The 1,153,433-nt window shown below is 35.3% G+C and overlaps 1 protein-coding gene, 1 non-coding gene and 3 pseudogenes across 4 annotated transcripts; 2 read left to right on the top strand and 3 right to left on the bottom strand.

The window, feature by feature from the left end:
* The first annotated feature begins 339,814 nt into the window (after positions 1-339,814).
* On the top strand, positions 339,815-834,734 carry LUZP2 (leucine zipper protein 2). 3 transcript variants are annotated; one of them, XM_057695976.1, is made up of 12 exons: positions 339,815-339,978; positions 567,481-567,594; positions 571,059-571,129; positions 576,083-576,164; positions 581,682-581,744; positions 703,478-703,540; positions 714,494-714,556; positions 776,044-776,118; positions 787,214-787,381; positions 815,614-815,706; positions 833,160-833,246; positions 834,014-834,734. In XM_057695976.1, exons 4-12 carry the CDS (start codon positions 576,090-576,092, stop codon positions 834,110-834,112), a joined length of 786 nt encoding a protein of 261 aa, XP_057551959.1. In that variant the 5' UTR covers positions 339,815-339,978; positions 567,481-567,594; positions 571,059-571,129; positions 576,083-576,089; the 3' UTR covers positions 834,113-834,734. The 3 variants fall into 3 exon arrangements, with proteins under 3 accessions (XP_057551959.1, XP_057551957.1, XP_057551958.1); XM_057695974.1 differs by having other exon boundaries at positions 339,841-339,978; positions 567,477-567,594; XM_057695975.1 differs by lacking the exons at positions 339,815-339,978; positions 567,481-567,594; positions 571,059-571,129; positions 576,083-576,164; positions 581,682-581,744 and adding an exon at positions 598,278-598,315.
* Positions 479,875-482,101, bottom strand: LOC130860133 (FYVE, RhoGEF and PH domain-containing protein 1-like; annotated as a pseudogene).
* LOC130829570 (small nucleolar RNA SNORA18) lies at positions 624,430-624,560 on the top strand. The gene has a single exon (XR_009047594.1). It is a non-coding gene; the product is annotated as a small nucleolar RNA SNORA18 (small nucleolar RNA).
* On the bottom strand, positions 691,467-691,589 carry LOC130829540 (small nucleolar RNA SNORA70; annotated as a pseudogene).
* A 198,793-nt stretch (positions 834,735-1,033,527) lies between the features above and the next one.
* Positions 1,033,528-1,095,098, bottom strand: LOC130860739 (40S ribosomal protein SA-like; annotated as a pseudogene).
* Between the last annotated feature and the right edge of the window lie 58,335 nt (positions 1,095,099-1,153,433).

The raw sequence follows: 1,153,433 nt of genomic DNA, 5'->3' as shown, positions 1-1,153,433 counted from the left end.
CTCTTGATGCTTTTAATATTTTTTCTTTGTGTTGAATTGTCGTTAGTTTGATTAATATGTGCCTTGGTGTATTTCTCCTTGGGTTTATTCTGTATGGGACTCTCTGTGCTTCCTGGACTTGGTGAATTATTTCCTTTCCCATGTTGGGGAAGTTTTCCACTATAACCTCTTCAAATATTTTCTCAGACCCTTTCTTGTTTTCTTCTTCTTCTGGGATGCCTATAATTCGAATGTTGGTACGTTTAAGGTTATCACTGAGGTCTCTGAGGCTGTCTTCTAGTCTTTTTATTTTTTTATCTTTTTTCTGCTCTGTGGCGTTTATTTCTCCCGTTCTATCTTCCAACTCACTTATTCGTTCTTCTGCCTCAGTCATTCTGCTGGTTAGAGCATCTAGAGTATTTTTAATTTCAGTTATTTTGTTATCCATTGCTGTTTGTTTTTCTGAGTTCTTATGAACTGTTTCTTGTACTTTCTCTATTTTGTTATCGAGATTTTGTATCATTTTTACTATCATGACTCTAAATTCTTTTTCAGGCATTTTTCCTATTTCCTCCTCATTTATTTGGTCTTGTGGGTTTTTTTCCTGCTCCTTTGCCTGCATGGTGTTTCTTTGTTTCCTCATGGTTGTCCAAGCTTTTGGGGTTGCTTGTCCTGGTGATAGAGGTGTTTATAGAAGACTGTCCAAGCCTCAGACTAATGTCCAAGTATTGGAGTAGACGAATATTCAGTCACATGATGCTGCTTGAAGATCAGATGAGTCAAGTAGCTGCCCGACATCACACATCCTGTAAGTAACATCCAGCTGTGATTTCAAGCCAGCCATGTGGCTCTAGCATCCATCAATGGTTCTGAACCACTATTCTGTGCTGCCAGTTTTTCTTTTCCTTTGTCCTTAGTCTAGTTTCGCTTGCTTGGAGGATACTGCGTGCAAAGGCCTTGCACTCAGCACTTAAGACCGGAGTTCCTAGTTCGAAACGGCAGCACCAACACCTCCCAGCTTGCTATTTTATACCATCATCTAAAGGGCACAGCAACCCAGTGGTTAAGAAGGAAGATTCTAGAATGAGACAGACCTGGATTCACATCCCAGCTCTGCTCTTTATATTTTGCATCAAATATCATAGAAGTGCTATTTAGGAAGTGGCCCTTGAGAGCCCCACCCTCAGACCTTGTTTTCTGTGGAGAACCTTAAAAGCAAAGTTACGTCCCTGGGAGACAATTAGTTCTCTGCAAAGGAGACTGTTAGCCAGGAAACCTGCTTCTAGGAAAGGGTTGTAGAAACTGCCTTTGAGAGAGAGGAAAAAGGGTGAAAAAGAAAACGGTATGCATAAAAAATTAAAAACATGAATACAGTATTCAGTGATGATTTACTTGAGACAAATATTCCTCTAAGTACTCCCTTTAACAGAGTCATCAGCTTATAATAAAGCACATAATTATTTATTATTAAATAATATATTTGATATATAATTTTTAAATAATTAATACATTTGAATCAGTCTATCACAACCACTTCGCAACTCCATTTTGCAGTGAGAAGGTTTAAATTATGATGCAACTGGATACAAAATCAGTATTATTATTTTATGATGTCACTTAGATTTTCATTTAAAATTAAATTTCTTATATTTGCTATTCATCCTATTTACTAGGTTCAGATAATTATTTGCTTTTTGGATGTTAAGAGTAGTTGCACAATTTGGGGGAGTTTTCTTTAAATATATTTATTTTACCTTATTAATCTGCATGTAGAGGCAGAGAAGAGAAAGAAACTGGAAAATAAATCAGACCAAAAGAGGAAAATAATAAAATATCTACTGATATAAGTCTAATTTAAAAGAATTACTGAGCTACTTTAGCTAATATTTGTGATGATGACACAAGTTTGGATGGGATCTTACCCCGTTTGTTAATATATTTTTCTCTTTTAGTTGAATCTGTCAGGAAAGATGACAGCTATTACTATCCCATATGCTATATTATTGTCATCATTTCAAACCCTGCTAACATTTATATTTTTCTTGTCTCACAGTCATCCAAATAAATTACTCAAGATAGATAATTAGATAATTTTTTCAAAAGAAGAGGAAAAAAACCCCCTGAATCACAGAGAAAATGAAGGCATTACAAAGGTGACACAGCTTACTTAGTAAAAATTTAACTAGCACAAGAAATTCAGCTTTATAAATCTCAGGTCGTTGACTTTTCTACTGCAAAGATAAAGAGGATTATGCTACACTTTTTCCCCCTTCCTTCCTTTCTTAATTTTTTTCTTTTCTTTTCTTGTTATTTAAGGTTTGTCAAAAAGCCTGCTGAATAAGCTCTTTAATTTAACTTTATTTGTTTTTATATCATCATCTTCTTAATCCCAATTAATCATATTCTTCATAATTTGTACAAAATGTATGTATATTAGTTATAGCAGTTGTTGCTTTCTAACAACAGAATCAATTTTCAAGTGACGTGTAAAAATGATTTTATTACACTTTAAGTAGTGGAAAGAGACATACACCATGCAGTGCATTGTATACAAAATATTCCTGGATGAGTGTTTTAGTCCCTGGACGGCTATGACATTAATTCAACCCAGGGACATGGTTCGAAGTGTGATTCTTAGACCACTGCTCAGCAGAGGGCTGCTCAACTTGAAACTCGAAGGACCGCTTGGTAATGAGATTATTTTCCATCATTAGTGGATAGGTCCTCCTCATTGATAGAGGCATGTGAACTGGAAAAGGGATATATTGACAAATATCCACAGGCCAGTATCAAGGTTAGCCAAGATCATTCAATTAAACTCAGAGATTAGATACTACTTTTTTTTCTTTTCTGGCTGCATTGGGCCTTCGTTGCTGCATGTGGGCTTTCTTTAGTTGCGGCGAGTGGGGGGCTACTCTTCGTTGTGGTGCACTTGCTTCTCAGTGCAGTGGCCTCTCTTCTTGCGCAGCACAGGCTCTAGGTGCACAGGCTGCAGTAGTTGCAGTGCATGGGCTCAGCACTTGTGGCTGGCGGGCTCTAGAGCGCAGGCTCAGTAGTGGTGGCTCACGGGCTTAGTTGCTCCGTGGCATGTGGGATCTTCCCAGCCCAGGGAACTGGCCTGTGTCTCCTGCATTGGCAGATGGGTTCTAAACCACTGTGCCACCAGGGAATTCACTAGATATTGCTCTTTGAGAAGCATATAAATAGTTTATGTGAGCTATACTTTGGGTTAAGACATCTATTATGTGACGATAATCATTATATATTCACAAACCGTCCTCTTGAAAAACTGTTATAATTTGGCCCTGGATATACATCTATTTCTTTAACATTCAAGATTGCTTCTTATCTAGTTTGTTTTTTTTTAAACAGTCTACTCCCAGTCTCTTCCAATACATTCTCCACTCTTTAGCTAAACACTAGGCTGTATTGTGTTTTCCTGTTATACATGATGATCAAAGGATTGGATTTGGAAGCCAGAGAAGAGGAACCTAAGCAAAGGTGTTATTTCAAGCAAAATCTTAGCATCAGTTTCATCATACTGGAGACCTCTGGGGGCACATTTTGCCTTAGATTTAGTCCCAACTGGGGACACTTGTACTAAGCTTTATTACTTCTGCACTAGTCATCAATTGACTAAGAGCCTCTCCAGATTAGTGAACACTGAGGCACTTCTAGATCTCTGTATATGAAGAAAAATGTGACTAGAGCAGCTGAAGAGTTGTCACCTGAGGATAGCCAAAAGCTTGGTCCACTACAGTCCACCCCTTGCATCTCTCTGATTCACTTCCATCTAACATTAAGTTAACACTTCCATTGTCAGGGCTTCTTCAAGATGATGATTACCCACAATTCCTGGGGCAGAATTTACAACACATAGTTTAGGAGGATGAGCTATCCCTGACTACTACAGTTTATCCTGAAATTGCAACTGATAATCATGTCCCTCCTCTACTGACTATTCTTGATTCCATCCATCCTACTCTGGCTCTTCTGCTATCAAAGAAGTTTTCCTAATGAGAAGCACTTCAGCTCCTGAGTATATTCCCAAATGAAAGAAAAGAAAGAGCGAAAGTAACAAAAAAGTCCCGTGAAAATGTCCATAGATAGAAAAATAATGTGGTATATTTACTGTGGTATATTTATTCAATGGTATAGTTTAGGGCAGTAAAAATGAACTGCTACATGTAATAACATGAATAAATTTAATAATATAAGTGAACAAAATATATATAACTGCCTTTTTATAAAGTTCAAAAGCAAACAAAAAATGCATTATTTAAGCATATATATGTACATACATATGAAAAGTCCTGAATAGTGGTTTCATCCTTGGGAAAAAAGGGAATTAGTGTAAGAAAGGCGTACATGTATAGGGGTAAGTAAGGAGTTGAGTGGTGGGTTTAGTAATGCTCATTAAGTAAATAAATGTGAGGCAAAGATAACCATATATCAAGTACCAAGGATTATCACTAATCAATCTGCACACCTGAGTTCCAATTAAAAATGAAGTTTCCAAGTTGACTGATCTGAATCTGCTGCTAAGATTGAGAATCACTGCACTAAATGATGTATATTGTCGCTCTCTGTTTCTTTTTTTAAGACAAAGATTAAAGGGAAGAGATTTCACTTATAAAAGTACTGGGATATGATCTCTCCTATTCAATTTTTGTCTCAGCTTATTAAAAAAATTGAAGGTGACAGTTTTTAATTATTTTAAAAATAGGTTTTAACCATTTATTCAGATGTATAATAAAAAACATGAAACAAAATATATCAATGATCAAATGATGCCCATTTAAAAACTAAATAAAGGACTTTTACAATAGCAGAGATGAGCCATCTATGAGTAGAATGATTTTAACAATCCTGAAACACAGAAATTGTTCCACAAAGTCACATAACCCAAGTAGTTTGATTATATACCTAATGGAGCAGTATGTAGGAATTTAACATTTCAGTTTAAAAAAAATGGAAAATCAGAGGAAGTTCTTAACAAACTTTAAGCTTCATTTTAATGCCCTTATTTCAACATGCAAGAACCTGATACATTGTTTATTCACATGGACACTCTGACCACTTTATGCAAAGAAGAGCAATAGTATAATAAAGAAGTGGCATGAAGATAAATGACTCCAATTAGCTTCCTCATTAGTTTTAACTAAGATTATTTCTTTAGTCATGACTGGTTTATCTCCATTTCGCTTCTCTAGTGCTTCAGGAAGTTGCCTGTCAGACTAAAGCCAGGTAAAGAGAGTTAATTTAAACTCTAGGCAGCAACCTTCTATTTTCCTTTCTGTTGATTTGTGATTGGCACTCAAAAAAGGATTCACATACTTGTGCTTTTTGCCATTATTCCTATAAGAAAATGATCAATAATATTAAAGGCCCAAACCTATAAAATACAATAATGGGTGTGTAATATATGTCTATATTTCATATGATGAAAAAAGCAAAACATTTTTTAACAAATGTCTACAGAATTCTTGAAAACCGTTGGATTGAATTTATGTTTCTGACTCTGTCTTGTTCTCAGTTTCACATTTGTCATGATACCACAGAGAGTGGTGATTGAAAATGGGGATAGGCACATTGGTGGAATAAACTAAAAATATTCACCAAAAGCTTAAGATTCTTCCTAGGTAACTGGGTTGCCAAGCTGGGAAAAAGTATGAAATTGTATTCTTCAGGTTTACAGAAAGTCATAGACCAGCAGCACAAGGAAGACTTTGCCTTTCCTTAAGTCTCATATGACAACTAACATATTTTGCTTTCCTGATGAAGACTCAGCCTACAGAACCCTGTAAGTCCCTTCTGAGAAATTCAGTGTGTCCACACCGGAAGTGTGCTCTAGGGAGGAACTGTCCAGTTCCTCTGCCTCATACTTGCCCTGGGTTTATGTGGTATGGTATTGGTGTTACAAAGTATCCTCAAACTTTAATGGTTAATGTTAGAAAAGAGACAGGTGCTTTCACTCGGAAACCTGAGATCATAGATGCTCTCTTTCCATGCTCAAATGGAAGAAAAATGGTTTGCTCATCTGATTATTAACTGATTATTCATTCAAAAGCCATAAGAGTAGAAACTTCTGTCATGCACCACTCATTTTTTTTGTTAGAACTCAAGATAATTTAGCACCTAAATCAGTTCAGCGAGCAAAACCGAACTAAACAGTAACAACAAAAATACACTTAGACTTAGAGCCCAACAAGGTTAGACCAAGAGATCTTCTTTAAGATAGAACTGATAAAAGTGTCACATCTAGAATCAGACAATTTTTACTCGTTTTATTCTGCTATATAAAGAAAATAATTTCAAAGTAATGATGCTTATGAGAATATTAAGGACTTCACATAGTTGTATAAGTGTTGTGATTATTTGCACCTTGCATAATGTTGATTTAGTATAAAATAAAATCTGTCATGTTCTTAGCAATAATATTTAATAAGAAAGGAAAGAAAGGACAAACCAAAGTTAGAAAGGGGAAAAGAAAGGCATGACCCTGCCTCGAAGTAACATGCTTCCTAATGAGAAAGACAGATGTATGCACAAAGTATCGTACGAGGCAGAATGCATCAGTATAAACATAGGCTATGGAAGTACTGAATCAAAACCAAATGATTGTGCCTTGATGTTTGAGAAAGTTTTCACAGCACAGGGGGCTTAGCACTACAGAATGAGAGGCATTAAAAAGAGAAAGAATGATCGAGAAGTCATTCTAAACTGAGAAGATTAATTTTACTAACAACCTAAGCCAAACTAAATACAGTAATTAGAAAACTAAATATAATGGGACAACATATCACTTTTACCTTGATATTAAGCATGAATTACAGTTGTACTATGCTAGCCTCACCTTCACTTAATTGGATATCCAGACGGTGATTGTATTTAATTCTAATATCTGATGAGAGAACATATTTTACACATAGAATTCTTGGAAACAATTTGATACTGCTTTATCTGATTGTTCTGTTTCCATCACTCTATTGATAGTTCTATAATTATTATTTCTTACTTCTCTTCATTAAAAGTATTGTATTTAAGATTGCAAAAATTAATAGTTGTATTTCTTAGAACCAATATTTTATAAGAGAAGTTAAATCATACTATGAAAGTACAAAGTTGTAGACAACGTACTGGGAAGGGTATACAAGTTAGTATGTTCAGAATACATTTCAAAAGTGTGAAGCTAAAATTTATACATAATAAAAAAGGAAATAAATTATTGTTTTATAAGGCACAGATATTAATGAGTCACAATGTGCTCTATAGCTTACAGGACTCAATGATATGCAGAAAACAAATGTGTGCAACTAAATCATTTCTTCTTCCATGAAACATAAAAATGACAAATTAAGATAGAAAACTTTTATCTCCAAGTATAATGCAGATTTTCTAAGATCATTCTAATCTTAGACAATTATACATTCATCAGAAAATTAATAGTGTGAAGTTTTATGTATAACAACATTTCAATTATTTCTCTAAATCTGAAACTAAAGCAACAACTATCTTTTTTTTTTTTTTAATTCTAAACTACGCTTCCATGAATAGGCTCCTTAGACCTACTCTTATATATTACCATAGAATGATATTGGGCATGTATTCCTTATTATTTCTTTTACATATCAACAAATGGTACCAGCACTTCTTTAGATGCATGTCTGAAATTTTGGCTGCATGTAACAGAAAAATCTGCCCACAGAGACTTAGGCAAATAGAGCTTTAGGTGGCCACGAGAAATAGGAAGAAGGCAGACAACTTTAAGACAATGGCTCACTAATTTTATTAGGAACCTAGATTCTATTTTTCTCTTTAACCGTTCTTAGTACATTGACTTAACCTTCAAAGTCTCATGCTAGTTAGTGACTACCACATATTCAGTATTCTCATGTAGGGAAGGGTAGCAGGCATATAAGGCAAAGGGGGAAGAGCCCTGATGACTGCTTTTGTCTTTTCTTTTTTTAAAATCAGTAAAGCCAGAGCCTTTCCAGAGGCCACTCCTAGACACCCAATATATGTCTTTGCAAAAATCATGCCAAGTGGCTACAGTTACATAAAAGGGAGTCATGGGACTCAATTCTTTAGTTGGCACATTGTTATCTAAAACCAAATCCAGATTATCTAAGAAAGAAAGGAAAATAGAGATACTTGGTAGGCCAAAGACACAATACCCAAGCCAGTAACCTGAGAATTACCATTGACTACATCAAGTTTTCATAAATATAGCAATATACCAGGTTTATAAATAAAAAGTCAAGTCATGAACATATGACTTGTCCTCAATTTGAACTATAGAAATGGCCCAATCCTAAAAGAAATATTAGTAGAATTTTTTTTGGTAGAAATTGACATGCTACTTCTAAAATTTATATGAAAAATAAAAGAATTTAAATTTCCTAAATTAAAAAAAAATAAAATTTGGATGACCTATACTACCTCATTTCAAAAGTAATCAAGCATGGGTAATATTAGTGACATAAATATTACATGAATCGATAAAACAAAATAAAGTTCAATAATTGAACCTCCATATATAGTTAATTTTTGACAAAGATGTCAAGGTTGACAGGAAAGGGAAATGTTTTAAACAATGATACTTGGACAACTGGACATAAATGCACCAAAAGAACTGACTTGTTCTCCATCTTGCACCAAATAAAAAATTAACACAAAATGGATGATAGATCTAAATATAAGAGCTAAAACTGAAATACTTCCGGAAATAAGCAGAAAAAAAAATACAGTTGGGATTGCCATTTATACATTACTAATAAGAAAAAATATCAAATTGTACACTTTAAATATGTGCAGTTTATAGAGGGGTGGGATAGGGAGGGTGGGAAGGAGTCACGGGAGGGAGGGGATATGGGGATATATGTATAAATATAGCTGATTCACTTTGGTGTACAGCAGAAACTGGCACAACAGTGTAAAGCAATTATACTCCAATAAAGAGCTTTAAATATGTATATACATATATATATATGCAGCTTATTGTATGTCAAAAAAAAAAGTACAAGATCTTGTTAGGCAAAGATTTCTTAGACACGACACAAAAAGACAATGTAAAAAGAAAAAAAATGATAAACTACACTTCATCAAAATGTAAAAATCCTGCTATTTGAAAGTCACTGTTAAGAAAATGAGAAGAAAGCCACAGAATGGGAGAAAATATTTCCAAAGCATATACAATCGAGCATGCAAAACATACTCTCACTTCCCTTCTCCCACTTCTGTCTTTCCAGGCCCTGCAGTAGCTCTTTTGTATTACTCTCTAGAAAAGGATATAATGGGATTGGAACATCATTCAGAGAACTTGGCCAATTGAGAAAAGCAGAATTAATTTAACCTTTATTTAATAAAATTCACCAAACTATAATCTGCAAGATCCTTTAAGTTGACTCCTACCTACTTCTAAAGCCTTATTTCTCATGATCTCTCTATCAAGCTACATGTGAGGAATTGCCATTAATTAGTAAAATGATTTCAACAGCAATTTAAGCTCTGCAAAAGTTACCTACAAGCCAGTCTACTGAGTGCTTACATTCTCAATAGGCCTGGGTAAAACTTAATGTTATTTGTGAACCTTCAATCTCATTTAAGACTCTTTGGTCCTTCTGATACCAAAAACAAACAATTAAATTTAGTGAATTTTGATCAGCATCCTGCAGACAAAGACATCTGACTGATTGTCTAAAATAACTAAATGCTTTGGGATATGCACTCACTGTCAGGACTGGTAATAGGATCAAAGTGCTATTAAAATGCAAAGAAGGGATGCATCAAAAAAATCATGAGCTGTTCACATTTATAAGTGAAACTATAATCTTACAGCAGAAGGGAAAGTATTAAGCACCTACTATGTATCAACCACCTTGCTGTTTAATTTGCAAACATTATCTCATCCAGAGAAAAGCTGTTTCAAGTAAGCAATAAAATCTTCTTTTTAAGCATATGGAAATGTAGATTTCAGAGAATTAAAAAACATTTGACAAGGTCAGATAGTTATTATAGGGCTAATCTTGGATTTGAACCCAAATATATCCAAAGACTCCTTTATTTCTGATAAAAATTACTTTCACATTTTTTCAAAGAGAGAACTATGAATTAGTCTGAAAAAGTCAATTCTGAGAAAGAAAAATAAAACAACTGGAGACAATATTAAGAATTTAATACCTTAGACCTTATCTTGAAAATATAATTTGTCAATTGATATATTGATTATTCATATTTTAGTGACTTTTATTTCTAATTTTACCAGGCTCCTATTTTAGTAAAGAATTTGTAGCTTTTATTTATCAAAGAAAACATTTGTTTATCAAAGAAAATTATTCTATTGGGATTTATTGTTGTGTATATAAATCATAGTGAAACAAGCTCTTAAAATTGTATAATAATTCATTCTTATGGGAAAGTTTTACAGAAACCTCATGTATAAAAATTTCATTTATTTTCCGTGGAAGAATTTAAATGACATATATTCTGAAGTATTTTTCTCTAGAGGACAAGTTAACATACAGAGTTGATTTGTGCCTAAGCATCATTAAGATAATGTGATATTTGAAACATATATAAGGAAGCCAAGAAAAAATAATGTCAACACTAGTCAAATAAACTGTGCTAGGACTAACACAGCATAACTATTTTTGAAAAACTCAGCGCTAGATAGGAACTACATTAGAGAAGAAGAAAAACCAAAGTCACTAATGAGTAGGCCACTTCAAAACATTAGCAAATTCTAGGGACTTCCCTGGTGGCACAGTGGTTAAGAATCTGCCTGCCAATGCAGAGAACACGGATTCAAACCCTGGTCTGGGAAGATCCTACATGCCATGGAGAAGCTATGCCTGAGCTCCACAACTACTAAGCTTGTGCTCTAGAGCCCGCGAGCCACAACTACTGAAGCCCTCGTGCCACAACTTCTGAAGCCCACGCACCTAGAGTCTGTACTCCACAAGAAAAGCCACCGCAGTGAGAAGCCTGAGCACCAGAACAAAGAGTAGCTGCTGCTAGTGGCGACTAGAGGAAGCCTGTGTACAGTAACAAAGACCCAACACAGACAAAAATAAATAAATAATTAAGGAAAAAAACCCCAAAACATTAGCAAATTCTTATAGAGCACAGGGGCTATATTTGGTACTGGGCTAGAAGCCTTTCACACCTCTGCTGCCCCAGACAATAACGTATTTTGCTGCGTATAGAATAAACTGCTAAATTTATTTGCAAATTTGCTTCATTGTTAATAGCTGAAATAATATAGTCTATCTATTCAAGACTTTACATTTTAATAACACGTCAATATGAAATTTATCTGCCTTTAATTTAGCTCTAGAACTTATCTGACATTCACATTTGTGGAATATTAATATACAGAAGCTAGAAAACTGTCAGTGATGAACAACAGAAGTGTAAATAATATGCGGGTTAATGGCTATGCTAGTTGTTTCTCCTTGCAGAGTTACTCTGTGTTTCATCTTTCATATATAGAAGCAGTGACTTTATTAATCATTTTGAAATACAACTGCCATATTTCTTCCTACTTACCTGTTTTATCTGCCACTTGAAAAAAAAATCTATCCATAAAACAACAGGAAGTTTCAACATAAATAACGACTTAATAGCAACTGTTGCACTTACTCCCACTTTATAGGCTTATATTTTTAAGGCCAACTCTCAAGATGCAGTAGATGTGTCACTGAAGAGTTAAACAATTGCTGATATAGGACATACTAATGCAATACTTTTGACAAGTGGACAGATCAATTCCAATATCAGGTATGGCTACAAGAATTTCAGATTAAAATATTTATGATTTCACAGAGATTTGTATGGCAATAGAAACAGAACATTGAATTTATTGGCTCCTCTCATAACTCAAACCTGGAAGGGAATGTAACCTTAAACTGGAAAGACTATGGTTGTCAGGTACCAAATACATTGCTTTTCTGTTATTATATTTTGATATTGAGCTCTGGGAAACAGTTATACAGAGAGAAACAAAGCAAACTATATGTATTAAAAGTCAACAACAACAAAACTTGCAAGTATTTTATTATGACGGTGATTACAATCAGAATAGAATTCCAATTATGTTCTTCAAATTATTAAAGAGTTAGAAAGAGAAGAATATAGAGGCTAAAAGTGAAAAATTATTTAATTTCATTATTTAGATTTAAATTAAATATCATTTGAAAATGACAAATTTTATCATTTATAGTACATAAAAATGATCACCCTTATATTTTAAAAATGATAAAATTTTTTAGACATGCTTTTCTTAAAAGAGCAGTTTTAGGTTCACATAAAATTGAGGAGGCGGTACAGAGATTCCTCATATATCCTTACTCCATATAAGCATAGCTTCACCCATTTTCCACTTTCCCCACCAGAGTGGTACTTTGGCTACAAGTGATGAGCCTACATTGACACATCATAATCACCCACAGTCCATAATTTACATTAGGGTTTACTCTTGGTGTTGCACACTCTAGGGGTTTGGACAAATGTATAATGACATATACCCACCATTATAACATTATACAGATTATTTTCATTGCCCTAAATATTCTCTATTCCTCCTTCCCATCCCTCCCCAATCCCAGGCAACTACCAATGTTTTCACTGTCACCATAGTTTTTCATGTCTTTTCCAGGATGTCATAAAGGAATCATACAGTATGTAGCCTTTTTAGATTGGCATTTTAAATAATGTATATAATGAAAATGAAAGACTGATGAGTACATCTCAGTTTACCACAGTCAAAATGAAATGTAGCCCCCGAGTATCTATACTGCATAAATCTATACATCATCTCTCAGAAAGCTGAGAATATTGTGTTGAAGAGATGTGTAGGATGTTGAGAAGAGAATTACTTTCTCATTCTGATTCAAGTATACTAAATAGAATCATATTCTCGTGAATCAGCTGTATTCTCATTACTTGAATGAAAATTATACACTCAAAAGAGCTTGGTATATGTTTCCATGCAGGAGATCTTGTAAAAAATATCTAGTAAAAAGCATTAGCAAGCATACATTTTCTACCAATAAATACTGTAAATTCTGTTTTCTACACAGCTGCCCAATGCAGCTGCTTCTCTAGCCATAATCTTCCTACAACCCACATCCCTTCACTTGCCACTTCACATAACAAGCTCCAGCTGTACTGACCATTCTCCAGTGCTCTACAGTACTCTAGCTCTTTCTCCCTATAATCAGCACAATGAGGAGGGAGCCAGTGTTCCCTAACTACTTTCAATCAAGGAAGAAAATTGGATTTAGAAGAGATTGGCAAGAATGCGTAGAGACAGAAGTGGTGTAATCAAGCGGGACCCATTCTTACCCATATGTAAAGTTCCCTCCAGCAGGCACACAGTATTAAAATTACTCGGTTGAATTTACAGATTACTTTACCTGATTTTGGTAGCTATTTATGTATTTATTCATATTCATGGCCATATTTCCTTTGCTATGTTACCAAATCACCATGAACGAAACTACCCTGATACTTCTGTGATTTGAAGAAATCCCCCTCATCCTGCAGTTCCAAAGTGACTATGGGAAAGCAGAAAAGGAGATGGATGTAAACTTTCTCTCTTCTGTGGGTCCCAGAATATTTGTAAAAGTGCACTTAAAGGGGACAAGGAGAAAACAGAAAGCCACTGAAAACTAAATGCACGGTAGACTTGTAAGCCTAAATTAGTCAATGAGGGACTATGGTCTTTCTGGCCAGGGTTAAACCTTTTATACATGGAAACTACACTTGATTTAATCTTTCAGGGTCTTCATTTTTCTCATTTTTTGCACCTAGAGTACCTCCTCTATTGCTTACAATCTGCTCACCCCTGTTCTTAACAACCTTTTTAGTTAATAGTCTCAGGCAACTCAGCAATTCATCCATCAAGGGAGGGTACAGATCTTTCCTTCCACAGGCCAGAAGTAGAAAAACTGGAAAGGTCTGCTTTGAAATGGAAATGAGAAAGAGAGAAGTTGAAGGAAAGGAAATACCTGAAGGCAGTGCTTTCCAATTTTTTCCCTTCAAGTACTGCTAATAGCAGAGAAGAGTAGAGATGTACCCTCCTGTGAGTCTGGGGGCAGCCTGAAGTAATCCATCTCAAACACAGATTTTCTTTGAACTCTCAAGTGAAATCATTAAAAGTAAGAGAATTTGCTTTCTGTTATATAACATAGATGTTTATTTTAGTTTAAAAGTAATGCTTTAAATATGTTAATTACAAATATATTACCACCAATACGCTTCAACAAAACACTAGATCAAAATACAGTATCAGGAAGGTGCACCAGGTTTATTCTGAGATTTCTCTCTCCTTCTAGCACCCATTAGAATACTTTGACTACTTATCAAAGAGGCAACCTTAGACCTAACTAAATAAAGGAGATAAACATATTCATGTTATTGGAACATCCAAAAGTGTAAGAATATTTTTTAAATATAAATAATACAAATATAAGTTGCCATAAATTTTCACAAGATAGGATATGTAGACCGTGTTCATATGATTAAAAGAAATATTTCATTTTTCTCATATTGTCACATATGGTTTAAAGCATAGATTCAATTTTATCTACCTTCCATAAGGCTTTCTAGTTATTCTACAGTCATTCATTAACTTTTTCATATTTTTTTCTTACTGACTTCATAAGTATTTTATGCTAATTATCCATATTCAGTTTGGTCTATTTCTGGAATTTCTGTTCAGCTCTGTTTCTATTCATATTACATTGGTTTTAATTATGGGGGGGTTAGTGTATATTAACTTTTCTGCTCCCCCATAGTTTCTCTTATTTTTCCATCAATTTCATGATAATTCTCACCTATTGGTTTTTTAAAATGAATTTACAATTATATTGACTAGCTTACAAAAATATCTGTTGATCTTTTATTGAGACTAATTCAAATGTAATATAACTGAGGGAAAACCAGCACCTTCATAATATTTTGTTTTTCTATTCATGAATGTACTGTGTCTTTCCACTTGATGAATTCTTTTCCTGAGTACTTCAAGAATGGTTTCTCAATTTGCAAGGCAGAAATAGAGACACAGATGTAGAGAACAAACATATGGACACCAAGTGGGAAAAGCAGGGAGGGTTGGGGGGAGATGAATTGGGAGATTGGGATACCAAATTGTACACTCTAAATATATGCAGTTTATTGTATATTAACTGTATCTCAACAAAAGTTCTTAAAAAAAAAAAAGGGTGGTTTCTGTATTTTTTTCACATATGCTTTGAATAATTTTTTAAACTATCCATGTGTTTTCTTTCTATCAAATTGAATCTTTCTTTTCCCCTTAAATGATTTTTATTTGTATGTGTGTAATGGCTACTGATTTTATATGTTAACTTTATTACCTTCTACTTTACTGAATTTTCTTATTGTTAAAGATTACTTTTTTCACTGATTCTTTTGAAATTTCCAGATATTTAATTGTATCATCTATTTAAAAAAAAGCTTTTTAAAAAAATATTGTCTTCCTTTCACATTATTACACTTCTAATTGATTGTTCTAAGTTCTTTGGCAAATTTTTCCAACACAATGTTATTAAAAAGTAGTGGAAACAGTAGACATCTTTTCTTTTTGAATTTAGTAGAAAATTCTCTGTTTCTCATTTAAGTAGGATGCTGCCTTTTCAGCAGAGATATATACAGATTTCTTAAACAATTATCCATCAAATCCTGTATTACTCGTTGTTCATAACTTGAATGAGTGTTGAATTTTGCCAAGTATAATTTCTCAATACATAGAGATGATTATATATTTTCTTCTGGGCCTAATAATATGAAGAAACATTAATTGATACATTTGTATCTCAATACAATTGTATTCTGCAGTTAACTTCACTTGCTAATGATGTATAATTTTTAATTTGTTGCTAGTCTCTGTTTACTAGTATTTAACATTTAACAATTTTTGAATATTTATTTTTGTGATTTTATGTTTGTTATATGATTTCTTTTAGTTTACTTTGCTGCTGTTTATTGAGGTTTTTGAATTGAGCTTTACCTCATTTACTTTCATTTTCATTAATATAAGTATCTTCTTTAACTGGGGTATAGTTGCTTTACAATGTTGTGTTAGTTTCTGCTGTACAATGAAGCGAATCAACTATATGTATACACATATCCCCTCCTTGGACCTCCCTCCCCTCCCCCAATCTAGGTTACAACATAGCACCAAGTTGAGCTCCCTGTGCTATACAGAGTGAAGTATATCAGAAAGAGAAAAATGAATATGGTATATTCGTGTATATTTGTGGAATCTAGGAAAATAGTACAAACATAGGTATTTTATTGCTGTACATTTTCTTAGAAAGTTTCAGCCTCATCCCGTGATTCTGATATATTTTGTTTTCATTATCACTATTTTCAAGAAATTTTGAAATTTAAATCTGTATATTTTCTTTGATCCAATGGTTCCTAGTATGCTATTATTTTTAAATTATTTTAAACTTCAAAGACCTTCTAAACTTTGCTATTGATTTTTAATTTTATGCTTTCAGTGCAGAGGGTGATGTTTGTGTTACTTTTTATTCTTGGTAATTCATTTGGGTTTAGTGTGTGGTATAAAAGGTAGTCAATTTTCATTCATAGCCCAAGTTCATTTGGAAGGTATATCCTCTGCCATCAAAGCTTAGGGTTTGATCTGCTTAAGTTCTTATGTACTTGTATTGTCTTTGACTATGAGAGGTATGTTAAAGTCGGCTATGATTGGTGTGTGTACTCCTTCTCATGTCTCTTTTCTCAATAAATTATGCGGCATATACCTATCTGTCCATATTTTAAAAACCTAGAAATCACCCCTAATGCATCTCTTTTCCTCATCCCCTCTCTACACGCAGCACATCATTAGGTACATTGCCAAAATACATCTTAAATCCACATACATTATCTTTGTTTCCACATTTACAACTCTAGTTCATACAACTATCATATCTTGCCTGAAACACGTTTCCCAACTGATACTAATGACTCCTCCTCTCATCTGCTCAAAACTGGCAATGAGATCAGGCATTACTGCCTAAAAATCATGTTATCCTGTTGTGCTTAACACAAGATTAAAATTCCTTCACAGGTTGTATAAGGATCTGCCTATTTGTCATCCTTATCATGCAGTGACATCTGTTTCACTTACCACACAGCAGTCCAGGGTGGCCTTCTTCCAGTTTCTCCAACAAATTAAGAACGTTTCAAATTCTGGAGCTTTGCACGCACTGGTCCCTTTATCTGAAATATTCTACCTATAATTCTTTTCCTACCTAAGTGCTTTATGCTTTAGTTTAAACATCACTTAGGCAAATATGTCTTCCGTGTGACATCTCTTCCACCCTCCCCCAATCATAAGCAAATTCCTGAAAGTTCTATCATGCAAATTATCTAAATTTGTAATTATATTTTGTTTTTATAATTGTTCATCTGATGTCTTATTCTCTACTAAATTGTAATTTCCATGAAGGTAGGAACTGCCTCTGACTGTATTTCACCACATTGTATCTAATATTGTGTATATCAACACTGTGTTAGTTAGAGTTCACCAGAGAAACAGAACATATAAATATATATGATTCTGTATTCTACTGGATCACATGAACTAGCTGGAGACACAAGAAAGCCAGTGATGTAGCTTAAAGGCCTGAGAGCCAGAGAACTGTTGGTATAGATCTTGGTCCAAGTGTGAAGGCCTCAGAACCAAGAACACTGAGAGCATGAGGAGACTGATATCCCAGCTCTAACAGTCAGAGTGCGAATTCAACTTTCCTCTGGCTTTTGTTTTATTTAGGCCTTCAATGAATTAGATGATGCTCAACTACATTGGGGAAGGCCATCAGCTTTACTCAGAGAACCAATTCCAATACAAATCTCTTCAGGAAACACCCTCACAGTTACATCCAGAAATAATGTTTAACCAGCTATCTGGGCATCTCTTGGACTAGTCAAATGACACATAAAATTAACCATGATAAGTATTCAATAAATACTTTGGAATAAACATATACGAATATTTTAAAATATAAATATATTAAATATAATGCTTTAGTCTTCTAATTAGAAGCATGTGCATTGCCACAAATGAAGAAATTTAGAAATGGGTCTTATTTTCTTAGTAGGTTAAATTGTACCATAAATTAAAGCCAAATCTAAAGTTTTCTGCCTTGCTATTTAATATATAACTAATTGTCCTAAAATTTGATTGTACTAGTAATATTTCTTGGGCTTTAAGCATCTTTATGTTTATGCATCTGTAGGGATTCTTTGCCTACATTATGACTCAGATGGGTCTGCTGAGCTTTTCTTATGCTTGATATAGCTATGTGAGAAAAATGTCTAAAAATATTTATGAATGAGATTCAACTTGTGGCCTGTTGCACATATCTAAAACAATTCTTGTCAGTTAGACTGTAGTTAAAAGTGATAAATAACTGCAATAAAAATATCCAAAGAAAATCATCTCAGTGAAAACATATATATAGGCTCCCTACGGCTCAATGCAATCAAATAAACATTACTGAGGAGAACTGAACATTGTAAAGTCACTTAAAATTCCTGAAAGACCTATTAAAATATTCTCCACTAGTTTCCTTTAATAAAATATCTGTAGAAACTAATTCCCAGATCTATCAGGTAATCATTAAGCTTCAAAAAGGTTTCACCTTGAATATTCAAGCTTCCCGTAAGCAGGTGATTGATAAAACTAGGTTTAAGTCAGCCATGAAAATTATATACCCAAAATCCAAATGAGGAGAAACAGTTCCAGAGAAAACAAGACAGATATATGTCTCTCCTAATTAATTTTCTTCTTATGTGGATTTATATTTGAGTATTTTTCAGACTTCTGTCTTTTCAATTTTAGTGGCTATAATAAAGTTAAGTAGGTTAGGTGACCTACCTATTGAAATACAACACTGAATAGTTGTTTACTATTTGTTGGTATATGCAGATGGGGAAATAGAAAAGAGAAAGGTCATGGGAAGCTATTAATATTAAATATTCTCATAATACTATTAAAAGGCCAACACTTTTTTTTTTTTGGTCTAGCTAAAGGTTTGTCAACTTTGCTTTATTCAAACAATGAGTTCATAATTTTGTTAGTCTTTTCTATCGTTTTTCTGGTCTCTATTTTATTTGTTTCTGCTCTGATCTTTGTTTTTTCCTTCACTCTGCTAAACTTGAGCTTATTTTGACTTTGTTTTCTAGTTCCTTGAGGTGTAAAGTTAGGTTGTTTATTTGAGATCTTCCTATTTTCTTAAGATAGGTATTTATAGCAATAAACTTCCCTATTAGAACTGCCTTTTCTGCTTCTAAATAAAATCAGAAATTAAAGAGGAGATATTACAACTGGTACCACAAAGACAGGAAGGATTGTTTTGAGTTTTTATCATGAAAAGATATTGAATTGAGTCAAATGCTTTTTTCTGTATCTATTGAAATGATCACATGATTTTTAATCCTTGATTCTGTTAATGTGATATATCACATGTATTGATTTGTATATGGTGTATCCCAGGGATAAATTCCATTTTTCCATGGTATATGAACCTTTTAGTGTGCTATTGAATTTGGTTTACTGTATTTTGTTGACAGTTTTCATCAGGGATATTGGCTGGTAGTTTTCATTTCTTATGATGTCCTTATCTAGCTTTGATATCAGAGTAACGTTGGCCTCATAAAATAAATCGAGAGTGTTCCCTTCTCTTCAATTTTTTGGAAGATTTGGAGAAAGACTGGAATTAATTCTTCTTTAAATGTTTGGTAGAATTCACCAGTGAATCATCTGGATTTTCTTTGTTGGGAGTTTTCTGATTACGAACTCAATCCCCTTATTGGTTATTGGTCTGTTCAGATTTTATATTTCTTCATGATTCAGTCTTGATAAGTTGAATGTTTCTATGCATTTTTTCATACTGAATATGAATGCATGCATCTTTGTTAAAGAAAGATGAATCTCAGAAGAAAAGCAAAAGGAAAATTGTTTAAAGTAAAACTGAAATTGAAATACTGTAATTCAGAAAATATTTTAAAAATTGCATATATCTATATAATAATAAAAGAGTCAGGTGATTATGTTACTGTAATGATGAGTTGGGGTACTGGAGTGAGCAGGTAGGGACTTAAGTCTCTGTTTTGACATTTAGTAGGTGTGTTAGCTTGGACGTGTTACATGTCCTCCCTGAGTTTCTGTTTTCTCACAAATAAAATCTTTTGCTATGAGAATTAGGTGAGACAATCAATATGAAAATACATAATATATTCTAAAATGTGATCCAAATGTATAATGCTTCAAAGTACTATTATTTTTTATCATCAGATAATATTTATCAATATAATTTCATTTTTGAATTCTAAGGGCTATATTGTTATTATTTAAACTCTCCATTATATATTTGAGTGATTGTTAGTAATCTCTTCAATAAATATTAAATATCCGCTTTGCAATTTTGAGAGAATTTGAAAATAAGTTCTAAGCTTTTATCATTTCAAATAATTTCTGTTAATGACAGTCATCATAGATAATATTATAATGATAGTCATAGTAGTTGCCCACAAGTGTGGGGTGAGGAAATTGAAAATGCCAAGTAACTATTTGCAGAGTATCTTCCTTTGTATCACCTGCTAAATCTGAGGGAAGATAAAAATGAGGATAACTTCTTCTACTGAAGCATCTTTATTTAGAATTGAGTATGTTAACACTGAAACCACAAAAGAAGAAAATATTTTATTTTTCTTGTATTTCTGGGAGATAGAGGATAGAAATATTTCTCTCTGGATCTCCAGCATATAGGAAAGGAAAGACTTTTAATCTTCTACTTATGGATGAAAAATCAACACGAGGGTCATTCTAAGAATTAATCCATTTCAGTAGTTACTAAATTATTTATATTTTCATCTTCTTGGTAGTTCAAAAGGAAAGGTAAAATGAAAGTTTGAAGACTTATCGTTGTTTTCTTCAAAAATACTTCTCTCTTAAATCTTGGATGGTTTAACAGTTTGTTTTAATATGGAAAGATTCTCATAGACACTGTTTCTATTCAAGACTCAATGGTGGACACAGACCTTAACATCAATGCACTTATAAACTATCAATGGAGGGGATAGTATGATTAGATTTAAAATGACACCTGTTGGTTTCAATCTACTAGAGGAAAATATAGAATTTAGAACTTGTAATTTGGCAAAAAAATGAATAAGAAAGATTTTCTACAATAAACATTGGGGATGAAACAATCTTCAAAACATTTCTCCTTCTGCACTTTCCAATCCTATGGATGCAGGTGCTTGCGCTATCATATTGTGACAGAGAGACAGAACTGGTAGACAAAGAGATAGACAGGAAATTATTTACATTTTTTAATTGGCAAAATCTTTATGAAGCCCTCTCTTCATTCCCAAGACAATACTTAATTCCCATGGTGTGGTATATACCATATAGTCAATACAATTCCCTGCTTTACTGAGCAAAGGATTCTTTCTAATTTATGTTGCCATATGACTCTAGAGGCCACAGATACAGAAATAAATGGATCCCAGCACTCATCACACCAAGTACTATGAAGTGTTAAATGTGTGTTGCTACTTAACAATAGATACAAGAGAATAAAAGATCTTTATAATACTATATACGTACACTACTAGAAAAATTTAACCCTTCATATTATGATAGTCATATATTTTATGTAAAAATAAATACATAGTATCAAGCAATATTAGCATGAATATAAAGCATGTGAGATAGGAACTCTAGTCAAACAGAGCTCAAAGATATACTGGAAGATGTAAGACTCGGCTCAAGAATTACCTTCTACAGGATGCCTTTCTTGACTCCTCCATTCATCCCTCAACAGCCAGTACAAAGGAATGGTTCTTCTTTGGTGCTCCTACTGTACTTATACTTCTTCTATTATAGTACATCAAATACTTTATTGAAACAAATTTTCTCATGTTGTTCTTCAATTCATTTTTCATCCATGAATAAAGAGTCAATTGGAACACTGGAAGACAATCCAGAGCTCTTGATCTTAGTATCTTACATGAAGACCTGGATGTCTCTACATGCAGTCTACCTGTTATATAAACATTATAGGTCCTTTAGGTGTAGTCAGGTTCTAATTACTTTATTCTAACAGATTCATGTGTAAATGAGAAAACATAATACAACCAAAAGCAGATGGACAGAAAGGAATAACAGAAGGGGGGTAGAAAAGAGGGGATGAAGGAAAGAAGAATGGAAGGGAGGAAGGAAGGAATAGAGGGAGGGAGAAAGGGAGAGAAGTGGGGAGGGAAGGAAGGCTGCAAAAATCAAGGAAGCCAACAAAGTCCTAAAGTACAGCACAAGGAACTATATTCAATACCCTATATTAAGCCATAATGGAAAAGAATATTTAAAAAAGAATGTATATAAGTGTATAACTGAGTCACTTTTCTGTACAGCAGAGATTGGCACAGCATTGTAAATCAACTATATTCCTATTTTTAAAAAAAAGTCTAGGAAGTCAGGAAGAAAATGTGATTCTAGGAAAAGCAGTACATAGCCCTAGAAAAACTTAGCCCTACAGAAAAAATAGTGAATAAAATTATAAAATAAACAAAACAAGTACCGTGTAAGAAGAATAGAAATTTGTTATGCAAACTTTACTCATGTTCTACAACTTTTTGTTGCTCAAACACTTGCCAAATTTCAACATAGGCCGGGAGCCAAATGGAAATGATAACAGAGAAGAGAAGGGTTATACCCCAAAAATATTTGCTCATCTATAGTATCTAAAATCTTGCAAATAAAATTTGAGTGTGCTCAACCAGTGAGAATTGAATTTGCTAGTAATTTTAGATTAGGCAGAATATATTTATACTGGTATCCTAGCAAGATGATCTGCATGCAACTTTCTAGCTTTGATAGACAGCAGCAGTTTTATTTGACAGCTTAGCTAATGCAAGCCTAGTTTTAATTCTGAACTATAGACACTATAGGACAGAAATCTGTTTGTATAATGGAGAAGAAGCTCTTTAAACTTGAGAGATTGGAAGTGTTTCTTATTCTTCCCCTAAAAATGACTTTAATAGTTTTATACTGTTTTATTAAACTGCATGTGCTGGTGGGATTACCTACAACTAAAATAGGCTCCTCATTCTCAATTGGACCGGAAGGAGCTCAGCATTGCCAAGCAGAAGTGGCTACAAATTTCCAACCATAAACAAAGTGGAAAATGATGCTCATCATAGTCAGAAAAATAACCACATTACTGAGACTGGTTTAACCCATAGAAAACTTAGGATTGTTTGTTACATAAGTTATTCCAAAAGATAAAATCAATAGACCAATTAAGAAAAATAGGTGGCTAAGATAGCAGATACATGATTTAAGCCACCATGCTAGAAAGTTTGGTCCCTCAAATATCTGTCATATCCAGAACACCTGACTGAGGTGAGGTGTTTGTGTCCTTAAGAGGGGGCCCTGCATGTTACCTGTACATAGTGTGAATCTTGCTTCTGGCCTTCATTAATGGAACCTGCAGGATAATATTTCTATTCTGTAGAAAGATGACAATCCATACCTATAGAGAATTATTGGGTATTGAGTCTAATTCTATATTAAGTCCAAAGAACACAGCAACTAGTACAGTGATGGAAGTTACAGTGGGATGATTGATAAATTAAGTCCACCTCACAATAGTCCTCTTAGGAACTGAAAATCATTTATATTTATAGCTCCATTTCCTGAATAAATACTATCTAAGTTTTTAAAAAATTTGTTTTGAACTATAATGTACTTAAAGAAATGTATACATATTTTAAGTACATAATTTGATGAGTTTTAACAACCAAGACATCAAAAAATTTTTGTGATAGCAACTTCAGGAATTTCCTTTGTGCTTCCTTCTCATTAATTCTCCTTCCCTGCAATAACCACTTTCCTCACTTATAATAGTATCAGTTAGTTTTGCCTGCTTTTGTACTTTTTGTACATGGAACCATACAGTATCTACTCTTTGGGGTTTCTTTGCTTTCACTGATTACTATGTTTGTGAGGCTCATGTTGATAGTTTTACGCATTGTAAATCATCCACTGTCATTCTCATTTCCATACAGTCTTCCCCCCCTGTATGAGTATGCACTTATCCATTCTTCTATAGATGGGCATTGAGTAGTTTCCAGGTTGGGGCTGTTATGAGTAGCGCAGCAATGAATATTCTTGTGCTTTGCTTTTGATGAGACTTCTAGGAGTAGAATTGCTGGATCATAAGGTATTAATATGTTCCATTTTAGTAGATATTGCCAAACTGTTTACAAATTGGTTATGCTAATTCAAACTCCCATTAGCCATGTATGAAAAGTCTGACGTTTCCATATTATCTCCTAATATGTTCCTCAGTAGGACTTTTCATTTTAGTTAATCTTGTGTGGTTGTATTGGTATACCAGTTTTATTTCAATTTGCATTTTTCTGACTATTATTGAATGAAATTGAGTGACTTTTTATACATTTATTGTTAATTTGACATCTCTTTTGAAAAGTGTCTTTTCAAATTCTTTACCAATTTTAAAATTAGGTTTTCTTTTTTATACATCTTGTGAATGCACACAAGACCACCACCTATTATAAAAGTGCCCTTACTAATCAAGAGGATAGGCTAACAATCTTCGGACGTTTGTCAGCCTTCTTCTCCACTGAGCTCAGGACTCACTCAAACAGCCAATGAACAAAGCAGCCAGTTGGTAGGAATATAATTCAAACATAGTCTCAACAGCATGGACTTTCTCTCACCAAGCTGACTTGGTACTATAATAGCTTCATGTCTAATTTGCTACCCACAAGTGACCAACACAGAAATATGTATGAGGCCATCCAAAACACTGTATTCCTACATGTTTTGTGTGTGTCAGTCATTCAATCACAGAAAGCTTGTTGCTACCCTGGGCTCTGTCTGGGAAACAACAAACAGGACTTCTCTCTTTAGACCCCAGCAATAACTGGGGTCATCATCTCTCCTCCACTTTCTCTCTCTCTCCTCTCTGTAACCCAATCTTTTGTTTTATTTTAAGGGAGTGGGACATTGGCAGTGGAGAAAGACATTTTCAGTTCAGACCTCAGAGCCTTAAACCCAAGATAGATGACTATATTTCCTTTCTGCCAAATTTTATTAATTATCTGAAGCAGTGGTCATGGAACTGACAATTTCTTGACTGGCGGAAAGAAATAATAATACAATATCAAGGAAAATGATATATTCTGCATAAGACAAGCAAATTTTCAAAAATTTTACCTGAGTGAACTTGACCAACTTTTTTAACCTCTTTAAGCCTCACTTACCTTATCTTGGAAGGAGATGGCCCACAATAGCAATGTCTCAGAATTGTTATGATTATTAAATGGTATGCCTACAAGTGACTCAGCATGACATCTATCTCTGTTTAAGTATTGTCCAATAAATTTTCACTATGTCTAAGCCATGTACTTTTATTCTAATAATTTATAAAAGACAGCTAAGAAGGGAGAACTCTGTGAACTTTCCCTACAATGGTTCTCTTACTGCTATAGCCATTGTACTTGGAACAGTGCTATTGGCATGTCACCAATAACTTCAGAAAACATCTTAACAATAACTCAGGTTCTAAAAGACCTTCAAAAGTGGGACTGTCAGCTACCAGACCTAAGGAACTAACTAAATTGGCAGCATTTCCAAGGAGAAAGAGCCAGGTTAACGTTCACTGCCAGGAATCTTTGCCCTTGCATTTCAAAACTCAGTGGAGGTCACAAATGAGACAGCCTCTCAGGGCCCCCTAAAGCTTCCTAATGTTGCAAGAGCCCCTGCCGCCCTGTCATGTCACATGCCAGAAATAAAAGCTTTCCCCTGTGCTCTTTCTCAGCAAAGCTCTATGGTCTTTGAATTTCAGATGTAAGAAAAGTGCAACAATGCATGTACAGACGCTTGAGGACCAAAACTGTTCTTGAAATCTTAAGAGCTCACAAATTGTAAAATCTGTGTAAAAAAGGGCCCAAAACTTCAAGTTTCTTTTTTTATGTATTATTGCTGAAATATAAATAATTTTAATGCTGCATTGAGCATGCATGTGTGTTCACAGGAGCACACATGTGGTTGAGTCTCATTTACAGTATGTGTTTATGTGCCTGCTATGACTGCTGAACATTTAGAATGGAGAATTAAACAACTTGTGGAATGGGGAAACCCTTAAAGATCAGCTATTCAAACTCCATATTTAAAAGTGTGACTAGACAATAGTGATACAAAACATTAAAGCACAGTAAGGATTCAAACTTAGTATAAATAAATTCTGCTTAACTAGACAGAAAAGTTTGTACCCTTTATCAAAGTAACCATTTTCCCCACCCTCAGCACCTGGCAACCACCACTTTCCTGTAATTCTGTAAGTTTTTTTTTTTTCCTAATTAGGGTTCCACATATGAGTGATACCATGCAACATTTATCTTTTTCTGTGTGGTTTGTTTCACTTAGCATAACGCTCTCTAGTTTCATTCATGTTGTCACAAATGGCAAGATTTCCTGCTTTTTAAAAGCTGAATAATTTCTCATTACACACACACACACACACACACACACACACACACACGTATATATACCACATTTTCTTTTATCCATGGACAGACACTTCAGTTGTTTACATACCTTGGCTGTCTTGAATCATGACATGATTACATGGGAATACAGATAATTTCTTTGAGATAATGATTTTGTTTCCTTTGGATATATACCTCAAAGTGGGAACGTTGGATCATACAGTAGTTCTATTTTTAATTTTTTGAGAGACTTTCATACGGTTTTCCATAATGGCTGTACCAGTTTATATTTCCACCAACAGTGTATAAGGGCTCACTTTTCTCCATAGCCTCATCAGACTTGCTACCTCTTTTAGTCATGATACTCATTCTAACAGGTATGAGGTGATTATCTCATGTGGTTTTGATTTGCAGTTCCCTGACGATTAGTGATGTTGAACATCTTTTCACATACCTATTGGCCATTTTATGTCTTCTTTGGGAAAAAGCCTATTTAAATCTTTGTCCATTTTTTAAATCGTACTGTTTGTTTGCTATCGAGTTGTATGATTTCATTGTATATTTGGGATATTAAACCCTTATCACATGCATGGTTTGCAAATATTTTCTCCCATTCCATAGATCATCTTCCATTTTACTGATAGTTTCCTTTGCTGTACAGATGCTTTATAGTTTGATGTAGTCCCACTTGTTTATTTTTGCTTTTGTTGCCTTTGCTTTTGAGTCAAAGCCAAAAAATCATTGCCAAGACCAATATCAAGGAGATTACCTCCTAATGCTTTCTTCTAGGAGTGTTATGGTTTCATGTCTTAATGTTCGCCTTTAATCCATTTTGAGTTTTTTTGTGTGTGTATGGTATAAAATAGGGGTCCAGTCTCATTATTTGCATGTGGATATCCAGTTTCCCAGCACCATTTATTGAAGAGACTATCCTTTCCCCATTGCGTATTAAGGATTCCCACTCTTGCCATGTCTATTTAACACAGAACTTGAACTATTAGAGCAATTAGGTAAGAAAAAGAAATAAAAGGCATCCAAATTGGAAGAGAAGTAAAACTGTCTCTGCTTGTAGATGGCAAGATGTTATCTATAGAAAACACTAAAGAATCCAACAACAAAAAAAAACTAAAAATAATAAATTTTTAAGTCTCAGAAAACAAAATCAATATACAAAAATAAGTTATGCTTCTATACACTAACAGTGAACTATCAGAAAGAGAAATTATGAAAATAATCACATTTACAATAGCATCAAATATAATGAAATACTTAGAAATAAATTAAACCAAGGGGTAAAAGATCTGTACACTGAAAACTGAGACACTGATGAAAGAAACTGAAGATACTACAAAGCAATGGAAAGATATTTTTTGGTTGATGGATCAGAAGAATTAATATTGTTAAAATGTACATACTATCCAAGGTGATCTACTCATTCAATGCAATTTCTATCACAATTCCAATAGTAGTTTCCATAAAAATAAAAAAGCAATTCTGAAGTTCATATGGAACCACAAAGACCCAGAATAGCCAAAGTAATCTTGAGAAAGAAGAACAAAGCTGGAAGCATCATATATTCTGATTTCAAACTGTATTAAAACGTTATAGTAATGTCAGCAGCATGGTATTAGCATAAAAACAGACAGATCAATGTGACAGAATAGAGATATCAGAAATAAGGCCACACATATATGGCCAACTAATGTGCACCAAACAGGCCGAGAATATACAACTGAGAGCATGTACTCTTAAATTACTAGACTAAATTCCAAGTGTTGAGTCAATGGCTTGTGAAGCCTAAAAGTCTTTCTAGGTAATTTGGACATTTGATCTTGATTAAGAAGCATTACTCTAATTGCAAAACTCTGGTTGCAGCTTCGTGGGCAGCCTTGTGCTTAGAGTATGAGCCTTTTGTCCCCTTGATATTAAAAAGAGGTGGAGAATTGAATAAAAAGTCCAGTTACATTAAAGAGTCTTTCCTGCTTGAAGCAAAAAATTAAACTAGATGCCATAAAACTTCCTGCACAGTGCAATGCAACAGTTCTTATGAAACAGTAGTTTGCAACCTTACTTTTTAATCTTGAGTAACTTTATGAGACTAAGTAAATGTGGCACTGTAGCTTCGTACATCTGAATGGGCTAAGCTTCAAATTTGTACAGCATGAGGATACTGTAAACATTTTTGGGTAACTGTCAAGTACAGTTTTAGTTTAAAGTACCCTTTCATATATTTGTGTCATGTTTTTTTGTTGTTAAAAAGACCTCTAAGATAAGGAATGTTATTTTCCCTAGTTGACCCCAAAATAATTTGAGTATCAGAAAACGATAGACAAGTTAAAGTTATTGTTTCCAAACCCTCATACCCTGCAAAAAAAAAAACTTCTGGGTTCTTATCTTGTCATCTGCCTTTGTTTAAAAATGAGTCTTCTCAGATTTGTGAAATACAGGGCTTCAATATTCAGCTCAGCAAACAATTTCTCTTATACATGCATTTTTAAATAAAATAATTTTTCATAAATCAGAAGGCCATATCCAGAAGGGAAGATGCTACATCAATAAGCATCTGATACTCATCAACCAAGATTTACCAAAGCCTTTCCTTCCCTGCACACATAGATTTTATTTTTAAGACTAATATGTTTTTCTTCTGGTACTTTTCCTCAGGACCTAATAATGTAAAATGCTTTTCAAAAGGATGTCCTAAGAACAAACTAAATTATAGTAAAAATCTCTGAGTCTATCATCCTCACATTCACTCCTACAAGAAGATCTATTCATTTCTGCCTCCTAAATAGTATTTCATACACATTCATATATCTTCTATGCTTGCTGCTATTTTCTTAAGTCCAGGCCATCATCATCTCTTGCCTGGAAAATTCACTTTTACTAAATGGTCTGCCCATCTCCACTATTCACCCTTTTAATCTATCTCTACATTATTCCTAGAATTATCTTTTTAAAAGTTATAATGAAACATTCCATGGCTTTCCACTATATCTCAAATACATTCCAAACTTACCTTAGCTTATATGTGAAATGGTCATATAATTTTTCTCCAAATTAGGACATGTTTGAAACTGAAAGAGACACTATTAATAATTATTCCAGAAAAATAGGTTTAAATTAGTATTTTCCATAACAAACTGTGTCACATGACCACTCTACCTATAAAGTCTGCATGACCTGATCTATATCTATATCTTCAAACCTTTATCATGTCCTCCACCCCTCACCCTGGTCCAAACATAGTAAACTGTTTTCAGTTCTTTAAAGAGAAAATACTGCCTCAAGTTCTTTTCTCTACTTGGCATTTTTTCCTCTTTCCTCACATGTTTTAAATGTCACTTCCTTCCAAACATCCCCTCTTACATCATTCTCCCACCTCCAACAATGATATTAGATTCTTGCATGCATCCAATAGAATGATGTACAATGATTTAATTAAATTAATTAATCTATCTATGTATTCCTCCTCCACTATAATGTATTGCAACCAATTGAAAATAGAGGCAAATAAAGTCAAAATGGATTAAAGAGCTAAACATAAGGCCAGACACTATAAAACTCTTAGAGTAAAACATAGGCAGAACACTCTATGACATACATCAAAGCAAGATCCTTTTTGACCCATCTCCTAGAATAATGGAAATAAAAACAAAATTAAACAAATGGGACCTAATGAAACTTAAAAGCTTTTGCACAGTGAAAGAAACCATAAATAAGACAAGAGGACAACCCTCAGAATGGGAGAAAATATTTTGCCAATGAAGCAATTGATAAAGGATTAATCTCCAAAATATACAAGCAGCTCATGCCATTCAATATCAAAAAAGCAAACCACCCAACCAAAAAATGGACAGAAGACCTACACAGACATTTCTCCAAAGAAGACATACAGATGGCCAACAAACACATGAAAAGATGCTCAACATCACTAATCATTAGAGAAATGCAAGTCAAAGCCACAATGAGGTATCACCTCACACTGGTCAGAATGGCCATCATTAAAAACCTAGAAACAATAAATGCTGGAGAAGGTGTGGAGAAAAGGGAACCCTCCCACACTGTTGGTGGAAATGTACATTGATACAGCCACTATGGAAAACAGTGTGGAGGTTCCTTAAAAAACTAAAAATAGAACTACCATATGATCCAGTAATCCCACTACTAGGCATATACCCTGAGAAAACCATAATCCAAAAAGAAACATGTACCACAGTATTCACTGCAGCACTATTTACAATAGCCAGGACATGGAAGCAACCTAAATGCCCATCAACAGAGGAATGGATAAAGAAGATGTGGCACATATATACAATGGAATATTACTCAGCCTTAAAAAGGAATGAAATTGAGTTATTTGTAGTGAGGTGGATGGACCTAGAGCCTGTCATATAGAGTGAAGTAAGTCAGAAAGAGACAAACAAATATGGTATGCTAGCACATATACATGGAATCTAAAAAAATGGAACTGATGAACCCAGTGACAGGGCAAGAATAAAGATGCAGATCTAGAGAATGGACTTGAGCACACGGGGTGGCGGGAGTGGTGAAGCAGAAGCTGGGATGAAGTGAGAGAGTAGCATTGACATATATACATCACCAAATGTAAAATAGATAGCTAGTGGGAAGTTGCTGCATAACACAGGGAGATCAACTCGATGATTGGTGATGACTTAGAGGGGTGAGATATGTACAGTGGGAAGGAGTCACAGGAGGGAGGGAATATGAGAATATATGTATAATACACCTGATTAACTTTGTTGTACAGCAGAAACTGGCACAACATTGTAAAGCAATTATACTCCAATAAAGAACTTAAAAAAAAAGAAAAGGAAAAAAGGGCTATATCTTAAATACCCAGTACCTAAGCAGAATGCCTGGCTGAAACTGTCTTTCAGCAAACATCAGGTAATAAATGAGCAGTGCAAAGTATTGACTGAACCCTGGGTAAGGTGTGACTAAAACTGCAAGGTGGTCATGAAACATTGCATCTCTGTGGTGAAATTTTAAAGAGTCAGCTCTTATCCCAGTAGCACATTACTCTCACTCTTGAGAAAATCAGTCACAGGAAAGGAGTGGTGTGGTTCATCTAGCCATATTGTAACATCCTATATGGACGACTCCTGATTTTTAATTAGTAATCAGGCTTAAAGACATCTTAATAGAAATATTATGTTATGGGGTAAAGAAGTGTAAGAAATGTAAATTTCATTTGAAAAGAAAAAACAGAATCTTCATCATAATAAAATATCCCATATTTCTCACCGAATAATTGTACCATCACAACCCTAGACAGCTATCAGTTCACGTCTGTATAATTATGATTAACTATTGGTTTTATTTTTCCTCTAAATCCATCCATTATGTCACGTACAAATTAATCTTAAACAAGGAATATATTTCCCAAATCTCTACAATTAGTTGTGCAATATATTTTTTCATACTCTTGTCTGCACCTATACTATATCATTTATCACATCATCTCCCAATTTAACCACTTAGGTGTTTTTCTTTCAGACTAGAATGAGTTCACAAGAATGACAGAGATTGGGTCTTTTTATAGTAAGAAGTAGGTTCTTCAAATATGTTGCTTGGAGAAATAAATTTTTTATTATGTGTTTTCCACATTATAATATTTCTTCTTAAAAAATGTTTATTTGAAACTGGAATATAGTTGATTAACAATGTTGTGCCAGTTTCAGCTGTAGTGTAGTTATATCTATATATGTATCTGGTTTTTTTCAAATTCTTTTCCTATTTAGGTTATTACAGAATATTAAGCAGTATTCCCTGTGCTATATACTAGGTCCTTGTTGGTTATCTATTCTAAATATAGCAGTGTATACACATCAGTCTCAAACTCCCAATCCATCCCTCTCCCACCAAACTTCTCAAGGTAACTATAAGTTCATTCTCTAAATCTGTGAGTCTGTTTCTGTTTTGTAAATAAGTTCATTCATATAATTGTTTTAGAGTCTGCGTATAAGTGATATCATATGATATTTGTCTTCCTCTGTCTGACCTAATTCACTTAGTATGATAATCTCGAGGTCTATCCATGATGCTGCAAATAGCATTATTTCATTTTTTTTATGGCTGAGTAATACTCCATTGTAAAATTTACATCTTCTTTATCAATTCATCTATCTTTATCAATTCATCTATAAATGGACATTTAGGTTTCTTCCACATCTTGGCTATTGTAAAGAGTGCTCCAATGAACACTGGGGCGCATGTATTCTTTTGAACCATGTTTTTTTTTCTTTTTTGATATATGCCCAGAAGTGGGATTGCTAGATCATATGGTAGCTCTTTTCTTAGATTTTAAGGAACCTCTATACTGTTCTCCATAGTGGCTGTGCCAGTTTATATCCCTCCCAACAGTGTAAGAAGGTTCCCATTTGTCCCCACCCTTTTCAGTATTTATTGTTTGTAGATTATTTGATGATGGCCATTCTGATTGGTATGAGGTGATATCTCATTGTAGTTTTGATTTACATTTCCCTAATAATTAGTGATATTGCACATTGTTTCACATGTCTTTTGGCCATCTGTATATCTTCTTTGGAGAAATGTCTAGGTCTTCTGCCCATTTTTTGATTGGGTTGTTTTTTGATATTGAACTGCAAGAGCTCTTTGTAAATGTTGGAGACAAATTCCTTGTCAATCTCATCCTTTGCAAATATTTCCTCCCATTCTGTGGGTTGTGTTTTCATTTTGTTTATGATTTCCTTTGCTGTTCAAAAGCTTTTGAGTTTAATTAAATATCATTTGTTTATTTCTGTTTATATTTCCATTACATCTCTGAGGAGATGACTGAGAAAAGATATTGCTGCAATTATGTCAAAGAGTGTTTTGCCTATGTTTTCCTCTAAGAATCTTATATATCTGATATTACATTTAGGTCTTTAATCCATTTTTAAGTTTTTCAACTATGTTGAATAAAACTGGTGATAGTGGACATCCTTGTAAAATCTTGCCTCATTTGCCATAGATTAATTGTCCGTAGGTGTGTGGGTTTATTTCTGGGCTTTCTATTCTGTTCCATTGATCTATATTTCTGTTTTTGTGACAGTACCATATTGTTTGATGGCTGTAGCTTTGTAGTATATTCTGAAGTCAGAGAGCCTGATTTCTCGGGCTTCATTTTTCTTTCTCAAGATTACTTTGGCTCTTCAGGGTCTTTTGTGTCTCCACACAAATTTTAAGATTTTTTGATTTAGTCCTGTAAAAAACAATGCCACTGGAAATTTGACAGGGGTTGCATTGCAGTAGTAGATTGCCTTGGGTTAGTTTAGTCGTTTTGACAATATCAATTCTTCCAATCCAAGGACATGGTATATCTTTCCATCCGTTTGTGTCATCTTTGATTTCTTTCATCAGTGTCTTATAGTTTTTGCAGTACAGGTCTTTTGTCTCCTTTATTCTTAGGTATTTTTTTTCTTTTTGATGCAATGGTAAGTAGGATTGTTTAATTGCTCTTTCATTGTTAGTGTGTGGGAATGCAAGAGATTTCTGTGTATTAATTTAGTCTCCTGCAGCTTTACTAAATTCCTTGATTAACTCTGCAGGTTTTCTGGTTGCATCTTTAAAATTTTCAATGTATAGTATCATGTCATCTGCAAACAGTGACAGTTTTACTTCTTTTCCTTTTTGGATTCCTTTTATTTCTTTTTCTTTTCTGATTGCTGTGGCAAGGACTTACAAAACTATGTTAAATAAAACCAGTGAGAATGAACATCCTTGTCTTGTTCCTGATCTTAGAGGAAATGCCTCCAGCTTTTCTCTGTTAAGTAGATTTGACATATATGGCCTTTATTATGTTGAGGTATGTTCTCTCTTTGCCCACTTTCTGGAGAGTTGTTTTTTTTTTTTTTTTATCATAAATGGGTGTTGAATATTATCAAAAGCCTTTTCAGCATCTATTGAGATGATCACATGGGTTTCAGTCTTCATTTGTTGTGGTGGTGTATCATAATGATTGATTTATGTATATTAAAAAATCTTTGCATCCCTAGGATAAATCCCATTTGATCATGGTGTATGATCCTCTTAATATATTGTTGCATTACAATTGCTAGTATTTTGTTGAGGATTTTTGCATCTATGTTCATCAGTGATATTGGCTTGTAAGTTTCTTTTTTGGGGGGGTATCTTTGTCTGGTTTTGATATCAGGGTGTTGGTAGCCTCATAGAATGAGTTTGGGAGTGTTCCTTCTTCTGTAAATCTTTGGTATAGTTTCAGAAAGAAAGGTGTTAACTCTTCTCTAAATGTTTGATGGAAATCACCTGTGAAGCCATCTGGTCCTGGACTTTTGTTTGTTGGGAGTTTTTTAATCACAGTTTCAATTTCAGTGCTTGTGATTAGTCTGTTCATATTTTTTATTTCTTCTTGGTTCAGCCTTGGGAGATTGTACTTTTCTAAGAATTTGTCCATTTCTTCTATGCTGTCCATTTTACTGGTGTATAGTTGCTTGTAGCAGTCTCTTATAATTCTTTGTATTTCTGTGGTGTATTTCTAATTTTATTGATCTGAGCTCTCTCCCTTTTTTTCTTGATGAGTCTGGCTAAAGGTTTATCAATTTTGTGTGTCTTCTCAAAGAACCAGCTTTTAGTTTCATTGATCCTTTCTATTGTTTTCTTCATTTCTATTTCATTTATTTCTGCTCTGATCTTTATGACTTATTTCCTTCTAGTAACTTTGGGTTTTATTATTGTTCTTTCTCTAGTTGCTTTAGGTTTAAGGTTAGGTTTTTTATTTCAGATTATTCTTGTTTCTTGAGGTAAAATTTTATTGTTATAAACTTCCCCTTAGAAGCTCCTTTTGCTGCATCCCATAGGTTTTAGATCATCTTGCTTTCATTTTCATTGTCTCTAGGTATTTTTTGATTTCTTCTTTGATTTCTTCAGTGAGTCATTGGTTGTTCAGTAGCATATTGTTTAGCCTCGATGTGTCTGTGTTTTTCAAAGTTTTTTTCTTGTAGTTGATTTCTAATCTCATAGCATCTGTGATTGGAAAAGATGCTTGATATGATTTCAATTTACTTAAATTTGCTAAGGCAATGCTTGTGACCCAGCATGGGGTCAATCCTGAGAATGTTCCATATGCACTTGAGAAGAAAGTATATTCTACTGCTTTTGAATGGAATGCTCCATAAATATCAACTAAGTCCATCTGATCTAATGTGTCATTTAAGGCCTGTGTTTCCTAAATGATTTCTGTCTGGATGATCTGTCCATTGATGAAAGTGGAGTATTAAAATCCTCCACTATTGTTCTGTTACTGTTGATTTCTTCCTTTTTGGCTGTTAGTATTTGCCATATGTATTAAGGTGCTCCTAGTTGGGTACATAAACATTTACAATTGTTACGTTTTCTTCTTGGATTGTTTCCTTGATCATTATGTAGTGTCCTTCTTTGTCTCTTGTAATAGTCTTTATTTTAAAGTCTATTTTGTTTGATACAAATATTGCCACTCCAGCTATCTTTTGATTTCCATCTACATGGAATACCTTTTTCCAACCCCTCACTTTCAGTTTGTATGTGTCCCTAGATCTGAAGTGGGTCTCTTGTAGACAGCATATATGTGGGTCTTGTTTTTATATCCATTTAGCCTTTGGTTGGAGCAATTAATTCATTTACATTTAAGGTAATTATCAATATGTATGTCCATATTGCCATTTTCTTAAATGTTTTGGATTTGTTTTTGTAGGTGTTTTTTCTTCCCTTCCTCTTTTGTTCTCTTTTCTTTTGATTTCATGATTAACTTTAGTGTTGTCTTTGGATTCCTTTTTCTTTTGTGTGTGTGTATTTATCGTAGACTTTCAGTTTGCAGTTACAATGAGGTTTTGATATAGCAGTCTATATTTAAATAAGATTGTTTTAAGTTGCTGGTCTTTTAATTTCAAATGCATTTCCAATATCCTTCATTTGTGCTCTTCTCATAATTGTTGGTTTTGATATCTTATTTTTGTGCAGATGATTTCCTACCTTTTTTGTATGTTGCCTTTACTGGTGAACTTTTCCATTTGTAATTTTCTTGTTTCTAATTGTGGCCTTTTCTTTTCCACTTAGAGAAGTTCCGTTATCATTTATTGACAGCTGGTCTGGTGGTGCTGAATTCTCTTAGCTTTGGCTTATTTGTGAAGCTTTTGATTTCTCTGTCAAATCTGAATAAGATTCTTGCTGGGTAGAGCATTCTTGATTGCAGGTTCTTCCCTTTCACTGTTTTAAATATATCATGCCACTCCCTTCTGTGCAGAATTTCTGCTGAGAAATCAGCCAATAACCTCATGGGGAATTCCCCTGTATGTTATTTGTTGCTTTTCTCTTGTTGCTTTTCTCTTATTGCTTTTAATACATTTTGTCTTTAATTTTTGTCAATTTGATTACTATGTGTCTCAGCGTGTTCCCTCTTGGGTTTATTCTGCCTGGGACTTTGTGCTTTCTTGGTCACTTGGGTGACTGTTTCCTTTCCCATGTTAGGGAAGTTTTCAGCTATTATCTCTTCAAATATTTTTTCAGGTACTTTCTGTTTTCTCCTTCTGGGACCCCTATAATGTGAATGTTGGTGCATTTAATGTTGTCCCAGAGGTCTCAGACTGTCTTCATTTACTTTCATTCTTTTTTCTTTATTCTGTTCTGCAGCTGCGATTTCCATCATTGTGTCTTCCAGTTCATTTATCCATTTTTCAGCCTCAGTTACTCTGCTATTAATTCCTTCTGGTATATTTTTTATTTCAGTTATGTATTGTTCATCTCTGCTCATTTGTTCTTTAGTTCTTCTATGTCTTTGTTAAACATGTATTGCATCTTCTCGATCTGTGCCTCCATTCTTTTCCAAGATCTTGGATCATCTTCACTAACATTTCTCTGATTTTTTTCAGTAGATTGCCTATCTACACTTCCCTTGTTGTTCTTCTGGGGTTTTATCTTGTTCCTTCACTAGAACAATATCCTCTCCATCTCATTTTGTCTAACTTTCTGTGTTTGCAGTTTCCATTTCACAGGCTGCAGGATTGCAGCTCTTCTTTCTTCTGCTGTCTTCCTTGTGGTGGATAAGGCTTTCTAAGAGGCTTATGGAGGCTTCCTAATGGGATGGTCTGGTTTTTGCCCAATATTGCACGGAGCTGGGTCTTGTTCCTTTGGTGGGCTGGGCTGTGCTCAGGAAGAATTTAAACAACTTGCCTGCTGAAGGGTGGTGCTGTATTCCCACCCTATTGGTTGTTTGACCTGAGGCATTCCAGAACTGTAGGCTACAGGGTGTTGGGTGGGGCTAGGTCTTGGGGGAGAAGTGGCAATCTCCAGGAGGGCTCACATCAATGAGTACTTGCCAGAGCTGTCATTGCCAGTGTCTTTGTCCCTGCAATGAGCCACACTGACCCTTGCCTCATCAGGAGTCCCTCTAATACTAGTAGATACGTCTGGCCCAGTCTCTTATGAGGTCACTGCCATTTTCCCTGGGTCCTGGTGTGCATGGGACCTTGTATGTGACCTTCAAGAGTGGAGTTTTTCTTTCCCTAGTCCTGTAGAATTCCTGCAATCAAACCCCACTGGCCTTTAAAGCCAGATTCTCTGGGGGCTCTTCCTCCCATTGCTAAACCCCCAGGCTGGGATGCCTTATGCAAGGTTCAGGACTTTCACTCCTATAAGAGAACGTCTGTGGTATGATTGTCTTCTAGTTTGTGGGTCACCTACCCAGTGGGTATGGGATTTGATTTTATCATGATTATGCCCCTCCTATTGTCTCATTGTGGCTTTGTCTTTGTCTCTGTATGTAGTATATCTTTTTCAGTAGTTTCTAGTGTTTTGTTGTTGTTGTTGTTGATGGTCATTCAGCAGTTAGTTGTGATTTTAGTGCTTTTGTAAGAAGGGGTGCACTTACAACCTTCTACTCTATCATCTTGCCATCCAATTCCTCATTAGAATATTTCTTATTTCCCCATTACAAATAGGCAACTGTGTAAACACTTTGGCTTAACATTCAAAGCCCTCTGCTATCTGATCCCACCCTAAATACCCACTGGATACAAGAAATCCCTATATTGCAATGTGAAATCATCCAGTTCCCAATTGTAGGGTGATAAGTACCACCCAAGAGAATATAACCTTCCTCACGGACTTTGCCTTGTTTCTTTTACATTTTCAGAACTTTTGAATATGAGAACATGTATCTGTGTGTATTTTAATTATTTCAAGATAACCAGTTAAAGGAAAAGTAGTGTTCTGAGGAATCGGATGATTGCATGTTGCTACAATAGAAGGCAACATGTAGCACTTGTGGTTGAAATGCTCATATTATATGGATTCAAGATCAAAGCCAGTGTTCTGTGACTTTGAGTTTAGCCATTATCCACAGCAAAGCTTTAGATATTTTCTTTGTCTTTTCTTTCTTTCTTTTTTTTTCCTTTGAGATTGTGAAGTAATAATAGGGTAGGATATAAAAGATTAGAAAATGTCATATAAATGAGGGTTGTTTCTTTTATCTTAAAAGTAGTATCAAAGCAAATGCAAACAAACATTTTTTATGAAGTTGAAGGAACTAGAAAATGGAAGAAGTTTGTAAGTAATTTTGTTGGTGATAGGGATATTTCATTTTCTTTTTGCTGTTTTATGTTTTACTTTTATGATCAGAAACACCAATAATGTAATATCCAGCAGTTTTTTTTAACACAGAAAACTTAACAATGAGAATAAAAAGCAGCAAACACATTTTTTTCTTTTCAAACATCATTAAATTATCCAATGTTTCCATGAATTTCTCTTAAAAAATACCAAAGTTTAGCCAGTTTCTGCCCGTAGTAAAAGTACTTCTACTTTCTAATAAATTTCCATAAGAGTAAAATACATTTACACAGGGATTTTAGAATATACTATGGCATTGTATAATGCCAAACAAAATTATATGTGATTATTTATTTAAATAAATCTTTGAATGCTTAATACCATTCATCTCACTTAAATATCATTTACTACTGATTAAAAGAGATACTTATCATCTTGGGGGGATCAAATCCTTTGAAAAATGTTAATAAACTATGGAATTGTTAGTATTGGAAAATCTGATTGAATTCACATTTTTTTCATTTAAATGCCACCTCTCCCTTTTCCCATTTATTCATTTAAAGAGTTTATTAATTCTAGGTTCTGTGTAAACTTCAATGTCTTTATCTCATTTAATTATCTCAACATTCATAATGTGTAGATACTATTTTTATTCTTAGCTTGTGACTAAAAAATCTGAAGAACAGATATGCTAAATAACTTTCCCTTAGTCACATAATTAAAACAAAGAAAGAAAAAGACAGATCATTCTTCATCTCTAGTTTATCTTGCTCTGTAATTTAAGCCTGAATGTCCTCAGACATCCCTTCATTTCCTACCTTCCCCATGAAGCATTTCTTGACCACAACAGGCCATGTTTTTATACTTTAAAAATATACACTTAGGAAATGGACAGCATCTCCCATTCCTAAAGTGTTTCATGTGTGGAGGTCTTGTTTACTGAGTATAAAATAAGCACTTAGTATATTTGAATACAACAATATGCTGAAACAGTTTGTTTCATAATCAACAAGAAATCCAGTTATTTAAATTCAACATTATTTAAAATCAGTTGATCATTCAAATCTGGAATCTAGATGCATAATCTGACCCAGTTTAGGCTTTATGTGGATAAATTAACAGGTAAACCAAGAGTCTATTCAGTCTACCATTAATTGAAAATCCAACTGAAATTTGGTACTTCTATAATTATATGGAATAGAATCCCTCATAAATGACTTTTATAACAAACCAATATTCTCCATATCCTCTGAAACAGTACTGATTAATGGTTACAACCCACTAAATGCTTATGGCTAGGCAGTTACCTTTAACGTGTCTAAAATACTAGTGTAATTTGTTCACCAAGAGTCAACTGAATAAAAATCTATCCTCTCCTAATCCTCAAACTATTTCTCTTACTATCTTTCTCTGCTAATAACATCACTATATATATCCTGATTATAAAGACTCAAACCTTTAATTCATTTAAAATATATAACTGTATTTAATTAAAACATACACAAAATTATGTAAATCATAAGTGTACTATTTTGAATGTCATTGATTATAATAAAGTTTATTACATCTTTAAAATGATCAATTTTTATATCTATTTTTGTTAATAATATTGATATAATTCTTTTAAGTTTTCAATAGAGCTTTCATGTTTCAGAAAAGAATGGCATGAGGACAATATTTGGCACTGAATTTTATGTGAATTATATTCATATTCAACTGAATTTTTTCTAATTGGAACCAACCCCCCAAACCTAAAAAAAGATGTCATAAAGTTTTATTAAAATAGAACATCATGGATGCTAAAGGTATATCAAAACATAATAAATGTTTTCAGGAAGTAGTATAGTAGAATGTTCAATGGAAAAGAACTCAGTTTATCCCTGCAATGCCACTATCTTGCTGGGCACATTAGTAGAGGAGCCTCAATAAACTTATTTATTACAGATAGTATATCGGCAAAATTATTTCATTAGTCACTCTCAACTCTTATTTTTTTTTCAGGGAGACCCCTACCTCAAAAAAGGGATGAAGTGAGGAGCTCTAAGATTTTTCCATATTACTGTTTATGAATTTTTAGCATCCTTTAAAAGAATGCGATAACTTTCTCATTTCATAATATTTATGATCACAATTCTGCTGAAGAGTATCATCAATTTCTCTCAGTAAATGTATGTGAACTGAAATAACTTAAATCAGAACAAATAATTTTAAAACAGCAGGTTTTCAAGGCAAGCGTTACAGATGTGGTTTTATTGTACTGAGATTTACTTGCAGGATGAATTTCCTACTCATTTTTAATATAATATTGTGGTAGTAATTAAGCTTTGGAGCTTGCCTATATAGTTGGATATTGTTCTATTCATTCATTTCTCATATCTGTCACATCTAAACTTTTAGTATAAGTTCATATTTAACAGAATTCTAACTGTTGCATTTATTATTCTAATGATAAACACCTTAGTGTCCCAAGAGAAGCTGAAGCATATAATCTTAATTTGTTTGTCTTATTCTTTAATTAGATAAGCAAGTTCCTTTAGAATCTATATATATGCTAGCATTTGTGGAGCTTTCTCTTGTGTGCATTAAACTTAATCAGTGAATCTAAGGAAAAAATTCAGCTAATAATTTAGGCAATTTTGTCTTGTATGATTATTTTAATTTAATAAAAGTCATGTTAGTCTTTAAATTTAAATCATAAATAAAATTCTGATCATAAATGTTGCAAAATAAGGAGAATGCCAAATGTAGTAGCAACACTGCATTCTTTTAAAAATGACAAAATTCCATAAACATTGTAATATTGAAAAAATTTCCTGTCCTCACCTTTCTATGAGTATTGGGGGATTATATAAAAAAAAATTGAAGGTGATTATTAAATAATATCACCTATTTGCTTTCCATGATATAAATATGGTGAATAATTTATTTGTATGAGTTAAAATTCCCTTTATTTGAATTGATAGCTCACAAAATTGAAGAAAATGGTTTAATCATTTTAGTTACAAAACTAACTTATGTCTTTAGTGAAAATCATAGTATTTATATACTAGGAAAAAATATTCAAAATTTAGTTCAGTTTAGTTTAATTAACCATGGTGTTACTTTATTTAAAATAAAAGATTTCTAGCACTATAGCCACATGAGGATCTATAAAAAGAGGTTCTGAAACTGAGAAATAAAGACATTTCAAATTACTTTCTTTTAGAGCCTTCAAGTTCTTACCAGAGCATTAGAGCTCAATAAATGATTACATTTTTCTGTAAGTATTCAGAGTTTATGAGACCTCTGTGGACTTCACTGTTGTCTCAATCACTTTGTTTTCCTACATCCCGAAACTACTCATAAATGCTCCCTGGGTTCACACCAAGCTGCTAGATCAAGACTGGTGTCCTTTGAAGTTTTGAAGAAAACAAATAATGCTAAGACACTATTATTCACAGGTGTATTCTTAGGCACTATGATTGTTTTGAGTGGAGTAAAAGTGTTAAAAAATAATAATCTGAAGAATAGATATGGCAATCTTGGATCTAAAACTCCTGATAATAACATATTTTATATTTTTCAAATGTTTTCCACTTACATTTTTATTTGTTCAATTCAATAAATAAGGCATTTGAGTACACACAAAGCTTTTCTTTGTATATCTTAAACTTTATAAGCCATCCATTTTATTATCACTGAAATCAACTAATTTTCAACATCATTTAACAAAACCATTTTTCCCTTTGTAGAATTCCAACATGCCAGAATATTTTGGTTTCCAAAATACAACCGAAGACTTAAATAGTCTTAATGATATCAGTGTGCAAGACCTATCATTGGAAATATCTATGGCTGATTGAAATTTATTTGAATGTTTAACAGCATGTTCTACTAACAACAGTGATTACAAAATGATGTTATATTTAATTTTTCTTAACATTTTTTCCTTTACACTCATGAAGGCAAGAAAACACTGTTATATAAGTGTAATTTTACATATGTGTATTTTATTTATCTATTTTTAATTTTCCCAAATAATCTATTTCTGAAAGGTTAAGCACAAAATCACCTGGAGTTTATGCAAATATTCCCATGAGTGTAAATTTTAGAATGTTCTTTTGCTTGAAACTTTTCTGAATAGAAGTAGTCATTGAGAATTGGACATGCTTAGCAATCTCAGAATCTTTTATTCCACAGTAAAGTCCATCGTCTAATCTAGAAAACAATAAAAATATTTTTACAAGTTCCTTCAAGTACAAACTATTCATATAATTTTTCTCTCTCCCTCTGCAAATGAGCTTTTACCATTTATTGTAAAAAACTACTTGGAAAATTATTACCCATCTGCCATGGGCCAGTATTTATCAGAAACATTTTCAATATTATTCAAACTTCAGAAAAATAATATCAGTACATTTTTTCAGCTTCATAAATATTTGGAAAACATATGAGTCTCTGCTATTACAATAAACACAAAAACCCACTTTATTTTCCAATCCACTTTCCAAGATCCAAAGTACATAGAACTCAATGCTACGAGGCCAAAGGAAGGAAAAAGAAAAAAAATGTAGTGACCAAATATAAAGATATGACTATTAATTATATTCAAAGTCACAGGGACTATATAACCTTCATGGTAATATAAAGCCCATTTTTGAGAATTGTTTTCATCATGTAAACCTACTGTTCAATATAAATCTAAGAAAGTTGATATATTCCTTGAGGACTGCTAGGAAACTATGTGCCAGGCACTATCACAGTCATTCTATAATTGTATTGTGTTCATTATATTTATTTTAATACACACAGAAGCTCTAAAAGATGAATGCTATAGCTGCCCCATTTTACTGACGCAGATTCTGGTATATGAAAATATTGAACTAATTGTCTCAAGATAACACAGCTAAAAAATAGTAGAACCCCTGGTCAGCCTGTCACCAACATTTTTATTCATCATCAGCTTATATGATTTGCCAGAGTGACTCACATGAAAAAGGTTCTTCATTGTCTATGTACAGAATCACGTGCTAACAAGTAACCACAATGCTTATCTCATACAATACCACAAAGGCATGCTTGAATAGCACCCACTGTCCACCTACAAACACTTCCAAGCATAGATAACTCATCCTAGCCCTTTCCATCTATGGGAAGCTTTCTTCTGACTCTGAGATGCAATAGTGCCAGACAAGGCTCCAAGTTTTCAAGATTCAACCACAAAGAGAAAGGCAAGATTATCAGTTTCATGGAACTTAGATATTAATAGAAATGATAAGAAAAAACAAATAAGAAAGCATTAAATATTAATAATGGCTTTTAAGAATGCCAAGCAAGTTAATGGTATGAAGACTGAGTGGGAATGTATTTTAAACTGGATAGTTTACAGGTCTTTCTAAGAACATTTAACATAAAACCAGAATGATATGGAAATTCTTAGTATGTAAGTGTAAGGAGAAAAATATTCCATGCAGTGAATACAAAACAAAACAAAACAAAACAAAACAAAACAAAAACTCAGGCAGATTTACTAAGGCAGGAAGCAAGCATGACCTATTCTAGGAAGAGAAAGCAAGTCTGTGTGTCTGAAGAAAAGAGATTGCCCTGGAGCTGTATGAGAAGGGTGGGTGAGGGACCAGGACTTAAGACAATTGTATGTCCTATTGAGGAGACAGAGTTTCTTTCTAAGAGCACGTGGTTTTACACAAGGAAAGGACATTACCTTATGTATAATTTTTAAAGAACCAATCCTGAATGTTGCATGTTGTCAATGATAGTAGGCCAGAACAGAATAGAGAAACCCAGTAGGAGGTTGTTACAGTTAGACGATGTTATCTTGGACTAAATTTTTAGCAATGGAGGTGGTATGTGGATGCTTTCTAAACATGTTTTGGAGGTGAGTTCATGGGGCTTACTCATAGACTGTATGTAGAAGGGAAAGGGTAAAAAGCAATAGGAGATTGTTTGCCTTTTAGTTTTAACTTGAGAAAATGAATGTTTGTTGTCAATTTACTAATATGGAGTTGACCATACAAGATGAGATTTAAGTCAGGAGGGAATCAAGGGTTCAGTTTGGGACTTGTAAGATTGATATATCTAATAGATACAGGAGATGAAACCTGTCTCTTTACATTTTTTTATCCGTTTTTTTTTTTTCTATTTCTACCCCTTAGTACCAGAGTCATAAAGATCAGTAACTCTTTCTCATGACAGCATTTCAAATACTGAAAGTCTTCTCTGCTCAGTTAATCTGTCTTCTGGTGTTCGTCTTGAGACATGCCTCCTTCACCATTTCATTTTTCTCTCCTCTGTATATGATCCAATTTGCTTACACATCCAAAGTGATGGGCTGAGAACTGAACATAACTGGACCTAGTGACAGTTGGGAGATATTTTAAAGAAGAGGATTTTAATGCTCAAATCATAACCTGCCAAGCTCCCCTATTCTAAAAAGTAACAGAAAAACAGATCTTAGCATATAGAACTTAACCTTTTATGACGTAGAAAATATGCATTATTTGGCTTAATTGTATTAATCTGGGACTAGGATAGGTTGATAGGTAAATAGGGACTAGAACACTCTCTAAAGATGGTAGCTTGAGGTTGTGTACTAAACAGAATGTTCAGGGATTCTATATTAGTCAGCTAGGGCTACCATAACAAAATACCACAGACTGGGTGATTTAAGTAACAGAAATCTATTTTCTTACAGTTCAGGAGCTGGGAGTCCAAGATCAAATTTTTGGCCCATTTGGTTTCTCCTGAGGGCTCTCACCTTGTCTGCCAGATGACTGTCATTTTCTTGTGTCCTCCAATGGCCTTGGCGTCTCTTCCTTTTCTTATAAGGTTACCAGTCCTATAAGGGCACCACCCACCTTTATAACATAATTATCTCTTTAAAGGCTCTGTGTTTCCAAATACAGTTATATTAAGGGTTAGGATTTCAACATATGAATTTGGGGGGGGGGGGGGGAGTCACAATTTGATCCCTAGCAGGTGCCAGCTGGAGAATTTCTAGCACTGGGGAAAGGTATATTTAAAAGGCATGATAAATGACTTTTGGCAGCAGAGGGAATGGTGTCTCTTTAGTGTAGCATAAAGTGGGACAACACATGAAACTGTCTTAAAGCAAATCTGGGTGAAGCATATACTATTACTTACTTAGTATTTTAGTTTTCTCTTTAAACTATAAAATAAATCTCAATATGAGGAATTGGAAAATTCCTCAGTTTTGTATGTTCACCTTTATCTAGGCAATTTGAAAAATCTACAAGATGATGTCAGACCCAGGAACAGAGCCCTGGTATCCAAACTTTCAGATTCTCTCAACTTAATCATATGGCTAATTTTGGTAACTTTATTTAAGAAAAGTAACGAGTTTGAGAACATTTAAATTTGACAAACTGTCAAACAAAGAGAACATGAAGCAACTAAGGATGCCTTCAGATAATTTGAAAATTTGTCCAAGGAAAAGAAATGAGACCTGATTTGTGTTGTCCAAAGGGTAGAACTAGGACCATTTGGCAGGAGTCACTGGGAAATTGTTTTAAAAAACAACAACAAAAAAAAGACTGTTTTAATAATTATATTATCCATCAAGTTAATGTTTTGCATTATAAGAATAAGAGCATCACCTCTGCAGGGGAACAAATAAGTTGAACAGCAGCTTGGAAAAACAAAGCACACGGGGTAAATCAAACACTGATTAGATATTTGAGCTATATGAACTTCAAAGTTTCTTCAAACTCTGAAATCTAATATTCTGCAATAAAGGAGACCTTCAGAGTTTAATTCAATATTGATGAAAGACATTGAAACACAGATTTATTGAGATACTAAGTAGGAACTGAGATAATATTGTTCAGTGATTTTTCAGCCCATAATTGAGAATTCAAAGCCACCCAACTAGTAATCAAAACTATTACATTCAAAATTATCACATTCAAAATTCTCTCTTGAAACTTAATAAAGTATTAAAAGAATATTATTTTAATTTTCCCTTCTTAAGTATGGAAAGTAATACTTATAGCATACAAACTTAGGGTTCAGATACTGTGTATTTTGACTTAAAATCTTTCAAGAATCCAAGATACCTGTTAATGGTTAACAAGTTCTAAATATGTTTTTAATTATTAAACTTGTTTCTATAACTAAAACAAAGCAATTTATTAAAAGTAATTCAAGCTGCAATTTTATGACTAAGTTGCATAAAAGAAGGCAATATAAGAAATTCTACTCTTTCCACCTGAGCCACTCAAACCTACATATCTGTTATAAGAGAATGAGGAAGAGATTAAGAGCTTCCAGAAACTGGGAAATGGGAGAGAAATAAGATGCCACCCAAGCCTACACCTCCGACTGCCCCTGAATAGAGGTTTTGCAGATATTAGTGCACTTGACTCACTGTCCAGGAGAACATATGAGTAGGCATATATCTATATGAATATAAGAATGGTATAATCAAAAAGAGAGTAAAAATGTATTTGTTGTTTGTAACTCTTTTTTTCTCCTATTTGATATAAAAGACAACTGTTATGGTATAATAAAAAATATCTATCTGGAAAAAAAAAGAATGGTATAATCAAACTAATAGATTTTACTGAAGTGCATGGGAAATTGCTCTAATAGGACAAGGAACATTTAAGTAAATTTGCGATACATTAGAGTTGTCTAAAAGCAAAAAAAGAAAATAACCACTGTTTTCCATGGGAATTTATTGGGAGAGAATTCCTGTTTGATGGGCAGTGGGAGACAAAACAAAACACGAAAGTAATGAGATGAAGATAATTTTGTACATTCATATGTTTAAACAGCCTGAATTATAAACACTCTAAATGAAGATGTTCCTCAAAGCAATGTACTTTAAGGTTCAAACTCTATTTCAATGTGTTTAATAAGATTTTACTTAATTTGTGCCCTTTTAAAACTGTTCACTAGGAAAAAAAAATCTGTCACCTTCTGTTTGGCCAACTACAAATTTCACTGTTTCCTATTGATCAAAGTAAAATTTACATAGTGTAGTTTATTTTATATGTTTATTCCAATTATTCTATTACTTTATTTAGACACGTAGGAACTGCAGCATTTTACTTATAAAAAAGAACAAGGTCAAATGGATGAGTTATTATTCAGGGTTCACTATTGGGATGAAAAGTATATTTCAATCTACCAAGAAATTATGATATCAGATTTTCCTACAAAATTTCACACTAGTACAGTTTATTTTCAGCTACTTCATGTTAGAAAAACCCAACACATAAGTGAGTAAATTGCAGAGTAGATAATTTTACTGCAGTTTAAAATGTTTTGTTATGAAAGACAGCAAATTCAAGAGGACTTCTTGTTCCAGTACCACAATTTATAATAATGGTAATAATAATAATTTAGAAACTATTGTTATAGTCACACTAATTATGGTATTGAAAACATAATTTATAGAATACTTTCACCTATGTTTATATCAATTGATCCTCACAACAACCTTCTGTGCAAGAAAGGAAAAGTATTACTTTCACCATTTTATAGATGACAAAACTAATGCACAAGAATCTATGTAACTTGGCTACAGTCATTCACCTAAATAAGTAATATTTGTTCATTATATCACATTGCCCTAGAGTCATGGCTTGGGATTTTCAATTGCTAGAGTTTATTGCACATTCAATTATGAGAAAAATCATAATGTGACTAAATATACGAAGGGAATATTTACAAATAATTACATCTATCTCAAGCAAGGGAGCCATGGGTTAAATTTTTATCTTTTTCTCAAGAGTTGATGGAATTTTAGCTGATATGGGTATATATGACAGAGTCACTTTCTTCACTTGTCATGATTCATGCTCCCCTTCTAAAGACATCCATAGTGAGCTTATGGATTATATTACTTGAATTAACATTATTCCCTAGAATTCTTCTGTTGCAGGATTATGAATGCTATTTCCATTACTAGTAAATCAGGCCTATATATTATTATTACTATCCAGTCTTACAGCCCTAACTTCAAATCTTTATCTGCTTATGAATTTTTCTTATTTCTGCTTTTCATACTGCTTCCTAATTCCTTCACTTATCTCTGTTTTTGTGTTGTCTTCTCTAATTTTGAATTGTCTTTGCACTGCCTTACTATTTAATGTTTCCTAAATTTTATCAGTCCCTACTATGTATTTTGTATTTTTTCATCTAATGTTTTCAACAATATTTCATCTTCATTCTCTATGTCATCCTGTCTTTCTGGACTCCTCTTGCCTGAGATTTGATATCTTTTCACTCCCAATTCACATTACTCAATAATATTAGTGGATCCTCTCTCACTTTGTGTCAGTCATTAATCACTTTCTACTCTGGTGTTTTATGTCACTAATGACTTCCCAACTACCAAATCAAATGGACAGTTTTCGTACTTTGTCTTTCTGCAACTTTCAGCTGAATTTGAAATAAATTACAGTATATGCATACAATGGGATACTATGAAACCACTGAAACAATGAGCTAGATTTTTCTTTTGGTATGAAAAGGCAATCTCACCTGGGGAAAGAAAATCTCTGTTAAGCCATGCAGTTTTCAGCTATGTAGTAAACTACTACGTAAGCTAAAATGTTTAAAATGAACTATATACAATTTATTTCCCTATAGGCACTTTGTTATGGGGATATTGTGCAGTACTTATAAGATCATGACAACAATAAAATAAAACCTACTCTTCCTGGAAATCACAAATTTGTATTTTGTCACAATTATTGCCCTGGATAGCTACCCAGCTCTATTTGACTTTTAATGTACTGCATTGTAAATAATCTAGGCAAAAATACAGAGTGACAGTGAGTAGGAAGTGTTACACAGCCAAATCCCAAGGTGACAAATTATAAAGGAGAACTAAATTTTGCCTCAAGCAGCAGTCTGTGGTAGAAGGCATCTTGTTTGCAACTCAGAAATGAACAAATTGTTATTCTGTTAATTATGAATGTTTAAAATTCATAACTTTTAGTAACTTATTTTTGAAGAAACTATGTTAAGATTAGTAGGTTGGATTATTTCTGGTTTGGGAGGCGTCTATCTAAGATATAGTTGAAAATAACAGTTTCTGCCATGTCTTCTAGCTTTAAAATGCTCTATATATAATATTATTATTTCTTCTTAAATTTCAGTGGCAAAGGTGGAAGCAGATTGACACTAGGTACTTGCAAAGAAACTAAAAAAGTGCATTACAGTAATAAAGTCCGTTATTTCTTACACGGCTAAGCGTGTTAAGTTAAAGAAACAGTCTCTTTATTACTGTATCTACCACTATGCCTGGCTTAGTGAGCAGCTTGTCAAAAATCATTTGCTGATAGCCTGTGAGTCCCCTCCTGATCCCACCATTTGATTCTTCATCTCTCTAGGCCTAGAACACTATCATGTAGACACACTCTAGAGAGCAGAAAACAGTGTAGTATATTAAGGGTATTTACATTTATAGTGTTTTATTTTTAAAATATTCTAGAGACATTGTAACAACACCAAAAACCAAAAGGAAAAAAATCAATAGATATTCCACTTCTCTGCATATCGACTTTTTATATCTTTGTTCCATTCCAGTTTTTTTTTAACATATGCATCTATAATTTTGCATAGTCATAATCACAGGTTGTATATTTTTTATTCTTCATGGAATGCATCTTAACTTGAAATATTTGAAGATGTATTGTGTACTACAGCCTAAACCTAAATATTTAAAAAGAAAATAGGTTAATAATTGTAGTTAATAGAGGAAGTTAAAAATTAAATTAAATTGATAGATATTAAAATGTAAATAAACAAACACTGAGGTGAGTGACAATGTTTTTAAAGCTTATATAAATATATAATAGAAAATACTGGATTTTTCTCCTGAAAATAATAAACCCCCTAAAAGAGAGTTTAATGGTATATGAGCATGTTTCATTTGGAGAAAATGTAAGTCATAGATAAGAAGAGAAATAGGTTTAAAAAATAGGTTAAAATATAAGGTATTGAATTTTGTATTAACAAAACCTACACCAAACAAAGTGTCCTAAAAGACCAAATGGATGTTCCAAATCTCAAGTCACTCAAAATTTTAACTACTTTACCTCAACATAATAAAAGACATACATGACAAGCGCACAGCTAACATCGTACTCAATGATTGAAAATTTTCCTCTAAGATAAGGAACAAGTTTCTTACCAGTCCTATTTAACAAAATACTGGAAGTCCTTGCCAGAGCAATCAGGCAAAAGAAAAACAAAAGCCACCAGAATTGGAAAGGAACAAGTAAAACTGTCTCTATTTCCAGATGACATAATTTTATATATACTAACAATGAATTATATGAAAAAGAAACAAAACAATCCCATTTACAATAATATCAAAAACAATAAAATAGTTAGGAATAAGCTTAACCAAGGAGGTGAAAGATCTCTACACTGAAAACTATAAAATATTGATAAAAATAACTGGAAAAGACAAAAATAAATTGAAAGGTATCCTGTGTTCATGAATTGGAAGAATCAATATTGTTAAAATGCCCATGTTACCCAAAGCCATCTATAGATGCAACACAATCCCTATCAAAATTCCAATGGCATTTTTTACAGAAGTAGAAAAAAAATTCTAAACTGTTTATGGGACCACAAAAGATCCTAAATATACAAAGTAATCTTAAAAAAAAAAAAAGGCAGAAAACATCTCCCTTCCTGATTTGGTATTGAAAATATGTGGAAGTTCTTTTCTGATTCTTTACTCTCTTCAAGAGAAGGAGAAATGTGAGTGTATGTTGGAAGTCTGAGTAGTCAAGATGTGTGAAATAAATGTCTGGGAGAGTGGGAGAGTGAATTCACCAGTTTAAATGAGTAGAATAGATGGGATTCACTTAGGGCTCATATGGTTATAAATTTAAATTGAGACCAGTTATTAGCTTGTTTATTTTTCTATATCCATGGACAAAGAGTGAAGAGACAGCAGTATTGAACTCAGATTGGAGGTGTGTTAAGATGAATTCTCAGCGATAGAAGCAATAAAGACAATAACGAATAAGTCATTGAATGTAAAGCTGGAAAAGAGTAGAATAAGAATGTAAGGTAGATGAGAGGCAGTGGAAAGACCAATAGATAGGATGTGCCAGTGAAACAAATTTTATTTGGAGTTTGGATATTATAATGAGGAAAATTGAAAGAGAGTAGGCAGTCATTAGAAAGTGTGATGCTTTATGATTTTGGAAGGTGTTAAATTACTGGAATTCAAAAGGTTAGCCCATCGTAGTGTTAGGAGAGGAGACTGAAAGTCACAGGAGGTGGAAAGCCTAAATATGTAAGAAGCTAGAGAACTGGAGGGGGGGATATTATTGGGAAATGAAGGAGAATGTAAAAGATATTCAGGAATAAAGTGTGGTACAGGTGATATAATCTGATGCAATAAGCTTTAAAGGAAGATGTCAGGAAGGAGAGAGTAACAGCGGTATGCAAATTTAATAAGGATTTAGATGGCACAATCCTTGGTGTGAGGTATAAAGTTGTACTGTTATGTGATGCAGTGTCTCCAGAAGACATCCAGCTTTCTGCTAGAGTGAGAAAGGGGATATTTAGACAAAACATTAGCACAGAGGCAACTTTGCTGAAGCCATATTATATGCACCAGGGGTCATAGAGAAAAAGTTTGGGTTACCAGGAGATATAGTGAGAAAAAGTTTACAGAGATGAATGAAGCATAAACTATGAGTATTGAATATTCTATGATTATTCAGGTTAGCACAGATATAAGGCAGGATAAATTCATCCTGAAAGTCTCTTAGAAGAGGTCAATGATCCATTCTAACCATAACCTCCTTCCTGAAACTGGTCTCTTAGACAGATTGTGATGGTCATTTGCATAGTCTGAGTAGAAAGAAAGGGAAATCCTGCCAAAGTCTGCAGTGCTCTATGGGTTCCCTTTTTAAACCTGCCAATAGCAATGTCAATGCCAAGTAATTAAAATATTTCTGAAAGGCGGAAAGTTATAATATACTTGCTAAATTCACATTTTTGTGTATATTTTGAAATATTTGGCTAAAGAGATTCAAATAGTCTTCTGTTAAACAACAGGTTTCCTTTTAAGCACAATTTTATGTAAATGTTTTTAAATAATACTATGAAATACTTAAAATGATAACTGTTCATGTGTTTGCCTGTCCTATAATTCAATCTAGTGTCTCCTGGCAAGGAAAATGTAAAACAGTTTCTTTCCTATTTTCATTTATTCTTTATCTTCCTCATCATGGGAATCAGGTAGAAATAAAGAAAATCACATATCAACTAAGCTAAAAACCTGAAGCACTCACATTATTGTATATAATAAAACTTAAAAGACCTATACAGAACATATTATGTATATGCTAGATCAGATGTTCTCAAAATATAGTCCATGGACCACCTTTATCAGAACCATATAGGGTGTTTATTTAATACATATATATAGTCTATATATATATTTTATATATATATATATATATATATATATATATATATATATATTATTGTATGCTTTAAACACCTCCTGAATCATATTCTCAATGTATGGGATCCTAAAAGATTAAAATATATAAATACACACACACACACATATATGGATATAAGGATATATAGAGACAGATAAATACACTCACATACACACATACAAGCATGCACATGCATACACACTAAAATATAACAACTGTTCTAGTTTCAGAGACAGTAGGATATGGAAGATGAAGAGAGACCACATATTTATGTTGACAATCATCATGAACTATTGCTTTGACTGGGATCATAGATAACAAGATTTTTTTTCTTACTGTATGCCCTGTAAGTAATGTTTTAAATTGGGTTCCCATCAAGAAGAAAACCCTAGACCCAGAGACAAAAATTTGAGTACAAATTGTAGAATAATAAAGTGTGGTGATTTTGTGCTGGATCAACTATGTTTCACACAACTACCTTCCCTGTATGATTCCAGGTTAAAGTTGGCTTCAAGGTAAATGTGCACAGATTGTGAAGGCAAACGTGAAGCAGCAGCTGTCACACTAAGAAGGTCAGGGGACAATGCCAGGGATTTGTGTTGCTCATCCAACTGTCATTGATCTATTGGGTCGCCTTGGTAGTGAGGCAGCAGCCAGGTTTGCACCTCCTCCTGATCCCATGATATCCTCTCCCTAGCGTTTTGGAGTCCTGGATAGGCACATATATAGTTCTGTGGCAAACAGCTCTAGCCTTTTCTATGAATCACCTGTGCCAATAAGGTCACAGACAGTGTGAGACAAATGTGGATTCCTGTCTGTATTCATGGATTCCACTCTGTTTCTCTTTCCCTCTCATTACATCAAACTTCTTTTCCTGACTTCCAGGAATACTGATGTAGCACAACTTCAGGCCCCCAAGTAATGCAGAGGCAATGACCTTCCATATTTTGTTCCTCAAACTCTCATGACTTTGTAAATTTTAATATCTATAATAAATCCTTGATTTCATTTCACTCATAGGGAGCCTACCTTCTTAATCAAACTGTAATTCATGAGACAAGGAAGGAAAGAAAACTACTCAAAAGGGAATGATCAAACACATTGCTATTATAGTTGACCAGAGCTTAATCCCACTGGAGGCTCTGGGAGCCAATATAAAACACATCTTAGAGTTATTCCACTCTAGCGGAGAAGGAGCTGAAATGTTTAGCCACCTACTTCTGTCAATCACAGGTTAACAGCAGCTCTCAAGGAGTAATTCTCCAAGTCTCTACTCTGTCACATCTATGAACAAAGCAGGCTCAGGTGGCCAGATAAAGCCCTCCAGCAAAGAAACACTACTGCTGAAAGATGGAGGTAGGATGACCTGAGCAGAATAGTTGTGGCCAAAAGGATATGTGGGTCACAGTAAGAATCATTTATGACAACTTTATAAGAATTAGCCCTTTTATCCTCACAGTAACTCTACAAGGTATTCAGTATTGTTTACACTTTTCTTCTGCACTAACAAAAAGGAGGTTTGGACAGCTTAGGCTAATTTCCCCAAAGTAACAGAGGTGATAAGGGAAGGAGTTAGGATTTAAACCAAGGTACAAATGATTTCAAAGTCTGTATTATTAACCACTATGATAGCTGCTAAATCTAATTTCTAATAAGAAATTTTAGCAAGTTTGTCAAATGCATGGTTAGTATTTAAAAATATTTACTGTCTCTTTATACTAGCAGAAAACAATAGCAAGATGAAATTAGATAAGTTACATTTTTAAAGTGTTGAGAAATACAAGATGCTTAACAGAGAATTATCAAAAGGAATGTAAGACCTCTGCACTGCAAACTATAGCATGCTAAGAAAAATGAAAGATCTAAGTAAAGGTAGTAATGATGTTAAGATGGCAATTCTTCACAAATTGGTCTATGGATTCAATTTAATCCACATCAGATCCCAGCAGGCTTCTATGTAGAACTTACAAGGTGATTCTAAAATTTATATGGGAATACCAATGTTCTAGAAGAGCCACAAGAATGAAAAGATGAATAAATTTGCAACTTGCACCTGATTTTAAAACTGTGATATGCCTTAGAGGACTGGGACGGGGAGGATGGGGGGGGAGTTGAAGGAGGGAGAGAAAACGGGGATATGTGTATAAATATAGATGATGGAACTTGGTGTACTTCAAGAAAAAAAAAAAACTGTTATAAAAAAAAAAAACCTCCAACAATCAAAAGGCCAGGACCAAAAGGCTTCACAGTTGAATTCTATCAAACATTTAGAGAAAAGTTAACACCTATCCTTCTGAAACTCTTGCAAAATAATTGCAGAGGAAGTAATATTCCAAAGCTCAGTCTATGAGGCCACTATCACCCTGATACCAAAACCAGACAAAGATATCACAAAAAGAAAAGAAAAGAAGGAAAGAAACTTACAGGTCAATATACTGATGAACATAGATGCAAAAATCCTCAACAAAATACTAGCAAACCAAAGCCAACAAAACATAAAAAGGGTCATACAAAATTATTAAGTGGGATTTATCCCAGCGATGCAAAGATTCTTTGACATATGCAAATCAATCAATGTGATACAGCACATTAACAAACTGAAGAATAAAAACCATATGATCATCTCGACAGATTCAGAAAAAGCTTTTGACAAAATTCAACACCCATTTATGATAAAAACTTTCCAGAAAGTGGACATAGAGGGAAAATACCACAACATAATAAAGGCCACATATGACAAACCCACATCTAACATCATTCTCAACAGTGAGAAGCTGAAAGATTTCCTCTAAGATCAGGAACAAAACAAGGATGTCCACTCTTGTTACTTTTATTCAACATAGTTTTGGAAGTTCTAGCCATGACAATCAGAGAAGAAAAGGAAATAAAAGGAATCCAAATTGAGAAAGAAGTAAATCTGTCACTGTTTGCAGATGACATGAACATTGAAAATCCTAAAGATGCCACCAGAAAACTACTAGAGCTCATCAATGAATTAGGTAAAGCTGCAGATTACAAAATTAATACACAGAAATCTCTGGCATTCTGAAACACTATCAATGAAAAATAAGAAAGAGGAATTAAGGAAACAATCCCATTTACCACGGCATCAAAAAGAATAAAATACCTAGGAATACACCTACTTAAGGAGACAAGAGACCTGTACTAAGAAGACTATAAAATGCTGATAAAAAAACTGAAGATGACACAAACAGATGGGATGATATACCATGTTCTTGGATTTGAAGAATCAATATTATCAAAATGACTATACTACACAAACAATCTACAGATTCAGTGCAATCCTTATCAAATTACCAATGACAATTTTCACAGAACTAGAACAAAAAAATTTACAATTTGTATGGAAACATGAAAGACCCCAAATAGCCAAAGCATTTTGAGAAAGAAAAACAGAGCTGAAGAAATCAGGCTCCCTGACTTCAGACTATATTACAAAGTTACAATCATCAAAACAGTATGGTACTGGCACAGAAACAGAAATATAGATCAGTGGAAAAGGACAGAAAGTCCAGAGATAAACCCACACACCTATGGTTAACTAATCTATGACAAAGGAGATCTGAAGAGACTGTCTTTTCTCCACATACAATGGAGAAAATAAGTGATGCTGGGAAAACTGGACAGCTACATGTAAAAGAATGAAATTAGAACATTCCCTAACACCACATACAAAAATAAACTCAAAATGGATTAACAACCTAAATGCAAGGATGAACACTATAAAACTCTTAGAGGAAAACCTAGGCAGAATGTTCTCTGACATAAATCGCAGGGATATCTTCTTTGTTCCACCTCCTAGAATAATGGAAATAAAAACAGAAATAAACAAATGGCACCTAATTAAACTTAAAAGCTTTTGCACAGCAAAGGAAACCATAAACAAAACAAAAAGACAACCCATGGAATGGGAGGACATATTTACAAACAATGCAACTGACAAGAGATTAATCTCTAAAATATACAAACAGCTCATGCAGCTCAGGAAAACAAACAACCCAATCAAAAAATGGGTGGACGATCTAAACAAACATTTCTCCAAAGAAGACAAACAGATGGAGAGCAAACACATGAAAAGATTCTCAACATCATTAAGTATTAGAGAAATGCAAATCAAAACTACAATGAGGTATCACCTCACACCAGTCAGAATGGCCATCAGCAAAAAATCTACAAACATCTGTGTCTCTATTTCTGACTTGTAAATAAGATCACCTATACCAATTTTTTTTTCAGATTCCACATATATGTGTTAAAATATGACATTTGTTTTCTCCTTCTAACTTACTTCACTCTGTATGACAGTCTCTAGGTCCATCCATATCGCTACAAATGACCCAATTTTGTTCCTTTTTATGGCTGAGTAATTTTCCACTGTGTATACATACCACATCTTCTTTATCCATTCCTCTGTTGAAGGGCATTTAGGTTGCTTCCATGTCCTGGCTATTATAAATAGTGCTGCAATGAACATTGGGGTGCATGTGTCTTTTTGAATTATGGTTTTTCTCTAGGTGTATGCCCAGTAGTGGGATTGCTGGGTCATATGATGGTTCTATTTTAGTTTTTTAAGGAATCTACAAACTGTTCTGCATAGTGGCTATATCAATTTACATTCCCACCAACAATGCGTGAGGGTTCCCTTTTCTCCACACCCTCTCCAGCATTTACTGTTTCTAGATTTTTTGATGATGGCCATTCTGACAATGTTAGGTGACATCTCATTATAGTTTTGATTTGCATTTCTCTAGTAATTAGTGATGTTGAGCATCTTTTCATGTGTTAGTTGGCTATTTGTTTGTCTTTCTCAGAGAAGTGTCTATTTAGGTCTTCTGCCCATTTTTTGATTGTGTTGTTTATTCTTTTGATATTGAGCTACATGAGCTGTCTGTATATTTTGGAAATTAATCTTTTGTCAGTTGCTTCCTTTGCAAATATTTTCTCCCATTCTGAGGGGTGTCTTTTCATCTTGTTTATGGTTTCCTTTGCTGTGCAAAAGCTTTTAAGTTTAGTTAGTTCCCATCTTTACTTCTGTTTTTATTCTCATTACTCTAGGAGGTGGGTTGTATAGAGAACAAATGTATTGATACCAAGGGGGAAAGGGAAAGATGGGATGAATTGGGAGATTAGAATTGACATATATACACTATTGATACTATGTATAAAATAGATAATTAATGAAAACCTACTGTATAGCACAGGGAACTCTACTCAGTGCTCTGTGGTGACCTAAATGAGAAGGAAATCCAAAAAAGAGGGCATATATGTATACGTATAGCTGATTCACTTTGCTGTACAGTATAAAGTAACACAATATTGTAAAGTAACTATACTCCAACAAAAAAATAAATAAATTGATATAAACAAACAAAAGCAATTTAATGTGTATACATAGGTTTTTGATTAAAATATAGTTGATGCACAATATTATATGTTACAAGTGAACAATATAGTAAATCACAATTTTTAAAGATTATGCTCCATTTATAGTTATTATAAAATACTAGCTATATTCCCTGTGTTGTGCCATATATCCGTGTAGCTTATTTTACACATAATAGTTTGTACCTCTTAGTCCCTTGCCCCCTTTCCTCTCCAGGAAGAATAAACACTAAAATGTTAATAGTGCTTATCTCTGGACTGTAAGGGTTGAGATTTTTATTTTCCTTTTCCAATGTAAATCTATACTTTCCAAAAAAGGTATGTTACCTGAATAAAAAGAAAAAATGTAAGTTAAAAAAAATCTACAAACAATAAATGCTAGAGAGGCTGTGGAGAAAAGGGAACCCTCCTACACTGTTGGTGGGAACATAAAATGGTATACAACCATTATGGAGACTAGTATGGAGGTTCCTTAAAAAACTAAATATAGAACTACCATATGATCCCGCAATCCCACTCCTGGGCACATATCCGCAGACAACCGTAATTTGAAAAGAGACATGCATCCCAGTGTTCACTGCAGCCCTATTTACAATAGCTAAGACATGGAAGCAACCTAAATGTTCATTGGCAGAGGAAAACTACTGAACCTGTACTCTAGAGCCTGCGAGCCACAACTACTACTGATCCCATGCGCCACAACTACTGAAGCTCACACACCTAGAGCCCATGCTCTGCAACAAGAGAAGACACCACAATGAGAAGCCCATGCACCACAACAAAGAGTAGCCCCCACTTGCCACAACTAAAGAAAGCCCATGTGCAGCAATGAAGACCCAATACAGCCAAAAATAAATTAATTAATTAAAAAAAAGATGGACCTAGAGCTTATCATACTAAGTGAAGTAAGTCAAACAGAGAAAGACAAATATCATATAATATCACTTATATGTGAAATTTAATAAAAAATGATACAGATGAACTTTTTTACAAAACAGAAACTGACTCAGAGATCACTAAATCAGACTTACGGTTACCAAGGGGGAAATGCGGAAGGAAGTGATAAATTGTGAGGCTGTGGGATTAACATATACACACTATTAAATATAAGATGTATAACTAATAAGAACCTACTGTATAGAACAGGGAACTCTACTCAATATTCTGTAATAACCTATACAGTAAAAGAATCTGAAAAAAAAAAAGGATATATATATGTGTATGACTGATTTACCTTGCTGTACACTTGAAACTATCACAACATTGTAAGTCAGCTATACTCCATTAAATTTTTTTTTAAAAAAAGAAGCTTAAAGAATATTCCTAGAATATACCCTCTTGGTTATGGTATTAATACTTTAATAAGCTTTGGCATAATACTTTCTAATATTTTATCTTTATAATGTTTTAGGTGTCACAAAAAATGCATTACTTTTTCAATTTGAAAACACCAAGTAAAAAATATTTTTAAAGAAAAAAAAAGACTTAATAAAGAGGTATGAAAATCAAGACAGTGTGGTAATGGCATAAGGATAGACCTATAATTCTACAGAAGTATAGAAACTCCAAAATCTACCCACCTACACACGGTCAAATAATTTCCAACAAAGACACCAAGGCAACTTAATGGAGTAAAGAAAGTCTTTTTCACGTATGGTGTTGAAACAAATATATATCCATATTAAAGAAAAAGGACCACCAACTCTTCTCTCATACTATCTGAAAAAGTATATTTGAAATTCATCACAGTCCCAAGTGTAAAAACTAAAACTATAAAACCTTTAGAAGAAAAAGAAAAGATGAAATCTTTGTGACCTTGACAAAAGCAAAGATATTTTAGATGGGACACAAACATAGAAAGTGCAAACTAAAAAGAAAAGAATGTATAAGTTGTATCTATTTTAAATTTAAAAAATTACTCCAAAATCACTGTGGCAAAATAAGGCAATAGAGTCTAGGAATACATATATTCACAAAACATTTATTTGAAAATGGTCTTTTATAGGAATATCTATATCCAGATACAACTTTTACCACTCAATGATAGAAAACCAACCAAATTAAAAATGTCCAATATACATGAACACTTTTCAACTGAAGATATATGAATGAACTCTTGGCACAAAAAAAGTTATACCAAATTAGTAGTTTTCAGGGAAATGCAAAGCAAAAGTCCTGACTGAAAAATATCAACTCTTTATCAAAATGTGAGGCAATGGAATTATCATATAATTGGTGGAAATATAAAATTATATCATTAGTTTCCTGAATTTGCCAAGAGAAATGAGAATACATGTATAAACAAAGACATGTTTAAATATTCTTTTCAGCTTTATTCACAATAACACTAAACTGTAAATAACTCAAATATCTAACAAGAGGTGAATGAATAAAATCAACTTGATACATTTATACCATTGAATACTAATCAGCAATAATGTAAGAAAGTACCAATACAAACTACAACATAGATGAACCTTAAAATTAGGATGCAGTGTGAAAAAAACAGATCCAGACAAATATATACTGTGTGTTTCCACTTATAAATAAAATAAAAAAACTTTAAAAATCAAAACTAATATATGGTGACAAAATAAAGACCACTGCTTGCCTGGGGCTGAGGATGGAGGTACAATTGCACCACAAAGTGAAATGAGGAATCTTTTGTGGGTGATGCAATTGTTCTGTATATTGATTGTGGTTGTAGTTCCATAGGTACACACAACTGTCAACTCATCGTATTGAGCATTTTAAATAGCTACAGTTCATATACACAATTTATGTCAGAATCAGGTTGATTAATACAACATATTTAATACTCAGTCTATGATACTCTTATTCTTAACTCACTCAAATTAATCTTCTAATAGCAAAGATTTTTGGGGAATGCCTATTATGAAATGATAACATATGGCATTACCTGGCTTCAACAATGTCTAATCCATTTAAAATTAAGCTGAGTTATTTGGATTTTTTCTTATTGAGTTGTAGAAGTTCCTTTTATATTTTGGGTATTAACCCCTTATCAGATATATGGTTTGCAAACATTTTCTCCCATTTTGCAAGTTGCTTTTTGACTCTGTTCTTTTCATATTTTTATTTTATTATTATTATTATTATTATTGCTCTACAGAAGCTTTTTAGATTGATCTAATTCCATGTGTCAATCTTTGTTTCTGTTGTTTGTGTTTTTGGTGTTATGTTCAAGAAATCATTAACAAGATCAGTGTGATGTTTTCTTCTAGGAGTTTTACAGTTTTAGGTGTCACATTTAAGTCTTTAGGCCATTTTAGGTTGAACTTTGTATATGGTATGTGTCAGATTTCATTCTTTTACATGTTCTTTTACATGTTGATAACATTTTCCCAACACTATTTGTTGAAGAGACTCTTCTTTCCCCATCTTGTATTCTTGGAACCCTTGTCACACATCAATTGACCACATATGGGTGGGTTATTTCTGTGCTTTCTATTCTGTTCCACTGATCTATATGTCAGTTTTTATGCTGGTACTATGTTGTTTTTGTTAACATAGCTTTGTAATATATTTTGAATCAGGAAGTGTGATGGTTCAAAACCACAAAAAGTTATCACCTCACACTTGTTAAGATGACTATTAATTTATTTAGGAAAAAAAAAAGATGTATTGGCAAGGATATGAAGAAATTGTATACAGGATTCCCATATACTGTTTACTGTTTATAGAAATGTAAAATGGTGCAGCCTCTGTGGAAAACAGTATGAAGTTTCAGAAAAAATTAAAAATATAACTACCATCAATCTCACTTCTTAGGAACATATCCCAAAGAATGGAAATCCAGAGATAGTTGCATTCCCGTGTTCACTGCACCATTATTCAAAGTAGCTAAGATATGGAAACAAAGTAAATGTCCACTAATAGATGAATGGATAAAGAAAATGTGGAATATACATACAATGAAATATTATTCAGCCTTAAAGGGAAGAAAATTCTGCTTATGTGACAACATAGATGAACATGGAAGACATTATGCTAAATGAAAGAAACCAATAACAGAAGGAAAAATACTATATGGATCCATTTATATAATGTATCTAAAGTAGTAAAACTCACAGAAACAGAGAATAGAAAGATGGTTTCCAGGGTCTAGAGAGAGGGGGAAATGGGGCTTTGCTGTTCAATTGGTATAAAGTTTCAGTTATGCAAGATGAATAAGTTTTAGAGATCTGTTGTACAACATTGTGTCTATAGTAAACAATACTGTACTATGCACTTAAAAACTTATAAATAAAGTAGATCTCATGTTAAATGTCCTTACTACAAAAATCAACCAATCTCTTGAATAACAGTTAAAAAATTACACCTCATGTTGATAGTAAAAAGTAATAGCTAGGTCTTATTATTTACTGTACCACAAAAAAAAAAAAAAGAGAGAGAGAGAGAAAAGAAACAAACAAAAATCTCTCCAGCACCTGCTTAAATAATAGCCTGACAACAACGATAAAAAGGGTATTACATGAATATAGTGTTGCACCAAAATAACACAAATTTGCTGCACTTCTAATTGATACCTGTGTCATTATAATTATTCATACTAGTGTTGCCAAAGTTAATAAATGCTTGTTAATTGCCAAAGGCAATTTTTCACGTTCTGCCTGGCAGTAACCTGTAGCTGTGCCAGAACAACTTTTGCAGCTTTAAAAGATCTGCTCTAAAGAGCTGCTGAGCATGTCATTTCACTAATAATTGATTTTCTTCCCTTCATTTTCACAACACTTCAGGTAGAAGAAACACTGGCTAATAAATTCACAGCACCACAGGTAGTAGACATCTTTTCATACATTCAGTTGTGATGCTGGCATCCTATTGGGCTCCATCTAAATAACCACATGTACAATGTCTTATGTCTCTATGTAAACTAATACAAATTTTTTCCTGAGTATAAGAAAAATAATTATTGAATTTTATATTCTACTTAGATGGTACTGATTACCTTCTAAACTATTCAGCACATTTAAAGCAATAATTTCTGAATATTCTCTTAGCTTCTTGAAAGAGTTTAAATTACAGAATTATGGATTTTAATTCATTGCTTCATTTTTATCTTTGTGTTTGCCACTCTGTTGTGTCACATCACGACTACACATAGTAGTAAAGAACACAAATAATTGCGGGAGATTACAGATTTTTATCTATGCATATATGTTCAACTGACATGCAATTATTAAACATTTACTTTTTACATGGTATGGTGTTCAATTTAAAGAGAGTTAACACATAGTTTCTTCTCCAAGATGGGCTCATAGCCTATTACAGCATGCTAGTTTGTTCAGGTTCTTTGATGAGGAGAAATCAAGGCAGAATTATATGTGCAAGAGATTTATTGGGTGAGGGGATTCTTTCTGGGGGAATAAAGAGGAGAATGAATGAAAAGGCAGAGAGAGGGACTTCCCTGGTGGCACAGTAGTTAAGAATCTGCCTGCCAATGCAGGGGACACGGGTTCGATTCCTGGCCAGGAAGATCCCACATGCAGTGGAGCAACTAAACCTGTGCTTCACAACTACTCAGCCTGTGCTTAGAGCTCGTGAGCCACAATTATTGAGCCCATGTGCCACAACTACTGAAGCCCATATGCTTACTCCACAACAAGAGGAGCCACTGCAGTGAGAAGCCCGTGCACTGCAACTAGAGAAAGCCCAGGCACAGCAAAGAAGACCCAACACGGCCATTAAATTAATTAATTCATTCATTTTTTTTTTTAAAGGCAGAGAGAGCCTTCAGATCAGCATATAATTCTGACATTTTTGAAGAAGTGGGGGCAGGAAAGAAGATTGGGTAAGGAAGAGTCTTAGACTTCAGCACAGTTCTAAGAAAGTTTGATTAGGTAAATAGAGAGTCCACATGTCAGAGCTGCCTGTCAGACAAATCCCATATCTTGCAGGAATGGTCCAGAATACTAACTCTACCACAGTAAGCCACTGAAGAGCAGCCCACAGGAAGTATGTTCCTGGCACAAATGCCATCCTAAATTTACATGAAAGCTGCTGGAGCTATCAGTCAACAACACACCTCCTGGGAGACCTAAGCAGTGCATTTTCATGACCACACGTCAGCACTTGCACCACATTGATCATCTTCACCATGCAGTCAGCAAACAGCTTCTATGTAATTCCTATTGGACTTTTTTTCTAAGGAGAAAACTTAGAAAAGGGAGGGCAAAGAGCAATAGGACAAATGTAGTTTCCATCACTACAGTTGTTCTTGGGCTACAACTAGTACTCATCTTATCCAGTCAATGGATTCTAGATCAGAATATTGGCAAAGAATCATAACTTGGTATTTGGGCTACCATCCTCTAAGTCTTCTGCTTTATCATTCTTCTCCTTTTCTGGTCGTAGATTGTATTAGTCAGTGTTTTCTATAGAAACAGAACAATAGGAGATAGATAGATAGATAGATAGATAGATATTTAGATAGATAGATAGATAGATAATAGATAGATAGATTTATTATAGAAATTGGCTCATGTGGTTCTGGGGGTGATACATCTCATGATCTATCATCTGTGAGTTGGAGAACCAGGAAGGTAGGTGGTAAAATTTAGTCTGAACCCAAAGGCCTGGGAACAGAGGGACTGATTATGTAAGTCCTCATCTGAGTCCAAAAGCCTGAGAATCAGAGGCACCAATAACTAAGGGTAGGAGAAGATGGATGTTTCAGCTCAAGCAGTAAGAGAGCAAATTTACCCTTTCTCTGCATTTTTGTTCTATTCAAGCCCTCAACAGGTTGGGTGATGCCCACCCACACTGAGGAGGGTCATCTGCTTTACTCATCAACTCAAATGCTAATCTGTTCTGGAAACACTCAGAAATGTAGTTTTACCAACTATCTGGGTATTCCTTAGCCCAGCAATTTGACACATAAAATAAACAATCACACAGATGTTAAGTAGGACCTTTGTTAGCTGCTCATCTATTTTGCCTCTAGGGAGAACATGCTCTATTAATCATTTCCACGATTCCCTGCAGATCAAGCTCCCTTAGCTTCCTCCTTAACATCGCTAATAACTGAGGTCTTCAGACTTCAGAGGCACTATCAGGTGACCTCAATCACATGGGGTCCCACAATTTTATTAGATATTAATGAGCCCAGCTGTGTGTCCTCTCTCCTGTTGTCAGCACTGGCCTACACTGGAGAGTTAGCACTGAACTTTTTTGTGATGCCGGTTCCCCTCTCAGCAGAGAATTCCCAGTAGCTTTAGGTGAAGGGTGTGTTCTCTGGGCCCTTCCAGTACATAATACTCTGGTGGGTCTTCCATTCTCAGACAACATACTCATTCCAATGTGACCACTTCACCCTCTTTATTTATTCTTTGAGAGTCTGCCAGGGCAACTCAGACTTTACTTCACTCATGATTTTCCTGTTCTCCAGGCTTCTAAGAGTCACTCAAGGAGCAATTTTGCTTTAGTGCTCAGCACAACCTTGTTCGATAGGAACATCAACATCCATATCCTGCTTACGGTTCTGGAAACCTAGGCCTTCAGAGATAAGCAACTGGCCTAGCAGCATGCAGTTAATTAATTTGTAGTCAGAAGTAAAATGTAGACCTGTCTAGCTCCAAAATCCACATTAAAAAAATAATAAATGAAAGAGTAATTTGACTCCATTCCGTGTCTTTTTGGTAGGATGTTTAAATCCTGTATCTTGAGAAATGCACAAAAGTCAATGGATTCTGGTTTGTTCTGACCCACTTGGTCAGACAGCCTTAAAATCCAACCCTAGAATATTCTTTTTGTTCTGTCCCAGCATGCAAATTAATTCCTTCAGCTTTTTCTTTATTGTATAATACATTTCTTCCCTTATTAGGTCCAGCATGTCCCTGGCCAGGTTATGCTGAAATTAAACCCAAGTTATCAGTATGGTCACAGGAAAGGAAATTTGAGTAGCTTCTAAGGGGACATCTGCTACTTTTCAGTGACAAGGCTTCTAAAATACCTTCCAGCAGAGTAGTGCTAGCTTGTATTAGGGAAGGGTGGCTTGCCTCTCTAAGCTCTGAGATTTGAAGGAGATCTGCTGAGCTAAGGTCTTCAGGGATTCCACCCAGGTACCCCCATTCACGTTTCAGGGTTCCAGTTTCCCCAGTTAGGGTCCTGGACTTATGATAAAAGACCTACCTAGGCTGGGCATTTTTATATCTCTAAAGCTCTGGAACTCTGTTAGGTCAGCTTCTGTTCAGCTGTTCTGGCTTTTCCAGTTCAGGAGATAGAGACCTCTTTAAGCTATCAAAGAACCTCTTTGCTCTCATATTTAGGCCTTAACTGCTTGTTAATAACCTCAGTCTCTCATTAATACCACTTAGCAGTAATCAGCCAACTCTGCTGGCTTTCTATGCATTGTTCTTCCTCAGGTATTTCAAATCCTTGAATCATCAAATGTACTAGGGGTGTTTCCCCAGGGAACCAGCAGTGATTAACAATTGGGCTGTCACCCTGTGCTTTACTGTATGACTTAGGACGGTGCCTTCGGGGAGGGGGTTGAGAAAGCCAGCTTCCAAACCCATTTTTGTTGCCTGTTTTCTTATGCTATTTCTGGCTCCACTTGTTTTACTTTAGGTCCTCTGAAAAGCAGGTGACAAGATTATATATGCAAAAGTGTATTGGGAGAAAGGCCTATGAAGAGTAAAGGGGAGCAAGTTTGAAAAGGAGGGAAAGCTTTCCCACCACACCGCATGCTGACAGCTGTGAAAAAGAGCAGGCGAAGGACTGGTTAGGAAGAATCCCAGGCTGCAGTTCAGTTTTAAGGAGATTTTGAAGAGGGAGGAGTGTACTTCTCAAGCCAAGCTTTCCCTACAGAACCATTCTTCATCCTGCAGTAATGCACCTCTGTTATTACTCATGCTATGCTCAGTCAATGTTTGGGAGCAGAATGTGGGAAGCATCGTTTTGGCTTGAATGTGTTGTACATCTAGGAGGGCAGCAGCTGGTGCTATCTGTCAAACATGCTCTTCACAAGAGAAGAATGATGTGTTTTCATGATGTCCACATAGAGGAAGTAATTTATATAACATAAATAAAAACTTCAATAAGTGTAAAGTGATAAGAACCCTAAGTAAGATATGGATCAAATAAACTAGATGTTTAGAAAAGTAGAAATTATTTGATGGAAGCAGAATAGACAGGGAGCACTGGTCTGGAAGGAGATGATATCTATAGAATATTTCATGAGGTAGGTGGCATTGGTAATTGGGACTTAATGTGAAAGAGGAATGGAGTTGGATTTTGAGGCACAGAGTAAAAGGGCATTGCATTCAGAGGGAAAAATCAAAGCAAAACATTAGCTTCTTTGGGAAATCGCCAGCAATAGGATTTGAACTATGTGAAATGGAGTTATGGATACACATGGAAAGATTGTTACGAGTAGAATTTGTCATCTAGTCTCCACTCTGGGCTCTGAAATCACTTCTTATAGAACTCAATCATGTTAATTTGTGAGGATTTTTTTTTTAGCTACTGTGAACTCAAGATAAGAAATCTGATTATGATTTTTAAACTCTTGTACCTAAGACAAAGCTAACAGTGAATGATGTTCAGTGAATACGTACTGAGTTAACAACTGATTACATACTAATAGAGATAAATAACTTTGGATATCAGACTCACAAATTTGTCCTTTTTTCTGCTTTTACTACTAATTTTATTTTTTTCCTCTTGTGAGTCAGGTTAATAGTGAATCAAACTTATTTAAATGAAAAATACTTAAAAATTTTTTTCATAATAATTTGTATTTCTAATAACAAACTCAAAAAGCAATGAATGACTCATTTTAATTTTAGTTCACTTCCTCCCATTATTGTGCTGTTTTTTAAATTACTACCTAGCTACCTTTTAATATTTGATTTAAAACACATTATTCTTTTTCTGGTTATAAATGTAATATATAAAATCTTTACTCTTTTTTAAAAGGTTTTAAAAGGTTTTTTAAAACATACTTTAAAATATCTCACCTGGATTTTTAATGTTCTCACCATTTGTCTGCCCAGGGCTCTTCCTAGAACAGACCTGTGGTCAGTATCCAGCTGGGCAGAACAGAGATTCAGGAAGTATTTATAGCATTTAAAAATATTTAGCTATTTTATTTTATTACACATAATGCATATTATTAAATGCTTCTGTTTTCAGGATTATTTTCAACTTAGAGGGACTCAGTCACAAAAGTACATAGTTTCAACTGTTAAAGGTTTATAATAAATAGAAGCACTGAATCATCTCTGCCTCTGTAAGGAATTTGATCTGCTTGTTAATATTTAGTAAGTCTTCAAATCTACCATTAAAGCAATATCATTTAAATTGAGGACTTCAAGAGGCTCTTGGCTTTTTGTGGTTAGTCCATTGAGAGGAAACATAATTAACATAACTGTGGAGCATAATTTCCTAAAGTACTATTAAAAAAGTACAAAGCATTTGAGCTTATAAAGTCACATCTGTTTGTGTCAGGAGGCTCATCATCTAGTTCAATAAATACAATAAAGAAAATTGATGTTTTAGAAATTTTGTCAAAACTAAAAATTTGAATGTTAGAGAATACTGAGTTTTAGAATCAAGAGAGATCTTGGAAATATTCTAGTATTTAATGGCAAATGAATTTTTCTCAAGTAACTGCTTTGTTGTTATAGGTCACATGAAGTTCTCTAAGAACAATTTTAATGTTGATACTGGTTTCAGTGGTAGAAAAACTGGATAGTTGTCCCTTGGTATCCGTGGGAGATACCAAAATCTTCAGATATTCAAGTACCTTATGTAAAATGGTGTAGTGCCATAAACCCTGCATACCCATGGAACCCATGGGTTCCAACTATACTATGGGTAACAAAAAAACATATATTTTGACTGTATTATGGATGTCAAAACCATACATGTAGGAAATAGGCTGGTCTGACACCAGCAGGGTATTTGACAATTTAAATTTAGTTCCTTCTAAAATTTTAAGTAAAGAGAAATTGATTTTCCAATATTATGTAGTAATATAGTGGGTCCTAAGATAGAATTTCGGTCTCCCAGTCCCTAGACCATTGCTTTCTCTACTGTTCCATGTTTTCCCCGAACAAGTGTTATCAAATGCTAGGTAAACTAACTGCCTAAAATACCTGTATGTAATGAGAGTATAAGTTTTAACTAAAGTCTAAATGATTAAGTATCAAAAGCTGAGTCTTTCATAAAGACACTCGCAGAACTTAATTTTTGATAAATTAATGATGGCATAATTAAATTAAATATTGTATTACATTTTTGATGTTTTTACACAAATCTGTAATACATTTGAAATAATTGCTAGTTCAAAAGTTTTAAAAAATTAAATTCATTGAAGACTAATTGTTGAGGTCAAGTACATATATCAGAGAATAATTAATAAATTGTTAAAAGCTTTGCTTTCCACAAAACATATTTTAAACAAATCAAGATATTTTAGTTATATTATTGTCTATAGAAGATACTAAAACACTTTATAATGCTTTTTAATGATTCCCTTTAACATTAAAATTTTTGACACATTTTTATTGATTTTATTTCAAAATATTGCTTGTAACAAAGTGGTGGTGTGGCAGTTATGCAATTGTTATGCATAGAAATTATTAGAGAAACCAATGTTCTTTGGGTACTCTGAAGGCAATGTATACAAAGAGTCAGAAAACTCTTTATTTCCTATGTATTTACTGTAAGATGAACACATTATATGGGAATTAGTGTCACTCACAAGTCAGTAAACATTGATCTCCTTAAGGGCAGAGGTCACATCTTTGTCAAAATTCATGACCCATGATAAGATCAATTACTGATTGGTGAATGAATAAAAGAGAGATAAAGAGAAGAAAATTACATCAGAAAACTAATTATATCAGGGAGGTTAGCCATTAGACAAGTATAATTTAAGAAAAAATGATGAGGGAACTTTCTCACTTTAGTCTTCATCACCTTGATCTTGTTGTTTTCTATATAACTTCCTCCAAATATTCTGTCCCATAACTCACTCATATTCTGTTCATATTTTTCAATTACATTGTTCTCTGTGTTGCACACTTTGGATTTTGGATAGTTTCTTAATTCTTCTGTAGTTCTCATCTGCTATTTATCTTATACGTTATATTTTCCATTTTTAGAAATTTGATGAGGGTCTCTTTTATACCTTCCATTTCTTTTCTCACATCATGCTCACACTTTTCCCAAGCTTCGCTGCATCCTCTTCTCTTTTACACACACACACAAACACTTTTTCTTTGTCTACTCCTTCTATTATCTATGTAAGTCTTGAATCTATTTCTATTTTTCTTACCAATACTTTGATCTTTACATGCTACTTTAAAAAAATTTTTATATTTGAGCTTTGTTCTCAGATACAGTTAAGTTAAATGAAAACTGTTTGATGTTTTTGAAGTTTTTTTTTAAATTCTGTTAGGAGGGGCCAAAACAGTCTTTAGACTAGGCAAATTTGATCCTATTCCTAAGAGGATCCCTATCTGATACCTTCCTAAGGACTCCACTTAGTGCCATGTATTAGGAGGACTTTGCACTCTGGTTGGGAAGCACATGGAATATTCCATTCCCTTTTCTCTTTCTGAGCAGCTTTGCCTGTTGTTCCAATATAATCATATAATTTTTTTTTGTTTAGTTTTTTAAGATGAGAGGCCAATTTCTTTTCTTGTTACTACATAATAGCCAGAAATATGACCCTTTCCTACAGATACTTTAAATGTGAAAAAGTATTTAACTAATTTTCAAGATTAAGAAAATAGACATGCATTTTCTTCTGCTCCCTCCTAAAATGGTACCAGAAAAATAATAAAATATTTATGAAAAGGCACAGAAAACCGTGTGAAGGGAAGATAATAGTAGCAAAATTCTGGCAACTGGAAGGCAGATGATGATTGTTATCAAACTAGGAGACCAAAGAAAACTCATTTCTAAGCAGTCAGTGGAGAGAGCCAAGAAATAGCTCAACATGCAGTGTGAACTCCCCCACATGTGTGGGCATTAACAGTAAATAGGACTTCTGGAGATAAAAGTAAATGTTGGATTGAAGTGCATTTTGAGTAAATCACAAACACATTGTACCAAGGGAAAAAAGGCAGACTCAGCAGGTTACATACTGTATGATTACATTTATAAGGTAGTCTGGAAAAGCCAAAACTGTCTTCAGACAATTATTTAGCAAAAGTAGCCAAGGAAAATGTGAGGACCTGATCTCTGTGTTCTACATCTTGAGAGCACATTCTGGATTGATGTTGTTTCATTTATTAGTGCCCTTTGAGAATCATTTCATAAACTAGTTATACACACACACACACACACACACACGTATAAAACTCTATGGTTTTCCAACCCTTAATTTATCCACTATCACAACTAGATAATGGAAGTATTTTAATGCATTTTGGATCATGCTACTCCATATCTAAGGTATTACCTTGATCTACCACCTATAAAAACAGATAGATTAGCTATAATTGTTCATTAATTTCTTTATCCTGAGATCTCAAACAAAATAATATAAATATTTTCCAGAATGTGAAAGGGGTTTTACTGCCAAACTTGTGATTCCATAGATTCTGGCATTCACTTAATCTCTTTTAGAAAATTAAGCAGTGGGTGGGCATATTCTGGCAATGAGATGTTTCATATCCTCCATGGTTTATCAAATCCCAACATATTTTCTCAGAAACTGCATTTTCTCTTTCATTCAGTACCACAGAGACAATGTTCTTGGCCTAAAAACCAAATTCCTTAAATCTAGCTTAGTGCTACCTAGTCATTTATCTTGGGACTTATTTTTTCCCTTAGCCATATACTTCCTACTTCCACAGACTAAAAATCATTTTCCCTTGAAAAGATAAAAACACAATTGGAGCTTAGTAAGACTTATTTTTCTGTCATCTGTAAAAATTCTGAGATCAAAATAATAAGTAAATTTATTTTGTTCCCTTTCATACTCTAAACAGTTATTTCATGTTAGAGGACACTGTGGATTTTAATTCTAAAGTTATATAATATTCTCTAATTATTATTTGATTTTGAAGTATATTAATATGAGACAAGATTTTCCTTGTATGTCAGAATAATCCGTGATATCGTAATTCATCTTTTCATGGAATTAGGTTCAAGTCACATATTGAGTTATAATAAATGCTATTTTTTCTAGTAAGCATTGTCATAACTTTTATTTGAAAGTATTTTAAAATTTAAGAGTAATACAAAGAGCCCTCCTATACTCTTTACCCAGATGCATTAATTGACCCATTGCTTTATTATTTCTGTTCCCTTTGCTCTGGATCAGTTGACAGTTAATTGCAGATATTGTACCTTTTATATATAACAACTCTACTGTTTACTTCTACAACTACAGTATAATAATCAAAGTAAGATATTAACCTTGATATTTCTACTATCTAATCTATACTCCATGTTTGCAATGATTATTTTAAGTGTCAAGTTGAATAGCCATCGGTGCCCAGATTAAACATCATTGCTGGGTGTGTTTGTGAGGATATTTCTGGATGAGACGAGCATTTGAATCAGTGGCCTTAGTAAAGCAGATTGTCCTCACCAGTGTGGACAGGCATCATCTGAGTTGTTGAGGGACTGAAGAGAACAAACAGTGGAGCAAGGAGAAATTCATTCCTTTTCTCCTTCATGACTGCTTGATATAGGACACCTCATCTCATTTCCTCTGGCCCTCAGACTGGCATTTACATTATGAGCTCCTCTGATTCTCAGGATACACATATACACTTGACACCTGAGCAACAGAGTTTGAATTATGCAGGACTTATACTTGAATTTCTTTTCAATAAATACTACAGTAGTACTACAGTATTGGTGGTTGGTTGATCCCGTGGATGCACACCTGTGTATATGCAGGATGGACTGTAAAATTATACTCAAGATTTTCATCTGCTCTGGGGGTCTGCACCCCTAACTTCCACATTTTTCAAGGGGTTTTCTCTGGAAAATCCAAACTAATACAATGTTCAATTTTTATCAGTTTTGTCCTCTATGGCTCCTTTTCTTTTCCCCATCTACAATCCAGTTCAGGATCATACATTAATTTTAGTTATGGTTCTTTAGTATCCTTTAATATGTAATATTTCTGCATTCTTTTTGTTGTTATTCTTCATGACCTTGTTATGTTTGAAAACCTGTATCAGTTTTTTGGTAGATTGTCCTCAATTTAAGGTTGTCTGATGTTTCATCATAAACATATCAATTTGATGTGCTTTTAGCAAAAAACACCAGAAGTGATACTAAGTCCTTCTTAGTAATTAGGAAACACATGATATTGGTTCATCCCTTTGTTGGTGATGAATCATTTGGTTGAGTGGTATCCACAAGATTTCTCTGCTCTAAAGTTATTATTTTTTCTCTTTGTAATTAATGAGTTAATTATAGAGACATTTTGAGTCAGGGTAAGTAAATATCTAGTTCGTCTTCAAGCTCTCACTCATAATTTTAACATCCATTTATGATTCTTGCTGAAGCAATTATTTCTATGATGTTTGTCAAATTGATATTTCCTAGTGTTATTGATTTGTATTATATTGCAACTAAGAGCTCTTTCTTTCTTTCTAGCACTGTAAACACGTGTTCATATTTTATTCATTGGGGTACTATATTAATTTTTATGGTCAAATTATCCTAGATTTGGCCACTGGGAATCTTGTATCTTTATGTCTATGCCTATCATTTTTGCCTGCTCTTTTTTTAAAAAAGTTTCTAACACAACAAGATATTCCAGGCTCATTTTTACTTTCCCTGTCTCAGCCTTGGAATCAACCATTTTTTCAAAGGATCTCTGTTCCCTTTAGAATGGTATTTAGAAATCAATATCTGGCCTCCTAAGTATTCTGTACATGCATGAAATTAATTCAGACTTCTTGACTGAAAATAACAATTTTACAGCTAAAGAAATTGAAAAATATACAAGTAACAAAGTCATGAAAATAGAAAATCGCATATAAAAAATGTGAATATTCAACTCCTGATTTCAGGTGGTTATCATTTTAAATAATACCTGTTTCCAATATTGTATTTCACAGTAAAGTTTAACCATTCATTCAAATGGGTTTTATTAGACACTGATTGGCACTCTTATAAGCACTAGAGATATAGCAATGTATAAACCGGTTAAAGACCCCAGCATTCATGGAATTATTTCCCAAAAAGAAAAGCAGTCAATAAAAAAGCAAAAATGTCAATAATGTAGTATATTAGGTGGTGAAAATTTCTATGAAGAAAAAAACAGTAGAATAGAGTATACTAGATGGAAAGTCAAATATACCAGATGATGCTATAATTTTAAATAAATTGGTCCAGGAAAGCATCACCAAGAAGTTTCCATTTATGTAGACCTGAAGCTGGTAAGGGAGATATCATGTGGATATTTGGGTCTAGAGCATTCCAGACAGAGAAAAAAGCATGTGTGAGGCACTAGCGTTGGAACGTGACTCATATGTTTGAGAAACTCTGTGCCTGGAGTGATGTGAGAAAGAAGAGCATGGTAAGATATTAGGTTGGAAATGTCCTTGTGCTTCTTTTAAGAAAAAGAGAATAAAGAAACTTTTACAGAGATAAGAAAACAAAGCTATAATTTGAAAAGCAAATGAATACTACATTTTGAGTAGAAGCTTACAAAATATTAAAAATAAAAGTTTTTCAAATAAAACTTTAAATATATACACATTAAGGATATGAAAGCATCAAAGAATGGGCACAGGACCTTATGCATGGTGATTACTCAGTTTGAATTTTGGCCCTGAAATGTGTAAGGGAATAAAAGGAGCACACATAGGCAACATTAGTAACTGAGAAGATCAGAAGTTAGCATTAAAACAGAAAGGAAAATATAACAGAATATTAGAAATATTTCTTTGAAAAACAGCATAGTTTTTCTTTGCAAATTATAAAAATAATTCATCTTCACCAAAAAAAATTTTACAGTATGTAATAGAATTAGGGAAAAATAAAATTAAATTTACCACATGATAATATTATCTTACATATTCTTATTCCCTCTGTACCTGTGTGTGTGTCTGTGTGTGTGTGTGTGTGTGTGTGTGTGTGTGTATCATAATGTGATCAACAAAATGTCCCAGGTAAATTTTCATAGTACAAAAATTTTATCTGTACTATTTATTTTATTAGAATTCAAATACATTTTTAATGGTTAATAGTAAAATTCTTCTTATGAGAGATGAAAATTTAAGTTCTTTATCCGAAGACCATTTTAGAAGAGGTAGTATGTCTTTAAGGTGCCTTGTAAGGAGATATGAATACAAACTTTCATGAATAAGACACATGAGAGGTTGGAAGTAAGATGGAGGCCAGAGAGAGGAAAGGACCCTGACAATATCGCAGGAGACTCAGTCCTGGGAATTTCCTGTTTCCTGATCTATTGCCACATACTTTAAAAGGTTTTGTTAATACTCAGTTGTAAATAATTTGGGACTTATGTGAGATAAAACACATACATTGTCCTATAACCTCAGAAAAATCTGAAATAATATACAAATTTGGGTGATATTGATTTGCATAAGGAACATTAAATAAAAGGTACCACGTTCAAGGTCTAGGCTGCACGTTCAACTCTTGCAAAAATGTGAACCCAGATGACTAAGAATATAAGCCCAAACTATCCAACAGAGTTTTTTGTTTGCTTTTGTTTTTATTTTGTGCTATTCCAAACACTTTATTTTTAAAAAAAATTTATTGGGGTGTAGTTGATTTACAACATTGTGTTAGTTTCTGCTATAGAGCAAAGTGAATCAGTTATACATATACATATATCACCCCAATGTTCACTGCAGCCCTATCCAATAGTTTTAATGGTAAATGCTTTCTCACAACTTGCCATCCTGGTGAGGTTTTTTATTTTAATCTTTACCAAATTCATGTATTCAACAAACATTAATTAATTAACCACAGTTCTAGGCCGTATGCATATAATATCAAAACAAAGTATGCTTGTTTTGTTCTCACAATGCTTACAATATGGTGTATATTTGCGACTGTAATTCAGAAATGGAGAGTACAAGGAGAAGGTGAAGTAAGGGTAAAATAGACAATAAACAATATTTATGTAAAAAATGATAACACAAATAAAATATAAATAATTGGCAGGTGCAAAATGATATCGCATTATGTTAACTGTGTTTTTATTTCTGTGGATATTTCCAGAACACATCTCTTATTTGTAACAGTAACTGAATAAAGACACTATTCTTTCTGATCTCAATGTCAGTCCTAAAGATGAACTCAGAAAGACTATTACATGATCTTTTTATCGAGTTAGCAATTCAAATCTGAGTCCCTTCATAAGTAAAGTTCAGCTATGTTCCACTAGAAATTATCTCCTCTTGGAATTTTCTCATACGCTAAGAATATTGTAATATATTAAGATTTTATTCAAGATTTTATTTATATCATCATAGTCACTTACGGAGACTCAGGTTAATGTAAGCCCATCTGTGTGCTTCCAAAACCACCTCAATATAGGAAAAGGACATAACAAATCACAATCCAGCTCATAAAGTTTTCTTCCTAGAAGGGACAATATTTTATTGACCACTGCAAGTAACATGGTTATGCCTGATATTAAAAGGGGATGAGGAAAGACATTGCTATCATGTCTGCAAAGGGAAATAGCTGAAAATATTTGGTGAACATCCCTATCACATGCATAAGGCTTATGTTATCAATATCTGTTGTCCAATTGTATCATAAAATTTCAGTAAACCACATTTAAAATAACACTATCTTTCAAAATGATTCAAGAGCTTATATTCAAATTGATTTTGTAAAAAAAAAAAAATCCTATGAAAAGCAAAAGAAAAACACCTCACTAAAAAGTCAGCTGATAAACTGACATCTAATACTTTTCACTTTTATATCAGGCAAGTTAATATTATCTGTATGGAGAAGTTTCTGATTCATATTTGATTCTACAGCCCTTTTTATGTATCAACATGCTATCTTCTCTTAAATTACTATACCCTACAAAATATACTACTAATATATCAAACACACAAAATTAAAAATAACTGACCCTCCAAAATTTATAATCAATATAACAGTACTTTTTTCCAATATATTATCTTCCAGGCCTTCATCAAGAGACAGAAATATGTTTTTTAATGATAGAATATTATCGAAGTTTCAAATTTTATTTGCTTTATTTTCTTATACATATTATATTAATTTTTGTTAACATTATGCTTAATTGATCCTTCATATGGTGACACAATAATTTATTTTATCATTCTTTAAATGTTGCTTACAAAAGCTTATTGGGTAAATAGCACTAAAATAAGTACAATCTAGTATATGCTTTTTGGCTTTTCTTTGATTCCTAGGGATGGAATCACTGCATAATTCAAAGACGACTATAAATCATAGATTATGATCTATCTAATTCTGTGCACCTATAATCCATAAAAGATTACTTGACAGGTGAATAAACAAGTTAAATCTTCCTATCTAAATGAGTAAGCAGTTTTATATCTCTTGCAATCTATTTTCATTTCTTTTTACTCCAGAAATTGCATCTATTATTTCAATATGTTTGTTTTTATTAGATTAAGGACACTTAAATAAAAATTTTAGAATACACTTTAATCTTTAAACAATCACTGCATGACAATTTATGTGGTTTTTTTGATAGGTAATAAGATTCCGATAGCCTTAACATGATCATCCAACATTCTTAATGACACTTAAATGGGGTAAAACATTTTAAAGAATTGGAAGAGTTGTAATTTTTAGTTTGTCTATTCATCTGTTATTCATTTCATAAGCATTTTTAAGCCTTTAATATGTGTCAGACTTTATGTTAATCATTAGAGATAAAAAGTTAAATGACACAAAGTTCATATTGTGGAGATGAGGTAATAAGAGGAAAAAGTTCACAACTTTCCAGTGAGAGCAGTCAATAGTGTGGGCATGGAAGAGCACTGAAACCTGAAAAAAAAGGGTTTCCATCTATGCTATCTAATATGGTAGCCACTAACCACACGTGCTATATAAATTTAAATTCAAATAAATTAAATTTAAGTAAAATTTAAAATTCAATGCTTCAGTAACACTAAATGCCTTTCAAGCGCTCAATGAACACATGTGGTTAGGGTCTATAATATTGGCCAATGCAGACTGTAGAACCATCAATCCAAACATTTCTATTCTCTGTATGGTCTGAAATACAAGTCATTTGGGAATGAGGCTGGGTTGATACTTACTCCCCATTCCTCTTTCCCTATTTAACTGTTAGTGGGAAGAGAGACGCTGACTAAGCTTGAGTAAAAACTAATGCTTTTGCTTTTTCTTTCCTTTGACTTTTTTTCCTTTTTCTTAATTTATCTGATTTTTTAATGTGTTGGATAAGGCTGAATAAACCGTTATTTGTAAGTTGCGGTATTCTGTCTCACTAGATGTGGAGACTTCTCCTTTTGGAAACAAATTTCTTTAATTTAGGTAGTCTCTTGAATGGACCCTTTAGATATCTCTGGTGTGGAATGCAAAGCAACTTTACAGGCATGGATGGCTCTGTGGGAAATCAGGAAAATCAATATTATTTTTAGTAAAGTGAACCTGTTTGTCCTGTTGCACTGGAGTGCCTCTTCCTCAGAGACTCCTCAACTTTGTGTTATTCAAGCACACATCAGGCCTCAACCAGCATTTATTCACCCAGGACACAGTGAGGAAGCTTAAGGGCCTTAGCCCCAAGGAGACAAGGCACAGGTATGAATGCAGTAAGTCCCCTACATAGGAACAAGTTCTGCTTCCAGAGTGCGTTCATGAGTCTGATTTGTTAGTAAGTCCAGCAAAGTTAGCCTAGGTACCCAACTAACATAATCAGCTATATAGTACTGTACTGTAATAGGTTTATAATACTTTTCACACAAATAATACATAAAAAACAAACACAAAAAATAAACATTTTTAATCGTATAGTACAGTACCTTGAAAAGTACAGTAGTGCAGTACAACAGCTGGCATATGGGGCTGGCATCAAGTGAACAGGCAAGAAGAGTTACTGACTGGAGGAGGGAGAGAAGGTGGGAGATGGTAGAGCTGAAGGATGGTCAGCAGTAGGAGATGGAGGGCAAGCTGCAATTTTACTCACACCTGATGTTGATGGCACAGGTTCTAGTTCCTTGATGCATTCAATTTTATCTACTCTTTTGAAAACATGATCCACTGATGTCTGGGTAGTGGCTTTTTTTTTTCTTATCATAGATGACACAGTAGCACTGGAATGCATTCTGAACAGCTGCTACCACCTTCAGGTACCATTCTATGTTTGGGTCCTGTGCCTCAAAAACTTAAAGGTGCCTCCTCAAATGAAGAAAATCCCCTTGCCATTTCCTGCATTGTGAATCTCTTGGGTTCTTCAGTTACTTCTCCCTTTCGTCTCTCTTCATCCTTTCTCTGGGTCTCCAATTCCATCAGGTCTTCATTAGTAAGTTCACTGTGTTGCACAGCAAGGAGTTCAATGAAGTCTTTGTTTTGCAAACCCAGGTCCAGCTTTTCACCTTGCTCCACTCTCTCGATTATTTTCACTTTTGTTTCCATTGTTATCGCTTGGCGCTTCTTAGCAGTACCAGCTACATCACTGCTGCTTTTACACTTACTTCTGGACATCCTGAGCTGGAAATAAAGATAATGCACTACTGTACTCTATACAGTATTGTACAGTAAAGTATACAAAGCATGACCACTTGTGGAGGATGCATGCACGTGACGATGTACGCCAGACACGTGAACTAACTTAAGTGACTGGGCATGCGAATGCACGTTTGCACTTTAAAAGTTCACAACTTGAAGGTTTGTATGCAGGGGCTTACTGTAGTTTTTTGGTCCCTGAAAGGCATGCTGCTTTGAAGGCTTCCAAAAGTCATTAAAGCAAAGAAGGTAAATTTGAAGTTTTTATTCTAGATTCATTTTGGATTTGAAGGTTTGTATGCAGGGGCTTACTGTAGTTGTTTGGTCCCTGAAAGGCATGCTGCTTTGAAGGCTTCCAACAGTCATTAAGGCAAAGAAGGTAAATTTGAAGTTTTTATTCTAGATTCATTTTGGATTTGATTTGTAAAATTATCATCACTATAGTCTTAATATTGTGCCACAACATAGTATATAACATAGTAGTTGAATGTTCTAGTGTATAGCACTGGGAGACGGATACTGAAACGAGAAGAAGGAAAAAAAAAAGTAAAAAAAAAAAGGAGGTTGGAAAGAGTTGAAGAGGAAAGAGATCAAATTTGTTGGATTGAATACAATACAGACCATTGAAGCTCTATTATTTAGTGTTTCATCTGCATGGACAGTATATCATCTTGATGACAGATGTTGGGATGCACGATGTCTAGGACTGAATTGCCAAAAGTGTCAGTGAGTGGAAATGGGTGACAGAAGCTTTGTTGATAACTGCAACAAAGAAGGATTGAGTCTACAACAGTAAAATGAGAGATTAAGAACTTGAGAAGACTTTTGGTTGTTATGGTTTGTTTGTTTTAAGCAAGTGGAAAAGTACTATCTTGAAATTAGTGATAAGGAGCCTGAAAGTTGCAGATAATGTCTCTAGACTCTTACACCTCTGGGGTGTGAGAGAGGAAAGTGCCTTCATTTAAAAGGGACATAGGGAAAGTGGTGCTCCCCAGGAGATCCAGTTGTAGTTGAGGCAAGCAGGTAGAGATTACATTGCGATAAGGGGAAGAAATGGAGACAGGATTATTGAAAATGTTAACGTGTGCTGAGGGCTATGGAGGGATAGTTGAGAGGTGTTAGGCAGAACCTAACAATCAAAGACAGAACCAGAGTGCAACAGACATAAGAAGCATGACTTTGCCAAGAGAGAACTGCATTTGTCTGGTAACAAAGATGGCAGATACGAGACAAGGTGGGAGATACAATCTCCTAAAGCTTGATTACATTCAGGGTCCAGGTGGAATGTGGAGAAATCAGCAGAAAGAAATCTTTGCTCAACATTCAAAATGAGTGTTACTGAGTTGTTTGATCATCTCCTAAAACAACAACAGCAGCAACAACTTTTCATAAGTTGTTAGCTAGACGAAATCTTTGGCTTCTCAAATTTTCCACTTTTTAAAATCGTTACTGTCCATAGGTTTAGATGGCTCAAGATTTTCCATAGGGGACTATAAATGTTACCCTAGAGGTTATGGGACTCCACTCAATCAACATTTTTGGGGACCCTGTCATCTTTGGATCTACACTTTAGAAAGCTCATGTGCCTTTAGTAATTTAATAAGAATTTAATGAATGCCCTCTGTCAAAATTATTGTGCTAGTTGCTGATACAGAAGATAAAACCTCCTCAAGCATGTAGCTAACGGTTCAGCAATAAAACAATTAAGACAATAAACAACAAATTAAACTTATTTTATTCAATTACAGTCATTGTAAGTGTCCCAAAAAGATCTATGAAATGCTATGAATGTATATTGTAGGACAAGCTGGCCTAATCAGAGTGAGGGCAGTGAGTGTCTCGGGTGAGGGCGGAGAGGAGAGAGAGGGAATTTTTTTTATAAAGAGATACAATTTCAGCTGAAAACTGAAAGGAAACTGGTGTGAATCAAGGAGAAAGAAGGGAAGCAAAGTATATTCGCAGCAAAGAAAATTGCATGCCAAGGCCCTCAGGTGAGAAAAAAAACAAAACAAAAAACGAAAAAAACTTGGCTCATTTGAATAACCTGAAAAAAGGAAAGTGTGCCTGGGGCATGGTAAACTGGAGAAAGTGTGACACTAAAGTAAGCAGTTTCTAAGGCAATGCTTTTCCTCTTCTCTTGCATTCAAACTCACACTCTCTGGAGCAGTGGTCAAATTCTTTCCTTCCAAACTAGGTGCCTCTGTCTTCTCTAGCCCAGTGTGCTCAGCCCATCTCTAATTTAATTTTTTCTGTGTCCCTCTGTTTGAAGTGTTCACATAGAGAGGCTCATATTTTCACGTACCTAATTGTCCTAACTACATCTGGTTTCCCACTCATATTGTCCTGGAGGGTTTCCATCATGTCTTACATTTTAATGTATTGCATTCAGCATCTGGCACACACACCTGGCACAAAACAGTAGGTTTTTAACTAATGCTGGCTAAATTTGTGAATTGTCACTGGTAACACGTCTTAGGCATACACAACATGCCTTTGATTACTTTCTCACCAAATATTTGTGAGCACCATCTCTGTGCTGGGCACTACTTTTTTTACATGTTACCGTTGATTTTTATTTTCAAATATTCAGGAGAGATTCTTTTTTAAATTTTTACTCTATATTGGAGTATGGTTGATTTACAATGTTATATTAGATTCAGGTATACAGCAAAGTGATGCAGTTATACATATACATATATCTATTCTTTTTCAGATTTTTTCCCCATGTAGGTTATTATAGAGTATTGAGTAGAGTTCCCTGTACTACACAGTAGGTCCTTGTTGATTATCCATTTTATATACAGTAGTCTGTATATGTTAATCCCAACCTCCTAATTTATTCCTCTCCCCACCTTTCCTTTTTGGTAACCATAAGTTTGTTTTCTAAGTCTGTGAGGCACTATTTTGAGTACTGGGAAATGCAATGATAGTTCCTGCTCTCAGCAAGTAAATGGTCAACAACATTATTGGAAATGATTAATGAAAGGAATTGCAAATGCCTTTCATGAATACACAAGGATCTACCTACAATCCCTTTTTAAACAAATTCTTTTTGACACATATTATGTGTCATTGTTCCAAGAACAAGAGATACACTAGGGAATGAACAAGATAACAAATGCCACCATAGAAAGTTTGCATTACAGCAGAAGAAATTCATAGATGTGCCAAAGTTATAAGCATCCATGCCCTATTTTTTGTGTGTGTCATTGAGCCTGCACTGAGGCTGGCCAGTACCCACTGTAGAGGACTGAGGGGATGATGTGCAGCAATTCTTTATCCATTCATTTATGCATGGACAGGATGCTTTCATACCTTGACTGTTGTAAATAATGCTACAATGAACATAAAGGTGCATATAAATTTTTGAATTAGTATTTTTTTCTTCAGGAAAATATGGTGGAATTGCTGGATGGTATGGTAGTTCTACTTTTCATGTTTTAAGGAAACTTCATATTGTTTTCCATAGTGGCTGTACCAATTTACATTCCCACCAACAGTGTTCTAGGTGAATGAAAAATACACACACAATGGAATATTACTCAGCCATACACATGAATGAAACCTTGCCATTTCTGACAATATGGTTAGACCTAGAGTATCATTTCACCTATATGTGGAATCTAAAAAATGAAACAAATGAACAAACATAACAAAAGAGAACAGACTCATAGATATAGAGAACAAAGGTGGTTGCCAGAGGGGAAGGGATTGGGCAATGAGTGAAATAGATGAGGAAGATTAGGAGGTACAAACTTCCAGTTACAAAATAAGTAAGTCATGGGGATGAAATGTACAGCATGGGGAATATAGCCAATTACATTGTAGTATCTTTGTATAGTGACAGATGGTAACTAGACACATCATGATGATCATTTTGTAATGTATAGAAATATCTAATCACTATGCTGTGTACCTGGAAATAACACAGTGTGGTAGATCAATTATACTTCAATTAAAAAAAAATATGTAGACAACTGGGAGGAACTGCATCAAAATGCTAATGATGGTTATCTCTGGGGGTGGAAATTATGGATTGTTAATTTTTACTTTATGCTTTTATGTCTTTCTAGTTGTCTGTAATGAACATGTAGTGCTTGTAAAATTAGAAAGAAAACAATAAACGTCATTAAAAATCAAAATAAACAGATGAAGATTTTAAAGATAAAGAAGGAAATGATGATTCCTAATAGTTACAGAGAACCATGACTTGGCATACTGCCTCTTTCTCAACAGCTCCAAATATCATAAGGTAGTGTAACACTGACTTACGGGAATGCAGAGTGCAGAATGGAGATAGGAAGAGGTCATTGAGTTAGTTCATCTTTAGTGAAAGATCTCAAATGTCATCCCCAGATGTCACAGTGGCTGAAATTTGGGATTCAAGAGTGCCCTTTGGGGATGTTCTCTGTGACCTGAGAATAACTACAAAAACTACAAAACAGGTTTTCTGCCCACTCAAGAGGACTATGACTAGCAGGCTTTTGTACTCTTTCTGTAACAGAAAAGGATTTTATCTCAGAAAGATTGAGGTGAAAAGTTGTTGGTCCTATGTTCACTAAACCTATTCACCTCCAGAAATTCCATAGCAAATATCTGAGTCCTTAAATAGTCTCGCAAAGTTTGTCACTGGGTGTGGGATGCCTCAGACCTAATATTAAATAAGGTAAAAACGGTGAATGGCTTTGCTTTTCCTGGGTCCACAAATGGAAACAGTCGATCAGGGTCATTACATTTAGTCCACTAAAGCAAATATTTCCACAGCATGCCTACTTCTCCCTCAGTTAAGGCTAGTTCCTCAGAACTCTTTAAGTCTTGCACTTACATCTGTAATGATGTTGATCTTGAACTAGGCACTGCTGAACTTGAATGTGAATGTGACACAGAAAATATATATATACACATATGGTTAAATATATATAGCTAAAGAACTAAAATCATGTGATAAAGATATTCAGAGTCAGTGGAGTCCCACCTCTTTCATGGCTGGTTTCACTGAGGTTACTTTAAGACTATTTGGTTACCTGGGTTGATATTTGGCTAGCAGTTTTGCATTTCCTTTCTTCTTTTGAGTTTTATCTCCTAGCTTACATCAAGCAGTCCCTGACAGCTACTTCTTATCCACTTATTTATTCATTCATTCAATAAATATTGTGTGTTTCCTATTCTACTGGTACTTGAAATATACCAGTGGAGAAACAGAAATCGTGACCCTCATGAGGTTCACCACTTTGATTTTTATTTTGATTAACACCTTCATGATATTTTATTTCCTTTATTTCCTGTCCTATCCAGAATGAGAGTGTTTTCCTACATTTTTTTCTGCTTTTTCCTCTGATTCCTGCTGTCTGTCAGTAGTATCTAGAATATACTGACCTGGACACTTAGATACCCACTTTTCATCTTTATTTTCAAAACACACAATCTGTTGCTTTACAAGGTCCTCTGAATAACTGGCCATCTGTGCACAAAACAAATTAATAGCCATTATATTTCTGAAAAAATAATAGTCAACAAAAACCAAAACCTTGTGTCCACATTTTCAAATTTGTTTTTAAAAAGCTTTTCGAAAAATCTCTATTAAATCTTGTATTTCTTTTGGCATGCTGCAGCAGTTCTGTTTGCAATAATGATGTCAAGATCACATAAAGACGCCTCTTCAGTAAAAATGAAAAAGTGTTGCCTGTTCTCAGAAACATTATTCCATTCGATTCCAAATTAAAGAGATAATAGAATCCTTATAAAAATCTGTGTTCTAATGTTACTCCTGGAGTACTGTATTTAAACTACAGTTAGCAAGCAACGTGGTTAAAAAGAAAAAGCATACAAAAAGAAATGGAGATATTAAAGGATACAGAACTATTGATAAATTTAAAAAGGAATAATAAAATTATAATTTTAGTTTTAATTGTGAAAGTAATTGTTACATTGAATGAAGAACTACAATGAAAAATATTTTTAATATTAGAATTATGGTTTATTTTTATTAAAAACGATTCATGAGTTCTTACATTGAAACATCATGTACTAAATACCTTCTTTTGTGAACCTAATATTTTTGTGTGCAGTTAAACTGCCAGACTTCCAAATTCCATGACACACAGATACAAGCAGGCGTGAAACAAACAGAGAGCGCATTTTCTAACTGCCATTACTGGTGAAGAGTAATTCAGGAAGTTACCAGAAAGTTAAGATTCTATAAATTGATAGGGAACAATATTTCACTGTGTTTAGGCGAGGATTTTTTTTTTCCCTCCTGGGTGAAGAAGTCTATATGCGAAAGCCAAAGTATGGAAATGATTTTGAAATGAAGAAGCAGGAAATGTGGTAGTGCTCAGAAAGAAACAGAATGAATTTCTTGGTGGAGGATGCATTGATTCAGAGAGGAAGACAAAGTTTGTTAATCAAGTAATATAAAAGAAAACATCAAAATGAGGTTAGACCCATTTAATCAAGGGTAAAGCAGAAAGAATTGTAACAGAAGACTGATTCTTAAGCTTCACTTTTTTCTGTACAATGCCTAAGAATGTTTAGTAGATTGTCCTAACCCAAAGAAAATGAAAGTTTTATTAGCATTTGAACAATATTTTATAATAAATAGATTTAAAGTATGTCATACATATGTATACACACCCAAACATATACATGCACAATGCTAATTTATTATTCCCTTAGTATTGTCAATTAGGGTATTAGTAAAATGGTTTACGTATTACCTAGACTTATTTTGGAGAAAGCGAAACATACCAATACAATATTCTCAAACGGTGAAATCTAGTAGATGAAGGTGACAGCTATTTATTATTGTTTATTATTTGGTATTAGAAAATGTATTGTCCAAATTAAACCCAAATGCCTGTTTGTCACTGTGAGTTGAATATTACCAAGCACAATATTTAGCGTACTCTGTGGTTATTAGTTGGTGCTATTTAAGCTTACTCATTAGGAATTTATCTAAACTATCAAGCTACCCTTAACAAACTTGAGGTTATGTGCAATTCAGACAAACTTTAAAATTTCAGGGTATTTTCTAATCTTATAAGCTATGTGATTTTACTGAAACTATATGAATTAGTCTCAGACTTAGTTGCCTTTTCTTTGTAAAAATCACCTGCCCCACAAGATTTTCCTGGGCGCAACAATGTTAGTTTTTATGCAACATCTTGTCAGCATTAAAACAGGATAAACATAAAATTTTTGGTAATTTTATAATTAACATATTTCAAAGATATTTAATGATTTTGTGTCACCTTCATGTTTGATATGATAAACACTTTACCATTTAAACAAGCGTTTCTTTCTTAAACTCCAGTCAAGAGTGGGGGGAAACAGTCCACTGAGGATTTTTGTGTCCTATACTTAAAATCTCCATACAATATTTAAAATATCTTATTTGTAAACATTCACCTTTTTTCTTTTAAATTACTTTTTGTCTACATAAAGTTACACATAATATAAAGCTTCCAAACTAAGTATGATACAGCTTTTAAGTGAGCCACAGATGGGATGGTGTGCCATGAAATATCAATGTTGGTAAATTTTTATAGCAATAAAAATGCAAAATCATTTTAACAGCCACTCAAATTTTTAATAACAATTTTTATAATACCTGTATGGCTTACTTTGTAAAATGCCTACATTTAATAATCTTCTTTCTTATCTGGGCATAAAAGGTTTAATACATAGTCCCAGCAGTCAGAATGTTCTCTTCTGGGATCACATAGCACCTGAGCTTGACTTTTTTCCTTGAAACACCAAGAAAGTGTGATTGTTATTTTAGATCTGTTAGAGAGCAAAGTTCTACATATTTTTGCAAGTGTAAAAGATCTAGTGCTTATATTTATTTAAGTAATTCTACATTTTTTCACAATATATTTGTAGAGTAATGTATGACATATCTTTATAAATAGCAATAGTAATATTTGGTATTAGACTTTTCTATGCAGAATATAATTGATTATGGTATTACCAACTGACTGATTTTTAGCTTTTGATGTTAACAATTAATCCAATTCTTGCTCATGATGTAATTGTATTATGAATTACAACTTGTCTTCCAAAATACCAAAAGCACTTATTCATAAAAATACTACTTGAAAATGATTCAACTTAATAATTCACAAAAGGGGCCTTTACATCTCCAGAAAATTATTTATTCAAAATGTTTATATTTTACATGAAAATAAAATTTATATTATTTTAAAATAACTATAGTTATTGAATTAAATGAAAATTATAATAAAATATTTCCTGTACCGCACACCAGAATAACGGCTATTATACATGAGGACCATCTTGAATTTAATATGTATTCCTCAGTATGGTTCTCTTCCATAGCCTAAGGGTTTTATCTGCCTGAAAAAGTTCAATAATCCAATGGTGTCAACCAGAACACCAATACTTGATGGAAAAAAAAAGAAACGTTGAATTCATTTTAGCTTTTCTTTGAAGGTACAAATTAAGAAACTCTCTGCTTCTATGAGATCAGTTAGTACATTTTCAGATCAAGATCAAGAAGCTGAAAAATACTGCAATCAACAGCTAAATTCAAAATGTCTCAAATAGTTGCAAAATTGCTTATTTTCTCAGCTGACTTGCAATTTTCAACTCTATGTTTCACACCAATTCAGCAAATAAATAAAACATTTACTATGGAAACAAACTCTTATAACATGAAATGACAACATGCCAGATGACATAAAGATGACACAAACCCAGATGATTATTAGATTTAAGAAATATCTATTGCATATAGGTTGAGTTTGCAGATGCTAGTCCCTATGCACAGTTAATAGCACTAGATGGAATATTTGAAGAGAAATATTTGAAATAAAAGTATTTGCTCAGTAGAAGTATGCAAAAGAAACTTCAAAGCAATTAATGAATACTTAAAAAAATGAGATATTCTGGAAACCTGCATAAGTGTTTTGCAATGATGGTGCTACTGCAATGAGAGAAGGGAGACGTGTATTTATATCTGCAATAAGAAAACACTGAGATGCAAATAAAACACGGTTTTAGTCACTGAGAAGCTCTCATGTATAAACATACCTTGTAGGTCTGAATAATTAAGTAAATAAATATATTAAATATATTCAATAAAATCAAAGTTGCTAGGTTCATCTCTTTTCAGCGTTGATGTAAGAAGACAGGCTCAGTATAAGCACTCTTCTATTTTACACAGAAGTGTTGGTTGTCAGGAAAAAGAATATTGTCAAGAGTTCTACCTATTCATTCACCATGGGCATTTAGGTTGTTTCCATATCTTAGTTATTGTAAATAAGCTGCAATGAATATGGAAGTGTAGATATCTCTTTAAGATCCTGACTTTAATTATTTTGGACATATACAAAGTTGTATATTCATACAAAGGAATGATATTCAGCCTTAAGACAAGGAAATTTTGTTGTATGCCACAGCATGGATGAATCTAGAGGATTTTATGCTCATTGAAAGAAGTTGTTAACAGAAGGTAAAACACTGCATGATTTCACTTATATGAGGTACCTAAATAGTCGAACTCATAGATGCAGAGAGTAGAATGGTGGTTTCCAGGGGCTGTGGGTAGGAGGAAATGGGGACTTGTTGTGCAGTAGGTGTTGACTAAAAAAATATTCACAACCTAACAGTTAAGAGTTTTGTTTTATTCGGTAAAAATTTTTAGGACTTCAAGCCCAGGAGGCAGTGTATCAGGTAACCTGAGAGAACTGCTCTAAGGAGGCAAGGATATATAGGAGTTTTGCAACAACGGGCAGGTATTCTGACTATCAAAAGATTATTGTTAGTTAAAGAAAACCAGATATCTCAAAGTAAGGAATTTAGTGCTTTTCTATGTATGGGAAGAAGCAAGAGTCTGGGCTCACTGAAATCATTCCTTTGATATTCACCTCAGCTATCTGGGGCCAGTATCCTGTGTGTTCATATCCTGAGTTTCCTCGGGGCTCACTATGGGGAGTGGCTGTAGTCTGATGGCTGCTAAATGGCAGGTATTCTTTTTTCCTTCCTGACTTACCTCAGGGCTCACCAGCTCACCCTCAGCTGGGGCTGCAATTGCCGATGACTGTGGTATTCTTTGTTTACTGATATGGCAGGCAATATTCCATTTCTCATAGGGATAAAGTTTTAGTTATACAAAATAAGTAAGCTCTAAACATCTGCCTTACAACATAGTGATTATAGTTAACAGTGCAGTATTGGACTCAACAAAATTGTTAATAGGGTAGATCTCATGCTATGTATTGTCATCATAAGAAAATAACAACAACAACAACAAAGGGGTATGAGGACACTTTTGGAGGTGATGGATACATTTATTACTTTGATTGTGATTATGGTTTTAAAACTGAATCCCCCTAAAACTGACTTCCCCTGCTGAGTTTATGAGTAACATCTCTACCCAAACCAATTATTCCCTTTCTTGTTCAACACCTGTTCTCCTCAAGATTGAGGAGTATAATCAAAGAAAAGGAGGTATTGAAACCAAGCAGGACCCTGTGTAGCTCCTAGGCATGAAAGTCTTTCCATGTCCCCTGTTTCTTGTTTGCAGGATATAGGCTTCATTTAGTCTCTATGACCTTCCCTGCATTCCAAAAGTAGTTCAAACAGTTGCTAACCAGGGAAGGGGATGCAGAGACAAGGGAGGAGCAGTCAAGAAACAATAGTGCAGGCTTGGGGCAGGGTCCTGGTTCCTCCTCAAGGGCTATACAGTACATAACAATATCTTTGAGCTCTTCTGCAGAGCTAAACCCCCCACCAAATGGAAGATGTTAACTACTTGATGAAGTGTTCTTCATTCCAGAGAGAAGGTCACGATTTGATAACCTTCAGAACCACAGAAGCCCATCATGAGACCACCTGACACCAGATGATCTCTGGATTGAAGGCATGCAGGCCCTGCAGTCACCCTGATCCTTATCAGCAACCCAGCCCCTGGACTATAAGACTCCTTACAACTGCCCCTCCCCCCACCGGACTGGGGACACACAATTTTAAGGGCATTAGCCAACTGTGGCCCCCTTGCCTGGCAATAAAGCTATTCTTTTCTACTTCACCCAAACTCTGTCTCCGAGATTCAATTCAGTGCTGGTGCACAGAGGCTGAGTTTCTGCATCAGTTTCATGATGATATGCATATGTCCAAACTCATCAAATTGTATAATTAAACATGTCCAGATTTTCATACATTAATTACATCTCAGTAAAGCTGTTTTAAATTTGTTTTAATGTAAAAAAAGCTCAAGTGCTCAACAATTTGAGAATAACCCCCACTTTTCAGGTTTATGCAAGGATAGCCATTGCCTTTAAAAATAAGTTATTTAAATGCCATTTTTTAGTACATGAATGAACTTGATTATAAATTGACAGGACCATGAACACAGACTAAAGTATGCTGATGAAAGATGCAGATTTAGAGGGGCAAAAATCTAAATTTGGAGAATTGAGTTTGAAATTTTAAAAAGAAGTTCAGATTAGTAGAACAACCACTGTGTATTTTTGAAGGAAGTTGTCATTATTACTTTCAAGTTATTGATATAAAGAAGTCCTGTTTATTTTTAAATCTATTTTTATGAGAAATTTCATAACACATTTTTTTCCTTCCAAATTTAATTGAGATATAATTGACATACAGAATTGTATAAGTTTATACAGAATAATGATTTAACTTATGTACATCATGAAATGACAACTACAATATGTTTAGGGAATACCTATTGTCTCATATAGATACAAAATAAAATAAAAAGAAAAACATTTTTCCTTATGATGAAAACTCCCAGAACATAAAACATACATCAGTTTTAGCTATATTTATCATGTTGTACATTACATCCCTAGTACTTATTTATCTTCTGACTGCTATCAGAAAACACTGAATGTAAATAATACATGTCCTTACATAAATCCTTTTATATATCATCAAATCAAATAATGGACAATTAAGGTTTTCTATTTGTTCATTAAGGCACCATGTGAAAATGATGAGGTGCATTTTCACTAACTCTGAGTATATTTAGGATGATCTGGTTTAGAATATAGATTGGGTGGAATTAACAGAAAATCACTTTGGGTCCCTGGGGAAGCTTCCAAAGGTCTTAAGAGGGATTAGCAGTTCCACTAATAAGTGTGGGGGAAATGCAGGAGCCCTGGGAGCATGTCAAAGTAACAGACCATTGTCAATCTAAGCAGCCCTGAAGGAGATATAAATAAGAAAGTTTTATGAAATTGCTTACTGGGTATAATCTGGCATAGCATTGATATGTCATGAATTAAAAACAAAAACCAAGAGGTTTCAAATATGAATGTCAAAATAATCATCACGAGGATTAATGCTTGGATTAGCAGGCATCAGTTTTGAAGTCAATTTCCTTTTCATTTAGCAACACTGTGCAGTGGCCACCAAGGTGAATGGTATAATGATGGTTACTGTCTCCCCCCAAAAGCCCAAGGAACCCCCAAGTTGCCCATAACATTTTCTTGAAGGGCAGTGCTTTCACCTTACAGCACATGTATACAATCTTTCTAAGAAAGCCCTGAGGAAGCACATGCTGGATATGAAATCTAGCAGACTCTGCTATTAAGGGTAGTTGTACTTCCTTCTTCAAACGCACTACCATTTTTGAATAGTGAAATTCCCATTACAAAAATGTGGAAAATTCACACACAAAATAGAAATAAGAAGAAATGCTGCAAGCACATTCTACTCAAATACCCAAGAAATTCAATATTAGCTCTTTCTCTCAGAGAAATGGCGTAATAGGACCCAAACACATGTTGTCAATGCTTAAGTCTTTATTTTTTTGCAAAGATTTTTGTGGATTAAAAAAATTATAGTTGTAACCATAACAAGTAAATCTGAGTAATGAACATTGCAATTGGGCATTTTTTTCACCATTATGTGTACTAAACTTGCCAATTAACCTATTGATCTTACTATTTCAAGAAAAAATTGTGTAAGTAGATATTCGAATCTATTTAGATCCTCTTACCACACATTGGCATAAAATTAAAGGAAATCTCTATTTTAAGAAACAAAAATTGATAAATCTGATATGGAAACAAAATGTTAAAAAAAATAAAAGAAAATAAAAACTAAAAGTCATAGTCCTGGTCTCACAAGGATGTACAGAAGTATGCAGATGTACACAAGCTTTCTCCAGAAAATTATGATTAAAAATAAACTCTATTGGGACTTCTCTGGAGGCACAGTGATTAAGAATCCGCCTTCCAATGCAGGGGACACGGGTTTGATCCCTGGTCATGCCACGGAGCAACTAATCCCATGTGCCACAAGTACTGAGGCTATGCTCTAGAGCCCAAGAGCCACAACTATTAAGCCCACATGCCACAACTACTGAAACCTGTGTGCCTAAAGCCTGCACTTCGCAAAGAGAGAAGCCACCACAATGAGAAGTCCGCACACCAAAACAAAGAGTAGCCACCAATTGCTGCAACTAGAGAAAGCCCATGTGCAGCAACAGAGACCCAATGCACCCAATAAATTAATTAATTAATTAAAAATAAATAAATAAACTCTATTATCAGTAATACTGTTTTTATTAGGGTTTTATGAATATAAATTATATTTGAATTAATCATAAATAACATTTTGAAAGCATAGGATGAATGACACGAGGTAAACTTTTTCCAAGTTACATTTTCAAGTTAGGTACCTTCACACATATTTCTAAGATTTTTTACTGTAGTTCTTCAACATTTACTATAAACACATCAAACTTTCATAAATACTCCTGTATTCCCAACTGCTTCTTTTAGATAAATTACTGCATTCAATTTTTGAACAGTCTATTGTATAATCTCAAGATAGTTATATATCCAACCCTATGAATTTTCAGTTTTGAAGATTAACATCCCATGAGGGAAGTTAATGGATGAGGTCCTGCTTTCAGATCAATCACTTTATTCAAACTCTCCATGGCCTGTATTGTGACAGAGAATCAAAATTGCAACTGAAGCCTCCTATAATATGTTTGAGAGGAGAGAAAGAAGAAGAAACACATTTTTCATCAGTGTTTTCCTGACAGACAGTAAGAGTCAGAAGCATGCCAGGTTACAATAACAGTGTAGGTTGGTTAAGGTAAATCTGGGCCCACAAAAGAGATTCATTTAATCGTTTACATAGAGGAAGGGGACAAAAACAGGTGTAGTATGGGTTTGGGGGAGATGATTACAACAATAAAGCTACCTGCAGAAAACGTGAGTTAATGAGGGTGCCCGTGTCAATCTAAATATTAATTAGTAGAGATGTTTGATTTCTTATGCTTTAGATAAAAATAAGCAGAAATAGAATATTTTCATTTTGCTTCCTTATATATCATCACATGCATCTCCAGTCTGGAAACCACTAAATTATACAAAGGAAACAGTTATTCTTCAGGCATTAGCAGTTTCTTATATCTGGCTATTGACTAGATATATTTTATTCCAATTTGTCATTATAGACAAGATTGACAATAACAGAATATTAATGAATTCCTTTTATTTGTAATTCATTCAATAATTATAAATGTTAGGATAATTATGATTTCAGATGGCTTTGATTCAGCAGCTATAGTTGCATTTCTTAATATTTAAATATGCATGACAGTTAAGAGGCAGTGATAAGTGTAATATACTGAAGCTGTGTCTGGGTTCTAATGATTCACTTCACGGCATTTGGTCTTTTGTTCATGGTTTTCCTAGTGAACTCTGTAGGGTTTCAGTGGCTTATTCTTTGTATTTATAATGCCTGTCTTTAAAATGTTAAAATGTATATTTTAATAACTGAAGTAATACAATAAAGTGGAGAAGTGAGATGATCATTAGGATCACTTTCAACACAAATATACTCTAATACTAAATATTTCTTCACTTGTAGCAGACTCAAAGTTTATTGTCTTATTTATGCTAGGGAAATGACATCATATGTGTATATATATATATATATATATATATATATATATATACATATTATATATCTCACATAATAAAAAAAGATTTTTAAAGATATACATCTCCTCACTAGAAACATTTATAAAAATTAAATGTATTGAAAACAAAAACTCTTTAAAGCCTTGTATTTTAGAAGAGAATTCTCCAAAGAATATGCTTTACCTTAAGATATTATCAATAATCAAAAAGTCCAAAAAAGAAAAATACCAAATGTCATATTTTAAAAATCCATCATACTCTAAAGATTTTCTGATTCACTTTCCCTGGGAGGATTTTTATCAAAATTAAGTAAAACTCTTTGAGAAAATCTGAACTGCTTTACAAAATTATATTTTTCAAATTTAGTTCTGGGGAATATAATCAAATAATAGCTCTATTTTCAAACTAAACACTTTGATTTTTAAAAAATATTTCACTTGTATAGTTTTGACTTAAAAGATAAATATTACAAGAAAACACTGTAAATTAGTTAATTCCATAGCTAAACTTATGAAACGTATATATGCCACGTACAATACCAGTTGACCCTTGAACAACATGGGTTTGAGCTGCATGGGTCCACCGAAATGCAGGGTTTTGTTTGTGTTTGTTTTCAACTGAATCCTAAGATGCTGAACCAAGAATGAGAGGCTGGCTGTACATTCGGACTTTTGACTGCAGGGAGAATCAGTGCACCTAACCCAGTCTTTTATATGTATCAAAATGTGCTTTCCTCTTTTTTCTTGGGATGGGGGTTCTCTTTACTCTGATTTATTTGGCTAGTTTTCTTCCTTGAGTAGTGTCTTTTTTTTCCTAGAAATGGCAAGATTTTTTTAGGGCAGAATGCTTGACATGTTCATGGTAGTTAAATGTGACAAAAAAAAAATATTTTGAAAAGAAAGACAAAATTCTTAAAAATTTAAATCTGAAAAAAAATCCTTGGGGAAAAATCAAGATGGTGGAGTAGGAGGACGTGCGCTCACTCCCTCTTGCAAGAGCACCGGAATTACAATTAACTGCTGAACAACCATCAACAGAAACACACTAGAACTCACCATAAAAAACCACCCTACATCCAGAGACAAAGGAGAAGCCACAATGAGACGGTAGGAGGGGAGCAATCGCCTTAAAATCAAATCCCATAAATACTGGGTGGGTGACTCACAAGCTGGAGAACAGTTATACCGCAGAAGTCCTGAGGGTTCTGAGCCCCACGTCAGGCCTCCTAACCTGGGGGTTCAGCAACGTGAGGAGGAATCCCCAGAGAATCAGACTTTGAAAGCCAGTGGGATTTGATTGCAGGACCTCCACAGGACTGGGGGAAATGGAGACTCCACTCTTGGAGCACACACAAAAAAGTGCTCACCAGGACCCAGGGGGAAGGAGCAGTGACCCCACAGAAGACTGAACCAGATCTACCTGCTGGTGTTGGAGGGTTGCCTGCAGAGGTGGGGGGCAGCTGTGGCTCACCAAGGAGACAGGGGCACTGGCAGCAGGGGTTCTGGGAAGTGCTCATTGGCGTGAGCCCTCCCAGAGTCCACCATTAGCTCCACCAAAGAGCCTGTAAGCTCCAGTGCTGGGTCACCTCAGGCCAAATGACCACCAGGGTGGGAACACAGCCCCACCCATTGGCAGACAAGCAGATTAAAGTGTCACTGAGCTTCACCCACCAAATCAGATTAAAGTTTTCCTGAGCTCCACCCACCCAGCCCAACCCACCATCAGTCCCTCCCATCAGGAAGCACCCATGAGCCTCTTAGACAGCTTCCTCCACTAGAGGGCAGACAGCAGAATCAAGCAGTATCAGCAGTATTTCAACTTGTGGAACTGAAAATCACAGCCACAGAAAGACAGAGAAAATGAAAAGGCACAGGACTTTGTACCAGATGAAGGGACAAGATAAAACACCAGAAAACAACTAAATGAAGAGGAAATAGGCACTTTTCCAGAAAAAAGAATTCAGAATAATGATGGTGAAGATGATCCAGGACTTTGAAAAAAGATTGGATGCAAAGGTCGAAAAGTTGCAAGAAAAGTTTACCAAAGACCTAGAAGAATTAAAGAACAAACAAAGATATGCAACACAGCAACCGAAATGAAAAATACACTAGAAGGAACCAATAGCAGATTAACTGAGGCAGAAGGACGAATAAGTGACCTGGAAGACAGAATGGTGATAATCACTGATGCGGAAAAGAATAAAGAAAAAAGAATGAAAAGAACTGAAGACAGCCTAAAAGACCTCTGGGACAACGTTAAACGCACCAACATTCACATTACAGGGGTCCCAGAAGGAGAAGAGAGAGAGAAAGGACCTGAGAAAATACTGGAAGAGATTCTAGTTGAAAACTTCCCTAACATGGGAAAGCAAATAGCTACCCAAGTGCAGGAAGCACAGAGAGTCTCAGGCAGGATAAATCCAGGGAGAAACACGCCAAGACATATAGTAGTCAAACTGACAAAAATTAAAGACAGAGAAAAGTTATTAAAAGCAACAGGGGAAAAACGACAAATAACATACAAGGGAACTCCCATCAGGTTAACAGCTGATTTCTCAGCAGAAACTCTACAAGCCAGAAGGGAGTGGCATGATATATTTAAAGTGATGACAGGGAAGAGCCTACAACCTAGAATACTCTACCCAGCAAGGGTCTCATTCAGATTCGATGGAGAAATCAAAAGCTTTACAGACAAGCAACAGCTAAGAGAATTCAGCACCACCAAACCAGCCTTACAACAAATGTTAAAGGAACTTCTCTAAGCGGGAAACATAAGAGAAGTAAAGGATCTACAGAAACAAAAACAAAACAGTTAAGAAAATGGTAATAGGAACATACGTATTGATAATTACCTTGAATGTAAATGGACTAAATGCACCAACCAAAAGACACAGACTGGCTAAATGGATACAAAAACAAGACCCATATATATGCTGTCTACAAGAGACGCACTTCAGACTTAGGGACACATACAGACTGAAAGTGAGGGGATGGAAAGAGATATTCCATGCAAATGGAAATCAAAAAAATCCACTAGATTAGTATAACAAATTTTTGAATGTTGGTAGGGGAGATAAGTAGATAAAATTAAGCTAAAAGGCTTGTCTTGTTCAGGAACAGAAGTGATAAAAGAAAGACTTTTTAAAACATGTTTGTTAAAAATTTATCACCCATAAAATGAAAATAAAAATAGATTTATAAATTTGAAAACAAAGAAACAACTATAATTGAACTAGAAATGGTAGGGAAGAAAGAAAAAAGAGGGAGAAAAGATGATAAGCAGGAAACATAATTAAGAAGATAGGACTAATATCAAGTATATGTTTGTTCATAAGAAATACTCGTTTAAAAAGTCAAAGACACATAACTCAGTGACCTGAGGCATGGTTCATAATTCCCTTTTCCTCATCCCCCCATTCAATGTATCATCAAGCTCTGAATATTTAACAAACCTAAACACATGCATTTCTTTCCATATCTATCCCTTCAACCCTGCTCTGAGATCTCCTGCACTGCTGAAATGGTCTTACCTAACTAGCTTCTATCAAAGGTGAACAGGCATTTATGGGCACAGATTCCCATGTGGATTATTTTCAAATTATATCACTAAAAGTCTATAACATGTTTACTATGAAACTTAATTTGAATATTGAACTAAAAAATGTTGAATCATCTTGCTTATAATTTAAAACCTAGAGATCTTAACAAATTTGGAGAATAATCTTATGATCAAAGAAAGTCCTGTCAATGGTTGGCATGTGTTTGGATCGTTCACATTGCACAGAAATGGGGGCTTTTTCTGAGGACTCCAATTAGGACACAAAAGAGAGAGGACCCAACAGTAAGCACAACAGTGTAAAATCATATATTTCTAACAAAATTTCTTCAATGCTTTGTTATATAATACATCCTTTTTCCATTCAGTATTCTATACCTCTTTCAATGCTTAGGAGAAAAAAGATCTTTAACTCTTAGCATGATTTCTTTCCTGGTAACAGGTATTGTCAACAACAGCAGTCCTAAACCTCTAAGTATAACTAATTCTTATGATAGCCTAGCCTTATTTCTCTACAATATAAAGTCTAAAATTTATAATAAGTGGATTGTTGTGTATTTTTTATAAATGTATTTGCATGTATGCTTCACAGTAATTTCTGCTCTGCTGATTTGAATTCACGTCAATCTTATCAGAGAGCTCTTTGAAATAACAAATTGAAACAAGCAAGCCGCCTGCATACAGTGAATGAAGGTAAAATAGTTCCTATATGGCAAAACATGCTCCATAGTAGTATCAGGTATAGTCTAACACTGCATTTAAAGAAATCAAGATTCCTACATTTGTTGTTCACCCTTTTCAGAGGGTTTACTTAGGAAGGCAATGGACAATAAGATTGGAAAGAAAGGCTGGTGTCACATGAATTGATCATTCCACACTCATCCCATCTGTCTTGGTTATATAGACAGGTTCACTAACTAGGTCTTTTCTACCAAATACCAATAGATTTAGGTTCTAAAAAAAAAAAAGCCAACTTAGGTATTTTTTTTCCTATTTACCTAATTAATTTTGTATTTTCCCCATGGAAAATTTTCCTCCTAAGTCATCATATTATCTTTCCATTATAAACAAATGGGCTAGATTTGGGAACTACTCAATGAATACCTACCCAATAAGAATGATAAAGAAGTATGTTTAACTAAAGATAAAAATGAGTGTGAGGAAAATTTTTTAAATGTGCACATTATATAAATGGACAAAACTGTATTTGTTATCTACCCAAAATCTTCTGGAGAAAGCCCTGGATGAAAAATATTTGTATCATTTCTGATCTTTTACTACTACTATCATGAATGTTTTTTCATCAGTTCCTTCCACGAACGAAATCAAATGGCAATATGTCAGTCTTCCTCTTTTCTTTGTAAATGTATTGTAATCAATACTTATCTAATAGACACAGCCATAAAACTGAATCTAATACTGCAACAGCCTTGTAACATTTCTCATTATTTATTTTGTGCCATTTCTTCAGGATTAAAGATCTTACAAGAATGACTTGAGTCACAGAAAATAATCATAACCACAATGTTGTTTAAATGTAATAACAATTATGTAAATAATTTTTAAGTAGCAGTTTAAAGAAATAGAAAGTTCCGCTAGAAGAATCTACAAATACATGTGCTATTCTTTCAGGTCATATCATTTTTAAGATCTTAATAAAACATTGATCTAATATTTAAAATTTGTCAAATAAATTTTTTAAAGATGTCACATAAAGCCTGAAAATAAAACACTGATATGCTGAATTTTTCTATTTTCTGATAATTCTTTTTTAAGTAGCTATGTATTCATTTGAAATCTCTCTTTTTAGATGCTTAAAGAAATATAGAGTTAGAAGCAGTCTTTGCCTCAGATTCTTCCCAGACAAGGCTCTCAGGTAAAAGGCCCAGCAACGTTGCTATTACAGGTGAGGTTGCCTAGCAACTCCCACCCGCCACCTGAAGCTGTCTGAATGCATCAGTTCCAAAAGCCACTAGCCTGCAGATCAATTACTAAGACAGAAACTGAAGACAAAAATGAATACGTTAGAGAAGTGCCCCATGGAGTAAAAGTGTGTTCAGATATTGAAAGGCAAAACTCTTGTAAAATACGTCTCCTTAAATCTTTTTCTTTCAGAAACACATGTGCACGAAGACCTTGAAAAAGAAAACTTTATCATAACAAAACTTATAAGTATCATTGGGCTAAAAGCAAGAAACTGTGATCTTTTTATACTGCATCTTGGCAATATCTGAAGAGACAAAGAAAATTTTAGTTTTGGTTGTTTCTTTTAAAATGCAGCTTTTGTTTATTGCAGGTGCTTTGAGAAAATAATTTATGGAATCACTAAGGTATGGTTTTAACTGATATTTATATCTCTAGGGTGAAACTATTTAGTTTGTAGATGATACAGTCACTTGATCTCTTTGCTTCGCAAAGCTTTTAAATTTCTCATTGAAACTACTAACCAGGAAACATGACAGATTAAGGGAAAATAAGTAAAGTGAAAACCAATCATGGCCCAAGTCCAAATGCAAATTTCATCTATAAAATGCAAAGTTTAGAAGACATGTTCTCCAGGTTCTTTTCAGCCATCTTTTACTCTTATGGACACTCATTTCACATTCTTCAGTAGTACTTGTTGCCAACAGTAGTAATTCTCAAACTAAAAGATAGTCTCCATTTAGAGGTAAAAAAATAAAATAAAAAATGCTGGCAAATACCTGTCTCCTAACTGCTGGTGGTTTCTGCTATGCTCAAAGTTCCTTGGCTTACAGATCTTTCAATCTTCACATCTATATTCACAGGGATTTCCACTTTGTGTCTGTCTGTTTCAAATACCTCTCTTCTTTCTCTTACTAGGATTCCAGTCATTGGATTTAGAGCCATAAATCGAGGATGATCTCATCTCAAGATCCTTAACTTAGTTACATCTGCAAAGACCCTATTTCCAAATAAGGTCACATTCACAGATATAAGGAGTTAAGACTTAGACATACATATTAGGGATTAGACAGTTCAACCAACTACAACATAACTTTCTTAATCTTTTAGAAATACAAGCAAAACTATCAGGCAATAAACTTCATTTGATAATCTACTGTCTTAAATAATCTTGCCTTGCTCTAACATATAGAAAAAAGTCTCAGGTCCTGTTATACAGATAATATATTTTTCTACTATGACTTCAGCATAGTAATACAGAGAATGCTGTTTCTTATAATTACATCTTAGGAAGTGATATCTTCTACTTAAAAATCTCTAAGAGAGCAGTCCTTGAATACTTGTTCCAATAAGGTGAATTTTGGCAACAATCTAAAGCTGCTTTTTTCCAGCAACAATAAGGTCTGTCTTGAGGCATATGATACTCTTCATTGGGAATCAATAATAAAAAATATCTGTATTGTCATCACTACTTCTACAGTTGATGGAATGAGGCAAATGAAGCATGATAAATCTGAATCTTTTTATACACATAACTCATTTCATTTGCTTTACAAATTCATTATCATTATCCTCATTTTGGAAGAAACTGTGGCATACAGAAATTGGCTCGAGATCTCAAAGCCTATGATTGATCTGAATGCTCTAGAACAAGATATTTTTATCTTTAAATTGGGTGTGCATATACTATTGGCTATCTGTTTCAACTGCTGTAAAACCATTGCCAATTATAATATATCTTGGTATGAATGTGATATAAATGTGAACATAATGCTCACATTTCCTTTTGTAGGGTATATTAAAAATATCTAGATTATCCATATACTATTTTACAGATTATTATGAAAATGAACTTTCAGAATTAAAAATACATTTTTATAGTTAAATTTTAAAATTAACAAACTTTACCTGTGGACTTGTTAGAGATCTACTGGTCTACTTTTGTGGTTCCAATGTTCAGCCCATGGTTTAATTGCGGATCCAAGATGATTTCAGCAATCTTTAGCAAAATACAATATAAAGATATATTGTTGTACACATTTGGTTATTCTTTGGAAGGAAAACAATATGTGCTGTGTCTAGTTATATTAATTAGTAATTCATTGCAAGTTGGCAAATACAAAGATAGAATCTTAAGATGAAATATTAAGATCTAACACTTATTGGCACTTACTTATATGTTACATGCACTTTACATGTTGTAACCCATGAAATCTTTAGAACTACTTACAAGGTAGGTGCTGATACCATCCCAATTTTACATATGAGGAAAGGAAGATGCCGAGAATTTTTATATTTTTCCCAAGATCAAACAGCAAGTAAGTGACAAACACAGGCTATAAACTTAAGTAATACAAGCCCAGAGTTGGCACTCTTACTCAAGATACTATACTGCCTCATTGCATAACCACTAAAAAGCTGAGCACAGAGTCACCCACAATAAGGATTATATTCCCAACAACTTCTTCTATCTTTCTTGTGACCCCAAGACTTAGTTCTGTGCCGGGGTCCAGCCCAGGCAGGATCCAGGGAGTCCCTTGGGAGGGGTAGAGTCGGTGAGAAAGGAAGGAAGAGACAGGAGGCAGTGAAGTTGCAGAGAAGTGGAGAGAGAGAGTGAGAGAGAGACAGTGTGAGAGTGAGAGAGAGAGTGACTTTAATTTTTGTTTGGGTCTTATATATCTTACATCTTGTTATGTGGATTTTTCCATTAGGGGCCCCATATCCCTCCCCCAAATGTCCCATTGATTCCGCCGGAGGCCCGTCCTTGGTCAGGTGATGAGTCTTCTATGTAATCATTAGTTTTCATCAGTTCTTCGTTTTCTTGTTTTGTCCTTCCAGTGGTTACAAGGGGGAGGGGAACACAGGATAACAATCTCTAAGGGCAGGCCTCTCAGGCGCCCAGGCTTGAAGTGACAGACACATTGTTAGCAGGTTAAGCTTAATCAGTGAGCTATTCCGTTCTTAAAAGGAAAGGGTGTATGGGACATTTTATATGCAGTTTTGGTTTGACTGACCCTGACTTCACCGGAGTCCCTAAGTTCCTATTCTTTTATCCTATACTAAAAACTATGATGATTAGAGTGTGCATCCTGTCAGCTCTTGTGAGGCCGAGGGGGCAGAGGTTTGGGATAATTGTGATTGGGTGAGGCAGCATTCCTGATTACAATGCATGGCCCATTACGGCCGAATTGCCAGCATGGCCCAAGGGTGGGGATAATAAGTTTAAACATTCCTCCATTACCCGGGCCCCCTAAGGGTCTAAATGTGATTAGTTTGTGGCCCATAGAATTTCCACACCACACCACCAAGAAAGCGGGGGGGGGGTGGGGGGGGGTGGGGGGGTGGGGGGTGGGGGGGGTGGGGATGGGGATAGCCACCATTCTTGAAGGCGGCGTTGGCGCCCCTTCACCCAGAGAGCTCATCATTCCTAGAAAGAGAAGTAAACAGAGGAAACTCATAGTGAAACTAATTCTCGGAGAACTCCGGTACTTCCAGGATACCTGCCTTGCAGCTCCTTCCGAACCAAGGATGCCTTCACTGGAAATCCCGCCTTGCAGGTTATTCCCAGAGTACTCGGCCTTGCCTGAGCCTTCAGGCAATCCCCGGACAGCTCCCGGCAGTTCTGGTCAATATGATGTATGTGGAAGTCTTAATTTTGTCTTTCTTCTGCTTTGCTGCCTGGACTGTGGAAGTCACCATTCTGGATTGTGAAAATGGGAGCCACACCCCAGGAATGATAGAGCAGGGCCTATATACAGCCTTAGGCTACATACCCTAGATATTTATAAAAGAGATAAATACATTTTTGTATTAACAGGGCTTAAGCCCTGTTAATTTGGTTCATTGTTTTTGCATTCTAAATTAATCTACATTATCACTTATTGGGCAAATGAGAAAGCCTGTATTCAGAGAGCTGAATTGACTGAGGTCCTTCAGCTAATAGATATGCCCCTTAGACTGAAATGCAACTGTTTCTAATTCCTGAGATAGTAGTACATATGGTTCTCTATATGTTCCCATTATACATGAAAAAGAACAGAAAGGTAAAGAATAAAGAAAAGCTGGATGCAGTAATTTTATATAGGTTAACATTTTCTTTTTTCTGAATTATCCAGTAAATATGTCACTTAGTTTACTATACTAGACCTAACATTATTCAGAAAAGCACATATTTCATATGCATTATTTTTTATATCTACCTCACAGTGGGAATGAATTTTAGTCCTTCAAATTAAAGCAAAACCATATTTTGTATTAGCAAAAGTATTTAATACTATTTCATGTAAACACAGTGTTTCAGACTTAACATTAACAATGAATTCACTCAAATACATTTTACTCATTATCCAAACTTTCAAATACTTTAATGCTTTAGAAATAGGATTTTCAATGTAATGATTTAAACATTAATAATTTCTTTCAGATGAAATTAGAATTCAAAGCCTTTTTAACAGACCCTGTGAAATTCCTTCTATTCATTATTGCTATCAAAACTGCTATAAAATATTGCATTCTGCTCATTTATTCATATTCTTATAGGCGTCTTGTAATAGTTCTGCTAGAGAAGAACTGGAGCTTCATTCTTTGGTGTACTTAAACCCAGCCAAGGCTTCTTCCTCCCTGAAGCACCTTGTGGCATACATCACTAAGTTGGTATTACTATATGACTCAAAAATAAATAAATAAATAAATAAATAAATAAATAAATAAATAAATAAATAAAACAAATAAGAATTCCCCTCTAGAGAGTTTCTTTTGTTGTTGATACCACTGATTAAGAGCCTACACTGGTTAAGAGCATAAAAGTACCCTTAAATTGATCCAGGTTTAAGATCAACTTTTCCAGCTCTATGTCCTTGGGCAAAGTCATAAGGTTCTCTAAGCCTTATTGTCTTCATCTCAAAAATATTGATTATAGAACAATTCATTGTATAGGACTGCACTGTGTGGATTAAATGAGAAAATTCATGTAACATTCTTAGTCCACTGTCTAACAATTAGTAAGCTCCTGTGCCGAGACCAGCTCGGCGACTCGAGGCGAGTGACGGGTGCCGCAAGCTTGAAGAAGACACAGACACAGACTGAAGAGAAAAGTGGGACCGGGGGGCTCAAGACCTCTTGGATCAAGAGCCCTGCTGATTAATCCCACGTTGCTTTTATTGAGTTCTCGGCATAGTCTAAGGGTCTGACACTCCCAGGTTAATCCCATAAACAATCAAAGGCCTCACATGACTGGGGGCAATGATCTTTGTTTGCCTCCTGGGTCCTGATTTGAGCTGGGTGTGGAGAGCAAAGCAGCCCTGGGGGAAGGAGACCTCTCTCAGAAGGATTAAGGGTCTGTGCCCCACCCGTGTTGGCCCCTCTGTGACTGTGCCTGTCTTAGGTTGTTCCTCCCTTGAGGAATCTTACCCGTCTTTGGCTAACCAGTCATCCTCCAGGGCCAAACACGGTGATATTAGGAAGGCTCTATGCATCACCCCTGTTGGCCCCTCTGCGGCTGTGCCTGTCTTAGGTTGTTCCTCCTCTGAGGAATCTTACCCGTCTTTGGCTAACCAGCCATCCCTCAGGACCAAACAGGGTGATATTAGTCTCCATGCCCTGCACCCTCAGCTCCTCCACTGCTCAAGCAGGACATTCTGAATCCCATCGTTTGGCCCACATACTTCAACATTTTCAATGTTTCAAAAAGGTTCCAGAATGTCTTCCCACATCTCCCCCTTTTTGTTTTCGTAGGAGAAGATAAGCCTGTAGGAGAAGATAAGCCTATTCGAGTTATTTTTCTGTCAATCCTTGGAGCGTTCCTCCTGTGCACCTGAGAACTTAAACATAGGATAATTAAAAGACAACAAAAAACAAATGTACAAAGTTTATCTCCGGAGATTCTATATCCCATTCAAGATGGCGTATCTTTGGAACGCTCATGATATGGCTTAATTCTCCGAGATGGAATCCACACAGGTTCCAGGCCTTGTCCTGGTGACACACAAGCAAACCCTCTTCCCCATGTGATTAACCTTCCTGATGACCAGATATTAGTCAATGGGTCCTGCCACCATATCAGCGGCTGTGCATCATTAAAATGAGTCACATTCTTAGACGAGGCTTGAAAATGCCTCTCAGCTGCTGTATCTGTAGCCTGTGCAGATACATTCAAAAAATTAATAGTAAATAAGGCTTTATTTAAAATTGTTTGTTGCCCTTGGGTGATTCCCCCTTTTTGTTTTTGGAGCATGTTTTTAAGTAGTTGGTTTGCTCTTTCAACTATTGCTTGTCCCTGGGGGTTGTAAGGAAGTCCTGTAGAATGTGATATAGACCATATATCAAGAAATTGTTGAAATGCTTTACTAATATAAGCAGGGCCATTATCTGTTTTAATAGCTTGTGGTAACCCCATGACTGCGAAGCATGCATATAAATGTTTTTGCATATGCTTTGCAGTTTCACCAGACTGGGCAGTAGCCCATATAAATTGAGAAAATGTATCAATGGTTACATGCACATAGGAGAGCTTACCAAAGGATGAGATGTGAGTAACATCCATTTGCCATAAAGAATTAGGGCGCAAGCCCCGTGGGTTTACACCAGGTTCAGATTGCTGAGGATTATTAATAATTTGGCATGATGGACACATTCTTAATATATCTTTGGCTTGATTCCATGTAATATCAAACTTCATTTTTAAGCCTTTAGCATTTACATGAGTTAATTGGTGGAAATGTTGAGCTTCATCCAATATGGGTGCAACAAGTCTATCAGCAGCTTTGTTACCTGTTGCCAGAGGCCCAGGCAAAGTAGTATGGGCCCGAATATGGGTAATATAAAAAGGAGCGTTTCTAGAATGGACAACTCGTTGAAGTAATAGGAAAAGATCATAAAGAGGCTGTGGAATAGACTGCTTGATAGTAGCAGTTTCTATCATATTAGTGGCTTGAACCACATAGGCAGAATCAGATAAAATATTAACGGCCTGAGGTATGTCTTGCAAAACACAGATAACTGCATATAATTCTGCTTGCTGAGCTGAAAAGTGAGGGACAGGGATTTGTCGTGTTTTAAATCCCGTATATCCCGTTCGGCCCTTACTAGAGCCATCAGTAAAAATTATAGAAGCATCTGGTATAGGATCAGATTTTGTTATTCGAGGTAGAATCCATTGAGTTCTCTTAAGAAACTGCAAAATGGGATTTTTCGGATAGTGATTATCAATTTTTCCAATATAATCAGCAAAGGCAATCTGCCAACTTACACAATTTTGGAAACAAGCCTGAATTTCTTTAGTAGTTAAATTAATAATTATATGTGAAGGGTCAGTTCCAATTAAATGCTTACTTCGAGTTCTTCCCTTCAGAACCAACTGAGTTAATAATTCTAAATAAGGTGACAAGGATTTTACCACAGTATTTGCTAAAAACAACCATTCCATAATTCCTTCATTTTGCATTAATATCCCCATAGGTGAATGAGGAGAAGGTAATATAATTAATTGCAATGGCTGATTAACAGTTACTCTCTGTAATTGAGAGGAATGAATTTTATTTTCTACAAGTTTTAGTTCCTCTAAAGCAGCTGATGTTAAAGTTCTTGGACTATTTAATTTTGAATCTCCTTTTAACAAAGCAAATAGGTTAGACAATGCATAGGTGGGGATCCCTATGCATGGGCAAAGCCAATTAATATCTCCTAGGAGTTTTTGCAAATCATTAAGAGTTTGGATTTGATCTGACCTCAGTTCCACCTTTTGTGGTCTAATAGTTGTTCTATCAACTATTGTGCCCAAATATTGATATGGGCTATGCATTTGTACCTTTTCTGGAGCTATTTTAAGTCCTGCTCTATCAAGGCAAAGCTGCATGCTAATATACGCAGAAGTAAGTAAATCTTGATTAGGAGCAGCACACAAGATATCATCCATGTAATGGATAAGATAACAATTAGGAAATTCTAGTCGTACTGGTTCAAGGGCTTTAGCAACAAAATTCTGGCAAATAGTAGGGCTATTCAACATGCCTTGAGGTAACACCTTCCATTGAAACCTTTTTCGAGGTTCTTTATTATTTAGTGCAGGCACAGAAAAAGCAAATTTTTCTTTATCTTTGGGATGTAATGGAATGGTGAAAAAGCAGTCTTTCAGATCAATAACTATTAAAGGCCAATTAGCAGGGATCATATTAGGTGATGGGAGGCCTGGTTGTAAGGCCCCCATTGGTTGTATAACTGCATTGACTGCTCTGAGATCTGTTAATAAACGCCATTTACCAGTTTTTTTCTTTATTGGAAATACTGGAGAGTTCCATGGGCTAAAAGATTCTTCAATATGCCCTTTTTCTAACTGTTCAGTCACTAATTCTGTTAGGGCTTCTAACTTTTCTATGGTTAAAGGCCACTGCTCAACCCATACAGGTGTATCAGTTTTCCAGGTCAATGGGATTGGTGCTGGGGGAAGCAGTAAGTTTTGCGAACAGTGGCCACTAGTGAAAAGACTGATATCCAAGACCTTCTCTATTTGCATTACCTTCAGCTGGAATGGGAAATAGTTTCCCTTGATGATATTTACCAAAACCTAACCCTGGCTGATATCCTTGATTTATTAGCATTTCTTGACTTTGTATACTATAAGTATCTATCGTTGGAATGTGGATTTCAGCCTTCCATTGTTGCAATAAATCCCTTCCCCATAAATTAATGGGAAGGTCTGCTATATAGGGTTGTAAGTGGGCTGGCTGCCCATCTGGGCCAATACAAGGCAATATTTTAGCACTTTGCTGCAAGCCATGAGCTCTACCTAAACCTACCACTGTAATGTCTGCAGGACAAGTAGGCCAGCGAGAAGGCCAATGATTACTGCTTATAATTGAAACATCAGCATCTGTGTCTATTAATCCTCTAAAAGCTTTTCCATTTATAGTTACTGAGCATGTTGGGCGTGTTTCTAAAATTTTTTCAGAGAGGAAAACTCCAGCCTCTCCTGTGCTTCCAAAGCCTTTCGTTCTCCTTACTTTTGTACTATTGCCAATCTTGTAATATGGCAGAATAAGCAACTGTGCTATTCTATCACCTGGATGGGCTTTCCATGGAACCGAAGTTGATATCATCACTTTAATTTCTCCAGTATAGTCATTATCAATCACTCCAGTATGAATTCTAATTCCTTTTGATGTTAAACTAGACCTTCCTAGTATTAAGCCAACGGTTTCTTTTGGCAAAGGTCCAGTAATTCCTGTCCTGACCAATGTTGGAGTTTCTCCAGGCAGTATAATAATAGATTCTGCACAAGGAAGGTCTAAGGCTGCGCTGCCTGCTGTGGCTGGTGATAATTCCATGGCACTGCGGAGTATTGGGCCATTTCTGTCTGTTTCTAGATCTGATAGGCTCCCTTTGGTTGCGGGGCTAGGAGTGAACCCCGTTGTTAGTTTCCCGACAAAGGGGTTCCATCCTTATGGAAGTTAGATTTACACTGGCTTGACCAGTGAAATCCTTTTCCACATCTTGGACAAAGTCCAGGCTGTTTTTGCCCTTTGATTACATTATCTTGAAAATTAACAGCCCTTCTATCCACTCTCTTCCTACATTCTTTCTTTGTATGTCCTTGTTTACCACAGTTAAAGCATTTCCCTGGAAATTGGTTATTTATTTTCAGTCCAGCCATAGCTTGTGCCATCATTGTTGCTTTAAAGCTCTCAGTTCCCACTCCCTGACACACTCTAATATAATCATTTAATGTTCCCTTTCCTTTCATAGGTCCAATGGCCTTCTTACAATCTGTATTCGCATTTTCAAAGGCCAATAATTGCAAAATAGTATCAGCAGCCTCAGCATTAGTGATCTGCCGCTTGATAGTCTCCTGTAATCTGGCAATAAATTCAGTATAGGGCTCTTTTGCCCCCTGCATGATCTTTTGAAAAGAGACAGGAGCTTGCCCTTTAGCTTCTATTTTCTCCCAGGCTCTTAAACAACAACGTCTCACCTGTTCTATGGCCTGATCTTCCATCAGAATCTGGTCTTGAACTCTGCCCCAATTTCCACTACCTATCAATTGATCCAAGGAGATAGGAATCTGCCTTGCTCGATTGTGGTTTGCCATAGTTTCAGCATGATCACACCACCAGGTTTTGAATTGTAAAAATTCTCCTGGGGCTAGTACTGCACGAGCCAACGTTGCCCAATCAGCTGGAATCAAACGAGAGCCTTCGGCTACTCCCTGTATGATACCTATGGTGAATGGAGAATTTACTCCATAATTTTGTACTGATTGTTTCAATTCTTTCAATATTTTGAAGGGTATCGGCTCATGTACTGCCTCATAAATTCCATTGGGATTATTAGGATCCACTCCAGGTGCCACCCTTTCATGAATAGTCACTGGAAATGCCATTTGCATAGCCTCCAGATCTCCCTCTTGTCTAGCCTGTAAAATGCCCTTCTGTAAGGGTGATAAAACTGAGTGTCCTATAGACACAGGAAAGGCATAAGCTCCCCCATGCGGCATTAAAGAGGGTGGAGGAGGGGGCAGTATAGGAAGTTTGCCCTCCTCCACAAGTGAGGGAGCCGAGGGTCTTAATCCCTCAGCCATTTGTATTCCCTTTTGTTTTTCAGTTTTTTTTTTGGCACCGCATATGCCCATCGGTCCTCTGACGGACGGGCTTCTTCATCAAAGCTATCATTTAAGCCTTCAGGAGCCCATAGAGGCGCTAATAGAGGCTCTAATACTGACTTAATCAGAGACCACATTTGACCAAACAGAACCTGGTACGGGAGTCCCTTTAGAATACAGTTTTTTAAGTTTGCTCCCAACCTTATCCCCAAGTACATAAACCCAGTGTTAGCCTAAAGAAGGAAACCACATACAATATTCTCTCAATTATTTACAGAATTTCTAACAATCGACCTTCACTTGCTTTTTACAAGACCTTCACTTGCTTTTTACTCCACCTGCCCTTAGGAGCTGCCGTAACAGGCATACATCTGGTCGATATTAATCTAAACTTTTATTTCCCATATTTTACCCCGAACATAGACTACCCAAGAGATTTACTTACTGGCAGGATTTTTTCAGAGGCCTCTTACTCTCCTCTTGGGGGCTTCACGGCACTTCCCAATTCTTTACTTTCATCAATTTCACTTTCCGTGAACCTTCGTCACTCAAGCCTTTCGTGCCCCACGTTGGGCGCCACTCGCCTCGAGTCGCCGAGCTGGTCTCGGCACTCCTGGAAGGAGTATCCCCAAAGAATCTAAATACAGAGGCCTAGGAAACAGAAAAATCAGAATAGGAAGAACTTAAGGGGAAGTTCCAGGAAAATGCAGGAAGGAAAATCCAAGTTCATAAACTCTGTGGCTGATATCATGGACCACCCGTGAGGGTTATGCTGGAAGACTGGGAGAGAAGTCTTCTTGAGAGTGAGATTAGTAGAATAACTAACTGATGCTGTGAAAGCACTTCTATGACATTTACACTGCTGAGGGAGAGCTTGAGAGGCTGAATGATACACATATAGAAAGCTAAGAGAATGGGAAGTGAGGGTAACAATCATATCCTGCTTTTGGGTAGAAATAAGGAAGAGAGGGGAGCAGGATGACTTTTCAAATGCAAAAGTCAAAAGAAGGAGTGAAGAAGGCCTTCACAGTAAGCTTGCCTAAGGGAAGCAATTTAAAATACACCCAGAACTTTCTCTCTCAGCAGCATAGCTAATAAGTTAAACCTTGATGATTTTTAAAAAGAAAGAATATCTTGAGTTATACCACAAAGCCTGCTAGGTTGCCTTAACCTCAGGTAGCAGGGTATAGCAGGGAGGGAGATAAAGGAAACTGCTTTGCTACATAAATCATTAAAATTCAATATGATAACTGCTGAAATAACACTTTTAAATCATACACACACAAACCCACCAAAGTTATTAAAACTAATTGCTTGCAAGAGATAAGGAAACTTTCAAGGTGTAGATGCTTTGAGTTGGGCCTCGATATAGAAAAATGGGGCAGGAATCCAGGCAGATAAATAGCATGTGAACAGGCAGAGAGGAGAGAAAGGCAGGCAAGTGGAAGGAAAAGGAAAGTGTTTTGTGGGAAGAGAAGGAAGCAAGCCATTGGGAATGGTGTTAACATGGTATGGTCATCCTGATTTTAAAAGGTTTGGAAAAAAAAAAAAAAAAAAGACTTGGTACCAGAATACTGTAATGAACTTGGCCTTAAAACCCGTGAGAAATGGAATGTTTTGAAGCTGGAAAAAGTTATCCTGTAAACAGGTGTTTTAGGTAGACACTAACCTTGTTGAGATTGCATTAGGACGTAAAGCATCATAAGCAGTAAAACCAACAAAAATTAAAAACAACAACAAAAGCTTGTACTTTAGTTCCTAGGCTTATCATGGAAAATTCCCACAAACTTGCTGGCTAAAAACAAAGGAAATTTATTTTCTTATAGTATTGTAAATTAGATATGTGAAATCAAGGTGCCCATGGGGCCATGTTCCCTATGAAGGCTCTATGGAAGAATCCTTCCCTGCATCTTGAAGCTTCTGCTAGAACACATCAATCCTTGGCATTCTTTGGCATTACTCCATTCTCTGCCTAGGTCTTCATGTGGCCTTTTCCCCATCTGTGTATTTTTCTCTTCCTATAAGAACACTAGTCATATGGGAATTAGGACTCACCCTAATCCATATGACTTCATCTTAACTTGATTACATGGGCAAAGACCCTATTTCCAAATAAGGTCACATTCTGAGGTCCTGTGTGGACAAAAATTTGGGGAGTCCACCTTCTGCTCCCCTCAAAATTCATATCCATCCCACATGCAAAATGCATTCTCCTCATCTTACCATCTCTAAGTCTTAGCTCATTCCAACATCAACTGTAATTCCAAAATCTCATCTAAATACCAGCTCAAAAATTCCAAATCTCATTATCCAAATTACCTGTCAGGTATGCTTATCAAATGTCATTTGCATTTCATGAAAGACCTGTTATTGCTAATCGTCATTGTCATAATTATGCAACTTAAATGGTAAGAAGATTAATGAAAATAGTGCAAGAAAATATATTTTTGGTAAGTGACCTATATGTTCAGCGGAAAAGAAAGTGCTAGACACAAAAGAGCATTTACTGTATGATTCCATTTAAATGAAACACAGAATTAGCAGCACCTATCTCTGATGATAGAAGTCAGAATAATTACATGGAAGGGGCAGATAATAAATGGAAGGGTAAGAGACATAAGGGAAACTTCTGAAGTGAAGGAACTGTTCTATATCTTGAATTGGTTAAGAGTTATAGAGGCATGTACATATGTAAAAATATACCAAGCTGTACATTTAATATTTATGCATTTTATTTAATTTGTAATTACAAAATAAGTCAAAATAAAAAATAAAGTACAAGAAGCGGGGTTTCTTCCCATGTGAAAACTCTCTGGAATGCTTTAAACAGACTTAATAAATCAGAGATGCTTAAAAATTTGTTAAGTAAGCATAGGAAATGCAAGTAAAAAAGACTCAGAGAAATTCATAATAATCTAGAAAATTTTCTACTTCATATTTCTTTACAGAGACTTTATTTCCCTCAGAGAAACATTATGTGTATGGTTTAAGATAACATCATAGCATGGTTCATTACAACAAAGTTTAAAACAATATCATTTATTGGCATTTGAATATACATTTATGTTATAAGTTAATATATTTTAATTTAGGCATATATATGCCTTTAAAAAAAGATTTGCTACTTATCTGAATTTTTATAAACCCACAAACTTTCTGCAGTAATAGCTTTAAAATGAAAAGATTTTTAGTCTATATACTAGCACTGTATTTCTCATCCATTATATGGATGAGGAAAAAAAAAGACTCAAAAAGCCTAATAGAATTTACAGTTAAATGTCAGGGTGTATCCCTAACATCAGAGCCTAAACTCTTTTTGTTTTTGTTTTTGTTTTTGTTTTAACAGCCTCATTGAGGTATAATTGATACACAAAGAACTGCACATATTTAATGTGTACAATGATGAGTTTGGGCATATGCAAACTCTCAGGATATTTTTAGCATCATCAATGGAGCCTAAACTGTTAATTTTATGTTTTATCATTTTTTGAGACTTAACTGCTAACTAAATAGTTCAGAGAAAGGATGTTGCAAGCCTGATCTAGAGAATCACAATAAATATACAGTATCAAATTCATAAGTCAAATTCTACTTAAATATCAAAAAAAGGAAAACAAAACATTTCATAAAATACAATAGACCCTTTTATCCATGGTGGTTTTCCTTTCCTCAATTTTAGTTGCTACAGTCAATTGCAGTCTGAAAATATTATGTGGAAACTTCCAGAAATACATAACTCATACGTTTTACATTGCACACCAATCTGAGCAGTATGATGAAATCTAAAGTCATCCCACTCTATCCTGACCAGGACAAGAATTATCTTTTTGTCCAGCAAATCCCTCCTATCATAACTTAGTAGCCTTCTTGGTTATCAGGCCCACCAAATCAACTGTGGAGGTATTGCAGTGCTTGTGTTCAAGTAACCCTTACTTTACTTCATAATGGCCCCAAAGCCCCAAAGTAGTGATGCCGGCATTCAGATGTGCCAAAGAGAAGCCTTAAAGTGCTTCCTTTAAGTGAAAAGGTGAAAGTTTCTGATTTACTAAGGAAGGAGAAAAAATGTATGCTTAAGTTGCTAATATCTATGGTAAGAACAAGTCTTCTGTTAAATTGTGAAGGGAAAAGAAATCCATGCCAGTTTTGCTGTTGCATCTCAAACTGCAAAAATTACAGCCACAGTAAATGATAAGTGCTTAGTCAGGGTGGAAAAGACATTACATGTGTATAAGAAGATATTTTGAGAGAAAGGGAAAGAGAGAGACCATATTCACAGAACTTTTTCTAACAATACATTGTTATAATTGTTCTATTTTTATTAGTTATTGTTGGTAATCTTTTACTGTGCTTAATTTATAAATTAAATTTTATTATAAGTGTGTAGAGGTTAGGGAAAAAACATAGTGCGTAGGATTCAGTACTATCTGAGGCTTCAGGCATTCACTGGGGGTCTTGGAACATATCCCCTGTGGATAAGAGGGGGATACTATGTATTTAATGTGGTAAACTTAGCTTTAGAAAAGCCCTTTTTGTTAAACGAGTTATTCAGTAATATCTTTGCACAAAAAATTCATTTTAACTAAAAAATATGCAAATACAAATCTGCAAAAACAAACAAACAGAAAAAGGTAAGAGTTTGCCCAGATGATGAAATCAATTCTAATTTATAAAAGGCCTGGGTACCAGAGTAGATATTTTTCAGTTTCTCATAGAAACTAGAGTATGAAACAATTTCCAGCAAACAGTGAATCATGCCATCCTTGACCACAAAGATTGAAAGCAAAATTTTAAGTAACTGAAAAAGTGCAGTATGAAATTGTGTTAAAATTATTTTTTTAAGAAGTAATATCAGCCGGCAGCATTTGTGAGAAGGAGAAAACATCGTATGATTTTTCCTACACCCTCTCACAGCACACTTATTTTAAAATATCAGGGATATTTTCCCTCTGAATAGATTCTGTTGGATTTCTAACCATCATTTCTTCCAAGATTTATAAGGTAAAAATGGTAAAAATCCAAGTCCTCACAATAAATGCTTTAGGGCTGTTCAAAAGGATGTGTTCCCATGTAGAATATCACATAATCGCAGCTGACAGTTTGCTTATCGTGAATGCAATAACCTGAGTAACCTAACAGTCAAGGATTCAGGGTAATAAGCTTTTAGGGGATCATACAGAAAGAAGGCTTAATGTTATCCAATTAAAAGTATGAAACAAGAATACTCCTGTTTTCATTATTTCATAGAGCTTATTTATTCTCAAGGAGTTCTTTTCTAACTTGATTTATTCTCTTTACCTTGTATAAGGTACTGTAGCAGCATGTGTCATGTTGCTATATGATATTTTCAGTTCTCTTTGTTCTTCAGTTTGATTCAAAATTTAATAGATGGAGTTAAATATTGCTTTTGTCAATTCCTGCTTGAATTTAGTCATCCTCTAAGAATCAATACCCTCAAGTATGAAACACTTGGTAATCCCCTCAATGTGAGGGCTGTGATCCACTTAGTATTGATAACTATAACAAAAATGAAAAAGCTCTATAAAACTGGTTCTCAAGGTTCAACGTGCATTGGAGGTACCTGAAGAGCTTGACTGTTCATGTGGGTTTTCGCAAACCCCATCTATATCCCCTGTTTCTTTTTAAGCATTCCTGGCACCACTTGGAGTAGTGAGGGCCCTCTGATAAGCCAATACTAAAATGAAATCAGAGGTATGAAAGAGGAATTGGAGGATATGCCTGGTAAAGATGAAAGGGAGGGAGTCAGGAAAGTGGGGAAATCATTCAGACCAAGAGGTAAGTTTGACCCCAGTGAGAAACAGGGGAAGGAAAGAATATTTGATATAGAGTCTCAGACTATAGCACAGTTCCAGGAATACTTTGGCAGGACTGATGCTGTGGGCCAAAGTTAGCTGTTAAAGGAGCTCTGCATCCTGCAGGAAATACAGCTCCTTTAGTATACCTACTTTACTCAGTCATTGGCTAGGAGCAGCCTTTGTGCAAAAAATGGGAGAAGATCCAAAAGGGCTGCAGTCGGGACCATTAGTTAATCTTGTTCTCAGCAGCAGGAGAGCTGAGTGTGACATTTTCATGGCCTACATAGCTTGTCAAAACACAAAGTTCTGAGTCTATCCTGAAGAGTTTCTGATTTAGTAAGTTTGGGGGTGGGTCTGAGAATTTACATTTCTAGCAAGTTACATATGCTACTTAGCTAGCAACCACATCATGGGAAATGCTAGTCTATATATAAAACAGCATTTGTTGGTTCACTTTCCTTCCTCTTTGGATGTTAGTGTGGGAGATAATATATATGCTGAAATTAACTCGTTTGATACTAAAAGTTTTTGTGAAGCTTTATTTAGTAATATACTGAACAGTACAGTGAGTGTTAGTTTAGAAAACTGCATAAATGCTACTATATGCAACTCCTTTAAAAGCACTTTGCTAGTACAAAAGAACACCCCTGGGATTCCTTTATTGCTTTGTCTTATTACCTCGGCTAAGAAAACCTAACTTTTCTTTTTTATATTTTAATAGTTAATAGCCTGTATATTAAAACAATATATTGAGAATAATGCATACAGGGACCAAGGTTATGGGGTGAGAGTATGGTTGGGTAAAGAGGATTTATTTAATGACCCAAATTCACTAAAGATGCAGACACAAATTTCAATGTGCTGTATTCAGAGCAGGTGATAAAAAAAAAACTTAATGATTTTCTTGGCTAGGAACACACAAATTCCTCCTGAGTATTTTCTTGTATAAAATCAATGCTTGGGGACTTCCCTGGTGGTTCAGTGGTTAACACTCTGCATTTCTAATGTGGGGGGACGGGGTTCGATCCCTGGTCAGGGAACTAGATTCCACATGCATGCTGCAACTAAGAATTCACATGCTGCAACTAAGGAGCCCTTGAGCTGCAACTAAGGAGCCCACCTGCCACAACTAAGACCTGGTGCAACCAAATAAATACATAAATTGAGCATAATATGGTTAACAGTAATACCATTGTCTTTTCACACCACTTTATTTCAAAGATGTATCACATATATTAAGAGAGGTATATTTTACATAGCAGAACACATTTGATAGGGACATAATTGGCAACAGTGTTTTAATCAAAAACCAGTATACAACATGTACACGAATTTACATTAAGTAAATTAAAAGCCTTCATTTGCATATGTTATTCAAACATACTTAAATCTTACCTCATATTTGCATATGATTTGCAAAAGACATAAATTGGAAAAATTCATAATCAGTAAATTTAATTATTTTTCCAGTTTTATTGAGGTACAGTTGCCAAATAAAATTGTAATACATTAAAGTGTACAATGTAATGATTTGATATATGTACACATTGTGAAAGAATTCTCACCTTGAAGTTGATTAACACATCTATCACCTCACATAATTACTTTTTTTTTTTTTTGGTGAGAACCTTTAAGATCTACTCTGTTCGCAAATTTTAATTATACAATACAATATTATCAGCTACACTCACCATGCTATACCTTAGATCCTCAGAATTTATACCTTTACTGAAAAGACTATCCCTTTCCCATTGTGTATTCTTGAAAGTTAATTGACCATATATGTGTGGGCATAATCAGTCAATTTTAAAACAGCCCTTTATTTATTTGAACTTGTCCCCATAAAAATTGAAATTCACATCAATTGTATTATGAGTGTCTCATTCAGTGAGTGAAATAAATGAACTGCATTTGAATCATATAAAGTGGAATCATTCTTCATATGACCACACAGTAAAATTAGTGTATATATATATATACTAATATACTAAATATATGTGTATACTAATTTTACTGTGGTTGTATGAAAAATGATATATATACATATGTGTGTATATATATATATATAACTTACTTGTGATTATTTGTTGCATTTTGTATTTCCTTTAACAATTTGTAGAGATTACTAAAAATTAATCCATATGTTTCTAATTGATTATTTTCACTGGTTACACAATATTTCATGAGTTGGATGAATGGTAATTTATTCAGTTATTTTTCTATTGATGCATCTGTACTTCCTACTTTTTTCCCACATTGTGGTCTTTCAGAGATAAATTTGATAATGTATACCTGCACTCCATCTCTCATCCAAAAAAATTTTACAGGACACAGAGCCCTGTCTGTTTCACCTTTACCTACCTCTTTGCCTCAGTGACCCTCATACACCCTTGCACACCCTGAGTTACACATATACACACAGACACACATACAGACATATACACCCTTCATTTCTTATCAGAATTTAGCTCAGTTTTCACTTCTTTCCTTTCATTTTCTTCTAAGTAGGTATTTTTACACAATGAAGTGCTCCAGGGCATAATGCATTAGCATAGTACTTATTATTATAGTTAATTAATTTGTGATTTTTGTAATTGTCAACATTTTTGGTTAAAAAATAATATCCATGAATATAGATATATTTTTTCTGATTTTTAGTTTTATATTCCTTGTCATCTCTTTAAATCTCTAACAAAGCACTTATTATAATAGCACTTATATTTAATAAATAAAAATATGTATTGTAAATACATAAAATAAAATGAAATTATACATGTAATTAAAATATTATAATTGAATGCATAAAATAATATTTGAAGAAAAGTTGGATAATTGAATGCATAAAATAATATTTGAAGAAAAGAGAATATGAGTAGTTTTCAGTATTCTAAAGATTTGCAATTGCTAAGTATAAACTGAATTTTGAAGTCTCCTAATAATAAGCAACAGGAGAACCATGGGATAAAACATGTTAGTTCTTTAGACTAATTAATATGATATTTCTTACACAGAACTTAGATCTAATAAGAATGTTTTTATCTAGGGCTTAACATAAAGTAATAATTTTCCAAAAAATTGATTTTTCTCATCCCTCTTTTGAATTTAATATCTCTTAGGAATAATGAGAATCATAATTGCAAACACTAATGTAGGCTTACTACATGCCTAGTAATTTTCTAAGCATTTTATATACATTACATCATGAGCTCTTTATGTATCTTAACTCACAACAAGTCTATTATTTCCATTTTAATGGGGATGATGTTAAGGCACATAGAGATTAAGTAGCCTAGAGCTAGCAAAGTGAAGAAGGCAAGATGTTTAACCTTCCATTTAATGAAATAAAAACAGTCAATAATAATAAGTAAATAAGATAAAAAAGTTCAAAGAGGATCTTCACTTGGTTTGAGTTTTATTTCTAATCTCCTCTCTACACATTTATTTTTCTTCTAAGCAGTTCAAGACACTTTCCATTGTCTATTGATGAGTAACAGACCTACAAAAAATTTAATGGTGTAAGCAGCATTATTTATCATAATTCTGTGGAGTGAATGTGGTTAGCTGAGTGGTTCTTCTGTTCCACATGACATCAGATGAGGTAATTAATTCAGATGCATTCAGCTGATGCATGAACTAGACTGAAAGATCTAAGAAGGCTTCAGTTATAACACTCCTCCACTGGGCATCTCCTCATGGTGAGCTCGGCTTCCTCACAGCATATTGATCTAGGGTAGTTGTGAAACAGGAGGAAAGGGGGCAGGATATAACCTCTAAAAGAATGACATAGCCTGAGGACATGACATAAACTGATTAGAACCAAATGGGTCCAAGATGGCAGACAAGGTAGCTTCCACTAGACCTTGAGCTTCACCAAGCAAGCTAAATGACACACCCACAGGCGCCAGGACAGTTCCAAGGCTGACCATAAGGATCAAAAAGTGGGTGGTGGCCCAATTCCTGGAAACCCCCACCCCTTCCCAAAATAGCTAGAATACTCCCACTCATTAGCCTATGATATTACCCATGCCCAATAAAATCTGACGACCCCCATGCCCTGGTGCCTTTTCTCACCTTCTGAGATGGCCCACACTCTGTCTGTGGAGTGTGTTTCTCTCTAAATAAATCCACTTCTTACCTATCACTCTATCTCTCACTGAATTCTTTCCGTAATGAGACATCAAGAACCTGAGCTTCATTAAGTCCTGATCTTGGGTTTTGGCACTCTCTGAGTCCTGGCTGCATGGGTTCTAGTCCCAATCAGGGTTTTGGCAGGGTTCACGTCCCAATCTGAGATGCATGGTTTCAGTTGAACTTTCTATGTGGCAGCTGGTTTCAGGGAAAAGAAAGTGAAAGCTGTCAGTACTAGTAAAGGTTGAGCTTGGACCAGAAGATCACTTTTACAAATTCTGTTGGACAAAACATGTCAGAAGACCAGTTCAGATTCAAGGGAAGGGAGAACAGACTCTACTACTTGATGAGAGGGTCAATAACTACTTGTAAGAAAAAAATGTTAGTGATTAACTTTAGTGACTGTAACACAGACTCATCTCAACATTTTCTTTTTTTTCTTTTTTTCTTTAAGGACTAAAGCTCTCCTAGTTGGTTTTTTTTTTTTTTTTTTTTTAATTCTTTTTTTCAAGTATTTATTTTTCTAGTCTGTCGTGGCAGCACTGGAAATAGAACATGAGAAAAAAAGTAAAAGGAAATAACAGAAGTATAAGGAACACTATATAACCCAAATATTAGTATCTCCATTTGGAATTTGAACTAGCTCTGAAATTTCCTGATTTTTCTTCAGGCTTATAAAAGGGCAAGAAGACCAAGCAGCATGAGCCAAGGGCCAGGGGCAAGAAACAGGAATGTGGTTTTGGAGGACTTATAAGTCAATAAGACTCAAAAAAAAAAAAAAAAAAAAGGCACTTGACGGGTGCATTAAGTGAAAGATTAGAAAAGGAAAGAAAGAGACAAAATGTGGAGGACTTTGAATGACAGGCTGAGGATCTAAATTCTTGCCCAGAGTCAGCCTTGGGCTCACTCTTTTAACCTCAGAAGTGACAACATAACTAAGGAAGAATTAAGAAGAAGTTATTTCAACTCACTCAGAGAAGTCCAAATCCTGTCAAATTCTTGATCTGTTTTTGAACACATACTTTCCTGGTCTTGAAATATGATGACAAACACTTTCAACAAGCATGTTCTTGATATTGCCAGACAAATTATTTCAATGTAAAGTGTTTTAGAAAAGTGTCATTTTTAGGAAAAAGAGTTAAATGATCCTCCTTAAAATTACAAAGTTAAAGGGAATTGTGAAAAAATACATCTTCCGATTAAAATGATAATTTTTAAAAACTCCATCTAATTAATTTCTACTACATGAACTTAGGATGCATCTGTATGTGCACATCCTCCACACACATGCACACACAGCCCATCCGTGCCTGAATAACAGCAGCAATACACATATCATCAAAAGCAGACAAAATCGGAAAGAAATTGATTAAATTTTTGACCCAATGTTATACTCCTTCTTGACTGAATTTATGAGCAGTGCATAAGAACAGAAAACAGAAAAGGAACTTGAAGATTTTGAATACATTTGAATTGTCTATTTTTTTTGGAAATACTTATTTAGCACATACTATGTGCTGTCCCATCCACTCTTTTAAGCACTTTGTAAATATTAACTCATATAATCATCATAACAACCTTTTGCAGCAGATACTATTATATCCTTATTTTACAAATGAGATATATAAAGGTTAAAATCTTGTGGAAAGTCACATATGTAATTAATGGCAGAGCCAGGCAGACAAGTTCTTTGCCATTGCTATATGCATTCTTCAAGAATTCTTCTGTTTCCCAGAAGGTATCAAATATGTCACCATTCATCTATTCACCAAGATTCTTAGCAGTAGGGATATAAATTTAAACAAAAATCCAACTCTCAGTCTTATTTGAACTAAATTTTTTATTGGATGAGACAAGAAATAAATGACTATAAGTAAATAAGAACTTTCGCAACAGCATAAATAAGTATCATGAAGGAAATAAACCAGATTTATCTGATGAGTAATAACTGGGAGTAGAACATTTTCATTATTAGTTGACTGGAAAAAAACCTTTAGGGAGGTAAGATTTGAATTAATTCCTAAATAATGAGACGGATCCAACATATGAAGAGTCAGGGCAAAAGGTTAAAGAAACAGGAAACAATATATGTACAGCCCGCAAGGTGGAAATGAGCTTGGTTTGTTCAAGGAACAGAAAGAAGGTGAGTGTAGTTAAAGTGTAAGGAGTGAGGGAGAGAGTAAGGAAAAGAGGGTTGTAGATACAGGCAGGCAGCAGACTTTGGTGGGGCCTGTAGAATACAGTAAGGGAGTCAATATTTTATTATTTAAAAAATCTTTAGGGGCTTCCCTGGTGGCACAGTGCTTAAGAATCCGCCTGCCAATGCAGGGGACACGGGTTTGAGCCCTGGCCGGGGAAGATCCCACATGCCGCATAGCAGCTAAGCCTGTGTACCACAACTGAGCCTGCACTCTAGAGCCCAAGCCACAACTACTGGGCCCACGTGCCACAACTACTGAAGCCTGCACACCTGGAGCCCATGCTTTGTAACACGAGAAGCTGCAGCAATGAGAAGCCCGAGCACCAGGACAAAGAGTGCCCCCCCCCCCCCCGCCACAACCAAAGAAAGCCCACGCACAGCAACGAAGACCCAACATAGTCAAAAATAAAAAATAAATTAAATAAACAAATTAATTTAAAAAACATATATTAAAAAATATCTTTAGGATAGCTTTAAAAGCAGGGATAGGAATATTACCAGAAGAAAGTTAACCGTATATTGTTTCGCTTAGTGACGGGAGTGACAGATTAAAGTCAAAGTTATCAAAATTTTAAAAGTTAAAGGCACTGCATTCAACTCTTCTTGCTATTCTGTTTATAATGACAGCTTCTTAGCATGTGCAGAAGTATTTCTACATTTAATAGAAGACTATCAAGCCTAGTGCACAGGAAATCATGGATTTCTTTGGTATATTTCCCTTTATTATAGAGGTGGTATATACACAGCTTTTGCTCTGGAGTGAGAAGACTTAGGTTCTTTCTATTATATTATTTGGAATGAAGAAAATAGGTATTTCCTCCTTTTAATTGGACAATCTGTTTCTGCAGTTTCCATTATAACAAATTTTATAGAAAAATACTTTTCTGAGCTTTAGTTTTTATTAATCCATTTTTCTGAATTTAAACCCGTATAAACCAAAAAATTCCTGTCTTTGCAATGACTATCATCTACTTTTAACCTCTTTTAATTATATATATTGATCTTCAGCTATTACTTACATTTCACAATTTTTGAAAAAGTAAAGTTGGTTTAATTTTATAGTTATAGTTTACTAATTTATCTTAGCTTATTATTTTATACATGATTATTACACTTTTACTATTATCAAGAATTTTCTCTTTTCCTGGAAATAGTATCTACTCCAGGTAAATAGAGGGAATTTAATACAGGGTACAAGTTCAAAGATGTTGGAAGAGCTTTTGGAGTTTTTGAAAGAAAAGAATGTGAGATAAAGCAGAGCTTGAGAAAGAAAGTTGCTGGGAACATTCTTTGAGAGCTGCAAATATGATGGGATGCCAAGCATAAGCTATAATAGATGCTGCACAAAAAGAATTGCAACCGTAAAGGAGACACCACCACTGCCAGAGACAATTACCACTAGTAAGAAGAGAGGGAAAGAGAAACCTGACCTTTCCCTCTGCTCTCTCTCCATCTTCCCCCAGGCCTCTCAACTGACTGAACCTATCGGGAAGCCTGGTGACAAGGGCCCCTGAGAAATAGTATAGAGTACAGCCGAGGGCTCAGAACTCCATTATGAATAGAAGTTATGTTTTGGTTAGAAGGATGGGGAATGAATCTATGAACAAATAACCAAATGACTGGGACACAAACAACTAAAATCCCAGGAACCACCGATAAGTGTATTTGACACAGATATTTTGACAAATACCTTTAATGAATTTTCTCTTTCACTTTTCATTGCTATGTAGCTGTTTCATGACATATAATATAAAAATATACATATGTAAAAATGTATTTTTATTATACATAAATAAAAATGTTATATGTAAAATAAAAATAAAAATATGCATAATTACATAATTCTTGGACCATTAAAAAGTTTAAATATTCTGAGCCAGTTATTAGGAGCCAGAAGCAAATGAGGGCTTTAAGACTAAATATTAGTTTGCCTAAAATGTAGAGAGATAAAGGATTATAAACATGTGCCAGTTTTGTTCAATGTAGCATGTATTTCTGGTACTAACTTAAATACGGTTTCATTCCTTTCTGATTTAGGGTACTTCAAGTAAAATTAATCTGAGATCATGTATCCTAATGTCCCCATGAACAAATCACACCTTTGCAGAGGGCAGTATGTCTGATGTCTGCTAAAGCAGGCTAAAATGAACAGAATCTAGTGAAAGCCTTCAGATGCCCATACCTTTTCTGAGATCCTGAGACAGAAGGAGGGAGGAGAGCACTCTTGTCTTTCCTGATAACTCCATTCTGTTGCCCTACCTCTATACGAACAGCATTAGAATAGAAAACAGTTATTAAAATGTCATTGGACTAAGGCTTAATGCTGCTTATCCATGCAGCAGAAATTAAAGCAACTAAGTACCCCTGTGATAAACAAACAAACAAACAAACAAACACTACCTTAGAGCATGTATGCTTCACATTGCCAAGGAAATATTGATGGGATTAGTAAAGCAAAGTTTAAGGTCACTTGCCCTAGCTATATCAGAAAGCTTAATTTCCATCTATTCTTTGCTTTGTAAAACTGCATTGTTTACTTCTTTAAGGCACCTGGCCATGTACCAGTTGTTGGGTTGTTTGTGATTGCAACACCAAAACTTCATTTTCCACCCTCACAAATGAAAATTCCCTTTCAATTGCATAACAAAGGTAGAGGAAAGGCAGAGACAGAATTCTGCATGTGCAGTTTCTCCCCACAAACCTACCAGTCAAACCAGACACTTCGGGCAGAAGGAAAGTAATAACAAAATGAAGAAAGAAATCAGGAGTGTTACGTTAATTGATACCCAGATCCATGGCAGGAAACATGAGAATAGAGAAGAAATGCCTCTTTAGCAAATTCAAGGAAAAGAAAAATGTTAAAAATTGTTTTGAAAACATAAGCTATGTCTATACCTGGGTTTCTCAACTTTGGCACTACTGATACTTTGGGCCAGATAACCATTTTTGCTGGGGGCTATCCTGTGTATGGCAAGATGTTTAGCAGCATGACTGACCTCCACCCACTAGATGAAAATAGCTCCTCCTAGTCATAACAATCACAAATGTCTCTAGATATTGCCAAATATCCCCTGGGGGAAAAACAGACCCTGGTGGGAAACCACAGGTCTATAGGATGAGATATCCTAAAGGTATCACAGCAATATTAAGGAAAACTTTCTAATAATAAGAGGAAATAGTCAACATACCAAATAGAAAAAGTAGGATAAACTCAATCTCTAACATAATTTTGGCTCTATTTTCTTCACAGTATTCATCGCTGATCACTGATATTTCATCAGTAGTATGTTAGGTACATGACAGCCAAGTCATCATCTGTTGATCACAGCTGTATCCCCAGAGCATAGGAACATACTTGAAATATATTACATGTTCAATATGCTCAATAGATCTTTGACTTATGTGAGAGATAACAGATGTCTGGTGATTCATTTCCAAGGAATGTAGTAAAAGTTTGCGGACATGACCAAAGGTGACCAAAGGCTCGTACCAGAAAGTACCGGGCAAAGGTTCCCAGGAAGGTAGCAGAACAAAGGGAGGCATGGTAGCTGTCATGACGTCATAGAGGAGGCCTAAGCCCTCCCACCCAATAGTTGTAGAGTACACACTGTTACCTCATTGGTAGGCAACATTCAGGAAAGCATGTGAACCCTGTAGTACTCAGCCAATGAGGAACTAGGGGAGGGATTTGTGGACTAGGAATAAAAAAAATTTCTGTGATCATCACACATGTGCCTGTATGCAGACACCCATTCTTGCAAGACTGATATTAAAGTCTCACCTTACTGTGCTCTGGGCTTCTGTATCCTTTCTTTGGTAATTGGACAAGTGAGCTTTTTGTTTCTCACAATTTGGGCATTCATCTGGGATTTATTTTGACTTGTGGGGCCTGGGTCTTCCTGCAGGGGAGGGAGACATGCCCCGCTCTGGTTTCGGGCGGCCTCCCTTTGTTCCGGAAGTTCCTGGCCTCCGAGAATCCATAGAGCCCAAGACTGGTTTTTGGAGACAGCTAAGGTGACATTGGGGGAAAAAGGAAAAAAAAAAAGAGAGAAAAAGACAGGCATAACGGTGACCCGGTAATCTTGTGCATAAACCAAGGTAGGAAAATTGGACTATGTAGTGCCTTGGGGGTCGGGAATTCTCAGAGGCTGAGTGTGCATAACTGGGACGTATCCTAGATATGAAGCGAATGCAGTCTCAATCCGCGGCTCCGCTCTCCTGGGGGTGCGGGGGAGATGGCCGGAGACAGACAAGTGGGTCCTGATGATGTGTGCGAGAAACCTCCATTAAGGAGGTTGAGTACCTCAGGGGGGCTTGGGAACTAAATCGCTCACCTGGTAAAGGAGAATGGGAAACAAAAAGTCTAGGCCTAGGGAAATCCGGGGAAAACTTCAGGAGCTTCCCCTGATATTCCCCAGCGTAGTCCACGGGGGAAGGGCTCAGTTGAAAACACCGAGATTTGCTCAGTTGTAGGGAACTGAGCGGTCTTGGCTGAATGGTGAACAGTTAGATACAAGGCTGCTGATCTGATAGCTTTCCTCAAATTAGCTGCTCCAGTGGAATTTGTTAGGATAAAAATTGAGAATTTTACATGAGAGCTTTGCTTCAAAGAAAAGGGGCAAGGACTCCTCCTGCTGGGTTATGGCTTTCTCAGGTGACTGAGAATTTACAGGAGTGGCAGAGGTGGAGTCTTCATACCATGTAGTGGGCAAGAAAGCTGAAACAACTCTGGGATGACTACTAGAGGAATTAAGCTCACAAAGAGCACACTGGCCCACCACACAGTTTCACTAGTAAATTTTATCCCTGACAAATTCAGTTTTAAAATCAGAAGATAGGACCTTTCAAACAGGAACAAGGGACATCAGAAGGCCAGCTTCTGACTGACAACCCAGCCAAGTAAACAAAAATGCAAGACCTAAGGGGACTGATAATTAAGGGAATTCAGGAATCAGCCCCAAGATACCAGAATGTCTCTAAGGCTTTGGAGATCCAACAAAGGAAGGAAGAAACTCCAACTGTTTTCCTATAGAGACTCAGAGACCATATGAAAAAATATTCTGGACTAGATCTAGAAGACCCGGTGGGACAGGGCCTCCTGAAAATTAACTTTATCACTAAAAGTTGGCCCAATATTGCTAGAAAGCTACAGAAACTTGAAGGGTGGAATGAAAAAAACCTGTAGAAGAATTCCTCAGAGAAGCACAGAAAGTGTTTGTGAAATGGGATGAGATGAGGAATGGAATTTCATTTTAGGGAAAAGAAAGTAGATCTGAATTACAGGTGGCTGTTTCTGAATAGGAAAGTGATAAGAAGGTTTGTGGAAAGTGGACCCTGAGAAAAGAGTTTTGTGCATGGTCAGGATTGATTAAGTTTAGAATAAATTTAGTTGAGTAAATGAATTTTAAAAGTAAGCTGGTGCAAAACTTGAATTTAGCTTTTCTCTCTGTTAAGAGGACAAGTTTTCTGGAAAAAAGAAATGTTACAACAAACAAACAAACAAACAAAACACACAAAAAACGGGTCACTTCAAGAGAGAGTGCCTCCTGTTGGAAAAAGGAGAAGGATTTCAAGTTCCTATATATAAAGCAATGACTGTGAGAACTGAAACTGATCCACGGAGAACTGGTTAAAGAGGTTTTAGAAAATTTGTTACTCCCCGCAGAGACAGCAATAACACATGTCACTGGCCATCAGAGGGGGAGGGCTCCTTTGAGGCGGTTGGCAATAGACTTGCTGATGAAGTAGCTAAAGAAGCTGCCTTAGAGAGTGAGACTAAACTTCTAAACCTCACCCTAATATACCTGTGGTCACGATAAGGTCACAGTTTACTGAAGAAGAAATGAAGAGAATGAAAGAATTAGGAGCTTCCCCAAATGGAGAGGGGAAATAGTTTCTCCCAGATGGGAGGGAAATGGTCAGTACACCAATTATGAGGGAATCAATGACCGTATTACAAAAGGGAAGCCATTGGGGATCTCAAGCAATGTGCAATGCACTTTTGAAAACCTATGGGTGTGTGGGCTTTTATACCATGGCTAAACAGGCCTGTAGAGGATGTACAGTCTGTCAGAAATTAAACAAGAAGGCTATCAGAAAATCAGTGAAGAGGGGGAGGCCCCCAGGGCTTAGGCCATTCCAGAGCATTCAAGTTGAATTTACTGGGATGCCAAAGAGTGGGAGACTCAGATATTTATTAGTAATTGTTGACCATCTCACTGGATGGGTGGAAGCATACCTGTTAACGACTGCAACAGCAGGGTCAATAATAAGGGTACTTTTGAAACAGGTGATTCCTAGATTTAGTTTAATAGAAAATGTTGATTTGGGTAACTGGAGTCACTTTACCTCAAAGGTGTTGCAAGGGATAATGGGGGCCCTCCAGGTGCAGTGAGACTTTCATACACCCTGGCATCCACCATCCTCAGGGAAAGTAGAGAGAATGAATCAGACCCTTAAGAAACATTTAACCAGGGAAGAGAAAGATGGCAGAGAAGTAGAAGGACATGGAATGCATCCCTCTCCACAGATGCATCAGGAATACATCAAAAGACACAATAATTCCCACAGAGAACCAGCTGAACACCAGCAGAAGACCTCAGATACCAGAAAGGACTGCAAAGATCCTGACATAACTGGGTAGGACAGAGGGGAAAAAAAAAAAAAAGGAGAAAGAGGAGGAGAAGAAAGAAAAGGGATGGGTCCCACACCCTGGGGTGGGGGAAGCTGAAACAGAGGGGAGATTGCTGAATTCGGGGAAACATCCCTTATCTGAAGGGGAAAGCCCTTCTCCAACAGGGAATTTCATTAGGTCAGAAGCGAGGCATTTGGGACTATTCAAAGAGGGTGAAGCGGCTGATCTGTGGCAGACGGGAAAGAGTGAGAAACACACAGATGGTCCGCACAACTGCTCAGCGTGTCTGGACTGAGACCTGGGTTCACAGCTGAACAGAGGGTCTGGGAGCTGGAACATGGGAGCCGGAGAACTGGTTCAGAGTAAGAAACATTGTTGGCAGTGGGGAGATGGACTGAGAGGACAAGGAGGGAAGAAATCCACAGCAGAGAATGCCTGCCACAGAAAGCTGGGCAGCCATGGTGGCGGCTCGCTACTGCTGATTCACAAGCAAGGGAGAGGAGCCACGGGTGTAGCCTCTCTCTGGGCATCTGCAATGAACAAACAAAAAGAGACCTCCTCTGGGCCTGGCTATCACAGTCAACAAGGAATAACAAAGGCCCCCAGGCGGTGCTGGCCTAGAGTGCCTGCAGCCAAGAGCCAGAAGTCTGCAGAGAGCCCCAGCTCTAGAGACATTCTGTTCACACCTGAGCCACCAGCTTCCCTCTGCAATAGGCACCGCCACTGCCACCAGGGCTCCCACGACCCAGACATGGCACTATTGCAGAGTCATACGCAGTGGGGAGGAGCCGCAGTTGGAGTCTCTCTCTCAGCCTGAGCCACTGGCTTCCCTCTGCAATAGGCACCGCCACCGCTGCCCGGGCTCCCATGACCCAGGCAGGGTGCTACTGTGGAGTCACACGCAGTGGGGAGGAGCCGTGTTTGGAGTCTCTCTCTCTGCACCTGCGACAAACAAAGGGAGGCCCCCTCTGGGCCTGGCTATCACAGTCGACAACTGATAACAAAAAGCCCCCTGGCAGGGCTGGCCTGGAATGCCTGCAGCTGAGAGCCAGAAGTCTGCAGAGTGGCCCAGCTCTGGAGACATTCTGTTTATATCTGAGCCACCAGCTTCCCTCTGCAATAGGCACTGTGACCACCACCCGGGCTCCTGCGACCCAGGCAGGGCGCTACTGCTCACTCATCCTAAAGGAAGGAGCCACTATTGTACCCTCTCTTTCCCCACACACTGGTGCTTACAGACGAACAATAAAGGAAGCTCTGCTGGTTGCAGGGTAATACAAAAAGCCCAAGGCAGGTAGAAGGACACATACAGCTGACATCCCAAGGAAACAAATACTATTATTAATTCTATTGATCTGGTCCATTCTGGGGTCAGCTTGAGCTTTTTTTTTTTTTAATTACCATCTTAGTCCAAAGGGATCTACCCATTTTATAACATTTTTTTATTCTATTTTATCCTCTATTTTTATTTTTAGCCTTTTTATATATTTCTATTTTTAGCTAATTTTTTATAGTGCTGACTTTATCTCTACCTTCTTTTCTTCCCTATCTTTTATACATTTCTAATTTTTCTTTTTCTTTTCATATTTGCAGTCACACTACACTCTTCTGTTGCTCTGTCTTCTATCCTTTTTCAGTATATTTTATCTTAATATACTTTTATTCAATATTATTGGTCTGCTCTGTTTCCTTGCTTTATTCTCCAGATGACACACTGCTTTGGTTTTTCTTATTAGGTTTTGTCTTTATCTTAGTTGTAATTATAATTGTATGATTTTGTTTTGGGACTCTTCAGTCTGTCTGGTTGTTCTCTTGTTCTATATTATATTCGATCCTTGCTTTCACAATTTCCCTGGATTTGTGTTTGTGTGGGTTTTTTTGTTTCAGTTTGTTTTGGTTTGGTTTTGAATTTTTGTTGGTTTTCTCTTTGATTGTCTGATTACATACTGGGGTTCTACTGTCAGGTTTTTCCAGTGCTTTATGTTCTATTGGGTTTGGTATTTGTGTCTTGTGCATGTATGTGTTTCCTTCATGTGGTATTTGTTTGACTCAACACTCTGCTGTTAGTCTGGGGCTTGGACAGTCTTTTTTAATCCCCTTTATTGCCGGGACAAGCAACCTCTGAAGTCTGGACTACTCCACCACAAGTCAAGTAGGAGGCTCTGGGGAGGAAGCACCAAATCCAGGATGCTACACCACTAGGGAGTCCTCAGCCACAGGGAAGATTAACTGCAGAGAATTCTCACAGAGCCCTGTATCAGAGTCTAAGACCTGGCTTCGTCTGACTGTCTGAAATTGCCATTGCTGGATACCTCACACCAAACTACAAACAAGACAGGAACACAAAATCACCCATCAGCACACAGACTGCCTAAAGCCATATTAAGCTCACAGATACCCTAAAACACACCACCTGACACAGCCCTGCTCATCAGAGAGAAAAGACACAGAGCCACACACTGGAAAGCAGACACCAGACACTCCCACCAGGAAGCCTACTCAAGATATTGGACAAACCCCACCACAGGGGGCAGAGGGCAGAAACAAGAGGAATTACTACTAGGCAACATAGGGAAAGGAGACAGAAAATCCTATAAATTAGACAAAATGAGAAAACAAAAAAACACCTTGCAGGCAAAGGAGCAAGAGAAAAACCCACAAGACCAAATAAATGAAGAGGAAATAGGAAAATTACCTGAAAAAGAATTCAGAGTAATGATAGTAAGGATGATTCAAAATCTTAACAAAATAGAGAAAATAAAAGAAACAGTTATAAGGACGTAGAAGAACTAAAAAGCACACAAACAGTAATGCACAACAAAATAACTGAAATTAAAAATACTCTAGATGTTATAAACAGCAGAATAACTGAGGCAGAAGAACGAGCACGTGAGTTGGAAGATAGAATGGGGAAAATAACTGCCACAGAGCAGGAAAAAGAAAAAAGAATAAAAAGAATAGAAGACAGTCAGAGACCTTGGTGACAACATTAAGCACACCAACATTCGAATCATTGGCATCCCAGAAGAAGAAGAAAAAAAGAAAGGGTCTGAGAAAATATTTGAAGAAGTTATAGTGGAAAACTTCCCCAACATGCAAAAGGAAATAATTAATCAAGTCCAAAAAGCACAGGGAGTCCCATACAGTATAAGCACTAGGAGAAATACACCAAGGCACATATTAATCAAACTAATGAAAATTAAACACAAAGAAAAAATATTAAAAGCAACAAGAGAAAAGCAACAAATAACATATAAGGGAAAACCCATAAGGATAACAGCTGATCTTTCTGCAGAAACTCTGCAGCCCAGAAGGGAGTGGCAGTACATACTGAAAGTCCTAAAAGAGAAAAACCTACAGCCAAGAACACTACCCAGCAAGAATTCAGTCAGATTCGATGGAAAAATCAAAAGCTTCATAGACAGGCAAAAGTTAAGAGAATTCAGCACCACCAAACCAGCCTTACGACAATTGCTTAAGGAACTTCTCTAAGTAGGAAACACAAGAGAAGGAAAAAACCTACAAAAACAAACCCAGAACAATTAAGAAAATGGTAATAGGAGCATACATATTAATAATTACCTTGAATGTAAATGGACTAATGTGACAACCAAAAGACACAGACTGGCTGAATGTATACAAAAACAAGATCCTTATATATGCTGTCTACAAGAAACCGACTTCAGACCAAGGGACACATATAGACTGAAAGTAAGGGGATGGAAAAAGATATTCCGTGCAAATGAAAATCAAAAGAAAGCTGGAGTAGCAATACTCATATCAGACAAATTAGACTTTAAAGTAAAGACTATTACAAGAGACAATGAAGGACACTGAATAATGATCAAGGGATCAATCCAAGAACAAGATATAACAACTGTAAATATCTATGCACCCAACATAGGAACAACTCAATAGATAAGGCAAATGCTAACAACCATAAACAGGGAAATCGACAGTAACGCAATAATAGTAGGAAACTTTAACACCCCACTTACATCAATGGACAGATCATCCAAACAGAAAATAAATAAGGACACACAAGCTTTAAATGACACATCAGACCATCTCAACTTAATGGATACTTATAGGACATTCCATCCAAAAACTACAAAATACACTTTCTTCTCAAGTGCACACAGAGCATTCTCCAGGATAGATCATATCTTGGGTCACAAGTCAAGCCTCAGTAAATTCAAGAAAACTGAAATAGTATTAAGCATGTTCTCTGACCACAATGCCATGAGACTAGATAACAATTCCATGAAAAAAACTGTAAAAAACACAAACACATGGAGGCTAAACAATATGCTATTAAACAACTAAGAAATCACTGAAGAAATCAAAAAGGAAATCAAAAAATATCTAGGAAAAAATGACAATGAAAACACAACAACCCAAAACCTATGGGATGCAGCAAAAGCAGTCCTAAGAAGGAAGTTTATAGCAATACAGTCCTACCTCAAGAGACAGGAAAATATTGAATAAACAACCTAACCTTACACCTAAAACAATTAGAGAAAGAAGAACAAAAAAAAAACAACCCACCAAAGTGTGCAGAATGAAAGAAATAATAAAGATCAAATCAGAAATAAATGAAAAAGAAATGAAGGAAACAAGAGCAAAGATGGATAAAACTAAAAGCTGGTTCTTGAAGAAGATAAAATTGACAAAGCTTTAGCCACACTTATCAGGATAAAAAGAGAGAGGACACAAATCGACAGAATCAGAAATGAAAAAGAAGTAACAACTGACACTGCAGAAATACAAAAGATCATGAGAGATGACTACAAGCAACTCTATGCCAATAAATTGGATAACCTGGAAGAACTGGATAAATGCTTAGAGAAGTACAATCCTCCAAGACTGAACCAGGAAGAAATAGAAAATATGAACAGACCAATCACAAGTATGGAAATTGAGACTCTGATTAAAAATCTCCCAACAACAAAAGCCCAGGGCCAGATGGATTCACAGGCGAAGTCTCTCAAACATTTCAAGAAGAGCTAACACCTATCCTTCTCAAACTCTTCCACAATATAGCAGAAGGAGGAACACTCCCAAACTCATTCTATAAGGCCACCACCACCATGATACCAAAACCAGGCAATGATGTCACAAAAAAAGAAAATCACACGCCAATATCACTGATGAATATAGAGGCAAAAATCCTCAACAAAATACTGGCTAACAGAATCCAACAGCACATTAAAAAGATCATACAGCATGATCAAGTGGGGTTTATCCCTGGGATGCAAGGATTCTTCAATATATGCAAAGCAATGTGATACATCATATTAACAAATTGAAGGATAAAGACCACATAATTAACTCAATAGATGCAAAAAAAAGCCTTTGACAAAGTTCAACATCCATTTATGATCAAAACTCTCCAGAAAATGGGCATAGAAGTAAATTATCTCAACATAATAAAAGCCATATATGACAAAGCAACCGCCAACATTGTTCTAAATGGTGAAAAACTGAAAACATTCCTATTAAGAACAGGAACAAGACAAGGGTGCCCACTCTCACTATTACTATTCAATATAGCTTTGGAAGTGTTAGCCACAGCAATCAGAGAAGAAAATGAAATAAAAGGAATGCAAATTGGAAAAGAAGTAAAATTGTCACTCTCTGCAGATTACATGATATTGTATATAGAAAACCCTAAAGATACTACCAGAAAACTGCTAGCACTAAATCGATGAATTTAGTAAAGCAGCAAGATACAAAATTAATGCACAGAAATCTCTTGCATTCCTATACACTAACAATGAAAGAGCAGAAAGAGAAATTAAGGAAACTCTCCCATTTACCATTGCAACAAAAAGAGCAAAATACCTAGGAATAAACCTGCCTAAGGAGGCAAAAGACCTGTATGCAGAAAACTATAAGACACTGATGAAAGAAATCAAAGACGATACGAACATAGCATGTTCTTGGATTGGAAGAATCAACATTGTGAAAATGACTATCCTACCCAAAGCAATTTACAGATTCAGTGCAATCCCAATCAAATTACCAACGGCCTTTTTCACAGAACTAGGACAAGAAATCTTATGATTCGTATGGAAATGCAAAAGACCCCAAATAGCCAAAGCAATCTTGAGAGGGAAAGATGGAGTTGGTGGAATCAGGCTTCCTGACTTCAAACTATACTACAAGGCCACAGTGATCAACACAGTATGGTACTGGCACAAAAATAGAAAGGAAGATCAATGGAACAGAATAGAGAGCCCAGAGATAAACCCACGCACATATGGGCACCTTATCTTTGACAAAGGAGGCAAGAATATACAATGGAAAAAAGACAGCCTCTTCAATAAATGGTGCTGGGAAAATTGGACAGCTACATGTAAAAGAATGAAATTAGAACACTGCCTAACACCATACACAAAAATAAACTCAAAATGGATTAAAGACCTACATGTAAGGCTAGACACGATAAAACTTAGAGGAAAACATAGGCAGAACACTCTTTGACATAAACCAAAGCAAGATCCTTTTTGACCCACCTCCTAGAATCATGGAAATAAAATCAAGAATAAACAAATGGGACCTCATGAAACTTAAGAGCTTTTGCACACCAAAAGAAACCATAAACAAGACAAGAAGGCAACCCTCAGAATGGGAGAAAACACTTGCCCACGAAGCAACAGACAAAGAATTAATCTCCAAAATAGACAAGGCAGCTCATGCAGCTTAATACCAAAAAAGCAAACAACCCAATCCACAAATGGGCAGAAGACCTAAATAGACATTTCTCCAAAGAAGGCATACCGATGGCCAACAAACACATGAAAAGATGCTCAACATCACTAATTATCAGAGAAATGCAAGTCAAAGCCACAATGAGGTATCACCTCACACTGGTCAGAATGGCCATCATCAAAATATCTAGAAACAATAAATGTTGGAGAGGGTGTGGGGAAAAGGGAACTCTCCTGCACTGTTGGTGGGAATGTAAGTTGGTAAAGCCACTATGGAAAACAGTTTGGAGGTTCCTTCAAAAACTAAAAATAGAACTACCATATGACCCAGTAATCCCACTTCTGGGCATATACCCAGAGAAAACCATAATCTAAAAGGAAACATGTACCATAATGTTCATTGCAGCACTATTTACAATAGCCAGGACATGGAAGCAACCTAAATGCCCATCAACAGATGAGTGGATAAAGAAGATGTGGCATATATATACAATGAAATACTAGCCATAAAAAGGAATGAAATGGATCTATATGTAATGAGGTGGATAGACCTAGAGTCTGTCCTACAGATTGAAGTAAGCCAGAAAGAGAAAAAAAAAAATATTGTATGCTGTCATATACACGGAATCTTAAAAAAAAAAAAAAATGGTACTGATGAACCCAGTGACAGGGCAAGAATAAGGATGCAGATGCAGAGAATGGACTGGAGGACACGGGGTTGGGGTAGGGGGCGGGCAAAGGGCAATCTGGGACAAAGTGGGCGAGTAGCATATACATAGATACACTACCAACTGTAAAATAGATAGCTAGTGGGAAGTTGCTGTATAACAAAGGGAGATCAACTTGATGATGGGTGATGCCTTAGAGGGCCAGGACAGGGAGGGTGGGAGGGAGTTGCGGGAGGGAGGGGATATGGGGATATATGTATAAATACAGCTGATTCACTTTGGTGTATGGCAAAAACTGGTACAAGAGTGTAAAGCAATTATATTCCAATAAATAGCTTAAAAAAAAAAAACAAAACATGTAACCAAATTAATGCTGGAGACTAAGTTACCTTGGATTAAATGTCTTCCTGTAGCACTCCTAATAATTAGAACGGCTCCCAGGAGGGGTCTAGGGCTTTCCCCTTATGAGTTATTATATGTATTGCTGTACCTGGGAAGGGCAACTGAGCTGCCCACTATGTAAACAAATGATCAATTTCTAAGAGAATATGTTCTGGCCGTGTCCTCCACCTTGTCTTCCCTCACGCTGAAAAGATCCTTGCCAGACTGGAGACCTGGTGCTAATTAAGTCTTGGAAAGAAGATCAACTCCATCCCAGCTGGGAATGCCCCTATCAAGTGCTCCTGACTACCAAGACTGCCATATGGACAGCAGAAAAGGGCTGGACTCATTATATGCATGTCAAGGGATTAATAAAGAACTTAAAAAGGGGAAGGGAGGAAAAACAGTGAGAGGTGTACAAAGTGCCTGGGAAACCTTTAAAGCTGACTTTAAGGAAGACATCTAAGGAAGACGTCCAAACATGACAACTAAATACTGTCAGATTACATGGGGGTTAAAATGGGTGGATCAGATAATGATCTCTGGCACCCAGTTCATCCTAGGGCTAAATTCAGTGTACAATGGCTACCCTGTTATGTTAACATCTAATGTAACCAAGTCAGCTATACCCTTAAGTGTAAAGTTTGATGCTTGTCATGTTTTACCTTGTGGGAATCTAGAAGCTCAGAGGCAGCTCTCACAGGTAGACAAATATCTCTGTCCTGAACAAATCTCAGGTGAAAGTAAATGAAGTTGAAGACAAGGCAAACTCTGGAAATAGAGGCAGGTTATAGGGACACTAATGCCTGGGTAGAATGGGTCAAATTTTCAGTACTAGCTGTGAACAAAAGCGATTGTTACGTGTGTGCTGCAGGACGGCCACAGGTGCAAGTGGTCCTGTTTCCTCTTAATTGGGACACATACCCCACTGGGATGAGTTGCATGCTTGCCCTATATCTGGACAGGGAGGCTTTGGGAAACATGGATTGTAAGAGCTTTTCTCTGCTCTTTCCTGCATTGCAGAAGTCAGACCCAGCGGCGATCCCCTCCTTCTCCATAGGGACGATGAATCACTCCTCATGTCTCTCTAGGCAAGGGGAAAGTTTCACAACTCCTGTGGGGCAACTGCTGACTTGTAACCATATCCTAGATGTCTCCAAGGAACCTGGCAGCAACTACTCGAGGCAGCACATCCCCCGAGCGAATGTTTGGTGGTACTGTGGAGGGAAAAGCTTGCATAACCAGTAGTCGTCCGGCTGGACTGGGAACAGTGCTTTGGTCCAATTGGCCATTCCATTCATCCTGGCATTTCACTCTAACTCTGAAGGAAAACTTCAATGTAGAAGTGAGAGGTCTATACAGGGATCATTTGATTCTAATGTGTATATAGACTCAATAGGGGTACCTAGGGGAGTTCCTAATGAATTCAAAGCCAGGAATCAGATAGCTGCAGGATTTGAGTCAGCTCTCTTTTGGTGGTCCACCATTAATAAAAATGTTGATTGGATTAATTATATTTATTACAATCAACAGGGATTTATTAACCATAATAGAGATGCACTGCAAGGAGTAGCAAGCCAACTAGATGACACCAACTGGATGGCTTGGGAAAATAGAATAGCCCTGGACACGATTTCAGCAGGAAAAGGGGGACCATGTGTCATGCTGGGAGGAAAATGTTGCACCTTCATCCCTAACAACACAGCTCCAGAGGGTACAATAACTAGAGCATTACAGGGATTAACAACCTTCGCTAATGAACTAGCTGAAAATTCAAGAAGTGAAGACCCATTCACTGACTGGCTAGAGGAATGGTTTGGCAAGTGGAAGGGGACGGCTGCTTCATTGTAGCAGGAGTCCTAGCAGCCATAGGATGTTGTATTATTCCCTGTGTAAGGGGAATAGCCCAGAGGCTAATAGAAGCAGCTATAACCAAACAAACGCCCATGACTTATACCCAAAAGAACCTTCTACTGTTAGATGAGAAAGTCAACCATGAAAAAGAAAGTCAATATTTGCTTGATATGTTTGAACAACAAGGCCTTAAGGGCCTAATAAAAAAAGTGAAAATGAATCAGAAGTGATAAATAAAAAGAGGAGGGAATTGTGAGAGATAACAGATGTCTGGTGATTCATTTCCAAGGAATGTAGTAAAAGTTTGCAGAGGTGACCAAAGGCTTGTACCAGAAAGTGAAGGGGAAAGGTGCCAACCAAAGGTAGCAGAACAAAGGGAGGCATGGTAGCTGTCACGACGTCACAGAGGACGCCTAAGCCCTCCCATCCAATAGTAGTAGAGTACACACTGTAACCTCATCTATAGGCAACATTCGGGAAAGCGTGTGAACCTCCCATAATGTGCCAGGCAGATTTCTAAGAGCTCTACATGTACTACTGGATTTAGATACCATTAATAATCCCATGTCTTGGTTGAGGACTTGGAAGCACAGAGGGGATAAGCAACCTTCCGAAGGTCACCAAGTGGCAGTGCTAGAATTTGAATACTAGTCTTTAATGTCAAAGTTCTTACAGCTAATCACTTTTCTATTCTGCTCCATTTTGAGTAGAACAGCAAAATAAAAACTGATTGATGGACTCAAACATTTTCTTATACATGTTTTTTGAAGGAAAAAAATAGTAGTTGAGGAACTAATAGCATGAAATCAAAAAGAATCCAAGAATGAGAAAAATGTTAGGAAAGAAATGCTCTTAACAAAGGAATGAGTTCATGAAAGTCACAGTATCAGCTTTGGAATTTGCCTAGAGAACAAGGGGGCCATATTTGAGTTGGAGGTTAGATGCTCTGGGAAGAGTAGTTTAAAAAGGAAAATAGGTACCATGATATATAGCATGATTAAGAGAATAAGTAATCCTGGATATATGATATAGATATTTGTTGTCATAAAAAAAAGTAGGGAAAGAAAATAAAAAGAAACTTCAGGAAAAATAAAACAAATTCAACAAAATAACAATCTATTTAAGAATATCTGGATTCAATTATTAAGTAAACTAAAATTTACTATGATTTTTAACAACTGATGAAGTTTAAGGAATGATGATTAACTCTTCACACTTGAAATCTTCTCTTTGAGTTGTTCAGGTTAGTAATGTAGATTAATATTTCTTTCAAAAGATTCCAATAGCAGTACACAGTGCTGCAATGAACCAGAATTATGTAATTACAAAAGAGGAAATGCTATTTACTGCCTTATTTCAATCTGTAGTTTTAACTTGTAGGCAAATCAGAAATGATTTAATTATGGTTGTAAGATAATGTGTATGCTATAAAGTCTAAGAATAGAAAAGCAATATTGTAACTGATAGGAATTAGGAAATAGAAGGGAGAGAGGAGGTAGAGGAAATTGTAAAGACACTAATATCTTCAAATTATATAAAATGAAATATATACATATGTGTATCATATATATACAAATATTTATGTCTACTATATATAATATATATACTACATATAGTGTGTGTGAAGAGATATTTAATTTTGATTGAAGAAAAAAATTTCTCTTAAATTTATAAATATAACCAATAAGAAAAAAAAATAATGGCAATTAAAAACGGACAGAAGGATGTGAGGGCGATCTGGCTGTGACATCTGTCACCCCATTGATCGCCAGGGTTGATTTGGCTGATCTGGCTGGCTAGGCGGGTGTCCCCTTCCTCCCTCACCGCTCCATGTGCATCCCTCCTGAAGCTGCACGCTCGGTCGAAGCGGACGACCTTCCCCGATAGAGGAGGACCATTCTTTGGTCAAGGGTATACGAGTAGCTGCGCTCCCCTGCTAGAACCTCCAAACAAGCTCTCAAGGTCCATTTGTAGGAGAACGTAGGGTAGTCAAGCTTCCAAGACTCCAGACACATCCAAATGAGGCGCTGCACGTGGCAGTCTGCCTTTCTAAAAAAAATTAAAAAAAAAAAATAAAAAAAATAAAAAAAACGGACAGAAGAGTGGGAGGGCTCGTGGCTATAAGTGGGCTCACTATTCATCTTTTAACAGAGTGCATTTAAAGATACTGACTGATTTTGACAAATCAAGGAATGAGTATAATCATATTAGAGCTAGAGAGTTAACCACAAGAAGAACGTTAAAAAGCAAAAATTCTTTAAAATGTCTGGTTTCAGGGCCTGGTAATGAAGTTTGTGTGAGAAGGTAGAAAAAAATAGTTTAGTATTTAATTTGTTTTGTATTTTGTTTAAAATGTATTATGTATTTATATAATTATTGTTCAAATATCTTTAACTGAACTGCTGATTTACTTACAATTTCAGGTAAAAATGTTCCCACCAAAACTGGAAAGAATGCAGGATTGAATAGGTCATTGAGGTCATCTGCAACACTCCTTCTCACATTCTTATGACAGTGGTTGCACACAAAGCACAGATAATTACATAATATCTAAGAAACCCAGGGTGAACAATCTATACATGTATTAGAATTAAAATCTTATACAGTAACATCTCTTTTCTACCACGGCCACTTTGTGTAATCCAATTCATTGATTAAACAATAAACGTATATACAGTACTTTAATCTCTTCCAGAAGATAGAAAGCTATCATTAATATTTGAAATCCATGCTCATATATTCATTGTAAATAGCTGATAGTATTTGGCTCAAATACTTTAAAATATTCTCATTTCTGAAGTCCTATATATTTATCACAGATTATTCTCACTAAATGTATTAACATTCTTTTAATCCTCAAGTGATCATTTTTTTAAAAATAGCGCTTTTGTGTAATTACATATTGAAAGGGCTACTTATGTTTTCTCAGGTCTCCACACCCTAAAGGTCATACATATCCTACTCTGGATTCTCAAGTTGAATAGTTTATTATATTTGAACCATTTAACCTTGAAGAAATTATATTTTATATGTAGCCCACTTGCTTTTGACATGTTAAATTTTATTTGAGTTAGTTGAAATACTCAACTTGCATTTCTACTTATTGTTTCTTAAAATGTAATGGTAGCCAGTTTATTAAACATTACTATTAACAGAGAACAGGCCTTGAATTTTAATCATCTATAAGGACACTATACTAAAGATTTACTATTATTTTGGGGGTTCAAAAGTCATACACTCAATGAGGAACATCTTTAGATTTCACAGGTGTTCATTGCAGATGCTGATAAACAGATGCAATTCTTGAATGCCTAGCAATTTGCCACCTACTTTGCTGAGCTAAAATTAAGCAAAAAAGATGAAGAAATCCTATTGGTCATTGGCTAGCAAAATAACATAAATTGATTATTTCAGTGATACATGGCTTCACCTAAGCATAGGGAGTGTCAAAAGCCTTTTTAAAATGCCTGAAAAGATGTATCAACTGCTGAGAAATTACAGTTAGGATTTAAAGGAGCCCAGTATAATCAAAATACTGTACAGCTATACCTTGGTGACAAAATGAAAATTAAATTTGCCTTGCAAAGAATTGCTCAAAAGTGTTGTCATCAAATCAGCAAATTTTCTTTCTAGATATTTCACTGAATAGTTAGATGCTTGATTCTCTCATTGCTTCTTTCTCCTGCTCCCCTAGTAATAATAATATCTGAGAACAGACATATGGTAAACACATAACAAAGCAAGTAAGGACACAGGAAGTGGCACAAAGCAAGTTCAATTTATTTTGATTGTTCTATTGTGCATCTCCTTTTGGGTATAAAGCCTGTGTATATAGTCACAGTTTCATAACTATGTTTTATTAACAAGTTTTTAAAGTTCTATGTTGACATCTGAGAGTAATTTATAAATAAATCTTAGATATAAGGATAAATGAAAATGACATTCTCCATTTTTAGAAGACAAGGAAACCATTTTCCCTTCTTGTTTTCTTAAGAGCTTCCTCAGAGACACAGTGAATCTGAGCCTATACCTCAATCTTCGGAATATAGATAAACTTCTCTAGGGGTTAAGCCCATCACCAGTTTTCAGAATGTAGATATACCTCAAAGGTTTAGGCCAGATAACCTCTAGATATGTAAGAACATATCTCCAGAATTAGCTCAGGGGTCTCTCAGGAGATGTAGAGAAGACTGTCACAAGGTGCAATCCTTTTTCTACTAGGAAGGTATAAGACGTTATTGTTCTTTCTTCGGTTTTGATGTATAAAATATGTGAGGTTTTATTCTAACTTCATAATTACTTTCATGCTCCATGACACGCATATAAATATGTTAATGGTTATTCAATAATAGTCTGTGTTCTGTTTCTCTTCTGTACTGATACCAAGGAATCTTTTTGTTGACAGGATTGTTTTATTTTCCTATCTCAGGTAAAGGTGACATGACTCACAGAATCCCATATTAGTAAATTTTTAAAGTTAGATATAAAGTCAGTACAACAAATCATCAAAAAATGCTCAAGAAGCAGACAGCTCTGATAATTATTTATACTGCTCAAGCCCTCAGCTGTAAAAATATTCTAAAATAATTCAGTGAGAAGACTATACAAAGAGTTGGATCTTCAAACATTGTATTCTTTAAGGTGTTTTACCAGGCTGATTTATGATCTACCTTCCTAATTTTCTAGGAATGTTTCTCATGAACTACATAGCACTATACCCATAGATTTATCAAAATTGCTTATGCCTGTATTTGTCTCTTCTACATGATTCCACACTGTGAAATCTGAAACTTTCTAGCCCCAAATGCTGCCGGGATACTGAGAATCAAAATCACACTTTATTGTCTATATTAATATTACTTTGGGCTTCCCTGGTGGTGCAGTGATTAAGAATCTGCCTGTCAATGCAGGGGACAAGAGTTCGAGCCCTGGTCCAGGAAGATCCCACATGCCATGGAGCAGCTAAGCCTGTGGGCCACAACTACTGAGCCCACACACTGCAACTACTGAAGCTAGCGCACCTAAAGCCTGTGCTCCACCATAAGAGAAGCCACCGCAATAAGAAGCCTGCACGCTGCAATGAAGAGTAGCCCCCGCTCTCCACAACTACAGACAGCCCACGTGCAGCAACGAAGACCTAATGCAGCCAATGAATAAAAAATAAACAAATAAATAAATATTTTAAAAAATTTTGTTATTCTGTCTTCATTAGTATTTCTTCACGTTTCCTAGACTTCCATACTAAAGCAATAGTTTCAGTATTCATTGTGGGAACTTCTCAGACGGCCCACCATCTCAATGGAAGCCATCAACAGACAGTTTGACTCCCACAATTCTCTGAATTCCCTGAAAATCCTCACCTGACTGTTTCCATCAATACTGGACTATTGTATCATGATTCTGATTCTATCCCAATCAAGCCTTCACTTTGAAAGAGCTATTTTAAATCGAAATTCCGATTCTCAGTAGTTGTTGACCTTGGAATTCCCTTCCTTCTCCCCATGGGAAATTTTGCCAAAGCTTTGTGAATTGATATTCTCAGTTATTACTGTTGATAACTGATACACTCAGCTTTGTCTTATCAAGAGGTATGATTATAATATATGATGAGTCCAACACTGATAGTCCTCAAGTTTTTTTCAGATTTTTGACAATTTGAAAAACTCACAGAGGATCAGCATAGCTTAGAAACATAAAAAAAAATTAATAAAAAATTAGGTATATCATTAATGCATAAAATATGTGTAGGCAGTAGTTTATCCTACATAGGCATAAGATGAGTGATATTTAGTATAAAATTAATAATGGTAGCTTTTGTACTTTTTTTATAGCTTGCTTTCAAAGAATTGTATTGCCATACAGTATGCCTCTTTCTCTCATGATTGGAGAAACTGCATATCAGTCTATCATCACAGATAAGTTTTTTTATGCAACATTGTTTCCAGTACTGTGTTAGGGATATGACTATAATACTGCATGCCATAAAAAAATGTATAATGATTCATTCATTAGTGTATAGCCTAGGCTACCATGAGGCAATCATTATTCGTTAAACTAGGCTACTGCAAAGCAATCATATTGCTGTTTCTTCCTTATCAATTCATGAATGCATGAATACCTGCAAATACATATAAATTTTTTTCACATTATCTTTTTATTTTTGATGTCTAGTGTTAGTAATATGTGTAACATCTCCAGTTTTGTATCATACAAGACAAAATTGATGCAGGTACTGACAGACAGTTCATCTTGTAAACAGACAATATAAACTTTTATATCTATAAATATAGTACAGTATTGTAATATATTTTCTCTTCCTTATGATTTTATTAATATTTTCTTTTTTCTAGTTTACTTTATTGTAAGAATACAGTATGATACATATAACATACAAAATGTTTTAATAGACTGTTTATGTTATTGTTGTCTTCTCATAAACAAGAGTTTATTAGCAGTTAAATTTTTGAGGAGTCAGAAGTTATTCATGTATTTTCCCATTGCTTAGGGGTTTGGCACACACAATGAGAGATGGAAAGATAGCATATATAGCAAGAAATAAAGAGATATTATATATATGATACATATATACATACATATAATGAGAGAGAATATATACATGTATGTGTGTATATATATATAACTTTTATAGTAATCCTATTAAAAAGGAAATGATATATTATTATTATTTTACAGGTATTTCCAACTTAGGGTCATATAAAGCAGAAAGTCTGAAGTTCACTGCAAATAACTTAAAATTTCCATTAAATTATAGCACTTCAACTTTGCATCTGTAACACCTATCACAGTGGTTAGCATATCATGTTCTCAAAAAGTGTATTGAAATAAAATTTATCCTACGTAGGCATAAAATGATGATAATTATTGCTGGTATACCGAAACTAGTCTAATAAGAGTCATGGTCAGAACCAGAAAAGGAAAGCCATTTTCTAGTTTTATAGGAATATGATACACTAGACTATCAAGGAAAAACGAGTCTCTCTCAGGGCAGAGCAGTGTGACTATTAAACTCCTCTCAAAATAGTATCCTTTGATGTATATTTACATGAATTATAAAAATTCTTTCCAATGTAAAGGAGGAAGGACAGAACTGATTCTGACTGTCTCAGAATTTCAGGAGTCCAGACAGCAAATTACTTGTGTACAATAATAGCATAGACTTTACAGTTTCTGTCACACATCTTTTCTCTTCTGTAATGGAAGTATCTCATAGGGCTGTTGAGATTAAATAAATAAATATACATAAGTCATTTAGAAAGGCCTCATGTTTATGTAAATGCCATGTAAGTGTTAACCTAGTATAGGCCTTTTCATGATACCATCTGTTTAACATTTGATGCTTAACAGGTGCATTACTATTGCTTTTGTTTCCATCAAGATGTTTGAAGTCTGAGGAAATAGAACCCAAATGGTGTTAACACCAAGACATACCTAGAGGACAAACTTTTGTTTTTGTTTTTACTAAATTTCTGATTCAAGCATTTTCTCCCATAACTTCTTTCCTCTCTGCTTATAATCTTGCCCACTCCATCATATTTATTCCATCATCATTAATAAATAAACACAATTTATACACAGAATTAAGTTTGTTCTAATTAATGGCATTTTTCTAGGTTATTTCCACTCCTTCTGAAGATGGTAAGAAAAAATGTTAAGACTTTGAAATAAGCAAAACATATTATCTAGCATCCTTTTTTTTTTGGAATACTGGAGCTTCTGGAGATTATCTAAACATATAGGAACATGTATACAAATTTTATCTCTTATTAAGCTATTTATAATTCTATAAAAATTATTATATGTGTATAACTAAAAGCAATGCAAACTGATTACTTTCTAGAGACAGACATATAAATTATAGTGGAGGTTTAATTGATACCCCTCATCCAAGAGAACACCAGCATTGGGTCATTTGCAAATGCATTTCTGTATTCCTGATCTATAAATATGTCTGTTATATAGATTTTGCTTAAAATCATTTTGTACATTTTGCCAGTTGTCTTATTGAATTAATGACTTAAATAAAATCCTTAACACGGGTTCATTTTATATCTGCCTGAGTTGGATTTCTTTTTATTATGCTTTAACAATATGATTTTTTAACAATATGATTTGTTAAAGTTAACATAGCTAAGGAATTTTTTGAGTTTTTGTTTTCTTTATTATTGTCTAAACCCTTCAAGAAAAAAAAACTTAAGGTTTTAAATTGGACATTATTTTAAAAATATATTGGTAAATGATATTTTCAAAAAAGATCAGAATGTATTCTAAGGGCAGATAACCATTCAGAAGAAAGTTTATTCTTTTTTTTAAAATAAATTTATTTATTTATTTATTTATTTATTTATTTATTGGCTGTGTTGGATCTTCGTTGCTGCACACGGGCTTTCTCTAGTTGCAGCGAGCAAGGGCTACTCTTCATTGTGGTGCGCCGGCTCCTCATTTCAGTGGCTTCTCTTGTTGCGGGGCACGGGCTCTAGGTGTGCAGGCTTCAGTAGTTGCGGCACGTGGGCTCAACAGTTGTGGCTCATAGGCTCTAGAGAGCAAGCTCAATAGTTGTGGTGCATGGGCTTAGTTGCTCCGCAGCATGTGGGATCTTCCTGAAGCAGGGCTCAAACCGTGTCCCCTGCTTTGGCAGGTGGATTCTTAACCACTGCACCACCTAGGAGGGCCCAAAAAGTTTATTCTTAAATTAACATAATGTGACCTTATTGGTCATTGACAGCAATAAGAATTTAACATAAGTGATTAGGTGGCCCAATATTTCTGTGGAAGAAAACACTAAGTCCAAGACAAAATCAACAATAAATGTTTATTCTTAAAATGTTGCAAAGGAGTTCATATCTCATTGCCTTTACTTCAACAGGATTTCATTGGTGTTATAGAGGAGAGCAAGTTATAAAGAGTAAAAATGAGAAAGGCTGAGACAATCTCTGATTGACAAGCAGTTCTATTAAGTGAGACTGTTGAAAGCGGGGAGATTTTTTTACTTGGTCTTCAGGTACACTTACTGTAAGTCCTGGGTTGGCTGCAAGAGTGCAAGAGAGCAGTTTGGAACATCTTAACAGAAGAAGGCATGTTTATTGAGGACTGAGGTTTCTCTGGATGGCCATATCCTGAAACAACTGAGAGTCTATGAGAAGTTTTCACTGGTCAAACTGTCCTGGCTGGCTGTGAGGGGTACTACCATGGAAAGCAACTTATCTGTTCCTATAGAGTTTTCTCCTTTTTTAAAACTACATTTCCTATCATTTGTGCAATTTAGTTAAATGTTAAATATGCTACTTTGCTGTTGCTTTGCTTTGTACATTACTATTTACATTTTAATAAACTTATATCCTGTGTTTTCCCAAGCAGATAATCTCTTTAAATGCAATCACAGAGTTTTCAACATTTTATATTATCAAGAGTAGATATTGAAAGCTCAGTTGTTAAGGAAGTTGAAAAGTTCCTTCAGTGTGTGCATGTGTGTGGAGCTCAACCTATTAAATATTTTAAAAATAAACACATTATTTCCTTTCTTTATTAAGTTGCTTTTGTATTATTTATCCCAACAATTCAAATGTAACCTTTAGCCCATCCATATTGATGCTGCTATTTAAAGCAAACAATTTCATTTGTTTACTTGTAAGTAGGGATTAATTAATTTAACAAAGGAAGATTTTATGTTAATCCCTAGGTCTGATATAACCAGTCTTCCAATAATGCCTGAGTCTCTCTGCATAAATGCCTTAGTCCCACAACAGACTCTTCAAAACCCTTGATGATTCTGATATAAAAAGTAAAGTCAGAAGACAAAATTGTGTGCATAACAAATAGTGATTAAATGCCCAAGTTGATAATACCACCTTGTGTGTGTGTGTGTGTGTGTGTGTGTGTTTATCATAGGAGGAAACAATAAACATGATCCATTAAAGTGGCTACAAATTTTGAAAACTTCAGTATGCACAGAAATGAAAATAAGCCTGCTAAAAATAATACATGGAGTAAAGATCTGCATGAAAACATAATCATACACTTTTAAAGTATACACTTAAAAGTCCACACATTCAAGGGGAGGGAGGGCAAAAGAAGTTTCATGATGTGAATGCTTATGGCCTCTTCATAACCACATACTGTGGTTCTTCACCTGGAAACACACATCCAAGTATTGCATGCCTCAGAAAAGTCATAAACATCGGGAGGAGAAAATGATCCAAAGAAATGTGGCCTGTTCACTCCAAGGGCTAAACCAGAAATAACAATGAACTGTGAATATTGATTTAATGCCTACTCTTCATTAAACAACATGCCTGTGTACTTGTAATTATTGGTTTAGAAGGGCAGGCAGTGATACATGTGAATTTTTTATACTGGAAATGTAAGTATTTGCATTAACATTTGTCTCAGGGACCACAGTATGTATAGATCATCAATACAAAAAGACATACTCAGAGACTGTCCACATGTGCACTCCAAAAAAAGAGACTACACTATATGCATAGCAGTCTAGAAATCTAATATTTCAAAAAAGATGGCACATATGAAGAGGAAGACACAGGCTTTATCATGAAGACGTAGAAAAGACTGATATTCTGAAAATTTACGTGGGTTATTTATTTGCTAGAAAACGCGTGCTTGACAAAACACTATGACTAGCAATGGATTATTCTAATACATAAAATCCTAATACATCTCAGCCTAGAGAATACAACTGGCAAATAGAATCATTTTCTATATATGTAATAATAATAACCAATTGTGTATATAGTATATAATATCTGATTATGCAATAATAGCTATACCTTATATTAAACACAATTATACATCAAAGCTCTCTCTCTTCAGAACATACACACACACATGCAAAAACACAGACAGACAGACAGACAGAAAGCTGAGATTAGCAGAGGAAAAAAACATCTTTAAACTGCAGGTATACCTTGTTTCATTGTGTTTCTCTTTATTGCACTTAGCAGATACTGCATTTTTTACAAAGTGAAGGTTTGTGGCAACGCTGTGTTGAGCAAGTTAGTCTATCACCACCATTTTTCCAACAGCCTTTGTTCACATCATGTCTCTGTGTCACATTTTGGTAATTCTCCCAAGATTTCAATTTTTTTCATTATTATTATATTTGTTTCGTGACCTGTGATCTTTGATGTTACTATTGTAATTGTTTTAGGGCACCATGAACCATGCCCATGGAAATTAACTGATAAATGCTTTGTGTGTTCTGACTGCCCCACCAAAGTGCTATTCTGTGCCATTTCCCTCTTCTCAGGCCTCCTTATTCTTTGAGACACAACAATACTGAAAGTAGGCAATTAATAACCCTACAATGGTTTCTAAGTGTTCAAGCGAAAGGAAGAGTAGCATGAATCTCACTTTAAATTAAAAGCTAGAAATGATCAGGCTCAGTGAGGAAGGCATGCCAAAGCCACATAAGCCAAAATCTAGACATCATGCACCAGTTAGTCAAGTTGTGAATGTAAAGGAAAACTTATTAAAGGAAATCAAAAGTGCTACTCCAGTGAACACATCAATGACAAGAAAGTGAAAAAGCTTTATTGCTGATGTGGAGAAAGTTTTAGTGGTCTGGAGAGATCTAAATAGCCAAAACATTCCCTCAAGCCAAAGCCTAATCCAGAGCAAGGCCCTAACTCTCCTCAATGCTATGAAGGCTGAGAGAGGTGAGGAAGCTATAGAAGAAAAGTTTGAATCTGGTAGAGGTTGGTTTATGAGGTTTAAGGAATGAATTTGTCTCCATAACAGAAAAGTACAAGGTGAAGCAGCAAGTGCTATTGTAGAAGCTGAAGCAAGTTATCTGGAAGGTCTAGCTTAGATTAATGATTAATGAAGGTGCTACACTAAAAAACAGATTTTCAGTGTAGACAAAATATCCTTATATTGTAAAAAGATGCCATCAAGACTTTCATAGCTAGAGAGGAGAAGTCCAATGCCTAGCTTCAAAGCTTCAAAGAGCAGGCTCACTCTCTTGTAAGGGACTATTACAGCTGATGACTTGAAGTTGAAACCAATACCCATTTACCATTCTGAAAATCCTAGAGCCCTTAAGAATTTTGCTAAATCTACTCTGTGCTATACAAATGGGACAACAATACCTGCATGACAGAATATCTGTTTACAACATGATTTACTGAATATTTTAAGCCCACTCTTAAGACTTGCTGCTCAGAAAAAAAAAAAAAAAAGATTCTTTCTGAAATATTACTGTTTATTGACAATGCACCTGGTCCCAAGAGCTCTGATGGAGATGTGCAATGAGAGTAATGTTGTTTTCATGCCAGCTAACAAAACAGCCATTCTGCTGCTTAAGGATCAAGGAGTAATTTTGACTTTTAAGTCTTATTATTTAAGATATACATTTCATAAGGCTATAATTGCCATAGATAGTGACTGCTCTGACAGATCTGGGAAAATTTTATTGAAAACATCCTGGAAAGGACTCACCATTCTAGATGACATTAAGAATATTCATGATTCATGGGAAAAGGTCAAAATATTGACATTAATAGGAATTTGAAAGAAGTTGATTCTAACCTTCATGGATGACTTTGAGGGGTTTAAGACTTCAGTGGAGGAAATACTGCAGATGTGATGGAAATAACAAGAGAACTAGAATTAGATGTGGAGCCTGAAGATGTGACTGAATTGCTGCAATCACACAATACAATTTGAATGATTAGTTGGTTCTTATGCATGAACAAAGAGAGTGGTTTCTTGAGATAGAATTTACTCCTGGTGAAGATGCTGTGAAGATTCCTGAAATGACAACAAAGGACCTTGAATATTATATAGATTTAGTTAATAAAGCAGCAGTAGATTTTGAGAGGATTGACTTCAATTTTGAAAGAAATTCTACTGTGGATAAAATGCTGCAATTGCATGCTACAGAGAAAGAGTTTGTGAAAGAGTCAATCAATATGTTAAAAAGTCGAGTCACAAATCAAGAGTGTGTCAAGAGTCAAGAGTGTGTCAAGAGTCAAGAGTGTGTCAAGCAAAAAAATGTGGCAAATGTTATTGTCTTATTTTAAGAAATTGCCACAGGCATCCCAACTTCAACAACTACCACCCTGATCATTCAGCAGTCTTTAACATCGAGACAAGCCCCACTACTAGCAAAAAGATTACGTTTCGCTGAAGGCTCAGATGATGGTTGGCATTTTTTAACAATAAAGTATTTTTAAATGAAGGTATGTACATTGTGTTTGAGGCATAATGCTATTGCATACTTCATAAACTACAGTTTAGTACTATAAATATAGCTTTCATATGCACTGGAGAATCAAAAACTTTGTGTGACACTTTATTTCAATATTTGCTTTATTGCAGTGGTCTGGAGCCAAACCCAAAATATATTTGAGTTATGCCTTTATATTTGGTGTTATTTGCTGGTGGGTGGAATTCTTAGAGCTGAGAAGACCATGGATTTAAACTATATGTGTCAAATAATATGAATTATGCATAATTAAAAATTATAATTTTCCTCAAAATCTAAAGTACAAATTCTGAACTTAGAGATTTTTTTACCCTACTTTAAACAGTAATATTTCCACTTCGCATGAAGAAAGGAAGAGAAAAAACATTACTAATTAGCTGGTATCTACTGCATGACAATGCTATGGAAATATGTCCTTATTTGTTATTTTTATTTAATATTCATGCAATCCTTAGAGTGCATGGTAAACTGGCATTTTTATATGTAGGAGAAAATTAAGTGTATTTTATGCAAATTAATAAGTAATGGAGCTGTAATTCACATTTATACTTCTAAAGTTTGTGGATACTGCCATGGGATTGTGCCACAGTTGAAAACAATCATTTGTAACCATTTGCTATTCAAACACTGTCCTGTTAAACATTTCTTCATACCACAGCCAATAATTTACATACTCAACAGAGGACAATGGCTACAAATTAATCATATTTAATTCTACCATATATTGCACAATATTCTTGTCCACAACAAATCCTTATTTTTAAATGACTTCTAGAGAAGAGATAATTGTTACAAAGATGCATAAGAAATTCTTGTGCTTAATGCCAAGAAAGAGAAAAGAATTATGTTAGATCTTCTGCATTCCAAGTCAATTCTTCCCATTTTGATTTTCTCCCCTACATCCTTGAGTCTGGAAGCCTCTATATTCTGGAATATTCTACATTTTCTAGAGTCTCTTTCAGGCAGCGTCCCAAGGTATAGTGCACCAATTACAGGCAGACTTACAAGAAAGCTTGAAAAGCAGAAGTCTTGTGGTTCCTGTGGCAATGGCAGGCAGCCATCTGCTTTCTCGGACATGAGATTTGGCACCAGCTTCTGGGTTTTACTTGTAAATCTCACTTTCTTCATTGTTTCAGCTATGAACCTTATGAACAATTCCCTGATCTATGGCAGAAACAACTTTCAGATTCTATTACCAGGACTGTGAGCTAATAGTGAGATTCCCTGACCACTTCTCCAGCCCTTCCAATTCTTTTTTAAGCAGCTTGTTTCCTGGTTGAAGTCTCTCAATGCCTAAACATTCTGAAGATGCTTCTGTTTTCCTGACTGAACCCTGACTAATATAGGAGACAAGAAAAATGCCAAATACAATGATTTTTCCTGGTTAGTTTCCACTTAGGAAGAAACTTCAAGTCTAGAGATAGAAACACCTAACAATATTTTTATTTATTTAGTGGGCATCACTAACTGAGAAATGTTCCCTTCCTGCATTCTGAGGTAGGTCTCAATCTCTCTCCTCACTAGGCAGAATTATATAAATTTAACACCACCCTCAGTGCCACAAAGCCTAACAGCGCTTTCTAGAGTGTCCATCAATTCCTCAACAGCTCTTTCTTTCAAGAGGTGGAAAACGGACTATGCTTTCAACTACCAGATCGTTGATTGCCCTAATAGATAATTCCCAGATTTCAAGACTTATCTAAAGGATTCACCATCTCCTATTATTATTACTATTATTATTAGTTACTATTACAATCATTAATTCAAGGGATTGGTATTATTAATCTGTTACTAACAGGGGTTGCTGTGGCTCATTTTTAAGCTTGAAAGATCTTTTATAAAATAAAATGCTTTACTTATGAAAACACAATTAAATATGTCATTCTCTCTCTTAAGGTTATCTTAGATATTCTGATTTAATATTATAGAGCTTTGTACTCTTTTTTCCTTACTTTATTGGTGGGGAGGATGGTTGGGAACAGATCTGCAACTGGAAAAAAAAAATGTACACGTCTAACAACTTGTATATACTTCAAAGGAATAAGGCACTTTGCTACTAAAAGAGCTGATGAAAGTTGTTCTCTGGAAATGAATAAGCTCTGACAGTTAATGGAAATAATTTACATGTGAAATGATGAGGGAAATGAATTACTTCATGGATATAGGAAGTTGGAAATATTGCTGTCATGGAGGTGAACATCTAAAATGACTATATCTTCATATTAGAAAAGAGCAATTTAAATTTTAAAAATATCATTTCCTTAAAGCTTAAAAAAATCATGTTCAATTCCCAGTATAGGTCATATATATGTGGGGCAAGAGCATAATCTACTAGAATCCCCTTTAAACATTCCATCACCCAAGCAACTAGGGCTCATTTAGTTGTATAAGCCCAAAATAAAAATACTAATCTAGGTATAAGAAAATCAGAAAATATGGCTGATTTCAGACTTTACTCATTGACCCCATCTATTACCTTTGCTAATAAGGCTATACAATGATAAACAGTGTAAAAGAATCAAAATTTTGTACTATGGACAGAACCAAATTTTTGTATGGCAAGCCATCAAGAAGGTATGAACTGAACCAAATATCTCTCTTTTCCTTTCATTTCTCCATGTCTGTGAAGACTGAGGTTTCTGATTATCAGAACAGAGATATTAATAATCTTAAAAATACAGATAGCAAGATTACTTTTGGAAACTATAATTTAAGGAATATTGAGAAGTAGAATTTTGTTTAAAGAAATATAACAACTCATATTCTATTCCCAGGAAAAGAAAAAAAGAAGACAAAAGATTTTTCTGAGAGCATGCTAAGAATATGGAGTAACTTAGAAAATAAGGTGATTTACTTTTTTAGACGCCTTAGTATTTTGCTAATAGGATACTTTTCTCTATGTATCTGATGACTTCCCAAAGGAAATCCTTTCTATCCACAATAAGACAGGCATATGTTAAGTTAATTAGAACTGGTCCTCCCCAAGTGATAATATATACCCAGAAAATAAAGAAAATAAGTTGAATTTTTTAAATTAATGTTTTTGAAAAATAAAACAAAATTATGACATTTTAATTTAAAAATTAAATAGTCAAAAACTTCAACTCCTAAGTTAGTATCTTTTTTTTTTTGTACTTCAGCAAGTACAGATTAGCTGACAAACCTCTGGGCCTTTTCTGAATGATTACGTACATTTGCATTTTTTTTAAGCTCTTTATTGGAATATAATTGCTTTACACTCTTGTACCAGTTTTTGAGATACACCAAAGTGAATCAGCTGTATTTATACATATATCCCCATATCCCCTCCCTCCGGTGACTCCCTCCCACCCTCCCTGTCTTGGCCCTCTGAAGCATCACCCATCATCGAGTTGATCTCCCTTTGTCATACAGCAACTTCCCACTAGCTATCTATTTTACAGTTGGTAGTGTATATATGTCTATGCTACTCTCTAACTTCATCCCAGCTTCCCCTTCACCCCCTGCCCCCCCAACCCCAAATCCTCCAGTCCATTCTCTGCATCTGCATCCTTATTCTTGCCCTGTCACTGGGTTCATCAGTATCATTTTTTTTTTTTTTGTAGATTCCGTATATATGAGTTAGCATACAATATTTGTTTTTCTCTTTCTGGCTTACTTTGCCCTGTATGACAGTCTCAAGGTCTATTCACCTCATTACATACAGTTCAACTTCGTTCCTTTTTATGGCTGAGTAATATCCATTGGGTATATGTGCCACATCTTCTTTATCCACTCATCTGTTGATGGGCATTTAAGTTTCTTCAATGTCCTGACTATTGTAAACAGGGCTGCAATGAACATTATGGTACATGTTTCTTTTTGGATTATGGTTTTCTCTAGGTATATGCCCAGTAGTCAGATTAGTGGGTCATATGGTAGTTCCAATTTTAGTTTTTTAAGGAACCTCCAAACTGTTTTCCATAGTGACTGTACCAGCTTACATTCCCACCAACAGTGCAGGAGGGTTCCCTCTTCCTCCATACCCTCTCCAACATTTGTTGTTTCGAGATGTTTTGATGATGGCCATTCTGACCAGTGTGAGGTGATACCTCATTGTGGCTTTGACTTGCATTTCTCTAATGATTAGTGATGTTGAGCATCTTTTCACGTGTTTGTTGGCCATCTGTATGTCTTCTTTGGAGAAATGTCTATTTAGGTCTTCTGCCAGTTTGTGGATTGGGTTATTTGCTTTTTTGGTATTAAGCTGCATGAGCTGCTTGTATATTTTGGAGATTAATCCTTTGTCCATTGCTTCATTGGTAAGTATTTTCTCCCATTCTGAGGGTTGTCTTCTTGTCTTGTTTATGGTTTCTTTTGGTGTGCAAAAGCTCTTAAGTTTCATGAGGTCCCATTTGTTTATTCTTGATTTTATTTCCATGATTCTAGGAGGTGGGTCAAAAAGGATCTTGCTTTGATGGATGTCATAGAGTGTTCTGCCTATGTTTCCCTCTAGGAGTTTTATAGTGTCTGGCCTTACATGTAGGTCTTTAATCTATTTTGAGTTTATTTTTGTGTATGGTGTTAGGAATTGTACTAATTTCATTCTTTTACATGTAGCTGTCCAATTTTCCCAGCACCACTTATTGAAGAGGTTGTCTTTTTTCCATTGTATATTCTTGCCTCCTTTGTCAAAGATAAGGTGCGTATATGTGCTTAGGTTTACCTCTGGGTTCTCTATCCTATTCCATTGATCTTCCTTTCTATTTTTGTGCCAGTACCATACTGTCTTGATCACTGTGGCCTTGTAGTATAGTTTGAAGTCAGGAAGCCTGATTCCACCAACTCCATCTTTCCTTCTCAAGATTGCTTTGGCTATTCGGGGCCTTTTACGTTTCCATACAAATCATAAGATTTCTTGTTCTAGTTCTGTGAAAAAGGCTGTTGGTAATTTGATAGGGATTGCACTGAATCTGTAAATTGCTTTGGGTAGGATAGTCATTTTCACAATGTTGATTCTTCCAATCCAAGAACATGGTATATCTCTCCATCTGTTTGTATCCTCTTTGATTTCTTTCATCAGTGTCTTATAGTTTTCTGCATACAGGTCTTTTGCCTCCTTAGGCAGGTTTATTCCTAGGTATTTTATTCTTTTTGTTGCAATGGTAAATGGGAGAGTTTCTTTAATTTCTCTTTCTGCTTTTTCATTGTTAGTGTATAGGAATGCAAGAGATTTCTGTGCATTAATTTTGTATCCTGCTACTTTACTAAATTCATTGATTAGTGCTAGCAGTTTTCTGGTAGAATCTTTAGGGTTTTCTATGTATAATATCATGTCATCTGCAAAGAGTGACAATTTTACTTCTTCTTTTCCAATTTGCATTCCTTTTATTTCATTTTCTTCTCTGATTGCTGTGGCTAAAACATCCAAAACTATGTTGAATAATAATGGTGAGAGTGGGCCCCCTTGTCTTGTTCTAAGTTCTAAGAGGGAAGTTTATAGCAATACAGTCCTATCTCAAGAAACAGGAAAAATATCAAATAAGCAACCTAACATTACACCTAAAACAATTAGAGAAAAAAGAACAAAAAAACCTGAAAGTGAGCAGAAGGAAAGAAATCATAAAGATCAGATCAGAAATAAATGAAAAAGAAATGAAGGAAATTACAGCAAAGATCAATAAAACTAAAAGCTTGTTCTTTGAGAAGGTAAACAAAATTGATAAAGCATTAGCCAGACTCATCAGGATAAAAGGAGAGAAGACGCAAATCAACAGAACTAGAAATGAAAAAGGAGAAGTAACAACTGACATCGCAGAAATACAAAAGATCATGAGAGATGACTACAAGCAACTATATGCCAATAAATTGAATAACCTGGAAGAAATGGATAAATGCTTAGAAAAGTACAATCCTCCAAGACTGAACCAGGAAGAAATAGAAAATATGAACAGACCAATCACAAGTTTGGAAAATAAGACTGTGATTAAAAACCTTCCAACAAACAAAAGCCCAGAGCCAGATGGCTTCACAGGTGAATTTTATCAAACATTTAGAGAAGAGCTAACAGCTATCCTTCTCAAACTCTTCCACAATATAAGTAGAAGGAGGAACACCCCCAAACTCATTCTACGAGGCCACCATCACCATGATACCAAAACCAGAAAAAGATGTCACAAAAAAAGAAAATTACATGTTAATATCACTGATGAATATAGATGCAAAAATCCTCAACAAAAAACCAGCAAACAGAATCCAACAGCACATTAAAAAGATCATACACCATGATCAAGTGGGGTTTATCCCTGGAATGCAAGGATTCTTCAATATACGGAAATTAATCAATGTGATACATTAACAAATTGAAGGATAAAAACCATATGATAATCTCAATAGATGCAGAAAAAGCTTTTGACAAAATTCAACATCCATTTATGATAAAAACTCTCCAGAAAATGGGCATAGAAGGAAATTACCTCCACATAATAAAAACCATATATGAAAAACCAAAAGCCAACATCGTTCTAAATGGTGAAAAACTGAAAGCATTCCCTCTAAGAACAGGAACAAGACAAGGGTATGTTTGCATTTAAGGACCTCCCAAAATACATTGTTTAGGATCTCCTCCCACAAAATTTGTTTCAATGTGTTTTATATTTTATAGCATGTAAGATATTGCATAGCACATAGATATTCTAATTCTCTGCAAGTTTGCATTCAAAACAATTCTCCAGAATAATAAAGTGTTTTTTTTTTTTTAATACGTGTTTTGAAAATAGTTAGTCCCTATCACAAGACTTCCAGCAAATGATAGCAAATAACCTCTCTGAGGCACTTTAGCTATGAATGGGATGGCAATTTGAGTTACTGAAATAGATCCCAATCCTGGAAGAATATCAGAGTTATCTGGTGAGCATTTAAAAATAGATATGTGTCTTAACTTAGATCTAATGAATCTTAAAGTGTAAGGGACAGGTTCCAGGCATATGTATTGTTAATAAGTTCCCTGAGTGATTCTGATCTCTCTGGTCTATAAATGATATTTAAGAGCCACAGGATTCGACCTTTTTAAAGACACATACACAACAAAAACTTTTAGTCAGGTAAACATACTATAGGGAATGAATCATACTTGAAGTGCATCCATCACTTAATTATAGAATCCTAAATTGTTAAGATTAACATAAAATAGTTTCTCCTTTCTGACCTGGCTCTCTATCATTTGTTGGAAAAGTGATTTGAATTACAGATATCAGTGGAAACAAGCACTACACTTTTGTTCTTGCAATTAGATTATCATTCCTACATTCAGTAAGAAATTATTGAGCACCTCCTAGGGACCAGGCATTATTCTCTTGAACTCCTTGACATCCTAGAGTCACTGCTTTTAAAATTCTTGTCCCCACTCTTAAACTCCCCCATATGTATCTCTATACTTGGCACTAAGCCTGTGAAAGATTGATTACTTCAAATAACTTATATGATCCCCAAATTCTATTTTCAATGATATAACACATATGGGGAGGAGAAGAACCTACACACAGGCAGGTGCCCTGCCTTTCTGAGGACATGTGGCCTGGGACCTAATCATTTAATAGCTGACCACAAGACAATGACAATAGCTGCTCTCAGCCTTCATTCAGTATTGAATCTACTTCACTTTAATGAATCTGTGAGAATCAATTCCAGACTCTTTGCAGTTAAGGATATTTATGAGAAAAAAATTCAAAAGCATGCCAAACACACAGAACTGCTAAATGGAGTGAAGAATATGGCCAATGGCTTATTCAGCTTCTAGAGAAAAAAATCCGAAGATGTGGGTAATGTAACATAAAAGATGTCCCTCTGAAGATATGGTGAGCACTTCTCATTTTAGCATCTCTGCCTCAACATGCTTCATATAAAATTTGCATTTAGAAAAAGGATACCTAGTTAATATCTGTCACCTTACATAATTAGGTGAAAGAAAAATAATTGTTCTTGTGGTGAGAACTTTTAAGATCTACTCTCTTAGCAGCTTTCAAATATGCAATGTATTATTATTATTAACTACAGTCAGGATGTGGTGCATTACATCCTCATGACTTATTTGTTTTATAACTGGAAGTGTGTACTTTCGAACCCCTTCACTCATCCATCCATCTCCCATCCCCACTCCTGGCAACCACCAATCTGTTCTCTGTACCTATGAGCTTCATTATATACCTTAAACTAATTAGTGTTATATAAATTATACCTCAATAAGAATAAATTTAAAGACAAAAAACCAGATATATATTTACTAAGGACTAGCCTCATGAGGTGTGCATTTGTGCTAATATAGCTGTATTAATATTCCAGTTTTATTCACTCAACTAACAAGGCGAAAATATAAGAATAAAACATCAAAACTACTCAGTCTGAAACTGGCTGAGTTAATAATATTGGGGAGAGGTTCTTTGTTTCATCAACATTTTTCTCACACCTGCTATAAGAATCCCACATAAGAATCCCATGGCAAATAAGCTTCAAGTCACATGCCAATGTAAAATAATTGGTAGCAGCTACATGAAACAACCTATTGAGAAAGAAACCAAGTTCGGAATCAGCAAATGATAGAGCCCTGCAAGACTGTGTATGTCTGCCTTGTGCCAGCGAATGGGGATGGTGACACCTGGAATGTATTCATGCCAACCATGCCTGCATTATCACATTGTATTATAATTATCTTTTTACATCTTATGGCTCTGCCAGTATAAGCTTTTGTTGATCAGCAATTGTACTGTATTCATCTTTATATCATCACTTACTTACACAATTTCTGGCCCACAAAAGATACCAATAATTGCTGAATGGTTGTTTTTTACTACTTGGCAGATGGTAACACATGGAAGTGAGGACCCAAGTGATAATCACATTTCTGTGCCTTTGCCAGGTAAGGTCAAATCTCTGTATGCATGTGTTAACCAAAATATCCCTCCCAATCACTCCAGTGTCCAGATGAAGCTAACATTCTGAGTAAAGAAATTAAAATAGACTAAAACGGAGATGAGCAAATACTTGGAAGTATATTAAATAACTATTCATCGTAGAGGTGAATACTCAATCTTTGGTATTATTCAGTGAGATTGAGATGATTATCTAATATCTCAGAGATCACTTGATATCCAGAGTATCTCACGTGCCTCCAAACTTCCATTTTTTTTAAAGCATTTAATTATCAACCAAACACCTACTGGAAATTCTGTTATAAAAAGAATTTGGAAAAATGTAAATAAGTTTATGTCATGTTTTATGTGACTAAGAAACTTGCAGTCCATCGAGGGGGAACAGAGCATCTGCAAAGAGATAAAGAAATGCTGTGGAAAAGTAAAACAAGAGTTATCTATTTAGTGGTTCAACCTGTAAACCTGGCAGCCATCTTTGACACCACTGTGTCCCTCCACTACCACACACTCCCAACCAATCACAACCAAGTCAACATTACCTGCCAGATTTTTCTTCACTTCTTCCATTTCTATTTTAAGAATACCCCTCTGCTCAGCCTCCAGTGCTTCCAGTTCATCTTCTCAGGGAGAGTGATATTGCTTAAACAGCCCTTTTCATTCTGTTTTTATCTTGATAAAAATTCTTAAAAGCCATTTGTTTTGCATAGGAACATTTTTTCTCAGAAATAACTTTTGCCATCTAGTCTCAGCCTCTTGACCTGTCTTATGCCTTGCAACTCTCCCCTTTGTTCCCTGAACTTCAACCACCTTGTCTTTGTTGTAATTAGAGACACAAGTTCTATAAATTCAGAAATATAATAATCTTCTTTATATTTATCAAAGAAGTTGAACACTATATGATATGAATTTGGGAAGGGCATAGTAAAATTTAACAATATGGAGAGAAAATGTTGGAAAGACTTAAAAATGATATCATGGGAATGTAATGGAGAAAATATTTACTTTGCCCTTAGGGTACCCCGGGCATTGTCTCATTTACTTTTTTTTTTTTTTTTTCCAATAATATATTGTGTTTATTAAGCAACTAACATATTCCAGGGAAGTAATATATATCATTTCTAATTCTTTTTTTTTTTAATTTATTTATTTATTTTTTTAATTTTCTGGGGGGTACACCAGGTTCAATCAACTGTTTTTATACACATATCCCCATATTCCCTCCCTTCCTTGACGACCCCCCCTCGAGTCCCCCCCACCCTCCCTGCCCCAGTCCTCTAAGGCATCTTCCATCCTCAAGTTGGACTCCCTTTGTTATACAACAACTTCCCACTGACTATTTTACAGTTGGTAGTATATATATGTCTGTGCTACTCTCTCGCTTCTTCTCAGTTTCCCCTTCACCCCCCGCCCCCTCCCATACCTCGAGTTCTCCAGTCCATTCTCTGTATCTGCTTCCTTGTTCTTGTCACTGAGTTCATCAGTACCATTTTTAGATTCCGTATATGTGAGTTAGCATACAATATTTGTCCTTCTCTTTTTGACTTACTTCACTCTGTATGACAGATTGTAGTTCTATCCACCTCATTACATATAGCTCCATCTCATCCCTTTTTATAGCTGAGTAATATTCCATTGTATATATATGCCACATCTTCTGTATCCATTCATTTGTTGATGGGCATTTCGGTTGCTTCCATGTCCTGGCTATTGTAAATAGTGCTGCAATAAACATGATGGTACAAGTTTCTTTTGGGATTATGGTTTTCTTTGGGTATATGCCCAGGAGTGGGATTACTGGATCATATGGTAGTTCTATTTGTAGTTTTTTAAGGAACCTCCAAATTGTTTTCCATAGTGACTGTACCAACTTACAGTCCCACCAACAGTGCAGGAGAGTTCCCTTTTCTCCACACCCTCTCCAACATTTGTGGTTTCCAGACTTTGTGATGATGGCCATTCTGATTGGTGTGAGGTGATACCTCATTGTGGCTTTGACTTGCATTTCTCTGATGATGAGTGATGTTGAGCATCTTTTCATGTGTTTGTTGGCCATCTGTAGGTCTTCTTTGGAGAAATGTCTATTTAGGTCTTCTGCCCATTTGTGGATTGGGTTATTTGCTTTTTTGGTATGAAGCTGCATGAGCTGCTTGTATATTTTGGAGGTTAATCCTTTGTCCGTTGTTTCATAGGCAATTATTTTTTCCCACTATGAGGGTTGCCTTTTAGTCTTGTTTATGGTTTCTTTTGCTGTGCAAAAGCTTTTAAGTTTCATGAGGTCCCATTCGTTTATTCTTGATTTTATTTCCATGATTCTAGGAGGTGGGTCAAAAAGGATGTTGCTTTGATGTATGTCAAAGAGTGTTCTGCCTATGTTTTCCTCTAGGAGTTTTATCGTGTCTGGCCTTACATGTAGGTTTTTAATCCATTTGGAGTTTATTTTTGTGTATGGTGTTAGGAAGTGTTCTAATTTCATTCTTTTACATGTTGCTGTCCAATTTTCCCAGCACCACTTATTGAAGAGGCTGTCTTTTTTCCATTGTATACTTGTGCCTCCTTTGTCAAAGATAAGGTGCCCATATGTGTTTGGGCTTACTTCTGAGTTCTCTATTCTATTCCATTGATCTTCCTTTCTATTTTTGTGCCAGTACCACACTGTCTTGATCACTATGGCCTTGTAGTACAGTTTGAAGTCAGGAAGCCTGATGCCACCAACTCCATTTTTCCTTCTCAAGATTGCTTTGGCTATTCGGGGTCTTTTGCATTTCCATACAAATCGTAAGATTTCTTGCTCTAGTTCTGTGAAAAATGCCATTGGTAATTTGATCGGGATTGCATTGAATCTGTAAATTGCTTTGGGTAGTACAGTCATTTTCACGATGTTGATTCTTCCAATCTAGGAACATGGTATGTCCTTCCATCTGTTTGTGTCGTCTTTGATTTCTTTCATCAATGTCTTAAAGTTTTCTGCATACAGATCTTTTGCCTCCTTAGGCAGGTTTATTCCTAGGTATTTTATTCTTTTGGTTGCAATGGTGAATGGGAGAGTTTCCTTAATTTCTCTTTCTGCTCTTCCGTTGTTAGTGTATAGGAATGCAAGAGATTTCTGTGCATTAATTTTGTATCCTGCTACTTTACTAAACTCATCAATGAGTGCTAGCAGTTTTCTGGTAGAGTCTTTAGGGTTTTCTATATATAATATCATGTCATCTGCAAAGAGTGACAATTTTACTTCTTCTTTTCCAATTTGGATTCCTTTAATTTCTTTTTCTTCTCTGATTGCTGTGGCTAACACTTCCAAAACTATGTTGAATAACAGTGGTGAGAGTGGACACCCTTGTCTTGTTCCTGTTCTTAGAGGGAATTCTTCCAGTTTTTCTCCATTGAGAACAATGTTGGCTTTTGGTTTGTCATATATGGCTTTTGTTATGTTGAGGTAATTTCCTTCTATGCCAATTTTCTGGAGAGCTTTTATCATAAATGGATGTTGAACTTTGTCAAAAGCTTTTTCTGCATCTATTGAAATGATCATATGGTTTTTATCCTTCAATTTGTTGATATGATGTATCACATTGATTGATTTGTGTATATTGAAGAATCCTTGCATCCCAGGGATAAACCCCACTTGATCGTGGTGTATGATTTTTTTAATGTGCTGTTGCAGTCTGTTAGCTAGTATTTTGTTGAAGATTTTTGCATCTATATTCATCAGTGATATTGGTCTGTAGTTTTCTTTTTTTGTGACATCTTTGCCTGGTTTTGGTATCAGGGTGATGGTAGCCTCGTAGAATGAGTTTGGGAGTGCTCCGCCTTCTACAATATTTTGGAAGAGTTTGAGAAGGATAGGTGTTAACTCTTCTCGAAATGTTTGATAGAATTCGCCTGTGAATCCATCTGGTCCTGGGCTTTTGTGTGTTGGGAGATTTTTAATCACTGCCTCAATTTCTGTACTTGTGATTGGTCTGTTCATGGTTTCCATTTCTTCCTGGTTCAGTCTTGGAAGATTGTATTTTTCTAAGAATGTATCCATTTCTTCCAGGTTAAGCAATTGATTGGCATATAGTTGCTTGTAGTAGTCTCTCATGATGTTTTGTATTTCTGAGGTGTCCGTTGTGACTTCTCCTTTTTCATTTCTAATTCTGTTGATTTGCATCTTCTCCCTTTTTTTCTTGATGAGTCTGGCTAATGGTTTATCAATTTTGTTAATCTTCTCAAATAACCAGCTTTTAGTTTCATTTATTTTTCTTATGGTTTCTTTCCTTTCTTTTTCATTTATTTCTGCTCTGATCTTTATGATTTCTTTCCTTCTGCTCACTTTGGGGTTTCTTTGTTCTTCTTTCTCTAGTTGTTTGAGGTGTAAGGTTAGGTTGTTTATTCGATCATTTTCTTGTTTCTTAAGGTAGGACTGTATTGCTATAAACTTCCCTCTTAGAACTGCTTTTGCTGCGTCCCATAGGTTTTGGGTTGTTGTGTTTTCGTTGTCATTTGTTTCTAGATATTTTTTGATTTCCTCTTTGATTTCTTTAGTGATTCCTTGGTTGTTTAAGAGTGAATTGTTTAGCCTCCATGTGTTTGTATTTTTTGCAGTTTTTTTCTTGTAATTGAGATCTAGTCTCATGGCGTTGTGGTCTGAGAAGATGCTTGATATGATTTCAATTTTCTTGAATTTGCTGAGCTTTGATTTGTGACCCAAGATGTGATCTATCCTGGAAAATGTTCCGTGTGCACTTGAGAAGAAAGTGTAGTCTGTCGTTTTTGGATGGAATGTCCTATAAATATCAATGAAGTCGAGATGGTCTAATGTGTCCTTTAAAGCTTGTGTGTCTTTATTTATTTTCTGTTTGGATGATCTGTCCATTGATGTAAGTGGGGTGTTCAAGTCTCCCACTATTATTGTGTTACTGTCGATGTCCCCTTTTATAGCTGTTAGCATTTGCCTTATGTATTGAGGTGCTCCTATATTGGGGGCATAGATATTTACCATTGTGATATGTTCTTCTTGGATGGATCCCTTGATCATTATGGAGTGCCCTTCCTTGTCTCTTTTAATAGTCTTTACTTTCAAGTCTAATGTGTCTGATATGAGTACTGCTACTCCAGCTTTCTTTTGACTTCCATTTGCATGGAATATCTTTTTCCATCCCTTTCCTTCCAGTCTATATGTATCCCTTGGTCTGAAGTGGGTTTCTTGTAGGCAGCATATAGAAGGGTCTTGTTTTTGTATCCATTCAGCCAGTCTGTGTCTTTTGGTTGGAGCATTTAATCCATTTACATTTAAAGTGATTATTGACATGTGTGTTCCAATTACCATTTTCTTACTTGTTTTGGGTTTGTATTTGTAGGTGTTTTCCTTTTCTTGTGTGTCCTACTTAGAGAAGTTCCTTTAGCACTTGTTGTAAGGCTGGTTTGGTGGTGCTGAATTCTCTGACCTTTTGCTTGTCTGGAAAGCTTTTGATTTCTCCCTCAAATCTGAATGAGATTCTTGCTGGGTAGAGTATTCTTGGCTGTAGGTTTCTCTCTTTCAGGACTTTCAGTATATCCTGCCATTCCCTTCTGGCCTGCAGAGTTTCTGTAGAAAGGTCAGCTGTTATCCTGATGGGTTGTCCCTTATATGTTGTTTGTTGCTTTTCTCTTGCTGCTTTTAATATTTTTTCTTTGTGTTGAATTGTCGTTAGTTTGATTAATATGTGTCTTGGTGTGTTTCTCCTTGGGTTTATTCTGTATGGGACTCTCTGTGCTTCTTGGACTTGGTTAATTATTTCCTTTCCCATGTTGGGGAAGTTTTCCACTAGAACCTCTTCAAATATTTTCTCAGACCCTTTCTTGTTTTCGTCTTCTTCTGGGATACCTATAATTCGAATGTTGGTACGTTTAAGGTTATCACTGAGGTCTCTGAGGCTGTCTTCTAGTCTTTTTATTTTTTTATCTTTTTCCTGCTCTGTGGCGTTTATTTCTCCCATTCTATCTTCCAACTCACTTATTCGTTCTTCTGCCTCAGTCATTCTGCTGGTTATAGCATCTAGAGTATTTTTAATTTCAGTTATTTTGTTATCCATTGCTGTTTGTTTTTCTGAGTTCTTATGAACTGTTTCTTGTACTTTCTCTATTTTGTTATCGAGATTTTGTATCATTTTTACTATCATTACTCTAAATTCTTTTTCAGGCATTTTTCCTATTTCCTCCTCATTTATTTGGTCTTGTGGGGTTTTTTCCTGCTCCTTTGCCTGCATGGGGTTTCTTTGTTTCCTCATGGTTGTTCAGGCTTTTGGGGTTGCTTGTCCTGGTGATAGAGGTGTTTATAGAAGACTGTCCAAGCCTCAGACTAATGTCCAAGTATTGGATTAAACGAATATTCAGTCTAGGAAACACATACATGTATAAGACACACAATTATTGAATCCGTTAGGACATAAGGCTCTAGAAAGACCTGACAGAACCCCAGTGTGCTATCAGATATTCAAAGAGAAACCCAGCAGAAATTGACAACTGAAACAGAACAAATCAGAGACAGAAGCAAAAGCAAACAAACAACAAATAACACCCTACACATACAAACATCAATCCAGGGAGATTTTGTAAGCTAGGATCAAATATAGAAATGAGCTGGAGTACCACCAGAGAGAATGGAGATTCTCAGAATGTAATTAGACAACTGTACTAAGAACTAAGATAAAGACAAAAGCCTAATATTAATACCAAGGCAGTGCATCATCTGAAGAATAGAGCAAGGAGTCTGAGCAGACCGATAGTGTTGCTTATAAGTATGTTAAGATAAAATACACTTAAAATGGCTGGAAGAAAGGGGAACAGAAGAGCGTAATGTGGTTGGAAATATGCAAAGAAAAAGAAAGGAATAGAAGTGTATAAAAGAAAGGGATGAAAGGAAAGTATGAAAGATATTTTGTCCGTAGTACCAAAAACTTAGCTAGATATAGAAATATATAAAAAGGCAAAAAAAAAAAAAAAAAAAAAAAAAAGAATAAAAAATATCATTAAAAAATTATGTTGTAAAACTTGTAGATCAATTTAATTTATTTAATAAATCAAAAAAAAATAAAATTAAAAAAAAAAAAAGAGAGAGAGAGAAAGAAAAAAAAAAAAAAAAATCCAGAACTGATCCCAGAATGGACCAGTTCAATAGGTATTGATACTACTATTTCTGTTTCCTTAGCGTCTCAGCTGTAAGTGTCCTTCTCCTTGCCTTGGGTTTTTTTTTTTTGCGTTATTCTGTGACCAGCAGAGGTTCCTTTATTGTTCGTCTGTAAGCCTCGGTGTGTGGGGAGGGAGAGGGTACAATAGTGGCTCCTTCTCCTGGGAGTGAGTGAGCAGTGGCGCACTGTTGTTTCAGTCAGGCTTGGAGGTGCCTGTTGCAGAGGGTGCTGGTGGCTCAGGCGTACACAGAAAGTCTTAGAGTTGGGCCTCTCTCGGGGTTTTTTCTTTTTGATGCTGGTTTTTTTTTTTTTCTCTCGGCAGCCTCCCTGCTGCTGGCGTTGCAAGGAGTTTTAATCTAGCCCTGCCCGAGCGCCTGAGGGTGCTTGTTATCCCTGAGTGCCTTAGGTGGCCCGCAGGGCGTCTCTCCGCTGCCTGTTGCAGAGGCACGAAAGAGAGGGAGAGGCTACTCCCGCGGCTCCTCCCCCCCGCCCGGGAGCCTGTAGCCTCCAGCCGCCATCATGGCCGGGCAGCTCTCAGGGACCAGCACTCCTCTCCTGTCCTCTCGGTCCATCACCCTACCGGCAACAATGTTTCTCACCCTGAACCAGCTCTCAGGTTCCCATGCTCCCGCTCCTGGACCCTCCGTTCAGCCGCGGATCAATGTCTCGGTCCGGGAACGCTGAGCTGCACTGCGGACCCTCCGTATGTTTCTCACTCCCTCCCGTCTGCCCTGTCTCATTTACTTTTTCTGATACTTTCACAGGGAGAAGGAATTCTGTATACAATGAAATTGTCCATCAAATTTGAAGTATTTATCCAAAATCAAATGTCATTAAGTGGCAAAGCCAGAATTCAAATCCAGATCTCTATGACTTGTTCTACCATCCTATGCAATGCAGGATATTTTAACTTTATCCTAAAGGAAAATAAGGACTTTGTAAGACTTTTTAGGCGTAGAATAACATGATAGATATGTTATAAATTTTAGTTTGGCAACAATGTGCAGGAGTTAATTAAGGAGAGAAGAGACTGAATGTCATAGAAGGAATAAAAATTTATGCCATGGTCAAGAGGTATACATGCTGGGACAGAATAAGGAAAAAGAAAAGGAAGAGATAACTTCTGCTACACATTATACTGCAATGTATATCTATATCTATCTGTCTACATAAATATATATATATACACATACCTGGGGTCAGGGGAAGAATTCAGAGGCAAACTTCAAGGTATTAAAATAATAAACGTAAGGTACCTGTTAACCTAGGTTAGGAAAAGTGCTGCAGAAAGAATCCAATTCCTGCCCATGCTGTGATAACCCATTTAGGTTACTGTAGTAAAAGGAAATAAAATGTGGTCTTTCTAACTTCATTAGCTGAGAACAATCTCCCAGCAAATTAAAAGGAAATGCAAGACTAAAAAGTAAAAAGTATGATTACTTTGTCAAGATGCTCAAAAAGTTACCTCAAAGTACACTGCTAGAGGCGGGTATCAGAGGATCAAAAATAGATCATCTTTTCAGTAAAAGAGTCACAAACCCTGATCTGAATGTTGGAAACATTTGAAGATCAGTTTACTAAGACAGTCATCCTCTTTTGAGTTCAAACATCTTTTAAATGGGAAAGTGTTTATGCTGATGGTATAGCATAGATGGTTTTAACAAAAATAAAATATGCAAAACTAAGAAAGAGGATGCAAGCTGACAATTATAATTATAAATTTTACAAAAGTGTTAGCAAAGAGGAGGCACAATGATCAAATAGATTCAAGCAAGGCTAAAAAAGACAGAAAAAATACTAGAAAAAAAAGACGATGTAATATCTTTGGCAGGGTAAACTGTAAGTTATACTTTACTATATTATGGCAACTGATAGGTAGAAACCGTAACTCAATTTTACACTAATAGAACTCATTCATACAAAATCTTCAACTTTTTAGAAAGAGTGGTGCTAATATCAGATCATTGTTTATATGAATACCAGTTTCATGGGACAGATGAGATACACATATTTGTATACAAAAGCAAAAAAAATATACACTGAAAATTCATTGTAGGATTTGCTCTGAGAGCAGAAATTTAGGAATAACCTGAATGTCCAAAACTGAAAGTCTAGACAGGAATATCACATTCCCTAGGTGAAATTTTAAGTAGACAATAAAAAAATCAGAAAAAAAGATGACATGTGCACTTGAGATATTATCCAAATGGTAACCACCAGTGAGCAACATGTGATTGTTTAAATTTAAATTTATTGAAAAAAATTATATTGGACAATACTGGTCCTGAAGGGAATAAATGGGGACATGAAAATATTATTTGTATCTAATGGGACTGTTAACCTATTTTTTCCTATTATTTTAATTTGTGTAACTAACACATGCTGCTCTTATAACATGATTTAAGTACTTGGTTACACAAAAGATTTTTTTACAAATTATATGTAAAATTATACATTTATTTTGTATAGAAGTCTACTTCTACTTTTAGTTGTTTAAATGCCATTTTGACTTGTTCTGCTGTCTAATGAATTTATGTATCTCTGGTAGCCAAAACACTAGCACACAGAAGTTGCTCACAAATGGTCTAATCTATAGTTCTGATAGTTAAAGAGTGTGGATTTTGGAGCCAAATTGTCTGGCTTAAGGTCAGAATTGCCATTTACCGTCTAAGTAACCTTGAACAGGTTTCTTTTGTATTGAATAACTTGGCTTTCTCATCAGTAAGACATGTTAATAACAGTGACAATATTTACTTGCACTATAAGGATCAAGTATGTTGAAATACGGGTAGTATTTACCTGAGTGTCCAAAGCAGAATGAGTGCTTAGGAAATGTTAATTGCTATTAGGAAGCTGATTTGTTACTATTTCTCCTGCAATTGAAGCAGGTTTTGTATCTTATTCTTTGTTGTGCACTCCATATCTAGCATAGTGATTGACACCTAATCTATGATCCAATATTTATTTATTGACATTTAATCTATTAATCTATGAAATAAAGACTACCTTTTTGTGGTTTTGTTAAAAAGTCTTTATAAATGAATTTAATATTATTTATAGTGCCAACTGTAAGTCAGGCTTTATGTTAAACAATGGATGAGTCCCTATCCTAGAGGACTTAAAAGTTTGAGAAGGAGGACAAATAAACAGAAAATGAAAGTACAGTACATGGTAATAAGTTTTTGTCAGAGGATGGTACAAGCAGTTGTGAGAGCTCAAGAGAGAAACTAAGAGCCTAGAAAAGGGAAGGTTAGAGAAGGAGATTCTGCTTTCGTGTTTGGGCTCAATAGATGGATGGTCATACCATTCAAATATTGCAAACAGGAAAGAAAAAAGGTCTAAGGCTATGGGAAGCCTCTATGCTCATGTTGAATGTGGGTGTCTCTGCAACATACAGATGGAGTCTCCAGGCAATTAATGAACACAAGAAGGTCTACATTTTGAGAAGTGCTTTTAAAGAAGAAAAAAATACAGTAATATGATCACAAAATCAGATATAAAAGTGAATACTTATTAAGAAGTATAAGAGAAATAAGTATATTATTAAGTGTAAAGATTTGGCAAATATCAAATAAATACAAAATCCCCCTAAAATAATGTAATGGAAGCATTTACTTAGTTGACCATCTCACCTCCATACTACTGTTTTGTTACATTTTTAGTTGCATAGTATTAGCCCACCTCTTCCATGACAACAATTTTGAAATAAGATTTTCTATAGAGAGAACAGAAAGATAATTCAGACTTCCTGCTAGTAGTTGATTGAAATGTAATTTTTTAACAATGGTTTAGAAAAATTTCTTTCAGCTTCACAACCCCTTATTGAAAACTTGCCTATAATTTTCTCTGTAGTTTCTTACTCAGGTTATGCTTCTTGCTAATGGAAAAACCTTATGGAAAATCTGATATTCTCATCTCACTTGGCATGGTCCCTGTTCAAGTGAGCCAGGACTCTCCTGCTTTCCCTCTCCTTCCTGAGCTTCTAGAGCACCAGGAGGTAGAAGCAGGGACATAGAGGATAGGGGTACGAAAAAGTGGCTATGAAGCCTGGGCCTTAATGGCTTCCAAACAGGGAGTAGAGCAATGTCCAGGATGAGCATTCAAAGAAAGCGTTGAGAGAATTGACGAGATCCAGAAAGGCAGGTCTTTACTTGAGAAGGGAAGAGACTGGGTGGGGAGGGTTATAATGGAGGTAACGATGGAAGCCCATTAGCCTCACCAAAGATACAGGATCAGCAATGGAGAAAGATAGGGTGACGCCAAGCTGGGATAGTGTACTATGGATTGGCTTTTTTTTTTTTTTTTTCTCTAAGGGGTCAAACAGTAAATATGTTTGGCTCTGTGGGCCAAATGGTTTTTGTTGCAATTATTCAACTCAGCCAGCAAGAAACCAGCCATAGCCAATATATAAATGAGTAGATATGGCTGTGTTCCAGTAAAGCTTCATTTACAAAAATAAGCAGCCAATGGATTTGACCAATGGTCATAATTTGCTAACCTCTGCTTTAGCGTATCATTGGAGTTTGAAGACTTAGCAGGGGTCTCGGCAAGGAAAAGAAAGAAAAAAAAGAAGCCCTCTAGCTGTCTTTGGAGCTAGAAAGGAGGACAACTCCTTATGTGTAACTTATGATTTTGTGTTAAAAGAGTTTACCAGGCTTATTGGGTGAATCCAAGAGATTCAACTGCTCATACAATAGCCAAATGCAAATTTACAGAGGCAAAAAGTCATACATTTTAAATGAATGTCACAGACAACAAATGATATAGAGAGGGATAAAAGATTACTTCATACTGGGTAATCAGAGAAAACTTCATGAAGGAGAAGTAGCTTTAATAATCTCTTAAATCACTAATAGAATTTATGTAAATGTAGAAAGTGGAAAAGTACTTCAAGTATAAAAAAAAATGGGAGCAAGATGCAAAGGTTAGAATCTAGGGTATCATATACCATTACTCCAAGGAGTCATAAAATTGGCCATTGAATGTATCCAGTGTTTACAGGAAATAGTCTTCTAAACTATAGTTATATATGAAAAAGAGTCTATTTAACTTTTATCTTCAGGCCAAGTAGAAATACAATGAGAATGACTCCCCCTCCTTGATGATCTATTCCACAGACACTTCTGTAATTTACAGAAGCAGAAGAAATAAGTACAAAGTCAAGCTGCCATGTAATAAATCCACCTGGACTATGCTGGCTGTGAAAGTTATCACTTTTCTGTAGTGCAGGAGATTTGTGGCCTCAATCCCCTAGGACATCCTGCAAAATAGAGACAATTCAGCACATCCCTTGAGGAATTGCAATGATAATGAAGTAGAAAAAAATAATGTTTTGCCTCCTGGATGTCTAGCTAGATTACAAAATAAAAATCTGGAGCTGCATTAGCTCCATTATCTGCATTTGCAAGCTGTTCACAAAGAGAAGGCTGAATGATATAGATTTGCACATTCACTGCAATAGTATCAAAAAAGGAATAATAGTTAGCTATTCAAATAAGCAGTAAATATGTTCTCTCAAGACATAATTTCCCACTAGCAAACAAAAAAAAATATTAAGAACAGCTTTTTTGGACAAGAAATAGAAAAGTAAGTGCCTCAAACAATCTTTGTTCTACAAACACTCATTTTCTATTATATTATCCACAAGTCTTCACTAGCATGCCTTATTTTCTTTCCCCATTCATTTTAACTCTGTGAACGCTTAAGTAGAATATCGATCTCAAAGGTAAAGAACCTGCATGGTCTTATTAGGAGTTCAATGTTGGACCTCTCTCTAAGGGCTAAACTTTAAAATATGGAATTGCTACTTAGCCCAAATTAATCCATATGAATCAAACTACAGTTGCTCTCCCTTCCACTCTTCTGACTCTGACTGCTTAGTCTTAGAGAAGAAAGGATTAGAAAAAAAAGAGCACTCTACATTTCTACAAAATAGCCCATTTAAAATGTTTACTTTTCCACTACAAATGTAAATTCCAGTACCTAATATTAAATGTAACCTTCTTTGATGTTTACTTTTTTATTAAATACATATTTGGAAAGAGTACTTTTTGTATATTAAACTTTCTTCTTACAAAAATTACAACTAAATATTAGTTGCACTTACGTCAGATATTTTGTTGTTGTTTTACATGCATTAATTTTTTTGACTGATAATACAATCTCATGAACCAGATCTTATTATATTCTGAACTTTATTAAACTGAAGCACAAAGAGTTTCACCAATTCAAATTCAATCTATTCTGACTCAACAGTCTATGTTCTTTTTTTTTTCTTCTTAGAACTCAGGTTTTATTCTGTAAGCTAAATGTGTGTTTCTAAGTAGAGTCTATGTTCTTAAACACTAAGCTATTGCCTCTTTAATTTTCTATAAATAAGATGTTTGCTAGAAGCACAGCAAATGTTAAATTTAATATTTAAATAGATTTAAAATTCATAATGGAGGCTCAGTTCCTTATAAGAAAATAATTTAAAATTTAAAAAATTTGGCAAAAGATTCCATATGCCTCTCCAAAGAAAACTAGTATTTATCCAATCAATACTTACTAATTACCAACTATATTTAGATCATCCTGTATTAGGGAGCTTTGAATAACATTACTGAAGGAAAGAGACCTGGGACACTTAAGAGATCTTATGAATAAGCTCCACCAGGACAGGATCTCCCCAAAATTGCATACAAAATTTTGAGTGGATACATATGCTTTTCTAAGAAGGGGGTATAATGTGGCTTTCATCACATTTACAAAAGATCAGTGACAATCCAAATTTAATCACCACTGTCCTGGAAGAAATGGACCAAGAGAGTCCACTTTTGGACTAGGCTACTTAGGACTCCAACCTAAGAAGATTCCACACATACTCCAAAGAACTTACTCTAATCCATCATTCACATAGGGTGGAAGATTCAAACTGTGATCCCAGAGCTCCTGCTGTATACCTGAGGATTCTAGAACTTGAGTACAGTCACCTAACTCTTTCTACCTTGGAGATACAGCTAACTCAGTAACTACGTTACCAGGAATGATGGAGTGACAGGAAAACCAATAGAATTAACAAAGTGAGCACTGATGATAGTGATCCACCTAACCTTGTGATAAAGATTGTTTCATGGTAAAAAAAAAAAAAAAAATCACGATGGATGTTTAATGTTGATAAAAAAATGGGAGTTTTGATGTCTCATATTTTAACTCATTAAATGAGTGCCCCACCTTCATCTCTAAGTACAGTAGATAATGGCAGTTTTAAGACATGATAAAGTTACTGTGTTTGACATTTTCTTTTTTAAGATACAAATTATTCCATCATTCACCAACATAGTCATGTTTATTTAGTGTAGGAGTCACAGTGTGGGTGAACGAGCATTGAGAAAAAAATTGCTGGAGTTTCGGCCTACATGCTTAAGAAATGAATGGGGAGCAATTGGACAATGCTATTTGAAAACGTGGCTGCCTAGATCCCTCTTCCAGGTCTACGTCCATTCGTTAAACTTCCCTCTTTGCTGTTTTTCTGGTTTTTTTACTTTGAGGTAGAAACAGAGGATTCAATGCTGCCACCTTCATTGCAATATGAATTGGAAACATCATTTATTACATATAGCTTTTTGTTTCACATCTTTCTACTTGGGCATTTGCTTGTGTGCATAGTTTTCTTCATCTATTATGTGCCCCAAACTCACTCTACCTTGTCTAATAAGCAACATCATCTCTTCCGTGAGTCCTTTACTAATGTCCCTGTTCTGCTCTCACTATCCCAGATGATCTTTAAGGAATTCTTTCTCTATGACCCCACTTATACTATATCTTCACCTATAAAATTGGGGATGGTCATGGTGAGCCTAAATATAGTGTTAAACTTGAAATCAATAACAACAATACAATCACCAAATGCTAAGAAATTAAGCAACTCATTGCTAAATAATACATGAATCAAAGAGGAAATCCCAAATGAAATTAAAAAAAAAAATGTAGAACTGAATGAAAAGGGAAACGAACATATCAAAATTTGTGGAAAGTGGACAAAGCAGTGCTTAGAGGGAAATTGATAGAATGAAATGCTTATAATAGAAAAGAGGTAATATCTCAGATCAATAATCTAAGTTCATATCTTAAGCTAGAAAATAAGAAGAGCAAGATAAACTCAAAGCAAACATATGAAAGAAAATAACAAAGATAAGGGCAGTAGTGAATAAAACTAAGATAGAAAATACAATAAAGAAGATTAATGATACAAACTCATAGTACTTTAATTTTAAAAATCAATAAAATGAAGCCTGTAGCAAGTTAAACCTTGATAAATCTCTAGCCAGTTTGACAAACATAAAATTCATAAGACATAAAACATCAATATCAGTAATAAAACGGGATATTACAACAGATCTTGCAACCATTACAAGCATAACGAGGGCATACCACAAACAACTTTACACTCATAAACCCAAACAGATGACATGGACCAATTCTTCAAAACCCACAAATACCAAAACTCAGCCAAGATGAAAGACATAACCTCAATAATCCTATATCTGCTAAAGAAGTTGAATTTATAATTAAATAGCTCCTAAAAACTAAATCTGGGGATCTAGTTAGTAACTGGATTATTTTATCAAACATTTTACAAAAAGGTTAATGAAAATTTTACACAGTCTATTCTAGGAATTAGAAGGGAGGACACTTCCAATGAGTTCAGTTTAAGCTGATACCAAAGTCAGTAAATTGGGTATCCAGAGGTTAAAAAAGAAGAAAGAGGAGGAGGAGGAGGAGAAAGGGGAAAAGAAGGAGAAAAATCTTGATCTAAATCTCACACCTCATATAAAAATCAACCATATTAAGGTGGATCATGGCCTTAAATGTAAAATATGAAGTAATAAAACTTCTAGCAAAATGACATGGGAGAAAAACTTTACGTATTTTTTGCCCTGATAAACAAACAAACAACAAAACCCTGCACTTTTGCCTACCTGAAAGGATTGTATAAGATCTTATAGCATGTATTTGAAGTATATATTCTACCCTCAATTCATCCTCTCTTTCTACATTAAAAAATATTTCTTATTTATTTCACATTTACTCCTACTGTATTAATATATCTAAGTAAACAATTTTGAATCACTTTTTTAACTGAGGCAGAATTCCACACAATGATTTTCCTAGAATTAAGCCATATAGTATACGTTCCATAGACATTTCAAAATGACACACCTGGCTAGAGGGAAAAAAACACAAATAGCGGTCTCCATAATTAAGTTGAAATCCTCAAGGAAAATATTACCTCAATATAAAACAATATTGATATTTTTGAAATCATTATTTCTGATGCTATTCAATGGTGTAATTCTGGCCATTCTATTTTTCAGATTGCAGTAGAAATTTTGGAGAGAATGTTAAAAAGACAGTGTGATAATGTAAAATTAGTGAAACCAGCCTTTCTCCAAATTCTATGTTTGTATTTTAATCAGTTTGCATTTGCCTATACCTTACGTAAATCCTGAAATGGATTTAACTGATTTTGTATTTATGTCTTTTTAGAGTTATTAATAATGATTGAAGAATATTTGCTTTACTTCAAAAGACTGCTGTATCTAAGAACATTGTGTATCATTTAAGAACCTTGAAAAAACAATAAAAACCCATTAAGTATCATTTATGTTCTCAGGTCATTAAGTTTGGTTAGCGTCTTTACCAGTTCATAAAAGTAAGCCATGGATAAATTCCAGTAATTTGTAAATCCTCTTCCTATTTCATTTTGATCACCACTGTGAAACTCAACTTATTTTCCCTATGCCAGATTCCTGACTACAAATACTGAATTCCCTTTCTGCTCCAGGTACCCCTGAAACTATTTGCTCTCCAAATCTCTTTATGAAGTGTTAACTTCCCTTCCCTCCTTTTCTCCTTCCTTTCTTTTGTTCATTTTTCCTTCTTTCTTTTCTTTTCATTGTACTTTTTGTAAGGGAAACTGTATTGGTATTTGTCAAATTGGGCTCTGGATTTCTTTTTTTCAGTGAGAAATTCTTCGCTCTGATACCTGATTCTGCATACATTGGACCCAGAACTCTCCAATAAAAGTGGCGACTAAGGAGAAAGATTCTGGTATCAGAGAGTAGGAATTTAACAATTTCCTAAGAGACTAAAATTAATACATTCATTTGTATTAATCCCATCTTTGTCATCTGTTCATTTGTTCATTCTTTATTTTTAATAAATTTCATTGAGAAAAGATTAGATACAATAAAGTGTACTCATTTCAAGCGTGCCATTCAGTGAGTTTTGAAAAAAAAAATGTGTATACCCAAGTAATCACCATGCTAATCAAGGTATAGACCATTTCCATCACCTCCAAATGTTCTCTCATTCTTCTTTGCTGCCTATTCTCCACTAAATCAGATAACCACTGATCTGTTTTCTATTCATCTAATGATGGAAATGCAGTTTGTTTCCAATAATAGGTTGTTACAAATAAAGTGGTTGTATATATTTTATAAAAAATATTTTTGTGAATATATGTCTTTGTTTCTTTTAGGTAAGAATTGCTGGTCAATGTATGTTTAACAGCCAAATAATGTATGTTTAACTCTCAAAGAAACAAACTTTTTTCCCAAGAGGTTGTATGATTTTGCACTCTCATGAATAACATATTAGAAAATCTAGTCGCTTTATATTATTGCTAACCTTTGATATTGTTGGTCTTTTTAATTGTGGTTTGAATTTGCATTTTCCCAATGACTGTCTTTTTATTCATTTATGTAATCATCTTTTATAAAATACATGTTCAAATCTTTATTTTTTGATTGGCCTGTTTATCTTTTTTGGTTCATTGAGTTGTAAGTTTTCTGTATTCTAGATACAAAGAATTTGTAAAATACACATAATGCAAGTATTTTCTATCAGTGATTTTCTTTTCATTTTTTACAATTACATTTGAAGAAAATTTTTAATGAAATAAGTTCTCAATCATGTTTCTTATATAATTATTAATTTTGTTTGCTAATAAACATTTGACTAACTCAAAGTCATAAAATTTTCCCATATATTTTCTTCTAGGAATTTTATAATTTTAACTTTATATTATGTTTTTGATAGATTTGGGATTATTTTTTGTGTATGGTGTGAGATAGAGCTCAAGGTTCATTTATTCCACATGGATATCTATTACCCTAGAATTATTTGTTAAAAAAAACTTTCTTTTCTGAATTTAATTACCTTGGCATTGTGCACTAAAAAATTAGTCATGTCCAAAAAAAAAAAAAAGGTTCAGCCTTGTGCAACTCCTGGAAGGTAATCTCTAAGCTCATGGAATGTCCTGATAAAAGTGTCTTTGTTTACCTGGGAACCTTGGCTCATGCCTGGTAGTCTATGCTAACATTGCATTTTATAATGAAAGCCTCAGGCCCTGTAGCATCATCTGGAGCTCTAGGTACTGGAGACTAAGGTCAGTCACAGAGGTGGTCTATCATGCTTACTTCACTGATGCCCAATGCAATTCTTGGACACCATGGTTTGGGTGAGCTTCTGTGTTTGACAATATTCCATTCTGGGAAAAGTAAGCACTGTCTAAATGACTCTATTAGAAGAAGATAATGGGAAGCTTGCACCTAGAACTCTCCTGGACCCTCCCATATGTACCTTTTCCTATTGCTGATTTTAATTTGTATATTTTCAGTGTAATAAACTATAACCATGAGTATACAACTTTACTGAGTTCTATGAGTTCTTCTAACAAATTATTAATTCTGAGGGTAATCCTGGGGACCTGTCAAACTGCAGGTACTTTTGTTGAGAACTAATTGACCATATATGTGGTCAATTGGACTGTATTTTTTCATTGTATATTTGTCTACTTTTAGCTCACAATCTTAATTACTGTAGCTTTATGTTGTATCTCGATATAATTAACTATAAGCCTTACATATTTTTGTAAAATTTGTTTTGGCTATTCGAAGTACTTTGTATTTCTGTATACATTATAGAATCACTCTTTCATTTTCTACTAAAAATACTGCTGGTATGTTGAATGAGATGGTGTAAAATCTAAGACCAATTTTGAGAGAACTGACATCTTAAAAATAATGAACTTTCTAATTCGTCAACACGGATATCTGTTCATTTACTTAGTCTTCTTTATTTTTTTCATCACTTTATTCTCACCTTCTGACATTTTCTGAATATCTATCTTTCCACAGCATCTGTTCCCCAGTACAAAAGCTGCCACATATGCTTCAGAACTGTAAGGATACCATGCTTCTCTTGTGAGGATGAGAGGAGAGCTCAGTCCTCAGGCTACTGAAAGACCTGAGCCACTAACCAGACAAGGTGGGCCTCTGTCCAAATCTGAAATAATTTCTCAATATCACAGTTATGTTAACCCTCCAGGAATCATTTAATACTAAATATCAGAAAGAGTAAAAATAAATGGAGGGAAGGAAAAAAGGAAAGAAGTGAAAGAACAAAATGTGTTTTTTACGTTAGATTACTGTAACCTTTTAGAGAACAGGGACTGTGTATTTTATTACTCTGTGTTCTACACAGTCCCTCTCCCTTGCCTGACACACATTATAAGCACTTCATAGTGATTAAATAAAACCTGAAGTAAAATCCCTATTGTATTTATGACTTTTATTTGTGTCCTTAATTTGCCATAAGCCAGATTTTTTAAAATATTCAATATTTAAAAGATAAAATGCTATATTCACAACTTTGATTCATTTAACATTTTAATATGAGTTGCAGCAATTCATAATTTCAAAACTACATAGACTGAAAATAAAAGAAACAGCTTCAAACACAATTTATACTTTTTTAAACAGTACATGGCTTTCCAGGTTTTACTCGAATGCCAAAAAGAGCAAGATTTAACTGTTAAAAGCACATCTACCTGAAAAATACAGTTTATATTAACAACACTTACAATTTTGTTGTGTTCATCACATACTTTCAATTGATTTTTTAAAATTAAAGTAATGTATACTTCAAAAATTGTTTAAATTGTTCACTTTTTTAAACTTCATAACACATTTTTTCCCTTTGCAACAAAAGATATTTTTTATCTTTCTAATTTCAGGTTATTTTTAATAGGTAAAGGCAAATTTTGCTAACTATAAATTATTAGTCACCTGACATCTTCAGATCCTGTTCATAAGTTATGAAACCTCATTAATTTAAGGCTGGTTAAAAAAAAACAAAAAACAAAAAACAAAAAACCCTCAAAGTCTACATAGTGAATGTCAAATCAGTATCAAATTTATGATCTTTGCTCTTAGCTTGTACATTTGTGAAAAGATAAATGAATAAATCTGCTTATAAAAATTTAGCAAATAGACTATAGGAAGAAAATCATCTAGTAGAAGTTATTCTCATTACTGTTTTAACTGCCTGTTCTTTTTAATAATAGCAATATGGAGGAAAAGATCATATGATGTAGTTTTATGTGTTTGTTGTTTTTACATATTTCTGGTAACATAAAATATTAACTATGAGGATCTCTGTGTCACACGGTGATGTTCAGTGGGGAGCATCCTCACAGAAGGGACACTAAAAAACAGGTAGACAAAATTATTTGGCCTGTTGAAATCCAAACGCTTTCTTTCATCAACCACCCAAAACTGACATAACTGGCACATTTATGGAGTAACCGGTTGCATGTATGGAGGCTACAGATAAGCCCAACTGCATGGATCCCTACTTACAAGGTGGCTTTAGCTATTGTTGTTACTACTGCCAACAACAGAACTGAACCCAAGTTCCTAATACAATGTGATCCCTCAAAAAAAATCAACTGTACACTTGATGGTAAATTGACTTCACTTGACTGCCATCTACCCTGGAAGAGGCTAAAATTGATTCTGACAGAGATAGACACATAATCCAAGTATATGTTTGACTTTGATATCAACCAGAACCACCCTGTGAGGGCTTAGAGGAAGTATGATGCATCAGTATGAGATCCCATATAGCATAACAGCAAACCACAGGACCCACAAAAACAGTAAAGAATATGCAGGAGTAGGCATATGGTCATGGGATTTACTGCTCATATCACATATTCTACAACATAGAGTCTGCCAATGTTAAAAATTTATCAAAATGCCTTTTGGAGGCAAAGCTAAAGCACCAGGTTGGAGTCAATACTTGGCTAGGGTGCTCTGCTATTCTTAAGGATTCTGTAAACAACTTAAATCAACTTAAATTTTATGTAGTGTTGTATCTCCAATAAATAGAATATGCAGTATAGGAATCAAGGGTGGAAGCAGGAGTGGCCCCACTTACCCTCAATCTCATTGACTTATTTGGGGAATTTGTTCTTCCTGTTCCCGCAAATCTGGATTCTGTAAGTTCCAAGCTCCTATTTCCCAAAAAGAAAACACTTTTTCCGGGAGAAAAATAGGAGACCTATTAAACCATAAGCTACAGTGTGGCTTCAACACTTTAGGGTTCTTATGCCAGTGAACCAACAAGCAAGAAGAGGAATTGTTCTCTTGGCAGGGAGGTAGGGACAATGTTATACAATATAGGCTGGGAAGAATATGTATTGGCACCCAGTTGATTCACTTGGATGTATTCTGGTATGCTCTAGCTCACTTGCTATGGTAACTTACAAGAGAAGCAAGCATGACTTGAAAAAATACCATGGTGATAAGGAGTTTGAGTCTCTGATAGAGAACTCTGTGACACATAAGGCACAAAACCACCAGAGGTGCCAGACTAGCTAAGTATACAATAGAGGGACATGACTTCATTGTTATCTGTATGTCCAATTCAGCTACAGTGAAACGGCCTGCAGTCTCCCTAAACTTTATCTTCTAAGTTTCTCTCAGGAAAGAAGGCCAACTGAAATCTTGGAGGGGTTGTTTTCACAACTAAAAGAAGTAGATTTCAATGGCTCAAAATGTTTACAGGAATAGACACTAATATATACTTCCCATATTCCTCTTCAGGAATGAATAACTTTAATCCCGGCTGCTGGAAATGCAGCGAGCAAACTTCAGTCCTGAGTCCACTATATATTTTGCTACCTCAAAATATGACAAGAAGAAAAAAATCCCAGAAGGATGTACAACATCTATGATCAATTTTCTTTAGTCGAGAAAATTTTCAAATATTTTCTTTGCTCCCAGAAGTACATTCTATGATGATGCTCTTTGGCTTCAGTTTTGGCCTGGGTAAAATATGAATTTTAATCCTCAGGCATTTGTCCTGCTGCCACAATGCATGTTTGGAAAACCTACAGAATTTAGTGTTGGATAAATTCCATCTTCTTTTATAAACTGCCATGCTTCCACCTTCTCAATAATGAGAACACTATAATTCATGTGTTCTTTTTCATACTGGCTGTCAAAAAGCTCAGTCAGATTAAAAGCCCAATTCCAATAATAACATTAACTCCTCTGAATAAACATTTGCATTATCAATTTTTCACTGTTCTTATTGTCTCTTTAGTTTATTTTTTTAAATGATGAGATATTTCAATCTTATTGCTAAGCATATGGGTATAATATAATATTTTAGTTATGCTTCTGTCAGTCAGGTGTAAGTTTTTTATCTCAGAAAGGAAGAATTATAGCTTTGTAGATCAGTACTTATCAACAGTAATTTCTACAATGTGTAAGACTTTCTACAGGTATATCTGTAAGCCGCTTTTGGAAGGAAAGAGCTCTCTGCCGGAGGCCCCTCTGTCTCATCACTAAACTTAAACTAGGCACTCCAATGCTGTACTCATGTCTTGCTCTCACACACTTTTCAAATCTTTTGACCACACAATATCTTGCCTAACTTCTTGGCCCTTTCCATTGATCAAACAAGTCGAAATGAAGAATAAGTAATTAACAGGTGATCAGATCTCTTCCCTAGGCTCCCCCTCAGTAATCTCACAAACAAAATGTGTGAACAAGATACATCTAAAGAAAAATCATAAGAAGTCGACAAGTCTGCACAAAAGCCTGCATGCAGTAGGTAATGGTGACAGCCTATTTCTTCCTGAGGGAGAAGATTTTAGGCAAGCAAAATTAAAGACAGTGCTTTGGCCAAGGCAGCTTAAATGACAACTAATTTTGCTAGCTGAATTTTAATTATTCCATTAGTGGGCTTTATTGATCAAAGGGACTGGACAATTGTTTCATTTGAAGATTCGTAAGCTGAGCCACTTGGATCTGAGAATCCATGGCTATGGTAGTTCTCTGTTTAGATTTCTGGGCAAGAGCCCAAAAGAGCTGTTCAGCTAGAGCAGCCAATTTATGGGGTCTCAGAGTAATCCATGTTAAGGAACACTGTTTAACTAAGGTACTTAAGTCATCTTGAAATCCTGCCATAAAGGTAGAGTGAAATAAACAGGCAGTTTTATTTGTCAGGCCCTTAACGTTTTTTCAAAATGGCCATGATAGTTATAGATATTTTCATCAGGGCATTGGATATATTGTTGAATAACAAACCAGTCATTGTATTTAGGAAATAGAATGGGAATTTGTGGAGATATTTAGCCAACTTTTGAGCATCTACTTGCTCCCTTATGCCTACTCTAGAAAAAACATCAGGAGGACCTTTTCAATCAACAGATTCCATTCATTCTCTAGCTATAACCTCTCCTATAAGCAGATGTATTAATTGACATAGGAATGTCAAATGAAATTTTATAAGAGGAAGGTATGTACGTTTTAAACATAAAATGAGCTGTAGTTCTGGACAACTGCTGCCCAGTGGCAGAGCCTTTAAAAAGCAAACACCGCATAACTGACTACTCACCAAGACAAAAGATTCCCTTCCCAGATAAAGCTGGCAACAGAGGATATCTAAATAAAGACTCAGAACCTCAACCGAAACGGGAGGTTCTAAACCAAGAGGACTTACCCCCATAATCCAAGGCCAATGAGGAGACAACAGAGTACAGGGATCCCTGTAGGTGCCTTATTTGCATTAGAGGTAGAGGTGAGTCACTTCTGATCCTGCTTTCCATGCCATGTAATGTTGAACAATAACTAGTATGGAGGCTGGAAAGGCAAACAGCTTTATCTGAGGTCTTAGGAATTGCAATTCAGGAAACACAGATTTAAGTAAAACTGAAAGAGTGTTGCAGGAAAAAGAAAGAATAAGGGCTTATAGAGATAAAAGCTTCAAGGTTGTTAAAGCTGTCTTGCAAGAATTATGACTGGTTCTGAAGCAAAAATGAAATATTTATTCTTAAGGGATAGCTTGTCGCGAGTTCTGTAGGGTAAGGGTCCAATAAGCATCTTAATTTTCTGGAACATTGTGCAGATGTTCTGGATGCCTGTATTAAGTGGTCAAAGTTTAGATTCCATCTGGGCAGAGATGTACATAAGTCATACTCAATACTTCTTCCATGGCCTCCCTGCTCCATTTTCAAGAGCTCTCCAGCATTTCTGACTCCATGTTGATTTTCCTTTCATATAACTTCTACTCAGATTTTAAAACTTTTCCTATGTTTGCTATTTCCTAAAAGTAATCAGCCTAAAATAATCCATTTGCCAAAGAGACATATTTTAGTGTAACAAATTCTGTTTCTCTTCAAAATTAAATATGGAAATCATTTCCAAAAAATCATTTTATGTTTATCTTAATTTCCTGTATTAGGATAGCTTTATTACACACACACACACATATTTAATTTCAACTAAAGAAAAAGCTATAAAAAAAGAAACAAAAATTTATACTTTTGATTTGGTTGTGCTTCTTTATCCATATTTCCTCTGTAGAATATATTTTTCTCTAAAAAAAACAAAAATGGTACAAATGATCATTCATCAGGAGGAATCTAAGAAATAAAAGTACTTCACTATCATAGATTGGAAGTTTCATAGATTGAACACCTTCAGAGGCAACAGTCCTGTATTTGAGTATTTTTTCTTTTTTTTTTTCAATTTTTATTGGAGTATAGTTGATTTACAATTGAATAGCTTTTCTTAAAGTTAATGTTTCTGAAGAATAAAGGCAAATCTTTCCCACTGGCTTTATTTAAAGCAGCCATGGCTGCTTCATGCAGATTTCTTGCTCAAAATATTCTATGCATCTTTGTTCTAAAAATATTTATTTGCAAACTGAACAGAGTATTGTTTTGTGTTAAACAGAGCTCAATACTGGCTGAAAACATAAAGACTACAGCAACTAGCCTTTGAGAGCTAAATAATCTGCAATTATTACTGCTGCAAAATTGATTAGCCCAATAACAAAACATGGAATAAATTACTTATTTTCCTTCCTGAAAAGTATAAAAACTCGTGGCACAAAAACACATTTTGAACAAACCCACGCAGAAGGGAAGCAGAAATTGTCACCCTAAAGCATGTATCTTTGACATAAGGATTATCTAGGGCTGGCTATTTTTAATAAACTGCAGGCACAGGAGAAGGTCTGAAAAGGTATAGAAGTTAGTTAACCTGTTTTAAGAGACCTTTACATTTATAGGGGAAATCTCCATCTGTAAGGATATCTTCCTCTCTTTACCAAGAAGAGGGGGATGACTAAATCACTAGAAACTCAACACTGGAGAAGGTAAGGACTTAAATATACATAACAATCACACCCTTGTTTACTGTGCTTTCCCACAACTGCCTTCATCCCCTGCCCCACATCTTCTTTTGTCTTTAGCTGGAAGCGATATTTAATGTGATGGTTTGAGCCTTTTTGTAGTTACTTAGTTTCCCTGGGTCTCCCCCATGTATACAGGAGGTGTACATGTTATTAAAGTTCTGTTTATTTTTCTCCTATTAATCTGTCTTTTATTACAAGGAGTCTCAGCCAAAAACCTAGAAGGACAGAGGAAAAATAATTTTTCCTCCCCTACAACCCTTATACACCAAGTAGGTTAAGGAAAAAGAACAAAAAAACAAAACAAGTCAAAGTAAAAACTGACCCTAAAAATTATCTATGTTCAGCACTATACAAATTCACTCTTGGTTTTTTAATTATCCTCTGGCAACTGCCTGTAATGACCAACTTTGAAGAAATGAACTTTTATGTAAAATATTTTATAGCAGGGGTCCCCAACCCCCGGTCCACAGACCTTTACTAGTCCCCGGCCTGCTAGGAACTGGGCCACACAGCAGAAGGTAAGCAGCGGGTGAGTGAGCAAAGGTTCATCTGCTGCTCCCCAGCACTCCCATGCTCTCATTACCACCTGAAGCATCCCCTCCCCCCACTCCCTCCTGCCCTGGAAAAATTGTCTTCCATGAAACCAGTCCCTCGTGCCAAAAAGGTTGGGGACTGCTGTTTTAAAGGAGTGCTAATTATGAAGTTAAACACTTGGACTTAGTATTTTCTAAAACTGAAAGCCTTACACTTGCAGGGAAAGAAAACTTGCCACCCCAAATGTGTCTCTTTGGCTTGAGGGTTATTTTAGGCTGATTGTTTTGAAGAAACAAAAGGCTCAGGAATATCTTTCACCTTCTTAACTGCCTAAACTAATTTTTTTAATTAATTAATTTATTTTATTTGTTTATTGGCTGCATTGGGTCTTTGTTGCTGTGCACAGGCTTTTGGCTTTCTCTAGTTGCGGAGAGTGGGGTACTCTCCATTGTGGTGCACAGGCTTCACACTGCAGTGGCTTCTCTTGTGGAGCATGGGCTCTAGGCACGTGGGCTTCAGTAGTTGTGGCACACGGGCTCATTAGTTATGGCTCACGGGGTCTAGAGCACAGGCTCAGTATTTGTGGCGCACGGGCTTCGTTGCTCCGCAGCATGTGGGATCTTCCCAGCCCAGAGATGGAACCCATGTCCCCTGCATTGGCAGGCAGATTCTTAACCACTGTGCCACCTAGGAAGTCCTTGCCTAAACTAATTTAGATAAAGAGCCTGTTCTAGGAAGAACTATCACCACAGATAACTAAAATATAATATGAACTATGTGTGGTAGACTGGGGGAAATTTAGCAAGGCCTGTTTGATCCTCTTTGTATCTCATAATCTCTTCATGGCCCAGTAAACATTGTTTATCAAACATTTGCTCTTTCTCATCTTCCTACAAATTTCCTTTCTTCCTTTTGAAGTTCCAAATCCTTACCTACTTCTTCTCTCAGATGGCATATAAGTTTCAGTTGCCTAACTTGTCCTTGGGCCCCACAGTCTTATGAAACCACCATATGTACATAATTAAATTTGATTTTTTCCTGTTATTCTGTCTTATGTCAATTTAATTCTTACACCTGCCAGAAGAACCTAGAAGGACAAAAGGAAGTTTTTTTCCTCTCCCACACACTTAATTCTTCCCCAGAACATCCTTCTGTTTGTTATCATATAACTACATTTTCTATAATTATTCAAATAAAAAATTTTGAAAATATATTGTAAGTAAGATTAGGGTTAGTATCAAAATTAAATAGTTAAAAAACTGGTTTGTCTCTTTGGACTCTTTGGATAGGGTAGGAGACTCTGAAAAGTTAGAGGAATGTTTTCCCTTTTTTGCATGTATCCCTTTTACAGTCACTTTCCCTTCCCTGAGCAAAGTACCATATTACATCAGACATGCAAAACAAACAAACAAACAAATTTTGGTTGTAGTTTTGTTCTTTCTTACTATATAGAGAAAAATGGTATCTGCAAGACACAATGAACACATGCCCAAGATTCTCTACAAGATCCATCCTCCACTTAGTCAAACAGATCACATATGCAGGCCAATCAAGAGAATATTCAAAGCAATTCTACCTACTTAGTTCACAGGAGCCAGATCAAGACTTAAAGAAAATACAGCTGAGCAAAACCAAACATATTTAGCAACTTTTACATGTTAAAGTCAATGCACCCATTGGTGCATTCAGAATTGGTAATTGTACATACAAGTATTTATTCTGTACCAATGAGCATCTGCTTGTGGATGAAAATGTCTTGGTTAATGGAAAGGAAATTGCAGAGAAATAACAAACATCTGTCATTGAAGATTTAGCTCTTAAATTAATACAGAGTAAGCCTTTTTAAAACTTTCTACCTAAACATATCTTCTATGCCCCAGAAAATCCCCTACATTAAAATCTAAGTAAAAATAACCAACCACAGTGGAAGTTGGCTTTTGGACATGAGTCTGCCTTCTCCCCAGGTTGCTGGCCTCCTGAATAAAGCAACCCTCCCTTTACAACCAAGGGAAAAAAAAAATAGCCAACCACATGTATTATTGAGCACCTAGTATGTATATATGTGACATATATACACACATACAGATACATACATATACATACCACTCACTTAGGGACAACATCATGATATACACATGCTAGTCTTAAAATAGCAACATTGTTAGAAATATAGAGCTAACTTTGTAATTAAAAATGAATAGTTTGGGCTTCCCTGATAGTGCAGTGGTTAAGAATCTGCCTGCCAATGCAGGGGCATGGGTTTGATCCCTGGGCTGGGAAGATCCCACATACAGCGAAGCAACGAAGCCCATGCGCCACAGCTATTGAGCCTGTGCTCTAGAGCCCGTGAGCCACAACTATTGAGCCCAAATGCCAAAACTACTGAAACCTGCATGCCTAGAGCCCATGCTCTGCAGCAAGAGAAGCCACCGCATTGAGAAGGCTGTGCACCACAATGAAAAGTAGCCCTGCTCACAGCAAGAGAAAGCCTGTGCACAGCAACAAAGACCCAATGCAGCCAATAAAATAAATAAATAAATTTATTTTAAAAATTAATAGTTTAACAGAGTTTTTTGTCAAAGAGCTCTAATGGAAAGAAGAGAGGATTAAAAGTTAGATAATTTATGTTTAAGCTCCAATAGTTTTGGTAATAATAATGTAAACTTGAACACTTTCCATAACCTTTCTGATTATCAGTTTTCTCATCTGTATAAAATAGATAGTGCTACCATATCCATAAATGTCTACTGGACATCCCTGTGCAGGACAATATATGAGTGAAGATCCCTAGGATGCTTGAGAGACACAAATACCTCTTGTATAGCGGTATAAACTCTTACTCCATCTCTGGCTGGGAAAAGGAGCCACTGCAGAGATGAAAACTTAGATTTTTTTTCACCAAGGTGAGTGGTGAGCTCAGCCATATTGTTCTCTAGCTTCCTCACCTTCCCCAACTCCCCACTATTGTGAAAATTACATGAAATCAGAAATCTTTGTTTTACTAATTGATGAGAACCAAGAATTTGATACATAGTATGTGACCAAAATTATTTCTTATAGGAATGGATGAAAATGTTAGCAGATGCTCAAGGGGATTCTTAGTTACCACAGTGGGCAGATTTTAGAAGTAAAGACAACAATATAGAGATATATTTTGAAACTATAATGTTTGTAGTTTTTGTTTTTTTTACAGAGTGATTATATGCTACTTATAGACCCAGGACCAATGTGTCTACTCAGGGGTCTGACAAGAAAAAGTATAGGAGCTACTGCCAAGGAGAGATAAACCTTAAGAGACTGAGTGAGAAGGGACTTCCCTGGTGGTCCAGTAGTAAAGAATCCACCTTCCAATGCAGGTGGACACAGGTTTGATCCCTGGTCAGGGAAGTAAGATCCCACATGATGTGGGACAACTAAGCCTGCGTGTCACAACTACTGAGCCCACGTGCCTCAACTAAGAGGAAACCGCATGCCACAACTAGAGAGAAGCTCCTCAACTAAGGAGCCCGCATGCTGCAAACTACAGAGCCCACACGCTCTGGAGCCTGAACCTAGAGAGAGAAAACGCACACACCACAACTAGAGAGAAGCCCGCACGCCACAATGAAGGATCCCACATGCCTCAACAAAGATCCCACATGCCGCAACTAAGACCCAAAGGAGCCAAAAAAAAAAAAAAAGAAACAAAAGATTGAGTGAGAAGACTGGATTCCCAGAGCAAGTTCTTGGAAAGAATCATAAGAGCTCCAAGCTTGTTTACTGGTCAAGGCCTGAGAAAGGGTCCTAGGTATTCACTACGCAGCCCCATCCTACATAGTTATTGGATAAACTAAAACAATAAAGGATTGAAAGTACTTAGATTACCGAAATGATTATATGTCATTGTTATATTCTAATTTCTACAGCATAAACTTAAAAGTGTCATAATCCAGAAAAAGCCTAGCATTTTGGTTAGTTTGTTTTGAATGAAGTAAAAGACAGGAGGTAGAGTGGTAATTTCAGAACTGAACAAAAGCTTAAAAGAAGACAAAACCCAGGAAATGCTTGATCATTTGTAGGAGACAGAGTAATCATAGCAAAAGAGGAATCTGTTCTTATTGCTTTCTTCCTATTCCCTGTTACTCATAGGATGTTGGAAAGTCTGCAAGGAAGTTTTGGGCTAAATCCCAGAAAAAGGTATGGGAATTGAATGAGGGTTGGAAAAACCATTTGACAAGGCAAGACAATGATATATGTTGTATCTATTGCAAATAACATTGACCAGGTACCACAAAATCAGAATCATTAGCAGATAGTATAATTAGGTATTGAAGCATTAAGACCCAGGGAGCCATTGAGGGTCACTGACCAAAGAAGCAAATGATAAAAAGCAATGTTTAATGAAGTTTAATTGGCGGTGGTACCTAGTGGAAAGATAATGTAGGAAACAGGGCTTTAGAGAAATAAGACATGAAGGTAGAGAGTTTTGCTATTCTGGACGTAAAGAATTTAATCACAATGGAAGCAATAGAAAAAGAAAGAAGGACACTGTGTAAACAGATAGATTTAAAAAATATCAATAGTTTTGATATGTGACTGAAAATATAAGAGAAAGAAAAAGTTTAAAGATAACTCCATTATTTTAGTCCTAAATCAAAATACAGTAAATTTCCACTGAAGAGAAAGAAAATTGGGAGAGCTAACATCTTACATGTTTATCATCTACAAGGTACTAAAATTTATTTTTCTGAATTTATTTTTTTATTTAATATCCACAGCAGGCCTAGGAGGTATCAGCATTTCCTTGTTACATATAAAAAAAAAAAAAAAAAAGCCAGCTCAGAAAGTTTGAACAGTTAGGTCATTGTCTAATAAGAAAAAAAAAATTAGAGAGCCAGGATTCAAGTCTACGTGTGTCTAATTCTAAAGCCCATATTCTTCTCTAACACCTTGCTACAAAGTACCTTTCACTACTAGGATTACTATAAAGACGTTAGGGGAAATCATAGTCAAATCCTGAAAAAACACACTGTCAAGGTAATAACAGGAAAGAAAAACTTGAATATTTAAAATTATTAATACACAAACTCATGTTAAATAAGTGGGAATTAGAATGTACATACATATAAATATACATATTAAAAATGAAACAAATGGTTGGCTGGAATTAATGATTCACCTTGCAATCGTTGAGTTCTTGTGGATAGACTAATAATAAAATTGACACAAGACAACATAAGTAAAGTAAACAAATTTTAATTCGGGTGCAGTGTCTCATAAAAATAGGACCTAAGAAGTAAGTGGTCAAAGCAAGAAGTTTTCACACTTTTTAGACAAAGAAACAATACATTTGAGAGAAATGGACAGGACAAAGAAATTTAGGTTTTAGGTACACAATTCATGAAAAATTTTTAAACAGAGTTTGGACTTGACATAGTAAATTAAAGTAACAAGGCTTTATACAGGCTTCTCATCCATACTCCCTGTCTCTGTCAATACAGATGTCCTCCTACCTACAGATGCAGGGAGTGTACCTTTAACATGGGAGATACATTTCCTGCTTTCAGGAAGACAGAAAGGAGGGTCTTGAATTGGGTGTTTCTTAAGTAACTTTACTACAAAATAGTCAGTATACCATTGTGACATATTTGGGGGAAGCCCACCTTGAGTCCCAATACTGTAATAAGAAATGTAAAAGTTTTTGATAAATATTTTTCAGGCTTTTAATTTTAAGGTGATATGGTTCATTTCTAAGTCAGAAGTAATTTATTTGGAGTTGGAGGAAAAATTAAATGATTTTTTCTCATACCACCATTAATTTAATTTCATTTGACCACACTGTATTTCCATAAAACCTTGTGTTTACTTCTCTCATTTACAGTACCACGATGCAACTAAGGATTTAAGTTCCTCTTATCCACTAGGTGGTTATCTCTAAGGGTAAGAACTGTGCTTTATCTTTGTGTATATCCAGGACTTAGCATGATACCCAATATATAATAAGAATGTAAAATGAGACGAACAACACAAGCTAGCATTAATAGTGTGCCATTAGGGAGAGAAAAGATGGCGGCGAAGTAGAGAGACGTGGAGTGCATCCCTCTCCACAGATGCATTGGGAATGCACGGAAGGACGCAGTAATTCCCACAGAGAACCAGCTGAACACCAGCAGACGGCCTCGGACACGAGAAAGGGCTGCGGGGAGCCCGACACAGCTGGTAGGGAGGCATCTACGAGGGCTCAAAGAGGGTGAAGCGGCGGAGCTGTGGCAGACGGGAGGGAGTGAGAAACATACAGAGGGTCCACAGCGCAGCTCAGCGTTCCCGGACTGAGACGTCGATCCGCGGCTGAACAGAGGGTCCAGGAGCGGGAGCCTGGGAACCGGAGAGCTGGTTCAGGGTGAGAAACATTGTTGCCGGTAGGGTGACGGACCGAGAGGACAGGAGGGAGGAGGTCCGCGGAGAGGAGTGCCCGTCCCTGAGAGCTGCCCGGCCATGATGGCAGCTGGAGGCTGCAGGCTCACGGGCGGGGGGAGGAGCTGCGGGAGTAGCCTCTCCCTCTCTTTCCGCGACTCTGCAACAGGCAGTGGAGAGACGCCCTGCCGGCCACCTAAGGCACTCAGGGATAACAAGCACCCTCAGGCGCTCGGGCAGGGCTAGATTAAAACCCCTTGCAATGCCAGCAGCAGGGAGGCTGCCGAGAGGAAAAAAAAAAAAAAAACAACAGCATCAAAAAGAAAAAAACCCCGAGAGAGGCCCAACTCTAAGACTTTCTGTGTACGCCTGAGCCACCAGCGCCCTCTGCAACAGGCACCTCCAAGCCTGACTGAAACAACAGTGCGCCACTGCTCACTCACTCCCAGGAGAAGGAGCCACTATTGTACCCTCTCCCTCCCCACACACCGAGGCTTACAGACGAACAATAAAGGAACCTCTGCTGGTCACAGAATAACGCAAAAAAAAAACCCAAGTCAAGGAGAAGGACACTTACAGCTGAGACTCTAAGGAAACAGAAATAGTAGTATCAATACCTATTGAACTGGTCCATTCTGGGATCAGTCCTGGATTTTTTTTTTTTTTTCTTTCTCTCTTTTTTTTTTTTTTTTTGATTTGTTAAATACGATCTTAGCCCTAAGGGATCTACAAGTTTTATAACATAATTTTTTAATGATATTTTTTATTCTTTTTCTATTGTTTTTTTTGTTTGTTTGTTTGTTTTTTGCCTTTTTATATACTTCTATATCTAGCTAAGTTTTTGGTAGTACGGACAAAATATCTCTCATACTTTCCTTTCATCCCTATCTTTTATACATTTCTATTCCTTTCTTTTTATTTGCATATTTCCAACCACATTACGCTCCTCTCTTCCCCTTTCTTCCAGCCTTTTTAAGTTTATTTCATCTTAACATACTTATAAGCAACACTATCGGTCTGCTCAGACTCCTTGCTCTATTCTCCAGATGACGCACTGCCGTGGTATTTAATATTAGCCTTTTGTCTTTATCTTAGTTCTTAGTACAGTTGTCTAATTACATTCTGAGAATCTCCATTCTCTCTGGTGGTACTCTGGCTCTTTTCTATATTTGATCCTAGCTTACAAAATCTCCCTGGATTGATGTTTGTATGTGTAGGGTGTTATTTGTTGTTTGCTTGCTTTTGCTTTTGTCTCTGATTTGTTCTGTTTCAGTTGTCAATTTCGGCTGGGTTTCTCTTTGAATATCTGATAGGACACTGGGGTTCTGTCAGGTCTTTTTAGAGCCTTATGTCCTAACGGATTCAGTAATTGTGTGTCTTACACATGCATGCGTTTCCTAGACTTAATATTCGTTTAATCCAATACTTGGACATTAGTCTGAGGCTTGGACAGTCTTCTATAAACACCTCTATCGCCAGGACAAGCAACCCCAAAAGTTTGGACAACCATGAGGAAACAAAGAAACACCATGCAGGCAATGGAGCAGCAAAAAAACCCCACAAGACCAAATAAATGAGGAGGAAATAGGAAAAATGCCTGAAAAAGAATTTAGAGTCATGATAGTAAAAATGATACAAAATCTCGATAACAAAATAGAGAAAGTACAAGAAACAGTTCATAAGAACTCAGAAAAACAAACAGCAATGGATAACAAAATAACTGAAATTAAAAATACTCTAGATGCTATAACCAGCAGAATGACTGAGGCAGAAGAACGAATAAGTAGGTTGGAAGATAGAATGGGGGAAATAACTGCCAGAGAGCAGGAAAAAGAAAAAAGAATAAAAAGATTAGAAGACAGTCTCAGAGACCTCAGTGATAACCTTAAACGTACCAACATTCGAATTATAGGCATCCCAGAAGAAGACGAAAACAAGAAAGGGTCTGAGAAAATATTTGAAGAGGTTCTAGTGGAAAACTTCCCCAACATGGGAAAGGAAATAATTAACCAAGTCCAAGAAGCACAGAGAGTCCCATACAGAATAAACCCAAGGAGAAATACACTAAGACACATATTAATCAAACTAACGACAATTCAACACAAAGAAAAAATATTACAAGCAGCAAGAGAAAAGCAACAAACAACAAAATAAGGGAAAACCCATCAGGATAACAGCTGACCTTTCTACAGAAACTCTGCAGGACAGAAGGGGATGGCAGGATATACTGAAAGTCCTGAAAGAGAGAAACCTACAGCCAAGAATACTCTACCCAGCAAGAATCTCATTCAGATTTGAGGGAGAAATCAAAAGCTTTCCAGACAAGCAAAAGTTAAGAGAATTCAGCACCACCAAACCAGCCTTACAACAAGTGCTAAAGGAACTTCTCTAAGTAGGACACACAAGAAAAGGAAAACACCTACAAATACAAACCCAAAACAAGTAAGAAAATGGTCATTGGAACACACATGTCAATAATCACTTTAAATGTAAATGGATTAAATGCTCCAACCAAAAGACACAGACTGGCTGAATGGATACAAAAACAAGACCCTTCTATATGCTGCCTACAAGAAACCCACTTCAGACCAAGGGATACATATAGACTGGAAGGAAAGGGATGGAAAAAGATATTCCATGCAAATGGAAGTCAAAAGAAAGCTGGAGTAGCAATACTCATATCAGACACATTAGACTTGAAAGTAAAGACTATTAAAAGAGACAAGGAAGGACACTCCATAATGATCAAGGGATCCATCCAAGAAGAACATATCACAATGGTAAATATCTATGCCCCCAATATAGGAGCACCTCAATACATAAGGCAAATGCTAACAGCTATAAAAGGGGACATCGACAGGAACACAATAATAGTGGGAGACTTGAACGCCCCACTTACATCAATGGACAGATCATCCAAACAGAAAATAAATAAAGACACACAAGCTTTAAAGGACACATTAGACCATCTCGACTTAACTGATATTTATAGGACATTCCATCCAAAAATGACAGACTACACTTTCTTCTCAAGTGCACACGGAACATTTTCCTGCATAGATCACATCTTGGGTCACAAATCAAATCTCAGCAAATTCAAGAAAATTGAAATCATATCAAGCATCTTCTCAGACCACAACGCCATGAGACTAGATATCAATTACAGGAAAAAAACTGCAAAAAATACAAACACATGGAGGCTAAACAATTCACTCTTAAACAACCAAGGAATCACTACAGAAATCAAAGAGGAAATCAAAAAATATCTAGAAACAAATGACAACGAAAACACAACAACCCAAAACCTATGGGACGCAGCAAAAGCAGTTCTAAGAGGGAAGTTTATAGCAATACAGTCCTACCTTAAGAAACAAGAAAATGATCGAATAAACAACCTAACCTTACACCTCAAACAACTAGAGAAAGAAGAACAAAGAAACCCCAAAGTGAGCAGAAGGAAAGAAATCATAAAGATCAGAGCAGAAATAAATGAAAAAGAAAGGAAAGAAACCATAAGAAAAATAAATAAAACTAAAAGCTGGTTATTTGAGAAGATTAACAAAATTGATAAACCATTAGCCAGACTCATCAAGAAAAAAAGGGAGAAGATGCAAATCAACAGAATTAGAAATGAAAAAGGAGAAGTAACAACGGACACCTCAGGAATACAAAAGATCATGAGAGACTACTACAAGCAACTATATGCCAATCAATTGCATAACCTGGAAGAAATGGATACATTCTTAGAAAAATACAATCTTCCAAGACTGAACCAGGAAGAAATAGAAACCATGAACAGACCAATCACAAGTACGGAAATTGAGGCAGTGATTAAAAATCTCCCAACACACAGAAGCCCAGGACCAGATGGGTTCATGGGTGAATTCTATCAAACATTTCGAGAAGAGTTAACACCTATCCTTCTCAAACTCTTCCAAAATATTGCAGAAGGCAGAACACTCCCAAACTCATTCTACGAGGCCACCATCACCCTGATACCAAAACCAGGCAAAGATGTCACAAAAAAAGAAAACTACAGACCAATATCACTGATGAATATAGATGCAAAAATCCTCAACAAAATACTAGCTAACAGAATCCAACAGCACATTAAAAAAATCATACACCATGATCAAGTGGGGTTTATCCCTGGGATGCAAGGATTCTTCAATATACGCAAATCAATCAACGTGATACATCATATCAACAAATTGAAGGATAAAAACCATATGATCATTTCAATAGATGCAGAAAAAGCTTTTGACAAAGTTCAACATCCATTTATGATAAAAGCTCTCCAGAAAATGGGCATAGCAGGAAATTACCTCAACATAATAAAAGCCATATATGAAAAACCAAAAGCCAACATCGTTCTCAATGGGGAAAAACTGGAAGAATTCCCTCTAAGAACAGGAACAAGACAAGGGTGTCCACTCTCACCACTATTATTCAACATAGTTTTGGAAGTTTTAGCCACAGCAATCAGAGAAGAAAAAGAAATTAAAGGAATCCAAATTGGAAAAGAAGAAGTAAAATTGTCACTCTTTGCAGATGACATGATACTATATATAGAAAACCCTAAAGACTCTACCAGAAAACTGCTAGCACTCATTGATGAGTTTAGTAAAGTAGCAGGATACAAAATTAATGCACAGAAATCTCTTGCATTCCTATACACTAACAACGGAAGAGCAGAAAGAGAAATTAAGGAAACTCTCCCATTCACCATTGCAACCAAAAGAATAAAATACCTAGGAATAAACCTGCCTAAGGAGGCAAAAGATCTGTATGCAGAAAACTTTAAGACATTGCTGAAAGAAATCAAAGACGACACAAACAGATGGAGGGACATACCATGTTCCTGGATTGGAAGAATCAACATTTTGAAAATGTCTGTACTACCCAAAGCAATTTACAGATTCAATGCAATCCCGATCAAATTACCAATGGCATTCTTCACAGAACTAGAGCAAGAAATCTTACGATATGTATGGAAATGCAAAAGACCCCGAATAGCCAAAGCAATCTTGAGAAGGAAAAATGGAGTTGGTGGAATCAGGCTTCCTGACTTCAAACTATACTACAAGGCCATAGTGATCAAGACAGTATGGTACTGGCACAAAAATAGAAAGGAAGATCAATGGAATAGAATAGAGAACTCAGAAGTAAGCCCAAACACATATGGGCACCTTATCTTTGACAAAGGAGGCACGAATATACAATGGAAAAAAGACAGCCTCTTCAATAAGTGGTGCTGGGAAAATTGGACAGCAACATGTCAAAGAATGAAATTAGAACACTTCCTAACACCATACACAAAAATAAACTCCAAATGGATTCAAGACCTACATGTAAGGCCAGACACTATAAAACTCCTAGAGGAAAACATAGGCAGAACACTCTATGACATCCATCAAAGCAACATCCTTTTTGACCCACCTCCTAGAATCAGGGAAATAAAATCAAGAATAAATGAATGGGACCTCATGAAACTTAAAAGCTTTTGCACAGTGAAAGAAACCATAAACAAGACTAAAAGGCAACCCTCAGAATGGGAAAAAATAATTGCCTATGAAACAATGGACAAAGGATTAACCTCCAAAATATACAAGCAGCTCATGAAGCTTCATACCAAAAAAGCAAATAACCCAATCCACAAATGGGCAGAAGACCTAAATAGACATTTCTCCAAAGAAGACATACAGATGGCCAACAAACACATGAAAAGATGCTCAACATCACTCATCATCAGAGAAATGCAAGTCAAAGCCACAATGAGGTATCACCTCACACCAATCAGAATGGCCATCATCACAAAGTCTGGAAACCACAAATGTTGGAGAGGGTGTGGAGAAAAGGGAACTCTCCTGCACTGTTGGTGGGACTGTAAGTTGGTACAGCCACTATGGAAAACAATTTGGAGGTTCCTTAAAAAACTACAAATAGAACTACCATATGATCCAGTCATCCCACTCCTGGGCATATACCCAAAGAAAACCATAATCCCAAAAGAAACTTGTACCATCATGTTTATTGCAGCACTCTTTACAATAGCCAGGACATGGAAGCAACCGAAATGCCCATCAACAAATGAATGGATACAGAAGATGTGGCATATATATACAATGGAATATTACTCAGCTATAAAAAGGGATGAGATGGAGCTATATGTAATGAGGTGGATAGACCTAGAGTCTGTCATACATAGTGAAGTAAGTCAGAAAGAGAAGGACAAATATTGTATGCTAACTCACATATATGGAATCTAAAAATGGTACTGATGAACTCAGTGACAAGAATAAGGATGCAGATGCAGAGAATGGACTGGAGAACTCGAGGTATGGGAGGGGGCGGGGGGGTGAAGGGGCAACTGAGACGAAGCGAGAGAGTAGCACAGACATATATATACTACCAACTGTAAAATAGTCAGTGGGAAGTTGTTGTATAACAAAGGGGGTTCAACTCGAGGATGGAAGATGCCTTAGAGGACTGGGGCAGGGAGGGTGGGGGGGACTCGAGGGGGGGGAGTCAAGGAAGGGAGGGAATACGGGGATATGTGTGTAAAAACAGATGATTGAACCTGGTGTACCCCCCAAAAAAAATAAAAATTAAAAAAAAAAATAGTGTGCCATTGGCATAAGAAGTGTAAATCATTATTTTACTTAATCATTACAATACAATGAGGTAGATATTATATTATCTCCACTTTGCAGATGTGAAAATTGTAACTTAAAAGAGAAAATATATTTGTCCATAATCACAGGAATAGTGAATTGCAGATTTGGCAGCCAAAGAATCTGACTCCAAAGTCACCATACCTAGCTACTTGGTATCGTTTGATTTAAAAGGCATTTAGTTATTGTTTTTTCAATGAAGAAGCAACTAAAATAACATGCTTGTGTAATTATAAATGAAAATCTTATTCTTGTAATCTATATAAAAATGTCCTTATTGGAGAAAGACAACCACACCCTAACAATATATAGATGCATATAGTTATCTAATAAACATAGGACACATTCACACTTCAATTTTAGTTTTTTCATGAGTCACAGGAACAGTATGTATTAGTTGGCGTTCTCTAGAGAAACAGAGTCAATAGAATATTGAATATATACATATACACACACATACATATATACATACATTTTATATATTGGATATCTAGGTTATATTAGAGAAATATATACAATAAAATATATATTTATATAAGATATTAAATATAATATATAATATTAAATATATATAATATATATAATACATATAATACATATAGTAGTAATTGTTTCACACTACTATGGAGGCTGAAGAGTCCCACAGTCTGCTGTCTGCAAGCTGCAGAAGCTGAAAATCTGGGAGTATAGTTTAGTCTTAGTCTAAAGGCCTGAAAATCAGGGTAATTGATGTTAATAAATCCCAGCTTGAGTCCAAAGGCCCAAAAACCAAGATCATGAATGCCTGATGACAGGAGAATTTGGATATCCCAGTTTAGTCAGACAGAGTAAATTCACCAATCCTCTGTCTTCTTGTTCTAGCCAGGCCCTCAATGGATTGGATGATGCTTACCCACATTGGTAAGGGTGACATTTTTCACTCATTCTATACATTCAAAGGCTAATCGCTTCAGGAAGTACCCCCTCAGACACACTCAGATATTATGGTTTACAAGCTATCTGAGCATCAGTTAGCCCAGTCAAGTGGACACATAAAATTAACCATCAGAGGGACGTTACATGAAAAGTTCAGAAAATGCATTAACCTACACACATGCATAAAATTCATGACTCTTCCTCTGGGAGGGAGTTGAATGGAATTAGAGACCTTGGAACTAGCTTGAAAAACTGATATGCTATATAATTTTTTTTTTGTTTTGGGCATGTGAGTGGGGAGAATATGTACATCTAAACTAAAGTTGTGGGGGAAAAGATGGTATTTGTAACTTTTCAGAAATACATTCTGTATTTTTTGCTATTCTTGGAAATATAACTAATGTTCAGTTTTTATACTGCATGTGTTGTATGGACTCACAACATTTGTCCTTTATACAAAACAAATAAATTTACAAAGAATGCTAACCTTGAATATAGGTTTTGTTTTATTTTTTTCCTTTAACTTTCCACTGGGAAATGGAATGTAAAGAAAACATAAGCATAATAAAATAGTGCATCATTTATTTAATTTGTATGCATAGTTTTCAAATCTATGAGTTTATGATAAATTATTAATTATCCTTTATTTCAGGATCAAGGTTTCATCTATATAATTCTGCAGTTAAAGTGACATTAAAATAAAATTTCCTTCTATACAATGAACAACAGTGTTAATAATCTGTGAAGGGGTGTATAACCAATTCTTCAACATACTGGGATGTTGAGCCTAGCATTAGTTTCTTCTTCGCTGAGTCATGGGGTAAAAATAAATTAGATTTTTAACAAGTCTGAGGAGGCTTTACTAACGGCTGCTTGATCAAAACTTAGAAATGTCTATGGTTGCCACAGGGCTAACTCATACATTTAATACACTGTTTTCATTTATCAAATGAGAAATAAAGTTTTGACTCCTCCAATTAAATTTTGAACCAAGTAATCTTAAATAACTAACATTCATCCTGTGACCTTGCAAAAAAATTAAAAGATAAAAACATATCTCAATGTCAGAATAATTAAATTTTCCTCAGACTTGGATCAACATTATTAAAATGTAAGATTCAAAAGTTTTAAAATATCTCCAACCACAATTCCATGAGACTAGATATCAATTACAGGAAAAAATCTGTAAAAAATAGGAACACATGGAGGCTAAACAATACATTATTAAACAACCAAGAAATCACTGAAGAAATCAAAAAGGAAATAAAAAAATACCTAGAAACAAATGACAATGAAAACACAACAACCCAAAACCTATGGGATGCAGCAAAAGCAGTTCTAAGAGGGAAGTTTATAGCAATAAAATCCTACCTCAAGAAACAAGAAATATCTCCAAGAAACAACCTAACCTCACACCTAAAACAATGAAAGAAAGAAGAACAAAAAACCCCCAAAGTGAGCAGAAGGAAAGAAATCATAAAGATCAGATCAGAAATAAATGAAAAAGAAGTGAAGGAAACAATAGCAAAGATCAATAAAACTAAAAGCTGGTTCTTCGAGAAAATAAACAAAATTGAAAAACCATTAGCCAGACTCATCAAGAAAAAAAGGGAGAAGATGCAAATCAACAGAATTAGAAATGAAAAAGGAGAAGTAACAACCGTCATCACAGAAATACAAAAGATCATGAGAGATGACTACAAGCAACTCTATGCCAATAAATTGGATAACCTGGAAGAAATGGATAAATGCTTAGAAAAGTACAATCCTCCAAGACTGAACCAGGAAGAAATAGAAAATATGAACAGACCAATCACAAGTATGGAAATTGAGACTCTGATTAAAAATCTCCCAACAAAAAAAAGCCCAGGGCCAGATGGATTCACAGGCGAAGTCTCTCAAATACTTAGAGATGAGCTAATACATGAACTTCTCAAAATCTTCTAAAATGTAGCAGAAGGAGGGACACTCTCAAACTCATTCTACAAAGCCACCATCACCTTGATACCAAAACCAGACAAAGATGTTACGAAAAAAGAAAATTACAAGCCAATATCACTGATGAATATAGATGCAAGAACCCTCAACAAAAAACCAGCAAACAGAGTCCAACAGCACATTAAAAAGATCATACAGCATGATCAAGTGGGGTTTATCCCTGGAATGCAAGGATTCTTCAATATATGCAAATCAATCAATGTGATACATCATATTAACAAACAGAAGGATAAAAACCGTATGATAATCTCAATAGATGCAGAAAAAGCTTTTGACAAAATACAACATCCATTTATGATCAAAACTCTCCAGAAAATGGGCACAGAAGGAAATAACCTCAACATAATAAAAGCCACATATGAGAAACCAACTGATAACATGATTCTAAATGGTAAAAAACTGAAAACATTCCCTCTACAAACAGGAACAAGACAAGGGTGCCCACTCTCACCATTATTATTCAACACAGTTTTGCAAGTGTTGGCCACAGCAAGCAGAGAAGAAAATGAAACAAAAGGAATCCAAATTGGAAAGGAAGAAGTAAAACTGTCACTCTTTGCAGATGACATATTATACACAGAAAACCCTAAAGATGCTACCAGAAAACTGCTAGCACTAATCAATGAATTTAGCAAAGCAGCAGGATACAAAATTAATGCACAGAAATCTCTTGTATTCCTATACACTAACAACGAAAGAGCAGAAAGAGAAATTCAGGAAATACTCCCATTTACCACTGCAACAAAAAGAATAAAATATTTAGGAAAAAAGACCTGTATGCAGAAAACTATAAGACACTGATGAAAGAAATCAAACACAGTACAAACAGGTGGAGGGACATACCATGTTCTTGGACTGGGAGAATCAACATTGTGAAAATAACTATACTACCCAAAGCAAATTACAGATTCAACACAATCCCTATCAAATTACCAAAGGCATTGTTCACAGAACTAGAACAAGAAATTTTACAATTTTTGGAATTGCAAAAGACCCTGAAGAGCCAAAGCAATCTTGAGAAGGAAAGATGGAGCTGGTGGAATCAGGCTTCCTGACTTTAAACTATACTACGAGGCCACACTGATCAAGACAGTATGGTACTGGCACAGAAATAGAAAGGAAGATCTATTGAACAGAAGAGAGAACGCAGAGGTAAACCCACACACATATGGGCACCTTATCTTTGACAAAGGAGGCAAGAATATACAATGGAAAAAAGACAGCCTCTTCAATAAGTGGTGCTGGGAAAACTGGACAGCTACATGTAAAAGAATGAAATTAGAACACTTCCTAACACCACACATAAAATTAAACTTGAAATGGATTAAAGACCTAAATGTAAGGCCAGACACTATTAACTCTTAGAGGAAAACACAGGCAGAACACTCTATGACATACATCAAAGTAAGATCCTTTTTGACCCACCTCCTAGAATCATGGAAATAAAATCAAGAATAAATAATAGGACCTAATGAAACTTAAAAGCTTTTGCATAGCAAAAGAAACCATAAACAAGACTAGAAGGCAGCCCTCAGAATGGGAGAAAATACTTGCCAATGAAGCAACTGACAAAGGATCAATCTCCAAAATATATAAGCATCTCATGTAGCTCTATACCAAAAAAGCAAACAACCCAATCCAAAAATGTGCAGAAGACCTAAATAGACGTTTCTCCAAGGAAGACATAAAAATGGCTAACAAACCGATGAAAAGATGCTCAACATCGCTATTCATTAGAGAAATGCAAGTCAAAGCCATAATGAGGTATCATCTCACACTAATCAGAATGGCCATCATTAAAAAAATCTAGAAACAATAAATGTTGGAGAGGGTGCAGAGAAAAGGGAACCCTCCTGCACTGTTGGTGGGAATGTAGATTGGTACAGCCACTATGGAAAACAGTATGGAGGTCCCTCAAAAAACTAAAAATAGAACTACCATATGACCCAGTAATCCCACTCCTGGGCATTTACCCTGAGAAAACCATAATTGAAAAAAACATGTACCACAATGTTCATTGCAGCACTATTTACAGTAGCCAGGACATGGAAACAACCTAAATGCCCATCAACAGATGAATGGAGAAAGACACTGGAAGTCACCAAAAAAGAGACCCCACATCCAGAAACATAGGAGAAGCCGCAATGAGACGGTAGGAGGGGCGCAATCGCGTTAAAATCAAATCCCATAAATGCTGGGTGGGTGACTCACAAACTGAAGAATAGTTATACTGCAGAAGTCCACCCACTAAAGTGAGGGTTCTGAGCCCCATGTTAGGCTTCCCAACCTGGGAGTCCAGCAACAGGAGGAGGAATCCCCAGAGAATCAGACTTTGAAAGCCAGCGGGATTTGATTGCAGGACCTCCACAGAACTGGGGGAAACAGAGATTCCACTCTTGGAGGGCACACAAAACAGTGTGCTCACCAGGACCCAGGGGGAAGGAGCAGTGACCCCATAGATGACTGAACCAGACCTACCTGCTGGTGTTGGAGGGTTGCCTGCAGAGGTGGGGGGCAGCTGTGGCTCACAGAGGAGACAGGGGCACTGGCAGCAGGGATTCTGGGAAGTGCTCATTGGTGTGAACCCTCCCAGAGTCCACCATTAGTCCCACCAAAGAGCCTGTAAGCTCCAATGCTAAGTAGCCTCAGGCCAAACAACCAACAAGGTGTGAACACAGCCCCACCCATTAGCAGACAAGCAGATTAAAGTTTTACTGAGCTCTGCCCACCAAATCAGATTAAAGTCTTACTGAGCTCCGCCCACCCAGCCCTATCCACCATCAGTCCCTCCCATCAGGAAGCACCCACAAGCCTCCTAGATAGCTTCCTCCACAAGAGGGCAGACAGTAGTATCAAGCAGTATCAGCAGTATTTCATCTTGTGGAACTGAAAACCACAGCCACAGAAAGATAGAGAAAATGAAACAGCAGAGGACTTTGTACCAGATGAAGGGACAGGATAAAACTCCAGAAAAACAACTAAATGAAGAGGAGATAGGCACCCTTCCAGAAAAAGAATGGTGAAGATGATCCAGGACTTTCAAAAAAGATTGGATGCAAAAACCAAAAAGTTTACCAAAGACCTAGAAGAATTAAAGAGCAAACAAACAGAGATATGCAACACAATAACTGAAATGAAAAATATACTAGAAGGAACCAATAGCAGATTAACTGAGGCAGAAGGGCAAATAAGTGACCTGGAAGACAAAATGGTGAAAATCACTGATGTGGAAAAGAATAAGGAAAAAAGAATGAAAAGAACTGAAGACAGCCTAAGAGACCTCTGGGACAATGTTAAATGCACCAACATTCACATCATAGTGGTCCCAGAAGGAGAAGGGAGAGAGAAAGGACCTGAGAAAATACTGGAAGAGATTATAGTTGAAAGCTTCTCTAACATGGGAAAGGAAATAGCTACCCAAGTCCAGAAAGTGCAGAGAGTCCCAGGCATGATAAACCCAAAGAGAAACATGCCAAGACATACAGTAGTCAAATTGACAAATATTAAAGACAGAGAAAAGATATTAAAAACAACAAGGGAAAAATGACAAATAACATACATGGGAACTCCCATCAGGTTAACAGTGGATTTCTCAGCAGAAACTCTGCAAGCCAGAAGGGAGTGGCACGACATACTTAAAGTGATGACAGGGAAGAACCTACAACCAAGAATACTATACCCAGCAAGGGTCTCATTCAGATATGACAGAGAAATCAAAAGCTTTACGGACAAGCAACAGCTAAGAGAAGTCAGCACCACCAAACCAGCCCTACAACAAATGCCAAAGGAACTTCTCTAAGTGGGAAACATAAGAGAAGGAAAGGACCTACAAAAACAAAAAGAAAACAATTAAGAAAATGGTAATAGGAACATACATATCAATAATAACCTTGAATGTAAATGGACTAAACGCACCAACCAAAAGACACAGGCTGGCTGAATGGATACAAAACAAAGACCCACATATATGCTGTTTACAAGAGACCCACTTCAGACCTAGGGACATGTACAGACGGAAAGTGTGGGGATGGAAAAAGATATTCCTTGCAAATGGAAATCAAAAGAAAGCTGAAGTAGCAATACTCACATCAGATAAAATAGACTTTAAAATAAAAAAATGTTACAAGAGACAAGAAAGGACACTACATAAAGATCCAGGGATCCATCCAAGAAGAGGAGATAACAATTATAAATGTATATGCACCCAATATAGGACCACATCAATACATAAGGCAAATGCTAACAACTATGAAAGAGGAAATGCAAGGCAGAAATAGAGACACAGATGTAGAGAACAAACACATGGACACCAAGTGGGGAAAGTGGGGAGGGTTGGGAGGGGAATGAATTGGGAGATTGGGATACCAAATTGTACACTGTAAATATATGTTGTTAATTGTCTGTTAACTGTATCTCAATAAAAGTACTTATAAAACAAAACAGATGAATGGATAAAGAAGATGTGGCACAAATATATATAATGGAATATTACTCAGCCATAAAAAGGAATGATACTGAGTTATTTGTGGTGGATGGACCTAGAATCTGTCATACAGAGCAAAGTATGCCAGAAATAGAAAAACAAATACCATATGTTAATTCATGTATATGGAATCTAAAAAAATGGTACTGATGAACCCAGTGACAGGGCAAGAATAAAGATGCAAATGTAGAGAATGGACTTGAGGACAAGGGGCAGGGGGGAGGGGTGTGAAGTGGAAGGTGGGATGAAGTGAGAGTGTAGCATTGATATATATACACTACCACATGTAAAATAGATAGCTAGTGGGAAGCTGCTGCATAACACAGGGAGAGCAACTGGATAATTGGTGATGACTTAGATGGCTGGGATAGGGAAGATGGGAAGGAGTTGCAGGAGGGAGAGGATATGGAGATATATGTATAAATGCAGCTGATTCACTTTGCTGAACAACAAAAACTGGCACAATAATGTAAAGCAATTATATTCCAATAAAGAGCTTAAAAATTTTTGAAAATAAAAGATTCTACAATTAAATAAATATTTTACCTTTAACCATCAACATACAGCAAAATATTCAACTCCTAGTTGTAGACAGACATAATGGGGTCCATATATACACATACTATATATCTCTAGATAATTTATATATATATATATATATATATATATATTTTAAATCATAGTTGCTTAGCACTAAAAAAGGAAGATAAAACTCTAATCCAAGTCTTATTTTACATGACAAGAAATCCAAGCTCAGAGAACAAAAATATACAAAGCCTGACCTTCCCCTGGGATACCACATCCACTTGGAAACTTTATAGACTTTTCATCCTTCTTCCTCACATTACTTTAGGTCTCTGCTAGCATATATGGGCCTTTCAGCAAATTTAAAAGAGATGCCTGCTATAAGCAAATAAATTAGAAAAGTTTCCACCAGATCTAACCTTCCAATAGTTCGAGAGAAAAGGGACACTTTTGTGAAGAAAATGCTCCTTCCTACTCCCAGCTGACTTAGATTTTCCCTGAACACAAGTTTAGTCAGCATAGACTAGTTAGGATTTCAAACCCCATTTGCACCTCAACCAGATGTGTTTGTATGGTGTGCAAAGAGCTCAACCATCTGGGGTTGCTCTGCCTTTTTTTGGAACCACCCTGCATGTAAACGTTAAGTTTGTTTCCAAAACCCTTTAGTATAATCAACCCAATTTTCTGCTTGTATTTCTAACAATGGTAGTTTTTTCCTTAGAGCAATTCTTGTCCTTTACATTATTATCTTCTAAGTAACTATTTTTATTTACTGTAGTAATCTCATGCTATTCTCTTTTTCATTTATCAACACAATTAATTTCCAAATGGCTGCCCCTAAATCATTGATATAATTTTGTTTTTACTCTTTATAAAGATATCTACTTAAACTTAGGGAAACTATTATGCCATATATTAATACCTTACTAAGTAAAGAAGCATTTTTGTTTAACAGTAGTTTGCTACTTTGAAATATCCTGAAATTTCTTATATTGTTTTCACTGCAAATAAGACAACTTAATTCTTCTTATTCCTAGCACACAGCTATATTCCATCTCCCAAGTCCCATGCGACTGAGATATAACCAACAGATGAGGAAACTGATCTACTCACTGCCAGCCCTGGCTGGCCAAAACTTCTCAAATTGTAATATTGTTTCCTCATTCACTTGTGTAATGGATTAGCACTGCAAAAGTACAGGTCACTTAAAGTGGTAACATTAGAAATGGAAATCACCAACTAACTGAAGAACAACTACTCTATTGTGTGAGGAAAAAAACCCATCAACTATATTTGAGCCAGTATATATTTGGGGATAGTTTTTACAGGCATTATCTTAATTAGTACTCGATCATTACTTTAAGTTAGAAAATAAAGCCTGTATCTTGCCTTGAAAACAAGCAGAAACTTTTTAAATAATGATAGATTCCAAATTATGTATTTATAAATGTTTTATTTGGATGAATATTTCTGTTTTATATATAAATAGATATATGTGTTTATGTATATATGAACATATATATATTCAATATCATAGCTGTCATATATATTTTGTATCATATACATTTTTTCTTCATCACATACATGTAATCTAATAAAATGTTTCAGTAAAAAGAACAAAAAGAGAGAGAAAGAAAACAGCATACCATCATTCAAACATTGAAAAAACATGGTTATATTAGATATGGAAGGATACAGGACAGAAGGAGTGAGGGAATTTTTTTTATCAGACTTTATATTAGGTTTGGATGTTTTAAACTATTACATTTAATTCTAACAAAATTTTTGTGGAAATAATGTACATAAATTTTGCATGTAAGAAATGTGGTGCTTAACATATTTCCTTACTATGGTGATATCACATCTTATTAATTAAATTATATTCAGGAAGTCTATAAAGTCTGAAATTGGACCCCTCTTTGTGTCTCAAGGTGGCTGAAAGATTAAACTAAAAAAAATTTAATATTCTTATGAAACTCTGAAAGATGAACTTTTCTTAGAGTACTAGATTGAGATTCAAGTCAGTCCTTAATTGTCAGAAACAGATCTTTTGTCTCAATTCATCTTTGCCACTTTAGAGACACATATTTACAAGTGCTATCTATGTACCCTTTGATTAAGACTTTCAAAGAAAGTGGGAATTTACTAGGATATCTATATACATTTTCTAAATTAGAGAAAGAGAAGTAATGTCCTTAAGAAAGCAGTTGGCATTGAGACTATGAATATTTAGAAAACATTTTAAAAGCATATTCATATCTATATAAATGTCCAATAAATAATTTAAGACAATCTTACTAATAATTCACAGCATTGAATCATTTAAACACAATCAGCAACCACTGCACATATGAGTAATTCATTTCCATGGTTATGGTTTTTTCAAAAAATAAATGAGGCTATAATATCTCTATCTCTATCACATGAATTATGAATGATATTTTAATCTAAGATTTTCAGTAATATATTTCCAAAATTACATGCATCTTTATAAATTATCTTATGGACATTCATTTAAAGCAAATGGAAAATATTGAAACTTTAAGGTGACAAATTGCCATCTTCTGTTGTATTAAATCAGGAATCATTTCTCTTCATTTTAAATACGAGAAATGAATATTAAAGACAAGAAAGTTATTAGTTCTCAAGTTCAAATCTAAAGTAACTTTCAGAAGAAAACAGTGGACATGTACTTTAATATATCATTTTAACAAGACTTACACCTATTTTTGTGAAGATAAAATTGGTTTGTTATTTGTCATTCTGGATAGGATATTGCTTCAGAAGAAAAATCAGAACAGATGTTATCTTACACTCTTTGTAGCTTTGCATCAATTTAGGCATACCAAGTGTTCCTGCTCTAAGGTCAATAGGTTTGTTCCCAATGACAAGAATAATCTAGACTTTCCATTTATTCATATTAATGTTCATAAAAAACAATGGAAATGATATAGAAAGGAACTATATCTTAGAACTTACAAGCAAAACCAGGAGGTAAAATGCAGCATTCATTGGCTATCAAAGTGCAAATTCAATGTATACTTATGCTACACAACAGTAAATATATGAAAAGCCTATGAGTTTTAATTTTACAATGTATATTTTGGGCACAATGTTTTCTTTATTTTTATGTTACTTATATCATTAGTTACAATTTGGTTGGCTTATTATGAGCCAAGCACTTGGCTAAGAATTGCATGCATTATCTTCTATAATCTTTGCAACCATTACATGAGGGATATAAGAATATATTCAGTTGTAAAACTCTTTATTTTTTAAAATAAATACTTATAATGCTTATCACATGCTGAGCACTATTTAAGTACTTTATAAATATGAACTCATCTTCATTACAACCCTCAAGTAGATACCATTATTACTCACATTTGCAGATGGAAACTGAAGCAAAGAGAGATTAAGTAATTTGCCCAAACTTGTGTAGCAATTACATAGTTACATAGTGGAGCAGAGGTGCAAATCTAGTCACTCTGGCTTTAAACTAGAGATTAGAGTGGTTAAGACATTTATCTAGGAGTAAATACCTAATAATTAATAAGAAGGAGTTATTAATCTGAGGTCTACCTGTAAAACAGCCCTTAGACCCAAGCAAGAGAGTCCTCTTCCCTGTCTCCTAAACTCTAGGGTGCCCTCTTCTGTTTCCCCTTCTGCTGTGCTCTTTTCATGGAGAAAGGAGCACATAGGGTAGAAAGGAGCCCTTTCCAACTCTCTCTGAGCTGCCATACCAGTACCTGAACCTGCAGTGCCCTGCAGGTAAGATTCACGTCTGCTTCCATAGCCTGCTCAAGGCTCTTCCCCAGCTCCATCCTCCTAAATTTGATCACACGTTCAGTGTGTGCAACCTCAGGCCAAAGGAATTGCCAAGGTGGCTTTTGAGGAAATTCGAATTGAGATTAGAAGTGCAGGCTGAAGAGTCTGCAGTATGCTTCTGAGGCCATCCTTGGTACAGGATGGAGCAGGGAATTAAGAAGAAATGGGTGGTGGTGGGACTTCCCTGGTGGCACAGTGGTTAAGAATCCACCTGCCAATGCAGGGGACTTGGTTCAATCCCTTGTCTGGGAGGAGCTCAAATGCCTCGTAGCAACTAAGCCCGTGTGCCACAACTACTGAGCCTGTGCTCTAGAGCCTGTGAGCCACAACTACTGAGCCCACGTGCTACAACTACTGAAGCCTGCAGCCTAGAGACCGTGCTCCAAAACAAGAGAAGCCATCACAATGAGAAGCCCAAGCACCGCAATGAAGAGTAGACTCCTCTCACCACAACTAGAGAAAGCCCACGTGCAGCAGCAAAGAACCAACACAGCCAATAAATAAATAAATAAATAGCAAAAATAAAATTAAATAAAAGAAGAAGAAAAAATGAGTGGGCCATGTCTAGGGACTTGCAGCCAGTTCTTTTTGTACCACGATGTCCTTGGTTTCCAAGAACTAAACCAAAACCTGGACATCAGGTCATTAAGAAAGTATATTTGCCAAGGTAGAAGGGAAAAAAGGATTTTATTTATTTTCAACTCTTGTCCTATACCATAAAAATACTGGGGATTGGTCTTTCCAGAAAAACACATTCCTATTCTTTATAATAGTTTTCTTCTTTAAATCTAGTATAAAATATATGGATGAAAATGGTAGAGCACACAACCTTATTATTAACATGGTAAAGGAAAAAAGTGTATCCCCTCAACTGTAGTTCATTACTGTTTTGTCTGACAGATTTCTTATAAATTAACGATATACTGGCAAGCCACAAAGCTGAGAATGGAGCTAGTAAAATCACAATATAAAGAATAATGAAGTAATCCATAAGTCATCGAGCTGGTAGTGCATCTAAACAATGGTACAATAAAATGTAGTCAGCTTCCATTAGCTACCACCATTTTCTCAAACCCTTTGTCATATGTAAGGAAATGTTGATTTCAGGTATGTTTGTAAGTTTTTAAGTATTGATTATAAATTTTGTGCTGTTGAAATACTCTCCATATATATTTTCTTGTTTCAATACATTTTATAAAAGGAAGCTAAAGTTTTTTTTCTTAGTTACTCTATCAGGTTAGCTATTGCTTTCATACAGTGTCTCACAGTGAAGAAATAGTGTTTTATTTATTCCAAAAATGTTTAAAGGGGAAGAGACGAGATAGGGTATGGGATTAAGAGGTACAAACTACTATATAAAAAATAAATAAGCAACAAGGATGTATTGTACAGCACAGGGAAACACAGCTATTATTTTGTAGTAACTTTAAATGGGGTATAATCTATAAAATATTGAATCACTATATGTTACACATCTGAAACTAATATAATATTATAAGTCAACTGCACTTCAAAAAATGCTTCCAACACAACTGTAAAAACTCAGTATTTGGACGTTAGCTGGAATATAAGAAGAATTGAAAACAAGTATACTAAGATTAGCAAAAAAAAATAAAGGACAATCATAAAAGCTCAAAATTTCTTACCAAAAGTAGAACTTCCAATTCCAAAAATCATCATTTTTGATTAAAAGTTAAAATACTTTCATTTTGAAAATTAAGCTCTGAAAGTCTTAGTCATGCATGAGTATAAACAATGTGCTATACTGTACAGAGCCAACCAGTAGATGGATGCTACATGTTTCAGGAAAACAAAAAGAACTAATGCAGAAAAAGTACAGAAACATACTGTATTCCATTAAGAAAGTTTTCTGTGTGATCATTTTGAATAGCTTTTGTATTAGAAGATCATTATTTTATGAAGGTGAAATGGAAGTATTTGCTATGTCTATCTAGCTCTCTTTAAAACATCCCCAATTCTACAAGGAGAGACCAAACTGGCCTCTTTTTCAGATATCAACTTTTTCTGAGCCAGATTCTGCTTATTCACCATGCCACTATTACATAATTCAGTTAAACTGTTTAGGTAGAGACCGCTACACTACTGTGGCAGGGCCCCTGTCTTCCTAAATCTCTGTCTTTACAACTCATCCTTTGTGGTGGGTCAGGAGATATTTAATTTATGGTATAGTTTCTCAAAACAACTGTGATTTTTTAACAATAACAGATAATGAATATGCATTTCCATTTGGCACTGAAAACAAAAAACAACAACAAAAAAGAAGATAATCAGCAAACTGCCTAAACAACAACAATCTGTAGGTGAAAGGAGAAGAGCAGACTTATCATTTCATGGCTTGCCCATGCAATTCCCAGAATTGGGATGATTAGATGAATTATATGGATTTTTCAGTTGCATATCATGTAAATATTGACAAAGAACAAAACAGAATCACACATGTGGTCTACTAGAAAGCTGCATTGTTATTCAATGAAACATTCAGGAAAACAGATGGTTGTAGAATTTTAGCCTAGATCTCGGAAAGCATTCTTATTTATATTGTATTGTGGTGTAAGCTGTGATTATACAATGCCAGAAATGTTTGAAAAGTGAAATATTTCAACAAATGTTCTATTTGTTGGATAAAATGGTTTGACTAACTTCCTCCCTCCACCCCTCACACACACTGAATCAAGGGATTTTGGAATTTGAGAGTCTCATCACAGCACTCTCTATCAGATGTGGCTAAACGCTAATCAGAGGACCCTTTTAGAAATATGTTCTGTGGTTAAAATAGCTTTTTTTTTTTTTTTTTTGCACTGTGAGATCTTACACTTTGTAGTAGCATAAACACACACTCATGGCAACATTTAAAAGACCTATGAATATCTTTGGGGAGAAAGAATAGTTAACAATGTCATGATATTTTTTCCATCACTTTTGTCAAAAATCTTTTAAGGTTTTCAGCTGCTAAAAAAGCTTTAAGTCCATATTGGGACTTGCTAAATAAATTCTAAAGAGGGAAATGAAATAAGAGTGAAATTCAGATATGCTTGAAAGACATATTTATTAAGAACAGAAATGAAAAAAAAAAAGGAAATAGGTATGCAAAGCAACACATTTCAAGAGTCTGTAAATCTTTTGTCTTTGTTGCTACTTAAGGTGTCCTTGTCATTTGGCTAATTCATGCTAAAGATAGTATATTCATGAATATTAAGGTCTTATACATATGTACAACATTCAACAAATGATATGAGAGTAAATATTCTTTTGGGGCATATTTGAGTACAGATTCTATGCGGAGTGCAAATGTGCATGAGAATCTATGGTGCTGGATACAGGAGACAAAACAACAAGTAGAATATAACTCCTTTCCTTTGAGGAGCTAACAATTTATACATTTGCAATGGCCTTATTTTGATAAATAAACAAATATGGTACATAGAATAATTCCACTAAATCATAAAGTTGTATTATATAAAAAATGTTCAGGTTATAGGTTAGAGAGTCCATCCCTGCACAGGTCCACTGATTTCAAGAATTTTGTATAATCATGTTCAATAAAATTAACAACTTTATCATACGTTCTCATATTAGTGCACCAACTGAGCAGATCAACAGCTGCTCTGGGGCTAGTTTGATACCAAAAACAAGGCTGCAGAAGTGAACTATCATCAAAAAGTCTAGAAATAACAAATGTTAGACAGGATATGGAGAAAAGGGAACACTAGTATACTGTTGATGGGAAAGTAAATTGGTGCATCCACTATGGAAAACAGTATGAGGTTCCTTAACAAACTATAAATCAAACTACCATATATCCAGCAATTCCACTCCTGGATATAGAATCAGAAAAAAATGAAAATACTAATTCAAAAAGGTGCACCCCAATGTTCATAGCAGCACTATTTACAATAGCCAAGACATGGAAGCAACCCAAGTGCCCATCAAGAGACAATTGGATTAAGAAGAATTATTGGACATATACAATGGAATATTACTCAGCCATAAAAATGAATGAAATGTTGCCATTTGCAGCAATGTGGATGGACCTAGAGAATATTATACTTAGTGAATAAGTTAGAGAAAGACAAAAGCTATGTGATATTACTGACATGTGGAATTTATAATATAATACAAATGAATGTATATACAAAACAGAAACAGACTTACAGACACAGAAAGCAAATCTGTGATTACCAAAGGGGCTAGAGAAGGGAGAAAGGACAAATTAGGGGTGTGGGATTAATAGATATAAACTACTATGTATAAAATAGTTGAGCAACAGGTATATACTGTATAGCACAGGAAATTATACCCATTATTTTGTAATAACCTATATTGGAAAATAATCTGCAAGAATACTGAATTGCTATGCTGTATATTTATCAAAATTAACACAATATTGTAAGACAACTATACTTCAGTTAAAAAATACTATTTTTTAAAGATTGAAGGGTGGAAAGCAAGTTTTGTTCATATTGCTTATGTTTCTAATTTATCATCTAACATTCTCTGGCATCTTCACCTCTAATGCCATGGTTCCTGACTCTAAAAGGCATTTAATGTCTCATATTATTAATTTTAATAATAACTGCCAAAAATAATTTTTAACAATGTTTGCACTGTATCACATACTACTCAGCATTTCACATATATTAATCCGCAAATCCTTATAGTAACCATATAAGGTAGGGAACATAATTATTCTCTTTTTACAAATGAGGTATTTGTTTTTTAAGTAATCAATACTCCATCAATCAATCAACCAATTAATTAATTACTTTATTCAACAACTATTAATTTGATACCTACTCTGTCCCAGACATTAAAATGGGCATGAAGGCACAACTTCTGAAAAACCCATTCTCTTCCTTCACAGAGGTTATAATCGAATGGTAGGGCAGTTAAATTAATTAACAGCTATAATATAATAATTTCTAATAAATCTAAGTAAGAAAGTGTCTTAGGCCACAAAAGAAGGCCATCTAAAAACATCAGTAAGGGTCTTGAAACATTTTCTAGTATAGGGACCCTTAATCAAGTAGCAATTGTATAGGAAAAAGTTTGTGAGGGGAGCAAAGGTTATTCCGGGCAAGAGGAATGATAGCCATCAATGTAACCTAATTATTTGTACGCAGCCTCTTTGTATGTAGCTATATGTACTTCTGTTAATCATACACTCGGCAGGAATGATGGGAGAAGTGGGTCCTTAACCCATGAGAAACCCTAGCTAAATGACGAACAGCCAAATTCAAAGACTATTAAGCCCTGCTTAATTCATCAAATGCCTGCTTATTAAAAATATGTAAAAGTTTATGATTAAACTTTAATGTGAGTATATGATTAGGATATTTGATGGAGGAGTGGGTGAGAGCTTAAAGAAAACTGGAAACTGGCAAAAAAATTTTTTCACAACCATAAAGGTCTTGCAAAACACCCATCTTGGATGTTCTTCAAACTGTTAACTTCATAGTTCAATCTAGCTCTGTGTAACTATATGTGATTTCTCCCCTAACTGCTTATTGCTACTAAAATTGTTACAAATATGTTACTGCCGTTTAAAAGACAGAACATATTATTTTGAAAAGCAATTTACATTTACTTATTTCTATATTTTAATCACTCCGTGATCCCAAATTGTCCCACACTGTTTCAAGTAAGCATAGCATTTAAAGCATCAACTCTTTAATCAGGCAGGCTTAGCCTTCCCTAATGCTGGCAGTGCAGGTAATCCCAACACAATCTTAAATTGTGGGAACCATCGCCAATGTCTTGCCATTTAGGTTTCTCAGAACTGGAGGCTGACTGAGCTAATGAACATTTTTAATTTTTTAGGTTTGCATCAGTTCTTTGTGATGATCACTACAGGAAACACATTTCAAACTTAATTATGTGGAAACTTTGAAGCTAAACGAGAGGACAGAAGGCAACCCTCTTATTTCTCTCTATATATAGGGACTTAGAGCACAGAAATAGCTCTCCAAATAAATCTCTCTATGAGCATGTTTTCTACTCTCTTGATTCATCCATATTCTAGAAATGGATGACAGTTCAAGTGTTATGAAACATTCTCCTTAATTATCTTTATAAAATATATAAGGGGTCAGGGGATGCATTTTGTTTTACTTTCATTTTTCTGTTATTAAAACATAAAATGATGGCAAGAAGAATGCCATTCTAGCATATTATATAAGAGTTTGAAATCAAATACAACTCTGATTTGAATTTTAAAATTTCCTTCAGTAGTTCTCTTATAATACAGGTCTTACATATAATTTAAAAACTAGAGAAATCAAATCTTTGAACCCATGGTAGAGTGAGATTTAGCAAATCCTAAAGAGAGAAATTAATTAAGAGTGAAATTCGAATAAATGCTTTTGTGGCCACTTCATACACTGAGAGTGAGCTGACTCCCAGATTACTTAGTAAACAAGACAATCTTTGTAAATTCTTGATACTTCTCGCATGATATGTTTTTTAAGACACTTTAAATTGATACAATATCTTCAGAAAAAAAAAAGATAAAACACCCGGCAAAAGCCATAAAAATATATGGTATTATTGTTCCTATAGTGTATGTTCAAAATTTATTATAAGCTTATCTTCAATAAAATAAACTATAAAGAGATGAATAGATAAGCAGACATATAATTTTCCATATAATTATGAAACAACATAAAGACATAATACAAAGTAATGGCATATTGAATTGTAGACTATCAACAGAGAGTAATTCAACATAGTCACTTGTAAAGCCCCACAGACAAAGGGGAAAGTTTTATTGATTTTAAAAGCAGAAATTCCAAGCATATGATGATTGCAACTATGTAAACTGCATATACATATATGTATCTGCTAACTTTGCCCCAAGAACACATCAAAATACATCTACATGTGGAGCAACTTGCTGAAAACAGCCTGGAGACTGGCAGAAAGGCTCTTCTACAACCATGGCTGTAAAGAAAGATACACAGGGAGTAGGACTGAAAGGGAGCAAAAGCGAATGGGTCAGGACCCATGCCCTTACCAAGGAACACAGAAGAGGAGGGAGATATCACAGGTGAGGGCAGGGATCACACAAAGAGAGTATGCATACTTAGAGGAAATAGAACCGGCTTGGACCATATCCACAGGGATTTTGCTCCAGTACCTTGGACCCTGGCCCTGATAGGGCAGTTAATGCCACTGAGCACAGGAAAAGCCCTGGCTCACACTTGGCTCTGGCTCTAGTCCCTCCTTCCCCAGCTCTGTCTCTGACCAAGGTGGTACATGCCATCACACAAAGGGGAAGAAGTGACCCATGCTCACTTCAGGTCCAGCTCTCACACTAAGGTCACTGGATATATGCAGACTGCATAAGGACATTCCCGCACAAGTACACCCCTTCAAGACTTGGACTATTTCACCTAATTTCATAAAAACAGAGAAAATTAAACAAAATGAGGAGACAGAAGAATATGTATCAAAATAAAAACAAGAAAAAAATCCTGAAAACATTGCTAATGAAACAGAGATAAATAATTAACCAGATAAAGAATTCACAGCATTAGTAATAAGAATGGTAAGAGAACTTGAGAAAAGAATAGATGAACACAGTGAGAATTTTAACAAAGAAGTAAAAATATACATATATATATATAAACAAAGAATAGATATATGTACAAGTAGGTAAGTCACAAATTATCCACGCTCTGGCTGTAGAATTTTTTAAATTAACTCTTAGAAAAGCCAAATACATCATTTTTTGACATACTCTCCTTGCTTTTCAATATACTTTGTCCATTTGTCAACAAGCTTTTGTAGTCCCTCATTAAAAAAGGTTTTAGGCTGAGCTGTGAGCCATGAATGCACCGCTGTCTTCACTTCTTCATCAGAAGTGATTCTTCATTCTTGTAGGGCTGCTTTCAGGGGACCAAATAAGTAAAAGTCCAGTGGAGCAAGATCAGGACCATAGGGAGGATGCTTTAACACCTCAGAATGAAGTAATCCATGAGACTTAGGTTTCAAAAAGTTTGTGCAAGATGGGTACTGAAACAACTCACAGAAGAGCATAAACAGAAGCGTGTGGATATCTGCAAACAAAATCTGGACTGATACTCTAAGGAAGGTAAAAGTTTCTTAAAGAGAATCATTACTGGTGATGAGACATGGGTTCATTCCATGAGCCTGAGAGAAAACAGCAGAGTATAGAATGGAAACATCCTTAATCGCCAACCAAGAAAAAGTTTAAAAGTCAACCATCAGCTGGAAAATCAATGCTTATAGTTTTCTGGGATTCTCAAGGGCTAGTATTGGAACGTTATCAGGAAAAAGGTTTAACAATCAACAGTGCTCTTTACAGTGAGATGCTTATTGAAGAGCTGAAGCCTGAACTTCAGATTAAACACAGAAGACTGCTATCCAAGGGTGGTGGGATTTTGCATGACAATGCACGTCTGCACACTTCTGCCCACACTGTCAACAATCTGCAAAAACTTTGTTTTGAGGTGTTAAAGCATCCTCCCCATAGTCCTGATCTTGCTCCAGTGGACTTTCACCTGTTTGGTCCCCTGAAAGCAGCCCTACAAGGATGAAGATTCACTTCTGATGAAGAAGTGAAGATAGCAGTGCATTCATGGCTTGCAGCTCCGCCTAAAACATTTTTTAATGAGGGAATATGAAAACTTGACACATGGACAAAGTGTATTGAAAAGTAAGGAGAGATTATGTTGAAAAATGACGTAATTGTCTTTTCTAAAAGTTAATTTAAAACAAATTCTACAGCCAGAGTGTGGATAATTTTTGACTCACCCTTGTATAAGTATAACTGAATCATTTTGCTATACACTTGAAACTAACACAACATTGTAAATCAACTATACTCCAATATAAGATATAAACTAAAATAAAATAAATAAAAATTTTTAAAAAAGAACCAGGCAGAGCTGAAGAATACAATAACTTAAATGAAAAACCATTAGAAGAAATTAAAATAAGACTAGATGATACAAAAGAACACACAAGCTATCTGGAAGACAGAATATTGGAAATCACCAAATAAGAACAGAAAAAAAATTTTTTTTTTAAAATGAGAACTGTGTAATAGCCCTCTAGGACAACATTAAGTGTCCTAACATTCACATTGTAGCAGTCCCAGCAGAAGAGAGGGTGAAAAGGATTGAAAATGCATTTGATGAGAATATGGCTGTAAACATCCTGAAACTGAAGAAAGAGATAGATATCAAATTATAGGAAGCACAAAGATATTGAACAAAATGAATATAAAGACACCCACACCAAGACGTGACATAATTAAAATGGCCAAAGTTAAAAAAAGAATTCTAAAAGCAACAAGAGAAAAACTAAGAATCATATACAAGGGAACCCCCATAAGGCTATTGGCTGATTTTTCTGCAGAAAGTTTGCAGGCCAGAAGGGAGTAGCATGGTATATTTATAGTGCTGAAAGGGAAAAATCTGCAAGCTGGGATACCTAACTCAGCAAGATTATCATTTACAATTGAAGGAGATAAAGAATTTTCCAAAGAAGCAAAAATTAAAACACTCCATTAAACTTATCGTAAAATAAATGTTAAATTATCTTGTCTATGTGGGAAAGAAAATACTACAACAGGAAGTAAGAATCTATAGCAAAGGAAAAATCCCACTAGTAAAAGCAAATATACAGTAAAAGCTGTGACTCAACCACTTATATAAACTAGTATGAAGATTAACAGACAAAAATTGTAAAAGCAACTATAACTACAATAACAGTAAAGGGATGGACATGACAATGTAAAATACGACATCAAAAACACCAAGCATGGGGCAGGAGAATAAAAAAATGTAGACCTTTTAGAGTGTTTTAAACTTAAATGACTATCAGTTTAAAACAAGTATATATAGTTATAAGTAAACATGTATGAACCCCTCGTAACCACAAAGCAAAATACTACAATAGATACACAAAAGCTACAGAGAAATAACAATCTTAACACTAAAGGAAAGCATCAAACCACAAAGGAAGAGACTAAATGAAGAAGTAAAGAAAAGAACAGAGAATAGTTACAAAAATAGCTGGAAAACAAATACTAAAATGGCAATAAGTACACACCTATCAATAATCACTTTAAACATTAATGGATTAGATGCTCCAATGAAAAGATAGGGGTGGGGAGTTCCTAGGTGGTGCAGTGGTTAAGAATCCACCTGCCAATACAGGGGACATGGGTTCGATCCCTGTTCCAGGAACATCCCTCATGCTGCAGAGCAACTAAGCCCGTGCGCAACTACTGAGCCTACGCTCTAGAGCCTGTGAGCTACAACTATTGAGCCCATGTGCCACAGCTACTGAAGCCCATGTGCCTAGAGCCCATGCTCTGCAACAAGGGAAGCCACCACAATGAGTCCACACACCACAATGAAGAGTAGCCCCTGCTCTCTGAAACTAGAGAAATCCCGTGTGCAGCAACAAAGACTCAATGCAGCCAATAAATAAATAAATGAATAAATAAATAAATTTATCAAAAAAAAGATAAGGGTGGCTGATTGCATTTAAAAAGGACCCATCTTTATGCTGCTGACAAGAAACTCCCTTCAGAGCTAAAGATGCACACACACTGAAAGTCAGGGGATGGAAAAAGATATTCCATGCAAATGGAAAGGGAAAGAAAGTTAGGGTAGCAATACTCATTTTAGACAAAGTAGCTTTTATGATAAAGTCTACAACAAAAGACATAGAAGAGCATTATATAATGATGAATCAATAAGAGAAGATATAATATTCACTAACATATATGCACCTAATACAGGAGCACCTAAATATATGAAGCAAATGTTAATATTTGACATTAGGGAGAAATCGACAGTAATACAGTAATAGTAGAAGACTTTAACACCCAACTCATTTCAATGAACAGATCATCCAGACAGAAAATCTATAAGACAGTGGCATTAAATGACACATTAGATCAGTTGAACTTAAAAGATATTTACAGGATGTTCCATCAGAAAACTGCTGAATACATATTCTTTTCAAGTGCATATGGACCATTCTCCAGGATAGATCACATGGTAGGGCACAAAACAAATCTCAACAAATTTAAGAGGACAGATTTTATATCAAGCATCTTTTCCAACCACAAGTATATAATATTCATACTAGAAGTCAATTACAGGAAGAAAAATGAGAAAAACACAAATGCATGAAGAATAAACAACATGCTTAAAAAAAACCAATGGGTCAATTAAGAAATCAAAGAGAAAATCCGAAAACACCTCAAGACAAATGAAAATAAAAATACAACTTTCCAAAATCTATTGGACTCAGCAAAAACAATTCTAATAATGAATTTTATAGTGATACAGGCCTACCTCAAAAAATAAGAAATATCTCAAATACACCACCTAATTTACCATCCAAAAGAATTAGAAAAAAAGGAATAAACAAATCCCAAAGGCAGCAGAAGAAAGGAAATAATAAAGATCAGAGAAGAATTAATATTAAAAAAATCAACAGAAAAGGTCATTGAAACAAAAAGCTGATTTTTCGAAAAGAAACAAAATTGATAAACTTTTAGCCAGGTTCATGAAGCAAAAAGAGAGAACCCAAATAAACTAAATAAGAAATGAAAGAGGAGAAAGTAGAACTGATATCACAGAGATATAAGCAATCATAAGAGAATAATATGAACTGTTAGATGCCAACAAATTGGATAATGTAGAAGAAATATGTAAATTCTTAGAAATATATAATCTTCAAAAACTGAATCAGCAAAACTATCACTACTAGTAGTGATATTGAATCAGTAATCAGAAAAATCCCAGCAAACAAAAGTGTAGGACCAGATGGCTTCACAGGGGAGATCTACCAAACATATAATCTAGAACTTATACCTATCCTTCTCAAACTATTCCAAAAACTGAAGATGGAACACTTTCAAATTCATTTCATGACACCACAGTTACCCTGATACCAAAACCAGACAAAGACATTACAAAAAAAGAAAATTACAGGCCACTATCTCTGATGAATTTAGATGTAAAAATCCTCAACAAAATATTAACAAATTTAATTCAACAATATATGAAAGGATCATGCACCATGATCAAGTGGGTTTTTTTCCAGGAATGCAAGGATGGTTAAAATCCACAAAGCAGTCAGTGAGATAAACCACATTCATAAAGGAAAAGATAAAAATCACATGATTATCTCAGTAGACGTGGAAAAGGCATTTGACAAAATTCAACATCCACTCATGATAAAAACTCTCATCAAAGTTGGTACACAGGGAACATATCTCAACCTAATAAATGCCATTTATGGCAAACCCACAGCTAACACCATATGTAATGGTAAAAAGTTGAAAGGTTTTCCTCTAAAATCAAGAACAAGACAAGAATGTCCACTCTTACCACTTCTATTTAACATAGTATTGGAAGTCCTAGTCACAGCAATAAGACAAGGAAAAGAAATAAAAGGCATTCAAATTAGAAGGAAGGAGTAAAACTGTCACTATTTGTTCATGACATAATACTATATATAGAAAATCCTAATGTTGCCACCAAAAATCTGCTAGAATAAATGAATTTAGTAAAGTTGCAGGATACAAGATTAACATATAGAAATCTGTTGCTTTTCTATACCCCAAGAATGAGCTATTAGAAAGAGAAAGCAGGAAAATAATCCTGATTAAAATCACATCACAAAGAATAATATATCTAGGAATAAACTTAAACAAGGAGGTGAAAGGCCTATACTGTGAAAACTATAAAAAAACTGTTGAAGGAAATTGAAGATACTACAAGTAAGTGGAAAGATATCCCATGGATTGGAAGAATTAATATTGTTAAAATGTGCATACTACCCAAGTCAATATATAGATTAAATGGAATTATTACCAAAATACCATGACATTTTTCACAGAACTAGAATAATCTTAAAATCTGTATGGAACCAAAAAAAAAAAAAATCATGCCAAATAGCCCAAGCAATCTTGAGGGGAAAAAAAAAAAAAAAAACAAAGCTGGAGGTATCACACTCCCTGACTTCAGATTATATTACAAAGCTACAGTAATCAATGCAGTATGGTACTGGCACAAAAAAAGACACATAGATCAATGGAATGGAATAGACAGCCAAGAAATAAACCCATATACTTATCATCAATTAAACCACAACAAAGGTGGCAAGAATATAGAATAGGGAAGAGATAGTCTCTTCAATAAGTGGTGCTGAGAAAATTGAACGGCTACATAAAAAGGAATAAAATTAGTGAATTTTGTCACACAATATGTGAAAATAAATTTAAAATGAATTAAAGATCTAAATGTAATCCTGGAAACCATAAAACTCCTAGAAGAAAACATAGGCAGAATACTCATTGACATAAACCATAGCAATATTTGTTTTGGTTCTGTCTCTAAGGCAAATGAAATGAATGCAAAAATAAACAACTGGGAACTAATAAACTTAAAAGCTTCTGAACAGCAAAGGAAACCACTGACAAAATGAAAGGACAACCTACTGAATGGGAGAAAATATTTGAAATTATATGACCAATAAAGGGTTAATATCCAAAATACATAAACAGCCCATATGACTCAATATCAAAAAAAACAAATCTGCCCAGATTTTAAAATGAGCAGAAGACCTGAATAAAAGAAGAAGACAGAAATCTTTCTCCAAAGAAGATACACAGATGGTCAATAGGCATGTGAAACAATGTTCAACATTGCTTGTTATCAGGGAAATGAAAATCAAAACCACAATGAGATATCACCCCACACCTGTCAGAATGGATAGCATCAAAAAGACCACAAATAAATGCTGGCAAGGATGTGGAGACAATGGAACCCTAGTATACTGTTGGGGGGAATATAAATTGGTGCAGCTTCTGTGGAAAACAGTAGGAAGCTTCCTCAAAAAACTAAAAATAGAACTACCATATGATCCAGGAATTCCACTCCTGGGTATACATCTGAAGAAAATAAAAGCACTGATTGGAAAAGATATACGTACCCCAATGCTGATAGTAGCATTGTTTACAATAGCCAAGATATGGAAGTAGCCTAAATGTCCATCAACAGATGAATGAATCAATAAAATGTGATCTCTCTCTCTCTCTCTCTCTTACTATTCAGCCATTCAAAAGAATGAAATTTTGACAATATAGGTGGACCTGGGTGGAATTATGCTTAGTGAAATAAGTCAGACAGAGACGAATACTGTACATTATCACTTATATGTGGAGTCTAAAAAATAAAACAAGTGAATATAACAAAACAGAAACAGACTCACAGATATAGAGAACAAACTAGAGGTTCATAGCGGGGAGAGGGATGGAGGAAGAACAACAACAGGTAGGGGATTGTAGAGGTACAAACAACTACATATAAAATAAATAAGTTATAAGAATATATTGGACAGCACAGGGAATATAGCCAATATTTTATAATAACTTTAAATGGAGTATACTCTATAAAAATATAGACTCACTATGTTGTACACCTGAAACTAAAATAACATTGTGTCAACTATATTTTAATAAAAATAAATAGAATGAAATAAAATATCACTTTTAAAAAAATACACAGATTAACTTCACAGTTCTGAAGATTAGAATTTCCACGCGAGCCTCGTTATTCTAAAAGCAAGGTAACTACAAGACTGCACTTCTTATAGAATATCTGAGAATCAGCTTTTTAAGTTATTAGCAGAAATTTAGTTCATTTCCTCACAGGCTGTCATCTGGGGCTATTCTCAGTATCTGGAAGCCGTCCACATACCTTGGTTCCTGACCCTCTTCCTTTATCTTTAAAGTCAGCAACCATAAATCTCCCTTTCAACTTTTTCTCTTCTGCTTTCACCTACTTCTAATTCTAGTTGAAAAAGATTCTGTGCTTTTAAGAGTTTATGTTACATTAGACTGGACCTACTCACATAATTCAGAATAATCTACCTATTTTAAAGTCAGTAACCTTAATTATATGTGCAAATTCCCTCCTGCCATACAAAATAATACTATATGCACACGAGTATACAGTGTGGGCATGTTTAGGGAACCATTATTCTGCCTTTCGAAATATGGATAGTTTATAAAAGTTCGTATACAAAATGAGAATAATTATATTAAGACAGCAAAAGAACTTTTCACTTCTCTTTAAAATATTCTTTAATTTGCTCTAATATATTATCAATAATGAGAGCAAATTCATCATTTAATCCATAATAAGTTTTGACTCCAGTTCAAAGCATATATATAATTTATAAACTTACACACACAAGACTATTTCTGCATTGGGGGAACTATTATCATGGTATTAGTTTATTATATGATAAATCTTCATCATAAAGATTAAATAGGAGGCCAGGATTGCAAAACTAGTCCTTTTAATAAAATAAAAATAATCAGAATTATAATACTTGTAAGACACTCATAACAATATGCAGTCAATGGTATATTTCACAACAAAACAAAACAGTACATGAAATCTTATGTAGCCAAGAAATAAAGAGCTACTTTTATCTAAATTCTGTTCCAGCATTCTACAAACTGAGCAAGAGAGTAACAATAATCCTGTTACAAAAGATTTTGAAGCAGCAATTATGTATGTAAAAGTAGGAAATGATGCTCAGAAATTAGTCAAGATTTGTGAGAAAAAAGGAAAAAAGAAAACAAAGAAATTTCTAGAAGGCAAAATGTATTTACATACTGGTGCAAACTCATGAAGTAATACTCTTAAGAACTCAGTGAAAGTTCAAAATCCTATCTGGATGTCGCATCATAGCGAATGTTTTCTCCTATATTACCACAGTACAGAAAAAACAAAAAGCAAAAACGGTTTACCTTATGGCTCTACCATTATGTTTTAATAATTTGTATTCTCAGGTTTGATACCAGTCATACAACCAAAAAAATTCTAGGGCTTTAAAAGAAATTAGGCCACAGATAAAAGCAAATCATAGTCTCATAGTTAATTATACTACCAGGTGAGATATCTTTGACCCATATCAGTTTAGATTACCTTTAGATGAAGTCTCCTTTAGATGAGGATGCTAAAATCAAAGGCAGTTAAGTACTGCTCTGTAGCTGTTCCTTTTCTATTAAATTTAGGCCCCTCACAAAAGAGAGGGGAGAAAATGAGCACTCACTGTGGACACTGTATTTAATACAGAAGATCACACTTATTCCACAAACTACCTTGTAAGATAAAGTATTATCCTTACTATATCACAGATGAGGCAGTTGCAGCTCAGTTGCTTAACTGTTATCACTGAGAAAATAAACTGGATCTCAATCTCTCTCTCTGTTTCTTTTTCTCTTTTTCCTTTTCATTAAAAACAAACAAACAATGGATGATGTAAATGCATAAAACCATTCAAATTAATAGATTACAATTACCAATTAAACATTCAGGTGTTGTAAGAAATATGAACAGAAAGGCAACAGACGAGTTATCTGTTATACCTAAGATTATTTTGGGTAAAGCCAAATAGACAACTATAGGATTGAAACAGTGGGAGCCACAGGAAATATGTTGTAACATTGGGGTACATGTATCTTTTTGAGTTACAGTTTGCTCAGGGTTTCCCCAGTAGTGGGATTGCTGGGTTATATGGTAGTTCTACTTTTAGTTTTTTAAGGAATCTCCATACTGTTTTTCATAGTGGCTGTATCAATTTACATTCCCACCAACAGTGCGGGAGGGTTCCCTCTTCTCCACACCCTCTCCAGCATTTATTGTTTCTAGATTTTTTTAATGATGGCCATTCTGACCAGTGTGAGGTGATTCACTTTGTTATACAACAGAAACTAACACAACATTGTAAAGCAATTATACTCCAATAAAGATATATATAAAAGAATAAACTGTAAGGGACTGTTGTAGACAGAATAACGCCCCACCCCCACCCCCACATGTCACCTTATACTGCAAAAAGGGACTTCAGAGTTGTGATTATATTAAGGACCTTGAGAGAGGAGATTAGCCTGGATTATCCAGATGGGTCCAATGTGATCACAAACATCCTTAAAAGTGAAAGATGAAGGTAGAGGGGTCAGAGTCAGAGAGCTATCTAAAGATGCTATGCTGATGGCTCTGAAGATGGAGGAGGGAGTCATGGTCAAGAAATGCAGGAAAAGGCATTTCCCTAGAAGCTGAAAAAGGCTGAAAAGATTCTCATCTAGAGTTGCAGGAGGGATTGTGTTCCTGCTGATGTTTTACCCGGTGAGACCCATTGAGACATCTAACCTCCAGAAATATAAGATAATAAAATTTGCATTGGTTTAAGCTACCACATTTGTGGTGATTTGCTGAAGCAGCCAAAGGAAAATAACATAGGAAGTAAAGATACAACCATGGAGATTATCTGGGAGGTCACTGTAGTAATTGACCCAAGAAAGAGCAGTGACTTGGACTAAGATGATAAAAAGAAGACATGGTACCAAATGACTATTATATATGCTACATAGTATTCTGAAGAAGAATTGTAATGATTTACAAATAGATTGAGTGTTAGATGTAAGAGAAAGATTGAGGTCAAGAGTGAAGCCCAGGCTTTAGGCCTGAGATACTCAAAGGAAGTTGTTGCCATATATTGAGATAGAGAAAATGTGGGAAGGGGAAGAGAAAGAAGGCCTATAGGCATCCAAATGAGTTTGTCAAACAGCCCATTGGCTATTCCAATCTAATTTCCAGGGTGAAAACTGAGTTTGAAAGATAAATTTGTGAGTAACCATCTTTTAAATAACATTTAAAGCGAGGCTGGTGAATCAGATCTTCAAATAGAGTGAGCAAGATAGAAAAGAGATCCAAAACCTGAGCTCTGGGTCGTTTAAACTTTACAGATGGTAAAACTAACAAGGAAATACTATAGGAAACTACAAAGACTAAGAAGTAGCAACAAATAAACTGGGAGAAATGAAGTAGGTGAATATGATGAGAAACCTGATGAAGGACAGAACTCAGGGAGGAGAATTGAGAAATTCATGTAGCAAAGTGATGAGAAGTCAACATGAGAACTGAAAAAGGACTTGATTTTAGCAGAAATGTGTAGGTTATTTGCGGCCTTGACAACAGCACTTTCAGTATAGTGTTAGGGGGAAGGAATCTGACTAAGGAATTTGAGTGGTTTTACTTGCTAATTTGGAAACCATGGACACATTTCTTAACCTCTGGAAATGTCAGTTTCCTCCTCCAAAATATGAAATAATTGCTCATATGTTATAAAGTTCTTGTAAAGATTAAATGATGTGTTTTTAAAGTGTCTCTTACAATTTCTGGCACATAGAAAAATGTTAGCTACTTTCTTTTTCTGTTCCTCTCCCATATTTCAGTGAAATAAATATATTTGTATTTATATATTTTATACAATGAATATGACAAAGACAAAATATGTGTGCAATCTGAGTAAGATGTGAACTTACTCTATACTTTAAGGCATTGATACGATTACATTATCTTCCATTTCTTGATTCATGGAAAGTCCAGTGACCTCTCAAGACCTCCTGTGAATTTCTACAAATTCACATTCTCTGAATTACCACTGGTCTGAACATTTAGCTGCTTCTCAACTAATCTAAGGCTAGTCTTATTCTCTATATCAATTTGTTCACCTACAAATAACATAAAACCCAACAAATAATGTCAACATAAGAAAAAAAAGGTTTAATTGAATCACCTTATAAAACCAAGGGTAGTGAGTCCCAGCTGGTAAAGAAGCACAGTGATGCCACAGGGAAACCAAGGAAAGCAAACCCAGCTTCTGCTTCTTCAAGCAGGTAATTTGTTCTCAAGATTTTTTCATTATGGTCACAAAATGGCTGCTGTACTTCCAGAGCCACAGATCACTCAGAGAAGAGGAAGAAGAGAGCAAAAGATAAAAGACATATGTCAGCTAACTTAATCCTTCTAAAACAGCATTCTTCGAGTTGCCACCGAGCAACTTTCAATTATATCTCATTGCTTAGACCTAAGTACACCGTCATCTCTAGATGGGCTTGAAGGATGAGTACTGTTCTTTTCAGCCTCTGTAATAGATGAGAAAGAGAGATGTGAAGGGTGAGGTATATCAAATCCTGAGTTTATGTCTCTCTGATGGAGAAGTTAACCCAGATCCACACTGATACACATGCCCCTCACACATGAGCACAGACACACAACATCCAGAGTAAATACTTTTACGGATGAGCTAAGATGGAAGTTTTATGTTGCAGAAATGTGCACACATTGATTTTTCAAATTGATTATTAGAAATATCTTTATTTCTACATGTGAAATTCTTTCTTCTGTTTGCCCTAAATTCCAAAGCAAATGATCAATATTGAAACCAAGACAGCAGTTTACTTTCACACGACTTCCAGAAAAATAAAAAAATTACAAAATGATTTATGATGCCAGTACAAAATATTAATTAGTGAAAAGTAAATAATAATGACCTTTTACTCAAAAGGAGGCCAGGTGATTTTTATAACCAATTTCCAGCTTTCTAAGTCATTAAGGTAGTAGCACCTTTTAGAAAAATAAAACAGCTTACACATCAAAAGAGTAATTTTTATGAATATGAATGCTTAAGCCTAAGCTACATAATCCACCAATTTAAAGAAAAATACTAAGTAATAATTCTAGTGGTAGTTTGATAAAGTGACAACTCTATAATGATAACATAGTATGGTTAAAATCTGGGAAACATCAGATCAGGAAATTCTAGATTCTCTCTGTGAGTTACCCAGGTGAAAACACAGAAGCACCCAAGCCATCACCAACTTAGAAAGACCAGATCATTCAGGCCCATAACAGGGTCTACAGAAGGATATCACAGAGATGCGGAATTGAAGCAAGTGGCCTGGGAAGCCATAGAATACATTCAGCAGAGATGACATAAAGCTACTATACAGCTCATAGGATTCAGGGGAGAGAGAAAGCAGTATTTGTTCCTAAAATCCTCTGCTTCTTCCTGTTTACTTTCCTTGATAGATCAGTCCACCTGTGGTCAAATTATTCCTTCCCTGTCTTTAATCAGATATGGTACTATTAGTTTTAACAAGCAGTGTCATGTTCTTCTGGGATTGAAGTCAGGAGAGATGTCCATATTACCTAAGAGCAGGGAGTCTGGACTGGGAGGCAGAAATGAAAGTCCTTTTTCTCCTCATTGTAATCTCCTTCCAAGACATGGTTTCAGGGATGCCATTACCTTACAGCCACCTCAAAGAAGCTGCCAAGTTATCACTGACTATCTCACATATAGGTGCAGGACCAGATATTTCACTTTTTCATAATCCACTTGACAATGTCAAAAACTTCAGTGATAATGAAATGGAATTGATTGTTAATGATATGACTTCTGACACAGTGGCTCCTTTTACTAAAACCTTGACTCTCTCTCTGTTCTATACATACTGTATATACATTTATACATACCTCTGTGATTTTCAAAATTAAGTATATTTGCTTTTTCTAGAAATGGGGATTATGTAGTTGAATATACCTGGAAGCATATTTAAATTAGCTAGACTAATCCTCTTGAATAAGATTTAGTATAATCACTACAAAGATAGATTCATCTTAGCTTACCCAAGATATGCTGAAATGAACTGCACTTAAAAAAAAAAAAAAAAGGTCCAGTGTCCTCTGGAAGCCTAGACTGAAATTTTTGTTCAGTGGTTCTTAGTGAGCCACTGGGGGATGATCCAAGTGTATCTCTCTCCTCTAACCCCACAGGAGATATTTGACAATATTTGGAGACATTTTTGGTTGTCACAACTGGGCAGGGATCAGGTGCCAGAGGCATCTGGTGGGCAGAGGCCAGGGCTGCTGCTAAAACATCCTATAATATACAGGATAGCCTCCATAACCAAGAATTATTCTGCCCAAAATGTGGACGGTATGGAGGCTGAGAAACCCTGCTCTAGAAAGACACTGTGTCTTTGGTAATCCAATTCAGAATCTTAGTCCCTGTGACTGCTGGCTTTAAGCAAGTTGTTATAGAAAGCGAAATACACACACACACACACACACACACACACACACACACACACACACGATGGTGAGTCAAAAATTATATGCACTCTGGCTGTAGAATTTATTTTAATTAACTTTTAGAAAAGAAAAATACATCATTTTTCAACATAATCTCCTTGCCTTTTAATACATTTTGTCCATCTGTCAACAAGCTTTTATATTCCCTCATTAAAAATGTTTTAGGCTGAGCTGTGAGCCACGAATGCACCACTGTCTTCACTTCTTCATCAGAAGTGAATCTTTATCCTTGTAGGGCTGCTTATAGGGGACCAAACAAGTGAAAGTCTGAAGAAGCAAGATCAGACCATAGGGAGGATGCTAACACCTCAAAATGAAGTTTTTGCAGCGTGTCGACAGTGTAGGCAGAAGTGTGCAGACGTGCAAGATCACGACGCCCTTGGATAGCAGTCCTCTGCATTTAATCCAAAGTTTAGGCTTCAGCTCTTCAATTAGCATCTCACTGTAATAAGCACTGATTCTCTTTAAGAAACTTTCACCTTCCTTAGAGTATGAGTCCAGATTTTGTTTACAGATATCCAAATGCTTCTGTTTATGCTCTTCCATGAGTTGCTCTGGTACCAATCTCGCAGAAACTTTTCGAAACCTAAGTCTGTCATGGATTACTTCATTTTGAGGTGTTAAAGCATGCTCCCTAAAGTCCTGATCTTGCTCCATCGGGCTTTCACCTGTTTGGTTCCCTGAAAGCAGCCCTAAGAGGACGAAGATTCACTTCTGATGAAGTGAAGACAGTGGTGCATTCGTGGCTCACAGCTCAGCCTGAAACATTTTTAATTAGGGAATACAGAAAGCTTGTTGACAGATGGACAAAGTGTATTGGAAAGCAAGTAGATCATGTTGAAAAATGATGTAACTGTCTTTTCTAAAAGTTAATTAAAATCAATTCTACAACCAGACGGTGGATAATTTTTGACTCACCCTGGTGTGTGTGTGTGTGTGTGTGTGTAAAGGTTTTGTTCTGCCATCTCATCTGATGCTATCTTTTGCAAAGTCAAACATTCTAAAAGTAAATTAGATTGGTCTTCTGCTTATACAATTATAGATCTGTGTCCATCCTTTTCTGCCTTGCTCTCTGCCCTGGTGTACTGATTTACATCAATGGGATTCAGGTTCTCTGTGAGTTTGGCCATTGGGATCCCCAAGTAAAGACTGAAAAGAGAGCAAGGAGTAAGGTTATATATTTCTCCCCTTAACTCCTTCTATGTCAAGTAATCTGTGTCCTTCTTCAAAAGTCACTAATCTTCTCCACACCATTTTCTTCTTCTTGGGTCCCATAACCCCTCCCTTTTCTCCCATTTTAGAATGAGGTGCATTAACATCTCTACTGTCATACTCTCCGGGCCACTGACCTATTCCGTATATTTTTCCTACCCTGCCTCCAAATTTGGGCGTAATTATTGTGTAAATAGAAAGTCTTGAATTATATTAATTTGAGTGTATCATCTGTTTCCTGCTACAGACCTTATTCTGTTTTTGAGTGTCTTTTGTATCTCTGTGTTTATCTAGTACATACCTGCTCCTTTATATCATGCCCATCTGAATGTTCTAACATCTCACAGGAAGTAGCACCAAGGAGAAACAATAAACATACAAACAGTTCAAACACAATAGAACATCAAAGATAATAGTGGATGAAATCAGTTCTATAACTTATGAAACATAAGTCTCAATTATCTTTGCTCTATTAATACGTATGAATTGACAATTGTTCTCAAGGTAGAAGCTAAAATCAAACACAGGTTATGAACACCCCCTGTGGCAAACCGATTACTGTCACGTCGGATTGTGCCTTCACCCCACCATACGCTGGCCATATGTCTCCTCCAGACCCTCACCATGCTGCACCTGGACAGCAGCAGTAGCTGCCTAGTTCATGACCCAATCTCCAGTATTTCTACATCAATCCATTCAGCAAACTATTGCTATTCTAAAATGTCAATTTGATCTTCCCTGCTTAAAAGTTTCGGTATTTTTTTCACATTTGCCTACTGAATACTGCCTAATCTCCTTAATATGACAAGCAAGGCTTTTTGCAATCTGACCTCAAACTTCCTTTACCACACTATACCACACTATCTTACATTCCTTTAGGAATCTGCTCTACCCAAGTTAGAATTGATGGATTCCCTTCATACCAATTTTAAAAAATGTCTGACTATCAAAGTCTGAATAACCACAATTATCTGGTTATAGTTGTTTGCAGGTAAAACAGTGTCTTCTTTAAAAAAAAGTGTTTGATTCAGCTCGTAACTCAAACAAGCAAGTATTTTTCTTGAGGCAACTGTCATACTCCTGTTTGCAGCAGAAATGTTTTATGCTTCCTATTTAATTGCCCAAAATATTAAAAGGCGTTAAGATTTAACGCAATTAATAATTTCACTTCTTCCTCAGAGCAATTCTTCGCTTAAGTGAAGAATATCATGGCTATTAACAGAATCTGGTGCCAATGTCTTGATTCACGCTGTAGCACCAACAGTTTATCCATTATTGTTTTTGCATCATCAGTGTAAATATCAGCACAGAGGGAAAAAAAGACAAATAACATCTTAGTATCACTAAGAAAATAGTTTTTGTTGACAGACATGTTAAAAGATTTTCAGGGACCCCCTAGGCTCCATGGACCACATTTTTATAACTGCTGCTGTTAACACTTGAATTAAGGTCTTCAAGCTGCTTCTATCTTTCTCAGAAACCCCAGGTTGTTGCTAACAAAAGACAAGAAATTACTAGTTGAAGAGAAGAAAAATGGAATCATGGACCTTATGTTCTGGTATTCCACGTTGTTTGCTCAGGGCTTCAATCATGTGTCTATTCCATGTGTGTCCCTGGACCTTGGCCAAGAAGCTGTCCTCTCTGGAGCTTTATTTCTAGCTTTCCATCTGTGTTTCCATATCATTTTTATGTGGCATATGAGAGTTTCCATCATATTGCCTATAGCTATTAATTTGCCTATTTTTGTCCTTTGGTAGAAAGTGACCTTCTGAAAAGTAGGAAATTTTTTCCCTAAACTCACCCTACTAGCAAATATTGGAGTCGGTATTCAATAATACGATACTTATCTGAATGTTAGAGACATCACATGTAAGAAACAAAGCATGTTTCTGGGGGCTTTACTGTGGACCTTATATATGTGTGTGATGACAACATCATCTGTGCATACTGATCTGAGAATGTATTGTCAGTATCAGATTTTTTTTTTTCCCACCCAGGTAGAGAATTGCTAAATATTAGATGACTGAAATTTGGTTTCCATGATGCTTTTATGGCTCTGACTTGTTTTTCTGTGATTTTTATTGAAGTATATGTTTTTAAAAACAGTTTTCTCCTAATCCTATTAGCCTCTTTGTGTATAACAAGTCCAAACTTGTATCATATAGCCTGTCTTACTGCATTTAGCTCAGGGACCTTACAGCCTAATGGTCAGTGGCCAAGGCTGAGGAAGAGAAAAACAGTTGAAAAGCAGAATCACACCTGATTACTGTAAAATAGGATTTGAACGGGCTTCACTTCTCCAGAGACTGTAATGTTCTTATTCTCTAGATGCAATTATCTCCTGGTAGCAGACTTCCCCAAACTAAACTCAGCTTAGACAAATAAGCCAGAATTCCACATGTTGCTACATGTAATAGAAAATATTCCTTCTTAATGATGGGGATATTTGAACTCCTGATGCAAAAAGCATTTTTCCAGCAGAAAGATATTTAGGTAGGCAGATTTTTCATCAGGGGTGTATTTAGTAATCCTGGATTATCACAGTTTGGGAATAATATTTCCCTTAAGGTCAAAGTGAATTAGTTATCTCCCATTAACTATACAGGAAATTTCTCTTTAGGCTACAGAATTCTCAGGGATGTTTATATGTTTGTATGTTTATTTGTTTTGTTTTGTTTTTCAAGAGGCATACCTCCTCACTACAGTAATGAATTCCATGACAAAGTTTCTTCTCTGTATTCTACCCTTCTAAGATGAGCACTACTCCTATGTTCACCTCATCCTCCTCAGCTCAGGCACTGCCATGGTGATACATGATCAAAAGTGTATCTCAGTTTTACTAACTGACACCTGTCAGAATGGTCATCATTAAAAAGTCTACAAATAACAAATGCCAGAAAGGGTGTGGAGAAAAGTGAACCCTCCTACACTGTTGGTAGGAAATGTAAACTGATGCAGCTACTATGGAAAACAGTATGGAGGTTCCTCAAAAAACTAAAAATAGAGTTGCCACATGATTCAGCAATCTCATTCCTGGGCATATATCCAGAGAAAACTCTAATTTGAAAGGATACATTCACCCCTATGTCCACAGCAGCATTATTTACAATAGCCAAGACATGGAAGCAACTTAAATGTCCAATGACAGATGAATGGATAAGGAAGATGTACATATATACAATGGAATATTCCTCAGCCATAAAAAAGAATGAGATAGTGCCATTTGCAGCATGGATGGACCTAGAGATTATCATACTAAATGAAGTAAATCAGAAAGAGAAAGACAAATACCATATGATATCACATATGTGGAATCTAAACTATGACACAAGCGAACTAATCTACGAAATAGAAACAGACTCACAGACATAGAGGACAGACGTGTGCTTGCCAAGGAGAAGGGGTGTGGGGGAGGGATGGATTGGGAGTTTGGGATTAGCAGATGCAAACTATTATATATTGAAGGGATGAACAACAAGGTCCTACTGTATAGCATAGGGAATTATATTTAACATCCTGTGATAGAACATAACGGAAAAGAATATGAAAAAGAATGTATGTATATATATGTATAACTGAATCACTGCTGTACAGTGGAAATTAACACAACATTGTAAATCAACTATACTTCAATAAAATAAATTTTAAAAAGAGCATGTATCTAATTTTGCTTTCAAAGCATTCAGTAGCTTTTTGACTATGACTGACAGGAAGACACACATTTTACATAATGATCCATGTAAAAACAGAATTTCACAAAGGGACCTTTCTCTTACAAAGTGTATTATACTTTGATATTCTCTTATATATTCTCTTTACAGGTCTATTAAATTGATTATGCATACACTAATAGGTCATAATCCTCAGTTTGAAAAAGATAATCTAAACAGGGGCTCTCAAAGTGTAGAAAAATTAAAGAAAAACTATCTAATATTTATGAATAAAAATACATATTTACTATAAGAAAACCAATAATGCACTGGTTCTAAAATTTTGCCATGCATCAGAATCAACTGGAAGGCTTGTATACACATTCATAGATTACTGGGCTCCATCCCTGGAAATTTGATACAGTAGATTGGTTAGCAATCCAATAATTTGCATTTAAATAAGTTTTCAGGCAATGCTAATGCTGCCGGTTTGGGGGATACACTTTAAGAATCACTTGTCTAGGGGGAAATCAAGGATTTCCTCCCACTGAGTGTTAATTTTATTCCATCTGTACTCAGAATTCTAAGGATGCCCCCTTGTGGCAAGCCAAGGTAAAAGTTTGGAAGACAACACATCCAAAATAGCAGTGATGAAAGCAGTAGAAACAACTGCTTAAAACACCCCCTCCATCTCCTTCAGGAAGGAGAACAATGACTATTGTAAGCAGTAAAACATAGTGCTCAAAAATCCAGAATTTAGAATCAGATTAACCTGGGTTCAAAGCTATCACTTTAGTATATAATGTTGCGTAAGTTACTTAACTTTTCTAATTCAAAGATTTCTTATATTTAAAGTAGCATAGTGATAGCACTTTACAACTCTTAATATTATTGTGAGAATTAAGTGCATGAATATATAAAGACTGGAGTATACTGATTTATAGCTTAAGGTGTGAATAACTGTCCTCTATTTAACATTCTGAAGTGCAACACTTGAGCCCACTTATAATTATGTCTCTGTTGTCAAGCCTTCCACCTAATGCATCTTTCTCTAGATACATCCAGAAAGAAATGCTATTCATGCCAAAGAACCAGGGTGAATTCAGAACTCCAATATATGCCTTGTCTCTGCAGGATTATAAAATGCCTTCTGCCGCCTGAAGTCTGTTGCTTCAGAACAAGCCATTGTGCTACACAAATCCTGGCTACTGTCAAAGCCAAAGGCTGACTGACACAGTTGATGTCAAGACATCCCAAGGGATCATCTTCTATTGCCACAGATATGTATCATGTATGTGGTTAGAACTAAGTCCCACGCCCTGGGACCTGCCAGTGCCACCAGTGCAGGTGTCCACCCCAGGCTCCAGTGGTTATCTGAGGTGCACAATTAGAACAACCTTCCTCTCAGTGCTGTGCTCAGTCACAGATGTACAACAGTGAGATAGGCCTGAGTCTCCACTGCATAGCTCTTTTTTTCTTTTGTTGTGATATGCAGGTATATTATATGTTACAGGTATACAATATAGTGATTCATAATTTTTAAAGATTATACTCCATTTATAGGTACCAAAACATTGGCTAAAAATATTGGCTATGTTCTCTGTCATACAATATATACTTGTAGCTTATTTTATACATAATAGTTAGCTCTTTAGATGAACCCAATAATTTTCATGCACAACAATCACATAAACTAAAAATATCCATCCTTTAAAAACAAAACTAAAAGTCATCAAAACCCAAATCAAAACTATTTGATTTTCTTTTTTTTATAAATTTATTTTATTTTTATTTATAGGCTGCATTGGGTCTTCGTTGCTGCATGTGGGCTTTCTCTAGTTGCGGTGAGCAGGCGCTACACTTCGTTGTGGTGTGTGGGCTTCTCATTGTGGTGGCTTCTCTTGTTGCGGAGCACAGGCTCTAAGTGTATCGGCTTCAGTAGTTGCAGCTCGTGGGCACAGTAGTTGTGGCTCGCAGGCTGTAGAGCACAGGCTCAGTAGTTGTGGTACACGGGCTTAGTTGTTCTGCGGCATGTGGGATCTTCCCAGACCAGGGATCAAATCTGTGTCCCCTGCATTGGCAGGCAAATTCTTCACCACTCTACTACCAGGGAAGCCAAAAACTATTTGCTTTTCAAAAAAAAAAATAGGGCACATCTTTTCAATTAGTAATGATTTGCCTATTTTCTCACTCTCTGGAAATAATGAAAGGAAATTAAAATGATCAATTCCTACCCTAAAGAAGCTCACTGTATAATTGAGGAGATAAACACATATTGAATTTCTTTGATCTAAAGAATTTTCCCAAATTTGAATATTTCTAAGATCTACTGACATTTTAAATGTAGTAATGTTCATTTTTCTCTGAAACTAAAGCTTATTAATACATCAGGGCCATATTTATAATCTGTGGCATTTCAGAATCAAAACCAGGAAAGTTAGAAACTATAATACAATACGAGAGCTTGTGTAAATATTTGGCCAGATATTTTTAGGTCACACAGCTAATGGAGGTCAATTCTGAGTAACAGAAATTTTGAGAATGGAAAATGTAGACACTGACTTTTAAACACACACACACAGCGAGCGCACACACGCATCCACTGACGATGTGCCCTAATACCACCACCAATATTAACACCACCATCACCATCACAATTCATAATTATAAATCTTACAGTGTTTTGATGTGAAAGGTATCTATATCTCATCTCTAGGAACCAACAAACCTCAAAGCAATGTTAATCAGCATAGAATAGCACTCAAGTGTTTATAAATAGTAATACAAAAATGAATCTTGGCAAAATACCCATAAGTTCCAACCTAAAATATTAAAGCATGTTATAATAAAATACAAAACCTGCTTCTGTATTATTTTTAAAAAAGAATGTCTCTTTCTGGATATAAATAAATAAATGTGATGTGTAAAGTTTCTAAACTGAATCTTGAAATTTTAATTGCAGGACTGGGGATGAAAAAAAATCTATTTGCTTAGATTGGAAATGAAAAAAAAAAAAAACCCACAGCTTTACTTAGAAGCTTACATTTGCCTAGGAAATGATAGCAAAAAATGAATGATACTGTCTGAGAAACAATGTCATTCATGAGCAAAGGTTGGCATCTGGACCTGCTTATAATCAGGCAGCTCTAAGCTCTGCAGTCAAACTGAAGCCTTCTGTGTGATTTTAAACATCCACTTACAAATGCATACAGTTTTAGAAATGCACAATGATTCTCTGAAATAGATGCCCAGAATTTATCTGCATATTTTTTAAATCTGTGATATCAACCAGGAGAAAACAAAAGTTTGTAAGTACTGTAAAAGCATTTTCCTATACAATACACCTTTTATTTGTCTCATTTAGTAATACCACAATCACACTGTGGGATGTTGAAAATGCTTATGAATGGTGCTCAGTTCTCTACTGTGATAACTCATTCAATACACATAAGCAGATGCAAAATGCATCAGACCTATTTACAGAACTACAATAATAAATTTATATGATACAGCATGAGGCCTTAGGCTTGGCATTAAAATTTTCCTGACTTTGGGTAAATCACTTAAACCGTCTAAGTCTTTGTTTTTTTCATATCTAAAATGGGATAACAATATCCACTACATGAATTGTTACAAGTATTTAGTAAATAATCTATGCAAAATGTTTTTTGTCTGGCACCTGTTAAGAGCTCAACAAATTGCACCTTCATAGGTTCATTATAGAAACTCTAAGTAGAGTAAAATATATACATGGAATGAATTAAATGATTTGCTTATCTAAAAATACATACAGGAAAATCTCCATAAATAAAAATTTTAAATGCCCAAAGAAAACATATTAGTGAATGATTATCCTTTTACAAATGAATTCACTAGAAGACTTATTTAAATATTACATTCCTTGAACTCACTTAAAACCTGATTTATAGCATTTTGATTTGTATAGAACTTTACAGGAGCACACGTCCTATGAAGCATGGTATTTCTATGTCTTTTCAAAATGCCAAAGTTCATATGCTTTATAGATCTATAAATTAAAAGTTATCTTCAAGCCTGAATATGTCTCTGTTTCAGCAGAACTTTTCACTTACAGGAATGGAAATTTTACAGTAAGTATCTGTGAGATGAATGAAATGTGACAACATCCAGCTATGTAAACTATATATATGTGGCACACATACAATTGTTACTATGGCTGAGGGCTGGGGGAGGGGAACAGAGGAGGCAGACCAGAATGAATAGAATTCCTTGTCTTTTACAGATTTACAGCATGTCAGAGCATATATGGAATTCCAGCCAGTGGATTTCTCTGAGGGTTTCTTATTAAGGAACACTACAGAGATATTCACAAATAAGAAATGATTTTAGTTGTATATGCCATATAAGCTTTGGTCAAAACTGCAGCTGATGTGAGGGAAGAGTGTGATTTCAGAGTACTCAAGACTTTTAATTATCTTGTGGTTCTTCCTACTTTCACTTTTCCCATTTTCTCCATCTAAGAACTTAGGCTGGTATGGCGATACACCAGGAAAAGAGAGAAAGGGTAAGGAAAGAGAGAACAAGGGGTAGGGGTGGGGGTGGGGGTAGTCAGGAAGAGAGAGAGGGACAGCAATGACTAATATTTCAGTACAACAACATAAACACACACAAAAACTGCCTTGGGAGTCTCCTACAGAGAAATCAGGGTAGCTTTATGGGCCACCTTTAAATTCTTAATACATTTATCTTTGAACTTATCTTTTTCTGCCTAAAGTCTGATGAAACAATGGAACATTCATGAGGACAGAGAAGACATGAACAATACGTGTGACCCTGGCCTTGCTTCCTTGCTGCCACCTTTTGTGTCCTCATGATGCTCTATGAACACAGAATTATGGGAGACCCATGAGTTTGGTGATACTCAAAGTCAGTACAAGGTCAGCATGTAAAGTCTACTATCTAGGTCAGGGGTGGGGAGACTTGTTTCAAATCCAGAAGGAAAGCAGTGGTGTTCTAAGAAACACGAATAATCAAGTAATGCAGTCATATTCTTTCTTACTCATCTAGTTTTCCTGTACTAGCCAATCAGTGATCTGGAAAAGACAACACAAAGAAAGAAAAGGAGAAAGGAGGGCAACCTGTAGTTCATTTTCCTTTCAGCCCTTTGCTCATGAGTAAGCTGAAGATAGAGAGTATCAGTAGGACGTGCATCAAGAGGTGAAATAAGAACCGAGTAAAGTTTGTGCATTTCCACTGCTATCGTAAGAACAAAACACATATGCGTGCAGAAGCTCTGAAACACAAATTGTGTGATTCCAGTGATTCTGCACACCAGTTAAGTGTTATTTAGAACTTTTAAAAATAATTTTTAAAACATTAAACAATAAGGGTTCTTATTTAAAATCCCTAATATTTTAACATTAAAACATTTAAAATTGTATCTAAAGCACTTAAAAATGTAAACAAATATAAAGCATTTAAAACTAACATTGCACAATATACAGGTAAAAATTCACACTAATGATTAGAGTTTTGTTTTTTTTGTTTGTTTGTTTTTTGTTTTTGTTTTTTCTTTACTTAGAATGGTATTAAATAATTATTAAAAACCACCCTGACAGGTGGAGAAAGAGAGTATGCACTGAAGAATGGAAGACATTTCATATTTTAGTACCATTAACGGCATATTTTTGCTGCTTTGTAAACAATGAGCCTTACGTTTTCATTTTGCACTGGGCTCTGCAACTTCTGTAGCCAAGTCTGTACAGAGTTAATATAAAATCTAAAGGGAAGAGGAGAAGGTATTTTTTCTTACATCAGCAGAAAGAGAGGAGTGCTATGCTGTAACCAGAAACACAAGGAAGCTCTCTTATGACTTGGCTGGTTTAGCAAATCTCTGGATGCTCTTACACATGGGGTCCTAAATGTGCTCCTCCTATCTGCCACATAACCTCCTCTACCTCCCTCTGACATTAATTAGCCTCACAGATTTCCCTATCTTACTACCAGGGTACTCTTTACGAACGTCATTGCTGCTTTAGTCCCGGGTCTGGACAGACATAGGTTATCCTACAATAATAGGTTATTCATTTGACTCAAACCGTTACTGTCAGTTTCATGTGAAGTTCTGGCTTGAGTTCTGCTGGAAACTTGCTGTGAAATCATCCAGAGGCCAGGGATATAAGTCCAACACCCACCTGTCTCATCCAGGTTCAGGGTGAGGTCAACAAAATCAGGACACAAATTCATTATCCGTTTACTGTGTACTCTATTTAAACTTTATTCAGAATCACAACCAAAAATCTTAAATGTGTGTCCTCGGCCACAGAAGGCAATCAGGAAACATCATGAGTTTCTGAAGTCCTCCAGAGGCTGGAAATCAAGATTGTACCACTTACTCCACAACTTAATCACCCTCTGAATATATTTTGTCATTAATAGTCTGTCAGTTGTAATATATTGATGTTATTTTTCTCACAAAAGACAGAAAATTATAATTAAAGCAAATAATTAGTAGTAAAGGGGAAAAGATAATTAGCTGCTATGTGGATATTTGCCATTCTTCTGGCAACTGAGAATTTGAATTCCTTTGCTACATTTAGGAACTCTCCTCCTTATGAGCTCTGTATCAAAATATATAATATTAGATATTTACTCTCCTGACCTCTCCAGCAATAAGGCTAATTGTCATAACCTGTGTCCTCTAATCACAGGTATTCACCCCAAAATTTGAGTAATATGCTACTGATGTAAAGAATTGAGGATTGTACAGAATCTCTTCTACTGAGGCTGGCATGAGCAGCCACAGCTAAACCAGGCTGGAGAAGCATCAGTGGTGACCATTCTAAAGGCAGTGCCATTGTCCAATGTCCATGGAGTAAGCTCCTTTCCCAAGGGCAACAATAGTAGTGTCTGTGCCAGAGCAGCACCGCACCATAATTTATAGCATTGTTCCTCTGCTGCATATATATCCTTGCTTTGGTTCTATGCCTCTCCTAGAGAGTCTAAGAGCTGCCTGATAACCTTTGCATAAATTTTCTGCTTATATTAGCTACAGTTGTTTTCTGCTGCTTGAACTAATAACCCAAATTGTTGCGGCAGATGATGAATACATTCGTATATTCCAAGAGGCCTTGACAAATGACACAGAGATAAATAATACTTTATTTCTAAGTGAAGATTTCTATACTCTAGAAAGCCCAGCCAAATCTTATTGATGACTACACTCTGGAGGAAAAGCAATGGATGTTTATTTAGCCTCATATTAGAGAAATAGCTATGGAATCTGAATGTGCAAGGTCACTTTTAAAGGAAAAAGCTAGCTTAAGGGAAAAAAGTGTCCTTTGCTTTAAGTTTATGTGGATTATATACATAAAAATCCTTATACAATATGCTATTATTATTGCTGAAAGATAGTCCCAGGACCAAGTTCATAGAAGACTCTCAGGAAAGGCTTTTTGACTTGACTCTATAAAGCACAGTATAAGGAAATGTTCTATATATATTCTTGGCATCTCACTTGCTGAATGAGCAGGCTGATATTTCTGATGATCTTTAAAAAGATACCAGGGAATTATATATCTGAAACTCTCTGATGCCTGTGAGCCCACTCCTTTACTCAAGAGGATGTGTATAATAAAAGTCAAAGAGGAACTGAAAGTGTATTGGGATTTTAGAAACAAGAATGGCACATCTCTCTTAATCAGGGTAGATTCACTAACTCCTTTGGTGGTAGAAAGAAATACAATTACTACCAGCCTTGGGCATCCTAACTTTTTCACTGGATTTATTTAACTTCCTTACTTGACCTTGCTCCGGTATCTGTTCCTCTTTCTGGAGATTCTCTGAGATTGTTAGGTTTGCCTTTTATACCAAGACTCAAATGAACCCCTTGGACTACATGTAAAACATTGTTTTCCATTTGCTTAAAACTATGAGATTTCTATGATTTAAAATAACAGCTTCAGGCGCTTTTTTCCTATAGACTTCAGATTTCTTCCTCCTCCTGTCCTACCTCTGTCTCCCTAAGCTACTTTCCGGCATCAATCCATCAGCCAAGGTCTCATCCATCTCCAAGGGGCAAGGAAAGAACTAGATCCCATACTTATCAATGAAAAGTTTTCATCTGCCAGAAACACAATCTCCACCTAAAATAGATCTAACAAAATAGATGCTATGTCACTCAATGAGAAATATACATCAGAAAGTTTTTGTCTTGGTACAGTCACTTAGCAATAATGTGAATAACTCAGAGGCTCACATTTTTCCACAATGTGGAAGGAAGACTGTCAATATCTTTCTTCATGGTCCCAATATTTCAGCTTTATCTCCAGGCACTACTTTCTTGCAGGACAACATCCCAAATAGGAAAGAAGGGAGGAGGGATTAAATGGGTTGCTCTCTGTATGGCTTTCCATTTTTACAAAGAAGGAACATCTTTCTCACAATGTCCTAAGAAGATGCCCCTTTACCTCACTGTGTGACCCATCCCCTTCATAAAAATGAACAGTAATTGCCCTGAGACAGAAACATTAGCAGCCAAACAAAATCTGTATTTATTTAGCAAGAAAGAATGTGTTAAATATCTTTTGGATACGTAGCCAACAGTGGGTGTGATACCATGACTATATCAAGGTATAGAGAAGCAACTTCTCGCAAAAGTCTCAGCTTTAAAATCAGAAGTTTAGGACCGTAATTCAGATTTCAGTAAACAGGTTATATTTATTGTGACTAATGCATAAATTGTACCATTCAGTCATGAAGGTGGAAGCCTTTAGTATCTGTGATAAATGTCTTTGCTTCTGTTTCGTTTCATCATATTTGATCATGATATAAGGCAGGGATGATGGCAGTAGCAGTGGAGCTGAGACATCCACACGAAGATGAATCACACCAGTGCATTCTTCTGCAGGATTTTGGATCACAACAGGTGAAGGAGTGAAAACTGCATGTAAAGACAGAAGAGCCAAAGGCATATGTAAACACTGCTTTGTATGAGTCACTCGGCTCTGAAGAGACTGTGGAGACGTGGCCCATGGTGATAGATGTTAAAGAGAATAAGAGGGTTTCAGCTGAAAACTATTCTGACTGCACCACAGAAAGTACTGCCTACTTGCTGGGATACCTTCAAAAAATAGAAAGCTTTAGAAGAGACATTTAAAACAGAATTTGTTACAGCACAAGAAGTCTTCTGTCAATATCCTTGGCTGTATAACATACCTTGTAATTAAGAATCTATGCTAGGAGAGAAAAGATGGCGGCGAAGTAGAGAGACGTGGAGTGCATCCCTCTCCACAGATGCATTGGGAATGCACGGAAGGATGCAGTAATTCCCACAGAGAACCAGCTGAACACCAGCAGACGGCCTCGGACACCAGAAAGGACTGCGGGGAGCCCGACACAGCCGGTAGGGAGGCATCTACAACGGCTCAAAGAGGGTGAAGCAGCGGAGCTGTGGCAGACGGGAGGGAGTGAGAAACATACGGAGGGTCTGCAGCGCAGCTCAGCGTTCCTGGACCAAGACATCGATCCGCGGCTGAAGGGAGGGTCCAGGAGCGGGAGCGTGGGAACCAGAGAGCTGGTTCAGGGTGAGAAACATTGTTGCCAGTAGGGTGACGGACAGAGAGGACAGGAGGGAGGACGTCCGCGGATAGGAGTGCCCATCCCTGAGAGCTGCCCGGGCATGATGGCGGCTGGAGGCTGCAGGCTCACCGGCAGGGGGGAGGAGCCGCGTGCGTAGCCTCTCTCTCTTTCGGTGCCTCTGCAACAGGCAGTGGAGAGACGCCCGTGGGCCACCTAAGGCACTCAGGGATAACAAGCACCCTCAGGCGCTCGGGCAGGGCTAGATTAAAACCCCTTGCAACGCCAGCAGCAGGGAGGCTGCAGAGAAAAAAAAACCAACAACAACAGCAACAACAAAAAAATACCCGAGAGAGGCCCAACACTAAGACTTTCTGTTTACGCCCAAGCCACCGGCGTCCCTCTGCAACAGGCACCTCCAAGCCTGACTGAAACAACAGTGCGCCACTGCTCACTCACTCCCAGGAGAAGGAGCCACTATTGTACCCTCTCCCTCCCCACACACCGACGCTTACAAACGAACAATAAAGGAACCTCTGCTGGTCACAGAATAATGCAAAAAAACCCAAGGCAAGGAGAAGGACACTTACAGCTGAGACGCTAAGGAAACAGAAATAGTAGTATCAATACCTATTGAACAGGTCCATTCTGGGATCAGTTCTGGATTTTTTTTTTTCTTTTTCTTTTTCTCTCTCTTTTTTTTTTTTCTTTATTAAATACGATCTTAGCCCTAAGGGATCTACAAGTTTTATAACATAATTTTTTAATGATATTTTTTATTCTTTTTTTTTGCCTCTTTATATACTTCTATATCTAGCTAAGTTTTTGGTAGTACGGACAATATATCCCTCATACTTTCCTTTCATCCCTATCTTTTATACATTTCTATTCCTTTCTTTTTATTTGCATATTTCCAACCACATTACGCTCTTCTGTTCCCCTTTCTTCCAGCCTTTTTAAGTTTATTTTATCTTAACATACTTATAAGCAACACTATCGGTCTGCTCAGACCCCTTGCTCTATTCTCCAGATGACGCACTGCCTTGGTATTTAATATTAGGCTTTTGTCTTTATCTTAATTCTTAGTACAGTTGTCTAATTACATTCTGAGAATCTCCATTCTCTCTGGTGGTACTCTGGCTCTTTTCTATATTTGATCCTAGCTTACAAAATCTCCCTGGATTAATGTTTGTATGTGTAGGGTGTTATTTGTTTGTTTGTTTGCTTTTGCTTTTGCCTCTGATTTGTTCTGTTTCAGTTGTCAATTTCTGCTGGGTTTCTCTTTGAATATCTGATAGCACACTGGGGTTCTGTCAGGTCTTTCTAGAGCCTTATGTCCTAACGGATTCAGTAATTGTGTGTCTTACACATGTATGTGTTTCCTAGACTTAATATTCGTTTAATCCAATACTTGGACAGTAGTTTGAGGCTTGGACAGTCTTCTATAAACACCTCTATTGCCAGGACAAGCAACCCCAAAAGTTTGGACAACCATGAGGAAACAAAGAAACACCATGCAGGCAAAGGAGCAGGAAAAAAACCCACAAGACCAAATAAATGAGGAGGAAATAGGAAAAATACCTGAAAAAGAATTTAGAGTAATGATAGTAAAAATGATACAAAATCTCAATAATAAAATAGAGAAAGTACAAGAAACAGTTCATAAGAACTCAGAAAAACAAACAGCAATGGATAACAAAATAACTGAAATTAAAAATACTCTAGATGCTATAACCAGCAGAATGACTGAGGCAGAAGAACGAATAAGTGAGTTGGAAGATAGAATGGGGGAAATAAATGCCACAGAGCAGGAAAAAGAAAAAAGAATAAAAAGATTAGAAGACAGTCTCAGAGACCTCAGTGATAACATTAAGCGTACCAACATTCGAATTATAGGCATCCCAGAAGAAGAAAACAAGAAAGGGTCTGAGAAAATATTTGAAGAGGTTCTAGTGGAAAACTTCCCCAACATGGGAAAGGAAGTAATTCACCAAGTCCAAGAAGCACAGAGAGTCCCATACAGAATAAACCCAAGGAGAAATACACCAAGACACATATTAATCAAACTAACGACAATTCAACACAAAGAAAAAATATTAAAAGCAGCAAGAGAAAAGCAACAAACAACATATAAGGGACAACCCATCAGGATAACAGCTGACCTTTCTACAGAAATTCTGCAGGCCAGAAGGGAATGGCAGGATATACTGAAAGTCCTGAAAGAGAGACACCTACAGCCAAGAATACTCTACCCAGCAAGAATCTCATTCAGATTTGAGGGAGAAATCAAAAGCTTTCCAGACAAGCAAAAGTTAAGAGAATTCAGCACCACCAAACCAGCCTTACAACAAGTGCTAAAGGAACTTCTCTAAGTAGGACACACAAGAAAAGGAAAACACCTACAAATACAAACCCAAAACAAGTAAGAAAATGGTCATTGGAACACACATGTCAATAATCACTTTAAATGTAAACGGATTAAATGCTCCAACCAAAAGACACAGACTGGCTGAATGGATACAAAAACAAGACCCTTCTATATGCTGCCTACAAGAAACCCACTTCAGACCAAGGGATACATATAGACTGAAAGGAAAGGGATGGAAAAAGATATTCCATGCAAATGGAAGTCAAAAGAAAGCTGGAGTAGCAATACTATATCAGACAAATTAGACTTGAAAGTAAAGACTATTAAAAGACACAACGAAGGGCACTACATAATGATCAAGGGATCCATTCAAGAAGAACATATCACAATGGTAAATATCTATGCCCCCAATATAGGAGCACCTCAATACATAAGGCAAATGCTAACAGCCATAAAAGGGGACATCGACAGTAACACAATAATAGTGGGAGACTTGAACGCCCCACTTACATCAATGGACAGATCATCCAAACAGAAAATAAATAAAGACACACAAGCTTTAAATGACACATTAGACCATCTCGACTTCATTGATATTTATAGGACATTCCATCCAAAAATGACAGACTACACTTTCTTCTCAAGTGCACACGGAACATTTTCCTGCATAGATCACATCTTGGGTCACAAATCAAACCTCAGCAAATTCAAGAAAATTGAAATCATATCAAGCATCTTCTCAGACCACAACGCCATGAGACTAGATATCAATTACAGGAAAAAAACTGCAAAAAATACAAACACATGGAGGCTAAACAATTCACTCTTAAACAACCAAGGAATCACTAAAGAAATCAAAGAGGAAATCAAAAAATACCTAGAAACAAATGACAACGAAAACACAACAACCCATAACCTATGGGACGCAGCAAAAGCAGTTCTAAGAGGGAAGTTTATAGCAATACAGTCCTACCTTAAGAAACAAGAAAATGATCGAATAAACAACCTAACCTTACACCTAAAACAACTAGAGAAAGAAGAACAAAGAAACCCCAAAGGGAGCAGAAGGAAAGAAATCATAAAGATCAGAGCAGAAATAAATGAAAAAGAAAGGAAAGAAACCATAAGAAAAATAAATAAAACTAAAAGCTGGTTCTTTGAGAAGATTAACAAAATTGATAAACCATTAGCCAGACTCATCAAGAAAAAAAGGGAGAAGAGGCAAATCAACAGAATTAGAAATGAAAAAGGAGAAGTCACAACGGACACCTCAGAAATACAAAACATCATGAGAGACTACTACAAGCAACTATATGCCAATCAATTGGATAACCTGGAAGAAATGGATACATTCTTAGAAAAATACAATCTTCCAAGACTGAACCAGGAAGAAATAGAAACCATGAACAGACCAATCACAAGTACAGAAATTGAGGCAGTGAATAAAAATCTCCCAACAAACAAAAGCCCAGGACCAGATGGGTTCACGGGTGAATTCTATCAAACATTTCGAGAAGAGTTAACACCTATCCTTCTCAAACTCTTCCAAAATATTGTAGAAGGCGGAGCACTCCCAAACTCATTCTACGAGGCTACCATCACCCTGATACCAAAACCAGGCAAAGATGTCACAAAAAAAGAAAACTACAGACCAATATCACTGATGAATATAGATGCAAAAATCTTCAACAAAATACTAGCTAACAGACTGAAACAGCACATTAAAAAAATCATACACCATGATCAAGTGGGGTTTATCCCTGGGATGCAAGGATTCTTCAATATACGCAAATCAATCAACGTGATACATCATATCAACAAATTGAAGGATAAAAACCATATGATCATCTCAATAGATGCAGAAAAAGCTTTTGACAAAGTTCAACATCCATTTATGATAAAAGCTCTCCAGAAAATGGGCATAGAAGGAAATTACCTCAACATAATAAAAGCCATATATGAAAAACCAAAAGCCAACATCGTTCTCAATGGGGAAAAACTGGAAGAATTCCCTCTAAGAACAGGAACAAGACAAGGGTGTCCACTCTCACCACTGTTATTCAACATAGTTTTGGAAGTTTTAGCCACAGCAATCAGAGAAGAAAAAGAAATCAAAGGAAACCAAATTGGAAAAGAAGAAGTAAAATTGTCACTCTTTGCAGATGACATGATATTATATATAGAAAACCCTAAAGACTCTACCAGAAAACTGCTAGCACTAATCGATGAGTTTAGTAAAGTAGCAGGATACAAAATTAATGCACAGAAATCTCTTGCATTCCTATACACGAACAACGGAAGAGCAGAAAGAGAAATTAAGGAAACTCTCCCATTCACCATTGCAACAAAAAGAATAAAATACCTAGGAATAAACCTGCCTAAGGAGGCAAAAGATCTGTATGCAGAAAACTTTAAGACATTGATGAAAGAAATCAAAGACGACACAAACGGAGAGACATACCATGTTCCTGGATTGGAAGAATCAACATTTTGAAAATGTCTGTACTACCCAAAGCAATTTACAGATTCAATGCAATCCCGATCAGATTACCAATGGCATTTTTCACAGAACTAGAGCAAGAAATCTTACGATTTGTATGGAAACGCAAAAGACCCCGAATAGCCAAAGCAATCTTGAGAAGGAAAAATGGAGTTGGTGGAATCAGGCTTCCTGACTTCAAACTATACTACAAGGCCATAGTGATCAAGACAGTATGGTACTGGCACAAAAACAGAAAGGAAGATCAATGGAATAGAATAGAGAACTCAAAAGTAAGCCCAAACACATATGGGCACCTTATCTTTGACAAAGGAGGCACGAATATACAATGGATAAAAAAGACAGCCTCTTCAATAAGTGGTGCTGGGAAAATTGGACAGCAACATGTCAAAGAATGAAATTAGAACACTTCCTAACACCATACACAAAAATAAACTCAAAATGGGTTTAAGGCCTACATGTAAGGCCAGACACTCTAAAACTCCTAGAGGAAAACATAGGCAGAACACTCTATGACATACATCAAAGCAACATCCTTTTTGACCCACCTCCTAGAATCAGGGAAATAAAATCAAGAATAAATGAATGGGACCTCATGAAACTTAAAAGCTTTTGCACAGTGAAAGAAACCATAAACAAGACTAAAAGGCAACCCTCAGAATGGGAAAAAATAATTGCCTATGAAACAACGGACAAAGGATTAACCTCCAAAATATACAAGCAGCTCATGAAGCTTAATACCAAAAAAGCAAATAACCCAATCCACAAATGAGCAGAAGACCTAAATAGACATTTCTCTAAAGAAGACATACAGATGGCCAACAAACACATGAAAAGATGCTCAACATCACTCATCATCAGAGAAATGCAAGTCAAAGCCACAGTGAGGTATCACCTCACACCAATCAGAATGGCCATCATCACAAAGTCTGGAAACAACAAATGTTGGAGAGGGTGTGGAGAAAAGGGAACTCTCCTGCACTGTTGGTGGGACTGTAAGTTGGTACAGCCACTATGGAAAACAATTTGGAGGTTCCTTAAAAAACTACAAATAGAACTACCATATGATCCAGTCATCCCACTCCTGGGCATATACCCAAAGAAAACCATAATCCCAAAAGAAACTTGTACCATAATGTTTATTGCAGCACCCTTTACAATAGCCAGGACATGGAAGAAACCTAAATGCCCATCAACAAATGAATGGATACAGAAGATGTGGCATATATATACAATGGAATATTACTCAGCTATAAAAAGGGATGAGATGGAGCTATATGTAATGAGGTGGATAGACCTAGAGTCTGTCATACAGAGTGAAGTAAGTCAGAAAGAGAAGGACAAATATTGTATGCTAACTCACATATACGGAATCTAAAAATGGTACTGATGAACTCAGTGACAAGAACAAGGATGCAGATACAGAGAATGGACTGGAGAACTCGAGGTATGGGAGGGGGCAGGGGGTAAAGGGGAAACTGAGACGAAGCGAGAGAGTAGCACAGACATATATATAGTACCAACTGTAAAACAGATAGCCAGTGGGAAGTTGTTGTATAACAAAGGGAGTGCAACTCGAGGATGGAAGATGCCTTAGAAGACTGGGGCGGGGAGGGTGGGGGAGACTCAAGGGGGGGAGTCAAGGAAGGGAAGGAATATGGGGATATGTGTATAAAAACAGATGATTGAACCTGGTGTACCTCCAAAAAATAATAAAAAAAAAATAAGAATCTATGTTAAAGGAATAGGTTTCCATTACAAAAAATGCCTACACACTAGAATCTTCTTTGTGATCTTTTACTCTTTCATCATACTATCTGTTCCAGAAAACGATCTTGAACTCGACTCATCAACCTTATTTTATCTTTAATAAGGGGATTTTAAAAACATCAATGTAAAATGACCCAGCAATGTCAGTCACAATCAATTGTAGGGAGTATAACTGTAGCAGCAGTAATAAAATATAAGGAAATCTTTCACTGACATTTTATTTTCCTGACTGGATGAATTAGCTAATAATAATATTGATCATTTCTTTTTAACCTCGTGTTAAGGACCTTACCTCTCATATATTATTTTTAATGGTTATAAAAACCCTGTCTCAAAAATAACTGAACCAGCTTAATTTACTCAGGGCTGTGCAGCTAGTGAGAGATCAAGCTGGTCTTTAAATCCTAGGCCTGCCTTATTTCTAGCAGGTTGACTTATGGAAACCATCATGTCCCATAATGCCTGCTATGACTTTGGAACAAAAACAGGTAGATGTTTTCTTTTCAGAATGCCAGGCATAAGAAAGAAAAAAGGGAGATGATTACAAAGAAAGAGTTACTACCTCTGTCCTAAACAAAGGTCGAAGAAAGGACTAGGATTAAGGCTAATAAAATAATACCTCCATGGCAGGTATAGAAGTCAGGATTCTCCAGAGAGAAAAACAGAATAAATAGGGTGTGTGTGTATATGTGTCTAAATATATACATAGAGAGATACAGGTATACACATAGATACAGATATAGATATAGACATAGATACAGATACAGATATAGACGTATTTATTTAAGGCACTGGCTCACAGGATTATAAGGGCTAGCAAATCTGAAATCTGCAGGGCAGGCTGGCAGGCTAGAGACCCAGGAAGAGCTGATGTAATTTGAGCCTAAAGGCAGAAGGTAGGCAGAATTTCTTCTTCCTCAGGGACCTTCATCTTTTATTCTAAAAACTTTCAACCAATTGGACGAGGCCCACATTATGGAGAGTAATCTACTTTACTCAAAATTACTCAAAGTCTACTGATCTAAGTGTTAACCATATCTAAACAAATATCTTCACCACAACATCTAGACTGGCATTTTACCAAAAATTGGGTACCTAGGGTACTATGGCCTATCCAAATTACTCATCAAATCAGGGAATTGACAGTTGAAAAATGCTACACAGAACACTGAGAAAACATAAACTGAGACAAATTAAATTATCACCTAATACTTTCTTTTGCTACCAAATCTTAATATATTAATTATATATTAATATATATTATATAGTTATTATTAACAGTATTTCACAACACCAATTTTTATCATTATATATAGTAATATCACTTTCCTTCAATCAAGTTAATGCACAGAAACATCTCAAGCAGTATTAATTGAATAATTTAAATTTTAAATATCTAATACATGCCATGAAGTATGCCAAGCACTGGGGACAAAGGGAGAAAAAGAAAACATATAGTCTCTGTCCTCAAGGGGCTAACGGTCTGATGAGGAGAGCAAGGAAACAGAATGCCTGTATAAAAAACAATTAGATCTTCTTTTCACTACTAATTTCAGTGTCAAGGCCAGGGTTATCACATTTATTAAAGCTGGATTAAGTAACCCCTGTCTGATAGGTTGATGAAGGAGAGCTCTGCACCTCCAAGACTATGTCTTCTTGTCATGGATAATTTTCTAGCACAAATAGGAATATTAACAAAAGTTTTCAAATTAGTAATAACTTGTTTGAAACACAATGCATGCACATTGAGGATAAAAGAAATATAAACTGCAATGGTTTTATAGCTTCAATGGAAGTTATTCTACTAACTATGGATTTACATTAAAGTTTTAAACATCCAAATGCACATAGGTACTAAATAAAAATGTGGAAAGAACCTTGCTCACAGGATTAAATTAAAGTTATTGGATGTTCCCAGAGTCAGTGGGAAAGCAGGTAATTTTGACTTAGACCTGAATCTGCTTTGTTGCTACCAGTTGTGACCTTGAGAAAGTTACTTAAGCTGCAGAGTTCTAATCTATTTTTTCCTGATAATGAAATCAACTGGTTGCTGGCCTTGTGGTAAAGATTAAATGTGATCACACATGTGAAAGTGCCAAGCAGCAGCTGAGAATAGAATGCTCTTAGTAAAGACTATTTCCTTATTTGTATTAGATTTGAAACTTAGGCTAACACAGGAGAACAGCTCACAGGAGATTAGCTAATGAGACTGCCCATTATATTTTGCATTACTTATACCCTTTCTTTGGTATATAAGTTGCTAATGTGATGTGAAATAAAATTGTTTCTATTCCTCACCTGCATCATTGCTGCTGACATACACACACACAGATACACACAGACACAGACACACATACCCTCCGTGTGAAATAGAGCATACGATTCTACATTATGAAATTATCATCATTAGAGATTCCTACAGTGATTTCTTACTCTCAGTAAAAGCTGTCTCACATCATCCAAAAGCAAAGTACACTTGAAATACACTGGTTTGTACAGAAACAGCTAATAGGATTAGAAGCTGTTGAAAATACCAGATGATAAGGTGAACAGACATGAATTGTGAGGCTGACCTTTGTTCTTGTTGTTCTCTATTTCATTTTTCCAGCTTATGGTCTTAAGAAGATATTTGCCTCTATATGAGATGTGGTTGGAGAACACTGTGTCCTCTGAAGACATCCAGTGATGAATGTGCTTTCCATACCTTTGGCTTCATTCTGGAAAGTAAAACAAATTTTGACAAATGTTTCTTAGAACACCACATAAGAAAAAAAGAGATTGAGAGGCTAAATATCAAAATTGAGGCTTTTCAGCTTAGAACACAAAACTTTCGAGATCGGGGACATCTTTTAGATCAAGTTTTTTTTTTTAGAGATGTAGTGACAATTATTCAGAGAGCTTCAGGTTAAACTATTTGCAGAGATGGGGCTTACTTTCTTTTCATTAGTTTTAACCATAAAATCATAGATCACATTTAGAAAAACTGTGAAAGTAATTGTTTGGAGGAGTAGAAAATATTAGAAGACTGTAAAAATAAAGCATGTGTTTTCTCAAATAAGGTACATTATTGTGCTTTCCCATATAGTTTTATGTCATTACACAGAAAAAGTCTCCATTTAGGAATTAAACTTCACTTTAATCTTACAACACAAAAATGTTGGTAATATTGTTAAAGAAAATCCTTAAATCAGATTTATATTTTTAAGTCCCAAGGTTGGAAACTTTCTAAGCAAAAGTGTACACGATTAAATTACCTTCTAATTATTGTAACATCCATAGGTGCATAGATACTTTTAAAAACCTGTTTTAATTTTATGTATTGGCTTGTTACCCTTAATTACAAAATATTTGAATTATACAAAGTAACAGTAAATATATACAGTAAATTACATATATATCACTTGGATATGTAAAGTAACTTAAATATATAAAGTGAGATACACATAAGTGGTGTGTACAATAGTAGTATAAACACTTGAGAGTGCACTGACTTTAGGGTTTTTTTTCCTGAGGTTTTACCTTGTTTTTTCATTTGGGACACATTCCTTTGCTTCTTCATGTTGCTTGACTTTCTGTGTTGGTTTCGATGCATTTGGTAAGACAGCCACCTCTCCCAGTCTTGAAGGAGTGGCCTCCTATAGGAGATAAATCTTGTCCTTTAATATTGTCCCAGCTCATGGTTGCCTGTCAGAACTTTGTGATTGTCCAAGCCGCCTATTTAATTTTTAGTGGCTCCCAGCAGTTGAGGGCGTGTGAAGACCTATCAGTGATCCAAAAGGGAAGATTTCAGTCAGCGACTTGATTTAGGCCATTTGGAAGCCAAAACCCTCAGGCAGCAGCTTTCTATTTTTATTTTATTTTTTTTGGCCAGGCTATGAGGCACGTGGGACCACCGAACCTTGCACTGGACCACCAGAGAAGTGCCAGGCAGCAGCTTTTAGAGTATGCCAATATATACAGTCCTGAGGGACCGCCACCTGTGCCAGGCAACGTGGAGTCGTCTCCTGGTGGCAGCCACACACACAAAAAAACAAAACGGGGCACCAGACGTAAAACTGGGCATCAGACGTAAAAGCTGGCAGCAGGCGTGCGTAAAAGCTTCCCTGGGGAGATGACGGCGCCAGGGAGCACGCCAAGATGGCGCCCTCCAGTCTGTCCGCTGAGAGCGTTCCAGCGGGTCCCCAAGCGGGTGTCAAATTAGACGCCAGCCCTCAGGCCGACGCTCCAAGGCGAAGGAGCCTCTTCCACACGAAATCTCCGCTTCCACGCGGTGCAGAGGCGGGTGAGTCCCTGGGAGGGAGCCCTGTCAGAATCTTCTCAGATTGCTACGGGTGTGCTGGCCTCATGGACACAGTTCCAGTGGTTTTCAAAGCGAAATGTTTGGGGGGCCTGTTTCTCAGGTGTAGGTCTCAGAAGCTGGGGGTGCTTGTTGAGGCATTTAAACCCTTCGCTCCTCAGGGAGAGGCTCTGGTTTACGGTGGGGCGGGGAGGTTGCTGCTCCAGAGGTGGGCTTTCTGGCGGGATTGTGTCTCAGCCTCTCCCACCTGCTTCCACGCGGGCCTGCTTTCCTTTGTCCAATGCGTAGGTCTTGCTGAGCCAGTTTTTAGGTTTTTTTTTTTTTTTTTTTTCCCAGAGAAAGTTGTTCCATACATAACTGTAGATTGGGGGTGTTCTTGGGAGGAGGTGAGTTCAGGACCCCCTTGCATCACCATCTTGAACCTGAACTTATCTAACTTAAGAAATAATATTCTTCCAGTATGCTCCCCAGTCCGATCTCATCCTCTTCTCTCCCCCATTCAAGAAGTAACCATTATCTTGAATTTGCTTTTTTATTTTTTTATCATTCCTTTGCCTATCTGAAATAGATTTATCACACATATGTCCATAAAAACAGAATATCGTTGAATTTGCATGTCTTAAAGTCTCCGCAGAAATGGTTCTATAGTGTATATATTTATCTCTCTTGCTTTCTTTATTTAACATTATTGAACAATCGGTTTGTAAGATTCCTCCGCATGTGTGTGTTATGTGACCTGCAAGTGTAACTTGGCTACAGCCACTCTCATATTTGCCAGACAGAAAAAGTATTGTATGAACAATATTTTTCTACCCAAGCCAAATAAGGTGTATCAAAATATGTAATTCTTTATTGTCACTTTCTCTAGTCATAATCAATTATTTAGCCTGAAATTCACAACAGTATATGTTAATTTTGATTCTAAGGATAGCATCTCTTCCTTCTCAGGTCCAACCGTAAAATAACTTCATTATTTACCTCCCGGGTATTTTGAAGATAATTCTGACCATGATTTATCAGCAAGAATAGCAATACTAGGAATTTGAAATTAAAATGAAAGGGCATGCATATCTGTGGGAGGCAGGGAGGGCTGGGCTCCAGGTAGAGGATTTTAAAGATGCTATTCAGATTTGAAAATATTATACTTAGTTATGTGTAATTTAGGTCAGTAATTTTATTTCTTCCAAATTTTAGAATAATTTTATTTTGTCACATACATATTGCACATACATAGAAGATGAAGACAGTAATTGGGACAATTTCTAAATGAATTGATTGAAAGGAGTTTTTTTCTTAAAGAATAGATAATAGAAAAAAATCTGTTGTGCATTAGTCATCACTAAAATCCTCTCTTTTTCTTTGGATGACACCACACTGACTGAATTCCATTACTATTTACATTCTATTCTAATGTTCCAGCTGCTCCACAAGAATACATTCATATTCTGATTGCCTTTTAGATGTCAGGTACTGGGGGTGTTTGTGGAGCAGGGGATATGAAATAATGAAGAAGATAGAAGGAGTCATTGATTGCCTTTGTCAAAAACTAAGCAGACACTGCCCTATGTGGGTTTTACTGGGACAAGACATTTTTATACTTAGTTTACCTAAAAATCAAAAGAGAATGCTCTAGAGTTAAAGCTTCAGCTCTGAAACATCAACATGGCAAGTAAACTACTAATCTGCTATTGCTTTGAGTTATATTCTTGAAAATATGTACCTGGTTTATAAAGAAAGAGTGTGCTCTGTTGGGGACAGAGGGACACATTCTATAATGGAAGCCTGCTCCTGGCAGAACTTAGCCACTCTTGTCCTGAATAATTCAGCACAGACTGAAAAACTGAATACCAACAGCTTATTAAAAAAGAAAAATATTACAGTTAACCAGGATGACCCTCCTTTGATTTTCCTAACTATATTAAAGCTCTTTATGCATATGATTTAAATATAATTTCATTATGATTGTGTAGTGTGTAGGGCAAACACATGCAGTTTTGAATTACTGGACTGTACTTTACACTTTCCCATCCAGAGTTCCCATAATTTTCTTAGCTCTTTCCATTTCATTGGACATTCAGGTAATCTCAAACATGTGCTCTCTCACCATGGAAGGCTGCCCTTAGCACTTAAAAACGTTTTACAGACAGTGAAATGAATGAACTGCAGATAAAAAGGAAACACTCTATTCAATGTTTGCCACTAAGAGGCCAGTAAGTGGTTGGAGTCACTAATGATCAAGGCTTCAATAATAAGGGTAATTCTGTAACACAAATCTCATTCAACAGAGCAGGCCAATCCAGGGTTTGATAGGACAAAATTATCCCATCTGTAGCCAATTTGGTCAGTTTAGGGTATGAGAACATGATAAAGAAGGTGGGTTCCATTCTGAGACCAGCAAGTTTTGCAAGATTCCAGACAGGGGGAGGAAGTCTGAAAAAGAGGACCACAGTTCTGGAAACAGGTTCCAAATAAACTTTTGCTCAACCACTTCTCCTAGTAATAATACCCTTTTTTAAGATCTGCTATTTTTAAATACTGACTACTAATCGTACTACCATCATCAACCACTATTGTAAACATCATCTAAGACGCTGTTGCTTTTTTAAGGTCCTAATATATGCCAATCACCACAAGACTCACATCCCATATTCTGTTTTTCCTAATCTGTAGAACTCGTTCACAAAATATATATTATAATCCCCACTGTATGGGGAAAGAAACTTGGTTACTTCATTAATTGTTTATTTCATTTAATTGACTTCACATCATTCTGATTTTATCTCAAATGGTAACTGCTTAGGCTTGAAGAAAACACATGCTTATGCAGACACAATGGTATTGCCTCATACGCTCCATATCTAATTTCCTATGGAATGTTTTTCTCAACCACGGGCATCAGTGTCTATCATATTATTTTTCATTCATGGGAATAGGCATTTTATGAAATTATTTTTAAACTGTTGTTTATTTCTCCCACAAGAATGTAATTTCCCGGAGGAGAAACAATATGTTCATTTGTTGCTACATGCTCAGAGACTACAGCAGTGCTTGGCACATAGTTGGCAATCAGGAAATATGTGTTGAATGAGTGAACAAAAGATATCTTGAATAATTATCTGGTAAGTAGCAAAGCCAGGATATAAACAAACTGAGATTTACTTGAGTGGCCAGTTCTTATATTTCCTTTTATTTCCTTTCTAATACATTTCACATTTTCTACCCTCTTAGGGTTATCAGGTTGTACATATCATGACATCAAATTCCCCAATAATTGAAGACTTTTGTCTGGTTAGAACAAACCCAGACATCCACATGTGAGAGAATTGCCACAAGTTTTCATGCCTATTACACATTCACATAATCTGGGTGGATTTGATTCCTGAAAGAAAATGTATGCCCTCTTTGAGATCCACTAGATTGTAACCATGATTACAATGCTAGACTCATAGATGGTTTGTCAGTTTCCCCCTCAGCATGTCAATCACAGTAATTCTTGAGAACTCCAGGGTTGGAGCTGAGTTCAGCTACTGGAAAGCAAAACATGGGGCTCTAGTCAACTATACCATTAATATCAAATGAAATGGTCAAGTAATTATAGGTAAGTGTAGGTTGCATTAAAAATACTCTTTCTAAACCAGTGTTTTGAAATTATTATAGTTTGCTGAAACTGGTCAAATAATTTTTTTCAGTCATGTGTTCATTCCTTTCGTAAATGTTAATTGAGTACCTACTCTGTACTTTTCTGGGAACAGTGTGCAGTTGCAAATACTAAATGTCAGAGGGAATGCTAATTAATTCATATAATAGATTAATCAAACTGTCCAAATAAATATTATTTAATTTTCTGTCTAACCTGGAAATAAAATTATCATCAGTCTACAGTCAGTGCTCCTTATTCACAGGTTCTGCATTCTATACGCACTTTGTTGAATCTGTGGGTGCAGAACCTTGGATACAGAGGGCAGACTGTACCATGTCATTTTGCATAAGCAACTTAAACTTCCAAGGATTTTGGTATCTGCGGTGGGCTTGGAACCAATCCCCTTTGGACGTGAGGGACAACTCTAAAATGACAAATTCCTATTCGTGCCTTTAGCCTAGCACACTGGCACAGATACCACCTCTCATGAGACTTTTTCTAAACTAAGTGGCTTTGTAGCAATCTGTGTATTTGCCTATTACAAAAGTCACCGCATTTATTGTAATCATTTTCTTTTCCCTTGGTCTCTTTTATGGCACAGACAACGTGCTTTTCTTCATTGTGACACTATAATAATGCTTAGAAGAAGGACTTGTGTGTATCTGATAAACATCTAATGATTGAATTAGACTCTAACAACAAGATGCCATAATTCCTTCAACTAGACATTCTCTTCAGATAACTAAATGTGAGATTAATTTTAATTTAACTGCTACCACAAAAAACAACAAACACATGCTATAATTTTCTACACATAACATCTTTTTCTTATTGTTTATTAGTGTGCCAGGGTGAAAATGAAAATCTTTATTTTAGGGAGTGTTTACTACAGAAATATCAATGTTTTAAACAATTATGAAACAACTTTCTAGTTACCTTGTTACTTACTTAGAAGTCAAGTGCTCAAAGAGTGCTTACACCCAGGTACAAGATACTATTTAAAAATTTCTGTGATGAATAAGTGAAGAGAAATTTTAGTTCTGGGAAGGTGATATGAATCAGATCAATGGATAGAGTTACGCTATATGCCATAAGAATTTTACGGGCTTGAATTTACATTTCCAATGTGCAAAGTATTATAAAATTGTAAATTAACAAAGCACTCTAGAGGAAATATCAAAGAAACTAGGAACAATTTTGAGCTCCAGGAATACTACGATTTGATGTTCTTTTGTTTATGTGCATATAATTCACCAGAGAGATGTAACTGCTTTGACTCTACAACCCAGATGTTCTGGGTAAATAATGTTTGGAAATCAACATCAGCTACCATTGCCTACCCTTAAATCCACTGCAAATCTGCTTTCCCTCACATAAAAAATTAATCCTGTTACTCTCCTGATGGCAATTGTTCAATACTTTCTAAGATATAAATGAAAACTCCTTAGGTGGTATAGGAGGCTTTTCAAAAACCAGTTCCTAATAACTGACTAAAATCAGTGCCTGGCACTCTATACATCACGTGTTATGCTTCAGCCATACTCTACTACTTGAAGTGCCACAATTTGCTGTGATTGTGGACCTCACTTGTTTACATGCTGTTATACCTGCCTGACCTTGCTTGTCTACTCAGCAAATCAAATCTCATTTTGGAGTCCCGTACCTGACACAGCCTGTGCTACTGTACTTATTTTGAAATTCCATTATGATATATAACCATTATCTTTCATTTTATTTGAATATTACTTTTTTTTAATAAGTGCCTACTACATTCTTCCTACTACACTAGAAATAAGGCATAGAATGATGAACAAAAATATTTGTCATCTCTGATCTCTGGATGTATACAGATGAGTGGGAATGTCAATCAGTATGAAAGCAATGATAGTACAGATGGTCCAACTTAACAATTTTTTGACTTTACAGTGGTGTAAAAGTGATACATATTCAGTAGAAACTGAACTTCAGATTTTGAGTTTTGAGCTTTTCTGAGTAACATGTGGTACAATGCTGCCTGGTGATGTGGGACAGCTGTAGGAGCCTCAGCTCCCAGTCAGCTAGGCAATCACAAGGGTAAACAACTGATACACTTACAACCATTCTGTACCCATTCTGCCATTCTATTCTTCACTTTTGGTACCGTATTTAATAAATGACATGAGATATTCAACATTGTATTATAAAATAGGCTTTGTGTTAGATGATTTTGCCCAACTATAGCTAATGTAATCGTTCTGAGAATGTTTAAGGTAGGCTGTGCTAAGCTTTGCTATTCAGTAGGTTAGATGTATTAAATACATTTGTGACTCACAACATTCTTAACCTACAGTGGATTTATCAGGACATAACACCATTATAAGTTGAGGAAGATTTGTAATATACAGGACGTATGATATGAGATTATAAAGCAAGGAGACCAAACCAAGTGAGAGACTAAGTCTTCTCTATGGAAATGATGTTTAAGTTGAGACCTAAACTGAAAGTAACTCATATAGAGACTTGAATTAATGAATAAAAATACAGTTTTCCTCAATATTCTGTATATTTCCTCATCTTTATGAAAAACTTATATTTTATAAATATCATAATTTATTTCTTAATGAAAAGTTGAAAAATATGTTTTTAAACCTGAGGGTTTATGGTCTTGCAAAGGTATAGTTCCATTGTACTGTAGGTCGAATGTGGGTCCTCCCTAAGTTCAGACGAGATTGGGCGCGTTCAGGGTGGTATAGCCGTAGACCTCCCTAGATTCATATGTTTCTTAAATGAGAAGAATGGTCTGTGAACAGACACATTAATATAATGGGTTTTATACATCAAGTTTATGATAAACTTAGTTCCAGACTCTAAAGAAAGGCCCACTTGAGCATTATAGAATGTTCAGAGGAAAGTATTTTTAAAAAAATCTATAAAGATCAACTTTAAGACTTTGAGATAAAGAAATAAAAACATCTTGAGGAAACCTTATCTTTGACCTTTCTTTTAAAGGAAATGTGTAGCTTAAAAGGAGCAGCATTTTGAATATATAAATCTATACCCAAAGGAAGTAACAAAAAGAAGCTAAAAACTGTGAAATTTTTATTTGATGATCTGTTTTCCTCCTCTGACTTTTCCAATATTAAAAATGTTGCCTTAATTAAGGCAACTATTTCATTCAAATTTGAATTATTCCAGACTGGTAATAACCATGGAAGAAATGTGTCCTGATTCGTTATGACTTGAACACATTTAATAAACTTTGAATTTTTAACCATATTTCGTTTTATAAAAATAAGTGTTTTGCCAGTCTGCCAGAGATGCAGATCAGTTAGTGGTTAAATTAATTGAAATACCAATATTCTTAAATGCAATCACTCTAAGGCAGTTTGAAACTGTAGTAAATAATTGCTTTGAGCAAGGCTCTTTGTGTTTAACATGAAAAGACTCTACTTACAACAAGGGCACATCATTATAAGTCCTTGACTTAATAGCTGGACCTTAGCACATATAGGAATTCAGATTTTTATAAAAATGTATGTTAGAGCCTCCTATCCTGGGGGTGGCTAGTGGCCCATTACTAGACTCTGATTCTGCTTTCTATGAGTGCCTTTGCTCATTTCCCTTCACAACATGTGACTACAATCTGTGGGAGTTTTTTCCATCTCCTTTCTCTACCTTGCCATATCTGTAGTAGATACTGGGGAATATATCCTCCTTGGGAAGTAGTATAGCATCCTCAGCCTACTTATTGCTTAAAGAAAAATAATGACTCAAGAGTGTGTTAAGCTAGACTCTGAATCTCTAGAGTTTTGAGTCTAATAGTTTCTTTGGTACTTGAAACTTAGTTTGACACTTAAAACTATTTTTTTCCTTTCCTTTTTATCTTATACTTATCTCCTTTTCTCTCAGTTTTTGGGGAATAATTTAAGACTATCTAACATCTGTTATGTAGCTACACATTTATTTGACCTTTGCCCTGAGACACCTTAACTCTCAGTTCCTGAGACCTCAGTTTCTCTCTACGTGGTCCTCTACAAGAGACTCTTAAGAGTCCTCATGGTAGGGTGGCTAGCTTCTCCCAGAACAAACTGTCCAAGATGAAAAGGCAGAGGGTGCTATTATTTTTATGAACTAGCCTGAGAGTCACTTTCATTGTTTTCGCTGTTTGACATTACTGACACAGAGCCACCCTCAGTTTAATATAGAAGGAGTCACAAATAATGTGAATACTTGGGGCAAGATAAATTGGGGGCCAGCTTGCAGTTGAGGGCTATAATAAGGACTGATTTCTATTCTGGAAGAGCCTTTAACAGGACACATGGCCACTCTTTGGCCTGATGATTCTGCTTCAGGAACATTGGCTGAGAATGTCTGAATTGGAGTGAATTGAATGCCAAGTGTGGATTAGGACTGTGACTTTTGCAGGGTCATATACGAGCATCCCTACATCAGCAGTGAGGAGAATTGTAGCGTTGGGGGATTGGACACGTGAATGTGCCTCAAGGTGGCAGAAAAAAGTATCAACTGGGGTTTGCTATCAAGAATCTGATATTTGGATGATTAGGGGAGAGGATGGGTGACACATTTCTGTCCACCTAGAGGGTGCCAATTGCTTTGACATCTTATCCATTTTGTAACCAACCCAAAGGGATTCTAAGATTACACATATTGAGAACTTTTTAAATTTAATTGCCTGAGATATCAGCCTTTTTATCAAGAAATCTAGGTTTCATAAAGCAAATAATGTCATGGTAAAGTTCTAGATCCACTTGAGTTTTTGTTTATTATAGGTGCAGTGCTATATAGTAAAGCCTTAACTCTGCAATACTCACAGAATTCATGCAGTGAATATTATTTGCCTATAAAATAGCAGGGTGTTTCTTCATCCTTTTCTGCAGTGAAAACTGCTCAAGTCTTACGCGTGACCTCAGTAGGGACTCTGATGATAGAAAGAACAAATAAATCTATAGAATTTATTTATTTTATTGTTTATTTACATTTAACCCCAGAAATATTATCAGGATGTATGACAGTGAGTCAAAAATTATCCGCACTCTGGCTATAGAATTTGTTTTAATTAACTTTTAGAAAAGAAAAATACATCATTTTTTGACATAATATGCTTTGTCCATCTGTCAACAAGTTTTTGTATTCCCTCATTAAAAAATGTTTTAGGCTGAGCTGTGAGCCACGAATGCACCACTGTCTTCACTTCTTCATCAGAAGTGAATCCTCATCCTTGTAGGGCTGCTTTCAGGAGACCAAACAGGTGGAAGTGCAATGGAACAAGATCAGGGCTATAGGGAGGATGCTTTAGCACCTCAAAACAAAGTTTTTGCAGAGTGTCAACAGTGTGGGCAGAAGTGTGTGGAAGTGTACATCCTCAGACCACAAAAAATGAATCCTGCACCCTGCTCTTCTTTTGTTCAAATCAAAATGGGACATCCATTTTTGCTCACACCGCAATTACAAATGAACTGATGTAAAATGTTCACACCTGCACAGCAGTGACTGGGAAGACAGTAGCCTTGAATGGAAAGTGCTGATAAGACAGTGAGGCTAACAGAAGTTTTAATACAACTGGAGTGTGGATAATTTTTGACTCACCCTCATATTTTATTATGATGATAAAGAAGGGATATATTTGTTTTAATGTTTACTTAACTACTTGGCAGATGAGATGTACATTTTTATTCCCAGATTGCATCTTCCCCTTCCCTAATGTAACTAATACATACTATGACATACTGTGTCAATATTTTCCAAACTATGGCTTTTGCACACTTCCCAAAGTCACAAAAGATATTGGTTTATGTCATTTAAAATAAGTAAAATAAGTAATGATATTTTCCCTGATCTCTCTTTATATTGATTCATAATATAGTTATTTAAATACTTTTTATGTAAAATAAAACTCTTTGAAGACTCCATATTATATGTTTATAATATGGAGGTCAGATAAGAATGTTTATGACTTTTTCCAGTAAACTATTGCTGCATTAAAAATCTCCCTTAAATGTAGTGGCTTAATAGAATATCATTTATTTTTTGTTCATGAATCTGAATTTTGAGCTAGACTCAGAGGGGACAGTTCCTGTGAGTTCTGTGCAACATCATTTGAGGTGGTGCAACTGACCTGATTCACTCACCACAAGGCTGGCAAGTTGGTGCTGGCTGTTGGTTCCTTTCTATCTGGGCCACACTATGAGTTGGCTTCTTCCATAGTATTGCAGACAAGATGCTAGAGTAAATGTCCCAAAATACAGGAAATGGAAGGAAATAGTCTCTTACAGTTTTGGCCCAGAAACTGCCCTAGGGTAGTTTTAGTTACAGATCCCAGATTTTAGGCGAGGGGACACAGACCTACTCCACAGGGAGATCAGCATCAAGGAATTTTGGGGGCCACGTTATAAAGCCACTGCATGACTCATTCATTTAGTCACTAAGATGGTTATAACTATCCACTGCATTTGTTTTTAAGTATTAAATCTTAATATGTTTTATTCTTAAAATAATGTTTCTAAGTTAATATCCATTTGGGGATATTAAACATTGAAAGAAAAATAAAAGCTTATGTTGGACACAACAAAATAATGAGAAATTTAGTAAGGATAATTCTGCAAATTTATATCAGGATGATTCTATCAACATTAGTTTCCTATTGCTGCTGAAACAAAATGCCATAAACTTATTGTCTTATAACAACACAAATATACTACTTTGTAGTTATGGAGATTAGAAGTCCAAAATCAATCTCACTGGAATGTTAATAGCTCCATATCTTGTTCAGCATCTAGAGGTTGCTGGCATTCCTTGCCCCTTCTTATATCTTCAGGCCAGTACTATATCATCCACAGATCTCTTTCCATCTCTGATTATGATGCCTGCTTCTCTCATTCCCATCTCCTTTTCTAATTTTGGCCCTCCTACCTTCCTTTTGTAAGGACCCTTGGGATTACAGTGGGTTCTCCTGAATAATCCCCCACACCAAAGTCTTTAACTTATTCACACCTGTAATATCCATTTTGCCATGTAAGGGAACATAGTCACAGTTTTGGGAGATTAAAATATGGATACCTTGGAAGGGAGGGCATTATTCTATCTAGCATACCATTATTGTCTAAAACCATTCATTGAGGTAATCAGATAAAAAATATTTTTAAAATATTTTACACATCAAACCCTAATATTACAGTTAGAAAATAAAGCAAATTTACAACTTATTTAGCCTTTAATTTTTTTGAAATATGAACTTTTAATTTTTTTTGCTGAGAAAAGTTTATAATAAAAGCCTAAAAAATATCCTCTAAGAAACCTCATCAACTAGAAGCAAAGCACACAAAAATACTAAAGAAAATTAGCTTATTTATTATTTTTTTCAGAAAATAAATTTTTTTCAAACATAAGCTAATGGAAGATATTTGGCCCTTTTTTTATTTGAAGTTTTAATTATTGGAAATTTGTAAGTTTCAGCTGCTCAGAGAAACTCTCACTAGTAAACTACTTTTGTGTAATTTATTTCCTAAGTCAACAAATGTTTATGCATCTATAGTGAGTCCACAAAACTTTACATTTGATCTTTAATTTTGACTACTAGATTGTCTGTTTCTCAAAGAAAGGTTTGGCACAAATCATAATTTGAGATTTAGGTTTCTATTTAAACTCACTGGACACAAACTCTCTTAAAACATATGAGTTTTATTTTACTTTCAAATTTTACATTCAAACATGTTTCCAGAAACATAGTTTTTAGGTGAATGTGGTATTGTCTAGCACTAGGAAGGTCTTAACAATTATTAATATACTCCATGCTATGAATTTGTCTGTACCCTACTTGAATTTTTAGTGTATCTGAGTACTCTGTATGTACATAGATTGAAAACATGTTTCACTTGAGGTAAAATTATAATATAGGCAATTTATCATCTTCTTCTCTTCTCTGCCATTTCTGATAAATTTTCCTTAGGGCTCTCTGTATGATAAAGTATAAATGAACTCAATTGCTTAAATGTACATTTATCAGATATATTTGCATTTTAAGACAAATCGAAAACTGTAGTTAGTGGGTCTTAGTGAGACAAACAAGCACCTGCTCAGTGATGTATTAGGATGTACGAGGTAGGAGGCAGGAAGTTTGGGGCATGAGCAGAGCCCGAGCCAATATCCAGGGCTCTTGATACATCATAAAGGAAGTTAAAACAATTTATTTAAATTAAAATTAAATGTTAAAAAAATAATCAAATAATCAAAAGAAAAGAAAGAGGAAGTTGACAATTTTTTTAAATTGAGGTAACAAACAGAAAATAAGAATGAAATGATTGACCTAAGTCCAATCATATTAATCATTTTGTTAAATGTAAATGGTCTAAATACATCACCTAAATGACAAGGAATGTCACATGAGAGTTCTTCTAAAAGGAGCAAACTTCATGTGTCTACAAGAAATCTGCTTTAAAGTCATAGATCAGTTAAAACAATTGAATGGGGAAAAGATACACCATGAGAATATTAACTAAAGGAAAACTGGAGTGGATATATTGATATTAAATAAAATAAACTTCAGAACAAGAAATATTACCTAGAGTAGAGAGGAACATTATGTAATGATAAAACAGACAATTCACAGAGGACATTACGATCCTAAATATGTATGCACGTAACAACAGAGCTTCAAAATAAATGATGCAAAGTAGAAATGGGTGAAGAAATAGACAAACTCACAATTGTTTGGAGACTTCAGCATCCATATTTCAATAATAAATCAAAAAGAGAGAAATAAGAAAGCCTATAGAAACGTGCACAACATAAACAATCGATCTGCCTTAATTGATACTGATAAAACTCTACTCTTAACAATATCAGAGTACACAGGCATACTTTTTTTTCAAGTGCACATGAATCATTCCATAAGTTAGACCATAATATGGATAGTAAAGTAAACCTTATCAAACTTAAATGAATTGAAATCCTAAAAATACATTCTCTAACCATAACAGAATTAAACAAGAAATCAATAACAAGAATATAACTAGAAATTCCCACATACTTGGAAATTAAAGAACATACTTCTAGGTGACCTATGGATCAAAAACGAAGCTACAAGGGAATTTAGAAAACATTTTGAAGTGGATAAAATCTAAAATGCAGCATATCACAATATATGGAATGCAGCCAAACTAGTGCTTAGAGAGAAGTTGATAGCATTAAATGCTCATGTTAAAGAAGAATGGTCTTGAATCAATGATAAGTTTCCACTTTAAGACACAGTGAAAAGAGGAGAACCATCCATAGTAAGCAGAAGAAATAAAATAGTAAAAATATCAAATTAATAAATTAAAAATAGAAGGCAATAGGAAAAATAAGAAAATGAAAAAAAAATCTTTAAAACAATAAACACCATTAATAAACCTCTAGGTAAACTGATCAAAAAACCAGAGAGAAGACACAAGTTATTTACATGAGAAATGAAAGATAGGAATCACTATGGATACTACAGACTCTAAAACACAATAAGGTAATATAAAGAGCACTTTTATAGCCATGAATTCAAGAATTCAGATAAAATGGACCAATTCCTTGAAGACTCAAACTACCAGTGCTTAGGATGAAGACGGTAGCCTGATTAGTTCTATGTACATAGTAAAGGTATTGCCTTTTTTGTTAAAGCCTTCCAAAAAAGAAAACCCCAGATGACTTCAATAATGAAATCTACCAAATATTTCAAGGGAAATAATACTAAATCTACAAACTTTCCCAGAATATAGAAGAAGAGGGTATACTTAGTAACATATTTTGGGGGCAATATTTTCCAACACCAAAAGCAAACAAACAAAAAGCAGACAAAACACTTTCAAGAAATAAATATTATAGACAATAATATTTCTCATAAACATTTTAAAAATTGAATTTAGCTATATTTAACATTATAACCAAGAATGTTCATGCTAAAGATGTAAGGCTTGTTCAGTATTTGAAAACTAAGCATGTAATTCACCATATCAATAAACTATAAAAGAAAAAATCACATGGTTATCTCAATAGACACAAAAAGAAGTATTTGATTAAAAGTCAACATCTATTCATGAAAAATGCTCTCAGCAAATAAGGAATATAAGAACATTTTAAACTGAGAAAGGCCATCTGAAAAAACCTACAGGTAAACCAGAATTTAATAGTGAAAAAAAAAAAAGAATACTTTCTTCTAAGATCAGGAATAGGATAAGGGTGTCTGCTTTCAGAACTCCTATTCAGTATTGTACTGGAAGTCTGACTTCCAGTACAGAAATATTTCCAGGCAAGAAAATAAATATTAACTATAAAGATTGAAAATAATAAAATAATTGAGGTCATGAAATTCAGAAGATATGTCAGTATATAAAAATCAATTACCTTTCAAGTAACTAACAATGAGCAACTAGAAATCAAATCAAAAAGGAAAACTCTACCATTTACAGTAAGATGCAGTGCATGGAATACTAACATATAAATTAATAAAATATGTGCAGGATCTTTCTGCTGAAAATAGGAAACATGGATGACACATCAAAAGAGAGCTAAGTTAATGGGGAGAAATACTATCATTATTAATTAAAAGATTCGATACCAAAAAAAGATGTAACTTCTCCCCTCAATAATCTATAGGTTCAATCTAACATTAATCAAATTTCCATCATAAACTTTTGTAAGTATCAATAATCTAACTCAAACTTTATGTGGAATGGGAATTGAATTATGATAGATAAAAGAAGTCTGAAAAGGAAGAAAAAAATTGGAGGATCATATCTGTTTTCTAAGGCTTTTCATAATGCTAAAGTTATCAACACAGTGTAGTGTTTGCAAAATGATAAATATATAGATTAATAAAATAGTCTACAAATAGAACCACACAAATAGATTTAACTGATTTCTGACAGAGATGCAAAAGCAATTCAATGAAAAACAATAGTCTTTTCAACAAATGATGATGGAAAATTTGAATATGCCTATGTTAGAAAAAATGGACCTCAATCCATATTCTGTTACCGGAAAATCTATAACTATAAAACTTTTTAAAGAAAACATGGGAAAAATTTCTGTGGACCTGGGCTTGGCAAATGGTCTTTGATAAAATATCAAAAAATCATACTCAAGAGGAATTACCTAGTGGTCCAGATGTTAGGACTCCATGCTTCCACTACGGAGGGACCTGGTTTGATCCCTGGTTGGGGAACTAAAATCCTTCAATTTGCGTGGTGTGGCCAAAAATTTTTTAATTAATTAATTAATTAATTAATTAAAAATAAAAATAAAAACTACTTGACAGTATCTTCAAAAATCTTGGTAAATAAATTGATAAATTGAATTTATCAAAATTAAAATTTCTAATTTTTAAAAGACAGTGTTAAGAAAAATAAAGGACATGCAGCAGATTGGGAGAAATATTTGCAAATCAAACAGCTGACAAAGTATTTGTATGCAGACTATGAAAAGAACTCTCAAAACTCAATAACAAGAAAAACTGCCCAATAGCAAAGAAAAAAATTTTGATTACATATTTCAAAGAAGCTATACAGGTGGCAAACAAGCACATGAAACTATACTACTACATTTTTATTAGAAAATGTAAAACAAATGAAAACAAAAGACAAAACTGACAAGACAAGTATTGATAAGGATACATAGCATCTGAACTCTTACATGATGATGCTGGGAATAAAAATGGTACAGCTCTTCTAGAAAACAGTATTTCTTTATGCTGTTACATATATGCTTCCTGTGTGCTTCCAAGAAATCCCATTCTGAGGTATTTACGTAATAGAGTTGAAAACTTATGTTCATACAAAAACACGTATATGAAAGCTAATTCAATGTGTATAGCAGTTCTATTCATAATCACCAAAAATTTGAAAGAAGCCAAATGCTATTCCATTACTGAGTGGATAAACAAAATGTAGTACATCAACACAATGGAATATGTTTGAACTATTTGAACTATAACAGCATTCAAAAGAAATAAACTACTCATGCATGCAATGACACAGATGGATCTCAAGAGGGTTTAAAAAAAAAGTCAATCAAAAGGCTACACACTATATGTGTCCATTTATATGAATTTTTGGAGAAGCAAAATTGTAAGAACAGAAAGATCAGTGGCTTACTGCTTGGATGTGGGGATGAGGAATTGGCTAAAAAGGGGAAGCATTAGGGAATTTTGGGGGGTGATGGTATATTCTGTACCTTGTTTGTTGCAGTTATACAACTGCATACAATTATTTAAATTAGAACTGTACATTTAAAAGTGAATTGTAGTATATGAAAAAAATTTAGATGGAATAAAATAGTATATAAGTACCTCTGGAGATATTGATAACACAGTACCCTCAACCCACAGTCACTCCATAACTTCTACCCTTTTCTGATCCAAAGCAACCACAATCTAAAACTTAATGGGTTAAGGGGAATGGCATACTTCAGATAAAAGAAGCTAGTTTAAGAATGATGGATGAGTAGAATGTAAGGACCTGGGTATCAGATATATAAAATATAGTTCTACATATTAAAATCGGCCATAAGAAATTTAGTGGAAAGGATGGAACTGAAATTCTTAGATGACATTGTTGTCTGAGCTTACATATGTATCTTCTAAGGAATCTCAGTCCTTACCTTTCCAGGTTATCGTTTCTCCCTTTTATTCAAATTGCATGCTGAGTTTTATATGCATCACTGCTTAGATTTTGGTATCTGTTTATTTGATTCTTGAAAACCTATTACATTTTAATTTAAAGATTCAAATTTCTACCCTGTAATCTGACATTCTGAGATTTCTAGGTTCCAAGTTTATGTTGAGAGGGCTTAGGGACTCCATTCCAAGCACAAGTCACTCTGCCTTTATTTAGCTGCTTTTAACTTGCTGGTGAGGTGGGTTATGGCCCCAGCTGAACGCTTCAGTTATTCATTTTACCCAGCTCAGCAAAGCTCCTTTATAGATTTTCTTCTAAATGTGAATATGTATATATTTAACCAGTCTTCATTAGTCATTTGTCATTAATCCAAAAAAGTGTCCTCAGCTTTGGGTGGTAATTTTCAGGCTGGCAACTGTCTTAAGACAAAGGTACTTTCAGCTGTGATGTGAGAGTGATTGGCAGAAACTGAGGTCCTGTATATCTCTGCTTCTTAATCACAGCAGAAAGGACATTTGGGAATTGCATTACCATCTACAACAATCTTATTTGAGCAAAAAACTGCTGCTTAGCATGTCTTCGACTGCAAAGAGTCAGAAGAAGAAAATTGATAACAAGATACACTGTTAAGTTCAATAAAACATCAAACATTTTATCTTAATAAATTAAAAATCTTCTGACTATAAATTAGACAATGTTTTCACTTACTTTTGTGTATAAGAAAAAGCAACTTTTTTTAAAGCCAAGAAAATAACATAATATTAGAATTTGCCTTTGTCTTTGTTGTATGTAAAAGGAAGCAAACAGAAAAATGGCTTAAACAATGGAAGCAGTTAACCCAAGTGACTTGCAAATTTAGAAGTATGGTAACCATCAACATCAGTTTGGTCCAGCACCCTCAACTGGTGAGATCCAAGGACCTAAGTTTGTTGTTTTGCTCTGCTCCACCTTATTCAAGTGTCACCTTGTTCTCTTGTTTCTGTTGGTGGCTAACATCAGCTCCAGAAACAACATGCTTCTCTGTTTAGGTTCAGAAAGATTGTAAGAATCCTCAAATATCAAATGAAAATCCATGGTTTCAACCACAACTGAAAATCCTAGGTACCTGCTTCTGAAACAGTCATTGTGGCTATTGATTGACATGAACCAGGGTTATAAACCCTTAATTGAAACTAGCACTAGCAATAGCAAGGGAGATGGGACTTTATTGACTGGAAAAGTCCAGAGTTCCAATCTCAGTAGCTAACAGTAGGGTTAGTCCCACCAATCATTATGTTTGCTATACTAAAATGAAGAAGGGTAGCTGAGTAGACAAATTGTTCACAACATCCAAAAGGATGTACAGTAGGTGGTGGACAAAACTTTTTATTGGTTTAATTAATTTATTAAATTACTGATCATTGTAGTTTTGCTAGTTAGTAACGATGAAGTGAAGGCAGAACCCTTCACTATTCAACTTCTATGTCCTCATTTTAGAAATGGACTTAGTGACTTCCTTATGGAGTTGTTAGGAGAATTGAAAGAGATAATGCATGTAAAAGTCCTTCACCAATCAAAATATGCTATTTTTAAAATCATTTTTATAAGTATCCAGACTATTTTGTAAAATCATTTGCAATATAGCAAAGCTTCAAGTTTTGTTAAAATTGAAACATTCCCAAATACAAAAAACATATATTTTTTAATGACAGAACTTTCAAACTGAAGCAATTGAAAGCCAGTGCAGCAAAATAGAAAAAAAAAAAAAAAATCCCAGTAAGTTTGGAGAAGTTTTATCCTTAAGTGCAGAGTGCAATAAAAATTCAAGAAATTATATCTTTGTGGCATGAACTGCACTTTTCTTTGTTAGAAATAAATGTGAAGGATGATCAATAAAGAATTGCTTTAGAAAAACATTAATAGAAATGTGTGTGAAATGAGTATACCTATTTTTTAAGCATCTTATTGCATATTTCTTTACCTTTTTGGGCAGGGGTGGGGAGCAATTTTTCTTTAGTTTCTAAATTCCAGATCTAGACTAAAAATTGGAAAATGTAATGAAACCAAAAAACAAAATAAACAAAAAAGTCCAACTCCTAAAATGAAAAATTTATCTCAGAGACTAGACAAATCATCATCATAATTGTCTTTTTTTAAACCAGTTTAAATAATCCTTAACTGAAGAGTCATATCAGCAAAAATAGATGAGATTTATCTCCTTGTATACTGCATATGAGTGTGTGTATATATCTACATATATGTATATAGAGTTAAATAATGTCTGTCCCTTAGCAAGTAAATAGTCCTTCAATCTTATCTTTTAAGAATTATGCATTTTAATTCATCTTCCCTTTTAGAATTAATTTCAAAAATAGGAATAAAGTTGCACTGGATATGAATCATGATATTTTAGAATAAACAGGCAATTTATTAGCTTGCTTATTCAGGGAGATTTTCATAGACAAATACAAACAATCAAATATATTAAATATAAATAATTAAAAGTATACTCACTTCAGTTTTTCATGATTTGATTTCTATCTCTAATTTCACAGCAACACTGGTTACCAATAACTTTAAGAATTAAACTTGATGAGAACAGGCAGTTCTTAGAACAATTAGAGAGCTTGATTAACCAGAGAATGGTGAAAGTTTTTTTTCTTTTTGCCTATTATGATATCTGAGATACCTGAAGCCACTGAGTATAACATGAAAAACATGCTTTACGAGGCCAGGAAACAGCGATGCATGGCAAATGTATAGAAGCTCGTATGGGAAGTCAGTATTTTTGCCTTTTAAAAATCAAAAGTGCTTTAAAAATCAAATATAAAATAAAGGAAATATAACTCTATTACTGAAAAACCATCTATTAGGCATAATGATTAAATCATATAGAAAAGGATTGGAATTCCCTTCTAATTCATAGTAGTCATGTGGATTTGGGCAACTTACTACTTAAGCTACTTTAATTAGTCTCTGCTTTCTCATCTGAAAATGAAAAATAATAAGACCTACTTCATAGATTGTCATGAAAATTACATGATATAACATGTATAAATAATCTCCTAATTTGGGCCTCAGAATATCATAGGTGCTTACATAAACAGTAAAGTTTTATTATGTTAGATTTAAAAAAATGTAAGTAGCAGAGTAACAGTTTGCTAAAAGTCAGAATTTTGTCTTAAAAAAAAGACCTTGGGATAGCTATATCACAAAGTACTCTTCTTTAGTGTATGGGAAACCAATTTTATATTTTTTTAACTTTTTTTATGCATCAGGGCTCTATGTGGTTATGGGATATTTGAAAAGAGGTAAGAAAATAAACCTCTTCCCTCAGGGAGCTCACAGTCTAATCTATACTCTAGAATTTTTGACTGGACTATTTGGTATAAAATGCTTTCACAGCATTTACCCAGCCAGTTGATGGATATTTGCTATTGAACTGCTCCTGTACTTAAGATTGCTTTATTGACAGAGTAATCAATATAGGCGATCCAGTGTTTTCTTTTAAACAGCTATAAAAGCTGTATTCATCTTATTCTTAATGAGGGTTATTTGTGGTATCTTTGACTGCATTTTTCTATTCAAAGGGGGAAAGAATGCTAAAACACAGAAGATAGTTTGTAACTCTTGTGAATCTTGGCACAATCCAAGTCTCATTTATATTATAATAAATTATTAGAGCTAATTTTGCTCTGAAGATTTCTCACGTGAAGATGTAGCTCTTGATGTTGCTATGAGGCATCTTATACTGGTGCTAACACACATTTGAAATTGTTGTATGTTGTTCAGTGAAGTTGCAGTGCTCCTATTTTATTCCAAATCTATATGATGCTAGTTTTCCAGAAGCAAGATATTATATGAGTTTTAAAATAAGTGCATATTTTAAAATGAAATCAAATGACTCTGGAAAAACTAGATAATAATTGTAGTGTTATACAATGCCAGAATGTATAAGGGTTGACATTTTTCTACATTTTAGCATGAGGCACATTTATAAAATTTGTGATTATTGAATCATTTACTTCCCCCAAATATCAGTCTTCTTTCTCTGCCTCAGTTACTCATCTGTAAAATGGGGAAAATATTTACCTGTATTCCTCATGAAAATTTTATAAAAATCTAATGAGTCTTTGCATTGACCTAATGTCAGATTAAGGTTTTCTAGTCCAGTGTTCTTTTGAGCCGTAGTAGCTCTACAAAAGATTATCCTGAGGATTAGGTGGAGAGTGGCCCAATAAGCCAGATTTCTTTTTCCTTTTTTGTTTATGGTTGGTCCTATCCTAATGTAATCAAAAGTTTCACCAATAATTTCTTCTAAAAGTTTAAAAAAGTTTTTTTAATTGTAATTGGCTCATATAAATCTTGGAGTGTATCTGTGAATGATTTGAATTAGAGACCTAATTTTACTTTTGTTCCATATTGATAAGTAATTTTAATAGTGCTATTTACTAAAATGCATCTTTTCCTGCGTATGTGTAGTACAGCTTTCATATATGTTTCTTTACACAGGTCTTTTTCTGGACTTCCTCTTCAGTTTCATCACTTAATTTGTCTATCTTATGCCTAATTATACCATTTTAACTATTCTAGTTTTATTATAATCCCTAATATCAATAGATAAGACCTTTTGTTATCTTCTATAAAATTGACTTGTTTATTCTTGGGCTTCTACACTCCTATGAATGCTATGACCAACTGGGTAGGAATTTTAATTGGAATTGCATTGAATTCTGGGTTAATTTGGGGAAAATTGGCTTTTTGCCACATTGAATCAATATACATCTGAACATTATATATCTGTTTTTCATATCTTCTTTTATGTCCTCTATTCCTATTTTGTACTTTTCCCCAGTTAAGTCCTTTTAAAATTTTTATTGACATGGATACATTTGTTTCTTGGACAATAAGTTACAGCACATAGTTCAACACTTCATTCTGGTTTTTGCCAGAAATGATATTTTTCATTTTTCACTTTATATTTAACAATTTTCAGCAAAATAATATTTGTTTTGAGATTTTGGCTAATATTAATACATGTCAGAAATTGTTGAGATTAAATCATGACATTTAACTTCTTTTATAAAGTATTTTAAATAGATAGTATCTACAAATGGTAAATTAACAGTAAAAATGATAAAAGACACGTAATAAAATGTTTCCTCTCTCCCTTGTTTTACAATGTAGATTTTATTATTTTTCAGGTCTGGTAAGGCCAATAGATCAGGAGAATACTGACGGTAAAATGATTGTTACTCAAAGGTCTCAGAGGAGATGCCATGCCACTGCACACATGGCCACATTGGGAGGCACCAGGGGTGGCCGGGAGCAAAGGGAGTGACGGTTAAAGATGGACAAGAACCTTTAATGTGTTTTCAGTAGGCAGGAATAAGAGAGGTAGGGTAAGAACATTTAGGATTGGCTAGTTTGAATAATGTCAGGGGTCTCTGTGACAAAGTGATTATCGCTAGCTGCCTGGTACCTTCCCTATGGTAATTAGAACAGGAAAGTAGTGGTTCAGAGTCTCAGTCTGCTAAAGTAGGTGGTGAGGGTAAGGTTCTGGATTTGTTGGTTTGCAAATGAAAGGAGTGCTCTCTGGTGAATGGTTTACTATTTCTAGGAATTGGCTAGCGTGGGAGGGGCAGTCTCTCCAGAATTTGCAGGCTTCTAGTTGTCAAAGCATCAGAAATACAGAAAATAAAAAGGCATGATTAATACTCCATCTCCTTTCTCTAACCATACAGCTGTCTTCCCAGGAAGCTAACAGAATTAACAATTTTATTTTCAGATATAATCTATATATTTGCTAATATACGTACTTGTGTATTTGTTTGCAAAAATAATCACATACTGTACCTTCTACTGTAAAGCATTTTGCTTTCACTTAACTGTATATATAGGAAATTTTTTCATATCTGTGCTTCCAGTTTTTCTTTGATTTTTTTCACAAGTTAGTTTTGCAGAATATTATTAGATTGATACATTTTGATTTATTTGATCATTCTTTTGAGGAAGGGCACTTAGTCTGCTTTAATCTTGTATTATCACAACACTGCAAGAAATATGTTTATTCATCTGTAGTTAACATATGAATAAGATAAAAAGATAAAGTGCTAAATTAAAGGCACATGCATTTAGAATTATGATATATATTAATGTATTATCCCCATGGAGATCATAGCAATCTGCACTCTCACCAACATTTGAAAAAGCCTGTTTCCCTCATTCTCAAGGTCACACTAGCAAAGTACTTATCAAGTTTTTTTACCTTGAGATAAACCATATTTCCTATATCTGTGTACCTATATAAGCATATATATAATACATATATACAATTATTAATATAGTTATATATTTAATAATATTTTATTTAGGATTTTTGTAGTTATGATAAATGTATTTGCCTACAATATCCCTTTCTCATATTCTCCCTTTATGGTTTTGATTTTAGTACCCTACTGATCTCATAAAATACTTTTAGGAATCTTCCCTCTTTTTACATTTTCTGAATATGTAATAGGGATTATCTGTTTCTTGAATATATATTACAGATTGCCTTAAAAATTGTGTGGCTTGTGTCTGAAGTCACAAAATGTGGCTTACATGAATCCGTGTGAGTCAGGGATTTATGACTCTCACCCATGACTCTTATCTATTTTCTGTTTTGGAACTTTGCATGTGGTTTAAGTTCAGGACATTTTAATAATGCTGTATGTCAAAGTTTAGAATTCCATGAGCTGTCCGTTTGTTTTATTCCCAAAGGGAAAAAAAAATGGTGCCCAAATTAGAGAAACGCCTTGCCCAAGAATAGATTATAATTTTCTTAATAAGTAAACTCAAAATCCCTCAGTTGTTCACACACACACACACACACACACACACACACACACACACACACACACAGTGTTACTGAAGATCTCTAAGTGGCACTAAGTTTAGACCACTGAGCATATTTTATTTGGAGTCCTCTTTCATTTATTTTTCTTTTTGCTAATTTATTGGTTTCTTGGAGATAGATTAGGCAACTGGAGTGGGTCTATCAGAAATATTTTACAGATACCAAAGAACATAACATGTCACAAGAAAGCATATTCTCATTAACACATTAAAATTGTTTATGATCCTACGTAGCTAGCTTTGTTCTCTGACCTTATCACACTCCACAGGGACACAGGAGGAGGAACACACTTCCCTGTGGGATATATTAATCACCATCACCCCATTTTGTTCTTAAGATTGAGTTCTTCATTTTGTTTTTAAGTGAAGAAATAAAGTCTCTGCTACAGATGACTGACAGCAGGAATGAGGGCTGTTATCCTTTACTTTAACACTCCCCTTCCTAAGTAAGTTGGCCTTCTCTTCATCACAGGTGCATTGACATTTTAATAACTTAACCCAGCAAAACTGTCACAGAGCTAACAAAGTATTTTACAAAATATACAACAAATTTTTCCCAGTCACAAAGTTTCACAAATAAACAAAACAACTTTTTAAAAAATATAATAATAATTAATTACCAGTGTTTGTACTCTTGCTATCCATTAGAAATAGTATGGTTCTAAAAGGATGTAAATTATTATTATTTTGATTTTTTGTTCTATTTTTTACAGATAAGAAAGTGAGACTCCTAGAGGTTTACAGAGGTGCCATTTAGTGAAAGACTGCATTTTTTTGACCCTCTAGCTGGACATTCCTCTTTCATCACACTTGCATTGCTGTTATTGAGTTTTTTTTTTTCCCTAAGTGTAAGAAAGCAGGGTGCGTAGCTGCATTTATAATCAAACAGAAGATGAGAAAATTCTTCCTCTTGCTGACAGTTCTATCATGAATTTTACCTTTGTACAACAAGAGGAGCTGAAAGAATAGTGAGGATACATCAGATATGATTAAACTCTATATTCGAATACCTTTACTTCTCAAGACTCATTCTAGAGTATGACACTATGTTTGTTGAAAGTTAATAGATACAAATTCATATTTAATGTGACGTGTCACAGTTTATTTTTTCATGCTGAAATTATTTTCCTTAGACAGTGAAAATTCAGTAAGATATGAAAAACAGACACTGTCCTTCCTTTGGAATTTCAATGGATTAATGTGTGGTTAAACAGTGAGTTAATTATGTAAGGATGCCAGAGATCATTAGTGAATGCATTTGTAGTACAGGAATTTAAAAAAGAAAGAAAAAGAGTTACACCAGTGACAGTCAAATCCACTGACTTGGTTTAATTTTCAGAGCTGAGATTCAAAACAGTTTGGCAGCCAAATACTGCCTTTATAAGGACATTTTTCTGCCTACCATTGTTTTCAGATGCCAAATTTCAAGGCCTGTTTGCAGGATCCATTAGGGGACAAGTACTTAGTGCCCAAATTGGTTAATTGCACCCATTAATAATCACCAAATATAATTATAATACACAAACAAGAAAGCTGGAAATGTGTCCTCATCGCTTTCTCCTAGGACTTCCTACACTGGAAATGACATAATTGTTATTTTAATAACTGGAAATTAAATAATCTTTTCTTCTTCCCCATTTCCAGCAGTATAAATTTTTTTCTTTTGCAAAATTCATGACAAAGAGGAACTGCTTGGCTCTGGTACCAAGGGATACCACTTCAGTGACTTTTAACAAAGAAGGACTGGCTAGACTAGAATGAGTGAAAACATCTTGGGCTATTCAGACCCAATGAGGCAAGAACCCAAATGTGGTGCCACTTTGCTAGTAGATGACAAAAATCTCTCTCCTTTTTTTTTAGTTTTTTTCAAAAGTTGTTCTTTCCTGTTTGATGAATACATGTTTGCAAATTATTTAATAGTTTGAATAAGTTAAAGCAGGTGTTAACAATGATGCTTAATTTCTTGCCTAATTGAACTATACATGTATCATAAAATTGCGAGTTTTTTTAAACTGAAAGATATCTTCATAATCATCCAGCCAAAATCCCTTGCTTTACAGAAACAGAAACTGCGGCTTAGCAATAAAAAGTGACTTCCCAAATTCAAATAGCTGGAACCTACAATCCTGCTAATTCCTTCTATAGCTTTGCTACACAGTTGCATAAACCTAGAGTCCACCCTGCCTCTTCCCTCATCACTTTATGACGTATGCCATTTCAAATGTCCTTTTTAATAAAGGCTTTTCTTACCCCCCCTTCTAATTCTAGTAGGATATGATTTCTTCTTTTACATCCCCATGACTCTTTGTTATTTAACTTTAGGGATCTAAGATCCACTCACTTTTAGTACTGTTATTTGTTTACTTACCTTAATTCTTTTTTCCACCTGCCATTCTTTGAAGGCAATTATTTTATTTACTTTTGATATTCTCTATTGTATCTAAATAACATCTGACATTTAAAGTAATAAATAAATACATTTGGGGTTTGAGGGAGGGTTGTTGTTGTTTGTTTGTTTTTTGCAGCTATATTTTAAGGAAGTCAAGGACCTTGACTTTTGACGCTCAAAGCAATGTAGCTTTTTTTCCTACTATACCATGTAGTGGGAAATACCACCAGAGAAGTCAAACAGGATTCACGACTATTACAATAGAGGAGAGAGACTAAACTCAAATTCCTCCCTTGAAATAAGGGCAGAATACTTTTTAAGCGCTGGGAAGACCTAGTGGAAAAGTAGGGTATTGGTGAGGATTTTGGTAAATATGTTTAGGTTATGTATTTGCTAAGTAGCTTTTATCTAACTTTGGTTTCCACACTCCTACAGAAAATAGGAGATAGGAGTGCTATTTTTTTATTGTTGTTTTGGTTTTTTTTTTTTTTGGTAATTATATTTCAAAGGATGGCTCCCAGGTCCTTGAGAAAGACTTTCCTGTGTTTTAAAACTGGCAAGAAGCTGGGAGAAGTTTTACATTGCCAAGGAGAAGAGAAAGAATTTAGAGCGGCAAGTTTTCTAAAGTAAAAGCTCTTACAAAAAGGAGATTTGTGGCCTCCAGTCAGGAAGAAACCTGTCTAAAGGTTAGTTAAGCTGAAGAGAGGGTTAAGGCCAGTGGTCACCATCAAGTGTATTATATTAACTGTGATACTATAATCATTTTTGATGCCAGTCATAGAAAAATCATGTCAAAATGGCTTAGCTAATAAAGCCATTTTATTCCTTCATATAAGCAGAGGTTTCAAGGAAGTGTGGCTTCAGGATTGGTTAACAGAGCAGCCAAAGGATGTCAGTAAAGACTGTTTATTTTTGATATCCTACTCTGGTATGACCCCCATGCTGGCTAAATCCTTCTCGTGGTCACAAAATTAGAACAAAATTTTCAGGCCGTACTTAAAATGGCAACAATATATTTGCGATAAAAAGAGTCTCAATCAGCTTCTAGGAAAGATCCTCTTAGGTCTCAATGGCTAGAATTTGGTCACATTCTCCTTTCTAATATGAACTGAGAAGGATGGATCATAATCTCTTGATTGTCTTAGCATTATCAAAATTTACTCCTGAATTCCTTGAGAAAGAGTAGATTAAAAAAATGTTTTGTTTTTGGATGGGAACTAGACTTGTGCTGATTGCTTTGCAGTGTATACAGATGTTGAATTATAATGCTATATAGAAAAATACAAAAAATGTATTTGTTTATAAAAAAAAAAGTTTTGCTTTTTACAAGAAAGAACATAGAAATGATTATTGGGTAAACAACCAGCAATGTTAAGAGAAGAATCTAAGGAAAGCTATTAAGAACTAAGACTCCTTTATTTTGAGAATTGGGGAGGAGGTATTGATCAAAGGGTACATAGTTTCACTTATGCAAGATGAATAGGTCCTAGAGCTCTACTATACAATATAGTGCATATAATTAATAATACTGTATTCTACACTTAAAAATTTGTTAAAAGGATAAATCTTATGCTAAATATTCTTATTAAAAAAAAGAAGGGAAGAAATTTCTAGAGGTGATGATAAGTTTAGGGCATTTAACTCATCAAAATGTATACATTAAATATGTACAGCTTTTTTGTATGTCGATCATAGCTCATAAATATTTTAAGTATTTTTTCTGTTGAGTCCTCTGTATTTTTATAATTGATGTAGAAGATCATTCTATATCCTCTATCAAGCTCTTTGATGACTATATATACTATAAAATATCATCATCCAATCTATGGCTTGTTTTTTTGTTTTTTAATGACATTTTAAAAAATGAACTTAATGTTTACATAAGCCAGTATTTTGTTTCTTTCTCTATTAATTAGTGCTTTTCTAATATTGTTTAAGAAGCGTTTGTCTACGTCCAAATGTTGAAGATATTCTATATTGTATTCTAAAAGTTTGGTTTGTTTTCTTTGTTTTTTACTAATCTACCTTTGACATTTAGGTTTAGATTTGCGATTCTCTAATATTGATTTTTGCCTATGACATTGTATTAGTTTTCTGTGACTGATGTAACAGACTACCACAAATTTAGTACCTTAAAATATAAAAATTTATTATCTTATAGTTCCTTAAGTCAGAAGTCTAACTCTGATCTTATTAGCCTACAAACAAGGTACCAGCAGAGCTGCATTCATTTCTGGAGCCTGCCACAGGGAATCTGTTTCCTTTTCTTTTCCAGCTTCTAAAGTTTAACCTCATTTATTTGCTCATGAGCCCCTGCCATCTTCAAAGCCAAGAAGACAAGTTGAGTCCTCCCCATATGATATCACTTTGACCTTTTCTCTCTCTTCCTCCACTTTTAAAGACCTTTGTGATTACATTAGATCCATTCAGATACTACAGGGTAATCTCTCTATTTTAATATCAACTGATTAGCCACCTTAATTTCATCTGCTGCCTTAATTCCATTTTGCTGAATCAGGCAACATATTCACATATTCCAGGTGTTAGGACATGGACATGTTTGGGGGAGCATTTTCGGCTTCTCATAGGTACAAAATAGAGTTTAAGTTCCATGTTTTTCCCACACTGGTATTGAATTGACCCAATATCACTTGCCAAAGTTGCACTGCATAGCTGTATGGAAAATTAGGTGTTTGGTTCTTTTTCTTAACCTTTGTTTCTGTTCCACCTGCCTATTCTTGTGTTGACATCATGTCATCTTAATGTCTTCTTTTTTTAAACAACTATTTGTATCTGGTAGTTCTGCAGCTAAGTTCTTTTACTTCAAGATTACCTTGGCTTATCTTGGTCTTTTGAATGATTCGAAATATTTTAGGTTGACATTGTCAATTTCCAAAAATTTCTAGGATTTTTATTCATATTGAATTAAATTTGGGGGAAAACTGACATCTTTGTAATATTTATATATTTGGATCCTCCTTACATTTCTTCAATAAAATTTTGTAGTTTTCAATGCAGAGTCTTCTAAGTTTTTGTGAGATTTATTCATAGCTGTTTGATGCTTTAGGATATTATTTTTAAATTGTATTTTTGTTTTTCAAATTTTATTTTCTGTTTGTTGCTGATACATGGAATGCAGTAAATTTATATCAGCCTTTTATTCAGTGATCTGATTATATTCATTTATCATTTTCAATAACTTCTCTATGGACAGCCAAACACCCTGCTCTGCTTTTGAGAAGTTTTTAGCTTAACTTTGTAGGCCTTTTAATCCAGGAAGCATGAGAATTAAGCAAACGTTATAACTGGACACCTGAGAAGAAAATCAATTCTCTAATATTTTCACCAAAAGCTCTGCTAAGTAGTCTGTCTCTCACAAGCTTCCCTCTGCCCAGGTAAAGCCTGTATTCTCAGCCCTCCGTCCAAGCCTAGAATCAACAGATACTCCCAGGGGAAAATTGGCCAACAGAAGGTCAGCTGACCTCACTGTTGTATGTCCCTCTCTGGAATCTTAGCTCTTCGTATTTTAACTTACTATTTCAGCAGCTTTCTGATGCTTTTAAACAGAAGAATCTTGTGTTTTATCTGACTTCTCTTTTTTTTTTCCTGAGCTGACCTCCATCTGACCTTAGAGGGATATTGCATGTTGGATTTTATCAAATTATTATGTAAATATATTGAAAAGATTACACAATTTTTCCTCCTTAAACTAGAGTTTCTAATATTAAAATGTATTTTATTACCTTTATAAACCCATTTTGATTATTTTTTAATTTATCTTTATTATTTTATTATTTTACATTTGTTGGTTAATTCTTTTACTTACTTTTTAACTCAACAGTTTAGTTTGCCAGTTTTTAGCCTTTCTGTGTTTAAAACATAAATATACTATAATCACCATTTTAGGCGTACCTTAAAATATTAAAATAGAGTATTTTAACTATCTGCAATGTTAAATATTTTCAGTACATATTTCAATATCTATTGTAAATAAATCTTTTTGACTCATCAGCTATTTAGAAGAGTGTTTATAGTTTTAAAAACATATGAGTATTTTAGGTATAATACTAATTTTGAATTCAAATGTAATTAAATCCTGGTTAAAAAAACATGACATAAATAATACAAACTTTGAAGTTTATTGAAATTGATTATGATCTAACATTTGTACATTGTTAAAAATATCCCCTGTGTACTTGAAAGAGTAAATACTCTAAATTTGGAATATAAATTTCTGTATATATCCAGATCAACTTTGCACGTAATTGCTATTTAAATCTTCTCTTTCCTACTCTTTGTTACTCCTGACTGCTGATTGATTTTCCTCGCTCAGATATTTTCTTTTTTTTTTTTTAAGAGCTTTTATTTAGATACAGTTAACAGACAATAAACAACATATATTTACAGTGTACAATTTGGTATCCCAATCTCCCAATTCACCCCCGCCCAACCCTCCCTGCTTTCCCCACTTGGTGTCCGTGTGTTTGTTCTCTATATCTGTGTCTCTATTTCTGCCTTGCATTTCCTCTTTCATAGTTGTTAGCATTTGCCTTATGTATTGAGGTGATCCTATATTGGGTGCATATGTATTTATAATTGTTATCTCCTCTTCTTGGATGGATCCCTTGATCTTTATGTAATGTCCTTTCTTGTAGCTTGTAACATCTTTTATTTTACAGTCTATTTTATCTGATATTACTGTTGCTACTCCAGCTTTCTTTTGACTTCCATTTGCATGGAATATCTTTTTCCATCCCCTCACTTTCAGTCTGTATGTGTCCCTAAGTCTGAAGTGGGTCTCTTGGAGACAGCATATATGCAGGTCTTGTTTTTGTATCCATTCATCCAGTCTGTGTCTTTTGGTTGGTGCTTTTAGTCCATTTACATTCAAGGTAATTATTGATATGTATGTTCCTATTACCGTGTTCTTAATTGTTTTGGGTTTGTTTTTGTGGGTCCTTTTCTTCTCTTATGTTTCCTGCTTAGAGATGTTCCTTTAGCATTTGTTGTAGGGCTGGTTTGGTGGTGCTGAATTCTCTTAGCTGTTGCTTGTCTGTAAAGCTTTTGATTTCTCCATCAAATCTGAATGAGATCCTTGCTGGGTAGAGTATTCTTGGTTGTAAGTTCTTCCCTTTCATCACTTGAAATATATCCTGCCACTCCCTTCTGGCTTGCAGAGTTTCTGCTGAGAAATCCGCTGTTAACCTGATGGGAGTTCCCTTGTATGTTATTTGTCATTTTTCCCTTGTTGCTTTTAATAACATTTCTCTGTCTTTAATTTTTGCCTATCTGACTACTATTTGGCATGTTTCTCCTTGGGTTTATCCTGCCTGGGACTCTCTGTGCTTCCTGGACTTGGGTAGCTATTTCCTTTCCCATGTTAGGGAAGTTCTCAACTATAATCTCTTCCAATATTTTCTCAGGTCCTTTCTCTCTCTCTTCTCTTCTGGGACCCCTATAATGCGAGTGTTGGTGCATTTAACATTGTCCCAGAGGTCTCTTAGGCTGTCTTCAGTTCTTTTCATTCTTTTTTCCTTATTCTTTTCTGCATCAGTGATTTTCACCATTCTGTCTTCCAGGTCACTTATTCGCCCTTCTGCCTCAGTTAATCTGCTGTTGGTTCCTTCTAGTGTATTTTTCATTTCAGTTATTGGGTTGCATATCTCTGTTTGTTTGCTCTTTAATTCTTCTAGGTCTTTGGTTAACTTTTTGATTTTTGCATCCAATCTTTTTTCAAAGTCCTAGGTCATCTTCACCATCATTATTCTGAATTCTTATTCTGGAAGGGTGCCTATCTCCTCTTCCTTTAGTTGTTTTTCTGGGGTTTTATCCGGTCCCTTCATCTGGTACAAAGTCCTCTGCTTTTTCATTTTCTCTGTCTTTCTGTGGCTGTGGTTTTCAGTTCCACAAGATGAAATACTGCTGATACTGCTTGATGCTGCTGTTTGTCCTCTTGTGGAGGAAGCTGTCTAAGGGGCTGGTGCTTGCTTCCTGATGGGAGGGACTCTCAGATATTTACTTGTTAAAATTTGTTTTGTGAGTTTATGTTCTTTAACTGAGGAAATTTTGTAAACATAAGGTTTGTCCTGAGCGTTTGTCTCTTCATACAGACTTTGAACTGGCTTTTGCCAAAACTCAAAAGGGTAATCTGGCCTCAGATTTTCAGTTAAATTCTTTGTATGAGATTTCATTTTCTCTTTTTCTCTGTAGCAAATTACCTTCAATCTTAGAAACTTTAAGCAACAAATATTTATTATAATTTATCATCATAACATTTATACATTTTGAGATACTGGTCTTTATTGTGGGTCAGGAATTCAGGAGTAGCTTAGCTAGATGATTCTGGCTCAGGATTTCTCATAAGGTTACAGTCAAAGCATTGGTCAAAATTTAGTCATCTGAAAACTTTAGTGGAGCTGCAGGATTCACTTTCAAGATTGCTCACTGATGTTTATTGGCAGAAGGCCTTAAATCCTTGCTTGTTATTGGCAGATGTTTCAGTTTCTTTCCACATGAACCTTTCCTTAAGACTATTTTAAGTGTCTACACAACATGGCAGTAGATTCCCCCATAGTGAATGACTCAGAAGAGAGAACAAGGAGGAAGCTACAATGCCTTTTTATGACACAGTCTCAAAAGTCACATTGTACTTCTGCCATATTCTGTTATGAATGAGTCATTAAGTCCAGCCCAAATGCAAGGGAGGAAAATTAATTCCATCTTCTAAATGAAGTACCAATAATTTGTGTATGTATTTTAAAACTGCCACAGCAATTTTTATAGAATTTGCATGAAATGTAAATTCAACATTGATGACTAATTAGGGAAAGTATTGTTTAATATTTTCAGAAACAGACTTTTTTTCTTACTCAGCTTCAAGGCTCAGACAATGTATCTTTCTCTCCCACTTTAGAGTTTTATTTTGTTAGTTTATTCTTTTCTTTGAGACTTTTAAGGGTGAGGCTATATTGTTGCAGGATTTTACAGAGTGAAGCAAGACAGGGAGGCTGTATGCAGGAAGCAGCATTTATTTATGCTGGCCCAGCAGATTCCTATCCAGAGGCTGAGCCCTGAACCAAGGGGGGCCATTTCTTTTATGCTTTTTGTTAACTTTCTATACATTAGGCTTTCTTTGTCCCCCAAATATGGTAACTCGGAAGGTAGCATGTGACTTGATTGGATGCTCTTCTCTCATGGCCTCTGGGGCAGCTTCAGAGTTACAAGGGCTACATAGTAACAGAGATATGCTGAAAACATGCAGGAGGAGTTGTTGCCTAAGCAGGCACATATAGATAACAACTGGACCCAGCTTTGTTTCTCTCCTGTTGAATTATGGCCTCTGGGTCCTAAATTTCCTAGAGTTCCCACTACAATATAAGGGGTTGTTAGTTTCAAATCTCCTTTATATAAACCCAAGGCAATGATTCCTTATTGCTACATAGCCATTACAATGAAGCCATTTGGTTACTAAGATTTCCACATGGCTTTAGGCCACCCAATGCACTCTTGCTCAGTACTATAGCCTCTGATTTCCCTTGTTTTCTTGAAAACACAACCATAAACTTAGAAATATGTTTACTATATATTACCCCGACTGCTTAGTGTTTTTGTTGTAAGAGGTGTTACAGGATAACCACTCTACTTCACTCCTAGAAATGGAAGTCTCTGAAAAGAGATTTATAGTGCAGACATTTACTAAACCTCAATTTAAGTACTAGGTACCACAGATCCATAATAAACTTTTGCCTTCCCTTTGGTTGTAATTTCACTGACCAATTCTATCTGTGCATCTTCCCCAAATTATCTTTTTCTTCTTCTATTAATTCTTCTACCTTTTACAATACATCAAACTCTTTGGTAGTGTCACACTTTCTGAAGGTGGCTGAGAATCAAGCCTTTGTTGTCTCACTTTGTATTCACAAAGCATTTCAAGTTATCCTTAGGAGGGAACCAAATCTTGTTCCCTCCTAAGAGAAATTCTGGCTAAAGCTATTAGGGTAATATATATTTCTACACAAGTTTGAATTTTAACAATCAATCTTTCTAGTTCTTATCTTTCTGGTGATAAAATACTAACTAATTTTGTAACCATTTAGCAAAATAATTCTAATTGTCAATATTTATTAGATTCTTGATATTCACAAAGCACTAAGTTAAGCACTAAAGAAGAAAAAAGATGGAAAGTAATCTAGTTCTATTTTCAGGGAGCTAAAATTATAAACGTTAAAAGAAACCACTATTGGTGACACAATGCACTGTAATACATACGCAGGTTGACAGCTTTCAGGAATAAGGAGAAGAAGGATCATTTTTATGTATGTTAGAGTAGCAGAGAGAGAATTAATAGAGATTGCTTTGTAGTAACAGACTTTGAATTAGACCTTGACTGATGGAAAGAAATTCTTTAGTTGAATCTGTGAACTGGTGGTGGGGAGGAGGGTAGTGTGAGAAGGGGTGTGAAGGAAAAAACAGTGAGAAAGACAGAGGGGGAGAGTCTCAGGAAGATGAGCAAGAGCAAGGGTATGGAGACTTGAGAGCTCAAGGAAGATTCTGGCAACAACACGTGTTTAAATGTCTGAAGTGTAGAGTGCACAGTGGTAGAATTGGGGAATGACACAGAATGGTAGAGAAGGTTGAATTTTATAGGGCTTTGAACAGCGTGGTGTGAATTTAACACTTTATCCCATGGGGAGTGGCATATAAACAACGTGGTAAGAGGTCTCAGAATTCACATGGTGAAGCCTTAAAATGATAAAATATTCACGACCTTTGTTAAATTAATACATATTAAGGATTGGCCTTCCCAGACTCAAGTCACATTTTGACCAGTTAGATTTGCTTCAGTCAGAACAAATGTTCCTTCTTTTATTTATTTTTGTGGCTTGTTGTTGACTGTTGGCCTTGATACACCTGAACTGCTTTTTGGGTGCACAGAGTGTTGATATTTAACTTCTTTAAGTCTGTTTCCTCTTGTGTCATTAAAAAATAAAAAAAAAAGAAAAAAAGAAAAACGGAAGAGAAATAGCAGTTAAACACACTTGATATGGCTGTTGTGAATCTAAGATGAAATAATGTGAAAGAGCAAAGTTGACACTGCATAATTTTAAACGAACCCTTATTACAGAGTAAACATTTGATGAATGGTTTACTTAAAGTCTCACAAATTTAACCCAAAAATGAATCTTTTTTTTTTTTTTTTAATACCATGGGTCTCTGTGATTGCTACCACTCCTACCATGCTTAAGATAGTTTATAAGAACGTGGCTCATTATGGAAGTTAATTTAGGCTGGATCCACATATTTCAGGGAAGAAATGATTCTATCAAATAAAATTGACACTAAGTCATATAAATCATGGTGATTTTAGTAAAAACCTGCAAGAACTTCCGCCAAATACAGTTTATAGGTTTTTATTGCAGTCATGTTTATGTTTCGTGAGCTTGTTTCTCTGGCCTTTGTTCATTAGATCCAGCAAAGACTCTGACTTTAGTTTTGTTAGTAAGATTTTTCTCTTTAGGAGATATAAAGTAAAAGACATTGAGAAAGAGAATTGTGAACTGAGACACTCACAAAAAATCTCTCTAGAAAGATGTACCAAAAGAAAAAGTTTCCAAATCTGTTTTGTTTCCCATCACCCTGAGTTCTAGTTGCTAAGTATTTACTTGAATTTCTTGAAATTCAATTCATAAAAATGTTATTTTCTATTAAATAAATTCTTGAAAAAGCTGGAAGTTTGACTGCAAAGCTGAGTACACTTAGATCTCTCTCAGCAAGATTATGAACCACTTACTAGGTTTCAGGAGTTTTCTAAACTCATGATAAACTATCTGAAATATGATTCCTTAAACATATCACTCTATGAGATAATGAATTCCTATAAGATATAAAATTGTGTATGGAAAATGTCCTCTGAGTGACTTCTCTGAGCATCAATTTCCCTTGTAACTCTATCCATCTTAAACTTAGCAAAGTCTAAATTGACTAAGCAAAGAAGAAAATATTCAGTTGATAAGAGGTAGTTTTATGATTCCATTCTTTTCCCCAAGCCATCTAATACTCATCTTTTAAGCAACCATGAGTTGAATATAATACTTAAATTAAACTTTTGGTTGCTCTAGAGATCAAATAGAAGGGAGAAACAGGCTCTCATTGGGATCATTCTCAAACAAGGAGAACTTGAACTCTGAACCTAAGATCTGCCTGGTTTCTTTCTTTGCCACTTACTAATATTGAAATTTTCAGTAAGATACATAAATTCTCTGTACCTCAAATTCTTCACCTTGTAATACTAATAAGGGTAGAACACTTGGCCTGATTTTTTCAGTGTTGTATCTTCAGCATCTAGAACAGTATCTGAATAATATTGAATGAATAAATAAACTATATTAGGTTTGGTTTTAGGTTCAGACGAAGCAGTGCATATAAAGCTGTCTTCTATCAGTAAAGTTTGTTCAAGTAAAAGAAAAAACCTACAAATTACAAACACAAAGCAAAACAAAAAAATGAGAACCATTATAATTGGATAACATATTAAAACTGTAGCCTAGATTGCAGTAAATCTGGCTGTAGAACTGTAGGAATCTTTAGAAACAAGGCTTTTAAAACAAATATGCTTCTTCTAAAGCTGTTTTCCCTGAATGTTGTCTTTGCATTATCAGACAAAATTCTCCATGATGTAAGATAGTTGGCTGCCTAATTCCAGGCTCATATCCTTAAAGCTGCATGATCAGAGAGGAAAAAGCTGTTTTTTTTTTCTCCCAGCTCCAATTTTTAAAAAATGTTGGGGGACTGTTCAAATTGGGATGGGGAGGTGCATTCCTATTATCTTAGGGAGGGCAAACATTGTTTGCAGAAAACAAAACAACAGCCATTAAAAATCACTTAAAACAATGCTTTATACATGTTAAATGATTAATACATGTTGGATAATATTATTGTTTACAATTTGGAACTGGCAGTCAGAAAATATCAATTTTAATCCCAGCTCTCATGTTAGAAAGGTGACTTCTAATAAATTGATGTGTTCCTCTGATCATTACTTTCTTTAAGTATAATACAGATGACACGCGCTCACTGGGCTTTTGCCTTGATAAGATAAAATTTGGTTCTGATCTCGACCACAGTGCCCGGCTCACAGTAGATTGTCCATAAATGCCAGTTCATTCCTATATGATTCAGGTTTTCACCCCAAGTCTAATGTTATCTGTGAAGCTTCAGAAACTCACTAAACTCTCTCTGTCTCGGTGTCCCCATCCAGTACTCTCCTATCAAACTTGATGACTAATTCCTTCCAAATAAAATTATTTGAAGGTGAAATAAAACAGTATAAATGATATAACATTTTGAGAAGTTACGTTTACTATTTAGACAAAAGGTTGATTATAATAGATTAAAAAATGTTTTACCATCTAATTTTCAAAAGCTAACAGTAACTCAGACACTGACTGGAAAAAAATAAACTAAAAAACACATAATATTGTATAACATGATACTATCTAGTTATAATTCAGGTAAACAACAGACTTCATTATTATATAAATTATTGATGTTGCATAAATGAATGATTATCATGGTTAAAGCTATTTGGTGAGAAATAAAAATGACTAGAAATAAATATACATTAGAGAAAGCCTACAGAAAATGAGGAGTGGTAGTAGGCTTTCAAGTCCAGCCAAGCTCTTCATCTATTTAGAAGTCTATTTGCTTGATAGGTTCTTAACATTTTTCTTTTTAAAATCTTACATATGCATCTTTGAAGAACTTTAGTCTTTACTCATTATGCTAAAAAATAATCTATTGTGCCATGAAAAGAACCTAGCTGCCACAATGGGGAGTCTCTAGAGATGAATTAATTAAACAATAGCGGGGGTAGATGACAAAATAAGATTTTTTTGTCAGAAGGAAGCTTCCAGTTATACCCACAGTAACTAATACTTCCAAGGTCTATAAAATTCTTAAGGTAAAACAATGAAGACAATATGTCATGACGAAGTATGATTAAGTGGCACTGTCAGAGAAGATTTGGGATTTTGAGAATTTTTTGGGAGGTGAATGAATGAGCTGCTGAAGGACTCATTTGATGAGCAACAAGACTTTGGAAAGGAAGTCGCATGCGACACTAGGATTTTATTGCCTAACTTTGTGAATCTGGGCCGAAAAATAAACTGTCTACTCTGAATATTCTGAGTGACTTGATTTTGTGATATATTCTGCCAGTCAGTCATCCATGCTCACTGATCTACCACCCCACCCCAAATGCCATGTGCATCCCTCTTTCCATGTTTTGTTAGTTGTGTTACTCTACCTGGAGTATATTCCATCTCTACTTGTATTTTTTTAAGTGACTTATCCTTCAAGACTTTATGCAGATTTTGCACTTCCTGTGAGTCATCAAAGGACAGAAAGTGTCTATAAAAGTCACAAATTCATTCTTTACATTTCTATGGCATATATTTGACAATTTTTTAAGTCCTTATATGATTCATGATACTTTTAATGGTATTTATTTTTTTATTGTTTTATTTTGATAATTATAGATTCACATTTAGTTAAAATAATGCAGAGAGATCCTGTAATTTCCAAAGGTAACATTCTGAAAAACTGTAGCATAATATCAAAACCAAAATACTGACATTGATACACTCAAGACTCAGAATTCTATCACCACAAAAATCCCTTGTTGCCTTTTGTTAGTCATGCCCACTTTCCTCCCACATGCATCCCCTACTTAACCTCCAGGAACCACTAAGCTATTCTCCATTTCTATAATTTTGTCATTTCAGGAATATTATATAAATGGAATCATATAGTACATAATCTTTTGGGATTTGCTTTTTTCACTCAGAATAATTTTTTGGAGATTCATCCTAGTTGTCATTGTGTATGGATAATTTGTTTCTTGTTATTACTGAGTAATAGTATTTCATGATGTAGGTCTACCATGGTTTGTTTAATCCTTCATCCATTGAAGACTATCTGGCTTGTTGCCAGTTCTGGGTTATTAGAATAAAGTTTCTTTAAACATTTGTGCACCGATTTTCATGTAAACACAAGACTTTAATTTTATTTATCTGGGATAAATGCCCAGGTGTACAATTTCTGGGTCATATGTTAGTTGCATATTTAGTTTTTGGTTTTTTTTAAAAATTGCCAAACCATTTTCCAAAGTGATGGCACCATCTTACACTCTTGCCAGCAATGTATGAGTGATTCAGTTTCATTACATACTGGTAGCATTTTATTTTTGTCAGTTTCTAAAAATATTTAACCATTCTGATAGGTATGTAGTAATACCTAATTATGTTTTCACTTGAATTTCCCTAATGACTAATGATGTTGGACATTTTTTCATGTGCTTATTTACTGTCTATCTTTGTGGGTGAAATGTCTCTTCCCATTTTTTCTTGTTCATTTTCTATTTGGAATTTTTTATTGTTGAGTTTTGAGAGTTCTTTCAATATTTTAGATCTTGTCCTTTGTAGTATGCATGGTTTGCAAATATTTTCCTGTAGTCTGTAGCTTGCCTTTTCATGACCTTTGCAGAGAATTTTACAGAGAAATAGTTATTTTTTAAATTTTGAATAAAGTCCTATTTATCAATTTGTTTCTTTTATAAGTATTATACTGTTGTTGTCAAGGCTAAGAACTCTTTGCCTATCCCTAAATCCTGAAGATTTTATACTATTTTTTCCCCAAAGTTTTATATATTATGTTTTATATTTAAGTGCGGGGCATTCTATACCTCCTAATGGGAATAAATCTCTTGGCTTCCTATTAGATCTTCTCTGACTCCACACTGGCAGATGTTTTGGACACCTCCTATAAGCTGATAAGAACGAAAGTCTAAGCTGCCTATTCAATCTTGCCTAGCAAGGGTGGAGGTGAGTCACTATTTTTTTCTGTGGTATTAAACTAGATTAGAGCAATTATTGTCCAAACATTTTCTCTCTTGCTAGGCTGCCTCTTTCTTGGTCTTGGCTAGAAAGAGCCTGCTTTTGTTGGGCTTTTTTTGTTTGTGACTGTTGGCATTTCTGCATTGCCAGCTTCTACATCTCCAAGTGTAGGAAGTTTGAGGCAAAAAGAATACTCAATGCACTCTCCAATCTTTTGTTCCTTGGCTCATGATATCCCAGCCTGACTTCTTCTCTCCACTTTTTGTAGTCTTCATATATTATTCTGCATATAATGTACAGGGGTTTTGTTGTACTTGGTGGGAGGAATAGAAAAATGCACATCCTTTCTATTTTTTCATGATCTTCCAATTGTATTTTAAACTTTATGTGTGTGTGTTGGTGGTGGGGGTGGGGGTGAGGGGGGGTGTATTGTATGTGTTCTGTCTCCCAGGTATTACTTAGGTCTTTGAGACCTGATGTATTGTTTTGTGGCTTGGCAATTGTATCATAATACCTGAGTTTATGGTAGTGGCAGATGCTATTGGTTTGACAGTTTAGCCTTGCCAGTTGGTAACTGTCAGAAAGGTGGTTCTCTGTAGTGACATATTTGCAACCAGACACTGTTCTTCAGGCCTTGAGTAGACATTTGACCTAATTTGGGTCATTTGAAGTCGTAAGGGATTTAAATAAAATTCAAGGGTATGTGAGAGGAAGATGAGTGCAGAGATTGACATAACGGGATTAAGAAAGATAACAAGATTGTTTCCATATCTTCATGTAAGGAGAACTTTAGAAATGATGGTAGCTGTATTCTTCCAGGTGTTTGAAGAGGGTGGTCTCTAGAAAGAAAGAGAAGGAAGCCAATGCACAGGAAAACTAGGGCAAGAGGCACATAGAGGGCTCACTGCCTAGGTTGCATAATGTGTTTAGATACTTGTTCCAAATCCTTCCCACAGCAGGCACTTTTTCTACGTCATTTTTCATGTCCTTTGTTCCATCCTTTTCCCACTATAACTACATTTGGTTTCTTCTACTTGTGCTCAAATAATAATAAATAATTCAATATGTTATACACACTGGATACAAACTTTTAAACTCTGTGGACATATATTCCATAGCTTCTCCTACTTTCACTTTGATGTCTTTTCCTTTTTCCCTGGTTCTTTCTTAGTTTATGTTGACAGTAGAAGGGTAGCAGTGTTACAGGTAGAGGACTAGGAGGAGAATATTTTAGTTTCTTTTTGCCACCTTTGCGAGTCTTCCACCCTGAAGACTCACAAAGTACATAATTCTTATAAAATCCTGTCCATCTCTGGCGTGACTAGCAGATAACAGTACATTAAAATCCATCCATTACTTGGAAGCAGTGGAAGATTGATGTTCATTCAGTTTGACAATACATATAAAATTGCCCACTTATTATGAGTGCAGTAACATTATAGACACTTTAGAGCTATGAAATATTTATATAGAAAAGCCTGACTCATAATTTGAAGTAGATGCACCAAGTATGTTTTGAGGACCTTATGACATTTGCACTTTATCATTATTTACTTCATTGGGAGGAGGGATGTTAAAGATATTTATCGAAAGTTACAAGAAAGGGTTCCTATTCCTCTAAGCATGGTGGTTCATGAATTAGTGGCGGATTTGCTCTTCTTCTGACACAAATTTGGTGGAATTATCAATAATCTCGTAAAAGTCCTCGGTAAGATCTAAGATGTTCGTTAATGTAAACCTAAGACTTTAATTATTTTTTGATTTTTATTTTTCGGGTTTATAGGAAAGTATATATTTACTTTTTTTTTTTTTTGGCTCTTTATTGGAATATAATTGCTTTACACTCTTGTCCCAATTTTTGAGGTACACCAAAGTGAATCAGCTGTATTTATACATATATCCCCATATCCCCTCCCTCCCGCAACTCCCTCCCACCCTCCCTGTCCTGGCCGTCTAAGGCATCACCCATCATCAAGTTGATCTCCGTTTGTTATACAGCAACTTCCCACTAGCTATCTATTTTACAGTTGGTAGTGTATATAAGTCTATGCTACTCTCTCACTTTGTCCCAGCTTCCTCTTTGCCCCCCGGCCCCCCAACCTCGTGTCCTCCAGTCCATTCTCTGCATCTGTATCTTTATTCTTGCCCTGTCACTGGGTTCATCAGTACCATTTTTTTTTTGTAGATTCCGTATATATGAGTTAACATGCAGTATTTGTTTTTCTCTTTCTGGCTTACTTCACTCTGTATGACAGACTCTAGGTCTATCCACCTCATTACATGTAGTTCAATTTCATTCCTTTTTATGGCTGAGTAATATTCCATTCTATATATGTGCCACATCTTCTTTATCCATTCATCTGTTGGTGGGCATTTAGGTTGCTTCCATGTCCTGGCTATTGTAAATAGCGCAGCTATAAACATTGGTACATGTTTCATTCTGGATTAGGGTTTTCTCTGGGTATGTGCCCAGTAGTGGAATTACTGGTTCATGTGGTAGTTCCATTTTTAGTGTTTTAAGGAACCTCCAAACTGTTTTCCATAATGGCTGTACCAACTTACATTCCCACCGACAATGCAGGAGAGTTCCCTTTTCTCCACACCCTCTCTAACATTTATTGTTTCTAGATTTTTGGATGATGGCCATTCTGACCAGTGTGAGGTGATACCTCATTGTGGCTTTGGCTTGCATTTCTCTGATAATTAGTGATGTTGAGCATCTTTTCATGTGTTTGTTGGCCATTTCTATGTCTTCTTTGGAGAAATGTCTATTTAGGTCTTCCACCCATTTGTGGATTGGGTTGTTTGCATTTTTGGTATTAAGCTGCATGAGTTGCTTATATATTTTGGAGATTAATCCTTTGTTCATTGCTTCATTGGCAAGTATTTTCTCCCATTCTGAGGGTTGTGTTCTTGTCTTGTTTATGGTTTCTTTTGCTGTGCAAAAGCTTTTAAGTTTCGTTAGGTCTTATTTGTTTATTCTTGATTTTATTTCCCTGATTCTAGGAGGTGGGTCAAAAAGGATGTTGCTTTGATGGATGTCATAGAGTGTTCTGCCTATGTTTTCCTCTAGGAGTTTTATATTGTCTGGCCTTTCATTTAGGCCTTTAACCCATTTTGAGTTTATTTTTGTGTATGGTGTTAGGAAGTGTTCTAATTTCATCCTTTTACATGTAGCTGTCCAATTTTCCCAGCACCACTTTTTGAAGAGGTTTTTTTTCCATTGTATATTCTTGCCTCCTTTGTGAAAAATAAGGTGCCCATATGTACGTGGGTTTACCTCTGGGCTCTCTATTCTGTTCCATTGATCTTCCTTTCTATTTTTGTGCCAGTACTATACTGTCTTGATCACTATAGCCTTGTAGCAAGATTGCTTTGGCTATTCGGGGTCTTTTGCGTTTCCATATTACAAATCGTTACATTTCCTATTCTAGTTCTGTGAAAAATGCCGTTGGTAATTTGATAGGGATTGCATTGAATCTGTAAATTGCTTTGGGTAGGATAGTCATTTTCACAATGTTGATTCTTCCAATCAAAGAACGTGGTATGTCCCTCCACCTGTTTGTATTGTCTTTGATTTCTTTCATCAGTGTCTTATAGTTTTCTACACACAGGTCTTTTGCCTCCTTAGGCAGGTTTATTCCTAGGTATTTTATTCTTTTTGTTGCTATGGTAAGTTGGGAGAGTTTCCTTAATTTCTCTTTCTGCTCTTCCGTTGTTAGTGGATAGGAATGCAAGAGATTTCTGTGCGTTAATTTTGTATCCTGCTACTTTGCTAAATGCATCGATTAGTGCTAGCAGTTTTCTGGTAGAGTCTTTAGAGTTTTCTATGTATAATATCATGTCATCTGCAAAGAGTGGCAATTTTACTTCTTTTCCAATTTGGATTCCTTTTATTTCATTTTCTTCTCTGATTGCTGTGGCTAAAACTTCCAAAACTATGTTGAATAATAATGGTGGGAGTGGGCACCCTTGTCTTGTTCCTGTTCTTAGAGGGAATGCTTTCAGTTTTTCACCATTTAGAATGATGTTGGCTTTTGGTTTCTCATAGGTGGCTTTTATTATGTGGAGGTAATTTCCTTCTATGCCCATTTTCTGGAGAGTTTTTATCATAAATGGATGTTGTTTTTTGTCAAAAGCTTTTTGTGTGTCTATTGAGATTATCATGTGGTTTTTATCCTTCAATTTGTTGATATGATGTATCACATTGATTGATTTGCATATATTGAGGAATCCTTGCATTCCAGAGATAAACTCCACTTGATCATGATGTATGATCTCTTTAATGTGCTGTTGGATACTGTTTGCTAGTATTTTGTTAAGGATTTTTGCATCTATATTCATCAGTGATATTGGCATGTAATTTTCTTTTTTTGTGACATCTTTGCCTGGTTTTGGTATCAGAGTGATGGTGGCCTAGTAGAATGAGTTTGGGAGTGTTCCTCCTTCTGCTGTATTTTGGAAGAGATGTTTTTAAAATAGGAAAATTCATTGCACAGAGGTAGTTTTAAAGTCTGTTTAGAAAATTCTCTCTCTTTTTATTGTTAAAGAGAATCACATGTCAGTAACATAACCTTATTGGATCATCAGTGTATTGGTTACTGTGATTTTGTTTCCTGCTGGAAATTCCATATATTTTAGGGTATATTAAGACTCATAGAATGTTTGGAAAAGGGGTAGGGGAATGTCCTTATCTAGAAATGAAGATGAGGGTCACTTGTCATATTAATTGTAATCATGATAACATGGTATGGATCTCCTTTAATTTAGTTCACAAGACAAAGGATACACAGGTACAACTAACCAAACAACAATAATTTATGGAGCAACAACTATGTGCCCAACATGGTAAAATTAATTCTCTATATTCACTGTCTTCCCTAATTCTCACAAACACCGGTGAAAAAAGAGTGCTGGCCACTTCACATATGAAAAATCCAACTGTTTTAAAGAGGTTAAGCCACTTGTCCACAGTCATGGACAGGAAACACCAGAGCTGGATTCTGAACTCAGATCCCACTACAAAATTTGTTGTGTTATTCAAATTGCAATATTATCTCTTTGTGAGTGCCACAATTTTTTTTTCTTCCCCCAACTGTTACCGAAAGCTTGGCCTCTTTGTACACCTCTCTGTACACTGGTGCCAGTGCCGAATCAAATCCCGGAGACAGAATTTTGGGTGAAGTAGAAAAGGATAGCTTTAATGCTTTGTCAGGCAAAGGGAGACATATAGGCTTCTGCCTTAAAAAACTATGTGTCTCAACCCCAGAGGTTTTGGTGAAGGGTTTTATAACAGTTGTTCAAAGGTGGGGTCTGACAAGATTAGGGTGTGAGCAGGGCTTGCACTCCCTTGCATCAGGTGGTCATGTCCTCTCAGGTGGTCTTTTGGTCTCCTAATCTTTATGAGCTTCTCTGATCCCTTTACTGTTGCCTCAGGTGGCTTCTTGGCTACTCCTCCCTTGATTAGTAACTGTTCAAATCCACACTTTGGAACTCAGGGAAGGTCATTGAGGCTGGAAGCTCGTTTATAGAAGTGATGGATAAAAGGAGACCTCCGTGCCCAGGACCCATTCTGTTTCAGTGCCTGGGAGCCCCACAGGGCCCCACTCTATTTCACAACCCTTAGACTATTTCCATTCTTAACAAAGAGAGTTTTCCCAGGAGTTAATTATTGTTTCAGATTGCTAGTGTTTCTCTTTAATTCACAGTTTCCTTCTGGAATTCTCTAATTTCCTTTTAGAAAAAAAAATTAAAGGATTTACAAGTGATAAGAATGTGACTAGTTTATCTCAGGAATTCACCAAGGATAAGGAATTAAATTTCCTCAAATATTTACGCCATCATACAATTTAAAAAATTGACTCTATATATCCCTCCCTCATCCAACCTATAATTTTCATTCACACATGCTAAGCTTTAAAAGATGCATTCTTTACAATCCTTATATTTTTCATGGCTACGTATGTGGTAATAAAGTTAGTTGTCTTGCTTGGAATCTTAACAGCATAGATTTCACCACTTTGTCTTAGGGGAAAAATTTAATAAAGACAGTAAGAACATACTCAATTCAATTGAATACATACTAAATTTGCAAGCAATGTTGATGTAGCCCATCAAACAGCAAGATACAGGCCCTATCCCCCCAAAGAAAAAAATGTCCCAATAGTTTATTGGGATGACAAACTATTATTCCAAGTGTTACAAATAGAAAAAACTATCGTGTTTCTAATGTGAATAAGACCACATCTGATAGAAAGATTAGGTCTCCATGGAGGAGATATTTGAGATGCGACTTGAAGGATGAGTGTGACTTCAGCCATAGTGAGAAGGTTCATAAGAGAAAATAAGATGCTCTTGGAAGAGGGATAACCATGAGGAAAGGTATAGATATAGGAAAGGCCATGGGATAAGGCATCAGGTATAGTAAATCTAGAGCAGATTACCAAGGTGACTAATGTAAAGTCAAGTCATGTTGAATGTCAGACAGAAGCTTTTGCATATCATTTTATGGGAAGTCTTGAGGAAATTTTGGGCATTAATTCTTTTTGTTTTGTTTGGAGATGGGGTGGTCCAGCCTTACAGAAGTGAACGGTCACTTGTATAAGATAGTTAACCCAAGCTAAGGTGATGAAGCAATCTCTAGCCTGGCCATAAAATATATCACTTGATATTGATTTAAGGGGAATAGAAAATCAGGGGGAAGAGCCAATGCCAATTGTCTAGAAAGGAGAAAATAAGTGTCTACTTAAAGGTTTAACAGAAATTGAAAGGGAAAGATGTGTTCTGGAGATACTATTATTGACCTAAAAAAAATGCACAATGTGAGTGTTGCGAGTTAAATTTTATTTGGGGCAAAATGAGGACTGCAACCTGGGAGACAACATTTCAGATAGCTCTGAGGAATTGCTCCAAAGAGGCAGGGGGAAGGTCAGTATATATGTGATCTTGGTGAAGGAGGAATACATGCAATCAAACACATATTTTTGTAGAGGGTTTCTGCTAGTCATGAGGAGCAGACATCACCATGAAGGGTTTTAGTGCTTTTCTAGATATGAGGAGATGCAAAGATTGGGTCACAAAATCAACTCCTGAAGACATCTAACTATCTGAAGGCCTGCTCTACCCATTTTTCAAAAGCACAGTGTCTCATTCCTGTCTCCACCCTGAATTCCCTTCAGGGGGTGCTGAAGATCAGCAGCTGCAGTAGCAATGTGATTTCATCCTTGTAGAAATAGATGGAAGTGCCCATGGCAAGTGCTAATTTGTAGTTGACACTATAAAGTTAGAGCTTTGGGTCCTGGCAAATGATTATATGGAAGGGACAGAGAAAACTTTTGCATGCGTTCACGAGCATTCTAGCAAGACATGATGTTGAAAGCTGAGCTTCACTGTGCACCGGTGCTGAATCAAATCTCAGAGACAGAGTTTTGGGTGAAGTAGAGAAGGATAGCTTTATTACTTTGCCAGGCAAAGAGGGACACAGCGGACTCCTGCCTCGAGAAAGTGTGTGTCCCAGCCCAGGAGGATATCATGAGGAGTTTTATGACAATACTTCCCAAGGGTGGGGTTACTGACAAGATTAGGGTGCAAGTGTAGGGTCTTAAGTGGTCGGGTGTCCTAATCTTGATGGGCTTCTCTGGTCCCTTTAACCTTGCCTCAGGTGATTTCTTGGCTGTTCCTCCCTTGATTAGCAACTATTCAAATCTGCCCTTTGGAACTCAGGGAAGGTCATGGAGGCTGGAGCCTTGCCTACAAGAAGCGGGGGACAAAAAGGCCTCCATGCCCGGGAGCCCCACAGGGCCCCACTCGGTTTCAGTCATTATAAAGAAAACACATGTGTGAAGCTCTCTTTATTCTTAGAATCATTCCTAAAATCAGGGATTTATTACAATGAAATACATGGTAGTAATGGAGTTTGGGATCTAATAGGACTCAAGGAATTGTTATACTGCCAAGCTTCATAAAGACAGGCTGATTCATGATCCAAGGCTGTGCTAGAGGTCAAGACGTCCTGTGGTCCCTGGTGCATCAGGAGTTTGTTGATATTTAATTTAGGACTATGCATTATCTTCACACAGGCACTTTGACACTACATTTCTTAGTTTAGCTTTTTTTTCAGTTCCCACGGAAAGCTAATGATTCTCTTTCCAAACCTACATTTTGAATTCTAAAGGAATGGAATATAATGGGCCTATTTTATACTCCTTCATGCCTGCTGTCACTTATGTCTCGCAGACCACCAGCCAGTGAGAACTGTCAGAATCATTTCTGGCTGAGAATAGTAAAGTCTCAAAAAATAATGATTTAAACAAAGCAGAAGTTTATTTCCTTCATGTTAAAGAAGTTTGGAGGTAAAACCACTTGGATGATGTATCAAGGAAGCAGTGTTCTTAATGTGGCTTCTATTTTTGGGGTAACATTAAAACTGTGACATTTTGGCCATTATATTTACATTCTATGCATCAAGAGAAAGAAGGAAAGGGGAACCTTCATAGCTAGAAGGAATTTCGTGCAGCTCTTGTTCATTCATCTAAGAAGGGAGAAAGATAATTGATATTGGGAGGAAAATAGTAGTCTCTGGCTTAATTTCATAATAGATTGGCTGATAAATTAAATCCCCACCAATGGTTCAAGTTGTTGTGGTTGAGTCAAACCAGAGTTAAACCAGCTAGAGACCTGCCTATGCTGCTCTCTTACTAAGGGCCTTGCAATTTTCCTTAGCCAAAGACCATGAACAAAACCAGCATTATGATTGGCCTGCCCAGGACAAGAAAGTTGGATAAAGAGCAGGTTTCGGGTATATACGAAGCTCAGTAATAACAGGGAAATTGATGAGATCAATTTTGTCCCCATTAAGTTTTTACTGATGGCGGGGCACAACTGCCTATAACTCTGTTTCTGCAGGCCAAATAAAATTATTGCAAACTAGGCTATAATAAATATTATAATAGTAACTTGTAATCATAGTCTAGTTCCCACAGGGGACAGATGGCCTCTTATAGTATGTGTAGGCACAGAATTGCTTTCACTTTCATTCTAGCCATAGGCCTTTCCTGCACTTTCACCTCTGAAATCATGCTTAAGGACTCTACATTTACTTGCAAATGGTAAATGGTATTTTGTATGAAGGTTTCAGTCTTGTTACTTTCCAATGCACACTTCTGCTTCACAAATAATGTGACAGGGATCAAGACCATGGCCCATCTGTGCCCTCAAATAGCTAAAAAGGAAAGTGAGTTTCCTGAGTCCAGAGGCAATTTCTCTTCTTTTTTTCCTCATCAAGAGGCTTCTGTCAGAGAGGCCAAATAGTCAAAAGACAGCCTGAAGTGAGGAGGTACCAGCCTCTCCCACATTAAAATTTGGAAACATTGTCCCCAACCAGTAAGTTTACATAGGTGGCTAAACCCAGAAAGACACAGAGCAGTTGGAAGAAACTTCAAGATATCTTGGCAGATTTACCTTTGAGGATTTTTGTTTGGAACCTATCTTTTAAGGTCAAAATTTTACATTATTTTTATGTTTTACACACATACAGGCACACACACACACTACACACACACACACACACACACATGCCCTTATCCTAATCATGAGTTAATGTAAATTTCACCCAACCTCTTATGCTCAAAGCTTGACTTTTCCATCTCATTGAGTTTGACCTGGTGCTACATTTATCTCTTCTTGGTGTTGTCATCTCTCTTATTGTAATCTAAGTATAACTTATGCTATTCCTGCTCATTCTGTAGCATGCATTTTCCACTATACATTAGAACTAGTGTCTCATACAAGTTCATTTTTTGTTATGGTGGATATTGTTTTTAGTGTTTTATATATTTTTTATATTTAATTTTTAGACTCTTCATCCTTATAGCTTTTGTATATGAACAAAGAAAGTAAGTTTGGGTTCATTCAAACATGTAATTCAGATTTGTTCCATATGATGTTCTGTGCTAGGAACTGCTGGGTCAGGTAGACAGATAAGTGTGTTACTGTTTGCAACTATGTTAAAATATCAGTTCTCATTGTATATCTATTTACTATATTTTGGGGTGAAGATTTTATATTTAAAATAAAGAATGACCTGAAAAGTGGTATAAATTTTCAAAAGCCGTTATAGAGAAATGGTGTAGGGTGAGGTAAGTCTGTAGTTTTTGTGGCTACTCTTAATATAGCCCCATGAGCTGAAGAAGCAATGGTTCCTGCCTCAACTGCCTCTCCCTCACCTCTCCCACACTCCCCAACAACAAGGATAAATAGCACATAAGCTTTTGTCTTAGATTCCATTTTCTGGGAACTTGGACAGCTATCTCCCTAGGGCAACATGAGTAAAGAAAAATATGTAACTAAAAAGGTGTCCTCTAACCTTTCCCTTATCAGACCATTTTCCACTCACCATTCATGAAAACTCAACTGTCCTCTGTGTCTCCAGAGATTTATTAGATTCTTCAACTGTTTCCTTCTCTGTTGTGTGGCATGAGAATTGAATCTAAGGGAACAATCCAGCAGCCAATGCTAATTTAGCCAGAAATAGAAGCCCCTAATTAAATATTATCTCTATTTCATTTTTAACCTTCTTTAAAGTTACCTCCTTTATTCTACCTGCTAAAAGCCAAATGGATCTGACCTGACCTGAATTGTCATTCATTCTCAGTTAGCCATAACTAACAAAAAAAAAAAAGAAAAGAAAAAAAGAAAAGAAAAAAAATGTCTTCTCTGTGTGTTAAAACTTTGAACAGTCAGTATGAAGACTCTATTTGGGTGGTATCCACTCCATTGTAATCAACTATGAAGGAAAGATTTTAAAGATGGAGAACATAAGACTTCCCCTTCTGAAGCCATAGGAATACTTAGGAAGGATGTGTAGAGACATGAAAGAAAAGATTGAAATTTATTCATTCAACAATTTTTTTAAGTGCATCCTATTTGCCAGGCTTTTGAGCATCTGTAATTCAATAGATGCAAAACATCAGCACTATATGTGTGTAAGAGTAGTGGTAGCTACAAAAGCACTGGACTAGTAATAAAAAAAAGCACTGCTTTTAGGTTAAATTCTGTCATTGACCTTGAGCAAATCAACTGTCCACTCAGGGACTTACTTGTCTCATCCATAAAATAAGCATGTTGAGCTGGATAAAACCCATAAGTCTCCTCATGTAAAATACAGTGATACTAGTTCCTTTGTGTGACATTTTATTATTCATTTGCAAAATGAGAAGATTTGCAGGGGTGGCTTTCTTCAGTGATGGTAAAAATATGTTTTTCAAATATATTGAGTGCTATATAAATGCAAAGCAGTTGTGGGCGGGTTTAGATATGTTTAATGCTTTGCTGTTAGCTTTCATAAAACCACTACAACATTTGAGCATCTGTTATATTTCTTGCTGTATATTTATATACTAGGAAAAAATAAAAAAGAACTTGGTTAATAAACATGTACTTTCTAGAACTGGTCCAGAGCATTTGTTTATTTTTCCTGGAAAAAAGATTGAAAAATGGAAGTTAAAGCCTACTGCTATGTTTTTGTTTGTTTGTTTGTTTAAACTAATTTCTTATATATTTTCTCTTCCTTTTCCTGCTGCCTTACTGAAGTCTTGTGGTGAAATAAGACATCCTTTTCACTTTGTCGCAGGTGACTTTTTTCTGTCCTGAGGCAGACTTTATTTATCTCTTACACCTGAAAAGGTTTGCATCTTTCTCCCTTTACGCCTATCCTCTTGGTGTCAATTGATTGGTGCTGTTGGAGGTTCTGAGCTGACTTTTCAGAGAATAATGGAATGAAAATTCATTGAAGGTTGAATTGCAGTTATTGAAAGTTCTTTTGGAAGTGTCTTTAGGTTTTGTGCTAAGAACATCTGTTTTTTGCTGCAGCCTCCACCACTAGATCATCATGTGCTTAGACAGTTTCTTAGCACTTCTGAGTCTCAGAAATCTTACTAAAAAATTAAAAATCTAACTTTTGTTTTTTGGGATGTTAAGAAAAAGCAGTAAGTACCTAGCAGATCACTTGGTATGTTGTAGATGATCAATAAATATAAAGCTGCTCCCCATCCCTCAGCATTCTCAATCCCCTTGCCATGTTTTTCACTTTTTATTATTGTCACCTGTGAAACAGAACGCTAGATATGTGTCAAACACATATTTATTGACTTGTGTACTGTCTGTTTCTTCCACTAAATTTCCAGGAACATGGATGTGTCGTATTCATTGATATAATTCCAGCCTCTCTGACAATATATAGAAGAAAGTAGATTTTAAATGTTTATTTGTTAAATAAAAGATGATCTATATTTGTATTGTGGTTATGGTTATTATCCAGATTATTATAAAAAAGTATCAAAAAGTTAGAATTTACACTGACTTACACATAAAACAAAAAATAATAAGGAACAAAAAGGCACTGTCAGTTCTTGTGTTCTCAATGTTTCATACTAACTGGCATTATAATTTTCATCCAGTTCAGAGTTGCTTTGTGGGGAAGAATCAAACTAAATAAAAAGGAGGAGGCAACATATTCTAGTTTTCCATTGTTTTTTCTCTATAACTCTGCTGGTATATAAAAGTATTGAATTACTGAATTTTAGAGATGGCAGGGAACATGAAATCCTCAAGCCATTATCATTTTCGTCAGTAGTCTTAAACATTCACATATTGATTGAGCACTTATGTCTAGTGAAATAAAGCTAGTCAGAGAAAGCCTGTCTCTTTCTCTTTGTCCTTTTTTTTTTTCTTTTGGCTGCATTGGGTTTTCGCTTCTGCACGTAGGCTTCCTCTAGTTGCGGAGAGCGGGGGCTACTCTTCCTTGTGGTACATGGGCTTCTCATTGCAGTGGCTTCTCTTGTTGCAGAGCACAGGCTCTAGGCACGCGGGCTTCAGTAGTTGTGCTGCACGGGCTTAGTTGCTCTGCAGTATGTGGGATCTTCCCAGACCAGGTATTGAACCCGTGTCCCCTGCATTGGCAGGCGGATTCTTAACCACTGTGCCACCAAGGAAGTCCCTTTCTTTGTCCTTTTAAGATTTGCACTATTATCATGGATAAGTCCAACCATTCATTCAACATGAATTTATTGTGCCTACAAGTCTGTTTGGAGCCAGACATCTTGCTATATGTTTGAGACAAAGACAGAAAGTAAACAATCCCCTTATACAAAAGTTACTAGCCTGGAGAAAGGATCAAACAAACACATAAACCAACAATCATTACATAGTCTAATATAAACAATAACAAATAATAATACAGAGGCAGGAGAACAGGGTGTGATGACCAGCAACAGCATAGTGGATTATGTAATACATGAGCATGATCTTAAAATGCATGTAAGATTTAATTAGATACACAGAAAGGAAAGGGTAATCAGTTGGAAAAACCTAAATAGAAAAGACAGAAAGGTGAGACTTGGCATGTGTTTGGTGATCCACAATTGGTTCTATAAGCATAAGAGGTAGGAAATTCTAGGAAGTCACAGGTCATGAGGCTGGAGAAGTGGGCAGGATTAAAGCTGAATCATTTAGTGTGTCCGGCAGAATTCCGGCTCCACATTGTATTTCAGGCTCTGAAGATACCTAGTGTGGTACTGTGATAAAGCAATATGGAGGATGGAATGGAGAAAAGGAAGTACGTTATTGAGCTAGACTTCTAAAGGAACAAGCAGTTGCTAGAAAGAGAAAAACCACAGACAAAATAGCATTTGGAATTAAGTATACAAATTTTAAAGACTATATTTTGGAAGTAGAATATGAAACGTGGTGGGTGGTAGGATACATTGCCAAGATCCACCTTCCAGAATGAAGATGTAATATCCCACTTGCTAGGTGATTGATCTCAGTTGTCAGCTTCTTTGGGGATTGCCTTTGGGGTTGAAATGAGTTTCCTTGCCCATCGAGCTTGCTACTCTAAGTCTACAACCAAAGACTGAATGAATTTGGAGTACAAAAGTCAAACCCTCTTAACCCAACACTGAAAAAGCTCTGAAAAGCTTTGAGGGGGTCACACCAGCTTCAGAATACCCATAGGGTCCCACTGAACCACATCACAGCTCGAGTTCTCCCTCTGCTGAACACACTTGCTCCCCTTTCCTTTCACAAATGTTAACATTTTCTTTAATCTCCTGCACACTGACTTCCATCTCAGAGTCTGGTTGCCAGTACCAAACAAGAAACAAAAAATTTAGTTTTCCATATTTTACCTTTAATGAAATGTTTCTTTTTCTTCCACTGAAATAGATTTAATTCCAGAACCAAATATTTCTATTACTCATTGTAACTTAATTTACCTTTTATAATAGGTTCTCATGTCAACTTTCCAGCAACAAAATTTAAAATGTTGTTGCAATCAAACTGCTGTTTAATCAGCTCACAGAATGAAAAAGCTGTATCTTATACCACATAGGAATAGTGATAATCCCATATATAGATATGTAATTTCATAATCATCACTCTTTTTAAAAAATTCAAGTCTGACGGGACAGGCTAGAAAACAGTTACAAAAATGCAGAGAGAACAATGGGTGACAAGAGTCCTAACAGGATCTGTGGCCTTTGGTAGAGGGATAGGGACACAGTCAACAATTGGAGGGCACCATATGTGGGACTCAGAGAATAAAAACTTCATACATTCCTATCATTTGGGTTATCTTTCTGATTCTTCCAGTTAAATCTAACCAGAAGCAAAAGGGTGAGGAAAAGTATTGATATAATATCAGCCTTCTCTTGATCAGAGCATGGTGAAAAAGGATGAAACATGGCTTTAAAGGAGAGAGAGAAAATATCAAGCACAAGTCACAAAAAGCTAAAGTTGCCACAAGTGGTGGTTTTCTTTGGAAAAGATCTGTAGTAATGAAAAAGATGAAAATGATGGTGAACAATCCCTACTGTTTTTAACTCTTCCTTTACACAATGACCACTCAGTACTATTTATAATGAAGCACCCAATCAATATTTGATGAAAGATTAAATTAATGAATGAATAGTTCCATTTTCCTTCATCATAGCTCCAGGCTCCACCTCTTATTATGGATTTGATATGAACTTAATATGTGAACTTGTTTGGGTTTACATATCTTCTAATTATGACAATTGGCTGGTTGATATCTCTGTCTCTCCCATCCAGGACTTATTTCATCTGTCCTTTATCCACATTTGCATTCAGTTGCTATGTCTTGCATTTGATATTTTAAATAGCTCTTTCATCTGTTTACTTCTCTAAATTCCTCCTGTCACTGCCCTATTTTATAACACCATGATGTTTTCCCTGCGCTATTGACAGATTCCATATTTTACTCCTGTAAATAGATTAATTATGCACCAATCTGCACTAAACACTAAAATTCTAGTAATTTTCCGAATTTGATTATAATATTTTCCATTTAACATCTTTCAGTGGCTTCCATTAGGGTAAGATAGCAGAGAATGTATACAGTTCTCTGCAATCTGGCTTTTGTTTTATTCTTAAGTCACATATCTCATCATTCTCCATTATCTTTTCTGATTCTCTGTGATTGAGCCAAACTGATCTTACTTGATTTCTTCAACAAAAAATGTTCTATCTTATCTCTGCTGCATGTGGATGTACTTCTTCCTGGAACAAGCCCCACTTCCATCTCCATTCAACCACAGTTTCCAGATAAGCTTGTTATTGCCTGTGTGATGTCTGTCTTTTATGAGAGCTTTTAAGTTCCATGGTCTCTTACTTTCTCACCTCCTCTGTCTCTTTCTCACCCCTTCTTAATCCTATTTCCCAGATATTAGCACAGTAACTGGTATATAGCTTTTAGTATTTATTTTAGCTAATAAATATTTGTGGAATAAATCATGTTTTTCTAGAGAGGGATTTACATTATTTTTAATAAATGTATTGAAATATATTTTAATCCCAAGAAACTAATAAGAAACATAAAAACAAAAATGGTATTTAATGAGCAAAATTGATCTCAACATTCATTTTAGTAAATGTTACACAGAAGCATCAAGTGCTTGAACTGATTTTCAGATATTGAGATCTAAACCATACTGACAACTGAAACAATTTGTATGTATTAAGAAAACACAAATACTCTTGTGAGTAATACAAGTACTATACATTTAAACTGTCTTCACAGAAATTCTGTCATCCTATGCAATCTGTATACAATAAAAGATACTTTGCTTTTCCTTCCACAGATTCATTATTTCAACAAATTTTCATTGAGCAACAAATATTTCTGTACCAAATATTCTAGACAGTGGAAATAAAATAATGATCAAAAGATCCTGCTATTATAAAGTTAATATATTAATTTAGGGACATAATCAAGAAACTCAGAAACTAAATACACAGCAGCTGAGATGTGGATAAATAATGGAGGAAAATAGATCAGATTAAATGTATCAGAAAAGACCTAGTCAAGTAAAACAAATCACATCGGTTATGTAAAAAAGGGAATTTAATATAAAGAATTAATAATTAGGTAGATGTTCTTAATTACTGAAAGAGATAAAGGGAAAATTCTAAAGTGTAGCAAGAGTAGCTACAAAAAGTACCTGCTACCACTGGGGCTGAGGAAATATTGAAACTTTGAGGAAAGACCCCACAAGATTGATATTAAGACCACTAAAGAGATGGTCTACCTGCTGCTCAACACATTGCCTGCAGCCGCAGTAAAGAGGAAACTTTCTGGAGGTCACCCAAGAACTGGAAGAACAGCCAACTACCATGGAATATGCTGAAAAGACTATCCTGAGCTTACCAGTAAAGAAAAAACCAAAACATGAAGAAAGAAAAAATAGTCCTTTCCTCCTCTCTTCTTCCCTTCTCATTCCAGTACCTCCTATTGTCAGAACTTGACAGAGAGCCAGCTGGAAAATAGAAAAAAATATAGTTTTTAGCAACTACCTTCCATAGCAAAAAGTAGGTAATAAAAGGATGGGTGTGGGGTTGAGTCAATAAATTAATAACTAGCATAAGTCCCTGATAATGTGGGATTGCAATGAAAGTCTGCAAGAAGTAAGGAATCCAGCTATAGGTTTCATTGGAGAAAAAATATTGCAGGCAGAGGAAAGAACAATTTCAGGGAACCAAAAGTTAGGTCACATTTGATAGGTTTGATGAAGAGCAAGGAAGTCGGCATTGCTGGAAAGGACATAGATGATTTCATAAAGACAGCAAGGGAACAGATGGTGGACAGGACAGACTCTTGCTCTGAGTGAGGTGAGAATTGACCACCAGAGGGTTCTGATCAGCAGAATTATGTAATCTTAATTCATTTAAAAACGATCACTTTAGCTCTGTGTTGAGAAATGGTTATGGGTGGTTACGAAGAGAACTAGAAAATGAAATAACCAAGTGTGAGAAATGAAGATGGCTTGGATTATAGTGGAAGTCATAGGAAGCTGTTGAATAGCGGATGGAAGGCAAAGTTGGCAGAGATCACTGATGAATATGTAGGGGAAATATGTGAGAGGAAGAGAGAAATAAAGAATGATGACTTTTTTTTTTCTTAACCTTCTGAAGGGATGGAGATGCCATAGAACTGTGATGAGGAAGCCAGTAAGAATTGCAGTTTTGGAGTATGGAAACATCAGGTGTTCAGTTTTAGGTATTTTAGTTGTGTTATGCCTATTGGCCATCCAATTGGGGATGTCTGATAGGCTCTAGAATATATTGTGTGCAGAGGAGTGGTCCAACTGAGAGTCTATTTAAAGTCAGTGGCTTATAGACTTACCGACATTATATAATCTATGAGGTTAATATCGCCCAGGGATCAAATGTAAGTTTAAAAAAGGAAAGGTTGGAGGGTAAGCTCAGGGACATGATAATATTTACAGGTTGGGAATATGAGGAGAAACCAACAAAGAATCTGAGACAGGTTGGTCAGTGAGGTCAGATGAGAACCAAGAAACACTGGTATTACAGAAGCCATGTAAAAACTTATTAAGGAAAAATGGTCATTTTGGTCAAATGTGGCAGATAGGGAAGTAAGAGAAGGATAAAAATTGACCATTGTATTAATACTCTTTTGCTACTCACTCTACTATTTTCTTTAACTGTAGTTTGTACTTTCTCTATATCCAATTAACAACCAAGTAGATGCATTTTTTTCCTTGTAGTAATGCAAATGGATCACAAAGTCAGATTTTAAATGGCTGCATGATTACTCAGCTAGAGACTGCATATTCCAACTTCTCTTGCTTTGTGACTATGTACAGCCCATGGGATTTAATGTAAGTGATGAGTTTCTATTTTAAGGTCAGGTTCTCAGAGATTCTTTTCTTCATCTTTCTTGCTGTTTTAGAAGTCAGAATGACTGGAGCAACTTTGAAATCCATGTGCTGAGAATAGATGCCCACCAGCCCTGAATTATTCACTTCTGTAAATTGTGTGAGAGAAAAATAAACCAGTATTATATTAATCCACTGTATTTGGTGGTCATTTTATTATGGTACTTAGCTTATGTCTCAGGTAAATAACACTCTTGAGCTTCAGGAATTTCAATCCTAGAGAACAACAAATCATTATTCAAGTGACTGCTAAAGGAAAGTTAGAAATAAAGAGTCACCAAGGATCTAAAATGAGATCAGGGTCTATCTTAACACCCCAGCCCCCACCCCTGGTGAAGACCCATTGATTATTTTAAATATTCCCATCATCAGAGACATCTAATATATTGTAGTCTGGTGTTCTCCCTTATACTAAAGAGAACTGAACTAATTTAGTGTCTTTATAGTTTGCTCTTAGAAGAAATGTTTATAAATAAACTGCTACTATCTTCTTAATCTCTTTCCTTTTGTTAGTGTATTCCAGTGTTAATGTCATTTTAATATATGTGACTGAGTGATTTAAGATAAATTAGGGTAATACTAAGGCTTAAGATAATGGCTCACTGGTGTTGCTTTCTCTGGAAATAAAACTTAATTTGCTGAAGGGGTTAGGGAATAGTTCTCATTTGCTTCTGGCATCATCACAATTTTCTAATACAATTTCCTGTGTGGAATTTAGGTATTTCCTTTGAAAGAAATAGCTAACATATCAGAAAGAGTCCTGATCTTGCCTAGAATTAGAAGTTTTCTGAGAAACTAAGTGGTGTTTTTGAGTTACCTTCAGGCAGGACTTCCCATAAATACACGAAGGCCTTAAATACAGCTCCAGGTGATAGGACAGTCCCTTCTAAGCCATGACCTTGTTCCAACCACCTGATTGCATTAATTGTATTCAAATCATGGGTCCCTCTTCTTACTATAACTTTCAGAATTCACGTAGGCAGCCTCTTTCTGAGAGAAAACAGTTCTGGGCTTCACAACACTGTATTGTGACGCTTGCAGTATTGTTCATGCCTCATCTTTCTTGAAAATATCATGCTATTTATCCCAAGGTGCTGCTTGATCTTTGTTGAGTTCCCATTAAACTGCATATAACAAGCTAACCTACGTGAGTGATTCTTATATGTGAGATACTGTTTTAATTACTTTACTCATTTAATCCTCACAACTCTACAAAGTATATACTATTCTTATTCCCATGTTATTTACAAAATAAGTAAGGCAAAGAGAAGAGGTTGAGTAATTTACTCAAGGTTACACAGCTAATATCTTTTAGAGCTAGGGTTTCATAGTTGACATCAGATTCTGGGAATTTTAACTCCAACTTTATCTTTAAACTATAAAACAGTCTACAACCTCCTTATTATCATTACAATTTGTCTTTACATACTTGTAGCTTACATAGGGACTTAGTCAAGGCTGCCCTCGAAACTTCTAGAAAAGTCCAGGGATTCTGTTCGCTGACTATGAGGAAAGGTCCGGGGGATTAACACAACGTCTTGATTTTATTTGTCATCATTATGTGTTTTGGCTGAGAAGCCATTTTATGCTGTTTTTCCGCAACTTCATAACAGGAGATCCTGTATTTTCTCCAAGTGGCATCTTTTACCTAAGAATCTCAAAGGACTCAACAAATGTTATCTCATTAATGATCTTATCATCTCTTTATCATACAATCTGTCTCTGAAGTAGGTGGCAAATAATTGAAATTCAGATGTATTACTTAACTTATACAAGGTCACAAACCCAATCCATCATAAACAACAAGGAAAAAAATGTGTAGGGTAATATATATTTAGTAATTTTCCTGCATTACCAGCCAAGGTCTTTCCTCAATTATAGTCTCGAAGCAGAGTTGTACCCTTATTTGATAAGCCCTAAGATAAAAAGTTAGATCTTCCATTGGCATTACACTCTTTGGTACAGTAACAATAGGGAAAATTTATGTTTGTGCAGTAGCTGGTAATAGTTTGGTCACTTTTATTGCATCATTTTATACTCCAGATATCCTGGGAGGTAGCTAGGGTGAATATAATGATCCTCACCTTTCAAATGAAAGCATTGAGACTAGAATAATGATTACAAGCTTTATTGAATTTTTACTATATGCACAACGTTTTACAAGTTGTATCTTTTTAATTCTAAAAAAAAAATTCACATGGTAGGTACTAAAACTATACCCATTCTACAGGTGAGGAAACTAGAAACTGTGATTTAAGTAACTTAAATAGTTTGCTGTGATGGTAACAGGCTGCATTCCTCAATACTATTTATTCAACCCGCATGTTGCAGGACCTGAGGTCCCAGGTACTCATCAGGAGAGTTAACTTTAGAGGTAGATATCATCACTACATCCCTCTCTCTCTCTCTCTCTCTCTCTCTCTCACACACACACACACACACACACACACACACACACACACAAACACACCCTTCTCTATTATCATCATTATGAGTGTCTTAGATTTGGTTTCCTGGAAATAGACTGAGACAAACTGTTGCATGCAGGTCTGTTGGAAAGAACTCTCAGGAGATTTACCTGAAAGGAAGTGAAGAAGGCAGATTGGACGAGAGAAGAAGGTGACCTGAAATACCACTAAAGCTTCAGTGGATCCTTTGAGGAGCTTTGTTGTCGAGAGATTGCCCTTCAGAGTTTTCCCAAGTTGAGCAAGGAAGTTGAGCCTTGATATCCAGACACGAACCTCTAATTGGCCAAAAATAACCCATGGAATAGGAGAACTTTGGGCAGAGCTGTTCTTGGCAGTAAAGAACAATTTCCTCTAAAAGAAACAGTTGTGAGCCATTGCAACAGAGGTTTCCAGCAGAGAGAGTAGATATGCAGGCCTTAAAGAAGGGTTCTGAGCAAAGCACTGCAATGTTCATTGCAATCAGTAATATTCATTAGATATGAACCTATGTCAGGTACCTATATCAGGTACCGTACTAAGATCTTAAATGTATGATCTCATCCAATCTTTACAACTTTAAGAGGTGATTGGATACATCAAAGCAAGATCCTTTTGGACCCACCTCCTAGAATCATGGAAATAAAATCAAGAATAAACAAATGGGACCTAATGAAACTTAAAAGCTTTTGCACAGCAAAAGAAACCATAAACAAGACAAGAAGACAACCCTCAGAATGGAAGAAAATACTAGCCAACAAAGCAACAGACAAAGGATTAATCTCCAAAATATACAAGCAGCTCATGCAGCTTCATACCAAAAAAGCAAATAACCCAATTCACAAATGGGCAGACGGCCTAAATAGACATTTCTCCAAAGAAGACATACAGATGGCCAACAAACACATGAAAAGATGCTCAACATCACTAATTATCAGAGAAATGCAAGCCAAAGCCACAATGAGGTATCACCTCACACCGGTCAGAATGGCCATCATCCAAAAATCTGGAAACAACAAATGTTGGAGAGGGTGTGGAGAAAAGGGAACTTTCCTGCATTGTCGGTGGGAATGTAAGTTGGTACAGCCACTATGGAAAACAGTTTGGAGGTTCCTTAAAACACTAAAAATGGAACTACCATATGATCCAGTAATCCCACTTCTGGGCATATACCCAAAGAAAACCCTAATCCAAAATGAAACTTGTACCATAATGTTTATAGCAGCACTATTTACAATAGCCAGGCCATGGAAGCAACCTAAATGCCCATCAACAAATGAATGGATAAAGAAGATGTGGCACATATATACAATGGAATGTTACTCAGCCATGAAAAGGGATGAGATGGAGCTATATGTAATGAGGTGGATAGACCTAGAGTCTGTCATACAGAGTGAAGTAAGCCAGAAAGAGAAAAACAAATACCATATGCTAACTCATATATACGGAATCTACCAAAAAAAAAAAAAAAAAATGATACTGATGAACCCAGTGACAGGGCAAGAATAAGAATGCAGATGCAGAGAATGGACTGGAGGACACGAGGTTGGGGGAGGGGCGGGGGGCGAAGAGGAAGCTGGGACAAAGTGAGAGAGTAGCATAGACATATATACACTACTAACTGTAAAATAGATAGCTAGTGGGAAGTTGCTGTATAACAAACGGAGATCAACTCGATGATGGGTGATGCCTTAGAGGGCCAGGACAGGGAAGGTGGGAGGGAGTCGCGGGAGGGAGGAGATATGGGGATATATGTATAAATACAGCTGATTCACTTTGGTGTACCTCAAAAGCTGGTACAGGAGTGTAAAGCAATTATATTCCAATAAAGAGCTTAAAAAAAAAAAAGGTGATTGGTAATATTGTTCTAATTTTACAGTTGATGAAGTTAAAAATATTTGCCCAAGACTATACAAGTGTCACTTTTTGCACTTAACCACCATTGAGTACTGCTTAACTATGTTCAAATTCCTATTTCCAAGTTTTACAAGTGTCTTAATTTCTCTGAAATTTCACTGATATATCTTCAATTCAAAGTTGACTTGGGGGCAGGTTAAATGAAATTGAGTGAAACAACAAATACAGAGAATGTTACATACTGTCTGGCACATAGAATGTATTCAACAAATGGTAGTTCATTTATATTGATATACTCATCTTTCTCAGAGAGATTGGTTTTAATTATTCCTACTTAGGACAGCACTTCCCCTCTGAATTTTATACTATGAAGATCTCCAAATCAACTTAAATAAAAAGTTATACTCTAACAGATGAATGACTAAGTCTGTACTTCTTGTTGCCTGAAACAACCAGATCACCTTTCATACCTGAGATATAATTCAGGAAGAGGATCCAAGAGCAGAAAGTCATCTCCAGCACAACCATCCCCATACAGGACAATACTGAAATTATTGCAGGCCATCTGTGCAGTGAACCTTAACTTGATTCTTTAGGCAGTCTCTATTATCCACCAAGAGCTTTCATTGTCACCTTGAGAAAAGAAATTGCTATGTCATGATCAGAACAGTCTGAAATTCATGGCTAACAGAAATATAGAATTTCCTAAATAGAAATAGTAAATGAGGAGAGACCTGTAGACTAATTAGGCAACTTTGTTTCTAAGTACACCTTAAAATCAAGAAGGCAAGAAAACTAACAAGAAGTTTTAAGTTCCATCTCTGATAGGAGATGCCACATTCTTCACTTTCCTTAACAAAATGCCTAGCATATCTGGTAATTAAAAATGACTATAGAGCAATATGGTAATTAGGACAGTAAACTGATATTCTTTTATCTATATCAAAATCCCAGATATCTTATCAGCATCCACTGTGACCTTAGATGTCACTTTGTGTTTCATTTTTCTATCCACTGTAATTGTCCTACTTGTTTTTATTTCCTACATACTTTGAGAGTTTCAGAGTATTGTAAAGACCAAATTTTACCATCCAATTACATTTTTATGCAATTGCAACAAAAAATTTGTGCAATCAGTTTCTTTCAAACAGGTACATTTTCTATTTGAATCCGATTGATTTTGCAGTGAATGGCTGAGGTCTCAGCATAAATCCATGTAGTTGTTTAGTGGACAGCCAGATTTCCATAGACATCTTGAAAATGGAACACAATGAATGTAAACTTAAGTTGTCAAATGAAAAAAAGAGACCTGAACTAAATGTAGATTTAAATATTACATAAGTTTTATGATTACTTTCACATTCAGATCCTGAAGTGCTAAAATATATCAAAGGAAATGTGCCTGAGGTCATTCCAGTGAAGCAATGCATGAAAATAATAGAAATCTCAGTATTTCTAGCCACAAAACAGAAAGAAAACACAATTGGAAGTTTAGGGAAACAGTATGGGAAATAAATCTGGGGAGCTGTTTAAAGTGAATGTAATGAATATCTTCCATAAAAAAGTTGTCATAGTCAGTTACTAACAGTGGAGGGAAAACAGAAGGGGATTGGCAATAGATATCCCTTTTGAATATCATAGAAGCCACAAAAGCAAGTAAAATGAAGTGGTCTGGAGAGGCTTAACAGGTTGATGTGATGTTTGAGGTGAACTGTGTTATGGATTTATATGCATGATGGCTTTATACTCACAATGGCCCATTCTAAGCTAATATTGTGACCAGAGTGTAGAATATGCTGATTAGGTACAACTTGAGGTGAACACCTACTTCTGAAACCAAGACATCGTGTCAACCCCATTCAAATCAAAACTGAAAGAAGACTGAGGTGTTTTTGCCTAAGGAAAATTAATGTTTACTGACAGAGAAGGATAATGGGCAGCAGAGCAAGCAGGAAAAACAGCAAATATCCACTAAGACTGAACATGATCCCAATTATATATATGTGTATGTGTAGAAATAATTATATATGTATGTGTATAGACAATATATACTATATACAGTATGTATGTATGTGTACCATATATATTATGCATATAAGTATCATATATACATTTACTTATTTCCTAGTCAGAGAAAGTAGGGAAGCAACAAATATTTGGTGGTCATAATCTTCATACAAGGTCAGGTCACCTTCAGTTGGGTTTTAACATGAAATTTTCAGCTTCTGTTTCACTAGCATGTACAGAGACATGTTTGGTATCCAATTTAGTAAAATGCAAGCCTTTGCCAATATGACTGAGAATGATTATTGGTGTGGCTCTTTGAAAGAGATGCTGTAATCACTAGCAAAGTTTATGGTTTAATTTGGGGGTTCCGTGGAAAAGAAACAAGAACAGCTAAGGCAAATTATAACTTTTTTAAAAATGGGAAAATAAAGTAACATATATTGATAGTTTCTTTAGTACTATTCTAATGCTGTAGATTTTTAATTATTATATTTTTCCCTAAAGAGGCTGCATTTAAATAAAACCAAAATAGTGCATTTTTATAAAAGTGAAAAACAGGTAGTTTTAACCACAGAGAGCGTGGGGGAAATACTGTATAAACATCTTTAACTGAAAAAATTTAAATATGGGAGAACTTAAGTAAGTTAGAGAACTTGTATATTGGTTGTTTATAACAGGTACTATAGCTGTATTATTTGGCACTTGATGTGTTTGAATGACATTAATTAACAAGCATCAAAATATGAATACAGATCCCAAAATGTATCCTTGATTTACACAATTCTATATTTTTAATCAGTAGTGCAGATCAAGTGAAAAAAAAAAAAAAACTATGGAGGAAGTGTGACACAGAGAAAAGTTATTTTAAAATAAAAACAGAAAACCAGATTGGAAATGAGAAAACCTGAGTTCACATTCTCCATGGCCATTAGTGACTTTAGGTTATTTACAAGTTCTCAGTTTTCCTATCTCTAAAATAGATAAGTGAAGTTCAAATCCAAGTGCTGATTCTTGTTAACTATATGATTGTGGACAAGCTATGTAATTTCCTGAGCTCAGCAGGAGATAAGAATTTCTACTCCACAGAATTGTAGTGAGGATTACAAAAATTCCTGTTCTTAAAAAACATTTTATAAATATTAATACATTCTATGAAAGCACTTTCTGTTAAAGAATATATTGTATCCTTGAAAAAAAATTAACAAATAGATCTTCAAAGTATTTTGCAGTTCTAAAATGCTAAAAATTCAGTAGAGTTTAGCACATAATAGTTTTAATTCTGTACCCAAAATTAATTATGAAAGTTTTAAATGCACATCCAGTCATATCACAGATTGTTGATATCTATTGGATAATCTCTTGGATCATAAGATATTACTATAAAATGTAGCACCATAAAACAATCTCAGTTTCTGTTGGTAAGAAATTGAGAGCAGCTTAACTGACTGGTTCTGCTAAATTCTGCTTAAGGTTTCTCATAAGTTTGCATTCAAGTTTTCAGCCAGTGAGCATCAGCTCAAGGGTTAACGGAACTAAACAGAAATGACTTACCATTACTTTCCCATGTTTCATTGGCCCAAGAGCTGTACCAGTACTATGTGGGGGAGAACTAATTACCTTCTCTAAGAATGTTCCTTGACTTCAAAAGCTGAATTAGAATCCTTGAGTAGTAAATTTTGCTTGCTCTTTCAGAGAATGATACAATTGTAATTTCATACTTATATTAATTGCAGCTCCACTGAAATAGTCATAGCATCAGTAATTGACTAGTAAAGTTGACTAGGATGCTGTTAATAAATATTGGTTGAATAGATGGGTGGATGGATTGATGGATGGATAGGTGGATTATGTCCTCACGAGTGTTTTATTACAAATAAAAATGACTATTAATCCTATTTTATAAGTAAATTTTATGTAAAGTGAAATACACAAGTATTAAGTGTAAAATTTTATGATTATGCCACAAAAATCTGATAAAACTGATAGGTTTAAAGAGTTTGATGAGCTTTGGAAAATTTAACACCTTTGTAACCAACACCCTAATCGTGATATAAAACATTTTGATTGACCAAGAAAATCTCTTGTACTTAATTCCATTCAATAAACATCCTTCATTGACAACCACTGTTTTGATTTTTATTACCATAGATTAGTTTTCCCTATTGTTGAAATTCATATAAAATGAATTATTATAAACATTTTAATATATGGCTTCCTTGGTTATAACAGTGATTTATTTATTTTTAAAACTATATGAATAGACCTCAGATTTGCACCTATTCATGTGTTGATAAATATTTGAATTGTTTGCAAATTTTGTATAGTTATTAACAGATCTGCCATACATGTTGTTATACAGGTCATTTTTTAGATGCATGCTATCATATCTGTTGAATAAATGGCTAGGATTGAAATTGCTAGGTCATAGTGTATGCGTATGTTTTAAGAGTTGGCCAATCAGAAGTGATTATGTCACTTTATATAGTCTAAATATATGAGTTCAAGTTGTACCATATCCTTGCCAATATTTCATTTTACTAGATTTTGGTTTAGCCATTGCAGCTGTGAATTTCTCATTTCTAGTGGTGGTTTATCATTGTTGATTTATTCTTTATTCCTTTGATGAGTAAAGATGTTGAGGACCTTTTATATGTGTGTGTGCTTGACGGTGATATCCTAATGTCTTCTTTTTTTTAATTTATTTATTCGTTTATTTATTTGTTGGCTGTGTTGGGTCCTCGTTGCTGCACGCGGGCTTTCTCTAGTTGCAGAGAGCAGGGGCTACTCTTTGTTTCGGTGCGCGGGCTTCTCATTGTCATTTCTTCTCTTGTTGTGGAGCATCAGCTCTAGGCGTGTGGGCTTCAGTAGTTGTGGTTCACGGGCTCTAAAGTGCAGGCTTAATAGTTGTGGTGCGTGGGCTTAGTTGCTTCGTGGCATGTGGGATCTTCCTGGTTCAGGGATCGAACCCGTGTCCCCTGCATTGGCAGGCGGATTCCTAACCACTGCGCCACCTAGGAAACCCCCTAATGTCTTCTTTTATGAAGTACCTCTTCAGGTTTTTTTCCAAGCTCTTTATTGTGTTGTTTGCCTTATGATTGTTGATTTTAAGTGTCTTTACAGTCTTGCTACAATTCTTTTTTTTGTCAAAACTATGTTGCACATTTCTTCTCCCAATCTCTGCCTTGCCTGTTTATTTTCTTAGTGGTTTCTTCAAAGATCAGATGTATTTAATTTTTTGAAATAAAATTCATCAGTGTATTTTCTCTTCCTGTTTTTCACTTTTGTACCGTATTAAGGAATATTTGACTAACCTAAGTCACAAAATAATTCAGTTATGTTTTCTTCCTTTAAGTGTAAGGATAGTGTAAGGATAAGTGTAAGGATAGTATAAGGATATCACTGCTTAATTCTCCCTTTTACAGGAAAGCACTCAATCTTTCCACAATTGAATATGACAAAGTCTTTTATAAATATACTTTATCAAGTTGAGGGTTTCCCATCAGTTTCCAGCTTGATGAAATTTATTTTCATGAGTGGGTGTTAAACTGTAATAATTTTCCTACATTGATTGAGATGATCATATAATTCTTCTGCTATCTTCCATTAAAGTGATAAAAATGTTTTAATTTGAATGTAAAACTAACACTGAATTTCTACAGAATCCTCCACTTGATAATAATGTTTTGTCCTTTTTATATGTTGCTAGATTAGGTTTTATAATATTTTCTAAAGAATTTTGCATTACATGTTCATAAGATAAATTGCCTATAATTCTATTTACATCTTACAAGTTTATCTGGTTTTATTACCAGGGAAATAATAATCATAAAATTATCATAGAGTATAGAAAGAGCAGACCTAGCCTTCTCTAACTTTTGAAATAATTTAATGTTAGTATTACCTTACATTTCAACATTTGATAGAAATAATCAATGAAACCATCTGGAATATCCCTTTTGGGAAAACTTTAAATAAATTAATTAAATTAATTTAGTAGAGCTATTTATATTTTCTAGTTCTTCTTGGATCATTTTTGTTAGTTTTTTCATAAAGTTGCTCATTTCATCTAAGTTTTGAAATATATTAATTTATATACTCATCATTCATTTAATAACTGTAATATTTGTAATACTTACCTCTTTTATTCATATTGTTGGTACTATGCATTGTACCTATTTTCTCTATCAATTTCTGCTCTAATTTTTATTATTTAATTCCATGCAATTTATCTGAGTTTAATTTGCTCTTTTTCTAGCTTCGTATGGTGAAAACTGGATCACTCTTTTTTAATATTTTATCTTTCTAATACAAGCATTTATCTTTTAAACATTGCTTTCATTGTTTTACACATCCATTGATACATTGTAGTTTTCATTCTTGTCTGATTAAAAATCTTTTCCAATTTTTGTTATTTCTTCTTTCAATTATTGGTTACCTAAAATATCTGGGAATTTTGACATTAACTTTTTAATTTAATTCTGTTTGATCAGAGTATATATTCTGGAAGTTTTGATTTTTTTTGAAATGCATAGGGAATTATACTGTAGCCTGACATATTGTCTGCCATGGTTGATGTCCCATGTACACTTAGAAAAATGTGTTTTCTACTTTTTGGGTGAGGCATTCTATAAATATTAACTCGGGAAGGTTAGTTAATAATATTTATCAAATATTGTATATCCTAACTGATATTTTATATAGTTGTTTATAGATTATGGGAATCATTTCTTGAAATATCTGTAACTATAGCTGTTTTATTCTCCTTTGAATCCCTTCTTCTTATATTTTATTTAAAAATTTTGTTTTTAAGTACATACATAGTTAAAATTATATCTTTTGGATGATTTAACTTTTTTATCAGTATGAAATATACCTCTGTCTCTTGTAATATTCTATGTCATGACACATTTTTTTCTATCATTAACCACTCAAGCTTTCTTATGCAGTTTTTATTTCTTTATTTTTTTCTTTATATTTAAGATAAATTTTTTGTAGACAGCATTTAGTTGCATATTTATCAGTTCCAACAATCTCTTATCTTTAATTTATGCTCTTTTCATTTAATTTTAATTTAATTATTAATATAGTTTGTGTCTACTATTTTACAACTTGCTTTCTGTTTCTCATATCTAAGTTGTTCCTCTGTTCTTTCTTGCTTGCCTTTTTTTGTATTAATCTTTCTTTTTTATCATTGTTCTTTTTCTGTACTTTGGAATATTTGCTGTATGTATTTGCACTTTGTTTTGTGGTTACTTTAGTAAATATTATGTGTTCATATTTTTTATATTCTATCTAAAGTTAATGTTTTACAATTTCCTATAACAGGACAAAGATCCTTCCATTAGAATAATTCCCTTATCATCTCTATCCTTTGGGTTATTGTTGCAATATATTAGTTTTACACATTCAAGGAACAGAATGTAATGTTAACTGGTTTTTATTTTTTGTTTAAAAAATTAAGAAGGCTTCCTAGGTGGTTCAGTGGTTGAGAATCCGCCTGTCAATGCAGGGGACGTGGGTTCGATCCCTGCTCCAGGAATATCCCACATGCCACGCAGAGCAACTAAGCCTGTGGACCACAACTATTGAGCCTGAGCTTTAGAACCCGTGAACCACAAATATTGAGCCCATGTGCTGCAACTACTGAAGCCCACGCACCTAGAGCCCGTGCTCCACAACAATAGAAACCAAGGCAATGAGGAGCCTGCACACCACAACAAAGAGTAGCCCCCACTCACCGCAACTAAAGAAAGCCTGTGCACAGCAAAAAAGACCCAACACAGCCAATTAAATAAATAAATAAATAAATTTATTTTAAAAAGTTAAGAGAATTCATCTGTATTCATCTAAATATGTACTATTTCTGGAACTCCTCATTCTTTCCTATAAATTTGCATTTTCATATTGTATCATTTTTCTTCAACCTGAACAATATCATTTATTATCTGTGATAGAACAAATTTTCGTTTAAGAATTCTTCAAGATTTATTTGAAAATGTCTTTATTTTGCCCTCAATTTTTAAGGGTATTTTTGCTGAGTGTAAAATTCTAGATTGACAGTTTTATAGTATTTTATAGATACTGTTCCACTGTCTTCTCCACCCCATTGTTTCTGTTGAGAATCTGTTATGAGTTCTAAGATTACTTTGTATATTATGCTCCTGTTTAAGATTTTCTCTTTTTCTTTTCTTTTCAGCAATTTGAGTATGATATATCTAGGTGTGGATCTCTTTGGATTTACCCTGCTTAAATTTGGTGAAACTTCTTGAAAATGTAAAAGTATGTTTTTTAAACATACTTGACATTTTGGTCATTTTTAAAATATAATTTATGTGCCCTAATCTTTTTCTCTTATCTCTCTGGAACTCCAAACATATGTTTATTAGACAACTTGATATGATATCATAGTTCACTAAATATGTATTCATACATTTCTTCAGTTATTTTCTCTCTCCTTCAGATAGGATTATTTCTATTTCTGTGTCTTCAGGTTTAATAACCCTTTATTTTTCAGTATTCAAACAATGCATTTTTATATCATATATTTTCAGTTCTCGAATTTTCATTTGTTTCTTTTTTATCAAATTTCTCTATAGTCCTTGTTTACTAATATCAAAATCTGTGTTGCTTTGGGTTCTATTTCCACTAATTACTGTTATTTTTTAGCATTTGCTTTATGTATTGAGGTGTTTCTATATTGGGTGCATATATATTTATAATTGTTACCTCCTCTTCTTGGATGGATCCCTTGATCATTATGTAGTGTCCTTTCTTGTCTCTTGCAACATTTTTTATTTTAAAGTCTATTTTATCTGATATGAGTATTGCTACTTCAGCTTTCTTTTGATTTTCATTTGCATGGAATATCTTTTTCCATCCCCTCACTTTCAGTCTGTATGTGTCCCTAGGTCTGAAGTTGGTCTCCTGTAGACAGCATATATATGGGTCTTGTTTTTGCACACATTCAGCCAGTCTGTGTTTTTTGGTGCATTTAGTCCATGTACATTCAAGGTAATTATTGATATGTGTGTTCCTATTACCATTTTCTTAATTGTTTTGGGTTTGTTTTTGTGTGTCCTTTTCTTCTCTTGTGTTTTCCACTTAGAGAAGTTCCTTTAGCATTTGTTGTAGGGCTGCTGAATTCTCTTAGCTGTTGCTTGTCTGTAAAGCTTTTGATTTCTCCATCAAATCTGATGAGATCCTTGCTGGGTAGAGTGTTCTTGGTTGTATCTTCTTCCCTTTCATCACTTTAAACATATCGTGCCAATCCCTTCTGGCTTGCAGAGTTTCTGCTGAGAAATCAGCTGTTAACCTTATGGGAGTTCCCTTGTATGTTATTTGTCGTTTTTCCCTTGTTGCTTTTAATAATTTTTCTTTGTCTTTAAGTTTTGTCAATTTGACTACTGTGTGTCTTAGTGTGTTTCTCCTTGGGTTTATCCTGCCTGGGACTCTCTGTGCTTCCTGCACTTGGGTAGCTATTTCCTTTCCCATGTTAGACAAGTTTTCAATTATAATCTCATCCAATATTTTCTTGGGTCCTTTCTATCTCTCTTCTCCTTCTGGGACCCCTATAATGTGAATGTTGGTGTATTTAATGTTGTCCCAGAGGTCTCTTAGGCTGTCTTCAGTTCTTTTCATTCTTTTTTCTTTATTTTTTTCTGCATCCGTGATTATCACCATTCTGTCTTCCAGGTCACTTATTTGTCCTTCTGCTTCAGTTAATCTGCTATTGATTCCTTCTAATGTTATTTTTCATTTCAGTTACTGTGTTGCATATCTCTGTTTGTTCTTTAATTCTTCTAGGTCTTTCTTAAACTTTTCTTGTAACCTTTTGATCTTTGCATCCAGTCTTTTTTTCAAAGTTTTGGATCATCTTCACCATCATTATTCTGAACTCTTATTCTGGAAGGGTGCCTATCTCCACTTCATTTAGTTGTTTTTCTGGGTTTTTATCCTGTCCCTTCATCTGGTACAAAGTCCTCTGCCTTTTTTTATTCTCTACCTTTCTGTGGCTGTAGTTTTCAATTCCACAGAATGAAAAACTGCTGATACTGCTTGATAGCACTGTCTGCCCTCTTGTGGAGGAGGCTATCTATGAGGTTGGTGCATGCTTCCTGATGGGAGGGACTGGTAGTGGGTAGGGCTGGGTGTTGCTTTAGTGGGCAGAGCTCAGTAAAACTTTAATCCTCTTGTCTGCCAGTGGGTGGGGCTGTGTTCCCACCTTGTTGGTTGTTTGGCCTGAGGCTACCCAGCACTGGAGCTTGCAGGCTCTTTGATGGGGCTAATGGTGAACTCCAGGAGGGCTCACGCCAATGAGCACTTCCCAGAACTCCCACTGCCAGTGTCCCTGTCCCTGTGGTAAGTCACAGCTGCCCTCTACCTCTGCAGGTGACCCTCCAACACCAGCAGGTAGGTCTGGTTCAGTCTCCTATGGGGTCACTGCTTCTTCCCCCTTGGTCCTGGTGTGCACACTACTTTTTGTGTGCCCTCCAGGAGTGGAATCTGTTTCCCCCAGTCCTCTGGAGGTCCTGCAATCAAATCCTGCTGGCCTTCAAAGTCTGATTCTCTGGGGATTCCTCCTTCCATTGCTGGATGCCCTAGGTTGGGAAGCCTGATGTGGGGCTCAGAACCCTCACTCCAGTGGGGGGACTGCCGTGGTAAAACTGTTCTCCAGTTTGTGAGTCGCCTATCCAGCAGTTATGGGCTTTGATTTTACCACAGTTTCACCCCTCCTACCATCACTGTGACTTCTCCTTTGTCTCTGGATGTGGGGTGTCTTTTTCGGTGAGTTCTAGTGTCTTCCTGTCAATGATTGTTCATCTGTTAGTTGTGATTCCAGTGCTCTTGCAAGAGGGAGTGAGTACATGTCCTTCTACTCTGCCATCTTGAACTGTCCACCCTCTAATTACTGTTATTTTTTAATACAACTACATCTTCCTGTTTCTTCATGTATCCAGTAGTTCAGCTGTATGCTTGGCATTGTGCTGAACACACTGTAGAGATTCTTTTTTTAATGGATGCTGAATTTTCCTCTCTGAACAGTTAAATTACTGGCAGCTCTTTACAGTACTGTCACGTTTTTAAAAATTCATTTTATGGTGCATCTCTATCAGTGTTGTCATTAGTTCTATGATACATCTTTTATACCAAGGCATGACTCTTAGTCCGAGTCTGGACTTCATGGAATTTCAACTAAATGCTTGGTGTGTTTGTAAAGAGCTGTTGGAGCTTGCCAGTCTGGCTGGATGAGAATTCCATTATCACACAGTAGTTCAAGAACTCAGGTGTCTCTATTCCCGACTCACTGCAAATGCAGGTTAGCAGAACTTGACCTTTCAGAGTCTGATCTGCATTTATGAAGCCCAGTCCTTGGCCAAGGATCCACATTAAATCCCCATGCAGTATTTTGGAGGTTTTTGCAAAGCTTCTTCTCTGGTACAATTTCCCACAAATCCTGAGCACATGAAAACTAAGCAGGTGAAAACTCTGCTTACTAGACTCAGTAGGACTATTGTTTTCCCTTGTTCTTCACCTTCCTGTGGAATAGTAGTTAAAATGCTTGTCTTGAGAAAGCTGGTATGAACATGGGCTTGCTTTCCATGATCCTGCTCTTCCTGTTTCCCAATGTTCGAAATAGTCATTTCATTTCTTTCAAATGTTAAATTTGTTTATAGTAGGAGGATAAGTCTTATACCAATTATTCCTTCATGCCTGGAAGCAGAATTCTCATCATTAATTGTATTTTGAGTTAAATATAACATTGGATGAGAGGATGCTTTAAAAACCGTATGTCCAAAGTTACATAGAGTAAGTGTGGAAAAACTATACCTTAAAAATTTTGATTTAACAGTGGTTCTATAATGAGAGATAGTCATAGAAGAGGGACTAAATTGGGTCTTAAATTTATCTGTGTTAAGAAATTCACTGAGACAACCAAATGTGGGCAGCAAAAGGAAACCAAGAAATAAGAGATGCCATTGATTTTTAAAAGTTAGGTGGAATTTAACTGATCCAGTGAATGAATCAGTTCAGGCCAGATTCCTTTGTAAATATACTGCAAAATACAAAAATACTTAAAGAGCTTAAAATTTAGACATTAAAGCATTGCTGTGCTCAGTACAAAATACTTACTCACTTGGTTTACAAAAGAATTCATTGAGGTCTCAGTACTCTGGTGAATTCCCAATATAATTGCCAAAAGCCAAATTATAATTTATCTCCTGCATTTGGGTAAAAGAAAGCAGAGCAACTGTTTTCTTTCTTATTGTGTTATCTGTTTCTGCAAGTGAATAGAGTAACTCACATACATGGTGATTCTAGCAAGCACAGACTTCTCACCATTTGTGAGAACCAGCACGATAATTTATCAGAAAGGTGGGGAATTCAGTGGTTCAAAGCCATTCAATGTATACGACTGGCTTAAAAGAACTAGAGGGTATAGGGCTTGATCTTTTTTGCTTTTGTTTTTAGTTTTGTTTTGTTTTATTTTTGTATGGAATACAGACACTTGTATTAGCCTTATATGTCTCTCTTCTTTCTTATGATGTATTTGGTTAAAATAAGGGATAATTGGCCTTAGTAAATTTCCTATGGACAGTTTTCATGAGCAAAAATAAAACAATGAGTATTAAAACTATAAATATTTTGTATTTCCAGTGAACCATGTAAAACATCTTTTTTTAGGCCTTTAACCCCTGGGTCAACAAATATGTGAATAAAATTAGTGATTGACTTAGAAAATGCATAAATTAAAATGTAATTTTTACATCTTCACCTTCTTTAGCACCAAGAAAAGTGAGAAATGCCCCTCTCCTATTTTTAATAGATTTATAGTATAGTGAGGAACAGAAATATTTTATTACTAAGTAACATTATAAGTGCAATATCAAGGCAATCTGCTAAATGCCATAACACATTAAAAAGGGAGGCCTTACCAAGTTTGTGGTGGCAGATGGGTTAAAGAAAATATTTTAGAAAGATATGACAGCCTTGGTAAGTCTTTAATAATTAAAGTAAGTTACAGTCATCCCTTAGTAACTATGGGGTGAATTGGTTCCAGGACAGCCATGGATACCAAAATCCTGGCTTGCTCAAATCCCTTATACAAAACGGCATAGTATTTGCATATAACCTATGCACATCCCCTAGTATACTTTAAATCATCTCTAGATTAGTTGTAATACCTAATACAATGTAAATGGTATCTAAATAGTTGTAAATACAATGTAAATGCTATGTAAATAGTTGCCAGTGCACAGCAAATTCAAGTTTTGCTTTTGGAACTTTCTGGAATTTTCTTTTTCAATTATTTCCTATCCACGATTGGTTGAATCTGCAGATTCAGAACCAACAGGTACTAAGGGCTGACTATACAGGTAAGGTGAGGAAGAGAACACTTCTGGAGGAAGGAATAATGTGAAAAATTGTAAAGTCATATCAAGGAAAACTTCTGTTGCTCTATTAGGAATATAACATGAAAGTTAAAAAACAGAGAAGAGACATATATTGACAATATTATTAAGAGTAATTCCTTAGTATTTTTAAGGCAATGAAAATATTTGCAGCTTAGGTATATTATACTGGGAGAATGGATTTGAGGAAAATACACCAGTGAGTGAGGAACACATTTCAGAATCAAAAATGATGAGCCCTAAATAATGCCCTCGGGACATGTTTAACATACAGGTTGGTGATTGTTATAAAGTAATACTTAGCAAGTAAATCTGTAGGACTTGTTGATTGACCAAATATGGGAGAAGTAAGAGCTAAAAGTCATGATTCCCAGGTTTGGGTGACTGAACTGATGGACATATGAAGGAATAAACAGAAAGATGATCAGACAGTATGATTGAATTTGACTTTGAGGTATCCAAGAGAAATCTATGTAAGAGCTCAATGAAGAAATCTAGGCTGGAGATTAACCATATTGGAGACAGTAAAACCAAGAAAACTATAAGATCACCGTGGCAAGAAAAATACAGAATTTTAAAAGAGGAGGATCAAGGATGAAACTCTAGGAGATGTGGAGTTTAGAATATAAAAGTAGAAAAAGAAATGCAGAAATGAGAAAAACATTACTCTGAGAGAGAAAAAATAGCAGAACAATTAAATGGGGGAAATAACCTTTTCAGCAAATAATGCTAGGATAGCTAGATACCCACATGCAAAGAATTAAGTTGGACTCCTGTCTCTTACTGTACACAAAAACAGACTCCAAATGGATCAAAGATAAAACAGTAAAACTCTTAGAAGAAAATATAGACATAAATCTTCATGATCTTGGGTGAAATAAAACCTTCTCAGATACCAAGAGCACAAGTAACAAAAGAAAAAAACATGTTAATTGGACTTCATGAAAATTAAAAGCTTTTTTGCTGAAAATGACACCAACAAGAAAATAAAAAGATAACCCATTGATTGGGAGAAAACATTTTCAAATTATATATCTAGCAAATAAATTGTATCCAGAATGTACAAAGAACTCTTATAATTCAGAAATAAATCATAAATGACAAAATAGGCAATGGATTTGAATAAATATGTCTCCAAAAATTGTATATGAATGGCCAATAAGCACTTGAAAATATGCTCAGTAAGATTAACCATCAGGTAAACACAAATCAAAACCATAATGAGATACCACTTTATACCTACTAGAGTGGCTATAATAATAATAAAAATAAATTAATTAAAAACACCAAGTGTTGGCAAGGATGTACAGAAATTGATATCTTCTTGTGTTAATGGTGGGAATGTACAATGGTACAGTTATTTTGGAAAGCAGTTTGGCAGTTTCTCCAAAAAATTAAACTTAATGTTATTATATGACTCAGAAATTCCTCTCCTAGGTATATCCAAGAAAATTGGAAACAGATGTGCACAAAGGAAACTTTGTGTGGCTATCCATAGCATATAGGTAAAATATGGGAACAACCCTAATGTCCATCAATTGATGAATGAATAAACACAAAATGGTATATCTCTACAGTGGAGCATTATTCAGCAATAAAAAAGAATGAAGTACTGATACATGCTACAGTATAGATAAACCTTGAAATGGTATTAAGGAAATTAGTTCCATAAGCCACATATAGTATGATTCAGTTTATATGAAATGTCAAGAATTATGCACATTCATAGCGACAGTAAATAGATTAGTGGTTGCCAAGGATGGGAGAAGAGAGAAAGAAGGGAGTGGTGGGTGACTGCTAGTGGGTATAGGGTTTATTTTGGGGGTGATGAAAATGTTCTGGAATTATATAATAGTGATGCTTTCAAAACCTTGTCAATATATTAAAAATCATTTAGTTATATACTTTGAAATGGTGTTTGGGGTACTTGAATTAAGTCACAATGAAGCTGTTTTTAAAAAATAGCCTCTGTCTCCCCCAATTCCAGCATTTTATGGAGACTAGCCTTTCAGTGTAACTGCATGGGCTTTCTTCATGTTCTTTATCCAGACTTGGGTATAACTGCTTCAAAAAACTTTTGCTGAATTCAGTGTTGGGACTCAGTATCGGGCAAGTGGTTTCAGCTGAATCTCCTGTCTGCACTGCTACATTTTTAACATTCATATACCAACTCTCTGAAGCCATAAAATCTAGTCTGGATTTGAGTTTTCCTGTGACAGTCTGGACAGAATGTCATGGGTGATGGAGATTTACGATCTTGTAATTCCCTAAGAAGAAATGTCTTCTGTTGGGAGGCAGATCTGTAGTGGAATTCAGAATATAATACTTCTAAATCTACTCTAAATCTGCAGGAATTTCCACAGCCCCGCTTAGCTTCACTGTCCAAGATGTGCTTGCCTCCTGCTCCTGTGCCCTCCTGAGTGGGATGCCTTTTTTTCTGCTTACAGAAAATGCATAAAGGTCAACAAACCTTGTGGTTTGTTATTGATATCCAATGGAGCGGCAACATAACTGTGAGACACCGTCGAAACAAAGTTCATTTTGGTACTTCCCTCTCTTGCCTGACAATCTACAGCAGTCTGATTGTTGTTCATGTTGCACATCTAATTTAAAGTAATACAATTTAGGGTGGGGAAAATTTTTTCTTATGTAAGCGTATTTTAAAAAACTCTTTCTCAAGAAAACAAATGTTTTGAAGTGATGCAGACTGAATTTGAATGCCATCACCACTGTATAAGTTACTGAGTGACCTTGAGCAAAGTACTTAACCACTCAGTCTGTCATCTCAACTGCAAAAAAGAATAGTAGAAATGACTACCACACTTGATTCCTATGATTAGCACACAATAAATTCAAACTTGCTAGGTAAACAAAAAATGTGTTGTACAAATATGAGTGTTATTCCCCAGTGTGTGTGTCTATATATATATATATAGTAAGTAGTCATATGTCTTTGTTGAGTATACAACTCATATAATCCACCTTCCAAACTGAGCAGCAAATCTGTTGTTAGGTAATTCTGGCAGAAGCAAACTGAAATACATATTTTCCTTTGGAGTCAGAATTCTGTTTTAGGAAAGTTTAGTGCAATTTTTCTTTGTAAATGACATGCAGTTCACAAGTGAGTTGATTTGTATATTCCTAGTTATATCTATTGTGGATCTTACTATAGTGCAAGAGGGTGGTATGCAGTTTGCAAAAGTTATTACTCATCTATTTTATTGGCCTGGGGTTTTAAAGCAATATCTGTTCTGTATGAGTGTTTTAACTTCAATCCCATTAGAAGCAAAATAAAAACAGATCAGTAAATTGGACAGTTAATTCTTTAAATTTGTATCCTCTTTAAAATAAAGCTTTATAACAAATGTATTTTTCCTACAGATAATGTCATCAAAAATAGGCTAAAGGGAATACTCCACCTAAATTTTACTGTAAATGGGTAGCCCTTGAAAAAACTGGATATATGAGCTGAACCATCTGGATAGGAATTCCTGGAGAACATCTGACCTTTGCCCTCTAGGCTCTTTGGTGCATGTCAGCCTCTATTGAACATCAACTTTGTGCTAATCACTGAGTTTGTTATGCTAGGTATGATGTTCCAGGCAACTGTAGGGTTTGCTGAAGATTTAGAACACAGTTTTTTGTTAGAAAAAAAAAAAAATCCAGCTAAGATCTCAATGAGATTTTTCCTCATCTCTTTAATAGGGATTATTTATATTTCTCTAGGTTGGCTTTTATAATGAAATGATGTATGAACTAGTGCTTTATAAACATTTATTTAACAAGCGTCTCCTGCCAGAATACTCTTGTTGTAATGATCCTAGAATTGAACATCTCAGTAGATGAAGTTGGCTCTGTTTTCTAGGATTACTTTTGCAAAATGTTGTTTTGTATTAGAGTTCTGTTATTTCATTTTTCTAATTAATTTTTCAAAATAAAGCTTGCTAAATATCAGATGTCCGTTACAAAAAATTTGGAAAATATAGAAAAAAATGACAGATAAAATCTTCTGCCTTCCAATACTACCACTCTGAGTTAATTACTGTTAACATTTTGATGACTTTTTCAGTTGTGTTACCTCACCTGAAGAAAAGCCAGACTTTAGGTGAGTGAAACTGGGACACCAGCTCCAACTCTACTGCCAGTTGGTGGTACAAACAGACAAGTTGAAATTATAGGAAGATCAGAAATCTTCAAAACAAAGAAACAGCAGACGTCTTAACTGTCCGGAAACCTCTTTATAGTCCACGCTTGCCGACTAAGAAGCTTGCAATGGCAATACGGACTCGGTGCATTTCTGGACGCTGCTCACTCGTGCTGTCCTTCCATTCGCATCAGACGAGTCATTATGCATTTATAACTAGAATATTTTAAACACCCTCTCCAGAGCGACGTTTTTACAAACACTGTTTAATCAAGTGAGGGGCACCTGCCTGTGACTCTAAGCTTCTGTTAGTCTTTCCCAGTGAATTCTGTCTCACCTCCTGCCGCGAACGCAGGTTCAGTTACTGGCAGATTAGATTTCTCCTCTGGACCCGTCCCCGCCCCTCCCCATCCTATGGAGAAGCGGGAATAGAAGATCAGCCCCCAGGCGGGCTTGCAGCCGGGTGAGCGCAGCCCGTTGACCGGAGTGCGCGGGGCCATCGCTGGGCATCCCCTCCCACTCCCCGCGCCGCCTCCAGCGCGAGTGACAACGCGCCCTCCGGGCTCGGGAGCGGCGGCGCCGAACAATCCCGGGCAGGGCTCGCCTCGCCGGTGACATCACTCCCGAAGATAACTCCCTACTCTCAGCGCCTGCCTTCGCGAGGCGTCCGTCCGTTTGTCGGTTTCCTTCCGTCCGCTGCTGGAGAGGGCTCATTGCTGGCCGGGGACAGAGCCGGGCACCGAGGAGCGACAGGACCCGGAGGAGGAGGGAGAGCGGAGGCAGCGAGGAAAGGAGGACCCCGGCAGGTGACAAGCATGAAATTCAGCCCAGCACACTACTTGCTGCCTCTCCTGCCGGCGCTGGTCCTCAGCACCAGGTGAGTCCAGGAGCGTGAGTGAACTGAGCTGAGAGGCGCTGCCGGTAGGTTGGTCCTACCGCAGGTCACTTAATGGGGGCCAAGGACAGACACTTCGGCTGTTCGCATCTCCCGCCTAAGTTGGGGGGCGGGGGGTTCTTTCTATAATTCGGGCTCTGAAATCCTTCTAAGGGAGTAGAGCCCTTTTCTAGTTAACCTAACCCTTAAAGAAATCCTCAGTATTCCTCCCAGTGAGGGGACCAAGTGTTCCTTCCAAAGATGTGTTTCCCTTCAGCCCTAGTAGTAGCAAACAGATAATACGCGGTAAGAGACAAAATAAAGAAAGGAAATTAGACAAGGAGAGTAATGTCACCAGGCAGTGTCTGTATACATTGGAGCTGTCTTAACAGCCACAGAGCTTACCTCCTCCCCCAAATGTGTCTGATTTTAAGGCACAGGGAACCAGAGAAAAATGACAAATCTTGGGAGATGGTTAGCCTTGCACAAAAGTTCCTTGACTTGTGAAATAAACTGTTTTAATGTCTTGAGCAGGCTTAGGAATAGGCATTTTCCTTTGGCTGTCTTGTGAACAGGTCTAATTGAAGAGCACACAAGCTGATTAAAAGTTAGAAGACACTCTTAGAGTGCTGATGCAAGGACCCTAGTCAGAAACAATTAAGTACTGTATTCCATCACTGGCCAGAGATGGGACTTTAAGCCCAAGCACAGAGGAGCTATTTTTAGTGGAGGTTTAAAATGCAGTGATTGAAAAGAGTTTTGTGACTCCCCACTGTTGATCAAGTCCCAAATTTGGTGATGGGTCTGCATTCTTCTTCCACAAGAGCAGCACAAAGGTGGACTGTTTCATTGCCCAGGACTGAGCCTTTATTCTGCACGGCCTGAACATCATATTGGCAGCAACCTCTCTGCCTTGGCTACTGTAAAATAAAATGACCCACACAGGATGAGGATCTTTTCAACTCTATGTGAATGGAAACATTATCTGATTATGTGTCTGATGGAAAATGAAGAGGGAAAATAGGATTGTATCTAATTCTGAAATTGAGAAGTGTGAAGGAAACTCATTATCTGTGAAAAGTCAGGGCAGCAAAATTCTTGATTCTATTCCTAATCGACACACCCTCTTTTCAGGCTCTTGTAACCAAACTTTCCTTTTAGTGTGAGGACTGTTTGGTTTAGTTGATGAACTTAGTCTTTGCTTGCAAACAAAGCCCAGGTGATTTTCCCAGATGAAAATGGAATATGAAATGTCTTCTTTATTTTCTTTAAGGGTTCTTTGTCACTTGAGTTCACAAAATGCAGATGGTTTTAAAATCACTTTGTTTCCTGGTGCTATAATAACTTGCTCCAATTACAGAGCCCATTTTAATATTTGTTTCTAGCTCTAAACAACTCAAAGCAAATCATGCATAACAGTTATTTTTTGAAGTGTCTTGCTATTTACTCTGAAATCTTGTGTTATGGTTTAATAATTACTTGTGAATTCTTCTAGAGAAAGGAAATTCTCAAAGTTTGGGGCACTTAAGTAGATACCAGTCAATAAATGCAGAAAATAATAAATATTTAAACAATAGAAGCCCTGCCCACAATGATTTTCAAGTACAGTGAATCTCTTGTACTCCAAAAGTACACTTGCTTTTTAAGGATACTATAATTTAAGTGACTCAGAAACCTCTATAGTCCCTAGTTTACGAAGTTTTAATGTTGGTTGCATAATAGAAAAACAAAGAGCCACAAGCTTATAAGAGTTAATTTTTATAAGGATAAATTTTTAAAAAATAGTCAACACACTTTACAACAAAAATTGAATTAGACATTCCTAGTTTACTTTAGATATGAAACTTCTGCAGTGTTGGTTATATGCGAAAACTGTGATAGGTCTTCTTTAAATTTTCCCTCTTTCCAATTCAACAGAAAGAGCACGCTGGGCTTAAAAAATCAAAACTTTTCCTAATCTGTGGCATGTCTTAATTATTGTGATTACTCTGTAACAATTTATTGTACTGGATACCTGGATTACCTTGTGACAGTGAGAGAACTTGACAATTAATTTGGTACTATCAATATGTCATTTTGCAAAGAAGAGCTTATGTTTCAATGGACTCTAGCAGAAGGCCATTCTCTTTGTAATATTTAGGAGTTCGTGTAGGCATTTGGTTAATATACACGTTAGAACCTAAACTGAACAGACTTGCGAAAACAGTTGCGTTTGTAGAGGTGAGCTTATTGTCCTGCTGAGAAAAACTGTGTAGCTGAGCCATGGCCACCTGTGACAGTGGGTTTTCTAGCCAAAGACTTCTGCTAACTTAATTTCTTAGTCAGTGGTCCTGCATGTGAAGCAAAAGGCATTTCACATGCTTCAGTTGTGTTGAATGCATTAGCAGAAGGTGGCAAGTTGCTAAATTTTCCTATAGCCTTTGGGTGTTATCACTTGTCTTTTATTATTAAGTTCTTTTCAAAGTGTGAAGAATGCAGATCTGAGACTCTTGATGTAAAAAAAAAAAATTTTTTTTTATTTGCGTCAACATCTCTTTTTTGGGCGTAGCTCTTTAATACCTTGCTATTGTCTTTCCAATAGGTCTAAGTTCAGTTCTGTTTTAAGGTAAAGGAATGTGGTCACTAAAGCAAATGCTGGAGTTAGAGAGGGATAGTTACCATATAATAGTATTCTACCCACAGGGATGAAAACTCTAAAACAATTCTGCCTTTTAAATATGTATTTTTGAATAGCTTTCTGTTTTTGTTCGTTCCTTATCCCTGCCTCTTCTGTAGCAACTTTAGATGCTAAAGCACAAAAATTCCATAATTTTCACCACAGTGAACAACACCTATGCCCCCCAGTCAGAGTTACTTAATTTGTCCTGAAAGAAAGCTAAATGTTCACCCTTAACAACAGCCAAGAACTGTTCTTTGTTTTACTGTTAAACCCCGCAGAGTTTAAAAGAGCTGTTTAATTTCATGCCATATCCTCTCTCCTCTTTATAAAGTACATATAAATTCAAAAAAATCAAGTTAATGTTATGAATGATGTAGCTAATGCAGAAATCCATTTAACCTGTGCACAAATAGATGTGGTCAAAGAAAGCAAACATATCTTCAGAGTAGAATGACTGTACTTTTTAAATAGCCTTATTCTGTAGAAGCATTAAATTGCTGTTCCAAGGCAGCCAGCAATTCGCTTCAGAAAGAAGTAGTATAGGTATTGAAAGGTATAGTAGGGTGAAAAAGTCTTCAGAAGTTCTTGGTGAAAAGGGACCCATGGAGTGCTGGAGAAGGTTTGTACTTTAGTCTGCTGAACCTCTATTCCTTTATGCTGTGATTCTACTCTTGATACCTTTGGTTTTAAATGACTTAATGCGGGAGAGAACATGGCAGGGGAGGAGTGAAGGTCTACTGACTTCTTGTGGTTTTCCATCAAGCAAGAACTTTAAGCAGATGGTTGATTATAGTCCTCCCAACAGGAGTCACCTTAGAGGTCTGTCCTGGGCCCTCTGATCAGCAGTCACACCACATGTTTACTTTGGAATCCGTTTTTAGATGGTACTATATATTGAAGATGTCCTGGGCTCCTGTTCGCTCTGTGCCTTAATCTCACCTCAGAATCAAGTTGATGGATAGGATAAAGGAAAGACAAGAGTCACAGTAAGAAAACAATAAGCACCAAAATATTTCATTTTTAAGCAAGTAAATTTGATATTGGAAGGAGTCTTACTTTAATTCCCCCAAATTGATCTGAGGTACTGTAATTTTTTTTTTTTTTTTTGGCCCAAGCCCTGTGCTCAAGGAGTCTTACCGCCTACACACCTTTACATGACCCTGCATATATTTCTTTGTAAGAATTGCTCCATTCTGTGTAATCAAGTTAGAGAAATGTCTTTTTTAGGCTAAGAAGATATTGACAAAAATGTTTTGACTTTTTAAATTCCATTTCTGGGCTTTAGTTGCCTATTTCCAATAGCAATTTTTAAGTGATTTATTTGGGGAATATCTTTGTGCATTAAACTTTCTTTATAACTAATGAGACACCTCAAACATTTATAAATTGACTGTGCAATTGTCCCAGACCAAACCCTATGTAATTGAAAGGGAGAACTTGACTTACCAACCAGGAAGCAAAAATCACTGAAACCACTGACGGGTATGTAGGTGTAATGAAATTTTGCTTTCTCATGTGTGTTATGAGACCGCTTGCGTGTGGGTGCCTATTTTTGACTGACTTCTAGAGGAAAATCTTTTTTTAATACATAGGGTTAAATCATTTAAGTAACCTGATTAAACAGATAATGTTTAATATCAAATTTTCTTCTCTAGAAAATCCAAAAAAATGCATTTGAACTTATCTTCATAACATTAAGAAATGTTTTTGATGTTTTCATTGTTATCCATCAAAAGTGTACCTGCAATAAGTCAGTTGTTACATAAGGCATCAAGGCAATAAAATAATATATTAGTTACAAATACTTGTACCTATAATCTAGTCATGTTCAGAAATATTTATACATGAGGTAAAGTTAGATAAATATTAACAACAAAATTTTAAACAAAGTTTGAAGTATGAATAGAGGAAAGAGCAAATAATGTCATTTAAGCAATATCAGAAGTAACTTTTGCTAAGGACAATGAAAGAAATGATATTTTGTAACCGGCTTTAATATTGTTCAGCATTTGCTAGCTGTGTGATGTTAGGTGAACTGCTCATCCTCTGTATCCAGTTTTCTCATGTAGAAAATAGGACTACTCATAAAAACTACTTGAGGGGGCTGTGGTAAAGACTGAATGAGTTCATCTAAAAAAAAGAGTTTACCTTATTCCCTGGAACACAGTAAGTGCTTCACAGAGGTTAGCCTGTGCAGCTAATACTATATGGTTATTACTATTTTCATGAAATTTTTGTATCTGTAATTGATCTGGACATAGCAGAATAAATGAAAACCTGGATACAAATGAATTGGATGACACAAAATTAACAAGAGTGACAGTCATGCAAAAGAAAGAAAAGATTGCCAAAGAAGAGAGGAAGTAGGAGAAATAATGAGGATTACCTGGTAACTAGGCTGGGTCTTTCAAAAGTGTTTCAGTGGCAAAGTGCCTAGATGGTGCTGTGCACTTTGGTAAACAACATGAAAAATTGTGATATTTAATTTTACCATATAGAGTATGATTTAGCACAAAAGTATTTAATTAGCAATATTTAACTTATATAGATATAACTAAATTAAATTGCATTTAAAGTGCATAAATTGTAATATCAAATCAAAGCCATGAGTATAAGCATCAATGAATAAAAAAGGATGCTTTCAAGCTACGTAGGCAAGATTGATATAAAAGTTTCTACAACTTTATTTTCTACTTGTTAATCAATTTCATCATCCATCAGCAAGCTATAAAAGGTACAAACATTTAGAAAAATTAAGGGAAGAAAATGTAGATTTTTTTTTTCTACTATTGACAACAATTTGAGAACTGCTGATATAGAAAAAGCTTAACTACTATATGTCTTAGAATCATCACATGAAAGGGACTATACTAAAACAGTTTGAAAACAGCTTTGGAGATCATGTACTCTCAGCTAGTTTGCACATATTTTATCATAAACTCTTCATAGCTGCGCTATGAAATTCTGACTATTAAATGAAAAAAGGTATATATTTTTGCCATAGATTACTCCGTGTGTGTGCATATGTGTCACTATATGTCAGTTGAGTGGATCATAGAACAGGGTATAATTTGCTGCTAAGGGAAGAGAAAAGGCATAGATCTTAAGTCTGCATCAAAAAAGGGCACATTTGGAAATATTGCTTCATGACTATAAGATGCAAAAAAATATATCGAAAGTAAACCATTCCATGCAGACACAAGCTAAAGTTCAACCAAATAAACACTGCTCTGAAAATGCTTTCATAAACACTAGGAGACATCGTTATACCATAGGTAGTGATTGCATTGCAATTATATCTGACTTGTTTGGTGCTGCTTTCGAGTATTTTAATCTCTTTGAGTGTACTTTAAGGAGTCTGTTATTGGGAAACATGCTGTGAATACAAGGTTGTGTTCTCGTCCAAAGCCCTTCATGTTAGAGGTGAGAAAACTGAGGTCCATAGTGATTGAGGTTTGTCTAAGACCACAGAGGAAAACCAAAACAAGAACCCAGAATTTTCCCCAGTGCTCTTTCTGTTCTATCATATGACTATGCTCCATGTCATCTCTTCTGAAATTAAGCTACATTGGTATAGTAGGCACCCACCTTATGTCCAGAACTACTCTAGTTATTGTAGAGTATAAAGTAATTAAAAAATTCTCCTGCCACATAGAATCCTAATAGAACAACAGGCTATAGTCAAAGGGAATTACAGTAATGAGTTGAACAGCATTTGTTCACCTGTATTCAGTTGTTTTTTGAAGAGTGAGTTGGTCTAATAAAGGATTCCAGGTCATTTTCAAAACCCAAAGCAGAGTCACTAATGAGTTCTCACCTTTGCACACAGTTTACCTTGCAAAAGATACACCTATAATGGTTCCTGTTGGCTTTTCAGTTCTATTGTAAGGTGATATTTTTGGTACCTTTGGGATCTTTTCATTGAAACTGTTTCCTGTAAGTGTAGTTCCTAGGAGATATTTGCTTATATATTCTTTACCTATTAAATATGTACTGCAGCTGTGTGGTATTTTCAATGGGTAGCATACTGAATTATCTTACAAAGATGAGTTCCTAGATATGTTCATATCTAGCTTTAATTTATAGTGACATTACATTTCATTTGGTTTATATGTCTCTATACTTTCATCATAGCCTATCAACAATTTATAGTTATGTAACATTTTTTAGGGCAAAGTGGTAATATATTTCATTCTACACATACATATCATAAACTCTCTGCCCTTGGATAGGTTTCTTAACCATTCTGAGACTTAAATTTCTCATCTATAAAATGGAAGATGATAATATCCAACATTTAGGGCCATTAGGATTGAAGAAAGTATATTTTAGTTCTATCTCAGTATCTGCATGTAGCTGTACTTTTAGTCCTTCAGGAAATCCTAAGACATGTTAGCTATTACTATATGTAGGAATTATTACAAGTTATTGTGTTGATTTTATATTGGATACCTCAAGCAATCAATGTTTAATTATTTTATTAAAAATCAAAGTAAATTAATTCCTTAAATGAATTTCAAAGTTCTTGACTGACACAGCCAAAATAATAAAATCATAGTTTATTCTTGATATGATTCTTCTAAGGGTAGGGTTGGGGGGGAATTGAGCTCAGTGAATGTTCCTTAGGAAAAATGGAACAAAAAGCGTGCCAAGACCTGCTGCTTTCCAAAGCAGTCCTTTCAGCTGAGCTAAGGTATCAGCAAAGGCTAATGCAGATTCTGAGCCAGTCTTTATCTCATGTGCCTATAGAGGATGTGACTTTCTCTGACTCCCTCCTTTTTATTCTCTAAAGGGTTTCTAATTCCCCATTTTTAGACTCTGTTCAGCACACAACTCTGAGCATCTACAAGCATTTACTCAGTGAGTAGCGTGAGATTAATGGAATAGGGGTTACAGGAAATGTTTGTGCCGTCATATGTGTTAAGTCCAAAGAATATGGAATCAAGCAGACTTTGAGTCAGCCTTACTAGCTACATGATTTTAGAAATGTCAATTAACATCTCTTAGCCACATTTTTCTCATCAATGAAAAGGTGATAACATTGCCTCCCTCATGTAGATTTGTCAAGAGGATCGAATAAGCTAATATACATAAAGAATAGTGTCTAAATATTGTATGCTAACTCACATATACGGAATCTAAAAATGGTACTGATGAACTCAGTGACAAGAATAAGGATGCAGATACAGAGAATGGACTGGAGAACTCGAGGTATGGGAGGGGGCGGGGGGTGAAGGGGAAGCTCAGACGAAGCGAGAGAGTAGCACAGACATATATATACTACCAACTGTAAAATAGTCAGTGGGAAGTTGTTGTATAACAAAGGGAGTCCAACTCGAGGATGGAAGATGCCTTAGAGGACTGGGGCAGGGAGGGTGGGGGGGACTTGAGGGGGGGGAGTCAAGGAAGGGAGGGAATACGGGGATATGTGTATAAAAACAGATGATTGAACCTGATGTACTCCCCCCAAAAAATAAAATAAAATAAAATAAAATAAAATAAAATAAAATAAAATAAAATAAAAAAATAAAGAATAGTGTCTAGCACAGAGAAATACAACTCAGTATATTGCCAATCTTACATTATGTGATTGAAAGAATTAGAGAGATTTTACCCTACCAGAGTGTACTTACATTTCAAAAGAGCAGTCCTTAATAAAAACTTTTACTTGGTATAGGTAAGACAAAAATGTTGGTGAACAAATTTTGGAACTCAGCCTTATCCTCTGTGTTTATAGATGGAAAAACAAAACAAAACAAACAAACAAACACCCGAATGGAGAATATATTTTCCCCCAAGCTCATGTGGGTGATTTGAGGCCAATGTGAAAGTCAATTCTAAATCACCATAATCAATTCCAGTTAGGAACACTGATTTAAACACTTGCAATACCTTAAGAAAAATAGTATGGAAAACTAATATGACATGACCTAGCTTCTATTCTGAATCTGAAAGCTTCAAATTATGTTGCTAATAATGTTGCTAATCCAGTTAAACATTAAATATAGTGATTGAAATTATATTACCGTATCACACTAATGCCTTTAAAGAAGGTTCATTTTTCAAGTTTACCTAAAGATGGCAGGACCAAAAAGATATATCTTAAAGTAGGACAGCATAAACACCAAGAAGCCTTTAGACAAGTTGAGGATTCTGGATTTTAAAAATAAGTGGTCTCACAATGGGGTAAGGTTGGTCATGATCTCCACAGAATGGTGGAGAAGGGGCTGGGATGGCAGAGGGAAATAGGAAACTTAGCATCCTAGGGCACTTGGAATGCTATGTGCATGAACAGAGATGGTAAGAGTAGAAAGGAAAGTCCCCAATCACTAGCCTTCCTCCTTTTGTTGTTTTTTGTTATTTTATTTTTAATTTTCTCTTTTCTAATGCTGGCAGTCATTCATTTCTGGTCTTTGCAGTAAAGTAAGTTCTTAGCATTGGGCAGAAAAGGTGAGGGGGGGGGGATGCTTTAAATTATAAAAAAACAGGAAAATGCATGAAAAATTGAAGTGACATGTTGGCAAGAAGCAGATATGGTTGAGTAAGCTTTATATTGTTGAGAACTTGTAGCTTTTTCCTTCAGATGCCATGAAGTGAAATGTGAGCTCATTCTACAAAAAAGTTCACATAAAAATAGGGGAAAACTGTTTGTTTTTTTTTTCTGACACTACAATTTAGAAAAATATTGAAAGATATTGAATCCCTTTTATACATTGTATGGCATGTCTTCATTTCAATTGGTATTGTATGTGACATGTAAGTTACAGATTAGGCCAGTAATGTTGAGGACTAACTATTGCCCTGGCAGTGTGCTAGATGCTTACTCTCTGTCACTCAACCCTTACTTCCTTGCAACACATTATATTTATACATGTTTTATCACTAGAGAGGAGTTTTGGACATATTAAATAATTAGCCCATATTTTCCCAGCTAAAAAGTGATCAGATCCTAGCTTATCTTTTCTGAGAATCGTTTTATGAATGAAACTATAGCAATGTCTATAAAATCTAATCTCTGAAGATTAAAATCTAATCACACTGAAGAAACAAATAACTTGTACTACAAATAAGAATGCCGAAACTAAACTGTGTTGGCAGATAACTGCATGTTTGCATGATGTGGGACAGGCTACATTAAAAACATTCTTAAAATAAAGTGGCCAAAGAAATTCATTAGTTTATTTATTTTTTCCTTCATTTCTTTTACTAGGGTACAACCCACATACAGTGAACTATGCCACTCTCAACAAGTATACAGCTTGATGGAAATTCATTAGTTTTAAACCAGATAAACTGAAGCCTTTATTATACGTACAAAATTTGCAAGCTAATTTCAATATTCCTATGTAGAAAATATGTGTCCTCATATCAATATTTCTCAAAGTGTACTCCTCAGTGTACCTAGATCAGAATCCCCTGGGATGCTTATTAAAAAGGCTACTTCCTTGTCATTACTGTAGATATACTAGATTAGATTCTCTGAGGAAGTGGCCAAAGAATTTTCATTTTAATGTGGAACTCAGATGTATGTACATGAAAATTTGGAAACCAATATTTAAAACTGTAGAGTCTAGAACTCTTTGATCTCTTGGGCATTTTCTTAACATGGACATTGCAGCTGAAGTCAAGAGGATGGAAAGATGGTATTGTTTTGGCAAAAATCACACCGATTTTCAAGTGTATGTAAATAAGTTTAGTAGGTGAGTATCTTGTCACATACCAGGTTGCATTTATCAGTCAAGTTGCATGAAAATAATTCTCTGCCTCCTGTGCTTTTCTACAGAGGGCTGAGAAAATGCTCAAATAAACTAAATGATATAAAACTATATGACATGGATTTATCAGGGGGCACACTCTATTTAGAAAGTACTCAACAGCAAGGTGAAATCTTATAGATAGCACTGAAAAGAATGAAAACTTAACTCCACTTCTGCCTTCACATTCATCACTTCAAGTTGTGTGATAAAGAGGCAATGAAAACTAAGAACTGCACATGAGGTTATCTAAACGTCTGTTGTTCTTCTACTTGGGGCAGGAAATTTGAGTTTTTAGACCAAGTAGGAGTAATATTTAGCCTGGGAGTTTTGATTCCCCGCCCCCTTCATTAGTAGCAATTGGTTTTGACTGTTGTGGAAAAACAAATTTTGTTTCAATTAACTTTATGTGTTAAACAGAATGTGCAACTATGTTAGCCATTGCCTTACTTCTCTTCCTCTCTGCAAATCAGTTAGTTCTCTTGGAGTAATAAAGAAATCAAAAGATGATATGATAATAAAAAAGAGCTAACACTTATGTAATATCTTAAACCAGGTTAATCTTCATGATAGACTTCTTGTGAAGTGGTTGCTGATGTTGCCTCCATTTTATACCTGTGGAAACTAAGGGATTATGTTACTAGTCCTAGGTTATAAAACGATAGGCAGTGGAGTCTAAAGTCAAATGCCAAATAGCGCTCTAGCCCATGTTCTTAATCACTGTGCTACAGCGCCTCCTAGTGTGTAGCGTAAGACACTGGAATGACCCTAAATCTGCATCAGCCTCACATGTGGGTTCCGATTTACACAGCGAGAGGACAGAAAAATGTAACTTCCTTTCAGGTTTCTTCTAAGTTTACAACTACATGACAGAAGATCCTTTCTTTAAAGTTCCAACTAAAGTAATGTTCATTTTATTTTGTTTTTATTGTGAAAGAAAAATACTCATAAATTTGTATAATATTGTCTTTATTTGTGGATGTTGTTTTTCCATGTCACACCAGGGACCTGTTGTGTCCTACTGTCTGGCTCCAGATGGCTTCCATGTTTCAACTGTGGATCTTAGAAACATGTGGTGGGAATCAGACTGACCTGCGTTCTAACTGCAGCTCAGCACTTTCTACCTGTGTAATCCCAGGGAGCTGATTTTACTACCTGGATTCATAATTTAATTTTTAAAGTTATAACAGTAGGTAAAGGTTATTGTTTGTTTTCGTGTGTAGGAATTGTACTACACATTTCTTTGGAATTACTTTAATGCTTTTTTGTACCTTATGAAAGTACTTTATAGAGTAGGCCATTGAAGATTAGAGAAGTTAATATACCTAAAATCACAAAATTACTAAAGGTAGAGGTCAGATTTGAGCCCACGATTTAGCAGACATAGCCTCAAGGTCAGGATCCTCATACAGTGAAAGTTAACACTAAAATTCACCGTGTCAGGCATTTGAGAAGTAACTCAGAAACAAGGGAACGGTTGAGAGCCACCTGCAGACTAGTGTAAAAACCGGGCTTGTGCTGTACACGCACGTGGATGAGTGAGCTAAGGGGTCCAGTGCACGCAAACACTTACAATATCCCCATGTCATGAATAATGTCACCTTTTGTTTTACAGATGTGAAAGTCAACAGACTCATTATTTGAACTCAGCCTACCTTGAAACCTGACCTAGTAATAATAATGATATCATTGTTATTATTATTATTATTATTATGGCAGATTTTCCTTAGAAAGTTTAAGTGCTGTTGTTTTACTGGAACTGCACTTCCATTGGTAATCAGAAGATGGCACTGTGAAGTATGAAGTACAGTACAGTCATCTCTGTTCTAGATTTAACCTGTTTATAGATTGACACATTCATCTCAAAATTGATGTCTAAAATACTTTGGCTTCATTTCACTTCAAAATAATTACCATAGAGATAAATGTATGTATACTCATGTACATGTATATTTGCATGTGTATATGTGATATATAGTATATAGTATACATGTATAATATACACAATTTTAATAAATTACCTATTACACATAGTTATTTTACAGGTTTTTGAGAACTTATCCTTGAAAATAGGCTTTATTTGGAGACACAGTGCTGTTAGCTTGATCCCATTCATCACTGCAGTGATTCCTGCATGTCTAGTTTCATCCTAAGTAGAATTGAATCTGAAAATTTAATAACATACCCATTTCTCCTATGTACTCTTGCTTAAACGAATTTTCAAGGACAGACTCGAAGGGAAATAGGCATTGTGTGAGAGAGACGAGAATATCGGACACTTTCATAGTGTTTAAATTTTAATTTTTATCCATGCTCATATCTTTTCATATCATCATGGGTAGCAATTAGTAACAGTAACTCCTTTTTATAGATGAGGAGAGTGTTAGTAATGACAGGTGGGTGGCCCAGAGCCAGGGCTGAGTTTCACTTTCACACGCTCAGGTTACCCTGGGGCCTAGAAAGCTGGACTGTAAAGGAGGCAGAGTTGCCTTGTCTTAGTGTGCTTTGGCTCCTGTGACAAAATAGCATAGATTGGGTGGCCTAAGCCACAAAAACTTACTCCTCACAGTTATGGAGGCTGGGAAGTCCAAGATTAAGGTGTTGGCAGATCCAGCATCTAATGAGAGCACGCTTCCTGGCCTGTAGACTGTAGTCTTCTTGTTGTATCCTTACATGATAGATCAGAAAAACAGAAAGCACAGTCTTATGTATCTTCTTATAAGAGCACTAATGTCATCACTAGTGCTACCCTCATGAGCTAATGACCTCTGAAAGGCCCACGTCCTAATTTCCATCCCAGTGAGGGTTAGGGTTTCAATATACGAATTTCAAGGGGACACAAACAGGCATCCATAACATGCATCTTGAAAGATGAAGCAAAGGCTATCAGCCTGGTAGAATTAAATAAGGCGGTACGTATTGCAATATTTGATATTTCATCATTCATGATTTTGCTTCTGTATTTATTTGTGTACCTTTCATAAGTCGATGTGAGTACCTGCCTATAGGCCTTGCCTCTTTTTTTTTTTTTTTTTTTGGCACACGGGCTTAGTTGCTCCGTGGCATGTGGGATCTTCCTGGAGCAGGGATCGAACCCATGTCCTCTGCATTGGCAGGCGGATTCTTAACCACTGCGCCACCTAGAAAGCCCGCCTTGCCTCTTTAATTAGCTAAGATTTAATTTCTTGGTGTGTATCAAAAATGCCAAATATTAGTACCTTAAGCAAAACAGAAGTTCATGTCTCTCTCACTTCAGATACACACAGAAGAGGAAATGCAGGGCTGGTTGATTCTTACGGCCAGCAAGCAGGCCTGCCTTATAACTTTCCTGGGCTTGAAGTACCTTTACGTCCATCAGCTCCTTCCTTCATCAAATATGTGTATGATATTTTGCGACCGTGTTGATATACACATGATATGTTAATATTGTGTATACTTAAGCCTAAAAGTTTATTTTTAAAAATTTTGATTTTAAAAGAAATTTTAAAATGTGTATGCCACACTCAAAAGTGTCATGGGTCTGAAGCACTGTGCCCACTAAGCCTAATGGACAAGTTGTCCCTGTAAGCAGGACCCAGGCTCCTTCCAGCTCTCTGCTCTCTGGGCCTGGCCTTCATGGTCCAAGAGCACTGCTGGAGCTCAGATCATCCTTTTGAACAGCAGCATGGAAGATGGACACGCTATCTTCCTTTTACAAATATTTCTTATTTGCTAGACATAGTAGAATAACTGTACCCAGCTAAAAGGGAGGCTGAGACTTGCAGTCCCTTTACCTAGGCGAAATATTCAGGTGAAAATCAGCGTTTTGTTACTAAGAGACAAATGGAAAATAAATATTGGAAGCTGTGTCATATTCACTTTGTCTTCCCTTCTGACTGCTCCTGCTGGGTAAGTGGTTCCCATTACTCTAAAATGTTTTCCTGTTTTGAGTACAGTGAATTAGAAGATGGGTATCTCTCACTAGAAGTTAAAATAAAAACAAAACAAACAAAGAAACCAAAAAAAAGACAAAAAAACAAAAAAAAGAAATCAAACAGATGATGGCAAATTTTCTATATGGGAGTTACTATATTGGCTTATAAGTAAGGTAAAAGCTTTTATCCTCGGGGTTTTGGCTAAGAGATGGGAACCAAACTAGGGAATAATTTGAGCTTAAAAACTAGGAGTATTTATAATTAATTATTATTTTATGTGACTCCTAGATATTTACCAACAATAACATAATATCAGTAAATGGTCAGGCCTTGAACTTAGCACATCTGTTCTGAAGGTGACCACTTTAAAGGCAAGGTTCACATGTGTTTTATGGCTTCATATGATGGTTTACACATAACAAGTACTTAAATATGTGCTTGACTCTTTGCCTCATTGTTTTTCCTTGTACGATTTTTGTGGGTGGAAAGAATATGATATAGATGATTTTTAAATTTTAAAATCAATGATGCTATTTTTTTCAATGAATCTTTTTTTTAAATTTGTATTTATCTATTTATTTTATTGCCTGTGTTCGATCTTCGTTGATGCACACAGGCTTTCTCTAATTGATGCGAGTGGGGCCTACTCTTCATTGTGGTGTGCAGTGCTCCTCATTAAGGTGGCTTCTCTTGTTGTGGAGCACGGGCTCTAGGCACATGGACTTCAGTAGTTGTGGCACACAATAGCTGTGGGTCACAGGATCTAGAGCACAAGCTTAATAGTTGTGGCGCACAGGCTTAGTTGCTCTGCAGCATGTGGAATCTTCCCAGAGCAGGGCTTGAACCCATGTCCCCTGAATTGGCAGGTGGATTCCCAACCACTGCACCACCTGGGAAGTCCAATGATGTTATTTTTTAAAGAAATGTATCTACTATTTAGGTTAACCTCTGGATTACATTGTGATAATATTCAATTAGCATCCACATTTATTTATGTTTGGATGTTAAATTACCAGAGGCTGTCATTTTCTCAGATTCTCCCATTGCAAGGAACCTTTCCTCAGGGAATAAAAAATAGGGTTGAAAAAATTTCTTCATACCATTTTGTCCAACAGGAAGAGGAATGCCATAGTTATGGTGACAGTGAAATAATGCATCATAGATACTTGGCTGACCAGAGAAAGGGTTGAAGCCAAGATTATGCTGGAAGCAAAAGAAGAGGTCAAGGGGCTCAATATCTCCACAGAATGATGTGGTAGTGGGTACAGGCTGAAAAACTAAATAGTGGTGGTAGCCAAATGTTGGTAGTATAAACATTAAGAAACTTCTTAGAATCATAACATTTCATATCTCAGTGGGTCTTTACTTTCAGCTGCAGCCCTTAATTTTATGAAAGTATAAATTGAGGTTCCTGGTTGTCAAGTGACTTATCAAAAGTGATACAACTATTTAATAGTGCAGTCACGACAAAGGGGGAAAATGTTTTATTGCCAATATAGCATAAGTCTTTCATAAAAATGGAGAGAATTTGATAATAATTAGATAATTTCAGCTCATCTAATATAAAGCTTTCTGAAAAAAATTATAAATGAATAAATTTTTTTAATTTCAAGTGTCTTAATTGTTTTTAACACAAATTTAAATATTAAAGAAGCTACAATGACTTTGAATTCTTACTCAGTTTCTTTCTAACACATACCACAAAGTTTAACATTAATTTTTATGTAAGAAATATAGCTTGTCTTGTCAAAATGAGTCTTTTACTTTCTGGCTCTAATGATTTCTCTTACCTGGCATAGTTTCAGTCTCTGTTTTTCTTTATTATTATTATTTTAACAATATAGGTGGTGATTTTTTTTGTCACCTGAGATAGTAATGTGATTTTTATTTCAATTGATAGAGACCAGCTAACATCACAAGTTTCTTTTAAAGATAAATGAATGAAAATTGTATTTGCTGACATACCAATTAACCAAAAATGAAATCACTTTTGCCTTCTTTTGAATTCACAAAAGATTTAATCATGGCTGAACTGGAAACATCTACACATGAAAGAAAGTCTGCACAGAGTCATAAGATGAATAGTCATGATCCTGTAGTAATCATTGGTAACATTTTATTTTATTTTTATAATCAGTGTAGCCTGTAAGAGAAAGAAATGGATGAGCTTTGTCCCAGGCCAACAACTATGTTTTAAAGCACGTTCAGATATTTGGAAAACATAAATTTATCAATGCCCACTTTTAAATTATGTTTCTGTTTTAACTGTCTGTTTAAAGAATTGAAAGTATAAAGATTATTTTTTTTAATATGCTCAGGACCTGTGTAACACAAAACAAATAATGTTTTGTCTGAGTCTTCTCTCTATCCATCATCCCTTACAGCTATAGTAAGTTGCAGGGTGAAGATTTGGATCCTAGAATCTGATTCCAAAGCCTAGATTGTACAATGAAAGATCAGTAGATGAATCCTATTAGTCCTAAGCAAAGGATAAATTCTGGTAGAAATGCATGAATTGTTCTTTCAGGAACTCACCAGTTTTGTCTACCATAACCTTTCAAGCACAGAATGTGGAGAGTGTTTATCCCAAAGAAGTGATGAAAGGGTGATAGGCTGGGAAAATAAGAGTTGCCAGACAGAATGCTAAGTGGAGGGCAAAGTGAGAATGAAACTGATTTAGTGTTTTGATGTGTGCAAGTATAGTACATTCTGCCTGTATAGTTAGGACTCCCTGGTGACTTTTTGTGGTAAGAAGTGCATCTGGGGAAAACAAACAAACAACAAACAAAAAAACCCCAGACCTTTGGAGAATAGAATGTTTTGAAGATGAGCGGTGAGCACAGTGACCATAAACAGATGCCCATAGTGTGTCACTGGCATTGAATTAGAGTTTGTGGAAGAGGAGACTAGATCGTTCGGAGAAAAGTGCTGCACTGAATGCAGGCAGTGACCGTTTTCTGTTGTTTTCAGGGTTTGTTTTGTTCTGGCTATAGAAAGGACATATAAGATAAACTGGCAGAAAGAGGGAGATAAGTATTTTGTAGTGATGAGTCCCTTATTCCTCATTCATAGTGAAACTGAGAGTATAGTAACATGCGAAGGATGGATTCAGAATAAGTGAATTTGCCTTATAGCTGAGCAACCCTAAGCAAATAAAACAGTCTCTATATCTCAGGAGAAGTAAGGAGGGGGTAGCAGAATGAGGAATGTGAGGGAGACCTAATGCCCAAACAGAAGAGTAAAGTTTTCCACCTCTCAGAATAGAGAGGAGAGAGTTGTAGAAGGTGTCACAGAACTAAATGATTTTTCTGTGGTTTTCAACACTTGAAAATATTCAGGAAAAAATTTGTGTAGATAAATAAATCTCAGGAAGAAAACAGTTATATATAAAGGCACTAAGATTAATAATAATAGTAATAGTAATAATAATAATAAAAAATTCAAAGTTTTAGCTTCTAAGCAGAATTGTAAAAAGTTAGCGAAAAATAGATGGTCCTTTTGCCATTTCCATACTAAAAAAGAAACCCTTCTATGGTTATGTAAATTGGAATGAAAATCGTCACATAAATGAATTTTATGTGCCTTGACTTCAAGCAAATTCTATATTAAGAATTTTTATATAAAAATATATTCTAACTAAGGTATTATCACTATCTACAAATACATTTTTGTAATTTTTAAATAGAGTTGGATACTTTATTGGGTTCACAAATAAGTGAGGCAGATCTGCCTTTGAGCAGGCACTACACACACGCGCGTGCACGCATGCACACACACACATTCACACACACACATACACGCACTCACTCTGTCTTCAGCCTTGTATAAAATTGTATAATAACTGTGCATTCTTGCCTGTGTTGGGGTGGGGAATCAGGTTGGCCACAAATTTTTCAAGGTTAAGTTCCAACCTCCATAGGAGAAGGAGGAAACTAGAATGCAAGGAAAATAACAGAGAGTCTCACGTTCCAGGGAGTTGACAGGATATCAGTTTGGTCCGATATCCAATGTCTCAGCATGTGGAATATTTATATGAAAAGATAACGTATCGTAACAGATTTTAGAGGCTGTAGTAGTAGACCTTTTTGGTGCCTGGTCCTCTTCACTAGGAATGCCTCATTTGTCTGTTGCTTTTTGTGGTACCAATTGCTTTTGGTGGCACCAATAGCTAATGAATAACTTACAAAATAACAGAAAAATGACCTTAATGAGATTTTTTTGCCTAACCCTGGGTTCTATTCATCCTCTCTTACAACAGCACCTTCTCCTATCCTTAACCTCCCCTAAAGGGGTCCCTCTCTCTACCTCTGGGTACTATGTATTTTCTCCCTCATCTCACCCCACCCCTGTGCCTAAATAGGCTTCCTCTCCCACCCTGGGTATGATGCACCCTTTCCCTCCATTGTCCTCCAACCTCCTGGTGCCCTATCCCCAATCTCTATAGTCAGCAACCATGTGGGTTTACCTCTGTGGACAGTGGATGCTCCAAGCTTCCCTAGGGACGAAAGGAAGCTAGTCTTCTGCTGGGACCACTTCTTTGCTGAACATTTTTGTTCTATCATGTTTTCTTCTCACCTTCTTTTGAAAGTACTCACTCATTGAGATAAATCAGTTTCCAAAGGAGGCCCCTCTTAGGCTTTACTTTTGGGAAAACTGACCTAGGATAGAGGCTAATCCACCTAGCAGAGAGTCCTAGTCTTCCATATCACTCATTATGTGACCTTGAATGAGCTATTGAAAATTCTTTATGATAATTGGTTTCATTTGATTTGGAAAAATAACGAATCTGGAAGTCCTATTTTGAAGATTAACAGATAACAGATTTAAAACACCTGGCACTTATACATAATTAATATATGCTACTTTTCTTTACCATTCAATTATGGAAATTAATGCAAAACCCAAAGCTATTTTTTGTGAAATGTGAGTAGGTTTTATGTGACTATGAAATTCTGTGACCACTCAAGGTGAAATAACCTCCATGATGCAATCTATGCCCTCAAACTCTCTGTATGGCTTCTTTTTTTCAGGGTTTAATAATTCTTGTTGCCATATATATTGTTTTTCTCTTGTAATCCTCCCTAATACAAACTTCATAATTTTTTAAAATCATGTTTTCTGTGTTCTGAGTTGAACCATGTAAATGAAATCTTATTTGAAAAAGGCAGTTGCCTGTCCAAAGAATTATTGCTACAGTTTAAGAATTCTATACACCTTTTACGTAAAAACTTTACCCTATGTATTCAATCTCATATTTATTTTTTCTTACATATTTATTGGCTCCAAAAATAACCACCTCAATGAGGGCATCGATCATATCATTTGCATAAGTTTAATTATTTGAGCCAATTTCTATAATTCTCTTCTTAAAAATCTATTTAAGGGAGGGAGGGGATATGGGAATATATGTATAAATGCAGCTGATTCACTTTGGTGTACCTCAAAAGCTGGTACAAGAGTGTAAAGCAATTATATTCCAATAAAGAGCTTAAAAAAATCTATTTAAGGAGGTTGAAGTTATCAGATGGTATAAGGTAGTTAAAAGAAAATTTTATCTTTACTTATTGAAAAATGACTTTATGTTGCTGCTCAAAGTTATTTTCATGTTGCATCTGAAGAAAAAAATCCTTTATGTGTTTAATACAGTATACGAGAGGCTCTTTTTAATTACATCAAAGTCCTGCCTTTTTTTATCACTGAGAAAGTAATTTCCCTCCTATAAAAAACCAATTTCCTTTATCTTTGGGTTTTTTAAATGATGTATTCTAGGAATTGTTTTTGAAATGTGGGCTACTTAACACTTTGTACCCATTAAGGTTCTACTGACTTGGAAAACAACATGGAAATGATGAAGGGGAAATGATTCTTTGAGATGAAGGGATTAAAAGGCCTTTAATTCATCGTATTTTATTAATGAAGAAAATAAATACTAATAGAGAATAATTAGACAGCACTTGTATGTTAGATATTACCTCATTTAATCTCTTTTGCTTAATTTAATTATTATGTACAATGTATAAATGAGTATATTACAGCTTAGCTAAGGCAAGAGACTTACTTCAGCTGGCCAGCTGGTCAATGATAGAGCCAGAACTGTGGAGCCCAGGGATGTCTGAAGCTGAAGTCTAGGTTCTTTGACACTTTAGTTATAGCTGTTAAAGTCCTTTGAATATTTTGAAGAAAAATCCGATATAGATATTTTTCCCTTATAACATTCTATATTTATAGGTTGGCCTTAGCACAAAATAAATAGCTACCTGAAAGTATTATCCTTTCTACAAGTCGTCAGGGAGAAATCTCAATTCACTTGATTTTAGTATGGGCTTTAAATGCCTGTTTCTGTCTGTGTCTGTTTCTGTCTCTATTGCTCTTTCCAATTCTCTCTCTCTCTCCCTTTCTCTCTCCTGGCTTCCAGCTCTGGCAAAGGGAACCACTCCTCGCCCACTAATATAATTGTTTTAATTGAGTGAGAATTCGAGTGGGTAAATGGATTCTTATTTAGGAGTTTGGGATAAATCAGGGTATATTCTAGGGATAGAAGATTATAGTTTCAGAAGCAAGGAAGATCTTACTTCAAGAAAGCATAGCCTGGTTAAGAGAAGCATGCAGGCTCTTCCTCCTCCCTAAAACAAACCTAAAAGAAATTGCTAAAAATTACTGAAGGACATGTTTGTGGACTGTCCCTAATATAGTTGTGAGAATATTAAGGTGATAATCTGAAACATCAGAAGATGTTAGTGGATCATCATGCTAATTTTTGAGTTGTTCTTTTTTTGGTCTTTCCACTTTTTATTTGTTCCTAGTTCAAAGCTAGTCAGCAAATGGAGAATGGCTTCATAAACTAGTTTGCTCTCACAGTCATTATCATCTTTTCTGAGGTCTTGCTTCATGTTTTGACTACAGCTGTTCTTCAGACAATTGTATTTAAGGACTGTTAACATCACCACTCAAATACTCTGATACTTTATTCTGAATGAGTCTTGAATTTTGGAGAGTCCTGCATGTCATTGAATAATGCAGTCTGTCATCTGGGAGAATCTAGCCAATTGGATATAGGTTTAGGGGAAAAGACAAAGGTTTGGATTAAAGATTCTTTCTTTCAAGGTTTTATTGTTATTATATATTTACAACATTTTGAGCTTAAGTCTACTAAGAACAAAATTGAAGAAAGGAGGCATGAGATTTCCAGAATCAGGACTGGATTGTGAACATATTGGAAGAACAGACCTACGACCTCTCCCTCTGAAACTATCTGTGCAAAAAGTTGTTGACAAAGAGGTTTTGCATCTTTCCAGGATACAGTTTCAGTGAAGCAGGTCTGCACATGTACTGGGATGTGTTGTTGTCTCATGTCTTGGTTTTCTTTGGATTTCATTTATTTATTTTTTGCTATATAAGTTATACTTCATACTTTAATAAAGTATTACTACCTCAACATAATTAATTTATAGTAACAATATGTGCTTTCTAAAAAAAGAATAAAAACAAAATGACTGCATTTTTTCAAGAAAATATTTTGGTCTTTTTAAACTTGTGAGTGAACATAATTACCAGGGAGTTTTTCATTTTAACCAAGCTTTAGACACGAGGACATTGCCAGCACAGGCCTGGAATACATCTTTGCTTCTCTCTGCTAACTCAATATAACAACAGCAACAGCAACAAAAATAACAATAGCAACAGCACCAGTTGGTGTTAGGCAACTATAAATGCTTTACTTTTTTTTTTTTTTTTTTTTTGGCACATGGGCTTAATTGCTCCACGGCATGTGGGATCTTCCTGGAGCTGGGATCGAACCCGTGACCTCTGCATTGGCAGGCAGATTCTTAACTACTGCGCCACCTAGGAAGCCCCAAATGTTTTACTTTTAATATCCAATTTCTTTAGTTTCACTAGTTTTCTTAGTTTATTATCTGATTTCAGAAGTTTCATAGTTGTGTAACTATAAAGTAGCACTGCAATGCATAAAATACCTAATATCTAAGATCTTTAATTTTGAAGAATTTGAATGGTAGGATTTTTGAGAATTTTACTCTCAGAAAGGGAAATCTGGTGGAAAGACAGCTGCCAAGATGCAATAAAATTACTACCAAGAGAATTAAATGAATCACCCTTTACAAAAAGTTGCTATCTACTCCAAAACTCACTAGTGTATGACCGAAAGGAATGTTTGAAAATCGAACTGTTATCAACATGGAGGGAAGGCAGAATTGAAAAATGATTGAAATGAATATTTGTGTGTGTGATTGCACTTGAACATCACTTTGAAGCACTCTCTGCCGTAGAAGTCAGGTGTGATTTTTATGTTTTCCTGTCTAGGGGAACCATATGTATAATAAAATGAAGAATGCAACAGTGTTGAGTTTGCACAGAAGAATCTTTACGTATAAATTTAAAGTTCAGTAAGTTGCTGAGTAATAATTAATGGAATTTTAACAATGGAAAGGAGATTGGAAAATGTGGTCTTAACTCTCACACACACTTTCCTGTGTTCAGTTATCCTTTTGGAGAGATTGGGGAGATAGGGTACAATGAAGCATGGACCAACATAAATTCCACTTACACCAGAACTGAAACCTAGGCCAAACTAGATGTAGGAAACCTGAATGTTTCAGTTAGGTAGTCAATAGTCATGCCATTGAAACGTCAGATACTTATTCTTTGTGAGCATACACAAAAATAAATCAAGTCAGCAGAGAAGATAACTCATAGTAGTTAAACCTACAAGAGATTGAAATATAAAGTTCCAAGTATTGTCGTTGAGGAAAAATAAAAATGCAAGGGTACTAAAGATTTCCAATCATCGCCTTTCCCCTCTGCAGGGAAATAGTCATAGGTAACCAAGTTATGATAAGTCATAAAAATAATGACAATAGTAGCACCTGTTATCTTTTTTTTGAAAAAAATTGTCTTGGGTCTTAGCATTGTACTAAGTGCTGTAACTCTTCATAGATTTTGTTCTCTGACAACTTCACAGCATAGGTTCTTTTATCACTGTCGTTTTACAGTTGAGGAAACTAAAACTTGCAGAAGTTAAAAATTTGCACAAACCTCAGCAGACAGGTGAAGAACGTGCCTTTTTACCACAATCCATGTAAGTTTTGATTGGAAGTAGAAGACAAGCAGTCCTGAGAAATGAGTCATCCAAGAGACACTATGACTTAATAGCTCATCCTCCATTTATGCGAAGGGCATCTAAATAGTGGCTTGTTAGTCACATTACATCTTTCCTTTAGCCAGTGAAAAATATTCCTTTTTTATTCTTTTTCCTAGCTTTTGGACTGAATAATTCTATTTTTTTTAACTTATAGTCCTAGGTATATCTAGCCTTTGTAATATTATATTTAGATCACTTTGAAGGAGGCTTATGTATATCTCACCCTCTTATTCATACATTCACATAATCATCTAAAATACCTACTTCATCATGCGTGGATTTCACCTGGCTATCTCTGAGGTAATCCTGTTTATGTCATCTTCAGGGCATAGCTCTGTCATCTGCTTCATAATTGATTCAGGGTGGCTCTCATCATCAGAACCATAATATCGTCTATCGCCCAGGTAACCTTGGAGGTCTTGTTTAAAATGGATAATCTAGATGGCACATGTTTAAGCAGTTGTGCTTAGACAGTCTGACCTAGTCTAATTTGAGAAATTGAAAACTTGTTTTTAAATCTCAGAATATTTTTTTGTCAACCCAGACCTCACCAAAATAATACCCCTAAACTTATCCAGCCTAGTTGTGAATAGTTTGGGCTATAGCCCAAGACAGTGACCTCTTCTTTTAAACGCTGACAACACAAACTTGTTAATATATCAATACATCTGACACAAGATGACACCAAGAACCAGGAGTAGGGGACCCTGTTAGGCCTCTGCTGGCCAATGCCTTCCTGCCAGTCCAACCCCCTGCCAGCCTGACTCCTAATAAATTGAACTGGTCTTGTTTCTTAAAAAACAAAACAAAACGAAAAAACATCTACTTGTGCTTGAGTACCAATAGGAGTAAGTGGATTAATATGCTAACCTTTACCAAGTAATAGAGGTGCATTTTACTAACAGTCCTCTGAAGGGATAGGCATTTGTCTTGGTGGTATTGTACATCTTAGACACAGTAGCAGATCACATGTGCAAGTCCACCTCCAGAGCACAGCCCTCACCCCCAGACCGCATCAAGACTCTTTTGAGTCTTAGTGACATATGTGAAGAAGAGAAACATAGTAAGATTTATAAAAAGTTTACTTTGAAGTAATCCATATGTGCCTACAAAGTTTGAAAAATTGCAATCTGTCATGAAACAAATTTGGAAGGCCTTGAGTTAAGAATAAGAAAGGAGCTTCTTTATTCCTATTGTGGATTTTAAAGCTTCATGACAGAAGCAGTGATTTAATACATAGAATTTTATAAGTTGCCTTCTTTTTAAACCCTGGGTTTTCTTTTAAGAGCTTAAGGGACACACTAGTTTTCAACTACTAGTAAAATCTGGCACACAGAAGTAACTCAAAAAATATTTTTCGGTTAAAGGAAAGAGAATCAATTTGCTGGTTAGTACTATAGGTTCACAGGGGAATTGGTATTTTAGATATCCTGCATTTTAAGAACATGGAGTCCAGAGGGAGGGGTCTCTGGTTGGGGAATAGCAGGGCCAACATCACAGAGATGTGAAACAACATTATGCCTAGAAATAAGTACACAAGGCAAGAGTGAGGCAGGATGCAGAGGAAGATGAGCCTGGAGAGATCTTTTCCCATATAGGTTATTACAGAGTATTGAGTATAGTTCCTGTGCTATACAAGACATCCTTCCAAATGCTAGTCTAACCATATCTCTTCTGAAGATCTCTCCCTGGCATCCTATTGGCTGTTAATTCAAGGCTGGGCATGAGAGTGGGTGTTAATCAGGTGGCTCTGGCCTGCTGAAGACTTCCAGCAGGACCTGCTCCCATCATACCAGGAGACCATTGTCAGCGGTAACTGATATTGCGGTCATTGTCCTGTGTTCAAAACACACAAAGAGGGTCCCTGTACTCATCTCCCACGTCTGGGGTCTGAGGACCCTCTACTACATCAGAGGCATCTGGAGTGTGGCTTTCAAATGCGGATTCAAATCCAACAGATAATTACAATGTGTCTTAGAGTCTGAGAACCACTGTCTTCCAGATCTTGGGCAGGAATAGGGCCCATTCCCCATCTGGCAGGACTACACAGTATAGTTTGAGTTACTCAAGAAAATGCCCTAATAATGAGATGTTATATACACATCACTAAATTTAGTTAACTTTCAGATGGGCTGTCATTGCTCAAAATAGATTTTTATAGTTTTACAATAAAGGTTAACTTTAAAGAATTCCCTGGAAATAAAAAATAGCAGTAACTGCTTAAAAAAATAGTCTTGTAAAGATCCTTAATAAATAGTAAAAGATATACAGATTTGCATTTAGGATGTTATAGAAGCTGCAAGAGTGTAGAGCTTATGTCCTACTGTGGTAAGGAGAAGAGATGAATCTTTTGAGCTGCACATCTAAACTTCTGTGTCTAAGGTTGCATTAGATCATTGAGTATATGATTCTCAAAGATTGGTGAGGTTTTTGGTTCTTAAACTGATACGTAACTTGGACTTTATGGTAAACACTGTACCAAGGGTTTTCCAGGATTGCAGTCAAGCCAGAAGATTCTGGCTCTGTATACACCACAGCCAGCCACCATGGTCAGTGCTGGAATGAAGAAGAACCATGTTGAAAGTAGACAGTATGTTTTTAATTCCCTAGATATGTGTTTCTACACTTAAGTATCTCTGTGAATGGGCACTGCTATTTGCTGTAGCCTTTTAAGAAACTGTTAATAAACTGTTAAGAGACGGTTATACAGCAATATACTTAAACTTGAAGACAGCAGAAAAATAAAAAGAAGCTTGACTGACAGTCTCTATGGCAATAATTTTCAAGGATAAAGAAGCAAAACTTGGTGATATACTTTGTAGATGGATAGTATACCTTCTTTATGAATCGATTTGTCATTGCCCACCTTGCTTTTCAAAAAATAATCAGAAAACTTTCATAGAAATCCCCACATTTAGTTTAATTAAAAGGAAATATATTTGGAATTACAAGTCTAATAACTCTAGCTTCAGTGAAGCAGATCACAATGAGGGAGCAGCTGCTTTGCAATTCAAAACAGATGGTGCCTTTCTTTTTCTATTCAGACCTCCCTTCTGAAAGTGATACGTCCATTGAATATCAGTGAAACTATGATTTCAAGACTTCTATGTCATGAAACACTTTCTGAAGGAATGATGTTAGCAATGTCTTATAGTTGGCATGTGTGTTTTCTTTGACCTCTGAATTGTAAACATCACCAGATTAAATACTGGAAATTATTTTTTTTTAAATGGAAGAAATTATAAAGTGCAGAAGAATCCTTTTTTAAATAGTTTGGTGATAACTGGCCCAGAGTTTTTCTAACAAGTACAAATAGCTGATTTTATTAGGAGGGTGTATTACCTATGAGAAAAGCATTAAGGAGAGTGCTATGAAAGAAAGCTATAGAACCCACTTGCTCATGAGGCTTTCACAATAGAGCGCATACTCTTAATAAACATGTCTTTAAACTCAGAACTTAGAACACTTTGTGTCAGAAGACAGTGAATAGTAATTGGCATAAATATTCACATGCTTTTATTAACCTAATTCTAAAAATTGATTTTTATCAAGTGTTTCTTTCATCTTGCTATGTCTTTTTTTTTTTTTTTTGGAATTTTCCTGAAAGAAGCAAAATCTGTTCCATTCATCTAATTATATAATACAAAGATATAAACACAGCCATGGAACCTGTTAAGTGCATCTGTAAGCAAGTCCTGGATGTGTGAGCAATGTGAAGTTTCTCCAAGTACTGTGAAAGTCCTTTGAGGGCAAGATCTCAGTCTTAAGCTTCTTTTGTGTCTTGCATAACTCATTGTCAAAGCTTGACCCATGTGCTGAATAAATATATAATTTGATAAATTGTCAGGCTGTTTACCTTCAAGGCGACATTTAATTTTTTTTTCCAATCCTGAAGAATTTTATGTTGGCTTTTATGCAATCAAGTACAGAATAATGTGAGAGCAAGTAGGGCTGCACAATCATCCTTTTGACAAGAGGTTGTTTAGGCTTCTTAGATTTTGGCTTTGATCCAACTCAGAGTGACTATGATAGTTTAAAACATTTACTTAGTTAAAGACATTCTACATGTAGATTTGGAGGAGTCAGTAAAGATGCTTTAAAAGATATAATTTTTCGATTCCCAGTTTCTACACTCACTTTTCACACACGCACACACACAAATACATACACATATACATAAACAGCAAACGGCTATGTCATCCCTTTATTTCCTACACCCACATAATAATTTCAAACTACAGCTTTCCCCTCAAATTTCCCTCCACCAATCCATACTTAATGTTTTAGCAATTATCTTATTGTGTCTGAAAAATTGTCCTCAAAAGTTATACTGTAATAAACCTTCCTGACTTGCTTTCAGTCAGCATCTGGCAATACAGTGAGAATCCCTCTGGTGTGGATTTTTATTATGTTTTTCCTTATAGTTGTTTTTTAGTGTAAGAAATCTAAGTGTTCTCCAAGATCTAGGCCCCTAAGATTATGCTTAATATGACACTCTCTCATCAAATTTGGGGCTTAAAGAAGTAACTCCTTTTTTTTTGGTATTTTGTCAACAATGTAGAAAATATGGAAAAGCGCAAGGAAGAAAACCTCTATCCAATAATATCTTTAACATTTTGTTTAAATTCTTTATGTCCCAGGGATCATGTATAATGAGTTTAATGGTGGTTAGTGAATAAATTAATACAAGTTAATTAGCTTAAAATATCAGGTCCTGATGTATTTAAAAAACAAAAGATTAATTTGAAATGTTAATTTGCAAATAAGAATCTATTACACTGCAGACATTGGTAATGGTTATCATTTTGTCAGGTTAGAGTATTCAGCTTGCTTACTTAGCTCTAAATCAAGATCCTGGTAACCAGTATTCACAAGCAAATGAACCATAAGAGATAACAACATTGCTTTAATTGAGGTCTTACCTAATCTCTCTGGGTAGGTAAAGATTCGTTGGACTTGGCTTTTATTAGAAACCTGCATCATTACTTTTTAAGATATTAACTCAGACCCAAATGAAATATCTTTAATCTTAGGTCTTAGAGGCAGTGGGGTATAAAACATTAGATAAAATTGAAAATGTTATTCATATTTTTAAACAATGCAAAATAAAAATATCTTAATGCATTTTTCTGTGGCAGGCCTTCTTAAAAAACAGAGGTCAGGTGAGGCATAAGGGCAGTGAAAAGTGGAATTGATATCTGCACTCACTTATCTCATGAATGAGTCAGAATTTAATTCACCCTGAACAAAGATGTTGGACAGATGCTGACAATGGGATAAGAGTCTAGTTTTCAAATTAATTTTCTTAGTTACTGGAAATGTTTCAGAAATTGAGCTGGCCAGTTCCATCGTCTTCTGCCAAGTGATAAAGATGCTAAATACTACATTTCATTACAGAAACTAATATATTAAATATTTTAAAACTAAAATATAGTTTTATAGCCTGTACATTGCAATTCAAGTTACAACCCTGGTCTCTTGTGCTGATCACCCAAGGTAATATATGTTAAAAATGTGTGGCATGGTTATAAGGATGAAGTATCCTCATGAGAATTTTAGCTTTGATGAAACATGCAGGCAACAAGGGCTTTATAGACGAGAGTTCTTCTTTAGAAAGATTCCATTCTATTGACTTCTGAGGCATCTAGTTGAAAAAGTAACTTTTTTCTTCCTAATTCAGAGTTCCAATTCTTTAGGTAGAGTTTAGGTAATGATAATCCACCCTTTCCCTGAAATCCACTGTACACCATAGAAATGCTATTTTTACTGAGCATGGGCAATGTTTTTATACTTTAGCCAATAAACTCTTTCAGATTCCTTGGCACAACATTTGTGTAGGAAGAAACTAATAATACACTTACCACAAAGTAAATTGATTCATTTAACTATGAAATATTGTGCAGCAGTTTTTTAAAGATTAAAATGAATGAGGACAGTATTGCTAGGCCAGTGAGGAGAATATGAAAGTTCTGGCCTTCAATATCATGTCACTTAAATCAATTTTATATCAATATAGAGGATCAAAGTTATATTTCATCTTTTTCTGATGTTTTCATATCATGATCTCAAAGTCATTGAATCATAAACATTTGACTCTGAATAGTCTACAGTTTACAAGGCTTATGAATAAACTCAGGGTCATGAAATAGGTACAGTGACGTGTCCTTGAAAAGACTTAAGGCTGGTCTCTCTTTTTGTCTATGCTAAACTTCCCTTCTGTTAGTGTTCAGTATTTTGATATGGGGCCTTCACTGAATAATAACCTCTGCTGTGGGGAAATTGACACAAGTCTTACCAATTCAAATTCCCTTCTATTTGACATGCTGTGGTGATATCATTTTCAGAATTATGTAAATGTGGAATTTGAAGGAACTGTAATGAGAAGTGAAACTCTTTAGTCTTTAGTCACATTCTCTTCAATAACTCAACAACTTTTGTTTTTGTTTTACTTTTATTTACGGTTTAAGGTGGCTAAAATATATATATAGTTAGAGATTGTCTATGTGTGTGTATGTGTGTGCATGCAGAAAACAGTAGGACTAAAAGTAAGACAACAAAAAATAAGTTTAAAAAATTTTAAAACTAAATCAGTGACTTATTGCGGGCAACAGAAAAAATATGGACAAAGAGATACAAAAATATGGAAAAAATACAAGATTAAACTAGAAGGCTTGCTGGAATTTGACTATAAAATTAGTGCTAAATGTTTGGTAGGAGGAATACACACACATACACACAGAGAAATTGCTGAAATCATATAATTCACAGTTAATATGTAATTAAAGATTATTCATTTCTTTAGGAAGACATACTTTTGCTTGTTGCTGAGACCAAGAAAACTTGGTTTCAAGACTTTCCTGAGATAGAGTATACTCTAGTGTACTCAGGTATGGGATGGAAGTGGCTAGGTAGGTAGATTAATGGTAAGAAGGGATTTTTGTGATGATGGAAATATTCTGTATCTGGGTTACATCAGTGTCAATATTCTGATTTTGATAATGTACTATTGTGTTGCATAATAATACCATTGGAGGAAACTGGAGAAAAAGAACATGAGATCTCATTTTTTTCTAACTGCATGTGAACCTATATTTTTTTCTCAAAATAAAAATTTTAACTTAAAAAAACAAAACAGAACAAAACAAAACCTTAGTGGGAGAATGTTGCATGGTGGGTATTACAGATTAGGTTTTCTTGGTCTATCCAGCCAAACTGAAGAATATATTTTGCTATTGTTTTCCCCTAAGATTTTGTCAATGTTATCCCTCTTTCCTGATTGTTTATCAACTTGTAACAGCAGATAGAGAAATATTCTTCCCTTAATAGTTTTCAACTCAACTTATTTTTTTAACTTCAGCACACTTATTTTGAAAGAAACTTTAATATCACTGCCTATAAAGGAAAACAAATTTAACTTACCATTACAAAAGAAGAAGCTATATATAAAAATGAATATATAACTATTCCATGTTTTTAGAATTTATCCTCATAGTACTTAAAATCTTCACATATGAAGTGTGTATTTTAAGAAACACTGTGTGGGAATATTAAATTCTTTTAAAAATCCTTAATTTCTAGAGTTAAATTACAAATATTTTCTACATGTTCATTTTTGGGGGGTATGGAAACTATTTCATGACTCAGAAATGATTATAAACACATACATAAGAAGTTATGGGAAGTACAGCATTTAGGTGTAAATTTCCCTCTCTTTGCTAATTTGGGAAATATTGATAGCAATGGTTACAATTATACACATAGGTACCAGAAGTGTCAATTTGTTTATTCACCAAATATTTAATAGTGCCTACTATACATCAGGTACTCTTTTAGGTAGGGAGGAATCAGCATTTTTAGGAAAAAAGGAGTTTCTTGCTTTTATGGCGTTCACTTTTTTCTTTGGTAGTGATTAAATACTGAGTGCTAGGTTAACTGGAGCCACTCTGTCATATCCTATAGCCATGTTTCTTTAATTCCTGGGGTGCAAAAATTTGAGAACTAGCATGGGTGTCAAACCGGAAGAAAAGATACCATTGACTAAATGAGGTACATGCTTTGAAGTCAAATAATTTTCTACTTCAAACCTAATTCAGATAGTATTTTACAGGTATTTTTAAAAGCATAAAAATATCTAAACCTTCCCAAATTTTCTACCCTAATTTCTACAGCTTACCTAACATTTTATTGATACTAGGACAAGTGATAAAAGAAGTAGAAAAATATATTACCAGAAAAGATGATGATTTGGGGCTGTCACCACTAGCCATTGCATATGAAATACTATGTGAGTTCTTTGTTAATCCCAATAGCTCACACCAAATCTCAAACATCACAAAATTTAAATTTTTATGTATCAAAGTAAAGAAAAACCTGATTTGCCTTTCAACATATAAGCTTTGTAAAGGTGCAGTTTTTAGAGGCATTTATTTTTTTTTTAAACAATCTAACTTAATTAGCTAAGTATGAAAAGAACAAAGGAAATCCAAGCAAGGATGAGGTCATTCAGAACCATTCTGGCTTACATATTCAGGCAGAGTATTCAAAAGGGGCTGATTGGAATTTCTTTCCAATTTCCTTTTAATGTTAGACCCCTGTATGAGTATTAATATTTTCCATCACCACAGAATCATGGGTTTTAATAGTCTGACCAAAAGTGAGTGTACCTGATATTCTGAGGAGGAGACTAATAATGATGGATGTGCCAAGCCATCTTCACATAGTTCTGAGCTTCTCCAAATGTAATGGACATTACTAATACTGTCACATGCTTGACAGTATTACTTGTTAACACTTGACCAGAGTTAAGATGTATGCTAAGTCTTCAGAAAAGGAGGATTATGATTAAAAGTTCTCCTACTCTGTACCTCCAGGCATCCATTCCTGGTGAACAGCTCTACTTCCTTTTATGAAGACCTAAAAAATAATAGCAATAATAATAATAATAATTGTTGTAGTAATATTAATATATTTGATCATTTTGACTTACCAAATATTGTACTACTTTCTACTAATTACCATATTTAATCCTCACAAAAAATCAAATATAGGTACTACAACTTGATAAATGAAGAACCTGAAAATGGGAGGAAATTTAAGCAAATGTCACAAATTCATGGCAAGGACAGACAAATCCCGTTACTTTAGCTACTAGGTTATGAAGTAGATACAAAAGTTATTTAGTGACTCAGATTGGTAGTCTTTTAATTAGTCTCCCCAGTCACCACTACTTCCCTTTCCTCTCCCTTAGTCATGACTGAGGCTTAAGAGAAATGACACAAAACTAAAAGATGAAATGATGCAGAAGGATGGGATTTGGTCAGCCCCTGCCTCACACTTATTACCTAACAGAGGCTAGAAGGGGAAAATGCAGGGTGAGGGTTGGGAGAAGGTCTAGGGAAAAATTAAGGAAAGTGGACAAATATTTTTTTGCCCACTAATGGATGCAATCAGTACCCAGGACCATGATCCTCCAGCTGTTTCTCAGGTCTTTCCTCTGTCCAGGACAGTTCTGCCTGTTGAGTAATGCCTGTTTCAGCCACTACCTAACATTCCTTCTCTGTCCCAAACACTCATTTTCCACATATGTATTTTTCCTTGTTATTTATTTATTTAAGTAGTACTAATGGGGAAAAGAGTTAGGCATTTCTGGAAATTGTGTTGCATTTATTTTCCCCCAAATAAAGAAATTATTCCCCTCACGCAATCCTAGAAACAACAGAGTGGGATTACCTGATATTTCTAAGTGTATATTAGTTTTGGTATTATTATGTCTTTTTGCAGACATGACTCTAACTCAGAGCTGTTTCAGGCAGAGAAAATAACTAGTGCACAATATCAGCTCTTATTTGTGGCAGCAAAATTAAGTTCATACGACTAAAGCATTAGGAACATGCTGTCATAGGTGAGATCAGGTTAGGGTTCCTTTATTGAGATGCTGAGAAATTAGGACTTAGATTGATGCTAATGAAACCAGGGAAAGATAATAATAATAGATATGTTAAGATACTACTATTTTTTTTCTACTTTTCACGCTGTTAAAAGACTATTTCTGCTCTGAAAATTCTCTATGTTATTGATATATTCTCTGATATGAGTCACACACACTCATATACAAGTAGTCTTCCTAGGAAACACATGTGTATTTAAGAAGGGGCCTTTAGGAAATCTGTATATGTTTTTGCATCATATATTACTTGAGTATAAAGTAAAAACTTGGATTTAAATATGGAGTAGGTGAGTGGGATCTGGGCATGTATGCAGAGATGCTTAGAAACTAACAGTGCTGACCTTATTTATTCATTAGATTTATTATGATGTGTCTACAGAGGTTCTTTTCCTTTTTATCCATCATTTTAATGAAACCTCTAAACCAAAACAGCATACATATTTTCAAATGCCAAAGGGTCAATTTAATGTTTTCCTTAAAGGTGTGTTTCCTTCCTCCCTCCCTCCTTTCCTTCTTTCTTTCCTTCCTTCATCCATCTGTCTTTGTATCTGTCTTTCTGTCACCTTTTTTTTTCTATAGAGGATGAAATTGTTTTAAGGGAGATATCCATCACTATTCATGGATTCATCTGTATCTCTTTGTAGTTCTTTAAGCAATCATTCTACTATGAAGAGCTTAACTTCCTGCAGGGCTCCAAAGCTAATAAATCAATTAGCAACAATTAATAAGTTGTATAACTCATGACACCCAGGGGAAAAGTGTGTATTACCACTTCTGTTACTGTCAAAGTATTTCTAACTGAAACTTGATTCATCTAGGTTTCATTCAGGTGTGATTTATTGACTCAAAAATATGGTTTTGGTATAGTTAATGATTAAGGAGATCTAACTTTAGTTTGAGAATGCAATTTTAACCCCCTTCTTCACCTTTTTTTTTGATAAAATATAATACCAAAAGGCAATTTAAGAGTTATCAATTATAAACTTTCACTGCTTATTTTGGTCATCATAATTTTTCATTACAAAACTGTATTTTTTTTCATTTGACTGTGTTTCACATGATTTTGTTAAATTAGTGTTCTCATGCTTAAAGAGCATTCAGCCAGATTATTTTAATACCTGCTAGTGCTTGACAGTTCCTATGATGTATTAGAAGCTAATGATTAACCAGGATTTTATTTCTATTTAAGGACTTATCTTTCTGCGCCAGGCTTTACTTTGATGTTTTTAGTCACACTGGGGCAAAAGTTTCAGTACTTCAGTGGAAATGGACCAATCCATCAAAGTGTTCCCTTGTCCCTTTGCTTGCTGTTACAGTGTAGCAATATTCAGACAGTACTTTAAGAGATCCCACTATGTGTTTTGGAGGTGGGATTCTACACTTCTCTAGATAGTCTTAGACATGGACTGGACTAATTCATTTAAACGTGGGGATAGAAATCCCAAAGAATTTTGCCTGTAGCTAAACTCTGTGAGGAATGTGATTCTGATGCTTTTTATTATCTTTATTGGAATACAAGGAATGAGTCAGTGATGACTTCCAATAATAATTCTCTTATCACATCTGGGATTCTGGGAGCCTAGTTTCTTTTCTTTAATGGGAACATCAAAAAAAAAAAAAACAAACTAGCATTATTGCCAGTCATAGACGATCTAAGCAATATATTCTGAAGATACTACTTTTATTCTTCCTCAGTATGGTTTCTCTTCTGGAAAAGAGATAAATGTGTCTTGGTATACTTTGCAGAAAAGAGAAGACTTTAGTTTTTTAAAAAGTGATTTTAATTAATTATAAATTAGTTCAAAAGCATTTTTATTTATTAAAGTATTATAGTTTTTCCAAACCTCAGAGGTAAAGAGGTATAATCACATTCTATCTCTGACAACTAGCTGTGTATCTGGATATGTTTTTGAGTATTTTGGGCTATACTAGTTTAATGCTGACTAGAATATGAGAGTCTCCCTTTGGTTAAATAAGAATCTCTCTATATATATACACACAAACATACACACACACACACACACGTGTGTGTGTGTTCTCTCTCTCGCTGTCTCTGTCTCACATACACACACAATTTGTAATTTGTTGACATCTTCTGGAAATTTCTTCCTGTTCTTTCAGTGCCTTTATTCTTTATTTCCCACCCTTGCCTCCCACGCAAACCCCACTTAATCCAGCCTTGAGAAAATCAGTCTTTACACTGAGCATGCTCTTTTTTTCTTACAAAGTGGGTCACTCAACAGTCTGCTTCTGGGTCATTGCCTCATTTTCTTTGCAAATGCTTCACTCTTCCTTAGAGCTTTAAAAATTTCTCAGAGAAGGGTCTTAAAAATCTTTCAAACGCAAAGGTCGGAATACAAATAGAGCTGAATGGAGTGCAGTTTATAATTGGTAGTGCTGGAGGGTTTGGATTTGTGACCATAGAGAGAAGCATTCTAAGAAGCAGGAAATTGCACATTCCCAGGTCTGGACTTCCGTTCCCTGTTAGATGTCTTTGCAGAGGTCTCTCAAAGTGACTGTTATTGAAAATATAGCTCAATCCTCTATTCATAGGAGGTGGGGGCATTTTGCTTTGGTGGAGGAAGTATAAAAGTTTCCTTTCATGAAAATCTGAGAGCTAATTGAAAATGCAAAAGGAAGTAAATGATTCTTTAGAGTCAAAATCATCTTTCTCAGCATGTTTCAAGGGACACTAGTTTCAGTAGACATTAATAGCCATTAAATGAGCAAAATAATCCTCTTGGGGGAATTGCTGGGTTTAGGAAAGTTCAATAAGTTTCTTTGTTGCAGGAGTTTTTATAATCTTTGATATACTAATGCAAATGAACCTCTAAGGAGTGGATAAATATGCAGAAATTACTAAATTAATTTAGCCACCAAGAATATCTCATGGAAGCACAGGTTCTTTGAAGCATGTTTTGGGAAATGCTATTATAAATGCTGATAGCATAAATAATATTTCATGGATGATTATAACCTGGAGAAGCTTTTTTTTTTTTTTTTCTGGAGAGAAGTAGTGACCTGTCTGATGTAAAGCCAAGTTCCTTGTTAATGCTCAAGAAATAGTCATTTCATTTGCTCCTACCACCTGATCCTTTTCTATGACGTCACCATAACAAAGCAGTTTTGAGAGTCTGCTTTCTGTAAAGATGAGCTAAAATGTAATAAAGATGATATCCACCCATCCAAACTTCGGAATCCTGCCAAATAAATTACCTTACATGGCTTTTCTAGTCACACTTCTCTGCTTCTAAAAAATGTTAATTCCTAATTGCCATCAATATAAAGTCCTAAAAGACAGAGGTTCTATTTGTTGTCATGTTGTATTTCCTATATTGATTTTCAGTGTTTCATACATAGTAGGTCATCAGTCAGTAGCATGCTGGGTTAAATCTAAATCAAACTGCAAAACATTCTAAATATTCTTCTTCGATTTTGTACCTAACTTAGCTTTTGTCTTACAACTTAATTTCTTCAGTGATATCTGTTCCCACCCTCCAATCCTAATCAGCCAAAACTGTCATTTTCTTCCATCATACTATATTCATCCTCCACATCCAGAACTCACTTCAGTTTCTAATCATCTAATTGTTGATATAATTTTGTGGGTTTTTTCCCGCTCTGTGGGACAGTAAATTCCACAAAATAGACTATGTCTATTTTGGTCATTGTCTTTACGCGTAAGATGTAGCCGAGAAACAGGTATATTGTAACTATTCAATAATTAGAATGAATGAATGGAAATATGAATGAATGTATAAATGTAAGCATACTTTGTCTTTATGTGTTCAGTTCATTATATCAAATTACTGATTTAACCGTGTAGCAAAAAACTCTTTATATATTAGTTTTCGAAAGGGGAAAAACATAAATACTAATAGATGAATGCTAATCACAGTCCTCCTGAAAGTGTCTGCTATACATTCAGACACCTGAAAAAAATTCTTAAGTAGTGCTTTTTGAGAAACACATTGTACTATAAACATACATAGTTAATATTCATCATTAGGAAGAGAGACTGTTTCTGCCAATAAACTGCCCTTTTCAAACAAAGGTTAATGTATGCTTGTCCAAGGTCAGAATCAATGGGTTTAAAGTTTTTAACCGCCAAATTCTAAATTATAGATAAATAGATAAATAAATAAAAATATTGTTTTGCTCGAGATCACTGGTAGTACTCTAGCAGTTCTCCACAAGTGGTGACATTTACCTCATATAACAGGGCAAATCAGTGTGATTGTTTGATAAAGTTAACCTATAATACAAAATTAGGTGTCAAAAGTTAAATACAGATGACCTGTCAAGTTATATAAATCCATCTATAAAATATATTTAAATTGTCAGATTTTATTTTCTTTTTGAAAAATAATAGTATTATTTTTGCATACTTCTAATACATTATTATAGACTACTAAAAAAATCTCCATTTTATCTTCAAAATATTCATGGCTCTCCAAACCATTTCAGGAAGAGAAGCCATTTGAGTTTTTTTTTTTTCTACCTGAAAATAAAAATGCATCAAAATTTTGTTTCTACTTTAGCCCTTTTTTCTTGCGGAAGTTTTGATTGAAATGTCTACAAATCTTGGCCATTAACATACTTTAATTCTTGTTCTTTTTCTTCCCTCCATATCCTTGCTGCAAATTTTAACACTAGTACCTTTCTTTGTTTAATTCATCAAAAGTATTCTAATTCTAATACTAAGGCATCTAAAAATTCAAATGCAGTACACACAATTATGAATTCACTGAGAAGATTTACATTATTATCATCACTTTGGGAATTCAGGAAAAGTTAAATGAATAACTTCAGCGTTAACATATTTGACCAGCCAATTTTTCTGCTTGACATCTGTAACAGTTGTTAGGTCTGAAATTTGATTTTTGATTAAACTATCACTCATGTGCTAAGTATCGGACTACTTATTGTATGCATATATACACAACAATATATATACATGTATGAAATATAAATATAAATATATAGTATCTTCTATAGTGAAAATAAATACTCTTTTTTAGTTTCACATTCCTACCTATTGCTGTTATTTAACTCTCTACAAAATACTTCTAGAAAAAAAAATCTGTATTTGATTTTCTTTTAATACTGTACCAGGTACCATAGCCTAGTCAACCAGTGCTCCAATTGATGGACATTTGAATTGTTTATTCTCTTTCACTTCACTGAATATCCTTGTGTGTACATCAATTCACATTTTTACCAGCATAACTTTGGGACACATTTTGGGATATAATTTAAAATTTTAAGAAGCCTTTGCATTTTTCACTTATTTTAAATTCTCAGATAAAATTATATGATAAATATCTGTTTAGAAATAATGTCAAACTAAAATTGGATAAATATAAATAATGATAGTTATAGTTATGTTAAAATTCGACTTGTTTAATAAAATTAGGTTCCCTGAAGGCAAGATCTTCTACAGTCAATTTGTTCGATATATTTAACTGAAAAACATAAATCATAACATCCTGAAAAGTTAGTGTACATATAGGACTTTGCAGTTTAAATTCTCAGAGTTCATAGTATATGTGTGTGTTTAGAGAAAATGTGTACTCAAAGATTTTTCTCTTGCATATGGAATTCCATTGGCTTCTTTGTCTCTCACACCCACCAAAAGCCTCATCTTCCTGTATGTCTTCACAGATTGCTAATTGTGTTTTAAGAAGTTTCATGAAATTACACAAGTGGGAGATTCCATCTATTTTTTGCTTATCTTCTCCAGCATTGGTCAAGCATTCCAAAGTGTTTGATCTTTCATATTTTTGTAAAAAAACAGTTATCTCCCAATCATTAACATCTCTTTATATTGCTTTGAAATTGATATTTTCCTATCCGTTTGTTTACTTTTTTGCCAAAACAATGCTTAGTTGTTTTATTCATAGTTTCACTTAAAACTTCCAAGGTCCTAAATCATTTTACTTGCCTTTCAAACTGTCTTCTCTGTTGCTCTCTTGTACTTTCAAAAGGATATGCCTGGAATTTTAAATATTTAGGTCTCTTTATATAAAATATATGAACATAAAATTTGTTCTTGCTGACTTCTGTTACATATTCCATTTAACTCTTCCCTCCTTTATTCCCCCAGGGCCTTTGTTGGGAGCGTCTTTTAATATTTTTTAAAACAATCATCATTTGTTTTTGGAAGAATTTTGGAGCTTCCACTTAATAGCTTTTGGTAGCAATTCCTTTGTATTATCTGTTTCCTTTTTAGTGTGCGCATCTATAACATACAGCATAATAATATCCATCTCTGTGAGTGTTATATGAAATAATCGATGCACATAGGCATTCAATATATTTGCATCTCTCCTCCCTACCTCCCCACTTTTTATCTCTATCTTTCTGCTGTTTTATTTTAAATAACTGTTTATAAGTGCTAAAAATATTTTAAAACATTATTTAAAAAACACAAGCATATATAAAAAGTCCATAAGGACATATATAACTCCTTAGGCTCCTCTTAAAAATGTGCACCTATGTAGCTAAAGTACAGGGACTAAAGCATCTTCAAATCCAAATCAGCTCTGTGGGATGAAAAGAAAATTGCTTCACCTTATCATTTTCTGTTTGTTGAACACATGTCTCTAAATCTTTACAATATCTTAATGACAGGCTAGTATTTTTAAAGTGTTTTCATCAAGTTGATTTTTAGAATAGGTGAAATACAAATTTAAAATATATATGTTTTATAAATACTATAGTAATATGTATATATACATTTTGAAATATATACACATACTCAAACACACACACATATTTTGATCTTTCAATAGAACATGAGGCTTTAAAAAGGGAGAGATAAATAGTCTTGACAGAGAAGGTAATTGAATAGTAAATGTTTTTGAACTTCCTCCATCTAGAAAAGATAAGGAAATCCCCTATAAATCTCTTAGTATAATGATTGTGAGGAGGGACAAATCAGTCTTTCAAGAAGAAGATAGTTTTTTTATGGCACTGAATTATAAAAACAATTCTCATATAGGACTTTCTTTAATAGTTTGAACAATGTGATGGACAATGTCATTTAGAAAATATTTACAATAACAATGTTACTATTTCTTTTGATGGCCCTTGGCAATGCAAATTATTGAAAGTCTTACAAATTGAATTTCTAAAAACCCTTTTAGAAATTTCTCACTACTACAAAAATATATGAGGATGAAACTTGCCTCTTTAAAATCTGTTTGTACAAAGATGCTTAAAACAAATTAATATATTGACTTCCATAATGCTATAAATCCAAATCCAATCAGACACTTGAATGACACAACAGTGTACTAAATAAATGCATACTGTGGAGTGATTAAGCACAAGTCTACATTCTAAATTTCAATCAGTGGTCATTAGAAGACACTTTGCCTGATTATGTAAAATTTTAAATAATAGTTATTTAGTTCTGATATTCTAAACTCACTTCTTGACGTGTGGTTCTAAGACAACACTGAAATTATATAATGAACTGAACCCAAGATTTTTGTTTAAAATGCATGTGTTCTATTTAAATAAAATACATATGTATTCAAATCACAGATTCTTTTCTTTTTTAGTAGTACAGAGTAGGTACTACTAATAAAGAGACCTTTTCTTAAAAATATCTTGACATCACTTCTGAAGCAAAATTTGTTAGATTTCATTAAGGTGTGTTCTAGAAGTTAGTTTTACTCTAGTCTGTGACATTAAAATGAAAAAAAAACTTTAATTACAAATGATTACAGATATTTTTGCAAATACCACTTACCATGATAGTTTAAAGCAAAAGAGTCAACATTTCACATGACAAAAACTACCAGAAATGGAGCTTTATCCTTAAATAAATAAAATCTACCTTTTAATTATGAATACTATATTTACTATCTTGCTTTAACGTAAAGATTTAAAATAAGCCAACCTGTGTTAGTTAGAAGAAATATAATATTGAGCTGCTTGTGTGGCTGTTTTTCTCACTTCATCTGTTTTAAAGTCACTTCTCCAAAAGAAAATGGACTGGTATATTTCCTTTATGCATTCAAAAACTACAGACACACACAAACCCAAAAAACATGAATAGGCAATACACAGGTGAAGATGTAAAACTGAAATTAAATATATGAACATATACATAATTATACTTATAAGACCATAAGATTAAGAGCAAAACAAATCTGTGTTCAAATCCTGCCTATGCCATATGATCTTACATATATCTTGTGTCCTCTGATTATCAAGTGGCAAGCATAATAATGAAAACTTGTATTTTAAGCAAGGACGAGCATAAAGATCCATATGGCCTGAAATTCTGAAATCATCATTAAGCAGCTTCACGATCTCTGTCATAACTATTTTAAGATTTCTATTTATATAAAAAAATGCTTATTTAAATCACCATAATAGGACTTTCTGTTATTTGTAATCATACACTTTTTTTTTAAATTTATTTATTTACATATTTTTGGCCACATTGTGTCTTCATTGCTGCGTGCAGGCCTTCTCTAGTTGCAGTGAGCAGGGGCTACTCTTTGCTGCCGTGCATGGGCTTCTTATGTGGTGGCTCCTCTTGTTGCGGAGCACAGGCTTTAGGCACACGGGCTTCAGTGATTGTGGCACGTGGGCTCTAGAGCACAGGCTCAGTAGTTGTGGTGCACGGGCTTAGTTGCTCCTTGGCATATGGAATCTTCCTGGAGCAGGGATCAAACCCATGTCCCCTGCACTGGCAGGTGGCTTCTTAACCACTGCGCCACCAGGGAAGTCCTCATACACATTTTTGAGAAATAGAGTACTTCTATATTTCAGAAAATAGATGGTGCATCAAAGATTAATTAATTGAGTTTAATCACATAAACATACCAAATAAATATGTCAATGGTGTGCCCTTCCCAATAAGGCATATCCGAAAGAGAGGGAGGCCCCCAGGAAGCCAGGGATAACATGATCATGTTTAAGAGTAATAGAAAAAGAGTGCTGACAGAGGAAATTAAAGATAATATATAACAAAATAACTACAGTATTACTATTTCCACGTCCTCACCCCTTCTTACCACAGTACTCATTGTATGCTCTCCTTACTAGAAGAGAAAGGATCTGAGTTGAATGCCAGAATTGTGTGGAGAATTCTAGCATATAGCAGATAACAGACCATATAAAACAATCTCTCTTGTATTTTAAAAGTCATGCAGTGATAACCAAACCAATGCTTTAGGCAAAATCACACCTTTAGACACAAGAAAGGGGAGAAGTATGCCCAGGGGAATTAACATTTGGTTTTCATATGGTATTTACTAAACTGCTAGCTGTGTTATTACTAATGTTAAATATCAATTTTGAGAATATAGCTTTGTATAAAAAGCTATTTTGAAAAGTGTGTATGGGTATTAAGCAACCAAGAAATCATTTAAGAAATCAAAGAGTAAATAAAAAATATCTAGAAACAAATGACGATGAAAACACAACAACCGAAAACCTATGCGACGCAGCAAAAGCAATTCTAAGAGGGAAGTTTATAGTAATACAGTCCTACCTCAAGAAACAAGAAAAATATCAAATAAACAACATACCCTTACCCCTAAAACAATGAAAGAAAGAAGAACAAAGAAACCCCAAAGTGAGCGGAAGGAAAGAAATCATAAAAATCAGATCAGAAATAAATGAAAAAGAAAGGAAGGAAACAGTAGCAAAGATTAATAAAACTAAAAGCTGGTTCTTTGAGAAGATTAACAAAATTGATAAACCATTAGCCAGACTCATCAGGAAAAAAAGGGAGAAGACACAAATCAACAGAATTAGAAATGAAAAAGGAGAAGTAACAACGGACACCAGAGAAATACAAAAGATCATGAGAGACTACTACAAGCAACTATATGCCAATCAATTGGATAACCTAGAAGAAATGGATAAATTCTTAGAAAAGTACAATCTTCCAAGATTGAACCAGGAAGAAATAGCAAATATGAACAGACCAATCACAAGTATGGAAATTGAGACTGTGATTAAAAATCTCCCAACAAACAAAAGCCCGGGGCCAGATGGCTTCACAGGCAAATTCTCTCAAACATTTCGAGAAGAGCTAATACCTACCCTTCTCAAACTCTTCCAAAATGTAGCAGAAGGAGGAACACTCCCAAACTCATTTTATGAGGCCACCATCACCCTGATACCAAAACCAGGCAAAGATGTCACAAAAAAAGAAGATTACAGACCAATATCACTGATGAATATAGATGCAAAAATCCTCAACAAAAGACTAGCTAACAGAATCCAACAGCATATTAAAAAGATCATACAGCATGATCAAGTGGGGTTTCTCCCTGGGATGGAAGAATTCTTCAATATACACAAATCAATCAATGTGATACATCATATCAACAAATTGAAGGATAAAAACCATATGATAATCTCAATAGATGCAGAAAAAGCTTTTGACAAAGTTCAACATCCATTTATGATAAAAACTCTCCAGAAAATGGGCATAGAAGGAAATTACCTCAACATAATAAAAGCCATATATCAGAAACCAAAAGCCAACATTATTCTAAGTGATGAAAAACTAAAAGAATTCCCTCTAAGAACAGGAACAAGACAAGGGTGTCCACTCTCACCATTATTCAACATAGTTTTGGAAGTGTTAGCCACAGCAATCAGAGAAGAAAAATGAAATAAAAGGAATCCAAATTGGAAAGAAGAAGTAAAATTGCCACTCTTTGCAGATGACATGATATTATACATAGAAAACCCTAAAGACTCTACCAGCAAACTGCTAGCACTAATTGATGTATTTAGTAAAGTAGCAGGATACAAAATTAATGTGCAGAAATCTCTTGCATTCCTATAGAAATCTCTTGCATTCCTATACACTAACAACAAAAAAGCAGAAAGAGAAATTAAGGAAACTCTTCCATTTACCATTGCAACAAAAAGAATAAAATACCTAGGAATAAACCAACCTAAACAGGCAAAAGACCTGTATGCAGAGAATATAAGACACTGATGAACAAAATCAAAGACGACACAAACAGATGGAGGGACATACCATGTTCTTGGATTGGAAGAATTAACATTGTGAAAATGACTGTACTACCCAAAGCAATCTACAGATTCAACGCAATCCCTATCAAGTTACCAATGGCATTTTTCACAGAACTAGAGCAAGAAATCTTACGATTTGTATGGAAACGCAAAAGACCCCAAATAGCCAAAGCAATCTTGAGAAGGAAAGATGGAGTTGGTGTAATTAGGCTTCCTGACTTCAAACTGTACTACAAGGTCACAGTGATCAAGACAGTATGGTAGGACGTCCTGGGTGGCACAGTGGTAAAGAATTTGCCTGCCAATGCAGGGGACATGGGTTCAAGCCCTGCTCTGGGAAGATTCCACATGTCACGGAGCAACTAAACCCGTGTGCCACAACTATTGAGCTTCTGCTCTAGAGCCCATGAGCCACAACTGTTGAGCCCATGTGCCACAACTATTGAAGCCCATGCACCTAGGGCCCATGCTCCACAACAAGAGAAGCCACTACAATGAGGAGCCTGTACACCACAATGAAGAGTATCCCCCACTCGCAGCAGCTAAAGAAAGCCCGTGTGCCGCAACGAAGACCCAACGCAGCCAACTAATAATATAAATAAATAAATAAATTTATTAAAAAAAAAGACAGTATGGTACTGGCACAAAAATAGAAAAGAAGATCAGTTGAACACAATAGAGAACTCAGAGGTAAACCTAAGCACATTTGGGCACCTTATCTTTGACAAAGGAGGCAAGAATATACAATGGAAAAAAGACAGCCTCTTCAATAAGTGGTGCTGGGAAAATTCAACAGATACATGTAAAAGAATGAATTTAGAACACTTCCTAACACCATACACAAATTAAACTCAAAATGGATTAAAGACCTAAATATAAGGCCGGACACTATAAAACTCTTAGAGGAAAACATAGGCAGAACCCTCTATGATATCCATCAAAGCAATATCCTTTTCGACCCACCTCCTAGAATAATGGAAATAAAACAAAAATAAAGAATTGGGACCTAATGAAACTTAAAAGCTTTTGCACAGCGAAAGAAACCATAAACAAGACAAGAAGGCAACCCCAAGAATGGGAGAAAATACTTGCCAACGAAGCAACGGACAAAGGATTAATCTCCAAAATATACAAGCAGCTCATGCAACTTAATACCAAAAAAAGCAAATAAACCAATCCACAAATGGGCGGAAAACCTAAATAGACATTTCTCCAAAGAAGACATACAGATGGCCAGCAAACACATGAAAAGATGCTCAACATCACTAATCATCAGAGAAATGCAAGTCAAAACCACAATGAGGTATCACCTCACACTGGTCAGAATGGCCATCATCCAAAAATCTAGAAACAACAAATGTTGGAGAGGGTGTGGAGAAAAGGGAACTCTCCTGCACTATTGGTGGGAATGTAAGTTGGTACAGCCACTATGGAAAACAGTTTGGAGGTTCCTTAAAACACTAAAAATGGAACTACCACATGATCCAGTAATCCCACTCCTGGGTATATACCCAGAGAAAACCATAATCCCAAAAGAAACATGTACCATAATGTTTATTGCAGCACTATTTACAATAGCCAGGACATGGAAGCAACCTAAATGCCCATCAACAAATGAATGGATAAAGAAGATGTGGCATGTATATACAATGGAATATTTCTTAGCTATAAAAAGGAATGAAATGGAGCTATATGTAATGAGGTGGATAGACCCAGAGACTGTCATACAGAGTGAGGTAAGCCAGAAAGAGAAAAACAAATATTGTATGCTAACTCATATATACTGAATCAAAAAAAATTAAAAAAAAAATGGTACCGATGAACTCGGTGACGAGACAAGAAGAAGGATGCAGATGCAGAGAATGGACTGGAGGACAGGAGTTTGAGGGGCAGGGGGCGAAGGGGAAACTGGGACGAAGTGAGAGAGTAGCGTAGACATATTTACACTACCAACTGTAAAATAGATAGTTAGTGGGAAGTTGCTGTATAACAAAGGGAGATCAACTCGAGTATGGTTGATGCCTTTGAGGGCCGGGACGGGGAGGGTGGGTGGGAGTCTCAGGAGGGAGGGAACATGGGGTATGTGTATAAATACAGCTGATTGACTTTGGTGTACCTCAAAAACTGGTACAAGAGTTAAAGCAATTATATTCCAATAAAAAGCTAAATAAAATAAAATAAAATAAAATAAATTAAAAAATTTAAAAAATGAAAGAAAAGTGTGTATGGGGAGAGGCAGTGGGGATAGCCCCTCACATTCCACAGTCAATGAAACAAAATAATATGGAGAGACGCTGGGTCAAAGCCCTCATTTAGTTGTTGCCTATGATTATACAAAACAGTTTTTGGCAATATGCTAGTTTGAATGATAATCACTTTCAGTCATAAAAGTAGGTGTTCCATCATTCTTTTGAATAGCTGTGTCACTTAATTTAGCTGTCACTCACAGATCTGTAGTGAAGACCAATGCACAACACTATTTATTTAGCAATGAAACGAGGAGATATATCCTCACTTAGGGTTGCCCAATATCGTGGTGTTTCTTTGTTTTCACTAAGAGAGGGATTCTTGATTACCTGTCTGTCCCTGTTCCAGGAGGATAGGACATTATAGTAAATATTATAAAAGTGGACAATCATGACTCTCGGAAAAATTGTGTCAAAAAGTATTAAAGGGAGAGTTGGCTTATTTATTTATTTAAAAAAGTACATATTTTTAATGACAAGCAAGATGATCACATAGATCATTTAAATTTATAAGAAAATTGATACTTTAGGAAGAATCAGAGAATTTGATTTATTTAAAATATGAGGAATGAATTAATGAAAGGGATACACTGACCTACTCTAGCTACTTTAACAAGCCAACTGGTATTTATGTGGGAGAACCATTGCGGATCTTATGTCCTAAAATCTAAATGTACTTTTGTTTTATTCTCAAATTAGCATGACTACATTTATGTGACCATGTTCTGGTAGGAGATGTCCCAGCCTATCCCAGTGCTATTTGGAATCTTCCAAAGAAAATGGAGGGCTTCTTAACATTTCATTTGAAAATGGCCATGAGCACAGATGCAGCCAATGTGAACTGCAGTATTTCTGGTTTGCCAAATTCAAATATTGTTGAAGTAGATAACTCTGAATGAGACAAATTATATGACTCTAAATGCTCACAGTTTTAGCTAAAGACACCTAAATGTTCATGTTTCTGTTCATGGTAGTTTTTGGTACATCAGCTGGAAGATTCTGTATAACACATGCAAAGAAAATTACTGCTATTTAGAATGGAGAAATTAGAGGTCCCCAAGCTATGGGCTAGAAAAACCTATGGGTAATATAGAAAGGAGAAAACTCACCCTCTCATGAAATGTCTGACTTCTCAAAGTATATCCTGTGAGACAGTTTTTGAAAATATTCATGAAATTATATAAAATATAAATGGCTGGGGTTTTGAGAATACTTATGAATCTAATTCTCTGTTGTATAGACTAACATGTCAATCTCATTACAGTGACTCAGATGTGCTAACTCTTCTAATTGCTAGATATGACAGTGTACTAGAAATATTTTAAAGTAGAATCTGCCTACATCTATGTATTTAAAACACAAATCTGAAGCATAATTTAAAGAATAATTTTGAAGTTTCATTTTGTCTTAGTTTTAAATCTTCACACTGGGATGTAATGTACAACATGAATAATATAATTAACACTGCTGTATGTTATATAGGAAAGTTATTAAGAGAGTTCTCATCACATGGAAAAATGTTTTTTTCTTTTTCTTTTATTTTGTATCTATATGAGGTGATGAATGTTCACTTAACTTACTGTGGTAATCGTTTCATGAGGTATGTAAGTCAAATTATTATGTGGTACACCTTAAACTTATACAGCTCTGTGTGCCAATTATATCTGAATAAAACTGGAAGAAAAAAAAATCTAGAAATAGCAAAAAACAAACAAAAAACTCCAAACAGTACCCCGATTTAGGTAAGAAATCGATGCTCACGTTATTTCAAGTTTAACTAACACACTTATAAGAGAGAGACTGATTTTATGAGCTGGATAGGTTGTTAGAGATGCTTAATGGGGTATTACATTCTAACATTGAAAGAGTATTTGGTTATCTTGCAGTTCAGAACTGAGGCATCTACCTAGACTTGAGGTGTCTGAATGTGTATCAGATGCCAATGCAGTATAATAACTTCTAGAGCCAAGGAATATATTCCACTATTGAAAATCTCTAAATCTTAGAAAATTGAGTATTTTTAGTGTACTAAAACATATTCCTCCCTCTAAATGTCTTTCCTCACTTGGTCTACTTCTAACATTGAGGCACAATTTTTAGTGCTTTAAAACCTAAATACAAACTGTTTCATGTACATTTAAATGAAACAGTAAACAAATTGAGGATGGCTATCATTTTAATTTTGAGATTTTGATTGCAGTTTTTCATGAGATTATTTCAAATTTCAAAATCAACTTTGTTGTTATCTAAGATTAGGAAATTGCCTTAGAATCCTAATTTGCATAATTTAGGAGAATAACAATTCATAATATTCATATATATATTATAAAAGAGTATAAATTTATTGACAATAGATATTTTTAATCATCTATTTGGATACTACAAAATATAATGCTAAATAATCCTTTGGTTACAAAACAGGTGATTCTTAAGTGCGCCTAGAGTTGAGTCTGACGTGTTACAAAACAGAAATAGAGTCACATGTAGAAAACAAACTTATGGTTACCATGGGGGGAAGAGAGGAGCGAGGGATAAGTTAGAAGATTGTGATTGACATATACACACTGCTATGTATAAAATAGATAACTAATAAGGGCCTGCTGTATAGCACAGGGAACTCTATTCAGTACTCTGTAATGGCCTATATGGGAAAACAATCTAAAAAAGAAGTGATATATTTATATGTATAACTGACTCACTTTGCTGTACAGAAGAAACTAACACATTTTAAATAAACTATACTCCAATAAAAGTTAAAAAAATAAAAAGAATCACCTATGTAGTTTTTAAAAATATGAATGCCTTAACCCATCACATTTCACATATAATGAAACTGAGGCCCAACATCTCAGTAGCAGAACTAGAATTCAAATCATGATCCTCTTGACTATTCTTAAACTTATATGTAGAATCTTAAAAATAAAATGATACAAATGAACTTATTTACAAAAAAAAACAGACTCACAGACTTAGAGAACAAACTTATGGTTACCTTACCAGGGGAAGGGTGAGGGGAGGGATAGATTGAGAGTTTGGGACTGACACATACACACTACTATATTTAAAATATATAACCAACGAGGACCTACTGTATAACACAGGGGACTCTGCTCAATATTCTGTAATAACCTAAATGGGAAAAGAATTTGAAAAAGAATAGATACATGTATATGTATAACTGAATCCCTTTGCCGTATACCTGAAACTAACACAGCAATGTTAATCAACTCCACTCCAATATAAAATAAAAATTAAAAAAAAAAAGAATTATGCTAAGGGAACCACTTGAAACAGACGAAATTCCTAAAAAATATGAAGACTGTGTAAAGTTTGCCAAGTGAAGAAAGATAGGAAAAGCAGTCCAGAAAGAGGGAAAATATGGCTGAAAAGTAATATGAGAGAGAGAAAGCTTAAAAATGAGAATGAAAATGTGGCTGATGGTTACAGAATGAGGGCTTTATGTGGGGTGTGTAGATTTGTTTTTTGCATTGAAAAATGGCATAGAGCAGATTTTAAAACACAAAGATTAACAGTGCGTTAGATAAAGAATTAAAAGTATGGAGAGTGTTTTGTAGGAAAGCTTCGAAACACTGAGAGACGTAATTGTATATTTAAATAGGTAGGACATGCTTTATAACATAAATGGAAGGTGGTAAAGAACTCAGAATTGAAACTTTACCTCTTATCTCAGGGGTAAAGAGTCTTGGTTGTAGGTCAGTGATAGTTTCTAAAAGAAATCCTCTATGTATAATAAGACATGGGGCCAGAGGATATATTACAGTCTAATTTTTATTTCAAGGGTAGAATTTTGATCTCAAAAATGAGTCCTTGCAAAAGATAATAAGAAACACAACTATAGGGGGGCTTTGAGAAAGCAGTAAGCCTACTAGGGCAAGAATATATCAACAGTAGCCAATACAGAAAGGCTACAATTGGCAACTGGGTCATGAGATAAGGAATGATGAAAAGGTGCGATTTATAGGGCCTGGGAAGAAGATAAGAATCAAGTAATTAAAACTAAGGTACTGTATTCATGCTGACATTGAAAAAAATGGCTTGAACATAAGCCGTGTATATGGATTGAAGCTGATTAATCATCTTTTGATACAATGACTTGGCTTTGGAATAGTGAAATGGGATGAAATGACTTACGAAAACTAAAAATTGTTCATCCATGCAGAGGACAAGGCATGTGGAAGCTAAGAACAAGAATGGGTGTGACAGTTTCCTCTTCTTGTTTGAAATTGGAGAGAATCATTGGGAAGTCAGAGTAGCAAGTGAAGAATGCAAAAGGAATATCAAAGCAAAAATTCATAAAATATGTTTCACATTAAGGTACAACCAGTTTATTTTTATGGAATATGAAAAAATGGACACCTCTGTGACACAAAAAATTTATGAAAAATTAATTTATTAAACACATTTATGGAGTAGCTACTCTATACAGGTATTGTTTTAATTTTAGAGAAACAAAAGTGAACTTAAAGAGACCCTGATCACATGGATTTCACATGTTAGTATGCCTGATGTTCTTCTGTTTTAAGTTAGGGATAATTTTCTATGTTGTTGAAAAGACTAAGTAGAACTCTGTCAAATTTCATGTAATTTCAGTCACTTCATGCCTGCCATATTTCATAGTTCCTGCTGTCTCTCTGATTTTCAACACAGTCATACAGTGTTGAAATATGCATTATTCTGGTAGTTATTTGACCTTAACTTCAATTTCAGGCAAGCCAACTCTTCTTTATTAGCATAGGAAAATGAAGAAGATGAAGGAAAAACTGGTGTGTGAACATAGGAGAACTTTTAAAAACTAGTATAATTATAAAGGCAGACAGCTCCTGCTCTACTATTTCACTCTCTTTTATTTCACATTATTTTATGAATTATGCATTTATAAGTATACTTTAATTAGAGTTATTTGTCAAGCAGAGTGATGATTAAATAGAATGTCTTAGTCTCTAAAATGAACTCCTCCATTATTTCCTTAAAAGAGGAAATGAAAACCTAGGGAAATTAAATTAGTTGACATTCAGAGTTCAAATTAAACCCAAGAACAGTTCGGTGAACTTGACTTTTAAAACACTGAACTATCCTGTTTACTTGATTGCCTCTCCTAAGGTGTTACTTCAAGATTTGAAAGTGTGGAGGGCTTGAGGTTTGAATGTATAATTTTTCCTCTCAAAGGCATATGTTCAAATAGAAAACAAGCTTTGCGTTCTAGGTGTGAACTCATTCAATGCACTTTGCAAGCTTTAATATGCAAATATACAAGTTATGAAATTCTGAAAGTTTTTCTCCTTCCTCAAAGAGTAAAGCCAGTATTTTGTGACATCTAGCCACCTGATTTTAGGATGTTAACACAAAGTGCATTACTAAAAAGGATTTAATAGCTCTGAAATTAGGATTTAGGCTTATAAGAAGACATCAAAGACGTAATTTTCCTATCATAAAAATATAACATCCTGTTTGGACTGTTAATACAAAATAATTTGGACAGGTCATGCAAATAATTCCTTTTTAAGGTGACATTCTCAGGAACATTTTTATGTTGAGTATTTCACTCTGCTCTCATGTAAACCTTCAAAAAGAGCAGCATATTTGCATTCCCCAAGCCAGAAATCAGAGCAAAATGGGACAATTATTCATAGCTGGTCAGTCCCATCTATCTAGAAGCTGCAGGTGGTATAGCACCTAGGAGCAGTCAGGGCTTTGTTTTTAGGTTACTCGTAGATCTAATAATTAATGTGTACCCAGTAGAAAGAAAGTTTCTCAGTTTTTTAAGTGATATTTTGTCTTTTCAGCAAATAATATCTTATGATGAATAATCAAGGGGCACTTTCTCATTTTGGTTACTGAAGATAAACTTTGTTAGTTGATTCTTATGATTTTGTAAATGTATATATTTAAGATAAATTAGGTCTAGTGTTCCATAAATGAATGGATTTCTCAAAGAACCCTGAAAGAAAATTCTATTAAGACTGCCTAATTTAGTGATCCAAGATCTGAATATCAGGATAGACATGGAGAAAATGATGAAACCATTGAATCCACAGAATATTATTTTTATTGCAATATGCACTACAGTTAAAGAGTAGGATAATATTTTTTAGGTAAAAACTAAAGGCATCTCCTGTCACATGACTGGGTTGTCACTGATATGCAAGGCAGATAATCATTGAGGAGACTGAACATAATCATCCTCTGACTTTGTGTACAGGCTTGGCTAATAAGAAAGCTTGCTGAATATGCTAGCCCCAGAGTAGTAGACCTGAAGACATTAACTCTTTTAGAACAGTCCTTGATGCTTAAGATCCAAAAGAGATTCAAAAAAAAAAAAAAATCATTCTGATAGTGAAGGGAAATGAGGATATTCTACTCACCATCCTTGTGAACGTATATGAACACCAAAGTAAATATTTGGAGGGTAGATAACAAAACAAATTCTAGTCTAAGAAAATTTATAATGGTAAAGCATTTGTTAGGATCACATATTCTTGAATAGCATACTGCAACAAATAGAAGGGAAAATATTATCACATATATAGTAGCATATAACTTTACTGAGGCTGCATTTCTAAAGTTCTCACTGGTTACTAGTCAATATTTTTAAATGACAAAACTAATAATCTAAGTGCAAAAAAAGTTTTAAATACAACAATAAACAATGTTACAAATATGTAGGCAGAAAAAAATAGCAACAGCAAAATAAAACAAATACTTCATCACTAAACAAAGACAAAGCAAAACACTTTAAGTGAAGAAATACCAAATTTTAAACTTCCTCTCTACAGCATTAAAACCTAGAAGATTCATAAATTATGGTTTTTAAGGTTAAAAGTTTATTAAAAATCGAGTTCTTTAGCTAGTGAAATTAATCATTTTGAAGAAAAGGAAAGATAATTAAACTTATCAAGAGATAGAGAATCTATTAATATAATACAGAATAATTGCTACGTAAATTATACAAAATGTCTAGTTTCCACAATAATAAAAAAATTGCAAAGCATGTACATATAGACAAGATGTAACCCATACACAGGAAATAAAGCAGAAAATAGAAAATACGTTTGAGTGGACCTAGATGTTGATCATAGAAGAAAAATTGGCAGAGGAGTTGAATAGACATTTTTCCAAAGAAAGCATACTGATGGCCAACAAGCACATGAAAAGGTGTTCAATCTCACTATTAGGGGAATACAAATCAAAACAACAATGAAATATCACCTTGTGCCCATTAGAATGCAAGAAATAAATGTTGGAGAGAATGTAGAGAAAATAGAACCCTTGTACCCTGTTGGTGGGAATGAAAATTGGTTAACTGTGGAAAACAGTATGGAGAGAATGTAGAGAAAATAGAACCCTTATACCCTGTTGGTGGGAATGAAAATTGGTTAAGTAACTGTGGAAAACAGTATGGAGATTCTGCAAAAAATTAAAAATAGAACTATCATATGATGTTGCTTTTCCACTTCTGGGTATTTATCTGAAGACTATAAAAATACTAATTTGAAAAGATATATGACCCCTGTGATCATCACAGCATTATTTACAGTAGTCAAGTTATAGAAACAACCAAACTGTTGATACAGAGAACAAAGTAGTGGTTACCAGAAGAAAAGAGGGTGTGGGAAGAGGGCAAAATGGGTAAAGGGGGTGAACAGTATGGTGATGGATGGAAACTAAATTTTTGGTGGTGAGTATGCTGTAGTGTATACAGAAGTTGGATTATAATATTGTACACAGGACTCTTATATAGTGTTATAAATAATGAAAAATATTTTTAAAAAAATAGGGACTTCCCTGGTGGTGCGGTGGTTAAGAATCTGCCTACTGGAATCCGCCTGCTGGTGCAGGGGACATGGATTCAGGCTCTGGTCTGGGAAGATCCCACATGCAATGGGGCAACTAAACCCATATGCCACAACTACTGAGCGTGTGCTGTAGAGCACGCGTGCCACAACTACTGAAGCCCATGCACCTAGAGTCCGTGCTCTGCAGCAAGAGAAGCCACCTCAGTGAGAGGCCTATACACCACAATGAAGAGTAGCCCCTGCTTGCCGCAACAAGAAAGACCTGTGCACAGCAATGAATATCTAACATAGTCAATAAATAAATTAATTAATTAAAAAAACAATATAAGAAGTCTTAAATAAATAAATAAGAAATAGTATGAGACAAAATAGACTTTAAGATAACTGTCACGAGAGGTGACGAGGGCATTTAATAATGATAAAAGAATAAATCCATTAGGAAGATGTATCAATTAAAAACATGTATGCACCTAAGAGCGGAATCCTAAAATTTATGAAGCAAAACCTAACAGAACTGAAGGGAGAAATATACAGTTTAACCATGTACTCCACAGACAAAATAAACATAAAATTCTCAGGAATGGAAAAATTATTGTATATTATAACAAGCTTAAGAAGACTATAAGTGGTAATCAAACATTTCTAGTTAGTGTTTGTTCTAAGTTATTCAAAATGTTTCTTTAACTATTAAAATAAAGATTTAATATATGGATATGGAAAAAATATGGAATTTATGTCTTTTAACCACTTTCCTCCAATTTCTTCTCTCCCCTAGCCCTCCACCTTTGGTAACCACAAGTCTGAGCTCTTTTCTTAAATGTGTTTTTGTCTGTTTGGTTGGTTGGTTTTTATTTGATTTTTGTTTTGTTTTGTTTTAGGTTCCACATGTAAGTGAGATCATACAGTATTTGTCTTTCTCTGAATTAGTTCACTTAGCCTAAAGCCTTTAAGTTTCAACCATGCTGTTGCAAATGGCAGAATGTCCTTGTTTATTATGGCCGAATAATATCCCTTTGTCAATATATACCACAAATTCTTTGTCCATTTAGATTGTTTCCATGTCTTTGCTATTGTAAATAATCCTGCTATGAACATGGGAGTACACATTTTTTAAGTTAATACTTTTGTTTCCTTTGGGTATATTCCCAGATGTGGAATTGCTGGATCATATGGTAGTTCTATTCTTAATTTTTTGAGGATCCTCCATACTGTTCCATAGTGCTTCTGTCAATTTACAATCCCATTGATACTGCACAAAGTTTCCTTTTTTTCCAGATCCATGCCCACATTTCTTGTCTCTTGTCTTTTTGATGATGACCATTCTAATAGGTGTGAGGTGATATCTCGTGATTTTAATTTGAATTTCCCTAATAACTAGTGATGTTGAGCATCTTTTCACATATCTGTTGGCTTTTTGAATATCTTTTTTGGAGAAGTATCTACTTGGGTCCTTTGCCTATTTTTTTATTTGGGCTACTTGCATTTTTTGCTGTTAAGTTGTGTGAGTTCTTTATATACTTTGGATATTAACCCTTTATCAGATATATCAGATATAAGGTTTACAAATAGTTTTCCCCATTCCAATAAGTTGTCTTTTCACTTTGTTGATCATTTCTTTTGCTGTACAGAAGCTTTTAAGTTTGATGTAGTCCATCTTGTTTATTTTTTATTTTGTTGCTTGTGCTTTAGGTGTTATATCCAAAAAACCACTATGAAGACTTATGTCAAGGAGCTTTATTCCTATGTTTTCTTCTATGAATTTTATGGTTTCAGATCTTACATTTATGTCTTCAATCCATTTTGAGTTAATTTTTGTGAGCAGTGTAAGATAGGGATCCAGTTTCAATCTTTTACATGTGAATATCTGATTATGTCATCACCATTTATTGAAGAGATCTTCTTTTCTCCATTGAGTATTCTTGTCTCCCTTGTCAAATATTAGTTGACTGTATATGCTTGGGTTTATTTCTGGACTCCTGATTCTGTTCCATTGATTTATTTTTCTGTTTTTATGCCAGTACCATAGTCTTTTGATGACTGTAGCTTTATAGTATAACTTCAAATAAGAAAGTGTGATGCCTCCAGCTTTATTCTTCTTTCTCAGCATCTCTTTGCCTATTGGGGTCTTTTGTGGTTTCCTACAAATTATGGGATTGTTTTTCTCCTTTAAAAAATGCCATTGGATTGTTTTTGTTTTTTTTTTTTTGCCTTTGGAATCTTGATAGGAATTGCACTAAATGTATAGATGGCTTTTGGTACTACTTCAACAATACTGATTCTTCCAATCCATGAACACAGGATACTTTTCCATTTATTTATGCCATTTTCAATTTCTTCCATCTGTGGTTTTTAGAGTAGAGATCTCTTACCTCTTTAGTTAAATTTATTCCTAAGTATTCTGTGGTTTTTGTTGCTATTGTAAATGGGATCTATTGATTGCTTTTTCAGAGAATGTATTGTTTACAGAAATTACACTGATTTTTGCATATTAATTTTACTGAATTTATTGTTTAGAGCTGAAGTTTTTTTGTGTCTTTTTGGCTTCCTATATATAAAATCATATCATCTAGAGATAGATCAATAGAGATAACTTCATTTCCAGTTCTGATACCTTTTATTTATTTATTTTGCCTGATTTCCTTAGCTAGGACTTTCAGTACTATATTGCATAGGAGTGATAAGAGTGGGTACCCTTGTCCTGTTTCTGATCTTAGTGGAAGACCTTTCAACTTTTCACCATCGAATATAATGTTAGCTGTGAGCTTGTAATATATGACCTTTATTATGTTGAAAGATGTTCCTTCTATGTATAATTTGTTGAGTTTTTATTATGAATCAATGTTGTCTTTTGCGAAATGTTTTTTCTGCAACTGGTGACATGATCAGATAATTCTTTTCTTTCATTCTATTAATGTGATGTATCACATTGGTTGATTTGCATATGTTGAATCGTCCTTGCATCCCGGGAATAAATCTCACATGATCATGGTGAATGGTCATTTAAATGTGCTGCTGAATTTGGTTTGCCAGCATTTTATTGAGAATTATTGCCTTTCTTAAAATGATTGAATAGATTACTGGATGAATACAACACCTGACTTTTGTATCAGTTGTGGTTCAGGCCATCAAACATGTAGTGTTTAACTGTATTATTAAAGGGTTAATCATTTAGGATAAATTCTATTTTTGTCTGTTACAAAGGCAAGAAAAATGCCTTTCTAGTAAAATAGTTTGTGAATCTTTAATCCAATTTTGTAGTTGACTAATTTTTAATAACTATATTTAATTTATTAATTTTATTTATTTATTTATTCATTTATTATTTTTGGCTACGTTGGGCCTTGTTGCTGTGTGCAGGCTTTCTCTAGTTGTGGCGAATGGGGGGCTACTCTTGGTTGCGGTGTGCGGGCTTCTCGCAGTGGCTTCTCGATGCAGAGCACAGGCTCTAGGGTGCGCAGGCTTCAGCAGTTGTGGCACACAGGCTCAGTAGTTATGACTCTTAGGCTCAAGAGTGCAGGCTTCAGTAGTCGTGCTGCACTAGTTTCTCCGCAGCATGTGGGATCTTCCCAGACCAGGGATTGAACCTGTGTCTCCTTCATTGGCAGGTGGATTCTTAACCACTGCGCCACCAGGGTTAAAATATTTATATCTTGATGTCTTTATATTTCTCAATCTCTCTTCTATATAGCTCTTGTCATCTACAGATGTTTTCCCCTGACAGGTTTCTAAGACAGCCAGTGGGGAAGTCAAAAGTTGGGACACCAAACTTTCCCCTAACTTTTCATACATAAAATATTTCACTACTAAATTGCTTTTTAAACCTTTTATTTTATAGATTAGGAAACTTAAGGTCAGATAGGAAAGGATTTCTGAAGTTATACAGTTAGAGGAGACATGAAGTGTAATATGGAAGGTAAAAATCTATCTTCAAATATTGAGAAAGCTAACATGAAAGTAACAAAAGTCATTCTATGGATTCCTGTGGGATAGCAATACTATCAATGGATGAAAGATGAAAGTTTTGGACAAAAGACCTCTATTCTATTCAAAGAAAAAAAAATCTAACAACTTATGCTTCTTAAAGATCAGATGGGCTGCCACAAGGAGCAGTGATTTCCCCTACTACAAAGATATTGAGAAAAAACATGGAATTCCACTCTCGGTGGTGGTATGGAAAACGGATGCTTCTGATCAAAGGTTGCATGAAGTGTCTCTTAAGACACATCTCAACTCTAAGAGTTTGTGATCTCCTTTAGTGCTTCTCAAGCAAGGGAAGGTTTGCTAAAAACAAATTTGAAATTGTCCAGTGTCCCTTGTCCAGATAGCCTCTCAGGGTTTTCCTCCAGTGAATTTTCACCTCTTATACCTCTCACCATACCCTAGGAAAGGCATTTACATATGATAAAAATGTTTCCCTGCTCACATTTTCTGTTTATCTTAGCAAATACATTGAACTCAAGTGCTAGCTCCAAATTAGAGTCAGTAGCTGTCTCTTGGTTTGTGTTATAAATAATTCTGTGTGTAGTTTGGATTCAAAATTGGTCATCAAATTCCTTAAACCAGGTATTAGGCATCCCTGGTGTAAATCAGTGAGAAAATTAGCAGTTAGTTTGGTGTGTGAAAAAAGCAACACAGGAATATGATTTAATAGGTTAGAAAAAATAAATATAATTGCCTTAGGCATGTATTTGTTTTTACTCTTTAGTCATAATTTTTGAAGTTCAAAAATTATCTTTCTTTTTAATTTCCTTAGAAGGGAACTATTAAGTCTTCTTGACTTTTATACTGATTTTACTAGACTTTTGAAAGCTTTATCCATCTACTGAGATAAGGAAACCACAGGGTGTGATTGTTAGACTATTACTTAGCCCCAAACTTTTCCATCAGAATGATATGCTTTTAGGGACTTCCTAGGTGGTGCAGTGGTTAAGAATCTGCCTGCCAATACAGAAGACACAGGTTTGATCCCTGCTCCAGGAAGATCCTACATGCCACAGAGCAACTAAGCCCATGCGCCACAACTATTGAGCCCGTGTGCTGCAACTGTTGAAGCCCGCACATCTGGAGCCCATGCTGTGCAACAAGAGAAGCCACTGAAGTGAGAGGCCCATGCACCACATCGAAGACTAGCTTCCCACTCACCACAACTAGAGAGAGCCCATGTGCAGCAATGAAGACCCTGTGCAGCCAATAAATAAATAAATAAATTTATTTTAAAAAAAAGAATGATATGCTTCTAATCCCTTTAAACCATCTCTAAGAAGGCATTTCCAAGAATATGATATCAGTATAAAAACTCTTATGTAAAAATTTCATTATCTCTTTTAGAGGAGTAAACTGAGTGTCCATTTGTGCTACTCTCTCTATACTGCTCTTTATTAAAGCGTGCAAAGTTGTCTTTTAATTCTATGTTAATAAGTGAGGACAATTATGTGAATTTTTAGTCTTTAAATCTTTGAGATTGTTGTACATATGCACATGAAATAGCCATTGGATGAAACACATAAGAACAGTAGCTGATGGTGGATGTGTGGGATGGGAACATAATAAGTAATATTGTGATGATGTCAGGCCATCATGCTTACTCCGCTTAGAAACAAGCATATAGCAAGTTTTCCTGCAAACTTAACTATCCTAAATGAGCTGAATTATTTCAATTTTTAGAACATTGTAAAAATCTTGTTTTATTCTTGTAAATTACTTTAAAAATATAATCTCTGTTGATTAGATTTGCTGATTCAGACCTTATAGTTTTCTTGTCATTTTTTATCATAATAAATAAACTATAATATTAATTAATATTATAAATAATTTAGTTTATATACTTTTTCTTCTGTAATACAGAAGAGATTTTACTCTGAAAATTCATTACAACCCTGCTTTGCCATGTATAAATATGGGGTTTATTATTCTTTAGGTAAACAAAAAAGTGCTAAATGCAGAAAGGAAAGGGAGAACTTTTTTTCTAAATCTGACAGTTCGCAAATCATGGACAACCAATTTTCTCTTCACTATTCGTCATCTCATATGTGACTCTTCTCTGTGTTCAAGGGTGGTGGCATACAAAAGCTGAAAACAAAATTGAAGGGTGAAGCTTTAACTGTGAGGCAACTGGTATCTGTTCTGCATCAGGGATGACAGATAAAAATATATCTCAGTGCCTCACCATTCACAATTTAGGCTGGGTTGTTCTCTAAAAGGTTTAATTACTGAGTTAACAAAATATTTTTCCATTATATGAAAACATGATATTTTGTGCTTATCAAAAACTTGTGCAGAAAAAAAATTTTCTTTTTTTTATAAATTAAAAATTTTTTTTTTTAATTTATTGGCTGCATTGGGTCTTTGTTGCTGCGCACAGGCTTTCTGTAGTTGCGGAGAGCGGGGGCTACTCTACATTGCGGTGGCTTCTCTTGTTGTCAAGCACTGGCTCTAGGCGCACGGGCTTCAGTAGTTGTGGCACACAGGCTCAATAGTTGTGGCTCACGGGCTCTAGAGAGCAGGCTCAATAGTTGTGGCACATGAGCTTAGTCGCTCTGCAGCATGTGAGATCTTCCTGGAGTAGGGATTGAACCCGTGTCCCCTGCATTGGCAGGTGGATTTTTAACCACTGCGCACCAGGGAAGCCCCTCTTTCATTCTTTTAAGCACAGTGGTGCAACTGAACTTGAGATTTATCCTTAGATATCAGGCACAATTTTTTAACCTCTTTATGGAAGTACTACTGACATGTAAAAAGGTATACATATTTTATGTAAACAAATTGAAGTTTGGGGATATGTATATATCCATGAATCCATCATCACCATCATGGCCATAACCATATCCATCACCTCCTGAAGTTTCTTCCCACCTCTTTTACCAGTGTGTGTGTGTGTGTGTGTGTGTGGGTTAAGAACACAATATGAAATCTTCCCCTTATCAAATTGAACATATTCAATTCAGTATTGTTACTTATAGGCACTATGCTGTATAGTAGATCTCCAGAATTTATCATGTATAACTGAAACTTCTACCCTTTGACCACCTCCTCCCCATTCCCTCCTCCCTTGAACCCCTGGCAACCACTATTCTGCTTTCTGTCCATATGGGTCTTTAGACTCCACATATACATAAGATCATACAGTATTTGTCTTTCTGCAGAAACAATTATATAAGTACTTAAGCCCATGACAAAGAATATAATGGTCTTTAGTTGGCTTTCAGCTAATATGTAAGCCAAAAGCATCACTAACCAACAATAAGTGGCTAATAAATAAATAGTTATATAAATAAATTGTTAAAAATAAAAATAGTTATTTTTTCAAATATATTATTTTAAAGCAGAAAGTTGCTCAAGTAATAAGCATTGGTACTTAAGGATAAAAATATCATTGAAAAGAAATACCTTGTATATTGCAAATGCTCATTTTTAAATACTCCTCTAGTGCATGAGAATCTTCTTCATGGTTATCAGAGGGATTGCAGAGCTGGTATCCTAACTCAGAACTTGGACATCATACTCATTTGGATTTACATTCCAGCTCTGCAAATTGCTAACTCTGTGTCTTTTCTAAACCTCTGTTTAAAACTTGTAAAATGGTAGTTATGATCAGGTCTTCTCAAAGCTTTTGTGAGGAGTAATTATTAGTTGGCCCATCCTTCAATATTTTATTACATAAGGGAAATTTTATTAAATCTAATTGCATTCTTTTCTGTTTTAATTTGTGCTTGAGCTTGCTTGCTTGCTTGCTTGCTTTCCATTTTTCTTAGCTGTTTGTGTGTGTCTGTGTGTGTCTGTGTGTGTGTGTGTCTGTGTGTGTTTATATCTGTGTTTGACTCAAAAATTAAGCATGCATTTTTTGCTATTCAGGAAAGCAAATTAGTTAATACATTTGGGAACTAATGAAATTACTGTCAAAGAGAAATTGCACTGGAAAAGTTAAACAGGCCAGGAAGACTTTATTAAAGACTATTGCAATTAGGAGAGAGTGATTGAAAGGAACTCCATTGAAGTAAAAGGTGAGAGAGTTTTAAGCACTGGGGTGAACTTGTGGAAAAGTAAGGAGTTTGGCCAATGATTAGGCCATTTATGTTTGCCAAAGGGCAATTACCAAAGTTAGGCTCCTACTCTCCCACAGACTGGGAAATAGGGATGCTATCTTTCTTGGTGATTATATTTCACAGAGATGGCTCCCAGGTCTTTCAGAAAGACCTTCCTGGGAGAAGATTTATAGCTTAAAGGGGCAGAGAAAGAATTTACAGTTGCAAGTCTGTAAATGCCTAAGAAAAGGAGGGTTAGGAGCATACAGCCAGGAAGAAACCTGTCTAAAGTTTAGTCAAGTTGAGAAGAAAGTTGTTTGTCTTGATCATTACTTTATAGATTATTCTTTGCTAAGTTAAAGCATTTCTGTCATTTCCTCATGAACATTTCTTTCTATCATTATCTCTCACCTTTTGAAACTTTGACTATTTTTGATTTAACTTTGTCTTTTTAAATTCAGGTAACAAACCTGGATCAGGGCTTTATTGAAGGATTGGCCAATTGAAAGAAAGAAAAAGAAAGAGAAAGAAAGAAAGAAAGAAAGAAAGAAAGAAAGAAAGAAAGAAAGAAAGAAAGAAAGAAAGAAAGAGAGAGAGAGAGAGAGAGAGAGAGAGAGAGAGAGAAAAAGAAAGAAAGAAAGAAAGAAAGAAAGAAAGAAAGAAAGAAAGAAAGAAAGAAAGAAAGAAAGAAAGAAAGAAAGAAAGAAAGAAAGAGAAAGGAAAGAGAAAGAGAAAGAAAGGAAATGAGTAGAGTCAGGTTTCAGAGTGCTTATCCTGGCCCCTCCCTAACTGCATTTTTATTATCATCCATCATATTTCCTTCTAATAAATTTCTCTGGTCAATTCTCCCTTTTTCTGTATTTGCATGGCGGATTGCTGTATTTTGGAGTTCATTGTTCGAGTGATGTATTTTGGGTGAAATTGCTTAGTATTTAAAATAATAAGCTCATTTAATTAGACATATTTCATTGACTTGGTCTTGATTCCCTCATTTCTGTTGTAACAGATTTAGGATAGAATGAGTATCAAGACGCCTGGTTCTTATGATATACTTTGCTATATACTAGTAATTGCAATGTATAAGTTTTTTAATTTTATTTCTTTACCAGACACTGTAGTATTAAGCACTTTAGCTGGATAATCTACTTAATCCTCAAAGTACCCAGTGAAGTACATTCTATTATCCACTCTACAAAGGAGAAGAAGATTACATGGTTTGTTGGTATAAGAGCCTGTGGTCATGATCAGATTTATCTTTAACCACATACCAAACTTCTAATCACCATACTACAGGGGCTTCATTGTCTTTAGTCCTTTTTACCTTTCTCTCTTTGCATGGGTAACTCCCTTTCTTTGTTCACTTTCATTTTCTTTCATTTGTTTCTCTGTCATTTTTTTCTCTTTCCCTATAATATGCTAAGGACAGGAGATTCAAAATTTAATTGCGCAGACTCAAGACACTCACAATCTCCATTTTTATCACATACCACATACCATATATGGATTTTTATATCTACTTGATAATTCTAAATAAATCAGTGAATGAATTAAACTTAACCTAAAAAGAGTTCAATTTCTCTACCACATTTTTCTGGTTAAATATATACTGAAAATAATGTCTAACCTCTCAAGTCAATTTTAACTCAGGAGTATTTTTTTTGTAATCTGATATATTTACTTTATATTATGAATGTTTTAGTTATCTATTAAGGGACATAGTGAATGAATAATCATCAAGATTTGAAGCTTTCATAAAGATTTGTTAAAGAGAAAACTTGCATGGATAGACTATGCCTAATTGCCAACGTCAAAAATTGCTGCTTTAGAAGTAATTGACAAAGTGAAAATCAAAAAGTACGTAAATTACAAGTGCAAAATAGTCATCCAAATAAACTAAGAATAATACTCTTTCAATGAATCATAGAGAATTGACTTTTAGAGTATACCTATAAAAAGGTAGATAGATAGATACATAGATACATAGATACATAGATAGAATAGTTGAAAAAAAAAAGAAACTGATAAATATACTTAACCAGCAAGTTAATTTAGTTATTTATAAAGATAGATTGCTTGACATATTAGGTATAAATATTATAATAAACCTATTGTTAACTTCTATGATTATTAGAAATAAAATTACAATGAATATAATTAATCTTAAAAAGTAATCATTTATTAAATCAGAAGAAATTGATGATTCTGTTTAAAGAAAAACATCCTATAAACAATATAAATGTTACATCTCTTCACAGAACACTTAAGAGCTCATGCTTTTGACATTTATTTGTTCAGTCTGATAGATTTTACTTAAAATTGCCTCAAAATAATTAGCAACTTTGCTATGGTGAATATCTTAATTGAATTCTGTATTTGAAAAAAATCAGCTACTGCCAAAAATGACACCTTTTAATAACCTTTTAAAATCAAAATATTATGACATTATTCACTTATGTACAAATTTCTTATATTGAACTTAAATAATATTTTAAAATTATGTCTTTATGAAAACTTTCATGCATTTGGTTTTGACACAGACATTCTTTTCTGTATCTTGAGGTGAACAGACATTTTCACTCAGAGGACTTTGCAAGGTTGTAAAATTCGATCAAATTTTTTGGGAAAAAAACAACCCTTTAAAGAAAATGTTATTATGCATTTCTTCCAATATACCAGGGGCATAGCATGTCTTGTAAATTCTGTGTTTCATGATTAGATATATTGTTAGAGTTAAAAATGAAAATAGAGATGTAACAATACAAGATTAACCCCATCTTATAATTAAAGAATCAAATAACTGAGTATCTACCTTGATCCATCAGATGTAAAATAAAAAGATTTAAAAGTAAGAAATTAAAAAAAAAAGACTTGCTTTTAAGTATGACATAAAAATAAATAATAAATGCAAATTTTGTGGAAGACATTATAATAAGCAGTTACTTAAATGTGTTTTTTTCATTTAATTTACCCCCCAAATGTAAAGTAATTATTGCTGTTACACCTCTTTTATAAGTGAAAAAAACTGAAATTCAGAGGCATTGTGATTCATGATTACTCCTGTAGTGATGCAGTTAGTATATAAGTTAAAAATTACATTCAGTTCCAGGAATGAAACATAAAATGGTGGCTTTAATGATAGTTTAGTTTGCTCATTTCATGAGAGGTCTGAAGGATGTCATTTCAGGCCTAGGATGTTGGCTCCATGATTCCGTAAGGATGCTAGACTTCTTTTTTCTGATAGCTCAGCTATCCTCAGCAGAGGCTTTTTTCCTCATAGTGAAATCTATCATGTAAAATATATCAAATTTTATATTGAAAGAAAGAAAAGGGAAAAAATTCAAATCATAAATGCTGTTGTTTTACCCCTTCACTTTAAGAAGCTTTCTCAGAAACCTTAGGAAACAACACCTTCAACTTACATCTCATTGTTCAGAAAGATGTGATATGGGACATAATACACTTGTATTCACACTTTGCTACCGTCAAAAATGTCAGGATATAATGAAGAAAAAAGTGCTATGCTTTTTGGGTAACTAAAAATCTCATTCCTAGTTATCAAGAAGCAGAGCTAGGATTTGAAGCCAGATTTATCTAATTCCAAACCCAGGGCTACTGATCTTTATTTTATAGAATATTCTTTCATTTCCCTGGCATACTTCAATATTTTAAAACTTATATATAAAGAATAGTAGAATGTTATAGTAATGCTGTATCGAAAGTGTCATGATGTGAATTTGAAAAATATGGCATATTCATCAGATCAGTAGGAATTAGAGGGATCTTGGAAAGCTATATAAATACATTGGCACACACTACATATGTGGAATTTTTTTTTATTTTTATATTGTTTTATAACTAGAACCTCTAAGTTTTTTTTGCAATTTGACAGATTAAATTTTCTTAAGTAGATTATAGTTGAAATATCAAATGACCATTTTGAATCTTCAAGAATGGAGGCAGTGTACGCTGTAGAGAGGACACAATTGCCTTCAGTTGCTGAATAATGTTGAAGACTAGCATAGCAATTTTGATTGGTTATAATCTCCATTCTCCTGTTTTTGTAGAGCATAAGAGCCTATCTTTACAGAATTGCACAGCGCAAAGTTATTGCAACTGCTCAAAATGCTTCAACTTTTAATTTTTCTTTGTTTTCCATACTCATACTCTACAAACCCAATTACTCAACTATCAAATAGTGATAGAAATGAAATACTTGTGTGATTGTATAGATTTTTGTTCTTAGACTTTGTTTAGAAGTCAAGTAGTTCAGATGACATATTGATTAGTAGACAGTAGCAGTTAGAGGTCACTTGGAAGTAAGTTAGTAAATTCCACATAATACAAAGATAAATACATTAAAAATAAAATCACTTGGGAACATTACAGTGTAGAAAAATCAACATAAGCAGTTTTATACCTTTAGAAAAAAATAAGAAAATTTTATCAAATAATAAATCCCAAAACTTCTTTATGTTAAAAAGTAGGAAATCACAGAAGTTGTCATATATTTTTGTTAATTCATCTATATCACAAATACTATTTAAATACGTATTTTACACTAGGTAGTAGTCTTTTAAGCTGATAAAGACTGTCTTTATCCCAGAAATAGCCTACAAAATGAGCTACAAGGGATTTGCAGGCAAGATTAATCTGCTTATTATACCTACATTTATAGCATCAGTTTAGTGCCTGGTATGAAATAGGTATACAATATATATGGATAAATTAGAAAATGAAATTTATTAAAATTAATTGGTTAAAGACTACCCAGGTTTTGTTTGTTTGTTTATATTTTTTGTTTGTTTATTTTTATGAATCTTAGAAGTACTGGATAGCTTAGTTGTTATTTTCTGTTTAGTAAGATTTAAGATTTCCCTAGTTTCCTGATGTTTAATATGTTCAAATATAACCCACAGGTCTATATATACACATGTACAAATCCTTCTTTATTCAGTTCTAGGAGCCCAGTTAATTTACTAAGAAGAAACTTTATATTTCATTACATTCTGGTTCTGCTTAAGGACAGCATTGTTTAAATCCTTTCTAATTGTTTCAGAATTGTAGATCAGGCAATTGGGAGTAAAACAGCTGTGTATCTGCTGCCTACAATACTAGAAAGATTCATTTTCTTTCTCTATTGCCTGTCATGTCAAATAAAGAGGCTGAGAGTTTATCTGTGATAAATGCACTCTCTTTAATGCAGTGGGACAGTCCCTTAATTTGAGCACCTAGCGTGGTGTCAGCCTAAATCTCCTTTTGCTGATTTAATTAACAAAAACTCCTATTAATCACTTTACAATTAAACTTTTTGAGTCTCACATTGAAAAAATATAACCCTTTCACAAAAATAAAAAACTTAGAATGAGCTCAGTAATAAAAGTAATTTGCATTTTTTGGCAAATGTGTTGAACAGCTGATGAATTATTCAACACTTGGTATTCGTTCTGAAGACTTAATGAACCTCTCTAATTTGACTTCCATACCAGATTATAAATTTTATTCCATGTTTATGAATTGAAAAATGTTCATTAGCAAAATGCATTCATCAATATACTATATATTGTTAATAAGGAAAGATATATATATATATTTAAGTTTGGCTGGGAATTTTGTTCTAGTATTACAAGCAGAATTCCTTCCAGTGATAAAAATAATTTTATCACTATCATTTATTTTACTGCCATGTATATATTATGTGCAAAATGTAAGTGGAAATCTACTCATTTTTATGATTTTGATTTTCTCCTAGATGTCACATGTTGAACAATCACATAGAACCCAATTATAAATCTATTTCTCTAAGCCCTGAGGCTGTTTTAGCTCACCTCAATCTTGAACGGCCTAGTTCAAAGTTCCAGCAAGCTAGGACCCTGTATATACAAAGCTTAGCATCATAATAGTTCTACAAAAGAAAGCATTTCTCAATTCTTGGATGTACACTCTTTCACTGGCAAAATAACTAATGATGAAGAAAGTGCCTCATTAAAAAAAATGTGTTCCTAGTTTGTGTTTTAAAAACACTATATTATATTTAAAATGCCACAGATGCACCAATAATCTAAAAATAACAGGAGTCTACAAATATTTGCTAACCTGTATTGAGCATTTCCTGTGTACCTGGTTCTGTCTTAAGTGCTTTCACACATTTCTTATTTGAGCCGCACAACACACACGGTTGGGAGATAGATGTTATTGTACTGTCATTATGATGAGCTGAAGCTCCCTGAAAGTCAGCAGGTCACTGGTGGAGCAGGTGTTCAAAGCCCGTTCAGGAGGACTCCGTTGCCCATGCTAAATAACTCCTGAGCACAACTGACTGCCCTCTTAAGCCATACTGGACATGCTTCCTAGTGAGCCACAGCCATTATTCTATTTCAAATTATTTTATTTTGGGGGATATAAGCTTTGTGCACTTCTACCACATAATGTTAATAAAATGGTTCATAAAAGAATTAAGCAAATTCTGTCTTCTAAGGGGAACGATGCTAGTCATTTTAGAGATCATCTAATTATAACACATTTATGTGTAATAAAACTCTTTTTTTCATGAACCTTTTCCAAGTGTGTCTTAGGCAGACAATTTTCAAAGAAATATTTTATGACAATTCTTAGACAATTATTACAATTCCTAGATATTTTTCTGCCAAAGGGCTGATTTTAGAAACGGATGGAAATAGAAACTTACTAAAACCACAGGACTTAGGTGTGTCTCTCATTTCACTGTAAAATTTAGATTTAGGATTTTCTAAAAATAAGTTATACTAATCCAAATCTCTTCTTTCACTTTTATTAATTTGACTTTTTATGTAAAATAAAAATTAATTAACTATAGATAAATGATTTAATATCTCACAATCAGAGTCCTCAATAATTTTTTTGTTGCATAATGGCTTTTTCACAGTTATTTTGATCTCCTAAAAGAAGTTACTAAATTCAAATTATTTTTGTATGCATTAGTACTTTACATGTGCTCTGATGTGTGTGTGTATGTGTGTGACCTCCTTTGTGACAGGGTTTGTAGTGATAGTATCTGTAGCACCTACCTTACTGCCTGCAAACGTTGTTGCTTAATACATTTTTTGCCAATTTGTATGGTATGTCATACACACACTGCAAAAGAGGAAATTAGGTACTGATTTGAAAAGGAGCCAAAGAATCCATTTAATAATCACTTATTTAAGCCTCTGCTTCTGTTAACGGTACAGTTGTAATTCTGGAAATGCATAGGTGATGACAGGTAGTCCTTTCTATTGTGAAATTCATAATTTATTTTAGTCAGGGGATATGAAAACACACGCACACATTCTACCTCCAAAACAGAATCAAACACAACAACCATATGACATAAAATTGCATGGCACAAGTATGGAGTGCTACCTATGATTTTGCATGGTGTTTATTTAAGGAGCATATGAGTAAAATGTCATTACTGAGTAACTTACTATCTCTAATGCTTAGCTAAGAGTCAAGGCCAGGTTCTTATTAATACTAAATACACTTCTCTCCTTAATTATTGAGTTTTTCTGGTTACTTCTAGTTAAACAAAAGTTTTGTTTTGTTTTGTTTTGTTTTCCCCTAGCTAAAACTTCACGGAAAAAGAATGCAACAGAGCATTTTCTTTTGGAAAAGTGCTGCTTTCCTCTTGGAAAAGAGGAACCTCTGGTTTCTGCAGTAGTTCGCTATTGCATTTATGGTCATCAGCAGAATTGAAATTACAGGATTATTGAAATTAGGCCATACTTATTTCTGAAGTGTATTATTCAGAATCCTATTTCTATTTGGTATCTTTTGAAAATGGATTCTTTGGGCAGGTAACTTTTGGAATACTATATTTTATGTTCCCATCTTGAAAAATCAGTGAATGGAGCATACTGAACAAAGTAACAGAATCTAACTTAACTGCAATTAACCAAATATTTCTTAAACCTTCCTGATTATATACTTTATTTCCACTCTTCTATTTATATCTTGAATAACATAGGTTCTGAAGATCATCTTAAGTTATCTTAGGCTCAATCTGTATTGATAGTAGCATAGTTTTGGGAATTTATGTTATTAAATTGTTATTTTAGCCAAACATCCTGTGTCAGCTTTTTAATTTGCCATTTATTATTTTCTTCAAGAGTACAGTGGTCAATATTCCAGAGGATTCTAGCTTAACTTCCAATGCTTGTACTTTCAGAAAAAAATGACAATTTACTATTCAAGTTATACATACTCACTGTTAGATTTTCAGTTTGATAAATACAATAGGTTCTACATTTTCTTTTTATTTTTATATACACCATACAGTTTTTAGAGTAGGCATTTAGGTTTTTCAGGAGTCTGGGTCTTGCCCTTGAATTTGATACCAATTAAACTGTTAGGGACCTTTTTCTTTCTATATTTCATAATGGTACATGGTTATAGCTTATTCTAAGAAGGAAACCTCAGAAGTGGAGATGGTTTAAAAATAAACTACAATTGAGAAGACAACGAAAAGACATAAAATTGATCCTAACTGGCCAGTTAACCTCACAACCACATTTAGAGTTTGCAGCTAAAAAATTAGCTGCTGTTCAAAGAAAACAAAAGGAGCTAAGTTCTTGTATACATGTCATCTATAAGACCTAATTTCATTCTCCTGACAACTCTTTGAATTAGATGCTGCTATTCCTGTTCTATCAATAAGGGCATATTTTCTAACAGTCATATCTAACAAGTGGCAGAGCCTGCCTTCTTTGGTCAGCACCTACATGGAACACTTAGATGTTCTCCTTGAGTGGTGTGAATGCTGAAAAATTACAAGGACAGTATAAACATGAGTAAATACAGTGAAAAATAGAGAAAACATGTAAATAGACTCTTTCCTTCAGATTGTATTCAGTGTTTAAATTGACTTGCAAACCTTAAAACACAGTAAAAAGACCTGAGTATTGCTGTTTCTAAATAAAAGTTCTGCTCCATACATTCAGTAAAACTGTATTTGACTAGGCTTGTCCAGCTGCCATCAGCCAGAATTCAGGACTGAGGCTTGTTTGTGAATCAATATGCAGTGTCAAGTCCAAATTGAATTTTATTGCTGTTCCTTTCTTGTCATCATTTTATGTCTCACTACATTGCTTAAACCAATAGTAAGGATTTTTCCAACTTAGCTGTTTTGTTTTTGTTTTCACTCATCTCTGCAGTTCATAAGCTGTTTTATTTATCACACTCCTTTTTAACTAAGTGGCAAATAATCTTTTTAAATCAAGAATATTCACGTACTACTTTTTTGTGTGTTCCTTATCTTCTACTGAAAAAAAAAACATCTTTCTTTGTGAGTCCTTGGGGATCTTTTCTAGGCATAGAGGTGACATGCAGGTAAGGGGTAAACAAAATGCTACATGTAACTCCCTTACCCCCTTTTTAATTAGATTTTTCTTAAAGAGCTGCTCTCAGACAGACCTATTTTGTTGAAGGTTTTGTTTTCTCTCCCAAAAGGTTGAATCATTGTAATATGATTTCAGAATGCTGTTTCTAACATTAAATATTAGGTGGTTAATGAAGACAAAAATTGGCCAATTTATAATTAATCATGTTCAATGGGAAAAAAATGAATCACAGGAAAGTTCAGAGTACATTTTCTTTTCATTGAGCAATACCATTTACCGTTCATTCTAAACTTTCTTTTCCAAAATTTTGACTATGCCTACTAGTGCAACAAAATTAGCTGTTATCATCCCTCTTTCTTTGTCAAATACCTTTTTGTGGAGAATCAAAGAAGTAGCTAAAACCCACAGAATTACTATCAGAAAGGAGGCAATGAGGCAATGTTTTCAGTGCTGGTTTTCCGTACTCTCTATAGAAATAGAAGGGTGAGTCAGCAGACGCTATGTGCTCAGATATAGTCTGTAGAAGCAAGGAACCTAAGCTTTGTCTTTCCAGTCGCAAACTCAATATCTCATATCGTTTCTCTCTCACTTCAGCTCTCTGTTCTGGAAGCCATTATGCTTCTTTTTGGTTTTGTTTTGATTTTTAGAGTAGTCATATTTATGAAATTCACATAGATATTTACTTTACTCTGGAGACATTTGAGGAGTTTCATTTTATAAACAAATTCTACGAAAAATGTATCTTCTTCTCAGGCATAGCAACAAAATCTTCTTAAGATGGATTCAGGCCCCCTCTCCCCCAATGAGTTTATTATCTTAGTTTTAGTGACCTAAATTTCAAAGAGGCAATAACCATTAAAAAGTCATACACTTTCATGAATAAATCTTGATCTGTTTTCATGCTTAATAAAGGATAAGTGACCTTGTTTGTGATTATTATGACTTAGTACTCCATTTTAAATTAGAAAACTATGAATGGACTAAGGGTATGACATTTGTGTTAAAATTCAAATTTGTGAAAGTCATGGGGAATAATTAATCCTTACCAGGGAACTCAGTCCTGTATTGCTTATGTAGGAAGATTAAATTACAAATATTCTTTGGGGACTTATGATTTTTGCATTTCTCTTCTAGAATGTTATTAACACTGTAACAGATTCTTTCTAACTAGTTTTAACTCACTGTATTAATTTAAAGCCCAATTATATTTGTTGAATTTGAGCTATCAAAGCTTCTACTCTTAGGTAGGGTAGTGCAAATTAAAAATAAGCACATAGCTTTATTGACTATCCCAAATTATCCTTAACAAAATAAGTCAAGGGAATTTCCCTATTTCATAGATCAAAACAATTTGTATTATGACTGTTTTCCTTGAAGAGAGTTGGCTAAATGGGCACAGATACATAAGTTTTTAATTTTTTTAAATTTTCATGTTATAATTCAGTTATTATAAATGTGAACCTATGTTCTCTGCTTATGTTCAAATGTATTTCTTCATGAGCCTATTCTTGATAGTGTACTTAAAATGTTTCCCGTGGGAAAGAGCCACAGAGCCTTGGAGCAGGATGTGGGTGGCAGAAGGGTGTTACTTTGGGATTTAAAAGGGAGAATCAGGTGATGGTTTTAACCAAATATCTCATTTCAGACTTTCCTGCTTGAAATTATTTTTACCACCCTTTGAGGATAAGAGAAAGGTGGCGGGCAGAGAGAGAGAGAGAGGAAATCTGGATGGAGGCTTTCTTCCTAGACTTTTGATTCTCAAAAAACTCTGTGGTCATCCTATTCCTAGAGTATTCCCATCTATAATTATTGGCACTGGTAGTTAGAGTCTCTCTCAATTTCGTGATGCTAGCTGTGAAATACAATAGTATGAAGGTTATAAGAAAATATGTAGAATTTTTTCAAAACTAAAAGCATCTTGTGATAACTAAATATACATAACTATTTTCTTGAGTACCTAGTTGGTTCTGAATGTAATAGTGGAGATGGAAATAAATAAGATACCATCTCTGCCTTCAAGACATTCTCAATCTAGACAGCTTTTCTATTGTTGTTGTTGTTGTTTGAGTAAATGTAACATACATGACCAATGCAAAAAAGCTGTGGCAGCAGAGGGGAGTAATAAGCAGTGCATACCGTATAGAAGTATCAGAGAAGAATTTGCAAGTTGTCCCATGGATGCTGAACATTGTATGTTCACCTGCATTTTCCTTCTAGGAAGGGAGGAGAGGTCATCTAGTACAGGTGTCCAGCCAGATGCGTCCAACATCTAATATGTAGAGAAATACAGAAAACTTTAGGTAGGATAATTTTTTACCCTTTTTTTTTTTTTTGGCGTGATTTTCATAAATCTATTTACAACTTTGGTCTTTCTTCCTTGTCTTCAATTATAATGTGTGTTTTGTGGCAAATATTTACTTTATACTGAAGAGGAAACAATCCCCTTATTAGCTGAATCAACATGTATTTCTTAATTTGCTGAGCCATGGTTGACTCAGGGATCATGTAGTTTACAGACACCAGAAGGTGAGTCATTAAAGGAGTAAATGCCAGTGAATTAGAAATCTTACTGTGAGCAATGGCAGAGTTTCCCTGAAACTGAGATTGACAGTAATGCATCAAGTAGCTTGTGATTTTATTTAACTGGTCCTTTGAGGATGTCAAGAGAATTGAATTTTTTTTTTAATTAAAACAAACGGTTGAAGTAAATATGGGTAGCAAAAGGAAAAAAAATACAGCTTTGGAGGAAGGAACCTGGCTTTCTAGTCTGTCCCTAATGACCTTGGATAAGACACTTAAGTCATCAGGGAAATATCTCAGCCTGTTATCCATCTCCAAATCTCAGGTTCAGACTTACTTAAAAAGAAACAACAAATAAATAATTTTTTTTCTAAAAAAAAGATTATATTTAAAATAACAACCTTGGGCCTCAGCTGCAGTTGAAGTAGTAAATATACCTACTTACTTTAGTGGTGGTGGGTTGTATTTCTGGACCAACTTGGACTTCAGTTATTAATGTGGCCTTTTGCCCATCTCATTCTTCTGTCCCCCAACAAATCCCAGAGCTTATAATGTCATAGCAATTGGACATGCCAGCTGATTGTCTTTTGCAAACGTACTGTAGGTTTCTAGTTATTCCTAGATATCTAATTCATCACCATTATGGACACCTCTGAATTTTCTCAGCCTCTCTTTAAGATCCTGGTGTTTCCAAGTCTTCTATTGCCTCCAGTGTCCTACCAAATACTCTTTCTGTGTTGTTTCCCTAGATACCTTGTTCCTGCTTCACAAAGCTACTGTGAGAATAGTGAGATGTTATATGTGAAAGTGCTCGAAAATTCCTTAATTTCCTCCTCACTGAAATAAAGAGGATTGAACTAGATATTCTCTAAAGCTCCTGTGGCTCACTGATTCCATTATCTGTGATTTATTAACTTGCTATTCAAGTGCAAGGTATTCTGACATTAGACTCCAAATATCTTAGTTTATTGCTGAGGCAGGCTCTAGCAGGCATTGTATAAACTGAAAGAAGAGTTGAATACACTGAAACAAATTCAAAAGACTCTTTACAGTAACTTACTCTCAAACTGGTGCTTAGGTTATGATTTTTATGAAAAGATCTTCCCATTTTCTTCAAATCATGTGAAGTACATACATCATTGTAGGTTAGCATTAAAAAAGTCAGACCACTGCTTGGAATTATATATATGAGAAAGAAATTCTTTTTGCTCAGTCTGACCTTGACCTGTTGCCTCATTTATTTTCAATTTGGCTTATAATTGAATGTTGAACAAGGACCTTTTCATCTCATCTGATCTCAAACTGAACATTCTCAATTCAAATACTGAATCTTAGGTGTGATATGACAGCAACTATGTTCACAACTAAAGTAATTGGGGTTTGGGGGAAAAAAAAGCTGAATGCTTTCTCCTGGAGTTTGAGATTCTAGTTAGGGTTTCAATACTTGGAATATTTTAGTTTAGTTGATATATATGCATTTAAAATTATTCTGTTTTCTCCTTTGATTCGCCAAAATTAAAACTTATCTTCTTGTGTGTGTACTTGACATTCAACCTTCCATCAAGAGGTGTGAATGTTTTATAGACTATTATTCAGTAGAATCACCTACTCACTTCTCATGCTAAATAACTAAAGGTGTATAACTGTAGCAGAATATAAGATTCTGTGTAAACTGTGCCTTATCATCCTTAACATGGTAATAGAGCTACCATGTATACAACCATATATGTTTCCTCACCAGGTGGTAATGTTTTATCACATACCATCAATTATTAAAGGCATAGTTAATTTTTATAAAATTTTAGTTAACTTTATATTAATGACTGTCATCATCTTTACCTTGTAATAGAGATAAAATATAGAGATTAATAATTTATAAAGATTGATCCTCTTCCTTCTTGTAAAGTACCATTTAAAAGATATTCATAGTGTTATTAAAATTTTTGTTACCTTAGTGCAAAACATAGGTATCATTTAAACATCATTTCAAAAAGATAGATAATTCAGAATAGGAAATACATTAACTATATCCATGCTTTCTAAAATCATTCTCAAAATATATGAAATTTTTTTGTTTTTTGATTTTTGGGTTTTTTTTACTCCATGAATGTTTCAGGTACTACCTTGCCTTATTTTCAGCATGGGTTACACATGGAGAGATTTCTAGTCACATTTCTTTTCTGGCTCTATGAAGATTTGAAATACAAGAAATATTATTAGTCACTGTTTGTGAACATGTAGAATGTGTTTGCTAGCAAATAGATTTACAACATCTTTAATTCTTTAAAATAGGAATCACTGTCCTATTTTCATGTGGGAAAACCAAAATGGAAGAAAGATGAGTACTTGACAAAGGTCACACACACACAAGTGTTGAATCATGCTTCAGACCCAGGTCATTCCAAATACAAAGCTCAACACTTTGCATATCCTCTACTGCTGCCCTTCTGGTCTTAAAATAGTAATAATTTTCATTATCAGTTGATTCAGTTACCTTCTACTCCTTTAATTTCTGCAGTCCAGATATTTTAGTTATAACTGCTATTCTTCTTCATTCCTTTGGAGAGATCAGTAAGAATGAAGTGTGGTGGTGGGAAACTGCAGTAAGAATGGACCTCAGATCTGACTTTGTCCAAATTCTGACCTTTCCTTTTAATTGGCTTCATGAAATCAGATAAGGTGTGGAATCTCTAAATTCATAGCAAAATGTAAAAAACAATGACTTTTTAAAATATTTATTTCCAGGATATTCACTAAGAATATTTGAACAATTATTGCCCAGGACTTGTTTTTTAATTAAAAACGAACATCTATCAGTTTTTATTACAGTCCTTTCCAGCCAATGCTTACTGTTCTGAAATATACCAATTACATCTCCTGCAAATTAATAACGAGCTATTGGAGACAATGAACTGTGTAGTGAGAGTACTGACCGAAAATGGAAAAATCCACCAGGGCACATTCTGTGTATGGTTATCATTTATTTGGTGATCAGCATTTTTTACTGTTATACTTTAATTGGGATATTGTGCTAGGATCTTTAGAGTCATACTTCTTGATAGTAGGTGCTCCTAATATGTCATGTCATAGTTTCTTGGTGTTTCATTCAATCAGATCTATTCTTTTCACCAATCTTGGTAATTAGAATTTGTAGAACATTTCACATTTGGTTCAGGATTTTGATTTTCCAACAATGTTTTTAAATGCAATTGCTTATTTAAGAGAAACAGCCAAAACAACATGAGCAGAAGCATGTGACATATTGATTAAGAGAAGCTGTGTGTTTTATATTTTTCTAGTTTTATATTTTTCTCGGTTCTCATTGTCTCAATATGGTTGTCAACATTATAAATGAGCTGATATATATCTGGAAGACTTTGCCCAGCCTTACTTAGTACCCCTGACATGGTCTTCTGAATGCTAAATATTAACAGGAAAGACATTTGCAGCACAGACTGTGTAATCCAACTGAAGCAGTGGGAGTATGCTTGTAGAGAACCTTTGTCTGGGTGGCAGTTTCTGGCTTGGAAGAGAGCACAGTAGAAATGACCTTCTAAATATGCTTGCAGGAAAGGTAGTAAAATATTCCTTTTAAAAGTCAGAGCTATATAATAACAGGGATAGGCAAAGAGAACTAAAATTACACAGAATGAGGCCAGTCTTTCAATAGAATGCTTTGTACCTTTAAGAATAGAATCCATTACAGATGTCTATCAGTGATGCACAAGTCAAATGATACCCTTTCTTTAGTTTCCTGCTGTCTCAAATGGCCTTTCCCTTTTTTTCCTGTAAGATTTGAACAATTTTGAATATGATACTTTGCCTTTAGAAGCTGTTTTTCTTAGTTTCAAAATGTAGTGGAAAAGGTAATGAGATTAATGGAAAATCCTATTTAGAAGGCTTGGCCTGTTCAAAGTTTTAAATGGTGGTTCACATTTGGTAAGTCTCAGGGGGCTGGTGCTGATGCTCTCCCAGTAGGTCTCTTAGCTTCTCTCATGGATCCCACCCACGCTAGGTAGCACTGTTAGATAAATCTATCTAAAATTTGCCCGCCTCTCATTTGCTTTCTAAATAAGTGCAATCAAGATCTTCCATCATATGTCTCAAATTAATTTACAACTTTATTTCATTATTACCTTATTCTTGCCACATTATTTACTTTCTCACTTCCATCCTTTGTCTGCACTGTACACTATATCTGCAATGCTTTACCTTCATCACCCCTTCTCCATTCTGCATGTCCAAGTCTTTATGTGAGTGCTATACCCCTTAAAATGCATACACTGATCATTATGGCTCTTAAGCTAAAATCAATTTTCCTTTGTTCAAAACCCTGTTCAGATAACATTGGATCTCAGTCTTTCATATAACATTTTATCATTCTCTATGTTATAAATGACTTGCATTATAAATGTAATTTACAATCACACATTTTTGGCACTGTGTACCATTATTCCTGTTTTCTTTAGCTAAGTAACAAACTGCCCCAATAATAATTTATTATTACTTCTCATGAGTTTGGGGATTGAATGGGTTCAGCTGAGTAGTTCTTCCTGAGAGTCTCCCATGAGGTTGCAGTCAGATGTCAATTGAAGGCTGTCAGGTTAGCTCAGTCACATAGTTGCTGGTTGATGCTTGCTTGTTGTCTGGGAACATAGCTGATCCTGCTGTTTTTAATGCTTCTATTAACTTTTCTTTTAGAGTGACCAGTTTGTCCTGGTCTTCCCAGTACACTCTCTATTTTAGCACTGAAAATCCTACATCCTGGGTACCCCTTACAGTTTTTGCCAAAGTGAGATGTTTAGTCATCTACTCAGCCTAGGTTTCTTACAACTTAAGAGTCTGGGTTCCTAAGCTCAATTTTCTACAGTGTGGGTGTCCCAAGAGTATTCTGCAAAAGTTGCAAGGCTTTTTATCGATTAACTTCAGACATTACTGATCATCACTTCTGCTGAATTTTATCAGTGAATTTTATTAACGCAAGCCCCAACTCGAGAGGAAAGGAATTAAACTCCACATTGAAGGAATGGAACAGTCACAGTGCAGGAGAGAAATTGGGATGGAAGATATTGCTGCGGCCATCTTTGGAAGCTATAATCTGCCAAACCATATATTACCTAATCTTTCAGAAAACAGGGTTCAATTCACATTTATGTTGCTTCCATATATCTCTCCCAAAGCACTTTGCACTTAGTAAGCACTTAATAAATGCTTAAAAATAAAAACAAGGAGGAAAATCTTCATCCTAAACTTATTATGAATTGTTACTTGGATTAAAAGTACATTCAATTTTGTTTAAATCTTTCCTAATTTATGTGGTTGAAAGTGACAAATTTGGATCAGGAATAAGGGAATCCAAAAGAGAAAATGTCACAGAGACTGTCCATGCCAGGCACTACCAAGAGTCTGTTAATGATTCCAGAACTTGGGCAGTGTTTTGATAGAGCCATGGTTAGTGTTTGGAAAGGCAGTGACAAACAGCACTGTTGAAAAACTCGTGCATTGTATTATGCATCTATCAATACAACTATAGGAGTGAAAAAAAGAATTAGACAAATAAGAAACTCCCATTTCAGCAAAGTAACTCAGTTATACATACACATATACCCATGCTTTTTCAGGTTCTTTTCCCATATAAGTTATTGCAGAATACTGAGTAGAGTTCCCTGAGCTATACAGTAGGTTCTTGTTGATTACCTATTTTCTGCTTTATCATTTAGATTCACAGTTTTGGCGGCCGGAAAAAAAACATACTCTTCAAGTTATGCAGGGACCCAAACTTTAGTGTCCCAGTAAGACATACCATCCCTGTAGATGAAGAGTCATACTTTCTCTTACTTATCCTATGTTAGACCCTATGAAATGTGATACATCAAATGAAATGTGATAAATCTCAGGCTCAGTTATGTAAATGACATTATATACTTGTCAACGATTACCAATTATATGTTAAGCTCTCCTAAGTAATGGATTTGTCCCTATCCATTAGTCTTGATAAATTAACACAGAAATTTGGCATTGACTCTAAAGGTTTTGAACACTTTTTAAAGATCGTTAAAAAATTAGTTTTGGGGATGGGGAATGTTGTGCTTCTCAAATTCTAGTGAAGAGGCAGTTTAATCTTTGTCAATATATAGGGCCAATTCTATTAGATTCTTACAAAGGAGGCAGTCACAGTGTGTGGGCACCTCTGATGGCTTTTATTCCATGGGCTGAATCAGAGGTTCAACTCTGACGAGTAACAACATAGAGTACATTTTACAGATCCAGATGCCCTCTAATTGCTTCAAAATGTCAGGTGCTCCAAGCAGGAGCAAAAAAAGCACAGGCAGTGGAGAGCTAATTGGCATTGGGACATGAAGCTTTTCTAGGTCATTGATTTACATTAGGCTCAGGTCAGTAATAACTCAGATTCATTCTCCTCAGTGGCAAAGTACTTTATGGGAAATCAGGCCTGGATGCAATCCAACTTCTGCTGGATGTTTTGTGGACCCTGAAACCAAAGTACAACTGTCAACATTGTTGGTATTATGGGTTACTCATCTTTGAGATATTTGACTTTAATATTAAAATATTGCATTTTAGGAAATGAGTCCACGCTTCACAAAAGGAAGTTAGGAAGGCAAGACAGTGGCTATTTATATGTAGTTGAGGACAGCATCAAAACACTCTAGAGACCTCTGCAGAGAGAATGTGAGGCTGCAAAACAGTTTATCACTTTGTTTACTTTAGTGAAGAGATGGCAAGTGATTCTGACAATGGAATAGAAAAGAGCTAATATTTATTGCCTTTGTTTTCAAGCAGCCTGCAGTCATAAGACAAAGTTTCATGTCAGTGCCCTGCTCCTGGGATAATTTTGGCTCCAGAGACAGGGAATAAATTTAATAATTTTGTTATAACATTGAGAAATTTTTAGCAAATCTTACCTCAGTCTTCCTAAGAGAGGAGACTACACACGCATATTGAGGTGTTACTCATACCACCTCTTCTATACACCAAAGTAGCTTAGCTTTATCTGTGTCCTGGAGAATTTACAAGCTATGGTAATACTACCTTACAAGATACCTGGAAACATCTCCATGTTTGTCCACTTCAGCTCCATAAGGCACAACATACAGGAATATAATCCCATGGCATCAGCTTTATAGTTTTTGAGGCATCGATTCAATAACCTCACTGATAACCTGCACTTTCCTTTTCCTCTAGATATCAAACAATATATCATAATATATTCTAAAACTATCTCATATGTTCCTACAAATAACCACATATGAATCAGAGTAAGTTCGGGCTTCCCAGGTGGCACAGTGGTTGAGAATCCGTCTGCCAATGCAGGGGACACGGGTTCGATCCCTGCTCCAGGAAGATCCCACATGCCGCGGAGCAGCTAAGCCCGTGCGCCACAACTATTGAGCCTGCTCTTTAGAGCCAGTGAGCCACAACTATTGAGCCCATGTGCTGCAGCTACTGAAGCCCACATGCCTAGAGCCCGTGCTCCACAGCAAGAGAAGCTACGGCGATGAGGAGCCCGCACACCACAACGAGGAGTAGCCCCCACTCACTGCAACTAAAAAGAAAGCCTGCACACAGCAAAAAAGACCCAACACAGCCAATAAAATAAATTAATTAATTAAAAAAATCAGAATAAGTTCTAAATTCAGATTTCAAATTTTGTGGGTATCTTAAGAGAAGAAAAGATTGTCTGCTGGGAGATTAAGTAAGATTTGTGGAGCATGTTGTATTTGAGCTGACCTGTGAGAGATTGATAGGATTTTTATACCAGTAATAGAACCTAGGGAAGGTATTTCCAATTTAGGGAACAGTAGCAGCAGCATCAGTGATGATAGAATATAGTAAATATATCTAGGTGGATATAACATTTATTAGTAGTAGCAAGGAGTTTATTAACAAGTTAGTTAGGTATTGGCTAAAGAAGACTGCTGCCTTATACAGAGCACCTAAAATGACATAAAAAATATTTAGTCAGGAATCCATAGGCAGTGGCAGTTAGCAATAGCAATAGACTCCAATTCTGTCTGTGTTAATCTAAATGAAAAAATAAATAATCTCTGTTCTTCAGAGATTCTATAAAAAACTACAAATCTTGACTCAGAAATCATTAAGAACCAAGTGATCTCCAGAGATGAGAATGTAGTGACTCAAACTGCGAGAATAATAATATCAGGAATGATCTATTATTGTTATGATCTGCTATCAAAATTCAAGATATCCCTGTTCAGAAAAAAATAGAAATCAACAAATTTAATGCCGGGAACAACTCGGCGACTCGAGGTGAGTGACGGGTGCCGCAAGCTTGAAGAAGACACAGACACAGACTGAAGAGAAAGATGGGACCGGGGGACTCAAGACCTCTAGGATCAAGAGCCTCGCTGATTGATCCCACGTTGCTTTTATTGAGTTCTCGGCATAGCCTAAGGGTCTGACACTCCCAGGTTAATCCCATAAACAATCAAAGGCCTCACATGACTGGGGGCAATGATCTTTGTTTGCCTCCTGGGTCCTGATTTGAGCAGGGTGTGGATTTGAGCTGGGTGTGGATTTGAGCTGGGCGTGGCATGGGTTTGAGCTGGGCGTGGAGAGCAAAGCAGCCCTGGGGGCAGGAGACCTCTCTCAGAAGGATTAAGGGTCTGTGCCCCACCCGTGTTGGCCCCTCTGCGACTGTGCCTGTCTTAGGTTGTTCCTCCCTTGAGGAATCTTACCCGTCTCTGGCTAACCAGTCATCCTCCAGGACCAAACAAGGTGATATTAGTCTCCACGCCCCGCACCCTCAGCTCCTCCACTGCTCAAGCAGGACATTCTGAATCCCATCGATCGGCCCACATACTTCAACATTTTCAATGTTTCAAAAAGGTTCCAGAATGTCTTCCCACAATTTAATCTCTGTTTCCAGCTAAATGTCAAAATATGAGAAGGATATGTCCAGTTGTTCTGTGTCATCATACTGTTTCATAACAGGGGAGACTGGGACCAATATTTATAATGTTTCAATAGTGAAGTGGTAATTGCAATAAAGGATGGCCATTGGGAGTGCTAGTGAAAGGAAGAAATATATCAGGTCAAAAACAATATATATGCAGACATTAAATGAAGTTTAAATATTAAATATGCATGCTGTATATCTGTGCATGTGTGTAAATAGATTAATATTGTGTATGTTTTAATTATCAGCATTTTCCTCAAATTTTTATACACACTTTCATATTATGCATTTAACTTGACTTGTTCCTCAATTCATAAGGAAGTCTTTTGCATACGAATATACATGCTTGCTACACAGTAAATTTTTCTTCAAAGTAGCTCCATATGAGATAAATCGTACTTTAATTTTCTTTAATCGAAATCCTTGGTCACTAGGTAGCTTTATATGTTCAGAAGTATCAGACTTTCTGACCCTATGTTCAGTGCTTCCCATACAATGTTACATGCCATTAGTCTTAAAGATCATTGAGAGTTAAATTCAAGTGTCCAAATGTAGTCAGATTAAGAGAGAGAATAGGACATAATAAGCCTCTGAAAGAGAGTAATTCCTTTTCGTGACAAAAATTAGCAAAGCGCTAGACTCTAGATGAATGTTAAGACTGCCCTTTTGTCTCGTAGCTGAAAGTTTAATGATAAGTAAAGCAATAAAATTGCATTTTTCTTGTAATGTCCTTTTGGTTAAACTCCTGGCATCTTCTACACTGCCCACCTTATATAGAATCACATTAGAGATGTTTGGACTAAAAAGAGTGATATTAACTCATTCTTTAGTCAGGTAACAAATGTTTATCAAGTACTTGCTTTGTGCCTTGTAGATAGAGAATTGTTAGACCAGGACCTGGGAATGCAAAAAAGAAAATCGGGGTGTCTTCCTTCCAAAAGGAGTCTTGTGAGAAACAAGTAAACAAATGAGTGCCATAGTAAAATATAAGCCATAGAAACATCTTTGCACAAGGTTCTGTATACTAAGCAAATAAATAAAAACAACAGCCTAATTGTGCCTGAAACTTTCATCTGTTGAAATTGAAATAGAGTTTCCTAAAACTGGGATGGAACAGGAAGATGGTATAATAAATGGCTTCTTATAGAAGTGACTGTATGATTTAAATCTTTAAGCAAAATTTGGCATCAGATGGATGAAAAATGTAAGCATATTGGCAGTTTGGATGGAAGTAAGGATGGAGGGAAACTAACATGCAAATATATGTATATCCCACTGTGTTCAGAGAAAACAAAAATTATGCTTTCATATTGTCCCCCAAAATAAGCTAATCATTTTCAGAGAAAAAGGATATTATTGAAAAATATGATGCCAACGCAGATTATCATGCCATCTTCAAAGACAGAGTCTTGCAATAGTCTGAAATCAGTCTGGTTTTATGTCTGTCTAAAGCGTATCCTTATGGTACATGGGAAGGCTGCAGCTGTTGACAGCACAGTAGAATGTCTGCCTCCAGAGAAGTAATTCCAAAGATGGGCTTGTTGCCAGCACTGCAAGCCTGCTGACACCAGAGGGGTGTTGTAGTAATTACAGTCAATTCTTTGGGTCTGCTCAAATGGCCAAATGGTGGTTTTTCATTCTCCAAACATTTCAGTACACTTTGGAATCTTTTTAAAGTCAGTAATCTAGGTGGATAATGATTGCAAATTTTGTTTGGTGTTATAGTAATTCGATTATCCACTATGTACTTAGCTGTCAAATGCTGAACTTCCTTTTAATCTCGAAGTGTTTTCTCCATCAACAAAGCAATGAGGATATGAAGATAGTCACCCCCTGAGTCTTGAGACATTTAGATTTAGGAAAAAATTACTAACACATAGATTCCAAAGTAAAACTTCATTTCTAGATTAGAACCAGGAAGATGACCTACCATGCTATAGATTCTCAGGTATGGGGAATCACCCCTGCTCTCAGTTTAGGTGTGAATCCCCACCATACCATTACTTCCTAGAGGTCATCTGAGCCACTTTAATTGTCAGAATATCCTTATTTTTCTTGCAGTTGTCATCTTTGGAGCTTACCTTCTACACTTCTAGACACTAATAACAATTCTGCTTTGGACTCTTCTGCTATTCACATTCAAATGCAGCAAGCATGAGCCATTACCTTCATCTCTCCAGGCTAAACAACTACTAAAACTCTGAGCTCATTCTCATCTATTGTTTCTTTGTTTGTTGTCTTTTCTTCCTCCTCAGTTGCTATGTTCTACAGTTTTTCTGTGTTCCTCTTAAAAAGTAGAATCATCTGAGTCATTAAAGCTGTGATATGCTGACATATTTATGAATAATATTCTTAGTATTTTGGTGACATTACTAAATTTGGGAAGTACATTAAGAAACAAAAACTTCTGTCATTTGTATTGCTTGTGTAAAGTTATAGTTTTTCCATAAGTCAAAATCCTTTGCCATTTTTCTAGATTTCACATGTACGTGTCAATATATGATACTTTTTTTTCTCTCTCTCTGACTTACTTCACTCTATATGACAGACTCTAGGTCCATCCACATCTCTACTAATGACCCGATAATGTTCCTTTTTATGGCTGATTAATATTCCATTGTGTATATGTACCACATCTTCTTTCCATTCATCTGTAGATGAACACCTAGGTTGCTTACATGTCTTGGCTATTGTAAATAATTCTGTGGTGAACATTGGGGTGTATGTGTCTTTTTGAATTAGAATGAATTGGGAGATTGGGATTGACATATATACACTACATTGGATATGACATATATCCCACTACAGATAGCTAGTGGGAACCCTGCTGTATAGCACGGGGAGTGCAGCTCAGTACTCTTTGGTCACCTAGCTGGGTGGGATGGGGGGGTTGCTTGGGAGGTCCAAGAGGGAGGGATATATGTATACATATAGGTAATTCACTTTGTTGTACAGCAAAAACTAACACAAAATTGTAAATCAACTATACCCCTATTAAGAAAAAAATCCTTTGACATTCATTTTCATGCTTAAGTATGGATTACATTGGTTTGGTGGAGGGAAACCAAATTTCAATACTGTTCTTTGTTTTCAAGTAAACTTATAAATATACCAGCTGTATGGTCCCCCCAACCCCCAGAGGGTATATTGATGTTCTAACCCCTGGTATTTGTGAATGTGACTTTGAAAATAGGATCTTAATGTATTGATAAATTAAGATTATAGAGGAGTAAGGTGAGCCCTTAATCCAATGAATAGTGTCCTTATAAAAAAAAGATAGGAGACACAGGTTAAGACACTCACAGATGGAAATGTCATATGAAGACACAGGTACACCGAGGGAAGACAGTTATATTACGATAGAAAAGAAATTAGAGATATGCTGCTGCAAACCAAGAAACAGCAAAGATTACTGGCAACCACCAGAAGCAAGGAGAAAGAGCACGGCCCTGCCAACATCTTGCTTTTGAATTGCTAGCTTCCAGAACTGTGGTACATTGTTATGAAAGCACTAGGAAACTGTGTGTACACATACACACACACACATATATATCCCATATATGTATGGGATTGGAGCTTTAGAGCCTAAGAAAGCTCCCTGAAGCTCAGGGGATAGAGAAATCTGTATTCAAATCCCAGTTGTTTCACTGGGAATATGTGAACTTTTCAGCAAGTTATCAACTTCTCTTAATAACAGTGCCCAAATTTGCTACATGAAGATAATGGCCATTTAATGGTACTTTTAAAATTAAGTGAAATCATGTGTGTAAAAGGCCTAGTACCTTGGCTGGTGCTGTGGAAATGCTTTATAAAAGTAAGCATGAAGACAAAGGGTGGGGGGCATGATGTGTGCTAACTGTGCATTCACATTACCTGTTAAAAAAGATGATTCAGGACTTCCTCGGTGGTTCACTGGTTAAAATCCACCTGCCAATGCAGGGGACACGGGTTTGAGCCCTGGTCCAGGAAGATCCCACATGCCATGGAGCAACTAAGCCCGTGTGCCACAACTACTGAGCCTGTGTGCCACAACTACTGAAGCCCATGTGCCTAGAGCCCATGCTCCGCAACAAGAGAAGCCACCGCACTGAGAAGCCTGCACACTATAATGAAGAGTAGCTCCCTGCTGGCTGCAACTGGAGAAAGCCCACTCAATGCAACCAATTAATTAATTAGTTAATTAATTTAAAAGTGCTTTAAAAAGATGATAGAATTTCTAGGTTCAATGAGAAAATTAAGGTCCAGGAAGGTGAAATATCTTGTCTAAGTTTATATAATGTTGTTGGCAGGATTTTCACTCCTGTGACCTTCAACACCTGCTGTTACTCTTATGAATATGTTATCTCATATGGCTAAAGGAACATCACAAATGCAATTAAGTTTACTAATAAATTGACCTGAAAATACAGAGATTATCTTGGATTATTTTGGCTGGGCTGTACTCATCTGAGTTTTTAAAAACAGAGATTCCCCCCAGCTGAAGGCAGAAATGAAAATCAGAGAGATTTGAAATGTGAGAATTCAACACATCATTCCTAAGTTGGAGATGCAGAGGTGCATATATCAAAGAAATGGAGACCTTAATCCTACAAACTAAGAAATTGAATTCTGGGAACAATCGAAATTAGCTTGGAAACAGATTCTTCCCCAGCTACTCCAGAAAGGAACAAAACCTTATTAATACCTTTATTTTTGTCATGTGAGACCCCAGACAGTAATTCCAGCCATGTGGTGCTGAATTTCTGACCTTTAGAAGTATGAGATAATAAATGAGTATTGTTTTAAACCACTAAATTGGTGATAATTTGCTAAGTAACAATAAGCAAGTGAATGCATATAGCTCTGTGAAGTTAGAATGAAAATAATAATCCTGATTCCCTGAGTTAAAAGATAAACTGAGGCATCTTAAAAGTTTTAAGAGTTTATTTGAGCAAAAATCGATTCCAGTTGGGCAGTACCAAACTGCAAGTGGTTAGGAGCACTGAACCAACAGGAACCAGGAGAAAGACTTATGTAGAAAAAGTACAGAAGCAAAGAAAGGAAAATACTTTATTGGCTATTTCTAATTTCCAATCAGTTGGCTGTTGTAATTGGTTGTCCTTAGTGTTTTCATTTCATAACTTTAAGGCATTTACAAGCTTAGATCTCATTTTGCTTTCATAGGCCACCAGGGCATGAGACACCTCAGTTTAACTGCCTCCCTGCTTAATAATTTAACAACTGTGTTTGTTTCTCTATATCAACTTCCTTAATAGAGTAAATCTTTTTTTTTAATTTATTTTTTATTAAAGTATATTTGATTTACAATGTTGTGTTAGTTTCTGGTGTGCAGCAAAGTGATTCAGTTTTACATATATATATATTTCATATTCTTTTCCATTATGGTTTATCATGGGATATTAAATATAGTTCCCTGTGCTATATGGTAGGACCTTGTTTTTTATCCATTCTATATATAATACTTTGCATCTGCTGATCCCAAACTCCCAATCCTTCCCTCCCCCATACCCCTCCCTCTTGGCAACCACAAGTCTGTTCTCTATGGCTGTAAGTCTTTCTGTTTTGTAAATTAGTTCAGTTGTGTCATATTTTAGATTCATACCTAAGCGATATCATATGATATTGGTCTTTCTCTTTCTGACTTACTTCACTTAGTATGATAGATTAAATCTAGTTTTGTTTTGATTTAAACAAATGTTTCTAAGAAAGCTGAATATGGGAAGTCATGTATTATTCTATCAGGTAGTCTATCCAAATTACTGTGAATTTTCTCCACCCAATAAATTTTATGTTATCATAAAAAAAGTATAAATTGTTTTTCACTGCATACTAAGAACAAAAATTAAATGAGCTCCATTATTGCTAGCAATTACCAGTGATAAAGACACAGCACCTTAAAATCACTTAAAATCCCTCTGACTTAGCAAGGTATGTCAATTCTTGCTCATGAGAGCAATGCAAGATTGTTCAGACATAGATGCTCACAAATAAACACAGATAAATATATGTCTCTTCATAAACTGGAAAAAGAGATATAGATACTATTGACACCTGATTTTTTTTATAAAGTTAAAAGTAGACCTAAATTCAAATATATTGACATGCTTCATGGACATTTTCCTGTTAGAAAATTCATATTTGGAGTTCAGAAAGGAGATTTTGCCTCCCAAATGTTTCACTTCAGATTTTGCTTTTTGAGAGTGATGATTATAGCCCTTAAGTTTCTCCTAACTAGAATCAATTTGAAAATACCAGCAGGAATTGAGAATATTAGCTTTCCTATTGCAAATGCTGAACTGAAAAGGTGCCTTGGATGTATAGCCACCACCAGTTTCTCCTATATTTCTTCAAATGCCAAACTTGCTCACCAATCTGAATAACTCCCCTTCAAAGAAATCATTCTTCATTCCTTGGGGAAAGAAGTAGAATAAGGAGAGGGGAAGGTGGCAGTTTCATCTTCTTATTTCACAAAGAATAAAAATTACTACTTTATGGTAGAACAACTATCAAAGGTAGAACAATCTAAAGCTATTCATTCACAGCATAGGCAGAATATCTAGGTGTCATAATAATTACAAATTACTGTAAAGTCCTAATTTCTAAAGTAAAATGTACTTATTATCTCTTTTTCTTTCACTTCTGTATGGTTATGGCACATTTCCTTCCAAATGTTCAATGAAAAGCTGTGTATTTGGTTCCAAATGGTGTGAGAGGTAGGTTCTTTTAAGAAAGTGTGGGAGTATGCTGTAGATAGGAAATAAAATAATATAAAAATTAGAAATCTATGGAAAATTAAATTTTTGATATTGTTATAGAGAAGAAGAAAAAATTGTTTAATCCTTAGGTTGTGTTTGTAAGAAAAATAAGAAAATAAAATGCTTGGGTTTTTTTTTTTTTAATTGGAAATTACCAAAATTCACCAATAGAATACTGGTTAAATAAATTATAACCCAAATATCCATCAGTAGAAAACTTGTTAAATAAATAACTAGAGAGCCACAAAAAAATAAAAGAAAGAAAGAAAGTGTGGGATCTGAGTTTCAAACTTGAAATCCCAAGACAGAGTAGAAAGGCTGGCAAGCTTTCAAGAGGTGCTGTCTTCCCATCCAGTCTTTACATCCGGCCCCCAGTGTATGATTCCCAAAGTTATTTCTGAGTGACCCAAAAAGTCTCAGCTTGATTCTCATTTTTTGAAGGGAAGACAGTTTTCTAGGAGAAGATTTAGCTCATTAGCTTACATGTCAGAGGAATCTTTATCTAAGACTTCCAGATGTTAATGTTCTTTTGGAATATTTCAATATCATCCAAGGGAGAGCCAGAAATATGTCACAGAAACTAAAACATTGTGAGTTCAGGAGAAATTGTATGTATCTGGAAATATAGGATGTGATTCTTCTCATGACCATGCTATTCTTCCAAAGAAGTATTTTCCAAAATGTGTTATGACCATGCTATTCTTCCAAAGAAATATTTTGTAAAATGTGTTATGAAAGAGAAGGGAAATATTTAAATATCGAGAATATAGATATGTACTATATAAGCATATAACCCTGATGTAATTAGGATTTTTTTCTGAGTCTACATTAGTCTAATAAATGAAGATGTGACCTTCTTTACAGAATATTATTTTATAAGTAGACATGGATATTTATTGCTTCAATTACACGAGGGGTGAACTTATGTTCAGGTCCAGCTAACATGTTTTCTATAAAATCTTTCTGTGAGGCAATAAGGGCAGAGAAATACAGGAATATGAGATTTATAATCAAAGAACCTGGTTTCATGTTCTATTCTGACCTTTTCTTTTAAGTTTGGCTATTAGGCATATTGCTATATTAGATTACCCCTCTAGGCCTGAGTTTTATCATTTGTCAGGTGAGATTTAAAGGATATTAACTACAACATGTTTAATTGTGGGGATGGATTTTGAAATTTTTCTGTGTAAATTAACAATTCAATAAAAAATGTTAGTTCAGCTTTCCTTCTAGTTCAGTATCAAATAAAATCGAAGTGTTACTCTACTCTCTGATCTTCACCAGTATATGTCCCATGGTACTTAGTATTTTCTGCCGTGTCTTAATGGTGTAATCCTTACATTTTCTACTAAACTGTGAGGTCCTTGAAGGCATAATTTATTTTATTCATCTTTTATTCTTCATTTCCCACTGCGTATGTATCTTGCATGTGATATTTGCATTACTATCTGATGGATAAATTAAATCATTCGAAAGCTAATTATTATTTTTTTCTTTAAGAACTTTTATTTAGATACAATTGACATACAATAAATGGCATATATTTAAAGTGTACAAGTTGATTTTTTTTTCTTATTAGTAATGTATATATGTCAATCCCGATCTCCCAATTCATCCCACTCCAACCCCCTGCTTTCCCCACTTGGTGCCCATATGTTTGTTCTCTACATCTGTGCCTCTATTTCTGCCTTGCAAACTGGTTGATTTGTACCATTTTTCTATATTCCTCATATATGTGTTAATATACGATGTTCGTTTTTCTCTTTATGACTCACTTCATTCTATATGACAGTCTCTAGGTCCATCCATGTCTCTACACATGTCCCAATTTCATTCCTTTTTTATGGCTTAGTAATATTCCATTGTTTATATGTCCACATCTTCTTTATCCATTCATCTGTTGATGGATATTTAAGTTGCTTCCATGTCCTGGCTATTGTAAATAGTACTGCAATGAATATTGGGGTGCATGTGTCTTTTTGAATTATGGTTTTCTCTGGACATATGCCCAGTAGTGAGATTGCTGGGTCATATGTTAATTCTATTTTTAGAAAGCTAATTATTGAAGATATTACATTATCCAGGTTGTGATGTGTGCTAAAAATACAATGTTAAGCAATGTATTGTTATTCCTATTATTCCTAAACAGGGAGTTTCAAGCTATAACTAAACAAAAATAAACTGAGCTAACAGTTCATTTTAAACTAACAGTGGCATTAAAATATCATTTGGTTTTCTCTTCATCTAGTATGCAATTTTTGTCTCCTATAGAAACACAGAAATAGCAATTACACGATATTCTGTGGAGAAAGTGAAGACAATGGAAATAAACTGGTAACATAGAGTCAACACAGAGGGTAACGACATGCCTGTGACACTGACCAGCTGAGTTCCAATTTTAGCTCAGCTACATACTCTTTGTTTGACCTTGGCCGTGTATTAAATTTGCAGTCTTTTAGCTTTCCCAAAGTAATGAAGTTACAAGTAATAACTTTACATACTTCTCAGGTTATCAGTCTCGAGAATGTTCACTTATTTGACTTTTTTCTTTAAGAAACCTAGGCTCTAAACTTCAGATATGTCTTCTCCAAATGTCCACAGTGATTTGGTGGAGACAGTCCCCAGTTTGATTGTAATATGTCTAATACTTAATGGAGCTACTTTATTAGATAGTTTTTAAAATCCAAAGTTATCTTTGGGTTTTATCCTTTGGAGGGGTGTTAATTGAAATTTCATCCTGATTAAGCTGGAGAGATCTGCCAGAAGAGGACAGGGAAGAGATATTAATAATCATCCCAAAGACTAGCCTGTACATTTAACATTGGTTCAAAGCAGAAATGAGGCTTTTCCTCTCTACTGGTTCCCCACTGAGTTCTGACTAATAATAGACTTTGAAATTATGTCACATATAGAGTGACATCAACATGACAGGACTATGCTGAGTTAGAGGTTTATGATGTAGATATTAATCTGAACCATTTTATGGTAAGAAATCTCTTTTTATAAGCAGATACCATTTCTAATGTAGCTCAAGAGACTAAATAAAACAAATAATCATAATTATTTCTGAGAATATTAACTTTACTAGATCAAATTTTTGAGGACTTATTGTTTTGGGTATTATAATGCCTTGAGTCTGAGCTTTAAAAAAACTAAAGTTTCACTTCATTTTTTATAATTTGTCAATGAATTTGTATAAAGCAATAAAGATAGTATCCCTGTATCCTCTCGCCTTCTGTTTTGAAATATCTTTTATGAATTAGAGTATAAAGTAGAATAGTTATCCTATTGAAATATTAGATTTCTCATAGAGTTTTAATGAATATGTATTTGCCTAATTTCTTGGGATATATCTATATATTTATCTGTCAATTTATATCTGTCTGTCTACCTATTTTTATCTCTATTTTTAATTTCATCTCTCTTTTAATTTCATCTCAAGACTCATCAACTTGTTAGGGTGCAAAATAATAAATCAAAAGATTGACAGTCTCTATCTCCTCAACTCCCCATGCTAAATTCTCAGCATTAATGGCCAACTTAGCATAATGTGAGTACAGTTCCACAATGTGAAAATAGAATATCATTAAGCACTGTAGAATTATATGGCATAGAAACTGAGTGCTTTTTAATAAAACTCAAAATTTTTGTGATACTTAAAGAAATAGTTTACCAAAAGATGTTGAGTTGACTGTATCATTTCTCCCCATAAAATCGAAAGGCAACAAAAACACAACACAATATCATTGCATTTAGTGAAATTTTGTAAATACAGTCAGAGAGACATAAAAAGGGTAAGAAGAAATAATTCAAATTTTGCACATTATGACATGAATAGATTTTCTCAGGAGTTAGAATTGTATATTTAATCAGGGGAAAAATACCTACAATGAGAGTGCTGATACACACACACACACACACACACACCATTTGGGGATTTTTCTATATACTTTTGTGAAATTTAAACTCCGTCAACAAATAAAATGATAAAACTGAACGCTGTAGACGTAAACCCAAAGAAGCCTTTCAGTAAGATACAGTTATTTTACAAGTAATTAGGTATGAAATAATGTTTTTAAAGAAAGTGCTAAAACCTTTTTCAGAATTCCATTTTTCCTACATATATGTACAGGAGTCCTCCAATCAGACCCTTTGATTTAAGGTAGTATTTGCTGTCATAGTGGGAAGCTTCCATAGGTGATGGAGGAGATTATTTTAGAAATACAGATAGAGATGACTTCTGGAATGGTCATATGAGGAACCCTGTAGGCCTACTCCCCAATGAAGAAACTATAACTGGTGAAAATGATAAAAAAATTTTATGAATTTCAGGAAATTTCTGTAATAATGTACAGAAAATAACCATTTATTTTTCTGTAATAATGTACAGAAAATAAACTTATTGAGAGCAGTTGGAGTTTGCGGTATCTGAGCTATGATCTGTTCCAACTTACCCCTCCCAACTCAGTGTGGTAGAAGTGTTACCGAGTCCAAGCTCACTCTGCTTGCTGCATCACAGGCCAATGAATTGGAGGTGAGGTATTGAGGCAAGGAATATGACTTTATTTGGAAAGCTGGCAGACCAAGAAGATGGCAGACTAGTGTCTCTGAAAAACCATCTCATCAGGGTCTGGATGCCAGTGTGTTTTATAGAATCAGAGAGGGAGGGGCAGTGAGGAAGTAAAGTATAAAGGGAGAATAGAGAGGGAGAGGCAGCAGGGAATTAAAGTAAAAAAGGGCTATCAGTCTTACAAAACATCTCCTGGAATGACTAGCCTTGGGGAGGGGATGTGTTAATTTCTTGTTTTCTGCAGCCATTCACAGGTGGGCAGGGTTCTTTGAGGCAGGCCATCATGTGTGATTATAATACCAAAAGCAATGAAAGCCAAAGGTTAAAGTCTAAGAAACAGATCCAACATGGAGTCTGATTTAGCTCTTCCCTGTTACAGAAGTACTGCTTTGGGTGGGTACAGACAAGAGCATAGACCTCATCTCCTCCCAGATCATAGTCAAGGTCTACAAATTCAGTCTGGAGGGGAAGGCTGCTAGCTTCATATTGCAGAGGCTCTAACAGGCAACAGCTTTTGAAAAAAAAAAAAGTCTAAGGCTCTTTTCCTGCACCCAGAGACAGTGAAAGAGACATTCCTATTCCCAATTTTACAGGAAAGGAAACAAGCTCAAAAGAAGTTAATGAACTGTCCCACATTTATCGAGTAAGTAAGAGAAATAAGACACTGTCCCTTTTCCATTTACCTTTCCATTCTAAAACCCATAGTCTCTCATCTGTCTTTTGGTTTATTAATGCACTTTTACCCTCAGGTGACTATAAGCAAGGGCCAGAGTTCCGCAACATGATTGTCTATAAATGGTTAAAAGATCTTAAGGGAACACTTGTTTCTTCACTGTTGTTGACTTTAAAAAAATGCTCAATGTGAGAGTTACGAGTAGAGTTTTATTTGGGGCAAAATGAGGACTGCAGCCTGGGAGACAGCATCCCAGATAGCTCTGAGAAACTGTTCCAAAGAGGTAGGGGGGCAAGGTCAGTATATGTATGTAATCTTGGTGAAGAAGGAGTACATGCAATCAAACACCTATTTTTGTAGAGGGTTTCTGCTAGTCACGAGGAGCAGACATCACTATGAAGGGATTTAGTGCTTTTCTAGATATGAGGAGATGCAAAGATTGGCTCACAAAATCAGCTCCTGAAAACATCTAACTATCTGAAGACCTATTCTGCCCATTTTTCCAAAGTACAGAGTACCTCATTCCTGATCTCCACCCTGAATTCCCTTCAGGAGATATTGAAGGTCAGCAGCTGCAGCAGCATGTGTGATTTAATCCTTGTAGAGATAGATGGCAAGACCCATGGCAAGTGCCAGTTTATAGTTGACACTGACAAGGCATAGTAGCATTTTGGTCTCTAGATCAGTAAAGTACAAATCTTTATAAGATATAAAGATGAATCAGGTTTTATTAAAACCCATCTCCTCTCCTCTGGGTTCATGTAGGTACCATGCTGAAGTACTAGAAAAACCTTTCACTTGATCCATCTGTGTTTCTGGCAGACTGTGCTCTTAGTCTCCTGGATGTTGACCCTCTTGGAATACAGAAGCAAATGTGTAGCTATTTAAGCAAAAAATCTAATGCTTGAACAAGTATCACGTGATTTGTTTATAGAGATATTGGCAAATACAAATAACTAGCAGTGTCCTAATCTTCTGGAAAAAACTAGCTTTAAATAGAAATTCAGACATGGGTTGGGGTGTTTGCTTTATGCATTTACATGTGTTTCTGCATGTGAATGGTTTTAGGAGGTGGGAATGGTCATCTGGTCTCCCTTGTGATTCCATTTCTCTAACCAGCATTATAAATATACCTTGTGTTCTGTGTTTGTCGCTTTCTTTATATGCTGCAAAAAGCTTTAATGTATTCCCTTATCTAAGGCATTATTTCCTAAGTTCTGTCTCTGACCCAGTCAAGAACCAAAAAAGAAAGAAAACACTGAAGATTATGTCCGAGAGAATATAAAAGACTATGGCATTTTTTTAAACCTGAACTTACATTTTCAAAAGCTTCAGAGACCCATACAATTGATTTTTAGAAGATATGCGATTTGGAATCAAGTAGAACTTGAACTCCACCTGCAGCTCAAACTAGCTATAGATACTCAGGTAATTAACTTAACCTTTATTAGCTGCCTTTGCAAAATGTACATAATGACACTTTCCTCCCACTAATACAGGGAGTTTTAAATAAAATAATCCATTTGGTGCCCAGCAGAAAACCTGAAATCTGGTAGATGTTCTTTTGATCCTACTTTCCTTCCCTTTCCACATCATTGATAACCTTGATTAGAGTCATATTTTATGCACACATTGATATATTCCTAAAATTGAGCACTAAAAAATTACATTTTCCCTTTTCATGAAACAATCTTGCTATTCAGAGCAAATTTCTTATACGGATTCTTCATTACAAGGTCAGAATCATGCCTCCTGTGTGTCACTGTAAATGTACCATGACATCAGTGAAGATTGATCAGTCTCTCAGTTACCATCACTGATATTGTCAGGGCCTTGAGAGCAAATGCTGTGCTTTAGAGAGGTTGCTAGTTCAATCATAAGTGATAATTCCCACTCTCTTTAAATGACACCTTGCTTTATATGTCAGTGGACATAAATTATATAACATAAATATATTGTGTAACAAAAATGCCTGGAAGGTCATGCATCAACAAGTGTGTAGACCCACAGTTCTCTAAGTAAAGTGGCTGCTATGTGGTGAATCAGAAATTCACTTTCCAGAAATTTGAATTAAAAAAAAAAAAACACATGAAAACAAAGCCTAAACAATTAATTTAATGTCATAAGGCTAATGTTATCTTTTAAATCAGGGCTCTTTTTTAGTCTTAATCTGATGAGTTGAATTTAGTTCTTATAGGGTACAGCACTCTATGTTTTAATCATTTTTTTTTCTGTTCTAAAAATTTAAAGCAATGTTTTTCCTCATATAAGGACTGTGTCATGTAGCAGCATGGTACAGTGGAGAAAAATGCTCATAAAGAGACAAAAGATCGAGGTTTTGGTCCTATCTTTGACCCTACCTAGCCCTGTGATTTGCCACTAGTCGGTGGCAAAGATTAGATTAAATATTTCTTTTCTTGGCCTATTTTCCTGTGTTAAATATTGCTATTACCCTGCTGGAACCATTCAGTAAAATTATCCTAAGACTCAAATAAAGTATGATGATCCTACTAGAATAGAAAGGGAGTGACTTACAAATTCCTGGCTTAAAGTTACAGTTATGATTCTTAATTAGTTGAACAACATTAGAAAATTACTGAACTTCTCCAAGACTCATTTCCCTCTTACGAAAAGAGATTGAACTTAATCTCCACTAATTGCTCTGGTTCTGACTCAAATTTAAGATTAATATATGATCACACACACACACGTTACACATACATACTTAAATATAAAATATAAAACTTCATCTAAACATTTAAGTGTTTAACTATGAAACATGTACTTTGGAATTCTGATAAAGTGTGTATTTGTTGTGATGAAGATTAATTTATGATGCATTGTACTTAAGGAGTAAGAGTCTGGATTAACATCAACATATGGAATGAGGTCTGAGTTTGATTATAATCTTATTTATTTATTATTTTGTAAAGTATGACAGGTCACTTAAGCTCCTTTAAGGTTGTTTCTTCCCCTGTAAAATGAGCCTATAAAAATATCTTGGAGTTATCAGGAGGATTCTGTAGAACCACACATGTGACAACTTTAAGAGGTACAAACATTTGGCTGTCTATCCTAATTTTATTCATTGATTGCCATGAGTGGATGTCCCAGACCTCACCATCCCTTCATCTCTCACTTTCCATGGTTCATCACCCACTTCTGAAGGAAAGTCCAGAGAGCAATGCTAGCACAGACCACCAGGAAGTTCAGGCTGGGTCTGACAGGAACTGTCTAGAGTGAGATGAGCCAGAGTAAATATATCCTAGAGGGTTAAACTCATATCCTAGAGGGTTAAACTCATATCCTAGAGGGTTAAATATACAGTGATATACATTGTCCTCAAATCAAGAAGACAGTAAGGGCTGGAAACAGGAATCAAAGGCAAAAAGGTTGCAGGACACCAAATGATGAAAATACACAGGATATAGGAGTATGTGTAAAAGCAACACATAGCAGTTAAGACAGTTTACCCTATGACAACCACAAAATAGGTAGCTTTGTTTATTACTTGTCAGCATAGAACTGTTTTAGAACTTAAAAGAAATCTGTTCTCATAAATCTCATAGATAATTCTGTGTTGTAGCATTCTAACAATTACTTTCTGTAGATCCAAATGAGAGAATTTTAATAGTGTGATGAAGATGGAAAAAAATGCATTTAGGAAGTAGGGATTGTGGGGAGACCCCAAGGTCATGGCAAGTGGTAGCCATTTCATTTTCTCTACTCAGAGCTGGTTTTTGTGCTACGGTCAGTTCTGGTGAGTATCAAGTGTATGTTAAGGGAACTCTTACCTCCTTCCCATGAAGACAGTAACCACAAAGTCCACTGTGTATTACATTAAAGAAAAACAGAACTATGGAGATTATTTAAAATGCTGCAACTGGCGGTCACATATCCAGCCTCATGTCTTTGCATTCTTAAGAGGGACATACTATCTTTCCTAGTACTGAAAACTCAGCTTGGCCAACATGAGTGATGGGACTTTTCCCTGGGTGGGGGCCAACAGTAAATGCAAAAATCCTCTCCTTGCAGCCTTGCTATCCATTACTGGGAAGCTGACAAGTGGGAAGTTTAGATTGAGTCATTACAAGACAGCAAAGTATGACTTAAGCTGATTGAATGTTGTGTCTGCACAGAGTGACATGTTGCCCACAGAGGTATTGATTAGCTTCTAGTGCTGGGAGAGCTCGGACTCCATTTCTAGTCCTGGTCTATTGCTTTAAGGCCAGTGGAAGGTCATCAAGAATTTGCTATACCAGCAGCAACTTAAGGTGTTTAGTAGTCCATTTGCAGGAACTTTAGATAATTTTAGAAGGCTGACTGACTCTATGGCTTTCTGGTGAAGATTCTGAACTTTGATAAATAGAGTTGGAATGATTTATAAAACAGGGAAGCAACTAAAATGTGATAAAGGGCAGACAGAGGCATGTAATTGTGGCCTGGGAAAGGAGTACATATGATACAGACACACTCATTTGTGCTTTAAAAAAATCTTCTGTCAGTAACTGTCTTTTAAAAAACTTGTTGGATGTAAGTGCTACTCTGGGTTACAATAATCCACTTTCATTAAAAATGCTGTAGCTGCAGTTTATTGCATATAGGATTTGGTCCAACTCTGTAATCATTTATATGTGTCACCATGGGCCAATCAATGTGCTAGGTGATTGAGATATAATGATGTTAACAATAATAATGAATATTTAAAGAGTGCCTGCTATTGTATTGTTGTACTTGATCCTTATGAAAACACAGTGAGGTAGGCATACTTGCATCCCCATTTTACATACAAGGATTCTAGGAACTTTGTTCAAAAATCACACAGCTCATAAATGATAGAGTCTGGGCTTGGTGTCAATTCTTCCTGACTTCAAAATTATTAGTATTATTATTATTATTTTAATTTCCTTCCTTCCTTCCTTCCTTCCTCCCTCCCTCCCTCCCTCCCCTCCCTCCCCTCCCTCCCTCCCTCCCTCCCTTCTTTCTTTCTTCTTTCTTTCTTTCTTTCTTTCTTTCTTTCTTTCTTTCTTTCTTTCTTTCTTTCTTTCTTTCTTTCTTTCTTCCTTCTTTCCTTCTTTCCTTCTTTCTTTCTTTCTTGGCTGTGTTGGGTCTTTGTTGCTGCACGCAAGGCTTTCTCTAGTTGTGGCGAGCGAGGGCTACTCTTCATTGCAATGCACAGGCTTCTCAGTGTGGTGGCTTCTCTGGTTCTGAAGCACTGGCTCTAGGTTTGCAGGCTTCAGTAGTTGTGGCACACGGGCTTAGTTGCTCCACAGAATGTGGGATCTTCCGGAACCAGAGCTCAAATCCGTGTCCCCTGCATTGGCAGGCGGATTATTAACCACTGCACCACCGGGGAAGTCCCAAAATTATTTTTAAACCAAAATCATATATTCCCATTGAATGAAGAGGACATCTCTTTTTTGTTGTTTGGTTGGTTTTTTTTTTTTTAATGAATTTTTTTCTTTGCTTTCTTTTTTAAATTTTATTTTATTGGAGTATTGTTGCTTTACGCTACTGTGTCAGTCTCTGCTGTAGAGGAAAGTGAGTCAGCCATACGTATATGTATATTCCCTCTTTTTGAAGCCACATCTCTTTGATCTCAAGGGCTCACTGCAGAGTGAGAGAGTGAGACATATAAAGAAATCACTTTCCTGTTTAATCTTCCCCTTGGCTTCCAAGTGTACATTAGAAGAAGGGCCAAAGTCCCTACTGTAGCCTCTAAGTTCCTTCATGGTCTGGTCACTAACTCCTGAGTCTTTACCTCCTATTACCTTCTCTGTACTAGCTCAGTTCCAGCCAAACTTACCTTTCTCAGTCTCTCTGTTTTCTCCCCAATCTGGGGCTCATCTCTCTGGTTCAGTCTTTATTATTTAACTAGTACTTGACCTGGGAATTGCAGTTTAAGTATAATTTCCTGGACAGGGCTTTCTGAAGGCACAGATATAAATTAATTCATACTTTTGTATTTTCTCATATCACTACCACAATTTGTAATTATTTGTCTGTTATGACTTTTTATTTATTATGTGTTTCCCCAATAACCTTAAAATACCTGTGGGAAAGGATTATGTATATTTATAGCTTATAAGTATCTAATAAAAACACATTATATTAATGAGTGTGTTACCAGATAAGTAATTTTTAAATCTCTTATATTTAAGAATGTTGACTTTAGGAAACAACATCTTTGATGATAGTACAAAATAAGGTGAAATGTCAAATCTTCCAAAAAGGTAAAAACCTGGTCATACTCTGCTATATGTGAGGGAACTGTGATTAGACAACACTGATGAATAAGTAAACATTTATTGAATGAGTTAATGAATAAATTAATGAATCAATCTATTCAGGCATCCTTGCCCTAAAAGGAGACATTTGTTTATGGTGGCTCAAAAAAGGACCTCCAAGGACATAAGTCCCCACAGAATGCACTGATTCTAATTATATTGCATGAGTTGGTTCAGTTAGGAGCTAAACTTCTCTTCTATATTCATAGCTTTGAGGAATTGAAGATACTAAAGTAGCTTAAAAGAGCATAGTAGAAAGAATAGCTTGTGATAATATTATTGGAATTTAGGACTAATGGCCTTTTTTCTACTATGGATACGTTAGTACTATAGCTTCATGATAGGTTTTATGTATTGAAGTTTTAAAATATCCCTTATTTGACATGACTTTTTGGCTATATAAGCTAAAATATATATGCTTTTCACATCTTATATTTCTAAATCTTATAAAAATTGAAACATTTGGATTATTTTTCCAAAAATGTTCAGTCCTTATTGTATGCCAAAGTTGCGTTAGCTACTGAGGATATAATAATGTCAATCTTCAGCATTAAGGAGCTCAAAGTTTAAAGGAGAAAAGTAATAACCAAAACTAGCACTTTATAGGCCACTATTCAAAGCAATTTACATAGTTAAACCATTTAATCTTCATAAAATCCAGTGAGACAAATACTATTTTACCCACATTACTTATACAAACACACAGACATATAATGTGTAAATATTTTGTACACTAAGGGAAATGTGAACATTACTGTTGCAGTGGGATGTGTGCTATTATAGATGTGGGTGTGCTCAGGCAAGATTTGTGTCAAAGAAATAACTGAGTCAGAGTTTGCCAAGTAGAGAACTATGTTAAAAATGGAGGATGTTACTGGAAAATAAAAAAGGCATTTACAAATCTATGAATATTGTTTTTCTTCATTATGATTTTCTTCTGGATAGAAACTTTCCAATTGGATAAGACTATTCTTCATCATCTAATCCATGTCTCTTTACAAAATTAGTTATATTTAATGTCTCCTGTGCAAATAGATTTTCATGCCCATTCCATGGCATATTCTTTTAAGGATAGAAAACCTCTACATTGGGCCTATTTCTTTAATTTTCTTCAGTGAGGTACATCTGTTCCTATCTCCCATAGAAATTTACCCACTTTTTAAATTCTTTATCTTTGCTTCTAACTAAGTTAGGGAAACATAATGATACAAACATTTGTTAAATTTAATGTTTAGCAAACAAGCATTTGAAGTATCTTTCTGAAGAATCCACAGGAACAAGTGTTCCTGCCATTTCTACTCTAGGACCACACTCTTATGTTAGCAGAAGAGATCTCCTTTAGCAGCCATCTCTGAATCTCCAGTTACCTGAGAGACTTCTGTTTGTCTTTCAACACTAACAGCTACTTGGATACCAATTCTGTTGGCATTGTCAATAGTGTTTCTCTGACCTTTGGATTCCAAGAACAAAGGTAATTTCAGATACATATACAATAAAGGGGTGACTTCATTATGACATAGAGGGGATGATTTCATATTTGGCCAAGAAAGGACATTAAAACACACATTTGTACACACACACACACACACACACACACACCCCTTTTCCCCTTCCTTTCTCTAATGTATTGAACACTGGTTAAAGGGTAATTTTAAAACCATAAACGTAAAAAAAAAATGGCAGAATGAAAGACCAAATATATGTAGTTAAGTTTAAAAACTTACCACATTTACTTTTTTCATTATTCAAGCTTGGAATGAGGAGTATTTTGTCATTAACAAGTCCCATTTCACATGCTTCTGGAAGAAATAAGACCTGTGCATGTTGAATTTGAAATGCATGTGAGAGAGGAAGCCAGGAAAGTCAAGAGTTAGCTGAATCAATACTACTTAGAAAAACAAATCCAAATAAACGTGAACAATGAATATTTCTGACTTAAGGACTTGAGAAAGGGAGAGAAAAATAAAGTGATTAATAGCAAAAAATTAAAAAAAAAAACAGGGAAGGAAAGAAATTACGAAGAGAATGAGATCACAAGACTATCATTCAAAAGATATTTCTAATTCTGACTCAATCACTAGCTATTTAGCAAATCTTTGCTTTTTCCATTGTTTTCTCACTGTTTTCAGAAACTTCCAACCCCCCCCACCCCCATATGTGAAACCTCTATGCATCTTAAACACAATAAAAATATTTTCTTAGTAAATTTAGATATCATTCCTAATCTCCCAGGCACATATAATTGCCTCCTCTGTGTTTGTTCTATTTACTTCTTACGTACACGTTGTTTACCTCTGTCTGTTTACCTCTATTACCTCTATGGTACATGTTGAAACATCAGCCTATTTCCCTTGCTACCTTAAACTCCTTCATTGTCTAGAAACACAGCACTTATCATATGATGAGTCTAATATATCATAATAAATGTTTGTTGAATAAATATATAAATTAATTCTATCTTTCAAATCTAATTTTAAAATAACTACATTATATATCTGTCTAAGCAAAATCCAGGAAGTTTTACTTGATTCCTCTTTTTCCTCCCATCCTCTCCAGTCCATTCAATCTTCTGTAAGTCTTCTCTGTTCTAGAAAACATAGCTTTACTCAACTTCTTTTCATCTCCACTATCTCTTCCACCATAATTCAAACCATCATCATCATGTTTTTCTTGGACGTCTGCAATATATTTTAACTGATCTTACTTCCACTCTGGAAAATATAACCCTCCGTTAAGTTAGCCCTGGCCAATCTCTCTGATGTTATCTTCTGCTAGTTTCTTCTTTAGTCACTCTATTCTAGCCACAATAATCTTTGTATTTTTCAAACGTATGAAAATTGTTCCTGATTAAGGTCTTTGTGCTGCATTTTCTCTTTCCTGGAAAAACTTCCTCCAGAACTACATATGACTCAGTCCTTTGCATTTTCAGAGAAAAACATTACCTAATGACTCACCTAAAAGCAGTCTTTCTTAACTGTCCCTATCAGTTACCATCCCTCCATCACCCTATTTTACTTTATTCTTATACTCATTATCTTTTAAAACCACCTGGTTGGTTTGGTTGCTTCTTTATGATTTATATCCCCAATTTCAGTGTAATTTCTTGGCATCACAGACTTTATCTGCCTTGTGCGTGGTTTGATTGCAAGAATAGAGAACATTACCTAGCATATAATAATAACACTCAAGAATTAAGTGTTGAATGTATAACCAAATTGATGAATGTATCCTCAAGTCCTCTTCCAGTTTCCAATAGCTACACCTTTAGCTTGTCTTTAAGAGATCATGAAGTTTTTATTTTGGAATAACAGTTAATTTTATTACTACTGTCAAAATATATTTTATGGATTTATTTCTTAATTAAACTTTCTTTTTTACTTTGAGATAATCGTATATCTATATGCAGAGGTAACAAAAAAGAATCCCACTTACCTTTATCCAGTTTCTCTGATGAAAACTTCTTGCAAAACTGTTATACAATACCATGACCAGGATATTGACATAGAGAACATTAGGAGACAGAACAGTTCCATCATCACAAAGATTCCTTGTGTTGCCCTTTTATAGTCAAACTCACTTACCTCACCCACACACCCTGACCTCAGCTCTTGGCAACCTTCTAATCTCTTCTCCATTTGTAAATTATTGCTATTTAAGGAATAATGTATAAGTGAAATGACACAGTATGTATACTTTTGAGTTTGGCCTTTTTTTTTTTCCTCAGCATAATTCTCTGGATTTTCATCCAAATTATTGCTTGAATTCATAGTTTATTCTTTTTGCTGCTGGGAATTTGGATATACCACAGTTTGTTTAACTATTCATCTGTTGAAGGATATCTGTGTTTTTTCCAGTTTGGGGCTATTACCAATACAGATGCTATGAACATATGTGAACAGGTTTTTATGTGAACATAAGTTTTTACTTCTTTGGGATAAATGCCCAGAAGTGTAATTGCTGGGTCATATGGTAGTAGTATGTTTAGTTTTCCATGGAACCGCCAAATAGTTTTGCAGAGCAGCTGTACAATTTTACCTTCCCACGAACAATTATTTCCTTTTATTGCAACAACTTTTTAAAATTTTATTTTGGCCGTACTGTTAAGTATGTGGTTATATCTCCTTATGCTTTCAATTTGCATTTCTTTAATGGCTAATTATGTTGAACAGTTTTTCATGTGTTTATTTGCTACCTGTATATTCTCAGTGGTAAAACATCTCTCTAGGTCCTCTGCACATTTTCTAGTTAGATTTATTTTTTAAGTTGGAGTTTGTTTTGAGCTCCTTATATATTCTAGATTCTAGTCCTTGTTGTATACATGGTTTGCAAATATTTTCTTCCAGTCTATAGCTCATCTTTTTCTGTCTTAATGATATCTTACATAATGGTAAATTTTGAAGATTTATGAACCAAAACATAAATTTTTCCTTCTATGAATAATAGCTTTGGTATCAAGTCTTTGTCTAGCCCTAGATCCAGAAGATTTCCCTCATGTTTTTCCTCTGTGTTTTTTGTTCTTCTCAAAGTTTTTCTACATTTTACACTTAAGTTCATGATTCATTGTGACAAATTTTGAATAAAGTATGGAATTTAAGGTTAAGTTTAAGGAAAGGATTGTCTCACCATTAATTGTAAGTATAGTTGTAGGTTTTTTTCTAGATAGATAGTCATTATCAGGTTAAGGAGGCTCTCCTTTATTCCATGTTCTCTAAGAGTTTTGATATGAATGGGAATTGAATTTTGTCAAAGAAAGTTTTTGCATAAATTGATATGATTGTGTGATGTTTCTTCTTTAGTCTGCTAATCTATTGGATTGCATTGAATAATTCCTCAGTATTTAATCAGCCTTGCATCTGAGGACTAAACACCACTTGATCATGGTATGTAATTCTTCTAATATGTTGCCAGATTCTATTTTTTAATATTTTCTTAAAGATTTTTGGTCTATATTCATGAGGGATATTGATCAGTAGTTTGGTTTTTTTTGTTTGTTTTTGGTGTTTTAACTGCTTTGTCTTGTTTTGATAATAAGGGTAATAAGCTTCATAAAATAAATTGGGAAGTGTCCCCTTCTCTTCTGTAAGATATTGTACAGAATTGTTGTTAATTACTTCTTCAAACATTTAGTAGAATTCTGCAGTGACTTCTTCTGGGGACGGCAATTTATTTTTGGAATTTTAAGTTACAAATTATAAAATCTATTGACTTTAGTAGTTATGACTCTTCAAATGATCTGTTTCATACAAGATGAGTTGTGGTAGTCTTACTCTTTGAGTAGTAGGTATAGTTCATCAAAATTGTCAGATTATGTTTGTAGAGTTATTTGTAGTATTCTATTTTGATATCTGTATGATTTGTATTGATATCCCTTGTTTCTTTTCTGATATTGGTAATTTGTGTCCTCTTCTTTTATGTAGGCTTGCTAGAAATTTGTCAATTGTTTAGATCATTTTAGAGAACCAGATTTTCAGTTCATTAAAATTCAGTATTATCTTCTGTTGTTAATTTAATTGACATGTATTTCCTTCCTTCTACTTGATTTGGGTTTATTTTGCACCTATTTTTTTAGATTCTTTTGGTAGAAGCTTAGATTATTAATTTGACATTTTCCCTGTTTTCTCATGTAAGTATTTAATGTTATGAAATTTCCTCTTGGCACTGCCTTAGCTGTGATATATACTAATTTTGTTATACAGTAATTTTATTTTCATTCAGATCATTGCATTTCATAATACTACTTGTGTTTTTCCTCTTGTTATTTACAAGTATGTTGTTTAATTTCTAAGTGGCTAGAGATTTACTTCCTATCTTTCTGTTATTTAATTCTAGTTTGATTACCTTGTGGTAAGAGAACACACTGTGTATGATTTCTATTCTTTTAAAATGATTGAGGTTTATTTTATGGAAAACAATATGGTATATATTGGTACAGGTCCCAGGGTACTTGAAAAGAATGTTTATTCTACTGTTGTTGGGCAGAGTGTTGCATAAATGTTGATTAGGTCATACTGATTGATGATGATGAGTGCTTCTATATTCCTTCAGATTTTCTGTATAGTAATTGTACCAGCTGTTGAGACAGAAATGCTAGGTGTCTTGTCATGGTTTCAAAGGTTCCTGAAGCTTTGATAACATTTTTTCAGTCCATTTTTCTCTCTGTTCCTTGGACAGGGTAATTACTATCATTCTATCTTCATGTTTGCTGATTCGTTTCCTTTGTTCTCGTTACTCTGCATTTGAGCTCATCCATTGCACTTTTTATTTTGATCACCGTATTTTTTTAATTATAAAACTCTATTTGGTTCTTCTGCATAACATCTTACTTATTTTTTATTTCTTTGCTGAGACTTTCTTTTCATTTGCTTCAAGTGTGTTTATAATTACCCATCAAAGCATTTTAATGATGGCTTCTTGAAAATCACTGTCAGATAATTTTAACATCTCTATTATCTAATTGTTGGTTTTTATTGTCTTTTCCATTCAAGTTAAGATTTTCATGCTTCTTACTGTAAGTGATTCTTTTTTAAAAACTGGATACTTTGCTTATTATGTTATGAGACTCTGAGTCTTAAGTCATCCACTTTAGTGGGTTTCCTCTGACACCACCCTGGTAGCATAAGAGGAAAATGCCTTGTTACTGTCATGTAGTGGAAGAAATACCACTTCCTCACTAAACCTCCTTTAGACAACCTAGAAGAGAAGGGTACTTCTCACTAACTGCTGGACAGGTGTGGGAGTTTTCACTTTCTATGCAGCCTGCATTGACATTACTTGAGGAATGAGGTATGTGTGACATTTTCACCTCTGGGCAACAGTGAAACTCTTGACTCTCTACTAGGTCACATGTGACAGTACCTCAAGTGGGAGTGGAAGAAGCACTTCATTACTGTCCAGGCTCCTCACAAGTTTCCATTGACACACTGGGGAGAAGTTGCCATGACCCACTGACGATGAAAGTCCTTCTCTGACACTACTGCGTTGCAGAGTTTAGACTACTTTGTACAACCTGGCAAGTATGGAAGTTAAGGCTAGTCACAAGTCTTTCCCTGGCTTGAATTAAGATGGGACCACAGTTTTTTTCTGGTATGCTTGACTGCAGTTGGGAGGTCATTGCCTATGTTTTTGTGTGTGTTGGTAAGCTGTCTCTTTTCACATCCTTTGCTAGACACAGCAATCTTTTGTTGAAACTTTTATTTCCTTGGTTCCTTTGGAGTTTCTGAGTTGTGGCTTTTATAGTTCCAAGTTTGATATATATATAAGGACATAAGAAAACGAAGGAACTCACCAGCATTTACTTCCTTGAGTCCCAGGTTCACTAACCCACCTAATTTCTTCTCTCCATCTTCAGAGTCTTTGTATGTTTGTTTTATATATAATGACTAGAAACTTTAAGTTGTACTTACTGGGAGAAATCGGGAAAAGTACATATATTCCATCCTTTTACAAGAAGTACTTGTAATTTTATACTACTGCTTACTGAATAACTGGATAATTTATGCAACATTTCATTTTATGAAATGAAAATTTCCTCATGAAACTTGACATCATGCTTCAGCTAGAAGGTACCATTACACTCTCAAAAATATCTTATCTTTGCCTTTCATAGGATTTTTTTTGCAATAGTAATAGCTCAGAATTTTGCATAAAGCTTATTTTATATGCATGCACAGCATCTTCTGTACTAGACTGACAGCTCCTTGAAGAACAAAACCAGGTTTTGCTTATCCTCAGAGCACCTGGTCCAGTGCCTTACACGTGAAAGGCACTTGCATGTTTTTCTGAAAAATGAGTTATTTGTACTTGCTGACATTTTATTAAAATGTGTAAAATGGTGGAATTTTTATATCATATTTATGAAAAAAACAGTTATAAAAATTGTAGTTAAATATTTCCAAAATCATTAGTAATTTTTACAAATAGTATGAGTATTTTGGGGCTATATTTGCTAAAAACAAGCATTGTTTTTATTTCTATTCTTCTCTGTTCCTCATTTGGAAGGCTTGACTTTATTTTCTCTAATGCCAGGAGTACTTTGTGAATTCTAGTTTCAGGCTTAATTAAATAGACACATTTTAGTCAGAGAGTCTAAAGCCAAAATCTAATTATCTGGAATTCCATAGAAAATAATCAACTTAAATAAAAGCTTTTAGGATGAGAATTTGATTCTGCCACTTGTGTGTTTTACCAACATCAGGAAATAGTAATTTCTAGACCTGTGTCTTAAAAATGAAATGAAAATTCTTACCCCTTTTTAATTCAGTGTGTGAAAGGTCTTTAATTCTATGTCAAATAAGTTGAGAAGCATTTTTCAGTATAGAAGTATTGAATCTCATTTAAGTTTCAACAAGATAGTTTATCTCCCTGGTTCTCAATTTTCTCTTATTTAAAGTGGAGATAATGATAATACCTGTTCCTTTTTGCACAATGGCAATATTACAACTGAAGGAACTCATTTGAAAATAATTTATAAATTATTGAATTCTACATTGCCTATCTCTCCATGCAGTTGTGTGAATTGAATAAGGTGAAAGTGCTTGCAAAATGTCAAAATAACAGTATGTTATTGTCTCTGAAGGGTGGTCCATTTTAGATTAAGGACATGGTGGCAGACCTGATGCCAGAATATGGTACCAGAATCTCCAAACTCTTGAACGATTAATTCCATCATATAACATACATTATTTGAACATTTGACCCATCTATGGATAGTTACAAATAAGTTCAGTGGGAGACACACACACACACACAAACACATATATGCACACATTGTCACCCATACACAACCTCACAATGGGGATGGGGATATTAAATAACTACAAAGTAAGTTAAGGCAAAAATCAGTTGTCTTTTAACATGTGAGGTGAAATAGATAAATAGGCTAAATGAAGATATCAAGGAATATTAGAAGAAGAGTAAGATTAATGAGAGAAGGGAATGAGAGAGAAGGAACAATGAATACTCATCCTGAACATGAGACAGTGGAGGTTAAGATTTCATAAGTGGAACATGGGAGAGAAATAACAAAGTCCAGATTCATTCTCTATTTGTGGGAGTGAAGGTGCAAGTCCTCGGAGAAAAACAAACTCTGTGTGTGTGTGTGTGTGTGTGTGTGTGTGTGTGTGTGTGTGTGTAATGTTGAGAAATAAATAACTTGTAGTTATCCACATAAAAATTAAAATTTTCTAACTCAGGACCAGAGGGGAGGAGGGGAATAACCAAACCCACAAATACTATTGACAAAGAGGTATAAGAGAGAAGATGAGCTGGGTGGCATGAAAATTGAAGGATATATTTGTACATGCAGTTGGAGATGTAGTGAGCAGTGAGCAGTGTGAAAATATTTTGGAGAATTCCAGTGTTTCCAATCTCCTGGCCTTAGGGTCTATGAAGAGTGGAAATATGGGTAGTTAAAAGCCAGAGTTTTGGGGGTTCAAAGGTTGCTACATTCTAGCTTTTCAGTGTTGAATCATTTACTTAGGGTCTTTACAATCTCAACTTCTGTTATAGAGTGTCAATCTCATATGGTTATTGTCTTTATACTCAGGCTAGGTCTATGAAATGCTGCACAAAGGAGTGGCTACTGGTGATTCCTCAATAAATGGTAGTTGTCTCATTATCCTCCTCCACTGAGAAAAGCTGGGCATGAAAGTGGTCCTGGAGGAGAATCCCAATTCAGCTAAGATAAAGAATATAAGAGAAGAGCTTGTATTCTCTAAATTGTACCATCCTATCATCTACAAAAAAAATTTGGAAACCGTCATTGCAGCAGGTTCCAGTGATCAGAAGGCTTTAAAACACTGACATACGAGCAGGAGAAAACAAATTAAACTACTTCTCAATTGTGAAGTCTTAAAATAGGTTCCCAAGTGAAATTGCACAATGACCTACAAATGGCATTTTTCCCCTTTAGACAGTCCATCAATAATTTCTGTTGCCTTCTCTCCCTAGTAGACTTTCATCAATGAGAAGGTAAGCTTTCAGCCAGTTTATACGGGTGAAGTGGGAGACCACAATCAATGAATCACACGACTTTGTAAATGACACAGCCGTTTGATAATCTCCATCTAATCTTTACTGAATTTTAGCCAATTATTTTTAAAGAAAAGACTATTGTGCATCAACACTATAGGCTAACATAACGATGAAGGCTGGTCAATATCAAAATGACTGTTAAAAATAATACAGAGAAAATGGCATCTTGTTCCTGAACTTGGATCAACATTAAATTAATTGACATTGTTGAAGCTGCTTCACTTTATCATGACTAAAAAAAAAAAAAAATCAAGCTCTGATTCAAAGTCTAGAATAATGAGTGACAAGAGACCACAGGGAGTACCATGCTATTTCATGTGTCGTGTGGAATGACATGTTCTGAATTTCTTATATTAGAGATCTGCAAACTCCAGCTTATGTGCCAAATCTAGCCTGCTGCTTATTTCTGGACATACAGCTGTACTGAGATGTAGCCACATTCGTTTGTTTTCATATTATCTCTGGCTAATGTCATGCTGAGTTGAGTAGTTGAGTCAGAGATAATACACCTCCCAAAATCAAAAATATTTACTATCTTGTCCTAACAAAAAAAAAAATTCAATTCCTGCTCTATATAATAAGGAAGCTTTGAGGGTTACTGAGGTGTCCTAATTTTTACTACTTTATTAAGACAAGAATTTTTTTACATATCCATGTAAGTGATACATTATTCTCTATTGCATGAATATTAAAATAAAAAATTCTATATTCTACATCTTAAACATACCAGTGAGACTTTTATTTCACTTCAACACTAAAATTTTATTTTGTTAGAAAACCAAAGTTCCACTTTTTAGGTTAGATACAGTCTGTCATCATTTTTATTACTTTAGGGGGAAAAGAATTTCCCAAAGCATTTTTGAATCACACACACCAGAATTAAATAGACTTTCAGATGGTTTTGATCTTTCTGTCATTTAACTAACATAAAGCAGACAAGTTAATAAATTAACACTTTTGGTTCAGTGGAAAGACAAAAGTAAGTGAGCCTATTTAAAATTCTTTTAATAAGGTTATGAGCACACAAATAGTGCAGAGAAGTACTCCCATAGTACAGGAAAATATTCAAGATGTTATTCGCTGAGAATTAATATCTTAAATCAATATTTAACATTTCAGAGCAGACACAGGAAAAGGCATGTTAAATAGCTACTAGGCCAGGAAGATTTGACCATCATCAAATAACTATCAGAAAAAACATGCTCATAGAAAGGAGGTTTTCCAGCCTTGAAAAGATAACTTCTTGACTTCCAGAGTCAACAGTATTCATTCTGGCAGTGTTATGGAGGACAGGGCTCTTTCTTTAGTACTAGCCTGTCTCTTCCGGTGCCAAATACATCTCATAGTAAGTATACAACTAGTGTTCTGGTTCAAACATCCATCTCTGAGAGTTAGCTTCACTTGAATCTTCCCTGAAAAATAGAACCTCTTTTTTTTTTTTTTTTTTTTTAGCTGAGACTGTTTCTTTTTTTTTTTATTTTTTTTTATTTTTTTTTTGGGGGGTACACCAGGTTCAATCAACTGTTTTTATACTCATATCCCCATATTCCCTCCCTTCCTTGACGCCCCCTCCTCGAGTCCCCCCCACCCTCCCTGCCCCAGTCCTCTAAGGCATCTTCCATCCTTGAGTTGGACTCCCTTTGTTATACAACAACTTCCCACTGACTATTTTACACTTGGTAGTATATATATGTCTGTGCTACTCTCTCGCTTTTTCTCAGTTTCCCCTTCACCCCCCGCCCCCTCCCATACCTCGAGTTCTCCAGTCCATTCTCTGTATCTGCTTCCTTGTTCTTGTCACTGAGTTCATCAGTACCATTTTTAGATTCCGTATAAAATAGAACCTCTTTGAAGTACTGGAGGTTCAGGTGTTCAAGCCTACAGAGGTGAGCGCAGAGCCTGGGCTGAGATGGCCTTACAGTGCAACACTACACGTCATGCCTCTTGGATGATAAACTGTAAGTGTTTCTTGTCAATCTACAAAACGTACTGTACAGCTCATTCTTCTCTAAATGTAATGCAGGTGACTACAGCCCCTTCCCACAAATATGTATGTGAGTGTGTATTTAACTGAATTGTGTTAGTTATTATTATATATTCTAAATAGGCTAATCAAAATCAAAGCTGGTAAAACAAATTAGACTATGAAATATTTACCATCTCGGGGATTTTTAGGCTTTGGCACTAGGTGAGCTGGTGACAGTTCATCCATGTTGAAGAAATTATAAAGTAAATTATACTCTGAAATAAGAAGCAGGGATGGTTGGCACACTATATTTTCATGCTTTTAAATTTTGCAGCAAAGATGATTCTTGTAAAATTACCACACACACACACACACACACACCACACACCACACACTTGGGAAACATGCCTTGTCTATGTTTGTAGCTTATGCTTATCCTTAGGAGACACGATGGTCTTTGGTCATTTATGCTTTTCTGTTTTATTCAAAGCCCTGCAGGAACTTTTTCAGTAACATACATTGATTTCCATGGAAATGAGAATGAGAATTGGTTTCTTCCTTGTTATTTCATGGAGAGCCACTAACTAACACATTTAAGACTTTGCCTGGAATCATGGTCCTTGAGGTGCTTCTTTTCTTTTATCAAGTTAAGTGCAACGAGTCCTAATTTATTTATTATAAATAATAATATTTATTACATGCTTATAATTTTGTATAATAAATCTAATTATTAATCACAAATATACTTATATGAATTATATTAAAATATAATTACATATAATTTTATATATATTTATCGTAAAAGTGTTTTTTAAGTAACTCATTCTGGTTTATCATTCATGTAGAAAGTAAAAACAAGAGAATATGTGTGTGATTATACATACATATATGTACACATATATATGTATAGATATGCATCTACGTATACATACACATGCACAAAGCAATATGCTAAAGGAGTTAACAGATTAGATATACTATGATTAATATATAATGCCATTTTATATTACATATAAACAAAGCAATCTGCTCAGTTCTGTAGGGAATGCAAAGCTTCCTGTGACAAACTTATCTTCTCAGCTGAGAATACGAATTAGTATAGGAAAAAGGACACGTGAATATAAGGTGCCAATCTCTAAACCTCACCCTAGTAGCACATAGCTTACTGCTGCTGCCTCTTTCTGACATTAGCTGTTATCCAAAATGGGAATGTAATACAGCTAGGCTTTTGCTGGTTGTTATGGAAGTGAGGCATTTATAGGTATTGGTATTTTATATTAGTTTTCAGAATAAGTGAGGATAGGTCAATACCTACAAATTTCCTGAAAGCCTATAAGATATTTCATTATTGAAATGTCCGACAAATTTAGAATATCTCATATAGGTATCAAGAGGCTATCATGTAAAACCAAGATAGATTAATTATCCATATATTCAAGTGTTGTGATGCACATAGGAAATATCAGGTATTTGGTAGTGTTGTGAAAGAGCTTGTGATTTTTTTTATCCAGTAAGTATTTTTTACACCAATAATTTAAAATAAATCTGGACAAAGTGTCTTCTAGAAAAAAAAATAACGTTGTGGAATTTGCATATAAGAGAAAAGATAATTAATGTTTAACCTCCCCCATACCGTTAGAACTGCTATTCTTAGTATAGGTAAGGACAAGTATGCCCTTTTGATGTATGTCTGCAGGAATCTCACATAAGAATCGTAGAATTGTCCTTTTGTGAACCCCTGTTCTCTACCAATCAGAGCTTGAAAATCCCTGTCTGCTCATCAGGGTGATCCTGATATCATCTCCAATGAGCAAGTCCATACATCAGAAAAAGCTGTACTCCTGAATCACTTTGCTGTACACCTGAAACTAACACAGCATTGTTAATCAACTATACTCCAATGTAAAATTAAAATTTTTAAAAAAGGTGTGCTCCAATATCTCACAGATCCTACCTAACATATGTGGAGAAGGTAAACAATTACAATGCACTAATCTTAATGAAAACAGGAGACAAACTTTTCAACATATAAGGAAATGCAAAATGTCACACAGAATATAAACCAAGCTGATGAAATACTCAAGATACATTTACCTTTCAGACATTGTGGATGTATTAGGACTCATGTAATCTGGTTTGAGAGGAGACAATTTTTAATTCTTTCCACAAAGTGGTATATTTAAAAATGATATAAATTACACCAGTGAATATTAAAGAAGTAAAAGATTGCTGAGCTGTTATTTGGAAAGGAAAGATGGAACCTTAAAGAATGATAGGGTACAGAAAGAAAATCTGAGCAAACAGGAGTAAAACATGATGGTGTTTTGATATGCATTGCCTTTCTCAGCCCTAATGACGGTCTTGTCTCCTTGACACTAGCCACATGTAAAATTGCCATTATGTATATGTGGCATTTTTGCAAATTTATTTATACTTACCTTGTGCTCACATTCAAAGTCATTCAGGAGTAGAGGACACATAAAAACATTCCATCCAAAAACAATAAATTAGAGCTTCCATAATGCTTTCAAACCTTTAAAAGTAATACTAGATATATAGGTCACCTCAAACCAAACCCAAATATATTAAGGTTGACTTTAGGTGTCACTTTATTTTTAGCAACAGATGTACAAGTTATTCCATTCACAAATAAATAACTTTCTGAAAAGTCAAGTTTCTATTTTAATTACATGGTCACCCTATTAAAAACATAAATCAATCAGAATCTAAAAAGTATAAGATAATTGAGAAGAAAAATAGTGGAAAAAACTGTGTTTATACATTTTTCTAAGTTGTATTTTAGTATATCTTATCATTACAAAGAAGTCCTTATGGATATAAATTAAAATATTCATGCAAGAGATAAAATTCAGATCAAAATATATTTAAAAAAATCTTAATTTACCTTTGTCAAAAGTTTTATGTAGAAAAATTTATATTGTAAATTTTGACCTATTTCACATATTTAATCATCACATGTTTTCTCTCTCAAAATGAATTAATAAATCTCCCCAAATGTGTCCACTAGTATTTATGCAATTATGTTACAACAATATGGATTTTATTTTCTCTTATAAAATGAACAATTAACATTTTTAAAATTACACATATAATAACTTTTATCCTTTACGTTAGAACCATCACTTCTGACAGCTTTCAAATTTTGAGAAAAATCATAAATATGTATTTTAAAATTTAAATGGTGAAATATTTGTGTCTGTCTATTAAAAGACAAAGAAGTCTAAACTAGTTTAACTGTTAAATGGAAGAAGTTAAGAACAGACTCTGAAGATAGGATACTTGGGTTTTACACAGCAAGGCTCAAAACATACTAGAAGTGTGATCTTGAGTAAATTCCTTAATTCTCTGTGCTTCAAGTTATCTTATATGTAAATTAGTTTTTTGAGAATTATATGTTAATAAAGACTTAGAAAAAAAGTCTAAGAAAATGAAGCCAAAAATTGGATAAAGTAACACATAGTAATAAAAACTAGGTAATTTTCAAAATACAGTGCAGAGATTCTGTTCATTTATTTTTATTATCTGCCTGCTTGGTCCTTGTAGGCAATTAAGTTTGCAAGCGAGAAGTAGTAGGGGACTGTTTTCACAAAATTAAAGATGTCATTGACCTTTCTCCCATTTCTTTTATTGTTTTTAACAAAACATCAAGTGGAACAATTGCTTTACTTTTTGTTTCTTTGTTGTTGAACAGCCAAGCAAAGATGTCTATTTTGAGTCTAGCAAAGATGAAGGATAGGTACTAGAGATCAGATGTATGCACTTGTAACTCAGTCTCTAAGTAAATCACTCTCTCCTTCAGCCCGTTAGTCACCGTAGTATCTTTAAACATAACATAAAATAATCCTTGTTACTTCAAAAATTATTATCAAAACAAAAGTGAAATAATAATTCTACCGATTTGACTTTTTATTTCTGTGAATACAAAGAATGATACTATGTATACTTTATTAAAAAGTACTACCAAACCCCAAATATGAACACTCATTTTCATCTTACTTTCACATAGTATGACACAAAAGACTTTTGTTTTGCATATATATTTCATATATAATATATCACATCAAACATCAGATCGGAAACTGATGTGTATGTATTTACAAGCCATAACATATAAATAAATTTCAATCTATAGTAAAACATATTTTTTCACCAAACTAGACAGAGTCAAATATGTCATATTTAATATATTTGTTTACAAAGTATGCTATTTCCCCCCTAAGTTATCAATTTAAATTAAACTAATGCTAATTTGGAGATGTTAGAATACTGGCATTTTCTAGCTCAATGTCTTCTATAACACAATTGAAATGAGACTAAAAGGAAAAAAAAGAAGAAAAATTATCTTTTATGAAACTGGGAGAGAAGAGAGGCTGTCAGATGCTTTGAAACTTGGAACAAATCAACACAGGGTGCTAGGGAGGACATTTGAGGCACACAACAGCACTGACTAAAAGTGGATCTCAACACCCTTAGGGGACCCCACAGCAATACTTTACTTGAAATACGAGACCTTGGAGTGCAGGCAGGCTTTGCAAGCCTATCCAAACACTTGGTGACATTGCAGAATGATAAGAAAAGTGGGGCTGGAAAAAAATGACCTACAGAGAGATACGCCATCCTTACCAAGAACATACTGCTAGTATGGCAGGATGAAGGAGACACACTGGGTGGCAGTCTACTCTGGAGCTGCTAATTACTGTCAGCTGAAAAGAAGTAAATTGACTGTAATTTACTACTCCCAAAATAAATAAATAACCTGGGATAAGTGAGATGTCTCTGGGAACCAGGGAGATTTTCTTGTTTCTCTAATGGGACTGCAAGCTGCAAAAGAACACTGTGTGTCATCTGCCTACCTGATGATGTTGTTCCAAATAAGCATCAGCATCTCAGATTGTAGCTTATTCCTCACTTCTATGTCATTAATACTTTTCAGGAAATAGCTGGACTGGTAAGAACATACTCTATTCAAAAATAGTAAGTAATAATTGGAAAGAACCAGCATGGAATCCAGGCATAGACAGGGCATAGATAGCACAATATACTTGTAGTATAGGGGTTAAGAGTGTGTATTCTGAACATAACACTGCCTGGGCTCAAATGCTAGATCTATGTCTTTTGATTTGAGCCACTTCTCTGCACTTTTTCCATGAATAAAATGGGGGCATATAGTAACTCATATCACTGTGGGAATACATGATGTGCTAAACATATTTGTAAAAAAAAAAAAAAAACTTAGTAGATTTACACACAATAAAAACATGTTATCGTCTCTTGATCTGTACAACTAACATTCTACTCTAGCCCACAGACATCACTTGCTGGACTACTTTGAAAGTTATTTAAATGTTCTCTACTCTTCCTACCCCACTGTCATCAGTCAGCTCATACACACACACACACACACACACACACACAAAATCAGAGGTAAAACAAAAGCTGAAAATAAAGCAAACTTTAAAAACAAAATATATTACATAAGCTAAAATGAAAGAACTAAGGCTGCACATACTTGTAATTTTAAAAATGAAAATAGGGTATGTCCATTTTTATTATGAAAAAGAGATTTTAAGAAACACTAGCAAATTTGAGTCAATAAGGTAGAAAATTAAAATAGCTGGTTAATGACTAGAAAAATATACATCAGCAATCTGATTAAAATCATAAAATCTTTTGGCTTAACAAGCATACCAATTCATAAGCAAAAGCTATAGAGAATGAATGGAGTTACAACATGAAAGTATTATGAAACTATCATATGTAATTAGCCAGTGACAAAACAAAATTGTTGGTGTGAAAACAGTATTTTTAAAAACATAGCTTTAATATATAGTGTATTAGCTTAGGTAACTAAAATCAGATAAATACTTTCCTTAAAATTGTCAATAAAATATGTACAAAACCAACATAAATTCCCCAAAGTATAACTGGTACAGATTAAACTCCTACCACCTACAAAAAAGTGGATTAAAAATTAATAACAAAAATAGTTTAAAAAAATCAAACACAAAAATCCAAATTTTAAGGTATTTTAAAGAAGAAATTTTTCTAAAAAAATTACTAGGGAGAAAGTTGTTTGACAAACTACTCAAGCTAAAATTGCAAACCAGCAAAAATAAAAATGGAAATAAGTGCAGAATTTAATAAATGGCTAAAGCAGGGGTTAAATTGTATTTCATAGTCAATAAAAGCATTAAATAAGAGAGAGAAAACAAACATTTAAGCATTTTGTTCAGAAATTAAGACAACAAAAATAATTCAAGCAAACAGAAAATACTTATGACAATAAAAATGGAAATGAATGAGTTGTAAAGTTGAAACAACTAGAAATGTTAAGGAATATGGGAGCTGGTTGTTTTAGAAATACAATAAATAGATCCAACATTAACTAACCTAATAAGGAAAAAAATCTTGATATAAAAATAAGGAATAAAAATGTGCAAGAATCATAGATACTGATTAAATAAACATTTGCAAATTAAAAAGAATTCTTTAATTTTATTCAGAGTTGATTTTTCCAGAAAAAAAATACATGTTAAGAAAATAAACAAAAAACAATGTAGAGGATTTAAAAAATCTAACCAGACCAATTACCAGAGGGAAAATAGAAAATCTTTAAAAACTTGTCAAAGAGCTACCACCCAAAAAACACTAAATGCTTACCTTCTCTTCACTGCTTTTTGTGGTTTCTTCACAATGCCAAACTTTCCCACAGTAGCAACAAGTTAATTTTCAATCATATCATTTGTTGCTAATTTGCTTCTTTGTTTTCTAAAGTAGAACTATTTTGTTTCTCTGTTTTCTTAATTCTGCAATCTACATTTTCACCTTTCTTTGCTTTTTTATCTTCACAGCTTTGTGATCTGTCATATTGAATTGATTTTCTTATTAAATATTTACAGCAACATTTTATAATAAATTATAATCTTTTTCTGAGTTACATATTTTCCAGCCTCAACTTTTCACCTGTCTTCTGCATAAATGATATATTACCTTTATTTTGTTTTCCCTTATATTTTTTTGCCTTTTACTAGTCTGTTTTTGATTTGTTCATTTTTTGTTGTTGTTTTTGTCTGGTTTACTATGGGTAGTTCTGGGCAGACAGTCTATTACCTCGATTGTAATTTGTATAAATTCTCAATCACTGCAGTTTCATTGACCCTGAAACCTCTTTTCTTTCCTCTCTCCATTATTATCTGTGTGCCCTGTGTTCTGTACCTCAGTGCAACCAAGGAGAGGAATAATTCAGTTGGAGCTCTGTGAATGCTTTATTTAAGAGAATAACTCTGTTTTTTTCCTAAAAGATTATGTTAAATGTCTTATTGAAAAGATATCCATTGTATTTGCTAATTGTTGCTTATTGCAGTTAGGCTCCTAACCTCCCACAGATGCTGGAAAACAGGCATTAATGTGCTGTCTCCATTCAAAGGGGTGACTCCCAGGTCCTTAAAAAAAGCTTTCCTGGATTGTAGAGGATTTACATCTCAAAGAGATCCAGAAAAAATTTATAATAGGGGAGTACAAGAGATAGGGAAATGGGTGGCTGGTTGGAAGAAGTTGCTATTTCATGGAAGGAACTTTTACAAAAGGAACTTTCCTGCTGAAGAGGGAGACAATGAGCAGAAACTTAATTGGATTAAGCTGTGTATGTAACATATCTGATGATTATGTTTGAACACTGAGATTGTGTGAAATACATCTGAATAAAAGTTTAGATAATTCATAACCGTCCATAAAAGCATAGAATATACCCAAAAGATAGAGAATTTGTGTTTATTTAGATACATTTTTAGCATTTCAGTTCAGTTGTGAAAAATACAGTGTCATTTATAACAATGATGTAAAAGCAATATTAGAAAACTATAGGAGTTCCAGGTCTTATTAAAGTTGTTATTCAAATATGCTTAAGCAGACATGAGATGTTGTATATATAAGCATTAGTAGTTATGAAGATGCCACTAACAAAATGTTAGATAATAACATAAATTATGAATTTTATTAAACTTTTAAATTGCTGATTTTCTAAATTTATTTCTAATAAAGTATAACATGATTTACAGAATTTCCTTTTTATATTGAAGTGCATTGCCTCTTCTGATGAGAGATAATGGTACACATTCATCTAATGAGACAAAAAAAAAAAAAAATCACTGTTTTTTCCAGAGGAAAAAATTCCATTACTTGGTGGTTCCCTAATACAGCATGATTTCTCAACTTGAAGGAGATATTTTTAACAATCTCAATGAGCTCTATTTGGATTTTCATACTTGCAGAGTTACCACCTTGCTTAGTACACAGTTCATTTAGGAAACTGAAAGGACATATGGTCTCAACAAGATTTGACTTTTATAATTTTGGGTGAATATATGAAAAAAATCAGAAATACAGTTTCTGAGATTTTTTTTTAATGGCATCATTGGACATCTCAAAACATTTTCATTGCATTTGAAAAGGATAAGCTCATCCTGAAAAAAAAAATCTAAGTTGTTTGAAGAACAATTCATCATCTCCCTTAGAAAGGAATTTAATTAAAATAATTAAAGAAAATGAGTAGGACATACTTAGTGGTTCAGCACTAACACATAGAAAGACATTTTAGTTTTTTAAAAACTTCCAGATCAATTTAATTGAAGGCCATCTTGCTACTTCTAGTTTACAAATATCGTAAGTTTTAGCATTCACAATGATTTATCTTCAAATATCAGAGTACAGAAATAAATGTTTATAAGATTGAAATTATTATTTAGAATAACCAATTGCAAAATATTGTTAAAATCAAATGGTTCTCAGGTAAATTATTCATTAGCTTTACAAACAGGTAAAAGTTTCAACATTTTAAGATATATGATTTTTATTAATAAACATATGCCTTTACCTGGTATAATTGTAGTATAGTTAGATTGTTTTTTCACATTTTCCCTTTCATCCTGAGATCCCCTGATTTTTTTAAAGTTGTATAGATTAATGTTAACTCTTTGAACAGTAGATTCTGTGGGTTTTGACAAATTTGTAGTATCATGTACCCACAAGTATAGTATCATTATTATACAAAACAATCTCACCACCCTAAAAAAAAAACCCCTGTGCTTCTCCTATTCAAATCTTCCATCACTACACTGAAACTTCTCATATCCAATTTTATTTGACTGTATAGTTCCACATCTAGAACTGTTTAGAAACATCTTTTGTGATGTGGGGGAGAAAATAAACTTTCCTCTACCTTTGTAGTTTCTTCTGGCTGATCTAAGAGTTAAATTGACATGAGAGATTGAGAGGAAAAAATCAAATTTAATTAAGTATGTTTGGGAGTTTCATAAGAATATGGGGCCAAGGTCAAGTTAGGCAATTAAAACTTATTTGCCATTTAAGAGAAGGAGAAGGGTAGGAGTTTGGGACTTCAGAGGGAAGGAAGGCAATTTACAGGAAGATGCAAAAAAACAGATGTTTGGTAAACATGTTTGCTGGGCCATGCATAAAGTCCCTCTCTAGGACACAAAGAGGACTTTTGTCAGAAAGGCCTTGCTAAGCTTCCCCCAGTCTACCACACCTAGTTCATTTTATACTTCAGTTGCCTATGGTGACAGTTCTTCTTCTTGAAACAGGCCTTTTATCTAAATTATTGTAGATAATTAAGGTGAGAGGTAAAATCTCTACCTGACTCTTGTTTTTTTTTTTTCCTTTAAAAACAATCAGCCCAAAATAATCTTCAAGCCAAAGAGACATATTTAGGAGTGGCAAGTTTTGTTACCCTGAAGTGGAAAGTCAGGAACCATTAAATGATTTTATGTGAGAGGATAATATGCTCAGAGTTGAATTTAAATACCACACTTGCACAGTGGGGCATTCAAGAGAATTCTGAATGGCTAAAGTCTAGACAATATATGATGACAGTCTAAATTATTAGAATTGAAAACAGATTGAAAGGGGATTAATGATATGCAAGAATTCAGAAATACTTCGAAATTAAAAGCAGGACAATTTGATGGCTGATGTGCACTAGTGCATTGGGTCTTCGTTGCTACACACGGGCTTTCTCTGTTTGCGGCGAGCAGGAGCTACTCTTCATTGTGTTGCATTGCACAGGCTTCTCATTGTGGTGGCTTCTCTTGTTGCGGAGCATAGGCTCTAGGTGCGTGGGCTTCAGTAGTTGTGACACATGGGCTCAATAGTTGTGGCTCACGGGCTCAATAATTGTGGCACATGGGCTTAGTTGCTCCACGGCATGTGGTATCTTCCAGGGGCAGGGATTGAACCCACGTCCCCTACATTGGCAGGTGGATTCTTAACCACTGCACCACCTAGGAAGTCCAGTCATGTTATCCTTATTTCATATTTAACACACAAATTAGTCACTAATTGTTGGAAGACAAATTTAAGACGGGACATTCTGAATACTATCTTTGAAGGGGTTTCTTGTTGAATACCTCCAGTGATAGGAAACTCTATGTTCCCCATGGTTATACATTTCACTCTGGGATAATTGTAATTAATAAAGTATTCTTACTGCATTCAACACTGTAATTGTCCTCCACTTATACAATTGGTACCAGATCAGCCTAAACTCCAGGGCCACATAAGACAAATTATATTTCGTCTTCCACAATTCCACTCTCTCCTGCTTTCCTTTAAAAGTGTGCAAAACCCTAGACATACATACTTTTCAGCCAACACTCCCATTGTCTTGTTTGGATGAAAGAAATTTTTGGCTCTTTCTTGTGTTTCTACAGTGTCAATTGCTGACAGTTGAGCCTGCTTACACAAGAGCAAGTGCAACTTTCAGATCAGGGCTGTAAGCACAGCATGAGGGTGAGTCCTTCACAGTCTGCCTTTCCTGGGATTTTCAGTACAGCCCACTCAGATGCTCTTCACAATTGTGCAATGAAGGGGAAATCCGCATCTGTTATCCTCCTCCTGTTCATGCTGCATCAAGTAGAACACTACACATACCCTCCCCTTTTCCAATTCCATTTTTGTTTTTTTTTTTTTTGTTTGTTTTTTTTTAATTTTTGCTCAGCTATCCAAACCATAAAGATGCAGCTAGAATGGATGGCTAAAATGATAACAAGTTGATTTGCAATGAATCGTTTGTTTTATGCACATTTTTTTTACCCTACATGCAGATCACAAGGCAAATGAAAGAACAATCAAATGGAAGACTCAAACAGGGGATAGACATGCATGAACATTAACACTAGTGTTCAAGTAGCCAGATCAACAAGTATTAGATCACAGGAAAGTAAATCAGAAAGCAAGACAGGTCTTGACTATGTAGATATATACATTTCTTGTTTTTTTTTGTTTTGTTTTTTTTTTTTTTCAGTTTGTTTGGGTCCCTCTTTTATTTCTTTTTTGTCTCTTCAGTGAAATTTTGCTACACTCAAATACAAGTAAAAGAGCAAAAGTGAAATATGTAGTTGGGGGCAAAGCCTTTAAGATAAAAAACAAAACAATTGAAAAAGATACAGCATACATACATACATTTTTATTGGGCTGAAGATTCAGGGATAGTGACTATTTAATGGAAATCACTTCATAGACCCATGATTTCAGTGCCTGTTTTATCTTTCCTTGCTTGTGTCTTTTTATTTTTCCAACTCTAATTGAAATTTTTCTTCTAAATTCCCAACATGTTTATATATAGTATTAGTTACTGTGTAGCCTGCTAGCATTGTGTCCAGTAATAATGTGCATTCTCAGTTTACTATCAGACTAGCTATGCCTGTTGCAAATTTGAGAAAGAAAATATATTTTCAAAGAGAAAGGCCATAGACAATGGTACAGTCGGATATTCCACAATATTCACCTTTTTACCCTTTCCATTGGTAAAAATAATTACAGGATATTTTTTTGGAATATATTGCAGCACAATTATCTCATTTGTTTAAAGTTCCCCTTCTTATCAAATTAGTTATTTGCATAATTATAAGATGCAGCACTATAGCCACTCACATTCCTTTAAAATGTAGATTGTCAGGGGTTTCTTGGGTACACAGGCACTGGAATTAGGCCATAGCAACAGGAGAACCTTTAGCTCAAGAAGAGCATTTGACAACTGCCATCCTTGTGTTCAAACACTTCCAGAAATTTCAGGTTTCAAAGCAACGAGAAGCACACTGTGTACAGTTTATCTAATTAGCAGGATACCTGCTAGTTTGGTTTATTAACCATCTGTCAGTACTTTTATTCCTTAAAATAGCTTTCACAAAAATTAAAACATATATTACTTGGCTGTTTTCAATTTCAGTGGTACTAATACTTGACATTTTGTTTTGCTGTGATAGCTATTTCCTGAGAGTATTAAGTAATAATTTTGTAGACAGATTCAAAAAGTAAGCAAAAACACAACTTGAATATATAATTGTGTGTGTCTGTGTGTATGTATCCTTAGAGAGAGTCATTCTGTTTTCCTCTTTTTCCATAAAAAATAAAGTGTACATAAATGCATTAATTTGGTCCATTAAATCTTATATAATCAAATGGCTCATTCATTTTAGGAAGCAGAGGCTATGCTAAACAATGGTTACAAGCAGGCTCCCTGGAGGAAGACAAACCTGGGTTCAAACCCAACTCATAACACTTGTGTTGCCTTGGGCTGGTTACACACTGAACCTCTGGTTCTTCATCTTTAAAATGTGAATTCTAATAGCACCAGCCTCGTAGTGTTGCTCAATGAATGCTGTTTTCTGTGTTTATGTTCACTGAGTTCTGAGCACAAGCACTGTGTACATTTAAAAATAATAAAGCATAACTGGATATTTGACATTTGATTTTTTTTAAAATTTTATTTATTTATTTATTATTTTTGGGGGGATACACCAAGTTCCATCATCTGTTTTTATACACATATCCCCGTATTCCCTCCCTCCGTCGACTGGATATTTGACATTTGATTTTCAAAACAAAAAGAAAGGTAAAATACTTATAGCACTTCATTCTATTGGTGTTTAAAATATATGTTAGTGTATTTTTTTTTTTATTTTACATGCCTGAAGGCCCAACCAACAAGGTCTTAACACATTGGGTTAAAACCTCATGTAAGCAAGAAGTCAGGAGGTATATTATTACTGGCATTGGTTCAGCAGATCGGAGATACCATCAGGGTTTTCTATATTTATGTTTTACCATATTAGGATTTGAATTTCTGCTCTTCTGTTTCGTAATCTCATGGTTGCACAATTACTCCTTCCATTGAAATCACCACATCCATGCTCAAAGAAGAAAGAGGGGTTGACTGTGCAGGGTACCATCACTTCTCTTCCTCTTTCATCAGGAAAACAAATGTGTTCCCACAACCCTTCCAAAGACTTTCGCTGATGTCTCATTGGCCATATTTGTGTCTGATGATTCCTCCAAGGTGCAAGGCAGTTGGGAAAGCAAGTATTCAGTGGAGGATTGTGATCCCCACAATGTTGTTATGGTTATGTTAGCGGGAAAGAACTGAAGGAATTGGCATCAGATGAACTCCTTTAGTAGACACTGTAGTCGTCATCATGAGAAACAGCAGTATTTTGTTAGACTTCCACACACTCATTTTGTAGTTTAACATTTATTGTTTTAAATTAAATTACATATGAAAAAGTAGCACCATTAGCTTTTTATTACTTAGGACCTTCGACGTTTTAATTTGGTTCTAGTAGAAGAGGTTATGTATGCTGCAGTTAGGATTTTTATGAGGGGGGTGTTTGTGTGTGTGTGTGTTTCTCATTTGCCTCAAAAAAGTAAAAAATACAAAAATAGGTGGGCAGAATGCCACATGAGGAACTGTCCCCCATCTCATTTCATTCCACACTTCCCCATGCTCATTGCGACTTTCTGTTTCTGTACTCATCCTCACTCAAAGGTCTTTACAGTTGTTTTTTCAGTCTGAGACATTTCTCCTCCATGCTCCTACGTTATTTAATTCATTTAGCACCTAGTTAAGTCAAGCACGTTGCTTTATTTTTCTGCCTTTAATCACTGAGGTCTTTTTTTTTTGATTGGTAAAATAAATTAATCAAATTTAAAGAGAAGTAAAATTGTGAGTACTTGGCTTGTAGCCAGTAATTAAATGAAGGAAAAAGAAAGTAAAATTCCTACTGAATAAAAACTCATGGAAAACTAATAGCATTGCATGTCCAAAGAATATGTGCCTAACCAATACATGACAATCCCAGGGAAGTTCTGGAAATTATTTTCTCTAATGAAAAAGTAGATTGTTTTCAACTTGGTGAAATAATTGAAATGTAATTATATACTAAACATTTTACTAATTGCAAATCACTCACACAGTGATAAAATCAACACCACTTTGGATATGTGGCTTAATCTATTATTTAAGTTTCTCTAATTGCATTATTCATCTACTTTTCTATTTTCTGTATTTTATCTCGAGGATGATAGCTCTCCATATGATTGTCTCTCATTATTTCTGAGATACTATTATTGTTTTTGTAATTTAATTGCTTCACTTATTTTGCCCTTTTTATCGTAGCCAAAATATCAAACTATTATATATACGTATGTATGTATATATATATTTAATATCACGTTTTTCCCCTTGAGTACTCTGCTATGCAAGAGCTATGTAGTACCCCCCAGCCCTACCCCCCATCCCCACCACTAATCATTTTAAGGAGGCAGAGCGTTTGGAGGAAACTGTTAATCTTACCAAACCATCTGTCTTCATTTCCATCATCGTTCACTGGTGTCTTACCGTTTGAATCTCCTTCCTCCACCTGCTACTCCTGGCCCCTTTTTACCTCTGAGAATCCATTCTTGGCTATGCCAACCTCCCTCTGCACAAATCCCGTGGCTTCACTTATCTTCTCTAGTATGACTTTTAATTCTGTAACCTAACTCTGATCTGAGTGCCAGATTAATGTTCACCACTGATGCAAAAACAATTTGCTGTTTAATTGTATACATCATCTTCAATTCAGCATTCCCAAAGCTGGTCTTCCCTTATCTTTATAAGCGTAGTTATTTCCCCACTTTTAAATTTCTGTCAACTGCACGTGTATTCATGTGCTTATCTATGTATGCAAACTGCTAGTTGTAATGACTTCATCCCTTTATTTCATCATGGTTGCAAATTGTTTCTTGTTAACCTTATCCTTCAATATCATCTAATTAGCACTACTAAACACAAGTTTCTTTTCCCCTAGATTAAAAATCAATTTTTTTCAGCTTCCCAAGTCTCAGTCTCTTCCTGATCCCTTTCTTCTTCCCCCTCCCCTTTTCTCTCATTTTCTTCCCTCTTCCTCCCCGTCCCCCTTCTCATCCGTCCCCTTCCCCACCCATCACACTCCCCCCTCCCAGTCTTCTTCCTTCACCTCCTCCCCGTTATCCTTCTCCTCTTCCTCCTCCTCCCCCTCTCCCTTCTCTTCCTCCACCTCCTCCTCCTCTTTCTTCTTCCTCTTCTTCTCTCTCTCTCTCATATATATTACACATTCAGAAGATTAATTCTAAAATAATTCAGCTGGATCTGGTATATGTACCCAGTGATCTCCCTCCCTACTACTCATCTAATAATTTACACAATCTTTAACATCCTGTGAAACTAATATGTGAGGTAGATTACGTATAAATTCTAATTTATATGGGCATATATAGTCAGCCTGAGATGGGAAGTTACTTCCAGATCCAAGGCACAAGTAGAACTGCAAGCCTCTTGGAGTGAATGCACCATGCTGAAGGAGTCAGATATGAGAGTGAGAGTCCATAGTGGAGGCTATGGATCAGAATTGGGTCATGATCCTGGGAACAATGTAGATACTAGAATAGAAACTATAAGGGTTCTATGAATAAATTGGAATGATTGTTATTAAATTATCCTACTCTACAAAGTCAGGTGAGCAAGAAATATCCCACAATATGTTTTAATTTGTTAATGAATGCATTCAAGTATTTTCCAGCAAACCAATGAGGAATTTTTTTTAAGATTTATTTTATTATTTATTTATTTATTTATTGGCTGTATTGGGTCTTTGTTGTTGCGTGTGGGCTTTCTCTAGTTGCTGCAAGCAGGGGCTACTCTTCATTGCAATGCATGGGCTTCTCATTGTAGTGGCTTCTCTTGTTGCAGAGCAAGGGCTCTAGGCCTGCAGGCTTCAGTAGTTGTGGTGTATGGGCTCAGTAGTTGTGGCTCAGAGGCTCTAGAGCACAGGTTTAGTAGTTGTGGTGCATGGGCTTAGTTGCACTGCGGCATGTGGGATCTTCCCGGACCAGGAATCGAACCCGTGTCCCCTGCATTGGCAGGCGGATACTTAACCACTGTACCACCAGGGAAGTCCCCAATGAGGAATTAATTTTCAGTCATTATTGGGGTTTCCTCTTTCCAATAAAAGGATTCTAGAGAATGTGTTTTCCTTCCTGTCATTGATCTATTGTAATATAACCAAGCCTAGAGCCTGAACAGCTACTTAAATTGAGGAAAGGCAAAACATGGGAAGAACATACATAACTTGATACAGGTTTCCCCCACTATCTGAAGGTAGGGTGTTTCTATGAAACCTTTTGTAAGCTGAAATGGTTTAAAGTGCAGAAGCAATTACCTTTGGACACATCTTGCTAAAAGATGCACAAAATAAATTGAGATAAAGCACAGATGCTCACACAGATCAAAGCTATAGTGGCTTGATACTGACATGCTGAGTGTAGTTCCTGGGAAGGATCGTAGCAGTGCCACTCTGCTGGGGGTGTGCCCTGAAGTACTACATATAAGTGTTAATGACCTTGAAGTCTGGGCTTTTCAAGTGTTCAAAGAGTCACTGTCGTATTTTGGCTTTAGGTAATTTACAACTCTGTTCAATTTTGCTACTGTGCCTTCAGTAATAGTCACGGGTGCCATCTCACAAGTCAGGAGTTTCACTTCTGGAGCCTGGGTGGTGGGGCTACAGTTCTGATAAAAAGTTGTTTCTATCAGAGGCAAAACATCTTCCTCTCAGCCTATTTTAACATATAATCTCAAGTCACACGTTATATTTCCAGGCTTGGGATAATATTATTATATTATTATTATTATTTCCTAAGCTTCTGGAAACTTGGGTGACTATATGTCTTCCTCTTCAGAAATAAATTCACTTCATTTTCAGGAATGTATAGAGTTAAACTGATTTTTTTTTTGGGGGGGGTACACCAGGTTCAATCATCTGTTTTTATACACATATCCCCGTATTCCCTCCCTTCCTTGACTCCCCCCCCCCTCGAGTCCCCCACACCCTCCCCGCCCCAGTTCTCTAAGGCATCTTCCATCCTCGAGTTGGACTCCCTTTGTTATACAACAACTTCCCGCTGACTGTTTTACAGTTGGTAGTATATATATGTCTGTGCTACTCTCTCGCTTCGTCTCAATTTCCCCTTCACCCCCCGCCCCCTCCCCCTCCCATACCTCGGAGTTAAACTGATTCTTAAAAATCATCTCTCTGTCCTTTCTGTATTTATATCTTCTTGGGGACCAGCAGTAAATTAATCTTTGTAGCAAATACTAAGATTGCGTTTTGCTGCTTTCTTACTTTTGCTGACCAACCTATATCTGTTCAGGACTATTAAGGCTTTCTGGAAAACAAAGTCAAATTCTTCTATTCACAAACCTTTGTTATTTCCCAGATTGTACTGGTCTCACTTCTGCAACAAAATTTTCATCAGTGTCATGGCCTTTTGCTCAAAATGAATTGTCTAGATGTGGCAATGCCTCCACTTGAAGGTATGGGGTTGTATACATGTGTTAGTCATCTTAGAGTCTTAGTCATATCAGTCAGTCCCCTCATGAAACAGAAGTGTGAGTCAAAAATATCAGGTGAACTAAAATATCTATACTTTTATTTAAATCACCTTAAATCCATTATCCAGGTACTTAGTACATTTCACAAAAAACTAGCGAAATTCCTCTTATTTTTTAAAGCATCAAAACACATTTCTCTGATATTTGGGGCAGAGTTAAGCACCGCTCCAACACACACACACACACACACACACGCCACCCCCAAATGAACAAGATAAAGAGGGCAACTGTAACTGTTTCATCCAGTATATTTTAAAACATTCTGACAAGCCATCATAGAATTAATGGGAGGGAGATCTTTTGTGGTATAAAATTGAAAAGACGGAAGCCAGTAGTGGCAGAAGCCAGGTTCCTGAGGCCAGAAGCAATGCAGCCCAAAATGATTAATGAGCAGTCACCAAGTTATCCCTCGGGGACTTAAGAAATACTTGAAGGTTCTTTGCAAAGCACTGGATTCTTGCATAAGCATGTAGGATCTAGGTCCAGCAAAATTTGTGTTTAAACGTTAAGATGGGAGCTTCCGTCCTGTTATGCTGGAAGTCTGAATACTTTTGGATTAATGTGCAACATAAAGTGTCGTCTTAACTTTGTTACCTTGGGCAAATTTTTTAACTTTTTAAGATTCAGTTGCTCTTTTCTTATAAAAGAATAAATAACGTGTGAAGTGCCCAGTACATGTTCTATAGCCACTTAAAAACTCTTAGTTCCTTCTCTCCCTTCTTGTTCTCAAACACCAAGGCCATTTCCCTCTCCATGTCTTTGTTCTTGTCTTTTCTCCTTCCTCTTAGTATCTTCATGTCCCTTTATGCTTTCCAGCTGAAGTGATTATAAGTACAGGCCTGTTTGGCTTCATTTATCTTGTGAACTATACTTCAGTAGCATTACTCAGCTCACATTAATCGACTGGACCATGAACTATACTCTGAAATAATAGGCAATTATTTTCAACATGGCATCTTTTGGTAGATTGTTTTATCCCTGTTTTATATTAGCAACATATTAGTTTACGGCGCAGGAGCTCATTAGGTCACTGAGAGTAGGAATTATGTTTGCTGTTCCACTTGCTAAAGTGCCTAGATCAGGGCCGACCATTTAGCTGACAAGGCCATAAATATGTGGACACAAACACAGGCAAATACGCACAGAGAGAAACCAAAACAGTACCTGTTAGTTGTATTGAATTTAATGGGATTGTACCGAAGGCTGAGGGTGGAGGGGTGATTTTTGCTAAATACCTGCTTTGTTACTGTTCAAAACAATCTGCATGTACTGTGTAACTAAGGCTTCACCATAACCAGGTAGAATAATTTTGTCTTCATTCTAAAAATAGAGAGAAACTGAAAATTAAAATTTTTCAAACACACAATTTATAATGGTTAATTTTTTAATTTTTTATTTTTGACCATGCTATGCAGCTTGTGGGATCATATTTCCCCAAACAGGGATTGAACCCAGGCCCACAGCAGTGAAAGCACAGAATTCTAAACACTAGATCACCAGGGAATTCCATATAATCATTTATTTTATGTCAGCTTGGCTAGGCCATGGTAACTAGATGTTTGCTAAAACATTACTCTGTATATTTCTGTGAAGGTATTTTTAAAATGAGATTAATATTTAAATCAGTAGATTTTGAGTAAAGCAACTTACCTTCCATACTGTGAATGAACTGCATTCAATCAACTGAAGACCTTACTAGGGAAAGACTGACTTCCCCAAGCAAGAATAAATTCTGTTAGCAGACTGCCTTTGGACTTGAACTGCAACTCTTCTCTGGGGTACTAGCCTGCTGGCCTACCCTATAGTTTTGGACTTGCCAAGCCTCCATAATAGCGTGAGCCATTTTGTTTCAAATCTCTCTGTCTATCTATCTGTTGATCTATCTATCTACAAACAAACACACACATCTTGTTGGTTCTACTATAGTATTTTATATTCAAAGAGGAATTTTAACCAAAGTTTTTTAAACCTCATTATTGAACTATAATTGACGTATAAAAAACAGTACATATTTAATGTATGCAACTTGCTGAGTGTGGAGATAAGATACATCATTGAAAGCATCCCTGCAATCTATGCCATAAATGTATACATCACCAGAAAAGTTTCCTACTGGACTTTTTATTTACTTGTTTATTTGATAAAAAAATTAACATGAGTTACCCTCTTATCAAATCTTTAAGTCTACAGTACAGTCTTGTTAACTGTAGGCACTATTTTGACCAGTAGCTCTCTAGGACTTATCTTTCATAAGTGAAATTTTGTACCCTTTGACTAATATGAAACCAAGGTCCAAGTTCATTGCATTATATCTTCTGCCACAGAGATTCCTTTAAAGCATCTTATTATTAACTTAAGAAGATATGAATAATTCCAGGAGGAATATGTTAAAATATTTACAATTTAGCAAGGGGATCCTCAGAGGACAGGTAACTCAAAATGAGAAAATTAATAGAAGGAGCTATAATCTTAGATAGACTGTGAAGAATATTTCATGTTTACATACATGTAGAAGGAAGGAAAATAATATTCCATTTGTAGGAAAATAGAAAAGATCAAATATGAAGATCTATAGATACTATTTAAGAAACTATGCATATGTCCTCATGGCAAAATCAAAGATAAATGAAACGAGTTTATATTAGTAGGAGGTAAGGTTTGAATAATATTCAGTATTCTAGATGAACAGTGATTGAAGCCTAAGCTAAGAGATTCATAATGATTTTATCAGGAGGAGCTGAAAAGGTTGATCTTTCATGACAGCAATTCACATATTAAAAAATCTTCAAATTTGTTTTTATAATACATATTTATTATGCTTTAAATGTTGACAGTTTTTATACTTGCAAATGGTGTCATCTCAGATGCATAGCAGAGGTCAAGCCACTTGACTGTAAAAGAGCTAAAGTGTTAATACTTTAAATAACTTGATTATTGATTATCGATTATTTTTTACTATAAAAGTAGTGTATGTTTATTATGGAAGTTGTATAATTGTATCAAAGGTTGGAATTAAGGAACTAGGTCAGAAAAAGAGTGGTGGTGGGTAGGAGATTATTTGGAGCCTCAGAGACAAATGAGTAGCTCTGATCAGAGGGGAGATGGGACATGACACAGATTCAGAAATCACTCTAACTGCTGTTCTGAGAGTAGCCTCTAGGTGGAGCAGGGAAGAAGCATGGGGACCAGCTAGGAGTCTAAAGCAATAGAATAGGCAAGAAAAGATGATGGTAGTTTGGACCATGATGGTAGCAGTGGATATATGTTATTAGATTCTAGATATATTTTTAAATGGCTTTCACAGTATCTTTTGGCCTAATTGAATGTAAAAAGTGAGAGGGGTGAGTCAAGGGAAACTATAAAGGTTTTCTTTTTTGGCCTGAGTAACTATAAGTTGTTGGTATTATACTCAGAAGAGGAATATTGAGAGAAAAGCCACTAGGTTTGGGGGAAGCAGAATGTTCAGTCATTTTTTTTGGTGGGATTTTCTATGTTTACTTACCCATTACACATCCAAGTGAAGATGTCATTTCCCTACATAAGTTGAATTCAAGGAAGAGGTCCTACATATATTAATTTACAAGTCTTTAGCATAGCTATGGCATTTACAGCCATGAGATTAGCTGAGAGTATATAAAGAGTGAGAGTAAACAGAGGAGAGACTTCCTCTAACTGATATGGGGCACTCCTAAGTGCCCTCTAACCCTAAGGTAAGGCACATGAGAAGGAAATACAGCAAAGGGTGAAAAGTAATGCAGATTGAGGCAGGAGGAAAAACAAAAGTGATCAGGTTGCGAAAGTCAAGTGAAGAAAGTTTGAGAAGATAATATTGTATCATATATTAGAAATTTGCTAAGCGTAGATCTTAAACATTCTCAACACGCATACACAGGCACACACACACAGCTAAATATGTGAGGTGGTGAATGTGTTAATCATGTTGATCATGGTATCATTTCACAATGTATATGTGTATCAAATCATCGCACTGTACTCTTTAAATATACACAATTCTATTCTTCAGTTATTCCTTAATAAAGCTGTGAAAAAAATGCATAGTATGCTCCCCATGGGTCAAAGTAGGATGTGAATTGAGAACTGACCATTGGTTTCAGTAATCTAGAGATCACTAGCAATTTTCTAAAAATGTATTACAAAAGAGACCTGGGATGAAAGAACAAATGACGTGAGTCTGGGAGAGAGCAGGAAAAAAAGGTATTGGTTCATAGATAATTCTTTCAAGAAATTTTGTTATGAAATGGACTAGAGGTATTGGACAATAACCAGATGACACTTTGAGGTTACGAGAGTTTATTTGCTTGTTTGTTTGTTTTCCTAAGATAGCTTTTTAATGGTATATAATTTGTGGCAAGTCTGTATTTTAAGAAAAAATATGACATAGAAGAGAGAGAGGATAATTTACTGAAGTGATGACCACACAGGGATGATAGAGTATCAGGTACTAATGTATTTATTGACTTCATTTTGAAATTTAACTATTTTACTTGAGTTTGAATAAAACCATTTAAACAATTTGAGCAATTCTCTGGGTATAATCTTAGCCCCACTACTAAGTCATTGAGCAGAATGTGGAGAAGAGGTGCACGTGTAAAGAGATGGGCCGAAGGTAGGAGGGAACTGAAAGGAAGATGATATATAGGTACAGAAGCCAATTGATAAGGCCATATGGAGATTCTTTTAATTAATATTCAGTAATGTATGCCTAATATTTTACTTTAATTTCATATCGTGTACTATTATAAATGCTGCAACATCCTTATAGCTGAAATATTTTCCTCATCATTAATGATTTCTTAGAAGTAAAAGATTAATCATTTTACTTCTATAAACAAATACATTCATTTTTTTCTTAACTTTTTGAATGTATTGAGAAATAGATACAGAATTCTTCTTAGCAAAATAAAAGATGTACCTTGGTTTTTAATCTACTTTTTTTACATTTGGGGTGGATACTTATGCTGAGTCATCTACAGTTAACATGAAATGAGCCATAAATAAACAAAAACAAACTTCTATATAATTTCACTGTATTGAAATATATAATTTCACTGTATTGAAAGACTAGTGTACTGCAACAAAAATATAAAAGACTTATGATTCATTCAAATGCAGTTGTTCTATTGTGAAGTGGCAATTAACCATGGAAACGAAGTTTTCATTTTGACCTCTTCATTTCAATTTCATACTGGTATAATTAAGACCTTGAGCTCAGTTGTGCCAACAGGGACTTTTGTCAACGGTTAAGACAAAAATCAGTCTTTTGTTAAATATATGCGTGTGGTTAGAATTATAATTATGCATGATTTCATTACTTGAAGCACCTTAAAGAACTGATAAGAGACTTGAGAAACAGCTGTCTGTGTATGTTCTGACACAGTGACATCAATATTGCAGCTTTTCTGTTTTAAAGTGTTTTGCATAACTAGAGGTTCATGGGATATTGTGGATTAGGATGTGGGAAATGAACTGCAAGTTAGAGATTGCCAGGCGATATTAAATATTAAGGGTCTAGAGATCATAATCTCTTTAGATTGCAGGTACTTAAGAGGGTGTTAAAAAAAGTAATAGCCTGAAAATTGTTAAAATATTTAGGTTGTTAACTATTGTACTTTGAGATTATAGAGAAATGTGTGAAGAGTTAAGAGATAATGTTGCAGAAATCAGTCCGTTGAGAAACCAAGCACCACACTCAGAGGGTTGCAGAACTCAGGTTTATTAAGCTGGCGGCCCCAGACAAGCTAATGCTCCAAAGTTCTGGGCCCCGAACTCAGGGTGAGCTTTACTTTTATAGTGCACTTGTTTACAAAGCAAGGAAGTTTCCAAACAGAAACTTACAAGAGCAGGTGCAGAACATTCCATTTTTTAGCAAAACATCTTAAAGTTACATCGGATCACTAGGTCATCCTGGTTTCTTTTTTCTCGGCACAGCAAGCATATTTCACAAAATAAGAATAAGAGTTATTTTTAGCTGAGTGCAAGTTTCTAATTTTCCTCTTCAATCCCCCCTCTTGATGCTCCTTAAATCTTATAAGGCATCAACCTCTTGATCTTCTAAGCCCAGGGGATGATAACCTCTTAGGGCTAGGAGGTGTGCGGTGGCCCTCCTATCCGCGGTGGCCTTAGCTGGGCTGGAAACTATCCTCATGAATAATGGCAAGAGGCAAGGTAAAAGGAGACAGGTCCCAAGGAAGAGTAGGACTATCCCCACAAGAGTTTTGAATCCCCCTAGGTAAGAAAACCAACCCCCAAATAGCTCTCCGGGATTCCATCCCTTCCAAGTCTGGACTGGGACATGAGCTATTTTAGTCATCTTGTCGGTTATTTCCTCTATAACCTTACCCTTATCATCTGTCTGTAGGAAGCAGTTACTGAGATTGAACTTCCCACAGATGCCCCCCTCTGCAGCCAGTAAGTAATCTAGGGCCAGGTGATAAATAAATAAATAATTAATAAATAAAATAAAATAAAATAAATAAAATAATAAATAAATAGCATTATGCATCTTGGTTTGTTGTCCTGCCAACAAATTAAGAGCCTTGGCCATTTCATTAGTAATGATTTCAGCCACTGCCTGGAGCCGGATAATTCTGTTAAGCATGTAAATTGGGGTTCGGTAGCCCCAGGACCCATCTTCTGCCCAAGTGGCTGGCCCATAATGTTGGATTATGGGTTCAGGAGGCCACTCATCATCTTTCCAGTTCCCAATCTGTAGAGGCCTGTGCTTCCTGGTGAGGCCTCTGCTTTCATAAACTGGGACCCCTAATGATTCACCTTGGGCTAAGGGAAGTAGGAAAAAGGAGGGGCGGATAGTCCCCAATATGCATGCCCCTGACCAACTGGCTGGCAAGACTGAATATGCGTTAGCCCCACAAATCCAATATAATCCTTCTGGAGCAGGCCACTGGCCTTCGGTGGATAAGTCATTCCATCTGGTCTTTAAATTGGGGAAGCTTGCTAGAGGGTGAGGATTGGGCTGTGTATAGCTTGGGCTTCCCCACCAGTCAGAAGTATGAGTAGTTGTATTATAGTGTTTTGGGCCTAAGCCAGTGAGGTTTCCTAGTGGAATATTGAATAATGGGCCCCACCGCGCCAGGCAGTTCCTGCCGATTATGGAAGTCTTTAAATGCCAAACCCCAACCCTGGTTTTCTTGAATTCCCCTGAGTTGTTGAAGGGTCTCTGGGGATCTAATTCTTTAGCTTCCCAGGGCCATTGGTCTCCCATATTAGTTCCTCAACACACATAGCAAGAAGTAATCATCAATGTCTGGGCTATGGTTTCTGCTAGGGCTATGAATAGGTTTTTAGTTTTGACTGAAATAGGTGGAGGACCACTTTCTATCTCTTCATAAAAAGAATGGAAGAGCTTGTGTGTAGAAGCCTGGAGTGGAACAGAAATACTCCGAAAACCCAACACAGCTCCTGGGTCAATACCCCGCCCATTGATATAAATACCGATTTTGAGACCATTTTTCCATTTTGAGTCTCCGGGGTTGAAGATAGTGAAATTGACAGGATTACACGTCCCTAGTTTGCAATTGGGGCCAACAGTTTCTTTCTGAAGGAGAGCTGTCTTGCTTTGACTCTCCCAGGTTGCCCATGGGACATAACTCCAGTAAGGGCAACCAGAGCAAGTGGGTGGGGCTGGGGCCTCTTCACACATATATTTGTCATTGAGTCTATACTCTTGTTCCCACGACAAGTCTCCACATTTTATAGTTGTCCGGGGGTTCTTGTTAATAGCAGCACACACATCAAAGTTTACCAACATCGGACGTTCTAGATCTGTAATTTGTGTCTGATTGATCAGAAGCCCTCCTTCTTGGTGCCGAACCTCTAGCCAGTCTTCACTGGGGGGGATTTGGGGTCAAAACAAATATATTGGCCTGCTTGTTAACAAATAAAAGAGGTCGTTTTGTTATGTACACAGGTTCCTTGGACCTGCTCTTGGCAGGAGAAGTGAGTGTGGTAAAGTAAGGTCCAAGTGACCCCCTGACCTGATCTGGTCATGCGGATGCATGGAGTACACGAGGAGTCGATTTTGCTTTCCATTGCACTACAACTCAGTAGGGTATAAATCGCTACTACACAAAACATTTGATCGCACTTAATAATTCCGTTACCTTTGGGTAGATTATAGCCAACATGACCCCTTGTGTTTAGCCTATAGAAAACATCAAGGCCAGTGGTGTAACCAGTCCCTACAAGGCAGGGTGTCATTGTAACCCTGACTCTCAGATGTCCCTCGTCGAATTCCTCAAGCTTCCGCTGTGCGTAGACTGGAGTGACTGGAGCAGGGCTGAAGATCTCAGACAGGACTCGGTTGTCTCCGTAGGAAGACCCGAAGCGGCTGGTTCACATGAGCCTTGGCAGTCCAGTTCCTTCGCCCTTCTAGAGGTGTTGCTCTCTTCACCTGGGTGTAGTGGATCCACGGAGTGACTCCTGTAACTAGTCTTGAGGGTCCAATTCACGCTCTCAGCTTTCCCTGAACTTTGTGTCCTGTTTCTCCAGGATGGACCTCCAGCCCTGGGGTGTATGCTGGCTTCAGGCTGGGCTGCTCCTGGGCACCCCATGCAAGGCCATGTAGCCGTCAGTGCACACATGATTGGAGCGGTTGTTGTCATAGACGAGGCGGGCCCGGAACTCGGAGCACTTCCCACATACCACATGTCCACAGGCCTTGCACTGGTGCCTGCGGTTGGTGATGGAAGTGGAGGGCTCCTGGCGGCACATGCACATGGTGACTTCCTTTTCTCAGATGGGCTTAGGTGCCTGCTTCCCAAGATCCACGTTCAGAGAGTTGGGGGGTGTGTCTTCATCTTTCCTGTTTGTGGTGTTCAATCTAACATCTGTTCATGCGTCAGGAGGGTAGAGTTGATGGCCTGAACCCAGTCTTTCTTCTTCTCAGTCCTGGCCTGGAGCTCCAGGGAGCACTGCTTTCCTGACACCAGGAAGGTCCGAGGCAGATTGAGGTTGGAGCTTTCCTTTATTTAGCTCCATGCCATCTACATCTATGTGTGCCCGCATGCTAAACTTCTGGCCAAAGAGACATACCTAGGCACACAGTAAAGGAGATGGTCGTTGAATAGCATGAGGGATCAGTCTTGAGTGGTCCCGTTCTTTGCTGACAGCTTAAGGATGTGGTCTTCTTTTATGAGCTCTTTGGTGGGGCTGACCATGTCAGGTTGCCATGGACTTCCTCCTTCTGTACCTCATGGATGATCACTTTAAAGTGGGTGGAGCACTCTGTCCAGGTGTTGACCAGCTCCATGGCCCCATCAAAGTTTTTTACATCCTCACCATACATCTTGAGGAAGGGTGCCAGCTTCTGTAGGATGTCTCCAGGGCATGGGTAACAGTCCCATTCCTCCATGTGCTTCTCTAGCTCAGGCAGCAGGAACTGCTGATGGAAGCAATGCATGGAGCAGATGTTAGAGAAGATGCCATGGACGGCGTCAGCTGGGAAGGAACAGTGGTTCCGAACTTCTTCCAGCAGCCGGGCACAGAACTCCTGATCCGGGAGATGGAGCCTGGAAACGTAGGCCTTCTCGGTTTGCAGGAGCCCATTGGCAATGTGAATCACCTTCTGCTGCACAGTCAACTCCACAGACTCCTGTCTCCATCGGGGGCACTGGGATTTCTCTCTCCTTCTCCTTCTCCTCCTCGTCATCCTCCTCCTCCAGGTCACTGTCAACCTCCTGGGAGCTGGGCTGGTGGGGGTCAGCCAAACCAACAGGGACACTGGCCAGGGTAGGGGGCTCAGGGCAGAGGCTGTGGCTGGGGGTGGCGGGGAGGGCAGCATCACTGACGAAGCAGGTTTCCTCGCTGTTGGATGGTGAGATGATGCTGTCAATGCCTCTGTCCCAATTGGGCACCTTCTAGCTGTCCCAGGGCCCGGGAGCCAGCAGGAACAAGCAGCGGGGGGCCTTGCCCTCAGGGAGCTGGGCACTGGTGGCTGCAGGGGTGGCTGTGGCAACATGGCTGGTTCTGTGGGGCCTGGGCTGGGGCCAGGAGCGGGCCTATCTGAGGTGACAATCACAGGCTCTTTCAAATTTCTCAGTCAGCGAGGATACTGCTGCAGAACCGGGGCTGGCCTCTGCCCTGGAGGCCAGGCCCTTGGCTACTCGGGGGTCTGCAGGCAGTGGGCGTGATGGCAGGGGTGGAATGGGCTCAGGTGGTGGGGGCATCCGGGGCCTCTGCAGGTAGCTGGGCTTTGGAGGGACCTGTGGCTTTGGGCCCAGTGCCCGCTTCAGTGGTGAAGGACGCTGACTGGGGGTTTCCTCGGGAGGGCCAGGGTCTGAGCGAAGTCACTGGGCACCTTCTGGATGAGGCTCAAGGCTCTGGCCAGGACCAAGGGACAAACTTTTAACCAGGATCCGGTTTCCCTGGTGCAGCCCAGGCCGGGGTTGTGAGCCCTTCAGGTGGTAGGAGAAACACAGGGCCCAGTGGTGCTGTGGACTGGGGCTGCAGGGCAAGACCTGGGGGCCTGGAGTGACTCCCAGGCTGGAGTCCGAGGATCCAGCAAACTGGGGATCCAAGGGGCTGCTGAGAGCTGAGCCTGATCCCCTGGGTACTGGCAGTCCGGGCTTCTAGACTCCAGGGTCCGAGTCTGCATAGGCTGGTGGCGTAGCGCCAGGGAGTTGGCGGTTGGGTGTTTGGGCTCAGGAGGCCTGGCGCCCCCTGGGGCTCGGTGGCCGTGCATGGTCCGGGCCTAGGTGTGGGGCCCAGGCTCCCCGCTCAGCTCCAGCTCCTGGGGCGGAGGAGCCGGCGGAGCAGGCCCAGCGCCCGGCAGAGCAGCAGCCTCCGTCTCAGGGAATGGGGCTGTGGGCTCAGCCCCACTGCAGAGACTCAAGCCCCTGACTCTGGCCCCGGGCCAGCAGCCATGGCAGCGGTGGCAGTACCAGCAGCAGCCACGGTTACCGGTGCTGCAGTGCCAGGCATTGCCGGCCCAGGCCCCGCGCAGGGAGTGAGCTCAGCAGGGCTGGGGGCCCACTGGGGACCTCTGTCTATGCGGCAGCTGCTAGGTGAGGGTTGGGTTGTTGTGCTCAGTGCGGGCTCTCTTGTGAGCAGCGAGCCAATTCTGTGGCCCTGGGGCGAGTGGTCGGTATATTCTGAGTGCGGGGTCTCTTCTTTCTCCCCAAATGGGAATAGATCTGGGCTCTTCTGACTGGTTGGAAAAGGTTCTTCCTCCTGTGGCAGCGAAGGCTGGGGGGTGGAGGGGAGGAGAGAGGGAAGGGGAGGGAGGTACAAATCTGTCTGGCAAAAGGGGCAAGTCTTTTGGGGAAAACCTAATTTCTCAATAAGTCAGCTCAAAGAGTCAGCTGACGGAAGGGGAGGGTGAGCCTTAAAATTTTAAGAAAATAATCTTAGCAGAGGGCCCTAGGGCAAAAAGGCCATTTGGACATACACAATTTCTAAATCAAATCAGTAATCAATTGTCTCCCGCCCCCGTCTATCCTGCCTTGTGTCGGTGTTGCAAAAACAAACAAGGGTGGGTGCCCCCTCAAAAGAGGAGACCATTCAGGTGCCTGCCTGGCTGTGTCCCTGTGGGGAACGTAGGCGCCTCTTAGCTTTCGCGGGCCAGTGTAAACTCCTGGCCTGGATCTGACTAGCAGGGAGGGACTGGGTCCCCCAGAGACAGACACCGCCCTCAGCCATATGTGGTCACCACGGAACCTCAGGTTAGGGCCCACTCAGACTCCATAGCCACGAAGGCCATGGAGCCACACAGTCTCCCTGGAATGAGGATGAACCAGGGCACTCACTCACACACACATTCAGACCAGAGTTTATCACAGCTCCTCCCCGCTCTGGGAAGGTCCCTAACTGGTGGTCTTCTTACTGAAGACCGTAGGAGGTGATCAAGCTCCTCTTCCACCCAGAGACGGGACCTGACTGGGTTCAATGCCCCAGGGCCTTACTTGATCCTGTGGCTTTTCCTGGTGAGTTGGTCCATCCCTCCAATGAGTCCGATTGGGGCCTGGCCATCTGGAGAATCAGAGCACCAGTCCAAAAGAGAACCCAGAATACCATCAGGTGGCGTGCCTCCTCGTTCGTCTCAGAGCTCCTTCGCTCCGACTCGGCCGAGCCACCGGTGTGGTGGCTCAAGGAGCTGGCGTGGTTGGCATCTCGCTGGGGCCTCCATAAATGTTGCAGAAATCAGTCCATCGAGAAACCAAGCACCACACTCAGAGCGTTGCAGAACTCAGATTTATTAAGCCAGCGACCCCAGATGAGCTAACGCTCCAAAGTTCTGGGCCCCGTACTCAGGATGAGCTTTACTTTTATAGTGCACTTGTTTACAGAGCAAGCAAGTTTCCAAACAGAAACTTACAGGTGCAGAACATTCCATTTTTTAGCAAAACAACTTTAAGTTACATTGGATTGCTAGGTCATCCTGTTTTTTATTGTTTTTCTCAGCGCAGCAAGCATATTTCACAAAAGCAGAACAAGCATGGAGTTATTTTTAGCTGAGTGCAAGTTTCTAATTTTCCTCTTCAATAACACTGCTGAGTTTCTGTGCTATGTAGGATATCTCAAGAGGAAACAAATGTATGGTCTGAAATGCCAGAAGAGAGGGTCAGTGTTTGAAATGTAGTGAACACCGCATCTGTCCAATGGAGTTTGCTGGATCCAAGTGATATTTTCCCTTGTGACTTGTTCAAAATGCTTTGCTATTTTACTTACCAATCCCTGGGACACATTTAGAAAACGAACCCTTTTTGAGTGCTTCCTAGATGTTGGACACTGCTCTGTGAGGAGTCTTCCTAACTACTCCCCTAGTTAAAGATCATCTTAATTTTACAAATGAGCATTTGCCCACTGTGCATAATTAATGAGAGTTGAACAAAGTTCTGTTGGGCCTCAAAGTCCTTGTTTATTTCTTTAAGAAATGAAGGCACATATCTAAGAACTGGCTTGCTATAATTGTTTACAAGTTTTTATTATTCTTAAAATGTAAACAGGTAAAATTCAAAATGAGGTAGGAACGTCTATTGATACCAGGTTCCTAATATTGCATTCCTAAAATGCATTGTATCAATTGACTGGCTACTAAATAATATCCAAGCAAATATCCCCATTGCATTAATTTTCAATTGCTTTGCAATAAATTACCACAAACATTACCACAGGCTTAACCAGGAAAAAAGCTCATGTGGCTAGTTAGAGAGAATAAGGCTTAAACGAGTTGGTAATCAATTTAAAGACGTAGGAAAGGACTTGGTGGTTACCTAGGCCTACATGGGACATTGTACTGGTTTTCTATTGCTTCTGTAACAAAGTACCACAAATTTAGTTTATTATCTTACAGCTCTGTAGGTCGGAAGTCTGATGCGTGTATTACCAGCTAAAATCAAAGTGCTGGCAGGGCTTTGTTCCTTCCTGGAAGCTTTGAGAAAGAATGTGCTTCCAAGATCATTGCAGCTCTTGGGATAACTGAGTTTCATGCTGTTGTAGGACTGGGTCCCTTTTTTCTTGCTGAATGTTGGCTAGTTGTCACTCCAGATGCCACCCTCATTCCTATGCTTATGTCTCCCTTTCTTCAACTTCAAAGCCACCAACAGAAGGCCCAGTTCTCCTCACACTTTGAACCACTGATCTTTCTGTTTTTCTTGCTTCATCTCTTCTCTGCTAATAGCCAGAGGAAGTTTTCTGCTTTTGAGGGCCCCTGTGATCAGACTGAGCCCCCTTGGATAATCCAGGATAACCTCTCTATCTTTAATGTAGCCTTACTTACAACTGCAAAGCCCATATTGCCATGTAGTTATCCACAGATTCTGGGGGTTAGGGCATGGAATCTTTGCCAGAGTTGGAGGCAAGGTGTGAGAAATGATCCTGCCAAGTGTTCCACAGACACGCTGAATGATACTGGGTTTTATTTTTTCTTAGTGTAATAGTAAACCAGAGGCATCGTCTATGCAGATGTAAGACCTGATTTGATCTATATTCTTGAAAAAGATAATGACATATGGAGGAAAAAACAAACGAGAATGAAAGAAGAAGAAGGCTATTTAGAATGCTCTCAAAATAGAGTGAGAGAGAATGAAATCATAATTTTGGGGGATGGTAGAAGTGATTGAAGTGGTTAAATTTTGGATATTTATTTTGAAGGGAAAGCTGACAGGACAAATTAGATTATTAACAAAAGTAGAAGCAAGATGAGTTCTAAAGTTTGGACCAAGCAATTGAGGAAATGGTGTGCTTTTAGAACAAGGATTTTTAATCTTTTTTTGTTCCGTAAATCATTTTGGCAGCAGTGAAGCCTATGGAACTTTTCTCAGAATGTTTTTTAATACATAAAAAAAAGATGCATAGGATAAAAAGAACCAATTTATTGAAATATAGTTATCAAAATATTATTAAAATATTTGTGATATTGTGATATATGTGCTTCTTCATTATTGTATTGTGTAACATGGTAGGAGGGATTCTAGGATGATCCCAAGATTCCTGTCTCCTGATGTATAACCCACTTGTCCTTAAGTATGAGAGGAACATCTGAGTATGATGAAGGTTGTTTCAGAGATTAGGTTATAGTATATGGCAAAGGTGAAGAGATTTTTGTAGATGTAATTAAGTCAATAATCAGTTCATTTTGAGAAACCAAAAGAAGGATTAATCTGGGTGGGCATGGCCTAATCATGGACCCTTTGAAAGATGGTCTAACATCAGAGACTGTTAACTTTGATTTTTTTTTTCTGAACATATTCTTTATTCATGTATTAAATATATCATATGGATGTTAATGTATTTTCATATCACCTGACTAAACAGAAAAGCAGACCACCATTTCCAATGCCCTGAAATTTCTGAAACTTGAAATTGCTCAAGTTAACTTTGAAGAAGCAAGCCCCTGTGCATTCTACAACTGCAGGAAAATGAATTCTGCAAACCACCGTGTAAGCTTGGAACAAGACCCTGTGCCTCAGATGAGGTTACAAATCCGGTTTTGTTGCAGCCTTGTGAGCTGCAGTAAAACCCGAGCTTGGGACCCAATTAAATTGTGCCTGGACACCTGACCCAGGTGGTTTTAAACCACCAAGTTTGTGTTTTGAAGTCTGCAGCAGTAGAAAACAAGTACACATAAAAGGATCTAGCAATGGGTCTGCTAACTTCTGTGATTTCAAAGTACTAATGAGCATGAATTACATACTTAGATTATCTGCCACCACCATAATGTAATGTGAAGATATCTGTTTTTCCGCTTGTGACAAAGTCACAGGAAATGCTTATTCTGCTATGCTTAGTTGCTGATGTTCATAACAGAAGGAAATACTAAATTTTAGCTATCAGCTGGTAAAAGTAAAGGTGTAGTTTTTCCTCAACAAGGTTCACAGATACTCTCAATTCTTTCTGGATTGCCTGGGGAGAGGGTATGGACACAGATGTTCCCTGCTCATAAAGTTTCTTTGTCACTAAGAATATGTACTGGGTCTTTTTAGAAAGACTTTATACAAACTATCTAAATTGAAACAGAAAATGCAGTCACTGTAATCTTCAGTTTCCCAGAAACATTCATTTAAGCAAGGTGCCCTTTCAGTTAATACGTGTTTTATTATGTTATCGGATGCAAATAGAGGAACAGTTTGGTAACATTTCTAAACCATTCTTTTTAATTAGACTACTTTCAAAAAACATTTGGGCATTTTTTTTTTTTTTTTTTTTTTTTTGGCACACGGACTTAGTTGCTCCGTGGCATGTGGGATCTTCCTGGAGCAGGGATCGAACCCATGTCCTCTGCATTGGCAGGCAGATTCTTAACCACTGCGCCACCTAGGAAGCCCCGACATTTGGGCATCTTATGATAAAAGACATAAAATAATTCTGCTTAAGTAAAGACCTGAAATACATATTGATTCATATGTTTGGGAGATGGGAGAGATAGTTTTGTAAAAAATCTAGACGCTTAAAATCTCTATATTCTTGTATGCTAAAGTAAAAAAGTGCATTATGTGCTTGGATGACTGTTACACACTGCTCAGTAATTTTACTCTATCAAAAACATTGAAACTGTAAGTTCATTCTCTAGGTCTGTTGGTTACCTGTGGGGATGGGTGGGAGGGAGGGTTAGTTAGGGAGTTTGGGATTGACATGTACACACTGCTGTATTTAAAATGGATAACCAACAAGGACCTACTGTGTAGCACAGGGAACTCTGCTCAACATTTTGTAAAAACCTAATTGGGAAAAGAATTTGTAAAAGAATAGATACATGTACATGTATAACTGAATCACTTTGTTGTACACCTGAAACTAACACAACATTGTTAATCAACTATACTCCAATATAAAATAAAATGTTAAAACAAAAAACAAACAAAAAAAGCCCACAGAAAACAACAAAAAATAAAGAATATTAATATTTAAGAAAAAAAAAAAAAAACATTGAAGCCATACCTTTAAAAAGAGATCATTCACTTTAAGAGAAAACATTGTTTTTAGCCACCAAGTTACATATATAGTTATGTTTTAAAACACAGAAATACAGAAATATTTGACATCATTCTTTTTTCACATTTTCTGAAATTTAATGCACTAACAATCTAGAAATACAATATGTGTTTTTACCTTGTTTCTGTACTCTCCCTGATTTGTAGGCAATAATAAAATATTAACTCACAGGAGATTTGGAGCTTGAGCTCCTTTGCTTCACTGCCATGAGATTACTAATTGGAAGATAAATCCAATGTTGGCATAGGAAGTTGAATAAAACTTCATGAGGATTGTGCCAGTTTAGAAACACTCTCAACATCTGGTGCCTTTTTGAAACAATTAGCACCCTTGTTAGATTCTGTGGGGTCTGCTCAATGGGCTGCAGACAGATGCTTGGATCAGATGTCACCTTGCACAGCTGGGGCTGCTGTGTCAGCAGGTACCTATGTGCTCCACTCTTGTCTCCTTGTCAGCACAGCTGTACTTTCTGGTACATTGGATTTGAGTGTTGCTAGAACTACTGAGCTCAATTTTCCTTTGTTTTGAAAGTCCATCTTATCAAAAATATTCATTAGCCTCTATTTCTTGGGCTGGCGAGAAGTAGGTTTATATTTCCCTAAGATTCATTATTTCACTGTTGCATTTTAAATTAATACTCTTACAAATATGGTGAAATTTAACCATTTGTGAATCTAATTAAAAGACATTTATTGATTCATTATATTTTTTTAAATTTTCGTTGAGGTTGGTTAAGAAACTAAATAATAATAATAATAATAATAATAATACTTGGAAAGAGAAGCATGCCTAAATTAGTCATTTACCAGAAAGGGAGGAGGAGACACCCTGTTCCTAAGAGAAAACCTCAATCCAGTATACCCCTTTTTCACTCTCCACAGTAATTTTGGCACTTTTTTCACAATCAGCAGATGCAATTTATTGTAAATAGAAGCAATGCCCACAGGTGCACAAACAGGTAATTTAAAAGACTATAGTAACTATAGTAAGCATCAAATTAATGATCACCAAAAATTTCTGGAAAAGAAGAATAAAAACAATCAATATATAAGTATTAAACTCAAAACAAAATTAATCAAAAAATTAAAACAAAAAATCACAAGGAATTAATAAGGTGAATATGAGATTTTAAAATTAGCATAGTTTTTAGCTTCAGAGACATGGTAAGACATCACATCCATAAAACAAAAAAGTTTACCGTGAAAAATCACCATTTGCAGATCATGGAAATTATTTATATAATTCTTTTACAAAAAATACATAAGGAGATTCTTAAAAGGCCTTTGCTTGAATATCTAGATTTTAAAATAAATATGTACTATTTAAAAATTCCTAGATGGCAGAAAGAATTAAACTAGAATATAGATTTATAAAATAGAATATCCAGACTAAAATTTCTACCAGCAATCGGCAGAAAAGAAAAATGAAATCTCAGCATGGCTCTATAAATGTCTAGAGGAAAACTGAGATACTTGAGGAAATAAAATATTCAAAGAAATAATATTATTCCAAAAAATTTCGAATTATGTTGAAAGATCCAAATCTTCTAAGCAGTGATAGCACACAGAAACAATGCCTGGGTGCCTGTAAGTAACCCCCAACCCTCCAGGCCTCTAGTCATTTATTTTATAAGGAAGAAAGTCATAAAAAATAAATGAAAATGTAGGAAAAACTTGAAGAAAAAAAAATGATACCAAAGTCTTTATATCAGAGAGTTGAAAGTTTTCAAAGAAGTCTCTTCAGCATTGGAAAAGGAGAGATGAATAGTCCCTATGTTAACATTCAAACATGAAATAAAATGAATTCAGGGGCTATGAAATTAAGAGACAATTATATAATTGAATCTTTTCCCCTGACTTGGAAGAGAGGTTTCCCTCAGATAGATTCAGATTTGAATCATGGGAAGGGCAGTACCCACAGAATGACTCATTAAACAATTTTTGTCCTCATAAGTTTGGAAGTCAAGACTTTTCAATGTTATTGCTACCATATAGGTGATGAAGGATTGTTTCAGCTAAAACACAAAGCTAAACAAAACCAGCATTCTATTGAAAAATTTGGAGAAGAAGGAAAGCATGATGGGAAGAATACATACGTGGACCTATACATGTGTTTTTTCTAATCTTTACTTCATTATTCAATTACACTATGGCTTTCTACAAGTCATTTAACCTTTTCAGCCCCAGTTTTCCTGCCAAATTTTTTTGTAAGAACACAATGAGAAAACATAGAGAAACATCCTTTAATAACAGCTATATACATGTTAAATGACATTATCAATATTGTCCATGAAATCTCCTAATTATTCATCCACATATTCGAAATGCACACTATCTTACTTAACTCCCCCAAATTAAGTACTCTTGAACACAGGCACACTTCTCTTTATTGTGTTTCACTTTATTACACTTCACAGATATTGTGTTTTTTACAAATTGAAGGTTTGTGACAACCTTGTGTTGAGCAAGTCTATTAGCACCATTTTCCAATAACATTTGGTGCTTCACATCTCTGTATCATATTTCAGTAGTTCTCCTAATATTTCAAACCTTTTTATTATCATTGTATTTGTTATGGTGATCTGTGATCAGTGATCTTTGATGTTACTAATTGTGATTGTTTTGGGACACCAGCAAATGTGGCAGTATAAGATGACAAACTTATGAGTTAAAGCAGCTGATGACTTTAAGTTGAAGCTCATTTACCATTTAAAAAATCCTGGGGTCACTAAGAGAGTGAAGTAAGTCAGAGAAAGACAAATATTATATGTTATTGCTTATATGTGGAATCTAAAAAAATGATACAAATGAACTTATTTAGAAAACAGAAATAGAGTCACAGATGTAAAAAACAAACTTATGGTTCCTGGGGGGAAAATGGGGGGAGGGATAAATTGGGGGGATTGGGACTGACATATCCACACTACTATATATAAAATAAATAACTAATAAGGACCTACTGTATAGCACAGGGAACTCTACTCAATACTCTGTAATGACTTATATGGGAAAAGGGTCCGAAAAAGAATGGATATATGTATATGTATAACTGATTCACTTTGCTGTACAGCAGAAACTAACACAACACTGTAAATCAACTATATTCCAATAAAAATGAAGAAAAATTTTTTTAAAGAATTATGCTAAATCTCCTCTGCTGTGCTCTATAAGCAGAATGTCAAATCCTGGATGACAACAGACAGATGGACTCTTGAAATTCAGCAATGGCTTTGAGAGAGCTTGTATTCTAAATATTTGTTTACAACATGGTTTACTGGATATTTTAAGCCCACTGCTCAGAAAAAAAGATTTCTTTCAAAATATCATTGCTCATTAACGATGCATGTGGTCATTCAATATCTCTGGTGGTATGAGGAGATAAATGTTGTTTACATGCCTACTAACAAAGCCTGATCCATTCTGCAGCTCATGGATCAAGGAGTCATTTCAAATTTCAAGTCTTATTTTCTTAACAAATATGTTTCCTAAGGCTATAGCTGCCATAGATAGTTATTCCTCTAATGGATCTTGGAAAAATCAATTGAAAACCTTCTGGAAAGGATTCACCATTCTACGTGACATTAAGAATGTTCCTGATTCAGGGAAAGAGGTCAAAATATCAACATTAACAGGAGTTTGGAAGACGTTGGTTCCAACTCTCATGGGTGACTTCAAGGAATTCAAGACTGTAAATGCTGTAGAACTAGCAAGAGAAGTGGAGTTAGAAGTGGAGCCTGAAGATGTGAATGAATTGCAACCACATGACAAAACTAACGAATGAGAAGTTGATTCTAATGGAGGTGCAAAGAAAGTGGTTTCTCGAGATGGAAACTACTTCTGAAGATTCTGTTAAGGTTGCTGAAATGACAATGAAGGATTTAAAATATTATGTAAACTTAGTAGATAAAGCAGTGGCAGGATTTGAGAGGGTTGACTCCCATTTTGAAAGAGGCCCTACTGTGGGTAAAATGCTACCAAACAGCATTGCATGCCACAGAGAACTCATTCCTGAAAGGAAGAGTCAGTCATCGTGGCCAACTTCATTGTTGTCTTATTTTAAGAAATTGTCAAAGCCACACCAGCCTTCTGCAAACTCCACCCTGACCATTCAGAGGCCATCAATAGGACCATCTACCAGCAAAAAGATTATGACTCTCTGAAAGCTTCCATTATGTTTAACATTTTTTTTAGCATGAAGTATTTTTAAATTGATATGTACATTTTTTTTAGACATAATGCTATTGCATACTTGATAAACTCCAGTATAGTGTAAACATAATTTTTATACTCATTGAGAAAACAAAAAATTTATGTAACTCAATTTATTTTGTTATTTGCTTTATTGCTGTGGTCTGGAACTGAACCTACAATATCTCTGAGGTATGCCTGAATATAAATGTGAACATTTAATATGAATGCATGCTATGTTAAAGGAATTAGATTATTCACTCTGTAGAATGAAGGTCATGGTGGGGAGGACATAGAGTTTATATATTCAGAGACCTGCTTTTCATTCCTAAGATTTCTGACTTGCAGTCCAGATTTCTAAGGACATTTAACTCCCAACAACTTAAGGACCTGAGCAGACATAGCAAGTGATAAATAGGTTTAGTCAAAAATATAAAATATACCATCTAAGCAGACAGACAGACTCTTGGAGTTCAACAGTGGTCTTGAGAAGGCTGCTATTTGCACTGGCAGAACAGAATTGAATTTTTAGCAATCCATGTACCCTAAAACTAAAGTCTTCTGACTCCTTTCAGGAGAGTAAATTCTCCAATGCAAAAACTCAGAGAATGAAGAGAATTCGTAAGGTAGATACTTTTTTTCCAAAGAGTTTATAAATTAAACTTTACAGAAATGGGAACTATGAAGCAGCAAAACTGACAACTAATATCAGTGTCAGGATGGCATGCATGGTATTGAATATTATAGGGGACAAATGCATTCTGCCTTCAAAGAGTTCATAGTGCACATTTGATCTAATTATTACAGGAAAACAACTGTGGTTTTCTTGCCTTTTTAATCATTAGTTTCACTGCAGGTACTTATCTAGAATTTTTTGCTTATAAGTAATAGAAACTCAACTCCAACATTTAAGCATAAAAAGGGAATTATTTGGTCTCATTGGAGAATCCAGAGTTAGTCTACTGGGCTTCTGTCATGGCTGGTTGAAGGAACTCCAAGAATGTCCTCAGGATTTGGTGGGTGTTCATATCTTGTATTTCCCCATGTAGTTTTATTCTCAAGTTGTCGCTCTCCATATGGAGAAAAATGACACGGAAGCTCCAGAAACATATCTACACAAACTGGCAATACCTGCAGAAAGAGAATGTCCATTCTTGAAAAACACTGGGAATTAATTACTGTAGTCAAAGGTACGGAATCCTCTGATTGATCAGCTTTCCATGTGACGGAAAAGTCGTACAAGAGTGACTCCCCTAAATAAATAATGTGCTTTTTTTAGGAGGGAAAATAAATGTGGCTCAGCAAAACTACAAATGTTGCTTATATTGCAAATCCCCTGCTCTCAATTAACTCAACTTTTCTCATGAGATATGAAATGTACAAAAAGAAGTTGAGAAGAAAGGGGAGGCAAGGGTTAAATATGACTTTGCCCAGTTAGAACTTGAGTATACATCGTATTTTCCTGGATAGTTAAATGTTAATAATGTCCAATTTTCCAACCATAGATTTCAAAATGATGTTCAGAATATGTAGTCAAACTTGAGTTTTTCATTAAATTATTTTCCCTTTAAGTGGAAAGCTTGGGTTAAGTACCTAGTGAAATAGAATCTCATTACCTTGTGGCTGGCAGGCAGCAAGGTGAAATACTAGAATGAGAAATCAGAACTGAGTTCAAGATCTGACTCTGATAGTAACTGCCTTGTGACCTTGGAATTAATGCTCTTTTTGACTTCAGCTTTCTCCTGAGTAGAATGATAGCATTAGGGCAAGTAATGCTTGTGCCCAGGCTTATCCAGAAGCAAAATAAGCAGTTTGTTCCCCCTACACATCAAACATTCCTCTCTTCCAAATCATTTATTATTCTTATGCTAAGTTGTTTTCAGTTTTACTCAAGTATGTTTTATCTCCCAGTACTTTTCAATTCTATCCCTGGAATAAAAAAAAAAAATCTATATAGACTCTCTAAATGCTTTCCTGATTAATATTAATGATTTTCTTTTAAGTGATCTGTGCATTTTCATAGAACTAAACTTTGGGGATTACAATTAATGCTATGATTGTTGTAAACTGTTAGAGGAAGCTGCCAATGAATCTTTTCAATTCTTTTTTTCCCACCCAAAGTTCTGTGTTGTGAAAAGGCCATCCTCAGATATATAAATGTGTTTAGGTTTCTGGGTGGGAGGATGAGATGTTTTGGTTTATTTTAAGTGGGCATATTTTGTAGTAACTGCCATTGGCTATACCTCATTGGTTTTATTAGTACAATGTTCATGTTAATATTTGACGAATTGTGTTTTGCCAGTGCTATACCAAATAGGCACCTGGACTGTTCTTAGACTTTAAAAAGGCAGTTTCTTTTAGTTTAGGTCATGAATCTTGAAAAACCTTGTCATAAAGGAAAGGGAGGAGAAGAATAATTTCAACTGAAGACCTTATTTACCAATCAGGTCACCTTTAACTATCCTTGATTATGACTTTTTAATTTTAAATATATAATGGTAGAATACTAAGCATATAAAGACAGCAATCAATTGTATGTTTGTCTGGCTGTATTCTGATGTAATGATAATTAAGATAAACTGAAACATATTTAATAATAGCAATTAATTTTTTTAATTTTTCAAAAAATTTTAATTCAATTTTTATTTTATATTGCACTATAATTGATTTAAATGTTGTGTTAGTTTCAAGTGTACAGCAAAATGATTCAGTTATACAAATACACATATCCATTCTTTTTCAGATTCTTTTCCCATATAGATTATTACAGAATATTGATAGAATTCCCTGAGCTATACAGTAGGTCCTTGTTTCGATAAATAATTGCAGTTAAAAACAATGCTGTAAGTTTAAATTAAAAGGGTAAAATGTAGTCTAGGTAATGTTCCTTAGAGAAGCTTCTTGGTATAATCTTGCATTTTCATTTTTGTAGTTAAAATACAGTGTTCATGTAAGTAACACTAGGCTTGGAGTCAAAAACACTAGACCGAGGTCGCAACACTGGTACTTAGAGCTCTGTGACCATAGAAATCAGAGAACTTCACAGCTATTAACCTTAAATAAATTAAAAAATAGTAATTACTTTATTATCTTTTCTTATGTGAAGACTATTATGATCTCAAAAACTTTTATAGACACTATAAATTATGATATCATCCCCATTTTATGGATAAGCTGAAACTTCAGATAGTTAAATATTTAAGATCAATCATATCAGCATATGAACCCAGGACTAACTGACTTCAGTGTGTGAGCCCTGAATCTATGTGATTTGTCACATCAAATGCCTACCCTCTCAGTCCAGGATAGACCACCTACCAAATTGCTGCCTTGGAATTCTTCCTAGTTTGCTGTCATTTGAATGCATGCACAGACACTCACACACATTTATTTCAGGTAAGATATTTTATATTTATATTAATACATTTGTAAGCCTGTTTTGATTTCTAGAGTTTTAAATAAATTTGTAGAAAATTCCCTTCACCAAAAATTTTTTAAAAACGTGCTTCCAACAGGTTTAGATTTGTGTTTCGCTTCATTTTTTAAAAATTAATGAATTAAGTATTCATTTTGGTTTCTGTAAAATCAGTACTTATCATTAATACAACTTCCCCTATTAATTTTGAGTATGTTTGTTTTTCTGTAGCTGTCTGTCATTGTCATTGCCAATCTTAATTGGTGTAGTTTCATAATGAATTTCCATTCTCCCACTAAATCCAGTTCCCCCTCTTAATTCTTTCTTCCCGAAGATGCCCAAGTCATTTTATATATTTTTATCTTTAAAATTTTTAGAATAATTAAAAAATGATTTTCCAAAATCCTACCCAGATGGTAGTTAATATTGATTCAATTCATATTATCAATTTAAGGTGACTGAAATAATTATATATTTATCACTGTGAATCTTCCATTCCAAGACAACAGGAATATGCCTTTGAAACTGTTCAAGTCCTCTTTTGTATCTGTGTAGATTTTTAATGTTTTCTTCCTATGGATCTTGCTTATTTTTTTTTAACTTATTCCTAGGGTTTTAGTATGTTTTATTTATAAATTTTATCTAAGATTTTTCTTCTTGGATTGCAAACATTCCCCTTGTACAACTCTGTTAATTCCCCTAGTTGTCATTTTATTTTTTTTATTTTTTTAAATAAATTTATTTATTTATTTACTTACTTTATTTATTGGCTGCATTGGGTCTTTGTTGCTACACAGGGGCTTTCTCTAGTTGCGTGAGCAGGGGCTACTCTTCATTGTTGTGTGCAGGCTCCTCTTTGCGGTAGCTTCTCTTGTTGCAGAGCACAGGCTCTAGGCATGCGGGCTTCAGTAGTTGTGGCATATGGGCTCAGTTGTTGTGGCTCGTGTGTCTAGAGCACAGGCTCAGTATTTGTGGCACACAGGCTTAGTTGCTCTGTGGCATATGGTATCTTCCTGGGGCAGAGATCGAACCCATGCCCCCTGCATTGCCAGGCAGTTCTTAACCACTGTGCCACCTAGGAAGTCCCTCGTTGTCATTTTATTGATGAATTTATTGATGAATGATTACTACTAATGTCTGTTCTTATAAAAAGCACTGCTGTGAACATATCTGCATGTAAACATTTGATTTGGAAATTATTGATATTCAGATAGATGTAACAAAATACTGCATACTAAAGTCCTATAGATTTTTCTTTCTTTCTTGACTAAAGTAATCTTTTCTCACACACACACAAACACACACACACACACACATACACACACAAACTTTCAAAGCAAATTTAAGATACTTAGTACTGCCTACACAAAGACTAACATTCCTTTCTGAATGTCATTTTCAATGTGGGGTAATTTTAATGGACACACTGGACAGATGGTATTTTTTATGCAGGAGAATTTAAAAAGACTCCCATTCCCTGAATAACACACTAATCTAGTTGAAATTGTGTGCTAAATCTTCCAGAACATTAGGCCTTCCTAACAATTGTAAAATACAAAGGTAATTGATATAATCAATAGGCTACATAAGTGAGGGAGGAATATTTTAATTTAGCTCTCAAAGCAAGAGTAAGGGGCATTTATTTATTTAATCTTTTCCTTTTTCCTTGCTCTTAGAAGACAAAAAAGCACACTCTATTTGACATGCCTAGCGCATGCTAATGTTGTGAGGGAATGGGCTTTTCAGCAAAATGTATTCTGGACCAATTGCAGTTTTGATTGAGAGATATCTCTCACAGTGCAATTTATTAAATATTGTGCAATGTACTTCTATACATATATTTATATTCTGAATTGTGAAGTGAGCCCAACTTTGAAATTTGGGGCCAGATAATTCTTTGTTGTGGGGTCCTGTCCAGTGTCTAGCAGATGGGACACATATACCTTTAGTTGTAACAACTAAAATGTCTCTAGACATTGCTAAATATCCCAGGAAGGGCAAAATTAACCCCATTTGAGCCACACTGCATTAGAGCCTTCTTTTCAGAGTAAATGTTCTGGGAGTCTAGGATACATTTTCCATTTTCTTTTCTTTGTTTGAGTTTTTTTTTAACATTGATGATTTCTTCATTTTATTTATTTATTTATTTATTTATTATTTTAATTTTTTGTCTGCATTGGGTCTTCATTGCTGCACACGGGCTTTCTCTAGTTGTGGAGAGCAGGGGCTACTCTTCACTGCAGTGTGTGGGCTTCTCATTGTGGTGGCTTCTCATTGTGGACCATGGGCTCTAGGTGCGCAGGTTTCAGTAGTTGCAGCATGCAGGCTCAGTAGTTGTGGCACATGGGCCCTAGCGCATACAAGCTTCAGTAGTTGTGGAGGGCATGCTCTAGAGCCCCGCTTAGTAGCTATGGCACACAGGCTTAGTTGCTCTGCAGCATGTGGGATCTTCCCGGACCAGGAATCGAACCCATATCCCCTGAACTGGCAGATGGATTCTTTTAACCACTGCACCACCAGGGAAGTCCTGTTGGAGATGTTATTGACGTGCAAAAATCTGTACGTATTTAATGTATATGTGTTGATAATCTTGAATGCTTGTGAAATTGCCACAATAAACAATGTCATAAACATAAACATCACCTGTAAATTTTTCTCCCTTTCTCTTATTTTGTAATAAAAAGATTTAACATTAGATCTACCATCTTAAATTTTTTCTAAGTATATAATACACTGTTGTTAACTATATGAATAATGCTGGACAATAAATCTCTAGGACTTATTCATCTTGTGTAACTGAAACTTTGCACCCTATGACCAACATCTCCCCAATTTACCCTTCCCTCAGCCCTTTGTAACCACCTTTGTACTCTCTGCTTCTATGAATTTGACTATTTTAGATTCCTTATATGTAATATAAGTGGGATCCTATGGTATTTGTTCTTCTGAGACTAGCTTTTTTCTCTTTTCATAATATCCTCCAAGTTCCTTCATGTGGTAGTAAATGGAACGATTCCCTCTTAAAAAAAAATTCCATTTTATGCATAACCACCTTTTCTTTTTTCAAAATCCTGGATCATCTTCACCATCATTATTCTGAATCCTTTTTCTAGAAGAGTGCCTATCTCCTCTTCATGTAGTTGTTTTTCTGGGGTTTTATCCTGTCCCTTCATCTGGTAGAAACTCCTCTGCCTTTTCATTTTCTCTGTCATTCTGTGGCTGTGATTTTCAGTTGCACAAGATGAAATACTGCTGATACTGCTTAATACTGCTGTCTGCCCTTTTGTGCAGGAAGCTGTCTAGGAGGCTCGTGCATGCTTCCTGATGGGAGGGACTGATGGTGGGTTGGGCTGGGTGGGTGGAGCTCAGTAAAACTTCAATCCAATTTGGTGCGTGGAGCTCAGTGACACTTTAATCTGCTTGTCTGCCAATGGGTGGGGCTGTGTTCCCACCCTGCTGGTCATTTGGCCTGAGATGACCCAGCACTGGAGCTTACAGGCTCTTTGGTGGAGCTAATGGTGGACTCTGGAAGGGCTCACGCCAATGAGCACTTCCCAGAACCCCTGCCCCCAGTGCCCCTGTCTCCTTGGTGAGCCACAGCTGCCCCCCACCTCTTCAGGCAACCCTCCAACACCAGCAGGTAGGCCTGGTTCATTCTCCTATGGGGTCACTGCTCCTTCCCCATGGGTGCTGGTGAGCACACTCTTTTGTGTGCCCTCCAAGAGTGGAGTCTCCATTTTCCCCAGTCCTGTAGAGGTCCTGCAATCAAATCCCGCTGGCTTTCAAAGTCTGATTCTCTGGGGATTCCTCCTCCCGTTGCTGGACCCCCAGGTTAGGAAGCCTGACATGGGGCTCAGAACCCTCAGGACTTCTGTGGTATAACTGTTCTCCAGCTTGTGAGTCACCCACCCAGCATTTATGGGATTTGATTTTAATGCAGTTGTGCCCCTCCTCCTGTCTCATTGTGGCTTCTCCTTTGTCTCTGGATGTGGGGTGGTTTTTTTTTTGGTGAGTTCCAGTGCCTTTCTGTTGATGGTTGTTCAGCAGTTAGTTGTAATTCCATTGCTCTTGCAAGAGGGAGTGAGCGCATGTCCTCGTACTCTGCCATCTTGATTCTCTCTCCATAACCACCTTTTCTTTATCCATTCATCTGTCTATGGACATTTAGATTATTTTAGTCTTTGCTATTGTAAATACTGTAAAATATTACAAATATTGTAAAAAAAATCTATTTTCAATGAATATGAGACTGCAGATATATCTTCAAGATCTGGATTTCAATTCTTTTGGGTATATACTCAGAAGTGGAATTGCTGGGTCATATGACTATTCCATTTTTAATTTTTTTGAGGAATCTCCATGCTGTTTCCAATAGTGGCTGTACCAACTTACATTCCCACTAACAATGTACAAGAGTTCTGTTTTCTCCACACCCTTGCCAATATTGTTAGCTCTTGTCTTTTTGATACTTGCCATCCAACAGATATAAGGTGATATCTCATTGTGGTTTTGACTTGCATTTCCATGAAGTTGAACACATTTTAATATACCTATTGGACATTTGTATGTCTTCTTTGAAGAAATATCTGTTCAGATCTTTTGCCCATTTTAAAGTGAGGTTGTTGGGGTTTTTTTAATATTGAGGTGTAGGAGTTTCTAATATAATTTGGATACTAACCTTTTATGAGATATATGGTTTGAAAATATTTTCTTCCATTTACATAGGTTTTCTCTTCACTTTGCTGATTGTTTCCTTTGTTATGCTGAAGCTTTTTAGTTTGAAATAGTCCCATTTGTCTATTTTTGTTTTTGTTGCCTGTGCTTCTGCTGTCATTTCCAAGAAAAATTTTGCTAGGCCAATGTCAGGATGCTTTTTACCTATGTTTTTTTCTAGGAGTTTTATAGTTTCAGGGTTCCTTTCCTGCTCTAGTTTCCTTTCTACATATTTACTCCTCAGTCTACCACAATTTGGTTTCTACCACTATCTGGGTACTGAAATTCCTTATTAACATGACTATTAAACTTCCAGTTGCTAAATCCTTTGAATATTCTGTCTTTCTTTTGAAATCTGAAATATTTCACATTGCCAGTCCCTTTCCTCTAATGAAATGACTTCATATACAGCCACAATTTAAAAATGAATGCTAAAGGATGATAATTACCATTTATCATTAACTCAGCATATATTAGTCACTGTGTTGGACATTTGTTCTACATGTTTTTTAATTACCACAATAACTGTAGAGTGTGCATTATTAGACAGATTTGGCACTGTTGAGCATGGTCCTCTTGAAAACTACTTGGCTTTCTCTCAATCCCAAGGACCTGTCATGGGACCAGACTCTAATTCTTCTTTTATTTTCTTTTGCCATATGCCCAGGAAAGTCAGCTGGTGACCTTTTTCCCTGTTACGCTCAAACTTCTCCTTCCTCTTTTGGATACTTCTCTCCCTGTGGTTTGGTTACAGGATGAAACAGTTACTTCATTTGCTTTTTCTTTGATGCTCCCACAGACAGGTGCCCCAGACCATTTCATTTTGTCAGTTTCACTGGGAGGATAACAGCAACAACATAAAAACAAAACAAACAAAAATGTAGTGAAGGCACTCAGTTTTGAGAGTTCTAAAATAAACACTGTAGAGTGGGCTCTGCAATTTATAATTCCCTCAGATACAATAAATAAAAGTCTATTTTCCTTCTCTCTGGCTGTGGTTGAAGAATGGATTGCAGGTGACAGCTGCCATGTGGTCCCACAAACTGTTTCTCCAAAGAGTCAGTTTCCTTGTGTCTCTTCTATCCACAAGGAAAAACAATCTGAACAGCATTCTTTCTTGCAAACGATACTCATAATAATATTCATTATTTCTGTGATTCTGTTTCTCATTTCAATTGTAAAATGCAAAGTAAATAAGAAGTAATTACCAAGACTTTTTTTCTCTAATTTAGCATGTACAAAATGACATTTACAACCCTTTAATTGTTTTATTTAATACATATTTAAATGAGTGAACATGTTGATGTACAACCACTGTCACAAACTTTATTTCATCTTATTCCTAAACAACAAATGCCACTGCCTTGGACATGTTAAAAATAAAAAATAATAATGATGATCAAAGTTGGATTTCCTGTGTCCATTTCTCTGTCCTTTCCTTTCACTCCTCTTCTGCTTCCTCCCTGTACAATTTCACACTTCCATATGCAAGATTCAAGAGGTTTCCCTTTGTGTCATTGCCCTGCAGATGGAATTGCCTATGAGGCATTTCAGATATTTTAGTTAGAGTCTTCCCTTTCTCCATATATCAAGGAAAATATAATGTTGCAATTTTAACTTAAAAATGTAAACTCAGTTTTCACATAGAAATATTGTTCATGCGTCATATATTATGGCCTGACCTGAATTTTTAACCAGTTTCTAGGAAGTGAGCCAAGCTCTTAAAACCTGCCTCCTTAAGGGTAGCATCCATGATACAGTCCCATCTTCACAGTAGACATGACCTTGATGTTTGTTTTTTATCCGGTAATCACTTTAAGAAAATTAGGCTGTAGTTCAGGGACAGAGTAAATCAATAAAAACTTTAGAGATCAAAATGGCGGAGTACGAGGACATGCGCTCACTCCCTCTTGCAAGAGCAACGGAATTACAACTAACTGCTGAACAACCATCAACAGAAAGGCACTGGAACTCACCAAAAAAAAAACCACCCCACATCCAGAGACAAAGGAGAAGCCACAATGAGACAGGAGGAGGGGCACAACTGCATTAAAATCAAATCCCATAAATGCTGGGTGGGTGACTCACAAGCTGGAGAACAGTTATACCACAGAAGTCCTGAGGGTTCTGAGCCCCATGTCAGGCTTCCTAACCTGGGGGTCCAGCAACGGGAGGAGGAATCCCCAGAGAATCAGACTTTGAAAGCCAGCGGGATTTGATTGCAGGACCTCTACAGGACTGGGGAAAATGGAGACTCCACTCTTGGAGGGCACACAAAAGAGTGTGCTCACCAGCACCCATGGGGAAGGAGCAGTGACCCCATAGGAGAATGAACCAGGCCTACCTGCTGGTGTTGGAGGGTTGCCTGAAGAGGTGGGGGGCAGCTGTGGCTCACCAAGGAGACAGGGGCACTGGGGGCAGGGGTTCTGGGAAGTGCTCATTGGCGTGAGCCCTTCCAGAGTCCACCATTAGCTCCACCAAAGAGCCTGTAAGCTCCAGTGCTGGGTCATCTCAGGCCAAATGACCAGCAGGGTGGGAACACAGCCCCACCCATTGGCAGACAAGCAGATTAAAGTGTCACTGAGCTCCACGCACCAAATTGGATTGAAGTTTTACTGAGCTCCACCCACCCAGCCCAACCCACCATCAGTCCCTCCCATCAGGAAGCATGCACGAGCCTCCTAGACAGCTTCCTGCACAAAAGGGCAGACAGCAGTATTAAGCAGTATCAGCAGTATTTCATCTTGTGCAACTGAAAATCACAGCCACAGAATGACAGAGAAAATGAAAAGGCAGAGGAGTTTCTACCAGATGAAGGGACAGGATAAAACCCCAGAAAAACAACTACATGAAGAGGAGATAGGCACTCTTCCAGAAAAAGAATTCAGAATAATGATGGTGAAGATGATGCAGGACTGTGAAAAAAGACTGGATGCAAAGATCGAAAAGTTTACCAAAGGCCTAGAAGAATTAAAGAGCAAACAAACAGAGCTATGGGACACAATAACGGAAATGAAAAATACACTTGCAGGAACCAATAGCAGATTAACTGAGGCAGAAGGGCGAATAATTGAGCTGGAAGACAGAATGGTGATAATCACTGATGCAGAAAAGAATAAAGAAAAAAGAATGAAAAGAACTGAAGATAGCCTAAGAGACCTCTGGGACAACATTCAACACACCAACATTCTCCTTATAGGGATCCCAGAAGGAAAAGAGTGAGAGAAAGCACGCAAGAAAAAATTGGAAGAGATTATAGTCGAAAAATTCCCTAACATGGGAAAGGAAATAGCTACCCATGTCCAGGAAGCGCAGAGAGTCCCAGGCAGGATAAACCCAAGGAGAAACACGCCAAGACATATAGTAGTCTAATTGACAAAAATTAAAGACAGAGAAAACTTATTAAAAGCAACAAGGGAAAAATGACAAATAACATACAAGGGAACTCCCAAAAGGGTAACAGCTGATTTCTCAGCAGAAACTCTGCAAGCAAGAAGGGAGTGGCATGATATATTCAAAGTGATGAAAGGGAAGAAGCTACAACCAATAATACTCTACCCAGCAAGGATCTCATTCACATTCGACGGAGAAATCAAAAGCTTTACAGAGAAGCGACAGCTAAGAGAATTCAGCACCACCAAACCAGCCCTACAACAAATGCTAAAGGAACTTCTCTAAGTCTGAAACATAAGAGGAGAAAAGGACCAATAGAAACAAAAACAAAACAATTGAGAAAATGGTAATAGGAACATACATATCAATAATTACCTTGAATGTAAATGGACTAAATGCCCCAACCAAAAGACACAAACTGGTTGAATGGATACAAAAACAAGACCCATATATATGCTGTCTACAAGAGACCCACTTCAGACCTAGGGACACATACAAATGGAAAGTGAGGGGATGGAAAAAAATATTCCATGCAAATGGAAATCAAAAGAAAGCTGGAGTAGCGATGCTCATATCAGATAAAATAGACTTTAAAATAAAAAATGTTACAAGAGACAAGAAAGGACATTACATAAAGATCGAGGGATCCATCCAAGAAGAAGAGATAACAATTATAAATATATATTCACGCAATATAGGAGCACCTCAATACATAAGGCAAATACTAACAACTATGAAAGAGGAAATCGACAGGAACACAATCATAGTGGGGGACTTTAACACCCCACTTACATCAATGACAGATCATCCACACAGAAAATTAATAAGGAAACACAAGCTTTAAATGACACAATAAATCAGCTTGATTTCATAGATATCTCTAGGCATTGCATCCAAAAACAGCAGATTACACATTCTTCTCAAGTGCACATGGAACATTCTCCAGGATAGATCACATTTTGGGTCACAAATCAAGCCTTGGTAAATTCAAGAAAATTGAAATCGTATCAAGCATCTCTTCCAACCACAATGCTATGAGATTAGAAACCAATTACTGGAAAAAAAACTGTAAAAAACACAAACACATGGAGGCTAAACAATATGCTACTAAATAACTGAGAGATCACTGAAGAAATCAAAGAGGAAATCAAAAAATACCTAGAGACAAATGACAATGAAAACACAGTGATCCAAGACCTATGGGATGCAGCAAAGGCAGTTCTAAGAGGGAAGTTTATAGCATACAGTCCTACCTCAAGAAACAAGAAAAATCCCAAAGAAACAATCTCATCTTACACCCAAAGAAACTAGAGAAAGAAGAGCAAACAAAACCCAAAGTTAGTAGATGGAGAGAAATCATAAAGATCAGAGAAGAAATAAATGAAATAGAAACAGAAAACAATAGCAAAAATCAATAAAACTAAATGCTGGTTCTTTGAGAAGATCAATAAAATTGATAAACCTCTAGCAAGATTCATCAAGAAAAAGAGGGAGAGGACTCAAATCAATACAATTAGAAATGAAACAGGAGAAGTTACAACAGACACCGCAGAAATAAAAAGCACCGTAAGAGACTACTACAAGCAACTATATGCCAATAAAATGGACAACCTGGGGAAAATGGACAGATTCTTAGAAAGGCCTAACCTTCCAAGACTGAATCAGGAAGAAATAGAAAATAGGAACAGACCAATCACAAGGAATGAAATTGAAACTGTGATTAAAAATCTCCCAACAAACAAAAGTCCAGGACCAGATGGATTCACAGGTGAATTTTACCAAACATTTAGAGAAGAGCTAACACTCATCCTTCTCAAGCTCTTCCAAAAAATTGCAGAAGGAACACTCCCAAACTCATTCTACGAGGCCACCATCACCCTCATACCAAAGCCAGACAAAGATACTACAAAAAAAGAAAACTACAGACCAATATCACTGATGAATTTAGATGCAAAAATCCTCAACACAATATTAGCCAACAGAATCCAACAACACATTAAAAGGATCATACACCATGATCAAGTAGGGTTTATCCCTGGAATGCAAGGATTCTTCAATATATGCAAATCAATCAATGTGATACACCATATTAACAAGTTAAAGGATAAAGACCACATGATCATCTCAATAGATGCAGATAAAGCTTTTGACAAACTTCAACACCCATTTATGATAAAAATTCTCCAGAAGATGGGCATAGAAGGAACCTACCTCAACATAATAAAGGCCATGTATGACAAACCGACAGCAAACATCATTCTCAATGGTGAAAAACCGCAAGCATTCCCTCTAAGATCAGGAACAAGAGAAGGATGTCCACTCTCGCCTCTACTATTCAACATAGTTTGGAAGTCCTTGCCACAGCAATCAGAGAAGGAAAAGAAATAAAAGAATCCAAATTGGAAAAGAAGAAGTAAAACTGTCACTGTTCACAGATGACATGATACTATACATAGAAGATCCTAGAGATGCCACCAGAAAACTACTTGAGCTAATCAGTGAATGTGGTAAAGTTTCAGGATACAAAATTAACACACAGAAATCACTTGCATTTCTATACACTAACAATGAAAGATCAGAAAGAGAAATTCAGGAAACAATCCCATTCACCATTGCAACATAAAGAATCAAATACCTAGGAATAAACCTAACCAAGGAGGTAAAAGACCTGTACTCAGAAAACTATAAGACACTAATGAAAGAAATCAAAGACAACACAAACAGATGGAGAGATATACCATGTTCTTCGATTGGAAGAATCAACATTGTGAAAATGACTATACTACCCAAAGCAATTTACAGATTCAATGCACTCCCTATCAAATTACCAATGGCATTTTTCACAACTAGAACAAGAAATTTTATGATTTGTATGGAAATGCAAAAGACCCCGAATAGCCAACGCAATCTTGAGAAGGAAAGATGGAATTGGTGGAATCAGGCTTCCTGACTTCAGGCTATACTACAAGGCTACATGATCAAGACAGTATGGTACTAGCACAAAAACAGAAATATAGATCAATGGAACGGAATAGAAGGCCCACAGATAAACTATGGTCAACTAATCTATGACCAAGGAGGCAAGGATACACAATGGAGAAAAGGCAGCCCCTTCAATAAGTCGTGCTGGGAAAATTGGACAGCTACATGTAAAAGAATGAAATTAGAACACTTCCTAACAACATACACAAAAATAAACTCAAAATGGATTAAAGACCTAAATGTAAGGCCAGACAGTGTAAAACTTCTAGAGGAAATCATAGGAAGAACACTCTTTGATGTAAATCACAGCAAGATCTTTTTTGATCCACTCCCTAGAGTAATGGAAATAAAAACAAAAATAAATAAGTGGGACCTAATGAAACTTCAAAGCTTCTGCACAGCAAAGGAAAGTATAAGCAAGACGAAAAGACAACCCTCAGAATGGGAGAAAATATTTGCAAACGAATCAACAGACAAAGGATTAATCTCCAAAATATATAAACAGTTCATCCAGCTCAATATCAAAAAAACAAGCAACCCAATCAAAAAACGGGCAGAAGACCTAAATAGGCATTTCTCCAAAGAAGACATCTGGATGGCCAAGAGGCACATGAAAAGCTGCTCGACATCACTAATTATTAGAGAAATGCAAATCAAAACAACAATGAGGTATCACCTCACACCGGTTAGAATGGGCATCATCAGAAAATCTACAAACAGAAAATGCTGGAGAGGGTGTGGAGGAAAGGGAAATCTCTTGCACTGCTGGTGGGACTGTAAATTGGTACAGCCACTCTGGAGAACACTATGGAGGTTCCTTAAAAAACTAAAAATAGAACTACCATATGACCCAGCAATCCCACTACTAGGCCTATACCCAGAGAACACCATAATTCAAAAAGACACATGCACTCCATTGTTCACTGCAACACTATTTACAATAGCCAGGACATGGAAACAACCTAAATGTCCATCAACAGATGAATGGGTAAACAAGATGCGGTACATATATACCACAGAATATTTCTCAGCTGTAAAAAGCAGTGAAACTGGGATATTTGTAGAGACACGGATGGACCTAGAGTCTGTCATACAGAGTGAAGTGAGTCAGAAAGAGAAAAACAAATATTGTATATTAACACATATACGTGGACTATAGAAAAATGGTACAAATCAACCGGTTTTCAAGGCAGAAATAGAGACCCAGATGTAGAGAACAAACATACGGACACCAAGTGGGGATTTGGGAGATTGGAATACCAGAGTGTACACTCTAAATATATGCAGTTTATTGTATGTTAACTGTATCTTAATAAAAGTTCTTTAAAAAAAAAAAAGGAAAAAAAAAAAACCACTTCAAAATAGGATTGGATTATCTGAACAATAATTTTATACCGTGGACAAATACCTAGGTGTGTAAAGACTTGTGTAAAGACACACGTTTGGCATTTCTGAACTTTGTACTGGGAAACTTTCAAAATATGCTTTCTATTAAAGGAATAGAAAATAAGTCAATTTTTCTGGTAATTTTTCTGGCAATTTCAGGGACTGTAGATGATTTTGGATTATTGTTATAAATTATAAAGTAATCTCCATAAGGTCAAAATTTTGATCATTTGTATAGTATTTAACATGCATAGAATGTTATAAATGCTGAATCATTCAATAGAAAATTAGTTCACTCTAGATGATTTTCAAAATAGAAACAACATGGTTGAAAATGGAGTATTATTCCTTTACTCAACTTCTACTACGTCAGCTTTTTAGTAAAAATTAGTGTATTAATTACTTTTTAATATATGTTGACTCAGTTGCTAAAATAAGAAAACTTTTAATTCTTTGAAAGATACCTGATGCCCATTTAAAATTATTATTAATATCTCTGATCTATAAAATTCCCTATATTTTTTCATATTTCTGAAAGCATACAAAACCCAACAAAATGCCAATGGCAGATTTTATAGTTTATCTTATCCAGCAGAATTAGAGGAGAAGATTAGAAATCATTAAAATAATATTGGGTTATGAAAAGAGCTTTCAGAGATTAGTTTTTATAGGCTGAAATTTTTCTTGTGAAGCCCAAATGACTCCATGATATAACTTCTGAAAAATCATATAAATAATTTATGGGTGATCTGTTGAAGACATACTTCTTAAGCTGGTGTTTTATCATTTTTTTCCCAAATCCCAAAGCATTAGTTAGAACCTACCTCAAACACTTTAAATAAAAGCTGTTTACACTTTCATTAAAATAGCATTCAAGGGATTGGAATACGACAAATTCAATAGCACACTTATTAACTCTAGTTAACAGGTAAGGAAAATGAACAAAGCTGGTTGGCTTAGTTAGGATTAGACAAATTTTATTGTATGCAGAACTGCACTAAAATTTCTTTAAAATATCTGATTTTCTAATATTCCTTAGCTTTTATATTCTTATAGCTTCTGTAAAAACATAACTCTAAGAGAATATTACAAATAATTGAAAAATTTTATGGAGAATACAAGCAACAGATTGAGCAAGTGTTCTTCTCTTTTCCTCCCTCCAAATATGTATTAACTCTATTCATTTTTTCTGTTTCCGCTGTCACCATTTTAATTTATGCCTCCGTCCTCAGCTACCTGTCGCTGAGTAGGAGACTTCCTATTGCTCCCACTCCAAATGTATTCTACACTTACAAGCCATAAATATCTTTGAAATCATAAATTACTCTCTAAAATCACTTTCTTTTGCTCTTAGAATAATGTACCACTACTATTCCAAGTCTCATAAATCCATATCTGATCCTGTCCTGGTATGCATTTAACTCATCTTGTGCTACCTTCTCCCTTTTTCCAGCCACAGTAGACCTTTTAAATGTCCTAAGATTGCTCTAATCTCAGGGCCTTTTCACCGATTCTTCCATCTCTCTGGAATTCTAAAGCCCTTGTGCTTTGCACTGCAGACATTCTCATATTTTTCAAGACTCCTCATGTCACTTTTCACCAGCATCTTCCCTGCATACTCTAACTAGGTAGCTCTATTTTTCTTATTGTTCCTTATGTAAGTTTTTTACCACAATTTGTAAATGTGAATATAAAACATGTGTTGGGAAGGAAAAAATACTCTTCTACTCTTCTAGGTTCTTCTGGCTGGTCTAAGAATTACAAGAGACAGATTAACAAAAGAACATCAAAGTTTAATACATGCATATACGGAAGAGGCCCAGGAAAACTGAGTTGCTCACTAAAATAGCTGAAACCCTTGCCTTAAATACCGTCTTCAGCTAAAGACAAAAGAAGGTGTTGGGGTTGTGGTTTGGGACCTCAAAAAAGAGAAGGGGGCTTCCTAGGTGGCGCAGTGGTTGGGAATCCGCCTGCCAACGCAGAGGTCACGGGTTCGATCCCAGCTCCAGGAAGATCCCACATGCCGCGGAGCAACGAAGCCCGTGTGCCAAAAAAAAAAAAAAAAAAAAAAAAAAAGAGAAGGGCTTGGAGATGGAAAAACAAGTTTTTGGTAAACAAATGTTTGCTGGACCATGCAGAGACAATAGACAGAGTGGTTCCTGATCTCAAAGAGTTTCCCTACCACACCTAGCATGTATTGACTGCAGATATCCCTGTAATAGACCCCCTATCTAAAAATTTCAGGCAGTTAAGGGGAAGGTCAAAGTTTTTTCCTGTGTCTTTTGGGGCTTGATTCTTTTTAGCTGGAGATAATCTGCATGCCAAAGAGACATTTTGGGGTGGTGAATTTTGTTCCCCTACACATGTACATTTTATGCACACATACATGTTCATACACATGTGGATGTGCCTGTTATCTGCTGATCTGTCTAGAGAAGGAGGGAAGGAGGGAGAAACAGGTTAGGGGGATTGGTAGGTCGATAGTTAGATTGTTGCTTTTGACTTGTGTATTTGACCATTGCTAACTCCATAAAGGGAAGGACAGCATGTATTTTATTCACTAAAATATATCCAATGCCTAGGATAATACATGGCCCATAATAAGTATTCAATAAAATTTTATTAATGAATAAAAAGAATGATTAAAAGAATTAACATATAAGTTCAAACAGCTAGATGATTATTAACCAAGTTTTGGGAATTTCAGTCCAAAACTTTCTACTATGCAACTTTGGACCCTCAGTCACAGCAGAATGCCTACATCTGATGTATAGCTTTTCCTTAGTTTCTCCTTTTCACTGTATTCCAAATGTGTTTGTTGTCCTAAAATCAAGTATTTATTAAACACTCTAATTATATGTTATGTTTTATGTTCCTAGTTACTTCTAAGTTACTCAATAAGTAAGCTCCAAGTCCTGAGACATTATTTCCTTTTAAGAAAAAACATCCAAAGTATCAAACATTCATACAAGTTCTTAGGTAGATTCTTATTTTAATATATGCTTATTAACTTTGAAATGTATCAGAAGAGATCAAGGTTGTCTCAAAGGCAAGACTCTCAGTCCCTCTGGGAAGCACAGTGCATCTCCCAATGTTAATTTAAGCTTGACAAATGAGGGGTGACTTTATTTGTAAGAGAGTTCATATCATCATTGAGAAGCATTTATTCTTCTCTGAAAGGTTATTTTCTGCAAAATAAGATATAGTGCTGCATCCAGGCCTCCAGCCTGCTCTGCAAGAGAAAAACTCTTGGCATTTAGACTAAGTGTTATGTCCTCTAGCTAGGAAATGAGTTGTGAGAGGTATTTTTCATTTCTAACTTTTGATCGTGGTAACATTTTCAGTAAGCTTATATGGAGACAACCGCTACTAAGCAGGTTTATTTTCTCTGGGTCATAAAATATCATATGGGTGGAAAGAATCCAGTTATTGCTTTGGTTGAAAGAACTTTATGTTATGGAAAGATAGTGGGTCACATCAGATGAGATGGGTCAGACAGGTGCGAGAATGCATCTCAGCTCTGACCTTTATAGTATAGGTGACCTTTGGCAAGTTACTTAACTTCTATAAACCTTGTTTAGTTAAATGTTATATCATAACTTCCTCATAAAGGTACTAAAATTTTTAATGACACGTTAGGTATTTAACACATGGTAACTTGAAGCAACATTAATAATAATGCAGACAAGTTACATTTCATAAAACACCATAGAACTGAGATGTGGAAACAGAGATATTTCAGGTTATATCACCAGCTATTTTACCCATTCGTTGTTTATTTCAAAAATATTAACTAGCTCTTAGTAGCTGACAGGCACTGAGCTAGGTATGAATTGTTGAATAAAACCACAGTAATGTCTTTTCTCATGGAGTTATACTTATTTTTTATTATTTCAATTTCAAGGGATTTAAAAAAAGTATCTAGTTAGGAAAAGGTTTTACTTTTAAAAGTTTTGGTGAGACTAATGTTGCATTTTCCCAGTTGTATTATTTTCGTTCTTTTAAAAGTGGTACAACTTTTGGAATTGGCCCTTGACCTTTGGGAGAGTCGCAAGATATGGTGGTAACGCATAGGTGTTTCTCCAGTGTGTTTATGTGGTGATTTTTAATTACTATAACCCTTACTTGCTACAATCACTAGTTTGTCTCCTTTACCAGAATATATATTCTTAGCTATAGAAACTGTGTCTGCCTTACTTACTATTATGTACATATTATATGTACTTATTGGATAATACTGAGTGAATTCGCTGATGGACAGAGGAGTATTTCCCATCGTTACACAATACTGTGTGAGATATGTGTGATTACACATGCTGGAAGTTACCACCTCATTTTGAAACACTGATGTAAAGCAGAAAAGGAAAAGTAATTATGCAAGTTCAAGGATCTACATACATGACATTTTAAAATTACTCCCACTAAAAATGAAAGGTGATATGTGTTGGAAAGTAAAGTGCAATTAGTCTAACATATCTTCAATACATTGTCAGATCATGAAGGAACATTTAGGAAATCAAGACTCTCAAATAAACAAGCCCCCTAAATAAGTAAAGCTGACCCTCTGTACTACCTACTGATGTGTGACAGGGATAAAGTGATGAATTCAGCTCCAAAATAATCCTTTAAGTACTCACCATCTTTAATTTAGTCTTTGCTCAAGAAATTTAGAAATTTGTCAAAAAAACTGTAGTGAAATGAATGAAGCAGTATGAGTTTCAACATGGTTCTTTGTCTAGCCTGCTGGCCTGCCTTCTAGTAAGTAAAAACAATTGTGTAAATGTTGGTTGCAGAACCAAAAGAAGAAAACTGAAAATGTAGATACATCTTTAACATATCATCTCTTGACTAGTTAAGAGCTGGTATGATGTTAAATGAGAGCATATGCTTGACATTCCCATAATTGCTGCTATTCATAGTCATAACCTACCTTCCTTAATTTGGATACAAAGATATAAATACAGACTGAACTCTTTTGAATTTGCATTTTTGTTCCCGTGTAACCTATAATGTATTATTCATACAGTCTTCACTATGTTCACAGTAAAAGATGATGAATATGGAACATCTAGAAAATTATCTATTGTCATTAACTATACTTGTCTTTGCTTATTCTGAGGTGGATTTCTTAAAATGTCATGTAGATAAGGAAAACCAGTGGAAAAAATTTGTGGTGGGACAGAAATTTTTCTTTCTGGCTTGAGAAAAGTTACAAATGTTTCTACATGCACTTAGATGTTTTGCATTTTATTAAAGTAACTATTAGCTTAGGATGATGTTTTCTTATTTCAAGAATGCAATTTACTCTTTGAAAAATGCCATCAAATCACATCAAATTAGTTTTGTAGTACTTGATGAACTAATGCAAATAGTGTGCAGTACAAATAAATTGAAATAGACTGTGAATTCTGGGAAGAGTAAAGTGAAGGTTAAACCATTTCATATTAGTATAAATGTTGCACTTATTCAGTATATTAATTTGAGAAGTGCTGAAAATAAAGCTAATTCTTCTATGTAGCTCACCTCTATCTGATAATGAAAAGATATAGATGAATCCAAAAGATATTTAAGACTACAACTAGACCTGATAGACTAGATAATTCATCAAGATATATTGAGAATCTAATATCTATTACATCTCTACTACCATCTACTATACATGAAGTAGTAAGACAGAGATATTATAAACAGAAGCTTGATGGGCCACAAGAGAGTGAGATTTCTCTTAAAATTTGGAAAGCTCAAAAGAAATCCCTCTTCTCTCAGTTCTTAACTCCCATAATTATTAACCTCCCCAGGCTTGCTGCTTTCTCAGCAAGTAAAATGCCTTAGACCCTATGAAGAAATGTTTGAGAAGATTCTCAAGATCATAGATTCTAAGAAGCATGGTTTTTTAGATCAATTAATGAAATCAGAGTCTTTGTCAAATTCAACTCCCTTGTTTTTGCACGACACTTGATGTTACAGTAGTCCAAAGTTTGAGAGGCAATTCTGAGTGTTGAAAAGAGTATGGACTTTGGAGTCAGAAACCCTGGCTCTGAACCCACCTTTAACTATTATTAGTCTTGTGACCTTGGGCAAGTCAACTGCACTTAGAGTCTAAGCCTTAATTCCCTTAACTGAAAAATATGGACACTAACATGTCTTTTGTATGGATTTTGTGAATATTATTCAAGACCAGGTGTGTAAAGTTCCTGGCCAGTCATTATGACTGTGCTGAGCAAAGAGGTCTATGATCACTGATCCCCCAACAAAACTTTTCCAGTTAAAGATCTCATAGCACAATTAAGAAATCTAGTCCAGCGATGCTACAGATAGAAAAATAGAGGAGCTGAAAACCCTTCTCTCTACCATCTCACTCCCTGTCTGAACAGGGGACATTTACTTTCTTTCATTTACTTTCTACTGATCATTTCTTTCCCCTTGTAGGAAATGAAATGGTTAAAGAAGGACCAAGACACTGGAGAGTCTAGGTTACACCAGAGCTGCATTTCCATAAGGAAGCACATTCAGGGCACTGCTAATCCTGCTCTGTGAAGGAGAGGCCCTGGGGTGATCTTTTAAAAAGATTTAAAAACCTTCTGACATGTTTGCCATCTAAGCAAATCTAGTGCTACTACAGAAGCAGCACTGGGAAGCTAGGAGCAACTTTAGAAAGTGGAAAAATAATGAACCTTGCTCATGTTTTGCCAGAAGGGCATTAGCAAGTCTGCCCTCTATTTTTCATGCCTGGAGGGGAGAGTTTACTGTAGATACTATTCTTCTCCTTCTCTTTTTCTTTTCTCCCTCTTGTTTTCCTCTCTCTCTCTCTCTCAATTTTTTTTAACAATCAATGACTTTATTTCTAAATTTAAAAAATATTGTTTTTTTTGTTTGAATTTTCTCTTATAAGTTGGAAGAGTTGATCATGCTGGTGTTATGGTGCTTACTGGGGATGTGCTGGAGCCATTTTGTGGCTGTCTTTTTTTTTAAGGAACTTTTATTGAGATACAGTTAACAGACAATAAACTGCATATATTTAGAGTGTACAATTTGGTATTTTTTTTCTTATTAGTAATATATATATATGGCAATCCGAATCTCCCAATTCTCTCAATTTTAATTGAAGTATAGTTGCTTTACAATGTTGTGTTAGCTTCTACTACACAGCAAAATGAATCAGCCATACATATACATATATTCCCTCCCTTTTGGATTTCCCTCCTATTTAGGACAGCACATTGCATTAAGTAGAGTTGCCTGTTCTATATAGTATGTTCCCCTCAGTTGTGTATTTTATATATGCTATCAATAGTGTATATGTATTTTTTAGCTTTTTTTTTTCCCTCTTGCTCCCCCACTACCAGTCAAGTGATGTGAATGGATCATCTACTGTTTGCAAGTCCCAGTGATGCCAATGTATACAAAGAATAGAAATGTTAATTGCCTTGTCAGTTTCCTGTCAGCATCTCCTTATAGATAGGCAGTGTATTTCCAGGGATTATTGTCTTATCTCTCAGTACTGCCTGACATGGTCCCTTGTTTGAGCTGGAGACATTTGGTTTATGTATTCTCTTACACATCATCTTATTTATTTCTCCTCAGTGTCACCCACACCTTGCCTATCTGCCTGCGGTGCCCCTTGTACTTGTCTCTGTCTGTAAGCTAACTCAGCTCACTTCCCATTAAAGGTTTAACATGATTAACCTCAGTTCATGTCTTTTCACTGTCCGGAGGTCTAAACATCTTTGCAAACACAGAAGATCCAAAATAGAACTCACTCTCCCTTTATTGTTATCTTTAAGCATGCAGGATCCTGTCCTGAATTATTGATCTCAGGGGAGAGCCCCAACTAGCAACCTTTTTTTTTTTTTGGCCTTATTGTCTACCTCCAAACAGTAGCCGATTCTTGGAAAGTCTGCCTCTCTAATATCCCTCCTTTCTTCACTTGTCTCAACTTTTCTCCATCTTTCCCAAATCAAATCAAATCCTCCAAACCTCTCTCCAGGATGTTTTCAGTAACCTTCTAACTGGCTTCCTAATCAATGTTCTTTTCCCTTTTATTACATTTTCCGTCTGATTATCCACCTGACCTTTCTGAAGGTTAGTTTTGTTTACATCGCTTTACTGCTCCAAACTGTTATTTGCTCCTGATTGTCTACAGGAGAAATAATATACTTCTTAAACTAGACCTCTAGATTATCCTTTTTTGGTCCTATTTAATCAAGACTCCCTTTCGACTTCAGAACTAGTTTGCACATTGTCCCTGATTTCCCTTTAACTTTCACATCTATGTGCATTTGCATATACTGTTCCCTCTGTCCTACAGATTTTTCTCTCGAGTTTCCTTAGGCCTAGTCTAATCCATTGTTGCAAATTATGTGTCTGTGCCCTGGACACTGTGATTCTGATTCACACTGATGGCATATCTTCATCCTAAGGAAGTTGAGACCACAAAACACAGGAGCAGCAGCCCTCCACCAATGATAGACAGGAGTTGGAAGAAAAGTACCCTGGTATATTAGTCGGGGTTCTGCAGAGAAACAGAACCAATAGATGTATATACACTATAGGAAATGTGTGTAAAGAGATTTATTATAAGGAATTGACTCGCATGATTATGGAGGCTGACAAGTACCAGGATCTATAATCGGCAAGCTGGAGACCAGGAAAGCCAATGGTACAGTTCCAATCCAAGTCCAAAGACCTGAGAACTAGGATATCTGATGGTGTAAATTTCAGTTTGAATTTGAGTTTCAAAATAGAAAACCAATGTCTCAGCTCAAAGACAGGCAGAGAGAGAAAGAGAGAATTCTCTCTTACTCCACCTTTTTTTCTATTCAGGCCTTCAATGAGTTCATTAAAGCCCACTCACATTGGGGATGGCAATTTGCTTTTACACAGTCTAAGGACTCAAATGTTAATCTCATCCAAAAACAACTTCATAGCCCCACTCAGAAAAAGATATTTTGTTTTGTTTTAATTTTTTTTTAATTTAAAAATTGTTTTCCAGTTTTATTGAGGTATGATTGACATAAAATTTGTATTTAGGTTATATAACATAATTTAATATATGTATACATTGTGAAATGATTGCCACAATCAAGTCAATTAATACATACCTCATGTCCCACAGTTACCATTTTTTTGTGTGTAGTGAGAACACAAGATTTACTTTCTTAGCAAACTTTAAGTGTACATTAGAGAATTATTAACTATAATCACCATGCTATCCATTAGATCTCTTGAACTTACTCATCTTATAACATAAGATTTGTACACATTGATCAACATCTCCCCATTTCCTGGTAGCCAGCATTCTAATCTCTGATTCTACGAGTTTGGCTTTTTTAGATTCCACATACAAGTAAGATCATACGGTATCTGTCTTTGTGTGTGGTTTATTTTACTTAGCATAACATCTTCCAGGTTCATCCAAGTTGTCACAAGTGGCAGGATTTTCTTTTTATGGCTGAATAATGTTCCACTGTGTATCTATACAACATTTTCTTTATGCCTTCATCTGTTGATGGATACTTGGGTTGTTTCCATATCTTGGCTATTGTGAATAATGCTGCAGTGAACATGCAGGTAATCTGTCCAGGGTACTGATTTTATTCCTTTGAATATATACGCAGAAATGGAATTGCTGGATTATATAGTAATTATATTTTTAATATTTTGAAGACAATCCATAATGTTTTTATAGTGGTTGTACCAATTTACATTCCCACCAACAGTGTTCAAAGGTTCCCTTTTCTCTAAATCCTCACTAATCCTCACTTGTTATCTATTGTCTTTTGATGATAGTCATTGACTAGGTGTGAGGTGATATCTTATTATGGTTTTGGTTTACTATTCTCTCATGATTTGTGATGTTGAGTACCTTTTCATATACCTGTTGGCCACTTGTATGTCTTCTTTGGAGAAATATCTTTTCAGGTCATTTGTACATTTTTTAATTGCATTATTTGTGTTTTGCTATTGAGTTGCAGGAATTCCTTATGTATTTTGGATATTAAACCTCATCAAACATATGGTTTGCAAATATTTTCTTCCATTTTTAAGATTGCCTTTTCATTTTGCTGATTGTTTCTTTTGCCGAACAGAATCATTTTAGTTTTATGTAACCATTCATATTTGTCTATTTTTGTCTTTGTTTCCTGTGCTTTTGGTGTCACATACAATAAATCGTTGACAAGACCAATGTCAAGGAGCTCTTCCAAATATCTGGACACCCTGTGTCCCTATCAATTGGCATAAAATTAACCATCACACCTGGTTTCCTTCCCTTATAGGAAGAAAACTATGAGGTGTTTTCTTTATTTCTAAGGTCTTTAGCTGTTTTGATCTCCAGTTCCTCACAGCGTCATTCTGTCCCTTAAGTCAACTCTACTAGTTTCTTTCCCCTACCTGTCTCACTTTCCAGCTCCTCAACTCAGTCTTCATCAGATCACACAAACTGCACAGTGATCCTAGTTTCAGGGTAAACCAAAGGCAATAGTCATTCTTAAAAGTCACCTCCATGCAGCTCTCCTTGATTTCTGCACCTTGGGAATGCTTTCTACCATTTTGAACCCTTATGTGACTCTCTTAAAGAGTCATCACTTCCTTTATTTTACACCTGGGTTTTCATTTTGTCTTTCCTAATATTGTTAGATTTCGTGATAAGAAATATGTATACCACTTTCAACTTCATATTTCTCACACTCCTTTGCCAAGTGTGTGATATATTTAGTGAATTCTGTTCCTCTTTCTCTCTGTGTGTGTGTGTGTGTTTGCCCTACTTATCCAATTTTTTCCTATATGAGAGGGCTGTTTCATTGTCTGGATCATTGCTTAGGGGAAATATTTCAGGGGATTCAAAATCAGAATGTTCATTTCCAACAAATTTTGGGGGGGAGATTCTAAGGGTACAACGAGAAGTAGAGACACACTTGTCAAACAGCAGTAGGGTCCCCATGCAAGTACAGTTAAGCGATACCTCCATATTCTCTCATCCTCCAGCTGAATGTCCCAGTGTTTATTTTCTTGGAAGTGGTCACTTGTTAAGTTTCATACAAGTTAAAGTTCATTTGAGATGTAAAGCAGGATCATCTTTTTTAGTTTCTTTAGTATCTTGGTCATTGACTTGTTGAGGCTCCTGTTTCAACTACCCTTTTGGATTTTATACAGCTCTCTCATTTAATATCCTCCTGCTATATGTTTTACTTCTTCCCACACAATATTCTGCACATGCCCCTGGAATATTAAATCTTTTTCTAGTTCAGTGGATTAGAGGCACAGTTAACCTCCCTTTAGTGATGCAGTTATTGTGGTATAGATCAAACATCAGACACAGCTGCCCCAGACCTCAATTATTTGGATATTAAGTATTTAAGATATCTTAGATGTCTTAGAAATTGACTCAAGCTCCCATCTCACAAATGTAGAGAACTCAGCACCTCCTTACCCTCATTAATATTTCTAGGAGTCTTCAAGGCTTATGTTTTTGTTGTAATAATTTGCTTTGAATTTCTTCTTTAGCTGAATTTCCATTCTCACACTGTAGCTCTTCATTTTGCTTTATTCCTTTTGTTCCCTTATACCACTTCAACAAAGGATTATATGTCCCTAAGGTTTTACTGAGGATTTTTAAGCTATTAGAACATGATAGATTGCATCATAGCACTATACACGATGTATATTAGGTATTTCTTTCATATAATTCCCTAAACTAAATTGGATACAAGGAATGCCTTATTGGCTGACTTTTCTTCTAGAGTCCTGCCCTCTTGATATTTCTAAAACCCATCTTTGCTTTAACCTTCCTTATCTTTATCCTGAACACAACTTTCTTACCTAAGCTTCCATTAAGAAATTTCTTTCACTTTATTTTGAAAAGTTTCTGCACATACCCACCAGTGCTCAGATGAATCCTAGGGGGATGAATAGACAAATACATGTCACTCTAGGAACAAAAGTAAAAGTCCGTAGCTCTTCATGATCTAGCACCCACTTACCTATCATCTCTCATCTCTTACCTTTTCCCCCCATATGCCCTCCTGACTGAAATGTTAGCAGGTCTCTGCAAGTACCATATGTTCTTCCCTCTTCCCAGGTGCCTTTGCATGTGCTGTTATCTTCTAGCAGTGACAAGGTATCCATTTCCCCCTCTCCCCAAATGTTACTGATATCAAACATGATTCTCCTTCTAGAACACTCTGTAATTGCCCACCCAATATATTCTATTTTGGGTATTTGCCCACTCTACTCCTACAGCACTCTGGTCATGCCTCATTTTCCCCCTGAGATATCATAGGCTAAGAGATTTTTTTCAGGGCAGGAATTATGGTTTGTTTGCTGATGTGTCATCAACTCTACTGCAGTGATGATTTCTGGAATGTATGGTAGATAATAATGAATGCTTATTGAGCAAATGAATAAATTGCTGAATGAATAAATGAACTGTGAGTCTAGGTTACCTAATGTCCTTCTTTGACCTACTCCCAAGTATTTTTAAAGGAGAATTAAAGCAAATATTAGACTACTCCATATTTAGTAGAACTAGAAATGAGAAGTATCGTGTTTGATTGACACTCTCTTATATCATTGTAGTCACTCCTCCCAAATTTAAGAAATTATTTTGTGCATCATTGTTGAAGGTCTAGGTAAATCAAACAAGTTGAGATTAAGATTGGGGAGATTCATCCTAAGCTTTTATTTTCAACATGCAGGAAAGTAGTATGAAAAGATACCTTATAAAACATCTGTAGTCTTGCTTTTAGCAGAATTTGAAAAGGAAAAAACTGAACTCTGGCAAACAAAATTTTGACTGAATGTTTACTTTATCAATTGAAGCTTACTGCTGCAACTTCTCATCTTCTCTTCCCTGAATCATATTGTGTTTAACTGCTGTGACATTTAGTGTTTGGAGCAGTTGCTCACAAGACAGTGCCCCAACATAAACAAGTCAAAGATATTTTGGCCTACTTTCATGCCAGTTATAATATATAATAGGAGTCACCTTCCATATGTCCTTTGAAGAGCTTGCCTCCCAGTGAAACAGTTAATCATCGCAGCAGTCATGTTTTTCAAAATCACTCTTCCACAGTGTTCTGATTCTAAACATAAGTACATCTATCCAGAATACATCTGCATCTGCCTATCCATTGAAACTGTTCTATGCTGTGCACCTAATTAGTCTTCCATCTGGTATTTGTACCAGAATATTTACTGCTTCTCAGGAGTCTGGCTTCCCATATGTGTCCAGCTCTGTTGGCATTAGGGATTGCCCAGTGCTCATGAACACAGTGACTTCCAGAACTCAGCCACTTTTAGGTGAATGCTTAATGTTACCTTAACATTAAGGTAAGGTAACCTACCTGAGTCTCAACCTGCTCGTTCCATAACTGGAGCTCTTCAACATTTTATGTTGAAGAATTGACTCTATTCATGATCTTTCCTTTGCCCTCCCCAGAGTTGCCTGTGAACTTAACATGAAAATTCAGGTTTGAGCCTTCCCAGCATAGTGTTAGCTATCACCTCTAATGCCAAGGGGACCAGCTGGGTTGTGTTTAATAAACTGGACTATATAAAGATTTCTTGTGTCTGAGATAAAATTAGGAAAGAAAATAAAAACACTGCACTACGGAATTATCCATGAAATTGTTTGATTTGTTTCCAGGATAATGTTTATACAGAAATAATTTCTATTCTTACTATGGTTTTGTGTTCCTAACATTTTGGAATTAAAATGTCCTCATTATATAAAATTATATTGAAATAATTTTGTAGTTCATTTTAAAATGTCCTTGTTTGGCAAATTAAACATTTATCAATCATGTATTGGTCACCAAAACATATTTTGAGGGCATTTTATCAGTCTCTGAAATTCAAAAGTAGAAAAAATTATTGTCATAGCTAGTAGTTACTCTTCAGAAACAATGTACAAGTTAACATTACCTAGAATTTACTATTTGCCAAAACCTGTCTTAAATGCTTATCTATATTAATATTAGATAAGCTAATATTAATAAATGTTATCTATATTAACCCATTTAATCCTCCCAATAAACCTGTGAGATAGGCAACTTTATTAGTTCATTTTAGAATTAACACACTGAGGTTTAGAGAGATTGTATAGTTTGCCCTAGGGTACAGAGCTGCTAAGAAGCAGAGATGGGCTTTAGCCTGGTAGAGTTTGGTTGCAGCAATGGTATCTTTAACTGTTTGGTTAAATTGCTTCAAAAGTAGAACTTATTTGCATACCTGGCGCCCCTAGCTGTGGTGATTATGCCAGCTTAATTTTTTCATTTGTCCCACTTTACTTCCTGAATTTATACCCTCCCCTACTCACGGTCAGGCCTAATTGTTCATTTACACGTAAGTCACAATCCTCTCTGAAACTCAGTGAAATCTGAATGTCTTTGCCCCAGAGCTTGTCTGAAGGGTTAAATATATTTGAATTAATTCACTTAACATAGAGACATCACTAAATAACTGATAGGCATTTTCATCCTTTTTCAAAGGGAGGAGTTTGCCAAGGTTCACTTTCTTTTTATGAAGACTTTACATTTTTTAATGGAGATTTAACTTTTATACCATAAAGGATGCATGTATTAAATATAGATTAGTTTTTATATTCAGGTAACAACCACAATGAAGATATGGAATATTTCCAGCATCCTAGAAAGCTCCCCAATGTCCTTTCCCAGCCAATACCCACTCATACTTTTCAAGGAATGACCACTACTCTGATTCTACCACTACAGGTTAGTGTTGCCAGGCATGAGCATCACATAAGTAGAATCACTCAGCATGGAGTCTTTTTATCTGGCCTCTTTAGCTCAGTGTAATGTCTGTGAAATTCCTCCATGTTGCTGGGTGTGAAAATAGTTTATTCTCTTTTTATTGCTGTATATTTTTCCATTGTATGAATATACTACAATTTATTTATCTATTCTCCTATTGATGGACACTTAGGTTGTTTCCATTTTTTTTTTCCTATTGTAAATGAAGTTACTTAAGCAAATCTTGTGTATGCAATCTTGTGGACATACGTATACCTTTCTTCTGGGTATTCTCTTGAGAGAAGAATTACTGATGTACTGGACAGCTACATATTTAGCTTCAGTAGTTGTTGATAAATTGTATTCCAAGTGGTTGAACAAATTTACACTCCCACCAGCATACACAAACATTCTTCCCTCTTCAACAGTTGGTCCTTTGGGGGCATTCATATGAGTGTGTCCAGTTTCTTACCTAAGCTCTCACCCTGCACACAGCATCCACTTATCTTGCTATTTAGAGATTGGTTTCCACTTCAATCTTGATTCTATTGAAATCTAAATCTTTTTCTCTTTGCTAATGTCTTTTTTCTCTGGGGCACATAGAGACCCTACCTTTCTGCCAAAATCAAATATATAATGATAATAACGGTAACAATAAAAGCAAACATTTACTGATTGTTTACCAAAGGACCAAATTCTGCCCTAATGCTTTATGTACTTAATGCCATGTAATCTTGCTGTATTATGCCTGGCCTGGAATGTTGCTTGGTGCTAACTGCATGAGTGGCACCCTGTGAGCAGCCAAATGGAAATTTTTTAATCAAAATTTCTTGTGACTTGGGATCAAGCAGAGGCATAAAGTGCTGAAAGATGGCCCCAGAGGATTCTGCTGTCCCAGCTACACCAAGATACTAAACACTGGCAAAAGAAAAAATTGCAAGCAGACAATAATACTACAAACAAGAAACGTAGTAAAGGCCGTGACAGGAATATGAGGTTCTTTCTAGCATTAAATTAACGTTTTCAAATCCAAATTTTCATTACCTGTGTAAAGAAGCAAGAAATATAGCCAAAATATTGTTTTTATGCTTATGGCAAGTATTTATATATATGTACAAAAAAGTTGAAAGCAACTTGATATCTAGCCTCTACAAAACATTTAATGCCCTTATTTCATATTTAGCACAATTTCCTCATTGTAAAAGTACCTAGCTAAAAAACCAACAGTTTTTACCAAGCACTCATCATGACATTCAGCTGCATATTGCCAAAAAAATATAAAGCTGTATGAATTTTTTCCTTACCCTAATAGAAGTATACACATGAAGTCAACACAAATTATGCTAAGTATTACCCTTAAATTCTCATTTAGGAGAATATTAAACTACTACTTTCTAATCCATAAAACAAGGAAAATACTCTTGAGTTAAAACCATTTGGCATTTGCCCTGCAAGTAGTACATATGGGAGTCTATTTGGTTTTCAAAACTGCTATTGTATTTATTTCATTGACATTAACTCACTTTCAAGTGACAGTTATTTTTTATGTTTCTCCTGGATTTTACAAAAAGAGACTAAATTATATGTTCTTTAATAAAAGTGAGTGAAAGTTTATTTTTTTACTATACCGGATACCATTGAAATAACTGATTAATAACTGAATTTCTTCTATTTAGTGTATTGTTTGATTTTTACAGTTTACTTTCTAATTTCATTCATTCTTCTCTGTCCTTGTACTCTTTATGCTTGATCAATGTCTTTTGTTAAAAAAAAAAAAAGCATCACAGTCTTTCATGGTCTTCTACAGCATTGGGTGATTTATTGCACAGTTACAGTACTAGAATGACAATATTTTTTGTGAATTTTATCATAGTATATCATAAAGACAGTTCCCCCACCCTAGGAGTGTTTAAGCAATAAATCTTCAAAATTGATAGGATAGGGTGTTTTAAAGATGGAAACCTGAGGAGAACCAATATATGGTACATGAACTTGATTTACTCCTCCATATATATTTTGTCTTAAATAGATGATTATTGATGGGCATGGAAGGAAATTAAATTATATGTTGATTAAAATGAAACAAGCAGAGCATTTTATATTCATGCATAATAGAGATTTTTTTTTTCCAGTGGAAACTGTCTTTGCTCTTCATTAAAAAAACCTAACATATTTCATGTGTTATTCCTTTGAAAAAATACTTCTTTTTGTTATTGTGTTTAAGCTGGTTGAACTTGAGTGGTATCTAGAATTTATCAGAGAAAAGCAAAGACAAAGGGAAAATTCACTGTACTTCATGTCTTTGAATATGTGTTAGAGGTTATATATGAATAGATTTTAAAAGTTGGGTATTATCAATACAAAATAAGTTATTCAGATACAGAAGATATAACAATGGTCAGAAACACAAAATTATATCTTCTCTCACTAGTTATAAGAAAAATGCAGTATACAGCAATCAGATTAGAAAAAAATAAATAAATAGGAGGGTTGATAATAGCCAAAATATATTTAGGATGAGGTAGAAGAGACATTTTCATATACATTATTGGTGGATATTATAATGATGAAAAACTTAGTGGTCATACAATAGGATAGAGACATTTCACTTATTTTTGTTTCTGCTCAAAACCTTGTAATGGTTTTAGATTTCAATTATAAAGGCAAAGGCTTTATAATGTTCTAAAAGCCCTATGCTCTTTGGACTCTTGGACCTTTTCCCCTCCTCATTGCCCATTGCTCACTGATCCAGCCACCTGGGTCTCCTTGATGTTTCAACACATTAGGTGTGATTCCAGCTTAAGGATTTATTCGGATTTTTCTGTCTAGAATGTTCTTCCCCCATATATCTGTTCAGCTAATTTCTTTATCTGCTTTGGCTTTTGCTCAAATCTTACAGCCTCAGAGAGGCTTACCTTAGCTATCCCACTCAATACCACATGTCCTCTCCTACCCTTTTCCTCTCCACAGTGTCAGTCTTTTTTTTCCCCAATGATTTATCACGTGTCTAGAACCTACCTTAATATACACATATTGATTTAAAAAAGCAAAAAAGTATACCAAGAAGCATACACAAAAAGTTTTTATTTTAATTTTAGCATTTCTTACTAATAAGAAAAATCTAGAGATACCCTAAATGTCCATCATATAAACCATGATTATATGCCTTCTAAGAAATAGTACACAATATTTAAATTAATGTGGGGACTAAAGTGAGTTTTAGAATCAGTAAGACATGACCTAATTGTATGGAGGAAGGGGAGCATCTGCCTTTAAATTCTAAGCAATGCCTAAGAAAAACTTTCTATAGATGTACTTCAAACTGATAACAGTCATTACCTTTGGGAAGGGAAGTGTGGCAGGAAGGGAAAGTACATGTAAAGTATGCATTGCTGAGTTATTTTCAATAGAATATAATGCTGAGTGTGAGCGTGTGTTAATGCTAAAATAAAAATAAAATGAGTGATTTAATAGGTTCAGAGGAAGGTCAGATCTTTTGGGGATGAGATAGCATTTGAGTGGAAACTTGAAATATGCATGCACTTTAAAAACAAAGCCTGTGAGATGGAGGAAGAAGGGAAGAATAGTGCATTTGAGATAGAAGTTTACACTGGTGTACACTTTCAGTGGTGGAGGTTACTAAGGGAATGACAAATACACAACTTCAACGTGAGTGGAAGCTTCTTATATCACCGTGAATTGCTCACACATGGGAAAGAATAATTGAGACCTAGTTGTAAAAGCCTTTGCACACCAGGCTAACAGTTGGGCACTTTAGTATATGAGAATGGGAAGCCATGGGTGGGTGAGGGAACTATATTCAAATAGGAAAGTATGTTGTTAAAAATGATGTTTTTTTTTTTAAAAAAAAAGATGTTTAAGGAAAATTATATTGACCCTGTTGGGCAGAGCAAGGCAGTGAACTCATTTTTTCCTATCCCAACTGGATATGGTTAGAATATGCTAACAGATCTCCTGACAGGGATGAGGACTTCTGAGGACAATGAGTCACAGCACAGAAAGACATGACCTTTTACTTTAAAACCATTGGACAAATATTTCTGTTCATCTGTGTTTTTTTCTCTTTAATGTCTTATCACACAATGTTAACGTTATACTCTTCTTAGAATAGGGTTCACCAAGCATAATATTAGGGGTCACTGCCATCACTTATGTAAGCAAACTCTGATGTTTCAAAATATTGTATATTTCATTCTTGACATATTGGATTTTATTTCACTTTAGTTTATAATATCATATTTCATTCATTTCTTCAACTTTGTATTAAACAAAAGTTACTGTGTACCTTCCATGAGCCATTGACTCTGGTAGGGACTTGAAATAAAATGATGAAAAATAAAAATAACTTAAAAAACTAAAAAAAGATGCAACTTTTTTTATCCATTAGGAAAATATACAAATATGACAATAAATGAAAAAAAATCCATTTTTGAAGGATGTGAAGACTAAAAATTAAGGAAAAAATAAATACAGATTGTAAGAATTCCTATAAACAACATTAACAGAATTTTATGATGAAAAAATATGGGTGGATAATTTATAAATATGACCTCTTTGATAAGACAACATAGATGTGATATGTAGAATTATACTCAGCCGTAACAAAGAATGGAGTTTGCTATCTGAAGCAATGGACCTGTAGAGTATTGCACTTAGTGAAATAAGTCAGACAGAGAGAGTCAGACAAATACTGTATGTTTTCACTTATATGTGGAATCTAAATGTATAAAACAAAACAAATATAACAAAATAGAAACAGACTCGTAGGTACAGAGAACAAACTAGTGGTTACTGAGGAGAGGAGTGAAGGGAGGGCAAGATAGGTGAAGGAGATTAAGAGGTACAAACTACCAGGTAAAAAATAAGTTATAAAGATATAGTGTACAGCACAGGGAATACAGCCAATGTTTTATTATAACTTTATATGGAGTATAATCTATAAAAATATCAAATCACTGTTGTACATCTGAAACTAATATCATATTGTAAGTCAACTATACTTTAATAAAAATAGACAGCGTGTAAACTGTTATCTAAATATGTAAGAAAAATAGCCATGCACGGATAGAGGGAAAAAACTAACTGTACAAACAGCAATACAAAGGCTTTATGACATGGAAAGGGCTGAGTTCCCTTAAATTTTTTTGAAGATTACTGTGGCTAGAATTTTGGAACTAGGAGAAGTGTATGGATGAAATATGAGATAATAAAAGTCTGTTTAGATCATAGAAAGGACTTTGGATTTTATTCTAAATGCATTATGATGCCAACTAAGAATGTTAATCAGGGGACAAAATTACCAGATTTACATTTTGAAAAAAAATTATCCTGAGGAAAATACCTATGAAAAATCTATTGAAGACGTGAGTAATCATCTGTGTAAGCAGAGAAGCTAGTTAGGAGGTTATGGCTGATCTTAGGGGGATTAGATTGTGAGCAGACAAGCTAAGAGATGTACGCATGTTTGTAATACATCTTGGAATTAAAACCTACAGAGATTACTGATGGATTAAATACTAAAGATAGAAAAATGGAGATATCAAATATGGCTAATTATGTTTGGGTTGAGAATTAGGAGAGTTGTTATGCTATTCAGTATGATGGGTAAAACAAAGGGAAAATAAAAAAAGTTTTACCTAGGACATGAAAAGTCTAAGATATAGATGAAAATCTGAGGGCAGAAGTGTGTACAGAAACAGAGCTCAGAGGAGCAGTCTTGGCTAGAGATATATATTTGGGAGTTACTGGAGGAGAGATGATGCATAACACTGTGGAATGGATGATACTATGAAGGGAAAGAGTACAGGTGAAAAGAAGAGGCAGTCAGAATTTTGAGCACTGAAGAACCACAACTTAGAGTTTTGTTGGGGTAGAAGCCAACAACAAAATGATGGTAGGAACTGTCAGTGAGAGCGAAGGGATGTGTCAGGCACAATTCTACTTCCCAAATTTGTACTTGCCATTTCCTCATCCTAAAAAGCTCTTCTCCAGGTTGTTGTATGACCATTTGCTTCATCCTTTCAAGTCTTTTCTTAAAAATCACTATCTTAGGGATGTTTTCCTAGATCACCTAATTTCAAATCAACCACACCCAGTGCTCTTACTCCCTATACTTTTCTTTCCTACTCTAATTTTCTTTCTAGCACTTGTCTATAAAATGTCTCTTTTCATCTGAATATATGACCCAAGAAAGCAGGGATTGTGTTTGTTTTTTTTTAATTTCAAAAACTGCCATAACCTTAGAACTTAAAACAGTGCTGGACATATTGGGATGTTCAGTAGTTTAAGGAATTATATGGAATTAACTCTAGAATTGAATAGAGATAATAATGATTGATGTTCAATAATTTGTGGAATTGAATGGAAAAAATTCTACTGGCTTAGTGGATACCTATGCAAGATTGAAATGCTTTTAAGAATGAATGGGAGTTGAGGAAATAGAGACTGTATATAATCAGCTGTTTGGGGTAATTTTGTTATTAAAACAAGCAGAGGCATAATTGTTATTGGGAATAAGGAAATATCTCCACTCTAAAAGGAGAGAAGATATATATAGATGAATTCAAGTGTAAAGATGACTTGAGGAAGATGAGGCAGTTTCTCCATGTCTTCGGTTTCTTCATTGAACTCCTTAACCTGGTGCCAGTGAAGCAAAAGGAAGATTTGTAGGAAAAAGGAAGAAAGAAATGGAATTTACTAGTAATTCCAGAAGGTGAGATTTAAAAGGGGAAAGTGGTAGGATTGCCAAGTGATGTGGATTTTCTATGTACATTCTGTCATTTCTGATTTCAAGAGAGAGGATCTAATTTGATTATGTCATCATCACCAAGTTCTTTATTCTGCTTAGGTGAGAGGAGGAGGTAATGTCTGTGTTCAGCCAGATAGGTTTTGCTAGTTAATTGGAGCACACAGAAAGGGATGAAAAATATATTATTAATTGATAATATATAGTATACATTAGTATAATGGCAAAACATGAATTCTATGCTGAACAAGTAAGTGAAAATAGAAGGAGCCTGAAAGATACTAAAAGAGTGATGAACATCAAGAATTATATATCACGAAAAAGATGGCGGCGAAGTAGAGAGACGTGGAGTGCATCCCTCTCCACAGATGCATTGGGAATGCACGGAGGGGCACAGTCATTCCCGCAGAGAGCCAGCTGAGCACCAGCAGACGGCCTCGGACACCGGAAAGGGCTGCGGAGAACCTGACATAGCCGACTGAATATTCGTCTAATCCAATACTTGGACATTAGTCTGAGGCTTGGACAGTCTTCTATAAACACCTCTATCACCAGGACAAGCAACCCCAAAAGCTTGGACAACCATGAGGAAACAAAGAAACACCATGCAGGCAAAGGAGCAGGAAAAAAACCCACAAGACCAAATAAATGAGGAGGAAATAGGAAAAATGCCTGAAAAAGAATTTAGAGTAATGATAGTAAAAATGATACAAAATCTCAATAACAAATTAGAGAAAGTACAAGAAACAGTTCATAAGAACTCAGAAAAACAAACAGCAATGGATAACAAAATAACTGAAATTAAAAATACTCTAGATGCTCTAACCAGCAGAATGACTGAGGCAGAAGAACGAATAAGTGAGTTGGAAGATAGAATGGAAGAAATAAACGCCACAGAGCAGGAAAAAGATAAAAAAATAAAAAGACTAGAAGACAGCCTCAGAGACCTCGGTGATAACCTTAAACGTACCAACATTCGAATTATAGGCATCCCAGAAGAAGAAGAAAACAAGAAAGGGTCTGTGAAAATATTTGAAGAGATTCTAGTGGAAAACTTCCCCAACATGGGAAAGGAAATAATGAACCAAGTCCAAGAAGCACAGAGAGTCCCATACAGAATAAACCCAAGGAGAAATACACCAAGACACATATTAATCAAACTAACGACAATTCAACACAAAGAAAAAATATTAAAAGCAGCAAGAGAAAAGCAACAAACAACATATAAGGGAAAACCCATCAGGATAACAGCTGACCTTTCTACAGAAACTCTGCAGGCCAGAAGGGAATGGCAGGATATCCTGAAAGTCCTGAAAGAGAGAAACCTACAGCCAAGAATACTTTACCCAGCAAGAATCTCATTCAGATTTGAGGGAGAAATCAAAAGCTTTCCAGACAAGCAAAAGTTAAGAGAATTCAGCACCACCAAACCAGCCTTACAACAAGTGCTAAAGGAACTTCTCTAAGTAGGAAACACAAGAAAAGGAAAACACCTACAAATACAAACCCAAAACAAGTAAGAAAATGGTAATTGGAACACACATGTCAATAATCACTTTAAATGTCAATGGATTAAATGCTCCAACCAAAAGACACAGACTGGCTGAATGGATACAAAAACAAGACCCTTCTATATGCTGCCTACAAGAAACCCACTTCAGACCAAGGGATACATATAGACTGAAAGTGAAGGGATGGAAAAAGATATTCCATGCAAATGGAAGTCAAAAGAAAGCTGGAGTAGCAATACTCATATCAGACAAATTAGACTTGAAAGTAAAGACTATTAAAAGAGACAAGGAAGGGCACTACATAATGATCAAGGGATCCATCCAAGAAGAACATATCACAATGGTAAATATCTATGCCCCCAATATAGGAGCACCTCAATACATAAGGCAAATGCTAACAGCTATAAAAGGGGACATCGACAGTAACACAATTATAGTGGGAGACTTGAACACCCCACTTACATCAATGGACAGATCATCCAAACAGAAAATCAATAAAGACACACAAGCTTTAAATGACACATTAGACCATCTCGACTTAATTGATATTTATAGGACATTCCATCCAAAAACGACAGACTACACTTTCTTCTCAAGTGCACATGGAACATTTTCCAGGATAGATCACATCTTGGGTCACAAATCAAACCTCAGCAAATTCAAGAAAATTGAAATCGTATCAAGCATCTTCTCAGACCACAACGCCATGAGACTAGATATCAATTACAGGAAAAAAACTGCAAAAAATACAAACACATGGAGGCTAAACAAGTCACTATTAAACAACCAAGGAATCACTACAGAAATCAAAGAGGAAATCAAAAAGTATCTAGAAACAAATGACAACGAAAACACAACAACCCAAAACCTATGGGATGCAGCAAAAGCAGTTCTAAGAGGGAAGTTTATAGCAATACAGTCCTACCTTAAGAAACAAGAAAATGATCGAATAAACAACCTAACCTTACACCTCAAACAACTAGAGAAAGAAGAACAAAGAAACCCCAAAGTGAGCAGAAGGAAAGAAATCATAAAGATCAGAGCAGAAATAAATGAAAAAGAAAGGAAAGAAACCATAAGAAAAATAAATAAAACTAAAAGCTGGTTCTTTGAGAAGATTAACAAAATTGATAAACCATTAGCCAGACTCATCAAGAAAAAAAGGGAGAAGATGCAAATCAACAGAATTAGAAATGAAAAAGGAGAAGTCACAACGGACACCTCAGAAATACAAAACATCATGAGAGACTACTACAAGCAACTCTATGCCAATCAATTGGATAACCTGGAAGAAATGGATACATTCTTAGAAAAATACAATCTTCCAAGACTGAACCAGGAAGAAATAGAAACCATGAACAGACCAATCACAAGTACAGAAATTGAGGCAGTGATTAAAAATCTCCCAACACACAAAAGCCCAGGACCAGATGGATTCACAGGCGAATTCTATCAAACATTTCGAGAAGAGTTAACACCTATCCTTCTCAAACTCTTCCAAAATATTGCAGAAGGCGGAGCACTCCCAAACTCATTCTATGAGGCTACCATCACCCTGATACCAAAACCAGGCAAAGATGTCACACAAAAAGAAAACTACAGACCAATATCACTGATGAATATAGATGCAAAAATCCTCAACAAAATACTAGCTAACAGACTGCAGCAGCACATTAAAAAAATCATACACCACGATCAAGTGGGGTTTATCCCTGGGATGCAAGGATTCTTCAATATACGCAAATCAATCAACGTGATACATCATATCAACAACTTGAAGGATAAAAACCATATGATCATTTCAATAGATGCAGAAAAAGCTTTTGACAAAGTTCAACATCCATTTATGATAAAAGCTCTCCAGAAAATGGGCATAGAAGGAAATTACCTCAACATCATAAAAGCCATATATGACAAACCAAAAGCCAACATTGTTCTCAATGGAGAAAAACTGGAAGAATTCCCTCTAAGAACAGGAACAAGACAAGGGTGTCCACTCTCACCACTGTTATTCAACATAGTTTTGGAAGTGTTAGCCACAGCAATCAGAGAAGAAAAAGAAATTAAAGGAATCCAAATTGGAAAAGAAGAAGTAAAATTATCACTCTTTGCAGATGACATGATACTATATATAGAAAACCCTAAAGACTCTACCAGAAAACTGCTAGCACTCATTGATGAGTTTAGTCAAGTAGCAGGATACAAAATTAATGCACAGAAATCTCTTGCATTCCTATACACTAACAACGGAAGAGCAGAAAGAGAAATTAAGGAAACTCTCCCATTCACCATTGCAACCAAAAGAATCAAATACCTAGGAATAAACCTGCCTAAGGAGGCAAAAGATCTATATGAAGAAAACTTTAAGACATTGATGAAAGAAATCAAAGATGACATAAACAGATGGAGGGATATACCATGTTCCTGGATTGGAAGAATCAACATCGTGAAAATGACTGTACTACCCAAAGCAATTTACAGATTTAATGCAATCCCGATCAGATTACCAATGGCATTTTTCACAGAACTAGAGCAAGAAATCTTACGATTTGTATGGAAACGCAAAAGACCCCGAATAGCCAAAGCAATCTTGAGAAGGAAAAATGGAGTTGGTGGAATCAGGCTTCCTGACTTCAAACTATACTACAAGGCCATAGTGATCAAGACAGTATGGTACTGGCACAAAAATAGAAAGGAAGATCAATGGAACAGAATAGAGAACTCAGAAGTAAGCCCAAACACATATGGGCACCTTATCTTTGACAAAGGAGGCACGAGTATACAATGGAAAAAAGACAGCCTCTTCAATAGGTGGTGCTGGGAAAATTGGACAGCAACATGTAAAAGAATGAAATTAGAACACTTCCTAATACCATACACAAAAATAAACTCCAAATGGATTAAAGACCTACATATAAGGCCAGACACTATCAAACTCTTCGAGGAAAACATAGGCAGAACACTCTTTGACATACATCAAAGCAACATCCTTTTTGACCCACCTCCTAGAATCATGGAAATAAAATCAAGAATAAACGAATGGGACCTCATGAAACTTAAAAGCTTTTGCACAGCAAAAGAAACCATAAACAAGACTAAAAGGCAACCCTCAGAATGGGAAAAAATAATTGCCTATGAAACAACGGACAAAGGATTAACCTCCAAAATATACAAGCAGCTCATGCAGCTTCATACCAAAAAAGCAAATAACCCAATCCACAAATGGGCAGAAGACCTAAATAGACATTTCTCCAAAGAAGACATACAGATGGCCAAGAAACACATGAAAAGATGCTCAACATCACTCATCATCAGAGAAATGCAAGTCAAAGCCACAATGAGGTATCACCTCACACCAATCAGAATGGCCATCATCACAAAGTCTGGAAACCACAAATGTTGGAGAGGGTGTGGAGAAAAGGGAACTCTCCTGCACTGTTGGTGGGACTGTAAGTTGGTACAGCCACTATGGAAAACAATTTGGAGGTTCCTTAAAAAACTACAAATAGAACTACCATATGATCCAGTCATCCCACTCCTGGGCATATACCCAAAGAAAACCATAATCCCAAAAGAAACTTGTACCATAATGTTTATTGCAGCACTCTTTACAATAGCCAGGACATGGAAGCAACCTAAATGCCCATCAACAAATGAATGGATACAGAAGATGTGGCATATATATACAATGGAATATTACTCAGCTATAAAAAGGGATGAGATGGAGCTATATGTAATGAGGTGGATAGAACTACAATCTGTCATACAGAGTGAAGTAAGTCAGAAAGAGAAAGACAAATACTGTATGCTAACTCACATATACGGAATCTAAAAATGATACTGATGAACTCAGTGACAAGAACAGGGAAGCAGATACAGGGAATGGACTGGAGAACTCGAGGTATGGGAGGGGGCGGGGGGTGAAGGGGAAACTGAGAAGAAGCGGGAGAGTGGTACAGACATATATATACTACCAACTGTAAAATAGTCAGTGGGAAGTTGTTGTATAACAAAGGGAGTCCAACTCGAGGATGGAAGATGCCTTAGAGGACTGGGGCAGGGAGGGTGGGGGGGAATCGAGGGGGGGGCGTCAAGGAAGGGAGGGAATATGGGGATATGTGTATAAAAACAGTTGATTGAACCTGGTGTACCCCCAAAAAAAATAAAATAAAATAATAATAAAAAGAATTATATATCACTACTGTAAGGTCAGGTAATTATAGCAGTGAGAGTGATAGAACACATGATTTTCCAGGAAACATGCTGAAGATATTCATTTTTTTAAACAAATCCCTTAGCCCCTGATCTCAGTGTCCATCATCTCTGTCAGATTCCTGGGAGGATTTATCCCATTGGTTTCTATATCAGTTCATAGACTTGCAGTTTTTGTTTTTGTTTTTTTTAATAAAGAATAACTTTTTTCAAATTTATTTACTTTATTCATTTGTTTGTTTACTTATTTATTTATTTATTTATTTTTTGGCTGTGTTGGGTCTTCGTTGCTGCCCACGGGGCTTTCTCTGGTTGCAGCGAGCAGGGGCTACTCTTCCTTGTGGTGCGTGGGCTTCTCAGTGCAGTGGCTTCTCTGGTTGTGCAGCACAGCCTCTAGGCATGCCAGCTTCAGTAGTCGCAGCATGAGGGCTCAGTAGTTGTGGCGCATGCGCTCTAAAGTGCAGGCTCAATAGTTGTGGCACACAGGCTTAGTTGCTTCGTGGCATGTGGGATTTTCCTGGCCAGGGATCAAACTTGTGTCCCCTGCATTGGCAGGCAGAGTTTTAACCACTGAACCACCAGGGGAGTCCCTAGACTTGTAGTTATTCCCATGTATACCTTGGAGTAACCAGGCAAGGCCATCAACAGTTACTAAGTACATCTTAAAAATACATATATCAATATATAATATAGGTGGTCTGGTGGGCTCATTTCTGAAGGTTATACTCAGAGATTAGCAGTTTAATACAGAAGTCAGAAAGAAAGTGACACTTTTTTGGGGGGGGCATGGGGTTAGGGAGAACTTCAAGTCTGAAGCCTGATTTTAGAAGGCTTTATTCATAACAATGATAAAAAATGACACTACAATAGACACAGTAGGTGAGTTTTCATGCATCATCACGCGTGAGTAAAGACTCATTCACTAGATATTTTAATATCTGTGAAGCTAATTGTCTTGGGCTCAGTCATGTAGATATAAGGTATGCTTTAGTAACCTGAGTTGTAGAAAAGAAGAGAATGATTTGATTTTCTAAACTAATTGACATTTAGAACCCATAAAACATAAAATTTAATCAGAATAAAAATAAACATTGATCTTAGATCAATATTTTTCTAACCCACCTGCAAAACACACACACATGCATACATGCTCACATGTGGGCACTAGATTATCATGATATCCCTATGCTTTAGAGTATTCAGAGGGCAAAGGGAGGATATATAAATGAAACATGATACGGTCATTTTAGGAAAAGCTACAAAGAGTTGAACTTATATTTAACTATGCTTTGCTAAGAAAAAGCATAATAATAATCAATGATATTTATTTTTTCATTAATGTTATGTTATCATCCTTAGGAAGATCCACACTGATCTAATAACTTTTGTTTGGTTGTTTGTTTTTAACCAATCCTCTCATGACTATGAGCAATATTTGTCTCTCCGGAATCAAAATGGTCCTGTGGCAGCCTGCATCATAGAACCTCAAATTGCTCCCATGAGCGCTGGTTGCTGCAAAATCACAGCATGTTCCATGGTCCAGACTGTTAGGATCCATACTATTGTGTTTGTAAAGTAAATTAGCAGAAGTGGAATACCTTTTCTGTCTCTCGGGATGGGCGGAGCATTGTAGGAGCGTAGCCACTAACTCAGTCTGCAAAGCAGTTTCCGGTGTGGTATGATTTGAAGAGTCATTCATTTTTTCTTCTTAAAGATATTGCTTAGTGCAGTTTACTCAGAATAGGTCTCCACCACCTCCTTCAGGTGATTTGCTTTTCATGAATGGAGGGAAGATCCTTACATCTGGGAGTACTTCGGGGCTTGTCACAAGTATCCTTTAAAGTATTATTACTATCCCCTGCTTGCCATGAACGCTGAGCAAGGTCAATGCCTTATTGACCAATTTTCTCTTTTCTACATATTAACAATATTTTTACACTAGATTCTAGTTTTTCTCTCATGTGTTAAAAGAACAACTCATTATTTCCACATATATGTTGAAAAAGTTCTTACACACACTATATAAAAGAAAAAAAATAACCAAATTGAGAATAAGTACCATGTTTTAACTTTTTTTGTCATGGCATTAAGTACTTTGAACTTATATTACCTTATTAGAGTCAGGAATATCCATCAGTGAGTTGAATGAATATATATGAGGGAGTTTAAAATAAATGTTCTGTGATATTATTATAATTATTGTTTCATATTCATATATTCAAGTTCATACATGTCCTAATGTTTCAAACAACTACATTTCTAAAGGGAACACAATTATGCAAAAGTTTATTTAGTTTTATGTCACAATGAATGAAGGACAAAAAGGATTATGTAATTCTCTAAACTTCCTGAAAAGAAATACTAAAAGTGACAATGAAGGAATACACATAGTACTAAAGTGACTTATCTGTAATCACAGCATCTCTAGAAATATTTTAACCTGAAAAAAAATCTTCAGGCAGAAAATACATTATCCTCATAATTTGATTATCAAATTTCTTAGACTCACTTATTTTTAGAATGAGCAATCATGTCTGTCTACATATATACATGCACGCACACACACAAACGTATACATATACTTATATTTACACACAAATATTTATACTTATATTTACTTGATCTATAAATTGAAAGCTCTCACTGTACATGCAGAACATTTCTGTTTTCTTCATTCTTTTCCTTCTTGAAATTAAAATAAAGTGTAAAATAAAAACCATTCAGCTGATCTCTAACACTAAGAAAAGTGAAGTTTAAAAACCTTACCTTTCTACAAGTTTTGTTCTATCTTAGAGTTTTGTATTTTAGGTTGTTCTTGCCTCTAAAAAATACAAAAGACAAAAACAAACAAAAAACCATAAAGGAGAAGGCGATGTGGAGAGAAACAAAAGAGAAGGAATTATGAAACAGGGTGTGAGGCAGGGAGTTTTAAAGTCCCATTTTCTTTTCCCTTAATTTTTTTTCCCAACTCTGTTAATCATTTTATGGAAAATAAAACTTATCTGGATGTGAAGACTAACAGACAATTTATAAATTTTATGAAATCACAGAACTAGTATTTTATTCTAAGATCTTAGACTGGGTGGGGTTAAAGATTTGGTTTCAATATCTACTGAAATTAGACTTTCCTCTTTATATTTGTTGAGACACATTTATAATAACAACAGCTGTGCCAGTTGAAAGCTATTTGTAGTAGCAACTTGGTGACAACAAGATGATGTTTAAGTTGCCCAGTCTTTAAAACAGAGGGTTGGGAAGAGAAGCTCAACAATTGCAATTAGAATGTTGCAAATGACCTCCGCTGTTACCTACTGACAGTGCCACTAACCTTAATTAAAAAGCATCTCCTACAGCTTTTGGACCATCAAAAAGTGACATTTTATATTTTTGAGCTTGGCTGTCAATTTCACCTTTGTAAACACAGATTCATAATTTCTGATGGACATGCCCATAATTTCAAATAAAAGTGGCATATGCAAACTGTGGAAATATGACAAATTGGCCACTCAAGATTCCAAAAATGTAAAATGTGACATGTGTGCTCCTAATGCTGAAAAAGAAAAGGTGTCCTAAAGCTGCTGATTGCCTTTTTAGAAATTGCTGAGTGAACGCTTAAACTAAGGTTTGTAACCTCCAGGGTGAGACAGCCTACAGGGTGAGACTACCTCCTAGGGCAATGGAAAATTTTTTACTGTGAGCTGTGCAATGACTAATATTTGACACTTCTTCCCCAGATGAAGGAAGGAAGAGTCATATTCTAAGGCACAGAAAATTACCTGGAAGTGTATGTTCTGTTTTATAATCTGCTCACATGAAAAAGATGATGGTGAAGATGGTCATTACTATTTTTCTAATATTTTGACCAGGCAAGGCAGGGGATAAAATTGTTAATATAACATTTATTGAATGTTGCGAGCATATTATTTACTTTATTGTAACAAATTTCAGCTCTGTGGGAATATCCAAGGCTTCTGATCTTCTCTTTCATATGTATTTTAAAAATTTTGAGTCTCCCTTCCATCCCCCGGGAAGAGAGAAATCCAACGTGTCTCTTCCTTTAGTAACATCAGGGCTCTCTGAGGTCTCCCTCTTTTCTGAGAATTGTTTGCTGAGATTCCTTGTTTCCACTAAACACTGCACCCTGCCCTTTTCTCTGTTCTTGCCATACGTTGCTTTCTTTCAGTTCTCTAATCTCTTGTGTGCAGTGACCCTAGTGTAGAGGGCAACCTCACCTTTATGTAGTGCCTCACAAAGTACAACTTATATGAAGTGGATCCTGAAAATTGTGGACAATGATGGAGTGAGGCACTAGGCACAGCTCAGAAGCCAATGCAACAGTTAACACTGTATAAACCAGTCTTATTTTTGAAAGTCTCTCTTTCGCCTGCAGCTAGGTATTTGCCGTATACCAAGTTTCTTTACCTTAGTTCTTGATTTCCCACCATCTGCTGAATAAATTCTCTCTCTTAAATCTCTACACTAAGTATTTTTTCTTCTCTTTTCCCCTCCCCTCCTCTTCTCTTCCCTCCCATCCCCTTCTCTCCCCTCCACTCCCTTCTTCTCTTCTCTTCTCTTCTCTTCTCTTCTCTTCTCTTCTCTTCTCTTCCCTTCTCTTCTCTTCTTAACTCCTTCAGATTACCTCTCACTTCTCTTTCTACTTTTTTTTCAATAAAAATAAGCCCTTTGTTTGTTCAGCATTACGTTCTGGGGCCCATCTTCACACATCCAAATAGTTAATCAAAGCATGTTGTGATGAAAGAAAGAAAAAGAGAGGGAGAGGAAGGGAGGGAGGGAAAGAAAGATAGGGAAAGTAAGAGGGGAAAAAAGACAGGAAAAAAAAGTAAAGCCACTTTTTAATTCTCCTCCCTCATCTACTATCTTTTACAAAATTATTTACAGTTCTCCAATAAAGGTGATAATAACTCCAGTTTTCAAATATGAAAGTAAAATTTTGATATCTTAAACACAGCCCAATGCTCTCGACTAGGAAGTGGCATAGCTTGAGTTCAAATCCAGTCTGTAAAAACAGAACTCTGTGTGTGTGTGTGTGTGTGTGTGTGTGTGTGTGTGCTTACATAATATTTTAGACCAAACCCTGTATCAAGCCCTGCAGGACAACCATTCTTAAAGCCATCACATGGATCTGACATTAACTAAACTTATTGTGGTGATCTTGTCACAATATGCACAAATATCAAATCATTGCGTTGAACACCTGAAATTAATGTAATTTCACATGTCAGTTATACCCCAATGAGAAAATACTAAATGGAAAATACAGAAGAGCTTACTGGCTGTCAAATGTTGTTAGATGAAAAATTAAAACTTTTTCTGAGTGTTATCATGATTTTTATCTATTTTCTAAATGGATTAAATTCTGTTACATATTACATCTCCTATCTTCCCCCCCACCCCACACTTCTCACAAATGCTTTTTGAATATCACCATTGCAGACATGGCCTTTGAAAAGCAGGCAGTTTAGCTTTTGCTTAATTCATCTTCTGTTGGTAGATTATTTATTGGCAAAGACTCTACTAGGCATGGAGAGTGCCTTGCAAAGAAAAAACACACTCTTACCGACCCACCCAAGTAACAGTCTTTCCTGGGGCTTCCACAGATCTTTTATCATATGAATGTTTTAAATATACCAGAAGGAACTGTAATAGGGTATCTTTACTCACGTTACTTATTTATTTTTTTATTTCCAGATTCTAGCCCATTTTTAACAGAATGTACAGAAACATTGTACATACTTGAATAAGAGAGAACAGGAAAGGGGCTATAAAGAAGATGTGATTTAATGTATAGTTAAGGCATCAGGCAAATAAAAGTGGCTTTTTTCTCATAACAAATAGTTATAAAACACTAAATCAGCAATAGAAGAAGTAGTCAAAATTCTTGAATGGTTGATTTATTGAAAACACACACACATACACGCACACAGCCAATATCACATGAGAATTCTCAATTACATTAGTAACCAGAAGTCCAGATGAAAGAAGAGATGTTATTTTTTTGTGAATCACCTGCAATTCTTAAATCTATCTTCTCTCTCTCCCTCTCTTTCTCTCTGAAGTATATTGAATCTTGACACTAAAAACATATATCAATGTCCTAACCTCCAGAATTTGTGAATGTGAATTTATTTGGGAAAAAAAAAAAACTCTTTATAGGTTTAATTAGGTTAAGGATCTTGATGTGAGTTCATCCTGGATTTAGGGTAGGTCTTAAAATTGGATTTACAACAACAACTGTCCCTATAAAAGAAAGATAGAGGGAGATTTGAGACTCAGAAACAAAAGAAAGAAAATCAAGTGAAGATGGAACAGAGATTAGAGTCATGCAGCCCCAAACCAAGAAACCTGCATGTTGAAGCCTCTACAACTGGTCCTGCAGCCCAAGTATGTCATTGAGTACCAATGCTATTTTTATATGTCAAATTACCCATCTCCAGTAAGCTCTCTTCTATCTTTAGCAATGATGTGTCGTGTTCCCCAAATCATTGTCACATCTCTGGAAGTAGGAAAAGGGAAGGGGAAGCAAAAGATTGCCAAGACTAAAATATTTCCTTTTTATCTCTACTTGTGATAGAAAAGAAAAAAAAATATTATGAAGACCCCAGAGGGAGACTTCTTCCTAGCTCTCATTATCTAGATCTGTCACATGACATGACTATCTCTGTTGCGTGGAGGCTGAGAAAGTACATATGTGGTGTTTGCAACCTCTAATGTGGGCTGGCTCTGCCAGTAAGAGAAGGGAGAAGGAATTAGCTAATGTCTAGGCAAACAACTATGTCTAGCACATTCTAGAAGGATAAAAAGGGATTTTATCTGGTTAGAATTAATCTAAATATCATTCTGAGAGAAGAGAATAACATATACAGAGACAGTGTTATAAAAGAGTTCAGAGTATTCAAGAAATGGAACAAAATGTATTTTGACTGAAATATAGAGCACAAAGAAGGAAACTGTCAGGGAGATGAATCTGAAGAGAGAGGTAAACATACTCTTGTCAATTTGTATCTACATTTTGATCATATGCCTTTTCCTATTTCATACAAAATTATGCCTCAAGTGATGAATAAAGGATTCTATTTCAAATTTCCTAATAATCATTAAGAAAACTCTCTAGGTAGAATTCTCCTTTGCTGATGTGGTCCCACTGAATAGTAAATATTGGGTACAGCTGATTACTGGTAAATAAGCATGTACACAGCCTTCCATTGCACCTTCGTTCTTTCTTCAAAAGAAAGTGTAGCCATACTTATATCTGCGGTCCTCAAAAGCAGTCAGAAGGGAAGAACTAGGTATTATGGCAAGAACTTAGTTGGGTGGTCTTTCCTGTTCACCAGCAGTGACTATATGGAGAGAAGCTCATGGATTAAATGCCTGCTCTGGTGTTTGCCTCTCTCAGTCTCTGGTTTATCAGATCCTTAGAACATGAAAAGTTTAAGTAAACATGAGCCAGGGTTCAGTCCTACCTCAGGAAATAGTAATAGAAATTCATTCCTCCGGTGAGAGGGTTTTCTTTTGCCCCCAAGTTAATTATGATTATCACTTACTAGGATTGACCCATTTAACATTTTAATAGGCTTCTACCACTGTCTTCGAGAGTGAAAATGAAGATCAGCGAGAGTGAAAATGAAAATCAGCGGGGTGGGATTTCTAAATCACTGTGAAGTCTTGAAAGGAAAAAAACATATAAATGAAAGGTGGTGATTTTATTATTCTAGAGATGCCTTTGGAGATTTCCCACTGCACAATCAGAGATATCATTAGGGCTTTCTAGCTTTATTCCCCCTCCTTAGAGTCTCTCTTTGACTAGATACAACTTGCAGAATAGCAGGATCTGAAACCACTTAGCATATGAGGCTTGCAAAATCAATATAACTCCTATCAGAGACACCAAGCAGAAGATTCATTTCTTGCATCAAACAGAATGCAAAGCCATGGATTCCTCTACTCTTAGTGAAGTTTCTGTATAGATACATGAAGTTAGTAAAAACCTAACACATTGATCCTGTATTGGCAGGGCTATTTTTCTCCGTGATTCATAGTCTCATATTCCATGCCAATGATGTAGAAAGCCCTTATGAAAATTTCTACTTCTTTTAAAGTAGCCATCCTTTCTCTAGTATGGATTTTCTTAATCACAAAAGACTTCTCCTACCTGAATTATCCATTAAAAATACAACCCAACCTCTCGCTACCATTGAATTTAATAAATGTGTTTAGCATAAATTTATCATATATTATTGCAATTATGTGTATTAGACTAAGAACTCCATGAAGGCAATAACTATGTTTTAAACATTTCTGCTTTTCAGACAGAGCTCAAAAACTGGTTAAAAAAATAAAACAAAACAAAAGAAAGAAAACTGTGTTTAATTAGTTTGAATGAAGAAGTAATGCTAGTATTTATTGAGGGAGAGCAGGGTTAACTAAAATAGCTCCATACCTTTCAAGAACAAGCTAAAATTCCAACTATACTCAAATATCTAGTGACATATTTTTTTCTTCCTGGCTAGCTATATAGTTGTTAACTTCTGTCACCACAGTCATTAAAGCAGCATTCATTACATTCAAATGGGAGCAGCAGTAAGGAAAACCTTTCCTCTGTGTGACCATTTAAATAATCTAGGGCAGGGCTTCCTAGGTGGTGCAGTGGTTGAGAATCTGCCTGCCAATGCAGGGGACGCAAGTTCGATCCTTGCTGCAGAGCAACTAAGCCCGTGTGCCACAACTATTGAGCCTGTGCTGTAGAGCCCATGACCCACAACTGTTGAGCCCGTGTGCCACAACTACTGAAGCCCAAGTGCCTAGAGCCGGTGCTCCGCGACAAGAGAAGCCACAGCAATGAGGAGCCCGCGCACCACAATGAAGAGTAGCCCCCGCTCTCCACAACTAGAGAAAGCCCGCATGCAGCAACGAAGACCCAACACAGACAATAAATAAATAAATTTATAAACAATCTAGGGCAAAATGGGACCAATATCTTTTCTCCTTGAATAAACTCTCCCTGCAGAGTTTAAACATCACAAACTTCTAAACTCTCTGCAGAGATGAGTGTTTTGTTTTTTTGTTTTTTTTTCTGAACCTACCATTGGCAAAATATTTTGTAAACTTTTTGCCCCTCTTCAGCTTAAGTCACTGCTGACTCCAAGAATCACCTTATATCTGGAGATGATTTTGAAAAATAAAGTAACCTAAGATCCCACATGACTCTCTACTTTTAGAGCAGGGGTCTTTATAAAGGAGACTGTGGCTTATGAACCAAAGTCTGCAGTGGCGTCAGAGTGTTCATTTCCTACAAGGAGTTCATGTGCCTTGTGAAATCTTATGTAAAATTTTGTCAGTTTATAAGTGTGTGGAAAATTTTCTAAGGAGAATTTTCATACTTTTGTAGGAGTATCAGAGAGGCTGACAAACCCGCAAAAGTTTGAGAAACACTGCTTGTGAGCTATCACAGCAGATATAAGCATTCAAATTCTACAGTCAGGATGTAAGGCAACATTACTCTTAAATTTTCCTGAATATTCCATACAGATAGTATACTTTTCTCAATTAGTGCAACAGAAATATGTTTTTTCCCTTTTTCACAGCATTGAAAAAGATTGCAATTTCTTTGGTGGAACAGCTGATGCACTCAGTATCTTATACTTAGGACTGTGTTGTCATTGGGAAGGGAAGAGGTTGATTCTTTGAAAGAAATACACCCAGCGTCACATAATGCTTATATCATGAGAGACAACGCCTCCCATCTCACACCTCTTTCAAGGTGTATACTAAGAAAATGACAGGCATAATTATTAACACTATCGATTTCTCTCTCTCCGCATCTCCTATTTTTGAGACGTTAAGTGACTACTTTGGGGAAAATGTAATCAAAATATCTTCCCAAGCAAGAAAACATCTCCATAAAGATAGAAGAGAAAGAAAACTGTTTTATTGAATAAGCATTAAAGCAGAATGTGCTGTGCATCACAGGCAATCTGCTAAAAGTTTGCAAAGAGAGAAAGAACTCTCATCTTTTTATATAGCCAAGCAGTTAGAACCTATTACATTTTTTTCAATATAAACAATAATTGGTTCTCAAGTAAGAGGATTCAGTAGTACTCTTGGTCACATAGTGCTCACCCTAAATCCATTTGGTAGTCGGGATATTCATCTGCATTACCTAATTGGCTTCATCCAAAGGAAAAATAAACTTATCACAACTCTATGACAGGAAGTAGTTTTGTAATTTGAAAGGAGGTGCCTGCTAAAGTTTGCTTCTTACTCTCTCACAGAAACTGGGAAATAGGGATGCTATCTTTCTTGATGATTATATTTCAAAGAAATAGTTCCCAGATCAATTGAGAAGGATATTTTTGGGTCTTAAAGCTGGCTAGTGGATTATTATACCTTTAATGAAGATTTATGTGTATTTCAAACAGAGAAAGAACTTGAGTTTTCTAAAGTAAATGCTCTGAGAGAGAAGAAGGTTTTTTTCCTTATTTCAACAAGAAAAATTAAGCCTCATATTTTAAATTTCCATTTGCCCTTGTACTATAAAATTAATGGTATTTTCATAAATTTTTATCTATTTGTGAAATTTAATTTAACCTATTTATGTCACAGATGTGGAAACTAAGGCCTAGAGAGTTACAGTGATTTTCTTGATATCTGGCTGGCTGGTTAGTGACAAAATCTGGAACTCAAATTTTGATTTTCAAATTTCATATCTAACGAATATGCCAAAACATGCATCATGACAGTGACACTTTTCTACTTTTTATATCTTTTTTGTGTCTCCCATATTTTTAATCTGGAAAGCATTGCTCTAGTAAGGATTTTCTTTTATAAAAATAGATATCAAAAGATTGATACAGTGCCTACTTAGCTGTGAGGGGTGGTTGTAAGGATGGAGATATCAAAGTCATATGTCTTCTTTGGTGTGTTTATTTATAAAAATTGGTGATTTTTAAAATATCCGGATTAAAAACCTTTAACTTGAGTTTGTTATACACATATGCATATAAAAATACTTTCATATAAATGTAGCACGGTCTATTTTCTGCCTTTTCCTGTTTGCTTGCCTTTCATCTTCTAGATTCCCGCTATCTGCAGCCCTCCTCTGCCTCTGTTAACCCATTTCATTTCAAATTTCCGACCTTAAACTATAATTTTGTGTAGGCACACACAGACAGAAATACTTATTTGTACATTCACAGGGCATTATTTATCATGGCTAGCATTATTTACAAATATATAAATGTATCATACTCTACATTCTTTCTTTTATTCCTCAAAAGTGTTTCATGGAAACCCTTCCAAGTCACCTGGCATACCTCCAATTGTTGTATAATTTAATCTTAAAATAATGTCATGTTGTCAAAGAAAACCCAGACTGGACAGTAGTTAAGAGAGAAAAATAGATTTTATTCAGGGACTATTGCAGTCGGGGGGAAAAGAGATCTCAGTATAGAACACTGCTCAATCCTCAATACAGCTTAGACAAGTAGGGATTTATAGATAAGGAGCAGGATGGGAGTAAGTAGGTGGAAAATTACTAAGAGGTAAGGGAGGATTCTGGCTAACCCAACTTTGACATGATTCTTGGTAAAAGCCGATCAAAGTTGTCAGGTATCACCTGGGCAATAGTGGAGGATAAGGAACTTGATCTGATATCAAAGGTGATGAGATATCGAAGGGGGTGGGTTCTGGCTAAACTGATTGAGCAAGATTCTTGCTACAACTGGCTGCGGGCCTGACAAGGATGGATGCCAAACTTGAAACTTATCTGACAAGGGACCTTAGAGGAATCTGACTGAAGTTTAGTCAGGAGAGCATCTTTGCCAGTGTATGTAACAGTTTATTCAGGTCTCATTTTATTTCCAGATATTTGTCGATGATTAATGCTGCTTTAAATTTATGCTCTTAAGGGCTGGATAAATAGATTCCCAGGTGAAGGATTAGTGGGAGAAGAGTTGAATATTTTTTTCTTCAAGTAATCTTGCCAAAGGGCTTGCAGTACTCTCATCTTTGACTATATTTGTATGAGAGACCCTCTTTTCCTAAAAGATACTTTTCTAGACTTCAGTACATAGGGTCACAGAGTGAATTCTGCCACAAATCCACAGTGGTCTTTGGGTTATTCTCTTGCTTTGCGTTGGCAGACCTCGAAAGAAAAACACTATGCAGATACCCTGATGGTCACATTGAATGTTGGGTCTGATACAAAGAAAAGGAGAAGAATGGCTTCAGGTAACACAGATGCCTCTTAGAAAATAATCTGTGGCATTTGAGCCAAGATTCAGAGTTACTCTATAGCTCTCTTGAAGTTTCTGAGGGAAGGCATTGTAAATGTTTCCCAGGATATAATTCCCTGTGGTCGCCAATTTAATATGCTGGCCAAGCCAAATAAAAATCACTCTTATTCAGTTTTCTTGACTATTAATAAATAAGAATCTACACTTTGGAATAGCTTTGACAACTGAGGGGAGGATAATTTAAATATTTCTTCTTTTTGATATATTTTTGAGTTGGAAATTTGACTATATATATTCCTAAATATATCTTCCTTGGTGATTCACAAAGCAGTAAATTTCCTGTAGAAAGCATTCAAAATTCCTGAGCATGGCATTCAAGAGTTTCAGTGATTTGAATCTTACCAACGTTTTCAGGTTTTACTCAGTAGCCCAATAAGCACCCTATATGCAATTTAGACTATATTACTTGGGGATTTACTATTTATAGGCACTCAGCACTTTCTCATTTGCATTGTCATCACTTATATTGTTCCCTCTGCTCAAAAAATCTTTTCCTTTTCCTTTCATTTAATAATCCTATACATCGTTCAAGCCCCAAGACAAATACCTTTTCTTCCATGAAATTTTCCATGATTGTTTAACATGAAGTTGATCTCTCCTGATGCCTTAGTCCTATCACATTTTGCCATATATTATCCTCATTTCCGTATATGTTCTACTTTACCTATGTATTGCAGGACACTGGATTAGGGATTATGTATTGCTAATGTTTATAATTTTTTCAAAGATTCCTACATGTAGACGGCACCAAGAAAATATTTACTGGGTTCATTTATTTTAATGAGATGACATAATGCAATATTTTGTTATCAAATATATATAGAGTTAAGACTACCTACATGATACACTATCTGTATGACCTTGGAGAAATTACTCCGAATCTCTTCTTTATTACTTAAATAGATATAATGTCACTTACATTTCAGGCTGATTATAAGAATTAATGATATGTGTGAAATATCTGCCACATGTCTGACATATACTTGTGTATAATAAATACTAGATATTATTTTTTAAGAACAAATAACATGAAACTGCAATTCTGGCTGCCATAATAAACGATTCTTTATATATAGGCAGAAATGCTGCAAACAGGTTGAATGGAGGCTTGTATTTCTGCAATTACTGTTGTTGTTGTTCTTTTTTGGGGGGAAAACAAACTTTCTTGAGATCTCATAACACTAATGTTGCAGGAAGGGAGACCCATTCCAGGGCCTGAGAGGGGGCTCTTGTCTAACACTTGGAAATGAATTGTCCAAGGATATAGAAGTGCTGACAAAAGCAAGAGACTTTATTGGGAAGGTGCGCCTGGGTGGAGAGCAGGAGGGTAAGGGAACCCAGGAGGACTGCTCCACCATGTGGCTCACTGTCTCAGATTTTATGGTGATGGGGTGAGTTTCTGGGTTGTCTCTGGCCAATCACTTTGACTTGGGGTCCTTTCCGGTGGCATGTGCATCTCTCAGCCAAGATGGACTCCAGTAAGAATTCTGGGAGGTGGGTAGGACATGTGGACTGGCGTTTCCTTTTGACCTTTCTTGTATTCTTCGGGTTGGTGGTGGCTTGTTAGTTCCTTGTTGTAAAATAACTCATGCAAATTGTTATTGTCTGCCTGGCCAGGGTGGGAAGTTACAATCTGTGTTTCTCCTAACACCAGTGCAGAGCTTTGAATTTAATGAGGCTTAAGTCTGGAGGTATTCAAAACACTCATAGGATTTTTTCATTTAAAACAAAAGCTAAAAAACAAAAATGAATTTGAAACATTAAAAGACTACTCCATGATGTATCACTGATTTTATTGTATTTGCATTTGGAATAAACATCCAGAAATATTGGTTATGGCAGGTCACCAAAGAAACAATAAGAGTAAGGAAGAGTTCCAAATTACAGGGACAAGTCACAGGAATTGAGAGCCAGTTTGTAGAGGTTACCATTGGCCCAATCCAGGACAGCTTAAGCATTAAATTACATAATAATTTTTAGGGAAAAAAGGGAAGAGATACATGGTTCCAAACACACATGATTTTGATAAAAGTACAATAACTCATTAAAAATACTAACTCTAACAATCAATTATAAACTGAAGAAATGGATAGAATATGTGACATGCAAATTCAGAAAAGAAAGGAATTATATAGTTCTAGGAGGAGATTTCATGGAGGAAATGAGATATGGGAATTTTTCTATGTAGATTAGCAAAGAGTAGGTTAAGGCACCCCAAGCTGATGTAAGAATTCCGTCAAAAGCTAGAAGTGAGAATTCATTCAGCTGACCTACCTTTATTAAGCACTTCACAATGTGCTATCAAATGAAAACAATCTGTGCCTAAGGAAATCATTTATTCAAAAATCTATTGCAATAAGAATGCTTTGACCATTAGAACTTCACCTTAGAATGAGGACAGAAAAGGCTTTCTTTTATAGAGAGAAGTAACACAAGGCTAGAATGAAATGAGTATAGGGAAGAGGGCTGAGCAGGTGGTGTGATCAGATAAGTGAAGAGGAAATGTTTCTTTACCATCAGCTGATTCTCAGAAGAGATTGTTAAACTGGGAAGAGGTGGTGTGGTGTTCCATGTTCCAATGCTTGCTTAAGTTCACAATACTTGCTTAAGCTCAAAATGGGACAATGTTCAAGGGGCCGGAGAGAAGCCTGGTGATAATTTGACCAGATGAAGTAGCAGGCATTCTGTCCAGATTGGTCAGTGGGGGCAAATATTTCAGCTTATTATTATTTATAAGACAAAGAATAGGCTTTGGAGGATCTATGTTTGACTTTGTCTATGGTTAACAAGGGGGTCATCTGTGAGTCTTATCTAGTCATATGAGAAGGATCATTCTTGGCAGTAAGACATTTCCTAGAACATAGAAGTTTGGGGTCAATTTCTTAACCACTGATAATTTCCAGGAGCACAGGGCTCAGGTACAATTTAACATTGTCAGTAGAAAATGCTGTGCTAGGCAATAGTAGTACTAGACAGCATTCATGTAGTCAAAGATTTCAATTTCGTGGTGAGACATATACACATACATAAATAATATACATAAATATACATAAACCATACCATAAACCATAAATAGTACAAATAAATATATTTAACGTGTAATATAAATAAAAACATATACATAAATAATATACTATTGATATAAATTAACATTATATAGATATAATAAATTATACTATTAATATAAAACTCTGAAGGAAGTGCAGAATAGAGAAAGAGATGAGACTGGCTTGATGTATGTAGAGGTTTTGTGTTGTGAAATCAAAAGTGGTAAGACTAGAGTATGACAGTTTTTGAGGGTCCTGGCTATTAGGAAGAATTTAATACATGATTACTAGGGGAATTTATTTTAATTTCAGCTTCAGTTTATTCATAGAAATGAAAGTGGACAAAATACATTTAAATATTTTCAAGAAATTCTCTTTAGTTGCTAATTAACTAAACACAGGACACATAAGATGAGAAGAGCAAGAGACACCTGAACAAAGGAAACTGCAGGACGGTGAAGATAGTTTCAAGCCAGAAGGCAAGTGGCCTTGACCTTGACATAGCCAAAGGAGCCATCGATATTGTAAAGTATAAGTTGATCCAAATAGAACGTTACATTTAGAAAGTCTGATTTGAAAGCAGTGCATTAAGTGGATTGGAGAAGCAAATAAGAAATTAACATCATGCTATAAATATTGAGATGATGAAGAACTGAAGCAGGACAGTAAGATTGGGTGGTTGCAAATAAAAGTGTTCAAATATTCAGAGTTGGAGAAGAGATGGGAATCAATTGAGTAATTGATTGCCTTTGAAAGGTAAAGAAAATAATTAGTTAAATAATGGCCCCCAAACTTCCATCTTTAGTGAAATTCGACGTTTGTTGTCAAACAATTTTGAAGCCACTGGAAAAACTGGAAAAAAAAAAGTCAAAAAAATCCCTTTGAAAGCATTGGAGAACCACCAATGCACAAGGTGGCAAGTACTCAAAAGACCAATCTCTGAGAAATGAAGTACAGGAACTTAACTCAGCAATTGGGGTTACATAACAGATCATTTGCAAATATGACCAAAATCATTCTTCTCCTTACATACACGCCAATTTATGACTTTTAAGCTTTTTCCATCAAGAGGTAAAATATATTTCTTTACCCCTTGAATCTGGACTGAACTTGTGACTTGTTTTGTGACCAATATAATATGGAAGATGTGATGTCTTGCAATTCCAAGATTAAACCTGAAGAAATACTCCTTTACCTCTGTTAATTCTCTTAAAACCCTAACCAACTGAAATATGAGCAGGGCTGGTTAGCTTGCTGGAGGAAGAGAGGCAGATGGGCCTGTCGTCTTCACTGACAAAATGATATCATGTCAATCACAGTGCGGAGCCATTTTGTTGATTAGGAAATCTCCAAAGAAGTAAGAGTAACTCCAGCCAAGAGGAGAACTGCCCAGTTGTGCTCAGATCAAATTACTGACATCCGGAATGATGAACTAAATGAATGACAGTGAAATGAATTCCTAAAAATAATGTGTCTTACTAATATTGACACAGGGACAATTAGGATATCTGAAGAGTTAAAAATATGTTAACGCATTGGATCTCTAAATACCTCTCCACAAAGGATACTGCAGACCAGATGATTTTACATGTCAGTTCTATGAATTTAAGGAGGAAATATTACCAATCATACACAAATTCTTTCAGCAAATAGGAAAAGAGGGAATACATCCCAGTTTGTCTCATGAACTAAACATAACCTGGATCCCAAGCTTTACAAGTATATGATGAGAAAGGAAATTTACAAATGAATTTCTCCCATGAGAAAAAATGTAAAAATCCTAAAAAAAATATTAACAAACAAATTAACAGAATTATATGTTATTAAAAAGAATTAATTTCAATAATGGGAAGTTGATGTAATGCAATAATTAATTATACATGTAAGATGAATCAATTTAATTCAACATATTAATAATATAAAAGAAAAAATGTCTATGATTATCTCAACAAATGCATGCGAGACAAATTTTTGCTCTGATGCTGCTAAAGGTAGCATCACAAATTTCTCCAACAGCCTGATGGCTTACAGTAACATTAATTTTTCACACTCAGATTGAAGAATCACTGGGGTGTTTCTGCTTCAGAATATGAATCAAATGCTGTTTTTTTTCTAAAATTATTTTTTCTGAAGAATCTTGAAGTAACAGTAGTGATCTGGGGGAATTTCTTCATGTATCCATTAGCAGGAGAGTAAGAGGCTAAGCTAAATCAGACAAACAGCAATTTAAAGTCTTTGATGGGCCATCCCACTTACATTCCATTGGAATGTCAGATGACCCACTGAATGGTGTGGGGATGTTCATTCTTCCTACATATGCAACGAGGCAAAGGTAGGGAGGAATGAAAGAATTGTGAGTAAATAATATGTACAACAATTAAAAAAAACCCACTCATTTGACAGCTTTCAAATTCCATTCATAACTAAAACAGAGCAGATTTAAGAAACCAAAAATAGAAGGGAACTTTTTACATCTGATTGTTTTTTAAAAAGTGACTAAAAAATCTATAGGAAATACCACATTTGTGTTACTGAAAGCTCTTTCCACTGTCATCTAGAATAAGAAAAGAATGTCTGTATTCCTGCAATCTGGAAAAAGAAAAAGATATTTATATCACCAATTCTATTGAACATTGTAGAATAGCTTCTTGGTTCTGATAACAAAGTAAGATAAAGAACTTAGTAGAAGGGTTAAGTATTGAAAAAAAGAGAAACTATCATTGTTGCAGACAATATGATTATTTCTTTACAAAATACAAAAGATTCTACAGATCATTTCTTAGAATTGAGTTTGCTAAAAGCAAAATCATACATAAAAATCCATCTTTAATATGTCAACAAGATGCAGTTGGAAATGAATGTCTAAAAGGTAAAACGTATAATTAGATAAAAATTCAAATATCTAGATATACAAACTGTACACTTTAAATATATGCAGTTTATTGTATGTCAATTGTATCTCAATAAAAATTCTTAAAGAAAAACAAAATGCAGATGTAAATTTAAGTGATACAAGACCTCTACACAAAAAAACTATAAAATGTTGAGAGAAAACTTAAAAATCTTTAAATAAATAAATGAAATGTTAGACGCCCAAAGGGGCGGAGCGGTGAGGGGAAGGAGGAGAGAAGTGGGGTTTCAACATGGCAGCTGTGGCACTGGCGGTACGGTGACGGCCTGGCCCGGGGCAGGCAGAGTTGGAGGTGGTGGTGTTCGCTCTCCCTAGGGGCCGTCAGGAGCTCAACGGGGACCGAGCTGGGGAGGCCGGTCGGTGGCAGCACTTTTTGGCTTCTGGGACAGCGGTAGCACCGTTCAGGTGGCGCAGTGGTTAAGAATCTGCCTGCCAATGCAGGGGGCATGGGTTCGAGCCCTGCTCTGGGAAGATTCCACATTCCACGGAGCAGCTAAGCCAGTGAGCCACAACTATTGAGCCTGTGCTCTGGAGCCTGTGAGCCACAACTATTGAGCCCATGTGCCTAGAGCCTGTGCTCTGCAACAAGAGAAGCCACTACAATGAGGAACCCACACACCACAATGACGAGTAGCCCCTGCTCACATCAACTAGAGAAAGCCCATGTGCAGCAACAAAGACCCAACACAGCCAATAAATAAAATAAATAAATAAAAAAACCTATGTAATATTATGAATAATAGCTAATTAAAAAAGTAAAGAGTTAAAATAAATGAAATGTATATGAAGTATAAAATTTAGTATTTTTGAAATGTCAGTCTCCATTAATACCCAAACATCTTATTAGTATTGACAGTTATTTTGTTGTTGTTGAAATTGGTATATCCAAACCAAAAGGTATATGGAAATGCAAGGGGCTGTGAAGAGGCAAGAGAATCTTGAAGAAAAAGACAAAATTCAATTTTTCAGACTTCTAGATATCTACATTTCACAATTTTATAAACTACATTAATTAAGAGAAAATGGCATTAACAAAATGATAGACAGGTAGACCAGTTTGATGCATTAAATAATATAGAAACAGGCACTTTTTAATTTAGAAAAGGAATTTATAAAAAATGTCACTGCAAAAAAAAAATTTGTCACTGCAAAATACTAGGAGGTGATTATAGGTACAATAAATGGTGCTGATTCAATTCTGTATACTTATGAAAATAAATGCATCTTGACCCTAACTCACGCAATACAGATCAAAACAATTCCAGGTGGATTGCAGATCTAAAATGTGAAAAGTTAAATGAATAATATAACTAATTAATACAGAAGCTTCTAGAACATAACATAGTAAGTAAGCCTATATTTCTTAATTTGGGTATAAAAGAGACAACTCAATGTAAAAGGTTAATAATTTGGTCTATATTTGTATTATGAATGTCTATTCATCCAAAGACACTATTTAGAAATGGAGATTTCAAGCAGCAGAGTAGGGAATTTTTTCAATGCATTTAACCAACAAATGGCTCCTATTTGGAATACATAAATACCTCCTATGAGTTAAATTAAGCAATGGACAAAAAAAGGGAAAAATGGCAAAAGGCATGAACAAACATTTATAAAAGATAGTATGCAAATAATGTAAAGTACTCACTTTATGAATCACCAGTAAAATCCAAATTATAACTAAATTAAGATACTATTATACAACTACTAGAGTGACTGAAATAAAAAAATATTTACTGACAATACTAGTGTTAAATAAGAATGTGAATTGTACTTCTCCACCTCTCCTACTCTATAGCAGTTTAGAAAATTCTTTGATGGTATTTGCTGAAGTTGAACAAAGGCATACCCTATAGTAAAGCAATTCCATTCTTAGATATATACCCAGCATACATGTATTTATATGTTAAATATAAGGCATATAAAATATTAATAGCAGCATTATTCACAACAGTCAAAAACTGGGGGAAAAAAGCACAGATCTCTGTCAACACTAGAATAGATACATTGAAGCATACTTATTTACTCCTATACCAAGCAGTAATAAAAAATAACAACTATTTCTCTACACAAACATTATGTTGTATTAAACAAATCAAACACAAAAGACATTCAGTGATTGCGCTTATATAAATTTGAAACATAGGCAAATGATTATAAAGTAATAGAAGTCAGAATATTGCTTCTACTTGGAGAGAAGAATAAATGTAATAAGTGGGTGAAGTCAAAGAAAACTTCTAAGGTGCACTTTCTATTTGTACAATTTTTGTCATGGTGCATGAATGGTGCCCTGGGATTGTGCATTTTTGTCCGTATGGATATTATAACTCAATGAAAATTTTATTTAAAAAAATGGTATCACCTGAAAATTACAGCAAACAGTTGCATATATTTTGCTCAGTGGTGAAACATAATTAATACATCTATTTTAAAGCCAAGAGCAAGATAGAAGATGCATTATCACTTTCTCTATTCAACCTTGTTTTGGAGGTCTTAGCCAATGCAATTAGCAAAGAAAAAGAATGTTATACTATTAGGAAAAAAGTGGTTGGTATTATTCAAAAAAAAATTGCTGTCTATTTAAAAAAGCCAAACAAATCAACTGAGTAACAGTAGCACTAATGTTTGCTTAACAAGGTATGTAGAATCAAGATCGACTTAGAAGGTCAATAGCTTTAAAAGAAGCTGGTAAAATCCGTTTAGACAACTGAATGGAAAAAACCATCCATAATAACAGCAATAGGTCTAAAAAGAAATGAATAAGAACTCTACAAAGTAACTGTAAATCATTACTGAATTGTATAAAATAACTAGAATATGTATGAGACACTCCATGCTTCTGGACTGGAAGATGCCTTATTGTTATCTAGTTCCCTAAATATAACTGTAATATGAATGTAATTTTAATTAAATTCCCTGTTGGAATTTTTAAGAAATTGACAAGCTGACTCTAAAATTCACTGAGAAAAACAAATACAGAAAAAATTCAATAAATTTATGAATAACAACAATAGGGTAATAATATCTAGGGAATATCAAAATACAGTGCACAGTTTCAGTAATTAAACCATGATATGGCTCTGAGACAAATTCATCTACAGATCAGAATAGAGAATTCAAAACATACAGTAAAAAGGGATTTGATAGGAAAAATGTCATTTAAAAATCAGTGATGAAAGGATCATCCCAATTATGCTAAAACAATTTGCTATCCACATCTAAGTCATATTCCTTTTACCATAAGTATAAAACATATTCCAAAATTAATTTGGTAGTTTAGTAACAATGAAAAATTAATGCATTTTCATAAACATACACAAACTTTTAAAAAATAATATTAGGGACTTCCTAGGTGGCACAGTGGTAAAGAATCCGCCTGCCAATGCAGGGGACACGGGTTCAAGCCCTGCTCTGGGAAGATTCCACATGCCACAGAGCAACTAAGCCCGTGCGCCACAACTATTGAGCCTGTGCTCTAGAGCCCATGAGCCACAACTACTGAGCCCATGTGCTGCAAATATTGAAGCCCACACGCCTAGGGCCCATGCTCCACAACAAGAGAAGCCATTACAATGAGGAGCCTGCACACCACAATGAAGAGTAGCCCCCACTCTCAGCAACTAGAGAAAGCCCGTGTGCAGCAACAAAGACCCGGCACAGGCAATAAATAAATAAAATAAATAAATAAATTTATAAAAAAAAATAATAATATTAGGATGGAGACGATCCACCTGTGCAAGAAAAATTCATATGCCGTAAAGGAAAATATTTATCTAGAAATATATTTTAAAAATTGTAGGGGATGATAAATTGAAATATCAATAACAGATTTGGAAAATATTTTCTATATGTTAATAATAACAACTAAAAACCATACTGGACACAGTCTACAAATCAGCAGGTTAGATAACTGTTATGGGTTGAATTGTGTCCCCCCAAAATTCATATTGAAGTCCTAACCCCTCATATGTAACATCATTTGGAGATGGGTGTTTGCAGAAGTTATCAAGTTAAAGTGAGGTCATTGGAGTGGGCTCTAAATTAATATAACTGGTGTCCTTATAAAAAGGGAAACTGTGGACATGGAGTCACACATCGAGTACAATGTGAAGAGACATAGGGTGAAGACAGCCATCTGCAAGCCAAGGAGACAGCCCTAGAATAGATCCTTCCCCGACAGCCATCATAAGAAATTAACAACTTGATTTTGGATTTCTAGACTCTAGAATTGTGAGACAGAAATTTCTGCTGTTTGAGTCACGCATCCTGTGGTACCTTGTTATAGCAGCCCCAGGAGAGAAATACAATAACTAATCCAAAATATAAATAGGTAAAAGACCTAAACAGATAACTTATAGAGGAAGAAATACAAGTAATGATTAAAGTAATGAAAATGCAATCAATCTTTCTAAGGAAGTGATTGGAAATTATATCAGAAAGAAGATATCATTGTTCACTCACACCGTCAACGAACATATAAAGGGAGGGAGGACAATTTCCAGTTCAGGTGAAAGTGTTGAGAAGAATATCAGAATACCCTGATAAGAGAATTACAGACTAGCCTAGTTTACAGGAAGGCAATTTACTAGCACCTATCAAAGTTAACATGTCAACTTTGTGGTAAAATATTTCCACTTCAGGGAACGTATGTCATAGAAAACTTTAGGAAAAATATTTTTACGCACTTATATGGACTTCAATACTTTTCAAAAGAGAAAGAAAAATTGAAAAATCTTAAATGTCCAGTGGTGAAATATATTATAGTATGGGTATAATGGATTTTAATACACGTAGACATGGAAAGATCTCCAAGACAAGCCAGTTGCAAAACATGACTACATGAACATTGTAGTTTTTGTTTTATGTTATGGGAAAAAACATGTATTGGAAGATAAACATGCACTCATTTGTAAATGTGAGAAAATCTGATAAGATGTTAACCAATGCTTCTGTCAAGGTAGTTTACTTCTACAGAGTAACTGGTTTCCCCTTTCATAGGTCTTTGAATGATTGAATCTAAAGTGGTGCTAGTTGGACTTCCTAGGTGGCGCAGTGGTTAAGAATCCACCTGCCAATGCAGGGGACACAGGTTCGAGCCCTGCCCTGGGAAGATTCCACATGCCATGGAACAACAAAGTCCATACGCCACAACTATTGAGCCTGTGCTCTAGAGCCCGTGAGCCACAACTATTGAGCCCATGTGCCGCAACTATTGAAGCCCACGTGCCTAGAGCCTGTGCTCCACAACAAGAGAAGCCACTATGATGAGGAGCCTGCGCACCACAATGAAGAGTAGCCCCCGTTCAGAGCAAGCAGATAAAGCCCATGTGCAGCAACGAAGACCCAACGCAGCCAACAAATAAATAAATTTAAAAAATAAAGTGGTGCTAGTAACACTTCTGGCTATATTTTTCTGATAAATGATATACTCATGGTTCTTAGTGTATTTGCCAGCAAATAAAGGAATTAAAATTTGTTCTTTTCCTCATGAAGTTATTTGAAGGCCGAATATGAGAATGGAATCAAAAGATGATTATTAATAATAATAAAGGAATGCTATTCATAATTTTATTTAATGGCAAATAATAAATGGCGAATAAATCCAAATACTGAAAACTTATATATACAACAGTGATGAAAGAAATAACACACAATAAGTTCTGTGGTGGACACAGTGAACTTTTTTTTTTTTAATTTTTTAATTTTTTATTATTTTTTGGGGGTACACCAGGTTCAATCATCTGTTCCCATACACATATCCCCGTATTCCCTCCCTTCCTTGACTCCCCCCCCCCCGAGTCCCCACCACCCTCCCCGCCCCAGTCCTCTAAGGCATCTTCCATCCTCGAGTTGGACTCCCTTTGTTATACAACAACTTCCCACTCACTATTTTACAGTTGGTAATATATATATGTCTGTGCTACTCTCTCGCTTCGTCTCAGTTTCCCCTTCACCCCCTGCCCCCTCCCATACCTCGAGTTCTCCAGTCCATTCTCTGTATCTGCATCCTTGTTCTTGTAACTGAGTTCATCAGTACCATTTTTAGATTCCGTATATGTGAGTTAGCATACAATATTTGTCCTCTCTTTCTGACTTACTTCACTCTGTATAACAGACTCTAGGTCTATCCACCTCATTACATATAGCTCCATCTCATCCCTTTTTATACCTGAGTAATATTCCATTGTATATATATGCCACATTTTCTGTATCCATTCGTTTGTTGATGGGCATTTCGGTTGCTTCCATGTCCTGGCTATTGTAAATAGTGCTGCAATAAACATGATGGTACAAGTTTCTTTTTGGATTATGGTTTTCTTTGGGTATATGCCCAGGAGTGGGATTACTGGATCATATGGTAGTTCTATGTGTAGTTTTTTAAGGAACCTCCAAATTGTTTTCCATAGTGGCTGTACCAACTTACAGTCCCACCAACAGTGCAGGAGAGTTCCCTTTTCTCCACACCCTCTCCAACATTTGTGGTTTCCAGATTTTGTGATGATGGCCATTCTGATTGGTGTGAGGTGATACCTCATTGTGGCTTTGACTTGCATTTCTCTGATGATGAGTGATGTTGAGCATCTTTTCATGTGTTTGCTGGCCATCTGTATGTCTTCTTTGGAGAAATGTCTATTTAGGTCTTCTGCCCATTTGTGGATTGGGTTATTTGCTTTTTTGGTATGAAGCTGCATGAGCTGCTTGTCTATTTTGGAGGTTAATCCTTTGTCTGTTGTTTCATAGGCAATTATTTTTTCCCATTCTGAGGGTTGCCTTTTAGTCTTGTTTATGGTTTCTTTCGCTGTGCAAAAGCTTTTAAGTTTCATGAGATCCCATTTGTTTATTCTTGATTTGATTTCCATGATTCTAGGAGGTGGGTCAAAAAGGATGTTGCTTTGATGGATGTCATAGAGTGTTCTGCCTATGTTTTCCTCTAGGAGTTTTATAGTGTCTGGCCTTACATGTAGGTCTTTAATCCATTTGGAGTTTATTTTTGTGTATGGTGTTAGGAAGTGCTCTAATTTCATTCTTTTACATGTTGCTGTCCAATTTTCCCAGCACCACCTATTGAAGAGGCTGTCTTTTTTCCATTGTATACTCGTGCCTCCTTTGTCAAAGATAAGGTGCCCATATGTGTTTGGGCTTACTTCTGAGTTCTCTATTCTATTCCATTGATCGTCCTTTCTATTTTTGTGCCAGTACCATACTGTCTTGATCACTATGGCCTTGTAGTATAGTTTGAAGTCAGGAAGCCTGATTCCACCAACTCCACTTTTCCTTCTCAAGATTGCTTTGGCTATTCGGGGTCTTTTGCGTTTCCATACAAATCGTAAGATTTCTTGCTCTAGTTCTGTGAAAAATGCCATTGGTAATTTGATCGGGATTGCATTGAATCTGTAAATTGCTTTGGGTAGTACAGACATTTTCACGATGTTGATTCTTCCAATCCAGGAACATGGTATGTCCCTCCATCTGTTTGTGTCATCTTTGATTCCTTTCATCAATGTCTTAAAGTTTTCTGCATACAGATCTTTTGCCTCCTTAGGCAGGTTTATTCCTAGGTATTTTATTCTTTTTGTTGCAATGGTGAATGGGAGAGTTTCCTTAATTTCTCTTTTTGCTCTTCCGTTGTTAGTGTATAGGAATGCAAGAGATTTCTGTGCATTAATTTTGTATCCTGCTACTTTACTAAACTCATCAATGAGTGCTAGCAGTTTTCTGGTAGAGTCTTTAGGGTTTTCTATATATAATATCATGTCATCTGCAAAGAGTGACAATTTTACTTCTTCTTTTCCAATTTGGATTCTTTTTATTTCTTTTTCTTCTCTGATTGCTGTGGCTAAAACTTCCAAAACTATGTTGAATAATAGTGGTGAGAGTGGACACCCTTGTCTTGTTCCTGTCCTTAGAGGGAATTCTTCCAGTTTTTCCCCATTGAGAATGATGTTGGCTTTTGGTTTTTCATATACGGCTTTGATTATGTTGAGGTAATTTCCTTCTATGCCCATTTTCTGGAGAGCTTTTATCATAAATGGATGTTGAACTTTGTCAAAAGCTTTTTCTGCATCTATTGAAATGATCATATGGTTTTTATCCTTCAATTTGTTGATATGATGTATCACGTTGATTGATTTGCGTATATTGAAGAATCCTTGCATCCCAGGGATAAACCCCACTTGATCATGGTGTATGATTTTTTTAATGTGCTGCTGCAGTCTGTTAGCTAGTATTTTGTTGAGGATTTTTGCATCTATATTCATCAGTGATATTGGTCTGTAGTTTTCTTTTTTTGTGCCATCTTTGCCTGGTTTTGGTATCAGGGTGATGGTGGCCTCGTAGAATGAGTTTGGGAGTGCTCCGCCTTCTGCAATATTTTGGAAGAGTTTGAGAAGGATAGGTGTTAACTCTTCTCGAAATGTTTGATAGAATTCGCCCGTGAACCCATCTGGTCCTGGGCTTTTGTGTGTTGGGAGATTTTTAATCACTGCCTCAATTTCCGTACTTGTGATTGGTCTGTTCATGGTTTCTATTTCTTCCTGGTTCAGTCTTAGAAGATTGTATTTTTCTAAGAATGTATCCATTTCTTCCAGGTTATCCAATTGATTGGCATATAGATGCTTGTAGTAGTCTCTCATGATGTTTTGTATTTCTGAGGTGTCCGTTGTGACTTCTCCTTTTTCATTTCTAATTCTGTTGATTTGCATCTTCTCCCTTTTTTTCTTGATGAGTCTGGGTAATGGTTTATCAATTTTGTTAATCTTCTCAAAGAACCAGCTTTTAGTTTTATTTATTTTTCTTATGGTTTCTTTCCTTTCTTTTTCATTTATTTCTGCTCTGATCTTTATGATTTCTTTCTGCTCACTTTGGGGTTTCTTTGTTCTTCTTCCTCTAGTTGTTTTAGGTGTAAGATTAGGTTGTTTATTCGATCATTTTCTTGTTTCTTAAGGTAGGACTGTATTGCTATAAACTTCCCTCTTAGAACTGCTTTTGCTGCATCCCATAGGTTTTGGGTTGTTGTGTTTTCGTTGTCATTTGTTGCTAGATATTTTTTGATTTCCTCTTTGATTTCTTTAGTGATTCCTTGGTTGTTTAAGAGTGAATTGTTTAGCCTCCATGTGTTTGTATTTTTTGCAGTTTTTTTCCTGTAATTGATATCTAGTCTCATGGCGTTGTGGTCTGAGAAGATGCTTGATATGATTTCAGTTTTCTTGAATTTGCTGAGGTTTGATTTGTGACCCAACATGTGATCTATCCAGGAAAATGTTCCGTGTGCACTTGAGAAGAAAGTGTAGTCTGTCGTTTTTGGATGGAATGTCCTATAAATATCAATTAAGTCAAGATGGTCTAATGTGTCATTTAAAGCTTGTGTGTCTTTATTTATTTTCTGTTTGGATGATCTGTCCATTGATGTAAGTGGGGTGTTCAAGTCTCCCACTGTTATTGTGTTACTGTCAATGTCCCCTTTTATAGCTGTTAGCATTTGCCTTATGTATTGAGGTGCTCCTATATTGGGAGCATAGATATTTACCATTGTGATATGTTCTTCTTGAATGGATCCCTTGATCAGTATGTAGTGTCCTTCCTTGTCTCTTGTAATAGTCTTTACTTTCAAGTCTAATTTGTCTGATATGAGTATTGCTACTCCAGCTTTCTTTGGACTTCCATTTGCATGGAATATCTTTTTCCATCCCTTTCCTTTCAGCCTATATGTATCCCTTGGTCTGAAGTGGGTTTCTTGTAGGCAGCATATAGAAGGGTCTTGTTTTTGTATCCATTCAGCCAGTCTGTGTCTTTTGGTTGGAGCATTTAATCCATTTACATTTAAAGTGATTATTGACATGTGTGTTCCAATTACCATTTTCTGAATTGTTTTGGGTTTGTATTTGTAGGTGTTTTCCTTTTCTTGTGTTTCCTACTTAGAGAAGTTCCTTTAGCACTTGTTGTAAGGCTGGTTTGGTGGTGCTGAATTCTCTTAACTTTTGCTTGTCTGGAAAGCTTTTGATTTCTCCCTCAAATCTGAATGAGATTCTTGCTGGGTAGAGTATTCTTGGCTGTAGGTTTCTCTCTTTCAGGACTTTCAGTATATCCTGCCATCCCCTTCTGGCCTGCAGAGTTTCTGTAGAAAGGTCAGCTGTTATCCTGATGGGTTTTCCCTTATATGTTGTTTGTTGCTTTTCTCTTGCTGCTTTTAAAATTTTTTCTTTGTGTTGAATTGTCGTTAGTTTGATTAATATGTGTCTTGGTGTATTTCTCCTTGGGTTTATTGTGTATGGGACTCTCTGTGCTTCTTGGACATGGTGAATTATTTCCTCTCCCATGTTGGGGAAGTTTTCCACTATAACCTCTTCAAATATTTTCTCAGACCCTTTCTTGTTTTCTTCTTCTTCTGGATGCCTATAATTCGAATGTTGGTACATTTAAGGTTATCACTGAGGTCTCTGAGACTGGCTTCTAGTTTTTTTATTCTTTTTTCTTTTTCCTTCTCTGTGGCATTTATTTCCCCCATTCGATCTTCCAACTCACTTATTCGTTCTTCTGCCTCAGTCATTCTGCTGGTTATAGCATCTAGAGTATTTTTAATTTCAGTTATTTTGTTATCCATTGCTGTTTGTTTTTCTGAGTTCTTATGAACTGTTTCTTGTACTTTCTCTAATTTGTTATTGAGATTTTGTATCATTTTTACTATCATTACTCTAAATTCTTTTTCAGGCATTTTTCCTATTTCCTCCTCATTTATTTGGTCTTGTGGGGTTTTTTCCTGCTCCTTTGCCTGCATGGTGTTTCTTTGTTTCCTCACGGTTGTCCAAACTTTTGGGGTTGCTTGTCCTGGCAATAGAGGTGTTTATAGAAGACTGTCCAAGCCTCAGACTAATGCCCAACTATTGGATTAAACGAATATTAAGTCTAGGAAACACATACATGTATAAGACACACAATTACTGAATCCGTTAGGACATAAGGCTCTAGAAAGACCTGACAGAACCCCAGTGTGCTATCAGATATTCAAAGAGAAACCCAGCAGAAATTGACAACTGAAACAGAACAAATCAGAGACAAAAGCAAAAGCAAACAAACAAACAACACCCTACACATGCAAACATTAATCCAGGGAGATTTTGTAAGCTAGGATCAAATATAGAAAAGAGCCAGAGTACCACCAGAGAGAATGGAGATTCTCAGAATGTAATTAGACAACTGTACTAAGAACTAAGATGAAGACAAAAGCCTAATATTAAATACCAAGGCAGTGCGTCATGTGGAGAATAGAGCAAGGAGTCTGAGCAGACCGATAGTGTTGCTTATAAGTATGTTAAGATAAAATAAACTTAAAAAGGCTGGAAGAAAGGGGAACAGGAGAGCGTAATGTGGTTGGAAATATGCAAATAAAAAGAAAGGAATAAAAATGTATAAAAGATAGGGATGAAAGGAAAGTATGAGGGATATATTGTCCATACTACCAAAAACTTAGCGGCTATGTCGGGCTCCCCGCGGTCCTTTCTGGTGTCCCAGGCCGTCTGCTGGTGTTCAGCTGGTTCTCTGTGGGAATTAGTGTGTCCTTCCGTGCATTCCCAATGCATCTGTCCACAGTGAACTTTTAACTATAATATAACAAACTCTTAGCCAATCACTACGTTCTTACAGTATAATGGCAAAGGCACTGGACACTGGAGACAGACTGTTACACTTCCTTAATATGTTCTTGGAAGTTATTATTCCTATGACTCAATTTCTTTAACTGTAAAATGGAATTAATACCAGTGCTTATTAATTCTAGTGCTTATCTCATAGAGTTATTCAGAAGATGAGATGAGTCAATATATATAAGACCATCTTGCATATAATAAATACATTGTCAATGCTTGTAATCTATTATTTGACTTTGCTAGTGAGAATGAAAAAAAAACCTGGGATGTTAATAACTGTTTTATTACTGGCTGATTACTGTTCATCAGTGAAAATCTTAATGCCAGGGAGAAATATTGAGGTTCTTGTAGTGGTGCATTCCAATTTCCTTCAAACAAGAAGAAAATGAAGAGTGCTAGAAACCTGAATTTAAAAAATGTGAAAAGGTAAAGAATTGTAATAGAGACCTATTATAGATGGCATGAATTTATTAGTCATGACTAAGGCCATTGGTGGACCCAGTTCCTTTATAATTCTGCAGAAAGACTATAAATTCATCAAATTCCTCAGTCATAAAAATTTATTATTTTAAAAAATGAGTTACCTACCATGGAAAAGATTTACATAAATTGCTCCATCTAACACATGACAATCTGTGTGAGGTCATGTAGGATTGCATTTTGCAAACAAAGAAACTAAAGATGAGAGAATTTGAGCCATTTTCCTACAGGTTTAATATTGAACTTGTCAACCCAACTTTCACTAAAGAACTATTCATGCAAAGGATTCTCTATCAGTGCAGGGCTGCATTTAACTGTTGCCTAAACCAGAGACATGGCAACATTAGTAACTAACTTCTTCCCGCTCTTTCCCTATCACACACACACACACACAAAATAAAATTTTTAATTAAATATTATTAATTCAATTTTGTATGTCTTGCTGAAATCAATCCAAGCTTCCCTTTCTCTACTGCTTCTAATCTAATTTAGGCCACTGCAGTCTTTTCCCTAGATTATTGCAGTGGTAACTTCCTTAACAACCTCCTTTTTCTGTCCTCCAGTGCATTTCCCAGTTTTTAGCTGGCGAAATCTTTCCAAAATGTAGAGCTGACCATGTCACTCTCTGCTTAAAACCCTTCAATTGCTTCCCCTTGTTTCCAAAACTGTGCCCATACTAACCATCATTTAAGAGTCTTGTATATGTCTGCTCATGCTCTCCACATCCTCATGTCAGCAGCAAGTCTCCCTCCCTCTCATTTTCTACTCCAAACCTTCTGACATTTATGCACTTACTTTTTAATTTAGTGAGCTCATTTTCATTAGTATTTACACATGCTTTCCCCTTTCATATAGCTTATTTCCACTACTTATATTTCAAAGCGCATGTATCTTATATTACTTTTACCAGGAAGTGTTCCCTGGATTCGTGACTCTAATCTTTACTCGTGTGTGTGACAATTAATCATTTTTAACCTTTCCCTATCAGGTATAGGTCTAGCCTGCACTGACAACTATTTCCTTGTCTACATTCTTCCCCCACACATACACACTTGCTATAACATATACAAATACACGCACACACACACAAACACACACACTACTTGTTCATTTATTCCTTGAGTAGCACCTTAGGGTAATAATTTTTCTGTGGACAGTCTTTTATATTGGCAAGGTTGGAATTACTTGTCTTATTATCTTTCAAAGACCATATGAGTAAAACAGAAAAAAAAGTTTATATATATATATATATATATATATATATATGACAGTGAGATATCTTTCATGGTTATAGTTAACAAGTCTGTTCAAATTTCACTGCAAGTAATTACTGTAGTTATTGACTGATTTTTAGAGGTATTTTGCTTCTTCCAATACTTCTTTAATAGCAGTAGAGATTTGGAAAGGGGTGTCTTTTTCAATGCACTTCATTCCCTACAAACCAACGGTGAATGAAAGCCCCTCCATCATTCTGTTCTCGTTCTACCCCCAAGTGTATCCCCCCGCCCCACCGCCAATGTCAGAACCTATCTACATCTCTGAGCTACATTTGTGCAAATCATATCTCCTGCTGTAAAACTTCAGGAACCTTAGAAAAAAGTGTGATAATGTCATGGAAAATATCTGTTTTCCAAGAGGTATCTAATAAACTATGTTATACATTCAAAAAATGTACAATGTTTTTCTGGAAAATCTCTGTGGCCTGTATGGTCCTCAGTGCAAAACGAAACCTTTTTCTAAAAACTGACTTTTCAATTTTCCCTCTTTAGATGAGCTAACAAAAACAAAACATTCTCGTAATTAAGGTTTCTGTTCATCTAGATTTTGCTTAAAATGCGAGGATTTGTAATTATGGCGAAAGTGGCTACAGTCAAGTGGAAGCATTTGGGGGGCCCTCATGCCTTTTCTTTCTGTGTTAGACAGGACTATGAAGAGCTAGAAAAGCAGCTGAAGCAAGTCTTTAAGGAGCGAAGCACCATCCTCCGTCAGCTGACAAAGACATCAAGAGAACTTGATGGAATTAAAATCAACCTTCAGGTGAGATGAAAACTAATTTTCTCAGTAGCAAATGATAAGGAGTCACCTGGTTTGTCTCAGTGCATTAACGTGTGAAGACGTCTGCATTTTTTTAAGCCAGTTTTACATATATTTCTGGGCTTGAACATGGGAGTTATTTTTTATTATTATAAGAGCTTTGAAAAGAAATGTCATTTGAAATGCAGTCTGAGAATCTATGGTTCGCAAATGCAGGAATGAGAAAATTGTGTGCTTGGCAAAGCCATCAATTTCTCATGGCTTCAAAGATCAGTTTGACCCTTGTGTTTTTTTGTATTACAAAATGATGAAAAACAATTATGATCAAGAGTTAAATGAATATAGCAATGATCTCTAGAAAGGAACTTTAAATTCCACAATGGATAGTTCTGAAAATTCTTTAATAAACCCCATTACTAAAATGGGTTAATGCCTTACAAAGAAGAGTGTCATCTGTAAAAATGTATTAGCACTCAGTGAAATCTCCGATACCAAAAAAAAATCGATCTCTGATAAGAAAAGTTTCTGAAATATCTGAGAATATATTTTGATATTTTCCTTTAACATCGTATTTATTGAATGCATACTGTATACTAAAAGCTTTGCATAGGATTTAAGTCTCATAATATATCAATGAGGGTAGGCATTGTAAATGTGATTTTTCTTGTTATACATAAGGAATCATGCTTGAATGTCACAAAAGAAACCAGAGTTTAAATGCAGGCAATCTGACTCTAGAGCCAGTCTGTTAGTTATTGCACTGAATCATGTTTCTTAACCTGTGTAATCGCCATTGCTCTTAGCTTTCTAGTCCCATGATGATGATGATGGTGTCAGTAACCACTGCAGTTAATTGAATGTGGTCTCTTGTGTTAGGAGCTCTTTCTCCAAGTTTTAATTAATTTTCACATGATAATTATGCAATGATTAGTATTAGTCTCATTTTATAGGTAAGAAAATAGAGTTAAGAAAGGGCTCAGAGACTAAGAGCACAAAGAAAGTTAGGAGGTTGGTCTGATATTTTGAACCTGACACCCAAGCTCTTGTTCCAGAAGATGTATTACATCTTGGGAACATGAAAATAGCAGAAAAATCACTCACACTCCAATAGGACACAGTGACAGGTAGCAAGATGGTAACAGTTCAGGAATAACAGTTGTATAGTAGAACTATGCATGCGTCCCTTAGTAGGGACGCACTGAATAAGATGAAAATGAGTGCATGTTGATTTCCATAGGAAGCTGATACCAGAACTGCACCTTTTCATTAAATAGAAATTCTTAAGTTTTATGAAACTGTGAAGAATATTTAAGGTACTTGCACCTTCTTAGAGGCATGGAACACCTGGCATATTGAGAATTTTTCAAGCATGTGGTGAAATAAATGCCCAAGAGTGTCAGTATTTACAGTATTTCCAGGACACTCAGTCTCTCTATACCTGTAGCCTAAGTTAAGACATCTAATTACAGTCTAGGAAATGACATGAAAGAAATGTACAATTTTTTGTAGTTATCTTTTTGAAATGGTAAAAATTCAGTCACTAAATGTAATTGCAATTTTTAAATGCTTTTTATTTTGTGCCAGTCATTGTACAAGGTGAATTTTTAATTTTTTCTTATTAAATCCCCTTAATACTTCACAAAATTAAGATAATATTTCACTCCTTGTAAAATGAGGAAACAAGACTCAAATAAGCCACAGAAATTTCCCAAAGTCATCCATCTAATAAATGGTGACTACAGGTTTCAAACTTGTAAATGACTATATTGCCCCTTGTACATATGTTTGTTTCCAATGGGGCTGCACGAAGACATGAGGTTTGAAAATCTTGTTCATCTCGGAAACCATAGCACCTGAATGGCATGGTAATATAGATCAATCAGTAAACACCGTGTTGATTAATTAGTAAGTATATCGATCTTTGGTATCCTCAAAGCCATCAAAATTATTTTCCAAGACGTACATCTCACTTCTCTGCACATCGCTAGAGAAATAATAAACAAGTGCTCTCCTGTTCTTTAACTGGATACACTTTGCAGACCTCCATCTGCATACCTACTCTTTTCACCTTTTCATTTCTTTATCTCGTGTGTTTTATTTTTTTTAATTTCTTGAGAAAGGCTGGTGACCTTTTAATCTTGGTTTCCTTTATGATACCTAGAGTATAGCAGATGGTCAAATGAATAAGCATATTTTTTTGTATGTTTCACCAAGTGATTTCACACATTATCCCCTTTGAGTTTTCCAATAACTGTCTACTGTAGACTTTTCAAAATTTTAATCCTGCTTTTTATCATATAAAGAAGTCAAAGGGCAGATTTTTTAAACTGCCCCAGGTCACATGGCCATGATGCACTTGAAACTGTAAATCCCATGATTGGTGATTTCCCCTCACCAGCCCCTCTTCCTGTTTTGTTTGTATTTTATGTCAAGCTATTCTTTCCAAATAAACAGAGCACCTTTTTGGAGGGCTGCTTCCTAATAATGACCTCAGTCAATTATTTTAGGGAAGATGCTTCTTTTGTGAAGTTTGCCCCACCACATCCCTATCAGAAAGCTTAGCTTACTATATGAAAATTGTTTCTAGCATTAGGCTGAAAAAATGTTGAAGGCAGACACCATGCCTTTGTTGTTGAATAAATATTAAGTAAACAAAGTGTGTGCTATTCTTGTTATTGTCAATTCCTTGCCTATCATACTTGCTCTTCCTACAAACAATATTGTCTCTGTTTCAACTTTTAATATCAAGAAGGATATGTTACCCTATTAAATAGTTTATTGAGTAAAAATAAGAAAGTTCTTAGGGGAGGCTTAACAGATTATCTAATGAGCAAAGCTCAGTGGACTTTTCCATTTTGATTTATGGTCTGTCTAATGCTGAATTTGCCAGAGTAAATAAACACTAATGATGGAGGTGGTATTTTTTCTTTAATACATAGTCTATATAGAACAATTACAGTTTTAAATGTCCCTAGTTTTTCTATGTATTCGAGTGCATTACTCATAAATAATAAATAGGCAAGACCAAACAGGTGCATGCTATTTGACTGCTTTGATTTTGAATGTATTATTACTTAGCTTATTTAGGAGGTCTTTTATGTCCCCTCATGTTTGTAGAAACTATGCCAGAACAAGTTTAACATGCATGCAGAGAACATAGTAAAACTTCAAATGAAAAGCAGATGATATATTTTATATTCACTTATAAAGAGACCTAGATATTTGGGTAGTACTTTCTCCTCCATTGAACCTCTAAAGGCTGAAACTCAGTTCATTCCCTTTCACTCACCATGTAGCACTTGCACCAGTTGGTGTCGTAAATTGTGCATCCTGAGAGCCATGGCGACCATCGTGGCCTCATTTGCACATCCTATTTCAGGGTACACCTGTGCCATAAACACAAAAGTAGGGTGAGCTTCAATTTATCTCCTGAATAAGACTTCCTTTTCCCACTTTTTTTTTATCAGAATTTGAAAAATGATGAGAAATCTGCCAAAACTGATGTTCAGAAGCTTCTGGAAATCGGTCAGAAACAAAGGTAAGGCTGTGTTTTCCTTTTATTTTCTCAATTATTTTTCTCCATACCCCAACTCCATTCAGAGACCTCACAATAATTTTATTCCAAATGCATTCATTTCTTTATATTCTTACTTACACTTTAATGTATGAGAAACTTGTTCAAATGCAGATCCTTATAAAATAAATGTAGGGTGGCACTTGAGATTCTGCATTTCCAACACGTTTCCTGGTGATGCATGATGCCAATACTGATGCTGCTTGTCTGCAGATCTCAGTTCAACTGTTAAGGATCTAGAGTACTTTCCTCTATTCTCTTAGTAAAATGGATGCATATAAGTCTGCCCATCAATAGACAGATCCAATAACATTGACATCAGTGAACCATTTTTAATAGTATCAAAACTTGACCATGGTGATAATGGTGGGGGTGGAAAGGAATGGGATAATCTTAATAACATAGTAGAATTAGAACAATTTTCTTACTTTTTACCTGTTTATTTTTGAAGGAAGTGAATTATGAGCTAGATTTCTATGCTGTATTAAAAAAAATATATGACTTGAAACTGCTTCTCAAAGAAAAAAAAGCCAAGTTATTTTAAGGTAGAAACGAACTAACATTTGTTATTTGTTATACATTTACTAGAGGCTCTGCTAGATGCTTTACATATTTTTTCTTGCTTCAACACCATAATTATAGATATTATTGTCCTCCTTTAGTAAATAGAAAACTCTTGCTCAAAATGCTTAAGTAAATTGCTGAGAGTTGTGTTAATTGGAATTTGCTCTGCTGTGTCTTACCCGTAGCCATACCCTTTTCAGTTGGTTTACTGATCCAAAGTAAAAAGCTATTTAAAAAGCTGACAGACACTACACTATGTAGTCTCTTCTCACCATCTTGTATCTTCTCCACTGTCCTTGCCTCTTGACTCAGAAACCTCGTGTCATTGAGTCAATGACATGTTAAAAATATCAAATCAAGCATCTTACATTGACTCTTTTTATTATTTAAATGAAATCATTGTTTCTTAAACATGAAATTCTCCCCAAAGTCCAATATTAAAAAGATCTCATGTAAAATATGGGTCTGAGCATGTTTCCAAAAGTACATCATTTTAAACAATTTTATTGATTTGAAATAATCCGCCTTTTAAAACACCTGTGCTAAATATCACACAAGTATTTGTGGTTCACTGAGTTAGTGGAGAATCATAAACAACATTTTTGATAGAAATAGCTAATCAAAACAGACCAAGAGTCATTGAAAATTATTACTTTTTGTAGAGTCTTCCATGTTGGGAAAAGATAATAAGCAAAAACCTAAAAATAGAAATGACTTCTGCATAATGCATGTGTAACATCAGTGACAGAGTTGCAGTGACTGAAGAAGACAGAGTGAGTCAGGGAAGATCAGAAAATAAAGCTGTTGTACATAGACTGGGACCACTCTTAAAGGATGGCTTCAGCATAAGCAACAGAAAACCAGCTTAGGGAGTTCTGTAAAAGAATGATATAATTAAAAAGTATTTTAGGGGAATTATTCTGACAACATTGTTCAAGGCAGAAAGAAAGAGACATAGACCAAGTTAAGGAAAAGTGGCTTAAAGAAGAGGACAGAGAGATTTCATCAGTGAAGACCATGGGGTGAAAGAGCAGCAAAGTCAGCCTTTCTTTATTGCAGGAGAGACATAGATGAAGAGACACGCTTATGCATGATGTGGATATGGAAAAACCTATTCCTTTAGTTTGTTGATACTTTTTAAATTGTCTATGGCTACTTCTATATGACACACAAAATATCCAGGCAAATGAGGTTAAAGTTATTAAGAATTTCAGGTCATCATCTATACATTTGGCATGAAATGCAAATGGCCAGATGATGGACCAGGTCTTTCAATGAATGGATTAAATGGAGCAGATATTTTGGTATTGTGGTTTCAGAGTTTTATCCAAAATTATAAAATTTGTTTAAAATGCATAACTTGTGTAATGTACACAAAGTCAGAATGGAAAATTCAATAAATCCTAACAATAGCTGATTTCTCAAAAGTATAATACATTTGATGTATTATTTTTTCTGTTTAGTTAGAGATATAAAAAATCATGGTTATCTGAATATGAAGAAGGCTGTGTATCTCATCTCCAAAATGAGACTTAAAGGTAAAAGAGAAAAAAAATCATCTCAGAGGATTAATCAAAAGTATTAACTGATTGCAAATTTAGAAGTATTATCAGAACCTGAAAGACTAAAATGTATAGCAGATTCTGAGAAGGCAGTTTGGACTCTGTGTACTAATGGACTTTATCGAGTTCTCTGAAAAGGAAAAGGATGCCTGGGATAGCAGCAAGGTTTCTATCTGTGATGTTAGGACAATACAATCTGAGAACCATTCAAAAAAATTACCTTCCTGTGCGGTGAGGTATTTTTATATTTATAATTTGGAATGGAAGATGTGTCAAACAGCTGCCTTTTAAAATCCCTCATAACCATGAAATAATATGCTAAAATGTACTCAATATCTGAGAAATCTATCACAGTGTCACTGGAGCGAACAGTTCTTTAGAATTCAAGTTTCAGTTCAGTGCCAAACATGGCCCTAGAGTTTGTACAAATCCCAGTCGGTGGAGGGAGGGGTGGTCCATGAGCAAGTCAGCAAGCATTTCTCATTGGAGTAGAACTTAGCAAGTTGTGGGACGGGAGTTTGGGGCCACCTAAAGCATGAGAGCAGTGAGAATGTGCAGAAATAAGCCTGAAAAACAGAAGAGGAGATGGAGAGATTCAGAAGTTTCAAAAGGCCCACTTTGCCATTCTGTCTAATAGCTTTCCTTGCCATGAAAATGTGCAGAATTCTCTGCCTTTTTCAGTTTTTGTTAACAGCTTCTGCAGTTTATTTTTGTCTTTCTCCCTATTGCCTATAGATGTCAGTATGTGGGCATTTTTTAATACATATATATGTGTGTGTATATATATATATATACACACACACACACGTATATAAACATATTTTAATTTTTATAAACTATATAATATTTTATAATTTAATTTTAAACTATATGTATCCATTTAAAATAAAAATGAGAATTTTAAAATCCAGAAATAATGAATAATTATAAGATTTTATTATAACTTTTTTCTAGTTGGAAATATAATAGTCCCTGTTGCATTTTTATTCAATACTTATTGAAGATTTTAGTGTTAGGGACAGAATGTAGATCCTTCCTTCCTTCCTTCTTTCTCTCTCTCTGTCTGTCTCCCTCAACAGAGGTAGTACAATGACTCTAGAATTTGAGCACATATGCTCCAGAATACAATTCCACCACCTGTCTGTGTATCAGTTTTCCATTTGTAATATAGTGTTACATTTTGATGTGAAGTTTGTGGAGTGCCTGGTATACCCTAAGCCTAGAATATATGTAGATATTACTATTATTTTATATTACATTATGCCACAAATGCTCTTTATGGAAAATATGCGAAGAAATAGTGGAAGTCCAGATTTTATGTTCATATGTGAAACAATTCTGATAAATGAAACCTATTTGAGGCAGTAATGGAAGCTGAGACAAAATCCACTTTAAGCAAAAGTATGTTAAAGCTTTACCCAAACAAGCATAAATCATTTAGAAACCAAAGTGACTGTAATTATTTTATAATTTGTTTCCGTTATATTTTGCTTTGATAAACAAAATTCAAATTGTTTCTGGTAATCACATAGACTCTCACAGATATTCCTGAAATTGAAAGTGGGAACTAAGAATTTCTAAAGTAAGAAATCTGGGGGCACTGTTAAGTCCTTCTGGTTGAAAGAGCAGCTTGTGGTGGTCAAGGATCGAACACAGGAATGTCGAGTGGTGCCAGTAGTTGTGGTAATGATCTCATGTGTATTAAGTGATTATTTTCCAGGCATTTGCTAAGCAATTTGCCTACATTATATCTTCTAAGCCTCACTACAAACCTATGAGGTAGTTCCATCATTATGCCCTTTTTATAGATGAAAAAAATGAGCCTAAGAGTGTACTCTCCTATCCCATAGTCTCTTTATTACACACCAAGAAAATATTTATGTTCAGAAGTTGTCTTTTGGCACTAGACTGGAAATTTTAGTTTGCGTGCTGGTAAGAGTAGAAAAGGTTTCTGGCTGGTTATTGCTATTGCTTTGAGGGAGTTTATTCCTCTAGCCATACTTAACACACACCTACATACACACTCACTCATGTGCTGTTATCTGCTATCTGAACTTTTTGAAGTGATTGCTTAGGTGATAAATGAAAGCACAGAAAGATTATAAAATTTATCATATTTGAGAAAATCCTAAACCTTTGAGGAGAATGCATATTTATGAAAATATTTATGTTTTTAATGTGAGACAAGGTCCATATGTTCTGGTGAGCTTGAGATACAATGTGTAAATATATGTGCAGACATGTATTTTTTATTATCCCCAATAAATGAGACAACTTTCACATTAGAAATGTCTTTTTTTCCTTTGTTTTTACAAAAAGTCTCAGACCTTATACAGGATGTCTAAAATACAATGCTTTAGAATTAGTCAGTTAGGAGCATCAAAGGGAATGATAATTGTATCCTCTCAGCAAGTCTATGGTAACTTTTTTTTTCTAAACAGCATGTTCACACCCTGGCATGCTGTCACTAAAATTAGCTTTCCAACTCTAATTATTATATCAGTTTAACACATTATGCAGCTCACAGATGATTCACACAGTGGGATTTTTATAAGACACAATAGCAAGGCAATTTCCCTTAAATATAGCTTTCTTTTAGTGCTGGCATGGGAGAGAAGACTATTACCAGAGTCCTGAGTTACATCTTGTATGTTTAACTGTGTCGCTATACATTCTAGTTATCTATTTCCTAAATGTATATATATAGCAAAACCTCCTTTCATAGTGTACATAGGAAGTAACAGAATTATATCATGTCTCTCTTTTTGCTCTCTATTTTCTACTAAACAAGAGAACAAATGAAGTCTCTCCAGGAGGCCCTGGAAAATCAGCTTAAAGAGACAACTGAGAAAGCAGAAAAACAACAGGCTACTGTAAGTATTTCTTTTTTGTGTTCTTTGCTTTGGGAATGGAAAATAGTTAATTTCTTTTCCTAAAATCACTATGGAACAAACACACCTGTAACAAATAAAAATGAAAATACAATAAAGAAAACACAATCATGAAGATTATAAAAATACTTGGTCAGCATTCATTTCAAAAAAAGGTATTTTTGTTGTATTTGATTCTTAGGGGTCTTCTTATTCCCAACCCTTATTTATGGATGAAAAACTATAGGAAGAGTGCTGGTGTCAGGCTCTTGAATTTTGGGGTGTGACCTCGAATTAAGCTATACAGATCCCTAAGCTATACCCTACATCCACTGAATAGACATCTCTCAAGGGTGGGGCCGCACGATCTGTCTAATTAACTCCATGGGTGGTTCTGAGACACCCCAAAGTTTAAGAATCAAACTTCTCTCCAGATTTTTGTCTCTCAAAATGATGTTCTCTTGATCCTCACATTTCAATTCTTATAACTAATATTCACCATAGACAGGAGAGATGATGCTCTGGGTAGTAGTGCTGAAAACTAGATTTCTACCTGATTCCCCAGGCCCACTTTATGTACCATTTATGGAGATTAAACCTTTTATCTCGTTTGAAGACCTGAATCTGTTTCAAAATATAGTATATTAATAGAAAATGTACGGTGTAGTAAGACCAACAGATCAGGAAACGACTACCTTTGGAAAGATAATTTATTTCTCACGGTTCCCACCAGAGGGGCATGCCAAGTGACAGGGGACCACGCAGGGAAGCACCAGGTCAGGCACAAGGCAAAGGAAGGTAGGGGAACTGTGGACAAGAGCCTTTATTGTGATTTCCATGGGAAGGAATGGGTTAGGCAGGGTAAGCAGGCTTAGGATTGGTCAGTTTGAATGATTTCAGCAGGCTCTGGGGCATTGGGGCTATTTGTCTGCTACCTCACCCTGAGGTGATTAAGGCAGGTGTTTAGTCGCCTGGAGCGTAAGAACCCAATACAAAGGGTGGCTGGAGTTCTCCACTCTGTATTGATTAGTCTGTATTTGAAAAGCATACCACCAGGGAGAGGGGGTGGGGAAGGAGCAGCGATGAGGAAGGCAGAAAATCAAAATAGGATGACTCAAGCATATTATTGGGTTGTCCATAACAAGGCTTATCTGCATACATGTGTAGGGTAGATATTAAAGCATCATGTTTACAGAAGCTAGAAACAGGACTAATACAAGGTTTCCATTTAGATACATTATCTGGGATCCCAGCCCCTTTAAGTACTGTCAGCCTGCCTTTCTTTTGCAAGGCTTCCTTAAACAATCTGAATTAGAGTGTAAAGTTCTGCTCCTGAAATTTAGTCCTGTCTGTCATCTGGGGTACCTACTTCCTGCAGACAGTCTTTGTAATAATGATCGTTGATTTTCCTGAGTGCAGGATTATTTGTTGTTAATAAATTCACTGTTATCTTCCAGCCCACCTGTAAGGATGAGCATCTTTGTTCTTCTCTGTTATGCTATGGCAACACTCACGGCTAACCTACAATGCGTGCTTCTTTCGGGCTCTTTGGGCATCGGATGTTACATAAAAGAACAGATATGTTTAGCACCATCATGTTGATTCCTCCCCTCAAAATCTGACCCAGCATAATGAGCGACCCTAATTGCAATCCCATTTCTGTCTTAACCTGTCACGTTTAATCTCAATTTCTTCATAGCCCAGTCACAAATACACAAATAATGGCAGTTAGAGCAGAATAGAAGTGTTCATACAAACTATTTTCTCAGGGTCTCACAATAAAACTGGATGCTATTTTTTTTTTTTTTACTGAAAATGAATAATTCTTGCTTGTATTTACACAGCTAGTATTTGGAGAAGCCAAAGCATAAACCTGTGTTTATTCCAATATGTTATGCAAACTATGTCCAACCTCCCAAAAGAAGAAAGCTATAATGTATGAAAGAGCTCAGCAAAAGTTAAATAGGCAAGTATGGGAAAAGTGGGGACAAAGGATGAGTAGTTGGGAAGAAGGCGGCAAGACTGGCTGAGTCAGCCTTACCCTCATCTCAGAATCCTTGTAGTACTTTTCTTAAAGTTCAATATTGAACCTAAAGGGAAGATTTTCCTCTCCCATCTCAAAATACAAATATTGTATGCTAACTCATATATACAGAATCTAAAAAAAAAATGGTACTGATGAACCCAGTGACAGGACAAGAATAAGGATGCAGATGCAGAGAAGGGACTGTAGGACACAGGGTTGGGGGGCGGGGGCAAAGGGGAAGCTGGGACAAAGTGAGAGAGTAGCATAGACATATTTATACTACCAACTGTAAAATGGATAGCTAGTGGGAAGTTGCTGTATAACAAAGGGAGATCAACTCGATGATGGGTGATGCTTTAGAGGGCCAGGACAGGGAGGGTGGGAGGGAGTTGTGGGAGAGAGGAGATATGAGGATATATGTCTAAATACAGCTGATTGACTTTGATGTACCTCAAAAGCTGGTACAAGAGTGTAAAGCAATTATATTCCAATAAAGAGCTTAAAAAATAAAAAAAATAAAAAGTTATGTTTGTCCATTCTTTACTCAATGTAAATAAATGGTATTTTCTTCTCTGAGATCTATTTCATAAATATTTTCTAGGAACTCTTATTTTTCCAGGGATGTTAAAATCTGCTGGGTTTCTAGACCAATGGTTTCAAAATGTTATAACTTTTGAATATTCTGAATGTATTTTAGTTCCTGAATATTTGAATATTGCCTTCTCAAGTTTTCCTGTCATTGTTTAACATTCAAATAATTATATTCTTGACATTGCAATATATTTTCATTACAATGTTAATTTATGTGTTAATTATGGAGACTATATAATAAATAGTATCAAAATGTGAGGATTTGTGGAAAATAATCATAAAAGAGCTGGTTATTAACATAACCAGATGGCTTTAAGTAGTCCATGACCTAAACTAAAGACAAATCCGTAACATATCAAAATTTTCTGGTGCTCAAGTACAGAGGTAGATGTAGTGTAAGCCCTGTTTGCTTTTCTTTCTGTAATGCAAATACCTGACTTAGGATTTGATTGCCCAGGTAGCCACTTCAAGGAGACAACCACTTCAAAGAGGCCTGTCTCCAGTAAACACACTGCAAACCACTGACCTGATGAAGAGCCAGCGCTACCTCCCCACTCCACCACCACACAGTCTCTTGTTTTAGAAATCTTGGGTAATTTAATTGTGATAACTGACCATTTGGGCCTCTAGTTTTTTTGTTTAGTTTAGTTTTTTTCTCTTTTGCACTTTAAATTTCCACCCTTGTATTTTAAATGCACCAGTAAAGAGTGCTCACTCTGAAACCCTAGGCCACCACCCTCAACCCCAATAAAAGCAGAACCCCAGGCCATGGGCTCGCTCTCTCTTGGTCTGTCTCTCTCTCCCTCCCTCTCTTTACAACCTTCCTATGTGGCCCCAGGTGTACCATGTAATTTCCTGGACTTGTAAGTCATAAACCTTTATTTTTTCAAACTTTCCTAATGGTTATTGCTCAGGGTATCTTGCAATCCTAAAGAGAACTACAAGGGCTGGTCTAGCCACAGCATTGGTTACCTCAAAACAGCAGAAATGGGTTTATTCGAACGTATACTACTGCTCTGCACACATATCTAATTTTGAATGTCATCAAGTCCTTCTAGTGATACCTGTGTTTTATCAATCAGATTGAACTGTCTGCCTAACGGGACAAAGAGTGTGACTCACGTTTTCAGGTTGCTCTCAGTATCTTTGTAGTTCAAACGTAACCTTGAGAATTGTTACAGCCAAAATGATGAAGATGGTTCTTAGGCTTCTGCTTCTGTTTTACATGTAGTTGGACCATCAAAAATTGTTTGGTTTATGTTTTGTTACCTTTTGAGGAAATGCTAATACAAGGACACCTACACAAGCCAGAAGAAGATAAGGTTTTAACACGTTGTAAAGCTTTACGGAATGCACAGCAAATATAATGTACAAAAAATGAACAAGACTAACACACATCAAATCCAGGATAGTGGTTACCTCTGGGGAGAGGAAAGGAAGAAAAATTAAGTGGGGCTTTAGTAGTATGTATAACATTTTCTTTACAAGGTCTGAAGAAAGTTGCACAAAGCATTTATATATATTTATTCTTAGGGTGGGCCCAGAAGCATTTTACATAGTATTACTCTTCTTCTTTTGTTTATGTTTGCAATGCTTCAGAACTATTTTTCTAACATGTATATATATGGTAAAAATTAATTTTACTCCTGAACTTGATTTCCATTGACTCAGTCTTTCTCTCGGCATAGTGCATATTACTAGTCCCTTTTGCATCATGCCAGAAATCCTCCAAGACTGTGTTATCCAATATAAAACCACTAGATACAGGAGGCTGCTGAGCACTATAAAATGGCTAGTCCAAATTGAGATGTGCTGGACGTGTAAAACACACAGTGGATTCTAAAGATATATTGCATAAAATAATGTCAATTTGTCATCAGTAATCCATTACACGCCAAATGATAATATTTTGAATATATTGAATTAAATAAAATATATTAGTAAAATTAATTTTACCTGTTCCTTTTACTTTTTTAAAATATGTGACTGGCAGAAAGTTGAAAATTGGATAAATTAAATGTTTCACCCACTATCATACATTTCACACACATAGTGAACTCTCAGTGACCTTAGAGTCTCATATTTTAGCTACTGTGCTATATTGATTTTTTCAAAGTAGTCAGGCAGATAAAGATGCTATGTTTATACAAATATAGATTGAATAACTTGCCTAACGGTACAGATTCTGACAATATCATATTCAGGAGGAAACACTGTGGTTTCTCTGGTGCGGTGTTTATAACGTTCCATGGTTTTGAGGTCAGGAGCATCACTATGCAATTGCTCTCAAATCTGGCCATATATAAAAATTTCCTGGAGAATGTTTTAAGAAAAGAGGTTCCTAGGCCCAACACTAGAATTTCGCCTTTTTTGTTTAAGAACCACATTTTAAAAAATTGAGGTTTAGACAGGTAAGAGAATCACAGTGGAAGGAAAAGTGTAATAAATCCCCATAAACCCATCAATTAGCTTCAAGAATTAGCAACACATGGCCGATCTCATCTCACCTATATCATTCTCTTGCCCCCTCTTCATTTTTTTTTTTTATACAGTAGGTCCTTGTTGGTTATTTATTTTACATGCAGTAGTGTGTACAAGTCAATCCCAAACTCCCTAACTATCCCTGCCCCGGCTGATGAACTTATTTACAAAACAGAAACAGACTAAATTTTTTAAAAAATAATCTTTTATTACATAAGAAAAATGTATGTTATATAACTAGTGGATATATTTATGAATTGGGCAATAAAAATTTGGCTAATGAAAATTTTAACCCTTTGTTCTTTTTCAAGATTTGTTGACAGAGATAATTTTATTACACTTTAAAAATTGTGAAAATAAATTTGTAAAAGCTATGGAAATGAATTTGAAATGTGTCTACATGATATTCTATTTATTTTCAGATTGCTTTCTTAAAGACTGAAATGGAGAGAAAGAACAAAATGATCCGAGATCTCCAAAATGAGGTAAGACATATATTTTGGGGAAATTTCATACAAGTCAAAGAATATACACAAACATATTGATTTGCCATAAGCTTTGGAGTATGACCACATGCAAACATGTCTTTAGCTAAGTGTTAATGGAAAGGAACTGTAAGATTAAGAATTTCAGAGTATATAATCCCTACTTTAACGTATATTTGATAATGTTATTAGTTCATACATCTCCAGTTAATTTTCCCTTCTAATTATATTTTGCTTGAACAATATTAAAAATTTATTTTTATTTTATAAATGTGTTTGTCTACCAGATGACATCACAGGCACTGAAGAAGAAAGCTAGTTAGAAATGGACTTTAAGTTAGGAAAAGTCAATCTAGAATGAAAAATTTATGTGAGGTAACCTTAGAGTGATGTAGATTTGAACATAAATAAGCTGTAACCACCTTCCTTACAGCCTTTAAAATGCAAGGACCCTGTAAAATGCTGTATGCTTTCTCCCCCTTTTGACTTTTTGTCCATCCTGTTATGCAACAGCTTTATTTTCTAAAATTTATCACATTTGTATTTCCACCTTTTTATTTCTTTTTCTTTCTTGAATGCAATTAGTTATTTAGAACTATTAACCATGATTAATTAATGATACATCTTCTTTGGTCAATCCCACTAAGGTTGATTTTAAATCCTAAGTCAATTGCTTTAGCCATTTCTAGTCTCTTTTATTCCCCTTCCTTCTTCCCTCCCTCCCTCCCTCCTTCCCTTCCTTCCTTCCTCCAATTTTTTGAGACATTTCAAATACAGATGAGCTACGTTATTCCTAAATCGTTTCCACCTTGATGCCCAGGTTAAAAAATAAACTTCACAGATGCCTTCGTATCAAGATTTAGGTTTTGTACTCTGTTTATGACATTAAAATCGTTTATCAGATGTGCAAAAAGATGCATAGGAAAAAGGAAAACAAGAAAAGTTTTAAGTGGCTTTCTTATGATGCTATTGTGTTTTCATTTCTTGTTAAGAAAGTCTAATAAGATGGACTTGATGATGTTTTCCCTGAGGCCTAAATCTTCTTGGCTTTTCTGTTTATGGTGGAAAACGTCAGTGAACTAGAGTTACCAAAATACTGGTTGTACTAGATAATTTCTAGTTCACTGGGGCTCAGAGAGGGCCCAATTACTCAAGTCTAAAACTTTCCATGGATCATTTAAGACAAAGGGAATGTTTAAAACAATGGTAAAACCAGTATTAAAATAGGAAAGAAAGTACATTTGTACACACACACACACCAACATGAACCCGGTTGTATAAAAATGAGAGGATTATGGGCTAATTTATATCTCTATGCATGTATTATCAGTTACCTTTTCATCTTAGATAATTTTTTAGAAATCTAGAGTTTAACTAAGGAGGAAGTCCTTTCAAAAATCAAACTATAAATTATTCATTACAGGTACAGATGAGAATTAACAAAATATTTTATTTGCTTCCATGGGATATTTTTAGTTTAACATTAATTTTCTAAGTGTATAGGCTAGAATTATTCTAAAAGCAATACAATTCTTCAGAAATAATGGCTGCCAAATGTAAGCTTTGTAATTAAATTTGCTACTATTTACTTTCATCACATTGAAAACCTGCAAGATGTTACTTGATAACCAGAAAAAAGTTTTGACTTTTCTAACAAAACCTAATGGTGAGCATATATTACCAACTGAATGTTTTCACTTTGACTCCTTTGTATGAATTCCTTGAAATTTTAGATTTGTTATTTTGACAAATAATCAGTATGCAGAGATTAAACAAAATAATTGGCCCATACTCTTCACAGTAAAATTATATGGACACTTCCTGAAAGCTTTTTGTTCATGAGTAAGAAAATTAAAAGGTAAATTGATTAAACAAAATACAAAGAGATTTCTGGGAGAAGGTTGAAGTCTCATGAAAGACTTCTGAGTGAGGCTATTGGAAAAGTCCCAAGTTAAGAAGAGACTTTTGAAAAGTTATTAAAGAATGATCAGCATGTTTTTCATATGTGAAGGTAAATATCTTAAAAGGCGCTTTTATGTTAGCAACTAGGCATTTAGTTTTTAAGATTTAAGACATACCTTGGAGGGGGAAAATATTTAGGTTTTATTTTTAGGCAAATGCTATGTACGGAAGAAAGCATTTTGGTTTTTCCATCCAGGCAGTGATATCTGGAATGGAATATATGGGACCCCATGATTCAAAGACTGTATTCATAACTGGAAAGAACATTGGAGAATACTTGGAAAATGTGGATAGCAAAGTGAGAATGTAACAGAAGAAGAAATAGTGGATTTTTTTTTCTTACAGAGAGAGTTAAGATTGAGACCAGAAAGAGTGTAGCTATGAGTTAATCACAGTATTTCAAGCTCCTTTATTTTATCTATCTCTATGGGTATCTCTATCTTCACATGGACATCACATTTAACCTGTGTCTGAGATTGCTTTTACTCACAGAAGCTTAATTGAGATATAGGTGGTCTCACATTTCAGTTCTAGGCCTTATGCTTTTCTGCTTATATTCTCTTTCATGGAACATGCAAGTCAAATCTGTTTTACCACAGTGTGTATTTCTTTGTACCAAATCATTTTATTGGCAATTAATAAATGAGTGAATGATATCAGTAAGGTTTGAAAAGTTGTGTTGGTTTATATGTACTATTCCCCAACATGTTGAGGGTTGAAGCAATCAGGGGAAAGCCTTGTCAAATTTTACAGAAATTTTTATCATACAAAGACATAAGAAAATATGCAAAAGAGCCTCCCTTTAATGCATGTAGTGGTGTTTGAGTATCTTCAAAACATTTTAAAAAATGCTTTTTTACTGCACCAAGATATCTGATTAAACTGTGAGTATAGAAGACTCTAAGGCATTTCCCCTGTATTAAATTAAGAGATTAGTGAAAAATATGCATCAGAAATTAATTCTGATGATAATCTACTTTATTAGAAGTCAATTCCCTTTAGGATCTACATCTCAAAACAGAAAGTAAATTCTAAGTGTAAGACTGCAAAGGATTGAGTATGATTTGGGGGATAAATGCTAGAAAATATTAAATTGTGGTTGTATTTTTATTACTATTGTCATTATTTGTTAATATTCTGATCACAAAATTACATAGTAAGTGGTCTTCTCCAATCACAATTTTCTCATACATCCTGGATTGTTAGTATACACATTTGCAGAATATGAGATTTCTCACAATGCAAAAATTTATTTATAGTAACTACCTCACCATTTTTTTAGTGACTTCCTAATCTGTTTCTAAGTCTGTTGTCTCTTATGTAATCCATTTTTGCATTCACTTACTTATTGTGCATTTTGTATTTGTATATTGTATGGTTATAACAAATATAAAAAGTTGTACCAGAAAACAAAACAAAGAAACAAAAAAAAGTCAGACTTTCTTCTCTGACTTCATGATTGCATCATCTTATTGACTCCAAAGCTTAGAATTCTTTTTGACTTTGCACTTTTAAAACACCCTCTCTCCATTGTCATTTCTAATTTTCTTTAATTTTATCCATCGCTTACCCTAGGATAAAATAAGTTTCTCTATAGTGGTCCCAGATACAAGAAAGAAATGAGAAGGATAATACATAGGTATTGATATATTAGATAAATTAGGCATTGGGACAAGCATCTCTGATTAGTTTGAAACTCCTTAATGAAATGTGAGTTTGATAATGTTCAGGACTCTTTAAAGGAATACATAACTGGAAATGCTTGCGTTAGATTAGTATTAAAACATAGTCTATATTAAATTAGTGAATAGATAGTGATAAAAAGGGAAGAGAAGAAAAGAGAAAGGAAGAGAGGGGAAAAGGAAGGAAACAAGGAGGGAAGGAAGGAATGAAAGAGAGAGAGAAAGAGAGGGAGGGAGAGAGGAAGGAAGGGAGGGAGGAAGGGAGGAGGGAAGGAAGACTGGCAATTTGGGGGAAATACGCCCCCCTCCCCCAACTCTCTTCTATGGTGGTTTCTTTTAGTATAATTCTTATGATTGATTATTTTCCTGAGACTCATTCAAGATAGTTCAAGGTAAGGATAAAATAAGAAATCACATTTTTTAAATGGTAATAATAAAGTCAGGAACCATTAAAGTGGGCCACACTCTGCCCAGTGATAGAAATCAGAAATTTGTCGAAACTACCCTCCAGAGCAGGCTTTCCCTCTCACTATTTCATGGCTCCATTTTCCTTTCTTTCTAGTCTCTCAATTACTTAGCTCATCTGTTTTTCACATGGCTCATATAGTTTAACCCAACTTTGAAATACTAAACTGCCTTCTCTATCTCCTACTAATAACCAATTTAATCTTCTTTAATGTTTTGTTTTATTGCTGTTGTTATAAGTGCCTGGGGGGAAGATCTTGCTACAGGTCAAGTCACTGGCCAATCTGTGGGTAGCCAAAGGGTTCCAAATAATCACTGACATATATCCAGTTATATGAGGAATAAAACATGGGTTTTTAGGGGCAATGTGCCAGTTGTGACAAAAAGCAATCTCTGATAAGAGAATGTCTTACTAAGCCATTTAGGGGCCTCAACCAAATGTTAGGAGAGGTGTATACACAGTCTGTAGGCTGAGCTTTAACAGTGCCACAAACAAACCCCAGAGCTGTTTGTCTCAAGGCAGGGCTACCTCTGCTAAGATCAGGAAGCTGCCAGCCAACTTTATGTTCCCATCATGGGGGATTCCCGTATTACACAGTCATATCCCTTGTGCATCAGACAATGGATACATCTAGCCTGTTTTCCCATGTAACTGCTGTGTCTACGTTGTGCAGGGATCATGTCTGATTAGCAAAGCCTAAGTCATATCTACCCTAGAAATGCAATGAACTTTAGGAAACAGAGAGGATTTGTTTGTTGTATTTCTAATTTGTTTGCTTTAATTTTTCCTTGGGAATACAGGTTTTAAAACTATGAAAAACTTTCACATTGTGAAAACAATGTTCCAAAATTTGGTAGCTTGTGTATTAACAGCTTTTCATAAAAAAAGGGTTAGAGTGTGGTAACCAGCTTTAGTGTATCTTAAGTCATCACTGAAGGGTTTTGAGTAGTTGAGAGACATGCTGTAAGTAACACTGATAAAGTATTCGATTGTGCATGTGTGTTTCTTACAATATCTTGTGTGTATACATGGCCTCTTGCCTATCCTTTATCATGTGATTTTAGCTTTGCTTTTGTACGAACTTTCCTAAACTAGATGCTGACTCTTCAAAGTTAGACTCCTACCTTTACTAAAATATTATAATTCAGATTTTTTCACACACACCAAAAAAACATAGGGCTAGGACTCTGTGTACAGTGAGAATAAATGAAGACCATATTTAAGTCCGTTCTTAACACCAGTGACTTCAATAAATTAAATAAACATCGGACACCTTGTCCAAATTTGGAGATTTGAAGCTGGTTTCCCTAATTTGCTATTCTCTACAATAGAGATGGTTAGAGACTCTGCACGATAACAGAGAATCCCTGACCATCCTGAAATTATAAGATAACAGAAAAAAAGCATAGGTGCACATGTGTATTTTTCAAAGGTGAGGATATAGTTTCTCAGGGAGAGTCCATGACTGAAACAGAAAAATAATAAAGGTCAATAACCGCTGATATAGAGAAAACTCTAGTAAGTTTTAAGAAGAAAACCCATTTTGGTTCAATTCTTGTGGCTGTAAGTCTCTGTAAAATAAATTATTCCATCATCTTGCCTCAGTAGGCACACTCAAGTGAAGATGATGGGATATTTCATAATGTGATAGAATGCTCCAGGGTCAGCATTCTGAAGTGGATTCTCATGCCTGCCTGCAGATGAATCGTTGTGACAGTTTGAGTCGAATATGTGGCATCCAGGACATGCCTGAGACATTTTCAAATAATTTCATTACAACTTTCTCGCTTTATTCCTGCTGGTTTGCTTTTTAAAGTATTTCTGAGAAGTTTTGGCCAACTGGTTATTTTGGTTAATTGTGTTTCCAGTATCTAAAGTTTATTAAAACCCATTTGTACTAGGTCCTAGGGCTACTGTAATAAAGTAACACAAGCTGGGTGGCTTAACACAACAAAAGTGTACTCTCTCACCGTTCTGAGGGACAGAATTCTAAAATCAAAGAAGTGCCACAGGGCCACGCTCCCTCTGAAGGTTCTAGAGAATAATCCTGCTTTGCCTCTTCCCACTTTCTGGTGCCTCCTCGCAACCTTTGACATTCTTTGGCTTGTCAAGAACCTCTGCTTTGTCTTCCTATGGCCTTCTCTATGTATCTCTTTGTTTTCTCCTCTTCTTTATGGACATCTGTTATTGGATTTAGGACCCACCCTAATCCAATATGACCTGATTTTAAGTTAATTACATGTGCAACAACACCTTTTATAAATAGGGGCACTGGAACTTGAGGTTCCAGGTAGACGTGAATTTTGGGGTGATACTATTCAAACAACTCTACCATCTATGTATGCCATTTTATATATTCCAGGTAAACAGCTTAGGTATTTTTTTGTTTGACAGGCAAAGAGGGAACATTTTATTAGGTATAAGTCTTAACCAATGTTTTAATGGGGAAAGAGGGAAGATTTTATTAGATGTAAATCTATCTATGGACATACTTTAATACTGCTTATTTAGATGCGTATATAGGTTTGTTTATGTATATATTCATTTGTAATAAACATATAACTTAATTTCGAACATTATCTCAACCTTTTGCTGGTTCCTGAGGTGTATAAATAGTATTAAATTTCTATTATACAAAACAATCCAAATGATGAAGAATGCAAAGGACAGAATTTAATATCGTATAACAAGTAACATATTTTGCCGTATAATATGATGCGATAATAATTACACAAATTTCACAAAATATCTACAATGAAAACAGGTTGAAATAAGCATTTTACAGTAACATGTTGTAAAGGAGCAGATGAGGGCAATAACCTACTCAAGTGTGGTGGCCACTGAATGTGTCACTGAAGGGGTGGGTTTTGAAAGGAATGAAGTGATTAGAACTTACGGCTATTCATTCATAATCAAGAAAGCAAACATAAAAAAAAGTGAATACTTCGAAAGTGTCTTCATAGGTGAAAAGATTGTTAGATGTTTATTGCTGTGAAGAAAGTAGTTAATTTTGATGATTGTAGCTGAACCAATTTCAGCCCGATTGACTTGCAAAGAATGTTTTTAGTCCCCAAATCAATGCTGTAAGTATGTGTTATAAAATTGGGTTGGAACAGCCAAACTGACTGACACAATCAAAGAGTAAAAAACAGAAAAATAAATCTGAAAATTTTGGCTATCAGATACAATTACGTCAGTGAACTTTCTAGTTTGCAAAGACATGGAATTTTTACTCTGTGTTTCCGAGGTAAACCAGGACTGCTGTCTTATGGGAGACTGCAGTCTACCTAAAATCTCATTTTATTTACTGTTGCAATCAATTAATTCTGCCACGTTCTAATTTCCTTCTTGAGAATGTTGGCTAGATGCGACCACTATAAGCAATTTTAGGACGAGTTTTCAGTTGAAATTGTGTCCTGAGCCCCTGGCTGCATCTGGGTCACTGTTTCTGTTATGTGATAGAGGAATATCTGGTGTTCTCTGCCATGCTTCAGGTAAAGGAGAGAGTTTGAATTCTTAATTTTGCATCTTCTGTAAACATTATTTTATGAGTTTTAAGCACCTCAGAATATTGTTAATTTAGTAAATGAGAAAACAATGTGTGAAAGACATTTAGCTCCTAACAAATGGAAACTGTTATCGTCATCAGAGTTATTACCATTGGGTTCTGAGGTAAAATTTGTTCATCAATAAGCAATAGTGTAGACAGACATTTTGCTTAGAAAATGGTCTTAAACAAACAAACAAATACACCAAAACTCCATATTTCATTTAAATAAAAATACCAAGGTAAGATAGGACTCTCTCTCTCTAACTACTGGGCAGTCTCATTCCATCTCTCATAGTCTCTCTCTCCACATGGCAAACAAGAAGTCCAAGAACTATCTGATTAATATCCTACCAGCTTAGAAACAATACCCAAGTGAGACTATCTCTTCAGATTGCATGAGCAGAAAAATCCCAGGAAAGAGCATAAATTGCATGCCAGAGTCAATCACCATGGCCAAGGAACTGGAGCACTTTGGCCAAGTCTGAGGCACATTTCTATCCTTCTGTTAGATGGGATCAACCAGACTCAAAACTTAGTTGTATTTCCCACAGGAAAGAAAGATTCATTGCAAAAGAGTGACTAGATATTGGACTGATAAAGTAAAACATATAAAGAAAACCATCAAACACTTCTATTACTCCCTATTAGCCTCACTCATTTTCTAACTAACCCTCAGATCAGAGCATGCAAGTAATATTTTAATCATTTTAAGTCCCAAGTCATGAATGATGTATTTGCATCACCATATCTTTGTTAGTAATACTCCCTTGTATATAATTTCACCCTAATTCCAAACATATTAAGATTCTTTACTTCTCTCATTTTATATTTACTTGCTGCATTCAAATTCTCAATAAAAATGGCGCTAGGGAAGGTTTAGTTACACAACATTAGGTGAATGATCTTCTTTGTATCTGGAAGGAAATGGACTACTTTGTTTTCAGTCTTCAGAGGTTCATCATTTTGTTGTATTTGCTTCTCAATCCCTCCTTCACTCCATTATCCCGCCTTTGTGCATCAGGGGTCCAACATTAGCACAGGAACCTGCTGCCTAATCATCATAATGACTTATCTTGAAATGGGTTCTATCCCCTCCATGATACCTTTACATCTTAAGTAATCTATACTCAAGTACATAGACTGGATATGGATGGGGGAGGGTGTTGTGAAGATGCTACAACTAGTTAGAGGTATGAGAAAAAGACTTTCATGGAGAGAATCCATTTACGCATGTATGAGAGGATGGAATAAGTGCTGCTTTCATGATAGACAAGGAGAAGAAACAAGTCCAAACAATACATTAATAATTTTAAGGAATTATGCATATATAACATCCCAGTTAATTCACAAGACACAAGTTTGTGGATGTTATATTAATTCCATTTTTAGAATTACTCAATAGGGTAGTTCTTTATCTGTGAGAACTTTAAAAATCAAAAAGTTTATTTGATTTTTTAATGCAATGAGATCAGGTTCTCTATTCCCTTGATAGATTGAATACATAGATTTTATAGTGTTTATTCCTTGGGGAAAATTAGCATGATAAATGACTATTTTCTGAGCTCATCATGTAGTTTTATTTCAGAAAGTCATGGGGTGTCCCAAATAGGTAATTGTTCCAATGGCAAAACAGCAAACTTTTTTGTACTTTACCCATGTAAAAAAAAAAAAAAAAAAAGGCCCTGACAAGCCATTTCATACTCTTGTTCTAAAATCCACGAGTAATAGAAACATTTCTGACACAACATCTTGCTATTTTTTAAGTATAACACTTCTTGAAATTATATTACATAATTATTTGATTTACTTGTCCATTTCACTCTTCACTGTTATTATCATTTTTGCTGTTACTGTTGTGTTGTATGGTAAAAAAAAAAAAATAACGAAGGAGGAATGAAAAATGATATAGCCACTTTGGAATACAATTTGACAGATTCTTACAAAATTAAACATATTCTTGCCGTCTGATCCTGCAATCATGTTCCTTGGTATTTACCCAAAGGAATTGAAAATTTATGTCCACATAAAAACCTGCGCTCTAATATTTATAGCAGCTTTGTTCATCAATTGCCATAACCTTGAAGCAACCTTCTTTCAGTAGGTTAATAGGTAAATAAACTGTGATAATCTAGACAAAGGAGTATTATTTAACACTAAAAGGAAATGAGCTATCAAGCCATGAAAAGATGTAGAGGAAACTTAAGTGCATGTTACTAAATTAAAGAAACAAATTTGAAATGTCTACATGCTGTATGACTCCAACTATATGATACTTTGGAAAAGGCAAAACCGGAGACAGTAAAAAGGTAAGTGGTTGTTGGGGACTTCCCTGGCAGTTCAGTGGTTAAGACTCAGCACTCCAGATGTAGGGGGCACAGATTTGATCCCTGGTTGGGGAACTAAGATCGCTCATGCTACGTGGTGTGGCAAAAAAAAAAAAAAGATAAGTGGTTGTCAAAGCATAGAAGAGAGGGAAAAATAACTAGGCAGAACAAAGAAAAATTTTATGCAAATGAAACTACTCTGTGTACTACTATAATTGTGGTACCTGTCATTACACATTTGTCTAAAATTTTAGAATATACAACACCAAGAGTGAACCTTAATGTAAACTATGGACCTTGGTATAATGATGTGACGATGTAGGTCCATCACTATTAACAAATGTACCACTCTAGTGAGAGACCTGTAATGGGAGAGGCTATGTATGAGCTGGGGTGGGTGGTATATGGAAAATCTCTGTACTTTTCTCTCAATTTTGCTATCTAACTGCTCTAAAAATAGTCCATTAAAGCAACACACACACATACAACATGTAATTCACCCTATTAATTTTAAGTGTAGAGAGTATTAACCATATACATATTTATTTTTTAAAGATATAAGAACAGAAACATTATTTTTAAGTTATTTATTTTTATTTATTGTATCTTTTGGAACATAGTAAGAACTTGATAAATATTTGTTCAGTTAATAATAAATATTGCTTCAATACATTATATTTATATAAGTTGTATGGGATGGGCCATTGTCCATAATTCATAGTAATGAGAGTCCCCAAATTTATGAGAGTTATTCCTTAAACCAACTTGAAATGACATTGAAAGTCCTAGAGAATCAGAAAACCTAAAACTGTCTAGTAGCTGCTAACACTTCCTAACCCAAGTCTTTTTCATATGGGGCTGGAAGGCAGGGTGTTATACTTTTGGTTCCTCACATGCTCCAATGAAAGAACAAAAGCATGAAAGCAGAAAACAACAAGAGAAAAAAAGAAAGGAAAGAAAGAAGGAAGGGAGAGAGTAAGGAAACATGAGAAAAGAAACTTAAGTTGGGCTGATTGTTGAGAGTGGAGTTTTTACCAGCATCTGGTGACTTCTGTCACTTTGGAGAAGTCACAACTTTTATGAGTGTCATTGGTAAAATAAGGGGTTTAATGAAATGATCCTCTTGATTCATTAAACTCCAAAGTTTATAAATTCTTGGTCTGTAGAAACAGTATCTCATAAACTGTGAGTTAACATCTGAGTTCTAAACCAGGATAAATTCCAAGAAGATGGTAGTTAGTATTTCAAACAAATCCCTAAATAACTGTAAATTCAGTTTGGATTTACTTAGAGCTTTTTATCCTAGGTACATTTAAAAATATTGAACACCAAAGTAGGTTGTTCTTTAGTAAATGTCATAAATAAATGTAACACGCATAGTTATCAGACCATCAATCAAGATTTATTTTAAAAAATAGTTTCATCATTTAACTTATGTTTATGGTGGTAAAATGTTAACTTTAAAGAAAGTTGGTTTAGAAAATTATTATTTTAGGGTTTATTTTTAGTGTGCAAGTTCACAGAGTGTTGGAAATATTTTGAGACAGTTATTTAGGCAATTATAAACTGTTTTTCCCCCTCAGAGGTGTAGAAAAGACCAGTGCTTAGAAGGACAAAAATAGTTGTCACAGTACTAAGAAAGTTAGTGGAATTAAAACATAGAGACAAAAACAATATACCAGCTTCAAATCATATCTTTGACACTTACTATCTGTGATACTTAGATGTTATCATCAATAAGTAGAAACACTCACATCCACTCCCACAGTTGGTATGATGGTCGAATGAGATAATAGTTACCAGAACAACTCTCATTGTGTCCCTCCTTGTTCTTCCTAATAAATGTTATCTCTACATATATGGCTTTCACAAACATTACTCACAGTATATTTGTTAATCCGTTATTACATGGAAAATACACAAAGTAGACTGAAAAAGGCCCAAGATAGCAGGTCCCAGTTCCTAGAACCTGTACATATTTTTCCTTATAAGGAAAAAGTGTCTTTGCATATGTGATTAAGGAGCTTGAGATGGTGGGATTATCCTGAATTATCCTCGTGGACCCTAAATGTAATCACAGTTGTCCTTATTTGACACACACATAGAGGAGGAAGCAGTGCGAAGACAGAGCAGAGAGATATTTGAATGTGCTGGCTTTGACGATGGGAAAGATGAAGCCACAAGTCAGTGAATGCCCACAGCCATGAGTGACTGGAAGCGTTCTCCTAGGGCCTCTGGAGAGAGCTTAACCCTGCTGACAGCAAGATTTCAGCCCGGTGACTTCTGACTTTTGGCTTCCAGAACTGACAGACGATGAATTTCTTGTGTTTTAAGTCATTCAATTTGTGGTAATTTCTTACAGTGGCCTCAGAAAACTAAGACAGTAGGGACTGGATGAGACAAGCTTCCAGGTTATTATTAGCAATCATTTCTTAAGTGTATCATATGTTGGCAGATTCCATTTTCTCCTATTAATTTTGAAACTGAACTGAAACTCTAGCAAGAATTCTATTTGCCCACATGAGCCAATTTATAGATGATGGTTAAATACTCATCTGCTTTATCTTAAATCATTGTTTATTATACACTTTGGTACTGGGCACTGTACTCAGTAGGGAGGAAATAAAATCAATAAGATTTTCCAAGCTGCGTCACAAATTTTAGTCTTGTGTGGGAAAGACGTCTCAAAACACAATAAAATGGTATAATAGTAATATAACGTATACAATCATACCTTGGAGATAGTGCATGTTCTGTTCCAGAACACTGCAATAAAATGAGAGAGTTGTATGAAATTTTTGGTTTCCCAGTGTGTATAAAAGTTAAATCTATTAAGTGTGCAATAGCTTTATAGCTAAAATAAAATGTACAGACCTTAATTTTAAAATGCTGTAGTGCTAAAAAGTGCTAAAAACATCATCTGAGCCTTCAGTGAGTCATAAGCTTTGCTGGTGAAGGCTCTTGCTTCAATGTTGGTGGCAGCTGACTGATCATGGTGGTGGCTGCTGAAGGCTGAAGTGGCTGTGGCAATTTCTTAAAATAAGACAGCAATGATGTTAGCTACATCGATTGATTCTCTTTCATGAATGATTTCTCGGCAACATACAATGCTGTTTGATCGCATTTTACCCACAATAGAACTTCTTTCAAAATTGGAGCCAGTTCTCTCAAAGCCTGCTGCTGATTTATCAACTAAGTTTATGTGATAGTCTAAATCCTTGTTGTCATTTCAATAATCTTCATAGTATCTTCATCAGGAGTAGACTCCATCTCAGGAAACCACTTTCTTTGCCCATCCATGAGAAGCAACTCTTCATGCGTTAAAGTTTTTATTCTGAAATTTTAGCAAAAATTCAATCATATCTTCATGTTTCACTTCTAATTCTAGTTCTCCTAGCTATTTCCAGCACGTCTGTAATTACTTCCTCCACTGAAGTCTTGAACTGTTCCAAGTCATTCATGAGGATTGGATTCAGCTTCTTCCAAACTCCTATTGATGTTGATATTTTGAGTTCTTTCTATGAATCACAAATGTTCTTAATAGCATCTAGAATGCTGAGTTCTTCCAGAAGTTTTTCAATTGACTTTGCCAAGATCCATCAGAGGAATCACTATCTATGGCAGCTGTAGCCTTATGAAATGTATTTTTTAAATAATAAGACTTGAGAGTTGAAATGACTCCTTGGTCCATAGGCTTGGCCATCTGCATTTCTTAAACTTAGGTAAAAGGGATTCTATTGTTCACATGAAGAGTTCACAGAAATGATGGGCTGTGTGTGGACTGGGTAACTCTGAATAACTAAGAAGGAAAATCTTCAAGAGTAGCCTTTGTAGCACTAAAAGCATGGTCTGAGGGCAGCTGTAGGGAGGATATTCCACAGTCTATCTTTGGTCTCATGCAGTTATTAGCTAAGGAAGAATAAGACAAATGGTCTGCTACATACTATGAACAAAAGTAATTCCCCCCTACTAAATTTTGAAGGCTCTATTAGTACTGAATCTAGGTAGTCAAAGTGACGAATGGACATGGTGATATTATAATAGGAACTTAATTTTATAGTCACAGGAAAATAAGGCATTTAAAATATTAAGAAGCAGCATCCAAATTTGGGAAGCTCTGCTGTGAAGCATAAATTGTCCCAGTCCACTGCTGTATAATTTGCCTTGCTTTAAAATTTTCTTCTCTCCTCCTTTTCCCCCTCCCCTCCTCTCCCTTCCTCCCTTCTCCCTCCCCCTCCCCCTCCTCCTCCTTTTCCTCCTTCTGTATCACCACTATCACTACCATTTAGACACCCAGTGCCTATCACATAGTATATACTCAGTGAGTACTTATTGATTATTTTATTGCCAGCTTTATATATTTTACAATAAAAAATTTATCACCAAAGAAAGAATAAAAACTGCCACTGTCATTGTCACTCCTGTGGCTAGCATGTTACATGTGTATTTGTACCTCTTGGTGGCAAGTCCTTTTGTATACAAGATTTCACTGAATCCTTGCACAATCCAACTGTCGAGCAGAACACATTCTGAAATGGAAGGAAGAGAAAAGGAAAACAAAATGTTAGAGACTTTTCAAGTTGCTTAATTTCATAGAGCTAGAAAAGTTGGAGACAGAACTAGGCACTCAATTTTTCCTCTCCTTTTAAGGTGATTTGCTCACTCTACCTACTGTTCTCCCAGCCCTGTGACTATTGACTTTGAAATAAATGTGAAAATAACCACCTAAATAACTGTCTCTTTTAATCTTTCTAAATATCACACGCAGTTAAGCTCCCTATTCTTGCCACAGCTGTGAGAAAATAAACCTCTCTTTGTATTGTTCATAGAGCTGTTTCTGTCATGTTGGATGCTGTACCTCTCAAATTTCCATGGATTTCTTCTTCTAGATATAACTATACCTCTGTTGACATGATAGAGAACTACTCCTCTGGGCTTTCAGTAAAATTAGACTTACCCTTTTTTACTAAATGAGATTAACAAAATTTTTATAACTCACAATTCAAAATTACCTGATAAATGTTGCTAGATATAATTTTAAAATAAACCAAATTTGATTTTTAAAGATAAAAAAGCACTAAAAATCTCAATTATCAATTGATATTGTGTTTCCAAAAAAGATTATAATATTTTCCAAGTTTGAGGAGTAAGTTTTCATATCAAAATGATTGTGCTGGTATGCATTTTGAATTATTTGGACATTAGAAAAAAAAGAAAAAAATAGCCTTCTCCTGTGCTACAGTAATAGTTGGATATTTGGCTACTAAATGATAGTTTGCTTAGGATAAATTTTACTTTTTTTCTCTGTATATCTCAAACTAGTTTTTTGTAGACAATTTCAAATGTTCATGCATTTCATACTTTTCTAGATTTTTAAAAAATTTTTGGCTGTGTTGGGTCTCTCTTGCTATGTGGGGTGTTTCTCTAGTTGTGGCAAGTGGGGGCTACTCCTCTGTGCAATGTGCAGGCTTCTCAGTGTGGTGGCTTCTCTTATTACGGAGCATGGGCTTCAGTAGTTGCAGCATGTGAGCTCAGTAGTTGTAGCTCGTGGGGTCTAGAGCAAAGGCTCAGTAGTTGTGGCACACAGGCTTAGTTACTCCACGGCATATGGGATCTTCCCAGACTAGGGATGGAACTTGTGTCCTCTGCATTGGCAGGTGGATTCTTTTAACCACTGCGCCACCAGGGAAGTCCCACTTTTCTAGATTTAAGTACACAAATTTTATGTATTGTATTCTTTGTGCATATATCCTGCTGACATATTATCTGCCACTCACTACCTCTCCTTATCATCAGCAGAATTTAAAATAAGGCAAGTGTAGTAGAAACAACCATATGTCCATAAGTGTCCATTCTCCCAGTCTTCTATTTAGTAATAGAACCTATGGTTTTTAGTTGAAAATTTGTACCTTTTTTGCTAGGTATCACATTTACTAGCCTCCTAGCATCATTTGCAGTTAGGGCTACATGCCTATATTCTAGGGATTAAATATGAGCAAAGCTCTGAGTCCATGGATATATAAAAAAGAGAAAACTGTAGTTGTCCTTTTAGATAATTTTTTCTTACTAAGTAACTGGTGTTTATTCACTATGACTAAGTGATTATTCTTGTTCAGTCCAGAAACTCTTTTTAGGTCAAAAATTGTTCTTTTTCTTATATGTTCCATATCTTATTAGAGAGACCTTGTCATCTTTGTCTTTTCTTCTACTCCTGCTCAAATAAGGCAAAGTGTTGTCTTCATACCTGAATCTTTATCCTGAGACATTTGTGGACCACACTGCTTCATCCCTATACTCTTTGTCAGAGCTAGATCAGTGCCTGCTCTGTGTGCTCCAGTTCTGCTCTACACTTCTCGTATTTTAAAAGTTATCACATTGCATTGAACTTGTCTGTGGCAGGGAGGGGCAAGTTCTTATTTGTTCTCTATGTATCCCCAGTTTCTAATGTAGTTTATGATACATGGTAAGTTTTTAATACGTAACTAAAAAATACCTTACCTTTGTCCTCTAGGTATACTTCTCTTTTTGGTGATTATTTTTCTTTTCAGGATCAACATTCTGGAAGGTAGAGAATGAAATCTATTTTGGTAGGAAGGAGACTTCCTAAATTACTTGGAATTTTCAGAAATCTAAATTTATAAACATAAATATATAAAATATAAATTTTATAAATAGTGTCACTTGTGCAGTTCCTAGGCTTATGTGCTGTTGTAACATTAAATATATCTCTAGACACAGAGCTTGAGACTATGGGTGAATCACTTCATGTTTAATGGTCTTATGAATCAATATAACAGAATATAGCACATCCTTTGTGTTAGCTGATACGGAACTTTTGTTTTTCAGTCGTGTCAGAGGCAAATTTTTTAAGATGGTTAAGTTTCCTTAACTGGATAAATATCTATCTTGTATAATTCCACTTTTCTCTTTTTATTGCACTCATAAGTTTAAAATCCTTTTCATTTTACCATCACAAAAATTGAAATTATCTACCAAAGAGCCTCACTTTTTAATTAAGAATCTTTGAAGATTTCTTCGGAAAAAATGGTGATAGTAACAAATTCTAGGGATGCACTGTTGTCAGTGTATTTACTTAGTAGTCTTGGTTCAGTTAGATTTTTTGTAAACATCCTCTGTTTCCATCCTTTGGAAGTTGTTCATTTATTATGTCACAGAAAGGTAAATATGTTACCTGTTTCCTTCAAAAGCAAGCTGAATTCATTGTCCAGCAATAATGAATCAGAATCTCCAGTGTGTCTGTTTTATTACCACAGGGAGCAGTCTCTTTCTCTAAAGCCACTCAGTCAGAGGCTGTGGATTAATGAAATTCATATTCCTTCCAAGAGTGTCTGAGTCTTGCACCTACGCAGGACAATAGTGATTTGGTAACTAAGTGAAGTAGTTCTTTTTGCACTATTTGCTCTGGACCATGGAAAGGTAGAATCTGCACAAAAGTTCAATTTTGTGTCACACATTTTCCAGCATAAGTTTTATGCATAAATAAATATAAACATATACATACATTTACATATTAGTGTCCAGATATTAGATAGGACTCATTTGGGATCGGCTTTTTGGGAAACAGTAGACTTGATCCTAATAGGAATTCCACAGCTTTGTGGAATTGTAGGGCCCTGTCCAAATGTCTGTAGGTTTCATTCCTCAATTGCACTTTCTTTCTTGCAATCAGACACAATTCAAATGAATCAAATTCCTTTTGGAAAGACACCTCTGTGAAGTCTTTTCAGACACTTCCCCTGTAACTTAATTGACTTACTCATCTGTTGCCATCACAGGCCATACCTATCTCTCTGTTGTGGATTTCATCACACTACTGGTTAGTTTCTGTTGTGGCTGTCTTATCTGCTACACTCTAAGGAACTGCTACACTCTAAGTTCCTAAGGGCAGAAAAGAAGGGAGGAAGGACCAAAGAAGGAGTTAATCTAATGGGTAGGTGGATTTATGATTAATTAATGTTAAAAAGGTATGCCAGCTTTGATTGTGTCAATATGTGAATTATTAAAGTGTGGACCTTGTTTGGAAATTTTTAACTGACTAATTTAAATAGCTTGTGACCTGTGAAGACATTGTTATTTATTTGGGAGTATTAATATTAATTAATATATCTGCAGAAGAGTTGGACATTTTATTAAGAAGTTTAATGAGCTTGGCAAGATGATCCTTGTGGTCAGTTCAATCCTAACATGTTATTATAATATGATTAGAATGAAGATGAAAAACTTTTAAGATAAAGAAATAATTATCTCTGATAGTAAAATTATGCCTAGGATTCTACCTAAGTAATATTATATGCACAATAAGTGAGATTTCAGACAGCATGTAGCCCACCATCCTCCTTTCACAGACGAAAAGTTGGAGCCTCAAAAATCTAGGCTGGTGCTTTGTGTGGTTGCATTGTTTCAAGCTGGCACAAGTTATAACTCACAGAAACCATAGATATGACATCCTGTAAACATTCTCCAAGTGCAGTTATTTGCGTTTGTGTTTGTAAGCTTTAAGTTTTAGCTCTTCAGTTAGATTCAAGCCCCATGGCACTGAGCAAACCATTGGATTAACTTATGTTTGCTTGGGAGAAGCATTTGTCCCCCACTGGCACTTGGTACATAATTACATTTTCATGTAAGCTCTCAAAATCTCTTAGAGGTGTAAAAATATTGTAATGTGTGTCTCAGAGAAACCTAAAAACAAGAAGCATATTATATTTTTCATGATTTATATTTTATGATTTCATGAATAAGTAATATATATTTAATACACACATGCACGTGTGCGCGCATGCGCGCGCGCGCACACACACACACACACACACACACACACACACACACACACGAGAGTGAGTCAAAAATTATCTGCACTCTGGCTATATTAAAACTTCTGTTCGCTGTACTATCTTATCAGCACTTTCCGTTCAAGGCTACTGTCTCCCCAGTCACTGCTGTGCAGGTGTGAACATGTTACATTAGTTCATTTGTAACTGCGGTGTAAGTAAAAATGGATGCCTCACTTGTGATTTGCAGGAAAGAAGAGCAGTGTGCAGTGACTCATTTTTTGTGGTCTGAGGGTGTGCACATCTGCACACTTCTGCCCACACTGTCAGCACTTTGCAAAAACTTTGTTTTGAGGTATTAAAGCATCCTCCCTATAGTCCTGATCTTGTTCCATCAGACTTTCACCTGTTTGGTCCCCTAAAAGCAGGCTGTGAGGATGAAGATTCACTTCTGATGAAGAATTGGAGCATTAGTGGCTTGCAGCTCAGCCTAAACATTTTTTAATGAGGGAATATGAAAGCTTGTTGACAGATGGACAAAGTGTATTGAAAAGCAAGGAGATTATGTAGAAAAATGATGTATTTGTCTTTTCTAAAAGTTAATTACAATAAATTCTACAGCCAGAGTGCGGACTCACCCTTGTACGTATATTTAATAAGACTTTTTAAAGGGTAAATTTATTTCCCAATTATAATTGTATGTATGTTCAATATAGGAACAAAAAATTGGGAACAAAGAAAATAATAGATGTGTTCTATTATTTTACCATGGGAAAAATATAAGAATATATGAGCATATCTAACAAATATAATCCTGACCCCTCTGTAGATGGACAATATTATGTTTTACTTTCTAATTAGTATGTATAAAAGGTTTCTCATGGTACCAAAATGTTTGGTAAACATCATAACAATGGCTGCTTATTTATAACACCAGCCTCTTGCCTAAAGAAATTTATGTATCAATCATCTAGCTAGCCAGCTAGCTAGCTAGCTCTTATCTATGTAATTATTGACTTAATGATTAGAAAGACCATCTCTTTCCTGGAATGAATTTAATATTCACCTACATTTTCTTCTGGATATTTTTGTGATAGATCAAATATTCAACAAGAAACTGCTATATGAATAAATAGAATGATGCTATTTCTACATTCCTTAGTAGGATTTGTACACCTGGAAAATAATAACTGCCACTAAAAAATGGAAGATTGACAGCTTTTCTTATCTAATTTAGGTCTAGTTAATCAACACAATTGATAATAAGTGGGTTAACTGAGGTGAGTATTTCTGTTAATTCAAGTGATACAAGCTCTGACCTATGCTCCTTGATCCACTGAAATGATTAACAAACGAATTTATTATTTCAACAGCTATAATTGGCCATCCTTTGGAAACTCTGGCCAATTCAATTCTTATAAAATGAAGTTCTTTTTGACTATTTCCTATCTCCCAAAACCTCAAGTTCAATATTTAAGTATCGGTTGTATTTTCCCATGAGTCAAGATTCAAAACTAAAAGAAATTGAGTTGAATGTATATGGGTTGTAAATTCAGTAGTTTCAGGAGGCTTATTCTTATTTCCTTCAACTATAAAATAGGGAAAATTCTAATGCCTACCTCATAGATGTGCAGTGAAAACTTAAATGTATGGAAAGTGCCAAGAACCATCACAGTTTCATAGTCAGCATCACATTAATTTTAGCTCTAATCACCATAATAATTATTATCATTGTGAATTAATACCAAAATAGACAAAATTGCATATCGTTGTCAAGTGACTTTTCATTTATATTTATTAAAAGTATCAGCATGAGCAGTGATAGGAATGTGGAGGTAAACTCTTATTATTTCTAGTTTGTTTCTAGTCAGTCACATTTTTCATGATTGTTCCCTCAACACCCACTTGCAGTGTCTTTCCCTTACATTTATTTTCTTTGCAGCATGTTAAAAACAGATGAGAAAGTCAGGTTCACATTCAGTTACTCTCCTTACAGCTAACAAAACTAGCTTCTCAATGCAACACACTTAATTATGGGGTACCTGGGGCATCAGCGTAACCATACTTATCAAAAGCCTGTTACTGCCAATTCCTGCCTGTGTGCAAGGCCTGATCACTGCAAGAGCTGGTGGCTGAGATACCACCTGGGTGGAACAACCTGAATTTATTCACTAATTATCCTTACTAGACATTATTTCCGCCAATTACATAGAAACATCAAAAACAAGATAGGATAAAAAGTTTGATTATGTTTTCACAAGCACTTAAAGCTGAGAAAAAATATGAGCAAAAATAAGAGATGAGAAACAGGAATTGAGTTTATATAAGGAATATCTCTAGCTACATCTCCAATTATATTTTTACCTCCATCTCTATTCTACTACTTCAGTAATTTGTCTACCCCTTTAATATATGTTGTGTCATATGTATGTATTTATCCAAATAAATATTTATGTGTACCCACACATACATGCATACATATGCTGTGAAACTGAGATCTTAAACTTTATCTCTTTGTTCTAAATATTGTTTTTTAATTACATTATCAAATGTAAAACTGTGTATTATAAAGATTTCAGCCTTTAATGAGATTACCATTTATATGTTCTCTTCATGACTTATCTAGGGATTTGCCGAAAGCATTATCTATTCCAATATTTGACATTCCTTCTATGAATGACTAAATAGATGTTTTTTAACCAGGACACAGTATTTATTTTACTGACTGCCAATGTATTCTTATTTCTTAGTTAATGAAAGATATTGCACCCATTTCGTTTTTTGTTTTATATGTCAGTTTGACCTTGTTTGCCAGACATGTCTGTTGATGTCACAACCTTTTCACTGTCCCTTAATCACTTCATGTTCTTGTATCCCTTCTTTTTTCATCCTAGATTTCATTACTCATCCTAATAATCACTTCCTTGAATACTCCCTTATCTCCCTCATGCTTCCCTTCCTTTGCTGTTGTACACTCATGACTAAATCCCAAATTTAGTTAAATCTAAATCTCCCTATGCCTATCCCAGTGCAGGAGACTGTGACTGGTAAAAATCAAATAAGGGTGATGATTGACGTCATTTTGAATTTATGATCAATAATCTCAAGGGGACCTTTACTGCTGTTAAGCAGTCCTGCAGTCTTGTACTTTGCACAGTCTTAATTCATTCCCACTATGATAAATGCCTATTTTATACTTCCTTCTCTCTCTTCAAACTTCACACGCCTCCTCTTCAAACCACACTATCAGTTAATATCCCTGTATTATTAGTCAGGGTTTTCCAGAGAAACAGAATGAATAGGAAGTGTGTGTGTGTGTGTGTGATTTATATATTCTGTCTATCTATCTATGTATCTATCTATCTATCTCTATCATCTATCTCTCCGGAGAGACTTATTTTAAGGAAATGGCTTATGTGAAAACTGAGGCTGGTATATTCAAAATCTGCAGAGTAGGCTGTCAGGCTGAAGACCCAGAGAAGAACCAGTGTTGCAGTTCAAGTCTCAAGGCTGTCTGCTATAGACTTACCTCTTGCTTGGGGGCAGTCACACTTTTGTTCAATTCTTCCTTCACTGGATTGTATGAGGCCCTCCCAAGTTATGGAAGACAATCTGCTTTACTCAGAGTCCACCAATTTAAATGTAAATTATCATCTAAAAACACCCTCACAGAAATATCTGGAATAATGTTACACCAAATATCTGGGCACTGTGGACCAGCTAAGTTGACACATACAATTAACGATCACACTAGCTCCATATTTCATCAAAAAATAGAAGCTATCCCTGCTGGAGATTGTTCATTTACGTTTCTAGGTCCACTTTCCACCCATTGTTAAACTACTGCATGCCCTGTAAATCTGTGTTCTATGGACTACATCAGTTTGTTCTCTTGCTTTTTTGGCTTCCAGTTGGGTTTGGCCAATGGGAATCACTGACAGCTGATGGAAGGGAGCTGGGTAGTGAAGTCAGGGTGTTTGCATACCCTCTACACATGGATTTTCAAATAAAGTTTATAGCTCCTCTCAAGGCATATGTCTCTTAATTTTCTTCTCTTGGATTCCTTACTACTCCCTCCTTTTGTCCCTTCATGCTTGAAGTAGTTACAGCTTCTACCTACTGCACTACTTCCTTATACTCCCTATATCTTGTAAAATAGTTCCTCAATTAACCCTGTTTAAAATTACCTCATTTTGATGGTTCCATCTGTTTCCTGATGGAACCTTTATTAATACATATTTAAAAGTAGTCTTTCACATACTCTCAGTACACTTAGCAATCTCTCTGCCTTGTTACTGTTTACAACCTTCACCCCTTATGCTGGGTGAAATATCTGCGGTCAGTCCTTACACTTGTGCATACGATCTACACTCTGCTCATACTCAAGGATATCTAATAATTATCCCTTCTCTCTTATGTATCATCAGTTTCTCTCTCTATTTTATAAATATAACACTGTTGTATCACCCATCTTTGAAATACCATGGCTCAACACTACATTGCCTTACAGTTATTGGCCTTATTTCTCTGTTCCTTCTTACAGCAAAACTCTTTGAAAGACTGTTTTTATTCTTATGTTTTTATCTTCCAAATTCACCCTTGAACCCACTCTGTAAAGACAGTTCTTTCTTTTCAAGGTCAACAGTGAGCTCCATACTATTAATCCAAATATTAGTTCCTAGTTCTCATATTAATTAAATTATCAGCAATATCTGAAATACTTGATCTCTCCCACTTTTAAAATATTTGCTTTACTTGGCTTTTATGACTCCATCATGTCTCTGGGTTATTTTTCTTTCTCACTGACCATTCCGATTTATTTCCCTTTGGTAGCTATTTATAATTTTTCCAGCTATTTCATTGTTGGAGTATATCAGACTTTTCCATATATATTTTTCCATTTACACTAACTCTCCAAGTGGTCTTTTCTGCCTCAAGTTTGTGAGTGACACTGACTAATGCATATTTTTCATATTCATATTTTCTGCTCAGACTACTCCTTTGAAATACAGGTATATCTATACAAATGTTTACGCAACATATGTATTTGTATGTTTAAATGATATCTCACACATGGAGTTCCAAAAACAATGCCTCTTAATATCTTTCTCAAATGTGGAATTTATTGAGATAAAATTACATAATGATGTGTAATTATCTTTGATGCCTCTGTTTCTTACATATGAAATTGTGAATATTTTAAAAGAATAACGGAATCTTAAATATGCAAGCTGCCTTAATGATCCAATACTAAATCCACCATTTTACATTACCATCAATAGTGGTTAAATAAGCAAGTCTTATTCAAAGTCAGATAAATCTGTCCTATGCTTTTGAATGCTATATTTTCAAGAATCTTTCCCATTATAAATTTACATTCAGTTTCAAAGCCACACCTTTCAACTGGACACATGACATTTTCAGTGGATCTACATAGCAGTTTATGTACGATATATACACTAATTTATAGGAATAGCTGGTAAATATATTTTAGCAATATTGTGTCATGATATGAAAAAAACTGCTTAAAATTCAGAAACCAGTGTCAAAATCTTGATTATCATCTACCTACTCGTCATTTATTTACTATTCTAAGTACAAGCAGATGCTTAAATTCTTTACAGTAAATATTTTTATTTGTATATCATTCTGTACAACTTTTACCTAAGATGTACAGTAGTTTTAAAAACTCCTTTTTCTGAAAATCACTACTAGCATGTTAAGCAGTTCTTAGATTTTATTTTTATTATCTCTCTGTCTTGATAAATTCAACAGTGTATTTAATACATATGTGCTTGCTAAGTGTCCAGAGCTTTGGCTTTGTGCTATGAGGGGACTAAAGAACAACTGATAAATAACCATATCTTCCAGGATCTTACAATGTACTAACATTAATATAGCTACTAGCAGACTCTGTTTATTGTCCATCAAAAAGGTCTAAATTATCCCCTTGTTTGTTTTAAGTAAATAACTTACTAGTTATTTTATTTTGTAGGAAAGGGGGGAATGATTTATGAATCAGCATTTTAGTCTTTCCAAACTGTAGTCCTGTTATTTAGGGTCTTGAAATGATCAGAAACATCCTTTCTGTAATCCACACATTTCAAACAGTGAAAGCAGTAAAGTGAGCAGAATCTTTGATGTGGTAAATGTCAAAGATTTTCTCCTAATGTTTAAGTCCCTTTCTGAGTGAGTTTCTCTTTGTTCAATACAAATAGAAAGCAGCTTCGTTCTTTCTTTTTTCTTTCTTTAACCTTTGAGATTTTGAAATGGAATCCTTCATTTTAAAATTATCCAGTTATTTCTTCTATGTATAGAGAAGTTCATTTAGCTTTTTTTATAACTTATGTTTCTTACACTTCTGTTTTCAAGGACATGATACTTTATGCAAGTCTATAATAATCAGACAGGTCCTAAATTACAATGGTTTGACCTATGATTCTTTTGACTTTACAATGGTGCAAAAGCAATAAGCATTCAGTAGAAACATTACTTTAAATTTTGAATTTTGATCTTTTCCAGAGCTCATGATTTGCAGTACAGTTATAACCAATTCTGTACGCCATGGAACCATTTTGTCTTTCACTTTCAATACCTTATTCAATAAATTACATGAAATATTCATCGCTTTATTACAAAACAAGTTTTGTGTTAGATGAGTTTGCCCAACTGTAAACTAATGTAACTGTTCTGAGCATGTTTGAGGCAGGCTACGCTAAGCTATGATATTCAGTTGTGTTAAATGCATTTTCAACTTATATTTTCAACTTAACAATGAGTTTTTAGGGATGTAATCCCATTGTAAGTTGAGGAAAATCTGTATAATAAAACTGCTTCTAGTACCATTTATTGAGCGCCTACTCTATGTGGAGTACTGTGTTAGGCTTTTTGTATATATTACCTCTCATCTTTACAGCAATCCAGGAGGGCAAATGTTATAAATTCTGACTTACAGGAAAACATAATGAAGCTCAGTTAAGGTAGCATGCTTATTTTCACCCCTATAACAAAAAGCAGAGACTGTATTTCAATCAAGGTTTATCTGGCTCTAAAATCCCGATATACCATTAAGCAATAATTTCCTTCTGTCAAGTTCTGGCATTTCCTTAAGCCCCATCTTTCCCCCTCCTTTCCACAGTACTATTGCTGTTCCCACTCAGCTTACACCCTGATTCTACCTGCATGAGCTCAGTCTCAGTGGCAGCCTTGGGATTGGTTCCTGCTCTAGCTAAAGATGTAGCTCACCTGGGATAAAAAGCTTCTCTTGAAGCAGCTTCCTAGACATGCATTTTTTTTTTTAATTTCTTCCCCCACCCCCTTTTTTTTTTTAACAAAAGATCTTGCCTTCTTGCATTCTAGAAGGCTGGGTCCACTTTCTGGATTAATTGTCTTCCATTGCCTTGACAGTTGAATCCCTGTTAAATCTTAGTTTGAATTTTAGTTGAGCAGCTAAACCGTGGGTGAGTCTTCACAGCACTTTACTTTCAGGCTCACTAAAGGACTTAGTATCCAATGTTGATCTAAGTTCCATGCTGGACAAAGGCAGATTGTTTTATTTTTTTCTCTGTAATTATTGCTGATTTGGTAATTATTGATATTTCAACTTTTCCTGGTTTCAAAGGTTGGCATTAAAATATAGAACCACTCAGCTTTGTAGATGTGTCATCGATTGTATCTTTTTTTTTTTCCGTTTTATTATGTAGGCTGTCCTGATTCTCAGTTGCAGCATGCGGACTTCTTAGTCATGGCATGCATGTGGGATCTAGTTCCCTGACCAGGGGTTGAACCCGGGCCTCCTGCATTGGGAGTGTGGAGTCTTACCCATTGGACCACCAGGGAAGTCCCGAATTGTATCTTTGATTTAGGATTTTCTGATTTATTTCTAAGTAACTCTAGGTAATCCTGTGAGGCTGTATCGGCTCTATGGGCAGTTCTCTCACGTGTGAATATGATCTTTTTTTTTTAATATATTTTAAAAATTTTTATTTATTTATTTATTTTTTGACCACACAGTGCTGCTTGTAGGATCTTAAAAAAAATCCCAGACCAAGGACAGAGCGAACTCGGGCCTTCAGCAGTGAGGGCATGGAGCCCTAACCACTGGACAGCCAGGGAGTTCCCAAATAAGATCTGCTAATGTTGTTACCTGCAATTATCTGTGGATGTGCTATGCTGACAGATGGGCTGGAGTGAAAGACTTGTATGGATCTTCCTTATTCTCAGCTGTAAAAGAATTTAAAAAAATCCTAATCAAATCTTGCCAAAGAAAAATTGCATTAGACAAAGTTAAACAGGCATGGAAAACTTTATTCAAAGCTACTTCAATAAGGGAGAGAGCCCAGAACAAAGTCTGAACTCAACTCTGCTGAGACAAATGGCAGAGGGTCTTTAATCTCTGGGATAAACTAGTGGAAAAGTATTGCAGGAAGTTAGGGGAGAGGTTAATCAATGGGTTGTATAGTGCACACTGAATTATTTCTGAGTTTGCAAGTATTTTTCTCTGTGGTTAGGCCACCTGTGTTTGCTAATCACTACCCTTAGAAGTTAGGGCAGTGATTAGCAACCTACAACCTACAAGTTGTGAGTTAGGTTTTATTCGGGGATGTTACTCAGGATTACAGCCTGACAGACAGCCTCCTACCTTCCCACAGAGACTGGAAGATAGGGCTGTCTTCTTTGATGATTCCATTTCAAAGAGGTGGCCCTCATGCCCTTGAGGAAGATATTCCTGGATTGTAAAACTGGCAAGAAGATCTTAAAATTTTTAATCTCAAAAAGACAGAGAAAGAATTTACAATTACAAGCTTACTAAAGTAAATGCCCTAAGTAAAGGGAGGTCAAAGCCTAGAGTCAGGAAGAAGCATGTCTAAAATTTAGTCAAGCTAAGGGAACTGTTAAGCCTGTTTTGGTCAACTTCATTTCCTGTAATATATTACTCATTAATCATAAGTCTATTCCTTTATTTTCCCCTCAGCATACACATTAAACACCCCCTGAGCAATAACAGCTGTTCTAACGTGTTTTTACTATCTGCACTGAGAGATTTTATCGTTTTCAAACCTAGTCACAAGGGGGTTATACTTACCTACATTTCTCCTTTCTTTTCTGTGTTTTAATTACCATTAACCATGTATTAATAGAAAATTAAAAAGTACTCATTCTAACACTGTTTGAGAAGAAACTAGAATCTGACGTCATGTTTGTCCTATGAAGTAACAGGTAGATAAAGCTAATCCTTTTAAAATTCCAAATTCTCCATTTGATTCTAAGTAGAAGGTTAAGAATATAACCAAAGAGCATGGCTATGTTAGCCTTGTCAGATCCCCTTAACAACTTACATGGAATTTGAGAAGAAAGTGTCATTAAACCAAGACCTAGCAGAAGAGAAAAATCAACAGGCTTGTAAAGAAGGAAAAGGTTTTTTCCAACCCTCTTTGGGTCTCTTTCTGAAAATTAAACTGACAAAAACAGATTAACAGGAGAAAAGCATAGAAATGTATTTAAGTTTACATGACACAGGAGCCTTTTAAGGAAATGAAAACCCAAAGAAACAGATCTGTATTTTTTCATGTTAGGTGTGATGAAGAGTGGCAGTCACATAGAAATATGGCAGGTTAAAGAGTGTCCCCTGAAGAAAAACACACAACCTACAAGTTGTGAGTTAGGTTTTATTCGGGGATATTACTGAGGATTACAGCCTGACAGACAGCCTCTCAGATACCTCTGAAGAATTGCTCCAAGGGCTAAGGAAGGAGCCAGGAAATATAGAAGATTTTTGCTGTAGAAAAACAAAACAAAACAAAACAAAAAACATATAGTTAAACACAAAAGACTACTGCAAATCATGAAGAACAGACATCTCAAGTTAATGATTCTAGCACTTTCCTATGTATGGATTCATTGAAATTATTCCTCAGATATGCATCTTGTCTATCTGGGGCCAGTATCCAAAGCACATAATGCTTCTTGTTTTTCTCCAACCCGAATTCCCCTCAGGGGGATGGCAGTGGCTAAGGGTTTAATCCTCAATGGCAGGAAACATTCTTTGCTTACTGGAATGGCAGGTGACATTTCCTGTCCACAAGAGTGTGAGGCAATTATAACCTGTGCATTTTTATGTTATGTTAGATGAAAAGTGGGCAGACATGTAGGACTACGATAGGATAAGGAGTATGAGATAATTATAGTAAACTGGGGAAAATGTATCAAGCCTTGTTTGTTGGTATTCTTTTTTGGTTTCCCTTTGTCTTAGAACTAAGGATGCGCCTTTCTTCTGGGTATAAGGAGGTCACCTCTTACATGAGGGTTTTATGACCTATACCAAGAGGTTAATTCTAAGATTACAGGATTTTAGAGTTTGAATGGATTTGGGCATCTTTTGGTCATGAATAATATCTTTGATTATTTGTATTGAATATAGTGGCAGATGTAGGTTCAATATTGTTAAAACTCACCCACAAAGTAGAATTAAAATTTAGTTTATTAAGCTCCTACCCCATTTCATTCTCCAGAGTATTTCTGTTTTATTGAGATGGCTCATCACTATTTCTGTTTGTTTCTTGATCATTAAAATAGTGATCACTTATAGTGATCGTACAGAAACATAGCATTATGCCTGAGTTTGTTACTTTGTACTTTGTCATCACTTTGTTATATAAAAATGTGATTTCAGTTCTATAGAAATACTTTTTTTCTTTTCATTTGTTTGTTTTGTTTTTTGCTCTGATTGTCTTATCTTGGGAATCATTGGTAGAAGGTCAACGATAAAAAATTTTTATGTGCAGAAAGTTTACTAGTTATTCACTAACTGTACTTGATATCTATAGCATTAAAAGAATACGAGAAATATGAATAAAAGCATAAGAGCAAGAACAATTAATAACTATGAAAAGAATACATCTTACAGAACATTTTATGAGTTTTATTAAATGTAATTTTCCTAGTATCTATGTGAAGGCGAATGTAATACTACCCTCATTTCACTGACAATTAATAGGGATTAGTGCAAATCTCGCAACTAAACCAGATCTTCAAGCTGAAACCTGAGCTCTTTACAAGGTTCTGAGCTGTAAATATGTCACTTAGTTTTCTAGAGGCACTTTACTCTATTTTTAGCGTTCTTATGTAATTTGGATCTAGTGCCCTCAAACTAGTTAGAAAGCTATGAGAAACATAGGACACTATTCTACATTGAGACTATATGATTCACTGTCAATCTCTATTATCCAAGCACCCCAGAGTTATACATCACCTCACTGTGTTGTGCACATGCCTGTGTGATCCTGATTGGCTACAGAGAGCCGGCGCTGTAGTGACTGTGACATTGTTCCATTGTTTGTGAATGTTTAGGAACCAAACTCCTTACTGTGCTATCCAAGAAGTTCCTATCCAGGAAGGAACTTGGATAGAAACCTGTTCCTAACCAAGAAGTTCTCAAGAGGTTCCTTTCTTTCCATAGACCAGGGCCTTGGCTTTAGACACTAAATAAAATTATATCAGATTTTCCTCAAATGTGGCAAAGTCTTGTCTTTTTGAGCACAACTTTGAATTTGGGGCCAGGTAGAATTCATTTGAAACACAGTGTGGTGAAAAATTTGTTGAACAAGGAGGAGCATATTTTTTAGTGCTAAAAATTGATCTGGTGTTTTTAAGACCTTGTTCAAATGGTGCATTCAAAGCAAGCCACATTCTTCCAAAATCACCAAAATTATCTTTTTTAATAACCTGATTAGAATTTTCTATGGTTATCATGTTCTACCTTTCTATATTCTCTTGCGCTCTTCCAGTTATCTCTCTCTCTTTTTTTGGCAATAAGTATGATATTATTTTACCATTAACCACGAACGTGTAATTCACTTTACCAATTGATATAGGTTGCTCGTAAAAGGTAATATCAACTACAACTATTATTTAGTTTTGAAATAATAATCATTTGTGTGTGTGTGTGTGTGTGTGTGTATAAGAGCAAGGGATAGAAAATAAAGAGCAAAAGTGATAGTGAAAGAGAAGAGATCCAGAAGGTATATACAACACTCCATTGGTCCTGATTGCAATGTCTAAAAAAAAACACGGGATTGGCTTGTGGTCAAGCTACCAGTGAACTCTGTTTGGGTTCAGTTTTGTTATGGCCAAATTTTACTGGAATTTCCTTAGGTGGTAAAAATGCAAATTCCTATAATACTTGTTTGAGTATTGCTTCACACTTAACATGATTTAATAGTACACAGATATTGTTTGTTTTGAGGTATATATCTACGAAAAGCTTAGTTGAATGGACTATGAAGATACATAGATAAATAAATCCTTCTCAAGAACAGTGCAAGCTATCTACGTATTCATGTTTTATCCTGTACAGTAAACCATCCTTATAGAGACAACAGATTATTGTGGATAGGGGTTCAGGCTTCAAGTCAGAGCATCTGTGTTGAAATTCCAGTTTATCACTCACTAGCTGTGTGACTTTGGACAAGTATTGCAAACACGTTTAGCCTCAATCCCTCCTGAATAACTTGGAAAAAGCAACAGTACCATTCATAGGGCAGTTGCAAGAGTTAAATAAATTCATATGTATAAAGTGCTTGAGAAGTAGGAACTTAACTCTTAATCCTTATCATTAGCACATTGTAATATAAAATAATAAAAGAATTTTTATCTTTGTTTAAAATGACTTTTTCTGTGGCCTATGTCCTAGTACTCATTTTTGTATACTTCCTACTTGCCACAAAAACAAACAAAAGACAGTGTGATTATTCTACAGCTAGACCATGCCCATACTTTACAATCAAATAACATACACATCTCTTTTCTTACTTGGATCTGTCCGTTAATATTCTCTCATCCCTTTGACTGATATTTTAATAGCTCCAGGCAAGTTTATCATTTGAAAGCATTATTTTAGCTTTCATAAAATAGTTTCTCAGTGGAATGATGTGATTGTTAAATTAAATATTGTGAGTAAAGTGTCTAGTACCTGGTAAAGGTGGCATGAAATTTTCTAAATATGTGAGACCTATGGATCATCATCAAATTTGAAGATGAAACTGTGCATATTTTCTAAATACTGTGTTTGTAAAGCAAGCATGCTATTTTACACTTAGATTGCATGTTTATTGTGCAGGGGGTGGTGTAGACATGGAGGTGTTCAGATGGCAAGCGACCCCTCTGCAACATGGAAGGGACTTAATGTAAATTCCTTTCCCATGTAGAGATGTTTTACACATTAATTTAAATCTTTATTTTAAAAATTCTCCTTTTGTTTATCAAAAATTTTGTGGCATCCCACAATTAGAGTCTGATTGACTCAGCATTTACAATTAGTTTTGTTAGTTAGATAGAGGTAGAAATTTTGAAAACCACAGTTGATAATGTCAATGAAAATGATGCCAATGGTAATCTATTCTTGAATATCTAAAGTTTGGCACACACTGTATGAAGCTTTGCTTTTACGTGAATAATCTCGTTTAATCCTAAAAATAATTTTTCAAGGTAAGTATTTCTTTCTTCCCATTTTACACATGAAGAAACTAAAGCTCAGGGAGTTTAAGAATTATCCAAGGTCAGAAAGCAAATGACAGGATTCAAAGCTGAAAGCTCTTACTCCTACTGGTAAACCTGCCAGTCTACAATAAACATGCTCCCCATCTATTAAAAGATGATGTGAGGGTGAGTCAAAAATTATCCATACTCTGGCTGTAGAATTTATTGTAATCAACTTTTAGAAAAAAATATATCATTGTTCAACATAATCTCCTTGCTTTTCAGTACACTTTGTCCATTTGTCAGCAAGCTTTCGTATTCCTTCCCTAAAAAATGTTTTAGTCTGAGCTGTGAGCTACAAATGCACCCCTGTCTTCACTTCATCAGAAGTGAATCCAGCTCCTTCTTGATGGCTAACACTCATGCTACCTTCCTTGAACTTCTCTATCCAGTCTTACACACTTCTTCATGACAGAACACTTTCTCTATACGGTGCACAAAGTGTTCAATAAATAACGGCACCAGATACACCCTCAGACCACAAAAAACGAATCATTGCACGCTGCTCTTCTTTCATGCAAATCCCAAGTGGGGCATCCATTTTTGCTCACACAACAGTTACAAATGAACTGATGTAACACATCAACACCTGCACAGCAGTGACTGTGAAGACAGTAGCCTTGAACGGAAAGCACCAATAAGACAGTGTGGCCAACAGAAGTTTTAATGTAACTGGAGTGCGGATAATTTTTGACTCACTCTCGTAATATAAAGGGAAAACATTTTGTCATAAGCATGTTAATTTCATATTGTTAAGATAACAACAACAACGTTTAGGACTCATCCCAGAATATCTCCAAAACAATGATTTAGCCTAGGAGTTCTGTTTATTAGAGAATTATTAAAGATCTCAGAAATTTGCTGATGAGACACTAATAACAGCTATGGGCAAAAGTTGAGTACTATTTACCAAATTACACTTTTTCTGCATTTATTGTTTTCAAGATATTTTAAAGCCTTCATTATTAGTGAGAAAAAACAATGAAGGGCTATGTCTGATATGACATTAAGGAAAATACAAAATGAAAAGGACATCTGAGAGCAGGACCAATTTTCCAAACATGATAACCCATAATAATGGAAAGAATTTTGCTTTGATTTTATTTTGTTTTCTGTTGTTAAGAAGTATTTTTATTTTTTGCTTTGATGCTCTGTGAAATATACAGTTGCTTTGTTTTTTGTATGTTTATTTTCTCATTCAAAAAATTGAAGTGTATATTACCTTCTTTCTTTGAAGTCACGGGCATCTTATATTTTATGTTACTTTGATTTGAGGAACTTGCAGTCAGTTTTTACCACAACACAGGAGGAATCTTTTAAGTTCTTATCTGCCTTATGGGCAATACCAAATCACAATGCACAAGGGACACTCAGTCTAGAAACTTCAGATAGAAAGTGCAGACTTCCTTCTGCAGACTGGGCTTATAAACTATAGGAGCCTGGGGCTATCTGCCCTGCTTGCTGAGAGTCCCCTTCCCTTGCTTCCCATTAGGAGAGGACAAAGCATTTCCTAGAGCTCCAGAAGAATACAGTGGGGGAACTTCCCTGGTGGCACAATGGTTAAGAATCCACCTGCCAATGCAGGGGACACAGGTTTGATCCCTGGCCTGGAAAGATCCCACATGTCACGGAGCAACTAAGCCCGTGCACCACAACTGCTGAGCCTGTGCTCTAGAGCCCATGAGCCGCAAGTCTGAGACCGTGAGCTGTGACTACTGAAGCCTGCACACCTAGAGCCCATGCTTTGCAACAAGAGAAGCCACCGCAATGAGAAGCCTACACACTGCAAGAAAGAGTAGCCCCCATTCACCGCAAATAAAGAAAGCCCGCGTGCAGCAACAAAGACCCAACAACAGCCAATAAATTAATTAATTAATTACATTTTTAAAAATACAGTGAGGGAGTGAGTCAGCTGTCTGGCTTCTGGAGTGGATCTAAGATGCATTTCCCATAAAAAATAATGCTGTAAATCATTGGTAGGAGTGGCAAAAGCACTTCCACTAGTGTAAGAAATGCACAGAAGAGTTAGTCTTATTTTGGCTGTGTGATCTTTCTCACTATGTTTCACACTGCTTCTAAGGGAAAAGGAGTTTCTGAGGGACAATTTACAAGCTGTGTTTTATTATAGCAGTAGAAGTTTCACCTACTAGAGAGAAAGCTGCTTCACCTGTTGCAGAAATTGGTCCGTCGAGAAACCAAGCACCACACTCGGAGGGTTGGAGAACTCAGGTTTATTAAACCAGCGGCCCCAGACAAGCTAACGCTGCAAAGTTCTGGGCCCTGAGCTCAGGGCGAGCTTTACTTTTATAGGGGTCAGTGCACATGTTTACAGTTAGCATGGGTAGATTGGTTACTTGGTTTACAGAGCATGGAAGTTTCCAAACAGAAAGAGCAGGTGCAGAACATTCCATTTTTAGCAAAACATCTTATGGTTACATTGGATTGCTAGGTCATCCTGTTTTTTTCTCTTTTTTTTTTCTTCTTGGCACCGCAAGCATATTTTACAAAAGCAAAACAAGCATGGAGTTATTTTTAGCTGAGTACAAGTTTCTAATTTTCCTCTTCACATCATTGCAAGGGCTGTGTTTCATCGTCATCTTCTCTTTCTGATCCTCCTCCTCCACCACTGTCATCATCTTCGTGTGGTTACCATCAACCTAAAAATAAGTAATCCTAACTGAGCCCTTTCAACATTCCAAGTACTCTTTTAAGCGCTTTATCTACATGAGCTCACCCAATTGTTACAACATTCCTAAGAGTTAGGAATTCTTTTTACCTTTATATAGAGGGGAAACTGAAGGACACAGAATGGGAAGAAACTCATATGAACCATAAATTCAAACCAGGCCACATGACTTCACATTGTTTTCCTGTAGAGAATTTAGGTTCTTAGGTGTCAAGTCTGGCAGAAGTGAGTTCAAGTATAAGCTCTGCCAAATACCAGCTTTGTGACTATGATAAATTTACCTAGTATCTTCAGCCACGATTTCCTCATCCATAAAATGGGATAAGTAATAACAGCTGTCTCCTAGTAATATTGTGAATATTAAGTAAATTGTTGAGAAAATCATTTTGGTTCTTGGCAATAGGAATTATTATTAGGATACAAAAATAACACTTTATTATTATTTTCATCAGAAATAAGCAAATTTAATGTTCCTTTAACTTTAGGCTTTAAGTATATTTTACCTATTGATTGCTATAGTAAATGAGAATTTTAAGAGAAGTGCTTAATCAATATAGCTAATGAACTGAACAATATCACACATCATTGGAAAAAAATCAGGGCAGGAGTCTAGATTTGATATTCATAATTCCATTTAGAGCACTCCAACAGCCTTCTCTTTCCTTGGTCTTACTTCCCATACATTGGTGTCCATCCAGACTGGCCCTTTTCTTTTCAGAGTTGAATGAATGCTTGGAAGGAGATCACATCTCACTTCCCTTCTCCTACCACTCTGCATATACACAAGTGACACCCTGAAGTACCTCCTCCTACCTTACCATCAATCCTTGACTGTGTGTCACATTAGGTTACATTGTGATGTTACTTAGCACTAACTTGCCACTTGACAGAGTCAACAAAATCACCTGGATATGTGACATTATGTTACTATCGAATGATGCTGAATGCAAGAGATGCGTGATAGCAATCCAGGCAGGGGATACAAAATTCCCCAGACAACCGTGTTTGGAGATGTACTAAATGCAGTGTCATCTTCCCACGTTATGTTTAAATACCTGCCATGCAGCTCAATGAAGACTTGGAGAAAGCTAAGGAGGTTTTGCTTTCCAGATCATATGCTCATTCATCTCCAATTTGTTGTTCCTGCTGGGAGACTGAGCAGCAACTGACAGGACTGGTTCTGTGGAACTTTATTTTACACAGTTTGGGGAAATCATGCAAATTTTAATACAAGCTCAGGTTGAAAGTTCCTAGATAATAAGGAGCCTCAAAATTGCTTTTCCTGGAATTCTTTCTTAAACCCTGCAAATAGAATGTTTTGCTTTATTTTGTTGGAAACTATTTTATGGTCATTTTTTTTAGTGTCAAATTTATAACTAAAAGCTACTGTGGATTCTATTTGCATTTACCCCCAAATCAAAATGATTTGTAGAAAAAATTCAGAATAGACTTAACCTTCCAAAGCCTCTTTTGTTTCAGGTTACATCATGAAATCTGTTTCTTTCCCCTTTTTAATTATACTTGAGTCCAAGATGTAAATTTGCTAAGAAAGACTATTATTTATAAAACAATTTTCTCTGAGGGTTTATGTATCACAAGGAACTATTGCTCCTTCTGAATCAACACACAACCCTTCATATCAAGGATTTGCTGATAAAAAGAATTCTAGAAGAATTCTCAGGAGGGGTAATTTTTAAAAATTATGGCTGACAAAGAGATATTATTGCTCTAGGAATAGAGCTGCCTACCATCACAGCCCAAATCTTCTATGCATTTTCAAAGCCTCTTATATATACCATTAAAATTTTCTTTTGTATGTCTTCTGAATATCACATTTTCATTAATAATAATAGTTTCCAGATTTTGGTGATGTGTTATGTACTGGGAAAACTGTGTTGAACATTCTTGATGTGTTAGTTTAACTGACTGTTACAACAGTTTGTGGAATACGTGTCATTATTATTATAATGATTATTATGATTATTATTGTTTAATAAATGAGGCTTCGAATGTGGTCCAGGGTAACAGAGCTAATGAAAGAGATGCTCTGGGACAACTCCATATTGTTTCACAAAGGAGACTGGAAAAATGCTACTTTGGATGGTTATATATCCCATACTAGACTGTTATTACCAGAATCCTGAGATATACACAAAACTTTCTTAACTCTATTATTTTTTAAATGTAATAAAGGGTATGATCTAATGAAAAGAGCCTAGGAAGAATACCTAGCTCTGCCATTTAATAACTGTCCCAAGTTTGGAAAATGACTGAACTTCTCTGAGCCTGTTTACTTACCTACAAAATGGGTTTAATAATATTTACCCCAAATTGTTTTTGTAAGTGCTAAATTAAATAATGTATACAAGTGTCTTGCAGTGTCTCAATAGGTGACATTATAATTAGATGTATAAAAAAGCTTTTCCCACAAGTATTCAAGGTAAATTGGAAGGATTTATGAGGAGTGAGTATTTCTTAATCATTGAAAAATTGAAACTGGCAAGTGGTTGGAGAAAAATAGTGAGGTATTGAAGCACACACAAGGCAGGTGCCAAAGAAGCCACAAAGAAGCAGGGCAATTATTGGCAAAGTGAGAAGGCAGTGGGTACACAGGCTATTCAGATAAAGCCTAAATTTCTAGTTAGTCCACCAAAGATGGGAAGATTATAGGAAGCACCTCCTGATTTCATACTCTTTCCTTTGTCAACATCTCGGTTTTATTCTCAGAAAGAATTAGCTCAGCAAACATTTATTAAGTGACCTATGTAGGCCAGGCGCAGTGATAAAAAGGACTGGAGACTTATAGTCTGAAGATGTCAGAAATAATTTCTGGGTGTTATTTTTTTTTAAGCTCTTTATTGGAATATAATTGCTTTACACTGTTGTGCCAGTTTTTGCTGTACAACAAAGTGAATCAGCTGTATTTATATATATATATATATATATATATATATATATATATGCCCATATTCCCTCCCTCCCACGACTCCTTCCCACCCTCCCTATCCCAGCCTTCTAAGTCATCACCCATCATTCAAGTTGATCTCCATGTGTTATGCAGCAGCTTCCCACTAGCTATCTATTTTACATTTGGTAGTGTATATATGTCAATACTACTCTCTCGCTTAGTCCCAGCTTCCCCTTCACTCCCTCCGCCCCAGCCCCGTGTCCTCAAGTCCATTCTCCATGGATGTTATTTTAATCTTTGAAAATTAGAACCAAAGTGGTCTCTGAGATAGCCAACCATTTTCTCAACTGTGTGTCTTAGTTTGGATTTTTCCTGAAACGGACCCTGAGACAAAAATCCAAAACTAAGCATTTTATTTGGGAAGTGGAAGAAACAGTGTCAGGGAATGGAGAAGTAAGACAAAGTAGGAAAGACAGGCAATTAAAAGTGTTGGAATTTAATCATCCTAGAGAAACTTTTGAATGACATTGTAAAACTTCTCTAGGATATTGGCTGAGGCTGATTCCAGAGATTTTAATTCCATGATATTCACGTCTTGCAACACAAACAAGAAAAGCGTGCCTTGGCAGACAGTGCCTCAGCAAAGAAATACAGTTAATAGGATTCAAATAGTGGATTGACTTGCATGAAAAGATCTGGGTGAGAAGATATGGATAGGCTAACATTATGATCTGTAAACATGAGTTACGTAGATATTAATTTATAAAGAGTATTTAATGGTCAAGTATCTTTGGCAAAAAACTAGGTTATACTCCAGGGCCTTTATTTTTTCTGTCATCTGTGATTGTGTAGCTTCAGCATAGGAATATCAGTGTTAAGCTGGAGCTGGCTCTTAGTTGACGAGAGCTGATTGTTCAATATTGAGGAATTTTGTGAGTCAATTATTGAAACTGGGTATTGTGGGACTATTTACACCACAGAAACTGGCAAATGTCATAAATCAGCCTTCACCACACCTAGAACTTGTTTATCAGCACATCGCCAAAATCACGCAGATTTTCTCCAACTATTTAGACCATCAGCCCTTAAATTACTTGAACATTGTGTGGGATCAGTGTACTGTGTGGAATTCACTGCCCAAATCCAATTGCTTCTTTTTACAAATGGGGAATATGTTGATAGTGACTTGTTCATTAAAAACAAAATTTCCATTGTACGTAAAAAGAGGTAAAGCAATGTGGACCCAAATTATGTGGTCAGCAGACATTTATAAACCTGTTGACAATATCCTTATGCTTTTTTTTTTAAATCAGTTTAAATTACCTAGTAGTTTTTATTCCTTTAGCTGTGATTCCTGAGACAAGACTTTGGAATATGGAAGAAGTTGGCCCAGACAAACTTTGTTAAAAAGCCTCAGTCCTCTCCTCAGAAGGGTATCTCTGATAAGACTAGATCCTTATACAGTCTTCTCTGGCATCATGTATGGTTTTTGAAGGCTAGAGGTTGACTTAACAATAAAATAATAAAAATTGAACAGAGACATTTCATTAAAAATTTTATTAAACATATTGGAGTGTAAATAGACTGATTGACTATCCTTCAAAGAGCATAATCCAAAAAAAAAAGAGAGAGGTGATCTGGGTACTTCACACCAAGTCACTCCTTGGTTATAGCCCATTGTAATATCCAGGCCACTGACATTGACAGGAGATGATGGAGTCCCATGGTTAGTGTTTATCCTGAAAATTGGGGCTGAGGTCAGAAGAGAACTAAAAGCACTGTCATTAAATAGAATCTAAGTCATTCCTTAATTATTTTCAAGTGTGATTTTGCAGGAAGCTTACACTTTGCATTGTCAACTTGATAGATTTGTTGTAAAACAGAACATAAGATATTAGTGATAGAAATAAAAATAATAATGGGTTTTTTGAAGTCTCTTAGATGTATAAAGCACTTTCACTTATGTGATCACCACTAGTTGTAAATTAAAAGTTAATCATGGAAAAAAAAAGGTTAACCGTGGAAGCAGATGATTTAGGTACTATTGTTCTGCCCTTAAACTCAACTAATTCAGATAATTTTGGGGGGTTTCAACAGTATAAGTTCCAATAATGTTTAGCTTATGCCTCTGTGAAGGTCACTAACATGTTATCTTGTATTTATTTAAGCTTCTGACTAGATTTGCAGTGTACTCAGTTCTAAAGGTTGGCAAATTCCAATACTCACATAACCTTTCCTGTAGATATTATCTGATAAAATAAGGCTTAGAAAATTTAATTCTCTCTGCCAATTGTAGAATGGAAGAAACAGGTTTCAAACCCAACTTCCTGACTCCAGAAGCCCAATATCACATTCTCTAGTATAGATAAGCCTTAAGATGCGAAGCTAAATAAAAAAAAAATCTAATACCTTGATGTAATTAAAGTTTTTATGTAGAATCACTCTATAGTGCACATTGCAGGAATAAACCCATCTTTAAAATTCAGCTGTTTTACTATAAAATTTAATTGTGTTTACTGTATAAGATGTCCTCTGACACTGAACAGGAAGTTGAATATCTACAATTCTTAACTCATGATATATTTAACAGCCACATGTAACACATCTTGGGTATCAATTCTAAAATTAAGAAAAAGATTTTTGGTTTAAATTCTGTATATGTGTATTCCAATATAGAGTAATCAGTTATATAAGATGATAACAGCTGTAATATAACCAACTGCATATAAGAGCATATACTTGTTCAGTTAGCATTCAATGGCATGTTCTACATTTAAGGAATCCCTCTATTTGAAAAATATGCTGAGAAAGATCTATACAAAAATAAATAGTTTTACATGGGATCCTCCTTCCTATTAAATAAAAGCATCTCTGCAGTCAAGATTCGGAAAACATACATATAAGTTGAAAAATATGAGCTGTGGAACCAGATCTGTGTAGAAATCTCCATCAATAAAATTAAAGAAACAAAATAAACCCTGACATACTGAGTTATAGAAATGACTGTTGAACAAATGGGCTGGGGAACTAAAAGATGACTTTATGAAGATTTCCTAGAGATACTATTTAATTTAGAATTACTCTGGCTTAAATTAGAGATGGAAAATTGTTTTATTATTTTATAGTCATTTTATTTTGGCACATAGGTGAAATCAGTCCTTTTGGAAGGAGAAAATACAAATCCTTAATATATTTCCTGGTAATTAGCAAGTTTTCATATTAAGAAAGAATGGCATGGTTTAGCTGGCAAAACAAAAGTTTGATATCAAAGAGAGCTGTGTTTCCATGTGAGCTCTATCACTTATTAAATGTGATTCTAAAGCTGTTTCAAATCATTTTTTGACAAAATGGAAAGTAAAACTGAACAAATGAGTGAATAAATCTTAAAAATGCTATTGCTTTGGAAAATTTTCTAAACCTCAAGTCATTCAAATGTGGAGTCAGAAGTGATAATCTCAACTTGCAGGATTGCTGAGGAAGCAAACTAGCAATTGGTTGACATGTTACAGTTGATCGTTGAGTTGCTTATCTTTTCTAACTGTTCACTTTTTCAGCATCCCATTCGTGTTCCCATTTCAGTATCTCACCTGAACCTGACACCGCGGATTCCAAGGACACATTTTATTCCTTCATCATTTTCCCTTAATTTGTGAATATTTAAGTGTTTGGAAGAAGTAGATTGCATAAGAATAGTACAGTCGATTCCTAAGGTAGACAGGGAATGAATAACGGAAGAGGAGCATGAGAATGAGCATTCTTAAAATGAAGGGTTTAAAAAAACTTTTTTTTCTTTATTTTCCTCTGTGAGAAGGGACAAAATAGAGATTTAAAAATTCTGCTCATGTGTCTTTGTATATGTGTGTGTGCGCGTGTGTGTTTGTCACTGTGAAGCAGTTGGATTTGCTCAGGCGACCACTATATAAAAATGAATTATAATAATACAGCATTAATGCAAGAGTGTAAATAAGAACTTGACTCACTATTTTCAAGTATTAAATTTTTCTTTTTATAGGGGAAAGTAGCTATTAAATGCTAGAAAAGCACAGTGGAGTCCACACAAACTGTTTTCCCTGCTGCAGTACTGAGTGCCAGCATTTAAACTGCATATAACTGCAGAGGGACAGTTTAGTTTACAAGTACTTGTATTCTGGGTCGTTGAGAGTCCTATTTTTTTGCTAATTCATTTTTGCTTATTATGAACTTACTGGTATCCATTTGGTTTGTAGATTTCAGAATTGGGACCTATATTTATAAACCTCAGGAAGTCAAAGGAGAAAATCAATTAGCACACACATATACACACACAACACACAACAAAGATCAATTTTATTTATAGATTTATCTAAATTTCTGTGCATTTTTCATGAGTTGTAGTTGACATATTAGTAAAACCATATAAAACTGCCATTTTTCTAGGTTAAAAATAACTTAAAAATTTCATATGATTTAACCAAAAAGATAAAATAGACAGTTGTTTTAAGGATGTACATCAAGATATGAGGGGAAAAAAAAAGATATGAGTCATTCTTTCTGGATAGAATCCTATAAAACTTGGTGAATATAATTTGAAAAAAATTAAGCCATTTAATTGTAAAAACTGGTGCTTCTTCATTTATTCAATAAATATTATTCAATTCCTATTATGTGCCAGAATTAGGAAACACTAACAGAATAGCCAATATACGTGCTTTCATAAATATGTATTCTATATCAATAGTACTGGTTTTGCTTCTTTGATTGAATGCTAATTAAGACACTAATCAGCCTTTAATATCTAATAGGGTTGAGGTCTACCCCGACGGGGCTTTTTCTGTAAACCTGCATCGTTGGAAACGCCTCATAGAGTAGCTATGTGGTTTCCTTTACTCATAGAACTACATGTTAGATCTGTGGGAATGAACTACAAGACAGAGCTACCAAGTAAACTATGAAAAACCTAACAGTCAGAATTTTTTAATCTTAGGTGTTGGCATATCCCAACGATCTGTACTGTTCTAGGGTGTGATGGCTTAGGAGAGAAGATGATTTGAACTTAATACAGAGGGTGTCAAAGTCAGAACCAGGCAGATCCATCTCCTAACCCTAAACATGGTCCTAAAGTAAATTGCTTGAGGAAATTGGATCCCAGAGATTACAGGTGGGGAATTTTGAAATGTGTTCATATTCCATTGGAGATCAGAGAAGCCTAATGAAAAGAATTGTGGGCTGACTCATATGACAACTGTGGACTGAGCAAAATATCTTTTTGAAAGAGCCATCTTATCTTGAAGATTATGACTTTGGAGGAACCAAGGTGATTGGCAGTGGAAAGAATCAGAACATATGAAGTTTCTTAAAAATTTATTGACTTAAATAATTTTGCCTAGCTTATACATAATTTTAAAAAAAACCCTTTACACTTTATGCAGAAATTCAGAATATATTTTTGGCTTGAAGTTTCTCTAATGTTTTCTGTGGATGAATAAAAAATAACATTTATCATTTACAAAAAAAATATCTAATAGGCCTCTCAACTGTAGCATTTCTACAACTCACTTCCTGATTCCTTCTAAGAGAAACTTCTTTTCTTCACAGTCTTAGCCAACTTAATCCTTTCTGTTATCCAACCAAAAATCATGGAGCCATCTTTGATGACACTTGTATGACACTCCAGTGGCCCAAGCCACCATCATGTCCTTCTAGAATTAGGTAAGCTCATCTATAGGGAGTGAGTGTAGATAAAAGAGAGAAGGGATCGAAGGGATACTTCAAGTTTTTAAAGTCAGGCAATGCAGAGATTTGCCAAGGAAACTGAGATGGAAGAGCCAGAACCATGGGAAGAAATTTGAGTGAGTACAAGAACCTGAAAAACCACATGGAACCAACCAACCAACAAAGAAAAAGGTAATTCAAGGAAAAGAAAGCTATCATTTGCCATTTCTCTCCAGGACTTATGAATTACTCCATTGGGAAAGTGGGCTACAGTGTTTTATCAGAGTTGCTTACTAGCCTATTAATAAAGAATGTATGGCAGACCTGTCCTTGTAGCTTTATTTAGTGTGGAAATTTATAAAACATATTTCCATGTTATTTTATTGTGATGGATTGCAAGATGATGTTCAATGTAAAAATCAAGTATTATATAGTGAACGTTTCCCTCCACACTTCTATGGATATTTCATAGATGTTGAATATCACCTTGAAATTCTTATTTATTAACTTCACATGTCAAGTAGAAAAGCTTACAAAGAATTAAAAAAAAAAAAAAAGCCCGTCTTGAAAAAGCCATCTTCTTCTCTTCTGCTCCTGAGCTCATTGTTTACTAATAAATAAAAACTCCAACAACTCAAGCCCCATGAAATATCAATAGCATTTGCCAGTTGCTCTTACACATAATGAGCTGATTCCAGAGAGTGAGCTATTATTTCCAGCTCCCTAGATGAGTCACTTAACCTCTCTTTACCCTTTAAAGATAGGGATACATTTTTCCTTGGCACAGCTCAACGGGGCTAATGTAAATATTAGTGAGATAACATCTGCAAAGAAATTTGAATGTCACACAAGAAAAGGTAAAATCAGATTCTTTTTTTCTGTCTGCAAAAGGGAAGAAAATGATATATTTTTGCCCAACCAAAGGATTAAGGAATGGGGCATGCATTCTCAAAGAAATAGCTAGTGAATAAATGAGGCTTTCATTAGGCATATGCATATCTTAAAAACACACATGAAATCCTGAATCGCAGTAAACCTGAGCATCTGGATTTTGGAAAACAACTTTCATCCTTTTTGTTGTGGCTCGTGGTTTGCATCATACCATGCTACCTAGGAGTCTTTTCCTTCTTTTCTCACCAAATCCAATCCCTCCCCAAATCTTATCTACTCTTTCTCCTAGGCATTTTGCTAATCACCTATTGCCACATTGATGCTGTTTTATTTCAGACTGACTAGTCTTTCATGTTGGCTAATGTGGTTATCTCCCATTTGATCTCCTGGCCTACAGTCTTATTTTTCTTTACTCCATTCTCACTATGCATGGCATACACAGTCCTCCTTGCCTGGTCCCTGTTTTCTTTATCCCAGTCCTATGCCTGTCACTCCAGAATTAGAGCTTTTGCTCCACACAAGCTGAATTACTTGGTGCCGTTTTGCATGTCTGGCTTTTGAACATTTATTATCTGAGACACCTCTTCTTCCTTCTACAGGTAGAACAGCAAAGTATAGTGACAGGAGTAAAGGGTTTTGGCTTGTGTTCAAATCCAGCTTCCCACTACATGACCTTTGGCAAAGTTTTGAACTCTTTTTCTGTGGCTTTACATTTTGTCACCTGTAAAGTTGAGACAACAATAGCACCTACCCCAGTGGTTGTCATGAGGCTTAACTAAGATCATTAATCTTTGTAAAGCACTTAACACAGTGTTCAGCACCTTGCAAGCAATTGGTAACACAACTATTATTATATTTTGCCCAATTCCAATTTAAACATCGTGTGAATCAAAATTTGCTTCTTTTCTGTGAAACATTTCAAACATCTAAGTTCTCCTAACTTTAAGAGAATCAATTACTCCCTATTTTGCCATAATCTTCTACATCATAGATAATACTGGTGATTAAAATTATTTGTAATATACAAGCAGCTCATGCAGCTTAATACCAAAAAAGCAAATAACCCAATCCACAAATGGGTGGAAGACCTAAATAGACATTTCTTCAAAGAAGACATACAGATGGCCAACAAACACATGAAAAGATGCTCAACATCACTCATCATCAGAGAAATGCAAGTCAAAGCCACAATGAGGTATCACCTCACACCAATCAGAATGGCCATCATCACAAAATCTGGAAACAACAAATGTTGGAGAGGGTGTGGAGAAAAGGGAACTCTCCTGCACTGTTGGTGGGAATGTAAGTTGGTACAGCCACTATGGAAAACAATTTGGAGGTTCCTTAAAAAACTACAAATAGAACTACCATATGATCCAGTAATCCCACTCCTGGGCATATACCCAAAGAAAACCATAATCCCAAAAGAAACATGTACCATAATGTTTATTGCAGCACTATTTACCATAGCCAGGACATGGAAGCAACCTAAATGCCCATCAACAAATGAATGGATAAAGAAGATGTGGCATATATATATACAATGGAATATTACTCAGCTATAAAAAGGGATGATATGGAGCTATATGTCATGAGGTGGATAGACCTAGAGTCTGTTATACAGAGTGAAGTAAGTCAGAAAGAGAAAGACAAATATTGTATGCTAACTCACATATACGGAATCTAAAAATGGTACTGATGAACTCAGTGACAAGAACAAGGATGCAGATACAGAGAATGGACTGGAGAACTCGAGGTATGGGGGGACGGGGGGTGAAGGGGAAGCTGAGATGAAGCAAGACAGTAGCACAGACACATATATAGTACCAACTGTAAAATAGATAGCCAGTGGGAAGTTGTTGTATAATAAAGGGAGTCCAACTCGAGGATGGAAGATGCCTTAGAGGACTGGGATGGGGAGGGTGGGGGGAATAGAGGGAGGGTGGGGGGGAGTTGAGGGAGGGAGGGAATATGGGGATATGTGTATAAAAACAGATGATTGAACTTGGTGTACCTCCCCCAAAAATAAATAAAATAAATAAAATAAAATAAAAATAAAATTGTTTATGTATCTCTCTAGTTCATTGGACTGTGAAGACATTTATTTATCCAACCTTGTTTCTTGGTCTAGAGCCTCACACGTAAGTGGTGATTCATAAATATGTATTGAAGGGATGAATGACAAATGAGATCAAGGGGTTTCTACCATAAACAGTGCAGAGAGATGAGAGGAGCTCTCTACTCTATTCCAGAAGAATATGTATATGGTCCTCAAAGGCGTCATGGAAAAAAAAACAGACTTTTTCTGATACAGGTGGATGTTCTCTTTTCTTGTGTTCTCAAATTAACTTTCTATGGAGAGCAGCTCTTTTCCTTTCAATTTATCCCTGGAGAAACTCCTCCCCTACTTCCAACTTATTTCTTCATTAACCCGCAGAGCTAAAATGGTTTGTTCAGCACATAGTCCCATGCAGCTTATGGTAATTGCAGCTTAGTATGCTCAAGAGGAAAGATTTAGATTCTAGTATGTTGGGAATTTCTCAGTATTATTCAGGAATCAATATGAGAGCAAAATCAACCATTATTTTTTAAGCTGCATTTCCTGAACCATATTGATTTCTTGGCTTGAGAGTAGGAGACAGAATTTTTGTTATTTAAACATGTAGTTTTAAATTTAAAGTGGAAAATGTGTTCAATTCTTTATAATTAAACCCCTCACACAGTAGTGTTTATAAATGACATATCAATGGGTCTATAACTTTATTTCTATAATTTAATTATGAAACACTATTATTACAAATTTAAGTAAAAGAATTTCAACTCAATCACTCATCTATTTTTAATTCTTACACTCTGAATTGTTTTTACTGTTTCTAAAAATATTTTCTATATTGGCTTTGATAGATGCTGAAAGAAATTGCACAAATATATCTCAGATAGCAATCAAAAGTTTTAATCATGAGTTTAGCTTTAGGCATTTTTGAATAATAGTAAATTAGATATCCGAAGACATTCATGCTTTTCTTTTGTGAGTTTTAAAAAGCCATCAGTAATCATTTCTATTTGATTAAATAATGTAACTCTTCAAGCATTGGGAACATATAAATAAGAATTGAGGAAACATAGGCAGAACACTATATGACATTCATCAAAGCGCCATCCTTTTTGACCCACCTCCTAGAATCATGGAAATAAAATCAAGAATAAATGAATGGGACCTCATGAAACTTAAAAGCTTTTGCACAGCAAAAGAAACCATAAACAAGACTAAAAGGCAACCCTCAGAGTGGGAAAAAATAATTGCCTATGAAACAACGGACAAAGGATTAACCTCCAAAATATACAAGCAGCTCATGCAGCTTCATACCAAAAAAGCAAATAACCCAATCCACAAATGGGCAGAAGACCTAAATAGACATTTCTCCAAAGAAGACATACAGATGGCCAACAAACACATGAAAAGATGCTCCACATCACTAATCATCAGAGAAATGCAAGTCAAAGCCACAATGAGGTATCACCTCACACCAGTCAGAATGGCCATCATCACAAAGTCTGGAAACAACAAATGTTGGAGAGGGTGTGGAGAAAAAGGAACTCTCCTGCACTGTTGGTGGGACTGTAAATTGGTACAGCCACTATGGAAAACAATTTGGAGGTTCCTTAAAAAACTACAAATAGAACTCCCATATGATCCAGTAATCCCACTACTGGGCATATACCCAAAGAAAACCATAATCCCAAAAGAAACTTGTACCATAATGTGTATTGCAGCACTATTTACAATAGCCAGGACATGGAAGCAACCTAAATGCCCATCAACAAATGAATGGATACAGAAGATGTGGCATATATATACAATGGAATATTACTCAGCTATAAAAAGGGATGATATGGAGCTATATGTCATGAGGTGGATAGACCTAGAGTCTGTTATACAGAGTGAAGTAAGTCAGAAAGAGAAGGACAAATATTGTATGCTAACTCACATATACGGAATCTAAAAATGGTACTGTTGGACTCAGTGACCAGAACAAGGATGCAGATACAGAGAATGGAGTGGAGAACTCGAGGTATGGGAGGGGGCGGGAGGTGAAGGGGAAACCGAGACAAAGCGAGAGAGTAACACAGACATATATATACTACCAACTGTAAAATAGTCAGTGGGAAGTTGTTGTATAACAAAGGGAGTCCAACTCGAGGATGGAAGATGCCTTTGAGGACTGGGGTGGGGAGGGTGGGGGGGGCTTGGGGGGGCGTCAAGGAAGGGAGGGATGATGGGGATATGTGTATAAAAACGGATGATTGAACCTGGTGTACCCCCCCAAAAAATAAATTAAAAAAAAAAAAAGAATTGAGGGAAGACTGTATCTAGAAGATTCTTGCTTCTTTCTGATCACCCTTTAGCAGCTTAAAACAGCAATATTTCTCTTAAAGAGCGATGAGGTTTTCATCCACCACAGCTCTCAGCCTCCACTTAGCTCAGTGAACCATCCTCTGGGAAGGGCTGACATAGCTCTTCATCATGAGTTTTCAAGTGCATAATGCTCTGTGTATTATTAAAAGAGCTTGTTGAAATATCCTTTATAAAAACATGGTAGTGATGCTCAGCTTCCATCCCAGATGGAACAATTAGAGCCACAGGATAAAGTCCAGATGTACTTAAATTTTTAAAAGCTAAATGCAGTATAATGGATTATGTGCCAGGTGGGAATGCTGAGGCCTCTACTTAGGGGTGAGGTTGGTTTGTATTGGTACATCTCTCTCCTCTTCTGCTTTTATTTCTAATAAATATGCTATGACTTTTATGAGCCCACTTCTTCCATTTGCAAATAAGGTGATTGGACTATGTTAGCTCTAGAATATTTTATTTTTTCAACTTTAACATTTTGTACCCCTCTGTTAGTGACATCAATGAGGTAAAAATTTAGTCTCCAGCAATGAATAGTGGGATTAAGTGGAAGTGCGTGCTTTTAACTTCCTTAGGGCATGATTAAGAAGATTTGAAAAAATATAGTCATGGTAAATCAGGACAAGAACTTGTAAAATTTAGTGGCACTTAAAGTATTTTTATTTTTTATACTGGAAAAATATTTTTATCTCATTTAATAATACTGATAAGTATATATATATTTGTATATATATGTATACACAAATACACGCTGTTAATATATTCCCACAAAATATGGCAGTATAGCAAAAATCTTGCACCAATCAAAGACTGATTTAAAAAGATATGATTCTATGAAATCAAACATCTGGATTCAGAGTTTACTTCATCACTCAATAACTTGATAAGCACTGTGTTAAGTGCTTTACAAACATTAACTATCTCCCTTACTTCTCACGACAACCACAATAGTAAGTACTCTTACTAATTTTAACTTTGCAGGGTGACAGGTGATAATTCAGGACATGCATCTGATATAGTTTCTGAGTAAAGTTTGCTTTTCTTCCATAGTGGTATATTTAAAACTTTTTTTTAGTATTTTATAACAATTATATTAATATTTCAGCTAAAACTAAGAAGGAATTGATTTTTAATATCCTGTCATATGCTTTAAGACATAATCCCTTCCCACAGGGATTACATTTAGAAAGATAAATTCTCGCCAAATCACTTGAGAACAATACAGCATGGTGGTTATGTGCTATAAAGTCAGACCGGATTCAGATTTGATCATTTGGTAATTTGGTAAGTAATAATATTCCTCTGATGGTCATTTTAATTATCTGATTTACATTTTAATTTTACATATTTTGTTATAAGCAATAAATTAATGTTGTCATTAATAATAGTAAACTTTAAGATTCATCAAAGTGTAATAACTAAGAAGACAGAAATGTCTTTAAAACTTGGATTTCAGTTTCTAACTCTGCCACTTACATCTATATAACTAGGGATATATGTGAAGGCATATAATATCCCTAATTTACAAATGAGAAAGTTTGAGAGAGGTTAAACAGGGCAATAAAAATTATAGATGAATAAGTACAAAGTTGAAATCTGAAATCCAAATATCAAATGGTCTTTCTGTCTTCAAAGCCCCCATACTTTTCAATTAAACTACAAAGATTGGATGTACAAGGTTTTGAAAAGCAAAGACTATTCTCCAAAATCTCTGAGGATTTTGTGAGACTTCATCTTTCTGGAGAAAGCCATGAAGTGAGGGATGGGTGCTTTTTCAAGTCTGCAGCACAGTGTCCAAATCTCTGTCCTCAGTAAAACCCATACATGGCAGTTTTGTCCGTTGCAAAATGAAAAGCAGTAAAAAAATCCTTGTTCAGGAAATGGAGTTAGCAAGTGCATCACAATTTCTTGTACTACTTATTTTCCTCTTCCAAGTAGAGGCCTGTCATACACTGTGTAATATTTTTTTGTACTATGGACACATCTCCCAAGTCATTTCTCCAAATGTTTAGGTAATAAGATTTATTAGTATATTTTTCTGGTCCCTCCTGGCAGATTACACATGCTTACTGAATTAGTGCTTTAGAAAAATGCCAGACATGGGCCACATTATACTCAAATAAAGGTATTAAGGCACTAGGCTAGAAAATTCCCCAAGGTCTTTGACTGGCAGCAACTTAGTTCCTTAAAACAACTTGAGTTCCATTCCTTTAAATAGATTGTCAAAATAGAGTTAGCTGTCAGTGGAAAAAATTTCAGAAGTCTTTGCAGACAGATGACAAGATGGATGATGTGTCTTGCAGGTGGATGATGATCAGGTTCTTTGCATCAAGAAGGCAGACAACAAAAGTGACTGCATCTTCAAGAAAATTCAGATAGAACAATTTTCTTTGCCTTTGTGAGAATGATTAAGTTTATTAGCTAAGTTGAAAAATACTGGACACATTTTGTTTCTATACCATAGCTAAAAAATGGGATATTTGAAATTGGCATAGTGCTGGGAGTCGATATGTCACATATTCTTCTGGTTTTAATTACCAGTATCCTAGAGGTGGAAGGTGGAGGACAAGAGGAGGCACAATCATTGTAGGATTCTTCTCTCAATTATTTGTATTAAAAATATTTTTATGTTTAAGAGGTAAAACTTGAGCCTTTAAACATTAAATTTCTTAAAAAAAAAAAAAGGTCTGAGAAATTTGCAGTAATTATATGGAAAATTTAGGAAAAGTTTTAGTTTTTCATTTATTTTTTCATTCAACAAATATTTACTATGAGCTGGCTATACATCATGCTCTGTATTAGGCAATAGACATGCCTTCTCCTTATCCTTACTGCTTCAACTTAGTATGATTCTCTCTGTTAATCAACTATAATATATTCTCACAAGCCCTTAATACTCAATCATACATTTTATTGTTATTGCTATGTAACATCCATCTTTCCCAATTGTCTGTAATCTTGCAGAGATCAGGAGCCATATCTGTTCTGTTAATTCTCTTAACTCCAGTGCTTATAGCAGGAGCTTAATATTTTTTTGAATATGTTAAAAAGGCATACATACATTAATGAAAACGTGAAATAATATTAAATATAATGCCATTTTGTTAAGAAGTACGATGGACATCCTGGGCAGGCAAAACCTGAGTATCTGAGAATGTCAAAAATCATTGGGGAGGAAACTCTGAGGTAAGATTTGTTTGTTTCTGGGAAGAAAAGGTGAGGTAGATGTAACAGGAAGTGAAAGAAAAGAAAGCCTTCTAGCACAGCATGTTTGGGAAACTACAACTAGAGCAGAGAGTGAGGTGTAGAGTGCCAGGAAGTGATCCCAGATTCCAGGCAAGTGAAAGGAACCAGTTTTCGACAGGGTCTCAATTACCTCCTAAGGGATTTCCAGTGTTTTATGAATATAAAGAATATATATATATATATTTCATATATATATATTTATATATGAAAACCTTGAAAGAGTATGTGGGAAAATGGTAGGATTCACTTTTTGTGTGAATAAAAACATTCCTATGGAATAACTACTTCAGCCTCAAACATCCAAACACCATATGCCTGGAACACATAGATGGTTTAGTCACTTATGTATCTCTGTTGACATCTATGCCCAGAAACTCGCGTGGGAATATGCATTTATAATAATGTCCGATGTTTCAAACTTTTCTGATTTTTTTTGTGTTTTATCTAGAGTGTTTTGTCATTTCACCCTCTTGAATAACTTTTCACATTTTATATTTTACAGCCCATAAAACAATTATGTTGTATAGTGTGATTCTCTCTGTTAATCAAATTCATATCACCTGCCTGGAAGCTAGATTTTCCCTTCACACAGTCATAAGAGATTTTTTTTTTCCTCACTATGACTTATGAGGTGATGGTTCCTTTTTTTTTTTAAGCTCTTTATTGGAATATAATTGCTTTACACTCTTGTACCAGTTTTTGAGGTACACCAAAGTGAATCAGCTGGTTACTTTTTAGTAAGCAACAATGTATATCAGAAAGTTAAGTAATACAGTTGCTTAACATCTAGATGCTTCTACAGTAATAATTGTCACTGCAAAGTGGCTCTTTTTCTTTTTCTGAAACAGAATAAAATATAAGCAAAATACACTAAGTATAAAAAATAAGAAGGACAATTCCACCTTAATTTAGGTGTTAAATTAATATTATTCATACATTTTATTTAGTGGACAGGAAGGCTGCATGAAAAAGTCATGGCAGCTGAGAGTAGGAATGGAACTAATTCACTCATTTGACATTTACTGAATATTTGATATGCACAAGAAAGATAACACTTAGTTTGTGCCCTTAAGGAGCTTTCAGCCTGGTGAGACCAAGAGGAGAAACCTTTGAAATAAAGTAGGGAAGTTATTATAATAGGTGAATACACACAGTGGCAAGAGAACACTTGGCCTGTGGACTTCAGAGAAAGTTTTGTCAGGGAGGTGGCATCAGAACTACATCCTGGGCATGCATGTTACAGTAAACTTTGTGTAATGTTCCCATATAGGTTATTACAGAATATTGAGTAGAGTTCCCTGTGCTATACAGTAGATCGTTGTTGATTATCTCTTTTATATATAATAGTGTGTATATGTTAATCCCAAGCTCCTAATTTATCCCCCACCTACCTTTCCCCTTTGGTAACCATGTATTTGTTTTATATGTGTGTGAGTCTGTTTCTGTTTTGTAAATAAGTTCATTTGTACCATGTTTTTAGATTCCACATGTGAGTGATATCATATGATATTTGTCTTTCTGTGACTTACTTCATTTAGTATGATAATCTCGCGGTCCATCCATGTAGCTACAAATGGCATTATTTCATTCTTTTCAATGGCTGAGTAATATTCCATTATATATACATACCACATCTTCTTTATCCATTCTTCCATTGATGGACATTTAGGTTGCTTCCATGTCTTGGCTATTGTAAATCGTGCTGCAATGAACATTGGGGTGCGTGTATCTTTTCAAATTATGGTTTGCTCCAGATACATGGCCAGGAGTGGAATTGCTGAATCATATGGTAGCTCTATTTTTACTTTTTTAAGGAACCTCCATACTGTTTTCCATAGTAGCTGTACCAATTTACATTCCACTAATGGTGTAGGAGGGTTCCCTTTTCTCCATACCGTCTCCAGCATTTATTGTTTGTAGACTTTTTGATAATGGCCATTCTTACCTGTGTGAGGTGATTCCTCATAGTTTTGGTTTGCATTTCTCTAATAATTAGTGATGTTAAGCATCTTTTCATGTGCTTTTTGGCTTTCCCTTGCAAAGCCAAAAAGGAAAACACAGCATGTCTGACATTATGGATAAGTGGAAATATGTGTTAGATTCAGGGAAACATAGTGTGTCTTTGTGTATATGTGTGTTGGCAGAAGGGGACAAGTTTAAGAAGTCTTAGAAAAGGAATAAGAGGTGAAAATAAAATGGTAGTGTAGAGCCAGAAGTAATGTAAAGCCACAAGACAGTTTTACATAAGGGAGGCACAGCATTTAGATTTGTTCTCAGAAGGGTAATTTCATACTCACATGAGAAGTGAACTAGGCAGAAAGGGAACTAGGGTTAAACTTGACTAAAAATGGAAGTTAGGGAGTTGGCAGTGAGATTAGTGAAAAACAGGATTTGAAAATCATTTCCAGGATGTCTTTGGTGACTTGTTGAATGAGGTGATGTGGGGGAAAATGGAGGCAAGAATGATTGAGACAGCTCAAATAGTTGGATAGGAGGTGTGTTGTAATGCAAGAGCAGAGGACAAATATTAAGATGAACAATTTGATGTTGTGAATGGCATAGGATAATTAGATCTTAGAATTTACCTAAACCAACCTCCTTTTTAGATATCATAATCTAATCTATGACAGAAGGATCTTTTGAAGTTCAGCAATTAGTGTTAATTTCAGTGGAAGTTCTGAGCTTGGGAAATAAATATGGACAATCAGATTCACATTCCACATTGCAGCTAATAAATGGATTTGCAAAACAACAAATTGAAGTGTAGAGGACATTGGAATGCCTTTCAGGCAGTGTTGCAGGAATAATAAATGGTAAAAGTCACTGTTTCATACTTCAGGAAGATGCTATCTTAAGACAAAATTTAAAAAAGCAAATATAACACAGTACCTAGATTATTTTCTGTAATTGTTTTCTTCTCTTGTGGGGCAGGGGATTATTTACCAATTGTTTGGTTAGTCCATTCTTCTCTTGCATTAATTAACTTTTTTGTGATATGTGGCATCCATAAATGTACACATTTCCCAACAACACTAAGTACCAGAAACAGAGAATTTTCAATAACTACTTGTAAAATGAATGAGTATACACATAAATGAGTGAAACCGTCCAGTTCTCCAGATGCTATCTGCAGACCATTGTATCAACAGCATCTTGAGTTCTAAACACTTACGCCTTATTAATTCATATTCTCCTATTAACTATTTTATCAGCTTCATCACCATTTCAGCTGATATTAAGCTTGGAACTTTCCTTCTTATCACACTGCTCTCACACTCTGCTTGACCTTAGATCTTGCTACTAAGCTGGATTTATTTTAGTAAACATGACAATGTGTTTTTGTTTTGCTTTGTTTTGTTTTTCAGTTGAAACTTCCTAGTTGCAGCTTTCTATTTGCTACTGGCATCTTTGAAAAAAACTTTCAATGCTATCTTAAAACTTTCCAGAGTATCTTCTTATACATTTTCAGTTTTTTTTTTTTTTTAAAGCAGCCTATAACATAAAAAGAGCATAGTTTCTGGGTCCTTGAATAGAGAATAACAGGAGAATAGTTTAAAAAATGATGGAAACTACAGGTGAGGCTGAGAGACATGTAGCCGACTGTAGTCTTCTCAAAAGTGTTTCACTGCATGGCACGTATTAAAAATAATGACATTATATGACAGCAATGTCAATACAGATATTTGTGATTTAATATTAATAGCAAAATATAATATAAATTCTGGAGTCACTCACTTCTGTTTATATCTTGGTTTAACGGTGAATTTGTTATGTGACCATTGACAGATTATTTAATATCTCCCAGGATTTTGGGGGTTTTGTTTTCCTTTGAATAATTAATATCAGGTGTGCCCTTTATAGAGCTGTCATTAGGATCAAATACAAAAGCATTGTGTGGAGTGCCTCACACAATGTGGAATAAAGCAGACCTTCAGTGGATATTATTTCTCTCTTGAAAGATGACTTCCTCTACTACAGAAGTTTGAAGTCAAATTATGATTTTTTTTCTTTCTTTTATATTGATATTTCTGTGATCTGGTAATATTTAAAACTGGCCTCCATTTTCTTCCTATCCTAATCTGAATGGAGCATAAGAGGCATTTGTTGCTGTTTTTAGCCTTCTGAACAACACACATGGCATATGTTTGTATACCATTCTTACTTAGGGTTCCTTTCTTTCATACTTTTGTATGTATCCTTTTATGGTATATTTTTATCAGAGGAGAGAGAGAGAGAGAGAGTGTGTGTGTGTGTGTGTGTGTATGTTTGTGCACATTAGGTGAAAGTCTTTCTGTTTTGTGAAGAACTTTATTGAGGTATAACTGATTTACAAAGAACTACACATATATATTGAATACAATTTGATGAGTTTGAATGTACACATACACTCATGAAACCATCTCCACAGTCAAGGTTATACCACCTTCCAGAATTTCCATGTGCTCCTTCTCCTTTTTTGTGGTAGGAACATTTAACATGAGATCCATTCTCTAAAATTTTAAAATGCATTGTAAAATATTGTTGACTATAAGATTATGCTATACAACAGATTCCTAGAACTAATTCTTCTTGCATAACTGAAATTATATTCACCTATTGAACAATTTATTTCTCCCTCCCTTCCCCCAGTGCCTGGTAACCATTCTTCTAGTCTCTGCTTCTATGAGTTTGACTATTTTGGATTCCTCATAAAAGTGGAATCATCCAGTGTTTGTCCTTCTGTGACTAGCTTATTTCATTTAGCATAATGCTCTCAAGATTCATCCATGTTGTTGCAAATGGAAGGATTACCTTGTTTTTCTAAGGCTGAATAATATTCTATTGTATGTATATAACACTTTTTTCCTTATCCGTTCATCTATCCATGGGATTTGTGTTGTTTCTACAACTTGGCAATTGTGAATAATGCTGGGATTTGTTGATACGTGGGAATGCAGTTATCTGTTTGAGATCTTTATTTTAATTCTTTTGGATGTATATCCAGAAGTGGAGTTGCTGGATCATATGATAGTTTTAATTTTTTGAGCAACATCTGTACTGTTTTTCATATCAGCTACATGATTTTACATCCTCACCAACAATGCAGAAGATTTCCAAACTCCCCACATTCTTGCCAACATTTGTTATCTTTTTTTAAAATCCATTTATCTTTTTATCCTTACTGGCCTGAGTTATTTCATTGTGGCTTTGATCTGCATTTCGCTAATGATTAATGATGTTGAGCAACTTTTCATATACCCATTGGCCATTTGAATGTCTTGTTTGGAAAAAACGTCTGTTAAGGTCCTTTGCCAGTTTTCAAATTGGATAATTTGCTTTCTGTTGTTGAGATGTATGAATTCTTTATATATTTTGGATATTGACCCCTTGTCAGATATGGTTTGCAATTTCTTTTTTCTATTCCTTACATTGCTTTCTCATTCTGTTGATTATTTTCTTTGCTATGTAGAAGTTACAGTAATTAAAACAGTATGATACTGGTATGAAGACAGACGTAAACTGTGGGAACAGAATAGAGAGCCCAGAATTGAAGCCACATACATGTAATCAATTGATATTTGACAGGGGAGACAAGAACCCACAATGAGGAAAAGACTGTATTCTCAGCGAATGATGTTGGAGAAAGTAGATATCCACAGGCAAAAGAGTGAAAGTGGGTCCATATACAACACCAATAAATTCAAAATGGATTAAAGACTTAAACATAACATGTGAAACTATAAAACTCCTTGAATAAATCATAGGGGAGAAGCTTCTTTATGTTGGCTTTGAAAATGATTTCTTGGAAATTACATCAAAAGCACAAGTAACGGAAGCAAAATGGACAAGTGGGGCTATGTCAAAGTGAAAGTTTTTGTTGTTGTTGTTTTGGGATTTTTTAATTTTTTTTTTTTTTTGGCTGCATTTGGTCTTTGTTGCTGCACACAGGCTTTCTCCAGTTTTGGTGAGCGGGGGCTACTCTTCATTGCAGTGCGTGGGCTTCATAGTGTGATGGGTTCTTTTGTTGATGATCATGGGCTGTAGGCACACGGGCTTCAGTAGCTGCAGCACATGGGCTTAGTTGTCGCTCACAGGCTGTAAAGCACAGGCTCAGTAGTTGCGGCACACAGGCTTAGTTGTTCTGCGGCATGTGGGATCTTCCTGGGTCAGGGATCGAACCCATGTCCCCTGCATTGGCAGGAGGATTCTTAACCACTGCGCCACAGGGAAGTCCCTGTGGTTGTTTTTGTTGTTCTTGCTGTTGTTTTCTAAATGGCATTTATTTTACTCAGGTAATATCTTTAAGTATTATTCCCAGAGTATCTCTTTACACATTCCCCATGTTCTGTGTTGGTTATTGTTCTCTTAGGATCCTAAGGCCCAGGAAGTGGCTAATTCTGCAGTATTGCCTTCTCTTCACGAATGACTCTTTTTCAATAGATGACACTTTTTATCTAGGGTCTCAGCATGTCCACGTCCCTGACTCATTATTACCTCATGATTGATTTAAATCCAGTGCAGTACTTCTCCATATTATTTCTTATCCATTTTGAGAAATAAATCTATAAGCATGGTTTTAAAAAATAAGTCCCTATATTTAGGTGAATGGGGTTTTCAGTAGTTTTAATGATTGTTGATATATCCTAAAATTGTTATTTGCCTGTGTGTTAGCTTTAAAATTTGTATTATAAAAATCCTTTCATTTACCTATATTTCCTTTAAGTGAAGGAAAGTCAACATCAAATATTCTTTATTGGTTCTACAGATATGGTCACAATCATTTTTTATTCAGCAAACATTTTTTAATGTCTTTTCAATACATGTCAGGAACTCTTCTAGAGTTGGCAATACAGTGAAGAACTAGCCAGATCATATTTCTGTTCTCCTGGGGCTTTCGTTGGAACAAGACAGTCAGTTAGAGATAAATACTCTGAAGTTAATATAGCCAGGTTACAGGATACAGGATAATCAGTGGGGCCAGTTGTCATAGTAGGTTTCTCTAACAAGCAACAAGATTTTAACTGAATCCTAAACAATGAATAGGAGGCAGACATATGACAGTTTGGGTTGGGGGATGAGTATCTCAGGAAGAATTGAAAATAAATTCAAAGGCACTGAGATTGCAAGTCTTGGTGTGTTTTAGGAATACCTTTATAATGGAAGAGTATTTGACAAAAAGATAATTGAAAGATGAGTTCAGAGAGGTGGGAAAGAGTTGCATCATACAGGACCTTAAAGGGCATAGAAAAATAAACATTTTGACTAGTGTAATATGAAGTATTAAAGAATTTTAAGCAGGCATTTATTATAACCAGATATGCATTAACAAAATGTCTATTTGTGAAGTACAGTTTACCGTGGGATAGCAGCAGAAGAAATAGGTCCAGCTTGGTGACTTCTGCAGTATTCTGGGTAAGACAGTAACTTAGGCTATTCTAGCAATAGTGAAGATGAAGAGAATTGATCATATTTTAGAGAAAGAATCTATAGTTTGCACTGAAGGCACAAGAGAGAGGTTTACATACAGATATAAATTAATGATGTTTTCCTAAGTTTGGCTACTGAGCAAATGAGTGGTACCATCTACTGTGACAGGGAAAATTTGGAGGTACTTTTCTTAGAAAAGACATGTAATGTTTGAGAAGGAGCCCTGGAAGACAGCTCGGAGGATCTGAGTTATGGGTGTCACTTTTTCTTAATAAATAGTATACTAAGAAATAAGTCACAGAACCACACTGATTTTAGTTAATTATGTAAATTCATTTAGGTGGTTGTAAAGTTTAGTTCTAACTCTGAAGTCTTATAATGTGATGAAATTAAAGAAATTACAAATTCCAGCAGCTTTCCCCTTCAATGTTCTAAATATACTTATTTATGTAATTATCTGATTCTTAGAAATTTTAGAAAATGTGTCCTATGATATTACAGTGTATGAGTTATGTGCTTTCAAAAATCTCATTTTGTGTTCATGCACAGTACCATGATATTGAACAATAAATCACTTTAAATTATTAATTATAATATTAGCAAAATAAACTACAGTTTCACTTTTGCATGCAAAAATGAAAATTTTGCTTATTATATATTATCCTTTGGTTAATGAAAGTATAGGCCCTATATTTCACATCATTTTTATGCAGTGAAACAATGTTCAATTTGATGCTTGGAAGACACATAAGCACATACATGTGAATTTATGAGCAAAGCTTCACACACACACACTCACACAGAATTCAAGGCAGAGTATTATATCTGGAATACTTAGCCTGAGATATTATATAAATTTTCTATCTAATTCTAATGTGGATTCTTGTTTTTTCAAAAAGTGTAATGAGATATTTCTGTGAAATATTTCTATTAAATATATCAAGATATGAGAGAAGTTTATATTCCCACAACATCCTCATTTCATAAAGGACAATGACTTAACGGGGCCATTTGTATTGTTACAATATAGTTTCCGTGAGATCACCTTGATATCTACATCAATTTCCTCAAACTGAAAGCCCAATTACTTTGCGTTCCATTTTCCTCCTTTCCGCATCCTTTCTTCTCCTGATCCCCCCTCCTCCTGTTTTCTCACTTTATCAATCAGAGAACTCTGTCTAGCCTGGTCTTCAGTATCTTTGTACACCATTCTCCTTTTAAGAGGCACTAGACTTGACACTGTCCTTGATACTGAAACGCTAGACATCAAAATGATTTCAATAAAGCATAGCTAGGATCTAAGCACAAAGAGAATAGAGTCTTTTATTTTCTCAAAGAATGAAGAAAATATTTACCGAAAAAGATATCATTTTTCTTTGGGTGATGGTTGTTTCCATGACCATGAATTTTAAAAAGTAATAATGTTTCCGTATCTATTTATTCCACAGCAGCCCCACAGAAAGGTCCCCAATTTCTCTCCCCTTTAGGTGAAATCAAGATTATGGAAGATTCTTACACACTTTGGAGTATATTCCACTTTTATAATTTCTTGGAAAAATAGTTTACAGCTACACTTTAAGTGGAGTGGAATTTTAACAATTATTATATCAATTAGCTAAGGGAATAATTTAGGAATATTTGATCTGTATTATCTCATCTTGGGTTATGTTACTAAGCTCCCCAGACTGGTGCTCTATAATTATAGTCTTATAGATACTGAATGTGGTTGTAATAGTCATGTCCCTTTGAAACTCAGGTATGTCTTAAAGAAAGAGGAAAACCAAATTGACTGTCAGTAAGTTGGAAGATTATGCTACCCCTGTGCTGTCAAAAGTCACACAGAAGACACACACTATGATATATATAGAGCCTTCTTCAGAGTAAATTCACAGTACACTAGAAAACTCTTCTCCTAGGAGAGAATTAAACTTTATTTTTATTTTTTCACATTTTCAGCCCTCTTCCAAAGTGTAAATACCACATTCAACACATCGCTGGTGTCTTGACAGAAACTTCAATAAATGGACAATCAAATCAATTTGCCACTGCAATATTCGCCATCTTATTCTAAACACCTACCTGACCATAAATTGAAGGGTCTGGAGTTTCACTGGAGATAGTTCTGCAGTGGATAGACACAATTATTAAATAACTGAATAGTAAACAATATTTAATGCATTAAATGAAAATATTTTCTGAGCAGGTAACCTTATTTAATTTAGGATTAAAGGCAAAGAAATATACTATTTTTTTTTGACATACCATAAACTGCATATATTTAAAGTGTACAATTTGATATTTTTTTTCCTATTGGTAATGTAGAATTATACTATTTCTTAAGGTATAACTACCAAAAATGGAAATACCCCAATTCCTGGGCCAACTGGACCCCTGTTACTGCTACTTAAGTGAAGAATCCGTAATATGCAACTCAGCAAATTAAAAATATCTTGACATAAGGGGATATCAAAATCACTTGGAATCCTAATAAAAATGACAATGGCATTGGTTTTTCAATTAGAATTAGAAGACTGATTAAAAATAGGCAATTATAATATAATGAAGCAAAAGAGAGGCATAAGGTGGGCTTGACTACTGTCTAAGACAAATATTGCAGAATACTGGATGATTAACTTATAAACCTATTAACATAGCATATTTGAGTCAGGAACCTTAGATTTGTCTTATTTAAACACCAATGAATATAAATTAGCTAGAAACTAGAGCGACATAATGCAGAGTGAATCAGAACTCATAAGTTATACCTAGAAGAATAAGGTAGATTTGTGCTTTCTTGCGGTCCAAGAAAACTTAAATATTTTTAACAATTTTATTTGCAGAAAAATTAAAAAGTCATGGAAAAAATTTAATAAACATTACTTTAGGTAATGATTATCAACAACAGTGATGAGGGCAACATTCTTGCCTTCATGGTGCTTATATTCTGGCAGTGGAATCAGATCTTAATATCATAATATGTTGCTGTTCAGAAACAGCATATTCAGAGGGCTTGAGACAAGAGGGAGTATATCAGACAAAAGGAATTGTAGCAGGACAGTATGGCTGGAACAGGAAGAGAGTGAGGGGCATGGTGTAAGTTGAGGCTAAAGAGGTAAGTTGGAACCAGATAATGCAAGGATTTGTAATAGTGTCGGCTGTGTGTCTGAGGATAGAATCTGTGGCTCTGTTACCTCGTGGAGCTAAATCTGCCCCTCTTCCTGAATATTGAACTAAAGTGCCTCTGCTCAGCCCACCAGCTGCGGACAATCTGCCCTGCCCACCTGTGTGAATGGCTGAAATTAACACATCCCCTCACTGAGCCTGGTTATTCCCAGAGATCTTTTGTAAGACTGATGGCCCTTTCACTTTACTTCCCCACAGCCCCTCCCTCTCTGGTTCTATAAAACAAACTAGCATCCAGACCCCAATAAGATGGGTTTTTTGAGGAGACATTAGTCTGCTATCTTCTCAGTTTGCTGGCTTTCTAAATAAAGTCTTATTCCTTGCCTCAACACCTCATCTTTGATGCATTGGCCTGTCATGTGGCGAGCAGAACGAGCTTGGACTCGGTAACAGCTCTGCATTTAAAACAATAGTTCAGTGGTCCTTATCTGCATTAATTTATGTTTGAGAGTGCTAGCCTATGGACAATCCTTGGTAATGGTCTTTAGACACCCAGGCTTTGTGGATAACCTATCAATGTTAGGTACAATCAGAGAAGGATGGAAATAGATGCCCACACTTTAGACAAACGGAATTTCCATAAAGCACTATACCTTAGATTGGACCAAGTTGAACAACATTTAATGTGTTCTGTAGATCTGCAGCTTACAGATTTTGGTATCCCAGTCTCACAAATTTGAGGAGACTCAAAAAAATAAATAAATAAAAATGAAAACAGAGAGAAAAAGGAAAAAAAACTGAAAAGAATTAAATAAGGAAAAAAATAGGATGATAGATAAGTGAATGAGGTCCTAATGACTTACTTTGAAGAATGCAATGAGATACCCTTGATCACAAGGTCAGAACCTAAATAATGACTTTTTTCTTTTGCTTTTTCTATCAGATCACTTTTGCTTTCAGTTTCTCACAATGATAAGGCATTTGGGTGAAAATATTTAATAGTAAGGTATGACTGATTCGTTTTCCATTTCAAAGCTTAGAAAGTATTTTCCTAATTGCCTTTATAAAAGTTCACTATGTTTACTATCCCACTGAACATATAAAAATTCACCAGAGAGACTTAGAATAGGAAAAATATACAATTCTGAATTAGTAATTGGGAAAAAATTATTGATATACCTTATTGGTCTCCTGCTCTACAGGTACTTTTCACAACTACCATCCCTGTGGCAGAAAAATGCATCTCCTAATATTACCTATCTTGTTTAGTGGAGTGGTGTATTTTTATCAGCTTCTGAATGATGTGTCATAACCTGATGAATGAGAGAGCAAAATTAAAAACTGTGATGTCTCACTGTCAGCCCAACATTTATTTTCCATAAGCCAGAGGAGAGGCAGTTGCCCAGAGACCTTCAAGCTGGGGTGGAAAAAATGTGGGTGGGTTAGAGGGTCAAGAGGGCCATAAAGAAAAGTCAGTTTACTTTTAGCTTCTTTTTAGTTTCCCGCCTGGGGTATTTTTACTTAGGATTACTAAAAATCAACAAGTAGGAGGGAAATGGAACTCTGAGATTGCTCTAGGTAGGAGGACAGACAATGAGTGGCTCTGGCTTTCAACTTCAAATCAAAGGGAGAGAACAAGGATGTGGATATATCCTCCTGTATCTTTTTGAAAGGGAGGTCCTGGCATGATGAAGCCCTGTTAATTTCCTTCAGGAAGAACTAGCTGACTGCTGAGAGAAAAAAGCTCCCCTGCCAGCTATTTTATTCCTTGTGAATAGAGAAGCAGAGGGAGGCAGATAATCCTGAGTAACCTGCTTCAGAGAGTAAACAAAATAAAATGAAAGAGTAACAAAGAAGAGAGGGGATTCAAATAAGAAAGGTCAAGGTTGGGGGTGGGCGGAGGAGAGCCGGTTTTGCAAGATCTTAGCGGTTTTAGAGTAGATAGCACCACAAAGTGAAGAAATGTCACAAAAGCTAGAAATAAAGTAAATGGAAAACTCCAGAGCCCACACAAGAAAAGAAACCATAAAAACAGGAGATGGGAGAGAGCAAAACTCTCTTTTTGTAAACAAGGGACTTTAAATATGAAAGTATTTTGAAAGTACTTAATTTGATAGTTACACAAAAAGAAGTGAAGCTGGAATCTTAGAATCCTTGGTATTTATCATTGCTCTAAGAGGGTCCCTCCTGGAGGGGAGTAGACACTGCAGTGAATGTATATCTATCAAAAGAAACACTGATGAAACACAAACAAAATGAAAGAAAGTATAAGACTACTCTCTTGTTAAAGTTTACATACAGAGAGGAACATGATTATCTGGGATTTTAGACAGTATGTGTGTTATTTGACTGGAGGGCTGACTTTGAAAAGATAATTTCCTAATGTTCTAAGTGAGTGTCATTTGATCAACCCAGGGTTAACAGATGACGCCTAAGTCCTGTAAGACACATTTGTGGATGGATGAAACATATCTTATTGTGTTTTTCATTGTAGCCTTTCCTCTCATAGGAAATTAGTCCTCTCATAGGAGAAGAGTAGCAATGATGTGTTAAGAAATAGATCTGTAAAATAGTTAACAGACCCTGTAGAAAAAGATCTGATTTGGTCAAGGATTATTGAAACTACTCAAATAATTCAAATATAAATTTTGTGAGGAAAGAAAAAGTCAAGCCTACATATTTGTTTCTATTGCAAAACTACTTCTATGATATAAACTCTCATGTTATATTTCTTATTTAAAACACTTTAATCACCCTTCAGGTTTTAGCTCAAGTGTCACTTCTCCTCATCAATTGTCTAAGGGCCCCATTTTCCTCCCTCATTTTTAAGTCTCTGTCTTATACATTCATTGTCCCTGTAAGTCTCCTAACTTAAAATTTACCACACTAGATTGTAATTGACCATTTATTTGCTATGATAACAATCTGACTTAGGGTCAAAGTCAAGTTTACCTCACTGCTCTGGCTAAAGGATTTGGTGCAGTGAATGACATATAATAGACACAGAAAATACTTGATAAATTTCGATGAATGGCAATAGCTAATGTTAACAGAAAGCTTGCTACATGTCAACAGAAAGCTTGCTACATGTCAGATATTGTTATGAGGTTTAAATTCATTAAAGTATTTAATGTGTAGAACTCTAAAAATTGAGCACTATATTTATCCTCTTTAAAAGTGAGTAAGCTGGGATTTTGTGACATCTTCAAAGTCTTGTAAGAAAGCTGTAAGTCCCACTCAAGTTGTCTATTTCCAGACCTGGGCTCTTAGCTGTTATGTTGTACTTCCTCTCAAATAGAGGAAACAAAGAGCTGACTATCGAGCACTTACCACGATGTATTGACAATATCTCTTTATATATCATCTCTAGTGGTAGAAACTACTCAGGAGCAAAACAATATCTTATTCAAGCGGCACAGCGTTTGGCTCTTGAACTCAAAAGGTAGAGCAATTCTGTAAACTTTGAGGAGGTTTGATGTAGAAAAGTGTAGTGAATTCATGTGATCACTACAGAGTCACCTCTGTAAGCAATGTTCTTGATAATAATCAGGATCCTGAATGAGACTAACATCTCTGAAGAAGGAAGTTTAGGAAAAGTCGGAAGCTTGCTTTAATAAAATCAGAACAAGATGCTTTTCACAGAGCTTTGAAAGAAAGGACACGCACTGTAGTACATATCCTTGGGGGGAGAAAACAACAAAAGAAAATTTGGAAATATATTGTGGATGATCTTAAATATTCCAGAAACTTGTACAGATTGCAATTGACTATCTCTTAAGGTTAGACATAAAGAAGAATTTAGGAACAGGAGTCAAGTACAAACTTCATTACTGTGAGCACTGTAGCATGCCGTTTAATAATATATAAGTGCATTTGTGTTATTTGTACCTATTATCTTTTAAACAAAGAAAATAAACCAGTTGTAGTGAGAAGAGAAAGACTTTAAAAATGCTGGAAAAGCTAAAATTTCTTTTCCCTTTCTTTCCCATGCAGAAATCTCTGCCGTATAATAGTGTGTGTATTGTGTGTGCTGGCATTTAGGATTTTGGGAAGAGACCAAGATAGATGTCCAGTAGAAGGTAGTCCCAATAAGGACAATGTCACTATATTTACTGATACATCTCTAGTGCCTAGAATTAGAAGTTATGTATTAGATGTGAAATAAGTATGTGTAGAATTAATAAATTAATGTATGAGAAAAATATGAATGTATTCATCTCCTAAGAGCTTTGCTTTAGTACAATTGGATGCAATACAGCAGAGCACTTGCTATATGTAATAGAAGAAAAGGAAAATCTATTTATGGGGTAATGGAAGTCATTATTGAGAAAATGAACCTTAAGAAATGAATAGAACAAAATATGAGCAGAGATTTCACACTAGAAAATTTTGATGTTATCACTTGACTTGGTGTAGATTTATTAAATGATAATATTATCTTCTATAACAGCCGTGACCCTCAACCAAACATAAAATGAAATAACAAATAACATCATCTTTCTATTCGCAAGGAACTAACGTGTCTTTAAGGTAATGGAACAGACTTTATAATAAATATAACAGCTCTTATTTTTCTAAGTGGGGTGTTTTCCATTTCAAAAAAGTTGTTTGGAAATATAAAATAGAATACTATATAACAGAACTTAGTTTTCTATAATATATTGTTAATGATCCTTTCTCTTTTCATTCAGAAAAAGTGAAACATAACTTGGAAAATGCAAAAATGGCAAATCATGCAGTCATTAGTATCCATAGCAACTGAGGGTTGAGAAATACTTTAAACAAAATTTTATATATAATTAGAAAGTAATGAAGTTAGAATATGTTTGCATTTTATAAAGTGCCTTACTATAAATTCTAAAAAAGAAATTTCAAAGCTATTTATTGTCAGAGTAGAAAGAAGACACTAATTGGATATATACATTACCATATGCTTCTGTTCAATATAAATTAATGAGTGAGTCCATTGTACCTTGTATAATGCCCATGATTTAATGGAAAGAACACTCAACTTGGAGGGCAGAGATCTGGGTTCCAATTTCATATTTAGTTCTGACAAACTCCTTGGGTGATTTTTGGACTAATAAATTCACCTCCTTGGGCTTTGGTGACCTTAACTGTAAAATGAAACAGTTAAGCAGGGGGAACCCTGAGTGATATCCTGCAGCAATATTCTGTGATCTTCTGGGTACAGCAAGAATGGAATAAATGCAATAGCAAAAATAAACACAAAATAGGGGGAAAAATTTATAAAGGTGTCTTGGAATGATAATAACTGAACACTTTGTTGTAAACTGCTCTCTCTTTTGTATCAAATTTGCAATTAGAGAACTGGGGAAAAAAACGCATTAATAGTAGAACGAGAGTATTCTGAAAGATAATATTCACCAAGCCAGTGAAAATTGCTAAAATCAAAGCATCACTATTATTAATTTTGCTGAACAAAATTTGTTTCCAATAAGTGACATTTAGTTTGTTGAGAAAAATATTTTGCATTTCACTGTTAAGGATATTCAATCTTAAGAGTTCTACAAAGGTTGAGACTTATAATCTGGTTTCCTAGTTAGATATCTCCAAGCAGAGATCCTTTTCTTCTATCACAGAAATACTCAAACTTGGCTATCAATCAGAATCACTGGGACTCTTTTATGTAAACAAACAAGCATACAAAACAAAACAAAACAAAAAACAAAAAAATGATTTCTGGGCTGTACTCTAGACCAACTAAATCAGATTTTGTGGATGATGGGACATCAGACACTGATATTTTTGATGATGGGACATCAGACACCGATATTTTTAAAAGCTCCCTGCACTTGATTCCATTGTGCAAATAGAAGAACCATGGCTAGCTCACTGTCCCCTTCATATAGGCATTTAATTCATTCAGAGGAGACTAAATGTAGGCTTAAACTGACGGCGCTTGTATCTATCACTAACCCTAGTAGTGTGGAGACAGCTATTGTGGTCTACCTTAATATTTTGCTTCTGAAGAGACACATGGAGTTACTATTCAATGAGAAAGGAAAGCAAATTATTTGCATTAATCATATGCATTTACAGTTCTTAAAGGTGCCGCCACTTTTATACTTAGTAAAGTTTTACGTTTTATTAAAAGTTGAATTTTTAAAGCTGCCATACACTTCCATAATCTAATCCAAACCTTTCAGTTTGCAGATAAGAAAATAAAGGCTTAGAGAGTGAAAATGGCTTGCTCATGGTAACAGAACCAAAAATTTACAGTGCTAGATCAGGATCCAAGTTTCCAAATGCTCATTTCAGTACACGTTAAACCCTGTTGCCCCTTGACATTTCATATTCCTACCAGAGAAAGGACTGAGAAATGTTATAACTGTTAGGAAGTTTGGCATTAGCAGCCTCAGTATTTTAAATTCCTTTTTTTTAAAATAAAATTTTAAATTTTATTTATAGGCTGCGTTGGGTCTTTGCTGCTGTGCAGGGGCTACTCTGTTTCAGTGTGTGGTCTTCTCAGTGCAGTAGCTTCTCCTCTTGTGGAGCACAGGCTCTAGGCACGTAGGCTTCAGGAGCTGTGACATGCAGGCTCAATAGTTGTGGCTCGCGGGCTCTAGAGTGCAGGCTCAGTAGTTGTGGCTCACAGGCTTATTTCCTCCACGACATGTGGGATCTTCCCAGACCAGGGATCGAACCCATGTGCCCTGCATTGGCAGGTTGATTCTTAACCACTGCGCCACCAGGGAAGTCCTCTTAAATTCCTTAATATAGAATGCGTTTCTGGATATTTGATACCAAAGTAGTGTGTATTTTATTAACATGTATTTTATTAACAGTCTCCTAAGTGAATGTTAACCTATTATAAATTTTACTACTTTGTAAACACTTTCATGAATTATCAAGAAGCTATTCATAAAATTTCACTTTAAAATTCTGAAGAAAGATAAAAAACAAATCTTAGTCAGGTCATAGCGCCCTCCAGATAAACATTCAGGTGTCATGTGGCACTCAGTACTACAGTAGCTAGTAACATTTGCTTTGCAGTCAGAGTTGGTTCAAATTCTGGCTGTTCATCTTTCAGAGTTAGGACTATGGTGATCATGTATGAGTTCTGTAGCCTGGATCTTCTCAATTGTGATGTCAACAACAATGGCAGTATCTGATTTGAGCACTGGTGAGGATTAGATGAGAAAATGTATACCAGGGGTTTAGTCCATTGTCAAGCATAGAGTAAGCACTCCTTAAGTGGTCACTGTTGTTTGTATTATCAATAATTATCAAGACCTTAAAGTTTTTATACCAAATAGTATATAAAGGTGCATTAAACAGATTGAAAATGCAGTATTTAGAAACACTGATTTCCCAACTAGTGATACTGAAATTATATAAAGCTTGGTAGAGAAGACCAAGGGGGTTAAAGTGGGTTATCCTAAAGTAGGGAGCATAGGGAATTGGAGCCTGAGCCAGGAAAAAAAAAAAAAAAATGAGTAACCACATAGGAGGAGAGAAAATGCAGGGAGTTGGAGCTTGCATGGAGTGAGGAGGGTTTCCCTGTAGACAGGCAATGGCAATAATAGGCAATGTCTTATAGACAAGGCATTGCTCAGTTAACTATGTAAGTTAAAGGGAGGCAGGATTCTTACTATCTGAGAAGGAGGTTATACACATGCAAAAGGAGAAAACCTGTGATGTAAGATTATTATTGGAGTATGACTATGTGTAAATGCATATGTATAAAATGTGTGTTTTCAAAGATGTCATGTATAATGTATATAAGTAAGCATATATATCCATATATCCCCTAGCTCTGCCATCAGTCCCTCTGTTGGGATCATCAAAAGAGGATCACCTCTATGAGCCCTTCTAGAACACAGATCTCAGTTTCAAAATAGTATTTTCCACTATGAAGAACTAAGATTGCTTGGAGAAATAACTAATTTCAGCACTGCTATTCGGGGAAGTACAAGATAAACCTAGAAAATATCATTGTACTAGAAAATAAGAAATTGCTCAAATAATGTTTGGGGCATAGAAGAGGACACAGAAGCCAGTGTGAATAGGTCAACTGGCCAAATTTAGGAAAAAATCTAGCAACAAAATAAAGAATGCTAGTAATGGATTATAAACCATTAAAATAATAGGAAACCATGAAACCGTACTAAGGAAGGAAGGAAGGGAGGAAAAATATCGGTAGGAAGTCTGAGAATTAGGATGCTTACGCAGTCCTTAAATACTTCTTCCCAAAATACCTACAGATTACAAAAGGAAAAAGAATAGTTTTATAGCAGTGAAGTCTGGCAGATACCACCTAAATGAAAACTAATATCACCAGTAAAAGGGCATGTCAAATTTATGTGCCATTTGACAGGATGCAATGAGAAGAATACCATTATCTCTGTGATATTTTCCCCAAATTGCACAGCTTTAATCTTACCAACAGGAAATAGCAAACAAGCCCAAAATAAGGGACATTCTACAAAATAACTAATTTGTAGTATTCAAAAATATAGAGGTCATGAAATCGACAAAAAAGGCTTAGGATGATTGAAGGACACTAAAGAAACCTGACAACCAAACAGGAAATGTACTTCTAGACTGGAAGGTTTTATAATAAAGGATATTATTGGGATAAATGGGAAAACTTGAATGGAATCTAAGGTTAGATGGTGGCAATGTATCAGTGCTGATTTTTTTTTTTTTTTTGATGCTTATGTTATTTGAGGATATCCTTGTCAGTAGGTAATGCACACTAAAATATCTGTGAGCATTATGCTGGCAACCAACTCTCAAATAGTTCAAGAAAAATCAACTTTTCTTTAACTCTGCTTGGAAGTCGTGTTACTTTTAGAGTCTAAAAATATAGAATCAATAATAATAAAAATAATGACAGCATCAACATTAACAAAAATACCAACAATTGCCAGCCTTTCAACTGATCGAGAACAGTGGGTAGAATTTACATCCTTCAATGTCCATTCCATCTAGTTTGACTCTGTGTCCTACCTTTCTCTCCCTGTCCCCTGCCATTTCTGGCATACAGTAGATCTCTTTTAATGTACCATATTTATGTTATTGTGCTTTTCTTTACAGGCATGAATATACAAAATTATAGTTAATTGACTTATTAAACTTTATTAAACAAGAGATTTTTGTCTGAATATACAAGACAGGAGGTTTTTAGGTTTTGGACAAGCGGTGGTTACTCAGGATGAATAGAGTGTTGGCTAAGGCTTCTGAACAGAGAGGATAGAACATGCACCTATAAATTAGTATTTATGGTTTGTCTAAGACCTGAGAAGCTGTTGAAAGCAGGCCATTATTAACCAAAGACATGTGGAATGGGAACAGAAGTAGGAATGTTATGAGATAATGATCCGGGCTGTAGATAAAATGTATCAGGGTGACAACTGCTCTACATTTTTAAAATGACCTGTGGGAAAATAACGGCTCAAACAGGGGAATCCAGGTACCTGGAAACCCACAGTGGCTTATTTTGCAGTGAGTAGATGCAGGCCTTGAGGACAGAGAGATACCATTTTGAACTCCAGATTTGCAAATTGTTTCAATTATCATCACCTTGGTGTCTTTATCTGTAAAACGGATATAACTTGTGGGTTGTTTTGAAGCTAAAGGACTTGGAGATTGGAATGATCTACTTGGAATTTTGACTCCTATATGCTCAATGTGTGGCAATTCCTCCCACTGCTCCTCTTCTTAGTGTTGTGCTTTCTCCTTAATAGGGTGTTTGATCCTCATAACACCGTTGTGAGTAGTAATCTAATCTCTTCCAGATGAAGAAAGTAGACTGTAGATATAGTTGCAAGATAATTCTGTAAAAGGGCAATAAAGATGATAACAAGTAATACATAGTGAGCATGTAGGTATCAGGCACTATTGTAATCACTTTGTATACCACAACCGTATTTATTATATGTTATTATTTTTGTCTTTTAACAATTTTGTCTTTCACATTCCTACCACTGCTGTGGCTACTTAATTATGTTCCAGACATTAGTATAAATCTTTACAATTTATATCTAATTTTATCCTAATAACAGCCATGTGGTATAGTTACAATTATCATTACAATTTTACATATGAGGAAACCAAATTATAGATTGTATTCTCATGAGTATTTATTTTCTAAAATTATTGTATTTGAATCTATGGCTTAGAAGAAAGTTTAAGTAACTTTCCCAAGATCACATTGCTAATATGTAGTAGAGCAAGATAAAACTACATCTATCTATCCACCTCATTACATATAGCTCCATCTGTCATACATAGTGAAGTAAGTCAGAAAGAGAAGGACAAATATTGTATGCTAACTCACATATACAGAATCTAAAAATGGTACTGATGAACTCAGTGACAAGAACAAGGAAGCAGATACAGAGAATGGACTGGAGAACTCGAGGTATGGGAGGGGGCGGGGGGTGAAGGGGAAACTGAGAAGAAGCGAGAGAGTAGCACAGACATATATATACCACCAACTGTAAAATAGTCAGTGGGAAGTTGTTGTATAACAAAGGGAGTCCAGCTCGAGGATGGAAGATGCCTTAGAGGACTGGGGCAGGGAGGGTGGGGGGGACTCGAGGGGGGGGCGTCAAGGAAGGGAGGGAATACGGGGATATGTGTATAAAAACAGTTGATTGAACCTGGTGTACCCCCAAAAAATAAAAAAAATTAAAAAAAAAAAACAAAAAAAACTACATCTATCTGATGCCCAGAATTCAAGGAATTATTATACTCTACTGCCTTATTGTGAGAAATGGTTATATATCACCATTACTATTTATAACAATAATCCTGATTTGTAATAATTAATATTTTTATGAAATGTTCATATATATTCTAAGCTATTTTCCTCTTACAATCTTGTGAGGGAGATGTGGCTCAGGTTATCCTATCCTATTTCTGTTTTTTAGAGATGAATTGAGACTCAGAAAAGTTAAATCACTTGTCCAAGATTATAGATTAGTGGAAACACAGTTCAGGTCTTCTGACTCTGAAAATCTGATTCTTTCCCATGCACTGTCCTCTTTGCATATTAATGTCTTTCTTACTAAGACCTGATTTTGTAGTTTGTGGGAGTAGTAGAAAAGCAGTTGGCTGTTGTCCCTAGGAAACTAGCTAAGAGCATTTCACTTCACTTTTGTGGCTGATAATTTTGATTTTGTATGACCATTCAGAGTTTTTTCCAAAGGAGTTTTCTCCCCAGGTTATTAAGTTAAGCAGCCTAAATGTACGTTTATTTTCCAGTTTGCATTCATATAGCATCATGAGATATTCAGTACATCAGGCATTTTTAAAAAATATTTGGGACCACTAACACGTAAAGAATGGGAAAATATTTGGACTCTCTCCTTGAAAAAAATGTATATGTTCAAAAAGGTTTACTACAGTTTTAGGAATTTGGAGCTTGCATCAAGCCCCTACTTGGATTCCCCATTACAAACAACTTCCCTTTCACATTCCTACCACTCCTGCGGCTACTTAATTATGTTCCAGACATTAGTATAAATCTTTACACTTTATATCTAATTTTATCCTAATAACAGCCATATGGTATAGTTACAAATATTTTCTAAAATTTATTTTCTAAAATTATCATATTTGAATTCCACCTGTAATAGTTTTTCATTTTTTGTGTACATTTCTTCCAAATAGTTTATTAAAATGCTGACTCCAACTCTGCTAAAAATGATCCTTTAGGAGCTCTATTTTGTACATTTCTATATTCTTGGGGAAAAAAAATCCGCTTTACTGCAAACCTGGTTTTTGATCATTGTTTGCTTCATTGATGTTGTGCTATTTTCTGACATGAGGCCCATGCCAATGCATTAAACATTTTTGTTCTATTTTTTTTTATCATTTTTTGTAAAGAAACCATCTGTTTTTTAGGGAAGCTAAGCCTTCTGTGCTGCGGAGACTGAGATACTATGAAAAATAGTGCTAAAAATAATCAAGTTATGAATCATTAATATCCCAAATTGCATGTGCTGCTGAATGTAGTACTATAATACAATACAATATTGATGAGGAAAAAAATTTCTCAGGCTTTTATCTTTATGGAATCCTTTGTCACTGCTAAATGATCACTGTAAATGTCCTGAAGACAGCCTGATGACTTATCTGCTCATAAGCATCTTACTGTTAAAAACAATTCCTCCCAAGGAATATGAATTTCTGTGAAACTAAGAAATCATTGAAGACATTGTACACTCTTGGGTTACTTTTGTATGACAGTCAAATTATGGCTGTCTCAGTTTGTTGTATGATCTTTCATGATCCAGAGCAGGGAATCAAAATGATAATGAGTTAGGTAGAATGATAAGGGGATTGAGGCTTGTACTGATGACACAGCCTACTAATGTAATTAGAACATTTCTGAAAATGACTCTTGCCATAAACCTCTGTATTGATCATTGGCTCAAAGATCACGGCATCTAGCCCCTGTCATATTTTGCCACAGAGAGAGAAGAGAAGTGGTTCACAGTTCCTCTTTAATAGTGTTGATAATTTAATGAAGATGACAGATATTTCTTAGTTTCATGTAACAGCACCTTGAATATGTATCGGAAAAATGGAGTGATTTTTCTTCTCTGATTGTATTAAATAGCAATTTTTTTAAGAAAAAAAGTCTTAAGGGCCCCAGAGCTTTATACTGTTGGCCTAATATAGGATTTGGGGGGTTTTTTTGGTCTGTTGTTTTTGTTTTGTTTTGTTTTTGAATTCAGTTGATAACCTTCATTCTTATCCTTCTCAACAATTCCTTCTTATGATGTCTATACCTCCCACACTTGGGCTTTAAATCAGTGGCTTATCCCAGTCCAGGAGAAATGTCAGCATGCCCTGTAAGAGGAGCGCACTAGAAAGGGGCATAGCCTCATATAGGAAAGATCTCTATTCAAATTATAAAGCTTTGTAAGGATTGGAAAAAAAATCGTAATATACAAGAGTAGGAAGCAATTTTAACAATTATCTAAATACACAATTGTCTTTTGCAGATGGTAAAGTCCTAGGTGGGTTGCTTAAATAAGTTATGGTGTTTAGTCCTGTCTGACAATAGAATTACTTGTGAAGCTTTTTAAATTATCTACATTAGGCCTCTCCCTTAATATTCTATTTCTTGGTTCCACTCCTGAAAAACTTACTCAGAATATTTACAGATGGAGTTGAACAACTGCATTTTTTAAAAAGATCCACCAGTGACTCATATGTGCAGCATTAAATAATTTTACCAAGTCTACAAATGTATTAAATAAATGACAACAAAGAAAGCATATCTCTAAAGACCTGATATTTGGGTCAAGTGTCATTCCACATCCTTTTAATAAACTGAGTTAAGAGCATCATTCTATCTACCGAGAGCCATACATTTGCTAACCAAAATGCTAGTGCAATAGTAACCAAAAGGCTCAATGCTTCTGCAGGTTGATAACAAATACAGTTATACCAATTATTATTGCAAAATTTGTCATTGGGTTTAATATGCCACTGTGTGTGTCCTTAATTCCTTTGAGAACAATGCAACATGCAGTAATGAAATGACTTTGAGTTGGGAACGGTCTTTGTATGGGGCAGATGGGATGGGGAAGAAGAATTCAAAGAGAAGTGAAGCAGTAGCAGGTGGAATGTCACATGGTCTGCTTCTGACCATGTGACAAATTATATACACAGTAAAATTCTTCTGCTCAGTACTTTTAGATTTTGCATAAATTAAAACACATGCTTTTCAAACTATCAAGAGAGAAAATCTATTCCCAAGTACAGATAAACAGTTGAAAGAAAATTATTAAATGAACCTGAAGTCAAGAGTATCCTAGGGGCAAATGCCACATACAAGATTAACTTGTACATAGATGTTCTAGGCCTTGCCCAGCAGCTGAACTTAAGCCATTGAATAAAGCTAGGATACCCAAAGGGGCTATACCCACCATCAAAGTGTAGGCTGAGGGTAAGTAAAAAGGACATCTAAGGAAAATTTTCTGCCTCTGCAGTGTCTCTGGGTTATAAAAATATAATGACAATGATGATATTAATAAAAATAATAATCATAATAGTAATAATAATAATATCTCCCCAAAGACTTTGAAGCCTATAATGTAAATATTAGCATAGTATAAGTAAATCCAAACATGTTATCACAATGAATGCAAAGAGACTAAGACATCCATTTAAAACATCGAGAATAATGTCAATTATATTTAAAAATACTGACATATGCTGTAAATACTCAAAATATTTAAACTAAAAAGATAGAAAAAATATAGATATACTAGAAAAATACCAACTAAAATAAAGTTGTAGTAAATAACTTAATAACAGACCAAATCATATTTGACAGAAATCATTAACACAGAGAATCCTTATTTAATACAAAAATATACATTCCAAAATGATATAATAATTCCAAACATATATGAATCTAATAATACCTTTATAAATTATAAAGCAGAATGGCTGTTAGATTTTAAGATACTATTCATGAATTAAGTATCTGATAGGTCAATTAGAGAAAGAGTTGATAAAGTCAACACTATTTTAAAAATACAGTCTACAAGGTTAATTCAATAAGCAAACATTGACTTCTTCACCCAATAATTAGCGATTACACACTATTTTCAACTATAAATTAAAACTGGTAACCTGCCAACCATAGTCTCTACCTTTATGCCACAAATCAATAACAAAAATACATATTTTTTGTTTATAATTGAATACTTTTAAATCACTCATTTGTCATATAAGAAACAACGGTGAAATTTTTAAAAATATATAAACTGAAGTAAAAATGAAAATACAATTTAATATTAGTATAATGTAGCTATAATAATAATCTAAGAGAAAGGTACATTTAAATTTTCATATTAATTTACATTCCCACCAGTAGTGCATGAGGGTTCCCTTTTCTTCACATCCTCACCAACACTTGTTATTTCTTGTGTCTCTGATGATAGCCATTCTGACAGATGTGAGGTAATATATCATTGTGATTTTGATTTTCATTACCCTGATAATTAGTGATGCTGGGAATCTTTTCCTGTGCCTGTTGGCCACCTGTATGTCTTCCTTGAAAAAAATGCCTATTCAGGTCCTCTGCGTGTTTTTTTTTTTTTTAAGAAATTTTATTGAAATACAATTGACATACAATAAGCTGCATATATTTAAAGCATACAATTTGATTTTTTTTCTCATTAGTAATGTATGTATGGCAATCCCAATCTCCCAGTTCATCCCACCCAACCCCCCCTACTTTCCCCACTTGATGTCCATATGTTTGTTCTCCATATGTTTGTTTTTAACTGGGTTGTGGTTTTTTTGATACTGAGTTATAAGAGTTCTTTAAATATTTTGAATACTAACCCCTTATTGGACATAGCAAAATTATCCACAATAGTCAAGTTGTGGAAACAACCTAAGTTTCCATCAACAGATGAATGACTAAAGAAAATGTTGTATATATATACAATGGGATATTACTCAGCCATAAAAAAAAGAATTAAATTTTGCTGTTTGCAACATGAATGGTCCTAGAGGATGTTATGCGTAGTGAAATGTCAGACACAGAAAGGCAAATACGGTATGTTTTCACTTATATGGGGAATCTAAAAGTAACACAAATGAACAAATATAACAAAATAGAAACAGACTCACAGAGAGTTAAAGGGGATGAGAAAGGGGCACAATAAGTAAAGGGCAAGAGTTAAGAGTTACAAACTACTAGATATAAAATAAGTGAGTTACATGGGTGTAATGTACAGTGTAGGAAATAGTCTATATTTTATAATTTTGTATGGAGTATATTCAATAAAAATATCAAATTACTATGTTATACATCTGAAACTAATATAATATTGTAAGCCAACTATACTTCAATAAAAATTTTTAATAAATTTTTATATTAAAAAGATTAGCTAAAATAATGAGCCAAGCATCCAACTTGAAAAGTTAGAAAAGTAAAAGTAAATTAAACCCAAGCAAATAAATAATAGACAAAAAAGAAGACACTAGTAAAAAATAATATAAGGAAAATAAAAATGATAAATCTAAAAATCTAATAAAATATATTCTAAAGCTCTGGTCAAGAAGATGACTAAAATAAGTGACCTTGTAAATGAAAAGGAATATATAACTACAAAAGCCAAAAGATATTAAAAATATAAAACGAGAATGCTTTGAAAAAAATTGTATGACAACATATTTTAACACTTACACAAATACGTGCAGATGTATATAATTACCAAAACTGCCTCAAAAAATGCAGAGAATTGATATAACCACTAAAGATGCTAAGTTGTTAGAATTCTTCCCAAAGCAAAAAACAAACAAAAAAACAGGCCCATTTGATTTTAGAAATGTTTTAACAAAACTTGTTAGAACAAATTTTCTTAATCTTGTATAATTAATTATTCAGAAGATAGATAATGAGTGAATTCTTCCCAACAATTTTAGCATAATATTAATATGAAAAACATGACAATGTTTGAAAAGAAAATTATGGTAAGACAGCTTAATTATAATCAAACATTTCTCTATGTTGAGTCAAAATCTTGTTTCCTGTGCATGTTACTATTGAGGCTTACAGCAGAAGGAGATGATATCTCGGTCTTCCGAAGTCAAAATTTACTTGGTAGACCCTGGCACTGTCCTTTTACAGATGTAAATCCTTGAAAATATTATTTTTCTTTCTGTGCCTTATGGCACAGAAACTTTTAGAATTATAAATGTAAAACAATGTTAATATATGTAGAACACTTAGGATGGTACCTGGCACGGTAATATAAGCATTTGATAAATGTGAACAATGATTATTTTACTGTCTTGAGCTGCGTTCAGGGGTGAACTCATGTAAATTCCATGAAAAAGTTCTCCCAGTTTAAAGTCATTTCGCATGCTCCCAGCCACCACCCCTCATTCTCACCCCTTCACTATAAATCTTGTATTTTTAAGTTAAAGCCCTTAATACCTTTATCAGATCTTCATATAAGCTTGTTTAGACCCAGCAATCTTACATTTGTCTTCACTGGGGGCATATCTTAGTTCAAGTATTTTGAATCCAAGATACAAGCATGGGATTCAGGTAGTCTATCCAGAAGTGTGCATTCACTTTTTTTCTGGAGAGATGATCCATAGTTTTCATTACGTTTAAGAGGATGTCTCTGACATATGTCTAGAATTGTGCCCAGAATGAAACACAACCTGCCACATACCCCGTATCTAAATTGACTTCAGTAAATCCTTTGAGGACCCCTTTATCAGTAACAATTATTGAGTACACTTTTAGGAGCCTATGCTTAGAGAAGCATGCTTTTCCTGTCTTTTTTTTTTCATTTTTAATATTTATTTATTTATTAGCTGCATTGGGTCTTCTTTGCTGTGCACAGGCTTTCTCTAGTTGTGGCGAACGGGGGCTACCCTTCGTTGCAGTGCGTGGGCTTCTCATTGCAGTGGCTTCTCTTGTCGTGGAGCATAGGCTCTAGGCATGTGGGCTTCAGTAGCTGTGGCACATGGGCTCAGTAGTTGTGGCATACGGGCTCTAGAGCGCAGACTCAGTAGTTGTGGTAAACGGGCTTAGTTGCTCCACGGCATGTGGGATCTTCCCAATCCAGGGATGGAACCCATGTCCCCTGCACTGGCAGGTGGATTCTTAACCACTGCACCACCAGGGAAGTCCTCCCGTCTTTTTTAAACTGAATTTTGTCATTGAAGCCTTGTTCCCTTCCAGAATGGAAAACATATTGTTTTTCTGTCTTCTTTTTCTTGAGAAGTTATAACACTATATTGAGAGATGCACTCTTTACAGATAAAATTATTCTTCTCAGACAACCCAGTGGTTTCCAAGGCAACCCAAGTAACTTACTAGGACAAAATTGTTCTCATTTCTCACTGAGGGAGAAAGTTTCTAAGAAGTTGTTATCACACCTAGAGAAATTGGAATATAATATAATGTGTTGCTCTGTATATCTACCTATCTTGACTGTCTCACCAGGAGCATTTGGAAAAACTAAAAAGCTGTTGTGAGATGCAAAGAACTTTAATGATCCGTGTAAAGTTAGAAAATATTGCTACATCCTTTCCTTTTGAATGATAATAAATCTGTGAATAATATAAGCCTTAGGGATGTTTCTATGCAAAGTGGGATGAGGTGTAGTTTGAGTGGTGCTGAGCTTGCACTATTTGAGGGGAGGAGGCAAACAACAGCAGCAACAAGAAATATAAGAAATATGCAAAACTTTCTAAGATGGCCTCAGGTCCATGTCTGCACTTCCATATTCAGAGCTTTATTCTTTCTTTTACTTATCTCATATCCATTTTGAAATGCATTGTTCTTGGGAGATATAACACATTTATCACTCATCAATCATAATACTGAACTCAGTCACATTTGTATGGCTTGTTATACTCTACTGAGATGTATTGTATCTACCTCCGTTCACAGCCCACTAATTAGCCAGGAACACAGTTAGTACAAATGAGCTCCAGGTGTCTCCTGTTCCACACAGACACCTGGTCCTGCTCCATATTCTCCCATATCTACCACGGCTTACTTTAACTCTTACTGTTATCTCACTGCTTCCTTATTTCCAACAAATAATCTTCATAAGTACATCGTGCAGAGTTGATCAAAATCTACACATGCTATTATAATTCAAATAAAACAAAGCTCATAGAGGCCTAAATTAATATTGGAAGACGAGGAAACTGACTTAGAAAGAACTACTCTTTGATCCAGATCACTTTCTCTGTGTATGCACCTTTAGTATAGAAGTTACCGCATGTTACTTTTCCTGAAACTCTTCCCCTACTCATCTCACTCAGCGCCCTGGCTCTCACCCTAACATAGTGCTTTGCCACAGAGTAGGTGTTTAAGACATTTCTGAAAGTGAATAAAAAATAGGTTTTAATTGGAAACATTGGGAGGAAGGGTCACTTGAGATTCAATAATGTGATTTTTAAAAGTCATTGATTATATACTGTAACTAAGTGATTTTGAAGAAAATAAATGTAGTATGGATTTTAATGTTTTCCATGTTCTAAGATTTGTGCAGTCGCAGGAAGACAGTTGTTAAGTGTCCCATGTTTGCATTGGATCTAAGTGAAACTTGGAGGACTTCTCACAGAGGGCCCATGGGAAGCTTGTCTTCTGTCTTAGTATGGTAGCTCATCATTATTCATTAAAACTCTGATTTGGCATTCGTCCTACACAGAAAAGAACTACCCCATTCCCGTGGCTAGATATCATATACGCAAATTATGTCAAAATGGATCATCGATGTACATATGAGCTAAAACTAAAAAAAAAATAAGTGGAAAACGTGAGTAAGCATTTGTGACTATGGTTTAGCTAATAGTTGCTTAGATACAGTACAAAGAATAAGTACAAAAAAATAGATATATTGGGCTTCATCAAAATTGAAAAAGTTTTTCTTCAGAAAACAAAGTAGAGTAAGAAGGCAACCTGCAGAATGGGATAAACTGTTTTATTTTTTATTTTATTTTTTTAATTTTTAATTTTTAATTTTTTACAATAAACTGCATATATTTAGAGTGTACAGTTTGGTATCCCAATCTCCCAATTCATTCCCCACCAACCCTCCCTGCTTTCCCCACTTGGTGTCCATATGGTTGTTCTCTACATCTGTCTCTATTTCTGCCTTGCAAACCAGTTGATTTGTACCATTTTTCTATAGTCCACATATATGTGTTAATATACGATATTTGTTTTTCTCTTTCTGACTCACTTCACTGTATGACAGTCTCTAGGTCCATCCATGTCTCTACAAATGTCCCAGTTTCATTGCTTTTTACAGCTGAGTAATATTCCATGGTACACATGTACCACATCTTCTTTATCCATTCATCTGTTGATGGACATTTAGATTGCTTCCATATCCTGGCTATTGTAAACAGTGCTGTAATGAACATTGAAGTGCATATGTCTTTTTGAATTATGATGTTCTCCGGGTATATGCCCAGCAATGGGATTGCTGAGTCATATGGTAGTTCTATTTTTACTTTTTTAAGGAACCTGCATACTGTTCTCCAGAGTGGCTGTATCAATTTACATTCCCACCAGCAGTGCAAGAGCATTCCCTTTTCTCCACACCCTCTCCAGCATTTACTGTTTGTAGATTTTCTGATAATGCCCATTCTAACCGGTGTGAGGTGATACCTCATTGTCATTTTGATTTGCATTTCTCTAATAATTAGTGATATTGAGCATCTTTTCATGTGCCTCTTGGCCAACTGTATTATTTCTTTGGAGAAATACCTATTTAGGTGTTCCGCCCATTTTTTAATTAGGTTGTTTGTTTATTTGATATTGAGCTGCATGAGCTGTTTGTATATTTTGAAGATTAATCCTTTGTCAGTTGCTTCATTTGCGAATATTTTCTCCCATTCTGAGGGTTGTCTTTTCATCTTGTTGATAGTTTCCTTTGCTGTGCAGAAGCTTTGAAGTTTCATTAGGTCCCACTTATTTATTTTTGCTTTTATTTCCCTTACTCCAGAGGGTGGATCAAAAAAGATCTTGCTGTTATTTACATCGAAGAGTGTTCTTCCTATGCTTTCCTCTGGGAGTTTTATAGTGTCTGGCCTTACATTTAGGTCTTTAATCCATTTGGAGTTTATTTTTGTGTATGGTGTTAGGAAGTGTTCTAATTTCATTCTTTTACATGTAGCTGTCCAGTTTTCCCAGCACCACTTATTGAAGAGGCTACCTTTTCTCCATTTTATATCCTTGCCTCCTTTCTCATAGATTAGTTGACCATAGTTTATCTCCAGGCTCTCTATCCTGTTCCATTGATCGATATTTCTGTTTTTGTGCCAGTACCATACTGTCTTGATCACTGTAGCCTTGTAGTATAGCCTGAAGTCAGGAAGCCTAATTCCACCAACTCTGTCTTTCCTTCTCAAGATTGCTTTGGCTATTCAGGGTCTTTTGTGTTTCCATACAAATGGTAAAATTTCTTGTTCTAGTTCTGTGAAAAATGCCATTGGTAATTTGATCAGGATTGCATTGAATCTGTAAATTGCTTTGGGTAGAATAGTCATTTTCACAATGTTGATTCTTCCAATCCAAGAACATGGTATGTCCCTCCATCTGTTTGTGTCATCTATGATTTCTTTCATTAGTGTCTTATAGTTTTCTGAGTACAGGTCTTTTACCTCCTTGGTTAGGTTTATTCCTAGGTATTTGATTCTTTTTGTTGCAATGGTGAATGGGATTGTTTCCTGAATTTCTCTTTCTGATCTTTCATTGTTAGTGTATAGAAATGCAAGAGATTTCTGTGTGTGAATTTTGTATCCTGAAACTTTACCAAATTCACTGATTAGCTCAAGTACTTTTCTGCTGGCATCTTTAGGATTTTCTATGTATAGTATCATGGCATCTGCAAACAGTGACAGTTTTACTTCTTCTTTTCCAATTTGGATTCCTTTTATTTCTTTTTCTTCTCTGATTGCTGTGGCAAGGTCTTCCAAAACTATATTGAATAGTAGTGGCGAGAGTGGACATCCTTGTCTTGTTCCTGATCTTAGAGGGAATGCTTGCAGTTTTTCACCATTGAGAATGATGTTTGCTGTGGGTGTGTCATATATGGCCTTCATTATGTTCAGATAGGTTCCCTCTCTGCCCACCTTCTGGAGAGTTTTTATCATAAATGGGTGTTGAATTTTGTCAAAAGCTTTTTCTGCATCTATTGAGATGATCATGTGGTTTTTATCCTTCAGTTTATTAATATGGTGTATCACATTGATTGATTTGTGTATATTGAAGAATCCTTGCATTCCAGGTATAAACCCCACTTGGTCATGGTGTATGATCCTTTTAATGTGTTGTTGGATTCTGTTGGCTAGTATTTTGTTGAGGACTTTTGCATCTAAATTCATCAGTGATATTGGTCTGTAATTTTCTTTTTTTGTAGTATCTTTGTCTGGTTTTGGTATCAGGGTGATGGTGGCTTCATAAAATGAGTTTGGGAGTGTTCCTTCCTCTGCAATATTTTGGAAGAGCTTGAGAAGGATGGGTGATAGCTCTTTAAATATTTGATAAAATTCACCTGTGAATCCATCTGGTCCTGGATTTTTGTTTGTTGGGAGATTTTTAATCACAGTTTCAATTTCATTCCTTGTGATTGGTCTGTTCATATTTTCTATGCCTTCCTGATTCAGTCTTGGAAGGTTATACCTTTCTAAGAACCTGTCCATTTCATCCAGGTTGTCCATTTTATTGGCATATAGTTGCTTCTAGTAATCTCTTATGGTGCTTTTTATTTCTGCGGTGTCTGTTGTAACTTCTCCTGTTTCATTTCTAATTCTATTGATTTGAGTCCTCTCCCTCTTTTTCCTCATGAGTCTTGCTAGAGGTTTATCAATTTTATTTATCTTCTCAAAGAACCAGCTTTTAGTTTTATTGATTTTTGCTATTGTTTTCTTTGTTTCTATTTCATTTATTTCCACTCTGATCTTTATGATTTCTCTCCATCTACTAACTTTGGGTTTTGTTTGCTCTTCTTTCTCTAGTTTCTTTAGGTGTAAGATTAGATTGTTTATTTGGAATGTTTCTTATTTCTTGAGGTAGGATTGTATCGCTATAAACTTCCCTCTTAGAACTGCCTTTGCTGCATCCCATAGGTTTTGGATAGTTGTGTTTTTGTTGTCATTTGTCTCTTGGAATTTTTTGATTTCCTTTTTGATTTCTTCAGTGATCTCTTGGTTATTTAGTAGTGTATTGTTTAGCCTTCATGTGTTTGTGTTTTTTATAGTTTTTTTCCTCTAATTGATTTCTAATCTCATAGCATTTTGGTCAGAAAAGATGCTTGATATGATTTCAATTTTCTTGAATTTACCAAGGCTTGATTTGTGACCCAAAATGTGATCTATCCTGCAAAATGTTCCATGTGTACTTGAGAAGAATTTGTAATCTGCTGTTTTTGGATGTAATGTCCTATAGATATCTACTAAATCAAGCTGATTTATTGTTTCATTTAAAGCTTGTGTTTCCTTATTAATTTTCTGTGTGGATGATCTGTCCATTGGTGTAAGTGGGGTATTAAAGTCCCCCACTATGATTGTGTTCCTGTCGATTTCCTCTTTCATAGCTGTTCACATTTGCCTTATGTATTGAGGTGCTCCTATATGGGGTGCATATATATTTATAATTGTTATCTCTTCTTCTTGGATGGGTCCCTCGATCTTTATGTAATGTCCTTTCTTGTCTCTTGTAACATTTTTTATTTTAAAGTCTATTTTATTTGATATGAGCATTGCTACTCCAGCTTTCTTTTGATTTCCATTTGCACGGAATATTTTTTTCCATCTCCTCACTTTTAGTCTGTATGTGTCCCTAGGTCTGAAGTGGGTCTCTTGTAGACAGCATATATATGGGTCTTGTTTTTGTATCCATTCAGCCAGTCTGTGTCTTTTTGTTGGTGCATTTAGTCCATTTACATTCAAGGTAATTATTGATATGTATGTTCCTATTACCATTTTCTTAATTGTTTTGTTTGTATTTCTGTACATCCGTTTCTTCTCTTATGTTTCCCACTTAGAGAAGTTCCTTTAGCATTTGTTGTAGGGCTGGTTTGTTGGTGCTGACTTCTCTTAGCTGTTGCTTGTCTGTAAAGCTTTTGATTTCTCCATCGAATCTGAATGAGATCCTTGCTGGGTAGAGTATTCTAGGTGGTAGGTTCTTCCCTTTCATCACTTGAAGTATATTGTGCCACTCCCTTCTGGCTTGCAGAGTTTCTGCTGAGAAATCAGCTGTTAACCTTATGGGAGTTCCCTTGTATGTTATTTGTCATTTTTCCCTTGTTGTTTTTAGTATCTTTTCTCTGTCTTTAATATTTGTCATTTTGACTACTATATGTCTTGGCATATTTCTCCTTGGATTTATCCTGCCTGGGACTCTCTGTGCTTCCTGGACTTGGGTGGCTATTTCCTTTCCCATGTTATGGAAGTTTTCAACTATAATCTCTTCCAGTATTTTCTTGGATCCTTTCTCTCTCTCTTCTCCTTCTGGGACCCATATATTGCGAATGTTCATGCATTTAACATTGTCCCAGAGGTCTTTTAGGCTGTCTTCAGTTCTTTTCATTCTTTTTTCTTTACTCTTTTCCACATCAGTGATTATCACCATTCTGTTTTCAAGCTCACTTATTCCCCCATCTGCCTCAGTTAATCTGCTATTGGTTCCTTTGAGTGTATTTTTCATTTCCGTTATTGTGTTGCATGTATTTTTTTGTTTGTTCTTTAATTCTTTTAAGTCTTTGTTAAACTTTTCTTGCAACTTTTCAATCTTTGCATCCAGTCTTTTTTCACAGTCCTGCATCATCTTCACCATCATTATTTTGAATTCTTTTTCTGTAAGGGTGCCTATCTCCTCTTCATTTAGTTGTTTTTCTGGTGTTTTATCTTGTCCCTTCATCTGGTACAAAGTCTTTTCCCTTTTCATTTTCTCATCTTTCTGTGGCTGCGATTTTCAGTTCCACAAGATGACATACTGTTGATACTACTTGATTCTGTCTGCCCTCTTGTGGAGGAAGCTCTCTAGGAGGCTCGTGCATGCTTCCTGATGGAAGGAACTGATGGTGGGTTGGGCTGGGTGGGTGGAGCTCAGGAAAACTTTAATCTGATTTGGTGGGTGGAGCTCAGTGACATTGTAATCTGCTTGTCTGCCAATGGGTGGGGCTGTTTTCCCATCCTGGTGGGCCTTTGGCCGGAGGCTTCCCAGCACTGGAGCTTACAGTCTCTTGGGTGGGGCTAATGGTGGACTCTGGGGAGGGCTCACGCCAATGAGCACTTCCCAGAACCCCTGCAGCCAGTGCCCCTGTCTCCTCTGTGAGCCACAGCTGCCCCCCACCTCTGCAGGCAATCCTCCAACACCACAGGTAGGTCTGGTTCAGTCTCCTAGGGGGTCACTGCTGCTTCCCCCCTGGGTCCTGGTGAGCGTGCTTTTTTGTGTGCCCTCCAAGAGTGGAGTCTCCATTTCCCCCAGTCCTGTGGAGGTCCTGCAATCAAATCCCGCTGGCTTTCAAAGTCTGATTCTCTGGGGATTCCTCCTCCTGTTGCTGGACCCCCAGGTTAGGAAGCCTGACGTGGGGCTCAGAACCCTCAGGACTTCTGCATTATAACTGTTCTGCAGCTTGTGAGTCACCCACCCAGCATTTATGGGATTTGATTTTAACATGATTAGGCACCTCCTACCATCTCATTGTGGCTTCTCCTTTGTCTCTGGATATGGGGTGTTTTTTTTGGTGAGTTCCAGTGTCTTTCTGTCAATGATTGTTTAGCAATTAATTGTAATTCTGGTGCTCTTGCAAAGGGGCATGAGAGCACATCCTCCTACTCCGCCATCTTAATTCTTCTCCAATAAACTGCTTTAAATCATATCAAATAAAGGACTTGTATCCAGAATATATAAATGAATCTTCCAATTCAATAATAAAAATACAAATAACTCAATTTGAAATGGGCAAAGAATAGGCATTTCCTCAATGAAAGTGAGGAAATTACAAATAAAGACATTAAAAATTTGCATTAAGGAAGTGTAAATAGAAACCACGTTTTGGAGGAGAAGAATGTCATCATTGTCGTGGAATAAGTTTTCTATCATCTTCTCCCAGAAGAATGTGAATTTAGACAGTCACCCATGGTTGAAAGATTCTTTGCGAAAGTCCAGGAGTCCAGCAGAGAAATTCTAGCACACAATTGGAACAAACATATCAGAGGTGGGACACACTGAAGAAGGTAAAAGGAACAAGAACAAATAATTTGGCCAATAGCTTTGCCGTATACCACTTTTGTGACCTAAAAACTGTGGGTTAGGTGCTCTAAAACAATCTCACTTGAAAACTGGTATTTGGTGCTTAGTAGAGTTTCAAGAACTTGGAAAGTTCCTACTAAACGTTAACTACTGTTTTTGTTTTTGTTAATACTTACATTGTTCTCATTTCCAAAGTAGAATAACTTAATCTACTTTAAAATAATGGTGAGAAGTTTTAATAATAGTGCACATATAAACACTCAATCTGGTCAGTTTACCCATGGCAAGTATTGAGTAAATAATGACTTTTAAAGATTAAAATCTAAAGGTCCAAATATTTTGCTTCTTCTTTCCTAGGCCCTTTGAATGTCTCTGGCTTGCCCATTGGGCACCGGCTGTGGGACGTAGCAGGTGCAGCACTCAGTCTGTGGGATTATCCTAAGCCACTCCCACGCTTGCTGCCACCAGCACTCTCTTATTTCCCCCTCATTCACACTAAATGTCTTTACCATACATTTCTAGTCATTCTTTTGGCCCTGTTGAATGATACATTTTTTAGATGTATTTTTGGCAATGGGCTAAACGCTTGGTTTACATTTTCTCATCTAATCCTTGTCAGTGTGCCAATCAGATACTAATTTATTTATTTATTTATTTATTTATTTATTTATTTATTTATTTTTTCTAGAAGGATTCTTTTTTTATTTTTTTTTATTTTTTGGGGGGTACACCAGGTTCAATCATCTGTTTTTATACACATATCCCCGTATTCCCTCCCTTCCTTGACTCCCCCCCCTCGAGTCCCCCCCACCCTCCCTGCCCCAGTCCTCTAAGGCATCTTCCATCCTCGAGTTGGACTCCCTTTGTTATACAGCAACTTCCCACTGACTATTTTACAGTTGGTAGTATATATATGTCTGTGCTACTCTCTCGCTTCTTCTCAGTTTCCCCTTCATCCCCCACCCCCTCCCATACTTCGAGTTCTCCAGTCCATTCTCTGTATCTGCATCCTTATTCTTGTCACTGAGTTCATCAGTACCATTTATAGATTCCGTATATGTGAGTTAGCATACAATATTTGTCCTTCTCTTTCTGACTTACTTCACTCTGTATGACAGATTGTAGTTCTATCCACCTCATGACATATAGCTCCATCTCATCCCTTTTTATAGCTGAGTAATATTCCATTGTATATATATGCCACATCTTCTGTATCCATTCATTTGTTGATGGGCATTTCGGTTGCTTCCATGTCCTGGCTATTGTAAACAGTGCTGCAATAAACATTATGGTATAAGTTTCTTTTGGGATTATGGTTTTCTTTGGGTATATGCCCAGTAGTGGGATTACTGGATCATATGGTAGTTCTATTTGTAGTTTTTTAAGGAACCTCCAAATTGTTTTCCATAGTGGCTGTACCAACTTACAGTCCCACCAACAGTGCAGGAGAGTTCCCTTTTCTCCACACCCTCTCCAACATTTGTTGTTTCCAGACTTTGTGATGATGGCCATTCTGACTGGTGTGAGGTGATACCTCATTGTGGCTTTGACTTGCATTTCTCTGATGATGAGTGATGTTGAGCATCTTTTCATGTGTTTGTTGGCCATCTGTATGTCTTCTTTGGAGAAATGTCTATTTAGGTCTTCTGCCCATTTGTGGATTGGGTTATTTGCTTTTTTGGTATGAAGCTGCATGAGCTGCTTGTATATTTTGGAGGTTAATCCTTTGTCCGTTGTTTCATAGGCAATTATTTTTTCCCATTCTGAGGGTTGCCTTTTAGTCTTGTTTATGGTTTCTTTTGCTGTACAAAAGCTTTTAAGTTTCATGAGGTCCCATTTGTTTATTCTTGATTTGATTTCCATGATTCTCGGAGGTGGGTCAAAAAGGATGTTGCTTTGATGTATGTCATAGAGTGTTCTGCCTATGTTTTCCTCTAGGAGTTTTATAGTGTCTGGCCTTACATGTAGGTCTTGAATCCATTTGGAGTTTATTTTTGTGTATGGTGTTAGGAAGTGTTCTCATTTCATTCTTTTACATGTTGCTGTCCAATTTTCCCAGCACCACTTATTGAAGAGGCTGTCTTTTTTCCATTGTATACTCGTGCCTCCTTTGTCAAAGATAAGGTGCCCATATGTGTTTGGGCTTACTTCTGAGTTCTCTATTCTATTCCATTCATCGTCCTTTTGTGCCAGTACCATACTGTCTTGATCACTATGGCCTTGTAGTATAGTTTGAAGTCAGGAAGCCTGATGCCACCAACTCCATTTTTCCTTCTCAAGATTGCTTTGGCTATTCGGGGTCTTTTGCGTTTCCATACAAATCGTAAGATTTCTTGCTCTAGTTCTGTGAAAAATGCCATTGGTAATTTGATCGGGATTGCATTGAATCTGTAAATTGCTTTGGGTAGTACAGTCATTTTCACGATGTTGATTCTTCCAATTCAGGAACATTGTATGTCCCTCCATCTGTTTGTGTCATCTTTGATTTCTTTCATCAATGTCTTAAAGTTTTCTGCATACAGATCTTTTGCCTCCTTAGGCAGGTTTATTCCTAGGTATTTTATTCTTTTTGTTGCAATGGTGAATGGGAGAGTTTCCTTAATTTCTCTTTCTGCTCTTCCGTTGTTAGTGTATAGGAATGCAAGAGATTTCTGTGCATTAATTTTGTATCCTGCTACTTTACTAAACTCATCAATGAGTGCTAGTAGTTTTCTGGTAGAGTCTTTAGGGTTTTCTATATATAATATCATGTCATCTGCAAAGAGTGACAATTTTACTTCTTCTTTTCCAATTTGGATTCCTTTGATTTCTTTTTCTTCTCTGATTGCTGTGGCTAAAACTTCCAAAACTATGTTGAATAATAGTGGTGAGAGTGGACACCCTTGTCTTGTTCCTGTTCTTAGAGGGAATTCTTCCAGTTTTTCCCCATTGAGAACGATGTTGGCTTTTGGTTTTTCATATATGGCTTTTATTACGTTGAGGTAATTTCCTCTCTGCCCATTTTCTGGAGAGCTTTTATCATAAATGGATGTTGAACTTTGTCAAAAGCTTTTTCTGCATCTATTGAGATGATCATATGGTTTTTATCCTTCAATTTGTTGATATGATGTATCACGTTGATTGATTTGCGTATATTGAAGAATCCTTGCATCCCAGGGATAAACCCCACTTGATCGTGGTGTATGATTTTTTTAATGTGCTGTTGGAGTCTGTTAGCTAGTATTTTGTTGAGGATTTTTGCATCTATATTCATCAGTGATATTGGTCTGTAGTTTTCTTTTTTTGTGACATCTTTGCCTGGTTTTGGTATCAGGGTGATGGTGGCCTCGTAGAATGAGTTTGGGAGTGCTCCGCCTTCTGCAATATTTTGGAAGAGTTTGAGAAGGATAGGTGTTAACTCTTCTCGAAATGTTTGATAAAATTCGCCTGTGAACCCATCTGGTCCTGGGCTTTTGTGTGTTGGGAGATTTTTAATCACTACCTCAATTTCTGTACTTTTGATTGGTCTGTTCATGGTTTCTATTTCTTCCTGGTTCAGTCTTGGAAGATTGTATTTTTCTAAGAATGTATCCATTTCTTCCAGGTTATCCAATTGATTGGCATATAGTTGCTTGTAGTAGTCTCTCATGATGTTTTGTATTTCTGAGGTGTCCGTTGTGACTTCTCCTTTTTCATTTCTAATTCTGTTGATTTGCATCTTCTCCCTTTTTTTCTTGATGAGTCTGGCTAATGGTTTATCAATTTTGTTAATCTTCTCAAAGAACCAGCTTTTAGTTTCATTTATTTTTCTTATGGTTTCTTTCCTTTCTTTTTCATTTATTTCTGCTCTGATCTTTCTGATTTCTTTCCTTCTGCTCACTTTGGGGTTTCTTTGTTCTTCTTTCTCTAGTTGTTTTAGGTGTAAGGTTAGGTTGTTTATTCGATCATTTTCTTGTTTCTTAAGGTAGGACTGTATTGCTATAAACTTCCCTCTTAGAACTGCTTTTGCTGCATCCCATAGGTTTTGGGTTGTTGTGTTTTCGTTGTCATTTGTTTCTAGATATTTTTTGATTTCCTCTTTGATTTCTTTAGTGATTCCTTGGTTGTTTAAGAGTGAATTGTTTAGCCTCCATGTGTTTGTAGTTTTTGCAGTTTTTTTCCTGTAATTGATATCTAGTCTCATGGCGTTGTGGTCTGAGAAGATGCTTGATATGATTTCAATTTTCTTGAATTTGCTGAGGTTTGATTTGTGACCCAAGATGTGATCTATCCTGGAAAATGTTCCGTGTGCACTTGAGAAGAAAGTGTAGTCTGTCATTTTTGGATGGAATATCCTATAAATATCAATTAAGTCGAGATGGTCTAATGTGTCACTTAAAGCTTGTGTGTCTTTATTTATTTTCTGTTTGGATGATCTGTCCATTGATGTAAGTGGGGTGTTCAAGTCTCCCACTATAATTGTGTTCCTGTCGATGTCCCCTTTTATAGCTGTTAGCATTTGCCTTATGTATTGAGGTGCTCCTATATTGGGGGCATAGATATTTACCATTGTGATATGTTCTTCTTGAATGGATCCCTTGATCATTATGTAGTGTCCTTCCTTGTCTTTTTTAATAGTCTTTACTTTCAAGTCTAATTTGTCTGATATGAGTATTGCTACTCCAGCTTTCTTTTGACTTCCATTTGCATGGAATATCTTTTTCCATCCCTTTCCTTTCAGTCTATATGTATCCCTTGGTCTGAAGTGGGTTTCTTGTAGGCAGCATATAGAAGGGTCTTGTTTTTGTATCCATTCAGCCAGTCTGTGTCTTTTGGTTGGAGCATTTAATCCATTTACATTTAAGGTGATTATTGACATGTTTTTTCCAATTACCATTTTCTTATTTGTTTTGGGTTTGTATTTGTAGGTGTTTTCTTTTCTTGTGTTTCCTACTTAGAGAAGTTCCTTTAGCACTTGTTGTAAGGCTGGTTTGGTGGTGCTGAATTCTCTGAACTTTTGCTTATCTGGAAAGCTTTTGATTTCTCCCTCAAATCTGAATGAGATTCTTGCTGGGTAGAGTATTCTTGGCTGTAGGTTGCTCTCTTTCAGGACTTTCAGTATATCCTGCCATCCCCTTCTGGCCTGCAGAGTTTCTGTAGAAAGGTCAGTTGTTATCCTTATGGGTTTTCTCTTATATGTTCTTTGTTGCTTTTCTCTTGCTGCTTTTAATATTTTTTCTTTGTGTTTAATTGTCGTTAGTTTTATTAATATGTGTCTTGGTGTATTTCTCCTTGGGTTTATTCTGTATGGGACTCTCTGTGCTTCTTGGACTTGGTTCATTATTTCCTTTCCCATGTTGGGGAAGTTTTCCACTATAACCTCTTCAAATATTTTCTCAGACCCTTTCTTGTTTTCTTCTTCTTCTGGGATGCCTATAATTCGAATGTTGGTACGTTTAAGGTTATCACTGAGGTCTCTGAGATTGTCTTCTAATCTTTTTATTCTTTTTTCTTTTTCCTGCTCTCTGGCAGTTATTTCCCCCATTCTATCTTCCAACTCACTTATTCGTTCTTCTGCCTCAGTCATTCTGCTGGTTATAGCATCTAGAGTATTTTTAATTTCAGTTATTTTGTTATCCATTGCTGTTTGTTTTTCTGAGTTCTTATGAACTGTTTCTTGTACTTTCTCTATTTTGTTATCGAGATTTTGTATCATTTTTACTATCATTACTCTGAATTCTTTTTCAGGCATTTTTCCTATTTCCTCCTCATTTATTTGGTCTTGTGGGTTTTTTTCCTGCTCCTTTGCCTGCATGGTGTTTCTTTGTTTCCTCATGGTTGTCCAAACTTTTGGGGTTGCTTGTCCTGGCTATAGAGGTGTTTACAGAAGACTGTCCAAGCCTCAGACTAATGTCCAAGTATTGGATTAAACGAATATTAAGTCTAGGGAACACATACATGTATAAGACACACAATTACTGAATCCGTTAGGACATAAGGCTCTAGAAAGACCTGACAGAACCCCAGTGTGCTATCAGATATTCAAAGAGAAACCCAGCAGAAATTGACAACTGAAACAGAACAAATCAGAGACTAAAGCAAAAGCAAACAAACAACAAATAACACCCTACACATACAAACATCAATCCAGGGAGATTTTGTAAGCTAGGATCAAATATAGAAAAGAGCTGGAGTACCACAAGAGAGAATGGAGATTCTCAGAATGTAATTAGACAACTGTACTAAGAACTAAGATAATGACAAAAGCTTAGTATTAAATACCAAGGCAGTGCGTCATCTGGATAATAGAGCAAGGAGTCTGAGCAGACCGATAGTGTTGCTTATAATTATGTTAAGATAAAATAAACTTAAAAAGGCTGGAAGAAAGGGGAACAGAAGAGCGTAATGTGGTTGGAAATATGCAAATAAAAAGAAAGGAATAGAAATGTATAAAAGATAGGGATGAAAGGAAAGTATGAGAGATATTTTGTCCGTACTACCAAAAACTTAGCTAGATATAGAAGTATATAAAAAGGCAAAAACAAACAAACAAAAAAAACAAAAAAAAAACAATAAAAAGTATCATTAAATAATTATGTTATAAGACTTGCTGATCCCTTAGGGCTAAGAGCATATTTAATAAATCAAAAAAAAAAAGAATAAAAAATATCGTTAAAAAATTATGTTATAAAACTTGTAGATCCCTTAGGGCTAAGATCGTATTTAATAAATCAAAAAAAAAAGAGAGAGAGAAAGAAAAGAAAAAAAAAAAATCCAGAACTGATCCCAGAATGGACCAGTTCAATAGGTTTTGATACTACTATTTCTGTTTCCTTAGCGTCTCAGCTGCAAGTGTCCTTCTCCTTGCCTTGGGGTTTTTTTTTTTGCATTATTCTGTGACCAGCAGAGGTGTGTGGGGAGGGAGAGGGTACAATAGTGGCTCCTTCTCCTGGGAGTGAGTGAGCAGTGGCGCACTGTTGTTTCAGTCAGGCTTGGAGGTGCCTGTTGCAGAGGGCACTGGTGGCTCAGGCGTAAACAGAAAGTCTTAGAGTTGGGCCTCTCTCGGGTTTTTTTTCTTTTTGATGCTGTTGTTTTTTTTTTTTTTTTCTCTCGGCAGCCTCCCTGCTGCTGGCGTTGCAAGGGGTTTTAATCTAGCCCCACACGAGTGCCTGTGGGTGCTTGTTATCCCTGAGCGCCTTAGGTGGCCCGCAGGGCGTCTCTCCACTGCCTGTTGCAGAGGCGCCGAAAGAGAGGGAGAGGCTACTCGCGCGGCTCCTCCCCCCTGCCCTTGAGCCTGCAGCCTCCAGCCGCCATCATGGCCGGGCAGCTCTCAGGGACGGGCACTCCTCTCCACGGACCTCCTCCCTCCTGTCCTCTCGGTCCGTCACCCTACCGGCAGCAATGTTTCTCACCCTGACCCAGCTCTCTGGTTCCCACGTTCCCGCTCCTGGACCCTCCGTTCAGCCGCGGATCGATGTCTCGGCCCGGGAACGCTGAGCTGCGCTGCGGACCCTCCGTATGTTTCTTACTCCCTCCCGTCTGCCACAGCTCCGCCGCTTCACCCTCTTTGAGCCCTCGTAGATGCCTCCCTACCGGCTATGTCAGGCTCCCCGCAGCCCTTTCTGGTGTCCGAGGCCATCTGCTGGTGTTCAGCTGGTTCTCTGTGGGAATGACTGCGTCCTTCCGTGCATTCCCAATGCATCTGTGGAGAGGGATTCACTCCACGTCTCTCTACTTCGCCGCCATCTTTTCTCTCCTCCTAATTTATTTTTAACTGTACCTTTTATTATTCTTCACAAATTGTCATGAACCTTCCTTAGTTCTTTTTTCTCTTCTAAGGTCCTGTCATAAGACTGTAACTAAAGATCTCCTCACAATTCCTGGCTCACAAGGAGAACTGAAATAATCCCATGAGGGAAATTCTTTGTGTAACCTTGCTATCAGGGAAGAGAATTAGACATATTTCTTGTTGAATCCTGAAGTGACTGTTCTGTTGGCCATGACAACCAGCCTGGAACAAGATGTTCTAAGGGGAAACTGTTCAAGAGTTTCTTTTAGAAACAAAGTGACATCTGCCAGATTTAATGACCCACTTACTAACATACAATTTTTTCTGTAACAAATCTATTGGAAAGAGGAGATGTAGTAGATAATGTTTATCAAACACCACTGTGTGCAAAGCACTGTGCCGCATGCAGTGAGGAAGAGAACAAAAGGAATCCAGTATCCCACTTACATTTGTGCAATTGGGAAGCTAGGTGCATCTGTCAACATGAGAAGTTGTTTGGGGGTCTTTGGAAATCCAGGGAGGCTTTATAAAAATGGAAATATTTTTGCTAAGCTTGGTGAACTTCCTAAGATTTCAATCAGTGCAAAAGTGTAGAATGTGAGGAAATGGCAGAAATAAAACCACAATGCCTGAGAAATACTCAGATTAATTAGAAAATGAGATTCTCAAAACTCCCAGGAGATTGGTGAGAGGTGAGCCTGGAGATAGATTGAGGTCATGCTGAGGTGGACAGTTGCTGCTAGTGGTGTTAATTCTAGTCTTAAAAGCTGTTTCCCAGAAAAGCAGCACAGTAACAGAAGCTGAGTAATATCTCTTGGCATCAAAATTTTTTTGAAGAGTTAGTAGGCAACCCAATTAAGAGACAGAGTATAAATTATGGAGCATACTCTTTTTTCTTTTCCCTTAAGAGGATAAAGTAATGAAATAGTATATTTCCACCAAAGGAAGAAGGGAGGATTCCTTTTATTAGCCAATAGAAACCACTTGCATTCTCCTGTTATGATAAAAGAGTCCAGACAGTGGGAGAACTTTGATTTGAAGTTTCCAGGAATGCACGAGGTATAGTTTTCACTTGCATCATGATGGTCTGGGTTACTGTCTATTCTTAGGTTTTGGCATATTCTTCCTTTTGGCAATGTTTCAAAGAAGTACTGGTTTTACATATATATATATAGAGAGAGAGAGAGCTCTGAAGCTGTTCTCTCTCAGCCATGCCCTTCAAGTTTTGGTGTTCTCTCTTCTGCCCCTAGTGTTCTTTATTAGAAACTATAACAGGATGACCTACCCTTTCTACTGAGGTTTAAACTTAGGTGTGACTATAGACTGCAAACTCCTCAAATTTCCTTTGAGGAGATTGCTTTACTTTCATGGAGACTTGAAAACCTCCTGTTATTTTTAGGTACCCTGCTTGTGATGCTTGTTTGTCAAGGGACTTGGGGCAATTCTCAGGACTGAAAGATTCCAGGAAATCTGATGTTTTCTTACCTCAGAATATCCTTCCACACATACACACAGAGAGAGGCCAACATCTTACCTTCTACATATCTGTATCAGTAGTTCTCAAACTATGGTACAATGAACCACCTGGGTGTTCTCTTTAAACTGTAAATTTGGTTCCATATTCCCCAACATTACAACTAACCAGTTCTGATTTGGGAACTCGGTTGAATATCAGTATAAACAAGAACCTCAGGTAATCCCTTCAAAGATGATACCACCCTTTGAGAAATATATTTATATTATATTATATTATTATATTATATTATATTATATTATATTATTATATTATATTATATTTGTAATCTAAATCTTCCTGTTCAGATGCAAGGTGAGGATCTCCATAGTTCTCATTAAACCTTGCCCAGCCATCTCGAAAACAGAGGGCTTCTAGTTGTACTCCTCCCACACCATTGTGACCACCATCAAAATTTAAACAAAATCTAGGATGGAATACTACAAATGTTCTGCCATGCTTGGACCTAAGTAGAGCAATTTTAGGGTGAATTAAAAACCTCCCCCAAAGTGCTTTTAAACTTTAATACCACTTGCTATCTGTAGCTGTTGCTTGCTCCTTTGAACCTTTCTGCCTCCAACTCTTGCTCTTGTGGACTCATCTCATTACCCTTGTCAAAGGCGTCTAGCAGGTATTAAAGATCATGGCTACCTAACTGAAGATTTCTCCCAGATGTCATCAGGAGAATAGAAGAACAACAAAATAGAGGGAATTATAAAAAGAGCCAACAGCCATCCAAGAACTTGTTCACATAACAAACATCATTGATTTGGCCATGTGTTTTTTGCATATTTGTCAAGCATCTTTAAGACCTCTCCCAAATCACCTTTGGGAATCTATACCAAAAGTGAAAGATTTTCCACCCTATGACAGTCTTCCTTTGGGAGTTTTGCGAGCCGGTCAGGTAATTTGAGCAGATGTAGAATTAAAAACACTCAGCCCCACACATGCTGGCAAAGCAAATGAGAGGACAACATAGATTGCAGAGGGTAAAATGGTATCATGCTGGAAAGGAGCCAATATATTAGAGTCTTTAAACAGAAGGGTATTTATTTTGTTTATCTGCTGTGTGAAACTGAAGTTTCTTTGCTTGTTCATTTGTTTAAGAAAACATTCCCACCATGTCTGTTTTAACCTTATATGATCTAATTATAGCCCCACCCCTACTTTTCCCCAAACTAACCTGACACATTTAAATCTCCCCCCTTGCCTATGGAAGAGGCAGTGTATCATTACAAAAAGCTGTTCTTTTCTCTCATTGTAGCCTCAGCAAGCTTCACATTTCAGATAATTTCTTAATCCCTGAGCCACTTTTGTCCATGTTGCAAATTTTTCTAAATTTCTCTCTAGTCCTCTCTAATCCATGCTTAGTTTCAGCTTCAGTGCTAGCCTGAGTTAAAGGTCAAGGCCTTTTGCTGGTTGAAGGAGAGGTTAAACACAAATTAGGTTATACTTAGATTATGGCTCTCTGTGTGTGTGTGTGTGTGTGTGTGTGTGTGCGCGCGCACGCTAGAGAGAAACAGGGAGAGAGAGACAGAGACAGAGAGGCCTACTGTGACTTTCAAAGTAAAATGTAGATATTAATTTTTCTGAGAAGCTTTCGCAGACTCCCAGAAATGCCAATTTTCCCTCCCCTGGATTCCACAAAACCTAGCTGATATCAATAACTAGCATTTACCGTGTCAGTACTATGTTCAATCTATGTCTGTACTTCTCAGTGTGTTGTATGTTGAAGGCAGATGGCAGGCCTCATTCATCTCCATAACCTAGCTCCAATCAGGTATATAGTAGAATCACAGTAAATGTTATTGGAATTAGATAGGATTAAAGGCAGATTGAGGCACAACCTATCTATCTAGTATTTCTGATATGTCATGTCTTTAGGGAAATTTTCTTTACAGATATTTTCAGAATTATTACTAGACATCAGCGATAAGCGGAGGCATTGGATATCTAAAATAAGTAGAAAATTATTAATAGACATCTGTGATAAGAGGAGGCATTGGACATCTTACACATTGAGAGTTTGGAGTTGATTAGAAAAGGAGAGTGAGAGAAGTGTGTCTCCTCTTAAAAGGATAATACCACCTTGGACTTAGTGACTGTCATTCTTAGTGAGACAGCTTAGCAGAAACCAGAGATAAGAATCCAAATGATGGATGGAATGATAAAGTAAGTATAAGCAGGTAAAACCTAATAGACAAAAGCAGCCTAAATAGAGTTATCCAGCAAGTCATGTAAGCATGATCCAGTAGATAGGAATCTGGGGTGGAAGTGACCAGGGACCCCCTATAAAGGGAGGAGAGCTTATATTGTTGTTATAAAGAATGTTATTTTGTGAATAGCATATTTTATGCTTTTGGTGATTGCCCTTGGTGTGTACGAAGCAGCCCTGGAGATTATTCTAGTAAACTTTCTCAGTTTTGGGCTTTAGAACATTTAATCTATCTCATTGTCTTATTTGAATTTTATTCTCCCATCTGGAGGAATTTTCCTTTGGTTGTAGTCTTACTGCCTCCTCTGCTGCCTTCTGTTTACAGGAGCTGCCTTCTGCTATTTGTCTCTTGAACAATCATATTACCTAAACCTTCTGATCACACATGTTCTGCCAGAATTTTGAATACTTAAAGAATATTTTGAAGGGTCCTTTAAGAGTATAATCTTGGTGCCTGTTTTCTAACCCTCATCCTGCAACCATCCTATACCTATCAATATCTTTAAATATAGCAGTTTCTATATATATATATATATACACACACACACACACACACATATATAAATGCATACACATACAACATTTTTTGTAGGATAGCAAGCATCTATTTTCATTACCTGCAGCAAGAAACCTGTCTCTCAGAGGCAGAAGTTCCTGGTTTTTGAGTAAGGATTTGAGTGAAGAAACTTATAATAAATCTCCCAAAGTTACTCTAAATTTTCTGTGTTTTTGATATTGTTGGCTCAAAAATTACCCAATAAATTTGGTCTATTTTAATCTCTGCCACAGACTACCATTTATACAAAAGTCTTAAGGGGATTTCTGTTAGATAATATATTTTATTGAAAACTAAGGTTCCTGTGATTGGAGTATCATCATTTTTTTGGTAAGAAATCCAATAGCTCTTTTTCTCTATTTGTATCACAGATTATAATCTAAATGTAAGAGAAGCAATGGGGGACAAATGTTTCTCTTCTGGAAAACATTTAATGTTACTTCCAGGTTTTATATTATTATAAAATATTAGCTAATAACATTTTGCCTGCTGCTTCCTTTTCCCCTGTACTCTTTTTAGCCTCATTCTTTAAAAAATGATAATACTGAGTTACAGTGTAATAAGACTCTTAAAACAGTTAAATATATTGTCAAATTATTTTCCGAAATGGCTATACAAATTTATTATCCTTTAGTAGTTTTTAAAATACCTTTTCATTATACTTTTACTTTTCCTCTCTTCTGAAGTGTTTCATATTCTCTTGAATTTTTTAAAAACAAATTTAATGCATAAAATGTTATCTCTTGTGAATTTGAATTACATTGATTATTAGTGAGGTTGTCAACCACCCCAATCTCCACTATGAAAATGGCTGATTAATGACCTTAAACCACTAATTCAATGTTCCTTTTTATCTGGCTATTATTAGTCTCTTGAAATTTAGTTATCTCTCTCATCGGTCTTCTACCATCAACCAGTCGTCATGTAGACTTGGTTCCAAAGATCACCCATTCTTTTTTTTTTTTTTTTTAATTTTTTTGGGGGTACACCAGGTTCAATCATCTGTTTTTATACACATATCCCCGTATTCCCTCCCTTCCTTGACTCCCCCACCTCGAGTCCCCCCCACCCTCCCTGCCCCAGTCTTCTAAGGCATCTTCCATCCTCGAGTTGGACTCCCTTTGTTATACAGCAACTTCCCACTGACTATTTTACAGTTGGTAGTACATATATGTCTGTGCTACTCTCTCGCTTTGTCTCAGTTTCCCAGATCACCCATTCTTTAAGTAGTGCTGTCAACTTGAATTTATGCCTCTGGACACTTCACTCGAATTTAATTGCCAGAAAGCCCTGAGTTCCAGTAGAAGTATCACGACCTCTAGTCTACCTCTGGAGACTCACCAGACTCTCTTTAAATCAGGTTCTGGACTGTTTTTCAGCAAAGAGAAATGTTTCTCAAATTTATTTCATCATAGAATTATTTGTGATATTATCACGATCACTAGTCCATAGGACCAGTATTCCTTAGAACCTACATTAAGAATTGTTTAATAGCATCTGGAAAAAATTAACTCAGAACTTTATGAAGTCAAGGTGAACGTTTCTCTGAGAACGACTGACCCACATTTTGGGTGAGCTTCATGTGTAATTACTTTAGGAAGTAATTTTCCCAAATTATAATGATACACAGGTATTTTTACAATTATTTCTTCATTCCTTATCCTACTCTACTAAGGAAGTGATGGAAATCTACACTTGCATTAGTTACATCTGATCCTGGTCTTCTATGGTTCTCCCCCTCCTACTGCTTCTCTTTCCCTTCCACATCCTGCCCCTCTTCTTGTCCCAGGTCCCCTCTTCTACCTTCTTGCTCCTTGTTATAGTAAATGTGAGAGTTGTTCTGATTCCCTTTCATGTGTCCAGACACTATTTTTCCCCACATCACTCTGCACTGGGCTATAGATTTCTTATATGTGAGTAGTCATTATTGTTTGCAGATTTTTCTCAGTCTTTACTTAAAATTACTCAAAATTCACCTTATGTACCAGTGCTAGTCTAATTGAGTAGCATTCTGAAGGAGGTTTGTTCCCTCTAATATGCTTTGCACAATGTTTGGTTCTAATTATGAGTACTTCTATCCATCTGGAATGATTTCACGCTGTATTTGCTTGTGCTATTTGCTTCAGGCTCAGCTGTACTCCCTAATCTAAGCACTTTGTTCCCTGCCCTGGCTGAGGCAGCTCAGTAGTGCATCTATTAAACTGTTTAAAGAGATTAAAACATTTTGGAGGGTTAAAAGGCATATTTAAAATGTTAATTACCTATCAGTTCTTCATTTCTCTTCTCTTCCTGATCTGATCCCCCATTTTATACTCACTAAAATGGAGAGTAATTTCAGCATATGGAAGCAGTAGAAGCACATATGGATTTTTTTTTAATTAACCAGTAAACTCTGTCTTTGAGGAGACTCTTACACCCTGTTTTACTTTAGCTTCAGTCTCAATGACGTATGACTCTGTGGCATATGCAACATTGAAGTTTTTTATATTTATTAAGTACTTGTACATTTATTGTTTCCTTTTATTCTCACACTAACATAGTGATGAGGCAGACAATTGTAGACAGAGAAACAGTGGTTTAGAAATGTCACAGTACAGATATGTCCGTGGTGACAGCTTGTAAATGGGAGACCCAGGACTGGAGCATATGCCTTGTAAATTCCATTCCATGTTATTTTTCGTCTCCAGCACTCTGTCAAGTGAAAAGTTAAAATTCCTGGTTTTGACTATAAGACGAACCACATTAGAAGACTTTTTTCCCTTGTTCTAGTCTAATCAGCAAAGTACAGGTGCACACCACATGAGCAGATGGAAATGCAATTAAGACAGATGTGATGACAATTCATTCACAGACTCTAATGCTTTAAAACCCCAGCACTTGTCTAAAAGCACAGAGCACAGCAGGCATACTCCAAGAAGAATCAAATGTGGGCACAAGATTTGTGCAAGCTGTAGGTCTTTCCAAATTTTGAAAGCAAAGTGACATTTAGTGGTTTTGAAATTCTACATCTATTCATACCTTCCTTATGTAGTAAGTATTTTTATATTGTTGAATATAATTAGAAAAAATAAATGTAAATGCAGGATCATTGATTATTTATCCACTACAAGCCCTGCATGAGACAAGTCAGAATGATAGCGTGACAAAAGATTTGGTCTTCAGAGTGTGAGCTGTTATATCTGTATTACATGAAGAGCCTAGATTAGTGCTTGGGGCAGGCTTTCAGTACTACTTTCTTCCTTCTTCCCACAGGAAAATCATTAGACCTCAGATATTATTTTCAACATTAAAAATTGCTAAGTAGGCCTTCTGGTTGGAATGAGTAACAGGCACTGAGGAAAGAGGTGTCAAGATAAATATCTTCACGGGTTCAGAGTGGCAAAGCTGAAGCCAACGGGCAGTTATGCTTAAGGTTATGCCCTCAACCTCCTTATTACTTGGGAGAGAGTTGTAAGAAGGTGCAGAAGAGCAAGGACCTGTAGTCAGATAAAGATCTTCTTTCACTTCTGTGCAGCATTGTGCGAGTGTCTTGACCTCTCTGAATGTCAGCTTAGTTTACTTGTCTGTTGAGTAATAATATTGCATTTTGCTAGCTACCTCACAGGGTTGTTGAGAAGCTTGTATAAGATAATAACTGTGAAAGTCTGACTTTTTAAAGTGATTTTGTATAATTTCCTTCTGTAATATTTGAGCTCTGCCAGGAATTAATAAGCATAGGAAGACCAACCTGCAAGTACTGCAGAAAGATAGTAATAGGTGGTCATAAGAGAGAGCCAGAAGGAACTAAAATCTATTTCTACTAATAAGGACCTACTGTATAGCACAGAAACTCCACTCAATACTCTATAATGGCCTATATGGTAAAAGAATCTAAAAAAGAGTGGATATATGCCTATGTATAATAGATTCACTTTGCTGTACAGCAGAAACCAACACACCATTGTAAATCAACTATACTCCAGTAAATTTTTTTTTAAATCTATTTATTCCTCTCACTCTGCAGTGGTTTTAAAGCTTAGTGTGCATAAGACTCTTCTGGGAGTAATGCTAAAATGTAGGTTCCTGGGCCATAATACCAGAGATTTTGATTCACCCAGTTCAGGCAGGATCCAGAATTCTGATTTATTATTAAATACCCTATGTGGTTCTGAAGGTGACTTGAGGACCCTAATGTGAGAAATATTGACTAAATCCTTCATCTATGATGCTTTCTCACCAGATGGATAATAAGTGGCTTGGGAGCAAAATTTATATTTAATGGATTTTTGCAGACTCATTGAGTATGAGGCAGTAGGTGGACTAATGTTTTCAGCTGAAAAAGGTGCTTCTAATGTGTTCTGCTAATTAACTTTAGTGCTAAAAACTTGTTATTTACCAGTTTTCACTTCCTATTTTAAGAGTTAAGATCTAGGTTCTAAATTAATGTGAGAGAAGAGTGATCAAATGTGGCAAAGATTGATAGCTCTCCCCCAAAGCTGTTCTCTCTGTACTAAAAAAGTTACTCCACTTTAATCTGAGCAAATTGACACCCAGAATAAACATTTCCAAACCTCCTTTGCAACTAGCTAGGCCATGTACCATCCCCATGTTCTGGCCACTATTCTATACACAAAAGAGATATTGGTAGCTTCTAGGTTGTATCCATTAAAGAAACGAGTTTTCTCTTTTTTCCCTCTTCCTTGATGGTGAAGGTAAATATAGAGGTGAACACATCATGAACCAGACAGTCCAGGGAACCATCATAGAAGCGGCAACACATCAACTGAGAGGAGTCTAGCCCTTAACACCTTCAAGGGATAGAATCACATGGCTTTGACTTATGCGTCAGAAGGGCAGAGAAAAGAAACTTCTGTCTTGTTTAAGATTCTGCTATTATGAGTCTCTTATGCAGAGCTAAACCTAGTTTGTTCTAACAAATAAATGCATCAAATAAGCACCCAGGATTAGGACAATGCAATATTATAATGTGAAGTGCACAGTCTTAGTTATCTAACTTGCAAAATGAACATTCTAGCACCTCCCTCCTAAGGCTGTTAGAAGAACCACAAGATATAAATGTGTGCAAATTGCATGATAAAATGCCTGAAACTTTGTAAATGAATAGTTTTATGTTGATTTTTATTATTAATGAGTAATTTGTAAGTCATTATCAATGACTATGTCATTGACTCTATGCTAAGGTTAGTAGAGTAACAGAGATAGGAAAAAATGAAGAAAAAAAAAACTATCTCCTGGCCAAAAGACCTTGAGTGGAAAACACTACCACAGTCTTTGTTTGGCATCAGACCCCTGATGAGTTTGCTGGAAAACATAACTGCAAGTCAAGCAGGGGCAATGTTGAATTCCAAGGCCCTTACAAAATACAAAGGGAATGTCTATTCATGGAGAATATACAGTGCAAGGCTTATGTTAAAGGAGTTTTGAATCATATTCCCATCATCATGAAAAATAACCCTGTCACAGCACTGCACCCAGAAAGATTTATGTGTGTGCTTTTACCATATTTGAGTGGGCTGCTTAGTAACAATGCTAGGGTAGCATTTGGAGGTAGCCATGTGTTACACAGATAATCTGTATTATTTAAAATCATTCAAGATGGGGTGGTGAAGATGAAAGAATGGGGGTAGTTAACTTAAAATATTTCTATGTGATATGAACTAGAGAGATTTAGCTGTGAGCACAAAACCAGAAATGGTATGTCCACTAGATTGTGTCTGTATAAATCGAGGGTAAGTTATTACATTTGCTTTCAGCAGTGCTTCTCAAACTTGAGTGAGCAGCAGAATCACCTGAAGTGCTTGTTAAAATGCAGATAGCCAAACCCCACTCTCAGAGTTTATGATTCTGTAGGTTTGGGTCAATTTGGGACCCAGTAATTTGGGATCCAAGTGCTGCTGGTGCTGCTGCAGGTCCAGAAACCACATTTTGAGACCTGCTGGCTTATAGGAAGTTGCTAGTAAAGTTTGGTATAGGTAAGCAGACTGTTTCTTTGTTGATACCTTTTAAGGTCGTAGGGTTCCCTCATTCTCTACCCATGTAGGGATTAGATTGTAAAATCCTAGGTGGTAAAGACTGTATCTTGGATTTTTTTTTTTTTAAGAGAAAGTCTCCCTGCCTTCTTTCTTCTCCTTTACTGTGGCAACACTCCAGGCAGCAATACGTTGTTTTAAACCTGTCTGTGTTGTGGAATGTGCTTTGTATCGCATGGCAATAATTGCTTCACAGGAGAGAATTCCTTTTATGTTATGTACATAGCTGCATTTTTGGGTGGGAGGCAAGGATAAGGTTTTTATGAGCTGAGGCCATAGAGACAGAAGATCTGATGGAGGTCAAAACCTGGGTTTGAATCTTGGCTTTGTTTTTTATTTGCCCTGTGAGTTAAGAGATTCACTTAATCTATGTGTCCTTACTTCAGTGTTACATGGGCTTTATTATTTGGGATATTCATAACTTACCTTATGATGATACATCGACTTAAATGGGTTAATGCATTTAAAGTTCAATTGTATTGTTTTTCATTCAGCTGAAAGATTTTTTGGTTCTAGTTGAAGTGAAATAAAAGTTATTCTTGGTAAAGATATTTAGCAATAATAAAAAGGAATTGCTGAGTACTTGCAAAAAAAAAATAGAGGTGAAACAGATGTCTTAGCAAGAGAGGTTTGTACAATGGAACAGAGATAAAGCTAGACCTGACTATCTCTCTATGTCTATAAGGTGGGCAGGATGAGTGAGTAATGTATAGGGGGGACTATTGGTATGTATATAAAGACCAAAGAAAAAAAATACAAGCGATTATAAAATTTAATTTGTTTAAAATTGTACATTTGTAAAAAATCTCAATTTGAAAACTATTAATATTTCTTTTAGTGTGCTTATTCATTACTTTTAGCAAACAACAAAAAGGATATTTATAGTTTAATTTGTGATTTCCGTTATACTGTCCATTATTTCAATAGATCTTAAGTTCTTAACTATTCACCTGCTACTTTAGGAATTTTCAGAGCTCTCTGTGGTATAAGGCCACTTTATGAATATTAAGTTAGTTTTATTATAAAGTTTTAAAGATATTTTATTAATATCCATCCAGTTATGCAGTTATGCTGATATTCCTCATGGAATATATATTTTATATGGAAGATCCGATATACTGGGTTTAAATGGTGAACATACCGATTATTTCGGTCTATTGCTTTTTAAATTGTGAGATCAGATACTGTCCTGCTTTTAATACAGTTGAACACATTTGTTTATTTTAATAGATTTTATATTTTCAAGTAGTTTCGTTCTCACAGCAAAATTGGGCAGAAAGTACCGATACCCATAAATACACTCTATGTCCGTACACCTGAGGCCTCCTCCACTATCAACATCCCACACAAGAGTGGTACATTTGTTGTAATCAGTGAACCCACATCGACACATCATTGTCACCCAAAATTCAAAGTTTGCATTAGGGTTTACTCATGATGTTGTACATTCTATGGGTCTTGACAGACGTATAATTACATAATCCATCCTATAGTCTCATAGAGAATAATTTCACTCCCCTAAATAGTCTCTGTGTTCTGCCTATTTATCCCTCCCTTCCTCAAACCCTTAGCAAATAAAGATCTTTTCACTGTCTCCATAATTTTACCTTTTCATAATGTCATTCAATGACTATTATAGAATGTATGCTTTTTCAGATTGACTTCTTATACTTAGTAATGTTCATTTAGGTCTACTCCATGTCTTTTCGTGGTTTAATAGTTCATTTCTTTTTAGAGCCGAATAATATTCCATTGTCCGGGTGTACCAGAGTTTATTCATTCATTTATCTACTGAAATATCTCTTGGTTGCTTCCCAGTTTTGGAAATTATGAATAAAGCTGCTATAAGCATCCTTGTGCAGGTTTTATGTGAACCTAAGTTTTTAACTCCTTTGGGTAAACATCAAGAAGCACAATTGCTTGATCATATGTTAAAGAATATGTATAGTTTTATAAGAAGCTGCCAACTGTCTTCCAAAATTGTTGTATCATTTTATATTCTCAACAACAGTAAATGAGAGTTCCTGTTGTTCCAAATCCTTGACAGCATTTGGTGTTGTCAGTGTTTTGAATCTTTGCCATTCTAATAGATAACGCAGTGGTATCTCATTGCTGTTTTAATTTGTAATACCCTGATGACATATGATACAGAGCATCGATACATATATTAATGCCTTTTTTTTTTACCCACCATACATGGGTTACAGGAGAACTTATTTAATATTCAAAGAATAAATAGGTGAAGTATTAAATGCATGAAATCAAAACCAAGGTTCTGACTTTTAATGGTGAAAATTCTGACACTATTAGAGGCCAAAACTGAGATGGAGAGAGGTAAATTTACCATGAAATCCTTCAGCTCATCACGTGAGCAGCTGCCTTGTCCACAGCATTCAGAGTGCACTCTGCACACAGATGTTTCCACAAAGAGCAAAATGCTCATTCACATGCACTCTAAATAGCTTTGAGGATCGTAAGTAGGGGAGCTTTTGTATGAACTGTCCCTCTGTGAACACCCTTAACATGTTTGATCTAAGCCACAAGACCATGAGTTCAAAGTATACTTTCTTTTAGTATAATATTTTATTTTAAAGAACCTGAAGAGCAGGTAGAGCCAACCAGACAACTACTGGGTAAGTAGTAATGAGCAGAAATAAAGAAAATTAGAGAATAAATAAATAAATAAATAAATAAATAAATACTCCATCATAGAATGAATCTGCATGCCAGAATATATAAAAACCCTAGTGCTAAGAAAGATAGTACATAAAATTAACAAATAGAGTTCAGTGTGGTCATATTAATTTTAAAGAAGAATCCGACAAAAATTATTTTATTTTACATGAACAGGATTCACTGGTGGCTGTGAGTCAGGAGGAGGCAGTGTCAAAGCCCGTATTTGTGCAGAGGTTGCCATTTACCCAAGGGGCCAAAATTGGGGATTTATATGGCCCCAGAAGAGCCAGTTTTCAGCCATCATCTCTTCAAATCACCTATATTAAACTTGGTGAAGCCCTGCTTCTTGATGATGTGGATCTTCTGGTGGCCAGGGGACTTGAAGTTGGCCTTGCATAGAGCCTCAATCACATGCTCCTTGTTCTGCTGCTTGATGTGGATGGACATGATATCTTGGCCAATATGAATTCTAGCCACTGTGCCCTGGGGGTTTCCAAAGACACCCTTCATACCTGTCTAAAGCCTAGATTGGGAACAGCATGAGGTCACACATGGATGTCCACTGCAACGGGCTATTTCCATTGTCCCTTTGGGCAACCTATATAAGCAATAGGCTGCATAACACTACTATTGGTAGCCTTTGCACCTGAGTATTTATGGGGACAAAAGTATAATTGGTTTAATCAACTGCAGAGATAAAATTTCTCAAATAAATGTTTCAGGTAAATCTAAGAGATAAATGCAAGAATATGAAAAATATCAATTCTTTGTAAAAATTTTAATAGAAAAAATAAAGGAACAGGTGGGTATACAATTTTAAAATTATTAACCTTGAAAAGAAAAAGTATGTAATTATAAACATTAGAATAACTGAAACTAAAAATAAAACTATTTTAGAAACAAATACTCTTGTCTGGACAAATTTGAAAAGAGAAATAGTAACTCATAGCACAATTTGAGGAATTAACTTAGAATTTCACACAAATAAAAAGGTATGTTTGTGTGTGTGTGTCTGTCTGTCTGTGTATGTAAGGGACATGGATAAAAGATTGAGAGTCTGCAAATGTCTGACAGGAGTTCTTGAAAAAAGAGACTGGAGAGAATTATTCAGATGCAACATTTAATTCTGAATATATATTTTATTATGAAGCCAATTATATGCATTGAGTAACTTATGTACATAGTGATAGAATGGGAGGAGCCAAGAATGCTCCAAGATGTTTAGCATGAACAATCAGAAAGGCAGTACCATCCTTAACTGAGAGGGAGAAGACTGTAGGTGAAGAAAGCTTGGGGAAAAGATGATACTAATTTTGGATACCTCAAATTTCAGATGACTATATATGATGAATGAGTGAGCAGTTGGATTTAAGAAGAGAGATCTAGCCAAAAGATATAAATTTGATAACCCTTGTCAGAGATTGTGTTTAAAACCATGATCATGGATGAAATCAATGAGGTAATGAGGATAAAGAAAGAAAATGGCCCAGAACTCAGCCATAAGTTACTCCAGAATTGAATTGCGTGAGAAGTGTTGGAGATTGACAAAAGGCCATTGAGAGAGAATCTTAAAAAGAAAGAAAACAAAACAAAGAATGAGGTGTTCCATAAGGCAAGTTGAAAAAAAGAATATCTCAAGGAGGAGGAATGATCAACTTTGTCAAATCCTGATAATAAAACTAAAAAGAAAAGAACCAAGAATTGCCCCATGGTTGCAGCAGTGAGATCAAACATTTTTTAAAAGTGCAAATATTGCACTTTATGGATATATATACCTATTGAATTTCATACCAAATTCAGGCTAAGGTATGTGAAAAATCTTGATCTCTTTTTTCACTTTAACAAGACACATCCCTTATTAGTGGAGTCACATTTATGATAATACTAAAAATAATTATTATCCCATTCTATTATCCCAATCACTTCAATGTGTAAAACCATCAACAGGACTAATTCATGTCAGCTTGGAGCATAAAAGCAAGTGGTAATCCTATTCTTCTTCCTGCCACACCTCATGGGAATTTTACAGTGATCCTGGGAGGAAAACAGAAACCCCAAGAATTAAATAAATTATCTCCCTTTGAAATTTTAACAGTTAAACTTTATAGTCTGGCTTGAACTATGACATCAGATCTTTGCTAGTACTAACTTTAAAAGGAATTGCTCACAACAGTTAATATTTGGCAAGCTTCAATTAAATCATAAATAATAAACTGGGTCCAAATTTATTCTTATAAGCTTTGATGACCTTTAGTTAGTATGAATGCTCTGGTGGCTGATTAGCAAAGATGGAACAAAACAAATGTTGAAGTTAATGACATTAGCTTTAAATGGCATAGCATTGATATGTCTTATGCAGTTGTACCACTTGTATTTGAATGTGGAAATATGTTCTAACACTTTTTTTTTTTTGAATCCTGGGACTGAGGAAATGATAAAATAATTTTGGTAAAACTCCAAAAAAAGAAGAATTCAGTTTCCCCATAAAGTCAAAGAAACAGGGAGATCTCTTCTTAATTGCCGTAAGTCTCTCAGATGGGTTCGTAGGATGAACTGGCTCTATTAGGCTGGGAATTCCCAGCAGACTTGCAAAGAGAGGGTGGCAAGTGTTCAAGTCTTAACTGGGCAAAACAGGAAGAGAATATTCTCAGCAGTAATTATCAGTGAATTAACTGATCTTTCCTAATGATTTCACAACAATTTACCTTGCTTTGTTACTGCTCTAGGGGCAAAGTTATTTTATAAACCATAATTTATTTTATTGCCTAAAGGGATTTTATTGGCTGGTGAAAGTGCATGTATCTGGAATTAAAAACTCAAAGACCAATTCCATGTTTATGTACATTTTGGTTATTGCCCATGCATTATTCAGTAGAAATCTAGGACTTGTCTTTATTGTTTTTTGCTTGTTTGTTTTTCCACAAGCAGAGAATTAGTAAAAACTGTACAGCATGATGAAGATCAAGGGTTCTGGCAAAGGTTAGACCTGGACTAATCCCAGCTCTACCACTTAGTAGCTGCTTAAACAAGTTAACTAACATCATTAAGTGTCAAGCTTGTCATTTCTTAGGAGGGTGAGTCAAAAATTATCTGCACTCTGGCTGTAGAATTTATTTTAAATAACTTTTACAAAAGACGAATACATCATTTTTCTACATTATCTCCTTGTTTTTCAATATACGTTGTCCATCTGTCAACAAGCTTCCATATTCCCTCATTAAAAAATGTTTTAGGGTGAGCTGTGAGCCACAAATGCACCACTGTCTTCACTTCTTCATCAGAAGTGAATCTTCATCCTCATAGGCTGCTTTCAGCAGACCAAACAGGTGAAAGTCTGATGGAGCAAGATCAGGACTATAGGGAGGATGCTTTAACACCTCAAAACAAAGTTTTTGCAGAGTGTCGACAGTGTGGGCAAAAGTGTGTGGACATGTATACCCTCAGACTACAAAAAACGAATCACTGCATGCTGCTCTTCTTTTGTGCAAATCACAAGTGGGGCATCCATTTTTGCTCACACCACAGTTAGAAATGAACTGATGTAACACGTTCACACCTACATAGCAGTGACTGGGGAGCCTTGAATGGAAAGTGCTGATAAGACTGTGCAGCCAACAGAAGTTTTAGTATAGCTGGGGTGAGGATAATTTTTGACTCACCCTCGTAAAATGGAGATGGTTAAAAATTTTTGGCCTGTAGAGCTGCTGCAAAAATTCAATGAAATAATATATGTAAAGCACTTTGTATAATATCTGGCACAAAATTAGCATTCAACAAATGCTAGTTTAAACACACACTGAAAACAGTGCTTTTTTCCCCAGTTTTATTAAGTTATAATTTCGTATAACATTGTCTAAGTTTAAGGTGTACAGCATGTTGACTTAATACATTTATATATTGCAATATATTTACTACCATAGCATTAGCTAACACTTCCATCACCTCACATAATTACCATTTCTTTCTTTGTGTGTGTGTGTGGTGAGAACATTTAAGATCTACTCTTTTAGCATCTTTCAAATATAATACAGTATCATTAACTATAAATCACAATGTTGTTCATTAGGTGCCCAGAAAGTATTCACTTTCTAACTAGAAGTTTGTACTTTTTGACCAATATATCTCCATTTTTCCAACTGTCCAGTTGCAAGTAATCACTAGTCTACTCTTTTTTCCTACAAGTTCAGCTTTCTTACATTCCACATATGAGATATTATGCAGTATTTATCTTCTTTCTGACTTATTTCATTTAGCATAATGCCTTCAAGGTCAATCCATGTTGTTGCAAAAGGCAGGATTTCCTTCTTCCTCATCAAAGAATAATATTGCAAAGCATATGTGTGTATATACATAGATATGTAATCAGTATAATATCTTCTTTGTCCATTCATCCATTGATAGACACTTAGGTTGTTTCCATATCTTGGCTATCATAAATAATGTTGCAGAAAAATGCGGAGTGCAGGTGTCTTTTCTATATGCTGTTTTCATTTCCTTTGAATATATGCCAGAAGTGGGATTGCTGGATCATAGGGTAATTCTATTTTTAATATCTTGAGGAAAGTCCATACTGTTTTCCATAGTGGCTGCACTAATTTACATTCCCACCCATAGTGCACTAGTATTCCCTTTTCTCCACAATCTCAAAATCACTTGCTATCTCTTGTCTTTTTGATAACAGCCATTCTGACAGGTGTGAAATGATATCATTGTGGTTTTTCTTTGCATTTCCCTGATAATTAGCGATGTTGAACACCTTGTCATCTACCTGTTGGCCATTTACACATCTTCTTTGGGAAAATGTTTATTCAGTTCCTCACTCATTTTTTAATCAGATTTTTTTTTTGTTACTGAGTTGTGTAAGTTTTTAATTCTCCCTACAAAATATTGCCTAAAAATTAACTGCTAAGAAAACATATATGGGGACAACCTATATCATACTGAATTTGAAATCCAGAAATTCTTCCTACCCTATTTTTCTAAAGAGCAAATCTGATCACATGACTTTCATGCTGAACATTCAATGCCATGGCTTCAATGGCATACAGGGCCCTGTTTGACTAACCCCAAAACACCTCTTCCATCTCATCTCTCAACTCTTTTGAGCATCCTGTGTTCTAGTACACATACTCTTCTCTTTCTCTTGCCATTTCCTATTACTTGGCTAACTCCTTTACACATCTAAAGACTGTTCAGTATCACTTCCTGAGTGATATGATCTACAACATTATATAAGAGGTTTATATAAATATTACAATAATATTAATGCTTTCTTTCATGAGTTATTTCTGCAATGAATGGTATCTTGTATATTTAGCAACATTTTTAACCCATTAGAATGAGAGCTCTCTGATACTGGAAGGGGGTTTTAATGACAGCAGAAGCAGGTTCTATTTCCAAAAGAATTGTCTATTTTAAAGGAAGACCAAATCAGACATAAAGAGAAATACTATTGAGAACAATGACTCCCACAATAAACTTTTATCTATTAGAGAAATTAGAGGGCTCAAGAGTTAGAAACATTTCTATCATTTTCTAAAATAATAGTATATATAAAAATTGTGATGCTGAAACTCTGAACCTTCTTGGAGAGCTATCATAATCATCAAAAAGAGTATTCTCTATTTTTGCAAGACAAATTGAATTTTATTGAAATGATAAAACTAATTAACATACTCAGTAAATTGGAATGTATTACAACTATATTTTACCCGACATAAGAAAAAAACCATCTCATGTCCCCTCTCAATAGTCCTGAAGCTGCCAGAAATCTGAGATGACCTACATATTCTTCATTATTTCACATATGTTGACACTGGATATCTAGGGATTAAATGACTTATACTAGGTATTAGAGCTAGTTTGGTGCTAAGCTAAGTATAAAACTTTCATGAAGCACTCTTAAATTTTCTAATGAATTAGAGCCAAGTTCAGAGTCTCATTCTGTTCCTGAGATAACCTCAATGAGGCAATCTTTGAGCACTTGTAAAACTTTTGTTACACCTGCAACCAATTTAGAATTCAGGTTGGCAAGGCCAACACTCATCTGGGGTATCTGCCATCACTTGGATGGTAGCATGGCTGTAGGGTAGTTTTAAGTGTTTATATAATGATCGTATTACTCATATCTACTCAATTCCAAATCTTTCTGTAAAAATATACAACTTAATTAAAGTAGCAATTAGTCTACATGGAGATTAAATCATAACATTATATTTAAACAAGCGAATGACTTGAAAAATATAGTGTAAGTATTTGGTTTTCAACTAAGTATATTTCTTGCTGCCTACATTATATATTTTTTTATTTTTTATTGAGATACAGTTAACATACAATAAACTGCATATATTTAGAGCATACAATTTGGTATCCCAATCTCCCATTATATTTTACTATAATTTTAAAGAGAATATCTAAGTTTTTTTTGACCAAAGGTGCTTCAGATGTCTAAAGCTCTGTATTTATATTGTAATATATGTAGGTGGTTGATTCCCTTTGGATTTTTTTCTCCATTATTGATTTGAAACTATTTTATAGACAATTTTATCTACCCATTTTGAAATTCTACTTTTTCCTTTTACGTGCCTTAAAATAAATAAAAACACCTTAGAAAAATTTATTTTCCCTGGTTTCTATGCATCTGAGTGTTTCTAAACTGGAGAATAATTTCTTCCCTTTGTTGATCTCTTCACCCCTTATTTTACAACAAAAATAACCTTTAAAATTTTAAGGAGTTATTAATTATAATGTGGATTGTGACTTAACTTTCTTGGGGTGGAGGGAACCATAAATACTAAATGAAAAATGCATAATGTTGTAGATCACATCCTGATTTCAGAAACATTAAAAGGAGAAACAATTGTGCACCCCAAGAATTAATGAAATATGCATTCATGGTTTAGATCTCAGTCCAGTAACCCATCCCTTTCCTGAGATGTCCTCAATAAGAGACTCTTAGGGAATTTGTAAAATATTATAACATCTGCCAATATTTTAAAAGCAAAGTATTTAAGTCACATATTACCCCTAAACTCTATTGCTTTTCTTTATATGGGATGTAAGGTTTCTAGCTGTAACTGTATTTGAAAGGACATGCCTATTTTTTCAGGCATCTGAGAAACATTTAAATTGAAACAGATGTGGCTCTCAAGCATTCATACATAGTGGTTTCTGCCTGGTTTTAGGAAGTTCTAAAATAGGAGATGCTTCCTGCAGTGAGACACAGCAATCTCTGGTTTTATTTTGAATACCACTGCAGGTGTTTTTACTTTTGGTTTATATGTAATTGCATTTTGGAGAGATTAATATATGTTTTCAGCTGCCTGGTAGCAATGGTATATTTTATTTAAATTCAGAAAATAATGTGATAAACACATTTACATAATTTATTATATATGACAATCCTAAGTGTTCCCAGATTTTTACTTTCACCATGGAAATTCATTGAGACCTCATCAACCCACCTTGTAATTAAGCACAGATTTACAGCCGCTCAATCAATTGTCACAGCTGTATTCCTGTCTTATAATTATAGATACCTCCTCCTACTTGGTTCCTGCCTATTTTATGAGCCTTATTCCCCGTTTTCTCTTTATCCTACATGAAATCTTCACAACAAATTCATGCTTTGCTTGATTTAGCCATTATTGGTTTCTATTATTTGCAAACAAAAATCCTGATTAATACCTAATTTCAATTGAAAGCACAATGTAAAATGGAAACTCATAGTAACTTTGGAATTTCTACATTTACATATAGCAAGATTATAGAGATATACTAGATTTATGTCTCTTTCTGTTTTGTAACCCAGAACCTATGTTGGGCTTGAGCTACCATGTAAGCTACACTGAAAATGTGATATTTTAAGTTCCCAGGCAAAAATCAAAACTAGATTAGCAGATCTACTTATTAAGAAAATATTTTGTTACTATCAGATTTGAGTTTGAGTTTTATCATATAGATAAGGTGAGATATTAAATGACATTTTAGGTATGTTCCCGAGAAGCTAGGTTCCCAAGGAGGTTGTAGGCACATTTCTTTTAAGCCATCCTAAATTCATGCAGCATCCAATTGGGAGAAATTCCTTTAGTAGGTAGTAAGCAGGGTTTGCCTTTCATTTGGAGAAGCTGAAACAGATGGATATAGTCTCTGCCCACATCCTGATAAGCTTAAGCATTAGTTATAAGCTTGGATGTTTGGATTTTTTTTTTTTTTTTGAGAAGGGTGGGGGTGCTACTCTGAATCCTAAAGCATAATCCTCAGAATTATGATTATGTATGATAGGATGGACAAAAAGATTTAAGGTGGTGTCAAGAGAAGCGAGCAGCTGGTGCTTGAAGCATGTAGCTGAAAAACCAAGGAGTATATGTACTAGCTTCAGGAAATTGTAAAGGCAGGCAGAGGGGCCAACAACATCACCAGAATTCAGTATTTCTCTCTCCGTACTCATATGTTCTTTTTCTATGTTATATTCACTCTCAGATGAGTTCTGACATAGTGATGACCCTTGGCACATTTCCCTCAGTAATTCTTGAAACTAAAAGTTTTATATTTGTGTCTCATCAGCAACTCTTATGTTACTTTACCAAATCTGAACCAAACCTCTGATTGGCTGAGCTTGAGTCTCATCCTTTCCTTTGATAGAGTGTGTAAAGTTAGTGTCACACAAGCCACATGGAACTAACATGGAAAAATATATCTCACAAGAAAAAGCAGGATATGGTTATTAGAAGAAGGGATACTAGAAGCATGACTGGCAGGAAAAATAGACATCTAAACATTTTACGTTTCTTTTGATATACTTTTTCTTATGTTTTCTCAAGCGAGGCATAATCATAATTGGATCTTAGCATTTGGGGCATAATTACATGTGTAAGAAGTTATTTTAGACCTTGTAAAAGCACCATTAGGTCTGATAGAATGAGATCCATTGTTTAGAGGGTAGATAAAATGATACAATTCTTATAACAAACCTGTAAAGACTACGTCTTAATGCCTAAATGATATCAAATCTTAATTCTTTCTGGGAATAAAGAAGAAGTATGATCACTAGCATTGAGTGGACAAGTCAAATCTGGGAATCAGTATTCCGTCTCCAGTGTTCTGTGCCATCCATGTTTCTGAAGAACTTGCCATTTAAGAACAATCTCAATGTGGGCCTTGATAAGTCTTCCTTGTACCCCACAATTGGCCTCATTATGGGTGATTACAATTAATTATCCTCAGTTCTGGATTTATTTCAGAATAGTGAAATAGTCTAATTCTTAAATTCTGGAAATGACATTTATCTTAATGGAAACATATTGCTTATACAGTTGCCCAGAATTATCAGCTGCCACAGCAGACTATGGACACACAGCATAAATCACTGCTCATTTTTTGGGTGCGCACAGGATATCCATGTGGGACAGTCTTCCTTGTGCTAATCCAGACTGCATTGTCCAAGTCTGTCACACATGTTTGAAGGGAAATACTCACTGCTTTATCTATCACTTTAGAATTGAACAGAATGGACAAAAGGAAAGGAAAAAAAAGAAAATAAAGAAAGGAAGAAAGAAGGAAAAAGAAAAAAGGGGATAAAAATTTTACGTGAAGATGCAAATTTTAAGTAGTATAGATTACATATACTAATTTTGAAATATATTATTAACTTTATTATCATCTCCAATAAATTTACTCATGTATGGATGGTTTATGTTAATACATAAGGCCTCATAGTAGATGTACTTCACTCATCTTGTCTCCATTTTATTTATCTTAATTTTATTTCTTAGATATTTTAACTTTTTGTTTTGAAATAATTTTTCTCAGTTTTATTGAGAAATAAGTGACATACATTACTGTATAAGTTTAAGGAATATATCATGATGATTTGATTTACATATGTTGTGAAATGATTACCACAGTAGGTTTAGCACACATCCGTCTTCTCCTATAGGTACAATAAAAAGAAAAGAGAGAAAAAGAAAAAAAAATTTTCCGTGTGATCAGAACTCTTAGGATATTCTCTCTTAACAATTTTTCTATATGTCATACATCAGTTAGCTATAGTTATCATATTGTACATTATATCCCTAGTACATATTTATTTTGTAACTGAAATTTGTATCTTTTGACCATCTTTCTCCAATTCCTCTTCCTCTACCCTCCACCTCTACCCTCCATCTCTGGTAACCATAAGTCTGATCTCTTTTTCTGTGAGTCTATCTGACTTATTTCATTTCAAATTTCATCCACGTTGCCACAAATGGTAGGATTTCCTTTTTTTAATGGCACACACACACACAAATATATCACAACTACTCTGTCCATCACTGAACACTTAGGTTGTTTCCATGTCTTGGCTACTGTAAATAATGCTGCTATGAACACACAGGTACAAATATTTTTTTTAAGTTAGTGTTTTCTTTTTCTTCGGTCATATTCCTAGAAGGGGAATTGCTGGATCATATGGTAGTTCTGTTTTTAATTTTTTAAGGATCCTCCATACTGTTTTTCATAGTGGCTGTAGCAATTAACAGTCCCATTAGGAGTGCACAAAGGTTCCATTTTTCTCTGTATTTTTGCCAGCATTTGTTTTCTCTTGTCTTTTTGATGGTGGTCATTCTAACAGGCATGAGGTGATATTTTATTGTTTCAGTCTGCTTTTCCCCAATGACTAGTGGTGTTGGGGATTTTTTCATGTACCTGTTAGCCTTTTGTATATCCTCTTTGAAGAAATTTCTATTCAGGTCCTTTGTCCATTTTAAAAAATTAGGTTGTATGAGTTCTTTACATGTTTTGGATATTAACCCCTATCATATATGATTTGCAACTTCTGTTTTACAATTTCATAGGTTTTATTTTTACTTTGTTGATGGTTTCTTTGATATGCAGAAGTTATTTAGTTTGATGCAGTCCCACTTATTATTTTTTTATTTTACTGCTTGTGCTTAGCTATTAGATCCAAAAAGACATTACAAACATTGAGTAGCAAATTAATACAGAATGTTCTCATGTACGTTTAGCCTAAACCTCTAATGTAACATCATACAGTGATACTACAATTATTGAACCAGAAAATTAACATTAATACAATACTAGTAAACAAACTATAGACCTTATTTGAATTTCACCAGTCTTTTCACTAAAGAACTATAGCCATAAAAATGATGAAAATCTAAGTGAGTAACAAATCTCTAGAGATAGTGAAGATATATCCCTTATGTACAAAAACAGTAGGAGAGATCAAAAAAGAAAAATAGACAATTTTAATAGAAAATAAATTTATCACATGTTGAAAATATCATAAATAAACATATATTGAAGGAAAACTACAAACAGAGCAGCACTGCAGAGTTAGAACATTAGTATGTGTCCCTTTATTGTAGTTTATGAGCTTTTAAATACAGGAATACTGCTGTACATTAAATACTCTTTAAAAACCATTATCTTGTGTTTTGTTTTGTGATGGTACAAATATTTGCAAAAGAAATTACTAAGTGAATCAAGATAACTCCTCATTTGTGTAAAATATACCATTCTAAAGTTTTTTAGAATTTCAACTCTTAGCTAAGGAGGAAAAGTTAGACAAAGGATTCTTTCAAAATGAGGCAGCTGTACCCACTCTCTGCATGACAAGAAAATAAAATAGGAAATGATGTTCATAATCAGGTGGGAATTGTGTGTGAAGAAACCTTAAATTTGATGTGTTCACTCATTCAGTTATTCACTCATGCTGCATAAATTTAGTTCAATTTTCTTATGACGCTCATCAAATTGACTCTCTTTAGCATCATCATGTATGAGATGTACTTTCCATTACATTGTTTGCTCCTGCAGAGACAGTACAAAGTCTAAATCCTGTGGGTTTTACAAAGTTTTCTGCTCTCTCCTAGCCTGCTGTCTAAAAGAAGAGTAGGTACTCAGTTATGGGACAAAGAAAAGACTGAGTGTAATGAGGGAGATATAATTGAGACACTGTAAGGGTTTAAATTCAGATGGCTAACACTTTGCTTCCATTTCTGAAGTAACAAACATTTGTCTATGAAACTAGGTCAAGCCCAGCAAAGACATATGAGGCCTGGAAGAAGAAATGGTTTCTGAGCATCAAGAAGCCCTTTGAGTGCAGTCACAGGTGTCAGGAATATAAGAGGACTCTAAAACCATAGCATTTAAAGGAAATTCAGACACTAATGTGTCTGTGACTATATTAGACTAGATTCCAGGGTGACCAGCTCCCAGGTGATGGTAGAAATAAATGCTTCCTCTTTCGGGGGATGATTTCAGAAACTAGTATCAATTACAAATTTCAAACTAAAATTATTTTATAAAACAACATATATAAATATAATAAAACAGAGTTAAATATAAGACCAAAGTTCCATATTTTCTAATAAATGTGTTAATGCTAATATATCAAATTTTTTATTGAATAAAAGAAATATCCTTTTACGTTACAGATTCTACTCAATTTATGCAAATCCATGTCATATCATGAAGGACTTATCTGTGACCAAAACAGAGAAATGCTGCTGACATATTTAAGGAAATTGTTAATATTTTATAACTTCTTAGTAATAAAACTATGTTTCTTTCCTCAGAATAAAAGCTTGAAACACAAACTCTTGTCAGGAAACAAGCTATGTGGCATACATGCAGAAGAGGTAAGTTTTCCCTTCTTATAGATTCACTTGAATAGAAATAATATTAGTGTCAGATTTTTTTTTTAAATCCAGACATCTGGTGACTTTTTCCCACTAAAACATAAATGCAAACATTGGAATAAGAAAATAAAAATAAATTTTAAGCTTTTAGATATTTTTGGATGTTTTAACATTTCATCTCCAAAAGGAAAAAAAAAATTGAAAGCATGTTAAGTGTTATTGATACTTTCCTAAATGATACTCTGGATTCCTTCCTTAACTAGATTATCAAGATTTCCCTACTAGCAAACACCTGGAAGTCCATGAACTTTTCATTTTTGGTACCCTCTATGTGATGTCTATACAGTGACCATCAAGTGTCAAAGTGGGGATTCTAGGACTGACCATAAAACTTAAGAAACAAATAGCTTCATTGGTTCCATTTGCTGGACAAGAAAATAATCTCACACATTTCTTAGGGGGGAAAATCATTCTGTTTAATCCAGGTTTAATTGAAATCAATTTTTTGTACTCCTGACCTTCCAAATCAATCTGAATTTTATTTAATGTTGTAAGAATACAGCTCATATAGTCAGTAATTCTTAGTGATGGTAAAGAGATACCATCACTAAGAGATAGTAGAAATAGTTCCATAATAAGAGATTCTTTATACCTCAAGGAGAGCAGACAGCAGTGTGTTCGTTGGAGCCTCAAAGAAGCATACACAAAGAGAAGATAAATTGTGCAAAATTTTTTAAATGGAAAAGGCAGTGAATGATAAGGAACAGGCATGTTAGTCTTCACACCTCAATGAAGACAATGCCTATGAAGGAAGGGGGAAGGAAAGAGGTTTAGGTAGAACAAGAACAGTGTCTTTTACAAGTTTTCCCCTTTTTCCATAGCAGACTAGAAGCAAGGCACAGTGCTGGTGAACTACTTCTAGCATCTCTTAAATATCGAGCCTCCTCTCATTCTAAAAGGCTTTTCCTGTTATTATCACCTTATAGCAGGAGGAACAGGGAAGATTACCTACTGACTCACAAGCATGGCTCTTTAGGAGTCTATCTAGGAAGTAATGGCATATATATCATTCTATCCTGTTGGCCAGAACTAGGTCACATGCCTAGGTAAGTTGTAGGAAGGCAGGAAAATGCCATTAGGTTGGTGGTCATGTGCTTATCCAGAATATGGGATTTTTTTTTTCTTTTCATTTCAGCTTAATCAGTTCTTTTTTTTATTTTAATTAACTTTTATTTTTTATTTTTTAAGAACTTTTATTGAGATATAATTGACATACAATAAACTGCATGTATTCAAAGTGTACAATTTGATATTTTTTTTCTTATTAGTAATGTATATATGGCAGTCCCAATCTGCCAATTCATCCCACCCCAACCGTCCCCCCACTTTCCCCACTTGGTGTCCATATGTTTGTTGTCTACATCTGTGTCTCCATTTCTGCCTTGCAAACTGGTTGATTTATAACATTTTTCTATATTCCACATATATGCATTACTATACAATATTTGTTTTTCTCTTTCTGACTTACTTTACTCTGTGTGACAGTCTCTAGGTCCATCTATATCTCTGCAAATGTCCCACTTTCATTGCTTTTTATGGCTAAGTAATATTGCATTGTATATATGTACCATATCTTTATTCATTCATCTGTTGATGGACATTTAGCTTGCTTCCATGTCCTGGCTATTGTAAATAGTGCTGCAATGAACATTGAAGTGCATGTGTCTTTTTGAATTCTGGTGTTCTCTGGGTATATGCCGAGCAGTGGGATTGCTGGGTCATATGGTAACTCTATTTTTAGTTTTGCAAGGAACCTCCATACTGTTCTCCATAGTGGCTGTATCAATTTACATTCCCACCAACAGTGCAAGAGCATTCCCTTTTCTCCACACCCTCTCCAGCATTTACTGTTTGTAGATTTTCTGATGATTCCCATTCTCACCGGTGTGAGGTGATACCTCATTGTCATTTTGATTTTCATTTCTCTAATAATTAGTGATGTTGAGCAGCTTCTCATGTGCCTCTTGGCCATCCATATGTCTTCTTTGGAGAAATGCCCATTTAGGTCTTCTGCCCATTTTTTGATTGGGTTGTTTTTTTTGATATTGAGGTACATATACAGTTTATATATTTTGGAGATTAATCCTTTGTCTGTTGATTTGTTTGCAAATATTTACTCCCATCCTGAGGGTTGTCTTTTCATCTTGCTTATAGTTTCCTTTGCTGTGCAAAATCTTTTAAGTTTCATTAGATCACATTTATTTATTTTTGTTTTTATTTCCATTACTCTAGGAGGTGGGTCAAAAAAGATTTGCTGTGATTTATGTCAGATAGCGTTCTTCCTATGTTTTCCTCTAAGAGTTTTATAGTGTCTTGCCTTACGTTTAGGTTTTTAATGCATTTTGAGTTTATTTTTGTGTATGATGTAAGGGAGTGTTCTAATTTCATTCTTTTACATGTAGCTGTCCAATTTTCCCAGCACCACTTATTGAAGAGGCTGTCTTTTCTCCATTTTATATCCTTGCCTCCTTTGTCATAGATTAGTTGACCATAGTTTATCTCTAGGCTCTCTATTCTGTTCCATTGATCGATATTTCTGTTTTTGTACCAGTACCATATTGTCTTGATTACTGTAGGTTTGTAGTATAGTCTGAAATCAGAGAGTCTGATTCCTCCAGCTCCGTTTTTTTCCCTCAAGATTGCTTTGGCTATTAAAGGTCTTTTGTGTCTCCATACAAATTTTAAGGTTTTTTGTTCTAGTTCTGTAAGAAATGCCATTGGTAATTTGATAGGGATTGCATTGAATCTGCAGATTGCTTTGGTTAGTATAGTCATTTTCACAATGTTGATTCTTCCAATCCATGAACATGGCATATCTCTCCATCTGTTTGTGTTGTCTTTGATTTCTTTCATTAGTGTCTTATAGTTTTCTGAGTACAGGTCTTTTACTTCCTTGGTTAGATTTATTCCTAGGTATTTTATTCTTTTTGTTGCAATGGTGAATGGGATTGTTTCCTGAATTTTTCTTTCTGATCTTTCATTGTTAGTGTATAGAAATGCAAGAGATTTGTGTGTGTTAATTTTATATCCTGAAACTTTACCAAATTCATTGATTAGCTCAAGTAGTTTTCTGGTGGCATCTTTAGGATTTTCTAGGCATAATGTCATGTTATCTGCAAAAAAGTTTACTTCTTCTTTTCCAATTTGGATTCCTTTTATTTCTTTTTCTTCTCTGATGGCTGTGGCAAGGTCTTCCAAAACTATGTTGAATAGTAGTGGCGAGAGTGAACATCCTTGTCTTATTCCTGATCTTAGAGGGAATGCTTGCAGTTTTTCACCATTGAGAATAATGTTTGCTGTTGGTTTGTCATATATGGCCTTTATTATGTTGAGGTGGGTTCCCTCTATGCCCACCTTCTGGAGAGTTTTTATCACAAATGGATGTTGAATTTTGTCAAAAGCTTTTTCTGCATCTATTGAGATAATCATGTGGTTTTTATCCTTCAGTTTTTTAAAATGGTGTATCACATTGATTGATTTGCATATATTGACGATTCCTTGCATTCCAGGGATAAACCCCACTTGATCATGGTGTGTGATCCTTTTAATACGTTATTGGATTCTGTTTACTAGTGTTTTGTTGAGGAATTTTGCATCTAAATTAATCAGTGATATTAGTCTGTAATTTTCTTTTTTTATAGTATCTTTGTCTAGTTTTGGTATGAGGGTGATGGTGGCCTCGTAGAATGAGTTTGGGAGTGTTCCTTCCTCTGCAATTTTTTGGAAGAGTTTGAGAAGGATGAGTATTAGTTCTCTTCTAAATGTTTGATAGAATTCACCTGTGGGGACTTGCTAGGTGGCGCAGTGGGTAAGAATCTGCCTGCCAATGCCAGGGACATGGGTTCGATCCCTGTCCCAGGAAGATATCACATGCCGTGGAGCAACTAAACCCGGGGGGCCACAACTATTTACCCTGCGCTCTAGAGCCCGTGAGCCACAACTGTTCAGTCCATGTTCCACAACTACTGAAGCCCACATGCCTAGAGCCTGTGTTCTGTAACAAGAGAGGCCACCACAATGAGAAGCCCGCACACCACAGTGAAGAGTAGCCCCCACTCGGCGCAACTAGAGAAAGCCCATGTGCAGCAACAAAGACCCAACACAGCCAATAAAATAAAATAAAATAAATAAATAAATAAATAAATAAATAAATAAATAATTAATTCACCTGTGAAGCCATCTGGTCCTGGACTTTTGTTTGTTGGGAGATTTTTAATCACAGTTTCAATTTCATTCCTTGTGATTGGTCTGTTCCTATTTTCTGTTTCTTCCTGATTCAGTCTTGGAAGTTTATACCTTTCTAAGAATTTGTCCATTTCTTCCAGGTTGTCCATTTCATAGGCATATAGTTGCTTGTAGTAGTCTCTTATGGTGCTTTTTATTTCTGCAGTGTCCATTGTAAATTCTCCTGTTTCATTTTTAGTTTTATGGATTTGAGTCCTCTCCCTCTTTTTCTTGATGAGTCTTGTTAGAGGTTTATCAATTTTGTTTATCTTCTCAAAGAACCAGCTTTTATGTTATTGATTTTTGCTATTGTTTTCTTTGTTTCTATTTCATTTATTTCTACTTTGATCTTTATGATCTCTCTCCTTCTAGTAACTTTGGGTTTTCTTTGTTCTTCTTTCTCTAGTTCCTTTAGGTGTAAGGTTAGATTGTTTATTTGGGATTTTTCTTGTTTCTTGAGGTAGGATTGTATTGCTATAAACTTCCCTCTTAGCACTGCTTTTGCTGCATCCCATAGGTTTTGGATTGTTGTGTTTTCATTTTCATTTATCTCTAGGTATTTTTTGATTTCCTCTTTAATTTCTTCAATGATCTCTTGGTTATTTAGTAGTGTATTGTTTAGCCTTCATGTGTTTGTGTTTTTTACAGTTTTTTTTTTCCTGTAATTGATTTCTAATCTCATAGCATTGTGGTTGGAAAAATGCTTGATATGATTTCAATTTTCTTAAACTTACCAAGGCTTGATTTGTGACCCAAAATGTGATCTATCCTGGAGAATGTTCCATGTGCACTTGAGAAGAAAGTGTAATCTGCTGTTTTGGGATGGAATGTTTTATAAATGTTGTTTAAATCTAGCTAGTCTATTGTGCCATTTAAAGCTTGTGTTTCCGTATTAATTTTCTGTGTGGATGATCTGTCCATTGGTGTAAGTGGGGTATTAAAGTCCCTCACTATTATTGTGTTACTTTCAATTTCCTCTTTTATAGTTGTTAGCATTTGCCTTATGTATTGTGGTGCTCCTATATTGGGTGAATATATGTTTATAATTGTCATATCTCTTCTTGGAATGATCCCTTGATCATTATGTAGTGTCCTTTCTTGTCTCTTGCAACATTTTTTATTTTAAAGTCTATTTTATCTGATATGAGTATCGCTACTCCAACTTTCTCTTGATTTCCATTTGCATGGAATATCTTTTTCCATCCCCTCACTTTCAGTCTATATGTGTCCCTAGGTCTGAAGTGGGTCTCTTGGAGACAGCATATATGCGGGTCTTGTTTTTGTATCCATTCAGCCAGTCTGTGTCTTTTGGTTGGGGCATTTAGTCCATTTACATTCAAGGTAATTATCAATATGTATGTTCCTATTACCATTTTCTTAATTGTTTTGTTTTTGGTTTGGTATGTGCTTTTCTTCTCTTATGTTTCCCACTTAGAGAAGTTCCTTTAGCATTTGTTGTAGGGCTGATTTGGTGGTGCTGAATTCTCTTAGCTGTTGCTTGTCTATAAAGCTTTTGATTTCTTCATTGAATCTGAATGAGATCCTTGCTGGGTAGAGTATTCTTGGTTGTAGCTTCTTCTCTTTCATCACTTTAAATATATCATGCCACTGCCTTCTGGCTTGCAGAGTTTCTGCTGAGAAATCAGCTGTTAACCTTATGGGAGTTCCGTTGTATGTTATTTGTCGTTTTTCCCTTGTTGCTTTTAATAATTTTTCTTTGTCTTTAATATTTGTCAATTTAACTACTATGTGTCTTGGCATGTTTCTCCTTGGGTTTATCCTGCCTGGGACTCTCTGCACTTCCTGGACTTGGGTGGCTATTTCCTTTCCCACGTTAGGGAAGTTTTCAATTATAATCTCTTCCAATATTTTCTTCTTTCTCTCTCTCTCCTCCTTCTGGGACCCCTATTATGGGAATGTTGGTGCATTTAACATTGCCACAGAGGTCTCTTGGGCTGTCTTCATTTCTTGTCATTCTTTTTTCTTTATTCTTTTCCACATCAGTGATTTTCATCATTCTGTCTTCCAGGTTAATTTTCCATTCTTCAGCCTCAGTTATTCTGCTATTAGTTCTTTCTAGTGTAGTTTTCATTTCACTTATTGTATTGTTTATCTCTGTTTGTTTGTGCTTTATTCTTCTATGTCTTTGTTAAACTTTTCTTGCAACTTTTCAATCTTTGCATCCAGTCTTTTTTCAAAGTCCTGGATCATTTCAGTATCAATTATTCTGAATTTTTATTCTGGAAGGTTGCCTATCTGCACTTCATTTGGTTGTTTTTCTGGGGTTTTATCTTATTCCTTCATCTGGTACAAAGTCCCCTGCCATGTCATATTCTTTATCTTTCTGTGGCTGTGGTTTTAATTCTACAGAATAAAATACTGCTGATACTGCTTAATACTACTGTTTGCCCTCTTGTGGAGGAGGCTAACAGCTTGTCTGTGCTTCCTGATGTGAGGGTCTGGTGGTGGGTAGGGCTGGGTGTTGCTTTGTTGGGCAGAGCTCACTAAAACTTTAATCTTCTTGTCTACCATTGGGTAGGGCTGTCTTCCCACCCTATTGGTTATTTGACCTGAGGCAACCCAGCCCTGGAGCTTACAGGCTCTTTGGCAGGGCTAATTGAGAATTCTAGGAGGGCTCACACCAATGAGCACTTCCTAGAACCCCCACTGCCAGTGTCCCCGTCCCTGCAGTGAGCCACAGCCAACCTCCACCTCTGCAGGCAACCCTCTAATACCAACAGGTAGGTCTGGTTCTGTCTCCTATGCGGCCACTGCTCCTTCCTCGGGTCTTGGTGTACATGCTACTTTCTGTGTGCCCTCCAAGAGTGGAGTCTGTTTCCCCCAGTCATGTGGAAATCCTTCAATCAAATCTCGCTGGCCTTCAAAGTCTGATTCTCTGGGGATTCCTCCTCCCATTGCCAGATTCCCAGGCTGGGAAGCCTGACATAGGGGTCAAAACCCTCACACCAGTGGATGGACTTCTGTGGTATAACTCTTCTCCAGTTTGTGAGTTGCCCACCCAGCAGTTATGGGATTTGATTTTATTGCAATTGACCCCCTCCTACCATCTCATTGTGGCTTCTTTGTCTCTGGATGTGGGGTGTCTTTTTTGGTGAATTCCATTGTCTTCCTGTTGATTATTGTTCAGCAGTTAGTTGTGATTCCAGTGCTCTTGCAAGAGGGGGTTAGCACTCATCCTTCTACTCAGCCATCTTGAACTGTCTCCCAGGGTTTTTTTTTTAATTAAAGAAAGTTACACCCCCGTTTGGGGGACATATAAAACTTGTTAGTACAAGTGCTAGAGTTAGAATCTAACATGCAATATAATAGTCCACTTATAATGTCTTTACAATAGTATTATACATGAAATGTATAGAACTTTTTAATACATGGAAACTAAATGTTGATGCCCCATAAATGAATAATCAAACTGAATGACGTATAGATATGAGCCTGTGTAGTGTTTTTTTTTTACATTGTATTTTTCTTTGAATGTAAATAACTCATATTGTTTAGGTTTCTAGAAATATTGCATATGTAGTCTGCAGTTTCTGAATATTACTTATAAGAGAGTAAGGAAGTGGATCTAACTCTTGAATAAGGACCATCTGGATTGAAGCTATATTCTGAGATGGTTGACATGTTGCCAGAGTCCTCACAACACCCATGTACATGACAAAATGGTGGCTCCTTGGAGAAGGTGTCTGTGGTGTTTATAAACAAACAGAAGAATGAAAAAACAAAACAATAACAACAACAACCTGGGTCTACCTACAATTTTTAGCCCCTTAATTCAAGAAAGATTCATGTTTCTTCCTTCATCTCAATTCCTTAGAGGACATATTATTTCTGCATTCTTATTTATGAATTCCTAGATGTTTCATAGATTAGTAATATATAAAGTTAAAATAAATTGAAATATGGTCATTATAATTTATTCATTTGCTCTATCTCCTTATTTATTTATTCATTTCAATTTCTTGATTTAATAGACCAATACACTTGGCTCCTGACAGGAAAGTCTGTGAAAAACTGTGTTTCCAATATTTGAAACTTTAAGGGGTATATCATTTACAACACTTTCAAGAGTTTATTCTAATTGATGATGCTTCCTGAATTAGATGATGATTTAGTAATTATAACACCATCATAACATAGCCCCCACTTTTCAAACTCAACCTTGCATGGTTGGAAACATTTTGAATGTAATCAGAAACTGAATCACAGTTACAGTTTGTTCACTGGAAAACTCATAAATATGCAATGTAGGCTTGGAAAAGTACAATATTTCAAAAATATGAGTGGGCTTCATTTATTAAAGAGAAGTTTCATATCAGTACAGGTTCCTAGGTTATAGTAATCCCATGAGGATCATGTAGTTCATTAGGTACTATGGCCAGCTACTTTTATTTTTTGATTTTTAAATGAATGTTTTTTAGAGAGTTTTAGGTTCACAGAAAAATTGAGCAGAAGGTTCAGAGAGCTCCCATATACTCCCTGCCCCCATACACGGCCTCCCGCATCATTAATATCCTCCACCAGAGTGGTAAATCAGTTATAATTGATGAAACTGCATTGATACATCACCCAGAGTCCCTAGTTTAGTCTAGGGTTCATTCTTGGTGGTGTACTTCTATAGATTTTGACAAATATATGACATATATCCACTCTTAGAGTATCACATAGAATATATTGCCCTGACTTAATCTGTGTTTTAAGAAGCCCACCAGGTGATTCTTGTGCACATTAAAGTTTGACAACCATTGAATTACAAGATAGGATTTTTTAAATATAAATTGAAGAAATAGCCAAGAAATTAAGATTGTATTAAGTTCTACATCTAAACTGAAGATATATTTGATTTATCCTGCTATCCTCTTTAATTTTTTTATTGAGATATAGTTGATTTACAATATTATATTAGTTTCAGGTGTACAATATAGGGATTCAATATTTTTATATATTATACTCCATTTAAAATTATTACAAAATAATGGCTATATTTGCCTGTGCTGTACAATATATCCTTGTTGCTTTTTTATTTTATACATGGTAGTTTGTATCTCTTAATCCCATACACCTATCTTGCCCCTCTCCTCCTCCCCATTGGTAACCACTAGTTTGTTCCCTATATCTGTGAGGCTGTTTCTGGATTTTTATTTAGATTTATTTGTTTTATTTTTTTAGATTCCACATATAAGTGATAACATAGAGTATTTGTCTTTCTCTGACTTATTTCACTAAGAATAATACTCTCTAGGTCCATCCACCATGTTGGAAATGGCAGATTTTCATTCTTTTTTATGGCTAAATAATATTTCATTGTATATATTTATACCACATCCTTTTTGTCCATTCATCTATTGATGGACATTTAGATTGCTTCCATATCTTGGCTATTGAAGTAATGCTGCTATGAACATTTGGGTGCATGTATCTTTCTGAGTTAGTGTTTTTATTTTCTTTGAGTATATACTCAACAGTGGAATTGCTGGATCATATGGTAGTTCTATTTTTAGTTGTTTGAGTAACCTCCATACTGTTTTCCACAGTGGCTCCACCAACTTAAAATACCAGCAAAAATGTGCTAGGGTTCCCTTTTTTCCATATCCTTGCCAACATTGTTGTTTGTAGTCTTTTTGATGATAGCCATTCTGACATGTGTGAGGTGATATCTCTTTCTGGTTTTGATTTGCATGTCCTTGAAAACTGGTGATATTGAGCATCTTTTCATGTGCATGTTGCCCATCTGTATTTTTTCTTTGGAAAAATGCCTATTCAGTTCTTCTGCCCATTTTTTAACCAGGTTGTTGTTGTTGTTTGATGTTGAGTTGTATTAGCTATTTATATATGGTGGATATTAACCCCTCATCAGTCATATCATACTGAAGAATCAGAACCTATACTGAAGAGTCAGAACCTATAATCTTAGATGTAGAAAGACAGATAATTGAGTTATGGTAGAATGTTTGAAATTGGGTCTGCTTTGGAAAAATAGGAATGTTTGATCATCATCTGTGGCTCACCAGAATGTATTCCAAACAGTAGACAAACATGTCTGCTGGGAGAGATTTCTTTGTTATAAGTACTTTTATGTTGGTAGTGATCCTCTTAAAACGTGTATTATTCTAAAGGGCAAACACTCTTCACCTCAGCATCTTAGCATTCTAGCTACTTTGCTTGCTACCTTCCCTTTGTACATATGTCAAATTTAAACTTGGTTGTCAGTTGAAACTTATGCATATTTAATCTTCAAAATTTTATGTGATTGAAAATAAGCAGTGAAAACTGAGGCATATGTATCCATAGATATATTTAGCCTCTAAAATTTAATTGTTGGATATGCCTAGGGGACTCAAATTCTGTGTGTGTTTATTTTTTGGCAGGGAGAAAGAGAGGCTGAAAAGAGGAACAATAAGCCACTTTCTTTAAATATTACCTTCTAAACAATATGCTTCCTTTGAACAGGTTTTGGTTTTCTCTTCCTGTCTAGAATAGCTGGATGTCTGATCCCAAAGCAGAGATTAAGTTTTTCTATTTCACTTCCAAGAGTTGAACTCTTTTTTTGTTTGGCTGCAAAATTCATTCTTGTGCAGTTTAAAAGAATTTTAATCTTCATGTTTGAAAATATAAATGAAATTGTCACTATTCCATGTTTTTTTCTTACAGTCAAAAAAAATCCAAGCGCAGCTGAAGGAGCTTCGTTATGGGAAGAAGGATTTATTATTTAAGGTAAGCATCTTTCTCCCTACCCCCTCCAACTTGCTAGCTCAATAACTAAACTATCTAAAATACTATTTAGCTTAAATTTAATTTCCAGATTTTCACAAGAATTAGGTTGTATTTGACTGAATTGAAGGTGCTTTCATTTTATTGCCTACTTAATTAATGGTGATAAATACAGATATGGTTTCCTAGGTACATTCTCAATCAAAGGCAGGCTTCATTCCAGAGTTTTTAAAGTTTCTTAGTAAGTTTCAATTACTTTAATTCAACATTGAGCAATATTGTCTTTCAGAATATTTACATTAAGGAAAGCATATAAGGAACACATTTTCAGAGATGAGTCCCACTGGTGACCTACCTTGTTGACTTACAGAGATCCCTACATAATTTTTTTTATTACAGTCTTCGTCTTTAAACATGGTTGGTTGATTTTGGTTATTGATACTTTCCTTTGCAAGATTGTCAAGACCCTTGTGTAGGTAGACATCCATCATGAACTATGGTTACAGTTGACTGACTAATGGCCTCCCAAATACATCTAGTTGCTAATCCCTGGAAGCCATGAATGTTATATTTTATGGCAAAGGAGACTTTGCAGATGTGATTAACTTAAGGATCTTGAGATAGAAAGATTATCCCAAGTTATTTAGGTATAGTCGAAGTGTAATTGTGCAAGTTTTTAATAAAAGTAAGACAGGACAGCATAAGTAAAAAGAGGATTATGTAACAACAGAAGTTGGGGGAGGAAAGACAATGTTAAGGATTTTTCCCATATAGCCTCCAGAAAAAAACAACCCTTTCAACACCTTGATTTTGTTCCAAAAAATTCATTTCAAATGTCTGACTTTCAGAATTATAAGAGAATAAATTGTGTTGTTTTTAAGCCACTTAGTACATGGTAGTTTCTTGTAGTAGCAAGAAGAAACTAATACAGGTACTTCCTTTTATCTCCCTTGGGCAAAGAAGATAGAAGCAGGTACTTTTCATAGTGCTTGTGGTACATATGCATTCCCAAATGAGGTAGAGTGATAGAGAATTAGACTCTTAGTAGTAGGAATAATAATTTGTTTAATATATAAGTGTGAATTATTTTGTGTGTAATATTTACTTTTCAAAAACGTTTTCACTACAGTGTTCATCCCAATCTATGAATATCAGGTTTAAAGTAGAGAAAATTCTTCATGTTATTTAATGGTTGGAAAATCCTTTAATTTTTCTGATGAAACAGTAAGAAATAATTTCTCACTCTTCTCTGACACATTTACTTTTGGCTTAGAGCCTTGGGAAAGTGTTCCTATTATGTAAACCAATATTTATTAAATTTTTATTCCATGCAAGTCATGAACCTGGGAACATTTTGCCATTTAGTCTTTCATAAATATGCTTCCTGCCATTCCTTTAACCTCATTTATAACATTTATTCTCCAGCACACCAAGAAAACTTTGAATTAATTCTCATTAATGCTTATCGACTCTGAGCTCTCTGCTCATTGTATGGGATAAATAGATAAGATAAAAGTATAAAATCCAAGGTACTTGCTTGTGTACCTTCAATCTTTCATACTGAGACTCTTAAGCTCAGGGTATCTTTAACTTTTACATTCAGCTTGGCCTTAGCTTTTTGCAGTCATCAACAATAAATAATTGAAATTTGAAAAAAAAAACCCAATGTGTGTGTGTGTGTGTGTGTGTGTGTGTCTGTGTGTGTGTCTGTATTCACATTTGCAAAGAAGTGTCTAGTTCTCTGATTTAATAAGATCAATAATATAATAAAACATTCCAAGCTCCCTATAGCTGATAAGTTTTAGGTATTAGACTGGGAGATTTATGTAAAGATAGAAGATCATATGAGGCTTTTTAAATTTTTTGAATTTAATTTCTCAAATTGAAGAGTTATAGAAAGAAAAGTTGGGACAAAAGAGTGAGGAGCTCCACTAATTTTCTGTGATTTACTTGTTTGGAATATGACCGTTGTTAAATATAGATTAGTAATTAATCAACTTTCAGCAATTACCAAAATCAAGATTTGTTGAAAATCTGTATTACTTGAAAAAGTGAGATCTTATTTGTAATCCTTGTTATTTTATGTCACTTTGAGAGGAGGGCTTATATATGAAATCAAATGAATTGTATATGAATAGGCCATGAAATTGCATAAATTGGGATATCTTCCCATATTCTCTCCCCAAAACACTGTTTAATAGCTAGATTTTTTTTTTCCCCTTCCCAAGGACTTTTTTCCAACAGCATTCTTTTGTAATTTGTAGACACATGGATTTCAGGCCAGCTGCTTAACTTTACCCCTATAACCCAAGATGGGTTTAGTGTTTTCTGTAATTCTAAAATCTGTAAATTAACAGGTAACAGTGTCAGAAACTTGATGGGAAATGAGCTTGATCCTAGAATCCTAAATCCAAAAATATATGTTCCACATATGACATAAACGATGTATGTCCAAGTATGGATAGATTTTTTTTAAATGCTTCACATAAAATTACTTTATAAACTATTTACCCAGATTTTTTTTAAGCTCTTATTGGAATATAATTGCGTTACACTCTTATACCAGCTTTTGAGGTACACCAAAGTGAATCAGCTGTATTTATACATATATCCCCATATCCCCTCCCTCCCACGACTCCCTCCTACCCTTCCTGTCCTGGCCCCCTAAGGCATCACCCATCATCGAGTTGATCTCCCTTTGTTATACAGCAACTTCCCACTAGCTATATATTTTACAGTTGGTAATGTATATATGTCTATGCTACTCTCTCACTTTGTCCCAAATAGCTAGATTTTTAACTCCAATAACAAGAGCTCTAGAAGCATGGCAATTTTAGTAACTAAATTTACTTATTCAGTAGCTAAACAGTGTCAACAAGGACCCAGAGTTGTTTGTTTATTTGTGTTTCAGACTTTTTCATAGCATGATCCTCAAATAACTGACTGGTTCTAAGCTTTGATTCCTCATTATATAGTGATAGTGTCTAAAGAACTATATAACTGTGTACTAAGTCAGAGAAGAAAAGGGTGTCCGGAGGGAGAAGCTTGTCCTTGAGTGTCATAATTTTTGTAAAGGAAGAACATTTTTTTAAGAAGTCTCTCCAAACTTGGGCATGCATCCATGCAAAAGTGCGACTTCATTGTTTTTAGCTTTTACTGTGAAAAATTGCTTCTTTTAGAAGTAAAGAAATCTAGTTGTTAATGGAGAGGCGACCAATTTCTGCTGTAATGTACTCATCCACTCATCTTGATGAGAGCTTACATTTATATCATCTCGTTTGCTTACTTTTATATCAACAGTGAAAATTTTAGGTATCATATAAACATATGTTAAGTAAATGAATACATGCATACATACATACATATATAAATGGATACATAAGTAGATCGGTCAGGGCAGTAGATAGTAGAAACTAATGTATGTGACCACAGGAATCCATCCATGCACCTATTAAAATGAGTCTACAAATATTTTTGGTAAAAACTTACTGAATCCTGAGATAAGTAGTAGAATATTTTATTTTCCTAAAGTAATTTCTTGAGAATTTATTCAATTTTGAATAGATTTGATGGTTTTTAGTGAAGATAATATTTGGAAGAGCAATGCCTGCTGCTAAAGCACATGAATTTTATCTTAAAAATAATGGCATGTGCTGACAATTGCAAGACATGTTGATAAATTCAGTGTCCTTATTAATGTTTGAGAGGTGGCTTTTGATTGGGGAAGGCTGCCAGCAGCAGTAAACAGTCTCTACTAAGGAAAGATGTGAAGCCCTGTGGATTGATATTTGCCCAGGACTTGAGTTACATTTTATCTTCCTTGATTCAGTTTGGAGTTGATATTCTCTCCATTTTGCTACTCCATTTTACTTTTACATGTGCTCATTTTTTTTAATTTCAAGGGTATTATTTTCTCATTATAGAAAAATTTCAAAACATGTCTAAACGTATAAGGCCAAAAAAAAAAAAAAAAAAACCCAAAACAAAACACTAAAAATCCCATCACTTGGAATACACTCAATATTTTGAAATATTTTATATTTTTATTTAGTTCCTTTTGTATTAGGTATAATCTGCTTTGTGATTAACCTATCTATGTTAATATAGATTATATATTATACATATTCTGCTATTTTACATAATTTTAAAACATAAAGGTATGCTTTAGTTATCATTTCTTCATAAAAATTTAAATGTGTAATTTCTATGATATGTGTGCCAAAAGTGACTTTTTTTCCTTATAAATATATGTGGGTAAATAAGATGTGGTACATATATACAATGGGATATTACTCAGCCATTAAAAAGAATGAAATAATGCCATTTGCAGCAACATGGTTGGACCTAGAGATTGTCATGCTGAGTAAAGTAAGTCAGACAGAGAAAGACAAATATTGTATGATATCACTTACATGTGAAATCAAAAAAAAAAAATGACACACATGAACTTACTTACAAAACAGAAACAGATTCACAAACTTAGAGAACAAACTTATGATTACCAGGGGGAAACAATAGTGGTGAAAGATAGGAAGTTTGAGATTGACATATACACACTGCTATGTTTAAAATGGATAACCAACAAGGACCTACTGTATAGCACAGGGAACTTTGCTCAATATTATGCAACAACTTAAATGGGAAAAGACTTTGAAAAAGAATAGATACATGTGTGTGGATAACTGAATCACTTTGCTGTACACTTAAAACTAACACAACATTGTTAATCAACTATACTCCAATATAAAATAAAAAGTTAAAAAAATGTGTGTATTATGATTTTAATTTATGGTTTGGTGAAAAATGTGTTTTTATTTTTAACTCAAGGTATAGTTTTTATTGAATGTGTATGTAACCATAAAATAATTCACTAAAATTATTGAAAAATTTTAATGTTATTTATATGTAATACATATTATTTTTGGAGTTTGGACTTTTTAACTCAAATGAGGAATAATTGACAAATATAATCATACAACATGATTTTACATACACACACACACATTGTGGAATGATTACCAAGATCAAAATAATTAACACATCCCTCACCTCACATAGTTACTATTTTCTGTGTGTGTAGTGAGAAAGATTTAGGTCTACTCTCAGCAACTTTGAATGATACAATACCCTGTTATTAACCTTAGTCACCATGCTATACATTTGATCCTCAGAACTTCTTCTTCTTATAAATACAAATTTGTACACTTTGACATTCATCACATCATTTCTCTCCTCTCTGCTCCTTGCAACCACCATTCAATTCTTTGTTCCTATAAAATCAGCTTTTTTTTTTTTTAAGATTCCACATATAAATGATTACATACAGTATTTTCTTTCTCTCTCTGGCTTATTTCACTTAGTCACTTAGGTTGTTATGAATGGGCTGGCTTTGGTAAGGAAAGACTTTCCCCAAATGTGGCTGTGAAGTTATCTTTTATTCCTGAAAGAGCACAGTAGTATAGTCTTCATGCAGCTCCATCAGCTGAGGTCAGTGTTAGCACAGACTATAGGGGTCCATTGTGCTCAAGACAGCCAAGGTCCTGTGGTTGGTGGTGGTGGCTAAGATTATTGAATACCTGAATGTCAAAGGCTGCTGAGATCCTCCTATTCTCCTTTTTCACTTATAGGAAGAAATTCTAGCCAAGGGGATCCCTCTTATTGGCTGGTCTGGTGTGCTGGCTCTCAGAGCAGTAGTGGAGCCAGAGTCCTAGGATCAGATGCATGTGGAACTACCACAGCACCAGGGTCCTGAGGCACAAGTGCACTTGTGCAGCAATGACATTAGTGTCCATTCAGTGAATATCTGCAGATCTCTGGGGAACTGCAGTCTGCGTCTCTGAGGCTCTACACAGTGACTCAGATTGGACACAAGCAGGGAGGATACAGCAGAAGCATGGACCCTGGAATGACAGGGTGCAGCAATGTCCCAAGGAGAGGGTACAGTAGCAGCACAGTCATGGGGTGATGGAACAAAGTCCCAACTTTGGCCCCAGCGGGCAGTCACAGAAGAGCAGTAACAGATCCCTGGTGGTGGTCCATTAAAGCTGTGTGTTGGACCTGGAGAGTGGAGTCAGACCAGCAGCAGCATAGCCCTGACACTAAGAAGTCAGAGCCATGACCTGGGACCCTGGGGATGGACTCAGAGGATCAGTCAGCTGGTTCCCAGGAATGACAGGTCGGAGCTGGGAACTGGCAACCCAGAGGGGCAGATCTCAGGGCGGTATAGCAGCTCTGGTCTCATATGCGGCAACATGCTAAGGCATCCCAATCCCAGAGAATGGCTACTGAGGGCCCTTGGGGGCAGCTCTCATGCAACAATAGCTCTAGCCCTGTGAAGGGGATTCAGCAGCAGGGACTGTGAGATGCTCTGTCATTGGGGTCGATGTTGGTGAAGACTATGGGAATCCACAGTGGTGAGCTTTGCAGGGGTTCTCCTGCTCTCCTTTTTCCTATTCTGTGAAGTTCTTCGGTGGGGAATCCTCCTGGCACTGAGCTGCTCTAGACCAGGCAACGGAGTGATGAAGGTAAAATGCTTCCTATGCTTTTCTATGCAACCATCATCAGTTTTTGAGCTCTACAATGTTTTTGCTATTTCTTCATTGTAGTCCAGAGCTTTTCCTGAGATATTTTCATCAGTTTATAGTCCCTCTATTATTTTTGCTGTTTTTTTTTTTTCAGAGGAGGAGAAAAGTGTTGGGATCTCCTAGGTCTTCATCTTGCTGAGGTCAACTTTCTTAAGAAAATTATAACAGTTGACTATCCCATCAGTGTAGTAAGAAAAAAACACATTGTGTTTAACTAAGACTTCTTTAGGAATACCCAGAGAACTGGGTATTGTCATTAAAGAAACAAGAATAAATAAATAGATTAGTAAATATATTAGTCTGCTCAGCATGACATAAAAAAATACAATGGACCCAGTGGCTTAAACAACAGAATTTTATTTCCTCACAGTCTGGTGGCTGGAAAGTCTGAGATGAAGTCTGGCAGGGTTTGGTTTCTGGTCAGAGCCCTCTTCCTGGTTTGCAGCAATCACTTCCCCACTGTGTCCTCACATGGAAAAGAGCTAGTGAGCTCTCTGAAGTCTCTCCTTATGAGGACACTAACCCTACAATATCAGGGTCCCACCCTTATGAACTCATTTAACCTTCACTACCTCCTTATAGGCCTCATCTTCAAGTATAGTCACATTGTGGGTTAGGCTTTCAACATGTGAGTTTGGGGGGATACACAATTCAGTTCATTGCAGTAATTAACTAAACCATACATGCAATAAAGCAGTAACAAACTTTGTTTTTTGAGAAATCATAAAATGAAAATTGCTGTTTTACTTTGCCATAAAAATGATTACTGGACAGCTTAAACATTTATTTTAAAATGTAAGCCATTTAATTTCATTTACTTATTTTTTCTGTTGTTGTTTTGGCCACTTCAAAACAATTTACATAATGCCCCCAAGTCACCAAAAATTAAATTTATCAACTTTCCTATTGAGGTAGGGAATAGGAGACTGTTTGAGTTTTGATATCAGATTTTCAAAAGGAGACATGACATTGCTGAGTTTAATTGGAAATTATCTCTGAACTCACTTTCATGTTCTATAGGCTAAGGATTAGATACAGTCTGGGTGGGAAGTCTTTTGAATGTATATTTTGGCCATGACAAGCTTCCTGAACCAACTTTCCCTGTATGGAGACTGATATATTTATGCCTTTGCTGAAGGTTCTTTTCGACATGTCATCGCTAACGTTTGGTCTCTTTAAATCATAAGCAGTCATGTCAGTCCTCATTTAATATTGTGTTTATAGTATGTATACATTTATAGAAAATAATACATGATATGTTTTTGGTAAATATGCCCAAAAATATGTTTCTTTAAAAATTTTGTAATGCTTCATTCTAGATGTGTAACCTTGAATCTGTAGAATTAGAAAATCTCTAGTAATGATAACAACTGGTATATTTTGAGCACTAAAAATGCACTTGTAAGATATTTTGCTATGTGCTTTGTATGCATTATCTCATTTACTCCTCAAAACAACTTATGTATATACGTATGATGCAGTGATTATTTGTGTATATATGTGTATACACACACACACATAATGTGTGCATTGAGGGGGATGTGTTTTGTGTGCATAAAGTGAGGCCTAAAGAGTTCATAGTCCAAGGTCATCAATATAGTAAATGTTGTATTGATATATAACTGAGAAAGGATTTACATCTGTCGTATACATTCATATTCAGGGTCTGTGTCTAATCCTCTTTCGTGCCTTCTTTTCTCTTTCTGTATCTTTCTTTCTCTTACTTCTGGTGGTCTCCCTGGTGACTGGCTCTTCATTTTGTTATTTGTCCATTTTTCACTCCCTAAACTCCTGACCATCTTTCTATTGCTTACTAGCTGTAGCACATATTGAATATTCCATCTTGCTTTGTCCTCTGGTACTTGCAAACTCTTTGTCGATGTCTGATCTTTAAATGGATAGACTTTTTTGGTCCCAGTACCCATTTTTTTGCCCACTATGACATATTAGACCTCTAGTGAGGGATGCTAATTTTGTGACTATTTCTATTAGTTATTGAATAAAGCCAACTTAATAAAAACGTGTGTTATTCAGTGTTTGAAATACAATAATGAGTTAATTAAATTACTGCCTACATGGAGTTTATAGCTAATCGATAAAAATAATGCCTTATATGTATTTAGTGTTTTATACTGTACCCAGTGCATCATGTACATTATTTCATTTGATCCTCACTACAATCTCTATGAGACAAGGAGGAGAAGTTGTAGGATCTGTTTTACCATGAGAGTATTGAGGCCTTGAGAAGTTTGACAGTTACTCCAGACCACCAAAACATTTATTTGCAAAGCTAATTTATTAACAGATTGAAACCATCACCATTTAATTAATTAATTACTTTTTAATATTTATTTATTTACAGTTGAACTGACTTAGAGTTTCTTGGCTGAAGTATATTTGACAGAAATTTACAGTTATTCCTTTGATAACTATTTGTATAGCATAGTATCAAAATTCTGACAATTATTCTGCCATATTTGGAGATAAACCAGATATACTCATTCTTTCTGAAACTCAGACACCAAAATGGCATGTGTTCTCATTGATATTTTCTCTAGAAAGCAGATGTGTTCAACTGGTGGCTGCTTCTGAAAACAGGAATATTGCCACATGAATTCCCAAGTACGGATCCAACAAGTGTCAGATTTTTTTCTGATGATTAAAGACTTCTACAAGGGAATTTTGTGAAGCAGTTGCCCCTTAATTTTTAAACCCTGGTGTAAATTAAGACAATTTTTGTGCATCTGTCTTTCATCAACTTATATGTCTCTCCTCCACATGTTAAACCATTTTTTAATGAGGAAAGCATTTTCAGTGCCACTCATTTGTTATGTGTCAATTTATCTCTGGTTAAGTGAGTTTGGGCCTAAAAATGTGGGCACCTTACAGAAGAGGTTAGTGGGGTTACTAATTTTATTTTCTTCCATGATTTAAGAAACTTTAATTTTCAAAACACATTCATTTGTGCCTCAAAATAATTTTATGAATCAGTCAGGGCAGATGATACTGTTACCTTATCGTGTATCAGAAAAACAAGGTCTAGAGAAGGTAAAAGACTTGCCTAAAATCATAGAATTAGTAAGTGGCAGTTTTATTCTCATCTAAGTCCTGTGACTCTACTATGTCACATTTTTCACAGTTATATTTCTACTTTGATTCTTAGGGGGATTTTTAGATTATACCTTTCAGAAATATTTTCTACTGTACTCAAAGATTAAAGGGGCAAACATGCATAGCTGGAAATATAACTTGTTGACATAAAAAATAATCCATTGGTGGCGCAGTGGTTAAGAATCCACCTGCCAGTGCAGGGGACATGGGTTCGATCCCTGCTCCAGGAAGATCCCACATGCCGTGGAGCAGCTAAGCCCGTGTGCCACAACTATTGAGGCTGCGCTTTAGAGCCCGTGAACCACAACTATTGAGCCCACATGCTGCAACTACTGAAGCCCACACGCCTAGAGCCTGTGCTCCGCAACAAGAGAAGCCACAGCAATGAGGAGCCTGTGCACCACAATGAAGAGTAGCCCCCACTCACAGCAACTAAAAGAAAGCCGTCGCACAGCAACAAAGACCCAACACAGCCAATAAAATAAATAAATAAATAAAATAAATAAATTAAAAAAAATCTATTGGTAACTAATATTCAATGCATTTGCTTAAAAAAACATAAGCATTTTCAGTACAAAAATAGGATGTTTTCAGCTTAGAATTGGCAATTGCTTAAAACAGAGGTTTCTTTTCTGACTCCATATGTTTTTATTATCTACCCTATTAGTTTTTAAGACTACAGTATAGAGGTATGTTCTGTGGTAAGAAACAGGAGAAATTAAATTGACCTTGTCCAAATGAACCCAACTTTTCAGGCTTGCTCCTCTTGTGTTTAAAAGCACAAAAGTCAACTAGCCTCACTTATTTTCTTATTATTCATCAGATAATGGGGTTATGTGCAGGTTTTAAAAGGACATATTATACATGTTTCTTATCAGAAGTCATAGCAAATTTAAATTTATTAAACATTAATTTTCTCTGAAAATGTTGAGAATAGTCCAAATACTAAAAATCATTAAAAGTACAGGACTTTTTAAGAAACCAAGCCTAGAGCTTTAAAGTGACTTATCTATGATTACAAAACTTCAGTCCAAACTTCCTGACTTCAAGTTCATTCATTACTCAAAAATTATTGATTGAGCATGCATTATCTGTCAGGCACTGAGCAAAGTGTTTTTTTATTTTTGTTTTCCATTTGACCAAGATTTCTTTATACTTTAGCAAGAGATTTGAAGTCAATGGATGCATTTCAGGAAGATATTGACTCCTCAGAATTTTTTCATATTTTTTATAGGTTTGCATATGGCATTTTTCTTGGAGAGGAGCTTATATAATTTATCAGATTATCAAATGATCTATACATATCCAAAGTTTAACAGTTCAGGAATCATAGCTTTACATATTGGTCCTCACCTTCTACCATTCTAAACACTTTTAGGAAAGGGTAAGCAGAACCTTCTCTGGCTGTTATTGAGAACACTGTGCTTGTTCCAAGTTTCTTTTTCTTTCTTACTCTGTTCACTTATTAGAAAACTGAGGTTCATTCTATAACTGCCCAGCTGATAATTATGTTAGGAATTACTTTTAGAAAATGTTTATAACTTTAAATAAGTTTCTTTTGTTTATTTTTGTTTGTTTTTTATAGCTGCATGTTTAGTTTTATTTTAGGCAAAATGAGGACTGCAGCCCAGGAGACAGCATCCCAGATAGCTCTTAGAAACTGTTCCAAAGAGGCAGGGGAGAAGATCAGTATATATGTGGTTTTGGTGAAAGGGAAAATGCAATGAAGCACATATTGTTTGCAGAAGGTTTCTGCTAGTCACAAGGAGCTGTTGTCACCATGAAGGATTTTAGTGTTTTTCTAGATATGAGGAGATACAAGAATTGGGCTCATAAAGTTAGCTCCTGAAAATATCTGACTATCTAAAGACCTGTTCTGCCAGTTTTTCACAGAGCACAGAGTGCCTCATTTCAGCCCTCCACCCTGAACTCCTTTCAGGGGGTGTTGAAAATCAGCAGCTGCAGCAGCACATGATTTAATCCTTGTAGTGGTTGGTGGCAAATGTCAATGGCAAGTGCTAATTGTAGTTTACAGGACCCCCTCATGGTCATAAATTCAACCATGCTTTGGGAGACATTTCATGACCATTTCATCCCATGATGTTAGGAAGGCTCATTCCTAGGTCTGGCGAAGATTTCACTGATAGGCCACTCAGTGTGCTATTACTGGGCTAGATCTTTTTAACAAAGGTCAGAAGTCTCTGGACCACCTATATTTCTAGTCTGTTATGGTCCAGGAAAAAAAAAAAATTCCCTCTTGTTGCATCTTGCTGTATCTAGAGTTACACTGTTACAATCATTTGATTGCATACAGAACTATATATTTAATCAAGTGTTTCAAATAACCTAGTCAACATTATTTTCATGGTGGCTCAGTCACATATTTGGTAATACAAGATAAATAAGTTTTTAAATTTTACCATTTTAATGAAATTTTCTCATTAATTCAAGATTTGAAAAAAAAAATTATGACCTATCACATAGGAAAATAAAACATGTTAAGTGATTTAAGCCAGGCATTGTAAATACATTTTAAAAAGTGAGTATCTTTGTGTGTCCCTGTCCCACACCCTATGCCTGCCTATCCTACGCCTTGCTAATGGGTCATGGGATTATTTTCCACTGAGCTTGGATCTAGTTTTGACATCATTCTTATTCCAAGCAGTTCCTAAAAGGTAGTCACAGTTGGTATCTATCTGCCATCCCTGAATAAGCTCTAAATATTTTGCCTGTAGCCAGTCTTCAGTCTCTTGCTCACCATTGTCTTACCACTGTAGCAAATGATAACTGTTATATATTTGCAAAGTCTTTGTAGAGAAATGGTCTAAATGCTAAGGAATGTTAGAGAATAAGGCATAAGTGTGAGTCTTTCTGCAGAAAATCAGAATGAACACAGTTAACTTAAGACCAGCCCTAGAATATTTCTCCTTGGGTCTGAGGAGCTGGGATGAGCCTTGAATTGCTGACCTTTGCTATCTCTTCTTCTTCTATCCATCATGTTGCATGTATGTCTTGGCTTAGCAAGCTCTCCTCCCACTGTGAAGGCCCCTCAGCCTTTACTACTACGTTCAGCTGACTTTGCACAGATCCTTGCTTGGAGCATGTACAGAGCAGTGGCGCCATCATGAGACCTTAGAGGAAAATCACTCTTTTTCTGAGACTTGGCTGGGATACTGCAATTTCATTTCTAGGCACAACAGTCACTACTTGATGTATTGATTTCTTCAGGCCCTAAATGCTTCTATTTTTTAATTACATTAAAACAATTTTTTTTTCAGTGGGAGATCTATTTCTTCTGAGCACATGGAAAGTTCAACATGTGCTTCTGATCAGAAATTGTCTTAGGTTCTGAAATTATTGATTAGAAATTATGACCTTTTGTAGAGTCAAATTTGAGCACCTAGAAGTACTACTCAGGGACATGTGACATCTCAGTTTTTCATCTCTAATTAAAATAGAAAGCAATTACAGCTGGCTCTCTGTTCTAAACGTGATTCTTTATTTTGAATACAAAATTAAAAGAAAGAACAGTAAAGAAAACACACAGCAGTTTCACTCATACATTTTTAAATGCCTTGTTTTCTATATCCTTTATCTTAATGGTGATGCCAACCATAATTTCAGAAAACAAGGGCAAGTTATTGTTTTCCTTTGAGCACTTCTTCTTTTGGTAACACATTTAGATGTTCTTCTTTGTCTCGGCAGGAGACATTTAAGAAGCATATTTATGAATTTACTTGACTTTTCATTTGCTTTCATTGCTGTTACTCAGTTACTAGGATGTTTGTTAACCTGTGCATAATAAAAGAGAGGAAGGCAATTACCTCTGAGGGTAATTACATGGAAAGGTGCTGCAACAGACACAATTTAGAGGAATTTTAAATAGGAGAGTTCTCCATAAATTTCATAGTTTATGAAAAGGAATGTACAGCTTATGACGGCAAGAACAGAATCTGTAAATAGTATATACCGGGAGTCTTTTACCATGGCAACACTACTACTTCCGTCACCGATCCTGATACATCTCTAAAGATTTCTTCTTTATTTTCTTCCCTACCATTGTCATTTGAGCTTAACAATCCGCATTTGAGAAACAAGTCAGATCAGCTTGTTATGTAAGTTTTCAACAACATAGAACCTTCACGTTAGAAGGATCCTAAAACACCTCCAACTCTAATCTCTTGCACAATATTGGCTAATCTCCCTGACAACATTGATTCTGATTGTAAATGTTCAGTGATTAAGGTTCACAACATTCCAAAGCAGGTTTTTTCCTTCTTACAAAATTCTGATTGTTAAAGCATCCCCTTCTTACACTCAATTATAGTTGATTTCTATATACCTATCTGACTCCCACAGAGATGCCAAGCTCATTCTATAAAGTGACGTGTTTTTCCCCAGTCTCTTCTTTTGGTTCCTTCTTTATTCTTTGCCTGTATTTGCCCTTTCTATTCTTCATGTCCACACCACTAAGACCCCTTCAGAAGAAGAATTTAACTACATGATGTAACGGTTTTTCAGTCCCAGGAATATTTGTGGTTTCTTAGTCAAGAGTAGAATGCAATTTACTCCTAATGATAAAATACCCAAGGAAGGCAAAGTGGAGTGCATTATTTGAGTAGGCAGTGAAAATCATTTCAATGCTTGGAACTCATGCTACTTACCCAGAAGCCAGAATTTACAGTCACCAGCACGCATTTTTCAGTTTTCTTCCCAGTCACATAATCTCTTCTTTTTTCTTTTTAAATTGAGGTGTAATTGACAAATAACATTATATTGCTTTCAGGTGTACAGTATAATGATTTGATATTTGTATATGTTGCAAAGTAATCACCAGAGTAATTCCAGTATATATTCATTACCATAAATAGTTACAATTGTGTGTATAAGATCTTTTAAGGAAGATCTATTCTCTCAACAACTTTCAAATATGCAGTACAGTATTACTAACTATAATCACCATGCTGTATATTTTATCCCCATGACTCACTTACTTTGTAACTGGGAGTTTGTATCATTTGGCCCCCTTTACCTATTCCATCCGCCTCCCACCCACTGCCTCCAGCAATCACCAATAATCTTTTCTTTTATAAAAGTCACAGCTAGTATATCCTCCCATCCTGCCTCTAGAAGTAGAAGTATGAAAATTCCCCAAGCCTGGGAAAATCCATATGAGATATATGATATGATGTGCAGAAACTCTATGATCATATTTTGGATAAAATCTTTTAGCATAATCAGTGTGTCTTGCATCAAGTCAGATAAAACCTGTAGAACAATTACGAAGCACCTACTATGGGACCTAAGAGTGCTTTGCATGCTGCAAGAGAAAGGAAAAAGCACTTCTATTTTACAACTTTGACTATACATAAAGAGTGTAACTTAGTCTATACATAAAGAGTGTAACTTATATCAACCCTAAGCATCATCTACTGACTGTTTTGTCCATTTCTTCTTTCTTATTGTATATAGCTTGATGTGGCAAAAAAGAATGTGGTTACTGGGTTCATTGTCTCTTTCTCTTACCTGGAAACTGAGGTTAAGTAGTCACTTAGCCTCATTGGGTACCAATTCCTCTGTTAGTAAACTATGGATAAGATCAGTACACACACTTCAAAGTTATTTAACAGAATCGAATGAGATTATATATGCAAATGAATTCTACAAAATATTTTATACACATTCCATTATCAATAAATTGTTTTGTTTTTGTCTTTTCAGAGGGAAGTATGCTTAAGATCATACTAGGTCACTTTTTCAGTCTAAACAACCGTTGTTCTTAGTCTCATTCAAGAAATGTGTCACATCTTTTCAACTCAGGCCTTCATACTTTGCAGTCTCTGGGATGTATAAAACTGTATTCCAGGCCCTTTTATTTCTCCTTTATAATATAGAGTTGACTTGAAAGCCTGGGGAAGATCAATTCATCTCCTTCATTTTAGGCAAATATATATTATTTTAAATTTATTTATAAACAGGGGCAAAGGACCTTCAGAATATTCTAGAGAGGAAACAGCTCATGCTTTTTAGTATTTATATAGCAATCAAAGGCTAAAGGCATAATAGCTTTTCAGAAATGAAGTTGGTATATACATATTTTTTCCTAATAAAGTTTTTACATGAATCTCTTTATTAAAGAAATGGATATAGAGGCCAAGAACTAGATGGATATAGAGGCCAAGAACTAGATATCACTTCAGTTGACCATTGTCTGGAGTCAGAGATGTGAAAGATTACATTCTCCTTTCCAACTGAACTTTAACATATTGTTTGCAGGAATAATAAATGAAAATTATCTCTAATCTAATTAATTAGATATACAAGAAGCCTTTGCCATAATAATTTGGTTTCATGCTTGGTTTTATCTTGGACAAATTTTATATGCTGATATAATTTATTCATTAAAATCTGTAAAATCTTCTAAAATAATAATATTGAAAATAGCCCTCTGGATTTTTTTTGTTTCAAGTTAAGCAGAAACTGTTAACTCAATATTATAATATTTTCCCTTTCTTCCTGTATTGAATTTGTTTTTACTTTAGATACATTGTGGATAACAGTGATCTTATATTTAATATTTTCACTTATTTGAGTCCTTTTATTTGCATACTGCTTGGATTTTATTTATATGTTTATTTTTTTATACTGCTTGGATTTTAATGTTATCTTAATCTGAAAGAGTTTGGTAGCAATCAAGTACAGTCTTATAGACTGCCTATTCAATTATGGCTGTCTTAATACTAATACCCAGCTTTACTGAATGAGGATGGTCTGTTGGTGTTTCATAAATTTTTACATGTGTAGGGGTCACCCGTATGTCTTATTAAAAGAGTATTCTGATTCAGGAGTTCTGGGATGGGGCTTGAGATTCTGCATTTCAAACAAGACTTTAGGCAGTACTGACTGTATTGGTCTATGAGCCACACTTTAAATTACAAGGCCCTAGGTCATTTAATTAATCTGATGTGAAAGGGTTTTACTTTTCTTTTTCTCATTTAAAAATTCTATAGACATTGGTGTTGTAGAAAGAAGGAACATTTGAAATGAAGTGATCTCAGTTCCCTTTCAGACTTTTCACAACTTACTAATGTTTCTTTTGTATATGGAACTCTGAAAGAAGGTGTTTGCATTTGTTATTTACTGTCTCCCCGCCACCCGCCACCCTCTTTTTCACTCATCACATTTTGTAGCAGGCATAGGGGAAAAAAAATTGGGTGGTAAGTTGCCTTGCCCTCAGTCAGAAAGGGTGATAGGCTAGTTTACAATTAATTTTAATGCCTATGGTAAGTGTTGTATAAACACTTTATCTACCACTCTTGGGGGAAGGGTCATGAAGGAGGGTGAAAGATCAATAGACAAGTTACCACATTGGGACCAGCTTCATGGAAGAGTGATGTTGGGTGAGATCTTGAGCGCATTGCACCAAAGTCTATACTTGGTAGTCACTCAGGAAGTATTTTCAGAAATGAGGGAAAGAAGGAAGGAAGGGAGGATTAAATGAAAGTGAGGAATGCGGTCTTTCTTGAGAAAACAGTCTAACATGCATTACTACTTAATGTTGTCATAGGAGCTTGCTGAAATGTATGGTAAATGTGGAAAGAGACCAGAAGAGATTGGGGAAAGACAAAAGGTGCTAAACCATGAGGGGCAATTGATGGTGATGTTAATACTTTTGAGAGAAAAGTGTCAATTTTATGAATAGTTTCTTCTCTTTGTTAGTGGGAAAAATGTTCACGTTCCTGCTGACTTGGATTTGGAAGTCAGCTGTCCTCTCTAAGTCGTTCTCCTCCATGGGGTCTGGGCATGGCTTAGCTTTACAGTCAGCAAGGTATATGCCAGCAACAACTCGTCACCGTGCAGGTGCTTCTGACTGAACAGCAGGCCCACAGGTGGTGGTTCTGTTTTGGTTTACATTTTTTTTTCTTTTACTAGTTACCAACTTAAATGTCCTTTGACGTTAAAATGAATATAGGACAAAAGGAGAGAAGAAAGGAGACATGATATAGAAGCATTATTCTCAGATAGTAGACCAAAAAAAAAAAAAACCACACATTACAATCTAATATTTTCATATTTCTTTTTAATAAGCAATTTAATGAAAATGGAAACTACATTGCTACTTAATGGGCTATAAAATTTTTCTCATTTAAAATTATCTACAAGGCTGTGAAAAGAGAAGTAGAATCAAATATTCTGAGTAATAGGAAAAAATGGGAACACTTGGATTGGTCTTAGCTATTTTAGGCATTTATTTAGCCTCTATTTTATTAACAACTATTCTTACTATCTTCATTGCCAACCCATATAAGCGGCAGAATTGTGCATCAATTAAAAGGAAAGGCTCTGGACCCAGGCCTCTGTGTTTAATACTGACTGTCCATTTCAGTATGGATTTGAACAAGGGAAGTAAACATACGTCTCTTTTTCTCTCACCTGTAAAATGAGATTAATGATAGCTTCTTTATAATACAGTTATGTTGAGAATCTAATGAACTGATACAAGTAAATGATCAACTCACAATAGCATCTGGCACATATTAAATGCACAATAAGTATTATCTATTATTGTTTTTTTTGGGGGGGGGACTTTTATTGAGGTACACTTAACATACAATAAACTGCATATACTTAGAGCATACAATTTGGTATCCCAATCTCCCAATTCACTCCCCCCCAACCCTCCCCGCTTTCCCCACTTGGTGTCCATATGTTTGTTCTCTACATCTGGGTCTCTATTTCCGCCGTGCAAATGGTTGATTTGTACCATTTTTCTATAGTCCACACATATGTGTTAATATGCGGTATTTGCTTTTCTCTTTCTGACTCACTTCACTCTGTATGACAGTCTCTAGGTCCATCCATGTCTCTACAAATGTCCCACTTTCATTGCTTTTTATAACTGAGTAATATTCCATTGTATATATGTACCACATCTTGTTTATCCATTCATCTGTTGATGGACATTTAGGTTGCTTCCATGTCCTGGCTATTGTAAATAGTGCTGCAATGAACATTGGAGTGCATGTGTCTTTTTGAATTATGGTGTTCTCTGGGTATATGCCCAGCAGTGGGATTGCTGGATCATATGGTAGTTCTATTTGTAGTTTTGCAAGGAACCTCCATACTGTTCTCCATAGTGGCTGTATCAGTTTACATTCCCACCAACAGTGCAAGAGCGTTCCCTTTTCTCCACATCCTCTCCAGCATTTACTGTTTGTAGATTTTCTGATGATTCCCATTCTCACCGGTGTGAGGTGACACCTCATTGTTGTTTTGATTTGCATTTCTCTAATAATTAGTGATGTCGAGCAGCTTTTCATGTGCCACTTGGCCATCCATATGTCATCTTTGGAGAAATGCCTATTTAAGTCTTCCACCCGTTTTTGGATTGGGTTGTTTCACTTTTTGATATTGAGCTGGATGAACTGGTGATATATTTTGGAGATTAGTCCCTTCTCTGTTGATTCATTTGCAAATATTTTCTCCCATTCTGAGGGTTGTCTTTTCATCTTGCTTATAGTTTCCTTTGCTGTGCAGAAGCTTTGAAATTTCATTAGGTCCCACTTATTTATTTTTGTTTTTATTTCCATTACTCTAGGGGGTGGATCAAGAAAGATCTTGCTGTGATTTACATCCAAGAGTGTTCTTCCTATATTTTCCCCTGGGAGTTTTATATTGTCTGGCCTTACATTTAGGTCTCTAATCCATTTTGAGTTTATTTTTGTGTATGGTGTTAGGGAGTGTTCTAATCTCATTTTTTTACATGTAGCTGTCCAGTTTTCCCAGCACAGCTTATTGAGGAGGCTGTCTTTTCTCCAATGTATATTCTTACCTCCTTTGTCATAGATTAGTTGACCATAGTTTATCTCTGAGCTTTCTATCCTGTTCCGTTTATCTATATGTCTGTTTTTGTGCCAGTACCATACTGTCTTGATCACTGTAGCCTTGTAGTATAGCCTGAAGTCAGGAAGCCTGATTCCACCAACTCCGTCTTTCCTTCTCAAGATTGCTTTGGCTATTTGGGGTCTTTTGTGTTTCCCTACAACTTGTAAAATTTCTTGTTCTAGTTCTGTGAAAAATGCCATTGGTAATTTGATGGGGATTGCATTGAGTCTGTAAATTGCTTTGGGTAGAATAGTCATTTTCACAATGTTGATTCTTCCAACCCATGAACATGGTATGTCCCTCCATCTGTTTGCGTCGTCTTTGATTTCTTTCATTAGTGTCTTATAGTTTTCTGAGTACAGGTCTTTTACCTCCTTGGTTAGGTTTATTCCAAGGTATTTTATTCTTTTGGTTGCAGTGGTGAATGGGATTGTTTCCTGAATTTCTCTTTCTGACCTTTCATTGTTAGTGTATAGAGATACAAGAGATTTCTATGTGTTAATTTTGTATCCTGCAACTTTACCGAATTCATTGATTAACTCAAGTAGTTTTCTGGTGGCATCTTTAGGATTTTCTATGTATAATATCATGTCATCTGCAAACAGTGACAGTTTTACTTCTTCTTTTCCAATTTGGATTCCTTTGATTTCTTTTTCTTCTCTGATTGCTGTGGCAAGGACTTCCAAAACTATATTGAATAGTAGTGGCGAGAGTGGACATCCTTGTCTTGTTCCTGATCTTAGAGGGAATGCTTGCAGTTTTTCATCATTGAGAACAGTGTTTGCTGTTGGTTTGTCATATATGGCCTTCATTGTGTTGAGGTAGGTTCCCTCTATGCCCACCTTCCGAAGAGTTTTTATCATAAATGGGTGTTGAATTTTATCAAAAGCTTTTCCTGCATCTATTGAGTTGATCCTGTGGTTTTATTCTCCGGTTTATTAATATGGTGTATCACATTGATTGATTTGCATATATTAAAGAATCCTTGCATTCCAGGGATAAACCCCACTTGATCATGGTGTATGATCCTTTTAATGGATCTGTTGGATTCTGTTGGCTAGTATTTTGTTGAGGATTTTTGCATCTAAATTCATCAGTGATATTGGTCTGTGATTTTCTTTTTTTGTAGTATCTTTGCCTGGTTTTGGTATCAGGGTGATGGTGGCCTCATATAATGAGTTTGGGAGTGTTCCTTCCTCTGCAATATTTTGGAAGAGCTTGAGAAGGATGAGTGTTAGCTCTTCTCTAAATGTTTGGTAAAATTCACCTGTGAATCCATCTGGTCCTAGACTTTTGTTTGTTGGGAGATTTTTAATCACAGTTTCAATTTCATTCCTTGTGATTGGTCTGTTCCTATTTTCTGTTTCTTCCTGATTCAGTCTTGGAAGTTTATACCTTTCTAAGAACCTGTCCATTTCATCCAGGTTGTCCATTTTATTGGCATATAGTTGCTTGTAGTAATCTCTTATGGTGCTTTTTATTTCTGTGGTGTCTGTTGTAGTTTCTCCTGTTTCATTTTTAGTTTTATGGATTTCAGTCCTCTCCCTCTTTTTCGTGATGAGTCTTGCTAGGGGTTTATCAATTTTATTTATCTTCGCAAAGAACCAGCTTTTAGTTTTATTGATTTTTGCTATTGTTTTCTTTGTTTCTATTTCATTTATTTCCACTCTGATCTTTATGATTTCTATCCATCTACTAACTTTGGGTTTTGTTTGCTCTTCTTTCTCTAATTTCTTTAGGTGTAAGGTTAGATTGTTTATTTGGGATGTTTCTTGTTTCTTGAGGTAGGATTGTATCACTATAAACTTCCCTCTTAGAACTGCCTTTGCTGCATCCCATAGGTTTTGGATTGTTGAGTTTTCATTGTCATTTGTCTCTAGGTATTTTTTGATTTCCTTTTTGATTTCTTCAATGATCTCTTGGTTATTTAGTAGTGTATTGTTTAGCCTCCATGTGTTTGTGATTTTTACAGTTTTTTTCCAGTAATTGATTTCTAATCTCATAGTGTTGTGGTTGCAAAAGATGCTTGACACAATTTCAATTTTCTTGAATTTACCAAGGATTGATTTATGACCCAAAATGTGATCTATCCTGGAGAATGTTCCATGTGCACTTGAGAAGAACGTGTAATCTGCTGTTTTTGGATGTAATGTCCTATAAATATCTATTAAATCAAGCTGATTTATTGTTTCATTTAAAGCTTGTGTTTCCTTATTAATTTTCTGTGTGATTGATCTGTCCATTGGTGTAAGGGGGCTGTTAAAGTCCCCCACTATGATTGTGTTCCTGTCGATTTCCTCTTTCATAGTTGTTAGCATTTGCCTTATGTATTGAGGTGGTCCTATATTGGGTGCATATATATTTATTTATTTATTTGTTTGTTTGTTTTTAACTTTTTATTTTTTTATTTTTTACAATAAGCTGCATATATTTAGAATGTACAATTTGGTATCCCAATCTCCCAATTCATTCCCCCCCCCCAACCCTCCCCGCTTTCCCCACTTGGTGTCCATATGGTTGTTCTCTACATCTGTGTCTCTATTTCTGCCTTGCAAACTGGTTGATTTGTACCATTTTTCTAAAGTCCACATGTATGTGTTAATATACAATATTTGTTTTTCTCTTTCTGACTCACTTCACTCTGTATGACAGTTTCTAGGTCCATCCATGTCTTCAAAAATGTCCCAGTTTCATTGCTTTTTACAGCTGAGTAATATTCCATTGTATATATGTACCACATCTTCTTTATCCATTCATATGTTGATGGACATTTAGTTGCTTCCATGTCCTGGCTTTTGTACATAATGCTGCAATGAACATTGAGGTGCATGTGTCTTTTTGAATTCTGGTGTTCTCTGGGTATATGCCCAGTAGTGTGATATGGTAGTAGGTCATATGGTAGTTCTATTTTTAGTTTTGCAAGGAACCTTCATACTGTTCTCCATAGTGGCTGTATCAATTTACATTCCCACCAGCAATGCAAGAGCATTCCCTTTTCGTATCCATTCAGCCAGTCTGTGTCTTTTGGTTGGTGCATTTAGTCCATTTACATTCAAGGTAATTATTGATATGTATGTTCGTATTACCATTTTCTTAATTGATTTATTTATGTTTTTGTAGGTCCTTTTCTTCTCTTATGTTTCCCGCTTAGAAAAATTCCTTTAGCATTTGTTGTACGGATGTTTTGGTAGTGCTGAATTCTCTTAGCTGTTGCTTGTCTGTAAAGCTTTTGATTTCTCCGTTGAATCTGAATGAGATCCTTCTGGGTAGAGTATTCTTGGTTGTAAGTTCCTCCCTTTCATCACTTGAAATATATTGTGCCACTCCCTTCTGGCTTGCAGAGTTTCTGCTGAGAAATCAGCTGTTACTCTTATGGGAATTCCCTTGTATGCTATTTGTCATTTTTCCCTTGTTGCTTTAATAACGTTTCTCTGTCTTTAATATTTGTCAGTTAGACTACTATATGTCTTGACGTGTTTCTCCTTGGGTTTATCCTGCCTGGGACTCTCTGTGCTTCCAGCACTTGGGTAGCTATTTCCTTTCCCATGTTAGGGAACTTTTCAACTATAATCTCTTCCAATATTTTCTCAGGTCCTTTTTCTCCCTCTTCTGCTTCTGGGACCCCTATAATGTAGATGTTGGTGCATTTAACATTGTCCCAGAGATATCTTAGGCTGTCTTCAGTTCTTTTCATTCTTTTTTCTTTGTTCTTTTCTGCATCAGTGATTATCACCATTCTGTCTTCCAGGTCCCTTATTTGCCCTTCTGCCTCAGTTAATCTGCTGTTGGTTCCTTTGAGTGTATTTTTCATTTCAGTTATTGTGTTGCATATCTCTGTTTGTTTGCTCTTTAATTCTTCTAGGTCTTTGGTACACTTTTTGATCTTTGCATCCAGTCTTTTTTGAAAGTCCTGGATCATCTTCACCATCATTATTCTGAATTCTTTTTCTGTAAGGGTGCCTATCTCGTCTTCATTTAGTTGTTTTTCTGGGGTTTTATCGTGTCCCTTCATCTGGTACAAATTCCTCCACTTTTTCATTTTCTCTATCTTTCTGTGGCTGTGGTTTTCATTTCAACAGAAGGAAATACTGCTGATACCGCTTGATTCTGCTGTCTGCCCTCTTGTGGAGGAAGCTGTCTAGGAGGCTCCTGTGTGCTTCCTGATGGGAGGGACTGATGGTGGGTAGGGCTGGGTGGGTGGAGCTCAGTAAGACTTTAATCTGCTTGTCTGCTAATGGGTGGGGCTGTGTTCACACCTTGTTGGTTGTTTGGCCTGAGGCTACTTAGCATTGGAGCTTAAAGGCTCTTTGGTGGGGCTAATGGTGGACTCTGGGAGGAATCACGCCAATGAGCACTTCCCAGAACCCCTGCTGCCAGTGTCCCTGTCTCCTTGGTGAGCCACAGCTGCCCCTCACCTCTGCAGGCCACCCCCCAACACCAGCAGTTAGGTCTGGTTCACTCTCCTATGGGATCACTGCTCCTTCCCCCTGGGTCCCGGTGGGCACACTTTTTTGTGTGCTCTCCAAGAATGGAGTCTCTCTTTTCCCCAGTCCTGTGAGGTCCTGCAATCAAATCCCGCTGGCTTTTAAAGTCTGATTCTCTGGGGATTCCTCCTCCTGTTGCTGGACTCCCAGGTTGGGAAGCCTAACATGGGGCTCAGAACCCTCACTTTAGTGGGTGGACTTTTGCAGTATAACTGTTCTCCAGTTTGTGAGTCACCCACCCATAATTTATGGGATTTGATTTTAACGTGATTGCGTCCCTCCTGCCATCTCATTGCTGCTTCTCCTTTTTCTCTGGATGTGGGATGTCTTTTTTGGTGAGTTCCAGTGTCTTTCTGTCAATGATTGTTCAGCATTTAGTTGTAATTCCGGTGCTCTTGCAAGAGGGAGTGAGCGCATGTCCTCCTACTCTGCCATCTTAATCCTATCTCCCACCCTAATTTATTTATTTTTTTTTTATTTTTTATTTTATTTTTTTGGGGGTACACCAGGTTCAATCAACTGTTTTTATACACATATCCCCATATTCCCTCCCTTCCTTGACGCCCCCCCCCTCGAGTCCCCCCCACCCTCCCTGCCCCAGTCCTCTAAGGCATCTTCCATCCTCGAGTTGGACTCCCTTTGTTATACAACAACTTCCCACTGACTATTTTACAGTTGGTAGTATATATATGTCTGTGCTACTCTCTCGCTTCTTCTCAGTTTCCCCTTCACCCCCCGCCCCCTCCCATACCTTGAGTTCTCCAGTCCATTCTCTGTATCTGCTTCCTTGTTCTTGTCACTGAGTTCATCAGTACCATTTTTAGATTCCGTATATGTGAGTTAGCATACAATATTTGTCCTTCTCTTTCTGACTTACTTCACTCTGTATGACAGACTCTAGGTCTATCCACCTCATTACATATAGCTCCATCTCATCCCTTTTTATAGCTGAGTAATATTCCATTGTGTATATATGCCACATCTTCTGTATCCATTCGTTTGTTGATGGGCATTTCGGTTGCTTCCATGTCCTGGCTATTGTAAAGAGTGCTGCAATAAACATTATGGTACAAGTTTCTTTTGGGATTATGGTTTTCTTTGGGTATATGCCCAGGAGTGGGATTACTGGATCATATGGTAGTTCTATTTGTAGTTTTTTAAGGAACCTCCAAATTGTTTTCCATAGTGGCTGTACCAACTTACAGTCCCACCAACAGTGCAGGAGAGTTCCCTTTTCTCCACACCCTCTCCAACATTTGTTGTTTCCAGACTTTGTGATGATGGCCATTCTGATTGGTGTGAGGTGATACCTCATTGTGGCTTTGACTTGCATTTCTCTGATGATGAGTGATGTTGAGCATCTTTTCATGTGTTTGTTGGCCATCTGTATGTCTTCTTTGGAGAAATGTCTATTTAGGTCTTCTGCCCATTTGTGGATTGGGTTATTTGCTTTTTTGGTATGAAGCTGCATGAGCTGCTTGTATATTTTGGAGATTAATCCTTTGTCCGTTGTTTCATAGGCAATTATTTTTTCCCATTCTGAGGGTTGCCTTTTAGTCTTGTTTATGGTTTCTTTTGCTGTGCAAAAGCTTTTAAGTTTCATGAGGTCCCATTCGTTTATTCTTGATTTTATTTCCATGATTCTAGGAGGTGGGTCAAAAAGGATGTTGCTTTGATGTATGTCAAAGAGTGTTCTGCCTATGTTTTCCTCTAGGAGTTTTATAGTGTCTGGCCTTACATGTAAGTCTTTAATCCATTTGGAGTTGATTTTTGTGTATGGTGTTAGGAAGTGTTCTAATTTCATTCTTTTACATGTTGCTGTCCAATTTTCCCAGCACCACTTATGGAAGAGGCTGTCTTTTTTCCATTGTATACTCGTGCCTCCTTTGTCAAAGATAAGGTGCCCATATGTGTTTGGGCTTACTTCTGAGTTCTCTATTCTATTCCATTGATCGTCCTTTCTATTTTTGTGCCAGTACCATACTGTCTTGATCACTATGGCCTTGTAGTATAGTTTGAAGTCAGGAAGCCTGATGCCACCAACTCCATTTTTCCTTCTCAAGATTGCTTTGGCTATTCGGGGTCTTTTGCGTTTCCATACAAATCGTAAGATTTCTTGCTCTAGTTCTGTGAAAAATGCCATTGGTAATCTGATCAGGATTGCATTAAATCTGTAAATTGCTTTGGGTAGTACAGTCATTTTCACGATGTTGATTCTTCCAATCCAGGAACATGGTATGTCCCTCCATCTGTTTGTGTCATCTTTGATTTCTTTCATCAATGTCTTAAAGTTTTCTGCATACAGATCTTTTGCCTCCTTAGGCAGGTTTATTCCTAGGTATTTGATTCTTTTTGTTGCAATGGTGAATGGGAGAGTTTCCTTAATTTCTCTTTCTGCTCTTCCGTTGTTAGTGTATAGGAATGCAAGTGATTTCTGTGCATTAATTTTGTATCCTGCTACTTGACTAAACTCATCAATGAGTGCTAGCAGTTTTCTGGTAGAGTCTTTAGGGTTTTCTATATATAGTATCATGTCATCTGCAAAGAGTGACAATTTTACTTCTTCTTTTCCAATTTGGATTCCTTTAATTTCTTTTTCTTCTCTGATTGCTGTGGCTAACACTTCCAAAACTATGTTGAATAACAGTGGTGAGAGTGGACACCCTTGTCTTGTTCCTGTTCTTAGAGGGAATTCTTCCAGTTTTTCTCCATTGAGAACAATGTTGGCTTTTGGTTTGTCATATATGGCTTTTATGATGTTGAGGTAATTTCCTTCTATGCCCATTTTCTGGAGAGCTTTTATCATAAATGGATGTTGAACTTTGTCAAAAGCTTTTTCTGCATCTATTGAGATGATCATATGGTTTTTATCCTTCAATTTGTTGATACGATGTATCACATTGATTGATTTGCGTATATTGAAGAATCCTTGCATCCCAGGGATAAACCCCACTTGATCGTGGTGTATGATTTTTTTAATGTGCTGTTGCAGTCTGTTAGCTAGTATTTTGTTGAGGATTTTTGCATCTATATTCATCAGTGATATTGGTCTGTAGTTTTCTTTTTTTGTGACATCTTTGCCTGGTTTTGGTATCAGGGTGATGGTAGCCTCGTAGAATGAGTTTGGGAGTGCTCCGCCTTCTGCAATATTTTGGAAGAGTTTGAGAAGGATAGGTGTTAACTCTTCTCGAAATGTTTGATAGAATTCGCCTGTGAATCCATCTGGTCCTGGGCTTTTGTGTGTTGGGAGATTTTTAATCACTGCCTCAATTTCTGTACTTGTGATTGGTCTGTTCATGGTTTCTATTTCTTCCTGGTTCAGTCTTGGAAGATTGTATTTTTCTAAGAATGTATCCATTTCTTCCAGGTTATCCAATTGATTGGCATATAGTTGCTTGTAGTAGTCTCTCATGATGTTTTGTATTTCTGAGGTGTCCGTTGTGACTTCTCCTTTTTCATTTCCAATTCTGTTGATTTGCATCTTCTCCCTTTTTTTCTTGATGAGTCTGGCTAATGGTTTATCAATTTTGTTAATCTTCTCAAAGAACCAGCTTTTAGTTTCATTTATTTTTTTTATGGTTTCTTTCCTTTCTTTTTCATTTATTTCTGCTCTGATCTTTCTGATTTCTTTCCTTCTGCTCACTTTGGGGTTTCTTTGTTCTTCTTTCTCTAGTTGTTTTAGGTGTAAGGTTAGGTTGTTTATTCGATCATTTTCTTGTTTCTTAAGGTAGGACTGTATTGCTATAAACTTCCCTCTTAGAACTGCTTTTGCTGCATCCCATAGGTTTTGGGTTGTTGTGTTTTCGTTGTCATTTGTTTCTAGATATTTTTGGATTTCCTCTTTGATTTCTGTAGTGATTCCTTGGTTGTTTAAGAGTGAATTGTTTAGCCTCCATGTGTTTGTCTTTTTTGCAGTTTTTTTCCTGTAATTGATATCTAGTCTCATGGCGTTGTGGTCTGAGAAGATGCTTGATATGATTTCAATTTTCTTGAATTTGCTGAGGTTTGATTTGTGACCCAAGATGTGATCTATCCTGGAAAATGTTCCGTGTGCACTTGAGAAGAAAGTGTAGTCTGTCGTTTTTGGATGGAATGTCCTATAAATATCAATTAAGTCAAGATGGTCTAATGTGTCATTTAAAGCTTGTGTGTCTTTATTTATTTTCTGTTTGGATGATCTGTCCATTGATGTAAGTGGGGTGTTCAAGTCTCCCACTATAATTGTGTTACTGTCGATGTCCCCTTTTATAGCTGTTAGCATTTGCCTTATGTATTGAGGTGCTCCTATATTGGGGGCATAGATATTTACCATTGTGATATGTTCTTCTTGAATGGATCCCTTGATCATTATGTAGTGCCCTTCCTTGTCTCTTTTAATAGTCTTTACTTTCAAGTCTAATTTGTCTGATATGAGTATTGCTACTCCAGCTTTCTTTTGACTTCCATTTGCATGGAATATCTTTTTCCATCCCTTCACTTTCAGTCTATATGTATCCCTTGGTCTGAAGTGGGTTTCTTGTAGGCAGCATATAGAAGGGTCTTGTTTTTGTATCCATTCAGCCAGTCTGTGTCTTTTGGTTGGAGCATTTAATCCATTGACATTTAAAGTGATTATTGACATGTGTGTTCCAATTACCATTTTCTTCATTGTTTTGGGTTTGTATTTGTTGGTGTTTTCCTTTTCTTGTGTTTCCTACTTAGAGAAGTTCCTTTAGCACTTGTTGTAAGGCTGGTTTGGTGGTGCTGAATTCTCTTAACTTTTGCTTGTCTGGAAAGCTTTTGATTTCTCCCTCAAATCTGAATGAGATTCTTGCTGGGTAGAGTATTCTTGGCTGTAGGTTTCTCTCTTTCAGGACTTTCAGTATATCCTGCCATTCCCTTCTGGCCTGCAGAGTTTCTGTAGAAAGGTCAGCTGTTATCCTGATGGGTTTTCCCTTATATGTTGTTTGTTGCTTTTCTCTTGCTGCTTTTAATATTTTTTCTATGTGTTTAATTGTCATTAGTTTGATTAATATGTGTCTTGGTGTATTTCTCCTTGGGTTTATTGTGTATGAGACTCTCTGTGCTTCTTGGACTTGGTTAATTATTTCCTTTCCCATGTTGGGGAAGTTTTCCACTATAACCTCTTCAAATATTTTCTCAGACCCTTTCTTGTTTTCTTCTTCTTCTGGGATGCCTATAATTCGAATGTTGGTGCGCTTCACGTTATCACTGAGGTCTCTGAGGCTGTCTTCTAGTCTTTTTATTTTTTTTTCTTTTTCCTGCTCTGTGGCGTTTATTTTTCCCATTCTATCTTCCAACTCACTTATTCGTTCTTCTGCCTCAGTCATTCTGCTGGTTATAGCATCTAGAGTATTTTTAATTTCAGTTATTTTGTTATCCATTGCTGTTTGTTTTTCTGAGTTCTTATGAACTGTTTCTTGTACTTTCTCTATTTTGTTATCGAGATTTTGTATCATTTTTACTATCATGACTCTAAATTCTTTTTCAGGCATTTTTCCTATTTCCTCCTCATTTATTTGGTCTTGTGGGTTTTTTTCCTGCTCCTTTGCCTGCATGGTGTTTCTTTGTTTCCTCATGGTTGTCCAAGCTTTTGGGGTTGCTTGTCCTGGTGATAGAGGTGTTTATAGAAGACTGTCCAAGCCTCAGACTAATGTCCAAGTATTGGATTAAATGAATATTCAGTCTAGGAAACACATACATGTATAAGACACACAATTATTGAATCCGTTAGGACATAAGGCTCTAGAAAGATCTGACAGAACCCCAGTGTGCTATCAGATATTCAAAGAGAAACCCAGCAGAAATTGACAACTGAAACAGAACAAATCAGAGACAAAAGCAAAAGCAAACAAACAACAAATAACACCTTACACATACAAACATCAATCCAGGGAGATTTTGTAAGCTAGGATCAAATATAGAAATGAGCTGGAGTACCACCAGAGAGAATGGAGATTCTCAGAATGTAATTAGACAACTGTACTAAGAACTAAGATAAAGACAAAAGCCTAATATTAATACCAAGGCAGTGCATCATCTGGAGAATAGAGCAAGGAGTCTGAGCAGACCGATAGTGTTGCTTATAAGTATGTTAAGATAAAATACACTTAAAATGGCTGGAAGAAAGGGGAACAGAAGAGCGTAATGTGGTTGGAAATATGCAAAGAAAAAGAAAGGAATAGAAGTGTATAAAAGAAAGGGATGAAAGGAAAGTATGAAAGATATTTTGTCCGTACTACCAAAAACTTAGCTAGATATAGAAGTATATAAAAAGGCATAAAAAAAAAAAAAAAAAAAAAAAAAGAATAAAAAATATCCTTAAAAAAATATGTTATAAAACTTGTAGATCCCTTAGGGCTAAGATCGTATTTAATAAATCAAAAAAAAAAAAAAAAAAAAAAAGAGAGAGAGAGAAAGAAAAAAGAAAAAAAAAAAAATCCAGAAGTGATCCCAGAATGGACCAGTTCAATAGGTATTGATACTACTATTTCTGTTTCCTTAGCATCTCAGCTGTAAGTGTCCTTCTCCTTGCCTTGGGTTTTTTTTTTGCGTTATTCTGTAACCAGCAGAGGTTCCTTTATTGTTCGTCTGTAAGCCTCGGTGTGTGGGGAGGGAGAGGGTACAATAGTGGCTCCTTCTCCTGGGAGTGAGTGAGCAGTGGCGCACTGTTGTTTCAGTCAGGCTTGGAGGTGCCTGTTGCAGAGGGCGCTGGTGGCTCAGGCGTAAACAGAAAGTCTTAGAGTTGGGCCTCTCTTGGGGTTTTTTCTTTTTGATGCTGTTTTTTTTTTTTTTTCTCGGCAGCCTCCCTGCTGCTGGTGTTGCAAGGAGTTTTAATCTAGCCCCGCCCGAGTGCCTGAGGGTGCTTGTTATCCCTGAGTGCCTTAGGTGGCCCGCAGGGCTTCTCTCCACTGCCTGTTGCAGAGGTGCCGAAAGACAGGGAGAGGCTACTCCCGCGGCTCCTCCCCCGCGCCCGGGAGCCTGCAGCCTCCAGCCGCCATCATGGCCGGGCAGCTCTCAGGGACCAGCACTCCTCTCCACGGACCTCCTCCCTCCTGTGCTCTCGGTCCGTGACCCTACCGGCAACAATGTTTCTCCCCCTGAACCAGCTCTCCGGTTCCCACGCTCCCGCTCCTGGACCCTCCGTTCAGCCGCGGATCGATGTCTCGGTCCGGGAACGCTGAGCTGCGCTGCGGACCCTCCGTATGTTTCTCACTCCCTCCCATCTGCCACAGCTCCGCCGCTTCACCCTCTTTGAGCCCTCGTAGATGCCTCCCTACTGGCTATGTCGGGCTCCCCGCTGCCCTTTCTGGTGTCCGAGGCCGTCTGCTGGTGTTCAGCTGGTTCTCTGTGGGAATGACTGCGTCCTTCCGTGCATTCCCAATGCATCTGTGGAGAGGGATGCACTCCACGTCTCTCTACTTCGCCGCCATCTTGAGATCTTCCCTAATTTATTTTTAAGATAGTAATGACTGAGCTGAGAATTGACCAATTGATTGTATGGGAGCATGCTCATAGTAGTGCACAAACTCTTACACCAGTTAATTTATTATTTTCTACATAGGAAGTCCACATACAACTCTCTTCATTTGAGGCATGTGGGGGACTCCTCTTTATTACACTGCAGCACAACACTTAAGTACTCTGAAGCCAGAATGTGCAAAAAAGTTTGCCACTAAGTAGAGTGATTTTAGTCAAATTATTTCAACTTCTGGGTCTTAACTTCTTCATTTGGAAAATTGAGAATGTTCATAGTTTTGTGTAATGCCGTAAATGTAAATTCCTCTTATCCTCCTCGTCTTCCTCCTTCATCTTTTTCATTAGCATCTTGTTTAAATCAGGAAAACTTATTTGCCCAATTCTCTTCTATACTACTGTAGTGTAGTACTCTGAACTCAGCTGTCGCATGTTGGGTTTTACTGTAGTTATGTGTGTGTCTGCCACCTTTCTTTATAGAACTGAAAGCTCCTTTGTTTTTGAGAAGGGAATTCATCTAATACTGATTTATTCTAATTTACCTAGTAAAGAAATTGAGTGCCACTGTCCCTGTACTAAGTACTTCACTTATGAGCCATGGGCAAAAAAATAATATATGGTTTTTCAATTACAAATTCCACAGATAATAATAGGAATTATTATCTTAAATGTCGAATATTGACCACTATGCCACTAACTCACACATGCATGACTGTATATAATCCTCCCTTTAAGGCAGTGGTTTCCAAACTTTTATGCCCATTAAAATCAGGTGAAAATTTAAAAAAAATTCTAAAGCCCAGACATCACTGCATACCAAGTATATAGAATGTCTGGAGATGGAACAAAGGCATAAGTATTTTTTGAAGCTTCCCAGTTACCTTTAATGAGCAGACAAGTTTGGAAACCATTACTTTAAGGTGGGTGCTGCTATTATCAACCATAGACTTAAGATGAGGTAATTTTATGTGTCTAAGAGATAAAGGCATTCTGACTCCAGGACCCCATGCACTCAACCACTTTTTTGCAATTAAATTAAAAACCCTAAATATATACATATGATTTATGCATATGTAAGATCATATATTCACATAAATATGTATATGTGCACATATAAAAACAGACGAAGTATATGAGAATTGATATAGAGTAGAGTGTAGGAAAATTGGAAAACCTATCACTTTTGGGGATGGTTGGTGCTATTGTGGTTGGAGCATTTAAGAAACATTTTGAAGACAAGTTGAGGTTTCACCTGAATTTGGAAAGAGAACTAGTTATACAGGTATAAAATTGGAGAAGTTTCTTTGAGGGCATATAGAGCTGCTTGGCCAAATGGCCTGAGGCATGAGAGAGCATGGAAAGTTTGAAATTGGCAAATAGTGAAAGGAGCTAGTGATGACCTGGAAAAAGCTGAGACATGGAGTAAGAGCTAAAAGATGTACTTAAGTCAGGTATTGGAGTGTCTTGTATTCCAGGGTTAAGGGCTTTAAACTTTACAATTTATTAGCTTTGTTGAATTTAATTGAATATGGGTAGAGTCACCATTAATGCACATCATATACAGATATCTACATTTATGCAGTTTTGATTTTGAGTACATTGCTATAGACAGCAGTGAGTACCAATTCTTCTCTTTAAATCTTGCAGTGAAATCTTAAGTTCTTTGCAGGCTGGGAACCACATTTCATCATTAATTGCCAGATGCCACTGGCAAGAAGCAAATTTCCCAGAATAGACTTCTATTTGCCAGTTCCAGAGATTGGCAATATAATTGGATGTCAAAATGCATCCTTTTCACATCTTTCTCTACTTCTTCCTGCTGTTTTCATAATAGGAAAACCTAAAAGGAATGAAGCACGTGATCTTACTTATCTAATTTGAGAATGCAAAAGCCTACAGGAATAGGCAGGGAGATGTTTCCAACATGGCTACACATTTATTTATAACCACACAGAAAAGTAATCGTAAAATTTTCCATCTAAATGCTTTTCTTCATATTCACATTTTCTTCACCTCTCCAGAATCATTGGCAGAGTTCCCTAACTTCAACATTTTACTCCTTCAATCTATCTCCCACATTGTCAAAAGAAGATTGTCTGTTTAAAATTTAAATTTTCCCATTATTCCACTTCTAAATTCGTTATCTGTCTAGTCATTATAGGATTAAGTCCAGCCTCCTTAGATGGTTTGCAAGGCTCATCCCTACATATTTCTTCAGTCTCATCAACATCAGTCCCTGAATCATGGAAGTCTTGCATTTCTTGTAGTTTTCCACTTCATATCTTTGTTTTTCTTAACAATTTGTAAAAGTTTTATTGAGGTATCCTTCATATAGCATAAAATTCATCTATTTGAATTGAAAAATTCAGTGGTTTTATTATATTCACATACTTCTGCAGCTATCCAATTTTAAAACATTTTCACCACTATAAAAAGATACTTATGCCCGTTAATAGTCACTATATATTCCCCTTCCTCCCAGCCCATGGCAACTGCTAGTCTAATTTTTGGGTCTGTAGATTTTCACATTTTGAACACTTCATACAAATAGAATCATATGATATTTGGTATTTTGCTCCTGGCTCTTTGACTTAGCATAATGTTTTCAAGGTTCATTCATGTTAAAGTATACTTGTTCATCAAATTATAGACATTATGTTGTTTCCCCTTTTTTGAAATTGTGAATATGCTGAGACAAAATAGATTTGGTTCTTCCTTTTTATCCAGTGTGACAATCTCTGCATTCTGACTGAATTGTTTTATCCATTCACATTTAGTGTTAATATTTATATGGTTGAATTTAAGCGTGTGTCACCTTTCTTTTTCTTTTCTGTGTGTCTCATGACTATTTTATTACTCTGATGCTATTTTATGGCCTTCTTTTTATAATGCAGTGTCTTCTAATGTAACATTTTAATTCCTTTTTATTATTTAACTATATTTGAGCTAAGTTTCTAATGCTTCTTCGAGGGCTTATAGTATACATCAAATTATCAGTATCTACTTTAGACTTATATTAACTTATTTCCAGTGAGGGATAGAAATGTTATATCTATATAGCTTCACTCCCTCCACACACACCCTTTTCTTTTCTATTATTTTTATTTATCTCACAACTATATATGTTATCTTTTACAGAAGTTGAGTGAAGAAAGTAGAGCAATTAAAGAATTTTAGAATGTATCTTATTAGTCTTCTTAGTTGAAATTTCTGCTTCTCGTTATTCTCATTATTTCTTCCTGTGAATTCAAGTTACCAAAGTTGTCATTTTATTACTACAGTTCAGCTTTGTTTCCACTCCTCTTATATGCTGTTATTGTGAAATATATTACATTTCTATATGTTACAGGAGCAACAATAAAATTTATATATATATATTATGTATATAGAGACATATACACACATATATATGTAAGGTATATATGTCTGTGTGTATATATACAGGTTTCCTCTGCTATTTGAAAGTAGAGCATTCCCATGAAATCTTTCCTAAGCCAAAATGGCACAGAGTGAAGAAGCAATTGCTTTAGGACACATCTTGCCAATGGATGCACAAAATTAATTTGGGATAAAGCATTCACGTTTCTTTTAGTTAAGAAAAGCAGATACTGATGTAGGTCTTTCATAAAAGTGAAGTAGCATAAAGTGAACTTTCAAAAAAGTGAGAGATACCTGTATAGTTTATGCAATTATTTGTAATTAGTTACAAGAAAAAAAGAGATGCAAATTACTCTTTTATAGTCATTAATTACCTTTATCAGTGCTCTTTTTTTTCCCATGTGTATTTGAATCTTTCATCACTTGCTTCAGTCTAAAAACTACCTTTAGTGTTTCTTGTAAGCAGACATGCTAGCTCAAATTCTTCAAATTCTTTTTTTCCCTTTTTCTAGGAATGTGCATATTTTGCTTTCAGTTTTGAAAGATAGGTTTACTGTGTATAAGATTGTTTGGTGACCTTTTTCTCCTTCACTCCTTTGGATATGTCATCACACTCCCTTATGGCTTTCATTATTTCTCAGGAGAAGCCAGTGGTTAGTCTTATTGGGGTGGTCTCTGGTACTCGATGAGTTGTTTTCCTCTTGGTGCTTTTGATAAGTTCTTTTTATGTTTGCCTTTCTAGATTTTGACTGTAATATGTCTGAACTTGGATCTCTCTGAGTTTATTGTATGTGAAGTTTGTTGAGCATATTGGGTGTGTTGATTTATTTTGTCTTCCAATTTGGGAGATTTTCAGCTATTATTTCTTCAAATATTTTTTCTTCTTTCTTTTTTTATTCCTTCTGTTATTTCATTTATGTATATGCTAGTGTGCCTAATTATTTCCCACATTTCTTTAAGGCTCTGTTCATTTTTATTCATTCTTTTTTCTCTCTGTTCTTAAATTGCATAACCTCTATCAGTCTACCATATTTTTTTCTGATTTTTTTCTTCCTCCAGGTCAAATATAATGTTGAGCCCATTAGTGATTTTTTTTTTCCATTTGGTTATTGTACTTTTGACTCTGTAATTTTCATTTTGTTCTTTTGAATAACTCCAATCTTATTATTGCTATTCTTATTTGATAAGACATTGTCATCATACCTTCATTTAATTATTTAAGCATTCTTTCCTTTAGTTCTTTTAACATATTTATAATAACTCCTTTTAATTCTTTGTCTGCTGTGTCCACTGTCTGGGCTGCCTCAAAGGCAATTCCAATAGCCTTTTTTTTTTAAATCTATGTATGAGTTATACATTCCTGTTTCTTTGCATGTTTTACAATTTTATTGTTGAAAATTGGACATTTTAGATAATATATTGCACTGAATCTCAGTATTGATTCCCTTCCTCTCCTGAAGCTTGCTGTTATTGTTTGCTTTTTCATTTACTTCTTTGTGTAGCAATTTTGCTAAACTAAATCTATGAAGGCTATTTCCTCCCTCACTGTGCAGCCTTGGATGTTCCTGCGCAGATTTTTTTTTTTTTTTTTAGATTGATTACCCAGGTGGCACTCCTGGTTTAACATAATGAACTTGTTGGTTAAAGATGTTCACCATTTACTGTTGGACCTGTAAAAGGTGTGACTTGTAAACTGTGTTCCTTAGGGGAGAACCTCAGTGGAGAGGGAACTGTGTGTTCTTGGCTGTACTCTTCTGAAGTAGCACCATCACATGGAGCTGGAGAAGATTAGAAGAGGGTAGCTCAACTGCCATAGACCTAGATGTTTTGAACAATGTGTAGTCAGTTTTTAAATTATATGTTTATTAATTTTCTATATGCCCTTAGGACAATTTCCAGTGACTTTAAATGGCTTGTATAAAAATAATTGTCACCTGTCAAGTGATTACTTCATTGAAGATATCACAGCGCTTATCACACCACCATTCTGGAAAACTTGCTCAATTCTTACTCAGATTTAAAACTAGAGCTCTGGTGTTATCTTCTCCCAGAAACCTTTCCTGATTCACTTGGGCTGAGGTATGGGGCCATTCTCTCTTGCTACATTATATTGAAAGTGTTTTTTTGTTTGTTTGTTTGTTTTTTAATGTTTCTATTCTCAAGCTCTTTCCTTATTTTTTTTTTTTTCCTGGTCATCTATCTCACCAACCCCTACTTAGCTTTCAGAATGCAATCAGGGTCCATACTCATTAGCACTCTTCCTCTTTCTTGGCTCTCAAGTCTGGAGATACTCTTCTATGCCTCATGAGCCATATAAATATAAATATATAAACATATGTATATTTCAGTGCTTACTACGTTACATTTAAATTATATGTTTCTTTCACCTCACTAGTGTCTGTAAATTTTCAATTACATTTTATTTTCTTTGTGTCTCTAGTATCTAGGCAAGCACCAGAAACTAGTAAATACTGATGAGTTAATTCAACACATACCTTTGAGAGAATGTTATGTGTCAAATACTGTACAAAGTATTGGAAATACAAAGGGGTACATGAACAGATGCTATACCTACCCTCATGTAGCTTATGACCTAGTAGATGAAACAGGTATGGAGCAAAGAGTTAAACAAATGGATTAAAAAAATGAGAAGTACTGAGATGAACCTGACCCAATATTCAGAGAGGTAATAATATCATCCGATGTCCTGGAAGTTTTTGATGAGAAAGTCATGACTAAGATGAAATGAAAAAGGAAATGCTATTTAACTAGGGAAATAGGATCAATGGAGGAAGAGTTCAAAACAGAGGGTTGCACATCAACAACCCAGTGGTAGAGTGAGCACAGAACACCAGGATCTGAGAGCTTTCTATGGCTAGAACAGCCATTGTGAAGGAGGGCAGAGTGAGAGATATAGTTAGAGCAATAGGTAGCACAGTTGACCCTTGAACACTATGGGTGTTGGGGGCACCAACCTTACACAGTCAAAAATCCACATATAACTTTATAGTCAGCCCTCCACATCCATAGTTCTGTATTCACTGATTCAATCAACTACAGACCCTGTAGTACTGTAGTACGTATTTATTGAAAAAAGTTCGAGTACAAATGGACCTGCACGATTCAAATCAGTGTTGTTCAAAGGTCAACTGTATTAAGATAATGTGGGATTTTTAGGGTGTGTTTAGGATTTTCTTTTTTTTTTTTTTTTTTTTTGGCTTCAACACCTGAGGCTTATGGGATCCTAATTCCCCGACCAGGGATTGAACCCTGGTCCGCTGTAGTGGAAGTGTGGAGTCCTAAGCACTGACTGCTGGGGAATTCCCTAGCCAATTCTAAACTATTATGTATTTTTGTATAACCTTTGTGTTAGAAGTGGATTTTGCATTTTTAAATGATTCTTAAAAAATCAAAAGAAGAATAATATTTCAGGATGAGTAAACATTAAATGAAATTCAATTTCAGTTTTGAAAAAAACCCTGGTATTAGAATACAGCTATATTCATTTGTTTATGTACTGTCTATGGCTGCTTTTGCTACCAGACCAGAGTTAAGTAGTTATGATGGAGACCATATGGCCCTCCAAACTATCTGGCCCTTTACAGAAACAAGTTTCTCAACCCTAGTCCTATAGTAATATAACGTATTGTTTTAATCAAAACATTTAAAGGGCATGTAATCACATAGCCATGTTTTGTTTTTGGAGGGAGGGCAACTTAGAGAAAGGAAGGCCAGTTCAAAGATGAGTTAGGAGTTCCCGAGACCATCCCAGGGTTACTTAATTTACTAGGAAGACTCATGAGACTCAGCATCTGGTCATACTCATAACAGTTTGGTCATGTCACATTTCAAGAAGTGCTGAAATTTCATACATGTATATGAATATATATTTAGTTTGGATATGTATATGTATACATATACAGTTATGTATGTATACAAATATAACTTGGGGGTTTTCGAAGTTACTATTAAATGGTACTTTTCACTTTTACGTTCTGAACCAGTTGAAAAATAGCACAACTATGAGAAGAATGGAAATCTAATAGCATGCTTATTCCAGGATTAGAGGGTGGGATTGTGACTTCCAATAGCCAAACCTGAGACCTTTAAGACTGCCCTATCTCAGCTCAGGCCACTCCCTGAACATATCTGCATAAGAAAAATTGGTGTGTGAGGCACATATGAGCAGGGCACGGTTGGTTCCACAATTGCTAACAAAATCAGGCCCTGGGCCCTACATTTTCTTTCCTTCCTCCTTTCTTTCTTTCTTTCTTTCTTTCTTTCTTTCTTTCTTTCTTTCTTTCTTTCTTTCTTTCTTTCTTATTTTTTGGGGGGTACACCAAGTTCAATCATCTGTTTTTATACACATATCCCCGTATTCCCTCCCTTCCTTGACTCCCCCCCCCCGCCTCGAGTCCCCCCCACCCTCCCTGCCCCAGTCCTCTAAGGCATCTTCCATCCTCGAGTTGGACTCCCTTTGTTATACCCTACATTTTCTAAAGCACAGCAGTCACAGTGTAGAGAAGTTTTTCAAAGGCTATAAAAGGACAACAGGAAACAGATCTTAACCCTACTGAGTGTAGAAAAAAGACTTCATAAACTTTTAGAAATTTGGAAGCTCATCACTCATAAAATCTACACCTCCCGCTCCCTGAGTGAAAGACAGTGGAGAGAAGATCTAGGAAATTACTTCCTCTGTGTTACTGACTCCTGGAGAGTAAAGGGGAAGCTTTCCTCTGGAACTATATACACACACACACAAACACACACACAAAGATTTGGTTTATTTGGTATTGACAGATATAGAGTAAGGCCGTTCCAAAATGCATTGTTTTTCTCTTCATGAACACCAGTGGTTGTACTAGTTTAATTTAAGCAGCTACATTTATGAAACATTTTGAGTAAACTGATGTTGAAGTCACCTCTGTCTTGGGAATCTATGGGGTTTATACTGTTGCTAAGTGTAAGTAAGAATGTGTGTGTTCTACTGGGGCATGCCAAGGGGATCACAGACCTCAGTGAAAACCACACTGGGTACCTCCTCAGAGGTAGTGGCTTTTAATGACAGATTTGAATTGAAATTTATGTGCAGATGTTTCAAAACATTGAAGCCCATGCTAAACCACTTGATATTCTGCCTCAGGTAGTTTGGGTTGGAGAGCAGTTATTGTCAGATATAGTCACATTACTCTAAGGATTCCTGATTTAAATTGTAGAAATAAGAAATGATTAGAATATTTGGAAATAATCTGAATATCCTTTTCAGTTCTCCTACTGAAAGATATCAAGTTTCTCTTCTTTTCTTCTCTGAGATGAGCTTAATGTAACTCTTCTTTGTATTTCAAATGTCCACCCTGAGCTGTTTGGATAGGTTACTGGATTGAGTAGGTGAATTGGTGGATGCATAATGGAGGGATAGATGAACAGTAGAGGTGAATGAATGGGGAGATGAATAAGTGGATGGATGTATAAGTAGGTAAATGGAGGAATGCATGGATAATAGGATGGGGGAGTGCAAGTGGAAGGACAAATGATGAGTGGGTGAGTTGACTAGTAGCTGAATTGATGAATGAGAAGATGAGTGAATGAATGACATATAAGGGGATACCTAAGGAAGAGGAACAGTAAAACTTTTAACACCATCTTGCAAAGTTTAATTTATCAGATTGCCCAGAAAAGAATAGTATCCCATGTTCTGTAAAAATGTGTTATTCATTCATTCATTCATTATCCAGATGTGAGTTTCTCAGAATTAGATGATGATCATTGACACAGGAATACACTATGCCCTCCGGAGGCTAAGTAGATAAAGCTAAGTGATAGCTGCAAGACAGGTGCAATACACATTTTGACCCCGATTTTGACAACTATAATTACAAGTCATGTAAGCTCTTTAACTCTAAGGACAGACCAGTGACACATGAGGAAGGCCAACAGAAAAGGTAAGCAGTTATTTTTATTGTCTCTAGACAAGCAGTATAACTAATGAACTGGGCTACAAAGATCAATTTTTCTGAAACCAAAGTGACAGCTCTACAAGATAATTATTCCAAAGACGCCTCAAAAAAGATGTATATCGATTTTTTTTTGCATTCATTACCTCATGTAAGCTTTAGAACAACTCTTTGATGTCATTAAACATTTTAGTACTATCTTACTAAGAAGGAAATCCCACAGAGGGATTAGGTTAATTATCTTTGTCAGGTTCTTTGTAGCTGTAAATTTTTAAGACTATGACATCCTTTACATGAAAATTTAATTAATCAAAACATTCATTTGAAAGTTTCTTGTTTTCTTTCTGTGTTATCTGTTGTGGTTTCATGAACTATTTCTCATAAGAAAAATCCAGTTTGTATTTGAGCATTTTTGTTCTTGGTCAAATAGAGGGAAGGAGCAAGTTAGAATCCCATCACAGTTTACTATCATTTGTGATAGAATGAAGCCCCAAATAGCATAATAATTGAGGGGAAAGCTTATATAACCTCAGATCAATAGTCTTAATTAGATGAAGGTTTTGGAATCAGGCATATGTGTACCTACTGCCAAATTCTAGTAAGGCACTTTGGGTCATAAAGGTAAAGCCTCTTTAAGGTTTCCTTGCCTCCTTTGTTGAGTGGTTGTAACAGTAATATTTAAAGAGCTTTGCAAAGTTTAACAAAATAACATTTAAGTATCAGCACAATTTTTAGCACATGGTAAATATTCTATAAATTTTCACTGGTTCTACTGTTACCTTTTTACTGATGAAAAAACTGAAGATTTGAGAAAATAAGGGTATTGGTGATCATCTTAAAGCTAGCAAACAGAAAAGGAAAGACAAAACACAAGTATTTTAAGTTATATTTCAGAACTCTTATCAATACCCTTAATTATAAACATTTACTAATAAAGATTGGCTAGAGGAGTTTATGTGACTGTTAATGTAGATTTGTGCTTAGGAGCCAATTGTATCTTATCCTTATTGGTGATTTTAGTCATTATCCTAATTATTTCGGTAAAATACATTTAAACATTAGCAAAATAAAATTTGTGTTATTAGATATTAGAAAATTTTCAGTCAGCTTCTCTCATCCAGTAGTACTGTCTGGAAGCTAGTTGTTTTGTAGCATGGAAAGAAAGCCTACATCCTTCTTGCCATTCGGAATGTAATAAAAGTAATTCAGAATTGAAAACCCCCACCAGAACCTCATGCCATCCTCTATTGTAACACATACCCTGTTTCACATGGGAAGTAATTGCTAGTTTATGCATGATAATCCATTCTTGGAGGGCAGAGTCTGTATCTTATGTGTCTTCATAATCCTCATAATTTGCATATTGACTGGCACGGGATGGATAACTGATAAGTATTTGTGGACTCGAATTGATTTGAATAAAGTCATCATTTTGTGAACAATTTGGCAGTTGCACTAGCAACTGAGATTGGGAAGGATTTTAGATCTGCTACTAAGATGACTAAATATTAAATAATGTGGTAGTAGCTTGACTAAAAAATGATAATATCTCTCTTTAATCATAACATAAATTATTATTGCTACTATCATCTTTCTCTTTCGTTGACACCAACTATGTGCCTTGGTCACATTTAAAAGGGTTTCCAATCCTTACAAAGACCTTCTGAGTCATGTTATATTATAAAGATACATTTGATTAACAATTTTTTTAAGAGCCTAATATTACCAGGTACTTTCCCAGGTGCTTGTATGATTCATCAGTGAACAGATGTTTCCTACTTGGTAGAGCTTATGTTTAAGTGGGTGTGATAGGTAATACTCAATAAATAGAAAAATAATTTATGTAGTATATTGGAAAGTTAAGTGCTATAGGAAAAAGAAAAAGTAGAGAGAAATAGAGGATGGGGAATTTCAGGTGGGAAGTAACGTAGTTTGCAATGTTAAAAGGCTAGAATAAACTCTTTAAGTAGGTGACACTTGAGCCAAGAATTAAAAGAGGTGAGGAATTTGAGAGAGATAAGCGTGGGCTTTGGAATCATCAAAATCTGAGTTTGAATTTATTTCTTCTACATATATGGTTTGCTGGACCTCCACAAACTTGTTTGCACATCTAGTGAAACCAGAAAAGAATGCTTATTTTGTTCAGCTTTTTACCTAGTAAATGTATGTGTAAATTGCTTAGAACTTGACTTGCATGTACTAAGCACTATTTAATGTATGTTTTAAAAATAGAAGGTGCTAAAAAATGTGGACCATGTTATATATAATTGCATGAGGGCTGAGATATTGCCATAGGTTGCAAGGTTCTTTGTTCCATTTCTGGGTGAATACCATACTTCTAGAACTTCAGGTATTCCCTAGAGTGTAGCTTACCCTGTAATTGCCAAATCCTGTGTCTTTTGGTTCCATTTTTAAATTCAAGTGAAAAGAACAAAATAGGTCTGTTGGGAAAGAGGCCTTGGGAATATGTTAAAAATTCCTACTAAAATGCATTAAGATGAATTTAAAGGAAAAAAAAAGTACACATCTAGAATAGTAGGGAATTTGACAAGCTGGTATGTAGACATTTCAATACCTGCTGCTTTCAACAAAATTCACTTAGTGGAATAAAAATTTTGAAAGGATGTTTGGAACAAGTATTCAGAGCAGCTGCTGTACTTTGGCAGTAAGAAAATTAACCAATTGGCTTCATCCAGACTTCAAATGGCAGGAAGATTTGCACAAATAGATGGGGCTATGACATTCAAGCAGATTCACGTAGAAAAAAATACCTATTCAATATATTTACCACTGACTTAATCCTGACACCTACACAGTTTTGTGCTGGATTTAATTCACTGTCCCTTCAGCACTCTTGTCAGTAATGTTAATAAACCATCAGTTCTTGTGCCTGTTAGAAGGAAGTGCAGCCATTGTCTGTCATGTCCATTAACTGCCAGAGAAAAGAGATTTACATGATGGACTTAAAAGGCTCCTAGAGGAGCATTCTTTGGATTGTTAAAGTGAGGACTAGAAATCCTCACAATTTTCAACTAAATAGTGAGTTCTCATAAACAATGATGCTCTTCAGACACACATCAGGATAAAAAATAATAAGTGCTTGGAGAAAGGTAAGAAACCTGTTATTTTGGTCCAGTACATGGTGTCAGCATCAAATTTACTCATTTGCCCATTTGTTCAGTATTTATTATGCATCACTAGGTACCGAGCAGAATTGTAACAATTATCTATTCAGTGGTTAGCAAAATGGAAGCAGTCCCTATTGTGAGCAACACTCCTGTCTAGTGAGGGTATGAAACATTAACAATCAGGTAAATGGATGGGTGACAACTCTAATAAGTAGGGGTTAAATTTAACCAGTATACACTAATATAGGCATTAGATTGTTTAAATATTAAAACTCTCATGTACCAACTGGAAAATAAACCTTTGTCTCTTTCATCCTGGTCCTTCTCCTGGAATCCTCACCTCACCCCCAACACACTTAGCTGTCATTCAGCAATAAATGACTAATACTGTAGCAAAATGGCTCTGCCATGACAACCTGATAGCCTTGCATATCTCCACATAAATCACAAAGGCAAGGCTAATCTGTAGTGTAACCCAAGTCTTGGTGGAATGACCTGTGATTCTCTGTGGAACCCAGAAGTATAGGTAGTCTTGCTAGAAGCTGTTGAAAGACTGCTTCTCATTTCCCTCCGTACCTTGCAGGAGGCTGCGACAGAGTAACTTCCTATCTGCCTTCCTAATGTCAGTGAGACATGAGACTTTCCGTATCACCCCTCTCCCCCTCCTTTGGGTAAAGCTATAAGCTGTAAAACTGCTTTCTTGTAAGTTTAGAGTTGCATCACAGTGGCAGAAAGAACCACCACCTGTGTTGTCTGTCATATGGCACCCTAGGCTTGATGTCAGCCACTGATACTAGAGATGTGGATTGCCAATGCCATGCTGATCTTCCTTATGCTTTAAGTATGAGTAATAAACTGTCCAAATTGATTTGGGCTCGTGTCTCTTTCCTGGCTGAATCTATGGGAGTGTGGCAGGTCTCTTAGGAGCTGCTACAGTGCTGCTGCTTAGAGACTACTTGACTGCTTGACACCTGTCAAGCAGAAAACTCCCAGGACTCTGTTCCAGCATTGAGAGTAGAGTCACATTTATTGGTTCATGTCTGTACCATAGCAATCATTTTATATTTTGAATATCATGACTAGTGAAAGTAATAGAAAGAAAAATATAGTATTTTAGAAGAGAACATAAAAAAGATAGTATGCATGAAGTTCAGAAATTGATCTTGATGAGAATTAGCATTTCAGCTGGAATCTAAGGGGTGAGTAATAATAGACAGGGTGTGAGATTAGTAGTGTGAGATTTTCCGTGATTCCAGACAAAAAGAACAGGTACATGTGATGACCCTGAGGTGTATGAGAATAATTCTTCATTCAATGAACTATAAAGAAGGCCAATGAGACATTATATAGTGCATTGGATTAAGATATCTCTTCTCTGTGCTCGCTTCGGCAGCACATATACTAAGATATCTCTTCTCTTCTCACAGCCTAGTAAAACACATGCAATTCCACTAGTAAAGTTGGAGTTCCTGAGATACCACATAAAACACCAATATGATTTTGTTGTCTCACTATGGGGAAGACACATTGATAGCTTTAGTAGTGAATACAGAAATGTTTAAGAAGCCCTTTAGGCTGTGAGCTTCATAAAGTTGTAGATGTTGCCTTGTGTTGTGTTTGTAACTGATCTCATATGAGAGCACAAAAAATAATATCTGGTAAATGAAAATGTGAGAAAGGGAAGGAGGGAAGGAAGGATGGAGGGGAGGAAAGGAGGAAGGGTGGGAGGTCCTCTGCTTGAGGGGTATAAAGTTTATAAAATGTCTGGGATTAATTAGGCCTACAATAAATATCTGTTGAAAGATTGAATGGGAGAGGAGAGAGATATGATGAAGAAATTACATGATTGAAACATAAAAAAATGATTTCCCTTTAAAATGGCTATAATTAAATGCTGTGTATTTTAATAGCATGCCATTATTAAAAAGGGGATACAAATTTAAAAAAATAAAATGAATAAATTATTATCTGAAATAACCTGACAATAATAATGTAAATTCCAAATAAATAGCATACATTTGTGATGTACCTCACACAGGTCTCCCTGAAGAATTCTTATTTGTTGGCTTGTTCAGGGCAATTTTAATAAAGAAGATGGACACATTCTAGACTAGTCCCATTGGCCAGGGGTATAGGGAAGTATTATTATCAGCCTAGCTTGGTTGGGGTGGATTGTCTAATGCCCTGTGAACACAGAAGTATAGGTAGTCTTGTTAGAAGCTGTTGAAAGACTGCTTCTTATTTGCCTCCATACCTTGCAGGAGGCTGCAATGGAGTAACTTCCTATCTCCTTACTAATGCCTAAACAAACATAATTTTTTTGGAATAATAAAATTTTCCTAAAGAAAATTAATAACCTCCAATGATAGTATAGGCACAAACTGCAAAGCCTCAAACTGAATATGAAGGAGTTTCAATTTTATTGTAAAGGAAATAAAGAATAAAGTTCTTTTGATCAAGGAAAGCAGGCTAAAAGAAAGGTTCATAAAAAACAAATATGGTGGAGTTTGCAGGATGGCTTTTCCTAAGAAAGACCAGAGAGAAGTAGAGACTAAAAACAGAGAACATGATGAGACAGTTGCAGCAATCTAGTAAAGAATGGAAATGAGGACATATCTTCAGTAATGGTAATAAAAATAGTAGAGAGGGAAAAAATAGAATTTATGACTCACTGGACATAGGCAGAAAACTATTTTTGAGACTGAGGCAGGGATAAAATGTTTGAAACTAACAATAATGATACCCTAAAGATATCTATAGATACATCCTAATCCCTAGAACCTGTGACTATGTTATCTTATATGGCAGAAGAGAATTTGTAGAGATGTATAAATTAAGGATCTTGACATGGAAAGATTATCCTGAATTATCTGAGTGGTGTCAATGTAATCACAAAAGTCTTTATAAAAAGGAGGCAGGGGAGTCAGATTCAGAGAAAATGACTGTTATCTAAAGTAAGAGCTGGTGATGTTGCCACAAGCCAATGAATACAGGGAGCCTCTAGAAGCTGGGAAAGATAAGGGACAGATTTTCCCTTAGGGTTTCCACAAAAACAATCAGGCTTGTCAACAGCTTGACTTTGGCCTAGGGACCTCCATAACTTTAAGATAGTAAATTTGTGCTAAGCCACAAAGCTTGTGCTGATTAGTTACAGCAGCAACACGAAATTAGTGCAACTTGCCATAGACAATAACATAAAGAAAGAGAAGGTTGTTACTTTCATTTTATACAAGCTGATTTTGAGGAATCAGAAGCACATGATGATTTGATACATATTTCAAGAAACTTAAAAAATGGTATGGAAAGACATGGGGATGGGACTTTGATGATTCATAGATGTAATAGGATCCAAGCTGTTAATACATTCTTATCTTTAGGTAGAGATAAGACGAAGAACCAGAATTTAAGGCAGGGAAGTATCAAAGAAAATATGAACTGAGTTGGAATAAGTGGAAGATGGGTGGAAGTTTTTCAAAGGTCATGGTGAGCAATTTTCCAGAGGAGAAGATAATCAACTTTTTCAGAAAATACAGAAAGCTCTGGAATAAGGAGAGCTCTGGTGAGCCAGAGGTGTTTCAGTCCTTGAAGACCCTTTGGTTTAGTGTACTTGCCCATTTATAGAATAAGAAAAATATTTTAAAATATAAATACAAAACACTTTACTGAGAGTAATAATATTCTGCAGGATTAAAAATTAAAAAGTTGTTTCTCGGGAGCATAGTGGTGTTACAAGGGCAGAGCAAGGTAAAGAAGACTAAAATTGTCTATTTTGCAGGTGTACCATAGGGCCTGTGTTGTTAAATTAGGTTTTAAATCATTAGAGCGAAAGCAACCCAGTCCAGTATGTTTGGAGTCAGACAGTTTGGTACGAAAACTTCATTCTAGTTCTTTGTTTATTCTGTTCCTTCTTTTGTGAAATGTGGGTAATACTATTTACCTCTTATGGTTAATGATAAAATTTGGGAGGCAGTGTGTGGGAATGGACATGCATCTGCCACAATGTAGTAATTATAAAAAGATACTTTACTAGCTGATAACAAGGAAAGAGAGAATAAGAAGGAAACATAGACTAATATTAGATAAGAGAATGTATGTGAGTATAAAAAATACCCATAAATACAGTAAAAAAATAATTTCTACTTTACTTATGCTCATTTCACAATTATTTGAGGTATCTATTAATTTCTGTGATTAATCAGCAAGCTATCTGTGTAGTTTAAGGGCAGTTTCTCATCCAGGATTTTAACAGATATAAGTGTACATTGAGTTGATGATATCTGCCTAAGAAAAGCACAGTTCAGATAACCTTCATTTCTTCTCCGTCTCCTTCAAATTGATAATTACATAGTATAATATGTTCTGGGCCCGTAACTCCTAGCAGCTTTCATCTCCTAAAAAACTAGCACATACAAAGACAAAATAGAACTTAAGAAACTCATAGCAACTTAAGAAAGGTTTTTACCTTCATGAAGTTAGTAAATCCCACAGTAAGAGAAATGAGATCCTTCTACATCATATCTCAAAGTATATTCAAGTTTGTATAGATCACAGAAACTTCTCAATAAACAGTATAAACACAAGCATCTGACATCTGTCTTTTGTGAAGGCAAACGTTTTTTATTTTCAATGACAGCCATGGTGAATAAAACTTCCAGATATTTTTCACCATGACTTATTAGTTAAGATCTAAGAAGCTAAATGGAGCATCAAGAAAGTAGCTAGAAAGTCCTATCATGATTCCCAAGAATAATGTAAGGAACAAAAATCTATAAGAAGATATTTGGGCATTAAAGATGATTTGCCTGTGGCAACTAATTTGTAATGGTAAATGGTGAATGGGTAGAAAATCACTCCTCTCTGCCTCCATCTTTTGTCTATTTTTCTTTTATATCAATTCTATATGCATAATACTAGTTCCATAGTGTATTTAAAGAAGTTATTTTTTAGTAATATGAATGGCATAGTGAATTATCTGTGAAATTCACCTGACATAATAGAAATTTTAAAGGACTCATTTTCTGCTGAAAGCTTTAGTTCTTCATGCTTTATCCCCAGATCTTCACTCAAATTTATGAAGAGGCAACATATAATACCTGTCAACTTTGTTGATTTACATCAGTTTCTTTGGACTATCTCTGCCCACAAATAAAGGATATTGATAAAATTTGATAACCATTGAAAATATTATGTTCACGTTTCAATAACCAAAAGGCTGAATGAATTCCAAGAGCCTTTTGAAATAATAATTTCTGAGTGACAAGTAAAACATGAGATTATAAAATTTGAAAGCAACTTGAGGAAAAAACCATAGATTACTAGCATTTAGCAGGTATCTTTCCACTTATTGAAATCATTAATATAATGCACCATAATTTTACATACAAAATATTGAATTACACCTACCAATTTGAAAAAAATATGTAGGAATAGAATTTAAGAAAGGAGCAATGCAAGATGTATGTGGAATATAAAAAATGGCTCATTTGGTAAAAGTTAGGAAATATAATCAGATTTATTCTACTCTAATACATTAACTGGAAAGCACCTAAGGAATCATAAATTCCATCATTAAATTCCATCCTCTTGAAAAGGCATTAAAAATAATCTACTTCAAAATTCTTATTTTACACAAGGAATCTGAGATTAAACAAGTAACTAACAAAGGTCAAGGAATGACTCTGACTCAGAGATCATTAATCTCTCATGCAGTAATTTTTTAGAGAGTTTTAGTGATGAGCAAAAGTATCATGGGTAAGTTTTCTGGTGAAGGAAATGGCATTTTATTGTGGTTTTAATTGCTTTGCTTGAAAATTAATGATGTTGAACATGCTTATTTGTCATTTGTATATCAGCTTATTCAATTCTGTGGGTCTTTTAAAAAAATTAGTTGCTCATTGTCTTATTATTGAGTTTAAGTTTCATTTATAGACCTTAGATTCAAGTTCTTTGTCTGATATATGTTTTGCAGGTGCTTTCTCTCAGTTACAACTTGGGTTTTTATTCTTTTAATAGTCTGTCTGTATTGAAGGACAAAATGTTTAAATTGATAAAGTCTAATTCATCAATCTTTTCTTTTATGTTTGGATTTTTTTAGTCTTATCTAATAAATTTTTGCCTATCTCTCAAGGTCATAAAGATTATCTTCCAAAAGTTCTGTACTTTTATCTTTTACATTTAGGTGTATGGTTCATTTCAAATGAGCACTTGTGAATGATGTAAAGAAAAGGTCAAGTTTGATTTTACACACAAATATACATAATATTCAATTCCTTTATCACCATTTATTGAAAGTATTATTTTTTACATGTTGAATTACGTTTTTATCTTTTTCAAAAATCAAAAGGCTATGTATGTTTTCCATTGACTATATGTGTTTGAGTAAATTTCTGGATTCTCTTCTAATCTATTTCAGTATATGTCTATTCTTATACTAATACTACACTGTCTTTATTAATGTAGCTTTAGAGTTAGTCTTGATATCAGACAGTGTAAGTCCTATCTTTTGGATTATTTTGGATACAAGTTTTAGGGATGGTTTAGTACATTGACAAAAAAACAAAATCCTAAGGTAATTCTAACCTGGTTTGCATTTTATCTATAGATTAATATGGGGGCAACAGACATCATAAGACTATTGAATATTTCAATTCAACAGGATTTAATGTTTCAATTCATAGACATGGTATATCTTTCCACTAATTTAAGATTTCTGCCATTTCTGACAGTAATGTTTTGTAATTTACAACATAAAGGTTTTTCATATCTTTCGTTAAACTTTTTTCTAACAATTTAAATTTTTTCCCCCTTTTTTCACTCTCTTCTTCTGTTGTTCCAATATGCGTGTTAGTGTTTTTAATATTGTTCTAAAGATCTCTGAGACCCCCATTCATGTTTTTTGAAATTTATTTTCCCTCACAAATTTTCAGAATGTATAATTTCTGTTGATATCACTTCATATTTAGTAGCTCTTTCTTCTCTCATCTTCATTTTCTTTGATGTCTGTCCAGTGAAATTTGTCTTTCTAGAATTTCCATTTGATTCTTTTTAATAATACACTTTTCCTGTTAAGATTACCTATCTCTTCACTAATTAAGAATGTTACCTTTAATTTTTTGCTAGTATTTTTAATAGCTGCCTTATAGTATTTTTCCCTATTACATCCGACATAATGAGCTATCTAGATATTGGCAGCCATGGTCTACTCTTTTAACTTTGGGTCATACATTTAATTTCTTTGAATACTGGTAAAATTTTGTTTTGTGGTATACATTGTCATTTATATATTGTAGAGATTCTGGATTTTATCTTCTTCTGAATATAATTAATTTTTGTCCAATAATACAATTAAAAACACTGGCATTTACCTTGATGTAGAGTTGGCTTTATATTTTGTCAGCACAGGTATGTGAAAAGTCTACGATAAAACTTAAACTCCTTTCGCTTGACTGAGCTAAAGCTCCAAAAGTCTTCCCCCAGCCCCACCTCCCAGAATCTTGTGTAGGTTTTGATTTAGATTTTCATAAGGCAAGCCTAAAGTGGAATTTATACTAGAGCAAGACTCAACTTTTTCTGTAAATTATCACGCAGTAAATATTTTAGTTTTTGCTAGCTTATATTGTCTCTGTCTCAACTACTCAATTCCACCACGGCAGCACGAAAACAACTAGACAATGCATAAATAAATAAAGGTGGCTGTGTTCCAATAAAATTGTATTTACAGAAATAGGCAGTAGGCCAGATTTGGAATTTGGGCTGTAGTTTGCCAGTCACTGCTCTAGTGCAAGGTTATTAATCTAAAGGCTGTCGCTTTGATGCCTGTGGTGTTAATAAGGTTTATGAATGTCTGTAGAATGCTAGCATTCTTTTGTAATGCTCAACCTCTAGTGTTTCTGTCCTGCTGTCAACCATATAACAGTTACTTTGTGATTAGCCTTATATAATACATGGTTCTGTGTATGTGCAGCCCAACTCTCAGCCAAGGATTTGAAGAAACATCCCCCCAACAAACTGACTTTTGGAGGCTCTGCCCTACTCACCTCACTTTTCTCTGCTGCTCTGAACCGTATATTCTAGCCATTTAATCTGCCTCAAACTCTGATCTCTGCCACCACAGTTCAGTGCAACTGCAGTGATCTGCTTGGGCCATAGCCCTTTGCACTTAGGTCAGGAAATTGTCCTCAGGTAGAAAGCTGGTGTAGTCATGAGTCTTAACTAATGAGTTTCCCATATTTCAAGGTTCACAGCCTGGCATAATTTGTAATTGTTTATAAGAGGAGCACTAGTCCAAAAGCAGTTACTGTGTCATGTCATGAAGCAAATGTCTTGAATCTTTTTATTTTTAAATAACAAAAATATAAATATCTAACAGTAATTTAGTTAATAAAAATTTATTTACTCACAATAATTAAAAATACAAGGTTCATTTGACTTCAGGTGTGGTTTGATTGTGAAGTTTTCTAAGTCACCAAATCTTGTTTATATATATATATATATTTCTATTTTATATGCTTTGCTCTCTTCTATAGGACAATATTAATCTCATGTTGTTTTCTTTTGCTTTATAAATAATGCCTGTTAGAGCTTAGACATAAATATCCTCATACTATACTACCAAGAGGAAGAGAATATACTTTTTATTCACTCAGATGAAGGGAGTCAGCTTTCATTGCAGAAGCTACCGGTAAATATCTTCTTATCTCTGGCCTGACGTTAATTAGATGTCTAAACCCCCAAAAATTGTTTGACTAGGGAGTTGAGATAGAGTAATTGCTTTAAGGAATTGCATTCTCATCTCTGGAGCTGAGAGTTGAGACCATGTCTCCTAAAATGTATGGCTGAGAAAGAGTGTGAAGCAGTTGCTTTCAGAGTATAGGCATTTTGAGGGGAGAAAAGGAATTGGTATCAGAAACATAATAAAAAATTATCCATGGTAAGTTTTCTTTAATGGCCATAATCACTACATGCATGTACAAATACACACAATGGCAATGATAGATGTATAAAAATTTAACTTTGAGAAAAAAAAATGTCTGTCTGCTCTTATTTCCCCATAAAAAGCCTTACTGAACTTTATAATTTGTACATATTAACATTTACTTTTAATAGCACTTATAACCAGATGTTATGCTAAGCTATTCCTGTGCGATTTGAGATCTAAATTTGGTCCTTTTACATATATTAGTCATTCAATTCCAATTCAGAATTACTCCCAAGTTATTAATGTTGAAATGAGCAGGTGTTGCATCAAAGAATCTGATGGCCAAAGATAATCTTGGTGCTACAACTTTATATTTTGTGGGAGTGGGTAGAGGCAGTTAGGAGTTGTTGATTTTCTGCCTCCTTAACTCAGTGGTAAAGTGGAAGGTAGAGATGACGGTGGTGGTGTTTTGTTCTGTGTTATATCTCTTGAATATTATCCACAGCTTCTATTAAAGGTTAGTGCTGCCGAGCAGGGAGCATGGGCTTCATATATACCAGCAGATGCATTGAATCATATATTTAAAAAAGCAATCCTTTTATCCTTTCACCACCTTTTATCCTTTCACCAGATACCAAGTACACCCTACTGAGTAGTTAAAAGCATCTCTTTTATGAATTTATTATCCTCATTGGATGAATAATCTTAAACACACAAAATTCAACCAATCTCCTAAGTGGTCTTCAAACATTTCTAACCATGAAGCATATTAATAAATTTTAAACACACGTCATCCAATATATATACACTTACTGGTTATAAATTATATACACTCACATCTTTAGTGGTTAGGAGGACCAGCTTTGGATCCAAACGGCCCAGGTTTGAATTCCAGATCTGTCATTTCCCAGCTGTGTGACCCTGAGCAAGATATTTAATAAATCTGTGTCTCAATTTCCTTACTTAAAAAGGAGGGTGACTTCCCTGACAGTCCAGTGGTTAAGATTTCGCCTTCCAATGCACGGGGTGTGGGTTAGATCCCTGGTCGGGGACCTGAGATCCTATATACTTCACAGCCAAAAATCCTATATGCTTCACAGCCAAAAATCCAAAACATAAAACAGATGCAGTATTGTAACAAATTAAATAAAAACTTTAATTAAAAAAATAAAAAGATGGAAGCAATGCTATGTACCAAATAGAGTTGTTGTGAGGAATATATATATCTCACAAGTTTAGGCTATTGTTGTTATCTATTATTATCTTATTATTTTACTTCTATATTATGTACGTTATTAACATAAACAAAATGAAAGAAAAGCAGTAGTGAAACTTAGAAAATATGTAAAAATAAGGTCTAATATTTTTATTTTAAAACACCCATGGGATATTTTAGAATAAAAATGTAGACTACAGAGTATTTTATAATACCACCTATTTTGCATTATTAAAATCTAACTTAAAATATAGAATTTCTAATGTTTTCTTCAATACTCCAATGGAACTTCTCTTGTACTCACTATCCCTATTTCTGCAAAACTGGCTGCAACAAGCCTGGTTGAGGGTTCTTATTGGTTCCAAAATATAGAGGAAGTATTCATCTTATTAATAACAAACTAGCAAACATATTGTTAGAAAACATGTAAAGATTTCTGACCTTGTTTTGCTGATACCACCTAAAATCTTATTGTAATGTTGGCTGTTACTTCCAGGCACCTCAATGACCACTCCCCGCCCTGCCGCCCCCCGCCCACTCTAGTTCTCTACTGACTTATGTCCTCAACAAATGAGTCACAGTAGTCTTGTAAGATTGTTTATTTTAACTGTGTAGTGGCCAAAACACTAGGAGATGGCTATGTTCTGAATTTCCTATTCAGAATCTGTATACACACTTCCCTGATCTGGCCCTAAGTGGGACCACATCCAGTTTAGTCTTTCCAAGCTAGAAGGCCATGCCAGAAAAGAGTCTGGCTAGACATCATTGTGCTGGCACCCCTGTGATGCTTCTTTTTCCTGTGTTTTATCAGAAGATTAAAGAACTGAGGCTTTAGTTAGCATTCAGAAGTCTGTACAGTCCCTCAAATCTTCTCAATTTAACCCAATGTAGTAAGGAATTTAGTTTTTTAACATGTTGTTGACTCATTATGTCTAAGGCATTGATTGCTAATTAAGACTCAATGGTGACAAAAAAAGAGGTTTAATTTCTTGTATCTTGGTGTCTAAGCTATTTATCATTCAATTGTGTTTCAATCAATCTTATAGAATGTGTGAGAGAAAGAAGAATTATTGTGTGTATCTTAGGAAAGTGAATATTTTTCTTTTTTAAAATTTATTTTATTCAAGTATAGTTGATTTACAATGTTGCATTAATTTCTGCCATACAGCAAAATGATTCAGTTATATATATGTATATGTGTATATATATTTTTTCATATTTTTTCCATTATGATTTATCACAGGATATTGAATATAATTGCCTGTGCTATACAGGGGGACCTTGTTGTTTATCCATTCTATTTATAATGGTTTGCACGTGTTAATCCCAAACTCCGAATCCATCCCTCTCCTACCCCCTCCCTCTTGGCAACCACAAGTCTGTTCTCTGTGTCTGTGACTCTATTTCTGTTTCATAGATAAATTCATTTGTGTCATATTTTAGGTTCCCCATATAAGTGGTATCATATGGTGTTTGTCCTTCTCTTCCTGGGAAAGCCAATATTTAGACTTGCTCCTGCTATTTTCTGTGTCTTGGTGGAAACACACACACACGCACGCACACACACACCCATCAGTGTAGCCTAGGTGTTATACTTGGTTTAAGATGAACTGTGATTTTGGACTGCATTTTCTTGGCTTCTGAAAAAAAAATTGATTTTCCAAGTTGAATTATAAAATCCATTTGTTATAATTTTATGTCAGAACCTGTTGCTTGGAAAAACCCTGCCCTGTCTGTGTCTTTGGTATGTTTACTCTCTTTGGTGATGACAGTTTTGGAGCCAACAATTTTTTTAAATATCTGTCAGCCAGAAGACTTGGACCGCATTTGCATCACAGTCAAAACAAATGGATAGAACTTCATGCCTCATCATCAGTGCCTTCTTCTGCTGTCACTACCCAATCTACTTTCACATCCCATTCACGTGACATATATGTTTTCCATAGATCTCATGTGTTTAATTTATGTTTAAGATTCTAATACATTTAGTGTTAAACTAATTTCAGGTTCTTTTTAGGTATACTTTAATATTCTACAAACGTCAGGAAAAGTCACCAGAAAATTAAAAAGAAGGTAGCTGGATATTCTTACCTAGAGGGAAAGAAGTGGGGAAGGATTAAGATAATCCTTGTTCCAGTGAGTTTTCAGAAATACTGAAGAAAACACCTAATGTATGAATAATGAATTAGAACCTTACAGATCTATGCATTTGCCAAAATTTTGTAAAATGGTTCATTGAAATTTCAGATAAAATTTAATTAACATTGTCCTTTCTGGTTACTTCGTTCACTGTGACTATACATTCATATTTCTTATAAGAAAATAAAAAAGACAATTTTTGCATTAAATACAGCACTGATTTCATTGTTGGCCCTCTAGCCAAATTTATGGTAGATCCTTGAGAAAAACATCAAGGAATGGCTCCAGAATTAATAGACCAGCTGGCAGAGCCAAGCCAGGCTCCACGTTTTGTGGTCTATAAAAACTTAAAGCTGTGGAGCATCGTAATTGTTGCGTAAATTAAGAATTATTATGTGAACTCTAGCCTCTCATGTTATGAAGCTCAAATGAGAAAATATATGAAAATTGAATGTTACAGGGGTTTTTGTTTGTTTGTTTTTTTGTTTGTTTGTTTTGTTTTGTTTTGTTTTTGATGTTACTCTTATTAGAAAGAATAATCTGACTTCTCAGGCTACTCTGGGGAACTCCTCCTCTGTTCTCTATTGCAGCTTACACACACTGTCAGCTTAGCAGTTAGAGTCTTATATTGTGATTTTCACTTCACATGCTTGCTGCCTCGCGTGTATTTTCAACCTATGTACACAGATGATATTTCCTTGTTAGTCTGAACAAAACTTGTCACTTCATAGATAATAATTCAAACATGAGTGAAAGCTACTCCAGATTCATGACTACCTCTCCTGAAGTAACCCTACCCTTTTTTTCCATGGGAGTTAAACTGAGAAAACACATAAATGACTTAGATAAAATTCACTATCTAGTAAACTCTCCTGTCTTTCATAGATTTTCTGATGCTTTTAAACCCAGAGAACTATTTTTATTTTCTATAATTTTATAAATACTATATATGATTTAATTCAGAAGCTGATCCTTTTAAAACTAAGACCAAATTATGATAATATGAGTCAGTATCTGCAATTCCTATGATTACTTTTCTTACTATTTTGGTAACCTTTTGTATCCCAAGATCTCTTGGCTAGATTTTACTAAGTTCAATGAGTTCTTAGAAGAGGTAAATGCTTGAAATCCTGGGAACGAGTGGCAATAAACTTTCAAAGGCATATTTGCTATTTCTGTTGGAATTCATTCCACCTGCCCTGATACAGGCTTCCCGGTTTGCTCTATTGCTGCACACCCTGAAGTCATCCTTTAGTGGGAGTCCCCTAGTGTGGACGACAGGATTTGGGCTGAAACCCACACAAGGAGGGAGAGGGATGGAGGCAAGAGGACTTGTATCTATGCACACCCACTCTGGACTGCGGATAATGAATGACAGCACCTGGAGGAGAGAGGATGCCCACCAAAGGGGACCCTGAGAATGAAGATATCATGAGATACTTTGTGGGAACAGAAAGAGGTTCAAGGCACAGGGGATTTCTGGGCAGCACTAACTCCCTTCTAGCTGGTGACCAAGAATGTTGATTGGCACTGAGGCTGGTACTGACGCTTTTGCCCTCTTCCTGCATGAGTTCCAAGGAGTTTGCCTACAGCCAGCAGGGGTCCAGGGGTGACCGCTATCCCACTAAGGACCACTCACTGCCCCTCCCTGTCTTCCCTAACTCCTGTCCTAGGCCTAGCCGCTAGGGACAGACAGAAGGGCCACTCTTCTTCCTTCCTTTGGGGCTCAGTCCCATGGACAGAAGCTGGCTCTGGCAGGGCCTGCTTTAACAGGGATTGTCACAGGGGAAGTCTTGAGTTCTCTGTGGTTGAGGAATACAGCTGGACCCGGGCAGCTGCAATGAGAGCCAACAGAGTGGCCCAAGCCCAGGCTGGGAATGCAAGACTGAGGCCTATCATCCTGAAGTCCTGATGTGGGGTCAGGTGGCCAGAAAGACAGAGACAGATGAGGCCAAGGGGGGCCCAGGGTTCAGAGCTTATGAGAGTCTATTCACTTGGAGGTGCCCTCAAATTGGAAACAAGCCTCTTCATCAGCCCTCTCTCTCTTTCTCACTCAGAAAGATTTAATTTTTTTTTTTATTGAGATACAGTTAACAGACAATAAACAGCATATATTTAGAGTGTACAGTTTGGTATCCCAATCTCCCAATTCACCCCCACCAACCCTCCCTGCTTTCCCCACTTGGTGTCCATGTGTTTGTTCTCTACATCTGTGCCTCTATTTCTGCCTTGCATTTCCTCTTTCATAGTTGTTAGCATTTGCCTTATGTATTGAGGTGCTCCTATATTGGGTGCATATATATTTATAATTGTTATCTCCTCTTCTTGGATGGATCCCTCGATCTTTATGTAATGTCCTTTCTTGTCTCTTGTAACATTTTTTTATTTTAAAGTCTATTTTATCTGATGTGACTATTGCTGCTCCAGCTTTCTTTTGATTTCCATTTGCATGGAATATCTTTTTCCATCCCCTCACTTTCTGTCTGTATGTGTCCCTAGGTCTGAAGTGGGTCTCTTCTAGACAGCATATATATGGGTCTTGTTTTTGTATCCATTCAGCCAGTTTGTGTCTTTTGGTTGGTGCATTTAGTCCATTTACATTCAAGGTAATTATTGATATGTATGTTCCTATTATCTTTTTCTTAATTGTTTTTGTTTTTGTAGGTCCTTTTCTTCTCTTATGTTTCCCGCTTAGAGAAGTTCCTTTAGCATTTGTTATAAGGCTGGTTTGGTGGTGCTGAATTCTCTTAGCTGTTGCTTGTCTGTAAAGCTTTTGATTTCTCCATCAACTCTGAATGAGATCCTTGCTGGGTAGAGTATTCTTGGTTGTAGGTTCTTCCCTGTCATCACTTGAAATATATTGTGCCACTGCCTTCTGGCTTGCAGAGTTTCTGCTGAGAAATCAGCTGTTACCCTTATGGGAGTTCCCTTGTATGTTATTTGTCATTTTTCCCTTGTTGCTTTTCATAACTTTTCTCTGTCTTTCATTTTTGTCAGTTTGACTACTGTATGTCTTGGTGTGTTTCTCCTTGGGTTTATCCTGCCTGGGACTCTCTGTGCTTCCAGCACTTGGGTAGCTATTTCCTTTCCCATGTTAGGGAAGTTTTCAACTATAATCTCTTCCAATATTTTCTCGGGTCCTTTCTCTCTCTCTTCTTCTGCGACCCATATAATGCGAATGTTGGTGCATTTAACATTGTCCCAGAGGTATCTTGGCTGTCTTCAGTTCTTTTCATTCTTTTTTTTCTTATTCTTTTCCACATCAGTGATTTTCACCATTCTGTCTTCCAGGTCACTTATTCACCCTTCTGCCTCAGTTAATCTGCTGTTGGTTCCTTCTAGTGTATTTTTCATTTCAGTTATTGTATTGCATATCTCTGTTTGTTTGTTCTTTAATTCTTCTAGGTCTTTGGTAAACTTTTCAATCTTTGCATCCAGTCTTTTTTCAAAGTCCTGGATCATCTTCACCATCATTATTCTGAATTCTTTTTCTGTAAGGGTGCCTATCTCCTCTTCATTTATTTGTTTTTCTGGTGTTTTATCCTGTCCCTTCATCTGGTACAAATTCCTCCACTTTTTCATTTTCTCTATCTTTCTGTGGCTGTGGTTTTCAGTTGCACAAGACAAAATACTGCTGATACTGCTTGATACTGCTGTCTGCCCTCTTGTGGAGGAAGCTATCTAGGCAGCTCGTGGGTCAGAAAGATTTAATTTTTAAACATTATTGTACATTTGGAAGTGCACATATGTGCTTCACGTACATGATTAGGTTGCTTTTAAGGACAACAGTTGCCTACTGGAAGATTATTTTCTAGAAGAGTCAAGTGTGGAAAGGAGCACAGATCAATTTAGGGGATGAAAACTGTGCGTGGACATAAAGAATAGGTATAGGTTTTCATAATGAAGAAAAATATCCTCACCCTCTCCTCATTCCTAGGTGCTCACCATAGGGCAAAAAAAAAAAAAAATTAATCAAGGACAGATGTGCAGGGTGCTGTTTCCCAGACCATGAGGGAGAGAAGGGAAGAGAGACAGAGAAGTAGGCACTTTGGAAGTTGGCTACAGCCTTGCTACAAGCCCATAGCATTGTAACACCCAGGATGGAAATCCAGAGTGGGGACGTCCTCAACACTGCAGGAGTGATGAGGCCCCTCTGCTGACTTCTCCCAGGCAAACTCAATCCCCTTGCCTCACAAGAACATTGGAATGAGCCTCTGTTCCTTCCAGATTTAAATTCTTTTCATTGGCTGAATGTAGGAGATGGGCAAAAGCCAGAGTTATAGAGAGGCTCTGAGGCATGAGGAGAGGCCAGCCCTTCTGCAGGTCCTGGGTGAGCCCGCAGAGCATCCCTTTGTCCATATATAACTATAGTATATACAATAGCTAGTAGTTGGCGGAGGCAGAACTTTAGAACACATCTTCCAAATCTGAGGCTCTTTTAACAGTACTGTTGTGACATTTGCAAAGATACAGAGATATGGTAGAATAGAGTTATATTGGTTTTAAAACAAAAAGATTAAAAGATTGGATACTATTATATTAATCTTCTCAGGGTGCCTTAACAAAATACCACAGAATGGATGTCTTAAACAACGGAATCTATTTTCTCATGGTTTCAGGGGCTAGAATTCAGCATTCAAGGTGCTGGCAGATTCATTTTCTAGTGAGAGCTCTTTGTGGCTTTCAGATGGTGGCTTCTCACTGTATCTTCCCTCTATGTGAGGGTGGAGAGAGATCTCTGGTATCCCTTCCTCTTCTTATAAGGACACCAGTTCTATGGCATTAGGGCCTCACCTTTATGACCCCGTTTAACCTTAATTACCTCCCTAGAGGTCTTCTCCTCAAATACAGTAACATGGTGTGGGGGAGGGGGTATAGAGCTTCAACATATGAATTTTAGAGGAGGATAGTTTAGTCCATAACAACTAGAACTGATGGATTTATATCACAGATACTTTCAGGGACTTGAGCTGGAACTTTGCAACTAGATGTTTTGATCCAGTGAAGCATTTAGTGCATATTCATCCAGAACAACATTTCCTGCAGCTTAATTGAATGACCATGTATTGTTTACCTGCATTCTAAACACATTTCACAAGGTGTTTGTTTTTGTTTTGTTTTGTTTTCTAATTTTTTGGCAATGAATGACAGATAGTTAAAGTGGAGGGGAAAGATTATATAACTTACTAAAAAGGTTTACCTTTCTTTCATTTTACAGGCCCAACAGCTTACTGATCTGGAACGAAAATTAGCTGTGGCAAAAAATGAGCTAGAGAAAGCAGCTCTTGACCGGGTAAGTTGACATCCATGAGCCATCACAACTTCGGTTGTAGCAGATGAAGCCGGGTGTGCTCATTGCTTCCCTTGATTTATCAGTGCAATTCCAGATGCTGTGTGTGTAAGATGGTTATAGAATTCATGAGTGTTTGATACTTTCTTTAGAACCCAATTATTTTCTTGTTTTTGTTGCTATAGTAAATCGACTTAAGATTGAGGCTCTGTGATTGCGTGGCTTTATTTTTCACTTTACTGGCACACTTGTTCCATAATATGATGAATAAACATACTTTAAAGCATCAACAAAGATGCCATGTATTAACTTTGCATGAATGAGTTGTAAAGCAAGTGGAAGTGAAGATTTTCATTTTGGAAATCTTAAAGTTCTTGAGGAAGAGGCATAAAAAGAAGTAGCTGTCTTAAGCAACTCTGTTTATATAAGAAAATGCAAGAGTGGGTGACATTCCATCTTTATAGCAGCTTTATTAAAATAAAGGTTCACATGCCATCAAAGTCACACTTTTAAGGTTCACCAAGTTGTACTGTCATCAACACTGATTCCAAAAGGTTTTCTTTGCCTCTTTTTACCTCATTTCATCTACTTCTTTTTATTTTTGTTCATGTCTCATTGTGCTACAATTGTATATACTCAGAATAAACCACAACTCCCATCTGATGCCTACCTTTGCCTATCAATGCTCTTCATATGAGATATGCATGAAGAAGAGGGAGTTGGTATATGGAAAGGGAAATATAACATAGCAGAAGGAATTAGTCATGAAACTTAGAATTATGGTTCTGCTGCTTTATAGTTATGGTATTTGGCAAAATTTTTTATTACTTCCTATCATTTTTAAATCAACTATATAAAATGGTGGGAAGTAAATATTCGTTTAGTTCACACAGAACAAAAGGGTAAAATGATTTTAAAATTATTTCTGTGTTTACTCAGCACCCATTTATTGAATCCAATGTAGTTTTCTCTAATTCCTAGAACATATATCTAGCAAATATTAATACAGGAAACTCTGAATCTGAAAATTAAATCATAGTATTTTAGACTTGAGAAGACAAACACCCACATTGCTCTCAATCAGACACATGAAAAGTCTATGCTGAAGCAACAGGGCCAATCCTGAAGTAATTTGCATTTTAACAAACCTTCAACCCATCCCCTGTCTGAGATCAATTCTTGATTATATGGGAGTTAGCAATCATTCTGTCTAACAATGGAAAAATAAACCCTCTCTATATATCATCTGTAGAATTTCTGGTTCATTTATACACAATATTTGGAGTGTAATAAAAATATTCCTGGATGTGTAAAAAGGGAATGCAGTCTGACCAATATAAATAAAGAAAACAAGAGATATACACCTGGAGCTGATTCAGATATTAGAATGAGAAAATAAGTACTCAAAAATTTAATGACTGTTTTATATATATATATGTATATATACACACACATATATGCATAATATTTCTATAGGCATATATGTATATAACATTACACATATAACACAATAGAAGAAATATAAAACAGATAAAAAGATAAAAATTTTCACTAGACTTGGAATCTATAAAAAAATCGAGTAGATATTCTAGAGTTAGAACAATATAATTCATGTAATTAAGAATTTAACTCATATTTAATAGCAGATTGGATGCTTGGACTTAGTAGAATTGAAGACTAGTGAAATGAAAGGAAAATTAATATCAGATACCTATACTAATGTATAGAAAGTACAAATAAATGGAAACTAAACAGAAAAAGAATAAGAAACGTATGAGACAATTTCAAAATTTCTAAATTATATGATTGTTGTGCCAGAAGAAGTGACAAACAGAAGCAATATGTATAGAGACAATGGCTAAATATTTTCCATAGCTTTTTAAGATATCGACCACAGGTTCAAAAATATAAATAATCCTCAATCAGATTAAATAGAAAGATAACCCACTTTATAGTCAAATTGTTGGGTATAAAAAGATGAGCTAAAATTGAAAATAAATAATAAAATGGTAGATATCAACTTATGCCAGTAATTATATTTTTTAAACAGTTAAAAATATTCCAAGTACAAGGCTGAAATTATGACTACATTAAACAAAAACTTTATGATTCATACAAAAGGCACCTTTAAATATAAAGAAACAGAAGATTTGTGAATAGAATAGGGATGAAAGATGAACTATGTATGCAGTAATACAGAGAAAGCTGTGTATCAACAGAACATCATTAAAAGTAGACTTGAAATAAAGACTTTTAGTGATAAGAAGAGAGTCTCATGTGGATCAGTCCAAGAGAAAGATATCACCATTCTAAATCAGTATGCAAACAACAATATTTCTTTAAAATGTATATAAATTTTTAAAAGTACACTTAAGACCCATGCATTTTTTCATTATGTGCTATATTTCAATACAGTTTACTTTTAAAAAATACTCAGCCTCACCAGAGAAGTGGAAATGTGAATAAAAACAATGAGATAGCATCTCAACACTATCAAATTGTTAAAAATTTAAGTCTGGTGATACCAAATTCTGATACATTAGAAATGGGAGTGTAATTATTAAAATCAGTTTTTAAAAGTGTGTACCTTAGAATTTTCACTTATCCATATATAATTGGAAATGTGCATAAGGACATTAAATACAGCAGTATTTGTATTAATAATAAAAGGAAATAATTTAAATGTTTGCTGTTAAAATTAATATGTATAATCCATATATTTTCTATACTTATATTTTCAAATAGTAATCAAAATTTAATATTAATAAATATGGATACCTGTATCAATATTGATATATCGATAACATACACTGTTGAATGAAAAAATTCAAAATTATTATGTACAGTATTTAACAGTTGTTCAAATACACAAAATATATTTTGTTTTGATTACATATCATATAAATAAAGTAGAAAGATACTCATATCAAATTCATGGATATAATTGCCTTTGGGGAAGATGGAGTGAAATAACACTAAGGATGCTTACAAATATTTCTACTGTTTCTCTAATGGTTTATCTTTTTAAAATTTTTTAGATACAGTCTTTACACATACACATATATATATTGTATGCATTATATACATACATTATATCATATATGTTTTGTATATATACATTAGTTATATGTAATAAATGTGTACACATTTAAAACATGTATATGCATCTATTATATAAATAAATTTTTATAATTATATAGTTATTATATATAACATATATAATTAAAATGATGCTTTTTAACATTTAATTCAGGTTGCTATTTACCTGTTATTTGTTCTGTTTTTCTCCATATGCCCCTATAATTTTCAAAATAAGTTGTTTTAAAAAATGAAGGGTTCTGTCTGCTGTCAAGGGTTTTCCATTTTGTGATCACAACTTAGCAATCATTTTATTTGGAATAACAAGCAAGTGAGATGATCACATTCATAACTTATTTTGCGGTAATATCTGTATACATTTAGCAAAGTTGTAAAGAAAGGAGGTTGCCTTCTAATCACCAATTAGAACCGTGGATGTTTTGATACAGAAAAGAAGAGATGGAACATTTAAGGTGGATTTATTTTGCAGCTCTTGTGTTGTCTCCTTCTCACTATGCAGTAGTTGTAAAGGACCACAACTTCCTTAAGACTTGGATCTCACATAGGCATTTTTTTCATTTATATATGACCAAAATCTCTTCATAGCTAGCAAGCTAACATTTCAAACAGGATATTTAGAAAGTGTTGCAGTAGAGGAATGGTAAGGACATTTTGTGAATTCTAGATATTTTCTTTCTTAACACTTACATCTTTGGGATAGATATGGCTTTCGAATGAATGGAGTATTTTAACAACTTCACTCCTTTGTGATTGTCTCATTTTATATTTGTCCAAGTAATTAGTATAATATTTAGTAATTTGAGGGAAACCTGCCTGCTTTTCTGTAGATTAGGTCAAATATAATTCCTCTTACCAAGATTCTACTTTATGAGTTTTTTTAATTTATAAAAGTTTATACCAATTTATGCTAATCTGTGACCATATCCAACTCATACTACATAATATTAGTTTTAAAAAGGGAAATGACTCTCTATAAAATTGGCAGAATCAGATAATCAAAGATACATATAATCCTAAAGTTCAACAAGATCATCTTTGTATTTTTCCTTTCTTTGCTATCCCTGACGATATCTCCAATATGTTTTAAGTTCTATAAAGACGTTGAATTTCCAAGATTCTGAGGCAGTCTGGTCCTCTCTGAGTTTTTAACAACTATGACTGTTGGAATGTTCTTCCTTACATTAATTTTTTTCCCTGTCTTTACTTCAGATAATCTATTTAGTCAGTGAATGACTAAATGGGTTTGAAATGCTTTTTGTGTGACCGTCAGGTGCTATGAGAAACAGAAAACACTTATGATATGCAATCTTGGGTCCCACATCTGTCACAGTTTTGTTGGGCACCAAAAATTAGGAAATAATTGTATATGGAACCATGAGTTCAGAGAAACACAAAGAGAGAATATGTGTTTTTAAGTACATGTGGGTTATAAAAACTAGTGTTGTCACATAATATTTCATGGGCAAATTATAGTTTGTCCTGAGTCACAGAACTTGAAGATAATGTTTTTCCTCCTTTGTCTTATCCATTCTATGTCTTCCTCCTCCCCATTTCAACCACCACCACTATGTGCTTAGCCCCCATGATACCAGACTAGATTCAGGATGAGAGATTATATTGTAGTGTTCAAATAAAGGTCTCCAGAGTCAGTCTGTTCAGATCATAACTCTCTCACTGAATGACCGTGTTCAAATCGCCTAAACTCTTTATACTTCACTGTAAAATTGAATAATAATAAAATTCACTTTATAAGTAAAAAAATTAAAGTACTGAGAATTCTTGGCACATGAAAAACACTCAGTAAGCATAATAATAATTATTATTATTGAATGAGATCATAGAGACTGCTTATCTCTGATAATTTTTCTCTTTAACCTTCAGGATCTTGTCACTCCCTTTGCTACAGTGAACTATAAAAACACTGCATATTACTGGATGTTGATTTCAACAAATCTCATGTAAGATATGTATGAGGTTCGTAAACTTAGTCATAAAGTCAGATAGAAATGCGACCTCACTTCAAAATGCATAAAAACTAAAGTTAAATGAAATTGCTCTTCACCTCTCTCCATCATCTTTATATGAGACTTTTTTATTCTCCTCAGGTGTCTAGCTCCAAAGAATGTTATATCTGGGTTTCAAATAGCCTTAAATACTCAATAAATATTATGAAAACAACATCTTCACACTCTAAGTTGGTTCTCATTTCATATTTCTCATGAAAGAAGCCTCAGTTTACTATCCCAATAAAACCAATAATAATCTCAAGATCTAAGAATCAGTCTTGGTTTCCCAAACAATCAATTATTTATTTGGCAATATCTTATGAATTATAGTTAGCCTCAGCTACTGGAATGTAAAAACAACTTTATGGTTTGGAAATGTCTCTCAAATTCTTATATTTAAAGTTCCTATTACGTCTGACCCTCACAAAATTTTACCCAGGAAACCAGGCACTATTACATCATATTACAGAAGATACAAGTCAGGTGTTCGTCACAGACTTGGAGGACAAAGAACGAGAACTCTTTTTGCCACAGAGTGTCTGGCACATAGCAAAAGCATAATAAATAGTTATTGATTCAATAGATAGATGAAGATCTAACTTCATAGATTAACACACATGCTATTCATTCTACACACAAGGGACACAGAGATCACCTAGAGCAGAGAAATAAAACTGTTGAATGACCTTTTAGGATTCACAGAGCTAATTTCATGGTGAAATAAAAGTAAAGGGAAAGTCTTTGGATTCACAGCCCTTCATGATCTTTCCGAAGCCAGCGGCTATTGGTGCTCTCAGATCTCTCTGAAGGCTTCACATCTTCATGTAAATAAATGAAGATAGACATGAATATTACCTTGTGAATTTTTATTTGTCAGGCGATGAGAAATTAGGGACACTGTCGTCTTTGCAATATATATCTTGTTGTTCCCCCTAAAATGCATTTTTTCCTGAGAAAAGTACTCACAGACACAAAAAATTGCCTTCTAACTCTCCCACCATCTTAAAATCTCTATAAACAATAATTTCTTATAATCTTTACATATTATATAGCATAAGTACTAGTATTTTGATGTCTGAAATAATACGTTTTTGTATTATATAACATACAAGATAAAGTGAGAAGTATTTCATTATTTTTTCACATAAAACATATCCTCTGGAGGGTTTGCTTTACTTATTCATTTAACAAATATTTGTTGAGTTAGAAAACAGTGATCCTCCAAAAAAATACCAGCCCTACTCTATAGCACAGGGAACGCTGCTCACTGTTCTGTAATAACCTAAATGGGAAAAGAGTTTGAGAAAGAATAGATCCATGTATACGTATAACTGAGTCACTTTGCTGTACACTTGAAACTAACACAACATTGTTTATCAACTATGCTCCAATATAAAATAAAAATTAAAAAATAAGAAACAAATACCAGCCCTCAAAGAAATTACATTGTCATAGAAATAGGTAAAACAATAAACATATTAACAATAAGATAATTTGCATTGATGACAAGGGCTTCGTAGGACATTATTTAAGAAACGTGATAGAGACTTTGAAGAAGAAGTGTTCTTTGAAAGGGTTCTCAGGGAGTGTGTTTCCAAGAAGATAATATGTGACCTGAAACATACATTTTAAGTGGAAATTTCATTATGTAGATATTTGGAAAGAGTTCTACAGGCAGAAGAAACAAGTGTAATGGCTCTAAGATGGGAATGAACTTGGAATGTTCAGTCGGGCTATAAATAAAGGACATCGTGACAAGCAGGATCTTCATAAAGACTTTGCATTTTACTAACATGTGGCAGAGGATGTGGGAAAAATGTTTTGGTGGGGAGAAGAACAAGGGCAAAAATAAGGCTGATCATAGGAGGCAATAGGTTGTAAGATCTAGAGCAAAGTATACTTTACACGGTTTACAGTATATTTCATTAGGTGACATATTGTTCCAGTGAACTTCCAACTGAACAGTGGCCTTACCTGCAATTTTAAAATGGACTACAGCTAGCAGTACAAATTAAAATGTAACGTCATTGTGGTGTAAAAATCATTGTCTGGGTCCTGCTCATGGTGTGGGTCAAGCCAAACCTGAATAGTGTCAGTAGCAGGCTCTATTAAGTTAGAGGGACTAACTAGAAAGATGTGGGCTTTTTTTTTTTCCCCAGTAGAAAGATGACCAAATTAGGGCAGTATTGCTCACAGAAATCTGTGGTCTTTGGCAGGAAAAATCTATAATATAATGAAGGAGTGGAGTGGAGCCAGAATCTAATATAAGAGGCCAAGACACAGACTTGTGATCCAAAAAAAGAAAATGAAATCAAAAGCTGAGACATTAAGAATAGGTTGAAACATAAGAACAAAGATAGCTTACTACAATGGCTATGAAAGGTGAGGAGTTGGAGGTTACATCTATGTGTTGTTCATTCTGCTCTCTGAGGCGACTCTGAGAATGTCGGGAGGTCTGTAGGAGCAGATGGGATGATTGCACCCAAGTTCAGATGATTAAAATTGTAGCATATATGCACAGCCCACTGATTTTTCCATTGGCAAATTCGTCTTGCCTAAACAATGTTTACTGAAAATGAACTAAATGCTGTTCATTATTTATTTTCGGCATCCAATTTCAGCTATTACTCAGGAATTTGTCTGTTATCTCAACCTATACTTTGTACATTATAGATCCAACTTTTATATATGTACTGTGTTAAGAGGAGACATGATATGAATGCAGTGAATGGAATAACTATCATTACTTCCTGCCTTATCTGAGCATTGAAAATCTATATTTCAAAGCCACATTAGCTTTGAGTCCTGGCCAAGACCTGCCCAACCTTGTCACATTAGCTCTATTTCTGTTTTCTAACTATAATATAGGAAAAACAAAGTATATTTAAACTGTTCAGTGCCATCTGGAATATTTCACTCCTGAGACAGCAGTTGGTGCCATGATCTCTTATTCTGTAATAAGAGAAGGGAAGGGCCATCTAAGATTATAACAAAGAATCAATAGGAAGGGAAATCTGAACCATTACTTCATTTTTTTTTTTTCTTTTTTGGCTGTGTTGGGTCTTCATTGATGCACACGGGCTTTCTCTAGTTGTGGAGAGCAGGGGCTACTCATCATTGTGGTGTGCAGGCTTCTCAGTGTGATGGCTTCTTTTGTTGCAGAGCATGGTCTGTAGGCACTGGGGCTTCTGTAGTTGCAACACGTGGGCTCAGAAGTTGTCGTTTGGGGGCTCTAGAGTGCAGGCTTAGTAGTTGTAGTTGCTTAGTGGCATGTGGGATCTTCCTGGTTCCAGGGATCAAACCCATCTCCCCTGCATTGGCAGATGGATTCTTAATTAGTGTGCCACCTGGGAAATCCCATTACTTCATTTCTTTTTATTGATATAGCTTGTCAACTTCTTTTCCTGACAAAAGAGAAACAACATTTTCACCTAAGTCATTTATTCAAAAAACTTTTGTGTGTGTGTCCTTTCTAATGTGTCAGGGATTGTGTTAGGTGCTAGCTATACAGTTCTGAACAAAATAGGCAACTTATACATGTGTATATACATATAAATTAAAATTAGTGATAAATTATATGAAAGAAACAAGATCAATCATAGAAAGTAATTAAGTGGGGAAAAGGCAAGAATCTAGCAACTCAGGCAAGCAAATAAAAGGGACCATTTTGACTATAAGGTTATCATTCAGCTTAGCTCTCTTCTGTTCACTTAACAAAGCTCCTCCATCCTAACTCTTATCAAATTTTTATTTTGTCTTAGACAACTTGACAGGGCAAGATTAATGAGAAGAAAATACTTGTATGTCCTATTGCTTACATACTGTCAGTCGCTGCTCTTACTGTTGCCTTTTTTTAAAATCTCTTGATATGACCAAAGAAAGAGGTTTCTTAAACTGCTGTTCTAGCAATAGACACTCTCATCTTAAGGATAAATTTTATACCATATGTGAGCAGAAAACACAGAGGTAGGCGTTGGGAAGGATCAAAGTTATAGTCACTACTCTTAAGAAATTGACCACAAGGGCTTTATAGGAGAGAGGAAATAGGAGGGGATGTTGCATGTAGGTGTATTCCTCACATCATATATAAAAAGCAGTAGTTTTGTTGGGAGTATACTACTTTGACAGGAAGAGACAGTAGACTTTGCTGCTTCGTTGATTCATATGTACACTGAAAGGGTAAACTCCGCATATGCCAGTTTGTCCAGGGATATGGCTCTAGCACCTAATCTCTTTCTTCATCTCTCTTGTCCCAAAGGCCACATTTCATATCTTGAAGTGGATGTTTATGTGTTATTGTCTTACTAGGGTCTATATACATGCCCCCAGTTACCCCTGAGTTACCATAAGATTTCCCCAATGTTGTATGTCTCTCTTCATTTTTGCACCTAGAGTTATCTCTGTCATTTGTACTCAACTCTTTATATCATTTTTAAACCTTATCAGCAATTAAAAATATTTTTAGCGGAGGGATCTGGGGGTTAGATGAGAGTTAGATATGGTTGTCTGCCTTGGGATGTAAACCTAAAGAAAAAATAGTCTGCAATAAATCCTAGAGAGGGTGTGGAGAAAAGGGAACCCTCCTACACTGTTGGTGGGAATGTAAATTCGTACACACCCTATGGAGAACAGTATAGAGGTTCCTTTAAAAACTAAACATAGAACTACCATATAATTCAGCAATCCCACTCCTGGGCATAGATGTAGAGAAAACCGTAATTCAAAAGATGCATGCACCCCAGTGTTCATTGCAGCACTATTTACAATAGCCAAGACATGGAAGCAACCTAAAGGTCCATCAACAGAGGAATGGATAAAGAGATGTGGTACATATATACAATGGAATATTACTCAGCCATAAAAAAGAATGAAATAATGCCATTTACAGCAACATAGATGGACCTAGAGGTATTCATACTAAGTGAAGTAAATCTGATAGAGAAAGACAAATAGATGATATAACTTGCATGTGGAATGTAAAAAAATGATACAAATGAACTTTTTACAAAGTAAAAACAGGCTCACAGACTTAGAAAACAAACTTATGATTACCAAAGGGGAAAGGTGGGGAAAGGTGGGGGAAGGGATAAATTAGAAGGTTGGAATTAACATACACACACTACTGTGTATAAAATTGATAATCATCAGGGATCTACTGTATAGCACAGGGAACCCTACTCAATACTGTGTAATGACCTATATGGGAAAAGAATCTAAAAAAGTATGGAGATATATATATATATAACTGAATCACTTTGCTGTACACCTGAAACTAACACAACATTGTAAATCAACTATACTCCAATATAAAATAAAAATTAAATTAAAAAAAGAAAAAACAGTCTGAGAACCTTAAACTTTGTTTCCTTCATAGTAAAATAGAAATGCCAGTTTCACAGATGTTTGAAAGCATAAATTTACTTTTTGCATGTGAAAGTGCTTAGAATATTGTGATAGCCTATGCTAATAGAAAATGTTGTTATCTTCATTTAGAATCACATCTGAATAACTCCTACCACTTAACAGGACCCAGAGGAAATAAGAGTTTTATCATAAATTGAGTGGAGGTACAGGCTGATCTGAGAAACACAGAGGCCTACATCACAAGAGGAGTGATTTGTAATAAAGGAGGTTGATGCTAATAGAAAGATGGCAGGTGTCTAAGAAGGACATGTTCCACTTTAAAGTGACCCTAGAGACTATTTCCTTGCCAGCAAAGTATCATAATTGAAATCATGTCAATTCAAGGAGAACATGTAACATATATCTCTGAATTCCAGTGTTCAGAATATATCATGAAACACATTAGCTTTTAAAAGCAGAGTGTGCATTAAATGGCATGTTATAATAGAATTTATGTTAGGCAATTACATTTGAAAACTAATATGTGTTTGTGTGGGGAATGCGTGTAGGCTAGGAGGAAAGGGAGAATCTAATCAGGCAAACAAGGACCAGACCGCATGTAAAAATTGTGATCTCTCTTGTTTTTGTAGGCGTCGCAGCTGAAAGCAATGAAAGAGACAGTTCAACTCTGCCTCTCAACTGTTTTCCGTGATCAACCTCCTCTCCCTTTGAATCTCTTCAAACCAACTCCAACTCGGACATCAATTCCATCCATGCCAAATGACACTAACATTGCAGATGCAAGGACAAGAAGCCAGGTACACTTTTCTTGTGCTTTGAAAAGTAAAAATGAGTAAAGTACTCTCTTTACTTCATTCTACATTATCATCAAAGTGAATCCAAGTAAGATATGAAATGCATGAAAAATCAGGAAGTAAATGGATGATAGTAACCCAGTTTGTAGTCTTCATAGTCACTTGGAGGATGTTGGAAAACAAATTTTCTTTAGTAGAGAGCCAGCTGTTTCTTAGGCAGAATTATTATGATTATCATTATTTTACAGTAGTTAAAAGAAAGTATCTTGTATTACATTCCAGCGTATACTAGAGGCTTAATATGGAAAATACTTTCTCCTAGGATGTAACCACCCTCCTTACAAAAGTGGATACATTTTTCAGAAAGTCTGTAGTTCTCAATACTGCCTGTACATTAGAATCATTTGGGATGCTTCTTTGTGTGTGTGTGTGTGTGTGTGTGTGTTTTCTGAGTCTTTATTTTAAATTAATTATTTAGGTGATTATTTTGAGTAATAAAGCTTAGACACTTGCTCTAGATTTGACTCCCAATACATTTGCTTGATAATTCCTTGAGTAGGTAGGTAGTAGTCTCTCCTTTAAAATAAAATAGGAGTCAACTAAATATTTTACAAATACTTATTGGCTGCTTTCTTTATGCTAGAAAATTGTCAAGGTGCTGGGAACATAGTAACTAATCAGATTGATTCTTTTTTTTTCTTTTTTTGAAGTGTTCATAGAGCTTTTTACCTCTGATTGCCAAGAAACAGTAATATACCTTTTTTTTTAAAGAACTTTTATTGAGATACAGTTAACAGACAATAAACTGCATATATTTAGAGTGTACAATTTGGTATCTCAATCTTTGGGATGCTTCTTTAAAAATATCCTGATACTTGGGACTCACCCCAGACCCATTAAAACAAATTCTTTCTGGTTTGGCTCCAGTCATTAGTTTTTAGGAGCTCCCTAGGAGATTTTGAGACAAACTGACCTAAGCAAATCTTCCTGCACATCCCTACCACCACCCTACTTTTAGATAGGACCAAGGGGGCATTTCAGTTCTGCTTTTGTTTCAATCCTCAGAACCTTTAATTTGCAGGCTCTCTTTTTGAATAAATCTCGATAACCTGAAATAGTTATTGAAGAAAGGAATTTAGTTTCAGACAGTACACTTGAAGCTGCTGGTTCTCTTATCACTTGCCTCAAGATCAAATGTTATAGATACCAGTCCAACTTCTAAAGCAAATCTCTGGTGGACTGGGGGAGGGTGGGCAGAAAAACCTGAGAACCACTGTTACAAATACCTAACGATGCGTTACATCTGGGGCTTTCTTACTGCTTGTTTCTGTGATTCCTTATATCTGGATGAAAGGGGATGTGGACAAATTGTAGATTAGGGAAATACTATTTTCAGAATGAAGAGTCAAAATTAAGTAAAACGAAATAAATCTCCCAATGTTGTGTTTTTGTCTCTAGATGATCAATTTCTCGATTGACCAGATTAATCTGTTTTCTGTCAAAATTATTTTAAAATATGTATTCGGTTTCACATTATTCTCTTTGTTTTTATTATTTTCTGAATGATCTCAAAATTTTTAGGCCCATATTTTTCTCCTTTATATCTTTCTGACCCTCCTTGGAAAACTCTTAGTCTATAGTATTTTTTGATTTCAGCCAAACTCAGGGAAGAAACTTGCATAATAATGTATTTTTTTATGTTTAGGAAAAATCCTGGGTAAATTTATTAAATTTATTGAAACAGATTGTTGGTTAATGACACAGCTACCCACACAATCTCCCCCACCAAGCAGGAAGCCACATACTGCCTCCACTTCATGTTTGTCTAAGGCAGGAGCAAAGATTCAGCCTTATTAAGTGCAGTGACTTTGCACAAAGCAGCTTTGTAATTTTATGGGCACATTACACTTGTCTCCAACTCAAAATACATTTATTTAAGCCCCTTATTAAAACTGGGCTCTTTATGACCCTGAATGTATAGAGGAAATTACTGATTGTTACTTTAACTGATTTACAATTAATAAATATATGTCCTGTCATTGAAATAAATAATAAATATTTATTATTTCTCTTGGCTTAGATCAGAAAAATATAGGAAGCATTTAGATGCAGGTGTTTTAGAGACTGCTCATTTTTCAAAAAACAATAACAGAAATCCAAAATATTTAAGATAAAGTTCAATGAATCTAAGTTGATGTACTATAGAGCCTTCCATTTTCACAGATTAGCATTAAAAGCTTCTCTGGCATTTACATTTTGGTCATACTCTTTATCTTTTCAATAGTGGTAGAAATTGTATTTTATGTATACTTGGGGCTTGAATCTCTATGCAGGCACCTCACAGACAATATTTGAAAAATCCCAAGGAATAAAATGTGATAAGTGTATGTAAGAGAAGCAAACTTTTTTTCAGTCGTGGAACAATTTTCCTCTGGATAGCAAAAACATAACTTTCAAATGAGGACATTTAACTGCTAAGTCTTCAGAGCTAGCTGATTATAGCTGCAGTGATATTATGTGTCTGACTGGGAGCTGTGAGACCATCACATCACTTAACCTCTCCGTGCCTCAGTTTCTTCAATGCCTGTCTCAGAGCATTGCTGTGATATGAGCATTACAAATCATAATTTTTCTTATTTTCCATGATATATGTGCTATATGGCTATTCTCATCTACATTTCTTTAAAATCTTCACCTCTTCTTTGAAAGGAAAAAGGTATTTGAATGGTTTTTCCTGAAATCTGTGAAACACATCCAAGTAAGCAATTTTCAACCTACATATGGAAAAAAGAAATAGAGCCCCCAAAAGGTCATTTCATTTTTACTTTTTCTTCTAGAAGATTAGATAATGCAGACAAATTTTTTATTGAATCGTGCATGTGTATAAATGTCTATATATGAATATATGTATGCATACACACATACATATACAGTATATGTATATATATTCACTGTGGATTTTAAAAGCCACAGATTTCATTAGATGGGCAGCTCAATATTATGAGAATTTCTTGATTAAAACTTAAACAATCATTTACATGTTGGTACTTTTTAAAAAATTCTGGAGCATGTCTGCTGCATAATCTTTTAGTTCTACAGCTTAAGTTTCTGCTGAGGAAACGCAATCAGGTTTTTCAGCCTCCTTTCCTTCACTGCATTCTCCATTGCTGTCATGCCTGCTTCCCTCTCATTTGAGTGAATTTTTTCTTGTCCTCCCAGTTAGAATTATCTTTTCTATTCTCAGTGTTCTAAGAGTACAGCGTTTATTCCTCATGGCTCTTGGTCATGCCATGAATACAGTGATGACTACATATTCCTCTCCCCTTAAGGGAGATGGCTATGCTTAGCTCATGGATTTGTTCTACCTTATTGAGTATCCAGAGCAATGTTGCTAGAGAACTCATGTGAAATGTCACTTGCTCATTTCTGTTTTAGCTCGGGTTGCTATAACAAAATGTGACGGACTAGGAGACTTCAACAGCATACATTCATTTCTCACAGTTCTGGAAGCTGTGAAGCCCAAGATCATGGTGCTGCCTGGTTAATTCCTTGATGAGGGCCCTCTTCCTGGATTGTAAACAGCTGCCTTCTAGCTATGTGCTCATATGGTCTTCTCTAGTTGTGTTTGCAGGGAGAGAGATATGGGTCTCTATCTCTCTTTCTCTTTTTATAATCCCACCATGAGGGCCCCACCTTCATGACTTAATCTAATCCTAGTTACCTCCAGAAAGCCCCATCTCCCAGTACCATCACATTGGAAGTCAAGCCTTCAACATAAGATTTTGGAGGACACATTCAATCCACATCCATGCCGCTCTTCTCATTGGACATTTTCCTTATAAGCTAGAAAATAAATATCATTGAGTGCTCATTAAATGCCTAGTATTCAGCTAAGTTGTTTCCCATCTGTGTGTAAGGACTGTGCTCATCACTGGAGATGCAAATTTGAAAGGACACAATCCTGACCGACCTCTTGGAAGTTGTAGCCTAATTTTCTGTAAACAGAAAACCAGAAAAATATGCACAGGGTGTGTAGTAGATCAGGACTTTTTTTTTGCATCATTTTTAACTTTTTCTTTTATATTGGAGTACAGTTGATTAACAATGTTAATATTGAGCAGAGTTCCCTGTGCTATACAGTAGGTCCTTGTTGGCTATCCATTTTAAATATAGCAGTGTGTACATGTCAACCTCAAACTTCCTATCTCTCCCCCCTAGTCTTTCCCCCTGGTAATCATAAGTTTGTTCTCTAAGTCTGTGAGTCTGTTTCCATTTTGTAAATAAGTTCATTTGTATCATTTTTTTTAGAGTCCACATATGAGTGGTATCATGTGATATTTCTTTCTTTGTCCAACTTACCTCACTCAGTATGACAATCTCTAGGTCCATCCATGTTGCTACAAATGCCATTATTTCATTCTTTTTAATGGCTAAGTAGTATTCCATTGTATATGTGTACCACATCTTCTTTATCCATTCTTCTGTCAGTGAACATTTAGGTTGTTTCCATGTCTTTGCTATTGTAAACAGCGCTGTAATGAACATTGGAGTTCATTGCACCAATTTACATTCTCACCAATAGTGTAGGAGGGTTCCCTTCTCTCCACACCCTCTCTAGCATTTATTGTTTGTGTATTTTTTGATGATAGCCATTCTGACTGATGTGAGGTGATATCTCATTGTATCAATAGTTTTGATTTGCATTTCTCTAATAATTAGCAATGTTGAACATCTTTTCATGTGCCTCTTGGCCATCTGTATGTCTTCTTTGGAGAAATGTCTGTTTAGGTCTTCTGCCCATTTTTTGATTGGGTTGCGTATTTTGATGATATGAAGCTGCATGAGCTGTTTGTAAATTTTGGAGACTAACCCCTTGTTGGTTACATCATTTGTATTTGGATTTCTATATTCCAAATAGCTTTGATTAAAGATAGAGACTAAGGAAATACCTGGATCCAAATGCACATGAGATGATGTCTTTGTTGTAAGATTATGTATTTTTTTAATTAATTAATTAATTAATTTAATTTTATTGGCTGTGTGGGTCTTCATTGCTGCACATGGGCTTTCTCTAGTTGTGGCGCACGGAGGCTACTCTTCGTTGTGATGCACAGGCTTCTCATTGCCGTGGCCTCTCTTGTTGTAGAGCACGGGCTCTAGGTGCGTGGACTCTAGTAGTTGCGGCACATGGGCTCAATAGTTGTGGCTCACGGGCTCTAGAGCTCAGGCTCAATAGCTGTGGCACACGGGCTTAGTTGCTCTGTGGCATGTGGTATCTTCCTGGGGCAGGGATCAAACCCATGTCCCCTGCATTGGCAAGCAGATTCTTACCCACTGTTCCACCTAGAAAGTCCAAGATTATGTATTTTATTATGTGTAAAATATTGTTCCAACAGAGAGCTAAAGAGCAAAGATATGAGTTAGGAGATCTGATTTTTATTTTGCATAAAATGACTAACTGGAGTAGAAACAAGCAAATCGGTGACAGTCTATTTCACCAATCCAGGCAGATGACAGTGACCTGATCCATGGTGCAGAAGTGGAAATGGGATTCCAAATGTAATTGAGACATAGAACTGCAGTGGCCTAGTGATTAAGTGGGATGCATGAAGAGAGAAAATCAAGAATAACACTCAGTGCTTGCATTCATTCACTGTGAATACAAAAAGATAAGAGGAGCTTTTTTAGGAAGAACCCGAACTGGTTTGTTTCACAGAATGCTAAGTGTTAGACATCTTTCATACAATCAAGTGTCCATATCCACTAGGCATATATACATTTAAGTCTGGAACCAAGTGAAGACATGAGTGGAGGTAAAGGATTTGGCATCATCACCGTAGATAGCAGCTGAATATTGGAAATAGATTAAATTTCCTGATGAGACAGTGTAGAATAAAAAGATATAAGGATCACAAAGGACACCAGACAAGAGGAATAATTTAAATGGGTTTATGCATAGTCTAAGAGACGAAATGCTTATGGTAAAAGTGTACCCCTTACCCTTACCTTTTTTTGAGCTACTCTTTATGGCATATTTGCACTAAGAACCATGACTTTTCCATGACTGTTTTACCAGTACAAAAAAACAGAATATATATGTCATTGTATATATTTAGAATGGTGAATACTCCAGTGGTCTTCTGGAGGTCACTCATACATGCCTACAAAAGCTAGCTGTTACACTTTCAGAATTTGTGCTAGTCAGCCCTTAAACAGTTGCTATTAAATATTAATTATGTACACTTAAAATTAAGTAAATTATACTAAAAGCAAATGTAAATTTCAAAACTACTATATCATGCTATTATCTCTGAAGATTCTATGTCTTGAAGATATTATGCCTTAGGATCCATATGGTGGAAATACTGTATAATGGTGTTCTACTGATACCTCTTTCCACCTTCATGTTCAATGATATCACCTTGGTAGATTGAAACTGGTAGTGTTTATACCCCAGAAATTGGCAAACACTACAAATCAGGGTTCTCCTAACACCTAGAGTTAGTGACTAACATGCTCCTATCTCTGTGTGTGTGTGTGTGTGTGTGTGTGTGTGTGTTAAGCCTTTAAGATGGGCCTACTGGGCATCATTGATAATATACAAATAATACATGATCAATATATTAATTTTTCTTTGACTTCTGCTGTTTGTGTAGTAGAACTAGATGCATAGTTAGTGCCCAGAAAAGACAAAATAATTATTAAAAAAATCTTGTTCAATTAATGGCACATTCTGGAAAACTAATACTTTTTATATATCCATTGTACTGTTTTACTTAATTATATTCATTTTATTTTAAAATGCTAAATGTGACTTTATGTAAATTAGAAATTATACAAATGTAAGAGGAAGAACAGGAAACATATTACCAAGAGGTCTACTACTTTTATGTGAAAAATATGAATTATTAATTTAGTAATATTGTTGGTGTTTACAGTTGTATGATAGGGAGTTTAAGAGCTAGGATTCACTCTATACACCAGTGTGATGATATTTACTGGAAGGATAAAACAAGATAAGAATAATGCTGGACAAAGCCAGTTGCCAGTCTCCTCCCTTCCTCTCTCCTCTTCCCTCCAGGGCTGGTACCTCTGCAGAAAGGGATGCAGAGGAACCTGAGTTCAGCTGGCAGGGTCTCTGTTCCTCCCTGCCTTGGTCCCTCAGGATGCTGCTGCTGCCTGCACCAGGCTTACACAGGTCTTGTGGCTCAAGGAGATGGCTGAGTTGTTCTTCCCTCCTCACCACAGCGTCATCTGCTTCCTGGGCCAAGACTCACCAATCACCACATCAGGGCAGAGACGTATAAAAAAAGAAAAGGCTTGTGCTTCTGTCCTAAGTGTTCCAGCCAAGACTCTTGAGGGCCCAGGGGGACTTCTGCCTGTATAATTAGGCTGTGCTTTTCATTTACATCCAAGAAATCATGTATAATGAATGTAAATACAAGGAAAAAAATGTTTTTTAAAGAAAGAAAAGATTCACTAGTCAGACTAAGTAAATATTTTTTCTACAGCTTTCTAATTTTGAAATCTTGATAAACTAAACTTGAGACTAAGCTTCCATATGCATAAAATGAAGACAGTAACAACACCAACCTTAGAGAGTTGTTGTGAACATTAAATAAGAAAATTAACATAGAGCATCTATCATATGTAGTAGTGTCTGACACTAAGAAAGAGTCAATAAATATATGAGATAAGTACTATATCTGGAAATGAGGATAACACTTTGAGAAGATTTAGAGAAGGTTTTTGGTAGGATATTAATTAAAATAAAAACTATTTACCTTGTTTTATTGTGTAGATGTAAGAACACATTTATTCAAATAAGTACAACTGCAGTTTTTTTTCAGCATAAAAGAATGGATGAATCCTCATAATACACAGTAATCAGTGTCCGTGATCACTGAAATACATGCCGTAAAGAAAGGAGAAAATCGAAAGACAGCAGAAGTGAACAGCAATTCAGAAAAGCAGTGTAGGTAAAAAAAAAATAATTAAATTGTGTTATGAAAGCTCATTATTTCATTCCTATCCCAGACAGTCAGTCACCATCTTCTATCTTTGTTTTTCTTTCCATGCAATTCACTGCCTCAGATTTAGCTGCAGTTGACATTGGTAAAGGTTACAACTGTGGCATCAACTTAATTGGACAAGGATGATTTGCTAATTTTTTTCCCCAAGTTTGGTAGGAATGCCAAAGTCATTTTAGGGCAGCAGGCAACAGTGGCCCTATTTAGGAGCTTAAAGGCATCCAAGCGAAAATTGCATTCTGCTCGGTGTCCAGAGGTTTAAACAAGGTGAATTTATATTTCCCTTTTTTCTGCCAAAAATCTGTTGCAAAGTAATTTCTAAGAACTCTCAAAACAGTGCAGCTGGAATCATCATAGACCAAAGGGTCTCAACCTGGGCTGCATTTTTTTTAATCATTGGGAGCTTCACTCACACCTGATGTCAACACTTACAATTCTAATATAATCCAGCAGATGTGCAGGCTAGTTTCGGGGATTATTCAAAGCTCCCAGATTATTCATATATACAGCCAAGGAACTATTAAAATCCTTACTCTAGGAATAGGAAAGGAATCTGAGAAGTAAGCGTGCCCTTTATCCCCCTTTCCTGCTTCCAGAAGAAATTTCCCAAATAGCGCAAAGGTTTTCAGTTTTAGACAGATCTGTTTATCAGTTTTCTGTCCTTCGCTAACCATTTAGTTATCTGTAACACCAACCAGTTGTTTGTGTTCTTTTCATGCTACAAAAATATATTTTATATCTTTGTATGTACAAGGTTATTGTGAGAACAAAAATGAAAACATGAGTCTAAAACATTTGTATAAAATATAACATTACATCTAAGGAATTTTGTTTGGGTTTCATTTTTGGTCCTAGGAGGTCATAATTGCTTGTTTAATTACTTCCCAGCAGATATGGCATATATGTGTCAAGGAAGCTAAGTCTAAGTTAAAATTATATCATATTTTACATGTTACTATATGAACATGCATATTATATATGCATATAAATATTTTAAACTATTATACATCGTAAGATATATTTAATCTGGTAAATATAAAAATTGAAGCAACAAGGACCTTTTTATGTTTTCTTTTTTTTTTACCAGTATGCATATTTGTGCCCTGGAATGGTCTGAAACCAAATTCTCATTTATTCTGCCTCCTTGGTACATGATAATAAGAATATTACTTATAGAAATTGATTAGTTGGATACCTCTATGAATTTCTTTTAAAGACATTTGTAAGCAGCATGAGGACATCATTCATTTAATCCTTCTGAAATTAAAATAAAATAGGAATGAAACATTTTTGGTAAAAATTTTAATTTATGTAAGTCTAGGAAGGCATGTTGATATTCAGAGAAAACACTACAGAATATCTTTTATGTAAAGAATGACCACCAGTTTCCATTTTCCTTTTTTTTTCTTTTATAATTGAGATTTTATTGGTTGTACACATTTCTTAAGAGATGTACCAAAATTTTAAAAGGCATGTAGTTGTAGTTCTTTTTTAAACAGTTATTCCAGTGACTTTTCAGCCTGAAATTTGGATGCAAGTTTTTCCTAAGAGCATATCAAGTATCAGTATCTTCAAATGTTGATAAACTGTTGCATCATGTCTCACTAATTGACAATTTAATATCATGTACACTCTAGACTCAAATTTTCAATCTTTCACAGCACATTAACAAAGTTACTCAGGAAATTGGACTGCCACCACCAAAAATGTTATAGAATACATGTAATTCTGATAAGAAGAGCCAAGATTGAGTGGTTTCCTTTAGGAAACAACTATACTAAAAAACAACATGAGAATAGAAGTAATTTAAAATGTTCAAGACATATCCAACGTACAACTGTGACTCCAAATTGTCATTTAGTATGCTGAGTACTATAGGATATAAAAACTACTGCCCCACCTATGGATGTTAAACTAACCCTCAAGATAATCAAAAACTCCCATATTCAATATGCTCCTCTTTTCTGATTGTACCAAAACAAACAAAACAAAACAACAGCAACCAGCAAATGAGGTTCACCTCTTAAAAACAACGCATTTACACTTAAAAAATGTGATGAGATGAGATTACCTCCTATTTAAAAATGTTTCTAGAGCTACTAAAAAACTTGCATTTACAAAATAATTGGTGAAAATATTTTCCTGGATTGTACAAGAAGGGAGATAGGAACCACTGATAAGATACAGTGTGCATGATATTAATCAGACTTGGAGTCTTCCTCCCTGCTTCATCGGAGACTGGACTCTCCTTTTTAGTTTCTCTCTAAATCTTCCTTATTATTTTGGGTAGGCACTTGAGCCTCTTTATCCTTTTCTTTGCACTTTTTTTTGGGTGAAGATTCATCGTTTCCTGCTGCCTTTTTTGGTTTCATTTACCCTTTTGCAGTAGAAGATTAAAGGACACCATCACCACTCTTCTCTTGCAATACTTGATCATTGCTCCCTTCGACAGACTAGACCTTCCTCTTGGGCATCCTTGGTGACGAGGGCTCCTACTTGGACACTCCTGGAGCCTTTGTGAACTGGGTGGCTTGCCCACTGCCGCTCCTCCGGCTGCCTAAGTGGCTGGGTTATGCGGGCAGAGATGGTGGGAGGACCAATGGAAGACTTGTTCCATTTTCTTTTCCTATATTTTCATTAGAATTTCTTGGATGCTCATCAAATAGTAATGACTTTCGTGGTACCTTCAGTGCAACAAAGATTAAGTTATTTTAAAGGTGTTTAGCTTTTCATCACCAGTTGGCTGTTCATATGTAAGACTGACCCCAATATCCCCTCCATTGATTATCAATCCAAGGGACATTTTTTTCTTTAACACTAGAAATTCTCTTCTAACCTTTCTTTCATCACTTTAGATTCAGTAAAATATTAATCCTAGTAATAATTATCTACAAGAGATATTTCCTTATAACTCTTGCAAAAGAAAAGGACATCTGTATGGAATTTAATCAACTTGCTATGATCATTTTGTTGACAATATTTTTTTCTTCTCTGGAAATCATTCATTCATTTAATTATATATCTTGCAGTAACTGGGAATCTACTAGAATTTTTTTGAGAAGGCAAACCTGATGAGATTACAGTTTTAAGAAGAAAATTCCAGGGGTAACATAGAGAGGAAGATTAGGAGGACAAGATAATAGAAGCAAACAAAGTTATTGGGAGCATAATATTCTGGGTAAGAGCAATGAGATAGTAGCAGTGGGAAAGGAAAGGGGTGTGGATTTGAGAAATGCAAAGGACATAAAATTTGAAGGAATTTGTGAGGAAGTGAAGGTGGGAAGACTAGATGATGATTTTAAGGAAAATAGCTGAGAAGAAGAGGAGAGTGAACAAATGTATGGGGAGGGCTCCTTAGTAGGATGACAGACGATTGTGTGCATTCTTAGTGAGAGAGAAAGGGAAGAATGAAAAAAGGTAATGAAGACGAAAGTTAGAGGTATGTAATAAGGATTTAAAATTCCAGACAAAACATCAAGGAATATGGATATGATCACTAGGTGAAGAGTTGGACATGGAGAGGAGTAGGGAAATACCAACTTCTAAGAGGCAAGATAAGTTGGTAAAGATCAGTGAACGTGTGGATAAATTTTGATGTAGATGGAGGGGAGTTCAGAAAGGATATTATACCCGTGGCCTGAAGTTTACCAGTGAAAATTAGGTCCTTACTGACTGGAGAAGCCTTTTGTCCTTCTAGACAAATGCCTTGGAAAACCTATCTGCTTCCTGTCACATGCACACTAACTCCAATTTCTAAATTCCCTCTATAACACTTCTGTTAGTGTCCTGCTTTGTTTTCCAGTCTTGGTGGGCAGAGGAGGACTTCCTGAAGAGAGATTAAATTAAGAAACAAGAAAGCCAATGAAGTGAAGTGTTGCCTCAAACAAAACACACCAAAATAAAAGTAATCAGTACACTGAAAAAGATACAGGGTAAAATTTAAAATAAATTCTGAAGAAGGTTAGTAAATTTATGTATACTCAAGTCAATTTAAATTTGTAAATATAATGTACAATAGGATTAAAATCACCTAGAATTTACTAATTTCCAGTGTGCTGAAACTAACTATGGTTGCATTCTAATCTGTTCTGTCTAAATAGCATCATAGTGCATATAGAGAGAAGCTAAAATGCTTTTTCAGTGGCAGGTTTATGCTTCTTTCCAATGGTCCTTTTCAGGCATTAACAAGCTCCATTAGGTGGGCACACTGAATTTGCTGGCTTCTTTCTTTAACATCACTGTCCTGGTAACCTGTGTTGGAATCTGTGACTAAATGTCAGATACCCAGTGCCAAGAATCATGTGTGTGAGAGCACAGAATTTGGAATTCAACAGACTAATTGTAAATCCCAGCTTTTGCCAATTATTTGTGAGATGTTGAAAAGTTGAACCAAAGACGGTGATTATTCTTTTGTGAAATAGAGCTAATAATATGAAACAATAAGCCTAATAAACTAAAATGCTAAATTTATAGCATGATACCTGGCATATAGTATATCTAGTGTTTAAGAGCATAGACATCAAAAGCAAATTGCCTGGATTTGAATTTGTACTCTGCCACTAATCAGCTGTGAAACAAACACAACTTTTTAGACCAATTTGTCACCAGTAACATGAGAATAATAATACCATTTTCTTCAAAAGTTTGTTATAAGGATAAGCTAAATGCTATTAGTAAATGCTATTATTTTCAGATTTATTTGGTCTAATAAGATATCACTGAATGTGCATCTTTTCAGAAGTGTCCATCACACAATTCTACATGGAGTTTACAATAAGAAAATAAGTTAAGCATTCATCAAAAGAATTCCCACTAAAGAATTTCCAAAAGCAATAAGAAACACAATATCTTTATATTTGCTGAAAGTGATTACATTCTTTGTGTCAGAACTGATGAAAGACCAGAGAATTATTTGTCATCTTGATCCACCCTCTGTGCACTGTGATTTAGATTTAAATGTTTCAAAGACAATTAGAAATAGTAGCCTTGCTTTCCATCACTATATGAAAAATATTGATATTCAGGATTTCGGGAAATCATAGACAGTGTTTTTGATTCCCCTAGTGAGCTGGTATTAGGCTTTCTTATGGCATATATGGTCCTCTTTGATCTCCTCTTTATGAAAGCAAGAGTATTTCCTGAGTGCCTGCAGCTACCTAACCTAGGAAGTTATTCACATCAATTTTACTCTAAGAGCAAACTTTTCCCTTTTGTAGGCTATTGCATGGATTCCAATTTATGGTTCCAATTGTTCAATAATAATAATGACAGTGAGAAATTTAATTTGCATAGTTCTTTATGATTATTATAGTAAAGTGTTTTATTAGATCATCACAATAAATAGAGCAGGTCTTATTATAACCATTTTACTTAAAAAGGAACTTAAACATGAACCCAGGTTTCTTATGCCAAGTCTACTACACCAAACCACTCTCTCAAAATGTACATTACTTAGAATGTTAGAGATATGCTAACAAAAAAGGAATGTACATTTAAATATGCACTGTTTCTTATGTTATCACAACACAAAGTTTATAGAGCACTCTCTCTGTGACTGACTTTCTGCTAAGGGCTTTGCACAGTTTTTCTCAGTTAAAATCAAGAACATTATGAGGTGGTACTCACAGTATTCTGATGTTATAAGTGAGAAAACTAAGGCTCATGGAGGCTAGTGACCCATCTTAGGTCTCAAAACTAGGTCATTGACAACTGAGGTTTTTCAGTTTGTTTTTGGTTAGTTAATTGAGGTAAAATTAGTATATAAAATTATATTAGTTTCAACAACATAATAATTTGTATTTAGTGTATGTAGTGTATATACTACAAAACAATCAGCACAATAAGTCTAGTTACCATTTGTTACCTTGCAATTAACTTCCTATACCCAGTTCTCCCACCCCACCCCCTTCTACCTGGCAACCACCGATCTGTTCTCCATATCTATAAGCATGTTTGTTTTTGTTTTGTTTTGTTTTGTTTTTAGACTCCACATATAAGAGAGATTGTATGGTATTTGTCTTTCTTTGTCTTAAGTTTCACTTAGTATATTGTCCTCAAGGTCCATCCACTTTGTTTCAAATGACAAGATTTTATTCCTTTTTTAGGGCCAAATAAAATTCCAGTGTATATGTACATTTTCTTTATCCATTCATACACCAGTGGTCATTTAGGTAGTTTCCATATCTTGGCTATTATAAATAAATAATGCTGTGATGAATAGAGGGGTGCATATATCTATATATCTTTTCAAATTAGTGGATTTTAAAAAATTTTTTGGATGAATAGCCAAAAGTAGAATCACTGCATCGTACGATAGTTCTATTCTTTATATTTTGAGCAATTTCCATACCCGTTTTCCATAATGGCTGCACCAATTTATATTACCACCAGCAGCAGATCCCTTTTGTCTACCCACTCTCCAACACTTGTTATGTCTTCGCTTTTGGTTAATAGCCTTTCTAATACTTGTGGTCCAAACCTTCATTAAAATACAGAATATGGCTAGTGCATTCAGTGAATACCTGGGAACCGTTAATTTTGCCACTGTTCATTCTCCATGGCTAAATTTAGTACCAGACTCTAATCTGTTCCTGAATCATTCCTGATGCAGTTAAAATATATACAAGAGAACCCTCCATATCACCTGTGGCACCTTGGTATCAAAGGTTGTAACAGATAACAGGGATGTTCGCTGGTTGCTTTGATAAAGACATAAGGGGCAGAATTCCCTACTCCCTTTCTACAAAATTGACCATTTCTAAAACCGGTTTTCACCTTACTTTCATAGCTTAGGAATTCCATTTCCCATTAATACTACAATCAAGATCCTTCCATGAATGGCAAATTGCTTTGCTGAGCACTTAAGAAATCCTGATGGCCGTTTCCCAGTTCTCTCACTTGGGCAAGACAATATCCTCCTACTTCCTTCTTGTTGAGTCCCTGACCTAAATAAGATAGTGTAATGATAATGGTGCTTTCCTTATTACCTGCTGCCAGTAATACTATTTCATCTGACTGATGTAAACCCCTTCCTGCCAACTTCCCCACACAGTTGCCCAACTATGCCTAAAATTGTCACATCCATTTGACATTGTAAACATTGGACCCCCATCTAGAGCCATTCTTCACAACTGGGAAGGTGTCCCTATCTCCCTGAAGTGTTAGTCCTCACTTCCTCCCCATTCCTCCTGCTGATGCTGCTGAACCCCAGCAATGGCCCAGTAAAATCCCAAATGGAAAACATGGCCTTAGTCTCATTACGCTTTTATTCCCCAATGTTAAAAACAGATCTCCTCTAGCTTCTCCATATGCTAAATATTTCATTGGCACAAGGTAGATAAAATTTTTTAATTTTAAACTTTAATATGTGAAAAAAAATTCAGTAAGTCTATGCCTGATTCCCTAGTTCTCTTTTTCTTTCAGTTTTAGCCACTTGCTTGTGCTTTGAGATAAACTCATATTTTGAACATATGTATAGGATCAATACTTTGTCATATTTACATGCTCATAGACATAAGGTCAACAAACAATAATGATTTATTATAATATATTAATTATTTTATTATGATGCACAATTTTAGCAAATAATGATAATAGTAATAATACTAATAGTAGCTGACATTTTTATTGAGTTGTGTTAGATTCATATGAACTTGTTTAATCCTCACAAGTCTCTAGAAGGAAGAATTTTTATTATCCTCTTTAAATTTTTTTCTTTTGAAATAATTTTAGACTTAGAAAAACGTTAAGAAGATAGTACAGAGAGTTCTTATATATCCTTTACACCCCTTAATTTTAACATCTTACAGAGGCCGTGACGTATCTATCAAAACTAAGAAATTGGCAATGGTATAATACTGTTACCAAACTACAGACCTAACTTGGGTTTCTCCAGCTTTTCAGCTAATGTCTTGTTTCTGTTTCAGGATCCAATTCAGGGCACCACATTGCATTTACTCACCATGTCTCAGTCTCCTCCAGTCTGACATTTTTTCATTTCTTGTATTGCATGTCCATGATACTTCTGAGGACTAGTGGTTAGATATTTTATAGAATGTCATGCAGTGAGTTCTGTCTGATGGGTTTTTATGCTTACACTGGGGTTATGGAATTTTGTGAGTAATACCACAGGCACGGTGTTCTTATCATCATAGCAGGGATATATGACATTATTGGTGATGTTAACGGTCGTCCCTTGGTTAAGATGGTGCCTGCCAGATTTCTCCACAAAGCTAGTATTTGTCCCTTTCCATACCTTATTCTTTGGAAGTGAATCACTAATTTCAGCCTACATTCAAGGGAAGGGTATTCACCTACTGAAGAGGAGAGTGTCTGTTACTGAGAATTCTTCTGTAAAAAAAAGTGTCCTTTCTATTTAGTGTCCTTTCTATTTATTTGTCCATCTATTTATGGATTCAGTCATTCATTTTTAGCAGCATGGACTCGTGGATATTTATTTTAGATTTTAGATTATAAATCGATACTGTATTTCTTTTATTTTAAATAGACTTTTTTTTCAGAGCAGTTTTAGGTTCACAGCAAATTTAAGCTGAAAGTATGAGTTTCTGCATATCCCCTTTCCTCACGCACACACAGCCTTCTCCACTATTAACATCCCTTACCAGAGTGGTACATTTGGTACAATTGATGACCCTACGACACATCATAATCACCCGAAGTTCATAGTGTACATTAGCGTTCACTCTTGATATTATAAATTCTATTTGTTTTGATAGTTGTATTATGACATGTATTCACCATCATACAGAATTTGTCATCATTTCTCATACGAGTAAACTGAAGAACAGAGATATTAAGTTGTTCACAGAAGGTGACACAGTTGATTAACATTTTATGAGTGATATAATGCATTTCTTTAAAATTCATTGCAAAATTCATTCGAATTATTTTATGTCATTTCCTTGTAGATATACACTGTAGTTGATTCATGTATCTCCTTATTTCTGATTATTTTCCATTTTAAGAAACATTTAAGTGACATTTAGATAAAAATCCATTTTATACTCCACCATAATAATAGATTCTGTAAAGAATGAGATCCTGTTTGTTCATTTTTATGGCCTCCTTCTTTCCTCATTCACGCCTTCCACTGACTGACCAAGTAGGTGATAAATGATAGTTTGCTGAATGAATAATTATCCAATAAGTTATTGAGCTTAAAGTTTTATCAGGCATAACTTTGAAGCTGACATTATGGAGGCCTGATTTCTGAGACTTCTTGAGGCCACTATCAGAAGAAGAAATATGCGCAGGATGGTAAATTTTTAGTGTCACATATTTTACTTTCCTAAAAATGACTTTGGAGTTTCACATCTTGGAATGTTCTTTTGTAGAATAATATTTAAAGCCTCATATTATTTGAGGGGATTTGTAGTTTCCACCTATGTTAACAATGTCTGTGAACTGAGGCAAGGATATGATCAAGGATCCAGATCCTTTTGAAAATTCAATGTGTTCTCTAAAGTCTAACATTTTTATATATAAAAATGGGAATGGTTCAACACTAACCTTACAATGAAGGACATAGAAAGGAGCAACAAAAACAAAAGAATCTTTACTAAGGGGACAATTACTTTGTTTAATACCATGTACTCTGTCTAATGTGACTAGTCATTTTCTGAGAATTTTTAAAAATAAATGTCAAGAAAAAACATTTTACATTTGTGATTTCCCAATAAAATATGATGTTCATCTCCCCATTTTTAATTGAATATATTTTCCTCCAGTGAAACCAGCTACACTCATCCTCTTTTCAGACACTCCATTTTCTGAAGCTGAATATGAGATTTTTAGAACAAAACTCCATTCTTCTTAATTAGAAGAATCACTCTGTTGCAGCATTATGCCTCCTTTTATGTTTCACTAATCATATGTTTCTGTTGTCATCTCTGTAGAGTTATTTTCCTGGTAAAGGTGTATATGCCAGTGAATGGATTTTACTATTATCAAATGCTTCAGTTTTGATTCCACATTTAATCACCTGCAAACATTTGCTTCTCCACTTCTTTAGCACAAACATGAATACTTAGAATTTTTGAAGCCTTGCATATCTATCATATTTTAGGACCTTATGAACCAATAATTTCTCTTGGGATCTAATTTAATATTTTTAAAATTGTTCTATTGATTGGACTTCTACCATCTACAATAGATAAGATATGTAATAGGTATATAGTGGTGTATAGCCAAAAAGATAATTTGGAAAGTTATTAAATTAGAACTGCTCTAACCATCTGGTAATTATGTGGGTACATTCTGCAAACAGCAGAGAAGAAAGGTGAGGAGCTACGGGATCCTGGTGACATTACTGAATTACAGAATTAACCAGCTCTAGAGCTCCTCTACTTTGAGATTTCTTATGTGAGATAATAAGCCCTTAGAGTTTATGCTGTTTTTAGTTGGGGATTATATAACTTGCAACTAAATGATTTCTAACTGATATGGAGTCCTCAGCATAGTAAGGGAGACAGATAATTAAATGCATCAAAAATCACAATGAAATACATTCATGAAAGAAATCTTATGGAAGGACAGAGGATGAAGAAAATTTTTATCTTCCATGAGAGATTTTGGGAAGACTCTTTTAGGGCAGCTTATATTCAAATTATGTTTTTAAAAATAAGTGGGAATTTATAAGGAAAGTGATTTGAGGGAAAGCAGAAGAAATAACCATGGCAGAGGGACAGACCCAGGAGGAACAGATATGAATAATGGAAGACATGAAAACAGTATCTGTGCACCCACGTGTGTGTGTGTGTGTGTGTGTCCACCTACACATGTGAGAGGGAAGAGAAAGAGAGAAGAGATGGAGAGAGAGACACACACATACTCAGAGAGGGAGAAGGAGAGAGAGACGGAGAAGGAGGGAGAGGGAGAGAAACTGGGCACATGTAGAAAGAGGTAAAAGGGTTAAAGAGCAGGTTTTGAAGGAGCTTCTATTTCTAGACCCAAGAATTTTCATGTTAACCTGAACATAGAAGGGAGCCAACAGAGGAAGATCAGCATGATCTGTTTCAGCTTTCTTTTTTATTACTTTACTCTGTCAGCATTTTGGAGGATGCAATATACAGGAATACAGGGAATCTGTGAGGAATGGAGGTGGGGGGAAAAGAAGTAACTACGTATAATGTGGATGACTTTGTGGGTAGAACTGAAAATCAAAGATGGGAGGTAGAATTAGGCAGACACTGAGATTTCCATGCCTTGTACTCTAAATGGATGTTTCACTATTTTCACCGTTCCCCAGGCATATTGCTTTCTTTTGCTTCCTTAAAGTTAGAAATTGTCCTCCTTCCTCAGTCCCATACCTGTTCTGATCCTTCATCTGGAAGGCTCTCCCTGGCCTCTTCACCTGGGGAGGCACTGCTTGTTCTTCAGGTCTCATTTATAATACCACTTCTTCAAGAAAACTTACCTGACCTTCCAGATGGGTCAGCTCACCCTATTGTGTGCTATTCTCTCAAAGAAATCTAAAATCTTCTCTCATAGTCATTATCCAAGTTGTATTTAATTAAAGTTTCCTAGAAGTACTTTGTTTTACATGTGGTTCTTCCACCAGACTGGTTTCTTGAGCGCAGGAACCACATCTATTTTGTGGTCTGCCATATACTGGCCACATCATGGTCACCCAATAAGTAGTTTTTGAATAAATGAATGACATACTTTTTACTAGCTTAAAAAGGAAGAGAGTGTGTATAAGCGTTGTGGCAAAAATGCTTATTTTATGAAGGGATATACTTTAAATCAGTTGTGCTTGATCATTTGGGATTTTGCAATCTTTTTAATAATTTTATAAAAGCAATGGGCTCTGTCCACAGGAAATAATACCTATAATTTAATATCAGTGGGCATCAGTTTAAGAAGCCCTGTTTTAAAGGTTTGTTTTTTTTTTTTTAGAAAGTTACAAAATTGAGTTTAGACTGCTATGTTTCTAAAGAAATATTGCTGTACAGTAACTTTTAGCTTCTTTATATTTCCATTAAAATGAGATGAAAGGGAATATATTTAAAATTTTAACAGGAAAGTCTCAGAATACTCAGGGGAATTGATTAATTAAAGTTTAGTAAGTACAAACCATTTAATCTCTGGAGATGAATTGTTGCATTATGAATTGTTGCATGTTTCATAGAAACTGTATGGAAAATGGCTTATGAGAAATGTAGGTTAAAAAAAACCTTAAGCTTATTGACCTAAAATATTGATTTTCTCCTAATTAATTTTTTAAATAAATTTATTTATTTATTTATTTATTTATTGACTGTGTTGGGTCTTCATTGCTGTGCATAGGCTTTCTCTAGTTGTGGTGAGTGGGGGCTACTCTTTGTTGCAGTGTGCAGGCTTCTCGTTGCAGTGGCTTCGCTTGTTGCAGAGCATGGGCTCTAGGCATACGGGCTTCAGTAGTTGTGGCCCATGGGCTCAATAGTTGTGGCTCGCAAGCACTAGAGAGCAGGCTCAATAGTTGTGGTGCATGGGCTTAGTTGCTCTGTGGCATGTGGGGTCTTACCGGACCAGGGCTTGAACCCATGTACCATGCACTTGCAGGCAGATTCTTAACCACTGTGCCAACAGGGAAGTCCCTAATTAATTTTTAAAGTGGCCTAATAATAGGATTCACTGTTATTAAGGAGTGAATATTTGAGTGAAGTCTACCATTTGCTTGAATGTTGAATTTGGGCAAGTTTCTTAAACTGAATTATAGTTTCTTCATTCCTGAAAGGTAACGTGGTTGGTTACTGAGACACAGTGCACATATTTAGGTTTTTCTGACATGTAGCAAGGACTCTATAAACTATAATTGTCATGCACCACCCCCCCAGAAAAAAGAAAGAAGAAAAATAAAACAAGACTTTTTCTTGCTTCTTTTAGTTTTTTCAACTTTTTAAAGCGGTGTTTACTTGCACCTAAATTAACCTCATTGTTCCACATTTTAATCAAAACATATCCGTGCACTCTTCCAACCTGTTTTCAAGTAGTCCTCCTTATGTAGATGGGCCGCACACACCCATGTATGTGATATCAATCAGCTACCTGACTTATTCTAGGATCTGAAAATTGTCAGCAATACCACAGGGCATATTCTTTGGAAATTATTCAGAAAATAAATTACTGTTAAATGACTCTTTCTGATATAAACAAAGATGTATGTCATTTTGTAATATTAAGAAACATTTATTACTTGTCAAGTACTTAGTAATTCAGTTTAGTAGAGCAGTGTTCATAGTCAAAACACTTTGGAAACACTAATATTCTATTTCTCATGATTAATTTAGAATAATTCTTTTGAATAAATAACATATGCTATTATTTACATTTACTTCATAATTTATTACCAACTGTGTTATTTAGAAATTAAGTTTAGAAATACCCATGAAGACTTTTCTTCTCAATCTCTATAGGTGTTAATTACACTATATAAAAATGTGTATGTGTGTACACAGATTTAGCTAAATTGTGTGGCGATAACTGAAGTAACAAGCACCAACTCTATGAGTAATTATGCCTAAGGTTGTTGAGGTGTTAAATACTATTGTTTGTATAATATCTAAGTTCTCCATTACTTAGTGGGTAAAGTCTAAACTCCTCAATCTGTAGGCCAAATCCATCAACTACATGGCATAACTTATGTTTCCAATATTGAAAGTTTCTCCTTGAAGTATGTTCATGTACTATTTCTAATTCTCACAAACCTCATTTTGTTTTAGAACTCTCTCCTTTTTACCTTTTCTGAAGTCTGAATCCTCTTCCCAAACTCCTCTTTCCCTTATGTCAAAAACTGATTCATTAAAACAGTCCTCACATCTAATTTCTACCCTCAATTCCTCCATCATATTGCTTAGAAATCTTTTGACTAGGATAAATCTTGCTCTTACATGTACTCTTTTATAATTATTAGCAGTTTATTCTTATTTTAGAAATAGTCTATGTTATTTCAGAAAAAAAAACATAAAACAGCAAAAGACTTAAAAACAGCAAAAAATAACTGAAAGTGAGGGAATGGAAAAAGATATTCCATGCAAATGGAAGTCAAAAGAAAGCTGGAGTAGCAATACTCAGACAAATTAGAGTTTAAGGTAAAGACTATTAAAAGAGAAAAGGAAGAACACTACATAAAGATCAAGGGATCAATCCAAGAAGATGATATAACAGTTGTAAATATCTATGCACCAAACATAGGAGCACCTCAATATGTAAGGCAAATGCTAACAACCACGAATGGGGAATTTGACAGTAACACAACAATAGCAGGAGACTTTAACACCCCACTTACACCAGTGGACAGATCATCCGAACAGAAAATAAATAAGGACACACAAGCTTTAAATGACACATTAGACCATCTCAACTTAATTGATATTTATAGGACATTCCATCCAAAAACTACAGAATACACTTTCTTCTCAAGTGCACATGGAACATTCTCCAGGAGAGATCACATCTTGGGTCACAAATCAAGCCTTGGTAAATTCAAGAAAATTGAAATCATATCAGGCATCTTCTCCAACCACAACGCCATGAGACTAGATATCAATTACAGGGAAAAAAAGTGTAAAAGATACAAACACATGGAGGCTAAACAATATGCTAATAAACAACCAAGAAATCAGTGAAGAAATCAAAGAGGAAATCAAAAAATACCTAGAAACAAATGACAATGAAAACAACTCAAAACTTATAGGATGCAGCAAAAGCAGTTCTAAGAGGGAAGTTTATAGCAATACAGTTCTACCTCAAGAAACAATGAAAATATCAAATAAACAACCTAACCTTACACCTAAAACAATTAGAGAAAGAACAAAAAAACCTTAAAGTGAGTAGAAGGAAAGAAATCATAAAGATCAGATCAGAAATAAATGAAAAAGAAATGAAGGAAACAATAGCAAAGATCAATGAAACTAAAAGCTGATTCTTTGAGAAGATTAACAAAATTGATAAACCATTAGCCAGACTCATCAGGAAAAAAAGGGAGAAAACACAAATCAACAGAATTAGAAATGAAAAAGAAGTAACAACTGACACTGCAGAAATACAAAATATCATGACAGACTACTGCAAGCAACTATATGCCAATAAATTGGATAACCTGGGAGAAATGGATAAATTCTTAGAAAAGCACAATCTTCCAAGACTGAACCAGGAAGAGATAGAAAATATGAACAGACCAATCACAAGTACAGAAATTGAGACTGTGATTAAAAATCTCCCAACAAACAAAAGCATAGGGCCAGATGGCCTCACAGGTGAAAATCTCTCAAACATATAGAGAAGAGCTAACACTTATCCTTCTCAAACTCTTCCAAAATATAGCAGAAGGAGGAACACTTCCAAACTCATTCTATGAGGCCACCCTGATACCAAAACCAGGCAAAGATGTCACAAAAAAAGAAAATTACATGCCAATATCACTGATGAATATAGATGCAAAAATCCTCAACAAAACACTAGCAAACAGAATCCAACAGCACATTAAAAAGATCATACACCATGATCAAGTGGGGTTTATCCCTGGGATGCAAGGATTCTTCAATATATGCAGATTAATTAATTAACACTCAATTACATCATATTAACAAATTGAAGGATGAAAACCATATGATCATCTCAATAGATGCAGAAAAAGATTTGACAAAATTCAACATCTATTTATGATAAAAAACTCTCCAAAATGTGGCATAGAAGGAAATTACCTCAACATAATAAAAGCCATATATGACAAACAATCAGCCAACATCATTCTAAATGGTGAAAAACTGAAAGCATTCCCCCTAAGAACAAGACAAGGGTGTCCACTCTCACCACTATTATTCAACATAGTTTTGGAAGTTTTAGCCACAGCAGTCAGAGAAGAAAATGAAATAAAAGGAATCCTAATTGGACAAGAAGTACAATTGTCCCTCTTTGCAGATAACATGATATTATACAAAGAAAACACTAAAGATTCTACCAGAAAACTGCTAGCACTAATTGATGACTTTAGTAAAGTAGCAGGATACAAAATTAATGCACAGAAATCTCTTGGATTCCTATACACTAACAACAAAAGAGCAGAAAGAGAAATTAAGGAAACACTCCCATTTATCACTGCAACAAAAAGAATAAAACACCTAGGAATAAACCTGCCCAAGGATGCAAAAGACCTGTATGCAGAAAACTATAAGACACTGATGAAAGAAATCAAAGACAATATAAACAGATGGAGGGACATACCACATTCTTGGACTGGACGAATCAACATTGTGAAAATGACAATTTACAGATTCACTGCAATCCCTATCAAATTACCAATGGCATTTTACACAGAACTAGAACAAGAAATTTTACTATTCGTATGGAAACGCAAAAGACCCTGATTAGCCAAAACAATGTTAAGAAGGAAAGACAGAGTTTGTGGAATCAGGCCTCCTGACTTCAAACTATACTACAAGGCTACAGTGATCAAGACAGTATGGAATTGGCACAAAAACAGAAATACAGATCAATGGAACAGAATAGAGAGCCCAGAGATAAAGCCACACACATATGGGCACCCTATCTTTGATAAGAGACAAGAATATACAATGGAGAAAAGACAGCCTCTTCAATAAGTGCTGCTGGGAAAATTGGACAGCTACATGTGAAAGAATGAAATAAGAACACTTCCTAACACCATACACAAAAATAAACCCAAAATAGATTAAAGACCTAAATGTAAGGCCAGACAGTATAAAACTTTTAGAGGAAAATATAGGCAGAACACTCTATGACATAAATCAAAGCAAGATCCTTTTTGACCCACCTCCTATAATAATGGAGATAAAATCAAAAATAAACAAATGGGATCTAATGAAACTTAAAAGCTTTTGCACAGCAAAAGAAACCATAAACAGGACAAGAAGACAGCCCTCAGAATGGGAGAAAATATTTGGCAACAAAGCAATGGACAAAGGATTAATCACCAAAATATACAAGTAGGTCATGCAGCTTAATACCAAAAAAACAAATAATGCAATCCACAAATGGGCAGAAGACCTAAATAGACATTCCTCCAAAGAAGACATGCAGATGGCTAACAAACACATGAAAAGATGCTCCACATCACTAATCATTAGAGAAATGCAAGTCAAAGCCACAATGAGGTCTCACCTCACACTGGTTGGAATGGCCATCATCAGAAAATCTAGAAACAATAAATGCTGGGGAGGGTGTGGAGAAAAGGGGACCCTCCAGCACTGTTGGTGGGAATGTAAATTGGTACAGCCTCTATGAAAAACAGTATGGAGGTTCCTTAAAAAACTAAAAATGGAATTACCATATGACCCAGCAATCCACCTACTGGGCATATACCCTGAGAAAAGCATAATCCAAAAAGAAACATGTACCACAATATTCATTGCAGCACTACTTACAATAGCCAGGACATGGAAGCAACCTAAATGCCCATCAACAGATGAATGGATAAAGAAGATGTGGCACATATATACAATGGAATATTACTCAGCCATAAAAAGGAATGAAATCAAATTGTTTGTAGTGAGGTGGATGGACCTAGAGACTGTCATCCAGAGCAAAGTAAGCCAGAAAGAGAAAACAAATACCGTATGCTAACTCACATATATGGAATCTAAAAAAATGGTACTGATGAAGCTAGTGACAGGGCAAGAATAAAGATGAAGATGTAGAGAACGGCCTTGAGGACATGGGGTGGGGGTCGGACAAGGGAAATTGATATGAAGTGAGAGAATAGCATTGACATATATACACCACCAAATGTAAAATAGATAGCTAGTGGGAAGCTGCTGCATAACATAGGGAGACCAACTCAATGATGGGTGATGACTCACAGGGCTGGGATGGGGAGGGTGGAAGGGAGTTGCAAGAGGGAGGGGATATGGGGATATATATACAAACACAGCTGATTCACTTTGTTGTACTGCAAAAACTGGCACAACAGTGTAAAGCAATTATATTCCAATAAAGAGCTTAAAAAACATTATCGCTCCCCAAAGTCAGTTCCCATTCCTTGTTAATTCATAAGACTCAATAAGGCTTCTTTCTAAAAGGAGCCATTTCACTGATAGTGAATGTGTACATTAAGGACTGCATGAGAAAAGCAAATATCGTATAATAACTCATATATGTGGAAATCTAGAAAAATGGTATAGGTGATCTTACTTGCAAAGCAGAAATAGAGACACAGACATAGAGAACAAATGTATGGATACCAAGGGGAAAGGGGTGGGGTTGGAGGAATTAGGAGACTGGGATTTACACATATACATTATTGATACTATGTATAAAAAATACAACTGATGGGAACATACCTTATAGCACAGGCAACTCTACCTAATGCACTTGCTAATTTAAATAGGAGGGAATTCCCAAAGTGAGGGGATATCTGTATGTGTATGGCTGATTCATTTTGTTGCGCAGTGGAGGCTAACACAACATTGCAAAGCAACCATACGCCAATAAAAATTAATAAAAAAAAAAGGATTGCATGTACTATGCTTACTGTAACCAGTTCTGCAGTTAAATACTTGTTTTTGTATTTAAAGTAATTTAACTTTTTATGCTTTGTTGTTCACACTGGTGAAGTGATGTATAATTTCCCCCAGTTGTTAAAAGTAATTAATATATGTATTTTTTTCCTGAAGCAGAGTTGAGATAACTTTAGTAAATGGATGTAAAAGTTGGCAAACCAAGCACCCAGTTGTTTAATGTATGAGCATAAGGGTCGCCTTTGGCAAACTTACAAAGGAGGAAAGTTGCACTGTCATTCTTTCCCCCTCTGCTCTTTGTGAACTTAATAGTAAATGAAGCTCCTTTTATCTCCTGTCCAAAATAGTAAAGACCCACAAAGATAGATAGATAGATAGATGGATGGATAGATGGATGGATGGATGGATGGATAGATGGATGGATGGATGGATGGATAGATAGATAGATAGATAGATAGATAGATAGATAGATAGATAGATAGGTAGATAGATAGGTAGATAGATGGGTGATAGATAGATGATAGATAGATATAGATAGATAGATAAAACCTTTTATTCTGCACATATTTCTTAACGAAGTCTCACTAACAAAATCTGAGAGCATTTTCATAAATGCACAATATTTGCATAAGAAAATATTATTAAACAAACATTAACATTTATCAACATGCACATATTTATATTTTAAAGAAGATATTGAATACTTACTCTAAAATGTAATCGCTATCGTTGGCGAACCTGATGTTATTTTTACAATTTACCTAGCTAGGTTAGGTTTCCTTCCTGTTGATTTCAATGGCAAACACTATCTTAGCCCTTATGTTGTACTGTCAGTTTTATTTTATTGATTCCCGGTACCATTCATGTCTCTGTGATTACAAGCAATCAACACTGACCCTTACCAAATTAAATGAAGAAGTTTTATTGGTAGAACATCAGGAGCTCATGCTAGCCAGGAGAAGACAGAAGTAACAAAGCTGATAATGGGCAGAGACAGAGGCTGCTTCAGAAGCCTGGGAATGTGAAATATAACAGGTGTCTCATTGTAGAAACAACTTGGACAAGTCACTCTACTAGAATTAATGTACCTATTTATAGTCTCTTTTTAATCTAATCAGTATTTAATTTCGAGTGACGGTTTCAATGACCTAACTTGGATCGTGTGCATTGGTATTTCTGTGTAGAAAGTAACACAAAGAAATTTAGGATGATATTTAGGGTTTCTGGAGGTATAAAACAGTGCTTGATTAGTTAGTGAAGCACTGGAATGAACATAATTCTCTTTTTTTAAATTACAGTGAGATGTTAGAAAACATATAATTTCCTATTAAGAAAATATGTGTACTTATTATTTCCCAGATATACTGGGAGTTAAAATAAAGAGAAAAGATAGGATTCCTTTTTTTTTTGAGGAACCAGAATCCTTAATATAAAAGCTTATTATGCAAGAAATAAATATTTCCAGTGGGAAAATAATCCCATTGGAAAGCACTAATACAAAATTGAATAGAAATTACTTTAATTTCATAGTTAATATTTAAGGTACAGTTTTAAGGTCTTTGATACGTACAGATTTTCATTTTATTCTTTTTCTTTCTTCGAGTGTGACATTGCCATTGTAACATGTTTCACAGTAGTCCTAGGATTTCTTTGTTGAATCAATTTCTCTCCTTTTTTAATGTTCTCTTTCTTTCTCTCTCTTTCTCTCAAGCCTCAACAAACCAATTCTGAAGGCAGTGAGAGCTTTCAAGTGGAGACTACAAAGGAAGACTATCCGAGTACCCCTGAGTGCGATACTCAAATTGTAAGATTAATTTAAAATATTTTTAACAACATTCAACATGAGAACAAGGACATAACTAGTTTATGCCACCATGAAACTTTCTATTCCTATGAAATATTTACTATCTAAACATTGTACTTTTAAATTTAAAACTCATATGTTGTTTGGATATGAATCACATAGGTGTTCCACTGGGAAATGTAATCAGACAATGAGGGCAGACAATGAGGGGTACTATGAACCTGAATTGCCAGAGATGTAAGGGGATCATTCCAATAATCACATGACAGAAAAACTACTGAAATATTAAAAACAAACACACACAAACAGAACCCCAAAGAATGCGATTCAATAGTATTCCCCCTGTAAAGCAAAGAAACCCTACACAACAGAGGCATTACCTTAAAGGAAGGGAGATTCTTACCCTTCAAGTGATAATAGGAAATTTGGAACTTGTACTCTGTGCTTTTACTTGCAATAAGTGTAATAGAATTTTAATTCTGGAATTTTGGCACAATTACAGATCTATCTATCATGTCTGGATTTGAGAAACAGCAAATGACAACAATTGCATTTAACAGATTCAAAACTAGGCTTCAATCTAGTTTGCAAAATGGAAAGTGGCTGCTGAAACTATTCATGATGGAAAAGAAATCAAGTGATAGCAAAGGAAATAAGGCAGAATAGAAACATAAGTTAACCACGTCAACCTCTTTTTCCTCTATTGACTGCTGAAGTAAATTTAGAAATATAAATTTCTTAACAATTTGGCCTTCACATCTTGGTATATTAAAACATGTGCCAAAACCATACAATTTAGAATATGATAAGGTTAATGAGAAGTAGAAATAAAATACTCTGCAATTTACTTTCAGGGGAGGAAGAAGTCAAGAAGGTTTGGAGCAGGAAGGAACATTTTTGTTGTAGTCTGAAGAACAGATAGGTCTCTGACAGTGTGAGTGAATGTGCTGAGACAAGAAAACAGAATAACATGAGTAGAGAGTAGAGTACAGAAAGTGGTGGGATGTGTGCCTAAGAAGATGATTTCGGAGTTAACTGGGAGAGGCACTGGATTCCCAAGCTAAGGAGTTTGGTTTGAATTAGGGATATAGTTAAGATTTTCAAATGTTTGTGTCCAGTTAAGTGATAAGATCATTGGGTTAATTTTAAGAATAATGCTTGTTTTTTGATAGTTTCCTAAAACTACCAAAAAATCATTTTGCAGTGTATATGTATATCAAATCATTATGTTGTACACCTAAAATTAATACAATGTTACATGTCAATTATATCTCAATTTAAAAAAATAAGAAACAAATGAGACTCTTGGAAGCTCCTGGCCTGCACCTTTATGGGTAATGCTCAGGCTTGATCCTTAAAGGTCCTAATTTTAGCCCTTGGATTAGGAGGAATTAAGTTGCTTTTTTCCTGCCCTTGTACTGGTGTATCAGTGCCTTGAGCAAATCATTCATGCAATGAGGTGCCCAAAACATCTGAAAGGACGAAGAATCAGGACTTCATCAAACTTAACAAACAAACTATTCCCATTGAAGGCAAACCTGAAAAGTTCTATGTGTTTTGCTGAGATTCCGCAAAGCAATATTTTGGTCGACTTTTCTTGTCAAGAGAGAGGCATAAATTCATTTTTTTGTTGTTTGCTTGTTCCACTCTCTTTCTACTTTTGTTGTCCTTCCTTGTCACTAGTAGCTCCTCTCCCTTCAGTAAGTTCCATAAGCAGCTACTACCTTGGTGGGGGTCCCGATCTGGGTCCCTTCGAAAAGCTGCCTCCACCTGTACTACCAGCATGAATGCTCTCTTTCTAACCTGATCTCAGTTTCCTAGCCTTTGAGGTCTCTACTTCCAAGAAGCTACACTTTCTAGTGCAGAGAGGGCTCAATATTTATAGGCTGTAGATTCAGTAACATTTAAAGCCCAGGAGAATAATATAAATGAGTGAAATAAGCCAGGCATAAGTAGTAGGAATTAGTGGGACTGGTGTGAACATCAGTTTTCCAATTCTAGATCAGTAGCTTTTAGCCCTGTCCTTGCTATAGTATCACATGGAGGGTTTTTATAAAATACTGATGACCAAGACCAACATCAGAAAAATTGACTCAACATCTTGGTATGTGGAGTCTAGACATTAGTTGTATTTATTTCTTTAATTTCTCCAGGTGATTCTAATGTGTAGTCCAGTTTTACTAAAAGCATATTTCACATGTACATGATTATTAAAATCATTTGAGGAGCTTTTAAAAATTAAGATTTTGAGAAATTCTTCAGTAAATTCTAAATAAAGAGGACTAAGGATAATCTGTATTTTTTTTTTATCATGGACCTGACAACACTCTTCCCAGCCTAGGTGATTCTGAGACAGATGATCTGTGAGCCTTAATTTGAAAAAGATTGGTTTAGATAAGACAAAATTCCTTGAGTATGTTGTTCAGTAATAGAGTTTCTCTTTCTGTTATATTTGCATTTTAAAGACAGCAATGCCTAAATAATGGTAGCAATGAAAGACTATGATGTGACTTTTGATAGTAGGTAGAGGGGACCCATTCCGGAACCCTGCTTATTTGCAACTATATATAAGACCAGTACTGATGTAGGACAGTGAAATTGATCAGAGAGCTGATGTGTGATTTCATCCATAGCTAAGCTTTCCATGAGAGAGCTAGTGGGCCATCATCTCCCCCAGCTATAGTACTCAGAGTATAATTAATCTTAAGCATGGAGAGTTGTATAGTTCCTTCCCAGCATTCCCTAATAATAGAATAATTCTGATGACTTCCTCCACCTTACAGGAAAAAGTGGGAGGACCTTTGGATCTATGAGAACTACTGTTACTCAGCTTGTCTAAATTCACCCAAAATATTCTGATTTGTGTTAAATATCATGAAATGCATTGCTTCCATTTCAATACAACAATGTGAAAATAGCTTCACCTTGACTCTAACAAGCTGGAGACTCAAGCCCCTATTTGGGTTGCTTTAATTGAATGTCCAAATAAGGTATCAAAACATAACTCCATAAAGAAATAAACAAAATAAATTTACCTCCTCTTCTGGGAAAGGGATTGGTGCATTTTCTGTTGTAGGAAAGATAGTTTTATCATGTCAGGCAGAAGTATAGCCTTCTTATTGTCTTTATTTGGAGATTGAGTATAGTTAAAGAGATGCATATATGTGCCAAGTTGACAAGAGGTGGACTTGTGATGATTAATTTTATGTGTCAAAATGACTGAGCTAAGAGATGCCCAGAGAGTTGGTAAAACATTTCTGGGTATGGCTGACAGGGTGTTTCCAGAGGAGATTAGCATTTGAATCTGTAGACTAACAAAAGATCTTCCCCCATAAATATGGCAGGCATCATCTAATCCCTTGAAAACCCAAAAAGATGAAGGAAGTGCAAAGTCTCTCTCTCTTTGAGCTGGAACATATACCTCCTTCTGCCCTCAGACATCAGAGCTCCTGCTTCTGGGGTCTTCCAGTTCTGGGACTTAACACCAGCAGGCCACCCATCCCAGTTCTCAGGCCTTTGGCCTCAGGTTGCGAGTTATGCCATCAGCTTCCCTGATTCTCAGCCCTTTGGACTTGGACTGAATTATGCCATCAGGTTTCCTAGTTCTCCAGCTTACAGAGGGCATATTGTGCTATGTCTCATCTTCCATAATTGCATGAGTGAATTCCCATAAAAAAAAATCTCCTCTTATATATCTATGTATATATTCTATTAGTTCTGTTTCCCTGGAGAACCTAATACAATCTTTTTTCATATTTATATTTTGTATATTTTGTGTTTATTTTGAAATACTGACGTGCGCTTTTTTATAAAAGACTTTCTTTAATCAGAGATTAATCAGTGTTACTTTGTTTTCTACAGAGAGAAAGTAGATGGTAGTTGTTGAGATATATTTTTACTTTAGTGCCTTTACTTGACAAAATTAGTAGTTGGCAAATGGGAATAACATTTCTCTTTTTTTATTTTTATTTTTTTAAATTTTTTATTTATTTTTTTAAAATGACATCTGAAACAGGAAACTTTCAATATGAATCATTTTATCAGTTTGAGGGAAGGTCTAGCAGGTCCAAGTGAGGTCAGTTGTACACATTTTCTTTTTAATCTATTTATTTATTTATTGGCTGTGTTGGGTCTTTGTTGCTGCACACAGGCTTTCTTCTAGTTGTGGAGAGCGGGGGCTACTCTTCATTGTGGTGCACAGGCTTCTCATTGTGGTGGCTTCTCTTGTTGCAGAGCATGGGCTCTAAGCACGTGGGCTTCAGTAGTTGTGGCACATGGACTCAATAGTTGTGGCATATGGGCTTAGTTGCTCCGCAGCATGTGGGATCTTCCTGGAGCAGGAATCGAACCTGTGTCCCCTGCATTGGCAGGCAGATTCTTAACCACTGTACCACCTAAGAAGTCCCAACGGTTGTTTTTTTTTTTAAATGTGTTTTTCTGTTCTATGAAATTCAAAAATCCAGAAACTACCAAATGAGAAAATTTTTTAAATAATAAAAGTAAGATAAAACAGGGACCTGAATGAAGCCAATGACAAATAATTGAGAGCATGAAATAAACAGAATATCAAAAAGAGAAATCCACAGAACTTTGTGTTCAAGCAAAAATGCAACAATAAGGATGATGTCTAATATAAGCCCCAATTTTCAAGCTGGTTGACTGGAACAATTATATTGTTATTCTCAAATAAACTACTACGGGAGAAATTTCAAGTTAATTTTTGTTTACTTCTGAACAGAAGAGGTTCATGCTCTCTTAATAACTAGAATGGACAAAATGCACATTGGAGCTAATTATTTGTGAAAAATATGACAGTTTTAAAAAACATACCATTCACATGCTGTAAAAATCACATATTTTAAGTATATATTTCTATTTTTCATTTAATTTACTGAGTTGTGTAACCGTTACCACAGTCCAGTTTTAGAACATTTCTGTCTTCCTAATAAGATCCCACATGCCTTTTTTTACAGTTAATTTCTATAGAGACAGTCACTAACCTAGTTTCTATAAGTATAGATTTGCCTTTTCTGTAAATTTTATGTAAATTGATCACAGTGTGTGGTATGTTGCATCTCACTTCTTCCATAAAGCATAATGACTTTGAGGTTCATCTGTATTATAGTATTTATCAATAGTTTGTTCCTTTTTATTTTGATTAGAATCCATTATATGGTTTTACCACATTTTGTTTAACCATTTACCAGCTGATAACTTTTGGATTTTTTCCTCTTTTTGGCTTTTTTCTACTTTTTGGCCATTATGAACAATGATACGATGAACATTTATATAAAAATCTTTGTGTGGACATATGTTTTATTTTTCTTGAGTGGATACCCAGAAGTAGAATGGGATATGGTAAATTCTTCCTTAACTGGTTAAGAAACAGACAAACTTTTCCAAATTGGCTGCACCATTTTACATCCTAATTGGGAATGAATGAGTTTTCTCTACATCTTTGTCACCATTTGCTATTGTCTGAGTTTTTGCTTAAAAAGCAAATTCTAGTGAGTGTGAAGTCAAATTTCATTGCAGGCTTAATTGTTAATTCCCTGATGGTGATAATTTGAGCACATTTGTATATACTTATTAGCAAGTCATATATTTTCTTTGGTCAAATGTCTATTCAAATAGTTTCCCCATGCTCTGTTCAGTTGTTTGTCTTCTCAGTGTTGAGTAGTAAAATTCCTTATATAGTCTGGATATAAATCCTTTACCAAATGTATGATTTGAAAACATTTCTATCCATATGTTTCTTGTCTTTTCATTTTATTAATGATGTCTTTTTAAAACTAATTAACAGTTTTTTTAGTACAGTTTTAGATTTACAGAGTAATTGAGCGATAGTTCAGAGAGTTCCGTATAGCAACCAGCTGTCTTTCTGTAATTTATTTCTAGCATAGTTCCATTACAGTCTGATGGCATACCCTACATTTGCTCAAATGTGTTTTATGGCCCCGAATGCAGTCTATCTTGGTAAATGTTCCGTGTGACCTTGAGAAGAATGTGTATTTTACTTGTTTGATGAATTTTTCCATAAATGTCAATTAGATCCGTTTTATTTGTAGTATTGTTCAAATCAACTACATTCTTAGAGATTTTTCTGCCTGCTTGATATGTCCACTATTGATAGTGTTGAAGCCTTAATCTATAATAGTGGTTTGGTCTACTTTTCCTTGCAATTCTATCATGTTTTGACTCATGTATCTTGACATTCTGTTGTTAGGTGCATTCATGTTAAGAACTGTTATCCATTTTTGTAGAATTGACTCCTTTATTATTATACAAATGTCTCTCTTTATCCCTGAGATTTTTCTTGCTCTGAAGTTAGCTTTGTCTGAAATTAATATGGTTACTCCAACTTTCTTTTGATTAATACTAGCATGGAATATCTTCCTCAGTCCCTTAACTTTTAATCAATCTGTGTCCTTATATTTAAAGTTGGTTTCTTATATACATCTAGTTGTGTGCCTTTCTCTTATACCTCTGACAATCCCTGTCTTTTATTGATATGCTTAGACTCTTCACATTTAAAGTAAATATTGATATAGTTGGATTGATGTCTGTCATGATTTTTAACTGTTTTGGATTCATCACATCTTTCATGGGTTATGAAAGAACCTTATATAGAGAGTATTTCCAGTTCTTCTATTATAACAGTGCTGTCATTCATTTCACTTAATCATAAGGTGTAATTACCAAATACATTGTTGCTATTGTCATTTTAAACAGACTGTTTTCTGTTTCATCAATTAAGAATAAGATAAATAAAAACATTGTTATCGCCACATATTCCTTCTGGAATACTCTTCCTCTCTTTTTGTAGATTAGGGTTTCTGAATTATATCATTTCATTCTGTCTGAAGAACTTTTAACATTTCTTGAAAGGCAGGTCTACTGGTGACAAATTCCCTCAGTTTTTGTTTTTCTGAGGTCTTTATTTTTTCTTTACTTTTGAAGGATAATTTTACTGGATAATATTTCAATTTTTTTCAACACTAAATATTTTGCTTCAATCTTTTCTTGCTTAAATTGTTTACAAGTAGATATCTGAAGTAATTCCTATCCTTGTTTCTCTATAGTTAAGTTTTCCCCTTTTGATTCTTTCAATGTATCTCTGTGGTTTTCTGCAGTTTGATGACATGCCTAGATGTAATTTTGTTTTTCTAATCTTCCAGGATTTGTGACTGGGTTCTGTCATTAACTTTGGGGAACTCTCATCATTATTACTTCAAATATGTCCTCTGTTATTTTCTTATCCTTCTAGTATTTCCATTACCTCTATATTGCAGCTTTTCTAATTGTCTTACAATTTTGAACATTCTGTCCATTGTTTAAACCCTTTTATCTTTGCATGTTTGGTACATTTCTATCAACCTGTCTTCAAGTTCACTGATTTTTTTTTAGTGGCCAATGTCCAGAATACTGATGAGCCCATCAAAGGCATGCTTCCTTTTTGTTACAGTGGGTTTTTTTTTAATGTGTTTTTTGTTGTTGTTTGTTTTATTTTTTTAGCATTTCCATTTGATCCTCAGATTTTTCCATTTTATGCTTATATTACCCATTTGTTCATGTATTTTGTCCACTATCCCCCTTAGAGTGCTTAGCATTTTAGCCATAATTATTTTTAAACTCCCAGTCAGATACTTCCCCCAAATTTGCCATTTTTGAGTCTGGTTTTATTGCTTTTTTACCTCCTTAGATTGTGTATTTTTCTTGTTTTCATAAAACTTCTATTTTTTTCCCAATTTATTAAAATATAATTGACACATTACACTGTGTAATTTTAAGTTTAAGGTACACAATGTAGTGATATTCTATATCTATATATTGTCAAATGATAACCACAATAAGGTTAGTTAGCACATCCATCATCTTATGCAGTTAATTTGTGTGTGGTGGGGGGAGAACATTTAAAATCTCCTCTCTTAGCAATCTACTCTCTTTCAAATATACAATACAGTGTTATTAACTATAGTCACCATGCTGTACATTATATTCCCAGAATTTATCCATCTTATAACTGGATGTTTGTACTCTTTGACCACTTTCATCCCTTTTCTCAGTCCCACCTCCTGCCCCTGACAACTACCCATCTGCTCTATTTCTGTGTGTTTGTTTTGTTTTGTTAGATTTCATATATGTAAGTGAGATAATGTTATTTGTTTATCTTTTTCTGATTTATTTCACTTAGCAGAATCCCCTCAGTGTTTATCCATGTTGTCACAAATGGCAGATTCCCTTCCTTTTTTATGTCTGAATAATATTCTTATACATCTATATTCCTCTATATATAATGCTTTATTTATTCATCTGGAAATTTAGATTGTTTCCATGTCTTGGATATTATAAATAATGCTGTATAACCCTCCCAGACTTCAAACAATACGATAAAGTTACAGTAATCAAAATAGCATGGTATTGGCACAGAAACAGACATTTGGATCAATGGAACAGAACAGAGAGCTCAGAAACTCACACACCTACAGTCAGTTAATCTCCTACAAAGTAGGCAAGGAAATACAAGAGAAAAGACAGTCTCTTCAGCAAGCAGTGTTGGGAAACCTGGGCAGCCACATGTAAATCAATGAAGTTAGAAAACACCCTCACACCATACACAAAAACAAACTCAAAATGGCTTAAAGACTTACGTATAGAGCATGACACCATAAAACTCTTAGAAGAGAACATAGGCAAAACATTCTCTGATGTAAATCGTACCAATATTTTCTTAGGTCAGTCTCCCAAGGCAATAGAAATAAAAGCAAAAATAAACAAACAGGACCTAATCAAACTTGCAAGCTTTTGTACAGCAAAGGAAATCATGAACAAAACAAAAAGACAACCTATTGACAGGAAGAAAACATTTGCAAATGATGCGACCAACAAGGGCTTAATTTCCAAAATGTGCAAATAAGTCATACAACTCAATAAGAAAAACAAACGAACCACCCAACTGAAAAATGGGCAGAAGACCTAAATAGACATTTCTCCAAAGAAGACATACAGATGGCCAACAGGCACATGAAAACATGCTCAACACTGCTAGTTATTAAAGAAATGCAAATCAAAACCACAATGAAGAACCACCTCACACCAGTTAGAATGGCCATCATTTAAAAAAATCTAGTCTTATTTACTCTTACTCTCCAGGGCAAACTCAGATGCAACTGGTGGAAACAGCTATAAGAAGAATATTTCAGTCAAATATAAAAGTGAACTCAATGAAAAGTATCTGAAAATAGAATTAACATAGAATAGAGGACATAGTACATTATATGATTGAATAATGAAAGGCAGCCATTCTGGAATGTAGTCAGGAAATGAAGCATTATAGTAGAGGAAAAGAACTATCATGAGATCATCTCTCTCTATTCCAGGATTCTATGATCATCAATAACCTCACTGAGTGCTGGTGGGAGCACATGCAATCTCTTAGTAAATAAAAAGCAAAAGTGATTCATTTTCATTCCTGTCAATCACAGCCAAGACTAAATAACATAGTAGAGAAAGCCTGGAAATTACCACTTTGCTGTTTCCTAACACGTCACTTTGGCAAATGATTTTGTTATTCAGATCCCTTTTCTATAAAATAGAGATCAATGATTTTCAGGCTTCTGCCTGCGTATGAATCATCAGGTCAGACTGTAAAACTGCTTGTGGTAAGGCTGCACTCCCACAGATTGTTAGTCAGTAGATCTTGGGCACAGCCCAGGAATGTTATCGTTTGAATAAACCCAGCTAGATTTTCTTCTGTCAATATTCCCTGTTAAATATTTTGAGAATCTTTAATGTTGATTTCTTACAGGTTTATCATGATGATTGCATGTCATAGATATTAAATACACAGTGTTCAATTTTATCATGGTTGTCCTTATTAGTTCAGTCTTAAAAAGGTGCTCTGCAATTTTCATACTCAAGGTCTCAATATCTTGTACAGACAAGGTCCTAAACTTGGAATTAGAGACCATGTATATTCTTAGATATCTTTGTGGATTTGTTCCACTTTCTGCCCTATGCAGCCAGACAGGGTCACCTAGGAAAATGGCCTCTGGATTTCTTGACCCTTTTCTTAGTAGACTTAGAAAACCTGAAATGGATCACCAAAAGCTTGACAGCATATGGACTATCAGTTTGGGGGATGTTTAAATTCCGTGGAAAGCAGCTTTGCTTAAATGATAATTTTGGAGTCGCAGGGAGAAAGCAAAGGCTGTGCCAGCTTCATCCCATTTTCCTGCAGTTTGCAAGTGTGCCTCATATTGTTTAATAGAGTATCAAGAATTAAAGACGTTGAGCATTTTATTTTAATTTTCACATGGGGATTAAGACTTACTACTCAATGTAAAAGTGTTTTACAATGTTTCTGACTCCTCTAGGTAGCACACAATTTTTCTTAATGTGCTGAGGAACTGAAAGGCAACAACGGCTGATGTTTAGCATCGGGAACACTCCTCCCTCAGATTCTTGCCATTACACCTGCTTGCAAGTCCCTGACCAGAGGGAGTTTATTCAACAGCAAAGGATTGTCTGGGGAAATGAGAGGAGAAAGTGTGCAGGGAATAAATCTAGAGCTGCGAGTAGAAAATTATGCCAGCGTTCTCATGTTAAAACAATTTTGGCAGAGATTTTAAAAGTCCTAGTTTGCAATTATATCCAATATTCATTGTGTGACATTTGATGCCCTGATGAGTTGTTGGCAGACACTAGGTTAACAGAATTTTCTAGGCAAGTCATGCCCTCCTGTAATTGGGTTGAGAGACCGTATACCATTGTCATTCTGGGCTACATTCCATCAGACCATCTGAAGGGGCTGGCTTCATACAAGGCATTTTTCATTGTGCCACTGTGGTATTTTTTAAGAAGGAATAGGCATGCCTCCAGATTATGTCAGAAGTGTAGATAGTTTCCTAAGGTCTTTAGAAAAACTTTCTGCTTTTTACATTAGATAATAAATTTCCATGTTTACCCTCCTAACACATCTTAATTTAAAGCATGCAAAAATGTGAACTTAGTTATGATTTCTTACCAGAAATCATATAGAAACCATAAGAATAATGGCTAATTTATAATTTGGAAAATATAAATAACCTAGTAAGCATGTTAATAATTATTATAAGGAAACTGGCCAAAACAGTGGTGTGCAAATACAAAGGTTAAATTGGTCAATAACTCTTTGACCCCTCCAACCTTCCCTGAGATATAATGGTTTTCTCCTCTGGGTCCCCATTGTGCTTGGTTTATATGTGTATTTTATCCTGTATTCACAGTCCATCAAGCATGTTGATTATTTGTGTAAGGTTCTCATTCTGCATTAGATAATAAGCAATTTGAGGATGTAGACTATAAAAGTATTGATATTCCCTTCAGCACCAAGCAAAATGCTCATCTTAACACATGCTTATAAATATTTTCCAAAATATCTAAAATTATGAAGTTAGACAGGACTTCATGTTTCAAAATTTTATTTTGTGTGAAGGGTGAAGAATTACAGTTCAGAGAGGGAATGTGATTTGCCTGGAGGAACCTGGATAGGGAACATCAGTGTCAGACTCTGCCTCCCTCCCAGTCCACTATTCTCCATTAACTGCCATCACCTTGATTGAGCATTACATTTTTAATCCTTGAATTTCTTCTTTTCTAGTTTCTGCCTTTCCAATATTAAAACAGTACTAAAGTATCATTCAGTAATAAATATTAAAAAAAAATTTCATACATAAAAGTGACATGAGAGAAAAATTTAGCCAAAATGTGTTTGTTTCTAAAAAACTTGGTACTTAATTGCATTTTCTTCTCCTTTACAATATTTTGAAAATCATACTTGTTTTTAGCCTCCAGCTTGTCCCAGATATTAATTAAATATGAAGAATAAGTTGGATTTTTTAACCGTTAGAGATGTTTTTTGTTGGTAAAATCTCAGGTTGCCCAGTTAGGCATTTACGTGAAGTATTTTGAGCAATTTTAATGTTTTAGGGAAAGGTCATAAAAGATAAAATTAATCATTCTTGTGAAGTAGAACCAAATGTTCAATACCATTAAAAAAGTTATAGTAATCAACAGAATCAGAGATAAAAATCCAAAGGAGACTTTAAATGAATATCTAAGAAATCATTCCATCTGCTTTAATTCTTAACGTATTACTATCATTATTTTTATTTCTCAGAGAGAATGGAGTAAAATTTAAATTAAACAAAATGCAAAAGAGGCAGTTCTTTTGTAGACTTTGCCGTGATTTTTTTTTTATTCTGTCATAGAGCCTGTTGTGGTTTTTGTTAACATGTGTTAAGTAAAGCCCTAGATGTCAGATGGTGCTCCAAGATTCAAGAAGGACCTCAAGCTCAGGGAAAATGAAACAGAGAAGTTTGCTTCTCACAGGTCTTAGAGGAATACAAGGCATACCTTGTTGGGCTACATGGGGGTGTCAGGCTGAAAGCAAGCAGCAGAACCTGGGGCATATGCCTTTGTTAGGTTGGTGAGGGGGTGCTTGGTGTTCCAGGCTAGGCTAGATTGTTCAACTCAAACCAAAAAGAGCAATAGCAGAACTTTGGTAAACTCCATGGGGTTCTTATCTAAGGGCCTCATAAGGGGAAGAAGCTGGGAAACAGGAGAGACTTTATCACCAGGAGCATTGAAGAAGTCCTTACACTTTATTGTGACTCTGCTGGCTGTACCTGGGGAATGCACTGGAGGATGAGACTGGGGGCTAGTGTCAGTTCCAGGCCCTTGAAGGCCAATTAACCACACAAAATGGATGCCGAGGCAGCAGTATTGTGTAGTAATTTTATTAACAGTGCCCTTTTTAAAAGGTCATTCCAAATATACAGCTATATTTCCATAATTTCTAAATGGGATATTTGCACTGAAGCCAAAGAGGTGCATATATTATAATGAAAATCTCCTGAAGCACCTGAATCCTTAAGTTGGTTGGACTGATCTAATGATTCTGCCTTGAGGCGAAAAACAAAAACAGATGAAAAATCAGGAAGGATAAAGGCATTTTCCAAGGTTAAGGTTTCTCAAGAAGGATGAGTGGTTGGCTGATGAGATATTTTTCTTGCCCTGTTAAATCATAAATAGGAAAGGATCAAGAACAGCAACAAATTCTTTGGCAATGTCAAGATTCTCTAATGACCAGAGTCGTTATGTTGACACCAAGATTGTAAAATAAAAGTGACTGAATATCAGTGTTTCTATTCTGATCCAAATATTTGTTAACAAAGTGAGAAATTTTTGACCGAAGGAAAAGAAAGCTGAGGAAGGGAAAGGAAGGATAGGAACTAAATTTATTGGGCACCTAATATGTGCAAAATACCCCTTTAGGAACCATTGTATAGTTTTTATTTAATGTAAATTTTCCAAAAAGCTTGTTGGCTAGGGATCATTTTGTCTACCCTACAGATAAGGAATCAGAACCTCCTTAAGATGAAGTAACTTTCCCAAGCGTATACAGCAAATAAGGGCTAAGGGAGCTCTAATCTGGGATGGGCTCTTTACTCCATTCACCTAGCTAAGTTACTTACATTATATCATTTCACTTGATGTCAAAATTTTGAATGTAAGCATCATTATCCCCATTTTACAAATGAAAGAAAAGTGAGGTCAGATTGGTATTTCTCAATCATCATTCCACCAACAAGCACTGGCCTGTCATGAAGTTTTCAACAGTATAAGAATGTAGAAAATTGACATTTGATAGTCAAATAACAGAATATTACTGGGTTTTCCATGAATGATTCTCCCTCCCTCCCTCCCTTTCTCTGCCTCTCAAGAATATTTTAACATTGGATCCTTTATGTATTTTTAGTATTAAAATGTTATTTCTTTTCTGAAATGCTGAAAAATAGCGGTGTGTTTTGCTTGTTGGTTTAATTGTTCTGTCAGAATTTTTTTGTTATTGGTGTTAAATTGTATTCTTCTGTAAAATACCAAACTCCAGGAACCTTGATGTTCATAGTCAGAGATAATGGGAGATGGAGTTGGGACTCAGATTCATTTGTGCATGACTCCTAAGGCATTAAAATGGGAATCCTGATAATTATTAACGATACCCCAGTATTAGAGTCTGCCCCACCATGGTAAGATTATGTATTTTTTCCTCACAGAGGTAAAAAATTAAAAGGGCTTGTCTCAACTAAATTTGTTGTTACTTTGCCCACTTTTGTGGCCTTAAGATAACATTTTGTCAGATGGCAGTTTGTTGCCCAAAGCACAGAAACAAACCGGTTGTTCTGGTGGTGTTGTTGAAGGTGTGTATGTGAGAAAGAGCGTGTAATCACTTTAATAAAGATACGTTCATGGCTCATCCCATTCCATAATTCACAGACCCAGCTGTGCTCCTCCCTAGGTCTCCTGTATAATTAATAGGTAAGCTGCATACTGAAGTAGCTGAATCTGTGTGGACTGTCCTGATTAATCTTCACATTTTTTTACTTGAGTTTCTAGAAATAGGTGAATACTCATCGGGTTGAATTTTATCTAATTGAGAGAGTGTTTTGAAGACTTGTGCCTTCAGAAGTGTTTATATCTGTTGCCTTTCTGAAAAACACTAGGAGTTTTATGAATTCCATCTCATGAAGTTTCCACAATGCCTGTGAGGCAAACAAAAAATAAAATTTAAAGGTTGTGTTCATTAAAAGATCGAAGTATCAAACACGGTTGGAGCTGTCTCCTAGCCACGTAATATTTTCTTTAATGTTGAAATTTAATAAGTTTTCATTGTTCAGATGATCAAAGGTCTGTCTCAAATAGTCAGCTGTGCTTGCATCAATGAAAAAACATACTCTACCATAAATCTTATGGTATGTTTCTCATGACAATGACCTCAAGTAGTACTCCACACACAAAGAAAGGTTTTGAGGTCAAATAGATTTGGGAAATGGTTATACCATATCTCCTAAGAGATTCATAATGTACTTGTACATTACGAAGAATTGGATTTCATATTTCACTGTGCATTTGAATAGTTGGATTGCTGATTAAACAAGCCCTATATTCATAGGACTGAATTATCACCCAGGAGTATTATTTTTTAACAAGCACCCTATATGATTATGGGAGCAGATCATTCAAGACGAAAGCTGTAAGAAATTCTGTGTTAAAGACTCTGAGAAGACCTACTTTAAATACCACTGTTTAATGTTCAGATAAACTTTTTCCCCAAACTTATGTGACTTATGAACTCCATTATTCCAAAATATATTTTGGGAAACCTTACACTCTTCAGGTTACTTTTTACATTTTGAGCTTGATTTCATACATTTATTTTCTTTTTTTTCCCCCAAGGCCGAAGGCAAGTATAATAAAAATAAAGATCAGTTGTATTATTACAATAAAAACAACATAATTATAATATTCCAGGGAAATTTTAGTTTCTGGGTCTAACCAAACCTGTATAACATAAAAAGAAGAAAAAATTCTTAGGTAGTGTAGAAGATTCCTCTGTGTAGCTGCCTAAAATTCTTTAGACTAAGGCAGTCAAGGTTTTGACTACTGATTTCTACTATTATAGTTACAAACTTACTTTTCCACTATACTATAGGCTTATTTTCTAGAAGGGGTTATGTGCAACCATTTTGGAGCTTTTGTCAAATATAACTAAATCTCATCAATATGAAAAACTCAGGCATTTATGAAAATTCTAAAGGACTGAAATATTTTCATAGCCAATGTTTGTTTCATTCATTTATTATTTATTGATTGATTACATATTGACCACTTGCTATCTAATAGGCATCTGGCTGGGATCTAGGGCTGATACTTGTAACCTCTTTCTTCAAGGAACTTACAGTATACTGAAGAGTCAGACATGCATATACATATAGTGCTATGTATATGCTATGTATAAAACATTGTGTCTAATGTTTCTAATGCATTGTACTTTTAAAGCAGGAAGGTGTGATGAGCCTGTCTAGTGGTGAAAATGATGTGCTAGGGAGGGAACATGTAGCTGGTCTTCAGGATCTCACAGTGAAAGAGAGACTTTTATGAAGGTGGTGGTAGGGAGCATATTACACAGACACAGAAGGGTAAAGTAACAGAGTGAGTGTTCAATTAAGAGCCATGTAGAGCAAGAATAAGGAGCATGTATAAACAACCTTGCTCTTGAATCTAAATTGGAGTGTGTTAAATCTCCTATACCACTTCTTTAGCTATCATCCACTCCTAGAATTTATGGAAAGTTAGAGTTCAAAGCCAGCTTAGGTATCCTCCTTGTTTGACTTCAAAGAAAGAAACTGACTTGAAGTTAGAGTTTTACACAGTGGCCATGAACTGTTAAACTCCTAGTCTCCATTTTATACGTTTTATACAGGCAAAGGATTACAGAAAAATCAGTAAAAAAATAGTACATATTCTTACAATAAACAATTTTTACAGTTACTTTAAAATGTGTTTAAAATAAAAAAGATTTTAAAAAGGAAGAGATGAAGGGAATATGAGAGGCAGTAAGGAAAGAAGGAGGGAGGAGAGGCAGACTTAGGAAGAAAGGAAAAAGGGAAGGATGGAGGGAGGGAAACTCAATATTTTAACCTTGGTTAAAATGAAAATGAAGGCCAACTGGAATATGCTGCCAGTAATTCATTTGCTTTGAGACTATTGAGGCTAATAAGTTAGATGAGATTTCCTGGTTAGTAAAATATATGATCTTATTCTCAGAAATATAACCTTTTTTAAGGTGTTGAAGATTTTTTACTAGACAGAATGATGATGTTGACCTAAAACAAACAGACTGACAGACATTTCTTCAGCAATGATGGGTTTATTTGGGATCAGCAGAGAATTACAGTTTTGGGTCTGCAACCATGGTGAGCAAGGTACAAATCCCCACAAAGCAAAGGAAAAATAATTCTTTTATAGAGGGGAAAAGAAAGTTGGAAGTGCTACAGTAAACAAGAGTTCATGCCTTTTCATGGGCCGAGTTGTTGCCAGGAAAGAAGAGGGGTCTTTCTTCTTCTTGTTGGGCTCTACTATTGTTGTAAGGTGTGAGAACTCCCCCATTTGGCCTCCTGACCCTATTTAATTGTGATTTCAGTTTATTAATTTTTCACAATGGTCATATTGTTTAAATTGTTTCCTGGCTTGCAATATAGATGTTCCTGTATGCCTATACAGACCATGAACATATTTAAATCTTAGAGTCTAGACACATCACTAATATAGAATATGGTAGTTTTGTAACTTTACTTTTTAAACATTTTTTGCAAAGAAAGAACTTTCCATTGGAATTGGGCTTTTTTTGTAGGAGCTGACTGTCATAAGCATCATTGAGATCCCCAAATGGACTGTGAATGCTTGCCCTCTCCCTGGGATCCCACTCATGCCGTAATAATTTTGTCCCTCGCTTGACCTTTCAGTTTGTTCCAAAGTGAAGGAAACTTATCAATGGGAAGATTTCAAGGGAGATTTTCTATACCCTTCCTTCATTTCATTTAACTTCATTGACCTATTTTCAATTGCAGCTTTTGCAGGGGAGCACAACCTGTTCAGTGAATCACAAAGAAAATCCTGCAAGCAATGACACTGCAGAATCAGAACCTGTCCCACAGGTATTTTGTTTGGTTGGTTGGTTGGTTGGTTTTGATTGTCAGAAAGCACTTTTTGAAGCTGTTGGGTTTCATGATTTTCTCTCTTGCTCTAGCTGAAGCAGGGATGCTGTATTACCTAATACAAGATGCATCTTTAACCTATTGCCTCTGGACCTTTCCATGACCTCTGTGCCTGCCACTAAGCTTTTGGTTTGATTAGCTGAGGTCCTAGAAGAACAAGGGCAAGGGCAGTGTCTCACCCCTTCCCAGCAATCAAGAAACAAAACAAAAGTAAACAGAGAACAAAAATTATGTGTATATTCCTTATAGGACAAAAAAGATAAAAAGAAGACTTGAGAAAGCATAGAAGGTAGAAAGAAGTATATATACCCCACAGAAACAAATAACAAAGAAACATAACTCAGGAGCTTAATTCTGAACTTCTAGCTGGACTGTTCTATATTTGACCAAATATATTATATCATAGCAATTATTAGGATTCATTTTACTTAACACATTTTCAATTTGGGGGTTAGATTCATCAGAGTTGAATGGTTTGACCAAAGATTTCTCAAAATAGTTATTGAAACATCTTGGAACTTGTAGAAAATATTTTGTGTGCTTTCATGGAGCAGCAGTGTTAACATATTTACACTTATTTTCTGCCTGGCATTGGTTTTCTGTAAGTTGTTTGTTGAGATACATGAATTATTCTGTTAGAATTTTAATTTTTAATTCAAGATTTTTATTTTGACTCTCCTAATTGTCTTTTCCATATTTTGTGACAGAACGTGCCAGTGTCTCCTTGTACTGAATGTGAAGAGGAAAAATACCCAGAAAAACAACTGACCAGCACTGAAGGGAAGGCAAATAGAGAAAAAAAATGACTGTAAATACCAAGAAACTGTGTTAAAGACATCCATTTGCTATTGTCTTCATACTCTTTTGAGACCACAAGCTTGAAGGAAATACTAAGTTTTTAAAGCATGCAACTTTTTCACAATTTTATGTAACTTTATAAAGTAGTCTACAAATTTTCCAAAAGATTCCAGGCCAATTATGATCCTTAAACAATAACCTAATTAAAATGGATATCCACAGTCACATATCGTCGCTGTCATCCGTAAATTGCCCAGGAGAAATTGGTCTTTTTTGAACTCAAATACAATATAACATTTAATTCTCCTCGTTCATTTGGGTATCCAGTTCTTCCATGATCTAGTTTTTTAAATCAACTGGAGAATGATTAAATGTTGTGGATACTCAGCATTCTTAGAATCCAAGTTGAAATCATATCACAAAGATTTTGGTCCATGCTGGTTAATTAGAGTCACTCTCCTTAAGGTTGGAAACTGTGCCAACCCAAATATATTATTTACCTGAGGGTGTTCATTGCTATTCTCATTATTATTTAGAACCATGTCTAAATAATATCAAGACAGTTCCATCAGGGGTTTAGTCAGTTAACAAAATTTGTTAAATACATTTAGTATAATGTAGACAAAATATCAAGGATGAATTACTAAATTTCTGACACAATTGACTAGATTTTTTGGCATTCTATAGACACATCCCTATGGTTGTCTGCTGGAATTACTCCAGGTTATAAATCAAGCTGTTTGAAATGCTCAGTGTGACTTTTGGTATGAAATTGGGTAATGGAATGTGGGATGGGAAGAGGGATCCAAAATACAAATATGCAAGCAGATAATATACATTTTAAAATGAGGATTTGATGAAAGTAAAATAGCCGTGTAGAACTACTGAAACCCAATTTGTATATTTTGAAAACACATGTATTATTAAAACAAATCAGTGGCTATGGGAATCTTTGAAGTTGGGACTACATAGGATCAAATAAATTCACTCTTGGATACTCCGAACATAGCTCCTAAGTAAGAATAATTGACACTGATTGATACGATGGGGATAGCATCAAACTTATAGATTAAAATTAAATGGTTAAATGATGCAGTTAGGTTGACTGCACCACTTCTGCTGGTTAGACCCATTTTGTAGAAAGCATATAAAACCATTGCTTGACAGAATGGATCTGCCAAGCTCCAGTTAATTTGGAACAGAGAAACCTGGCAGGCTGTATATATATATATATATAAAATGAAATCTGTAATCAGTAGATGAACTTAAATTCTGGGATATAATGGCACAACTTTGACCACAGTGACATATTCAAAGAAATTTAGTGATCTGGAGAAATGCCAAACTATCATTAATAGTAAAAGTAATACTGTGATATATTTATGTAGCAATTGTACTTCCTGAGTAATTGTGTCACTTATCAGTATTTTTCAGATTACAGGCTACCTAAGAGAGAGAACTCCTTTTATAGATGATTTATAGCATTTTCGGATGAAATGACCAGGACAGAAGAAAAGAACAAGGTCCGAAGTTCCTGCTGACTCCTTCTCAGCTCTACAAATTCATTTAATTCGATGAAATGGAATACTGCTCATTTCCCAAGTCCTGTTCCTTGTAATTTCCGTACTGTACCCGGAAACCCTATCTCTAAAGATTTATGAAAGGGAAGCAGATAATTTAGTTTATTTAGGTTTACTTTCCTACCTCCACCCCTGGCTCCAGCTTCCCTCCCAGACTGCATGGATCCTATGGAAAGTTAATTACCATTTCACCTTAGCAAAGTAAGGCTTGAGGAATCTTTGGAAATAGTAAAAATAGAGTCAGGCTGATATTTTTCTGAAAATTTTAGAGGGTAACATGATTAAAGAGAAATTGGCTTAATATTAATCAAATTTGAACAGCTTCATCTGTAAATTATTTTTTCTATGCTCGAAATTCCTATTCTACTACACGATAATATAATCAGTTTTCTTCTCTTAATTACTGGCATGATCAAGTGGGCTTTGAATGAGTTTAATGTACACATTTTTCTTTAACAATAGATAGCATTATGCACCCTGCAGAGTTTACTGTGGTATATTCACTGCATTATTTGTTTAGAAACAAAAAAAAATTGTAATAGAAGAGCTTTATAAATATTTTTAAGAAATATTCTGGGAGTTCCTTTTAACAGTTAATCACAGAATTCTTTTTAGTATATACTATGAATTGACTTTAATAAATTCATTTTATTTCTCTCAATCCATTAATTGCTTTAAAATAGCATCAGAGAGGTTTAAAATGCTTTACAAACACGCGTGGCTTTTGTCCATAAGAAAGGTGCAATTTCTTATTATTTGTTTTAATTAGCCTCTATATAAATAGATTTTGTTTCTGAGGAGTTAACATTCATAGCCTAACTATCCTCATGTGGAAAAAAAAATTAACCAAAATATTGAATGTAGATAGTACAATTCTATTATGTACTTGTAATGATAAGCAGTGAAGAATTACTTATGCTTTGCAGAATATGAACTGGTTCTTATTGAGAAACAAACACACTTTCCAGTGGAATAACTTATTTTAATATAAGTACTACCAAAACTAACAATTGATTTCTGTCTAGTTACTTTGAAATACTAAATCAATGTTATATATGCATTCTAAGTTAAGAATTGGTTTTGGACTTTCCTTTTATATGCATTAACTGTGTGAACTAGGGCCTAAAATGTGTAAGAGCTAAATGAAAGCTGACTGTGTCTCTCCCATACCAACCTTCTCAGATGAAAAGTGAAAAACTGAGTAACTCATCTGATGTGATTTTCTGTGTGATCTCAGATCTCTGAATACTGAATATCTTTGGCTACCTAATTTTTTTTTCATTCTTTAGTCATATATTTAGTATTGAAGTCCTATTTGAGAGGCCTTTCTGTTTCAAAAAGTATACTGGATTAGAGGTCTAAGACAGTTATATGTGAAGAAGACATTTACTGTTTCAGATGGACCGTGTGGATAGCTGGATTAAAATAATATTTGTGAACTTTGCTATAATGGAATCTTTTATTTTGGTAGCTCAGGTACTATAATTAGCACTACTTGAAGTAGAGGTTGAAATTATCAGTGACACCAGAGAGTAGGGTAAACTAGTCAGACATAGAGAGTAATGAAAACATATACTTGTTTACTTAGGGGAGATTTTCTTAGTCCTGTATACAGTCTTAAATTTCTCCAAACTATTTGTTCATCTGGGTTACATTACATAATATTGATGGTCAAGTGGTGAAGAATAAAAGGTACTGAAAAATGGCCTATTTTTGCTCAATAAAGGTTTGTTTCCAAGACTGCTATGTATATGATCTACATAAACTAATTGAAAAACGCACATTAACTTTTAAAAGAGTACTTGCTTCTGTGTTTCATGATCTAAGAACTTTTTTGAAATGACATCCTGGACATTTCTTCAATCTCTCTTTGCCAGTGTCCCAGAAAACCCTTATTTTATTTAGTGGGGTTTTTTTTAGAGTTCCATTTTGGCAGAGATTTCTGTCCATTTGTTTGCAAATGAATCTCAAGTGCTTAAAACTAGCTGCCCCATAGAAGGTGCTTAAGTATCTGTTTAATGAATTCAGAACCTGAAGCGTCAAGGGAAGGAGTAAAGGAAACAACAAGGTAGCACGTTCTAGTATGATAACAGGAAATCATAAGACATAGTCTTTTAGGAAAAGAAAATATCATGTTTTTGTTTTTGTTTGTTTTGATTTTAGGCTCTTTTTCCTTTTCCTTTTTCTATGAAAGGTTTTTCCTATGGGCCTGTGGCTGTGACTTTAAGCAGAGTAGACATGGCACGCCTATGAATTTTAGAATGCAGCTCAAAGTATAGACATAATTCACATGGCATGCATTTGTCATTAATTGGAACCCAGCTTGGAAATTCACCTGAACTTGTACAAGTCACTCGATTTCTTTTAGTATAAGTTTCTAAGCTCTTGGACCTTAAGTAGTTGGACTAAGATTTTCTCTCCATTCTGTTGAGCCCTAGTTTTTTAACAGACATAAGTCAAGGGCTTCTGAGAAGGTAAATGAATATCTAGACGATGGGGCTTACTACTAAAGGATTTATTCTTTTACATAATTTATTTGTTAGGCTTACACATTCTGCACATACTTTTAGTGGAGAAAGGGAGTCCAAGTCTAAAGTGATTTGAAACTCACTGAGTAACATAATCTCAGTGATCTCCTTTCTCCATTTGTTAATTCAGTCAGCCAGTCATTCATTCATTCATTCAACAAATATTCTTTGAGATTCTACAATGTGCCTGCCATTCCATTTTTTTTGAGGGTCCAATAATATACAGAAGTATTAATTATGAATATTAATGTTGTACTTAATACATACTAGCCACTGTTTTAATTTTTTATTATTAAGTATTCTGAGGATCAAGACAGATATTACAGTTATCCTTATTTCACAGATGAGGAAATTGAGGTAGAAGATATTAATGGAATTGCCCAAGATCACACAGCCTGTAAGAGGAAGAAGTAGGATATAGATCTGGCAATGAGGTTCTCAAATCCATGTGCTTAACCATTTCACCACACTGTCTATCCTGCAAATGCCAGAGTCCTGCTTTCATGGAGCTTACAGTTTAGAGAAAGAGACAACCATCAATGAAGGAAGTACCGAGGAAAGTGTATGACTGCTACACAGGGTTCTCTTTATAGCGTACCATGGGGTGGGGGTGGGGGTGTGACTATATCATAGCTGTGTGAAGTTCTCACTGAGAAAATGATATTAAACTAATATTAATGAATATATATTTTGCATGAATGTCCAAAACATCAAAAATTAATTTTGTAGTATTTTCAGATACTAGCTACCAATAGTTGAAACTGAATGCTTGAAGTCAAATAAACAGTTGTGAATTAGTGCTGTTCAAAAAAAAGAAAGCATCATATGGAAAAATTATCATTGCTTTCTACTCCCTGAATGTGAGGATATATGAGTCTATTAGGTATAGAGGACAATGAAATGCAGGTTTCTTTCATAAAAATAGAAATTTTATTTCTCTGTCTCTCTCTCAGAGAAGCCATGCATTCAATATCATGATGATTGACCTGGATTATCTTGTATCATTACAGCATTTGCATCAGAAATAAGGCAAATGTGCTGTGTATGTGTGTTCCCCTTTCCCCCCTTCTTGGTACTCCCCATTCCTAAATTCCTTAATTCCTTTGAGAACACCATTTCACTTCATATCATGCAGATGCAGTGGCATCTTGGGAAGGTCATACAATGCAATACATTTGTTCCTAGAAAATCAGGCACTATTTGAGGCTCCTGGAAGAAGCAGTTGGTCTCTGCACCCGATTAACTGCCAAATGGGTATACTTTCTTGGGCAGTGTCTCTACCAAGGATGAGAAAAAGAGAGAGCATCCTATTAGTGGGTCATGTGCTCTTTCTGACTCATCTTTACCGTATTTTTCATGATAAAGTACCCGGTAAAAGTAAATCAAGAGATAGGTACTAAGCAGAAGTTTCTAGCTCAAGTTTAGTGGATGCAGCAGAATGCAGCAGAGGATGACCATCCCTGATAAGTTCCTATTAAAGTAGCAGCATATTCTAGGTGACATGTTGGTTGTTTTTCCCCTGCAAATTTCAGTTTAACCCCTTTAGGTTTCTTCAATCTTGATCCCAAAACTTAAAGATCATTTGCATTGGAAATCCCCAAAGCTACCCTTCATGCCTTTCCTTGGAATAATACACTAAGTATGTAAATCTTAGTGTACACTTGGCAGAGAGTCTACGTCTTGAAATGCTCATGTTTCCAACATGAGTAAAATGTGCTGTTGACTAATGTGCTTCGCTCATGAAATCCACTGAGAATGACTTCACCAGGTGATTCTGACATAGGGAAAGAGGACCAGTACAGTATGGGTAAGAGATAGAGACATTATGGTTAAGAGGAATAGGTAATTTAAAGCACATTTTAAATCCACTCATTTAATAAATCCCTCTGTAGTAGATGCATAGATGCAGCATAAATAAAATTGAATGTATTTACTAGATGTGTTTCCAGTGGTTTGTTACACAGTGAATATGTAGATGCTTGATTGCATATTTGCCCAGTTAATGTTTGCAACTTTGGAAAGGTGAGCGATGGAGAATAAGCTTTCTCTGAATCAGGAGAATGGTGGACCAGGTAAGTATGTTCAAAAAAGTAAATTAGATAGTATCAAGTTGATGAAATGAACTCTATGGTCCTTGAAAAAGAAAACACCTTCTCACAGTTTATCCTCCTGGTCATAATTAAAGCGATAAAAAGGTGGAGAAATATGAACCCTTGAACAAAGATCCTCATTCATCTCATAATGAAGACATAGGCTAATTTTTTGAATGAAAATTTAGGGCAGATGTTTCCACTCTGCAATATTAATCTCACTTTTTATTTCCCCTTTTATTATCATCTTATTTGGGGGTTATGCATTTAAGGTTTTGGGGTACTGGAGTTCACATATAAATTTCAGATATTTCGAGGATGCATTTATTTTATTCATGGGTATATCATCATTAACTGAACCCTAACAGTTGTTCCTGAATCTTCTCATAGAAATGTATGTACACTGTGTGCTTTTGTGCATGCCCCTGTCTGCATTTGCTCATTCATTGTAAGCATTAACATAGTAGTTTCCACACACACACACATGCACACACACACATTTGTGCTTTCTGGCACTTGTGAATGTTTTTATTTGTGAATGCATAAATTTAGTTTATGGATACCCTCATATGTTTACATCTCTACCCATGTACATACATGCTTTGATGCATGGATGTATAGTTAAACCAATGCAGTTGCAATGAACACACGGTGCTGATCTAGGTTGTGCAAATGGACACACCGAATTAGCATCTCAAATTAGCCATTTGATGTGGACAATCATCCCCATCCCTCAAACACAAAGGCTTCTTTATGTACCTCTTCATGTCTTTTCATTTGTCTATAGTTAGACCTAGAGTAGGGAGTTACATTTGGAGTTATTCACTGGATGTTCTAAAATGGGGAATTTTTTTCAGCGTGGTTTCCTATATGTGGAGCCTCAAAAGAATCTACAAACTGTTCTTATAGTAACCAAAGTATTTTTTATTTGGGGAAAATGAGATGAGTAATTACACTATTAATTATACTGTATGCTCTGACTGTACTAAAGCAGAGGTACACTACGCTGTTAGAGAAGTAAGATGAAATCATAAGATCAAGGAAAGAGAGGTATTTCATCTGCCTCAAATGTTAATGAGAGAATGTTCTTGTGACACGAATTTGGTGTAGAAGTTTCCAGGTATGGATTACCTTGAAATCACTACACTTTTTAAAACCAGTGTCTGTTTATGAAGAAATATTTTGCTTAGGTTTGTCTTCTCTCCCCCCGCCCCGCCTTTAAATAAAGTGATGAATTATTACTTTGTTATCTATGTGTTTAATTTGAAATTTGGGTAAAATACAATTAAATGTATGTCTGTAACTTGAAGAATGAAATACTAATTACTCCATGGTACAACTGCCATGGTTAATTGGCATTTACTTAAATCTGGGGTGCTTTGCATAACTTTTTTCTCAGATAATCTGAAGGTAGATTTGTCTGATTGATTCATACTGCACAGTTTCTAGAAACTCCTGCTTCACCAGGTGACCAGACAGGTAACTATTGTTCTTTAACACATCATAGATTTAAATGTCACCTGTTCTTCTTTTAGAGATTAATAAACAATGCAGACTCACTGTTCTCTTCTCTGAAGGTTGACCTGTGTACTTTGCTTAGGCCAAGGGTTAGGACAAGCATGGTGGTGGTGGTAGATTTCTTTTTAGGAAATCCTCAGAAGGCTTTCTGAGCTTGGATCTCAGTTTTGTGACTTAGAATATACTACTTCCAGGTCAGATTCCCAAGACTTACTTCATTGTGTGCATATATATAAACCTTTAGGAGTATACACATAACTGCAATAGAAGTCTTATAACGTAATTATGAGCAAAGACCTGCAGTCAGACTGCTTGCATTAAATTCTTTGTTCAGCTTCTTAACTGTGTGACCTCAGACAGTTAACTAACCTCTGTGTGTTTCAGTATCTTCACCAGTAAACTGGGAATAATAAGATGGCATACCTCATGATAACAATAGCTATTTGCTTTATATATTAAATGAGGTCATACAAATAGGACAAACAGTAACCCCTTATAAACACTACCTATTTCTATTTTAAAGGTATCCATACATGCATGAAAACATCCACAAATGCCCAATAGGAAAACTTATACATTTGGAATTGGACACCTGTACAGTATAATTCTCTCTCTCTCTCTCTCTCTCTCTCTGTGTGTGTTTGTGACTGAACAGGAGATATGATTTGTCTCACTTAAAAAAGAAACTCTCCTGAATGAAGAAAAAGACTGGATTTTTCTAGATAATGCTATGTTGAACTCATGTTTCTTAAGATGGATTAGTCAAAATATGGTCATTCTTTTAAAAATCTCTGGGTAGTAGCATGAAGTGTCTCTTCATTTATTCACACAATAGCATCAAACAATTTTTCTCCTGAAAACATCTAATTTCTGGCTCTTGTTGAGAGTCAAAAATACTAATTAAAGGATTCTGTTTGTTTCCTACAAATTTTATAAGAATGTAATTGTTTTCTTTACCCTTCTTGCATAAGTTATTTTTCAGACTATTTTTAACTATTTATCTTAATAGGTAATGAATAACATTTGGGGGAAAATGAGTTTATTTACTCCAACTTGCAACCCTAATAATTTCAGTAAGATGTATGGTAAGTTATAATCCAAGTAGATTTTGGACAGTTCTTTTCAAAAATTAATTGAGTAGGTATATGAATAAAAATATTTACATGCTTCCATGATATTTTTATAGAAAAAGAAGAAAACTATATGTGTTCCAGGTTGTTCTTCAGCTTTGCCAGTTTTAAACTTGCACAGACCCAGTTGTATTGTAGTTTTTCTGGGGCCTTTAAAACACCAATAAAACATTAATCAAAACCAAGCCTCATTTCAAATTTTATGGTAGAAATGATTCTACACACATTCATTACTTTTTTGAAATTAGATATTTTTTCTCTTTTGGGAAATAGAAGCGTCAAATTTCCTTTTCAATCTTTCCTCATCCCCACTTCAAAGCTTCAAAGCCTAGTGGACTTCTTTATACCCTCCCTTTTTCCCATTCTCCCTTTATTAAAGGAAAATATGTGAACAGACTCTTTCCTGATGTGCCCTGAAATTTCTTTTGAGGGAGTAAATGAGATAAGGTCTCTGTGGACCTAAAAGCCCCTTGAAAAGTTTGGAATTCTTATAACCAACACACTCATTAAATACAAAGTTTTAAACTTTACCCTACACTCTATTCACTACATAGTGTCCATACTGATTCTTTTTTAAAAATGTTACATCATGGCATTCCTCTCTTTAAAGCTATCCAAGGGTTTCTAAGATCACTGGGAATTATATTTAAAAAAAAAAAGAAAAACATTTTCCTCATCATGGGCTACTAGAACCTTCAGTGCTGGACCTCCCTTTCTTGGCCTCATTTCTCACCGCTGCCCCATGGCGCACTTGACTCCCTTTAGACTGGCCTCTGCTGTGCCTTGAACCTGCTGAGACGCTCCTATCATGTGTCTTAGTACCTGCTAATGCCTCTGACTGGGATGTTTTTTCTCTAAATATTTATTCACCTCACTTGATTCTATTCTCTTTAAATTTCACCATATTGGGAGGATTATCCTTGATTCCCCTATCTAAATGGCACCCCTGTCCCCACCATTCTGCTGTCATCACCGTCTTTTCCTTACCTTGTTTGTCTTCTCTGCATAAAATGCATCAATAAACGACATTATATTACATATGTGTTTGTATATTTGTTTCCCCCGTCTCCCACTTCTAAAATGTAATCTCCTGGAGAGCAGGTCTTTGTCTGTTTCCTTCATTGCCATATCCCGAGTCTGACACAATTTGGTGCTCAATGAACACAAGTTGAATAAATACATGTAAAGTTCATTGTCTCTGATGGCTTCAATGCTTCCCTGTCATCAAAGTGAGATGAGACGCACTCTGAAAGTTGAAAAAAAAAAAAAATCTCAGTCCAGACCATGGCTCTCCTGGAGGAAAATCAGCCTATTGGCCTTGGGTAAGTCACTTAAAACAGGGGAAAGGTGGTTTAGGCCTTTACTTTTTATGGAGCTATGAGCACTGGCACTTATTCTCTCCCATCCAAGTTTCCCTAAAATCTCTGATAGAGCTACTTACTAAAATATGAGCATAGATAAAATGTTTAATTCTAAACAGAATAGCCATAGCTTTTCCTAAATAGAATGATGGAATAAAACAAGGATAGGTGACCTTAGCAAAAAAAAAAACCAAAAACCAAAAAACAGTTTTCTTAGTAGAGTAGTTTATCAGATTATGATGAATGTGATCAATTGAAAACTTTAGTTGACTTGCCCAAGACACATGAAACCAGAATCATGGGGAAAGCCAGTGTTGTCATACCTACCCAGCATTTAATGTGTCTCCCTACGTTAGCATTACAAAAAGATTCCTCATATTAGCATTACAAAAGATTCCTTGGCCACACTCTAGAATTATGGAAACAGATTTTCTTGTGCTGGAGCTGAGGACCCTGTATTTTTAGTTTCTATTCAAGATGAGCCTATGCAAGCTAAAGTTTAAACCACTGCAGTATATATGACATGCCACCTATATAATTACTATTCTTTAAGTCCCAGAACTGTCCCAGTTTCCTGTTATATGAGATCTACCTAGTTATGCAAACTTACCTGTTCTAAGCTTTTTCCTTGCAGTACACTTACAAGCTCTTCATAACAGAAAATTTGTCCAACTATTTTCCAAATATTGTAGCTTTCAGCCAGTAATGAAGCAATGTTTTTGCTTGTCTCCCCAATTCTGGTCTACTTCTTACACAGAAATAATCATGCCAAAAAATGTCAACAAGTTGGCAAGGCAGTGGCTTTGTTCGACCTTTCTGCTTGGATGTATTAAAACACTGAACGTGGTTCCTGATGGCTGATAGTACTAATAATTGTTCTAGCCACAATTATCTAATTGGCTGCCATGGAGGATGTCTGTAATGGGATCTCCACAGCAACAGCCCCTTTTCAAAGCTACTGATTTCAATATTTTCACTTGTAAACTATTGTAACTATTTTGAACTGTGATTTTATTTCCCCCTTCAAGAGGATAAGGTTTTCGGTTTTGTTTTTTTGTGTTTTTTTTTTTTTTTTTTGACTATAGAATTTAAGTGTTACAGGCACCTCCAGATGTCTTAATTGGAGAAACAAAAACTGTAGAGAGGTTAGGGACAGAAATAGATTACCGGAGCTAGAAGTTTGCCTCCACCCTTGTTAGAGAAATGCTGTGGAGTAACAAACTGGTCATTACTGATGATTGTGAAAGGGCTTACACTGTTTATATTTTCAACAAGTTTGCTGGTGAGTAGGTCATTAAAAAACCTGAACTTGGACGATTTCTTGAATATATTACACTGTTGGCCTCAGGCCCTTCCATAGCTTCAAAGAAGATTAAACAATGCAGCTGGCCTTGAATTCAGAGAAGTTGCTATTTTGTCTCCCTCAAGAATCAGCAAGAATTCCAAAATTTACTTTTATTTTTTTCTGAGCTGACTTTGAGTCAAGATACTAGCCTAAATCTTTAATAAAGAGATGGCACTAAGAGAATAAGACGCAAATCAGAACATTTCATTCTTTATTTGCAAATTTTTCATTACTTAAAATCCAAACTTCTCACCAAGAACCACAAAGACCTAAAAGATCACGCCTGCAGCAATTTCAAATTTGACCACATTCCCTGCCACTCATTGCTTCTCTCACTGCTCTCCAGTAAAATGGCTGGCAACATCCTTACAACACACACTGCAAAAATTCTACTAGTGCTGCTAATCATAGTAGCAAATATTTATAAAGTTCTTATAATGTACCCATAAATCTTCTAACCACTTCATATATATATTCTAATCCAATCTTCACCACAACCAGCAAAATAAGTTATATCATTTTTTCATTTTATATCTGAGGACACTGAAGCACAAACAACTTAAGTAAGTCATCCAAAATCACATACCTACTAAGTAGCAGAGTTTGATTTGAGCCCAGGCAGATTGACTTCAGAGTTGATTTTCTTAACCGCTTTGCCTCTCTACAAACCAGAACTCTCCCTTGCTTAATACACTCCAATGTCTGGATATCTCATTTAAAATAAAATTCAGTGTAGCGGTTCTTTGAGTTCTGGTTCCTGTCTGTCCCTTTAAACCTGTCCTCTCCCATAAGACCAATTACATAACATGTAGGGCCCAATACTGAATGAAAACGTTGAGCCATTGTTCAAAAATCATTGATGATTTTATGACAGTGGCAGGGAGCATCAAAAGAGTAGAGGACCCTCCTGAGATGCAGGGCCTTATAACTTCAAAGCTAGCACATCTGTAATACTGGCCCCATTCTCCCATCATTCTCTCCTATACTCATTGAGTTCCAGCTGCTCCTGCCTGGGGACTCTACACTTGAAGATCTCTTTACTAAAAGGTCTCCTTACCTACAGTCTCGAAGACACGTGGGGCAACATCAAGTGTACCAATATAGATGTAGTGGCATTTCCAGAAGGAAAAGAGAGTGATAAAGTGGAAGAGAGAAGAGTTGAAGAAATAATGGCACAAAACTTTTCAAATATGATGAAAAAAAATTAAACATCTAAGAAGCTCAATGAACTCTGTTTAGTTTAAAATGAAAGAAATTCAGACCTAGATACTCCATAACCAAACTACATAAAGCCAAAGATAAAAGGATTATCTTGAAAAGAGTGAGAGAAGTGCCTCAACACTTTTAAAGGATTTCAATAGCGTTAACAACCTATTTTTCATCAAAACCATGGAGGTCAGAAGGCCATGGATGATATATTCAATGCATTGAAAGAAAAAATCTGTTAACCAAGAATTTTATATCCAGCAAAGTGGATACAGAAGAATTAAGACATTAACATATAAGCAAAACTGAAAGATTTGCTAGCTGACCTGTCCTATAAGAAATGCTACAGGAAACCTTTAGAAAGAAGTGAAAGGGCAGTAGAGAGTAAAACAAATCTATGTGAAGAAATAAAAATCATCAGTAACAGAAATTACATAGTAAGTATAAAAGTCAGCATAAATATATTTTTGTTTACTTATCTATTTTCTCCTATCTTATTTAAAAGACAGCTGCATAGAGGTATAATTAGAAATCTAATGCCACGGAGCAACTAAGCTCATGAGCCATAACTATTGAGCATATGCTCTAGAGCCCGTGAGCCACAACTATTGAGCCCATGTACCACAACTATTGAAGCCCACGTGCCTAGAGCGCATGCTCCACAACAAGAGAAGCCACTACAATGAGGAGACTGCGCACCGCAATGAAGAGCAGCCCCTGCTTGCAGCAACTAGAGAAAGCTTGTGTGCAACAAAGACCCAACACAGCCAACAAATAAATAAAATAAATAAATAAAATAAATTAATTAATTAAAAAAAGAAAGAAAGAAATCTGTGTTGATGGGAAAGCAATGAATAAAGATGCAATTTGTGTGAGAAATATGGCACAAAAGAGGCAGGAGGCAATGGAAATATATCGAAGCAGTTTTGTATACCATTGAAATTAGAGTAGTATCAGTCTAACCTAGATTATAATAAAATAAATTGTTAACTGCAAATCCTCAGGTAATCCACTAAGAAAACTAAAATAATAGTAAAAGAAATGACACCTGAATTAAAAATGGTACACTAAAAAACATTTAACATAAAAGAAGGTACTAATGAAGGGATAGAGAAACAAAGAAAGGCATGAGACATATGGAAAACAATTCACAAAATTACCTATAAATTCTACTTTATAAGTAGTTACTTTAAATGTAGATGAATTAAACAATCCAAAAGGCAGAGATTAGAAGACTGGATAAAATAAAGCAACACTATGCTGTCTCGTTAGAAATGCACTTTAAATAGGTTGAAAGCAAAAGAATTTTTTTTAAGTTATAAAATGTAGAAGGCAGCCATGAGAAGTCTGAAATTGTTATTTACTAATATCAGACAGAATAGACTTACAAACAAAACTAGAAAGTAACTATATGTACAGAAGGACATTTTAGAATGGGATAAACTGCTCAATCCTTTAAGAAAATATAAAAATCATGAACATACATCCACCTAACATTAGAGCTCCAAAATACATGGAACACAAACTGAAAAAAATGAAGGGAGAAAGAGAGTTAAAAAATATCACTGATCAAATCAAAACCATAATGCAATATTACCTCACACCCATTAGAATGGCTACTATTAAAAACAACCTGGAAAAAAATATGTCTTGACAAAAATAAGTTTTGACAAGGATATGGAGACATTTGAATCTTTCCGCCTGTTGGTAGGAATGTAAAATGCTGTGGAAGACAGTTTGATGGCTCCTCAAAAAGTTAAAAAATAGAACTCATATGATCCAGCACTTTCACTTCTGGGCATATACTTGAGATATAAAAGTAGGCTCTCAAAGGAATAGTTGTACACCCACGTTTGCAGTGACATTATTCACAATAGTTAAAAAGTGGAAGCAACCCAAGTATCTATCAATAGATAAAGGGATAAGCACTGTGGTATATACACGTAATGAAATACTCAGTCTCAAAAAGGAAGAAAATTCTGACATGCTCCAACATGGATGAAACTTGCAAATATTATGTTAAGTGTTAAAAGCCAGACAGAAAAGGACAAATACTGCATGATTCCATTTCATGTAAGACTTTTGAGTAGGCAAATTCATAGAGACACAGTTGAATAGAGGTTACCAGGGTCTAGGTGACAAGAGAAATGAGGAGTTATTATTTAATGGGCATAGAGTTTGGGTTTTGTAAGTTTGGTTTGTAAAAACTATTCATATTAAGTGGAATCATACAATATGTGGTCTTTTATGACTGGCTTTATTTCACTTAAAATTTTCAAGGTTTACCCATGCTGCAGAATATTTCATTGTTTTCTCCTATTGATGGGCAAATAATATTTAATTGAATGGGAATACCATATTTTTTGATCCACCCAGACATTTCATTTGTTTTCATCTTTTGGCTCATATGCATAATATTGCTATGAATATTCATATATAAGTTTTAATGCTGTCATACGCTTTTATTTCCCTTAGACTTTTACCTAGGAGTAGAATTGCTGTGTCATATGACACTCAGTGTTTATCTGAGGGACCACCAGACTGTTCTCCAAAGTTGCTGCATCATTTCATGTTTTCTCCAGAAGTGTATACATGTTCCATTTTTCTAATTTTTGACTTATTTTGAATTAATTGTATTAAGATTTTTAGCTTCCATTTTATTTCCACTGTTAGCTTATTAGATATGTTTATTGTGCTATATTTTTAGCTGTTGTTCTAGGGTTTAAAACATACATTTTTTATCATATCACAGTTTACTTTCAAATATCATACCATTATATTTATATGTAAGAACTAACAACAGTGTCATTAATTCCATTTGTTCTTTCCACCCTTTGAGCTATATTTATTAAACATTTAAGTTCTACATGATATAAATCCCAAAATATATTTATATTAATTTGTCTTTAGTCGGACTATATTTTTAAGGTATTTTAAAGAAAGATGAAAAAATTATATATTTATCTTTTTAACATATTTTACCATTTCTAGTACTCTTCATTTCTTTCCACACACCAAAGTTTACAACTGGCTCATTTTCTCCAGTCTAAGGTAATTTCTTTAATATGTCTCAAAGTGCAAGTCTTCTGGAGACACATTTTCTAGGTAGCTTTTGGTCTGCAAGAGGTCTTTCATCTTCATTTATGAATGCTGTTTTCATGGATAAAGAATTCAACGTTAATAGATTTTGTTTTCCTTTTAACAAGTTAAAGGCATGTCATTTTCTTTGCCCTTGCATTGTTTCTGACAAGTAAGTAGTAACTCTTGCATTTTTTTCCTCTGCAAATGATTTGTCTCTTTTCTCTGGCGGATCATACAGTTTTCCTTTTATGATTGGATTTGATCATTTTGAATATGAACTGCCTTGGTATTTTTTTCTTTGTGCTTATCCTGGTTCACTTTTATTGAGCATTTTTGGATTTGTGGATTTATAGTTTTCACGAAAGTTGAAAAACTGTAAGAACATTATTCTTCAAGTATCTTTGCTGCCCTACTTTCCCTCATTTCCTTATGTGACTGTATACATGTATCAGATGTCTATTATCTCACAATTATTTTTTAGCTAACTTCAAATTTATAATCTTTTGGTCTGCAGGGTGCTATCCATTGGTAAGCCCATCCAACACTTCTATTGTTTCTATTCTCAACACTTCTATTTGTTTCATTTTTATATCTTTTATTTCTCCTCTTTGTATGTTCATTTATTTCTTTCAGTTCTTGAGCATCTTTATACTACCTGGGTTAAAGTATGTGGAATGGCTGAACACTATAATTAAGGTGTGACCATTCTGGAGTTTGAATTACCACTTCACCTGGTGAGAATTTAAATATCTCCCAGTCTTATATGAATTCAAAGAACTGATCATCCCAATAGCTGTTATTTTATTGCTTTTGTCTTAGTCTACAAATGTTTAGCTTTTTATTGAGCTGTAGGGGAGGAAAATATTTTCCCTCTACTCTTCTGAATTCTTCACTGGAGCCCTTAACAAAGGACAGATTAACAAAAGAAAAACGAACAGAAGTTTGTTAACAGTATACCTCATGTATGCATGAAAGATTCCCAAGGGGGAGAAATGAGTTACTCTCAGAAATGGCTTGGAACTCCGATTAAATACTATCTTCAAAGACAAAAGAAAGAAAGACTTGGGGCAGGCCAGTTATAGGAAGGTAGCCAGGCAAAGCATGGTAAACAAGAGAAAGGTTTGTTAATGCAGACTTAAAGTCTGTACCTTCTCCACTGATAAGGGCCTCAAGTTGCCTCCAGGGATTGGTTTTTATCCTTCTTGGTAGAAAATAAAAGAGGGACACCTTCATGGATTTATATTCTGTTTTTAGGCAAATAGTGGGAGGGCAGGGAGCTTTTCTTGTATCTGCTTTTTTTCAAATGCCTTCTGATAAAAATAATCCTCAAGCCAAAGTGGCATATTTTCAGGTGGCATATTTTGTCACTCCTTACAGCCTAAACTTAAGGTGACATCCATGCAGGATTCTGGAATTGTTTCTCCCTGTAGCCTTCTCCTCTCTGGTATCATCAACCTCCCCTTGAACCATAAATTGCCTCCATGCAGAAAGAGCAATCACAGAGGTAATCTTGTTTAGTTCAGAGATTTCATCAATGCTGCCTGTTGGCCAGTAAAAAATGGGCATTTCATATATTTTGTCTAATTATTTCAGTTGTTTATAATGGGAGCCAGTGCCCTATATGTGTTATTTATTTATATTTGGCTTTTAAAAACATTGTACACTTTACATTATTGATTAATATTGTAAAGACTTTGGAATCTGTTTCTTTCCTCAGAAAAGGGTTGATTTTGTCATAATATACAGTTTCTTTACTGCTTGATTACCTTTAACTGTGTATTCTTGGTTTCATCCTGTTAGGAAACATTTCTGGAAGTCTAGAATGTTACCAAGTCTTTCTATCTTCAAAGGACTCGACTTTCAAATTCTGTTTCCCCTTGGATATTATCAGGGCTTTGTTTTATTGTCCAATTCTTTAAAAACATTGCCCTATTTTTTTTAATACAGCTTCATGGGTACCTATGATGGGAGGACTACTCCAAAATCAACCATTCCCTCATAAATAGAAATAGAAATCAAGCCACACATTTATGGTGGCTTGTTATGCATCATTATTTTAGCGAGAGTTGACTAATCCAGCACCCTTCCTATACACTGCAATACAATGTACTTTACATACCATATCACAAATAAAACTGTGTAGCAACAGCCTTTTGTTATTTTATGATCCTCTATTGGACTGTACACTCTAAGAGAGCAAGGATACTGTTTAAATTGCTTTCTGTTACGCCTTTGGCAATTCTCACAACTCTGGGCACAATAAATGCCTAAAAATATGTTTTGATATTAATTGACAGATTAAAAGGTTTCAAGCACTTCAGGCAGAGACTAGCACTTGGAGTTTTACAAATGCATCTCCTCTAATAGTACAGAATGCTTTAAACACAAGTGTATTAAGAAGGTCAATGCTGAGAGTTAACCTCACTGTTCTGTATGAATAAAAAGATTTTACCTCTCTCAGCCTTAGGTCCTTTTTCATTTACATAAATCAAAAATAGCATAGTTAACATTTGCTACCTCTAGCTTTAAACCTCACTTTTATACTAGTTATTTAAAATATGTAAAGTGAGATCTGACCCAAGCAGTACAGATTAAACACCCACTGAGGAAATGTGGATGAGGGCACACTGAAAATGCTTGAAAAGGATGATTATAAAGCATCATTATAACTAGAAGTGTTATTATTTTGTGTGATATGACAGTCCAAAGTTTCTGATGCATAGCTAGGCAAATTAGTTAACCTCTCTATGGTTATTTCTTATCTACAAAATCAAGCAACAGGATGAGATGACATACATGTTTCCTTTCAGTTCTGGAATGCTGTGACTGTTAAGACGACCTAATTTATTACTGGAAAGAAGTAGTTTGCCCTCCGGCAGAAATCCTTCTTGTTTATTAGAAAAGATTTTAAGATTGTACTTCTTAAATTTCGCCCAAGCACTTTTTCCTTATAAAGACCATGTTCAGCTCCCCTTTAGAGTACAAAGCATTTTCTATTTCAATGCTTTTACTAGTATTTTTAAAATTAATTATATTACTTCTTAGGAGGCCCCCATGGGTGCAACTAATTCATCTTAAATAAAAATTTCATTATGTCAACTGTTCTTAAAGAATATGAAAATCTTGTAAAGAATCTATTTGCCCAGTGGCTCTGTCATCTACAGATACCATAGACCATTAATAATTACATGTTTTCAACAAAATATTTGTATTTAGCAAATGTAACATTTAACAGGTATTACTATTGCTAGGAAAATAGAATATTTTTCTTATCAAATGTTTACAAAAATGACTCCTTATATAATCTGAAATAATTTATGCATATCTGATGAACATGTTATTGGTAGGATCATTGCATTAAGCAAAATATTGGTGGTTTATTAGGACTTCTTTATTTTCAGTAGATTTCTACTAATTCTTCCCTAAGAGTAAATAACATTATATCCTGAAACTCTCTTGAAATTAGAAAGAAGCATTTGGTGTTGTTTAGATGACTTTCTTGAGGTAAGTTTTTTGAGATTACCTTGGCTAGAAAGAAATGCAGAAGACAAAATAGGCAATTCCACTATAGCAACATATGTGCTATGATGTTTTTTAGAAACATGCATGAAAATATACAAATACTTCATTATGTAAAAAATTCTAACACTTTTTAAAGTATATAATGTGTTAATTTTTTAATTTCATTAAAAAAATTAGACACTTGCACTATTTTGATTTTCTATGTGTCTTCCTATTAAATATATGCATATGTGCATGTCTATTAAATTAATATTTGAATTCATAACTTAAATTAATAGTATATATGATAAATCTGTGTGTTATCATTCATCTCTAAAAACTAGAAAGACCCTCAAAATGGCAAAAAAAATTTCTTTTTAAAATAATTCAAATGTACCAAGTGGCAGAAAAAGTACAAAGAACTTGTCTGCCATTCACTCAACTCGCCAAATATTACCTCTTATGTAACCACTGAATAAATAGCAAAACAAGAAAATTAACACTGATACAATGCTAGTAAATCATCTACAGACTTAAATTTTACCAGTTTCTGGACTCTTGTCCTTTTTTTCTGGTCCAGGGTTCAATCCAGGGTCCCATATCCTGAGTACAGTTTTCCGTCTCTTTAGTCTCTCTTTATCAAGGAAAATTTTTCCATCTTCTTTGGCTATTATGACTACGACATTTTTTAAAAATCACTGGTCTGGTCTATTATTTCTTAGAGTACCTCTCTGTTCAGGTGTGTATGATGTTTACTCATGCTTGAATGTATATTTGGCAAAAATACCACAGAAATGATAGGAATGATACCATGTAAACTTCTTAGTTCATCATATTAAGAAATACATAATATTAGACATCTGATTACAGATCTTGCTACCTTTGATCAATTGGCTAAGGTGGTAGTTCTAGGGCTTTGAATTGTAAAGTTAACTAATTTTCATCTATGATTTTAAAAGCACTTTATTGGAAGATACTTTAAGAGTATTTGATAATCCTGTTCATTATGATAATTTTAGAATTCATTACTTTGGTGTTTGCTAAATGGTGAATATCTATTTTTATTATTCCTTCTATCTCTGTTGATTAGAAATCTACCAAAAGCTATTATTTCCCCTCTTTAATTAATTAACTAACTTATTTATAGCTGTCTGGACTGGAGGATATTTATTTTTCCTATGACTCATTATCCATTACTGTCATTATTATTATTTTATTGTGATAAGAACACAATGTGAGAGCTACTCTATTAACAAGTTGTTAAGTACACAATACAATATTATTAACTATAGGCACAATGTTCTACAGCTGATCTTTAGAACTTATTAATCTTGCATAACTGCAACTCTATATTCATTGAGCAGAAACTCCCTCTTTCCCCTTCCACCCAACCTCTGGAAACCACCGTTCTGCTCTCTGCTTCTATGCATTTGACTATTTTAGATACTGCATATAAGTGGAATCATGTAGTATTTGTCCTTCTGTGACTGGCTTATTTCATTAGCATGATGTCCATCCATGGTCCATCCATGTTGTCACATAGGTCAGGATTTCCTTCTTTTTAAAGGATGAATAATATATCATTATATCTGTACACATTTTCTTTATCCATATATTCATCAATGGACATTCACGTTATTTCCATATCTTGGCTATTGTGAATAATGCTGCAATAAACATGGTTGTGCATATGTTTTTCAAGATCCCAGTTTCAATTCTTTCATATACGTACCCAGAAGTGAGATTGTTGGATCATATGGTAGTTACTCATATGGAACCACAAAAGATCCTGAATAGCAAAGAAACTTTGTGAAAGGACAAACTTGGAAACATCACAATTCCTGATTTCAAAATATGTTATGAAGTCACAGTGATTAAAACAGAATGGTACTAGCATAAAGACAGATATATAGACCAAAGGAACAGAATAAAGAGCCCAGAAATAAACCCACACATATACAGTCAAATGATCTTCAAAAAAATGTGTCAATGGGGAAAGGATAGTCTCTTCAACAAATGGTGTTGTGAAAACTGGATTTCCTCATGCAAAATTATGAAACTGTACCATTGTATTACACCATACACAAAAATAAACTCAAAATTGTTTAAAGATTTAACCTGAAACTATAAAACTCTTAAAAGAAAACATGGGGGGAAAACTTCATGACATTGGTCTAGGTCATAATTTATTGAAGGTGATACCAAAAGCACAAGAAACAAAAGGAAAAGAACCAAGAGACAGGTGGTACTACAACAAAGTTAAAAGTGTCTGCTCAAAAGAAGAAACAATTAACAGAGTGTAAAAGTAACTTATGGAATGGGGAAAATATTGGCAAACCACTTATGTGGTAAGAGGTTAATATCCAAAATATCTAAGGAATCCCTACACCTCCATAACAAAGAAATAAATATATAACTATCCCAATTAAAAATGAGCAAAAGACTTGAATGGACATTTCCGCAAAGAAGACATACAAATGGCCAACAGACATGTGAAAAAGATGTTCAGTATTACTAATCATCAGGGAAATTCAAATCGAAAGTACACTGAGCTATCAGCTTACCCTTGGTAGAATAGCTATCATTAAAACAAAGAAACAAACAACAGAAAATAACAAGTGTTGGCCAGGATGTGGGAAAATTGGAACTCTTGTGCACTGCTGGTGGGAATATGAAACAGTACATCACCATAGAAAACAGTATGGAGGTCCATCGTTTTTGTTCACTTTGTTGCTCAGTTTATTCCAGATGAAGCGTTGGGCTCTTCCAAGTTGACTACCATGTCACTTTGATAAGTCCTCCATTTTTTTTTCTTTTTTTTTTTAAGCATGGCCTTCCTTTTTAGTACTGGGAGATGTTCTAGGCTTTCCTTATAATTTTCCTTCCCAGGCACTGGAATCAGAAATTTCTTTAAGCTCCTTTTTTGAGTTTGCTTTGTTGGAAATTTTTATAAGAAATCTCAGTTTAGACTTTTAAAAGCTTCTCAAGCTGAAGAAACCAAGCCAAGGGCTCTCTATAAGATTTTGCCTGTAATATTGATAGATATAGTTGAATTTGTCTCTTCTTACGGAACCCCAGATATCCTAAGATTCCTGGACCTGCCAGAAAGTGACTTTTTTATACTCATCTGTAATGATAGGAACTCTATACACGAGTTACAGGCCAGGTGTCCAAGGGGCTTTAAAAGCATTGGTTCCTTATAGTTAACATATGTTCCTTAAAGCATTTTGGTCATATCTGATTTTATACACTATTGTCAAATAAGACATTCCAGTCAAAGTCTTGGTAAAATAACCAATATGTCCAATTGTGTCCTGTTATAGGGAGAATACATTCTATTGAACTTACGGAAATAACTCTCAGCATTTACCCATTTTCCCCATGATGGTTTAAGTACAAAGAACTGTGAGTGAAGGTAGCTGTCAAGGTTAGCTGCCAAGTGTGTGGATGTTTTTCTTTAATTTTAAAAAAAAAATTTATTTATTTATTTTTTTTTTTTGAGTGAAGGAAGGTAGTTTTAATTTTATGGGATCCTTTCCCCCCTTTTATGCAGATCTAATTTCATTAGTTAAAAGCAGCTAACCAGTTGTTTAGAACATGGTCTCTAGCCAAGTCTAACTTGTTTTAGATGCTATAGATGGACAAGCTTGATTGAACAAAAATGGGAACATTAAACACCACAGCCCTCACTAATAACATTGTGACTTTGCTGTCAAGTGTAGAATCCTCCCTTCAAGAAAAATTGTGACCATTTTGTATGGATAATCTGGAAACTTCTGTAAATCTTACATTTTAGTAAAATAGTTTTTGTTATTCTTAAAAAAAAAAAAAAGAACACTTACTAAGAGTATCCCAATTCTGCAGGGATCAGGCAGAGAGAAAAAGTAATTTTTTTATCTTTGTTCACAAAGGTAATCTTTACTAAATTGCTGAAAATTATGGATAGCTTGGGATAAAAGAAGAAAAATTTGCCTTAAATCCAGGAAACACAACATTAAAGAACCATCAATGTTTTAAAAAAAGTCATTAAAAATTATAATTGCTCTTATTGATTCATTCAGTCCCATGAAGTGAATTCTTGTTCTACTTGATATCGGGTTGGCAGTTTTATGAACCTACCAATTTTTCCATTAGCTTTGGAAATTCTTAGTCTGGTGGCATGATCTCAAAATTTTCAAGTGATATCATCATGGAGCATTCTTACCTGTACACACTTTCAGAATCAGAGTAAAACAATAATTGTCTGCAAATGATAAAAGATTTAAAATGACATAAAGATCTGATGAGAGTTGATTTGATAATAAAAATTAGTTATTTCTGTGGCATACAGCACTTTAACATAATAATGGGACAATGAGGGTATTGACAAATTTTTATAAATATTATGCAATTTCTGAGATACCTGTATTAGTAACATATATCCATACAATATAATCTAAAAAGGTTTATCATCTCTTATTTGATAATGCTTTCCACATAACTTAATATACCAAATAGATCTAATTATTTTAACATCTCTGCTTTACAAGATGGGAGACAAATCCTTTGAGATATCTCAGGGACCCTCTGGGAAATTTCAAAGTTTGTTCAAGGACAAAAAGTTTCCATTCAGATTTTGATTTGAGGAAGTCATCAAAAATGTCAAAAAGTTTAAGTGTTTGATAAAATAGGATCACTGATCATTATAAAACAAAATTTAATTATCTATTTAACCAAAGTGACAATAAAAAATTTTAAAGGCAAATACTAAAGGTTAAATAGTTGTGAAAAAACTTAGGTCTTTTACTATTGAGAAGACCCAGTTGTCTTCAGTAATCAGAAACCTAACAAACAGGGAGCACAGGAAATTATTTTGGTAAAATGCAGAGTAGTTGTTTTCTAGGGAGATTAACTCAAAAAGTAAAGAAAAATCATATTATCTCTTATTTAGAAGATAGCAATAATCCAATAAAATCCTGTAATTTTAACAGATAAATAAAACAAAATTGTAGTCTTACATCAGTGTACTATTAATACTAAAGCTAATGTTTTTAAAAAACAAATTTTTATAAATAAACCCATTCAGGCCTAGCAGCTTGATCATGCAAAATAAGATTCTCTGTCTCTCTCTTTTCAACTTTCTATATCCATTTAGCTTTTGTTTTTTATTCCCCCCTTTTTTCTTAACCTGTAAATAACCTCTAAACTACAACAAAATTATTTTCATTTCCTTTAACAAAAATGTATTTTCATATTTTATAATTTTTCTTACCAAAAACACATTCTACTTTCCCTGTATACTTTGCATATGGAGTTTTTTCCTTCATCCCTGTGGTTTCTGCTGGTTTCTATTTACATATGTTGATTACCATTTTTAATTCTTATTGATCTTAATTTTCAGTGGAAACCAGGAAGCATGCAATTGTGAACTATAGAAGATATTATTAATAGGCCAAAATATCTTTCATTGCTCTGTACTAAAAAGCCAGAAGTAGATAACTTAAATTCGTATTCAGAAATTAATGTTGCAGTATTTTATCATATTTAGAAATGATCTAGATATTTAATGAATATTCATTATTTAACATACCTTAGTATAGCTTTAAGGTTTCAAGTTATCAAAAAGGTTTTTGAAATGACTTCTTTGTAGACATTTTATAAAACATAATTATTGTTGAAAAGCTCATTTATAAACTGTTATCCCACTTATATCTATTTAATTCACTTGTTCTTAACAATTATGCTTGAATTACTCATGAAAATTTCATGAGACATTAAACAAAGCTAGTCATCATCCTCAGCTACTTTTCTTGTTGACAAATCAGGCAAGCATCAAAAATATCATGAAGCAAAGAACCTAAAAGTTAAACATAGAGTTCTTCCTTTTTTTTTTTTTTAACTGCTACTTTTCACATGCATCAAGCAATTTATTTTTATTGTACACTTTGCTTTTAGGTTGGATTTACAGTTTTATAATTTTCAACATCTCATAGAGGTATCATAAGCTTATTTACTTAGTTTACCTGGGTAGGAAAAATATACATATCTTCATTATACTTAATGCTAACAAATTTGAAGACATGCCTGTTTTTTATTTTACAGACAATTTTAAAACTAGCTTTATTTATCACAGATTATCTCAGACCATGTGAACTTTAAAAAAAAAGGGGTAGTTTCTAAGTGTTCTAGAAATAATTTATATAAGTGCTCATTGATTTTTTAGCCAATTAAATGAAACTCCTTTAATGGATTTTATAAATCAATTTTGTAATACAATCTGCGGATTGAAAAATACCACACATCTATAGCATACACATATAGAGACACATAGACATACAGACAGATACAGAGATCTTATGGTTTTCGTTTTTAAAATGCAAACATGAGTCAATAAAACATAGTAATACAAACTCACTGGTTTATAACCACTTTACATTGTTATCCAAATTGTGTTCCTGGTAAATAGGACAAGTTAAAATTGCCTACTCAATATCAGGGGCTAATGCTTTTTACTAATACTTGTAAAGAAGGCTTTTAAGACCCTTTTCTCTGATATATAATCTATAGAGGCTGCAGACAACCTTCCAGGCAAGTGGCCAAGGTGACACCTAGCACCTGTCTGAATGTCTCTAAAGATATCTAAGTAGATAAAATATCAAATCTATTTCCAATTAGCCTTTTTCTTTTTCAGCGTCAGGTAGTTGTGTTCAGAGGTTTCTTAGAAATAGAGACACAGATGTAGAGAACAAATGTATGGATACCAAGCGGGTGGGGGGGGGTGGGATAAATTGGGAGATTGGGATTGACATATATACACTACCGATACTATGTATAAAATAGATAATGAGAACCTACTGCATAGCCCCGGGAACACTGCTCAGTGCTCTGTAGTGACCTAAATTGGAAGGAAATCCAAGAAAGAAGGGATATATGTATATGTATAGCTGATTCACTTTGCCAAACAGTAGAAACTAACACAACATTGTAAAGCAACTATACTCCAATAAAAATATTAAAAAAAAAAACCACAAAAAACAACCCTGATGGAGGGTATGGGCCTACAGTTACAGTGACTGTAGGGAGCTGAGGGACTGAAGTGAGAGGAAAAGATATGGGAGGGAGAGACTGAGGGATGAAGGAGGTAGGAATTTGAAGGGAGACATAGCAAAGGGTTCAAAGGAAGTGAATGGAAGATCTAAGGTGGCAAAGGGAGAAGGAGGAGAAGAAACAATGAGAAGGAAGAGATCTTAGGTTGGACAATTTGGGGAGATCTTAAGTTTCCCCAAGAAGGCAATGAAGTTTAAAATTACCCTCAGTGAAATGATGCCAACAAAAAAGAAGTGGATGGAATTGCCAGAACATATAGTCAGCAGGGGTTTGAGAAGGGAGTTTTAGTCAACTGAGAATTTGCCATGGGAAGAGCAGAATCAAATAAAGAGGACACACATTCCTTTAAAAAATAGCTCCTATTAGTCTCTAAATATCAGCTTCCAATTAGGCCAACTTCTGACCATAGAACTCATATACATACACATATATACATACACACACACACACACATATATATATACATATACATGGATGTGTATATGTATATATATATATATATACACACATATACATGTACTTTCAAAAATCTTGTAATCAGGATTTAGGACAAAAAGTAAGCATTCCTGGCAGGATTGAACTCCTTTTCTAAAACGAAGTTATACGTATTCAGTGACTCAAAACCAAAGCTAATAAGTATCTTATTATTTGACAATTGATGCAGAGACTTCCCCAAAGAGGGCACAAAAGAAGCAATCCTCCTAAGATTCAAAACCACTCCCAAAAGTAGCATCAGGAAAGAAAGACTTAGAAAATCCCTCTTGAGAGCTGGCAATGGCCAGTAGTATATTAGTTGCTATTGGGGTGCATCCCAAATCTCTGTCTGACCATATTCTTGGGGTCCCTAACCTGATGGTTGACCTCCTAAACACAAGAACTGACAAATTCTCTGCCCTGAGAGGCAGGAAGCCATACCAAGCTTTCAGGACACACATAGAGACACACACACACACACACACACACACACACACACACACACGCACACGCACACACGCACACACGCACACAAAACAAACAGGAAAGCAATAGTTGTCCCTGGGAGGGAAAAAAATCAATAACTAGTGGGTACCCCAAAGCCAAATTTTATCAAAGTCACAATTCAAAGAACTAATTTTTACAAATATTTTCTCCTTCTAGTCTAGATTTGAAAGGAAGAAAAAACATAAAATGTTTACCTTTTCCTCTCACTGGGCATTACAGGCAGAGATCCAGGAGAGTTGACCTTGGTAAGAATTCTTACCCTTCACAGCCTTTTGCTAATTTTCCCAGGATCGCATCTGCAGGCTCCAGAGCAAGCGGGCTGTCCTGGCCATCCTTTTGTGGTCACCAGAAACTGTAAGGGAGGAAAAATATCTTTCCTTTACTCTTTTAAATTCTTTCCTGGGACCCCTGAAACAAAAGAACAATTAATAAGAGAAAAACATACAAACCTATTTAATATAATTTTTATGTAACACAGGAGCCTTCATGAGGAAATGATCCAAAGACAGTTAAACCTGAATGCTTTTAAGAGAGTTTCGATGAGGAGGGGAACATCCTGGAAAGATGTGATAGAATGAAGAGTGTGCGCTAAGTGTGGTCAACTGGGGCTGACTTAGCTGGGTTGGTCATCAGACTCCTCTCTGTATCCCTTCATCCTCAGAGATAAGAATGCTCCTTTCCTTCAGGTGCAGGAAGGTCACCTCTCACGTGAAGCTTTTAAGACTGTTTCAGGAGACTATCAGAAAGTCCTTCCTAGCTTTTTTGACCTGCTTCTTGGGAAGGTCAAGAAAGTCCTTCCTTTCACAAATTCCTTTAGCTTGAAGTTTCAACTGCCCAAAAGCCATATTTTGACGTACCATGTCCTGAACCACATCACAAGCAACACCTCTCAACGGGAAATAAGACAGTAATCTGTACACCCCAGATTCATTGGCCATTTTTGGTTATAATGATTTTTTTTTATGTTAAAACTTGAAATATAATGATGTTTAATTAGCTTTTTCTTGCTTTGCATTCCTTGCTTTGTTGGTTTCTTACTTAATAACATCTAGTACCAAGTATGATCATTTTAGATTGCTATCTTAACTATATTTTTGAGGAATAAAATATAATTAACTGGGAAAGTGATAATGTCTTCCCATTGTCAGTGCCAGAAGTCTGAGGTGCAAGGGCAAAGCTGGAGGAACTGCCTAACTGCTGCATAAACTGAGTATTGCCCAAGGAAGACAAAACAAAGATATCCCTGAGACCTGACCCTGCGGATGGATCCTTGTTCATAGAGTGAAAGTAGACAAGCTCACTCCACAGGCACTATTGGAAAGGGAAGTGTGTGTGTGTGTGTCTCTGTGTGTTTGTGTGTGTGTGTGTGTGTGTGTGTGTGTGTGTGTGTGAATGTGTGTTTTCTTGGGAGGATTGTCAGAGGTTATACTATGTAGGCATATATGGGGTAGAAGAAAGTTTTTGCTCTCTTCTGTAGAGGGGATCTATCCTGAAAAGACTTCCTCAGTTTGAAGTGGGAGGCCTTGACTAAGAATAATGGAACTGTTAAACTGCTCCTGGGAGGCCCTGGGACAACTGGTTTAAGCATAATTTGAACCCTCCAGACCTGTTACACATCCAAACATTACACAAAATCTGTCTTTCAGAGAAGCTGTTGATTGCTCTTTCTTCTGTAAAGTTGCTGATGATTATATGGGTCTAAAGAGCTTGCTTAGAGAAAAGAATTATAAAAAAGTGTATAATATTGCAATTTACAATAAAAAGTATATATAGATTTGGTCATTGTTTTTGTTTCTGGCACAGAGCTCCTAAAACTCTTGGCATTTCCTAACTACTGAGAACATTAAAGATTTTTTTTTTTTCATGTGAAGGAGGTGACTTTTGGACCACGGTTAAGGATGATGGCTGGTTGCCAGGAGAATCAACCATGTGATTAGAAGGTTGGAACCAATTGCCAAAGACTGATAAATTAATCTATACCTATGTAAAGAAGCCTCCTTAAAAACCCAAAATGGATTTGGAAAACCTCCAGCTTCATGGACACATGGAGATTTGGGGCGAGTGGCACACCCAGAGAGGGCATAGAAGCTCTGCACCCTTTCTCCATGAAGGAAAGTCAAATTTACCACCCCAAAACATATCCCTTTGGCATGAGAACTATTTTGAAGTGAAAGCAATCAAGACACTGCAAACTCAAGAAAAACTTTTACCTCTCTCTTAATTATCTAAAATAATTTAGATAGGGGTCTTGGCCCAGGAAGAGAGATATTTTACCAGAGATTTTTTTTTTTAATGTGAATGACTTATTTGTATGTCAGAGCAAACATCTAATTACCAAACACCTGCTCCTCTTATTATCCTGTGAATTACCCTCTTCCCTTTTGAAACCCCAGACCCCTATCCCAGTGCTTAGCTCAGGATGGCATATAAGCCTTATTGCCTGACTTGTCCTTGAGTCTCATTGTCTTTGCAACACTCCCTTGTGTACGTAATTACATTTGCTTTTCTCCTGTTAATCCATCTTATGGTGATTTGATTATTAGACCAGCCAACAACCCTAGAAGGGTAGAGCGAAAATTTTTCCTCCCAAATGCCCCATGCCTTGCCCTATGCATCTCTTCCATCTGGTTGTTGCCAAGTTATATCCTTTCATAATAAACTGGTAAGTCTAATAAGCAAAATGTTCTCTGAGTTCTGTGAGCTGCTCTAGCAAATTAATCAAAACCAAGGAGGGGGTTATTGAAATCTCCTATCCATAGCTGATCAGTCAGAAGGCCAAGTGACAACTTGGACTTGTGACTGGATTCTGAAATGTGGGGGGCAGGCAGTCTTTTAGGACTGAGCCCTTAACATGAAGGATCTGATTCTATCACCAGGTAGATAATGTCAGAGTTGAATTGAATTGTAAGACACTCAGCTTGTGTCAGAAAATTGCTTATTGATGGTGGATACAAGCTGGAAATTGGGTGACCAGAACCTTTACAGTAGAATTCTGTGTATTTGGATTTTACTGATGTACATAGAGATTATTTATTCTTAAAAACAAACAAACGAAAACCTCTTTGTAGGAATGAAGATGATACATGGAAAATTCAGAGATGAATTTGCAATTGCACAATTAGCAAAAAGCATTATAATATAGTTTTTAGTACATAAGATTCCATTTATGTATTTTCTTATCTCTTTCATTTATTCAAGTGTTCTAAAGTCATCACTGTTTTCATGCAAGTTGAAAATAATTGTGAATAAACCCTTCAGTGCACAAATTCACAGGTTCTTGATTCTTGAAATGACAATTGAAATAAAACTAAGCACTTAAGATATTTCTTTCAAATGTATCTAAATCGATCCCCAAATAAATATAATGCTATGTTTACATTTCTTTAGTTAGGGTTTAAATGTACAATTTACAGCTAGCATGGAGGCAGTTTAATACAGAGAAAAGAATATCAAATTTGGAGTTGGAAGTGGATTTAAGAACCATCTCTACAACTTAATTCCTTAGGATAAGTGACTTAACCTCCCTGGGTGTCAGAGTTCTCTTTTGTAAAACGACAATACTACATTTTGCACAGGGTTATAGTAGCGATTAATGACGGTGCACCTGAAAGCATTTTATGAAAAATTTTAATGCTGTGGCACAGTTTAAATAGGTCTTCATTTTTCCAGTATATGCTCTTTAGGAAAACAGTAACAGAGATGCTTTCTAAGGTTCTTATGCACAGCGGGTGAGAAAGAATTAGTAGGCCTGCCACTGACTGCCTTCGTTTTGGGGAATATCAAGAAAGAAAAAATAACCTGGTCAATTGCTCTTGAATATGCAAATGGAATATTTCTTGGTAAAGACACAAATACTATGTACTACCAGAAGGGTCCACATCCTCTGAATATTTTTAGCAAGCTATATCTGGTTCATTTAGAAGTGCTTATAGCTGTAAAAACTAATAAAAACAAAAACGAAGTCCTGGAATTTGGGCTGTGCATGTGATTTAAATATCAGAGTAAGATGGCATATTTCATTATTTCATAGCCAAAATGTTTTCCTTTTTGTGTGAGACACACACACACACACACACAGAAACATCTTTTGTTAGATAAGCATCAGAGAATGTCTTAATTTGCCAAGAAATAAAGTGTAAACAGTATTGATATCCCATCCCTTCTCTGCTTTGCCTGTGTCTCTCCATTAGTGGTATCTTTGATATTAGAATAAATATTGCTCTAAGATCTTTAATTCTTATGAGTCTGCATTGGCAATTTAATTATTTCTCTATCTCTCACAGGTTTAAAACTTTGCTTTTAACATAGTCATTATCCTCTCATTTGCTCAAGCTAGAAAACTGCGAATTGTCCTTGATATGATTACTCTTTTTTTACCTTCTCACTACCCCATCTAGTCAACAATCATATCCTAGCAATTATATTTGTAAATATGTCTTGAATGTGTTTATGCATCTCAGCTATTACCTAAAGGCTAAGATATTAACATCTCATTTATAGATGAAGGGATGACCTACAAGCTTCTCTCACTGCCCCCTACTGCATCCTCCTTCTATCCACTTTCAACACCAGACTCTCTACTTGAATCCTCTCTATGGTTTCCAATTGCCTTCCTTCTAAAGGCCAAAATCGTTACCATTTCTTCTGACACGGCCATCCTTCACTTCATTCTCTATGTTCCAATTACCCCAGTTTTAATATCGTTCTTCAATCTTCTCAAGATTTTCTCACCCCAAGGCCTGAACATAGGCTTTTTCTCTGTCTACAACACTTTTCCCAACTAATTCATTTTATTACTGTAAATTTGACTTTCTCCTGTAAGATTCTCCTGAACTAGAAACTTTGTTGTATAACCTTATGACTTTCTTTTCCTCATTAGAGACCTCATCAAAGCTACAAATAATTGGCTGGTGACTTGTGTAACATCTAATTTTTTCTCCAGTTCCCTTTGTACTGCAATCTCTCAGAGGATAAGAATATTATCCGTCTGTTCATTGTTATAACTCCAGGGCTCAACACAAAAATTAACAGAGGAACATAGTCAAAAAGTTTCACTGAACGAATGTAATAGTTCGATTCCATGTGATGAAAGGACAACTAATAGTTACTGTATCTTTCTAGATATTTAAGATAGAATTATCCCCCATTCTTTCCTCATTGATTGCTGTTTTGATTTAAAAAGTGCTACAGTACAATTCTACTTTCATGATGAATTAATAAATATACTGATCTTACAAGGTGAATAGGTTCAAATAAAGAGGCAAGTCCTCTGGGTATTTAGTAAAGGAATTTGTTGAGCATGAAGACCATGAAGTATTTTCTTTATCCTAAGAAGGTAATATGAAACATTCAGAGATCAATGACTCTCTTAGGAGTTAAACAGGAAACACGAAATTGCAGACGGATGTAGGGCTATACACTATACTTTCACAAGTTGATAAGGGTGAACTTGTCATGTAAATCAAGTACATTCTAAATAATACTCCTATTAGAGTCCATTGATTTCAATTCAGCATTCCATTTCAGAATTCTTACTTCCTACTCCGCATAATTTTAGAATCTGTAGCTTATTGCTAATATTTCAGGCCATTATTTATTCCAGGATAAAAGGAAGGTATCTGAAGAAAATGACAATACATAAAAGCAATTTCTAGCAGAAGAAGCAAACATCTGCTTGTTCTCAAAGACACTCCTGAATTTTAACAAGCTTCAAAGTATGGCATAAACACTTGTAAACAAGACAAAGGAGCTATTTCATCTGGCTTTAGCTTCCATTTCACTGCCTGGAAAGATTGGTGGATTTTGAGTTTGACCTGTGACTTATGTCACTTATGGAAAGGTTTCAATAAGTTGATAGCCATGCTGAGTTTGCTTAAATCATCCAGAAAACTTTTGGTCTTATAAATGGATATACTCATATTAATTACACACAGCTTTTTTCCCTTTATTGTAGATAAGTATCTGTATCATTAAATATATAATATTTGAGAGATTTTGTATGTTACAGAAAACATTACAATAGGATTGCACTTATACTAAATACTTTCATACACAAATAAGCACTAAGAAACATATTAGGTGAAAACACAAGTGTGCATTTGCTAACCACTACGTTAGTATCCAAGTATTATTAGATAGTAATTTCATTTTAAATATTTAATCACCAAAACATTTTAATCACTTTGGTTTTGAAAATTCCTTTAAAATTACAACTGTATACTTCATCTTTCTAAGCAAAATACATTGATAAAACTTCTCTCTTGATTACTTGACATAGACCCATCATGAACTGCAGTATATTCTACAACAAATGCTAATGTTCACAGGAACCACTGAGCTGCCAAATGAAGGGGCTCGTAATTTGCCACAGTGGCAAAAAATTATTTTGAGCTGAAGGCATCCAATTATCAACAAATGCAGGAAGAAGCTTTCTCTGAAGTTCCCTTATCTACGTAAAAACGTACCCTCCCCCAAAAAGAACTCAGTTGTCCCAAATCTCCTCCCCTGGAGTTTATACCCCAGGGAAGTTTGCCTCTTTTCACAGGAGAGGAGAGAAGAAGTCATCTCGCCCAGACAGATATGGACACAAATATCATAGCCCCCATCTATTCTCCTAAGGATTCATTTATCTTTCCTAAATTTCACTTACTCTCCTTTAAGTGGCCTTTCTCCCCCTTTCTTTCTCTTAAAGATGTTATATATGCTCTCAAATCTCACTGCTCCTTTGGGTAGTCAATTCTTTCTGTGATGCCCCTGGGAATGTAAAATTAAAACTTAATCAGTGTGCATGTCTCTTCTCCTGTTAATTTGTCTGTTACCAGTTTAATTCACAGGCCCCTAGAAACTAAACCTAGGAGGATCAAGGAAAAGTTTTCTTCCCTACACCAGGATTGTTGGCCATTCTCTACATGGCCCAAATGGCTTAACTTTTCATTTAAGACATTATTCTGCTGATTCCTTAAATATTTCTTTTTCCTTTCCTCTCCTCCTTCCTTCCTTCTCTTTCTCCCTCCCTCCTTTCCTTTCTTCCTTCCTTTTTTCTATTCCTCAGTGCTCTGTCTCTGTCACTGCTCTATCTCTGTCTTTCTCTCTCTATTTCTCTCACATTAAGGTTTTTTGAGTTTTTGTTTATTTGTTTGTTTGGCTTATGGGATCTCAGTTCCCAGATCAAGGATTGAACCCTGGCCATGGCAGTGAAAACACCAAATCCTAACCATAAGATCACCAGGGAACTCACAAGATTTTGTTTTTTTCTGCCATAGTTAATTTTCATGTCTCACCATTAATAGTATAATTGCCTACACTTTAATCTTCCCTGGGCTGAGAAAACAAATGGCCATATGATTTAGAATTATTTCTAAAAAAAATGCTAAAAAAGTTTTACCTGAAGAGTCTTAATAAATTCTTCTATAAGTAAAGTGCATGGATTTTCACATAGATCCCTTATAACTCTTCAGGAGATATTTTCCTTTCCTTCTGGATTTGATATCTATTTCAAGTAATCTATGTAGCTACAAATGTTTTCTAGATAAGCAAGGCGATGCAAATAAAACAGTATGTGAATTTTCTAGCTAAGTTTGTCATTTTTATGTAATTATAAATATATACACATACATGTACATACATATTATATACATTATGTGTGCGTGTGTATACGTATGAGTTTGTAGCGAATTGCACACTTAAATTAGTTCCCCAGTTTCTTTTGGTGCTGCTATTTTGAATCTAATCACATGTCTGAGTCTAATTCTTTAATAACAGTTCATAGATCATGATAGTTCTGTTTTAGAGTGACAAGAAACTTTTCTATCAGTTTAGTAATAATAAAATTGACTATCAATGAAACAAACACTAACATATTCAATTCACTTTCACCCTAAAACTACTTTATTTTATTGACAATACATAGCTCAGTGTAAATAAGGTACTTTTCAGTTAGAAAAGATTTTCGTTATCTACTAGGTCCTAGGCATGGTGCTAGCTAGTAGCTGTATGGAGATAAGATTAATTGGTAAGTTTCCTGAAATTCAGGTGTTCATTGGGGGTTAAGAATGAGGAAAGCTACATAGAGGAAGTAATTTTAAGCATCAGTGATAGATCAGATAGGAAAACTGCTTTGTTAACCATTCATTCAAACAAGGATGAGTAACAATGGAAGCAGTAGGTACCAAGGGTGCATGTAAGAAACACACTATTTTTGGAATTGTGAAAAATTCTGTAAAATTCACAGTCATCTCTCTGTGTCTCTGTGTCTCTGTCTGTCTCTCTCTCTCTGGCTCTCTTTTTTTGTAAGTAAATGTGTGGAGGCAGATTGTCTTTGCTTATCTGTGTATTCGGTTATATTTTTTGAAATACCTCTATATTATTATTGTTATTATTATTATGTGTCTGTATAAAAAATGTTAGTCATGTAGAGGACATTCATGAATAAAAATGATTCTAATTATGTGACAACATGAAGAAGGGGAGTATCCATGGAATTTATGTAGCTAATTCTCCACTCAACATATTCCCACATTTCAAAAAGTTTGGTTTTTGTTTTATTCCTGTTTTATATACTTAGTGTATTTTTTTGTTAGCCCTCTACTTTTTCTTTACTATAGCTTTTATTTCAAACAAGTTATCATCTGATATATATTTTGAGTATTTAGTTTAAAAAAAAATCACATCACATGCACCCCAGATATTGCTATTCAAATCCTGCCTCTGTAGCTAATTAGCTATGAGACACCAGGCAATTCCTTCAGCCTTACTGGATTTTTGTGTCCTCATTTGTATAAATAGAGGATTTGAGTCCATGATCTTCCTATGACTCGCTGAGTCACAATGATTATTACCTCTGTTTCTTTGCAGTCCAAATTGATGTTCAAGTAAACATTTTCTCACATACCAGTCCATGTACTTTAAAACAGTGGAGTTTAGAAAGACATGTGACAGTTTTGTATATTTTCCTTTAAGGCTGTATTAGCATCTTCTTTAAGTGTAAATCAAAATAATACCTCATGTTGAGATAGCTTGTTATATAGTGATTTGTTTATATAGTGATTTCTACTAATATATTCTTGAAAATTAGAAAAGAATTATCATTCATTGAAGTCATTGAATTTACCATACATCCTACCTAGCTTTTAATTAAGCAAGGTGGATGGTTTTGTTTTCATCTTGCAAATCAGAAAAATGGTTTCCAAGAGTCATTAGGTTTATGTCATGCATGTTTTAACACAATAAAAATATATTTTTTAAAGAATTGTTAGATGTCTAAGATATCAAACTGTTTGAATATAGATATGAGTTCAACCCAGATCTGTATGGAGGCCAAGTCTATATGGTATCATAATATTTCTCTATTAAGGAACAGAATCAGTCATATATACTTTAAACTCTTGACTGTATCTGATTTTGGGGAGCACTTCCATTCCATCTATCTCTCTCTTCTCTCCTTTAGGTTCTCTATTTTTCATCATTTTTACTCTTTTCATCTCATAGGAACCTTTTGTCAGCCTCTTACTATCTAATAGAAAAGGTAAAAGTATTATTGATCTTAAACCACTGAAATCATTAAAACATAATTAAACATGAAGTAGCAGAGTGGTTAAGTGCACACACTATGGAGCTGGAATTTTTGCATTTGAATCCAGATTCTAGGTCTTTATTAGGTTTGCAATCTTTGCAAGTTAGGTGGACTCTTTGTGCCTTAATTTCTTTGCTGGTAGAGTAGGGATAATGAAAATATCAATAGTCCCTAAATTGAAGGATTGATGGTTGGATGAAATGAGCTAATTTTAATGAGGAGAAAGTATTAAATACAGAAGACTAGGTAGTAGTCCTAAGCATTCTCTTTACACCAAGGGAAGCCTATACTTTTGGAGTCTTTAAGCTATGCCATTTAATTTGAGCTTCTCGTACTGATCTTAAAAACAATTCATGTATTTGGGACATTTATGTGACTGCAAAATTCTGACCTCCAACATTCTTGACCTTGTACCTCTAGGATACCATAAATTACTCCAGACTCTGATCTCAACATCTTTGATTCTAAATTATAGTCAAACCTATACCTGCAATGAATCATTTTATAGGGTGGGTCTGAAGTTCTTGATGCCTGGGCTGCACTCCAGTATCTTTGTAATCCAGCCTTGATTGCTCTGAAGAAGATGCCTGAACCATCTCCTCTACCCCAGACAGCTTTACCATATTGGCTATATTGATAACTAGAGAGGGGAACTCTGAAAAACTGGAGCCTGCAAGCTTACATTTGGGTGAGAGGTAGATGATAAGGTCCAGGATATAGGTTACTTCTCAGTAGAGACAGCCTGATGCTTTGTTCAAAATGTGGGAGATGGATTTACAAGCTGCTGGGTTAAGGAAAATTCATCCACAAGATGGTGTGCACTGCTTATTTTTGTTTACAGACTTTGCATCTTGAACAAAAATGTTACATATCAATTTTCACATAATGGATAGAATAATAGCTTTTGTTTTTACAGATAGAGTGTATGTCCCGAGTTATAATCTGTCATATTTTGTATTTCATGCTCTATTATGCTTGGACATGCACCCTATGTGTGTGTAGGCATGTGGGTATTTGTTTCTATAAGATGACTTGATTCATATTACACTCATCTTTTTACTAAATAATACAGACCTAGAAAATTTTGGATGCTGGTGAGAAAGATAGGTACTATAAAAGGGACGACTGCTATTTTTTTGTGAGTATTTTGCTGAAAATAGAACAAAAAAAATATATTGACTATTTTGAAACACTATTTCTGCGTAAAGGAAAATGCATGCATTTGTATATTCTTATATTTTTAATTATATAGTTCTTTATAAAGTCCAAGTGGGTGCCTTTTGCTTTCTTTGTAATTCTCTCACAAGCTTTGTGTAAGTGCTATACATAGTTATCACTAAAATGTGATTGATAATTTAGGTTAGATGCGCAATAGCTACAGCTGAAAATAGGGAAGAAGTATAGGTGTTATAGAAACCAATTACAAAAGAAGATATAGCAGGAACAGCAGCCACAGAAATGAATCCCGTTGCTAACGCATTTAGGATCTGCTTGAGCCTGATCTGAAGTATACCACTCCCACTAGATGGAGGGTTGCTGGGCGTGCCCACATTACACCTTGGGCATCATGTTACCTGGGTAGGGAAGTCAGGTCATATGATAAAGCTTTCCACCTTTCCTAAGACCATATAAGTCAGAAACTGCTTTTCCATAGAATACTTATATAGAGAGAATGGAATAGCATTGCTCCAAAATCCTAAAGCCCTATGCTATGATCACCACATAGGAGCTCCCCACAGGCTTCAGACAGCATTACTATTCAATATACAGACTTCAAAAATTATTATCATCTCCAGAGTCCTTATGGCCTGTGTAGCAGGATAGCTTGTCCAGCAACCAAGACCCATTAATAAGACTTTTCTTGCTTTGAGTCCCACCTAGAAGTGGCAACTTTTTGGGTTTCTTGGTAAATGGGCTGGAATAGCATGCCCAGCAAGGGTGTATAGTCCTCCAAATTCAAAGAGGCTCACTAAGTATTGTGCTGCTCTTCAGATTAGAAGAGATTTATCTATAATATAAAAACATATAATTATACAATTATATATATATACATATTCAGAAACTTTATGGTTGTGAAAAGCTATTGAAATTCTCTATGTTTCTTTTCTGCTCTTAAGTACACGTTTTATAAAGGCTTGTTATTACTTTGGCTCATCAGCTACAATCTGCATGATATCATCAATGTAATGAATACACATGATGTATGGAATAAAGAAGGGATCAATGCTCCTGTGGCTTATTTTATGATATAATTGATATGGCTCCAGGTAAGAGAATGAAACTGTGGTATTGGATCTGCTAGCTGTATGCAAACTCTCTGGTGTCTCCACTAACAGGCAGAGAAAATAAGCATTCATCAGATCGATACTTGAATATTAGGTGCTAGGATGTCTTGATTTGCTCCAGCAAAGAAATTACATCTGGAGCAGGAGTTGAAATTGAAGTCACCAGCCGATTAAGTTTACAATAACCCACTGTCTTTCTCCAAGATCCGTTTGTCTTTGACACAGGAAAATAAGCAAGTGGAATTGGAATGTGATTGGAATCACCAACCCTGCATAATTCAAGTTACTGATGGTGAAATTAATCTCCTAGTCTTTCTAAGAAAGCAGCATTGCTTTCAGTTTGCTACTTTGGTAGTTAGAGACAAATCTAAGGGCTTTCATATGTCCTTTTTCTACCATAGCAGCCCTTACTCCACAGGTCAGGTAACCAAAGCAGGGTTTCTGCCAATTGCTAGGTATATCTGTCCCAACGATGTACACTGGAATTGAAAAAAATAACTATAGTGTGGTTTGGAATCCCACTGTATTCAGTATGGGATGGTCCTGAGGCACCTCCATTAATCACGTGACTTCCATAACACCCTGCACAGGCTGGTGGACCACAGTGGAACTTTTTTTAATACATATTTATTGGAGTATAATTGCTTTACAATGTTGTGTTGGTTTCTGCTGTGCAACAAAGTGAATCAGCTATATTTATACGTATATCCCCATATCCCCTCACTCTTGAGCCTCCCTCCCACCCTCCCCAACCTACCCCTCTAGGTCATCACAAAGCGCCAAGCTGATCTCCCTGTGCTATGCAACATCTTCCCACTAGCTATCTATTTTACAACTGGTATGGTATATATGTCAGTGCTACTCTCTTACTACATCCCAGCCTCCCCTTCCCCCTTGTGTCCTCAAATCCATTCTCTACTTCCACGTCTTTATACCTGCCCTGTCACCAGTTTCATCAGTAAGATTTTTCTAGATTCCATATATACACTTAAGCATATGGTAATTGTTTTTCTCTTTCTGACTTACTTCACCCTGTATGACAGACTCTAGCTCCATCTACCTCACTACAAATAACTCAATTTCGTTCCTTCTTATGGCTGAGTAGTATTCCATTGTATATATGCACAGTGACACTTTTTGATTTCAGGAGCTAGTGTTAGTTCAAAGCCAATGCCCAGTAATCTTTGAAACCTTGTTGTTTGTCCTTCCCCAATATACAACCACCCTAATATATGATGAAGATTCACTGGGGAAAGACTAGAAGGAAGATTTATAGAATATCTTTTTTGGCAGGACAACACTTCTTCCTCAAGGATACTCATCCTTCCTTTCTATATGACTTTGTAAGCTGATTCAAGCATGCAAAATGGTACAGGAGCTAGAAGTCTCTACTCTGGTCATTTGAAATAGGACCAGAATTGTTCACCAGACATCGGATTTTCAAGTAAAAATGTAATAGGCTGACCAACCATGTCAGTTCCAGGGATACTGTGATAAATTAGCCAGAATCAAACAGTTTTTTTAAGTTTCTGCTCTCCATTACAGTAACCATTACACAATTTACCATCATTCCCTTTCCTTGTACATCCTGCATATACAGCTACCACCTTTTTGGTTTTAGAGGGCGGTGCAAACTCTAGTCATTGCTTTCATATTTCAGCAAACAGGAATTAAAAAGTCACAAAGAAGGACACACTCCTGCTGTATTCATGTTCTAGGACTGTCATAACAAAGTACCATAGACTGGGTGGCTGAAGCAACAGAAATTTTTTTATGTACTGCAATTTTGTTTCAATCGCACAAATGAAGTTAGCATGTAGGAAATTTAAATGAAAGAGTATGGTAAAAATAGCAGAGAACCAAAAACTCTAAAAAGGAAGTACACCTAAAGCATGAGAATTCAACATTCATTAGTGTTTTATCTTCAGTTTTGATTGACACTTGATGCTTGCAAATTTTGAAACAAACTTTGAGATCATGATGACTGTTCTGAAGAGATTTATACAGCACCAGCACTAAGATTTGTACATTCAGTTGGTTTGTAATTGACTTGTTAGCCATTTACATAGTGTATAGCACAGATTTGTCACAGGTCAGATCACAGTACAACAGAAATTTATTTTCTCACAGTTGTATAGGTTAGAAGTCCAGGATCAAGGAGTTGGCAGGGTTGATTTCATTCTGAGGCCTCTCTTCTTGTCCTGAAGATGACTAACTTTTTCCTTTGTCTTCAGATGGGTTTTTTTGTGTGTCCTAATCTCTTCTTATAAGGACACTAGTCATATTGATTTAGAGCCCACCTTAAAGACATCATTTTATTTTTAACTACCTCTTGAAAGACCTTATCTTCAAATATGGTTACATTTTCAGGTGCTAGGGGTAAGGACTTTGAAATATAAATTTAGGGGGATGCAATTTGCCCATAATACCTTCCCTTTAAGGACATTTCTCTATAGCACATACTAGTGATACTTGAATTCTATTGAGTAAAACACTCGAATGACTGTATGTGTGAGGCCGGGCCATATGACTAGTTAAACATTCAGATTTCTATTATTGAGAAAAAAATGTAAATGGTTGTTAGGGCATAAATAGGAATCTCAATCACACTTAATGTGAAAAAAAATCACAGCTGAAACAGAACTAAAAACATGATCACCAATCCACTAAAAGCTTACATACTTTATGTGCCTATGAGAATTATTTGATTGCAAGCAAAAAAAAAAAAAAAAAAAAGACTCTAATTACTTACAAAAATGAGGGGATTTTTTGGAAGGAGATGAAGTGAGGATAGCCCAACAAACAAAGGACAAACCACAGATCCTGGCATCAGAAAGATACAATATTGGAACAGGATCAGAAATCTAGAAGGACATAACTAATAAGAGCATCTTCAAGATGTGACAAGTGCAATAGATCTGACCCCTCAGCTTCCAATCTAATTTCATCCTTAAAAGTTCAAATTCCTAGGTTAAATATTGTGTGGACTATGACATATCTATGTCTAAGAGAAGGGGTGGCTAGTGTCTTTGAGAGAAACAATACAACTTAATGCAATAGTGGGTTAGGGCAGGCAAGAGGGATATGTAGAAGAAAGCCAATGAGATTAAGATGCTTTTACCAGAGAGAGATGAAATGAGTGCTGGGCAGAAAAAAAACAAGCAAACAAACAAACAAACATAAAAACACTACCTAAAGCTAGAATTTCCAAAATATACATCTCTTAAAGACACAAAGATAATCTCAGTACCAAATCCAAATGCATAAAAGGATCATAAGAATTAAAAATGAGAGTTGACAGGAAAAAGAGCTTAAACTCTGTGCGTGAAAATAATGAATGAGAATTAACTGCAACAAATGATAATTACATTAAATGCACTTAGAATTAAACTATTTTATTTACATCAAAAAATGCAAACACAGTACATTAATCAAATATCTAAAATTAAAACCGTCTTATAAAATAATGTAAATAACAGTGCAGTCTTGAGGCAAAGAGGTTGTTCTAAAAAGAGACACTAACCTCATAAAAGAAAAATAAGTAGATTTGACAGCATAAAAATTGCAAAAGCCTATACAGTCAACAAACCATGTACTCTGATGTCATTGAAATCTTTTGTGACAACTCTGTATATTTTAAGAGGAAAATAAAAAAGTAGCAGAAATGAGTCACATGAAATTGGAATCAGCCTATATTTTATCCTACAGAAAATTCTAAAATTCATATTTCTGAAGCTCTTCAGTATAGATCTTCAACTTATATTTGTACCGATGCCAAATCAAGTAATGTATAACTGTTCTCAAAGGCTGGGTCAAAGAAGGATTTGCTGTTAGCATTGAGCATTAGGGATAATTCCAAATACGCCATCCTGCCTCCTGGGTATCATCCTTTTAATAACAGTCTTTCCTCTTTAGTTGGTATTAAGCAATAGAAATAGAGATTAACCAGACTGTACAATGGATGTTATCTTCAGTAAAGTGAATTAATTACAAGTTAATGCTGAATCTGAAACATTTTCTAGATAACATTTTTTTAAAAGTAGAGACTGTTTAGAATAAAATTGATTTTTCACTGTGCCATTGTTATCCTCGATCCCAGAACAAACAATTTTAAAACACAGGTTGTGCTGCCCCCGAGTATTCTGGTGGCACATGGTATTTGGTGTTTGCCTGATCATTATATTCTGCTTTATGAATTTTTTAGTTAAAAATTTAAAATTTAAATGTCTGCTATAGCCACATACACATGTAAGTATGTAAATACGTATGAACACAGGTGATACATATATGTGTGTATATATATACACATATACATGTACAATATGCATATAAACACCAGAAATATGCATGCTTATATGTAGGTATACATGTACATGTGTAGTACATATACACATACACCTGTGTGTACACATAGGTATGTGTGTATAAATTTATAATTATACAATATATAAACACATAATTATATATGTTAATTTATAAATAAATATAATTTAGGGTAGAGAGAGTGTCTTATTTATTTTTCAAAATATCTTTTTTGCCACTTGTTTCTGCAAGAAATATTTCCCCAGCCATAAATGCTTAAATCTTTTGATTCAGAATGTGTTTCAGAGAGACCATTGTGTGCTTCTGATTCACAAGCCTGCTCCACAATTGATCTTCCACAATGGTTTTGTGACAGTCTCCTTCTGAAGCAGGCAAAGAATAGATGACATAATGCAACCCTATTTATTTATAGGATTGTATTTCATTGATTGACATCTGAACCCAGAGGAAATACGGTTTTATTTTCCACCAACAAAGTGAATCAAGTTTAACTTTCACCTTAATTCTCCCAAGTCTAATATCCTTTTCATCATTCCAAAAACAGTAGAATGGTTTGCACTAGCGTAATCACAAAGCCTGAAACTTAGTTCCTTACTCCAATTTATTATGATTTGTATGTAATCGAGAGGAAGCCAATTAATGTACTTTATATTTTTGCTATTAGTTAGTAGACACTCTGGAAACCTCTGTCAGAATTAGAACCTTTCGTAGATTTTTTGGGAACTTCTCCTTTTAGTTTTCTGGAAATGATGGTACAGATTTCTTCTTTGAAGATAACTGGAATTCTTAGCTTGAATAACATCATTCATATTTGGAAATTGTACTATTGAAATAATAACATATTCCCCACTATTGTTTGAAGCCTTAGAATGGAGAAAGGAAGAATAATTGGTTGTCGTGCTTATTCTATGACAGGTTTTGAACAGTATTTTAAAGTGTTTGCCCTTTTATTCTTTGATGTTGCTTATGTGAAGTTAAAATAAATAACCAAAATTAATCTTGTAGAGGAAAGACAAACACTCACTTCCTTGAGGGAACTGAAAGATTTGATTACGGTCAAACTAAGTAAGTTCAGAATCTTCTATGTTTAAAGGAAGGGATTGTGCTCAGACAATCTTGTTTAGAAGATTTATATGTCATCAGCCATCCATAGCCAATTGGCCAAAGCTTTAATTGGTCTTTATTATAGCTGGGCCATAAAAGGAAAAAAAAATCCCAACTAAAGACTTTGGATGTTAAAAATATTTGAGCATTTCAAATGCCGCATGCAATTTGCCAAAATCCACATAGCCGTTCAGCATGTCTTTAATGGAAATATCTCAGTAAAAGGTTTTACTTCCTACAATATTAAGGATGACAATGGAGGACTAACAAAAAATGAAAGAATATCACTAAAAGGCTACAGGAAAAATGTAGGAGGCAGAAATTATGTAGCACGTATATTAACATACACTGCATTCCGAATTTCCTCCTCTTTAGACAGGGTAATTCACTTTCCCTGGCTGATTCCTCAAAAGATTTTTCTGCTTTTGTCAGGAAGAAGGAGATAATTCCTAACCAGACAAAAGTTTGTTTATAGTACACTCAGCAATGTCTAATAAAGTTTCAGGACTGAAAAAAATTTTAGATCACCTATTTCAAGCTACAAAAGAAGTGTAATATCTTCAGTTACTAGGTAATCAATACTTTTGCTACCCTACTTCATTATTGGATAATTCCAGTGATTATAAAGATTTTCCATATATTAAAGCAAAAATCTGCTTCTTTATTACTTTATTTCACTCTTTCAGGATAGCCTTTTAGGTAATTAAACATATCACTTGTTCTTAATTAAACATGCCACTATTTTCTTAATCTCCAATTCCTTTAGTCAGGCCTCACATTACAGAGTAGTTATTTCCCAGCCACCTCGGATGCTCTATATGAACACCATGTTGATGATTTGGAATCGAGGAGTGATCTCTCAGTTTGAAACACAGTCCTCCAGTGATCAATGCGGAGTTAAGCAAAAGTGTTGCATCCTATACTCTGCACATTCTTCCTCTGTGAATGTAGCCTAAAGACTGTATTGCCTTTACTTTGGAAAGTAGGGACATTATATTAACCATAGATTCATTACATTAACTTGAGAGTCTGTAGCAGTGCTGGACATGTCTCCATTTGCTACTGTTTTTTTATCTGATATATGTCAAATTAATTCTTTGGACCCCAACAGGGAGCTCTAAAAAAAGATGAACATGCATTGCTACACACAATTTTCTGCATTCTTATCTGAAGCAATTTTCCTATAAATTTACTGTGTTAGACTGAGTACATCATCTCAATTTTGAATCATGATTTTTCCAAGTTATGAGTTAGCTATTTCTTTGATTAAAAGCCTTTTAAAAATGGGTGAAATTTTCTATTATCATGCACATCTAAGATGTTAAAGTTGTGATTTACTTTCTTATGCCACCTTCTATATCTCTCTATGTATCTATCTATCATCTATCTATATCTCTATCATCTGTCATCTATCTATCATCTATCTATCTATCATCTATCTATCTATCTATCTATCTATCTATCTATCTATCTATCTATCATCATCTATCATCCATATTTTTTCCTGGCCAGAATAAATATGCTTTTATTGAAAAAATATAATTTTCACTCAACAATCAATTAACTAATTTTATTTGAGGAATAAAATCACTATAATGTCATAATGGCCTAAAGGACACAACATGAACAGATTCCATTACCTTTTAATTTTTCTCTCTTCTTATTCTTTCTCTCACATCCTCCTTTATCCCCTTACTCAAATGCCATCTTAAAATAATTTCTACCCCCTGAACATCCTGACACTTCCTGATTCTATTTTTTTATGCATTTCTTTTTCACAGCTCTTAACATCACCTAAATACTAAATTTTGCATACTTATTTCATATATTGTATGCCCCACCATCACCACACACATACCCTCACATGCTTGCATGTGTGTCTTGTCCACAATTTTATCCCCAGAACCTACACTGATGCATGGCACTCAGTAAGTGCTCAAAATTATATGCTGAATGAAAAAACACAGACCTGTTTTTCTCCTTTAACCCCATCTGAGCTTCAGTTTGTTCATTTACAGATCTGGGAAAAACAGCATTTACTTTACAGGGTGCGTGAGAATTTAAAGCAACAATAGAATGCCTAGCCCATAGTAGACTCTGCAGCTAATCTTATGTTTTAGATGTTAATTTTCCAACCTCCGGTATATTAAAATTGTGTAGATTGATAGATGAATCTGTAATCGCTTTTTTCTTCTTTCTTTGTAATTGCACCATTGCTAATAGTTATAAATCAGAATTATTCCAACATATAAATAATTTCTGTTCACTTTCTCCCTTCTGCTTGTTTTTGCTGCAAGTCATCTTTTTACTGTTCCTCTTGGTTCATAAATTAATGATATGGAGGCAATGAGAAGCAGCGCCCCAGCTCTGTCCTAAACAAGTAATGGACCTCAGAAGAGTATGCAGACATGAGTGCAAAAGCTTTGATAGCACTTCTGCTCCTTAGTTTTCTGTGTTTACTTAGCGGTTTCCACTGGACACTTTGCCTGTCAGGTACTAGGAAAAAAAAAAAAAAAAAAAGAAAAGATGCTGTCTTTATATGTGAACCTAGATCTAGGAAATACAGCTAGGGGAAAAAAAGCAAACTTTTCTGGGGTATCTTGTATCCAAGTTTGATCTTCTGTGTATCATTCAGAGTAGATTTTCTCTCCCAAACCCTATCTGAACTTCAGTTTGTTCACTTATGGATTGAGGAAAAACAACATTTACTTTACAGGGTGGTTGTGAGAATTCAAAGCAACAATAGAGTTCTTAGCCCCTGGTAGACACCATAAAGTAATGATGAGAACAGTGCTTATGTTTTTTCTTGTTTCTTTTACATGGAATGGCCTTCTGTCCTAATCTTCCTGTTAAACATCTGTTTTCTTTTCAAATGTTACCTCTTCTTTGAAAATTTTCCTGAATATCCCTTTTCTGGTAGAAAGAATTGTCTCCTATCCTTATTCCAGGATCACTTTATATATACTTCAGAAAATATACTATAAACATTTCATATTATTTTGTAAGTAATTGTGCATTCACATCTTTTTCAAAACACTAAGCAAACAATTAGATTCTATTGAAGGGAACTCCTTGAGAAAGGACACGGGTCTTACTTTTCATTCTTACTACCTGTTATAATGTTCTGCATTATCGTAATAATGCTGATTTTCCAATTGTTTTGTCCTACTTTGATTTATAGAGGTAAAATCACATACATACAGAGAGAATATTGGCAAGATTGGAGATTCTAAGTTGAGGATCAATCTTACCTCACTAGTTACATGACCTTGAACGAGTCCCGAGCCGATATAGGCTTTATATTCCTAATCTGTAAAAAGAAAAAAAAAAAAAAAGGTACTAGAATCCACTGATTTTCAATCATTTTTTTAAAAAGTGGATTTTTTTTCTTCATCAAAGGAAATCTTACTTGGACCTTACTTGGAATTCTATCACATAAAATGATATAAGCTAAGCTACTCCAGTTAAAGAGGGAGATTGAGGAGGAAAGTAAGAACTTTCTAGAAGATAATGTGCTCTAAGTTAATATATATTTGAGTGTTTCAAGTAAATATTATGAGAGGCAAAAGCTCTAGTATGTGTTCTAGACTCAAGATTAAGCTTTACTTTTCTACAAAGAATATCTTCCACTTGTGTAACATCTTACATTTTGGATACCCTCATTATCTTTTGATAGCTCACTTATTTCTTGATATTTAGAATGTTGAAATGTGCAATAGAAATTTTTGTAAGCTCTTTAAATTTTTAGTAAAATATCCATGAATTCTACCTTCTTACAATCTAACAAGTTTTTAAATGTACAGTAGGGTATTGTTAAACATATGCATGTGGTTGTACAGCAGAAATAAACTTTTTCATCCTACATGGCTGAAAAACTATATCCACTGAACAAAGACTTCACACCCCTGCCCTTCATTTCCCAGACCCTGCCAATCACCATTCTACTTTATGCTTTTAATTTTACCACTTTAAATACCTCATACAAGTGAAATCATGCAGTATTTGTTCTTCTGTTACTGGCTTATTTCATTTACCATTGTGTCCTCAAAGTTCCTCTATGTTGTAGCAGGATTTCCTTCTTTTTTAAGGCTGAATAATATTCCATTCTATATGTATATCACATTATCTTTATCTACTCATCCCCCAATGGACATTAGTTGTTTCTATCAGTTGGCTAATGTGCATAATGCTGCAATGATTGTAAGAATGCAAATACCATTTCTAGGTTCTGGTTTTAATTAATTTGGATACTCAGAAGTGGAATTGTTTGATTATATGGTAGTTCTACTTTTAATTTTTTTATAATTTCTAGGTCCATCCATATTGATACAAATGGCATTATTCCATTCTTTTTAGTGGCTGAGTAATATTCCGTGTGTGTGTGTGTGTATACTAAGTGAAGTAAGAGTAAGACAAATATTATATGATATCACTTATATATGGAATCTAAAAAATGATACAAATGAACTTGTTTACAAAACAGAAATAAACTCACAGACATAGAAAACAAACTTATGGTTACCAAAGGGAAAGGAAGGAAGGGATAAATTAGGGGTTTGGAATTAACAGATATACACTACTATATATGAAGTAGATAAAAAACGAGGACCTACTGTATAGCACAGGAAACTATATTCAATATCTTGTAATAACCTATAATGGAAAAGAGTCTGAAAAAGTGATATATATATATATATATATATATATATATTCATACAACTGAGTCACTTTTCTGTGCACCCGAAACTAACACAACATTGTACATTAACTATACTCCAATTAAAAAAACCAATTTTTATAAGGAATTTCTATACTGTTTTCCATAGCAGCTACACCATTTTACAATCCCACCAACAGTGCACAAGCGTTCCAATTTCCTCACATCCTTGCCAACATGTGTTATTTTGTGTGTGTGTTTGTGTTTTTTTGATAATGGTTATCCTAATAGGTGTGAAGTCAAAATTCATTGTTTTTTATTTGTATTTGCCTGATTATTAGTGACGTTGAACACTTTTTCATGTACCTGTTGGCTGTTTGTATGTCCTATTTGGAGACATATCTATTCAATCCTTTGTCCATTTAAAAAATCAAGTTGTATTTTTTTATATAGAATTATATGAGTTCCTCATATATTTTGGATATTAACTCCTTATTGGTTTGCAAGTAACTTCTCATTCTATATGTTGCCTTTTTACTCTGTTGATTGTTTCCTTTGATATGTAGAAATGCTTCAGCTTAATGTTTGCCCACTTGCCTATTTTTGCTTTTGTTGTATGTGCTCTTGTTTTCATAACCAATAAATTACTACCAAGATCAATGTCATGAAGCTTTTACCCATGTTTTCTGCTAGGAATTAATAGTTCCTGGTCTTACCTTCAAATCTTTAATCCATTTTGAACTAGTTTTTTGTATAGTATTATATAAGGGTTTAATTTTATTCTTTTACATGTGGCTATCCAGTTTTCCTAGCACCAAGTTGGGATTTGGCTAGGGATTGTATTGAATCTGTAGATTGTTTGAGGTAGAATGGCTGTTTTAACAATATTAAGTTTTCCAATCCATGAACATAAAATGTCTTTCTGTTTATTTGTGTCTTCCTTAATTCTTGAAGCAACGCTTTATAGTGTTTACTGTACAAGTCTTTTGCCTCCTTTAAGTTCATTCCTAAGTATTTTATTCTTTTTGTTTCTATTATAAATGAGATTGTTTTCTTAATTTCCTCTCAGATTGTTTTGATCTGTTCTGAATCTGATTCCACTGACTTTTTCTATTAACTGCCACACAACTCATCCTGGTGTTATTGAATAAAATCCTCTGTGGTTTATTAAATGAAAAACATCTTTAAAGACACCGAAAGTTTGTAATTGTGCCCAACAAATATAACTCCCTGTCATTCACTATATAACAAAGTCAGAGGAGAAAAGAAACCAATATTACTTATTTCAGATGGTAGTAACATTTCTTAAGGATGTCAGAGAAATCATATATATAGGTATATTTTAACCCTGTACAATTTTTCAAATTAATGTTAATTACATAGTGATTTAAATTTGGCTAACAGTCAACTTCCAGTGTTTTGAATTTTCCTGAGCATATCTTTGCCAAAGTTTCTTATGGATGCTTCCTTTGAGATGCGAAGATAGCAATTTGTATTCCAAAAATTAAGAGGGCACTTAATTTAAACAGATCCATGAATATTAGAAGAAAATGTAATCAGTTCCTTAAAAAATAACTTAAAGGATACCTAGTTCATCTTTATTTTATTTCACAAGTAACGGCTAATAAAATAGGAAAATCATTTGAAAAATAGGTTCATATCATATTACCCACTTAAATTTGTTAAAAACCTGAAAATAATTATTTAGATATAATCCAAAAGCATACTTTAAAACTTTTGATACTTATATACATCATGATTTTTTTTTTCTGGCCACTGATGGAAATCTGGTTTATCTAGGAAATTATTTAGTTAAAATCCAAAAACTGTTGAGAAAAATTTCAGAATGCTTTTTCACAGCTGAGACTTTAATTTATAGATTTATCTCTACCATGAATTCAAATAATGTCATGTTTAATTACATCTCATGTTTTAGGTGGAATCAGTCTGACCTAGGCATCTCTCTAAAGAACCTACCATATTCCTTATGTGTGAACAACCAAATGTCATTAGAGGGGATGAGATTCCTCTTTTCAGAAGGGCAGTATCTCCTCTGCATTCTCTTAATGATAATTATTTGTTTCATGTATTGTTAAATTTCTAAAAGAAATTCTTCATAAATAATCTTTCAACTGTCCTGAAAGGGAACCATGGTCTCTCTTGGACAGGCAAGGACACTTTAGATTCAAAGGCAGCACACGAATCACTCCAAGTTCTTCAGTGTCTGAGATGGAAATGCAAGCAAGGTTTATCTCTTTGCTTCTGCCTGAAATCCTTCATCACAAGAGCACTTTTCTTAAAATCTCCTGACATATAAAATATAAACACAAGACAAAAATATATACATTCTATTTAGTCATTCAATTCTTTAGTAAAGCTTTAAAGTAACTGCTTGCTGTTAAAGAATGGGCATTGTTGAAGGATAATACAAAATTCATAACACTAGCTTTTTCTCTCCCTTATTTTTGTTCTACTGCTAAGCAGCAGTTTGGTGCAAATTTAATGCTTTAGAGAAGTCTTCCTTGAGGATTGGGATGCTTTATATATTTCCAGGTCCTGATCACTTCTAGTTTGCCCTTGAGAACCAGAACTCCTCTGGAGGTGCTACAAAAGTTTCATGTCCAAACTTTGAAGGGCTCTGGGACAGACTATGGATTATGATTAATTTATCACAATGATATCATTGAAGTGAATATCTGTCCTCCATACTTCAGTTTTGCTTTGAAATTTAATCCTTGAGGACCACATTTAATCATCACCTTGTATCATCTTCACCCACACTCTAATGCAGCTGTGCACATAGTAATTGCTTAGAAAATATGATTTTATTTGACTCTGTTACTGCATTTTAGAGGAATTCTTGGTAGCCTTTCTTGGATGAAAGATTTGTTAACATATAAGTCTCATGGATACTATATCCACCTTGTGTGTCAGCATGGCTTGGATAACATGCTGTCCTTCATAGACTGCAAATCAGAATGGGAACACTCAAGATTTGTAAGAAGATTTAGACTTAAATTACTGCTCTATCATATATTAGCGGCAAATCTTTCACAAGTCAGTTTCCTGAGCTTTCTTTCTCTCATCATTAAATGGAGATACTACTCATCTAAGAGAGTTACTATAAAGATTAAATAATGTGGAAATAACAACACTTACAAATTACTTATGGAGCACATTTAAACCTCACAACTCTATGCAGTGAATATTGTTTTTATTCCCAATTTATATTGAGAAAATTAAGAGAATATTTAAGCTGCCTAAGATTGCACAGTGGTTACTGATAGAACTAGGCTTTGAATTCAGGCAGTCTGGCTCTGGATTCTGTGCTCTTACACCCTACGCTATGAAAAATGCCTGGCACAGAATTCATGACCATTAAATATTTGATGTCTTTTCCATTGACTCCACTCACATACCAGACAATAGATTAATTTCAGAATGCATATATAATTTCTTTTCACTGCATTTTAATAATCCATGGTCCCTTCTTGCTGGTTGGACATTGAAGCTGTTCAGCTTTCTGGCTACAGTATAAATTCCCTTCTTTAGTATCTTCCATCTCTAGAAGCTCCCCCTCCCCAGGTGATGCTAAACTTTTTAGAGTCCCCCCTCCCCTCTTGTTTGAATGCTTTAAGAATGTATACTTCCAATTTAAATCTTTTTCACTTTAAGAAAATTTTTTTCTCTTGGCTTTTATAACACATTTTTCTCTCTATGATTGTTTATTTTCTGTCTTTCTTGCTGATCCCTCCTCTTCCGCACTGGCTGTCTAAATGTTGAAATTATCCCTCCTGGATTGGACCTGTACATCTTTAAACACTATTCACATTATAGCAGGAAAGCCTAGATGTATCCTGATAAAAACACATATAAATGTGAATTGGAACTACAAATATTAAAGGACACAAGGTAGATTTTGAGACTGACTACTATCTCCTTTATGTGTCACATGTCTCCTCTTTCATTGTATCTTTCATTCTCAATGTTGTCTATGAACTCATTGGCTTGTGGTGACTAGATCTGGCTACTATTCTATTTGGCTGTTTCTTAAAATCACTTTTATACTGCCCTACTACAAAGGGATTCATTCTTTTAGCTTCCTAGTCAAATTTCCAAGACAGTAAATACTTTTTCATGACTTATGACCTGGAGGCTATTTTCATCTCTAACTTCATTTTGAGTCACATACTGCCATATGCTCAGAACTATCCATCATAAGCTGCATCCTCTTAGACCCACCAAACCATAAGCTTTTGTAGCTGGGTGACAAATCACTGTAAACTAGAAGCGATATATCTGAGATTGAGTATAAATGGGACTGGATGATTCCAGCAAACTATATGAGCAGGCAGCACAGACCCCCATGGGACTCACTACTCTTTTGCTAATACTCCTCATCAACCTATGCCTATAACTTATGGGGGATCCCATGTACCTACCTGGAGAAGAAAAAGCCTGAGTTTATTTTACAGATAAATCATCTTTCTTCATATGCATGGTAGCTGAAAAATATATATCCACAATTAGAATGGTCTTGAAAGACAGTGGCAAGTAAAATCTTCCCAATGAGCAGTGCATCTGTCCGTCAACCTTATGTGGAAAGAGAACTGGCCCAAGTTTAGAGTATACTCATGGGAAGGCAAATAACTCACCTGGCTATTCAGGGAGCTAAGCAAAAAGACTTGAAGGTCATGGGCAAGGAGGTATAGAAAACTGTCACATGGACAGACATATAGACATGAGCATAAAGTGTAAAGATATTTGCATTTTATGTAAATGCCCATCAGAGAGCATCTACCATGAAAGAGGCACTAAATATCTCTGTGGACACAATCATTTGGCTGAGTGACTTCAGCCACATTATCACTGGGCAGTCAGGTGACAGCACAATGGAAAAATGAACCAATTGAAGAGTGGTAGAGATTGAGGTTAGACTCAAATATCTAACCTACTAGGCACAGCACCAACGTTGAACCTCTGTATGGAACTTTTTCTTGATGTGACTGATCAGTCACTTGGTGCCAAGTTGATTACATAGGTTCTTACCCGCTCTGGACGAGCCAGAGGTTTTCTTTCCCAGGGGTAGATACAGTTGACCATGAGGCTTTAGGGCTTTTAGATAGCACAAATATCTGAGCGTTTATTCGGTATTTGATCAATGAGCATGAGATCCCAAGTAGCATTGCTTCAGATCAGGCAGGCATTTTGAAGCAAAGGAGACGTGAGAGAACTCATGATCATGGGATCCACTGGTTATATGACATCACACATTACATCACCCCAAATCAGCTGACCTGATAGAAGATTACATTAGCCTATGCAAGTCACAGCTGAACCACCAGCTCTGAGGCAGTACTTTACAAGACTTGGTTGCTACTGCACACTATATTAAAGATCTTTGTATGTCATTGTTTCCCCAGTAGAAAGAATATATTCATCCTGGAATCAACAAGAGTAGGAAATAATGTCCTACATTCCATAATTCTCAATGAGCCATTTGGGAACATTATGCTTCCTATACCTGAAACCCCACTTTCTGTAATGCTAGAAGTTCCAATTCCCTAATGGGAGAACAGTTTTTCTAGAGGTTATCATAAGTATTACCTTAAATTATGAGTTATAGCTGTCACTTTGGCATTTTGTATCAAACAACTAGCAGGCAAGAATAAGAAACATTTCATAGCAAGAGTAATTGATCTTGATAATCAGGAGGCGGCAGCACTGCAATTTCACTATAGAGGGATACAGGAACACATGTGGGGCTTGGTTGATTCATTTGGCTGCCTCTCGGTACCTCTACAACCAGTTTTTATTCTAAATAAAGATGTGTAGCCATTTCAGGCTGGGAAGGATATGGTAGACAGGGATTTAGATCCCTTGGGGATAAGAAACTGAATGACTTAGAATAGAGAGTAGAGGAGAGAAAAGATGATTGTCAATCGAAGCACTGAGAACAATTCTAGTAACAGGTGTAATAGTGTGGATACTTTCTGTAACTATCCTGTTTTCCCTCAGGAAAAGAGGCTCACTAGAATCCTGAAGATTCAGCTGTTCAGTGTACAGAGAAAAATGGATCTCAATGGAACAAAGAGTAGACTCTTCAAGAAAGTAGTTGTTGTCCAACAGCGGGCAGTGTAGTGAGAAGACAGTAGCTAGGTGTCAGCTACTTTACTTGACACTATGTACTTCTCAGGGCAACTTGCATACAGCGATTGAAAGAGAGAGAGGCATAACATCCCAGCCGTTTAGTCTGTCTCAGGAACTCCCTAACAGGCGATATTCCCTCCAGAGGCCTTTTCATGGTTGGCCAAGGCTTGACCGATTATGCCTCACAGTGTGACTTCTGTTTGATCCTGCTTCCATACTCTTTATGAAATATGCACCTAACAAGCATCTTACACCTGGTTGTCATCTCGTTGTTAGCTTCTGGAGAGCACAAATTACAACAGATTGCTATTTCTTTTAGATAAATTGATGTCTTGGCTTCTGATAAAAGAAATAGAAACATAAATGTCCCCTTATGTGACAGGTTGTAAAACTTGGGACTATGGTTGGATCTTAGGGGGTCAGGAATTACCAAGCTATTTCATGCGGATGTTATATGTATGAATTTATGTAATAGAATGTGTATATGTATTGCTACTTATTTTTCTCCCCAGGGAGAGAATGCACATATATTCACAAGACAGGATCCATAATTTTCATCCAATTTCCAAAGCTGTAAAGCAACGAAGAAGTTTTGACTCAGCGCCATGTATGCTGAAAGCATAGTTACTTTTTTCATGATCCTGAATATATAACCACTTCAAAATTGACAAGGTAATACTCTAAACAGTTGAACAATTGTTCTATATATGATCAAATCAATTGATAACATGCTTATTAATACCAATGCAAATATGGAGCTGAGGATGAAATAGTCATTGGCTGAGGCAAATGTAAGAATGAAAAAAGAACAAGCCTCCTTCAGGAATGTCTGATATAAATGTTTATTATGTGGATATTACTCATACTACTTTTATCCATGGGAATACTTAGTATTTTTTTTAATAGATCAAGAAAATGTTCTATTTTGTGGGGTGACTATGAAGCATTTTGGAAGCATTTCTGGGTTAGTAAATTAAAACTGTATTTGCTTTCACGTGTTTGAGAATACTAGAGGCTAATTTTGTTGTAATTTTATTAACAAGTTACAGAAAAAATATGCAAATTTTATTCATTATATTATTGAGGCTATCCCCAAAATATCCCAGGGTCTGACAGTCACCTTAATGCCCTTTGGCCTCCTGGACTCAGTAATTAATCAGCTTTGACTGCTCTAGCTGTGACTGACTTTGAAGCAGGATCCCAACAAAATATCACACGCACACAGATGCATTAATTGTTTTGTATTATTGCTTTTAAGATTTAAATAAGCTTATTCAAAATCTTTATTTGAAAGTAATTAAAACAGGGATATACATATTGTATATATGGATATAAATTATATATATGTATATCTATTAGAATTTATATAAGGTAAGAGTATCTTTGTCCAGTCCACTATTTGCCTAAAGGAAATAATAGTCACTCTATACCAACACAAACTGAGCTTTAATCAACATGCAAAGAATGTTAACATATTCAGAATTTATGCATATCTTTCCAGTGATGCAGCACTGGAAAGATATGCTTTAAAAGGAGCTAACAAAGCACAATTTTAAAGGCTGGAGAGAAGTATCTTCTAATTATTCTGACCATTTTTTTATTCTTTCACTTCTCTGAAATATTAATCCTGTAAATAAGAAAGAAGTGAACCTCACTGAGATTTGGATATGGAAAGCCATGTTTGTGTTGAAGGAATTTCTAGATAACTTGTCAAGAACATTGACATAATAAAATACTTAAATATAACCTAGGACATAATTGGCTTTGATTGAGGGAAATCTAGACCTCCAAAAATAGGGAAATGTCTCTAGTGAGAGAGGTCCTGGCATGTGCTTTTCTTCTGCCTTATTCATAGGGAGTCAAGTGAAAACAATTCAGAAAGGTCAATCCTTGCAGTAATAAAATTATGAATTAATAGGAAGTTTTTCTAGCTAGAGAAATAGTGGGTTGGAAAGGCTGATATGAGGCTCTCACAATATGCATGTGGGCTGCTTCACGTAATGTGTCACATATAGGCTTTCTATAGGGAATTTGGAATTCCTTTTCAATAGTAAACTCCTAACTTCTCTGATAGATATTGCTAGTTTACTAATTGGTGTATATGAATTGCCTCTGTGTGTCCTGGGCTCTTACCCAGGTTGTTGGTGATTATTAATGATTAATTAAAATTAAATTGAACAAATATAGAAAGTGTTTACCCTGGAGTCAAATATAACTATGTAAATTGTGTTTGAAGCTCTGTTCCAGAGATTTAGAGGTCTGCAAATGTCAGTGTTAAAATTTTTGCAAATAAATATTGTTTAAAACATGAACTTTGTAGGTCAATATGACTCAGTCTCCTAAGTTAAAAATTTCTTTCTCAGTTTTCAGTTTTCTTCATTTTTCTGTGACCAAACATCATGGAACCAAGGAATTCTAAGAGAAGGGTGATTAAACTCTTCAATTCTCCAATGAGAAAGAAATATCTAGAGAGGTGGAATGAGATGTGTAACATTCCCAGAGAGTATTCAGTCATTGGGGTTGCTTATTGGAGTTTGCCTTCTGTGGCATTTAGACCTCAGACTCTAATAATTAAGCCTTGCCTGAAAAGTACAGATTTAAACTTTTTAATGATATCGATTTTTATTGTCATTAAATTTCAAGCATAGTGTTTGGCCAGAGGCTACGTGTCTGTTTTCCAGGGATTTGACAAAAGTTTGAAGCATTCCATACAGGGGTTGGGGTTCAATCTAAGTGAACTGTATGGTCAGAATCAAGAGTGAGAATCTCTCACTCAGTAATTATCTGAAATGTCATGTCTTCTTTTGATATGTACTTATTCTGAATTGATATATATGATGATCACTTTTTTATGACACAGAGCTTCTGAGTCTCTTTGCATTGAGTTTCTACCTTTATATCATTTATCATCAGCTCACTAGTTTGCATTTATTAATTGTCTTTTGTGGGTACCAGAGTCTTACCTAGATTTATAACACTTACTGGTGATTACCTAAGCTTGGAGAAGAGCAAATATGGAAAGTGTGTTCTCTAGCTGTTGAAATAGTTGTATCACTAAATATGTTTAGCAAAATTCCCAGAGATGGAGAAGTTTACAAGCAACAGTGTGCAAGGCAAGACTTTGGCATTTTGTTTGGGTGTGCATAATTCAAGATTTAAAAATAAGTTGCATTGTCCTCTAGAAGTGGGAATTTTTCTCTGTTTTAGTTAGATTTTTCCACATTTGAATTTTATTAATACTTCAATAATTTTTATTGAGTTCTTACTCTCTGCCATGCAATAAAGATCTATATCCTCATAGTGTATATAATAATAAATTTCACAGGTTAAAAAAAGGAAGGGAATTTAGAAATCTTCTAACAATTTTTATTAATTTTCTTGGAAGTACTCTATTAAGTGTGTGCTATATTATGACTTCACCTACTTTGCCAGTTCCTTTCCTTCACCAATCCCTTTCATTCTCCGAATCTGATTGCAGGAAGCTTATGTCTTTGATAGTATCTTCTACTTTCATTTACTTTTAGTTAGAAATGTTTAAAAAATTGTAGCTCTTAAAAAAACTGTAGCTTTTAGTCACCTGGCCAATATTTATTAAAAAGGTCAAATCTTACTTGTAATTAATTCCTCACCCTCTGTATCAAAAAAAATGTATTTTTCTTTTACAATCAGAGAAAGTACATAGAAGGAACCTCTCTGAAAAAGGGAATAAGTTAGAGTCTCTTTGAGGCCAGGAAGAAACTAGAGTCTTTGTCTTTCTAAAGATAAAGCTGATATAATGTTGGAGAATCTAGTTAAGCAAATTAATATTTTGTTTATAGAAGTTAAGTGTAAATGGTGCAAGATTTTGAAGCATGCTTAGCTAATTCTTTTGCCTCTTTTTTTTTTTTTTTAAATAGAAAGAACACTGATGATTTAAAGAGTTACCCGAAACAGGAATACCTATGGTACTAAGCCTCACAAAGTTTACAGTATAATTATAAATTTTACAACAGGTAATGATTGATATAAAGTGGTAGTTAATACAAGTTAAAAGACAGAAAAGAGGTGGAAGAAAAATAAATGTTTATATGTAAAAATTATAACTGACAAGATATGGCTTTCATCTTCATTGTTCTAAATAGTGTGAGGTATTTAAATATGCAAGAAAGAATTAAATATAGCTCCTACCCCTAAGTGGACTATAACATGATCTATTAAGGCAAGTAAACTACTATAGCTGAAATCATGGCCCTAAAAATCATTGAAAACACAGTTTGTGACAGATAATTATACATTCTCATATAATTATCATAATAACCATGTAGAATAAATATTATTGTGGTCTGTACTGTTGGGAACCTACACACTGTTCTCTTCCCCTTTCATGTCACCTTCCTGTGTGTTGGAAAACTAGGGTTCTAAGCCAATTTCAACAACTGTGCTCCTTTATTTTGAAGGCTCTTGCAGTTAGGGTTGATCATACAACTAAATTCTGGGCAATAATATCTAACTGAAAAATCTGCCAACAGGAGTGAACTGGAGTCTTGAAAAGTTTTGTTTCTTGATAAGAGGACAGAGCCATAGCTAGTGCCTTGAATACAGATGTGAAATCTGTAGATGCAAGCAGCCATCTTATGACCATTAAAGAACAAGAATAGGACAAACTCCAATTCACTACAGATGGTGGAGAAGAAACAGTGAAAGAGGTTGTATTCCTGCTGGCAATAGAGAGCAGCTAAATCAACAATTGCCAAGATTCCTGGTGAGAAAAAAATCACCTCTACTTGTTTAAGCAGCTGTAAGTTAAGTACTATGTTCCTTACAGCTGAACACATTTTTAATCAACAAAAATTTATCTTTTTTGTAGTATGTGTTTACTGAGGCCATGAGACCCTAAGCAAAGAACCTGAGACTGGAGCTGACTCAAAAATCCATGCTCATTCATTATATGCATTGAACTAAAAAAAGTGGAGGAACAAATTTTGTTTAGTACAGCATATCAAGAAAGGATCCCCAGAGAGAATATGGTGTGTGGACCATCTTACAGCAAAAAGACAGTGTTCATTTTTAGAATGTTTTCAGCACAAGAAGATATTTAGCAAGGGCCCAGTCTTCACCTTCCAGCAGAATTTAGAGAAGTCTTTATTAAGATTTGAAAGGACATACTAGTAATGATAGAGATGTACGTAGTTTGTCTAAGTTCAATTTGCCAAAAGTAAGCTTATTTTTCTTAGTGAATATTCAAACATCTTTAAAGACTTGGGTAAAATTTTTGCTTTTTCTTTTTGAAGGCACCGGGACATTTATGTGAATGGCATCTTTTACACTCCTTTTTTTTTTTGTCAGAAGTGTACCAAAAATTTATGCAGAAAATTTATATGGATTCTTCATAGGGCAAACCCTGGTGAAGCTGAGACTTGGTTTATTGATGACTGTGTTCTTTATTGCTGATTGCCTATTTGTATTATTTGACATTTAAAAATAGATGGGCAAATATATCATGAAACAAGTAGAACATAATGTTTAAACCATAAAATAATGAACTGCATGGCCGCAGAGGCCATTTTCATCTTGAATCTGTATGGATCTACGGTTTTTCTTTGAGTTTAAATGTACTGCTGATGTAGCTACTGAAAAACTTTTTTTTGTTTGAGACATTATATCAGAAGTTTGGAGGAGATATGCATTTACTCTACTCCTATCCTCTTCCATTAAGACCTTTTTTTCTTTTTTAAAATTTTCTCAATTTTCTTTTGGAGCTTTTATATGGTAGTCTGTGATTTCTAGAATATTTTTTCCTTTTTTAAATTCAAATAATTTAAAATTTTATCACCCTTCTAACTGTACTTTTTAATGTGTACGTATACTGTATATATTTTCTATACTTTTATTTCATATACTAAAAATTTGAGATCATTTAAAAGAAACATTCAATAAACTAGGTGAAAACAAATTTAAAGTATAAAATTAGGAGCAGGAGAATTATGAGTGATAAGAAGGGAATAAAATACAGATGTGAAAGATTGTATTTCCAAGAATTTCTTAAAATGAGCTACAGGGACTTCCCTGGTGGTGCAGTGGTTAAGAATCCGCCTGCCAATGCAGGGGACATGGGCTCAAGCCCTAGTCTGGGAAGATCCCACATGCTGCGGAGCAACTAAGCCCGTGAGCCACAACTACTGAGCCTGTGCAATAGAGCCCATGAGCCACAATTACTGAGCCCGCATGCCACAGCTACTGAAGCCCATAGTCGTAGAGCCTGTGCTCTGCAACAAGAGAAGCCACCACAATGAGAAGCCCGTGCACTGTGACAAAGAGTAGCCCCCGCTTGCCACAACTAGAGAAAGCCCATACGCAGCAACAAAGACCCAACACAATTAATTAATTAATTAATTAATTATTAATTACTTTTTAAAAAATGAGCTACAAATACTGTTTCCATGGACATCATTTACTGAATGCCTTCCATGTAACCGGCATTATATTATACCATCCAACCCACACCTCTCTCCTCCAATACACATACAAGTAGTCCAGTTACAAAGAGGCAGTTCATTAGCAATTTCAGTCAGTGCTTGAATATTGACCATATTGCAGTTAATTTGCCTCTTAAAATTAGGAGTTTGTTTCAATTTAATCATTATTTAGGATCATATATGATCGCCTTCTTGGAAATGTTTAAATTGACTAAAATTCATTGTTAAGAAAACATATATTTTCTTCCTGTCTATCATCTATCTATTATCTATCTATCATCTATTATCTATCTATCCATCCATCTGTCTATATTTCTATCTTATATGAAAATTTGTGCAGTAGAATGCTGAATCTGCTTTTAGTAGGGTTATGAAAAGAATAGCCTCTGTGTTTCACCTGGGCTGGATTCTTTTTTTAGATTATGCAGAAGTGTTTTTAAGTTATGCACAATTCTTGTTCTAAACCATTTGTGCAGAGATAATTTCATTTTAATCATGTAAATAAAAACTTTTAATGATCAAAACAATTATATACATTTCAATTGTGTCTCTTTGTCTCTCTCTTAAATATATATGTATTTAAATGATTCCAGCAACTAAGTTAATTTCAATTTAATTAACATATCCATCACCTCACAGAGTTTCCTTTTCTCTGCCTTTTCTTTCTTTTCTTTCTTCTTTTTTCTTTGCTGAGAACCCAGCAAATTTCTTTTTTTTTTTAATGGAAAGGCATTTTATTTTAAATATAGCAGTGTGTACATGTCAATCCCAAACTCCCAGTCTATCCCTTCTCTCCACCGTCCTCCGGTAACCATAAATTCATTCTCTAAGTGTGTGAGTCTGTTTCTGTTTTGTAAATAAGTTCATCTGCATCATTTTTTTGATTCCACATATAAGCTGTATCGTATGATATTTGTCTTTCTCTCGCTGACTTGCTTCACTTAGTATGATGATCTCCAGGTCCATCCATGTGGCTGCAAATGGCATTATTTCACTTTTTTTTTTATGACTAATATTCCATTGTATATATGTACCACATCTTTTTTGTTGATTCATCTGTTGATGGTCATTTAGGTTACTTCCATGTTTTGGCTATTGTAAATAGTGCTGCAATTAACACTGGGGTGCATGAATCTTTCAGACCATGTTTTTCTCTGGATATATGCTGAAGAGTGGGATTGTTGGATCATGTGGTAGCTCTATTTTTAGTTTCTTAAGGAACCTCAATACTGTTCTCCATAGTGGCCATACCAATTTACATTCGCAACAACAGTGTAGGAGGGTTTCCTTTTCTCCACACCCTCTCCAGCATTTATTGTTTGCAGACTTTCGATGATGGCCATTCAACTGGTGTGAGTTAATAACCCATTGTAGTTTTGATTTGCATTTCTCTAATTAGTGATGTTTAGCATCTTTTGATGTGTCTCTTGGCCATCTGTATGTCTTATTGGAGAAATGTCTATTTAGGTCTTCTGCTCATTTTTTGGAGTGCGTTGTTTTTTTTGAGCTGTGTGTAAATTTTGGAGAATAATCCCTTGTCAGTCACATCATTTGCAAATATTTTCTCCCATTCTGAGGGTCATCTCTTCATTTTGTTTGTGGTTTCCTTTGCTGTGCAAAAGCTTTTGAGTATAGTTAGGTACAATTTGTTTATTTTTGTTTTTATTTCCATTACTCTGGGAGGTGGATCAAAAAAGATATTGCTGAGATTTATGTCAAAGAATGTTCTGCCTATATTTTCCTCTAAGAGTTTTATAGTATTCAGTCTTACATTTAGGTCTTTAATCCATTTTGAGTTTATTTTTGTGTATGGTGTTAAAGAATGTTCTAATTTCATTTTTTTACATGTAGCTGTCCAATTTTCCCAGCACCATTTATTGAAGAGACTGTCTTTCCTCCCTTTTACAGTCTTGCCTCCTTTGTTGTAGGCCATAGGTACATAAGCTTATTTCTATCCTGTTCCATTGATCTATATTTCTAATTTTGTGTCAGTACCATACTGTTTTGATGACTATAGCTTTGTAGTATAATCTGAAGTCAGGGAGCCTGATTCTTCCACCTCTGTTTTTCTTTAAGAATGCTTTGGCTATTCAGGGTCTTTTGTGTCTCTGTAAGCATTTAAGATATTTTTGTTTTAGTTCTGCAAAAAATGCCATTGGTAATTTGATAGGGATTGCATTGAATCTGTAGATTGCCTTGGGTGGTATATCATTTTGACAATATTGATTCTTCCTATTCAAGAACATGGTATATCTTTCCATCTGTTTGTGTCATCTTCAGTTTCTTTCATCAATGTCTTATAGTTTTTGGAGTATAGGTCTTTTGTCTCCTTAGCTACCTACAGCAAATTTCAAGTACATAACACTACAATGAACTATAGTCACCATGCTATAGAGCTGATCCTCAGAACTTATTCATCTTATAACTGAAAGTTTGTACTCTTTTACCAATCTCTCCCCATTTCCCTATCCCCTGGCCCTGGGAACCACCATTCTACTCTCTGTTAGTTGGAGTTTTTTTGTTTTTGTTTTAAGATTCCTCATATAAATGGTACCATGCATTATTTATGTTTCTCTGTCTGGCTTATTTCTTAACATTCTTATTTTAGAAATGCTGTTACTATTTTCTCTATCAAAAGTTTTGAAAACAGTAATATTATTCCTCCAACATTTTACTTTTTAAAATTGTTTTATTATAGGTCCTTTGCATTTCATGATACATTTTAAAATCAGCTGATACATTTCTAAATCAAAACCTGTTGAGATTTTAGTTGTCTTGAACTATGATCTGAGAATTTAATCAGGTTTAAAAATTTTTTCAGCCAATATTTTTAAATGTCTTCTATTACCTTTCTTTCTTTTTTTCCTATCTTGGAGACTCATCTCATGTTTAAAAATCCTACAGCTTAGGGCAGTTTTGTTTATGGCTATAAAAATCCTAATGCCTCTTTCAAAAATTTTAAGTGTTTTCTACTGCCATTTCTTCAGGTACATTAAGCATTTTTTATTCTTCAATGTCTAATCTGTTATCATTACATTCAATGCACATTTTTAAAAACTTGGACATTCTATTTTTTTGTCTCCAGAAATTTAATGAGGATTTTTTTAATCCTTCCTTGTCACTCGTTATCACACTCAAGCTTTCTTCTGCTTTCTTGAACATATTGATTATAACAATATTAACTGCTTTAATAACATTTTCTATTAATTCTATCATCTATTATGTCTGTTGCTATTGATTTATTTTTTCTTCTTTATTGGTTATATTTTTCTGATTCTTTGCATGTCATATACTTTTTGATTATATGTCAAACAAATTGTTTTGGTTGTATATCAAATTATGAATGTCACCTTTTTCTGTACTGTAGAGCTTTTTTATACCTTTAAATATTCTTGAGCTTTTTCCTGGGAAACAGTTGAATTACATAAACATTTTAAAATTAACATCAGTACAGAGTAAGTATGTATTACCAGTGGTGGGACAAGAAAAGAAGATATTTATTGGCCAGGAGACTTGAATAATAAACAATTAAATAAATGTAAAGATTCACAAATATAGCTAGAGAAAGGTTTAGGAAATGTATCAGAGAGAGTTGGAAATTGAAAAATTGTCAATGGCCAGAATGTCTGAGAGACTTAAGAGAAGAATGCGTAATAATTGATTTTTATTCTTTATTATTATCTGCTGTGTTACCTATGACTGAATAATTACAAAATTAATCCCTATTACAGCAGTATTTAAAAAAAAAACCCTCAGTAAATTATACAACCCACACCTTCTTTGATGTAATGACCTTCGGTGTCATTAAAGAAAAATATACATTTGGGTTGATATAAGTTAGAAACAATCACAAATTCTCAGGTGTCAAGATAGAATCATTTCCAAAATGCCAAAGTAAGGGGAAATTGAACTTAGATTTGAATATTTTTGTGAGGTCAGAATTTCCCATAGAGTGTGGGAGTAATTCTCAAAAGCTTTATAGTAAAGGAAATAGTTATCTCATATAGCTTGAGAATCTAGGGTTGTAAAAACTGGAGACATTAATAGTATAATTTTAAAGGTTAAAGAATATGAAAAACTTTTGCATAAACTATGATAAACTGTATGTACAATATCATAGTATAATCTTTGGAATCAGAAGATATATCCTCTATTTTTGTTTCTGAAACCAGTTGACTAAATAATTTAGAGAAATTATTTAGTTTCCTCATGTATAAATTAGTATGTCTATTTTTCCATCTTAGTCTAAAATGTAAGAACTATTAATACCACAAAATTGTTATCAACCATGGTGTAGGAGAGCACAGAAAAATAAATTATATTAGTGCTTCTTTTTTCAGTGAATTCTAAATTTCTTTCCAGGCATGGTCTAAGTTTTCAAGGAGCCAGTTGAAGAAAAGCAGAAGCTCTAGAGTTAAGTGTTAAAACATTTTTAAAGTGATTCAAATTAAATAACAATGTGATCGTGTATTCACTACTGACTAAATGCTCTTAATAATTAATTCTTGATCAATTAATCTTTAATATAATATTGAAGAGCAGTCCCTTTTAACACATTCCATGTATGAAAAAATAGCTCTGTGAAACTTACGATCAAAGAGAATAGTGTTTAGTGTGTAGTCACACAAAGAATTAGAAGCAGAAGCAAAAGCTTCATAATTTCATCCATGAATTTCAGGAAAAACAAACAAAACAAAACAAAGGAAAACTGAAAGATTAACATTGCCCTAAGTACCACTTGGTACTCTCTTAACTCTGCTAAGCCAAGAAGAACTTCTGTTTCCAGGAGTTCTTTTTTATGTATCATACAGCGGCATTTTTATTCCCTTGGAACAACTTGAAAGAAAGTGACAACAACTCTTAAGAGAATTGCCTGCATGTTTTGCTAAAATCTTAAATGCAACGCTACTTAGATTTTCAGATGTCCCGGGAATATTCCCAACTCTTTCTCCATATTTCTACTCGCTTCATTCAATACTCTATTAGGCACAAAGATTTTGCAGAACTTCACCATGAAATTTTATGACTGGGTTTCCCATCCTCCTGCATCATTAAAAGACAAAGAGTCTCTTTGCACAATTTACCAGAAAACTTCAGACAAAATGTTCTTTGGATTATAGTAAATGAAGCCAATATTGTTAGATATTGTCTATGAACTTTAATGAAAAACAATCTTCACCATCACTATAGATCATCAGGGATCTCTTTTGGATTTAGTTGAACTTGTTCCAGGAGAGGCCCTTGGCAGGCTTGAATATATTTTGATGTGGTCAGTTTGCCTGGATGGCATCTAGAAAACCAGGTGAAATAATATTAAAAACACCTAATTGGGAAGTTTATAAACAATTGTTCTTGGTTTTATAAAAAATAATTCATTGGGTTTTATGTAGTTCAGAGAGTTATGGAGATGGATAATATTTTGATTTCAAAATATGTCCAATATACTAAAAGTTACAAATTACCAAACAAATAGTAATGTCATCTGCAATGTTTCTTTATTGAACATTTAAACTGAATCTTTCCAATAAAGGGGTTGAGGAAATTTACAAAAAGGCATATGTAGTAGGACTTAGAAAATAAAGTGCACAGAGAATATAAGGGAGCTGTTATCTCAGAAAACTAGGGTCATATGGTTACTGCATTTGAGCATCAACTGTACCTTTTTTCAAGTTTAGGTGAAATAAAGGATATATATAGATGCACATATATAATAATAATTTTATTATATATTACATATTCCATGTTATGTATGGATGTGTTATTTATATATATTAAAATTTCTCATTATAATTTTAATAATTGGAGTTAATTTGTTGCTTAATGTGTTAATATTTAATCTGAGCACAGTCAGATCATTACCCTCTCATTTTAATTCTCACGACAAATCTGTAAGTTATATGTATTCATTTTCCTTATTTTATAGGCAAGGAAATACAGCTTTAAAGAGGTTAAAGTAATTTATCAAAAGTCGCACAGCTTATGTATGTCAGAAACAGGTTACAAATTCAAATGTGTCTGATTCCATAATCTGAGTATCATTTTGTCAGGCCCCTGGTGGTTAATTATATGCTGCTTCTGTATTAGGTCATTGAATTGCATGGTGGGCTATGTTTACAACTATTTTATTACTATTAATTGCCTTTTTGAGCAAGAGGGTTTTATACAGCTAATGATGTAAATTTCAAATATTTCAAATATTTAAATTTTGCTTTGACTATATCTTGCAATGATATATTTAACACCTATTTTTGCACATGAACATGATATAAAGTGCATAGATCTCTGTGAGCCTTGGTTCCCCATACCTAAAAGGGGATTATGATAACTAATTGCATGTTCTTTGGGAATGTTTGAGGAGAAAATGTGTAAATTTCCTAGTATAATTACTCACATTCCATTGTGCTCAGTAAACACCATTTCCTTTTGCAGTGTCTCGCATTGTTATGTGAATAAAGGAATTTTTGTGTGAACATTTACTGGGAGCATTTAACCATAACTGGCTGATTTTTCTTGACCTTATTGATAGTATATATTTTGTTCATTATTAATTTGCAATAAATGAATGTTGTGCTACATAGTCTTATATCAACTTTTTATGCTGGAAACTTTTTCTTGGCCCACTTTCCATGCATATTTTCACATTACAGTGGGCAAACAGGAACTAGTGTTACATTGGGAAGAAAGAAGGGAAATAATCATCATCACAGTAGGATACAGTCATAAACATTAGGTTCTAGCTTCTCTACTCCATAGATAGTGCTTCTTCTCAACTTCTGGAAAAGCAGTGAAAAACTTTTTTTCTTTCAATTTCTTTTCTTTCTGAAAAAGAAGCTAATTATTTGTGGGACCAGATGGTAGTTTTACTGACATTTATAGAGCACCCATGATATTTAGGCTTTTGTCCTATTCCATGGTGTCTGGATTGCACATTACAGAAAATGACTTTTTATTTTTAAATTAATTTTTATTGGAGCATAGTTGCTTTACAATGTTGTGCAGCTTCTACTACACAGCAAGATGAGTCACCCATACATATACAAATATCACCTCCATTTAGGACACTGCATTAAGTAGAGTTCCCTGTGCTATACAGTATGTCCCCCCACATAGGATCAATAGTGTTTATGTTTCAATCCCAATCTCCTAATTCTTCCCACTCCACCTGTTTCCCCCTTGGTATCCACACATTTGTTCTCTGTATCTCTGTTTCAATTTCTGCTTAACAATTATGTTCATCTATACCTTTTTTCTGGATTCCACATATATGCGTTAATATACAATATTTGTTTTTCTCTTTCTGCCTTAATTCACTCTGTATGACACTCTCTAGGTCCATCCAAGTCTACAAATGACCCAATTTCATTCCTTTTAATGGCTGAGTAATATTCCATTGTATATGTGTGCCACATCTTCTCTATCCATTCCTCTGTTGGTGTCTGTTGATGGACATTTAGGTTGCTTCCATGGCCTGGATATTGTAAATAATGCTGCTATGAACATTGGGATGCATGTGTCTTTTGGAATTATGGTTTTCTATGGGTATATGCCCAGTAGTGGGATTGCTGGGTCATATAGTAGTTCTTAGTCTTTTATGGAACCTCCATACTGTTTTCCAGAGTGGTTGTATCAATTTACATTTCCACCAACAGTATAAGAGGGTTCCCTTTTATTCACACCCTCTCCAGCATTTATTGTTTGTAGATTTTTTTGATGATGGCCATTTTGATGAGGTATAAGGTCATATTTCATTGTAGTTTTGATTTTCATTTCTCTAATACTTAGTGATGTCGAGCATCTTTTCATGTGTTTGTTGGCCATCTGTATGTCTTCTATGGAAAACTATCTATTTAAGTCTTCCACCCATTTTTTGATTGGGTTGTTTGGTTTTATTGATGTTGAGCTGCATGAGCTGCTTGTATATTTTGGAGATTAATCCTTTGTCAGTTGCTTTGTTTGCAAATATTTTCTCCCATTCTGAGAGTTGTCTTTTCATCTTGTTTATGATTTCCTTTGCTATGCAAAACTTTTAAGTTTAATTAGGTCCCATTTGTTTATTTTTGTTTTTATTTTCGATGGAAAACTAGTTGAATTACTTAAAGAAAAAGAGAAATTTATTGGAGGGATATTGGGATATCTTTCAGAGCCCAAATAGAGTTGGAATTACTTACTACTAACACCTCAAATTAGAAAGCACTCAGGTAACTGGCACTGCTCTCTCTTTTCCCCTTTTCTGCATTTCTCATTGAGATACTCATTTCATACACTTCTTCATATGGAGAGACTTTTTCTCTTTCTCTATATTTAAAACACTCAGTTTATATTTCCTCTGTTCTAGTCAAAGGATATTTCTGAATCTCTGATTCAGATTTCTTAAAAACTTGGCCATCTGTTCAATTGCCATCCAGTGAAGTTGAGGGCAGAATAACAGCTGCCAATGTACTTCTCCTTTGGGGGAAATTCTGAGAGGAAGAATATTCCCAGGATGCCTTCTTCAGCATTGTGCTGGATGGCTTAAGTATGCTTAAATTAGTCCAAATCATATTGTTAATAATCTTGCAGATTAAGCCAGTTAGAAAGCTAAAAAAAAAGAATAACTCACCTGATGATACATTTCTGTGATTTGAATCCAGTCTTCTATAACTTTTAAGCCTAATCAAACCCTATCAACCCATATAAAAATATAGAGGCATAAAGAATATGTGGAAGTGGAGTATTTTTCCCCAAATATCAGCTAATATGAACATTGCACTTGGATATTGAATTTTCTCTTTGAGAGGAAAACAGAGAAAGGGGAGGGAGATAGAAAGACAGACAGAGGGAGAGAAAGAGAAGTAGAGCAAAAGAGACAGACAGAGAGACAGAGAAGGAGAAGGAGGAGAAGAGAGAAGAGGAAGTAGAAAGGGAAGAAGAAAGAGAAGGAAGAGGAGGAGGAGGAAGAAGAGGAGAAGAAGAAGAAGGAGATAGTTTGTAGGTATGAACTTTCTAGAAGATGAGCCATTCATTAAATACCTAGAAATGATTCAATACTTATTCATAAAAACCAATATTCATGCTTTTAAGTTCAATGATAATGGACATTTTAAGAAAATCAATACAAATTCATTATTGGGAAAGAAAAAATTAAAGTTTATCCTCAAGAAAGAAGAGAAGGGATTTGGCTTCCTTTTTTCTTATTTGTACATTGTGCTTGATTTGATTGTGTTTGGATAAATGGCATCATGATAGAACTGGTCTATGGGCTGAGAGTTATCATGAATGCATGTTCTCTTTAAGTGCTACATTCCTGTGCATTAGGGAACCAGATTAACTATAGTGTATTCACAAAATGTAACCTGAGTGGCTCAAAAAAGCATGGAGAGTATTCAGTATTTGAAAGGTTGGCTTCAGGGTGAAAGGCAATTCACTATGTCCATATGACTTCATTAATAACATAGATCATGCCTTCATTTCTCACCCCTTAGCCTCCCACTCTGACTTATATGTAGCAAGAGATATCAGGTAAAGTTTCAGATGTGACTGTGGAAGAAAGAAAGCAGGGGTAGAGGGGAGGAGAAAATACTTAATTAATCATTAAATTACTTTAATAATTCATAATGATGATATTTGAAACATATTTATGTGTCCTAAAATATGTAGTGAATTTAACTAGTAATGTTTGTCTACAAAGGTAAAAGAATATAGTTTTTTGATTTAAAGTTCTAAAAGAGTGACTCAGCTAGCCTTGACCTTGGCCTATCTCTAGTTGTAAATGAAGGTAAATTTTGTGAAAGAAAAAAAAAATCAGCCACTACAGGATAGATGCTCTCTTAGAACAATGAGGTCAGTACATGAATTTACTGAAATAGAGTAAAACTTTCTCCAATAAGAAGATACGATTTTCTTCCATATACTTGATGTGTTCCTCCTATATACTTGATGTAGGGCCAGGGAGGGGTTTAGGAAATAATAAATCCTTGAGATATAAGAGCTACTTTGTTTTAAACAATGATAAGCACAGCCAGAGTGAAGAACTTTGTATTATTTTTTCCCCAACTTGACCCTTATCTCCCAAACTCCATCAGCTCCACTAGCATTCTGCTCCCACCCAAGGGGTCCAACACATAATAAGACAAACACTACCTCTACTGTGATAGCAATATACGGGCAAAGATGGTAGCTACAACATTTGCAGATGGAGACTAAGACCCGGTTACTATTCAGGAAGGATTGAGAAATCCTGCAATACGAAAGGCAGGGGTGGAATTCTAGCAAGAGGAAAGAATTTAAAGTGACTAGTTCATCCTGATTTGCCTAGAACTGAAGTTTTTCGAAATGATTTTGTGTTTTAGTTATATTCAGGGTTTCTTTTAATGATAGATGATTCATTAATATGCATTTTTTGTAGCATGGCATTGTATTTGTTAAATTTCTGGGGTCAGATCACCAGATATTTATACATGTATGTCTTTATAAGTATTGTGGCTTTTTATTTTGCTACTTTTAAGAAGCTTATAACAATTTGAATACTAATGATACCATATCTATGCTTCAATTTTACTAAAACTTTGTTAGCAATGTGTGTTTTATTGATTTTTCTAATAATTTTGCTCATGTAAAAATAGTAACAAGATTATTTTAATAAACAATTATTTTATGATTCCCAAAGGTGAACATTTTTCCATGCATACGTTTACACTTGCTTTTCTTTTTATGACAACTGTCTCTTTGTATTTTTTTAACTTAAAAAATTTATACTCCCAAATGTGGAAGTTTACATTTAGGCATTTTCTTCATTTAGTAGTTCTGAATTGCTTGCAAGGCTAAAAGAAAAAAAAAATGTTCAATTTGGCATTTCCATTTACAATGCTGTTACATCCATTAGTATGAATGACACATCATGTCATCGTGAGTGATGTTTGATAGATGACGGGGACAGTTGGAGAACAAAACTCTTTAGATCATGTTTACAGCTTCAATGGTACCAGATGCTCTTTTCCTAAAGCTGCTTTATTGACTGAATGTGAAATGACTAAAGGGCAAAATAAAATTAAAGGGAAAAAGTATGATAAATGAGCATTTAGAAGGCAACGTCAAGGATATAAACAGGTAACCTTCCCCTTGACACCATGTTTTTAAAAGACAGACTATAATTCTTCTGAACTACATGATGTAAATAACATGGAAGCTGGCTTTAAACTATAATTGATTGCACTGTTTACAGGAAAACATAAATCAAGAGACAAGCAAAACAAGGGTGGGACACATAAGAAGAACCAGAATATGGAATTATGGCATGAGAATGATGAAGAGAGATCTTGAGTTGTTAAGGAAATTATAAACTGTTCATTTTTTATTTTTCAATTGTTTTTCTATATAGTAATGGTGAAAAAGATTAACACTAGTATGGGAATTGAAAAATAGCATGCCTGGGTTAGAAGTTCCCACAAATAGACTAGTATGCAATATAATTTTTATTTGGCCATAATGAATCATCCTCTTTCTCTTGCTTATATTAGAAAGCAATGGATAAATGCTAAAGGAATATTCTGAATGATTGCAAACCGCCCCCCCCCATCTCCAGTTACATCTCCTATTTTGGCTGATAAAACACCCCCTGTAAAGTTTGATTTCTGCATTTGACGCTGACTCATCCTACTTGGGACTTCAGGAACATCTCCACCTGTGCTATTTTTGTCATCCATCTAACATTGGATAAGGGTATTCCTTCAGTCACCAGGCCTGTCAAAAAAGCACCTTTAATGCAATCTGTATAGTTGGAAAAAACAGTTCTGAATATAAGTAAGTGTGTGCGTCCTGAATTTTTTTTTTGCTTGTAATGATTTTTGATGCAGAGTGGAGAGACTGATATTATGAGAATTCAGTTGTCCTTTCAGACAATCTAGGCTTTTTGTGCTATTGTTAGGCAAAACCAAATTCAAATTCCAAATCTCCCACCATCCCAACTGGTATGGATCCCTAGCAAATGATTTAATCTTTTTGGGTCTCATATCACATGAAATTTAGATAAAATTCTGGATGACATCTCTGGGAAGATTGAAGACAGCTCTCTTTCAGAAATTTTATAAAAGCAAGCAAACAAACAAAAAAGCTTGGCCCCTGAGAGGAAAGCAGTACTTCAAATGTTGCACTTTCTCTTCTTCTATTTATATTTTAGTTGGTGATACTTTAGCAGATCTACATTTAGTGTCCAACATATCTCATTTGCTCTTACCATTTGTCTGGGTTTTCTGAATAGTTGCATACATGTTCAATTGATTTTGACTATGCAAATATACTCACATTTGGGTGAATGGTTAACGACCCTAGCAAAGTTTGGAAAAATTGGTATCAGCAATAAGACAATCCGTTGGAGGTCAAATATGGCTAAACATATGCAGAGACTGATATATATACATACATATATAATATATTTATGTGTGTGTACCTCACATAAACGTACTCAGAAAATGAATTTATCACATACACATATAGTACTGTGTTCTGATTTCCACTGTGTAACATTGATTCATGAAAAATTTCCCATTCTGCTTTTTTAAGTATTCATTAAAAACACCTTTTAATGGCTTCAGAATATAGCATTTTGAATGTATTATATCTTTAATAATCCTTCATTAAAAGAGGTTTTGATTTCCCCTGGATTCCGTGATTAACATTCAGAGGATGATATCTGCAATAATCTTTAAGTTGCATTTCTGTTGTTTCTTTCGAATAGATTTATAGAAGGAAAATTATCTCTATGGATATCTCTGTGGCTAGAAATTTATTACGTTATCAGGATAGACATTCCCAAATTACCTTATAGTAAACTATATTTTAAATGCAACAGCCACAGAAATATTTATAAAGGGTAACTAATATTTTGAAATTTTCTAGTTTAATTCCTTCAGTGGATTTCCATTACTCTCAGACTAAAATGTACAATCTTTTTTTTAAATTGAGATATAATTGGCATACAATGTTGTATTAGTTTTAGGTGTAAAACACAATGACTTGATATAAGCATATGTTGCAAAATGATTACTACTATAAATTTAGCTAACATCCATCACTACATACAGCTACTAATTTTTTTCTTGTGACAAGAACTTTCAAGAACTATGCTCTCCCAAAGTATACACTGCAATATTTTTAACTATTGTTATCATACTATATGTAAAATGCACAACCTTAAACAAAATCCAGAGTCCTTTATGATCTGGCTGCTGCTCACCTCTCTAACCATATCTCAAACCACACTCCCATCTACTTCTTCTCCAGCCATCCTGGTCTGCATTTGGTTTCTTAACAAAACAAGGCATTTCTTTTCTAAAGGCCACTGTGCCTGCTCTTGCCTAGATATCAAATTCTTGCATTGATCTCTCCCTTCAGATCACAATTTAAATATCACTTCTATGAGAGACTTTCCTAGATCACCATCTCTAACTGCTCTCTATTACATCAGAGGGTTTATTTCTTATTTTTTTTAATTTCTTTAAATTTTTTCTCATCTTTACTGGAGTATAATTGCTTTACAATGTTGTGTTAGTTTCTGCTGTACAACAAAGAAATCAGCTATATGTATACATATATCCCCTTATCTCCTCCCTCTTGAGCCTCCCTCCCACCCTCTCTATCCCACCCCTCTAGGTCATCACAAAGCACAGAGCTGATCTCTCTGTGCTATGCAGTAGTTTCCCACTAGCTACCTATTTTACATTTGGTAGTGTATGTCAATGCTACTCTCACTTGTCCCAGCCTCCCCTTCCCAACCCCCCCACCCCCATGTCCTCAAGTCCATTCTCTACATCTGCATCTCTATTCCTGCCCTGCCACTAGGTTCATCAGTATCACAGCTCTTTTTTCTTTCTTTCTTCTTTCTTTTTTCATGTATTTATTGGCTGTGTTGGGTCATTGTTGCTGCACATAGGCTTTCTCTAGCCCCCGCGGCGAGCGGGGGCTTCTCTTCGTTGTGGTGCATGGGCTCCTCATTGCCGTGGTTTCTCTTGTTGTGGAGCCCAGGCTCTAGGTGCATGGGCTTCAGTAGTGGCGGCACGTGGGCTCAATAGTTGTGGCTCACGGACTCTAAAGCACAGGCTCAATAGTTGTGGTACACGGGCTTAGTTGCTCCTCAGCATGTGAAATCTTCCTGGAGCAGGGATCGAACCTGGGTCCCCTGCATTCCACTACCTAGGAAGCCACAGTATCACAGCTCTCATCCTAGTAGAAAGTAAGCTCCGTCAGGACTGGAACAAGGACCTAGGCACAGTATGGAGCATATTATAAGTATTCACTCTTTTATAAAATATTGACTACAAAAGATACTTACAAATTAACTGTCATACATGTTGTAACTATTTGCTCTTTATCATCTCCTCTTATTTATATATTTTGTATTTTACTTAGATGATATTTTACATATTTATACATTCAGATATCATAGTTATTCACTTGTTATTTTTAATTTAATCTTTGTGTTTGCAAAGCCCTTGGCTATCTGAGATGAGTTATTGATATTTTCTTCCAAATGTTTATGACTTTAATTTTTACATAAAGCTGTTTTATCTTTCTAAAATTTATTTTGGTAAATGGTGTGAGGCAATGACTAATTTATCTTCTATAGGTAACAATATTTGGACTATTCTTATTACCACTGTTAAATGATTCATACTTTCTCAGTTGTTTAAAATGTGTGGTACGCAGAATATTATCTCCTCTTAAGATATCCTATCCTTATCCTCAAAACCTATAATTAATACTTTGCCTTGCAAAAGGGACTTTTCACATGTAATTAAGAATATTGACGTGAGGAGATTATCTTGAGTTATCTGGGTGAGCCCAATTTGATCATAAGGGTCCTTATAAGACAGAGGCAGGATGTTCAGAGTCAGAGGAGATGTGATGATATCAATAAAAACAGAGATCAGAGAGAGTTTTCAAGATGGTACCTTGCTGCTGGCTTTGAAGGTGGAGGATGGGGCCATGAGCAGAGAAATGCAGGGGGCCTCTAAGACTGGAGACGGCAAGGAAGTACATTCTCTCCTGGAGCTAGCAATGCAAATGATTTTATGACTCATTAAAGTCTTCTGATCTTAGGAAATTTTTCATAATAAACTTAAGTCACTAAGTTTATGATATTTTCTCACAGCATCACTAAAATACTAATACAAAATACTTATTTAAATAATTTATGTGCTTATATATATATAGTATAATATCTGTCTGTCTAGAAGTCTATCATTAATCTATCTATCTATCTATCATCTATCTATCTATCTATCTATCTATCTATCTATATCTATCTTCTCTCCTTGGAAGGAATATGTATACAAGACTTTTAATTTACTGTCATATCTCAGATAAACTCTTTTTTAGTTATTGTAAGTATAAAATATTGAGATATATAGAAAAGTATATGATATATTGAAAAGCATATATATTCACCTATATACAAATATATGAATATGATTAAGAATTTTGCTAATGAAACTCCAACTTTATTTAGGATGATCTTGTACTCAATATACTTTCATTCTTTGTAGCCATGTGACTATATTACGGACTATGAAATGCGGAGAATTTTAAGGATAGCTATTGTTTTCCTAAACAATTGGGACAGACTCAGCTAGCAGCATTCCTGTCCTTCATTTTCTCATCTAGTACAGAGCTGGGATTTCTTTGGTGGAGCATCAGTCACTGTGTGTATGAAACAGAGACACAGTAAGAGGGCAGAGCCTTGTTTGTTTAAGATATTATAGTTTAAGTTCTAATGTGTTCAGCTAAAGCTACTCCTAATTGATGCAGTTTAGGATTGCTCCTCTAATGTTCTCTTAACTTCCAGGCCTTTTTAACAAGAATTTTTTTCTGGATAAATTTTCAAAACAGATTTTGTTTTTTAATTTCCAAAAACATTTCACTGGCATTTTGTTTGGAATTATAGTAAATCAAATAATAAATAAATTTTAGGAGAGTCAACATGTTTATGAAGTTTAGTCTCACCACCTAGGATTACACATGATATACTTATTCATTTACTCATAAATTTTGCTTTTATCTCTCTCAGGAAATTTATTTTATTTCTTCTCAAAAGACTCCCTAGATGATTGGGTCATCAGTGTTCTAGTCACTTTGATTTTTATTGAAGCAGTGGAAAAGAAAGGACCCATATGATCATTTAAAAAAATGTTGTGTACCAAGAAAATTGAAAAGGATAAACTGCAAATTAGTTTTATTGGTAAGGGAAATCATTGTCATCAGAAATGAAACAAACATTAGGAATTTTCTATGTATAAACAGTAATTCAATATGATGTGAAAGACCATTACTTTCCTTATGCATAGTGGTCATACAATTGTTAAAAACCTAAAAGTATTAAGAAAAAAAGAAGAAAAATTGGATTACCTACAAAAATATAGCCAATTGTCTCCCTGGGTTAAGTTCAAATGCAGTATTTATCTTTCTCTGTCTGACATTTCACTCAGCCTTAGTCTAATGCCTGCAGAGTTCATCCACGCAGTGGCAATGGCAAGATTTCCTTCTTTTTTAAGTCTGAGTAATAGTCCATGTGTCTGTGCATGTGTGTGTGTGTACATTCAGAGCCTGAAATATGTCTTTCCCAATGAAAGGGTCTTTCTCTGATACAGATGGACTCAAAAACATATTTGGAGAGCTTACTCCTGTTTCAGAATTCCTGATGACATTTCTTTGCTAGAAACTACAAAGGCATTCTAATGAGCCTCTGATTTGAGACCAACTGTAGAAGAGGACACTGTCAGGCACTTGCATTACAAAGTTTTAAAAAAAAAATTAGAAAAAGAGAGAGAGAGAAAGAGAGAAGTGGGGCAGGGTGGGGAGGAGAGAGAGAGAATCTAAATTCCAGGGTTTACAATACATCAACCTAAAGTGATTTTATAAAAAATTTGAACATAAACAGCATCATAAGGAGCCAGATTGCAAAGTCTTGGGTTTCACATTTAATGAATTATTTCAGCAGTGGAGCACAGCATATTCTGTGTAATCATCCTTTGAAACGCAGCACATTCATATAACTGACCACCTAGACTGACTGCCTTTCATCCTTCTCTGTATCAAGAAACAGGCTGTCGGAAGAAGTACATACCCTTTTATCAGTGTGTAAACATTGGATGACAAAGTCCCAGTAAAGCTCAGAGTATATTTTTCAGACCACCTTTCATTGATCTTTTTTCTTATTTGCTTAGGGTGAGAGTTGCAAGACCTGAAATAATGTCACATATTTTAAAATTCATATAAAAATATTTTGTGATGCTTTTTGTGTCAACTACAATTGGCACTCACCATTGGTACTTGCCATTTATCTTTACAAGGATTAAATCATGTACTGCTGCAGCTGCTGATTTTCAACACCCCCCTGAAAGGAGTTCAGGGTGGAAGATATGAAATGAGGCACTCTGTGCTCCAGGAAAAACTGGCAGAACAGGTCTTCAGATAGTCAGATATTTTTGGGAGCCAATTTTATGAGCCCAATTCTTGTATCTCCTCATATCTAGAAAAGCACCAAAATCCTTTATGGTGATGACTACTCCTGCTAAAAAATATGTGCTCAATTGCATCTATTCCCCCTTCACCAAAATAACGAATATAGTGACCTTCTCTCCTGCCTCTTTGGAGCAGTTTCTCAGAGCTATCTGGGATGCTGTCTCCCGGGCTGCAATCCTCATTTTGCCCCAAATAAAACTTAACTTGCAATTCTCACGTTGCACTTTTTTTTAAGTAGACACAAGCAACCCCTTATAGTTTTAGAGTACCTTATACCTTTCTAAACACTTGTCTATACATTATCTTACTTTGGTTCTAATTCTAACAAAAACATTTATACAAGAGGAATAATCTTCTGATTTGACTTTAAATATAAGAAAGCTGAGAATCAGAATTTGTATAACTTATCCAAGATCATGCACTAAGAACCAAATCTGGAGCTAGCAGCCAGGCCCAGACATGGTATCTTAAAAAAGGATTTTAGTCATTAGAGAGCTGTAAATCAATAAGAAAGAGTGAGATAATCAAATAGAAAAAAGACAACGGTCTTTATCAGACATCACAAAAGAGAATATTCAAATTGCCAATAAACATGTAAAAAGGTGGATAATATCATTACTTAATCTATCAGGAAAATGAAATGTAAAATCACAAAGACATACCACTACTCACTCACTGGAGTAGCTAAAGATAAAAATAACTGAATGAGGCTCTCCAGCAACTACAAAATTCATGCATGGCTGACCTGATCTGCAAACATAAACATATGCCTATACTATGAACTCAAAATTCCACTCCAAAATGCATGTCTGATTAAGTTCATATAGTTATATATATACAGTGTAATAACTGGCAAACAGACCAACCAGTCACAAACAGTTAAAAAGATAAGAAGTTTGTGGTATATTCCTATACAACCTGGTACTTCACAAAAATGATTTTTAAAAAATATAGATTAATTTCACAAACATAATAATGTGCAAAATAAATCAGAAACAAAAAAATATAAATGCTAAATGGTTTCATTTATATAGAATTAAAAAATAGAAAAGAGTAGAGTGGCTATATTTTTAGGGTGTATTTGAGAGAAAGCATGTAGGCTTCTATAGATGCTTCAAATATTGATGTAGATGGTAGTTATTTGAGTGTCTACAAATATAAAAATATAATGAAAAGTACATTTAATATCTGTGCATTTTATTTTATGTATGTTACTATCTTGCAGGGAAGCAAAATTTACCACCCCAAAATGTGTCTCTTTGGCATGAGGATTAACTTAGGAAATCAGTAGAGAAAACAAATAAAACCTAAAGCTGATTCCTTAAAAGATCATTAAACTCAATAAGGCTTTAGCCAGGGCAACTAAGAAAATAAGTGAGAGGACACAAATTACCTGTATCAGAAATGAAAGAGAAAACATCACTTTGGATTCCATGGGCATTAAAAGGATAATAAAGGAATACTATAAACAACTCAATGTCCACAAATTTTATAATCTTGATGCAATGGAGTAATTCCAACAATACAATCTCCCAAAACTCGTACGAGAAGAAAAGACAATCTAAAGGGTCTTACATATTAAAGAAATTGAATCGGTACTTAACAATCTTCCAAATCAGAGAGCACCAAATTCAGGCAAGTTCACTGGTGAATTCTAGCAAACATTTAATAAAGAAATTATACCAATTATTTATAAACTTTTTTCAGAAGAAGGAATATATTCTAACTCATTCTATTAGGTCATTGGAATTAGGTCAGCTAATACCAAAAAGACATTACTAGAAAAAAATCACAGACCAATATCTCTCATATACAAAGATGCAAAAATCTTCAAAAAATATTAGCATATTGAATCCAATAAAGTATTAAAAAATATACACCACAAACAAATCAATTTATTCCAGGTATGCAAGGCTGGTTCAATACTGAAAAGTAATTAATGTAATCCATCACATCATTAGACTAACAGATTGAAAAGTAAAATCACACAATCATATCAATAAATGCACACAAGGCATTTGACAAAATCCAACATCTATTCATGATAAAAATTCTCAGTAAACTAGGAAAGAGGGGAAATTCCTTACATTGATAAAAAAATATAAACAACCTATAACTAACATCATACTTAATGGTGAGAAACACGAAGGTAGGGTGAAAAGGTGGAGCACAGATGATATTTAGGGCACTGAAACTACTCTATATGATACTATAATGGTGGATACATGAAATTACATATTTTTTCCTAACATAGAATGTATAAGGCCAAGATTAACTCTAATATAAGCTGTCAATATTAGGGGATAATGATGTATCAATGTAGGTTCATCATTTGTAACAAGTATACCCCTCTATTGGGGGATGTTGATAACTGGGGAGGCTAAACATATATTGGTGGAAAAGGCTTATGGGAAATCTCTGTACCTTGTTTTCTATTTTGCATTAAACCTAAAACTGCTCTTTAAAAAAAAAAAGTCTATTTCAAAGTTAAAAAAAAAAAGAATAATGAGTATAGGGTCAAAATGGTCTTGGAAATGGATTTTTAAGTTAACAAGTACTAGGTGAGCAAAGAAGTAATTTTATAAATTTACAGAAACAGTTGTTTTTAAGATAATCGAGATAATCTTAAGTTTTTAAGATAATGGACTAAAAAAGGATAATATTAATAGATGCATGTTATTCCAAAATTTTTGTCTTCATAAATTCCCCCTTTCAAAGAGAAACTAATTTTGGACACATGATGATTGATACCTGCTTTCTGCCAAATATATCATCTATATTCCAGGGCATTTCCTAAGAGAAGTATTAAAAGAATTTCTTTCATATACATTTTAACAGATGGAAATGATTGAAACCATTAGATAAATTTGAAAGTGCAGACAGAAGTCATTGTAAATATAACCATGTTGTATTGTTTTTGAGAAAGAAAAAAAATCCACTGACATTTGCAAATTGGCCTGAAGCTCACTGGTAGGCTTGTCAGTCTTCTATTGGCCATAAACAGTCTCAGAACACCAACCCCAGACAAGGGTGCTCCGAGACTGTGATAAAATGAGAAAAAACAAGGCCACTTTACAGTCTTAAACATGGATAAATCCAAGGCCCCAGTGCTGTTTACCTATACCACACATCACTTTCTCTTAGCTAAGATGAGAGACTGTTACTTCTTTATCAGTGACAGATTTTATTATTGCTCTAGTCAGCTGTCTCTGTAAATGAGATTTATTGAGATATTCTATCAGAATTTCTATCACTTTCTGATAGCATCCAATCTAAAGAAAATTCTACCTCCTTAGACCCTCCTTCTAATCACCCAACTGAATCCGTATCCTAAAATACATATTTTCTAAGCACTCAATGGTTCTCTCATGTCTCCCCAAGGTATGCATTCATCTTCACTGCAACTTGGTCAACTATAGGTGTGTTTCTGGTAGTCTAGGCTGGAGAATATTGACATATTTCCATAAGGAGACATAAATTATATAGCCTTCCAGCAAAACTCTTTGTGCCTCTGAGTAAATATGTGAGGTTTGGAAATGTATACAGTATTTTCTCTATTATTTTATTTCAAAAAAGAGGAAAATATTATTTACAATGGTAAAATTGTGCCATGATGGAAAACATGTCAAATGATTGGCAAAATTAATTTGTGAATTGAGTATTCTATGCTGGGGATTCATATTGGTGGATTAGATCCATGTATCTGACTGATAAATCTCCTTTCTGCATGAAAATTTTAAGCAATGCCATTCATCTATTTATGTTGTTAGATACTGACTTAGTGATTCATCTCAGAATCATCATAAGGTGCATGGCATTGATAAATAAGGTTAGCAAATAGTGATGTGGAATTGAACTGATTATTTAAAAGCCAAAAAGATAACAGATGAAGGGGGTGCAATTTATTTAGAATAATCTAGAATCAATTTAACATAAGCATCAACTTGCTTGATTCAATTTATCTGTTGGTATATTTCTACATGGATAAATAAAGTAACGCTTTCTTCAACATTTTTTGAACATTAAGCCTTCATATATTTGATTCTTTATGAGCTCTGTTAGAGTCAAATCATATATTTCATTTAGATTGGAATTTTCTCTTTCAATGATCAAATATTTGACTCTTGCGTGGGCAATTTCTTAATGCTATACACATTGACATTTTAGAAGCAAGAGAAAATTCTCATATAGCTATAACAGAAAAATGAGGATTTTGGTTTTTACTGCCACAGTTTCCAGAGTCTATTTAAATTGCTTCAATGTATTTTGGCAGTTTGAACTATTACAATAAAATAACTGTAGTTTATTATAAAAGAGATGCTAACTAGAAAAGAACCAAGACATCAATTTAAAAAGCAATTCTCTTTAGAAAAATATGAACCTCAGAGCACTACATAATGAAGTTCTCTAAGGAAAGACCTCTGTAACATACAATCACTAATTTGGGGTACTGATTAGGAATTCATGTATTGAACAAAACAACATATATGGGTTAATTGTCATACAGAATTTTGGAGAAATATATTAACATCTTTCTTCCACAAATGAACCAAAAAAAGAGGCTTAAAGTAACTTTATCAAGTAAAAGAAGTAAATGAATAATGAAACCATTCCAGATTTCTGTTAAAGTTTTAATTTTGACCTCTTGCCATGAATCATGAATATTCTTAATGGATTTTAGAATGCGAAATCCTTTCCAGAAAGTTTTCCATTTATTTTGTCCAGATCCATCAGAGGAATCACTGTGGAAACTATAGCCTTACAAAATGTATTTCTTAAATAATTTAAGACTTGAAATTCAAAATTATTACTTGATCCATGAGCTACAGAATAGATGCTGTGCTAGGAGGCATGAAAACAACGTTAATCTCCAACAGTGGTCTTGGAGTGACCAGGTACATTGTCAATGAGCAGTCATATTTTGAATGACATGTTTTCGGTTTTTCGCTTTCCTATGCAGTATGTCTCAACTGTGGGCTTCAACTGTGCACTAAACCATGTTGTAAACAGATGTGTTGTCAACCAGTCTTTGTTGTTTCATTTATAAAGAACAGGTAGAGTAGATTTAGCGTAATTCTTAAAAGCCCTAGGAGTTTCGGAATGGTGAGTCAGCATTGGCTTTAACTTCAAGTCATCAGCTTCATTAGCCAGTAACAAAAGGCTCACCCTGTCCTTTGAAGCTTGAAGCTAGGCATTGGCTTCTCTTTCACTATGAAAATCCTTGATGGCATCTTCTTCCAATTGAAAAGCTGTTTCATCTACATCGAAAATCTGTTGTTTAGTGTAGCCAGTTTCATTTATTATCTAAGTTAGATCTTCTGAATAACTTGATACAGCTTCTACAAGAGTACTTGCTGCTTCACGTTGCACTTGTATTTTATGGAGACAGCTTCTTTCCTTAAACCTCATGAATCAACTTCTGCTAGCTTCAAACATTTTCTGCAGCTTCCTCACCTCTCTCAGCCTTCATAGAATTGGAAAGAGTTAGGGCCTTGCTCTGGAGTAGATTTAGGCTTAAGGGATTGTTGTGGCTGATTTGTTCTTCTATCCCAACCACTGAAACTTTTTTCATATCAGTAATAAGGCTGTTTTGCTTTCTTATCATTTGTGTGTTCACTAGAGTAGTGACTTTTAATTTCCTTGAAGAACTTTTGCATTCCCTGGCTCTTATCCAGTAGCTATGGACTAAAATGCCAACTGTTTAATCATATTAAATACATCATTAGCTAATTTATCCAATAAATGTTGGAGTATATTGACATTCAGAAGTGTTTTAGGTGGAGAGATACACAATATATGGTTATTTCTTAGACTTTTTTTGGGACAAAATATGACTTTCTCTCCACTTCTCAGTCGACTTCTTATAAATTATCTCGGAGAACACTGATGATTTTTAATTCACATAACGTTTGATTTCTTAATGGTGACATCTAACTATTTTCCTCATTTTCAACAGAAAACTAACTTCATCATTTAATTCACAACTCTCTTTATTCTGTATCAAATTTAGAAGGATGATAGTAGCTAAAGAAAAAATTGGAAAATGTACTTGCCTCAATGTAATTATAATTATATATTTATATATAGGTAAACATATGAGTTCCTTGAGGTCAAGTTTGATTTGTTTTTATAGTGCTATAGCCTAAGATAGTATCAAACACATAGTAATTTTTTTTAATGAACATTTGATAAATGACTGAAAGACCACTCAGCAGCTCAACCGGGTCAGGATTCAGAAGGTATTAGTTTACTGCATTGGGGTGATCCCTATACTTGAAAACAAACAAACAGACAGACAAACAAAAACTTGGCCCTAATTTGAGTTCTGGTTTAGATTGCCTTTGTCTCATTACGTTCACTTTTTTTATTTGTTTCTTTAACTTCCTCCATCTAAGCAAATATCATATGATGATCTCATTCTTCCTTTTCCTTTTGCTCATGAAAATAAACCTAATTACCAAGGGAAAACATTCTTTTAAGTACAACCACATAACTCTAATGAATTAGATAACAGGAACAACTAGAAGAGAATTTTACCCCTTCAAATTCTGCTTCAACGTGGAAACTTCCATACATCCTTAGTGTCATATTTCTGACAGGAAGGATGGAGAGAAATCATTGAGCTCCCCATTAAAATGAAGGAATGTGGTCAACAAAGACTTTAACTGCTCTATGCAAGGGATAGATACACTGCCAAAGTCATTACAATGGCCAGGAAGACTTTACCTTGCAGATCACCCTTGACTACTTTCCTAGTCTTTTGTTTTCCTCCAGTTTCACTGTCTTCCTTGGTGTTCTTTGAACATAGGTGACATAAATCCCTTCCAGGCTTTTACTCTGTCTGTAAAGCCTTCCTTTGAAATCTCATACAGAAAACTCTCTCACCTCCCTTAAGGGTTTGCTCCCAACATTTACTTGGCCATTACATTCAGGAATTAGCCAAGGATTTGTTTGAAGGTTTGACTCTAAAGAGCTTTGCCTTACTGATATTAATCCTGAAAAACGGAATGAGAGCAGAATGAACATTAAAGTATAATGGGTCTCTCAAGATGATCTTGTTCATATCATCAGAAACAGCCACACTCAGGAGAATTCAAAGAACCTGAAGAAAAATTCCTTTCTCTTTGTCTCTTTGCATAACAATAAAGAGAAAACAAAGTAGGCTGTCCAGGCAGAGGCATGAACCCCATTTCAGAGCCTGAAGCATTCATTATTCTGTCAGGCCAGCTGCATCTTCATACCCAGGGTGGAATCATACCCAATAATGATGGAAATATTGCTGTAGAAATTCAAGGGAAAAACTCATTAATGAATGATTCAGTGGTTTGTCCATAAATTGCAGTGCAATTAATGTTAAGAAATGAGCTAAGAAAAATCTTGTAAAAGATTAAGGATCATAACAAGAAAGAGTAGAGGTGATTTGTTTCCATTAATAACAAAATGGAGGAGGTTGCCCAGTTAAGCCTCTCAGAGGGATAAGCAAAATCTATGAAGTTCTGATTCATCTCTTTATTACTTGCAGATGGATCACTTTCATCTATATCTCAGGGGAAAAAAAACTCAGGCTGGATGTTGGGAATGAATAGTATGAACCTTATTTTGGGAAAAGTAATTCAACATTGTTGCAAACCCAGCATGAATTTCTTTTCAAAGAAAAATAAGAGATGAGGTGTACTTTAACATAAGTAATTAGCATAAATCACTGGACAGCTAAACCTAATTTTAATTGGAAGTTAGAACAAATAACAACTTTATGTGTTATATTTTGATTAGTTGTAAGCATATCATTTTCACTCTCAACTAAGGAAATTGTCTATGTATTAATAGAATATACTTTAGGTACTCAATATATGTAAAGTGAGTTATCTTACTTTCTCACTGAAGAATGAAAGTTTATTCACAGGACTGGTAGTTATCTTTGACAGCTCTAGATGTTTCAGCTTCTAGCCCAAAAGAGACAATCTGGAGAGAAATAGTGACGCTTACCTACTCCAGCCAACAAATCTCATTTTGCAGAACTGCTCTTAAACTGTGATACTACATTGTGTTTTTGAACTATGACTCTGTCCTCCTGGCTTTTATGTTCCCAAATCTCATTCTGCCTGTGCAGTTAAAACATCTGTGCCCTTTGTTTCTAGTAAACAATGAAGAATTCATTTAGGTCCACCCCAATGCCCAGTGACTCATTTGGCTTGCCATTCAAAGATGGGGAGGTGGATACACTTTGTACTCACCAAGATACTTAATTGAATAAATCTTTAGTGATGGATAAGAGTTATTATGATTCAAAGTCCACCCCTTGAGCTGTAGCCGTCAACTACAACTATTACAGGACATTTTCCAAACAATAACATAACTCCCTTATGAAAGCCCTTCTGAAACACCTCATCTATATAATACATTCCAGATTAGATTGTGTGCAAGTTTTTTTTTTAATAAATTTATTTATTTATTTTATTGGCTGTGTTGGGTCTTCTTTGCTGCACGCGGGCCTTCTTTTTAGTTGTGGTGAATGGGGGCTACTCTTCGTCGTGGTGCACAGGCCCCTCACTGCCGTGGCCTCTCCCGTTGCGGAGCACTGGCCCCAGGTGCGTGGGCTTCAGTAGCTGCAGCACATGGGCTCAGCAGTTGTGGCCCACGGGCTCCAAAGCTCAGGCTCAATAGTGTGGCACACGGGCCCAGCTGCTCCGCGGTATGTGGGATCCTCCCGGAGCAGGGCTCGAACCCATGTCCCCTGCATTGGCAGGCAGATTCTCAACCACTGCACCACCTAGGAAGCTCTGTGCAAGTTTTTTTTTTAAATATATCTTGCTTCCACACAATTTAAGTATCTTTAGAAAGAATAGAAAACAAGAAAAGATGCATAGAGAACAACAACCAAAAAAAAAAGGAAGGAAGAAACATAGAAAGAAAGAAAGAAACAGGTAAGTGGATGTGAATGGCAAAATTCTGTAGAAAGTGATTTTGCATGATGCTTTGAAAGCAATATAAAGGAAGTTGAGAAAAACAAACTCAGGCAATGACTATATAACCATACTCCAAAAAACAGGGACTGAGAGCTATTTAAAAGAGGCTGCTGAATTCATTCATTCATTCATTCATTTATTCATTCATTCATCCAGCAAATGCTTATTGTCGGATTATGAGATATACACTTACAAAATACTGAGGATAGATAGATAAATCCGACTACTATAATTCCTAAGTTCATGGAATTCAGTCCAGTTGGAAAACACAGATATTAAATTAATAACTCCAGAAATAGTAACATAAATGTGATTATAACTGAGTGACAGTGATTCAGACCAAGCATTCCCGGCATCTTATGTGAACTCTGAAATAAAGTCATTGTGTATGGAGCTGACGTAACAGTGTATGTTGGGAACACTAATTGGGATAGCTGTCCTGAATCCTTCTCGTGCAACTGTCCTGACAGAAGAACTCACTATGCATTTCTACTTGAACAGTCACTTTTTTTTTCATGTCTCTTTTGAATAATAGAAAGAAAAAGGCAAGAGCTATTTCAAAAAATGAACAACAACAACAAAAACTACATCATACTCAAAACTAAAGTTAAATTGTATAGTGAGTTCATAGTCTCCACTAGGGCCAGCACAGTTCTGGTCATTTTGTGATATTCTCAAAAATTTAGCCTTAATGCTTTTTTTTTCTACCAACTTACATTGATGTAATAAGCTGGAGAGTTCAACATTTAAATATGCTCAATCCAATTCCAACTATCCTGAGAGTCAGGGATTCATCACAAAATTAAATGATATTATGCATGGAAAGAGAGCAGGATTAGATAAATTAGTAAAGCATAAAATAATACCTATTCTGATTTAAAGGTGATATTCTATCAGGAACAGAATTGTAACAAAGAGGGAACTTTCTAGGTCATGTTGGAATCCCACATGTAAGGCAGCATCTGTTTTTTAATGAAAATGTGTTACTTGTGAAGCTGAGCCTTATGGAGGTACTTATTTGGAAATCCTCATGTGTAAGTGGTAGGATGTCTGGAATGTATAACTAGTGTAACAAGTAGCCTGAAAGTGTTAAAGCAGAAGATCTGAACCAAAACTGAACTGTTCTTTTTGTCATTGCCAAACAGCTCTAGAGAGTTGACAGGCAGTGCATTTACAAATGACTATTTGCAACTCAGTGCTATTTAGGTAGTGATTTTCTCTTAGGAAATTATGTTACAAAGAAGTTTATTGCAAATCAAAACCACAATGAGGTATCACTTCACACCAGTCAGAATGGCCATCATCAAAAAATCTAGAAACAATAAATGCTGGAGTGGATGTGGAGAAAAGGGAACCTTCCTGCACTGTTAGTGGGAATGTCAATTGACACAGCCACTATGGAGAACAGTATGGAGGTTCTTTAAAAAACTAAAAATAGAACTACCATATGACCCAGCAATCCCACTATTGGGCATATACCCTGAGAAAACCATAATTCAAAAAGAAACATGTACCACAATGTTCATTGCAGCACTATTTACAATAGCCAGGACATGGAAGCAACCTAAACAATGCCCATCAACAGATGAATGGATAAAGAAGATGTGGCACATATGTACAGTGGAATATTACTCAGCCATAAAAAGGAATGAAACTGAGTTATTTGTAGTGAGGTGGATGGACCTAGAGTCTGTCATCCAGAGCAAAGTAAGCCAGAAAAACAAATACCATATACTAAAACATATATATGGAGTCTAAAAAAGAAAAAAAGGTACTGATGCACCAAGTGGCAGGACAAGAATAAAGATGCAGACACAGAGAATGGTCTTGAGGGCATGGCAGGAAGGGGAAGCTGGGATGAAGTAAGAGAGCAGCATTGACATATATACACTACCAAATGTAAAATAGATAGCTAGTGGGAAGCTGCTGCATAACATAGGGAGATCAACTCAATGCTTGGTGATGACTGAGAGGGGTGGGATAGGTAAGAGGGGAGGGAACTGGCTAACACTGTTAGGATGCAGCAAGTCCCAAGATCTGCAGGGTAGTTCGCAAGTTGGAGATGACCCAGGAGAGCCAATGATTAAGTTTCAATCTGAGTCCAAGGTCCTGAGAATCAGGAGAGCCAATGTTTCACTTCAGCTCTAAAGGCAGGAAAACCACCAGTGTCTCATTTTGAAGACTGTCAGGCAGAAAGAACTCTCTCTTACTGTATTGAGGGTCAGCCTTTATGTTCTATTCAGGCATTCAATTGATTGAATGAGGTCTACTCACACTAGGGAAAGTAATCTGCTTTACTCAGCCTACAGATTTGAATGCTACTTTCATCTTAAAACACCCTCACAAAACACCCAGAATAACGTTTGACCAAATATCTGAACACCCTATGATGCAGTCAAGGATGCCTATACCTAAAATAAGCTAACGCAATAGATTTCCTGATTTTCTTTAGGACCATATCCAATATAATAGGCTTTCATTCATAGGAACAGTAAACATATCTTTAAACAGTTACTCTAAAGACAAGTATTTATACCATCAAGAAAAATCTATCTGTATTTATCTTTCTGCACGTTTACCTTTTCCTGATAATAAAATCACCATAGGCATTTCTAGTAAAAAACTACAAAGGAGAAGAAATTTACAATACTGTTATTTCAAGCATTTTATTTGTTTTCAGGTTTTAGGAATATCGATCATCACAAATGCCAAATCATCCAACAGATAGCCTTTCAGTTTTTAAAAGTCATACTCTTTACTATATTTAGTTTCAATAATAAAATATAATGGTTATTTATTGTGCCAAAACTTGTACTGGGCTCTCCTGCACCATTATCTCAGATGATCTTCAATACCCCCCTAACCATTACCATGGTCAGCAAGTGAGGCTGCAGGGATTCAAGTTCAGAATTATGAACTCAAAAATAGCTCTTTACGCTGTATCTAGCTCCTTTCTTAACTATAATAAATTTTCATTTCATTTTTCACTGATTACAAATTGCATACATTATAAAACAGGGTTAACTTTACAGCATTTCTTAATCAATTCTATTTATTTGGATACATAATGCAATCACTATGATAGTTACCTAAGACAAGGTTATAATTAGTCTCAGCAGGTGATTGAATCTGCAGTTATTTTATCTGTGATTCTCATTGGTAATCTTCGTATCATCAAATAGTCCAGTAAGAACAGAATGTTAACTATTCACTGTGAGAAATAAAATCTTGTTTCCTAACAAATTGCCTTAATATGGTTTAGGCTAAAATGAAAGTACCAAGTTGAGATCGGCCATAGAGGAAAGCACTACTTTACTTGCAACAAGGTACACTTCCAATTTTAACAGGTGATTTAAATTTTTAATAACATTAGTACTTTCCCTAAAATTTACTTGGTGCCTAGGGTGAAGTTCACCCTGGTTACTGAGAGAAGTGAATTGGATAAAAGGTCTAGCACTATGAATGTTATAGCTCAATGAAAGAACCGCATATTTGTAGATAGCATCAAGAAAGGTAAAAAATATAAAGTGAAACTTCTATTATTCATTTACTGTCACATGTACCAACACAGATATCAAAGAAAGATAATTGTTTCCATTTTTACAGAGGAGAAAATAGGTTCAGAGAAGATTTAATGCCTTGACCAAAGTAACAGAATGAAAAAAAAAAAAAAAAGCCTTGAAGTTTCTAATGTCTGCCAAGCCAAAAAGAGGCAAATTATCTATGAGAACAACATTGAACATCTAAAATTGCCAGGCACCATCCTAACTGCTAGAGATATAGGTGTGAACAAGACAAATTTCTTGAATTCACAAAGCTTATATTTTGGTAAGCAAGGTGGGAAATGAAGAAAATACATAAAAATCTATTACACCTTGGAGAGTGATGCATACTATGAAATAAAGTAGCAAAACAGATTGGATTGTAATGAGGAAAGTTCTTGTACTTTAGATAGTTAGGTCATAAGTGAAACTTGAACATTATTTGAACGATGTTAAGGAACAAAATTATGCAAAGGCCTAGAGCCAGACTTTTAGGTCAAGGCTCTGTGTTGGAAATGAGCTTGAGAGGTTCTAGGAATTGCAAGAAGACCAGTGTGTCCAGACTAGAATGAATATAAAGAGTGACAGAATGTGAAGTGAAAGGAAGAGGCATAGTAGTCTGATCATACCTAGCCTTGCAGGGACTTCAGATGGTATGAGCAGAGGGTGGACATAATGTGATTTCAGTGGTTAAAGCATTGCTCTTTATATAGTATGAAAAATAGACTTGAGTGACAATTAACAGTAAAGGCTGGTCAATCTAATGGTGATGAGAAGGGACTGGATTTAGAATATGTTTTCAAGACAGAAGCAATAGAAGCAACAAGGACCACTGATGAAATGGAGGTAGGGAGAGAGGGAAAGAAAGAAATCAAGGTTTGTAGATGGAACAACTCAGTGGATGAAAATACCATAATATAGAACAATGTTTCCATTCTTTTTTTTTTGGTTGGATTTAAGTTATATTTTAGAAATTTTATCTTACATAGTTCATAGGTTTTATATAATTTTATACATGCATATTTAATGAATTGTCATATGTTAGCACGCAGAGATTCAGAACCAAAGTCCTCATTTGTTTAAACTTGTTCAGGAATGTGAGAAATACTGTATTCACTGCAGTTGTAGAAGGTAGGAAGCCACAGATATAAGGCAACAATGCACAAAAATTGTACCTGCTCAGCCTGCTGATTTCAAGATAGAGTCCCTGTGGTCTCACAACATCCTATTTTTTGTTTTGTAGTCAGAACCAATCAGTCAGACCAACAAAATAACTCTTTTTGTGCAACTCGAGTTAGCAGCATGTATGTGGAATATCACAAGACCATGACTATCTTCTCTGGTGGAAGTATTCCTGCTTAGAGTACTAGGTCATCCAAACTCACGAAGCTGAAGCTTAAAAGAACAAGAGGTAAAATTCCTTACGTGTATTATTAGTTGACAGTGGCCACTCTCATCTCTACTTCTCAATTACTGCACATGGGTAGTGTAGCTACAGGACAGGCTATGCTCTATATTGCCCACATATTTAAGGCATATACCATGTCCCATCAGACAGTACCCATATCTTGTGTAATGTTTTCTTCCAGTTGGTACTTAACAGAGATTTTAGAAGGCCATTCCACCAGTCCATAAATCCACTTTGTTATGAGTGAAGAGGCATAAATAAAGACTGAAGCCATCTCTAAGTGCTTGAACCAACTTATTAAATTTCAGGCAAGTACTTCCACGTTGATGGATTCAGCCTTATCAAATTGTTTTGATTTGGTTTTCTTGATTTCTTTTGTCCTCCTGGCTCCTACACCCTTAGAATTCATTCCCATATGTGTTCCCCAATCTCCTTCATATTCAAACTGTCAGCGTCCTATAACTCTTTCATTATTAGTCTAGGTCCTATTAGAAAAGGGCTTCCCTTTCTGATCTAAGCTATGTTGGATACAGCTCTCTAAGGGCTTGGTGATAATTAGAAATGAATAGAAATATGTCTCTTTTTGCAAAGAAAGTTCAGCCTTGTCTGTATTTTCCCAAATGTCCCATTTCATTTTCTTGGAGTTCAGCTCCTTTCCCACTGTTGCTGTACTTTTAATAAGAAATCCAGAAATTCTGAGAACTTAATTGTTTTTGCAATCTTAAAACACAATCAAGTCTTGGGACTGACCGGTCATGTCTACTCAGTACCTACATGAAATAAAGAATTTTTAAAAAACTGCTGTGGAGACTTTCTGATTTTCCTCTTTTGCCTTGAGCTGGGCAGTAATTTTCTTTAAACTTCATCCTTTCCTTTGTATATATTTTCTATTTTTGCTAGAAACACAGTCTATGCCACATTTTTCTTTAATCACCACTGTCATACTGACCAGGTGCCACAGACACTTCATTTTCTAGCAATTCACCCTCTACTCACTTCACTTCCCATCCATCTGCAAGGAAAACGTGAGTAATGACAATGCCACTACAAGCCATGAATTATCAACAACTCAACAACATAAGCTATTATGAAAGATGCACATGAACTCATCAAACATATGATCAAACCAATCCCAGATTCTTATTTTCAGGATCTGTTTGCCTAGGTCACTTCCTGGTACCAGTTACTATGTCAGTCTGGATCCCAGCAGAAAAATAGATGCACAATCAAAGAAGATGAGAGTAGAACTTGGGCTGGGGTGGGAGGCGAAGGGGAAGCTGGGACGAAGTGAGAGGGTAGCACAGACATATTTACACTACCAACTGTAAAATAGATAGCTAGTGGGAAGTTGCTGTATAACAAGAGGAGATCAACTTGATGATGGGAGATGCCTTAGAGGGCCAGGATAGGGAGCAGGGGAGGGAGTCGCAGGAGGGAGGGGATATGGGGATATATGTATAAATACAGCTGATTCACTTTGGTGTACCTCAAAAGCTGGTACAAGAGTGTAAAACAAGTATATTCCAATAAAGAGCTTTAAAAAAAAAAAAGATGAGAGTAGAACTTAATGAAGGGACGAAATACAAAGTTACTAATGGGGTTAGACAATCTAAGAGTGATATTGAAACATCCTGGAGTTAACAGTGGTGGGGAGTAGCTGTTCATCACTAGGTCTGAAGGGAAAAGCTGGAGGTCAAGGAGTTATTAGGAGAACCTTGTGAGGAAGCTCTAACTGGAGAAAAAGACCAGCCATCAGGAGCTGTGGCCCTCAGCAGGAATTCATCCACTGCCAAAACATGGCCCAGAAAGGACAGAACCAGGGACACAAATCCCCCTCTCTCTTTTCTCCCACTTTCTCATCTCTTCTAAAACCTAACCAGAAGGAAAGGTTAAGGAAGTCCAGCTGATATACTCCATAAAATCAGAAAAAGGTAGAAAAGGATGGAAAAAGGACCTAAAATGTCCTACAGTATAAGTGCAGCATTGTCATCTTTGCTGTGGTTACTATTGTTTACCTGGCAATATCTATCCACTGAAAGTATGTGGCATCTACGAATTTTATGTTCTGAAACTTCAGATACGTTGAACGAAACCTACGACTCTTCATTTGTTCTCAAACTTAAACTTCGGTACCTCAGCTTAGATATTGCTTAGCTGATCTGCGCTTTTACATGGTCTTTACGAGCTGTGTTGTAGAATGATAAGCAAAGTCATTTGAAAGGGATAATGTTTTGTTCTTTCTTTTTGAAAAGTAAATACGCCAGTTGAACACTAAAACTGCATCAATTCACTGAAATGCCATGGCTGTGACATAAACTACTGCACAGGTAGCAAATTGGAAATGAACTGTCAGAGATAACACTCTGCAGAGTCTCTGATTACACCAGACTCTTTATTTGATATTGAGGACATAAAGGTATCATAATGAAACAGAAAAGAAGAGTTTGGAGGATAAAACAACTTCTTAAATCTATTACAGATCTTGTCAACTTGGTAGGAAAATTTTACATTATTCTCAAAAGACAATCTTTATAAAGAGTCAGTCATCTAGTAATGGTAGTCCGTAATTGTTTATTCACCATCTGCTGCATGCCTAGCACTGTTCTACTCTGTCCTTTAATATACAGAGCTATTACATACCTCACTTAAGGAGGAAATTTAACTGACCTTGAAACTAGTGAGGGAAGACATTGACTTCTGAATCAGTCAGATTTTCTATTTGCAAACAACAGGTCCTACACAGACTAGTTTCAGTATAAAGAGACTTTGTTAGAAGATGTCAGGTAACTCACTATACTTCTGAGAGGTCAAGTTTCAGGCTATGAGTTATGCAGTCATGGAAATTTCTCAAACTACACCATAGAAATGTTGTAGCAAAGACCCTCTCCTGCCAATCAGGGTTGAGGCACAGAAGCTGACATAGGGCACTGAGTATGAAAATCTCTTTGATGCTATGCCCAAAACTGAATATCCTTGCCACCATTCTCACTGGAGAAATACATTAATTGAAACCCCTGCTTCTTTATATTGTTTTCCAAGAGGATAAGATAAATAAGAAATGGAGAAATAATCGTAAGGTCAAGCCCCTCAAAAATCAAAATTTCAGAATTTGCCTTAAGGGAGGGGAGTATTTAGGTGTGTATAAAGATTTTGGAGGTAAAAGAAGCTTAGAAGCTAAACATCCTTTCTCCTCTATGAATAACAGTTTAAGGTTGAAATATAAATTGCTGCCTTGCAGCCTTTGGGAACATATTAAAAGTTTCACAAGTCATCTAGCTCAACGGTTGGGCTTAGCAATGGAAAACAAAGTTAACACAAGCAGTTGCTAATAATTGGTATTGAGGAAGCCATACAGTAAATCGGCAGTGCTTCTCAGCTGGAGATCTTATTAAAATGAAGATTCTGATATAGAAGACCTGGGGTGGGACCTGAGATGTGCATTTCTAACTAACTTCCAGGTGATGGCTATGCCACACGTCCCAACCCAAACATCAAGTAATATGTTTTTAAAGAATGTATTACTAAGAGGGAAAAATAGATATTCTAGCAGAAAAACATTCAATGGTTAAAAAAGTTTGGAAAATTCTGGCTTAAATTCCATCAAACAGGTTTCTTTCTTATAGATTTCTCAGAGCCTTTAATAAGCTAAAACACACAAACACAGCCCAGGGCATGGTGGAAGGGGAGTTTGAGGGGAAGTGTGGAGTTTACATCCATAATTTTGCCTTTTTGAATATATTCAACTCAAATACTTCATAGATATTTTTTGAAAATATGATGCTTGGCTTCATAAATATTATAGATGAATTTGAATTTTCACCCTTGTGTTTATTAAATTGGATTTATATTAGTAGTAATTAATAATAGGGATTTTAAAAAATACCACTCTGGTAGAAAAATAAAATATGTAAGTGGATTATTTATTAGAAGACTATTATATCTCTGGAGGGGAAGAAAGCGCAACCATGATTCATGACTGCAGCATCTAGTGAGAAAAACCCAAAGAAAGATATAAAATGCCTAAAAATAAACATATATAATCAATATAGATAATCTGCAAGATCCATCTTAGAGGAGTTGGAAAGCCTCTCATGATAACAAAATAAAGTTTATTATTCTTTCAAGTCATTTTAACTTAACTTTTTTCCTCTCACTATTCATTTGTTCATGAGTGCTTTTGAATACATTTTATGCTCTGGTATTCTGCTAGATGTGAGCAAAAAGAGAATGTATTAAGTAATGATGACAAAGAAAAGAATCTTTGAAGAAAGTTCAAAGAAAAAATTTCAAATCAAGATACAAAGAAAAAAATGTGTGTAAAAACTACTGACAGCATCTAAAATTGGTTTAACAATGTCAAATAGTCTAATTGGCATGTAATTGGAGTCCCAGAAGATAGGAGCAATATAGTGTAGAAAAAACATTTTGAAAATTGATGGCTCTACATAGATTTAAACATAAGATTATTATATTAAACTGGGAGTGTTAGAAGCAGGAGAGATGTTCTAATTGGTCTTCAGGAACATTGGCGACACTTGGTTGGTCACATGAAAACAAGGAAGTGGTTTGGGGATTTAAAAGAGGAAAGATTATTCAGAATTAAAGACCAAGGGTTTTCTGAAGCAGGACAAATAAGGGTCCATTAGGTGCTTTTTAAGGTCAATCTGTCACAGTGGTCCTTATGGTATAGAGGTGAGTTGTCCGCCTGGCAATTTCTCTGTATGAACTGATGGAAAGAAGTAGCAGGGTGGGATGATTAAAAAAAAAACATTCAAAAGTCTTGGGCCCTGTCCTGGTTTTTGTATTATCCAGTTCCTCCAGAGAAACAGAACCAAAGAGGTGTATATATCAGATTTATCATAAGAATTGTCTCATGTGATTGAGGAGGCTGGTGAGTTCCAAGACCTGCAGGGTGAGCCAGCAAGCTGGACTCAGGTGAGCCAATGATACAGTTCTAGTCTAGCAGTCTCGAGGGCAGTGAAGAGCCAATCTTTTAATTTGAGTCTGAAGACAGGAAAAAAGTCAATGTCTAATCTGAAAGCAATGGGCAGGAGGAATTCTCCCTCATTAGGAGGAGAGTCAGCCTTTGTGTTCTATTCAGGCCTTCAGTGAATTGGATGAGACCCACCCACTTGAGGGAGGACAATCTACACGTACTCTATGCAATCTACCAATTTAAATGACAATCTCATCCAAAAATATTCTCACAAATATACCCAGAATAATGTTTGACCAACTGTCTGGATTCCTCAGGGCCCAGTCAAGTTGACACATAAAATTAACCATCACAGTTTTAGTATCCACCAGTTGTGCAACTTTGGGCAAACATTGTACACATCTGGGCCTAAATTTTCTAATCTGTGGAATAAATGGAATAAATGATCATCATGTTTTTTTTCTTCAAATTGTATTTCTCTAATGTCAAAAAGTTGAGATCTCAGGTAATTTGAAGGGAGCTGAACAAAAATCACTGACAAAATTATTTTTCCATGTCTTCCTCCCAGCCCTAATGTTGAAACGGTATACACATCTAGCCTACTCAGTTTTACACAATAGTCTCATGTTTCTTCTCTTCTCTCCTATAACATTAAATGAGTGATATTTTCATGGCACAGATTATATACTTTATTTTAGACAGGAGGTAATGCAGGAGGCCCCAGTTAATCAGAAATTTTTCCAAATTACAAAATATGTAGCGCAGACTACACTTTCAATTTATAATATCCTAAGTGAGTCCACGCAGGTTAACAATTTTGTTAACTGTTTAAGACATGGAGTTCTCTCTCAGTGATCCTCTTGCATCTGTTACTTAAAATAATAATAATAATAATAATAATAAATTTGTCTTTGTTAATTTTACTTTTATCTGTTTATTTTCTTGAAGACTCTGTGCTAACCTACAAGGGTTTTGTTCTTCTATATTCAGTTTTATTCCTTTGCAAACAACATTGCTGTTCTAGATGATATAGTCACCAACCAAAATACAATTACAAATGTTTCTATTAACATATTGAAAACTTTGGACATAGTAATACATCATTTATTTTTCTCCAAAATTACTTATTTTTAAATAAATGTGAATAAGCCTGTAATTTTTAAAAGATATAATTTCTCATTAGTGGTAGCAAAATCTTAAAAAGCTTTTAATGTAACAGGGTGATGGTATTCATTATGGTTAACTACTTTGTAGCCCAAATGGTGACCCAAACTGGAAGACAGGGCTATTTATTCACTAAAAGTGCTAAGAGGCAATAATCATTAGAATATTTATTCTGATCCACATTAGACCTTACAAGGTCTCCAGAAAAAAACTGTGTGGAAGCAACAGACCCAAGTTAGCAGAACTGGTGGATATAATAAATTTTATAAAAAAATGAAAATATCGCTAACTGAAATAAAAAAGAAGAGTTTGCACCTCTGAAAAACAAGCCCATGGGTACATTTCTTCATTTCAGCTTAATCAGTTTTAACTACTATAATTTTGGCCTAAGAGGATCATTGCTTGTGTGTTCATGCTTGGTTATTTATGAGATAATTAGGTTCAGTTTTGAGCATGTAAAGTAATAAATGCCTCCCAAAGCTCAAATCAAAATTTGCCTTCTGCAGGTTAGCTGCTTTTGAGCTTAGAGTCTTCAACATGAAATTCTTTATTTCTCATATATTTTAATAACATTCTCAGTTCAAGTGCTTATATGTTTTGCAATTTAAAATTCTTCCCAGAAAAAATAAATGGGAGTGAATGTAAAGGGGTACGATGCTGATTTGACAAGCTGCACTTTGGATTTTTGCTTTTAATCCACCACTGGAGGCCAGGTCCTACATCAAAATCAATGGCATTCAAGATCCATTAATTCTCCTGATACACTTAGATCACTTAGTATCATCATTTCCTATCCTCACCACCCATCCTTCCTGGTAGAGGTGAGTGTGAGATTGAATAATTGTGAGATGTTATTAAAACCGGAATTCATTTACTCAGTCATTTAATGACTATTTATTGAGCACCTTCTATATGCTCTCAAAGAAACAGATTAATATATAATATTTCATGAGATTTCTAGGGCAGTACTTTTCAAACGTTAAAGTGATCCCTTCAGCTAGGGATCGTGTTAAATGCAGGTATTCATTCAATAGGTCTGGGTATGTCTTGTGGTTCTCTTTTACTTACTGAGTCTCAAATGATGACAATACAAGATTCCACAGAAGTGAGACAAAACAATAAAAATAAAAATAAATAAATTATATATAAACTGTAGCGTGTTCAGTAGAGATATGTGTTATGGAGAATAATAAATTAGGAAACTGTAACAGAGTTTTGGAGAGAGGAGATGGAATTTTAAGTTGAGTACTCAGGAATGGCTTAAATAGTAAGGTGACATTTGAGTAAAACCTGAAGGAAATATGGGAGCAATGCAAGTAGCTATTTGGGGGAAGAGAGCCCTAGGTGGAGAATATTTCAAGGCACTTGACTTGAGGAACAGCAAGGGAAGTCTGTGCCACTCACAATGAAGAAAAATCATAGAAGAGGTCTGGGTGTTAATTGGAGACAGATTCTGTAGGTGCTTAAGACTTTGGATTTTATTTTGAATGAAATGGAGGCATGTAATTCTGATTTATGATTTAAGGGACTCACTTGGGCTGCTGTGTCAAGAATAAACCAAAGGGGACAATGGAGAAGCAATGAGAACTGTTGGGCAGGCACTCTGTAGTAATACAAGGAAAGATGACAGCAGCTTGAACAGGATGGTTCAGCAGAAGGAAGAGAAATGCTCACTAGTCATATTCTTGATATATTTTCATTACAGAGAAGACAATTTTTTTTTTCTGGATTGGACATGACAATTAAGAGAGAGAAGTTCAAAATAATTCCAAGTATTAGTTGGAAGAATGGAATTGTTACAAAAATGATGAGGCTGACTGTGAAGCAGGTTTAAAGGGAAGATGAGTTCAGAGTCAGATGTGCTAAGTTTGAGAGGACTTTTAGACAGTAAATTAAGGTCATGCGTAATCATTTGGATATATGTGTCTAGAGTTGAGTCAATAGATGATACATAGATTGAAAGACATTAAATATAGCTGCTTTTAAAAAATATGAGGTTATGTAATAAACCAGTGGAGTTAGTATAAGTTAAAAAGAGAAGGATTCTTAAAAATCAGTGCCAGGAAACTTCATTTGTGAAAACCCAAATTATGACAACAAATCAGCAAAAGAGAATGAAAGTTGTTCATTACAGTAAGGAGAAAAACAAAACCAAACACAACATGACAGTATTATATCTGGGAGGGCCAAAGAAAGAGATTTCAAGCAAGAAGTGAAACAGGAGGGAAGGGGGCAGGGCACAACCTTTAAAAAAATGACACAACCATAAGATATGACAAAAACTGGTCAGAACCAACCAGCTCCAAGAAGGCAGAAGATTTGACTTCCAGTGGACATTGAGCCTCATTATACGCTCATTGTAATACATTAGCATAAGCTAAGGGACACATCCACCAGCGCCATGACAGTTCCAAGGCCAGCCATCAAAGATCAAAAAGTGGGCGGTAGCCCAATTCCTGGATATCTCTGCCCTTTCCCCCAAATAGTTGGAATAATCCTTCTGCTCATTTGACTATGAAATTACCCAGTCCATAAAAACTAACTACCCCACATTCTGGGTCCTCTTGCCTTCTGAGATGGCCTACACTCTGTCTATGGAGAGTGTTTCTCTTTAAATAAATCTACTTCTTACCTATCATTTTGACTCTTATTGAATTCTTTCTGTGATGAGACATCAAGAACCTGAGCTTTATGAAGTCCTGAGACAAGGTGTGTGATCTCAGTTAAAAGACTGTGGGTTCAAGTCCAAATCTGAGTTGTATGGTTTCAGAAGGACTACTTAACTGAATCATTTTCCCGTTGATGATTTAAGTATTGCCTAGGCTGAGAAACCACAATTGTAATTAACAATGGGGAGGGCGTTGGGGTCCTGGACAACTGTCAATATAAGAGAATAATAGCTTGATTAAGATGGACATAACAGAGTGAAAGGAATGAAATTGGAATATGTCTCTATCTGTCTATCATCTATCAATCTATAATATAGATTACAGACAACTTTTGAGAGGAGAAGTGTTTAAAAAGGGAAGAAAAAATGGTGAGGTAGGGCTTGGGTGGGGGTTGGTTTCATTTGTGTTGCTTTGGATGGAAATTATAACAGCTTTTTTTATGCTCTTAAGAAACACCAAAGAGAATGGATAAACTTAATGATGCAGAGAACTTCCCTGGTGGCTCAGTGGTTAAGAATCCTCCTGCCAATGCAGGGGACATGGGTTTGATCCCTGGTCTGGGTAGATCCCGCACGCCACAGAGCAACTAAGCCCTTGCACCACAACTACTGAGCCTGAACACCTAGAGCCTGCACACCACAACGAAGAGAAGCCCCCACTCTTCACAACTATAGAAAGCCCATGTGCAGCAACAAAGACCCAACACAGCTAAAAATAATAAATTTATAAATAAAAAAGACATATTGCTAAAAAATATAATTAATGATGCAGGAGAGAGAGATGGAAATGCAGGATGCAAGTCTTTTAGTAGGGACAAGACAAAGGGCAGATCTTGCCAACAGCACCAGTCATTCACTGCCAGAGCAGGACCATTGGCAGAGTTTGTGGAAACTGATGCAAGTCAATAGAGAAATGTGGTAAAAACTTGGACTTTTCTTCTGATTACTTTTCTTCTTAGTGAAAAAAACAAGGTGAAGTTGTAGAATGAGAATAAAGAGGGACATGCTGTAGGTTTGGAACTGAGTCCCCCTAAAACTGATTTCCTCTGCCTACTTTTCATTGACCTCTCCAACCAAAATATTGTTCCCTTTCTTGTCCAACACCTGTTCCTCTTAAGATTGAGGAATATCAAAGAAAAGGAGGGGATTGAAACAAAGCATACCCTGTTTCTTATTTGTAGGAAAAAGGCTTCAGCCTCCTAGACCTTCCCTGAGTTCCAAAGGGCAGATTCAAACCATTACTAGTTAGGAGAGTGAGAGAATGCAGAAAGAAACAATAATACAGCATTGGGCCAGGTCCTGGTTCCTCCCTGGGGTGTGCATAACATTTTGACACATATCTCTGAGTTCTTCTACAGGAACTAAGGCCCCCACCCAAGTGGGGGATGGTAACTTCAGGCTGAGCACAAGCAAGTTAACCCCAGACAGGTTGGAACCAGAAGGTTGATGATTGAGATTCCTGGAATACCACCACCCTGTTACCTCACCACCAATCAATCAGAGGAAGGTTGCACACTCTGTAGCCCTCTCTTCAAATTTTGCCTATAAAAACTTCTTCCCTGGAACCCATTGGGGCATTCAGTTCTTTTTGAGTATAAGCCACCCATTCTTCTTGCTTGGCCCTTACAATAAACCTTTCTTTGATCCAAATGCCAATGTTTAGATTTGTTTGGCCTCACTGTGTGTTAGGCACATGAACTTGGGTTCCACAACAGATTTCAGGGGAGAGAAGACTATCTGAAATACTTATGTAGAAGAAGGAAAGAGTCAATGACTTAGAAACATATAGTGTGGTTGTCAACCATCAGTGTGGACTGTTCAATTTTAGACATGATCTAAAACTGTAAATGTAGAATTCTTTGGTAACATAACCTTGAGTTTCCTAAGGTTCTAAGGGCCTACTTCACAGATCTAGGAACAAGCTCAGATGTTAAAATACTGCTAGCCGCATTTTTAGGAGACTTGAAAAGTTAGAGTTTTCAACTAAGTGATAATAAGAGGGGAAAGAGAGGAAAGATGCTTTAGCCAGACAGACCTCTTCTGAGACTAGCACTGAGGCTAATTTCAATCATTCCAAAGCCAGTAGAACAAGAGTGCTAGGAAGATAGAAAAACAACAGCATTTTCTCTCCTCCTGGAAACTTCTAAGAGCAAATTTACTGATGCTACTTCAAAGGTGTAAGACAAAGAAAAAATAAAGCCAGACAAGATAACCACCCTTTCCATCACATACAGGGAATTGCCTGTGTAAAAAAGTCAATCAACCCATCAATCAATCCAAACACAAGGAGGAAACTAAGGAAAGTCCCAAATTCTGTGATATTTTAAACCTACAAACACATACCCACTGGTAATCCTGACTTGGTATCTTACAATCTACCAACTAAATTATCACCTCCTCCATCTAAAGTCTTATACTTGCTTTTCTATCTGAGTGTGTATCTTTACCTCATGTCAGCCAAACCATGTAACAAGAAGGATTAAATTCTTCTTGTGTTTGATATCTCAAGTTTCTACAGGAAGAAACATTGAATATTCATTTTTATAATCTTAACTAGAGCTATTTCTGCATGGTCTGTCTTGATGTCATGCATATTGCCCTAAAGCAATATTTTTTAGAAGTATTGATAATATTATATGTTAGCAGGGATTAGTTTTTTCCTGATTTAAAAAAGATTATTATTATCAACTTTTCAGGAAACTGTAGAGCTACCACAGTGAATGCAAGAGGTAAAAAAACATGCCAGCCCTGCAGTTTTACCTTTTCCCAATAGAACTGCACCTGTCAGGCAAGGGTCAGATAACACTCAGCAAAATTGGGGGAAATATGCCACTGTTGAGGACTCTTGAACAAAGCCTCCTATTTTTTATGAACCCAGAGGACACAGGGGAGAGAAAGGGAAAAGGGATAGGAGTGAAAAAAGTATAGAGGTAAAGAGGAGAAAATTGAGTCAGCCAAAGTCCCAAATAAGGAGCCATCCCAATGGAGGCAACTGAACTAGGAACATAGCTATGTGTATGAGCCAGCCAAGCTTGGCAGGGCCTGAGTCTTTGATTGCAACTCCCTCCTAAAAATTGCAGTGCACCAGCTGTGCACCAATTGTGGAGTGGGAAGGTTGCTTCAATGAAACCTTCCAGGCACTGTATTGTCATTGCCTGTAATTAGATCTGAAGGATGACAGGTGGGATTTAAGCATGGAGCTAGTCTCCTCAAATCGATGTCTTGATTCTTCAGGATCCAACTGAGAAGCATAGGCTACCCATCACAGACTCATATGAGCCATGTTTTGTGAGGGTGTTAGTCTAATTGGTGAATATGTCAGAGGCGACAGCAGACCAAGGCCAAGGTCAAGATCACCCTGAGTGGAAAGATCAGGTCTGCTGAGGGGAGAGAACAGCCTAGCAATGGATTATTCTACTTTGTCAGTTTCATTGATTCAGGAGCAACCTGAGTTTGGCAATCATACACTAAGTTGGGGGACAGTGGAGGAGACCAGAAAGCTGCCACCATGGCAACAACAGATCCCACATTCCCTATTTAGATGTTCCAGTTGCTCCCAACTTTGACAGGAACCAGTTGCCATTTAGGGAGGCATTTTGTGCCTGCAGTCTCAGTTGTAAAAAAGCATATTAAGTCCAGATTAATAAGGTCATGATACTTGATATACCAGAGAGGTCTGTGGTGAGAGAAATGATAGCATAAGCGTGTGCTATTCAGCCACACACAGATGTTTCTGTGTGGTCTGGACAGTAAATGGTTATCAAATTCAAGGCAGTGATAATTGCCCAGAAGAGGTATACCAATGAATTCGGGAGGCAGGGGTCACAGTGTTAACCCTGCAAGGGAGAGAGAAGAGACATTGGCTCTTTTCCTCCTCCTCTGCTCATATCTGAGCTTGAGGGTCTGAAAGTGCTCACATCCTATAATTCATGGGGACTCCTCCCCATCAACTGTGTTATGGGAGATTGGTCCTGTACATAGACAAGGATACAAGCCCCAAGTGGTAAACCTAAATCTTCTGGTTTGGATCCTTCTGTGGATCAGTAAAAAATTTCTGTTTCATAGACTGATATCTACCCCATGGAGCTAGCCAAGGAAAAGTAGCAGGGATACCTTAAGGAAAATGTTGAACTGAAAACCTCAGATTGATGGTTGTTATTTTTCACTCATGCTCTGCACTCAAGAGGTAAATTGAAAAAGAGATTACATCCCTCACCCTTTGCTATTAAATAGCATCCTAACTTCCCAGTCTTCAAGAAGGGGTCAAAAGGGATGGAAGGCTCTTGTAGTGTCCTCCGTGGAGACTGAGACATCAAAGATTGTTAAAAAAAAAAAAAAAGGTGTATGCAATTCTAGGATGGAGAAAGATAGCCTGATCAAACAGATTTCAAATGAGAAGTGCACATTTACAGGGATTTCAGGATTGCTTGCCTGAGATATGTAGTTCACACTTGTTTTATCTTATCTCCTTCTTTCAGCCACTTAAGCTGCTCTTTTTGTCAATTAAAACATACAACCACCTTTGTGGTTTTGGGGTGGTCTAGAGCGTGGAGAGTCCATTGCCTACATTATGAACGGGCCCATTGTTGTATAATCTGAGCTGCAAATCTGGGGCCATTCTCAAATGCAAGTGCACTGGGAACCCAAACAGAAAACAAATGTGGTCTTGTAGGGTTTGGATAGTGTAGCCAGAGTAAATGGAACTTATGCAACGGATAGTCCAAAGGCAGAGAAAGCATGAATTGTAATTAGAATCCAGTGTCCTGTGGACAGAGTGAGAAACTCAATATAATCTACAAGCGAAGAATGTGCTAAACTGTTGTCTCCATGGATCTGACCATGTGCAGTATTTTTAGCGTTGACCAGGGCCTGGCAGGTTGACAGCTTTTCCAACCTTTTTGACATTTTCTACTGGCAGTGGCAATCCATGCATGTAGGCTCTGTTTAGGATTGTGTCTGCATTATTTTTTGTGGGATTTTCTCTGGTGGATCCAGGAATTAACTGGAATTGATGAGTTGCACACATATTTGATCAGGAGCTATAAACAATTCAGTATATGCATTTATCTCAAAAAACTTTTCTATTTATTGATTGTTTCCCCTTATCAATGTAGACACTTTTCTGGTAATTATCCCACATGGGTAATTATTATTATCCACATGGTTACTCTAATAAGCTTATCAGGAGCAGAGCTGGTTTTTATCCAAATGTCTCATCCCCACTGGGTGGCTTGATTTATATGCCAGTTTGAGGCATGCCAGTAGCCTGACCAACCAACCAGACTATTAACCACAGCTCACGGATCAGTGAAAATAGAGTGCAGCTCATTTGCTAGGGTGGCCTGGACAGTCAGCCATGTTATATAAAGCTCTGTCTACTGTGCTTAGCATCTTTTCCTGTGAATCTATCTTTACATCCTTTACTGTAAGGGACAGGTTTTTCTCAGACTGAATTATTTGGGGAAGACAATGGTACCAGTGGCAGGTAGTCAGGTCTGCATGGTCTTCTACATGCCTCACTAAGATGGCCCTAATTACACCAATTTCATCAGGGGTAGGGGGCAAAGTTGAGCAGAAGTGCACATAGACAATACATTTCCAGCAATAATGGGAAAGAGTAGTCTGTAGTGGAAGCCATAACGATGGAGGTTTGTAGGGTACCAAAGGGGACTCATCCATAGTTGGTCACAGCAAGGGTCCTGGTGGTGGTGGCCTGTGAGGATCACAGTCACCTGTGCACTGGTATCTAAGATGCCTAAGAAATACAATTGGACCTCATTTATCTGTTTAATTCTGACCTTGGCATCGGGCCTCTGGTCTCCCTGAGTGACAGAGGGACCTTGGTCTAGTCTTTCTTATTTATTTCTTCATACATTCATTCATTTTTCAGCTTGACTAAGGCAGAATTGGCAAGTAAAAAGTGTATATACTTAAAGTGGACAATTTGATGTTTTGTTATATGTGTGTATTGTGAAATGATCACCACAATCAAGCTAATTAACATATCCATCACTTCACATAGTTATCATATTCTTTTTTTCTTGTTTTAAAAAAATTTGTGTGGGTTGTGAGAACACTTAAGATCTACCCACTTAGCAAATTTCATGTATACAATAGAGTATTGTAAATTATAGTCACCATACTGTACATTTAATTTCCAGACTTAGTCTCCTTGCATAAGTGAAAGTTTGTACCCTTGCCCAACAGTTCCCTACTTTCCACTTCCCCCAGGCCCTGGCAACCATGACTCTACTCTCTTCTACTATGAGTTTAACTATTTTAGATTATACATATAAGTAACAGCATGCAGTATTTGTTTTTCTGTGTCTAGCTTATTTCACTTAGCACAATGAGAACAAATGGTGAGGATGTAAAGAAATTAGAATCCTTATACGCTATTGGTCAAAATTTAAAATGGTGACAGCCACTATGAAAAACAGTATGGAGATTCCTCAGAAAGTTAAGAATAGAGCTATGATATGATCCAGCAATAGCATTTCTGTATCTCCAAAAAAGTGAAAACAGGATCTTGAATAGATACCTGTACTCCCACATTCATGCATGATAACTAAGATATAGAAACAACTCAAATGCCCATTGATGCATGGACAGTTGAAGAAAATGTGGCATATACATACAATGGAATACTATTTAGCATTAAAAAAGGAAGTCCCGTCATTTTTGACAACATGGATGAACCTGAAGGACATTATGCTAAGTGAAATAGATCTTATTTATTTTTTAAAGTGGAAAGATCTAGGCAAAGTTTGGCAGGCTTCTCAGATTCATCTTCATATACACATGGAGGAATAGACAGAATAGCACTTGTTTTTATGTGTGTGTGTGTGTGTTTGTGTGTGTATGAATAGTATGAGAGGAATAGGGAGAAAAATGACTGAAGGTGTGGGAGACAGGAGAAGAATTTTAAACAGCCTGTAATAGCATGAGTAAAAGAGTGAAGTCTGACTTCCTTACACTGAAGTAGGCTTACACAAAACAACAAGCTCAGTAATCAGTAATTTGCAAAAATATTCCTCCTTTGGTTAGAGGCTGTCATAAGAACATGCCAAGCTGTGATGCTAATATCACTGTTGTGAGTTATATATACTCATATTCTAAGTTTAATAAACACTTGATAAATAAAGGGATGAATAAATGAAAAACGGCACAGAGCTTTTTTGGGAGGCATCCTGGAAGTACTAGTAACCATTTGAGTAATATGTGGAGATGAGGAGAGGTATCTAAAATGTTGCTAGATCTCTCCCCATATTTATGATGAGACTTTTCCTCTGGCACTTTCTTCACAACTTACAAACTGATTATAGCCTTTCTCACATGTTGAAACATTTATAAATTACCCAGCATCATACAGCTGGGCCTTTTTATAAGAATCACTATCCTTGCTGGGAGCCATCGTCTGGGACTTTCTTGACACAATGAGTCAGTGGTGAGTGGACGTGAGAGCTCTATGTACTCTCTTCCAGTGATTTCTTCTCTTTAAAACCCCCTCTGTTGATTCACTTTGTCCTCCAGGAACAGTCATGATGCTCAGTCCAATTGCCTGTGATGCCTACTATCTCGACAAGGATGACTCATTGAATATGCAAATGAATGGAATTTGTTTTCTATAAGAACATAAAGCTTTTCATTTTTATTAATCCTTAGATGAGATATAATCAACCCTTTGTCAACCACGCTTCTCAATTTAAGGTGCATTCCCTAACCTATTATTATTTTTTTCCCCAAATTAGTCTGGGTGTTGAGCTATGAAGAATGATATACCAGGGATATATGATATTGTAGATGTATTTAATGTTAATTAAAATTGAGACATGGGCTTTCCTGTAGCTAGAGAGAATAGTAAATTTCATTATTTGGAAGCATTCACTTTGATGATTAATCATTTATTTAGTTTTGTAATTATGTATGAAATTGACCCATTACCCCACATTTTGGCAAGGTTCTAAACTCTGCCTGCAGGGGCATATCTTTGAAAATAAAATAAAAATAAAATACCATAAGAGTGATAATGCTGGGCTTCCCTGCCTTGTTGATGCTGGAATGACAGAAACTGTCAATAAATATTTGCAGTATAGGGAATTAAAAACCAATTAAAAATGCTCTCTTAAATTCTTGAAGGCAGTGTTTCGCAAATTTTAGACCTGGAACAACCTGAAGCAGAATTCCCTACAAAGCAGAACTTCCAAACCAGTATTTCTGGGGGATCAAGGAATGGGAGTCTGTACTTTTTGTTGATGTCCTCTAGAAAGATTCTTTGCACTGCAGATTGAGAAACACTGTGCAGGTAGTTTGTGCATGTATTTTTATCATGAATGTGAATGTGTTTTATTCAATTGTCATAGGACCAAAACCAACTAATTGAAAATCTTGCAGTTTCATGGGCCCACTTAGGGGTCAATTCGTTCTATCCTAGTGAACAATTGTTAGACTCACTCCATCTGTTCCAAATTACAAGGTACCTGATTTTATATAAACACTATTTCCTGTGACTTAGGTAAACAACAATCATTATTGATAGAATTCTAAGTTTTAAAGTAAAATGAAATATAAAATGACAAGAAAATAGTATGAAATTATATCTTCAGTAATAGTCTCAGAGAAATCACAAATATTGTATTTTGCTTGCTCTAAACACCGAAAACATTGTGTAAAAATTGTATTCAAATCTTGTCAGCTGCCCAGTGCCCTGAGCACCGCTGTGACTTATGATGCTGTGCGAAAGCAAAGCAATCGTTGTTAGAAGTTATGGTCTAGAGAATCATGAAAATACAATTTCACAAGATGATAATGGGCACAAATATTAGAAACCGTTCCCATGAACATAAGTTTAATGGGCCACTAAAGAATTTTGTCATCTTCTTGATCTAGGTTACAATAATTGCCATAAATTACTCTGTATTATCTACAGAACTTAATGGGAACAGAACTTACAAAAACAGAGACCCATAATGTGAGCAGTTTTTAAGCAACTTATTTGTATTGTATATTATTGCTGAAAATGATATTCATTATAAATAATCAGAGGGACAATATTTTATTTTATTATAAATTTTTAAAAATGCATTTTAGATTTCTGGAATTTTAGAATTCACAAATGAATTCTAAAATTATTTGGACACTAGAAATCAAGCATAGATTTCCCTCTTGCCTCCTCCCACTATGTCCTCCCTCATCAATTCAACATGCCCAAACTACACACTCTGTGTTAGGTCAAACTTACTTCCAAATTCTACTTCAGCTTTACCATAAGGTGCTTTTTCAATGAAAGCTACCACTGTCTCACTTTGATTCTCCTGTCTTGATTGGTGACTTTCCAATATTGATAGATGCTTACTCCATTAACAAGCATATCATTTACATGGGAACACTGGAAGCACAAGAAAGCATAATGGATAGCTTGTATTAGTACTTTACTATGTGATCACTGATGTAAACCTCAGAGCACTTTAATGAGATAGGGCAGCAGTTCAGATATAGGTATTATTATATTCATTTTTTTTGATATGGAAGAGCAAGTCACACAGCTAATAAAAGAAGTCCCACTTCTGAATCATTTATGTTTTGATTATTATATTATGTTAATATTTTTTGCATTCGATCATACTACCTTTTGTAGACAAAACTGAAATATCTTTTTGCCACAGTGACAAAAGTCATTTCACATAAATATAAAATAACTGATAATTAAAACATTCATTAAATGCTCATTATGTACCATGCAATGTTTTGAAAGTTTTACATTTATTTTCATATCTGATTTTTATAACAACTTCATGACTATTATTGATATCATCATTATATTCATTTACAGATTTGGAAACAGTTGTTTTTTTTTGTTTATGAAAAGATTTTTTTTTCTTTTAAGCTCTTTAATGGAATATAATTGCTTTACATTGTTGTGCTAATTTTTGCTGTACAACAAAGTGAATCAGCTGTATTTATACATATATCCCCATATCCCCTCCCTCCTATGTCTCCCTCCCACTTTCCCTATCCCAGCCCTCTAAATCATCGAGTTGATCTCCCTGTGTTATGCAGCAGCTTCCCGCTAGCTATCTATTTTACATTTGGTAGTGTATATGTGTCAGTGCTACTCTCTCACTTTGTCCCAGCTTCCCCTTCACCCCCCCCACCATGTCCTCAAGTCCGTTCTCTGCATCTGCATCTTTATTCATGCCATGTCACTGGGTTCATCAGTACCATTTTTTTAGATTCCATGTATATGAATTAGCATACGGTATTTGTTTTTCTCTCTCTGGCTTACTTCGCTCTGGATGACAGTCTCAAGGTCCATCCACCTCACTAAAAATAACTCAATTTCATTTCTTTTTATGGCTGAGTAATATTCCATTGTATATATATGTCACATCTTCTTTATCCATTCATCTGTTGATGGGCATTAGGTTGCTTCCATGTCCTGGCTATTATAAATAGTGCTGCAATAAACATTGTGTACATGTTTCTTTTTGGATTATGGTTTTCTCTGGGTATATGCCCAGTAGTGGAATTGTTGGGTCATATGGTAGTTCTATTTTTAGTTTTTTAAGGAACCTCCATACTGCTTTCCATAGTGGCTGTATGGAAACAATTTGAAGGCTACAGTAACAGAATGATTACACACTTTGTAATCAGTGAATCAAAATAAAGAATAAGAACTAGGTTGCTTAAGTTCCTTTTATGTCTTTAAGATACTTACACAACTTAAATTATAGAAACAAGTACTGTTAAAATTATTTTAATTGCCTTAAGGAATTATAGGATTTCTCAATGTAGCATATTAAATTATATCAGAGTAACAATACAAAGGTGTTCTAATTTATTTTTCAATTTAAAAATTTCCTTTGCTAGCAATATCTTAGATTACAAAATTTGTAAAAAGAAAATTAAATGAGCTTTTCATACTCTTTATTATTGTCACATTACATTTAGATATTCTAATTTTCTTGTTTATTCCTGAAAGTGATTGAGTGAAACAAGTTACAGTAAAATGAAATATTAAAAACTGGCAATAATAAATTCATTTTAAATTATTTCTCTTTCAAATTTAGGACTACCAAGAAAATAGTGCATAGTTGAGACTGAAGGTGAATATTTTTACGAGCAGATTGCACAGTGTTTGATAAGAATATCCAATAAATATGTTAAAACATGCTTAACATCAGTCAGATTCAAGTTCTGGAATATTATCTATACCTGTTTTTCTTAAATACTAGCGTCAAGAAAACCACTCATTTCTTAAAATAAAAGCATATGGGATATTAATTCCCAACTCAAGCATAGTGAACCAGAATTGTTGATGCAGGGTCATTAATTTATGTGCTGAACAGATACCTCTGATGATTCTGTTTTGCAGACAAGTTTGAGTATCATTAGTTTATAGCACCCTTACCACCACCATTAGGACTCTCACAGCCATCGCTCTAAGATAGTGGAACAACTGCCATAACAATGATTCTTGATGTGAAGAACTACAGAAATATCTGTACAGATTTGAAGAAAATGATTAGAACTTTTGTTTACAAAATGCATGTAGACTGTTGCAAACAATTTCAAGGGAGGTTGTAAATCAGGATCTAATTCTCCTTAAGACTGCATGTTTCTACCAAAATCTTCCCCGTAGTTTACATAAGTTTTGCCTTATTACATGTATAATGTTTTATATGATTTATACTGCTGCTGTTTGTTACTCAAAAGTGAAAATTTCATATTGTTTGAGTAGAAATTTTCTTGAAAAATTCTCTATTTCAGCTAAAGAGTACAAATTTAACTTCCTGAAGTAATCATGATTTAGGGAATCAAGATACATTCCTATAATAATTATGTTTTGCAAGCTTCATGATCTATATTAACCTCAAGACTATATATATTTATTTACATTCTTTAAAAATTAGATGAAACTTTGTAGTTGACGTTGACTATCATAACAACAAGAAAAAGCATATTTATGTGTCCCTCAGCAGAAGAATGAATAAAGAAGATGTGGTATATATATACAATGAAATATTACTCAGCCATAAATAAAGAATGAAATAATGCCTTTTGCAGCAACATGGATGGACCTAGAGATCATCATACTAAGTGAAGTAAGTCAGACAGAGAAAGACAAATATCATATAATATCACATATGTGGGATCTAAAAAAATTATATAAATGAACTTATTTACAAATCAGAAAGAGAATCACAGACAGAGAAAATAAACTAATGGTTACCAAAGGGGAAAGGAGGGTGGAGGGATACATTAGGAGTTTGGGATTAACAGATGCACACTACTATATATAAAATAGGTAAACAACAAAGACCTACTGTATAGCACAGGGAACTATATTCAATATCTTATAATAACCTATAAAGGAAAAGAATCTGAAAAAGAACACACACATATATATCACATATGTATGATATATATGTGATATATATATATGAATCACTTTGCTTTACACCTTCAACTAACACAACATTGTAAATCAACTACACCTCAATAAAAAAAGAAAAGGAAAGAAAAGAATAAAAGCATTTATGGTTTTATTTAAACACAATTTTTGCCTCACTCAGCTGACCTCCAGTAGTGCTCTTTATGTCTATAGTAATCCAAATGCAAAGATCTCCTATACTTTCTCCTTTAACCTGTTGAAAAAAGTAATGATCAGTTGGCAAGAATCACTAAGTTTTTTCTCCTCTCAAGATCCTTTTCAATTATAATCATGGCTTAGATTTTCTTTCAAACTTCATGAATTTCAGACTTATAATTTTTATTGACCTCCCCCAAATTTGGTGTGTGTGTGTGGGGGGGGTAAAACAAAAAGAATTGTTATTGCATTCTATTCAATTCATTAAATAATTCTTAATGCAATTTCTGGGCGATGTAGTGATGAGTCTACCGTGGTCATTGGCTCTCCCATCTACCACTGTATCTACTCCTCTGAGCATCTCTCTTGCTACCTCTAACCATATCATCATCACTTTACCAGGCTTGTAGCTTGAGGCTCTAATATGCCCTGAGCCTTATCATATATCCTTCCAGTAATGCCTCAAGTGTGTGAGTCAAATATCATACAACCATCTTGAAAGATTCAAAATAGGGAAAAGTACTTTTTAGAGTAGAGAGCTTGTTAAAATTATTTACATGGTTTCCTGGTTTTTGTGTAGTCTAGATCTTATATATTTTAGAGTCCCTCTTTAGTAAAATTAATACAAAATTAAAGAAATAAATTTTTCTTTTCTTTTATATCCATGGCATGATGTTTTCTTGTTCCTGTCATTCTGTCAATTGCTTGGAAAATAATTTGACCACTGGGCACATCCAGAACGCTTTCTTTCACAAAATGTTTTGTATGAAAGCCTTGGAAGTGATTCATGTCATGAAAATTCAATGACAATTTTCTTAGTATTGAATGACTGAATATAATCAGTCATTTATTTGTTGACTATCTGCTAAGTGCCAGGGACTGTGTCTGGTGTTTCATATGCATGGTCCCAATTAATGCTTAGGACAATAACTGACGTATACAATGTTTTCCCCTTTTTACACATGAGAGGATTCGGAAAGGAGGGTTATTTAATTTGCCCAAAATTACAAAGCTAGTAACATAAGCAGGCATTTGAATTTCCGTCAGTCTGGTCAGGTAACCGGGATGCTTGTACAATACAAACAGCATTCAGAAATGAACATTTATTGAATACCTCCCAAGATGGCACTCTAGAGTTAATCAGTGTCAAAGAGAAAGCTGATTTTAAGATTTGAATGCAATTTAAATAGGTGAAATATCATAACATTAGTAGGGTAATCTCTCCATTGAAGTTATTTACTGCAACATAGTCTGAAATTATGTTTGTATACTAGAAGTTCAAATTGCATTCTGAATTCAATGTTACCATTGCTTTCAAGAGTCTTTTTAGCCTGTAGCCTAGATTACTGATCAGAATCCTAAAACTCTTCCTGTTTTAGTGTTTGACTTTGTATATTCAACATTTGAAACTGCAGCCAGATGTGTGAAATATAAATCAAATTATGTTCTAGCCCTGCCCCAAATCATCCAACAGTTTCTCTTTACACTGAATGATTTGACCTTCTTTGTGCCACCCTTTGCCTATTTCACTGCGTAACAGCCTTTCTGATCTTTCTGAAACTCAAAATAAGCCCAGTCTTCTCTCGAGTCAATTTTATTTGACTGGAATGCTGCTCTTTTGGAGAATTACATGGCTTATTCCATAACTGTATTTATGTCTCTTCAAACATCACCTCCATGCACACATTTTTCTGCCATAAACCAGAAATATGGGCAGATAGAATTTGAAGTATCCCTCTCCAGTTCTTTTTCTCCTTCTGAGATTGCCCCCCGCCCCTTTCCAGCAACCATGATTGCTATGACTTGGTATCCTAGTAACAGGCCAGAAAAACTATCATTTTCCCACTATTATCCCCATTCTGATGCTATAAGCTGCAAAAATGGAAACTTATTCCAGATAACTCACCATCAGAGTCTGCCTGCCTCTCATTACTCTCCAGTGCTTGCTGCTGTATGCTTTGTGTATTCTCTCCAAATTTTATAATTGTCATCTATTGATCTAGTTATATTTGCAGTGAAAGAGGATCCACTTAACTTGAAGATAAAATTTTCACTTTTCATTAAAGGTTTCCAAGCTTAATGAATAGAGATAACCTGTCCCTTTATCATGTTTATCTTTCTATATCATATAAAAATCAACTTTATAGGTTTTATTTATTTTAAATGTTGCCATGTTGCCAGAGATAATGCGAGACATCGAAACCAAAATTTCCAGCATGCAGCTGAAGATGAAGGGCTAACAATCAAGAAGATGGGCAGAACTGGGCATGAAAGAAACATGATGGTTGAAGCTGGCACATAAATTTGATAGGGAATATGGAGGGAGGAAAAGATCAATGAAAGCTAAAATCTAAAAGTATGTCAGATACAGAAAAGTAGACATAAAAGTTAGAGGAAGTCATAGACGGTGATGAAGAAAAACTAATGTTCATTGATATAAAATAGAGGTTATGTCTGTAGCTCCATAATATAATAACTGAGCAGGTTACTTAATCTCTTTAAACTTCCAATACCTTGTGTGTGAAATGGAGATAAACACTTTCTCCAATAGTTTCTTTTGAGAACTTGGTGGTACTGTGTATGTAAACTTTTACCTGTTTTTTCAGAGTTAAGCTTTTACTGGTGTAATTTTGTATTTATTTATTTATTCTACAAAGCAATATTATTAAACACCTATTATGTGTCATTCCCAGTGATAGTATTTTAAATAGATAAGAAAGAGTTTCTACTCTTATGAAACTGAGAAGGTGGAATAGACTGTTACAGTAGAATGGAATACATGCCCTACTAAGAACAACACAATGGGCCGTGGGAACACAGGGTAGAACCATCCAACCTAGATTTTGGAAATCTAGAGGAAGTGATGTTGAAACTAAGACTGAAAGGTGAGTCAGAGTTATCCAGGTGAAAAGGAAATCAGTAAAATGTGCTATAATATTTGTTGGAAATTGTGGTATATGAGTTTACAGAGCTACAACATAAATTTTTTTGTCATATCCATTAAATATTGGCCATGAGGAATGTATGACTAATTATTTGTCAGAAAAAATACTATCTAATACATTCCCATGACTGTACCCCATGAAAATAGCATACTGGAAGAGAGCCTTTTTTCCTTTGTTTTTTACCTTAAATGAACATATTCAATGGCTAGCATGATCCTCTCATATATCTTTATACGTATATTACAGAATTGTTTTAATGAAAGATAAACAGCTTTGAAAACAGTGAACATTTCCTGAACATGGAATTTTAGACAATTTTATTATTTATAATTACTTTCCAGTTATTAGCTAGAAATTCATATTACAGTGAAGTTACTGTTAACAGGAGACCAGCAATAGGCATTGATATCCACATGTTAAAATTTATCAAAGTGAGGTTGTAGCCACAGACTTTACATACTGAAGGCAATAAGTGGGCAAAAGAAAATTTTAAATGTCTCGCAATTTCTAGAACTTTTCCCCTAGTTCACGATAAGAAAAGTAGAGAGAATGGAATAAAAATGTAGGAGTCAAGACACCTGAGTTAGTGATGGTAGCTTTGATTCTTCCTCAGGTAAAATTCAGATATGTCGCCCAGGGCTGTCCTTTACAAAGTCCTCAGGGACTCTAACGTTTTCATATGATTGTTCTGCCTTGAACATATCTGCTGAGTTTTGAAATTTCTGAAAACTTTCACATGTCTTTAGTACTTACATCTCATTGACAAGAACTTGGCTCTTGCCTATCTGCAAGGAAGGTTGGGAAATGCAAACTTTATTCTGGTATGTTGTGACCCTATACAATAATTCAGGTTTCTATTATTCTGAAAGTAAATTTTGAATATTTGGCTATTCAAATATACAAAAACTCCAGTGGTTTTCTTTACAGAAGCATCAATAATAATAGTAATAGAATAGAAACAATAACATTGTATATATTGGTTATTATTAATGTAATTGATATATTATTATATATTATTAATAAGCACAATTTATACTTGTAAACTACTTGGAGTGGCCAGATACATTTTTGTGACATTAGAAGCCGTTTCACTTTAGTGACTCCATAGCAATCTCTCTTGCTGTACTTATTCTACTCTTAAAATTTTTCCCAGGCAAAATTTTTGTGTTTGTTTGTTGCATGGAAAAGCTGACAGATACACAATGTTACCTTTATTTCATTCAATTTAATAGATTTTCTTTTTGACTAATACTGTCATTTAAGAGACACCAAGCAATTCTATCTTTGGGACTCATTTCATCAGAATTCTTTTATCTGGATTAGACATTTCAGCGTGTGCCTGATCTTCTAGGTTAATCTATATTCATTGTGATTGCAACCGGCAAGGCTGTAACACATACTGAAATGCTGAAGAAGATCTTTTAATCAAAATGAGACCACAGGCAAGTTCAATAAAATTACTTTAGTCGTTTAATGTACTGAAGATCTAAGAGGTAAGATTGCCATATAACTCTTCAAGGAAAGTTTTGGTTTGATTGAGGTGAACTCCCAGATTACTGGTCAGCTCGTATCCCATAGGGTGGCTCTGTTATTGATGAAATGGCTTCTGTCTACCCAAAATTCATCAATTAGCATTTCCAAACAGCCATATATACACATTCCTCTCGCTCAAATTTGTCAAAACAAATTCCTCTTACTCAACTTTATTTTTTATCAACCAATTCCTTTCCTTCAATCTTTATCTAACTGATCTATGAGCATAGTTAAATTAATTCTAAAGACCTAGGAGCACAAAATAATTGAATCTCCTTTTATTAGATTAACATCAATCTTCTTATTGCAACTGAGTTACTATAGTATTGTTAATCATTGAAATTATTCCCCAATGCCAAATCAATATAATTCCAGAAACATGATTACTTGTAAGTTCTCCAGATTAATTCTACATGTATATTAAACTCACAATGATTGCCTATCAATAAGTTGTATTCACCTGCACTTTAAGGAATTAAAAGATTCAGTTGGAGCTACATAAAACTGAAAACAACAAGCAAAAATACTTTTTGCATGATTTGATCAGGGTTTCAAGGCATTATTTTAGAGCTGTCAACTGCTAAATCGTTTACAGAAACAGGCAATTCACTTATATTTTTCTTCCTGTGAAGACAAATAATGAGTTTCAAGACTTGAGAGGTACTGAAAAAAAAATTCTAAAATCTAATTTTTCCCAATAGAACTTTTCCTTAGTGCTAAGAACGTAATCTCCTCTGTTAAACAAATGTTTTACTTCAGGAAACCTACTGAATTAGACAAACATTGAAGGAAACCTGTGAGACACTGTCACTTTAAAATCTCTACTTCCTATTATTTTATCTAAAAATGTCTTATACAAGTTAATAAATACCAAGTTGAAACTCTACTGACCTCATTCTTTATCCTTTGGCACTCGTTACCCCCATTTTATTTACTTTTTTATACAATTAAATGTGTTGAGATCCAGCTAAGGTCCAGTATCAGGTGCGATTGAGGAGTAACAAACATGAACATGAAAAAGCCTCTGCTCGCAAGGTCTTCAAAGTCCAGCAGAGGGGAGCCACACAAAAACTCACGACTCCAGAACACCGGGAAAACTTCCACAACAGAGAAAGGATCATAAAGAGGTCTTGAAAGAAGGAGAATCATCTTTGCTTAAAACAGTCCAAGAGGACTTCTCAGGGGTTCAGTTACCTAAACTAAGAAGGATTTTGTGAACAAAGAAAGTTCAGTTGTCCAGACGGAAGTATGTTTAGTGATAGAAATTCAGCAAGTTTTTAGAATATGAGAGGGATTTGCAACTGTGGGATCACAGTATAACGCATAAAACTGAGAATCTATCTAGATCCAAGGTTACAAGTTGATGAAAACTTTATTCCAGCTAAAGGTTTTGGATAACCTACTTTGTCTCTGAAAAGTGCTAAGTTAAAAAAATATTAGGCCAGTGAAAGTCAGAATCAGCTTTATTTGTAACAATCCACTTTTTAAAAGAAAACTATTGCATTCACATATCAGTCTAATAATATTTTTAAATGATGATAAAAATAGACAAAGTTGGAAACAAATATATCAAAATGTTTAAGGCAATTGATTTTGAAATTAGGAATATGAGCCATTTTTATGGTCTTTGAACCATTTAAACATATCTAAATTTCTGAATCTTAAAAACAAACACCAAAACAGAAGACATATTATAAAATTGGACATTTAGATAACGAGTTAATGAAGGTAGAAACAGAAATATAAAAATAATAATTTGAATAAGAAGCTATGAGATTTTGAATGACGCAATACACCTGGAGAAGACCTAGTTTAATAGCTCACCTCATCACTACAAAGAGGATGAAGAGGAGGAGGAAGGGGAGGAGGAACAGTAGCTGTCTTTCATAAACGAATATTGTCTATCACAGTGAGTTGCATGTTTCCCTTCATAAAATAGATATGTTTGCCTTGAGATTTATAGGTTTTTGTTTGTTTGTTACAGTCAGAATAGGAAAAGTATTATAAAACCCTAATGAGTCTACAAGTTATTTTCTAATTTTTTACAAAAAGACTTCTAAGCTGGCAAAGGAAAGCTGATGTTTAGAAGGCTTAAAAGCTAAGTATTAAGAGGAATCAATCCACTCTTTTAAGTCAAAGGATAAGCTTGTTGTTGGTCTTCATTGCACAGGAAAGGAAAGAGGAAAGGATTATAAAGTTACATTGGTGGCTCATGTTTATTTAGGCTTGGCACTAACATTTACATCTTCATTGTCTGAGATGAGCCCTGTGAAAACTTACAGGATGTAAGGCCTTACTTAATTTCAAATATTTGAAAACAGTTAAGACTCAACCTCTCAGCTTTCAATCTCCTCTTAACTCACCCATTTTGTTGGAGCTGGGGAAATCTGGTAGGCCAAGACTGGGTAACAATAGTCTGCTAGTGTTTTACCCAAATCAAAAGGAAGCAGATAGAATAAGTTCAAATCATGGTTTCCAGTAATAACTAAAATGATATGAGAGGAGCATTTTAAATCATCAAGTCCAAGATGCTGAGGATAAAGACAGAGATGAGGGATCAAGAGCTAAGAAAGTCAATAAATAAAGAGCTCAAATTTGGATAGTGACTGGATTTATTATAAAGTTTATATTATAAAAGATAAGGCACAAAGGTGGAGGTCTGTTCTTGTTATTGTTATTCTTATTTTGTTTAGTTTTTAACTGAGTGATGGGTACATGATCAAAGTAAAGTCATCCTGATTTTATAAACAATGAAACTGAGACTCAAAGTGCTATGGGACCCGACTTCATTTCACACACACATCTCTGTAAGAATCAGGGCTTTTACTCAAACTAAGTTTTTCCGACTTCCGTATTCACAATTTATGACAATACATGTAAATCCTGAGAAATGTTAAAACCTTTTGAAAGCATAGAGTTTGGTGTGATTACATTTGATTTTTAAAAGAAGCCTGCTGGCATAATTTATAGTTAGAAAAAATAGCTATATACCGCATCTCCAGCCCAGCCTCAGTTCTCTCCTTTATTATGCATCCCAACTGTTTGAATAGCTCATTGCTCTTTGTTATTCATCAACCAGTTTGCTAATGACCTGGATTCAAGAGTTTTATATAATCACTTGGAAAGCTGTCAGAGGCTATCTATCTTATATATTAAAAGTCTGTGATTATTAGATGGCAATATGTACACAAACTCGATCATGCTTTTCTTATATATTTTATATACACGGATGAATTTTGTGACAAAATCTTTTGAAGATTACTTAAATGAGAAGCAGAGTTAAAACTTTAAGAGTGATTGAAAATAAAACAGAGCAAAAGAGCAAAACTCACTTATAAGGGTGAAAGCCATATTTATTTTTAAAAAATTGAATACCCTGATTCCAAAACCAAGAGCATTAATGGTTCTATGGAATACTGGTTTAGACATAAATGTATTTCCATAGAAAGAGATAACATGCAAAGTTAGTTGAATTTCTTCTAAAATGTAGAAAGCTGATGAGATTGGAAAGCCTAAAGTTTGTATATCTTCTATAAGCCGGGAATGCTGGCAGGTGACTTAAATTTGTATTTTATTAATTTCTGTAATGGCCATGGTAGAAAAGGATTATTAGCCATATTTTACAGACGAAGAACTTAAAGCTCAGTAACACTGCCCAGAGTCACACAGCTAGAAAATGAGAAGTCAGTCAGATAAGCAGTGGCAAAAATCAGATTTAAACCGGGTCAGCATGGCTCTGAAACCTTATCTTTCTAATCCTAGATATTTTCATTCACTCATGAAAGATATGCCAGGTAACTATCGTATCACCAACATCAAGCTATACACTATGAGGGGTAGAAACACTAATATAGTCTCAATCTTTTTGTCAACAGTTTACGATCTAATCAGAAAACACCATCCAGGAACAATACCTGATTATGAAATACAAACTAAACTGAGTCCCACATGACTAGGAGATTTAATCAAGAGGAGCTGACATCATTGTTTAGGGCTTTATGGTAGATTTGAAAAGAAGAAAATAATTAGGAGCTTTCAAAATTAACAATAATATGAATATAGGATCAATTCTAGCATAGGAAAAAAAGTGCTATACCAACCTAGAAAAACATAAGATTGATTTTCCATGTAATAATTTAAAACCCAGTTATATTATTTACTATATGCCTTAGTTTCTACATCTGCAACATGCAGATGATACTTCAGTGTTGTTAGGATCGTTTAGGAAAATGCATGGGAAAGCAAGCAGTGAACTGTTATTCTAAAATTCAAAAAAGTCACCAGAAGGTGTATTTTATTAGAATGTGAAATTCTAGCCACACTTGGGATAATTAAATAGTTAATACAAGACTGTCAAAAGTTTTATAAAAAGAAAATACTAAAGATATATGCTCTCAAATCTTAAAATCCTTCTTTGAATTTTTTTGATTCATCAACCAGAGAGATGTTTGTTTATATTAGCTCACTGATGTTCAAGAAAAGCCTAGTTCTTAAATAAGATTTTAAAGAAATCAACATCCATACTCTACCCCAAATTTATTCAAAAACAGCTGAAAGAACAGGGTAGGCACATTCCAAATTAGAAAGTGGCCTTTGGATTCAAGCAAGTTCACAGAACATCAAAAACTTGAAAATTTTGACTAGATTATATTATTAGGAAGTGGGTTGGATTCTATATGTGAATCATGGTTGAATTTTATATTCATATATGAAACACTCTCATGGTATGAATTATATGTAACATATTCTAATATAAAAACCATACCGTGGTTCACCTGTGGAACACTCACACACATACACTTATATCCGTATGCATATATGTAAATATATATCAATTTATATACACATATACATATTCACATATATATACACACATTTCCATTTAATTTTCAAAAGAAGTCTTTTAGATATTTGCCCCTATTTTCTGAAGGGGAAAATTGAGGCACCCAGAAGTTAAAATGTTGCTACCTGCCCATCATAGAACCAGGATGTAATCTTGACAACTTTAGCCATGGTCCTAGCACTCAGCTAGTATAGTACAACTTACAAAGTAGAGGTTTGGTAGAATGTCTCTTAATCCCTATAACAGAAAAGCTTTCCTCTAACACAAAATAATGATTGTGAGTAAAACTAAGTATGTGATTTATGTGGCAGCTGTGGTATAGAGCCAATAAAAACTCTATAGATGGCCTAAGTCTAAGATCTAGTTTTACCACTTAGTGACTTTGTGATATTAGGATAATTTGCTTGAACAACAAAAGCCAACATTTATTAAGAATTTGTCATTTGCACAATTCCATGATAAGTGGCTTTATATTTGTCATATTATGTAATCCTCATAAAATTATTTTTTGAAGTCAGTAGTATTGCTGTCTTCATTTTGCAACTGGGAAAACTGAGAGGCAGAGAGCATATGAACTTCCCTAGGTCACCCTAGGGAATGGTGAGTTCCAGATTTTAACCTTGTTCCAGAAACACAGCCTTTAGCTACTCAGACACACTGTTTCTCACCTTGGCCATGAATCCATTTCTCTCATCTCTTACGTGAGGGTAAGAGCCTCAACATGTACAGTTTACGATGACCATCAGTCAGAGACTTACAAGGCCGTGTCCTATCCATATACTGTGGCATAAGAGATCTTCCAGGGTAAATGCTCTACAAAGACTCACATTCTAGCCTGTATCGCCAGTTCTTCTTAACTGCCCACTTCTGGAATTAGAAGCAGAATTGATTTCTTATCATCAACAGTTCAGGGAAAGACCTTGGAATGGCAAGGCTGCTTTGTATAGGACATTGCTATAGGACACCAATGACCTTTGTCTGGATTTACTAGAAACCGAGTTGAAGACTAGCTATGCTGTTGAGAAACTGAACAACTGAAAAATGTATATACTACTATAATTTCAAGTTATCTTTGTACTTAGAAAGCTGCATTTTAGGTTTTGAAGAAATATTTTAATTGTGAGACAGCTACGGTCCAGGGAATTGCAGCATTTTCTCAAGGTAACACAAAATATGAATACTTTGCTGGAACATTCTGACCGGGGCATCAACAGTCTGTGCTTCAAAAGATCACAGCGTTTTAGTATATTAAAATTCAATAATAAGTGTATATATTAATATACATGTATGTGTAAATAAGTATATAAGTATATTAATAAGCAATGTCATCAATGTTTAATTTATATAAAAGTATTAGAAAAACTCAACAGTTTCTGTATTTATTCATAAATTTTTTGCAAACTCTATGGGGATTATATGTAAAGCTTAGTAAATTTTATGGATTAAGAGCACAGATTTTGGAGTTCTACAGCACTGACATTTAGTAACTCTATGACCTTAAGTGAATTTCTTAACCTTCTAATATTTACATTTTCCACCAGGAAATGGGAATAAACAATGTCAATTTTGTAGCCTTGGTGGGAGAATAAATTGATTCAATATGTTCCATAAATGATTGAACATATGTCAATCATTTAATTTAGTACATTGCATGGTGGGTGCACAATAGTGTATTTTATTAGTGGAAGCATTCAGGTATATTTTTTTAATTCATAAATGTTTGAAAAAGTAAAGCAGCTGTAGAGTTACATTAACTGATTTGAACTAATTTGACTTAATAAAAGGAAAACTGACAGCTATGTGGTGGAAGAGTATTTTTTGTAAATGCACTAAGTATCTTTTTTTTTTTATCCAAAGTATATGCTAGGATGTGTCTAATATCAAGGCTGAGATATGAGCTAATGAATAGGTAAAAATAACTTAGCCATTTGGAGAAATTTAATAATAAATTGCAGACACATATACTTTTTGAAATAATTAGAAATAGTTACAAACTAGTTTTTATTTTAACCTTAGCTTAAAATGCTCATTAGAAAAATATACATAAATAAAATCTTTCTTGACAATTCCTTTAACACAGGTAAAAATTGGGACTTTTTTTTAGGAGAGAACAGATTAAACAGTTAAGAATATTCACTGTGCCTTCCGTGAACTTTGAATTCCATAAAGCTGCCACATGCAAGTATTAGACTGTATTATGAGAATTTTATCATATTTTAAAGAGTGCTATTTACTAGCTAGTAATGATAGTTTTGCTAAAAGGCAGTCTACTGAGGGTAAGGGCACAGGCTCTGGAAACTTACCTCTATAATGGGGACGCTAATCATAATTACACCCACCTCTTTGAATTACTGTTCTGACATATAGTAAACACTCTGAAATGATAGCTGCTATGAACCTGAAATCGCCCTTGACACTTTTTTTCACACTCCATAGTGATTCCATTAGCACACCTTGTCAACTACATTCTCAAAATATATCACTGAATCCATCTCACCACAGCCATTGCTAAAACATTATGTCTAATCCACCATTATTTTTCACCTCCACTGCTGCATTAACCAGCTAATTAGTCTCCCTGCTGCTGCTCTTAGCGGTAAAGCCTATTTGCATACAGTAATCATAATGATAGTTTAATACCTAAAGCAGATTATGTGACTTTCCTATTCAAACTAATTCCTCTCCCAAATTTTATACAGAAAAAAAAAAGAAATCAAAAATTCACGTACAATGACTGTATGTAATCTTTCCCCTGCTCCATCCTTTCCAGGCTTGCGACCCTCACACATTTCCAACACATTGTCTTATGGTCTCCCTACTTCCCCCCCAGGCTTTGCCTGGAGGCCCCTCCCCTAGGTGCTCATCCCCTCACTTCCTTATAGTCTCTCCTCATGAAATACCTCCTGAGAGTCCTTCTTTGACTTCCTTTTACACACTATCCTCTTACCAAGTTTTCTTTTTCTTTAAAGGTCTAGTCACTACTGGTATTTCACTATACACAGGTGACTCTTGAATGACATGGGTTTGAACTGCACAGATTCACTTACAGGTGGATTTTTTCAATAAGCTTTATCACAGTGCTACATGATTCATGGTTGGTTGAATTCATGAATGCAGAACTGGGGATACTGAGGATTGACTATAAAGTTATATGCGGATTTTTGACTTGTCAAGCAATGTTTCACATTTTTCATGCATTTATCTCTTGTCCATCTTCTTTACGAGAATACACTCAAGGAAGCTAGAATGTTTGCTTTAATAACCAATGTCTTAACCTCTGCCTAGAGATATACCTGGCAATCAGTGGACAATTTACATGTGTTGAATGAATGGATGGATACCTTCCTAGGTGCTTTGAATACATTATTTCAATTACTCTTCAAAACATTCCTGAAAGGAGGTAACATTCTTCCCATTTTTTAATGCCTTAAAAAACTAAATTGAGAAGATCAAATTCATTTCCTAGAGGCACACAACATCTCACTGTAAGTCAGGATATAAATCCAATGAAATCTTAATGATTTCAGAGTGCCCACTATTTCCATCTTGCTGTGCTCTTTATTTCACCTTTTTGAATCAGAAATCAGCCAATTTATGCTTTTATCTCTGCAGCAAGCCATTATCAGGGCACCATAGGTCAGTGTAAGATCTCCATTAAGCACAGTCTGTAATTTTGCAAGGATCTCATCTTGAAGCCATTAAAATCAAATCAAGGTACTGTTTATTTTTGATAATATGCTTTCATCTATCTTATTAACTCTACCAAAATATGCAATATGAATACTTCATTTTAAAAGCTGTGTGCAAATTTTGAGTCTGAGAACTTCATACTTCTCTGTAATCATGAATCTCAAGTCTGATTCAGTACTCCATGACTCCTCCTAAGATGGAACTGAGAACTGCTTTAATATACCCTCTTGGAACCTTGGAACCTTGCCCCACTTAATATAAAGCTACTGTTTTCTTCTACATTAGCCCTTGTAACTATATTTCATGGAACTTTTCAATTGTTCTCAAATAAAATCATGACACAGCCCTATGATGTTCTTATCAATAGCTGATTGCTTGGCACTAAACCTCAATTTTAGAAATACTCAAATCCTCCTTTCTCCTTCATTGAATGAGCACTTTTGATTTAAGAAAACATTTATGTAATTTAAGAAATGCAGATATAGATTGATAAAACCAAGCATATTTTTCCTGGGAGATGAGTTGGAAAGCTAATGCAAATGCTTCACAGGACTGGTGCATCCAAATAAATTTTCCATTATGTTCCATTGAAACTTGTGATAAGCTGGCTAACTCACATATTTTCACTGGAAATGTAATTTTAAACATCCACTTTGTGTAGGATTGCTTTTCATAAATTAATTTCTGGAAACTCTTTTCAGAAACTCAGGAAGCAGAAACTCAATATTACAGGAATATGCATCATCTATGTAATATTACAGAAAACCAATATTACAGGAATACAAAACACCTGTGTGTTTTAGTAAAGTCAGATGACTACTTCCTAAGTAAATTAACATTAAATTTGGGGGAAATGAGTTTGAACGTAGAATCAATTTGATTGATTGTGAATCCTGAGCGATTGCTATTTAACATGTGAAAATTACGTGTGAGAAATTATAAAGAGCAAATTTAGAAAAATTTACTAGAAGGTATAAAATGACCAATCTTTAGATTTGGGATCAAAAGTAATCTTGATTAAAGGGGGAAAAAAATCACTGCAACTAAAGGTGAATATCAACTAATGAGTTATTTTTTTAGACCCATTTCCAATGATTCTGTTTATAAATACACCAAATTTCACTGGACCCTGGGTACAAGCTAGACATAGCCTTGATTTTCTCTTTTACTAACTGATTGTGGGAATTTAGCCAAATTAGCTAATTTTTGCAAATTTACTTAATGAGGTAAAATTAAAATTTTAGATCATTTATCTCTAATATTCTTCCAAACTCAAAAGTAAATTATTTGGAGCTAACCAGGATTAAGGATCCAGAATTTTGTATCAGAGTGTTTTAAATAACTGAAAGGCTCTTGTTGAATATATAATTGAGTTTCTCAAATAAGAAATAATTTCAGAGAGCTCTTGAAACACACAGCCCCTTTAGCATCAGTCTCAGAATTCCTGGTTCAATACTTGTGAGATGGGCCTATGGAATATACAGTTTTTAACATTTCCTAGACAAGCTTCTTAATGAGTTAAACTTGGAAACCACTAATCTAAGCTCCATTTGCTAATTTTAAGAAAACTGAGGTTAAAAAGATTTACCTATTGTCTCAATCTTTTAATATAGTTTGTGTCAATCTTTGGGGGTAAAATGTGCTCCTGTAAAAGAAGGAGAGAATATTTCTTTTCCTGATTAATTGCTGCTGATGGGGTTCAGAACACACTGCCCCAAGATATATGCCAAAAATCTCAAAGGCTTTAAAAAATCTATATTGGAGTTTCCAACAAGCAGGAATTCTCAAACTTTCATAAAAGATAACACAAATTTCTCCAGTGGTTAAGATCATGTAAAATACAGCAATTTCCTTTCACTTATGCCCATATTACATATTCCCTATAAATGTCCAATTACCTTAACACAGTGCCCCACACAGTAATTATTTTTAAATAAAATAAAAATAGATAATAGATTTCATAATGTTCAAATTATAGATGAATCAATTTCCTTTGTTAATGAATTTGAAGAGCAAAACAATTTATTGATTTTAAATTTCTTGAAAACAATGGTTACTTTACCCTTCTTTTCATCAAGGAGGGAAATGAGGTTCAAGGCAATCAGATGATAAGCTGTGGGTCACACAGCAAGCTGCTTACAAATTTGATATTAAAACTCAACATGGTAACTACAGATCTGAGATCAATTTTTATGGTTAACTGTGAGTCTGTCCTGAGGAAGGTGTTGCTTAAGAAAAGTGTGAATTGCTACAGAAAAACATCCATGAAATTATGTGAAAAAATTCACTTTGTACCAAAGCTAAGGCTCACATTTCATGTTGCCATATATTCTACTTTATCAGGATTGGTTCAATTTTTGTCCAGTATCATCACTTCCTATATTGTTGTGCATTTTTTTCTGATTATTTTCATTTCTTAACAAACTCTTATGGGTGCATTGGAATTGAATGAGCTTGATAGACCTTCATTTTACACTTACAACTTTTACCAAGTTCTCATCTAACAGTATGAAATGATATACAGTAAACAGAATTCTCACTTTAACACAAAGTTAAAGCTGGAAGAAAATCAACACATCTTTTCTTACTTACCAAACATTTCTAGATCAAAATAACTTAAAACATCCCTATCGAGGAGGTTGCTCTCTGATAAAACAAAGGATTTTCTGATAAAGTTTATTTTCACCCAGAATTTGCCCATCTTTTTTTTTTTTATGAATTAGTGTGAGATTTTATCCAATGTTCTTTCTGTACCTATGAAGAGGGTCTTATTATTTTTCTCCTTTAATCTGTTAATGTGATAAATTCCATTAAGTGCTTTTTGAATGTTAAATTAGCATTGTATTTCAGGAATAAGTATGATCTGATCATACTATAGTATCCTTCTTATATATTTCTAAATCCAATTTGCTAAAAAATTTAAATAAATATATACTTTTAGAGTTTATTCTAATGCCTTTGTTCAGTTTTTATATTAAGGTAATGATAACCACATAAAATTAGGTGGGAATTATTCAACCCCCTCTATTCTATGAAAGAATATATTTGTTTACTTTCTTTATAAAACATTTTATAAATTTATCATTGAAGTTATTTTGGTCTGGAATTTGCTTTATGAGAAAGTTTTAAATTATGAATTCTGGGTGTATAATAGATATAGGTCAATTTAGATGTTCTATTTCTTCCTTTTAATAGCTTTGGAATTTCTCTCATTCAAGAATTTTTTTCTACTTTATTCAATTTGTCAAATGTATCATAACATTCCCTTATTATCTTTTCAGTGTCTCTATAATCTATAGTGATACTTCTTCCCCTTTTAAAACTACCTAAGCTTATATATTATATTGTTTGCTATTTTTTCACAGGTCATGTGGTTCTTTTTATGTCTTTTTTTAAATTTTAAAGTCTTTTTATGATTAAATTCAGATAGTTTCTATTGCTGTCTTGATATCATTGACTGTCTTCTGTAATATCTGTTTTGCTGCTAAGCTCATGCTGTTAATTTTTTATTTGAAAAATTATATTTTTCAGCTTTGGAGTTTCATATATATGTGTGTGTGTGTATATATGTGTATATATATATATATATATATATATACTTTATCTCTTATTCTACTTTTTAATGATATCTTTGAGGATATTTTTACTTACATTTCAACACCCTATCACATCACTCATCCTGACATATTTTTTATTTTTTCTTGGCTATTATTATATTTTCACATTTCTTCATATGTATAGTCATAGTTGATTGGATATTAAATATTGCAAATTTTATATACATTTACTTTTTATATTTCAAATAAATCTTAAAATAACATGTTTCTAATTAAAGCTATTGTAATTATATTAAAAGAGTCAAATCCAGATAAATTTCTGGTGATCCAAAGGAGTAGATATTCAGTTATCATAGGGAGAATGTAGATAAACACTTCACAGAGTAGTTACCCAATGATAATGCCAAAAGTTTTTAAGATCAACTAGAGTCATTCATTTTTTTTTCCCCTTGAAATTCCCTATTAGTGGTTTCCTGCATATTACTACAGGTTCTTACCACAGATCTCTATGTTTAGGAGAATACATTTTAAAAAGACAATTTCAGTGGCCAAAATATTTGAAAAATGCTACAATCAATATCTTCTTCTTTAGATTCATAATATAATAATTAATATCATAGATTGTGAGAAGTGTTGCTTTAAAGAAGCATCTTGATGAATGTTTTCTCTGAGTGACAAACTTTATGCACTTGGCCCTTGAAGAACATGGGTTTGAACTGCCTGGGTCCACTTATATGCTGATTTTTTTCAATAAGTACATACTAATATATTACATGATCTGTGGTTGGTTGAATCCACTGAGAATGCCAGACCAAAGACACAGAAGGCCAACTTCAAAATTACATTCAGATATTTGACTATGAGGGTCTGTGTTCCTAACCCCTACATTGTTCAAGGTTGTTCAAGGGTCAGCTGTAGTCCCTTATTACCCAAGTAAATGTTGGCCATTCAAAACTAGCATCACAGTCTCCAGTAGAATTCAGGGCAGGAAATGTGAACCCCTTAATAATGCAGAGGAAAATCTAATACACAAAGGCAGGTTAAATTATTAATGAGGATTTTATGTTACTCTTTAAAATGAAGACACTTTTGCTTAGCATTGTGGCATTTCTCTCTTACACGGCACTTAATGGAATTGCACATGTAGTGTGTAGGAAACATCTTTGTGGACAATGGAGAAGAAAATATTTTTTCATTGAGCAGGCACTGAATGAACACTGGGAACACTGGGCTATGTATGAAAAAATTTAAAACTATATTATCAAAACCAGGTCTTTTCATTGAAAACTATAGACTCCAATAAGCTTCATCACACCATGAGCCATTTTTTGATTGTTTGTTTCACACCTGTGTCTAAGACACTATTCACTGTTTATAACCTGGTTGATGGAAACTCTATAGCTGTTAAACATTTATCATGTCCAAGGAACTATATAATCTTATTTGAAATTTCACAAAAACACAATAAAGCATGTTTTATTATTTGTATTTTACTGTAGGAAACGAAATTCAAAGAGAGTAAGTAATGTGCCCAAAATCATACGCATAAGGTAAAGATAGCAGGACCAGGAATTTAACTCCCAAGCCTTCTATATTACTCAGCTCAGGCTGCCAGGACAAAATATCACCTATTGGGTGGCTTAAGCAACAGAGTTTTATTTTCTCAAATTCTGGAGGCTGAGAAGTTCCAGATCAAGATCTAGAACAGCTGGTCTCTGATGAAGGCTCTCTTCTTGGAGTGCAAATAGCTATTTTCTTGCTGTCTGCTCACATGGCCTTACCTTGGGGGTGTGTGTGTGTGTGTGCGCGTGTGTGTGTGTAGAGAAAGAGAGAGAGAGAGAGAGAGAGAGATTTCTCTCTCTTCCTCTTCTTATAAGATCCCCAGTCATATTGGATCAGGACCCTACCCTTATTTAACCTTAAATAAGCTCATTTAACCTTAATTACCTCCCCCAAACTCTATCTCCAAATATGGTCACATTAGGGGTTAGGACTTCTACATATTAATTTTTTGGGAACACAATTTCTTCCATAGCACCAACCTCACTGTTTTTGAGCTTTTCTATTATCTTACATTAATAAACACCAATGATCAGAGTCCCAGATTTGCATTACCTAGAACATGGAGGCTGAAACAATTTCTATTTTGCCTTTTAATCAATTTACTTTATACTTGAACCTCTTTCAGTCACTCTCAAAAAAAGGATATTTATTTCAGAAAATTCCTCAGAAAACTCAGAGGAATTAATTGTTCTACCAACATTTGAAATATGCCTGGTTGTTAAGCAAAGGACCTAATGATTTCTAATAGCTCTAATTTTACTCAAAATTTGGCTTGACTGGAGATATACAATAAAAATATGTTCATGATTTGTGTTTTGCTTTGTTTAAACCCTGTGAAGATTTGTATTGCTTTTGTTTAAGTGAGAAATTTAGATTATAATCCCCAGATACCAATTCTTAGCAGCCTGCTTCTGAGGAACCGTACTTTGGACAAAAGACAAGGGCTAATTATTTCCTTGTGTATTCCATTAGTTACTTCTCTTCTCAAAAGAAATAACTAAAGATTGATTATTATTACCATGAAATGTTGTTTAAAAATAAACTTAAAGGGACTTCTCTGGTTGTGCAGTGGTTGGGACTTCACGCTCCCAATGTGGGGGGGGGGGTTGGGCGGCAGGTTCAATCCCTGGTCAGAGAGCTGGATCCTGCATGCGTGCCACTACTAAGATTTTGCATGCCGCAGCTAAGGAACCCACCTACTGCAACTAAGTCCCGGTGCAGGCAAATAATTACTTTAAAAAATATGCTATAAAGTATAAACTTAAATAATAAAGGCTTCTGAGCAATACGGTATTTCCAAGATCTCTGAGACCTAGAGGGCTTTAGAAAAATGCTCTGGCCATCATCTGCCACTCCACCCAACTCTCTCATGGGTACACGTTATCAATTATATAACCTATTCTAGACTTGCTTTTCTCATTTGTGAAATAAAATGTTTTCTACAAGGTGGTTGCATGGGTGTTTATTTAATATGTATCGGTCACTGAACACTAAGGATGAAAATTAGATACCCCTTCCTCCCCACTCCTCAAACAGTGTAGTATATAAACCAGAATGATTTTAGTATTGCATTGTCTTCATTGTCATAACTTTACAATTCCAGAAGACTTTTGGCCAGGTAAATGTCTTTATTGCTCTTTATAGAAATTTCTTCTAAATTAAAATGGATTCTGAAAAAGATCCACCAATTTTTTCAATAAAAAGCCTTATTGTTTGACCTAAGGCACTTCTGAAATTGACACTTCAAAGCCATCACTTTGAGGTTTCCATCAATCCCTATCTGTTGAGAAAGAGAAAAGTTGCCCCTGACAGATTCAGGATCTATCCTGGTATGATCAGGTTGACCTTGGTGTTCTACCGAACATAAGCGACTTCACAGAATATCAATTTCAGGCAAGGCCACCTGTGACCATGATGGATCAGGACACAATAGGACCACCTTGTAATGAGTCTGCAAAGAAACAAAATGAGGACATTTTCCAAAACAAAAATACCATATATTTCCCTCTTTCATCTAAAATGAAAAATTACTGTTCCTTTACCAATGACAATTTTAATCTCAATTTAGTTTTCCCCCTTCTTTGATAAGATTATGAAGATACTCACTCACACTACTACCCCCGCTTTCTGAAAGCATGTAATCTAGTGCAAAGTCACTCTTCCTTGGACATGCCCCTAAACCCTAAATCACCTAGCAGAAGCCCAAATCCTATAATAAATCATTCCTCACATCCTCTTGCTGAGAGGCCCCCTGGTTCCCCATAGCATTAGCTCTGCCTGTAACAAGTATTTAAACCAACTGCTGCAATTACAGGTTTGTTCCTGCTGTTCTTTGCCTGGAATAACTTTTTGTAGATCATGATCTTTATCCAACCTTAATCTAGCCCCAGTCCACCCCCTATTTTCTACCCCTCCAGCTCACACCACAAATCCCTGTATTGAAAGGCCTGCCTTAAACCAAACTTTAAATTTTCAGTAAATTCAGATCTTTCCTTTCCACCTTACAGTACCTGCTGAATTAGTGTTCTTCCTGTAAACAATAAACCTATCTTTGTCTTATATACAGGTGTGTGGCTGATATTTGACACCATTATGGAATAGGCAGTCTGCTAGGCCCATAATAGAACCCACAAATGTAATGTAAGTAGACTAAGATGAAGTCTTTTTAACATTTTATCCTAAACATTTCTGGTGGGTAATTATGTTTATTTAGGGCAATATACAGTGATTTAATTTACTTATAATTTGTATTGTTTATGAAGACACAACTCAGGTTTTTAGAATTGGCTTTCGTCCTCTGAGCAATCTAAATTGTTCCTGTCATGTGCATTTTTTAAACATTACAATGGCTTCCAGCTGCACTTAAAATGTAATCTCATTCGTTACTTTGGCGTACAAGATCCTAAATGATATGGCACCTGCCTATCTGTCAATTATCATTTCCTGACACCTCTTCCACTTGCTTCTGAGTTCAGCTCCATAAGCCTTCTTTTCCCTTCTAATGTACATCAAAATAAGCCCTGCTTCTATTCTGACACTCATTACTTCCTTAGCAGGAAAATCCCGCTGCCAAAAATTTTGCATGGATTTTTATCTTTCAGGTATCAGTCAGTAGACTTTTCTGTCTTCTGCATAGCACCACTAAGCAAACGTTACCTTAGGCATTTTGTTTCATTAGCATATCTTGCCACTTATTTCAATTTTTAAAAAATCTCAAACACATTAATAAAAACTACAGAATTATATCTTCAGGTTTTTGTATAGTCACAAGTTAAGGTAATATGGCTTTGGATCAAATTTACCAAACAATGCACTCAAGAAGCTTGATCAAAGACCAAAAGTGAACTGTTGATTTCCATTTGTGTCATCTGCTTTTAATCTTGATCCCTTTGTATGTTTTCTTTTTCTAAAAAAAAAATTAAAAATATTTTAAGAGAAACTGTAGTTCTTCAATACATTTCTGTTTTCCTTCTTTGTTTTTTTCTTCTGTGATCAGCTTGAATATCACCATGAAAATTTATCTTAGGCCATTTCTGATTGAGGTTCAGAAGTTAACATTAAATATAACGACAGACCTGAAAAGTAGGTTTGCCAGTTATTGATTTTGTTTTTCTTTGTCTGTTTGTTGTTAAAATATGGTCTTATGACTCCAACATTTAGAAAATTCCTGAAGTAACAGATGGATCTTCTGGATTAAATTAACTGACTTGTGTTCGTTTCTGGGTTGTCCATGGGGTGTAACATAAAAGTAGAATGGAAATTATTAAAAGATTATGCCTATTCTTCCTTTTCACATAATCATTCTTAATAAAACAGCTTGGGTGCTGGGTTTTGTGAAGGGCATTGATTAGTACATTAAACAGAGAATATAAATTATCTCATCGAGAGAATAATCAAAACAATTTACACTGAGCTGCTTATCTATTAATATGTTTTGTCTATTTTAAAACTTGAAAGGTACTGAGTCTCATCTTACTGTGTACAATATAAAAAGCTATTAGCGAAGACCAATATTTGATGATAACATTTTTGTTTTAAGTTTAGTTTAGAGCTAGGGCATGCTCAGGATAGGACACTATTTGACTGTTTTGCTGAATCAACTACAACAAAACTATTCCATAAAGAAAACAAACAACATGATGAAAACTACTTTTCAGAGAGTTGTAATTTTCAAGTTTCTTTAAACCATTGTAGACAAAAATCTACTTCTAAGATAATTGCATGTGCCTTAATGCTCTTGAGTAAAGATAAAAGTATGATGAACACAAAATTGAAAGTGAATACAAACTTAAATTTCAACATCATAGTATCAGTGACTAGAGTTATGTACTTTTTTTTTTAAATAAATTTATTTATTTATTTATTGGCTGTGTTGGGTGTTTGTTGCTGCACATGGGCTTTCTCTAGTTGCGGAGAGCAAGGGTCACTCTTCGTTGTGGTACGCAGGCTCCTCATTGCCATGGCTTCTGTTGTTGCAGAGCATGGGCTCTTGGTGCGTGGGCTTCAGTAGTTGCTGCACACGGGCTCAGTAGTTGTGGCTCACAGGCTCTAGAGCTCAGGCTCAGTAGTTGTGGTGCACGGTCTTAGATGCTCCACAGCATGTGGGATCCTCCTGGAGGAGGGATCGAACCCATGTCCCGTGCATTGGCAGGCGGATTCTTAACCACTGCGCCACCTAGGAAGTCCCAGAGTTATGTACTTTTAATTGTATATCAGAATATATTATTTTTCCTAGTACTTTTCTTCACCATTTTAATAATTTGCATTAAAATTGTTTAGATTTGTGGATTTCTAGGTAAAATACACCAATTAAGCCACTAGTGAAAAAAAAGCAAGAGATGAAGAATTCCTTCATTTTCTGACTTTCCAAAAAGGAAGACTGAGAATAAATAAGAGAGAAGGGATTTAGATATTTGGGGGTCATTGCCATTGTAGAGTGAACACTGAAATATCAATATACTTCTTTTGTTATTAGTGTCCTAATATGCAACACAAAGACATTAGGCTTGTACCGGTTCTAATACTCTGCAAATCATTGTTTCAGTGATTTACAGAGTGTTAGAGACTCAGAGACTAGAGACTGTCATACAGAGTGAAGTGAGTCAGATGGAGAAAAACAAATATGGTATGGTAACATATATATATGGAATCCAGAAAAATGGTACAGATCAACAGGTTTGCAAGGCAGAAATAAAGACACAGATGTAGAGAACAAACATGTGGACACCAAGCAGGGAAAGTGGGGGGTGGGGAGTGGGATGAACTGGGAGATTGGGATTGTCATATATACATTACTAATAAGAAAAATAATATCAAATTGTACACTTTAAATATATGCAGTTTATTGTATGTCAATTATATCTCAATAAAAGTTCTTCAAAAATCATTGTTTCAGAGGTAAATAGCAATAATAATCTGGGTATTGGTTACTCAGATATATTTACATTTTAACGTGTATTTATTTGCACACTAATGATTTGTGTTTCAACTTAACACAATAAAAATAGTGACAATGGCTAACACACATAAGCCTGTAATGATGGACACTTTTAAACACAATAGAAATATAAGAACTCTGATGGCTAGGTACTATATTATTTCTATTTTACAGATAACAGCTGAAGCAAGGAAAATTTAATTTAGTTAAGGACATTCAGCTGGTAAGTTACAGGCTTGTTGCTTGGAACCAAGAGTTTGTTGTTTTAACAGAAACATTATATTGTTTATTTGTCCAATATATGTTTATAGTTTAACCTATTATGATACATTGCCCTCTACCAGGTATAGCATGAGAAATACGTGCCAGGTCATTGTTCTTGTGCAGCTCACAATTTAATAGCGAAGGAAGGAGAGGTAGGTATTACAAGTGTACAACAATATCCAGGTCTTCTCCCTTCCTGGCACCCAGAGGATTACACTGCCCAGTTGATTTCAAAGTTAGGTCAAATATTTGACTGTTTCTGGCCAAAAAGATAGGAGCAAAAGAGACGGATCGCCCAACTGTTCTCAGGCAGGAATAAGCTTTAAAGCCTTCTACAGGCTCTCGCCTTTTCCTGCCAAAGTGACCTAAGGGACTTTTTGTTACAGATTCTGCAATCATAAGATGGTAGAGTTTGCACCACCCAGGTCTCTAACTTGTCTTCTGGACCAGATCTCTACTCTAAACTCCCTCAAGTCACAGTGAATATGCATGTGACTGAGAAAATCAACCTTGGCTGTATAGACACTGGGATTTGATGATATCAATTATTGTCACATTACATAGCCAACCCTAACAAAACAACAGATGTTGAACAAGGAATGGGTATTGATAATAGGGTTAAGAAACTAGAATTTGTTCTCCTGAAGAAGTCACATAAAAAATGAGTCCTGAATTATAAATAGGCATTTGCTTGGCAAAAGAGATGAGTAAGTTTAAAGTAGTGCTCCAAACAAAAGAAGAGTAAATGGGTAAATCATGGACATAGGAGTGGGGTAAAATAAAAATAAGGTTGGTATTTTAAATATCACTCTGCTAGCCATGTGACAAATAGACTGGAGAAAGCAAAAAATGTATGCAATGTACCAAGAGATTATATCAGCAATCAGGTAAGAAATGATGGAGCTAGTATAAATGTGCTAGTAGTGAACATGGGGTAAAGTGGACATATTTGATAAATATTTGGTAGAAGAAAGACAGGATTACTGGTGGAATGGAGTGGAAATTGTTAAGGGAGAAAGAGCGTCCAAAGATAATGCTCAACTTTCTAGCTTGACCAACTTGTACTTTCAGTAAGACTGACTGAAAAAAATGAACATTGCAAGAAAAGAGGTTTGACAAGATGGGGTAAAAGAATACTTTCATCTGTTGAGTCTGCTGAATCTGAGATGCCTCATGATATCCAAGTGGAGATGTCAAGGATTTGTGCTTTGTTTTTCTTTACTTTTTTAAACTTAATATGTTCAGACTCTACATGGAGATGAATCTCCTAGTAAATATTTTTTAAGAAAGAGAAGAGATGTAGTAAATGGACAGAAATTATTATGATCCTTGATATAGTGGAAATGAAAAATGCGTCAATAAAACTCTGTTACAACTTGAAACTTCTTTTGCAACATCTCCCCAGTGAGGCTCTTCTGTAATTAATTTTTCAGAGAAATTCTGACATTGTCTTCTTTGAACATGACTCATCAGGGGAAACCATCTTTTCTGTCCCAAAATATCAATTCTTTCACCTTTCTTGAATCAAAACAAAAATCCTTCCCCAATCTTTTCCAATCATCTTTGCACCCAGCTCAACCTCTATAGTTTCAAATATTTCAGCACATCATAGTTTCTCTTTTCTAAGCTCCCATAACAATATTTTTATGCAGTTAACCATACATGTCTGCAGATGTTATCTAAGTGTTTCTATAAGTTTTTTTCCCCAGTTTAATTGTAGGGCAGTCTGTGTTTTGTACATGATATTTGGTCTTCTAATTTCAAAAGGCTTACCACATGTCATATACTAAATGATGTTGAGCATGAAGATGCTCTCTTTAAAAAAAAAAGTCAACAATTTTAATTCAATCAACTGTGATGGAAACAACATATGTTTTTCCTCATGCTGTTTATAAGTAAAAGATATACACGTTCATTTACCATAAGAGTGATTCGACAATACAACAAAATAGAGCATCCTAATTGCTCTGCCATATGTAAAAGTTGCCATGGAAATATAGGCTAGAGTAACTGATGTTTATAAATAAAAATAAAATTTGATGTCAGAAGACCAGATGCTCTTGGTCTAAAGCTACGTCTTTACGACATGGGGCTTTTTAAAAATATTTCTGAAATTCTTTTTCCTTTTCCATTACATATGGATGATGATAATATCTGATATATATGAAAATATATATACACATTTTCTTTAGCTCTTTATTGGAGTATATTTGCTTTACATTGTTGTGCCAGTTTCCGCTGTACAACAAAGTCAATCAGCTGTATTTATACATATATCCCTATATTCCCTCCCTCTTGAGCCTCCCTATCCCACCGCTCTAGGTCATCACCAAGCATCAAGTTGATCTCTCTGGGCTATGTATATATATTTTAATCAGTCTGATTAAAAACTAAGTGAAATAATATACGCAATATTATAAACATTATATGTAAACTAAAAAGTGCTATACAAATGTGTGTTATTAGTGATTTTAACTGGCGTTCCAGAACACATTTCATGAAGATAAAGGATGTTGAAAAATAAACGTGAGGAGAGTGTCCAAAATGAAGCAGCACCCGGCTTCAAAATTATGTGATCTTGGTAAAAGGGAAGGAGGTAGACAACTATAACTGACCTTGAGACATGGGGTGTATGATGTGGAGATGGGTCCTGGGAGGTGAAGAATATTTCATATCTCTTAGGGCAAGGTCCTGTCATACTTTTTTTCCTGATTAATCCACAATTGTTTCTAATCTTTGACAAAAGGTAGGTAGAATTGAGTGGAACTCTAAGCTAACAATTAATATATTCCAGATCTAAAGTCATACACTGGTCTGATTCAATGATGCTTCCCTTGAGAATTATTGTTAATTAATTAATTCCTTGAGAATTGATGGCAATTTTCTTTTTAATCAAATGAAACTCATAAGAAGACAGGAACAAACCTGAACCTACTGGGCAATAAATGAAGTAAGGAACAAGTGTTAGAGAAGTATAAGAGACCAAACATTATTTAATATAAATTTCTAGTCCTCCTGTAATTCAACTTATTGGCGAAAACAAAGATGTATACAAATAATCATAGGATAATGCAAAACCCTTGTTTTTTAAAAAATTCAATAAACAACAGAATGCATAGGAAACATGGAGAAGAGATGAGTTCTTACAGAGTGAAGATTGCCTCTGTCCAGTGCACTTGATTAGGATTTCAAAATGATGCGGTATTGAAATTGAGTTCTGAGATAAAATACAAATTCACCATGCAATACAGGGTGGGAAAAATCATAATTCTCCTCCTGCTTGTCCTCCTCTTCTCTGTTCCTTGTTATTGATACTGTGTTTGCTGTTGTTATGCTTCTTTGCTATTGATGGAGCCATTCCTATGTAACAGCCAGTGCCGCTGAATGTTTTACAGGCATTTTCTTATTGAATCCTTACCATAATCCTATGACTACTCATACTTTGTTGTTAGGCAAAATGAAGTTCATAAAAGTTAAATATTTTGCAATTGCATAACTAGAAATAATAAGATAAAACTTGGGAATGAACGGAATAGTAAGCAATTAGACTCCTTTGTGCTATGTATTTCAGGGTTCCAAGGTTATTGCTCTATATTCTCTGTTCTTTTGTAATTTGCCATTTGTTGGGGCATTTATTCTTAAGGAAAATTGTATATTATTTGATAAAAGTCAACATTTTGGATGCAAAATCTTGATGACCTGCAGGAGATCATTTTATTTCCTGTTTCATTTATCTTTAAAAGTGAATAGTTTGGAAAATTTAATATACTGTTAACAGAATATAAGCTTCAGAAAAAAACATAAACATTATTTTTGCTATTATTGTGAAGGACATACCTTCTTAAAGTAAATGACATTTTGAATAATAGTTATTATGTTAATATTAACACAGGAAGCAGGTGAGATATCATGAATTTTAGAGATGGTTTTATATTTTTAAGATCTGTTTCTACCCAAGGACTGGATCCAGGTCACTAATGTCATATACTGGCTCTGCTGACTGTATAATGGAGATAAACATTCAACTTTAGGATGTAGTTTTATAATTAAACATATCTGTGTCACAAACAGATTTCCAGCAAATACTAACAGCTGAAAGTATATTTATTTCAACAACTATATGTTGAGAAAATTCCAGCACACTCACATAATGTGAGGAATCTCTTAAAATATGTACTTTTTTTGATCCACAGTGAAATGTTTATGGAGGAAAATATGCCAACTTTTTTTTTTAATTTTTGTTTTTCAGAATCAAGTGTAAGAGGAAGGGACCTCATTAAGTTGATATGTGATTTCAGCAATGATCTTCTTTATAAGATCAATTGAAAACACAAAAATTGAAACAATATTTTAGATGAGATTGGAAAACAGGCACAATCCAAAACCACAATCTGGAAAGAGGAGTTGCCCCAGTAATGGGAAAAATGTCCCTTGTTAAGAGAAGCAGCCCAGAAGCAAAGCCAAGAGAACAGTAGAGTTTCCTTGATGAACAGAGCAAATTTCAGCCGGTCTGCAATGATCATATATCCATAGAGCAAAATGTTGTTTAAAATGGGTTCAGAGATAATGATGAAAATCCAGGATTAATGATGAGACAGGTAATTTACCTGATGACTCACTAACAACACCCTTTAACAAATAATAGACCAAGAAAAATAAAGCTTCTTAAGTACAAGTGATAACCAGACAGAAGCAATAATGTGTTCTGTATCGACACTAATGAGGAAATAAAGAAGAAATAGAATCTGATAGAGAACCGAAAGGCAAATAAAGAATATACACTAATCACAATTACTTAGAGTAATTGTGCAACAACAATGGTTGAAAAATATGACCTTGTAGTTCCCAGGGAGTGTGGAGAAATATGGCTTCAGTAAAAGAGGAAAATACTCACAAGGATGTTTGTTCATGAGATAGAAGAAAAGTGAGGTTGAAGACATAAGAAAATGAGAAGAGAAAAATGAGGGCATGATGGATATGAAAGTCACAACACTGGAGGCAGAAGAAATGGAGAACAGATCATTATAAACATCTAGTCAGAGCCTTAGGGAATAGTCTTACAAAATGAAATGCTGCATAACACAGGGACATCAACTTGGTGATTGGTGATGACTTAGAGGGGTGGGATAGGGAGGGTGGGAAGGAGTTGCAGGAGGGAGAGTGTATGGGGATATACGTATAAATACAGCTGATTCACTTTGTTGTGCAGCTGAAACTGGCACAACAGTGTAAAGCAATTATACTCAAATAAAGAGCTTAAAAAAATCAAAAATAAATAAATAAATAAAACTGTTTCTGTTATTTTTATTGGGTAAAGAAAATGGGATTCATATAATTCTTTAAATTGGATGCAGAATTTCTGTAGCTTAATAAACGTTCAATTCATATAACTGTTCCATGAATGCTTTAATTAAATATATGAATTCTGTTATGTTGGATTTGTTGCCTCTATATCAATAGCTCAGTTTATTAATGTTTTTTTTTCTCAAATATCCTGTAACCTTACTTATTCTTTTGTCTAGTAAGTCAAGAACATTGAAATTACTTCTGTGATGGACTTTTGATTTAATTCTGTCCATATTTGCTTTCTATATTTTGAGACTATATTTTGAGATCCATACATGCTTAGAATTCTACATCTTCTCACTAATGTGAGCCAATTTCCTGCAGTAAATCTCTATTTTTTTCTTTCTGCCAGTGTGTGTGTATGTGTATATGTGTATGTGTGCTTGTGTATCCTATTGGTTCTGTTTCTCTAGAGAACTCTGATACTTTCTCTTTTTGAGCATTTATTTTGTATTTTCTCTTTAATTCCTTGAAATTCATAGATTCTATTTTTGTTTTTTTAGTGATATTAGAAATTTTTAATGTAATACTTAATTTGAAATATAAAATTTTCCTGTATCTCTACCTTTCTTCAAAACATTATAAAGAATCTTAAAATATTTTAAATTTGATCCCTCCCCCACCACCACCATCTCACTTATGGTCACCATCTAACATTTAAATTCTACCTCAGTGAGGCATTTGGTACTTATTTTGTCATCATCCTCCTCATCACCAACATCATCATCATAATTTTTGTTTCTTATAATGTAACAACTTTCTGAAATTCAAACCCACATCCTTCTGCTACCAGAAAAGCAACTATTAACCAATATGCTCCATTTTCTTTCCGTGTACAAAAAGGCAGGATGGAGTATACAAATTACTATGAAGAAATCCCACTTTAACGTGAGTTTTGTATCTGAAAGTCTTGCAGATTCAAGTGAAAAAATACAGTTGTGGATAACCGTAGAGGAAAGGATGTGTTGCAAGGAAAGGGATTCATGAGGAAGACCCTGCGTGTAATAGGGGGATGGGCTGTGTACATAAGAATGGGGCTAAAGCCACTGGGATAATCTTTTTTGAATAATTTATAGCATCACCCCTGAATAATTTCTTAATATCTAACTTGGTGTATGTCCCATGTAAGCACTTTCATGTACTTTTTTCTATTTTCAGTTTTGCTACATAAATCATTCAAATTAATCCTTCTTTTTGGTCACAAGCTGAATCCTAATTCATGTTAACATGGAAAATTGTCCCCAAGGAGAAGACATGGAAATGCATAATGTCATCAGCATAAATAGTTTCTGACAAACTAGCATCGTTTTATATTTTTGCTATAAAACTCCTTCACAGATTGTAAAGAGAAATGTGTAGAAAGACAAATTAATCAGAATATTCTTGACTAAAACCATGTAATTCAAAGTTAGCAAACAATTTATTCTCCTTTGGGAAATAGTTGCACTATGATTTTGGTATTAATGCGCATGGTATGTAGGAGTTGAGTAGTTGAAAAAACATATAAAGAAGAAGCATTTTATGTGACTATGCAAATGTAAAATTTAGTTTTGAAAGTGTAAACAGCTATAAAGTAAATCATTCCTTAGCTAATGATTTAAGAGTTTTCTCCATAACCTTTAATAGATTGATTATTTTTTAAAAAACTCTTAATTACAACTTTTGAAAAATTAGAGACAGTTTCAAGAAAAATAAAGGACAGTTTCTGTATCTATGACTTAAATTATGTAGTTTAGAAATATTTGCCTTTATTTTAAATTCTAAACAGTGTGAAAATGTTTGAATTTGCATACATCTAATTAGTATCTTGAATAAAAAAAATCTCTTCCAATTATTTTCATTTGTTTCTTATCTTTATAAGTGCTAGTAAAATAATAAATGAAAATAAACATTTATTAACCAATTACTTTATTCTATCTCACTTAACTCTCACGATGATCCAGTTTGGATGTACTCTACAGAGAAAAGAACTGAAGCATATTTAATAAAATTAATAAACTGATAAGCCATTACTAAAGTTAAAGTTTGTACAATGGGAATGTTTGTTTCCAGAAGGTTGTTTTGAACATTGTTAGTTAATTTATTAAAATTTGCTTGATACACTGTAAAGTACTAGCCACGCATAGTGGCTCATTGCTAGTAGTAGTAATTGTAAAAGTATTAATAAAATTAGCTATATCAATAGCTTCTCAACAATTAACACAAAAATATGTAATTTTGTACACAGACTTTTTGTACTGCTTTATTTTAACCAAAGAATAACTTCAATTCTTTTCATATTTTATAGTGTAGTTGTTACTCTTGACAAGGTCACAAGCTGACTTGGAAGTTCAGGTGTGAAATGTCTATGACAAGAAAATAGCTTTGCAATGCTCTTCAAGATAGATGAATTAAGCCAAAGTCTTGTCTGGGGTCCAAAATAAAAAGACATCATCAATTGAACTGACCAGTTAAGGAGTTTATTGTTCTTAAAAAGCTGCTGTTTGTAAAGGTGTCTATAACCTACCTGACCTTGCCCATTAATGACACTCAGACTTCTATTCACTTGAAAAGCACTAAGTCTCCAGGGAATAAATGCTCTTTAAGTGCAGCCATTGTGCTCAGACTTCTCAATCACAGAACTCCCGAGTATATGTTCATTCTATTTTAATAAGGTCTCATCCAGGATGCCACTTTACTGTAAATGACTTGCTAGTTAATCCAAGAAAGCAGAAGCACAGTTCTGCTCACAAAAAACTACTGCAATCACAATCAGATACTATCAGAGAGGATGCCTTGAGATAGGCAGGTGGGTGAGTAGCCAATTTTAAGTGGTACAGAAAGGTCAAATGTATCCCATTTTCAAAATCGGCAATTTCCTAAGAAATTCCGTGGTTCTTGGAAAGAAATTTTTTTGTTAGCTTGCATTAATAATTCTTGAGCCTCCTTAACCTAAGGTGGAGGGGGCAATACAGGTTTGTCAGATCCGACTGTTTATAAGGATATATGACAGCTAATATATGACCAATACTAATGAGGGTGATTTATTTTAGAGAAAGTAGATTTATTTTTTATACTATGGAGTGTCATTGTGAAAAGATGATTCTAATTGTTACACAATATGATCTACATGTTACTACTTAAAGCTTAACTTGATCAAGCCTGATCAAGTTTTACAAATATTATATTGTGAATGACATTGTCATCATATTTCGAATGTGACAGTGAAATTTTGAATGTCTGTAAATCACCACATTTAAGTAAATGAATTTATAAAGTACAGTTGATCCTTGAACAATGTGGGGTGTTAGGGGTGCCAAACCTTCACACAGTCAAAAATGCACTTAAAACCTGTAGCCCACCCTTTGTATATGCAATTCTTCCATAGCCACAATACAGTATCCGCAGATTAACAACTTCAGATCATGCAGTACTGTAGTCTTTACCATTGAAAAAAATACACATACAGGTGGACCCACACTGTTCAAACCCATGTTATTCAAGGGTCACCTGTCATATCTAAGTCAAGAACTAATATCCTTCTTCACACTGAAAACAATCAATTCTTTCCTGTTGGTTTGCTATTCTTTCAAGATTCATTGTGTCAATTCGGGTCTTCCATGAAGCAGATGCCAAGGCCGATTTAGAGGTACAGGAGATTTGTTAGATGTAACACCTATGAAAGATAGAAAAGCAAGCAGGAGTGGGAAGAGAAAGACCTCCGAAAACAATGCAGACCTGACAGCAGTGAAAGAAATCAGGGTGGAAGGAAGACCAGTTAGGACACTCCTCACAGTGCTATGCAGCTCATAAAAAGCTTCAGCCATCCTTGTGGGGAGCTCTAGCATAAACACTGTCCAGAGAGAAGTCTCACTTAGGCCAGAACCTACCCTCCCTCCGTGTATACTTGTGCAGGCATAATAATGACCACCAAGTATCCCCACATTCTAATTCCATGAAACTGTGAACATTTCATGTTGTATAGTAAAGAAAAATCAAAGTTTCGGATGGAATTAAGCTTTTTTCTAATCAGCTAATTTTAACGTAGGGAGAATAGCCTGAACTATCCAGTGTTCACAATGTAATCACCATTGCCTTTGAAAAGTGGAGTCTCTGGAAAAATATTAAAAAGGAGAAGAAAATCCTCTAACTCTTGAGTTTTCAAATATCATCAACAGATTGGAATACGGAAATCCTGTAGGCTCTTGGTCAGAATTAATTATAGGAATTTTAAACAGCAGGTTTATATATATTGTCTTGTTTCTAATTTCTCCTCATTTTACTTTTGTCTTTCTATAAGACTTTTCATAAACACAAGTATAATAATACCTCTGCACTATTCTGTTTACAATGGATATTTCCTTCTTAATTCAGATTAATGCCTCCATATGTGATATAATAAAGATTCCAACTCCATTTTTGGTGTTTCAGGCCCCATCCTTCCCCACTTCTCTCTTGTCCTACATGCAGAGAAGACAAGAATAAAGCTCAAACACTTCCTCTCTCACACCAGCCTGAAATTCAAACCATGCAAACCTTAACCTGGTAGGCAAGAGGAGCCCTTACCCAGCCCCAAGTCGTAGTAACAATAAACACCAGAGCCATCGGTCACTTCTGGCACTTAGGACATTCAGGATCAATGTGAATGGCTGTCTTGCTCACCTAAGGAATCGCATCATATGAGGAATAAACCTCTTCACTGTCCTATTGAGGTGTGTGGCATCATTAGTCTCATGATCTGAAGCAATTCTGGGTGGGGATGTGAGCCTGCCATTTGCAGGGTAGCCACACAATATGCGAATACACTGAAGTCAAAACATGAATGTTCAAACTCTGAAGTCAGTCTCCACCACCAACCAACCATTCTCTGATTACCCTGAGACCACCTGAAATACAGAAAAAAAAATACTATTGATTTTATCAACATTTATTTAGGGGTTTGATTATAAAACCAGAAATGCCACTACTTTTCCTGTGATAGTGAATTCCTAAGTTACAGATATTTGACCAATATAATAGCTACAAATGAGAAATCGCTTAAGGTTACTGTGTCTCATATACAAGCATGATGGAAAAATTCATCCTTTAATCAAATTTTCCCTTCAATGAATTCATCCATTTATTTAAAATAACTTTGAATAAGTTATAGCATTAACAAAAGCACTGTGAAGGATACAAAAATGAATAGGTAGGTCTCTGCTTTCTAGGCAGTCACTATCCAGAGGAAGAAATCACTACAGGTGGTTCTCTTCCCAGAGTAGGCTAGTGGCTCAGTTGTAAAGAACTCAGAGTGACCCAGATTTGAATTCAATTCTATTGCATACCAGCAGAGGACATTGGAGTAATTTACTTAACCTTTCGGTGCTTCAGTTTTCTTGTTACAAATAAGGGTCATAATTGTCTGTCCTACAGGGTTGCATTGCTGCTGTGTTGGAACATTCTTATATACATTCATGAGAGCATTTTATTATATATTCAGGAAATTTGCAAGCTGATCATTAAACCACTGGTAGCCTAAAATTGGCCACAGTGGAAGCATTTTCACCATGGAAAATGACAAATACTACAAACCATGGGAGGAGTGGTTTACCAACACACCACTGGTTGTAGTGATGGTTATGTGCCTGGTAAAGCATTTGGATGTGTCATGCACAGAGGTAGAGGTCGATACATGTAATGTGTAACACATAGGCTTAGTTACTTTTCAAAAAGAAATTGAATAATAATAAAAGCATATAAAATTAGTAAAAGATATGAGCAGGATATCTAAACACAGAGCAAAACTAACAGGACTTTTGAGTAGTGAAAGGGAAGACAGGCATCGTATTGTCAACATGATGTGAACCTTCAGGGAGACAAATCAGTCAGACTGTGGTTTGGGAAACCCTTGGATGGCACGTTGTGTCTCTTTTGGTAAGTTGTACTTCTCAAGGGTTTGTGTTTCCATTTAGTTTGGGTTATCAAGCATATTGGGTTTAAGCTGTATTATTCCCTTATTCCCTTTTGATTCTTTTATTTTCTGTACTATCTGTAGTGATAACACCTCTTGATTTTGGTAATTTGTGTTCCTTTTCATGTTTTTTTTTTTTTGAATCTAAAAAACCATTTATAAATATTCATTTTTTTCACAGTACCAACTTTTGGGTTTTGTTAATTTTCTCTTTTGTATTCTACTTTATTGATTTCAGTTTTATCTTCATTATTTTCTTCCTTTTATCTACATCTTGTTTGTTTCACTCTTCCTCCTAAAATTCTGAATGCAGATTTTTAGTTCATAGATTTTACAGCTTTCTTTTCTAATATAAACATTTAAGGCTGTACATTTCCTCAAATCATTACTTTGGCAATGTTCCATAACTTTTGATATGTTATATATTCACTGTCACTCAATTTGAAACATTTTGTAATTTTCTTTGTGATTTCTAATACATGATTTATTAAGAAATGTGTTGCTTAACAAATATAAGGAGGCTTTTACATATGTTGGTGATTTCTATTTAATCCTATTGAGATGAGAGGATATACTCTGTATAGTTTCTACATCACTAATCACTAGAGAAATGCAAATCAAAACCACAATGAGGTATCACTTCACACCAGTTAGATTGGCCATCATCAAAAAATCTAGGAACAGTAAATGCTGGAGAGGCTGTGAAGAAAAGGAAAACCTCCTGTACTGTTGGTGGAACTGTAAAGTGATACAGCCACTATAGAAAACAGTATGGAGGTTCCTCAAAAACCTAAAAATAGAACTACCATATGACCCAGGAATCCCACTACTGGGCACATACATGGAGAAAACCATAATTTAAAAAGATACATGTACCACAATGTTCATTGAAACATTATTTACAGTAGCTGGGACATGGAAGCAACCTAAATGTCCATTGACAGATGAATGGATAAAGAAGATGTGGCACATATATACAACGGAATATTACTCAGCCAGAAAAAGGGATGAAATTGAGTTACTTGTAGTGAGGTGGATGGACCTAAAGTCTGTCATACAGAGTAAAGTAAGTCAGAAAGAGAGAAACAAATACCATATGCTAACACATATATATGACATCTAAAAAAATGGTACTGATGAACCCAGTGGCAGAAGAAGAATAAAGACACATGTAGAGAACAGACCTGAGGACATGGGAAGTGGGGGAAGGAGAAGCTGGGACAAAGTGAAAGAGTAGTATTGACATTTATACACTACCAAATGTAAAATAGATAGCTAGTGGGCAGCAACTGTATAACACAGGGAGATCAACTCAATGATTGGTGATGACCTTGAGGGGTGGGATAGAGAGGGTGGGAGGGAGGCTCAAGAGGGAGGGGATATGGGGATATATGTGTAAATACAGCTGTTTCGCTTTGTTGTACAGCAGAATTGGCACAACAGTATAAAGCTATTATACTCCAATAAAGATCGAAAGACAAAAAAAATTCTTAGCAACATTTTGACCCGTTATCTAAATTGGGTAGCTTAGGCTTCTGTCACTAATCTTCAGAGTCATAAACTCTTTTCTTGATGAATTCTGATGTACCATGTGTTCTTTTCCAATTTTCCTTTTTGTATCATTTCAACTAATTGCAGCTAACATTAAAGTATAAATTTAACAATTTAAAAAATTTTTCAAAGTGATATTATTACAGTTAAATTACATAATTTCTAGGTAGCATTGCTGTTGACTTGCTTTTTTCCCTTTAATCTATGTTGACAATCTCTGCCTTTAACTGTAGTGTTTTATCCAATAACATTTTCTATAATTATTTGTGATGGTGAATTTGTGTCCACTTGGCTAGGCTATGGTTCCCATTTACTTAATCAAACACTAACCTCTTTGTTGTGGCTAAGATATTTTTAGATGGAGTTAAAATCAATAATCAGTAAAGAGCAGACTTTAAATAAATGAGTTTGTATAAATAACATGTCCGGCTCATCCAGTCAGTTGAAGGGCTTAAGTGCATAACCTGCTATGTCATCAAAAACATATTATTTTTCCATACTCTCATGTCTCTCCTTTTGACACTCCAACTACAGATACTTTAGAACTTTTGATATTATCTCACAGGTCCCTGAAGTTCTATTTTCAATATTTGTATTTTGATATCTCTCCCCTACAGAAAAAAAGACAAGGCATTTTCTGCAAAGGGAGCAGCATGTGATATAGAAGACACAGAAACGCAAATGAAGATTGTGTTTACAGGGCCCAGAAAATAAACAATCCCCCATGCCTGGTACATAGCCTATGTACCTAGCATTTTTGTTATAGCAGCCCAAATGAACTAAGACATACCACTTATGATGGAAATGATGCAATAAAAGGAAAGGGGGTGTTAGGTAACTCATAGTAATTTTTCTTTTCAGTTCTCCTTTCACCTGTAAACAGAAATTAGAATGTATTAGTAGAATGTGTATAAATCAAAACGTAAGTTTTTTAAAAGTTGAGATTGTTTTGTGAAGAGTTTCTAATGCTGTGATATAAATAAAATATATATGCATGTATACACAGCAAAATACAAATTGTATAGTTTTGTAGTTCACCAAGAGTAAACCCTAAATTAAACTATGGACTTTTAATGATAGTGATGAGTCAATGTAGGTTCATCAGTTGTAACATAGGTACCACTCTGGTGCAGAGGGCTGATAATGGATGATGATGTGTGTGGCAGGAGCAGGGAGTATATGGAGAAGGATAAATCTCTATATTCTGCTCAATTTTGCTGTGAACCTAAAGTTCCTCTAAAAAATAAAGTGTATTTAAAATGGAAACAAAACCAAAAGAACAAAGAAATAACAAAAACTTTCCCAAGGTAAAAGTTGCTGCTAGAAATTTTCTATAACAGTGACATTTGCCAAAAAATGTCAAATGTATATCTCCTCGGCTTTCAGTTCTTCCTTGGGAAATAAGTTTAATATTGACAAATATTGTGAAATAAAACCCATTTGCAGAGATGATTTTTGACGATGATATCAAGAAGTTATTTCTTCCATAAGCTGAGAGGCTCTAAACCTCCATTTATTCATTCTATGCTATACAAATCAAAGATAACAAATCTTTGATTATATAGTTCCACTTGTGATACCCACATTCCCATGGCAGATATCTCTCTTCCATCATGACATTCAGGTTTTCCAAGATCTCAGATTTCTTTTCAATACTGCAATCCAGGCAGGCAGTCCCAATTGTGTTTGACTAATGAGTTGAAACCTGTTTGACAACTGTGCAAAAAGTGATGAATCATTTTAACATAATTTTCTTAACCTACTGCTTAGGAAATGGAGTTTAGATTAGCTTTGCTGGTAAGGTAGTCCAGGAGGAAGGAAAACTGACCTAATGGTTTTTAAACAAAATAAACAAAATCCCATAAAAGTCTAATTGCCTGGGTTAAACACAGATGAAGTCTTTCTTGACAAATACATAAATCATCTCTTCAGTAAGTCAACTGCAATACATTCTAAATAATTGAGCCCCCAGATATTAACTGAGACTTAGGGATTTGCATTTTGCTTAGCAGAGAAGGGATACTTTTGTATATCTTGATGAAGTTAATGAGGATTCAAAGATGAAAGTTGGCAGGATTTTGAAATATTTTTCTTATTCAAATAATTTTTGTGCATGTTATAATTATTAGAAGCAGTGTCCTATAAGAAACAAAGTAATACTTGGTGATCTCATTTACTATCTACCATGTCCCAGACATGTTGCTAAGTACTCTACACTGTATTTCATTTGATCCACATGATAAATCTATGTGCTGGGTTATTTTTAATCTGCTTTGCAGATGAAACTGGCTTGCCCATAATCTTAGAATGTAAGTGACATTATTTCTGAATTCAGGCAGTAAGTCTCCAAAGCCTAGGAACATTTTAATCATAATACCACTTCTGCACACAAAAACTGAGAATAAATAGTCCCTATTTCAGGAAATGCATCTAACATTTTTCCAGCTCTTTAAAGTGTTCACAGCACATTCATGTCCTCTTCACATTTTACTTTCATCACAATCCTGAGAGATAGTTATCATGACAATCCTAACCGTGCAGAAAAAGTAGCTAAGTTTCAAGGAGGCACGTTGATTTACAGGATCCCAGGCTAGGAAGTAGAAAAGTCTTTACTGGAAAACAGAACCTCTAATGATAAAGCCCAAATCTAACACCTGTTTTGAGTTTAAATATCAGGTATGTCAATGTTTAAGACTCAAAATCATTGCTTAGGATAGGAGCATAGGTAGTAAACTATGATTAAAGATATTTACTGTAAAGTCTCATGAGAAGAACTCTAGTCATTGAATGGCATTTATGGGTAGAATGCATTCATGTGAGCTTTAGTCACTAGCTTTGAGCTGGCATCTTGAAGCAGGTTAAAAATCTAAAGAAAATGGAGGCATTTTTGGTAAAGAAATCTCTCTTCACAGAAAAATCATCAACTACATTACCAAGTACCAACGAACAGAGCCAACTCTAAATAGAAGCTTTCATGGTATGTTCTAATACTACCCAAATATCTTCCCTACTGACTTTTTATGATGTCCTAATTCTACGACTCGTGATTCTTCCTTTGAATAATTGTATCCTCTACTTTTAAACAGAGACATACCAGAGAATACTAGCACCATGCAGTCTAGCTCTCCTTGGTGTATATGAGGAGGAGAATGTGACTGGCATCCCGACTGTGCTAAGCCTTTGGAGTAGAAGGGAAAAAGAAACTTAGAATGAGCATTGAAAAGAATGTCAGGCCTCAAGGACAAGTTTATCCCAGCTTTAAATGGTGTCCTGGGCAAAGTCCTAAAGGTGGAAATACGATAAGCTACCATAAACATCCTTCAGCAAAGGATAGACTGATGATGCTTACATTATAGCGGCTCCTGCAAGTCAGGAAACATGCCTGATTCAAGGGTACAGTGAAGCACAAGGATGAGGGAGAACTTCTTCAAAATCCTGAAAGCAATGTATTTATCTTTGTCCTTATCTTTATTTGACCTGATTTGCATTCTTTCAGTTCTCTAAGAGATATGTTTCTCAATGGCTATTTGTAGCTGATTACTACTGTTATCTCACAGAGTTACAAAAGATTATGTCAATGAACACAGGGATCCATGCATAGCAAATATTTGATAAATGTAACTTGCTAAACCCAAAACCCAATATTCTTATCTTACTTTCTAAGGGACAAAACCTTCTGAATGGAAAAAAGGAACTCTTCATGAGCTGATTAAATCTTTTATAGTAATTGGGCTTCTACTCCCTCTTCTGCAACTACTAGTTTTCAACTCCCTAATAAACCCAGATTCCTCCAGTGGGAAAATCTGGAGAAATAGACCAAGTGTCCCTGCTTACTGAGTAGCCAATATCCACTTACTCTACCACCCCCATTTATGATGAGAGACTTTGTAGTCTGCAGACATAATGTAGTCTGTAGACATCATACATCCCTGATCTTCTAGATAGTCTCAAATTAAGGAGCTTACTTTTTTTTTCTAAGATGAAAATGTAATAATTCTATAAATAAAATACACACATTTCTAAGGTTATTTACCCAAATATACTCATAGAATGTTGTTCAACAATTTTCCCAAGTTACTAGTGTGATACAACCATCACAGAGAAGAATTTGGCTTTATCTTGTAAGATTAAGATATATATACTCTCTGTTCAATATCTATCACTCGTCTGGTAAAAATGCCAGACTTCTTTTTAAGGAACACTTTACTACTTATGGTGGTCTAGACTTGGTCCAGCAGAATCAAAGTTGTTAGTTCAGTTATGGACATGTACTTTAATTTGGGACAACTAGAATTAGGTTTAATAGTTCTGTTCAAAGTATTAAAACAGAAAAGTTCTCATTTAAATGTAAAAACATGATAGGATGAAAATGGTAGGAAAAGATGTCAGGATGAAAATCTAGACCCAACAGGGACAAACATGGCTATTCTGTGGATATTTCTTTTTTGAGAATGAGGCCAATATAAGAGAACAGACTCAAGAGAAAGAGATTATATTCTGATTAAGTAATTTGGGTGCTTGAAACCAGCTATTCTTGCAAACAAATTAGCTCATGACTTCATAGTTACATGGACAGATAATATTTTTATGTCCTTAAGTCGATTTAAATTTGGATTTTATCATTTGTAACCAAGAGTTCTGATCAATACAGAAGCCAAATAAACCTAATGTGCTGTTACATTTAAACTCACTGTTAAATTGACCTAGATTTATAATCCTCTAACGTGGTTACTTCACTATGTTGGACATCCTAATAGGTATTAGTGATAAAAAGGTGAATAAAACATTTTTAGAATGATGGCAGGTAATTGAACATGACCTGAATTACTTGTAAAGGGTCACTCACACTGCACTTAGAAGAACAGACTATTTGAAGTTTGTGTGAGAAGGACTGGCTTCATGGGCATGGGACCCATGCAATTGCACAAAGCTTCATTCTCGAATGTAAAATAGATAGCTAGTGGGAAGCTGCTGCATAACACAGGGAGATCAACTAGATGATGCGTGATGACTTAGAGGGCTGGGATAGGGAAGGTGGGAAGGAGTTGCAGGAGGGAGGGAATTTGGGGATATATGTATAAATACAGCTGATTCAACTTTGGTGTACAGCAAAAACTGGCACAACAGTGTAAAGCAATTATATTCCAATAAAGAGCTTAAAAAATGAGAAAAAAAAAAAAAGGGCTCACGCTTAATTTAGTGCTCTGCTTTTGTTGTCTTGAAATTCTTGATAATTTCATTTTTGACTTTGTTTTGTAATTGAAGTCTGATGAGACAATGGACCAGGCACATGAGCAGAGGAGAGGTGCACAATGTGCATTTCTGTTGTTCCTTGCCACCCCATGCACATATAGCATTTCTTTGTGAGGCCCCATGAGTGGAGAGAGAAGCCACAGGAAAAAGGAAAAATAGCTTTACGTTTTAGTCCATTTCTTTAAAAACATTTGTTTTAAATAAAGGACTTTATATTTTCATTTTGCACTGAGATTTGCATGTGGTGTAGCTATACCTGGATAAAAAGAGGGTGTCTATTTAGAAGACTGAAATCACTATAACATGATGGCATTATTAACCTTACTTTCATTCTGAGAAGCAAAATCAACAAATGAAAACATTTTCAAGGGAGAACAACCTCAGAAATGCTAGCGTAGCTGGAGTTTAGAAATCCATTAAGAGAGACATACAACATGGATTCAAGAGACAGGCAGGGTCCAGGTTGTAAATATTCTTGTAAGCAGAGTGTGGATTTCATATTTTTCCTAACTTAATGATGAGCTATGGAAAAGTTTTAAACAGTGAGGTGGGGGCAACAGAATTAGATACAAATTCTTCAAATGATGATTTTCTATGCTGGAGCATGGAGGAGATATTGGAGAAAGAAAAAAAGTGGAAATAGTTCAACCAGATCATCAGAGCCTGTTAAATCCCTCTGTTGAATGTTCTAGAGAACCGTTATTAATATATCACTAATATAAATATAGTTAATAATATTATCCTATATTAATAAATAATAATCACTAATAATTTGAATTGCTTTTGTGTACTTATTGTTGATGTTAATTGATTTGTATCAATTTATTACTTTTTATGTCCTCAGCACTCTGCTATGCCTTTTACATGGACATATATTTTGTCTCCTATCTTTTTAGCCAACTGAAACTATATTATATATGATAGGTTTTAAAATTTTTTAATGGTTCAGCATCTCGGTAAATATGTTTTAAATAAATAAATAAATCTCAGGGCAGTTATGATGTATTCAAGGTAACTATGATATACAGAAGGTGGTAAAATATACAACAAATGAAAAATTTGAAATGATTTAGAGATTTAGCTAAATAACCAGGAAGAGATGTTGAATAGGGTGCTAGAAATATGAGGCTGGACCTGGATAAAGTACTAGAAGTGGATTTCTGAGTCATCTGCAGAGAAGTAGTAATGGAGTAGTCAAAATGGAAAGAACTGATTTCTGCCAAAAACTGTGAGAAAAAATCAAGAAATGCAGAAAGGAGAGAGCTTAGGTCAAGTTTTAAAAAGCTCGTTTGAGACTATATATTCAGGTGCAGTGTTTATATAGCAAAGTTCATAAAATATCTTCTATAAGCCTGTTCTGAATGTTAATATTTTTATGAGTCACTTGCATACAAGATATTAAAGAAAATGATGACCTAGGACTGTAAGGTATACATCCATATTATAGACAAGAAAATGGAGGTTCAGATTGTTAAGTAATTTGCCCAAGGTTATAAGAGACAGAAGCAGAACTTCAATCCATGTTGGGCAGATTCCAAAAAGCTAAATGGCTTTTTACTATAATCATTTTCCATAAAGTGATCATGTCTATGAGACGTATCCCATAAATACAGAACACGCTGTGTTTTATAATTGTCATGTATGTATTGAAGATCCTGATGAACTTTCAGTAAAGAAACCTGTTTAATCTTTCCTTATGCAGTCTCCCCAAATTCTCCTGGGCATGGACATTATATCTTTCTTCAGAGCATCTGTTATACTTACATCAGTAATAGCTTATAGCTCCAATGGCATCTTTAGGGAAAGGAATTTCCTCTTCTGGCACAGATATTTCACAAAAGGGTCATTGTCTCCAGCCTTCTTGAGTAATAAGCATTCAGTTTTATAGAGAAGGAGAAAAATAAGGTCTCAAATAATGCTGAGTTATTCTTATTTGAGAAGTGACTTTTCTGAATAGGCCAAAACATGCTTAGTTATGTTCTACATTCTGGCTGGCATAAAATAAAATAGTTTGAAGAACATGCTTCACCATTCCCTACTTTCTCCAAAATACCTTTTCTACTTATTAGAGAAGTTAATTTGGTAATTATGGCAGTTTTCACAGCCTCAGTGAGTTTCTTTTAGATACGAATACCTGTCTTTGATATCGGGACACAGTTTTTCTTACATGTTCTCTTTCCAAGGTTTCTAAAATACCACAGTAGGGTCTATAATTTTATTAAATATTTTATGTATTATATTATGTGTATATGTATGTATATATATATATATTTTTTTTTCATCCATTTCTAATATTGGCCCAGAGCTCTTTGAATGAGCAGGAATTAGAGCCCTGAAAACTTCTTTGATTAAGAGAGAATCTTCTTGTTTCTCCAAGAGAGGATTCCAGCCCACTCCTCTTTTTTTGCAGATGAAGAACCTCAGAGGCAGAGAACTGAGTGACTTGTCTGGAGTCACTGAAATGAATTAACCACCTTCCTCTGGGTCTGTCTGTTGATAAAAAACCCAGATATATTTCTAAATAAAGCCTTATTTAATTTACTTACTCTTCAACAAAACACCAAGAAGTGAGTACTATTGTTAACCCCATTTTATAGATGGGGAAACTGAGAGGAATATTAAGTTACCTAAAATTATGTAGCTACTAACTGGGTGTTCCTATATTAAAATTCAGAGAATCTGGCTCCAGAATCCATGCTTTTAACCACTATGTTTTTCACTAGAGTGATTTTACTTATCACCTTTTAGTTATTTGATATTGGTACCAAAAAAAAAAAAAAAAAACTAGAATAAAAATTTATTTGCCTTGGACTTCCTAAGTGGCGCAGTGGTTAAGAATCTGCCTGCCAATGCAGGGGACACGGGTTCAATTCCTGCTCCAGGACTATCCCACATGCCACAGGGCAGCTAAGCTGGTGAGCCACAACTATTAAAAATAAAATTATTTGCCATAAAACGATTATGATTGCTCATGGTCACTTCTGGAAGAATATGTTTGTTTGCCTCTAAGCAGTCTGAACATATAAACAGAATAGAAACATTTTAAACAGAAGTGCTGTGGTAGTTTCTCATGCTGACACATGGAATTTGACAGCCTCAAAGTATCACTTAAGGCTCTCCCCAGCCGTGAAATAAACATGATACTTATCACATTGATTTACTTTATGAACATTACTGAGTCAGAAACAGGGACACAGATGTTTCCAAAAGATTTGTAAGTTTGTAGAAAAAAGACATTTCTGGTCAAAGATGCTCTTAATCAAAAAAATTTTCAAACTTCTCTTCCTTCTGCCCTGGGCATCCTCTCAGCCCTTGCAACACCAAATGGAGAATGCTGTGGAATTAATAACTTTGAGTCAATCGTAACTTGATTTGCATCCCATGTTCCTTGGTTTGTACAATAGCTATGGGCAATTTGTTCATTTTCCTGGAGTCTCAATCTTGTCACTGAAGAAATTCAAGTTTTTGTAGTTACTTTACCAGATATTTTGAGGATTAAATGGAATGACCTACGTAAAATCTGCCATAAAATCTGCTCAAAAATACATAAAATGACCTTTGTAAAGTTTCTACCTGCCATAAAATCTGTACATAGGACCAAACTAGGGTAAACTTCAATACATGCTAATTCCTTCCTCATATCTCTTTAGATGACTTAGACTTGACCGCAGTTTGAGATAAACATGTTGTTTTTTATGTTATCAATGATATTCATATATGTTTTTGTAAGTTAGGTCACAGTTATATCTTTTTCACTTGCTGTATCAATAGGATATTATAAAAATATTTTATTTTGTCAAAATTTTTATAATTAAACTAGGCTGGCCAAAATCATAACAAATTTTAAACAAATTCTTATTTTAGAAAGGAGTTTTATTTATTTATTTATTTATTGGCTGCATTGGGTCTGTGTTGCTGCACGTGGGCTTTCTCTAGATGTGGCAAGCGGGGGCTAGTCTTAGTCTCAGCGTGCAGGCTTCTCATTGCGGTGGCTTCTCTTATTGCAGAGCATAGTCTCTAGATGTATGGGCATTAGTAGTTGTGCCACGTGGGCTCAATAGTTGTGGCTTGCAGGCTCTAGCACACAGGATCAGTAGTTGCGGCTCATGGGCTTAGTTACTCTGCCACAAGTGGGATCCACCCGGACCAGGGCTCGAACCCGTGTTCCCTGCACTAGCAGGCAGATTCTTAACCACTGCGCCACCAGGGAAGCCCTAGAAAGGAGTTTTATAAAATATGTCCTCAATTATGAATATTTTTTCTTTTCAAAAAAGCATGACATATCTAAATATATGATAATGTGTGTTTCTGGAGGTAACACTTATTCTGAGGGTAAAGCATAGTATAAAAGTTCTTTAAGATACATTTGTTATCTTTGTAAATGGAAAAATTAAGAAATGGAAAAATAACATGCCAAAGGCCTGAGTCAAAGTTTACATTTTAATCTTTATTTCTATGCTACACTAAATAGATAAAGCCTTAGCATTTTGTAGATGATTTATCTTTACTCACAAAATCTGCAAAGTTCAAACGAAAGTATGAATTTTGGATATTAGTAGGAGTAGTTTCAATTCTAAAATAAATCAAATTTACCTTGTGTATCGTTATGGGAGAACGAGAACCATCTTATTTTATATGGACAGTTACACAGACTGAGCATCAACCTTATAAACTAACTTTCTCAAGTTTAAACATACTACAGCCTTGCTTCTTCCTCCACAGAAACTGCCTTTCATAGAATTATGTGTTTGGTGTCTTGGTATGTATTTGCACATTCACAAAGCAAATAGAGTTAACTCAAACTGTTCTTTTTTTTTTTTTTGAAGTCTGAATTCCCAGAAGATTTTTAAAATCTAAAAGAAGAAATTGCTACCAAAATATAAAGCTCATTCATTTTGCCTGGACACATTTTAGAGATTCATGAAGAGAAAAAATAATATTTTAATGTAAAACTAAAAAATATTTAACAAAATATTTACTTAGAGTATTATATATGCTTATATCTGGATATATATATTATACATATTCAGTGTGTTCACAGGTAGATGTTAAGCTAAACAGTTGTGACATAGAATCATAGATCATTAAGGCTTAAGAGAGTTTAAGAGATGACCTATTTCAACCATAGGAATCTCTCTAAAATATTTACCTGTTCCATATATATTTATATATAAATATATATATATTTATGCATGTTATATATGTTGTATATATAATTTTGAGTTTGTAGCCAGTCTCTAAACACCATTTTAATTCATTTATTCATTAATGTGTTAATTTATTCAATATCTATAAAGAACCTGTCATGTATCAAGCATTTTTCTAGACTCTACCTTACTGAACAAAACAAGATAATAATTTCTGTGCTTGTGGAGCTTATACTCTGCAAGAATGTGGAACTCCATAAACATTAATGGTCAAATATGCAAATTATATTGAACGTTAGAAAGTGATAAATGTTATGAGAAAAAGGATGAGTAGAACAGAGTAGAAGATTAAAAGTGCAGATGTCATTTTATTAAACAAAATTCTTTTATGCATTCATATATGCATAAAGAGTCTGTGTAAATATACATATGATGACACTGCTCTATAAGTGGGAAAACTTTTAAAACATTTTTATACATGAAAGATCACTCTCTATTGATTACTTAGAAATCACCTTAATTGGTTTTCAAGGAGAGTTTGACCTCTACTGTCTTAGATCCCTTAGAGCCCTAAATTTAATTAATATGGAACACAAGCTGCTAACCTCCCGTTATGCTTGTTAGGCGTTATGTCATGGCATTAAAGGAACAAGCAGAAATAACCTGTGTCCTCAATCATAAGTTTCCTGAAATTGATCCTGAGACTTGGATGCAACGCAGAGTTCTCTAATACTTGTTGCAAACGCCAAGCAAGTTACCTCTGTATTTGCTTTTCTCACTGCCTGGAGCACTCTTCCCCTAGGTGTCTCTCATAACCAAAGTTTTATAACTAAACTTTCACCACAGAGATCATCTTTTCAAAGAGAACTTTCAATCACTGTATTTAAAACAATCTCTCTGGCCCTTTGGGTCTTTTTATGTCTTTAACTTCCATTTTTAGCACTGGAGCTTTTTCTTTTTCTTTTTTCCTTTTTTTGTTTCATTTTTACTTCTCCTTTCCCTTCTGGAGTCCAAATTCAGCTCCCTGAAACCCCATCTACTGTCTGTCTCATTCAAAGCTATAATCCCATGTGTAGCATAGGGCCTGACACAAAGTAAATGCTCAATAAACATTTGACTAATTGTTGGACTCCTCTAATTGTGCATGGTTAAAATTTTAGAATGAGCTTATTTTTCCTTTTAAGTTAGTTTTTATACATTAGTTGAATTATCATTACATGAAATTAAATATATTAATTTTTAGTACAAGTAAAAAATGGTGTAGTTTAGTGGTTATGTAAATGGATTCAGAAGTCCAAGTTCTGGCTTTGTCACTCATTAAACATATGTGTTTGAGGAATGGACATAAATTCTTTCTGCCTGCATTTCTTTATTTGCAAAATAGGGATGATTTTAATACTCACCTTCAATTTTATATAATGACTGTGATTCTCATCTTTGTGATTGCACCTGTGAATATTATAAAAGGACACAAGACAAATACAACATAATTGATCAAATCTTCAAACAAATCACCCTTGTCTTCTATGGTAGAACTGTTTTCAGAGAATCATTAAGGTTGGTGCTTACAGGAAAAAAAACAAGAAAAAAATAAAAAGAAAGATTGTATACAGTTTGGTCATATCAAAGCGGCAGAGTGTATGGCTACAGATACATGTATTAACTGGAAATTATCTAGACTTCTGCAATGCACTTTCATCTAATGTTCCTCAGTTCTGCATTGCATCCCTAGAGACAGCAAATGTTCAAATCAAGGTTTACAACAATATGCAGTTTCAATGTACTTTCTCTTATTTAGTCCAACTTTAAGAAAAATGTTTTTGCTGCCTGGGTAAATACTGTGAGTTAAATTTTTTCTATACACTTTATGTGATAGCAACTTAATAATTCCTTTGGCCTAGTCATTCAGCATTATTTGCATCAAGCTAGTGACACTTTATGAAAAAAATATTCTCATTATACCTGAACATGTATTCTCCTTATACTCGTGTAGAATTCCTTGGGACTCAAATGTGTCCATTAAGTCTTCTTATAAAAGCAGAAAGTAGACTCACGCTATTATGAAAATATGATTGAGAAGAAAATACATCAGGTAAATTCGGTATGTTCTTCTATACCTGAGAAATTTCAATGATGCTTTGTTGCCAAGAAAAACCTGGCCTCTGCTCACTGATGCCAAACAGAAATATGGAGACAGAGCTTTGGAGGAGTAGAAAGGAATAGCTTTATTACTTTGCCAGGCAAAGGGGGAACACAATGGCTAGTGCCTCAAGAACAGTGCCCCCCTCTCTGGAGAACAGGGAGAGGTCTTATAGTTGGGGCTCGTGGTCAGGGGTAGGCAATAAGGATCAAGGCAGTAACAGTCCTGCATTCTTCTGATGGGTCAGTGGTGAGCTAAGTAGGAGTCAGCATCATCAACCTTCAGGTCCAACTGGTCTGGGGTCTACATGCGTGTGGGCAGCACACCATCGTTAATCGCTAACTTCTCCCACCTGGAGGGGGTTTCAACGTCTGCAAAATAGCTCAAAGATATTATTGTGTGTATTGTTGCTGGGGAAACAGGACCTGCCCCAAGGTAGCTCTTGACTGTTTCTTCCAGGTCTCAGGTGCAACCCCTCCCTTCATTAATTAACAACTGCTTGAATCTGCCCACTGGAACTCAGAGAAGGTCATGGAGGCTGAATGAAGGCTCTTTTCCTATAATCAGAGAAATAGGGGACACTGAAAGGCTTTGTGCCCAGGAGCTCCACAGGGCCCTGCTCAGTATCACCTCGAGTTAAATGGCCTTAGAATTTGATGTGTTTTTCAAATATAACATATGAACAGAGAATTATTTACACAGGACACCCTGTGTTAAAATATCCATCTTATGTTGGAAGTTGAATTGTGTCCCCCCAAATTCATATGTGAAGTCTTAACCTCCAAAATGTAACTTTATTTGGAAATTGTATTATTGCAGATATGATTAGTTAAAATGAGGCCATTAGAGTGGGCCCTAATCCAACATGACTGGTGCCCTTATGAAAAGGGGAAATTTGGACACAGACACACATATGCTACAGGGAGGATACCATGTGAAGATGAAGGCAGATTCAGGTTTCGCTTCTACAAGCCAAGGAATATCAAAGGTTGTCAACAACCATAGAAGCTTGGGGAGAGGGATGAAACTGACTGTTCCTCACAGCCCTCAGAAGAAACTAACTCTGCTGACACCTTGATTTTTGAGTTCCAGCATCCAGAACTGTAAGACAAGAAATTTCTGTTTAAAACACTTAGTTGCTGGTGCTTTGTAACAGCAACCCTGGCAAACTAATACACTACCCTAATAAAATATGTACAAAATATGAGATTTGCAAACTCTTCTAGTCTTAGAAAAGCAGTCTACATTGCATAGGTCCTAGAAAGACTCCTTCACAAAACACTTTGTCCTTATCATGCCTGATTCCTCATGCCACTAATTAACTCTGGGCTATAAAGCATTGTCCTGGAATTTTTACTTTTATATTTCCATCAAATCTAGTTGACATTTACTAACAACTACACACAAGTCCCTGTTCTAGGTGCATTCTTCCTTTATACTTAAGCACAGTTCCTTCTTTAAGAAGTTGCTTTTTAGGTAGCAAAACAGATGTAGACCAATGACTTTAGTTCTAGGTAATAAGTGCCATATAATAGCAGTTAATGGCTAGTATCTGCAGAACACTAAATGCCAAACACTGTTCTAACACTTTATATAGGTTATTTTCAATTAATTCTCCCGAGACTTGTATGACATGGGTACTGTTAAAAAATCTCGTTTTACAGTGAGGGATTTCATACCCATTTGCTTAGTTAATATGCTAAAATCAAGGGTTAATATTGTTGGGGCCAAGGGCAGGCCATTCCCAAAATACACCTCAATGGCATATTAATTATTTTGAATTAAAGTTAATTAAGAAATGGCCAGTGCAAGAGGGACACTTTAACCCTCATCTCGCTCTTCCTGAAAGCTAAAACAAAAATCTCCCATGTGAAATGTGCCCTCTCTGTACTGGGAAGTAGGACACTCTTACCATCAGACAGGGAATTCAGGGCTGAGAATCCTCTATCAATAAACCTTGTTACTTCTTTACTAATTTACTGCCCAACACCAAACTTTGCTTAAATTCCGTTCTAATTAAGCACTTAAAGCCTAAGTTTTTTTTGTCCTGCCAATACTTCACAAATTTATTATTTCTTTGTGTAAAAAGTACAAAAGCTGCCTGCTTTGACCACTTCTTAGGTCTCATTTCTAAGAGAACTCCATATTACAAATTAACATTTATTTCTTTTTCTCCTATTAATGTCTTCTGTCAATATTACTATCAGTCCAGGCACAAGAACTCAAGAGCGGTAGAAGGGGAAATTTCCCTCCTTGACAGTATAATTATATACTAGAAGTGCATATGATTGAATTATGCATTTAAAATAAATGTAGAGTAGAGAGGTTTTGAGGAAAAGAATGACAAACACAAAAGTATGTGGCATTTGAACTGGATCTTAAGATGCATACGGGTTTCCAGACAGACAATTAGAGGAAGATTTCAGTCAAAGAGAAGAGATGGAACAAAAGCATAGAAAGAAGTATCAGAGTTGTGCTTGCCTTTCAGGACAGAGAGGGTACAGCAGGACCTGGTGACCTCTGGGTACACTGCTTTTCTCCAGAGTATGGTGGGGAATGACTAGAGCCAAAACTCTTAAACCCACATCCCACCCCATGCTCCGTGAATAAAGTAATAGTTATGCTGGTGTTTCAGACCTAACTGGTTGACCCTCAATCTATCTTATGCTACTCTGACCCTTTATATCCTGAATTATTTGCTGTTCCTCTCGCCATCCTTATGCCATCCCACCTCTGTCACATCACTCATACTATCCCTCAGCATATCTAGTTGCCAGGCAGAGATCTTCATTTCTAAAATGCACCCAGGTGAGTCTAGTGCAGATGGAGCATTCACCATATTTTAAAGAACAAATTAGGAGCCAGTCTTTGGTTTATATTAACAATGAAATTCTCAACTGGTAAAGTGGCATATTTTAGTCAAATACTGCTGTCTTGAATAATATATGTATATATTTTTTAATTTAAAAAAGTGTTTTGTTAACCTCTCATCTAACTATAGGGGAAAAAAAGACTTTTGGTTTTTCTTACAATTTCTGCCTAGTTTATATGTAGCTTGTCAGTGTAAAGTTATGCATCATTATTTGTTCTATCTGCAAAGAATTACAAGAAAGTTACAAAAATAGCATGGTAATAAATCTACACAGTAATTGTGAAAACAAAGTTTAAGTTGCTGCCCCAAACAAATGTTAACTCTACTTTTTAAAGACAAAAATTGGCTTCGTCCTAAAATGCAATTGAAAGTGACTCCTTGAGATGTCTAACTTTAAAATACAGCATTCTTTGTTTGTAGAAAGCTACCAAGAATGTCCACAGGTACACAATATTGTCAACTAACATTGATCCCAAATCAGAGCCCCACACCGATTAGTTTTTTGTTTTGTTTTGTTTTGTTTTGTTGTTTGCTTGCTTGCTTGTTTTGCTTCCTTAAAAACACGTCTTGAGTCTCATCTTAAAGATTCTGTGTAGGTAGTCTTCGCTAAGTTATCCATAATTTTAAAAATCTCTTTAGATGAGCCTATAATCAACCAGATTTAGGAAACAAAAACTACTGAAAATGTGTTTCTTAAGTTAATAACCTCAAAATATAACTGAGGATCCAGTATATGAAAGTGTATACAAGAAAGGTTTTTAAGCTCTTTCTGACCCTACTCTGTCAGAACAGCCCAGGACTACAATTTTTTTTTTTTTGGTGATTCTCATATATGCCAACTTTGAGAATTATAGCACTGCTTATAACAAAAATTGTGTTATTTAACAATTAATTCAATGTTTTTGTTTTCATGGATTTTTTGTGTGTGTTTTTATGGAGAAGCTTAATTTATCTCAGTGATCAGAGGATATGATGCTCTCCAGTAGAAAGAGGCAGCAAAAAAAAAGAAGTGCAATGAGGTATCAGAGGCAGAGCACTGAATTAAAGGGCAGGAGGACATCCCATTTTCAGCTCTGACGCTAACTACTGTAGCTGTTTTGCCTCTTGCCATTTAACCTATCTTCAATAACCCTGTTTCCTAATCTGTTGGATAAAGTTATTAGGTGAATAGTTTTCCAGGCATGTGTTTTTCCTGCACCAGTACCTCATTTTCAAACAGAATCTTTCCAAATAGAACAGATAAAAGAGAAGCTTCTCTCATTGAATTCCCTATGCCAAACTTGGAGCCCTTTAATACATGTTTAGGGGTCCAAGGAAAACAATTTGAAGAGCAATGAACTAGATGATCTTAAAATTTTTTTCAAGTCTTCTTGAAACTGATTTTGTCTTCTCTTTATAGATCGGAATTAATAATCCCTTGGAAACACAGACTAAATGTTTGAATTGAATTTCCCTTGACTGAGAAAATTGTGTCCTGGATGGACATTATCTAATGTTTAAACTAAAAGACGGTAAGAAACGTCTTATTTTAAATAACTGAGTTAGTGTCACGCAAAGAAAATCCCTAAAATATTTTCAAGTGTTACACTGTGTAGCTTTTCTTCTGCATAGGAAATATCACGTGTCCTTGAATATTTTTGACATATCTATTTAAAGATGCTAAATGAGGAACCCTGTTATCTTGTGCAGTGTATCAAGTGTTTCTGTTTTCATAAAACCAGATTCATCCTTATTTTGTGCCAGTCTCAGTCTATAATTGGTCTAAAAGAAATAAACTGCCAGACACTTTTACAGCAAAGATGAATTTACCCGGGGTCAGCAGAGAATTGCAATTCAGGGTCTCCAACAATGGGGAGCCATGTTCAGCACAGCAAGGGAAGGAGAACACTTTTATAGAGGGGAAAATACAGTTGGGAGGACTATAGTAAACAAAGAGTCAATGGCTTTTCATTGGCCGTGTCCTTGCCAGGAAGAAGAGTAGTGTTTCTTCTTCCTGTTGGGTGCTGCTGTTGTTGCAGGGTGTGAGGGCTCCCCTTGCTAGTCTCCCAGCTGTATTGATGTTTCTGTTTATTAACTTTTTAAAAAATATTTATTTATTTATTTAGTGGCTGCTTTGGGTCTTTGTTGCTGCTCACAGTCTTTTCTTAGTTTGATGGGGGGGGCTACTTTATCTCCAGTTGTGGTGAACAGGGCCTCCTCTTCTCTGTGGTATGCAGGCTTTCTCACTGTGGTGGCTTCTCTTGTCGTGCAGCACGGGCTCTAGAGCACTGGCTCAGTAGTTGTGATGCATGGGCTTAGTTGCTCTGTGGCATGTGGGAGCTTCTCACATCAGGGATCAAACCCATGTTCCCTGCATTGGTAAGCAGATTCTTAACCACTGCGCCACCAGGGAAGTCCCTGTTTATTAACTTTTTATACTATCAATAACCAATATTGTGGTTGGACCAGCCCTTGTAGTTCTTTTTATGATTGTAAGAAACCCTCTAGCAACAACCATCAGGGAGCTTTGAAAAAAATGAAGGTTTATTTTTTACAAAACTTAGATATTACACAGCACACTTGGGGCTGAGAGAGAAAGAGAGAGACAGAGAAAGAGAGAGAGAACCTGGGGTTCTGCTTTTATTGGGGTCAAGGGTGGGTGCCTAAGGTTTCATGGGCTCACTCTTTGTTGGTGAATTTAAAACATAAGAGTGGTATTTAAAGCATGGGATGAGAAAAGAAAATGAGTGGCCTAAATGGTCAGTTATTAAAATCAACCAAGAAATCTAAAACAAAGGAGCCTCAGTGTGGGGAGGAAGCCAGGCTATTTGTCTAGTCTTGTGACTGGTAAGGTGTTTATTCCAGATAGTCCTCTAAAAGTGAATGCTTCTTTGAAATGGATGCCTCAGCAATCAAAGTTTAAGTCAAATATTTGCATCACAAAAAAAGAGAATAAAGGGGAAATAAAAAAAAAAACACCAAAACTGTCAGGTTTACCCTTCAGTCCTAAACCCTTTAACAAAGAGGACACTGCTGTTTTTTTTATTAACCCAGATAACAAACACTCTAGAATTGACCCTTGAACAGCACAGGTTTGAACTTTGAGGGTCCACTTATATGTGCAGCATTTTTTCAATAACTATGTGCTACGTACTATGCGATCTACATTCGTTTGAATCCACAGATGTAGAACCATGGATGTGGAGTGCTGACTATCAAGTTGTGCATGGATTTTTGACTGCACAGTCCCTGTGTTGTTCAAGGGTCACTTTTACTTGTCTTTGAGATTCTGATGCAAACTAATGCTGGAAGATAAAATATGCACAGCATTTTAAAAAGAGTTATTCTAGAAGAACTTCATGTTAACCAAATATATGGGTTACTGGATAGCTTAAAATATATCTTTTATTCTAATATTTTTACCACTGTTTACTCCACAATGTCATGGTCTAAGCATGGGTTGGGAAAGAATTTCCAGACACAAGGCAGAATGCAAGGAAGATAGAGTTTATTAGAGAGCAGGGATGCTACAAGAACAGAGGGCTGACTTCCTGGTAGCCAGGGAAAGTCTACCCTGAGCATGGGTTGCTTGCCTGTTTTTATAGCCAGGGAATCTGCAGTTATCTGCTGACTGGGCAGAGAATGTATACTTTTAGAGTGCTGAGTGGGAGAAAAATGCAGCAAATATCTTTCCTTATATAGGATGGGCAAGGGACATGGCATTTTGCTTGGAAAGTTTTGGGACATTGCAATTGTTGCATTGTATAGAGTGATAGGAGTCCTGTAACTCTTTGTTCCAGCAATATTGGCCCTTTGAGTCTATCTTCTTCTTTGTCCTTGGAGCACACCACACCCAACATTTATTATAAAAACTTTTAAACTTATGGAAACTTTGAAAGAACTAACACCACATAAAATCTACAATATATATTTGATATTATGAAATAAAAATCCTATTTTATGGTGAGACCAGAAAAAATTTAAACGTGAAAATTTTTCTCTGCCCTTTGGCCTCCTCTATCCCCCATTCTGTGCATTGTGTATGTATATTATACATCAACCAAATATCCCGCATGAGCAGCAACACCTGCTCAACCATGAACAGCAATGTTCTCCTAGCATCAACAAGACAACTCCTTAAGAGAAAACAATCCTTCTTGGGGGATGAGGGAGGAAGGAGGAAGCTGGGACAAAGTGAGAGTAGCACTGACATATATACACTACCAAATGTAAAATAGATGGCTAGTGGGAAGCAACTGCATAACACAGGGAGATCAACTCGATGATGGGTGATGACATGGAGGGGTGGGATAGGGAGGGTGGGAGGGAGGCTCAAGAGGGAGGGGATATGTGGATATATGTATACATACAGCTGATTCACTTTGCTGTATAGCAGAAACTGGTACAGCATTGTAAAGCAATTATACTCCAATAAAGAGCTGGGGAGAAAAGGATAACAATCCTTCCTGATCCTGTAAGGGGCCACAAAGACACTTAGATCTGGATTGTGTAAACTGTCAATAATATGTCATTTAATATACTGCCCTCTGTCTCAAAAAACTTATATATAACTGTGCCTTGATTTCTAACAGGTGGAAAAGTTCTCAGAGCTTTCTGAGATGCTCTTCCTGGGTTATAATCCTCAAATTTGGCTCGAATAAAATTTTCCATTTCTTTCTTAGATCAACTACATCAACACTATGTTTGCTTTAACATGTATATATCCTTCCAACCATTTCTCTATCCATTCAGCTGTCTTATTTGATGATACAGTATCCATCATATTTTGGACTTATTTGACCCTTAGTTATAAACTCAGTATACTTTACCCCTAGACAGTTCAGCCTGAATATCACTAACCAGAGTTCAATATTTTATTTATTTATTTATTTATTTATTTATTTATTTATTTAGTGGAAGTAAAGTTAGTGGAATGCACAAATCTTAAACATGTTATTTGATGAGTTTTGGAAAACAAATATACTTTTGTATCTATTTAGATAATAAATATTACCGTCATCCTAAAAAAGTTATTTGTGTCCCTTCAAATCAATTTCTGTTTCTTCCAACCCCAGCCAGGTGCAACAGCTGTTATAATTTTCATCATAGATTAATTTAGCATATTCTAAAGTTTTCATTTACTCTGCATAATGTTTTTGAGACACATCAATGTTTTTCCATTTATCAGTGGCTTGTTCTATTTTTATTGCTAAGCAATATTCTCTTTTGTGTTATACATGTGGAAATTAAAGTTCAGAGAGGACAAGTAACTTGTTCAGGATTGTTTAGCTAGTGAGTAGTTAGTTGAATTGGTATTTAAACACAGATCTTTCTGATTCCAAAGTTCAGTCTCTTTTAATTCTGTCTGAAATTGATTTTCCCCCTAATAAATATGTTGCTGTCCACATGTTTCACATGCCATGAGTAAATTACAAGGCTCTGATTTTTGAGAGTTAAAGCACTTGTGTGAAAACACCCTAACAGAACATCATATAGTGGGAGTGGGTCCCTGTGCCTGTGGCGTGTAGTAGGTCTGTGCCCAGGCTGCTTCTTCCACATCCTTAGAGGTACAGTCTTCCCCCAGTATCCACGGGGAATTGGTTCTAGGAAGCCTACAGATATTAAAATCTGTGGATGCTCAAGTTTCTTATAGAAAATGGAGTGGTATGTGCATAAACAGGCACATCATCCTTTATACTTTAAATCATCTCTAGATTACTTATAATACCTAATACAATGTAAAGGTTATATAAGTAGCTGTAAATACAATGTAAGTGCCATGTAAGTAGTTGTCAGTGAGCAGCAAATTTAATTTTTGCTTATGAGAACTTAATTTTTTCCCAATTTTATTTTCAAAATATTTTTTAATATTAATTGAAGCTGCAGATATGGAACTTACTGATATGGAGGGTTCACTATACTTGTAAACCATCTTTAAAAAGTCAGCAGGATACAATGCAAAGAACCTGGCTTTTCCAGTCATCAGTTGTGTGATCTTGGGTAAAACATTTCATTTTTCTGAGTTTTGGTCCTTCATTTAGTAAATAGAGATAAGATCTAACCTGCTGTCTTGTAGGGCTGTATGTTTTAGGATTAAAGATACATATATATAATGTTTTTCTAGGAACTATTATGCTATTATACTATTATAAGAGTACATTGCATATATATTCCAGGGACCATTATACTGTTATATTCTAGGAACCATTATGATACTATTCAATAAACTTTAGTTGTTACTGTTAGAAATAACAGAAGCAACAAATCAAAACCAAAAATATATTTCATGAGATACTGGGTTTGTGTCTTCATGTTTTCAGATATAAGTTGACCAAAGGTTAATTAAACCTTCCTAAAGATAACTTTCTAAAGGAATCTTCCTCAGTTTGAACTTTAAGAGATCAGGCATTGTCCCTACATCTTTCAGTAAAGTAGAAAAGGAAAGCAAATAGCTTCCTTTTGGAGTCAGAAACACCTTGTTTCAAATTTCAGCTCCGTGTGTAATCCTTTGCTGGGTGTCCTTGGATCAGTTATTATTTAATCTTGATCTCAATTCTTGTACTTTAAAAAATAAAATTCAAATAACCTTTACAGAAGGGTTGTGGGGGGTTTTCAGATTGAGGGGGTGAGTGTAATTCAATTAAATATTTTCATTGCTTAAGGCAGCAAAGGATGCAGAATAGCTACTCTGTAAATGTTGGACCATTCTTATTTCTTTTCTGAAATTTAAGATGGTGTCCCTAGATTCTACATCTCTTCTCCATTCACCAGTGTGTCCCCTTCATCCTATTAGAACTGCATTGGTTTACTGGGCTCTTAGCCATTCACAGATGCTTCTTTTGAGCCCCCAAATAGATTACATTTTAATTTTCCATTTGACCATATTATCCAAGGATTAAGTGTGAAGTAATCAGAGATAAATAGTAGAGTGAAAGAAACACACACACACACACACACACACACACACACACACAATCCAGTAGAGACAACTGGGATAAGTGGAAACTTCTGCTTTCAAGACATTTCCCTAGTAGAAGGCTAAAACAAAAGCCTGTAAAGATACACCAAAGGATATTTTGGGTAGCAGAAAGAAAGGTGAGAAAATTGCCAAATTTAACTGGTGTCTACCTGAACAATAGATCTCAGCTAACTACTGCTTAATGTTGAAAATAGATTTCTGCTCTTTAAAGGAATAATACTATTGAGAGTTACAGTGATTGTACCCAATAAATGTTTCATATCCTCTTACTTGACAGCAATATTTTTAGAGCAGTTAGCAAAAACATGAACAAAAGCTCATTTGTAAAATTACCAGCTGTACTAAGGGTAGAATAAAGGACATTGAGAAAGCAGGTAAATAATCTTTTAAAGTCACAGTTTTCATTCATCCTGAAATATAAGGATTTCTTAATATAAACTTTCTATAAATATAACTTCTAGGTATAAAGGTAAACACATGATCTAAATGACTAATGATAACATTTTTATGAAGTTTGTGGTAAAGTCAAGCATTTTTAGTATTCTACTTCTGAACTTTTGCATCAGTACTATAAAGACAAAGATTTCTGAGGCTCTCGATAACATCAGAATACCACAGATAAATTAGGTTTGTCCCATTGCACATTGTTTCTTATTTCTCTGCTTGCATCCCTCTTAACTTTTATGTATGTGAAAGTCAACTTTTTAAAACTCACTATAAATAATAAGCGGTAATTTAGTCCTTAGAAAAATACATTTGGGATCTCTCACGCCATTTTGGACCTGCTTGTGATGGCTCTGCGCATCCCGGAGACATCAATTATGTAAGACTCTCCAGGAGAAGATTTATAACAGATATGCCAGAAGACTAATATAATCAGGATACTTTGGACTGAATACTCGTCTAATCCAATACTTGGACATTAGTCTGAGGCTTGGACAGTCTTCTATAAACACCTCTATCACCAGGACAAGCAACCCCAAAAGCTTGGACAACCATGAGGAAACAAAGAAACACCATGCAGGCAAAGGAGCAGGAAAAAAACCCACAAGACCAAATAAATGAGGAGGAAATAGGAAAAATGCCTGAAAAAGAATTTAGAGTAATGATAGTAAAAATGATACAAAATCTTGATAACAAAATAGAGAAAGTACAAGAAACAGTTCATAAGAACTCAGAAAAACAAACAGCAATGGATAACAAAATAACTGAAATTAAAAATACTCTAGATGCTATAACCAGCAGAATGACTGAGGCAGAAGAACGAATAAGTGAGTTGGAAGATAGAATGGGAGAAATAAACGCCAAAGAGCAGGAAAAAGATAAAAAAATAAAAAGATTAGAAGACAGCTTCAGAGACCTCAGTGATAACCTTAAACGTACCAACATTCGAATTATAGGCATCCCAGAAGAAGAAGAAAACAAGAAAGGGTCTGAGAAAATATTTGAAGAGGTTCTAGTGGAAAACTTCCCCAACATGGGAAAGGAAATAATTCACCAAGTCCAAGAAGCACAGAGAGTCCCATACAGAATAAACCCAAGGAGAAATACACCAAGACACATATTAATCAAACTAAGGACAATTAAACACAAAGAAAAAATATTAAAAGCAGCAAGAGAAAAGCAACAAACAACATATAAGGGAAAACCCATCAGGATAACAGCTGACCTTTCTACAGAAACTCTGCAGGCCAGAAGGGAATGGCAGGATATCCTGAAAGTCCTGAAAGAGAGAAACCTACAGCCAAGAATACTCTACCCAGCAAGAATCTCATTCAGATTTGAGGGAGAAATCAAAAGCTTTCCAGACAAGCAAAAGTTAAGAGAATTCAGCACCACCAAACCAGCCTTACAACAAGTGCTAAAGGAACTTCTCTAAGTAGGAAACACAAGAAAAGGAAAACACCTACAAATACAAACCCAAAACAATGAAGAAAATGGTAATTGGAACACACATGTCAATAATCACTTTAAATGTAAATGGATTAAATGCTCCAACCAAAAGACACAGACTGGCTGAATGGATACAAAAACAAGACCCTTCTATATGCTGCCTACAAGAAACCCACTTCAGACCAAGGGATACATATAGACTGAAAGTGAAGGGATGGAAAAAGATATTCCATGCAAATGGAAGTCAAAAGAAAGCTGGAGTAGCAATACTCATATCAGACAAATTAGACTTGAAAGTAAAGACTATTAAAAGAGACAAGGAAGGGCACTACATAATGATCAAGGGATCCATCCAAGAAGAACATATCACAATGGTAAATATCTATGCCCCCAATATAGGAGCACCTCAATACATAAGGCAAATGCTAACAGCTATAAAAGGGGACATCGACAGTAACACAATTATAGTGGGAGACTTGAACACCCCACTTACATCAATGGACAGATCATCCAAACAGAAAATAAATAAAGACACATAAGCTTTAAATGACACATTAGACCATCTCGACTTAATTGATATTTATAGGTCATTCCATCCAAAAACGACAGACTACACTTTCTTCTCAAGTGCACACGGAACATTTTCCAGGATAGATCACATCTTGGGTCACAAATCAAACCTCAGCAAATTCAAGAAAATTGAAATCATATCAAGCATCTTCTCAGACCACAACGCCATGAGACTAGATATCAATTACAGGAAAAAAACTGCAAAAAAGACAAACACATGGAGGCTAAACAATTCACTCTTAAACAACCAAGGAATCACTACAGAAATCAAAGAGGAAATCCAAAAATATCTAGAAACAAATGACAACGAAAACACAACAACCCAAAACCTATGGGATGCAGCTAAAGCAGTTCTAAGAGGGAAGTTTATAGCAATACAGTCCTACCTTAAGAAACAAGAAAATGATCGAATAAACAACCTAACCTTACACCTCAAACAACTAGAGAAAGAAGAACAAAGAAACCCCAAAGTGAGCAGAAGGAAAGAAATCATAAAGATCAGAGCAGAAATAAATGAAAAAGAAAGGAAGGAAACCATAAGAAAAATAAATAAAACTAAAAGTTGGTTCTTTGAGAAGATTAACAAAATTGATAAACCATTAGCCAGACTCATCAAGAAAAAAAGGGAGAAGATGCAAATCAACAGAATTAGAAATGAAAAAGAAGTCACAACGGACACCTCAGAAATACAAAACATCATGAGAGACTACTACAAGCAACTCTATGCCAATCAATTGGATAACCTGGAAGAAATGGATACATTCTTAGAAAAATACAATCTTCCAAGACTGAACCAGGAAGAAATAGAAACCATGAACAGACCAATCACAAGTACAGAAATTGAGGCAGTGATTAAAAATCTCCCAACACACAAAAGCCCAGGACCAGATGGATTCACAGGCGAATTCTATCAAACATTTCGAGAAGAGTTAACACCTATCCTTCTCAAACTCTTCCAAAATATTGCAGAAGGCGGAGCACTCCCAAACTCATTCTACGAGGCTACCATCACCCTGATACCAAAACCAGGCAAAGATGTCACAAAAAAAGAAAACTACAGACCAATATCACTGATGAATATAGATGCAAAAATCCTCAACAAAATACTAGCTAACAGACTGCAACAGCACATTAAAAAAATCATACACCACGATCAAGTGGGGTTTATCCCTGGGATGCAAGGATTCTTCAATATACGCAAATCAATCAACGTGATACATCATATCAACAAATTGAAGGATAAAAACCATATGATCATTTCAATAGATGCAGAAAAAGCTTTTGACAAAGTTCAACATCCATTTATGATAAAAGCTCTCCAGAAAATGGGCATAGAAGGAAATTACCTCAACATCATAAAAGCCATATATGACAAACCAAAAGCCAACATTGTTCTCAATGGAGAAAAACTGGAAGAAGTCCCTCTAAGAACAGGAACAAGACAAGGGTGTCCACTCTCACCACTGTTATTCAACATAGTTTTGGAAGTGTTAGCCACAGCAATCAGAGAAGAAAAAGAAATTAAAGGAATCCAAATTGGAAAAGAAGAAGTAAAATTGTCACTCTTTGCAGATGACATGATATTATATATAGAAAACCCGAAAGACTCTACCAGAAAACTGCTAGCACTCATTGATGAGTTTAGTAAAGTAGCAGGATACAAAATTAATGCACAGAAATCTCTTGCATTCCTATACACTAACAACGGAAGAGCAGAAAGAGAAATTAAGGAAACTCTCCCATTCACCATTGCAACAAAAAGAATAAAATACCTAGGAATAAACCTGCCTAAGGAGGCAAAAGATCTGTATGCAGAAAACTTTAAGACATTGATGAAAGAAATCAAAGATGACACAAACAGATGGAGGGACATACCATGTTCCTGGATTGGAAGAATCAACATCGTGAAAATGACTGTACTACCCAAAGCAATTTACAGATTTAATGCAATCCCGATCAAATTACCAATGGCATTTTTCACAGAACTAGAGCAAGAAATCTTACGATTTGTATGGAAACGCAAAAGACCCCGAATAGCCAAAGCAATCTTGAGAAGGAAAAATGGAGTTGGTGGAATCAGGCTTCCTGACTTCAAACTATACTACAAGGCCATAGTGATCAAGACAGTATGGTACTGGCACAAAAATAGAAAGGAAGATCAATGGAATAGAATAGAGAACTCAGAAGTAAGCCCAAACACATATGGGCACCTTATCTTTGACAAAGGAGGCACGAGTATACAATGGAAAAAAGACAGCCTCTTCAATAAGTGGTGCTGGGAAAATTGGACAGCAACATGTAAAAGAATGAAATTAGAACAATTCCTAACACCATACACAAAAATCAACTCCAAATGGATTAAAGACCTACATGTAAGGCCAGACACTATAAAACTCCTAGAGGAAAACATAGGCAGAACACTCTTTGACATACATCAAAGCAAGATCCTTTTTGACCCACCTCCTAGAATCATGGAAATAAAATCAAGAATAAACGAATGGGATCTCATGAAACTTAAAAGCTTTTGCAGAGCAAAAGAAACCATAAACAAGACTAAAAGGCAACCCTCAGAATGGGAAAAAATAATTGCCTATGAAACAACGGACAAAGGATTAACCTCCAAAATATACAAGCAGCTCATGCAGCTTCATACCAAAAAAGCAAATAACCCAATCCACAAATGGGCAGAAGACCTAAATAGACATTTCTCCAAAGAAGACATACAGATGGCCAACAAACACATGAAAAGATGCTCAACATCACTCATCATCAGAGAAATGCAAGTCAAAGCCACAATGAGGTATCACCTCACACCAATCAGAATGGCCATCATCACAAAGTCTGGAAACAACAAATGTTGGAGAGGGTGTGGAGAAAAGGGAACTCTCCTGCACTGTTGGTGGGACTGTAAGTTGGTACAGCCACTATGGAAAACAATTTGGAGGTTCCTTAAAAAACTACAAATAGAACTACCATATGATCCAGTCATCCCACTCCTGGGCATATACCCAAAGAAAACCATAATCCCAAAAGAAACTTGTACCATAATGTTTATTGCAGCACTCTTTACAATAGCCAGGCCATGGAAGCAACCTAAATGCCCATCAACAAATGAATGGATACAGAAGATGTGGCATATATATACAATGGAATATTACTCAGCTATAAAAAGGGATGAGATGGAGCTATATGTAATGAGGTGGATAGAACTACAATCTGTCATACATAGTGAAGTAAGTCAGAAAGAGAAGGACGAATATTGTATGCTAACTCACATATACGGAATCTAAAAATGGTACTGATGAACTCAGTGACAAGAACAAGGAAGCAGATACAGAGAATGGACTGGAGAACTCGAGGTATGGGAGGGGGCGGGGGGTGAAGGGGAAACTGAGAAGAAGCGAGAGAGTAGCACAGACATATATATACTACCAACTGTAAAATAGTCAGTGGGAAGTTGTTGTATAACAAAGGGAGTCCAACTCGAGGATGGAAGATGCCTTAGAGGACTGGGGCAGGGAGGGTGGGGGGGACTCGAGGGGGGGGCGTCAAGGAAGGGAGGGAATATGGGGATATGTGTATAAAAACAGTTGATTGAACCTGGTGTACCCCCCCAAAAAAAAAAAATACATACTTCAAAAAAAAAAAATACATTTGATATCAAGGTAAACTTTTCATTGTCATGATATAAGCTCCATTTGAACAGGAATATTACCTGTTTTACTCAAGGTGTGGTCTTGGTGTCTAGAAGAGTGCCTGGTGTGTAGTAGGTGCTCAATAAATAATGTGTAAATACATCAATAACTGTTTTAAAAGAAATAAATCTCCAAATATCTGAAATAGAGTTCTGGGAGGGGAAATACTGAAATAGACTTCTGGGGAAGGAGAAAGAGAAAGGGAGAAAGTTCAAAAGAATTGACATCTTAGTCTGAACAACTTTGAAAGTGCTTTGTTTCCAAAATTGAGGGACTTGACAAAGTTAGAATCACAGAAATTCTCCTGGATAACTCATTGAGGGATTTCATGAGTCACAGAGTAAACATGTGGTTCTAAGACTACATTGGGTCACGAATATCATCCAGGAGATGAGAGGCAGAAAATACCTTTGAAAACATGTCTCTCATCCCTCCCTTCCTTGTGAAGTTTCCAAAGTACACTATTTAGTTATAATTGTTTTAAAGCTTTGGTTGGCATTTATTTCATTTATCATTGATCACTTCTGAAATGTAAATATTTTGCCTTTGGCTTTTTTCTTTTTTATAAGTTAGCATGTACAAATATAGGAAAAAATTCACTCTAAAGGAATTTATTCTTTTCATCTGTTCCCTGAGAAAGAGCTTTATGGTCAGGATGGTTGATTCACTGCAATGCTCATATTAAGAGCTACTGAAATAAAAGGAAACTTTTGCACAAATAATAGAACATCAGGCTTCTTAGTTATATCCTTGCTGAATGGCTATAGCAGCCAACAAAAGATGGATTTTCATGATTATGATTGATGGTGTTGTTGGTGTAGGTGATGTGTGTGTTTGCCATTGCTTCCAGGAGTCTTTCCTCAGTCTGCACAGGTCATGAGGACAGGCACTCACATGTCTGGTATTGGTCAACATTACGGCATCATTGTTTGTCATCATGTCTGATATATACAATTGACCCTTGAACAACACAGGATTGAACTGCTGGGGTCTACGTCCACTCAGAATTTTTTCGCTAAATACGGTACTACAGTGCTTTACAATCTGTGCTTGGTTGAACCCTCAGATGCAGAACCACTCAGATGGAGGGCTCACTGTACATTTATATGCCGATTTGCAACTCTCTGGGGATGAGTCCCCTAACTACCACCCCTCCTGCATTATGCAAGGATTAACTATAATAGGTGATCAATTGTGTTGTTATTGCTGAATTAATGTATAAAATTAATGTTAGCACTAAAATGGGCCAGGGTAGATGTCTATGAGAAGAAATGGATTAGACTGTCTTCATAGCCAGGAAGCTGTCAGATTAATGGAGGAAATGCGTGATTATTATACAGGTTGGTAAAAACTACCAATGCTGCCAAACAGCCTAGTCCCAGGGCAGCACACAAAAAAGGGCCACTTAATTCAGACCCGTGTAGGTGGGCAAGATCAAGGAAGGTTTTCTAGAGATGGCACTAGAGTTAATTGTTGAAATAAATCTAAGAGTTAGCTAATTAGAAAGGAAGAAATATGTATTCAAGGAAGAGACAGTAACAAACAATTGTAAAAAAGAATGTCCCATTTGGTATATACCCAAGATTAATATAGTGAGAAGAAACCTCCCTCTCCATATTCTTTTTCTTTTTTTTTCATTCCTCACTCTTTCTCTTTTTCTCCTTTACTCATAGCAGTGCCAATACTACAACAAATATATACTTTCTCCAAAGAAAAATTAAGTTACTATAAGAACAATAATCACAAGCTTTCCTCAAAATGGTGTAAAAGTCAGATTCTCACCCTAGAATGTGTGAAAATAGAGGTTCTGCATAGAATACCTGGTACATTAACATCTGCTATCATGTTAATACTGTTTTATCTTTCATCAGTTCAGCCTTTATCTGGAAATCCTCTTTCTGTCAAGGCTGTATGGTGCTATACTTTCAACTGAGGGCCTTGGTTTGAAAGTATGAGCAAGATTTTTCATATGATGTTACACTAACAAGTTTCATGATCATTTCATTCATTCAATTAAAACTGATGGTTAAATTGCTTTCTTGTTCAGTCCAGAGTTAATTCTTCTAGTTTCATATCTTGGAAATAATAAAACTTACTTTATTGATTGTATTTATGCATTATTTGTTATTAAAGTATATAATATATATTTTTAAATTTAATTTTATTTATCTATTTTGGCTGCACTGGGTCTTCGTTGCTGTGCATGGGCTTTCTCTAGTTGTGGCTAGCAGGGCTACTTTTTGCTGTGGTGAGTGGGTTTCTCATTGCAGTGGCTTCTCTTGTTGCAGAGCACAGGCTCTAGGCACGTGGCTCAATAGTTGTGGCTTTCAGGCTCTAGAGCACAGGCTCAGTAGTTGTGGTGCACAGGCTTAGTTGCTCTGCAGCACGTGGGATCTTCCCGGACCAGGGATCGAACCCGTGTCCCCTTCATTGGCAGGAGGATTTGCAAACACTGCACCACCAGGGGAGTCCCTATATTTTTTTTTATTTTTTATTTTTTTGGGGGTACACCAGGTTCAATCATCTGTTTTTATACACATATCCCTGTACTCCCTCCCTTCCTTGACTCCCCCCGCCTTGAGTCCCCCCCACCCTCAGCGCACCAGTCCTCTAAGGCATCTTCCATCCTTGAGTTGGACTCCCTTTGTTATACAACAACATCCCACTGACTATTTTACAGTTGGTAGTATATATACGTCTGTGCTACTCTCTCGCTTCGTCTCAGTTTCCCCTTCAACCCCCGCCCCCTCCCATACCTCGAGTTCTCCAGTCCATTCTCTGTATCTGCTTCCTTGTTCTTGTCACTGAGTTCATCAGTACCATTTTTAGATTCCGTATATGTGAGTTAGCATACAATATTTGTCCTTCTCTTTCTGACTTACTTCACTATGTATGACAGATTGTAGTTCTATCCACCTCATTACATATAGCTCCATCTCATCCCTTTTTATAGCTGAGTAATATTCCATTGTATATATATGCCACATCTTCTGTATCCATTCATTTGTTGATGGGCATTTAGGTTGCTTCCATGGCCTGGCTATTGTAAAGAGTGCTGCAATAAACATTATGGTACAAGTTTCTTTTGGGATTATGGTTTTCTTTGGGTATATGCCCAGGAGTGGGATGACTGGATCATATGGTAGTTCTATTTGTAGTTTTTTAAGGAACCTCCAAATTGTTTTCCATAGTGGCTGTACCAACTTACAGTCCCACCAACAGTGCAGGAGAGTTCCCTTTTCTCCACACCCTCTCCAACATTTGTTGTTTCCAGATTTTGTGATGATGGCCATTCTGACTGGTGTGAGATGATACCTCATTGTGGCTTTGACTTGCATTTCTCTGATGATTAGTGATGTTGAGCATCTTTTCATGTGTTTGTTGGCCATCTGTATGTCTTCTTTGGAGAAATGTCTATTTAGGTCTTCTGCCCATTTGTGGATTGGGTTATTTGCTTTTTTGGTATTAAGTTTCGTGAGCTGCTTGTATATTTTGAAGGTTAATCCTTTGTCCGTTGTTTCATAGGCAATTATTTTTTCCCATTCTGAGGGTTGCCTTTTAGTCTTGTTTATGGTTTCTTTCACTGTGCAAAAGCTTTTAAGTTTCATGAGGTCCCATTTGTTTATTCTTGATTTCCCTATATTTTTAATATTGCAAAGCTCCCAGTATTCCAAAGAAGAGTACAAATAGTAAGTAAATTTAGTCCTTTTAATGATAGTGAATCATTTAATATAAAACTAAGGAGGACTGGTTCATGACATTGTAAGATTTCTCATACATGAGTGTATTTGTGTGTGTGTGTGTGTGTGTGTGTGTGTGTGTCTTTTTTCTCAGGAAAAAAATAAAAGGGACCAATATATTAGTTCATGCATTTCCATTTTTTCCTTTGTGCCAATTTATTTCCTAAACTTTTCTTGTTTAACTTTCTTTTTAGCTGTCTACTTGATCCCTGTTTTCTAAGAGTATTTCCAAGAGATTTGATTGTTAATAAAGTGTTCTGTGATTAAGCACATTTGAGAAATGTTGTAGGTTACATGTTCCTTTTGGAGACTGAAAGAGTATATGTGTATATTAAAGATTCTGAGAAGTCCTGCAGTAAATTGCCCTGTTAATATTTGTTTAATCAGTGATTCCAAACTTCGTGTCCCCATCCCTGTGCTTTTACTGCTTTTGATGCTGGTGATTTATGCATGTTTTTTATTCACATCCCAAGGAATAAAGCTTCCAAAAAACTTAACCATAATGTTTTCTACTGACTATCTTTTCTTTCACAAGACCATGACCGTGTGTGCTAAATAAATACCTTTTTTATACTTGAGTTTTCCTCAATTTTTAGTTCTCAGATAATTGTCGACTTTCTCTTTTTATATTCCTAATTTAAAACTGAGGTTTGAGTTAGTGATTTAAGGTAAATATAATCTCTCTAGAGTGTATATATTATAAGGAAAAGTTTAGAGAAAACAAATTCTCTGTGACTACACTGAATTTCAATTCCATTTTGTTTCTTTGTTCATGCTAAAACCTTGGAGTCATTTTTGATGCTTTTTTTCCTCTTATTTTCCACTTCCCATTTGTTACATTCATTTTGACTCTAGCATATTGTAAAAATATTAATAAACAGAGATCTCAATTAGAGTTGGGAGACCAGAAGGGGGAGCTCTCAAGCCCTCCAACAATAGCAGGGCCCAATAGGAAGAAGACAGGCTCCTCTTCTGTCCTGGCAACAACTCAGCCAATGAAAAGTCAGACTCTTTGTTTACTCTCAACTTCCTTTTCTTCTCTATAAAAGAGTTCTCCTTCCCTTGCCATGTGGATACTTGCATGTGGCTCTCTGTGATGGCAGACTCTACGGATTCCAAATAAACCCATGTTTTCTGGAGAAATATCTGGCAGTCTATTGGTTTTAGGTCACCAATATGAATATAATCAGAATCCAAAACTATTGGACAGTTTTGCCACCTTTACTACTTCAGTCCATGTCCAAGTCTTCACCTTTGACCTAGATTACAGTAACAGCTTTCTAACTCATCCTCTTATTTCCACACACCCACTCAGTATACACTTCACCAAAGATCTCCAAGGGTTCTGTTAAAAATATAATTGAGATCATGTCACTTCTCTGCTCCAAATGCTAGAATGGCTTCTCTTCTTTCTCAAAGAACAAAGTCCTTGTAGTGGCTTAAAAGCCAACCACATGATCTGCCTCCTCAGTTATTTCTCAGTCCTTATTCTTCTATTATTCTTCCTTACTGCTCTGCCCCCGCCACATTGCCTCCCTATGACTTTTGTAACTTGTTAGGCCCACCTCTGCCTCAGGGCCTTTGTACTTGAGATCGCCTCCACTAGAGTGCTTTTCATTAATCATCTATATGGTTCACTCCCTCAAATTCTTTAGGTCTCTATTCAAATGTCATGAGCCCTTAAATGATAATCTTTCAGTCCAGCTAACCTGCTTGTAGATTTTTTTTTAAGAAAAAACAATGTTCACAAAAGTATTGTATGAAAAAATAACACATGTAAAACCCTATATATATAGTGTTTGCTATATAGCATGTATCGTGAATTAAGCACTTAATAAATTTCATACTTTATATTACATAATGTGAATTATATTACAATTTTATACTTTACATACCTATATATAATAGAAAAATGGAAATATTTATAAAACCATCAACAATCGAAGCCTATTTAATAAAATGATTTAATAACAGATGATATACAGATTTCACAGGATTTATTATGAAGATTACATGACAATGTCAAATATGAAACACATTTAAATGAAAAAAATTCAACAAAGTTTCTGTATTCTTATTTATGAACCTCTTAACAGCTTTGTCTCTGTTTCCTTCTCATCTACAGTCTCAGTTCCTGGTACTTGGTAGTGACTCAATAAATGATTATTTAATTAAAGAATAATGTGTCTGTATATATTCATATTTATGTTAATTTACATTGATAATTAATGTGTAGACAAAAAAATTAATTATATCCCTTAAACTGGTCAATTTCAATTTTTGTTGAACATATTTTTTGCAATTAAAATAAAGTTTGTCACAAGGTGACATAAGTCTTTAGCTAAAGAAATCAAAAGCAAAACCATACATACAGACATAGAGAAATAAATATATATGTATATATGTGTATGCATATGCTTTTAGAAATGCTGAGTAGAGTCAAAAATACATTGCTAGTCATTACTAGGAAATTAGGAATATTGAATGTCATATTCACTGTAGACTATAGGCTTAATGAGAAATATATATTTTGTACAGACATTCGCACCCAATGTATTTCACAGGACCAACATTAAAAGAAAAATACATTTAATTATGGATATCACCTAACTTAAATAAATATTTTCTTGGCTAATTATTATTGGTATTATTGGTAGTTGAAATTCTGATGAAGCTGTCATTTCTGTCATCTAGCTCTCAATACTTGAGAATAATTCAAAGTTATAGATTTTGTAACAAGATAACTCTTTAGTAATAAACTTTATTTTTAAAAGGCATGGGCTTTTTCCCAATTTTCAATGAAAGTTATGGATGTTTAAAAATGAATTCATTTTAACTATTTAACACAGTCAGCTATGTAATGTATATCTATAAATATGGAAAATAACATTTAAAAAATGGCCATTAAGTCCCATTTAAAACAATGAAATTAGGCATCTAGATTTATGAGCTAATAATATTGCCTTTGTAGCTGAAAGCCAGTGGCAAATTGACATAGTAAGAAACTATGCTAGTGATTATGTGTATCCAATTATAACGACCTTGTCCATTCATTATGTCCCTGTCCATCTGCTATTATTTAAACTTATACATGGATTACTAGTAATAATTGCTGTCAATATGATTTAAATGAACTATATGAAATCCAGACAGTCTAGAAGAAAACATGTAATTTTCACTTGAAAATATATCAGGAAAACCACAATATGACTTTGAATATTCTGCTCCCCCCATTCATGTGTGTAAATTCTGCTCTCCTAGATATTGTGTCTGTCAAAGTACAAGCAGGAAAATAAAAACATCTCCAAGTATTTAAAGTGGGAGGGAATTCCATTCAGAAAATTAGTTATGGAAGAGTTGAGAAGTCAAACAAGGGATGAAGAAAAATCCCAAGGATTCACAGTAGGAAGCCTCTATCACCCCTAATCTGGAGAAACCTAAAGAGGAGGTAATGATACTGAAGCCAGGGCTGTGCTCTCCTGTTTGAACCTGGGTCCATGTATTTTGAATGGTGGCATGATGAGAGTAGGAGCAAAAGATAAAGAGAGAACAGTGATGAAGCAGCAGGTAAACAAGGACTGGCTGAAAGAAAGCTGCTGGCTATTGAGGAGAAAAGGATAAATTACTAAATAGTAATAGATTTTCTGTAGTTGAGGATAAGAGCAGACAGTAAACACACCTCATTTGTTTAATTACTCATTCAATCAACAAACATTCATTACTTACACCACTGTGAGTGATGTGTTAAGACAGAAAGAACAATGGAATACTAATCTCTGTGGGCCACGGTTGCTTAGAACCTTATAGAAGAGACTGGAATTGCAACATGAATGTCAATACACATGAAAAATTAAGAGAGGTATCCTTAGAGGGCTATTGGAGTTCAGAAAATCAGGAATTAAACCAGAGTGAGAATCAAAAAAAGAAGTTACTCTTAATTTTTATTTAAAAATATTTTTTTATTTATTTTTTTTATGGCGCACGGGCTTAGTTGCTCCGTAGCATGTGGAATCTTCCCAGAGCAGGGCTCGAACCCATGTCTCCTGCCTTGGCAGGCAGATTCTTTACCACTGCGCCACCTAGGAAGTTAAAAATATTTTTTAAAGATTTTTTTGATGTGGATAATTTTTAAAGTCTTTATTGAATTTATTACAATATTGCTTCTGTTTTATGTTTTGGTTTTTTGGCCGCAAGGCATGTGGGATCTTAGTTCCCCAACCAGGGATCTAACCCACACCCCCTGCATTGTAAGGCAAAGTCTTAACCACTGGACCACCAGGGAAGTCCTGTCTTGATTTAAAAATATTAATGGGATTTAGCTGGTTGAAAATGAAAGCAGAGAGGTGTGCATAGCCATAGAGGTTTAAGAAAGTACATTTTGATAGTGGGTTCATAAGATTTTAAGAAAGTTGAAATGACTAAGACATGAAGCATTCTTGTAGTATTGGGTAATGCTAGAGAGGTCAGCAGAGCCCTGTGGGCTGAACTGCATTAATGATTTGCCTCAGTCAAGCCTTGCCATGAGCAGCTATCCTCCCCACTGAGACTCACTCCATGGATTTGTAGAGCATGCCATTATGGACAATGAAAGTGACCCTTAACACTTGAAAATTTTATTCAGTGTCATACATCCCCAAAGAACTCATGCCAATGGCCATCTTTTTATAGCCTCTACTGGATCTCTTTAAAACCATGTACTGGGACCCATTACTCTGGTATCTATGTAAAGTTTTACTGAGTTAGATTAAAGGTTTTGTATATTCTTTGATACTCCTAATATCCATAGTTGTGATCTACTTCCCTCCTCATGGTTGAGCTAACTCTCTAACTGTTTTGAGCAATAAAATGCTGAGGAAGTAAGGCTGTGTGAGTTTTGAGACTAAGTCTTAATAAAATGTCAGATTCCATTTCCATCTCCATAAGCACTATCTGGGAGGTCTGATCTATGATGTAAGAAGTCCATCCACCCTGGAAACAGCAGATATAGGCTCTCTGATTTAGAGATCCATATTAGCCCATCTTTCTATCCATTGCAACAATGGCACCAAAAAAACAAATAAAGACAATTTAGATGCTCCAGACAATCTCATTTTCCAGCTGATTAAAAATTCCACTCAAAATCGTATATGGGAGGAGAATCACCTATCCCAACTCTGGCTCAATTTCTTTTCTTATTTTTTTTAAGAATTTTTTTGGGGAACAGATTGTTACAACAAAATTGAGACAAAGGTACAGAGATTTTCCACATACCTCTTGCCCCCATACAGGCATTGACTCCCTGGTTATCAACATCACTCCCCAGAATGGTACTTTTTTTCTTAAACCAAGGATGAACATATCATTATCACCCAAAGTCCATAAGTTACCTTAGGGTTCAGTTTTTCCTATCCTGACATTGGTTCCTGTTGTGGTTTCAGCTCATGAGTCTCTGTTCTGATAAACTGTATCTCCCTGTATTTACCTGTCTTTCCAGTGTTGGGGGCAGTGGTTTGCCCTGTATATTTGCCTCCCTATGGATCCAAGAAAATTTGTTAATTTTTCAGTCTCTTCAGCTTTTACCTGTCAAAAGGAGTGGCAAGTAGTAAGGACCTTATGTGGAGAAGTGAAGACAAAGTCTCTCTGCCTAAATTTCTGACCCCTCCACCAAAACCCACCAGACATTATAAAATGTGTTGTTTTAAGGCACTCTGTTGTGGGGTTATTTGTTACACAGCAGGACTTATCAGAAAAGTTGACTAAATAAAATCTTTATGATCCAATTAAATGTGCAAACCTATATATTGAGACATTGTTCTTTCAAAACAAAATTGTTCTCTTTCAAAATTCCAAACCTTGTTTTATATTGTGTTTCTTGCTAAACAAAGTTCTTAGTCAGTCTGACTTGGGTCACCTCATCTTGTTGGCTGCTGCCTGGCAGTTGCAGATTGTGAAGTACAGTAAGGAGGAACTGAGGACACCCGTTCAAGGTTGTCATAGGTCAAATTTTCAGATAGTAAGTGTTAGGAGACTTTAGAGACTTCTAAGAAGAAAAAGGTTTAAGGGCAAAGAGGAGGGGGGAGAAGGAAGACCATTTTTGTTTGTTTATTTGTTTTCATTCCTGGGCATGTATAAATTTGTATAATGGTAATGCTACATGAGAGTTTTGCTTTCCAGAACAAGAAAAAAAAAATAGTATAAAATCATCCCAAAGTGGCCTAGTCAATGAAATGAGATGAATAGAGCTAGCTGGACATGGTCTTTAAAACAAATTTCAGACCATTTAGAATGATCTAAATGTCAAGTTTTTTTGTCTTTGTTTTTTTAACGTTGTTCGTGATCTCTATGGGATGATACACATATCTTTTTTTGACATGGGGAAAGGTTTCTGCGTGGAGAGAATTTTCTTCTATTAAACCATGGGATGTTGTACTCATATTTTTTAAATTTTGTTATTCAAAGTTAAATTCCTGGAAATAATAGATCGTCTTTCTTGAGTTTCTATGCCTTTGTGATTTCTTCCAGAACCACTGCATAAAAAAGTTTCTTTCACATCTCAGATTCTGACAACAAGAAGAATATTTTCCAAGGGTTCCAGACTATTCTATTGTATTTCGTTGGTTACTGGATTACTGAGATTGTCCTGGCATAATTTTTTTTCCTAATTTCTGCTTGCAAATTTAACAGTTTACTTTACTTCTCTGTGAGAGGCTAATTGGCTCATTTAACATTTGTTTGCACATCTCCTTAACCAGAAGCACAATTTCAATAGTTACATTTTTATCTTCCAAGTTACCATAGTGAACAGTCTCACTAACTGTTATGCCAGTAATAATCAGGATACTACCAGCTGACTTGTTACTGTTTCTGATAAGCCTAAATGAGATATTATACGTTAATTTTCTATCCCTGTGCCTGATACATGTTTAGTCCTTAAGTATTTATAACTGCTTTAATTACTAAAGCTCAAAATCTGTAACATGGCATTCAAGGCTTGATCAGTCAAGATCAAAAGTTGCTATCTAAGAACTCTTTGTCTATTCTTTATGAGAATTCTCTATTAGAGTCAAACTGGTATACTCACCAACTTACCAAACTAACACTGGCTTTCACATACAGTTTTTTCCCTCTAAAATTTCTTACTTGTTTCTGTAATATCCAAGGTATAGCTCATTACATTCTTCCTTTGAAGTCTCCTGAAACCCTCTCAGTATATGTTAAACTTTCTCTATTCTGAGTTCATATTTCATTTATATCCTGTAATCATATAATGCCTATTTGACAGCAATAATCAAGCGACTTTATATTTCAAATTGCTAATTTCTTTTTTTATGAAAGAAATAATGATGTTGATGATGATTGATAATAATAGTGAATTGTAAACTGCAGAGGAAATAATAAGCCAGATTTTAGGCTTATAATGTAATCTTATTGGTCAATTAAATAGAATAAAAAAAAAGTTATACAAAGAATATATTTCTTGAAACAAAATCATAAGAATTCCATATATAGAAATAGTTAATGTTCAAATAATTATACCAGGTAGAAACAAAATATATCACATTCTATACCACAAAAAAATTTTAGGGAAATTTTCCTTATCCTCATGGTAGCATTATCAATTCTCATATTTTTATAGACATAGAAAAGCCTTTCTTGAAAAAAAGGGTTTTTGGCTACATTTTTCAAAATGTGCCAATCAAGTATTAATATATTTTTTGGAAAAAGTGAAAAAACAAGGCTCTCTTATGCTGTTATCAAACTTTTCACGTTAGCATGAAAAGCAGTGAGAATCCATAGTAGTCAGCAATGAAAAAGCAGACACTTAACACATATGTATGATAAATGATCCCCAAAGAGATGATTATAGTTGACACAAACATGAATTTTCTTTCACAACACTGAGCACTACACATTTTTCATGAATTTAATGCTCATAGGAAAAGTAAGACAGAAAGCATTGTGGACAGACTACATGAGTTTTCATGATGTAGTTTTTAGGGTAGCTACTATTTCAGTTTAATTATCCCCTAATCTACTCTGTGAATGTATGCCTTTGTGGGAAGCACTGCATTTTTAGATGAATTTTCTTCCCTGTAGACTTCAAGATCTGTCAGCAATGTCATCAATCAAAACAGAGTTTGGGTCTCAGTGGAACAGACTTTTTATTTTCTCTTAACACTCTTTTAATAGCCAACTACCAATAGAATGGTGTTTCACCATTATAAAGCAAAAATCCTCTAAGCGTACTCAGTGATAATGTAGACCAATTAATCAGGAATCTAAGTAGCTTGCCTTATATAGTTATCAAAATGTTCAAAGAGCTTTAACATATGTGATAACTTTGATCTTCAAAATGGTCCCATAATATAAGAATATGAAACCATCTACAGTTTATAGATGGGAACCTAAAACTCAAGAAAATTAAATTTTTACTCAAAGATAAAAGCCATTAAATGGCAGAACCAACTTTAAACTTTGAGAATTACTATTGTTTAGTGGTTAAAACACAGATTTTGGAGTGAGATCAACCTGGATTCAATGCCTATCTCCATCAGTTTCTAGTCTTATGCCTTGAATTAAATTGCTCTATATTTTCATACATCATCTACATACAGGATAAGAATACCTACTGAAATAAGGAGTGTAAAGAAAAAATGAGATGATGCCCCTAAAAAAATGATGTGGCATATTGTTTAATAAAGGTTGTAGATAACGGTAATGGTGATACTGCTGATGATATTGATAATAATTCACTTAGTTCTAGTGCTCATTTCAAAATAGTATGCATCTATTCAATAATCATCAAAAATTAGGTAAAAGTGGCTAACTGATATTATATGCCTGTTGTAAACTGCAGTAGACTACAAAAGCAGAAAAAGGGAATAGAGATGGGAATTTAGTGTTGTGTCTCTATTGCACACAATAGAGAAATTGTACAGAAATTATAATGGGATTACATATATTATCTCCTGTAATTCACTCAAACTTGTGAGACAGTTATTACTATCTTTGTTTTGACAAAAAAAAAAGACTTATAGGATAAAGTTAAGTGTTCGAAGTCTTTCGAGGGATAAATGGTGAAAAAGAAAAACAATGAACTAACAAGGAAAAATCATATTTTTTTTTATGGCAGGACAAACTAAGTCAGAATTAAAACACGCACGCGCGCGCACACACACACACACACACACACACACACACACACACACACACAAAACATGCCCTTCTTTGTGGTGAACCTTTCCCAATGTGCTATGCACATCTGCATTAAACAAATACCAGACCTCCTCAAAGTAGGAGGATATAATAACCTTTGGGAAAAAGGTTCCCTTTCTTCAGACACCAGCATTGTAATTTTAAGATTAATATTTCTTTTTCATCCCTTATAGGAGACTGCATTGACCAAAGGCTCATTCTTTACATGCATAACTGATCAAAACTTCTCTGATGAACATTATGTACGACGCTAACCTGTCAATATGATACATAAATTCTTTGTCTCAAGAATGTATAAAACTGCATCTCTAACTCCTGACCTGTGGGACAGTTCTCAGAGCTTCTGACAGTCTGTTTCCCAGGTTATAATCCTCAGTTTGGCTTGAATAAAATTCTCTTTTCTTTCACTTTAGCTTGATTGTGATTTGATTTTCCCTTGACAGAACCTACATCTCTGTGAACAAAAATTCCATGTTTTGTCACACATCTGGAAATAAATGAGATCACAGAAAGAGACAAAAACAATCTGGATCCCAGGCTGAGAAGGTCAATGAGATAGGCTCTAGGAGGAGGGATCGCTTATCATCAGTGGTGTATCAGTTAATTCGACAACTCTCTGATCTTAAAGCTTTACGAAATTTGCTAATAACCCCTAGTGACTTTAATTCAAAAAGCACATCTCTAACTCAAACATTGCAGTGAAGCAGTGAAGCAATCACATTTATTGAATGTCAACATTTTATTTGCAGTGTTTATTTAGTTCTCTTGACAACCTAAAGGAATTAAGTGAAATTATTATGCCCATTTTAAAATGAGGAATCTAATGAGTAGAGTGTATGTGTCATATCCACAACGTTGAAAGTAAACTGTGGTTCTGGGATTCAAGTCTACCTAAATAAAAGCACATATGTTCTATTATTATCCCTATTTTACAGTTTAATTCATAACCATTAGGGTCTGTCACTTTCAGCCTACCAGTTCAAGACTTGTACTTTGATCTATATCAAAGCTTAAAGCCTGCGAGCATCCATACATATATTCTTCTCTTTCTCCTATTATAGCAGAGAAGGTTTTCCAACTTTTATACGAGTCCAATTCCTCCACTTGTGCTTAAGAACACATATCCCTCTCATTCTCCTTTATTTTCAGAAACTCTCAACCAACTATTTTCTTTAAAGCCTTAAATAATTTTCAAGATCATTCTCATTACCAATGAAGGAAAAGCAATTGAAGATTTGTATGTTTCTCATTGAAAATTGTTGAAAACTCTATTCTTTATGTAGCAACATGAAACATTTAATTTTGAACCTGTAAACTGATTTCGCCCTATATACTAGATGTGATTAATTCATGTTGCATAGACTGTTACAACCACAAATTAGCACTAAGCACATGGGTTTGAAAACTGAAAAAGAATGGCATCATCCAATTTAAGCAGGAAACATCAGCTCTGCATCAGGGCTTGGGATGAACAAGCGGAAATAGAAGTTATCCCACAGTGGATCAGAAGTCAGTATTAGACCCAATGTAGTCACAAAGCTTATAGATAATTAATTTCCTATGCAGCCTGTGTCTGCAAGGAAAAAAGACATAAAACAGTGGTGGGCAATGCAGTGTCAGAGCAGCGCAGACTGTCCTTCTTCCTCTCTTTCCTTGGCAGAAATGATCTAGGTTCATTTTTTAATGACCAAAGGTAAAGGTGGTTCTTCACTCTGCCTTATCAGTGTAATCATGCATTCTTCAGAAGGATTTTTGTCAGATACTTTTGGAAGAATGAAGCTATTTACAAAAATGAGAAAAAGCAAAAAAAAATAAATAAAAAGTGAGAGAAAGGCAGAGATATATAAAGGCTGATCTGAAGATTTTCACATCTGACAAAGAATTCTATATTCTTTGTATTATTTAAACCTAACCTGAAAAATAATATGTGAACAAGAGTGTATGTGTTTATACATGTTCTTTTTTAGCATAAATTGTGATGATGAAACATGTGAGACAACCAAAATAATCATCTGTAGGAAAACAGTTAATCAGCATACATTCATACCATGGAATACTATAAATAAATAGCTAGACATGGCAGATTGTATTAGTGCTTGTAATATTCCCTGCCTATTCTAAAATACCTGCCCCGCTGGTGACAGAATGGGCTGTGAGTCTTGTTTTACCACTGAATCATGAGCAGAAGTGATGTGAATAGCTTCCAAGATGAAGATTTGAGTCAGTGCCTACTTCTTTCATGTTCTCTATAAAGAGAACCATTGCCCCAATTGGGGCTGCTCTGTCAGACTGAGTCCCACACAGAGAATTCACGGAGCTGAGTGGCAGCTCTCCCTTAGTAGATGCGTGGCAAATAAACCTGCGTGATTGTGGTAAATCGATTGGATTCTGAGATTATAGGATCATTTGTTATTAGCACAATTTATCCTGAACCAACTATAATGAAGACTAATGTGTATAAACGAGGTGGTCCACATGGTTGGGTAGTGGTGGAAAATCCAAAGTTATATATGCTTGTTAGGTCTTATAGCTCCCTTTGGAGTATTAGACTTTTCCTTCTACTCTCAGGTTCAGCATATGTCATGCTGGGTTATGCTGTAGCATAATTCTAGTTACAGACCTAGTAACAAGAGGGGAAGAGGCGCAGGTCCTAAGGAGAGCAGGTGTTGTCTTGTGGAGGAGAGGTCTCTGCATTTTCTTCCTTCATGGAAGAGATAAATGCTATCACTTACAGGGAGGAGTGAGCTATGTACTCGGGTTGAAAAGGTTCAGAGAATTCAGGGAAGTGAAAATCTTCACAGGCATCCACTCAGATGTCTGCATCATGTAGGTCAGGGTTTTCCTAACATAAGCCTTTGCCTTGTTAAAACAGACCATCTTAGTTCAGCCTTTAACTGTCCTTGATGTTCAACCTCTAACTATTGAGTCTTGTGCTTGGTCTTTGATTTCTCCTATCTTTCTGCAATGGGTGATGAGAGCTCTCCAAAGAGACCCTCCAGATTCCATACCCTGATTTTAATTGCCTGTTACTCACCTTGAGCCTTTCATTATCTTTTTGTGTATGTAAATGGCACTTTGCAACAGCCATTGGATCTCACTGCACTTAGAGCTACAAATCTTTCATACATCTTGAATACTGATATTTTCATCAGCTAGTCAATTTGTTTCTTATATTAGTCCATTCAGTAGTGATATTTTTTAAACAACTGGACTACCATCTTGTGTCCAGGGATATTAAATTCCTTTTCAGGATGATAAGAATATTTTAAATGATTGTCCTGATGGTCGTACAACTCTGTGAACATACTAAAAACATTTAATTGCATGGTATGACATGTAAATCGCATCTCAATATAGCTGTCAACAAACCTTAGAAAAACATGCTTTATAAAAATTATATAATACAAACTTAATGATATTCTACTAACTATTAATTTCTCATATTATCTTCCAAATATTTTCTGATATCATTTCCCAGGAAATATACATTTTATGTGAAGGTCCAATATGCTTTATTTTAAATAGTGATATACATCTTTCATTACAGCTTAATGTATTATACCATTTATGTCCATTTTCCAATAAACAGTGAGGACTTTTATTTCAAGGATTTTATATTATGCCTTTGTATCTGGTTCATACAAATATTCAATGACTGCTTGATAGATGAATGACTGTATGGTAATGTGCCTATAAATAAATAACATAACTTTAATGGTGGCATTTTAGATGCTCTTAGAAGCCAGTGTAGATATGTAGAAAGGTACCTTTGAGCTTGAAGTACTTCAAGTACTATCATAAAGAGATTCAACTTTTATAATGCTGTAGACAGACATTGTGTAGACAAATAATTTTGCCTGAAAAATTGAAATATTAATTCACATGCATAAAATTCATATTGATATAATTGACTTTCAAAAAGGAAAATTCATATATCACAGCATGCTTTCTACAAGCAGCCACTGTTTCCCTTACAACATGCTATATCACTCAGCATGAAACTACTGTAATACTATTATTCAGTTTTTAAAGATCTAGGAAAGGAAAGACAAACTGGCAGTATATTTATGATTTAAAGTTATGAACAAAAGCATGTAGATAAAAACAAGCAAGTATGCTTAGAATGATAATTGTAGCAGATAAGTGTGATGTTTGTTAAGGTATATCTTGATTTTGGTGTCAAACTGTCTTTGACCTTTCCTATCCAAAAACTTGAACTAATTTTGTTAAATGAAAAACGCTAAGCAGTTTGTCTTAAAACTGCCTGTAAGACCTACTCAGACTCAAGAATGATTTGAACAGACATCAAGGTGAAATCTAACTAGTGGTAAAGACAACACAACTCAATTTGTTCTATTCTTCAAGTTACCTAGATCCAAAGTGCTCTGTAATAAATGGCATATAATAGTTCTAGGAAAGGAGTGATATTAATCATACTAAACTGTTTTCTAAGGAAGAACCAGATTTTCAATCAATATAAACTTGGCCTGCCCATGGAACTAGCCTATAAAACAGGTGTATCTCTCTAAAGATTGGACAAAAAGTAAAACTTCCCTTACCAAACCTATTTACTTCTTGAGCTAACATTAATCTTTGGGAGTTTCTTGCTACTACAAATTTTGCTTCCATTCCAATAGCCTTAAAATTGCATTTGTGTAAAAACAATTTTGTTCTTACTCCATAGTATGCTAAACTTTAAAAAAATTATTGGACTTGTAATTTATTTTCAGGTAGCTTAAATGAAATTTCATCCTTATTTTTTGAGAGCAGCATTTCACTGCAGTGTTCCAGCCAAACAAAATTTCCAGTAAGAAATATGAATACTATTTTTCTTACTAGACTAAGATTCTGTACAGCACTAAGGAATATGATGGCACAGATGAAAAAATGAAAAAGAAAATGCATACATTGAGAATTATCTATTTATAAATGGGTAAATGTATAGCTTATATACTCCACTATTGATACTTTCAGGTTTGATTGTAGTAGGTATTAAACTAAAATTTTATTAAGTGCATTCTCTGTGAAGAATATTGTATAGTTTTTGATTGAATGAAATGCAATTTTTCTTAAGACTTTTAATTAAAAAAGATTTGATTATAAAATGAACTGAACAAAGCACAACACCAAGCTGAAAACGGATATAAGGATATAGAATCTAGGAGAATCCAATGACAAGGAGCTATTCAGCAAAAAGTTTCTGGAGGAGGAGGAATTTGTGTCTGGGACTCAAAGATCATGCTCAGCTTGGAAAAGTATGGGGTGGAAAACAGATACTCTAGGCTGGTCCTTAGTGAAGTCCTATGTGAAGAAATGCAGAGAGAAACAAGTAACCTATTGAGAATTATACTGATAATTTTGAATAAGGACAGCTAATATTTATCAACCACTTACATTTTTTTCAAAACACTTGCTAAGTGCATTACTTCTGTTATCTCAATCCCTTCATCAACTCTATGAGGCAGTTACTATTAATATTCCCATTTCTATCATTAGGGCCTCTTGGCCAGAGTGGTCACGTTAAACTATGCATCTAGCATTCCAGACCAGGTGGATTTAATGGCAGAGCTCACTCTCTTTTCCACAGGGTCCTCTATATTCTTATTCTAATCACATGCAGATAAGATTTTTGGGTACTATATATTGTTTCTGAGAATACCTTTAAAATAATTATTTAATTCTACCCAAAATATTAATAAAACTGATACATTCTATTCTTGTATCATAATTCTTAAAATACTTATTTTAGCATTCTAATACCAAAAAAAAGAAAAAAAAAAAGATGCTTGAAGGCCTGAATTGTATTTGGTTCAGGACATTATTGTGCACAGAAAAAGCAGTTAAAGAAACAGTTGTTGGATTTAATTTACTACCTTCGATATCAATTAAAGGGAACACTTCTAATGTGAACATATGGGGAAAAGACAATGTTTCTGAAAAGGATACATGAGGAACTGATATTTGATTTGATAAACAATTAGAAGTCATTAGAGTTTTCTTACCCAGGGATATAATATGATGAAAACAGAACTTTACATATAAAACATAATATATATTATATATTTATAAACACACATATACTTAGTTAATTTTACTCAACTATGTATATATTCATATTTGGGGGTGATAAGAAGATACTAAATAGACTGATATACAGACATATGTATAATTTAATCAAAATAACCAAATGATCCTCTCTGGAACGCCTAAAGAAACCAACTTGAGAAGCTTGGAGCTGGGTGGAACCTAACTCCTGATCCATTGAACTTGTGAGTTATTTTTTCACTGAGACTATATCTGATTGGATAAAGACCAAAAAAAACCAAAAGTCATTATTTGATGGACAGGGCTTCTTCAAAGTTTTTAGAAAAACATCTGAAAATATAAAGAGGAACAAGACAACAGATAGGCAAGTGCACATTATAAATCAAAGGATATTTAAAATTAATTGTGGATTTCATAAGTTTAGAAATCAATACACTCCTGATTGTATGACACATAGCAATAGCAAAACAAAACAAAACGAAAATAGCACATATGAAGAAAACCAAAAAGAAATGCCTTAACTCAAAAATAAGATTAGCTTAAAAGATACGCACTACTATATATAAAATAGATAAACGACTAGGACCTACTGGGTGTTCCCGCGAGAGGGTGCCACGCATGTGCAGAACTTCCTGCCTCCCGCATCCACCACAGCTGAGTATCATGTGAGCTCCCTTGTTGTTGCTCTGGGATGGCAATGTCCACATAGTGCAGAGGAGAGTCTGTGTGACACAGTGATAGTAAGTGGGTTAACATAAGACACCTCTGAGATCAGCCCTGGATCAGCAACCAAGGGGAGTTGTGGCTCCTGGTAGGCTACCTGGATCTCGTTAGGGAAGATTCCAGGAGAGAAGCGGGCAACAATATGAGTGGTTCCAGTGGCAGCAGAAACTTCAGCACAGCTTGCTGGCCAGTATTCCTGGAGGATACAACACTGACATTTGCACCATTTTCAAAGGCAACAATGGCACAAGCTGCCAGCAGAAACTTCTCCCAGGTCCTCTTTAGGTGTATGAGGTAATACCATTCATTTTCGTTTTGCAGATGTACTGTTCTATTTGGTATTCAAGGTTGATGCTACCTAAGTGGATTCCTGCTGCAAGGAATTTGAGGACATCCTTCTCATTTATCTGCTGGACATCAAGGGATCCAGATTTCCTTTAACTTACGAGATGAGCCAGAACAATGCTGTTGTTCTGGGTTCCCTCTCTGGGTAGCGCAGAAAAGCAGGAATGTCATTTTTAATAAATTGAAAAAGCATTATATTAGCAAAAAAAAAGTAATTGTTCACAGCAGTAAATATTTGGCGAGCTTCAATTAATGCAAAAATAATAAACCAGGTGTAAATATATTCCCTCTAATAAGTTAACTCTGATGATGGTTTATCATATTTACTAATTAGCAGTGGTTGAACATAACATTATTGTTTAAACAGATAACATTAATGTGGCTTAAGCAGCTAACAAATTTTTCCTATGAATGTGGAAATATATAGCATACTTTTATATTTTGGGCCTGAGAAAAAGGAATGATAATATTGATACCATTTTAAAAATAATCTGTTTTTCTCATAAATTGAGAGGAGAGAGATCTCTTTTCCATCACAGTGGTCATTCATTATGCTAACTGAATAGGCTGAGGAGAGAATACCCATAACAATAATTCTGATGAAATTACTACTCCTTTTTAACGATCTTTTATTTGTTTTTCATAGTTTCTATTCTAGGGGTAAGGATTCTTTTTAAAGCATAATTAATGATATTTTCTGCCCAAGGGACTGCATTATCTGGTGAAAACTTAGGTCTTCTTGGAATAAAACTCATTAATGTTGAAATCAGTGGATATATGTTTTGTTCATTGTGATTCAGCTCAATTCTCCATGAGTTATACTGTAGACCAAAACACTTGACTTCATTCTTTTTTCTCAAGAGAGAAGAATTTGAAAAGATCATGCAGTTGACAGAGAAGATTCTGGGCTTTAGCAGTAGGGAGGTAGAGTAGCAATGAGGAAAGAAAATTAACTGTATAAGCCTCAGATTTATACTCTAAAAAATGCAGACTATAATAATATTTGCCTTGCAAGGTAGATAGCATTAAATAAAGTAACATAGTAAAACAGTATGGAGTGTCTACATATTAAGTTATCCGTTGCCTTAATGAGGTGCCTTCTATATCTACCAAATTTCAATGGCTTATAACAAGAAATATTTTCATATACTTACACGTCTATTTATCTGCCGAAAGGTCTTTTCATCTGTGCTACACTCATCTGACCTCAGCTGGGTTTCTTCAGGAGCATGTGGTCAGTTGGTAAGTTGAGGAAGAGCTATTGATACCTGGTTTCAAATGCCTTTACCTGGGATAAATTTGCTCTCTTCCATATGATCTCATTGTCCAGCATTCCAGCCTGCTAGCCAGTACTCATCAGCATATGATTTGATGATGGTGCTGGAGGGAAGCTTGTGGGGTCCATGAATAAGTGTAGAAATGTGCAAGTCTTGAGCCCTAGACTTGGAACTAGCACACAGCTATTCCTGCTGCTTCCTATTGGCCAAATCAAGTGACAGGGCCAGCTCAGATTTGAGGTATGGAGAAACTGACTCCTCTTCTTCTTAGGAGGGTTTGTGAAGTCTGTTAAAAGGAGTATAGATACAAAAGGGAAGAATTAAAAGCATATTTGCAATTAATCTACTACAACCTGGCCCAAAGAAAGAAAAAAACAAAACAAAACAAACAGAATGACTTTTTTATCTATTGATATAAACACTATGCGTAAATTAACTGCCAGATCCTCTGTAAAGGGCAATATTGGATACATAAATTAATTCAGAATCCAGAGTACTAACCTTTCTAAAGCATAAACATGATAATGAGATTTCCTTTAAATATTATACTTTCAAAGATTTGCCTTCATCTGGTAGAGAGGGCTTTAGGTAGCTCACCCACTAGGCTAACTCTCCAGTCTTATCACTCATCCCTCTCACCAGCCTCTCGCATATGTCAACCAAAAGAACTGTGAACTATAAAGAGGCAAAAAGGCAGTGTATTTGGTGACTTAGATCCTGCAATTTGAGGATCACAGATTCTGAAGGAACCTCGAATAGTGTCCCATCAGAGAAAATGGGTAAGGGTTTAGATGGAAAAAAAGAGAGAAGGTTCATGAAGGCTTACGCAAGTTGCTTACCAAAACTTTGGACAGGAGAATAAATTCACTCTACACCTACAGTTGGGTTGTGGAGCACATTCTATCCCTTTCGAGGGAAAGGTATATTTTCTTTAGTCCAGAAAAAGTCCAGTTCTCAACATTATTCTTTGATTTTGGCAACTTAGCAACTATTCAGCGGTTTGATTTTAGAGTGTTCAACAAAAGTTCAGCCCAAGCAGGGAGCATGGAGGTCTTCAGGTCACCTCTCAGTCATTCCTGACACAGTTCCTTTCACACATATATCCACAATAAGCTATTTACAGGGCGTTTGCACATTCTTTCTTTCCTCCATTTCTCCTTACGCAGCATATATCTTCCCATACTCAAACTTTTAGCTCAAGCACCCACTGTTTTGATGCTCAGTCCCAACTAATGTCTGTCTCTCTCAGAGCTGGGGATTTTTCTGCCAGCCTCTTCTACTAGATCATGACCTACTGTAGGAGGGATTTTCACCTTTATCACTGTAGCACCAGTGCTTGGAACACAGATGGGCATAACATATGCTCAATGAAGGAAAGGATGTATCTTTCAAAAAATAATGTTCTGCAGTGAATGGCATCCCATATATTTAGTTCCATTTTTTAACCTACTAGGGCAGAGCACAGTACTAAACATAGCATATAACAGTGACAAAAGAAGCAGATTCTATTGCTTGCTCTTTTAGGGAAAAAAAAAGATAGATCTAGAGAGAAATACAATGAAATACAAGATTTTCCACAGTGAATTCAAGTTTGGAGGTCAGTCTAGCATTTTGATATCCAGAATGTTTTCCCCAGTAGAACAAAAATAACAGGAAATTTGGATTATAACCATTTTGAAACATTTTAATTGAAATGGAAAATTTGGTGAGAAATAGTTGAACTTTCTTTGAAAACTCAATAGAAAGCGATACTAAATTTCAAACACCTGCAGTATGGCAGATATTTAGTTACATTTTGGAGATAGATGTTCCTCTCATATCTAGATAAGTGTTTTAGGTCAGTGAGGTAGATTTCTAAACTGATAGTTTCAATGCTATCTAGTAACAAAAGGGACCTAATTAAACTTAAAAGCTCCTATACAGCAAAGGAAACTACTGACAAAACAAAAAAAACAACTTACTGAATGGGAGAAAATATTTGCAAATTATATGACTGATAAGAGGTTAATATCTAAAATATTAACCAAAATATTATCCAAACAGCTCATACATTTCGATATCAAAAGACTCCAAACAATCCCATTAAAAAATGGGCAGAAGACCTGAATAGACATTTTTTTTTCCAAAGAAGACATACAGATGGCCAATAGGCACATGAAAAGATGCTCAACATCAATAATTAACAGAGAAATGAAAATCAAAACCACTATGAGAGATTACCTCACACCTGTTAGAATGGCTATCACCAAAGAGATCACAAATAGCAAATGTTGGCAAAGATGTGGAGAAAAGGGGACCCTTGCACACTTTTGGTGAGGTTGTAAATTAGTACAGCCACTGTGGAAAATAATATGGAAGTTCTTCAAGAAACTAAAAAATAGAACTACCATATTATCCAGCAATTCCACTCCTGGGCATATATCTAATGAAAGTGAAAACGCTAATTCAAAAAGATACATGCATCTTAATGCTCATAGCAGCATTACTTACAATAACCTAGACATGGAAGCAACCTAAGTGTCCACTAACAGATGAATGGATAAAGAAGATGTGGTATATATGTATACAACAGAATGTCACTCAGCCATTAAAAAGAATGAAATTTTGCCATTTGCATCAAGGTGAAATGCACCTAGAAAGTATTATGCTTAGTGAAATAAGTCACAGAATGACAAACACTATGTTATCACTTATATGTGGAGTCTAAAAAATAAAACAAATATATATAACAAAACAGAGAGACTCACAGATATACAGAGCAAACTAGTGCTTACCAGTGGGGAAAGGAAAGATAGGAGGAGCAAGATAGGAGTATGGAATTAAGAGATACAAACTACTATGTATAAAATAAGCAACAAGGATATATTGTATAGTACAGAGAAATATGGCCATTATTTTATAATAACTTTAAATGGAGTACAAGCTATAAAAATATTGAATCACTATGGTATAAAAAAATTACTACATGGCAAGAAAAATTTCATGTAGCCTAGAGGAAGAATACAGGGTCTGGATTAGAGTGTTAGGAAAATCTTCCAAAAGAAAGTGTCACTTCAGTTAACTCTTTAAAAATGAGTAGGTTTATCAAAGGATGGTGAGAGAACCCTTCGACATAAATCACAGCAAGATCTTTTTTGATCTAGCCCCCAGAGTAATGGAAATAAAAACTAAAATAAATAAGTGGGACCTAATGAAACTTCAAGGCTTCTGCACAGCAAAGGGAACTATAAGCAAGATGAAAAGACAACCCTCAGAATGGGAGAAAAGATTTGCAAACGAATCAACAGACAAAGGATTAATCTCCAAAATATATAAACAGTATATCCAGCTCAATATCAAAAAAACAAACAGCCCAATCAAAAAATGGGCAGAAGACCTAAATAGACATTTCTCCAAAGAAGACATCTGGATGGCCAAGAGGCACATGAAAAGCTGCTCAACATCACTAATTATTAGAGAAATGCAAATCAAAACTACAATGAGGTGTCACCTCACACTGGTTAGAATGGGCATCATCAGAAAATCTACAAATAGTAAATGCTGTAGAGGGTGTGGAGAAAAGGGAACGCTCTTGCACTGTTGGTGGGAATGTAAAGTGATACAGCCACTATGGAGAATGGTATGGAGGTTCCTTGCAAAACTAAAAATAGAGTTACCATATGACCCAGCAATCCCACTGCTGGGCATATACCCAGAGAACACCATAATTCAAAAAGACACATGCACTCCAATGTTCACTGCAGTACTATTTACAATAGCCAGGACATGGAAGCAACCTAAATGTCCATCAACAGGTGAATGGATAAAGAAGATGTGGTACATATATACAATGGAGTATTACTCAGCTGTAAAAAGCAATGAAACTGGGACATTTGTAGAGACACGGATGGACCTAGAGACTGTCATACAGAGTGAAGTGAGTCAGAAAGAGAAAAACAAATATTGTATATTAACACATATATGTGGACTATAGAAAAATGGTACAAATCAACCGCTTTGCAAGACAGAAATAGAGACACAGATGTAGAGAACGAACATATGGACACCCAATGGGGAAAGCAGGGAGGACTGGGGGGAAATGAATTGGGAGATTGGAATGACAAATTTTACACTCTAAATATATGCAGTTTATTTTCTGTTAAAAAAATAACTTATTTAAAATCTTTATTACTAAACGCAAAATATGGTCCTTCTCATGGACATTTATAATGGCTAATATAGTGTGTGGCACACTTTCCTGTTTCTTTGCTTGTATCATAATTTTTCATGAAATCTGGATATCTTGCATAATATATTGTAACAACTTAGTGTTAAATCCCTCCACTGCTCTCAAAAAAAAAAAAAAAAAAAAAAAAGGATGACTTGAGTCATCCTACAGTGCCCAGGACCATTCTAAGCAAAGAAGTATTGTCCCACATTCAACATGACTTTAAAATCCTTACCAGATGATTATTTAGATGAAACACACACACACACACACACATGCACACACGCACTCACTCATGTGATTACCAAAAACTAGACTATAACTACATAACTTTCTGCAGAATAACAAAGCTTTTCATAAGGGTCTAATACATAGTAAATTTCATGAGTATTTTAATTTACAATAAATAAATGCATTCAGCTATAAAGCAAACTAAGGAAAATAGCATTTGTCTCATTCAGAACTTTATCAGGGACTGTTCAGATTTCATAAAATAATGTCCCTGATACCAGTGCTGCTTGCAAGATGTGAGTTGTCAGTACAGCACACTTGTAACAGTCTTCCTTAGAAGTTGCTGCGTTTATAACTACTGTATTCTACACATAGGCACAAGCCTGTAGTCACTTCACTAGGTTTTAGGACTCAACGTGCTTAAAAATTTATGTATTAAAATATATCTTAATTTGTTATAATTTTCCATCTATATCAATTTTAAAATAAGGGCATTATTTTAACTGTTTACATTATGTTGTGTGCAAGTTATGTTACTGACCAGGGTTCTTGGCCTTTCCCAATCAATAGAAATTGACTAGAGGCCAGACAAGAAATTCCGGGGAGGCTTTATTGGGGCTCCTGATGCAGCAGCAGGGAGCAAGAACAAACACCATTTTCCCTCGCTCGCTAACTCCCCAGGGAGCTGCAAGCTTGTTCCTTTTATGGGGTGAGGGTAGGGATGTGTCCAAGGGTCAGGACAGAGGGTGGCTCAGGTGGTTTGCCTCTTGTGGTGGTGTGTGCAGGGGGCATGCTCAGTACTGCAACTTTGCTCCCGACCCCCTGTTTTCGCTCCAGGCTCTTCAAAAGTGGCAGTTAGAGTTTTTGGTCTCTTTGTATTTTGGGGGTCCAGAATTTGCCCCAACTCTGCAGTTATTTTTGGTCCCATACAGTTTCTTTGTATTTTGTTACTCAAAGAGAGGTGTGTCCAGGTGCACGTATTGCGACACTGAAGCAAAGGGTCCCAGGTCCCAGCAAAGGGTCCCAAATCCCAGGCTGTCTCAGTTATATTACACATAAATAACTTCTTCTAACGCTCATGAATGAATGTTAATTCTTATGAAAAGAGGAAGTTGACTCTGATAAGATTGAAAACCACTTTGTAAATTAAGATGGATATGATTCACGTTTGCAAAATACAGACATTACGTTCTCAATGCCTATGCACTATCAAACTATGATTGTTTCTGAAGTTACAAAACATGTTCCTATATTATCAGGGGAATAAAAAGTTATATAAGTAAATAGTTTGAGTCAGCAGTCTCTCTTTATTTACCTGTTTCATCCATGCCTCTGAAGTGATTGGGATTAAGAAAGCTGCAATAGGAGACTTGATGACAAGATCTTCACCAACCCCTTATCACATGTAACTTTCAGGTACATTGGGATCAGCTGTGGTTGCAGGTAATTATGCCCAGTTCTGAATATCTTTCTAGAGACTGAACATCTTTAACTCAATTTTTCCTAGGTCCAGCAGCTTCATCACCATCTGGGAACTTGTTAGAAATGCAAAATTTCTGGCCTCATTGAGAATTACTGAATCAGAAATGTTGGGGCTTTGCAAAGAAATCTATGTTTTCATAGTCTTCCAGGTGACTCTATATGTTCTACTTTAAGGTTTGAGAATCTTTGCTCTAACTCTTAATCTCTGAGTGTGAAATTTAGTATGATGGAAATATATTGCTTTACATAGTAACCTAGAATTACTAACTGCCGGAAGCCTTCGTGATAATTGCCCATTTCTAGGTTGCTATTTAGATAGTCATATTTAGGCTTCAAAGTCTTCCTTAGGCTAATCCAGGTGCAATATATATATACTGTTAAAGTTTCCTTCATTTACTGTTATTAAAAGATTTATGAGTATATATATAAATATTTTACTGAAACCCTAATTACGCTGCCTAATCACCTTGGAATCTCACAGAATGAACAGGAGAAAATGAAGTTAATTTATCTTTGCTGCAACTGAAACACATTTTTTCTATTTGTATCATTCAAGATCCCCTCTAGATATTAAAAAATTATCAATTCTGAAAACACTGCAGATTATAAATTTTAAACTAGGATAACTACACATAAATATGATCCTAAGGATGTGCTAGGGAAGAACATCCTAAAATTATATTGGGATATAGCTGTGATAATAAGAATGTGTACTCATCAAAACATATTTCTAAAATATAATAGTAACAAACAGAAAAAAAAAAGGTAAAACGTACAAACTTAATGAAGAGGTAATCAATGTGGCATCTACAAAAGCCACCTAATTAAATGATTTGTATTTTGGAAAGTATGATTCCATATGAATTTTATACAAATAACTGGATGCAAATCATTATCCCATATGATACTTGGGGAAGATTATACAGACTAGTCTTATTACTTTGCTTGTTAAGATGACCAGATGAAATCGTTGTAAACTAAGCAGTTGTTTAGTGGTGGGTAGTAAACAGTTAATTTAATCAATCTTGTGACCTTGATTTATGAATGAGAATTTTGTAATAAGTAGATATTGAGCCCTGAGAGCACATCAGAATTGAGTCACAACGGACTTTATATACAAATTAAGCAAAATGAGATGCTGAGAACTCCTTAGCCCTTGGCATCAACTGAGAAGATGATTCATTTAGACAGTAGTATGTCTTGACTTTTATCTAAAATAAATACAAATAAAAATTATCATTCTTCAATATGAAATGTTAAAATATTCTATATGAGAAAATTGTACGTGTAGATAAATGTTTGTATAAATGTTTATATACATTACATACACTTGAACACACTTAAAAGAAGAGCAAAAATAATACATTAGAGTCTAGTATGTTAATTCACTTTCAAAATTCAGATCTGAATGTCAAGAAGAAGGTTAAAAACATATTCAGTATATGGACACATGTGAAACTTTTTGTTAATATTTCTATTTCTAAAATGTTATATTTAGAGAAAGATTCTCCATTAAACTTCTGTTTAATGGTATTATTTTGAATATGTCTGAATTAAGAAGATAATCTATTATACTCCTTCCTGAATAGCCTGGGGTGTGAATATTTTTGACTATATTTGAGATTTTAGGTATAAGATTCTCAGACTGAGTTTATAGCCCCTCCATTATATTTTTAGTTAATTCATTCAACAGGCACAATTCAACTTGTACTATTCACTGAGAGTAACCCTAAGAATTAAAAAAAATAATAAAATGACTGAAATAAATTAAGGGGCTGCTAGTCTAGTGAAAAGGAGAGAAATGTGAACCACCATAATAGAGGCATTTAATTTGCCCCTAAATTATACAATATCCTGGGATAGCACATTGCAGTAGATTTTTAAAATTCACTGTGGGTTTTCAAGAGTGCCCAGGATATCAGAGGAACAACGGTCCTAATGCCATGGCATAGTAATTATAGGAATTTTCTTTTTTATGTTCTCAAGAAGGTCTGTGAAGACCAAACTAGTAGAGCTTTGAGGTGTTTTTCAAAATATTTATGATTTTCAGTTGTTAAGTGAGGTAATAAAGCAAACACTGTCACCCCAAGGCCCTAAATTCTGGGACACTTCTTAGTATTGGAGTCATCTTCAGTGACAAGTACTGGCTGAACACAAACTACAAGTAGGGCATCTTTTCTGTCACTGGGAACCCAGGGAAAAATCTGACATAGATTCAACGTTCAGTTTCAATGAGGGAACAGATCCCATTTGTTTATCTCTGTTTTTGTTTTCATTACTCTTGGAGATGGATCAAAACATGTCTTGCTGCAATTCACGTCATAGAGTGTTCTGCCTATGTTTTCCTCTGAGACTTTTATAGTATCTGGCCATACATTTAGGTTTTTAATCCATTTTGAGCTTATTTTTATGCGTGGTGTTAGGGAATGTTCTAATTTCATTCTTTTACATGTAGCTGTCCAGTTTTCCTAGCACTACTTATTGAAGAGACTGTCTTTACTCCATTGTAAATTCTTGCCTCCTTTGTCCTAAATTAGGTGACCATAGGTGTGTGGGTTTATCTCTGGACTTTCTGTCCTCTTGCATTGATCTATATTTCTATTTTTGTGTCAGTACCATACTGTTTTGATTTCTGTAGCTTTGTGTCTTTAATTTTGTTTTAGTATTTAAACTTAAGTTTGAAATCTATATTGAAATATAGAGAGATATATAGATTATTTGTAATGATATTGCTATGTTAAAATCTATTAAAATGACACATCTATAAATAAAATAAACTATCATAAATAACAATAAATCTATGAAGAGTACCAAGAATTGCATAAGCCATTCAAGTTAACATCTTTTTTATTTGCACATTTTGCCTTCTAGTCCTTGGACACATGCTTGCTCAATCTTTGTATACCTAAATTTGAATTATAATTACAGATAGAGTTTTATTTTCCACACATTCATGCAATATTATACTCTGACATTTAACAAACGAGTATCTGCTTTTCCTAATTTTTTATGAAATTTCAGATAGCAGAACATATGCACATACACTTTGCAAGGTTAGTTTTTTTCAAAAATGGAATTATAACCCATATGCTGGTCTATTACTTGATTTTCTCACATAACAATGTAGTACAGGGGCAGTAACTCTAGATCCAATTCATGATTTTTAATTATATACATATTATACATATATATAGCTTTAATCATTTATCCCAGGTAAGTGCTGCACCATAGCCAAGCGTGTAAGATCTGTAAATGCTGACAGTCCCCATATTTATATTTCTACACCTCAGTCCAAGCACAATGCATGTCTCTAGTGAAGTCCCAGGAACTACCTGAGTGAATTAATGAGTGCGTGAGTTATTTGCTCATTATAGAATGGCATAAATATTGTTTTCATCCAGTTAATGCTGGAAAATAGAAACTCAACTCAGTTATGTTTGGATGACACCAGTTTTGTTTGAGGAAAACAGTAGATTTATTTCTGAAAACTGACAAGATATTTCAAATTAAAAAAAATTTAATACCAAGACTTTAAGCTTTGTTCATAGGTAAGACCTTCAGATGTGAGATGTAAAATGGTATAAAAGTTAAGTTTGTAATGTAAAATTGTTCCATTAATTAATTTAATGATTATTATCACATTCATAAAAATGAAACTCTTTATCCTTTTCCAATCTTTTCAGTGAGAGCATTTCACCTAACACAACACTTAGAAAAAGACATCTAGCTTTCCCTGAATATTTTAGATTCTTATTTTAAGAGTGACTTACATGTTTACTTTTTCATAAAATCTAGGCATATATATTATTTCTTCATTTTGTTTTTTAATGCTTAGGTGCATCATATATTAGTGCTGCCTAATGCAGAATTGCATAACAATGTGTTTATTATGAATCATCCATTCTGCATACTTGTTTGTTTATTTAAAGTGTGGATTTAAAGTTTAATATTCCTTGAGAACAGGAGCTCTTCTTTCATGTTTAAGGAATTTAGTGGTAAATTTCATTCATCAATTCAACTAATTATTGTTCACAATTTCTTCTAAATATCAGGCTATAGTGGAGGAAGTAAAATTACAAAGATATAATCTAAATCAATGAACCCAAATTAATAATTCATAGAAAATAAAATTTATTTTTTTAATTTGCCAGGAAAGAATATTAAAAGGATTAAAAGGATTACCTTCACTATTATTTTGAATGTCAGTGATCGCAGGACAGTATACTATAATCAAACTATTCTCTCCTTACCTAGTCCTGTCTATTGGAAATTCTTTCTCTCTTTCCTGGCAAAAACTGATGTTCTAGATACCCACTGAGAATATAGGCTCACATCTATAAATAAAGTAAGCATGTCTTTTCCCTGTAGTCATCTTCTTTTCCTTTTAATCCTCCTGCTCCTCTTTCTCCTCTTTCTTTCTGTTGTTTTGTTTTGTGTTGTTTTGTTTTTCTATCCCCTCTTTCTCTGTACTGCCTCTGTTCTCTAAGTTCAGTTTCTCAAATCCCTTAGGAAGGAGTATATACACTTAGTTTCCATTCCCAAGAGTATTTGTGTTTTCAGCAGAGATGAGAAATCACTTCATTGCTAATGGAGAGGTAAAGGCAGATGGGAAGAAGAGAGAACTGTTTAGTATTCAAGTATTTAGTATTTAAGGAGGTTGTTAATATTCTGAACTCCTGCACTTAGGCCACAGTTAAAAGGTAAAGCCCAGTCTGAAACTTCTTTCCTTCTGCATCCAATAGTCTCTCCTCTAACCCACTTCACAATTTGTATATACCCTACATTTTCCACCACATGTCAACAGTTAAAAGTATGAACATTTACTGAAGCTGAAAATAGATGTAATCATGGATATTTTTCGGATATGTAAAAAAATTCTCTTTTTATATACAGTTAAACACTTCTGTGACATTAGAGCTTCCTGCATTCAACTGGGCAACCAATATACCACAGTAAAGAAAAGAAATGCCACTAAAGATCAGAACTGTGCTACATGCCAAAAGAGACAGAAAAAAATACCTACCAGAAAAATTACTTTACAATTTTAAATGTAGAGTCTTCTCAGCTATTTAGAATTTATTATATATATGTAGCATTTTTTTCTGAATATTTTATCAATTCTTGCCATTTGGGGGAAAGGTAACATGATGTGTTCTTTGACTTCAGATGATCTGTGTTTTACTTTAATTCCTTTGATTATTTGCAAAATGAGATATTAAAGTCTCTAAAACTGGTTGGGTATCACTTTCCCTATCTATAAAGGGTTTGATTAACATATGCTGTTCAAAGTTATTTGACAGGTTCAGTGAGAGTATATGGGTATATGCATTTAAAACATTATTTACTACTCATAAGCAAGACCGTCTATTAAGCCATATTTTTGAAATTCATATTCTTTCTCCATTATCAATGGACTGCTATCTACTTTACAAAATGTTGTATTTCTCAAGGAATTTTCAGATTACGTTATCAGAGTTTAAAACTTTTCTTTTTTCCTCTTTCAAGAAATGTATTGTAACTTCTTAACTCAGAACCTTGTATTGTTGAATCTTTGTGTTATGTGGAACTATATTCCAGGCCAATTTTTTTCCTGTAGCTGCCTTTGTAGGCCAGTGGGGAGAAATTCATTCATTTCACCTGAGGTAAAACTTTTTTTTGTTTATTTAAACATTAAAGAAGCAAAAGTTCCTTAAGCCCCTTCAAGAGAAGATTTAGTGCATATTCTCTAGTATGTATCAAAAAGCAATTATAGCTTTTCTGAATGAGATTATCACTAGAATATTTTGTCCAAATAAAGATTTTACATACATCTGTTTATTAGAGAAAGAAATGGATATTGAAAACAAGGACTTAAGGCAGTTCGTTAACTTAATTGTTGCTGATTGCTGTCTGGAAAAAGAGACCTCAAAGATTATATTTTCTATCAACTGCTTATAATATTTTTTTCTGGGGATAACAGATGGAAGTGCTCTAATTTCGATTGTATACATAAAGAGTTTTTGCTCTAATAATCTTCTTTCTTTTTGAGTCTATCTTAAGCAAACTACGTATGCTGGTTTGTGAACCATGTATGCATTAAAATTTGTAAGATTCTCAAATAGAAAAAGTACAGACTTGGAAAACTTTGCACAATTTATGGGGATATTGTAAGGTGGTTGAAATGGTTGGGGTATAAGAAATATTTCAAAAAGAAGTTAAACTGTGAAATGAATTTATAAAGAGAAGGAGTCAGCAAAATGTACGAATTGGGGAAGAGGAATTGGGGCAGAGGCAATAGAATGAACAAATGCATATAGATATGAGAGAACGTGGAGAGTTTGGGTATAACAAATAGCAAAAGATATCAGTGGTGACCTGGCAGAAGTTGAAAGATATTGGGGAGCATTGTAAACCAGACCTTGAGACCTTAACTTTTACTCCTCATTAGTAGTAATAGCTTTCAAAGTTTAATTGAAATTTAACATGGATGGAACATCTTAAATGCAAAGTTCTGATTTAGGGACAATGATATTGAAAGTAGCAAGGGCAGAGTCTTTCCCTTGAAATCTCTGCAGTGAAATCCTAAGTCCTTTGCAACCTGGAAAACATATTTCAGAATGAACTGCCAGATGCTACTAGCAAGAACTGTATTTCTCAGAAGAGATTCCTATTTGCCAGTTTTAGAGATTAAGCAATACATTCAGATGTCAAAATGCATCCCCTCCACATTTTGCTCCCTGCTGTTTTAATAATAGGAAAACCAAAAACAATGAAATAGATGATCTTATTTGTCTAATTCTGGAAATCAAAAGCAGGAGAGATAAGAAATATTTCAATAATAATTGCACGTTTATTTATGATGACACAAAGTTAAAATAAATATTTCATTTCAAATACTCTTCTACATTTCCACAGCCACTTTTCTTTTCCAGAATTTATCACCCCTCCGAGTCATTGTTGGAGCCTACCACACAGGTCCCCCTACCTCAGTCTTGTTCATCTGGTCTCCTATACAGTAGCTTAAATAGTTGTCTGTCCAAAGTGCAAATGTGCCCATTTCTCCCTCTCTCAAATCCCTCTTATCTCTCCAAACCTCATAAGATTATGTCCAGTCTCTTTACCAGGTATACAAAGCTCTCCACAAAACATCCCCTTAATTATCTTTCCAGACTTATCAGCATAATATATTCATCCATAAAAGTGTTATATCATATTTATTTCTCCATTTCTTATCTTTGCATCCTAAATCCATATTTGTATATAAGAAATGGGTTTGCAAGACAGATTCCAGACTAAAAAGTGAATTTCAGACTAATTTTCATAAAATCCTGAAAGCGGGGCAGAAAGATGGGTTCCAGAATTGCTTCTGTAAAGAAAGCTTTAAATCAGCTCTGCTTATCATATAGAGATTAGGTGGGGGAGGATGTTTATTACACAGGGGAGAGTTCCAAAAAGAGGAATAAAGAGAAGTCACCAAGCAACAGATAACTTTAACTTAACTCTGCTGAATAGAGAAAATAAGGGTCAATGGATTTTAAACTCACAACCCATCACTCACAAAAATCCTCTCCTCCCTTAATGATGAGTTAAGAGAAAATTTAGAAATATATCTTCAATATTATTTCCTCCTGGAAAATGAAGGTGTTTCTCATAAAACTGTAAGGTGGATGAAGTATAAAGAAACCCAATCTTTTCTTTTTTCTTAATAAATGTAAGTTTGTTATAAAATGTACTTTTTCTCCTTTTATTAACATATGTGGTGTTTTTAACAACTATACTTACACACACTTTGAATATGTTGGTTTATATTGGTTTGTTGCCTATCTTTGTACAATGTGAGATTTATATTTTATAATAAGTCTGGTTAAAAAATATATATATATATACACACACACACAGTAAAACCTTGGATTGTGAGTAACTTGTTCTCTGAGTGTTCTGCAAGATGAGCAAACATTTCTAATAAATTTTAACTTGATAAACAAGCCATCTCTTGAAATACGAGTAGTACGTGACACTGAACGTCACATGATCACAAGTGAGCCCATGGAGCCGACCACCAATGAACTGATGGATCTGCATCACGAGCAACAACAAGAGGTTATGGAGGAGATCTTGTCTGCAGAGGAGGAGGAGAAAAAAGTGGAGGAATCCCTCACTTCAAATGAGATTAGAGAGAAGTGTAAAATGTGGGAAACAGTGCAAAATTTTGTAGAAAAGCACCACCCAAATAAGGCTATAGCAGTGTGAGTGAAGAATCTGTATAATGACAATGCAATGTCACATTTCCACAAAATCCTCAAAAGGAGGCAAAAGCAAGTGTCATTGGATAGATTCCTTGTTAAAGTTGCACGAAAAGAAAAAGATTCCATTGAGCCGATAGATAGCAGTGATTCCATTAGTGATAGTGAAAATCATCCTACACAATAACTCTCTCTCTTGTCTCCCTCACACAAGCCACAAAAGTTTTAAAAGGTAAGTGCAGGTTAATTTGTTTATTTTTCTTTATATTTTGTATTTTTTATTATTTAATATTAGATTACTGTTTTGTAATCATTTTTATATGAATATTTTTGGGTTGTGGAATGAATCATCTGAGTTTCCATTATTTCTTATGGGGAAATTCGCTTTGATATACAAGTGCTTTGGATTACAAGCATGTTTCTGGAATAAATTATGCTCACAAACTAAGGTTTTACTGTATAGATATATGTTTGTTCTCTTGAGGCATGCCATGAACATAATATTGAATGAAAACTACATTGTAGGACTTCTCTGAAACCTGTGGTGCTCAGTGCTGGGCTATGTGCCAAAATCCTTATAAAGATATCAAAATATTTGATACTTAGGCTAAATTGATGGATATTCTGCAACAGAATTTTTGAGTTGGAGCCTATCTACATATTTTTCTCAAATTTCACATATGATTTTTTTCTATGTGGCTATATTGCTCTGAAAATTCATGATTAAAGTAAATAGAGATGAAGAGATAAACATCAGAAAAATTATTTGAAAGTAATTTGCAACTTTAAAAAATTCATTAACTAAAGGCGATTAAGTTTCATCTCCTCTCCTGCCTGAGATAAGCTTAATGCAATTTTTTCTTACTCCTTAGATGTCTAATAGAGTTTAATGCCTAAGTTACAATCAGTTTTAATAACGTTGGGTGACTGGGTAGATGCTGAGTTAGGTGGATGAATGGATGGATAGAAGATGGAAGATAGGTGGATTGGTAAGTGCATAGATATGCAGTTGTATGGATGTACAGATAATGCATTGCACATATGTAATAAGTGGGAAAGGAAGGATTGATCAATGAGTTGGCAAGTAGTGGGTTGATGAATGAAAAATCTAGTAAAAGAATGGATGAATGAATTCATGAATAAAGGATGATTAAAGGAAGAGGGACAGTAAAATTTCTAGGATCTCCTTGCAATGTCTAATCTACTAAACTGCCCAGATTAAACAAAGTAAGAATTTGAGTTTTGTCATGTCCAGTAAAGCAATTTCAAATTGAAGAAGTTTTTATTAGTTTTCTGGTGTGAATTTCAGATCATGACACAGGAGCAAACTAAGTGCTATGGGAACTGCAGTAGATAAAATTGACATGAGCAGCTGTAAGACTGGCTAGGTAAACATTTTGACCTTGTTTAACAGCTCTAGTTTCAAGAATGTAATCTCTCTAACTGTAAGAAAAGAACAATGACAGATGAAGCAGGCCAGTGGAAATCAAGCAGTCTTTTCAGAAATCCACGGGGAAGCAATAAGACTAAGAAATGGAGTTATAATTATAGAGGACAATTTTTACTGAAGCCAAAATCACAGCTATGAACTCAAGATTATTCCAAGGGCAAAAAGAACAGTTCATTGTGTGTCAGCTTTTAGTCCTGTAGGAATACACAGGTTGTGATCAGGCTCTACAGAGAGTGGGATAAACCCGAGACAATTTTCTTGTGAATTATGTGTGATTTAAGTTCTACCTACAGAAACACATCTACGAGCTATTCAGCTGAAAGGCCCTTGTCCAAATACAGAGAAATATTATATTCAGATGCTGTAATGCAAAGATGTTTAATAGTAAGTTCATTATGAAGGATTTAAAAAGGAAATTTAAAGTAATCAAGTGGCTGTAAACCTGATTTTCTGCTGTATGTCACATTTTTGAAGAAACAACTTACAGATAAAAAGACATGGATTTTAAGAGCACAGCTTTATGATATTTGATAAATGTCTAAATCCATACAAACACTAACACAAGCTGTCTATAAAATATTTTTAGCACCCCAAGGATGTTTCTCTGATTCTATCACTATAGGTTAATTTTGCCTGTTGTAGCATATTCACACGAATGGATTCATTCAGTACAAATTCTTTTGGATTTAACTTGTTTTGTCTTACATAATATTTCTGTGATTTGTCCATTTTTTGTGTGTTTCAGTAGTTCATTGTTGTTGTTACTGAGTTCCACTGCATAAGCATGTCACAATTTAGATTTCCATTCACTTTCTCACATGTTTTTTAACTGTTTAATTAATTTTAAGCCTTTATATTGGTAAAATATTTTCCATTTATCAAGTGTGTTATACTTACAGGATCTAACTCAATTCTCAAATATCAGTATTACCTATCAAACATATAGAATGCCACCATTACTCCCACTTTATAAGTGGGGAAAATGAAAACACCAAGAACTAGTATCATTTTCAGACCTTTATGTTTGAAAACAGAACCAGAATCAAAATTCAGATTCCTGCACTCTTCCTGGAAATCTGTTTCTAGAAAAATAGTACAATTTCTTCACTTTGGTGTTTCATCTTACACTCAGGAAATGTGACATATTAAATATTTAACCCCACTTATTCATTAAAATATTTATTTAAATTAATGTCTTTTAAAATATGTACATCAGGATTCAGCAGTCTTAAGCCAGATTCCATACCTCTTCCCTCCCCAAGTTACACACTGAAAAAATTCATACTTGGTTGTATGATCATACACCCTCATCTGAATAATTCTTGACTGCCATTGATTCCATGAAACTTCTTTGAATCTCAATCAGTGTTTAAGTTGGCTATATTTGAAGATGTAAGCAAAACATACACATTGTTGACATTCTTGCAGTATAGTAAAAAAAAGAAATGAATAAAAAAAGAAAAATATATTTTGGGTGTTTCCTGTCCAACAATTAAAAAGTGACTCCAGGAGTTGAACAGACTTTTATTTTATTTTTTTAAAGATCTTTATTGGAGTATAATTGCTTTACACTGTTGTGCCAGTTTCTGCTGTACAACAAAGTGAATCAGTTGTATTTATACATATATCCCCATATCCCCTTCCTCCCTCAACTCCTTCCCACCCTCCTTATCTCACCCCTCTAAGTCATCACCAATCATCAAGTTGATCTCCCTGTGTTATACAGCAGCTTCCCACTAGCTATCACAAAGATGATTTTTTAAATATTTTGTATAATGAAGTGTGTCAACATTTGGCTGATTTGCACCTGTGAATCAATATTTTCCAAGTGATCAGTGCACAATGTTAAAGTATCATTGATTGCATAGGTAAAAGATCCATTCAAAGTGCAAGACTGATGAAGGGATTTTAATGTAACAGAGAACAAAAAGTTCATTCTTGTGCTTTCAGATTCCATGCTGCAACTAGACTTATCAAGTTTTGATATAATGTTAAAGAAGAATATGGATAACTTTCTTAAAAGACTTTTAAAATGCCCCATCCACCATTTCCAACACATGGCCATGTAAGGCCAGAATTTCTTCCTGTACCTCAAAAAAAAAAAACAACATATTAACTGGATGCAGAAGCAGGTATAAGAATCCTCCAGTTGGGACTCCCCTGGTGGTCCAGTGGTTAAGCCTCTGCACTTCCACTGCAGGGGGCAAAATTTTGATCTCTGATTGGGGAACTAGGATCCCACATGCCTCTCAGCCAAAAAAAAAAAAAAAAAAAAAATACCTCCAGTCTTCTATGGAGCCAGACATGAGAGAGGTTTGCAAAAATGTAAAACAATGCCACTCTTCTCATTAATAATTTTTGTTTTAGAAAATATACTTTTCAAAACAAAAAAGAAGAAAGAGGAGGAGAAGAAAGGGATGGGTCATACACCCTGGGGAGAGGGGAGCTGAAACGGAGGAAAAATTGCCAAATTCAGGGAACCCTCCCCCATCTTATGGGGAAACCTCCTCTCTAATGGGGAATTTGATTGGGTCAGAAGGGAGGCATTTGGGACTGTCCAAAGCAGGTGAAGCAGCAAATCTGTGTCAGACGGGAAAGAGTGAGAAACACACAGAGGGTCTGTACCACAGGCCTGCGTGCCCCAGACTGAGATGTGAGTTCACAGCAGTGCAGGGGGGTCTGGGAGCTGGAACATGGGAAGGAGAGAACTGATTCAGGGTGAGAAACATTGTTGCCTGTGGGGAGACGGACTAAGGGGACAGGAGGGAAGAAATTCACAGCAGAGAAAGCCTACTGCAGAAAGTTGGATGGCCAAGGTGGAGGGATGCTACTGCTGAGTCACAAAACGGGGGGGGGGGGGGGAGCCACTGTTGTAGCCCCTCTTCCTGGCACCTGTGACAAACAAAGGGATGCCCCCTCTGGGCCTGGCTGTTGCATTTGACAAGGGATAGAAAAAGGCCCCTGTGGGGCTGACCTATTATGCCTGCAGCCGAGAGCCAGAAGAAGTCCACAGTGTGGGCCAGCTCTGGAGACATTCCACTCACGCCCAAGTCCGCTGGTTTCCCTGTGCAATAGGCACCACCAATGCTGCCAAGGCTCCTGCAACCCAGGCAGGGTGCTACTACTTACTCACATGCAGGGGAAGGAGCCATTATTGTACCCTCTCTCTCCCCATACACCAGCGCCTACAGACAAACAATAAAGGAAGCTCCGCTGGTGGCAGAGTAATACAAAAAGCCCCTGAGGGCTGCCTCTCAGGCACCTTGTGTCAGGCACCAGTAAAGAACCACAGTAAGGCCAGATCCCCTATACGCCCAGCTGCTGGCATCCCTGTGCATTTGGCGTCACCCCTCAGGCTACCGCAAGCCAAGCAGGGCACTACTGTTGAGTCACATGTAGGGAGAGGAGCCACTATGAAAGCCTCTCTCTCCCCACACACCTGTATCTGCAGACGAGTAACAAAGGAAACCCTCACTGAGGCAGATCCAAAGAGCTCCAAGGCAGCCTCAGGACAAGACTCTGGTAGTTAGACCACACGCAGAAGCAGGGACAAAAACAAAGCTGAACACCAAGGACAGGGGGACTAAGGAAGAGGTTCTAAAATCTTTCCATCAGATATACAAGCTGCAGACTAAATCCCTATGATCAGCTAGGTAGACCCTATGTCTTTGGAATATCCTAGTAGACAATGAATGGTCCCACAAATGAAAAAAGTCTAGCTCTGGCAGCTGTGGACTTTGGGAGCAAACACACACAGGAATTGGGACAGTTTGGAGCCTAAGTGGACCCCATAGGACCCACAACAGGTCCAGAATCCAACCCAGAGGCAGAGGAGGGCCTCTTGGGGAGGTGAAGGTGGCCTGAGGCTCAAGGCGTATACAAGGACACTTATAACTGAGACCCCAAGGAAACAGAATTAATATTATTAATTCTTTTGATCTGATCCATTCTGTGGTCAGTTCTAGCTTTTCTTTTCTTTTCTTTTTTTTTTAATTACGATCTTAGTCCTAAGGGATCTTCACATTTTATAACATAATTTTTTATTCCATTTTTTACTTTTATTTTTAGCCTTTTTATATATTTCTATTTATAGCTAGCTTTTTTGTAGTGCTGAGTTTATCTCCCCTATCTTCTTTTCTTCTTTATCTTTAATACATTTCTATTTATTTTTCTTTTTATATTTCCAGTCATACTATACTTTTCTGTTTCTCTGTGTTTTATCCCTTTTAATTTATTTTATCTTACTATACTTTTAATCAGTATTATTGGTCTGCTCTGTTTCCTTGCTTTATTCTTCAGATGACTCACTGCCTTGGTTTTAGTTATTAGGTTCTGTCTTTATATTAGTTCTAATTATAATTGTTTGGTTTTGTTTTGGGGATCTTCAGTCTATCTGGTTGTCTCTTGCTCTTTGGTATATTTCCTCCTTGTTTCTGTTTGGTCCATGTTATATCTTGTCCCCATTTTCACAATTTCCCTGTTTTTTTGGTTTGTTTTTTTAAAATTTTTGTTGCTTTTCTCTTTAATTGTCTGATTGTGTTCTGGGGTTCTTCTGTCACATTGTTCTAGTGCTTTAATGTTCTATTGGACTCTGTTTTTGTTTTTCTTGTGTATGTATGTGTTTCCTTGAGTCACTATTCATTCGTTTGACTGAACCTTTTACCATTAGTCTGGGGATTGGATAGTCTTCTTTAATCCCCTTTATTGCCAGGATGAGTGACCTCTGAAGTCAGGATTCCTCAACCAGAAGTCAAGTCAGAGGCTCTGGGGAGGGAGCACCAAGCCCAGGACACTAGACCACTATAGAGTCCTCAGCCACAGGGAAAATTAACTGCAGAGAACTCTCATGGAGGCCTCTGTCAGAGTCTAATCCCTAGATTCCCCCAACTGCCTGCAAATGCCAGTGCTGGATACCTCACACCAAACTATAAACAAGACAGGAACACAAACCCACCCATCAACACAAAGACTAGCTAAAGCTATATTAAGCTCATAGATAGCCTAAAATACACAACCTGACCTGACCCTGCTCACCAGAGGGAAAAAACTCAGATCCACACACCAGAAAGCAGGCACCAGACCCTCCCATCAGGAAGCCTACTCAATAAACTAGACCAACCCCACCACGGCGGGGCAGAGAACAGAAACAAGAGGAATTACTACTAGGCATCATAGGGAAAGGAGACAGCAAATACTATAAATTAGACAAAATGAGAAAACAAAGAAACACCTTGCAGGCAAAGGAGCAAGATAAAAACCCACAAGACCAAATAAATGAAGAGGAAATAGGAAAATTGCCTGAAAAAGAATTCAGAGTAATGACAGTAAAGATGATCCAAAATCTCAAAAACAAAATAGAGAAAATACAAGAAATTTAATAAGGACCTAGAAGAACTAAAGAGCAAACAAACAGTAATGAACAATGCAATAACTGAAATTAAAAATACTCTAGACGGTATGAACAGCAGAAACTGAGGCAAAAGAACAAGTGAGTTAGAAAATAGAATGGGGGAAATAATTGCCACAGAGCAGGAGAAAGAAAAAAGAATAAAAAGAATGGAAGACAAGCTCAGAGACCTTGGAGACAACATTAACCACACCAACATTTGAATCATAGGTGTCCCAGAAGAAGAAAAAAAGAAATGTCTGAGAAAATATCTGAGGAGATTATAGTGGAAAACTTTCCATAATGGGAAAGGAAATAGTCAATCAAGTCCAAGAAGAACAGAAAGCCCCATACAGAATAAACCCAAGGAGAAACACACCAAGGCACATATTAATCAAATTAACAAGAATTAAACACAAAGAAAAGATATTAAAAGCAGTGAGAGAAAAGCAACAAATAACATATAAGGGAAAACCCATAAGGATAACAGCTGATCTTTCTGCAGAAACTCTATAGGCCAGAAGGCAGTGGCAGGATATACATAAAGTCTTGAAAGAGAAAAACCTACAGCCATGAATACTCTACCCAGCAAGAATCTCATTCAGATTCGATGGACAAATCAAAAGCTTTACAGACAAGCAAAAGTTAAGAGAATTCAGCACTACCAAACCAGCCTTACAACAATTGCTAAAGGAACTTCTCTAAGTAGAAAACACAAGAGAAGGAAAAGACCTCCAAAAACAAACCCAAAACAATTAAGAAAATGGTAATAGGAACATACATGTCAATAATCACTTTAAATGCAAACAGATTAAATGCTCCAACCAAAAGACACAGACTGGCTGAATGGATACAAAAAGAAGACCCTTACATATGCTGCCTACAAGAAACCCACTTCAGATCTAGAGACACACACAGACTGAAAGTAGGGGATGGAAAAGATATCCCATTCAAATGGAAGTCAAAAGAAAGCTAGAGTAGCAATACTCATATCAGACAAATTAGACTTTAAAGACTATTACAAGAGACAAGGAAGAACACTACATAGTGATCAAGGAATCAATCCAAGAAGAAGATATAGCAATTGTAAATATCTATGCACCCAAATTAGGAGCACCTCAACACATAAGGCAAATGCTAACAGTCAAAAAAGGGGAAATCAACAGCAACACAATAATAGTAGGAGACTAACACCCCACTTACACCAATGGGCAGATCATCAAAAAAATAAAATAAATAAGGAATCACAAGTTTTAAATGGCACATTAGACCATCTCCATTTAATTGATATTTATAGGATGTTCCATCCAAAAACTAGAGAATACACTTTCTTCTCAAGTGCACATGGAACATTCTCCAGGATAGATCACACCTTGGGTCATAAATCAAGCCTCGATAAATTCAAGAAAATTGAAATCGTATCAAGCATTTTCTCTGACCACAATGCCATGAGACTAGATATCAATTACAGGAAAACAACCGAAAAAAAATACAAACACATGGAAGCTAAACAATATGTTATTAAACAACCAATAAATTACCAAAGAAATCAAAGAGGAAATCAAAAAACACCTAGAAACAAATGACAATTGAAAACACTATGACCCAAAACCTATGGAATGCTGCAATGGCAGTTCTAAGAGAGAAGTTTATAGCAATACAATCCTAACTCAAGAAACAAGTAAAAGCTCAAATAAACAACCTAACCTTACACCTAAAACAATTAGAGAAAGAAGAACAAAGAAACCCTAAAGTGAGCAGAAGGAAAGAAATCATAAAGATCAGATCAGAAATAAATGAAAAAGAAAGGAAGGGAACAATAGCAAAGATCAATAAAACTAAAAGCTGGTTCTTTGAGAAGATAAATAAAATTGATAAACCATTAGCCAGACTCATCAGGAAAAAAAGGGAGAAGATGCACATCAACAGAATTAGAAATGGAAAAGGAGAAGTAACAACAGACACCAAAGAAATACAAAAGATCATGAGAGACTACTACAAGCAACTATACGCCAATAAATTGGATGGCCTGGAAGAAATGGATCAATTCTTAGGAAAGTACAATCTTCCAAGACTGAACCAGGAAGAAATAGAAACTATGAACAGACCAATCACAAGTACGGAAACTGAGACTGTGATTAAAAATTTCCCAACCAAAAAAAAAAAAAACCAGGGCCAGATGGCTTCACAGGTCAATTCTATTAAACATTTAGAGAAGAGCTAATACCTATACTTCTCAAACTCTTCCAAAATACAGCAGAAGGAGGAACACTCCCAAACTCATTCTACGAGGCTACCATCACCCTGATACCAAAACCAGACAAAGACGGCACAAAAAAAGAAAATTATAGGCCAACATCACTGATGAATATAGATGCAAAAATCCTCAACAAAACACTTGCAAACAGAACCCAACAACACATTAAAAAGATCATACACCATGATCAAGTGGAGTTTATCCCTGGAATGCAAAGATTCTTCAACATACATAAATAAATCAATGTGATACATCATATTAACAAATTGAAGGATAAAAATCATATGATAATCTCAATAGCCTTAGAAAAGCTTTTGACAAAGTTCAACATCCATTTATGATAAAAACTCTCCAGAAAATGGGCATAGAAGGGAATTACCTTAACATAGTAAAAGCCATATGTGACAAACCAAGAGCCAACATCACTCTAAATGATGAAAAACTGAAAGAATTCTCTCTAAGGACAGGAACAAGACAAGGGTGCCCACTCTCACCACTATTTTGGAGGTTTTAGCTACAGCAATCAGAGAAGGAAAAGAAATAAAAGGAATCCAAATTGGAGAAGAAGAAGTAAAATTGTCACTCTTTGCAGATGACATGATATTATACATAGAAAACCCTAAAGATGTTACCAGAAAGTTGCCAGCACTAATCAGTGAATTTAGTAAAGTAACAGGATACAAAATTAATGCACAGAAATCTCTTGCATTCCTATACACTAACAATGGAAGAGCAGAAAGAGAAATTAAGGAAACTCTCCCATTTACCATTGCAACCAAAGGAATCAAATACCTAGGAATAAAGTTGCCTGAGGAGGCAAAAGACCTGTATGCAGAAAACTATAAGACATTGATGAAAGAAATCAAAGATGATACAAACAGATGGAGGGTTATAGCATGTTCTTGGACTGGAAGAATCAACATCATGAAAATGACTATCCTACGCAAAGCAATTTACAGATTCAACGCAATCTCTATCAAATTACCAATGGCATTTTTCACAAAAGTAGAACAAGAAATTTTACAATTTGTATGGAAACGCAAAGGACACTGAATAGCCAAAGCAATCTTGAAGGAAAGATGGAGGTGGTGGAATCAGGCTACAAGTCTACAGGGATCAAGACAGTATGGTACTGGCACAAAAACAGAAATATAGGTCAATGGAACAGAATAGAGAGCCCAGAGATCAACCCACATACCTTATCTTTGAGAAGGGAGGCAAGAATATACAGTGGAAAAAAAGACAGCCTCTTCAATAAATGGTTCTGGGAATATTGGACAGCTACATGTAAAAGAATGAAATTAGAACACTTCCTAACGCCACACACAAAAATAAACACAAAATGGATTAAAGACCTAAATGTAAGGCCAGACACTATAAAACTCTTAGAGGAAAACATAGGCAGAACACTCTATGACATAAATCATAGCAAGATTCTTTTTGACCCACCTCTTAGAATAATGGAAATAAAATCAAGAGTAAATAAATGGGACCTAATGAAACTTAAAAGCTTTTGCACAGCGAAAGAAAGCATAAACAAGACAAGAAGACAACGCTCAGAAAGGGAGAAAATACTTGCCAACAAAGCAATAGACAAAGGATTAATCTCCAAAATATACAAGCAGCTCATGCAGCTTAATACCAAAAACGCAAATAACCTGGGGCTTCCTAGATGGCAGAGTGATTAAGAATCCGCCTGCCAATGCAGGGGGCACAGGTTCGATCCCTGCTCCAGGAAGATCAAACATGCAATGGAGCAACTAAGCCTGTGTGCCAAAAAATATATATAAAATAAATAAATAAATAAATTCCTTAAAAAAAAAAAAGCAAATAACCCAATCCATAAATGGGCAGAAGACCTAAATAGACATTTCTCCAAAGAAGACATACAGATGGCCAGCAAACACATGAAAAGATGCTCAACATCACTCATCATCAGAAAAATGCAAGTCAAAGCCACAGTGAGGTATCACCTCACACCAATCAGAATGACCATCATCAAAAAATCTAGAAACAACAAATGTTGGAGAGGGTGTGGAGAAAAGGGAACTCTCCTGCACTGTTGGTGGGAATATAAGCTGGTACAGCCACTGTGGAAAACAGTTTGAAGTTTCCTTAAAAAACTACAAATAGAACTACCATATGATCCAGTAATCCCACTCGTGGGCATATACCCAGAGAAAACCATAATCCAAAAAGAAACATGTACCGTAATGTTTATTGCAGCACTATTTACAATAGCCAGGACATGGAAGCAACCTAAATGCCCATCAACAAATGAATGGATAAAGAAGATGTGGCATATATATTACTCAGCAATGGAATATTACTCAGCTATAAAAGGGAATGAAATAGAGCTATATGTAATGAGGTGGATAAACCTAGAGTCTGTTATACAGAGTGAAGTAAGCCAGAAAAAGAGAAACAAATTTTGTATGCTAGCTCTTATATATGGAATCTAAGAAAAAAAAAAGATACTGATGAACCCAGTGACAGGACAAGAATAAGGATGCAGATGCAGAGAATGGACTGGAGGACACAGGGTTGGGGGGGGTGGGGGGTGAAGGGGAAGCTGGGAAGAAGTGAGAGAGTAGCATAGACATGCATATACTACCAACTTTGAAATAGATTGCTAGTGGGAAGTTGCTGTATAACAAAGGGAGATCAATTCAATGATGGGTGATGCCTTAGAAGGCCTGGACGGGGAGGGTGGGGGGGAGTTGCAGGAGGGAGAGGATATGGGGATATGTGTATAAATACAGCTGATTGACTTTGGTGTACCTCAAAAGCTGGTACAATTGTGTAAAGCAATTATATTCCAATAAAGAGCTTAAAAAAATTCTAGAAACAATAAATGCTGGAGAGGGTGTGGAGAAAAGGGAACCCTCCTGCACTGCTGGTAGGAATAATAATTGGTATAGCCACTATGGAAAACAGTATGGAGGTTCCTTAAAAAACTAAAAATAGTACTACCATATGATCCAGCAATCCCACTCCTGGGCATATATCCTGAGAAAACCATAATCCGAAAAGAAACATGTACCACAATGTTCATTGCAGCACTATTTACAATAGCCAGGACATGGAAGCAACCTAAATGTCTATCAACTGATGAATGGATAAAGAAGATGTGGCACACATATACAATGGAATATTGCTCAGCCATACAAAGGAATGAAACTGAGTTATTTGTAGTGAGGTGGATGGACCTAGAGTCTGTCATCCAGAGTGAAGTAAGCCAGAAAGAGAAAAACAAATACTGTATGCTAACTCACATATATGGAATCTAAAAAAATGGAACTGATGAACCCAGTGACAAGGCAAGAATAAGGATGCATATGTAGAGAACAGACCTGAGGACACGGGGTGGGGGCACTAAAGGGAACCTGGGATGAAGTGAGAGAGTAGCAGTGACATATATACATTACCAAATGTAAAATAGATAGCTAGTGGGAAGCTGCTGAATAACATAGGGAGATCAACTCAATGATGGGTAATGACTTAGAGGGCTGTGATATGGACGGTGGGAAGGAGTCATGGGAGGAAGGGAATATTGGGATATATGTATAAATACAGCTGATTTACTTTGTTGTACAGCAAAACCTGACACAACAGTGTAAAGCTATTATATTTCAATAAAGCACTAAAAAAAAAAAGAAAAAAAGAAAATATACTTTTCATAAAATACGTTATGTTAGCATATAATAGGTTTATTATTTTTATTTTTAAACAATAAATATTTTCAAGTGTCTCAATTATAGTTTCTAATACAGTAAATATCATAGACATAATCCCTACATACAAAACCACTTTGGTGTCCTCAGAAAATTTTAAGAGTGAAAAAGAGTCCTAAGACCAAAAACTTTTAGAACCACCATCTTAAAAGAATGGTGGGGGGAAGTGGAGGTTTCTTTTGTCTCTGCCAATGAGAAATAGTAAGTCTTCTATAGAGTGAAAGAGGCTGTGGATGGAGGGTAATCTGAGATTTTAGAAGAGGTTAGAAGGTTTGAGATGGTCACTATGGAAAAACCAGGAGGGTGCTAACAATACAAGAAGGCACTGCTCCCAGGCTCCTCTTAGGTTTTTCTTCTTGGACATCATTTCTGTTGCCAGCACCAGCGTGAGCAGGGGCTTCCTTGGCTGGAGAGCTGTTTCTAGACTACCCAGAGTGCTAATCCTAGTGCTGTGCTCACTGTGGCAGACCCACACTGAGATTCAAGCATTAGTGGGCTGAGTGTCCTCCCTCCGTGCCCAGTCTGGAGACCCGGCATGGTCAGATGCCATGCTGCCCATCACCTTCTTTGTCGTGCAGATCACCTCTTGTCACAGAGCCTCTTCCTTCACATTCGTAACAACTCAGGCAAATGGTGGCCTTGAGACAGGGCTCACCATCCAGCACTTTGAACAGACTTTTAGTTCTGGGAAACAAGATATTTCAAATAAATTGGTAGTGGTCAAATTACAAAAAATGAATTTCTATATTTTAATAATAGTATCAATTATCATTATTATTATTACGTTTATTGTTTATTGAGCACTAACTCAACGCCACATGGTTTTTATCAATTTTTAGCAGTGTGTTTTAAAACCTTACGGTTACCTTCTGCGGAATGATATGGAGTAAGAATCATGTATTCATTCAACTAAATATGTATAGAGGTCTTTTCATGTTCCAGGCACTGTTCTAGATGTTTACGATACGTCAGTGAATGAAAGAGACATGATCCCTCCTTGACCTAGCTTATATTCAAGTGGGTGGAGATAGACCGTGATTAGTAACCAAATAAACAAAATCTCAAAAAATGTATTTATATGGTATATTAGAAAGATAAATGGTATTAAAAAAACAAAAAAGAAAGTAGAAGAAGGATATTTAGACAGTATGGGAGAGAGAAGATTGTGTTTTGTAACTCACTGCCTACATACCTTCTTTAGCCTCCATGAACCTCATGGAGAAAGTAAAAATTGGAATACTTGTGTTTAGTGTTGTTCTAAAGGTAACAATATTTTAAACTGCTTGAAATATGGCATGCATATAATAAGCACTATGCATGTATTTCTTAACAAACATGCTGAGTTCGCCATAGATGATTCATTATGTAAGACATCAAACACTAGCACAGGTTCACAGGTTCTCTGGTCCTTCTCTGCCAGGTACCCCACATTTCTGAGGCACCAGATAATTTACAGAGTTTGCATTATATCTTGATTGTTAAATCCTGTATATATTGTTTCCATTTGTAAATCCAATGAAAAATTATTCACATTAAGCAATAAGGCAGAAGAACATGTTAAAATCCTTAAAATTATTAAAAATAAATTCACATAACACTTTTGGAACGATGGGGAATTTGAAAACTTAATATATGGTAGTTTAATTATCTGCTGACTTTGAGACAATTTTTTTATTTTGGTTAAAGCAAACATTTTAAAAGGATTTGGGGTACAAACATTCAATTCAGCTGTTACAGTTGGTCAATGACACACAAATATTTTCTCCATTCAGCCTTCAAATGGCAGGAGGACTTGCTTAAATAGAGAGGACCATTACATTCAATCATATTCAACTAGATAAAAGTACCTACAGGAACTATTCACCACTGACATTAATTCTGACACCTATAAAATTTTGTTATGTATTTTATCCTAGTTCCTCGATGTGATTGTTTGTAATATTAATAAACCATTTTTCTTGTTTCTGGTAGAAGGAAATGTAGCCATTTTCTGTCAGGTCAATTACACAATGAACCACAATGGCTCCAAAAGGAGCATTTTCTGGTCTGTTCAGGAGTGAATTCAATGCAGGGGGCATGGATTCGGTCCTTGGTCAGGGAACTAAGACCCTGCCTCATGGCATGGCAAAAAACAAACAAACAAACAAACAAACAAACAAACAAAACACACCTCTTTCAAGTACTCTTTTTCAAACAAATTGGAAAATGATTCTAGGAGCTCTGGAAGAGAACACAGAACCTTTTTTTCTTGATATAGTATGTAGTAGAGTATCAAGCATCAGCATCGGAATCATTTGTTTATTCATTAGTCATCTCTAGCTGTTATAACTTAAATGGTTATTAAACAGAGGCAGTTTTATTGTGATGGAGCGTATTATCTTGTGAGAGAGATGGGCAATAAACAGTAACACAGGTAGAGAGACAAGTGGAAACAGTGATAAGGAAAACTGAAATATAACTGTATGTGCCAGAATAGCATTGAGAATATTGAAATGCTTCTCTAACACTTGGTAAATAGTCGTTACCTAGGTCACCTTGGCCCATTTCTTTGAATCTTCCTGAACTTTCCATTATCCTGAAACTAAATATATAGTAACTCTACCAACAGGGCATCCAGGACTCTACTAAGCATAAATGAGCATTAGTTCTATTGGTCTGTGACAGCTGTTACACAATTTGCTATATATATTATAATAATACACCTAGTTAACTTACTTGGAAAAATATAATATAAGAAATGCAATTATATGCCAAAATTATACTGGGGTGATCAGAGGTGAGGATCTTTGAGAAAATGGAATTTACAGCTGAAATCTGAAGAATCAGTGAATTAGTCAATAAATGTTCCTAATTGTAGAATTTTTTAGGCAGAATAAACATGACCATGCAGAGGTCCTGAGATATGAAAGAGGTTGGCATAGTTAATCAACAAAAGATCAAAGTGGCTTTATTATAAATGGCTATTACATGGGGCAAGACTCATAGAAAAATGTCAGTGTGGTTGTGATCTTGACATATTTCAAACTTAAGTTGGTTGATCTGAAAATGCAATATAAAATTTAACTTTTTAATAATTGATTGATGCACAACATGCTTGGTGTTGAAGTTTTAATACATTCTGACATGCCAATATGCCTAGTCCTAAAAGTTAATGGAAAAGAGAATAACTACCTTGAAGCAGATTGAATAGCTAAGAACATGGCCACCACCTGGGTCAAAACTTCTCTTCTGACAATAAATTCCAGGAGGAAAAGTGAAGTTCCTGAGATTTAAAATGTAACATCAAAATACATATTGGTGTACTGCTGTGTATAAGACATAGTTAGTTTTACTGAGGAATGCAAAAATGCTCAAGACACCTGTTTGCTATAAGCCTCATGAAGTAAGAGATTTCATCTTGTTTTGTATTGTATTTGTTGGGTTTTCTCTAGCTAAATAAAGAATGACACTAAATAAAGATATGGGGAAAGAAAAGGATGGTGGATAGGAGAAAAGGACAGGGAAAGCAAAGTAGACGTTTTTCTTCTAAAATAGTATGCAAATTAATAATGCCTTCAGTTTGATGGTTTGTTATTTGAGATCTGTTGAAAGATTGAATGAAGGAGGAGAATGCACATAGTGAAGAAACTATATTTACCAATTCTTGTTGTACATGAATTAGAAATTAATGGCATATATTTATGATGGGACTTCACAAAGACTGTCTGTGCATACCAGCTTGCTTAGAGAAGCTTTTCTGCAGGAAGTAAAATGTGCCTAGAAGGAAATATAATGTTAAGGGTCTAGGTTGTTGTAGTAATAATAATTGCTAGGCACGATTGCATTGCATGAATATAACACGTGTTAACCTGTTCACCCACTGATGGACATTTGTGTTGTTTTCAGTTTTTAACCATTACAATGTATCTATGAACATTCATGTATAGATCTTTAATGGACATAAATTTCCTTTTCTCTTGGGTAAATACCTAGGAATGAAATGACGATTTCCCAAAGAAGTTGTACCATTTTACTTTCCCACCTGCAGTGTGCAAGCTTTCCAGTTCCTTCATATTCTCTCAAGCATTTAGTATGGTGAGTCTTTTTAATTTTTGTCATTCTAATAGATGTACAGTAATATTCAATTATGATTTTAATTCACATTTCCCTACTGTCAAATGATGTTGAGCATTTTTACGTGCTCTTTTCCATCTATACATCTTTTTGATGAATCATCTGCTCAAATCTTTGTACACTTTTTTTTTAAATCAGGTTATACATTTTGGTACTGTTGACTCAAGAGTTCTTTATATATTCAGGATAAAATTCATTTATCAGATATATTCTTTGAATTGATTTTCTTCGGATCTTTGGCTTCCCATTTTGTTCCCTTACTAGTTCCTTTTGAATAAATTATTTTTTATTTTGATGAAGTATAATCTATGAATGTGTTCTTTATTGGATTGTATTTCTGGTGTCATATTTAAGCATTCTTTTTTTAACACAAGGTCAAAAATGTTTCCTGCTATAATCTCTACAATTTTAGGGTTACCATTTAGTCCTATGATCCATTTTGAGTTAATTTTTGTATATGGTTCAAGGTATAGACGTGCTTATATTTTTGTGTATGGATATCCAATTGTTCCAGCACACTTTATTGACTCATTTGTTCTCCATGTGCATTTTATTTACCCTATTATATTAAAAAACCTCAACTGTTCCAAGTATGTGTGAGTACATCTCTGGACTCTATTCTTTTTCATGGATCTATTTAGATAGGTGAATTTGAGTTTTAAGAAGCCTATATAACTGGAACATATTTCAGGCATTAAAATGAATTGGTGTCTGGCCAAGGGAAGACAGGTGAATACAAATAATTGAAGAGGCCATGCATATAATGAAAACTGAAGTTGTTGAGGACTTATTGTGTTTATTTATGGAGAAGAAGAGCCACAAAAGAATGTAGAAAATAGCAAGAAAACATTCAGACTGGCATAATAAATAAATGAAGGATAAAGTTTTCCCCAATTTTCTTAGAGAACAATATTGTTAAAGAGGAAATTATCAAAGTAGTGTCAAATATTACATAAAGGTAAAGTAAGTCAGGCCTGGAACAAGACAGAGATTTATCAGCCCTTGGGAAAAAACTTCATCAAATGAACTTCTTCGTTAGAGAAAAAAAAGAGTTTAAAAATGAATTACCCATAAATATTCTAATTCTAAAACTTCAAAAATCACTAAGAAATTTAGCCCATGGGGTAAGGTAGTTTTACAAGCCAGAGGAGTATAAGGTAGATGTTAACATCCCAATAACAAACTGTTTATTTCACAAATCTACTTGGGGCCATTATTCCCTTTTAAGTCATGAAGATGAAATGTTCCATAACAGAAACATCCAGAATAATGTTTAACCAAATATCTGGGCACTGTGGCCCATCTCAGTGGACACGTAAAATTAAGCATCACAGTATCTCAGTAAACAAAAATTTTTATATTAACCTTTGCCACTATAGAGCTTAAAATAGATCAGTCAATAAATAAGCTCAGCGCTACACTGAAGATTCAGTAAACACTTGGTCTAATTCCTAATTTTAGATAGTTTTTCTGACATAAGGAAATATTATAAACATCATGAAATCACCAAATTCCTTGGTAGATGGAAGAGAAGTTTATTTCAAACACAGTGAGCAGAAAATTTCTGATACCCATCTTTTATGATGTCCATACTTGTTTGCTCTGTTTTATAAATAATGTTCATGATGAAAAGAACTATCAGACATTTCCTGACTCTTACAATTACCGGATCTATGGTAAAGGATTGAGGTTCTCATTAGAACTGTAAATGACTCTATAGATAAGGGCATCATAAGTGTTGTTGGCAAGTCCTAACATGTTTCCTGAGACATGAAAAGAGGTAATGAACAAAAGAAACATGCAAATGTCTGAACTTTAAGGATGATTTGCTTTATAGTAATTTTCTGATCCAAATGGTAAATGTAGTATGGATATGAACTGTAAATTATTTCTCCCTATCTACATATTTTACTCTATTTTACTTTAATATCAAGCTTCTATATACTTAATCCAAGTGTGATATTTTATGTGTCAACCTGGCTGGACTATAGTACCCAGTTATTCAACCAAACACTAATTTAGGTGTTGTGAAGATTTTTTTTTTTTTTTTGGCTGCATCATGCATATGGGTTCCCCAACCTTAGTTCCCCAACCAGGATTCAAACCTGTGCCCCCTGCATTAGAAGCATGGCGTCTTAACCACTGGACTGCCAGGGAAGTCCAAGATGTTTTTTAAATGTGGTTAACATACACAATAATTTGACTTCAAGTAGATTATCCTTACCAATATGGGTGGAACTCATCCTATCAGTTAAAAGGCTCTATGAGCAAAACATTATTTTCCTGGACAAGAAATTCTGCCTTAAGACTGTAGCATCAGCTCCTGCCCCAAAATTTTCAGCCTGCCCACCCTACAGAGTTTAAACTTTTCAGCCCCCAAAGTACATTTTATTTATTAAGAGATTATTGCCCAATAAATGAAAGGCATAAAAGTGTTCTGAAAAATCTACTTCATACAGAAAAATAAGTTTAAAGAAGTGGGTTTCTTCTGAGAGTTCATTTCTTCAGCTTTCTCCCATGCACTTTATGCCAAATAATGAGGAGGTGACATTCAATACCTGCCATGTTCCTTGATTCACGTTCATAGCTTCTCTGAATTATCTAAACCCACAAAGAAAATATATCAACAAGATGTGATAATCATAGGATACAATATTTTCATACTTCAATAACTCACAAAGAGGCTGAATGAATTCTTTCAGGTTCCCAAAAATATATTTCTAGATGAGGGAAAAAAAAACATAAAAATTGTTTTGGAAGCAAAGATATGAATTGCTAAGGCTTATAAAGTACCTGTTTCACAGTTTATGACCATTTTACACACACACACACACACAGAGTACATATATATAATTATACATATATACATTTGCATATACATGGATACATATATATACTAATTTGAAGAGAGAATAGATTTGGGGAAGAAGGAATTAAATAGAATAGTATTTACCAGATCTTTCTGCTGAATAATTTCTTCAAAATAGCTAAAAGTCAACTGAAAATTATTCAAAACGTCATTAATAAATAAAATTCCATATTATCATCCCAGGGACAATCTCTAAAAATGTATCAATGTTTAAAATGTTAATAAATAGCCAGTAATGACTGTAGAAAGTTGAAATAGTCCATTATATTGGTAAATTCCAATCTGAGAATATTTTATTTCCACACATGAGCTGGAAATGTTTGTTACTTTGAAATGAATCCAAACACAGGCTCTTGTAGTTAGAAAGGACACTAAAAGTAAACCTAATCCAAAGTAACTCTTTTACAGATGAGTTAACTGAAGTCACTTGATGATTGGTTTAGACCTTGTAACAACTTAGTTCTGACTCTAAGAAAACTAATCACTATGGAAATGACTTTTTAAGAAATTCAATATTGACCTAAAACATTTTATGTATTCTTTTTTTCCCTAATACTCCACGGTTTTAAGAATTTCTTGATAGCTACAAATTCTCTCCAGAGAAAAATGCACCCATCTTTGTACACATATAACATAACATTCACCTTAAATCTATCCATATACTCCCACCACTGAGTTGAAAGAAAAGGTGGGGGGCATAAGAGGTGTCTTCAGTGTCTCAGAGTAAACATCCATGAGGTATTACAGATTAATAAACTACAAAATATATACCACAGAAAATCTGAGAACTCTCATGGAAAGTGAGATTGATAGATTTAAAAAATCATAGACTACCACTGCATGTGTAAGGCTGCCTTATCCAAAATTCATCACTAAAAACAGAAGAGAAGCATTACCCCACAATATACACCAATCAATCAATCAATCAATCAACAAACCAACAGAAAAAAATCATATTCTCTTCAAAGAAAAAAGAAAATTGATACAAAAGATATCATGAGAAAATACTCATCACTTTAGATATTCTATATGTCAAAAGTCACATAAATACACAGCTATTTTAATAAAAATATCCCCATTTACAAAAATTATACATATAATTCTTATATTTGAGACAATTCAATTTGTCTGCTCTTTCTCCCAAAGGAGGCTTATATAACTTTAATCTATTAAAATGAAATTCATTTTTAGTAGCACATTAACCAGATGTTATGCTAAGCTATTTCTGCATAATTTAGAAACTAAATTGGCTCCTTACACATATGTGATTCAAGGCCAATTCTCGCAATGTTAATCAGAAGATATTATCATTGGTAGGACCAGATGTTGCAACAAAAAAACCTAAGAGTCAAAGTTAATCTTGATTTTAGTGTTAGTGTGTGTTGGTGAGTGTTTAGGGATTGTTAACCTTCCACCTCCTTAAAAAGATGGTGAAGTAGCAAGCAGAGATCATCTGTATATGTGTGCTATATATACACCAAGAATTAACCACAGCATATGGATCAGTGCTACCAAACAGAACACATTGCTTAATAAATCCTTATAAAGGAGCTGAATTGTGTATAACAGCACTTTATTCCTAGAATGTTTTTCCAACCATTGTCAAGCACCCTCATTTTGTTAATTCATTAGCCTCATTAGATGAATAATTTTAAGTATATTAAAATAGTCTAAATGGTCTCCTATATTTTATAAAAGTCATTCCTTTTAAATTTCTTGGGCACACACTCCTAAATATGCTCATATTTTATTAATTATGCATTATATACATGTATTCCTGTAGCAGTCAGAACCACCAACTCTGGAACCATACTACTTAGATTTGAATTGTAGCTCTGCCACTTCCTAACTTTGTGACCTTTGGTAAGTTATTGTATCAATAGATGCCACTCTTAACCTCATCCTGAGAGATGGATAATGATGGTACTTACTTCATACTGTTGTTGTGAGGATTGAATTGTTTAATATTTGTTAAGCTTACAGTAATGTTGTGTGTATATTAATAATATCACTCAATAAGTGAAGGATATTTTGTCATTATTATTGCTATACTATTGCATTATAAACAATCCCCCAAATAGAAAAGAATAAAGGGATAACTCACATACACTCATGCACACATATTATATATATATGTATATAAATATATGTGTGAATATATGCATGTGTATATATACATAAATACATATAAAGAGAGAAAGAAATAGGGAGGAAAGAAGAAAGAGGAGAAGGAAGAGGTGAAAGAGAAGGAGAAGGTCTATATTCCCTTTCCACAACCAGTCTGCCGTACCTCCAGGGTGACTGCAAGCCAGTCTGAAGACCACTACTCATAGTTCTAATCATTGTGTTGAAACACATTTGTTCATTGTTATTGGTCCCAAGGTAATTGACAAGTTACATGCTTTTAATAATAATCAAAATAACAATCTTTTGTGTATGAAAGTTTCTTCTAGAACTTTCTGACCTTGGTTCACTTTTGCCAATTACAAACCTTTTGTACATGCTGGCCTCACTCCCTTGCCTATCAAATTCTCTTAATCTTGCTGCTACAAAGTTCCTGATAAATGTATTATTAGAAGTCTCCAAATGTGAGAAAATCCCATTTTTTTATTAAGGCTTTGGAGAGGCCGCTATAGTTGTAGTGAAACAAGATTCCCTGGATCTGTTTTCAACCGTATCTCTGAAGTATCAGACCTACTTGATCTTCTGCAGCAATACAGTCCCCAGTTGTCTCTCCAAGCAGGAGAAAGTGCCATGAACTGTTCCTGTGGGCATTAATATGCTGGTACTTAGCACTGATTGCTTCCTTCTTCCCCAGCATGTTTTTTCATTAGATAAATTTAGGCACTATTAAGAGATCCGTGCCTGCTTCCACCTCCTCTCAGTTTAGCCCAATATTACTCAATTGAATTTTTAAAAATCATTTCAAATTTTGGATTTATACAAAAATACCTATTATGTGTCAGATACCATTAGCTGTTAAGAATGCAATGGTGAGGGAAATGGTCTAGTCTTTCATATCACAAAGTATAGAAAAGACTCTCTCTTGCTTGTATTTCAGCCCATTCTCGAGTGGGAGTGAGAGCAAGTGAAATTTAGTGCATATAATGGGAAAAAAGAGAATCTTCTGCCTGTTCATCCTACTTTGTGTGCTTTGGGATGGAAACCATTAAAATTGCAGCTTTATCCTCAGTTTAAGAACCATGCATTTGGATCACAGTATCTTGGTTCCTGGAATAATTGATTTTCTTGAGTTGAATTATGACCTTGGTTTCTAAGACGTATTTTAGAACTTATTGCTTGTAATAGCTTTGCTCCTTCTATGTCTTTGGTGTCTTTTCTATTCCTTGATAATGAGAATTGTGAAACAGGCTGTATTTTACTTTACACTTGGCTTCAAGGAAGGTTGGAACTAAATTTACAACTCAGCTGCAGCAAATACCTTGAACATTATGACCTTATTATCAGTGCAATTTCCAGCTGCCCTCCGCTTGCTTCCTTATCACTACATTCCAAGTCATGTCTTATGCTACAATTTGTGTTTTCTCTGTGCCTATTATGCTTTTTTATTTGTAGTTAAGATTTTGTTTGTGTTTGAAGTTTTATATATAAACGAAGATGGGTTGTATGATATTATTATCTATAAACATCACAAAAGTTCATACTAGGATTTTGCATTTTTTAAGTTAACTTCCTTCATTTAAAATAAGTAGAAAAAAAATCTAACTAATAAAGACCCTTGACTGTCATGAGTCTTCTGTTGGTTTAACATTCTGCAATCACGTTTTCTTAATATGTATTTTTATGACTTTAATGCAAGAATTAATGCAAGCAGATGATTATTTTAGGAATAGGATTAAATCTGTCACAACGTGGGACATTATCTACAATTCCAGTAATCACTTTGACCTACCCTTTCTATAATATTCTAACTCCCATGGTCCCTTAGCTAGTTTATACCAGGTTCACTGAAGCCCTGAACAATTTAAATAATGGAAATCCTGGAAGCTGATGACTCCATAGCTTTAAAGACATGTTTGCTATTCCTCCTGGAATCTATTATCCCTGCCAGGTCACAAGCTTTCTAGATTGCTTACTTCAACTCATTTTATGATATGTCAATTAAAAGAAAAACTAGAAACCATATTCATCTTTACTTACTATTTTGCTTACACATTCATTTTATATACTCATTATGTATCAGATAATATTCTAAGTGTTTTACAAATGTTTTCCAATTTAATTCTCATAACAATCATATGAGGAGGTTTCTGTCATCATCTTCAGTTTACAGAAGTGGAATCTGAGGCAAAGAGAGGCTAGTAAATTGCCCCAGTTACATAACCAGTAAGGGTAAGAGTCAGTATTTATATGCCACTTCTCATGTTCCAAGGTTCATCTCCAACTCAGCTCTGCTGCCTCTCCAGAAGTTATGAGCACCCCAGGAACTACCATGTTCATAGATGGAGGAAAGGGGGAGTTTGGTTCTGTATAAGTGGTTTTGCACAGTCATTGTGGACACTATTAGGAAGGCTGGATCTCAGCTGTGTGGTGGAACATGTGATGTGCAGAGTTCCCATGTACTCCACAACCAGTCTCCCCATTATTAACATCTTTTATTACTGTTACATTTTTCATAATTAATATTGATACATTATTATTAACTAAAGTTCATATTTGATTCATTTTTCTCATTTTCTACTTTGTATTCTTTTTCTAGTCCAGGATCCCAGCCAAGATATCTCATTACATTTAGTCAATATGTCCCTTTAGGCTTCTTTTGTCTGTGACAGTTTCTCAGATTTTCCTTGTTTTGATGACCTGAACCATTTTGAGGAGTACTGGTTAGGTATTTTCCAGAATGCCCCTAAGATGGAATTCATCTGTATTGTTTTTCTCATGATTAGACTGAGGATATCTGTGTCTGAGAGAGAGACCACAGAAGGAAAATATCATTGTCATCTCACAATATCAAGGATACATGCTATCAACATGATTGTTAATGCTGAAACTAATCACATTGCTGAGATAGTATTTGTCAGATTTACCCACTGTAAAGCAGCTCTTTTTATTCCAATTTCAATTACTTTGGTGAAAGAAGTCACCATGTGCAGCTGACACTTAAGTGAAGAGTTATATTCTACCTCCTTGAAGGCAGAATATCTACATAAATTATTTGAAATTCTCTTGCACAGGAGTTTTGTCTATCCTTCTCCCATTAATAATTTATCTATATTACTATGAAGTTATAGATATTTATTTTATATAATACTTTAGGTGATAATGCAAAATTATTGTATTTATTTTGTTGTCCAAATTGTTTCAGCTTTGGCAGTTGGGAGCGCTTTCAGTTTCAGTTGGTTCCTGTATACTTTTGACATACCCCAGTATTGTGAGGGTTTGGTTTTGTTTTGTTTTTTGTTTTGTTTTGTTTTTTGAGCACTGCCTTATTTTTTAGCACAAGACTCTCTTGTATATTTCCCGTCCCATTTCTAGAATCAGCCTTCTCTCCAAGGAGCTTTGGTACTCTTATTGGGGGATAGCATTAGAAAACAATATTTAGCCACTAGGTGTATTTATTGCTCTTGGGATGTCATTGTTTCTAGTCCCACTCAAGTAACAAGGGAAATGTGTGTGTTTATAGTGACCCATGTATATACATGTGATATATAAGCCTCTCTATATTCAGCTATCTTCAAATACATTACACAAAACAGAGATTCATTCTAATATCTACAACTCTAATGCATGTCTACCTGGATCACTCTAGACTCATTTCCTGTAAATTCTCACCCCAACAATAAGAAACCTAGCTCCTAACATCTTCCATCTATTTACTTAATTGTCCAATCCCAGTGTCATAATTTTTAAAACATGAGGGAAACAACTTTGCCAGCTAGAGTACAGTGCTTGTGTACAGTTCCTTTTGTCTTTAGTCTTACAGACTCCAGTTATTTCCAAAAATTACTAAAGACTGCATCTTTTAAACCCAACCCCTTCGGTGGCATTTTTCATACATTGTAATGCACTAGATTTTTTTCTTATATTCTTCATACCATGCTGGAATTCCCCAATGTCTTAAATGATTTTTTTTAAACTTATATATATTAAGGTTCACTCTTCATGCTTAAAGTTCTATGCATTTTGACAACAGGCTAGTGTCACATATTCCCCCATTATAGGATCACGCAAAATAGTTCCACCTCCCTAAAAAAGTCCCATGTGCTCCACCCATTCAACTCTATCCATCTCCCTCTGAACCCCTAGAAGTTACTGATGTGTTTACCATCTCTATAGTTTTGTCTTCTACCAAATTTAATATACTTGGAATCATGCAATATACAGCCTTTTCAGACTAGCTTTTTTCACAAATTGTATGCATTTAAGAGTCATTTGTGTATATATTTATTTTTCTAACTATGGAAATAAAGTAGGATTTATAATTTTTAACGGATCATCTTTTTGCTGTTGTATTAAAAGACTCAAAGCCACAGGGAGTTTCTTCATTTTTTTCTCCCAGAAGTTTTATAGTGTTTTATTTTATTTTTTTAATTTTTATTTTACATTGGAGTACAGTTTTTTATTTTTTATTCAAATCTATTATCCATTCAGGGTTAATATTTGTGAAAGGTATGGAGTCTGTTTCTATGTTGAATTTTCTGCCTATGAATGTCCAATTGTTTCATCATCATTTGTTGCAAATATCATTCACTCTTTATTGGATTGTCTTTGCTCCTTTGCCAAAGATCAGCTGATTGTACTTATGTGGACCTGTTTCTAGATTCTCTATTCTGTTACATTGATCTATATGTCTATACTTTCACCTATACCCATGCTGCCTTTTTTTTATGGTAGATTTATAGTACAATTTGAAATTGAGTAGTAGGTGTCCTCCAGTTTTATTCTTCAGGCGTGTCTTCTTATGCTGATGCAGAAGTGATATAGAAAAATCCAAATGCAAGCCCTTTTAAAAGTGTCTGCTTACATTATCTGCAGACCTGTCACTTGTCAAGTGGCCAATTTCAGGAGCAATAGGAAGGGAAACATAAACAACTTCTTGATAGGAAAAACGTCCTTAATCATAGGCAAAGGGATGGTTCCAGAAAGGGATGAAAAATTATTTCTATCAACTGATGCTACCACATTCTTTCTACTATGTTGCTTTTGCAGCTTGATTTTCTTCATAGCACTTACTGCTATCTTGTATTATCTTTTTATATTTATATGTGGTTTTCTATATTTCCAAATGTCACAAAATCTCCACAAAGGGAGGGAATTGTCTTCCTTATCGTCATAACTCTAGTACACAGAAAAGTAATTGTTTTTTATTAAACACTAACTGAGCATTTGTTAAACTTATTAGAAGGAAATAGCAAATTCATTCTGATAACACATGGTAATATTCACAAAGCATATTTTTTATCAGGTTTGAATTTTGATACCAGGTATATAAACCAGGTTTGGATTTTGACACCAGGTATACAAACCATAAGTAAGGCTGGATCTGTTCCTAATCTCTGACAGGGAAAGTGACAATTCAAAGACAAATTAGTTGTAGATAAGGGCAGAAAGATAAAAGAGAAGCATAAATTTAAAAAACAGAAAGAGAAAAACAAGTATTGTATATTAACACATATATGTGGACTATAGAAAAATGGTACAGATCAACTGGTTTGCAAGGCAGAAATAGAGACACAGATGTAGAGAACAAACATATGGATACCAAGTGGGGAAAGTGGGGAGGATTGGGGGGGGAATGAATTAGGAGATTGGGATACCAAATTGTACACTCTAAATATATGCAGTTTATTGTAAAAAATAAAAAAATAAAATAGTTAAAAAATAAAAGAAAATAATACAACATTGTAAAACAACTATACCCCAATAAAAATTTAAAAAAAACAAACAAAACAAGTTAAATAGCTTCCCTTCTCATCTATTTCTCCTGGACTTTTCTGTAGCCTCTTATCCTGTGAACACAACTGCCTCGTGGACATTCTTTTGTCCATTAACACCAGGGATATCTCACTCTCTTGTCTGCCCACCTATTCATTGGCTCCTCACCCTACTCACTTTTGCACAGCTTGTTAATTTCACAATAGTTTCTGCTCTGATTTTCTTTGTACCTTCTTTTTTTATATTAATTAATTAATTTATTTATTTATTTATTTTATTGGCTGTGTTGAGTCTTTTTTGCTGTGCGCGGGCTTTCTTTAGTTGCGGTGAGTGGGGCTACTCTTCGTTGTGGTGCGCAGGCTCCTAATTGCTGTGATTTCTCTTGTTGCGGAACACGGGCTCTAGGTGCGTGGACTTCAGTAGTTGCAGCACATGGGCTCAATAGTTGTGGCTCACAGGCTCTAAAGCGCAGGCTCAATAGTTGTGGCGCACGAGCTTAGTTGCTCTGTGGCATGTGGAATCTTCCTAGAGCAGGGATTGAACCCATGTCCCCTGCATTGGCAGGCAGATTCTTAACCACTGTGCCACCTAGGAAGCCCCTCTTTGTACCTTCTTTTTGGTGACCACATCCATACACATAGTTTTGCTATGCTTTTCATAACACATTTATTAATTTTCCATCTAATAGTGTATTTTTATTCCTGAGTCCCAGGCATTCACTTCTGACAGAAAGCTGATTACCTGCACCTGAAAAAAAATACTTGCACCCTAAGTTTCAAGCCCAAGCTTGTTATCTCTATTCCACAATTCTTTATAATGGTCATTATTTTCCTAGCCTGCCTCCCTCACACACTCACACACCCCCATTTACATCAACACTACATCAATCATTGAGCCCTGCAAATTCTAGCACTGGGATATCTTTGACAGTTTTTTCCTTCTTGCCATTTGTTCTTCCTCCTCAATCAAAATCTCTCACATACAAAACAAAATGATTTCTTGATTGTCAGACTGCTTCCCTCAGGTCCAGCATTTCTTAAGCATAGCTACAGTCTTGAGACTTCAGATCAAAAAACACTGAAAGCTTTCTCCTAAGCTTTACTGAGAACGTAACAAACTTCTCAAACTATTATTTAAACCCCTCTGAGATCTTCTTTCTTGCTTCTCTATGACTATCTCTGCTACCTTTATTTGGAAGGGAGTAAGAAGGGAGTTTCCAGTTTGTGGTAGCGTTCTTTTCTTAATCTAGGTGCTAGTTATGCACGGGTTAAATTTGGACAATGTGTCAATCTGCATATCTATGCAACGTGCACTCTTTATATGTACATTATACTTCATTAAATGTTTAAAGAATGATCACAGAGAAGATGAGAGGGGATGTGTTAGTTAAGGCATTTCTAGCTTCTTATACTGCACAGAAAGAGGCTAAAACTATAGTTTATAGTTAGCTCTAATTAACACCCTCATGTCTTTTACATATTTTATATTTATTCCTCAAGGAAAAGGAAGAAAATGTATAAGTTCCAAATAAGTAAAAATTAGAAGAATTAAACAAAATTCAAAAGCATAAAAACCTAGTGGGAAAAAACTAAACAGAAAATGTCATGGATAAATCAAAGTTACTAATGACAACAGGAATAGAACATTATTATAAGATGTGTGAATTCTTTAAAAAGAAATATTGGACAATATTCAAAGGGTGTAAACAATGCAATAATTCTTAAAGGGTATTGAAGAAGACCCAAGTGAACATGAAAAGAGTTAAATTCATGGAGAGGAAGATTAGACTTTGTAAAGATATAAATTTTAACCCATGACTCAAATTCAGTATACTGAAACTAGATAAACTACTTTGGGAAATTGTCAGTGTCTATTTAAGCTGGACATATGTATAATTTATGGCTTAGCAATGCCAGTCTTAAGTGTGTGTGTTTGTGTGTGTGTGTGTGCTGACTCATATATACACATACATGTATTTAGTTAGAGGAAGCCATCAAGAGGATAGATGGCTAGTTGACCAGCAGGCTGGATCTGGTCTCTCAGAGGCTCCACACCCTCCCCTGTCCGTGGGATGTAGTTTCTGCCCACTATTCCCACAGTAGGAGCCATTTCAAGGATGAAGCCTAAAGAAAGCAATGTATTGTTGAGACCATCTGGATAATATACATGACTGAACTTCATGAAGGGCTCTATATAGACTTTTTTTTTTTTAATTATTTTTTTTGCGGTACACCAAGTTCAATCATCTGTTTTTATACACATATCCCTGTATTCCCTCCCTTCCTTGACTCCCCCTGCCTCAAGTCCCCCCCACCTTCCCCACCCCAGTCCTCTAAGGCATCTTCTATCCTCGAATTGGACTCCCTTTGTTATACAACAACTTCCCACTGACCATCTATTTTACAGTTGGTAGTATATATACGTCTGTGCTACTCTCTCGCTTCATTTCAGTTTCCCCTTCACCCCCCGCCCCCTCCATACCTCGAGTTCTCCAGTCCATTCGCTGTATCTGCATCCTTATTCTTGTCACTGAGTTCATCAGTACCATTTTTAGATTCTGTATATGTGAGTTAGCATACAATATTTGTCTTTTTCTGACTTACTTCACTCTGTATGACAGATTGTAGTTCTATCCACCTCATTACATATAGCTCCATCTCATCCCTTTTTATAGCTGAGTAATATTCCATTGTATATATATGCCACATCTTCTGTATCCATTCATTTGTTGATGGGCATTTAGGTTGCTTCCATGTCCTGGCTATTGTAAAGAGTGCTGCAATAAACATTATGGTACAAGTTTCTTTTGGGATTATGGTTTTCTTTGGGTATATGCCCAGGAGTGGGATTACTGGATCATATGGTAGTTCTATTTGTAGTTTTTTAAGGAACCTCCAAATTGTTTTGCATAGTGGCTGTACCAACTTACAGTCCCACCAACAGTGCAGGAGAGTTCCCTTTTCTCCACACCCTCTCCAACATTTGTTGTTTCCAGATTTTGTGATTATGGCTATTCTGATCTGTGTGAGGTGATACCTCACTGTGGCTTTGACTTGCATTTCTCTGATGATGAGTGATGTTGAGCATCTTTTCATGTGTTTGTTGGCCATCTGTATGTCTTCTTTGGAGAAATGTCTATTTAGGTCTTCTGCCCATTTGTGGATTGGGTTATTTGCTTTTTTGGTATTAAGCTTCATGAGCTGCTTGTATATTTTGGAGGTTAATCCTTTGTCCGTTGTTTCATAGGCAATTATTTTTTCCCATTCTGAGGGTTGCCTTTTAGTCTTGTTTATGGTTTCTTTCGCTGTGCAAAAGCTTTTAAGTTTCATGAGGTCCCATTCGTTTATTCTTGATTTTATTTCCATGATTCTAGGAGGTGGGTCCAAAAGGATGTTGCTTTGATGGATGTCATAGAGTGTTCTGCCTATGTTTTCCTCTAGCAGTTTTATAGTGTCTGGCCTTACATGTAGGTCTTTAATCCATTTGGAGTTTATTTTTGTGTATGGTGTTAGGAAGTGTTCTAATTTCATTCTTTTACGTGTTGCTGTCCAATTTTCCCAGCACCACTTATTGAAGAGGCTGTCTTTTTTCCATTGTATACTTGTGCCTCCTTTGTCAAAGATAAGGTGCCCATATATGTTTGGGCTTACTTCTGAGTTCTCTATATAGACTTTTAAAAGATTCTGGCTGGTCGCCCAAGATAAGTCTCTTATGGAAGTTACCCTGCTTATTAAACCTGCCACCTACCAATCTGAAGCGGTCTGACCCTTTCTTCAGTCTCTTTTTGCCCTCTGTGTTTGCAAACCGACACATATATAAACATGCATACATACGTAATTATGTGCATATATGTATACATATGTACATACATGCATATTCCACTCCTAAGTGTACATTCATACATTTGTAAAACAGAAATATGTGCATATGCAAGCTAACAATACAACTGTAAGTATATGCAGAGCAGTATTATTCATAACTATATTGTTAATAATAGAAACTATAAATAACTCAGATGTCCATATAAAATTAAATAAAGAATATATAAATATGAATTAAAAATATAGCAATTGAAATAACAAATTATGACCATATGGAAGAGGATGGAGAGATTTGCAAACTATAATACTGACCAAATGTAATAGGTGCAAAGAGTAAATACCAAATAATTTTATATATTAAGTCATGAAATAGATGAAACCAGTCTCTTGTGTTACATGTTAGGACAATGGTTACCTTTGAGAGCAAGTAGGAAGTGGAAGGAGGCATGAAGGGTTTCTGTGGTGTGTATGTTCTACTTGTTCATTTGGATGGTTATAACACTTTGTGATTATTTTCTAAAAGTCATTGAGAAGTGTACTAATTTACACAATTTTCTATTAAAATTTCAATTAAAATATTATGAAAAGATGCTCAATCCCACAAGACATGTGAAAAATATGAATCAAAATAATTGGCAAAAATTAAAAACTTTGATGACATTAATTTCTGGTCAGGATACTAGGGAATATGTAAGTACAAAACACTCTTAAGTGGTGCAACCACCCTGAAGACCAAAGAGGGAAGAAAAATTTTTTGCAGTTTTCCTATATGCCCAGACAACTGTACAAGAAAATTAATTGCAGCAATGTTTAAAATAAGAAAAAATGGAAAGTCATTCAAGAACTTTCAGTGAGAAAACAAAAAAATGAATTTGGTATATTTTCTTTTTCCATATAATGAGATTGTATACAGAATTCAAAACTAATGAAACCAATATATACACATCAACACTTAAAAATCTCAAGTAGGTAATATTGATTAAAAAATAGCTTGTAGAATATTTATAGTGTGTTAACATTTAACAACATATTAAAGACATATCTTAGGATCCAGATCTCTCACAATCCGTGGGCACAGAAAATCCATACGTGTTAGAAAATGAGGGAATGTCTAAGTACTGAATCCCAAGGCCAGTCCAGCGCTGAAAGAAAATTATGGATGAGGTGACTTGGTTTAATCATGAAGTAGGACTTAGCCTGCTTTGGAATTAGATTTGGCCATGAAAAGGGATGAACAATTCTGATAAAGGAAAAGTATCTCTTAATTTGATCATCTTTAACATGGAGTCATTTCTCCTTCCTTCTCATCTGTGCCTTCCTCCTCCCCAGTTTCCCCTTCTTCCTGTCCTAGCTCTTCCACTGAATGACTTGTATGTATTTTAAAACTCTTTGTGCTTCAGTACAAAATGGAGCCTATTTCATAAGGCTCATGAAAAAGTAGACGATGTAATAAGTGGAAAGTACTTAGAACATTGGAAAGTGCTCAGTAAACTTGCAGTAAACAAGACCATAAGAATTGCTCCTCTGTGATAACAATTCCCTCCTTAACTTTGGAGCTTCCATTCATTTTTGCTACAGTGAGTGTCTGAGTCCAAGGAAGCTCCTCTAAGTTGTATATGGGGCCCATAAACTTCAGCCATAAAGGTGGGGAGAAATGCTGTGCTCACTTCAAATGAACAAAAACTACAGTTTGATAAAATAGCTGCTCACCTCTTTCTGTCATATTTACATGATGTTTTTATCCTTTTTAGTTGTATACCTCCTAAGAATGTTGTATCTGCCTTTAAATATCTTAAATAAATCAAAATATTACGAGAACATTTTAACATTCCAGGATACTTCTCAACATCTACCTGAAGAATCAATCATAGTTCAGTTTCCTGATATGTATCAGTAATTTTAATCTCTAGATAAAAGAATCAACCTTGACTTGAGTTTCCTCCATATTAAATTATTTATTGGGTAATACCTTAAGAATTATTGTTTGCCTTAGCTACTAGAACAGTAAAAACATCTTTTTTGTGGAAATCTTACTTACCCAGAGGTTACCCAAGCTATCACTATTTACTGCATTTTTCTGGTACTTTATACTTAAAAAAAATCATAACACATTTGACTCATAACAATTTTGCCAAGAAATTTTTACATATCACATTGATTTAACCATTTATGGATAATGAACCTAAAATACAAAGTGAGGCAACTTACACAGACTCATAGGACCTGAGAGGTATGAAATCCTAACTCTTTCTGCCACAGCCATTACCTAACAGATTAGTTAGAAAAAACATATTTATTATTAAATACATAAATGAACACATGAATTAATAAATGAACAGCAATAAACATTAGCCCTGATTAAAACAGAGCCATCATGTTAAATGACTTTCAAGTGTTCATACAGCTCTTAATAGTAGAGCTAAAGTCAGGTTGAAGTCTGCTCTCCATTCATTGCCTATGACTTTTTCATAGGCAGTGGCTGATTTGCACCCAGATCATTGTAGGGAATTTGTACATTCATTTAAAGAATTAAAAGTAAAATTAATTCTGCCATATGTTTATTCCCATTTTGTACACAGTTAGGAGTTAGGGTCATGGATGACTTATCCCCAGACAAAATGTATTTTTCTGCCATGACTCAAAAAATAAACTATCTCTTTTTTATTTTATTTTATTTTATTTTATATTTTTTTTATCTTTATTGGAGCATAATTGCTTTACAGTATTTTACACATTCTGCAGCACACCACCACAGTTTTGTTCTAGTTCTAATTCAAATTTTGCTTATAATATTTAAAATGCAGAACAACATGAAAAACTCTTCGCAAGCATCTGATTTAAACAATCTCAGTACATTTCTCATTAATTTACTGGGGTGCCTTCTATTTGCCAATGACTGTTGAAGGAAAGAGAAAACATGCCCAAAAAAGTACCTGCCCTCATATAAATTATATCCTATGGGAAAAAATTGCACAGTAAACACACAAATATTTTTGATAATGCAGAGTGGTAGTGAGTTCTATAAAAGACATCAACTAAGGAAATGTGATAGATGATGTCTTATAGACTGGAAAACAGCAGACAAGGGTGAGACAGCTATGTGAATTACAGCAGCAAAAGTTTTCCAGCCAGGAGAATAAGACTCTCTGAGATGGCAGTGAGATTGTTGTATCTGAGAAACGGGGAAAAGAAGGATAATATAATTAAGACATAGTGGATGGGTAAAAGCATTATAGAAATAGTTGGCGTCTAATTACACATGATTTTTTGGTAAGGAGTTTGCATTTTATTTTAATATTATTTATTTAATTCCTAACTTAATTATTTAATTTTTATTTAGATTATTCATTTAAATTATTTAACACCATTTAATATTAATTGCCAAGCAGGTTGGGAGGATTTGTTGTTTTGGTGCGGGAGAGGGAGGCCATTCAAAAGGTAAGACTGCCCTTGAAAAGGGAGCAGGTTTTAAGATTCAGGGTAAATTACACTGTATAGAGTTTATACTATGTATCATCAGATGGCATTTGGCACTAGTGAATCTCAAGGTAAACAGTGACCATTAGATTCAAAACTATTGTACCAAACAGTATAAAATAAACATTTTATTATGTTATGCTGTGCAACAGATGTTCAAATCCTGCTATAAGAACTGGGTAAGCCAAGCCTAAGTAGTGCATGCTGTTTGTTTTCAACATCTGAGAGCAATTACTCTTATTTTTCTCTTTAATATGCTAAAGATAGATCAATTAAGGGAAACTATACCTTAGGACTGTTATAGATCCAACTTTTTGGTATGTGGTATGATAAGAAGAGCCAAGATTTGAATGAAAACAATATGTGGTCCTTGGACAAAAATAATCATTGTTGCTCCCTGACTGATCTGACCATTTCATGTCTATATCTCAAACCACATAGGCTTTGGATGCTGTCCAGGACATGCTTGACTCTCTCACATTGACGCTACCGCTAATATCCCACAGCAATACGCAAAAGGGAGAACATATTTAAATTGCTCAATGCCAGCTGGCTGAGTTCACTCCTGACATAGCAATCTGTGACTTTCTAGCCCGCTATGAAAGAGAAAGGAGGGGTCAGTCAAAGCGATACCCACAGAAACAGTAATTCGGTCTATTTTATTTGTTTGTTTATTTATTTATTCAGTTATTTATTGGCTGCATTGGGTCTTCGTTGCTGTGCAAGGGCTTTTCTCTCTAGTTGCTGCAAGCAGGGGCTAATCTTTGTTGCAGTGTGCAGGCTTCTCAGTGCAATGGCTTCTCTTGTTGTGGAGCATGGGCTCTAGTGCGTGTGCTGCAGTAGTTGCAGTACGTGGGCTCAGTAGTTATAGCTCGTGGGCTCTAGAGTACAGACTCAGTAGTTGTGGCGCACAGGCTTAGTTGCTCCATGGCATATGGGATCTTCCCCAACCAGGGAATGGAACCCATGTCCCCTGCATTGACAGGCAGATTCTTAACCACTGCGCCACCAGGGAAGTCCCCAGTCTATTTATTTTAATGTTTCTTTGCTAATGAAATAGCATATAACTTTCTTTCACTGCTATAAAGAGAAAAGAAAAATTTTATATGTATATATCATGTATGTTAAATCATTCATTGAGAAAACAATCTGTTGAGTCCTTCTATGAGTCAGAAACTGAGATACATGCTGACTTTACAGTGTTGAAGAAGACAGAAATATTGCATATGTTTGTATTTATGTCTATTAATAGAAAATACATTAATGATTATAAACGTAAGAAGGTATTAAGGTAATTTGAAAAGCAGTCAGTTTCTACGTGCTCTTAATTCAGTTTAGCATTCTCCCTGGCATGTTTCACCACTCTTCCATCCCATTTTTTTTAGATGCTTATACTGTTTTAGACAACTTGACAAGGCAAAGTCAGTGAAAAGTAAAAGCATGTCTGTCCAATTTCTAATGCATGCCTAGTGACAACAGCAGCTGCTTCTATTATTACAGCTGTTCTTAAAGATTTTTTAAAAATTATATACCAAACCTGATTAGAAAACATAGTGCTAGTGACTGGGAATGACCTCTGTCATGATTTCAACCCTCAAGAAGCTTGCTGTTTAAATGGAGGATTTATTAAAAGGTGCTAATAGAGGTTGTTTTTAAAGTTTATCCCTGGTACATTTAAGTTTATCCCTGGTACATTATTTTATCAAGCAGAGAAAATAGCCTTATGGTTTCACTAATGCAGTGGGTGCAGTCATAGGTCATTTCTTTGTCCCAAGTTGTGCATGGGACTTAGTCCAAGGATCTAAGAGCCTCCTCCATCTCTCCATTATCTCAAAGCCCCAACCTCTATGCCTGAACAAGTGCTAAGGAGCCATTGAAATTGCTCCCAAACTCATGAGTTTTCCCCTGTTGCCTTATGTCCCTCTTCATTTTGGCACCTAGGATTTTACTTTCTTTCATTTGAGTTTAGATTTATATTTTGTTTATACTTTATCAACAGTTTGAAATATCTTTAACAGTGGGAGCTGGGCAGAAGAGAAAATCATAGAGGATTGTCTATATTAGTTCATTCTGCTTTGTGGCCTTACTCAGAACTTACCCATGTGAAAACTGAGTCATGGACTTTCACATATAAAATTCTAATCATCATGTCAGATTTATAGCTGTTTGAAAGGAGCAAATGAGTTGTTAGATGTGAAGATTCTTAGAATATGATTAATTTTTATATAAAAATGAGTTAACATTAATAATTGCTATAATTAACTATCATCACATCAGATTAACTCCTGTCCTCCAGGAAGACTCAGAGGAAGTGGGAGTTAATAAATATCAGAGTTTGATCAAAGATAACAGTATCCTAATACATAGGAAAACTGAGTGGGGTTTCAGATAATTTGAATAAGAAAACATACATTGTTTAGGGAAGCATTCTTAATAAGGCAGGCTGCTTTTAACAGAAAGTCGGCAGGTTTTTATTAGTTTATCTGAATCTTTCATATTTCAAAATGATATAATTATCACCTAATTAATATGTTTCTCATTAGAAAATGATTGATTTTCTCCACATTGGTCATTCATTCAACAAAGGCTTTGTTAGTGCCCACTATAGTCTAGAAACTAGGTATTCACTGGATTAATAGTGAGAATTATGGTACAAAACTAGGCAAGGTAACTATTCTCTTCATTGGGGATTTAAAAAAAAGTAAATAGAGAAATCTGGCAAATTCAAGTGTAATTTGAAAGAAAGAATAATAACTTTAAAATAGAGAATATTAGAGGAAACTTGAATAAAATATGATGTTCAAGTAGGCAACACTGAGAAGGTAAAAATTTACCTGAGACCTGAAGCCTGAGAAGGAAGCAGGCAAGAGTAGATGTCAAATAGGTAATTGGATACAAGGGTCTTGGATTCAGAGGTGAAGTCTGGTGGGAAACACACATTTGTTTCTGTGTAAAGATGGGTAATGGAGATTCTAGGTGTGGATGAGACAGCTCAGGAAGCAGGAGTATAGACTGAGGGTACAATGCTCCAGGGCAGAGTTTTCAGGACCTGCTGCATGTAAAGGCCAAGAAGAAGGTGAGCCAGAGGACTAGGAATACCAGAAGGGTGAGTCCTAGAAGGCGTAGAAGAGACTAGCTCACGGGGAGAGTGGTGAATGATGGTGAAGCTGCTGACAGGCCAATTAAGAGGTGGTCCAATGATGGATTTGAGAAAAATGGACGTATCTAATAACCTGTGAAGGAACTGTTTAAATGAAGCCTTCAGTCTATGGTCATCTTTCTGAAAATCTGAATCTTGGCTTCATTAACAACATCCAAGCAACTATCTAAGCCAATATTATCTTTCTGTACATTTATACACCAATCTTAGACAACAAAGATAGCCACTCATTGAGATGCTTAGGATTTGAAAATTTTCTTTCAAGAGTAGCGTATTGGAGGCTGAGTGTAGATTAACCTGAGAGTTAAAATCCCCTTGGGGGCACAGTCTAAGGGGACCCCCACACTTTTATGTGTTTGCCTCTAGAAACTGTTCCTGCATCTTCCCAGGTCCTATAATATAGAAAAAGTTATAAGACTTCTTAGAAGAATTAGAACCTCTTAGATGTCTTGGAAGAATTAGGACTTCTTTGAAGGGAGTATATATTTGCTTATCCATGACCATGTGCATTTCTCTTAAATTTATGATTTCATTTTCATTCCAGTTGCTGCAGTCTGAGATCTGACTTTGATCATTCATCATTTAGCCTAGTACCACAGCTTCTGGCTTTCTCTTTTTTCTCCTGATCTCTTCCCTCCTTCCAATCACCTTGGCCACACTGCTGGCTTCTACTGTCTAAGTTATACACAATCCGTATTATGTAACTTCTGAATCCGGAAACTACCGTCAGGTCCTTACCAACTACAGGATCAAGTCTAAATATGACTCATTGCAATATGCCTCTAATCCATCCTTCTAGTTTTTAATTTCTTACTTTCAGTCCCATTTACCGTTTTCCCCATTCACACCTAAGTACAAGTTAACAACTTTCATGTTTAGGGACCTCAATTCATTTTTAAGAACTTTTATTGACATACAATTGACATACAACACACTGCATATATTTAAAGTGTAAAATTTGATATTTTTTTCTTATTAGTAATGTATATATGGCAATCCCAATCTTAGGGACCTCAATTCATTTTTTTCTCTCAACTTGGAACGTCCAAAACAGAGTAAAATAATTTCTAGAAGATATTCACTTCAGAGCAAGTTCATTATAAATCTGTTTTCATAGAGAATTTTACTCCTCAATCACCAAATTGAATTGTCCAGGAACTGCTACTGTGCCATCTTGATAGCCTGAAGGCTTTTAATTTATGCAGTCTGCATTTATTTTAATGTTTATGAACTAACCTTTATAGGTTTAAAACTGACTTTCTATCGCATGAGCATTCCTTATTACTTATGTTCACTTGTTCACTGAATCTCTCAAAAAAGTCTAACTGCCTTTGTATTTTACATACTAGCACAGAAAATATGTTTCATCCCTTTAAAAACCCAATAATCATAATAATAGATAAATATTAACTAAACTAATTATTTGCTGAAAACTTAGAATATGGAAAGTACTATTTTAATCATTTTCGTGAGTAAACTCATTTAATACTTATAGCAATAATATGTTCTATTATTATCCTCATTTTATAAATGAGAACACCAAAGCACGGAGAAAAACTATCTTAAGAAATATCATAAAAAGCAACCAAATGTTGAGTCTTAGATTCCAGTTCAGGTTGTCTGTTTCCAAATTCTGCGAATGATGAACTAATCCTCAAATATGACTTCCTCATTTATATTTGGAAAGAGGGAAATACTTTTTAGAGAGAGAAATAGTTGTTTTTATATATTTTTTAAAAGGACTTGAATGAATTTTGTATTAAATTATACACAATTTGGGGGGAGGTTAAAATTATGGTAGAGAAATATGTCAAATTGGTACAGCAACTATTAACTAGCAATTGCTACAGTTATTACATAACAAATTCCCTTTTCCTTCAAATGTAAGTTAGTGCAGTTTCAACCGAAAATGTGTATCCCTTTTAGTATCTAGCAGAGTGCTCACTAAGAGCTTTCAATAAGTGCTTGCTGAAATATAATTTTAAAAAACTCATAAATCTTTGCCTTCACATAATGGTCCAGAATCAATAAGAAAAAATTTTCTATTGAATAATACTTCATTATAACTGCCATTTTAATTTAAATTATTTACTTATAGGGGGTATATATAATTCCAAACAACCAGTATTCCTCTTCCTCACCTTCTTGTTCTTATTCCAATGTAAATCAAATAGAGCCTTGAGACAGTCACATTAAATGTCATTTTATTTGGAGCTCAGCACAAAAGGACGTTTTGTGATTTTTGTAATTTTTCTTAAATTCCATTAGCAATTAAACTCAGAATCAGTGTGACCAGTTTTACTTGAACCATCTTTTTGTGCATAATCAGAGCCAGCCCTCCAGATGTGTGGTATTACACACTCTCAAATCTTGAATCTCTAACTATTGAAAAGCAAATTAAAATCTAAATTTTTTAGGATTTTAATTATAATACTTTATACTCTGTTAGCACCTTTCACCTAAGGACTTCAAAAAGGCATAGAAGTGTTAATTACACTTTTGTGGGATTTTATTTCCTTTTAGATATGTGTGAAAAGGAATCACAATATCATTACATAATACTAGACATTAGAGTCACCCACATGATTTTAAAGAAAACTCTACTTTTTTTTGCTATTTTCTCCTTTTCTTGAGTATAATGAAAGACCCATGATTAACCAAATGCGATACCTTTAAAAAAATCTCATCATATTAGATTCCAATGTTTAAAGATTGATCAAAAGGAAGAGCTCTATCTTCATGGAGTAGAAAAAAAGAGTATTTCAATCATAAATATTTTGGTCACAGTTAATGCAATCTTTTTTTTTGGTCACTCCTAATATGAACTTCTTTTTTTACACCTCCATCTTTACTCTCACGAGGGACCTTGTAAAGACATTTCAATCTATCTTGAGTTTAATATTTCACTCATATGTGCTTAAATAATATTTATTATAAGAAACTTTATTTTCTAGATGATTAGTGATGTAGTATTCAATATGGATACTACATACAAGTTCCCATTCCAGACCCTGCCTAACCTGAGCAGCTGCATCTCTCTCAATGGCCCTTTCCATACAGGGGTCCTTACAAAGATAGAAGAGGCACTATTTTTGCCCTGAAAAAGCTGACAGTTTTATTTCAGTGAGAATTCCTGTGATCGGAGATGAGTCAACACATCACAGTTCCAGTAATTGCATTCATCTTTGTGTTCCTCATTATAAGAGGAGTCAGCCTGGTCTGCCCACAGTTTGGTTGGCTTTCTGGAAATTCCATTTCATATATGGATCTTGGCAACATTAAAAAAAAAAAAAAAAAAGAGTCCCTTGCGGAGCAAATAATTTGATGGTACTCACTCTGTGATTTCCTTACGCTAATTAGTGGTCTGTGTGAATATCTATAGGTAGTGATCCTTGCCAGAAGACTGACAAACCTTGCAGATTGACATACTGGGCATGATCGTGAAGGAATATTTCAAGGTCCATGCTGGAAAACGGACTCCACCAACACTGTTTATTTGGTGAAAACTATACCGATATCATAACTGTTTTCTCAGCCTTAAATTCCTGGGTGAACAACACATATTGCACCCAATTTGAGTGAACAATTAGGCAAGTTTTGACAAAGATAGACAGCTATGTAATCTGCATCCGCAGATTCACCCAAGCAACAGTTCTGTGGTACTGTAGTATTTATTATTGAGTAAATCCCCTATAAGTGGACTTGTGCCTTTCAAACTCCTGGTGTTCAAGGGTCAACTGTATATCTTATCTTTTTAGGTCCTGCACATAGCAAGGAAACTGGTACTTAAAAGAACGACAAATGGATGAGCGAGTGACTGAAAAAATGTAGCAGAGTGGAAAGGCGGCAGAATGAGTAATAAAGAACATAGACAAACACTTTGAATCTAGGTTTCTGTTATAGAGTTTTGAGTTAATTAAATGAAAGTTTGCATGTAAAGTGCTTATAAACCTACTTAGAATATAATAAATATTTAATGTATATTATTAATATGATGAAATTGGGAGCCTAGAGTCAGATCTAATTTTTCAGCTTTGCCACTCCCACCAACACAGGTCATCATTTGGAGCTCTCAGCTCTAATGGCCATGTCTCACATATTTTCTCCTTAATAAGATTACGTACTTCCTTATAAAGAATTTCAGATATCATTTATTACATTTCATTTATCTTATAGAAAAATGTGTACTAAAGTATAGAAAAAATAGATAAAATTAGAGTAAAATAACTTGTGTAAGTTGCATGTGGTGTATTCTACCGAAGGACATGGAAAATAGCTAAGGCAACATTTTTCCCAGAAATTTGGATTTGACAAGCACCCTACTATGGATTCTAGTTTTATCAGTTTATGAAACATTTTATTTAAGTTAAACTGTTAGAATATTTAACATGGATTCCCAGGCAGAGTTTAAATACTTGGCTTTGGGCTTTTTCAGCAAAAATACAAGTGAAACCCTGGGATGCTCTGCTAAAGAAACATTTAACTGTACTGGCTTAGACTTGGGGTCCTAGAATTTATTCAAAGTTCAGGGCATTTTCAGACTGAGTCTCTAAAATGTTTCTAAATTACTGGAAGGGGTAGTCCATCTTCTCTAGTCTATACCTCCCTGGAGGAATGCAGAAATCTCTATTCAGACAAACAATAAGTCTTCAAATAACAGTTGTTGTTACATAGTATCTAACAGGTGCCAGGCATTTAATGGTCATTTTCTCCATTTGTAACAAAAACCTTACACTGAAGGTGATCTTGTCTTCATTTGGCAGATGAGAAAACCAAGACTCTGAGAAGTCACACAGTTTGGCTGGGGTACCATGACTTTTAATTGCTAAGTGAGGGTCAGAATTTATTTTTTTCTGACTCTAAAACTCATTCTGTTTCCCCAAGGTCATTGGTATCTTATTCTAGTAATAAACTATCAGAGGCGGAATAATTTCTTTTCAGAATTAGCCATCCCATTTTCAAAAAAGAACTATTTGAAGATCATGCTCTTTTTTGTCTAATTATGTCACCCTTTAATTACAAAACAATATACTTCAAAATTTCAGAAAACTTATCTTTTTTTCTTATGCTGTGGAGCAAGTGTGAGAATGGGGAATTCTTCCTCATTGTTTGAATTCATATGTGACTTTTATCCCTAGATTTATTGAAGTGTAATTGACAAATAAAATTGTAAGATATTTAAAATGTGCAATGAGATGATTTGCTATATGTAGATGTTGTGAAAGGATTCCCACCATCTAGTTAATTAACATATCCATTGCTCATATATATTTATCTTTTTTTCTTTTGATAAGAACATTAAGTTCTACTCTCGGAAAATTTCAATGGCTTTTTTTTTTTTAAGTTAAATGGATGAGATAACTCTAGTGCTCGTATAGAAGTTAACAAGTCAGGCATGCCAGTTGCTTAATGGGTAGCATTAATTGAAAAGTTACAATGCCATTCCTTCACACCTGCCGCCTCTCTGTGCGCCAGCAGCATTAATGCAGCCCTCTTAATCCTCTCTGTGGTTAGCAAGGACCTTCATCTCAGAATGAAAAATAAATTAAAATTTTAAATAAAACTGACAAAGGCACTTTTTTATTTTATGCAGATTTCCTGTTCTCAAAGCTCTCATTAGCCTCTGGGTCCATTTTTCTCAGAAAGAGTCTGTGTACTTTGCTTCTTATATTCCCAGAAACATTGGGCTTAACTGCAGGTATTGTGGGAATACTTTTAAGAAATTTAGAGAAAGACCAGAAGGGAAAAGACTCACTTGGTAGAAATCCATGTCAATAGTGTATCTGGAATGATCCACATTACTAGCTTGGCGTACAAACACAACTACCTCACTTTTACTTATTCGGTTTGTTGCTAGAGCACCCACATGCCCTCCGTGACAAAAAGTCCCCTTATTTCCCAAAGCCACCCCCAACCACCCTACTTGGGTAGGAACCACTAGGGACTTAGTTCAAAGAAGATAGATCCTGCTGCAGGAAGCCAGGAAGAGAGAGAAAACCAGGAAGCATGACCAGTCCACTAATGCTGTGGTGTGGGTCTCTGCCATGTGAGGTTACAGGTGCTCCTGCACATTCTAAGGCAGGAAATTTGTTCATGGTTGCTATGATACCCCTATTTATTCAGCTCTTTTTTTCCCATCACCCCAGCAGCATCACCCTGACCTCTGAGGACGCTTCTCTTTTAGATCACACTCACATGCTCAGCCTTTTCCCCCTAATACTTAGCAGGTTGCCAGGTGGTCCACTCTGGAGAAGAACCCAGCCCTAGCCTCCTGAGGTGCTGGACTAAGTCTTCCCCTTGGAGCCTGGTTTTCTGTCCCTGCATGGGACCACCTCGGCAGATCCCAACAAGGGATCTCCCCATTGCACATAAAGGAGAAAGGCAAATGTTGCTAAGCAACAAACACACAGTATACATACCTAAACCTACCCACAAACTTTCAATGGCAAAGATTGCCTGTTTGCTTTAAATCTTCATAACTTAGAGAGTCTTTTAAATCCTTCTCTACAAGGAAGCAATATCCTCCAAGGGTCTGTTCTTGGCTATACAGCAGAAGTGGCACCTCATTCCAAAACCAATTTTTCATAAAAAAAAGTCTGCTCTAAGACTATAGCTACTGAGTGAGGCCAAGTAATCATTATTCAGGGCTTGAATGCTCATAGCGGGAGAGTTAATCAGCCATTTGGATCTTCCCCAGCATCTGGTAGTTTAACCCAGCATTACAATTTTTTTTTTTACTTTAGCACATGTTAACTGTAAAGAATTAATATCCAAAATATATAAAGGATGCCAACGGTCAAGAAAGAAACAGTGTAGTAGAAAAATGGTCATTTCACACAAAGAAAAACTAAATGGCTAAAAATAAGTCTTATTAGTGACTTTGGAAATTCACATGACAACTATGAGATCCATTTCACACCCATCAAAGGGGTGAAAAATAGAAACTGGACAAAACCAAGTGCTGATGGGATGTGGAAGAATGGAGATGCCAGTGGGAGAGCAAGTTGCCCCAACTTCTTGGGAAGGCAGTGGCACTCACTGGCCACTGTGCAGTTCAAATAGCCCCACCCGCGTGTCAGTGGGTCTGTGAGTCATGGTGCATTCATCCAAAGGGAGTCTGCAGCAGGGGATGAGCCAGGCCTTTCCAGGACTGCCGGTGTGAGCAGCCCATTGCTCTGAAAGAGGCCCTATGCCACTGACACCAACGAATCTCAAAACCTTCCCAGCCTCCATGCATCAGGGATGTGAGCTCAGGGAGAATCTAGTGCTTCCGAACTGTAACGGGTATATTCGGCGGCCTGATAGTGCTGTCAGTGAGCCTGCCTGTTGGCAGTCACAGCCCTGGTTGTCCCTCCCAGACTGAATGAGACCAACCTGTGTAATGACACAGGTGACTTTGGAGGCACTGAGAGTTCCTCCTGGCTCTCTTGGACCACTTGCTGTGGGGCCCCAGCTGCCATACTGTAAGGACACTCAAGTTATCCTCTGGGGTGGAGAGGCCCCATGATGAGGAGCTGTCACCTCTGGCCACACCAGCCTTAACTGGCCAGGCAGTGAGTGGGCCCTCCAGCCCCAGGTAAGCCTTGGCCAAATATTACTGCAGCCTTAGGAAGAACTGAGCTGAAGCCATCCAGGGAAGCTGCTCCCTGACCCTCAGACATGGTGTGACATCATAAATGTTTACTGTCTTTAGCATCCATGTTTGGAGTGATTTGTTATGTAGCTACAGATAATTGAGAAAACTTGTCAAGTGTAGATTCTCTAACAATGCGCTGCTGAAGGCCTAGGATGCGTCACTCTTAACAAGATCCCGGTGATGCCAGTGGGCGGCCACGTGATCCACAATGAGGTGGAGGATTCGGCTCCTGCCCCCACTACAGTGAGAGGCAGTAACACAAAACAGTGCGGACCCAGAAGCCTCAGCACTGCAGGAGGGGTCAGAACAGCCAGGCTGTCAGGACAGCCCAGCACGGCGTCTGTGACTAACCCCCAGAGCCAAGCCTGATGTGGGGAGGATGCATGGTGAATTCCCGAAGGTGCTGTCAGCCTGGAGCCTCAGGTGAGTTCTGGTTCCATTTAATTCTGAGTTTGCTCTGTGGGCTCCGGAGGGTTCTGTGAGTTCTGATTCCGTTTAATTCCAAGTTTGCTCTGCGGGCTCTGGAAGGTTCTGTGAGTTCTGGTTCCGTTTAATTCCGAGTTTGCTCTGCGGGCTCCGGAAGCTTCTGTGAGTTCTGATTCCACTTAATTCTCTAAAGTCAGCTTATATTCTGGACGTATTTCTTCTTCCTGATGCTCCGTTAAAAGCTAGATTGATTTCCTTTAATGCACAATATTTTCAGAAGAAAATAAAACTAATAAACAAGCACAGGCAAACTAATTAAAACAATTATATCCATTTATTTTATGTATATATTAAATTAGCAAATATTTTGAAATGAACCATCCAGCCTGGCTGGGCTGCTACTCCTCTCAGAGCTGGGTTAGGTGTCCCTCATGTGGTTTCCCAGTGTAAACTTGTACCATAGTACTTGTGCAGTTTTCTTATTTGGGGTTTACGGGTTTAATTACCTGTATCGACAGACCTCTTTGGTTCCCAGCAAGCCAAATTATTCTGAACAAGTTAAACCAAGGGAGTTTATTGACTGAATATCAGGATTTTACAGCATCAAGGAGAGAACAGGAGAGACAAGCTTGGGAATAGACTGGAACAAAGGCTCTTCCAGCAACTTGGAGGGCAAGAACAGAAATAAAAGGGGGGAAAAAAAGTCCTATAGATAGAGAATCAGGGCAATGTGCCTACTGGAATGAATGTACCCAGTCATTTGTAGATATTCTATACTCTATTCAATATTCAAATTCCAGGGAGGGAGAGTCCAATGAACTTACCTTTGTATACCTGCCCATAAGTTGGGTGGGGTAGGGCATGTATTACACCAAGTATACATGGGATGCCTGTATATTTGCTTATCTCCACCCTGTTTATCTCATGAGAATGTAATAAGCTTCCAGAAAGGTATCAGTGACTGTTAGGAAGGAAGAAGGGAAATAAGAGCAAATACTAACTGGTTTGTATGTTCTTTGAGGTCCACTTTTTAATTTTTTTTTTTTAATTTCAAGTTCCTAGCAAAATGTTGTCACATAGTTGCTGCTAAATAAATATTTTTTGACTCATACTGTGTAGTAAATTAAATTGCCATATTTTGACCTTATTCTGCTACCCATAAAAACATTCATTTCCCTTTCATTCTCCCTTCTCCCTATGCTAATAAATGATGAAAAGTACATATTATGCAAACATGTACTTTGAGGCTTAATATATGCAAATTTCAGCAGATGCATTGGGGAATAAGGCAAGATGTCTTCCCAGCAGGAGTTAACCGCCTAGCCTGAAAGATACAGGAAGATACCAGGGATCAATTGACATGATTTAGTGTAGAGGCTTGCAATATGCAGACTGATGCTCATCACAATATCAGCTCTGATCATCAAAACCTAAAAAAAGCCTAACACTTCAACCACTGAAGAATAATTCTACATTTTTTGGACAAATTTAATCAATAGAGTATTGTTTGGAAATGTAAAATAAAAAGGTATAACCCACAAAGCAACATAAAAACCATTTATAATTTATAGGTATGAAAAATAGAATAGTACAGGTACTGTAATTTTAACTGTGTGAAATATGCACACATAAAGATATGAACAAAGAATATGAAAACCCAGAGAAATGAAAAATAACTAATGCTAAAAGAACAGATGTTTGATTTTTAATTTCTTTTAATGCAGTTATAATACTATTATAAATAAACACAATTTTAGAAATAAGTTGGGCTATTTAATCAGTTTTGCAATTATTCAGCAAAAATAAAACATGCTAAAATTTCTCTTTTGCCTTTTGATGTGATTGACTTCCATTCTCTAACGTAGTCTATTTGTAGCTAAGCTTTTGTTGTGAATGCCAGTAGAGGTTTGTTTTTGTATCATGTTTACTTCTGCCTTTTCAGTTCTCAATAGCTTTATAAACTATTTGTTTTCTCAATAGCTTTATAAACTATTTGTACCTACACGTTTTCAGCCACAGGGGGAGAAAAGAAAGTATTGAATGTGAAATAAATATTAGAATAAATGCTTCGCCGACCTTTTCTCGTGTTTTGCTTTTTTTTTTTTTTTTTTTTTTTCTGCTGTCAACATTTTCTGGGAGTTGCCAGTGCTTTAAACTCTTGTTCTTTAAACTGAACACTCCCTTTCCTTTCATCTCTATTTCAGTTGAATTTCCCAAACTATGCAGGTTCTAATCTTTTTATTCAGATAAGAGAAGTGTCCTTTTTGTCACATGACCACTGTTAATACCTTACTTCAGGCCTTTGGTGTCTCTACCTGATCTTAAGTAGCCCTTTAACTGGATGTGCCCACCAATTTCTTTTCCATTTCCAAACTTCACACTGACTGCTGCTGCATCATCCTGGCAGGAACGTAACGATGCCATACTCCTCCATTAGAAGTGTTTCAGTGGTTCCACATGAATTATTTAATAATAGACACACTCTTAGCCAGATGATGGAATCTCCTTCCTCTCAAATATTATCTTCCCTGTATACACTCCTCTATAACCAAATCAAATTGTTACATACTCTATCATAATTCTAACTCCCTACCTCCATTGTCTTCGCTTAACTTATATTATTTCATGCATGCTCTCTCTCATTGCTGCCGTAATCTATCAAACTTCTTCCTATCCTTCAAAGTCCATCTCAAAAAATTTCCTTCCAGGATACCTTTTCCTATGATTCTAAAGAGATTTGCTCTCAGCCCTTTCATTCAACACCTGACTCTGCTCATTCCCCTTTTACAGTATTTAATCAGCTTTGTGTTGGAATCATTTGCGCAAGTAAAATCAGATATCTCTCTGAGGACGACTACCCATTTCTCCTCTTGGATCTACCATCAGCATCTGTCTCAATCTGCTGGCTTCTGTGTTAGCTTAAAGGGCAACACCAAGGCTTGATTTTAAAGCTTAACTGGCTTAATTATTTTCCTAGTTTACAGAGAATATTCAAGAGTAGGTAACAGAAAACACAAACATACAGAATGAGGGCAAAAACAGAAAGATGGAAAAAACAAGGCAAGGGCAGCATATCTATTAATATTCCACAACTAAGTGAAACTTGGATAAATATCGAGAAAAAGGGATACCTTACTTACTTATTTAGTACTTGGGGCCAAACAGGTAAGGTTAGTGATGTTTAGGACTACTTTAGTAAAATCGGTTTCTTATTTTTTGGTGGGTCATAAAACACCCTGCCTGTCACTACTTTTCCCCTCAGTCCTGGGGTCTTCAACCATTTGTCTTCCTTTTTCCATATGTCAGAGCTCTCCTTTCTCAACATCTTACACTATATTCAAAGATTGCAATTGTATTTATGAAGATAGGTCTTCACCATTTCGTCAAGTCAGAAGTCCTCTAACTAGAATCTTAATTACTTCTAAATGTTCTCTTTTTTTGCTTTAGATTGAAAGAAATTTGAGAACACGAACTATTTAATAGACCACTGTATTCCCTTCTAGCACCTCTCAAAATTCTTGTCATGGCAAATATTTAACATTTATCAGGTAGAATTACATATATTTAAACCTAGAGGGAATTTGTATCTCAAAAATATAATGAACTGCATACAAATTTGAGAAAACAGGGAGTGTAGATTGCCTAGAGTCACTTGGTTAGTCAATAGAGAATTGGTATTGAGACCTCCATCTACTCTTTCTCAGTCTAAAACTCATTAGTGACACCATTAACTGGCCTCAGATTTATTGCTTTGATTCAGAATCTTATTTTTCTTTTGTAACTTCCTTATTTTTTCCTCTTTTATTCCAATGTCTGAGGAGTTCTGAATAGCTAACGAGTGCTAAAGTGCCCCTTGTAATAAATGCAACAAATGGTGGTAAGATCACAGACAAATTGTCCCAAAATGCATGTGTTTCCAAACAATTTAATTGCAATTTTTTCCTCCTTTGTAATACTCTAGAAAAAAAAATGCTTAATTTCAGCATGTAGCCTCATCTATCTCTTAATAGGTAGGGGGTTTGGTTTTTGTTCTGTCATAGTTAATTCCATTTGCTATAGCTTTTGTTTGCCAATTATGCATTTACTTTTGATTTTGCTATGTTCTTTAAGGGTTTACAGAGAAAGTCTTGAGCCTCAATTTAATGAACCTCTCTTACAATACAGAACCAAGGTAATACAGACTGGGAGCATAGGTGCAAACTCAGCCAAGGCTTGTCAGTGAATCACTGCAGAGCCTAAATTCCCCTGTTGGTTTTACTTATGTTTATGTCTTTTTTTTAATTCCAGAGTATTAAATCACTCACGAAAAACAAACAAGAAATGCCATGCCCCATTCAAGGCTTTTCAAGAAAATAAGTTGCTGGGCTTCCTAGGTGGTGCAGTGGTTAAGCATTCACCTGCCAATGCAGAGGACATGGGTTTGATCCCTGCTCTAGGAAGATCCCTCAAAGAAAATAATTAAAAAAAAAAGAAAGAAAAGAAAATAAGCTGCTAACCTCAATTACCAGGATATTTGGCACATGTCCTTTTTAATACAAATTTGATTCAACAAAAGTTTCTAAATGGGATATTTGCATTGAAACCAAAGATATGCGTATAAAATAATTTTAAAATTTCCTAATGGTAGATCATTTGGTCTCGTCCGATCTGAGAGCTACATTTTATCCAATGTGAAGACACCAAAAATAGCAAAATTAATATAAACATTGCTGTTTGTACCCTCATAGGACCCATACATTTATTGTTAACATGTAGACATTTTGGTTGAAAGAAAGGAAGGCTGAGAAAAGAAGAGGAATGGAACAAAGGAAACTTAATTGAGTACCTACTTGGGCAATTATTTTATTAGAAATCTTCATATATTGTATTTAATCTAATCTTTAAGTGACCCTTTAAAATAAGCATTGTTTTATCTGCTTTATGAAGATCAAAACATCAGTCAGATAAAGAAACTTTCCCAAGTTCAGACTGTTAATAAATAGTAAAGGAATTTGAACCTGGGATGTGCAAGCTCTTCACTTCTTCCACTATATTATTACTTCTAGAAATGGAACAGGAATTAACTTACACTTGTTTTGTACCTACTGTGCTTTCCCCAAATATCTGCTGCATCTATTATTATAATTTTGATCCAGTGTCAACATTTTAAGAATAAGTATCATTATACCCATTTTACAAAGAGGAAAGAAACCAATAGAGGTTAAGTTTGTGTTTCCCCAGTACCAATCCACAAACAAGAAATAGTTTGTGATGTTTTCTACAGCCCAAAAACATATAAAAAGAACCTAAAGGAATGAGAAAATAGGGGAAAATAGTGACTTTTCCATGAATCATTTTGTTTCACTCTTAATTTAAAGTTTGCTAATTTATTTTGATATTGGATATGTCTTGTGTTTTGGGTGTTCAGATCTAAAAGATGGTAGCTGGTTTTTTTTTTTTTTTTAGTTTTAATATCAAAGTTTGTAGCTGGTACTCTCAATTTCTGTTACTGGTGCTTTCACTATCTTGGACAATATAAATTTAGGAATCTAGAAGTATTTTAGATTAGTATGTTCAGTATATTATTTAACTTGTATTTTTAGAGCTAGTACTAGATGAAGTTGGAACACAAATCAGATCAAAACCTGTTCTCTCCTTACTACAATACAGTTCTGCTGATTATTTGGAAACAAACCAGCGTAATAGTCCTCCCATCATGGATTTTGTGCTATTTTTCATGCAAAGAGGTAAGAATTGGAGGGATTTCCTTACCTACATAGTTTTGGTGTTATCTTGCATGCCTTTGCTGTTAGATTGTCACATTTTGGCAGATGGCAGATTGTTGTCAAAAAGAAATAAACAGATTAGTAGGATAGTATTGGTGGATATTTGTATGTAAGTGAGGTGATGTGTAATTGTTTTAATAAAGATGCATTTGTGGCTCATCCCATTTCATAATTTACAAACCCAGCTGTGTTCCTCCCTAAGTCTTCTGTATAATTAAATGGGCAAGCTGCATATTGAAGCAGCTGAATTTGTGCATGATTTTCTGATCAAACTGAATATTTTATTAATTTCCAAAGACAGATACTTTTTGTAAACAGGCTGAGTTTTTAAATAATCAGGATGTGTTTTGAAGACCTGTACCTATTCCTTTCATTGTACCCTCTTGTTTAATTCTCAAGCTTACAGCTTTCATTTTTTGCTTCCTTTAATTAGAAAGTGGTTCCTCCATAAATTTAATCAGTTACTCACTCTATCCAGACACATATACATCTATTGCATTCCTTGGTCTCATATGCATAAGAATATTTGAGGAGACAAATTTAGACTTAATTACTTTGAAGTTATGTGATCGTGTTCTCTGGTAGAGGAGCAGGAAAAATAGGATAGAAAAGATGCTTATAACATTTTAATGCCACAAAATTTATTAGCCTTGGGGATTTGTCCTTTAAATTGCTTGTTGAAAGATAGATAGTCATTAGCTATGGGACCACATTAGGAAGTGCTGAGCAAAGTTCTGGAAAATGTGAACTTGCTGGGTAGGATAGGAGAAGAACAAGCTGAGTTTACAACATTTAGTGCACCTTAGTTGTGGGGACTAGCAATAGTGATTTTGGATAGAAGACTCTAAATGTAAACAAACTGAATTATGAAGTCTAGATGTTATCCTACAGGGAAAAGGGAGGTCATACTTTTTGGCAGTAAGTTTAGTACTTTTGTCTTGTTTTGATTTAATTTTGTGTATTACATAATCTGATCAAAATCTCTGGTTTAGAAAAACCTTTTCAGGCTGACTGTGGATAGATTAGAGAAATATGCAACTCAAAAGAGTTAAAGGATTTAATGTAACAATTTGGGAAAGAGATGCTGGGAGCTAACCTAAAATATTTGAAGGTGAGAGAAGCAGAACCTAAAATAAACACTGGCTGAGAGCACATTAATATCTAATTTTCCCCAATCTCAATCATATCTCCATTTTTTTAGAACTCCCTAGAAGATTCAAGCTACATTTATGAAGCTGCCCCCAAATCCTGTAGCAGGATTGAAGGTGACCCAAGTAGTGGGCAGCTAGAGAGAACTCCAGAGAGCAGAGCCCAATGCTTATAGGGTAGGACTTGCTGACACACCATTGGACCCGGTAGATGAGTGACGTTATAATTAAAATGACTTTTACTGTTGAATTTGGACTTATCTACCCAGAGCCGGAGAATAGATGCAGTAGCTCAGGGTTTTGTAAATTAGTTTCATAAAATAAATAGTTTACAGCCTTGCCCACTGAAGAATAGCCTTCTGTGATTGCCAACAACATGCATATTCTAACTTTAAGAGAAAGTTTTCATTTTAGGGTAATGTGATAGTAAATCTGAAGGTACAAATTCAATTGGATAAATTATTTTTTTGTTTTTTTCTTTTGGTTGTTTTTCTCCCTCTTTTCTGGTCAGAGGGTTTAATGGGCAAACTTACAAATAGACCGTCTCCTGTCTTGTGATAAATGAACATTAAAATGATAAGAGTATATGATATATTCCTTGTGCTAGTCCTTTGTAGTGTGCAAAAGTTGGCAGGAGAGACAATTGGAGGAAAATATAAGTTGGAGAATAAATCAAGCTTCAAGTATATGAATTTTGGTTCATAAAAAGAAAGATGTTTTATTTGGAAAAGGGATTTTTTTGTTTTTATTCAGTTATAAGAACTTATAAACAAATTCATTAATTGGAGCCTGAAACACTGACTTAAATAATTTGAATATTCAGTGAACTCAAATTGACAAATTTAGCCAAGTTTCATCTTCTTGTCAGCTGGGAAAAGAGCGCCTCCTTGACAAGTCCATGCCATCTCCAAATTGACTCTGTTCATGACAGAGGAAGGGAGAGGAAAGTCTAAAAATGTAGAGTTCCAGAAATCCTTCAGTAAGCCTGAATAATTTCCAGTGACTGGGTGTTTGAACAGTAACTGTATGTAGTTATCTCTGTAGAGTTCTCTTTGGGATTCTGCTTAAACTCTAACATAGAGAAAGAATTGTGAAAATGCATGTGCATTTAGGCACATTTCTGAATTGATATTTACAATGCAATATAATTCAATATCTATTAATTATAGTGTAAAAACTTCTACTTAGCCTATAAATTCATCTATGAATAGTCCTGCTATAACCATTTCAGCCAACACCATCATTATTGTTTATGGGCTCTCCTTCGCCAATAAGTCACTGTCTTAAAAATCTCCACCCATTCCTCAGGGCCCATTTCATGTCTTAGCTTCCTCGTGAAGATCTTCGAGGTCATTTTAGTAAACCAACAGTCATTTAACTCCTTGACTCTGAAAGACACATATCAGTGATTACTCATTCTACTCACGAGAATCTATAATAAGTGTGCTTGTAGGAAATCTAGAAACTCTAGGAATATAAGAAACCTTTTTATTAGTGTAAATTGCTTTAATTACCATGAAGATATAGCACATGATACTAAGGTCAAGGCTGTAAGACACCACATAGTAAACATGAAATAATAGAAAATATGTAATGTTAGAATGATCACAATTTTGAGAACAAAAAGGATTTAGTTTGGATCTCAGTAGCAAGACTCCATGACTTTGCTTACAGTCTTCAGTCATCATTTCACTCACTTAAAAATAAGTAGAGCATATCTCGCTTTTTATGAGGATTAAGAGTATACAGTGAAGCCTATTTCAGCATCTGATAAAAGAGGTACCTGATACCAAATGACTTCTTCTTTGTCTTTTTATAACTCAGTGAATTTGAAATCTGGAAATAATATTATTTATCTCATAAAATGGTGAGATTTAAATGAAATTATTCATGCAAATAAACAGTCACTAGCACATTTTTAAGCACTTAATATTCACTAACATAAATATTCTATTATATTAATATCCAATAAGCAACAAGGTATGAGCATATCAGACCAGTATACGTAAATTTATGAATATAGCATGAAATATTACATAAAAGTATAGACAATATATAGCATAGAAAATATTTTAAGATAATAGTAAAAAAACAGAAATTATTGATTAATACATATATTTTAATAATTTCCTTCAGTTCACTTTTTTGTCAGATCAAATTTGTCTTTTTATCTTGATGTTTGGCTGATAAAAATACAAATACTGTGTGATTTCTCTTATATGTGGAATCTAGAAAAGTCTAATTCACAAAAGTAGACAGTAGAATGTTGGTTGCCAGGGGCTCGGGGGTGGGGAAAACGGGGAGATATTAGTCAAAGCATATGAACTTTCAGTTATAAGATGAATAACTTCTTGAGTGTAATCTACAGCACAGTGACTATACTTAATGATATTGTATCTTATACTTGAAAATTGCTAAGAGATCTTAAATGTTCTCACCACAAAAAAAAGCAAAAAAGTATGTGTGAGGTGATGGATGTGTTAATTAGCTTGATTGTGGTGATCATTTCACAATGCATACATATCTCAAATCATCACTTCGTACATCACAAATATATACAATTTTTATTTATCAATTATATCCATGAAGCTGGGGATAAAATAGAAAATCTTATAAATGTAATAGAAAAAATGTTAGTGATGTAATTATTGTGCTTACATTAGAAATATTATCTTTAATCTGTAATTACTTTTCAGAAAACCAAAGTAACTTTTGAAGACACTTCTATATTTTATATTTTGTTTCATCTAAGTAATATGCTTAGTATTTTTTTAATTGGGAATATGCATATTTCAGTGTGCCTCTAACTCTCTGTGAATGGTATTTTGAACTCCCCTGTGACACTTTATGACCAGTTTTAGATTGAAAAGTGCAAAGTTTATAGTCTTCTTGTTTGGGGCTGTGTCAAAGAAACAGCATGCCTGGTTGATGAAAACAGTAGTTTGACCAGAGTGGCAGTAGCAAAAAATCCAGAAGGTTGGCAACAAATGGTAGGCTTGATTTAAGATAGAAGGTTAAAGTATGAAAACCCATAGCATGGTCAGTAAAAGTAGCAAACTCAGTAGAAAATGAATACTAGCCTGAGGGTATATATTCAGAGCCATCACTATCAAAATCCCAATGATGTTATCAGCAGAAATAGGAAAAAGCATTCTAAAATTCATACTGAATTTCATGGGACACTGAATAGGCAAAACAGTCTTAAAAAATAAGAACAATTTGGAGGCTTCACACTTTGCAATTTCAAAACATATTACAAAGCTACAGTAATCAAAGTAGTGTGGTACTGGCACAAGACAGATCTATAATTGATCCACAGAACAGAATAGATAGCCCAGAAATAAACCCTCACTTATGTGCTCAAATGATCTGAAACAAGGGTGCCAACACCATCAATAGGGAAAAGCAAGTCTCTTCAACAAATGGTGCTGGGAAAGTAGGTATCCACTTGCAAAATAATGACATTGGATTCTTATCTTACACTATGCTCAAAAGTTAACTTAAAATATGTTTAGACCTAAATATGAGACCTAAAAGTATAAAATTCATGGAAGAAAGCATGAGAGAAAACTTTATGACATTGGATTTGGTAATGACTTCTTGGATGTGACACCAAAAGCACAGTAAACAAAAGCAAATCCAGACAAACAATACTATATCGAACTTAAAAATTTCTGTGCATCAAAGAAAATAAGCAACAGAGTGAAAGGCAACCTACAGAATGGGAGAAAACATTTGTAAATCATATATGATACAAAGTTAATATCCAAAATACACAAAGAACTCCTACATTCAACAACAAAAAACAAACCAATCAAAAATGGACAAAGGATTTGAATAGATATTTATCCAGAAAAGTTATATAAGTGTGCAACATGCATATGAAAAAAAGTGCTTAACATCACTATTTATTAGAGAAAAGCACATAAAAGTTACAATAAATATCACCTCATACTCATCAGGACAGCCATTACTAATAAAACAAAAAATAATAAATGGTGGAGAAGTTGGAACCCTTGTGCATAGAGGCTCCTCAAAAAGTTAAAAATAGAATGACCATATGATCCAACAATCTCCATATAGTCCCAAAAGAATTAAAAGCAGGAACTTGAAGACATATTTGCTTTCTCATGTTCATTGCAGAATTATTCACAAATGCTAAGAGGTGGAAGTAACCCAAATGTCTGTCAATGGATGTGTGGATAAAGAAACTGTGGTCTACACAAACAATGGAATACTGTTCAGGTTTAAAAATTACAGAAATCTGGCTTTAACATAGATGAAACTTGAGGATATTATGCTGAGTGAAATAAGTTAGTCAAAAACAAATACTGTGTGATTCCACTTATATGAGGTACCAAAAGTGGTCAAACTGATAGGAATGCAAAGTAGAATGGTGGTGGCCAGAGGCTAGGAGGAGGAAGAAAGGAGGAGTTGATGTTTCATGGGTACAGTTTCTGTTTTGCAAGATGAGAAAGTTCTAGAGATCTGTTTCACAACAGTGTGAATATACTATTGAACTGTAGGCTTAAAAATATTTAATATGATAAATTTTGTGTTGTGTTTTCACCACAAAAAATAAAATAAAATAAAGTGAAGAGCAGAAGCAATTTTAAGTACCTGGGGTATTTAAACAATATTGCTTAAGTACTTAGGATATACTGTCCCAATACGATAAGCATCTTAAAATTAATTAGTTATAAAAATGACTATGATATGTATTAATATTGCCATGTTTTCTGATGGTAACATTGGGCCCAGTGAGATTAAATGACTAGCCAATTGATATATGTTAATTAAATGCAAGAAGATTAGAAGGACGATCTCTTTAACTTCAAAGCCTTTATGAGAGATGCAAACAGAAATGAATTGGTGGAATTTACCATAATCGCATTAATCATCATCTGATAGTCCCTTGTTTAGGTCCCTGTTATTTATTTGTTTAATGTTTCCTGAGCTAGAATGTAAGCTCCATGAGAGCAGAGATGTCTTCTGTCTTTTTACTGCTCCATTACCAATTCTAGAACAATCTGCCTCATAGAAGTCACTCAACCAATGTTTTTGTTCTTAGTTTTCTGGCAGCTGAAGATTGAAAACTATTCAGATTAAGTTATATTTATTTTGTTATCATATAAAGAATAGAAAATTCATCTGCAGTTGCAAAATTTACCCAAAGCGTAAGCAAATCCCTCTCTCTATGAAGGTTGTTCTTAGGACATTAACTCCCAGACATGGATGGCTTGTCCAACATGCTGGAGGAGCAAGCTTCTTTGGCCAGAGAATGTTCTTAGAGTAAGGTGCTGTCTGCATGTGAGGAAACTGCCTGTAGAGAGCAGCCAGAGGACAGGCATCAGTATGACCAAACAGTGGCATTCCTGTTTTAAGAAGTGAGGCGACTGGGATGCAGGGAGGTTAAAGCTCATGTGAAAGGCAACACAAGCAAGTTCATGGTAGAGGCAAGACTACATGTACCACTGACTACCAAGTCCACCTTTTTACTTCTCCTTATACATTTTCTACTCCTATTTTCTCTGATCTGAATCACTGACTGAATTTTCGCAGCAACTAGAGAAAATGCAAATGGGAAGATAAGCTCATAAGCCTTCAGAAAGCACAAATCTCTTCATTTAGAAGAGTTATACCAAAGGGCACACAGTGATCATTAAGACAGATACCTAAAGAATGGCCATTGTTTCACAGGAAAACTTTAATTTCTGTTAAAGATATGACACTTGAGGGGGCAAATTCATATCAGTTAATAAAATACTATTAGCTGATAGGCTTTCTAATATTTTGTTACTTTAAATAGATATTATTAATACCAACAATTTACTACTTAAAATGTACAGTATTTTATTTTCTATTATGTCGTATGTACTATATAAAATGCTAAAATACTATTATATACTATTTTTCATTTTTGAATACATAATGTTATCTAAAATACAGCCTTGCTTCCTATCATTGATTGTTATTGGAATCAAATGAGAAGGGAATCAGTGAGAGAATCAGGAAGTTGAAATGCAGTCAATATACTTGGAATAAGACCCACCAGACAGATTTCAATGTCAGATTGCTCAGTAAAATATGAATTGGGTATGTTTGTGGACCTCAATATCTGAGTTCTTTATTCTGTTCCATAGATATGTATATCCATCAGCCAATTCCCACACAGTCCTGACTATACAATTAGGATTGTTTCTTCCAACTTTATTTTTCTTTTTTGAAAATTATGTTAGCTCTTCTGGGGCCTTTTACTTTCAATATAAGTTTTAGAATACATTTTTCTATGTCTACAAAAACTTTGCTGAAGTTTTGACAGGAATAGCTTTAAAGCTATAGATCAATTTAGGGAGAATTTGCATCTTAGCTATGTTTAGCCTTCCAATCCATAACACTGCATCTTTCTTCAATTATTTAGACACTTTTGATTTTTTTCCTCAGTATTTTGTAGTTTTCAGCTTGTAAGTCCTATAAATCTATTGTTAGATTGACAACTAGTTACTTCATTTTGGAGCTACATAAATGGTACTGTATTTTTAATGTTGGTGGCCACATATTTATTGCTACTCTAAATTCAGTTTTTATAAGATATATGTACATTTTATCCTGCAGACAAACTGAACTCACTTATTAGTTTTTAAATTTTTAAAGTTTTTTGAGTTTTGTACATAGAAAATCATGCCAACTGCAAATAGGGACATTCCTTTTCAATCTGTAATGATTTTATTTCATTTTCTTGACTTACTATGCTGGCTAGAACTTGCAACATTCTGTTGAACAGAAGCGGTGAGTGTGCTCTTGCCTTGTCCCTGATCTTAGGGATAAAGCATTCACCATTAAGTATGATGTTAGCTGTAGGGGGTGGTTTGTGGATATTCTTTGTAAAGTTGAGAAGGTTTCCTTTTGTTACTAATTATCTGATAGCTATTTTTTATTAAGATTTTTTTTAAGAGCAGTTTAATGTTCACAGCAAAATTGAGAGTAACTTATAGAGATTTCCCCTATGCCTCCTGGCCTCGCATGCCTAGCCTGCCCCATTATCAATATCCACCAGCAGAGTGGTATATTCACTGTTGACATTGAACATTCTGTGGGTCTGGCCTATTTATTGGGCTTTAGTGCCACTGATAGTTCAGTTTTCTGATATTTTGACCTTCTGGTGCAGCCGAGGTTCCCATTCAAAGCCCCTTGGTGCCATTTGCAGGTAAAGTTGTTTCCACAAACAACATGCTGTTCCTGGGGTAACTTCTCAAGCCGAGTTCTATTTATAATATGACAATGCTGCCTTCTTCCCATAGTATAGGAGAAAGGGGAATTCTCCCTGATTTCAGCATTTGCAGTCATCTGGAGTATTTTCTGTGTTTTTCCACCCCCCGCCCCCTGCCCAGGGCAGAGTGAATGCTATTTGTCATGTGAGCAAGATGGAGAGAACTCCATCAAGGATTCACACCCACTTTGTATTCTCACAAAGTGAAAGTTCATTTGTACAACAGCTACGATGCTGATAAGATAGCTAAGACATGATACTTGCAAGTTATAATTATTTGGAGCTTATCTTTTCCTTTCTGCCTGAGAAACACTGAAAATTTTATGAACACTATCTCACTGAGTTTTCATAACATCTGAGAAGCAAACACACAAAAACAGATTTAAAGGTATTTTTATCAATAAGATCAAGGTATTAGACAAGGTTGTTGCTGATATCCAGTCATCAATCATTTTCTTTAATTTTCAAATTTAATAAACAATGTTTGATTGTATGATCAAAGAATTTTATCCTCATAATTATCTATGCTTAAATTAACGAAGGAACTCACACTACAGCATACGCTAAAGTATCTTTTTCATGACTGTGGTTACAAGAGACGTGCTACCTGTGAAATCCTTACCACATCCTGGGAAGTAGATATTATATTATTCCTTATTTTATAGAGGAGGGAACAATTACAAAGATGTTGCATAACTTGTCCATCATTACACTTGTAGTAAGAGGATGAACTGGGTAATATGTTGTTAGAGTTCGTGTGTTTAATCAGTATCTCCTACTGTTTCTCCAGAAAAAGAGCACTGTCTTTACACAGCTTACATTCTGGTGGAAGAGACGGCCATTAAACAACATAGCATGCAATTAAACACCTAATTACAAACAGTGGTAACTATTACCAAGAAAAGCATTAAGATTTTAGCACAAAGGGATCAGAACTTATCTGAGTTGTCTGATAATTTCACTGAGGAAAAGGCATTTGAGTTAAGCTTAACTAATATTCTATGTAGATTTTCAAAACCTCCAAAATGAAAATTTGTAATTTTTCAGATACTGCCTTGAAATATTTGAAAGTATATTCTGGGATTCAAATAAAAATAATTTTGGAAAGGTGGTAGGTAGAGAATGAGAGCATTATTTGAGACGGATGCCTTTGCTTCTTAGTCTGTTGCAAGCTAAGACTTCTGAGGTTGATTGGGTTAGTTGCCTTTTAAACTTAATTTATTCCATTAGACATTTTATAATCTATCTCTGTCTCTCTCTGTTTCTCTTTCTCTCCCACTCTCTCCACCATATCTCTAAAGTGTGTGTGCATATCAGAAGACCAGAAATTTGAAATTAAAATGTTCTATGGCTTGAGTAGTTTCCATGTACCATGGCAGCATCAAAACAAATGAAAATTCTGTGTGCATGTGTTTTCCCTTCATCTACCTTAGCTCAAACCTAACTGCTTAATTCCCTTGGCTACACCATCCTACTTCATGCCACTTAGATGCAGAAGTGTCTTAAGAAGAACAGGTAATGCAGTGCACATATCCCTGGCAATGACCCCCCTCCATCCCACAGGGATAGTAAACTGCTCCTGGTTATACAATACGCAGGTCTCTAGCTTCCCTGGGCAGGATCTCTACCAAGAGAGAGAAGAAAGAGCTAGAACACATGTTCCTTTTTTTTTTTCCAATTCTGGTCTTTAACACTATTATCATATAAAGTCTGGCTGTTAGAAGAACATTTCATCTGCATTATTCTAGTGACATATATTTAGCAGATTTGTCCTGCTCAACTTTAAAGGATAGAGCAAAATTGAGTACAGGAGTTCTACCTCTGTCCAGGCTCTACTCTTATCCCTTAAATGAGCAGAACACCCAAGATGATAAACATCTATCCCTGAATTTCAGCTCATCTTCACTTAGGCTATTTCAATATTTGTCCCAAGCATTATAGGGATGTTTGAGCAGAAACTCCCCAGAGCACCTACTAGTGTCTTTTACTGAAACAGTTATCTGAATCTGTAAACTGCTGCATCTGTGTTGCCCGGTTACCGTATTGTCAAGTGGTCATATTTCCAGCATAAGTCAAACACACTGTAGACTCTTCATTCAGGATCCACAGGCCGTGTTATTTTTAAGAAAGAGTGACAGAAGTGTAGAGAAGATGTTGGTAAATGAAGGGGGCTTATAAGATACACTCTTAATTCCTAAAACTGATGTTGCTAAGGATGCTTGCTATTATGAGTTAAGAGGTTTAAATAAAATTTACTAACTGGATTTGGGTCCAGCCATTGAACCATACACATGCTTATATTAAAGCCAGGTAATGTTTTAAAAAATGAGTGAGTTTGAAAGAAATTTTTATTTTAAATTTCTGGTATGGTAGTGCAGACTGTATCTTTATTCCTTTCCCTTACTTAAGTGAGAACAGCTATGTGTGTCCAGGAAAGTGAATTAAATGGTCATGAAACTCTAGACTGCTTGAAAAATGAATTTTCTCAAAATTTAGTCTCCTGTTAGTAAGTTGAGAGGCTCATTTATGTGTCTTCAGATTAATCTGAATACACAGAGTAAGGTATTAAAGAAATGATTGCAGTTTGGGGAAATCAGAACTCTGGAAGAAATATGTTCATGCTTCCTCTGGAGAGGCATAACAGCATTTAGATGAGCACTTAGCACACATTTTTTGACCTCACAATATTGTGTTCACAGCCTGCCATTTTTCCTTTCATTATCACTTCATCAGGGGAGTAAAAATTTAAAGGCTTTTTAGTGTTTGAGTTCCCTAATAAATTTTACATCCGTCTGGAATGCATCTGTTTTATTTTTGAGATCACATCTATTAGCTGAAAATCATTAATCCCACTTGTGTTTGTATTTATGTAAATATATGCCTGCTTCTGTGAGTGTGTATTACTCTGTATAGTCCTACTGTGGGCATTCTCATAGGTATGTGTTTCTATACTCATTTATGGTTTCTGGCATTTGGGCACATTCACGTTTGTTAGCACATACATTAAGCATATGTATATGCCTATATATGTTCATCCCTGTCATGTGTGGTAACATGTATCCATGCAAGTGTCTATGTCTAATAATATGCTGCAGCAAAATGTAAGAATAAGTGTTGAGTGCTTTTTGGCTTGCTTGCTATGATGTTATGTTTTTTTAACTGTTCACAGTATCATATACACAAGAACTCCAAAAGCACACAATAATAAGATTCTAAAAGCATTAGATACTATTCTTGTGTGAAGTCCCAACATACTTGCAGTGACCCAACATATTAATGCTGACTTGCCACAGTTGCCAAAGCTACCATTTGATCTATTTATTTATTTATTTATTTTATTGGCTGTGTTGGGTCTTCGTTGCTGCACATGGGCTTTCTCTAGTTGCGGTGAGTGGGGGCTACTCTTCATTGTGGTGCACGGGCTTCTCATTGTGGTGACCTCTCTTGTTGCAGAGCACGGGCTCTAGGCTCTTGGGCTTCAGTAGTTGCAGCACATGGGCTCAATAGTTGCGGCTCACGGGCTCTAGAGCGCAGGCTCAATGGTTGTGGCGCACGGGATTAGTTGCTCCATGGCATGTGGTATCTTCCTGGGGCAGGGATCGAACCCGTGTCCCCTGCATTGGCAGGTGGATTCTTACCCGCTGTGCCACCTGGGAAGACCTACCATTTGATCTAGACATCAGTACCTGCTTCATCTACAGGCTTGGTTCATGTGTATCTTCATGTCTGCTCGTTTGGCTACAGTTGGACCCAGACTAAGAAGTTACATTAGAGTCATTCATGGGATGCCCAAAGAGTGGATTCATTTTAGTAGGGCTGCATATACAGAGAACCCTTAAGGAATTTTATATATTATCCTGATTTACATCCAAAGTATTTATTAATTGGATGCAAATGAAGGAAGCAAGTATGTCACATGATACACACTGTGGACAATGCTAAAAAAGAGTGTACATTATTAGGGAAATCATAATTCAGCTATAATATCAAGGAAACTGGAATATTTCATTTGTGCCCAATAACAATAGGTGGAATGTGCTTATGATTGGAACTAGCATTGGATGTTTTGGGGCATGGACTATTTTTTAAAACTTTAAAAAGTTCAATATATTTTTGAAATTAGTGTGTGTTTATGAGTAAAAATGGTGTTTACTTTTTGTTTAAAATAAATAATATGTTAAAACTTTGCCTGTTTTCTGTGTGTCGTATTTGAAATTTCAGTCAGTGCTAGTCAAATGTATATCAATAACTTGAAGAACAAAATGTTAACTCTTTCCTCATGTCACGCATCAAAAGTTTCTTTGCTTTTATCTGAGATCTAGTGTGTATTATATAATCTTCACAGATAATCTCTGGATTACAAGCAGGAAACCAAGTCACTTATTATTTCTCTCCATTTCATTATCTAACATCTCCAGTTGTTTCCTGAGATATGCATAAATAGTGGAAGCTTACTAATACTTGCCTCAGAAGGCTCATCTATTTTGTCTCTGCAGGGATGAAGCATGTGGTGGTGGCTTTTATTAGAGCGCTACAGAGACCTGCCTGAGCATGGGTCTCTATTTGCTGTCATGTAATAAATTGCTCAGAATGAATTCAATCTGCTTATCTAATAGTTACTTCTCTACATAATAAGGTCCAAACAGCTAGGGAACATATGTATATATTAAAAGTAGTACCATGTAATGGTTAAAAGCAAAGATTTTGGATTTGAACTTCTTGGGGATTCTCAGTTCAAATATTCGTTAACTGGATGATTGTGGGCACATTTTTTTTTGTCCATTATGTACCTTATTTTTATCATTTTAAAATTCAAAGTAATAAGAATGCCTATCTAATAATTACAGTAGGTATCCATTTGAATATCATACAATATAAACAAAATAACTGGATCATAGTAAGCCTTCTATAAATGTTAGCTATTACCATATATGCAGTGTATTTAACATTTGCGTATATACATGCACATATTGCCATATGTCCTTATATTCAAAATGATCATATATACATATGTGTAAACAGACTCTGAATATACATACGCAAACTTTCATGCATTGAATATATTCAGCAAATATTGGTGTGTGTGTAGCGGGCAGGCACTGTAATTTTCTCACCACCAAAAGGATACTCCTACTTTTAATTACCTGGAGGGAAAAAAACCACCGAGGTACTCAAGATAGTTCTGTATTATAGTCAGTAAGATACCTGAGTCACAGATATTGTGATCATCCTTGTAAAGCCCCTAGAACTGCGGTATCAAGTGGCTATCTATTCATTTGCTTTCTCAAATAATATTTATTTACATAAATTTTTTCTGTCTCTGTTGTAAATCACCAAGTCCAATACAGACTGTGTGATTTTGTTTACTTATATTGCAAAAATCATAATATAATTCTGTTGTTTTTAAAAATTATTTTCTAGATCTTTTTCCTTACTTATGTTAATAAGTAATATTGATAACCTTAAAGAGAATAAAAATAAGTCATATATTTATTTTTCATAACTAAGAGATAAGTAAGTGCCTGAGTAGCATGTTGAAATCGTAAGTTCCGTTTGATATTCTTATACAAAGGGTATAAAAGTATGCATTTCAGATCATCTCTTTGCTTTCCTGGTTTTAAAATTCTTCCAAAGACCTCAGAGCAATAATACCTGAGAAATTTAAAACATTTATAAAGCATTAATCAAAACAACCACAATTCATATTTTATGGTAGAAAAGATTCAATTCATATTTACACATTTTGAATTGCGGTTTTCTTTTCTTATGCAGGAAACTGAAACATCACCTTTTCAATCTTTTATCACTACTTCAAGCTCTAAAGCCTCTGCATGAACTCTTTAATTCTCTCCCTCTTTTCTTTTTTAAAGGAACACATGTAAATTGATTCATGTGAATGGAATTTTTCTTTTACTGAATTCTCCTTGGAATGGTTGGACTTAATAAATCTTAAAAACCTCTTAAAAACTTTATACCTCTTGAACTACTCTAGTAGCTTCCTATATTATCTCTCTGCTTCCACCCCCGCCCCTATAAACCATTCACTGTACAGTTCCCATAACAATTTTTTAAAACCTAAATCACATTATGACACTCCTCTCCTTAAGTGTTCCAGTGGCTTTCCATCTCACTGCAAACTTGATTGAAAACACATTTTAACATAAAAGATTTTTACCCTGACCTAGTAGGCTCTCAGTTCTGTCAACCTTTCTTGGCCTCACATCATTCCATTCTCCTCATGGCTCATCCTGCTCAAGTCACACTGGCCTTCCTTCTGTTTCTTTAATTTGCTAGCAAACATCTGCCCCAGGACCCTTGCTTTTACTTTTCTCTCTTCCTCAAATATTCTTACTCTCAATGTTTTTTTTTTTTTCTTCTTTTAAAAATTTTTATTGGAGTATAGTTGATTTACAACTATATATATTAGTTATCTATTTCATGTATAGTAGTGTGTATATGTCAGTCCCAATCTCCCAGTTTATCCCTCCCTGCCTCCCTGCTTTCCCCCCAGGTAACCATAAGTGTAATACACACACACAAACACACACACACATACATATATATACACACATATATTTGTATATATAAAATAGATAACTTAAAAGGACCTACTGTATAGCACAGGGAACTCTACTCAATACTCTGTAATGACCTATATGGGAAAAGAATCTAAAGAAGAGTGGATATATGTATGTATATAACTGATTCACTTTGCTGTACACCTGAAGCTAACACAACATTGTAAATCAACTAAACTCTAATAAAATTAAAAAAAAAAAAACTACTATATGTACTATGTTTGCACCTGAACACACATACAACTCTTACATAGTAATCACCATGCCAGACTGTGATCAAAATTTCAGATTGGCAAAAGCAGATAAAAGCAGTTGTGTCAGTTCTGAGATAGCTGTTCTTAGAAAGACCTGCTTGAAAGGTTGGCCATTGGATGGCATCTGGAAACTTGGTTTTCAGGAGGGTTCCCACAATCTCCTAATTAGAGTAGAGTGGCTCATTGTGTCTAAACAGTTTATGCAAACAATAAGGTTTATGCTCAACACATTCTTTCCGGGAGTCTGGAATTTTCTAACATGGTAAGCAGTTTCTCATGTGAATGCCCCCGGACATATATCCCGGTACTGAGTCTCTAATGGTTACCTTGTAGACAACGTTACACATCTGTTTTCTCAATTCATTGATGAATGAATTCACTTTATGTGAATCCATGAGAGAGAACTCTTAGGACTCTCATAAGCTTGTGCTTGGTTTCTTCAGGACTTCACCCCATGTGCACTTTATCTGATTTTTTTTTTTTTTTGTATTCTTTCACAGTAATAAATCATAGTCATAAACACAACTATATGCTGTGTCCTGTGATCCCTCTAGTGAATTACCATACCTGGGAGTGGTCTTGGGGATCCTTGATGCAACAACTTAATGGCTTATTTCCTCTTTCGGTCTGAATATAAAAGCTATCAATGCCATGATCAATGGAATAATACTGCTAATCATTCTAATGATAATCTAATAATATGTCATACATATGGATGTGATGAAATCTCTTAGGCAACAGCCTCTTTTAAAATATGATTTCATTATTTCTTCACCATTTTAAGTTTTAGAAACTGTGATTTTTCCTATAGTATAAAGAGTTTTCATGTGATACTGTGTTTTGAGTATTACAGGAGTTTCTGGATGTTTTCTTGAAAGTAGTGGGTACTGTCTATAGACGTGACAATGAAAAAGGTGTCAGAAAAGGAAGCATACTCCAGGAGCTAAAAATTTGCTTCCAACAAGTTTGGAGGGGAAATCTTCTCACTGATTATAATAGAAATAATAAAATGGCGATTGGCAGTATACTAGCTGATTGGTAAGCCATTACAGAACCTGAATTTGGGCCATTTCTTGAATATATTACAATGTAGGCCTCAGACCCTTCTGTATCTAAAAGGAACATAAGAAAGTGCAACTAGGCAGGAATTCACTAGAAAAGCTGCTGCTGCTTTGTACATCTTAATAATGAGACATTCTAAAAGTGACTATCATTTCAACATCAGAAAGTACTCTTCTGAAGTAACTTATGTCTGTGATCTCTGAGTTGAGATATGGAACTAAGTAGTAAAGGAACAAAAACTAAAGAAAAAGATGCAAATCATGGCAATTGGACTATTCCTTAAGTCCAAACTCATCACCTAGTGTCCTATCACTCTCTTTGCTCAGGGGGCTCCAGTCACACTGGCCTTGATGTTTCTTGATTGTGTCACATTGCTTCTGCTTGGGGCCTCAGTACTTGCAAATCCTCCTGCCAGAAATATTCCTCGTCCATTAGTTCATGTCTCTCCTCAGTTGTTACCCCACCAGTGAGACTTTCACTGACCCCTAATCTACATAAATCAGAACACTCTCTCTCCTGTGCTTCTCAATCCCTTTTCCCTGTATCATCTCATTCACAAGCCCCCGTTCTCTACTCACTGAACTCACACATGGGTGGTTGCAGTGCCGGGAAGGAAAAAGAATGGATTTTATAGAAAACATGGAGAATTATATTTCCAATTTATGAAATCTTTTTAAACTTCTTCTCTGATTCAGACTTATTCTGGGGCTTTTTTACTTTAATGTGTATTGGGTCACAGAATCCTATAAAATCTCTAATCTTTTTGAATCAAATTTTTCTTATTGTAAGTTCACCAGGAAGCCAAAGGACTACAACAAATATGTATGAGACTAGGGAGTTCTAACAAGAAAAACAACATCAAAACCACCATGACCGATATTCTATTGTCACTGACAGCTACAATTTGTTGCCTCTACATTCCGTGCTTTAAAAATTGTGTTACAACTTTAATATGTATTACCTTACATAATTCTTATAATAATTTTTATTTCTGTTTAGGGAGCCTAAGGCTTATATTAGCTTAATACCTCGTCCAACCCAATGTCCCACAGTTAGTGACACAAATAGGACACAATCTCAGATCTCTAATAAGTCCAATGAATAAACTCTTAATCCATTCTTAATATTCTACCTCTCCACTCCTTACTGTATGCCAGTTTAACTACATTTTATGTGATTTACAAGAAGTATAACTGTTGATGGGACATGTCTAGATGTTTGCTCACTGATCAAGCCCTATTTATTACAACAGAATACTATTTCAAGAAACTATGCCAACTCAGCGATGACATTCATCTGCATGAAATTTCTGCAAGTCACAGTGTGTGGCTAAAGTTAGTGCAAGCTATATTCTGTTCTTAGGATATAATAACCTTAATATCATTCAGCTTCCTTTGATGGGGCAAATGATGTTCAATCCATGATTACCATTCCCCATTGATTTGAGATCTGACAACGTCTTAATTACCTTCCTGTTTCTCTATAAAGAGATTAAGTAATGCAAATGCGAAGGCCATTTAGGCTGACATTGCACTATGATGAGTTTCACAGCAGGGGAGAATCAAAGATTTATTTTGTTAATGTTTGACGCTAGTTTCACTTTTCAACACTAATCTAGCAGAGGAGGCCTTTTCTATTTTTTTGTCTTTTATTTCTGTCTTGAGATTAATTTCATAAGCAATATTGGAAATATATTTTCTGTGTCCCAGTATAACAGTGTACTTCTTAAAAGTGACTCAAATTTAGGGAGGACAACTGCAACATTAGCTAATTGATATCCTGTCTTTGCAGATGCTCAATACTGCCATCTGAGAGTAAAGAGAGTGCTAGTTCTAGTAACAAGGGAGTTGATATTATCTGGTTTATTTGTTAATGAAGAATTTTTAAACGTAGCATATTGTCCACATATATCTTTCCTTGGATGTTATTACTATCCTTGGTTGTTACTCCTAAATGAACAGGAATATTACAAACTAAAATATGCCATCTTTCTCCATGAGATTATATTTGGCACCCTATCTGAGTAAGTATTCCCTGATTGTGTACCCCTGCCAGAGTTTGGAAAACAGATATTTAAATTAAATTATTGAATAATAATCCCAACTGTTATGAAAGGGACAAATTGAATAATCATCCTCTACCTCTAGAATGCCAAAATTGCATTCAATCTTGGATTGCTTTCTATCTCATAGACTAAACAGGGACTTTTTAATTAATCCTTGACCTTTTTTCTTTCTCCTATATTTTTATGTCATTAAGCATCATCAAATTAATCTTTGCAAAATTTCACAATTATATCCTCGAATGCATTTCTACATGCTACTACAGTCTGTCATTGGTTTTTCGGACTACAGTCTGTCATTGGTTTTTCGGAACTATTGCACTAACTTAAAACTAGCCCCTCAGCATTGCAAAATCTTTGATCCCTGACCTATACCCATCTCTATTCCACAGTCCTGCTGGAGATGTATTTCTGAAATAAGTTTGATGATGCAGGTCACTTACTTTAAAACATGTCAAGAATTATCAAAGCTCATGATAATGTTTTCACCATAATATATAATACACCTAATTTTAGATGAGACTGAGTTTACTTAAGGTATAAACAGAAACAATTCTCTGTATTTAGAAAACTCCTTTTATGTCTGCTAATTAATTTTAAGAACACATGAGATATTTTTATTCTCTTCCTAAATAGAAGCAGTATTTATTTTAATATGAAAGATATCTTTTAAATTATTCAAAATGGGATAACTGATACGTCATAAAATGGAGGAAGAATTCAAAACAGTTAAGCTGTATGGCTTCTTGAAGCACATTTTAAACATCTCTGTAATTTCAGTTATCATATTTATTGCATCAATTAGCTATTGTAAAGCAACTAACTGCAGAATCTCAGTAGCATATGATAATAAGTATATATTCCCTCTGTGTTTGTGGTTAAGCAGATGAGTTCCTGTGCTTTAAGTAGCAGGTTCCAATGGGTTTAGAGCCTTACTTTGCTTAAGCACTGATTCACACCATATGAATTCATTTTTGAGGCCCAGGCTCAGAGAAACGCTGCAATATCTTGGAAGCAATTCTCTCGTCAGTGACAAGTTACAAGAGGACAAGTCCCAATGCACAAGGACATTTCAAGCCCTTGTGTACAATCATAAATGGATATCTCATTGTCACAAATAGTCACATAGTTAAGCAATTATTGAAAGTCCAAATGTTGGACTGTTTCTAAATTTAATTGAACTTATAGATCATTATATGAGACTATATAGTCATGTTCATATTCATGAACTAGCCCTTTTTTAGATTAAAAATGAAATACAACTAATATACCTTTGCAATAGTAGAATAAAACAGTTTTGCATGGTGTAATGCCTACATGCAAAAATATATACACACATACACATATATAATCTCAGAAAATATTCACAAAGATTACAGTACTGATTTCTTTATCAGACACATCACTATACATTCTTCATTCCCTTGGACCACAGGCATCTCTTCAGTAAACTCAATTTTCTCATCTAATATTGAATGGGACAAATCTTCATTCTTACAAGATCTGAGCCCTTACTGTTCTTGACTGCACTTTATGATTTTAGATGTACCTTTATATTTCTGGTACAAAAACATTAGGAGGTGACCCATAGAATCATTTGAGTTGCGGAAATAATCATTTTTCACCAAGATACATAGGATAACTGCTACTTCTTGTCAGTAGGTTAAAGAATAATGTCCTGTGCATTCTACTACTTGATGCCACATGTTATTTAATCATAACCATTGAGAAAAGAGAGCCTACTGTAATGACCACATTTCTATTCTTCATCTATGACCTACAAATTACAGATACTACAAAAGTTTTTAATGATTCTAATGTTCATCTCATTTTCTAAGCTTCCTATCACATAAGTGATTTATAATATTCCTATGTCTTTGATTGCCTTTATCACATAAAAAATCTTGTGTCTGATTTTAATTTAATACAGGCTTTAACTCAGAGATTTCAGTCAATTTTCATTTGTCTATTAGAAGTACCCTTAGGTTTTTGAGCTAATGCACTGCACAGAGAATCTTCACTATGTTCATACACATCAACAAATATGGGTTGATATATTTCTTTCCTAATATTACTTTCTTAGCAGCCATCCAGAGAAATATCACTGGAGTTATTGTTCACAAAGCTATTATTAATGAAGTCTTATAAATCCTTTTATAAATAATCTATCTATTCCTGGATCAATCTTTGTACTTGAACCCGTGAATGATGCTGGGATATGACTCCAGTTACAATCTACAGCAATGAGGGGTAATAATCTGGTGAATGAGGAGTAGCACCTTCCTCTAGCTGGATAACCACTCCAGGTGAGATAACTTTGTCATCAAGCAAGTGTTGACGCATCACACACAAAGAGAATGACTTACTCTGCTGAGAAGAAAACCTCAGTCAACTGAAAGATTTGTAATATGTAGAATTCACCCAAATCATCCCATTTCCTTTTTTATAAACTCACACATTTCCTATAAATCTCTAACTTTCACATAGGAGTCCTGGCAAGGCTATTAAAAAATTAACTAATATTATATTAGAGCAAACTATAGGAGGAAACTATAATTTTTAACTGATTTTAGACTATATCAGCTGTGCGGCTATAGATAATGTATTTTTTTTTAAATATTTTCTTGTTAGTATTGAAGCTTTTTGACCTTCTGGCCATGCCTTTATCACATGTACACATGGAACCTTGAACTTTGGACAACCAGTTTTGTTTTAATGAATACATTTCATAAGGAAATAGTTTTGTAACATGAGCAAGTAGTATACTCAACTTTTGACAGTTTTGGATTTGTGTACTTGTGAAGAGCAAGCATTTGTTGATTAATTGCTATGTGCCAGTTATTGCTCCATTATATATGAAGTGCCTGGAGCAATAACTGGTAATCATGGTGGTCACCCTATAAGATGGACACAGCTATTATTCCTAGTTTTATAGATATAAAGTTAAGGAACAGAACTAGTTAAAAAAAACAAAACAAAACAAAAAAACTGCTCCACAACCAACAAGTTTTAAAGGTGGAGCCAGAACTTGAACTAGGTTATCTAGCAACAAAGTCCACAATCAAACACTAGAGAGCACATTATTTTACTATCAAATATAACCTACATTACCATACATTAAATAATTTTAAAATATTTTCTGAACAGAATTTTGAAAAGTATAAAACATGCTTTAAGAACTATAAAAGGCCCCCCAAAAATAATAAATAAATTAATTAATTAAAAAAAAAAACTATAAAAGGTTACAAAAACTACCTGACAGTCCTAGTCCTTCAGGAATGCAATTCCATAAAATCAAACAGGTCAGCCATCCTGACACAGATAGCAGAGGGCCTTACAATTATATTATGCCTTTGGAAGTTTCTGGGAACAAAACATCTGGGAGAGGAAGATATGTAATCCTGATTCCTCTAATGTTCTTTTTCCCCCTGAAGAATGGCAGCAAGAGATGTGATGCCATTTGATTAGACTCAGGATGAGGAAAAAGGTAAATTCACATACAAATCCACCCAACTAGTGGGAGAACAAAGATCCATAACACCAATCACTTATTTAAAACTTACAATAACTTATTCTTAATTATTTACATATTTATGTATGTTTAAAATTCTATATTACATGTGAAAATTTCTATATTTTGCCTTTGATCTGTTTTCTGCATGTGTATATATGTGTGTGTGTGTATGTTTACGCATACAATTTTTTTCTCCCAAGTCTTTACAACCATCTACCCTGTCAAGGTCATAGCTACACCATATTACCTTTGAATCACTTCCTGCAATTCCTTAAACCATCTCCTCTTTTAGTTCATGAATGTTTGAGTCACAATATTTAAATCATTTTAAAAGTTATCACTGGAATTTTAATTCTAAGCACAGGTATCCATTCATATAACCTAAGGACATCTATTCTATGCATGCCTGTTCATGATTTCCACATTGTAATTACATATCACACCTTAAATTTCATTAAAAGCTTGTCTATAAATAAGCAACTGTGAGGCTATATTACTGGGAATACTTATTAAATCTGTGTAAAAACTTGTTTGGCTATATCTTTATTATGATATATGTCAGATACACAATAGTATGTTAAATATTGCATACTAATGTACACTGAGCAGTAAACACATTATATGACCTTTATACAGACTTCAAATATAATTAGCCTATTAATATGTAGTGTTTTTAAATGATTAATGCATAGAAAATATGTATAAAGTGCCAGATGAGAGTCATGACCATGCAGTGCTGTGGAAAAAGTTTAAAGATGAATTAAAGTACTCTTTATAGCATAAATGGATATCTGGGCTATTTCTCTTTGTTTTGGGGCTGTGATTCTTGGCACTGACTCAGCTAATGCAAGAAGGAGCCAGACTGGATACGGAGCTGTCCTGTGCCTAGGTTAAAGCGGTACACAGAGTAAAAGTGAAATGACAACTGATATTAGCTTTGGACAGGGATGATAAATTAGATGTGCACTTTTCATATCTGTCTACTTCATAATTCACAGTTTTAAAAAGTTTACACGAAAACTATTTTAAAATGTAACTATATCTGTGATTATCTTTTTTATACACTACTTGGTAGTGTACAGATATTATACAGCTAGAATGTTTGATAAAAGTAACTTAGTAAAGATACATTTTTAAAAGGTTCTGCTTTGGAAAGTCATATTTATTTGAGGGTATTTACCCCCAGTACTTTTTCCTCTTCAATAAAAGGTTTTCAAAATCTAGTGAAGTGATAGTATTCATTGAATAAAACCCAATTGAAAGAAGCACACAAGCAGGAAAATCTATTGGACTTAGTAATAAACAAGATGACAAGCTCAGTTTTTCTCATGTCCTAAAAGATTTTCAAAAATAAAAAATGTTTTCTCTAGGTGCAATATATCTAGAATGCTTCCCTGTCTTGAGGTTTATCTTCTGCTTCAAAAGTCATAGGTCACTTCACAAAGAGGTGAGAAATATTTTACGTTAGAAAGTAAAGTGATTGAATTTTACAACCGAGGGTGTCCTCCTTACCTCTATTAGCCAACTTCATTCATAAGCAGTGTTGGGACAGCTGGTCTATTATTTAGAATATGATTATGATAGCATGGGTGGAGGGTTGGAAAGAGAATTCTAGGGGGGGTAATGATAACGACTTTTTTACCCCCTCAATTAATTTATACACTATTGAATGAAAATGCTCTCAATGAAGCACTTCCAAAGTCCTAGGGAACTTTCTGGAGCTTCATAGAAAGATCCTGCCATAATTGATAGTGTTTTGATATCAATGTGTGATTGATGTGATATCAACCTCCATTCCTCAAATATGCTTCTTAAATGACCTCCTTGGGTCCTGATTTGGTGCTAGGTTCCAAACACTGTTATAGCCCCACTGTAAAAGCAAGAGTTCAAGTCTGCTATCAAAGACAGATGTGGCAACTTTAGAGCTAATGTTACTCACTGTTTCATCTTTACAACAAAATGATAGTATGAATCTGAAGTTCTTTTTAAAAATAAACATAATTGCTTGATAGATAAAGCACACTTTTAGACTGTAAAGACACAATTTGCATGTTTTTGTTTTTTAAATCAACTCCCTCATCAAAATCAGTTTGTAGCTAATGCAAGCCTCCTGTAGATAACTTTCCTTCTAATCTCTCCCATGTCCTTCAAGCTATCTATATGTTTTCACCAAGTGCATCCCCCTGGGCTGTCTGCTGGAGTCTATTAGTGTGATCTGGTCAAAGCTGTTATTATCTGAAGATACCTCTCAAGTTAGACAAGGCCACATCTCTGGGAATTCACTGAGACACTGAAATTCAATTCTGGTCAGAGAGGTAATGAATGTAGTTGACTTCAGGCCACTCACAGCACAGCTGTTTCATTCTTTCGTGTTGAACCCAATCCAAAGGCTATAAGAATGAGAGAACCTTGTGGCCTTGCCAGAAGTGAGGTTACTTATAGTTTCTCTGATCTGGAAAAATATTGTAGTTCATGCAATGATTGGGGAAGTCATTATTCCTTCTTATACAAAGTTCATCATTTCTGACTAGCTGAACACTCGATCTGGGTCTGTCTATATCTGCATATTTATATGTATAATTTTCTATCTCTATCATGCCCCTTTTAAGTGAACTTACATTTTCTTTTTAATTTAAAGGGATAAGCACTATTTTTACTTTCATCCAAGAAAGTAATGTAACTTTTACAGATGTAAAATGAATCCCTGGCTCATTGTCATTTTTAAAGAGTATGATTTTAATGCCTGATTAAAATCTCACATAACTGAAAGTGATTATATAAACAAAATCTCATCTGTAGCAAAAATTAAAATCACTTCTTTCTGGTAAAGTTTAATGTAGGTGTAGATTAAACAGAGGCTAAAGGAAAGAAAATTGGAAGAAAGGAAGAGAATATTCAGGGGAATTTTATGGATGTATGTAGCAGTGATAGTCCTGGCAGGAAACAGATGGCACACGCAAAGATTTTAACTGAAGAGGATTTAATGAACAGTTATTTACAGTAACTAAGGTATCTGACAAGCAACATAAAGTCCCCAGAGTCTGGGAACATCAAGAAGTTGTTGTTATATGTAGACAAAGAGAGATGAGGAAAGAAGAGGTAACTGGGGGTTATTGAAGCCTGGAGAGCGCTTACAGCCATGAGAAAAGAACCACCCCATAGGAGCTTGTACCTTAGATTTTAGTACAATCATGTACCTTGCTGAGTAAACCTACCCACCCACTGATTACAAAGTAATAGGTGTGGGAAACACAACTTTTCTAGAAGTGGACTATAGGTAAAATACTAAAATAGGCCACATTCACTCCACCGATTGGCTTCTAGACTCATTTATTCTTGTTATGGGAGAAAGGACACCAAATGTTGGTTCAAGATACAGATCACATCCTATAGGACACCACCTTAAATTCTAGGATTTTCCCCATTTCCTTACTAAAATTAATGTTATATGCTGTTTTGCCATTTTATCAAGTTAGCTTCTCTAAGTGATATGGCATGTGGTGAGATCAGTCTGTTCTGTGTGTTGAGCCTATTACCATACTTATTTCACTGTGCAATGAATTCCCAAAGGCAATGTTTTATGGACCGTCATGTGTATGAATACCCATTTTTAAGGCCAAAAACTGAATTGCTGGTAGGCATGCTTTTGTGCAGGCAAGAACAAAATTTATCTAGAATAAGTGTCTATTTTTCTTTCCTTTTTTTTTTCCCCTTCTCATGTTTAATGTGATCAGCCTACATTTTGGTGGTGGGCTGGTCTCCTGGAGTAAGGTTACATAACAGTAACTCAGCACTGACCTCTGACACTAGCATTTGGGGCACTCAAAAGTGATAACAGCAAGGTACTCTTGGTGAAATGACAATGTTGTTATGTGCATTGATATACACCATTCCTGCCACCACAACCTTTTTGTACCTGGACTCGTTGGGCAAACCCAGGATTCTGGGAAAGAGGCAGAACAACTTCAAAAGAATGGGTTACCTTTTCCCTTTGACTATGGAGAAATCAGCGGATGGCACTTAGTGAGTATTTATGTTGGATACAGGTAGCTTCATGTCTGTGATCATCAGGAGAGATTTAACCTTACACTTTATTCCAAGACTTTTTAATTTTCTTTCAATTTTTTAACCATCTATCCAACCCATGAGACAGTGTGCCTCAATAAGTGTTAATCTGTACTTCTGGCCATCTCTAATATTGAAAGGGACAACAGATGTGTTGCCTGCGGTTTTGCTAACGGAGAATTTTCCTTCACCCTTGTCTTTCAGAAAATCCCTGTGGGAGGCGACAGTGCAGTGCCACCTTTTCCCAGTTGGGCACCAACACATGGTGTATACCCATCCGCAAATCCGGCCAAACTTTTCCTTCTTTAATCAGTTGTTCATAGAGAATTCCTGTGAAGCCACTGGGTTCTGTTGAAGGGGAGATAAAGTAGAAGGAATAGGTATCACGAGGGTCTAAGCCTGCTTTTCATTCAATTTCCTTAAATCTTCAAGACAAAATTAATCCTTGTTTTCTTTATATTCTGTTTCATAATAGACTGCAACTGTACGCATCCCATATTATCATCTGCTAAATCAGGCAACTCAAAGTTTGTGAGATCCATTCCAGTTTCCACAGTCACTTAGTGTCCCACAGTCACTTAGAGTCACTGATAAGTCTTTACCAGGACTCAGAAGCAACCCTAGGTCCACTTTTCAAATGTGGAAGCTGTTTTGATACAGAAAGCCAGTGTTGAATTACTTCAAAATCCCAGGAAAGTCCACTCTGATTCTCCTATTTGAACACTCCAGAGGCTTCGGATACCTTTCCTAACTGCCAGGGATACCTCAGCTATCACTGGTTCCTAACGTCTATGTGGCTGGCCAGGTAGCACTATTGTTTATGTCTACTACAAGAGTTTCTCTTGTTCTGGGCCCCATGCAAGACTGGCAGCCTTATGATTTCTCTGGTAAATGAATTGGGGCATAGTATCAGAATGTGATATCTGGGTCAGAGTTTAAGGATTCCACAGAGAATGCGTGAGCAGAGCTAGATGGGGAAAATAAAGACCCCCCAATACGTCTCTCCTCTCTTCCAATGATCAATTACCTGTTACTCCCAATAACTCAATTTAACTGAAAATCAGTGTGAACATGCAATCTAGAGGTCAGACTCCTTGGCACAGAACAAGGTAGAAAAAAACAGAAATGGTATCTGGTGGAGCAAATGGAGAATCACCAGTACAATGTACCTACACAGGAATTTTATTAGGCAAGGAATAGGAAATTCTTTCAAAGTGGGGAGACTATTACAGGCTAATGTTCAAATTGCCTTTTCATATTCTTATGTGCAACGTATAGCAGATGAATAGAATAGACATTTACAGAGTTGCTGAAAAAATAATTGAAAAATGCTAGTGGAATATTGACTCTGGGTTTATATTTTATGTTTTAGCATGATCTAGTTGGTGGCTGAGACTTACACCTGGTTTTTCAGCATAGAAAATAATTGGAAAGACAAGAGTTATCAATATAAGAATTGGGGTGGGAAAAAAGAATAATTATTGTAAATAAAGTTATTAAAGAATTAGAATATTCTTATTTCCTATTTTGTTACAAAAATTACTTGCTGTTATTCTACTCTTTTCTGATCAACATAGAGAAATCTTTTCACTCTGTGACTACTAAATAATTTGGAATGAAAGTACACATTAACCTCATAATTTGCATATTACAATCATACCAGTTGTTTTATGACCCAAATCCATTTTTATTTGTTGTACCCATTTAAGTTGATGGTGCCATTTCTTTTCCACTTGTTAAATATTTTAATACCATGCCTGTGGGTAAGTATAATAATACCTGACATTCTCAGTTCCCTCTCGTGGATAACTTTACAGAGGTCTCTCCATACAGTTGGATAATAAATTCTTATGCTGCCTCCACCTCTTTATAAATCTTTAAGAGAAAGATGGTTTGGTTAACAATCTTCTCTCTCTACCAGCTGAATTCAAAGCTCATTGTCACGTGGTTTAGGTTTTTGTCAAGGTAACATTCCCTTTTCGTTACTGATTTCTGTATTTATTAGGTATAATACTGTATAACAATCCACACAACCTCCCTGACTTTAAAGCAACAATTTACTCGTTACCACAGCTGTACATCTGCTAAGTTGTCAGCTGACACAGGTGGGACTTGCCTGAGTGGCTCTGTCTCTAGCTGCATATTCAGCTATAAATTCCATTCAGACATGCTCAGGATAAATTTATTTGAAGAATATTTTTTCATGGATATAGGAGAGTTGCAAAAGGTAAGCTCCACCCCACAAGCACATTTTTAAGCCTCTGCTCATCTCACGTCTGCTACCATCCTATTGCCTACATCAAGATATATGACCAACCCAACTGGTAAAATAATCTTTCCACAGAGGAGGGGAGGCAGAGTAAATATGTTAAAGAATAATCTAGTCTACCAAAAGGCCCAAGTCTAGATATATGGGTTTTTCTGTCTATAAAAGCAGTTAGGAATTTCATTACTTTCTGTAATATACTGGGAAATATAGCCTTTGCTCTCTCCACAGTAATTTCATGCTAGAGTTCATCAGTACATTTCATTGTATTCTGGTCTGCCAACATTATCTCTATCTTACACAGATGTCAGTTTTGTTCCCCATTAGACCAGGATTCACTTCAAAGGTTTAGGATTTCTTTGCCTCAACTTTATTTGCGAAAGCTTTCAAAAGAAAATATCTATTTCCATACTGCTGTGCCTTTTATCTATATTTCCTAGATTTTGTTAACCTCCAACCTTATATCTTATTATTTTTCCAAACAGAAACTTAAGTGTATCTCTTAGAATCTTACAAAGTGTATGATGAAATGCATTTTAAAAATGCAAATCCTTGCAAATAGTGCTGCAATGTACATTACAGTACATGTTTCTTTTTGGGTTATGATTTTCTCTGGGTATATGCCCAGTAGTCAGGACGTGGAAGCCACCTAAATGCTCATCAACAGATAATGGATAAAGAAGATGTGGCACATATATACAATGGAATATTACTCAGCCATAAAAAGGAATGAAATTGAGCTATGTGTAATGAGGTGGATAGACCTAGACACAGTCATACAGAACGAAGTAAGCCAGAAAGAGAAAAACAAATATTGTATGCTAACTCATATATATGGAATCTAAAAAAAACAAAAGGTACCGATGAACACAGTGATAGGGCAAGAATAAGGATGCAGATGCAGAGAATGGACTGGAGGACACGGGGTTTGGGGGGTGGGCGCAAAGGGGAAGCTGGGACAATGTGAGAGAGTAGCATAGACATATATACACTACCAACTGTAAAATAGATAGCTAGTGAGAAGTTGCTGTATAACAAAAGGAGATCAACTCGATGATGGGTGATGCCTTAGAGGGCCAGGACAGGGTGGGTGGGAGGGAGGGGATGTGAGGATATATGTATAAATACAGCTGATTCACTGTGGTGTACCTCAAAAACTGGTATAAGAGTGGAAAGCAATTATATTCCAATAAAGAGCTTAAAAACAAAAGCTGAAACTTTAAAAAAATAATTAATTAATTAATTAATTAAAATACAAATCATGATTATCACTCTGCTTTGCAGTGTTGTGTTTGGTAAGATTGGAGTTAGGTTGGTCCATTCTGCATGAAGCTTTATTCAAACAGGAAGCCTGCTTTTCAATTATGCCAGTTACTGGCTGGAATTATTCAGGAGACTTTTCATTGAATATCTTCTTTCTCCACATATCACAGAAGCCCTGTGAGTGAGTCCATCAAAAGGACATAACTTTGCCCAGACAAGTTGAGTGGACAAAAAATTCATTTCACACCGTATATGTGAGCAAAATGAAGAGAAATTGCCTTAACTGTATGTGAATGTCCTTAACTGTAAGACCTAAAGTAATGCTTTAATAATTGAACCAATAAAAAGATAGTATTACTGAATTTTTATGCCCATAAACTGTGCTACGAGCTTTACAAATCTCATTTAATCCCTCAAATAATCCTCAAAAGGGGATTATTTTATCAATTGTATTTGATAAGTAAGGAAATGTTAAGTGAGATTGAATACCTTCATGAGGTTACTGGTACTAAATAGGCTTTTCCTTTCCATCAGAATTACAATTTTCTCTTTAATTCTACAGAAATTATCTCACTTGATACTCAAAACTATCCATTTAAAGTCCAGAAACTGTGACTTAAAGAAGACAGAAATCCTAATGTGGTAATTGTTAAAGTTTTAGGATGTTTGTGAAAAAAATGTAAAATTGTTAAATATAGACATTTTTGAAAATTAAATTATATTAACTTAGACTTAACTGTGTTATATTAAAAACAAAGGTAATATATAATTGAAATTCATAATTTCCCATTTGTTTTATTAAGTTTACTATAACCTATATCTTGAGATTATTTAAATCTGTTGTACATGTATGGTGAAAATACAGATCTTTTCACTGTGTCAAATGCAAGTTATGTTGGTAGGTTGAAATAGGCCATAGTTGAAATTTACCAATTTATAAAACAAAAGCTGGCAAATGCTGCAAATCAGGGTTTGAGTCATTGTTTTGCTGACTGTTTAGAATGATGGGAGAAATGTTGATAGTGCAAATTAAACTTAAACACGCATCATATTTTTGGCCATTATGTAGTAAACGGCAAAAAAAAAAAAAAAAGAAAACAAAACAAAAACTTGAGTAAATAGTCTTCCAGCATTCAAAAATTACATGTAACTCAGTGAGGAAGTCATTTATAACTGTGGTGAATGAGCAAAGATTTGGCATATGTCTTTCTTGTATCACTTTGGATTTATACATGATTATGAGTGAAAACAGTAAATATTCAAGTCAGAACTACCTTTGTTTTTTTAATTGCAACTATAGGTTGGCTACAGTACAAAAGTTAGAAAAAAATCAACAAATATGTTATGGAAAAATCAATTAGCTAATATAATTTATAATAAAGAGTATTGTACACTATTATTTGTAAATTGTTTTCACCTTCTTTTCCTCCTTTTGGCTTTATTCTCACCCAGCCTCTGCTAGATTATGACAAATATGTCCACCAGACTTAAGCGAAAATTCTACCCCCTTCAAAACCTAAGCAGGAAGAGGATTGATCTCCAAGTGTCAGCAAAAGTCTTAGGAATGAATCTATTGGCCTGTCTGGGTCATAATGAATCACTGAAATTGTGACTGTTGCTATGGAAATGGAGTTCAGGTTGGCCAGATTTGGGTTACCTTCAGTTCCTTCTAGAGTGCAAGATGCGCTTCAGTCTCATCAAAGCCACAGTAACTGAGCATTGGAATGTTAGTTTCCCCAAAAGAATGCTGCGTAGGAGAGAAGCATTTGTGAATGAATGATTCACACACCCAAGGTGTAGAATATGAAAGTAATTTGCCTCATGTCACAAAGTAAATTACTAGAAGAATAGGCATAACTCCTTATACCCATCATCAGCAATTTTTCTGTTACCCTAAGCTATGTTGGGTACAGACGTTTAAATTTCAGCCTGATATCATAATGAAAGTTTACTCTTTGAGAAGTGTATTGGTTCATGTTCAATGCTAAAAATTTCTATAATTTAATGAAAATACTCTCCGTATGCCTTAGAAAAAACTAAGCTGAATATATATATATAGGTATTTTTGAGGAAAACATGTAACATATTTATAATGATAGTCATTTATCATATAAAATAATCCTGTCCAAAGAAAACATTATCTCTAATTTATATACACAACTTATTTAGTCATAAAAGATAAACTAAGACAGCAAGATTTAGTTCAATTGCATGTGATTTCTATTTAAAAAATGTTTTCCAGATGTGGATGATGAAGTCCATTCCTTAATTGCAATAATACAAAACAATAAAAACAAACACATAAAAACTTTGAAGTGACCTTTCCTATGTATAATATTATTGCAGAAATCTTAAATATCAATATAAAGAATAATTGTCCATTACCAAAATAAAAAATTATCAAAAATATTTCCAAAAGTTATTAAAATAAAATAGCCTTTAGCAAGAATTTTAAATTTGCACAATGGAAAGGAATATAGTTTTCTTGGAGAAAAAATGCTAAATATTCTCCCTTTGTAAGTCTTCCCTAATTTGATGAACAAATTCAGCACAGTAGAAATGCAATACCAATAAGATAATTTTGTAGGTTGAAAAGTTATATATCAAAATGTTTTTGAAAAATTATTAGAAAAGTTCAGAAAACATTATTTTAAAAAAAAAAACAATGAAAAGAGTAGCCTGATAAAAACTATTAAAATATGTTATTCCCTGCAAAGTTGTCTCTCAGGAAAGAAATTCCAGAAGCATCTAATGTTATATATAAATGTAATATATTCTAGTAATCCTAACAAAACAGAGAAAAGTAGAGTTAATTAATTATATTAAAATATTTAAATGGATAGATATTTTGGGAAAATAATTTATATCTACAATTTACATCACATCAAAAGATGTTCTTGATGGATAAAGAAAACAATCCTTTTTTAAATATCAAAAATTCTACACTGTAGTAAGTTTTCTTAAACAGTCATCCTATATATGTGCCATAATTAATAATCCAGAGAAGAAATTTCCTGGTAAAAAGTAAGACAGGGAACTGTGAGTGACCATTTCTCTTCTCAGAGATCTACGTTATCTAGTAACATGTTCCAGACATGAAAAATTCAGTGGAAGAAACCTATCTAACTTTGCTTAGTCCAAATGTTTCCAAACATATTTGACTATAGAACATATTTCCAGTAATACTGACCTCATCTTATTTTGGCATAAGTGTTTACGAAGACAATACTTTGAGAATTATAAATTATAGCTGTTGGAAACAACTATAATAGTTGTTGGAAACCCAAATACTCCTATAGAATTTCAGAATTAACTGCAGATTTTCTTTTATTTATAATCACTCTGGTACCATTGTTTATTTTTAATTTTCTGCTTAAATGCAGCAGTATGTATGCCACAGAGTTTGGAGGTACATTTGCATCTGAAACAAGGCCATATGGATTTAAAGCATTGCATACTCTCCAAAGGTATAAGAAAATCTGAGTCTGTATGTGTCTGAGGCTGTCAACAGGGAGTTATTTGAATTAACTTGCATATAGACTAAGAGGTTTATTATAAGGCAAATGAAAAAAAAAGTCCTAATTTAATCTTACATATACTGAAAAGCAACGTTAATCACAGAAAATACTTAGAATTTATAGCAATTTTCTTGGGGAGGGGGGAAAATATCTTTTATCACAGACATTATTTAGGTTTCCATTGCATGGTTTAGAACTAGACTGATTTTGGATACCTTTGTAAGGTTTTAACAATTCTTTTCAGAAAGTACCTCCGCTAATTACCTGAACCAGGCAAACCATTCCTGCTGTTATTTCCCTAGGTGTACCATTGGTGCCTGGCACATGTTGTCACTCAAAATATTGTTTGAATGTACTAATGAGAAGGAATCCGGAGAAGCAATTTGACGGAGGTTAATACACCTAGAGTTTTGATTTGGCAATTTCAGAACTGCATTAAATATTTAAATGTAGAAGTCAGGGAGGCTGTTGGATACAGAGCTCAGGGAAGAATTCCTGACTAGAAATGGGGATTAGAAATTCATCAATTTACACATCTTATTAAAAGTTTAACATTACAAATATAAAAGTACTGGGTACTAAGCACTGGAGCAAGCAGACATGTGGAGAATATAAAGAAAACAGATGAAACAGAGAATGATGGAGGAGTAATACTACATGGATGTGGTGTCAAGGGAATCTAGAAAACTAAACTTAAAAAAAGGAGATGCCAAGCACATCAAATCATGTTGGGAGACTGAGTGGGAAGATAATTAAAATTATCCCCTGACTTTAGCAACATAATTGTCATCCGAGACTTTATAAGTCTGGATGGAATGAATAAGTTGAGGAAAGAATGAATTGTGCAGCAGAGATAGCAAGTTTAAGCTAATATTTTGAGATGTGAGATATTCAGGAAATGGGCAGTGTATATGGAGAGTTGGGGTTGAGTGATTTTTTTTAAATGATTGTTGTTTTGAAGACATGCTTGTGTCCAGTGAAAATGGTAGTTTTACAATAGCCAAATAGCCAAGACATGGAAGCAACCTAAATTGTCCATCAACAAATGAATGGATAAAGAAGATGTGGTGTGTAGTAATATTTCATTCATACACACAATGAAATATTATTCAGCCATAAAAAAGAATGAAAAAAAATGACATTTGCAGCAGCATGGATGGACCTAGAGATTATCACACTAAGTGAGATCAGACAAAGACGAATATCATATGATATCACTTATGTGTGAAATCTAAAAAAATGATACAAATGAACTTATTTACAAAACAGAAACAGACTCACGGATATAGAAAACAAATTTATAGTTACCAAAGGGGGAAAGTGGGGTAGGGATAAATTCAGAGTTTGGGATTAAGTGATACACACTGTTATATGTAAAATAGATGAACAACAAGGACCTACTTATAGCACAGAGAACTACATTCAATATCTTGTTAAAAAGAGAGAGAGAGAAAATGTTAGAAAAACACAGGAAATTAATGATACAGGTGAGAGAAAATATTTACAGGATAACAATCTATTAGAAAACAAAGGACAATTCAGTGCTGTTGTGAAGGACAAAAGGAGGGCCAGTTCTTCTACTGCTACAGAAAGGAAGTTTAGTATAAATTAAATTATCATGCATAAGCTAAATGGAATGATATGAATCATTAAATCACGAAATGCAATCTATACCATAAATAGAAACAGAACCACACAATATATTGTATTTAAAACTATGTAAAATTTATATGAGTCAAGAATTTAATGGAAGATAGAAAATTTCATTCATTGTGGAAGTTAATTTATGTGATAATATTTTTACCCAGCATTTTAATCATGTTAGTGTTCGTCAACTTTTCTGCAGAGGACTTTTGACAAGCTATTTAAAGATGAGTTCTTGTAGGCATAATAAAACTGATTAAATAGTTTAGTAAGATTAAAGTGAACTTTAATTTTTCTCACTGTGATTGACACATAAAACAGTGAATTTCATAGCAGGAAAGGATAGAGAACACATTGGAAGTACTTGTAATAAAAATGAACGAATAGAATACATACATTCATATTTAATTTTCGTTTAAACCATTTCCACATATGAAATTTGCTTCTTAATCTAGAAAATAAATACCAAATTCTAGAAGAACCATAATGCTAATTTCAAGCTTTATTTTCTTTTTTCTCCATGACAGATGCTTTCCAATTTCTATCTCAATTTATGATGTCACGTGTTAGCATATTTATATTATTTTTATTATGCCACAACTCTTTTGCAGGTTTAATTCATCTTACCTGGGTACTTCAATTTCAAGAAAATAGTGTATTTCTTTGATAAATGGTTCAATCTCACATAAAGTATCTTTTACTCTTCGGTACAGAAGGGACTCTAATCCTGAATAGGTGGGTAAAGAATATCCCCTGCCATATTAGTAAACAAAGGCTGTTGTGGCTGTCAACCCTGCAGCCACTGCAGTCACCCTGTCTGTGCACTGTGCGGGGATTCAGGATGGAGGAAAACAGGATACTGGCCCTAAATAGTTAAGGTGCAGATCAAAGGAATGATTTCAATGAGTCCAGACCCTTGCTATCTTCCCATGCATAGAAAAGAGCTAAATTCATTAACTTAAGATGTTTGTTTTTCCTTTAACTAGCAGAAATCTTTTGATGTTCAACTACCTGGTTTGTTTTTGCAAAAGTCCTATATATCCTGGCTCTTCCCTTACCTCTTTAGAACAGTCCCTCAGAGCTATCCAAGAGCCTGTGTCCTGGGCTTGAGTATGTCTGCCGAAGAAAAAAGAACTCTCAACTTTTAGGTTGTGCAATTTTTTCCAGTCAACAAGTGACATCAATGTTATTTAAAATAAATATACATTCTTTGGGATTTTTTTGTAAAAAAAAAAAAAAAATTGGCACAACAGTGTAAAGCAATTATATTGCAATAAAGAGCTTAAATAAATAAATAAATAAATAAATAATCTTACCTAGGTGGATTCTACCAATGATTTCCTAATTCAGAAAAGCTGGAGTAACCTTTGCCTTTCCCTCAAAGAGACACCCAGTGGAACAGAAAATATTATATATTCTATAATTTTCTCATATGTTTAAATATGTTTTCTCTTTTTTTCAAAATCAGTGTCAGTTCTTATGAGCAGTATTGAAGCAGGATTTGAGCGTATTGCCTGCAATCTGTTGCTTCTTGTATCTGTATTTCTTTCAAATTTAGATTAAAATATATATTTTTGAAATTCCGTACTCACAAGAAATTCTGAAAGCAAACAAGTTTTCCCCCCAACTCTACTGAGAAACAATTTACGAATATGATTGTATATATTTGAAGTGTAAAATGTGGTTTTTTTTAATATGCATGTATATATTGTGGAATGATTACCAAAATCAAGATAATTAACACAGCCATCATGTCACATAGGTAACTTTATGTGTGTATGTGATAAAACCACTTAAGATCTACTCACAGAAACTTTCAAGTATACAATAATGCATTATTAACTATAGTCACCATGTTTTACATTAGATCCACAGAAGTTTTCTTCTTGTAACTGAAAATTTGATCTGTAACTCCCCATTTCTCCCTCCCCTCAGCTTCTGGCAGCCACCATTTTATTTTGTTTCAATTGAACCAGCTTTTTTTTTTTTTTTTTGATTCCACATATAAGTGATACCATACGTACAATAAACCTAGCTTTTATAACCTCATTGCTTGAAGGAGGCATATTATGGGTCTGATACATGTGATATGACTCAAGATTTCAGAAGACCTGTCATCATTTCTTTAGGTGGTATTCTTTTGTTTTTGTTTTTTTGTCTTTTTGCATGTTGAAAAGAAATTATTAGCAGCAAAACTGAAATCCAATTCCTACTTTTCCAGTGGAAGTTCAACAATGAAAGTATGAAAGGAAAAAGGGAAAGAAAGGAAGGAGGGAGGGTGGGAAGGAAGGAAGGAAGGAAGAAGGGAGGAAGAATGGGAAGGAGGGAGGAAGGGTGGGAAGGAGGGAGACAGGAAGGGTGGGAAGGAGAGAGGGAGGAAGATGATTCGTAAATATAATGACAGACCTACTGGCAGACACACTAATGGTAATTACTAGCAGGAAAATACTTAGGTATAGAATATTTTTAGTGGGTTGAATCTGTTATGTATAGGATTGGCTATAGTAAATAAATATGGATTATAATAGATTTGCCTGCTATACTTTTCTACAAAATGTCACATTATATAATTGTCAGAGTATAAAATAGAGATGTAGCATCTCCAAAATTGCTTCATCCTCTGTTAATGCTCTGATTGCAACATTTAGAGAGATCCATAACAAAAATATGGGCTAGAGAATATTTTTATGTGGACAGGAAAGAACTAAAATAGATGTTTTCTGCTTTTTCAGGGCTCAGAATGACCTATCTCACTGAATTTATTAATGAAGTTTGACACTGGGTAAGTTATCTGAATTGTATATGTCTGATTGGACAATCTGTATTATCTTACATTCACAGATAATAAAACATGAAGCATATTTTATTTGTCTTGGTCCGCAGGATAAACATTTAAGAATTGGTATGCTCTTTTTCTAACTCCTTTCCAAATGTTTACCAGTAAGTAGTCATGTTGATAATTTAAAAAGATAATAAAAAGGAAGTGGTTGTGTTGAATTACATTGTGCATTCCTCATCATTAGAATATTCATTAAAGTGATCAGAAATTGTAAATAGTCCCATGCCTCTAATACTGCAGTTAGTGTTAGGGAAATCAAGACTATTTTTCTTGAAAAAAAGTTGGATGTAAACAAGTTTTACTTGCCATATGTCAGTCTGATATAACTACAGGTACTAAAAACATCTTTGTTATTGAGTACCTGAAACAGTAGCATTTATGTAATTTTCATGTAGGAAGGAGGGGTTCAGAAGCCACAATCTCCATATGGTTAGTGTTTTGAAGATATGATAAAAAGCAAGCATACCACATTTGCTTGGACTCATAGTTAATTCAGGATCCGTTTCAGGACTGAGAGTGATAGACAATTAGATAAAGCCTGCCCCACTCCAAGATAAATTTTGATTCAGAGTCTGGTCTGTAGAAAAAATTAATTTATATATGTTAAACCTGAAATCCTTCCGTTTCCACAAATTAAATACATGCTGTGTGAGGGTGTGAGGAAGTAGGGAATTTTAGAAAGTGTGATCAGCTGGAGATTGCCCACCCTTGACTAAAGGCATCTAGAGGCGTCATTTAGTTTATTTATATTTTTTTTCTTCTCCATTATGGTTTATTACAGCATATGAATATAGTCCCCCCTGCTATACAATAGAACCTTGTTGTTTATCCATTCTATGTATAATAGTTTGCATCTGCTAGTTCCAAACTCCCAACCATCCCTCCCCAAACTCCCCTCCCCCTTGGCAACCACAAGTCTGTTCTCTATGTCTGTGAATATGTTTCTGTTTCACAGATAAGTTCATTTGTGTCATATTCTAGATTCCACATATAAGTGATATCATATGGTATTTGTCTTTCTGGTTTACTTCACTTAGTATGATAATCTCTAGTTCCACCCATGTTGCAGCAAAAGGCCTATTTCATTCTTTTTGATGGCTGAGTAATATTCCATTGTATATATGTACCACATCTTATTTATCCATTCATCTGTGGATGGACATTTAGGTTGTTTCTGTGACTTGGCTATTGTGGATGGTGCTGCTGTGAACATAAGAGTGCATGTGTCTTTTCGAATTATAGTTTTGTTCAGACATATGTCCAGGAGTGGGATTGCTGGATAAAATGGCAAGTCTACTTTTAGTATTTTGAGGAACCTCCATACTGTCCTCCATAGTGACTGCACCAATTTACATTCCCCCAACAGTATAGGAGGGTTCCCTTTTCTCTGTACCCTCTCCAGCATTCGTGATTTGTAGATTTTTAATTATGGCCATTTGGACTGGTGTAAGGTGGTACCTCACTGCAGTTTTGGTTTTAGAGGAGTCATTTAGGAGAGTCTGTGTCAGTGGTCTGCCTGGTTACAACCCCAGCTCTTCCACTTGCTAAGTTTCTACATACCATATTTGTGCCTATGTTACTGAATTTATTTTACCTACTTTGTGATGTAATCATAAGAATTGAATGTTACATATACAATACCTAAATCAAGGCCTGGCTCAGGTTAAGCTCCCAAGAAATGTTAAATTCTTTCTTCATTTTTTTCTTTCTCCCACCTCTCCACTCCCTTTTTTCCCTTCCTCCTTTCTTTTCTCTCCTCTGCTCCCCACCTGCCCTCATGCCCTCTCCATTTCTCTCTCTCTCTCTCTCTTTCTCTCAAAAGCAATGGAAATAATAAAATAAATCAAGTGTGGCAATTGGACTTGGTCAACTAAAATATAATTACTAACCTATTCCCTACCCTCTTGTCACTAAATCATATATTAAGAGATTTTTTTTCCACATCATGCATAGCTTTTTAGGAAATCAACTATAGTATTGCTACTGCACAAATTATTTGTGTGTATGTGTGTGTATATATATGTAATACTAAACACACACACACACATAATAAGGAAGAGACTGAAAACTCACCAATAGAATCATCTTTGTTTCTTTCTGTAGCAGGTATGGGGAATTGAATAATAAACCTTTTTAATGTATTGTAACAGTTTTTAAGTTATTAAAGTTTTTTTAAAATCTGTTTCTGTGGCATTTATTTTTTTATTTACTAGTACATAGAATAAACACTTGGAAATATTTTTTGGTCAGTGGGACATATGTTCTCTTGGGGCAATAACTATTTCTAAATGTTCACTTTTTCCTCCCTTAGGACTGAAAACCAAAAGGCATTTAGTTTTATTAAAATGTGATTTTAAGTGATCAATAAGGATCTGAGTCTTTAAGTTATGTGTATACTAATTAAAATGATATCCAATTAGAGAAGTAAAAATTAATCATGGCCAATTTAGGAGTTTTTAAAATTATTTCTGCCCTGGAATTATGTATATTTTTTCAAAAATTTCAGTCCCATTTGAAATAGACTAAAATATTTCCATTGACTTTCTTTTGTTACATCAATTTGTAACAATCCCAAGCAATTTATGGTCTCTATTTAAAAATTATCTAAATATCTAACCCAATCCCAATTGTAATAATTAAGTGAAATATTTCCTAATTACTACATTTGTCAAGTAGGAATTATTTCTGTAGGCCACAAGGGGACATTTAAGTATAAAGGCCATTGCATCAAATTTTATCTACTTTTGAAGTCCTATTCAAAACATTTAAATGACTTATTCTCATGTAATTTTGATTCTTTTAATTGGAAGTTCTTTTGTTAGTAAAGAATGACTTTTTTATGTTAGATTCTAAAAGCTATTTTCTTCTGTTTTGATTAACAAAACATAAGTCACAGTTTCCAGTTTCTTGGTTAAATATGTAATTGTATATATTTTACTTGAATGCCAATTTTAATTTAATTAAAAATCTTTAGAAAGGTTAGTCCAATGAAAATGGAAATTATCTGAAACTAATCTCAGTTTAGAGACTTCTGTTTAGGCAATAGAAACATAAAATTGCCATATGAATAATGCATTACTAGGTAAGTAATTAGTATTTTACTGTGAGAGTAAAATTGTTAATATATTCAAAAGAATGATGGTCAAAATATCACCAGGAGTTTCATAGACTTTAACAAGCTAATATGAAAATTCCTTTGCAAGATTAAAGAGCTAAGAATTGCCAAAATGATTTTCAAAAATTAAATAAAAAGGACAATTTTTCAATGAAACTACAATTATATCTATACAGTCAGCCCATTTATATTTATATCTATATCTAATGAAGTTTTATAATTCTGTATTTCAAAGAAACAGATGCAAAATGAAACTGCTTCTAATTCTCAGGTCAAAAGCCTTTTAGTCATTTTTACTTTTATGATCTCATTCCAGCCACTTTATGATTCACCAGAAAACACTTTTATGTCCCCCTTTAAAATATATATTATTTGACAATTATTTCACCACCTTCATACCTGGGTTGTTGAAATAGCTTCCTAAATTTTCTTCCTGTTGCTCTTTTTGTATACCACATCTCTACTGTTGACATAGTGGCCAAAATAATCGTTCTAATATACAAGTGCAATTACCCTTCTTTTGCTCCAAAATCTTGTGCTGGCTCCCTATTTCTGTTAAAGTAAAAGTGAAAATTGTTAAAATTTTCTACCAAATGGTGTCTCAGTCTGCTCCAGCTGTACTACCCAAATGGATATTTCTTAAACATGCAAGGCGTGTTCCTGCCTCAGGTCTTGTCTCCTTGATTTTCAATTTCTCTGTTAGTCTTACCTTCAAATATAGACATGGCTCACTCCTCACCTCCATTATGTCTTTCTTAAATATAATTCAGTGATTAATGTGTTCTTAAAAAAAAATTCTCCATTCTTAAAAAAAATATATTTTGCAATTCTTCCTTGATTCATTTATATCTGAACCTTAAATCACTACATTTTTAATTAACCATTTATTATTGCCTTTCTCCATAATAATGTCAACTCCAGAAGAGTAAATACTTTGCTTATTTCAACACTACTTTGTACCAATGGGTTGTAAATAAGCCTAGTATGTAGAAGACATGGTTGTATTATACAGAGATAAACAAAGCAAAGGAAAAATACAGGGAATCCAGGAAAAAACAAGCTATACATATATTAGAGCATAGGTTTGAAGAGTTAGCATTATAATATACAATAAAGAAATAGTTCACCCATTACTAAAGAGTTTATAAAAATTGCTTATATTGTGTGAGGAGGGAAAAATCTCATATACACTGTAAGTATTCTTCAAAGCAAATGGTTTACTGTAAATTTTTTAGAAGAAATTATTAAATAATGATCTTTTGACTGGGATATAAAGAAATTACTTGGATGCCTCAGAAAAAAAGTTGTAAAGGAAATGATTGATAAATTTGACTACACTGTATATCAGTACATTTTTACTGTGTAAAATTAACCAAACAAAATTCAAAGACTAATCAGAGATTGAGAAAAATACATATCTATACATTTTTCTATGTAAAATAAGCAAAATTGAAAGACTAATCAGAGATTGGGCAAGATAGTTTTAACACATTAATTGAACAAAGGATTGTTATCGAGATAATCTAAAGAATTCCTAAGAAGAAGTAAGAAAAAGAAAAAGACAAAAGACCTAATGGAAAAATTTGGATATGAAAAGGATTTAAAAATTCAGTTTACAGAGAGAAATGTCAAGTAGACCCAAATATGGCTATATTACTACAAATCAAGAAAATGTGTATTAAATAAAAAGTCAGCATAATGCTAAAAATTTTATAATCAGTAAAAAAAAAATGTTAGCAACAATTGTAGAAAGTTATAGCATTTATACACTACTGATTGGACTCAAAATTGGTAAAATTCTTTGATAAGTAATAAGTAGATATTGAAGGTATGCATACACAGTGAACAGCGATTTTACTTAGAGATCCAAGTATGAAACAAACCCATTCACATGTGAACCAAGGTGGCCTTAACATTCCCTTCAGCTTGACTAAACATTAGAATGTTGATTTCTTAAGTATAGTACCTGATTAAAAAAATTTTTTTTACATCATTTACTTGAGAAAATTTGCAATTCTTAATTCTTTCTCTGCCCTTTTGAGTAAATCTTCTTCCACTCTCTTGCCAGTGTTACAACTCTGGGTTGACTTTCTCAAGGACCTGGGAGTCATTCACTTGAAATATAATCATCAAGAGGAAACTATCCCTATCTCCAAGCTTCTGTAGGAGGGTAGGAACCTAATTTTGATAAGGCCAACTGGCCACACATATAACGTAATCGTAGAGATAAACAATTGAAAACTCAGAAATGACTCATTGTGCTAGACATACCCCATTGACCATGCATCCCCTAACTCCTCCATTATTTTTCCACTAGCTCACCCTAGTGCTTAAAAATCCCTTTCACCTTTTGTTTAGGTAGAGTTGAATTCAATCTGTTTTCTACATTGTATAGAGTTCAATAACATTTTCTTTGTATAACTCTGCCTAATGCAATACTTCTTTCACAATGTGCAGATGAATGTTTGGTACAACAAAGTGTATATTATCCAAAAATTAGAAACTGAAATGTCCCTGAAAAGAAGAATAGAGTAATTTAGTTATGTGAAGTGATATAATAAAATTCTATTCAATAGGTAAAATGAATGAACTAGACTTAGAGTATACAACATTGAGTGAAACAATAGGAAGCAAAATATACATTGAATATATATTCCTATAAATATATAGCAAGATGTATATATGAAAAACATATAGTTTAAAATATATAAATGGTACTATAATGGTCACATATTAGTCCTATGTATTGGTGCTATAATAGATCCATATGTAGAAAAAATACAAAAATTTGAATCAATATATCAATTTCAATATAGTATCCCCTCTAACCACCCCATGGAGAGAAAAAATTTAAAAGATGGGAAGAGAGACAATTAGCAATATCTGCAATATAGCTGGCAAAATCTGCAATAAAAAACAACTCTGAATCTTATGAAAATGAGGGCTGATATTTTAATGTTGGTCTTAAATGGGTTTCCACATTTCTAAGATTCAGGATTTTCCTATTTGCATAAATTGAAAACAACAGGAATAAGATTTTTCAACCTTTTACTTCAGATTTCAAATCTTTATCACTGTGAAATATATATTTCAGAAGGAAGTATGGTAGAGGACGCAATGAAAATGTGCACAAAAAAGCTTTACTAAAACTAGAAGAATTATTATTCTGCCTAATAAAAGATGTGAATGTTGCAGGTGCTTGTCTGGGAAAACTATTCAGTCACTCTGGGGCTCAGTTTCCTTGATTGTAAAATCAAGCAGTTTGATGGCAGGGCATATAAGATCCCTTAAAACTCTGATACTGTGAATAAAAAGACAACCTAATTTATTCACGGTGACAAGTAGCTTGTACTCTGGTCATATCCTTCTTGATTATTGCAAAAAAATATGTTATTATTGTACTTCCATTACTTGCTCTAAGCATCTTTCCTCATAAAGAACATATTATGTACTCTAACAGAGTAAGAATAATTTTCTAAGTAGATACTTCTCTACTAATATTCTCCCATTCTTTTTTATTATTCCTCCAGAGTACTGAGGAAATCAAGTGACATAGACTAATTAAAAGTTACAAATTTCTATTCTTGTTTAGCATGTGATAAATGTAAAAATCTCACAGTGATCCTATGCTTTAAAAAACAAAATATTAATAATTAAATGATACCAAGAAGAAGGAATGGTGAATGACAAATCCAAAATTAAACAAATTACGTCTTAAAATAGAATATTTTTTTTAACAAACTGCTTTGATATTGAAGACTTGTATTTCAGAAAATGACATATAGATATCTGATGAATAATAGATGGTCTTCTGAGAAGCAAAATATGGTTTATATAAACTGCAAGGCCTTCAATGGGTTTGTCCTTATTTTCCTTGTGAAAAGAAATGGGAAAATTATCCCTGATAGTCTCTTGAAATGGGGATGCAGAGCGTGTATATACATACATATATATATATATATATATACACAGACACACACGTATATATTCACATTACCCAACAGTTATACCTAAATGATGGCTGTGAAATATCGTGCAAAATTTCATCTGCAACTTTGCACTCTATTATCTATCTGTTTATCTATTATCTCTCTATCTTGTGAGATTTTTTTCTGGTATTTAAGAGCAGTCCCATACTTTGCAGAAACAAGACTTCCAGAGGACAATTTTGTAAGGGTAAAGGATTATTAGGATCTACTGGCATTGCCATTTTACCTTAAATTTTCTCTTTAAAAAGCATTGAAAGAGTACGAGGAAATGCATTTAAATAGTATTCCTAGTTTTTTAAATGGAAAGAACCAGCCCAGCATGCTTATGGTATAAACTAGAACAAACCTATTCCAATTGACATTTTGTATTTTCCACTTCTTTACTGCCACCATTTTTTGTTCAGGCCACTGTGTTCTTTCGGATAAACTTACAATGAACCTCATCTCTCAGGAGTGTAGAATCCTAATTGAGTTGCTTTTTTTAGCAATCATAGTTTTAAAATTTTTGTATCATTATTTTTTAACCAACTAGTTCTAAAATTATATTTTAGAACACAAAGTACCTGTTGAAATAATAACAGGCAGAGGACATGTAGATACAATTTTATAGGAATTCAGAGAAAAACAAAAATAATCGTATAGCTGATGACTAACAACTACTCAACTAAGTAAATATGTTAAACAAGAAAAACAAATAATAAATGAGAAATAAATTATTAGTTAAGAAAATGTAAGTTGATGAGTACCCTTTACCTGCTGACTGTTTAACATTTTGTAATTAAGATGACTGAGTTGCTTGGATTATGACTACTCATAACCCAACTACTGACCTGAGTTTTACTTACTAATCCTTATTGATCTGTGGCTACCATGAATTAATGAATCCATTGTACCTATACTTTATCATTTATACTAAAATTTTATTTTACCATTTTTCATATAAAGTCCTATGCTCTTTTCACTCTGGTTCATTTATTTAGTGTAAGATTGATATTTCCTGAGAGACTTCTTGATAATAATGTATCATGAACTTCTAAAGAGCTTATCCCTAAGGGGGGGGTACTTAAAGAGAGAATAATTGGTGATTGACAATGTTACTGTTTGAGGTACTCACTGTACCAACTATAGTTCTAATACTAAGTGTGCAGAAAATTTCTTACAAGCAAAGGAGAATTCCCTCAGTCCAGTGAGGACTTTGGAGTTCTGATGTTATAAATTTAGCTTATTCATGTTTTTGTTTGAAATTTTTAGTTTCTCACTTAATAATTAATTATGCAGGCTTATAATGACCATTTCAGTTTGCTGTACAGGCATAGATCATTTTATTGCACTTTGCTTTATTGAACTTCACAGATATTCCATTTTAGCCACAGACTGAAGGTTTGTGGCAACCCTGCATCAAGCAAGTCTATTAGTGTCATTTTTTTCCAATGGTATTTACTCACTTTGTGTCTGTATATTACATTTTGGTAATTCTCACAATATTTCAAACTTTTCCATTATTATTATATTTATTATGGTGATCAGTGATATGTGATGTCACCATTATTGTGTTGGGGGTGCCACGGACCACGCCCATTAAGACAGCAAACTTAATTGCTAAATGTGTGTGTGTTATGACTGCTCCACTGACTGGCCATTTCCCCTTCTCTCTTCCTCTCCTTGGGCCTCCCTATTTCCTGAGACACAACAGTATTGAAATTAGGCCAATTAATAACCCTACAATGCCCTCTAAGTGTTCAAGTGAAGGGAAAAGTGGTATGTCTCTCACTTTAAATCAAGAGCTAGAAATGATTAAGCTAAGTGAGGAAGGCATATCAAAAGCAGAGATAGGCCGAAAGCTAGGCCTCTTGCACAAAACAGCTAAGTTACAAATGCAAAAGAAATGTTCTTGAAGGAAATTAAAAGTGCTACTCCGGTGAACACACTTATGATAAGAAAGTGAAACAGACTTCTTGCTTATGTGGAGAAAGTTTGAGTGGTCTGGAGAGAAGATCAACATTCCCTTAAGCTAAAGCCTAATCTAGAGCAAGGCCCTACGTCTTTTCAATTCTATGAAGGCTAAGAAAGGTGAGGAATCTGCAGAACAAAAATTCAGAGCTAGCAGAGGGTTGGTTCATAAGATTTAAGGAAAGAAGCCATTTCAATAACTTAAAAATGCAAGATGAAGCAGCAAGTGCTGATGTAGGAGCTGCATCGAGTTATCCAAAAGTTCTAGCTAAGATAATTAATGAAGGTGGCTACACCAACCAATAGATTTTAAAAGTAGATGAAACAGCTTTATATTGGAAGAAGGGGCCGTCTAGGGATTTTGTAGCTAGAGAGAAGTCAATGCCTGGCTTCAAACTTCAAAGGACAGGCTGAATCTCTTGTAAGGGGCTAACGCAACCAGTTCTTTGAAGTTGAAGCCAATGTTTATTTACCACTCTGAAAATCCTAGGGCCCTTAAAAATTATGCTAACTCTACGCTGCTTACACTCTATATGACCACACATCTGTTTACAACATAGTTTACTGAATATTTTAAGTCCCCTGTTGAGAACAACCACTCAGAAAAAAACATTCCTTTCAAAGTATGACTGCTCATTGACAGTGAACCTGGTCACCCAAGAGCTCAGATGGAGATGTGTAATGGGATTACTGCTGTTTTCATACCTGTTAACACAATGTCTCTTCTGCAGCCTGTGGATCAAAGAGTAATCTCAATTTTTCAAGTCTTATTATTTAAGAAATACATTTTGCAAGGCTATAGCTGATTCCTCTGATAGATCTGGCAAATAGAAACTTTCTGGAAAGGATTCATCATTCTAGATTCCATTGAGAACATTTGAGATTCATGGTTAGAGGTCAAAATATCAACATTAACAGGAGTCTGGAAGAAGTTGATTCCAACCCTCAGGGATGACTGAAAGTTTCAAGACTTTGGCAGAGGAAGTAACTGCAGATGTAGTAGAAATATCAAGAGAACAAGACCTACAAGAGGAGCCAGAAGATGTGACTGAATTGCTGTGATCTCACAATAAAACTTGAATAGATGAGGGGTTGCTCCTTATGGATGAGAAAAGAAAGTGTTCTTGAGATGGAATCTACTCCTAGTGAAGATGCTGTGAAGATGATTGAAATAACAACAAGAGATTGAGAATATTGTATAAACTTAATTGCTAAAGCATGGCAGGGTTTGAGAGAATTGACAGCAATTTTGAAAGAAGTTCTTCTTTGGGTAAAATGCTATTAAATGGCATCGCGTGCTCCAGAGAAACTGTTCATGAAAGGAAGAGTCAACTGATGCGGCAAACTTCATTGCTGTCTTATTTTAAGAAATTGCCACAGCCATGCCAGCCTTCAGCAACCACCACCCTGATCAGTCAGCAGCCACCAACATTAAGGTGAGACCCTCTACCAGCAAGAAGATTACAGTTCGCTGAAGGCTGAGATGATGGTTAGCAATTTTTAGCCATAAATAGTTTTTTAAAAAGGCATATACACTGTTTTTCTTAGATATTCTTAGATATAGTGCTATTGCACACTTAATAGTCTAGAGTATAAACATAACTTTTATATGCACTGGGAAACAAAAAAAAATGTGTGACCTGCTTTATTGCAATATTTGCTTTATTATGGTGGTCTGGAACTGAACCCACAATATCTCTGAGGTATGCCTGTACTGATTTTATTTGTGAGAAGTACAAAACTGATTAACAAGGAATATAAATTTCTAGTCTCAGTAAGATGGAATAGACTTGTCTCTTTCCAGTTCTCCCCTAAGAATACTATAAAACCTGGAAATAAAACAGCAGGCAAAGAATGATACTGACAAATGTTTACAAAAGGAGGATGAACCAGGGGTCACAGGACTGGAAGAACAGCATCTCATGACCTCCATTCTGCTTTAGAATAATGCAGACCCATTTTATCCTGAACTCTAACAAACCAGAAGAAGAAACCCCTTTCACTATGGATCGTTAGGAAGTCCCACTGAAAACATGAAGAAAATCACTCGGCTTTAGGAGCACTCTCAGTCTGTAGGAGCTATAGACTTCTTTTGGGATTGAACCAACAAGAAGAAGCCAGGACTAGGGAGCCTTCTGTGTCCCTATGTGGAGTTGAGGGGAAGGGTCCTCCATCTCCCACCTAGAGACACCAGGCAGCCCTGTGGCATGACAAAGGGGGGCTCCAGTGAAGTGGAGCAAGGAAGTGCCCTCTATCCAGATGGGCCAGTCTCCCATTCCCCAACAAGAGGCATCCAGCAGCCAAGTAGGCGGTACCTTCTGCCCCTGCAGGCAGCATCAGCAGGGGCTAGCAGGCAGCAGAAACAAGGGTTAGCATTAACCCCGAAGACACACACACACAACTGAGACCAAAAGTATCATAAAGCCTCTAAAAACTAAACTGTTACTGGAGCCACAGCCCACAAAATTAGAACAAATTCATGCAAACCTCAACAGGCTGGCTATCTGCTAAAGTAAAAGATTTAAATATAGCGTGAAATCTTCTAGCATAATAGGCGAATAGGCAGAGTTAAATAAAAAAATTCATTATGCCAAGGATCAGGAAATTCACAATTTGAATGAGTCAAAAGCAATCCGTGCTTGCTAATATAGAGATAAATCAGAGATTGAAGTTATCTAGCAATGATTTCAAAGTAATCTCCATGAACTGTTTAAAAACCAATTACAAATAATCTTGAAACAAATTGAGAGAGAGAATATCTACCAAAGCAATAAAGATATGAAAAAGAACCAAATGGATAACACTGAAAAATGCAATACAGAAAATTAAATAAAATTGAAGAGGCTGAGCAGCAGAATAAATATGACAGAGGAAAGAAACAGTCAGTGTACTTGAAGACAAAACAATAGAAATTACCCATATGAACAAGAAAAAGAAAACTATACACAAAAAAGAAGGGAACAAAGCTTTCAAAATCTGTAGGGAAATAATGAATAATCCCAAAATTTGTGTTATCCAAATCCTAGAAAGAGAGGAAAAAGAGAGTAAAGCTGAAAAAAAAATTGAAAAGTGCTGAAACTTCCTCAAATTCAATAAAGGACATAAACTTCTAAATTAAGAAAGCAGAGTCTACTGAAAACAGGATAAGCCCACAAGTATTCGCGCCAATACACATCATAATTAAACTCCTGAAAGTTAAAAACAAAGAAAAAAATTGAAAGCAATGAGAGAGGATGTCCATTATATATAGGGGAAGAGCGATTTGAATAACAGTTTTCACGTGAAACCAAGGAAGCTAGAGGAGGTGATATGACATTTTTCAAGTGATAAAAGGAGAAAAAAAACCCAAAAAATCTGTCAACCTGAATTCTGTGGCCCATGAAAATATCCTTTAGGAATGAAGAGGAAAAAATACTTCTCAGAGGAAGAAAACTAAGAGAATGTGTCACCAGCAGCCTTACTCTTAAAAAATGATAAAAAGTGTTCTCCAAAAAAGAAGGGCAATAATTGCAAAAGTCTTAGAATTCCAGAAAAAGGAGAAACAACTGAATTTATAAAATAATGGTAAATACTATCCTCTTCACAAATTTTTAAAAATCAAATTTTATGTTTCAAAAGCAAATGAGAACACTGTCAAATGGTTCTCAATAAGTGGAGAGGAAATAGTATAATTGCATTTACAAAATGAGAAGAATAAAGAAACATAAAGAGAAATAAGGATCTACATTTCACTTGTAGTGATACAATGTTGTTTCAATAGATAGCAATAAGTTATATACATATATTGCAATACCTAGAGCATCACTAAGAAAGCTATACAAAACAATATACTAAAAAATGTTACAAATATAGAAAGATGGGATATTAAAAAAAATGCTAGTCACCCAAATGAAGAAAAGAAACAAGAACCAGAGAAAACAAAAGTACAAATAATAAACTGCAAGACTTAAGTTTCAACTCATCAATAATTGCATTAAATATAATCGACATATACAAATTACAGACTAGCAGACTAAATAGAAAATAAAGAGAAAATGATACAACTATATGCTTTCTACAAGAAGCATATCTCAAACACGACATAATTAAATTAAAAAAAAAAGATTAAAAAATATATTGCTGAAGAAACAGATCACCATTACCACAGATGAAATAGGAGATGTAACTACTGAGCCTGAATCATTTAGAAAATAATAAGGGAATATTGTGAACGATTTTATGCTCATAAATTTGCAAAATTAGAAGAAATGGACAAGTCCTCAAAAGCAGAAGCTACTAAATCTCTGGCAAGATGAAATAGACAATCTAAATAAATGTAGAACCTTTAAAGAAATTTAATTCATAATTTAAAAGCTCCTGAAATATAAACTTCTAGTCCCAGATGGTTTCACTGGAGAATCCAAACATTTAAAGGAGAATCAATGTTCATTTTATAGTCACTGTCAGAATATAGAAGAAATAGACAACACACTCCAATTCAAGTTATGAGGCAAGTATTACACTGAGACTGAAACCAGATACTGCACCAAAAAAACAAAAAAAAACTATATGAATATCAACCTAAAAGTTCTTATCAAAATATTAAGAAATAGAAAACAATTACACAATGTCACCAAGTGGAATTTATTCCAGAGATTCAAGCTTGGTTCAATATTTGAAAATTAATCAACATAATTGGCTCTATTAATAGGTTAAGGGAAAAATGCACAATCATATCAGTTATTCAGAAAAAGCATATGACAAAAATCAAACACCAATTTATGAAAATAATTCTCAGCAAATAAGGAATAGAATGGAATTACCTCCCCTTGACAAAGAGCATCTGCAAAAAACCTCTAGCCATATACTTAATGGTGAAAGAGTGAATGCTTTCCCCCTAAGATCAGGAACAAGACAAGAATGACCTCTGTCCACTTTTATTCAACATAGTACAGGAAGTTCTAGCCAGCACAATAAGACAAAAGTGAATAAAAGTCATACATATTAGGAAAAAAAAAACTGGCCCTATTTGAAGATGGCATGATTTTCTACTTAGAAAATCCCAAGTCAATAGAATAATAGCAATAATATAATAACAAAAAAAAAAAGAAAAGAAAAACTTCAGAGAACTGAGTTCATCAAGATCACAAGATAAAAGATCAACGTATAAAAATCAGTTGCATTTTTACGTGCTAGATACAAACATGGAAACTGAAATCAGAAACACAAGACTATTTTCAGTGGCTCCAAATAAAAGTAAATATTTTGTCTTAATCTAACAAAACATGTATAGGCTTATATGCTGAAAATTACATAAGGTTGATTTATGAAATCAAGGAAGACCTAAATAAATGGAGAATCATGTGTTCATGTATTGGAAGACTCACTTTTAGTAAAGAAGTCTAAACGTAAAACTGGTGTAATCTGAAATCTGAATGAAGTAGGTCGATTG

This window comes from Hippopotamus amphibius, chromosome 9 (genome assembly GCF_030028045.1).
Source record: "Hippopotamus amphibius kiboko isolate mHipAmp2 chromosome 9, mHipAmp2.hap2, whole genome shotgun sequence".
Lineage (NCBI taxonomy): Eukaryota > Metazoa > Chordata > Mammalia > Artiodactyla > Hippopotamidae > Hippopotamus > Hippopotamus amphibius.
The sequence above is the reverse complement of the archived record's forward strand: the minus strand, read 5'-3'. Positions and strand labels throughout refer to the sequence as shown.

Excerpts from the sequence above, each read along its gene's own strand:
- LUZP2 (XM_057695974.1), top strand. The coding sequence starts at position 339,917 with ATGAAATTCAGCCCAGCACACTACTTGCTGCCTCTCCTGCCGGCGCTG. Across the intron at positions 567,595-571,058 it reads GAATTAAAATCAACCTTCAG|AATTTGAAAAATGATGAGAA; the intron begins GTGAGATGAAAA and ends TTTTTTTATCAG. Across the intron at positions 576,165-581,681 it reads CAGAAAAACAACAGGCTACT|ATTGCTTTCTTAAAGACTGA; the intron begins GTAAGTATTTCT and ends ATTTATTTTCAG.